Source organism: Phalangium opilio, unplaced genomic scaffold (assembly GCF_054372755.1).
Source record: "Phalangium opilio isolate 3A_F unplaced genomic scaffold, DU_Popi_V2 ptg000078l_1, whole genome shotgun sequence".
NCBI classification, from domain to species: Eukaryota; Metazoa; Arthropoda; class Arachnida; order Opiliones; family Phalangiidae; genus Phalangium; species Phalangium opilio.
The window spans coordinates 495,051-1,648,483 of record NW_028324186.1 but is presented as its reverse complement, the minus strand read 5'-3'; the positions used below and the strand labels follow the sequence as shown (position 1 = coordinate 1,648,483).

The 1,153,433-nt window shown below is 37.9% G+C and overlaps 25 protein-coding genes, 10 long non-coding RNA genes and 11 other non-coding genes across 52 annotated transcripts; 18 read left to right on the top strand and 28 right to left on the bottom strand.

Annotated features, from left to right (window-relative positions):
• Positions 1 to 39,041: 39,041 nt before the first annotated feature.
• On the bottom strand, positions 39,042 to 42,263 carry LOC149654991 (zinc finger BED domain-containing protein 4-like). The gene is made up of 3 exons (XM_089845007.1): positions 41,440 to 42,263; positions 40,999 to 41,361; positions 39,042 to 39,871 (listed from the first exon to the last, which is right to left on the bottom strand). Exons 2-3 carry the CDS (start codon positions 41,249 to 41,251, stop codon positions 39,420 to 39,422), a joined length of 705 nt encoding a protein of 234 aa, XP_089701133.1. The 5' UTR covers positions 41,252 to 41,361; positions 41,440 to 42,263; the 3' UTR covers positions 39,042 to 39,419.
• An 80,505-nt stretch (positions 42,264 to 122,768) lies between these two features.
• On the bottom strand, positions 122,769 to 135,223 carry LOC149654990 (succinate--CoA ligase [ADP-forming] subunit beta, mitochondrial-like). Its single transcript, XM_089844991.1, has 10 exons — positions 135,214 to 135,223; positions 133,555 to 133,641; positions 132,848 to 132,916; positions 132,627 to 132,755; positions 132,455 to 132,561; positions 127,805 to 128,072; positions 126,280 to 126,439; positions 124,191 to 124,456; positions 123,683 to 123,771; positions 122,769 to 123,082 (listed from the first exon to the last, which is right to left on the bottom strand). Exons 1-10 carry the CDS (start codon positions 135,221 to 135,223, stop codon positions 123,008 to 123,010), a joined length of 1,260 nt encoding a protein of 419 aa, XP_089701117.1. The 3' UTR covers positions 122,769 to 123,007.
• Positions 135,224 to 138,743: 3,520 nt separating this feature from the next.
• LOC149654989 (uncharacterized) lies at positions 138,744 to 140,656 on the top strand. Its single transcript, XM_089845105.1, has 2 exons — positions 138,744 to 139,373; positions 139,449 to 140,656. The coding sequence occupies exons 1-2, from the start codon at positions 138,744 to 138,746 to the stop codon at positions 140,394 to 140,396; spliced, it is 1,578 nt and encodes a 525-aa protein (XP_089701231.1). The 3' UTR covers positions 140,397 to 140,656.
• Positions 140,657 to 191,319: 50,663 nt separating this feature from the next.
• LOC149654988 (pyroglutamyl-peptidase 1-like) lies at positions 191,320 to 191,662 on the top strand. The gene is made up of 2 exons (XM_089845006.1): positions 191,320 to 191,431; positions 191,505 to 191,662. The coding sequence occupies exons 1-2, from the start codon at positions 191,358 to 191,360 to the stop codon at positions 191,650 to 191,652; spliced, it is 222 nt and encodes a 73-aa protein (XP_089701132.1). The 5' UTR covers positions 191,320 to 191,357; the 3' UTR covers positions 191,653 to 191,662.
• An 859-nt stretch (positions 191,663 to 192,521) lies between these two features.
• Positions 192,522 to 192,593, top strand: TRNAE-CUC (transfer RNA glutamic acid (anticodon CUC)). The gene has a single exon. It is a non-coding gene; the product is annotated as a tRNA-Glu (tRNA).
• A 988-nt stretch (positions 192,594 to 193,581) lies between these two features.
• Positions 193,582 to 193,653, top strand: TRNAE-CUC (transfer RNA glutamic acid (anticodon CUC)). The gene has a single exon. It is a non-coding gene; the product is annotated as a tRNA-Glu (tRNA).
• Positions 193,654 to 231,376: 37,723 nt separating this feature from the next.
• Positions 231,377 to 232,535, bottom strand: LOC149654985 (uncharacterized). The gene is made up of 3 exons (XM_089844988.1): positions 232,480 to 232,535; positions 231,596 to 231,785; positions 231,377 to 231,438 (listed from the first exon to the last, which is right to left on the bottom strand). Exons 1-3 carry the CDS (start codon positions 232,531 to 232,533, stop codon positions 231,377 to 231,379), a joined length of 306 nt encoding a protein of 101 aa, XP_089701114.1. The 5' UTR covers positions 232,534 to 232,535.
• A 6,621-nt stretch (positions 232,536 to 239,156) lies between these two features.
• On the bottom strand, positions 239,157 to 245,659 carry LOC149654984 (uncharacterized). Its single transcript, XM_089844986.1, has 10 exons — positions 245,363 to 245,659; positions 244,489 to 244,788; positions 243,924 to 244,068; positions 241,618 to 241,668; positions 240,462 to 241,495; positions 240,228 to 240,297; positions 239,942 to 240,110; positions 239,718 to 239,846; positions 239,369 to 239,403; positions 239,157 to 239,307 (listed from the first exon to the last, which is right to left on the bottom strand). The coding sequence occupies exons 1-8, from the start codon at positions 245,657 to 245,659 to the stop codon at positions 239,723 to 239,725; spliced, it is 2,190 nt and encodes a 729-aa protein (XP_089701112.1). The 3' UTR covers positions 239,157 to 239,307; positions 239,369 to 239,403; positions 239,718 to 239,722.
• A 684-nt stretch (positions 245,660 to 246,343) lies between these two features.
• Positions 246,344 to 247,804, top strand: LOC149654983 (uncharacterized). The gene has a single exon (XM_089844985.1). It carries the CDS (start codon positions 246,344 to 246,346, stop codon positions 247,802 to 247,804), a length of 1,461 nt encoding a protein of 486 aa, XP_089701111.1.
• A 5,687-nt stretch (positions 247,805 to 253,491) lies between these two features.
• On the top strand, positions 253,492 to 254,517 carry LOC149654982 (uncharacterized). The gene has a single exon (XM_089844984.1). It carries the CDS (start codon positions 253,492 to 253,494, stop codon positions 254,515 to 254,517), a length of 1,026 nt encoding a protein of 341 aa, XP_089701110.1.
• A 5,871-nt stretch (positions 254,518 to 260,388) lies between these two features.
• On the bottom strand, positions 260,389 to 261,005 carry LOC149654981 (uncharacterized). Its single transcript, XM_089844983.1, has 2 exons — positions 260,525 to 261,005; positions 260,389 to 260,460 (listed from the first exon to the last, which is right to left on the bottom strand). The coding sequence occupies exons 1-2, from the start codon at positions 260,780 to 260,782 to the stop codon at positions 260,389 to 260,391; spliced, it is 330 nt and encodes a 109-aa protein (XP_089701109.1). The 5' UTR covers positions 260,783 to 261,005.
• Positions 261,006 to 273,549: 12,544 nt separating this feature from the next.
• Positions 273,550 to 274,257, bottom strand: LOC149654980 (uncharacterized). Its single transcript, XM_089844982.1, has 3 exons — positions 274,099 to 274,257; positions 273,904 to 274,037; positions 273,550 to 273,630 (listed from the first exon to the last, which is right to left on the bottom strand). Exons 1-3 carry the CDS (start codon positions 274,229 to 274,231, stop codon positions 273,550 to 273,552), a joined length of 348 nt encoding a protein of 115 aa, XP_089701108.1. The 5' UTR covers positions 274,232 to 274,257.
• Positions 274,258 to 295,180: 20,923 nt separating this feature from the next.
• LOC149654979 (uncharacterized) lies at positions 295,181 to 296,135 on the top strand. The gene is made up of 2 exons (XM_089844981.1): positions 295,181 to 295,474; positions 295,593 to 296,135. The coding sequence occupies exons 1-2, from the start codon at positions 295,181 to 295,183 to the stop codon at positions 296,133 to 296,135; spliced, it is 837 nt and encodes a 278-aa protein (XP_089701107.1).
• A 72,935-nt stretch (positions 296,136 to 369,070) lies between these two features.
• Positions 369,071 to 370,951, bottom strand: LOC149654978 (uncharacterized). The gene is made up of 2 exons (XM_089844980.1): positions 370,151 to 370,951; positions 369,071 to 370,084 (listed from the first exon to the last, which is right to left on the bottom strand). Exons 1-2 carry the CDS (start codon positions 370,949 to 370,951, stop codon positions 369,071 to 369,073), a joined length of 1,815 nt encoding a protein of 604 aa, XP_089701106.1.
• Positions 370,952 to 381,639: 10,688 nt separating this feature from the next.
• On the top strand, positions 381,640 to 383,218 carry LOC149654977 (uncharacterized). The gene is made up of 4 exons (XM_089844979.1): positions 381,640 to 382,021; positions 382,116 to 382,524; positions 382,589 to 382,827; positions 382,891 to 383,218. Exons 2-4 carry the CDS (start codon positions 382,153 to 382,155, stop codon positions 383,216 to 383,218), a joined length of 939 nt encoding a protein of 312 aa, XP_089701105.1. The 5' UTR covers positions 381,640 to 382,021; positions 382,116 to 382,152.
• A 424-nt stretch (positions 383,219 to 383,642) lies between these two features.
• LOC149654976 (uncharacterized) lies at positions 383,643 to 384,930 on the bottom strand. Its single transcript, XM_089845005.1, has 5 exons — positions 384,771 to 384,930; positions 384,443 to 384,691; positions 384,212 to 384,383; positions 383,985 to 384,134; positions 383,643 to 383,852 (listed from the first exon to the last, which is right to left on the bottom strand). The coding sequence occupies exons 1-4, from the start codon at positions 384,928 to 384,930 to the stop codon at positions 384,071 to 384,073; spliced, it is 645 nt and encodes a 214-aa protein (XP_089701131.1). The 3' UTR covers positions 383,643 to 383,852; positions 383,985 to 384,070.
• A 45-nt stretch (positions 384,931 to 384,975) lies between these two features.
• LOC149654975 (uncharacterized) lies at positions 384,976 to 386,925 on the bottom strand. The gene is made up of 5 exons (XM_089845004.1): positions 386,488 to 386,925; positions 385,985 to 386,393; positions 385,682 to 385,920; positions 385,240 to 385,618; positions 384,976 to 385,182 (listed from the first exon to the last, which is right to left on the bottom strand). The coding sequence occupies exons 2-5, from the start codon at positions 386,354 to 386,356 to the stop codon at positions 384,976 to 384,978; spliced, it is 1,197 nt and encodes a 398-aa protein (XP_089701130.1). The 5' UTR covers positions 386,357 to 386,393; positions 386,488 to 386,925.
• Positions 386,926 to 436,802: 49,877 nt separating this feature from the next.
• LOC149654974 (uncharacterized) lies at positions 436,803 to 437,647 on the bottom strand. Its single transcript, XM_089845003.1, has 3 exons — positions 437,454 to 437,647; positions 437,228 to 437,395; positions 436,803 to 437,167 (listed from the first exon to the last, which is right to left on the bottom strand). The coding sequence occupies exons 1-3, from the start codon at positions 437,629 to 437,631 to the stop codon at positions 436,842 to 436,844; spliced, it is 672 nt and encodes a 223-aa protein (XP_089701129.1). The 5' UTR covers positions 437,632 to 437,647; the 3' UTR covers positions 436,803 to 436,841.
• Positions 437,648 to 437,701: 54 nt separating this feature from the next.
• LOC149654973 (uncharacterized) lies at positions 437,702 to 439,090 on the bottom strand. The gene is made up of 3 exons (XM_089844977.1): positions 437,979 to 439,090; positions 437,780 to 437,921; positions 437,702 to 437,724 (listed from the first exon to the last, which is right to left on the bottom strand). The coding sequence occupies exons 1-3, from the start codon at positions 438,483 to 438,485 to the stop codon at positions 437,702 to 437,704; spliced, it is 672 nt and encodes a 223-aa protein (XP_089701103.1). The 5' UTR covers positions 438,486 to 439,090.
• A 299-nt stretch (positions 439,091 to 439,389) lies between these two features.
• LOC149654972 (uncharacterized) lies at positions 439,390 to 440,139 on the bottom strand. The gene is made up of 2 exons (XM_089844976.1): positions 439,865 to 440,139; positions 439,390 to 439,803 (listed from the first exon to the last, which is right to left on the bottom strand). The coding sequence occupies exons 1-2, from the start codon at positions 440,111 to 440,113 to the stop codon at positions 439,390 to 439,392; spliced, it is 663 nt and encodes a 220-aa protein (XP_089701102.1). The 5' UTR covers positions 440,114 to 440,139.
• A 28,109-nt stretch (positions 440,140 to 468,248) lies between these two features.
• LOC149654971 (uncharacterized) lies at positions 468,249 to 472,826 on the top strand. The gene has a single exon (XM_089844975.1). The coding sequence runs from the start codon at positions 468,249 to 468,251 to the stop codon at positions 472,824 to 472,826; it is 4,578 nt and encodes a 1,525-aa protein (XP_089701101.1).
• A 538-nt stretch (positions 472,827 to 473,364) lies between these two features.
• On the top strand, positions 473,365 to 475,242 carry LOC149654970 (uncharacterized). Its single transcript, XM_089844974.1, has one exon. It carries the CDS (start codon positions 473,365 to 473,367, stop codon positions 475,240 to 475,242), a length of 1,878 nt encoding a protein of 625 aa, XP_089701100.1.
• Positions 475,243 to 510,987: 35,745 nt separating this feature from the next.
• On the bottom strand, positions 510,988 to 511,060 carry TRNAV-CAC (transfer RNA valine (anticodon CAC)). The gene has a single exon. It is a non-coding gene; the product is annotated as a tRNA-Val (tRNA).
• A 65-nt stretch (positions 511,061 to 511,125) lies between these two features.
• TRNAV-CAC (transfer RNA valine (anticodon CAC)) lies at positions 511,126 to 511,198 on the bottom strand. Its single transcript has one exon. It is a non-coding gene; the product is annotated as a tRNA-Val (tRNA).
• Positions 511,199 to 524,460: 13,262 nt separating this feature from the next.
• On the bottom strand, positions 524,461 to 1,072,019 carry LOC149654955 (uncharacterized). Its single transcript, XR_016370302.1, has 3 exons — positions 1,071,804 to 1,072,019; positions 752,695 to 753,015; positions 524,461 to 524,925 (listed from the first exon to the last, which is right to left on the bottom strand). It is a non-coding gene; the product is annotated as an uncharacterized LOC149654955 (long non-coding RNA).
• Positions 637,181 to 637,253, bottom strand: TRNAV-CAC (transfer RNA valine (anticodon CAC)). The gene has a single exon. It is a non-coding gene; the product is annotated as a tRNA-Val (tRNA).
• On the top strand, positions 688,871 to 688,943 carry TRNAV-CAC (transfer RNA valine (anticodon CAC)). Its single transcript has one exon. It is a non-coding gene; the product is annotated as a tRNA-Val (tRNA).
• On the top strand, positions 740,958 to 742,836 carry LOC149654965 (uncharacterized). 2 transcript variants are annotated; one of them, XR_016370356.1, is made up of 5 exons: positions 740,958 to 741,486; positions 741,562 to 741,736; positions 741,816 to 741,885; positions 742,006 to 742,386; positions 742,571 to 742,836. XR_016370356.1 is itself a non-coding variant. In XM_089845104.1 (4 exons), the coding sequence occupies exons 1-4, from the start codon at positions 741,288 to 741,290 to the stop codon at positions 742,327 to 742,329; spliced, it is 768 nt and encodes a 255-aa protein (XP_089701230.1). In that variant the 5' UTR covers positions 740,958 to 741,287; the 3' UTR covers positions 742,330 to 742,836. The 2 variants fall into 2 exon arrangements, 1 of the variants encoding a protein (XP_089701230.1); XM_089845104.1 differs by having other exon boundaries at positions 742,006 to 742,836.
• On the top strand, positions 839,619 to 839,944 carry LOC149654964 (barrier-to-autointegration factor-like). The gene is made up of 2 exons (XM_089844957.1): positions 839,619 to 839,744; positions 839,798 to 839,944. Exons 1-2 carry the CDS (start codon positions 839,619 to 839,621, stop codon positions 839,942 to 839,944), a joined length of 273 nt encoding a protein of 90 aa, XP_089701083.1.
• Positions 855,214 to 856,327, bottom strand: LOC149654963 (uncharacterized). Its single transcript, XR_016370351.1, has 3 exons — positions 856,113 to 856,327; positions 855,651 to 856,021; positions 855,214 to 855,448 (listed from the first exon to the last, which is right to left on the bottom strand). It is a non-coding gene; the product is annotated as an uncharacterized LOC149654963 (long non-coding RNA).
• Positions 856,490 to 857,029, bottom strand: LOC149654962 (uncharacterized). 3 transcript variants are annotated; one of them, XR_016370354.1, is made up of 3 exons: positions 856,900 to 857,029; positions 856,722 to 856,814; positions 856,490 to 856,625 (listed from the first exon to the last, which is right to left on the bottom strand). It is a non-coding gene; the product is annotated as an uncharacterized LOC149654962 (long non-coding RNA). The 3 variants fall into 3 exon arrangements; XR_016370352.1 differs by having other exon boundaries at positions 856,509 to 856,648; XR_016370353.1 differs by having other exon boundaries at positions 856,509 to 856,648; positions 856,722 to 856,817; positions 856,900 to 856,996.
• Positions 856,679 to 857,062, top strand: LOC149654961 (uncharacterized). The gene is made up of 2 exons (XR_016370355.1): positions 856,679 to 856,795; positions 856,865 to 857,062. It is a non-coding gene; the product is annotated as an uncharacterized LOC149654961 (long non-coding RNA).
• LOC149654960 (uncharacterized) lies at positions 857,585 to 859,187 on the bottom strand. The gene has a single exon (XM_089844956.1). The coding sequence runs from the start codon at positions 858,551 to 858,553 to the stop codon at positions 857,585 to 857,587; it is 969 nt and encodes a 322-aa protein (XP_089701082.1). The 5' UTR covers positions 858,554 to 859,187.
• On the top strand, positions 885,393 to 885,978 carry LOC149654959 (uncharacterized). The gene is made up of 3 exons (XR_016370301.1): positions 885,393 to 885,437; positions 885,496 to 885,603; positions 885,687 to 885,978. It is a non-coding gene; the product is annotated as an uncharacterized LOC149654959 (long non-coding RNA).
• On the bottom strand, positions 901,192 to 902,647 carry LOC149654958 (uncharacterized). The gene is made up of 2 exons (XM_089844955.1): positions 902,323 to 902,647; positions 901,192 to 901,262 (listed from the first exon to the last, which is right to left on the bottom strand). The coding sequence occupies exons 1-2, from the start codon at positions 902,645 to 902,647 to the stop codon at positions 901,243 to 901,245; spliced, it is 345 nt and encodes a 114-aa protein (XP_089701081.1). The 3' UTR covers positions 901,192 to 901,242.
• On the bottom strand, positions 941,848 to 944,785 carry LOC149654957 (zinc finger BED domain-containing protein 4-like). Of its 4 annotated transcripts, none has more exons than XM_089845001.1 (3): positions 944,395 to 944,785; positions 943,060 to 943,672; positions 941,848 to 942,968 (listed from the first exon to the last, which is right to left on the bottom strand). In XM_089845001.1, the coding sequence occupies exons 2-3, from the start codon at positions 943,321 to 943,323 to the stop codon at positions 942,813 to 942,815; spliced, it is 420 nt and encodes a 139-aa protein (XP_089701127.1). In that variant the 5' UTR covers positions 943,324 to 943,672; positions 944,395 to 944,785; the 3' UTR covers positions 941,848 to 942,812. The 4 variants fall into 4 exon arrangements, with proteins under 4 accessions (XP_089701127.1, XP_089701125.1, XP_089701128.1 ...); XM_089844999.1 differs by having other exon boundaries at positions 941,848 to 942,497; positions 942,568 to 943,672; positions 944,395 to 944,712; XM_089845002.1 differs by having other exon boundaries at positions 941,848 to 943,672; positions 944,395 to 944,784.
• LOC149654956 (uncharacterized) lies at positions 995,025 to 996,173 on the bottom strand. Its single transcript, XR_016370300.1, has 3 exons — positions 996,051 to 996,173; positions 995,941 to 995,986; positions 995,025 to 995,196 (listed from the first exon to the last, which is right to left on the bottom strand). It is a non-coding gene; the product is annotated as an uncharacterized LOC149654956 (long non-coding RNA).
• Positions 1,072,020 to 1,086,438: 14,419 nt separating the features above from the next.
• TRNAT-UGU (transfer RNA threonine (anticodon UGU)) lies at positions 1,086,439 to 1,086,511 on the bottom strand. The gene has a single exon. It is a non-coding gene; the product is annotated as a tRNA-Thr (tRNA).
• A 157-nt stretch (positions 1,086,512 to 1,086,668) lies between these two features.
• Positions 1,086,669 to 1,086,741, bottom strand: TRNAT-UGU (transfer RNA threonine (anticodon UGU)). Its single transcript has one exon. It is a non-coding gene; the product is annotated as a tRNA-Thr (tRNA).
• Positions 1,086,742 to 1,086,898: 157 nt separating this feature from the next.
• On the bottom strand, positions 1,086,899 to 1,086,971 carry TRNAT-UGU (transfer RNA threonine (anticodon UGU)). The gene has a single exon. It is a non-coding gene; the product is annotated as a tRNA-Thr (tRNA).
• Positions 1,086,972 to 1,087,137: 166 nt separating this feature from the next.
• Positions 1,087,138 to 1,087,210, bottom strand: TRNAT-AGU (transfer RNA threonine (anticodon AGU)). The gene has a single exon. It is a non-coding gene; the product is annotated as a tRNA-Thr (tRNA).
• Positions 1,087,211 to 1,087,365: 155 nt separating this feature from the next.
• TRNAT-CGU (transfer RNA threonine (anticodon CGU)) lies at positions 1,087,366 to 1,087,438 on the bottom strand. Its single transcript has one exon. It is a non-coding gene; the product is annotated as a tRNA-Thr (tRNA).
• Positions 1,087,439 to 1,088,992: 1,554 nt separating this feature from the next.
• LOC149654949 (uncharacterized) lies at positions 1,088,993 to 1,091,283 on the bottom strand. Its single transcript, XR_016370299.1, has 3 exons — positions 1,091,189 to 1,091,283; positions 1,091,041 to 1,091,100; positions 1,088,993 to 1,090,936 (listed from the first exon to the last, which is right to left on the bottom strand). It is a non-coding gene; the product is annotated as an uncharacterized LOC149654949 (long non-coding RNA).
• An 8,059-nt stretch (positions 1,091,284 to 1,099,342) lies between these two features.
• On the top strand, positions 1,099,343 to 1,100,665 carry LOC149654948 (uncharacterized). Its single transcript, XR_016370350.1, has 3 exons — positions 1,099,343 to 1,099,437; positions 1,099,526 to 1,099,585; positions 1,099,690 to 1,100,665. It is a non-coding gene; the product is annotated as an uncharacterized LOC149654948 (long non-coding RNA).
• Positions 1,100,666 to 1,125,503: 24,838 nt separating this feature from the next.
• On the top strand, positions 1,125,504 to 1,127,921 carry LOC149654947 (uncharacterized). The gene is made up of 3 exons (XR_016370349.1): positions 1,125,504 to 1,125,578; positions 1,125,786 to 1,127,401; positions 1,127,460 to 1,127,921. It is a non-coding gene; the product is annotated as an uncharacterized LOC149654947 (long non-coding RNA).
• An 11,330-nt stretch (positions 1,127,922 to 1,139,251) lies between these two features.
• LOC149654946 (uncharacterized) lies at positions 1,139,252 to 1,139,620 on the top strand. The gene is made up of 2 exons (XR_016370348.1): positions 1,139,252 to 1,139,340; positions 1,139,545 to 1,139,620. It is a non-coding gene; the product is annotated as an uncharacterized LOC149654946 (long non-coding RNA).
• Positions 1,139,621 to 1,153,433: the final 13,813 nt, after the last annotated feature.

The following is a 1,153,433-nucleotide window of genomic DNA, read 5'->3' as shown; positions in this document are numbered from 1 at the left end:
GCGACGAAGTTGAAGAAAGCCGGCGGCACTATTCCAGACGAAGAGATAGCATATCAGATGATACATATGTTACCAAAGGAATACGACAACGTGGGCTTTACCATTTGTGGGTTATCGAAGGAAGAATTCACGCCACAAAAGGTAAAGACGTTACTGATTGCGGAATATGAGCGATTAAAGCAGCAAGCGAAAGCGGCGGCATCGGAAGATGCGACATACCATATAGGGTTCTCATCAACGGTCACCGCAAGAACAAACGCTCGTTCTCAAGGACAACGTAACGAAACAAAGAAAGAAGTTGAATGTTTCACTTGTCATAAAATCGGCCATTTCTCAACTGGATGTCCGGATAAACAAAAGAAAGAAAGGCAAAAAAAGTCAACAAAGAAGAAACGTAAAGGGCAAGTCATGAATTTCTACGCTTCTGCGATGACTGCCACAACAGATGAAGAACAATGGGTGTTAGACAGTGGAGCCACTCACCATTTTTGCAAGCGCCTGGATTGGATGATCAACGTGAAGGAAATAACGATAGCTAAGTCTTACTGCGACGTCGCCAGCATTGTCAAGATGGCCATCGTTAAAGATGGCTATCCTACTAATGCGGTCACGGATGCGGACGTTGTTCCCATCCAGGCCGCTATACTCGACGCACTGGACGCTGAGCTCTCCTTGGAAAGCTCGCTGGCGCGTCCCCTAAATTTCCACATCATGGCTGGGGCCATGATCTATTCATGTGGAGATTCTGCGACCGGTGAATGGCTCGTGAAGGTGCTGCACCAGAATGAGCGTGCCATATGGGGAACACGGCTATCAGTGATGAAAGCCTGTGAGCTCCCGAAGCCGTTCAAGGTGTCCTTCCGTACCAAGGACCGTCGCACCACTGATCCGGCGGCTCTTCTCCGGCGACTAAAGGCCTACAACGGAAGGTTTCTGACCGACTGTTGGCGGTGCCTGAAGTCGTTCGATGAGAAGAGCACCAGACGCTGGATATTCCTAATTGATGGCTCCTCCATGGAGGCCATCAAGGAGGCCGGCTTTGAGGGTCTCACTGGTGTTGATGTCGGGACTTTCAAGGTCCTGAACGCACCACAGGACCCTCTTCAGAAGGTCTCTGAAGCTTCTGATGATGAAGGCAATACCGCAGCCAGCGTGAGTGGGGAGCTGGCCGCAAATATTGCTGGAATTAACTTAGAGCCGTCCTTTCCAGATGGCTCGGACATAGACCTCGGGACAGAGTCCGACTTTTTGAAGGACTCTGATACCGAGAGGACTTCCGCTCCTGACACTTGGATGGAGATGGAGGCCGGGGCTGCTGCTGGCGGTGGCGAAGGAGATACCGGTCCTGGATCGGGACTCCAAGCTGCTGCCAAGTAGCGGCTAAGGCCGTCTCTCTTTCTGTGGCATGAGCATTAAGGTGATCCAGATCAACCTGCATCACTGCAAAGCAGCCTCGGCAGTCCTTTGTCGGAGGTTTGCCTTAGAGGGCCTGGATGTGGCCCTCATTCAGGAACCTTGGATCCAAAATGGTAAAATCCTTGGTTTAAAGAATGCAGGTAACATTACTTATGATTTTACCTCACTCAACGCCAGGGCGTGTGTTCTGACAAGGAAGGGTCTCGATACCCTTCCGCTTCCGAACTACCTCACTAGGGATACTGCTGTGATTAGGGTACTGCCCTCCTTTTTTGGAGAGGCAACTGGCCTTGTCATAGCGTCTGCTTATTTTGCACATGATGCCACGGACTCCCCCCCACCACAGGAGGTTGCCGCTCATGTCGACCACTGTGAGCGGCAGGGGACAGGCTCATTCTAGGCTGTGATGCCAATGCTCATCATGTCACGTGGGACAGCAGCGACTGCAACAAACGTGGTGATGACCTGCTTGAATATCTGGTCGGTACGAACCTGCATATTCTCAACAGGCACAATGAACCAACCTTCGTTACTTCTAACAGAAAGGTCATTGATGTCACCCTTGCCACAGATAATATCAGTCTGTCGGTATCTAACTGGCATGTGTCTGATGAACCATCTCTCTCAGACCATAGGCACATCTGCTTCTCGGTCGCAGTCAAGTCAACTTCGATTAAGACGGAACTGCGCAACCCTCGTCGGACCGATTGGTCCGGCTACAGGGAGGAACTTTGCCTCCTACTCAGAGGTAATGCTCCTAAACTTACCTCGGTGCTGGAATTTGATTTGGCTGTTGATCTCATGCAACAGGCCAAGCTCAGCACCATTAAGGTGGCAGAAGGTGAGTTTACCAAGTCAGGGACTGATACCCTAAAGTATATGCCTAAGGTACACTTTCCGGACTCCAAGGTTTTTGTCCCCACATGCACCGATGCTCTCCCCGTGTACTTTCGGAGAGCACACAGGGCGGACTGGGGCATTGCCAATAAGATAGTTACATACTCCAGACTTAAGTGGGCTGTCAACTCGTTTCAGCCCTATAAGTCCCCTGGTCCAGATGGCGTCTTTCCTGCCCTCCTTCAGGAAGGTATAGACGCCATTGGCTCCTATCTGTGCAGGATATTCAGGGCCTGCATTGCTCTGGCGCATATTCCGGATATCTGGAAGCGCTCGAAGGTTATCTTTATTCTCAAACCTGGGAAGGCGAGCTATCTTGAGGCCAAGGCATTTAGACCCATCTGTCTTACCTCTTTCTTCCTAAAGATTTTAGAGAAATTGGTGGACAGGTATTTGCGGGATGGTATTCTCTCCCATACTCCCCTGTCCACTGCTCAGTTTGCCTATAAGAAAGGCAAATCTACGGAGACGGCGCTCCATGGCATTTTGAACTGCCTTGATAGGGCCATCGAGTTCAAGGAGATGTCTTTAGCCATCTTCCTTGATATTGAGGGAGCCTTTGATAGGGTCTCTAGTGAAGTTATTCTTCGCGCTGCGGAGCGGTTTGGTATTGACGACACTCTGTGTCGTTGGATACACTCCATGCTCACGAATCGCAGGGTGACGGCGTCTCTTCTCGGGGAATCCCTGGAGATCTCCACCGACCGTGGCTGTCCACAGGGAGGGGGTTCTGTCCCCTCTTCTTTGGTGCCTGGTGGTGGATGAGCTGCTGGGTCGACTCGGGGAGGGGGGTGTCACACTTTGGCTATGCAGATGACATTGCAGTGATTGTTACGGGGAAGTTCCCTGCAACGATCGCTGCACTGATGAAAACTGCCTTGCATGTTGTTGAGGAATGGTGTAGGGATGTTAACCTCACCGTCAATCCCAACAAGACTGTCCTTATACCGTTTACTCGGAAGAGGACCAATGGCCTCTTCAATGATATTTCCTTCTTTGGACAGGTTTTGAAGAAGTCCACCGAGGTCAAATACCTTGGCGTGACCTTTGATGCCAAGCTTACTTGGAAATCCCATCTTGATCTTAGCATCAAGAAAGCCAAAATTCTATTCTGGCGTATAAGAAGTTCAGTCAGCAAATCCTGGGGCGTAAGCCCCAGTGCCGTGAACTGGATTTATACTAGAATCATCAGGCCAGTGGTCTCCTATGGAGCTCTTGTCTGGTGGTCCAGGGTTCGCCTTAAAACAGCCCAAGATGAACTACGCAAGCTTCAAAGGCTGGCGTGTATCGGCATCACGGGGTCCATGAGGACTACCCCCACAGCTTCTCTGGAGATCCTTCTGAATATGCTTCCTCTCCACCTCTTTATTGAGGAGGAAGCTATTATGGGAGCCTGTAGGCTCAACAACCACGGCTGGTGGAAGCCCAAGCACTGGGACTTCAGTCACACCAAGCTCTTTAGTGAGTACAGCAGTCTCGAGCCATCACTTGCGATGGTCTCAGACAAGTCTGTTGTATCATATCATTTTGACAAGCCCTTCAGCGTGCACTTTCCTAGTCGCACTGATTGGGAGACCAACCCAGTCCTTGGTACTGGGGGGGGGAGACCGTCTGGTTCACAGACGGCTCGAAGACGGACACTGGAGCTGGTGCCGGAGTCTACTGCTTGACCAAGAAGTTTGGTTTTTACGAGAGCTTCGGCAACTTTGCCAGTGTTTTCCAAGCGGAAATCATGGCCATTTGTTTATGTGCGGATTTCTGCATCAAGAAATATTACCGCGGACGGACGATTCATATTTATTCGGATAGTCAGGCCGCCCTCATGGCACTGAATCAGTGCCTTGTTGACTCAAGACTGGTCCTCAGTTGTCTGGATTTGCTGTGTTCTCTGGCTGCCCGCAACAAGGTTCAATTGCTGTGGGTGCCAGGACACTGCGGATATCTGGGCAATGAAAGGGCTGATATGTATGCCAAAAGGGGGGCTGAGGCGAAGTTCTTCGGACCTGAGCCTGCGGTTCCCATCCCCAATGGCATCATTCGTCATAGGATTCACTGCCGGATGTCTGCACTTCAACTGCAGCTCTGGCTTGACATGGATGGGCAGAGACAAGCCAAGGAGTTTGTCCCGGGTCCTTCTATCACTAGGGCAAAGGAACTGCTTGCCCTCACCAAAGGCAAAATTAGGCTGGTCACCAGTCTCCTCACTGGACACTGCCCGCTGAATAGGCACCTGCACTTATTGGGCATCGTTGATGACCCACTCTGTAGGTTCTGCCGAGAGGTAGAAGAAACCTCCTCCCATATCCTCTGCAGCTGCGACTACCTCGCGGCCATGAGGCTTGAGCATTTTGAACATGCATACTATGGAACCTCACCAGTTCTCTACTGTCTCGGCCAATCGGATTCTCCGATTCATCGAGGCGACAGGACTCTTCGCAGTCTAACTAGCTCGGGGCGCACAATATACCCTTGGTATCGGTGCTCGACGCGGCGACGCGTCACCCCTTTCAACAATACAATACAAATACCCTAATGAGTGAATAGCGCTATCATTTTCAATGCTTAAATGATTTACCGTGCATAAAATCAGAGTGAATAGCCCCTCGATTCCCTACTCTAAACAGTCGGGGAAAATCGTTATCTATTTAATTAGCACATACAAAAAAAGAAAATGAATATAAAAACCCCAAACATACAAATTCATAAGTATCAGACCCCACTGATAAAAATTCAAAAGTATCCGACCCCACAGATTAAGAGGTACCCCACCCCACATCAACCCGACATTTTAGAGATGAAAATAAATGATAAAAAACTCGGGGTTTCTATCAAGTCTCTATGGCTGACTGGTAGAATGTTTGTCTACTACGCCAGCGACCCGTGTTCGATTCCCGGGTCTGACCTGAAAAAATTTTAATAGAAATTAAATCTCTAACCGAGCCCAGTAACCCCTATGGGTGGGTTGTGGTAATATAAAGTTCCTTTTAAGCTAAAATCTGACAATAACGAAGCGACAACCCCGGCCACCACCACCACCACTACTACTACTACTACTACTAAAATCACAGAAGATTAGAAAGGAGGAGGAGCATGTAACATGGAGGCAAATATACCCTGCGAGATCTTAGGAGTGGAAACTCCAAAGAATCTGGCAGCCATGTTACATCCCCCCTCTTTAGGAACTATGTTTATCACAAAACGAAAAAGGAAAAAGGGTTACCCCGAGGAACCCAAAATAATTGGCAGGGGTTAATATTTATGTATCACAAAGTTTTTTTTCATTGTTTTTGTTTTTTTTTTCATCCACTTCATTGCCTGTTTTCGTCCTCGCGTTTTTGTTAAAAAAGGGATTGCCTTATTTTTAATGCGGCTTGGCTCCTTTTCCACGGGCAATCAGACACGACACGATGCCGAACTTTACGGCATCGCCAACAAATTGATGTATTCCATATCAAGGGGTGCTTAGCGTCCGCGATTAGAGAAGAAATTAGCATTTTAGGGAGGGTTTTTTAGGGGTCCAAGCCGCTCCCAAATTTTCTCGTCGTCGTCGTCAGGGTCCTCCGAAGGGCTCCACTGGCGCGTAGAGGAAGGGCAATTCTGCGAGGAGTTTTCTAGTTCAGGGGTAGACTTCGCAAGGATTTGCGCCTTGAACTTGTGATGTACTGTAATAGGGATGTTAACGTCCATCTGGCGGTGAGGTTGGGGAAGAAAACGTGCTGTCAGCTTCATGTCCAAAATCGTCACAATTGCGAAATTTTAGAGCTTTTTCCGGCTCCTTCGGGCAATAGTCCTTCAACACTTTTACGGATTTCTCCGTCTTGCTGATCCGCCTCCTTGGGTTCTCTACTCTTTCTTTTATTCCCTTAGGGATGACGAATATCCAAGGTAAGGGATGGTTGTTGGATGCCATCTTTAACAAAAAAAGGTTTATTAATATTAGAGCCTGAGAGATAAACTCCCATGGAAAAATAGAGATTGGCTCTCGGGCAAAAGAGAAATGTTCCCTGGTTAGGTTTTTTATGTTATTATTCTGGAGGTAAACTTGGACCTTGTAAGGTGACCTTAATCGTTTATTGTCTGGAGGGCTATAGTAAATATCGACTTCATTGCCTCCAGGCCTAACCGTTGCCCATTTGCACACCTCTCTTCGCCATCCCAATCGAAAAGGCTCTAAATAAGCATCGGTAAGGCATCGAACTAACTAACGCTAGGGACGGTCCGCAAGCATGAATATCTGAGAAATGTTCGGTGACAACGCACCCTATCGAGCATTTGGTGCGAACCGGAAAAGTGATTCAATTTTTAAAAGGAGGGGGGGTAGCAAAAATCCTCAAAAGGAGTCTGCCATACTTCCAATTGAGACTGACTAAGGCTTAGTTTGGGTCTACCGTCTATTTAGTTTAGTTTACCTGTTTTGCCAATTACCATCGCCTTTCTTGACGCATGGAACCAAAGCTCGATGAAAATAAAAAATGTTTAACGCGAACACATGCGAAACGCTAGGAATTTTAGCTCCCACGAAAAACAAAAGGGAGATAACTGATAATGAAATCACTTTAGTAGTAGGGACTATACAGATGCGCAGAGATCCAAGATGGCCGCCACCCCAAGATGGCCGACAGACCATCATCTACCAAACTCAAACCAAACTTTTCAGACAAGTCTGGACTAGCCCGAGCTCCTGCCTGTTAGTTTCAACCCCCCATGACATCATCTTCTTAACTTAAACCAAAACTAAACCTATATTCAACCTTGGCGTCGTCTCCTACCGTCTAGTAATGGGCGTCAACCTTGCATATTGTAGGCATAAAGTTAATAAAGAAAAACAGCCAGATTTTAATACACCAGATATTTTACTTTTCATAAGATGTACAGATATGTGTAATAAATAAATACAAAATATATATTACAAAATAATCAACGATAAGCAAGGATAAACAAACATGTTTTAAAGAGTTCATTGTTCACGTTGACCCCGTATCGTTATTTGACTCGGAAGAGCGATCAGTGGAGGGACGTCGGGGTTTATTTTCCAGCTGTTTTCTGCTTCGCCGCTCAATTTCGTAAAGAGTTAACAAAACGTTAACTATCAACTCGTAAACAAAAAAGAAAATGAGGCATAGCATATTGGGCGGGTTACAAAAGCAAATGATAATTAAATAGCTAGTACGTGATATATATGTAATATAATAGCAAGGAAAGCGATATTGTTGATTGGTTCCTACTTGGCTTATTAGGCGGGGTGTAAGTAAAGAGATAAATTTCATTGGATAGGTTAATTAAGGTGGAGTTAGAAAATAAGCCTATAATTATAAGTCTGGAAAGAATATACAAATATGCAAATAAAGATTTTAATAACAGATATTATACAATAACATTAAAACAAAATAACAAAAATATATAAAACTAAAATATTTACATAAAAAACCCACCACCATTTAAAAAGACTAAACACCGGTCGAGCCGAACCCCCCACTGCCGCGTGATGTAGGGGTCATACTCTAGAAACAACATAAAAATGTGTTACATGTTGAAACCTAAATTAAAAAAACTTGAAAATATTTACCGCCGCTTCCACCGGTCTTAGCAATATAACCGGCGTAACGATCAATTGGGCAACTCTATTGCCCCGCCGGATAGTGTAGGCGGTGTCCCCGACGTTGGCAATTACCACTTTTAGGGGTCCCCGATAGTCGGCGTCTATTATTGTTAAGAAATATTATACTTTTGGGCATTATAAAATAACTAATAAACATACCTATCGTCCCCTCGGCAACAAACAGCCCTTGGGCCGTTAAGCTGCTACGGCCAACAATGCGGCCGTAGCTGTCCGCCGGCAGCATAACGCCTAACCCAGTCGACACAATTTTGATACCGTGAGGGTCAATTACGGTATCCACTGGACAATATAAGTCCAGTCCGGCCGACTGGGGAGTGGCACGACGGGGAGTAAGCGCTGCCGGATGAATCTTGATGACAGGCAGGCAGGGTAAACGAGGAGCGGTGGAAAAAGACATCTTAAAGTGGTTGGGACTGGTGTTTCAGAAACAGAAGTTAAACAACTGATAACTTTTATTTTGAAACACGGGGCTTATATACAAAATTAGCGAGGTCAAATCTAATAGTGTCTAGCCAATACTTTCAAGATTCTTAAAATTCAATAAATAGCAAAAAGTTAATTAGATAAATAGGCATAAAATTACAAAATCTTTCCGAGGTCTAAGTTTTTTCGTATGCAAAAAAGTTGTCTAGGCCTGTTTTAAATAATTCAAACGAGATCGTGTTATATAAAAAAAACCCTTTAGCGAAGGTTAAAAAGAAGTTACTTTGATAGATGCCTAAGGGGACAAATATTATTCGTATGCAAAAGCTTGTTTAGGCGTGTTTCGAATAATTAAATTTGAATAATTCTCACGAGAGCGCTTTATATAAGAAAAACAATTTATTAGTGAAGGTTAAAACTAATTACTTTGGGAGGGACGGAAATTGTTTTTTAACATGATTTAAATCTAAATAAATGTATTTTAATATTAAACTATAGAGATTATTTTTTATATAGATAGATATATCAATGTCCTCTTTAATCTTTAGTATCAACTCCGCAATAAAAAATGTATTTTAGGTTAAATTAAAAAATAGCGTATCAGACATAATTATATTTTTTTTAAACTCTTAATAAGAATAGAATAAGGTTGTGTTATAAAAAACCATGTCGGGGCCTGTATTCTAAAAAAATGGCCCTGAGATTTTGGGTATAAAAGCTCGAGCATGGGCATTGGGTTTTCACAATCAAACCAACAATGAACAAGTACCAAGAATCTCAATCTATGTTCGACTCGCCACCAACATCTCCGGGCAATCGTCAAGAAACCAGCAGCGGTAAACGCACTATACACCAATTCCTCAAGCCTGACCCCGTGGAGATTCTCCTCGATTCCGACGACGAGGACTTTGTCCAAGACGTGCTACAGAAACACGTCGTCGGCGTTAGCGGTATCGAGGGGTCGTACCGGCTAAGGAGCGACGGCCAGTACTTCGAGACAAAAGTCCCCCCGCGAAAGGGGGATTATTTTGTAGACGTGAGTGTCTACAAATTTAAGGACATAAAGGACTCCCAAGCCGACAAGCTTTGGGAGTGCTCCCACAAACGACTGAAGCGAGTCGTTGACAGCAAGGACAAGGACGCCGTCAAACTCCTCAACGCCTTCCACCGGTTGGTGGAGGACATAAAGGGTGACGCTCAGGCCACGCAGCAGCCGCCCAGCAAAGTAAGTATCTTATTAACAATAAATTTACAAACCAAAATTTTGTTCTAATTTTTTTTATTTCTGATAGAGATTCAAAAAATGAGTTCGAGCAGCGCCAGCAGCGGGAGTGACTCGGAGGGTAGTGAGGGAGAGGAACACGCACAGGTAAACCGTTTCTACACAATTGAGCGGCAGATTGACAAAACGAGTCGCAAGTGGCATTGCAAACAAATCGACTTGCGTATAGCTTTTAAAAATTTGGATAACATTCCAACGCGGAATTTTTTTCGAATTTTTCGAAAAATTCTCGACGAAGTTATACGCAAATTAGTAACCGAGAATCCCGGGTATAATCGGGTTCGATTTGTTTTAAGCTCCCCCGGATTGACGACCCCTGTAAATATTAAATTTATAAAAATTGACAAATTCACCAGTAAGCGAATTATGCGCACCATCTATAGAGTGACGCAATCTAGTCGGGACTTCGTCTTTAATGGGGAAGATTTTCAGTTTGACATAATTTTTTTAAACCTCGATGCGAATATAGGAACTTATTATAAATCCATAAAAAATAGAACTTTGGTTAATTTGGATTATTTCGTAAAACAAAATAACCAATTTATTTTTATGGAGAATAATGATAACCTTTGTTTTGCTCGAAGTTTAGTTCTCGGTAAAGAGATGGCCGATCGCAATTTTTATCAACAAAATAAGCAAGGTCCTCCCTTTAATCGGAACAATTTTGACAAACTGAAACGTAATAGCACCCTTGTGGGTAATATTGCAAAAATCTTGCACAGGAAAGCCGGAGTCCCCGAGGGTTACGTTACTCTAGAAGATATTAAAAAATTTCAAAATTATCTAGCTCCCCATTATCGGATTGTGATAGTTGATGCGGCGAATAATTTTACCATATTTTTCAAAGGACCCCAAGCTCCTAAATTTATCTATCTCTTAAAAATTGGCGACCATATCCACCCTGCAAAAACTTGGCACGGCATGATGGGGGTTGTATTTCTTGCGATTTATGCTTAAAATCTTTTTACAATTACGAATTGTTAAAAGAGCATAAATGCCCCGAGGATACAAAACCCTATATATGTTTTCGGTGTCAAGGAGAAGCTTTTCATTTAACCAGCGAGGACGCTTTAAAACGCTGCGACGAATGCCACCGCTACTTTTTCCCGGGCCCCTGCTACGAAACTCATTTACTAAATGGCACCTGCGCGAGCCAAAAACGATGTTTAGAATGTGGGCGACTTATGGGTGACGATCACGACTGCAATCCCGAATGCTCTCAGTGTAAAATAGTTCATCCGCCAGGTGAACATTTTGTTATGCCTTTGGAAACCAAAATGAAAGCCTCGCGGTTTATTTATTACGACATTGAGACTATTCTTAGAAATAATATCCACGTCCCCATTTTACTAGTTTGCGACGTAAAGACTGAAGCTGGCTTTGAAACCAAAATTTTTTACGGCGCCAATTGCGTCGAGCAATTTTTAAATTATTTATTTAGCGTCGAGCAGGTAGTTTTGACTGGACAGAAGCGTATAACGTACCAACCGCGCTTTACTAACACTCAAGTCGTAGCTCATTACGCGAAAGCTTTTGATAACTTCTTAATTCTTAACGCTTTAGTCCATAGACACGTCACCCCTGCCGTTATTTTTGACGGTAGTAAAAATTTAATGATTCATCTTGAGGGACCGCAAATTAGATTCCTCGATAGCTTTAATTACATTAGTCAACCTCTGCGTAATTTCACTAGCATGTTTAGCCTCGGCAATGTGGCGAAAGGATTCTTTCCATTTGATTTTCATACCGAAGAAAATCTTAATTACATTGGTGTCATCCCTGAAGCTTCGTACTTTAACGTAGCTCAAATGAAGGCCAATGATTATCGAGATTTTCAAACTTGGTACGCCTCAATGGAAGGATCTATTTACAACATCAAAGAGGAGCTTATTAAATATTGCATTCAAGATGTCCGAGTCTTAAGACAAGGCGTCGAAGCTTTTAGAAAAATTTACGTAGATCTAACAAAATTAGACCCTTTTTGCTTAAAAAATATTACTTTGGCGGGTGCTTTAACCACTATCTATCTTAACAATTACTATAACCCTTACAGCATGGGTATTGTTCCTTCTAACGGCTATAACGCAAAATTCAATCACAGTCAGATTAGCTTAAAATATCTCGCTTGGGTGGAGAAAACGGAAAATATAAAATTGCGAACGGCGCTAAGCTATGGCGGTAAATATCGCGTGGGTCGCTATTTAGTCGACGGCTATAGCGAAACTCCGCCCAAAATCTACGATTTCCACGGTTGCTACTTTCACGGATGTCCATGCCAAAAACTTAATGCCTACAATACCCAACTCAAAGCCAGCAACAGATTTCTGTACGAGCGGACTCTAGATAGAGAGCTGTTTATTAAAGAGAAGATGGTCGGGTATGAATATACCTCCATCTTTGAGTGTCAATTTGCTAAGCTTTTAAAAGAAAACGCCGAAGCAAAGGCTTTCTGCAAAAGTTAACTTTTCGACCTCAAATATCAGCCCGTAGCGCTCTCTATGGGGGACGAACGGAAAATTTTGTTCTTAACTGCCACGTGCAAGGTGAGGAGAGAATTTTCTACAAGGATATTATTTCTTTGTACCCGAAAGTTTGTCGCGATTGTCCGTACCCTAGCGGCCACCCCATAATCTATAACAGAGATTATAACAAATCGCCAGGGTGGTATTTTGGCGTTATGAGTTGTCGTCTGCTGGCCCCTCAAGATCTCCACATCCCCTTAATTCCCTTTCGCAGCGGTGGTAAATTAGCCTACGCCCTCTGTCGCACGTGTCTAGAATTGCGAGCGGAAATCTGCGATCACACTGTCAATGAACGGGCTTTCGAATCAGTCTGGTCAACGGTAGAAGTCTATGCCGCTATGGAACATGGTTATAAACTCCTCGATATATTCAAAGTTTACCATTATCCAAAAACGGAATATTTCTTCGCCCAGTACATGACTGATTTTATCGCCTTGAAAGTGAAGAATTCCGGATTTCCCGCTCACGCGCAAACGCCTCTGCAAAAAGAGGCGTATATCGCTGATATAAACAAGAATGAAAAGCTTTCTCTGACCGTGGCGGATATTCAGTCAAATCCTTCCCTGCGTAATATCGCAAAAATTAATTTAAATTCTCTTTGGGGTCGCATGGCGTTAAATACGGGAAAGATTCGCAGCATCTTTATCAACAATTATTACGAATTGATACGATACGCGAGCGATTACACTCTGGAATTAGTCGACTTACGGCCAGTTACGGAGTCGATCGCCCTCTTATCGTACAAAGCCAAAAGCGATTACGTTTCGGACTACAAACTGGGGTCGGCCATCGTGGGGAGCTTCGTTTCTTGCTACGGGCGACTCGAATTGAACAAGATGCTGCTTCAATTAGACCGCGCAGCTTTGTATTGTGACACCGACTCGATAATCTACCGCCACCTACCGGGAAAGTTTGACATTCCAACTGGCAATCATATTGGTTGCTGGGCGGACGAACTCGGCGGTGATTATATAACTTCCTTTTGTAGTACCGGTGCCAAAAGTTACTCGTTTCGCACTAGCAAAGGAAAAGAAGTCAAGAAAATTAAAGGGTTGACGTTAAATCGAGAAAATCTGGAAAAACTAGACTTTGAAACCTTTGAAAGTGTGGCGATGAATCCGGAAAAGGAAGTTACAGTCAATGTCCCTTTTAATTTTAAACGGGACAAATACAAGCTGCAATTAGAGGCCGTTAAAATCACCAAAAGATTTCGTCAAACCTCGAATAAGAGATTGTTGAACGCCGATTTGACAACCAGTCGACCTTACGGTTTCAAAGAGACAACACCCGCTTCAACATCTCTTTCGCATGAATTACGAGGCTAGGCGAAAACATACTTTTGAGGGCTTGTGGGAATCTTGCGTTCCTATCGAAGCCCTGGCCAAAGACGGTTTCTATCTTGCAGATGTAGAAACACAGACGACGCGCTGCGCCTTTTGCGGCATTGCCCTGTACCAGTTTCGTTGCACGGACCATCCATCGAGGGAACATCGGAAGCACAGTCCATCGTGTCCGATGGTTTCCAAAAAGCCGTGCAACAACAAACCACTGCGTCAGGGGTTTCCCGACTTCCCGACCAGCGAGGGCGAAGATGTTTGCGAGCCTCTAATCCAAACATGCCCAGCCACCAACAACGAGCGGTTGGGAAACGAAAAAGTGCGCGTGCGCATCAATCCGTCGTGTTTTCTACTGTAGTGCGTGTTTACCAACTACCCTCCGAGTCTCGCGTGAACTTTGACCTCATCAACGACCAACGCTTTCGCCAACGGATTACGGACTTTGAAAAAAAATTTTTAAAAAACAATTAATTAATAGGGATTTTTTTGGGTAAAAGGGTTTTGTTTATATTGTTTTTTATTGCTGTTTAAATATGTAAGGGTTTTTTGGGGTTTTTGGGTTTATAGTGTTTTAATTTTTTGATTATTAATGTTTTTTAAATATATATCTATGTTTTTAATATAAATAACATGTGAACAATAATAAAATGTTTATTATTTAAAATGAATCCAACCGAGTCAGTCTCGCATTCTTTAAAGTTCCAAACACCCGCCCAGTTTCTAATCGTGGGGCCAACGCAAGCGGGGAAGAGTTTTCTTTTAAGTAACTTATTGCAAAATCATCAGCTTATGTTTGACCCACCGCATAAAAAGGTTATTTATTGCTACGCCGCCTGGCAGCCAAACCACGAAAAATTGAAACAATTGATTCCGGGAATTCAATTTATTCAAGGCTTGCCAACGGCCGATCCGGATTTTTGGGAAATGAATCGCGATTCTTACTTGATACTAGACGACTTAGCTAGCCAATTATTTAAACAAGCTCATATTGCCGATTTAGTGTGCGTGACGTCGCATCATTTAGGGTATACGGTCATTATTATTACGCAACAACTGTTTCCCAAAGGTAGCCAATCGCGGATAATTTCTCAAAACTCTTCCTATTTTATAATAATGAAAAATCCTCGAGATGTTGCCTCTATTAGATATTTAGCGCAACAAATAAGTCCAGATAACCCGAAGCCTATTACGGACGCGTACAGACTAGCCACTAAAGAACCCTTTAGCTATTTGTTAATTGATTTAAAACAAGAAACTCCGGAAAATTTACGATTAAGGTCGCGTGTTCTACCTCACGAATCACCTAGTATGTCTATGTCGATTAAATTTAATTGTCATTTGAATAATGGCCCCACGCGTTAAACGTCGATCAGGAAAACGCTCCCGACTCGTCGTAGCCCGTCCCTCAGCCAAGTTTGCCAAATTTGTCCCTTATTTACAGAGTTTGCGTCAAACTAGCTGTAAACAACGGCGAACCCTCTTAAACAATAGTAGCACGCCTCAATTAAAGAGCATTCAGACAATTTGTAAGAATTTAAAGGGCGGGGGCATTTATTTGAGTAAAGACCGTAAGAAAAGGCTAGCAAAGTACAAGAAAATTATTAGACAACTCGGATCAAGTACCTTGTCGCAGAAAAGCAAAAAAAAGCTGTTGTTGCAGCAATCAGGTGGCTTTCTTACGACGTTGCTTGCAGCAATTTTGCCTTCAATTGTCCAAGCCATAGCTACTAAACTATGAAGCAAATGGTGCTTGTACCGGCGACTGCCGTAACTTCAACAGCTGCCCAAGAACATTCGGCCTTGGACCGAGAGATTGATGATATTTTAAAATCGCCAATGAATGCCTACGATATAATATATAAATATTTAGACGCTTTTAAGAAATATTTAAGTATCGAGAAACAAATTCCTTTACCTAAATTTGAAGTCGTAACACCGGCAATAGCGACTGCCAGCGTGCCGCCATTACCGGTCACCCCTAAAACGCCGCCGCGAAAAAACAATTTTCATGGCCGAGCTCTGCCACGTCATCACCGACAACAAGCACGTCGGGCAGTTCTTTCACTACGCCTAAACGAACCGAGCCTCGACAAAGGGTTTTTAAAAGCGAAACGGCTGTTGGGACACCAACACATGAAGATTTTTACCAGCAATATGGACCGACCTATGTTGGCGACCTGGTAAAACGGCAGGCTGAAGTTTTGGCAAATCGTTTGCAAAAAAAAATTTTTACGCCGAAAAAAGAGGACGAAACAGAAGGGGCTGTCGGTTATGCAAATCCGGACGACGCTTTTCAAGAAGAAATCGCCGATGAACAAGAGAATCTAGCGGAAGCGGAAGCGGACAATTTAACGGACTTGGAAAACCTGTTTGAGACGGCCTCCGCTAAACAGAACAACAAGAAAAAACAGAAAAAACCTCGGAAAAAGAAAGACGACTTCAAAATCTCGGCCCAGTAGTTCCATCTAACGAACGAAGGCCTCGACACCATAAATGGCGTGATATTGATTAATAAAAAAAATGTAATATTAAGACAAATAAAAAATTGTTTTATTGTGAACAATATCGGTGTACATGTTTTTTTAAATGTAAAGATAAATATAATAAAGCGACATAGTCGTTAAGTTTAAGATTCTGGTCATAGATGGCGTCTAATATCGTCTTTCTAGCCACGCCCTGGCAACGGAGTGTTAAAAACATGGCGGCGTGCAGACCACACAGTTGAAAGAATGGATGTTGAATTTGTTGTTTATTGTAAACAACTCGTTTCCCGTATCGTTTTAAATTAACTTTATAGTATCGCGGCGACTTTCCGTAAGTGCAAAACATTTCTACCGTGACATTGTTAGAAAAGCACGCTATCCAATGTTCTCCAGCCTCTCCAGCTGCTTCATTATTGAATATAAAGCAAAATTTGGGCCTTTTTGGATGTGCTGAGAGTCTATCTACTGGGAAGCATCCTAAATAGTAGGGTCGCGTTCCTTTGTCGCAAGTTAAAAGAGCGTTTATTTGCGAAGTGTTCATAATTTAGTCTTGACAAGGCCCGTCTCAGGTAACGAGACTTTTTGTAATTCGGCACCGTAGAAAACACCCAAAATTTGCTCCCCCTTTAAATCCGCTACGCGATAGACGGGTGGTGACCTGGGTATGACGTCAACAACGCGGAATATTTCATCAGTAAACGTGCCTCCCGAGCTAGTTTTTCTAAATACTCGACTAGCTATAGAGAGACGCACGTGATCGCCAACTTTAAGCCTCGGTGCGTATCGATTAATTCCGTTTGATTTCCCGTACAGTTTATTCCAAATGATTGATTCGTTATCTATATTAACATGAGCCGGTGCAATTCCAGTAGTTGAATGAACCCGTTCATTATAGGCTTGAGTAATTAAAGGTAAATATTTAAGGTAATTTTTATTCCCCGTGGCTGTAATAACCCGGGCAATTTGTTCCTTAATTGTTCTAATAAAGCGTTCAGCTAGACTGGCCTTATGCTGACTCCGGGCAAAATGTATTTGCACATTGTGACGTTTCAAGAAGGAAGCAAAGTTGCGCGAACTAAATTCGCCCCCGTAGTCGGTGTATATTTTTAAAGGAATCCTCTCTCGAAATATTTTTTTAAAAGCTTCGATAACCTCGCCAGATGTTTTGTTTCTAAGAGGTACTGTCCATCCGTAGCGGCTTAAGACGTCAATGACGCACAAAACATAGCGAATATTTTTATTAAAACGTTTTAATTTTGGTAGATCCAACAAATCAGCTTGAAAAACGTCATCGATAGTCGAGGCGTACACCTGATTGGTTTTGAATCGGAAACGTCGAAATCGGTGTTTCGTGTAGGCGGGTTGTTTCTCGAGAAAGGCGACTAATTTTGCTTTTGACACGTGCGGTAAGGCCTTTTGTAATCTCGCTAGCGACCCATAAGCGGCCGGATTAGCCACGTCGTAATAAATTTTTCTAATTTTAGCGTCCATGTCTTAACAAGTATAAATAACGACTAAATAGTTTCCCAATAAACAACTTTATTTAATACACACAAAGGTATTTTATAAAAACAATATCAGTTAAACAAATACGATATATCACTACATTTATCTTAATAGCCATAAATCAAGGCATTCTTTAAATCGGCAAAACTGTTGACAAAATAAGCGTAAATATCCTCTTGATCCTCGATCCAGCCATGGTCGGTCTCAAATTGATGCAAAATTTTCTCACGATCCAGTTGAGGCAGCGCTTCGTGCAAATTACGTTCGACTCGATCACTGAAATTTGTGTCAAATTCCGAGCAGCTTTGAGAGTGGCATATTTGTTTTCGACACTCGACGTTGGCGCAAGTGGAAGTGACGTCAAACAAAGTGGTAGTGAGCTCGTTTAAAATTAATTCGCGCATTTGACAGACAGCTATCCCTTTAGCCTTGAGAGCCTCGTCAATCAACGGCTTTAAATCGATCAATGTCTGCCATCCTGTTTTGTTCAGGCTGAATCCTTCGCTGGTGCTAAAGTTGAGGAAATAACGAATGCCGCTGCCTCGTTCATAGTATCGAAGATCGATTAGACGTTCATCTTTCGAGTTGACGAAGCATTCCAGCTTGATGCGCTCTTTGACGGGCAACCAAATATGATAGCGAGGTATTTTTCCGTCAAAAAAGGACGTGAGTTCATTTTGAAACCGAAACCAAGCGTACCAGGCGTTAGGTTTTAATATAGTTTTTGTACGCGTATCCGATCTTTGAATTAAAATTTTAGGTTCAATCGATTCGATGACGCAAATGTCGAGCTTTGGCGTGACGGTGTGTACTTGGTGCATATTGGCGCGCGACTGATATTGTATTTATAAAGTTTTAGTCTTTTATACGTTGGGGTGATTATAAATAATTTCTCTATTTTTAGATATAATTAATTGGTTGTTCGGAAATTCGGCCATGACAATGCACGTGACGTTTTCGGTTAGCGGAGAGCTAAATCTTAACGATAATCGCAAGTTACCAGTCTGGGGCATGGAATTTAGACCTAACGAAGCGAGATGTTCTCTACTCAAATCAAAAACAACGACAAAAAAGCCTTTTTTATATAAATCGTAAGAAATTATATTTCTTCGGTCAAGACCTAATATTTCGAGCCCCTCGAATAAAGAATTGTAACATCTAACGTATGATCGTCGTCAAAATTAGGCGTAAAGGGGATATCGGGATAATTTTGTGAATTTAAAGAGAATTGCATGAAATCGAGTTTGAAGTGTTGGAGATCCAGGGGGTTAGAAGTTGCTTCCCCTACAAATTTTTTATTAGTAACGAAAGCCACAACAGTTCGCGAGGGTAATTGCCCCGTAAACAAGCTGTCCCTAATAAAATCTTGCGTTCCGCTGGTTACTAAGAAATTTTTCATAACAATAGAGTTTACTTCGTAGCGAGCGTTTATTCCCGAATTTAACATCTGAGCGTGAGCTAGTTGCAGTTCGGGATTAACCTCAATTTCGCGCGTAAACAAGGTGCATTCCGTTAAATCAATCTTATACTTTTTGCCCGCTTCATTGTGAATAATAGCGAAATCCGTGGAGCTTCGATGAAGTCTAATTCGCACCTCGATATTATCTAGTAAGAATTTGGGCGTTTTGAACATATCCAAAAATAATTCGCCAATTACATCGCACGTCTTTGATTTTGCCACGCGTTTAGCGCGATGACCAATACCATTATCTTCCTTGTTAATATTGGCATCTTCTAAAGCCGTCGCCGGATCGATAATGGTATCCAACTAATATAACATAGAAGTTAACCAGGAATTGGCCGCCGTTTGTCCATAATTTAAAAGTATTTTAAAATAGGCCATATATGGGTACATATTATTAGGTTGCTGGACGGCAACGCCATTAAGAAATAATTCTACTTGACAAAATAGCGAGGCAATTATTAAATTTGTTACCGAGACTTTCTTTTCCGCATCTGGAACGGCCGTGCCGTCCTCGTGTAAAACGCGAAATTTTAATCTCAAAAGAGTTTTGGTCAAATCATGATAATTGTTAGAGGGAGGAATGATAAATTCTACATATTTAGCATTAGTTAGTGGAGCAATTGGATAATGAGCAGTCGTTTTAGTCCCAACAATATTATTATTCACCACTGGCTTTTCAAATACTTCAAAATCGGATAGAACACTTTCGTAGGTCGACATGTTTAGTCTAGAAAATCGCGTTTAGTGCGTCGCTTAACACGTTTGCTCCGGCTTGTTTTAGCAGTCCTCTTTCGTTTTCGGCCCGTCCCGCTTTGAGTGTTGACAAACCGGTCCACGCCTTTATGTAGTAGGGAATTTATAGATGGTTTGACATTTCGTTTAATCGATTCTCGAGGTAATATTCCGGGGTTTTGGGCATCGCTAATTACTCTACTCGTTAACCCTACAGCTTCGGACGCTAAAGTACTAATGGCCGGCCTAATAAAGGGTGTAATTTTGCGCAATAAAGAATTGAAGATACCGCCTACACTAAAACGACCCCCCGATTGGAAAACGTTCGCGTGTAAAGCTGGAAGAGACGATCCTCTTTGGAAATACAGGGTATATCTATTGGGTACCATTGCTCAAGTTCTATTGACGTCGACGCCAAAAAAACAGTTTAATATATACTTTACCCACATTAAACGGGATATTTTCCCCGTAATCGGATTTCAATTCAATTTCAATTTCTTGTATATCGCTAGTTGAAATTGGATAAAAATCGATATTATTAAATATTTCCTGGCTCTCCTCGTCTAGCAGCGAAAAAGCCGGCATTTTTATGAAACGTAGCAGAGGGGCTTGACCACCACCCACTACTTGTTGACGGATAATATTGGTATAAACAAACATGGCATCGACACCTCTCATGATATCCGCGGGATACTCCGACGTCTCGTTATTGATATACCGATCCAATTGATTACTACTAAAACCTACCAATCGTCCCAGTCCTCGTCCGGGTGTTGTTTTGGAAACAAAATTGAGACCGTATCGTTCAGTTTTGAAACCGTGACGGTTCCGTCTACATTCTGCGTAAATTTTAGACTTTTTCTATGCGTCGGCGACATGGCTTCGCTCATAGCACTTAAAACATCGCTAATATGATAATATACCCCGGGAGGAATCTCGCACGCGAAATTATCAACTCGTCTGGCTTGAGACCCGGGTAAATACGGCTGGTCAGCCATATTTGGGTCTTCTGGAAATCTATCCACATCGTATTCGCTAGTCCAAAAATTATTATCCGCTGTCAGGGTCATTATTCTTAATCGAGGATTTACCAGAGCTACTCCCGAATGACTGTGTTGAAAAAATTCTCCCTCTTCGGGAATGTTAAATAACTGAGCCATTGGTCCAGCTACCGATACGCGAACACCTGGTTCTATTTCGAGACGAACATAAAATCTATCTTCCAGCGCCGTTTTGAGAATGTACATTTTAAAATACTGGCGAGGCATATATTCTTGAACCCCCAATAACTGGTTTATAATTTTTAAATGTAAAGAGAAGGGAATTACGGCCCCGCTTGCCGTAAAATCGCAGGTATATTCGCCCGCGGGTATTTTGATTTTTGTGAAACTAGTCTTAGTAAATAGATACATTAGTGAGTCATGAACGCGATAATTTACAAATGTGTCATTAGTTGTTTTGAAATGCGTAAAATTACGCTCTAAAGGCTTAGTGGATAGAAACGTCCCACCAACGTATTCAGCTTCTAAATTTAATATATCACGCAATTCCTTTGGGAAGAGCATTTCAATTTTTGCCGGACAATAGACTCTAAAATAACGTTCCGCTCCTTGTTTAATAACGCTAAATTCGGCCTGTTGCAATCTTAAAGGGTCAAAATTGCGCGCAGTTATTTGGAGGTTTTCGGCAATTTCTTCATAAATCTTATAATCATCTGTCGATCTAAACTCGCCTGACATTTTAAAAAAGAAATAAAGCCACGGTTCTTCCCAGGGGGTATAGCGCTTTATGGTTCTATTGACTCGATATTCTACGTATGCATTGTCTTTGTCTATAGTATATTCTTCTAACGTCATGCTCAAGGGACCAAGCTGGTGTCTTCCGGAATAATATCTATCGGGGTCAGCGTTAAGCAATTTAGCTACTTGGGGAGAAAATTTAATTTCCACCCATTCCGGTGTTTTGAAATTATACACGATAGCATTCCCCCAATTATCTACTGTGTGATATGATACTTGAATTTTTTTAAATACTAATTTTTCTAAAGTGTTGGCTACGGCTCGATAAAGCCCTTCGGCGTTTTTCTCTGGCGTTTTACTGGCTTTAAAAGTTTGAGGTAAGAACAATACTGTGTAGTTATCATAATCTTCAGGGTTAATTGGCTTAGGCTTTTCAGAGATAATTGGCTCGGGTTTTTTCTCTGGCGAATCAAGCGGTTGCGGAAACAAGGGTTTTTCATCAACCGGTGGCGGGGAGCGGGTCGGTAATATGGGTAGCTCAAAAGTAGAGGATGTTGTAGAGTCTGGAGATTTTGAGAGGTCAGGCTTGGATGGGTCGGGTTTCGATAGGTCGGGTTTCGGTAAGTCAGGTTTTGAGGGGTCTGGAAATATATATATTTCCTCAACCTCCGTTGGCGAGGGGGTCGGCGTCAGTGGTTCGAAGGTAGAGGGTTTCGGAGCCTCTGGTGCTGGAATTTTAGGGGGGTCCGGAGCTGGAATTTTGGGGTGATCTGGAAGTTTCAGGGAATCTGGCTCCGGCTTTGACTTTGGTAGTTCAGCCTTTGGTTTTGGTAGTTCGGACTTTGTTGTCTCCGGCTTTGACTTTGGTAGTTCAGCCTTTGGTTTTAGTAGTTCGGACTTTGTTGTCTCCGGCTTTGACTTTGGTAATTCAGCCTTTGGTTTTGGTAGTTCGGACTTCGTTGTCTCCGGCTTTGACTTTGGTAATTCAGCCTTTGGTGGCTCTGTAGTCAGAATCTTTGAGGGATCTGAAGTAGACGGGGTTGGCCTAGTTGTTGTTGTTGTAGTAGTAGATGTTGGGTTAGTTGTTGTGGTAGATGTTGGCTTAGTTGTTGTGGTAGATGTTGGCTTAATTGTTGTGGTAGATGCTGGATTAATCGTTGTAGTAGGGGCTGAATTAGTTGAGCTTGGAGGTATTAGTTTATCCGAACTTGGAGGTACCGGTTTAGTCGAACTTGGAGGGGTTGGGTTAGTGGATGGTGAAGTGGTCGTTTTAAGTGGGTCAATTTACGGAAATGCTGGATAGTAGGGTTTTGGTTGACTATGCTCTGGGAAGGTTTGTTTTGGAATAGTTATTTTGGGTGGAGGGGTTATTTTTGGTGGCTGTGGTTGTACAAGTACTACGGGTTCAGTCGTAGCAATAGGTATCGGAAGAAAAGGCGTAGTTCGCGGTAAAATAGGTATAGATGGTGGTACAGGCCTATATTCCAATTGAGGTTTTTTCTTATCGGCGGAACTTCGTGGCTTGTTTTACGTTTAATGGCTGCCTTGGGAATGTACTTGTAATCAAATTTTTTTTAAAACTATCTCCAACATTATCAATTTCGCTTTCCACGTAATTGTTAGTGTAATTTAAACTTATATTTTTAGCATGCTTTGATACAGGATATTTGGATATATAGGGAACATCTTCGTAATTATTCTCCTTAAATTCAAATAATGTGGTCAAAGGGGAATCAGCTGGTATTTTGAACCGTATGTTTTCCTCTCCTAAAACTTGCAGGTAAACGGGAAAGTTTGTATCTAACTGTTTTCCCAGGGCCCCGTCTTTATATTTATTCACTAATTTAAAAGATAATTTACCTTTTAAATACGGATGACTGTTTACATCATCATTTAACAGCTCGACAAAATTTTGAGGCAGTTTGTACTCTTTGGTCTTGGTATAACGATTGACAGGTATCTCTATTTTTTGATATTCAACAGGCTCTCGAACAGCCGCATAGTTGTCACGGTTTGGGTCACTTACGACGAATTTCAAACTTGTTAAACTCTTCGCTTATATTCACCCAATGATTTGGAAATATGATTTCTGCCAACCCAACTTCATAATCACTAGTCAAGTTCAAAGGTTGATGCAAATAATTTTTAAAACTTGATTGGGTATTGTTTGGGTATATATCTAGACACGTATTAGACGCTAAAGTTAAAAAAAGTCGTCATTCATGACTAACGCCTGTTTGTCAACTAACCCCAACTTCTTAAACTAACCTTATTTTATACATAAAAAGATCGTCCATAGCTCGGTGGACTGGCCGGGATTTGAACTCACCACCTTTTGGGTATCACATTAGTAAACCCTGCCTTTACCCATTAAGCTATGGACGATCTTAAAAAACACGCCGTTTATCTTCATCAAAACGTTAAAAGTCATAAACTTTTAGAGTCGTTACCCTTGAAAAATCTACGTAGTTAGGTAATTGACCTTACCCCGATTCCAATAAAAAAAGACAACGCCCTGACTAGTTCGAGCCGGTTTTCAACTTGTTTGATGCAGTTATTATATAAGACACGCGGCTTTAATAGTACGTTAAAGGGTGTAGTCGGTAAAAAATAAATTTCTTGAAAGCATTGCCTCGAAACCTCTTTTAATATTAAATTTGCCCTTCGTATTTTAGTATATAAGCGCGGTGTTTCGAAAAGAAAGTTATCAGTTGCCTGACTACGCTCTCATGTTTAACCGTGTGCAGTACTATTTTTACGCTGATGTCTTCCTCCAGTACTATTTTTACGAAGATGTCTTTCTCCACCGCTCCTGGACTCACACAACAAAAGTCGTGTGAGAAGAGACCAAATTCGATTTTTCCGTCCGTCTTTTCTCGGGCATAGCTTGAGAAGAGACCAAATTCGATTCATGGGCTAGATTTACGCAACTTTTTGTATAATCTTTTGCAGTTACATTTGGCTGCACAAAAAGTTGCGTAAATTTGTGTGAAGTCGATTTTTTGCGTCCCACCACTCAACGTCGGCCATAGTTCGGGACCAGATGCAAGACATCTACGTGAGAAATCCGGAGAATTTGGTCCCGGATGATGTTGAGGAGGTTCATGAATCGACCTTCATTGCAGTGTCATATGCGTCCATACAACGGACTACTGCAATGAAGGAGAAGTTCTGGCGCAAACAACCAGACCAGAACAAGAAGACCTGGCCCCACAGTGGCTCGGATGTAACTTCCTTCGGGAGGTAAAGGGTCAACGAAGAATTTTATGGGACATGGCCCGTACAACCCAACAAGCCTTGCTACCGCATAAGGTTCTACGTACCCTGAACCAGTTGGAACACGTTCTCCTCAATGAGGCCTTGACTTCGATGTCCTTCTCAAACTTAACAGCTTTTCGCTCGATCAACGTGGATACGATTCGGAGCCGAAATGCCCAAGATCTTCTTGAGTCAATGGAGGCATGTACTTCAAAATGTGTTTTTTCTAACGCTCCGCAACTACCCTGTTTCTCGGTTATTAAAATTCATCCGTCAACGTTTATCCGGCGCCTCGCCACTCCAGGCCACCAGAGCAGTGTTGTTCTAAGTGGCACAATTGTGCCTTTTCGGCACATTTTAAGATCTTCAGCACCGAAAGCACATTTGGCCTGTTTAAAGCACATTTTCAAATTTCATTTTTAACATTAGCGTCTATGGGACGAAAATTCCGCCACTAGGTGGCGCCAAAAGCCTTTCGTTGGGGGGGACGGAAATTTTCCTACCCCCATGGGGGGAAAGGCACATTTTGAAAAAAGCTTCCATTGGATCAGCACATTTTACTATTGGGGAAAGCACCTTTCCAAAAGTCGAAGGAACAACCCTGCACCAGAGTGCCTGAAAAAGCTGGTGGCCGACGCCCCGCTAGAGTGAATGCCACATTGATGTCGTGAAATTGTTAATAAAACGCGGCGCTAATTACGATTTAAAGAGCGGCTTTCAGTTAAGATTTCGACTAAAATATCAAGTTTTGAAAATCAAAATGTCACTTTGAACAAGATGCTTTTTACACTAGAGATAAGAACAATTACCTTCAAAATTACGATTTAAAGAGTGGTTTTCATTAGCGGTAAAAGTGGCGGTAAATATTTTTGGTTTTTAATTTAGAATTCAGTATGTAACACGGGTTTTTATGTGGGAACAAGCCACAACTCAAAGAAAAGAAGTATTGACCTTCTTAATGACAAACAATGGCAATATCTTTGTTTATATTTATATTCTTGTTATTCTCTATTTTATTGTATATATTATTTGGTATTTGTTATTAAAAAATCTTTATTTGTATATTTGTCTTTGTTTCTCAGACATGGGCTTATGGCGGGAAATTCAAACAGGGATCTGGCAAAATAACACAAGTCTGGGTTGATCCATTAAAAGGATCATAAAGGAGGCAAAGCATGCTGGAAGGCAGGGTATGTCAGGTAAGATAAAATAGGCTAATCTTGGTTTGGAAGTTTGGTTTGAGTTTGGTAGATGATGGTCTGTCGGCCATCTTGGGGTGGCGGCCATCTTGGATCTCTGCGCATCTGTATAGTCCCTACTACTCACTTTTTCAGGTTTGCTTACCTTTGTATACATTCTGTTCTATTCTGTAGTTTGTATGGAACCAACTCTAGCAGCTGTTACGTGGCTGTTAGTTCCATTCAAGATTATAATTAAGTTGAAGTAACTAAAAATAATAATCTCAATCTCAATGTCAAATGCTAACATAGCAGATGAGGATGACGACTACGCTAGGTTTTGGGAATTTAATCTATGCGCAAGATGATGAAGGTGCAATTGCATTATTGGACGTTACAAATAAGGATACCACAAATAAAGTGTATGTATCTTTGTTAAGGATTAATGTCAGCTTAAATCTTATATGTATTTGTTTTCAGTAGGAAGACATCCAAATTATATAAAAAAACGATCAGAAGATCACTATTTGATAACATCTAAGTAAAGGTTACAAGAGTTTTCACTAAAGGAGCTTTAACGTTCCCCCAGTGTTGCCAGCACATTAGTGAGGCACTTTCAATCAAAGAGAAAGCCTAGTAGTTACAGACAAATTCAGTACTTCAGATAACTGACTCACTGGAAATCTGACAACACTGTAGTGAAATTAAAGCTAAGACAGAGTGGAGGAAATTTTTCTAACCCCTTTTTGGTGTATTACAGTAGATGATTACAATGAAAAGTTTCATTTAATTTGGAATAATGCGAAGAAAAATTTGAAATCCTTTCAAGATGAATTGCCTACAACAACGATGAAAAATTTAGCTTTGGATTGGGTACTGAAAATCAGTGCGGTTGAATCTACATTTTACATGAACATTAAATCTCATTTTCAAGAATTATTTACAAAAACCAAAACTGACGAGATATACACCAGGTTCAAAAAGTTACATGATACAAATGGGCGGCCTCAGTTTTATTTGGGAAGTGAAGATGTTAGTATTTTTACATTATTTAATGTAATATGATTAATTTGAATTCATATGACAATTGTGAACTTAAGATTGGGGAAAAAGAGGCAGTGACGTCTAATTTTATGGATTTTGTCTACCAAGCTGGAAGATTATTAAACAAGGAAACTAATACAAGCACTACCGCAGCTGGCTCTCCATCAAAAGGCAGTGTTACAGACTTGTATTTCGTTACTGGAGTGATAATTAACAAACTAGTCAAAAAAAAGGAAGTTCGAAACCGCTAAAGTAAAAATTGGGAGGATAATTGGAGAAGTAATGCAGGAAAGAATGATTGAAAACGTTCGTAAAGAATGGCGGGAATGGGTTGATAAAGAAAACCGAAAAATCCTCAAATACGCTACAGAAGAAGCATTTGAAATGTTTCAGCATATGAACCAAATTATAGAGAGCTTTTACAATGACTCATTCGTAGAGGATAAGGGCAACTTAGCATACGATGCTGTAGTTGAAGATGAAATTTTTCAAGCAAAATGGACAGGCATATGTGAACAGGCAGGAGTAAAAGTTAAGGAGGCAAAAGGAATTTTGAGCCTTATCGCCAAGACCTTTATCAACACCATTGGAAATGGGCATACCAATGCCTTGAAAAATCAGCGTAAAGCTGATGTGAGAACAAGATGGCCAAAGGGCTGGGCCTTAATAGTAATTTTACACGGCTCACGTGACCCCCGTATAGTTGATTTCCAATAAATCGTACAACTAAAAACATTTCTGAAACACAATCGTGCATCCCTTTAATTTCTAATAACGTCACATTTCAAATAATATTAATGAAACTAAATTGTGCACCCCACTAAAGTATAATTTTTAAAAACCATACGAATCAAATAATGTATTTAAACAAAATCCTGGATCCCCTAAACCAGAAATCACTATGACCGTAAAGCGTCCCCTCTATTTTACGAAACCTAACCTAACCATCCAGCATAATCTCTGATGTATCACGCGCACAAAGTGCAGTAGTGCACGAAAATTATCATCTTGTTTCCCTTCACTCAAAAAAGCCCGCGAGATTTAAACTACCTTTCTTTCCTCTCTCTCCGAGCGGGATGCCCCCTCTCCCTCTTCCCCCTCTCACTAATATACCAGGCAGGCAGTTCTCTCTCTACGCGGAGCTTCGTATCGCCACCGCGTACGCTAGCGATCTCTCTTTCTCATCGTAAGCGTACGTTTCGCGGACGCGACCGGCACAGGGACAGGGACAGGGGTTTTGGTGCCGTTTCTAAAATTTTAACGGAATAAAATTCCGTGTAAAATTAAAAAAGAGACTGGACACAAAAGCCCGAACTCAAGAAAAATTAAAATATAAATTGACAAATAAAGCCAAATCAGACGTAAAATATGAAGTTTATAAAAAACATAGCATTGTGATTTAACATTAATACAGTATTAATTAATACATTGTTATAGTAAGCTACTGTGAATATTTTTTAAGTGCAAGTCAATAAAATAATTGCAGGGTTCGTAGGGGTTCGTAGAAACCCTCAATTGTGATACTTTTTAAAATGAATCATCAGGGAACGCCTCACTTTCTTCAGTGTTTGCCCCACTCATTGATTTGAGAATTAATTTTCCTTCTTTTAGCGTTTGTAGTGTTTGGGAACTTCTTGAGAATTGATACAAGTTAGGGCTTCGTCCTGCTTTGCACAATTGCCGAACCTTGCTGAACATTTGCTCCAGTGGGTCTTGATTCAAGTGTGCCGTTAAAACAAACTGAGCTCCTTTTTCAAGTAGCAGTGGAACTATTTCCAAAACACATTTAGCTATTGAACAAAAAAAGGGAGGGGGGGGGGTTAATCACTTTAACCATTTATTTTACCAACAGTTTTATCTTACTTGTTTGACGCAGTCCAGACAGAGTTTCTTGAGTTAGTAGCATTTTCTTCTTTATTGCCCTACTGGCTTCTTGACTTTCTACATACTCTTCCCATTCATCAAGGTAGGGGAGAAAAGTGTTTTTAAACCATTCCAATCTCGTGTCAGTAACGTCTCTGAAAGGATTGAGGTTTGGATTGCTGACACGATAACCCTTTAAGAGATGCCCTACATTCATTATGTCGAACCACTTATTAAATGTTTCAACTAATCGAACAGTCTCGGTGTATTGGCCAGGAAACTCCACCTTTATGGCATTTGCAACTGATTGACTGAGTACTTGCGTAGCTAGTTTGACTTTCATTCGATTCTCCAAATTGATATGATCAGAGGTCAGTTTATGCAATTTTCGCAAGTTGGTTGACTTTTCTATGTCTCTTTTGTAAACCGCGCTTATTGTATTCCACGTTATTGTTTCTCCATGAATTTGTAGCAAGCGAAATTTACAAGTTTCTGTACTATTAGCGAGACAATTTCGGGTGGTCTTTATTAAATGTGGTACATCGCAAATAAAATAAAGTGGCGTTTTATCCGAGCTGTAAGGATTATCTCGCTTGTATCCACCGTCTCCTGTATTCATCTTAAAACATTTGCGGTTTGTTGCTGCGCCGTCTCCTACTACAGCAAGAATTTTGAATCCACAAGCCTCTACTTTTGAAATAGCTTCAAAAATTGAAGAGTCTAGTGTTTCAGCTGTGAGTGACGCTGTCCCAAAGTGCGCGAATGAATATTTAAATCCAGTTGTCAGGCCTCTGATCATGAACTGCAGCGCGTGAGTGGCGATAGGCTTTACTTTGTATGTTTTATTTCTAATTTGTTAACTTTTTTCATTGTAGTTATATAATCGTGTGTAGCCAATAATGTTCCCAGTTTCCACTCTATACACCAGGTCTTCTTCAATTTTAATTTCGTCTAATAGGAGCGCAAAATGCTCTGGCTCAATCTGTGATTGAGCTGTTTTCTTCACTTTATTGAATTCATTTTGCATTTTAATAAATTGGCTTCTATGAAATCCTGAGCTCGTTCCAATGTTTGCAGAATGACGTTTAAGTGTTGATTTTGAAGGCAACTGCATTATTTTCGACTTTTGTAAGACATCATACAAGGCCCCTGACTTTCCATGCATATAGAGGCACCACTGAACCATAACTGTGTGCCACCTAATTCTGTTTGCGTGCTTGTTTTGGATCATTTTCAACTGTGTTTTTAAAAACAGGGCTGGGAAATCTTCTATCTTATTATCAATATCCGATTTAACCTTCTTTTCCAAAATATCCATCAGTTCTTCATGATCATCATCCTCCAGGTCTTTTCCCTACTTCTTGATTTCTTTTTGAAGTCTTTTCTCTAGACGTTTCACTTAAGTTTTAAGCATAGTTTCCTTTTTTTTGCTATTTCTGAGGTTTTCAAAAAGTAAACTTTTACTTAAGTTTTTGAAATGAGAAATGTTAGACACAGCTTTTTTTCTTTCTTTGTACAATATATTGCGAAAACTAGCCCTCTGTTTGATGCAGTAAAAACAGCGTAGCTTTACATTACTAGCCGGAATTAGTAAACAACACTTTTGACTATGGACTGCCATTAAACTCGAATCTTGAAAACCAGTCTTAAGCTGATGGTTTGAATATATTTTCACGTAATCTTTATCAGGATTCCCTTTGCAAACCTGAAAATTATCCTTTAAGTTTTTGAGACATTGTTCTAACGAGTTTTGATTATCAATTTGTTGAGGTAATTTACTCAAAATGGAGCTTTCTGTGATGGATTTGCCTAATATTTCAAAGCTTGCTTTGAAGGATTCATCAATAACTTTGCACATGACAACATATCCAACTTCTTCATCTACCATTCTAACTTTCAAACAGCTATCTAGAAAAGTTAATGACTAAGGGGAGGAACACACGCTGAAGATATTTTCTAAGTCTCTAGTCGAGACATTGTCGTCGTAACCTTCCTTTTGATAAGAAGATGGGATTACATCTTTTGCAGTTGAGTTGTCACCTGTTGATTGAATGCCAGCTTCCGTTGTTTGAGCTTGAATATCCATCAATTGAGTTAGTGGAGCTTGAATATCCATCAATTGAGTTAGTGGAGCTTGAATATCCCTCAATTGAGTTGGTGGAGCTTGAATATGTGTCCCTGGGGATGCATCATCGTTGGCTTCGATATTAAGATCATCCAACAATTCGACATCTGGAGGTGGAGCAATCCCAATTGGTTTAAGGATTGAAACATACTCCTGAATAATACATTGAATTATATAGTAAATACTAAATAACCTTTTGATTTTAATTTAATATATTACAGTTACTTTAGCATTGTGAATTGCGTTTGGATATTGCGCAGTCGGACCATTTCCACCAACAAAATGCTTTGTGCATAAATATGTGTTTCTATTGACACGTTCCTAGTAGTCTTTCCTACCTAACCATTCTATCCATTGCTTACAAATTTCATAATTACGCTTAGGTTTAGGAAAAGGGATAAATTCTACATCTTTCATGTACTGTTTATGAGCTTGGCGATTTTCACTTCTACAACCATGATATACACAAATCTTAGGTCTCACCATATTTATAATTATTTTAAAAACAACATAGCAGACGACTTCTACAGCAGACCCCGTATATAAGTACGAAAACTAAATTATAGGTGGCGTTAAGAATCTAGCCCATTTCCGTTTTGAATCACCAAATTTCAGGAGGGGGGAGTTAAAAGCGGGAGGGTTTATTATCGAATGTTTTTCAGAGAGACTAATGCGAGTTCTAACGGTGCGGACCGTCCCTAGCGTTAGTTAGTTCCATGGCTGACCCGTGCTTCTGATTCTAGCGTGACCGTTCACATGCCCGCGAGAATATCACTTGAACGAGCTTTTGCCTGGAGCAGGGTGACCACTGAAAATTGTAAATTCCTTTAAAGAAAATAAAGGGTCAGCTGCCCTAATTTGGAACACTTTTCTTAAAATCGTCATAACTTCAGTTTGAGAGCTTCAAATGAATATTTTAAGGACTTATTTGTAAGAATGAACATCCCTCTATCCATAAAACACGGCCTCAAGACTCTATCATAAATTCCAGAGAAGATACAAGCGTAATTAGACAACCTCATATTTTGCATAATTAATTTTTTCCAAAATGAAGGGAAAGTTCTCCCATGGGTCTCGGGAAATAAGCTTTCACGGCCAATGCGAAAAACATAGGGTTACGAAGACGATTCCATTGAAAACTTTGGATCTTTCTCTTCAAATTAAACACTTTAAACGCCAGGTTAGGCCCAAAAAATATTCAGAAAACTCCAATAGAAAATATGTCATCATTTGCCTAAAATGGAACACCCCGAAACACGAAAATTTACTCTACCTTTTTACATCCATAACTAATGTTTTACTAACTAAAGGACAACAAAAAATACCTAAGAAGAGCGTTCATTCATTACCTGTTTAATAATTTTGGTGCCGTAAGCGTAGACTAAGATGCGGAAAATATACGGGAATTATTAGCCCAGTATCCAGATTTAGTCATAAACGTGATGCCAATTTTAGCTGATTTAGCATGTTTCGCCTAGTGATATTGGGTTTCAAACACCGTATCATGACTCACTTGATGTAAAATGTAGATTCGACACAGTGACGCCACAAAAACATAACAGTGTAGGTTACTTTGATCTAACTTGGTAATTATTTCATTCGAAATACCGTTAGAGTGCAATTAATTTACAATGTTTAACCGTAATGAACTGACAGCGCGCCCATTTTTGAAGCTTTAAGCAGATGACACTCAGTGCCCTTTAAAATATATGTACAGGTATAAAATGGCAAGCGTTGGTCGCTAGATGGTCGTAGCATAGCTAACAAATTATATTTGCTTATTATTAGTTGCAAAGAGTCGGATATTTTCGTATTTAAATTAGGGTGTTCCAAATTAGAACGGGGCGTTCCAATTTAGGACGGACCGTTCCAAGTTAGGGCTGAAATCGACCGCAATTCCGTTTCCGGTTTTCGCGATTGCAAAATCGCTCTGAAACAGAATATTATTCAGCATTTTCCCCAAAGTATCCCACTTATTATTATCCGCTTATGGTTATCGAAAATCAATCCGCTCCAGTCTGCCAGCATGCCTTGGACGCGGACTGTTTTCTAAATCTCCCTGTCCCTAAACTAATTTGTTCGAATAGTACATTTTTAAAACACGGGGTGTTTTTTGCGCAAAAACGTTACAGCAACACGGCACCTAACATAATATATCATAGCTTTGTATAATTCGCACCAAAGCAAACGCAATACTCACACTCGGAACCACAAATCTCAAGGACTCGTTCATGGTGTGCTTCAAGGTCCCTCGACTGATACGGACGTAGCGAATGAGGAATCACGCTCCAACTTTGCGCTATTTCGGCAAGACTCTCAATTTTGGATCACGAAAACTTTAGATTGCTGCAAAGCGAGAGACGACTTTAAAGCTTTGATGGTTATGTAATCCAGGCTTTCGACAGACGTTTAAACAAGTCTTGCTTTCTACCACGATTGTTAAATTGATGGAGCAATAATCTGTATTACAATAGCAGTTTTGGTTCGATTCTGAATTGATTGGGATACATCGTCAAAAGTGAAGGTTGTGAAAAACTAGCAGAATGTAATCCTATAGCATAAAAGGATCATATTACAGCTCCCTATAAGTACTGGACGTAGGTTATGCTTTTGTAAACAGCGTTTTCTTCCAAGACATCCAAGCCCGCCATCTATAGCCTAGTTTTGCAAGTTTAGTTTTCCCATTAACTCTGATCGATCCGAGCAGCCAATGAGTGTAGTCGCAAGTTTTTCTGCTCCGATAACCCTAGGCCGAGGCTTAGGTAGTAAATTTTAGATTTGTTTTAAACCTTTTTAAACCTTTAATAGTTATTTGACTAAGTTTTTACGTATTATTAGACTTTATATACATTTATTTTACGCGACGTCAACGAGTCGCGATTTTTAGCGTGGATTATATTAATAACGATGGTGAAAATGCCGAAACATTGCAGTGATAAGTGCCAGTTTAACGGAGGAAGTCAAAAACATGGGAAAATGATCCATTGTGGTATGTGCGATAAATGGTACCACCTATTATGTGAAACTTTAAGGAGGTCCTTGGTGGATCATTTTGGATGTGCTCAGCTTGCATTACAACCTTAATTTCCCTTAAACAATTTGCATCAGACTTTATTAAAATTAAAGCAACCATAGATGAAACTCTTAAATCCATGTCCAAGCAGATATCAAGTCTAGCCTTGGACCTAGCGGACCAAGAAGAAATGATCAAACAATTTACTGAAGACAATATACATTTCAATACCAACCAGGTTATGGGTCAAAAATTAGATTCTCTTGAGACTGAATTTACAGACTTCAAGGAATCGATTACGGGAAACGTAAAACCACTTGAAGCTAAATATGCGAAGAGACCACAATTAAATTTAGATGCAAGAGAGAATGTAGAAAGTGACGTTCAATTTATAGCAGCATCAACAATTCAGAAGACTGATAAATTATCTGCAATTACTAATCAACCATTTAAAAAGAAGCCACATACAGGTTTGTTTCAACAAGTACATTGGCGACACGAGACCAATACTCAGGTCACACGATCGAACCAAAGGAATAATGAAGTACCTCGAAGTCAAACAACGCTGCATGACAAGAGATTCGTGGGCAAATGCCGGTAGGGAAAATTGAAACATCAAGATTTAAAAATGTGCTTAATCTACACGATTACTTCATCGGAAATTGTTCAAAAACGAGAACATAAGGGTTAATGAAAAAATACATCGAAATCAACGGCATCGAAGTAATAGATTTAAAATTAACATGGATCTCAGAATCCCCTACATCTCAGTATAATTGTTTCATCTTCCAATCAACAATTAAACAAGAGAATATCTTGCGACCTGAATCATGGCCGTCAGGAATATATTGTCACAAGCTCACTCGCGAAAAAAACAAGGTTTGAAAAAATCTGGGGAAACAACGAGGAGCCTGAAGGAATTAAACTATCCAATTCTCCACGACTCCAATATGTGTTACTAAATTGCCCAAGTACCACCACTACATTGGACATAAAGTCACACCTAGAAGATTTTGGAGTTACAGATGTCATAGTAACGGAACGAGAGACAGTATCAAAATGGAAAAAGTCATTCTCATTAGAGGATACTCAAAGGGATGATTTAACTATTTTGAACCTTGAGAACTGGCCAAACCCTTTCACAATCCGACGATATCGGGAACCTAGAAATAAAACCATCCCTACGAAATCGGCAGATGACGTAGATATGGTCTGACAATCAGGCAAGCCCAGGGATAAGAACGCGCCCTTTAATAATACAAATTATGGCCATAACATAAAACTTTCAATACGTGGTCTAAGAATTGCGAATATAAATATTCGAGGTATTAGAAGCCATATAGAGGACATAAATAATTTATTACTCTCTTTTAAAATTGATATTTTAGCCATCTCAGAAACATGGCTAAAGCCAGATATTCCTAACATTACAGTAGCTATGGCAGGTTACAGCTTAGTTAGATTAGACAGATGCAATAAACAAGGTGGAGGTGTCTGCGTGTATTATCTAAATGACCTCAATGTCAGAGTGGCCCAAAAAATTGTACAAAACGTGAATAAGAATCTAGAATTATTATGGTGCGAATTTAATGAACCCAACTGTAAACCAGTATTAATAGGGGCATGTTACTGCCCACCAAATTTAAACTTCAAGGAGACATTTGATGAACTTAATCAACAACTTAACCAAATCCAACAAGAGTATAAAGAGATCGAAGTGTTATTACTGGTGGATTTAAACAGTGATTATCTTCACAAGCCAACTTTACCAAGAATGAGGGCCTTAAAAAATACAATGATTACATTTAAACAAATAGTGGACAAACCGACCCGAATAACCCCAACGACCGAAACACTTTTAAATGTAATATTCACTACAAGACCTGATAAAATAGTTTATGATGAGGTGATACGCACAGGTTCATCAGACCACGATTTGACTCTATGTATTAGGAAAAAGAAATGCCCTAAAATTGAAAAAGTAATTGATTTAATACAGGATTATAGGAAATTCAATCCAGAAAATTTCGTAATAGATCTTATAAAAAACCTGGAAAATATTACCTTAGAGAATCTAAATGAGGGAGTTGATGTGATACAGAATTGTATAACTATATCGTTAAACAAACATGCACCCTTAATTTCCAAACGGAAAACTATAAACAGCCCTCCCTGGCTAAGTGAAGAAATTAAACATGCTATGCACCTTAGGGACATTATGAAAAGAAAATCACATACTCAAAACACACAAATAGACAATTATAAATACTATCGAAATCTAGTTAACAAACTAATAAAAAATGCTAAGAAGACGTTCTTTCAAACCAAAATCAAAGGAGGAAGTAATTTATGGAAAATAATTAAACCTTATATAAAGGAAGAAAAGAAAACTATCTCATTAATAAAATACAGACAGGAATATGAATCCAACTTAGAAATTACTAATATCCTAAATGAACATTTCACGAAAAACCAGTGTAAACTAAAAGTAACCTTAGATACGAATAATGATGAAACTAATTTTCATGACTGCGTTTTCAGTCTAAGAGAGGTAACCGAGGAGACAACTTTCAATTACTTAAAAAATTTAAAACCCTCAAAAGCAGTAGGCATTGACGGCTTGTCGAGTAAACTGATAAAAAATTTAGCCTTAGTTATAACACCGTGTGTGACGAAGCTGGTTAACTTGTCTCTGCATGAGTTCCCAAAAAATGGAAAGAGGCCAAAGCAGTACCTTTGTTTAAGTAAGGGGATCCAAAAAACCCGGATAACTACAGGGGAATTTCAATTCTACCAAGTATATCGAAGATACTAGAAAAATGCGTCTTTAACCAGTTAATGAATCATGTCATGGCAAATCGATTATTATATACTATGCAAGCTGGTTTTGTACCAGGTCATTCGACAGACACATGTATTATGAATCTTTATGAAAATATTATACAATACTTAGATAGAGATATGTACGTAAGGATAGTTTTCGTTGATCTCTCAAAAGCTTTTGATTGTGTTAATCATAAGCTATTACTACACGAATTGCGGCTGTGCGGCGCAGATAATGGAACAATACAGTTGTTTCAATCGTATATAACAGATAGAACTCAGGCAGTCCATCTAGGCAACACAAAATCAACAGAATTAAAAATTACATCCGGGGTACCACAGGGAAGCATCTTGGGCCCATTATTATTTAATATTTATACGAGACGTAATAATATGTGTCTGGAAAGTTCTAAATCATTCGAATACGCGGATGATAACGCACTCCTATGCGCATCCATTTCAACTGACGATCTCGTCAAAGATTTAGAAACAGACGTTAAACATCTAATGAAAACGTTAGGCGAAAGAGGCCTGATATTTAACGAAACTAAGACTGTCTTCATGATAATTGAACCCAGAAAGCTAAGAGGTAGCTCGAAACAGAAAAAGAAATTGGGATCCTTAGACATCAAACGCGTATCCTCGTGTAGATATCTCGGAATAACCCAGGACGAAATGTTCTCGTTCACTGAACACATTGAACATACACTAAACAAAGTTAACAAAAGACTATGGCTGGTACATCCTCTATATAAATGACATGACATAAAAAGTAAAATTATTATGCACAACGCGCTAGTTCAACCAATTTTTAACTATGGGGATATTTTTTACAATGTTGGCCTCAAGAAGCACCTTAAACGGCTGCAGATAATACATAATAAATGCATAAATTTTATGTTACAAAAAGATAAAAGATACTCGGCGACAGATGCCCGTTATACTGCTGGCTTTCTAACATTACATCAGAACTATCTATATCATTTACTACTATTCACGTACAAAGTCTTCAATGGCAAAAGCCCCCGAATATATCTCGAATATGTTTGAATTAGTAACGAACAGATATAACACACGGTCAGTCCAAAATAATTTTGCATTACCACCAAAAATATCGAATCTAAATCAAAAAAGTATTAAAATTAGAGCAATCCAGCTATGGAATGAAATGCCTAATGATATCAAAAATATAAATACTATACAAGGCTTTAAAGCCAACATTCTTTCTTACGTAGCTAAATTCTAGACTCATATTAATAACAAAAACCAATTAATGTTTATCTGATGAACTTAGGTAATGATTTACTTGATGAGCTTTGCTAAAGATTTTACTCGATAAACTTTGGTAATGATTTATTTGATGAATTTTATTAATGATGTATTTAACGATTCTTATGGACGATTTACTAAATGAATTTTGAGGATCTATCTAACGAATTTTGAGGATTCACTTGTGGTTTTAACCAATTCCACATAATGATTTCCTTGTTGTATTTTGTTAATTTAAAACCAGTGGACTCCTTTGTAAATCAGTGGAAACTGAAAGGAATATCCCAATAAAGCTTTTTAATAATAATATAATCTTGAATTGGAAAATTCCATTTATTATTTCTGAAAATAAAGACCTCTGTTTTGTATGGTTACACGTGTGTTAATAGTAATCTAAAGCAACTGAGATAATTAAGTAGTTTTAATTTTATTATACCCCATTTATATATTAAGCATATTTAAATTATTTTTAAATTAATATTTTGTCGGTGCGGATTTCATCTTCAAAATGTGAACACAATATTTATTATGTTACTTATGCTTATATATGATCTCCGCTCGAATACCGGGATTTAACTCTGCATAAATTGAGTCAAAACTAATTATTCATTGATGCAAAACAAAGATGAAGGTAAGTACTATAATAATTTTAAGCATGTAATTTCGGAGAATAAAGTTTTTGTCAACGGTTGTTTTGATAAGAACGGAATTTCAATTTATCTAAATGGGTAAACAATAACAATATTGGGTGCCATTACGTGATAAAATTACAAGAAAGGAACAAGTGATTTTCCAAAAATATGTTATTTATTCATTGAAGAAAAACAGAAAAAGGTTGTACAATATAAAACAAGGCATATGAAACAAGGTGTATTATTGATTCAAAATAATGTTGTTTATTTATTTATTCATTGATTCAAAAAAAATTGCCCAAATAAAATATTACTATAATATAACGTTGTAAAAGATAAAAATAGGCTTATAAAATAAGGTGTATTTCCATTTGTGGAATGATAATAACTATTGGAGGTGCCATAGAATTAAATATTTCACTCTCAAGAGGATATTTAAATCACCAGCCCAAGAGCAAGACATTCAATGTATGACGCGTTTTTTATAGAGATTTCGCCAATAGCCATAACTCTCTGTTAATCGTTCCATCCTTTGCTGAAAATTAATCTAAAAAACATTAGTTCAAACAAGAACAAAGAGAAAAGAACGTACTCTTTGCATTAAATACTCCCAAAAATAACTTTGGTTCCATACAATACCTTCCCTGGAAACCTCAATGGAAGGTCACTATCTACCTTTAAATCTTAGCTCCGCTCAAACTGTTTTTCAGTGTCGAAAAGGTTTCTGGGATCCCACCTTCGCTCGAGCCTGAAACAGCGAGAAGCTTTCCAATTTAATATAATCATTCGCCATTACATTACTTCAACGAGATGACGGAATTCCTTAATATTCAGAAGCATAGAGACATTCGTCAATTTTATATGGCTTCGCCGGTGACGCATGATAGATCCGGCTACAGAAAACATTCGTTCAACATCGGCAGAGCATGCTGGTATTGATAAGTAACGATTGGCCAGTTTCGCTAGAGATGGGTATATTATCCTCCATTCCCGCCAATAATCCAGAGCTCCAAATTTATCTCCATCAAACTTGCCGACTGGCTGTCCCATGTATTGAAGAAGCTCAGTTGTATTTGACTGTACCTTTACCGGAAAAAGATCGTCGAAGACATCTGGGACCTTATTAAGGTCTTTGATTTTAGGTTCCACATCCAGTTGTCGCGTTATTATTTGCAACGCTATTGCTTCCTCCGGGCAATTAAATAATGGAAAAGAGTCTTTCCACTCTGGATTGCTGTACGGGCCTGAAATTAAAGTAGATTCTTTTAGTTATTATAATCTATGGTCAGTAGCCCTATCTTGGAACTCTTTCTCAAGCTCTTTGGAAAGTCAGATTTTTCAGTAACAAATAAGTTACTGAAGTGAACAAGCAGACCAATACAATACGTTTTAACTATTGCCGATCGATTGCATCATTGCACCCATTTTCAGATTGCCAAGACGCGTACTTTTCCTACAAAATGGGTTTTAAAAAAGGTCGATTTCAGCCCTAACTTGGAACGGTCCGTCCTAAATTGGAACGCCCCGTCCTAATTTCATTACGGTTAAACATTGTAAATTAAATGCACTCTAACGGTATTTTGAATGAAATAATTACCAAGTTAGATCAAAGTAACCTACACTGTTATGTTTTTGTGGTGTAAGTGTGTCGAATCTACATTTTACATAAAGTGAGTCATGATACGGTGTTTGAAACCCAATATCACTAGGCGAAACATGCTAAATCAGCTAAAATTGGCATCACGTTTATGACTAAATCTGGATACTGGGCTAATAATTCCCGTATCTTTTCCGCATCTTAATCTACGCTTACGGGACCAAAATTATTAAACAGGTAATGAATCAACGCTCTTCTAAGGTATTTTTTGTTGTCCTTTAGTGAGTAAAGCATTAGTTATGGATGTAAAAAGATAGAGTAAATTTTCGTGTTTCGGGGTGTTCCATTTTAGGCAAATGATCACATATTTTCAATTCGAGTTTTCTCAATATTTTTTGGGCCTAACCTGGCGTTTAAAGTGTTTAATTTGAAAAGAAAGATCTGAAGTTTTCAATGGAATCGTCTTCGTAACCCTATGTTTTTCGCATTGGCCGTGAAAGCTTATTTCCCGAGACCCATGGGAGAACTTTCCCTTCATTTTGGAAAAAATTAATTATGCAAAATATGAGGTTGTCTAATTACGCTTGTATCTTCTCTGGAATTTAAGATAGAGTCTTGAGGCCGTGTTTTATGGATAGAGGGATGTTCGTTCTTCCAAATGAGTCCTTAAAATATTCATTTGAAGCTCTCAAACTTAAGTTATGACGATTTTAAGAAAACTGTTCCAAATTAGGGCAGCTGACCCTAAATAAAAACAAAACAATCGAAGTATACCTTTGAATACTGAGGATTTCACTCTGAAGTCCAGAAGGGAAGCAATCACATAATCTTTATCAACAACCTCTTCTGCAAAACGCTTTGCCATGTTCTCAAAAAGGTTGTCCTTTAAATCCACAAGATAAGGGCATGGCGTATTTCTAGTCTTTTCGAAACAAAGCAAAAGCTTTGGGATAACCAAAGAGGCCACAGGGCCTGCAGATTGGAAAATATCGGTTGCAGCCTTAAACGGCTCCAGAAAAGCGTGCATTTCCTTGATGATATGAATATCATTGTGTTCCGGCAATGGCAGTTCTTCAGAGGCCTGATTTTTTTTCGCGCCATAGTAATTGTTATTTTTAACGCTTCTAGCATGTCAGGCTAAAAGAAAAGAAAGAAAAAAAACAAACACTCACTGGAAAACAAGAATTAAGTATATATAATTAAATCATTATTTACAATTAAAAGCCTCTCCACAGCCATAAAAAAGAACTCCACCTTGTCAAGCCAACTTGTTTAAGGTGTTTATTTCCTGGTGACCGTTCTTTGAAGGTGGTTGTCCACTTTGGGGAGCGACGAAGCCAAGTTATTCATTGGTTTACTTTGGTTCTCATTCTGTCGGTTTTTTTTGCATTTTTTTCAAGGATGCATTTACTACAAGTTGCAATGAGTGAGCAACACATCGCTTCCTTTTCCAATTGGTTTGCGGAAAATCAATGTCACTATCTTCGACTAGAAAGTCCTCCTCATCTTCTTGTCCTTCCCCTCGTTCCAAGTCAATTGGTTGTTGATTTTCAACTCCATTAAAAATATCAGCCAAGCCACTCCAATATGGTTGAAGCTTCAGTTTTGGGTCGCAGTCATCACTTTTGTATACGTTACCATCAGATTCAGACCCAGATTCAATTTCGTTCACCTTTGTCGTTCCACTTTTGTTAGCCAAATTTACTGCTAAACTTATGTTTGAAGCATTGTCGGCACAAAGGGAGTAAATCTGATAAGGATAGTTATTAAAAACAATATAAATTTTAAAAGAAATAATTTAATATTATTATTATTAATGATTTACTTTTTTATGATCTAATCCAGAATTGTTTAAAACATCCTTAATTTTCTTTAAAATGTTTACACCAGTATGATCCTCGGGAAAATGTACAAAAGAGACCAGTTGGTTTTGAAAATAAAAATTTGCATCAATGTACTGCATCGTCACGCCAAGCACGGACTCCCTCATCCTACTACTCCACAAATCAAGCGTTAAGTGCCGTTTTCCCTCAAAAGATTGGAAGATGAAATCCAAGCACAAATTTTATAACTCATCTGAAAAGTCGTACCTTTATTTGTGGCATAAGGTTGTTGTAGACAGTCTCCATGTGCCTAAGCACGGTTCGACGACTTCTAATGGGAACACCTGGAGCAACAGTCATTATGAAAGCTCGGAAACCTTCACCTTCCACACAGCTAAATGGTAGACCATCTTTGGCTATCATCAAAACTATTTTAGTTCGAGCTGTTTTTTCATCAAGGGATTTCCGGGCAATTTTCGATTGCAGTCCTTTCGCTTGCGCCCTTTTTTGTTTTTTTCGGCGAATAACATGACCCTTATGCTTAGAATAACCAAATTGAGTTTTGTTAACATTAACTCGCAATTAATGACTAAATATCACGTAAAGCTTACCATAATGTGACGTTCCATGTTTGAAGAATTGCCAGTAATAATTGTAGAACAGGTAAGGCATCTACCCCTAACTGACTTGGATGCCACGCCAGTTTTCTCTGCAGAAACAAGATGTCCCATGTAAGAAAAGTGATCTTGAATGTTTGCAGGCCCGTAGTTTCCGTTAGCGAAGTTCGAAGCAAACTGCGAATCAAAAATAAGCGGAACAGCAGTATGGCTTAACAGTGTTTTAGCCATTCTGAGTCACCAAAAAGAGATAAATCATCATTACTATTTAGACTTTCTTAAGGTGTTGAACGTAAAAAAGGAAATTAAACCCCATTGGCAAAATTTAATATACACGTGACGAGTATTAGGCGTACCTTGACCACCTCCTCTTCAGTGCATTGTGTCAATGCTCTATAGAAGGTAGCAACAAGTGGCATACGAGTTTCGTTGCCATCACTGTCAGCTTCATTTGACAAATAATTCGCAGCCCACTTCAGCCGATGTTGCATTTTCACTTAAATTTGCTTGAGACATTGGCATAAAGTTTGAAATAGCTATTTATCATCAGGATAAATCTACTTCTTCCCATAAAGCCCCCATCTTAATTTTCAAATTTCCCTCCTAAAATCCGAAATATTCCGTTTTTTTGGTTACCCGAAAGTCCCGAATATTGCCTTAGCGAGTTTGAAAACATACTGTACTACATTAGCAGATACTAAACTAACACACCCTCCCGCCTCCTCAACCACACCTAGCTAATACGTAAATCTTTTACGTGACTTGTTTGGAGATTCGACAAGTTTAAACTTGAAACTCCAACATTCTGAACTATTTTATTTATTTCGCGAGTTTGGCGACAATCAAGACATTCCAGTGCATCACTCATCAGAAATCAAATGGGGAGAAACTTTACCTAAAATAATAAGGTCTCTGGAAAATATTTAACCATAGTTATATTCGTGTTGAAGGAGCCAGAAAGTGAACAAAACCATCCTAATAAATATTGCCTCAAACTTCGCCCATTTATCAGAGATCTAAATACCCAGGACCCAAATTTCCTTCACCATCTTTTCCTAATGATAAACGTCAGGAACTCCGCACTACCCCATACAGAAGTAATAAGCAATATTATTGGTCCTGCATTCGTCGAAAAAATTCTTGAGTACATTCATCAAGGATGAACTGTAAGTGATAGTTGTTAAATAATTAACTAGCTCTTAGCTAAACAGTGCCAGATTAAGGTGGGTGCGAGGGGGCACTGGCCCCCGGGCGCAAGGCTTGTTGGGGGCGCATTAATTTGAAATATTCCCCCTTAGCAACATTTGCTGTTCCGTTTTTTCGGATTAAGAGGGGGGAGGGGGCACTGCCCCCCGGGCGCCAGCCTGGCTTGTGGGGGCGCATTAATTTAAACTATTCCCCCTTAACAACATTTGCTGTTCCGTTTTTTTACGACTTAAGAGGGCGCACACTATCTTGGCCCCCGGGCCAAACATCACTTGATCAAGTTAATCCGGTTCTGTGGCTAAGCCTAAAAGACGGCTGACGGAGTCACGGACACCCTTTCCAAGTTTAAATTACCTAACCTAAATCTATTAATGGATGCTAGCCACTGTACAGCCATGGATAAAGTATGCGCGTGAGGAAATTTGTTTTCACGCTATAGGATCAGCAACTCCCTATCTCGAACGACAGCTTATTCTGTATATACTCGGTTGTCATCACGCGCAAAGCTAGAATTCTATTTAATCTAGCGTTGCGCGTGCTGACAAGAGACAAAAATCTTCAGGATTTAAAATCGTATAAAATACCCTGAAGTTTTTTGTCTCTTGCCAGCACGCGCAAGGCTAGGTTACATAGAGACCTAGCTTTGCGCGTGCTGACAACCGATGTTGTAACAGAGTATATTCTAGGAGAGCGATAGCTCTCTTAGATAAGACTTCATACCGACTTTAATGTATAAGGACGGTTTTTTGATTGGTTATAACTTTTTTTGTATCGTATTAACTGCTTTGAAAAATTTCCACAGAACTACAATTCGGGCCCTCAATATGTGGTTAAAATTTCAAAAAGATCCACTCATTAGTTTATTTTATAAAAAATAAAGTTGCTAAGGGTGGTTTTCATTTCCATAAAATTAATCAGCCCTTTTGGTGAAAAAGTTAAATTTTCCCATAGAAATAACATGGAGTTTTTTTCAAATTTAGCCATTTTGTGGCCACCCTTTTGAAATGAAATATTCGTTTGTTACGTTTGGGAACGGTTTTATATCAAAATTTAAACCTTTTTCTAGGACCATTTTTAAGGTTTTTGAGAAAAATTAATTTTAAGTATGTTTAATTTTAAATTTTAAAAACTACCACAATCTGCGATATTTTAGCATGGATAATAGTCAGTTTATGATGTTAGCATGGTTAAGGCTATTTGGTCCAATTTTCGTGGTGGTAAAAAAACAAGAGAACCTAACCTTGTGTTAGCTAAAAAGTTAAGTTGGAAAAGTACCCCACACATATATATTAAGTTAACAAGATTACCTACGACTGGTAATTAAGCATGAAAAACATGGCGTTTGAGCTCTTGTAGGTACTTTGCCCGGGTGCTTGTAGGTGCTTGTGGGTTCTTGTGGATACTTGTAGGTGCTTGTGGGTACTTGTAGGTGCTTGTGGATACTTGTAGGTGCTTGTGGATACTTGTAGGTGCTTGTGGATACTTGTAGGTGCTTGTGGATACTTGTAGGTGCTTGTGGATACTTGTAGGTGATTGTGGGTGCTTGTGGGTACTTTTGGGTACTTGTAGGTGCTTGTGGGTACTTGTAGGTACTTGTGGGTGCTTGTAGGTACTTGTGGGGGCTTGTAGGTACTTGTGGAGGCTTGTAGGTACTTGTGGAGGCTTTTAGGTACTTGTGGGTGCTCGTAGGTACTTGTGGGTGCTTGTAGGTACTTGTGGGTGCTTGTAGGTACTTGTGGGTGCTTGTAGGTACTTGTGGGGGCTTGTAGGTACTTGTGGGGGCTTGTAGGTACTTGTGGGGGCTTGTAGGTACTTGTGGGGGCTTGTAGGTACTTGTGGGTACTCGTAGGTACCTGTGGGTGCTTGTAGGTACTTGTGGGGGCTTGTAGGTACTTGTGGGTGCTTGTAGGTACCTGTGGGTACTTGTAGGTACCTGTGGATACTTGTAGGTGATTGTGGGTGCTTGTGGGTACTTTTGGGTACTTGTAGGTGCTTGTGGGTACTTGTAGGTACTTGTGGGTGCTTGTAGGTACTTGTGGGTGCTTCTAGGTACTTGTTGGGGCTTGTAGGTACTTGTGGGTGCTTGTAGGTACTTGTGGGTGCTTGTAGGTACTTGTGGGTGCTCGTAGGTACTTGTGGGTGCTTGTAGGTACTTGTGGGGGCTCGTAGGTACTTGTGGGGGCTTGTAGGTACTTGTGGGGGCTTGTAAATACTTGTGGGGGCTTGTAGGTACTTGTGGGTGCTTGTAGGTACTTGTGGGGGCTTGTAGGTACTTGTGGGGGCTTGTAGGTACTTGTGGGTACTTATAGGTACCTGTGGGTACTTATAGGTACCTGTGGGTGCTTGTAGGTACTTGTAGGTACTTGTGGTTACTTGTGGGTACTTGTAGGTACTTGTGGTTACTTGTGGGTACTTGTAGGTACTTGTGGGTGCTTGTAGGTACTTGTGGGTGCTTGTAGGTACTTGTGGGTGCTTGTAGGTACTTGTGGGTACTTGTAGGTACTTGTGGGTGCTTGTAGGTACTTGTCGGTGCTTGTAGGTACTTGTGGGTACTTGTAGGTACTTGTGGGTACTTGTAGGTACTTGTGGGTGCTTGTGGGTGCTTGTAGTTACTTGTGGGTGCTTGTGGGTGCTTGTAGTTACTTGTGGGTACTTGTGGGTGCTTGTGGGTGCTTGTAGGTACTTGTGGGTGCTTGTATGTTCTTGTAGGTACTTTGCCTCCTCCATAGGATTAACATTACACTAAGTTTTGGAAGCTCGTAACTCTGGTTATATTAGATATACGGGCATATACTTTGATTATGTAATAGTCCTATTTGCCCCTTCCCTCCTTCGTAAACATTTGCTCCATAGGATACTCCATATACACCCACGGCACCATAGTCCTCCCAGCATCCTCAGCGGTTAGGTTGGGTCGTACTGGACGAAATTGTAAAGGGCGCTCCCTCTATCTTCAAAATAGAAGCTAGTTCTCATACAAATAAAATGGCGCTACGCGGCAGCACTTAGCAATCGCCTACCAAGGGTAGGGGTGTGCGCAAGGTACATTGGGAGAGATACGGTTCTGCAGGTCGCCCATCATCATTTCCAATCCATCTCAACTCCCTTATCCCTGTCCCAACCCCAGCGATTTCCAACCACTAGCATAGCCCACTCGATCGCACTCTCTTTTCCCCGGCTACATATTTTGAAGATGGCTTTTTTTAGGCGTATTAACATTCTTGGATCATCTTTGTGAACATTTAGGGTAGCCCTCGCTATATTTTGTTTAAGGTTTTAAGCTTAATATCAAAAAGTTTATGCTACAAAAAAAGTTTGAAATTGACAATCTTGGATCGTCTCTGTGAAATTTTAAGGATATCCGAATTTCATATTGGGCTTATGACAATTTTGAGCTAAATGTTAAACGGACATAAATCAGCATTTTTAAAACTTTTTAAAAATTGTCAATTTGGTCCTATTTCTGGAATTTTTAGGGGGGCGCCTAGCGTTTCAATAAATGATTGTAAAAAATTGTGTTATGTTAATTACAATAAAAATACAAACTTTTTATGATATACGTTTTTTTTTGAAGTATCATTATAAATAGATGTCTGATTGAGCTAAAGTTATGGTCCCATTCAGAGTCCTGCACGGGCCGGGCTCAAGCCCGGTCCGGCCCGAGGCCCGGCCCGATTGGATCGGGCCGAGCTGGGCTTTCCACTTTTGAAAATTGTATCGGGCCGGGCCGGGTCGGGCTTTCAAAATTTTGGAAATTAACGGGCCGGGCCGGGTCGGGCTTTTAAAATTTTGGAAGTTAACGGGCCGGGCCGGGCCGGGCCGAACTTGATTCTCATTTAATCCAAAGTTCAAATAAAAGATTATTTAAATGAGTATAAGCTTCTAAGAACAAATGTGACGAACAATTATCAAAAGAAATGAATAATTAGGGTTGTAAGTCGGAAAATTTTCCGGAAAATGTCCGAGCTATATCTTTCCGGAAAATTTTCCGTATTTTTCCGCTACCGGTTTCTAAATTAAAAAGTTAAAACTTTAAATTTTTTCAATTGCCTTTCTTTTCAAAACATTCATCATTTTGTTTTCGGTGAATTCGGAGGGGGAAAAATTGTTTGTTAACCCTGTTTAAAGTCACAAATTATGGGAAAATCAACCACTTATATTTGGCGGTACTTTAATAAATCTACTAAAGATGGAAAAATAACTGGAGAATGTATATATTGTAAACAATGTTATGCAAATAACGCAACGTGGATGAAACGCCACTTTTCATCTGGTATGTGCAAAAACTGTTTCCCATCTTGTATTGAAAAGTTTTAAAATTAACTGCACGAAAAATGAGTCATCTCATGATATGCAACTACATTTGGTAAGTCAGCGAGGTGTAATTAGTTAAATTCGTAATTCAATTATATAAAAAGGCTGCAGTTTCTATTTTAAAATGCATCTATTATATTAATTATACAAAAACGAGTTTTGCTTCGCAGTCCTTAAAAAACTGCATTTATACACAATCCGTGGCACTTTTTCAAACCCACAAAGGGCCAGAAATTAGAAATTATTTTATGTATTGCATTTTGAAATGAAGTTTAATCGATATGAGAAATTTGGTTTTAATTGCGTAGTTCAAACATTTGTTATGATTAGAAATTTTACAACAAAAACGGGTATAAATGCGGCGTTTCGATATAAAGGGAGCTTAGATTTTCACGTATGAAATTATATAGAATCTGTTCCCCTAAAAACTTATCCCTGTCAAATAATTAAAGCGAAAAAATAGAAAATGAGCTTTTAACATTTTAGTTTTTCAGGGTGGAAGAGATAAGAACACTTTTTTCGAGTAAAATGTCGCTTTACTACTCCTGCTTTACTACTCCCAAAATGAGGTCCCTCATTCTGATTTGTGGTTTTAAAAGCAGTGTCGTATTTCAGACATTTATCATACATTCAGAAAAGGTGTTCATATGTGTGTTGTTACATCTTGTATAAGTTTTAAACTTCAATTCGAACTCCAGTCATAATCGTCCTTGATTTAGCTCTTTGTTCCGAAACGCCGCATTTATACCCGTTTTTGTTGTAAAATTTCTAGTCATAACAAATGTTTGAACTACGCAATTAAAACCAAATTTCTCATATCGATTAAACTTAATTTCAAATTGCAATACATAAAATAATTTCAAATTTCTGGCCCTTTGTGGGTTTGAAAAAGTGCCGCGGATTGTGTATAAATGCAGTTTTTTAAGGACTGCGAAGCAAAACTCGTTTTTGTATAATATCTGTCCCTTTTTGGGGAGAAACGTTATTTGGGAATAAATTAGTTCTGGAATAGTGAAACTCATTCGTCCAATTTTTCGGAAATTGGAATGGTCGGATAATACAATGCACTGTATAAAAACACACTATGCTAAATATTCGTTGAAACCATGTGAAAATTATAAAAATTCTCCAACTATTTCTTTGTGATCATTTAACGTTAGGCTTACAAAGACAAAAATTAGGCCCAAAGAGTTTTAAAAAAAATCACGTGAACTTAATTAGAGAATCAAAATGGTGAAATTAAGCGCGAGATTTGAATTGAAACTTTTATTGAGATGCAACGCGTGCTGGCGCGTGAGCTAGCGCGTGGTTTAAAATATTTATTTTTAAAACACTATACAAAAAGGCCAAGTTAACCTTACACTACGAGAAATGAGATACTATACCTTTTCAGCCTTTGCTAGTGCTGTAAAGTTAGGCTGTGAAAAAAGTGTACCCCCTTGGTCGCGAAAATGTTTCCACCTCATAATGTTAAGCTCCATAGAGTTTAACATTACGATTTCGGATTGAGTATAAATAGAAAATCCCTGACGGGATTTTCTTAATTTCGAACTCAGGACAACAAAACTGAAGAAGCTATCGAAATATCTTCAAAAGTTTGATAAATTGACTCAAAGCTCACTTAATTGCTAGTTTTATATTTTTCCGATTAGCGGAAAATTTTCGGGAAAATTTTCCGCGTTTTAATTTTCCGGAAAATTTACAACACTATGAATAATACACGACGCTAAAGCAAATATGAATTCAAATCATTGATTTTATGTAAAAAAATATAAAAAATACAACTGAACTACGTGTAACGGGCCGGGCCGGGCCGGGCCTGTTCAATTCATTCAATGTGTCGGGCCGGGCCGGGCCGGGCTTGGTTAATGCATGTAACGGGCCGGGCCGGACCGGGCCGAAAAACCAACTATGTACTCGGACTCGGGCCGGGTTTCGGGCTTATTCAAAATTCTAAAACCGGGCCGGGCTTGGGTCGGGCCTGAAAAACTCGGCCCGTGCAGGTCTCTGGTCCCATTTATACATGTTTCTGCTAAGTGAAGATTTTGAAAATGTAAAACAGTTTCTTAACATTCTTAATTAAAATGAAGACTGAAGGAACAGATATTAATCAAAAATGTCTTGATTAGAATCAAGACCTAAAAAGTATCGATAAGACTGAGGTTATCACTTGTCTGAAGGTTCAGATATTAATTTTTCTTTTTAATTGAAACTTAAATGCATGCTTAAAAAAAACAACGTTCCATTACCGTTTTCCGTTGAAATAAATTATTTTACTGCTAATCAATTTCAAAAATTTACTTATCTCGGCTTTTCGACCACAATTCCATTCCCCGAAAACATTTTATCATTACATTAAATAGTTTTGGGAGATAACGTGTCAAAATAACCTATAAAACAATAAAAAACTGTAATAGCGGTCTGTTTAGCCATGAAAACAACCTTTTAAAAGTTACAAGTACTATATAACCCTTTCGAGACTAACAGGACCTGAGCAAACTATAGCTTAACCTGCTACTAGTACGACCAGGGAGAATTGATGTAAACTGGAGTTGAAATTTCATCATGTGCGACCTGCGACCCTGAAACTCTCCCATAGTCCCAGTGTGTGCAGAACATAATTTTTTCGCTGTTATCTGCCAAAATCAATCTTTCTAGGTAGTGTCGCCTCCTCACTTGAATTTTTTAATGATATATTAAGGTTTGAACGAACAAAATTCTAGATTACCATTTTCACTACCATGTCCCTCTGCTAACTTGAAGCAAACTTTCCTCTCTTTTTGCTGCTCATTACCGGTGCCATTCCCTTGACTTTCTATTAGTTATAACTAATGTGTTTATTTATTTCAAACAAAAATATTAAAAAATGGATTCTTTTTCCTTTTGTGCTACTTTGAATTTACAAATGTATATAACGTTGTGCCGTGTCATGTCAAATAGTCTCTAACCATTGTTAGAAACTAGAGAGAGAAATTGGGCAGTAACACTGTTCATGCCCTGAACTATGAGAAAGAACAATACGGCGGTTGACTAAAGTACACTTGATATTACATCATTTTGCAAAAACCGCGAGTAAAAATCTTACTGTCCCTATTGAATTTGGCGCCATTGGTTTTAGAATAATTAAAATGTTCCACTGCGAAGCGTGCCGGTCTCGAATGGGGATTTAACGTCTTTAGGAACCTTTTAAAACGCAAAACCATACACGTACTCTCCCAAAAGTAATTAATGTAATGATAAAATGTTTGCGGGGAATGGAATTGTGGTCGAAAAGCCGAGAGAAGTAAATTTTTGAAATTGATTAGCAGTAAAATAATTTATTTCAACGGAAAACGGTAATGGAACGTTGTTTTTTCTTAAGCATGCATTAAAGTTTCAATTAAAAAGAAAAATTAATATCTGATCCTTCAGACAAGTGATAACCTCAGTCTTATCGATACTTTTTAGGTCGTGATTCTAATCAAGACATTTTCGATTAATACAGAATAAGCTGTCGTCCGAGATAGGGAGTTGCCTATCCTGTAGAGTGAAAACAAATTTCCTCACGCGCATTCTTTATCCATGGTATAGCCTTATAACGTGTTGAAGGGTGTTGTTGTACAATTGTGACACAATGGAAACCACTCCGAGTAATGCAAAATAATTTTTGTCCTGCCTTTTAGCTGAGAGGATGTATCGCCAAGTGCGGAGCGCCTACCTATTCTCCGTGTCAGTCGCAACTCAAATTAAAAAATATGTTAACATCTTTTAATCTTTATATTGTAAAATAAATAAATGGAATAATTGATGGACCCTAGGCCTAATCTAAATCGTTAGTCCTAACCTAGCAAAATTCCTAATCAGACTTAGCTTTACCCTCCCCTTATTTTCTTTCTGGCCAAAATATAAAACGTGTCAATGAATGTCGTGACTTATGTGTTCAAATAGCCCTCAACCTAAAATTCCACTCCCATATTAAAAAAATCTGTGGTCGTGCTCATGGCTTAATAGCCATTGTTAAAGCTAACTTTCTGGGAATCACAACTGACCTTCTTACTAGACTTTACCACAGTTACATTCGCCCCATTCTTGAATTTGGTTGCCAAATATGGAACCCCCATTCAGCTATTAATATTAATAATCTAGACAATGTCCAGGGTTGTCTCTCACGTATCCCATCTACACTACGACCTCTATATATTTTGACCTCCTAAACACCCCTAATCAAAACTTATTTTTCTCTTGCTCCCTCTATTGCTCCCACAAGGGCTCCCTGTACAAAAAATTTACGGCTGCATTTTGCTGTTAAGTAGATTTTTTTCGAATCTGCAATATATTGCAATTAAACTGGAATATTCTGGAATAATACTGGAATAAACCTGAAAAAGGTTCAAGATGCATTCCAGAGAGTAATGCAGAACATTTTAGACGTTTTGCAGAAAAAATATCTTCCGTTGGATACAAGATTTAGCTACTCTAGAGTCATAAAAGAGCTACCTTACAGTTAGAAAACAGAGGGGAAATAGTAACTCCCGTAAGAAATCAGAATGTTTGTAGGCTCATTACAGGTACCTTCCAGATATTTTGTATGCATGTTACAGTCGGAAATTGCTACGTTTGTAGGATAATTGCAGGCGTGTTTCGGATACTTTTTAGGATAATTGCAGGCGCGTTTCATATACTTTTCAGGACCATCACTGGCGCGTTTCAGATAATTTGTAGGATAATTGCAGGAGCGTTTCATATAATTTTCAGGACCATTACAGGCGCGTTTCATATACTTTTCGGAATCATTGCAGGCGCGTTTCAGATACATTGTAGGATCATTGCAGGCGCGTTTCAGATACTTTGTAGGATCATTGCAGGCGCGTTTCAGATACTTTGTAGGATAATTGCTGGCGCGTTTCAGATACTTTGTAGGATCATTGCAGGCGCGTTTCATATACTTTGTAGGAAAATTGCAGGCGCGTTTCAGATGCTTTTTTGGATCATTGCACGCGCGTTTCAGATACTTTTTTGGATCATTGCAGGTGCGTATCAGATACTTTTCAGGATCATTGTAGGCGCGTTTCAGATACTTTGTACAATTATTACAGGCGCGTTTCAGATACATTGTAGGATAATTGCAGGTGCTTTTGAGATAATTTTTAGGATAGTTGCAGGCGCATGTCAGATAATTTTTAGGATAGTTGCAGGCGCATGTCAGATACTTTGCAGGATAAATGCAGGCGCTTTTCATATACTTTGTAGGATAGTTGCAGGCGCGTTTCAGATACTTTTCAGGATCATTACTGGCGCGTTTCAGATACTTTTAAGGACCATTACAGGCGCGTTTCAGATACTTAAATTTGTACAATAATTGCAGGTGCTTTTCATATACTTTTTAGGATCATTGCAGGCGCATTTCAGATACTTTTCAGGATCATTGTAGGCGCGTTTCAGATACTTTTTAGGATAAGGGCAGGTGCTTTTCAGATAATTTTTAAGGTCATTGCAGGCGCATTTCAGATACTTTGTAGGATAATTACAGGCGCGTTTCAGATACTTTGTAGGATCATTGCAGGTGCTTTTCAGATATTTTTAGGATAATTGAAGGAGCGTTTCATATACTTTGTAGGAAAATTGCAGGCGCGTTTCAGATACTTTTCAGGATCATTGCAGGCGCGTTTCAGATACTTTGTAGGATAATTGCAGGCGCTTTTCATATACTTTGTAGGATAATTGCAATTGCAAGCGCGTTTCAGATACTTTTCAGGATCATTACTGGCGCGTTTCAGATACTTTTAAGGACCAATACAGTCGCTTTTCAGATACTTTTAAGGACCAATACAGGCGCGTTTCAGATACTTTAATTTGTACGATAATTGCAGGTGCTTTTCAGATACTTTTTAGGATAATGGCAGGTGCTTTTCAGATAATTTGTAGGATAATTGCAGGCAATTTTCATATACTTTGTAGGATAATTACAGGCGCGTTTCAGATACTTTGTAGGATAATTGCAGGTGCTTTTCAGATATTTTTAGGATAATTGGAGGCTCGTATCAGATACTTTGCAGGACCATGGCAGGCGCGTTTCAGATACTTTGCAGGACCATGGCAGGCGCGTTTCAGATACTTTGCAGGGTCATTGCAGGCGCGTTTCAGATACTTTGCAGGGTCATTGCAGGCGCTTTTCAGATACTTTGCAGGGTCATTGCAGGCGCGTTTCAGATACTTTGCAGGGTCATTGCAGGCGCGTTTCAGATACTTTGCAGGGTCATTGCAGGCGCGTTTCAGATACTTTGCAGGGTCATTGCAGGCGCGTTTCAGATACTTTTTAGGATAATGGCAGGTGCTTTTCAGATACTTTGTAGGATAATTGCAGGCAATTTTCATATACTTTGTAGGATAATTACAGGCGCGTTTCAGATACTTTGTAGGATAATTGCAGGTGCTTTTCAGATATTTTTAGGATAATTGGAGGCTCGTATCAGATACTTTGCAGGACCATGGCAGGCGCGTTTCAGATACTTTGCAGGACCATGGCAGGCGCGTTTCAGATACTTTGCAGGGTCATTGCAGGCGCGTTTCAGATACTTTGCAGGGTCATTGCAGGCGCGTTTCAGATACTTTGCAGGGTCATTGCAGGCGCGTTTCAGATACTTTGCAGGGTCATTGCAGGCGCGTTTCAGATACTTTGCAGGGTCATTGCAGGCGCGTTTCAGATACTTTGCAGGGTCATTTCAGGCGCGTTTCAGATACTTTGCAGGGTCATTGCAGGCGCGTTTCAGATACTTTGCAGGGTCATTGCAGGCGCGTTTCAGATACTTTGCAGGGTCATTGCAGGCGCGTTTCAGATACTTTGCAGGGTCATTGCAGGCGCGTTTCAGATACTTTGCAGGGTCATTGCAGGCGCGTTTCAGATACTTTGCAGGGTCATTGCAGGCGCGTTTCAGATACTTTGCAGGGTCAATGCAGGCGCGTTTCAGATATTTTGCAGGGTCATTGCAGTCGCGTTTCAGATACTTTGCAGGGTCATGGCAGGCGCGTTTCAGATACTTTGCAGGGTCATTGCAGGCGCGTTTCAGATACTTTGCAGGGTCATTGCAGGCGCGTTTCAGATACTTTGCAGGGTCATTGCAGGAGCGTTTCAGATACTTTGTTCTGCTGAAATTTTGGATTTTCAATTTGTAAAATTAATAAATTTTTACCTCTCCGAGTGACGATGTCGTCGTGGACAAGATAATCCACAGAATTTTGGTTAATCAGTTATCCATGGATAATAATCAGATAATTATTCGTGATTACATTGCATTAATCATAGACTTCCCGTGGATAATTTCAAATTATGGATAAAGATAAAACAAACAGATATTATCCTATCCAAATGCCGACCACTACAAATATGGTCAAATTACAGTTTTAAATTAGCAGCTGGATTTCAGTAGTAGGGACTATACAAATAGCCACGGATCCAAGATGGCCGCCACCCCAAGATGGCCGCCCTCTCCCCATCCACCAAACTTCCACCCAAAGATTAAGCTAAACTCCTACCTGACCAACCCTACCTTCCAGCATGCTATGACTCTTTAGAGGGGTTTTACCCATTTTTCCCCCCAAAACAAGCTCGGCTTAACCCTCGGAGGCTGTAGTTCTTTTAATAAACCAGTCTAGTTATTTTGTAAGATTCTTGTTTGAATTTCCCGCCATAAACCTTTAAAGTATGTCTGAGAAACAAAGACAAATATATAAATAAAGATTTTTTAATAACAATACCAAATAGTATAGACAATAAGATAATAGGCTATGACTCTTTAGAGGGGCTTTACCTATTTTTCCCCCAAAACAAGCTCGGCTTAACCCTCGATGGGTGTAGTTCTTTTTGCAAGATCCCCGTTTAAATTTAAGACCAAAGATTACGTTATTGTATGAGAAAATCTTACCTGACATACCCTGCCTTCCACCGTGCTATGTCGCCGTCTATGAATATTAACGGGGGAAGGGAAGGGGTGTGTTTAACCCACTTTTCCCTAAACAAGCCCGGATTAACCCTCCAACCAAAGATTGGGCCATAAAAAAATTCTACCTGACTTACCCAGCCTTTGACGCCATATTTAAAAAACTTCTCTCCAGCCCCGCCTTCTAGCGGACTATTTTAGTAACCATTAATAGCCGTAACCCGTTCAATGGACATAAACAAGTTGGGACCATCCCTACTAGTAAAGGATGTTTTTTCCCTGGCCAACTATGATGTCATCCTCTCAACTAATATTAAATTATTGGTACCATATTTATTGGCCTTCTAGTGGGCTATTTTAGTAACTATTAAAGTAATTCATCCATGGAATCAATTAAAACAAGGCCGGACCAGACCTAGTCAGAGAGGGTGCTTTCAACCTGGGTGACTATGACGTCATCCTCCAGACTAAGACTCAAACCAAAACTTAATTATACATGACCTCGAGCCCTGCCTTCTAGCGGGCTTTTTTAGTAACTATTAAGGGAATTTACCCATGGAACAAATCAAAACTAGCCCGGATCAGTCTAGGTTTGCCTATGTTGAGGTTGTTGCCCACGAAAAAAAAAACCAAAACAAACAATCCCTGCCAGCTTGCTATTTTACGCCTTTGACTGTACTTTAATACGCGTCACCCATTGAAGGGTTTCCAAACAAGTCAAAACACGCCCAAACTTGTCCGGGCCAACCAATTTTTGTCCAGACAAGTTAAAACTAGCCTAAACTAGGCTGGGCCAACCAAGTTTCGTCCAAGTATAGATTTACCCCCCTTTGATTGGACTAATAATGGGTGGATTACTAATGGTTCTGCTACCGTTTGATTACTTACCCCTGTAGATGTTCCAACGATGATGTTTTAACTAGGATACCCCGTTGGCTTAGCGAAAATAAATGTTGTAAGAGGTTAGTTGGCAAAAAGCAAGTTTTTTAAGGCGATTAACGAAGAGGTAGCGGGTTCGAATCCCGGTGGAACAATAAATAAGCCCGGATTAACCTGGATTCGTATACAGGGTGTTACTGTTTTATTAATTGTACTTAGATTGGATTATTTACCCTGACTACGCCATTAATACGGGTACCCAATTAACCAGTCTTAACTAACCGGGTGTACCTTGACTCGAACACGTACACAACGTCGCTGTTTAAATTTTCCCGCCAACAATTTAGTGTCTTTTATTATTCGTCGGCAAAAAAAAACTTGATTTTGAGACAAATCAACTTTGTTTCCTTCTAAGTCAAAAGTTAATGAAAAAACAGACACACATTTAAAAAAAAAACAAAAGATATTTACTCTTGCGTCTTGTACAAAAATTAAATACAAAATAAAGAAATGAGTAGCCAAACAAAGGCGTTATCTGCGTTCTTAAAGTGTCCATATATTTATACAAAAGAATTCATTTCTAAATACCTAAATTTTCCATTTAGCCGTTAAGAGAGAGAAATTTGGAGTGGCGCGAGTTTTATTCGCCTCAATATAGCCAGGGGCAAAAAAAAGTGATTCTAAAAAAAAAGAAGGTCATTCTTCGCGTCTTCAGTGAGAGATATTTCCGGAAGCGTTTTACCAATTTTAACGAGACTAGAGTTTTAAACTAGATACAGAATAAATCTTTATACATTTTTTAGCTTTAACAACGACAAATAAGACGGGAAAACTAATATTTTCATCCTTTTGTAAGGCGAAAAAAAAAAACTCAAATATTAGCCAATTAGTACGATCTTTAAGGGAAGATCCTGGTCCACATTCCGAAAACTAAAAACATTTAATCTGCATCAAGAATGCGTAATGCAGAGCAGGATCCCCCCTTATTTTAGCATTCCTTAACTACTTTACGAGAGCCACCAAAGAACCCTCATCAGACCCCCTGGATTATGAATCTCGACAAGTAAACAAGCGGGTTTTTTGTCGCATATAAAAAGATTTCCTGTAAAGCTTTTACAGAAAAACCCCATTATGTGGCAAGAAACTCGCTTCCTTGCCTATTGAAACTCATAGATTAAAGGTAAATGATAACCCCTTAGGCCCGCGTAATTCCCGGAGAAAACATCCGAGCCACATCTCGACAAAATATTAATAATCCTCAAAAAGCGGGCTGCAACAAAAAGAAGAAATTAGCTAAAGTCTGGTACGTACCGAGTGGCTGTACATACCTAGTCACGCTTCGGAACTTAGCCATCAAATAATCCCTGTTTTTTTTTGAAAACTTTTAATATAGAAAACATTTGACTGCGAATCCATAATTTTAGAAGTGACGAGCCCCTCTTTATCACTTTTTACGGGTTAACGATGGCATTAAAGTATCACCAACAAGATTCGCGATATTGCCGTCGAATTCAACTTAAATATTCAAGAAAATTTTCTCACAAATTTATATTGCTAAGCCTAAATATATTTCTTTAGTTTACGCGCCAAAAATAAGAGATTCTACCCCGTTACTCACCGATTGTAAAGAGAGACGCATTCAGGGTTTCAAAAAGTTTAAATTGTTAACATTTAAAAAACCCGTATATATACCGGCAAAAAATTAGGTTACCCCACCCTTTTTTACGTCTAGTCTTGTACTCGCCTTGATTTTCTTTTTTCCCCACTACAGAAAGCCAGTTTTTTTTTCGGAGTAATTTACTTTCTCTTTTAGCGGCGAAAGACTCGCAAATAACCCTGGAGGGAGGAGTGAAATATTTTCGTAAACGTTTACCTTACTACAAAATACCTAGGAATGGTTTAAAGTTACATGTTGGGTGGGTCAAAGAAATGGATAAAATAAGGGAAGGATGTGTCTCGATTTAAAAAAAATCACCCATAGATTGCTTACCTGTCCACTTTTTTCTATTACAAGGAATCCCAGTTGGATATTATGCTAGAGGCAAACCTCTGAAATTGATGCCAATGATAATTACGTCAATCATAGAGGTGATTAAATTGAATATACTTTAGAGAGTGGAGGGGGGTTTAAAAAACTGTTGCTTAGTAACTCATTTTTTTAAGCTGTAAAATTAACATGTTGAATAAATTTGTTTCTTTTTCTATTTTTATACTAGAGCTATCTTTGGAGTCTGTAATAAGTATACATGCCTCTAAGTAAAAAATATTATAGATATTATAGGATAATTCATTTAATCTTTTGTGACTTAATTATAGTGCTTCTAGAGATAATTTTATAAATTTACCGAAATAAGCAACCGTTACTCTTCCAAACAAATAAGGAACATGACTAGAAGCGTAGATAAATATTAAAATAAGCTAGCCAATCATTTTTGACAAGTTATGTACTTTGAAATATAACTCTAAGGTAGCGCAAAAGAAAAAATCCTATTGTATTTATGGCTGAAAGGTGAAAAAAAAAACAAAGCGACTATAATAGAGAAAATTCTTGACATGTCCTATATGACAAATTAATTGTAACACTGTTTCGTGTGTTTCTCAGGTTTTCGAGTATTAACTCGTATATTTTGATTTATGGCAAGCGAAAAAAACACCTTGTATAATGGGAGGAGAAAATATTAAATCCTCCGCTAATAAATTCATAATTGACTTTTACATATATATATTTATAAAGTTAGAAATCTCTATTTAGCTCAAGGTCCTAGTTTTTTTGTATGCAGAAGCTTGTTTGGGCGTGTTTTGAATAATTAAATTAGAATAAGCCAATACTTTCAAGATTTTAAAATTCAATAAATAGGCAAAAGTTAATTAGGCATAAAATTAGAAATCTCTCCGAGGTCTAAGATTTTTTCGTATGCAAATAATTCAAAGAGATCGTGTTATATAAAAGGTTAAAAAGGAGTTACTTTGATAGAAGCCCGAGGGGACAAATATTATTCGTATGCAAAAGCTTGTTTGGGTGTGTTCTAAATAATTTAATTTGAATAATTCACATAAGATCGCATTATATAAAGAAAAAATTTTAATGAAGGTTAAAAGTAATTATTTTGGGAGGGAGAAAAATGGTTTTTTAATATGATATAAATCTAAATAATTGTATATTAATATTAAACTATAGGGGTATTTTTTATATAGGCAGGTATGGCATCATCCTTTATAATTTTTAGTATCAACTCCACAATAAATAAAAATGTATTTTTGGAGGGCATAAATAATATCAATTTTTTGGAGTATTTAAGACCAGAGTCTCGATATTTTCTTCATTCGAAAATTTTCTAGACGCTTTCTGTCGCTTTACAAGCTCTTAAACACTTGTAAGTAATGTCTAGTTTAATTCCTTGCGGTCGTTCTATGATATGGAGGGTGAATAGAAAGCTCTATGACAATCCTGATTTAAAGGATTTTACTTGGGATGATTTATTTAGAGATGTTTGGGATAAAAATACTTTAACGGACGCGCAGAAAAGGAACATTTGGCGTAAAATGACAGGGGCATACAATGCTTCTTTCTTAGTGTTTACGATTCAAGACGTCTATAATCACCATTATAGACCTGACGCGAATTTACTCCACGCTCTCGTTAGAGGTTGTTCCAATTACACGGACCATATGTTTTTTAAAGTCGAAAACGATGGTATCTTTACTAGCTGGTGGTTCAGCCCCAACGCGAACAAATTTTGGTTTTCAAACCCATTTTGCATACAGGAGCGAAAAGAACGCGATAGAATAGAAAGCTACGAAATACAATACGATATGGCAGTTGATTATACATTCAATGCTCTGGAGGATTTATGCTGGTTGAGACTATTTCGCCAACACAGAATCCTGGAAAAACCCCATGTCCAGTTTGCATTGCGGCTCATTTCTAAACACCTTTTCCAAGCTCGCGTTTTTGTCAGCGTAACCCAATTTTTTACGACTATTAACAACCCCCAAAACAATAGCTCGGTCCGAATAAGTAGATTTACAACGTGGATAGTTCCTCCGCAAACCTTTTCTAAAATAGAGTGTCCGTACGGACCCATACATCACGCTTCGGTGAAATGTGCAGCGCGTTATTGGTATTACGGGGGCTATTGTTTTCACGAAGAAGCGTTCTATAGACGTGTCTTAGACATGTGTTTTAAATTATGCTTGCTGCAACTCACGAGGATAAATAGACCGTGCCCTAAAGAAAAGACTCACTTTCGACAGTCCCTAGCTAGATGGTATTTAAAGAAAGCCATGTATATAGCGGGCGTAGCTCGCCTATATTGCAATACCACCTGGTGTTTAACATTATCAGACATTATGCAAGGACTGATAGACAGCGACGCGTTACCCTTTTTAGTAACGTTGATTTAAAATAATTGAATGGTCAAGCGACGGTGAAGATTTAAAACGGCCGGCGGATAAAGACAAACAGTGAGCCCAAGAATTACAATAACAAACTGGTCCTTAATTTTGCTAATTACCCGAATTATATGTTTTTTTAATATTAAGGCTGTTAATCTATTCTGTAGTATATTAGAATAGGGTTATAATTAACTTTGCGTAATTATATATAAGTTCCAGTTTAAATAGTACAGAGACTAGTTGCGATAATACAATTGTGGTGAAATTTTTTTATTAGAAATTCTAATCCATCTTTGAAGAGCTTTTATTCTCCAAAAAAAAATGTAAGTAATATATTTGATTTAAATATATTTGTACGTATTTCTTTTTAAAACTTTGGTGATAATTTAGGGCCAGCGTCGAGAGCTTTGTAGACGTTATTAAGAAGCAAGGCTCTGCCCTCATGCCCCGTAACGGGCATCTTTATTGTCCACATTGCGAAGGGACATTAAAGGACACGCCCGATTATGGCCAATTAAATTACTATCGCACGACGCGCGACTGTAATTATTTTAGAAAATGCGTTCTCGTGCAATGTAAACAATATATCAGTTTTGCCAAGCGTAGCGACCAGCGGCATTTGCTTAGCACACGGAACTTTTGTTCACTTTGCGGTGAATTTAAGTACCGTGTAAAAGACATATGCCCCTGTTACGAGTGGTCCTGTGCTTGACAGGTAATTCTCAATTGGTACTATTATTTGTTTTAAAAAGTGTAAATTTTTGACTGAATGCTACTGTATAAAATTTAGGTTAAGACTCAACACAAGGATGCTGTTGTTTTTTATTTTTTGATTAATTTTATATTTTTTATGTTAATTTTTTTAATTATTTAATATTCTATTTTTCTATGTTAATTTTTTTTACTTATTGAATATTTTATTTTTCTATGTTAATTTTTTTTACTTATTGAATATTTTATTTTTCTATGTTAATTTTTTTAGTTATTTAATATATTATTTTTTGTTAGTGATTAAAATATATTAGTTTTATAATAAATTATTTATAAAAATATGGTTTTATCATTTTAATTATTGTATTTTGACATGCAAATGTATACATTAAAAAAAAAGTTCATATTGATTCAAGACGTATTATTTCTCAGCTAAATTACCTTGATAACCTCAAAAAAAAATAATCGCACTAAAGTTTACTTTAAAATAAAACATATCTTAATGTCTGGAAGTTTTAGAAAACCTTCAATAATCTCTGAATAGCGGGAGTAAGCGAGAGGTCTTTAAAAAACCTGTTCTCATTTTTTAAAGAAAGGTCTGGAAATTAGTTTAGCCTAAAGTGTTTAAGAAAGTATTTGATTAATAGCTGTCAACCTTTTGCTTATTAAATTTCAACCCGCTTAAAAATTTAAATTAACCAAAAATATTTAATAAAAATTATTATTGTGAAATAAAAAATGGTATAGTACGTTATAAAACGATCTTCCTTTGCTTAATTTTTTCCGATATCCCCCACCTTAAAACTGTCGATTTTCAAAGAAAGACGCCATTTTACAAGAGTAGTAATGCGATAAAATGTAGTGTCTCGTGTGATGATTTCATAAGCGGATAATATTACAGCCATTTATAAATACTGGACAACATAACACAGCGATACGTTAGCATTTTCACCCAGCACTTTAGAAGACGTTTTAAAAAAATCTACAGTTTAAGCAGCAAAATAAGCAATTAAAACAAGCCTAATGATTCTCTTTCGGGGAGAAACAACTTGCAACTACACTCCGTAACGAATTGCCTTCAATAATTTAAGCGAGGTCAACTTGGTCTAAATTATTTCGATGCTGGAAAAGTTAAATATTAACAATGGATTTCATTTAGAAAGCTTTTCACGCTTCAAAATTTGATTGCAGTTTACAATTGGTCAGTTATCTAGGGTAAAATTTAGGTAATACTTCAGACCTTTTCACGCCAGCGAATGTTTGTGAATTTGTTCTTGATAAAATACGTTCTATGTTAATAGAACCTTTATATTCAACAGGGATCGTTCGTTAAGGTGTTAAAAATTTAATAATAAATGCATGCATTTTTTTAAAAAATTGAAAATCGGCATAGATTTTGTATGACTTTTTTTTTCCTTCATTACATTTGCAAGTGTATTCGGAACTATCTTGAGACATAGAACAAAAAATATCCGTACATTCGCAACTAATATCCAGAACACAATGCGCGTTATTTTTTGGCGCAAATTTCCTTCCCCTCTCGCTTGCAAACATCCTCGCATTTTTCCGTTTTCACTTAAGACCAATCCCGGGTAACACTCGCATTTATAAATACTGTCATTGGAAGATTTTGAGGGGTTGCAAACGGTTTTGATGTCGGAAAAAATTATCATTTCCCTCGATTTCGCATATATCGACGCACTACAAATCGGAATCAGGGTACAAACCAATGGAACATTGGCAATAATACGTTGCCGTTATTAGATTAATTAACGTGACATTCTGCATTAAGATTCTGACATTCAATATCCCCTTTTGCTTCGCCAATGTCAACGCAAATGCCAGCCTGACTATCATAGTGACCAGCTGAGCATTCGCAGTAAAATGGAGTATTTTCCTGACTCGATACGACGCATTCGGCTTTAAGCTCTGAGCAGGCATTATCTCCCATAGATTAACAAATATTTTCGCATGTTTGGGTATTATCCTCGAACAGTCCAGCATGACATTCGCAGTAATACGTTGAGTTATTAGTTTCATCAACACGGCATTCGGCTTTAAAATCCTGGCATTCACTGTCATTTTTCACTCGGTAAATATCACCGCAAATTTGGTGTTTTATCTTCGAATAGTCCGGCGGGCCATTTACAGTAATAGGTTGATGTATCAGTTTGATTAATACGGCATTCTGCTTTACGATTTTGACACTCACTTTCTTTAAAAAAAAATTAAAAAATCCCCAACGATTTTTAAAATGCATGAATTTTTTTAAGAAAAATTTTAAAAATTCCCAGTGATTTTTAAAATTTTTAAAAATTTTAAAAATTTAAAATTTTTCTTAAAAAAATTCATGCATTTTAAAAATCGTTGGGGATTTTTTAATTTTTTTTTAAAGAAAGTGAGTGTCAAAATCGTAAAGCAGAATGCCGTATTAATCAAACTGATACATCAACCTATTACTGTAAATGGCCCGCCGGACTATTCGAAGATAAAACACCAAATTTGCGGTGATATTTACCGAGTGAAAAATGACAGTGAATGCCAGGATTTTAAAGCCGAATGCCGTGTTGATGAAACTAATAACTCAACGTATTACTGCGAATGTCATGCTGGACTGTTCGAGGATAATACCCAAACATGCGAAAATATTTGTAAATCTATGGGAGATAATGCCTGCTCAGAGCTTAAAGCCGAATGCGTCGTATCGAGTCAGGAAAATACTCCATTTTACTGCGAATGCTCAGCTGGTCACTATGATAGTCAGGCTGGCATTTGCGTTGACATTGGCGAAGCAAAAGGGGATATTGAATGTCAGAATCTTAATGCAGAATGTCACGTTAATTAATCTAATAACGGCAACGTATTATTGCCAATGTTCCATTGGTTTGTACCCTGATTCCGATTTGTAGTGCGTCGATATATGCGAAATCGAGGGAAATGATAATTTTTTCCGACATCAAAACCGTTTGCAACCCCTCAAAATCTTCCAATGACAGTATTTATAAATGCGAGTGTTACCCGGGATTGGTCTTAAGTGAAAACGGAAAAATGCGAGGATGTTTGCAAGCGAGAGGGGAAGGAAATTTGCGCCAAAAAATAACGCGCATTGTGTTCTGGATATTAGTTGCGAATGTACGGATATTTTTTGTTCTATGTCTCAAGATAGTTCCGAATACACTTGCAAATGTAATGAAGGAAAAAAAAGTCATACAAAATCTATGCCGATTTTCAATTTTTTAAAAAAATGCATGCATTTATTATTAAATTTTTAACACCTTAACGAACGATCCCTGTTGAATATAAAGGTTCTATTAACATAGAACGTATTTTATCAAGAACAAATTCACAAACATTCGCTGGCGTGAAAAGGTCTGAAGTATTACCTAAATTTTACCCTAGATAACTGACCAATTGTAAACTGCAATCAAATTTTGAAGCGTGAAAAGCTTTCTAAATGAAATCCATTGTTAATATTTAACTTTTCCAGCATCGAAATAATTTAGACCAAGTTGACCTCGCTTAAATTATTGAAGGCAATTCGTTACGGAGTGTAGTTGCAAGTTGTTTCTCCCCGAAAGAGAATCATTAGGCTTGTTTTAATTGCTTATTTTGCTGCTTAAACTGTAGATTTTTTTAAAACGTCTTCTAAAGTGCTGGGTGAAAATGCTAACGTATCGCTGTGTTATGTTGTCCAGTATTTATAAATGGCTGTAATATTATCCGCTTATGAAATCATCACACGAGACACTACATTTTATCGCATTACTACTCTTGTAAAATGGCGTCTTTCTTTGAAAATCGACAGTTTTAAGGTGGGGGATATCGGAAAAAATTAAGCAAAGGAAGATCGTTTTATAACGTACTATACCATTTTTTATTTCACAATAATAATTTTTATTAAATATTTTTGGTTAATTTAAATTTTTAAGCGGGTTGAAATTTAATAAGCAAAAGGTTGACAGCTATTAATCAAATACTTTCTTAAACACTTTAGGCTAAACTAATTTCCAGACCTTTCTTTAAAAAATGAGAACAGGTTTTTTAAAGACCTCTCGCTTACTCCCGCTATTCAGAGATTATTGAAGGTTTTCTAAAACTTCCAGACATTAAGATATGTTTTATTTTAAAGTAAACTTTAGTGCGATTATTTTTTTTTGAGGTTATCAAGGTAATTTAGCTGAGAAATAATACGTCTTGAATCAATATGAACTTTTTTTTTAATGTATACATTTGCATGTCAAAATACAATAATTAAAATGATAAAACCATATTTTTATAAATAATTTATTATAAAACTAATATATTTTAATCACTAACAAAAAATAATATATTAAATAACTAAAAAAATTAACATAGAAAAATAAAATATTCAATAAGTAAAAAAAATTAACATAGAAAAATAAAATATTAAATAACTAAAAAAATTAACATAGAAAAATAGAATATTAAATAATTAAAAAAATTAACATAAAAAATATAAAATTAATCAAAAAATAAAAACAACAGCATCCTTGTGTTGAGTCTTAACCTAAATTTTATACAGTAGCATTCAGTCAAAAATTTACACTTTTTAAAACAAATAATAGTACCAATTGAGAATTACCTGTCAAGCACAGGACCACTCGTAACAGGGGCATATGTCTTTTACACGGTACTTAAATTCACCGCAAAGTGAACAAAAGTTCCGTGTGCTAAGCAAATGCCGCTGGTCGCTACGCTTGGCAAAACTGATATATTGTTTACATTGCACGAGAACGCATTTTCTAAAATAATTACAGTCGCGCGTCGTGCAATAGTAATTTAATTGGCCATAATCGGGCGTGTCCTTTAATGTCCCTTCGCAATGTGGACAATAAAGATGCCCGTTACGGGGCATGAGGGCAGAGCCTTGCTTCTTAATAACGTCTACAAAGCTCTCGACGCTGGCCCTAAATTATCACCAAAGTTTTAAAAAGAAATACGTACAAATATATTTAAATCAAATATATTACTTACATTTTTTTTTGGAGAATAAAAGCTCTTCAAAGATGGATTAGAATTTCTAATAAAAAAATTTCACCACAATTGTATTATCGCAACTAGTCTCTGTACTATTTAAACTGGAACTTATATATAATTACGCAAAGTTAATTATAACCCTATTCTAATATACTACAGAATAGATTAACAGCCTTAATATTAAAAAAACATATAATTCGGGTAATTAGCAAAATTAAGGACCAGTTTGTTATTGTAATTCTTGGGCTCACTGTTTGTCTTTATCCGCCGGCCGTTTTAAATCTTCACCGTCGCTTGACCATTCAATTATTTTAAATCAACGTTACTAAAAAGGGTAACGCGTCGCTGTCTATCAGTCCTTGCATAATGTCTGATAATGTTAAACACCAGGTGGTATTGCAATATAGGCGAGCTACGCCCGCTATATACATGGCTTTCTTTAAATACCATCTAGCTAGGGACTGTCGAAAGTGAGTCTTTTCTTTAGGGCACGGTCTATTTATCCTCGTGAGTTGCAGCAAGCATAATTTAAAACACATGTCTAAGACACGTCTATAGAACGCTTCTTCGTGAAAACAATAGCCCCCGTAATACCAATAACGCGCTGCACATTTCACCGAAGCGTGATGTATGGGTCCGTACGGACACTCTATTTTAGAAAAGGTTTGCGGAGGAACTATCCACGTTGTAAATCTACTTATTCGGACCGAGCTATTGTTTTGGGGGTTGTTAATAGTCGTAAAAAATTGGGTTACGCTGACAAAAACGCGAGCTTGGAAAAGGTGTTTAGAAATGAGCCGCAATGCAAACTGGACATGGGGTTTTTCCAGGATTCTGTGTTGGCGAAATAGTCTCAACCAGCATAAATCCTCCAGAGCATTGAATGTATAATCAACTGCCATATCGTATTGTATTTCGTAGCTTTCTATTCTATCGCGTTCTTTTCGCTCCTGTATGCAAAATGGGTTTGAAAACCAAAATTTGTTCGCGTTGGGGCTGAACCACCAGCTAGTAAAGATACCATCGTTTTCGACTTTAAAAAACATATGGTCCGTGTAATTGGAACAACCTCTAACGAGAGCGTGGAGTAAATTCGCGTCAGGTCTATAATGGTGATTATAGACGTCTTGAATCGTAAACACTAAGAAAGAAGCATTGTATGCCCCTGTCATTTTACGCCAAATGTTCCTTTTCTGCGCGTCCGTTAAAGTATTTTTATCCCAAACATCTCTAAATAAATCATCCCAAGTAAAATCCTTTAAATCAGGATTGTCATAGAGCTTTCTATTCACCCTCCATATCATAGAACGACCGCAAGGAATTAAACTAGACATTACTTACAAGTGTTTAAGAGCTTGTAAAGCGACAGAAAGCGTCTAGAAAATTTTCGAATGAAGAAAATATCGAGACTCTGGTCTTAAATACTCCAAAAAATTGATATTATTTATGCCCCCCAAAAATACATTTTTATTTATTGTGGAGTTGATACTAAAAATTATAAAGGATGATGCCATACCTGCCTATATAAAAAATACCCCTATAGTTTAATATTAATATACAATTATTTAGATTTATATCATATTAAAAAACCATTTTTCTCCCTCCCAAAATAATTACTTTTAACCTTCATTAAAATTTTTTCTTTATATAATGCGATCTTATGTGAATTATTCAAATTAAATTATTTAGAACACACCCAAACAAGCTTTTGCATACGAATAATATTTGTCCCCTCGGGCTTCTATCAAAGTAACTCCTTTTTAACCTTTTATATAACACGATCTCTTTGAATTATTTGCATACGAAAAAATCTTAGACCTCGGAGAGATTTCTAATTTTATGCCTAATTAACTTTTTCCTATTTATTGAATTTTAAAATCTTGAAAGTATTGGCTTATTCTAATTTAATTATTCAAAACACGCCCAAACAAGCTTCTGCATACAAAAAAACTAGGACCTTGAGCTAAATAGAGATTTCTAACTTTATAAATATATATATGTAAAAGTCAATTATGAATTTATTAGCGGAGGATTTAATATTTTCTCCTCCCATTATACAAGGTGTTTTTTTCGCTTGCCATAAATCAAAATATACGAGTTAATACTCGAAAACCTGAGAAACACACGAAACAGTGTTACAATTAATTTGTCATATAGGACATGTCAAGAATTTTCTCTATTATAGTCGCTTTGTTTTTTTTTCACCTTTCAGCCATAAATACAATAGGATTTTTTCTTTTGCGCTACCTTAGAGTTATATTTCAAAGTACATAACTTGTCAAAAATGATTGGCTAGCTTATTTTAATATTTATCTACGCTTCTAGTCATGTTCCTTATTTGTTTGGAAGAGTAACGGTTGCTTATTTCGGTAAATTTATAAAATTATCTCTAGAAGCACTATAATTAAGTCACAAAAGATTAAATGAATTATCCTATAATATCTATAATATTTTTTACTTAGAGGCATGTATACTTATTACAGACTCCAAAGATAGCTCTAGTATAAAAATAGAAAAAGAAACAAATTTATTCAACATGTTAATTTTACAGCTTAAAAAAATGAGTTACTAAGCAACAGTTTTTTAAACCCCCCTCCACTCTCTAAAGTATATTCAATTTAATCACCTCTATGATTGACGTAATTATCATTGGCATCAATTTCAGAGGTTTGCCTCTAGCATAATATCCAACTGGGATTCCTTGTAATAGAAAAAAGTGGACAGGTAAGCAATCTATGGGTGATTTTTTTTAAACCGAGACACATCCTTCCCTTATTTTATCCATTTCTTTGACCCACCCAACATGTAACTTTAAACCATTCCTAGGTATTTTGTAGTAAGGTAAACGTTTACGAAAATATTTCACTCCTCCCTCCAGGGTTATTTGCGAGTCTTTCGCCGCTAAAAGAGAAAGTAAATTACTCCGAAAAAAAAAACTGGCTTTCTGTAGTGGGGAAAAAAGAAAATCAAGGCGAGTACAAGACTAGACGTAAAAAAGGGTGGGGTAACCTAATTTTTTGCCGGTATATATACGGGTTTTTTAAATGTTAACAATTTAAACTTTTTGAAACCCTGAATGCGTCTCTCTTTACAATCGGTGAGTAACGGGGTAGAATCTCTTATTTTTGGCGCGTAAACTAAAGAAATATATTTAGGCTTAGCAATATAAATTTGTGAGAAAATTTTCTTGAATATTTAAGTTGAATTCGACGGCAATATCGCGAATCTTGTTGGTGATACTTTAATGCCATCGTTAACCCGTAAAAAGTGATAAAGAGGGGCTCGTCACTTCTAAAATTATGGATTCGCAGTCAAATGTTTTCTATATTAAAAGTTTTCAAAAAAAAACAGGGATTATTTGATGGCTAAGTTCCGAAGCGTGACTAGGTATGTACAGCCACTCGGTACGTACCAGACTTTAGCTAATTTCTTCTTTTTGTTGCAGCCCGCTTTTTGAGGATTATTAATATTTTGTCGAGATGTGGCTCGGATGTTTTCTCCGGGAATTACGCGGGCCTAAGGGGTTATCATTTACCTTTAATCTATGAGTTTCAATAGGCAAGGAAGCGAGTTTCTTGCCACATAATGGGGTTTTTCTGTAAAAGCTTTACAGGAAATCTTTTTATATGCGACAAAAAACCCGCTTGTTTACTTGTCGAGATTCATAATCCAGGGGGTCTGATGAGGGTTCTTTGGTGGCTCTCGTAAAGTAGTTAAGGAATGCTAAAATAAGGGGGGATCCTGCTCTGCATTACGCATTCTTGATGCAGATTAAATGTTTTTAGTTTTCGGAATGTGGACCAGGATCTTCCCTTAAAGATCGTACTAATTGGCTAATATTTGAGTTTTTTTTTTTTCGCCTTACAAAAGGATGAAAATATTAGTTTTCCCGTCTTATTTGTCGTTGTTAAAGCTAAAAAATGTATAAAGATTTATTCTGTATCTAGTTTAAAACTCTAGTCTCGTTAAAATTGGTAAAACGCTTCCGGAAATATCTCTCACTGAAGACGCGAAGAATGACCTTCTTTTTTTTTTAGAATCACTTTTTTTTGCCCCTGGCTATATTGAGGCGAATAAAACTCGCGCCACTCCAAATTTCTCTCTCTTAACGGCTAAATGGAAAATTTAGGTATTTAGAAATGAATTCTTTTGTATAAATATATGGACACTTTAAGAACGCAGATAACGCCTTTGTTTGGCTACTCATTTCTTTATTTTGTATTTAATTTTTGTACAAGACGCAAGAGTAAATATCTTTTGTTTTTTTTTAAATGTGTGTCTGTTTTTTCATTAACTTTTGACTTAGAAGGAAACAAAGTTGATTTGTCTCAAAATCAAGTTTTTTTTGCCGACGAATAATAAAAGACACTAAATTGTTGGCGGGAAAATTTAAACAGCGACGTTGTGTACGTGTTCGAGTCAAGGTACACCCGGTTAGTTAAGACTGGTTAATTGGGTACCCGTATTAATGGCGTAGTCAGGGTAAATAATCCAATCTAAGTACAATTAATAAAACAGTAACACCCTGTATACGAATCCAGGTTAATCCGGGCTTATTTATTGTTCCACCGGGATTCGAACCCGCTACCTCTTCGTTAATCGCCTTAAAAAACTTGCTTTTTGCCAACTAACCTCTTACAACATTTATTTTCGCTAAGCCAACGGGGTATCCTAGTTAAAACATCATCGTTGGAACATCTACAGGGGTAAGTAATCAAACGGTAGCAGAACCATTAGTAATCCACCCATTATTAGTCCAATCAAAGGGGGGTAAATCTATACTTGGACGAAACTTGGTTGGCCCAGCCTAGTTTAGGCTAGTTTTAACTTGTCTGGACAAAAATTGGTTGGCCCGGACAAGTTTGGGCGTGTTTTGACTTGTTTGGAAACCCTTCAATGGGTGACGCGTATTAAAGTACAGTCAAAGGCGTAAAATAGCAAGCTGGCAGGGATTGTTTGTTTTGGTTTTTTTTTTCGTGGGCAACAACCTCAACATAGGCAAACCTAGACTGATCCGGGCTAGTTTTGATTTGTTCCATGGGTAAATTCCCTTAATAGTTACTAAAAAAGCCCGCTAGAAGGCAGGGCTCGAGGTCATGTATAATTAAGTTTTGGTTTGAGTCTTAGTCTGGAGGATGACGTCATAGTCACCCAGGTTGAAAGCACCCTCTCTGACTAGGTCTGGTCCGGCCTTGTTTTAATTGATTCCATGGATGAATTACCTTAATAGTTACTAAAATAGCCCACTAGAAGGCCAATAAATATGGTACCAATAATTTAATATTAGTTGAGAGGATGACATCATAGTTGGCCAGGGAAAAAACATCCTTTACTAGTAGGGATGGTCCCAACTTGTTTATGTCCATTGAACGGGTTACGGCTATTAATGGTTACTAAAATAGTCCGCTAGAAGGCGGGGCTGGAGAGAAGTTTTTTAAATATGGCGTCAAAGGCTGGGTAAGTCAGGTAGAATTTTTTTATGGCCCAATCTTTGGTTGGAGGGTTAATCCGGGCTTGTTTAGGGAAAAGTGGGTTAAACACACCCCTTCCCTTCCCCCGTTAATATTCATAGACGGCGACATAGCACGGTGGAAGGCAGGGTATGTCAGGTAAGATTTTCTCATACAATAACGTAATCTTTGGTCTTAAATTTAAACGGGGATCTTGCAAAAAGAACTACACCCATCGAGGGTTAAGCCGAGCTTGTTTTGGGGGAAAAATAGGTAAAGCCCCTCTAAAGAGTCATAGCCTATTATCTTATTGTCTATACTATTTGGTATTGTTATTAAAAAATCTTTATTTATATATTTGTCTTTGTTTCTCAGACATACTTTAAAGGTTTATGGCGGGAAATTCAAACAAGAATCTTACAAAATAACTAGACTGGTTTATTAAAAGAACTACAGCCTCCGAGGGTTAAGCCGAGCTTGTTTTGGGGGGAAAAATGGGTAAAACCCCTCTAAAGAGTCATAGCATGCTGGAAGGTAGGGTTGGTCAGGTAGGAGTTTAGCTTAATCTTTGGGTGGAAGTTTGGTGGATGGGGAGAGGGCGGCCATCTTGGGGTGGCGGCCATCTTGGATCCGTGGCTATTTGTATAGTCCCTACTACTGATTTCTACTTTTCTATCACTTTTGCAGACCTGTAACATGTCTATAAATATGGTCAAATTACAGTTTTAAATTGGCAGCTGGATTTCTACTTTTCCATCACATTTGCAGGCCTGTAACATGTCTATAAATGTGGTCAAGTCGCAGTTTTAAACTAGCAGCTGGTATTTCTACTTTTCCATAAGTTTTGCAGACCTGTAACATGTCTACAAATATGGTCAAATTACAGTTTTAAATTGGCAGCTGGATTTCTACTTTTCCATCACTTTTTCAGACCTTTAACATGTCTATAAAATAGTCAAATTGCAGTTTTAAATTGGCAGCAGGTATTTCTACTTTTCCATCACATTTGCAGATCTGTAACATGTCTATGACTGTGGTCAAATTACAGTTTTAAACTAGCAGCTGTTTTTTCTACTTTTGCATCGCGTTTGCAAAATCGCGCTGCATATTTCTGCCAGTACAGACAATTAACAGTTTATAAACAGAAAATGTAGAAACGGCAGACAATTTACAGTTCTGGAATTGCTGTGAAATTTTCGCGTTTTTCAAGCTGCAGAAAATGTAGCCTTAATGTATACATATTACAGCGTGGAAGTGATAAAAAAGCGCGTAAGCAGATGAATTACAGCTTAAAATTTTTGAACGGGATTCGCTGTGAGCCTTAGAGTATACGTTTTCCGAGGAAGGTAGCGAAGTTCGGTTTTGTCAAACCATATTTACGTCTTCAGGTTCTGCGTTAGGTTTGGATGTAGTGTTTTCCCATTAACGACGTATAATGAATGGACTGGGCCAGTTGTCATTGTTTAATATCAGGGTATCATATTTTTGAGCTGCTTCTATAAGGAATGATTTTGTCCACTATGATGGGGTTGCAATTTCAGTCACCAGTACCTCCATTACATTCAAGTCCATTAAATGAAACTTTACATCTTCTGCCGTGGAGTTCCCCGTACAATACGAGAGTACGTATTTGGTTTAAGTTGAGTTTGATAGTTTGATTCCATCTGGGTCTTCGTTTGTTCCCCACATTCGATTGGGTCTGTTCAGTTGCAAGATATTCCCGCAGGCCATACCTCAGGTTTTAAAATATCATTGATGTCAGTTGATGATTGGAACACAAAACAATTATATCTTGAAGAGGGCTCTTCAGATATTTGCATATTGTCCATTGTTGAGGTTTTCGCACAGTTTCCAACAAAAAAGTCGTTGTACACTAGGACTGTTTTAAATCGAGAGTTTTCGGTTCTTAGATCTGTCATTCTACCCACAGATTTTGGTTTATGTGCTACAACATTGGATGGGTTATTTTTTAAATAAATTGGGCTGGTTAACTTCTTTATCCCAATTGTTAAAAAGATCCGTGTATGATTTCTTTGAATAAATTAACTTGATATTTGTCCTGAATCTGGTATCACTCCTAACGGGAGGTACTGCGAAGGGATTTATAAGTGGGTTAACTGTCTCCAGATGTTGAGTTTCTTTATTATTCGTGGTATTTGCTGGTAGCGAGCTATGCTTCTCTTCTAGTGACTGATCTTGCAGTTGATCGTAATATTAATGAAAGAGCATAAAAATAAGAAGTACATTGTTACTCAAAGAGGTGATGAAGGATTTTTCTGTGGTGTTAATTTTATTGTTCGTAGTCATAAAGAGTACAAACGTATGGTGTTGTTTTTGCTATTAGCATTAGACATTTAAAACCATATTTTCATTGTGCAGTTGTTTCCGGTAATAAAAAGAAAAACATTCAACAATAATGAAAGTGATTTTGGAGTAATAACACGGACTTCAAAAGGGCTTTTTGTTGAAGCTATAGCCTAGCTTGATTATAACTTCTGCAAAGAAGGTTGCTGTGGCAATACCCACACCGTAGACGAACAGCAAGAATGTTCCATATGTTTCGTTGATTGACATTGCTGCAAGGCTTTTCGTCGGTTTTATCCAAGCAATTCTCGAAATGTAGAAATTGTTTTTCATAAACAAGTAATCCGAGAATTTTGTCTCGGTGGCTACCATCGTTCTAAAATGAATGATAAAAAGAGAATTTGTTATTGCTCATCAATGAATGCCGTATAAATGAAACAAAGCAATTTATTCTATACCCAAGAGTCAGTTGCTCGATAAACTCAGGGCACCTTTTCGCTTCGCTACTGAGAGGAAAGACGAACAGCAGATTTTTGATTTGCTTTGCGTTGAAGTAGAAAACCAATTTCCTGAAATCTGCGTCGTTTTCAAGTAGAATTGACCAAAGATTTTCCATGTAAAACTGTGGAAAAAAAATTCCAGTTTTTCCCAAATACGCATTATAATAATGCTCAACGTTTAAGGCGTCTTCTAAATAGATGTATTCAACTCTGGAAGCCAGGGACAATTTGGGTTCCTTTTCCATGATGGACGTTTCCTAATATAACAGCGCCATTACCAAATATGGCTATTTTTATCAATGACAACTTTGCTTACCCATTCTTTGAAGAAACTGGCGGCGATGTCTGTTGGGTTAAATAGAATTTTAGCTTCGGTGTATTTGCTGAAGCTTTCCAGACTGTCGATCAAGACGTGTTCGGTTGAGTACAGTTCCGTTTTCAAGGCGGATCCCATGAATATCGATATGATTAAAATAGCAATCAGCCACGAACCGATTGTTGTCCTCCATGAAATGCATTTTGGAACACGAATAAAGGCTGGAAAATTATTTGAAATATCTTTTCAAAATTTTGCAGTTTGGAAAATATCCACAGGAGAAAGTCAATAGTCACTATAGTTATGAACTTACGCTCGAAGAAAAATATGCAAACGAAATCCCATGAGAAATTGAAATGGTTTTGAATTTTCCGACGAATAGATGTTTGCTCTTGCGGTCGTCCTTGACCAATGTTGGTAACAAATTCGGAAAGCTTTGCCAGCAGAGGTAGAGCGACGATGCACGAAACAAGTAGGTATGAAACCTGGAAAATAAATTTTATCTCTTGAATCTTATACCACGTTTTATGAGAGCGATTTGCGAGAAAAAACCGGAAAAAATCGTTAGAGAATTTTCAAGTTTGCGAGAATTTTGAGCCTGCGAGATCAATGTTAGCGAAATCGCAAACGTCTGTTCGGTTTTGATTTCTTCGCTCTCGCTTCAGCGATTTTTATAGCATTCCTCTACGTCACAACTTGGCTAAAGTTAATCAACCATTAAAACTGAATAAAAATTTGTCACGCGCTATTTTAATTATTTACCCACATTAGGCCTAATTTTAAAACTTTTTCTCTTTGACCGCGTGCAGGATAGTGACGGCTATTAACATTAGGCTTAAGTTTTCAGAAATCATTTAGATTTTTCTTTATTGTTTTACTACATTCCTCAATCTGTCGGAAAAATGCCTACGAATCATGAATATTTCAAGCCTTTTACCGAAACTTTGAACAGTATAATTAAACAAATGTAAAGGTGGGAATGGCGGTAATGTTGAAGCTTTAGATACTACTAACCAACGTTTCGTAATGTCCCTCGGATTTTCTGGTTCGCTAGACTGGGTGAGCCCCTTTTTGAATATGTACGTTTTTATTTCTGTTCAAGCTAAACAAAACTTGCAAAAGCAGAAGCTTCTTTATCAGAAGTAGGTCTTTGAATTCATGTTCAACCGCCATTTCATGTCGGCTTAATATGTTTAAAAATCGCGCGTGAAATCACGTGCTTATAAAAATCGCCCTTCATGAAACTTGAAGTAAGACTCGCTAAAATGTTGATGCGATATCGCTGTTTGGAAACTCGCTCTCGCAAATCGCTTCGAATTTCGCTCTCATGAAAACGGGGCTTTAGAGTATTAGCAGGGGTAAATAACGAAAGGAGTTAGAGACGCTAGCTTCTGTAGTGTAGAGTACAGTGGGACTTTCAAACGTAGACACAGAAAAGAGAAAGCGCCTCGGTCGCGCCGTCTATAATTCAAAATAAGTATGATATTTTCCAACCAATAGCGTGGCAGCAAATATTCGAAAGTCATGCTGGGATATCGATTTTCTCCTGTCTGCTAGTGTTAGTCTGCTTACGACTAAGTGACAATTAGGCTAAGAGTAAAGTTTATTCATTAATGTGCACTTGAATTAGAAACAGGCAACTTTAAAGTTCGTAAATTCCTTATTCGATAATGAAATGGAATTAAATGTCTTTTTTGCATCCTTCAATACAGTTTTAGTTGTTTTAATTTCTTTAGTCACAGATACAGATACAGTCGATGATCCTGATCCCACAGTTCCACTGGCACTGACTCGGAAAAATCACTAAGCCTAGGCTCACTGGACCGACTCTGTAACCACGCACTTACGGCAAAACAAGTTGGAACACATTTTGAGGATTTACCCGGCTTCAAATTGCAAATTGTTGACTTATCTTTCTTCTTTAAATCGCTGTTAACTCGCGATTGAATATAATAATTTTATTGGGTTGATTTATGAGATGACTTCACAACATCGACACCCGCCATTTTACTTTACCCAGAATACCTTGCGGCGCGAGATTTTAAGGCAAACCTTTTAAGGTTCTGGTCTTATTTACAATACAGTTCCAAAGACGGCACTACGTTAGTTACAAATTCTATGACGTTTCAAGGTCCCAATGTATTCTACACTACGGAAGCTAGCGTCTCTAACTCCTTTCGTTATTTACCCCTGGTATTAGATATTCTTTTGGTGACAAATTGTTAGACAAAATATTATTTTACCATAATGTCAATGGTCAAGAATGACATGGAATACTTTTCAACTTCAGCCGGTGGCCCAGTGATTAAAAGGAGCTCTGATGTCAAGAACATTGGTGTATAGTACCAAAAATTGTCCTTCGCTATGTCCGAAAGCTCCACGGGATATAGTACACCCAACATATTCTGTAGTATCGAATTAAAATACTCTTACCCATGATAGTGCACTAATTATGAAATACAATTGAGTCGTTTACTTCATTCAACTTTTACCTGAATTTGTGCGATGGAGGTTCCATTTGTTGTTAATTCCCCATAAGGAATAGGATTGTATTCTAATCTGAACATTTAAATTGTAAACAATTGTGCTATCTTCTTAATTAAAGGGATACAATCAATCTTTGTTTTGGACTTTTCCAATAACAATTTCGACAAATCGCTTTTATTCCTTACTCTACAACGTAACCAAGAGTTAATAGAACAATGAATTATAATTAATAAACATGAAAAATCCTAACTTTTTTACAAATTTCCCCTCAAATATGCGCCGCTAATTTCACAAGTGACTCTCTTGATTGTAGTTAACCTTTTATACACGTCTAGAGTTTCCAACATTTTCAAATTTCCTAACAACCAATGAAACAAGGTCCCCTTTCTGACGGCAGAACGGGGAAAACAATCTAGTCAGTATATCGCGGCTGGTTTGAATTTCAAAATCTCTATGGTACTTTCCTTAAATTTAAACTGTTTATGTCGAGCTGTTTTGTCTTCCACATAATTTTAGGCGCATTTTCGAACTAATACTGGCCCATCTAATAATAGTCGTAAAAGATTGAGAGTATCCCTTTACGCACAACATATTTAGTATTTTCAATATCAACTCCTTACTTTACGTTAAAGAATTTGAGGTAAAACTCATCCATTAACTTGAACAATTTGACAACTGACTCTAGAAGTAGAAGCTCCTAAAAGACAGATTTAATATTTCAATATCTCGATCAGTAAATTTTAATGATTCTTATATTACCTGGCATACTACCATGGGAACACTTACGCAGGTTGCAGCCCTGAAAAGAATAGAGAGTTCATATTGTAATAGCCACAGGAATTGTTTATACTTGAAGCTGAAAACTCTATTAAGGAACTAAAAACTCTATTAAATAGCTTAAAACTCTATTAAATAACTTCTATTACTTGTATTTGAAGAAGCGATCTTCGCTATTATAAACTTTAGTCAAGTTCATCCTAAAAACATTCTCACAATTCATGGCTATTCAGTTGTGAAAAAAAACTACTCTTTTAAAGAATTATTTCATGAGATGCCTTAATTTCGTGTTTTGTTTGCGTTAAAGGCTATTTGATGATAAGTCCCATGGGCGATTGCCAGACATGTTGTACAAATGAGTTTATGATTGACTATTGCGTTCGAACGTATGTCCAGATGTTTTTGTAATGATTGAATGCCTGCAAATATTGGGTTTCTTTCGTTAAATGTTATGCAAACCTTTTTATGATCATTGCAGTTCAGTTTCGAATCGGACGTGTCATGATGCAAGTCGCATTACCCTCCTTACAGCGTCCCTTTGTAATTGATTTAAAACAGGTTCTAAGAGTATCTCTTTCACCCTCTCTCACGAATTACGTTTACACTCTATTATTAACCTTGACTCTTCTGTCTGAGTCAAAACTTGTAAGGAATTTTTCATATTCTTCTACCGAAACGATTTCTCTCATTTTTAGTGTGCGCGGTTTCAAATGTGATGACAATATTACCATGGGAAGGTTCAGACAGTTTTCCACCCAGTGAAAATAAGCAATTTTAAAGCAACTCTTTCTAAATTATTCTATTATTGAATAACTTGTATTATTGGAGGTGACTTTCGATGTTGTAAAGAGAATTGTTGACTTTATTTGCAATAGACGAAAGAGGTTACTTTTGAGCAATTCATGCACGCGAATAAGTGTTGAGAATGTGTCCAAATGTTTCTCTATTGATTGAGCCACGCCTGTAAATATTTGGAATAATTGCCGTCTGACGTGTTTTCTGTGGAATGAAGTTATTTTACTTTGTTATATTGTTGGCCTGTTTTCATGATATTTCGTTCAGTTTCGTGGTCTATGTATCTCTATCCCCTTATTGCGTTCCATTTTTTTTGACATAATACATTCGGTAAAGTTATGTTCACTGCCCCTCCCACGTATAAACTAAAAATGAAGTTGTTGTACTGTGGTATATTTTGGCCCATTTTTGTGAGAGTTTGTGCAGTTTCGATTCTGTTGTGCAGTCGCTCTGTCGATCTCCCTTACTACGATCCCTTTTATTGACGTAATACAAGCGTTAAAGTTATATTCACTGTCCCTCCCACGTTTAAAATAAAAATGAAGCTATTGTACTTTGTTATATTGTTGAAGTTATTTTACTTTGTTATATCGTTGAGGTTATTTTACTTTGTTATATTCTTGAAGTTATTTTACTTTGTTATATTCTTGAAGTTATTTTACTTTGTTATATTCTTGAAGTTATTTTTACTTTGTTATATTCTTGAAGTTATTTTACTTTGTTATATTCTTGAAGTTATTTTACTTTGTTATATTCTTGAAGTTATTTTACTTTGTTATATTCTTGAAGTTATTTTACTTTGTTATATTGTTGAAGTTACTTTACTTTGTTATATTCTTGAAGTTACTTTACTTTGTTATATTGTTGAAGTTCTTATACTTTGTTATATTGTTGAAGTTATTTTACTTTTTTATATTGTTGAAGTTATTTTACTTTGATATATGGTTGGCCTATTTTTATGATAGTTTGTGCAGTTTCGTGTTCAATGTCGCTCTATGCCGCTTACTGCGTTTCCTTTTATTGACTTAATATACAAGCGGTGAAGATATGTTCACTGCCCCACCCATGCGTAACTTATAATATTCAAATTGATTTCACGTCAAAATATTTTTTTAAACATGGTTAATTTCCCAATCCATAATTTATTGATCGTAATATTAATTGAAGAACATAAAAATAATATGTACATTACTTACCTAAAATAATACATTAATTTTATATAATTTTCAACAGTTGCGTTTCTAATCGTGGAACTCACATTTACTTGTATTGACACAAATCGAAAGACATTCAAATTTGACATCGAGCCTTATACTAGCCTAGGCAATGTTTAATATTTGGGGTTCGAGACTCGAAACTTCTCGAGTAGTTGCGTAGGCCTACTTTAAATCAATAATGAAAGCATTTCTTTTGTCGACCCAAGGAGTACTATATCGGGCCCACACCAAACCCCATCCCTTAAGGAGACCTAACTTAGCCTTTGAAAGCGCCTAGCTACTTTCCGAGACAATTGTTATTGGTCAAAGCGAAACTTGGTCTTTGATTCGCCAAAAATCCGTTTGCGTAAAAATTTTCTTTTGGAGAGCTAAATCCCTTTAGAATCCCGGTTCCCAAAATTCTTCCTAGTGTTTTTCTATTTTAATGGAACACACATCTTGACTTAAATGTTCCCGATAAAATAGAAAATAGTAATTCCCGGGAAGGCAAAGAGTCTATCTTATCCCGCAAACATCGAACTAACGTATTGAGTGGTTAGGTAAAATGAGCACTAAATCCATGTATTTTGTAAAATATTAAGCAACATTTATAGTTAATATAAAAGAAATATTTTTAATTCGAAGAAATTTTCCTTTATAAAGTGATTATTATTATTATTATTTATTATTATTTTTAAGTCATATGAATTATGTAACACTGCAAGGAAGTTTGAACATAGAATGAGTACCCAAAAATAATTTCCTAAGGTAATATAGTGCCTATAAAAACAACATTAGGAAATATTTTATTTTTAAACGCGGCCGGCGATAGAAAGTTAATCAGTTAGTTAAGCAAGTAAGTTTGTTTAGCTATATTCTCCATTTTCTAGTATTTTTTCGTAACTTGTGTCTGCGTATGCTTTTGTTCCTGGAAAAATCCAAAGTCCGAGCCTAATTTCGGAAACAGAAAATCGACTAAAGAATTATAACAGTGAAGAAAAAATTGGCAAATTATAGTGCTTTTGAACATCAACATAAAATAAAAAAATAATTTGTTAAATTATAATTTTGAAATTTTGATTTAACCTTTTCTATTCTGTTAACATCGTGATTAAATAGCAGGTAGATCTGGTTTAAACCTTTGTAAATAATACATCCAAAAACATCCCGTGTGTACGCCAAGAAACTCTCCCGTGAACGCTAAAAAAGCTAAACCAATTTTATCCCTTCGATCGTTGGAAAAACCCAAAGCTTGGTCTCTTTTTTGCAATTATCGTAAACGTAGAACGTGGGAATTCATGACACGTGGTAAGAATCGCATGTGTACTTCTAGACGTTATATTGATTATGCAAAATAATAGAGGCAGGTTTCTATTTTTACAATTTAGACTTTAGTAAAATTTCTTCTCCAAGATTTTGAATAGATTTAATAGTATATTACATTTGAAAACGCAAATATTGTTTGTATCTATCGTTACCAAGAAATTAAAATCCAGTTTGTGTCATTTTCCAAGTTTCAAGCGGTAACTACAACGTAATTTTGCCGTACGAGTCAAAAACTTTTATTAAGTTCTTTGATTAAAAGAAAACCATAACAATATCATTGAAAATTTTAATTAAAGCAATCCAATTAATTTAGTCTTATTTCGTATTCTAATTAAGTTCATAATAGAGTGAAAATGTTTGACATCATAAGTCCATAAATTAGGGTGGATTATAAATAATGACAATGTAACACGTGTATTACAATTTGATGTTCAAAATATATGCTTTGCAATGTCGCAAAATTCGATTTCGTATGATTCATTGCTAAATTTTGCTTCTTTAAGCAAAGAGGTTGAAGATTATTTCGGTGGTGACAGCGGCTACTGTTCCTGACAATAGCATGAAAAGAAAGTAGAAAGGAACCGCGACGCTACTCAGGTTCAAATCAGCCGTGCTTTTTGACGGTTTCTTATACTTGACTTGTTCAATTAAATGATGCCTTTCAAAATCCAGATAATTCAATGCTTGCGTTTCAAACATCGGTTCCACGCTGTAATGAAAACATTCGTCTAGCCCCTTAATCAGTTAAATATAAAAACAGTAACGACCTCAATTGGAGGTTTTCTTGTAATTGCGGACTGCTTCTCTTAGTGTAAATACTCGAAGCTAATTTCGTGCTCCGAAAAATAGAATCCTTCATTGTCCGAAAATAACTTTTTACTCTCGGGATCTAATTTGAGGAATTCTCCCGCTATCCAAGTCAGATAGATGTCCTCTAGGATGATAGCATTCTTCCCAAAAATAATAGGCAGGTATCCATCACGAGTCAGGTAATCCAAAACACTAGTGACCATTTTCTCCTGATCGAGTGCGTCTAACCATTTCTTAACCTCTCGGTCCTGGGCAGCCTGTAGATACGAAACCAGTTAGGTCAGAAAAATAGAGGAACTTATCATTTTAACGCCTATTCACCAAATATTTCAGATTGTCGAAAGCTCCGCCATTTTTCACAATTATAATTGGAATTTCCGATTTTATCAAGTCCGAGAGGGTGTCGATGCGATTGTAGCTTTCCGTCGTGACCCGTACAAAAATTTACAGCTGCATTTTGCTGTTATTTAGATTTTTTAGAATCTGTAATATATTGCAAATAAACTGGAATATTCTGGAAAAATACTGGAATAAACCTGAAAAAGGTTCAACTTCAGACAAAATTAAGATGCATTCCAGAGAGCAATGCAGAACATTTTAGACGTTTTGCAGAAAAAATATCTTCCGTTGGAAAACTCAGTACAGCATTATACAAAATTTATCTACTCTAGAGTCATAAAAGAGCTACCTTACAGCTAGAAAACAGAAGGGAAATAGTAACTCCCGTAAGAAATCAAGATGTTTGTAGGCTCATTACAGGTACCTTCCAGATATTTTGTATGCATGTTACAGTCAGAAATTGCTAAGTTTGTTAGGATAATGGCAGGCGGGTTTCGGATACTTTTTTGGATCATTGCAGGCGCGTTTCAGATACTTTTTTGGATCATTGCAGGCGCGTTTATGATACTTTATTGGATCATTGCAGGCGCGTTTCAGATACCTTGTAGGATAATGGCAGGTGCAATTGCCATTCTTTGTCGGATAATTGCAGGTGTGTTTCAGATACTTTGCAGGATCATTGTAGGTGCGTTTCATATTCTTTGTAGGATAATTGCAGATGCGTTTCAGATACTTTGTAGGATAATTGCAGGCGCGTTTCAGATACTTTGTAGGATCATTGCAGGCGCGTTTCAGATACTTTGCAGGGTCATTGCAGCTGCGTTTCAGATACTTTGTAGGATAATTGCAGCCGCGTTTCAAATACTTTGCAGGATCATTGCAGCCGCGTTTCAGATACTTTAATTTGTACGATAATTGCAGGTGCTTTTCAGATACTTTTTAGGATAATTGCAGGCGCGTTTCAGATACTTTGTAGGATAATTGCAGGCGCGTTTCAGATACTTTGTAGGATAATTGCAGGTGATTTTCAGATAATTTTTAGGATAATTGCAGGCGCATTTCAGATACTTTTCAGAATAATTTCAGGAGCGTTTCATATACTTTGTAGGATAATTGCAGGCGCGTTTCAGATACTTTGTAGGAAAATTGCAGGTGTGTTTCAGGTACTTTTCAGGATCATTGCAGGCGCGTTTTAGGTACTTTTTAGGATAATTGCAGGCGCTTTTCAGATACTTTTCAGGATCATTATTGGCGCGTTTCAGATGCTTTGTAGGATCATTGCAGCCGAATTTCAGATACTTTGTAGGATAATTACAGGCGCGTTTCAGATACTTTGTAGGATAATTGCAGGTACTTTTAGGATAATTGCAGGAGCATTTCATATACTTTGCAGGGTCATTGCAGCCGCGTTTCAGATTCTTTGTAGGATCATTGCAGGTGCGATTTAGATACTTTGTGGAATAATATCAGATGCGTTTCAGATACTTCGCAGGATCATTGCAGGTGCATTTCAGATACTTCGCAGGATCATTGAAGGTGCATTTCAGATACTTTGTAGGATAATTGCAGGTGCATTTCAGATTCTTTGCAGGATCATTGCAGGCGCGTTTCAGATGCTTTGCAGGGTCATTGCGGGTTTTCCTATCAATTATTGTGAATCAGTCGCCTTATATACCCTAAATTTCCAAAAACTTTTAAAGAGGCTTACGCTTGAGTTCAAACGTCAACAATAGCTATGTTTAAAATTATTTTAGGAATAAAGTTTCTTAAAACGATTTAACTAGAATTGAGGTAAATTAATGACGATTAAATTAATAAATATCAATTATATTTTTTTAATATTTAAAAATAGCCTCTAAATTGCGTCTCGACTTGGAGAGGTTTATTTTGGATTCCCAACTTGTACTCATCCCTTACAAAAATATTAAGCTGTAATTTATCTGAATACACGCTTTTCTGACTTGCTAAATTAACATCTGAGATGGTCCAACTGTTTAGGTACATGTACAAGTTCTTACCACATCTAGCTAAAAAGGTCTTTTCGTCTATCTAACATCCACAACATACACACTCACAGAACATAATCGAAAAAGTCTTTAAAACTTGTTGCTAAAAACCGATTACAACTGAAGGGAAGGGTCCTGACAGGCTTGTTTTACGACTATTCGCAACCAGGAAAACTGCTGTAGACTTATATGATAGCGCTTAAGTACTTTGGTTCGCAATTTCCTTCACATTTCGAGCGCCATGGTGATAGTAGATCTTGTCTTAATCGATGAAGTTGGACTGCAAAACCGAGTGTATTCAATTCTCGAGTCATTCTCGAACTAGCTCTCAGGAAGTCTCTAGCATTACGAAGTATAGGCAGTGTCATACATATTGAAACATATCTGATAGACTTTTGATAACTGTATATACAATACTGGCCCTTTTATGACCAAAAATGTTTCAATTTTCTATCTTTTATGGTGATTTAAATATTTTTAAGATCGAGACGTCACAGTATTAGATCAAAAGATCTTATTGAGTAAAGCTTTTTTAAGATGCCTTTTTAGGCCTAACCAATTGTTTATTCAAAGTTTAGGAAAATCAAAGCAGTAATATTAATGCCTAACAGAAGCAGATAAAAATTTATGGAGCGCTCGAAGTTGACTTCCCGTACAAAAATTTTAAGCTGTAATTCATCTGCATACGCGCTTTTTTATCGCTACCACGCTGTAACCATTAAGGCTACATTTCTGCAGCTCAAAAAACGGGAAAATTTCACAGCAATTCTAGAACTGCAAATAGACTGCCGTTTCTACATTTTCTGTTTGTTAACTGTTAACTGTCTAGCCTGGCAGAAATATGCAGCGCAATTCTGCAAACGCTATGCAAAGGTAGAAATACCAGCTGTTAGTTTAAAACTGTAATTTGACCGTTTTTATAGATATGTTACAGGTCTGCAAAAGTGATGGAAAAGTAGAAATCCAGCTGCTAATTTAGAACTGTAATTTGACCGTTTTAATAGACATGTTACAGGTCTGCAAAAGTGATAGAAAAGTAGAAATCCAGCTGCTAATTTAAAACTGCAATTCTACCACATTTATAGACATGTTACAGATCTGCAAAAGTGATGGAAAAGTAGAAATGCAGCTGCCAATTTAGAACTGTAATTTGACCATTTTATAGACATGTTACAGGTCTGCAAAAGTGATAGAAAAGTAGAAATCCAGCTGCTAATTTAAAACTGCAATTTGACCACATTTATAGGCATGTTACAGGTCTGAAAGAGTGATTGAAAAGTAGAAATCTAGCTGCTAATTTAAAACTGCAATTTGACTACATTTAAAGACATGTTACAGGTCTGCAAAAGGGATGGAACAGTAGAAATACAGCTGCCAATTTAAAACTTTAATTTGACCTAAATTGACCATTTTTATAGACATGTTACAGCTCTGCAAAAGTGATGGAAAAGTAGAAATTCAGCTACCAACTTAATACTGTAATTTAACCACATTTAGAGAGATATTGCAGGTATTCAAAAGTAGGAAATTCTACTTTTGAATACCTGCAATATGTCTATAAAAGTGGAATAGTTACAGTTTTAAATAGGCAGCTGGATTTCTACTTTTCCATCACTTTTTCAGACTTGTAAAATGTCTATAAATATGGGCAAATTACAGTTTTAAACTAGCATCTGGTATTTCTACTTTTCTATCACTTTTGCACACCTGTAACATGTCTATAAAAATGGTCAAATTACAGTTTTAAATTGGCAGCTGGATTTCTGCTTTTCCATCACTTTTGTAGACCTGTTACATGTCTATAAATGTGGTCAAATAACAGTTTTAAATTTGCAGCTGGATTTCTGCTTTTCCATCACTTTTGTAGACCTGTTACATGTCTATAAATGTGGTCAAATTGCAGTTTTAAATTGGCAGCTGAATATCTACTTTTCCATAAGTTTTGCAGACCTGTAACATGTCTATAAATGAGGTAAAATTACAGTTTTAAATTGGCATCTGGATTTCTACTTTTCCATCACATTTGCAGGCCTGTAACATGTCTATAAATGTGGTCAAGTTGCAGTTTTAAACTAGCAGCTGGTATTTCTACTTTTTCATCACTTTTGCAAACCTGTAACATGTCAATAAATATAGTCAAATTGCAGTTTTAAATTGGCAGCTGGATTTCTACTTTTCCATCACTTTTGCAGATCTGTAACATGTCTATAACTGTGGTCAAATTACAGTTTTAAACTAGCAGCTGTTATTTCTACTTTTGCATCGCGTTTGCAGAATCGCGCTGCATATTTCTGCTAGTACAGACAATTAACAGATAATAAACAGAAAATGTAGAAACGGCAGACAATTTGCAGTTCTGAAATTGTTGTTAAATTTTCGCGTTTTTCGAGCTGCAGAAAATGTAGCCTCAATGTATACCTATTACAGCGTGGTAGCGATAAAAAAGAGCGTATACAGATGAATTACAGCCTAAAATTTTTCTACGGGCAGTTACTTGGATAGAATTCGGCATTATCTATCCATTATCCACGTCATCTTATCCAAATTAATTTCCCTCAATTACACATTTCAAACCTTAATTGACTAAATTTAAATCGATTTTGTTACTAGATATACTGAAAGTTAGTGTTACAATTTTAAATAAGAGAATTTTAATTTTTAATTTTTTAACAAACCTTCAACGATTCGAAAGAGTGACGTTCGTTCCGCAGTCTAGTACCGTAACACTCGGTTCTCACTGGGCGTTTTTCGTGGAAGGAAAATTTTTTCCTCTTTTTTGGCGAATTTCGCGATTTTGCGTTGCGGGTCCTATTTCTATTTTTGCGAATTTTCCCGAGTCGCGTTTTTTTTCCGTAGGCACAAACCAATCATTGAGAGTATGCTAGTCACGTGGATAACATTGAACGCGTGTTTACTTGGGAGCCGCCATTTTGAAATTTGCGGTGTTTAACCGAGGCTTAACCTGTTTACCATCATTTAATTTAGAGAACTGTTATGTTATTTAAATATTAATATGAATAGATTCGAAAATTTTGGTGGAAGAGCAAGGATGTATCCTTTATCTTTGGGATAAAAGAAATTTAAGTTGCAAAGATGTTAATATGAAAGAAATCGAATGAGCTCAATCTCTCAGTTCGGACAGGGGGCTTATCAGATATTTATTTCCGCCACGGTTTCGTCCAGTGAAAACCGAGTGTAAGCATTCCAACACTAATCGTTACAGCACTCGGCGTTTTAAATTGTATTGATGTTGTATTTTTACGATTTTTCGGTCGATTGGGACCTTTTAATATTCCGGCCCAATGGGCTGAAAAATTGCGAATATTCTGCGAGGCTTCTTTCCAAAAAGGAATATATGTGCAACACTCTAAGAAAATGGGGTGTGCTTTAACACCTTTAAAAGTAGTTTATATGGGTCCAAATTTGACACCGTTACAGGTGTTCATTTACGCCCCTGAAAGAGTTTAATCTTTATTTGATGACAAAGATAAGTATAAAATTGTGCAAAAGAGGTGCAGTTTAACACCTTTTTAACTCTTATATCGCACTGAAAGTGAATTTTTACTCTCATATTAGTGTTGTGCAACCCCTTAAAGGGTGCGGCATAGCACCTTTCAGAGTGTCGCGTAACACCTTTAAGAGTGTCGCGTAACACCTTTAAGAGTGGGAGATTATTTGTTAGGATAGTAGTAGAAATTGTAGCACTTTTCCTAGACTTAAGAGCAAAACCGATGACGTAAAAAACACTATAGTAACTACATTTTGACCGCTCATGAGGCATAACTCAAATGTCGAGTATGGTTTTCCTGTTTAATTAAATTTTGATTATCCGCATTTCCGCAGTATTATTAGCAATTAATGCTATATTCATAGCAGGGATCCATCTTGAGAGAACGTCATCACCTATAGGGAGGAAAGTTCTCTCATGCAGAACTTAACCTCTTTAAGCGAGGGTTGTTGCATATAAAGTCATTTTTACGGGTTTATAAACTTCTGAAAAAGGCAGAAAGTTTTCAATTCGTACAAATGCATAGGGTATTAAATTAGTTTTGGAGGCCATAATATTCAAGCAGTAGATATAGACGTTCTTGTTAAATTTAATAATCTCTTTTCACTAATAGTTTTTCGAGCACCAGAAACGCGTTTAATCTAATTTGCACTACAGATTTTACAAAAAAATCCATTTAGTACTCTAATTTTTCTCAAAATAATGATAAAACATGTCACAAAAGCAAGTGCCCCACTTTGGCTTCTCAAGCTGGCCCTACTGTGAGGCCAGTATCTAACCTAGTCTCGTTTTTTAAGAGTATCGCTTAACACCTGTAAGAGTGTAGCCTAACACGTTTAGCATAGTTTTATGAAGGTACAACACCGCCAGATTACCAATTTCTTTGTTAATTTTATTTAAAGGATAAAACTGTTTTCTTTCATGAATATCATCTTTAAAAAAGGTTTAACACGTACGTTTTTCAATAATTTTTTACCTCTCCGAGTGACGTATGTCACGGAGAGGTTCTGTAACGATCGTGTCTGTCTGTCTGTCTGTCTGTCTGTCCGTCTGTCCGTCTGTCTGTCTGTCTGTCTGTTGTTACACCCACGTGACCGCGTTCGCAGTTTCCAAATCGGAGCAAACGTGTTCGCCATTTCCGAACTGCTTTCACAGTCACGGAAATGGCTCCTCTACTTGAGTTCTCACACCACCATCTTCTGGTCTTTGTCCATCCCACACGGACACCAGTCTGTACATACTGGCTTCTAATCACCACCATCTTTTGATCTTCGTCCATCCCACATGGACACCAGTCTGTACGTACTGGCTTCTAATCACCACCATCTTCTGGTCTTCGTCCATCCCACTTGGACACCAGTCTGTACATTCTGACTTCTAAACACCACCATCTACTGGTCTTCCGTCTATTCCACATAGACACCAATCTGTCTCATTGGCTTCTACTCCATTATCATCGTTTGGTTTTAGGATATACGCGGCGATCAGCTAGGGTTACGAGAAACGTCTAGCCTCCCTAAGGTGGGATCGCCACCAAAGGTTTTCGCAATTGCGCTTTTTCCTTACTATTATAATGGAAACGAATCGTATATATACCCCAAAATTTGAAGAAAGCGGGCAAGAGGGGTACCCTTCACTTTAAACGTCAATATTAGCAAAGTTTGAGATGATAATAGGTATAACTTTATTTTAAACGATTTAACTATTATTAATGTTAATTATTGAAGATTAAAATAATTAAAAATAATTATATTTATTTAAATATTAAAGATAATCTTGTTTCTCAACTCAAAATTAATACGGAAAGAGTTAAAAAGCAGTCTATGTTTTTGTCTGTGTGTGTCCGTCCATTGTTACACTAGTGCGTCGCGTTAGCAGTTAGCCTTGTGTTGATGTGTTAAGAAATCATACAGAACCTTAATATTCCCTTTTTCCATAATAAAAAGTGAATATGTGGAAGTATTTTTCGTAATTATGATGCATTTAGTACTTTTGTAGCTTTAAAGCTCTGTTTCATTTTGATATTCCAAAGATTTTTCTTAATATTGTTATTTGAAATGGCTGTTTATATATTACTTAAGCTATACTACATCTGTATATAGAATAATCCTTGGTTTAATGATTTCATCAAGAAAATTAAGACCTGGACTCCGGCGGGTATATTAAGTATCATCCGTAATAGGCTTAATGAAACAAAGAGTAAATAATTGAGGCCTGAGGTGAAGTAAACTTTGGTCTTTGATTTTCGTGTCTGAAATGAAGAGACATCAACGGTTCAGAGTGAGCCGAAAGTTAAATACACTATTAAATAATCAGGTTAAGATTTTATAATAGAAGAAAAGATTATGGTGGCATTTAGAATAGTAAAAGGGCTAATGGTAAACGGGTAGTAGCTACAGGCATTTTATTCTCTTTATGGAGCGCATTGACTATTAGTGCGTCTAGCTACAATTTAGCTTTGGTGTTATTTATCGTTAACATTCATGTTGGCAAACTAAGAATATTGTTGAGGTGAGACGAGACGATAGTGTTTACACTGCAAACCAGTTGTGAATGTAGCTATCAGAATATACGGTAAACAGCTGAAGCGAAGACTTCATTTCCTGATCTTTTCCCCATTGACTGATATCCATGTGTCCAAGATCTATCCTTATTGGATTTAAAATGTCGTCTGCTTTACTGTATTATTCGCTATGCTTGGAATACTGCTTCAATATTTCGTAAATTTTTACTTCAAAAAAGAGAAATAATTCCATATCTAGGTAAATAAGTTTGTAGTAGTAGACCTCTTGACTCGGAGAGGTAATATTTTGGTTTTCCCAACTTGTTACTGTTTGTATTGACTTTAATATTAAAATATTAATGAAAAATAAATGAAAGACCTTTTTTAAGAAACCCGCAGTATTATAATTTTTCCTTGTATAATTTCGAACAGTGTTTTAATAGTGTTATTTTACACCGAATTTACACTTTAAATTGGCCCCTAAAAACTCAATGTAATAAAACACTCTTTAGGGTGTTTTTACGGTGTTTACACCGTTTTAACACGTTTTTAACACTTCCATTTCTTAGAGTGAAGGTCACTCACTAATATGCGGATAATGAATAGTTAATGTCGAGCTCTATCCTCGCAACAATGGTTTTTCTTGTATGTTAGCTCCATAAACAAAAAGATAACTTCTCCAATATCATCTAATGTTTAGATATAAAACCACACCTTAAAACCTAAGGAAACGGAATATTCTAACGGTTATAGGGTAAAGCCAAAAGGAATATCCTACCGTTTTCTTCCAAGTGGAATTACAAAAGAAACTAATTGCTTTTACAAATAGAGATGAATATATCAGCTTGAGTTCAAGTGCAAATTAATTATTTTTTTATTCTCAAGGAGGATTACGACCTTCATGGGGAAAAATATAATTACAATTTTAAAAATAGTGGTTCTTTTTTCTATCATAAATTCCTTTTGCATCCAACTGGACGGTAAAATTTGTTTCCGTTTACATAGAGATAATTTGAATTTTGGAAAAACTTTTTTCTATAACAGGGTAAATATAACGTACAGTCCTGTTCTCTATATGAACAACGAAGAGGTACTATTTTCCTATATGACACCTTTGTGAAAAATTTTATCTTTGTCCCATTTCGTTTTAGTACGGAGATCTTTACTTAACAACTGTCGCAATTTTCACCAATTGTTACAATAGAATCCAAACCTCTAACCAAACTTGCACGCATCCACAAATGTTCACAGAACACAACATGCTTTCTTATTTCCGTGAAGCCGAAAACCAAATATCAATGACAGCAATTCTTGAAGTCTATAGTCCTCAGGCATGTCTCTTCTCCTAAAAATATTTCTTCTTTTTAACTAGAATTAAATATTTATAGGTTTGGGGTTTTATCAATCTGTTTCTCATCCTTTTCAATTTGAAATTATTTTTCAAGTTTGCCAATCGATTGGTGCCGCGACTTCGCTGCGTTTCTCTGAGTGTATCTGAAATCATGGAGACCAAGTACGAGATCGTCAAGAAGGTTTTATTGTCCACCTATTTCGTCGGCTGTTTCCTTTTGGTGGAAGTTTTCAAAGCTAATCTGTCGACCAAATTGACAGTGGAAATTGATCACAATATAAATCACTTCGAGGATATCTTGAAATATCCAGACTTGCGAACACTTTTCCACCGAGGTGCAAAGAGATATGAATTTATTAAGGTATAAAGGGGATTGAAGTTTAGACCATTGTTAATATAGTTTCCTCGAAGGCTGCGCGGGGACATGTCATCACCACAAACTCCAAAAATAGAAAGGTTTTACACTCTAAGAAAGGGAAGTGTTAAAAACGTGTTAAAAGGGTGTAAATTAAGCAAACACTTTTTTTACACCGTTAAAACACCCAAAAGAGAGTTTTATTACCTTGAGTTTTTGTGGCCAATTTAAAGTGTAAATTCGGTGTAAATTAAAACTTTTAAAACACCGTTTTGAAATTAAAAATGGAAAATTATAGGACTGTGGGTTTCGTAAATAGCGTCTGCTTTAGTGTACGATGTACAAGGATTACTCAGTCAAGAGTCGTTTATAGTTAGAAATGGAACAATCGTCGGGAGGCGCGGACTTTCCCATTATTAAGAAGTTAATAGAACAATTAAAAAATGATCTCAGCTATTTTGTGACTTCCTCTGAAACTAGAGTAGCGTTGGTGGCCCATTTTTTAAGTTCCAAAGCAGGGTAAACCTTTCCGTTCAACATCCGATTTCTTTGGTGGTATTGTGACGGGGTTTATTAAAGTCAAGCACTGGGTTGAAACTGATTTAAAGCGCGGCAAAGGCTTAGCTATCTTTTCCGATTTTTCGCTACTTTTTGTCGGTTCTTTATCTATGTTACAACCTACAGACTTATTTCTCATATTTTGTTTGACCATTAAATAAAAATTACATTGAGTTGATACTTCTTCATAACTTTTAGAGCTGTTAATACTCATAATAGGTCGCGAAGAGTTTTCAAGCTCGACTTCGGAGGCCATTTTCTCAATTTCCCGTGTTACTTCTCTTAACATCCACCAGGTAGAGACCTTAATCTTACTCCGTTGATAGAGTGGAGAAATTTTAACCCACCCAGCCGTTCCTCTTCCTCTCTCTCCTAAATAAAATGCCCCCACAGTGAGCCCTATGGCTCGTTCATAACTTCCCCTAATCCACCTCTGATATTGTAGTTTTTATTGTCGGGGATGACCGGGGAATTATGTCTAGAGCGTGGGGGGATTTTGTCTAGAGAGTGGGGGGATCTTGTCTTGAGAATGGAGTGTTAAAGCACACCCCATATTCTTAGAGTGTAGGTCTTCACATCTCTAAATATGTTATCACAATCATAACACAGCTCTAAAGATAGAGAAAAACTAGTTTTGCTGATGTCCGCGGTTAAGCACAGAGATTGGCAAACAAAAACCACTGTGCCAACCTAACTGATGAATGATTTTCTCATCGACGTGTGTTGAGTTCAAATTATGGTCTTCCTCAACAGACGACCCGTCCAGATCTCTTTGAGGAATTCGAGAGAAGGTTCAAGAAAGTTCAGATGGAGAACACAGATTTTCCCCTGGATGACGAATTCAACAAAGGAAACGCAGTTTACATCAGCAGTGTCTCTCGTTTGGAGTACTTTTGTCTTCATTTTTACAAATGGAAATTTAAGTCATTACATTACGGGAAAGATTTATTCTTTTTGGAATTCGATAGTAATGTAAAGTCAAAGAACGCATCAAGTTTCATGAAAAACGTCATAAACATGAGGTAGGTGATATAATGTCTCCAAAACCTTCATGAAAAGGATATTTTACGACTTAAACTTGAAACCGGAGGTTTCTTATATTATTTCTGGTCTGATCCAACCAACCAGGATAATATATCTGCTTAACCCTTACAAAAATGTTCTTAAGAATTCCAAAGGCCATTCTTTGGAACCCTATGGAGCCCTTGGGATCATTTTATAAAGTAACAATTCCCAAAAACATTCTTTGGAATTTCCAAAAGAAGTCTTGAGACAAATGTCCAAAGAATGTCTTGAGATTATTTTCCAAAGAAATTTTATAGGAATTCTAGAGATAAATTTCCAAAGAAGGTATAAGGTTTATTTTCCAAAGAAACTCTTTAGGAATTCTACAGATTAATTTCCAAAGAAGGTATAACGAATATTTTCCAAAAAAATTCTTTAGGAATTCTAGAGATTAATTTCCAAAGAAGGTGTAAGGTTTATTTTCCAAAGAAACTCTTTAGGACTTCTAGAGATTAATTTCCAAAGAAGGTATAACGAATGTTTTCCAAAGAAATTCTTTAGGAATTCTAAAGATTAATTTCCAAAGAAGGTATTACGAATATTTTCCAAAGAAATTCTTTAGGAATTCTAGAGGTAAATTTTTAAAGAAGGTAAAACGAATATTTTCCAAAGAAATTCTTTAGGAATTCTAAAGATTAATTTCAAAAGAAGGTATTACGAATATTTTCCAAAGAAATTCTTTAGGAATTCTAGATGTAAATTTATAAAGAAGGTTAAACGAATATTTTCCAAAGAAATTCTTTAGGAATTCTAGAGGTAAATTTCCAAAGAAGGTATTACGAATATTTTCCAAAGAAATTCTTTAGGAATTCTAGAGGTAAATTTTTAAAGAAGGTATAACGAATGTTTTCCAAAGAAATTCTTTAGGAATTCTAAAGATTAGTTTCCAAAGAAGGTATTACGAATATTTTCCAAAGAAATTCTTTAGGAATTCTAGAGGTAAATTTTTAAAGAAGGTAAAACGAATATTTTCCAAAGAAATTCTTTAGGAATTCTAGAGGTAAATTTACAAAGAACGTCTTTGGCATATTTTTCAACGAAATTCTTAAGGAATTCTTGAGATAAATTTCCAAAGAAAGTCTAGGGTTAATTTCCGAAAGAAATTCGAAAGGAATTATTTAGATAAATTTCCAAAGAACGTCTATGTAATATTTTCCAACAAATTCTTAGTGAAATCTTGACATAAATTTCCAAAGAAGGTCTGGTGTTTATTTTCCAATGAAATACATTAAGAATTCAAGAGATGAATTTCTAAGGGCCAGATTTTTGCAATTATGTTTTACATATAATTATCTCAAAATATTTTTACCCAAATTGTTCAGCTAAGGTTTTCCTGCATAGACATTGCCTTGATGGCGAAAAAATTAACAAGATGGCCCCGGCCAGATTACGCTTTCGCTGCGCCCTCTAGCGGCTAAAACTGATACGACCCCGGAAATTTTATTTTGCGTTATTCTTTTCTTATTTAATAAATATCCTTTCGATTATGAATGAAATTAATTTAGTGTGATATTGTTTTCACATAAACATTAATGATAACTTTGTTTTTAAAACAAATGTTTTAAGAAAACTAATTAAGTACAGTTATTTGTTTTTATATTCGGATTATATTTTATTGCCGTTTGAAAAACGTACTTATAATTTTGACCAAACACTTTCCAAGATTATTTTCAGTTACAATTTTGGATAAACAAAAAGATAATTATAAGTATATGCTATAAAATATTTCTATTCTCGTTTAATTACTCAAATAACCCATGATAACAAATTTTACCAAGCACTTTTTAAGGTTATTTTCAATTGCAATTTTTGACAAAAACGATAAAAATAATTGGTTTACCTCTTAATTTTAACTTCTAATAAGAGTAATCAATTACTAATCATCACTAATCTTAATAGGAACTTTAAGGCATCCATAATTTTTCTGGGACGAACGGTTTCAAACATATAGTGGTGTTGATTTTCCTTCTTCCTCATGAGTTTAATTTGAACAACTTGAGTGTCAGTGGGACTCCTTGGTAAAATAGAAACCGAAGAGTCAATTGAAACTGGTACATTTACGACATTACCTCGAATGCCTCTTTGCTGATCAACTCCTAGTTTTCTTATTTGCATAAACGGTAATCGAGGAGAAACCATTCTACACTCCAGTTCCGTTAAAATTTTCAACTCTAGAGGCAAATCAGGAAAACAAAACCCATTTTCTTTGGACAAGGGTGGTACTTTCTTTCGAGAAACATAGTTGTAGCAACAAGCACACAACAAAATAAGTGAAGGAAGCACTATGATTTTTTCCTTCAACTGACAAGTATTTAACCGACTCTGTTTTTAACAGAAGTAGGGAAAAATAGTCCAGAACAGCATTCGCATTTATGATCTGGACCATCTGATATATTTTGGAGATAAATGTTTTCATAATATTGTGGATGTTGTTTATTACTGCTTCTTCTTGCTCTATCTCTTATCAGCTCCAAATGAGCATAATTTTCATCAAGTCGTCGAACTTGTCTTGTAACATTGTCTCGCTGTAGTTCATTTCTAGCATAGTCTTCATTTTCTCTTCTTCTTTTTTTAGAAAAATTATCCCTTATCAATTTGAATTGAGCAGAATTATTAGTTGACAGGTCTTCACTAGTTTTAGGAGCCTCACTAGCTGAATGAGCTTCAAAAGTTGGATTCTCACTCGTTGAAGCACCGTCAAAAATTGCTGGGTCTTCCCATGTTGAAGAACCGTCAAAATATGATGGTTTCTGACCTGATAAAGGCCCATCAAAAGATGTAGGGTCCTCTATCGTTGAAGAATCCTCAAATTGCGATGAGTTCTGAGTTGCTAAAGGCCCCTGAAAAGATGTAGGGACCTTTATCGTTGAAGAATCCTCGAAATTCTTTGGGTTCTGAGTTGCTAAAGGCCCCTGAAAAGATGTAGGGACCTTTATCGTTGAAGAATCCTCGAAATTCTATGGGTTCTGAGTTGCTAAAGGCCCCTGAAAATATGTAGGGTCCTCAATCGTTGAAGAATCCTCAAAATGCGATGGGTTCTGAGTTGCTAAAGGCCCCTGAAAAGATGTAGGGTCCTCCATTGTTGAAGGACTCTCAAGATGTGATGAATTCAAACTTGATGAAAGAACCACAAAAGTTTAAGGGTTCATACTTGATCAATGTGATGGGTTCTGACTAACTAAAGACCCCTCAACAGATGTAGGGTTCACAGTTGTTGAAATGCCTTGAAACATTGAATTGCTTTGACATGCTAAAGCAGAAAAGCCGTCAAAGGGCTGCTCGCTACTTCTTTTTTTCTCAGTGTATCTTTCTCGTTTACGTGCATTTTCTTTTATTCGGAAATCTGGATTTTGACGTAATCTTCTCATTTTTTCTTTCGGTGACTCTTTTACATATGAAGCCATCTCTAAACTATGAAGTTTGTTGAGTAAAATATCCTTTGGATATTAAAATTTTGAAAAATATGCACAAATTTATGTGATATCTTACTACTAATATTACTATTGAATGAGAGTTAATTAGCCGCAGATTATGTTACAAGATTTTTTTGCTAAAATTTACCTTGAACTAAAACTAAACAACGAAAAGCAACATGCACTAGTTTAACTTATGAATTATGATATAATTACAATGATACAAAAATCTAGCAAAGGCTTAAGCTTTCAAGTAATTATACGACCCCTTATTTAACGAACAAAGAGTTAGTATTTTAAAAAAAGTATCAAATATTAAATATAAAAAAAGTAGTTTTCCTTAAAATACAAAAATAATACTTAGCTGGAAGACAAATATTTAAATCATGAATTAATCAGGTAATCAGAAAATCTTGCTTGTGGCACAACAACAGATTTTGGGAAAACGGTTTTTTTTATTATTTTTGAAAAAGTACATCGCACTGATAGCAGTGCAGAGCTAAAGTTCCCTCCTCCCTGGTCAGATCTAGGCTATATTTAGCGCCATCATGGCGGCCTAATTTTATATGCATATGGCAATGTTATTTTAAACTTTTTTGCTCATACATAAAATTTACAATTAAAAAACTAATTTTAATATAGAGTTAACAATTAATAATTATTGCTTTGAAATTGTTGCTAAAATAGTAGTGTGTGTACGTAGATGATGCTACAATAGAGCAACGCCGGTACTGCCCGGTAGCCTGTAGGCATAGAAAAGCGTCTGCACTCTGCTCTGCAAGGAAGTAGATTTGAAGATGGTTTGAGCAAATTTTTAAATTTGGTTCATAACTGTTGCATTTAAGAATGGGATGACGATATTGATATATCATTAACGTTTATAGGCAAATTTAAACTTGAAATGATAATTTTTCTTTGCCCAAACTTGTTACTTAAAAGTGAAAAGAACCTTAGAAAGTGCTTGTGCTTGGTAAAATTTATTATTAGTATTATTTGAGTATTCAAACTTTAATAGAAAGATTTTATTACGAATGCCAATACTTCAAATTAAACATCAAATTATCATTTTTGTTTGTCCAAAACTGTAACGTGCTTAAAGAGAAAAAGAAAGTTTTAGCTAGGCTTTAGCTTATCTAATTCCAACACCCAAATTAAATGTACAGGTATAGTTAACCCCAAAAATGTGTCTATATGTAAGCACTTGCAAGTTAATTTAATAAACTTAAAATATAAACACTTACATAGATGGTAATATCATAAACTTGCTAAGTTACAGAAGTTTCCCTGATACACTCTCTAGAGACTACGGTATTAATTTCTTTTGGTTTACAAATCAAATATCTCTTACTTTAAAAATGTGTTTAGTTTTTATTATATTTCAGACTTTCTGACGAGTACAATTCCTAAAATAATTTTGTAAACCTTCTTTTGCTAAAAACGCGACGTATTTTATAATTGTAGCGCTACCCGTTTTAAACTGCCTATCTACCATAGAGAGCTGCAGAGAACAAAATATCTGTGTCCGATCCGTTTCAATTCCGTAGCCATAAGATATTTTTTTCCTTTTTCCGTTCCGTTTCCGAAACTCCTTCATTAGGCATTCCGTTTCCGTTCCGTTTCCACAAAATCGTTCATAAGCTTTTCCGTTTCCGTTCCGTTTCCATAAAATCGTTCATTAGCTTTTCCGTTTCCGTTCCGTTTCCATAAAATCGTTCATTAGCTTTTCCGTTTCCGTTCCGTTTCCATAAAATCGTTCATTAGCTTTTCCGTTTCCGTTCCGTTTCCCTAAAATCGTTCATTAGCTTTTCCGTTTCCGTTCCGTTTCCATAAAATCGTTCATTAGCTTTTCCGTTTCCGTTCTGTTTCCGTTTTAATCCGGCGGAACGGAACGGATTCCGCGGAAAACGGAAAAAATTCCTTTCGGTGCAGCTCACAAGAGAGCTGCAGAGAACAAAAGATCTGTGTCCGATCCTATTCAATTCCTTAACCGTGTATAAAAAATGTGCGTGAGGAAATTTCTTTTCACGCTATAGGATAGGCAACTCCCTATCTCGAAGGACAGCTTATTCTGTACATACGCTGTTACAAGATCGGTTATCATCACGCGCATTACTAGGTCTCTATGTAACCTAGCTTTGTGCGCGCTGACAAGAGACGAAAAACTTAAGGCCTTAGATTCAAATACGTGCAGTTGGCTGTAGGCAATTTCACACGCATCGAAAACTAAGGCCTTGAGGTCCTTATACTCGCGCTAAAAAAACTCGCAGATACATTAAATCCTGAAGTTTTTCGTCTCGTGACATCACATACAGAGTTAGGTTACATAGAGACCTAGCTTTGCGTTTGCTGAAAACCGATGCTGTAATAGAGTATATACAGAATAAGCTGTCGTTCGATATAGGGAGTTGCGTATCCTGTAGAGTGAAAACTCCTCACGGGTATTCTTTATCCCTGCCTTAACCATAACACATTTTTTTCCTGTTTCCGTTCCGTTTCCATAAAATCGTTCATTAGCTCATCCGTTTCCGTTCCGTTTCCACAAATAATTCATTAGCTCTTCCGTTTCCGATCCGTTTCCACAAAATCGTTCATTAGCTTTTCCGCTTCCGTTCCGTTTCCATAAAAACGTTCATTAGCTTTTCCGTTTCCGTTCCGTTTCCACAACTCCTTCATTAGCTCTTCCGTTTCCGATCCGTTTCCGTTATATAGATCTTTCTTTCTTCCGATTCCGTTTTAAGCCGGCGGAACGGAACGGACTCAGCGGAAAACGGAAAAAATTCCGTTCCGTGCAGCTCTCTAAATTCTACCATTCGCGAATTTCCCGCCAAGAGATTTCAATTCTCGGCATGTATAGTTGTATAGGAATGCTACCATGGAAACGCGTGACTCGCAGCCTCGAACAAATTTCCCTCCTCCCAGCCCCAACTAAGCAAGACGTGAGAGGAACGCGCCGGCCGCCGACGTGAGAGAGATGCTAGGTTTAAGCAACATAACTCGAGCCTGTTAATAAGACGAGACGGCCGAGAGCGTAAAGGCGTCAATCCGTGGAGTGAAAGCTCTGTGCGATGGCGCGGGATCGAAACCCGGTCGAGGAGGAAAATAATTTCATAAATAAATAAAGTAAAGTACATTGCATAGAGTATAGATGTCACTGAAATTCATATTTCTAGCGGGAAATTTGAATTGAAAGTAACTTTATTTATGATGGATTCTCTCAGGTTACACCAAAAATTGGGGGGAGAAGGGGGGGAGAAGACGCCCAGCCGCAAGGGGTAATTGCAATGCTTCCGCAGTCTATAGACAGCGAAAGCAAAAACGTTTCACGAAGGCTTGTCCCGTAGCTTAGGCTCAACAAGTACTGAAATGGTTTATCATATTTTCCCATTTTTGTATTTTTGCCTTTAATAATCCGTGAGGTGTTTATGCAAAGGTTAAATTAAATTAAAAGTAAAATACGCTTAGTTAAAATAGTGATGTTTAGATTTACAGGGAGTATAAGCTTGCAGTCGAAACTTTTGCTTTTGAAATGTAAAATTAACCTTAAATTAATTCTTTTGTGACATGTTTTATCTTCATTTCGAGCGTAATTAGAGTCTAAAATAAATAATTTTTCAAAAATATTGTAGGTAAAATTAGGTTAAACGCGTTTCTGGTTCTCAAAAAACTCTCAGTGAAAATACATTATTAAACTTAACAACAACATCTGTATCTACTGCTTGGCCATTGAAGTCTCCAAAACCCACTTAGTACTAGGGTTCTAAATCGGTAAATTACCATGGTAATTTACACGGTAATTTACCAGGGTAACTGTAATTTACGATTTCCTCGGGTAAATTACGAAAACGGTAATTACCCTGGTAATTACGGTGGTAATTTACGCTGGTAAATTACCACGATGGTAATTTACCACCGAATTTTCATTTCTAACACTTGGAAAATGGTCCTAAAGCTCCATATTTTGCTCTACCCGTGCATGCACACTTATTTCTTCCCATGATATATGAGTAAGTCATAAAAGGTTGAACGGCAAGCGTGGGAAAAATTTGATTAAGGAAATGAAATTTGATTTTCTCGTCTATTCTTGTTGTCGAGTTCGTTTGCTTAGCTGGAAAGCTGTAGTTGTTAGAATTTTCTAGAGATGGGCCCATACCGATACCAATATCGGCACCGAAATTTGACTAAACTGTTATCGGCCCTTCTCTAGAATTTTGTTTTAAAAACGTGAAATAGCAAAAATTCGCAAAATTGGTAAGAAGAAGAAAGTGGATGTTGCTGTTCAAAAGTATTTTGAGCTGCAAACATCAAAACTCGGTGTTTAAATATTGTAAAACACTATGCTATAAAAAGAATAGCTGTGTTCAAGTGATATTTTCATTATTTAGCTTAAAAACGATCAATATAATTTAATTTTTTAATTTTCGTAAACTACCATGAACGGTAATTTACGCGGTAAATTACGGCGTAATTTACCATTTTCCAAAATTACGGTAATTTTCGAACCCTACTTAGTACCCCATACATATGCATATGGTTAAAACTTTCTGCCGTGTTCGGATGTGTTTAGGTCGATTAAATGTCTGACTCTATAAGCAGTTTCACACTGCCCGCACTATAAGGTGTGTTGTTCTGCATATAAGAACTGCACTCACTGCATTGGGATATGGTTCTGCATGTGAGAACTTTCCTCGTTTTTAGAGGGCTAAATTAATTTACCCCATAATCTTCCCTATATTTCCGAAGATAATTTCAAAGTTATTCCCAAGAAAATTCCTAAGATATTTCCCAAGAAAATTCTTAACATATTTCCGAAGAAAATTCCAAAGATATTTCCCAAGCAAATTCCAAAGATATTTCCCAAGCAAATTCCAAAGATATTTCCCAAGCAAATTCCAAAGATATTTCCCAAGCAAATTCCAAAGATATTTCCAAAGAAAAAGAGGCCAATATTCCCCAATTTCCCAAAAAACCCCTTAAGAATTTCTAAAGAAATTTCCCAAGGAATTTTCTAAAGAGTTCTAAAGATGATTTTTGTAAGGGATCCCGTAGCTAAGGCTCAGCAAGTGCTGAAATGGTTTATCATATTTATCCATTTTTTTGCCTTTAATAATCCGTGAGGTGTTTTTGCAAAGGATAAATTAAATTAAAAGTAAAATACGCGTTATAAAAATCGTGATGTTTTGATTTACAGGTAATATAAGCTGGCAGTCGAAACTTTCGCTTTTGAAAAGTAAAATTAACCTAAAATTAAATCTTTTGTGGCATGTTTTATCTTTATTTCGAGCGTAATTAGAGTCCAAAATAAATACTTTTTTTAAAAAGTATTAGATAAAATTAGGTTTAACGCGTTTCTGGTACTCAAAAAACTCTCAGTGAAAATACATTATTAAACTTAACAACAATATCTGTATCTACTGCTTGGCCATTGAAGCCTCCAAAACCCACTTAGTACCCATACTTTGGCACAAGGTTAAAACTTTCTGCCGTTTTCGGATGTTTTTAAGTCGATTAAATGTCTGACTTTATAAGCAGTTTCGCACTGCACGCGAGAACTGCCCGCGCTATAAGGGGTGTTGTTCAGCATATGAGAACTGCACTCCCTGCATTTGGATATGGTTCTGCATGTGAGAACTATCCTCGTTTCTAAAGGGCAAAATTAATTTACCCCATAATCTTCCCTATATTCCCAAAGAAAATTCCAAGATTATTCCCGAGAAACTCCCAAAGTTATTTCCCAAGGAAATTCCAAAGAAATTTCCAAAGCATATTTCCCAAAGAAAAAGAGGCCAATATTCCCCAATTTCCCAAAGAACCCCTTAAGGATTTCTAAAGAAATTTCCCAAAGAATTTTCTAAAGAGTTCTAAAGAAGATTTTTGTAAGGGGTTAACATTAATGACATTGTTGAAAGATGTGACGCGTTGTCGTGTCATGCTCCAACGTCAAGATATATTGGCACCCCGAGCTAGTTAGTTCAGTTGCATTGATGAAACCGAGACAGTAGAGAACTGGTGAGGTTCCATTGAATGCATAACAATATGCTCATAAGCCTCAAACCCGCAAGGTAGTCACAGCTGCAGAGGACATAGGAGGAGGTTTCCTCTGCAAAACGGGTCAATAACAACGCTCATTAAGTGCAGGTGTCTATTGAGTCGACACCTTCTATTTCGATGCAAAATGACCCACTCCCCTAGCCCGAATGATGAAAAACTTTAATGACCATGGATCACGAATAGACATTTTTAATGGAAAATTAAAACTTCGTCACCTAAGTTTATAATCCCTGCGACATTTTTTATTTTTATGTTTAATTTATGACGCGTATCTAATTTAGTACTAAACTAATTTAAGTGGCGCATTATCTTGAAGGTTCTACTTTGTATTGTTGTAATGCACAATAAATCATATTTCAATTCAATTCAATTGTCAAGTAAAGAAACTGGTGACCAACCTGACTTTGTTTTTGGTGATCAAGGCCTGCAGTTGTTTGGGATCTAGGACAAACTCCTTAGTTTATCTCTCCCAGGCATGTCGAGCCTGAGCTGCAGTTCGGGTGCAGACATCCAGCAGCGAATACTCTGGCTCCCATGGGGAATGGGAACTGCAGGCTAAGATCCTAAGAACGTCGCCTCATCCCAACATTAATGATAAGAGTAACTGGTAAAATTTCGTGCCATTCTACTTCGGTGATACGCTAGGTTCAAGGGGCTCTCTGTCTAATTGTTATTAAAATTGGTTTTTCTGGAGATACAAGGTTATAATTTTTTTTCAGACTCATGAATTTTTGGGAAACAGGACATCAAATCAAAGCAACTGAAATTTTGAACGGGAATTCGTGTCGTAAATATCTAAAACAAAAAAGGGTCTGGAATTTTCGAAGCCATCCCTCTCTGATGTCGGCGTTATATTTCTAGTACTAGCGGGTTTACACTTGCTGTCCATCATGGTTCTCTGTGCTGAAATCTGGTACGCTTCGAAGAATTCTGGGTTTGAGCGAGCTCTCAGAAGTATGGAATTGGATATATATAGAGGCTAAATCACGACAAGTGATTTTCTTGTCACTTGAGTTTCCCTTCATGTTAACTTATGCTTAAACTTTGCCAAAGATTGTAATATTGAAAGCTTCTAAAAGTGGCGCACTTGTTTTTGCCAAACCGATTAGCATTTACTTCCATTTATTTTTTAGCAGTAGCTCTAACAATACTCTCTCCGTTCGAACCGACATGATGAAAGAACTATTTTCAACCTAACTGTTCTTTTAATATTAGTGTCATTGCGACTGTTACTTTTAGATAAGAAAAAGTTGGGTGGCCCGCGGTCAAGGTTTCTGAATTTAAAATGCATTTAGTATTTTCGCGCTGTCTATTCCTACTTTTCTAGGAGCTGCCCCTCTACCCAACTTTAATACAGGATCTATAAAAAAGACTGTAGCTGTTTCAAGATTATTAGACAAAAATAAATCTGAAACTAATTTATTAAAATGTATTTAAGTTTAGGGAGCAGGGTTTATTAAATTTAGTAAATATATGCCCAAAAAAGGAACACATTTGGCGACCTCTGATTAATTTAAAAACTACTAAATATTGGTACAATTAATATTTATGGTTATAATTATCGTGATATTGTAAAAGATTTAATTATTCTTCATTGGCAATGCCATATTTTGAAAACTATTATTGAAGTACGAAAAATATACCATGTTACATTTTGCGTGTTTACGAAGCGGAATATTTTGAAAGATCTTTCTTTCTATTTTGGAATTGTTTAAAATTAATATTCCTCCTCTATGCTTCAAATTGTCAATCTATCAGCTATTGACGTTGAAGTTAAAACGAACTTAAAATTTGCCATCCGACCCATAAGAGCAGTCAGACGTATGAGAGGGAGAGTCAAAGCACGGAGCTGTATTGTAGGAGTAGAGACTAGGTCTCTATAGTGTTTCGCGCAACATTTTCGAGCCTCTGTAAACAATTTCTGACGCCATTTCTCTTAGAGAACGCGTGTTTTAACTTTTAAAGAAGGCGTTTTCTTCTTTCCCGGCTCAATTCTTTGAATATTTTCCTTATTATAGTTAATATAAATAGAAATAATAGTAAAGATATAAACTTAAATAAGGTATGCAAACACTTGAGAAACTCCCGTCACTGGGACTCGATGCACCATCCTCAACGTCTGTAGCCCGCTTTTTTAGTAGAGGGAAAGCTACGAGCCTCTACTCCTTCTACAATACAGCTCCTTGGTCGGGGAGAGTAAATTCTCCGTCAGCTCTCATTTCAAAACCAGTACCAGTGCTGTGGCTCGATATCAGAGTGCCGCACATGCGCAATCGGCACAACGTTTGTATACATTTCGGCCAGAATTAAGGTCGAGGCTTAGGTCCTTCTCATACATCCTCACTGCTAAGATTGCATGTTTGTTATCATGTACAGTTAGTTAAGGCTTAAATTATTGTTGAACAAAGGTGTAGCAATTTAAAAATATATGAACATACTAAAGAGGTTGTTTTGAAGAGACGAGAATTGAAAAATTACATTTTCAAACTAAAAGTCCAGTCCCAATATGTACCTGGTTTTTTATTCAATTCAGAGTATATTAATCTTTAGAAACGTTTTAAATCACAATTCATGTGAATATCTGATTGAGGTACGCAATTCGGATCAGAGCGCAATTAAGCTCTTCTTCAAAACTGGGATATTTATATAACAAGTCACGAAAGCCTGTTCGTATTAGCTATAGCTGTGATTTGTGTTTGTGAGGGTATGTTAGTTTCGTATGTGTTAACGTAGATCTTTACCAGGTTTTCTAACTTGCTAATGTATTATACAAGATATCCCAACGGTTGGAGTATATAAAGATCACATAAATACACGATTACATGATTGCTCAAAAAATTATACTTAAAACGTATTAATTTTTATGAACATTTAAAAACTAATCAATATTAGACGTGGCTTAAATATAATCAAATACTTGAAGTAAAGTTTTGAAAAACAGAGTTATAGGTGTTGAGGGCTTTGTTTTTAGTAGTGGAGTGACGTTGACAAGAATTAGCTTCAAGGTACACAGAAACGCTGAGGCACAAAATTACACGTATTTATAGGAATATAAATGTTATCAGAAGTTAATGACTTCTTATCCTGGGAAGTATTGGACACTTAGGCTTTATATAGTATCCATCCCTGCTAGTCAAAATTGCCTATGGCAATCGTAAAAGAGGGTCGAAAGTTTCCTCCCCACTAGGAAAACGATCTAATCTTCTGAAAAAAATCCCACGCCGAGAGGCTGTAGCACTCAAACTGTGGGAAGTGTCCAAAACTTCTTCAGCGCCAATCGTTGAAAAGCCGTCTGTCTAGAACTCTATGAAAATCCATTACAATCCGTGGGCCTAGGACCCCACACTAGTTTGACCAGAATTTCTAGCAAACTCTATTAAAACAGCTGTTCTTGTCACCGTTTCTGATTCGTTACCTCAAACCACAGGACACACCTTAAATTTTCGTTACTTGCCCGCTGCTGGCGCGCAAATCAGCCTGCCAGCTCAAAATGAGTAGTAGTGATCGGACCTAATAAGAAGTTGGCTAACAGAGATGGTTCCGGATATGGTTAGAGTCCAATACTTCCCAGGAAAAGAAGTCATAAACTTCTGATGTTATATATACACCGTGACGGTTAAGCAAAGCCGTTACTATCGTCAAATAAATAGAAGAAAGTTTTTCACTGACTCATAACACTGATTGTTAAATGGATATGGTCCATGCCTCACTGTGTATTGGTGTATTGCGTAATGTTAGGATATGTCCGCGAGTTGGAGTCGATGATCATAGTTCAACGTTATCATTTCAGTACATTAATGGCTCTATGAAAATTGGTTTTAAGGTAAAGAAGGTCATAAACCCTGAGACGTAACTTTGATGGATCAACACTTTGCTACCGCGCTCGACTATTTCAGAAATTGAGTCTATATTGCCGACGGTGGTGTTAGTTGATAGTTGGAAGCCCAAGATGTGTCAACCCGTTTCTATCGTCAGATAGATCGAGAAGAGCGATTGAAAGTTCGTTGCAGTCGTGCACATGTAATTCTAAATGTGAAGTAGATACGTTTACGTCGCGTGGACGACTAATGTGGCTTGTATAATTTCAGGTGATATTCGCGCGATGGAATGGAAACAATCGTTTCAAAGTTGTCAGTTACTGAAGCATCGAAGGTTCTTTTGATACGGTTGTTTATGTCGTTTAGTGCTACAGATTTGGGATTAGTTTGTATAAATTTAATGAAATGCGGGACAAGTATCAATCAGATATTGGGAACACCTGACAATATAAAGAATAAAAAGTCACACGAAGTTGGCCAATCCTTAGTATGGCAGAAAACGATGGTTTTTCAATTCTCATAAAAATAATGACACGTATTAAATTGAGTTACTTAACCTATAGCATAATAAATGGAAAATCATAAAACTTTATGCTTGAGAACTCAATTGTGTATTGTGAGTCAGTTATGGAAATACGCAGTTATTCCAGTATAGTAAAAAAATAAATATATCACAGATGAACGCACTGCAAATATATATATATATATATATATGTGTGTATTTAAAGACCAATAAACCCGGGTGTTCCAAAAACGTTGGTATAGGGCCGAAGTACAGATCCCAGATACACGAAAAACAAGCGTAGGTAGGCAAAATGTCATAGAACATTTTCAAGACGAAATCACCCATAGAACTCACCGAACTTCGTTCTTACCACCCTTTATGGAACATCCTGTATTACAAATTAATGTAGGCCTAGATGACCACGGTAACTTGAAAAATATCTGTCATATGTAATGCTTAAAAAATAATATACTAATCCGAATTGCGGATATTTAAAGCATAGCACAAAAGCGTAAAGATAAATAATATTACAATCACGTACATAAAACACAATAAATATGTATTAATTTACTTGAGTTTCACATTAAGTAGAGATATACCAGCTACATGCAATATTGTATTTAACTGAGTTGTATTACGATCGACTATAGCACATGAAATAATAAAATACTATCATTCAAACGACAGACCAGAATACATCACGAGTACCAACATACTAATAAAGTTTAAAATAAGTTTTTATATTATTAGAATACCGCGTTTCTGATAGCTTTACAACATTCTTTTTACTTCGTCAACACAAGTGCTAATTCTATTAATTCGACTTTAATCTACTTACTTGAATTATCAGTATAATCCAAGTTTTAGCAGAATAATAATGTAACACGCTAAAATGAGACGTTGAGAAACGCGAAATTGAACACCTCGTTACAGAAACTACGCAATGACAAACTTCTGGAAAACGCTCCATTGACGATTCGCTAGAAACTGAAAAACTTCCAGAAATCTAACACTACACATTAACCGTAGCAAAACATGTAATTTTAGAAGCAGGAATAGAGATCAGGATGTATTGGGCGCGCGTAAAAGTCCACGACCCCCTTCCCCGGGACAGGGGGGGGGTATGAAAGAAGCGGCGGGTCATAGCGACAGAGGTAAAAAATAACTACGTATTTTTTGCCGTTCCCGTCAGCAACATCATCAAACGTACTTTAAGTGAGCCAATAAGATAATTTTAAAATTTCGTTACGTGTTGAAGGGAGGGTCTCTATACTGAAGAATAGACTAACCGCAACTTCTCTGTTCCTGCTTCAAAAACTACATGGATCCCTGAAAATATCTAATCTATAGATATTTAACAATCCTATGATTTTGAAAACTTTACTCCGCGGTTTCACTGTTCCTCTAAATTCTAAAAAATTCAATATAACTAGGCCTAGGTTTAAAATTATGGAAAATCGTCGGAATTTAAGCTTATTTTGAATGAAACCAAAGCCTGCATTTCAATTAAACCGCAATGTCATTAAACATTACCATAAAATAATCATTCCCCTGGATATATTTAGAGACTTTTTTAGAAGTTTAAAAAGAGCGCTTGCCACCAACTAAAACTGTGCAAAAAACTTTGGGATGGGTCTTTATAAAAAATAATGAATAGCATGAAAAAAAAGAATAGAATTTAAGGGAGATCCAAATTTCGCCTGAGGGATTTTAAGCTTTGTCCACATTGAAGTAGCGCTCGCGTGTTCGCGCCCTCGTCCATTCGCATCTTCGCAACAGATCACGAAAAACATTTGCACTTCTGTTCTGATACACGCAAAGGTTTTGCTTTTCCCGTTCTGAGAGCCAATAATGTTTGAGAAATCATTGCGCCATCTGCCCCTCTCCATCGACGTTGTCCAAAGAGAAAAACGAAAAAAAATCGGCCAGCCTTCCTCTCGTCAGTGATTGGTGCTTTTCTCGCGAAGGCGCAAAATTCTTGGCCTAGTCGCGAGAAATTTGTATCTTCGCGAGGTGAGGACGCAAAGTAGCGAAAACCCAATGTGGACAGTAGCGCGATCTTGCAAACAAGCAAAGCGAAGATGCGAATTCGCAAAATGTGTCAGTCTGGATAGGCCTTTAGTTAAAATGAGCGGAAAGCTTTGAAAGAATTATTCTTTTCTTTTTCAAGGGGGTCACTACGTACCTGGCCCGTTTTGTGAAATGAGGCAATGCTTCGGATGTTGTCGATGTTAGGAACCTTCTGATTAAAAATATAAATAATGGTTTGGGAACCTCGTGATATTTTTAGCAATAGCAGAGTGATATTTTCAAAAACTAACTTAATAGATCGTTTATGAATCTTTGACGAGAGAGAGGCTAAAATAATTAAATAATGATATTCAACTTACTTTTATAATTTAGTCAGATTTTCTCCCCATTTCGATGACTGGAGATCTCTACTCCTCAAAAAAAATGCCGCGAATTTTACTAGGGTTTGGTGAAAAACTTCCAGCATACTCCGCCACGGCGCTAATGTCAGGCGTTCCTCTAAAGGGAGGGACACACTTGCTAAAAAAACCCACGCGGAAAGCGGAAACTGAAACGGAAACGGAAAAATATAGCCCACCTAGGGCCCGACAACACTGCTCTGATGTTCAAGCTGAGATAGGGGAGGAATTGTTTTTAGCTCCTTTAGTGTTTAGTGTTTAGATTTTCGATTCTGAACAATTAAATTAGTTGGAAATAGTCTCTCGTATATATTTTAACATTAATAGAACTTATGATTCTGATATAAATTTGAAAAATTGTTGAATCAGTTCTCGTGGAATATCTGTAAGTATCTTGAAATTGCACGAAAGTGATTACAAACTTTCATAAATATTTTTAAATCAACAATACTGAATTAAACTGAAAACTTTTATGCTTTTAAATGTTTTTTTATTTTTTGAAACCTTAGTTTGTGGACCCCTAATATTACTGCCTTCACCAAGTTGTTATTTTTAGATACTTTTTTCAGGTTGGGTTTTGGGACTAATTTTTAATGGCCGTAATGCTATTTTTACTCAATGAGACTTGATTCGACCGAGCGTGTAAGCAATGAGAGACTTAGCTAACGGGAAAAAGTAATTTTGGGGAATGCTATCTATAGGTTTTGCATTGCCAAATAAAAAATAATCTGGAGAAGTACAAATATTTCTTATACAGGGAAATATGTTTGCTGTACCCTAAGCCAAACTTTATTACAGTTGACAATTTAACTATAGCATTGCTTCCATACTGCCAAAATGTTCGATGATAAAAGTTAAGAACTATCAATAAACTTACATTCGTTCTATATTTCTTTAGATTTTATAAAGTAAGACAAACAAGACTATGAAATCTTTAGAAACTGTATTATATCTCATAAGTTTATAAGATATGTTCCAAAAGTATGACTTCGTAATGCTAGAGATTTGCTGAGAGCTAGCTCGAGAACGACAAGCGAGAATTGAAGTCCTACACTCGGTTTTGCAGTCCATCTTCCTACTTAGTCTGTACTATGTCTTTGAGAACGCCTCACCAGGTGTCGCTTTACGAGAATCCATGACGTTTCACCTACGTCAATTCGTGACTAGCTTTCAATAACCAGTGACAAACTTATGGAACATATCTTATGAACTTATGGTAATTCTCATACCATAGACCCTTTTCAAAAGTTGACAACCTTAATTGCTTTCAAGGTTAGATATGACTTCAAAAAATTAAATGACTTAATTGGTGGACTAGTAACTTTGAAGTCGAATCTAACGTCTTTGGATATGCACAGCGGATGTTTCGTCTCAACGTTTTTCAAGCAGACGATTCTGTCCCCTTTGGCTTCGTGTTTTTTTTTTGTCTATTTTTTTTGTTTTGCAAAATTTTGAATTTAATATTTTTGATGATATTAAGTAAAAAAACTTTTAATTAAGGATTAATTTTACCAGCTAAGAAAAGCAATTCAAAACACATTAAAAACCACCAACGAAAAAGACCAGTCTATTGCACCAGTAGAAGCAGGAGTAAATCAGGAAGAAGTACAATACAATTTTTGAGATGTCTATTCCATCTCACCGCTAAACTTCAAACTCTCAATGCACAAAACATTACATTACCAGAATTCTGGCAGTTTGTCTGTTTGAGAGCCTATTTTTTCAGATTTTTCAGAAATTGGAGGAAAGGAAATCACAGAATAAATGAAACGTAGTATCTCGGATGAGATATTCCATCTAACAACATTCGCTTCGATCCTTAATACCAATCAAGTTACGCACTTCCGTTTGATTTACTCTTATTGGATGCATAAAAACTCTGCTTAAAAATAACAAGTTGGGAAAACCAAAATATTACCTCTCCGTGTCAGGAAGATTATATAAACTTAAGTATCCAATGAAAACGTTATTATGTTTCTGAGTTGGGGTTTCCCATTTTTGTTGTTGTTTTGAAAAATATATCTCTATGCACGGGCCTTGATAGATATAGGAAGCAATGAATGAAATATATCACAATGCACGGGCCTTGATAGATATAGGAGGCAATGAATGAAATATATCGCATGCACGGGCCTTGGTAGATATAGGAGGCAATGATAATCTCTCTCTTTGCACGAGAGGTTTATCTTTAATATTTAAATAAATATAATTATTTTTAATTATTTTAATCTTCAATAATTAACATTAATAATAGTTAAATCGTTTAAAATAAAGTTATACCTATTATCTTCTCAAACTTTGCTAATATTGACGTTTAAAGTGAAGGGTACCCCTCTTGCCCGCTTTTTTCAAATTTTGGGGTATATATACGATTCGTTTCCATTATAATAGTAAGGAAAAAGCGCAATTGCGAAAACCTTTGGTGGCGATCCCACCTTAGGGAGGCTAGACGTTTCTCGTAACCCTAGCTGATCGCCGCGTATATCCTAAAACCAAACGATTATAATGGAGTAGGAGCCAATGATACAGATTGGTGTCTATGTGGAATAGACGGAAAACCAGTGGATGGTGGTGTTAGAAGCCAGTGTAAGTGCAGACTGGTGTCATTGTGGGATTGACAAAGAACAGAAGATGCTGGTGATTAGAAGCCAGTAAGTACAGACTGGTGTCCGTGTGGGATGGACGAAGACCAGTGGATGGTGGTGTTAGAAGCCAGTGTAAGTGCAGACTGGTGTCAATGTGGGATTGACAAAGAACAGAAGATGCTGGTGATTAGAAGACAGTAAGTACAGCCTGGTGTCCGTGTGGGATGGACGAAGACCAGAAGATGGTGGTGTGAAAACTCAAGTAGAGGAGCAATTCCTTGACTGTGAAAGCAGTTCGGAAATGGCGACAAGTTTGCTCCGATACGGAAACTGCGAACGCGGTCACGTGGGTGTAACAACGGACAGACAGACACACACACAGACACGGCCGTTACAGAACCTCTCCTGGACTACGTCACACGGAGAGGTAAAAATCAGGGACTGTAGCAGTATAAGAGATAGATTGTTTCTTGCCTATTTTGGAAATATTCATATTAAAATAATTTTTTCATCTCTTAATATTTCCAAAAGTTCAGACTCAAGTAACTTTATATTTTCGAATGAAAGAGGTTGAGTGCATTTTGAATGCATTATTTTAGATTCTTGAACAAAATTCTTAAGTCAATGAAGTGCGAAAAAGCCCCTAGTTTGCTGCTTTCTTTTAAAATAAAATTTAGAAAAAAAAGGAACTTTCTTTCGGTGAAGGGGAGATTAAAATTAAGTACTTCGAATGATATATATTCTCATTTTAGGCTTAAAAGCGATGCAAATTCTTTGTTTAAATTGAATTTTTCAGGGAAGAGTTATTTGGAAGGAATTTTAAGACGAAGCTAAATTAAAAGTATCAATTTCATTCTTTCAAAAAAAGGCTCTCGTTTAAAAGTCAATATATGCTATGAGACAACATCTCTCGTTAGATGTGGCTGAGGCATCAATAACCTTCTATATAATGGACCAGAATCTTAATGGCGGATCCCATGTTGAGGTTTTCATGCTTAAGTGTCCCAAAATAATTGAGGCAAAAAATAAAAAAAAGCTAGCAGACAACTGGTCTTGGAGAAAGACGGTACTAATGTAATGGTCTCATTCGCTAAGCCTTGAGACTAATGTTAATTTTTTTGCATCTATTTAAAGTAGTTTAATAAAGTAATTAAAACTAGGAAAAATAAAGGTTTGCACGTTAGTAATTGTGAAAGTGATTCAAGGAAATTGAAATGGAAAAACACACGTTTCGTACGATGTACCGCTGTGCGCTTACCCTGCGAAATTGGCAGGCAACTGCGCACAAGCGTTGTAAGCAGAAAAAAAACCTCCCAGTTTCTGGTCCTTCATGGTGGCACAAACATTTTTCATGGCCGTTGAGGGGATGAGACAGTGTCAAAGTGATAATGGTGGTGCTTGTAAACACATGTGTGCAATTTTATGGTTCCTGTGGGAGTGCAAACTAGAAAAGTACTGAGGAATCCAAGAAATGTGGACTGAAGAAAGGAAATGCCAATCTTCAAACCCAATTATTCTAACGAAAACCCTGTCCCAATGCTTCCAAAACCCAAGTACTCCTAACTTCCAGTTTTGGACACTGAAGAGAAACGTAAAGCTGATGAAACGGATTTAGAGGCACGAATAGAACGTGTGGCTAATAGCTTTGCGAAAGGAGCTAAGGTTATGTGGCAATAAATGTTAGCGGAAAATAACTACCATCCAGTACCTGAAGAAACAAATAATGAAGTAGAATGTGTCAAGTCCGGAAATAATAACAATAGCAGTCAGTATGGGTTTTTTATTAGCTGTTTCCCGTAGCGTGATAAGCATAGACAACCCGCGAGTTACTGATAACACTGGTTTATATACATACATTGTTGTTGCACGCGCAGCCATAATAGTCAACTTTGTACCCATACATGACATCTCCTTTCCACAATGGAATAAAACAAATTACATTATTTTAAATAATTTAAACTTAATTAAACATTCATTATTTAAAAAGAACCCTTGTTCAACAAAGTATTAAGTAAAAACTATAACATTGAAACGAAACCCATTAAATTCAGATCTAAACAATATAACAGCAATCCTGACTTAGCGAGGTGAATAACGCTGGTTCGGCTTAACTATTCTGCCACTCTTTGGTGACGTACGGGTTGACTTCATGGACCGTGTCTTTCCTGGGCGCTTGGGGCTCAGTGTTCTCCTTTTCTGTGGACTTTTCATCACCACAGACAGCACCGCTCATGACCTCCGAACCTTTGGGGCCCATCGGACAAATAGGCTGATTGTAATAGGGATTCTGAACCGCTCTAGATATGCTACCATCCGCGTTTATCTTCTGGTCCAGGCGGACCCGAAGATCCTTTCTGTTTCTTCTATAAGAGGCCCCTGCGGAAGTGATGATCTCATATGATCGGGGCGGTGACGCCAATTTCGACCAAACCGTTTCCGGAACACATCCTTCGTCAGTTCGCAGCCAAACCGACTGTCCGGCTGACAATTCTGGAAGCTCACGTGTATGTAGGTCATAATACCCTTTCTGTTGTTGTTGGTTTTGTAACAGTGATTGCAGGACCAATGTCAACGGAAACATTTCTGGCTTTAATAGCTCCGGTCGGATAGGAATATCGGTTTGAAGTCTTGTAACCGTCGACACCAAGCTTCTCCTTCCCGGGAAAAACAGCGTCGTCTGCTTTACTCATTTTGTATTTTTTATACTAAATTTTGTATAATAACAAATTGTCCCGAAGTGGCGCCTTAAGCGCCACTGCTGTCAAACTAGTTAAAACATGTGTTCGCGGGAATAAAAGCTTCCGCCTCCGTCTTTAACGGAGTCAGTTGGCAGTTCTTTTGTAATCGCGCTCCAGTTCGGACGTGTTTTGTTGTGAATAAATTCAATTTATAATTAGTCTACCACCACTGCGTTATTCTTCTTCAATTACCGGGCAAATATTGCTAGTCATGGACAATTAGTCCTTTAAACGGGAACCTGGGAACTTCTTAGTTTTCTAGTTTTAATTTAAATTCTTTGTGAGCCGTGAATTTAGGCCCCCTTTCCTACATTAAATTTTACGGATACATAAAGTGCCGAGCTTGCTAGGACCCGTTAAGACTAACATTACCAGTTATACTTACACGCGTACTTGTGAACATTAGTTTTGCCTTTGCTTGAACTCACTAACTGTCGCGTCATGAATCCCGCCGACCCGCAAGCTTTGTTCGCGGCGCTCAACGCGCAGTTACCGGGATCCTATACTCAGCCGAGGAGGAACACTCCTCCTCCAAGCCTTGGTACTAGTCCGACGCATGGACAAGGACCAGTGGCAGGAGGAATCCCACCTCCGCCGCCGCCACCGCAAGGCACAGCGTCAAATATTTGGCTACAAACTATTCAAACCCTAGCGACTACGTTAGCGAACATAGGAACTAGACCAGCCGCAAAAAATAGGCCAAAACCACCCCCTCACATAATATTTTGTGGTGTTGAAGGTGCAAGCGCGCCGGAATTCCTTTGGACTTTGACGTAATTCGCTGAATATCACAGCATGACAGGAACTAACATTATCGCGCTTCTACCCGAAATATTAAGGGGCCGTGCATTAATTTGGTTTAGATACATGAATAGGCCTAATCAAACAATTACGTGGCGTACAGTGAAAGGTGTGTTTAGAGACTATTTCTTTTCTGTGATAGCGGAGGAATCCCTCCGCCTTGAAATAGTGCAGTTTAAACAACCTGCTAGTGTATCTTTTGACGCGTATATCGCCAGTATCACCGCGATGAATCAGAATCTACTCGTTCCGTACACTGACTCTGAACTCGTTGGTATTTGCAAAAAAATATCCTCCCCGAAATACGCATCCATGTACTTAACGACAACATAAGGACAATGCGCAGTTTTATCGAAAAGGGCCGCGTAACAGAAGAGATTTTACGAGCGACCCCTTGTAGCTCATTGTATCCTACCGAAAGGGCAAAGTCAACCTCGCGTGAAAGCAGTGGGAGAAGTAAGCCGGTTTTGACTACACCGCCGGGGGGAGGTGCGAAATCAAAAGTTGCGAAACCTAACGCAAGCAATGCCAATAGATCAAAGACTCCTACGCCCGTGAAGCCAGCGCAAAACGATTTAAGTCAAATCGAATACTATAAGTGCGGACTCTTAGGGCATTATGTCACAACCTGTCCGAACAAACAAGAGGTCACGCAAAGACAGGCTTCGGAAAACGCGAAAGCGGGAAGACAAACAGGGGATCGTCTTCCCGCCGCGCGAAGAAAGTAAAGCCCCTTATGGAATGTGAGGTTGATCCTCCCGTGGCCATAGAAGCCGTGTATTCGCATGGGACTTTCGCGACCAGACTAGATTCAGGCGCTGACGCTTGTTTTATCAGCTTATATCAGTGGCGTAATTTAGTCAGAACTCTGAAACCAGACTTAGTACTTCCGGAAGAAGAAGAGACTCAATGCATAGTGTTAGGCGATGGACGTTATACCTTCACAAAGGGACGCGCGCGAATAGACTTCCGCTTAGGACAGTTAAAACTAACGCAGGAATTTCACGTAGTTCCCTCACTACCAAACGATTTTATTCTGGGAAAAAATTTCCTGTATAAACATCGTGCCGTTTTGGATTTTGGTACAAAAGCTTGTCAGATTGATGGAACGACGTTTCCATTCGTGCTTAATCTCCCATGGTTAAAGACTCCAACCTCTCAGATTATAGAGGATATTGAACAAGCTGTCGCGTCGCCTACACTTAAGAAGGAAGACTTAAAAACTTTATTATTATGATTTCCAAAACTATTTTCGGAAAAAACGGGTCGAACTAATTTAGTATATCACGAGATACACACTACCACCGATGTTCCCGTTAGTCAACGCGCGTATCGTGTTAGCGACGAGAAAAAACGGATAATTGAAGATCATCTTCACGAAATGATCCGCGACGGTATCGTGAAGCCATCTGTTAGTCCTTACGCGTCGCCAGTGGTACTTGTCCACCAGAAATGCGGAAAGATCCGTTTCTGCGTCGACTATCGCGCTTTAAATAAAGTGACCGTGAAAGATCCGTATCCGCTACCGAGAATAGAAGAACTATTAGGAAAAATGGGTGCCCCAAAGTTCATAAAAAAACTGGACTTAAAGAGCGGCTATTGGTAGATAGATCTCCATCCGCAAGCGAAAGCGAAGACTGCTTTTATCACTCATGCGGGGAAGTACGAGTTCGAGGTACTTCCGTTCGGTCTATGCAATGCGCCGTCGTCGTTTCAACGACTCATCGACGAAGTCTTCAGGGATGGACATCACTTTTCCATCTGTGTCTATCTGGATGACTTCGTCATTCCATCCAGTACTTGGGCTGACCATTTACAAGCCTTGGAATATGTCTTTCACCGACTGTCTGAAGCGGGACTTACGCTTCAGACCAAGAAATGTCGCTTTGCGCAAAGCGAAGCGACCGTGTTAGGGCATATTGTCAATGAACGAGGGATTCATATTGATCCTTCCAAGACTAGGGCTATAGTAGAATTTCCCGTCCCAAAGAACGTGAAAGAAATCCAAAGATTTCTGGGCATGGCGGGATGGCACTCAAGATTCATACCGCAGTATTCAAAGATCGTTGCCCCATTAAACCATCTCAAGAAAAAGGACGTTCCGTTCCAGTGGAAGAAAGAACAGCAGGAAGCGTTCCACGCCATCAAGGATGCGATCTGCATGGCGCCTCCTTTAGCGGCTTACAACCCTAAGTTGCCGTGTATCCTGACAACGGATGCTAGCGACGCCCGACTTGGAGCTTTCCTGTCCCAAATTCAAGATGACGTAGAGGTACCTATTGCCTATGCCAGTAAGCAACTGACCGACGTCTAGAGAAGGTATACCACCACGGAAAATGAATGTCTTGCCATCTATTGGGGAGTTGGAAAGTTCCGGCCATACTTGGAGAACATACCGTTCACTGTGATCAAAGATCACAAAGCACTCCAGTGGTTGTTCACTCTGAAAGAACCAAATTCTCGACTTGTTCGTTGGGCAATGTACTTGCAAACGTATGACTTTAAGATCATACACAAGAAGGGAGTTGATAACAAGGGCGCGGACGCATTATCAAGAGCGCCTGTCTCGCTATTAGCCATGTCATTGGAAGACATGACTTCACCGTCCTCGTCAGAAGATTCCAGTCTAGCGGAATCCTCTTCAATGACGTCGACTTCGTCCTCAACCACTAGCGGATTAGCTCCTCCCGCCAATCATGCATTGTATCATTCTTTCACGCTGTAAGAAGTGCGAAAGGCCCAACAAGATGAACAAGCCATCAATGACATCTTAGTTCAGTTATCAGGAGATAATCCTCAACGACATCGGTACTACGAACTGAAGAACGATGTCTTGTATCGAAAGGCCTATGGTAGACAACCAGCAAAGATCTATTTGCCACAGCGGTTCCGGCGGGACGCCATCCGCTTATTCCACGACCACTCTCTGTCTGGACATCGAGGTCGAGATCGTACCTGCGACAAGGTACGAGCCAGATACTGGTGGCCATCGTTCCGGCAGGACGTTACCGAGTACGTCCGCGGATGTCCTTTGTGTCAGATGCACAAGGCCCGCAATAGAAAACGTCCAGGTCTCATGCAGCCTACGGCCATTACTGAGCCTTTTGATTTGCTGGGAGTGGACATAATGGGACCTCTACCAAGAAGCCGCCACGATCACAAATACCTCCTGGTTTTCACTGACTATGCTACCAAATTTGTCGAACTATACCCGATGAAGAACATCACCGCCAGAACGTGCGCGAAGAAACTAGTCTCCATGATCGTTCGCTACGGATATCCGAAAGCCATCGTAAGGGACAATGGGACACAATTCGTTTCTCAACTTTGGAAGGACATTCTCAAGATGTTCAAAGTCAAACCACGATACATCACTCCGTATCATCCACAGAGTAACATCGTGAAGCGCACAAACAGAGTTCTGGGAGAAATTATTTCGATTTTCGTTGGTCGAGATCACCGAAGATGGGACGAGAACTTGCCATTCATCCAGTTCGCCATCAACTCGACTACACACACGACAACAGGAAGAACTCCTTTCTACCTGAACATGGGTAGGGAGCCGAGATTTCCCTGGGACTTAGACGTGGGTATGCGTGTAGCGGACTTTGTTGAAAGGTCCGCCTCGCTCTCGGCTTTAGCGAAGCAACTTGCTTTGTCTAAAGAGCTTGCCAAGAAAGCGCAAGCACACCAGAAACGCTATTATGATCAAAGGCGGGAAGGAATTGAATTTCCCGTTGGTGCGCTTGTCTGGAAGGAGACGCATCCCGTGTCTCAAGCGGCACGTGATGTCGCCGCTAAGTTATGTCTCAAGTGGGATGGTCCCTACAAGATCGCGAAGAAGCTAGACCGCTTGCGATATCAATTAGAAGATAAAGAAACTGGAGAAAAGAAAGGAATCGAGAATATCGCTCATCTAAAGCTGTATTGGTCGAATAAAGATGTCTGCCAACCGGACGGAAGCCAGTCATCCTCACCTTCAAGCAGTTCAAGTTCTACAACGTCACAGTCCGTACCTATACTTCAGGACGCTGGAGTCAGTACTGGTGACGAACGTCGTGAGACTCGACGGGAAAGAAGTCAACGACTGTTGAGAGACCAAGAAGCGCAGACCGAGTCGTCTGGAGAAGAAACGAGGAGCAATCAAACCTCCTCTTCATCCAATGATGATGATGAATCCTCTTATGTTCCCTCGGAAGAAGTACCAGATCTACCTGCGGAATCTGAACCAGACGCTTTCGCGTTATTCTCTGCCAACCGGACGGAAGCCAGTCATCCTCACCTTCAAGCAGTTCAAGTTCTACAACGTCACAGTCCGTACCTATACTTCAGAACGCTGGAGTCAGTACTGGTGACGAACGTCGTGAGACTCGACGGGAAAGAAGACAACGACTGTTCTCAGATCCTCCAGCGGTTTTCCGAGTGAATCGGATACCGCCAGACCTTTCTCCTCCTTCCTCTCCTGATAGGAGCTCGAGGGAGAAGTCTCTCCCTCTACCCTCTCCTCTATCTCACCCTGACGATTCCAGTTCTTCCTCTGAAACTGAGGAAGACGATACGGAATTGTCCAACCCTGTTCCCATAAATCCTATGAGATTTGTCAATCCTTTTCGTAAAGGATGGAAACGTGAGATAGTGCTGAGGAAGCATCCAAAGCCTGGAGGTCCTGAACTGGACATTTATTATCACCCTCCAGCAACATATCCGCATCAGACTCTTCGGTCTCGCCCAGACGTAGAACAGTATCTACGCCTGCATTCAATCACAGATGTGACGTCTAGTGATTTTAATTTTGCCCGTCAAGCAATCTCGCGAGAACCATGGGAGACTATTCGTAACGAAACATAACGTTTTGACGCCGGCCTTGGAGTTCGCCATCGCGAGAATTAGCAGCGACAGAAGACTGCTGCCGAGGCCAGGAGGCCCTCCTTGCCACCTGCCCAAGACTCAGCGGATTGGAAACAAGAGTGCCGCAGCAGACGACTTTTCTTTGGGGGGGGGAGGATGTAACCGTCCACACCAAGCTTCTCCTTCTAGGGAAGAAACCGCGTCGTCTGCTTTACTAATTTTGTATTTTTTATACTAAATTTTGTATAATGCCAAATTGTCCCGAAGTGGCGCCTTAAGCGCCACTGATGTCGAACTGTTAAAAAAAAACATTTTGTTGCGGGGATAAAAACCCCGCCGACAGTCAGTCAGTTGTTCATTTTTGTATTCGCGCTTCTGTCTGGTCGCGTATGTTTGTGTCAATTAAAGACCAGTATTATTTCTAATCACAACCGCGTTTTTCTTTCTACAATAGACTACCTGGTAAATATTGGTAGTCATGGACAATAAGTCCTTTAAACGGGTAACCTGGGACCTTCTAGTTTTACTTTAATTTCTTTGTTAGCCGTGAAATTAGGCCCCCTTTCCTAGTTTTAAATTTTACGGTTACAACCCAAATTCTAACATTCCTAAAATATTCATTTTAGCTAGGATAATGTATCTCACGAACTTTGTTGGGATAATTTCTAATTCTAACATAAATTAACATAGAAAGTTTGATATACACATAAAACTAATATTTATTTTTCAAGGAGTATTGAATATGTACGGTCTAAAACTTTCAAGCTTAATCCACTTTATTATTTATGGCCGGAATTTAGGCTAATCTCGGGAATAATATAGGGGTGTAATAGAAAGAAACGCGTCTGTCGTCTACTAAAAAGCCCAAAAATACCTTCTGTAGCAGACGACAGACGGAATTTCTTCCCGTTACTCCTCTCCACAAATCCCGAGATAAGCCTAACTTCCGGCAATACAGAATAAGCTTAATTGTTGCATTAAATGTTTTTAAAACATTTAAGGCGTTAATTTTACAAAAATTAAATGTCCCAGTGCAAAATAAAACTGATCATATTACGAATTTAACGGATATAATAAAGCTACATATTTTTATTTAGATGGGAAGTTCAAATTTGACATAAATCGCTGCTGATTTTGCTAAACCAACGATAGTTGACAGCCTTACAACCTGAAATAATAATAATAATTGCTTAGAAAAATTAATGTTAACAAAATTAAAACCTAGGCCTAGATTTCACGTGGGTAAAGGGGTAAGAAGACCGGTGGTATGCGAGTCCCGATTCGAGTATCAAAAATAATTTCATATTGAGTATACAGCAGAGTATCAAAAAATATTTCGAGTATCGAGTATTTAGATTAGGCCAAATTTCGATTTTTTTGTGTATTTATGGAGTCCCAAATATTTACTTGTCGAGTATTAATAGAGTAAATTTCTAATAAAATAACGATTACGCTCAATTATCTAATTTCTGACTAGTTTAAAAGATTGTTAGTGAATTAAACATTAAAGCGATTATTTTCAAAATAAATGCTGATAAGCACATAGTCTGCCAAAGTTAAATGCCTTCGATTCGAGCATTAGTCGAGTATTTGAGAAGTTAAAAAGCTACTCGAACCTTTCTCGAGTATTTCAATATGATGTTATCGTGCATCGATTCGAGTACTCGCACACCACCCAATTTTTCTACCCCAGCCAGCTAACAGTGGCATGAGGTTCTTGATTTTACTTTTTACATCCTACTGAGTTATAAGTATCATTAATGCTTACCATATTAGCGGCTTCATCTAAATTATCACACGCAAGAATTCTTAGTTTACTGGTGGCAATCAAGGCCTTTGCGTCTTCTACTTGGGTTCCTTAAAGAAATTCCACAATTGAGATTATTAAAAATTAAATAAATTATCTCTTATTACAAAATAATTAGCATTTAATTTAAAAACTATCAAGGACTACTACGCCATTGGTTTAGTGGCGTCTGCTAAATTGAACCTTTTACCCTTCGCCTCTCTCAGCCTGTGAAAATTCACCAATCCCATTAGGAGTAAGAGGTTCGATTTAGCAAACGCCACTAAATCAATGGCGGAAGGTGCAGTAGTCCTTGATAATTTTTAAGACTAATTAAATGCTATTTATTTTGTAGTAAGGTATCATTTATTTATCTTATTATATTTTTCCTTTATATAGAAAAAGGCCGTTCTTTTAAGGTATAATGTTATGTTACCTGACCTTTTCCTTTAATTTAAATATTAGACACGGAAATTAGAACCTAACTGACCTTGCAACCTGCAGACAATTGGTATTTTCAATTCCAAAGTTTCTGCAGCCATTATGATTCCTTCGGCGATAATGTCACATCTCATAATGCCTCCAAAAATGTTGACCAAAATGGCTTGAACTTTAGGGGATGAAGTAATCAACTTGAAAGCGGCGGTAACTTGTTCAGCAGTGGCTCCACCACCAACATCAAGGAAGTTAGCTGGGCTTCCAGCATGAAGTTTGATGATGTCCATAGTAGCCATAGCTAATCCTGCACCATTTACAGTAAACCATCTCAGAAACATAAGATCAATTAAAAAACAAGTCACGTAAATTAAATTTCCGTATTAGCATGGGATGGGGAAGGCGTGTTAATTTCATATGTGCAGCTGCTAATGTAGTACAGTATTCATAATTTTTAACTGGCTAAGGTAATGACCGAGATGGCCCAATGGTTGGAGTACATTAAGTACTAACCATACCTACCTAAAAAGGTCTTTTCGTCTATCCAACCTCCACACACAAACCATACACATACAAACAGACCATAATCTAAAAAGTCTCTCACAACAAAAAGCGGTTAACGAAAAAAGAAACTTGAATATTGTTCCTTTGATTTTTGGGAACGTGCTTTCCTCACTAGTAAAACGTACTACCCCAATGGGAGGCTTTTTGAAAACGTACGTATTTCCCCCTTTGGGGTATTAAAATTTCCGCCCCCTCAACGAAAGGCTTTTGGCGCCATCTAGCGGCATAATTTTCGTCCCATAGACGCTAATCTTAAAAAATGGAATTTGAAAATGTACTTTCAAACATCAAATCGTACTTTTTGTACTAAAGACTTTAACATGCACTAAAAAAAGTACAATTGTATTACTCAGAACAACACTGCTTTAAATTCCCCACCCGTTCTCGACTACTTTCAATGTTTCGATGGGAGTGGCTTATAATTTAAAAACTCGCACTCGCCATCTATCGGCCTTAATCTCTTATTATTTTGATTTTCTGAAGATAATAGCGCCCTATACTAACTATTACCATTAACCTCAGCAAGTTTTGATGGAAAGGAGAAACCAGGAGGAAAACTCCTTTAACAAGTGGAGAGAGAACTTGCAAACTCTATGCAGAAGGGTTTGAATCCAGGTTTTTCACCCGGTGCCACCGTCCGGGATCGAACCTGGGACCCTCTTGCTGCAAGGCGAAAGTACTAACTACTTCACCACCCCAAATAGGAATACTGCATAAGGCAAGTAAATAATATTTTAGAAGAATCACATGCTTAAAAACATCAATTAAACATATTCTTAACTAGAAAACTTATTTCCAATAAATCAGATTTAAAGGCAGGGTGAAGCAGAAAATCAAGTGATTTTTTATCGATTCTTCTACTAATTACAAGACCAGTTTGTATAGTGAAACATTTAGGAAATACTTCCGAATGATTTTAAATTTCAAATTAGGTTCACATTTTAAGGATAATTTTAAATAAGGACCTCCGACCAATCGCGTAACGCCCTGCTTTTTCATTAACAAAATTCTCTTGGAACGCTCCGTGTCTCGCGCCACAATTGTCACGTACGTCGCTCGCAAATTTTATGAAATCTCGTGATAAATTTCATTCGATACGGAACGTGCCACGAGAATTTTGGTAATAAAAAGGCCAGGCGTTACGCGATTGGTCGAAGGTCCTTCTTTAAAATTATCCTTAAAATCTGAACCTAATTTGATTTTTAAAATTATTTTGGAAGTATTTTCTGAATGTTTCACTATGCAGACTGGTCTTGTAATTAGTGGAAGAAACTTTGTGGTGCATGGAGCCAATATATAAGCAGTTGAAGTTTCACAATGAAGTATGGGAGAATTTTACCAGAGGCTAAAGCTATGATCCGATGTTCTTACTATGTAAATCTGTTTTTGGTCTATCTTAAATATAAATAACAGAAAATGCTTTAATGTCTATTATTTAAAGGAACGCTAGATGTCAAGGGGAAACGTTTGGAAAAATGTTCACCGTTTATCACTTTCCGTTTACATGAATTACCAAGGTTTCCCCCCCGTTTATAGAGTGATGACCTTTTTTATAGATTAAATCAACTAAATTCTTACCGAGACATCCAATATCTCCATCCAAATGAATGTAATTCAAATTATAATTGCTCGCTTCTTTTTCTCTCGGATCTTGTTGACTCCATTCACGATGGTCAAAAATATCCTTTATACGGAAACTTGCATTGTCATCAAATCGACATTTGGCATCCAAACAGTAAACTATAGAAAAAATCATAGTTTTAGAGTTCAGAAAAGAAGGTGACTCAGTTGAAAGAAATCTCACAAGTAAATAATCAAAACAAAAAACAAACAATGAACCTAATAAAGGTCATTTCATGAGGACAAAAGCAACTTTAGATTATAGACGAATCTATGAACTGTTCAAGGAAAACTTCATGTAACATAATATTATACCTTAAAATAACAGCTTTTTTCTAATTACAAAAGGAGTTAAATATATATAAAAATATGATCTCTTATTAAAAAATAATAAGCATTTAATTAGTCTTAAAAACATTCAAGGACTACTGCGCCATTCGCCATTGGTTTAGTGGCGTCTGCTAAATCGAATCACTCGCCCCTAAAGAGATTGGAAGAATTCTCTCAGGCTGAAAGAGATACGTTCAGCTAGCTAATTGGACCAAGTCACCTTGCGACTTATTGCCACTTATCTAACGCCTTTACAATGCATAGAGGGGTGGTGGCTAGCTCCTATGCCACAGCTAACCGACAGCGCCCTATACTAACTATTACCGTTAACCTCTGCAAGTTTTGATGGAAAGGAGAAACCGGGTTACACCGCGGAGGAAAACTCCTTTAACAAGCGGGGAGAGAACTTGCAAACTCTACGCAGGGTGAAAGGTTCGATTTAGCAGACGTCACTTAACCAATGCAGGGTTCATACAACTTTTGGAAAACAAATTTCCCTGAGATTTCCAGGTTTTCCCCCATATACTTCGCTGAATTCTCCTGGTTTTTCCCGTATATGGAGTATCCTTTAGAGCAAATGTTAATCAAGGAGGAGTAGGGGCAAATATGACTTACATAATCAAAGGACATCCCAGTATCTCAAATATAACCAGAGTAATGAGCCTCCAAAGTATATTCGTAATGGTAATCCTATGGAGGGCAAGTTTATTTTGCTTAATTACTCGGCCCCTGTTTGATGCTATTTTCCCTGAGGTTTTCGTCAAATATTTATTTCCCTGATTTTTCCAGGTTTTCCCGGTTTGTATGAACCCTGCAATGGCTGATGGCGCAGCAGTCAGCGTTTTTAATACTAATTAAACGATAATTATTTTGCAATAAGAGACTATTTAATTTAATTTAAGTATTTATTTTATACTTATATTTAGAAAAAGGACATTATTTTACGGTATAATGTTATGTTATCTGAACCTTTCCCTTTAAGTTATATTTTGCTATTATAAAGTGCGCAAAACTCAAACTTGGCGGTAAATTTGGGGGATGGGTCTTAAAAACAGCTCTATCTATTGAGAAAAATATTGCGATCCTTTTCATGAACAAAATTAATAAATAATGGGAGCAATTTTGTATCATTCAAATGACAAAAATGAGAATAACCAACTCCGGAAGCATCCTCAACCATTGGATTAATTTCAATCAAGGTAGCGTCTTTCTTTGAGAAAACTTCGTAAAGTCTCTTCATGGTATCAGTCGCTTGTGGAATATTTGACTTGCTAAATCCGAGTTTCTTCGCAATTCTTTGTCCCTGTTCTTCACTTATGCCCGACTTAAGATCAATTGGTTCCGTAATGATGGCGTGGGGGTTCTCCATCGCTACTTTTTCAATGTTGACTCCACCCTGAGAACTAGCGATAATGCATGGTCCCTAAAGAATAAGTACCATACATTTAATCATAGGTTAATTCAAAAGATATGTTCATTCCATAAGTTTGTCACTGGTTACAAACTGGAGCTTGTCATGAAGTGAAAGAGGTAGATCATAGATAAAGGGTCAAGCGACGCCTGGTGATGCTCCATCAAAGGCTTAGTACAGACTAAATAGGAAGATGGACTGCAAAACTGAGTCCAGTCCATTCTCGACCTAGTTCTCTAGCATTACGAAGTTTCATACTTATGGAGCATATTTTATAAACTTACGATTAAACGGGTAATAAAATGGTCAGGCAGTTTTCTAATGGGGAGTGGGCAAAGGGGTGAAAATCTCCCCACCCCACACACTAAGCGTCAGACTCTCACTAACCAATCAGGAGCTTACCCCCATTAGCCTTTCACTCTCTGAACTTTGCCACCATTTTGGTGGAAAGGGGAGGAGCCATCTTAAGCCACACCACTCTGGCAGCTCCCTATAGACCACTCCATTAATTCCAGAAGAGAAACAAACACCACAGGGGCGGTGGCCACCTTTTAGGGTTATTTCCATGGTACCAAATAGCACCGCCAGCAAAGCGCGGGTCCAGTGGATCCCCTATAAGTTCACTTCCCTCCTGAACTGCGGGTTTACCTTGGCGAAGGCTACAGGGCGGGGTTTATTAGTGCACATATAAAGCCCGCCCACAAATGCCTCCTGCCTTCTCCAGTCCAAAACTGTAGTTCGTAAGGAAAGACACCTTGTAGGGGATCCACTGGACCCGCGCTTTGCTTTTAAGCTAAAACAGGGTTCGGAGGAAATTTTCAAATGGAAAATCCCTGACTTTTCCTTCCGACTTATCCGTCCCCTACCAAATTTTGCAAATATCCCTGACCATTTTAAAGGGAGGGTGAAGTAGAAAATCAAGTGATTTTTTATCGATTCTTCTACTAATTACAAGACCAGTCTGCATAGTGAAACATTCAGGAAATACTTCCGATTGATTTTAAAATTCAAAATAGGTTCACATTTTAAGGGTAATTTTAAATAAGGACCTACGAACAATCGCGTAACGCCCTGCCTTCTAATTAACAAAATTCTCGTGGCACGTTCCGTGTCGAATGAAATTTCTCATGAGATTTGATAAAATTTGCGCGCGACTTGACAATCGTGGCACGAGACATGGACGTGAATTGTGTTAATAAAAAGGTAGGGCGCTTCGCGATTGGTCGTAGGTACTTATTTAAAATTATCTTTAAAATCTGAACCTAATTTGAATTTTAAAATAATTCGGAAGTATTTCCAGAAGGTTTCACGATGCAGACTGGTCTTATAATTAGTAGAAGAATCAATAGAATTTTCTAATTCACCCTCCTTTTAATGTGTTTACCAGAGCCCACTTCATACTTTCATAGTTACACCTGGCCCATATTTAGCATTGCTCGAAGCAATCATGGTTTGATATAAAAAACGAAATCCCTGACTTTTAAGGAAGAAACTTTAAATCCCTGACGTATACAGGTTTTCAGGGTTGTGTACCAACCCTGTAATGACGTTGCTAACAACCACGAAAACCACAGTAAGGAAAACGTCAATATTAGGAGGCATGACGCATAGTATTCTCGGTTTGAAACTTGTGAAGCCAAAAATTGAGGCCAAACCCTTTCTGCATTTCTTTTTTTTTTTTCGTTTTAAAGTTTAGTTATAAAATAGTATCGGAATAACCTCCCATTCAAACTTTAACTGGAAAACAAAGTTATAAAAATAGTTTTGAAAACTAATTTTTTGCTCTATTCTAGTAAATGAATTAGTATCCTTTTTTAAAATCTTATTAATAAATTTATCATTTTACGCAGTTTTACTTATTAGCAGCTTCTTTTCTTAAAACCGTTCATAAGAATAAAGGGAATTTTTCCCTCTCTTTTGCAATACATAACATATGTACTTGTACTTAAATTTAGAAACTAATAGCTTTTGTACGCAATTTGGTTCTAGACTCCCAATGTCTTCTTTCTTATTGCAAATGAATACAGTTCGTCAGAAAGTTAAACGATTAAGGTTAAGAAAGACTTTCACTCGAGTAAACTTTATGAAGTTGCGCTACTTAATGGCAGGAATATACAGATAGTAGCGCTGTTAATTATAGCTGCCAATTCTATCGATTTCGAGCCGTCATGCGCGTTTTGAGACTCAATTCTCAAGAGCAATTCATGTTAACGCTGCACAACGACCTACTTTCCCTCAGCTAGTCGTCAACTGTTTGTCATCAGCGATTCAGGAGAAATATATTTCACTACTTGTATCGGTATGGTTTAAAAAACTTTTATATTCATTTTAGAATAGTTTTTAAATACTAATATTCAGTGAATGATAATAATTTTATGAATAACGTTTGTAAAATTAAACACCTTACTTTATTTTAAAAACGTTCTGATTTGAACCAAGTCCGAAAAACAAACGATATGAGCGACGTTTATCGATTGACTGAAGTTCAGATATTGCAATTTTTACCTCTTCGAGAGAACATGACGTCACGGAGAGGTATTACACTGGACGTGTCTGTCACTGCGTTCGCAATTGGAAAATCGTATAGCAAACGTGTTCCCAATTTCCGGACGTCGTTCGTAGTACACAGAAATTCGGAAAATTTTGCTTTATTGCTTTATCTGTCTTACTAAACGCCACTCATTAACTAGTCGTTACACCTTCATCTGCTTGCTAACTTCTTAATCTTTCACCCAATATCACTCGATATTTATTGACTTCTAACAACAACACCATTAACTTGTATTTCGTGTATAAGACATATACATTAATCTATACTTATTGGCTTCTAATACCACCATCTACTGGTCTTTGTCTATACCACATAGACACCAATCTGCAACACTGGCTTCTAACACCACCATCTACTGCTCTTTCGTCTATACCACATAGACATCAATCTAATTATTCCAAGAACATCTTTTGATATTAATATTTCAGCTTTGGTGTTTCCTTTTCAATTTACTACATTTATATATAGTTTTAGCGTAAATTTTAGCTTCACTAGATAATATGAATGTTAATGCTTTACCATTCCATAAGGGTTGTTAAAATTGGGTCAATGAATTAAGATACCCTAGACCTAAAACCAAAAATGCCTTGTTTCGTGTCCTCCTTTAAGAGGTCTTAGCGGTTCAGAGTAGGCCGAATGTTAAATATACATTTATGGTGGATTTCATAAACATCGAACGCAACGCAATTTAGTACAGGCGAAGGCCGGGTGTCGTGCGCAAACGTCTGCTTTTTGCACACGACGCCGCCTTGCCTTCGCCTGTGCTAAATTGCGTTGCGTCCGACGTTTATGAATTCCACCTTTAAGTGAAAAATATTAGGTCCTTTAATAGAACTATTGAAGATATATAGTCACTTTAACCTTAACAAATTCACTTGGCAATATCTCGCCAAATTTGTGTTATTTTAGAAGTAGGAATGGAGAACGGTTAGTATTAACTCCAGTCCAACTCATAGCCCAGTATAGAGCCCCTCCCTCCGACACGTAACGAAAATTTTGACTTGATTAAATTTAAGTGAGACTATTCGTAAGTTTTCATTTTCCTCCCTCAAATTTTAACCAAAACTACAGTTCATTCTTTAACTTTTATCCATAATAATAGTTTTGACTTCATGTTGAACTAGTAAAAGATCCTTAAACGATTACTTAAAGTATTTCCTGTGTATAGTTATACCATTTTAGATGGCTCTATCTTCTTAAACATCGGGTAGGAACGAAGCGTATTTCTCCCGAAAACCTTTGGAACGCTTTGTAGCTACAAATACCCTTTTTATATATAAGTTTCTTTCTATATTGGACTAATTATTAAAATCCGGATTGGTTTCTGTTAATTTGTCATGCCTGAAGGAGAAAACATAACAGTTAGCCAAAGAACATTCAGTTGCACGTGGCGCTGATGACAATTAATTTATATCGAATTCTTGATTGGGAAAAAGTTACTTAAACATAGTGTTCTTGAACATAATTTTAACATAAAATGATCAGAAATTTCATAATGACATTACGTAACAACACAAAACGTTTGCTATAATAGGATAAACAATCAAAACACATCCATCCCGATGTGAATTTACCCCAAGAAGGGAATTTTTTAAAGGAAAGGTTCACTTATAAACTTTTTTTTTGCTGTAATCCCTATAATTACACTCAAAACCAAGATTTCGAGAGTTGAAAAAATTTTACATATAGAATATTTTAAATTAAATCGGAAAAACTAATTGCATTGAGGACCTTATAGCGCCTGTATGGTGCTTTTCCGCAAAGCCAGAGAGAGTGCGATACGTCACTCTCATATATTAATTCAGTCCTCCATCTTATTGGCCGAGGTATCTATAGGACTAACTTTTACTAAAAAGTAATCTCGACTATTACGCGGTTGAGCGCTAGACCGGCGACAAGGTACGTAGGCAGCGCCGGTAGAGCCGTAGTCAAGACCGCCGTAGCAAAGGCCTAGCTAGTACGCTAGCGAATCGTGGCACATCGTAACCATTTTGATGCACTTTAAGGGTATTTACAGTGATCGGGAACAGTATAAAAACTAACCGCACACCTAGAGATAACACTCTGACAGTCTTTTATAATACAACTTGGCATTTCGGCAATTGATTTTGATTCAAATTGATCAACGAAACGACTAACGAGAGCTAAACATACAGTTGTTAGACTAAAAAAAAAACCCGACCTAAATTCTTCTGCTTGGAGTGCTAAAATCTCATTGGCTAAACGCTATTTAAACCAGCCAGCCATCTGGCAGGTCTGGCCAAGCACGACAGTGAAGTTTGGAGATAGGGGTTAATGGTGATGTCTATATAAAATTTTATTTTAATTATAAAATGAAAACTATCGCTAATAATTTAATTTCAGTAGTATCACTATCTTTATAAAAGTACTATTGAGCTAAGAGACAAAACAATTTATGGGTGACCCATTCCTTTAACATTTGGAATGTTTTCTATAATTTTACCCGTCGTTACTACATTTTTAGCAGTTAAATTTTGATAGGTTATTGGCTAACATAGGTACAAGTTTAACATGCAGTTCTTTATGAGAAACGCTTCTAGTCCTGGTCCAACTAAATAGTCTTTGCTTTTGTTTTATTAATAACTTTATACGATAACGAAACATACGCGTCAAGCAGCGAGGTAAACAACCATTCATTTTCTAAACCTATCAAGGATAGATCGATAAAAATTGTGGAAATGAATTAAAGGTAATCTAGATCGTGCAAAAATAGCGTTAAAGAAACTTTGTTAATTATAGGACCTATAGCATTCAAATTTATTTCTAGAAATACGGAAACAAGATCCCCACGACCTATTAAGCCCTCTCCATGGCTAGACTCCAGCCATTGCGTACATTTTCGTAGAATTCGTATATTCGCTTTATAGAAACCTTTGACTTGACTACCACAATTTAATATGCCTTTCCGCTATAGTTTCTGACCAACATAGTTAAAAGGTCCCATTAAACGCGTAGTAACCGGATATTGTGATAGTGTAAGGTTTTCGTGTTGGCTATTGGTGATATTCCCTGCGCGAGCGATTTTTGCATGATCGTCTACAGCGATAGCTCAACCGACTTCAAGGAAACTGTCAGTAAGTACTAGACGCCTAATGTCCAATAGGGATAGTCTGGCCTTCTCTTCGGGGGGGAGCCTAACGCGTAGAGGTCAACTTTATTTCTCTTTTTTTCTATTCTACAGGACCGGTAGGCCCTTGTAGATATGACTTGATACCCTTCTGCACAGTTAAAAATAATGGTGTTCAAAGGGTTTATATAGGGTTTATGATTTTCTCAGCAACCACTAAGGGTTTTACAGCACCAACTAAATGGTTTAAAAGGGTCGCCTTCAAAAACAGCAAACCATTACTGGTTTAAAACAACTTTGATAAACCGTTTCTGGTTTATAATAAGAAATGCCAGGGATCTGTGAAAAAATTGGTTTCAATGTAGTCCCTTTCAAGATAACTCCTTGATGGTTTAAAAATGGTAATGCTAAAAACAGCAAACCATTAAGGGTTTAAAAGTGGTGCATAGAAAACAGCAAAGCATTACTGGTTTAAAAGTGGTGTTTTCAAAAAACTGCAAACCATTGCTGGTTTAAAAGTGGTACCTACAAAAAACTGCAAACCATTGAGGGTTCACTGTTAGAAAACAAGGTTTACATAGGTTGAACAAACAGCGTAAACCTCTTTGAGTTAAAAAAGAAGCAAGAGGGTCTTCTTTCGATTTTAAAAAAAAACATATAATACGTATGTGCTGAATACAAACTCTTTTACTTCTGAAAAACAAACCTTGAAAGATAATAATGCTAGAATTTCAAAAACCTTTGAGTTCCCGAAACTTTTAACAATTTAGCTATTCAATTAAAAATACTAATTAATAATAAAATAAAATAAAGAAAATAATATATAGCACCCTATAATTATGAAACGTAGAATATTTTCATACTACAACATTTGCTTTCAGATTTAGCGCGCTTACACTTTTGCACCCTGTGGGAGAAGTTTTGGTACTACAATAGGGGGGGCACAAAACTAGCACCGCCACCTAAGGGGTTCGCGAAAAGCACGATGCGCCGGGAAAAAATGGATGAAAATGCTGTTAACATAGCTTAAATGAAGAAGTTTCATACTTACAGAGAGCTATGAGCTATTTTCGTATGATAAACTAAAATAGACTAAGTAGTAAGATTTTGAGAGTTAGACCTGTGGGGGAACCGGGGGATCTGAGTTGGCGCTGTTGGAGCGACTGCCGCCGTCGAGATAGTTGGCACCCAAGGGTATCTTATCATAACTGATAAGGAGAAATGTTTTCGATGGCACCCTCTTATTGACTTTGACAATGTGATGGTGGAAATATATCTAAGTATATTGGCTCGAATGTTTTTCAACGCCATGTTGACTTTTGGTAACGTGGTGGAACCATATGTTAGGCTTAGGTTATATTGTCATTGTGACGTAGGAAAGGCGCCATATTTACAATGTGGCGGGGAAATACGTACGGGAAAATACGTGTGGGGAATTATTTGCTTTCGATGGCGCCCTCTTATTGTCTTTGCCAATGCGGTGGTGAGATATATTTGTGTTTAAATATATCTACCAAGCGCCATATTGACTTATTACAACGTGGGGGAAATATTTCTATAGTAAACTTCACCTAAAACTAGAATTGATCATTATTTTGTGGCGCCTTCTAAAGTCAACATGATTAGAGTATAAAGATCCCCCAATGATTAGAGCATACTTTATTCTGTTCCTGACTTCAGACTTGAATGTTTCTGAGCTATTATCCCGAGCTTTTTCATAGTAAAATTGTGCAGAGGGTAGGATTTTACTTTATTTTACAAGTCTTAGGAAGAGAGATTACAAGTTTAATTTTAGATAATTTAAATTTTAAGAATGTTTGAATGCAAAGTTTGCAAGCGTCAGTATTCTACGAATAAGCTTCTCATGAGGCATATTCGTGAGAAGCATGAGGGGATTAAATTTCCTTGTACTTATTGCTCCGCAATCTACACAAGACGTCAGAAATTAACGCTACACCGGGCCAAGTTTCATAGCGATAATAAAAGGCGGAAAATTGATGACGCCGGTCCTTCGACCTCATTAACCGTCCCCGTTCGAGACTCCCACCCCGTTGCGGACGCCACTCCTAGAGCGTCGTCGAGTTTATCGGTCCCCACGTTAGACGATCCGACTGGACACCTCAGACTATGGATTTATATTCCCCCACTCCGGTTACCCATAACGGGGGTATTAACTGCCGTCATCATCGAACCCAATCACCCGTCCGACGAAACCACTGCACAAGAGTACTGTCAGAAAGGTGAGTGTCCCTTCATTTAATTCTGATTTTAGTTCTAAATCTAATTTTAATTTTAACTACGAATATAATTTAATTCTAGTTTTAATTCTTAATTCTATCTTCAAATATAATTTAATTCTGATTTTAGTTCTATTTTTAATTCTGGTTTTACTTACAATTTACTTCTGGTTTTACTTACAATTTACTTCTGATTTTAAACCTAAAATAATTCTGATCTAGTCTATATCTAATTATAGAGTTTATGAGAGGCAGTCTTTTATGAATAATGTTTAGATAAAAGAATTATAAGTTTGCGAATACCCATACGGACGCTATCAACGTCCAAATAATCTTTGGGTATGTTATCGCGATGTGGACGATTACTAAAAAGGTCTGCTGTTCGCGGACACTCGAAAAGCATATGCATGGCGTCCCCGATTGGTTCGCCACACAAACAGGAAGAATCCTCCCTGAGCCCAAACCTTTCTAAATATTGCGGAAACTGTCCGTGACCAGACATAACCTGGCTGATAAAGTGATCAGTTACTAGCACCTTCGTGCTAACCGAAGGCCTAAATAGAAAAACCGGACGGCCCTTTTCAGAATCCCTCCAATTTTCCTGCCATATATCCATACTAATATCCCTTAGTTTCGATATGAAAGTAGATTTTGTTTCCCGGAAGACTCTAGCTATCTGATTTTTCGCAGATCCTTCCTTAGCTAACACATCCGCCCTCTCGTTCCCTCTAATATTTGCGTGAGCCCTAATCCACGTTACATTTACTTTTAGGTTTTCCCCGCGGAGATTTAAAATTAATTCTTTAATATCACTTACTAGTGATAACCGATTTTGCGAGCCAGAGATAGCCAAGAGAGAAGATTGACTATCCGTAAAAATACTTAAATAGTTGCTAATTCTATTGCGGGAAAACCAAATTAATGTAGAGTGGATCGCGGATAGCTCTGCCATAAATACACTCGCATTATCACTTAGTCGAAAACTCTCTGAATGAATTTCAAGGTTTTGTTTATAAATTACGAACCCAGCTCCCACCTGGCTCCCGATCTTAGACCCATCAGTATACGCTTCAATCTCGCTACTCTCTGGAAATGCTTCAGTAAAGGAGGGTAAGAGGCTAGGATTACTACTTAATGCAAAGCTTTTACCCTAGGCTAGGCTTAAATTTAGATTAAGACTTAACACCCAAAGCTAGGCCCACTACCTAAACCGAAAGATACGACCCAAAATTAATCTTGACTTACAGCTAGGCATCAACCCAAAGCTAGATTATCAAAATAACTACAGCTTAGAGCAGGACTTGCGCTTACAATTTAACTTACAGTTTAACTTACAGCATACTGAATTTACGAATGCATTACTTAATCTCTACTTTTACTTTACAGCTCAACTTCCATACCAGGGGCGAATATCTCAACGCAGCAAGGCGGAGTACTTAACTAGGATAAGTATTAGATTCGTCGCGTATATCACTTAACATTCCCTTGAACTAAACTGATTCAACGAAGGAAGTCTCAACGCAAAGGGCGGAGAAGGTATAATCGATACTACTAGAACTCAACGCAAAGGCGGAGTAGTTATGAAAAACACTAATCAGACTCAACGCGAAAGGCGGAGTAAGTATACTAAATACACAACACAAACTTAACCTTAGAGGGAACTAAACCTGGCCTACCTGCCTACTCCAGGAGTCATAAGTACAGACCGAGGTCCGATGCACCATCCACCTTCTCCTGCGCCATGCCCCGTGTGCCTAGCTCACACGTCATGGTCTTCTACGTCCTTATAGGGTAGTGAAACTAAACCATTCACTCCCTAGGAGATGGAATCGACCAGGCCTGTTTCCCACGAACGTTCCGTAGGGACAAACCACACTGCCTCCGAACGCGGGACAGCACCTGAGTCGAAACCAAGGGGAAAAGGAGCGCGAGTGGGTGTGGACCTCAAGGCACCACACACCATCTCGACCGAGGTCCATATCTTTCGCCTCCGTGGCCTGGATTTTGTTGTAAAACAACCGGAGCAATGCCATAGCCTTATTTAATGAACCCCCAGGCTATGGTCTTACCGGGTTGCCAAAGCCTAATTTAATAAATCCCCAGGCTTTGGACTTTCTGGGTTGCCGAACACCATAACTTTTACTTCCCTGGGTCGGACTTAAGGGATTTTTAGTTCATATTAGACAAGTCGACTCATCCCCGCATCAACGTCCCCAGAAGGCTGGTTTTCGGTGACACGTGCGATGGAGCCGACAAGAGCCCTACCACCACGACAAGGTTATAAACTTTGGTAGGGGATCCGACTGGACAGGCGCGATGCGCTGATTCTGATCTTCTGGATGACCTGACAAGCCAGGAGAACGAGGATATCCACGACTTTATGGATACGATGGAAGCGGACAACCCGCAACCCTCCACCGCCACACCTGTCGTGCCCATCCACGATCAACTAGAGGAGTTGAACGTATTGCGTAATGCAATCTTCTGCGCCAGATTCACACCCGCTGCGGTGGAAACCGATGTAGAACTTTATGTTAACAGACATAGGGTAGCTATCGAGAATTATCTTAAGGATAAATTAACCCAGGATAGAGGGATTAAATGGTATTTAACCGTTCGAGTGTGTTACACGCGTGATTTAGCGAATTCAGAACAGGAGGTAGAATGTCTCATATCACAGAACCCGAAATCTCTCTATTTTAACACCCAACGTTATTCCGAGACAAATTGATTTAGGGGTTTTAACCTTAAAACGTTTAATCGAGGAATACGAAGCGCAAGGTAGTGGTTGGGCACTAGATAGAATTATGTTTCTTCAAATAAATATTATAGCATATATGCCACTACATGGAGGTACGTATTTCGCCACCCCAAAAAAGTTAGCTTCTAAATGGGCTATTCTTAACATTAAAAACACGGACAATAAATGTTTCCTTTGGTCCATACTAGCGCATTTACACCCCGTTAACGCCCGAAATAACCCCAATTTCGTTGAAAAGTACGTGAGATTCCAAAATGAACTAGATATAGCGGCAATCACATTCCCCGTAGAAATAAAGGAAGGGACGTTAGAAAAGTTCGAGCGAGTTAATAATCTATCGATAAATATCTTTGGCTACGAAAATGAGGTTTTCCCTCTCTACATTAGCTCGAACAGGGTTGACGAAGCACGTCAAATAGATCTATTACTATTAACCCAGGGGGAAAAGAAACTTTTTTGTTTAATTCGCAACCTGAGCCGACTCTTGTCGGATTTCACTAAACATAACGGTAAAGCCTTCTATTGCCGTTATTGCATGCACCGTTTCACTGGAACTAGAGCTGAGCTGAACCATAAGGAACATGTTAAAGAATGTAGTTTACACGGGCCACAAAAGATTCGCATGCCGGTAAAGGAACCCATCTTGGAGTTCAAGAACATCGCATGGCAACAAAAAGTAAGTAACTTTACACGTACTAAACTTGGGAGAAAATGTTGATATTAATATGTTTTCTTTTTTCTATTCCGTTAGGTAAAATACGTCATTTACGCCGATTTTGAGTCTGTTCTCGAAAAAATACATAGGTGTGATCCGGATGCCAACCTCTCTTCAACCACCAAAACCTCACAACACATTGCTTGCGGATACAGTTACGTCATAGTTGCACATGACGGAACAGTGTCAAAACCTGTGACGTACCGAGGGATGGATGCAGCCGAAGATTTTTTGCATAACCTTCTTCTTGAAGACGAAATCATCCAGAGAAAACTCAAGAACAACACGCCCATGAACCTGACTGACCCGGAAGTAGCGGATTTTGCTTCCGCCCAAGTCTGTTACTTATGCGGGAAAGAGTTCACACCGGATAACTACAAAGTTAGAGACCACGACCACACGGACGGAGCCTACAGGGGAGCGGCTCATAATTCCTGTCACCTCAAATTGAAGACGTCGAATTTCGTCCCCGTCTTTATGCACAACCTCTCCCGCTATGATGATCATCTCATCATGGACAAAATTGGACTTTTTAAGAATGAGGAAATTAAATGTATCCCGACGAATTCGGAGACATACATTTCATTTTCTTTGGGTAACCTGCGGTTTCTAGACTCTATCAGGTTTATGCCAGCCTCGCTCGACTCTCTCGTCTCCAACTTGGCCAATGGAGGTGCGGACAAGTTTAAATGCTTGAACTCTGTCTTCAAACCAGACGAAGTGACGCATCTACTGAGAAAACAAGTTTACCCATACGACTACTTTGACTGCGTGGAGAAATTTAACGAGACGGAGTTACCACCGAAGGAGGCTTTTTTCAACTCTTTGACCGATGAAAAGGTTAGTGACGAGGATTATTCTCAAGCTGAAACGGTTTGGGAAAAATTCCGAGTCGCTAACCTCGGCGAATACCATGATTTATATGTAAAGACGGACGTTTTACTCTTGGCGGATGTATTCGAAAATTTTCGAACCATGTGCTAGGAATATTACAAGCTAGACTGCGCTCACGCCTTTACCGGTCCCGGTTTTGCTTGGCAGAGCGCTATACATATGACTGAGGTTAAACTGGAACTATTATTAGACCCTGATATGCATCTTTTTATCGAGAAAGGTATCAGAGGAGGGGTTTCTCTAATAACACACAGGTTGGCCGAGGCCAATAACCAACATCTTCCTGAAACCTACGACGATACGAAACCAAGCTCCTACATCACCTACCTGGACTGTAACAATCTTTATGGCACAGTAATGTGTCACCACCTACCTATGAGGGGTTTCCGATGGTTGGAACCAAGTCAAGATTTCACCAAAGACGTTGTTTGTAACCATCCTGACGATGACACTCAGGGTTTCATTCTAGAGGTAGACCTCGAGTACCCGGAGAGTTTACACGAAGATCATAATTGCCTACCCCTGGCCCCTGAAAGACGGGTTGTATTTTCGACATGTTTTCAATCATTTACAACACTTCCAAATGTATTTTCGTCATGTTATCAGTCACCCCCTTAAGTCTAAGAACTCGGAGATCTGATCCTCCCCTGCAAAGGTTGTGTCTTATCTGTCGTCAAAGGGTTGTGACTAATCAGTCATTGATGGTACGATATTCTATTTTGTTTAGGTAAATATAAAATTTGAATAAGAATTCTTTTTTTTTAAACATAATTATAATTTTTTTATTTTCAACATCTTAAAAATTTACAAAAAAGAAAAAAAAGTAAACAAGTTTATATATATATATATTAACAGATACAAATTTACAAGAAAGATATTTAAGTTATACAATTCTAAGATATTTACAGTTCTAAGATATTTAAGTTACACAATTCAAAAATAATTCAAGAGAGAAACCGGGCTATGCCGCGGAGGAAAACTCTATTCTATAGATCCCTAATTTTAAAATGTCCTAACGAGTAAGTGGATACACCGTCGATGATGTATCGCTTATCGTCGCACGGGTTCAACGCAAGCTTTGTTTGCGTTAAAGAGAAAAGTTCATGCTTCAAGCTCACAATCCTGTTCATCTCTTCTACGGTTAGTTTCCGTTGGAGTAGGCATTCCTTGTAGTCTGCATGACGTATTTTCTTTCTCACCACACGACGACAAATCCCCTTCGCCGTTTTCTTCTCCCCCTTCGACGACAGGATGAAGTACATCTTGGGACGGAGACCGCAAAATTCTTTTATTTGAACCCCATTAAGTTCATCCTTGAACTTTCCTAGAACCTTCCTGTTCTCCTCGCTGAAGAGTGGGTGGTCCCTAGGGTAGTCGGAGAAGTCGTACATCTGCTTGTACAACCCTTTTTTCCAACAGTTTTCTAGGTTTAAAAAGGTTCTTTAGACAACACTAAATGGTATAATATACCACCATTTCGGTTTTAAACATGGCTGTTCTAAAATCAAAAAAAGGTTTAGAATAACGCCGTAAGTGGTTTGAGAAAGGTTGAGAAGCTAACCACTAATGGAAAAGAAATTTACCACATAAGGTCGAATATACCACCTGTAAGGGTTTAAAAACGGTAGAAATGAATAACAATTAGAGATGTAAAATGAATTGAACAATGGTGTTATTTGGATAGGAAAAATCACTTTATGGTTACCAAACAAACCGCTTTGGTACTGGTTTTCTGACAAAAGTGCAAAAACCCTCAAAGGTTTAATCTAAGACCATTATTTTTTACTCTGTGGTTTACCCCCACTACGCGGAACGACATCTTATCAATAAATAGTTCTAGTTTCGGTTCTGGTTTACTATACTATCTGGAAATTTTCCTACCACGTGGAAACATATCTTATCGCCACGTGCAGGAGTTTTTATACTTGAGAAACCTTTGATAAGCCCGATAAGATTTCCAAGACATCTATAAGTTTGGAAATAGCACGATATCGGTTATCGGTTTTGGTTTACCCATGCCATGTGGAAATATATCGATAAACAGTACTTGTTTCCGTTATCGGTTCTGGTTTACCCCCACCACGTGGAAAGATATCGATAAACAGTTCTAGTTTATCACCACGTGCACGAGTTTTTATACATGATAAACCGGTGACAACGATAAGCCCGATAAGATTCCTAGTTTCGATGAAGATATCGATAAGTTTGGAAATAGCGTGAGTGATATCGGTTCTGGTTTACCCCCGCCACGTGGAAAGATATCGATAAACAGTTCTATTTTCGGTTCTAGTTTACCCTCGCCACGTGAAAAGATATCTTGTCGATAAATAGTTCTAGTTTCGGTTCTAGTTTACCCTCGCCACGTGGAAAGATATCTTGTCGATAAATAGTTCTAGTTTCGGTTCTAGCTTACTATCTGGAAATTTTCCTACCACGTGGAAACGGTATCCGATAAAAAAGCCAAAACAAAGAAATCAACTGAAAAAAATTTAAAAAAAAATCCAGCAGAAAAAAAATCCATTGGTAAAAAAAAAACACGCCAAAAAAATCTCAAATGAAGATTCGATGTTCTCATTGTCAGTTTGTCATGGAGATTATTAAATCAAACAAGGGCAAGGATAAAATTTGTTTTGAAGGGAATATGTACGTTCTTCATGTTCGAGGGCGCACCCAAATACGTTGGCGTTGTGCTAAAGCCAGCTCCTTAAAGTGCAAGACGATTATGAATAGGGATGCACCGATATATCGGTTATCGGTATATCGGCCGATATATCGGCCTATTTTTTTCATATCGGTATCGGCCAATATCGGCTTCATGTAAACCGATATTTCAGGGAAAACTTTGACAAGACATAAGGTACTCAATGAATACTAATTGAAACATATCACAACTAATTTATTCCCCAAATTTAAAATTTCCCTTTAAAAATGCAATGTTTTCTAGAAACTCAGTTTTATCCCGTTGTTCACGACTATGAGTAAATAACTCCCCTAGTTTCCCATACCTCCCACAAACAATCGAAGTCGACACTGACGCTCTCTAATGCGTTTGGTACGTGTCACTAATGTACACTCTGAACTTTTCACTTGTGGTCCAAAATTTTGCTTATAACGCTACTTCTTGTTGAACAAAGAACGGAGCTGTATTTTTACTAAAAACCAAATTAGACCACACCACTTTTTAAGGAAGGGGGTTAAGGCTAAAATATGTAGCGGTACCACATTAAACGAAAGAGATGTGAAACATGTCTCTAAGAAAACAAAGGAAAAACGTAAATGGTCCTAAATAATGTTGATTCTTCTCTTGGAAACGATATTCATGGAGAAATATTACTTTTTTATGGGCCGATATATCGGCCACGAATTTCCGATATTTCGGCCGGCCGATATATCGGCTGTACCCATATCGGTGCATCCCTAATTATGAAGACTACGTTGGACGTCAAGGAACCCAAAGTAAATCACTGTCACAATCACCAATCGGATAGGAAAGCTGTTGAGGTTGCCAAATGCTTTGGAAAGGTGAAAGAAAAAGCAAAGGCATCTCGTATAAAACCGTCGGAGTTATTTGCGGAAGCCGTCTCTCAACTGGATGATGAAACTAAAGCCGTAATGCCACCTGAAAACACTGTTAAAAGGAACATCAGAAATCAAAGAACATCAAACCATCCAAGCTCTATCAAAGACTTGAAGATCGAAGGTATCTGGTGCACTACCGGGGAGCCGAAACGTGAAAGCTTTTTACTAAGCGATAATGGTCAAGATGCGGATGAACGAATCTTAATTTTCGCCACGGATGACGGTCTTCGCAATCTTTGCTTCTGCGTGGTTTATGGACGGAAATTTTTCTTTGGCTCCGAAGCAGTTTTTACAAATGTATATTTTTCGAGTTCAAGTGAACAAAGTTTTTACAACACTGGTTTACTTTTTGCTGGAAAGAAAATCAGAACGAATTTATAAAGAATTGTTTGTCACCCTTCTCGACGCATGTGTTGCGAAAGACTTATGCCCTAATCTTCTACAATTCCCTGATATTTCTAGGTTTTCCAGGAATGGCGTCGACCATTTATTAATTTCTAATTATAGATTAAAAAAAACGGACGGCGTTCTCAGATCCGCGGTTAGTTACGTAAATGATTTAATCAAGTTTAATGATTATATCACGTGGTCAATTATCATTGAGTTCTTGAAAGTTTCGAAATTACTCTTAAAAAAATTCCTGAATGGGACGCGGGCTATAAAAAATGCTTTAAATTATTCCAAACCCCTCATGAGAAGCAGCAAAAAAATGCGTCTAGTTAACTTTAAACGAATATCTAACATTTAGGCCTGTTACGAGATCTCAAGTAACTTCTTATTCTAAAGAGACCTCCAGCCCCGTTCCTCCCAACGAGGGGCGAACTACTGCCTTAAAAATAAAATTTTGATTTCTTAAATTTGGAGTGTTTTACTTTTAACTTTGGTTCTATAAGAGATACAAGGAAATCCCTTGAGTATTTGATAGCCCTATTTCTCCTCTTTCCAGTGATACTAAATAATTGGGGTTACAACAATCAGGGCCCGTGTAATTAAGGTAATTAGTAAAATGCATCGTTAATTATCACAATTCGAACTCTATTTCTTGCACTTTGCAGTCGTATAACTCTGCTTCTATAAGAGATACAGAGAAATCCTTTGAGTAAATGATAGCCCTATTTCTCTTCTTTCCAAAGATACTAATTATTCGCGGTTATAACAATCAGGGCTGGAGTAATTAAGCAAAACAGTAAAAAAAATAATTTAATTTAACAAATCCCAATCCTTACAGCACCTCAAATTCTATTAGAGATTCAGGGAAATTTACTAATGATTTCTACTGACTTCTACTGACTAAAACTAAATACTTGAGGGTTACATAACAACAATCATGCTTGAATAACTTGATAAACTAAACTTAAAAATTTATAATTAATTAAAAGGAAGAAGTGATTAACTCCTTGTCGATCTCCCTGGGCGCGAGAGGAAGCGATAACTCTTGGACGTTAAACCGAACCGCGTTATGACGTCTAGCGACATATAAATGTGGGACAAGGTCGAACATATATTATATAGATTTATATAAAACAAAACCATCTCCCACTGACTGTAGCTTGCCGCCGCCGCCAACTATCTTCGTAAAATATAACTAACCCTTGCTTGATACAAAGTTTAATCGCTTTTTTTCTCGAACCCTAACCGTTTTCGCTATTGCCGGACGTTAAAAACTACCACTAGCTACAGTTTTTTTCTATCTTTCTTTTGCTTTGACAGTAAAAAATAAATTACACGTTCGTAACGAAAATATTCGGATTTACAAGCAAAGCTGAAACTACGGTGTGAAGAATATATTAGTGGAACGCGAGACATTCCCAATTTTTTAAAAGCGATTTCGCATAATATTAGGTTTAGATAAAATAGTATGGAACAATAAAAAATTTGGATTTTTTTCCCTTACTTTTTTAGTTTCTAGATTTTATTTCTTTGGATTTTTTTACCTAGATTCGTGGAAACATATCTTATCGATAAAACATTCCATATTTCTCTTGTTTATCGCCGGCAACGTGCCTATTCACGTATCTGGATATTTCAAACCACCACCACATGTAAACCAGTCTTAGCATTTTAATGGTTTTAAAGACACACCTCGTCTTAAATATTAAGTTGAATTTATTTTATAGATGAAATGCTGCATATCGGCTACCAGTCCATATACTGTATACAGAGAGATCCGAGGCTTAATATTCAGCTTATAAGTTATATTGACAAACAGTTCTTACCAAGTTTTCTTAACATTCGCATGTTTTGTTTCAGAGACAAGCAACACCCACTTAAATAAATGCTAAGAATATGTGGCTTATTGAAACAAAATATATATAAATATATTAGTTAATTGGCTTCACCCCGAGGTCGACTAAAGCCCTAAAGTTCCTAAAAAACATCTTGGACAGACAGCAGGAATTCGATCCCATTTCCGCTTCGGCGCGAGATTTGAAAATGTCAACTTAGGGGTTAAGTGTAGAGATTTAAATGGAATATTCGCAGTGCGATAGGCTTAGAATAGGTTTGGTTTGGTTTGGTTTTATACCCGAGATTTAAATTACCCACGCAAAGGCTTAACAATTTCAAATGTCGTGTCAAAGTTTTGAAGTGTTTTTGAATTTCCAGTTTTTCTTAAATATGCAAATAAATATAATTAATTTTAATTATTTTCTTCAACAATTATTTAAGTTAGCGTGCGTTGCACCCTGTTAAGTCAATATAATTATTATAAATGGCATACATTAATTAGGATTAAGGTTTGAATTCGAGCGTGTGCCGTCTGTCACCATTCCCAAAATATCTTAGTAAATAAGACGTTCAGTTCCTAATATATTATAACTGTAGTATGACATCCCAATCTTTGATTACTTGCCTTATCAGCAAACTCAGGATTTCGACAATCGCAATGAACTTTGGTCTTGCTTATCTGATTGAAGTCCGACAAGGCTTAACATTTTCAAATTTCCTGCCAGAAATTTCCGATAAAAAAAATGGCGCCGAGAAGAAAATATGACGTCGGAAAACAAAATGGCGCAGAGAAAAAAATACCACCGAGAAAAAAAATGGCGTCGATACCATCGTGATACCATCGATACCATTGAATTCCAAGTGAATTTGAATCGGCCTTTTCTACCTACTAAGGCCGAGTGCCCTCACTCCCAGGGCGCTACAAAAATATTAGTCATCAGAGAAATCTACCTATTCTTTATAACATTTTGATGGAAGTTCTTATTACACGCGAGCGACGCCGCGGGTAACAGCTAGTTTAGATATGTGGTTACTGGAAATAGTTTAATATCAATAGCGTACGCATTTAGAACGAGACTTTCCACAACACACTAAAGAGAGCTTTCAGATGTGATAGTAGTACGTCACACCCTCCCAAGTCTTACCGCTGTTCTGGTAGCCATATAGGGTGGTATCAGCTCCATTCCTGCTTTAAACCCACCTATATGGCAGTTTAAATTATGTCACAAGACTCAGCTCCTCCTCCGACTGAAAGCTCTTTTTATAGTGAGAGAAACATGCCATGCCATTTTGAATGTTTTAGGGCCCATTTATTTACCCTTAATTTAAAGACTCAACCTACTTAGGGTTCCTTTTTTATATAGTTAATATTATATTTCAGAGGCCTACTGAAAAAACATGGAGGGATGCCGCAGCCAAATATCATGGCATTTTGCAATACCCAAATTGTATTGGTGCTGTGGATGGAAAGCACGTTTTGATTCAGCAACCCAAAAATACAGGATCCATGTTTTATAATTATATAGTAAGATCACTTTTAATTAAAATAGGTGTTAACTAAAATTTCAATACTTTTAGGGAACAAACTCTATCAACTTAATGGCAGTAGTTGATGCAGACTATAAATTTATTACTGTTGATATTGGCGTCTACGGTTGAAGTTCAGATGGCGGGGTGCTTCAAGCTTCTACTATTGGAAAATATAAGAAAACAATCAATAAATTATAGCAGAATCCGCTTTTCTACCCGGAACAACAATAGCAGCACCCTACGTCATGGTTGGCGATGAAGATTTTCACTTGCGTCCCGATTTTTTAAAACCTTATAGTAGGGAAGCCCTGGATAATCAAAAAAGGGTATTTAACTATCGACTCAGTCGAGCAAGGCAACTTTCTAAAACATCCTAGGTTAAATATCTGGATAGATGTGTATAAGTAAAACAATTTTGCTCAAAGGAGATGTTGCGAAAATGGGTTCGGCATTTTGGGAGCCAGGTGGCGAATTTTTAGAGGGCAGATGATACTCACACCGAACAATGATGATCTAGTTACCAAAGATGCGGTTGTGCTTCATAATTATCTTATGACGGAAGAATCAGCAGTAGATGGACCAAAAAGTCTCTGCCCTCCTGGTTACGCTGAAAACGAATAATGGAAAGATAATGTAGCTTGTGCGTTTGCTAACGTACGACCAATTCGAGCTAGGAACTTTTTGAAAGAGGAGGCTGCAGTTTGCGATTAGTATGCCGAATATTTCTTTTCAGAAAATGGGCAGGTTGTTTGGCAATGGAACATACCAGGTGTAACGAAACCACATTTACTTAAAAACTGCATTAAAGCGTGTAAAAATATCATTTCGTTGAGATCTCGTGAATATATTAATATACTATAAATCAAATGTAGTATTTAAAACACAACTTGTTATTGTTTTTAATCGCTATCAGAATCTGAAATAAATGAAAAGGCTGTTTGAACCAGTTTCAGTTCAAATTCGTTTCGCTTTTCTGGTTTAGCCCTCGTAGAAATGTCAGCAATATACTTTCCAAATCTATCAAACGCGTCATCTTCTACTGTTTTAGACAAACTTTCAGCCACTATCAATAAAACTCTAAAAATGGTTCAAAAACAGCCATTTAATGTGTCATCAAATTTAAGTGGATATCAACGTGAATTGAAAACAATTCTAGGTTTTTGACACAAAACATGTAATTTGGTTTCCCAGACATTCTTTACTTGTCAATTTCGGCAATTCGCTCATCAATGCCATCATCTTCAGTGCGACGTTATTTTTCTTACGTTTCCCATGTACTTATGGTCGTAAATGACAGGCAGGCAAAGTATGTTTTTTCGAAGTACCCGAATTTTGTGGTGTCGATGAACAATTTCCTAAATCGCTTTGAGATGTTACCTCAACCACTACCTCTTCTTCAGTTTCAGCATTCATCTTTTCGGGTATTCCCCAGCAGCAAGTTCTGAAAGAATCTGAAACAAACTATTACTTGGTCTATGAAGTTCAGATTCTTCTAGTCGCTTCTGTGTCTTTTTTTAGCTATATCCTTTTCTGTTTCAATTTCTTGTATTTCTTCTACTTTGCCAGAAATACTGCACAGAAGTGCCACATGTCAAACTCTTCTCTTAATCGTAAGGATACTTGAGCACTTCGGATAGGGACCTTTTGACGGCGGAAGGAACACCGAAAATTGTCAAATGTAGTTCCACTAGTCCATGACAGGAAGCCTTATTCTCGGCAAACGTGCTTATACGTAGCTTTCAGAATAAAAGAATTCATACCATTTATACAAGTAGGCCAGACTACTTGGTGAATAAAGTGCAGAATACCTTGCCCGCCAAGTAGCCCGGCCACCCTGCATAAATGGTATGAACCCTTCTAGTCTGAAAAGTAGTTATTGGTTTGCTTTACATACTCTCGTTTGGAAACTATGTCCTTCAAGAACAACGTTTGGTTGAAGTAGGGCCACTTCACTTTTTCGAAATAATTAGTACGATCGTATCCAGACCCAGATTTCTTAACATTAACTAATATTAAATAGTTGCGGAACTGATCGCGCAAATATTTCCACTCTTTTTGGCAGCAGACTCTATTTAAAGATAATGCCATCATTGTCAAACGATATGGTTAAATAAAGAACTTGTAAATTTTTAAACTTGAAAATGTCAGCAAGTACCAAGTTGGGAGATAGAAAACACCTAGCTTTGTATTTTCTGACATTTTCAAGTGAATTTTTACTGTTTAAAATATCGGTTTACTTACTGGAGTAGCCAGTCACTTGAGAAAAATGGTCCAAAGCTGCATCTACAGCCAAATTGTCTTTATGTTCTGTTAAACATTTGTTCCAAATAATTTCGCAGGTTTGAACTACGCTCCACATAATTTCGCAGTTTTGAACTACGCTAAATATTTTTTCTCTTCCCTCAAATATTTTTCGCTTTTTTTCATCGTTTTCTTGTTTCATTAATTCTTACACAGAAACCCTTTTTAAGATAAAGAGAAGCGATATTCACCGTTTTAAAATACTCACGAAAATAATTTCAAAACCGTGACCTCAGCATATTATGCTTGGTTCTTGGCATCACGTGGTACGGCACTGAAGCTGAAAAATGAACCTCGGTTCAATCTTGGCGGAAACTTAAAATCAGCCAGCTTTAAGCGTCTGCTTTGCGTTTCAACATTAAAAAAAACAGTTTTTGCCTTTTTGCGAAAGTGTCCGGTGAAACTAATTTTTTCATTCAGCTTTCAGATTTGACTTTCAGCTTCAGCTGTCAGCACCTTTGCGAATGCACCTTAACATGTACGTGTAACTACCTAAGTTCTGCAGTGAACTGGTCAGTTTGTTTTAAATTGGCTACACGTACGCGTAAGTAGGAGATCATTGCTGAAATTTTTACTATTTAAGCGATGATGGAATTAAAAATTTGGTAAATTATCGTAGTGGTCGTTCCCAGGTAGAATATTGTATTTTTTCTTTTATAACGAAAGAGAGTTAATCGGCCTCATACTGACATCGTAACAATAATGTTAAATGTGACGTCACGCATCGAAGAACCCCTTTGTCATGGTCTGTCACAAATTTAGAAACCCCTTCACCATGAGTCTGACGTAGTTTATGAAGTCAACATTTATTTTGACGCGTAATTTTTTAAATCCTTTTGTCTGAAGAAACAGTAGGGTTTAATGATTTCCCTTCTCAAGGCTAGTGGTCTAGCGCAAGGGCCCAAATATTTTACATTAAGAGGCCCCAAACGGCGTTTATAGGTCCCCCAAAATGAAACGAAAAGTAGGCTATAGCCTGTGTCGCCAGCCCCTGGCGCCGCCACTGTCCAAGATCCTCAAACGTAATTTTATAGTCTAGGTGTGGTGGACAGTAGCAACAGAAAATATGTACTGGTTTCGAATATTTTTTCATACAGGGAAAACCAAAAAAATTCAAGCGAAGAAGTTTCCGGTTGTTCATAAGAGATAGGTTTCTCACATATTCTAAGGTGTTCTTTAAAATGAATGGCGATGCCACCACCACGTTTGCCCGGTATATTTTTTCGAATCAATGTATAACCATTAAAAAAGTATATCTGGCATAAGGGGATTCAGCCATGTTTCTAAAATCGTTACTAATAAATGTTATTGCTAAATAGAATATTAGCAATGTCAGTAGTGTGGACTTTTAAGCTCCTTACGTCGACATGCGTGATATAAAGGCATTTAATACGTCCATCAAGGTTGCTGTTACTATCACAAGATATTTCAAAGGGGCTCAGTATCGAAGTATGTCAAAGTCAATTGTTTCCATTTGGTCTTTCCCTATATCGACGAACTCGTATAGGGTTTGGCAGTTTTTTAGATCAAGTGTATTTTCATGGGGGCTTTCACTTTCAACGATAAAACTTTGAGTCAAGCTTGAATGCTATTATAAAGGTGTTATAGTAAATGGAACCGTTATGCCAATATCACAGAGGTGTTTTTTAATTTCTTCCACATTGACGGTTTTATCACAGTTAGATATAAAATATTTCATTTTTGATTGGTTGAAGGACCAGTCCTCCTTCGGTTGTATTTGTTCCCCAAATTTTGGGATTAGCCATTGTGCTACCTAGCTTGTCGCATGATACACCTTAGGGCCAGTTTTTAGGTTGAAGGACTAAGTCAGGAGTAGATGATGTTCGGAAAATGATGCTTTGATTAGTTTTAGAATCTAGCTTCTTTAGTAAGAAAATCGTTAAGGTTTTTTGCACAGTTCCCTTCAAAAAAGTCATTAGGGATAGGATGCGTCTTAATTTTGCAGTTGCACAGTTTGTCTTCAGGCATTGTGCCTCTATATCCCATTTTATTTGTAGGTTTTTTATGTACTTGGTTAATATGAGGAATAACGGTTCGCGACCAGAAGTTTCCTGCTTCAGGAATATTAAGTTGAAAATGTTTCTTAGATTCGTTTATTCTATTTAGTGATAAGCCATTAGCACCATCTTTGCTGTTAGTCACCTTTCTAAAGGGTGGTATCTTTGTAATTTTTGAGACGCTTGGTGGATCGATCGATAACACTTGGCGGTAATATTTTTCGAAGGGTTGTAGAGCTGTTTCCGTGTTATTTACTAAAACGGTATCGGCTATGTTTTCCAGATCTGGATGGTGATGGTCTAAATTCTTTTCAAGAATTGTAAAGCTATCTGAAGTAGCTCATTGTTCAATCTCCAATTTCCTTTAAATTCGTCCAGGATGTTATGTTTCATTTTCTCTGGGTTTTCTTCTAAGATATTATACATGGTAGTATAACTGTCGCTCAGAGCAGATAGTTGGTTTGATACTTCTTTTGAAGTGGGGGCTAGTTTAAATTATTTTAGAATAAGCAATGCCGTCCTTCGTTTCTTTGCGAAGAGTATGTAATTTCTCAGAAATGGAGGTGACTCCGTTCTATAAGTCTTTAACTTTCTGTACTAAGCCTTTGATTTGTTCAGATTATCTCTACAAGTTTCACAGAAAGAATCTCTCCACTTCTGAGGCCTTAATTTCAACACAAGAGTAGTGAAAATACTGTAAACAGTGACCGCACGTTACCATGGGCGTCCGACTGTATTTTTCATCTCTACGATTAAAATTGCAACCAGTAGTTAGGCAGAATTTATGTCTCGTGCATATGAATCCGGAACTCGGATTACCGGATTATTGACGTTTGGCTAAAAGTGAGCCGCTTTTTAGGGTAGAAATGACGTAAAAAACAACATTGGAGAAAAAGGTAACAATAAACAAGCTTATAAGCAATAATTTGGAAAAACACCAATATTTTGAGGTAAAAACATACAAAATTTAGTAACATTTTGGAAAAGGGGAAATTTATTCAGTTAATAAACCTTGATAATAACAAAAACAGGAGCACATTTAGCCGGTCATGATTTTTCTCTGTTTAATAAACTGTAATCGTCCATATCGAAATGCACACTTTGTAAACGTAAATTTACGCATAAAATTCGTTAAATAAAAATTAAGATTAAATACGATCTATCGTTAAGTTTAAAGGTAAAATAAAAATATAAATATAATATAATGTCGTCAACTAGACAGAGGCTTAGGCCTTTGTCATACCATTTGCAGCAGTAAAACTAGGGAACCGCGGGTTAAAGCTTAGTTGAGCAATAAAACAGAGCGACTTCTCTCGTTGAAGGCAATAGAAACTTTCGTATTGGTGAAAAATACTAAGAAATATTTTCTAATAATTGATGTTATATGATCGTGTCTTCAGATATGAAACTTTGAATATCTGCACTTCAAGCAATTAATTTTCTACACTTATCATTTACTTTTTCCGCCTTTGTCTACAAAGACAGTTTTTATTAAATAAAATTAATGTTTCGGTTGTGACCCTCAATGAGGGACGAGACGATTGGATTTTCATATCAAAGGAAAACAACAAGGGAAGCTACAATTGGATCCATTTGAACCTCAAATCTCTAGAATTGGGAAGATTATTTAACAGAAATCAAAGTTTCAGTTTTTTATTTCTAATTTACTCTACATATTTGTGAATATTATGCATTAAGCGAATAATTAGCCAACATATTAACCACATATACCATAATTAATAAAAATCATAGGATCCATCAAATGCAAATAGATAATAACAGACAGTAAGGAGGGCCCAAACGACGTCTGATTCACGTTGTTTGCGAGATAACGATAACACTATTTATTGCTGTCCACGTGGTATGCGAAGCAAAAACACGTAGACAGGTAAGCTGACAAACATTCACACGGTTTGCAATACGAACTCTATAAGCAACAAGAGCCAAAAATGTTAAAACCTGGAATGGAGATAAGAAAAAGACGACGTCACAAATTTGGGCGCTGACTGGTCAACCAAACAATCTTAAAACAAATTGAGACTGATTTTTAGACATTGTACTGAAAACTACGGAAATATTTCCAACGCATTTGCTTTTTTCAGTAGTTTCTTGATACCTTTGCTATTAGGTACGTGTTTATAATTTCAAATTACATGTGAGAACTTACAAATTTTACAATTCTGTTGTGTTCACTAATTATACAGGATGTTCCCAAAAAAAGGATGTTAGGGTTCTGTGGACAATTTGTTAGTCAAAAATGTCCTATGGCATTTTACCCTCAGGGCCAGCTTAAACCAGTTATGATTGAAATGTTTTACTGATAACGCCTTATTTAAATTAGCAGTTTCTTATTTTTAAGGGGTCCACCGTTAATCACTAGAATCATACCTTGAAAACGGTGTAACTTAGGAAAATATTTTTAGAACATTTTTATTCAAATCGCCCATTGAACCCACTGACTTAGGCATTATACCACCCGCTGTATATCATATAGTGCGATTTTTCCCTACATTGGACCACAATTTATATATTGTTTTCTTGGACTCTTTTCAATCTTACGGAATATGCACATGAATTTTATATAGGCCTACATAATTTTTTTTTCATATTACTGATGAAACTGACGTCAAAAACAAACCAAGATAACCCTGTTCCAAGCAAAAAGACGCAAAAGGGGAGTTTCAAGTTGCCAATTGCAAGTTTGCTAACAGGCTGGGATTTCAATTCGATCTTCATTTTCTGAATGCACTTGACGCCTTCTTTGACGATATCGTTTCTTTCCCGAAAATCCATTATACCGGCTTCATAATAGTTTCTCAAGCTGTAAAACAAAATAACGTGATTATTAACTGAAACGAATCTTTCGTTGCTTCTGACATCGTGTCAGCACATTTTCCCTGAATCCAAAAGTTGCTTAGATCATCGAAAAAATACCTACTACAGGTAATAATAATAATAATAATAAAAGCTTTATTCTTAGGATATTCTTATCAGCTGCACAGCTGGTTTACATAAGAGTCCTGTAGTTAAATTAAATTAAAAATGAAATAGTTTAGTTTAGATGTTGTTTTACATTTCCATCGGTTAAGATTAAATAAATTATAATCAGTAGTTTAAAGTGGTTTATACATATAAATATTATTTTCATGTCAACTAAGATTAAGTTATGTCATAAGGATTTATACATCATTTGGCAAATATAATTTCTTAAGGTCATTTTTAAATGTTTTAAATGAGTTTTGATTTCTCAATGACGGATCTAGTTCATTCCATAGTCTCACACCTTTTATTCTTAGACTATTGTCACTATATTTATTTAACCATTTTTGTACGTTAAGGTTTACTAGATTAGAATGGTTTTTATTTAGGACGGAGGCAAATATTTCTATTATGTAATTTGGGCATATATTATGGTAAATTTTGTACATGACTAGAAGCGTATGATATTCAGCTCTCTGTTTTAAAGTTAACCAGGTCAAGTCATTTCTTGCATCTGTGGCTGAGGATCTATTCGGCCTACGTAGAATGGATCTGGCACAGTTATTTTGCAAGATTTGTAGTTTCTTTAAGTGAGACAGCGAGGCATTATTATAGAAAATATCGGCGTAGTCGAATACCGGTTGCACTAGTGCATTGTACAATAGACACAGTGTTTTAACATTAAGATTATTTATAAACTGTTTATATAACCATATTTTCCGCTTTGCTTTGTTAAATGTGTAATCAATATGTGGGATCCAGGTAAAAGATTCGTCCAGATGCATTCCCAAGTATTTGAATACTGTGACTCTTGATATCCCTACCCCCTTTAACTCAGATACGGGTTTTGCTTCAAGTTTTTTGGATTTGTCCGGCGAGAAGATCATAAACGCGGATTTTTTAGTATTGACTGACAGACCCTTAGATCGTAGGGTGTCTATTAGGGAGATAGTATCAGCCGACAGATTGTCCAGTAGTGTAATGAGGTCCTCATTTGCAACGATTAAGGCATCGTCGTCTGCATACTCGAGTAATTCAGAATAGCGCAACGATTTATAGTTATCACATGTGTATATATTAAAAAGAAGAGGACCAAGTACACTTCCCTGTGGTACCCCAGAGTTTAAAACAAGGGGTTTAGAGTACTTTCCATCGATGTAGACCTTTTGAGTGCGATTCTTGAGGTAGCTGCTGTACCATTGGACCGCCATGTCACCAATCCCCGATCTTTGGAGGTTGTATAGTAGGATGTCATGATTCACGCTATCAAATGCTTTTGACATGTCGAGGAAGGCGACTGCTACAAACTTGCCATTTTCTAGTTTGGATATTATGCGCTCGTGAAGATTCATTATGCATGTTTGGGTCGAGTGGCCTGGTAAGAATCCTGATTGCATATGATAAAATAATTTATTGCCAAGACCGAACTCTAGTAACTGGTCATGTACACATCTCTCCTGTGGTTTTGATAGCGCTTGTAATACCGAGATTCCTCTGTAGTTCCCTGGATCGCTACGGTCACCGCTATTAAAAATAGGTACGACCTTGGCCTCCTTCCATCTGGTGGGAAAATCTCCAGTTTCAAATGATAGATTGATAATCCGTGCGACAACAGGTGCAATAACTATCGCCATGCCCTTTATTAATGACGTGGAGATGCCATCAGTTCCTGCCGCCAAGCTGTTGGGTAGTTTCCGCAGATATGCAAATACAGTTTGAGCATTAACTTCCTTGAAATCGAGTTTTTTATATTTATATGTGATGCTATCTGGTTCGTGGTGTGACCCGTGTAATGTGTGTGATTGTTTATTGATAAAATAGTCATTGAAGAGGTTGGCAACCTCTTCTGGTTCAGTAATTAGGTCATTGTTAGTCTTTAATATGGGGTTCGTGTTGTCCTTGGATTTTACGAATGGTTTTATAGCTTTCCAAATATCTGAAGGGTGTTTTGTACTTTTCCTGAAGTATTCATTTTTCGCTATATTAACGAGGCTTGTAACTTTATTGCGTAGAAATCGATAATTGTTTAGAAGCCCAGGATTTCTTTTAATTTTCTTTTTTAGGACGTCGCGTAAATGCATGGCCCGCTTGATATCGTTGGAGAGCCAAGGTCTAGTTTTAATTTCTTTCCGCTTCATAACCATTGGAGCGTATCGGTCCAAGTGTGATCTTATTAATGACTCTAGTTTTTCTACTCCTTCATCAACATGACTAAACGTTAGGCTATCCATTAAGTTAATAAGGGATTTGGTGAAGTCAGCATAGTTCATGTTTCTATAGTCTCTGTTCCCTTTTATTATTTTTAGGATCTTGGGGCAATGTCTCTTCCTAATACAGTATATTAGGTCGTGATCCGAAGCACCACAGGTTATTACGCCACTCTCTGTTATTCTGGTTGGGTGAGATGTATAAATAAGGTCAAGAAGGGAGGTTGAAGTCAATGTTATCCTTGTCGGCGTGTCAATGAGTTGTTTAAAGGAGTAGAGGCATTGTTTCAGAATTTTTGTTTTGGAACAATTCGGGCTTTTAATTAGATCACAATTAAAGTCTCCAAGTAGTATTACTTCATGGTTCGGGTTTTGATGTACATGAGAAAGGAGTGATTTTATCTCGGTTGCGAAGGAATCTGCGGGTATATGGGTAGGAGGGTGGTAGCAGATACCGATTTGCAAGGGGTGGGTGTTTGTCTGGTATAGTGTGCACCAGATATATTCGATGATAGTATTAGAATCTAGATTATGAGCAGTGTTCTGAACTAATGTAAGATGAGAACGGTAATATAGACAAACACCACCACCTCGCTTGTTTAACCTATCCAGTCGAAAAAAGTTGAAGTTGTCAATGTTTATGATCACGTCAGGAATAGATTCGCTTAACCAAGTTTCGGTTATTCCTAGGATATCAAATTTATATTTAGAAATTATATTTTTTATGTCTTCAATATGTGGAACAAGGCTGCGAATATTAATGTGACCAATCTTGAGACCCTTGTGTGCCATTTGTGGTCATTTATTTAGACTTGTTAGGTCCTGTGTTTCCTTATTTATGCGGGTTTTCCTCGGTTCTCTGTATCTGCTGACTTTGATAGGGCTGGGCCAGTTTTCCAGGTTCTTAATTACACTATCGTAGACGTGATTACATTCCAATATGAAGGACTTATGCCAGTTATTACTGTGTCTTTGTTCTGAAATTTCTATCTGTGGGATTCCTAGTTCAAGAAGATGGGCACTTATATCTTCATTTTGCACGTCCTTGTCACAATTAGACAAATAATATTTAAATGTAGGTGAATATGTAATTTCACTTGCTTCTTCTGCATCGTCCGTGCCAATCACTTTGTTTGATTCATGATGAATTGTTGACAGGCATATGCAGGTAACACTTTTTGGCCAGTTTTCTGGGTCGAGGAAAATTTGTTTGGGCGCATCAGATCGTGCTATAAAGCATTTGTAACGGGCCGTGGGACTCGTTGATTTCGCTGTAGCTCTATTGTCATCCCTTTCTTCGAGGCATAGGCTTGGATTTGGTTCGCAGTGGTAGTGAAGGAACAATTCCCAATAAAGAAATCATTTGTTTTTGTTTTAGGCTTAATTTTACAGTTAGCTGCTTTTTCTTTTGGCATTATGCCCGTGTTGCCTTTATTTTTGGCCAAATTGTTGACTCTTTTGTTAGGAGCTGTGGCTGGGGGCCTCGGTGGTCGAGAAAGTCGGCTCAGTAGAGTAGTAGGGGCAGCTGAATTGAATGGTACGTGTTGTAGTAATGGGAGGACCTGTTGCTGAATCGCTCTCCGGGGTAGTTCTGTATGCTTAGTTTGTTGTTGCTTGTGACCTATTGCTTCCTCCAGGTATGTTGGGGTATTAGATAAAGCAGTAGTCTCTATTTTTCGTTCTAGTGCCGCGATACTTTCGCTGGTGACCGTCTGACTGATACTTAATTTTGCATTAAGTTCCTGATTAAAATGTTTCTTTATTTTCTCAAGTTCCTCAGTGTGTGTTTTCGCTTGACTAGTTAGTTGAAGTTTTAAGGCAGATAGTTGCTTCTTAATTTGTATGATTTCTTGTTTATCTTTCGAATGATCGCACGCACAGGGTGTCGTTAGTATGTTCCTACATTCCTTACAGCAATAGAAACGTTTAGCTTCGGTAGTTTTAATATTTATGCAGGAGACATGGTAGCTGGTTAGACATATATCACAGGCCACTATCGGGACTCTACTTGATTTTTCAATCTTTCGGTTGTACTTACAGTCTTGCACTAGACAATGTTCTGCTTCGACAACTTCCGAGTCGCTGTCCATATTATTGTAACGTAAGGTTATTAACATTCGTCCACGCAAAAACGGATTAATGTAATGAGAAAGTCGGATTAGAGCTTCAGCCTCTGGTACCATCCTCGCATACTTCATTCAGAAAAAAAGCAACAAAAACCACATACTTAAAGAAACTACTATTCAAAGTAGCAACAATTAAATATATTCTTAACTTTCGAACTTAATTTCAATATTTCAAGATTAATATCGCATTGTTGTCCGCCTTTTTTATCACTGGGGCAATGTCTGAACGAATTATTTAACCAGGACAATAGAAATAAGAATGCTATTTTTTCCACTATATACAAAGTTTGTGGGTGGAGCTAAATTATAAGTATACGAAGTTGCTCAACTAATTATGCGAGGATGGTACCAGGGGCTAAAAATATGATCCGACGTTCTTATTACATTAATCCGTTTTTGGTAATATATACTTGAAGTCATCGAGACATACTAATTTTGTGTTAGTTAAAAACGAACGGAACGGTATACTTAAATAATTTCCATTGGATTTTTGAAGTGATTATCAACTCCTTATGTAGGGGCGGGGACTATATCAAGCTTATCAAACAGAGTTTCACAGTTCATGCCTGAATTTGCATCAGCATTAGCATTGAATATCTGCCGAATCGTTTCACGCTTACACTCACTTGACATTGTCCAATCACTAATTCAGAAAATAATAACGTTACTACTTCAAAATATAGTTTTTGGCACGCTTTTACAATACGGATTGTACATCCCTTTAACTGCGTGGCAGTTACAAGAAAAAATCTCTATGGAGGCTCAGCCGCTCAGTATGGTATTACTTTTGCTGTATAAGGCTTATTTCCCACTGGACAGTAAAAACTGCAAAAGGATCTCTGCTGTAAAAATGTTTCTACTGAACGGGACCGAAACAGGTTTCGGTCGGACAGAGTTTGTGTTCTATTTTGTTACGCAGAGGCTGAGGTAAAATTATTTTGATAACCAATAAAATTCGTTAAGTGATGACACTCTTTTTGACGCCACAATATAGAAGTTTTTTTTATCCGACCTTTCTAGTTATTTTTTTAGTTTTGGACTCGCCAGTCACCATGGCCACATTTGGATGTTGTAAAGTTTGAGTCAGAACTCACCGGGTTTGATCACGAGTTGCGAATGCTGATTTTGCATGTTGTAAACTTCTGAGTTTGCATCTCTTTAACAGCGCCTCACTATGCGTCGCTTTACGATAATCTATGACGTTTCACCGACGCCACTTCATGACAAGGTCTCAGTAACCAGTGACTAAATTATGGAAATATATTATGAACTTATGGTTTTGGGTCGTATTTATGAACCGAACTAAAATATTGCCTACGATGGCCTGCGTAAAAGCAATTTTTTTGGACGCAGCGCTAAGGTTTTCGGTCTTTATTTTTCCTCAAGTGGGAATCAACCTTGTGGTATGTACTTTTCGATGATTTGAGTAACATCACCAAGGAAAATAGTTGCGTGCATAACTCACAAATTGTAGTAGGTTTTCCTTAGCTGCGGATCAATGGCTTTTGATGTTGGACACGCCCATAAGAAACTAAACATGGTTTCATCCGACAAGTGAAAGTAGTGTTCCTTATCAAATGCGGGGCATAACATTCCAACCCAGGAGATAAGCATACTCTGACTCATTATTGTCACAAATTCTCCATGATAGATACGGGGTAAAATTTCGCTCCAATCATTTCCCGAAGTATCAACCAGTACACGCTCCCAGATCCGTCGATGAGTTGGACTTTTGTACTCTATTGTTATAAAAACAAATGAAATTTTTTAGTTACTGGATTCCGACAAATTTATGTAACGCTAGAGAGTATAGCCCACCGTATACCGATGAGATTCTCGGTATACGGTGGTCCTGTGAGGAGGAGGGGGGTCATTTCTTCCCCCTTTTCGTTCTTCTCTCTCTAGGTCGTGCCGTGCCTTAGGGGGAAAATATGGTGGGAAGGAGGGGGGGGGCATAACCATTGTCATACCCCCTGGTGGTGGAGGGTGATCTGGTTGATTATTACTATCTGCCAATTGTGTATCGTGCCTGAGGGGGTGGGGGTTGGGAGGAATTGATAACGTCACGTGTCACGTGATGGTGTGCGGGAATTTTGAATTTATTTTTAGTGTATTGGTATGACGTCACGTAATTTATTGGTGTTGAAGGCATTCAGTGACCATAGTGGTATTATTTAGGCGTATTTTGAGGATATTGTGTACATTTTTTATTATTTTTTATTAAGGTCTCTATGTATGCTTATGTTATACTAAAGAACTAGTTTTAATTGAGGTATGGTTTACGTAGTTTAAGCTACGATGCGGTTCTACAGTCGGGTGTTCTCCTGTTTTATACTGGTTATTGAGTTACAGGGTTAAAACAATAGTACATTTTAATATCATAAAAAAGGAATTACGGCTGTTTTCACACAATTTGTAGGCTTTTTCTATGGTAGATTCTGGTTGGTTTATGCTATATTAGATATTGTAAGATAGTTTTATGCTATTGGATGCTTATTCTATGGTATATCCGGGTAGGTTTATGCTATATTAGATCATGAAGGATAGGTTTATGCTATATTAGATCATGAAGGATAGGTTTATGAGAGGCCTAGTCTATGGTAAATGCCGAAAAAGATAGGTTTATGCTATTGTAGGCTTATTTTATGGTAGATAATGGTAGGTTTATGCTATATTAGGTCGTGAAAGATAGGCTTATGCTAGGTTTATTCTTTGGTAAATGCTGAAAAAGATAGGCTTTTGGTATTTTAGACTTATTCTATGTTAGATCCTGGCAGGCTTATGCTGTATTACATTCTTTGGTAATTGCTGCAAAAATATACTCTAATGCTATCTTATTCTATGGTAGATCCTAGGCGTTTTTAAAATAGCTTCGTACATGCTTTTTATAACTTGATCATTCAAAAGGTTGTAGTGAAATTTCTCGTTCAGTTTCCCTGCCTCAGCCTTTGTTAGAGTGAAGACTCTACCCTCGTTGTATACTATCTCCCCTCCATAACGGTTATTTTTATTTTCAAGTTCAAGTAACGATAATTACCCCTGAGGGTATATTGACTGATGCTTTTTTATCGTCCTTTATTGGCTACCCACCAGGTGGTTAAGGGCCTTAAAAGGGGGCGTGGCTAAACCATTTGTATTATCAATGGATCTGTATTTAGATTGATTTATGACTCACACAAACGTGTTAAGACATTCCATCTGTTTTTTATTTATACGTAACCACGTTCAGACGTTCTATGTTTGATCCTTAAAGATAGTCTTAGGTTATTTTAGGCTTATGCTGTATTAGTTCTTAAAAGATAGGCTTTTGCTAGGTTTATTCTTTGGTAGATGCTGAAAAATATAGTCTTATGCTAGGTTATTCTATGTTACTGGTAAGTTTATGCTATATTAGAGTTTGAAAGATAGGTTTATGCCAATGTAATCTTATTACGACATTCAGTGTCACTTAACTCTAGAGGTATTGTAGGATATTGTGTACATTTAGGGGATAATTTATTGGTAATTCTATAGGCTCAGTAGACCCTTTCTACACCCACCCATCCTGTAATGCTATTCTCTGTATGATTTTAAGGTCTCTATGTATGCTTATGTTATACCAAACAACTAGTTTTAATTGAGATATGGTTTACATTGCAAAATACATTTATAAATTTAGCTACGACGCGGTTCTAGGTGTACTCATGTTTTGTATTGTTATTATTTTGGTGTATCTTTAGGATATTGTGTACATTTAGGGTATGCTTTATTGGTAATTCCATAGGTTCAATAAACCCTTTCTTCACACACCCTTCCCGTAATGTTATTCTGTGTATGATTTTGAGGTCTCCATGTATGCTTATGTTTCTCTTATATTAAAGAACCAGTTTTAATTGAGATATGGTTAACATTGAAAAAGATACAAATTAAGTTACGATGATGTTCTAGGTGTACACCTGTTTTGTATTGGTTATTGAACTACAGGGTTAAAACGATAGCACATTTCAATATCATAAAAGGGGAATTACGGCATTTTTTACTCTAATCGGTAGCCGATAATTAGTTAAAATGAACAAATATTACTAAAAAAACTCAGAACCTAAGAATTACACTAGTTTTGATACGATTTGGTGAATAAATACAATACTAATTGACTAAAATTCAAAGGCTTATGCTATTGTAGATCCTGAAAAATATAGGTTTATGCTCATGTATGCTTATTCTATGATAGATCGTGGTAGGTTTATGCTATACTCGTTCTTGAAAGATAGGTTTATGCTAGGCTATTCTATGTTACTGGTAAGTTTATGTTAGGTTATTCTATGGTAGATCCTGGTAGGTTTATGCTAGGCTTATTCTATGGTAGATCCTGGTAGGTTTATGCTAGGCTTATTCTATAGTAGACCCGGGTAGGTTTATGTTATATTAGGCTTAATCGATGATAGATCCTGGTAGGTTTATGCTATAATAGATCTTGAAAGATAGGTTTATGCTAATGTAAGCTTATTATGTTAGATCCTGTAAAAGATGGGCTTATGCTAGGTTATTCTATGATAGATCCTGAAAGAGAGGTTTATGCTAGTTTATTCTAGTTGTATAGGCGGAAGAATCAAAGTTTGTATTAGGTTTAGAACATTGAACACTACTAAAATACACATTAATATTGATTAAAATAGTAACATTTCCATAATACTATCTTAAAAACCCAATTTCACCATGAAAAAGTTCCTTATTAGAAATTAATACTGAATTTCATACGAACAATACTAAATCACACTTGATTTATATACGATACATACAAAAGTTATAGCAGAATACTACTAAAATGCACATGAATATTGCTTAAAATACTTGCACTTCCATAATACTATCTTAAAAAATCACCAATTTCACCAACCACAAGTGGTTTATTAGAAATTACTACCGGTTTTTTCATACGAATAATACTAAATCACACTTGATTTATATACAATACATGCAAAAGTTATACCAGAAAACTACTAAAATACATATGAATATTCATTAAAATACTGGAATTACTACCTAAAAAACACCAATTTTACCCTTGCACAAGTTACTTATTAGAGACTAATACGGAATTTCATACGAACAATACTAAGTCACACTTGATTTATATACGATACATGCAAAAGTTATAGCTGAATACTGGCTAAAATACACATGACTATTGATTAAAATACTGGCATTTATATAACACAAGCTAAAAAAACAACAATTCTACCATGCACAAGTGGATTATTAGAAATTAATACCGAATTTCATATGAACAATACTAAATCACACTTGATTTATATATGATACATGCAAAAGTTATAGCAGAATACTTCTAAAATGCACATGAATATTGATTAAAATACTGGCATTTACTTAATACTACCTAAAAAACACCAATTTTACCATGCACAAGTTCCTTATTAGAAATTAATACTGAACTTCATACGAATAATACTAAAGTACACACGAATATTGACTAAAATATCGATATTGTTATAATGCAAAGTGAAACATACCCTTTTTTATGAAGCAAAAGATGTTTTGTATTAACTATGATGCTTCTACAATTCTATTTCATCTCGAAAATCACTGCCGTACCTGATTTAAATCTATGGTGAATCATCTGTCCATTCGTCATATGTTTTCTATTTAGCACACATTTTAAGGGACATTTTTACCAAAACAAGAATTACATATTACGTAAGGTGCATCGGAGGAAACACGTGATTTCTTACTAATCTTGTCAACAACCTTTTTCTCCAGAGTTCGGAAGTGAAATGACTCTCTGTAGTTTACAAAAGTCCCTTTTTGCCACCCAACAGGTGTGTGTTATATGACATTAAGGGGGTGGAGGGGGTCGAACTGGGTTCATATCCCCATCTGTTTTTTAGTTATACGTAAACATGTCCAGGCGTGTCTTAATGGGCTTTTTTGGCGGGGGGGGGTCGAATCATTTGTATTGTTATGAATGGAATTTGTATTTAGAGTGATTTATTGCTCACACAAATGTGTTATGTCCTTGAGGGGGGGCGGTGACTCATCCTACCGGGGGGGGGCAAACATGTAATTGATTCCAGGTGGTTGGCCCGAGGGCATTATCCTGACAAGTCTCAACAAGTTATGTTTTTGTAGCGTTAGCAGAAATTAATAAGTATTATTAGACCGAAGCATTAGCCTAATACGTACTATATTTATCAAAATTATCGGCCGTGTAGTCAAAAATGTGTGGCAAAACGTAAAACAGTAATGTATTCACAACGCATTTCGTGTTAGAAGTAAAAATCAATCGAAACGTTTTTGATCAACTACGATACATTTTATCGAAACGAAAACGCTAATTTACAATGCCTAAAATCCCATAGGAATACATGGGAAAATGAATAAACCACCGAAACGAAATCAGTCCTCTAGATTACATTTTACCGAAACGAAAAGGGTCATTTGAAAAACATTTCAAATTGTTAAAAACGTTGAGTTAAATTTTAGCAAAATTTATCAAAATTACTCTATGCTTCACCAAAAACACTTTTAATTTCAGCAAAATTTCACACCGATTAAGAATTTGGGATACATACCTTAACGGTGCATACTCCACAAACTATAAACCTACACAACCAATCAAATTTTGACAGGTTGAGAAAAAAGAGGAGAGTACGTAAAACCCAGTCCACGCCCTAACAGTGGCCGGGCATCTTGTTTCCCATGCATATTTATGGAATTACAGAAGATGTAAATTATTATTTTCGCTTTGGTCGGTGGCAAAGTAATTGATTCAAAAAAATGTTGCTAATGATATACAAATGGTGTACGGAACTAGGCATTATCTTCTAGAAGTTTCGAATTGAAAAAGGGGGTGGGGTGGCAAGAGCTGAAGAGCTCACTATCCACCAAACATCAAAGGTAAACCTAATTTAAGAGTGGAACCTTGCGTTGACAAAGCATCCATGTACAGCCAAGGACGCTAAAATATGCCGCACAGAAATCCACCACCAATTCAAATTTCCCGCCAACATCATCACGCGACGTCATCAATTCCTCCCCCTCCATCATAGACCAAATTAGAAAAGGAATGGGTTGGGGGGATGGAGGGGGAGGAATTGATGACGTCGCGTGATGATGTTGGCGGGAAATTTGAATTGGTGGTGGATTTCTGTGCGGCATATTTTAGCGTCCTTGGCTGTACATGGATGCTTTGTCAACGCAAGGTTCCACTCTTAAATTAGGTTTACCTTTGATGTTTGGTGGATAGTGAGCTCTTCAGCTCTTGCCACCCCACCCCCTTTTTCAATTCGAAACTTCTAGAAGATAATGCCTAGTTCCGTACACCATTTGTATATCATTAGCAACATTTTTTTGAATCAATTACTTTGCCACCGACCAAAGCGAAAATAATAATTTACATCTTCTGTAATTCCATAAATATGCATGGGAAACAAGATGCCCGGCCTTTGTTAGGGCGTGGACTGGGTTTTACGTACTCTCCTCTTTTTTCTCAACCTGTCAAAATTTGATTGGTTGTGTAGGTTTATAGTTTGTGGAGTATGCACCGTTAAGGTATGTATCCCAAATTCTTAATCGGTGTGAAATTTTGCTGAAATTAAAAGTGTTTTTGGTGAAGCATAGAGTAATTTTGATAAATTTTGCTAAAATTTAACTCAACGTTTTTAACAATTTGAAATGTTTTTCAAATGACCCTTTTCGTTTCGGTAAAATGTAATCTAGAGGACTGATTTCGTTTCGGTGGTTTATTCATTTTCCCATGTATTCCTATGGGATTTTAGGCATTGTAAATTAGCGTTTTCGTTTCGATAAAATGTATCGTAGTTGATCAAAAACGTTTCGATTGATTTTTACTTCTAACACGAAATGCGTTGTGAATACATTACTGTTTTACGTTTTGCCACACATTTTTGACTACACGGCCGATAATTTTGATAAATATAGTACGTATTAGGCTAATGCTTCGGTCTAATAATACTTATTAATTTCTGCTAACGCTACAAAAACATAACTTGTTGAGACTTGTCAGGATAATGCCCTCGGGCCAACCACCTGGAATCAATTACATGTTTGCCCCCCCCGGTAGGATGAGTCACCGCCCCCCCTCAAGGACATAACACATTTGTGTGAGCAATAAATCACTCTAAATACAAATTCCATTCATAACAATACAAATGATTCGACCCCCCCCCCCGCCAAAAAAGCCCATTAAGACACGCCTGGACATGTTTACGTATAACTAAAAAACAGATGGGGATATGAACCCAGTTCGACCCCCTCCACCCCCTTAATGTCATATAACACACACCTGTTGGGTGGCAAAAAGGGACTTTTGTAAACTACAGAGAGTCATTTCACTTCCGAACTCTGGAGAAAAAGGTTGTTGACAAGATTAGTAAGAAATCACGTGTTTCCTCCGATGCACCTTACGTAATATGTAATTCTTGTTTTGGTAAAAATGTCCCTTAAAATGTGTGCTAAATAGAAAACATATGACGAATGGACAGATGATTCACCATAGATTTAAATCAGGTACGGCAGTGATTTTCGAGATGAAATAGAATTGTAGAAGCATCATAGTTAATACAAAACATCTTTTGCTTCATAAAAAAGGGTATGTTTCACTTTGCATTATAACAATATCGATATTTTAGTCAATATTCGTGTGTACTTTAGTATTATTCGTATGAAGTTCAGTATTAATTTCTAATAAGGAACTTGTGCATGGTAAAATTGGTGTTTTTTAGGTAGTATTAAGTAAATGCCAGTATTTTAATCAATATTCATGTGCATTTTAGAAGTATTCTGCTATAACTTTTGCATGTATCATATATAAATCAAGTGTGATTTAGTATTGTTCATATGAAATTCGGTATTAATTTCTAATAATCCACTTGTGCATGGTAGAATTGTTGTTTTTTTAGCTTGTGTTATATAAATGCCAGTATTTTAATCAATAGTCATGTGTATTTTAGCCAGTATTCAGCTATAACTTTTGCATGTATCGTATATAAATCAAGTGTGACTTAGTATTGTTCGTATGAAATTCCGTATTAGTCTCTAATAAGTAACTTGTGCAAGGGTAAAATTGGTGTTTTTTAGGTAGTAATTCCAGTATTTTAATGAATATTCATATGTATTTTAGTAGTTTTCTGGTATAACTTTTGCATGTATTGTATATAAATCAAGTGTGATTTAGTATTATTCGTATGAAAAAACCGGTAGTAATTTCTAATAAACCACTTGTGGTTGGTGAAATTGGTGATTTTTTAAGATAGTATTATGGAAGTGCAAGTATTTTAAGCAATATTCATGTGCATTTTAGTAGTATTCTGCTATAACTTTTGTATGTATCGTATATAAATCAAGTGTGATTTAGTATTGTTCGTATGAAATTCAGTATTAATTTCTAATAAGGAACTTTTTCATGGTGAAATTGGGTTTTTAAGATAGTATTATGGAAATGTTACTATTTTAATCAATATTAATGTGTATTTTAGTAGTGTTCAATGTTCTAAACCTAATACAAACTTTGATTCTTCCGCCTATACAACTAGAATAAACTAGCATAAACCTCTCTTTCAGGATCTATCATAGAATAACCTAGCATAAGCCCATCTTTTACAGGATCTAACATAATAAGCTTACATTAGCATAAACCTATCTTTCAAGATCTATTATAGCATAAACCTACCAGGATCTATCATCGATTAAGCCTAATATAACATAAACCTACCCGGGTCTACTATAGAATAAGCCTAGCATAAACCTACCAGGATCTACCATAGAATAAGCCTAGCATAAACCTACCAGGATCTACCATAGAATAACCTAACATAAACTTACCAGTAACATAGAATAGCCTAGCATAAACCTATCTTTCAAGAACGAGTATAGCATAAACCTACCACGATCTATCATAGAATAAGCATACATGAGCATAAACCTATATTTTTCAGGATCTACAATAGCATAAGCCTTTGAATTTTAGTCAATTAGTATTGTATTTATTCACCAAATCGTATCAAAACTAGTGTAATTCTTAGGTTCTGAGTTTTTTTAGTAATATTTGTTCATTTTAACTAATTATCGGCTACCGATTAGAGTAAAAAATGCCGTAATTCCCCTTTTATGATATTGAAATGTGCTATCGTTTTAACCCTGTAGTTCAATAACCAATACAAAACAGGTGTACACCTAGAACATCATCGTAACTTAATTTGTATCTTTTTCAATGTAAACCATATCTCAATTAAAACTGGTTCTTTAATATAAGAGAAACATAAGCATACATGGAGACCTCAAAATCATACACAGAATAACATTACGGGAAGGGTGTGTGAAGAAAGGGTTTATTGAACCTATGGAATTACCAATAAAGCATACCCTAAATGTACACAATATCCTAAAGATACACCAAAATAATAACAATACAAAACATGAGTACACCTAGAACCGCGTCGTAGCTAAATTTATAAATGTATTTTGCAATGTAAACCATATCTCAATTAAAACTAGTTGTTTGGTATAACATAAGCATACATAGAGACCTTAAAATCATACAGAGAATAGCATTACAGGATGGGTGGGTGTAGAAAGGGTCTACTGAGCCTATAGAATTACCAATAAATTATCCCCTAAATGTACACAATATCCTACAATACCTCTAGAGTTAAGTGACACTGAATGTCGTAATAAGATTACATTGGCATAAACCTATCTTTCAAACTCTAATATAGCATAAACTTACCAGTAACATAGAATAACCTAGCATAAGACTATATTTTTCAGCATCTACCAAAGAATAAACCTAGCAAAAGCCTATCTTTTAAGAACTAATACAGCATAAGCCTAAAATAACCTAAGACTATCTTTAAGGATCAAACATAGAACGTCTGAACGTGGTTACGTATAAATAAAAAACAGATGGAATGTCTTAACACGTTTGTGTGAGTCATAAATCAATCTAAATACAGATCCATTGATAATACAAATGGTTTAGCCACGCCCCCTTTTAAGGCCCTTAACCACCTGGTGGGTAGCCAATAAAGGACGATAAAAAAGCATCAGTCAATATACCCTCAGGGGTAATTATCGTTACTTGAACTTGAAAATAAAAATAACCGTTATGGAGGGGAGATAGTATACAACGAGGGTAGAGTCTTCACTCTAACAAAGGCTGAGGCAGGGAAACTGAACGAGAAATTTCACTACAACCTTTTGAATGATCAAGTTATAAAAAGCATGTACGAAGCTATTTTAAAAACGCCTAGGATCTACCATAGAATAAGATAGCATTAGAGTATATTTTTGCAGCAATTACCAAAGAATGTAATACAGCATAAGCCTGCCAGGATCTAACATAGAATAAGTCTAAAATACCAAAAGCCTATCTTTTTCAGCATTTACCAAAGAATAAACCTAGCATAAGCCTATCTTTCACGACCTAATATAGCATAAACCTACCATTATCTACCATAAAATAAGCCTACAATAGCATAAACCTATCTTTTTCGGCATTTACCATAGACTAGGCCTCTCATAAACCTATCCTTCATGATCTAATATAGCATAAACCTATCCTTCATGATCTAATATAGCATAAACCTACCCGGATATACCATAGAATAAGCATCCAATAGCATAAAACTATCTTACAATATCTAATATAGCATAAACCAACCAGAATCTACCATAGAAAAAGCCTACAAATTGTGTGAAAACAGCCGTAATTCCTTTTTTATGATATTAAAATGTACTATTGTTTTAACCCTGTAACTCAATAACCAGTATAAAACAGGAGAACACCCGACTGTAGAACCGCATCGTAGCTTAAACTACGTAAACCATACCTCAATTAAAACTAGTTCTTTAGTATAACATAAGCATACATAGAGACCTTAATAAAAAATAATAAAAAATGTACACAATATCCTCAAAATACGCCTAAATAATACCACTATGGTCACTGAATGCCTTCAACACCAATAAATTACGTGACGTCATACCAATACACTAAAAATAAATTCAAAATTCCCGCACACCATCACGTGACACGTGACGTTATCAATTCCTCCCAACCCCCACCCCCTCAGGCACGATACACAATTGGCAGATAGTAATAATCAACCAGATCACCCTCCACCACCAGGGGGTATGACAATGGTTATGCCCCCCCCCTCCTTCCCACCATATTTTCCCCCTAAGGCACGGCCCGACCTAGAGAGAGAAGAACGAAAAGGGGGAAGAAATGACCCCCCTCCTCCTCACAGGACCACCGTATACCGAGAATCTCATCGGTATACGGTGGGCTATACTCTCTAACGCTATAACGGTTTATATTGTAAAAATTCTAGCGTTCTAGCCAACGTAAGTATATTTACTTTAGCCCATTGCTCGTTGAACGGTTGTTATAAGGGCAACTAACTTAACTGTGACTGGTCAGATTAAAATTTTAACTATGGTCAGAGTTGTCTAGACGTTTTTGAAAAGGGGTATTAACGTCTATAACGTATTTGGAGTTTGCCTATAAAACCTTTAATAAAAACACTAATAAAATAAATTGCAGGCACACTTAAGAAACTGGTAATTAGTATAAGCATGCTACTTTAATCAAATGATAAATTGTAGAATGCACACCTAATAAAATCTTACTAATAAGGCCTGTACTAATTAAGTACCATACGTATCTTGCGGACACAAAAGGTGTTACTCTAAATTATAATAAAGCACATACGTTTTCGGCAAGGGATTGGTCAGCTTCGGCTACAGCCCATGGTCAGAATAGAAAATATTTTCTACATTCCAAGTTACAATAACAATACATACATCCTAACGACATAATAATCTACACAAATAATAAACTTTAGAAGATGGTATTAGTGAACTCCATTTCAAGGTTAATGGACTAGAGGTTAAATGTGTACAAAAAATGGTCTCTCAGGAACCCCCAGAGAAAACTGTAAACTATGCATTTGAAAAAAGAAACTATGGCTATTCTATTGGCCAGGGGAATTCCTTATGAGTTCACTTGAAGTCGAGGATAGTTCTTGGAATTTTAAAAGGAAATGGCTACTTAATTTTTACAGGGTGTTTCTTATAATTCTGAAATAAATTACAGGGTGGGTCAAAGTTAGTCGTTATTAGTCTTATCTTAAAAGGAATTGCTTTTATAATCTTGATAAGGACTTTTATGTGTTATTAATCATCTTTTATAATTTTCAGTTCTTTGCATTTACGATTGTAAAGCTTATAATTCTTACGACTGATTTTCTGGCTGGTTATTGTGTGTCAAAGGTGGCACGTAAATGATTATCGAATATATTTTTCCGAAGTCACTTTTTAAACAATGCCTTAAATTCAATTTCAGGATTTGTCACTACTCTCGTTGCTTAGCACAAAACTCATTTAACATAGAGTGTTGTTCTATAGCTTTCTAAGTTAGCTTTTCATGTTTAATTAATAGAGCTTATAAAATTATGAATAGCCTATATAAAATATCCTCAATATTAGTGAATATACTAGTAATTAAATTTCCATACCGGACCCTATGCGTTAGGCCTCTAAATTTGCGAAGAAAACGAAAAAGGACTATTAAAACCCAATTGGACAAATCCATCAGGTGGTACTAGTAATCCAATTGGAATTGATAGCACTCTTGTGTCATCTAGAAACTGAAGCCTAACTCTCAAGATCCAATAAGGAAATTTGCTTGTATTTTCTTTAATACCCCAAGTAGGTGCATGGTTCAAATTTGCAATACTCATTATTTTATATGTTCTTTCAAACGCTACAGTTTATATTGAACGGGTCGAAAATAGCTGATTTGGTTTGTAACCTAGGTGTCTTGTTAACCTTGCAGAAACTAGTGGCGTATGTTTGAGATGCATCCAATATGATTACTTGGTAATACGTGTATTCTGTTTGCGAGGTCACCATGGAGATTCTCAAGTTCTCCCGTTCGAGAAGGTCATAAATATTGTTGATAAATGTTGGTTGATTTAGAGTTGTAATTGTTGTTAGCAACATGGTCGTAAACGACAACGATATGAATGAAAGCCCTAACAGACAGCAATAGCCAAATATCCATGTACGAAAATGAACGTGGCCAGCATTTGGAGAACCTAAATTGTTTCAAAATGTCTTAATTATCTATTTCGGTTTTGTGCCTTATACGAACAATCTATCACCTTGCCCTGTTACTAAAAAGATTGCGGTCAACCAGTGTATGATGCAAAATCTGCTTAACGCCAAATTAGTCGCTCCATAAATCAACAGACAAAGCATTGGATACACTAATATAAAACCTCCAATGGCCGTCCATATCTGTCAAGAATATGTTCGAATAATGTGTTATTTTCTTTGTGTATTAATTGTTCTGTATATACCAAATCAAATACAAATATAGATAACAGAAGCTGACAGAGTGAGGAAAGAGCTGGAGACAAACGAAAAAAATATACTCCCTGCTGTAGTATCCGGGTTGCCAATGGTCAGCGAACACTTGGAAAAGCCAAGAAATATAAAAATGTTCCTTAAAGGTCAGAGAAGTTTAAGAATTTGATTAAAATTGATAAAATATCTGTGGTTCAAAAGTTCAGATTGGTGACGTTTAACTTCGTTTTAGCAACCAGGCACCGGAGTTTGCTCCGAAATGTTTTACATTTAATATTCATATAATGCGATTTAAACGAATCACCTTTACTTAAAACAATACCATTTGGCCTAAAAACATCAGGGAATTTGAATATGAAAATTTCGTAGCAATCCTGAGTAAAGAAAACTCGCCAATGAATACTTGCGGGATTACATTTTTGAGTTGATATATGATAATCAGCAAGAACTGAAAATATTCTAATACATTTCGGAATGCCTCTGAAGCCCAACTATTTCAGTCAAGGAGAGGAAAAAGGTGACATAATAGGAGAAGGGAATAATAAGAAAAGGAAGTTTTATCGGTCAAGGACGGAAAAGTGAGCGCGACCAACCTCAAAAATACCCTGAAAATTGGCTCAATGACAGGGCGTAAAACCAACTTACACGAAAAAATAGTCGATACAATAAGCAAAGTTTTGTTTACTTTGTTTGCTACAGTGCGAATTTCTTGATTCCGATTCACGACGCTACCTTTCGTAACTTTCATTTAAAGAATGACCTATTGTTTTGTTCTTTACGTGCCCCATGAAGTTATTAAACGTTAGATCGACGACAGAAGTTTGTTAGCCAATCAGGGCAGGGAAGATAATTTGAGGCTGGTAAGAGTCTCGTTACAGTCTTAGAGCTTTATGAAGATATTAAGTATCATATTTCTCTTATTATTCCCTTCTGGTAACAATAAAAACGAGCGCTGATTAGACCCTCAAAGGAGGTAGAAATGAAGCGAGAGTTGGCACCATATCGGGAACAACGCCTACATTCTGTTATGTCTATTTGTATTTGTAGTTAAACCCAATAATCTCACTTTAACATCGAATATGTCTATGATATCGAACATTCCAAATTCTCGATTGATTGGACCTCCGCTCAGTATTTTCGCTTCACCCATCAAGTTTGGACCTTCTACATTAAAGAACTTCAAATCTGATGGATCTTCCAAAATGTACATTGGTACAGCAATATCAGTCTCCTTCGCAAAAGGAAAATGTTAGTTTGGCAAATTTGAGCAGCTACATTATTCCAAACAATTCACAGGGCCTCTCTTAACAACATTACAATCTCCCGTGCAATGCAATAGACTAAGTCTCAAATTATAAAAAAAATTTAAAACTCCGCGACTCAATCTTTAAGGCGGTCCTGACAATACTGACATTTTCGTAAAGTGATTTGACGAATTCACGGTGCTTTCCATTCTCTTGTTTGGAAGTGAAAGAAATACCTTCATCATTCAAAACACGCAACTGAATTTCATAACCACTACGGGACAAGAAAAATTGTTTATAATATATGGCGTTGTTTTACGACGTGATTTTGATTTACGGGTCCGAATTTAAAAAAGACTACTAAGCAATAGGTTTACCAACTACAGACGATTTTCAAGCCCACTTTTAAAATTCTAGCTGATTGCGGGGATGAATATTTTTCACTCGTTCTTGTTTTTTCTGTATTGAAATTTATACCAGTGATTTTCTAACAATGATCATAATTTCGTTTAAATCGCTTAATTCGTTAATGAGCTGAATAAACTAGTGTGCAAGCGTCTAAGCAGACGTTATTTCTACCGGTTTTACAAACTTTTACAGTAACATCTCATTTCTTTTAAATTCTAATATTAGGACCATTGTGATTGGTGCAAAGTGCATGACCTATATTAAGGAAATACTGGCCTCTTTTTTAAGGCCTGTATAATTGGATTAAGAACATCTCCAAGTGGGCTTCAAGTATCGCCTCCTTCTCATCATCAACTGTTAGAAAAGCTAACTGTATCGTAGCAACAAATCTGGCAATTTTTGTGATATTCATGAGGATATCTGAAAAATAAAGAAGGGGCATCTTATTTTTGTTTGTAAATTTCATTTCACGAGAAAGCTAGAAAGCTTAGAAATTGACAGTGTAAATCACTTTATGAGACAACCATGCAGTAAATAATAAAGCTAGATTCCCAATCGACGGAAAATACAATAGAACTACATATTGTGATTGAACGATAATGGCGTCATAAACGGATCATCTTCATCTTTGAAGGATTATGTTCACACCAAATTATTTTACGTTTTAGTTTTTAGATACGCAATTAGCTCACCCTTGGCTTATCCAGAGTTCTGGGATGATAACCAGCTATTTAGTGTAATGCACAGAAATAGGCATTAAACGCGATATTATGGATAATTCAATGGACTGGTAAAAGTGAAAAAGTGACGGCTTTTGATATTTAAAAAATCGTGGCAAGAGGTTGGTTTTGAAGTTGAGTATAACGTTAGGAATTCTGAAACATATAAGATTTGTAGATGTGTAGAATTAATTTTAAACTCATGCTGGGAATGATGAATTACGCATGGTTTTCTAGTACCTTATGATTATACTATGTTGTCCCTGACCCATAGCATTTTTCCCTAAATCACTGCCTAAACAAGTTAAGGTTAGAGTGTTTAATGGTTGACTCTTAAAAAACTGAAAGGCAATGCTTATTTAATTATGGAGGCTTCCGTTATATACTCCAATCATAACTTGTTAACGGTGACCCTTGGGGATAATGCCATAGAACATTTTAGACTCAAAATCGTTCATAGAACTAACTGTACTTTGTTCGTACCACATGGTGAGTAGCCCTCAATATTGGACGTTTCCTTCGTTCACAATTATGCTAGATGAAGGATGTTTTAATTGTTAACTGTTAAATAAATAGAAGAACTTGACTTAACTGCCCACTTTACAGGTTGAAAGTTGTTGTTTTCCCAGTTCAGGCCCCCATTTGGATATGGATAGTTATTATTTTATATATTTTTAACTCTCCGACTGACGATGGCGTCACGAAGAGGTATTACACTGGAAGTGTCTGTGTGTCTGTTACAGCGTTCGCGGAAAGTGATATTAGCTTCTACTGCATTATCATCGTTAGGGTTAAGATTAACGCGGTGATCAGCTAGGGTTACGAGAAACGACTAGTCTCCCAATGATGGCGTTTCCACCAAAGTTTCACGCAATTGAGAGTTCCCTTATCATTTATAGTGAAACAATCGACTTATATACTCAAAAATGGTTTTTCAAAAATTGATTAAGAGGCATACGCTTGAATTCAAACGTCAACAATAGCAATGTTTAGAATGATTTTAGGAATAACCTTTCTCAAAACGATTTAACTATAATTAAGCTAAAATAATGACGATAAAAATAATTAATATAAATTATTTTTATCTAATTTAATTATTCAAGAAAAACCTGTTAATTGCGTCTCGACTCGGAGAGGTATATTTTGGTTTCCCAACTTGTTTATTAAGGCATATATTTTTAGAGGGAGCTCAACATAACAGAAGTTATTGCCGGGGCAGTTCCTAGGCAGAAAACGAATTTGATTTGAAGTTGATTTAGGTAAAATGTTTTGAAAACGTTTGAAGTGTTCTTCGAAGGTAATGTGCACGTTTATTGTCGGTATGTAAGTTATCTCAAGATGTTTAGCATTTTCTAAACGTTGATAACACTTTTATACAATGTGATAACTAAAGCGTTTAATTTAGATCTATAAATTAGTATGACAACACGTTTGAAAATGGTTTTAAATTCACCGTTAGTTTTCCGTTGTTAATGTTCGATTTGGCAATGTTGATATTTCCAGTTGATAGAACCAGTATAGTTAGCAACTGAAAACGTTTCTTTCACGGTTTCAACATCTTAAACTAACCACTAACATGACCACTGTTTAAAAGACATTAGTACGCGTCTATTAAATTTAACGTTAAAACGTTGTGTCTACGTGATTTTGTTACCTGGGTAGTCCTACTCCTCTGCCTTAATAAAAAGCAGAAACCAAAATTCTACTTACTTGCTTCTCTAGATGGTTCCACACACCTAATAAGCGTTATGATACATGATGCTTTAGAAATTATTAAACCTCTGTTTTGAACCATAATATCACGGAGTTATATTTCTGCTTTAATGATTGTGTTCATTAATCGATCGTAAAGCGGAAAAATAGCGTACGCACACAATGTTGCCTACCATTATCCAGTGAAACGTCGATTAACGTTTGAATGCGGTCCCTCCCCAATGATCCGAGCACGAGGGGCTTGCCTTTCGGAGTTTCTGTTTACCAATTACGGATTACAAATATTCATTTCAGCACTGTCTTAATCGTTTTGGTAAAGACAGAGGTACAGCCGCGTACACCGATTAGTGACTTGCCCCTCGTCCTAGCTACATAGATTGTGTTAATCGTTGATCGCTTGACTCCGGAGGCTAGAAAATAAATTTCGCCGGCGTGATTTATATTTTATCGAGGTTTACTGCCACGTATGAATACAGCTTAATGTGTATGCTTACTTTTAACTGTTATATTTTCATCATTATCAAAATGTTTAAACCACCTACATACCAAGCCGTCAACATCATGAATATAATCAAAACTGTTGTTGAAAGATAGTTGACGATAAACATAGTTTACTGTTTTTGATCATTATCATAAATGCTAAAATTTTGATGCATGGTATAGTTATTTTTATCCCTCCCAGTGACGATGACGTCATGTAGAGTTATTACATTAGACCTTTCTGTCTGTGTGTCTGTCACAGCGTATGATGGATTCAAGTGGAACAAATTGTATTCTCATTTTCCAAAGCACTTCGCAGTTCACAGTCACAAATATTCGGAAATTTGCATTTCAGTACGTTATTTAGCTATCCGCAACAGAGTATAATACTTTGGCCTCTGCGTGCTGCGTCTCGTTTGAGGTGTTAGATTTCTTCCGCTCTAGCTTTGTGACCCCCTACAGGAGAGCCTAACTACAGCTTTTAGCGAGAAAAAAAAACACTTTAGAGCCGGCGGACGAGCAGGGCTCCCCTCTCTAATGATCCCTGTGCAGTGCTACTTTCCAAAAAAATATCTAACCACTAGCCTCCAGATGGGCTACTTAAAGTTTTAGTGGGTAAAAAACCGGACGGCCCTCAAACGACGTAGAAAGCGGGGCTAAAGTTAAATTTTGATCCAAGTATTTTACTTCTAAGACCATTAAGCAAGAAAACAGTGTGGTCGAATATCAGAATCTATTTTACCCCTGACTTTTCACAAGGGTCTAATTTGAATGATTTGAAAAAGCATCGTTTAAGAATGGAACTTAATTTTAAGAGATTATTGTAAAACTTAAATAGACAGGCTATAACTTTAAATCAATATTCAAGTAAAGTTTTGTATCATGAAGCACAAAATCAAATCAAAGGAAATTAAATAGGTGATTATATTAGGCTTGCAGAAGAAATTATAGGTTTTGTAATAATTTAAACTCGCCACAAGCTAGACGATTGAAACATAGTCGGTACGACAGCACCAAGTCTTTTTAGAATCTTGACTTACTAATTTAAAACCATAAGCATATCATACTTTCTGTAAGTCTGGGTCAAAATAATTTTTACCAGACTTCATAAAACGGCAGAGCGGAGTTTTTCTTGCATATTGCTATCCTGGTGGCGGATATGACATAAACAGAACAATACTATGGTTAAAAATAAAATAAGTCGTTTAAAGGGACGGAGGCTAAACTGGATCATCGGTCCTTGTCTGTAGAATAAGATGAACGCTCGCAAGCTCAAGAATAGGCCAGGGCTTTGTGCTTTTTCCAATTTTTATGCAAGGATACTGTGACTAAAAATCTCTTTTTGAAACCCGAATAGCATTAGGTCAGGTGAGATTCCCAAAGTAGCACACCGGTAAGGGCTCAGAGCGTGTTGGCCCGCATGCAGCGTTGCTTCACCTCTCTGATATTATATTAAATAGACTTGGTTTTCCCAAGCCTAAAAGAGAAAACGATAAGAGTTTTTCCAGTTGACTGAAGCACGGATATTATTTTTCTAAGGAAATTTAAACACAATCCGTATTTTACTACTCTCTAGAATTTAATTCAATCACCTGATTTTCCTGGTAATGCATTTATTTCCTAGATTTAGTTACTTTTTCTAACGCGAGATAGCCTCGCTCTGTAACCGTTTTCTATAAAGACATGTAAACCTTTAGCTCATTATATTCGTTTCTGTTAACTTTACACCTCTTTGCTTTCATTGATAATTTTAATGAGGATAAGCTTAGCGCTCTGCATACCGCTATTAACACGAACGATGCCGATGGTAACCTTCATAGAAAGTTAGAAGGGATTTCGAGGCGGCGTAAATCTGGTAGATGGACTCTCTTGGTGACAGATTTGCCATAAAACGAACAAAAAGTGGGTACAGGGACGGAGACTAAACGTGACTTGAATTATGATACTAAGTCCTTGTGTGTAAGTTATGAGGGATGCTGAATGAGGGATCTTGCGCGTGCTCAATAATAGACCTAGTCTAATAAGTTGCAGCCTTAGGAGATGGCAATTCCCGTTAGCTAAGTTTCGCGACTCCGTTTAAAAATATTGAGGCAAGTTTAAACCCAAAATCCTTAAAGCCATTCTCGTCAAGCTACTGAGTTTCAACTTCACCTCTTTCACAGTCAATATGGAAGTCGCCATGGCTCGAATACTTACATATGTTTTAATATCTTCCGCGCTTCGGGATGTAGAGATTTACGAAATGGAACGTGTGCCGTGATGGATCCATACGGGTTTTTCGAAACATATATGTATTTTCTTGTTTTTTCTGATAGCTCCAATAGATAAACATATATCTGGACCATCGTTTTGTAATGAAGATAGCATACTGGCAGCTTTTCCAGGTCATCTTCCAAGCAAGACAAACTATCAACTTGGTTTTCCAATTTATATAATTCGTGAACATTTTTCTTCCTTGGCAACACTTCTGACTTAATTGGAACAAACTAAAGTTAAAAATAATGTAACGTTAGTTAAATTAAGAATATTAGCAAGATGAGAATACATTTTCGAATCTTGTCAAGAAAGTCACGTGTCATAATTTTTCACCTTTAACTTATAGTTATGCATAGAGGACTTTTTAAATACAAACTGTTTATGTTTCCCTTCAGGCACATGTTTTAAAAGCATAATTAAACTTACCCATTCTTCTTCTGGAACTCTACCATCATACAGTTCAAGATTGGGAACTTTGAGAATGTCTAAGATATCTTCAACGTACGATACGCGATCCGGTACTGTTATTTTAGATAGCAGCAGACCAGTAAAGGACATGGATATGTTAAAAATTGCAAGTAACCAAAAAGCCCAGAATAGCCTTAGAGTCTTATTTCGAAAAATTGAAACATCATCTAATTTCAATAAAAAAAACTGTAGATTTTGTATTCACGTATTAATTCTTGGCGTAACTTACTTCCCACATTAATTGTGGTTTTCAAAATACATTTTAAGTATTTGAAGTATAATGATTTAAACGACCGTGACTGTTTTAAATATAATGCAAACGACGCAGCAAGCACAAATGGTGTTATTAGTAGCGCTAAACATATTGATATCCAAACCTGAAAAACAAAGGGTTGCTGTGGCTTCAGTCGAAGAGTCATTGCCGCGAAAAAAAACCTTGCTTCAGTCAAATAGGACAACTTAGCAATTCAAAGATCGTAAGATAAATTATTGGACTGAGGGTAAGAAATTAAAATTTGAATAAGGTTAATTTTTTCGTGAAATGTTGTCCTAAACGTTCTCTATATTATTCGATATGATTTAAAATCTTACTCCTCTGCTGAAAGATCGAAATATGTCGAAATATCGCTTTTCCTTCGCTATAGGTGATCCCGTAAAAAGATGTGTCGACTCGACACCCATGGCATTCGAAAACTCAATGACGTTGAAATATGACGGGATTGGCATACAAAATATCATTCCAATATCGGAAACCTTTGAATTAAGTATATTTAAACAAATATTGTAGCTAAACATAAAATTGAAACTTGCACGATTAAGGTTGAAATGGTAATTTCTGTTATAAGAACCCTTCAATTTGACACACACTATTGCAAGAATTGCTTTCAACCTAAAAACCTTCGCTATAACCATTCTAAATTACTAATAATTAGAATTTAAAACAATTTTATTATCTCTCGCGCCTCTATTTGGTTGAGAACGAGTAGGGTTTAATTCAAGGTAAAGTCACTAGAATTGACTGTCCAAAGAAAGGGGTCAAACGGATGGCTATATAGTGTGGTTTCGAAAAACGTTGGTACGCTTAACGGTTATTGATCAACTAGCTTTTACTCGCGGAGTCGCTCGCTTGCAATAAGAACTTCCATCAAAATGATATAAAGTATGGGTAGGCTTTACTGATGACTAATATTTTTATAGCACCCTAGGAGCGAAGGCACTCGGCGTTGCCCGTCAGCCCGTCGGAACATTTTTCATTACTTTTCATGCGGACATTATTCCATAAAGGTTTTTAAATTTCTGGCCGCCATTTAAAAAGATTGCAGCAAATTGAGCCTAAAAGACCATTCAGCCCGTCTATATATAGGTTAAAGGAAACCAGTTTACTAAATATTTGCGAAATCGGTAGAAAAGACGGACTTTGTTGCATTTTTTACATTTCTGGTCACCATTTATTTAGATGTCGGATTGGAAAATGTTTTCTTAGTACGCGCCTACTACTTATGAGTAACGTTCTTGCAAATGTTTAGCCTTCTAGGGTAAGCGGTTTGGGCTGGCCGTTGATTATCAGTCAGTCAGTCAGGACTTTAATTTACATGGATATAGATAATGCCCATTTCACAAGCCTACGATGCTTCTGTCTCTCTGGCGGGAGCTACATAAATTATGCTTACGTTATTGGCTAAACGTCCAAGCATAGTTTCCACCTTTGTAACTTCTGAAGCGTTAAACTGAATCTTCCATCTAAAAAAAAATTATGATACTTAAAATCATTAAAAGTTCATTCGCGAACTCGCAATTAATTTTTATTTAAAGAAATATTTAAAAAACCATGTTTTACCCAAGTCTGTTTTTAATCATGTCTGTAAAAATTCCCACTATGCCCATAAGTAATCCAGAGACTTCTTGGGTATCTTCATTTAGTTCTATTAAGCTGGGAAACTAATATAATTTAAAATACATTTTATTAGTATAATAAAAAATAATAGGATAGAATATTATTATAGATAAAATGATATATATTAATATAAATAAAATGATATATATTAATTTAAATAAAATGATATTTATTAATTTAAATAAAATGATATATATTAATTTAAATAAAATGATATATATTAATTTAAATATTAATATAATATAATATAGAATAGAATCAAAGTTTATGTTCACGAAAAAGCGTATGAGAGCTTAGGAGAATTTGCACAGGCGAACATAGAGGATCATATAGTTGAGGAGTAGACACTTGAATTCGAGAATATCTCGCTTAAATTTAAGCTGGTCATTTCCTCTTTTATCCCACTGCCTGCCTGCCTTCTGTACAAGACATATACTTAATTGGTGGAAGAATGTTGTCTGTTTAATAAATATCTTCAAAGTTTTTTTTAATGCTTTAATAATTCATTAATTGTAGCTTCTTTAATCGCTTTTTAAAGGAATGGTTCACCCATAAACTTTTTTTGCTGTAATCCCTTTAATTACACCCAAAACTGTAATCCCTTTAATTACACCCAAAACCAAGATTCCGAGAGTTGAAAAAATTTTACATAAATTATATTTTAAATTAAATCAGAAAACTAATTGTATTGAGGACCTTATAGCGCCTGTATGGTGCTTTTCCGCAAAGCCAGAGATAGTGCGATACGTCACTCTCAAATATTAATTCAGTCCTCCATCTCGACTATAACGCGGTTGACCGCTAGACCGGCGACAAGGTAGGTTGGCAGCGCCAGTAGAGATACAAATGTTGCGCCGTAGCAAAGGCCTAGCTAGTACGCTAGCGAATCGTGGCATATCGTAACCATTTTGATGCACTATAAGAATACTTACAGTGATCGGGAACAGTATAAAAACTAACCGCACACCTAGAGTTAACACTCTGACAGTCTTTTATAATACAACTTGGCATTTCGGCAATTAATTTTGATTCAAATTGATCATCGAAACGACTAACGAGAGCTAAACATACTTGAAGACGAAGTTGTCAGCCTGCAGTGCTAAAATCTCATTGGCTAAAAGTCTATTTAAACCAGCCAGTCATCTGGCAGGTCCTGCCAAGCACGAGAGTGAAGTTTAGAGATAGGGATTAATTGTGATGTCCATATAAAACTTTATTTTAATTATAAAATGAAAACTATCGCTAATAATTTAATTTCAGTAGTGACACTATCTTTATAAAAGTACTATTGAGCTAAGAGACAAAAAAAGTTTATGGGTGAACCATTCCTTTAATAAAGAGCAATAATTGCTAATCTAGGTTAATATGTTTTAAGTATAGCTCTCCTCTCGACTCGGAGAAGTAATATTTTGATTTTCCCAACTGGGATTGCGTCTGTAGGAGGGAGTCTTTAAATATGAGAGTCTGGTAAGATTATTGCAGGGGCTGCTGGCTTGTTGATAGTGTTCTTTGCTTGCCGCGGAAGCTATTTTTAGGTCCAGCATACTTTGTTTTTCATTAATTGTAAAGGCTTACTTGATGGTACTATTAATCCAATTGTGTAAAGTCCTCTCAAAACACATCAATTGTGGATAAGCATTCGATTTATATATAGGTTATGTTGCCATGAAATGCGTGAAATTAGTATCAATAGTGTCTGCAAACTTTATCTAATCCCAATTTAATTGGGCCAGCTAAGTTAGAAAGTTCAATGTATTGCACTTTTACTTTACTTTTCTTATGTAAGGATAACTGGAATACGAGGAGAGGATAGTGATCAGACCCTTCGTAGTCACTTAGAACGCTAATAACAACTGCCAGGGTCGAATCACAGTCATAGAACAGCGTCTCGAAGCTAGTAAATACAGCCTGGTGTCTGGGGTAGACAAAGATCAAAGATGGTGGTGTTTTGAAGCCAGTAAAGAAAGACTGGTGTCTTTGTCGGATAGACAAAGACCGTAAGGTGTTGTTAAACAGATTGGTGATGACATATAATGGAATAGTGGCCAGTGTAACTGCGCTATTAAACTTAAATGGAATGAAATTTTTACAGATTTCTGTGAACTGTGAATACAGTCCGGAAATTGAGAACATGTTTGCTCTGATTTACAAAATGCGAACGCGATCCCCTGGGGTTTATCAACAGACAGATACATAGACCGTCAAGTCGAGAACAGAGCCTCTCCGTGACGTACGTTATTCGATGACGTAAAAAGGCTCTTTTTTGCACATAAATAAACCAGTTAAGAAAACCAAAATAATATAAACTTATTTACCTAGATATGGAATTATTTCTCTCTTTTTTGATAAAAAATGGATGGTTTTATAAAATAGGAGGAGCTTATAAAGAAAATGTTGCTCTCGACGTCATTTAGTAAGTCATCTCGCTAGAGCGAATGAAAGACTACGATTTCCTTAAAGCATAGTCTAATCGATCACGTTGGCTGCTCGAGTAAAGAGCATGAGCGAGTGGACTATTCTCATTTCCGGTTCAGAACCGATGCTAGGAGATTCTCTGCTTTTTGTTCTCGTGCGACGGTACAAAACCGTGAAGCATTGTCTAGCAAAGTTTATTCTTAATCATTTTAAAATTAAAATAAGATAATTAATGTAAATAAGTGCTAAATTTAATTCTATAATAAATTTATAACGAGTCAAAGCTTGGGCTGATCTAAGCTACATGCCCCAAAATATTTTTTTGGAAACGTAAATGCTACCCTAAAATACATCTAGGTCACCTGACTTACAGACATAGCAACATTTCAACAAGATGGCCAAGACCAAAAGCGTTATTTTTTAAAACCAACTAATGCAGAAGTTAAAATTTAAAAAATTACAAAAGCAGTATTCAAATCTTCTCGACTAAACAGTAAAGCAGACGTCATTTTACATCCAATTATGATAAGTCTTGAGCTGGCTCGAGCTCGTGAACAGTCCTACTTTTACTGTTCTTGAAGTGTGTAACCGCTCCAAAGAGGAACAGACGTCCTCATAACAAACCAAACCTAACGTAACCTAACCTAACCTAACCAGTCGTCAAATAGTGGCGTTTCCAAAGCAGTAAAAATGTATATAAAACGCTTTCATTAAAAAAATAAATTAATAGAAATTAAACTACATAACATTTTTGGGTTGACTTAATTCAACAAATAGCGTCGTTTGAATGGTAATTACCAAACATTCGGTTGGGCTAAATTCATTAAAACATTGGCGGGATTCGGTCTAATGGAATTCTGCGCTATGGGAATATACCTTTACGCACCACCAGGCGAACTGCTATCGCGGTGCACTAGTATAACAACAGACGCACATACATAGACAAGCACATAGTCATCGTACGGGGAACCCCGGTATTTTCCAACCCGACCCGGCCAGCCCATTTTGAAGTCGGGATTAAACAAAATCGGGGGGGGGGGGGCGTAGTAGAGGGTAAGTTAATATTGACGGTCGCGCTTTGTGATAGAGTAGATAGGACCTCGAATCTGATTAGGGCGAGCTTCAATATTTTTTTCTGTCTCGAGGCTTCTAAAGCCAGTAGAACACTGATATATTTTGGCAATTTCATGGTCGTCGACCAAACGCCAATGTATTAATTGTGTGTCAAGTTGCGAGCAATTGATTTCAAAATTTAAAAAGTGGTAGAAGAGTTTCACGAGTACCAGAAACCCCATTCAACCACTGCCCAAGACATAGGAAAAGGACAATTTGGAAACTTTACAGATGAAATTAGTTTGCGCCTGTTCTGGGACAATTAGTTACCGCAATCGCTTCCACGACGACAGATAGCAATGATATGGCAGATTCGCCTACTATTGGATTCATTAAAGCAGTGATATCTTGGAACTAAATTACTGAAAATATATTTCTTACATTACATAGTACTTAGCTACTATGTATAATTTTTTAGATTATGCTAATTACGCTTATATTATTGAAAAGGAAAACCCCGACCCGACCCGATTTTCCGGGTTTTATTTCGCAATCCGACCCGGAGCCCGACTTGACAAAAATCTCACCTCGAATGATCATTACAAACACAGACTGCTTTTTAACTCTTTTTGTGTTAATTTTGAGATGAGAAACAAGGTTATCTTAATAAATATAATTAATATTATTTATTTTCTTTAATATGATATATACGCCACTCGCAGAGGATAAAAGGCTCTGTCTAGTACATGAAAGAATAAAACTATGATATGACAGCAGATAAAACCATAACAAGAAATAAATTAAGATTGTTAGATTGGCCGCCATGAGAAATAAATGTATATATTGCAAAGGTGCTATGTACTAAAATACGACTAATTTCGTAACGTATTCAATAGCCTCTCCCCACCCCATGTATAATTTAGAAACACATACTTAAACCCCTCTCCCCGGGATACGCGTTACGTAATTTGTGAACAGACCCTCTAAATGCTTAAAATTCTCCTTTAAAGCTTCGAAAGCAACCATTAGTTTTAAGAATCCTACTCAATCAAAAATTTAACCAAATTCTCGATATCGCCTGCCAACTTTTTAAGCTTTTTAAACATATTATTAACCAATAAACGGTTCTGATTTTATTCCCAAAAACTTATCAATAATGATGAAATCCAACCTGATAAATTACAACGTTGATGCTCATATTTCACAGATTTGAAATCGTAGGCGTAGTAAGGCAAGTGTGGAATGAATTGTTTAATTTTCTTTGCAAAATACGAAAAATCGATATAGCTCGTTTTTCGCTTATTGAAATTCCAATGTCTACAAACGTTTCGGCAGATGGACTGTTGTCAATTTACCTTTAAGAAACAGACGACTTAGTGTATATTTTTAACCTTATTTATGTATTTGTTATTTTCCATAGTCTCTCAAAGATCATTCACAAAAAGCATTTTAAAATTCATAAAAGGTATAAAATAATATATTTCAGAAATGGCTGTCCCTTGAATCAGCATTTCCCAGTAAAGCACTTCTCGAAATGGCAAACGCGATTGCAAAAAAGCACCGTTGTTCAGAACTGTTGTCTTAGAAATAGCGACAGGAGTTTTGGGAAATAGCAGTTTAACTTGAGTCTTGAAAAATTCTTAACCCTTTAGTTTACATTACCTAACAACTCGATCATCATACGCTAATCTTACCTAGCCTAACCTGTTCTAATATTATTGGAGTTCAAACAAAAAAAACTAATATAATTTTATACTATTGTGGTTCAAATAACAATAGCTAACCTGACCTAATACTATTGGGGTTCAAGTGACCAAACCTAACATAAGCTGACGATTAGTATTGGGGGTTCAAGCAACAACAAATAACCAGACCTAATACTACTGGGGCTCAAATAACCAAACCTAACCTAACCTAGTGTGACAATTAGGCCTACTCTTGGGGGCTCTATGTAAAACCTAACCGGACCTTACACTATGGGGTTCAAATAACAAAAACCTAACCTGTCCTAATACTATTGCGGTTCAAATAGCAAAACCTTTAACAACTTAGGTATAAATAGCGAACTTTTTCCTGACCTGATTAACCTCACCTGACCTGGTACTATTTGAGTTAGAATAACAGCCTACACCATCATAAACGACTACCGTTTTACACATCCCGTGTGTACAAGTTTCTGTACATTTTCATTTGGCTGCCATTTTTTCCTTTTAGAACTAGATTAACAAAATAGGACTTCTAAGATAGTATGACTTCACAAAATTATTCTAAATTTAAAAAGGACACGATTTCGCTAACCAAACGGAAATAGAAAAAACCCCCGGTGAGGACGTCACAAAATATTACCTCAAATAGGTCAACAATGCTCTCATTACACGCATCATGTTACGAGAATCGAAAACCATTTTCAAATTGTAAATCGTTTCAGAAAATCAAAAGTTATGAAAAAACTATGACGTTCAAAAAATTGACAAATAAGCCGAACGATTATTTTATTTTATCTGTATTAGCTTAGCTCCGTAGTAAACATTACGAACAGAAAAACAAAATGTTCACACCAGAGAAACTTTAGTTTCACGCTGAAATATGGGAAATGGCAACTTGCGAATTATATTCAGATTTGGGGTGTTGTATATGTTGATTGCCAGTTGCACGAAGATTGTGAAAGGCCGATTTGGGACGATAATGATTTAAAGTTGGTCTTCCAAAGAAATTTATTTGGAACTATATGTACCTCTATGGTTTTCAGTAGTGATGCCACGAATATTCGGTTACTATTCGGTATTCGGCGTATTCGGCCATTTTTTTCGTATTCGGTATTCGGCCGAATATTTCGTAATATTCGGCCGAATACCGAATCTCCAATCATGAAGGAAAAAAACGGAAAAATTACTCAAAAATTATTTATTTCAATAACAATTTTTACTTTAATATTTATAATCTACCAGTGCTAAGTTGTGATGAATAAAAAAAGCATATAGTGACACGATCTACTCGCAAATGAACCAAAAACCTAAAGACGCGATAGACGGGTCCTATAGTGTTAAAGAGAGCGCGTTGAAAAATCGTAACTTCTCCCTTTTCATTCCCTCCTTCCCGAGTTTATCACCAACGTTGAAAGCTTCCGCGCAGGCGCGCTGTAGCAGAGGCGGTAGAGAGCGGATCTAAACCATGGAAGAACTACGCGAGTTCTTCCATGTCTAAACAGTGTATCCCTCTCTCTGCTTGCGCGCCAATATTGCGCAGAGCAGTAATCGCGTTACAGCTAGTGCCGAGAGGAGAGGAGAGTTTTCCCACGTGAGCCTACATTTCGCGTAGCCGTCTGCCTATTCAGCTCACCATTCCATACCCTTCTTCTTCCATGATGAGACCTGTCCCATTGCGGTCCGTGCGGGGATGTACGTATTTCGCGGAACGGGTTACAGCTCATAACCGGTTTCGCGCGAGTTGCACATATCTCACGCCCGAATATTCGGTTGCCGAATATTCGGTGCTTCGGCCGAGAGCATGGCCGAATATTCGGTATTCGGTATTCGGCCAAATCAATATTCGCGGCATCACTAATAGATTCGACTGATACTCCGTATAACACCAAATTATTCTTACGGGGGTGGGTGAAACACATATGTCCTTATGCTTAATTAATTCTCCTACGAAAACACTTTTCCCACAGCCGGTGACTCCAGCCACTATTCCGGTAAAGGGGTGTTGCATACTTAAATCCATATCGATAAATGCGGGAGGAATTAACTACCGTAAACTTATATTTAAAAAAAATTTATACTTACATTTTTCGGATCTGGATCGGTACTTCAAGGAAGAATGTAGAATGCCTTATCTTTAAACCGTCCTCGTCTTTTATACTTTAATGTCACGTGACTTTCCGGCCATGTAAACATGGCGCTCTTTTTAGACCAAACATGTTCTTATAGTGAACATGGCGTTTAAGCCACGTGTATGACAAAGGCTATTTACCACGTTGCCGAATATGACGCTTAAGCCTAACATTGACGCCATGATTGATTTACTGACGCCATACACGTCGTGTACGTTTCACTGACGTCACAACAAGATTGGGGGAAAAATGTTTGATTCACTGGCGCCATAAGAAGAAAAATGATGTGGGTGCCATGTTTGATTCATTGACGCCATATTTGCAGGTGCCATCTGGCACTGTCTGACGCCAGTGGCCCTAATTCGGTACTTTCTATCTACTAATATTCATTGTAAATTTATATAATTTTAACTTAAACAATTATTTGTTTATTACTTTCTCTCTAAATTAATTTTACACTTGCTTAAATATAAATAGTTTTTTTATAATAGTCCTATCTGTAGGGGGTGTTTTTATTTTTTCTTATATTTAAGCATCGTTTAATAATAAAGAAATAAATTAATAAAAGAATTCTCCTAAAGGTTAGTGCATTTGTAAATCATGTTAATTGTTAATATTTAGCTAATTGATTTCTTTTATTAAAAAATAAATTTGTAACCTCTGATGAAGAGTCTTGTACCGAAATTACTATGTAAAATGAAAAGAATATTAAACCAACTGTTGTTGTAACTGGTAATTAATTTAATTGGCCCTAATAAACTTATTATTTGCCTATTTTTGATCTTATATTATATCCAATAGGTTTTGGACCATTCCGTAATTCTGACGTTAACCCTAGTTGGGTTGTGGTTAACGAATTAAAAAAGCTAATTACACCTAATGATGACTTTAACTTAGTTATTCATCAAGTGCCTGTGGAATATAACTACGTTTCTGACGAAGTACCGAAACTATGGGACAAGTATAAGCCTAGGGTTAGGTTTTTTAATTTTTATCTACAGTTTTAGCCTAATTGAAATGGTTAATGACAATTTCAATCACTTTTCTGCATAGCTAATGGTGCATTGTAGCGAATCATCCCAAGCAACTTCGATAGTTTTGGAATCAAGGGCTTTTGACGTTAATTACGTTGCCCCTGATGTTTGTGGCAATTTGCCCGATGAAAATTGTTGTTGTAAATGCGGAGACACTTGTTTAATTCCTAAAATTAACATGGATTTAGTCAGCCAAGAGGTTAATCAATGTGAAACTGATATAATAGCCGCAGTTTCCAAAGATGCTGGAAGGTAAAGTAGTGTAAACTGGTAGAATTTCAGGTTTTAAAATCAATAAGTGTGTAAATAACATTTTCTTCATAAGGTATTTGTGTGAATTCACTTTTTACACTTCACTCAACATAAACCGGTCAGCTACGGCTTTTATCCATATTCCTCCGTTAAATTCGCCTTATTCAAGCCAACAATTGGCCAGAGGAATTTGCTCTGCTGTGAAAGCCATGTTAGCATAGTGACGTTGCATTAGTGACGTAGCCATTATCCCCTCTGAAATAGCTCTATAGCTTTGCGCGTGCTTACAACTGATATTTATTTCAGCACGCGCATTCTTAGGATTAGGCTTAGGTAGTTTCTTTGCGTAAAAGAATTTTTCTGTTCCTGCTACCATGTAAGTTCAATCTCTATTTAAATCAGTGTTTACTGTTATTGTCCAGTTTTGGCCACTTCATGACAAGCTCCAGATACAAACTTATGTTGAACATATCTTATGAACTTATGAGTTATCCATGCTCGGTCTAGCCAATTCCATTCTCTATAGCCTCGCTGCCTCGGCTATCGCACCCTAATTTTTCCAATTTTTGCACCGCCTAAAATTTAAAGGGATAGTTCAGCCTCAGTTTATACCATTCAGGGAGCGCACCGGTCCTATAATTCCTATAAATTCCTATATTTTTGAAGCAGTCCTATATTATCCTATAATTTCATGAAAGGTCCTATAATATCCTATATTTTTGACTAAGTCGAAGTTTTCGTATAGTTTAGCATCAAATTTGTCAAAATTTAGCTGTTTTTATCGAGATGACATTTGAATAGACACCGAAATTGCGGAGCTCGCTTACAATTTTTATATATTATATTATATTTTAATTAGGTTCTTCTGAGTTTTCAAAGTAAAATCCAATTTGTTATTTTTTATTTTTTGCGATTTTTCTACATAGTTTAAGCCCCAAAATTGTATTATACATGAGCATTTTTAGTCCTATATTTTCCTATAAAAACACATTTTTTCTCCTATAAAATCCTATAATTCCGGAAAAAAATTCCTATTTTTCCTATAAGGAATTTAAATTTAAGAGTGGCCTCCCTGGATAAACCAAACGTATCCGATATGGTCTAGTGGCTAGGATGTCTGACTCTCACCCAGAAGGCCCGGGTTAAATTCCCGGTATCGGAGGTCTGTTTTCTATACATTTTATTAATCAACGATACTACGAGCTCAATTGTGATAATTCAAACAGATACGATATGGTCTAGTGGCTAGGATATCTTGCTTTCACACAGAAGGTCCGGGTTCATTGCCTGGTATCAGAGGTCAGTTTTCTAAAAAACTTAATTATGAAACGATACAAGAAGCTCAATTGTGAAAAGCCAAGCAGATCCGATATGGTCTAGTGGCTAGGATATCTGCCTCTCACCCAAAAGGCCCGGGTTCAATTCCCGGTATCGGAGGTCAGTTTTCCATAAAATTTATTAAGAAACAATACTAGGAGCTCAATTGTGAAAAACTGAACGGATCCGATTGGGTCTAATAGCTAGGATATCTTGTTTTCACCCAGAAGGTCCGTGTTTTTTGCCTGGTATCAGAGGTTAGTTTTCTTTAAATTTTATTGATCAACGATACAAGGAGCACAATTGTGAAAAGCCGGTTAGTTACGATATGGTCTAGTGGCTAGGATACCTGACTATCACCTAGAAGGCCCGGGTTCAATTCCCGATATCGAAGGTCGTACCAGGACCTCAATCAAACAGATACAATATGGTTTAGTGGCTAGAATATTTGGCTCTCACCCAGAAGGCCCGGGTTCAATTCCTGGTATCGGAGGTCAGTTTTCTAAAGATTTTATTAGTCAACGATACCAGGAGCTCAATTGTGATAAATGAAACAGATACAATATGGTTTAGTGGCTAGAATATTTGGCTCTCACCCAGAAGGCCCGGGTTCAATTCCTGGTATCGGAGGTCAGTTTTCTATAGATTTCATTAGTCAACGATACCAGGAGCTCAATTGTGATAAATCAAACAGATACGATATGGTCTAGTGGCTAGGATATCTTGCTTTCACACAGAAGGTCCGGGTTCATTGCCTGGTATCAGAGGTCAGTTTTCTAAAAAACTTAATTATGAAACGATAGAAGAAGCTCAATTGTGAAAAGCCAAGCAGATCCGATATGGTCTAGTGGCTAGGATATCTGGCTCTCACCCAGAAGTCCCGGGTTCAATTACCGGTATCGGAGGTCAGTTTTCTAAAAAACTTTATTATGAAACGATACCTGAAACTCAATTGTGAAAACCCAAGCAGATCCGATATGGTCTAGAAGCTAGGATATCTGGCTTTCACCCAGGAGGCCGGTTTCAATTCCCGGTATCGGAGGTCAGTTTTCTATAAATTTTATTAATCAACGATACCAGGAGCTCAATTGTGATAAATCAAACAGATACAATATGGCTTAAAGGCTAGAATATCTGGCTCTCACCCAGAAGGCCCGGGTTCTATTCGGAGGTCAGTTTTCTGTAAATTTTATTAATCAACGATACAAGGAGCTCAATTGTGCTAAACGAAACATATCCGATATGGTCTAGTGGCTCGGGTATCTTGCTTTCACCCAGAAGGTCCGGGTTCAATTCCCGATATCGGAGGTCAGTTTTCTATAAATTTTTTTAATCAACGATACTAGGAGCTCAATTGTGATAAACCAAACAGATCCGATATGGTCTTGTGGCTAGAATATCTGGCATTCAGCCAGAAGGCCCGGGTTCAATTGCCGGTATCGGAGGTCAGTTTTCTAAAAACTTTATTAAGAAACGATACTAGGAGCTCAATTGTGAAAATCCAGGCGGATCCGATATGGTCTATTAGATAGGAAATCTGGCTCTCACCCAGAAGGCCCGGGTTCAGTTCCCGGTATCGGAGGCCAGTTTTCTATAAAATTTATTAATCAACGATACTAGGAGCTCAATTGTGATAAACCAAACATATCCGATATGGTCTAGTGGCTTGGATATCTGGCATTCAGCCTGAAGGCCCGGGTTCAATTCCCGATATCGGAGGTCAGTTTTCTAAAAACCATTATTATGAAACGATACAAGAAGCTCAATTGTGAAAACCCAAGCAGATCCGATATGGTCTAGTGGCTAGGGTATCTTGCTTTCACCAAGAAGGTCCGGGTTAATTGCCTGGTATCAGAGGTCAGTTTTCTTTAAATTTTATTGATCAGCGATACTAGGAGAACAATTGTGATAAACCAAACAGATCCGATATGGTCTAGTGGCTAGGATATCTTCCTTTCACTAAGAAGGCCCGGGTTCGATTCCGGGTATCGGAGGTAAGTTTTCTATAAATTTTATTAATCAACGATACTAGGAGCTCAATTGTGATAAACCAAACAGATCCGATATGGTCTAGTAGCTAGGATATCTGGCTTCCATTCAGAAGGACCGGGTTCAATTCCCGATATCGGAGGTCAGTTTTCTAAAAGCTTTATTAAGAAACAATACTTGGAGCTCATTTGTGAAAAACTGAACGGATCCGATATGGCCTAGTGGCTAGGATATTTTGTTTTCACCTAGAAGGACCGGGTTCATTACCTGGTATCAGAAGTCAGTTTTCTTTAAATTTTATTAATCAACGATAGTAGAAGCTCAATTGTGAGAAACCAAACAGATCCGATATAGTCTAATGGCTAGGATATCTGGCTTTTGCCCAGAAGGCCCGGGGTCAATTCCCGGTTTCGGAGGTCAGTTTTCTATAAATTTAATTAATGAAAGATAGTAGGAGCTCAATTGTGATAAATCAAACAGATCCGATATGGTCTAGTGCCAGGATATCTTGCTTTCACCCAGAAGGTCCGGGTTCATTGCCTGGTATCAGAGGTCAGTTTTCTAAAAAACTTAATTATAAAACGATACCAGAAGCTCAATTGTGAAAGCCCAAGCAGATCCGATATGGTCTAGTGGCTAGGATATCTGATTATCACCGAGAAGGCCCGGGTTCAATTCCCGATATCGGAGGTCGTACCAGGAGCTCAATTGTGATAAATCAAACAGATACAATATGGTTTAGTGGCTAGAATATTTGGCTCTCACCCAGAAGGCCCGGGTTCAATTCCTGGTATCGGAGGTCAGTTTTCTATAGATTTTATTAGTCAACGATACCAGGAGCTCAATTGTGATAAATCATACAGATACAATATGGTTTAGTGGCTAGAATATCTTGCTTTCACCCAGAAGATCCGGATTTATTGCCTGGTATCAGAGGTTAGTTTTCTTTAAATTTTATTGATCAACGATACTAGGAGCACAATTGTGAAAGGCCAATTGGATACGATATGGTCTAGTGACTGGGATATCTGGCTTTCACCCAGTAGACCCGGGTTCAATTCCCGGTATCGGAGGTGAGATTTCTAAAAAACCTAATTATGAAACGATACATGAAGCTCAACTGTGAAAAGCCAAGCAGATCCGATATGGTCTAGAAGCTAGGATATCTGGCTTTCACCCAGAAGGACCGGTTTCAATTCCCGGTATCGGAGGTCAGTTTTCTAAAAAACTTTATTATGAAACGATACATGAAACTCAATTGTGAAAACCCAAGCAGATCCGATATGGTCTAGAAGCTAGGATATCTGGCTTTCACCCAGAAGGCCGGTTTCAATTCCCGGTATCGGAGGTCAGTTTTCTATAAATTTTATAAATCAACGATACCAGGAGCTCAATTGTGATAAATCAAACAGATACAATATGGCTTAAAGGCTAGAATATCTGGCTCTCACCCAGAAGGCCCGGGTTCTATTCGGAGGTCAGTTTTCTGTAAATTTTATTAATCAACGATACAAGGAGCTCAATTGTGCTAAACGAAACATATCCGATATTGTCTAGTGGCTCGGGTATCTTGCTTTCACCCAGAAGGTCCGGGTTCAATTCCCGATATCGGAGGTCAGTTTTCTATAAATTTTATTAATCAACGATACTAGGAGCTCAATTGTGATAAACCAAACAGATCCGATATGGTCTTGTGGCTAGAATATCTGGCATCCAGCCAGAAGGCCCGGGTTCAATTCCCGGTATCGGAGGTCAGTTTTCTAAAAACTTTATTAAGAAACGATACTAGGAGCTCAATTGTGAAAATCCAGGCGGATCCGATATGGTCTATTAGATAGGAAATCTGGCTCTCACCCAGAAGGCCCGGGTTCAGTTCCCGGTATCGGAGGCCAGTTTTCTATAAATTTTATTAATCAACGATACTAGGAGCTCAATTGTGATAAACCAAACAGATCCGATATGGTCTAGTGGCTTGGATATCTGGCATTCAGCCTGAAGGCCCGGGTTCAATTCCCGGTATCGGAGGTCAGTTTTCTAAAAACCATTATTATGAAACGATACAAGAAGCTCAATTGTGAAAACCCAAGCAGATCCGATATGGTCTAGTGGCTAGGGTATCTTGCTTTCACCAAGAAGGTCCGGGTTAATTGCCTGGTATCAGAGGTCAGTTTTCTTTAAATTTTATTGATCAGCGATACTAGGAGAACAATTGTGATAAACCAAAAAGATCCGATATGGTCTAGTGGCTAGGATATCTTCCTTTCACTAAGAAGGCCCGGGTTCGATTCCGGGTATCGGAGGTAAGTTTTCTATAAATTTTATTAATCAACGATACTAGGAGCTCAATTGTGATAAACCAAACAGATCCGATATGGTCTAGTAGCTAGGATATCTGGCTTCCATTCAGAAGGACCGGGTTCAATTCCCGATATCGGAGGTCAGTTTTCTAAAAGCTTTATTAAGAAACAATACTTGGAGCTCATTTGTGAAAAACTGAACGGATCCGATATGGCATAGTGGCTAGGATATTTTGTTTTCACCTAGAAGGACCGGGTTCATTACCTGGTATCAGAAGTCAGTTTTCTTTAAATTTTATTAATCAACGATAGTAGAAGCTCAATTGTGAGAAACCAAACAGATCCGATATAGTCTAATGGCTAGGATATCTGGCTTTTGCCCAGAAGGCCCGGGGTCAATTCCCGGTTTCGGAGGTCAGTTTTCTATAAATTTAATTAATGAAAGATAGTAGGAGCTCAATTGTGATAAATCAAACAGATCCGATATGGTCTAGTGGCCAGGATATCTTGCTTTCACCCAGAAGGTCCGGGTTCATTGCCTGGTATCAGAGGTCAGTTTTCTAAAAAACTTAATTATAAAACGATACCAGAAGCTCAATTGTGAAAGCCCAAGCAGATCCGATATGGTCTAGTGGCTAGGATATCTGATTATCACCGAGAAGGCCCGGGTTCAATTCCCGATATCGGAGGTCGTACCAGGAGCTCAATTGTGATAAATCAAACAGATACAATATGGTTTAGTGGCTAGAATATTTGGCTCTCACCCAGAAGGCCCGGGTTCAATTCCTGGTATCGGAGGTCAGTTTTCTATAGATTTTATTAGTCAACGATACCAGGAGCTCAATTGTGATAAATCAAACAGATACAATATGGTTTAGTGGCTAGAATATCTTGCTTTCACCCAGAAGATCCGGATTTATTGCCTGGTATCAGAGGTTAGTTTTCTTTAAATTTTATTGATCAACGATACTAGGAGCACAATTGTGAAAGGCCAATTGGATACGATATGGTCTAGTGGCTGGGATATCTGGCTTTCACCCAGTAGACCCGGGTTCAATTCCCGGTATCGGAGGTGAGATTTCTAAAAAACCTAATTATGAAACGATACATGAAGCTCAACTTGTCCATTAATCTTGTGAGAGATGACGACTCCGATTCCAACCGGTGACGCGTCGCACGCCAATAATACTTCTTTGCTTGAATCGAAATGGACGAGGAAGTTTGATTTTGTTAGCAGATCTTTGGCTCGTTTGAACGTTGTCTTCTCTTGTAATTCCCACTTCCATTCGGCTCCTTTTTCCATGAGTCTGTACAATGGTTTTAGTTCCGTTGCGTAGTTGGGGACGAACTTAGAATAATAATTCAATAACCCCAGGAATGATCTCAGTTCTTCCAGGTTCTTCAGCTCAGGAGCGTCCGTGATAGCTAACATTTTCGTGGTCTGCGGATGCAATCCCTCGCTGTCGAGATGATGACCCAGGAAGTCAATTGATTGCTTAGCGAATTGACATTTCTCCAGTCTGAGCTTCAAGTTGGCGTCTTCCATAATTTGAAGGAATGCTTCGAGCTTCAGCAAGTGATCATCGTTGTCAATTCCTCCCAAGAGGAAATCATCTTGAAATGGGGCTACGTTGGGCTGGTTTCTCAACAGAGCTTCCATGAGCTTTTGAAAGATTGCCGATGCAGACGATATTCCAAAAGGCAGGTAATTGTACTGGAACAGTCCCTTTTGTGTGTTGATGACGACTAGATCTTTCGAAGCATCATCAAGTTCTAGCTGACTGTATGCATCGCGCATATCGAGTCGCGAAAAGACTTTGCATCCAGCAAGTTTAGCAAAGATGTCCTCTGCTTTGGGAAGCTGGTACTTCTCGGTCTCAATCTGTTGATTCGCCGTGACTTTGAAATCGCCGCATATTCGAATGGTGCCGTTTGTTTTCTTCACAGGTACTATAGGTGCCGCTGATTGCGCAAATGGTATGGGCGTGATGGTTCCATCGTCTACAAGTCTCTGGAGTTCTTCGTCAACTTTGTCTCTATATGCGTATGGAACCGTCCTAGCCTTGAAGAATCGAGGTTGTACGTTTTCCTTCCGGTGTAGATGTACCTTTACTCCTTTGAGAACGCCTCTTGTTTTCGGATCGAAAACTGACTCATATCGTTTCAGGATCTTTTGTAGCTTGACGTCATGATTGGACAGGAACTTGACTGCCGAAGCTTGTGTCATTACGTCTTCTCGTAATATCGGAAGGCTAGAAGACGTCCAGGATCGCCCACATAGCGTCGGTCCTTTGCCCTGATACACTATGATTGGCAGAATCTCGGCTTTTGCATGATAGGACACCTTCACGTGACTGACTCCAACCACCTCGATCTTGTGTCCGGAAAATGATTTCAATTCTACGCTCGACTTCTTTAGGTCGTCCTTCTTGATGATACCCAGGGCTTGGTGATTCGGCATTAGTGTAAAGGCTGAACCGGTGTCCACCTCCATTCTGACGTCAACGCCGTTAATCGTGCAGTTGATCCGATATGGCTCTGGTGCAGCATCATCTTGTTGTCTGGAAGGTAGTTGGTAGACTTCGTTTTCATCGGATGTACTTGTCAATGCGAATACATCATATTCCGGATGCGTAGCCTTGTCATCAATGATCTGATTGGTTTGCGTCTCGTTCCGTTTTGGACGACTGCTACGGCAGGCTCTCGCAATGTGTCCCTTTTTCCGGCAGTGATGACAAGTTGCAGTTTTAAATGGACACGTGGCTGGAGAATGTCCATCTCCGTTGCATCGCGTGCATGATTGTTCGCTTCTAGAGTCTCCATTCTGATTCTTCTGGCCGGGTTTATTGTTTCGGTTAGGACGTTTCTTCTTCGAGAGTATCGCTACCGCCTGTACTGGCTCGACTTGACGTGTGCCTCCTTGACTTCTCATGACGCAAGCACTATTTGTTGCCTGTTCCATGGCCTGTGCTATGGACATAGCCTTGGTGAGAGTAAGGTTGTCCTCGGCTAGAAGTCTCTTCTGTATTGAATCGTCGTTACATCCACATACCAAGCGATCCCTTAACATGCTGTCCAATGAAGTTCCGTAATTGCAAAATTCGCTAATACGTCGCAGCTCGGAGATATATATCGCTATGGTCTCGCCTGGTTGTCGATTTCTGTAGTTGAAGACGAATCGTTCTACAATCTCCGATGGTACAGGATTAAAGTAATCAGTGAGGGCTTTGATCAGTTCGTCGAACGTCTTGTCTGTAGGTCTGCTTGGTCCGACTATGTTCCGTATGGTAGCGTATGTTTTTGATCCAATGACAGTCAATAACACCGCCTTCTTCTTTGCTTCCTCAGTTATGCTATTTGCTATGAAGTATTGACCCAGCCTTTCCGTATAAAGCGTCCATGACTCCGTTTCTTCGTCGAATTGACCGAATTGACTAGTGATTGACATAGTTACTCTGGAACTTGTTGTCTCTGTCGTGATGAGCCTGGTTTCTTCTGGGAATCTTCTTGCGTGGCAGTGATAGCGTCGTAAATCGGGAAGTGCTTGTTACTTGTACGGTTACTTAATGCATCTCGCCTCCGTCGCCAATTTGTTGTGTTCAATTAATAATGACACAACTGTTAAAATAACTTAAACATAGTTTATTGTCGATATGATTAAAATACAATACAGGATCTAAGCTACTAGAGGACTCGTCGATAACTGATGGTGTTACAAAGGTTGGCTTGCTATTTATACAATATTGTTATCAGCTAATAGACTTATAATAGGCCAATTGATTTTTCATAGAGCGCGTACATAACAGCTTCCCACCTCAACCACTCGATGGCTACTTTGGACTGAGGGTCTTTCATTCTATAGCCGTGAGGTGGAACAATTCCAATTGAATTTGGCGCTAGGTGATCCTTCCTGAAAACGGCATTGCAGAGCCCGGCAATTGTCACGGCAGTGTTAAAAGGGTTAACGTCCGCAATCTTCTCAAAAATCTCCCTGTACTTTAAGCACCCCTCTCCTAAAATCCTAACGTCCAAACGGCAATAATGTATCAATTCTTCAACATAGTTGAAACCTTTTTTGGCTTCAACTTGTTCGTTGTACCATAAAATTAAAACCGAGCGTTATTTTCGGTTAGCCTGTCTGGCGCGTAAGATTCTAAAAGAGGCATGCTTTCCCTCAAGACATAATTTGTACGCGTAGGATCTTTTGGATCATACACGTGGTCGGGAACAAAGTTGAAGAGCAAGTGCGGGAAATATCCCTTATTTAAATTAGGGTGTAAGCCAAAAGTGGAAACAAAGCTAGATAAGGGGATGGGATGAAATTTAAACTATCTATAAATGTCAAATTCTCATATCGAATTTGCATAATTTTCGTTCCCGTCATTATCACTTGAGGGCGCCACGCTTTGATGGCTAACATGGCTTTGTACAGAAATTGTAAATCGTACCCCTTCGCATTATGGGCTATAACCGTTATTTTGGGAGAATTGTGGAATTCTTGAAGATAATTGAAAAAATCCAGAACAGGATCATTCCCGAGAAACACCCGTTCTCGAGGGCCGCAGGTGGCGCAAGTAAATTGATCGGATTTCTCGAGAATGCATTGATCACAGATTTTTTGAGAAATACATAAGATAGGAGTGTGTAGGAAAGCATTGGGGTTTGAAGGGTCTGGGGTATTTTGAACACATTCGAGATCATGAAAGATAGTAACCGAAGGATGGGTCTTAGCTTTTTTAGCCGCGGGGTGGGCTTTAGAGTCGGTAACCTGCATGAAACAAAAGTGGGGGTGTGGGTTGAATTTATTGCAGATGACGCAATAGACTTCCCCGCAGTTGTGAGGTGACTTGACGTTCCCCATATCTATTGTTTTTGCGCAACGGGGACATTTAAAAACCCTTTGGCATACGGATAAAGTTTTGCTTCCACTAGCCTTATGGGCGTCAAAGCATTCTTGCCCCCTAAAGTCGCGATGGCAGGTCCCGCATCTAATTTCTCCCCCCTCGCATTCCTCGGCCCTTTGGCAGGAATAACAATACTTGTTGCAAGCGTGGTTAAAATCTAAGTTGTTGTACCCCACAAGGCACCTCTCGCAGAAAAAATCAAAATGGGAGAGAGGTTTAGGTTTAGTGATGACGTCAAAATGATTTTGATAGTTAAAAAGGTATAGTCGCGGCTTTGGATTACCATCGGCACCGACAATGAAATCTGCTTCCCCGAAAATACGGTGGGGGACGTTTGCTCTAACTGTAAATACTATTATTTGGTAATCAACCAAGTATGATTGAAATCGAGGTAGAGCACCCGCCCCCGCGCATTCGTCCAATGGTATTTCCGCTGCCTCGGCTAATTCCTCCGCCATCTTCCTAAGCCTCTCTCCTGATTTTTTACTAATATCGGTGCGACATAGTGTTTTGAAATCCGCCTCGATGCTTTTGTCAAGGGGATACATTGTATGATCCCTATGTATTCTAGCAAAAATTAGAGCATCTGGGAGACATAGCCGATCGTTATTTTTGATTTGTATAATGCATTTCTTCTCCCTGGCAAAAGTCTCGAAACTACAGATTCCAATAGCCTTTCCTCGGCGAGCGCCTTGGGGCAACCTCACGCGCTGTATGTTTATTCCTATAGGTCCGAGAAAAAACTTTGACCCCCCTTCGGAATTGTAAGCCTTATCAGCGACTACTTCTAATATAAATCCAATATCTATTTGGTCTCTTCTTCTAAAACTAAAGTCCGCGGTTTGAATGCCTGGATTACTAATGCTTGTCTTTGAAATTGCAATCATGTCATCGGGTAAACAGTCGTCCAAAACGTACTCTAGGAAGTCGCTTACAGATTCGACGATGTTATGGTCGAATTGTACCTCCATTTCCCATCCATCAAGATTAAAATTGGGGAAGGACACTACCCCGCTAGAAATCACGTTTACACCTGGTGGTGCAACTAGCGGAGATGGGGGTGGAGGTGGAGGAGTAAGAGCCCCACCCCCTACCTGTCCTTCCTCTCGATCCATTGACTCATGTTGAGATGGAGATATGGGGGAGTACAATAGCCGTCTAAGAAAGAAACATCGGCGTTTTGAAAGGCCTCCTCCAGAGGCGATAAAGGAGGAGGATAGCTATTTTTAGCCCTAGACTGCCCGGGGGTAATGTTAAACATAGACGGGGGTGTAGAATAGTTTGCCATAAACGTGTCATCGGCATTTAAAAAGGCTATTTCTAACGAGTCTGGAAAGTCGACTAAAAAACTATCATCTTCAATAGGGAGTTCAATTTCTACATTAGAGTTGGCCATTGCGATAATTTAAAAATACAAATACCACAAAATACTAATAATAAATCTGAATAGGCTTAAATAATAATACTAAAACACAAAAATATACTAAAATACTAAAACAGTAAAGTACTTATATAAAAAACTGAAAACACTTGTAATACTAAGAGTTAAATACTAAAACACTTGTAATACTAAGAGTTAAATACTAAAACACTTGTAATACTAAGAGTTAAATACTAAAACACTTGTAAAAACTAAGTTAAAATACTAAAACACTTGTAAAAACTAAGTTAAAATACTAAAACACGTATAAAAACTAAGTTAAAAATACTAAAGCACTAAGATATGGGCACGGAATAACTCACAAGTTTTGTTTGGGAGCAGAAGATTTCTTGGCTTGCATCAACAACGGTCAGAACTAAACTGATGAGTAGCCTAGACTGATCCGCCCTTTTATACTTTCGTGATACAATTAGAAAAATAGATCCAACTCAATGTCATAAACATGTCTTAACACGTTTGGGCTAGTCATAAAACACTCTAAATATAAATTCCATTGATAACAATACAACTGGTACGACCACGCCCCCTTTTAAGGCCCTAAACCACCTGGTGTGGGGTCCAATTAAAGAATTGACAAAATAAATTCTTTTTTTCAAGTTCAGCCCCTTTTAAAGGCCATAGACCTCTTGGAATGCCCCCCTTTTCAAGGTCATAAACCAACTGGTGGGGTGGCCCAATTAAAGAAAAAATAAATTCCAATGCATCTAAGGAGCCCGAGGTCATTCACCCCTCCCAAAAGCCATAAATAATTTTGAGGAACTCTCAAGACTGAAAATAGGAATGATTTGAATAATTTTGATAAGTTTATTTCAACGCTTTAAACATTTGAAATGTTTTTTTTTTCAAATGACGCGTTTCGTGTTGTTAAAATGTAATGAATACGACTGTTTTCGTTCCGATGGATTATTCAATTCCCTATGTATTCCTACGGGATTTTAGGAATTTTAAATGACGCGTTTCGTGTGGGTATAATGCAATGTAAATGTTCAAAAACGTTTTACTTTTAACACGAAATGTGTTGAGAAAAACTAAGTAACACCCTACACTATCACCACTGAAAAGGTTTTATCAAGGATGTAGTAGGTATAATAGCATTACAAAGAACAAATTAAGGAAAAAAATTATATTTATTTCGAGTTACATTTCAAGTTTTTTGATTGGTTCTTTCATAATTTAAAAAACGTAATAAGGTATGGAATATATTACAACAATTGGATCTAACTTTCATGTCGCAAAAGTTCTTGAATAAACATTTCAATTATAGCTTTCTCGAGATTAACACGTTTAATTCTTAGTACAATATCGTCATTCGGAGTAAGTGTTGTTGGTATGGGCTGGGTTGGCGGAATGACTTTTTCTTTCTCCCACTCTTCTTGTGGGACATCTCTGTACTTTCTGTTTGGTGGCATGTCTTTAGTCAATGGGTTTTGGATGAATATAGGCATGTTATTTGTTGGTAATCCTTGAAGTAATGGACAGTCTGCCTTGAATTTCTGATGCTCCTCGAAAGCATGATCGTTAGGTTCCCATCCACGTAGCGTTAAGTCACAAAAATGGCATTTAACAGCGTCCGTCCCCGAACTTAAATAGTAAAACCCATGACGGGCTAGTTCTGACGGTTTTACAAACGTACTCGCAAATGCACCAATCGTTTCTAGACGGGTAATTTCTCGATTCATCTTATCCTGGCGGTGTCTAACAATCAAAAGAGGTCCGGACCAAATCAGACGCTATGTATATCCCAAATAAGGGGATGAAAGGTTAGATTGTAATGGATGCTGTTACTAAGCAGACGTTAATTTGCGAAGCTCTTTCAAAGCCAGGCAAAATACTGGCCGTTACTTTCATCCTAGTAACTGTATTTTTAGTTGAATTTGCATTTTGGTATTTTAAAAATATTACTTTAATTTCGGGTAACGCAACAAAGACATAACATGTTGAGACTTGTCAGGATAATGCCTTCGGGGCAAACACCTGGAATCAATTAAATGTTTCGTGGTAGGGAGAGTCACCATCTAACAAAGCAATAAATCCGAAAAATAGATTCCATTCATAACAATACAACTGATTCGACCATACCCCTAAACCCATTAAAACACGTCTTTATAGTAAAAATAAAAATGGATGGGGATAAATTCTTTTGTTCAAGTTCTGTCCCTTTTTATGGCCATAGATCCGTCTGACCATGGTTACGTATAAATAAAAAGCCGATGGAATGTCTTAACACGTTTGTGTGAGTCATAAATCACTCAGATTCCATTGATAACAATACAACTGGTTTAGCTACGCCCCCTTTTAAGGTCCTATTGGGGTGGGCAATAAAGGACAATAAAAAAAGAAAAGCATCAGTCAATATACCCGCAGGCTAATTATCAACCCCGCACTCTCAAGAAAATCACGCAATAAAGATCATTCAGTCCTCAGCTTTTAAACCGTAAAGACCTGCCGTAAGAATGTCCACCAAAGTAGGAGGTCGTGTTTTAGATTACCGCGTGAACGCCCGTGTTAGACTCGGGGCTGAATGCTCGGCGGTGTTTGGGGTAAATGGGTACGAGCCAAGCCTGCTTTTGACAAAAAAGGATGAGACTATTGTCAACATCTCGGAAGACGTTTTGAAGGAATTTATGGAGGAGTGGACGGAGATCTATTCAGCTATGGAAAGTGGCGACTGGGGTAATTATCGTTACTTGAACTTGAAAATAAAAATAACCGTTATGGAGGGGAGTATAGTATTCGACGATGGTAGCGTATTCACTCTAACAAAGGCCGAGGCAGGAAAACTGAACGAGAAATTTAGTTTTATGAGATTTCACTTCAAGCTTTTAAATGATCAAGCCGAAGTTATTAAATGCATGTACGAAGCTATTGTAAAACGCATGAATGATATATATCAAAAATATTATGTAAGTCGCGGTACTATGTCGCACAATGATTACGACCGTGTAAAAAATTTCCTAGCAGCGTGTATAGTTCCTTCGAGCATTTTCGAAGATTTTTGTGACTTAGTTCGTGACAGAAACTTGACGCGTAAGCTTTAATTATATAATTTATTCTACATTTGCTTAAATAACGACGCGTACATTCGCGAATTAATTGGAATTGATTGTGTTCATTAAAGGTTTTTGACTAAAATTCTGATTCATAATTATAATAAGCCTAGAATAACCTATCATAAGCCTATCCTTTTCAGGATCTACAATAGCATAAGCCTACAGGTATCATCCAAGTGACGTCATAAAAGAATTAGCCGTGACGTCATCAAGAAAACCACCACCAGGTGGCTCAACAATTCAAATTTCCCGCCAAAACCATCACGTCATCAATTCCCCCATCTTGTCCCCCTCCCCCTCAATTCCCCCCATCTCCCCCCCCCACCCCAAGGATGGCTTTATAACCCAGGTTTTACCCCCCCTGAAAGAGGGGAAAGAAGGGGGGTAAAACCTGGGTTATAAGGCCGTCCTTACTCTCTGGCAGAAGTCCATTTATTTAGCCTAGGAAGTAACCAAAAGAGGGGTTTGGGTCTCCCCTCTCTTGTGTAGCAATCCTGAAGAAGAGCGACACATCTCCACCTCGCGATAACTTTTCTCAGATCTCCGGTTTAGGTGCGACACGTACGCTAAAATTTTCCCTTTTGAAAGAGAAACCTCCATTGGCTGAAAATGAACGTTGGATCTCTAAAGGGACCGGAAACGACCTCGTTCCATTATAAAACCGAGCCCAGAGTCAAGGCATTTCAGTTTTTTATAATTCTTCATAAACCTTTTGAAAAAAAACCAATTTAATGACCGGGCCCGTTCCCTTCTCTATTTTTTTATAATGCAAATTTGCTGTATATAGGACTCCACCCCATTTTCCGGACCCTTTAGAGATCCAGCACTCGTGGGCTGAAGAAGTCACGCCCCGTGAAGAAAGACTTCGAGATTTTAAACAGGGTTAGGAAAGGGGGGAAAAATAACCCCATACACGGAGTTAAAAGGAGTTCTTACCCCAGAAGAGTCGTACGCTATACCAGCTATTGTAATTGCTTAATTTCTAGGCTAATTTAGTGGACTTCTGGTACAGGACACTAGTTTAGAAGTAAGATATTGAGAAATATTTCCGTAAGGACAATATTCACATTTTTCATAAGCCTCATACATTTTCAACTTTTTCTGCCCTTAACATACATGTACTACCTTTTTCTAGAGTCTTTGTCCGTTCCTTTTTTAAATCCTTCGATAGCTCAAGCACTATTCAGCATAGAAAATTGATACTCGAGAGTATGATACATAATATAGTTGCCCATCAAAATAGACTCAATATGTAGTCGAAATTCCAGGCACGTTTCATAAATTTTATCTCTAGCAGAAAATTATTATGATTTTCGATGTCAGTGGTGCCGATTTATATTATAAACTTGTCTATGTTTACGGGATATTCCAATTTATTTAAAGAACCTCGCACGGTTAACCATAAAATGGATTTCACTTAATTTTCTACATACTGGCAAACCAGATAAAAACTATGCTATATTAGTGGACCGAATCTTGAGGAACTTATCTAAACAAAATATGAAACCTTCCTATGGTGTTAATGATTTAAAACGCGCAGTTTGTCAAATTCTCAACGAATTGTGACTGTGCATAAAGCAAAAATACAAACAAAGCTCTTTTTTAAGTATTTGTATAATTAAACTTTATTACCTGTTAACTAATTCGTCATAAAATTAAAAAATAGGAAGAAACATCCTGCATGGAAAAATCTTTTTAATTTTCAATTTTTGTGGAACTTAGGTGATTCTCAATTTTACAAATATAAACAGTGCGTACATTTTTAACAATACAAAGAAAACCTAGACACTTTCCAAGTAGAAATCCCCTTCGCTGATAACGATAATCATTTTCACATATTCTAAAGTTAATATTTAATTATTAGTAAAATTTCAAATTTGGGAACATTTCTCCATTTTTAATACGACTTTGGACTTTTGACTTCAAATTGGTTTTCTTTTGATGGACAAATATTTTAAGTGTCATAGCCTCAGGTATCATTTCTTTATGCTGAAGAGATCTTGAACTAACGAAAATATTAAAAAATAAATAATTACATAAATAAATAAATTAAAACAGCGGAAAATACATTTGAAATGGAGTGCACGTAAAATTTAGGAAATTGAACTACAATGGCATTGTGCGAAGATCTCGATGGCTTCGTTATTTAGATTTACCATCTAGTTTTCCTTAACAAAAACCACTAAATTTTGTTGGCTAGCTAGTACCTGTACCCTCTGCGATTAGGAATTTTCCTTCAAAGAAATATACGACTACTTAAAGCACCTTGAACTTTGGCTTCCAGTCTTACTCGAGCCTAGGCTCATAATTTTCAAAGGCTCGATACCTAACTCGAGACTCGAGCTCAGTATTCGCACATTCCTACTTCTGCCCATAGTTAATTGAAATTCTAGATCATGCGCATCGACCCTCTGACCGGCAAATAAATTATAGCAAAAAGACATACCTGAGGATGGAAAACTTCGAATAGTCCGGTTAATGATACTTGGTATTCAGCTTCGCGATAAATTGACAGAACGTTCCGTTCGTAGAGCTCAAATGGGTGAGTGTAGGATTTGTTCGGGGGCATCGGAAAATTAAAGGTCGTAGAATGCATCCAAGGTGTAGAGGCTAAATCGCCGTTCTAAAACAAAACAAACCTTAAACCAATATAACATACCGTGTGTCATGTAGAAAAACAATACTTGCCAAGTCGATATCATCGACAACAGGTGAGTACGTTATGTTTACCCTAAAAAACTAATAATTTATCTCTTGTGTTTACATTGTTTTGGAAAACGCTGGAAACAATTACCGGCCTCTCGGATACAATAGGAATTCATAGCAAAGGTTCTCTCCGTGTTGGTATATGCTCATATCTAATGTTTTTGTCATGAAGTTGAAGTATTTCTAGAAAAACCAAAAACCTCTTCAAACCGAGTCAAATACTAGCTTCCCAATAGTTTCACCCGAATATGCAACACTTTCTGATATTTAATAATAAGGAACTGTGGTAATCATTATTCATGCGTTATATATAGATCTCTTTACAACTAGTTTCTTATTTATTATTGATAAATACTCCAAGTTTTTCAACGTGATACCTTATCTTTGGGGCTGGAAAGTGCGTGTTATTTTTTTATGTATTTAAAACTTAATAGCCACGTGATATTAACATCGCTAGCGACCCTCAACGCGATTCGCGTGACCTCTGAGCGACAAACCCTAATTTAAACAAATTCTCTTTGCGTGTGTTCTGAACTAGTAGAACAAGGGTTTAGGGTATTTTAAATAATTTTTTTGTTCTTATACTTGTGAAGAGCGAATGAAAGGCGAGGAAGGAGGCGCGGGCCCTTCCCCATACATTCACTCAGTTATTAGTATGGGGTCTATGGTCTCTTAAAGATTCCAAGAAGAAGATATCTATTCCTGCTGGAACTAATAGTTATATATTAGTAGCAGTATTAGAAGTATTAACAAAGGGTAAAGGCAAAGAGAAAAAAACATTGAGGAAGAAAGTAGGGCATCGGTGACGTGAGGTTCACGTTGCCTCGTTGCGAAAGAAAAATTATTCCCCCTTACTGGTATAGTGAGGCATTTTTCACAAGAACAATGCTGCCTAATTATGGGCTACATACATTATTTTCAGGTATATTTTGTGATCGCACGACTTCATTAACAGGTATTATGATTTCGAATTAAAAGCCTCGATTGTCAAATTTAAATGTACCCTATATACTGTGTGGTCAAGATCAGATCAACACCTTCCTTTGTGAACAGCCCTCAATACTGCCAACGGATGACGTCACTATACTAAATAATACAGGGTTTAAATAAAAGTTTGAAATTCATGTTTTATTGTATGGAAAGTGAAAACGGGTGACAAGGTACGAATAGAAAGGATAATATGTCTGAATGCCACAAAATGTTTTAAAGTTCAGTCCTACGATTACTTATAGATCTTAGGCCTCAAATTGCAACCTCTAATCTCTTTGGTAAAAATCAAATATTCGATGTGTCTACCATTATGGTGGATGCTCACTTCAAAACAACTGTCCATGTCTTGCAATACATTTGCAAGCCCTAAACTCATGACGCAGGAAGTCAGAGTAAACGCTTCCAGTCGACAACTGAAGAAGAAGGGTCCTGTAATTCAGTTTATAAGAATGCCCACCCAAACATATACCTTCCATCGCATTTGATGTTAGTGATGTCGTAACCAGTGATAATTTTTTTGTTTCCAGTAATATACGTTACGCCAATTTACCGTGCCATCCCTGTGAAATCTATCCTCGTCAGAAAACAGTACCTTTCTCAAAAATAAAGGATCGGCTTCTGTGGAAGATTTTTACAATTTAGTTCGTTTTCTCCTACATAAAATTATACTTTCCGTTAATAGTTTGTTTAAAAAGGGAATATAAAAGAATTGTCATGAGTTGAAGATTTTCAGTTACAACGTTTAAATTTTCCGTTTACATTTTATCCGCATCAATAAGAGACAAAATCTCGTGCTAATTGCAAGAACTTTTTTTTCAACTTAATATATTTTACAATATGTAGTTTTCTTTTTATACACCTTACTAGAGTAAACCTTGCTTTTGAGTCACGATCTTGCACCACCGAAATCACGAAGGTTGACGACAATGTCGGTAAAGGTGCCACGCACTGGATGTCGTCGGTGTGGAAACCTTTCGGCATAAAGCACTGCCGCTTGTTGAACGTTACCGCGACATTCGCCCAAAATAAACATCGTGTTCAATTTGCTCTGGTTCGAATAGGTTTGCATTTTGCTAATAAACGAGACTAACTACTGTAATTCTACTACTTATAGGTGCACTACAAACACTGTATCTCTAAAGGGACCGGAAATACCTCATTGTTTAGTTTAAAAAGATTGCTGGCTTGAGCAGGTCATGGTGTTTATTATATTGTTTAACGATCAACACGTGACACCGCTAGATGTTTGGACCTCTAATGTCGTCACCCGACAGATCTAAAGATTTACCATACTGGTTTTTAGTCTCAACGTTGTGGTATTGCCAGTCTCATTAGAAAAACAAAGTCTGTAAGGATGCAATTGTACCAATACGGCTATTAAAAAGGCACAAATGCTGTATAAAAACCACAGCAATAATGGTTGGCCAATATTAAGACACCCCTAACCTTAAACTTTGGACTAAATAAGGAAAAAATAAAGGTTTCATTGGGAAAAACTTTGAAGAAGAAGGTCCGAGTTGTCTGAGGAACCGAGAAAAGAGACCGTTGTGAAAAGAGCTCGTCGTTACGTAGCAGCTAAGATCGAATTACTGCAGTTATTCTCCTGTCTTAGTAATATCCCAGCCTAGTCCCACCAGGACAAATTGAACATGATGTTTGCGAGGATTACCCAAGACGGTTAGACTTTTGCGTGAACTAAACCAAGCCGATCCATTTTTTTAGAAAGGTACTGTTCTCTGACGAGCCTACATTTCACTGGGATGGTACGTTAAACCGGCATAACGTACATTACTCGACCCAACAAAAGTTTCACTGGTTGCGACATCATTACCATTAATTGCGATGGAAAGTAAATATTTGGGTGGGCATTCTTTGAAACCGAATTATCTGATCCTTCTTCTCGATGAGAAAATCACTGAATACATTTACTTGGACTTCCAGCTTCATAGTGCTTGTAAATGTATTGCAAGACATGGACAGTCGTCTTGAAGAGTGCCTCCACCACAATGGTAGTCACATCGAACATTTACGGTGTGATGTTTACCAAACAGATTAGAGGTTGCAATTTGAGGCCTAAGTTCTAGGACTTATCGTAGGACTGTGCTTCAAAACATTTTGTTGCATTCCGGCATATTCTCCAGTATTCCTTTTGTACCTTGTTACTTGCATGAAATAAATAATTTATTCCAAACAATGTTTTACACTTGTATAATTTAGTATAATGACGTCATCCTTTGGCACTATTTGGGGTTGTATACAATGGAAGGTGTGAGTTTGATCTCGACCACACTATGTATATATATAATACAGAAACATTTTGTTTCGTGAGTTACATTTAGTAATTTGGAAATTTCCATTTTTTCCGGTAGTGATCGTGTTAACGTTTGACTATACGTTAACATATAAATTGAGGGTGTTGTCGATTAAAGATGATTTTAATTCCATTTCATTCTCTCTTTGAGGACAGAATATACATCACTGTTAATTTTCATAAAGAGATGTAAGATGTAAACTAGATCAATCTAACACGTTATGGTACTGTTATTAAAATGATGCTCAAAATGTATCATAAAATATTTTTCGGAAATGAATATTTCGTTGAATAAATGTTGAGTAATTTTTTCAAATAACTGATTTTTAATGATCAAGCCATTAAAACTAAAAATTTTAATTTGGTTTTAATTTACTTTTTCCTTTTAACACTTCTTTTTTCACGTTTTCGTCTATAACTATATTCTGGAATTTTTAATTCTCTGTTGAATCCGCCTCACAGGTACGAAATAGGCTATTTAGGATCAGCATTATCCAAATAATTGACGTAATTACATTTTAATATAATATAGTGCAATTTTACTCTGTTCAAAGTTAATAATTTAGTTGAGAGTACTTACCACTAACACTATGACTTTCATTATAGTTCTGGGATCCATGACGTAGACTATAATATATAATTATATAATTATTTATAGATATATATATATATATATCATAGATGTTTCGAAAAAAAGAAAACTCAAGTAGTTTATGACGGACAGATTAAATTTGGAAATGGAAAAGTGGAAGAACAAAACACACTCTTTTTAAGGCTTCGTTGACAATTTCTGACAGCTTCGGGACACTAAACAAGATGGGCGAGGCCCACCATACATTTTTGCACACCTAATAAATTTATAGGCATTGACTCCTAGAGGTGTCTCAAAGTTATCGTATTTCCGTCCGTGCTTAAAAGATTACCTACACAATAACTCACTCAGTAAAACAAACTTAACGAAAAGAGATAAGAGATTTGAAAGTGGAAAAAGATAGCAACCCTTTTTTGAGCCCTTCTTTCTCGATTGCGTGCACTTTGTTTTTCTCTTTATTCGGGATTGAGACGCAACCTTCTCATTCTTTCTTTAGTTTCCTCTTTGGCATTAGACGCATTTTCATTACTGTAAACTTTGTTAGATCATAAGAAAATATGAACACTTGCAATAATTAGTTAAAATTAATGTTGGTTCCATTTGGAAAGGGTGCTTAAAAGCGTATTCTCTTATATCTCTAACCCAAATCCAAATCGACATTTGAATCTCTCGCCAAACATAACCCATCATAGGACAATAAATTATTTATCGTAGATATTGAATTTCTGATCCATGGTATTTTAATATTTCTAATGTTGTTAACTTCAATAAGGACTGCTACTTCATGGAGTAAATTTTATATGTTTATTTAAAATTTAAAACTTTGGGAGCTTTCGGACCGCGGTCCTTCCTCAGCCAATTTTTAAAATGAACTCATGAGTTCCGAAAGCCCCCAAAGTTTTAAATATTAAATTTTAAATAAACATATAAAATTTACTCCATGAAGTACCAGTCCTTATTGAAATTAACAACATTAGAAATTATTTATCTACGATAAATTTGGTTAGCCCATATATTTAAAATTAGAATTTAACTCATTTCAAAACTACGCTTTTCCTAAAGGTTTTGAACCGTTTAATTAAAATTATTTAGTTACACAATTAAAATTGGTGATGGTCAATTTACCAATATCGTTACCAATTTTTTTAAAACCAATGAAACTAAAAAATCAATATTAAACAAATTATCCACTGGAAAAGATATCAAGTTATTATTTAATTTAAATTTTTCAAGTTAAGTTTCAAAAGAAGATGAATTTTATTATTTTCTGACACAAAAATTGGCAACTTTTTTGCTTAATTCCTGAATTGTTTTCTACTCTAAAAAGAAAGTTTAACGTTTTGTGATATTAAAGGAGAAATATAACTATAATTTTCGTTTCTTTGAAATAGTTTCTATATAGGAACTTTTATCAAAAAGCCAATTGTATCAGTACACTTACCGATAATAGATTTTACTAATTGAGACGATTACACTGCGTTATTGCATTAATATTTATAAATATTAAGGATTATATCAAGATCTCATTCTTGTAAAGAGAGAACGGTCGAGTTTACCTTCATCTTCGCTGCCAACAAATACTACCTAGGCCCCTCCCTAAAAAAAATTCCAGCCATTTTATCGATACACTAACACCGCCAGGTGGACCATCCATTAATTATTTATCAAAATTGTCGTACTCGATCTCGATGTGAGGGAAACTGACTCCAGAATTAGTAGATATGTTTATTAGAGCAACAGTTGATAGTGCTGGTTATGTCGATATAAATATAGACCGAATAGTAAATAGTAAAATAGACAATAGTTATTCGATTATTATAACAAGGAAAATAGGAAAGGCCACTATTATATTCCTTAAGTGCCAGAACAACCAAGCCTTACGTTTGAAACTTCAGGTAAATAGCCATATTTTAATATAATACCACGTTATTTTTATCTGTTCCTATCCCGATTGATATAAAATATATTTTTAATAAGGCCGATCCGATGTTATTAATCTGAATCGTATACTAATACTTAACATTGTTGTCAATAGTTTCTTTCGACTTCTTGCCTAGGCCGACTCTCGAGTTGCTGCTGGCCGCGTCCATTTAACATTTTATTCAGTAATTTCCGGTTAGTAGGTGGTGCGCTAAACCCATACCCCACTCGATCACGCGCGTCACGACGCAAGCTGCTCTCGCTATAGCTATAGCACGTGCAGCGCAGCGTCTGGTTGCGCGGATCGAGTGGGCTATGGCTAAACCGACTTAAACTCGGCCCCTCCCAGAAAAAAAGATAACTTTGACTTCATGGAAGCGGATTAGACTGACTCGAACGTTCTCTCTTTACTTGAATGAGATCTTGATTATATTGATATTTCAGATTCATTGAGTTTAAAAAATTGGATCAGTATTTCAGTTAAGCTTTGATATTGACATCGGTTAATTTACGATATCGGCTAACGATGCTAGTCTATTAATAAGATTAAATCTGAACTTCAAGTGTCACTTGACAGCGTATAATTTCAAAATCGAGAGTTAGCAACTATAAAGCAATGTATAGCAAATAATACCATTAATCGCCATGTTTGGTAAATAATACCACTAATCGTAATGTTTAGTAAATAATATCATTAATCGCAAAGTTTGGGGTGTGACGTAGTTTATAAACGGTTAAATAGAAAGCAAAATCTAGTGATCATTTGATTTTAATTGTTTACTTGCAAATAAATAGTTTTCTTATACTTAAATGTTTACATTATTTGAAATAATAGTCATCCTACTAAGAAGGGACATTCAATTTGAGCGCGGAAAAATTGTTAAATTTTCCTTAGCAAGTTCTTTACGATAATCGGTAGCACCCTGCCCTTCCGTAAAATGAAAGTGAGTTGTTTTCATCAAAAATCTGTTCCAATTTTCAGCCTTGGGAAATCGAAATTTTGAGTGAATGTTATTTCCACTTACTAAAATTCTGGCGGTCGTCAAAAAGTGATACCAAGACTCTCTCATAGAAAATTTGCTTTGATTAAAGTTAATAATCGAAATTTTAGTTTTATAATATGTCAACGAAATAAATATTTTTCCGTTTTCACATCTAGGTTTAGGCTCTGTTACACTCGACTGTAGAATATGCCTATTCGCAACTTAAACTCGAATTGCGTAGTTACACGTACGCGTTAAAATATAAAGTGTCAGAAAGATAGCAATCAGCTTTAAAGTGCTATATAACACGCGATCTAACATTGCCACCTTTCAAGCTGGTTCGCATCTCATGAATATTTTCAGGGTTCGTGTTTTTCTTATCTAGTATTCTCACTTGTGCAGGGGTGAAAGATGAAAAACAGAACAATCAATATTCATGATGTAAATGAATTTATCCATTAGTCAACAAAGGAATCATATCTGAACTCGTGTTATTCTACTTGTGATTTAAAACTTTGCTAATGATCATTTTAAAACACGGAATCCTCAAGCGATTTCCAAAACATTACCTTGTAGAGGAAACGAATACTTAACAAATTGGATCGATTTTCTAAACCCTTCTAGTAGAAGAAAAACAAGTTAGAGAAATGAACATTTTACCTCACCGAGTCAAAATGAGAACTATCTTCTTACTTATCTACCCAACTGAAATATGTATAAGTATTTGCTTGCGCTATAGCTAAAAAAACAAGTTATTAAGTGTAATAAAAAGTTCTATTCACAACTCGGATGCTATGAAAACACTTTCCTCTCATTATACCTCAAAAGACAGAATAATTGCCAATTTTTCTAAATACTTCAGCTGAAATATCTCTTGCCGCAAAAAAACGAGAATATGAATAAAATAATGAAAGTATTGCTTGATCAAACCTTTCACTACAGCGAAGAAGTTATGGTAACGTCCCATGACTCTATTAATAAACCTAGAACTATTTATTTAACACCTTTCAGTGTCACATAGCACCTTTCAGTGTCACATAGCACCTTTCAGAGTGTAGCATAACACCTTTAAGAGTGTAGCATAATCAGGGAGGTACAGGTGGGCCAGGCCCACTCTGCAGTTGGTTTGGCCCTCCCTATGAAAATCATGGGGGAAAAATATGGAATAGCTGGCCCTAAATATACTTTTGGTAGAAGACAGAACATCTAATTTCTGCGATAAAATGTTAAATGTGATGTGACGTCTTGGAATTTTTAAAAGTAATTGCAATTCTGATTTAGATGATTAGAAAATTCTTACCAAAATACCATTTTCACTAAGAGAATGGGCCATTTACCTGGAGGGAGGAGGGCCCAAAAAATCTACTTTTTGACCTCCAGGTAGCTTTTTTTCCTTGTGTGAATGGTATGAATCCTCCATGTGTGAAAAGCAGCTATATCAGGCTGAGAAATAAGCGATGTTTTTAACTGGAGCTGTGGCCAGTAGAGCCAAGGTAGTTTAATTTAAAAGCTGGTCACTTACCATTTTAACCTTCAAAATCAGGCTTTTATAATTAAGGTCAAATTATATTTTCTTGACAATATGTGCTTAGCTGATCTATGTGCACTTTAAAAGGCTAAAATATCAAAACAGACAAAATTGGTGGTACTTTTTAAAGAAGTCTCTAAGTCTTCAAATCAGAATCGTATTATCGTCGTCATCATCCCTTCGAAAAAGTACTCCGAATCCGAAATTTGACGGATGCAGCTGTTAGTGAATCGTGGCAGTGAGTAAATATCGTTCGGCTGGATAGTGCGGTCAAATTGAATAGTTGCGTGGATAGTCGTCAATTTTAGACGAGCCTTAATAGTTGTGAAACCCAATTAAAACCGAAACCCGCTTTAAGATCTAAACAGCCTCTTATCTCTCGCGGGCAAGATTCTTTCCACCTAAACCTAAACCCGATAAAGAATTGAGCAATGATGGTGAATCCCCTATTTCAAGCTCGATATGCAGTACAAATGATGGTAACCATTTTTTTGCTCTATGTCCAGGGACAGGCTGGGGCTGATTAGCCATATAGCCTGGGTTGCATGAAGTGCAAGCGTTTGAGTTTTAAATGGCTGTAGAACCCGCATTGACGACATCCTCAGGTAGATTACTCCACGGAATGATCACTCGGTGATAGAAGGAATATTTGACCGCATATTTGAGAGATGGAGTTTCCGGCTATTGCCGCGCTTCGATGCCATATTTGTAGGGGTGTGCGAATGCCACTTTTTGGGTATCGGACCGGTTACCGAATACCAAAAAAACTTTCCTTATCAAATACTGAAACGAACAGTAGAATACCGAATAGTTAGGCCTTGGTAATTTTTTTTTACTTCCCGATTAATCGTGAATAGTTAAGTCTAGTATTCGCGAATAGTTAACCCTAATACTCGTGAATACTAGGCCTAACTATTCGCGACTAATCGGGTAGTGACCCTAATATTTGCGAATAGCTAATACAATTCAAGGAGAAAAACATTTAGAAGATCCATAATTTCCAAATACCTCTCCTCATTGTTTGCCAAATATTTCTTAAAATTTTCCTAGGCACTTGCTGATAGTTTTTAATAGTCTTTTCGGTATTCAATATTTGTATCGAATAGTGAAAATGGGCTTATCGAATACCGGATCGAATTATTTGGTTCGGTATTCGATAGAAATATTCGATTGAAAAGGTTAACTGCACACCTCTAAATATTTGTAATGAAATCACGGAAATTCACCAAGTAACCTGTATGATAGGATTTCACTTTGCGGTACCCCATCAACTAACAATTGTTTCTAACTAATTAGATCACCGGGAGTTCATAAAAAATACAGAAAACCTTCCTAGCACGTCACAAGTATTTTGGAAGATTTTAAATTTCATGTTGAAACTAAAGGCAATACTATAAGTAGGGGGACTTCAACTAATTGAAGGACTCGCAACGGTAGTATAACTATGAAATATTAAAGACCTACTTAAACAATAGAGAAAATATTTTGAAAAACGCGTCAAACTCTTGAGTGAAGTCACAATATGAAAGCAATAATATTTAGGAAAGGTAACATTTATTGCTTTAAGTTACAATATGTAAGCAACAATATTTTGGAAAAGGTTTCAACCTAACCTAACTTATTTTTGCTTACATATTGTTACTTAAACCAATAATTTGACATTTTTTTCCATACGCTATGTAAGAAAAAATATTTTCCACCAAGAAATTGACCCCTCTTTCAAAATATTTTTTCTATTTTCTTTCAGAAATGAATTGTTTCAGTAGGTCTTTAATATATCATAGTTATGCCAACGTCGCGAGTCCTTCAATTTGCTAAGTCCCAATACTTTTATTGCAATATTGAGTGTGCAGTATGCCTTTAGTCTCAATAGTGGTTAGTACATGAAATTTAAAATTTTCAAAAATTTATTAAAAATACTTGCGGCACGCTAGGAATTGTTTCAGTATTTTTTAGGAACTCCCCATGGTCTAATTCGTCAGAAACCAGTGTTTGTTGATGGGGTATCGTAAAGTGAAAGGTATTATCCCATTGGACCGAATCCCATTCGACCGAAACCGCTTTTTGGTTTTTTATGGAGAATATATTTAAATTTCCAGCCCAATGGCGGGTTTCTGCTGAATGGGAATTTATTTGAAAGAATTAGTTAATTAAATGTCTGTGAGGATTTCGAATCACCGCAGCAGCATGGTAGAATATCAGGCTTTTAATTCATAGGCTCGGGTTCAAACCCAGAGAAGGAAATTGAAAGTTAAGTTAGGTTAGGTTAATAATATTTTATAAATCATTTAACTATTCTACGCCTTTTCTAAAATATTTATGTTTAGCTTCATTGACTTCTCAAATAGTATGCCTTTTCCAAAACATTACTGTTATGTTTGGTTAGGTGTGGTTTGGTTTGGTTAAGTTAGGTTAGTAACATTTTATAAATCATTTAACAATGTTACGCCTTTTCCAAAATATTGATGTTTTATACCTTCATAGACTTCTCAAATAAAATGCCTTTTTCTAAACTTTACTGTTATGTTAGGTTAGGTTTGGGTTCTTTATGTTAGGTTAGTAATATTTTACAAATCATTTTACTATTGTACGCCTTTTCCAAAATGTTCATGTTTAGCTTCATTGACTTCTCAAATAAAATTCTTTTCCAAAACATTACTGTTATGTTTGGTTTGGTTTGGTTAGGTTAAGTTAGGTTTGGTTTGGTCAGGTTTGGTTAGGTTAGGTTTAGGTTAGGTTAGGTTAGGTTAGGTTTGGTTAGGTTTAGGTTAGGTTAGGTTAGGTTAGGTTAGGTTAGGTTAGGTTAGGATAGGTTAGGTTAGGATAGGTTAGGTTAGGTTAGGTTAGGTTAGGTTACTTCTATTATTCGAACCTTACAGGAGGGATTTCTACAATTATAGTAACTAGTTTTATCCTTTTTCTTATTCAATTGAAACAAGTAGCCATTATTAATGTAAAGAAAGCCGCCTTTATTAGCAATTCTCTCCGTTATCAATCACTCTTAAAGTTAAATTTTGCATTTCAAACATCAATATATATACACAACGAAAACTGTAGGGTAAAAAAAAATTCCTTAAAAAAAGTGAAAACGTTTGCTTATTAAATTTTGAATTATATTTTCCCAAAACCGCACATTTGGGCTGTTTTCGGTTGAATGGGAAAGGCGTTCGGTCGATTGGGATTCGGTCGAATGGGACACAAGCAAGTGAAATCCTACCATCTGGACTCTGTAGTCACACTTTCACAGGGGTTTAACAGAAAAACTAGGCTTCTAAATCGGTAAATTGCCATAGTAATTTACCCGCGTAATTCTAATTTACAATTTTCTCGGGTAAAATACGAAAACGTAATCACCGTGGTAATTTACGACCGACTTCTTAATTTTTATGGGAAATGTTCCAAAGCTCTAGCCGCAAATAAAGTCCATTTTCCTGGGCCCTTCTGTGGCCCAACCTAAAATTTTTAGCTGGTGACGGCGCTGTCAATATTACTACATAAAACTGATTAAAGTTTATGGTAAATATTTGCAATTCTAACTCTAATTCGGGTCTTATTACTGAAGAATTGATTAGATTGTACGACATGTTTCATAAAACTTTGATTATTTATTCTTCATTTTCATTGAAGTTACCCTGGCAACTAAAACACTAGAGGGAGAGTGTGGTTAACAAGAAGAGTAGTTAAAATGTTATTACTAGCTTGTTCATAGAACTCTGTACGGCTCGAGGCTGGAAATACCCGAGGCCAAAATGGTACTCAAAGGAGAGTACCAATTTTTCTTAATATTCTATTGAATTAATTACGCGCAAAAATTTGAGACATTTGACATTTTAAATGATTAATGTACATTCCGTCTTCTTCTTTCGGATTGAAGAAGCTATGGTTTAAGTGGAGCTCAGAACGGCTCTGAACGAAATGGAATTTCTGGGAAATAATCGATATTTTAAATACAAGTACATAGAATTTGCATTCTGAAATCTTAAATGTAATTTGTCAATTTATAATTTAAATAAAATTATAGGTACGCCCAAGAGACTCCCACGTCACGACACTGGAGGTGAGTTTATGAATGTTCGGTTGCTTTTTGGTAATTCAACTTTAAAATATTAATATAATAATTTTATGTTACGTTGTATAATTTTGTCTTTGGTGTTTAGGGTAATTTACGAAGGGAATAAAATGAATTTTGATGGATTTTCCAAATTTATGGCTACGCCTGAGGCTTTCAGCGTAAGTGAAAGAGAAACGAGACCAAATTTTATGTCTACTTATGAAAACATTTCTAATAATCTTTAATTTTGTTTTAGAATTCTACTTTTAATCTGTTTCCCTTTCCACGCTCATTATTCCATGATCGACAGGAATATATCAGTCCCTCTCTGGTGTTCAAAACGGCCGGAACGATTATAATGTCCGAACGTAAGTGATTGAGTATTCGCTTACATTTGAAAAGAATATGTCCCATTATGACGTAGCGAAAGACAGTTTTGAATGAGGGAGGCAAAAGCTTTAAATAACCGGATGTTATAATGTTCCCTACAGCGATTCCCTCCGTTTGCCGCACATTACTTGTCGACTGCTGGCTGCGTCCTGGCTGATCGGAGTGACTTTCATTCTGTTTTTCTTGGGTTGTTATTTGCGGACGGAGTTCACGACGGAAAGCTACAATCGCATCGACACCCTTTCGGACTTGATCAAATCGGAAATTCCACCTACAATGACGCAAAATAGCGGAGCTTTCGACTATCTGAAATATTAGGTGAACATTCGTTTCAGTTTTAAGTTCCTCTACTCTTCTGACATCATTGATTGGTTATCTACAGGCAGCCCAGGATCCAGATGTTAAGAAATGGCTAGACGCATTCGACCAGAATAAAATGTTCAGTATTGCTATGGATTATCTGACTCGTGATGGATACCTCCCTCTTCTTTTGCGGGAAAAAGCTTTCATCGCTGAGGACATTTATCTAACTTGGGTAATGGGAGAATTCCTCAAATCAGATCCCGAGAGTAGAAAGTTCTTTTCGGACAAGGGAGGATTTGACTATTCCGAGCAAGTAATGAGCTTCGAGTACTTACACTTCCTTTTCAACACTACTTGGCTAAGAAGCCATCCGCAATTACAAGAAAACCTTCAACTGATGTCGGTACTAATTTCTTATAGTAAACTGATTAAGGGGCTTGACGACCGTTTTTGTTTCAGCGTGGAACCGATTTTTGAAACGCAATTTTCGAAGTATCTAGACTTTGAACAGGATTACTTCATTGAACAGCTCAAGTGGAGGAGACCTTTGAAAAGCACCGTTGCCTTGGACCTCAGTAGCGTCGGCGTTCGTTTCTACATGCTCTTCTTGCTGTTGTCTGGAACAGTGGGCGCCGTCATCACAGAAATATTCATCAACCAATTTGCTTAAAAATAACTCCAAATACGAAATAGTGTTTTGCATAAACAAGTCAAGTGGTAGAGATCGTTGAAAAGCAAAGCTGATTTGGACCGGAGTAGCGTCCTGGTTCCATTCTACTTTCTCTTCGTGCTGTTGTTGGGAAAAGTAGCCGTCGTCATCACCGAAAGAATCTTCAACCACTTTGATTAAACACTAAAATTTAACTATATGTCACGAAACAAACTCGAAATTTTCGATAATACAAAAAAAAAACACACGCACACATTTTGAGCATCTAATTGCAATACACGTCTTACATTATTACATAACTTATAATCGACCCTAACTTATATGGGGTATTAATGCATTTATGATGTAAAACATTTGCACTCTATTGTGAACTTAATTAGCACTCGAAATAAGACTAATTTGAATTACCGTAATTAAAATTGTCAATGATGTAGTTATAGTTTTCGTTTCGTCAACAAACTTAATAGAATAGTTTGACTCGTACGTCAAAATTGCCTTTGCAAATGCCGCTTGCAACTTGGAAAATGGCAAAAACTAAATGTGAATCACTTGATAATGATAGATATAAACAAAATTTGCATTTTCAAATCTAAAATGTTATTAAATTATTCAAGTTCTAAAATGCAATACCTGTTGTCCAATTATTTGGCAAAATCAATATAACATCTAGAAGTACACTCTTTTCCAAAAGTCTTTGTCCGGTGTTTTTTTTTTCAGTAAAATCTCAATAATTCAAAAACCGTTGATCACAGAGAATAGATAATTGACACTAAGATACATATTTTAGTTCCCCATCAAATAATACAAAATTTGAAGGCGTAGGTCCAACCACGTGCTTTAAAACGCGAATTTTCCGAATATCTGAAAATGTTCAACTTTTTAAATATTAGTTTTTGGAGAAAATAAATGCGATTTTCGTAATCATCGGGGTCCATTTTTATCGAGAAAGTGTCTTCAATTTCCTTGTATCTTTAATATTTTACAAGAACTTTAAACTTATACAATTGAGAACCCTTTAAGTTCCACAAAAAGTGAAAATGGAAGCTTTTATCCAGATACCTAGAAAATTCCATATAGGGTGTTTCTACCTATCTTTTTGTTGATATGACGAATTAGTAAATTCCAGCTAACTTTAACTTAGGTTTAAAGGAAAACATAAATGTTCTGAGTTTTATGAATTAAGTCATCACTTCAATATTACAACTTTCCCATTGGTTTAGTAGCAGGGCCGGAAATAAGGTAAAATTGTTATATGACGTGTGCCCAGTGACCCCTCCTTTGACTGGAAAATATATCGGACACTGTCCTCCTGATTATTTAGAAATACTGCTGAAACTTAATAGTCAAACTATCTCAACTTCGGAAATATTTATTGGTCAAAATGTCCAGTGACCCCTTAAATTTTTTAAAAAAAATATGGGATATATTCAAATTTAATTGGACAATGTCCTGTGTTCTGTGCTTATTTCTGGCCCTTTTTAGTAGTGTTTACTGTGTTTGGATTAAATCTCGTAATCTAAGCTGCTGTTAATTACCAAGCTCCACGATATTTTGGCTTGACCATGAATAATCAGAACGGTCGGTTCAAAATTGGAATTTTCTTAATTAGCTGTGATCATATATTTGAAAAGGGGATTTGTTTATGCACAGTCACGATTAGTTACCTTTTATGTCCGAAGTAGGTTAGGAGTGATTAAGCGTAGTATTTAAGTTCTAAAATCGTTTATTTACAAACTAATTATTGCGCGTCGTATGTACATGGAGATTTAAAGTAGAACTATCGTATTACATGGCTATTAACGAACTGGATACCTTTACATGGACAACCAGTCTTTTTATACAATATGTAGATGTTTTTTACTGATAACGCAGCGAGTTAACGACTAGCGTTTTTATGCTTAATATAGTTAAGTTCAGTTCAGTTCTAGATGTAACATTTCCCTCCCTCTTGTGACTGTTTCTGCAACTGTGGCTTCAGGATTGATTTGGTTGTCTAGGTCGTTTTCTGTGGTCGTAGTTTCTTCTAGGTCTGTTATGGTGCCATGACTTGCCAAGGCACTTGTCCAATTCGATCGAGAGGTTGACATTTTCTGGTCTGAGTGACGTGGCGTCGAACGTTCCCTTTCGCCGTTTGAATTTCTTGCATGGTCGTGCCGATTTTGTCGATGATGGTGCCTTTGATCCATTTGTCTCCTTGGCCATAATTTCGAGTCCATACGGCGTCTCCAACTTGCCATTCATCGTTTAAGCGAGGCGTTGTTGAGGTTTCGTGATGATTCCTGGATGTTGGTCTTAGAAGATCCAATCGACTGCGCAGTTCGCGATTAAGGAAGAGCGAAGCTGGTGAGTGACCGTGTTCGTCTGGGATGATTCGATGCATGTCTGAGGGGTTATAGTGGGGGCTGCCATGGTGCATGGTCGATGTATTTTTTCATTAGCCCTAATGTTGTCGTTTTTGAACAATTTCCGATGAAGTAATCGTGTAGATTAAGCACATTTTTAAATCTTGATGTTTCACTTTTCCCTACCGGCATTTTGCCCACGAATCTCTTGTCATGCAGCGTTGTTTGACTTCGAGGTCCTTCATTATTCCTTTGGTTCGATCGTGTGACCTGAGTATTGGTCTCTTGTCGCCTATGTACTTGTTGAAACAAATCTGTATATGGCTTCTTTTAAAAAGTTTGATTAGTAATTGCTGATAATTTATTCGTCTTCTGAATTGTTGATGCTGCTATAAATTGAACGTCACTTTCTGCATTCTCTCCTGCATCTAAATTTAATTGTGGTATCGTCGCATATTTAGCTTCAAGTGGTTTAACGTTTGCCGTAATCGATTCCCTAAAGTCTGTAAATTCAGTCTCAAGAGAATCTAATTGTTGACTCATAACCTGGTTGGTATTGAAATGTACATTGTCTTCAGTAAATTCTTTGATCATTACTTCTTGGTCCGCTAGGTCCGAGGCTAGACTTGATATCTGCTTGGACATGGATTGAAGAGTTTCATCTATGGTTGCTTTAATTTTATTAAAGTCTGATGCAAATTGTTTAAGGGAAATTAAGGTTGTAATGCAGGCTGAGCACATCCAAAATGATCCACCGAGGGCCTCCTTAAGGTTTTCACATAATAGGTGAGACCATTTATCGCACATATCACAATGGATCATTGTCCCATGTTTTTGACTTCCTCCGTTAAACTGGCACTTATCACTGCAATGTTTTGGCATTTTCAAAATCGTTATTAATATAATCCACGCTAAAAATCGCGACTCGTTCACGTTGCGTAAAATAAATGTATTTAAAGTATAGTAATACGTAAAAACTTAGTCAAGCAATTATAAAAGATTTAAAAAATCTAAAATGGACTACCTAAGCCTAGGCCTAGGGTTATCGGAGCAGAAAAACTTGCGACAGCACTCATCGGCTGCAGAATCAATTACGGGATAGTTCTAAATATTACTTGATACTTCTAAATTACACAATATATGGAATATTCTCCAAACTTCAAATATTCCACTATACTATGAATATACTTACTTATTTCCAATATCACACCTGCTTTGAAGATACTACACTGTCAGAAACGTAATTCAATGCGTAATAGAATAATTCTGAACGACGCGTTTCATTAATTTACTTTAAAAGTTAAAATAACTGATGTCAAATTCATTAAACTTACTAGTTGCAATATTTCTATACTATTGTACTTCCATCTAACGTACGTACTATCTTGGAAAACCTTTTTTAAATATATTGTAGAATAATAATTCCTAGCTTTGTTTTTGCGTGTCTTAGGAAAACTGATGGTTCGTCGATCGTGTTTTCATGGAAATGTTGGCTTTTTTCTAAGGCACTCATGGGCTCATAATTATAACAAAGATATAATTAAGAGTTATGTGGGTTGAATGGTCATTTCATAAAACCTAGTTATCAACTATCATTGATCTGATTAACTTGAAAAAAAAACCCCTCAAATTACTCTGCTCCATGTTTCATAGCTTAGGTTTAGACTGAGGTTGTGATTAGATTAGCCATGAATATTAACCCTGATGAAGATTAGATTAGAGCTTGCCTAAGATCTGATCACAAAATTGGTATAATGTGAATCTATGCAAACGAGAGTAAAGATTCTCGATGAACTCGTGGGCACGATGCTACTGTTTTTATTATTTGTAAACCTGCTTTGTCTTATTAACCGATTAAAATGAGTTAGGTGATTTAGCCTCATCACAAACGTTCTCAATGGATAAACAGGGTGTTTTTGAAAAGTCTGGCCAAATTTAGGTAGCGTGTTCTTGGAGTCACTCCGAGTGAAATATTCCAAAGAACCATGTACCTAAATTACGCCTTTTCAGAGTTATGAGCTTTCAAAAGTAGCCCCAAAATCAACAAAATTGTGAATCTTGTGTTATGACTTGCTCATCTTGTTTTCGATAAAACGCTCAACTGCATAAGCCAACCGAAAGAAATGAGAGACTAAAAGTTTGGAAACAGAAGGGGACGATTATGTGTAGAAGTGTGCTGTCGCTAAGAAACATGTTTACATTTCATTAACACAGGTTGTTTTAATGGTCATTAACACAGGTACTTTTAATTGTTATTAACACAGGTACCTTCAACACAGGTACATTTAATTCTTAATAAAACAGGATGTGCGGAGAGCTTGAAATGCTGTTTACAAGAATTGTTCAAAGTGTTCACCATTAACGTTTATGCAAACTTGGGCACGTCTTGTAAAGGATTCTCGAACACGGTGATAGATGTTAGGCGTGTTTCGGATACTCTCACATCCGTCAATTATGCGTTGTCTCAGGTCTTGGACATCACTGACTTCGGTGCGGTAGATCAAGTCTTTGAGATGTCCCCAAAGAAAAAAATCGCACGGATTTAAATCCGGAGATCTAGCTGGCCACTCAACAGGTCCACCTCGACCTACTCACCTTCCGGGGAACGTGGCATCAAGACGGGCTCTAACTTGACGACTGAAATGTGGTGGCACCCCGTCGTGCATGAACCACATTCGTTGATGCAATCTTAATGGTAGGTCGTCCAGTAGGTCTAGTAAATCATTTTGTAGGAAGTTCAAATATGCCTCACCATTTAGTCTTGGCTGTAGAAAGACGGGTCCAATAAATTATTATAGCCGACAATCCCGCACCATACGTTTAGACTAAACTGTACTTTTTGTGACCGTACGCTAGTAGCGTGGGGGTGTGGCGTATTTGAACTTCCTAAAAGTTGGTAACGACTTTGCCAACTCTTATTGTGTATATTCAACACGAAAAGAATAAAATATTATTGTTATTATTATTAAAAAAATATTTTCCGTTGCACTCTCCCTTTAAAACCTCATATTTGTTGAGGCCAAAACTTATTACTTTTTCACGAAATGCATTACGAGAATAATAGTCTGGAGTTAATAAAAGTTTGTTGAAAAACCGATCTAAGGTAATGGTCTTTAGATGGTTGGTAAGAAATGCTAGTCGGTTTATAGCAGAATTCAGTCTTAGAAAGGGTAAATATTCCCGTACGTCACGCAAAAGGATTTATATAACTTCTTTTAAGTTCTAAGTAGAGTCAGGCTTCAAGATTTCTTTCAATTTCGTCATTACGCTTATAGCTAAAAAACAGAAAGCTCGGTTGGATCCAGAAGCATTGAATAATGTCCGTGTGCAGGGCTAATTGCGAAAACAACCCAGATTTTAATATACAATTCAACTGCAAGTACAAAATATTCATATTATTCTGTTAAATTTTTCTCTGTAAGTACTAATAACAATGTATTTAAAAATTAACAATCGAAAATCCATCAACAGCACTTTAGTCTTTGAAGATTCCGGATTTTAGATGCTCGAATAAACCTGCGGACCCCAAAATGGAACTAAATGAAATGAAATTTCTGGGAAATAATAGATATTTTAAATACAGGTATATAATTAGAATTTTTAAAACTTAATGTTATTTATGCTTGATTATTAAAAACGCGTCATTTATTATAGGTTCGCCAATGAGACTGCAATTGAATACGCGACACCTTTTGTGAGTTTATAAACACTCGTTGACGCGGTGTTCAAGCGAAAATAAATCTGTGTCTCAGAAATAGAAATCCTTTTCTTGATGACATTTTCGTTTTCATTTCATGTCAGTTAATGTGGGAAGTTAAAGGCAAAGAAACTGAGAACACAATCATGGCGGATTATTTAGAACGATCCCTGAACATGAAGTAAATTTCATAATTGAAACTTTATTTGACGACTATTGATTTGAGGGAGCGAAAATGAATCGCCTTGAGGCGCGACTCCTTGCTCGCTTGTTTGACAAAACGTTTCTGCGAAAAGTGGAATGCTCTTATTGGATCGATCCGGCGGGTGAGACCGTTGAGTAGTGATTTAGACAAAAATATACGCTCTACGAGGAATACTTTAAAAAAGCAAAGAACTCAAATTGTAATCTTAACAAATCTCTCAGAAACGAATATCAGTCATCTATATAAACATTTATAAAGTTATATTAAGGTCATATTGTAATTCATGTTGTCGATTAATTTTTAAGGGTCAAGTGGTATCCTGTTTCCACTTCTGATCTATATACTGAACCTACTCATAATATTTTCAAAGTAAGTGATTAAAACGCTTTCATTAATTACCAAATTACAAATTATGAATATTTAGTCCTTACGATGGTTTTAGAAATTTCATATCTTCACGGTAGACATGCCACGCTCATTTTTCGATAACCGACTGGAATATTTCACTCCGTCTTCTCCCTATGGAACAACCAACCCGATTGTCCTTTCTGCGGCCCCGAAGAGAGTCACGTCCACTTCCTTGTCGTTCTTGTTCACTTTGGTCCTTCTGTCACTTTTGCTCGTCGTTCACTCCATGGTAACCAACAAATACAAATCGGTGCCCTTCAAGAAGGTTGTTAAGAAACTGGCCCTAAAAACCCTGGAAAATGTCTGGGAGAACGCGTCGCTCTTGTGCGCCGAACGTAAGAGATTAAGAGCTTGCTAGCATTTAAGAGCAATCCACCCTTGCGCGAACCAGTTTAGTTTGACGGAATAAATTTCCAAAGATTATGTCCCCACAACGAGAGAGAATGCTGCCGCTTTAATCACACATGATGCGATCGGGATAATTTTGTTCCCTATAGCGATTCCCTCCATTTTGCCCCACATTACTTGTCGTTTGCTCGCTGCGTCGTGGCTGATCGCAGTGACTTTCATTCTGTTCTTCTTGGGTTGTTATTTGCGGACGGAGTTCACGACAGAAAGCTATGATAGCATCGATAGTCTCTCGGACTTGATCAAATCGGGAGTTCCATCACTAATGACCATGAAAACATACGAACACCTCCAAGTTTTGGTAATATCCTTCTGAGTGTTAAGTTCCTCAATTTTTCTGACATCATTCTTGCGGATTTACAGGAAGCCCAGGACCCTGTTGTTAACGAATGGCTTAAAGCCCTCCCACTCGATAAGAAGAAACTTTACAAAGAATTCGTGGACACTGTCTATGATCGTTACATTCCCATTATTTCTGGAAAGAAAGCAATGATAATAACGGTCGAATACTTGTATTATTGGTTGGAATACTACAAACACCATAGGAATAAGTTCCAGTCGATGAAAGGAAGGATTTACTTCTCGGAACAAGAAGTTGCCTTCGACTACGTACACACCATGTTCAACACCTCTTGGGTGAGAAGCAGTCCTCAACTACACGAGTCCATCCAACTGAGGTCGGTAAGAATTTTATGGTAAACTGATAAATGGGCCTGACAGAATTTTTATTGCAGCATGGCACCCTTTTTCGAAACGCAAGTTTTCAAATATCTGGACTTTCAGAAGAATTACTTCACTGAACAGATCAAGTGGCAAAAACCGCTGAAAACCGCGGCGTTCCTTTCTACTTTCTTCTCGTGCTATTGTCAGGAACTGTAGCCGTTGTCATAACCGAGATAATCTTCTACTAATTTGCTTGAAAGAGGAAAATTAAATACGTCACGAGTCGAAATGGAATTTTTCGAAGCTACACAAACCTCCTCTGTTCTTCAAAATGACCACGTTTCGTCACTTCAAATCTTCTCTTTTATCTTATAATAGTAATTGCGCACGTGTGATTTGAATATGTTTTTCACTAGAATAGCAAGTAACTTTCTAATCTACACTAAATTGTGCAGAAATAATTAAAGCTGGGAAATATATCAAGACGAAATGCGAGCATTAATTTTAACACCCAAAAGACTGCTTTTAATTACAAGCGACAACTTTCTTTCGAAAAACAAAAATCCTTAAAAAAAATCGAATATTAGATTTTAGACGCTTTAAATGCAACTTTTAAGCTTCGTGAAAATAAGGTTCTCTAATTAGGTCTGTTTTCAATATTTTTCGTAAGTAAAACTTTATTATAATTTAATACAAAATTATTTAAATGAGGATTTAGCGGATGATTAATAAATTCAACGATTTCGCTAGATTATACTAAGCCTCGGCCAAAACAACAATTTATAACCAGGCCTGAGGCCCCGCTGTAGCCTGTAGATTATTCTGCTGAAATAATAACCCGCCTTTCCCATCAATATTAAAATAAATAATTTAACAATCTTACTGGTGGATTAATAATTTATGACAACAATTAATCTTTGGGACCTTGAGTATTTTATTAAGCTGTTCTAAGTTCTACTTTATAGTGGAAACAGTAATTATCCAAACGATGAATCGTACGTTCATAAATGGCGTCAATATAATAATGATAGGTCGGTGTTAGAGAGCTGCAAAATGAAAATATTAACCTCCAACTCCTTCCAACTCCAAGGCAATACACAACAATGACTCCAATTCCTCCCAATGCCATAATCAAAAGTTTCAACTCCGCAGAACTCCACCAAGCGAAATGTATAACTCCTCCCAACTCCTTCCATGAAAAATAAAATTTCTTAAACTCCTCCCAACTCCTTCCCTGAAAATTAAAATTTCTTAAACTCCTTCTAACTTCGTCCATTAAAACCTTTCTAGTTTCTAGTCTTTGGAAGATTTCTTTACTCTTTAGAATTGGAAAAATAGAAAGTTCAAGTAAAACGTGTAGATCATTAGTTTTCTTTCAAATTTGACCTGATATTGATATCACGAGTGCTTATAAATTATCATTTTCAAATAAGAAATAATATTTACTCATAAAATAATTCTGGACATTAAAACTTAAGATTTGGGGAGGAAAGGCGCTACGCGTTGTCGTTGGGTCATATTTTACGCTTAGTTTCTTAAATTAGCTATTTAATTAAAATCGGACTGATTCGCTTCGCAACTGCTATTTTGAAGGACAAGGCCACGAACTTCACGAATCAAGAAATACTAACACTAGAGTCCATTCTGTTATTAGTTGTGCCTGCCAATATGCCTACTGCCTTACTTTAATATGCATCAAAGCTAGAAAGGAGACTTTTGTCAATGGGTTTAAGAGAAAAGGAAAGCGCCCTCGGCCCCATTGTGTGAGAGACTCACTGAGGGGACGTGTCACGTGGGGTTACGGGTGAAAAAGAATTTTGTACGAAGCTTCAGAAGACAAACAACGCCAAAGTCCGCTTTTAAATTGGAGCCCTACCACTTACCAGACTCAAGTTTTCCAACTCCGTAGATTTCCATGTTTTAAGATAATTTTCCATTGCCTCCCAACTCCGCACACGAAAACTTCCACTGCCACCCAACTCCAATTTTATCTCAGAAAATCATTTCCAACTCCTGGAGTTCCCATCGCTTAAACGCGGAACCCAGCGGGTTTCGGAGTTCTTCCACGGAGTTGCAGCTCTCTAGACTCGGTGTATCTTAATATTTTATTTAACAGCACTTTGCATGGCTTATTTTTTAACTTAAAGGACTGTATAATAAACTTGATAAACCATTGCTGTTCATCAGATACGAACGTAGCTCTAGTTCTCTGAAGTGTTCTTTTAAAGACATAAGTCGATTATTTTAAATTTAATTTTATTTTGGTTTATGCTAAATGTAAGATTCTGAAATTATTAGAGTTATCAAACAAAACGTAAGTCAATTTAAACAAAAATTGATTAAAGTTGGCATTCTTGGGTCGTCTCTGTGCCTTTTTTGGGTAGCACTGACTCTGTATTGTGTTTAAGAAAATTCTGAGGTAAATATCAAACAGACTAAGTCAATATTACTTAAAACTATTTCAAATTCATGGTGTTGGCTCTTATTTGTGTATTATTTTCGAAGTGTGAAAGAACTTTTCACTTTTGTGGTTGCCAAAAAAATATAGGCATTGCCCCCATAAATAAAACAACTACTAAACCATTTTTTAAAACCAAAATATTCCATTAAGTTTTGCATATTCTCTTAGTGTTTCTAAACAGCTAGGGTAACCTGTCTGCGTGACAGGCGGCGCTTCTTAAAATTCAACAGGGGTAAAATTTGCAAATACATTCTGTAAAATATTTTAAATTTAATAACCATTTTATTGTCCCTTTGCTAACCATGCACAAAATTATGATTATAAAACAGCAGTGTTCCTTAAGTTTAAGCTAAGAGCTGCGTGACTAATTTTTAAAATTTTATATTTAATTAACATATAATAGCCTGTAAATTATAAAGTTTTACTACAGACCCCCCCCCTCTCAATTACACAACTGATATAACCTTGAAACACTCTTTCGACTTAAATCCTACAAATATTGGATATTTTCAACTTTAAAACATGCAATTTAATCAGGAATTTCCTGCAAATACATGCATATCGTATCAACACATGCCAACAGAAAGAAATATATTTCATCATCGGAAACACGAGTAAAATAAAATACTAAAACTGTACAGTTAAAAATTGCGATACCCTATAAAACTTCCCGAGCTGAAAGAAAAAAGCACAACAAGACTTACGACAGATTATCAAGAAATATCCATATTCAATTTTTCTACTCAAATAACAGACACTTTGGATTGGCTTGTTCAAAGAGTGAAAGTGACTTTGGATTAAGAACAACAAAGGTATACAAAGAAATAACCTTTGTATTGGCTTAAACTATATAAATTGTAAATAACACATTCTTCAACTTCGCTATATAACTCCTATACGACTTGGCAAGCTGTCCACAAACAAAATAGAAGCTCGTAAAAGGATTCGCAAAATTACTTCTTCAAACAAAGGTTGCCTAATAACGGCTGTATATGTACTGTTGGAAGTTTAGCTCACTTCTGTTCGCCTAACTTCTGGGCGACAAAGTTTTGAGGGAATAAGGGACTTGTCAGAATGCCTACCCTACAGGAACTGACTACCCCGTGGCCGAGGGTGGTGAAATACCCCAAATACCCCTCCTTCACCACCCGATCAAACCTCAATTACTTCACTCGTTAATCTTTCATCACCGTGGACTATCAATTCACCAGTGCATTAAAATTTCGTATTAAAACCATCGTAAATCAATGTGCATTGAAACTTCGTAATTAAAGCCATCGCAATGAACGTTTGACAAACAAAAGAAGCGCGATGAAATCGGTAATTAAAGTTGTCAATTAATGACACTCACTCATTAACCACTAACGCTATCATGCAATAATAATGAATACGAAAAATGTTTGTGAAATGAATTAGAATTATCACTGACAATTAAAGGGCATCTGAACAACTCATATTTTACATCAACATATCAGTACGCTTTTAAAAAGCATCTTTAAAAATGTTAAAGGTGATTTAACAAAGACACCCCCCCTCCCCCCATTATAGGAGACAAAAAAATTACTGTTTTTCTGGAAACTAGGCTATTATAAATTCCCAATTTGAAAGTCCTAGGATTAAATGTATATAAACACTTTTTAAAAATGGAATCTTTCACTTGAGAGATTATCAAAATTATTATAGGCATTCAACATTAATGTTGGACTTTTAAGTCCATCCTTCACACATGATTGTCTTTGAAAATTTCGTTAATCTCTTCAATGATTACATAGTGAAACTTACATTTACCACTGAATTGAAAATTTTACGAGAACAAATCACTAATTATTTTAAAAACCATTCTGGAGACAAAAATTAAATTTTCCTTCGGAAGCTACGAATAAAACCTTATAAAATACGCAACTATTAGCTTAAACATGGAAAACAAAAAATATTACTAGAAAAAAAATTTAATAATATAATTTATAATAACAAATCAATCATGGAAATTTAAGCCCAAATTAAATGCTGTAAATAAATGCAGCTATACCAAACCAAAAGTGTACATAAAGTAAATCTTTAGTGCATTAACAGAACATCATCATACGTTTTTAAAATACTCAAAAAACTAAATATTCATAATTTTATTTAATTCTTTAATGATTCACGAGGAATTATTAAACAAAAGTTAACTTCAAAATTCCAGATAATGTTATAATCATTCATTAAAGAACTCTTTTCTTGAATAAAATTATTGACCATAATTTTTATAGTTATTACATTACTGTACTCAAGACCTAAATAGCTGACAATACGTAATTTCACGATTCATTTCATAAGTATAAATAAATAGTTATTTCCAATGCTTAATGCTAAAGCTAAACAGTTCCATTGCCTGCCCTAACACGAAACCTAATATTCTACCCTACAATTTTTCAATACCAAAGTCAGAAACCAACTAGAAGTCAATACGAGGGCGGACCTTAAAGTAGCTTATGCCAGCTTTTTCAAAAATACACAAAAAAGAAAAATCTCTAACAGTACCAAAGAAGCGTTGTTGCACTAAACTTGCGCCTGTTATTGATTTCAAATTATTATCAAATTGCCCCATTTAGAACGATATTACTAAATTTGATGTTTTTCTACCAAAATATTGCTACCTTTCCCAAATGATAGGTAGTTGGTTTATTTATAGTCACGTTTACCACAAATTGCCTATTTCACCAACTGCCAGAATAAGACATACTTTAATCATTCATGTTGAACATGAAAGTATTTAAATGTTGTTGGAACAATGGCATTAAAACAGTCTTTAAGAGTGATCTGCGTGGGAACATCTGGTATATTTCAGGTCAATTCCCATCGGGAATTAATTAATAATGCCGATTCTATGGTATGAGGGAATACGCGATGAAATAATGGCTAAAATCAACCCCGGTTTCAACATTATAATAAATTAATAAACAATTAAGACTGAAGTTGCAGATATTAATCAAAAATGTCTTGATTAGAATCAAGACATAAAAAAGTATCGATAAGACTGAGGTTATCACTTGACTTAAGGTTCAGATATTAATTTTTCTTTTTAATTGAAACTTAAAGACATGCTTAAGAAAAAACAACGTTCCATTACCGTTTTCCGTTGAAATAACTTATTTTACAGGTAATCAATTTCAAAAATTTACTTATCTCGGGTTTTCGGGCACAATTCCATTCCCCCAAAACATTTTATCATTACATTAATTACTTTTGAGAGATATTGTGTCGAAATAAGCTTTAAAACAATAGAAAACTGAATGAGCGATCTGTTTAGCCATGACCAAAACTTTCAAATCAGTGTTGGCAATGTTAGAAAGTGGATTTTCCCACTTCCATTTTAAAATTTCACTCATTTCCCGCACCCCCTTTTTTACAGTCATATTTATCTGGACTATTTTATCCTACTAAGCTTAATATGGAATATAACTCCGCATGGCTTTGACAATATGTACAAATGCTCCAAAATGCTATAAAGCTTAAAAATTCTCAAAATATGCTTTCTTTCTTTTTCAGTGCCAAACTTAAAATCACCGAATTTATTTCAAAATGTCGCTTGAAATTATTAAACCGGATAAAATTTTCGAAAATACACTAATTTTAATTGCACAGTCTGCACTATTAACCCTTTAACAGGAAAATTCCGACATTTGATCGATTTCGGAAAAATATTACCTTTTCCCCACAGAGCCTAACATCAAACCTAAATTTACCACTATGTGAGAAATTACCCACACATTGGCAACACTGCTTTAAAAAGTTACAACAAGCACCCTTTCGAGACATTAGTGCTTAACCCGCTAATAGTACGACTACGGAGAATTCATGTAAACTATAGTTGAAATATCATCATATGCGACCAGCGGCACTGAATAGTCTCTAACCATTGTTTGAAACTATAGAGAGATATAGGTGAGTACCATTAATCATGTCCTGAGCTATGAGAATGAACAGTATGACTGTTGACTGTAGTACACTAGACATTACATCATTTTGCATAACCACGAGTAGAAATCTAAATTTCCCTACTTAATTTTCCGCCATTGTTTTCAACTGTTCCAATGCGAAGTTCGAAGCATGCCGGGCACAAATGGGGGAACCTTTTAAAACTCAAAGTCATACACGTACTCTCTCAAAAGTAATTAATGTAATTATAAAATGTTTTGGGGGAATGGAATTGCGCCCGAAAACCCGAGATAAGTAAATTTTTGAAATTGATTACCTGTAAAATAAGTTATTTCAACGGAAAACGGTAATGGAACGTTGTTTTTTCTTAAGCATGTCTTTAAGTTTCAATTAAAAAGAAAAATTAATATCTGATCCTTCAGTCAAGTGATAACCTCAGTCTTATCGATACTTTTTAGGACTTGATTCTAATCAAGACATTTTTGATTAATTAAGCAAGGTAGAAGCGTAAGCTATAGGATATTCTACCTTTCCCTCTTGTTGACTAAGCATAGCACCAAAACCAATGTTGCTAGCGTCCGTGGTTAGGTACGTATGTTTACTGGGATCATAATGGTAAACAGGATGCTCATTAGCATGTAATATAGCTGCTTTTAATTTTAAGAAGGCTTCTTCACATTGCTCACTCCAGACCCATTGGATGTTCTTACGCTTAAGACGGTATAAAGGAGCTACTATCTCCGCATAATGGGGTACGAAAATACTATGCCATCCCGTAAAGCCTAAGAAACGCGAGATAGACTTAACATCTGTTGGTCTAGGAAACTGCTTAAAAGCTATGGTTTTAGCCGGGTTTACATGTATACCTGTGCTATCTATTTCATGACCTAAATTTAATGTAGACGGTTTAGCAAAGTGACACTTCGTGAAGTTGAGAGTAAGACCAGCCTTAGTTAATGGTCTAAAAACATATTCTATTGCATTAAGGTGCATTAAGGTAAAATAAAATGTCAATTTCACACTCAACTTTAATGTAACTCAACAGAAAAAACCAAGATTTGCTGGAATTAAAACTTATTGCCATATTATAGTAAAATATACAGCAACAGCGCCATGATTAACACTAAGTAAATGACGTCAAATAAACAGCATTTGAAAATAATATTTTACTTTCGTATGGAAACTTTTTGAATGACATTTCGTAAAATGTACGTCTTCCGGGCTCTTAAATGTATTGTTATAAAACTATTTGTTTTATAGTCTCGGACAAATTTTCATGCTACTATACCGTATAAATTACGGTTATGCGACATGCGATTTCCAGTTTTACCGTAAATGTTAATGAAACCTAGCCCTAAAATTCACGAATATGCCACTTATATTTGTCATTGGTGCCGTAAAAGGTAATGCCACTAGATCGTTTCAATTGCCTTTCTGCGACACGCCTTTTCTACATTTACCATAAATGTTAATGAAACCTAGCCGTAAAATTCACGAATTTGCCATTTTCATTTGTCATTGGTACCGTAAAATGTAATGCTACTAGACCGTATCAATTGCGGTAATGCGACACGCGTTTTCTTGTTTTACCGTAAATTTTAATGAAACCTAGCCCTAAAATTCACGAATTTGCCATTTTTATTTGTCATTGGTACCGTAAAATGGAATGCTACTAGACCGTATCAATTGCGGTAATGCGACACGCGTTTTCTTGTTTTACCGTAAATGATAATGAAACGTGGACGTAAAATTCACGTATTTGCCATTTTGATTTGTCATTGGTACCGCAAAATTTAATGTAATGTAACCGACGAATTTTCTGTTCAGCAACAGAAATTATTATGTTTAAACGTCAATATTCATTTAATAAATCTGAAAAAATAGTAGTAGCAGACCCTACCACATCACAGCATACATTTTAAAGTAATTCGAAAATTAACATAACAAGTAAAAATTGATTTCAAGGTAAAACTAACACGTGTAACTTTTAACCAATAGATAAAAGAATTTACTTTCAATCGCATGAAAATAAGTGTAAATACGATGTAATTCCCCTACATAAATTCAATTTGGAGTGTTTCAAATTTTACACTAACAAGTTTATTAGAGGTCATTTAGTTGTAGTGGGTTCTTAAATTTTTATTTTTTCCCGTTGTTCTTGAACGAATAATTCTGACATATTGCAAACATTTTTATTTATAAAAATTTGGCTATTACATAATTATTATGCAAATGAAAATAATAAACCCTTCCCTTTTGGGTCCTGTTTTCTTGAAAATCAATGAGTATTTGTTCGACGCACAGCATCTTGTAATACGACGTAAAAAGTCTAGAGAAGAAATTAAATTTGCCATTGCAGCAACTAGGTGTCTAATTTCCAGATCACATACCTCACAGTTTTGTAGTTTTCTAAATTAAATCTTACCTATCGATGAGATAAAGACACATTTAATTAAGCAAGGGGATGATTGGTCATTGAAATTTTACACCTGGTTTCAATATGTTACAGGTTACCGACAATAAGACACAAATTAATTCTAATATGTTTAATCATAAGTTTTTTTAAAGTACTAGCAATCTCGGAGCAAATAGTGAATTATATAATATTAATAGTAATTTTATCGGTCCTAGATATATATCCTTATACGACCAAGTGATACAGTGTGTAAAATCGCACATTAACAAAACCAATTGCCAAGGGATGTAATCCAGATAAATTCTTTTGAAATGTGTACTTACTGTTCTTAATCATTGCTGTCCCGATTTCTCTGAGAAGCAGCAATCAAGTTGGCCAACGTCAAGATTTTTCGGTTGACACCATTTTTCTTTCCTTTAGTTCCATTAATTGGGTCAATTAACATTAGCCTCCTGAAAATTTAGTTCAAATATTTATTTTTCAATATTCACGATGCAATGTCAGACCATGCTCAGTCAGCACACAAAATATATGAACAGTTACACACCTCTGAATGTATTCCAAGGATACAGACAATTTATCTGGATACTGGATGTTAAAAACATAATAAGCCCCAAGCATTAAAGCAATAGCAGACAAAAAACTCGTCAAACCAATAAAAAGCACTCTGCTACCAATTGCAATAGCAAATTCTGTAGCGGTTAAAAGGGAAGATCCTGAAAACAAAATTCACATAAATATCCTTAAATTACTACAATTTATAATTCATGTTCGTCAATCAGTTTCTTGTTTACACGCCCTATAGCAATTTCCAGATATTAAAAGGTACATACCAAAAGCGACAACGCATGGGTGACTTGGAAATTCCGCTCTACTTTCGATATCAGCAAAACTCTCATTAGCCTAGGAAATACGACTTTCATTAAAAATGTCACAAAATATTATTTTCCAATTTAACTGCTTTGAGCCATGATCAATAATAACCCATTCTGGACCCTTTTTTCACAGCGATTGCTTTACCTTGCATTTAACAATCTAGAAGTCATATTAATGTTTTATTTGCTCACCGGGCTTATGAGAAAAAGCTTGGAAAAATCTTCCTTGAAATACTCAACGATGAAACAAAAGAGAATTCTAGTTTCACATTCAACATCTGAAGATTCTGACAATAAAGTTAGAATGTTTTTCAACGAAGTAGATTTTTTTTTCTGTTGCTTGGAGAAAGTAATGTGGGTTTCTAGTTCCTTCTCCAAGGAGGCAACTAGTTGGTGCTTAATATTGAATCCAAGAAGTCCTTCGGCGTACGCAAAAAACCCTTGCTCTTTAAAAAGATAGGGATGCTCATCTTTCAAGTGCAGTGTTCCTTTGCCATCGTTAATATCAAGACGCTGCAAAGCGTAATTCTTCTTAAATAGATTGGAGACTTCATCGTTGTAGGCAGTCTCTCGGAACATTCTTTTCAATAATTTGTTGTCTTCGACCATAACTTCTTTTTGAGGAATTGAAACGGTAGGTGCAAAATCCACACATCCATAGCTGTCGGGGGTTGAAACACTACGTTTGACTTGAATAGTTACCCCGGAGGTATCAGCATCCATGTGTTTCGTAGCAGCACTAGATGACTTTGCAACACGCCTAACTCTTGATTTCATGCTTCTAAGAGTATTTTCAGTGCGATTAATTAATTGGTTCAAAAAACTTCCATATCCAGATCCGATCACTTTATCACCAGCTCCATCTCGAAGGGAATGTGGATATTGGCAAACTATTTTTTGAGCAACGAATTTTAAATCGGCCCTCAGTGGTCTTGGCAAAATGTTCATAACGCTCTCGACTACGTGCTTTACTAGAGCACATCTTTCTGGTTTTTCAATTAAAATCTTCTGGTGAAGGGCATTTTGTACTTCGACAGGAAGTTGCAATAAATCCAAGTTGTATGTTGCAATATTCGTGCCGTTAGAAGACTTTACGCCAACTTTAAAAGCCGAAGACGAACCCGAGGTACCGAGAGAAGTGTAGCTTTCATGGTCCTTATTTTGGTCTGATGAAATCGACGTATCCAAATTTTGCATAGATTCCGCATTACCAGCCTTTTTATCTTCTAAAATAAACAAATGTATTAAGAGGTAAACATGCTTCAAAAAAGTGTATTTGAGAAACACTCATTCAAAGTTAACAAGTTGGGAAACCAAAATAAACCTCTCCGAGCCGAGACGAATTTACTTTCCAAACACAGGTCCGCAAGCCAATGAGGCAAACCGGAAATACATAGTTCTAATCGGCGAGATATTGCCATGATCATTTAGTTTAAAGCGTTTTAATAATTTCCTGCGTATCCACAATAATTCTAATGAGGACCTAATATCTATCACTTAAATGTGTATTTAACTTTCGGCTCAATCTGAACCGTTAAGACCTCCTATAAGAGGACACGAAACAAGGTCAATTATGGTTAAGATCTAGGTTATCTTATCTCAAAGACCCAGTCGTTTCAACACGTATGGAGAGATGAAGTATTAACATCCGTAATATTTAATGAAGCTAAAAGTTACGTTAACACTATATATAAATGTAGTAAAGATGAATTAAAAAGTAAACACCAAATTTTAAATGTTAATATCAAAAGATGTTCTTGGAATATTGAGATGAAACAGAGCTTTATAGCTACACAACTACTAAAAGAATCGTAATGCCGAAAAATATTTAAGTATTGCCATTTAATATTCTGCAAAAAGAAAATGTTATCGTTTTGTACGAGAACTTTTCACCCTACTCGCTTTATATTAACTTTGATATGCGTGTACTGTTTCGATTCAGATGCAATCTTCATTACTCGTTCTATATTAACTCTCACTTGTGTCAGTACATAGAAATAAGTTTATCTTAAATAATTAATTAAATATAAATGACTAGCCGTTACCCGCGGCGTCGCTCGCGTGTAATAAGAACTTCCATCTAAAATGATATAAAGAATGTGTAGATTTTACGGATGACTAATATTTTTTTACCACCCTAGGAGCGATGGCACTCAGGCACAGTCCGTCAGCCCGTCGGGATACTTTTTATTACTTTTCACGCGGACATTATTCCATAAAGAAGGGTTTTAAGTTTTTGGCCGCCATTTTAAAAGATGGCGAAAAATCGAACCCGAAAGACAATTCAGCCCGTCTTAAGGTTAAAGCAAACCAGTGCACTAAATACTTGCAAAATCGGTTGAAACGCGCCTACTTAATTGCATAGAGAAGATGTTTTACATTTCTGGGCGCCATTTTTTAAGATGGCGGCGGATTGGAAAAATCTTTCTTAGTACGCGCCTACTACCTATGAGTAACGTTCCTGCAAATTTTCAGCCTTCTAGGTCAAGCGGTTTGGGCTGGGCGTTGATTATCAGTCAGTCAGGACTTTGATTTATATAGATATAGATATTAATTATTTTAATCGCCAGTAAATAACTTTAAAAATAGTTAAATCGTTTAAAATAAAGTTGTTCCTATTTTCTTTCGAAACTTTGCTAATATTGACGTTTAAAGTGAAGGGTACCCCTCCTGGCCGCTTTCTTCAAATTTTGTGGTATATATACGATTCGTTTCCATTATAATAGTAGATAAAAAACGTATTCGCGTGAACCGATGGTGGAAGCCCTGCCATTGGGAGGCTAGACGTTTCTCGTAACCCTAGCCGATCGCCGCGTATATCTTGAAACCAATAATAGATAAAAACGCATTCGCGTGAACCGATGGTGGAAGCCCTGCCATTGGGAGGCTAGACGTTTCTCGTAACCCTAGCCGATCGCCGCGTATATCTTGAAACCAAACGATGACGAAGGAAAAGAAGCCAGAATGGACTGACTGGCGTCCATGTGGAATGGACAAAGACCTGAAGATTGTGGTGCATAGAAGCTGGTGTCAAGGTGGAATGGACAAAGACCTGAAGATGGTGGTGCATAGAAGCTGGTGTCAATGTGGAATTGACGAAGAACAGAAGATGGTGGTGCATAGAAGCTGGTGTCAAGGTGGAATGGACAAAGACCTGAAGATGGTGGTGCATAGAAGCTGGTATCAATGTGGAATTGACGAAGAACAGAAGATGGTGGTGCATAGAAGCTGGTGTCAAGGTGAAATTGACGAAGAACAGAAGATGTTTGTGCTTGGAAGCTAGCAAGTACAGACTAGTGTCCATGTGGAGTGGACGAAAACCAAAGCTGGTGGTGTTGGAACTCAAGTAGAATAGCCAGAGGAGACAAACCCAAATTTCCGTGAACTGTCAATGCAGTCCGGAAATTGGGAACACGTTTGCTCCGATACGCAAACTGCGAACGCGGTCACGTGGGGTCTGACAGACAGACACACAGACAGACAGACACACAGTCACGGCCGTTGTAATACTTCTCCGTGACATACGTCACTCGGAGAGGTAAAAATAGTTCAAATATTATATGAATCGCCACTATGCTTACTTTTCTTTAAGCTTGAAAGGTGCTTTCGAGCGTGTATCGGCTTCATTATTTCTTTTAAATCCGATTCTACAACCACAGTTTTTTAGATCATGGAGTGAGTCAACTCCTAGGTTCTGAAGGCCATCTAATAGGTTTTTAACCTCGTCCCCACTATAATTTGGTAACACTTTTTTGATGTGCTCCTCTATGGTAAGTTCTTCCATTGTATAACTCAGTGCCTAAAATAAATTTCACGTAAACCAGTTAAAATAATAGATGATACAAATAGGGAAAACAGAAATAAAGGTGCAATTGTCGGCTCAATTGATCTCACTCCGTTAAACATGTAACTACACAGAACAGAGAATGTGGAAATATAAATAACAAAAAAATAGACCCAGAAAATAACTTTAGCGATATTTTTATTTATGAGACAAAAGCAATTGAATGCTTTAAATTAAATGCTTTAAATTTCCAGCTCTGTAGGAAATAAGAGGGTAGTAATCAGGAAGCTCTATATAATCCAGGCAACAGAATTCTACTTCGACATTAGCAGTAAGCTCATAAGCATGAATATAGGGGATATGAGTCGCCTTCAATAATTTCATAACAAAATACACATTTGAGTCTAACACAATAGGAAAAGAGATTTGATCTACGTTAAAGATTCCAATATTATCATCTTCATTTATAAAAAGAAACTGATCTTTCTCGTATTTGGTGCCCTTGATAGATATTTTCGTGGTAAAGGTAGGCATTCCTCCTTCATAGTTATAAATTTTTTTAAAACACTTCTGAATTTCAGAGCCTAATCCTTTTGGATCAAAACAATGGTTATTGGGCACTTTAATGTCTTCTTCAAATAAGTTACCAGTACTATAATAAGCTTGTGGCAATTGGTGTAGCGTCGCCATACTTTTCGTAATATTTCTAGAATTAGCAGTTTTTCTAGCTATTTTCTTAAAATATAAATGAAAACTTTCAAATCGTATGGTCCATGTTCCAAAATTTGGGCCGGCTAGTGCTTTAAATAGTGGTGCTTAGGTCTTAATGAAACGTCCTTAAATAGTTCTAGTCTTAAGACTAAATAATCACAAATCTTATTATTTAAGATAGCAATCTGATCCTCAGAAATGATAGGTGCAAATATTAACTCACATATCTCTTTAAGAGCAAGTATTAAGGTCCAAACTTCGTCGTTAACATTTTTGATATAATCATGAACCACAACCGTAAAAAGTCGCATAAAACACCAATTTTGAGATGCGTTTCCTGACAGTTTATTGGAATTTTCTTTCAATGGAGCAGGTGCGCTTGTGGCATCTGCCCCATAGAGTTTAAATTTCTTAAAGAGCGCGTTTATTTATGGATATGTGAACCACCTTTTTCAGTTAAGGTTTTTATGTACAACATTAATTCATATGATATGATACCCTCAAGCATGTCATGGCCAATGCAACAGGTGAAAGTATGTCAGTTCGTTGAAAAAGATTGTTTCTTTACTCCTGAAACATGTTTCACTTTATCGCTTACTTTCGCGGCTAATTGAAGCCTAGTAACTGAAATTTCGTATGTTTCTTTTGTACGAAGCTGGCTAATTTCTGACAAATTATTATCTGGCACACATGTTTCACAAAATCGACACAAATATCCACTCTTAAAGCTTTCATTAAAGCCGCCAACATCGTGGGACCCTAAATTGTCTCCAACAATACAGTGTAAAAATCCTTTAACTATACTCGGAAAACCCTCAATAGATAAAGACACTCCAATTTCTAAATTTTTCAGGTCGTCAATCAAGTTTCTTAGTACAGCATGTAACGAAAACATGATTTTTTTATACAGTTAACCGTTCTAAGTTTTATTTGCTCATGATAGAGCCCGAGGAAAAATATCGTCGCGAAAAAACCCCTTTCGTACCAAAAACGTTAAAGAAGATAGTTCGCCTTGATAAGTTGATAAGCGGCCTTTGGCCTACCCTTATCTACCTAGATAAAAAACACCTATTGTGAGCAGCATGGACACTAGTGGAAAATTTGGTGATTCACGCGTTCTTGGTACGAGAGAGGCCCCCTATTTTTAAGATACTGTACCCTTTCTATAGAGAGGGTAGTTGCAAACTTTTTGTAAACCCGAAAGGACGCGTTTTTCACTTCAAATAAATTTGTTTTTCTCATTAAGTTTTTATCGACGTTTAGTGTTGTTAATTTTAAGTCGCCAACCTCAGTTAAGTTTAGTCTGAAACTATTTCGAATCGTTTCATGGTGCCGAAAAATCCGGGATTGATTAAAACTGAAGTCGAGAAGTTTGTAGCCGTTCAAAAGTATGTGAATTTTCAACGAAACCTTTATGGATAATAGAATTTCGTGAACTTTCCAAGAAGTTAAAGTTAATTTCAACGAGACTTTTAAAACCGTGTGACCGTTCAAAGAAACCTGTTCCGAATACGCGAATTTCTTGAACTTTCAAAGGATATTAGCGAGGTTTTAAATCGAGAAGCAGATCGTTTTAATTATGGATCCACACAAAAGAAACATTAGCAAAAGAGGATACGCGAGAGGAACTTTAACGCGATTGGACAATGAAATATCTCAAGTGTTTGGAGCAACGTCTCTAAGTGTAACCAACGCCGTTTTAATAAAATACATTCTACAATTAGAAAAAATCGAATCTAATATAAGTGACATAAATGAAAAGGTGCAAGAAGGCTTTAACACGGAACCTGAGTTAGAAAAGGACTTACATGACTGTGAACTGATTCAAAGTACAATAATAGATTTAAAAGCAAAATGCCTGGACGTTCAACATGATCTACAATCAGCAAACCAACGGTCAGGAGCATCGAGTACCACGCAAATAGTAAGCCCAAACCAATCTCCTTTATCATTTAATAACGCGCAAATTGCAACCACGAAATTACCGCGAATTGTCATCGAAAAATATTACGGAGATATCAGTAAATGGCAAGAATTTTGGACGTCGTTTGAAACAACTATCCACAATTCTTCGTTACCCGATTCTGGAAAACTTGTTTATCTGAAGAGTTACCTAGGCGGCACAGCTTTAACTAGCGTTAGCGGAATTTCCATGACCTATGCAAACGCAATTATCACTCTTCAAGATAGATTTGGAAGAGATGATCTCGTAGAAAAGGCTCACGTTGAAAAAATCAGAAAACTAGAAGCCGTCAGAAAATCTTCAGATATAAAAAGTTTAAGAAGTTTCTTCGACAGCCTGTACATTAGCGTAATGGGTCTTGAAGCACTAAATGTTAAAACGAAATACGGTGGTATTTTAATACCCATAATCACTGAATTGTTGCCAGAAGATATAGTCCTCAGTTTTACCCAGAAGAACAAAAGAGCAGACGCGTTATCGATAGATAAGTTGATAGATTTCCTAAAAGAAGACATTGAAAGTAGAGAGCAAGCGTGCAATTTGAAGAAAAGCGTCATCTCCGTTGAGAGAAAACCAGAAATCGCCTTCAATAGAAGCTCTACCTTCAATAAACCGAAGATTGCGTCAACATCTTCCTTCAAGGCAACAGTAGCCCAAGAAAGCCCATGTGGTTTTTGTAAAGGTTCACACAGGATGGAAGACTGTACCGCTCTAACAGCGAAAGAAAGAAAGGAAATTTTCAAGAAAAAGTCCCTCTGCTTTATATGCGCCCAAGGAAGACACATGGCTAGATTTTGTAAGAGGAAAAGAGAAGTTTCATGTAAATTTTGCAATAGATGTCACTCACACATGGTGTGCGAAGAAAAATATCCAGAGGTTAATCAAGGTCAAGAGACGAATGAAGGTCAAGGAAGTGAAACATCAAGTATGTCCACTATCACCTCTAAGAAGGACAGTGTTTCACCACCGATTTATCTCCGTACTGCTTGGGCTAAAATATGTCATGACGGAAAAGAAGTGAAAGTACGATGCTTGTTAGATGACGGGAGTCACCGTACCTATGTTTCGTCCGAATAATGCCAGAAGATGAATTTACCAGTCGTCGGCAAAGAATCCTTGAACCTAACCGTATTTGAAGGGAAGAATAAGAAAATAGAACGTGAGAGAGTACAACTAACCCTAGGAAGTCTCTTCGATTCTCAGAGCATAACTATAGAAGCCATTGTCTCTCCTAAGCTAAGTGGAAATATACCAGGAGTTCCAAGAAAGGATTTGATAAAACTATCCAAAGAAAAGAGGTGGAATTTAGCAGACACGCCTCCTCCAGAATCACTCTCCAGCTCAGAAGAAATAACCATGTTACTGGGAGCCGATTATTATTATACCGATAAGTGGTAAAACAGAAAGAATTGGTACATCACTCATGGCGCATGACACTATCTTGGATGGACTATCCTTGGTAGAGACGAAGACTCCGAAGAAGAGAAGCCCTCAACTAGCACTTATAATATTTGCGTCTTCAAAGCACTAGTCAATCAAGAAACAAGCGAAGATGAACTCATTTCGGATAACTTGAAAGCCTTTTGGAAATTAGATACACTTGGAATTGTTGACAAAAGCGACGAAGAGTTAATGAGCGAAAAAACCATTAAAAAATAATTCGATTCAAAGATTACCTATGACGGAAACCGTTACAGTGTATGTCTTCCGTGGAAAGAAGAAAGAAAACCTTTGAACAACAACTACATTCAAGCTAAAAGATGATTTCAAGGTCAATTAAGGAAGTTTAGACAAAACCCTGAGTTATTTGACAAGTATGCTGACGTCATAGAAACGTACATAGAAAATGGAATCGTTGAGAAAGTAAAAGGCGAAGGTGAAACCAACAAGACATTTTACCTTCCACACAGAGAAGTCATCAAGGAAGAAAGAAGCACAACCAAGCTCAGAGTGGTTTTCGATGGCTCTTCTCACTCTCCAAACTTTCCGTCAATTAACGACAGTCTCCACTCAGGACCAGCTTTGAATGTAGATCTATTAGGTCTTCTCGTCAAATTCAAGAAAGAATAAAATCGCCTTCACCGCGGACATAGAAAAAGCGTTTTTCCAAGTTGGACTGTCCGAAAGCGATCGAGATGTGACGAGATTCTTATGGATTAAAAACAGAGAATTAAGCCCGGATAAACTTGAATTCGAAGTACTCAGAATGACCCGAGTTTTATTTGGACTGACGTCAAGCCCTTATTTACTCGCGGCAACCATTCGATTTCATATCGAAAAGTACAAAGAACAATTACCGGAAGCCTACGAACTGTTAAGAGATTTTTTATATGTTGATGACCTCGTGGGAGGAGCTCAAGAAGAACAGAAAGCGCTGGATCTAGCTAAAGAAGCTAAAGGCATCTTAAGCACCGCGGCAATGCCTTTACGCAAATTCCAGTTAAACTCGACATGGCTAAAAGACCAACTGTCAGAAGAACAAAGTAATCAAGAATCATAGGAAATTACCAGTAAACCAGAAAGCACCCTCATGAAAGTATTGGGTATCTCTTGGAAACCAGAAGCGGACGTATTTTGTTTTGATGTCTCGAACCTACTAACGTTTATCAAAGACAAAAGAAATACGAAGCGATTTATTTTGCAAGCATCCTCACGTATTTTTGATCCAATTGGGTTGATATCGCCATTCACAGTTAGAATCAAGTGCCTCTTTCAAGAATTATGGAAACGTGACACTGATTGGGACCAAGAAATAGATCCAGATTTAAGTGAAAATTGGAACAAATGGTGCCTGGAATTGCAGCACATGTCTGAATTAGAAATTCCAAGACATTACGGTTCTAACTTTGGAAAACTTCAGCTACATTGCTTCACTGATGCCAGCGAGAGGGCATTCGGAGCCGTTGTCTATATTTGATCAATAGAAGAAAATGTCACTCCCAAAGTACTATTAGTGGCGTCTAAGAGTCGTGTTTCGCCTTTGAAGAAACTGACAGTTCCTAAACTAGAGCTTATGGGAGCTATAATTGGATCCAGATTGATGAAAACAATTAAATCTAATTTCGAAAAGGAGAAACCCATTTTACATTTTTGGAGCGACAACCAATCAGTCATTTCCTGGATCAAAAGTAACGCCACAGAGTGGAAGCCTTTCGTAGAAAACCGCGTTTGCGAAATCCAGGAACTAACGGAACCAGTACAATGGAAATACGTTCCTACCAAACAGAATCCAGCCGACTTTCTCACGCGTGGCCTAACAATAGATGGACTTAAAGCGAACGATACCTGGTGGACAGGACCAGAGTTTTTAAAGAAGCCTGAATCAGAATGGCCTGTTCAACCTGCCAGATATATCAAATCAGATGAAGCTGAAACAGAAAAAGGCCTAAGTACAGACCCTCCATTGTCTTATACGCGAGCGAAATGTCAACCAAAAGGATTGAACCTGTATTAAAACTAGAGAACTACAGTAGTCATTCGAGAGTCTTAAGGACAACCGCGTGGATAAGAAGGTTTATTTTCAACTGTAAGAATCCAACCAAGACAAGTTGGGAAACCAAAATAAACCTCTCCGAGCCGAGACGAATTTACTTTCTAAACACAGGTCCACCAGCCAATGAGAAAAACCGGAAATACATAGTTCAAATTGGCGAAATATTGCCAAGGTCTTTTACAATTTCCTTTGTATCCTCAATAATTCTAATGAGGACCTAAACGTATCACAGAAGGGTGTATTTAACTTTCGGCTCACTCTGAACCGTTAACACCTCCTATAAGAGGAGGCGAAACAAGGTCACTTCTAGTTTAAATCTAGGGTATCTTATTTCACAGACCCAATCGTTTCAACAATTGTGGATAGATGAAGAATTAACACCCATATTATATAATGAATATAAAAAATGCGATTACACTATATATAAATGAAGTAAAGCTAAATTAAAAAGTAAACACCAAATTTGAAATGTTAATATCGAAAGATGTTCTTGGAATATTAAGATGAAACAGAGCTTTATAGCTACACAACTACTTAAAGAATCGTAATGCCGAAAAATATTTAAAATATTTCCATTTAATATTCTGCAAAAAGGAAATGTTATCGTTTCGTAAAAGATCTTATCATCATACTCGCTTTATATTAACTTTGATGTGCGTGTAGTGTTTCGATTCGGATGCAATCTTCATTACTCGTTCTATATAAACTCTCACTTGTGTCATTACATAGAAATAAGTTTATCTTTAATAATTAATTAAATATAAATGATATTAATTATTTTAATCGCCAGTAAATAACTTTAAAAATAGTTAAATCGTTTAAAATAAAGTTGTTCCTATTATCTTTCGAAACTTTGCTAATATTGACGTTTAAAGTGAAGGGTACCCCTCTTGCCCGCTTTTTTCAAATTTTGGGGTATATATACGATTCGTTTCCATTATAATAATAGATAACAAGACGGCCCCGGCCAGATTAGAGCCCCATCGTTTGTAAGGCTCCAGCAATCAAGAACGTTTTACTTGTGAAACACTGTAGTTAGTACGCAAGCGTAAAAAAGATATTCATTAGTATGCATGAATATACTCATAGTGCAAGGTATTTCTATACCAGAATATGAAGAACAGAAGTTGGCCTCCTGTCTAGGATTGGTTAAGACTTCCCCAAAGATACAAGTTCAGCAGTATCCGACCCCAAAGATACAAGTTCAGCAGTATCCGACCCCAAAGATGCAAGTTCAGAAGTATCCGACCCCAAAGATGCAAGTTCAGAAGTATCCGACCCCAAAGATGCAAGTTCAGAAGTATCCGACCCCAAAGATGCAAGTTCAGCAGTATCCGACCCCAAAGATGCAAGTTCAGAAGTATCCGACCCCAAAGATGCAAGTTCAGAAGTATCCGACCCCAAAGATGCAAGTTCAGAAGTATCCGACCCCAAAGATGCAAGTTCAGAAGTATCCGACCCCAAAGATGCAAGTTCAGAAGTATCCGACCCCAAAGATGCAAGTTCAGAAGTATCCGACCCCAAAGATGCAAGTTCAGAAGTATCCGACCCCAAAGATGCAAGTTCGGAAGTATCCGACCCCAAAGATGCAAGTTCGGAAGTATCCGACCCCAAAGATGCAAGTTTAGAAGTATCCGACCCCAAAGATGCAATTTCGGAAGTATCCGACCCCAAAGATGCAAGTTCGGAAGTATCCGACCCCAAAGATGCAAGTTCAGAAGTATCCGACCCCAAAGATGCAAGTTCAGAAGTATCCGACCCCAAAGATGCAAGTTCAGAAGTATCCGACCCCAAAGATGCAAGTTCAGAAGTATCCGACCCCAAAGATGCAAGTTCAGAAGTATCCGACCCCAAAGATGCAAGTTCAGAAGTATCCGACCCCAAAGATGCAAGTTCAGAAGTATCCGACCCCAAAGATGCAAGTTCAGAAGTATCCGACCCCAAAGATGCAAGTTCAGAAGTATCCGACCCCAAAGATGCAAGTTCAGAAGTATCCGACCCCAAAGATGCAAGTTCAGAAGTATCCGACCCCAAAGATGCAAGTTCAGAAGTATCCGACCCAAAAGATGCAAGTTCAGAAGTATCCGACCCCAAAGATGCAAGTTCAGAAGTATCCGACCCCAAAGATGCAAGTTCAGAAGTATCCGACCCCAAAGATGCAAGTTCGGAAGTATCCGACCCCAAAGATGCAAGTTTAGAAGTATCCGACCCCAAAGATGCAATTTCGGAAGTATCCGACCCCAAAGATGCAAGTTCAGACAAACATCTATTTAATTAGCACATAAATAAAAGGAAATAAATATAAAAACCCCAAACATTTAAATTCACAAGTATCCGACCCCACAGATTAAGAGGTACCCCACCCCACTTCACCCCGACATTTTAGAGATAAGAATAAATAATAAAAAACTCTAGGTTTCTTTCAAGTCTCAATGGTTCAGTTGGTAGAATGTCTGCCTGTTGCGCCAGCGATCCGGGTTCGATTCCCGGGTCTGACTTGAAAAAATTTTAATTAAAATTAAATCTCTAACCGAGCCCAGTAACCCCTATGGGTGGGTTGTGGTAATATAAAGTTCCTTTTAAGCTAAAATCTGACGATAACGAAGCGACAACCCCGGCCACTACTACTACTACTACTACGGACGGACGGCTCGGGTCAAACTAAGAGCCTATCGTATACTACGATGTGGCTAAAAACGCATTCGCTTGAACCGATGGTGGAAGCCCTGCCATTGGGAGGCTAGACGTTTCTCGTAATCCTAGCCGATCGCCGCGTATATCTTGAAACCAAACGATGACGAAGGAAAAGAAGCCAGAATGGACTGACTGGCGTCCATGTGGAATGGACAAAGACCTGAAGATGGTGGTGCATAGAAGCTGTTGTCAATGTTGAATTGACGAAGAACAGAAGATGGTGGTGCATAGAAGCTGGTGTCAAGGTGAAATTGACGAAGAACAGAAGATGGTTGTGCTTGGAAGCTAGCAAGTACAAACTAGTGTCCATGTCGAGTGGACGAAAACTATAGCTGGTGGTGTTGGAACTCAAGTATATTAGCCAGAGACAAACCCAAATTTCCGTGAACTGTCAATGCAGTCCGGAAATTGGGAACACGTTTGCACCGATACGCAAACTGCGAACGCGGTCACGTGGGGCGTGACAGACACACAGACAGACAGACACGGCCGGTGTAATACCTCTCCGTGACATACGTCACTCGGAGAGGTAAAAATTAAAAGAGAATTAAGCACAGAAGAAATTTATTGGATTAAAATGGCGCAACAGGAAACCTATCTAAGAGAAATAAAGGCTCTCAAGGAAAAACGGGAGATTCATCAAGGTTCAGTACTGTCAGAATTGAAGCCCTTCTTAGACCAAGACGGTTTATGTAGAATAGGAGGTAGACTTGGCTTCGCAAACATGACATTTGGTGAAAGACATCCAATTATCCTGCCAACCGAACATCATTATACCTACCTTCTAATCCAGAAGCAACACAAAAATGTAATGCCCATGAGCGTCACCGCAACTCTTTCGATTCTTAGAGGAAGGTACTGGATTCCGCGAGGACGGCAGATCGTGAAGAAACAATTGGCCGGTTGTGTAACATGCAAGAGAATGAAATCGCGTCCGTTCGTTCGCGAAACCGCGCCTTTACCTCCAGAACGTGTCAACGCGAGTCCGGCTTTCGAAACGACAGGAGTAGACTTTGCAGGTCCGGTCTATGTTAGATGTTATGACGAAAAGGAAGCAAAGTTCATTCAAACGAAAACTAAAAGTTACATCGCGCTTTTCACTTGCGCAGTAACTCGGGCAGTGCATCTCGAATTGGTTTCGGATTTGAGCGCTGAAAATTTTATATTGGCTCTCAAACGGTTTGTCGGTCGTCGAGGCGTATGTAGACTTTTCTTGTCGGACAATTCAAAAACATTTAAAAGACCAGAAAAGGAATTGTCAAAACTTTGGAACTCGGTCCTCACACCAGAAACTAAACAATATTTCGGAGAAAATAAAATTGAGTGGAAATTTATTGTAGATTATGCCCCATGGTGGGGAGGAATATGGGAAAGGATGGTAAGGACCGTAAAGGACTGTTTGAAGAAGGTTTTAGGCACAGCTCTATTGTCTTTCGAAGAGTTCGAAACGGTTTTGATAGAAGTTGAATCGGTAGATAATTCTCGCCCTATAACCTTTACCGCTAGTGACCATAACGAGCCTTCACCCCTTACTCCATCCCATTTCCTCATTGGAAAGAGACTTGACGCTCTTCCCCCACGGAAATTTAAATTGTCGGAGTAACAACACAGAAGACATGATCTAACAAGTAGATTGAAACACCGTCAAGAGTTAGTAAACAGATTTTGGGTTAGGTGGCGGAAAGAATACCTGCTAGAGCTCAGAACAGCTCAGATAGTTAAAAATGGAACCAAATGGTCAGCTCAGATTAAAGTAGACGACATAGTTTTAATAAAGGATGATAAGTTGCCAAGACATCTTTGGAAATTAGGAAAAGTATTGGAACTCCATCTAGGACGAGATGGAATATGTCGGTCTGTTTCAATTAAGAAAAGTTCATCCATCATAAAGCGTCCAGTACAACTTTTGTACCCATTAGAAGTTTAAAAGTAGTTTTTTCTTTTTGTCATAAAGTTTAAAAAAAAAAAATGGTTTGTAAAAATAAGGATTCAAAGAACCCTCATTTGGGGGGAGTGTAACGAAAACATGATTTTTTATATAGTTAACCGTACTAAGTTTAATTTGCTCATGACAGAGCCCGAGGAAAAATATCGTCGCGAAAAATCCCCTTTCGTACCAAAAACGTTAAAGAAGATAGTTCGCCTTGATAAGTTGATAAGCGGCCTTACCCTTATCTACCTAAATAAAAACACCTATTTTGAGCAGCATGGACACTAGTGGAAAATTTGGTGATTCACGCGTTCTTGGTACGAGAGAGGCCCCCTATTTTTAAGATACTGTACCCTTTCTATAGAGAGGGTAGTTGCAAACTTTTTGTAAACCCGAAAGGACGTGTTTTTCGCTTCAAATAAAGTTGTTTTTCTCATTAAGTTTATATCGACGTTTAGTGTTGTTAATTTTAAGTCGCCAACCTCAGTTAAGTTTAGTCTGAAACTATTTCGAATCGTTTCACACGCCATTCAATAATACTTTCTTACTTACTTTGAACTGCAAAGCTAGTGGTTTGCATATACATAAATGTAGTATAGTTTAACTAAAATGTAAACACCCATTTCAAATATTAATATCAAAAGATGTTCTTGAAATATCGTAATGAACCGGAGCTTTAGTGCTACAAAGCTAGTAAAGGCATCGCATTTCCGAAAAATTTTCGTTTTATATTGTAAAAAAAAAGGAAATTATAATTTTGTTGTATTTCTTCACACACCAACACAAGGGAAACTGCTAAAGTGGTGCACTAATGTCACAACGGACGCTTACAGACACACAGATAAACGACTTTATTACTCTTTCTGTATTAAAATTGAGCTAAGAAATAAGAGTATCTTAAAATATCAAAGTAAATGTAATTAATATTATATATTTTCGTCGTTAATATTTCATCTTATTGCGCATTACATCGTTTTGAGAAAGAACAATTAAACATTCTTGAGAGACTTGACCAATATTGACGTTTGAAATGAAGCATACGCCGGTTGTTTCGCCATACGCAAATCGGTAGTATATAAAGGTTTCGAATTCCAATGATGTAAATGACAGCGCAATTGCATAAAGCTTTGAAGGAAGCACTGAGTTACAATCTCCTCGGTATATTAAGTCAATCACACAATAAAACTTGTATTTAAAAAAATTGCCTCATCTTTTGGCTAAAATTGTGCTGGCATAAACCAGAAGCTGCATATGGGCATCTTTCGCATATAACATAATTTTGAATACTAAGACCTTGAATTTTAATATTAAATTTTTAATTGGTTTCTGGATTTTTCATCTCTCCGAGTGAAGATGTCGGTACGGAGAGGTATTACATCGGACCTGCCTGTCAGCGCGTTCGCACATAAAAAATTGGAGCAAACGCGTTCACAGAAAGCAATTTTTGGCTTCTATTCCCATCATTTCACCAAAGATGCACGCAGAAACAATTTTTCTTATAATTTATGATATATTGTGAATCAAAGCGCCTTATATACCCCAAATTTCCAAAAATTGTTAAAGAGGCATACACTTGAATTCAAACGTCAACAATAGCAATGTTTTAAATAATTTTAGGAATAAAGTTTCTTGAAACTATTTAACTAATATTAAGGTATGTTAATTACGATTAATATAATAATTATCAATTATATTTATTTGATTATGAGAAAAACCTGTTAATTTCGTCTCGACTTGGAGTAGTCTATTTTAGTTTATCATAAGAAAATAGCTCATAGCTCCCTGTAAGTATGAAACTCTTAACAGCATTTTCATCCATATTTTCCGGCGCATCGTGCTTTTCGCGAACCCCTTAGGTGGCGGTGGTGGTTTTGTGCCCCCTATTGTAGTACCAAAACGTCTCCCACAGGTTGCAAAAGTGTAAGCGCGCTAAATATGAAAGCAAATGTTGTAGTATGAAAATATTCTACGTTTCATAATTATAGGGTGCTATATATTATTTTCTTATGAATTTATTATTAGTATTTTTAATTGGATAGCTAAATTGTTAAAAGTTTCGGGAACTCAAAGGTTTTTGAAATTCTAGCATTATTATCTTTCAAGGTTTATTTTTCAGAAGTAAAAGAGTTTGTATTCAGCACATACGTATTATATGTTTTTTTTTTAAATCGAAAGAAGACCCTCTTGCTTCTTTTTTAACTCAAAGAGGTTTCCACTGTTTTTTCAACCTATGTAAACCTTTTTTCTAACAGTGAACCCTCAATGGTTTGCAGTTTTTTGTAGGTACCACTTTTAAGCCAGTAATGGTTTGCTGTTTTCTATGAATCACTTTTAAACCCTTAATGGTTTGCTGTTATTAGCATTACCATTTTTAAACCATCAAGGAGTTATCTTGAAAGGAATTTTGGAACATATCTTATTAACTTATGATATCAGTAACACTAGGGAAATCAAGTTCATTAGAAGTAGTTTGGTTCAGTTCTTCACAAGGGTTGGGACTTGTGCTAATTTCTCAATCATTACTCTAACGCGTTACATTCACCAAATTGCCAAGGCGTTGTTAGTGGTGATATTATAAGCAATTTATGTCAAAACTGTGCACAGTTAAGAGTTTTGCAAAGAAAGAGAATCTCAAGAGAAAAGAAATACTCAAAAAACCATAAAACCCAAAAAAAATTGCTCAAATTTAGAAAGGAAAAACGAGCTTTAAGAAACAGAATTAAGAAACTTGAAAGAAAAGTTGAAAAACTAATGCGCAAAGAAAATGTGGAACCATTTGGCAGCCTGTTTTTAGGAATATCTGAGGATAAGCCGTTCTTAAGTAAATTAAACTTTTTGAAAATATTGATGAAACAACAGTTGGAATTAATGCAAAAGAACCATAAAAGACCCAAAAAGTGGCACCCTGCGATCATAAGTTGGTGTTCGTATGTGAAAAGCAAATCAACCTCAGCCTATGAAGCTTTCAGAGAAGTTATTCCATTGCCATTGCCTAGGACTTTATACACATATACGTCTGTATTATCTTGTAAAAGTGGATTTACCGAAGATGCAGTCATTGAAATGAAAGCTATAATAGATTTAGAAAATATGGATGAACATCAGAAATATTTTTCACTTGTGGTTGATGAAATGAAGATTAAAGAAGATCTGGTTTACAAAGTTAACACTGGAGAAATTGTTGGGTTTACGCATTTAAACGCCGCTGGTGACAAACTTAAGTCGGAAGAGATAAAGAAAACTGGTGAAATAACATCCGATTTACCAGTGGCATCTCATGCGATGGTTATTATGGTCAGAGGTCTTACGACCAATTTCAAACACATTTTGGCCTACTTTCCATACCATGAAATGAAAAGCGAGGAGTTATACACTATAATGCACGAAGCTATAGAAATTTGTGAAAATAGCGGCTTTAAAATATTAACGGTGGTGTGTGATAAATCTGCGGTGAACCAAAAATTTGTCAGAATGAGCACTGATATTGACGAGGAAAAGGGTGTCGCTTATAAATCGAGGAATCCGTATGCCCCAAGGATTAACCCTCGTGAAATATTCTATATTTCTGATCCGCCACATCTAATCAAAACCGTTAGAAATTGCTTATTCCACAGTGGGTTTAAGAAAACGCGTTATATGAAAAAACAAGGAAAACATTTATTGTGGTCTCATATAGAGGAAATGTTTAAAAAAGACTCATCGTCGCAATTAAGATTGTGCCCTAAATTAACTTTAGACCATATCACACTTGGCCCTTTTCGTGCCATGAAAGTTAACCTAGCAACACAAGTTTTAAATGATACTGTTGCAGCTGCTATAGAACAGTTAGTTGGTCCTGAAGCGTCTGAAACTGTAAAATTTATAAGATGCTTTAATAAGTTTTTTGATATTTTAAACACACGCAACTTGGGTCAAGGTAGACGCAAGCGAAACCCAAATTTAGACGCCTTTAAAACTGAAACGGATGATCGGTTAAAGGTACTTAATTTAATATATCTATATCTATATAAATCAAAGTCCTGACTGACTGACTGACTGACTGACAGACTGACTGATAATCAACGCCCAGCCCAAACCGCTTGCCCTAGAAGGCTGAAACTTTGCAGGAACGTTACTCATAAGTAGTAGGCGCGTACTAAGAAAGATTTTTCTAATCCGCCGCCATCTTAAAAAATGGCGCCCAGAAATGTAAAAAATATTCTCTATGCAATAAAGTACGCGCGTTTCAACCGATTTCACAAATATTTAGTACACTGGTTTGCTTTAACCTTAAGTCGGGCTTAATGGACTTTCGGGTTAGATTTTTCGCCATCTTTTAAAATGGCGCCCAGAAATTTAGGAAAATATTCTCAATGCAATAAAGTCCACGCGTTTCAACCGATTTCACAAATATTTAGTACAATGGTTTCCTTTAACCTATAGACGGGCTAAAAGGTCTTTTGGGTTCGATTTGTTGCCATCTTTTTAAATGGCGGCCAAAAACTTAAAAACCCTTCTTTATGGAATAATGTCCGCATGAAAAGAAATAAAAATATCCCGACGGGCTGACGGGCAACGCCGAGTGCCTTCGTTCCTAGGGTGCTACAAAAATTTTAGTCATCAGTAAAATTTACACATTCTTTTTATCATTTTAGATGGAAGTTCTTATTACACGCGAGCGACGCCGCGGGTAACGGCTAGTATTTTATGTTTCAAATAAAATTTAAATTATAGATTTTCTTATTGACAGTGGTTAGAAGAGGACTTCATAAACTACCTGAAAGAGTGGAAAGAAGAAGCTGAAAGCCTAGATGTTCCAGCAGCAGGAAAAGCAAAAATGCAGCTTAGCCGAGAAACGTTGGAAGGCTTACATATAACAGGTTAACTAATTAAAAACATGTCGTTAACTTAAATTAACCTTAATTGTTTCTTAGTATTTTCAATCGTCGGGGCCATAAAATTTCTGCTCTCAAGAGGAGCCCCGTTTGTATTGACTGACAAATTTAATCAAGACCCACTGGAAAGGCACTTTGGCAAACACCGACGATCAACGGGTTGTAATGAAAATCCTGATTTATTAAATTTTGGATATAGTGAAAGGAAATTTAAGATAATGCAGCCTATTATAAACCAGACCAAAGTAGGGAACACAACCAAGTGTAAAAAATGTTAACTATTATTAAGTAATAAACACTTTAATCAATGTTTCTGTACTTGTAATAACATCACAGAGTTAGCTGACTATTATCACAAATTTAAAACAATGCTCAATATCCATTAGTTTCCTAAAACATACTGTCAAAAATAGGAACTTACATAACCTTAAAGAAAAAATATTCATACAAGAAAATCAAAGTTTTCCTAATTTGCAATAGCAAATGCTATTTTCTTTCAGTGATTTTCTTAATCCTTTTTTCTTAGCTAAAGAAGCTCTTTGGGCTTCACTCATTTTTAATTTCGTATAGTTTTGCAACGCTTTTCCGCGACAATTAATGTAGGTATCAAACAGAATGCCTTTTGCTTTATGCCTACTACAGAGTTTAGGCCGTTCAACCTTTTTCTGGGCTACTGGTAATTCAACAGGCGATTTTTTAGCGATAGATCTATCGGGTGGCTGAGTAACTTTTCATCATTACACTAAACATACACAAACTATATTAATACATTATACCTTGCCCTATTTAAAGATATAGTTTCTTACCATCCAGTCGATAACACCATAATTTGCCAAAGGTACTAATCCGCCGTTAAAATGACACGAACATACATAATGTCGTTTAGAAATATTCTCGGGAGTTAAATCCGTCCTTCCAGTGGCAACTATCCATTTCTCACAAAGATCTAACTTAGTTTTAGGTTTTGGAAAAGGATGGAATATGACATTGGTCATTTCCAATCGATCCTTAAATTTAGTACTGTTTTGGCAATTTAAATAGGAACATTTCTTCACGTACACCATAATAATTTGCAGAACTAACCTTAAAAGCCAGCTGGTTGCTAAGCCTAGGCTACTTTTGGAGAGTCTCTGTCTAGACTACAAACTCGGCCGAGTTCCGCATTTGCGCCGTAGAGATCTTACTAGCTCACCTCTCATTTTTTCCCCTCACCCCCAAGGACTTGAATTTGGAAACCCCCCCCAGCATACTGTTTTCCTCTCCTTCCTATTCATGCTCCTAGGAGGGTACAAAGAGGCTTCCCTCTTTGCTTGGCTGGAGTGTTCTCGCTTTGGAAGTCTTTCTCTGCGAATAAACTATCTCGCTGCCCACGCTCTGCTACCAAACAATGAAATGCTACTAACGTGACATTACTCTAGCAATTGCTGAAGTTGATGTATTTTCACAATCCGAAAACAAAGGCTTAACGTATATTTTATATATATTATTAAGCACGTTATATTTCTTTAAATTCAAAACAAGGCTTAAGGAGTATTTAATTAATTTAGACCCTAGCAGCAACGGACTTCTTTTTTCTAGTGGTTTATTATTGTCTGAAGGATTACTTTTTTTAATCACTACTAAGTTTCCAAAAAATCATATCAAAGGGAATTGCTTGGGAAATTGTACCAAAAACTTCTTACTTAATTCCTCTAAGCCTCCTGCCTCCCCGTTTAATCCCGATACTAAATCTATAACCTTTTGTGGAGATAAAAAATTTGTATCGAATTTCTAGGTTTATTTCTCTCTCATTTACAAAGGCCGTAAGTCCTCCATTATTATAGATAAATCAGCGCGTTGCCCTTAGCAACGGATCGCGCCATCCTACGAATACTAAATCATTTTTCGGTCACCTTGTCTATACATGTAATACTTCTAGCAATGCTCACGTGGGGTGCTTTTTAGATTCCTTGCATAAAAGGATTGTGCAAAACTTCCCAAGATTCGTGAAAATGAAAGGCCGTAATGATTTCATCCTAACCCTATAATGCTTTTTATCGGTCTAAGAAATAATATGGATTCTTTTTTGAAAGGGTAGAGGGGCGTTTACTAGTGACCTGATATGGCGACCCTAAACATTAAATTATTTTTTACGAGCTTGGAGTTGTTAGCAGATCTGTTCTCAACTAAGTCTTATTTTCGTATATTCGATCTTATATGCTGTTACAGGGGAACTCGGGTTTGAACCAAGGACCTCTCGATCTGCAGTCGAATGCTCTACCACTGAGCTATTACCCCTTGATCTTCATCGTAATGTCGCTTAAACTAAAATAAACGCAATGATCCGTTCTGTTATAGGGGGAACTCGGGTTTGAACCAAGGACCTCTCGATCTGCAGTCGAATGCTCTACCACTGAGCTGTTCCTCTTGGAAAACCTGGTGGCGAAAGACTCATTGAAAAAACGAGGAAAAGAAACCCAGGGACGTTCCCCAAATTCGTAAATATAAACAACTCACAGGTCGGGGCAATGAGGGAGACTCGTCAGTCTACCTCTCGTTCGAATACTGACACTACGAAACAACGATAACCACCTGCGCCAGCCCCCGCAAAAACAAGTATAGACGAAGCTGGGATTTCTTTGGTTAATTCCCCCCCCCCTGCCATCCTCCATTATGCATGCACCTTGAGGAATAGAAACACCCCCCACCAGGCTGTTACATTGGATGCAATGCGTGAGCTTCTCAAATCTGAGTTACAAGCTATGAAGGAAACACAAACTAAAGATGACAACGCCATCTTAGATAAAATAGACGAACTAAGTAATAAACACAATGCCCTACAAGCCCAAATTTCCTCAACTTCCAAAGCAATTAAGGATGATAGTCTGAAGGAAGTTCGTGCTGAAGTGGCGATTACCACTCAGGCACTGGACGAGGTGAAGAAACAACGCGAAATTAACCATTTGGCAAGCCTAATAAACAAGAAGGAAATAGCTGAGTTGGGGGACGCATTTGGTCACTTGCGCAATAACATTGACGGTTACGAGTCGGAAATTCGGGGTTTGAAAGCTACAGTAGAAGCCAATCAAAAGAACCAGATTTCTGACCAAGATAGAGCCAATAACCAGCTCATTTTGTTTGGCATGAGATCTAATGCAATGGATTCACCAGCCGGAGCTAGTTCTTGGTTACAGGCCCATCTTAACTTGCCAGATGACCCCCTCACTCCAGATTAAAGCTACAAACCGTGTTGGTAACAACCACGAGCTACATCGCAGACCGATAATGGTTACGTTCCACACGGCTGCAACTAGGGATCAGGTCTTGACAGCCGCCAAACAACCTTGGCTAGCCCAGGCAGATACTGAAATCGACGGCCGAATAACCATAGCCCCTGACCGCACTGAATTGCAGCGCCTGAGATACCAGTTGAATCGCTTCATGTTTCGAGGCGCCCGCGGAAAGGGTAATCGATCACAACATCAGAACCCCCAAAGCACAAAGAGCAATCCTCCGTCTGGTCCTACACCTCAACTAACGCAAACCGCAAAAGAAAATCAAACTTGTCACAATACATCGGGTCCACAAAGCACAAAAAACCAGAAACGGGGCCCGAGAATCCGGGACCAGGCATCTACAGCCCACCAAGGCTGACCAGGGATTGTATAAACGACACACTTATTCATGCTGATGTAAATACTGTAAATAATGTTAACTTTGTAAATACGGATGTCCCCAAGATCAATGAAAAAAGTTATGGCCTTCACCCTCGTAAAAGACTAAAAACCAAACGAGGAAAGGGACCAAATAAATGCACCCTTCAATGCCATCGCTAAGGATATGTAAATATGCAGGGCGGCCGCGGGGCTTCAAAATGGCGCGAACTAGCTCACGTCATGGCGCGAGACAACATACCAATATTTGCGGTAGCGGAAACCCATTTACGGGACGGTGAATCACCTGCATTGCCCGATGGCCTCTATTGGGTGGGCCTCAATCGCTCCGATGGCGAGAAAAAAGGAGGTGGTCTCGGTTTTCTCTCAACTACTAACGACATTCGCGTCATCAGGCAGTGCTCGGAACACTTATGGATCACCAAGGATTCAGACCCTTCTGTCTGTATAGCTGTGGTTTACTGCAGCTATGGTCGCTCGCAAGAGGTCCACCGCCAGAACCAGACGATTTATTCGTGCTTAGAATCGGACATCTCAGAACGGATCTCAAATCATAAAATTTGAATAGTTGGGGATTCCAACGGCCATATTGCTGAATTGCCGAGGGAAGACGCTGCGGGTGAACATTTTGAAGAAAATAGCAATGGAATACTCTTGAAGACCTTTGCAGCTGATATGGAACTAATCATTTGTAACCTAACCTCGAGGTGTAGGGGTCAATATACATGGCAGGGGCCATTATTGCGCACCACTGTGGATTACGCCCTGTACTCGGAGTCGTTCGCCGCTCTCCTCAAACTTATCGAGATTGATGAACATGGAGCAAGAAGTATTGGTAGTGATCATCATACCATGGTTTTGGAATGGCGCTCCCGCTGCAAACCATCAGATCCTCCTCCACTGTTAACAGCCATTGACCGAAAAACTTGGGATTTTCAGAACGAAACGGCATTAAAAGCTTTCTTGGAAGAGATGAAGGGGTGGAGGCCCGCGCGGTGGAGGGCCTCAAGTCCTATGAGTCCTTAACCAACGCCTTATCACAAAGTATGACACGTCATCTCAGACGGAAGACTATTTCGGGACAATTACGTAAGGGCTTGACCCCAAAACGATGGTGGTCTCCAGGGATCGCGAAAGCTATTGCAACTCAAGGCGCATAGAACGGCTGTCCGTGCCAATGAGCTGGCCGAGAAATGTGGGCATCTTATCAGGAAGCACGACAGTCGACCAAAAGACTCATACAGGAAGAAATTCGCGCCGCGCATCACCGCACCGAAAAGACCATACTAAGCTCAGGCTGTGATAAAGGGAAAAAAATTTGGCGCCACCTCAAAAAACTTTGAAAGCAGAGAAAACAACTGACCCACCAATTTAAAGGCGTCACATCAAAATCGGGCGGACTTCTGACTGAACGAGATGCTATTATTAGACGCATAGTCGAATATGTGCACGATCTGGAAATGGAACTTTTGGTAAGTCCTCCTGGTACCCAGACACAACAGGTAGTTACAGAGCAGGTAGTTTCGCAGGTCACTGACACCGACATTAGTGCTGCTTTTGACATTGAAGAATTACTCCATGCCGTAGCAAAATTACAGTCGGGCAAAGCCGCAGATCCAGATCTCATTTATACGGAAACGTTAAAGGCCCTTGGTCCTAAGTCAGACCTCGCACTTCTGAATATATACTCGATAATCAGCGGGCCCAACGTAAAGTGCCTATAACATGGCTCCATTCTCGAGTATCAGTTATTTACAAAAGAAAATCAAAGGATGTATCTGACCTAGCTTCCTACCGACCTATCGCTGTATCTTCAATTATGTATAAATTGTATGCCAGCCCCTTAAAAACTGGCTAAGCCCATTTTTGGAATCTCACAACCGGCTTCACTCAGCGCAGGGCCGCTTTCGAAAAGGGAGAAGGCTCGGAGATTGTTTATTCGTGATAACTCAACTAATCGACATTGCGCAACGCTCACGTTCCCCACTTGAAGTAGTATTCCTGGATATACAAAAGGCATACGATTCTGTCGATAGGATTAAACCATGGGCTGTACTCAGAGAAAAAGAGGTTCCAGCAGATTTTATAGCCGACATTCAACGTCTATATACAGGATGTAAATACGCCTTTACATTTGATAACTGCACCACACCGCCAATTCCGAGCCATGTTGGCCTTCGTCAGGGTCGCCCGCTCTTCCCAGTACTTTTTCTTGTTTACATTGAAAAACTAGCCGTTCAACTGTATTCCCTCGAAAACGGTGCCATTCTCCCGGCTGTTGGTGACGGTGACGCGGTGATGATTTCGTGCGTCCTCTATGCCGATGATATTGTGCTATTCGCCAACACAACAGAAGCGATGCAATCGCTACTTGATGAGTGTAGTCACAATGCCGATGATGTGGGCCTCCGATTTAGCCCAGAGAAGTTCAATTCTTTGGCGTATCACCGAATAGAACCCCCGCCTTCTTAACACCTGCAGTGTTTCTTGATCCCAGAAGTCTCGTGCTACACATACTTGGGGGTCAATCTCACCAACGTCGATAACTACCTCTCCAAAGCGTCTGCTGACCTAGCGAAGTTGTGCAACAGCCTCCGTTGGGCAGTTAGAAATTTTGCAAACGGCTCTTATAACCAATACACGGTCGGCCGAACGTTGTTGATTCCTGCGTTAACACAAGGGAATGATGTGCTGTTCTACCCAGCTTCACAGATGTCGACGCTTGACAGAACTCAGTCCATGGTAGGCCGCTCTGCAAAACGAAACCCTTGCCCTGAAATGTTCTACGACGGTACACACGCCAGTGGCCTCCTGTTTCAGGCTCCCTACTAACTGGGGTCCGCCAATCAGAGATAGGGAACTGTCCACCTGTTTGTAGATTATGTGGAGAGGCGGTCGACGACACAAAACATGTTCTATTGGAGAGCCCAGCCACCATTTCAGGCACAGATGCCATAATTTGGCGTTTAGAAAACCATGGTAAACCATTGGAGGCCATGCTCGGTTTGAAAGGGGAACCCTGGAGATATGACGTAGTCAGGGGTATCCTCTACCTGTGGTGGGCCAGAAACAGGCTTAGCGAAGGGAAAACCCTCGGGATCAAAACGCCGGGTTTGATAGCTGGCAATAAATTCGCCCATAAAGAAGTTTGTGCGTGTCTCATTTAATTATTTAATTTTTACTTCTCATTTTAAGTTTTCAATCTTATGTTACCACTTTCGTATTCAGTTTTATTTTTTGCTGAGTTCCTCCAACAGAGAAGCAGCCCCGCTATAAAGGGGTGTATTTTTGTACAGCTTCCGTAATAAACCTACATAAACCTATAAACCCATAAACTGGAATCATTCACGCTTCCAAATCCCTCAAGGCAACTAACATCCAAAACGACGTGGCGACTTTTTAACGGAAAAACAAAGAACTTGGTCATATTTTAATGTATTGAATAGTTTTAGTAACGTAATATGTGTAATAACATTTCATTTTCTTATATTTTTGTTTAGTTTTGGAAAAATTGACTGTAATATTATTATATATTATCTTTATGTATCAATTAAATTAATAATAGTTTTGCGGTATTTTATTTTGTTGTAGCGTAGTAATTCAATTTTTTTAGTTAATTATATAATTTATAATCTGATAATATTTCTTACCCACAATGTCACTTATGTCAGCACCAAAAAAAAAGGTAATTTAATTCAATTTTTAAGCATATGTATTTCAAAACCTGTCTAATTTTAACTCATTGTTTCAGTATATAATCAGAGAGTTCATACTGCTGTATGGAGAAATGGGTTGATTTAAGAAAAACGTCAGGGAACACAATTGAGGAGTTATCAAAGCTGTTACTTGATAATTAGTTTCATAATTATTATTTATTTCTATGAATGTTAACATCTTCACTAGAATTAGTTGCAGTAAAGATCCTATTCCACAGCTAGTTGCAACGCTTACTCAAACAGAGTATTTACAAACTTCAAATTTTATATGCCAAACGGATGTTAAAATTTTTTCAACAAACATTAATAAAAAGTGTAATAGATAAGTTTAGAAAATTAACCGCCTGAAGTAACAGATATTCATATTTTCACTTTTGAGACATGATTATAAAAGAACAATTATTTTAAAAAATTCTTATCTTGTTTCTTTTAAACAAAATTTTATTTGCCTAATTATAGAAAAACACCGCCAAGTAATTATAAATTTTTTTTAAACAATATTGTCATTCAGTGAAAGTTTTTTTAAACAATATTGTCCTTCAGTGAAAGTTTTTTTTAAACAATATTGTCATTCAGTGAAAGTTTTTCCTAAAAATATGTTCATCTCTTGGGTAAAAACGATAATATGAAGTGGTGATTGAAAGATCCCTAATCCTCTTCATGCAAGGACTTATGGGATTTTGTGCCTATTAGTGTAGCCTCTTGTTATTACTATTTTTACCAGGACTAAATGCTGCGCCCCACGATCATGTGACTCGCTATAAGTAACATTCAAACTGGTTGTAAGATGTCTTGTCTTTATTTCTGTAACCGGCTTCATCTTTGAAGAATGTTATTCCTCAGAGAGAGATGCTCAATCAGTCTCTTGTCTTTGTGAATCTTGATTTTCGGACTAAATTGGTGAAAGATTGCTACCCACAAAAATGCTATTATTGTGGAGAAACTTTGGATTACAGACTTAGAGAGAATTTAGGCTCGGCAATAGTTTATTCTAGGGTCTGCCCTAAAAGCAATAGCTCTTTCAATAAACTTCTCTCTTTGTGGTTTTCCGACACGAGAGAAGAGGGGAAACTTTGATAGAAAATTTCTGGCATAGCGCAGCTGACCACGCGCTTTACGAGGCAAGCTGCTCGCCCCACGGTCGTTTAAAAAATCGGTCGCGCCATGCCAAAAATCCAGATTTTAACGGGTTCTTCTTTGGGAAACCGATGAAAACTTATATTTTTACTTGAAAATGTGTACCTATTGCATTCGGGAATGCAACATGTATTTCCCCTAACACGGTTGCACGACTTAAGTCTATGCTTGAAGTTTACATATTTCACTCCAGAATGAATAGGAGACGACGCGTTCTTCAAAAGCACAAAGATAAATATGTTGTCTATACTGCCGCGAAGCTGCATCTCCTGCCCTGGCGTAAGATCCTTACTCGTACTTGAAACTTTGATAGAAAATTTATTGAAGCATCTATGGTGCCAAGCATACTAAGTTAAATGAAAAATGGATCTATTTCCTAAAATTCGGATAAAATAACACTCATATTTAAAATTAGGGAAAATTTGCCAGCCAACCGTTATTTCAAAACACCTATTCCGGAAACCTTTTGCTAGCCAGTTGCATACCTCTCTCTGGTAATCTTTATTCAAAGATAGCGAAGTTCGTCAGTCACTCTAATGTAAAGGTTTTTTGGAAAAGACACATATTTGAGGTTATTTATTACTTTTCAACCCTTAATTTTCGTGAATCTAAATTATAGCATGGTAAATTTTAAAACATTACCAGTTGAAGTAAACATTACAAACAATTTTACACAAAACATAAGAATCAAAACAAATGATATACATTAGAAACGAAAAAAGGCAAATGAAATTCATTAGAAACCAAAATACACATATTACTTACATAAGGAACACAAATACACAATTTATATAAGAAAGAAATGAAAATTTTAGTCAATTTAATTTTATATTAAGTTCAAAGGGAAGGGGTTACACAAGGAAGTCCAACAAGGGGGAGATGATACAATAGAACGAAAATTAGCTCTCTGCGCAACTATTCACGCATATTAAAGTTCCAAACTAAGCTTAGCGACATTGAAAAAGGCGATGTAGTCGTATTGGCCTATAATGCTATCTCAATCAGTTTTGATTGCAATTAAATAATAGTTAAACTAATTATGAATAGAAATAGAGCAAAATTAGGTAATTATTTTGGATATTTAGAAATATTTCTGGAATAAAAATAATTTTTCCCATCTAGTACAATTAAAATGGCTTTTAATTGCGATTGAATTATTCTGATGTTTAGGTAAAATCAAATAATTATTTTAATTTCAGGTCAGTTTTTTTTGGACTGAATGACCTCACGATGGATAATTCTTGGAAGGGTCACGTTTGGCCATCAGCGAGGAATCAAGATTTTGGTGGTCTAATGGGCAACCAACCTGCACGGAGGATCGCGGGAACCAAACCTTAACTATTCTAAAGATCTAAAATGGCGTCACTATGGTTCCCGAACGCGTTTGTTTTTCTCGCTATTTTTATATCGGCTTGCTTGAACTTTGACTTTTATTGCGCGGATACAGTTGAACATTACGCGATTTACGTTTATCTACGAGTTCGTCGGGATGCCAAAAATAGTGGGTAAGTACGTAATTTGGCGCGCGTAGAAGCCAACATTTATTAAGGTCAGAGCGCCGCGTCCTACAGTCCCTTTCCAAGCTGTCAGGCCAAAGCGCAGCGGCCCAGAAACTTTACCTTAATCTTCAAAGGCCAATTTTACAAGCGAGCTTCTGCTACAAACGTTGCGCGCATTAACGAACTTTCATGTCAAAGCGGTTGCGCGCCTTTTTGTGTCTGTGACATCTTGTCACCTTCTTTGGATTGGATCGTTGTTAAATTGTAAGTACCAGTTTTATTATAACGTGTTTTTTGTCGCTCGCTTTGTTTCGTCTGTTGAATCATAAAATGGGTCCTCGTAAAGTTTAATAATTTGTCTAAAATTATTTATTAAATATAAAGAAAACTGTTAATCGAAAAAACTAAAAATATTGTCATTATTAAAGAAAAGAAAAAAAACATTAACATTAATGTAACGCATATATCTATGTAACCCTTTGTACAAGATTCGAAGGCCATAGTCACCTATAAGGAATGTATAGCACCTGTCTTAGAAGAGACATTCTAAGGCTTCACAAAATATAGGACCATATAAGGTAATATGGAGAGTACTGTCTCTCTCTCTTTAACGAAAACGGTAGCGTACGCTCCTTATATGGAAATGCTCTTTTGGCCTATTGACCAATGATCATTGGTCTTCGAACCCTTTTTATTTTTTGAACTTCTCGGGAGAGAATTTTCTAACAAATTCTCATCTCTCTTTTTTTTTCACTTGCGCTCCTGCTCTCTGCAGAAAAACACCTCCGTTTTTTTAGCCATGTCGCCATAGTACAAAACCTAACTTTGTAACTCAAAAACCTTTTACTAACTTAAATTTAATCAAGTTTTTTTAATTGTTTAATTTGTTTAATAAATTCGGTTGTATTAATAGAACTCTCGTTTTTTCAAACTTTTACCACTTTCGGACTTTTTCATTCGGGTTCGAAAGTTACTTTGCTCTCCCTAATCGAGTTTACTAACTTTTCGCGCAACATTTTGGTGCCGAAACCCGGGAGATATACGCCGGTATAACAAATTAAAAGATGGCAACTCATCAAGAATCTGAATGTTCAGATTGAGAGCTTGCAAAAGCTATTAGAAAACGTACACCTTTACGAGCCTCAACTACAAAGGCTATAACAGCGCTTAAAAAGGAACTTGATAGTCAACATCCCTGTATTGACTACCTACACAATGGAATTCTTATGCTTAATGATTAGGAGAAAAAACTTAAGGAACTTAACGATGCTGTGGAACGTCTTATTGATGACCCTGACGAAGAAGAGAAAGAGTTCGAAACCTGCGTCAACTATAATGACGATATCATCGACATTCGTGAAGCTGCCCAGCGCCTTATAGATCGCCTCAAAATACTAGGAGCATCTGCTCAAGCTAGGCAAGAGAATCCAGCTGAATCTACATCAACCGACAACGACGTCAGGAACTACGCTACAAAATCTAGACCTTCCACCTGTGGATAGACTTACGCTTCAACAAACTCTACCAGAAGACAACCGTTCACAAACCGGAAGCACTGCAAATACCCATAACGCGCGAGAACTGTGTATGAGACTTCCAAAATGGGATATGGTTCGGTTCAATGGTGATTTTGAAAACTGGTTAAACTTTTGGACCCAATTCTGCAACGGAATACACGATCGCAACGATCTCAGGAAGTCAGATAAGTTCAATTACTTAAAATCTTATTTAGAGGGTCCGGCCCTTCTGGCTATTAAGGGGTTAGCTGCGACAGACGCTAATTATGACTACGCTATTGACATTATAAAAGATAGATTTGGAGATACTGAAGCAATAGCAGATACTAACATGAGTATTCTAACTAATTTTACACCTGTAAGAAAAGCCAGTGATATTGAGTCTTTAAAACAATTATATAGCACTTGCGAGATACAAATTAGAAGTTTACAGTCGTTAGGGGTTGTTTCTGATTCGTATGGAGTACTTTTATGTCATGTATTAACTAAAATGCTACCTGTTGAGTTAACTATTGAATTTAACAGAAGATTTGATACTAAGTCTCGGAAAATTGATGATTTGTTAACTTTTTTAAGGAAAGAAATTGCATGCCGCGAAAGAGCCTATTCTTTTAATCATAATGAACCAGATCGCAAGCCTAACGAAAATAGGTTCCTAAACCATAGCTCATGAAAAAACTATGATGGTAGAAACCATAAGTCCTCAGTACCTACCGCCTCTTCACTGACCATTTCTAATAGTGGTGGCTTTGTTAGAACGTGCTTCTATTGTGAACAACCTTCACATAGAACCTCTGAGTGCACAAATTTATCTCTAGTTGAAAGACAAAACTTAGTAACTTCCAAAAAACGATGTTAAATATGCCTTAGAAAACACTTTGCTAAGAACTGTGATTCAAAACACAAAAAATGCAAAAATTGCCAAAAACATCACCATGTAACACTCTGTACTAATTCGGAAGGGGAAAGAGAAACCCTCAAAGATGACTCTGCTCAAAATAACGAGGGGTTGGCCAATTTACACGTGGGAATGAAAGGAAGCAAAGAAAAGGAAACTGTTCTTTTACAAATGGCACAAGCCTTGGTTGTCAATTCTAATAACGGAAGCTCCTCTAAAGTTCGTTGTCTCCTTGATAACGGAAGCCAGGTGACCGTTATAAAAGAAAGCTTATCTAGAAAACGTAACCTTGTAGTGGTTAGAGAAGAAGGCCTAAACATTTTCCCGTTTGAAGGTGAAAAACCCATTTAAACTATCAGAAGAAGAGTTAGACTTGAACTAAGGAACATACTAGATGCCTCTAAGAGCGTTATTATAGAAGCCCTCGAATCCAAAGAGATAAGCGGAGCTATTTTTTCCGTACCTGGTACTGAAGTATTTAATGAGATGAGGTCAAGAGGCCTAATAATTGCTGACATCCCAACTAATAACGGAAGTCAGGACTCGACTATTGACCTACTAATAGGTTCTGACGAATATTGGAGCATCGTTTTTGGTGGCTTCCAAAGACTTGGACCCAAACTAGTCGCTTTGGAAACTATTCTCGGTTGGACTGTACATGGCCCTAGCACCATGACATCTTCGTCAATCGGAATAAACACTGTAGCTATACTAAACGCACCTGTCCTATTTTCTGAAGAGGACTTAGTTTCTAATCAACTACGCGCCTTCTGGGAGTTAGACTCTATCGGCATTCATGACTCACACTCTACTTCAACCAGTCACAGTGAAGTACTGAAAACCTTTGAAAATTCTCTCTCGTTTGACGAGGGACGTTACGAAACGGCTCTCACCTGGAAACCAAACAAAGAGAGTCTGGTGGACAACCTAGCCATCGCAACCAAAAGAACTCAAAAACTACTTCAAAAACTAAGCGAAGACAACTCTTTATTTAGAAGTTACAATGACGTAATGAAAGAGCAACTAGACTCAGGAATTATAGAAGAAGTTCCAGTGCAAGACATAACAAGTTGGGAAACCAAAATAAACCTCTCCGAGCCCAGACGAATTTACTTTCCAAACACAGGTCCGCAAGCCAATGAGACAAACCGGAAATACTAGTAGTGATAGCTACCTAGATATGCAGACATCCAAGATGGCCGCCACCCCAAGATGGCCGCCATCCACCCAAACTTCCAACCCTAGATTGGTTTCAAACCAAGGTTTTGAGACAAGTCCGGACTGGCCCGAGCTCTTACAGGCTATTTTCAAACCCCATGACGTCATCTTATTAACTCAAACCAAAACTTAAACTATATTCATCGCTGGCCTGCTAGTAATGGGCTCGATTTCGTAAAGAGTTAATGAACCCTTAACTATGAACCCGTAAACAAAGAAGAAAATGCGGCACAGCATATTGGGAGGGTTCCAATTGTAAATGATATTTAAATAGCTAGTACAATAAGCATATAATTATAAGTCTGAAAAGAAAATACAGATTTACAAATAAAAATTTTTAATAACATAAAGTATATACAATAACTAGCAAAAAGACATGTATAATAATAACAAAGATATTTACAAAAGAACCCACCCCCATTAAAAAATGACTAGACACCAGTCGAGCCAAACCCCCCACTCCCACGAAGCGTTGGGGTTAGATTCTAGAAACAATATATAAAACGTGTTACACGCTGAATCCTAAATTAAAACTAAAGTTATTTACCGCTGCTTCCACCGGCCTTAACAATAGCACCGGTGTAACTATTAATTGGGCAACTCTATCGCCCCGCCGGACAGTGTAGGGGGTTTCCCCTACGTTGGCTATGACCACTTTCAGGGGGCCCCGATAGTCGGCGTCTATTGTTATTCTTTAGAAATATTATACTGTTGGGCATTATAAAATAGGTAATAAACATACCTATAGTCCCTTCGGCGACAAACAGCCCTTGGACCGTTAAGCTACTACGGCCAACAATGCGACCGTAGCTGTTCGCCGGTAGCATAACGGCTAACCCGGTCGACAAGATTTTGACACCATGCGGTTCAATCATGGTATCTACTGGACAATACAAGTCCAGTCCGGCCGAGTGGGGAGTGGCACGACGAGGAGTTAGCGCTGCCGGATGAATTTTGACAAACGACAGGGCGGGTAATCGAGGAGCGGTAGAGAAAGACATCTTAAAGTGGTTGGGATTGTTTTTTAAGTAACAGAAGTTAAACAACTGATAACTTTCACCTTGAAACACGGGGCTTATATAGTAAATTATGGAGGTTAAATCTAATAGTGTCTAGCTTTCAAGATTTTTAAGAAACTATTTTTTCGATAATAAGGAAAAAAGTTAATTAGGTATATATTCATAGAATGAGAAATCTCTCCAAGGTCTAGGTTTATTTTTTCTATATGCAAAACTTGTCTAGTCACGATTTAAATAATTCAAATAAGATCGTGTGATATTAAAAATTTATGCGCGAAGGTTAAGAAGGAGTTACCTTGACAGAAGGCCGAGGGGTTAGGTTTTTTTTATGGGTCTGCAAAGTTTGTTTGAGCCTGTCTGGGCGTGATTTGAATAATATATTTGGAATAATATGTATAAGATTTCCTTATAGGAAAATTTTTTGATGAAGGTTAAAAGTAATTATTTTGGGAGGAAGTGAAATTATTTTTAACATGATTTAAATATGAATAAACGTATATTAATATTAAACTATAGAGGTGTTTTTTATATTCGTATCTACGCTAATATCCTTCATAATCTCCAGTATCAACTCGTCAATAAAAAATGCATTTAAGGTTAAATTAACAAATCGCTTGTTGATACACTTAATAAAAGTAAAATAAGGTGGTTTTATAAAAAAAAAACCATATCTGGGCCTGTATTCTAAAAAAATGGCCCTGAGATTTTGGTATAAAAGCTGGAGCATCGGCATTGTATTTTCACAATCTAACTTGCCACCATGAACAAGTATCAAGAATCGCAGTCTCTATCACAATCGCTCCTTAATTCACCGCCGTCGTCGCAAGAAAATTTTCCAGCCCCTTCTACCAGCAGTGGAAAAAGAACCATCACCCAGTTCTTGAAGCCAGAACCCCTCGAAATACTGCTGGACTCGGACGACGAAAGCTTTGTGCAGGACGTCCTGCAGAAAAATATTGTCGGGTCCAGTGGTATTGAGGGCTCCTTTCGCGTTAGAAAGGAAGGGCAGTACTACGAAACTAAAGTCCCCCCACGCCAAGGGGATTACTTTATAGACGCGGCAGTCTATAAATTTTTCGATATTAGAAGCTCCCAGCCTGATAAGGTCTGGGAGTGTAACCACAAAAGACTGAAAATAGTTTAAAAAAAAACAACAAAGAAGGCGTTAAATTCCTTAACGCCTTCAAGAAGCTGGTGGAGACCGTCAAGCAGGACGAGGAGGCCAAACAACAGCCTCCCAGCAAAGTACGTATCTATTTAACAATAAATCTGCAAATCAAGTTTTTTCTAAATTTTTATTTCTGATAGAAATTCAAAAAATGAGTTCGAGCAGCAGCAGCGGCAGCGACTCGGAGGGTAGTGAGAGAGAAGAACACGCGCAGGTAAACCGGTACTACACAATTGAGCGGCAGATTGGCAAAACGAGTCGCAAATGGCACTGTAAACAAATCGATTTGCGTATAGCTTTTAAAAATTTGGATGACATTCCAACGCGAGATTTTTTTCGAATTTTTCGAAAAATTCTCGACGAAGTTATACGTAAATTAGTAACCGAGAATCCCGGGTATAATCGGGTTCGATTTGTTTTAAGCTCCCCCGGATTGACGACCCCCGTAAATATTAAATTTATAAAAATTGACAAATTCACCAGTAAGCGAATTATGCGCACCATCTATAGAGTAACGCAATCTAGTCGGGACTTTGTTTTTAATGGGGAAGATTTTCAGTTTGACATAATTTTTTTAAACCTCGATGCCAATATAGGGACTTATTATAAATCCATTAAAAATAGAACTTTGGTTAATTTGGATTATTTCGTAAAACAAAATAACCAATTTATTTTTATGGAGAATAATGATAACCTCTGTTTTGCTCGAAGTTTAGTTCTGGGTAAAGAGATGGCCGATCGCAATTTTTATCAACAAAATAAGCAAGGTCCGCCCTTTAACCAGGACAATTTTAACAAACTGAGGCGCAATAGCACTCTTCAAGGTAATATTGCGAAAATCTTGCACAGAAAAGCCGGAGTCCCCGAAGGTTTCGTTACTCTAGAAGATATTCAAAAATTTCAAAATTATTTAGCTCCCCATTATCGGATTGTGATAGTTGATGCTGCGAATAATTTTACCGTATTTTTTAAAGGACCCCAAGCTCCTAAATTTATCTATCTCTTAAAAATTGGCGACCATATCCACCCTGCAAAAACTTGGCACGGCATGATGGGGGGTTGTATCTCTTGCGATTTATGCTTAAAATCTTTTTACAAACGTGAATTGTTAAAAGAGCATAAATGCCCCGAGGATACAAAACCCTATATATGTTTTCGGTGTCAAGGAGAAGCTTTTCATTCGACCAGCGAGGACGTTTTAAAACGCTGTGACAAATGCCACCGCTACTTTTTCCCCGGCCCCTGCTTCGACACTCATTTACTTAATGGCACCTGCGCGAGCCAAAAACGATGTTTAGAATGTGGGCGGCTGATGGGTGACGATCACGACTGCAATCCTGAATGCTCTCAGTGTAAAATAGTTCATCCGCCAGGTGAACATTTTGTTATGCCTTTGGAAACCAAAATGAAAGCCTCGCGGTTTATTTATTACGACATTGAGACTATTCTCAGAAAAAATATCCACGTCCCCATTTTACTAGTTTGCGACGTGCAGACTGAGGCTGGCTTTGAAACCAAAATTTTTTACGGCGCCAATTGCGTCGAGCAATTTTTAAATTATTTATTTAGCGTAGAGCAGGTAGTTTTGACTGGACAAAAACGTAAAACGTACCGACCACGCTTTACTAACACTCAAGTCGTAGCTCATTACGCAAAAGCTTTTGATAACTTCTTAATTCTCAACGCTTTAATTCATAGACATGTCACCCCTGCCGTTATTTTTGACGGCAGTAAAATTTTAATGATTCATCTCGAGGGACCGCAAATTAGATTTCTCGATAGCTTTAATTATATTAGTCAGCCTCTGCGTAATTTCACCAGCATGTTTAACCTCGGCGATGTGGCGAAGGGATTTTTTCCATTTGATTTTCATACCGAAGAAAATCTAAATTACATTGGCGTCATCCCTGAAGCTTCGTACTTTAACGTAGCTCAAATGAAGGCCAATGATTATCGAGATTTTCAAACTTGGTACGCGTCAATGGAAGGATCTATTTACAACATCAAAGAGGAGCTTATTAAATATTGCATTCAAGATGTCCGAGTCCTGAGACAAGGCGTCGAAGCTTTTAGAAAAATTTACGTTGATCTAACAAAATTAGACCCTTTCTGCTTGAAAAATATCACTTTGGCGGGTGCTCTAACAACTATTTATCTTAACAATTACTATAAACCTTACAGCATGGGTATCGTTCCTTCTAATGGGTATAACGCAAAATTTAATCACAGTCAAATTAGCTTAAAATATCTCGCTTGGGTGGAGAAAACGGAAAATATAAAATTGCGCACGGCTTTAAGCTACGGGGGCGAGTATCGCGTGGGTCGCTATTTAGTCGATGGCTATAGCGAAACTCCGCCCAAAATCTACGATTTCCACGGTTGTTACTTTCACGGTTGTCCATGTCAAAAACTTAATGTCTACAATACCCAACTCAAGGCCAGCAACAGATTTCTGTACGAGCGGACTTTAGATAGAGAGTTGTTTATTAAAGAGAATATGCCCGGCTACGAGTACACATCGATTTTTGAGTGTCAATTTGTTAAGCTTTTAAAAGAAAACGCCGAAGCTAAGGCCTTTTGCAAAAGTTTAACTTTTCGACCTCAAATATCAGCTCGTAGCGCTCTCTATGGGGGCCGAACGGAAAATTTTGTTCTCAACTGCCACGTGCAAGGTGAGGAGAAAATTTTCTACAAGGATATTATTTCTTTGTACCCGAAAGTTTGTCGCGATTGTCCGTACCCTAGCGGCCATCCCATTATCTATAACAGAGATTTTGACAAATCGCCAGGGTGGTATTTTGGCGTTATGAGTTGTCGCCTGCTGGCCCCTCAAGATCTCCACATCCCCTTAATTCCCTTTCGCAGCGGTGGTAAATTAGCCTACGCCCTCTGTCGCACGTGTCTAGAACTGCGAGCGGAAATCTGCGATCACACTGTTAATGAACGAGCTTTCGAATCAGTCTGGCCAACGGTAGAAGTCTATGCCGCTATGGAGCATGGTTATAAACTCCTCGATATATTCGAGGTTTACCATTATCCAAAAACGGAATATTTCTTCGCCCAGTACATGACTGATTTTATCGCCTTGAAAGTGAAGAATTCCGGATTTCCCGCTCACGCGCAAACGCCTCTGCAAAAAGAGGCGTATATCGCCGATATAAACAAGAATGAAAAGCTCTCGCTGACGGTGGCGGATATTCAATCAAATCCTTCCCTGCGTAATATTGCTAAAATTAATTTAAATTCTCTTTGGGGTCGCATGGCATTAAATACGGGAAAGATTCGCAGCATCTTTATCAACAATTATTACGAATTGATACGATACGCGAGCGATTACACTCTGGAATTAGTCGACTTACGGCCAATCACAGATTCAATCGCTCTCTTATCGTACAAAGCCAAAAGCGATTACATTCTAGACTACAAACTGGGGTCGGCCATTGTGGGTAGCTTCGTCTCGTGCTACGGGCGACTCGAATTGAACAAGATGCTGCTTCAATTGGACCGCGCAGCTTTGTATTGTGACACCGACTCGATAATCTACCGCCATCTACCGGGAAAGTTTGACATTCCAACGGGCAATCATATTGGTTGCTGGGCGGACGAACTCGGCGGTGATTATATAACTTCCTTTTGTAGTACCGGTGCCAAAAGTTACTCGTTTCGCACTAGCAAAGGAAAAGAAGTCAAGAAAATTAAAGGGTTGACGTTAAATCGAGAAAATCTGGAAAAACTTGACTTTGAAACCTTTGAAAGTGTAGCGATGAATCCGGAAAAGGAAGTTACAGTCAATGTCCCTTTTAATTTTAAACGGGATAAATACAAGCTGCAGCTAGAGGCCGTTAAAATCACCAAAAGATTTCGCCAAACCTCGAATAAGAGATTGTTGAACGCCGATTTGACAACCAGTCGACCCTACGGTTTTAAAGAGGCAACACCCGCTTCAACATCTCTTTTGCATGAATTACGAGGCTAGGCGAAGACATACTTTCGAGGGCTTGTGGGAATCTTGCGTTCCCATCGAAGCCCTGGCCAAAGACGGTTTCTATCTTGCAGATGAAGAAACACAGACGACGCGCTGCGCCTTTTGCGGCATCACCTTGTATCAGTGGCGTTGCACGGACAGTCCATCGAGGGAGCATCGCAAGCACAGTCCATCGTGCGCGATGGTTTCCAAAAAGCCGTGCAACAACAAACCACTGCGGCAAGGGTTTCCCGACTTCCCGACCAGCGAGGGCGCGGATGTTTGCGACCATCTGGTCCAGACACGCCCAACCACCAACGAAGAGCGGTCGGGAACCGAAAAAGTGCGCGTGCGCATCCATCCGTCGTGTTCGCTACAGTAGTGCGTGTTTACATCCTACCACCCTCCGAGTCGCGCGTCAACTTTAACCTCCTCAACGCCCAACGCTTCCGCCAGCGTTGTCTGGAATTAGAAGAGAAACTTTTTAAAAAAACAATTACTTCATAGGGGAATTTTTTTTTGGGTAAAAGGGTTTCGTTTATATTGTTGAAATATTTTCTAATTTGTGTTTATTAAGGGTCTTTGGGTTAATTGTATTTTTGATTATATATATATATATATATATATATATATATATATATATAACTGTTAATTAAAATAAAAATGTTTATTAATCAAGATGAATCCAGCCGAGTCAGTCTCGCATTTTTTAAAGTTCCAAACACCCGCTCAGTTTCTAATCGTGGGGCCAACGCAAGCGGGAAAAAGCTTTCTTTTAAGTAACTTATTGCAAAATCATCAGCTTATGTTTGACCCACCGCATAAAAAGGTTATTTATTGCTACGCGGCCTGGCAGCCAAACTACGAAAAATTGAAACAATTGATTCCGGGAATTCAATTTATTCAAGGATTGCCAACGGCTGATCCAGACTTTTGGGAAATGAATCGCGATTCCTACTTGATACTAGACGACTTAGCTAGCCAATTATTTAAGCAAGCTCATATTGCCGATTTAGTGTGCGTGACGTCGCATCATTTAGGGTATTATTATTACTCAACAACTGTTTCCCAAGGGTAGCCAATCGCGGATAATTTCTCAAAACTCTTCCAATTTTATAATAATGAAAAATCCTCGCGATGTTGCCTCTATTAGATATTTAGCGCAACAAATAAGTCCAGATAACCCGAAGCGTATTACGGACGCGTACAGGCTAGCCACTAAAGAACCCTATAGTTATTTGTTAATTGATTTAAAACAAGAAACTCCGGAAAATTTACGATTAAGGTCGCGTGTTCTACCTCACGAATCACCTATGTATGTCTATGTCGATTAAATTTAATTGTCATTTGAATAATGGCCCCGCGCGTTAAACATCGATCAGGAAAAGGCTCCCGACTCGTCGTAGCCCGTCCCTCGACAAAGTTTGCCAAATTTGTCCCTTATTTACAAAGTTTGCGTCAAACTAGCTGTAAACAACGGCGAACCCTCTTAAACAATAGTAGCACGCCCCAATTAAAGAGCATTCAGACAATTTGTAAGAATTTAAAGGGCGGGGGCATTTATTTGAGTAAAGACCGTAAGAAAAAGCTAGCAAAGTACAAGAAAATTATTAGACAACTCGGATCAAGTACCTTGTCGCAGAAAAGCAAAAAAAAGCTGTTGTTGCAGCAATCAGGTGGTTTTCTTACGACGTTGCTTGCCGCAATTTTGCCTTCAATTGTCCAAGCCATAGCTGCTAAACTATGAAACAAATGGTTCTTGTGCCCGCTAGCGCAGTAACTTCAACAGCTGCCCAAGAACACTCGGCCTTGGACCAAGAGATTGATGATATTTTAAAATCGCCATTGAATGCCTACGATAAATTATATAAATATTTAGACGCTTTTAAGAAATATTTAAGTATCGAGAAACAAATTCCTTTACCTAAATTTGAGGTCGTAACACAAACAATGTCCAATGTCCCCACGCCGCCATTACCGGTCACCCCTAAAATGCCCCCGCAAAAAAAACAATTGTCATGGCCGAACTATGCCACGTCATCACCGACAACAAGCGCGTCGGGCAGTTCTTTTACTACGCCTAAACGAACCGAGCCTCGGCAAAAGGTTTTTAAAAGCGAAACGGCTGCGGGGACACCAACACGAGAAGATTTTTACCAGCAATATGGGCCGACCTATGTTGGAGATATGGTAAAACGGCAGGCCGAAGTTCTTGCAAATCGTTTGCAAAACACATTTTTTACGCCAAAAAGGGAGCTAGAAGAAGGGGCTGTCGGTTATGCAAATCCGGACGCTTTTCAAGAAGAAATTGTCGATGAACAAGAGAATTTAGCGGAGGCAAACGGGGACAATTTAACGGACTTGGAAAACCTGTTTGAGACGGCCTCCGCTAAACAGAAGAACAAGAAAAAACAGAAAAAACCTCGGAAAAAGAAAGACGAACTTCAAAATCTCGGTCCAGTAGTGCCATCTAACGAACGAAGAGCTAAACACCATAAATGGCGTGATATTGATTAAATGTAATATTAAGACCAATAAAAAATTGTTTTATTGCGAGCAATATCTGTGTACATGTTTTTTTAAATGTAAAGATAAATATAATAAGGCGACATAGTCGTTAAGTTTAAGGTTATTAGCGTAAATGGCGTCTAAAATCGTCTGTCTAGCCACGCCCTCGCAACGGAGCGCCAGGTACAGACTACAATGCAGACCGCACAGTTGAAAGAATGGATGCTGAATTTGTTGTTTATTGTAAACAACTCGTTTCCCGTATCGTTTTAAATTAACTTTATAGTATCGCGGCGAATTTCCGTACGTGCAAAACATTTCTACGGTATTGTTATTAACAAAGACTCCTATCCAATGTTCTCCAGCCTCTCCAGCAGCTTCGTTATTGAATATAAAGCAAAATTTGGGCCTTTTAGGACGTACTGGGAGTTTATCTACTGGGAAGCATCCTAAATAGTAGGGTCGCGTTCTTTTGTCGCAAGTTAAAAGAGCGTTTATTTGCGAAGTGTTCATAATTTAGTCTCGGGTAACGAGACTTTTTGTAGTTCGGCGCCGTAGAAAACACCCAAAATTTGCTCCCCCTTTAAATCCGCTACGCGATAGACGGGTGGTGACCTGGGTATGACGTCAACAACGCGGAATATTTCGTCAGTAAATGTGCCACCCGAGCTAATTTTTCTAAATACCCGACTAGCTATAGAGAGACGCACGTGATCGCCAACTTTAAGCCTCGGTGCGTATCGATTAATGCCGTTTGATTTCCCGTACAGTTTATTCCAAATGATTGACTCGTTATCTATATTAACATGAGCCGGTGCAATTCCAGTAGTTGAATGAACCCGTTCATTATAGGCTTGAGTAATTAAAGGTAAATATTTAACGTAATTTTTATTTCCCGTGGCCGTTATAACCTTGGCAATCTGCTCCTTAATTGTTCTAATAAAGCGTTCCGCTAGACTGGCCTTATGCTGACTCCGGGCAAAATGTATTTGCACATTGTGCCGTTTCAAGAAGGAAGCAAAGTTGCGCGAACTAAATTCCCCACCAAAGTCAGTGTATATTTTTAAAGGGATCCTCTCTCGAAATATTTTTTTAAAAGCTTCGATAACCTCGCCAGATGTTTTGTTTCTAAGAGGTATTGTCCATCCGTAGCGGCTTAAGACGTCAATGACGCACAAAACATAGCGAACATTTTTATTAAAACGTTTCAATTTCGGTAGATCCAACAAATCAGCTTGAAAAACATCGTCCATGCTCGAAGCGTACACCTGGTTGGTTTTGAATCGGAAACGTCGAAATCGGTGTTTCGTGTAGGCCGGTTGTTTCTCGAGAAAGGCGACTAATTTTGCTTTTGGCACGTGCGGTAAGGCCTTTTGTAACCTCGCTAGCGACCCATAGGCGGCCGGATTAGCCACGTCGTAATAAATTTTTCTAATTTTAGCGTCCATGTCTTAACAAGTATAAATAACGACTAAATGGTTTCCCAATAATCAACTTTATTTAATACACACAAAGGTATTTTATAAAAACAATATCAGTTAAACAAATACGCTATATCAGTACATTTATTTTAATAGCCATAAATCAAGGCATTCTTTAAATCGGCAAAACTGTTGACAAAATAAGCGTAAATATCCTCTTGATCCTCGATCCATCCGTGTTCAGTCTCAAATTGATGCAAAATTTTCTCACGATCCAATTGAGGCAGCGCTTCGTGCAAATTACGTTCGACTCGATCGCTGAAATTTGTGTCAAATTCCGAGCAGCTTTGAGAGTGGCATATTTGTTTTCGACACTCGACGTTGGCGCAAGTGGAAGTGACGTCAAACAAAGTGGTAGTGAGCTCATTTAAAATTAATTCGCGCATGCGACAGACAGCTATCCCTTTAGCTTTGAGATCCTCGTCAATCAGCGGCTTTAAATCAATCAATGTCTGCCATCCTGTTTTGTTCAGGCTGAATCCTTCGCTGGTGCTAAAGTTCAGGAAATAACGACTGCCGCTGCCTCGTTCATAGTATCGAAGATCGATTATACGTTCATCTTTCGACTTGACGAAGCATTCCAGCTTGAGGCGCTCTTTGACGGGCAACCAAATATGATAGCGAGGTATTTTTCCGTCAAAAAAGGACGTGAGTTCATTTTGAAACCGAAACAAAGCGTACCAGGCGTTAGGTTTTAATATAGTTTTTGTACGCGTATCCGATCTTTGAATTAATATTTTAGGTTCAATTGACTCAATGACGCAAATGTCGAGCTTTGGCGTGACGGTGTGTACTGGGTGCATATTGGCTCGCGACTGATATTGTATTTATAAAGTTTTAGTCTTTTATACGTTGGGGTGATTATAAATAATTTCTCTGTTTTTAGATATTATTAACTGATTGTTTGGAAATTCGGCCATGACAATACACGTGACGTTTTCGGTTAGCGGAGAGCTAAATCTTAACGATAACCGCAAGTTACCAGTCTGGGGCATGGAATTTAAACCTAACGAAGCGAGATGTTCTCTACTCAAATCAAAAACAACGACAAAAAAGCCCTTCTTATATAAATCGTAAGAAATTATATTTCCCCGGTCAAGACCTAATATCTCGAGCCCCTCGAATAAAGAATTGTAACATCTAACGTATTTATCGTCGTCAAAATTAGGCGTAAAGGGAATATCAGGATAATTTTGAGAATTTAAAGAGAATTGCATGAAATCGAGTTTGAAATGTTGGAGATCCAGGGGGTTGGAAGTTGCTTCCCCTACAAATTTTTTATTAGTAACGAAAGCCACGACAGTTCGCGAGGGTAATTGCCCCGTAAACAGGCTGTCCCTAATAAAATCTTGCGTTCCGGTGGTTATTAAGAAATTTTTCATAACAATAGAGTTTACTTCGTAGCGAGCGTTTATTCCCGAGTTTAACATCTGAGCGTGAGCTAGCTGCAGCTCTGGATTAACCTCAATTTCGCGCGTAAACAAGGTGCATTCCGTTAAATCAATCTTATACTTTTTGCCCGTTTCATTGTGAATAATAGCGAAATCCGTGGAGCTTCGATGAAGTCTAATTCGCACCTCGATATTATCTAGTAAGAATTTGGGCGTTTTGAACATATCCAGAAATAATTCGCCAATTACATCGCACGTCTTTGATTTTGCCACGCGTTTAGCGCGACGACCAATACCATTATCTTCTTTGTTAATATTGGCGTCTTCTAAAGCCGTCGCCGGATCGATAATGGTATCCAAATAATATAACATAGAAGTTAACCAGGAATTGGCCGCCGTTTGTCCATAATTTAAAAGTATTTTAAAATAGGCCATATATGGGTACATATTATTAGGTTGCTGGATGGCAACGCCATTAAGAAATAATTCTACTTGACAAAATAGCGAGGCAATTATTAAATTTGTTACCGAGACTTTCTTTTCCGCATCTGGAACGGCCGTGCCGTCCTCGTGTAAAACGCGAAATTTTATTCTCAAAAGAGTTTTAGTCAAATCATGATAATTGTTTGAGGGAGGAATGATAAATTCTACATATCTAGCATTAGTTAGTGGGGCAATTGGATAATGAGCAGTCGTTTTAGTCCCCACAATATTATTATTCACCACTGGCTTTTCAAATACTTCAAAATCGGATAGAACACTTTCGTAGGTCGACATGTTTAGTCTAGAAAATCGCGTTTAGTGCGTCGCTTAACACGTTTGCTCCGGCTTGTTTTAGCAGTCCTCTTTCGTTTTCGGCCCGTCCCGCTCTGAGTGTTGACGAACCGGTCCACGCCTTTATGTAGTAGGGAATTTATAGATTGTTTGACATTTCTTTTAATAGATTCACGTGGTGATATGGTGGGGTTTTGAGCATCGCTAATAACTCGGCCTGTCAAACCCACAGCTTCGGACGCTAGCGTACTAAGGGCTGGCCTAATAAAGGGTGTAATTTTGCGCAATAAAGAATTAAAGATACCGCCCACACTGAAGCGACCTCCGGATTGGAAAACGTTCGCGTGTAAAGATGGCAGAGACGATCCTCTTTGGAAATACAGAGTATATCTATTAGGCACCATTGCTCCTGTTCTATTGACGTCGACGCCTAAAAAACAGTTTAATATATACCTTGCCTAAATTAAACGGGATATTTTCCCCGTAATCGGATTTCAATTCAATTTCAATTTCTTGTATATTGCTAATCGAAATTGGATAAAAATCGATATTGTTAAATATTTCCTGGTTTTCCTCGTCTAGCAGCGAAAAAGCCGGCATTTTTATGAAACGCAGCAGAGGGGCTTGACCACCACCTACTACCTGTTGCCGAATAATATTGGTATAGACAAACATGGCGTCGACGCCTCTCATGATATCCGCAGGGTAATCTGATGTCTCGTTATTAAGATACCGATCTAATTGATTAGCACTAAAGCCTAACAGCCTCCCGAGCCCTCTTCCGGGTGTTGTTTTGGGAAACAAAATTGAAACCGTATCGGTAAGTGTTGAAACCGTGACGCTTCCGTCTACATTTTGCGTAAAATTAAAACTTTTCCTATGCGCCGGGGACATGGCTTCGCCCATGGCACTTAAAACATCGCTAATATGATAATAAACCCCGGGAGGAATTTCACATGCAAAATTGTCAACTCGTTTGCCTTGAGGGTTATCCTGTTGATATCCGGGTAGGGACGGCTGGTCAGCCATATTTGGGTCTTCTGGAAATCTATCCACATCGTATTCGCTAGTCCAAAAATTATTATCCGCTGTCAGGGTCATTATTCTTAATCGAGGATTTACCAGAGCCACTCCCGAATGACTGTGTTAAAAAAATTCTCCCTCTTCGGGAATGTTAAATAACTTGGCCATTGGTCCAGCTACCGAGACGCGAACACCTGGCTCTATTTCGATACGAACATAAAATCTATCTTCCAGAGCATTTTTGAGAATGTACATTTTAAAATACTGGCGAGGCATATATTCTTGAACCCCCAATAACTGGTTTATGATTTTTAAATGTAAAGAGAAGGGAATTACGGCCCCGCTTGCCGTAAAATCGCAAATATAATCGCCCGCGGGTATTTTGATTTTTGCGACACTAGTCTTAGTAAATAGATGCATTAGTGAGTCATGAACGCGATAATTTACAAATGTGTCATTAGTTGTTTTGAAATGCGTAAAATTACGCTCTAAAGGTTTAGTGGATAGAAACGTCCCACCAACGTATTCAGCTTCTAAATTTAATATATCACGCAATTCCTTTGGGAAGAGCATTTCAATTTTTGCCGGACAATGGATTCTAAAATAATGCTCCGCTCCTTGCTTAATAACGCTAAATTCGGCATGATGTAATCTTAAAGGGTCAAAATTGCGCGCAGTTATTTGGAGGTTTTCGGCAACTTCTTCATAAATCTTATAATCATCTGTCGATCTAAACTCGCCTGACACTTTAAAAAAGAAATAAAGCCAGGGTTCTTCCCAGGCGGTATAGCGCTTTATGGTTCTATTGACTCGATATTCTATGTATGCATTGTCTTTGTCTATAGTATATTCTTCTAACGTCATGCTCAAGGGTCCTAGTTGGTGTTTTCCGGAGTAATATCTATCGGGGTCAGCGCCAAGCAATTTAGCTACTTGGGGAGAAAATTTAATTTCCACCCATTCTGGTGTTTTGAAATTATACACGATAGCATACCCCCAATTATCTACTGTGTGGTATGTTACTTGAATTTTTTTAAATACTAATTTTTCTAAAGTGTTGGCTACGGCTCGATAAAGCCCTTCGGCGTTTTTCTCTGGCGTTTTACTGGCTTTAAAAGTTTGAGGTAAGAACAATACTGTGTAATTGTCATAATCTTCAGGGTTAATAGGCTTAGGCTCTTCGGGAATAATTGGTTCAGGCTTTTTTTTCGGCGGATCAACCGGCTGCGGAAACAAGGGTTTTTCATCAACCGGTGGTGGGGAGGGAGTCGGTAATATGGGTAGCTCAAAAGTAGAGGATGTTGTAGAGTCTGGAGATTTTGAGAGATCAGGCTTGGATAGGTCGGGGTTCGGTAAGTCAGGTTTTGAGGGGTCTGGAAATATATATATTTCCTCAACCTCTGTTGGCGAGGGGGTCGGCGTCAGTGGTTCAAAGGTAGAGGGTTTCGGAACCTCGGGTGCTGGAATTTTAGGGGGGTCCGGAGCTGGTATTTTGGGGGGATCCGGAGCTGGTATTTTAGGGGGGTCCGGAGCTGGTATTTTAGGGGGGTCCGGAGCTGGTATTTTAGGGGGATCCGGAGCTGGTATTTTAGGGGGATCCGGAGCTGGTATTTTAGGGGGATCCGGAGCTGGTATTTTAGGGGGATCCGGAGCTGGTATTTTAGGGGGATCCGGAGCTGGTATTTTAGGGGGATCCGGAGCTGGTATTTTGGGGGGATCCGGAGCTGGTATTTTTGGGGGGTCCGGAGCTGGCAGCTTCGGTAGTTCAGGCTTGGGTGGCTGCGGTTTTGGCTTTGGCTTTGGCTTTGGTAACTCGGGCTTAGGTGGTTTGGGCTTTGGGTAGTAGGGTTTCGGTAAGTCAGGTTTAGGTGGGTTTTGTTTTGGAGTTGTTTGTTTTGGAAAAGTTATTTTGGGTGGAGGGGTTATTTTAGCTGGCTGTGGTTGTACAAGTACTACGGGTTCAGTCGTAGCAACGGGTATCGGTAGAAAAGGCGTAGTTCGTGGTAAAATAGGTATAGATGGCGGTACAGGCCTATATTCCGGCTGGGGCTTTTTTCTTATTGGCGGAACTTCATAGTTTGTTTTACGTTTAATGGCTGCCTTAGGAATGTACTTGTAATCAAATTTTTTTTTAAAACTATCTCCAACATTATCAATTTCGATTTCCACGTAATTATTAGTGTAATTTAAACTTATATTTTTAGCATGCTTTGATACAGGATATTTGGATATATAGGGAACATCTTCGTAATTATTCTCTTTAAATTCAAATAGCGTGGCCAAGGGGGAATCAGCTGGTATTTTGAACCGTATGTTTTCCTCTCCTAAAACTTGCAGGTAAACGGGAAAGTTTGTATCTAACTGTTTTCCTAGGGCCCCGTCTTTATATTTATTCACTAATTTAAAAGATAATTTGCCTTTTAAATACGGATGACTGTTTACATCATCATTTAAAAGCTCAACAAAATTTTGAGGCAGTTCGTACTCTTTGGTCTTGGTATAACGATTGACTGGTATCTCTATTTTTTGATATTCAACAGGCTCACGAACAGCCGTATAATTGCCACGATTTGGATCTTCTATGACCTGAATTTCGAATTTGTTAAAATCTTCGCTTATATTCACCCAATGATTTGGAAATATGATTTCTGCCAACCCAACTTCATAATCACTACTCAAATTTAGGGGCTGATGCAAATAATTTTTAAAACTTGACTGAGTATTGTTTGGATATATATCTAGACACGTATTAGACGCTAGAGTTAAAAAAAAGGCGTCATTCATGACTGACGCTTGTTCACCAACTAACACTGATCTCTTAGGCTAACGTTATTTTATACATAAAAAAGATTGCCAATGGCTCGGTGGACTGGCCGGGATTTGAGCTCGCCACCTTTTTGGGTATCACAATAGTACACCCTGCCTTAAACCATTGAGCCATTGACAATCTTGAAAAACAATCAGTTTATTTTCATCAAAACAACAAAATTGTTAAGCCTTTAAAGTCGCTATCCTTGAAACATCTACATCAATAGTTAATTAACCCGTTTCCAATAAAATATTATCCTCAAAACAAGGAAGGTTTTAAGTCATCATCCTTAAACCATCTACGTGAAAGTCGTGAATACTTAATTAAACCGCATCCAATAAAATATTTTCCTCAAAACAAGGAAGGTTTTAAGTCGTCATCCTTGAACTATCTACGTCAATAATTAATTAAACCGCATCCAATAAAATATTTTCCTCAAAACAAGGAAGGTTTTAAGTCGTCATCCTTGCAGCATCTACGTCAATAGTTAATTAAACCGCATCCAATAAAATAGATTAAAGATTGGGGGGTCGGTAACAAATAAATTTATCGAAAGCATTGCCTAGAGAACTCTTCTAATATTAAATTTGACCTCGATCTTTTAGTATATAAGAACCGTGTTTTAAAGAGAGAGTTATCAGTTGTTTAACTAGACGCTTATCCATAAAACTACTCAGTACCAGTACGAAGATGTCTTTACCCGGCGATCGTGGACTCACACAGCTTTTGTGGCGTGAGAAGAGACCAAATTCGATTGTTCCATCCGTCTCTTCTCAGGAATAGCCTGGGAAGAGACCAAATTCGATTCATGTGCCTCGATTTCCGTAACTTGTTTTGTAATCTTTACTGGTTACATGCACAAAAGTTGCGGAAATTTGCGTGAAGTCGCATTTTTGCGGCCCACCACTCAACGTCGGCCATGGTTTGGGACCCAATGCAGGAAATAGAACAAAAAAACCAGGTCGAATCATGTTGAGGAGGTTCATGAATCGACCTTCATTGCGGTGTCATATGCATCCACACAACTGACTACCGCAATGAAGGAAGTTCTGGCGCCATCAACCAGACCTGCCGAGTTTAATTATTTGTTGCTCGTCTGGTTGTTGGCGCCAGGACTTAATATGACGCGTTTTCCATCATAGAAAATTTTGGAGTTGGTCTCTTAAAAGTCGCGTAAAATTTGTGTGAAGTCGCTTCTGCCATCCGAAAGCACAAAGAAAGCTTGATGGTTGTGGGTCAAACAACCAGACCTGGGCCGGAAGACCAAGCCGCGCAGTGGCTAGGATGTAACTTCCGTCGGGAGGTAAAGGATCAACGAAGAATTTTACGGGACATGGCCCGTAAAAGCTCACAAGTCCGGCCCCACCGCATAAGGTTCTACGTACCCTGCACCAATTGGAACACGTTCTCTTCAGTACGGCTCTAACTGGAATCCTGACTTCGATGTCCTTCTCAAACTTAACAATTTCACGACATCAACGTGGCTCTCTTCAACGCTGGATACATTTTGGACCCAAGAAGCGGCAAAAACAACCAAGCCACGTCGAAACGCTAAAGATCTTCGAGAACCGATGGAGGGCTTCACTTAAAAGGTTGTCTTCTAACAATCCTCGACTACCCTGCCTGTCTTTCATCAAAATTCATCAGGCAATGCTACGTGAGAAGAGACCAAATTCGATTGTTTTTGGGCACACCGCGAGTAAAGCCTACAGTTCAAAATCAAGAAGTGCCAAAACCAACCTGTTTTAGATCTAAAAAACCTTGTTGTTGTCCGGTAGAAGCGCCGGTAAATAACTTTTGTTTTAATTTAAGATTCAGCATGTAACATGTTTTTATGTGGGCACAAGCCATAACTCAGAGAAAAGAAGTCTTAATGAAAAACAATGGCAATATCTTTGTTTATATACTTGTTATGCTCTATTTTATTGGATATGTTATTTGTTATTAAAAAATCTTTATTTATATATTCGACTTTGTTTCTCAGACATATTTAAAGGTTTTATGGCGGGAAATTCAAACAGAAATCTGGCAAAATAGCACAAGTCTGGGTTGGTTTAGACTCGTTTGCGGGCCTAGCATGGTGGAAGGCAGGGTAAGCTGTTTTTATACATTAACATACATGGCTGGAGTTGGTTGGATGGCGGCCATCTTGGGGTGGCGGCCATCTTGGATGTCTGCATATCTAGGTAGCTATCACTACTAATACTTAGTTCTAATCGTCGAGATATAGCCATGATCATTTGGTTTAAAGCGTTTAATAATTTTCTGCGTATCCTCATTTAATTCTAATTAGGACCTAATATCTATCACTTAAATGTGTATTTAACTTTCGGCTCACTCTGAACCGTTAAACCTCCTATAAGAGGACATGAAACAATGTCAATTATGGTCAAGATCTAGGTTGTTATCTTATCTCATAGACCCAGTCGTTTCAACACGTATGGAGAGATGAAGTATTAACATCCGTAATATTTAATGAAGCTAAAAGTTACGTTTACACTATATATAAATGTACTAAAGATGAATTAAAAAGTAAACACCAAATTTTAAATGTTAATATCAAAAGATGTTCTTGGAATATTGAGATGAAACAGAGCTTTATAGCTACTTAACTACTAAAAGAATCGTAATGCCGAAAAATATTTAAGTATTTCCATTTAATATTCTGCAAAAAGAGAATGTTATCGTTTTGTAAGAGATCTTTTCATCCTACTCGCTTTATATTAACTTAGATATGCGTGTACTGTTTCGATTCAGATGCAATCTTCATTACTCGTTCTATATTAAATCTCACTTGTGTCAGTACATAGAAATAAGTTTATCTTAAATAATTAATTAAATATAAATGATATTAGTTATTTTAATCGCCAGTAAATAACTTTAAAAATAGTTAACGCATTTAAAATAAAGTTGTTCCTATTATCTTTCGAAAGTGAAGGGTACCCCTCTTGCCCGCTTTCTTCAAATTTTGGGGTATATATACGATTCGTTCCCATTACAATAATAGATAAAAACGCTTTCGCGTGAACCGATGGTGGAAGCCCTGCCATTGGGAGGCTAGACGTTTCTCGTAACCCTAGCCGCTCGCCGCGTACATCTTAAGTCTAACGACGATGATGGAGTAGAAGCCAATGTTACAGATTGGTGTCTATGTGGTATAGACGAAAGACCAGTAGATGGTGGTGTTTGAAGCCAATGTTGCAGATTGGTGTCTATGTGGTATAGACGAAAGTGCAGCAGATGGTGGTGTTAGAAGCCAATGTTGCAGATTGGTGTCTATGTGGTATAGACGAAAGACGAAGAACAGAAGATGGTGGTGCTTGGAAGCCAGCAAGTACAAACTAGTGTCCATGTGGAGTGGACGAAAACCAAAACTGGTGGTGTAGCCAGCGGAGACAAACCCAATTTCCCAAATTTCCGTGAACTGTCAATGCAGTCCGGAAATTGGGAACATGTTTGCTCCGATACGCAAACTGCGAACGCGGTCACGTGGGGTGTGACAGACACACACACAGACAGACAGACACGTCCAGTGTAATACCTCTCCGTGACGTCATCGTCACTCGGAGAGGTAAAAACTGAAAACACGCTCTACTACTTGCCTCACAGAGGCGTCTACAACGACTCAAGAAAAACTACCAAGCTACGCATAGTTTACGATGGTTCGTCTCACGCTATTGGAAAACCATCACTAAACGACTGCTTGGACCCTGGTCCTAATCTAAATTCAGATATATTTGACATAGCAATTCGTTTCCGAGAAGGAGAAGTAGCCTATACAGGAGATGTACAGAAGGCATTCTTACAAATCTCTATCGCAAAGAATGACCGACATGTTCTAAGGTTTTTATGGACTGACATAAAAAACCCAACTACAAACTCACAAATGAAGGTCTACCGAATCACACGCGTACCTTTCGGAATTACCTGTAGTCCCTTGTTGCTGTCATCAGTAATAAATCACCACTTTGAAAAATACAGAGCTACAGAACCGGAAGTATGCAACGCTATGGACAAGGTACGATACGTGGACGATTTAGTCCATAGTAGCCATGACGTAAAGAAAGCTTATGAGATCTCAACTAAAGCCGCTAGTATACTACTGGAAGCGGGAATGAAGCTTCACAAGTTTAAAACCAATTCTACTGAACTTCGGAAACTCTGGATTTCGAATAACTTCTCTGAAGAAACCCAAGATGACTCCCCAGAAATCAAGGTCTTAGGGATTCCGTGGAATACAAAGACAGATTGCATATTTTTCCAAGTTGAGAACTTACTGGATTTCATAATAGACCGCCAAAACACAAAAAGATGGGTGCTTAAAGCTATAGCACGCATATATGATCCTCTAGGAATGCTAGCGCCTTTTACCGTTAGAGGAAAATTCCTTTTTCAACTACTGTGGCAGATGGGTCTACCTTGGGATGATAAGTTACCCGAAGACATAACCATTCAGTTCGAAAATTGGTCTTCAGAATTGCAAGAACTTAAAAACATCCTTATACCAAGATATTATTACTTAGAAGCTGGAAAACAAGTCTACGACAACTTCAAAACAAATGAGCTACACGTATTTGTCGATGCAAGTGAAAGGGCTTACGCTACTTGCGCCTGTCTTAGATTTGAAACCAAAGATGGAATAATAGGAACCGTACTAGTCGCTGCCAAGGCAAGAGTTGCTCTTCTTAAAAAAATTAACATTACCCCGCTTGGAGTTAATGGGAGCAATCTTAGGCGCTCGACTCTCAAAACATCTATTGGATACGTTCACAATAAAGCCAACTGGAGTAAAAATGTGGACAGACTCAACAATAGTACTACAATGGATAAGAGGATCGGTTGAACAGTGGAGACCTTTCGTATCTAACCGAGTCCGGGAGATACAGACTCTAACTAACCCGGAGGCGTGGAATCATTGTAGATCAAAAGAAAATCCGGCTGACCTACCCACAAGAGGTAGAACCGTTTTTGACCTATCTTCCAACAGTCTATGGTGGAAAGGACCTGCATGGTTAAGCCAACCAAAGGAAATGCACCCTAAGAAAAATCTAAACCTGAAGGGCACTAATTCTAAAGAGCAAACGGAAGAATTAAGATCTGCATTTTTACCTGTAACTCAAGCCATTTGCATAGTCGAACCAGCAACTGAACCACCTTTAAACCTAAAATCTTACAGCAGGTTAAGAAGAGTTTATCGTGTTACGGCCTGGATACTAAGATTTAGAGATAATACAAGGATGAAAAATAAGCTTGACCGAAAACTTGATGAGCTCTCAGTGGATGAAATATCCAGAGCGGAAAAATTTTGGATTAAGCTTGCTCAAATGGAAAGCTTTCCAGACGAGATGAAAAACTTGAAAAACAAACAAGCTATATCTAAGGATTCAAAAATCTACATGCTAGAACCTTTCCTTGACGAACACAATCTAATGTGTGTAGGAGGAAGACTAACCTCAAAATCACTCTCATATCGCGAGCGACACCCCTGGATCTTATCACAAAAGCATGATCTCTCAAATTTAATTGCTAACTACCATCACGAGAGGTTAATGCATAGTTGTGTCAACGATACACTCGTTCAAGTTAGAGAGCAGTTTTGGATACTCAGTGGCAGAAAACTAGTAAAGGAAACGCTAAAACAATGCCAACTCTGCAAACTATTCAGAGCAAAAGCTGGGGAAGCTGAAATGGCGCCATTGCCAGACATTAGAACTTCCGTAAGCCCTCCCTTTGAGAGATGCGGAATTGATTTCGCTGGCCCACTTTACTCTAGAGATGGAAAGAAATGCTACAATGCATTGTTCACTTGCGCAGTCACGCGGGCTGTACACTTAGAATTGGTATCGGATATGACAGCAGACGCGTTTCTTCTCTCCTTTCGTCGATTCATAGCCAGACGAGGGATGGTAAAACAAATACACTCGGACAACGCAAAGACGTTTAAGCGAGCCGATATGGATATCGAAGAGCTATTAAAAAATGTAAATAGCACCGAAGTCAAAAAAATATCTCGGAGAACTAAACATAACGTGGCATTACATCGTCGACAGAGCACCCTGGTGGGGAGGCTATTGGGAACGACTTGTACGATCCGTAAAGGTCTGTCTGCGCAAAACACTTGGTCAAGCGCGTCTTAAAGACGAGGAAATCGCCACAACTATGACAGAGGTCGAAGCTTTTATAAATTCTAGACCTTTAACGTTTGTCTACCAAGATCCTGGAGAACCTACTCCCCTCACTCCCGCACACTTCCTAGTGGGTGGAATATTAACGTCATTACCCTCAAGAACATTTCATAAGAAACCAATCACTCCTGCAACACGCCAAGAACTAACAAATCGACTGAAGTATCGTCAAAGGCTAATAGATAACTTTTGGTTCAGATGGAAAAATGACTATTTATTAGAATTACGCTCGGCCCACCATAAATTGAAAAGAGAACCAAGCAAAGAACTTAAAAAAGACGATGTGGTACTAATCTCAGAACCCAAACTTCCGCGCCTATGCTGGAAAATGGCAGTCGTTGAAGAGGTATTTCGCGGAGGCGATGAAAAAATTAGATCGTGTTTACTTAGGCTTGCGAATGGTACAAAACTAAAAAGACCCATCCCTTTAATTTACAATCTCGAAATAAACGAGTAAATATTTGTTCTTAACATTTAACATTAATCTTGAACACTTTGTATTCAAGGGGGGGAACTTATGTTGAATCATAAAATGGGTTCTCGTAAAGTTTAATAATTTGTCTAAAATTATTTATTGAATCTAAAGAAAACTGTTAATCGAAAAAACTAAAAATATTGTCATTATTAAAGAAAAGAAAAAAAAACATTAACATTAATGTATCTATGTAACGCATATATCTATGTAACCCTTTGTACAAGATTCGAAGACCATAGTCACCAATAAGGAATGTATAGCACCTCCCTTAGAAGAGACATTCTAAGGCTTCACAAAATATAGGACCATATAAGGTAATACGGAGAGTACTGTCTCTCTCTCTTTAACGAAAACGGTAGCGTACGCTCCTTATATGGAAATGCTCTTTTGGCCTATTGACCAATGATCATTGGTCTTCGAACCCTTTTTATTTTTTGAACTTCTCGGGAGAGAATTTTCTAACAAATTCTCATCTCTCTTTTTTTTCACTTGCGCTCCTGCTCTCTGCAGAAAAACACCTCCGTTTTTTTAGCCATGTCGCCATAGTACAAAACCTAACTTTGTAACTCAAAAACCTTTTACTAACTTAAATTTAATCAAGTTTTTTTAATTGTTTAATTTGTTTAATAAATTCGGTTGTATTAATAGAACTCTCGTTTTTTCAAACTTTTACCACTTTCGGACTTTTTCAGTCGGGTTCGAAAGTTACTTTGCTCTCCCTAATCGAGTTTACTTACTTTTCGCGCAACATCGTCCCTGTGCTTTTTTGCGTTATTTGGTTAATAACGTCGTCAGACATGAAAAAACGTCGCATATGATAAATGTGGTGTAGATTGTAGAACTTGGATAAGTCATGGATGATCATAGGTCAGTGATAAATTAGGGATTTTATTATGTTTATGAATCCACGCGTCGAATAATTCAAATTATCGGGAATTGCTGTAATTTTAATAAACTAGCTGTTACCCGCGGCGTCGCTCGCGTGTAATAAGAACTATCTTCAAAATGATGTAAAGAATGAGTAGATTTTACTGATGACTAATATTTTTGTAGCACCCTAGGAGCGAAGGCACTCGGCGTTGCCCGTCAGACCCTAGGGATACATTTTTGTGATTACTTTTCACGCGGACATTATTCCATAAAGTAGGGTTTTTAAGTTTTTGCCCGCCATTTAAAAAGTTGGCAACAAATCGAACCCGAAAGACCATTCAGTCCGTCTTAAGGTTAAATGAAACCAGTGTACTAAATATTTGTGAAATCGGTTGAAACGCGCGGACTTTGTTGCATAGAGAAGATTTTCTTCCATTTCTGGGCGCCATTTTTTAAGATGGCGGCGGATTTGGGGGAAATCTTTCTTAGTACGCGCCTACTACTTATGAGTAATGTTCCTGCAAATTTTCGGCCTTCTAGGGAAAGCAATTTGGGCTGGGCGTTCATTATCAGTCACTCAGTCAGTGAGGACGATTTATTTTGATATAGATTTTTGATGGTAGCTAATAATCTTTTATCGGAGCTTATCTGGAAAATATTTTGTTTTCTATTCTTAGTCTAGCTTTAATTAGCACATAATTTCTTAGTCTAGCGTTGTCTGTTTTGAGAAAAACCAATTATTGCCCTAGTGGTTAGAAGAACTTTATTTTGATGTAATGTTACTTTGGTACACAAACTATCTTTTGATGTGGTTCACTGCACGGTATTTGTCAGCTAATATAAGGAGCTAAAGTGAGGATGTCCTGTGAGCGCCGCTTTTCGTAGCCATTTTAAGCCCAAATGGTTAATCGCACCATCTTTTTGCGACGGCTTGTCTTTTAGTCGAACGTTGTTTGAAACACGGGCATAGTGTGTAACAGATTTCGCATGTCACAACGAGGCATGCCGGCATTTGACTAACGAGGAACATGCTGAACAATAGGCGCGCTTCGCTCTCGTTCTTGGCGTAATCCATGTCCTGGACGTGGTTCTCCGTCGTGACGCAATTGGTGTTCATCCACGCGTACGCCTTCTTGATTGCTTCGTCACACAAGCACGCTGAAGCGGCGTAACGCAAACTGAAAAAGAAACACTCGGAAGTTATTCAAACAAATATTGGGGCAAGTGTTAGCGCTATTCTTATGGTTTTTATTGAGGAATGATGCCAAGCGACTAATGGTATTTGTGGTATGGGTTAACCCCTCTATATGTGTATCTCACTCCAAGGGACGAAATACCTTTTTGTGGCTACACTCCTTACCATTTGACAATCAACTGTGCAAGTCAACTTTAATTATCTAACAAAGGGCGATGCACACTTACATCCTATTTATTCCCCGCATTGTGTCCTTGTCAATGGAGTGGTTTCGAGACAAGAATAATGCAACTGCATCCGTTTTCAAGGGGAAAGGCGATTGGTACAACAAAGGGCCCTCATCTTTCTTTCCATTTAGTTCGTTTTGCAAAATTCATCGAGGCCAGCCACTTCTTCGTGCCAGTCGATGTAAACCAGTTCGCCTTTCACCACTTTCTTGAATTTATCGCTATATACGTGATAAGAAGCTCTTTCTCGAATTTTTTCTCCTTCGATTCCGGGAATTCCCTAATTGAGAACAACGTTCAAAACTCATCGTAATGTGCACTTGCTACGCCATGTAATTACTCCAAAAAAGTCTTCCATGGCGTCCGAGATAATTGTCGTGTAGATCAGGTTTTTAACTCTCAGGATATCGCTTAATCGATTCATTATTATTTTTTGTCCCACTAAGACATCGGCAGTAATATAGGCCAACACAAATATGTTCAGGCCAATCAAAGTTGCGTACCAAATGTTCAACAAATGCGCCGAAATGCGGTGGACAATTTTCACGTGAAAACCTAAAATTAAACAACTGACGTAAATAAAATTTCCATATGAGCTAGGTGCGCTTGCGGGTGTTAGATTTGTATGTGCTTATGCAGTACAGTATTTTCTAACTCGCTAAGGTAATATTCGAGATGGGTCAACGGTTGGGGTACTCTAAGTCCTTTCCACACCGAGCTAGAAAAGGTCTTTTCGCCTATCCAGCCTCCACAGACAATCCACAAACATACACACACAGATCATAATCGTAGAAGCCAGTAAATCTTTCCACACTCGTAGTTGAAAACCTATTGCAACTATATATGTATTAAATGGTCAAGAGAAGATTTCAACGACAACTACAATAAGATAATAGCAGCCCAACCTTTATAAAGTGTGCCATTTCCGCTTGAAAATTAATCTCTCATTCTTCTACCCACTCGCGCCAACCCCAAAAAGCAGAGTTTAGAGAAAATATTTCGATTAAAAACCGTTTCAACAAATCGGCTTCGATTGAGGTACACATCAAATTAAACCAAAATTTAACCAGGTGAATTCTCTTTCTCAATACTTTCAAGAAACGAGGATACCGACAAAGTCAGCGTAACTGTTGTTATATAACCACTCCAAGCTTAAAATAGGACAACGGACAAGTACACTGTCGATAAGAAAGAGTGGTAATGGTGTTTCCTTACTTTTCTGAAAGAGTGTTGCAAAATACATCCACATGTAAGATCCAAGTTTGTTTGACTTTTCAGAAGCCTTCGTTAAAGCCGACAGAACCAAAATGGCCAGAAAAACTAACCCAATATACTAGAAATACAAATCTTGATTTAAATGTGAATTTTCAATCCTCGAATCGAAACACGAATCGACTACTCGATAACACGCGAAATATTATCGATTCAACGGTTAAACACAACTTTGTTTTTTGTAAGAATCGATCATCACTGTTCAATATTTTTCCTTAAATCAATAAATGATTTAAATAAATCGCCCATCAAAAACTAAAACTTAATACGTCTCTGTTTATCAAGTCGCGTAACTATAACTTTGCCTGGGAAAGAAGAATATTTTTTAAACTATTCTTTGGCACCAGTGACCAACCTAGTGTCGAAAATAATAAACTGGTCCTTGGACTTGTCCTTCTTGGTTTTCTAATAGATTCGTAATTTATAAACTGGTCCTGACCAGTAACCTCCGCTTCTTGAATTTAAAAATCGGTCCAAGCAATTAATGAAGTGGTGTTTTGGAACGGAGGAAGTCGGCTATTTCGCAGACTGCTACTTACCCAAGAAGGTATCGTGAATATGTTCGAGAGAAAACTTCCACGTTGCGTTCGAGATAGTCGTGAAAACATGGTGACTTTTGAGTAGTAGATTTCAGTCGTAAATCCATAGTTCTCTAAACGCTTGTATGAGAGAACGTGCGGGTAAGCCTTCAAGTCCCAAAGGCCATCTTCCTAAAATGTAGCCCAAAAACGTTCGGGTGAGAGAGGTACTCGATCTCTGGTTAGTACGCGACCAAACGCGTGAAATAGGCTACGAGATTTCGTCTTGTTCACCCTCACTTGATGAAATAACGAAAGTTGAAACGCAATAATACCAAGGGTGAAACCTCATAGCGAGCCAAAATAAACGTGTCCGAGACGAGACTATGCCTATCTACCCAATTAACAGGTTTTTCTTGAATAATTAAATAAATGTAATTGATATTATTTATTTTAATCGTCAGTAATGTATACCTTAATTCTAGTTAAATCGTTTTAAGAAACTTCATTCCTAAAATCATTTTAAACATAGCTATTGTTGACGTTTGAATTCAAGCTTACGCCTCTTTAAATTCTAATGGAAATTTGGGGTGTATAAGACAATTGATTCACAGTAAGTGATAAGAAAACCCGCAATAGCGTGAACCTTTGATGAAATCCCTGCTATTGGGAGGCTTGACGTTTCTCGTAACAATAACCGACCGACGCGTAAATTTTAAACCTAGCGATCATAATGGAGTAGAAGCTAATATTGCTTTCTGTGAACCGCGAATGCGGACCGGATATTGCGTATACTTTTGCTCTCATTTGCGAACGCGGTAACAGACAGACACGTCCAGTGTAATACCTCTGCGTTACGTCATCGTCACTCGGAGAGGTTTAACGCGGCGTTAATCAAGTGCGCGTGAACGTGAATTGTCGCGTCGTCTGTAAGCTTTAGATGGTTGGTTTCTTTGGAGTTGACGAAAGTAAAGTCTTACTTCGAACACTAGCCGAAACGTCACGCTAAAAATAGAAAGGTTAAGTAATTTTTATTCACATGGGTGTTGGAACTTGTAAATGTATAGGATTACGCATTTTGATTAAAAGGATAGTATACCGCCTTAACAACGCTTCAAAATAAAAATAGCACTACAGGTATAGGAGCTAGTGCCTTTTCTCAAAGATACTAGTAAATTTACTTGTGATATCTCCTTATTAGCCATATCGTAGTATACGATAGGCTCTTAGTTTGACCCGAGTCGTCGTAGTAGTAGTAGTAGTGGCCGGGGTTGTCGCTTCGTTATCGTCAGATTTTAGCTTAAAAGGAACTTTATATTACCACAACCCACCCATAGGGGTTACTGGGCTCGGTTAGAGATTTAATTTTAATTAAAATTTTTTCAGGTCAGACCCGGGAATCGAACCCGGGTCGCTGGCGCGATAGGCAGACATTCTACCAACTGAACCATAGAGACTTGATAGAAACTCCGAGTTTTTTATTATTTATTTTTATCTCTAAAATGTCGGGGTGATGTGGGGTGGGGTACCTCTTAATCTGTGGGGTCGAATACTTTTGAATTTTTATCTGTGGGGTCGGATACTTATGAATTTGTATGTTTGGGGTTTTTATGTTTATTTTCTTTTTATTTATGTGCTAATTAAATAGATAACGATTTTCCCCGTTTCCAATGTTATGTTTGACTGGAACGTTTTGGCGGTTAATTCAAATGTGGGTTTAGATAGAGCTAACATAGTGTTAAATGAGCGTTATGCGTTTGATCATTTTAGCATTGCTAAAGGTAATTCGAGGGGATAATCACTAAAATTCGTAATCACTATAACTAAACTTTCTCTTTCAAAAGTTTCTGGGCCAAAGTCCTTGTTAGAAATTTATAATATGCGATAAGTGTGTTGTAAACTCATCGAGTGGATTATCACTAAAACTATCTGTTCTACGATTCGCCGGAATATTAGAATTGCAGCATAAGTAAATTTACACGGTTATAATTTTATCACTGTTTAGAGTAGGGAATCGAGGGGCTATTAACTCTGATTTTATGCACGGTACATCATTTAAGCATTGAAAAAAGATAGCGCTATTCACTCATTAGGGTAAGGTATAGAGGGGTTATCCACTCACTAGGGTAGGGTATAGAGGGGCTATTCACTCGTACGATATGGCTACTATTACGAGCCCTTGGGCCGTCTTGTTGCTTTCACGCTTTCGGCAATCATTCCACTGTAGTCATCAATTTCGAGTTGATCACCCCTGGTTCGATCATTCAGGGCCCGTATTCTGCAGAAAAAGTATGCTCCTCCCCCAGACTTAAGCTCGCTGATTGGTCGGTCAGGATCGAACTTAGGGCTTTTCATTGGCGGTGGCGGTTTTGGGGCAAAACTCACTTAAGACTTGCGAGAGGGAAATTTTCGAGCAGACGACATTGACACGTGTCAAAATATACACCAAATTCAAAGTAGTAATTTTAGAACTCGGCAAACCGTTCAGCATCATGAATCGGTTAATTGACCGGTTTTTTTTTGCTTTCTTTTTCCACCGGAACTTAGCAGACTACACTTTGTCGTTGCTAATGGCGGTAATGGCAGGTAATGGACTATATTGTTCTTGGTGTTGTTGACTTTAGAAAGAAAGACAACTAAATTATTGTTTTAAATACCGTTAGTTTACAAAATATAAGGTTTGCGTTGTTATAATTTAAAAAATATGCCTTTGTTTTGTGGGAAAATGAAGTCGAACTCTGCCCGAAGTCGAAAAGGATTTACACCGAGGCTTATGACGAAGAAAGTCCTCTGTAGACTGTAGTAAGTAGTAGTAAGTAGTAGTAGTAAAAAGTAAAACTAAAAAAATGTACCAAAACTAATTGTCTAAAACAATAAAACGCGCCTTACCCTTCTTTATGAAAGGAATAGTTTAATATTAGTTCGAAACTTCGAAAACTGGGGAGAATTGGTTTTTCCCAGGACCCTTTTAACCGGTTTTAATCTTGGTTAAAACCGGCCCTAGGGAAAATCTGCCAACCCTGCCTGCAAGTGGATGTAAAAGTCAATATAACAGAACTTGGCATTTTACCCAAAAACAGGCAGAAGCTAACCTTTTTAAATTTTAACTGATGTATTGACTTTTTCAGGTATGGATTTTTATCAATATGTTTCTTATTTTGTTCAATTTAAAACTTTTGTTCGCGATTTGCAAACGATTGGTGCCCCGATTGGTTTCTTTAAGTGACTGTGATTTATTTATTAACAAATACGATAGTGCCCAAAAGATTCTGTGGGTCACCTACCTCGTCGGTTGTTTCCATTTGGTTGAAGCCTTCAAGGCCAGCATGTCGACCAAATTGACGGTGCAGGTGGATCGAAACATAAATTACATGAACGATATCTTCAAATACCCTAAAACGCGCATGGTTTTTCAACAGAAAGTCCGTAACCTAGGTAGAATGTAGTGACTTTTGTCTTCGTTAATTACTCACACCGTGGTACAGATCTGGCGATGCGGGTTAAGACACATTTGCTCTTGTCCGAACATAGCATAGACCGATCCGAATGAAAACCCTAACTTAAAGTTCATTTTGTCATTGTTGTCTATTAAGCTCAAACTAAATTCCCTCTTCTACAGGCCAACCGTCAAGATATTTTTCAAGAGTTCCAGAGAAGATTGAAGACTTTCCCGAGGAAGACGGGAGAAGACGAGGATTTCGTCTTCAACAAAGGAAACGCAGTCTACTTTGGTAGTCTTAGTCATTTGGAGTTTTTCTCTCATTATGGTTACACCCAGAACAAGTCATTACATTACGGAAAAGATCCTTTCTTATCGACCTATAAGATTTTTGAAATGTCAAATAAGGCATCGCCTATTATCCAAAACGTCATAAACATGAGGTAACGTATTCCAGAAATTGTGCACTTTAGTCTCTTTGGGCACAATTTCCCCAAAAAAGTTTCAACTACTCAAGCCGAGATAAAAATTTACAAACCTTGCGAACAATTTGCATGGTCTTGAAGATAATTCCCAGCCGCCTCACGTTTTAAAGCAGCCATCCTAGTCACCCTTGGATTGCTATTTCAGCTTAATGCATAGTCCCCGAGGCATCAGTAGCGTGGGTCTCGAAACTGGGAGGGCTTAAGCCCTCCCTAAAGTATTGTGTTTCCAATTTTTCAAAACACACCACTTTTATCATGACACCCTCTTGTCTATAAGGCGAATATTAGAGTAATAAAATAAGGAAAAGTAATTAAGGACTGAACGCATGTTTTATCATAAAAGCTTTCGCATCACACAAATTAATTTTATTAGTGTGAAAATGTTTGAACATAACTTGACATTGACTATATTAGGGATGCACCGATATATCGGCCGATTTATCGGCCTATTTTTTTATATCGGTATCGGCCAATACCGGCTTCATGTAAACCGATATTTCCGGGAAAAAATTTACGAGAAATAAAGTACTCAATGAATACTAATTGAAACACATCAAAAAAATTTATGCCCATAATTTAACATTTGCCTTTAAAAATGCAAGGTTTTCCACAATCTCAGTTCTATGCCGTTGTTTACGACTATGAGAAAGTAATTTCCCTAGTTTGCCATATCTCCCGTAGGCAATCGAAGTCGACAGTGACGCTCTCTAATGAGTTTGGTGTCACTAATTTACATTTTGAACTTTTCACTTATGGTCCAAAAGTCTGCTTATAACGCTACTTCATGCTGAACAAGGAAAGGAGCTGCATTTTTACAAAAAACCAAGCAAGGATCTAAGTTAGACCACACCATTTTTAAGGAAGGGGGTTAAGGCTAAAATATGTATTGGTACCACATTAAACGATAGAAATGTGACACGTGTCTCTAATAAAACAAAGTTAAAACGTAAATGGTCCTAAATAATGCTGATTCTACTCTTGGAAACGATATTTATGGAGAAATATTATTTTTTTATGGGCCGATAATATCGGCCGATATATCGGCTGGACCCATATCGGTGCATCCCTAGACTATATCAGGACTATAGACTAAACTCGAGTGTGACTAGTGGGCGGGCTTAATTGAAGGGGGGGGGCGTTAATGGCAAAATTTCATTTATTCGATTCGGAGATCCTAGGTACTTTAGTGGGTAGAGGACGGGGATATGTTATTTTTTAGACCTTGCTTCGGAAGGCAGGCGATTGAGACGAAAGGGGGAAGATGTTGCCATCAGTGCTTGGGACGGTGTAGGGTAGCTATCATGAAAATAGACTGTTACGACTGTATACTTACGCTCTAGATGATATAAATATGAAATAGTGTTTCTATGTGTATTTCACTTTCATATAGTAAAAACTTCAATTCACTCCAACTGAATAATTAGGAGAGGCTTTAGGTAAATATAAGGGAGCGCTTTTAAGAAATTTTAGGAGGGGCTTCAGAGAATTTTCAGGGGGCTCAAGCGCCTCCAAAAAACACCTGGCGACGCCACTGCGAGGCATTCTGGGTCTAAATTAATCAAATGTCTGTCTTTCTTGAAGTTCAGTTTTATTTTATATTTATAGAATTCAACACTTTTGGGAAACTGGACATCGTATCCGAGCGAACAAGATTTCCTGCACGAAATATCTAATGGGACAGAAAAGTACGGTATTTTCGAAGATGACCTTTCAAGACATTAGCGTCGTATTTATAGTATTCGCGGCGTCAAAAATACTGTCCATCTTGTCTTTGGTCAGCAATATCTGGTATGTTAAGAAGAACACAAGGGTTTGGCCACCTGTGAGAAGAAATAGACTTAATAATTTTTTCGACTAAATGAAGGTAAATTAGCGATTAAAATTTTTGAAATTTAGATTACAGTTTCTCCGGAAAATAATGGTAATTTATTTATTCACTTGTCTTTAATCAATTAAACCACGTACAGTTTTGTGCAACTAATAATAATTATCTTTCTAGTAATAATTATTGTCTTTCTAATAATATTTATTGTCTTTTTAATAACAATTATTGCATTACCAATAATATTTGTCTTTCTAATAATAATTTTGGTCTTTGTAATAATAGTTTTGGTCTTTGTAATAATAATTTTGGTCTTTGTTATAATAATTTTTGTCTTTTTAATAATATTTTTTGTCTTTCAAATTATAGTTTTTTCCTTTCAATTTTAGTTAAAGTATATTGTCTCTCTGATAATCATTGAAGTATATTGTCTCTCTAATAAACATTGAAGTATATTGTCTCTCTAATAATAATTAAAGTATATTTTCTCTCTAATAATCACTAAAGTATATTGTCTCTCTAATAATCATTTAAGTATATTGTCTCTCCAATAATCATTGAAGTATATTGTCTCTCTAATAAACATTGAAGTATATTGTCTCTCTAATAAACATTGAAGTATATTGTCTCTCTAATAATCATTGAAGTATATTGTCTCTCTAATAATCATTGAAGTATATTGTCTCTCTAATAATCATTTAAGTATATTGTCTCTCTAATAATCATTGAAGTATATTGTCTCTCTAATAATCATTGAAGTATATTGTCTCTCTAATAATCATTGAAGTATATTGTCTCTCTAATAAACATTGAAGTATATTGTCTCTCTAATAAACATTGAAGTATATTGTCTCTCTAATAATCATTGAAGTATATTGTCTCTCTAATAATCATTGAAGTATATTGTCTCTCTAATAATCATTTAAGTATATTGTCTCTCTAATAATCATTGAAGTATATTGTCTCTCTAATAATCATTTAAGTATATTGTCTCTCTAATAATCATTTAAGTATATTGTCTCTCTAATAATCATTGAAGTATATTGTCTCTCTAATAATCACTAAAGTATATTGTCTCTCTAATAATCACTAAAGTATATTGTCTCTCTAATAATCATTTAAGTATATTGTCTCTCTAATAATCATTTAAGTATATTGTCTCTCTAATAATCATTTAAGTATATTGTCTCTCTAATAATCATTTAAGTATATTGTCTCTCTAATAATAATTAAAGTATATTTTCTCTCTAATAATATTTAAAGTATATTGTCTCCTTAGTAATAATTAAAGTTTGTTGTCTCTCTAATAATAATTAAAGTATATTGTATCTTTAATAGTAATAAAATTATATTCTCTCTTGTAATAATTAGAGTATATTAGAGCGAAGTGCTCCACAGTCACTTGCTGACGTCACCACCCATCATCAATCTTCATCATTGTACACCAACTTTACTGTTCCTCCCGCTCAGTTTCCAGGTCCTACCGCATTTGTTTCTGCTGCTCACTTGTCCCGGGATGGCCGTTTGGCTTCAACCAAAAACCCATCCAAGCCTGTGCAGACTGGGTCTGCCACTACCACTAAGCTCAAAGCAATAACTAACTAGTCGCCTCGACGTTCCCTTGCTCTCCAAAGACTAACAGGACACACTCTCTAAAGAACCTGGTATAATGACTGCTCATTGTATTCGACTTAAACCTAAAAACCCTGTGGCAGACCATTCCTCTTTTTACGTTAATTGTACTGATGCTAATGAGTTTGAAAAACGTTCTGATCTGGCCATTACATTGCATAATCACTGACTTCCACGGTGTTCTTCCGGATACTCACAAACATAGCTCTAAATTAAGTGATACTATCGATCAAACTTATGAATAATATTATGACAGAGTTTGCCATTGCTTACCAAAATGTTCGCGGTCTTCATACAAAATCTGATGATTTTTTCAGAGAAATTGTTATCATGGACTTGGACATAATTTGTATCACAGAAACGTGGTTGAATAATTCACATTTTTCAAGTGATTATTTTCCGTCCCAATACACGATACATATTGCCGATCGCCTTGACCCTCAACTCTAAAAATGTTCAAGGTGGGGGTTCCCTGATTGCTATAAAGAATTCTATTGTTTGCCCTCGGAGGCATGACGTTGAGGCTACATCTGAAAGTGTGTTTGTAGATATTAAACTTGATTCCCGTCGTTCCCTTAATCCGGGCACTACCTATCTTACCCCCAGTATTTCTAACTTGGAGTACAAAGAGAATAATAACCGATTAGTATCTTTCATAGACTCCTCCTTGACAAATGTAATTTTACTCGGTGATTTTAATCTACCGGGAGTTGATTGGAAGCTTTATGGCTGTCAGGGCTGCTCCTCCCTTATCCAAGCTAAAGCTACTCCCATTATGGGTTTGTGTTTTGCTCTTAATTTGAACCAGGTTAACCTTACCCCTAGCACAGTTAATTTTTTAGACCTTTGCCTAACTAATATAAATGGCCTAGTTGTTGAACCCCTAGTTGTTGCTATTGATAAGTATCACCCACCGACACCGTTCACTATGACTTTTTCTGTTAACATTGTCTCTGTGACTCCGCCTCAAGGACCTGCTTATGTTTACATTCAAGGGGACTACAATCTCCTCTATACCACCCTTCGAGATTGGTCTGATGTTCTCGCTTCTACTGATGTTGATTATTGTGCTGAATTAATTACCATTCGTCTTGTTACAGCTATGAACTTGGCAATCACTAAGAAACTTAAGCGCGGAGCAAAAGGAAATTTCCCAATTGGTATTCACAAGATCTTAGATTGGCACTGAAACAAAAACGTTACTATTTTAAGAAAAAAAAACCGGTGCTCTGTCTGATGCCATAGAATTTCGTAGACTTCGTGCTACAGCTAGGCGGCGCCTTCTCTTGCGTGATCGTGCTGCCATGGTTACGGCCACGTGTCAGCACGCACTTTCGCACCCTAAAAATTTTGGAGATATATCAAGGGCAACCTCGGGGTAAGGTCTGACACCATTGCTTTAAAGCGGGGAAAAGCTTTGGTGACTGATCCTTGCGAACTTGCGGAACTTTTCAGGGCTCACTTTTCGGGTATTGCTGTCGATAACACTGACCGTACTGGGACATACACTTTTGACACCACTAGCATTGTTAATCACCCTTACTCTAATCAGGTTATAACACAAGCGGACATTCGTCGGGCGATTGTTAAACTCCCTGCTAAGTTCTCCACTGGGGTCGATGGTGTTCCTCCTTTTGTTATCAAGGGCTGTGGGGACTACCTCTGTTAGAACATGTTTTTAATTTCTCTCTTTCTACCGGAATATTCCCGTCCCTTTGGAAACAGGCTGTTGTTGTACCGGTTTTCAAATCTGGTGCCGCTTGCGACTCAAAAAACTACCGACCGATCTCCCTGTTGTGTGCCCTTGCTAAGGTTTTTGATATTGTTTTGCATGTCCATGTCCATGTCCAGCGTTGGTTTGCTATGTTCCCTAATGATTGTCAGCATGGTTTTGTCCCGAACAAAAGTGTGGACATTAATCATGCTGCTTTCACGGACATCGTTGCCTCTGTGGTTGAGACCCGTGGTCAGGTCGATGTGATTTACTTAGACCTAGCCAAAGCGTTTGATAGAGTTCCCCATAGATTTTTACGCGATAAATTACTTACATTTGGAATTCATGGTAAACTACTTGATTGGATTTGTAATTATTTGCATAGTCGTACCAATGTTGTCAAGTGCAATGGAACGCTTACCTCTGTGTCATATCCTGTACATTGTGGGGTCCCACAGGGTTCATCCCTGGGACCTCTTCTTTTTAACATTTATCTATATGACCTTCAATACGCAGTTCGTCATTCCAATCTGCTTCAGTTTGCCGAAGATAATAAACTTATTAAAGTGCTTGATTCCATTCAGGATAGGTTGTTTCTACAAAGTGACATTGACGCTGTGTCCCTATGGTGTAATCGCAATAACATACCTATTAATCCGTTAAAATCTATTCATATCTCATACAGTCGCCGCATTAGTAGAACTATTACCACTTCTTACGTTATAGACCACTCCGTTATACCCACTTCAACTACGACCAAAGATCTTGGCGTCATTTTTGATTCCCGCCTACTTTTTGCGAATCATGTCAATAATTGTGTTAATAGATGCATGCGCACTCTCAAAATATCTCTTAAACTTACACGAAAGATACACTCATTAATACATTTCAGAATCTTGTACCTCAGTCTTGTAAGATCTCGTGCCGTTTTTGGATGGGTTGCTTGGGTTGGTGTTAGTGCCCACCATGTTGATAAGATTGAACGTATTCAAAGAAAATTTGTTGAATATTGCCACACGTATTTTATACCTAAAGCTCGCTATGACTATTTATTCTTACTTGAAATTTTAGCCCTTCCTACTTTGCGCTGTCTTTTAGATCTTTATGAAGTAAAATTTGTCTATAAACTTATCCACAACTTTGTATACTTACCTGCCCTTTTAGGAAAATTAAACTTTCAGGTCTATCAGACATCGCGACACCGCTCCGCTTTTTATATAGCGCATACTAGTTTACACTCCCTCGTTAGGATGCAAAACGCGTGCAATAAATTCAATGAAACTTTTGATATTTTTTCTATTAAATTTTGGGAACTGAAATTTGAATTGTATAATAAAAAATGCACAAGAAACTTGAAAATAGTTCAGGAAATGGTTGCAGGCATGGTTTTTCTGACCCAACTGAGGATGAAATGGTAATTAAATTGGTTTTAGCAAATGTATACTTTCCTCAGACGCTGATTCATAGCTTTCTCTTTTTGTAGATGAACATTGGAGATGGGGTTTTCGTGAAGACATCCGACGTTACCCAAGCCGAGTTTTCTTCTAACGGAAATGGGCGGTTTTTTGCCAGAAATCTTTTACTGAAGGTATTTACTGAATTGGAAATTGTCAACACGTCTCTTACTGGAAAACAATCAAATGCCTACAAGCACATTCCCCCTAAAAGACAATTGAACCCGAAGCGAGTAAACGCAGTACTAGGTATATATTCATAAACACTTTTGCATGTATATTTATTCAAGAGTTGATTTTTCAAACATTAACTACACGTACCGCTTGTAACCGATTCGCTTAAAAAGCTGTCCGCTACACACTTTTCAAGCATAAAAATGTTCTGATTTATCAAACAGTGAAAGGTACTAATGATTAATAACCTTCATATCTGCGTTTATTTAAAAATTCTTATTCTAATACATGTATTTGGATAATTTTAGGGTTTGCAGGCAGAAAATTTCCAGATGTACCAAAAGCTTCCTCAAAGCAGACAATTAGTGATAAAATAAAAAAAATTAATGACTTGGCGGAAGGGAAAAGCGCGAGGAGAAGGGCAAAAAGTAAAGAAGTTCCAGCTACGGATGAAGGAAATGAAAATAATTAGATTATGCCTATATTAAGTTATTTTCTATAAACAGTTGATTTTAAGGTGAATTATTCTGAATTTGTATTTAAAACCTACAGAATATTTAGAGAAAAACCTACAGAATATTTAGAGAAAAACCTACAGAATATTTAGAGAAAAACCTACAGAATATTTAGAGAAAAACCTACAAAATATTTAGAGAAAAACCTACAAAATATTTAGAGAAAAACCTACAAAATATTTAGAGAAAAACCTACACAATATTGAGAGGAAACCTACAGCATATTGAGAGAAACCCAAAAGAGAACGGAGAGAAACCCTTTAGAAAATGGAGAGAAACCCTTAAGAAAATGGATAGAAACTCTAAAGAATATATTGAGAAATTATTGTGAATATCTTAAGAAGTTTTAGCGAATGGTTATATAATTTTCTAAGTGGATTCTTAAGAAATCCTAAAGGCAAAAGTGCCAAATTTCTTAAGAACATTTGAAAGAACCTATTAAGAAATTCCCCAAAAAATACCTTCAACTTTTCTTAAGAATAATAAAGAAAATTTTCGTAAGGGATAAGACTCCCGGTCCCCCGTGAAACCTGCTACGTTTAGAACAGAGATCTCACTTTCGTTTATTCTCAGTATCGTCTTAAGCTGAAAATACGAGGTTCACTGCTTAATGCCGTAAATTCGGGCGATATGCCTACAATCCGTTCCAATATTGAAATTAAAATTGTAAAAAGTAATCCCGAGTGTATTTCTGCGTAATACGCTTCCCATCGTGTACCCTCAGAATGACTTTATTACAGAGTGGCTATCGCCTCGTCAAAGTTTCCGTATAGAGTAGCATTTTTGCAACGCCATCTAGATGTCGTGTGCAAAATAAAAAAGTAAAACAAATAGGGGTAAAAAGTGAGCACGAGAAAAAAGTTTTTTACTAGACGCCATAGCCCCAGTTCTGAGCGAGACTAATTAATATAACTTAACAGTAGAACTCGCAGCAGACAGCTTAAGTCTTTAGAAGAAGGAAAGTTATCCTCTAGCACCATGCCTAAACCACCGCGCGCAACCATCCCTAAACCACAGCACCATCGTTAAACGAAGGCACCATCGCGTGCTTCGGAGGGGGGTGGAGTCTATTTATCTTTTTTGTGGCTTCAACTAGAGGTCGTTCTGATGGAATCAGATGAGTTTACCCCGACTCGAATTAATGGGCGCTGTGTTAGGTGAAAAACTGTCGAATTATTTAAAACTTGCCTTTCGATTTCAAGTTTTTTAACATGAAAAGAGCAAAGTAACGAGAGAAAACCCCTCTATGTCCTTTAAAGGGGAATTTGCTGGATAATTTGCAGAGTTTAATTTCAATTTTTACATTCATACTATATAAACTTCAGACTTATGCAGTTAATATCATAATATTGTTAATTGTAACATGAAAATAACAATCAATACAGCAAAAACCCCTTTGTGTCTTCCAAAACTTCCAAAAGGGAATTTGCTCGTTAATTTGTATAGATTGAATTTTTTATTTGAACTGAACATATTTAATTCGTGCAACGACAATGTTGGCACCAGGTAGTAATAACTTAAACCGAATTCTTGAATAAAAGAATTAATTCTCATTGAGAACAACTGCGATTTTAAAGTCCTCTTTATCACTATCATAGTGTTGAGACGCCTCAACCCATCCAAAGCGCTAAAACAGTTTTCAAATTTATCTTCCCTAGTAAAAGTCATTGTTACAATGGCTGTGTACGTTTTATTCTGGGTTTATTGCGAATAACGGTTTTTGGAATGAAGAGCCTCGCCAAGGAATTTCTTGAAACATATCCTGATGGTCAATATTATCTCTGCCCTATCAGAATTAACGGAAGCGCTGTCGAAACCCTTTTTTCCCAGTACAAGCACAGTGCAGGTGGCAAAATTAGTAGTATAAATTTTCATACTCTACGGAAGCATGCTCTAACGAAGAGAGATATTAAGGGTCACCACAGTGGTAAGGGCTATAGAGACGTTCCTCTCTATGTAAGAGACGCTTTTAAAAAGAAATTTGAGTCCAAGAAGACGATAGAGCCTAAAAAGAATTCAATCACAGCGTCCGTCAGTGGGACAAGTTGTACAAAGTACTGACTTCATCAATTGAAAAATGACCTATAAATATAATTTTATAATTTTTTTGGGAGTCCTAAGTGCATAAAAACTTAATGACTGGCCAATTCATTCTCCTTTTAAAGGCACCAAAAAATGTATAACGATATGTTTAAAGTTTGATCATTTTAATCACAATAATAATATCACAATACGTAGGAAGAAAAGTGAGCAGGTAGCTTCTTGATCCTCCTTCCATTTTCTCTCACTTCTAAATGATCACATTGATTAAAGATTTTTTGAACATTTTTAGTGGGTCTTTTTTTTGTTTCTTTAATGGTGTATTCTTCAGATCAATTTCTTTGAAAATGTTGTTCCCACATCCTGAAATTTGTTGGTCCAGTGTTTCTTGATTTTCCAATAGTTTCTTGAGATTTATCTCTTCGGAAATAACATGCTCACTAGCTATCTTATCTACCAATTTTCGTTTCTTACATATGAGGGAACGTTTTGGGGTCGTTTCACTCTGCTGTAACATTTTGAACTTTGGGCTACTATATTCCAAACTTGTTTCCTTAGAGCTTGGGCTTGGAGTAGTTTGAACATCGCTTAGAGAAATATCACTCATTTTATTTAAAAACACTTCCTTCTGACTAGAATCTCTTTCTGGCGGCGAGACCGTTTGTTTAGTTTGGCTGAACTTAGTTATTTTGATACTCTTTGGTTTAGTTTTTTTGTTGGAATTCTTTGCATTATTATTTTTTTTGGCATTTTTAGGAACTGTAATTTTAGGTTTTGAGCCAACGTTCTTAGAAAGAACATAAAGTTCATCCCTTAGCCCATTTCCACCTTTCTGTTTCTCTTCTCTCGATGTTATGAATTCGTTGCATAAGGCGTGGGTGAATTTTCTCTGTAATTCTCTGCATATTATCGCACCGTCTTCTCTGGTAACCAAAGATTCAGCGCATCGTAAAAAGGTTTCTGTGAGGATCGAGTTGTGTTGCTCAACGAAATCAGCAACAGCCTATATTTGTGAAAATTAATTACTAAGCAGAAAATGAGGTTCCATGGTAATAACGTACCTGTAGAATTCTATGTCCATGTTTTTTTACTCCGTCTTCGCATAAAACTGTCCTTATGACACTGTTTAACTGAGAAAAGTATTCATTTAGCTGAGCTTTCGGAATAAACAACCCTCCTCGATCTCTAATTTTTATGCCAGAGAATGAAATTTCAGTTTTCTCTTCTGTGGACTGTCTAATTTTCAGAGCTGCATCATAGAGGATTTTGGATTGCAAAACTTGGTTTTCTGATAGGTTTTTGGAAGTCCCATACATTGTTCTTCTTTTTGATTTGCGCCAAACTTCCCCAATACAACCGCCACCGATTGTTAGCAACGATCTTGCATAAGATTCTTCTTCGTATACCTATTCATAATTTGTTTCTCGTTAATAAAAACCAATAAATTATCGTCACAATAATGTTTTAAGGTTAACATACTGTTGTTTCTTTAATTCCCACTTCATCACTTGGATTTGAGCGTTCTTTTTTTTTGACACCAATATTTTACTACCTCTTCTCCATATGTTTGCAATATTGATAGTAAGTCATTCTTTTCGTATGGTGTTATCGACAGGATAATTTCTTCAAATGCTTTGAAATTGTTTCTTATAAACGTATAAAATTTGAACATAGTACTACAACTCTGTAGTTTTGAATCCCTAGCAGTAGCATTTCGTTTCGAAAATGATTAAAAACTGTTTAGACAGTTGATCCACAATCGCGAAAACTAAGCCGGCCTCTTTTAATTGTTGGTGTAAACACTCCTTGGCACTGGATTCACCAAATGTCTTTATAATTACAGAATTAATTGCTTGCACAATTTCAACTACTTCGCACTCATCCATATCAACTGTTAGACTTGGCTGACACGAACGTCGAGCAGACGACCAACCGGTAGCTTTGAACTAAATATACTATCGCGTAGGGATATCGGAACTTCCGTATTCCGGGGGTTCGGCTAATGACTTAATAAAGTCATTTCAAAAAAACTACGTCATTTACGTCATTTCCCTTAAACAAGATTTTAGTGAATAATTACCTATAATGGCACACTTATGTTTATTATCCGCTTATGATATTAATAGACTTAATTCAATACCAGTTTCATACTCTTAATTTATAATTATAGGCAAGCTTAAAAAACAGGTGTTATTAAAGTTGAAAAATAATTTTATTAAAACTCAGTGCATCAGTTTTAATTTTAAACTATTAATAAAAACTATATCTATTAAAATTCAAAACTATCTTATCAAATTTTTACTTTTAAATCTCATTTAAATGGGTGAACTTAAACATCAATTTATCTTGTTTAAATAATTATATTCAGGGAACCATTTTAAACCTAAATTAAAAATACTGTTAAGAAAGAATTGAAAATTTATTTCTACATTTTCTATTATGAAAATAGACCAAGGGTTAAATGCAACCTTCAAATTTTAAAAACGCTTTTTAAGTCAATATTTAATACAAGCAAATCTATAGTCAAATATTTGGTACTTCTTTAGTATTTTGAAAGAAAAAGTTAAAGAAATAACCTTAACCAAAAGTAATATAAGAAACCTCCCGTATATTATTTCTGCCTTAACGCATAATTCACAAATGTGACGAACAAAAAGGTCTCGAGCACTCCCAATCCGCCAAGACAACCATGAGAGCCTCTCGTCTGCTACAGACGTCAAAAACACGTGGTACCTGTGACGTCAAAGTCTTGAAACGACTGCCGCGCTGCGTCTAAATCCCGCGAATTAAAATGCCGCATTTCGAAGATAAAAAAATTCCCATACTCGGGCCTTGATTCTTATATAGGAGGTAGTGGTTATTCCCTAGCGTACTTCGGAGTAAAGGAAGGAAAATAGACCTTCGTTCTTTTTGAAACTGTAGCTTGAGCAGAGAGTGTCATTTATAATCTTAATCATGGAGATAGATATTATAGACGGAAGGACAGCTGGGTCACACGTCTATGTGGCTTATAACTTTGGTTACATTATAAATAGGGATTTATCTACACCAGAAGGTAAGTCAAATTTAAAATGTTGTAGAAAAGAAGGGGTTCCAGGTGGGGTTGAAAATGCGGATCAACAATGCCGTGCGACATAGGTTTTAGTTTTGAACAAAAACCACAATCGTGGATCAGATGTAGTGGAGCTGGAAAACTTGAAGAAGTTAAATAAGACTCTTGGAAGAGCTGGAGAAAACTCCCAAATTTTTATGTGATGAAGAAAAAGGCCGTAGAAGGTAGTATTTTTTGTTAGAGTTGCTCCAACTGCAACTAAGAATAAAAATAGGCCTAGATCAATAAATTTTCTTTTACCTTTGCATATTTAGCAGCCTGGTCCCGCCACCACCAAAGACCAGCCCGGTCCCGCCACCACCAAAGATCAGCCTGGTCCCGCCACCACCAATGACCAGGAAGGTCCCGCCACCACCAAAGACCAGGAAGGTCCCGCCACCACCATAGACCAGCCAGGGCTCGCCACCGTCCATAAACTACGTCACGCAAAAAATGGCACTTTCTGACCCCCCGTCCCCCAGATCACGCTTCGTCACGTTTTCCAACGGGAGACCCTAATTTGCATAGAAATTTTCTGCAAACTTTTTTACAAACTTGCATATCACCCAAGCGTCGAACCCCTCGAAAAAAGTTTGCAAACCATAATCCAGTTTTCATATCAAATTATACAAAATTGCATATCACTTTTTACAAACTCGCCTATAATTGGCTTATCGACTAAAAATTGTAAATGGCCAAAGGTAATATAACATTCGTCTTCTGCTTAGAAGTAAATTAAACAATTATAAAGAAGACAACAGAGTTAATTTAGAAAATGATTCATTAGTTGTTTTTTTTTCTTTTCCAATCTTAAATGATACTTGAATATTTCTCAAAGGTAAAAAATTGTCATAATATTCTTTTTACTATAAAAACACTAATAATTTACCATTTTGGTATAGAACTACTAATTTCAAATGTCAGAAAATGCGAAAAAGGTCCCTTAGAAATGGTAGGAAACTATTACTAAAATTAACGAATAATTAGTTCTACACGTAATTTTTTACAAACTTTCTTGCATATCATTTTCATTTTTTCCCAAAAACTCAGTTTTCCCTATAGTAAATGGTAGGAAACGATTACTAAAATTAATTAATAATTAATTCTAATCGTAATTTATCATTTGTCCCCCAGAAAACCCATGCATATCGTTTTGATTTTTTACAAACTTTCTTGCATATCATTTTCATATTTTCCCAAAAATTCAGTTTTCCCATTGGGAATGGTAGGAAACAATTACTTAAATTAATTAATAATTAATTCTAATCGTAATTTATAATTTTTCCCCAGAAAACCCATGCATTTCGTTTAGATTTTTTACAAACTTTCTTGCATATCATTTTCATATTTTCCCAAAAATTTAGTTTTCCCTATGGGAAATGGTACGAAACTATTACTAAAATTAATTAATAATTAATTCTAATCGTAATCTATCATTTTTCTCCGAGAAAACCCATGCATATCGTTTTGATTTTCTACCCATTGGAAATTTATAAAAATTCAGAAAAATTTGTTTAATTTTGAATAAATGTAATACAATAACATTTCATTGAATTAAATATAATTAAAATGATCAAAATGGGAAAAATAATTCTACATCTTAAATCTTAAAATAAATAATTTTCCCCGGCATCTGAAATAGAATTAAACACTGTCATACAGCAACACAAGAAAAATTTCATTTTCATTTCTGTTATTTATAAGCAATAAATTATAAATAATCGGCGAGACTCCAACTAATCCGCTCAGTTTTGAATATACTTAATGAACCTCATGAATGAATGCACAATTTTGTAACAATTACGAGTATATTCATCAAAAACAATGATTTTGCCAGTTCTGTAGCTGTAATTGTACAATTTCACTTTTTTTACCTCTGTTCTCCTGGAATTTCAGACGGATTTATGTTTAGATGTGGGAAGCTTGAGCCTGGTTTCATCAAGTAACTTGTTGTGCGCATTGTATGTATTGTTCAGAAGGGAGGTGCGTCTTCAGACGATGCATTACTACCAGAGGGATATTGTGGCATCAAAAAATTTCATCAAATAATTAGTGTTGTATTGCGATTCACTCGAAAATCATTCCGCCTCATGTCTTAGTTGCACATTGCGCTGTCTTGAAGTATATTAGTCAGCTTGTATAAATGTTCATACGCGTATTGCACTAGACAAACTTTCTTGGTTTTTTCTTGCATTTTTCTTCCATGGCCGTTAACGTCTTTCAATTCGTTCACTTGGTTTACTATTATTAAGTCTCATTAGATGAATTTCGAAAAACGTAGTTTCCAAATGAAATCTTTCGAGATTATGCTCGTATGACAGTGTTATTTCATTTTCAATTATTTTGTCGCAATTATAGTCTCCAGAAAGTATCAGAAACTCTCGAAAGTATCACCAAATAAACAAAGGGCATCATTCGTCTGTTTCACAAAATTGTTAAAACTTCACACAATAATTAAAAAATTATATTAGGAAACTTATTTCAACCTAACCTAAACTTAAACAATAGACAGAAATTTTAAACTCAAATTATTTTAGCGTTAACCTTTACAACACTACACGCCTTCATCTTTCTTAACTCAAGTATCTTAGTATAATGATCTCTTTGACCTGAGTATTGAGTTAAGAATTTCAAGCCTCAGCTACGAACAATATTGTGTAACGCTTACTTTAAAGACCGAACAAAAAATATATGACAATAATAATAATAATAATAGAGTAACAACATTGTGATATAGATAAAAAGCATTTAAACCAAAAAATAATTAAAAACTAACATATTTAACAAAAAAAATGTTAACATGAAAAAAATAAGAATAATAATAATAAGACTGAAGGCGTTTCATGTGGCTGAGTGAAAAAAAGGTGCTAAAATATCTTATTCGAAAAGTGGTCTTCTGGTCTTTCCGATACCATTTGTCAACATTTCCTGTCAAAAGGTGAATTCATATCCATCTTTACTGTTTCACTTTTTTGTACATGATTGTAAAAATTCCTAGGAAGGAAAGGCCAGCTTTGTTGACCTAACAACATTCCGGTCCTGGGGTGATATGCTCGGTAGGGTTACTTTAAATTTCAGCCTCCAACACTACGTTTAACTGGTTTCTCATTTTCAGTATAAAGATTTCCCACGATGGTAGGCTATGCAGTCGCTTTAGTGAAATATTTCATTCCATATTTAATTTAAAAATATTACTCCTGGCAATTATTGCAACGGTAATACGTTATATTTTTGTACGCAGGAAAATTTTCGCATTCGTCATGGTACCAATTACGGCAACTGATACACATCACATAATGGATAGTTTTAACAAACTCTGCAATATAATAGCATTTTCCTTTTTTCTTGTGATGGGTAAATTTTCATTAAATTTTAAAGAGTTCACACAAAATGCCCATTTTCGACCAATCAAAGACGAAGATGGTACTGTAGTTTTTTCACTTTTTAGAAACGAAGAGAAGTCGAGAGAGAAGTAATACAAAATATATACACCACAGCCATTACTGTTTGGCGCTTGCGTAGGACAGTCCACACTTCAAAAGCCCACTCGTCACGATTGAAACTCAAGTTTGCGACGTTGAATGTTAGTATAACAAAGGTTAAAAGTGTCTTAATGTGCTTCCGAATATCCTTGGGGTTGGTGTGCAGTGCGTCTCTAACGGAATTTTTTTTTCTCTCAAAATTGATCAATCCTAAGAACCAGTGTCTTCCAGACCTATTCGCAACATCTAATGGAAACAAAACAGCCAAAACATCTTTATTGACGGCTTCATTAGATTTCAGATATTTCAATGCTGACATGTAGTAGCTTTCAATACAGCTTATTTTATGAACAAAGCCATGCAGTGCTTTATGCAAGTTCACAAACATTCCACTTTCAACAACCAGAACTTGGTTTTCTGCATGATGTGCTTTAACCAAATTTTGCATACAATTGTGTATTAGGAAAGTACTAACTGGTTGGTTTAGTTCAAGCGTCTTTGTTTGTTTACTTGCTTTGAAATCATCATATGCAACTAGATCTTGAACAGTTTCATTATCTAAAACCATTTTTGTTTGTGATGATTTCGTACTTTGTGAAGTAGTGCCAGAAGACGTAAATTCTGAAGAAGAACTAGATATAGATTATAAAAAACGTCTTATTTTGGACCAAGGCCGAAAAAACAAACGATATGTGTGAGGTTTATCAATTGGCTGAAGTTTCACATATTGCAATTTTTGCAGATATTTTTATCCATTTAATCCTTAATCAATATTAAATTCAATCAACTGATTTTACTGATAATCGATCTATTCCCTCTGTATTAATTTAAAAAATTACATATCTACGCTTTTTCAAGAACAATTACATTTTCCGAAAGCATTTTATCATGAAATTAATTATTTTGACGGGAGTACGTGTTGAGGGATTTAATATTGAATATTTGAAATACTGTGTCTAAAAAGACCAAGCGAACTTTGACATAATTCGAAAGGAAAATGTAAATATTTAATAGTGGATGTCAAACCAGGGTGTTGCACGAATTCATACATTTAATTTCGTATATCGAAATGATACATTTCCGATGTCGCGACTATAAAACAAAGGTTACACTGCAATTTCCCTCTTCGTACTTTAGACTTTCTTGGGGGGGGGGGGAGTTAAGTTAAGTGTGACCTTCTTCGTTTAACTGGTAATAAAAGGAAATGAATATAACAACCCATTGGTACTGAAACGTATTTCTTTTTATGTAATCTTTACCTATACCTTTGGTTATATTTATACAGATATCATATTATTCCAGTGCTACAGGTAGCTACCTACTAACAAAAACAACAAAATGTTGCTTTGTCTTAAGTATACGGCATCCGTTTATTAACTAGTCTGAACAAAATAAATTTAAATTACCATATTTTTTAACATCAGTCTTCTTAGCAACTTACCGATTTAAGCTTTTTTTGATGCAAACTTGAAAATTTGTCAAGCCAGCAACAATTAAAACTATGCCCGTCAAGGTGCTTACCGAAATCCCTTCAAAAGAATTAATTTCATGATAAAATGTTTTTGGAAAATGTAATTGTTCTTGAAAAAGCGTAGATATGTAATTTTTTCAATTATATTAGAGGGAATAGATCGATTAACAGTAAAATCAGTTGATTGAATTTAATATTGATTAAGGATTAAATGGATAAAAATAACTAAAAAATTGCAATATCTGAACTTCAGCCAATTGATAAACCTCACACATGTCGTTTGTTTTTTCGGCCTTGGTCCAAACCAAGACGTTTTTTTATAATATCTGTTACTTCAGTCTTAATGTAATTAAATTTTGAATAATTATGTTTGCTTTACCGTAATACATTTGGGGTTGATCTATTTCTAATTGCTTAAAGAAGTACTTAAGTATCGTTAATTACATTTAACTTAAATCCAATAACATTGATTTCGATAAGCATATAATATTTCACTTTATTTAGGAAAGAAGCTTAAAAACGACGGTATTTGAAATAGGGAAGAAAAATATTTGTTTCGTACACTGTATACATATACAGTGGTGTCGAGATCAGACCAACAGCTTCCTTTATGTACAACCCCCAATACTGCCAACGGGTGATGTCATACTAAATTATACAGGGTGTAAATAAATGTTTAGAATTCATGTTTTATTGTATGCAAGTGACAACGAGTGACAAGGTACTAAAAGAATACTGGAGAATGCAACAAAATATTTTAAAGCACTGTCCTACGATTAGTCTTAGAACGTGGGCCTCAAATTACAACCTCTTAACTGTTTGGTAAACACCTCAACGTAAATATTCGACGTTTCTACCATTGTGGTTTAGGCACTCTTCCAGACGACTGTCCATGTCTTGCAATACATTTGCAAGCAGTAAACTCATGACGCATGGTAAGACTAATGGTATTGCCGTCTTAGGAAATCCTCGTCCGTTAAGGCTTGATGTAGGGGGGTATGATAATGCCGGTAGTGATGCCCTTGTAAACTGGCACAAACAGTAGAATGGCTTAGTGCAACTTCTTGTTCCACCGCTCTACTGTTAGCATGAATTGGCTTCAAAACGTGCTACAATGTCAAAATCTCTATCCTCATTACAGACTATACAGTCTCTTGTACGTTCACGATATTGCACAACCGAAATCACGAAGGTGCTCGCCAATGTCGGAAAAGGTGCTTCGCACCGGATGTTGTCGGTGTGGAAACCGTTCGGCATAAAGCATTGCCTTTAGTTGAACGTTACTGCGACCTTCACCCAAAATAAACATCCTGTCCAACTTGTCCTGGTTGGAATAGGTTGACATTTTGCTAGGAAACGAGACAAACTACTGTAATTCTACTACTTAGCTCCTACACTGAAGACCCTGTATATCAAAAGGGACCGGAAGTACCTCAAAGTTGAGTTTTCAAAGATTGCCAGATTGAGCAGGTCATGGGATTTAAAGTGATGAAGGTCGCTTTAACGTTCAGCAAGTGACACCGTGGTATGTTTTTGGTGCTCCAATGTTCTCACCCGATAGGTCCAAACAATTACCATCCTGGTTTTTCGGCTCGGCGTTGCGGTATTGCCGGTTCCATTAGAAATACAAGGTTCATATATTTTTAGGCGATATATTTTAGACTTCGAGTTTAAAGGAGTCAGGAGGCTTGCTGGAAACAGTCATTTCTTAGTTCTAGGGAAAAACACCATCTCTTTGGTTATAGAGAATGACGCCACAGTCGCGGCGGGCGGATAGGGGTATGTGTAACAATAGTACGACCCCACAGCTTCAGGTGTATCCCCTTTAAGGAAACCAAAGAAGGTGTAATGTGGGGCAGAGTATATTTTTTAGTTGCGCGAGGTTAAGTTGGGTTAAAATGGGTTGAGAGATCCTAAACCTCTAATCTGGCTGGGGCCATCTTGTTCAGTTGCTTTTGGTTTTAAGTTTTACTTTTACTTTCACTTTTGTATTTTTTTCTCAACAAGCTACACCCAAAGCGGGGCCGGGGATAGAGAAGAAAACCGGCGGCCCACCAGACAGTCTCGTTTTGTCTAATGACGTAAAACATTTCGCTTAAAATTATTTTTAACGATGGAAAAAGTTTGTTTAGAAAATTGTTCTGTTGGTAATCTTTTAAATGAACGGTGTCAGAGTTTAGAGTTAGGAAAGCTATCAGGTTTGATAGATTTTAATTCAATAGAAGAGGACGATAAAGAATTGATTTTGCTAAGGACCCAATTAAAAGCCAAAGATTTGAATAACGTGTGCTTTCACCATGAAAAGAAATATGGATCAAGATTCGAAAGTTTGCAAAAACATTGTTTTAATCCGTTTGACAAACACAAGAAAAAAATAACCACTAATCTAAGAGCTGTCACTGTTTCTATGGCTAATTCTTTGAATGCAATAGGGACTCTAAAAACACTTATTCCTGGTCTAAAACTATGCGCTAACTGCATGAATGACTGCAGGAAAATACTTGATAATTCAGAATCTCAGGATAGTTCATCAAGCCAAGGTTTCGTCCCTAGTCAGGAAGAACGAGAAGAATTGAACGAGGCCATCAAAGCATTAGGTCAGTCACCCATAAAAAGAGTTAGCGAACGAGATAAGGCTAGTTACATTAGGAGTAAAGTCTCCAGACTTTCCACTTCATACGAAGCGGCTCTTAGTAAATATGTTGGTACAACTTCAGATGTTCAGAGATCATGTTTTGAAGAAAAAACAGTATCAGCTTGTAAAAAATGTGAAAGTTTCGATAAAATGATTTCCCAACTTAAGGAAAAGGTAAACATTTCTACTAGACAGGAAAAAAAAATCTCTTAACTCAAGTCCCGGAACAAAGGAAGAAATTATGTAGGAATTTTGTGTTAATGAATAGATAGTCAGAGCAAGCAGAAAACTAAAACAAGAGAAAGGTCTTCTTCCAGGGTGCCATACTAGGCAAGGAAAGTTGCTGTCAGAGGAAGTAAAGAATGAGATAATCAAGTTCTACGAATATAACGAATACTCAAGGATGTGTCCTGGAAAAAAAGAATGTGTGTCTGTTAAAGTTGATGGAAAAAGACAACTAGTTCAAAAGCGACTTTTGCTAGCAAATTTGAGAGAGCTTTATACGGAATTTCTTAAACAATCATATGTGAAAGTAGGACTTTCGAAGTTTTGTGAATTAAGACCAAAACACTGCATAATTGCTGGTAGAACTGGAACGCACACGGTTTGTGTATGTGAGTGTCATCAGAACGTCAAATTGGCTCTGTATTCAATTCCTAACTATGTCAAAGATTACAAAAATTTGATTTCATTGATGGTGTGCGATATTGACAACAGAAATTGTATGCTACATCAATGTGATAATTGTCCTGGTTCAGAACGTCTTCAAAGAAACATACTAAATTATTATTTCGAGCAAAACATTGATGAGGACGATATTATAGAGTTTAAACAATGGATTCATAAAACCCACGCTCAACTTGAAACTTTCCAGCTGGCGATGACTGACTTTACTGACAAAGTGACCAAAATGCTTGAAACCTAGCCCCACATCATTACATAGCTAAATCACAATCAAAATTCCTCAGATGGAAGAAAGAATCCCTTGCCAACAACGAAGCAGTAGTGTTAGTGGACTTTGCCGAAAATTTCAGTTTTATTGTTCAAGATGCAATACAGGGTCATCACTGGACCAACACGCAGGCAACCTTACATCCTTTTGTTTTGTATTATAAAAGCTTGTCTACAAACGTGGAACAATTGGAACATTATAGTTTTTGCATAATTTCCGATTGCCTCACACATGACGCTAATACCGTACACGCATTTTTGGAGAAAATGATTGCCAACCTTAAATTAAATCTTCCTAACATTGAAAAACTAATCTACTTTAGTGATGGTGCCGGGAGTCAATACAAAAATTATAAAAATTTGGCCAATTTATGCTCCCACGAGAAAGATTTTAAAATAAAAGCCTAATGGCACTTTTTTGCCACGTCACATGGCAAAAGTCCATGCGATGGAATTGGCGGAACCGTAAAGAGATTGGTTGCCAAGGCAAGTTTACAGGCTACTAAAATTTCCCAAGTACAGAAGCCGGAAGAGATGTATAAGTGGTGCTTAAAAAACATAAAAAAACGTCAACTTTGGATATCTCTCAAAGAAAGATGTCGAAATCACCAAGAGCAATACTCGCTCAACGAAAGATATGTTGGCATAAAAACAATCCCTGGCACTCGATCACACCATGCATTCCTTCCCGTATCTGAGAACGAAATTAAAATCAAGAGAGTATCCGAAGATCAATTTGCTACAAAAGTTGTTTTGTTTCAACCGAATACTGCGGAACAAATAGTTTGGGAAGATTGTGTTCCTGGCGTATTTGTTGCATGTACATACGATGACGCATGGTACATAGGAAACATTGTGCAGCGCTGCGAAGAAGAGAAGGACGTCTCCGTTAGCTTCTTTCGTAGAAACGATCTTAAACTGTACTGGCCCAGAAGAGAAGACGTTTGCTGGGTGCCTTTGCAAAATATCTTGACAATAGTCAACCCTGAATTACAATCCGATGGAAAAACATACGTTATTAGCGCTAAAGATCACAAGAAAATAAATGTTTTGGTGAAACGTTAATAAAAAAAAATTTGGTTCAACCGATGTCAATAAAATTTTTTTGGTGAAATTACTTATTTTTGAGATTTAATTTTAGGGAGAAAGAATTCTAATAATCAAGATTTTTATTAACGCATGTTGTAGCTTGAAATCTCAGCTTTCCACTGATGTTTCTGTTTATTTGATTTTCGATACCCTAATTTTCGTAATTTGGCTTGGAACACTACCATGTATTGTTATGTTTCAAGAAAATTAGTCAATTAACGGTTCTTAAATACAAAATAAGGAATACTAGGAGCAATTTTGTATCAATATACTTATTCAACGTGTATTTTTCACCCATGATGCACTCCAGTTATAATTTTAAGAACACATATTTGGTCACTGTAATCCTTTTATTTTACCTCGCTGAACTAAATTGATGGGAAAATCGCCATTTTCAAAAATTCGTATTAAATTCACCGCTGATAATTTTTGGTTGAAACTTTGCACAGTTACTCTCTAGTGTCCATATTGATGCTGCATTAAATTTTGTAAATATTTGTTTAATATTCATCGAGTAATGGGTTTAACATCTTCGTGATTTTAGTGGTTGAAAATCGTCCATACCAAGACATGTTTTTTAAAAAAATTATTATTTCCAAAACTAAAAGGAATTTGCAGCTTTAAATTTGGTTTTCTCACCAAATTGAACTATATTACAACTGTGTAAAATTTCACGAAAATTGATGCCAGTGCCGTGGGGAACTTTTTGTAAAATCGGGATATTAGTCGTGGATTTACCCAATATTAATTATATTTATTACCTCTCCGAGTGACGTATGTCACGGAGAGGCTCCAATTTCGACGTGTCTGTCTGTGTGTCGTTGTGTCTGTCTGTGTGTCGTTGTGTCTGTCTGTTGTTATTGACTTACACCCCAGGGGACCGCGTTCGCAGTTTTCAAATCGGAGCAAACGTTTTCCCAAATTCCGGACCGCATTTACAGTTCTCGGAAATTTGGAAAATTGTATTCCACTTACCATAGCTATTATCCATTACCTGTCTAACAACACAATCCTCTGGCCATTTGTTCATCTCATATTGACACCAGTCTTTACCCACTGGCTTCTATAGTCCACCATCATTTTGGCTCTTTTTCCATGCCACATGGACACCAGTCTGTACACACTGGCTTCTACACACCACCATCTCCTGGTCTTTGTCCATCCCAAATGGACACCAGTCTGTACACATTGGCTTCTACACACCACCATCTCCTGGTCTTTGTCCATCCCAAATGGACACCAGTCTGTACACATTGGCTTCTACACACTGCCATTTTCTGGTCTTTGTCCATCCCACTTGGACACCAGTCTGTACACATTGGCTTCTACACACTGCCATTTTCTGGTCTTTGTCCATTCCACTTGGACACCAGTCTGTACACATTGGCTTCTATACACTGCCATATTCTGTTCTTTGTCCATCCCACTTGGACACCAGTCTGTACACATTGGCTTCTACACACCACCATCTCCTGGTCTTTGTCCATCCCAAATGGACACCAGTCTGTACACATTGGCTTCTACACACTGCCATTTTCTGTTCTTTGTCCATCCCACTTGGACACCAGTCTGTACACACTGGCTTCTACACACCACCATCTCCAGGTCTTTGTCCATCCCACATGGACACCAGTCTGCACACCTGGCTTCTACTCCATCATCATCCTTATGGTTAAGACATACGCGGCGATCGGCAAGTGTTACGAGAAACGTCCGGCCTCCCTAAGGAGGAGCTTCCACCAAAGGTTCACGCAATTGCGCTGTTCTTATCCATAGCTGCGATTCGAAACCCTTGTATACTACCTATTTGAGTAAGGCGAAGCAACCGGCGTATGTAACGGAGTGAAATTTGCAAATGTCAATCGCGAACAATGGATGAAATGATTTTTCTTAGTTGCGAAATAAAATTTGACTGTCAAATGATGGTGTATTTCACTATTTATGTTCAAAGTTTCACTATTTATGTTCAAAGTTTCACTATTTATTCAAGGATTCGAACTGATAAGGACGTCTTGGTTTGACCTGATAAGATAATCTACCGCGTTGTCTATTTCCTCACCAACCTAGTTGCCAAAAGTCCACATGGCGTTGAAAACCCCGAGCCGTGTGTATGACACGGCTTAGCGATGCGTTCAATTTTCAACGTCAATATCGGAGTTAATATGTGTTCGTATTTACACATTGTTTACACTCTAAACCATTGTAGGTTACGAAATTCATGGTTTGTCCTGTCCTCGTGATGAATCAGGTACACTATCGTAACCGAAAACTGTACTCCCTTTTTACCGTCTACTTTCATATTCCCCGCTTACTTCGTTAATAATAATAGGTTTATGTTATTGACAATTACTTTAGGAGTAGAAGCATGTGTTGAGTTACTATTTATGATAACGTTTCCACCGTCATATTTTAGAAATTCAAGCCAATAAATATTTTAGATAACGTTTCACGGTGATATAAAAGATAGAAACCCAACTTTTTATACTGCTATTTATGATAACGTTTCCACCGTCATATTTTAGAAATTCAAGCCAATAAATATTTTAGATAACGTTTCACGGTGATATAAAAGATAGAAACCCAACTTTTTATACTGCTATTTATGATAACGTTTCCACCGTCATATTTTAGAAATTCAAGCCAATAAATATTTTAGATAACGTTTCACGGTGATATAAAAGATAGAAACCCAACTTTTTATACTGAATTCATATTGTATGTTCTTACGTCCTGAAAATGAACGTTAACCATCAACACACCATTTTGATTAATATTACTATTTCATTTATTATTTACGCAAACAAAAATTGCAACTCCTTTAAAACTATTCGATTTGCAAGCATGCCGCGGCAAAAAATAATTGGGGTGTTAATGAGAGGTGAATATGGTCCTTATATATGCGTAGTTTAACATCCTTCGTTTTCCCTAAACCCTTTCAGTAGATTGGTGAATTCATCTAGGGTCTATATCTCACCAAACTAAAATAATGAAGAAAAAGTTACTGGTAGTTAAAATGGGAAGCCTTCACATGAGCAGTTCCCTTACGAGCGGATTTCATAATAGCGGTCCTCATAACATCAGTTCTCTAAATAGCGGTTCCCGAAATGGCAGATTACCCATTACTACAATTACCGATACAGCGGTTCTCGTAAAGGCGACGTACCGTTACAGCAGTTCTCTAAAGAGTCGAAAAACCATAGTTGTTTATTATGGTGTAATCTTGCCCAGCAGGGTTATATGAACTCAAAAGAACTAGGTCAGATATGGATAATTTCGTTAGGTTAAAATTAACTATTTCAACTAAATAGTATTAAGTCAGGTTAGGTTAGGCTAGGGTTCGTTTGGTTAGACTTAGGCTACAAATATTTTGGAAATGCTGTAACAATGTTACGCCTTATCCAAAAAAGATAATGTTTACAATTATCTACTTCCAAGATAAATAACCTTTCTCGAGTTATACTATGCCTTTTCCAAGAAATTATGTTTACAATTATCTACTTCCGAAATGAACTAATCTTTCTCGAATTATAATATGCCTTTTCCGAAACATTACTGCTTTCAATTATCTTCTTCCGAAATAAAATAACCTTTTTCGAATTATAATATGCCTTTTCCAAATTATTGTAACAGTCTGAAGAATAGTACAATATTTGAATGCACTTTTCAAAAAGAATCATAAACACGATCCGATAGTAGGTCACATTACTGATTAAATGATCACAGAAAAAGGTAGTTTTTGAAACCAACGAATACAACTGTATTGTTAAGAAATGCTCAAAACTCAACACAAACACTGCTATTTCGCAAAACAGCAGCCGCTATTTCTAAAACAGCAGATAGGAAAAACTACGCTGTTTTTTTGGAATCGCGGTTGCTATTTCGAGAACTGCTCATATGAGGTACACCTGTTGAAATTATACCTCTATTAATAAATTAGAAACCAAACTAAGATAATATCAAACAGAAATTAATTGATTGCTTGTTGTCTGGAAATTTTTATTTGCTTCACAATTCGCGACTATTCCTTCCACACATTTAAGACACATTCGATTTGCAGGATAATATCAAAACATTAATTTAAGTACTTTTATGACATTTTAGTCAATTTTGCAACTTTCAGTTTAATTTATTTCAAGCTTTGAGTTCTAATATGTCATGGATTCATAACGTTTAATGTTTAGAACTATTAATTAAATCATATACACATACTTACACTAATGAAGGGTTAACTTTAATAGTTTTTGTGTGTAGATAAAACATGTAAACTAAGCATTATATCGTAAAGGTCAGGAACACTTTTGTAAAACAAACATATATGGGGGAGGGGGGAGAATAATGGGGAAATTTGATTAGAATGATAATATACCAGATAAATGTGAAGTCAAGAGTAATCAGCATTCTAATGAGTGGGGAAATAGGAAAAGCCAATAATGATCAGAGGAAGAATGTTAACCCTAAATGGTGATAGAGACGATAAAATAGTCAACATGGCGGTTTCTGGTTTGGTGAACTTAAAACTTAGTGGACTGGAGTCCTAGATTAGATTATTATAAATAGCCGGAAACTTATGCTTCAACACCATTCCTCGGTTAACTCTGACCAATCCATTCAACTATAAAGACTTCCCATACGAATAAAGTCATCCCTAAAACATCTCTAATGTAAGTATGATTTTTGTCTTTCAATATATTATTTTGTTCTCCGGAGATGTTAAACCTGAATTTTACGTATGACCTCTATCTCTTCCGATATTATATTTCGTTCTTCGAGTACTGTATATACGGGATCTTTCTATTTTTCAGAGTATTCTATATACTAGATCTTTCTATTTTTCAGAGTATTCTAAACAGGGTGGAAGAAATCAGACCAACAGCTACCTTTGTTGACGGTCCCCAATATTGCCGTCGGGTGACGTCACTATACTACAGAGTAGACCTCGTATACAGTGTGTAAATTAATACGTAGCATTGTAAGCAAAAGAGATGGTTTAATATGGAACAAGTCTGAAGGCTACCAGCCTCGGAACTACGTGACTTCATGACTTAATCCCAAGCAACCTTATTTAACAACGTTAATACTACGATATTCCCTTAACATAACCCCATAGGAGGACATCAAGTGGGGTAAGGCCAGGAGACCTTGCAGACCATGGAATTGGTTCACCTCTACCTATCTAACAGTTATGTAAAAGTTCTTTCAGCCATTAACGAACACTGACCGTCCAATGTGGTGGCAAAGCTCAGGAATTACTGCTAATGGTAATGCGTCTATCGCTTCAGTAAACTCGTGACGCAGGACGCCCAAGTACGTTCCACCAGTAATGTTCTCATCGAAGAAGAAGGATCCGTTAAGTCGGTACCCATGAATGCCAAGTCAAACATTTATCTTCCATCGCAGTTGATGGTAATGGTGTCTCAACCAATAGGCTTTTTGATCGGACCAGTAATGCATGATATGACGGTTTACCGTACCATCCCTGTGAAATGTCACCTCGTCAGAAAATACGTAGGGCCTTTTGTAGGAATAGTGGATCGTCTGCAATTAATAGTTCACGCATGGTAAGACAAATGTAATGCCGTCTTATTAAATCGTCCTCTTTTAAGGCTTATAGGCGGTGGATATGATAGGGTAGAAAATGGTGTCGATGTAATATGGCAAGAATATCTGTATGGCCTAGTCCAACCGATCTACCACTGTTACGAGGATTTTTTTCAAAACGTGCTAGAATATTTTCTTCTCTGTCATCATTTCCGATTACACGGATCTCCTACGTTCACGGTCCTGCACTACGAAATCATTACTTCTATGTTGTGTACATTCGTTTATCTTTAACAGGGTGTTTGTTACAATCACGGCCGACGTTGTATTTCAAAGGGCCGGTTATACCTCGCCATTCAGTGTAACATTACTGTAAAAAGCATACCATCAGATAAGACATCCATACGAGGTTTCTTTAGAAAGGAGTACTGTAGATCAGAGTTACACAGGCAAGATTCTGACCTACGGTAGGCCAAAACGCGGGCTATGTCTATACCCATAGCCCGTAGTTTGGCCTACTGTACTGTAGATAAGGAGACATACACACATTCTGCAATCACAAGTTCGCGAGTTAACAATGCTGCTAGTTTCTTATTAGTGTTGTTCATTCTTTCACGTAGATGAATGCCAGCCTATTCTAACAGCCGGACAATTCAATGTGTGTAGCATTCAGACATACTCCCCATTATCACGTTTGTACTGTCGTACTTTAATAAAATGATGTGAATCCCAAGGCGTTGTTATTTACACCCTGTTTGATGTGAATCCCAAGGCGTTGTTATTTACACCCTGTTTAATAGGTCTAAATGTAGCATATTCACGGTGTCTTTCGGAAGTTTTGTTGGTCTGATTTCTTCCACCCTGTATACTAGATCTCTCTGTCTCTCTTTCAATATTATATTTTGTTCTCCGGGTACTTTACATACGTTACCTTTCTCTCTCTTTCTCTTTCAACAGAGATTTACTGAAGAAAGCGATAGAAGAATTGGGGTTCGGCGCTGTACCCAAAAGTGGGTTGGAGTGTCCCTTCTGAGAGGGGGAGTTAAAGGAGTCCCCTGATTGGGGGGAAACTGTACCATTATTGTGTTTCACCGGAATGTGGACGATTCCGGAGGATCGTCCTCGTCCAAATGGGGAAGCTCGTGAGGATGCCGAACGCCACCGAGTCTCGACACTTCTTAGACGCCCGCAACCATTGCGCTGAAGGCGGGCAATTTAAGCACGCCACTAATAGCATTTGCCCATGTCGGGAGTGGGTGGAGGACGAGGATGATGTATAACGTATTTCATTTCATTTTGATTATTTTTCATTTATTTTTTTATTAAAAATTAACATTTTATAATTATTTAAGAATACTTTTTATTGTATTTCAGTCATTTAACAGGTGCTGGGCAGATTCACGTTACAAATAGGCTTATTTTTTTAATTCTTTGAACAGTAATTAGAACCGTTTGAATAGTAATTGGAAAAGTTAAGAATAATTAAGAACAATTAAGCACATGAAGGGGAAATTAAGCAGATGAAGGAATAATTAACTAGATGAAGGAAAAATTAAGCAAATGATAGAAAAATTTTAAAAATTATTTTAAAAATATGAAGATTTTAAAACAGAAATAAGAAAATTTTGAACAGAAATAACAAAGGTATGAACAGAAATAACAAAGGTATGAACAGAAATAACAAAGGTATGAACAGAAATAACAAAGGTATGAACAGAACTAACAAAGGTATGAACAGAAATAATAAAGATATGAACAGAAATAACAAAGAATTGAACAGAAAAATGAAAGGTTTGATGAGATATAACAGTTTGAATAGAAATAAGAAAGATTTGCATAAAAATAACAAAGGTTTGAATAGAAATAAGAAACTTTTGAACAGTAAAAGGAAAGGTATGAACAGTAATAGGAAAGGTATGAACAATAGTGGGAAAAGTATGAAAAATAATTGGGAAAGTATGAACAAAAATTGGAAAAGTATGAACAATGATAGGAAAATTATGAACAATTATTGGAAAAGTATGAAAAATAATATGAAAGGTCTGAACAATTATCGGAAAAGTATGAAAAATAATTGGAAAGGTATGAACCATAATAGGAATAGTATGAACAATAATAGGGAAAGTATGAACAATAATAGGGAAAGTATGAACAATAATAGGGAAAGTATGAACAATAATGGGGAAAGTATAAACAATAATAGGGAATGTATGAACTATAATAGGGAAAGTATGAACAATAATAGGGAAGAGTTATTGGAAAAGTATGAAAAATAATAGGGAAGGTTTGAACACTTATAGGAAATTTTGCTCTAATCATGTTGACTTTAGAAATGAATTAAACGCATGGACTAAAGCGTGGGTAGTTCGAAAGTCGACCCGCCATATTTCTGAAATTAGTTCACTTCTGCACTTATCAATTTAACGGTTGCTTGCCCACACTCGGAGGAAATTTCCGATGATTTGGAAATGGGTTTTACCCTTTTATCATTGTTTAGTATGGTTTGAATTTGATTTTGTTTGTGTTTAGGAGATACAATTGCCATCTTTTCTATTTACTGTTAATCCATACTTTTAGGAAGATCAAATATTTGTCCATTTCCTCGACATGTATGTGAAAGAATGGATAAATGGAGGCATATCCTTTTATCATTTCAAAATCATTATTGGTTCTCTTATCAGATCGAAAGTTCACTTTACTGTTGGCAATGTGAGATAGAGTTTTGGACATAGAGTTTATTTCCCTTATCAGTTCAAATAATAATATATTATGATAAGAGAAATTTTATGTTTTTAATAATAAAAATTAATAAAATTAAGAAACACATTAAGTCAATTCAATTATTTGTATTAATCACATTTCATAAATACTATTTTGCATTCAAAATATTCAACGAAAGCATCTGCCTACAGAACGCAGAATTTAAAAATGTTTATTATTAAACGAGTTAAACATCTTCACGTATTTCCCCAGCCACGCCATGGTATTTCTCCTACAAATTTCCACGCCATTCACAAAGTTAACATAGTGTCAAGGGGTGTCGGGTTTTTCCCCGCCGGGGAAAAATGTGACGACGTGTTTGATTCACTGGCGCCATAGGAAGATTTTCCGAAAAAAATGTGGTGGACGCCATGTCTGATACATTGACGCCATATTTACTGGTGCCATCTGGCACGGTGCTGGCACTGTCTGCCGCCAGTGGGTCAGCTCGCACATTTACCCACTACTGTGGTCTGAGATGAAAGAACAGTTGCCTATTGGTGTACAACCGATCTTTCAATCAACGTGTTTCAAGCTACCACACATCTAGGATATAGATTTTCGCGACTTTTTACTGGTTATTTGGCGACAAATCAAGTCGCTCTAAAATGTGTTTTCGTTGCTTTAACGTAAAAACGTACCTCTAGGCTGAATGCCCCAAATATATCAGAACTAACATTTGATATGTATGCATATGCTGTTAACGTTGTAAAATAATCGTATTGCATCGGAAGCGATGTTCTGTTCAAACGTTCGTCCGCGTATCGTGAAAAATCAATCTCTTTCTAAAAAACCGAAATAATACCTTGAATGGTTAGATAAATTTAATTGTAGTCAACTTTTTCTTACATCGTAAAAGAGATGGTTTTTGAACAAGTCAAACCTACAAAGAAACGGCTGTATTAATAAACGTGAACTAATCGTTACTAGTATGATATTATTTCGAAATTCGTGTTCGAGGGAAAATATATCGTTTTAGGTTAGGCTAATCTAAGAGGATTGGGATCTTTTTGGGAAACTGTAACCGGAAATTGACAACTTGGGAAACTTTGCTCGATAAGCGCTTTTAGACACAATTAATCGAGAAACTCCACTATGCGAACAACAACTTTGGTATTGTCTCGTTGCAACATGTTTACTAATTTTGTGTTATCAATATCTATATGAATCAAAGTCCTGACTGACTGATTGACTGACTGACAGAATGACTGATAATCAAGGCCAGACCCAACCGCTTGCACTAGAAGGCTGAAAATTTGCAGGAACGTTACTCATAAGTAGTAGGCGCGTACTAAGAAATATTTTTCCAATCCGCCGCCATCTTAATAAATGGCGCCCAGAAATGTAAAAATTCTTCTCTGTGCAAAAAGTCCGCTTGTACACTGGTTTCCTTTAGCCTATAGACGGGCTGACGGACAACGCCGAGTGCCTTCGCTCCCAGGGTACGACAAAAATATTAGTCATTAGTAATATCTACCCATAATTTATATAATTTTGATGGAAGTTCTTATTACACGCGAGCGACGCCGCGGATAGCAGCTAGTATTGATATAATTTTTTACCTGTTTGAGTGACGTATGTCACAGAGACGTTCTGTTACCGCTGTATCTGTCTGAGTGTCCGTTGTTTCAGATCGAGACACCGCATTCCCAGTTTTTCAAATCGGAACAAACGTGTTCGCCATTTCCAGAGCGCTAGCACAGTTCACAGAAATTACGAAAAATTGTATTTCACTACGTTTGGTATTCCACTTGAGTCAAATCCAGTTTTACTAGCCACTATTTGTTCATCTGCCTAGTCGGTCTGTGATTATTGGCTTCTAACACTCATCTGGTGTTTGTCTATCCCACATGGACACTGTCACTTACCTGTATTTATTGGCTTCTAACACCACGATCATCTACGCTTTGTCTACAACAATAGAAACCAATCTGCCACATTGACTTCTACTTCACTATCATAATTAGGGTTAAGATTTATGCAGCAACCAGCTAGGGTTACAAGAAACGATTAGTAGGGGAAAGATCAAGGTGGCACCAAGAATAATTCCTGGTGTCTATAAGAAAATCAATGTTCTCTACTACAATAGGAGTCAAACTACATTTAAACCACGGAAGGTAAACACTACAGTCCCACCTTTCAATGGCCGCTTCAAATCTGGAAACAAGGCAACAACTACAATTCTCACAGCAATCTTCTTCGAAAAATTTACCACTTGCTCGGGAAAGCTTTCCAGTCAGTCTGGCCCATAAAAACCCTTACGGAACACAACAACCAAGCAATATAGCCCAGGACTTTTTGACCTAAAACATTTGAACATAAAGATGAAAATTGATACATGGGTGGTTTTTCATCCAACAAAATTTTTACTAAAAGTCCCCTACTGTAGAGCAAAGGCTTTCGCCGCCATCTTGGAAAATGGCCGCCGGGAATGCCAACTACAATCGAATCAACACTTCACAAAATTTTGAAAAGTGGTGCACATTATGACTGGAAACACATGAACATCACAGTAGAATTTTACAGCTCCGTGTTCGACAGTTGGTCGCCATATTGGAAAATGGTCGCCGTGAATGCTAAGTACATTATATTTCACCATTTTGTTGGAAAACTATGATAATTGATTGATAATATAATAAGAGGTGTGTGAACCTCATAGTAAAATATAGAAGCCATTGATTACACAGTTTGGCCGCCGGGAATGTTTTTTAGATACAGTATATTCTTCAAATATTATAAATAATGGTAAATATTATGTTTAAAACCGTCTGACCATCATACAAAAATTATGAAAACGTGCTACTTAATTCCAGCGTTGCCAACGTTAATCAAGGCCTGTGCGTGGCGCCGATTTTTTTTTTGGAAATTTAAGTTGCCAATTGTCTCACCTGAGGTGCTACTAGCTGGACCAAAATAATTTGAAATGTTCATTTTCACGCGCTTGGAATTTTAAATACTCATTTTCGCCCGTGTAGGTCCAGCTATCAATGAAATCTCGCGGTAAAATAGGGAGAAAAAAGAAGTCGCGTTTCTTAAAAGTTGCCCCCTTCGAAGCCACCGCGCAGCGCGCACAGGCCTTGATTAACGTAGGCAACGATTTGAGCTCCACCTTGGAAAATGCCTACGGGAAATGGCAAATATATTTCAAACATAAATCTTTTCGAAATTCGTATATTGAGTAGATGATTTTCATAAATGTAATAACCACCAAAAATAGCTATTTCCAAGTCTAAATTATCGACGCCATCTTTAAAAATACATGCTCAAAATCATTGCCCTAAATTCTGAAGGAAAGAAAAATTATTCAAAGCCCTAATTCTAGACATTTTGATTAGGGAATATCATTTCATATGGGATTTTTACATTCTAGTTAGTGTTCGTACGGGGTAAAAATTTAATCGGGGTCGGGGTCGGGGTCGGGGGCAGGTTATCCCCGAAAAAAACAAGTCGGGGTCGGGGTAAGACATCGCATGCTGAAAAATTTTGGAAAAATGATAAAAAAAATCGTTAAATTTCTGGGTGTTTGGAAAGAAGCTTTATTTTCGTATCGCACTTAGCTAGTGACTCTTAGCTAGTAGGCAAGAAACTGTAAAAAAGCCCAATAAATTCCGACTTTCCGAGCTACGCAGCTACGATTCCCACGAAAGACCACTGCCATTACAAAAGACGGGGAAGGCCCGGGAGGGCCGCCGATCCACGAGAGGGAGGATGGTGAACTTTGGAATTTTGGTGACTGTTTTTACTGTATTTTGTTTGTTGTTAGTTACCCCCTTGCCCTTTTTTTCATAAAGGAGAAGCGGAGCACTTATTTGAGACGAATGAGATGATTGTTTTTGGCGCAGGACAAAAAATAATTTGCTAAAAATAACCTAACCAAAATCTAACCCCGAAAAAAACCCCGACTACATTTTACATGTTAGGTACCGGGGTCGGGGTCGGGGGAAAAAGTCGGGGATCCCCGGTTTTCGGGGTCGGGGTCGGGGTCCCCGTACGAACACTAATTCTAGTGTTATTAAAGATTAGATTTAAGACAAGTCTCAAACAGTTCGCTCATATTCATCGTCATCCTGAAGAACATTCTCCAATAATTGCAGCTAGTACCGCGACAATGTCCACGCTGAGGAAATTAATTCGGTTCGTCCACATACACAGTTCTTTAAACAAGAGGTTCCATAGTTACAGGTAATTGAGTGTTAAAAGTTGGTCTAGTGCAGCAGAGAGTGGTATGAATGGGTCTTAGCATGAATCCATGGATGAAGGATGCTCGTGCAGAAATTTGTTTTCACTCTACAGGATAGGCAACTCCCTATCTCGAACGACAGAATATTCTGTATACACTCTGTTACAACGTCGGTTGTCAGCACGCGCAAAGCTAGGTCTCTATGTAATCTAGCCTTGCGCGTGCTGACAAGAGACAAAAAACTTCAGGATCTTCAGGATTTAAAATCAGTTTAAAATATCCTGAAGTTTTTTGTCTCTTGTCAGCACGCGCAAGGCTAGATTACATAGAGACCTAGCTTTGCGCGTGCTGACAACCGACGTTGTAACAGAGTATATACAGAATATTCTGTCGTTCGAGATAGGGAGTTGCCGATCCTATAGCGTGAAAACAAATTTCCTCACGCGCATCCTTCATCCATGATGAATCTATCTATCTATGAATATAAAGCTCTAACAGTGAAGTTCCCGGTTACTGTCATCGCACTTATGAGATCTGCTCTCTCTAACGTGGAGCAATGGTGTCAGGCGGTTAACCTCACTGTTAATCCTGATAAAATTGTACTTGTTCCTTTTACGAGGAAGAATACTAAGGATCTGTTCAATGATATCTCCTTCTTTTGGCCAGGTCCTGACAAAGTCCTCCGAGGTGAAATACCTGGGGGTGACCTTTAATTGCAGACTCAGATGGAAGCCGCATCTTTATCGGTGCATCAAGAAGGCTAATATGCTTTTCTGGAGGACCAGGAGCTCCGTCGGCCAGACTTGGGGCCTCAACTCCAAGGCTGTACACTGGCACAATACTGGGATCATCAGACCCATACTATCCTACGGGGCACTTGTCTTGTGGACAAGGGTCCGGCTCAAGAAGGTGCAGGCGCCCTGCGCAAGCTTCAAAGGCTTGCCTGCATTGGAGTTAAGGGGGCTATGAGATCGACCCCAACTGCTTCCCTGGAGGTGCTCCTTGACATGCTTCCTCTTCATCTTTTCATTGAGGAGGAAGCTGTCATGGGGGCCTAAAGGCTCAACATTAAAGGCTTTTGGGTTCCAAGACTCTGGGATTACAGCCTTACGAAGCTCTTTCGGGAGTACGCCGCACTTGAGCCGTCGTTAACGATGTGCTCTGACAAAACCGTTACCAGTTTTGATTTCACTAAGCCATTCAGCATCCGCTTTCCCAATCGGGCCGAGTGGACTGCTGCCTCTTGGCACTGGGGGTGAAACTATTTGGTTTACTGATGGTTCCAAGACTGATTCCGGCGCTGGCGCCGGCTATTACTGCCAACCACTAGGGTCAGTTTTTCTGCTTGCCTGGGCACCTTTGCTAGTGTGTTCCAGGCGGAAATTGCCGCGATCTGTTATTGAGCAGATTACTGCATTAACAAAGGGTTTACCGGACGGACTGTGAGAATTTACTCTGACAGTCAGGCCGCCTTGAATGCGCTGAACCAGTGTCAGATTACCTCTCAACTGGTGCGCAGCTGCCTTGATCTGCTAGCGCGACTGGCATCCTGCAACAGGGTTCTGTTGTACTGGGTGCCAGGGCATAGCGGATATTATGGCAATGTGCAAGCCGATAGATTTGCGAAAAGGGGCGCGGAGGCCAAGATCTTGGGGCTGGCACCGGCCGTCCCCATCCCTTACGGAGTCTGCATGACAGGCTGACTGTCATACAAAACCAGCTCTAGCATAACATGGAGGGCCAGAGACAGGAAAAACAGTTAGTCAATGGCCCCTGCAGGTCTCGTGCTAGAGACCTAATTTCGCTCAGCAGATGGGATATTAGGCTGGCCACCGGTCTTCTGACCGGACACTGTCGGCTTAATAGGCACCTCCATCCGATGGGCCTTGCTGACGACCCTCTCTGCAGGTCGTGCCGAGAGAAGGTAGAAACATCCGCTCACGTACTTTGCTAGTGCGACTGCTTCGCCTCGTTTAGACTTGAATATTTTGATTCACACACTGTGGAACTCTCGCGGGTCTCCTCTATTATGGTATAGCGAATTCTTCGTTACGCTGTGGCTACGGGTTTATTCAAGGCCTGAATACGAGGGTGCACAATATGCCTATGGCATCGGTGCTAAGGCGCGAGCCCCCCTATTCATTAATAATAATAATAATAATAATAATACAGCTCTATCATATGGCCATTCTATCATTTCGATTTGGTTTGGGCCTCTGACGCGTTTTGTGTAGATCTAATAGCCAATCACAAGACAAGAGAAAGTTATGTTTCGAATTTTTACCCCCCGGACTCCCCTTCCCTTCCTCCGCTCCTAGCACTAGCAGACACCAATTTTGTAGGGAATATCGTTAACATTTGGTTTCGTGATGTCGCGGCGAGTTTCAGAATTAAAACAATAAATAAGTTAAGAATAGTACGATTTAAAGATGTCAGGGGATACGGGCACCAATGATGAATTGTTAAAAGCGGTTTTAACAAGCGCGTGCAAAGTTTTCAATAACCTGGAAATTAAAACAGAAAGCGAAACTGTAGGCCTTGACTCTGAAGAGGCTGCCAACTACAACTTCTTCAACTTAAAAATAAGGTTTTATTAATTATTTTGTAGCAAAATACTTTTACAATACATTAAAATAAACATAAATTCGTGAAAGAACTCACCAACTTAAGCCACAAAGTCAACCTATATACAGGGTGTTTCGGAGAAGTCTGGCACAAATTAACAGGCGTGTTCTTCGGGTCAAAAGAAGTCAAAAATGTTCTATGAACTTTTGGGTGAAAGCCCCCCGTTTCAGAGTTATGTACTCTCCAAAGTTGGCCTTAAAACAATGGAATTTTGCCGATATGTGGAACTGGTATTATGCCTTTGGACAAATTGTTTTCTAATTTACCATAAGCTTATGTACGAAGAAATTAACAGCTAGTGAAGTGGTTTAAAGGGCCGCTAACATTATTCGTTCTCGTATTAAAAACGTTTTTACAAAAATAATAATCCCAAACAAATTTATTGCACCTTAAACGCCAGTTACTTGTTTAATTAGACTTTTTGTTTTATGTTCCTTCGGTTACAAAACATCAGCATTTACAAAAATTGTTCAAAATGACCTCCTTCAACGTTTAAGCAAACTTGCGCGCGTCTTTTAAACGACTCGCGAACACGTTCGAAGATTCCTGGCGTGTTGCGGATGTTATCACACCCATCAATTATTCTTTGTCTTAAGTCCTGGACATCTCGAACTTCACTACGGTACACCAAGTCTTTCAAATGGCCCCACAGGAAAAAATCACATGGGTTGAGATCCGGCGATCTTGCTGGCCAATCAATAGCTCCGCCTCGACCTATCCACCTCAAAGGGAATTCGACATCAAGATGCTGTCTTACTCGAAGGCTAAAGTGTGGCGGTGCCCCATCGTGCATGAACCACATTCTTTGTCGGAGGTCCAACAGTACGTCTTCGAGAAGGTCTGGTAAATTGTCCTGCAAAAATCTCAAGTATGCCTCCCCATTTAACCTTGGTTGCATAAAAAAGGGTCCAATTAACCAATCGCCTACAATTCCGCACCACACGTTCAAACTAAACTGAACCTGATGTGCCCTTACGCGTGTCGCGTGTGGGTTTCTTTGGCTCCACTCGTGCTGGTTGTGCAAATTAATTACACCGCCACGCGAAAAATTGGCTTCGTCAGAGACCAGCAAAATACGTGGAAAGTCCAAGTCTATTACTTGTGCCAAAAACCACTGGCAGAAAGCTACTCTTCTTGGACAGTCACCTTCGTTTAAAGCTTGTACTTTTTGTAAATGGTATGGGTGGAACTGGTGTCCACGAAGGATTTTCCAAACGAGTACGTGATTTACACCTAATTGGCGGCCAATGATCCTGGTGCTGGTTGTAGGATCTTCCTCAAAAATAGTTAGTACATTGTCTTCAATGTCCTCGGGTACAATCTGCGGGCGAACTTCAGGGCCTGACGGTTGTAGCTTACCGATTTCTCTCAAACGTCTGTCAACAGCACTAAACGTTTGCCGATTCGGAACTTGTCGTTCAGGAAAGTGCTCCTGGTACAAGCGCCGAGCTTCAACCCCATTGCCTTGAGCCAATCCGTACATCAGATGCATATCTGAATACTCTGCATTCGTGAAGTAGACCATTATTTGTTTTAGAGAAGCTACCAAATTCGCATTTAAAAAGTAAAGCACATTAAATTCGATTTTCCTTTACTCAAGCTTTATTATTAAAGTGTTCTTCCTATTTAGTCTGTGATAAGCCTTCAACAGCGCCTCACCAGGCGGCGCTTTGCAGAACCTATGACGTTTCACCTACGTCACTTCATGACAAGCTCTCAATAACCAGAGACAATCTTATGGCACATATTTTATGAACAACTAATGTTGATCCCCAATTTATTGAGTTTCGTTCTTATATTCATTCAGGTACTGATTTTATCAGTGTTAACCTTGGTCGTTTTGTCAATTTTACTCGTCATTCACTCCATCGTAACCAACAAATACAAATCGGTGCCCAATAAGAAAGTTGTGAAGAAAATGGTCCACGAAACCATGGAAAATGTCTGGGAGAACGCCTCGCTCTTGTGCGCCGAACGTAATAATTAACTTCAATATTGAAAACTAATTCACCATCGTATAGCCGATACAAATAACCCCCTTAATTATGAAAGATCGCCTTATTTAGACATAAATCGAATGATCGAATATAGCATAATTATGTTTTGTAGCGATTCCCGCCGTTTTACCACACATTACTTGTCGTCTACTCGCTTCATCGTGGCTTATCGGAGTGACTTTCGTACTGTTCTTCTTGGGTTGTTACTTGCGCACGGACTTCTCGACGGAAAGCTACAACTGCATCGACACTCTCTCGGACTTGATCAAATCGGGAATTAAACCGACATTTTTGTACGAAAACGATTTCGAATATGTTAAAGATTGGGTGAATAATCTTCCTCGTGTTAAGTCCTTTATATATTATTCTAACGTCATTGGTTTGTATCAGGCGACCCGGGACCCAGTTGCTAAGAAATGGCTGGACGCATTCGATGAGGAGAAATTGCTCGTCTTTTACCATGATTCGACGGCGGTGACTGATTCGCTCCGTGTTATTTTATCGGGGGAAAAAGTTCTGATCATAAACGCAGACTTGATGATTTCGATCTTTGGATTTTTATTGGAGGATCCCAAGACGGATAAAGAGCTCATCATGAGAAAAGGAGGATTTTACTTTTCGCCACAAGTTCTTAACCTCTACTACAAACACTACATTTTCAACACCTCTTGGATCCGAAGCATACCACAATTGAACGCTCAACTGATGTCAGTAACAATTTCATCATAAAGCTATTAAAAGTCTTAATTCCGGTTTTATTTCAGAGTAGAACCGATTTTCGAAAAGCAAGTTTTAAAGTATCAGGAACTAGCGTCAGATTACGCTATTGATCAGCTCATGTGGAAGAAACCATTGCAAAGCACCGAAGCCTTGGACCTGAGTAGCGTCAGCGTACCTTTCTACTTTCTTCTCATGCTGTTGTCAGGAGCAGTAGCCGTTGTCATTACCGAAATTATCTTCAAATAACCCCTTTATACACTGACTATTAACTAGACTGGGACATGAAATGGATTTCCCAGACATAACACAAATTCATTTTTCTTCTTCGAACTATGCTTATCGAACGAAATCACATCGTGTTATGTCATTTTAAATTCACTCTTTAACATATAGAGATTAATTGAACATTTAAGATATGGATGTGATTTACTATCATAAACAGCCATTTAAATATTTCACAAAAATTTTCAGTCACAAAAATAGGGATATACTGGTAGAGTTTTTAATGTCTAGCAAATTTACACAAAAAAGAGGTGGTGATAAATGCTGGAGTCCACGAAGAATTCATTCATTAATATATCGTTCGCATACTAAATTCGGCAATCAACTATTACATATACATGTATATTATTGTATACTTCAGTCCATAGCTATCAGAAATCTCAATTGGTTTTACGTGGAAACGGGATGGGAAAGATCCAGGTACTCCAGACTGAAATCATATTACTCCTTGGTGTTTATACCAACTTGCATTGCCTTGACAGTGGTCGTTTCTAAGACAGTGTTTGACAAATATCATGTATTTTACGGAAACACACCTTATTTAGTCTCATTCTTATTGTTGCTAAATGTTACTTAAAAGGGACTGTAAAGAAGGCATCGGCGGGAATTGAAAGGTAATTATTTCTGCTGCAAACCCCCTTTCCCAGTATTGAAGCTTACATCACTACCAATATTTCTAATCTTCTTTGTTTGTATTTAAATAATATTTACCTGTTTCATTAGGCGTCACAAAAAAGTAATCATCGATTTCCAATAAAAACTATAAGCTTCAAGACTAGTATGTTTGTGTTTATGTCTGTCTGTCTGTCACCGCGTTCGCAGTGGGCAAATCGGAGCAAACGAATTCCCAATATCCGGACCACGTTGGCAGTATACAAAGAGCAATATTGACTTCTACTCCATTATCATCGTTAGGGTTAAGATGTACGCGGTGGTCGGCTATGGTTACGAGAAACGTCTAGCCTCCCAATGTCCTTACATACCCTATTGTGAAAAACGTGTAAGCTACAAGTCAAACGTTAACAATAGCTACGTTTAAAATGATTTTCGGAAAAAAGTTTCTTAACTAAAATTAAGGTAAATTACTGATGATTAAAAATATTAATATCAATTATATTTATTTAATTATTCAAGTAAACCTCTTAATTGAGTAAATAGCCCTTTTCTCGACTCGGAGAGGTTGTTTGGTTTTCCCAACTTGTTTATTGATGTTGTAGTCAACAAAGTTTGAGCGCTTAACGGCAACGATTTTCCTAGTTTGAAAGCAAACGCGCTTAACCATCCTCGGTTTCCTCTGTTAATCGACAAAAATGGCAAATCCAGCAGCAAAACTTTGCAGTCTTTGATAAAGAGACCCCCAAAATGACGCTGAACGAAATGGAAATTCTTGGAAATGTCCGATATTTTAAATACAGGTATAGAATTATAATTTTAAAATCTTAAGTGTTATTTTATATTTATTGCGGCAATCCTGAAGTTTAGGTTTAATTTGATGGGCAGGTGTAACCATTGAGCGATCTCGAATTTTACCTTTGCGAGTTAAAAAACTTGAATACTGCACAACATTAGCACATAAAAAAGTAACATGTCCTCCCCCACCACGCCTAGTTAATACGGAAACTTTCGTGACGTGACTTGTTTGACTTAAGCTTAATGAATAAACCCTGAAATTTGCAAATATTCATGTGCAACTTATCAAATCAAACACTTTGATTGCGGGCAATTATAGGAAACTAGCTTAAACCCATGCCTTTAAAATACTGACAGTATTTCAGGAAATTACAGGCATGCAAATGAAAATTACACATTTGCTTTAATTATGTTTCGGTTTAGAAAGTCTTGCTTAACGCCAGAGATTTGTTCTTGCTTCGAAGCAAACACTATTAATTAGTCTTATCTGTTATTAAATAACTCTCATTAACTCTTTGCAGCTTTTGAAGTTTCAGCTTGCTCATTCTTATCATTCTGGGATTAAAGTGGACCCCAAAATGGCGTTGAACGAAATTGAATTTGTCGGAAATGATCGATATTTCAAATACAGGTAGAACTTGAATTTTCCAATGCTAAATGTTACCGTTGATTTGAAAAATAATTTAATATTAAAGGTACACCCGAGAGACAACTATTAATTGTTGGATACCAGTCGATTTGAAGGTGAGTTTATTAAAATAAAGATTTCTTTCTTGATGACAATTTTACGTTCATTTGTTATCAGACATTGCTTTTTCGAGAAGAGATGAAGTTTATGGCAGAATATTTGAAACGATTCCTCAACATAAAGTAAATTTCACACTTTTAATTTGATTCAAGATTTAGTTGTAGCAGGGATAGATTTAATATTAGAAGTAGGAATGGAGAACAGAGTAGTCTGGGCGCGCGTCAAAGTCCCGGACCCCCATCCCCGGGAAGGGGGGTTATGAAAGAAGAGGCGGCTCATAACGACAGTGGTTAAAAGGAATTACGTATTTTTTGCCGTCCCCGTCAGCAACGTCATCAAAACGAAGTTAAAGTGAGCCAATAAGATAATTTAAACTTTTCGATACGTGTTGGAGGGAGGGGCTCTATACTGGGCTATGAGTCGGACTGAAGTAAATACTAACCGTTGCCCATTCCTACTTCTAAAATTAAATCTATCCCTGGTAGTAGCCCTATTCCTCGCCGGACCATATTTGGAAAACTCGAAATATTAACCGATTATAATCGAACCGACAATTATTCAAGATTGTTTAAGCGAGTAATTAAATTGAATGTCATTATTGAATTGAAAAAAGGTAATTTGGAAATTATAAAATTTAATAGTAACTCGGGAAATACGAATAAAAATTTTTGTATATTTTTACTAGTCCTAGACTTTCAACTATATCGATTATTCAGCATACGAACTGTTATTTATGAATATTTACAGAATATTGTACTTAATTCTTGTCGATGACTTTTAGGCTGGATTTCGATGACCGTCAAAATGGAGACAATTGGACCAAGGTTTGCGATTTTACGGCTAATATTAAAAAGCTGTGAATAAGAACCTATTTAAAAAGTAATTAACACTTTCGCTGCATGGTTTTAGACATTTCAGGTTTTCGCGATGGAGCCAGAGCCAAGCACATATTTCCGCAGTCGATTGGACAATTTCACTCCGTCTCCGCCAGTTGAAGCAAGCAAGCTGATTATCGTGTCCAGCCCCCGAGTGACAGTCACGTCCAATTATTGGTCCTTCTTAAATATGGACAGCGAAGTAAATTTTGATCAGTAACAATATTAAGTAGTCACTGAGTTTCGTTCTTGTTTCATTCAGGTGCTGATTTTAATAGCTTTAACCTTGGTCCTCCTGTCAATTTTACTCGTCATTCACTCCATAGTAACCAACAAATACAAATCGGTGCCCAACAGGAAAGTTGTCAAGAACCTGGCTGAAGAGACCCTGGAAAATGTGTGGGAGAACGCCTTGCTCTTCTGCGCCGAACGTAAGCAATTACTTCATCCCTAAAAATTAAATCTAATTGATCATCGTCATAAGGAGATGATCTCTCGGAATTGAAGGACCCCATTCCAAAATCTACATCACATCTAGCAGAACTAGATGTTTTCGCTAAAAGATGCGCTTGGGCCCTTAGAGAGATCATCTTCTTATGTCATCGTATATAGCAGATAAAATTAACCCCCTTAATTACGATAGATGCCCATTGATTTAATCAGACATAAGCGAGTAGGATAATAATGTTTTGTAGCGATTCCTGCTGTTCTGCCGCACATTACTTGTCGTCTGCTCGCTTCATCGTGGCTTATCGGAGTGACTTTCATTCTGTTCTTCTTGGGTTGTTACTTGAGTACGGACTCCTCGACGGAAAGCTACAACTGCATCGACACTCTCTCGGACTTGATCAAATCGGGAATTAAACCAACATTTTTGTCCGTAGACGATTTGAGATATATTAAGGAATTGGTGAATACTCTTCTTCGTGTTAAGTCCTATATATATTATTCTAACGTAATTGGTTTGTACCAGGCGGCCTGCGACCCAGTTTTTAAGGAATGGCTAGACTCATTCAATGAGAAGAAACTGTTATATGGTTCCATGATTGATTCGCTCCGTGTTATTTCATCGGGGGAAGGAGTTCTGATCATAGACACGGACTTCATGATTTTTAATTTTCGATTTTCAAGACGGATAAAGAGTTGTTTTTGAAAAAAGGAGGACTTTACTTTTCGCAACAAGTTCTTAAACTCGACTACCGTCACTTCGGTTTCAACACCTCTTGGATAAGAAGCATACCACAATTAAACGCCCAACTGATGTCAGTAACAATTTCATCATAAACCTATTAACAGCCATAACGATTGTTTTATTTCAGGGTAGAACCGTTGTACGAAAAGCAAGTTTTCAAGTATCAGGAACTAGAGTTAGATTACTTTATTGAACAGTTAACTTGGAAGAGACCGTTGAAAAGCACCGAAGCCTTGGACCTGAGTAGCGTCAGTGTTCCTTTCTACTTTCTTCTCATGCTGTTGTCAGGAGCAGTAGCTTTTGTCATTTCCGAAATAATCTTCAAATAACCCCCTTATACACTGACTTTTAACTTGATTGGAACATGAAATGGATTTCCCATACATGACACCAATTTGTTATTCATCTTCGAAAATTGTACTTATCGAACGAAATCACATCGTGTTACGTCATTTTAAATCCACTCTTTAACATGTAGAGGATATTTATACATTTAAGATACCAATGTGATTTACTATCATAAACAGCCATTTAAATATTTCACAAAAAGTTTCAGTCACAATAACAGGGATATACTGGTATTGTTTTAAATGTTTAGCAATTTGTACAAAAAAGAGGTGGTGATAAATGCTGGAGTCCACGAAGAATTCATTCATTAATTTATCGTTCACATACTAAATTCGGCAATCAACTATGACATACTCATGTATATTATTGTATATTTCAGTCCATATAGCTATCAGAAACGTCAATTGGTTTTATACGTATACCTCTAAAACCATATTACTCCTTGATGTTTATACCAACTTGCATTGCCTTGCTTGTTATAATAGCTTGAAAGCATTCAATAAAAACTAACCTTCATTTTTTCGCCATAAAATGATGATGAAGTATTTTTAATGAAAATTAACCAACCGTTTCGTTTTTAATTCATGAATGTTGAATTGCGTGTTTTGCAAATCCAGTCTTAGAAAGATAAATATTTCTGCTTTCTCAGAAAGATAAATATTTCTGCTTTCTCAGAAAGATAAATATTTCTGCTTTCTCAGAAAGATAAATATTTCTGCTTTCTCAGTATTAAAGCTTACATCACTACCAACATTTCTAACCTTGTTTGTTTGTATTTAAATAATATTTACCTGTTAAATAGGCGTCATAAGAAAGTAGTCATCGATTTCCAATAAAACCTATAAGCTCCAAGACAGGTCTGTTTGTGTTTCTGTCCGTTTGTCTGTCGTCACTTTTAGCAGTGGGCGAATCGGAGCTTACGTATTCGCAGTTCACAGAGAGCAGTATTGGCTTCTTCTCCATTATCATCGTTAGGGTTAAGATGTACTCCGTGGTCGGCTATGGTTACGAGAAAAGTCTAGCCTCCCAATGGCCTTATATACCGTAAATTTACAAAAATTGTGAAAAAGGTGTTCGATAGAAGTCAAACGTAGCTACGTTTAAAATGATTTTAGGAATAAAGTTTCTTAACTAGAATTAAGGTAAATTACTGATGATTAAAACAATAAATAACAACAGAAGCGCATGACATACGAAGTGATTTTCTAGACTCTTTGGTAGACCCGTCTTATACGGAAAGATTTTTATTTGAGTCAGCACTAGCCACCTATGGGGGGATACTGACAAGAACTGCATCGATTTATTAGGGTTGCCGTCTGGCGAGAATAAGGGAACTATTTCTAGGCGGTGACATATGCGTACGCACCTACAAAATCCACCCGAACCCCACCCGCTTGGATTTCTCGGCGCGAGAGGAAAAATAAAGTTGGAAAGGGGGCTGACATTCCCCCCCCTTTGATGGTAAAAGCTTTCCGTATAAGACGGCCGCTATGTTATGCATAATAGAAAATCACTTCGTATGTCATGCGCTTCTGATAAAAATTATATTTATTTAATTATCCAAGTAAACCTCTTAATTGGGTAGATAGCCCTTTTCTCGACTTGGAGAGGTTTATTTTGGTTTCCCAACTTGTTTATTGATGTTGTAGCGAGGGCGCCGTCGCTTGTTCAAATCTCGTACACAGCTCGTACAAATCATCCTAATCAACCAAATCAACCAAATCAACCAAAGCAGCCAAATCACCACGAAATCAATGAAATCGATTTCAAATCAACCAAATCTACCAAATCATTCAAATCAATGAAATCCATTTCAAATCAACGAAATCACCGCAAAATCAATTTCAAATCAACCAAATCATCCAAATCTTCAAATCCGTTTCAAATAAACCAAATCTTCAAATCCGTTTCAAATCTTTAAATCCGTTTCAAATCTTTAAATCCGTTTCAAATCTTTAAATCCGTTTCAAATCTTCAAATCCGTTTCAAATCATCTAAATCTTCAAATCCGTTTCAAATCATCTAAATCTTCAAATCCGTTTCAAATCATCTAAATCTTCAAATCCGTTTCAAATCATCTAATCTTCAAATCCGTTTCAAATCATCTAAATCGTCAAATCCGTTTCCAGGTTTTCCCTGACTAAAGTCCACAAATTTCCCTGACCATTTGCAACAACGTACATGGCGAACACATATGAAAACCAATCTAAATTCACTTGAATCATTTTTGAATGAGTTTTGCTATAAAAATAATCCAACTTTTTCGTTTAAATTCAACTTTATCTAACCGGAGCAAGCTCCGCGAATTTAGAGCTCTGGTCAAATCTTAGACAACACATTTTCTGGTCACCCTTGTACTGCTATCCAGACTTTAAATTTCCCTCCAGTATATTTTTCCCTGACATTTCCCTGACTCTTTAGGTCCATTTTCAATTTCCCTGACTTTTTCCTGACCTTTTAGGCCCATTTTCAATTTCCCTGACTTTTCCAGGTTTTCCAGGATTTCCAGGTCGTGTACGAACCCTGTTCAAATCAACTAAATCATTCAAATCAACTAAATCAAACAAATCAACTAAATCAAACAAATCAACTAAATCAAACCAAATCATAAATATCAACCAAATCAAACAAATTATCCAAATCCCTACCAAATCCATGAAATCGATTTCAAATCATCCAAATCAACTAAATCATCCAAATCTTTCAAATCATCCAAATCAACTAAATCATCCAAATCTTTCAAATCATCCAAATCAACTAAATCATTCAAATCTCTACCAAATCAACTAAATCATTCAAATCTCTTCCAAATCAACCAAATCATCCAAATCAACCAAATCATCCAAATCATTCAAATCAACCAAATCATTCAAACCTTTACTAAATCAGCCAAATCAATGAAATCAATTTCAAATCAGCCAAATCAAGCAAATAAGCCAAATCATAAGATTTCAAATCTTGTACGCTATAAAGTGAAGCGACGGCCCCCTCGTGTTGTAGTCAACAAAGTTGGAGCGCTTAACGGCAACGATTTTCCTAGTTTGAAAGCAAATGCGCTTAACCATCCTCGGTTTCCTCTGTTAAAGGGGCTCACCGGCGCTGTTAGAGGAAGACCGCCCTTAGTTCAGGGGGAAAACACCCAGCTCTTTGGTCATAAGGAATGGCGCCACCGTCGCGGTGGGAAGGTAAGCAATATGCTAACCAACAGTTTACCCCCTTCACCCCAACAGCTCCGGCCAGCCCCTTCATTCGAGAAAAATGGTAAATCCAGCAGCAAAACTTTGGAAGAGGCACCAAAATGGCGCTGAACAAAATGGAATTTCTTGGAAATGACCGATATTTTAAATACAGGTATAGAATTTTAATTTCAAATTCTTAATGGAAAGCGCGGGGCCGTTGGTGTCCCTTAAAGCAAAGAGAATATACCATAAGGAGTGGAAGCTTTAGCCTTTGCCAAGGCTTTTAAAATTGGTGGCTTTGAGTTTTAGGGAACTAGGAGCGGAAGCTTTAGCCTTTGCCAAGGCTTTTAAAATTGGTGGCTTTGAGTTTTAGGGAACTAGGAGCGGAAGCTTTAGCCTTTGCCAAGGCTTTTAAAATTGGTGGCTTTGAGTTTTAGGGAACTAGGAGCGGAAGCTTTAGCCTTTGCCAAGGCTTTTAAAATTATTGGCTTTGAGTTTTAGGGAACTAGGAGCGGAAGCTTTAGCCTTTGCCAAGGCTTTTAAAATTGGTGGCTTTGAGTTTTAGGGAACTAGGAGTGGAAGCTTTAGCCTTTGCCAAGGCTTTTAAAATTGGTGGCTTTGAGTTTTAGGGAACTACATCCGGTTTCTCGTGATTGGCTTACTCGCTACACCTCTCATTGGTTAGAATATGTCGTCTGCATATCGACAAAATTTTAGAGCCGAGTCTTAGCTACAGAACAGATATTAATGCGCTAACCCTACTTCAACAGGCTACGGAATAGGCGAAGCGAATTTCGCGATCACGTGACTCACCGGAACTAGAACCCTAAAACTCAGGGCTACCAAAAAATACTAGAGCTCTTGGTATATTCTCTTTGCTTAAAGATGGCATTTCTACTACACTGTGGCTAAGCTTGGTAAAGGCTAGTTAAGCCAAAGGCAGGAAACAATGTGAACTAGTGCATTAGGTCTGATTGGTTCTCGATTGAAGCTTTTGAAAACGTACTAACAGCAAGGCCCCAAAAGTCCCTTAATTCCCATAAAATCCGAAATTTTAGAAAGTATCCTATAATTGCTATAAAGTCCCATTTTTTGGTATTTTGGTGTAATAATTTATAATCCCAGCTGTGTGACGTTTTAAACTCAGAATTAGCAAAATCTCATTTGGTCAGAACAAAAAATCGCTGAGCTCGCTTCGACGCCCAGGATATTTTTACCTTCAATTGTCTCATAATTGAATTTGAATTTTTTTTTTTCGTTTTTATTTGAAATTATAGCAATTGCTTTGCATTCTGAGCTTCGTTCCAATTTAATTTCACCTAAGACCTTTCATCTGAAATGTCTAAGCTCACAGATTAAGCTCATTTATAGCACATACCTTCAATTATAAAAAGGAATTATGGAAATAGGGTTTTCTCTGAAAAACATCTTTTCTTACCTGAGCCTTTCAAATAGTTTGATTTCAATCACTTTTAAGTCTCTTTTTTGCTTGTTGTTTTTTTTTAATTATTGGTCAATTTCCAAGTAAATCTGAATGTGTTGTCTTCTCATGGAGAAAGGGGGGAGGAGTCGAAATCTTGAGCCGAACTCTGCCCCGATCCGCGATATAATTTCCCACAAAAACGGGAGGACGGGGTGGGTTGAAATAGTGGGGGTCGCATCATCCACATCGTGGTAAACACACGTGACCTAGTTAGCTGGCGCCGTCTGTGGCACCATGGTGGCGAGTTTAATTTAATTACCTTCCGCTACTTCGTGGCGCGTAGATTTCAACGGAGGAACGGAGGCAAGCTTTTTGTGAATAAGGTAATATTTCATGTATTAATTATTTGAATATGGGCATATACTGCGTGTATAAAAGCCAAAGTTATTATCTAAAACGATGGAAGCCTGGAACAATGCTGCCACTATATTTTGAATTTGCTAAGTCGAGACATGATCGAGAGAGGGCGTGATAAATGTAGCCAAAGTAGCATCATGGTGGTTTTACCACAGTGTGCAAGAATCTTTCCCCATTCCATCCCCCACAGTATTCTCCCACTTGGGGGTGAAACTTACTACGCATTTTGATCGAGAAACGCTGCTCAATTCGACTCCTCCCCCCTTTCTCCATGATTAGATCTAGGTGCTATAACGCTCTTTATGGCATCTTACATTCTCACTAAAATGAAATTATCCACACTCTAGGTCCAATATAATCCTATAATTTTATGAATCCGGTCCTATAAAATCCTATAATTTTGCAAAAAGAATCTTATTTTTCCTATTAAAAAATTCTTAAAAAGAGTTGGTGCCCTGCCTTACGGGCAACAATGACTCAAAAAAGACTAAAACGTGTCCAGAGAGGATTGATGAAAATTTTATGTGCGAAAGGTTTTCAACAACCAACGCCTATATGACACCAGGTTTTGAATTCACCGTTTCACTTGTCACTGAAATTAAAATACTATGTTTGAAACTTGTTCAATATATTTTTCGACATTTTTCTTCTCTTGGGGGGGGGGCGCCCAAATACATATTTTGACTGTACCCCCCTAAATTCGAAACGTGCCTACGCGCCTACTGAAATGCAGTCCACGAAAATTATAATTTCAACTCTGAAATCTTTTGACTAAAACGCAGTACTCTGAAATGCAGTCCTCGAAAATTATTAATTTCAACTCTGAATTCTTTTGACTAAAACGCAGTACTCTGAAATGCAGTCTTCGAAAATTATTAATTTCAACTCTGAAATCTTTTGACTAAAACGCAGTACTCTCAAATGCAGTCTTCGAAAATTATTAATTTCAACTCTGAAACTTTTGACTAAAACGCAGTACTCTCAAATGCAGTCCTCGAAAATTATTAATTTCAACTCTGAAATCATTTGACTAAAACGCAGTACTTTGAAATGCAGTCCTCGAAAATTATTAATTTCAACTCAGAAATCATTTGACTAAAACGCAGTACTCTGAATTGCAGTCCTCGAAAATAATAATTTCAACTCTGAAATCATTTGACTAAAACGCAGTACTCTGAAATGCAGTCCTCGAAAATATTAATTTTCGAGGACTGCATTTCAGAGTACTGCGTTATAGTCAAAAGATTTCAGAGTTGAAACTCTAATTTTGTTGGACTGTATGTTAGGCAACGAATTTTAGAACTGCTTTCTTATATTTGTAAATGTGAACCGAACCTGCATACTACAAATAGTAGGTTTCCTACCGTGGACTGCATTTCAGATGTTCAGAGGACCTGCAGATTAGTCGACCCCTAGATTTCTACAACTCTTACGGGCTTCGGATTGTTCATTCTAGAATTTAAGTGGACCCCAAAATGGCATTGAACGACATTGAATTTGTCGGAAATGATCGATATTTCAAATACAGGTAGAACTTGAGTTATCAAATCCTAAATGATTTCGTTGATTTGATAAATATTTTAATATTAAAGGTACACCCAAGAGACAACTATTAATTGTTCGATTCCTTACGATTGGGAGGTGAGTTTATTAAAATTCAGATTGCTTTCTTGATGGCAATCTTACGTTCATTTGTTATCAGACATTGATTTTTCGAGAAGAGTTCAAGTTTATGAAAGAATATTTAAAATGATTCCTCAACATAAAGTAAATTTCACACTATTAATTTGATTCAAGATTTAGTTGTACTTAATGCCCTATTCCTCGCTGGACGAAATTTGGAAAACTCGAAATATTAACCGATTATAATTGTCCCGACAATTATTCAAGATTGTTTAAGCGACCAATTAAATTGAATGTCATTATTGAATTGAAAAAAGATAATTAGGAAATTATGAAATTTAATAGTAACTCGGGAAATACGAATAAACCTTTTTGTATATTTTTACTAGTCCTAGACTTTCAATTATATCACAAGGTGAATAATCTAACACCAAGGACATAGCTTTCCAGCCTACGAATGAGGGTATTGTGTGTCAGGTTCTCTCTAACGAACGTCTCATCTCGAGTGTTCGTAAAACTTGATATCCCTAGGCTAGGCCGAATATATTTACTGTTGTTGAACACCCGAAGCTTTTCTCTACTAACATTTTTTCTCGGCGCCAACTAACATCAGCCGCGGAAGGCTGGGTCTCTCTTAAAAAATTCCACCCCCCTTAAAAAAGATAGGAAACAATTTTGGGATTGGAGCTTGGGACCGCTTGCCAAGAGCTTTTCGACCAATAGAGAGACGGAGATCTAAGGCGATCGGAGTGTACGTTATGGCGGAGCAAGTTACAAATAACGAAACGGATTTAAATGTATTAATTTAGAAAAAGGATAAAGGGCTCTCAAAGCAAACTCAAGAGTATTTTCGCACCAGAAAAAAAATAATTCCGTCGGCTTCTAATTATGTCGAATTAATCACCCTCTTTAAAAACGTTAGCACTCCACTCGATACGCCGTTGCCATATAAAACGAAAACACCGTGCGCATAGATGAACCCTCCATGCTTGAACTTACTCGGATAAAAAAATTAACCCCGCCTGTTTTACTTCACTCTCCACCGCTGTGGAGCGCTGCTTCAAAAGCTCGTTCTCGGTCGTGGCCGATATTTTAGAAATTTTATTTCTCCATTCACGCGAGCTCCGTCAACTAAGAACTTAAAAATGCTTAACGTCACAACTTTCAGAAACCAGAGGCTATTGCAAAAAATCTTATATAGGAACTTGGTGTAAGATTATTCTACTTGTGATTATATTGATTATTCAGCGTACGAGCTGTTATTAAAGAATGTTTACAGAATATTGTATTTAATTTTTGTTGATGACTTTTAGGCTGGATTTCAAAATTTTTAATTATAATGACCTTTATAATGCAGACGATTTGATAAATTTTTTCAAGGTTTGCGATTTTGCAGCTAATATTAAAAAGCTCCGAATAAGAACCTATTAAAAAGTAATTAACCCTTTCGCCGGTTTTAGAAATCTCACGTTATTGCACTGAAACAGTTAAGTTCATTTTTCCGTACTCGATTGGACCATTTCACTCCGTCTCCGCCCGTCGGAATAAAAGAGATGATTATCGTGTCCAGCCCCAAAGTGACAGACACGTCCAATTCCTGGTCCTTCTTAAATATGGACACCAAAGTAAATTTTGGTCAATAACAATCTACTTAATACCGAAATCATTGAGTTTTTCTTCTTGATTCATTAAGGTGGTGATTTTAATAATTTTAACTTTGATCCTCCTGGCGCTTTTATTCGTCATTCACTCCATCGTAACCAACAAATACAAATCGGTGCCCAATAAGAAAGTTGTCAAGAAAATGACCGAAGAAACCCTGGAAAATGTGTGGGAGAACGCGTCACTCTTCTGCGCCGAACGTAAGCAATAACTTCATCCCTAAAAATGTAATCTAATTCAATATCGTATAGCAGATACAATTAACCCCCTTAATTCTGAAAGATGCCCGTTGCTTTAATCAGACATAAAACAATAAAAAATAATTATGTTTTATAGCGATTCCTGCTGTTCTGCCGCACATTACTTGTCGTCTGCTTGCTTCGTCGTGGCTTATCGGAGTGACTTTCATTCTGTTCTTCTTGGGTTGTTACTTGCGTACAGACTTTTCGACGGAAAGCTACAACTGTATCGACACTCTGTCGGACTTGATCAAATCGGGAATTGAACCTGCATTTTTGTTAGAAAACGATTTCAAATATATTAAAGATTTGGTGAATAATCTTCCTCGTGTTAAGTCCTTTATATATTATTCTAACGTCATTGGTTTGTACCAGGCGGCCCGTGACCCAGTTGTTAAGGAATGGCTAGACTCATTCAATGAGAAGAAGCCGTTCAACTTCTTCTATGGTTCGGTGACTGATTCGCTCCATGTTATTTTATCGGGGGAAAGAGTTCTGATCATAAACGTAGATTTGTTGATTTGGATCTTTCGATTTTTATTGGTTGAACTCAAGACGGATGAGTTATTTTTGAAAAAAGGAGGATTTTACTTTTCGCAACAAGATCTTAACCTCTACTACAAACACTACATTTTCAACACCTCTTGGATCCGAAGCATACCACAATTGAACGCTCAACTGATGTCAGTATAAGTTTAATCACAAACCTAATAAAAGTCTTAATTTTGGTTTTATTTCGGGATAGAACCGATTTTCGAAAAGCAAGTTTTAAAGTATCAGGAACTAGAGATACATTACTTTATTGAACTGTTTCTGTGTAAGAGACCATTGAAAAGCACCGAAGCCTTGGACCTGAGTAGCGTCAGCGTACCTTTTTACTTTCTTCTCATGCTGTTGTCAGGAGCAGTAGCCGTTGTCATTACCGAAATAATCTTCAAATAACCCCTTTATACACTGAATATTAACTAGACTGGGACATGAAATGGATTTCCCAGACATAACACAAATTTATTTTTTTCTTCGAACTATATACTTATCGAACGAAATCACATCGTGTTACGTCATTTTTAAATCACTCTTTAACATGTAGAGATTAATTATACATTTAAGATGTGGATGTGATATACTATCATAAACAGCCATTTAAATATTTCACAAAAATTTTCAGTCACAAAACAGGGATATTCTGGTGGAGTTTTAAATGTTTAGCAAATTGCATATAAAAATTGAATATATGAAGAAATCTTAATTCATTCAATAATAGGTCGTTCACAAACTAAATTTGGCAATCAAGTATGATATACACATGTAGATGAATGTATTTTGCAGATCATAACTTGTAAAACATGGAAACTCTTGCTTTTCTCATTCCCTTTCGTTTTGCTAGTTGTAGAAACCATTCTGGTCCGGGTGACCTACCATTTCACTATAGGAAGGTGGTGCTATAGAAGACAGGACTGAGGACCTTTGAATCTAGGGTGTTTTTGGTTTCAGATATATATCATTGGACATTTTAAAGGTAACCGTTTCAACCCATTTGTTTTTACGTTTAAACGGGATGGGAAATATCCAGATACCTCTTAAAACATATTACTCCTTGGTGTTTATACCAACTTGCTTGGTCTTACCAGTGGTGGCTTATATGACAGTTTTTGAAAAATAACATTATATTAGTCTAAAATCATGTTTTTCACGGTAACACAATGTATTTAGTCTCATACTTTTTGTTGATAAATGTTACTTAAGGTGGATTCAATTGAACCTATTTTATTTCACGACTACTTTCATCGTTATGTTGATGTTTACTATCCATCATTTCTCGCTTAATTTTAATTTATTCCTGTTAGCTTAAAATTGTACAATGTAACATTTGTTACAACAGTAATTTCTGCAACATTTTCTGCCTCGTGAGTTTTGTACCAAGTTTGTGTCATTTTGATTCAATGTAAAAATCATCGCTTCATGAAGTTCATGTAATTAAAGACACTGTCTTTCCATTGAACATAATTGTTTATTGTGTACTATAGGAAAAAAGTAAATCTTTATTTGAAACCTGTTGTGTATCTAACTGGTGAGCCACGGGGTAGTCTATCTCGAACTCGGAAGCTATGTAGTTAACACCTTATAGTATTTATAACACGTATTGACCAAGAATTAAATGGTAGCAATTTAACCTCTACCGCTGCAGTACTTCTTCCCTTAATACATAACAAAACACGATTCGAATAATCGAAAATGGAATATTTATTTTTGTTAAATATTAGGCCTAGAAAAAATATGGAAAAATCGAAACAATATTCGATTTTTCGTCTTTGAATCGATTAATCGATTCAAAAACCTAGTTAATGATTTTATTTGTTTGGACCTATCGACATGGTAAGACAGATTAATACCCTAAACACTAAACAAAATGAAATCACAAAGTGTGACAAATAATAATGTTGAACTTAAGTTAGAAGATTAAGTTTTAATAATGACTTGAAAAATTCAATAAAACCTGACCTACATTATTTCGCCTTAATATGATGATGTAAATTTAATGAAAAAGCTACCAACCGTTACGTTTCTACTTTATGGTTGAGTTGTCTGTTCTATTTATCCAGTCTGACAACCTCTTTCAACATAATGAACTTTACTAGTCCAACAATTTTAATCTTGGTTTATTTTATTTTCATTTTAATGATATTTACCCAATGTTCACAAAAAAGCAATTATGAAAATTCAATAATTCCTATTAAGCTCCAAGAGTTCCCGAAGTTACTCAACATTTCGACTCGAACAGTCGAAACAGTTTTAGAGAGCGAGAGTGAACGTGATCACGGGGTTACACATCATCCAAATTCTGCATTCTAAAAACAACTGGTTCGTAAGTTTCAAAATACGAGACACTTATCTTGAGTGCACTTTATCGAAAAATCTTTGTTACTTTCTGAATATTCGCGTGCAATCACTCGACAATTGTCAAATGAAGAGCGTGGATTGCGCAAAAAAACTATGGCAATGTAGCTTAGTAAAATGCTTTAAATTAATTCCGCATGCTAAGAGAATATAGGGTGAAAAGATCGTACATTTCTAGATTTGTCCATTCTGAACATCTGTAATGAAACAATCCTAGCCTCTTAATGAACATTGACAGTTTATTGGGTAGAACTGGGAGAGGAAATTAGAATCTGAAATGATAATTTACACTTGAAACACACGAAGTTTTAGTTTTTGATATTTAATTTTCTTCACAAAGTTTCGTAAAAAACGCTTAAAAGCTTATTAAATAGTTAAGCAACTCAAGTTTTTTGCTAAAAATATACTACGTGAAACATTACCTGAAGGAGGAGCAGATAAGTTAAAGTAATTTTTAATGAAAAATTGACGTGATGGTTATAAGTATCTATATCTATATAAATCAAAGTCCTGACTGACAGACAGACTGACTGATAATCAACGCCCAGTCCAAACCGCTTGCCCTAGAAGGCTGAAACTTTGCAGGAACGTTACTCATACGTAGTAGGCGCGAACTAAGAAAGATTTTTCCAATCCGCCGCCATCTTAAAAAATGGCGCCCAGAAATGAAAAAAATCTTCTCTACGCTACAAAGTCCGCGCGTTTCAACCGATTTCACAAATATTTAGTACACTGGTTTCCTTTAACCTATAGACGGGCTGAATGGTCTTTTGGGTTCGATTTGTTGCCATCTTTTTAAATGGCGGCCAAAAACTTAAAAGCCCTTCTTTATTGAATAATGTCCGCGTGAAAAGCAATAAAAATGTCCCGACGGGCTGACGGGCAACGCCGAGTGCCTTCGCTCCTAGGGTGCTACAAAAATATTAGTCATCAGTAAAATCTACCCTTTCTTTATAACTTTTTGATGGAAGTTCTTATTACACGCGAGCGACGCCGCGGGTAAAAGCTAGTTGTGTAATAAGTAGTCAACTATAGTTGAATTCAATCTTAGAAAGGTAAAAATTCTTATAGAAATAAGATTTTCCCCGTCTTAAACGGACACGTCCCCGACTGTTCTTTTACACTGTAAAACATTGTGGTGTCTAAACAGCGCCATAATGGTGTTACAACAATGTTCACTATTTGTACACCTTGACAAGGTGCTGAAATAGTACGAAAATAGTGTTTTTTTACGCGCACAAATGATACCGAAACGATTTTAAAAAAACACTATTAGCTTAAACCAATGGTGTAGAAATGGGTTTATAAAACCTAACTCTTTAAAAGGTGTGCAAATGATACCTTAATTATATAAATAACCCTATCGAATACCCCATTAAATGGTGCTCAAATGGCATAGAATTAGTGCGATATTTTTAAACACCATTCGCTTAAATAAACGGTGTGAAAAAGGGTTGAAAAAGCCTCATTCATTAAAAGGCGCACAAATGCTACCCAAACGATATTAAATAACACCATCGCAAGGCCCATATAAAAGGTGTTGAAATAATGCTAAAATAGAGTTATGTTTTAAACACCATTCGCTTAAATAGAAGGTGTAAAAAAGGACTGAAAAAACCTCATCCTCGAAAAGGTGCACAATTGATATAAAATAACACCTTCGCAAGGCCCATATAAAAGATGGTGAAATAATGTGAAAATGGAGCTATGCACTCTAAAGGTAATAGTGTTGTAGTGGTTTAAAATTTATTCTGCACTATTTGTACACCTTTGAGAAGGTGTTGGAATGGTATAAAATAGTGCGATACTTTATTAACACCATTAGCGAAAATGAATGGTGCAAAAAAGGATTCAAATAAACATCATTCGACAAAAGGTGATCAAATTATACCTAAATGGATTAAAATAGCACCTTCGATTATACCATTAAATGGCGTTAAAATAATATGAAAATGGAGCTAATTTTTCAAAAAAACTTGCACCATTGCAAACCCCTATTTACATCATTTCAAGTCCATATTTACCCAATTTCAAGTATATATTTACCCCATTTCAAGTCTACATTTACCCCATTTCAAGACTATATTTACACCATTTAAAGTCCCTATTTACACCATTTAAAGTCCCTATTTACCCCATTTAAAGTCCCTATTTACCCCATTTCAAGTCTATATTTACCCCATTTCAAGCCCCTATTTACACCATTGCAATCCCCTATATTTACCTCATTTCAAGTCCATATTTACCCTATTTTAAGTCTATATTTAGCCCATTTCAAGTCTATATTCGCCCCATTTAAAGTCACTATTTACCCCATTTAAAGACCCTATTTACCACATTTAAAGTCCCTATTTACCCCATTTCAAGTCTATATGTACCTTATTTCAAGCCCTATTTACACCTTTGCAAAACCCCTATTTACCTCATTTCAAGTCCTTATTTACCCCATTTCAAGCCCTATTTACACCTTTGCAAAACCCCTATTTACCTCATTTCAAGTCCTTATTTACCCCATTTCAAGTATATATTTACTTTGAAATGGAGTAAATTGGGGGTTTCAAATGGAGTAAATAGGGGTTTCAAATGGAGTAAATAGGGGTTTGAAATGAAGTAAATAGGGCTTTAAAATGGAGTAAATTGGGCTTTGAAATTGAGTAAATAAGGCTTTGAAATGGAGTAAATAGGGCTTTAAAATGGAGTAAATAGGGCTTTAAAATGGAGTAAAAGGGGCTTTGAAATTGAGTAAATAGGGCTTTAAAATGGAGTAAATAGGGCTTTGAAATGGAGTAAATAGGGCTTTGAAATGGAGTAAATAGGGCTTTGAAATGGAGAAAATAGGGCTTTGAAATGGAGAAAATAGGGCTTTGAAATGGAATAAATAGGGCTTTGAAATGGATTAAATAGAGCTTTGAAATGGAGTAAATGGGGACTTCAAATGGTGTAATAATGAGTTTGTTTTACACCTTAAATGTGGTGCTAAATATAGAAAATATATTTAACACCTTTTTCTTTTCATTTGGTATAGTTATGTGACTTACGTGGCGTAATTTTGCCTACCATTAATCTAAGTAGTAATATTAGTTTCCAACAGATTTCCCGAAAAAAGATGTTAAAAAACTTTATAAATGGTGCATATATGCCTAATATTTCCTTAAAACTTGCAAATAATATTTGTAAATAACGTGAATTTATTATAAAAATGGTGTTGAAGTACATCATAAATGGTGTCATTTTTGCCACCGAAAGCGTGTGGAAGCGTTTCTCAATGTATGCATGGGGTAATTAGCTTTACAACTCAAGAAATACACTATTACAAAAATTAAATGAAAGACCAGTTCCAAATTTTTTTAACATCATTAGAGATTATCGATTTCAGAAAATCCAAAGTAAGTGGCTAGTTTTTTTTTTACTTAAGCGTATCGAATTAACCCTGTAATCTTCAAGTATTTATGCCCAACCTATCAGATCAAGAGCTTCAATTGGTTAAACTAATGCCTTTAAAATTCTTACAGCCTACCAAGAAATAAAAGCATGCAAAATAATTACACTTGCGCTTTAACAAAAGGAGATGATCCAAAGGACATAGCTTTCCAGCCTAGGAATGAGGATATTGTGTGTCAGGTTATCTCTAACGAACGTCTCATCTCGAGTGTTCCTAAAACGTGATATCCCAAGGCTAGGCCGAATGTATTTACTGTAGAGTAAATGGTAGTTGAACACCCAAAGTTTTTCTCTACTAACATTTTTTCTCGGCGCCAACTAACATCAGCCGCGGAAAGCTGGGTCTCACTAAAAGATTTCCACCCCCCTTAAAAAATGTACGAAACTTCAATTTTTCGATGGGAGGTTGGGTCCGCTTGTGATGAGCTTTTCGGCCAATAGAGAGACGTAGATCCGCTCGCGTAGATCTAAGGCGATAGGAGTTTACGTTATGGCGGAGCAAGTTAGGTTTAAATGTTTTAATTTAGAAATGGATAAAGGGCTCTCAAAACAAATTCAGAGTATTTCCGCGCCAGAAAAATATAATTCCGTTGGCTTCTAATTATGTCGAATTAATCACCCTCTTTAAAAACGTTAGCACTCCACTCGATACGCCGTTGCCATAAAAAACGTAAACACCGTGCACGTGGATGAACCCTCCATGCTTGAACTTACTCGGATAAAAAAATTAACCCCGCCTGTTTTACTTCACTCTCCACCGCTGTGGAGCACTGCTTCAAAAGCTCGTTCTCGGTCGTGGCCGATATTTTAGAAATTTTATTTCTCCATTCACGCGAGCTCCGTTGGGAACTTTAAAAAGCATAACGTCAGAACTTTCAGACACAGAGACTACGGCAAAAAATCTTACATAGGAACTTGGTGTAAGATTATTGTACTTGTGACACTATTAAGATCCATAAAATAACTCTCACCAACACTTTCTAGCCTTTGAAGTTTTCGAATTGTCACTGCAAGGATTTAATTGAACCCCAAAATGGCATCGAATGAAATTGAATATGTCGGAAATGATCGATATTTCAAATACAGGTAGAACTTTAATTTTCAAATTCTAAATGTTACCGTTGATTCGAAGAATAATTTATTATTAAAGGTACGCTCAAGAGACAACTATTAATTGTTCGATACCTGCGAATTTCGACGTGAGTTTATTAAAATTTGGTGACGTTATTGAAGCGAGTCTTCAGTGTCTCTTAATTAAGATTGCTTTCTTGATGGCAACTTTACGTTCATTTGTTATCAGGACTGGATCACTTTTGAACAGTTTGTGTTCATGGGAAAATATTTGAAACGATTCTTCAACATCAAGTAAATATAACACTTCATTCATTTCGTTTTAATATTAATTGGATCAAACGAGAGAGGATTCACTTCATCTTGTACCTTCTAACCCGAGCTGTCTCCTTTGAGCAAAAGGGTTGACAACACTTGGAAAGCTCGAAATATTAGTCGATTCTAATCGTACCGACGATCATTCAAGATTATTTAATCGATTAATGAAATTTAATGTCAATATTGGTTTTAGAAAAGATAATGAAATTGTTAAATATTCCAGAACAAAATAGTAACTCCGGAAAATTTGGCATATTTTTATAGTCCTAGCCTTTCAATTATTAAAAAAGTTAATTTTAAATTCATTAATAGGCGCGAGTAATTGACTTTTGTCTCTAATGGGGAATTCCCCAATCCCCCGCCAAATTGAAATTTTTTGTACCAAAGGCACATGATAACCTTTTCCCCAGTTCACAACGTGAAGTGAACTTTCAGAAACCTTCTCAGCTTAAAGATTGTTATTAAACAATACTATCCCTTTATTGTATTTAAACTTTGTCGATGACTCTTAGGCTGGATTTCGTATTCCATGACGGTCATATGCTAGATTTGTTCAAGGTATGCGATTTTACGGCAAATATTCAAAAACTCTGAAAAATAACCTATTTAATAAGGAATTAACCCTTTCGCCATTTTTAGAAATCTCATGTATTTCCACTGAAACAGTCAAGTTCATTTTTCCGTACTCGATTGGACCATTTCTCTCCGTCTCCGCCCGTCGGAATAAACAAGCTGATTATCGTGTCCAGACCCCAAGTGATAGTCACGTCCAATTCTTGGTCCTTCTTAAATATGGACAACGAAGTAAATTTTGTTCAATAACTACCTACTTAATACCAGAAGTAAGATGAGACTAGAAGCATCGAGGTGACCAAATTCTTCACTTGGCGAAAGTGAATATTCTTGATAACACACCAACGGTTGGCCCTCTGGTAGCGGTTTCTGAATTTTACCTCCAAAACGTGAGACGATCGCGGCGCTAGACGACCGAACTAGATTCAAGCATCCGCGTCCCTGTTCCGTTGCTTTAGATTGAGGGGAAGGGGGTTGGAATTTTTTTGGAACTCGACTGTTATGTATGTGAGTAATAACAATTTAGTTTAAAACATAAGATTGAGTTTAATACTGGTTGATTAAAATGAGGTACAAGTTACAAAATGATTGACTGTCTTTAGTGGCTTACGTCCGGAACAAGAATGGCGAAACTCCTCGTGCCCCTTAGCTAAGTCTAAAATCCCTAGAGGTGGTGCCGTGGCGCCACCTTCTGGTTGTGGTCGGAAATACACCTTGTTGTTTTAGGCGGGAAATACGATTTCTTGTAGCGTTATTATTGAGTGCTAACAATACCTCTCTCTCTCTTTTTTTTTTGTTTTTTTTTCGACGTGTGTGTTTGAGATAACATTGAGAGGATTGTATAAGGGATGAAGTAGTTCCGCAGTTGAGATCAGCGATGTTGAAGGACGTGCGCCGGTGAATTAAGTTATGGGTCCCGATAGCGAGCGCGCAGGCGCCGCTGTCGTTGGGTCTTGGATGTTGCTATGGAGCCCGGGGTTTGGGTTGCAGGCGTGATAGCGATGAGATCAAGTGGGGTTTGACTCGTGCCAGGTTCGCCGCATCGTAGATTAGCGTCGTTTGAGGCTTGTGGGGTGGACCTGGTAGCGATTATCGATCGCGTAGGCGTTTGAACAGCCGGTTGGGCCTCTTCGAAGGCAGACTCCCATATGGCGGGATCCAGTTCCGGGGTCAGTGTTTGTTTCTGCTCTAAGGTGGTGTCGGTGCGACGCCTTATTTGGTTTCTATGGCGCCGGATTTCACCTCGTGCTGTCATGACAGTGTACATCATGCCACCCAGTGCGCTGTTTATGGTGCCCGGAAACCACTTTTCTCCCTTTCCAAAATTGAAAGCGTAGACGCTGTCGTGGAGTTGGAAGGTGCGAGTAGCGGGGAGATGCTGTGGAGCTGCCGCTGGTTCTGGGGCCGTGTGATGTGTAGTACGTTCAGGGTGACATAGGTCGATACGGGATGTAATGTTACGGCCTAACATGAGTTCCGCGGGAGATTTGCCGTTACTCGTCGGTGCACGGCGGTGATTCATTAATATGATCTGCAATCGTTCGTCGAGTGACCCGGAGGTGTGGACTTGGAAACCGGCGTTTAGCATGGTGGAAGCCTCATGGGTGGAAGATGTGACCCTACTGAGGCTATCCTTTATCGTGCGGACGTTGCGTTCAGCCGCGCCATTGGACGCAGGATGATAAGGCGCAGAGCGTAGGTGTTGAATACCATTTCCTGCTACGAATGTGGCAAATTCGGTACTGGTAAAGCAGGTGCCATTATCTGTCACCAGTGTAGGCATTATCCCGTAACGGGCGATCAGTTCTCGAAGGAATTTGATTACAGCATGGGACGATTGCGTTTTAGTGATGCACACTTCGAGCCATTTGCTATAACTGTCAACCACAATGAGTAGGTAAACTCCTTCGATGGGCCCAGCGAAGTCCATATGGACACGCATCCACGGTGTGGACATAGAGGGCCAGGATAGGAACGCTTTGGGCGGTAGCGGAGCATGTTGCTGGCAAGTTTGACAAGTTTCGCATAAATGCTCAATATCGGCGTCGATATTGGGCCACCAAATCCTGGATCTGGCCACCGCTTTCATTTTGACAGTCCCTTGATGCGAACTATGGAGTTCCTGTAGCATGAGCCGGCGTAGTAGCTCTGGTATTATGACTCTATTACCCATCATAAGTAGGTCGCGATAGCTGGACAGGTCATTCCGACGTTTGTAGTAGACCTTTAACTCGGACGGTATATTTGACGGTTGCCAACCTTTTTGCAAGACGGTACGCAGTTTCTGGAGCGTAGTGTCAGCGTTCGTTGCATCTTCCAGTTGAGGAAGGGTGACAGGGCCCGTCGCTGTTATAGCCTGTACCGCGTAAACATACTCCGCAGGTGCGGGAGTCCTGGTTGTCTTGATGGGTAAGGGCAAGCGGCTAAGAGCGTCCGCGTCAGCGTTTTGCGAGCCTTTGCGGAATTTGAGCTCGTACGAATAGGCCGCCAGGATTAGAGCCCAACGCTGGATGCGGGCAGCAGCCATCGGAGGTACAGGTTTGTCAGCCGCCAGAAGCGTAACGAGAGGCTGGTGATCCGTATACAGCCTAAATTTCGTACCGTAAAGGTAGTCTTTGAATTTCTTAACAGCAAAGACTATAGCGAGGCCCTCCTTCTCAAGCTGCGAGTAATTTTTCTCCGCTGGTGTGAGACTCCGAGAGGCGAACGCGATAGGCTGTTCTTTACCATCGATAAGGTGGGAGATCACGGCTCCTACTCCGACAGGAGAAGCGTCACATGCCAACGAGATAGGCTTTGTGACGTCGTAGTGGACCAACAGTTTTGATGACAAGAGCGTCTGTTTGGCGGCGCGGAATGCTTCTTGTTGGGGCGTGCCCCATTCCCAGTCCGTATTTTGGTGTAACAGCTGATAGAGTGGAGCGAGTCTGGTAGCGTTATCCGGGAGGAAGCGGGAGTAATAATTTAACAACCCAAGGAAGGAACGTAGGGTCTCAACGTTTTTAGGTTCCGGTGCTTCCATAATGGCCTTCATTTTGGCCTCCTGTGGGTGTATTCCATCCGCGTTCAGAGTGTGCCCCAGAAATTCAATTTCTGTTTGCAGGAACTTGCATTTTTCGAGCTTCAATTTAAGCCCGTGGTCCTTCATGGTTTGTAGGACCGTGTCCAAGACACGGAGGTGCTCTTCTTTCGTCCGGCCGCCTACCAATGTATCATCCTGGAACGGAGTCACCCGGTCGATTCGGCTTAGCACCATCTCCATGACGCGCTGGAATATGGCCGACGCGGATGCAATACCGAAAGGTAGTCGGTTGAAACGGAATTAACCGAGGGTGGTATTTATCACCGTGTATTTCTTGGACGTCTCATCAAGTTCGATTTGATTGTATGCCTCTCTGAGGTCGAGCTTTGTGAAGTACTGACAGCCAGCCATGGTGGCGAAAATATCTTCCGCTTTTGGCAGGGGATACTGGTCGATGTGAAGTTGAGGGTTTATGGTTGACTTGAAATCTGCGCATGTGCGGATACCCCCATTAGGTTTCTGGACTGAAACGATCGGAGAAGCGTACTCAGAATAGGGAACAGGCTCTATAATTCCGTCTTTCTCCATGCGTCGGAGTTCGGACTCAACCGCGTCTTTCCGGGCGTAGGGAATGGATCTCGCCTTGCAGTATCTTGGCGTTGGGTTGTCCTTCATATTGATGTGGGCTTTTACACCCTTTAAATGGCCAAGGCCCGGTGTGAAGAGGGTGGAGTGTTTCTCCATAAGAGCGGCGATATCCTTATCGGTAGCAGAAGTTATGGCAACTTGGTTAGCGTGTTTGGTAAAAGACGGTAAGATGTTCAAGTCGGAATATAGCCACTTACGGCCGCATAGGTTGGGTTTGTTGCCCCGTACAATTATGACCGGCAGCGTAGCGTCTCGGAAACCAAAAGAGACATGGACCATGGTTTGGCCCACCACCTGGATCGGGTTACCGGTGTAGGATTCTAGCGTGCGAGAGAAGGGGAAGATTTCACCGTCTGGACTGATCCGCTGCATGTCCCGTTCCGATATCATTGTGTATCCTGAGCCACTATCAAGTTCGAATCCAACTTGTTCCCCGTTAACTGTGAGCGTGATTCTCTCAGGAGGGGGAGCGTCCTCGTCGGGATCTGGCGAGGGATCCATTGTTTGTTGGTCAACGGACGCGACCATACCTGTGCTTTCAGAGGAAGGAATGTCGATCGTGCTGATGTGATAAACTTCATCCTCATATTCCTCTAGTTCGTCGGTCTCGTGATACTCATTTGAGACGATATTCTTAATATGATTAGACCTCTGTGGATGTCTCCTCTGCTGAGAAGCGTTTGTGAAAGCCGTGGGAGGAGGATGTAGACATGCTCAAGCTAGATGTCCTACTTTACGACATTTTCCGCATGTCGCGGTGATGTAGGGGCATTCCGGACCTTTATGGCCGCTGTTTTTACAGCGGAGACAGCACGTGAAATCAGGTGTTGGCTGAACTTCTTTATCGGTGTTTGTCTTTCGATTATTACCGTTTTGGCCCTGGTTAGAGGAATTTTTCTGGTTGTTGACCTTCTTCTTGCCCTTGCGATGCTTAGAAGTGTGAGGAGGTTGTTCATGTACGTGTGCTACCGTGCCGTTGGCAGCCTCTGCATTTTTCAGTTCGCCGAGACTCCTTTTAGCATTTTCCATTGCGAGAAGCAGGGTGGTGGCCCGTGCCAGCGTGACCTCCTTTTTCTCCTCTTCCTCGGCTATCAGTTTCTGTTGCATGGAATCGTTATTTATTCCAAAGATGATCTTATCGACGATCATCTCATCGCGTTTGTCAAAAGCGCAATGTTCAGAGAGCGATTGGAGCTCAGCGATAAAGGCCTCTACAGATTCGCCTTGTAAACGATTTCGTCGGTGAAAGCGTAAGCGTGCAATACAGCGTAGCGGCGTAGGATTGAAATGTTTATTTAAAACGGCTACTAACTCGGTGTAGGTCTTCTCGCTGACTTTCTCAGGCCTGATTCGGTTACGTAACAGCGTGTATGTATCGGAAGATAAAATAGTCTGCAATACAGCTTTTTTAGTGTCTATATCCACGATTTTATTTGCCTTAAAATAAGCGTCCAAACGTTCCGCGTATTGTTCCCATGTTTCTTCGCGGCTATCGAAAACGTTCAATTTTCCGATAGATCCGTTCGTAGCCATGATGTGACTAGTTATATGTTACGAAAAGCGACTTTCTTTCCGTTGCGTGGACCTGGGTGTTGGCGCGACGATGTTCACGTCTTCCCGGGGATTCTTGTTCGCAGGTGATACCCTGCGGTCTGGAGTGCGATGTGGTATACAAAGATCTTACGTTAAGCCTTGCCCACGAGGGTGAAAATCAAAGGGTCCCGTCCGAAGTCTTCTAAAACAGATTTGTTAGATAAAGTACTTGCGGTGTTGAGAATCCCATCTCCGTCGCCAATTTGTTATGTATGTGAGTAATAACAATTTAGTTTAAAACATAAGATTGAGTTTAATACTGGTTGATTAAAATGAGGTACAAGTTACAAAATGATTGACTGTCTTTAGTGGCTTACGTCCGGAACAAGAATGGCGAAACTCCTCGTGCCCCTTAGCTAAGTCTAAAATCCCTAGAGGTGGTGCCGTGGCGCCACCTTCTGGTTGTGGTCGGAAATACACCTTGTTGTTTTAGGCGGGAAATACGATTTCTTGTAGCGTTATTATTGAGTGCTAACATCGACCAATTTTTTTCTCTCTATCGTAAGCGCGATGGAAGCGGCAAAAAATCCTCAAATTTGTTCACTAGTGCCAGGATCTATTACCAGTGCCAGAGCACTTCACTTCTAGTCCCTTATTTTACTTCTGTTAATACCCAATTCATTTAGTTTCGTTCCTGTTTCATTCAGGTGCTGATTTTATTAGTGTTAATCTTGGTCCTCCTATCAATTTTATTGGTAATTCACTCCATCGTAACCAACAAATACAAATCGGTGCCCACCAAGAAAGTTGTTAGGAAAGTGGCCCATGAAACCCTGGAAAATGTGTGGGAGAACGCGTCACTCTTGTGCGCCTAACGTAAGCAATTAGGCCATCCCTAATATTTATTACTAATTCACCATAGTATAGCAAATACAAACAACCCCCTTAATTACAAAAGATGGGCACTTTATTTAGACCTAAAGCGAATAGGATAATTATGTTTTATAGCCATTCCTACTGTTCTGCCTCACATTACTTGTCGTCTGCTCGCTTCGTCATGGCTTATTTTAGTGACTTTCATTCTGTTCTACTTGGGTTGTTACTTGAGTACGGACTTCTCGACGGAAAGCTACAACTACATCGACACTCTCTCGGACTTGATCAAATCGGGAATTACGCCTACAGTTTTGTTCGAAGACGATTTCAAATACATAAAAGATTGGGTGAATAATCTTCTTCGTGTTAAGTCCTCTATTCTTCTGACGTTATTGGTTTGTATCAGGCGGACACAGACCCAGTTGCTAAGAAATGGCTAAACGCACTCAAAGAGAAGAAACTGCTAAACGCATTCAAAGAGAAGAAAGTGTTCAACTTCTACCGTAATGATGCGTTGATTGATGCGCTCCATGGTATTTTATCGAGGGAAAGAGTTCTGATCATAAACGAAGACTTGATGATTATGATCTTTGGATATTTATTGGAGAATCTCAAGACGGATAAAGAGTTCTTTTTGAAAAAAGGAGGATTTTACTTTTCTCAACATGATCTTATGTTCAACTACAGACACTTCCTTTTCAACACTTCTTGGATAAGAAGCATACCACAATTGAACGCGCAACTGATGTCAGTAACAATTTAATCGCATACACCTATTAAAATTCTTAATTCCGGTTTTATTTCAGGGTAGAGCCGTTGTTCGAAAAGCAAGTTTTAAAGCATCAGGATCTAGCGCCAGAGTACTCTATTGAACAGTTCAAGTGGAAGAAACCGTTGCAAAGCACTGAAGCCTTGGACCTGAGTAGCGTCAGCGTTCCTTTCTGTTTTCTTCTCATGCTGTTGTCAGGAACAGTAGCCGTTGTCTTTACCGAAATATTCTTCAAATAGCTCTCTTAAACGCTGACTAATAACTAGATTGATATTTACGAAATGGATTTAACAGACTTTACACCAATTTATATTTTCTTCGAACTGGGATATACTACCCGAACATGATCACAGCGTGTTACTTCATTTAAAATCCACTCTTTAACATGTATGTACAGGATAATTATACATTTAAGAGATGAATATAATTAACTATCATAAACAGCCTTTTACGTGTTCACTAAATTTATCAAAACACAAATATTCTGGTAGAGCTTTAAATATCTAGCAATTTGCACAGAAAAAGCGGTGGTGATAAATCCTTGTATGCATGAAGAATTTGAAACCGATTCGCTGTAAAAGCTATGCTACAGGTAGAAACAATGAGCTCAATTAAGACCAATAATTTAGTTTGAACTCTTCATTCAGGTTCCATGTTACAATAAATATTTAAATAAATAAATAAATAAATGATAGTGACTATTTACAATGTAATTGATTTTACGGAAAGTGAGAGTGCCAGACTAGGGGTATGCCTTTCGGAGGTAGCTAATATAAGCAACACTTACTAGGGTTGAAGTAGAGCCATTTATGTTCCAAAGTAGGTCTACTGAAGTGATGGCACGAACTGAGAACGTTAACGCGCGGAACCAAGTCATTACCGACTGAATCACTGGATTGCCTCGCATAAGGTCAATCTTTCCAACAACTAAACATATCTTAGCTTAGAATGTGAATACGGCCTACGGGCCTACCGCACTTGCTAACTAACTCTCAGCTAACACCAACAGTTATTCATGATAACTGCCACTTATCAGGATACTGATGACTAAATGAAACAGACTGCAACAAGATGAGACTCTGACTTTAATACACAGCTGACCTGACTTTATATAGCTCTAGGAATAGGCCTGGCTCAATATAGGGGGCGCTCACCAAAGGTGCAATATGAGTTGCCACCTACCCTACTCATGTTCAACTAATATATTATGAGGTTAAAATAGGCTTAAGATAAAAGACTAAAGATTAGAGAGCATCGGGAGCCGGATGTAAGCTTAGCTATGCTTGTTTATGAAGGCTCAGTAGCTTATCCGCTACAAATTCATTCATTAATATATCGTTCACGTGCTAAATTCCGCAATCAAGTTTGACATACACATGTATATGACTGTCTATTGGTTTTACGCACCTCTATAACCATATTACTGCTTGGTGTTTATACCAACTTGCATTGCCTTGCCAGTGGTCGTTTCTACGACAATGTTTTGAGAAATAACTTTTACTAGTCATAAATTTTTTTTTTCACGGAAACACAATTTGTTTGGTCTCTTACTTATTGTTGCTAAATGTAACATAAAATGGATATAATGCTAACATAGACAGTATGCCTTTCTAACAGAATAATTAGTCCAATAAAAGGTCAAGATCTATTTGTTCAATTGAACCCATTTTATTTCACAATTACTTTCATCTTTATGTTTATGTTTTTTGTCTCGCTTAAAATTGAATCATGGATTTGTTACGACTGTACTTTCTACAACATTTTTTCCCCCTCGTGAAATTTGTACTTTGTGACAATTTGATTAAATGTAAAACATGTCGCATAGTGTTATTAAAGACATTGTCTTTCTATTGAACAGAATTGTTTATTGTGTTCTACACGAAAAAATTTAGTATTTTTTTTGTTAAATTTTAGAAAAAATCGAAACAATATTCGATTTTTGGCATTTAAATCGATTAATCGACTCGAAAAACCAGTAAATAATTTTATTTTTTTTAAGGAAGCATCGACGTGGTAAGACTGATTAATACTCTTAATATTAAAAATTTATATTAAATCACAAAGTTAGGCAAATAATAATATAAAACTTAAGTTGAAAGGTTAAATTGTAATGGCTTGAAAGCATTCAATAAATCCTGACCTACATTATTTTGCCTTAATATGATGAAGTAAATCTAATGAAAAAAGCTACCAACCGTTTTGTTTCTTCTTCTTGGTTGAATTGCGTGTTTTGTTTATCCAATCAAACAATGGTTAATATTCCCGCTGGAAACCCCTATCCCCAAAATGAACTTTACTCGTCCAACAATTCTAATCTAGGTTTATTTTATTTTTATTTTAATAATATTTACCCAATTGCCACAAAAAGCAATCATGGAAATCCAATATTTCCTTTTAAGCTCCAAGAGTTCCCGAAGTTACTCAACATTTCGACTCGAACAGTCGAAACAGTTTTAGAGAGCGAGAGTGAACGTGATCACGGGGTTACGCATCATCCAAATTCTACATTCTAAAAACACCTGGTTCGTAAGTTTAAAATACGAGACACATATCTTGAGTGCACTTTAGCGAAAATCCTTGTAACTTTCCGAATATTCGCGTGCAATTATTCGACAATTGTCAAATGAAGAGCGTGGATTGTGCAAAAGAAAAAACTTATGCAATGTAGCTTAAAAAAATGCTTTAAATTAATTCCGCAAGCTAAAAAAAATATAGGTTGAAAAGATCGTACATTTCTAGATTTGTCCATTCTGAACATCTTTAATGAAAATATCCTAGCCTGTTAATGGACATTGACAGTTTATTGGGTAGAACTCGGATAGGAAATTTAAATACGAAATGCTATTTTACACTTGAAACACACGGAAATTTTGCTTTCTGATATCGAATTTTCTTCACAAAGTTTCGTAAGAAAGGCTTTTTAAATATAAGCATCTCTAGTTTTTTGCTAAAAAAATATACTAAGGGAAACATTACCTTAAGCAAGAGCAGATAAGTTAAAGTAATTTTTAATGAAAAACTGACGTAATGGTAACTGACTATTGTGTAATAAGAGGTAAACTATAGTAGAATTCAATCTTAGAAAGGTAAACATTCTTATAAAAATCAGATTTTTCCCGTTTTAAACTGACACGTCTCCGACTGTTCTTATATTCGGTTGCAAAGAAATTGAACCACTTTTAGGGTTTAGTTCATATGGAAACCTATTTAACTTCAATAATTTTGCCAAACCTCACGATTTCTTTTATTTAGCCCAATTTACTTTTAAATCCAGAGTGGTTGACAGAAGCGTAGTTAACGAGGTCGCCGTGCGTATGGAAGGGTTATACAATGTATGTATGGGGTAATTCAGCTTAACAACTCATGAAATACACGATTACAAAAATTAAATGAAAGTCCAGTTCAAATTATTTTATCATTGTCATAGATTATAGATTTGAGAATCTCCCAAGTAAGAGGCTGTTTCTTAATTAACCTTAACAAATGAACTCTGAAATTTTCAAATATTCATGCGCAATCTTTCAAATCGAACACTTTGATTGAGGCCAATTATAGTGAACTAGCTTAAACCCATGTTTTTAAATTTCTGACAGCTTACCAGGAAATAAAAGGCATGCAAAATAATTACACTTGTGCTTTAATTATGTTACAGTTTTGAAAATCTTGTTTTGCTTCAGAGATTTGTTCTTGCTTCAAACCTTACACTATTAAGAACCATAAAATAACTCTCAGCAACACTCTGCAGTCTGCAGCCTTTGAAGTTTTCGGATTGTCCCTGCTAGGATTTAATTGAACCCCAAAATGGCATCGAACGAAATTGAATTTGTCGGAAATGATCGATATTTCAAATACAGGTAGAACTTGAATTTTCAAATTCTAAATTTACCGTTGATTTGAAAAATAATTTATTATTAAAGGTACGCCCAAGAGACAACAATTAATTGTTCCGTATCTGACGTTCATCAGGTGAGTTTATTAAAATTCGGTGGCGTTGTTGAAGCGAGTCTTCAACCTCTATTAATTAAAGTGTTAGCGACATAATTTTCGTCATCAAACTTAAAATGCGAAAAAAATCCTTGAAAAATCTAGTTTATTATGATATATTTGCTTTTTTATTTGGTTTCGTAGCAATTTATAAAATTGCAATCAAAGTATTGTGTTTGGAAAAGGCCTAGTTAAAATATTGTTTTCGTTTGATGACGTAGTAAGGAGAAATTTTCTTAGTAGATGTCGCTCACGTGACGAGTGTTAGTGTCTCCGAGCCGCTTTAAGCCTATTTTATTCAGATTCGCGCGGAATAAGTAGAAGTCTTGGGTGCTCGCGCTTGGTTTTTCCGCGAGATGTCGTGAGTGACGTATCAAGGAGAAAAACCCGCCAAAAATCTTCTCCGCAAATCTGCTTTTGCCCCAAAAATTTCAAGTTTTCGAGGTGTTTTTTCTGTGTTTTCCCTCATATTTAAATATTTATCAAGCATATTTTTGGGATCAGAAGAGTTTAAACTCTCAAAAAAGTAAGGTTAATTTTCTTTAGCTTTGAAATAATTTTAAACCACGTCGCTATTCATTTAAGGTTATTTTCTTGATGACAATTTTACTTTCATTTGTTATCAGAACTGGGATTTTCATGAATATATGAAGCTCATTGCAGAATATATGAAACGATTCCTCAACATCAAGTAAATTTAATACTTCATTCATTCGATTTAATTATTAATTTAATCGAACGAGACAGAATTCACTTATCGATCTAATCCTCGCTGTCTCCTTCGAGCAAATGGGTCTGTGAAATTAGAAAAACTCCAAATATTAGTCGATTACAATCGTATTGACGATTATTAGAGATTTTTAAACGATTAATTACATTGAATGCCATTATTAATTTTAGAAATAAAATACGGATCTTATAAAATATTCTAGAACAAAAAATAAACTAGGGTAGTTTGAAAAAAAAAACAGTGCCAAGCTCATTTTTCCGCAGTCGATTTCACCGTTTCAGTCCGTCTCTGCCCGTTGGAGTAAACAAGCTGATTATCGTGTCCAGCTGCCAGCCCCCGAGTGACCGTCACGTCCAATTCTTGGTCCTTAAATATGGAAAACGAAGTAAATTTTGCTTAATAACAATATTCTTAAAAACCATAAGTTTATAATATAAATTCCATGAGCATGACACTTTTTAAACTTCGAAATACTTGAGACTTACTGAGGGGTAGTTCGAGAACTAACGACAAGCGAGAATTGCCTACACTCGGTTTTGGCAGTCCATCTTCCTATTTAGTCTGTACTAAGCCTTCAACAGTGCCTCACCAGGCGGCGATTTGCAGAACCTATGACGTTTCACCTACGTCACTTCATGACAAGCTCTTAATAACAAGTGACAATCATATGGAACATATTTTATGAACTAATGTTGCTACCCACACACAAAAAAAATTGAGTGTTTCTTTGGAGTGAAAATGTTGTACTTTTCAAATACACCTATATAACACCTAACATTTTCACATGAATAACAAAAACGGTGTTATATTGGTATTTTAAAGGTGACCATTGTTAATAAAGGTGTAAAATCTATCTGGAAGTACTCCTTCTTTTCGGAAAGGGTGGTATAAGGGTAGATCTCAGACTTTAAATAAAATAATATAAATAAACTGGTATTTTTTAGCACAATTCTGTAAATTTTTAATTGCTATATATAGTTTAACTGTCTCATACAGTACCATACAATAACGCGAGAGCGGCGAGAGAACAATTTCGCATTTTTTTTCATTGTTTTAGGATTATTATTAATATTAATATGAAATAGTTTTGTGGATAATTAATATTTAGAGAAATGGAAGTTTCAAAAGAGTGTAATTTAAGAAAACATTTTTTTTACAAATTAAAAACACCCAAAATAGAGTTTCGTCACCTTGAATTTTTCCGGACAATTTAAGGTGTAAATTCGGTAATAAAAACCTTTAAAACACCGTTTGAAATTAAACATGGAAATTAAATTATAATACTGCGGGATAGAAAATCAATAATTTGTTTCTTAAATGAGGTCTTCCGTATATGTTTTAATTTTGAAGTAAATCCAAAGATTATAAAGCCAAGGAAAAAGACTTAGTTGTTCGTATTAAATTAAATATAACAGCATTTTTTAAAGATGATATTTTTATCCCCGAGTAAAACATAGCTAAGGTATTGGTGATCAGGTGGCATGGTAGCTTTATAAAACCTGCTAAATGTGTTATGTGAGTAATGTGACACTTTTAAAGGCGTTACGTGACGCTCTTAAAAGCGTTACGCGACACTCTTGAAAGTGTTTCGCGACACTCTTGAAAGTGTTTCGCGACACTCTTAAGTTGTTATGCGACACGCTTAAAAGTGTTATTTTAAGCTCGCAAAGGTGCTGAGACGCATCCTGTAAGGAATTGCACAACACACATAAAAGAGTGGCAATTATCTTTTAGTACGAAAGACGAGTTGAAAAGGTGTTAAACTGCACCTCTGTTGAACAATTTCCATTCTTTTTTTCGACACCCATTGTTCAAATAAGTGTGTTTAAATCCTTTCAGCTAAAAAACTAATGAACAGTTTCGAAGTCCACCTCATTTGACATTACCCATAAAGTTCTATAATCATTAATTGTTTTGACGCATTGCGTCCCGGCTTTAACATTTTTAATCCAATCAAACAAGGTTAATTTATCTTTAAGTACTCACGACGCCCACACTCTGCGTATACGGTCCAAAGTATTGGTTATCGGTTGAATTAATAGTTTAGACAAGTTGGGAAAACCAAAATATTACCTCTCCGTGTCAAGAGGTCTACTACTACAAACGTATTTACCTAGATATGGAATTATTTCACTTTTTTGAAGTAAAAATTTACGAAATATTGAAGCAGTATTCCAAACATAGCGAATGTACAGTAAAGCAGACGACATTTTACTTCCAATAAGGATAAATCTTGGACACATGGAAATCAGTCAATGGGGAAAAGAACAGGAAATGACGTCTACGCTTCAGCTGTTTACCCTATATTCTGAAAGCTACATTCACAACTGGTTTGCAGTGTAAACACTATCGTCTCGTCTCACCTCAACAATATTCTTAGTTTGCCAACATGAATGTTAACGTTAAATAACACCAAAGCTAAATTGTAGCTAGACGCACTAATAGTCAATGCGCACCATAAAGAGAATAATAAGTCTGTAGTTACTAGCCGTTTACCATTAGCCCTTTTACTAACCTTATTATTATTATTTAAGAGTGTATTTAACTTTCGGCTCACTCTGAACCGTTGATGTCTGTTCATTTCAAACACGAAAATCAAAGCCAAAAGTTTACTTCACCTCAGGCCTCAATTATTTACTCTTTGTTTCATTAAGCCTATTGCGAATAATACTTGTTATACGCGCCTGAGTCTAGGTCTTAGTTTTCTTCATGAAATTACTAAACCAAGGATTATTCTATATACAGATGTAGTATAGCTTACGCAATATATAAACAGCCATTTCAAATAACAATATTAAAATAAATCTTTGGAATATCAAAATGAAACAGAGCTTTAAAGCTACAAAAGTACTAAATGCATCATAATTACGAAAAATACTTCCACATATTCACTTTATATTATGGAAAAAGGGAATATTAAGGTTCTGTATGATTTCTTAACACATCAACACAAGGCTAACTGCTAACGCGACGCACTAGTGTAACAATGGACGGACACACACAGACAAAAACATAGACTGCTTTTTAAATCTTTCCGTATTAATTTTGAGTTGAGAAACAAGATTATCTTTAATATTTAAATAAATATAATTATTTTTAATTATTTTAATCTTCAATTATTAACATTAATAATAGTTAAATCGTTTAAAATAAAGTTATACCTATTATCTTCTCAAACTTTTCTAATATTGACGTTTAAAGTGAAGGGTACCCCTCTTGCCCGCTTTCTTCAAATTTTGGGGTATATATACGATTCGTTTCCATTATAATAGTAAGGAAAAAGCGCAATTGCTAAAACCTTTGGTGGCCGATCCCACCTTAGGGAGGCTAGACGTTTCTCGTAACCCTAGCTGATCGCCGCGTATATCCTAAAACCAAACGATGATAATGGAGTAGAAGCCAATGATACAGATTGGTGTCTATGTGGAATAGACGGAAGACCAGTGGATGGTGGTGTAGAAGCCGATGATGCAGATTGGTGTCTATGTGGAATAGACGGAAGACCAGTGGATGGTGGTGTTAGAAGCCAATGATACAGATTGGTGTCTATATGGAATAGACGGAAGACCAGTGGATGGTGGTGTTAGAAGCCAGTGTAAGTGCGGACTGGTGTCAATGTGGGATTGACAAAGAATAGAAGAAGGTGGTGGTGGAAGCCAGAAAAGTACCAGACTGGTGTTCATATGGGATGGACGAAGACCAAACATGGTGGTGTGAGAACTCAAGTATAGAGTAGCCAACGGAGAGAAATACAATTTTCCAAATTTCTGTGAACTGTCAATGCGGTCCGGAAATTGGGAACACGTTTGCTCCGATACGCAAACTGCGAACGCGGTCACGTGGGTGTAACAACGGACAGACAGACAGACAGACAGACACACAGACAGACAGACAGACAGACAGACAGACACGGCCGTTTCAGAACCTCTCCTGGACTACGTCACACGGAGAGGTAAAAACCCATATAATAAAAAATTTCTTCTGCACTAAAATTTCGTGATTCTGCGGGTGTAAATTTGAACTACAGACAAACCTTTCATCAAAAATCCATAAATATCTCAACAATATACTGGAACATGTTTATTTACCATAATTTAAATATAAATTTATCTTTTTAAGCATCATGTTACAATAATAACAAAGGATATGTTATGGAGTATGGCTCTTTTCACCTTTCCCTTATATTTAGATAAGCCTTCAAATCGTTAGGTAATGTATCACCTTGCAACTCTGTTGTTATCAGAGAAATTTTAGCAATGAAAACTGTCGTTAAAGGGAGGGTGAAGAGGAAAATCAAGTGATTTTTATCGATTCTTTAAATAAAAATAATATTTGTTTGCGTAGTAAAAAAATTAGGAAATAGCTGTGAAACTTTTAAAAAATAAAAAAAGACGCCGAATTTGGTCGATTTTCAAAAATTGTAAACAAGGACTGCCGACCAATCAGAGAGCGCCCTCTTTCGAACCGACTGAAAGGGCAAAATCGCGCGCTTTCGCGGCGCGCTTACCCATTCTTTTCCGAGGCGTAATTTGTGGAACGGAGGCGCTTTAGACACCCAATTTTCTTTCTTATATCAGATAAAAACTCTAAATACATCGGAATAGTACTTCTTTTTAAGGTTTTACGCCATATTTATTAAAAATTTCTGTTCAGTTTTATAAGTGAGCGGAGAGAACTACTAGAAACATCTGCTAAACGCCAAGGCTTAGTGGTGAGTGACAATTTCCTTTATAATGCAAAATTGCAAATGTACCAAATAATATATTATGCACATAAAAATGTTAATCTAACGAATGTGTTCGCAGTTGAAGTGATAAACAAAAGTCAGTGAGAAATATCATCATGACAAGCGCAATTTGCGCAGTACGAGGTTGCCCTATTACCGCGGAAAACGCCAAAGCGGAAGACATCCAATTACATCATTTTCCAAAAAATCCTGAGAATAGAAAATTATGGTGCATGGCATTGGATAAACCTGAAGACTGGGTTCCCCGAGAAAAGTTGAGAGTGTGCTCAAGGCATTCCACACCAAGTTCATATGGTTCCAGTGAAATTCGGAAATATTTAAAAAGAACGGCGGTACCAAGTGTTTGGGGACCCATTTCATCTCTCAAAGTTCAAAAATGCACCAAGATGCATAGCAAAGAAACTTATGGAAATGTTGGAACATCTGCTGGCTCTGAATCGAGAATGGATTCAACCAAAAATTTCCAAGTAATAAAGAAATGGTTTTCTTCAGGTATTGTTCTAACCTCTGCAATATTCTATGACTTATTAGATGAAAAACAAAGCGAAATGCCAGATGAAGAAAAGAACAAAATGCCAGAAGAGTTCTATTGAAGATTGCTTTGAGGACCCTGCTTTTTCTGATGATGAGGATATTTTCCATGAGGAACCTGTGCCGGAACCCATTGGTTCTTCGGGATCTACTCTTGCATTGGGTATTGATTCAAGTTCGTCATACGAGCCTAGTCCTTCTGGTACTCAAGAAAGTGAAGAAATAGAGTCAGAAGACGAGTTAGTATACAACGTTTTACACTTATGTTCAGGTTTTCTAATTTTACAAATATGTTGGGCTAGATGTTCAGAGGGGTTTGTTCCTGAAACCAAACCACACCTAGAGGATAAATACTTGGTTTTTCTCTCCCAATTGCTCCTCCTATTCCAATTTTGCCGAAAACCAGACTGCCAAAACCCAATCATCCATTTGAGTAGAAAGGTTTCAGGAACATGTTTGACAGTGAAGACTGAATGTTTAGCGGGTCACGAGGACATTTGGGAAAGCCAACCTAGATTTGGACTAACTACGTGGGGGAATTACCTACTGGCAGCATCAATGTTTTTCTCTGGAGAAATACCTGCGAAGTTTTTGCGTCGCTCGCGTGTAATAAGAACTTCCATCAAATAAAGAAGGGTTTAAGTTTTTGGACGCCATTTATAAAGATGGCAACAAATAGAACCCAAAAGACCTTTCACCCCGTCTATAAGTGTAATAAATATTTGTGGAATCGGTTGAAACGCGCGGACTTAGAGAAGATTTTTTACATTTCTGAGCGCCATTTATGAAGATGGCGGCGGATTGGAAAAATCTATCTCAGCACGCTCCTACTACTCATGAGTAATGTTCCTGCAAATTTTCAGCCTTCTAGGGCAAGCGGTTTGGGCTGGGCGTTGATTATCAGTCAGTCTGTTAGTCAGGTAGTCAAGACTTTGATTTGATATATAAGAAGATAATATGTAGGAATAGTGTTTGGGAAAATTTTTCTTACTAATTCACTTAGAAATAGCCCTCCCAAAAACCAAGAGTAATAAATGAGTCATGTCTCGAGATGCATTTTCTTTTTAAAATGTTATTGTTATCTTTACATTCAAAAATTAATTGAATCTTGATCTAAATTTTGAAATTAATTCACTTTTACTAACATCCTTTGAATACAAAGATGATAGTGTGGCTGCTTTTGATGGTGAAGTGACTAAATCCGTAGCCACGGGGTGCAGAACAGCTTGTTCATAAGCCAGTTCCATTAGTTTTTCAACATATTCTGCAAGATAATTAGAAAGGAGATAATTATTTTAGGAAACTGTTGCCCGTTACCTCTATCTAAACACGCATTGAGATAACATGTATCAGTTCAAATATGCTGATAATTTGAGGCATATGAAATTTAATTTACCATATGTGCTTTCTTCTAACACTTTCTTTACTGTAGCAATGCCACCTTTAGCTTTGGGGTAATTTATGTAATATTGTTCTACTCCTTCAGCTGTTACAGCTTGTTTTTTTTTTACTATTTTCATTATAGTGAAGGGCAGCAAGGCATACCCTACGTTTCAAATTTACATTTGTGATTATCACACTTAGCAACTAAGAAACAACCTATTATTTTTGAATCCAACAAACCTCGAGTACATGGAGTCTTTAGTGAAATGATACATTTTTGGACAAAATGAATTGAGAACGGAGTGAAACACTTCCATCGAGTAGGTTTGATATTTGGTTGAAAGCTGGCTAATAGCCGCAAGCGTATATGGGTTATTTATGACTTTGCTAACTTCCTCAAATAGTTTAGTTCCTAACAAAGGTAAAGAAACTTATGTTGGACAATAGGGTGCTACCAAAAGAATTATTTACCTCTTTGAAGCCATACTCTCTCATCTTTCTTTTCAATTGGCCCATGCATACATCTTGGAAATTCCTTGGAATGTCCTTCGTGAACGTCAGTAATGTGATTTAGTAGTGAGACCCACTTAGCTATTCTTTCATCTTTGGTTGACGATGATGCCGCAATCCAGTATATGTGATTAGTAATCCCGGGTATCCACCAATTTACGGCATTGTTCTTTTTAATTTTACCAATTGCAACTAATTTAGTCTTTATGTCTAAACATAAAACAGAATTAATTGGGTGCGTAAAATAGTCTATAGTTGTCAAACAACTCAAATCATATCCGACTCTTACTTTTGGCAACGTGCCATATATCAAACTCGTGAGCAATATCAGCGTGTTTGTCCCACAGATAAGCTATCACTCCTTGATTACGATCTGTGACAATTTTCCTAATGACAATCATCATGTTTGAGAAAAATTTCAATCCTCTTTTCAAACCTTCTAGTTCCATTTGGTTAGAGGAAGTTACTTCAGTTGACTAAAATTAGGGGTAATTTTATTTTAAATATTCAATAAAAGTTGGCAAGTATTTTAGTACTTGACCAATTTCAATATGAACAATTTTGTTAGTTTCCGCATCCACAAAAGTATATGTTCCATACTTTGCCGAAAAACCAGGGCTATCAGCTCGGCCATCACCACAAAGGGTGTATTTCTTCAAGGGATCTGAGAGTAGTAGTTTTTCTTGTTCGGTGACCCAGAACTACATGGTTTTTATTAGAAAAGAGCGAAAACCTCCAACATCTATTCAAGAGCATACCTTTTCTATTAGGGGATGAAACATCCTTTGATAAATGAAATACATTCTTGTTGAAAAAACTTTAATATTCAAGTTTTTAAAAACTCTCAAAAACTTCGCAGGTATTTCTCCAGAGAAAAACATTGATGCTGCCAGTAGGTAATTCCCCCACGTAGTTAGTCCAAATCTAGGTTTGCTTTCCCAAATGTCCTCGTGACCCGCTAAACATTCAGTCTTCACTGTCAAACATGTTCCTGAAACCTTTCTACTCAAATGGATGATTGGGTTTTGGCAGTCTGGTTTTCGGCAAAATTTGAATAGGAGGAGCAATTGGGAGAGAAAAACCAAGTATTTATCCTCTAGGTGTGGTTTGGTTTCAGGAACAAACCCCTCTGAACATCTAGCCCAACATATTTGTAAAATTAGAAAACCTGAACATAAGTGTAAAACGTTGTATACTAACTCGTCTTCTGACTCTATTTCTTCACTTTCTTGAGTACCAGAAGGACTAGGCTCGTATGACGAACTTGAATCAATACCCAATGCAAGAGTAGATCCCGAAGAACCAATGGGTTCCGGCACAGGTTCCTCATGGAAAATATCCTCATCATCAGAAAAAGCAGGGTCCTCAAAGCAATCTTCAATAGAACTCTTCTGGCATTTTGTTCTTTTCTTCATCTGGCATTTCGCTTTGTTTTTCATCTAATAAGTCATAGAATATTGCAGAGGTTAGAACAATACCTGAAGAAAACCATTTATTTATTACTTGGAAATTTTTGGTTGAATCCATTCTCGATTCAGAGCCAGCAGATGTTCCAACATTTCCATAAGTTTCTTTGCTATGCATCTTGGTGCATTTTTGAACTTTGAGAGATGAAATGGGTCCCCAAACACTTGGTACCGCCGTTCTTTTTAAATATTTCCGAATTTCACTGGAACCATATGAACTTGGTGTGGAATGCCTTGAGCACACTCTCAACTTTTCTCGGGGAACCCAGTCTTCAGGTTTATCCAATGCCATGCACCATAATTTTCTATTCTCAGGATTTTTTGGAAAATGATGTAATTGGATGTCTTCCGCTTTGGCGTTTTCCGCGGTAATAGGGCAACCTCGTACTGCGCAAATTGCGCTTGTCATGATGATATTTCTCACTGACTTTTGTTTATCACTTCAACTGCGAACACATTCGTTAGATTAACATTTTTATGTGCATAATATATTATTTGGTACATTTGCAATTTTGCATTATAAAGGAAATTGTCACTCACCACTAAGCCTTGGCGTTTAGCAGATGTTTCTAGTAGTTCTCTCCGCTCACTTATAAAACTGAACAGAAATTTTTAATAAATATGGCGTAAAACCTTAAAAAGAAGTACTATTCCGATGTATTTAGAGTTTTTATCTGATATAAGAAAGAAAATTGGGTGTCTAAAGCGCCTCCGTTCCACAAATTACGCCTCGGAAAAGAATGGGTAAGCGCGCCGCGAAAGCGCGCGATTTTGCCCTTTCAGTCGGTTCGAAAGAGGGCGCTCTCTGATTGGTCGGCAGTCCTTGTTTACAATTTTTGAAAATCGACCAAATTCGGCGTCTTTTTTTATTTTTTAAAAGTTTCACAGCTATTTCCTAATTTTTTTACTACGCAAACAAATATTATTTTTAGTTAAAGAATCGATAAAAAATCACTAGATTTTCCTCTTCACCCTCCCTTTAAGTGTAGGCTTTTGAGGCTATTTTCCACTTTTCGAAAACCGCCTAAATTGCGGGAGTTTGGTCGAATGGGACCTCCTAAGTATGGTTTCGGTCTGTGTGAAATGTGTACCCATAAAAACTACTTTTAAAGGTGTTAAAAAACACTAAATTTTTGTGTGTGTACTGTGAAAACTATAGCACCTTTAATGAGAGTAGCACGATGTGGTATAAGGTGTCAAACTGTATTAAAATCACGCTGTGTAATACAGCCTTCCAACAATATTTCACTCCTTTTCTGCACTATTTCACACTTCAGTAGTTCAAATTCGCGCCATTTGAAGAATATTGGAAGAACATACTTTTAAAACGTGTAAGAAATAGCTCTATGAGGTGTAATAAATGTGTCAGTGGGAAATATTTTTAAGATGCAGTGTTAAAAATGGTCCATTTAACACTTTCAGAGGTGTTGTTTAACAACTTTAAATTAAGACGAAAGGTGCTAAATCACACCTTTTCTGCACTATTTCACACTTCAAGCCAAAATTGACGCCTATTGAAGAATATTAGAAGACCATACAGACAATTTAAGAACACATTTTAAAAATATGGTTCTTAAATGGTGTAAGATAAAGATTTATAAGGTGTAATAAATGTGTCGGGGGAAATATTTTTAAGACGCAAAGTGTTGAAAATGGGTCATTTAAAGCTTTCAGAGGCGTTATTTAACCACATTAATGGTGCTGTTTTTGGACCCGTCAAAATGAAGACAAAAGGTGCTCAATCACACTTTTGATTTTAAGAGTGCAATTCATTGAGTTTCGTTCTTTTATTCATTCAGGTGCAGATTTTATTAGTGTTAACCTTGGTCCTTCTGTCAATTTTACTCGTCATTCACTCCATCGTAACCAACAAATACAAATCGTTGCCCACCAAGAAAGTTGTCAAGAAAGTGGCCGAAGAAACCCTGGAAAATGTCTGGGAGAACGCGTCACTCTTCTGCGCCGAACGTAAGAATTAACTTCAGTCCTAATATTTAAAACTAATTCACCATCGTAAAGCAGATACAAATAACCCCCTTAATTACGAAAGATGGCCGCAGCTTTATCAAATAGGATAATTATGTTTTGTAGCGATTCCCGCCGTTTTACCACACATTACTTGCCGTCTGCTCGCTTCATCGTGGCTAATCGGAGTGACTTTCATTCTGTTCTTCTTGCCGTCTTGGATTGTTATTTGCGTACGGATTTCTCGACGGAAAGCTACAACTGCATCGACACTCTCTCGGACTTGATCAAATCGGGAATTGAGCCTGCATTTATAGGCAAAGACGATTACACATATATTAAAGATTTGGTGAATATTCTTCCTCATGTTAAGTCCTCTCCTTTTCTGACGTCATTGCTTTGTATTAGACGGCCCAAGACCCAGTTGTTAAGAAATGGCTAGACGAATTTGATGAGGAGAAACTGCAGCAAGAGTTCTATGAATATGACGCACAGATCGATGCGCTTAAGTTTGTTTTATCGGGGGAAAGAGTTCTGATCATAAACGCAGACATGTTTATTTGGATCCTTGGAAATATATTTGAGAATTTCAAGACGGAAATAGAGTTCTTTTTGAAAAAAGGAGGATTTTACTTTTCGCAAGGAGTTCTCAGCCTCGACTACTTTCACTTCATTTTCAACACCTCTTGGATCAGAAGCATACCGCAATTGAACGTTCAACTGATGTCCGTATAACAATTTCACCATAAATATGTTAACAGCTTGTTTTTATTCTCAGGGTGGAACCGTTTTTCGAAAAGCAAGTTTTCAAGTATCAGGAACTGAATTTACATTACTTATTTGAAAAGTTGACTTGGAAGAAACCATTACAAAGCACTGCAACCTTGGGCCTGAGTAGCGTCAGCGTACCTTTCTACTTGCTTCTCACGCTGTTGTCAACAGCAGTCGCAGTTGTCATTACCGAAATAATCTTCAAATAACTCCTTAAACGCAAACTATTAAGTAGATTGGAACATTAAATGGATTTCTCAGACATGACACCAATTTGTTTTTTCTTCTTCGAATTACAGTAATCGAACGAGAATACGTGATCTCTGCGCGTTACGTCATTTAAAATCCACTTTAACATGTACAGGATAATTATACATTTGAGAGATGAATATAATTAACTATCATAAACAGCCATTAATATATTTTGCTATATTTTGCTAAATTTATCAAAACACAAATATTCTGGGAGAGCTTTAAATATCTAACAATTTGCACAGAAAAAGCGGTGGTGATAAATCCTTGTATGCATGAAAAATTTGTAACCGATTCGCTGTAAAAGGCAGCTAGGCTACAGGTAGAAACAATGAGCTCAAGACCAATAATTTAGTTTGAACTCTTTATTAAGGTTCAATGGGTTAGTAATGTTACAATAAATATTTAAATAAATAAATAAATAAATGATAGTAACTATTTACAATGTAATTGATTTTATGGAAAGTGAGAGTGCAAGACTAGGGGTATGCCTTTCGGAGGTAGCTAATATAAGCAACACTTACTAGGGTTGAAGTAGAGCCATTTATGTCCCAAAGTAGGTCTACTGAAGTGATGGCACGAACTGAGAAGGTTAACGCGCGGAACCAAGTCATTACCGACTGAATCACTGGATTGCCCTCGCATAAGGTCAATCTACCCTACAACTAAACAAATCTTAGCTTAGAAGGTGAATACGGCCTACGGGCCTACCGCACTAGCTAACTAACTCCAAGCTAACACCAACAGCTATCCATGATAACTGTCACTTATCAGGATACTATCATGATGACTAAATGAAACAGACTGAAGATGAGACTCTGACTTTAAAACACAGCTGACCTGACTTTATATAGCCATAGGAATAGGCCGGGCTCAACATAGGGGGCGCTCACCAATGGTGCAATATGAGTTGCCACCTACTCTACTCATGTTCAACTAATCTTTTATGAGGTTAAAAATAGGCTTAAGATAAAAGACTAAAGATTAGAGAGTATCGGGAGCCGTATGTAAGCTTAGCTATGCGTGTTTTTGAAGGCTCAGTAGCGTATCCGCTACAAATTCATTCATTAATATATCGTTCACGTGCTAAATTCCGCAATCAAGTATGATATACCCATGTATATATTATTGTATATTTCAGTCCATAGATATCTGAAACTTCTTTTGGTTTTACGCACCTCTATAACCATATTACTGCTTGGTGTTTATACCAACTTGCATTGTCTTGCTAGTGGTCGTTTCTACGACAATGTTTTGAAAAATAACTTTATACTAGTCAAAAATCATTTTTTTACGTAAAAAAATTTTTTAAGTCTGTACTTTCTATAACATTTTTTCCGTCTCGTGAATTTGTACCAAGTTTGTGTCAATTACTTTAAATTTTAATTTGACGTCTGATAATTTTGCAGTTGCCAGTAATTTTAATAAAACATTTTATTGTCAAATCAATGAAAGTCTAACCAAAAACGTACGTTCACAAATTTGAAAAGATTGTGGACAATTTTTATGTTAAAATTCCAAACCGCAATTCGAACTAGAAATTATTTTTATATATAAAACTATTTCTTCTGAAGTGCGGAAAAAATGTCTCAATTCAATTTTACCATAAAAATTGTATGGATGAACTTTCGACCCTCAAATAACTCGGGCCTCAAATCGAATTTTGGAAATAAGATATCATTACAACATGAATAATAATACATTAATGATAGAAGTCAGTAAAGTCATCGACGAAAACAAAGTTACCCAAGTTATCACACATTTAACTTCAGAACCAAATTGTTTCATTTCAATAATAAATTGATTAAATTTTTCCTTGAGTTTTTCAACCCTGATTTAATATGACATCCATCCATACCTAAATTCATAATTGCCACTTCCACCTGTTAATTCCGGCGAACTAGGAAAATGGACTTTAGAACTACTAGAAGCCTTAGACTAATTGAAGAAAACCCAACACTATAATTGTTCGCCGCTCTTTAAATAAAATTAAAAGTCCTGATGTATAATTTTGTACAATTCGTGTAAATTCAGAAACACAATTTCATTCACACCGATCAAAATTATGTATTAAATTATATGTTCACAACTTGTGTGTTTCAGTAATAAAAGTAATGTAGTTGTGTCCATACTTACTAAGATATAACATAAAACCAAGAAGTTATATCTAGTATCTCAGAGAGAAGGTATAAATTCGCCACATTTCCAGCTTTATCTCCAGTAAAAACGTAGGTCCCGGAGTTAATCCCCGCCGCCTCTAAATTACAACCAGCATCTCTCTGGTTCTTAAAAACTCACGTCAGCGCGACGCGAATGACGAAAATTACGCATTTTCCGACTGAGGAGAGGCGAAATAGCCCGGCCTCCTTTTACTTGTATTTTGAAAGGGGACTGGGACTATGGCGCGCGAATACTTAGTCATCTTGTACCTTCTCTCTGAGATACTGATATAACTTCTTGATAAAACTATAGGCATTTTCATGTCTGTCCTCTTAAAGTGGGTTTAACGGTGCAATGCCCATCTGAAGTTTTATGAGCAGGAGAGCAAACAAAAAGAGGTCTCTCGCCTAGGAAGAATCATGTTACATAACTAAAGTATTAAGAGTATACGTAGTGTCATCCTTCTTCTATTATCCCCTTCTGATAAGATTTATCAGAAGTGAGATGAGACCAGAAGTACTGAGCTAACCAAATTCTTCACTCGGCGAAAGTGAATATTCTTGATAACACACCAACGGTTGGCCCTCTAGTGGCGATTTCTGAATTTTCCCTCCAAAACGGTGAGACGCTCGCGGTGGTAGACGGCCAAACTAGATTCAAGCTCCCGCGTCTGTGTTCCGCGGCTTTAGGTTGAGGGGAAGGGGGTAGGAAATGTTTTTGGAACTCGACCAATTTTTTTCTCAGTAGTGTAGGCGCGTGGGAAGCGGCATAAAATCCTCAAATTTGTTCACTAGTGCCAGGATCTACTATCAATGCTAGAGCCCTTCACTTCTAGTCTCATGTCACTTCTGGATTTATTAATTATTATGTTCCACTAAAAAGGCTAAGGATCCATAAACTCCAGATTTAAGCGAGACAGCGAATGAAGGTAAGTCTTAAAAGAATTCTACCTTACGTAATAAAAACATGAACTTGTGGTTACGAAATTCGAATTCCTTAAGCTAGAGACGAACGGAAATTCAAGTTTCAAGAGATTTTAATCTTAAACGAAAATCCGTAAGATATAATTGGTTGTGGGCTTTCTGTAAGGTTTTTGAAAAATGGTTTGAAATTACCACCACGACGATAATCTCTTATAGTAGTCTCCCCGTCTTTATAAAACAATCATTCATAATTATTGTAATTTAATATTAAAAAACAAGTCGTCCCATTGAACTAAGTTTAATGGTTTCAAATGAATTAAACAAATTGGACAGACAGACTTTAATTTAATATGGGCGTATTAAACGAAGATTACCATTAAAAATAACCGGCTAATAATAATATAATATATAAAGACGAAAGGTTACATGGGCAGAGGCTCCCAAACTTAATGTACATAATAAAATGAACCAGCTGCCAAAACTAATAATGCTTCATACCCGATGATGCTAATGGATATTTAATAAAAATGATCAGAAAATTATGAAACCACGTGCCTCAAAAAAAATTAATAAAAAAAATATATAAAAATCAGAAATCCTCCCGATTTTTGATAAAAATCTTTGATTGTTTTCCTAATTATTTATAAATGGTTTAAATATTTAAATTAAACTATTTCGTTTCAAGATAATTGTTTTTTTTTCTGTAAGCGATAATCATTTTGAAGGTCAAAGAAGCAACTTTTTCATTCGGAGTTGATGTTTTAAAAATAATGATTTTTTTTATCAATTTAGGTTCATGCATTTTTGAATTGCTTTCAAATACATATTTCCTATGCGTCATTCCTTTGTGACTGAATATTTTTTATTATTTGTATTTGAATTGAAATATTTATTTTCTGGAATTTAAATTTGAATTGAAGGATACTATAGAATTGGAATTTAGATTTGAATTTAAATTCGAATTTAAAGATATTATATAATTTAAATTTGAATTTAAAGATATTAGAATTTAAAGATATTATATAATTGGAGAAATTAAATTTGAATTTAAAGATATTAGAATTTAAAGATATTATATAATTGGAGAAATTAAATTTGAATTTAAAGATATTAGAATTTAAAGATATTATATAATTGGAGAAATTAAATTTGAATTTAAAGATATTATATAATTGGAGAAATTAAATTTGAATTTAAAGATATTATATAATTGGAGAAATTAAATTTGAATTTAAAGATATTATATAATTGGAGAAATTAAATTTGAATTTAAAGATATTATATAATTGGAGAAATTAAATTTGAATTTAAAGATATTATATAATTGGAGAAATTAAATTTGAATTTAAAGATATTACAGAATTGGAATTTATATTTGAATTTATAGATATTACAGAATTGGAATTTATATTTGAATTGAAAGATACTAGAATTTGAATTTAAAGATATAGTAGAATTAGAATTCAAAATTAAATTTTAAGATATTACGGAATGGAAATATACTGTAAAATTTAAATTCAATAGATACTTTAATTTGAATTTTAAATTGAAATATATTATTGAATTTGAATTGAAATATATTCTTAAATTTGAATTTTGAATTGAAATATATTCTTAAATTTGAATTTTGAATTGAAATATATTCTTAAATTTGAATTTTGAATTGAAATATATTCTTAAATTTGAATTTTAAGTTGAAATATATTCTTAAATTTGAATTTTAAGTTGAAATATATTCTTAAATTTGAATTTTGAATTGAAATATACTCTCAAATTCGAATTTTTTAATTGAAATATATTCTCAAATTTGAATTTTGAATTGAAATATACTCTCAAATTTGAATTTTGAATTGAAATATACTCTCAAATTTGAATTTTTTAATTGAAATATATTCTGAAATTTGAAATAATTTTAAATATATTACTGAGTTAGAAACTAAAATATACTTTTGAATTTGAAATTTGAATAGGAAGATATCAATCAGTCCAAATATTTTCAAGAATTGAATTTTGTGGAATTGTAACAGTTGAAACATTTCAAATTTAGACTATAAATAGATTTAATTTTAATGGGAGTTCAGCTTGGGAGCATTGTATCTATTTAAAGTAGAAGAATTTGATGTTACCACGAAACCAAAACGTTTTTTAAGATATTAGTTGTAAGTCCATAGTAATACCGACCTAAATAAGTACCGACATCGATTTCTTAAATGCCTCAGCGTTTCGTGCAATGATTTTGAATGACTATCGCTTTAAAATATTTTAATTTGACCGCATTGTAATTTAAAATTATGTATGGGCAATTATCTAGACACGCCCATGAGGTTAAATGAACTTCAATAATCCATCTTCTATCCTGAGGCAACGTCTGCGCTTTCTTTAAACTCGAGTAAATAGAAAAGGGCAAGTTTATTTTATAATACCCTTGAATATATTATTTAGATTAATTCAATCGCAGATTCACTTAAATATAAGCTTAAGCGTCCTGAAGCTCTATGCATATAAATATTGTGACTGTTAACTGTTTCTTTAGAAGGCCATAACCGAGGGGCTATTCATTCGCCAAAATTTTGTACACCTGATTACTGATTTCTGAATTTTTATGTGAATTCCGAAGATTACTGAACGAATACCTTGATTTCCGTGATTACGATTATTTTAGGTGATTTCCATAATCTTTACACTGATTTTCAGTTATTGCCGCAGATTACTTGTGATTTCTGTTTGAATTTCAATGAATCCCGGTGATTTTTTGGTGAATGCCGTGATTTCCACTGGATTCTTCGTCAATTACAATGAATGCAGTGATTATTTCTATTTCAACTGATTATGATTTTTATTTCGGATTTTCGAATTCCTCAATTGATTATGCGTGATTATTTCACAAAAAGTGTGATTACCGAGGTGATTGCAAATGAACATATAGTAAATCATGTGATTATTTCCGATTTTCTCAAGATTTCACGTGATTTCCAGTGATTATCGAAGATTTGTGATTACCTTTGATTACCCACAAGAATGATTTTGATTACTGATAATTTTCTGAGAATTCTAGAAATCAAGTAATCGATTTCTGAGGTTTTGTACACCTGATTATTCAAGTGACTAACCCCTCGGCCATGACCAATGATTTTGAAACTAGAATTATAATGAAACTTCAAGATGCTCACTAGAAGCTAATTTTAATTCTCGGCCATCTTTGAAAATGGCGGCTACATAACTTACTAAGACTAAATGAAGCCACAAATATTTTATTTATTCCACTTAGTTTAATTGATTTGACGATGATTAGGGAATATGGCATATTGCGAAACGTGTAGAACAACATCGTCATTTAAGTATGCTTTAAAAATCTGATATATTTCCGAACAGTACTTTAATCCTACACCATTCAATGTGGTCCATGGCTTATCGTTACGTTTCCACTGTGTAGAATCTACCAGTTGTTGATTCAAATTTACCGCGTAAAAATTAAAATGTTATCACTAGTGCCATCTATAAAAGATATGCGACAGTATAGATGGCATGGAATGTAAACTAGGAGGTGTGTAAATATTCAGAGAAAATAAAGATGGCGAATTAGAAAGACGTGTTATTTTGATCCCACAAAGAATCCTACATCATTACAATGGCGACGGAGATGGGATAAAGAAAAAAGGTCTATTTTTTTAATTATATCTTGATTAAAATGTCTACCCCACCGACTTCTCCTTCCCCTGCGTCGGTAATATTGTTACCTCCGTTTGAACCTTTCTTAATACACGGAGCCTCGGCTGAGATTGCATCACGTTGGAAAAATTGGCTGCGTAGATTTGAGAATCTTATCAAAGCTATGGCCATACAAGACGATGACCAAAAACGGGCTTTATTGTTACATTACGTTGGATCGGATGTAGAAGAAATTTTTGACAATATCAACGTAGCCACGGATCCTCAAACCTATGAAGCTGCAAAATTGAAGTTAACCAATCACTTCGCACCTGCATGTAATACCGACTATGAAACGTTAGTTTTTCGTGACTGCAAACAGCTTAAGGAGGAAACGATGGATCAATTTTATACCCGACTTCGGCGCTTATCATCTACCTGCGGATTTGCTGATGTGGACCGAGAGTTAAAAATACAAATAATCCAAGGTTGTATTTCATCAACTCTGCGTGCGAAATTCTTGAGAGAGCCCAAGTTGACTTTGAAACAGACACTGGATCTGGCCCGAGCTCATGAACTCGCAGAATCGCAAACGAAAGGAATCGAGAGTGCATCAGGCACACATCACCATAACCAAAAACCTCTTTTCAATATCACCAAAGGTCCCAACAATCCTCGTACAACTCGTCCAGCCGTAACCTCAGCAGCTGTTGTATGTGGGTTGTGTGGAGGCAATTATCCGCATCCCCAAGGAAGGCAAGGGTGTCCTGCTTTTAATCAAGTATGCATGAAGTGCCAGGGAATTGGGCATTTTGCGAAATGTTGCAGATCAATGCCGAGCCAAGAATCACCAAATACCAATCAACCGCAAAAGCAACCATTCCAAAATGTCAGAGGTGGTGGTCGAAATAAAAGAGGGAACAGACACACAAGGGGTGTAAGGTCTGTAACTGAAACACCGAGGGTTACAGGTGCCAACACAATACAGTCTGTTAGGGAGAGCTCATCATCACAACTATCCCTACAACCACCTAACGGAGAAGATTCGGATGAATCGTTTTTAACCATAACATCAAATGCTATGCTTCCGGATAAACCAACGCCGAAAGTTACCATTCCAATTGGAAATAGCATCATCACATGGATTATCGATACGGGATCTTCAGTTAATATCCTTGATACAATCGTTCCAAAACCAACCTTATCACCGTACGAAAATGCTGTCTTTCCTTACTCGTCGAAAACACCATTAAAAAGCATTGGAATGTTCACCGCCAACCTCAGCTTTAAGGACATTACTATATCTGCTCGGATTATCGTTGTACCGAATCAAGGATCGCATACGAAACCAATCCTCAGTTACCAAACCTGCGAAAGTCTTGGTTTAATCGTTATCGTCCATTCTATGTCCGAATCTACCAGAAGCGTTCTGACCAAATATCCTCACCTATTTAAAGGAATTGGACTCCTGAAAGGCAAAGTAATCAAGTTGCATATCAATCCATTGGTTACACCCATCGCACAAACGAGTCGCAAAGTACCATTTCACCTCCGAGAAGCGTTAGATGCGGAACTCGATCGCCTAGAGAAATTGGACATCATTGAACCATCTACAGGTCCAACTCCATGGATTTCACCATTGGTGATCGTGCCAAAACCGCAAAGAAATCCAAATGAGCCACCGCCCATAAGAGTATGTGTAGACATGCGAGCGCCAAATGCAGCTATAACCAGAGAGCGTTACCCCTCTCCCACTATCGATGATATTGTAGCTACCTTAAACGGTTGCAATATATTCTCGAAATTAGATCTCAGTAGTGGATATCATCAGTTGCAATTGGATCCTGCCTCTCGCTATATCACAACATTTGCTTCACACCGAGGATTATATCGCTATAAACGATTGACCTTTGGAATATCATCTGCATCAGAAGTGTTCCAAAATGCGATTCGTGAAGTCATCAGTGGTATTGACCATGCCATGAATCTCACCGACGATATTGTTGTGGGTGGTAAGAATCAAGCTGAACATGATGCAACTTTATCGGCCGTGTTATCTGCTCTATCGGAAAGTGGATTAACACTAAATCCGGACAAATGCGATTTTAATAAATCGTCGATATCGTTTTACGGAATGATTCTGAGCGGACAAGGCCTGACCTTAGATCCTAGTAAGATCACAGCTGTCCAGAATATCAAGCCTCCGAAATCAGCGAAAGAGTTACGAGGTTTTCTGGGCATGGTTACGTTTTGCTCGCGGTTTCTTCCACGATATGCTACCATCTCCGAACCACTAAGGAGATTAACCAAGAAAAATGCTATATTTGCTTGGGGAAATGAGCAAGAGGAAGCATTTGAACAGCTTAAACAAGAGCTAGTCTCAGCGAAAAGCCTTGCATTTTTTGACCCGCTGCTACCTACAGAACTCTATACCGATGCAAGTCCAGTCGGTTTAGGTGCCATTTTGGTACAAGTGGACAAAGATCAGAAGCGTCGTGTCATAGCATACGCCAGTCATTCGTTGTCGTCAACTGAAGCCAAATATTCCCAAATAGAAAAGGAAGCTTTGGGAGTTGTATGGGGTTGTGAAAGATTCCACGTATACCTTTTTGGAAAGTCTTTTACGATCGTAACCGATCACAAACCCCTGGAGTTTGTGTTCAACACCAAAATTCCACATTCTCCTGCACGAATAGAACGATGGAGACTGCGCTTACAGCGATATGATTACATCACCAGGTATGAAAAGGGCATCAACAATCCAGCGGATTTCCTTTCCCGATCACCAAACCATCTACAAGCGCAACCTCGCGAAGATGAAAGCAAAGAAGAGTTATACGCTTTACACGCGCTACAAAGAGCTATACCAAAAGCTATGACAATGGACCAAATAGAACAAGCCACCAAAGAAGATCCAGTCTTACAAGAAGCAATGAGACTACTTTCTTTTAAGAAATGGCCAATCAAAAAGAATAATACCTCTCCGCAGAATGAACTTTTGTTACTACAAACAGTCAAAGACGAACTATCGGTTGTGCATAACATCCTTATGCGAGGATCGAGAATCGTTGTTCCTTCCTCACTTCGTGCATTAGCCATCGACCTTGCTCACGAAGGGCATCAAGGGACAACAAAGACCAAACAATTACTTCGTTCCAAACTCTGGTTTCCCCATTTGGATGAAATGGTGGAACGAGTAATTAAAAATTGTCTACCCTGCCAAACAACGGGATTACCCAGCGAACGAAATCCAATCGTACCTTCGCCACTACCGGAATATCCATGGCATTCCATATCTGTAGATTTTGCTGGCCCATTACCTACCAATGACTATCTATTAGTTTTGGTCGATGATTTCTCACGTTTCCCGCTAGTGGAAATCGTAAGGTCAACGACAGGAGATATAGTTATCCCAATCATCAAGAACTTGTTTTGCACATTTGGTATTCCACGGATAGTCCGTTCAGACAACGGTCCGCCTTTTAACGGTAGAGACTTTGCCGCATTCGCCAAAGAAATGGGTTTCAAACACCGTCGAGTAACTCCCCTATGGCCACAAGCAAACGGACTAGTTGAAAGACTAAATCGCACGCTCAAGAAATCTCTACAAACATCTGCGGTTGAACAAGTAGATTGGAGAGACGCGCTTCACCAATTTCTACTGAACTATCGATCTACTCCCCAATCGTCAACGAAATTGTCTCCAGCAAGTATTCTCTTTGGTAGAGATATCTATTGTAAGCTACCACAAGTACACATGAATTATCCCCAGGACAAAGCTATGATCAAAATCCAACTTAATGACGCACATGCGAAATCCAGAATGAAGATAAACGCTGATCATCGTTTGCGTCATACATCACAACATTTCAATCTGGGAGATCAAGTTCTAGTTCAAACGAAAAGACAAAATAAGCTTACTCCAGTCTTTGCTGCTGACCCTTTGGTAGTCGTAAAAATAAAGGGTTCGATGATAACTGCTGAAAATGATCACCGATCGGTAACCAGAAACCAAAGTTTTTTCAAACAATTTCATGGATCTAAAATACACGAATGGAAAGAATATAACAAAGAAGATGTAGATGAGGTGGTACCTCCGCCAATTGTAGGAATTCCTATTTCACCAATCCCACCTACGGCTGAATTGCCAGAAGCACCTGCTCAAATTCACCGAGAAGAGCACCCTGCAAGAGAACGCAGATATCCTCAACGACAAAACCGTCGTCCCCCTCGATTCTTAATTGACGAAATGTAATTGAACTTTACCTTACTTTTACAAATTTTGTTCTTTGATAATATTGCTATTTTTGTATAACATTGTTTAAGAATTAATCTATATTATATCAAAAATTTGAAAAAAGGGGAGGAATGTAGAATCTACCAGTTGTTGATTCAAATTTACCGCGTAAAAATTAAAATGTTATCACTAGTGCCATCTATAAAAGATATGCGACAGTATAGATGGCATGGAATGTAAACTAGGAGGTGTGTAAATATTCAGAGAAAATAAAGATGGCGAATTAGAAAGACGTGTTATTTTGATCCCACAAAGAATCCTACATCATTACACACTGGTTTCATATTTACACTTGCTGTCAACTTATACGGTTGTTAGTTAACGTAACCCCTTGGCAATATCTATAAATTTATTTCGACTACAGCAGTCATCAGCGTGGGCAGAATTACATGGGCAATTTCTTCACCATCTTCCAAAATATTCGCTTTTATAGTCACTTGACACCTTGATATCGAATAACTATGAAATTCAATCGAATTGGCGGATATTTACTATGGTTACTGATATAGCCCTGATATGGGTCTTCCGTATGGGCTTATAGTATACTGGAAATGTCCATGAGAGACAAAATTAGATCAACTTTAAGGAGGAAGTAGAGAAAGGAGAGTCAAAGTGGGAAGGTAACTTGAACGGCGCAGTCGAGTCAGTGTCTCATGCGCACCTACTTCGAAGGATATTCAAAAAGGTAAAAAGGAAAACTTCAGTCAGCACTTACTCTGGTGGCTCTAAACAATATTCTCTCTTCTGCTTTATAAAAATAAATAAAAAACCAGTATCGGCCAAGAGGTTTAATTTTTTTTTCTTATAGGTTTATGAAGAATCACAAAAGAAAGATTGACCTTGAGTGTTCCCAAGTTCACAGCCCCATCCGGTCCCTACCCCTGATGCTATACTAGAGAGGACTTGGTAACGGTGTGTACAGTGGAATACGGGCGTTTTCCGGTCCCTTTATAGATCCAGTGTCCATGGTCTCTCCTAGTCTCCTGCTATATGTGCTTACCATAAAAATGTTTCACCCCATCAGGGGTAGATTTAATTTTAGAAGTAGGAATGGAGAACGGTAAGTATTTATTTTAGTCCGACCCATAGCCCAGTATAGAGCCCCTCCCTCCAACTCGTAACGATAAGTTTAAATTATCTTATTAGCTCACTTAAACTACGTTTTGATGACGTTGCTGACGGGGACGGTGAAAAATACGAAATTCCATTTTACCTCTGTCACTATGACCCGCCTCTTCTTTCATACCCATCCGTCCCGTGGAAGGGGGTCCGGGACTTTGACGAGCACCCAGATTACTAGCTCTGTTCTCCATTCTTTCTTCTAAAATTAAATCTATCCCTGACCCCATATAGCGTGAATTCATTTCAATGTGCTAAGAGAGTATGAAAGGCTTATGGGGGCCCCTTATTTTTAATTCACAAAAGGGGTTATATCAGTCAGAAATAGGATGGTGGAACGAGACGGGGGACCTTATCGTCTAGTGTCATCGACGAGGAATAAATTTTTGACGAGTGTTCCATCATTTCTGACAGATTCTTATATCTTTGCCCCAAGTTTGAAATCGCGCGCCTATATATATATATTCCTTCATCAGATACATTAGAAACCTGTAAAAATATTGTAATAGGGCCTAGTCGGCTTTATTTTTTTTTCAGGGTTAATAACACGTTAAGCTAAGCCTTGGCTATTTACAAAAGATACACGCATACAAAATGGAAACTTTCGTCCGCGACTGGAATGTTCATTTCTCTAACGTGTTGGTTTTATTTGCATTGTAAATACGTAATTGATTTAAAAGGCGACATGACTAAACTAGCAGCAAAAGACCAGGCGGTTGCACGGATCCTACTTAACAGTAAAGTCCCTGGGAAATTTCTGCTTCCTATAGCGGTTTGTTCAGGGCGTTGATTGTCAGTCAGACCATAAGTTCCTAAGATAAGTTTGTCACTGGTTACTGTGAGCTTGTCGTGAAGTGACGTAGGTCATAGATTCTCGAAAAGCGACGCCTGGTGAGGCGCTGGCGTTGTCAAAGGCTTAGTACAGAATAAATAGGAAGATGAACTGCTAAACCGTGTAGTCAATTCTCGCGTCGTTCTTGAACTACATCTCAGTAAGCTCTAGCATTACGAAGTATATTAAGTGTTATACTTATGGAACATTTCTTATAAACTTATGGTCAGACAGATATTAAAAATTTATATTTTAAAGAAAACATTATAAATTATTTAGTTATAAAAATTTCTTAACCTCGCTATATTCGATACGATTACACTGAGAATAAGAGAGGGTATTCTACATTCGAGCAGCATTAGCAATGATAACAAAAGTAAATCATGCCTTCTGTTTGTTATAAATGAGTAACTACTAAATAGTAAATGCCAAGTGCTACTAGGAGAGCTCTCTTTACGAGTGAGTGTACTAGTGAGGCCCCCTGCAAATAAGTTTCTAAAGCGGGCAGCTGCGTAACTATGTCTGGATGCGTTGAGTGAACAAATGGATTTCATCTGGTCTGATCATTTTTCAAAGCGGCTATAGCAAAGCTCACGTTATAAAAATAAAAGGAAACTTGGGCGTATGAATACTTAATGTAAAGACTTATAAGAAAAAAAAGTAGTGTAGATGAAGTGCGTTTGAAGGTGATTATAAGCACTGGAAATTCGAATGTTTCAAACCTATGAGGAAAACATCCATAAACTTTATTTCAATCAAGGAGTAACTTTGAATTTAGAAGTATCTTGACACTGAAAGATTTCAGAATATGAATAGAAAATCGTGGGTAAAATAGAGCCGGGTGCTTTACCACCTTCTTTTCTTAAAGGGAGGGTAAAGTGGAAATCAAGTAATTTTAAATCGATTCTTCTAATTAGAAGACCAGTCTGCATTGTGAAACATTCAGGGAATACTTCCGAATGTATTTGTACGTGTACTGGTACTTGCACTGGTGCTTGTATTTGTACGTGTACGTGTACTGGTACTTGCACTGGTGTTTGTATTTGTACTTGTACTGGTGCTTGCACTGGTGCTTGTATTTATACTTGTACTGGTTCTTGTATTTGTACTTGCACTGGTGCTTGTATTTATACTTGTACTGCTACATGCACCGGTGTTTGTATTTGCACTTGTACGGTGTTTGTATTTGCGCTTGTACAGGTACTTGCACCGGTACTTGTATTTGTACTTGTACCGGTACTTGCATCTGTGCTTGTATTTGTACTTGTACAAGTACTTGCACCGGTGCTTATATTTGTACTTGTACTGGTGCTTGCACTACAAGTTATAGATTATCGACACTAAATCCCTTCCAAATAATTAATTTCATGATAATGTGTTTTCGGAAAATGTAATTGTTCTTGAAAAAGCGTAGATATGTAATTTTTTCAATTAATTTAGATGGAATAGATCGATTAACAGTAAAATCAGTTGATTGAATTAAATAGTGATTAAACATTAAATAAATAAAAATATTTAAAGAAAAATTGCAATATCTGAACTTCAGTCAATTTATAGGGGTATTTTCACCGGCCTTGCAGACAACACCAACAGAAGCGTCTTAAGGTGTGTAAAAAACTAGTAATAAATCATATTTCAAAATTAGTTGTGCAAACAAGTTGTCAACCGACTCCTGTGCAATTGTGAACATAGCAATTGATCAGACATATAAACTGATTAAGCTCGATCTTTCTAATTATAATGCTACGTCTCAAAGGCAGCCATGTTTTTAAGGCGCTGTTGAAAAAAATATGGGTCCGACAGTATTACCACAACTTCGCGAGCTAACTCTCCTTAGTTAATCGCGCGTTTCCCCCCAACATTCCTATTCTTTCAACCATGGAGGAAAAATCATAAGGGAAAAGACCCTACCAGAAGGGGGATGGTGTGGGTGATGAAATGCGGTTTATCCTGATAAAATATTCTCACCTGAACACGGGGTACGATTTTTTAATATTATATTATTAATACCTTGCCCTTTTTCCAAAAGATGTCGCAACTAAATCAACGATTAAACGCAGGTTTTCTACCTTTAGTCATTGATAAGACTTTAATTATGTTGTTTGTTTTTGTCACGTGAACTTAATTTACTACACTACGACCCCAATATTTCCAGTGCACTGTTGTGAAAAAAATTGGACTGAAAAGTCGAGTATGTTTCAACCAAAACGTCTAACCAGGAAAGCAAACACTTTTACTCCCTCGGAAAACAGAAGAGTTTGTACTTCGCATACCATTTCTTAACATTTTAGAACTGTTAATTTTTTTCTTTCAAAGGGGATTTAACAATTTAGTGTTTACAGTAAGCCATACTAGATCAAATTACGAAGTGCAAAAAATGTCCAAATGCATAGATTTTAATTTGATAAGGATTTGACGAGAGATTTTATAAGAAATATTTCTTTTGAGTAATTATGAAGTTGGGTTTCATTTTGCCATGTCTGGAAATAATATTACAAATTAGGAGTAATGATGAGGCCCACGCGGACCCACGATTTTTATGAAGGAAAAAAAATTTATATATAGATACAAGTATAAATCTATCATACTCTCTATAAGTATGGGTCAAAAAGAGATTTGCAATCCAATGTAAAAGGGTAGAGGGCGTCTCTAGTCGATGTAATTCTCGTACAAGGGCATTTCTTGGTGACATCATAAGTTCATAAGTCTCTCACTGGTTGGTCATGAAGTGATGTAGGTGAAACGTCATAGATTCTCGCAAAGCGATGCCTGGTGAGGCATTGCAAAACCGAGTGTAGTCAATTGTCGCATCTTTCTCGAACTAGCTCTCAGTAAGTCTCTAGCATTACGAAGTATAAGTAGCGTCATACTTATGAAACATATCTTATAAGCTTATGGTGACATGTTTGCCGAAACAGAGACCATCGAATACACGACTAAGGAACGAAATCAAAGAGATCATGACTTAATTGTGTTTGAAGGAGAAAAGTTTAAATAAGATGATAAGGCAGTCTCTTTAAGTTTGACTTGCATTGATAATTCAGATTCTATAAGCCTCTACCGTAGACCAAGAAGCGATATCTAGTTTACTAGGGAGAAGGTATAAATCCGCCACATTTCTAGCTTTATCTCCAGTCCAAACGTAGGGCCGGGGTTAATCCCCGCCTCTAAATTACAACCAGCATCTCATTGGTTCTTGAAACCTCACGTCAGCGTGACGTGAATAACGAAAATTCCGTATTTTCCGACTGAGGAGAGGCGAAATAGCCCGGCCTCCTTTTACGTCCCCCATTGTAATTTGAAAGGGGGACTGGGACTATGATGCGCGAGTACTTAGGCATCTTATACCTTCTCCCTAGTAAACTAGATATCACTTCTTGATAGACCAATACTTACGTCTATTATGGGGTTATGATAAAAGTTGAGAGCTTGACTAAAGAGCCCCTTATGAAAATTGATATCAACTATTAATCTGAGTCGTGCTGTCGTAAAATTATGATATTCCAATTATGATACTGTTTTGGTCAGGGGCGGACTGGCCACGGGGGCTGGTGGGCAATATCCCACGGGGCCGGAGGCAAAATAAGGGTTTGGGGGCCGGTCGGTCGGCCACGCCGACTGGCCGTGGCGTTGATCTTAGTACTAATTGTTTGGTAATTTTTATTTTGAATCAATTCAAAAACAGTTTGAAAACAAAAAGATAGGAAATTGGGGGAAGACGCCTCAAGAGGAAGGTTATGAACTTGCAAGACAATGCAAGCCATTGGACTTGTATTTTTTTATATGATATTAGCAGCCTAGGCGAAAGATAAGCTTTACGACCGCTCTTTACAAATTTACAATCGTAAAAAATTGGTTCCCACCGTCCCACGACCCACGCCAATATAGCCACAGAGAGAGAAGTTTCAAAACATTATGAAAGGCTTTATGGGGAAGGTGGAAGAAAGTGGCTAGTGCACGTGACATGAGTCACTGAGTTGAGAAGCAAAAATATTATTACTTTCGGTTTTCGTTTTTAAAGCCATAATAATGCAGACATTTAGTGGTTAGCGTAATAGCGTTATTTTGTACTTTTAAATTTTCCAAACTTATCGAAATGTCGAGCCCTGAAAAATCAAAAAAACCAAAGAAAGGAGTATATAAGGGAGGCGCAGAAAAAGCTAGGGCTAAATCTAATCTACATTCCGCAGCTTACACTAACCTATATCTGGCTTACGAATATTTATTAACATTGTCATTTAGCCAAGTTAGCTGCGAAAGAGCATTTTCAAAATTGAAAATTATAAAAAACAGACTGAGATCGTCCCTTGGACAAAAAATCTTGAAGCTTTGATGTTGATTTCGGTTGAAAGAGAACTACTTAACAGCGTACCATTTATCGATATACATCAGTATGTAGTAAATTCTTTCCAACTAATGAGAAGTCTTTTAACATAAAATGCTTTTAATCAAAACAGTGTGAAAATAAAAATTTGCTACTACTGAAATTTTTTTTAATTACCTACTTACAATTTAAATTGTTAATTACTGTCAATTTAAATTGTTAATTACTGTCAATTTAAATTGTTAATTACTGTCAATTTAAATTGTTAATTACTGTCAATTTAAATTGTTAATTACTGTCAATTTAAATTGTTAATTACTGTCAATTTAAATTGTTAATTACTGTCAATTTAAATTGTTAATTACTGTCAATTTAAATTGTTAATTACTGTCAATTTAAATTGTTAATTACTGTCAATTTAAATTGTTAATTACTGTCAATCAAAATTGTTAATTACTGTCAATCAAAATTGTTAATTACTGTCAATTTAAATTGTTAATTACTGTCAATTTAAATTGTTAATTACTGTCAATTTAAATTGTTAATTACTGTCAATTTAAATTGTTAATTACTGTCAATTTAAATTGTTAATTACTGTCAATTTAAATTGTTAATTACTGTCAATTTAAATTGTTAATTACTGTCAATTTAAATTGTTAATTAGTCACATTTAAATGTTAATTAGTCACATTTAAATGTTAATTAGTCACATTTAAATGTTATTTAGTCACATTTAAATTGTTAATTAGTCACAAATGTTTAAGCCGATCTACAGGATTTTATGGTTAATTCACCTCATAATGTAAAAGTAAAACGTGTCTGGAGAACGGTTTTGGTCCTTTTGGGAAATTGGGGGCCGCTAAGATATGAAATTTTAGGGGCCGCGACCCTTCAATGCCCACCTCACGAAAACGCCGCCAGTCCGCCCCTGGTTTTGGTGTAGCGATGATATTATTACTTGGGTTAAAGGGATAGAATCAGGGTTTTCCGACTAGTACAAGGTGAGGGCAGTTTTAGGTAAAAAAATGTGCCTAAAATTATGTGTGACATAAAAAAAATCGAATTAAAACGTTTAAAATTAAGAAAAGTACGTTAGATATTTTGAAATTCAAACTAGCCGCGAAATACCGGCCAACTTGTTTTTCACACAGTGACGTTGCTAATGTCTCTTGATTCATTGGTTGTTTGGAAATAGGAGAATTTAGGGAGCTCTAGACCACTGTATAGTAGCTTTTTACCTTCACTGGCGAAGCCGCGCTTATTGAGAAGACTCTTGTAACGTTGCCTACGCTATATCAAGGCCCGAGTACGGCACCCAATTTCCATTGAAAAACTGACAATTTAATTCGCCGTTTTTTCCCACCAGAAGCGCTTGTAGCAGGACCTGTGTGACGTCTAATTATTTGAAATACTTATTTTCCCGCGCTAGAAAAGGCGAGTAAAGCGTTAAAGGGACGAGACGGGCGAGTAGCTCCCGGCGAAACCGGGCTACGGCCGCCGGCGGGCTTAAGGGAGAACGGGTCGGGATTGGGTACGTGCGTGTACGCTGTACGCGGCAGCGGTTTCGGCCGCTTTCGGCGTCGATTGGGAATGGGAGTTTGGGACATTCTAGAAAATTATTTAAGGCCATTGACACAATCATGCTCGCGACCCTTATGATCTTCTTACAATCAGAAAAACACTAATTTATTTATTCACTATCTCGAAAGATTTTAAGTGTGAATAAATAACTAAATGGTAATTGCAACAATGAATGATAGCGTAGGCAACGCTTGTAAACATAATTCTGATTTTTCATGTTTATTATCCTTTGTTCTCTTAACTCTCGGTTACGTTGTAGAGTAAGGATGATAGAGATTTATCAAAATTGTTACAGGTAATGTCCAAAACACCACATTTTTGCGCTATTTTGGCAAAGGCTTAGCTTCCATGTATAATAATGTTATGACTTTATTTTAGCCTAATGGCCCTAATCTAGGCTTTAACATATTTTTAATTGTAATTAAACATAGTAAAACTATTACTTTGAACACCAAAATTACAGTGAAACTATTTACCTTCCTTTATAACTTTCAAAGCATCCGTATCGAAATGAGTTATATTAATTTGGCGAAAATGCAGAATAGTATGAAAACTACTTTTAGGAGTAAATCTACTGTACCTCCGAGCGAGAGGAGAGTCGCGGGAGTAATTTAGTTTTTTCGCTCGTGTTTTTGCAAACGACTGTAGAGGGGGCAGTGATCGGAGCGGCGCCGACAACTAATACTTTTAAAAATTAATTAAAAATAGTTAAGTTATTAAAACCATCAATATCTATATATTTTTGAAAACGTAATTTTAGGTTCTATCTGATTTTAAAAAATGAAAGCTTTTCATTAGTAGTCAAAAGATCGATTCTATCCCTTTAAATGAAACAGAACGAGAAACCTAAATAGAAATTATTACTTAAAACTTAACGGAAAGGACCAGGCTAGACTTTTTCAGAAAAATAATGAGTATAAGTAGCAAATACAAAATCAAACCTAACCTAAATAAAGCACCAATTAAAATAATATATTTTACTCCTACTAGACTAGGGTATGTTTCAAGGCCCATAATGGGCCTTGAGTAGATTTAAATCTTACTTATGTCAATGAAAGTCTCATTGCTCGCTTAATGAGACAGTTCACAACGTAAGTGCAAAAGTACTACCCAAAAGATTCGCGGGTTTAGTTTGAAAAGTTTGTTTCGTCATTCAGTGTCGAGATGGCACCACCTCGTAAGCACCTTTTCTCTGGTCATAGCTCACTCGATCATTGGCTTACTGACGCATGATTGAGTGAGCTATGCTTATGAAGACGATATGTGTAAGTTTTAGAATTTTTGGCCGTATTTGTTATTTTAGATCCGGCTATTTTAGTATTCAAAAGTCTTGATTCAAAAACGACCATTTATGTGACTCGGCTTAAGTCGTACGCTCTTGCGTCTGAACGTAAGATTTTACACAAGTCTGAATGGTCCTTAAGAAGTTTTTCAAAGTAGGTGAAACTTCTATAATTAAGTATATAAAACTCGCAATCATTAATAACCCCTGAAAGGTTCTTCATTAGCAATGTCCAATAGGAATAAATCTTAGTATGTTGAAAAAAATAATTTCGTAACTCCAAGCGAAGACAACCATCAATCACTACGTGGTGTTTACCATTCTATACCAATGCTTTATCACATGACGTCAGCTCTCTGCTAGATGGCACCTCAAAAAACCTACTAAAAATTTTGTTTATCCTTGTTGGTTTCTAGTCCCACACTTTGGAAAGGACTTCTAATACACGCCATTTTTCTAGAGACTGAACTAATTATCGTATTATATCAGAAGTATATAATACTTACCTTCGAGAGAGGTGTACCACAAAGCGGGGTAAGTGTATTGTCATTCTTCCCAACATCGGAACATTTGGAGCAATAAATAGAACGCGATAAATAGTTCCCTCCTTTGTGGATTTTTGTCCCTCGTCAAGACAATCAAGGTTTGTGGGTTAATTACTGGAGATTTAGTGTCAAATAATTTAAGAATTCACCTTACGGTGCGATGTCTATTTGAGGTTTGATGAGCGGGAAAGTAAACTAAAATTGGTGAGCCTGGGAAGAATGACGTTACATAACTAAAATAATAAGAGGATACAGAGTGTCATCCTTCTTTTATTATCCCCTTCTGATTATAAGTATACGTTAGTAGAAAATTAATCCTTTGTCGCCACCAAACGTGTTTGGTGGAAAAGCGGCAAAACCAATTGTTTGAACTTACAAGAGGACATCTAGGGGTGGTGGAGCGTAGTAAATAGTCCCCATTGTAATGGGCTCCATCTTTCCAGCGGAATCTAAATTGAAGTCTGTACGCATTCTATATGATTGGATAAGCCTTTTCCTTGTTCCATTCCAGACTAAAGAATAGGAACACAAAACACAATAAGAGCAAAAATTGGGTAAAGAAGGGAATCTATGGCATTCTATCTGAAATAGATTTATGTCCAAGCTCTTTCAGTATGTTTCTATATCTAGGATAGCTGAAGGAAAGATTGTCTATACGTAAGACAAACATCTTCTCTGGGAGCCCCATCTGTTGGCCTTATTTCTCCAAGCTTTGCTTTTTCTCAGTCTTTGGATTCGGACCATCGCAGTTGTCATCCCAAAACTTGGTGTTTGCCACAATGATTGAGTACTTGCTGCTATAGGAATGTAACGATTGAAATGTTTTATATTTTTTCTTGTTGGTTTCAGTATGCATGCACGGTATGCGAGCCAAGAAATGCTAAAGGCTCATTTACATGCACGATTGTAGCTCGTAAAAACAGGATTTTGCTTGAAATATTTTAAATCTTTTCTGCACAAGCTCAAGCTTGGCCATTTACATGACTGCTTGTAGCTTCGCTTGTTCCTTGGTTTGGTTTTTTACAAGCTCAATCCGCAACCAAAACGAATTTGGTTTTTTTCTAGCAAACGCCAAAAAAAGCTACCGCCATCAATGAAATTTCCGTTTCTAATCATTTTGACAAAATTTTAACTGGATATTAGGCCTCTTTGAAATGGCAAATGTACCGAATTGACGTTATGAATATCAAACACATAATTAGGCCAAACACATATTTATAAAATTAGGCTTAGCAAAAGTTTGAAAAATTAGCTTAGCAAAAGTTTGAAAAATTAGGCTTAGCAAAAGTTTGAAACATAAGGCTTAAGAAAAGTTCGAAACATTAGGCTTAGCAAAAGTTTGAAACATTAGGCTTAAGAAAAGTTTGAAACATTAGGCCTAACGAAAATCTGATTAATTTCAAGTTATATCTTAAAATATATTTTTAAAACCATGTAAATCAAAATGCTTGAAGCTTGCGCTTGAGCCTGTAAAAACGTAAATAAAAAAATCTCGAGCTCTGTCACTAGCGAAAAGTTCACGCACAAGCAGATTTTTAGAAACCATGTAAATCAGCCTTTAGATTTGCAATTAACCGAATTAGCTTGTTTATTAAAGAAATGACCTATTACAGACCTCAGATGGTATAAATAGTTGAATTTTTTCAGATCTTAAGGTTTAGTGGGGAAATTGAAGTGGAAAATCAAGTGATTTTTTATCGATTCTTCTACTAATTATAAGACCAATCTACATAGTGAAACATCCAGGAAATATCTCCGAAGGATTTTAAAATTAGGATTAGGTTCAGATTTTATGGACAATTTGAAAGCCCCTCCGACCAATCACGTTACGCCCTGCCTTCTTGTTAACAAAATTCTCGTGGCAAGCTCCATGCCGATTGAAATTTAGCGCGAGATTTGATAAAAGTTGCTCGCGATGTGATAATCGTGGCGCGAGATGTAGAGCGTGCCACGAGAATTTTGTTAACAAAAGGGCACGTCGTTACGCGGTTGGTCAGAGGGGCTTATTTCAAATTATCCATAAAATCTGAACCTAATTTTAATTTTAAAATCATTCGGAGATATTTCCTGGATGTTTCACTATCTAGATTCGTCTTATAATTAGTAGAAGAATCGATAAAAAATCACTTGATTTTCCACTTCACCCTCCCTTTAATATCAATGGGAGAAAGATTTCTTCCAATATTTAGCATTACAGTAATGAGACGTGCCGTATTTGTGGCAATATGTACGAAACTTCTCCTAACTCGTGATCGTTGGATTAAACGCAATAGAGACTAAGGAAGAAAAGGTAGCAAACCAAGTCTAGAAATTGAAAAATAGAAAGTTCTTTGGTTATCCCTAACCCGATCTCGAGCCAAAACTATTTTTAACAATGATAACGAGATTGTTACAGCGGAATAGTCACCTTGAATATAACGTGGACAATATTAAGTACCAAATAAAAAAGATAACATTACAGGGTTGAGACGGTGACCCTAGAAAGTGTGAAACGTTTTTCGCACGTATTTCTGATAGTTATGGTCTGCTTATACACTAAAGTACATACATGTGTATATCATACTTGATTGCCGAATTTCGGCTGCGAATGTTATGTATGAATGAGGAATTCTTCATATATTTATCACCACTGCTTTTCGATACATATATCAGACATTTGAAACTCTACCAGAATTTCCGAATTTTGCTTCTGATAATTTTACTAACATATTTAAATGACCGTTATGTGATAGTTAATTAAGAATTCATATCTTAATTGCAAATTAACGAGTGAATATAAAATGACGTAATACGCAGTGATTTCGTTCGTTTATCGTTCGAAGACGAAAAAAAAATTGGCGTCTTATCTCGGAATTCCATTTTGTGTTCCAACCTATTTAATATTCAGTGTTTAAGGGAGGTTTTTGAAGATTATTTCGGTGATCACAACTGCTACTGTTATTGACAACAGCGTGAGAAGCAAGTTGAAAGGAACGCTGACGCTACTCAGGTCCAATTCTACCGAGCTTTGCGATGGTCTCTTCCATTTGAACTGCTCAATGATGTCACATAACCGTGGTTCATGATTCTGGAAAAATTTCTTTTCGAACATCGGTTCAACCCTGAAATAAAACTGGTGTTAAGGCTGTTAATCGTTTTTTGATGAAATTGTTACTGACATCAGTTGGACGTTCAATTGTGGTATGCTTTTTATCCAAGAGGTGTTGAAAATGATGTGATAGTAGTCGAATTTAAGATATTGTTGCGAAAAGTAAAATCCATCTTTACTCATGACGAGGTCTTTTGAGCCACGATAATTATATTCCAACGTGTGAATCATCAATTCTGTGTTTATGATCAAAGCTTTCTCGCCCGAAAGAATAGGAAGGTACGAATTAATTCCTCTATAGAAATTGACCAGTTTCTTCTCATCGAATGCGTCTAGCCAATCCTTAACAACTGGGTCTTGGGCCGCCTGGTACAAACCAATGACGTTAGAATAATATATAAAGGACTTATAACACGAGGAAGATTATTCACCCAATTTTTAAAATATCGGAGATCAACAGGGGACATAAATGTTGGTTTAATTGCTGATTTGATCAAGTCCGAGAGAGTGTCGATGAAGTTATAGCTTTCCGTCGTGTAGTGTTCAAATCCGGGGTAAATAATTAGTCGGGATAATTATACACTTAAGATTTATTCTACATTTAATAAAGGGTGGTTAAAAGTTCAAACTAATACTCATAATAGCCTTTAAGAATTTAGTTTTACATTTTTAAAAGGGACTGTGGTTGTGCACTTAATGTACGGATAGGACGATTGGAGGTCTGGCTTGGTGTCTCGACTTCTTTTGCTATGGATGGAGGTTCTGCTGAGGACTGTGTCTCTGGTGATGGGATTGGTACTTGTTGTACTATTGGTTCCGTCCCGCTGCTGGCAGTTGGAGATGGTGGTACCAAGGACAGTGGTGTCCCCAAGAAAGCTTGAGCGATGGGAGAGGCTGTTTCGCCGTCAGTCTGCACTGGAATCGTTCGAGATAGTCGGATCTGATTCTGGTGTCTGGTGATGCTGCCCCCTGGAACATCGATGTGTTCGGAACCCCATTCCCACTTCGTTGTCTTCTGGAGAAGCGTGTACAAAGGGGCCAAACGTGTAGCGTTGTTTGGTAGGAATTTGGCATAGTAATTCAGTAATCCTAGGAAGGATCTGAGAGTTTCCAAGTTATTCGGCGTTAGTGCTTGCATGATGGCTTCCAGCTTGGATACTTGTGGATGTAGTCCCTCGGCGTCAAGAGTATGTCCGAGAAATTCTACTTGCGCAACGAAGAATTTGCATTTGTTGCGGTTAAGCTTGAGGTTTGATTGTTGGAAGATTTCAAGTGTTTGATTTAATTGTTGCAAGTGATCGGCGGTCGTGGTCCCGCCAATTAAAACATCATCTTGAAATGGGAGAACGTGTTTGAGTTTACGTAACAGCATTTCCATAATACGCTGGAATATGGCAGATGAGGATGCCACTCCATGAGTTAAACGAGTGAATTGGAATAGTCCAAAAGTGGTATTTATCACCACGTATTTTTGGGAGGATGCGTCAAGCTCTATCTGATTATAGGCCTCCCGCAAGTCGAGTTTGGAGAAATACTTGCAACCAGCTAGCTTAGCGAAAAGATCTTCTGGTTTGGGCAAAGGATACTTGTCAACGTTTAGTTGTGGATTAAGAGTTGCCTTAAAATCCCCGCAGATGCGGATTCCTCCATTTACCTTCTGTACCGGAACAAAAGGAGAGGCCCATTCGGAGCAATGAATCTCCTTTATGATGCCTTCTTGTTTCATACGCCTGATTTCTGTTTCGACGGCTTCCGCTCGAGCGTAAGGGATGAAGCGAGCCTTGCAGAAGATGGGTGTAGCATTTGGTTGAACGTGAAGGTGAGCCTTGATGTCGCGTAATTTACCGACACCGGGGGAGAATATTTCCTTGTGTTTCTCCAAAATAGACGTTAAAGAGCTGGGCTCTGGAATCTCAGGAACTTGGTTCAATAAATGAATTCCTGTGGCCACTGGACGTTGCAGGATGATCAAGATGGAAAATAACCATTGTCTTCCGCAAAGGTTAGGTCCTTGCCCCTTGACTACGAGTAATGGTAGTGTGGCCGTAATATCCTTATATTCCACTTCAATGAGTAGCTTGCCGAGGACAGGGACGGTGTCTCTGGAATAGGAACGTAGTATGGTAGAGAAAGGTTCTAGGTTACCTTTAATTGGAAGAGAGTGATAGTCGTTTTCCGTGAGCATAGTGTATCCGGACCCTGTGTCCATCTCAAAGATGGTAGGTGTCCCCTGCAATTCGCAAATGATCTTCGCCGGTGGAGGAATATCTTCGTCTTCGTGGATGAGATTAAGATTGGCGGATTGTTTGTCATCCGCCGGAGCAAGTGACGCAGTGAGGTGGTAGATTTGGTAGTCATATTCGTGAGAGTTGGGTGGAATATGAATTGGTCGTTCCTGTATCACAGGTGGTACTTGATTGGTGAGTGGTTGAGTGTCTGTATCATCTTGTTGAATATGATGAGCAGAATGACGAGAGTTACGAGGATTGGGGAGTGTCGTTTTCGATCTCGCGTTGTGAGTGAGTGTTTTATTGATTTCGAGTAAGCACGCTAGCGCAACGTGACCTTGTTTGATACAATGGGCGCATGTGGAGGATGCGTACCGACATTCAGTGCGGTTGTGCCCTATGGAAGCGCATAAGATGCAGGAATTGTCATCTGGGCGGAATCGACCGTTAATTACCTTTCCTCTAGGCCTGGGTACGGTAGAGGTAGAGTTGATATGTTAATCTGTGGGAACCCGTCCTTGTCGGAAGTTGGGTTTGCGATCACCTTGACGCTTCTGGCTTTGCGTTATTTGATGTGTTCCAGAATTGACCGCATTATTTTTCTGAAGGATTTGGGTGTTGCGCGAGGCGTTTTCCATCGCAACTAGAAGTCTAGTGGCGCTATCTAGCGTGAGCTTCTTCTCATTTTCAGCAAATAATCGCTGCTGCATGACTTCGTTATTGATGCCGCAGACTTATCGATCTAAGAGTAAATCATCGAGAATTGTTCCAAATTCGCAATGCTTACTTAACTTGCGGAGCTCAGTGATGTATTGAGATACTGTTTCACCTTGCTTTCGTGAACGACTGTTGAAGTGGTACCGTTCAATAATTCGCGATGGTTTAGGATCGAAATGGGCTGAGAGCGATGCGGTCAATTCGGCGTAGCTTTTCGTACCGATAGCAGCTGGGTGATACATTTCGACAAGAAGGTCATGTGTATGAGCTGATATAGCCGTGCGGAGGATTCCGGCTTTCTTTGGAAGGTCTGTGATTTCGTTGGCGATGAAATATGCTTCAAGACGTGGTGCATATTTGGTCCAAACATCCCTTGAATCGTCAAACATTGGAAACATACCGAAGGTTCCCATGGTTAATCTGTTGAGTAGGATTATTGCGAATATCTATGGGATATGTTGCTTGTTATATTATTTCCGATAGCTATGGACGCGGCGTGGTCGTTCGTAGATTTGTGTATTAAGATTTACGTGTTACGATCGAACGTGGATGCGAAATAACGGGCGTTACGGGTTTTTCAGGTCCTGAGGAAGTTAATTTACTTGAAAATAAACGTCGTACTTGAAAATTGAGTCCGTTTCAAAGCGATGAAATGTTCCATGAGGATTAGCGTTGTGTGCGAGAGATGTGTGCGAGAGATGTGTGCGAGAGATGTGTGCGCGCGAGATCCCTCGTTGGGAAAATTCGGGCCTTGGCTCTTTGTAATATTGCCTTTAATATTGATTTTGGGTGATTGCAGTCGTTGAATAGATGCATCCCATCTCCGTCGCCATTTGTAGTGTTCAAATCCGGGGTAAATAATTAGTCGGGATAATTATACACTTAAGATTTATTCTACATTTAAAAAAGGGTGGTTATTACATAGTTCAGGATGGGAGTAACGCGGTTACGTTACCGTCCAGAGCCGGGGAGAGAGCGAGAGTGTTTTCCCGTCGGGTGGTAGGCTCTAGCTTTTTATTAGTGAGACTAGCGCCATCTACATCTTGTATGGAATAGTTTGCATGTGAATATGACACGTCGAGAAGTCCGTCCGCAAGTAACAACCCAAGAAGGCTCTCGAAGTTGGGGACGCAAGCTAGATGGGGTGTTCTCTTTCCCCCCCTTGCTTTTGCTTCCCGCTCGCGTTTTTAACTCTACACACGCTAGCTTGGGTCCTCATCAATGCGAAGTATCACACCTCCTCGGTGGTGAGAGCTGGTAACCACTGCGATGAGTGGGCTGAGCGGATACGCGTCCTTCCCAAGCCAAGGTGTTGAGGCATCGTGCCGAGGGCTGCATGGTACCGGGGAAGTAAAACTGCGGTATCGCTAACGGTCCCCTCGGGGCACCAGGCGACACCCCGTTGTATCTAGCCTTCAACCCGGGTGGGGGACTACCGGGTGGTGACCGTTTACTTGCCCCCTTACTCGTGGGATTCTTATGGATAACACATTAAAAAACAACTCCAAAACTACAACACCTACGGTGCAGGGGTCTGCTCAGGGCAGAACCCACACTGATACCACTACGCTAGGGCCTGTATCCAGCGATACTCGTGCCGATTTATCGGTGCGTGTGACTGGTCAGGCTTCGAAACGCACCGTGCGACGTCGCCGTAAACGACAGATTGCTCGGGAAAAGGCCAAATCGGGGTCTGGAACGGTCTCCACCCCCGCTGGGGGTGCGGCGACACGTGACACCCATTTGAAGAGGCCTAGAACGGAGGACTCGACTCCCTCGCCCAGTACCTCGCAGGCGGCGGCTAAAAAGGCTAAGTCCTATAGTGCCGCTGCCAGCGCCGAAAAGATGGCCATTGTTAAAAAAGGCTATCCGAAGGCGGTCATCACGGAGGAAGACGTGGGCCCTATTCAGAAGGCGATTCTCGGGGCGCTGGATGGGATACCTTCGGGGAGCCGTCTACCGCGCCTTGCGAATTTTAGCCTGACGGCCGGGGCCCTGGTATACTCCTGTGAGGATACGTTCACTGGTCAATGGTTGAAGGAAAACATAGCCTACTCGGTGTGGGGGATGCGGTGCTCTCAGTAATGAGAGCTAGCGAACTCCCTAAGCCGTTTAAGGTAATGTTCCGCACCAGAGACCAGATCACTAAAGAGCCGGCGCTGCTGTTCCGGCGCCTAAAGGCCCTTAACGATGGCTTTGCTACCGAATACTGGAAATGCATTCGGACATACGTGGACAGGGCAGTGCGATACTGGGTACTGTCCATTGATGGCTCCTCGCTGGACGCCATTAAGAATGCTGGCTTCGTGGGCTTCACTGGAGTGGACCAGGGTTCCTTCAAACTCCTTCAGAACACGGAAGCCACTAAAACCACTGTAGCCGAGTCTGCGGCAGGGGGTGGGACTAGCGAGATGGGGGATCTCGCTGTGGAGCTCCCTGGCGTCGCTCTAGGCACAGAGGGGGAGGGGGTGGCTCATTCGGAAGTTTGTTCTTCCATGGATGAGTCCACCCTACTGGAAGAATCGGATGGGACCCTTCGGGGTTCAGCCGATGAGCGTTCTAGTGGTCCTGGTGAGGGGGAGGATCTTGGGACTGGGAGCTTGCCTGTCAGGGGGGGAGGTGCCACTAGCCCTCTCGGGACTGATGAGGTGTAGCTAGGTCCCTTCTGAACCCCTCTCTTAGGGACCATGGGGACGCTACGTGCGATTCAAATCAATCTGCGCCATAGTAAGGCGGCCTCTGCGGTACTCTGCAGGAGGTTTGCTATAGAGGGTCTTGATCTGGCCCTCATACAAGAACCGTGGATTTGCCATGGCAAAATCCTCGGTCTTGACGCGGCAGGGTCACTATTTTATGACCATACTGCTGCTAGACCTAGGGCGTGTATTCTGGTTCGGAGGGATCTTTGCTGTATCTCTCTACCGCTGTACACGTCCCAGGACACGGTGGCCGTGAAGCTAGTCCTGGCCACTGGGAATGCCAAGTTGACTATCACGGCCGCCTCTGCTTACTTTGCCCACGACGCGGACTCTCTCCCGACAATTGAGGTGATCAATTTGGTCGATCAATGTGAAAAGAGAGGGGACAAACTAATCATTGGCTGCGATGCCAACGCTCATCACATCACGTGGGGCAGTTCTGACTGCAACAGGAGAGGTGATGATTTACTAGAATATTTAGTTGGTTGTAAATTCCATATTCTTAATGAAAACAATGAACCTACTTTTGTTACTTCTAATAGAAGGGAGGTCATTGACCTCACGCTAGCCACGGAAAACCTCGTGTCTTCCGTGTCTAACTGGCATGTGTCTAATGAGCCGTCTCTGTCGGATCATAAGCACATCTGCTTCACTGTCGCGACTACCTCTGTCCCGGCGGGGACAGAGATACGCAATCCAAAACGGACCAATTGGACCGGCTATAAGGCAGACCTAATCCTACGCTACGGAGATGGTCACACCCTGAAACTCACTTCACCTAACGAACTTGATAGGGCTGCTGGTGACTTACAGCGCTCTATCATTGAGTCGTTTCACCGGAACTGCCCACTCAAGACCGTTAACCGCTCGAGGCCTGTCCCTTGGTGGAATGCGGATCTCAGCCGGCTTCGGAAATACACGCGCAGGCTCTTTAACAAAGCCAAGCGCACGGGTAACTGGACTGGATACAGGCAGTCCCTTAATACCTACAACATGGTCATTAGAGCTGCTAAGAAGGACTCTTGGCGGACCTTCTGTGAGCAAGTCTCCAATGTCCCTGCCACGGCTAAGGTCATGAAGATCCTAGCGCACGACAACACACATCGACTTAATACTATTAAGTTGCAGGAGGGTGTGTACACTAAGTCTGGGGCTGAGACTCTCAAGCATATGCTCGAGGTCCACTTTCCCGACTCCACTTCAATCAATCCAACAAACCCTGACTCTCTTTACCCTGTTCTGCACAGGGCGAAGAGGGAGGACTGGCTTGTAGCCAGGCAGGTTGTTACGATTACCAAGCTTCGTTGGGCTGTCAACTGTTTTGAGCCCTACAAGTCTCCGGGACCCGATGGGGTCTTCCCTCGGCTTTTGCAGGAGGGCTTAGACCACATCGCCCCTCCGTTATGCAAAATCTATAGACTTTGCATTGCTCTCGGTCACATACCTCGTGACTGGAAGCGCTCTAGGGTCATCTTTATCCCCAAGCCCGGGAAGGTTTCCTATCTCGAGGCGAAGGCATTTAGGCCCATTTGCCTGACCTCCTTCTTCCTCAAAATCCTGGAGAAGTTGGTGGACAGGTACATTAGAGACGAGGTACTTTCGGTAACTCCTCTCTCTTCTTCACAATTTGCTTACCAAAAAGGTAAATCAACTGAGACGGCCCTTCACGGCCTCACGAACTGCCTGGACAGGGCATTCGAGTTTCAGGAATTTTCACTGGCCATTTTCCTCGATATCGAGGGGGCCTTTGATAAGGTCTCTAGCTCGGTAATTACTGAATCTGTCAAGAGATTTGGCATCAGCGACACTCTTGGCCGCTGGATTAAGTCCATGCTGACCGACCGAGAGGTGACGGCGTCTCTCCTTGGGGACTCTCTAGGGGTGACTACCAGTAGGGGCTGCCCTCAAGGTGGAGTGCTCTCCCCCCTGTTGTGGTGCCTGGTGGTGGACGAGCTCCTGGAGAGGCTCAGGGGTTCTGGGGGCTGTCACTGTTTCGGGTATGCGGACGATGTGGCGATAGTCTTCACCGGGAAGTTCCCGGCTACTGTCACTGCACTTATGGGATCTGCTCTCTCTAACGTGGAGCAATGGTGTCAGGCAGTCAACCTCACTGTTAATCCTAACAAAACTGTCCTTGTTCCATTTACGAGGAAGAACACCAAGGATCTGTTCAATGATATCTCTTTCTTTGGCCAGGTCCTTACAAAGTCCACCGAGGTGAAATACCTGGGGGTGACTTTTGATTGCAGACTCATATGGAAGCCGCATCTTGATCGGTGCATCAAGAAGGCCAAAATGCTTTTCTGGAGGACCAGGAGCTCTGTCGGCCAGACTTGGGGCCTTAACCCCAAGGCTGTATACTGGCTCTATACTGGGATCATCAGACCCATACTATCCTACGGGGCACTTGTCTGGTGGACAAGGGTCCGGCTTAAAACTGTGCAGGCCGCCCTGCGCAAGCTTCAAAGGCTTGCCTGCATCGGTGTTACGGGGGCCATGAGATCAACCCCAACTGCTTCCCTGGAGGTGCTCCTTGACATGCTTCCTCTTCATCTCTTTATTGAGGAGGAGGCTGTCATGGGGGCCTACAGGCTCCACATCAATGGCTGTTGGGTCCCAAGACTCTGGGACTACAGTCATACGAAGCTCTTCCGAGAGTACGCCGCACTCGAGCCGTCGCTTACGATGTGCTCTGACAAAACTGTTACCAGTTTTGACTTCACTAAGCCATTCAGCATCCACTTTCCCAGTCGGGCCGAGTGGACTAACCTGCTGCCTCTTGGCACTGGGGGTGAAACTATTTGGTTCACCGATGGTTCTAAGACTGACTCCGGCGCTGGCGCCGGCTATTACTGCCAAACCACAAAGGTCGGTTTTTCTGCTTGCCTGGGCACCTTTGCTAGTGTGTTCCAGGCGGAAATTGCCGCGATCTGTTATTGCGCAGATTACTGTATTAACAAAGGGTATACCGGGCGGACTGTGAGAATTTATTCTGACAGTCAGGCCGCCTTGAATGCGCTGAACCAATGTGAGATTACCTCTCATCTGGTGCGCAGCTGCCTTGATCTGCTAGCGCGACAGGCGTCCTGCAACAGGGTTCTGTTGTATTGGGTGCCAGGGCATAGCGGGTATTACGGCAACGAGCAAGCCGATAGTTTTGCGAAAAGGGGCTCGGAGGCCAAGCTCTTGGGTCCGGAGCCGGCAGTCCCCATCCCCTACGGGCACGTCAAACGGAGTCTGCATGACAGGTTGACTGTCATACAAAACCAGCTCTGGCATAACATGGAAGGCCAGAGACAGACAAAACAGTTAGTGAATGGTCCCTGTAGGTCTCGCGCTAGAGACCTAATCTCGCTCAGCAGATGGGATATTAGGCTGGCCACCGGTCTTCTGACCGGACACTGTCGGCTTAATAGACACCTCCATCTGATGGGTTTTGCTGACGACCCTATCTGCAGGTCGTGCCGGGAGAAGGCGGAAACATCCGCTCACGTACTCTGCGAGTGCGACTGCTTCGCCTCGCTTAGACTAGAACATTTTGATTCACACACTGTGGAGCCCTCAAGGGTCTCCTCTATTGCGGTGGAGCGAATTCTTCGCTACGCTGCAGCTACGGGCCTATTCAAGGCCTGATTACGAGGATGCACAATATGCCTTTGGCATCGGTGCTAGGGCGCGTACCCTCCTCAAAAACAATAATAATAACAACCCAAGAAGAACAGAATGAAAGTCACTCCGATCAGCCACGATGAAGCGAGCAGACGACAAGTAATGTGCGGCAGAACAGAGGGAATCGCTACAAAACAAATCTATCCTATTCGCTTTAAGTCTGATTAAAGCAATGGCCATCTTTCATAATTAAGGGGATTAATTTTATCTCCTGTACGAAGTTGAATTACTTTTATATTTTATAAGGATGGCCTAATTAATTAATTATATCTCCTATACGATGGTGAACTCATTTAAAATATTAATGATGACATAATTGCATACGTTCGGCGCACAAGAGTGACGCGTGCTCCCAGACATTTTCAAGAGTTTCTTGGGTCATTTTCTTGGCAACATTCTTGGTGGGCACCGATTTGTATTTGTTGGTTACGATGGAGTGAATGACCAGTAAAAGTGACAGAAGGATCAAGGTTAAAGTGATTAAAATCACCACCTGAATGAATCAAGAAGAAAACTCAATGAATTCGGTATATATCAGGTAGATTTTTATTGAGGAAAATTTACTTCGGTGTCATTTTTAAGAAGGACCAGAAAGTTGACGTGACTGTCACTTTGGGGCTGGACACGATTATCAGCTTGTTTATTCCAACGGGCGGAGACGGATAGAAATGGTCCATTCGAGTATGGAAAAATGAACTTGACTCTTTAATAGCGATAACCTGAGATTTCTAAAACCGGCGTAAGTGTTAATTGCTTTTTAAATAGGTTCAGAGTTTTTCAATATTAGCCGTAAAATCGAGGTAAAATCGCATACCTTGAATAAATTTGGATTTTTGTATACATTTCGACGGTCATTATAAATATTTTTTTCGAAATCCAGTCTACAAGTCATTAACAAAATTTAATTACAATAGAATGTTAACATTGGTTTATATCAGTCTCTAAGCTGAGACAAGAAGTGATATCTAGTTTATTAGGGAGAAGTTATAAGATGCCTAAGTATTCGCGCGCCATATTCCCAGTCCCCATTTCAAAATACAAGGGGTGACGTCAAAGAGAATATACCAAGAGGAGCGGAAGCTTTAGCCTTTGCCAAGGCTTTTAAAAGTGGTGGCTTTGAGTTTTAGGGAACTACATCCGGTTTCTCGTGATTGGCTTATTCGCTACACCTCTCATTAGTTAGAATATGTCGTCTGCATATCGACAAAATTTTAGGCTCGAGTCTTAGTGTTAATAGAAGCTACAGAACAGTTGATTAATGCGCTAACCCTACTTTAGCAGGCTACGGAATAGACGACGCGAATTTCGCGATCACGTGACTCACCGGAACTAGAACCCTAAAACTCAGGGCTACCAAAAAATGCTAGAGCTTCCGCTCCTCTTGGTATATTCTCTTTGGTGACGTAAAGGGAGGCCGGGCTATTTCGCCTCTCCTCAGTCGGAAAATTCGTAATTTTCGTCATTCGCGTCGCACTGTCGTGAGTTTTCAAGACCAATGAGATGCTGGTTGTAATTTAAAGGCGCGGGGATTAACTCCGGACCTCTATGTTTGGACTGGAGATAAAGCTGGAAATGTGGCGAATTTATACCTTCTCCCTAGTAAACTAGATATCACTTCTTGGCTGAGATTCGTTTCTGAGAGTTCTTTGATGTTTCGTAGTGAACTCAGGAAAACGTTGTCGTAAACTTCAGTTACCAAACAATGAATTTGGCGGGGGTGTGCGAATAGTTGGTTTCGACATTAGTAGTAGATCCGTAATAGAATAAAAAGCTAATTACTACGAGTAATGACATCGTTGCAACGAAAATTTAATAAAAACACAGTAGAGAAGTCGATAGGAAAAATGAAAATTAAAGTTTCGGTTGTGTCTCTCAATTAGGGTAGTAGAGACGGTGTAACAACACACAAAAAACATAGACACAGACACGGTCGATTCAGAACCTTTCCGGGACATACGTCACTCGGAGAGGTGAAAATCTCAAACAATCGTTTGTACGATTATTATTAACAATAAAAATTCGAGTTTTCCAACTTTCGCACACCCATTTGCTCGAAGGAGACAGCGAGGTTTTGAGCATTGTCTATTTGGTTCAAATTATAGTGAATCAAAATCCAAATGTGAAATTTACTTTATGTTGAGGAATCGTTTTAAATATTCTGCCATGAAATTTATTGGTTCCATATCGAACCTCCACTTTTGACAAGAAATAGAAGTTTATTTGACACTGAAAACTCGCTTCAACAACGCCAAGAATTTTGATAAACTCACCCCTGTTGGTATCGAACAATTAATAGTTGTTTCATTTGCGTACCTTTAATAATAAATTATTTTTCAAATCAACGAAAACATTTATAGGATTTGAAAACTTAAGTTGTATCTGTATTTAAAATATCGATCATTTCCAACAAATTCAATATCGTTCAATGCCATCCTATCATGGACAAGTAAAGAGTTGCAGAGAGAAAATGGTTCTTCAGTAACAGAGAGAGTGAGACTAGACGATAGAGTTGGATTTGAAGCAAGTTCAAATCTCTGACTTGAACCAAGACTATCTAAACTGAAACATAATTAAAGCACAAGTGTAAGTTTTTGCTTTCTTTTTAATCCTGGTAAGCTGCCAGTAATTTAAAAGCTTGATTTTCAGCTAGTTTACGATAATTGGCCGGAATCGAAGTCCTATAACCAAAAAATGGACCGAATTATTCAATCAAATCACTACAACTTTTTAATCTAGTATTTTTTCAGTATTAACGCGCAATAATCACCCCAAACGGACATTGGGTCACGCGTCTCTACGCACCCCTTGACCTGCTTTCTAAAACTGCTTTCTAAAACTGCAGTGGATTGGGTCAATTTAATGAAATCATGTAGCTTGGCGCAAGAACGGAAGTTAAATGGAGTTATATACTTATTCTTTATCGGTGAATTAAACCCGGAGAATCAGATCAATAATTTTGCTAAGCAACATTAGAAGAGTTGGACATGCGATAAATTAACACAGGAGAAATTCGGTTTTCTTCGAGAATATTTACCCTTTCTAAGATTGAATTCTACTATAGTTTGCTTCGTATTATTTACCGTTTAAAAACCATTACGTCGGGGTTTCAGTAAAAGTTAACTTAATGTAATTATAGTTCATGGAAAATAATAGACTTACTTTTACTTAGTAATGCTTTAAGTGTTTCTAAGAAAACATTGTGAAGAAAATTCGATATGAGAAAACAAAACATATTTTGATCGGGTGATTCAATCTATGGTTTTAGGAAACGTTCTCATTTAAATCTATTTTTTATTGTAAAATGTTATAATGCACCGATGAAATTCCGTCTAGGTTTGCGTATTTCAACAAAAAGCTCATGAAATCCATTATTAGCTTTCAGCAATGCCGGATTAACACAATGGTAGGCTTCCCAATGGCGTCCTCGCCCCTGCGTGTTGGTTTCTCTCTTTGTAATAAACGAATTTGTCTATTCTGTTAATTGGGCTTTAACTTTCACTGCTTCAAGATAACTGGAATTATCGATGCAGATTTCAGTTTAAGCTATATTAAAGCAAACTAACTTTATTTCATAAAAGACTCGATGATAAGTATTTTGCTTTATTGAATATTGATTACATCGATGGAGAAAAATGGAGATTGTGTTTTCAAAATTGAAAAGGTGACTTTGAATATGGAATTCGAGAGGAGCACGCTCTATTTTCTTTTGTTAGTTTCGGCCAATCATCGATAGACTTTCTTGGGTATTTGTGAAAGCATTGTGCGATTCTCGAGCCTACCCCTCCCTGTTGTTTCCTAAGAACTTGATAGAAGCATATGTTTTTACAGTATATATTTTCTTTTGATTAAAGTTTAATTTTGTGATTTTATAAACTCTTTCTTTATAATTTTGGTTTTGAAGTTTATAGGTTATTTTTGTGGAATTTTAGACTGAATTTTTCCTAGAAAACTGGATTTTTAAGGTCAGGTTAAATTAAATTTTACTAGAAATTTAAGAGAAACTTTAATTAATTTCAGATTTTTACGGACGCTTCGTGTATATACTTAAGAGTGGATTTACAATTTTGTTATATTATACTATAAGTATTTATATTCAATAAAGGGGTAGTGTCAAAAAGTTATAGTTCACAATAAATATTTAAGTTCAATAAAGGGGTAGTGTCAATATAGTACTAATACACTATAAATATTATGTTCAATAAAGGAGTAGTGTCAACTTATTTATAGTACACTATAAATATTATGTTCAATAAAGGGGTATTGTCAAAATAGCTATACAATAAATATTATGTTCCAAAAAGGAAATATGTCTTGAACTTACGCTCAGTAACATTATTTACATTTAATCATATTCAATACGTACTAAGCCGGGATAATATTACCAAAACTACAATTGTAACAAATTTATCCATAGTACATTTTTTAGCCTACAAGAATATGTCAGAATTATCTGATGAAGGATTGTAAACATAAAGATGAAATAGAGAGGGCTATATTGAAGAAAGAGATCTCCACTCTCTAATGGAACAATGTTTTTGTTAGAATGGCATACTGTCTGGGTTAGCGTTATATGTACCATAAGTAGTTAGTGTTTTGTACTATAAGTAACATACACCAACTAAAAGTATGTCACTAAATGAGAAAGGTTAACGAAGGTCTGTGTCTGAGAACAATATCATTGCCGCCAAAGCGATTGTTCTTTAGTCAAACACTGTCGTAAAAGTGACCACTGGTAAAGCAAAGCCAGTTGGTATACCTGGAACTTTCCCATCCAGTTTCCACGTAAATAAAAATGTGAGAAAAAGCCCTTCGGATATTTAGCATTACAGTTATGAGACGTGCCATATTTATTGCGATTATGTTACTTATGATCTACGAAACTTCTCCTAACTCGTAATCTTTGGATCAAACGCGGACACTATTTAGAGACTAAAGAACAAAAGGTAGCAAAACCAAGTCTGGAAAATGAAAAATAGAGCTTTGGATATCCCTAACCTGATCTCGAGCCAAAACTAAAATGTACAAATATAGATTTGTAAAAATGAGGAAGAGACTGTTACAGCAGAATAAGCGGTTAATTGTCACCATGAAAATAACGTGGAGAATATTAAATACCAAATAAAAAAGCTACCATATACATTACTATATGCGGTCTGCTTATACACTAAAGTACATATATGTGTATATCATACTTGATTGCCGAATTTCGCATGCGAATGTTATATTAATGTATGAATGAAAAATTATTCATATAATTATGGATTTATCACTACGGCTTCTCTATGCATATACCACGTTACAAGTTATAAACAGCAAAATACATTAATCTACATGTGTATATCATACTTGATTGCCAAATTTAGTTTGTGAACGATTTATTGTAATTGAATGAATGAAGAATTCTTCATATATTCAAGGAAATATCACACACCGCTTTTTCTATGGAAATTGCTGGACATTTGAAACTCTACCAGAATATCCGTATTTTACTACTGATAAATTTACTAACATATTTAAATGACAGTTTAGCGATAGTTAATCAAATTCATACCTTAATTGCAAAACTATCCCATATATGATAACCAGTGAATTTAAAATAATGTAACACGCAATGATTTCGTTCGTTTATAGTTCGAAGACGAAAAAAAAATGGTGCCTTGTCTGGGAACTCCCTTTTGTGTTCTAACCCATTTAATATGTAGTGTTCAAGGGAGTTATTTAAAGATTATTTCGGTAATGACAACTGCTACTGCTCCTGACAACAGCATGAGAAGGAAATAGAAAGGAACGCTGACGCTATTCAGGTCCAATTCTATCGTGCTTTTCGATGGTCTCTTCCACTTGAACTGTTCATTGATGTCATTTAACTCTATTTCCTGTTTTTTTAAAACTTTCTTTTCGAAAATCGGTTACACCCTGTAAAATAAAATGCTTTAAGGCTGTTAATTTTTATATGATAAAATTTGTACTGACATCAGTTGAGCGTTCAATTGTGGTATACTTCTGATCCAAGAAGTGTTGAAAATGAAGTGTTTGTAGTCGAGTTTAAGAAATTGTTGCGAAAAGAAAAGTCCTCCTTTTTCAAGTACGAACATTTTTTTGTTAAAATCAGTCATTATCAACTGGTAAATCATCGACTCTGTGTTTATGATCAAAGCTTTCTCCCCCGAAAAAATAGGAATGTACGAATCAATTCCTCTGTAGAGATCGACTAGTTTCTCCTCATCGAATGCGTCTAGCCATTCTTTAATCACAGGGTCCAGGGCCGCCTGATAGTAATCAATCACGTTAGAATAATCAATGGACTTAACTCGAAAAATATTATTCACCCAATCTTTAATAAATTGGAAATCAACAGTTGACAAAAATGTAGGAGCAATTCCCGGACACGGGGCAGTCGGCACCTATAGGGTAGGATCGCCGACATGTGTCTTATTCCCTCAAACTTTGCCGCCCAGTAGCTTGGCTTACAGGAGTGCGCCACACTCCCGGCTAATAATCTCTTTTCACTACCGGTTTTTCGAGCACCAGAAACGCGTTTAATCTAATTTGCACTACAGATTTTACAAAAAAAAATCCATTTAGTACTCTCATTTTTCTCAAAATAATGATAAAACATGTCACAAAAGCAAGTGCCCCAATTTGGCTTCTTAAGCTGGCCCTACTGTGAGGCCAGTACCTAACCTAGTCTCGTTTTTTAAGAGTATCGACTAACACTATTAATAGCGTCGCTTAACACCTGTAAGAGTGTCGCCTAACACGTTTAGCATAGTTTTATGAAGGTACAACACCGTCAGATTACCAATTTCTTTGTTAATTTTATTTAAAGGATAAAACTGTTTTCTTTCATGAAAATCATCTTTAAAAAAGGTTTAACAATTACGTTTTTCAATAATTTTTTACTGTTTGTATTGACTTTAATATTAAAACATTAATGAAAATGAAAGACCTTATTTAAGAAACCCGCAGTATTATAATTTTTACCTCTCCGTGTGACGTAGTCCAGGAGAGGTTCTGTAACGGCCGTGTCTGTCTGTGTGTCTGTCTGTCTGTGTGTCTGTCTGGCCGTTGTTACGCCCACGTGACCGCGTTCGCAGTTTGCGTATCGGAGCAAACGTGTTCCCAATTTCCGGACGCATTTCCCGGAAATTTCGAAAATTGTATTCCACTCCATTGCCTGTCTAACACCACCAGCCTCTGGTCTTTGTCCATCCCACACGGACACCAGTCTGTTCACACTGGCTTCTAATCACCAACATCTTCTGGTCATTGTCCATCCCATATGGACACTAGTCTGTACACACGGGCTTCTAATCATCACCATCTTCTGCTCATTGTCCATCCCACATGGACACCAGTCTGTACACACTGTCTTCTAACACCACCATCTTCTGGTCTTTGTTTTTGTCCATCCCACATGGACACCAGTCTGTACACCTGGCTTCTTCTCCATCGTCATCGTTTGGTTTAAGACGTTCGCGGCGATCAGCTAGGGTTACGAGAAACGTCTAGCCGCTCCCTAGGGTAGGATCGTCTACCAAAGGTTTTCGCATTTGCGGTTGTTCTTGCTTTTATCTGTAGTTCGACACCCTTATATACTACCTATTTGAGTAAGGCGAAGCAACCGGCGTATGCTTCATTTCAAACGCCAATATTAGTCAAGTCTCTCAAGAATGTTTAATTGTTCTTTTTAAAAACGATGTAACGCTGAATAAGGTGAATAACTAACGAAGAAAATATATTATAATAATTATATTTATTATATTTATTTTAGTATTTAAGGTAATCTTGTCTCTCAAAACAAAATTAATACGGAAAGGGTAAAACAGCAGTCTATGTGTTTGTCTGTGTGTGTCCGTCCGTTGTTACACTAGTGCTTTGGGTTAGCAGTTCGCCTTGTGTTGATGTGGAAAGAAATTCTACAAAACCTTAATATTTGGTTTTCTCATAATGTAAAATTAATATATGGAAATATTTTTCGTAATTTCTATGTCTTTAGTAGTTTTGCAGCTTTAAAGCTCTGTTTCATTTTGATATCCCAAGAATATTTTTTATAATTATTATTTGAAATGGATGTTTATATATTACGTAAGCTATACTACATCTGTTTATAGGATAATCCTTTCGTTATTGATAACAAGAAGAACGATACTATGTCGGTCAAATGAACTTTTATTTGTCAATAGGCCTAGTGAACCCAAAAGTAAACGCTTGGGTTTGGTTTTCGTTTCTGTAATGCAGAGACATTAACGGTTCAGAGTGGGCCGAAAGTTAAATACACTTTTAAATAATCAGGTTTAGATTATATAATTGAATAAAGCATCATGGTGAAAATCTAGGCCGCGTTCAGCAGAGCTCAGCGCTGTTAACAGTGTCATACAGAAGGGGAATTTGTTTTTGAATTTTGACTCACGGTGCTCAGCGCTGAGCCAACGCGGTCACCAAAGAAAATAGTCGGGTTTTTGGATAACGTGACGTAAAACGCGTAGTTCTCAGCTTGGTTATTGTTGTATAGAGCAATCATGATAAAAGCTTAAAAAATGTTTTATTCTTAATAAGAATATAAAACATAAAAAATAAAAATCCAAACGGTTAGGCATTGGTAAAAAAGACATGTGTAAGCTATTTGCAGAGATGATAATTGTTTTACATGTTTAAAAATTAGACTGAAGCTTCCACTATTGTGTTTATGCTCCTTGTTTGTTTGACTGAAAACCATCTAGGTGTAGATAAGGATGAAATGCGGAAGCGCAAAGCGCGGGAAAGGATGAGGGCAAAAAGGTCGACGTTTTCATTGGATACAGATACTTAAGGTTATATAATCTTCTCGACACGGAGAGGTAATATTTTGGTTTTCCCAACTTGTTCATGTTTAATTTCGAACGGTGTTTTAATAGTGTTATTTTACACCGAATTTACACTTTAAATTGGCCCCTAAAAAATCAAGGTAATAAAACTCTCTTTCGGGTGTTTTTACGGTGTTTACACCGTTTTAACACGTTTTTAACACTTCCATTTCTTAGAGTGTAGTCAATTACTACAAGTAAAGACATCGTTGCCACGAAAAGTGAATAAAAACAGAGTAGAAAAGCCCATTTAGGATAAATGAAAATTAAAGTTTCGGTTGTGTCTCTCAATTAGGGTAGAGACGGTTGTTTTTTCATAATAAAGGAAATCATCAACAATGCTATAGTGGGATACACTTAGACCTTATTTTGAGATTACAGAATTACTTAACACCCCAGAATGATTTTTTAAAAACCAACTTTCTGTCACCTTTCTAACGCTGTAACCATCTGAGCTACTGAGGCTCGACTGTAACATCATTGATAGGAGAAGTAAGGAGAAACGTTACCAATCATGTGGATAACTAAGAATATTGTTGAGGTGTAACGAGAGTGTATATAGTGTTTACAACCCAATCTAGTTGATAATGAAGCACACAACAGAGACACAGACACGGACGAAACAGAACCTTTCCGAGACATACGTCACTCGGAGAGGTGAAAATCTCACACAATCGTCGGTACGAATATGATCGACTGAGAACTCGAGTTTTTCCATTTTGGCACACCCAATTGCTCGAATGAGACAGCGAGGGTTTCAGTATTAAATAAAGGTTCAAATACACCGTTCCATTAATGGGGGTAGGAAAATCGTAATAGTCGACAAAGACCAAATAAAAATATCTAAATGGCAGGCTGGTAACGTGCAAGGTACGTAAAGAAAGCGCTATATAAGGTTGCCTCGATCCCGCCGTTTTCTTTCGATTTTTTCTCGTTATTTGATTGGTCTCTCCCTGTCTCTCTCTGTGACGTAGTACGTGGAGATTCTGCAGACGACCCTAGCTCAAATATACAGGGTAGAGGCTATAAGTTATGGACAAGGCTTAGATAAAATCAATTAATTTTGATTAGTATTTAGTTCCTATTTTTTAACTTGTTTTAATGACCTAAATATAATATTTAACATGCCGTACGGTGGAGCAAAGTGTGCAATAACTGGATGTGATAATAAATTTTCCGTAACTTCTAAAAATGTGGACAAGAATCATATCAGTTACTTTACATTACCAAAGGACTCAAAAATCCAGAGAATATGGATTTCTAAATGTTACAATCCTAAAATTAATACTACTTATGCAAAACTTTGCTCGGAACATTTCAAAGACGAAGATTTTGTAAGAGATTTTAAAGCTGAACTGATGGGAACGAAGCCTAAAAGACGGTTAAATTCAAGCGCAGTTCCTTCTATGAAGTTACCATACCAACAGTCTATGTGTGTGAAAAGTTCAGAAGCAAGAGAGTCTAGAGCCAGATGTAGAGAAAGAAGAAAACTTATTGATGAGTTTGTAAATTCAGAACTGTTAGAATCTACCAAGATTTCTTCCAAATCAAGTATATTATCTAATGAAACTTCCAATGTATTTACTATTGATACGTCCAATGTTTCTATTGATACGTCCAATGTTTCTATTGATACGTCCAATGTTTCTATTGATACGTCCAATGTTTCTATTGATACGTCCAATGTTTCTATTGATACGTCCAATGTTTCTATTGATACGCCCAATATTAATATTGATACGTCCAATGTTACTATTTCCTCTGGCTCAAGTGTGTCATGTAACAACATTATCAACGTTAGTATTACTACCGAATCGTCAAGTACTAACAACACGACCAATAGCGTATTATTCAATGTTAATACTGAAATTATTAAAGCCTGTGATAATTTACACGATTCTAGTGTACAAAATAATTCAAGTGAGAAAGTATTAAAGCTTTACAATGAAGATTTGAATGTTTGTAAAGAAAAATCAAGTTGCTTGAAAATGGTTCCTATTAATGAAGGTCAATTTTTAAAGTGTTCTCTCTGTTACTGCAATTGTGATGGCATAGAAGAATTAAGAAAAAGTAACATTTTCTGGAAAAACTTTGAACGTTCAGAAAAAGAGAAAAGAACGTTAGCCAAGCACTTAAACAACGCTAAACATCGGCTTTTGAAACAAGAGCGAAAGAATAAGCTTCAATGCTATGAAATTGCTCGTCAAAACGGTACTATTCGCAGTTTGAATAAAGAAGTAAAGCGTTTACAGAAAAAAGTTAAAGACAGTGAGAAGTGTGTTTCCAATGTACCTGATTTTAAAATTTCAAATGTACCTTTCTAAAATTTTAAATGTACCTGATTTTTAAAATAAATCCACAAAACACTTTAAATAAGAAAAAAAGGTTGTCTTCCTTAAAAATACTTTTAAATAAGCTAATAAATAAATTATAATTCAAAGAATATTAATACCAACAAGTTGGGAAAACCAAAATATTACCTCTCCGAGTCAAGAGCAGGCCTACTTACAAACTTATTTACCCAGATATGGAAATGTTTCTTTTTTTATGAACAAATAATGAAGTTAATTTTATGTAATATTAAAGAGGTATACAAAGCATAGCGAATATACTGTAAATCAGACGACATTTTACATCCAATAAGGATATACTTGTACACATTAAAATCATCCGATGGGGGAGAAACGGGAAATGAAGAGATAAAACCTTTACGTGTTTGTAAAGGCCCAATTTTCTACTCCTCAACTGTATATCCTCTACGTTCAAAGCCAGATTCACAACAGGGTGGCCGTGTAAACACTATCCTCTCGTTTCACCTCAACGATTTCTTAGTTTGTCAACATGACTGTTAACGTTACATAACACCAAAGCTTATTTGTGGCTACACGTACTGAAAGTAAATGCGCACCATATAACGCATGAAAACACGAAGCTATAATCCGATTACGATCAGACCTTTCACTGAACTGGGCTGCCTTCAGCAGAGCTCACCAAAAAAGACAGCGGATTTTTCAAAACGTTAACCGGTGAGCTCTGTCGTCATAGCTTTGCTGAACGCTTTTCTCCGGTCATCGGTGTTTTAAAAATTACGCTAGCGCAATAAAGCGTGCAAGGTACCAAGGCTTAACAAAAATTGTATGATAACATATTTATAGAGATAGATAAGAACAACTATTATAATTAAAATTAGAAAGATTAACATGGTCTCTTAAAATGCTCGCGTGATCAACTGGTTTCACGCCAATTAAATAGGTATAGTCCCATCAGAGCTATTTGTAATAATACCTCCATGTTTTTACCGCCAAGCTGAGAACTACGCGTTTTACGTCACGTTATCCAAAAACCCGACTATTTTCTTTGGTGACCGCGCTGACTCAGCGCTAAGCACCGTGACGTCAAAATTCAAAAACAAAATCCCCTTCTGTACGACACTGCTAACAGCGCTGAGCTCTGCTGAACGCGGCCTAGATTTTCACCATGATGCTTTATTCAATTATAAAGTCTAAGCCTGATTATTTAAAAGTGTATTTAACTTTCGGCCCACTCTGAACCGTTAATTTCTCTGCATTACAGAAACGAAAACCAAACCCAAGCGTTTACTTTTGGGTTCACTAGGCCTATTGACAAATAAAAGTTCATTTGACCGGCATAGCAGCATTCTTCTTGTTATCAATAACGAAAGGATTATGCTATAAACAGATGTAGTATAGCTTAAGTAATATATAAACATCCATTTCAAATAATAATTATAAAAAATATTCTTGGGATATCAAAATGAAACAGAGCTTTAAAGCTACAAAACTACTAAAGGCATCGAAATTACGAAAAATATATCCATATATTAATTTTACATTGTGAGAAAACCAAATATTAAGGTTTTGTAGAATTTCTTTCCACATCAACACAAGGCGAACTGTTAACGCGGTGCACTAGTGTAACAACGGACGGACACACACAGACAAACACATAGACTGCTGTTTTACCCTTTCCGTATTAATTTTGTTTTGAGAAACATGATTACCTTAAATACTAAAATAAATATAATAATTATAATATATTTTCTTCGTTAGTTGTTCGCCTTATTGAGCGTTACATCATTTTGATAAAGAACAATTAAACATTCTTGAGAGACTTGACTAATATTGGCGTTTGAAATGAAGCATACGCCGGTTGCTTCGCCTTACTCAAATAGGTAGTATATAAGGGTGTCGAACTACAGTTAAAAGCAAGAACAACCGCAAATGCGAAAACCTTTGGTAGAGATCCTACCCTAGGGAGCGGCTAGACGTTTCTCGTAACCCTAGCTGATCGCCGCGAATGTCTTAAACCAAACGATGACGATGGAGTAGAAGCCAGGTGTACAGACTGGTGTCTATGTGGAATAGAGGGAAGACAAGTAGATGGTGGTGTTTAGAAGCCAGTATGAACAGACTGGTGTCCAAGTGGAATGGACGAAGACCAGAATGTGGTGGTGATTAGAAGCCAGTATGTACAGACTGGTGTCCATGTGGAATGGACGAAGACCAGAAGATGGCGGTGATTAGAAGCCAGTATGTAAAGACTGGTGTCCATATGGGATGGACGAAGACCAGAAGATGGTGGTGTGAGGACTCAAGTAGAGTAGCCATTTCCGTGACTGTGAATGCAGTTCGGAAATGGCGAACATGTTTGCTCCGATTTGGAAACTGCGAACGCGGTCACGTGGGTGTAACGGTCACGTGGGTGTAACAACAGACACACACACAGACACACACTAACTCTCGATAACTCACACTAACTCTCGATAACTCACACTAACTCTCGATAACTCACACTAACTCTCGATAACTCACACTAACTCTCGATAACTCACACTAACTCTCGATAACTCACACTAACTCTCGATAACTCACACTAACTCTCGATAACTCACACTAACTCTCGATAACTCACACTAACTCTCGATTACTCACACTAACTCTCGATTACTCACACTAACTCTCGATAACTCTCGCTAACTCACACGAACTCCTGCAATTATGAACTCAGGTGTACACCAAAATGTTATGTGTCTGCCCCCTCGATGAGATCGTACGCCAATCTCTTTCTTCAAACCGGACAATGGAATATCGACGAGGGTAATTTCATTGACCGTGACGAGTTCGCCAATGGTAATGCTCTTTTCGTATTCGACTTGACCCCCGACCTGAATGGTAGTTCGACTGAAAGTTTCAACTTTATAAAGAACGGTAGTGTCCGATTGGAGTTAATATTTGCCGAAGCGCTACCGGCTACAATTGCCGTCGTTTACTATTCCGAATTCCAATCTTTGATTGAAATTGACAAAAACCGAGCCGTTTTATTCGATCAAAGCTCATAATGGACTCTCGACAACTTGAGAGAATATTAAGGCGTGACCCATACACTAAGAATTTGTTCCGGGGAATATTTCCGGCGGATAAACTACCACTAACAGTTAAAACATTTCCATCGCTATTTATTGTGAACACTGATACGTCTAAAGGGGGAGGAGAACATTGGACGGCTATATACATTTCGAGGAAAAAGAATACTGAATTCTTTGAAAGCTACGAAAATCCACCCGATTTATTTAAATTTAACGATTTTGTGGAGCGAAACAGCCTAACTGTTAATTTTAATTCACGCCAACTACAGGGGGAATTAAGTCAAAGTTGTGGCGGATATTGCATTTACTTTTCATTGTATCGGTGTAGGGGGGTTAAAATGTTTGATATAATAAAACGATTTTCTAAAAATAAAAATGTTAATGATCGTATGATTGCGGATTATATGTTTAAGAATTACTCAATAAATTTGTCATCATTTTTCTTTTTATTTCGCATTTTTATGCCCGTGGGCGAGTGTGGAAATACCACTAAAGTTTATTTTGGAGTTTATGTACAAAAAGTTTCAATAAAATTCCGATTTTTTTTAAAATTTGTTTTCATTTATTCCATTGCTTCGCATTTTTTATTAAAAGTTTCAATGAAATAATGACCATAAGCCAATGTTCGGATACCGTCAGCGAGTATGTATTTTTTGTTGTCGCAAGGTGATAAGGCTTTCTTTGTTTGTCTAACTGTATAGAGATTGTGCTTATCGCTGAGAATCCTTTTCATAACGCAAGTAGTCTCTTTTTCATCGAATAAACATTCGCGATAATCAGAATGGGTAATGGAACGCTTCACAACACGGCGACATATCCCCTTTGCCGTTTTCTTCTCTCCAACTTCGGATAATATTGAATAGAGCTTCGGTCTCAACCCCACGAATTCTAATTGAAAGGATATTAATATAATTCGTAAAGTTAAGAAATTATCCCGTCAAAAATAACCTTTGATAATCGCTCCATTCATCTCATCCTTCATTTTTCCCAGAACCTTTTTATTTTTATCGCTGAAAAGTGGGTGTGATTTGGGGTATCCCGAGAAATCAAACCAATCACTATGTTTCTGCATGTCGCTGTACACGTCTTCCGTTCTTATGTCGTACATAAGACTATCTAAAATGTGGAAATTATCTTGTTTAGTTTGAAATTTGTTTGCATTTTGTTAACTCACCAGTGTCGGTAAACTGTAATATCGCCTTATTGCCGTATTGCTCTTTGATAAAGTCATAGTGGAATCTGTACAAGAATAATTTTGAAAGATCCAATATGGAGAAACCAGTGTAGATGGGACGATTCAGGGTTAGAGATTTTTTGGTCATCTGAATGCCGACCAGTTCATTATGGTACATAATAAATTTTTCAAATGTCGGGGATGAAGCTTTCTTGGTTGCCATTTCAGCTGTTTGAACCATGGTAAAATTAATGCGATGGCTTGGGATTCCCTAGATAAAATTATTAGTATTCAAAAGAAACAGCGATAAGACCCTAGAAACGTACCATCCGGTCCAATCACTACGTAGCTAAAACCACAGGCAACGTGTTCCGAAAGCTTCGTGGTGGAGGAGAGAATTTCGTTGTTCGCGCAAGTTTGATAACGATTTAAAATGCTTTCAAAATCAGCGTAAATAACGAAGGGACACTATAGGAAATAAATTAAATAATTTAACAATTTTTACGTGAAATTGTACTAACTCACCTTTTGCATCCATTCAAATTTGTCAAAAGATAGAACGGGGTTTTTGTGTGGCATTTTAATTCGTTGGGGTTTATGTATAGAGCAATGTTTAACGTGCTCTGAATGATTATTTTCTGCATTACTTCCGGTAAACCTATGTAAACACCTTCTACATATGGCGGATTTACCATTGTGGTTCGTGAAATGTGACAAAAGTCTACTAAGACTTCGGATGAGACAATAATGCTGTTTCACCCCATTGGTTAAGAGTAGTAGATCAATCTCGCGGCTTTTATCCACCCTTTCTTCACTAATGTAACGAGGAAAAACTTCCTTTTCCCAAGCAAACACGTTAATCGAGAGATTATTCTTCATCTCGAATTTTTTCAGTTTATGTGGATTAAGCGTGAAAGGGAAAGAAATGTCCGAGCAGTCTAGTTCATCCGCGAATTGGGTGTACTTCGACACCTGATTTGGGTTTTCATCAGCTTGGTGTAAATGAGCCAAACATGCCCACTTAAAACACATTTCATCATCAGATTTTATGTTAATAACACTTCTGGTGTCTCCCACTCCTTCAGGTGTTGGTATATAACACCCCCAACTAGGGGTAGATATTTAATAACATCCAATTGCATATATAAAATACGGTCAATAACCCAGTTGCTGCCTAGCTCTTGGAATTCCTGCATTTGACCCGTAATGTGTTGAACGCAGGCATCTATTTGATTTTGAAACTGTGCCGCCAAGAGAGTGGAAACAGTTTTACTTCTGATGAAGGGAATATGCTCGATTTCATCCCCGCAATTCAATACTTTTGTGTATCGCACTCGGATTAAAATGTTCCATTTAATCCCCTTCCTTTTGAATAGTTGTTTCTCCAAATATGTTATTAAACTAGGTGTTAGGGGTGTGATAAAGAGCTCTAGATCGGTTTGGCAATCTTGGGGGGTGTATCTCGCACTTAGCTCCGCATCACCCAAAGCCAACATTTCCTCGACACCCTCCGAAAACGTGTTCTCCGTAGTTGAAGGAGATACCGGGTCGGGTGTTGATACATGGGGTACCCTATCGTGGATGGTAGTATGACGTTTAAGATGTTCTTTTCGAGCAAAACTTCTACCACAAGCGCAGCACGTATATTTAACTCCATCATGTTGTTCGCGAATGTGCCTTGCCAACACTTTTTTTCGGGTAAATTTTTTATCACACGTACTACACGAAAACATTTTTGAAATTTAAAGTTTATAACTTCGCGGACTTGGATTTGAAATAAAATGAAATAAAATTTATCGAGCCTTTTATACCCCACCCGAACAACACTCGAAATTTTGTTATCTATATGGGAAATTTATGACTGTCAGTAAAGTAAGGGTGGATTCACACACTTTTGTTTTATTTAAATTCAAATGTTTTTATTATTATATTTATGTTATTGATTTTGTACATCCGAATCGTCTTCGGGGTCATCCAGGATTTGCTGCATGATTTGCTGAAGGTCGATTTGACGTTGGAGTTCATCGGTTTCAATGACTGGTTTCATTCTCCTCACTCGCTTTTTTGGTTCTCCGTCAGTGGGGTTTGAGGCCTTGGTTCTCTTACGTGTAGGTGTGGTAGAACTACCCTCGGGGGCGGGTGGTGGTGTCGATGATGATGGTGGAGCTTCAATTCGAGACAGGATGGGTTCGGGTGCTGGTGGAGACAGGGGTGATGCTTCATCCAGCTGGGGGGTAGTAGGAACGTCTTGGTTGATGACGGGTATAACCGGGGCTACATCGATGTCAAAGAACCTAAGGACATCCTCCACCTCAGATTCTCCGTCTACAGGAAGATGGACTTTCTCAACCTAGTTTAGAAAATCAAATTATAAAGACAGTCAAAATATAATATTGATAATAATAACATACCTTTATAAACTGCTGACTTTTTTTAAGTCCGTTCGTCCTTATATTCTCCAAGTTGGCGTGATACGGGAGATTTACCCGAATCTGACGCTTACTTTCATCGGGGAAAATACCGTTATGCCACGTCCCGTGGTACTTGGAAACAATTACTTTTAAAGCTTGAAAAGTGAATAAAAGGTTCGGAGCTTTGAAACCGAAAGTTGCCGTATATACGATGCTACATAAAGTAGGTCGGATTGGTTTGGTCTCCATTTTAGTTTTTCTTTTACTTTACGTAGTTGTTAGAAGGAATGGTGCTTTTAAGAAATTTGAAACAGCTATTTATACCAAATAATAGTGAACTTAAGGGAATTACTTCCAGATATGAATTTTATTTTCAATTGGTGTACAAACACTTGAATTATTTTTTATCCATAAGTGTAACTTATATGTTTTAAATAAACAACATTGGACGTGATCTCCGTGGTATTTACAATTTAAATTGGGGCTTTTTGTGCAATTCTTTAATTTGAGACAAGCAAAGGGAATTACTTCCAGATATGAATTTTATTTTCAATTGGTGTACAAACACTTCAATTATTTTTTATCCATAAGTGTAACTTATATGCTTTATATAAACAACAATGGACGATATCTCCGTGGTATTTACTATTTAAATTGGGGCTTTTTGTGCAATTATTTAATTTGGGACAAAGCAAAGACTCGGCGTTTTCCACGTCAACCCCGAGGTATTTCGAGAGTATAGTCGACTTTTCAAGTCCCTTCGTCCAATAAACGCTGGCTACACCCTTAATCTCCTTAAAAATATGGGGAATGTCGCTATACTCATAGTCTCCGTCATCCCACTCCAGGGCGCAAATATTCCTAAAAATCCAGGAATTTGTCCGTTTTTCTCGGGGAGTCATTTGGTTGTATGGAAACGGTGGTTTAAAAACGAACACCCCATTTTCATTAGTTCCATCGACGTAGTACGCCAATTCCTTTATGATATATCCGTTCTTTGCCCGTAGGAAGCTGACCTCAAGAATGCATGTCTTTTCCGTACAGTTCATCATTTTAAGTTCTATTAGTGTAAAGTATCAATAACAGTTCTAATGAAATTGCTGTTATAAGATGTTACTTACATCGGCAGGCCAACTTGATCCCTAATACCGTCCTACCGCATTTCTCTTCTCTTTTATACCCCCGTTTGTTTACTTTACACCCAAAGGGGTCAATAAGATTTTTCGCATAAGTCTGCAATTTTACAGAACCCCATCGCAATATCTGAAAACCATTCTTCCAGCCTTTACTGTATTAGTTCCATTTCAATAGATAAACAATCGATTTATAAACTTGAGAAATAAACTTTTCACACTACCGCCTATGGATACACCAAATTCCCGGGGAAATTTTCGCTCTCTTGGGTTCCTCGTTCGAATTGAGGGTGATTTTATGTCGTTGGCTGATAAAATGCTATCGGTATTTGCGAAGAATTATCACGGCGTTGAAATTTTTGATTTTCCATATATAAAAGCACGGTTTGGGGTTCCGAGAGTATCGCCGTAAAAAGTCCACTGACACGCCGGTAACCATTCTGAGGTCTCGGTAAATGGAACCCCGAACCCCGTTATTTTGAACTCTCAATTTCATATTACTAGTGGTGGCTGGGTGTTGAAAATCCAGGCTCAGAGTATTCTTGCTTCCACCCTTACTCTCTGTAGTTTATAAACTTTTGTGGTATGGCTATATTATACAAGGTTTTCTACCCTTAATTTCTGTAGATTACGGGCATTTATAATACCTATGTGATGTAAAATTATTTTTATGATAGCATTATGAGCTTGTGGGAAGGTGTTGTTTAAAATATGACAAGATAAAATAAGGTTTTCTACTCTTATTTTCTGTAAATTCCTGGCATATAAGGGAACGTTCGTGATATAAAATTATTTTTATTATAGGATTATGGCCTCGTGGGAAAGTGGTTGTTTACAAATATGGCTAGATAAAATAAGGTTTCCTGTAAAGATGCAAGAATTGATGGCGAAGGACTCGGCGGCTGTCGCAAACTACATCCGCCTCACTGATTTACGAAGTACCTTGGAGTTATTGTTCTTCAGTTATATTATTTACATTCTCATCATCATATTTCAACTGTCCAAATCATGCTAATCGATTCAGAGTTAAAGTTTAATAACCGTGCCTATTAATGAGAGCTCCGTCATTCTGGAAAGTCATCGTTCAAAGTGCAAAGACTGGAAAAAATGTTAATCCGAAAATCAGAGAAAAAATCATGAAATAAGAATTAAATTAATAAATCTATTCAAAATAAAGAAATCAAAAACCTACATACAGAAATTAACAACAAATGCAAAATCAGTAACAGCAATTGGAATCAGAATATTGATTACAAAATTTATATATCACGAAACCAGAAACTAAGCACAGTAGTAACAAGAAGTGATATCTAGTTTATTAGGGAGAAGTTATAAATTCGACACATTTCCAGCTCTATCTCCAGTCCAAACGTAGGTCCGTAGTTAATCCCCGCCTCTAAATTACAACCAGCATCTCATTGGTTCTTAAAAACTCACGTCAGCGCGACGCAAATGACGAAAATTACCTATTTTTCGATTGAGGAGCGGCAAAATAGCCCGGCCGCCTTTTACGCCCCCCCTTGTATTTTGAAAGGGTGACTGGGCGCGCGCGAATACTTAGGCATCTTATACCTTGTCCCTAATAAACTAGATATCTCTTCTTGGTAGTAATGACTTCATTGTACGTGTATCTATGCAAACAATCACACATCAACACCATATGCCGAAGGACACACTATGGATTATAAAAAATACTTATTATCATAACAGATGTAACCTAATTTCAATATTGAATTTTCTGTGGATATATTTTAAGCGCTGACTGCGTGATTGTTGTTTATTAAGGTTCAACTACGTCTTATGAATAAATAATTTACAAGAGCGAGTTTGCGGTAAGCCTTTTAACTTTATCATGGAGAATCGATCCGTGGATTTTTTTCTTCTAATTCTATCTGCGCTAAAGTTTTAACGATTATGTTGTTTTGCAAAGGTTTACTCGCACGAAAGAGAAATAACGTGCAGGGAAAGAATATAGCACCTAGAATTTTTTCATAACAAGATGGCCCAAGGGCTGCGCTCATAAAAAGAGCCACATCGTACCGTACTTAGCAGGCGTACAGACACCTCGGGATTTACTATTTTTATAAAAAGAAACCAGAATTTCAATATGAAGTATACAAAAGAAAGAATCTAAGTTGACCTAGCTTCTACTTACCGGGACCACAAGTACAGTATATACTTGCTTTTGCCTTTAAAATTCTTCTCAATTTCTGGCGAAATTCACGTAACTTCTGGGAAAGTAATAAACACAGCCTTAAGATCATTTTAAAAACAGTTGCGAATAACTGTTTCCTTATCTCTAAATACCCCAATATTTTTTTTTCTTCAAAAAATAGTCATGTTCACGCTTAAATGAGAAATCGGTTCAAAGCGATTCAAAACGCTTCCAAACGGGTAGTATTTCTGTCAAAAAACGTATGTAAAAACAATAAGGTTAGTAATGGCGAAAGGTAATCATTGTAAAGCGAATAACGTCCGAAGAGGGACCAAGGTCTAAAAGCACCCGTGCTAAAGTTTTTAATTAAATAAAACCTTTTCAGAACTCCATGACGTAGCAGTCTCATTTTAATTTTGAAAAATAATTATCAAGAACCATGGATCAAAATTTCCATATTTATGAGAAACAGTTTTGGTTTGGTCGAATTTTCCTCTTTAAGTTCTAAGGTTGGTTTGAAAGAAATGTTTTAACCATTAAATTTAATCTGGCTTATTATTAACTCTATAACGAGACTATTTACCTAACGTTTGTTTTCACTTTTACTGAAAAAGCGACCCACCGTAATGAAGCCTATTTGGCAGAATCCAATTTTAGCTTGAAGGAGAGAGTAATGGAGTGGAAACCCCCATACCTTAAGCGTTGCTTTTGTACCCCCACCTACGGCACCATAGTCCTCCCATCATCCCCAGCGGTTAGGTAGGGTCGTGCCGGACGAAATTGTAAAGGACGCTCCCTCTATCTCAAAAATAGAAGCTAGTTCTCATTCAAATAAAATGGCGCTACGCGGCAGCACTTAGCAATCGCCTACTGAAGGGTAGGGGCGTGCGCGAGGTACACTGGGAGAGATATGGTGCCGCAGGTCGCCCATCATCATTTCCAATCCATCTGACTGCCTTATCCCTGATTTTAGAAAGAGAAATAGACCCGCACAAAAAAGGTTCTCCTCCATGTTAAACTTTTCCGTATCAGTCCGTATGTAAACCTTTAAATCTTGGCTTTATTAAATTACCGGATTGATTCTACGCGTTTAAAGCTGCGCAAAAAAGTGGTCAAAGAACTCCAATCAACTTAATTGCGTCAAGCTTCAAGATTTCTTTAAATTGCCCAATTATGCTTATAAACCCAAGAGAATAAGAAAATAGATAAGGTTCACGGAAACTACAGTTAACTCTGCGACTCTTCATAGTCTTTGAAGGTTTCAGATTATAGAGGTGTGTGGTTTCAATCGAATAATTCGATCGAATACCGAACCGAATAATTCGATTCGGTATTCGATAAGCCCATTTTCACTATTCGATTCGAATATCGAATACCCAATTGACTATTCGGTTAAAGTTCGACAACCATAAATTTAGGTCCTTGGCACCTTATTTAAAAAAATATCATCCCAATTTTATTTGTCTCCCATCAAAAACTACCAGCAAGTGCTTAGGTAAATTTTAAGAAAAAAATGAGGAGAGGTATTTTGAAATTTAGGAGCTTCTAAATGTTCTTCTCCTTGCTTTGTATTGACTATTTTCGAATATTAGGGTTACTACCCGATTAACAGCGAATAATTGGCCTAGTATTCGCGAATATTAGGGTTAAATACTCGCGGTTACTAGGCTTAACTATTCGCGATTAATCGGGAAGGAGAACAATTACCAAGGCCCAACTATTCGGTATTCGATTTGGCATAAACTATTCGATTCGGTATTTGATAAGGAAAATTTTTTGGTATTCGATAACCGGTTCGATACCCAAAAACTGGTATTCGCACACCCCTATTTCAGAAGGTACAAGACAGTATTTAAGTGGATGCCAAAATGGGATTGAACGGAATGGAATTTCTTGGAAATGACCGGTATTTTAAATATAGGTAAAAATTTTTGGAATCGATAACGTTATTTACTCTATTTCTAAAACGTCTCTGTTATTGCAGATACGCCCAAGAGACATCTATTAATTACTCAACACTTCTTGTAAGTTCGGTGGCGTTATTGAGGCCAGATTTTAGTGTTTGAACAGTGGCGTAACTACGGAAAATGCCCCTAACTGATATACCTATGTTTGCGCCCCAGGGTCACCTTAAGGCTGGTTTTCACACAACCACTAAACATTTCCTCGTAGTTTTGCTCAAAATTCCTCAAATAATAAGGCCATGAACCATTTTCACTAATACTTGTAATACGAGATAGCGCGACAATTGTACTATATAAACCAATATATTTTCTGTATTATCGTTTTAAAAACGCTCAGTTTTATCATATATGTTAAGATGAAGCCGATCGTGTTCAACAAAGTCTTCAGAAATTAAACTTGACAACCCAATAATCTTCACTAAAAAGCAATGGCGTCGAAATAAACTTCTCGCAAGCTGACCAAAAATTTGACGTCACGTATTCGTCGCTTCCTATTGGCCACCGCTTTTTTCCGTAAAATAAATTGAGGAAAAATTTAAATCAAATTGTGTGCATGCCGCCTAGAAAACGTCAAAATTTACGCCAATCTACCTCTGAAAATAAGGCGCGGCACGCGAATTTTCCCTCGTTGTGGACCAGTGAAAACCGGCCTTAAGTGATTGTGCGGCGAGACAGGACATCAGAAGTGCTCCCTCCCGGGGTGTGCAAGGGCGGTAGTTACACCACGTGTCTGGGAATAAAGACTGCGTTTTTAGTGATTACAATTTCAATATTTCTTGCCAGGAATCATGGGGAATAGAAAACAAAGCTGCGAAGCACAGAATCATGGCGGAATATTTAAAACGATCCCTAAACATGAAGTAAAATTCATACCAGAAACTTAATTCTACTACTAATTAGACCAACAGTAGACTTAGATCAGTAATCCCCGCTCCGCCGTTCGATTAAATGGATATGCGAGATGTGCAAACTTGAATGTAATCGAACGGACTTCTGAAACCATCAATTACTGATGTTAGCAAGAGGAAAATGAAGAATAAATATACAGGGTGTTTTTGAAAGGTCCATCAATAACGAAGGAGCGTATTTACTGGAAAGTATCAAAGAACATGGGGTGTACAACATTTGGATACGGAGATATGGCCCCCAAACATTGGCCCTTAAAAGAGGAAATATCCAACAATATAGAGTACGACTTTAAACCGAGTACCCAGCTTGTTTATAACTATCAGACAATTTCAATAGCTTTCAATCTAAAAACGTTTTGTACCTTTACTCAGTGGAAGGGTATAAAATGTGTAGAAGTATGCTTACGACGGTAATGTCAAGTCAATCCCAGGTTTCATGGTGTTTAGGACCTTTGTGGGCTAATAACGCCGAATAGCGGCACCTAATGTTAATGGCGCAAAGGGCGGCTTTGCTCTGATTAAAACAAAGAACACTCCCCTTAATTGGGGAAAGATGTTTCAAAAACACACGAGTTTTAAATCTTTTGGGTATTCTCAAGGACATAACTAGCGTACAAGAGCGCAGTCCGTGATGTTAAAGACTTGACACCGAATCCAAAAATTGTTCGAATGTAATGGGTGCTGGGAGATCTTCTAACACCATGAAATGGGATTGGCTTGACATTACCGTCGTAGGCATACTTCTACACATTTTATACCCATCTGTTGAGTAAAGGTAAAAAACGTATTTAGATTGAAAGCTATTGAAATTGTCTAATAGTTCTGAACAAGCTGGTTAATCGGTTTCAAGTCGTACTCTACATTGTTGGATATTTTCTTGTTTTAGGGGCCACTATTTGGGGGGCCATATCTCCATAACCAAATGTTGTACACCCATGTTCTTTGGTCCTTTCCACTCAGTTGGGTACAATAAATACGCTCCTTCATTACTGATGGATTTTACAAAAACACCCTTTCATATATAATTGCAAAATTTTCTTGCTTCGCTACTTAAATCTATAAAAAAATATATACATAGTTGTATGTTAACGCCTTCAATATTGGAATTTAAAACATTTCACATTCCAAGAAATTAGTGTGGTTTATATTGTGTTAACTAAGTCCACAAATAGTATAGAGAAAATATTTGAGGCAGTTGTCTGACTGCCATTATCCAAGATGGTGCCTGTTTAAAAAAGCTTCGTTACTAAATTAGCTTCTTAAAAAAATCTCAGCATCGTAGGAAATTTTTAAAGTACCATTTTAAAATTAAATTAATCCGGCCCCTCAATGAGTTTTGAATCAATTAATTGGCTCTAGAAGTTGGTAATCTAATTTTTCTGCGAATGCGGTCTGCTATTCGAGGTCAAAAACATTGTTTTCACACCCCCACCCGATAAATTGATTTAAAACCATAAATTAATCTCGAGTTCGGCTCTCCGTGCACTTCGTAATCTCAATAAACTCTCACAAACGAATATTAGCTAACTTATGAAAAATATGAACTTATGTTAATATCTTATTGTTCTTTCATTTTGTCGATAATTTTTAGGGTGGATTTCACTCAGAAAGTTGATTTAATTGACCTTCCACAAATATATAGTGAACCTAATTTTTTCAACGTAAGTTTTTGGACAACTATTATTAATTTTTTTTATTAATTATCGAATTTAAAAAATATAACTAATAAATCCTTACGGTGGTTTCAGGAATCTCATGTCTTTACATTAGACACACCACGGTCACTTTTCTACGGACTGGAACATTTAATTCCGTCTTCTCCCTACGGAACATTCAAAACAATTATCATGTCCAGGCCGCCGAAGAGAGCCGTGTCCACTTCCTGGTCCTTCTTAAATATGAACACTGAAGTAAATCCCGCTCAATTACAATCCACAAGCTACCAGTTTAAATTAATTACATCCCCGGTTCAATTAGGTGGTACTTTTAATATGGTCAACAGTGGTTCTTCTGTCTCTTTTGCTGGTCATTCACTCCATTGTAACCAACAAATACAAGTCTTTGCCCAAAAACAAAGTTTTTAAGAAACTGACCCAAGAAACCCTGGGAAATGTCTGGGAGAACGCGTCGCTCTTGTGCGCCGAACGTAAGAATCTGAGTCATTGCTTGTATCTGTAAATAACTCAATTTAACGTGACCCAGTTTCGTATAGGAAATCCATTTACTAGAGCTTGGCTTCCCCTAATTACGAAATATGACTGTCGCTAAAATATGCCTTTAAGTGAATTTTACAATTATGTTTTGTAGCTATTCCCACCATTTTGCCCCACATTACTTGTCGACTGCTAGCATCGTCGTGGCTGATCGGAGTGAGTTTCATTCTATTTTTCTTGGGTTGTTTCTTATGTACGGAGTTCACGACGGAAAGTTACGACCGCATCGACACCGTCTCGGACTTGATCAAATCGGGAATTACACCTCTAATGACAGTCAGAACTTACGAATACCTTCAAGCTTTGGTGAATAGCCTAAATTACATTAAGCCCTCTAATCTTCTGATGTTTTTGACCCGTATCTATTTCTATAGTCAGACCAGGACCAAGTTGTTAATAAATGGCTAGAAGTACTTGATCCGATGACACTTCTCGACGATTTAGGATTTTGTCTAATCCATGAACAATTCATTCCGGTTATTTCTGGGGAGAAAGCTGTAATCATAACGGTCGAGCTTCTGAATTTTTTCTTAAGAATACTAGAAGGGATAAATCCCGATTTCAAAGAGTTCATGGTGAGCCAAGGAGGACTTTACTTTTCGCAACAAGAACTCTCCTTCGACTTCTTACACACCATGTTCAACGCCTCTTGGTTGAGAAGTAGTCCCATAGTGCACGAGAACGCCCAACTGAGGTGGGTGTGAATTACATCGTAAAATGAGTACCAGACTTAACTATGGTTCTATTGCAGTGTGGCACCCTTATTCGAAACGCAAGTTTTCAAATATCTGGATTTTAATTTCGATTACACCGTTGAATATATCAAATGGAAGACACCGATGAAAAGTACGGCTGCCTTGGACCTGAGTAGCGTCTTCGTTCTTTTGTACTTTCTTCTCATGTTGTTGTCGGGAACAGTAGCCACGGTCATAACCGAAATAATCTTCAACAAATTTGGTTAAAGCTTAAAATTAAATACGTCATGACACAAAATCCAATTTCTCTTTCTACTTCGAAATGTAGTACATGAATGAAATCACTGCGTGTTACGTCACTTCAAATCTTTCTTATATTAAAGAACAGAGAGGCAATTAAGCACTTATGATATGAATGTACTAAAATATTTGCACTAACGTGTGAACTAAATTTGAATTATCGAGACATGATTTTCATTTCATCAACAAACTTGATGATAGAACAGTTTGACATCTTTATGACACTGTAGATTCGCACGAAAATATTATAATTGCAATTATTTTGAATTGTCATTGTCAATGGTCGACAAAGAAAATATGCTTTCTCAAATCCAAAGTGTTGACAATGATTTTGTAAATGAGACAAATAATGTAAATTACGAAAAAAACGTTTTATCATTTCGCACAAGTGAAGTAAGAATTTGCTTTTAAAACCTGAAAGTTTACATTTAAAAAAACTTAGATACATTAACTGCGTACATTAAAATTAAAATAATACATTTTTCAAGCATTATAGAAAGTTCTATTAATGACTCGGTTGGCCTGTAAACACTATCCTCTCGTTATACTTCATACACATGGTTTTCCAACTTTTGCCCATACTAAGATGAACTGTCTTTAGCCGCACCAGGGTTAGATTTAATTTTAGAAGTAGGAATGGAGAACGGTTAGCCTTTACTATAGTCCGACTCATAGCCCAATATAGAGCCCCTCCCTCCAACACGTAACGAAAAGTTTAGACGGCGAAAAATACGTAATTCCTTTTTACCTCTGTCGCTATGACCCACCTCTTCTTTCATACCCCCGTCCCGGGGAAGACGGTCCGGGACTTTGACGCGCGCCCAGATTACTCTGTTCTTAATTCCTGCTTCTAAAATTAAATATATCCCTGGCCGCACCAAATAGGAATATGCACAAGGGAACCTAAGACCGGTAGGTACAGACTAATGGCACCCCATGTTATTTCCCCATAGACCTTAATACAGTCGAAGGCAGATCAGACCTTTAACTACGACAATCAGGTTGCGGTCATGCCCCTTGGTTTTAATAAAGGGCCTTTAATTGAAATAAGTCTTTACTTTCGGATCACTCTCATCCGTTAAGGAACATTAAGAGAGCTTTATAGAAGACATAACGGCAATTATAATCGAATTACTCTTTGCTCGGGCTTGGGTGCCTTTAATTTTTAGCCCAATACTAACAGATAAGACATCAATGGCGGAAAAGAAAATAATCATTACTTACCTTCGCATTTAACAATGTCGATATCTGCGTTTAGACTATATATAAATGTAGTCATAAGCATATCAAACCACCCGTAAGCGTGAATTCACAATAAGACCACGGATAATCATCATTGTACAAGGGCGCCAGAGAGAAATTTGAGGTTCTACGCCACCTATAGGGAAAACGAAGCAATTCTCTCCTTCCCGATTCGCCCTACCACCTTATAACCCGGAAATCTATGCAGTCGTCTGCTTCTGCAATAAATGGCAGTGGTAATCGGTTTAAGGTTGAATTCATAAACGTCGGACGCAACGCAATTTAGTACAGGCGAAGGCAGGGCGTCGTGCGCAACGTCCTGCATTTTGCACACGACGCCCTGCCTTTCCCTGTACTAAATTGCGTTGCGTCCGACGTTTATGAATTCTACCTTTAGTACGGGTTTTTACCTCTCCGAGTGACGTATGTCACGGAGAGGTTCTAATTTCGACGTGTCTATCTGTCTGTCTGTGTGTCTGTCTGTTGTTACACCCCACGTGACCGCGTTTGCAGTTTGGAAATCGGAGCAAACGTGTTTTCAATTTCCGGACCGCATTTCCCGGAAATTTCGAAAATTGTATTCCATTCCATTGCCTGTCTAACACCACTAGCCTCTGGTCTTTGTCCATCCCACATTGACATCAGTCTGTACACACTGGCTTCTAATCACAATCATCTGCTGCTCTTTTCCCATCCCACATGGACACCAGTCTGTATACCTGGCTTCTAACACCACACCACCATCTTCTGGTCTTTGTTTTTGTCCATCCCACATGGACACCAGTCTGTACACCTGGCTTCTACTCCATCATCATCCTTAAGGTTAAGACATACGCGGCGATCGGCCAGGGTTACGAGAAACGTCCGGCCTCCCTAAGGTAGGGCTTCTACCAAAGGTTCACGCAATTGCGCTGTTCTTATCCATAGCTGCGATTCGACACCCTTATATACTACCTATTTGAGTAAGGCGAAGCAACCGGCGTATGCTTCATTTCAAACGCCAATATTAGTCAAGTCTCTCAAGAATGTTTAATTGTTCTTTTTAAAAAGGATGTAACGCTGAATAAGGTGAATAACTAACGAAGAAAATATATAATAATAATTATATTTATTATATTTATTTTAGTATTTAAGGTAATCTTGTCTCTCAAAACAAAATTAATACGGAAAGGGTGAAACAGCAGTCTATGTGTTTGTCTGTGTGTGTCCGTCCGTTGTTACACTAGTGCTTCGCGTTAGCAGTTCAACTTGTGTTGATGTGGAAAGAAATTCTACAAAACCTTAATTTTGGATTTCTCATAATGTAAAATTAATATATGGAAATATTTTTCGTAATTTCGATGCCTTTAGTAGTTTTGTAGCTTTAAAGCTCTGTTTCATTTTGATATCCCAAGAATATTTTTTATAATTATTATTTGAAATGGATGTTTATATATTACTTAAGCTATACTACATCTGTCTATAGCATAATCCTTTCGTTATTGATAACAAGAAGAACGCTACTATGTCGGTCAAATGAACTTTTATTTGTCAATAGGCCTAGTGAACCCAAAAGTAAACGCTTGGGTTTGGTTTTCGTTTCTGTAATGCAGAGACATTAATGGTTCAGAGTGGGCCGAAAGTTAAATACATTATTAAATAATCAGGCTTAGATTATATAACTGAATAAAGCATGATGGTGATAATCTAGGCCGCGTTCAGCAGAGCTCAGCGCTGTTAGCAGTGTCATACAGAAGGGGATTTTGTTTTTGAATTTTGACGTCACAGTGCTCAGCGCTTCGCCAGCGCGGTCACCAAAGAAAATAATCGGGTTTTTGGATAACGTGACGTAAAACGCGTAGTTCTCAGCAAAGAAAGTATAGGGGAGGAGTGGAAAGAGGGGAAAATCATGTTGCTCTTTTCTACCGTGCATCTTCAATGCGCAGTACCGAGGCATTTCCGTTTGAGGCATTAAAAGGTATCGTAGGTGGCGCGACTGAGCCGGAAACTCCCTCGTACCACTAGTATAATTTAGGGGCAACATTGTAATTTAGCCTTGTGGAGCGGGGGAGCTTCCACTCCTCCCCTATACTCTCTTTGTTCTCAGCTTGGCGGTAAAAACATGGAGGTATTATTACAAATAGCTCTTGCTGATTCTGATGGGACTATACCTATTTAATTGGCGTGAAACCAGTTGATCACGCGAGAATTTTAAGAGACATGTTACTCTTTCTAATTTTTACCTCTCCGAGAGACGATGACGTCACGGAGAGGTAATACACTGACCGTGTCTGTGTGGGTGTGTGTGTGTGTGTCTGTCTGTCTGTCTGTCACCGCGTTTGCAGTTGGCAGATCGGAGCAAACGTGTTCGCCATTTCCGAACTGCTTTCACAGTCACGGAAATGGCTCCTCTACTTGAGTTCTCACACCACCATCTTCTAGTCATTGTCCATCCGACATGGACACCAGTCTGTACACACTGGCTTCTAATTACCACCATTTTCCGGTCATTGTCCATCCCACATGGACACCAGTCTGTACACCTGACTTCTAACGCCACCATCTTCTGGTCTTCGTTTTTGTCCATCCCATATGAACACCAGTCTGTACACCTGGCTTCTACTCCATCGTCATCGTTTGGTTTAAGACATTCGCGGCGATCAACTAGGGTTACGAGAAACGTCTAGCCAGCCTAAGGTGGGATCGACCACCGAAGGTTTTCGCAATTGCAGTTGTTCTTGCTTTTAACTGTAGTTCGACACCCTTATATACTACCTATTTGAGTAAGGCTAAGCAACCGGCGTATGCTTCATTTCAAACGCCAATATTAGTCAAGTCTCTCAAGAATGTATAATTGTTCTTTTTAAAAAGGATGCAACGCTGAATAAGGTGAATAACTTACGAAGAAAATATATTATAATAATTATATTTATTATATTTATTTTAGTATTTAAGGTAATCTTGTCTCTCAAAACAAAATTAATACGGAAAGGGTAAAACAGCAGTCTATGTGTTTGTCTGTGTGTGTCCGTCCGTTGTTACACTAGTGCTTCGCGTTAGCAGCTCGCCTTGTGTTGATGTGGAAAGAAATTCTACAAAACCTTAATATTTGGTTTTCTCATAATGTAAAATTAATATATGGAAATATTTTTTCGTAATTTCGATGCCTTTAGTAGGTTTGTAGCTTTAAAGCTCTGTTTCATTTTGATATCCCAAGAATATATTTTATAATTATTATTTGAAATGGATGTTTATATATTACTTGAGCTATACTACATCTGTTTATAGCATAATCCTTTCGTTGTTGATAACAAGAAGAACGCTACTGTGTCGGTCAAATGAACTTTTATTTGTCAATAGGCATAGTGAACCCTAAAGTAAACGCTTGGGTTTGGTTTTCGTTTCTGTAATGCAGAGACATTAACGGTTCAGAGTGGGCCGAAAGTTAAATACACTTTTAAATAATCAGGCTTAGATTATACATATAATTGAATAAAGCATCATGGTGAAAATCTAGGCCGCGTTCATCGGAGCTCAGCGCAGTTAGCAGTGTCATACAGTGTCATTTTGTTGTTGAATTTTGACGTCACGGTGCTCAGCGCTGAGCCAGCGCGGTCACCAAAGAAACTAGTCGGGTTTTTGGAAAACGTGACGTAGAACGCGTAGTTCTCAGCTTGGCGGTAAAAACATGGAGGTATTTTTACAAATAGCTCTTGCTGATTCTGATGGGACTATACCTATTTAATTGGCGTGAAACCAGTTGATCACGCGAGAATTTTAAGAGACATGTTAGTCTTTCTAATTTTAATTATAAAAGTTGTTTTTATCTATCTCTATAAATATGTTATCATACAATTTGTGTTAAGCCTTGGTACCTTGCACGCTTTATTGCACTAGCGTTATTTTTAAAACGCCGATGACCAGAGTAAAGCGTTCAGCAAAGCTATGACGACAGAGCTCACCGGTTAACGTTTTCCAAAATCCGTTGTCTTTTTTGGTGAGCTCTGCTGAAGGCAGTGAAAGGTCTGATCGTAATCGGATTATAGCTTCGTGATTTCCAGCGTTATATGGTGCGCATTTACTTTCAGTACGTGTAGCCACAAATAAGCTTTGGTGTTATGTAACGTTAACAGTCATGTTGACAAACTAAGAAAATCGTTGAGGTGAAACGAGAGGATAGTGTTTACACGGCAACCCTGTTGTGAATCTGGCATTGAACATAGAGGGTATACAGTTGAGGAGTAGAAAATTGGGCCTTTACAAACACGTAAAGGTAATATCCCTCCAAAGTTTTATCTCTTCATTTTCCGTTTTTCCCCCATCGGATGATTTTTTATGTGTACAAGTATATCCTTATTGGATGTTAAATGTCGTCTGATTTACAGTTTATTCGCTATGCTTTATATAGCCTACCTCTTTAATATTTCATAAAATTAACGTCAGTATTTGTTCATAAAAAAGAAACATTTCCATATCTGGATAAATAAGTTTTTAAGTAGGCCTCCTCTTGACTCGGAGAGGTAATATTTTGTCTTTCCCAACTTGTTATTATAAAAGTTGTTTTATCTATCTCTATAAATATGTTATCATACAATTTTTGTTAAGCCTTGGTACCTTGCACGCTTTATTGCGCTAGCGTAATTTTTAAAACAACGATGACCGGAGAAAAGCGTTCAGCAAAGCTATGACGACAGAGCTCAACAGTTAACGTTTTCCAAAATTTGCTGTCTTTTTTGGTGAGCTCTGCTGAAGGCAGCCCAGTTCAGTGAAAGGTCTGATCGTAATCGGATTATAGCTTCGTGATTTCCAGCGTTATATGGTGCGCATTTACTTTCAGTACGTGTAGCCACAAATAAGCTTTGGTGTTATGTAACGTTAACAGTCATGTTGACAAACTAAGAAATCGTTGAGGTGAAACGAGAGGATAGTGTTTACACGGCAACCCTGTTGTGAATCTGGCTTTGAACATAGAGGGTATACAGTTGAGGAGTAGAAAATTCGGCCTTTACAAACACGTAAAGTGAATATTCCTCCAAAGTTTTATCTCTTCATTTCCCGTTTTTCCCCCATCGGATGATTTTAATGTGTACAAGTATATCCTTATTGGATGTAAAATGTCGCCTGATTTACAGTATATTCGCTATGCTTTGTACACCTCTTTAATATTTCGTAAAATTAACTTCAGTATTTGCTCATAAAAAAAGAAACATTTCCATATCTGGGTAAATAAGTTTGTAAGTAGGCCTCCTCTTGACTCGGAGAGGTAATATTTTGGTTTTCCCAACTTGTTAAGACTAAAGTTGTTTGTTTAAGATTAGGAACAGCAAATTATCTCGAATTTTTAAATAAAATGGGAAAAACTCTTAGTGATAAGTGTACACAGTACAACTGGTTTCTTATGAATAGGATAAGTACAAAAGATAAAAGTGTAGGTTGCAGCATGCCTTTATTACGCGACCTTCAAAATCCACATTTTAGCCCCACTTGCAGACGACAATGTTTGTTATGACTACAAGTATTAATAGAGGTAGAGCTTATAATAGGTTAGTTTAAGATATATATTAATCCTTGTATTTATAACCAAGCTTCCGGTAGCATCCCTTGCGCGATTTGAATAAAATTTCCCTTTTGTGCCACCAGGAAGACTTGTGTCGCGAGTTTTACCTAGACAATGCCTGTGGCTAATTTCCCGCCGATTCACGTTTACGGGTGGTTTGATATGCTTATGATGTAGTATAGCTTAATTTTCACTTCTCCTATTTCAAATACTAATATCATAAAATGTTCATGCAATAACGATATGAATCAGATTTATAGCTACAGAACAAATAAAGGCATCAAAATGGCGAAAAGTGTTCACCATATTTTCATTTAATATTGAAAACAAAAATGTTAAGTTTGTTAGGATTTCTTAGCACTAGCTAACAGGGAGTAGAAGCTGTAGACAGTTTGTTGAATAAGTTCTAAGAGTGACGCACTATATTAAATCAATTGAAACTTCGCTATTGACGTTTTCCATCTAGTCTATACATCTTTCCCTATTTATGTAAATAAGATAAGAATTTTTGAGATAAGTTAAACCTTATTTTCGAGAACCTTTGGTGAAAGTCAAGCTGTTCGGAGGAGGATAGACGTTTTTTTGTAACCCTAGCCGATCGCCGATTACTCTTAACCCTAACGATGATAATGGAGTAGAAGCCATTGTGAAATATTGGTGTCTACGTGGAATAGACAGATGACTAGATGATGATGAAGTTGTTAGAAGCGTATTGGTACAGATTGGTGTCTATGTGGTGTAGACAGAAGACTAGTACATGGTGGTGTTGTTAGAAGTCAATAAGTACAGATTTAATTCTATTTGGTTTAGACAGATGACTAGTACATGGTGGTATTGCTAGAGGCCAATAAGTTCAGATTGGTGTATAAGTGGAATACACGATATGAAGGGTTAAGGACTGATTAATAATATATCAAAATACAACGGATCTTTATAGCTAAAAAACTACTAAAGGCATGGAAATTACGAAAAATATATCTATATATTACTTTTAAATTATGAAAAAAGAAAATATTAAGGTTTTGTAGGATTTCTTTACACGAGGCGAACTGCTAACGCGTTGCACTAGTGTAAAAACGGACGGAAACACATAGACTGCTGTTTAACTCCTTTTGACTTGAGAAACAAGATTATCTTAAATACTAAAATAAATCTAATTAATATTATATACTTTCTTTGTTAGTTATTCACCTTGTTGAGCCTTACATTGTTTTAAAAAATAAAAACTGGACATTCTTGGGAGACTTGACTAATATTGAAGTTTGAAGTGAAGGATACGCCTGTTGTTTCGCCCTACTCAAATCGGTAGAATATAAAGGTTTCAAATCTTAGCTATGAATAAGTACAGCGCAATTGCGTGAACCTTTGGTGAAGCCCAATCATTGGGAGGCTAGACGTTTCTCGTAACCCTAGCCGGTCGCCGTCTATGTCTTAACCTTAACGATGATGATGGAGATAGAAGGCAGTATGTAAAGACTGGTGTCCATGTGGGATTGTCTAAAGGACTAGAAGATGGTGGCGTTAGAGATAATATGGAGTTATAGCCAGTGTAAGAAGGATACAATTTTCCAAATTTTCCGGAAATTGAGAACACAATATCTCTGATTAGCAAACTGCGAACGCGGTCCCCTGGGGTGTAACAACAGACATCAGACACACACAGACAGAGACGTCGAAATTATAACCTCTCCGTGACATACTTCACTTGGGGAGGTAAAGAGCCGTCTCCTCTTGTATTTTTCTGGCCTTTTATCAATATGCAAATATACCTGCATGGTAATGGTAAAACAGTTAACGTGGTCGTCCCTTAGCAAAAACGTTGAACTGACCGGTCCCAGGTGCCTAGGTCAAAAGTCTTATTCCTGAGTCCATTTAAAGTTGATGTAAGTATAAAATTACTTCATTACTACCTGAATAATTTATTTTATGTTTTAGGTTTGGCTACACTGTAAAAAATAATGGTGCATTCTTACACCATATATGCTGTTTTTTTCGGTGTCAAAATTGACACCATTTAAGGTGTACTTCTACACCATTTTTATGATAAATTCACGCCTTTTACAAATATTATTTGCAAGTATGAGCGAAATATTAGGCATTTATGCACCATTTATAGTGCTTTTTAACATCTTTTTCAGGAAATCTTTTGAACTCTAATATTACTACTTAGTTTAATGGTGTTAAATGTAGGCAAAGTTACGCCACGTATATCACATTACTACACCAAATGAAGTGAAGGTGTTAAAATTTTTTTCTATATTTAGCACCACGTTTAAGGTGTAAAACAAAGCCATTAATACACCATTTCAAGTCTCTGTTCACTCCATTTCAAAGCCCTATTTACTCCATTTCAGAGCCCTAGTTACTCCATTTCAAAGCCCTATTTAATCCATTTCAAAGCCCTATTTACTCCATTTCAAAGCCCTATTTACTCCATTTCAAAGCCCTATTTACTCCATTTCAAAGCCCTATTTACTCCATTTCCAAGCGGCTATTTACTCCATTTCAAACCCCTATTCATTCCATTTCCAAGCCCTATTTACTCCATTTCCAAGCCCTATTTACTCCATTTTAAACCCCCATTTACTCCATTTCAAACCCCTATTTACTCCATTTCAAACCCCTATTTACTCCATTTCAATGCCCTATTTACTCCATTTCAATGCCCTATTTACTCCATTTCAATGCCCTATTTACTCCATTTCAAAGCCCTATTTACTCCATTTCAAAGCCCTATTTACTCCATTTAAAAGCCATATTTAATCCATTTCACACCTCAATTTACTCCATTTCAAACCCCAATTTACTCCATTTCAAACCCCAATTTACTCCATTTCAAATCCATATTTACACCATTTCAAACCCCTATTTTCACCGTTTCAAACCCCTATTTTCACCATTTCAAACCCCTATTTACTCCATTTCAAGTCCCCTTATAACAATTTCAAGCCCCTGTTCACCCCATTCCAAGTTGATTTTACTACGGCAATTAACAGATTGTCTTCCATTCGGCTGAAAAACCCCGCAATTTGGTGGTTTTGGATTCGGTATATTATGATTAAAAGTTCCCGATGGAAATGCAGTAATTCTCGGGAACACGAAGACTCTATACCCGAGATAATCTGATTATCTAATGAAGATTGAGTGGTTAGGTAAAATGAGCAATAATTCTTTGTATTTTTTTAAATATTAAGCAAAATTTAGAGTTTAGAAGAACGAAATATTTTCAAATTGAAGAAATGTACCTTGATAAAGCGATTAGCAAATTGTTATATTTAAGTCGTATGCATTATGTAACACTGTAATGAAGTTTGAACATAGAATGAGTACCCAAAATCTATTTTCTAACGTAACATAGTTCCTCTAAAAAACATTTCATTTTTAAACGCTGTCACCGATAAAATGTTTATTATCATTGAAATGGTTTTTCAATTTTTAGCATTTATAGGATATGAATATATGCATACGCTTATTATCACGAGGTCGAATGCTTAATTTAGGAACCGTAGGTCTCAAAGACGCCTAAGCAAAACTAACCTATGCCTTTCCTAACCCTAATCTGATCTATAAAACAAGCAATATTTTGGAAAAAGAAGATGCTTATTCTTCAAAATCCTTAATTAATATAACGTTATTGTTCAAGGACCTAAAGAAATGGAGCATTTCTTCGAATAGGCCCGCTTTTATGAAGCTAGATTCCCACTCCACGGAAAAGACGACGGAAACCCGGCAGAAATCGGTTCGACCGACGGAATTTCCGTTCGGTCGGGCGTAAGTTGTGTTCTATTTTTTCGGTCGTGTTCGGCGTTACGCCGATGTCTCAGCCAATGAAATTATCCCAATGACAACGTCATAAATTTCAAGACCGCACGCACACGCGAGATCGATTGATGGCCGCCATTTTTTGTGGTTGACCAAGGCTTATCGGAAACATACCACCAAGAAAGAAAAATTAAATTAACGGAAGTAAAAACTGATAAGATGTTAATAAGGAAAAGTTTACTGAGGAAGCTAGAAAATATCCCTTCTAGTACGATCCAAGCGACAAGGGGACAAAGAGTGTGAAATAGATGTTGATGAAACAACTCAAATCTGTCACGTGACCCAAAAATATCTACCGCCAAACTGAAAATTCAGTCGTAGTTTGAACGGTCTACCGCCGGACGCCAGCGTAAGTTAAAATTTTTACCGTTGGCTGTGTGATTTCCGCCGGTTTTTTTCGGTCGAGTGGGAATCTAGTTTAATGCCTAAGAAAGAAAGGTGTTGCTTTAAAAAGTAACATGTGCTCTTTATTAATACCGATCTGACTCCATTAGTTGTTACCCAAGAGAGACCATTTGGATAATTTTAACGGCATTAACTTATAGTCGTGTTAATTCGAGCTTGATATAATAGAAAAGCCTTCAACGTGTATATACACAATAGGAAAGGTAGTGAAGTCCCACCGAACACGTCAATAATGATCCCAGTAAATGGGGTGAATAGGGGTTTGAAATGGGCAAATAGTGACAAGAAATGGGGTAAATAAAGACTTGAAAAGAGGTGAATAGGGGTTTTGCAATGGTGTAAATAGGGGTTTTGCAATGGTGTAAATAGGGCTTGAAAAAAGGTAAATATACACTTGAAATGGGCTAAATTTAGACTTGAAATGGGTTTCATTTAGACTAGAAATGGGGTAAATATAGATTTGAAATGGGATAAATAAGGACTTGAAATAAGGTAAATAGGAGTTTTCATTGGCGTAAATAGGTTTAAAATGGGATAAATATAAGGAATTGAAATGAGGTAAATAGGGGTTTTGCAATAGTGAAAATAGGACAAGAAATGGGGTAAATATAGACTTGAAATGTGGTAAATATAGGCTTGAAATGGGGTAGATATGGAGTTGAAATGGGATGAATAGGGACTTTAAATGGGATAAATATAGATTTGAAATTGGGTAAATAGGAGTTTCGCAATGGTGTAAATAAGGCTGGAAAAGGGGTAAATAGGGACTTTAAATGGGGTAAATAAGGGTTTTGCAATGGTGTAAATAGGGTTTTTTCAATGGTGTAAATAAGGCTTGAAAAGGTGTAAATAGGGGTTTTGCAATGGTGTAAATAGGGGTTTTGCAATGGTGTAAATAGGGGTTTTGCAATAGTGTAAATAGGGGTTTTGCAATGGTGTAAATAGGGGTATTGCAATGGTGTAAATAGGGTTTTGCAATGGTGTAAATAGGGGTTTTGCAATGGTGTAAATAGGGGTTTTGCAATGGTATAAATATGGGTTTTGCAATGGTGTAAATAGGGATTTTGCAATAGTGTAAATAGGGGTTTTGCAATAGTGTAAATAGGGGTTTTGCAATAGTGTAAATAGGGGTTTTGCAATGGTGTAAATAGGGGTTTTGCAATGGTGTAAATAGGGATTTTGCAATGGTGTAAATAGGGCTTGGAATGGGGTAAATATAGACTTGAAATGGTGTAAATATGGACTTGAAATGAGGTGAATAGGGGTTTGCAATGGTGTAAATAAGGCTGGAAAAGGGGTAAATAGGGACTTTAAATGGGGTAAATAAGGGTTTTGCAATGGTGTAAATAGGGGTTTTGCAATGGTGTAAATAAGGCTTGAAAAGGTGTAAATAGGGGTTTTGCAATGGTGTAAATAGGGGTTTTTCAATGGTGTAAATAGGGGTTTTGCAAGGGTGTAAATAGGGGTTTTGCAATGGTTTAAATAGGGGTTTGCTATAGTGTAAATAGGGGTTTTGCTATAGTGTAAATAGGGGTTTTGCAATGGTATAAATATGGGTTTTGCAATGGTATAAATATGGGTTTTGCAATGGTGTAAATAGGGATTTTGCAATGGTGTAAATAGGGCTTGAAATGGGGTAAATATGGACTTAAAATGGTGTAAATATGGACTTGAAATGAGGTGAATAGGGGTTTGCAATGGTGTAAATGGGGTAAATATAGACTTGGAATGGGCTAATTAAGGACTTAAAATGGGGTAAATAGGGGTTTGCAAAGGTGTATTTTCGTATTATTTTAACACCATTTAATGGTATAATCGAAGGTGTTATTTTAATCCATTTGTGTATAATTTGAGCAACTTTTATTGAATGATGTTTTATGAATCCGTTTTTTGCACCATTCATTTTCGCTAATGGTGTTTGTAAAATATCGCACTATTTTCGTACAATTTTAACACATTGTCAAGGTGTACTAATACTGCGGAATAAATTTTACACAACTACAATACTTTTTAGCTACCTTAATTTAGAGTGCATAACTCCATTTTCACGTTATTTCACCATCTTTTATGAGTCTTGCTCACCTTTACGAGGATGAGGTTTCTTCAGTCGTTTCTTACACCTTCTATTTAAGCGAAAGGTGTTTAAAAGATAACTCCATTTTCACATTATTTCAACATCTTTTTAAGGGCCTGCGAAGGTGTTATTTTATATCAATTGCGCACCTTTCCAAGGATGAGGTTTTTTCCGCCCTTATTTACACCTTCTATTTAAGCCAATGGTGTTCAAAACATAACTCTATTTTCACATTATTTGAACACCTTTTATATGGGTCTTGCGAAGGTGTTATTTTATATCGTTTGGGTAGCATTTGTGCGCCTTTTAATGAATGAGGCTTTTTCAACCCTTTTTCACACCGTTTATTTAAGCGAATGGTGTTTAAAAAATATCGCACTAATTCTATGCCATTTGAGCACCATTTAATGGGGTATTCAATGTTTTTTTTTTTATATAATTAAGGTATCATTTGCACACCATTTAAAGAATTATGCTTTATAAACCCATTTCTACACCATTCGTTTAAGCTAATGGTGTTTTTAAAATATCGAACCATTTTCGTACTATTTCCGCACCTTGTCAAGGTGCACAAATAGTGCACATTGTTTTAACACCATTATGGCACTATTTAGACACCACAATTTTTTACAGTGTAGTAGAAGCAACTTGTACAATTTTGGTTTCAATTCTACTGTACATTTGCTTTACCTTTCGTCATAAGCCACCTTTTAAAATTAGTAGCTTTATTATCGCCTTTGGAATTGCTGCGAAACAAGGTATTTTATTCATTTTGAAAAACATTTTGCTTAAATGTCATACAAAAATATTAAATACCGTGTAAATCCCCGACTATAGAGAATTAGTTTGTTGCTAGTGAAAGTCTACCTCGTCTCTTCATTAGGCTGTTCATTTGTATGATTGCAGGTGTTAATCTGAAAAGTATTCAACAACCAGCTTAATTTATGATAATTTCATTGCTGATTACTTGCACAATCACAAACATTTTCTATGGAAATGAACTTAAAGCCTCTACTAGCGTTACAACGAAAAATGATATAAATACACTGGACGATTTAGCATCAGTTCTTAGAATGGAAACCATGAATTTTCATATTCCGGAACTTTCCTCTACATTAGAGTATATCGCTTAAATGCTGGGTGAACATATATTTGATGTTACCGATGATGAATAATACTCCAATATGCCTCGATTTGAAATCACACAGCCTCCCACACCGTACGGAAATCTATTTCGTCGAGTGACTGACATTAGACCAAGAAGACGCAAAAATAACGCTGACATCTACGCAAGACGCATTACCAACACACAATCTCGAATTCGATTGGAGCTGGAACTACTTAAATTGGGGTATCCACCGTCAAAGGGTTTCGAAAGAATTTCACTTTTCAAGGATCGTTTAACTGGGTGTAAGTAAGAGTTCTCTGAGATCATGTGAAAAATAAGGGAAACTGGTTGTGTTACCGTTACATGATAGTATTATAAATGATTTTTCTTTGCACCTTCCTCTGTATTACCTTTAGCATACCAGACGGTATAAATCTGTATATTTGTGATTAATATAAGTAATGTTTCCCATGACAGCATAATAGCATTATCTGAAAGTGGCTGTCTGCAGAAGTGGCAAGAAAAATTAATGTTTCCAGTGACTATGGAAGAGATGAAGGACATTGACTCGGCATCGGAAGTTAAAAACATCGGGTTCATTGATTTAAAAACCACATTTGGTCTACTTTTTATAAGTTATTTTGTGTCTCTGGTTGTGATTGCTCTACAACATCGCAAGAAAATATCGGTATAATGATTTAGCAAAATAATATAAGAATGATCCATTAAACTTCATCAGAGCCCAGCGATTATTTTCAAAAGAGTAGGTTTCGAAAACTATTTAACTAGTAAACTAAACGGGAAGGTTATCTTTATGGATGTAATTAATTCTCCAGAAACCGTTTCAGCCTTAAGGGCTTAAGATTTTGAAGCTTTCTTACACAAAAAGCTTTGACGAAAACATAAGTTGCTTTTACTAACGTTAGAAGACATAAACTCAAGGAAAATAGTAGCAAACCTTCAGTTGAAAAGAATCATAACCGTCGCTATTAGTGAGGGGATTCTACGAAGTCATCAGTCAAAAGACGAAGATTGGCAAAAGAAAATGAAAAAAACATTTCAATTTCAAGAAAGTTAAGTCGAAAATAAGAGAATAAATCAAGAAAAAAAGAATTCAAATAATTAAATCTAAGCAAAACAACGAAATTAAAAACTACAATAAGAAATCAAAAACAAATGCAAAATCAATAACAGTTCTTGAAATCAAAATATTTTTCACAAAATTTAAATATATATCACAAAATCAGAAACTAAGTATAATATAAATGATCTGATTTTGATCTTGTGTAGCCGCAAAAAATTCAAGCTTCGCGGTTACTGAATAGCTCCTTGTTTCCGCTTTTCCGAAGAAAGCGCTACAAATTATAAGTCAGTGCTATTCTTCGTCAATGTCACAGATCATATCCAAATCATGTTTCCACAAACATAATTTTATGGTAAATTTACAGAGTTATTATTCATCTTGGTATGTGTATTTATTCCGAATAATTGTGTTTCTTGGTCGCATGTTCATATTATTTTTCTGCACATGCTCTTTTGCTTCTAGTAGGTCATTGAGTGTGTTCGAAATCGAATTAAGGTTTTCGGTCTTTCTACCTCTCCGAGTGTCACGGAGAGGTTCTAATTTCGACGGGTCTGTGTGTCTGTGTGTCTGTCTGTCCGTTGTTACACCCACGTGACCGCGTTCGCAGTTTGCAAATCGGAGCAAACGTGTATTTAATTTCCAGACCGCATTTACAGTCCCGGAATTTGTATTCGACTTACAGGCTATTACTCCATTGCCTGTTTAACAACTCTGTTCATTTGTCCACCCCACATGGACACCAGTCTGAACTTTCTGGCTTCTAAACACCACCATCTTCTAGTCTTACGCCCATTCCACATGGACACCAGTCTGTACTTACTGGCTTCTAAACACCACCACCTTTTCGTCTTTGTCCATTCCACATGGACACCAGTCTGTACTTACTGGCTTCTAAACACCACCATCTTCTATTATTTGTCCATTCCACATGGACACCAGTCTGTGCACCTGGCTTCTACTCCATCATCATCCTTAAGGTTAAGACATACACGGCGATCGGCTAGGGTTACTAGAAACGTCTAGCCTTCCATTGACGGGGTCTTCCGCCAAGGTTCACGCAATTGCGCTGTTCTTATCCATAGCTGCGATTCGAAACCCTTATATACTACCTATTTGAGTAAGGCGAAAAAACAGTCGTATCCTTCAATTCAAACGTCAATATTAGTCAAGTCTCTCAAGAATGTTTAATTGTTCTTTTTAAAAAAGCATGTAACGATGAATAAGGTGAATAACTAACGAAGAAAATATATTATAATAATTATATTTATTTTAGTATTTAAGGTAATCATTTCGCTCAAAACAAAATTAATACGGAAAGGGTAAACAGCAGCCTATGTGTTTGTCTGTGTGTGTCCGTCCATTGTTACACTAGTGCATCGCGTCAGCAGTTCGCCTTGTTACCTCTCCGAGTGACGATGACGTCACGGAGAGGTATTGCACTGGACGTGTCTGTGTGTCTGTCACACCCCACGTGACCGCGTTCGCAGTTTGCGTATCGGAGCAAACGTGTTCCCAATTTCCGGACTGCATTGACAGTTCACGGAAATTTGGAAAATTGCGTTTGTCTCCGCTGGCTATTCTACTTGAGTTCCCACACCACGAGTTTTAGTTTTCGTCCACTCCACATGGATACTAGTCTGTACTTGCTGGCTTCCAAGCACCACCATCATCTTCTGTTCTTTGTACATTCCACATGGACGCCAGTCAGTACATTCTGGCTTCGTTTGGTGTCAAGATATACGCGGCGATCGGCTAGGGTTACGAGAAACGTCTAGCCTCCCAATGGCAGGGCTTCCACCATCGGTTCACGCGAGTGCGTTTTTATCGTTTGGCTTTAGATATACGCGGCGATCGGCTAGGGTTACGAGAAACGTCTAGCCTCCCAATAGCAGAGCTTCCACCACCAGTTCACGCGAATGCGTTTTTATCTATTATTATAATGGAAACGAATCGTATATATACCCCAAAATTTGAAGGAAGCGGGCAACTTTAAACGTCAATATTAGCAAAGTTTCGAAAGATAATAGGAACAACTTTATTTTAAACGATTTAACTATTTTTAAAGTTATTTACTGGCGATTAAAATAATAAATATCATTTATATTTAATTAATTATTTAAGATAAACTTATTTCTATGTAATGACACAAGTTAGAGTTTATATAGAACGAGTAATGAAGATTGCATCCGAATCGAAACACTACACGCATATCAAAGTTAATATAAAGCGAGTAGGATGATAAGATCTCTTACAAAACGATAACATTTCCTTTTTGCAGAATATTAAATGGAAATATTTTAAATATTTTTCGTCATTACGATTCGTTAAGTAGTTGTGTAGCTAAAAAGCTCTGTTTCATCTTAATATTCCAAGAACATCTTTTGATATTAGCATTTCAAATTTGGTGTTTACTTTTTAATTCAGCTTTACTACTTTTATATATATTGTAAACGCATTTTTTATATTCATTAGCTAATATGGATGTTAATTCTTCATCTATCCAAAAGTATTGAAACGATTGGGTCTGTGAAATAAGATACCCTAGATATAAACTAGAAATGACCTTGATTCGCCTCCTCTTAAAGTAGGTGTTAATGATTCTGGATGAGCCGAAAGTTAAATACACCCTTCAGTGATTAATAAAAACTGTCTTTGTAGACAAAGACGCGAAAAAGTAAGAGATAAGTGTGGAAAATTAAATGTTTGAAGTGACAGATATTAAAATTTTCATTTTGGAAAACGTGATTATAAAACATCAATTATTTGAAAAAATTTCTTATCTTAGTGTTTTTCACCAAAATTCCTTGAGTAAAATATTTTATCCTTAAACATGTGCATCATTTTAAAAATAGAACATGTATGCATATTATTTTCTTTTTAAAATTTAGAGTTAGTTTTAGTATTCGGGGCCTATAAGGAGAGTAAAATGGACAGAAAATCGTTGATAGCAGACAAAATAAAATAAGCATGAAAACTTAACAAATTTTAAAGTTTTCGAAGTTTCAAAAATATACGTGTTGTATATCTCTCAAAAGATCTCGATCAAGCTACAGATCCTTTTGACTCTATTAACTACATTACAGTCAAAGGGCGAAAGTAATTTTCGGTTCGCAATATTTTCAATTTTAAAATATAAAAATAAATTCATCTAGCTCTATTTTTCAGATATCCGAGTATTTGAACTTCCTCGAAGCAAATGTTTCTAGAAAATAAACAGTAGTATCAAGGTAGATTCTCTGAAATTTTTGTGAAAAAAACTAAGATAAGAAATTTTTTCAAATAATTGATGTTTTATAATCACGTCTTCAAAAATGAAAATTTTAATATCTGTCACTTCAAACATTTAATTTTCTACACTTGTCTCTTACTTTTTCGCGTCTTTGTCTACTGTTACATTTGAATTTCGTACCTATTAGTACTTGTAATAACTTCCACTAGAGGACGCCATCCTCTTAACAAGGATGACGTCATCTAGGTGAGGAGTCCGGGGAAGGTTCGGCTAGCGGCCGGCACTCGGTCTCGCGCAGTCATAGACTCCAGTCATGCAGTCGAATAAACCTTATTAATTCTTAAAGCAATGTGTCATTTAATCACACTTAACATGGTGATAGAGGTGGGATGTCGCTAACCTCGCTTCTATTTCGTGTACTACATTTTTATTTCGCATTTCGCGTATCGAATAGCACGTTAATAACGTGTTTTAGTCGCGCTATTGTCTCGTTCATTTCGGGCCTTGTCGACCACGATGACGTCGTTCAAGAGTCCGCCTGTTTTCGTTCCTGGCGCGGACCCCGCTTCTTCCTGGACAGAATACAAGGAAAGTTTTGAGATTTATGCAGTCGCTGCTGATTTAAGCACTGCAACCGTAGCAAAACAACGTGCTACGTTTTTACATATATTAGGCCCTGATGGGCGCCGTATTTACAAAACGCTACCAATTTTACCTGTTGGTGACGACCGTACATTGGCTGTGATTTTTGAGGCTTTCGACGCCTATTATCGCCCATATAAAAACATAACGTATCTTCGGTATTCGTTCTTTCAAACGAAACAAAGTTCGTCGCAAACCTTTGACAATTTTTTCACTGACTTAAAGACGAAAGCGCAAAATTGTGAATTTTTGACTTTGACAAACTCACTTATCGCCACTCAGCTTGTGTGCGGTATTCGTAGTGACAAGGTCCGTAAAGACCTCCTTGCAATACCCGCTCTTACGCTCGAAGAAGCCGTGACACTTTGCCAGGCTGATGAAATTGCTTCTGTTCATGCTGGCGCGATGGGGACCGCTAATATCGCTCCCAAGGCTCCATACGCCGCGCCTACGGTTGATGCTCTACACCGCCGCCCTCCCAGCCAATCTGGGAACCGCTCACGCGCTCAATATCCATCCAATGGGGCTCCGCAATACCAACGAACCAATCATCCTCAGCCTTCGGAGAACTTTCCGTCCCAACCTCGTAGTATTCCTCATAACGCTACCAATCGCCCGCCTTCGTCCAACCGAACGCCGTATAACCATAATCCAAGCCGCACCTTCCAACGGCAGCACTATCCGTCACAACGACCTTCCCAGGGGGCTCGTTGTCCTAACTGTGGCCATCCGACGCACGTTTCCAGTCCTTGCCCGGCCCGTTTATCACGCTGTCTCAAATGCCAACGCACGGGGCACTGGGCTACGGTTTGTCGCTCCGCCCATGCCCTTCACGAGGAAGAATACTATCCCGAACCGGAAGACCCCTTTGACCCTGACCTGTCCTACGTCGATCTTCCTGACGAGTACTGTTCTTACAGCCTAACCCTTTGTAGCGAGATTAATCAGCTCCAGGTCGCTCCGCAGTTCCCTGGCGCCACTGAGGATGAAATCCATGATCGTATTTACCTTTTTGATACCCCAGTGACCTTCAAAATAGACACTGGGTCACAGGTGAACATTATTCCTTTCAAACTTTATGACATGTTCAACTCTCGGCCCGCCTTGCGGCCACCACAGTACAAGGTTATGGCCTACTCGGGTCACCCTGTCTCGATGGCAGGTGTCCTCGATATCCCATGCTCATCCTATACCGCTGCGAACACGTTCCCTTTTTACGTCACCACGGACGATCGCGCTTCCATACTGGGGGCAACCGCCTCTTTACAATTGGGGATCATACAGCACCATTGTCACCCTCTGGGTCCTTTGCCGTCCAAGCACGTCTCCGCTTTGGGACCGGGCCTGCTGATCGACGCTACGCCCGATGACATTATAGCCCAATACCATACAGTGTTTGATAACGTTGGCAAGCTGCCCGGTCAGCATCATATCGAACTAAAGACTAACCCTATACCGTCCATCAGCGCCGCTCACCAGGTCCCGCACACTTTTCGGGAACCTGTCCGCCTCGAGCTTGAAAGAATGCAACAACTGGGCATTATTGTTCCGGTTTCCGGCCCTTCCGTTTGGGTTCACCCGATGGTGGTCACTCCCAAACCGGATGGTTCCGTTCGCATCTGTCTGGACCCACGACGGCTGAACGCTTCCATCAAACGGCAACCGTTCCCCCTACCAACCACTCAGGAAATCTTTGCGTCCCTCAGCGGGAAGAAAATTTTTACCGTCCTCGACGTTCAAAGTGCTTTCTGGCACATAGAACTTACTGAACCCAGTTCCCACTTATGTACCTTTGCGTCACCACATGGTCGATTTCGGTACCTTCGTTATCCTAATGGCCTCGTCACTGGCTCGGAAGTTTGCCAGCAAACTCTCCGCCAAATCTTTCCCGTGGACGAATTCCCAGACGTTCATATATCGATCGACGATTTTCTCATGGCCTCCCCTGACATCGCCACCCACACATCGTTATTATGTCGTGTCCTGGAACGGGCGCAGGCTAGTGGCCTCTGCTTTGGAAAGAAGAAAATGCGTTTAGCAGTATCACGGGTCAAATATATTGGCCACATTGTCACTGAAAATGGGGTGGAGGTGGACCCCGCCAAGGTGTCAGCCATTTGCTCCTTACCCCCACCTAAGGATAAAGCTGCACTCCAAAGTATTCTTGGCATGATTAACTACATCATGCGTTTTCTGCCAGGAGTCAATGCCAATACCAACCCTCTTCGCGCATTACTAAAAAAGGATGTCATTTTCCAATGGGACGACAACCATCAACTTCACTACGAATCTCTCAAGCAGCTCGCATCCACAGCTCCTGCATTGGCCTATTTCGATCCTAAGCAACCAATAACGCTCTCTGTTGACGCCAGTCAAACCGGCATTGGTGCGGCGCTTCTCCAAAACGGCAAACCTGTTGAGTACGCCTCCACCTCCCTGACCCCTACGCAGTTCCGTTATGCACAAATAGAAAAAGAATTGCTTGCCATTGTATTTGCGTGCGAGCATTTTAATTTTTACGTTGCTGGCACCAAGTTTACTGTGAACACAGACCACAACCCTCTTCTGGGTGTTGTTAAAAAACCGATCCACCTACTCTCACCTCGGCTTCAACGGCTCCTCATGCGATTGTTTCGGTACCACATGGATTTAGTGTACGTTCCTGGCTCCCACTTACACATAGCCGACATGCTCTCTCGGGCTCCGCAACCGCATATGCTGGTCAACACCGACCTCCTAGAGGGCCCTTATACCGCGGTCTACGCCACATCAACCCTACCGCTGACCCAACTTGACCGATACCAGCAAGCCACTGCCCAGGATCCCATCCTGCAACAGCTGATACACTTTTCGGCCTCTGGCTGGCCCCGCTCCTCCAAACAACTGAGTCCTGATTTACGTCCTTACTGTGCCCACCAAGACGAGCTCCACGTCATAGATGGCCTTTTATACAGGGGTGCCACTCTCGTCGTTCCGGTCTCTCTTCAACAGGAAGCGCTCCGGACCATCCATGGCTCGCACCAAGGCATTAATTCCTGCCTTGCAAAGGCCAAACTCCATTTGTTTTGGCCTCGTCTGTCTGATGACGTTACGCAGTTCATACAGGCTTGCGACACCTGCAATAACAGGGCCCGCGTTAATTACCCTATGCCGATGCATCCGCACCCAGTACCCCAGCTCCCATGGGAGACCGCGGGGACAGACTTCTTTCACGTCGGTACCAAATCCTATATCATCCTGGTGGATTACTATTCCCGTTTTGTTGAGGCACGCGAATTGAACAGTACCGCCCTCCCTAGCGTTATTGGGTTTCTACAACCACATTTTGCCCGCCACGGGGCCCCTCAACGACTGGTCTCCGATAATGGCCCACCGTTCAATTCTGCCGGTTTTCAACTTTTCCTCGAACAATGGGGCGTTGAACACATCACTTCGTCGCCATACTACCCCCAATCCAACGGGTTAACTGAGCGAACGATTCAAACCATCAAGAATTCGCTCATCAAGGCTCAACAAGATGGCAAGGATTTGTCTTTCGTCCTCATGGACTATCGCTCCACCCCCCGTGGCATGCTCCCCTCGCCCGCTGAGATGTGCATGGGCCGCAGAATTCGGACGCCTTTAACCACACATACGGACACACTCCATCCTAATTACCCAACTACCGACGACCGTCAATTACTTCAACAACAACAAGATCGCATGGTCACACGTTTTAACGACAAAGCTACAGCCTTTCTCCCTCCGCTACACATAGGACAACGTGTCCGTTACCTCGAAGGCCACCGCAACTGGTCCCTTGCCACGGTGTTCTCCATCGGCCCAGAACCTCGCTCATATGTCATCCGCACTGATCGCGGACAAATATATCGGCGCACGCGTTCCCACCTCCGACACGAACCGGTTTTCGTTGCTCCGTGCTCTTCGGCACCACCTCCTCTGGATTACGCCACCCCGGTACATGCCCCCATCACGGTGTCTACTCCTATGGCTTTCACTACCGTCGGGGACGCACCCCGCTCCACCACTGATGTTGACGAAAACGCGGCTTATTATGCAGACATTTATTCTGACCACCATTCCACCACTATTTCGGCCAATGAGTCTCACCTCACTGATGCTGAAGCCACGATGGCTGACGACGAGGCGGAGGATGACGTTAGAGCAGAGCGACCCACGATACCTGTCTCAAACTCGCCTCCTCCAAATCCTTTCCCTTCCATCACCACTTCTCCTACCAGCACTGGTCTCCCCCGTGGCCTACCCGCCTTTCCTCCCGTTTCCCTGCCACCGGCGTGGCCCACAACTCGTTGTGGTAGGCATAACATCCGGCCCCTGCGCTTCCAAAGCTCACCGGACCTTTCCGATAGGGAACCGCTGCAGACTAAACGAAGAGAAGACGTGAAGAAGAAGAAGAAGGAAGATGTAAAGAAGAAGAAGAACAACACCTAAACAGAACTGAAAAAGATAAGGCAAACGAACTGAGCTAAAGAAGATAATTAAGAAGATACACAAAGACAATTACATTTTACATTTGTTTTTTTTTATTATTCATTTCTATTTAAAACTGTCGGAAGAAATACATTTGTTTTTATTCATTCATTTCTATTTAAAACTGTCGGGAGAAAAAAGATGTTACATTTGAATTTCGTACCTATTAGTACTTGTAATAACTTCCACTAGAGGACGCCATCCTCTTAACAAGGATGACGTCATCTAGGTGAGGAGTCCGGGGAAGGTTCGGCTAGCGGCCGGCACTCGGTCTCGCGCAGTCATAGACTCCAGTCATGCAGTCGAATAAACCTTATTAATTCTTAAAGCAATGTGTCATTTAATCACACTTAACATGGTGATAGAGGTGGGATGTCGCTAACCTCGCTTCTATTTCGTGTACTACATTTTTATTTCGCATTTCGCGTATCGAATAGCACGTTAATAACGTGTTTTAGTCGCGCTATTGTCTCGTTCATTTCGGGCCTTGTCGACCACGATGACGTCGTTCAAGAGTCCGCCTGTTTTCGTTCCTGGCGCGGACCCCGCTTCTTCCTGGACAGAATACAAGGAAAGTTTTGAGATTTATGCAGTCGCTGCTGATTTAAGCACTGCAACCGTAGCAAAACAACGTGCTACGTTTTTACATATATTAGGCCCTGATGGGCGCCGTATTTACAAAACGCTACCAATTTTACCTGTTGGTGACGACCGTACATTGGCTGTGATTTTTGAGGCTTTCGACGCCTATTATCGCCCATATAAAAACATAACGTATCTTCGGTATTCGTTCTTTCAAACGAAACAAAGTTCGTCGCAAACCTTTGACAATTTTTTCACTGACTTAAAGACGAAAGCGCAAAATTGTGAATTTTTGACTTTGACAAACTCACTTATCGCCACTCAGCTTGTGTGCGGTATTCGTAGTGACAAGGTCCGTAAAGACCTCCTTGCAATACCCGCTCTTACGCTCGAAGAAGCCGTGACACTTTGCCAGGCTGATGAAATTGCTTCTGTTCATGCTGGCGCGATGGGGACCGCTAATATCGCTCCCAAGGCTCCATACGCCGCGCCTACGGTTGATGCTCTACACCGCCGCCCTCCCAGCCAATCTGGGAACCGCTCACGCGCTCAATATCCATCCAATGGGGCTCCGCAATACCAACGAACCAATCATCCTCAGCCTTCGGAGAACTTTCCGTCCCAACCTCGTAGTATTCCTCATAACGCTACCAATCGCCCGCCTTCGTCCAACCGAACGCCGTATAACCATAATCCAAGCCGCACCTTCCAACGGCAGCACTATCCGTCACAACGACCTTCCCAGGGGGCTCGTTGTCCTAACTGTGGCCATCCGACGCACGTTTCCAGTCCTTGCCCGGCCCGTTTATCACGCTGTCTCAAATGCCAACGCACGGGGCACTGGGCTACGGTTTGTCGCTCCGCCCATGCCCTTCACGAGGAAGAATACTATCCCGAACCGGAAGACCCCTTTGACCCTGACCTGTCCTACGTCGATCTTCCTGACGAGTACTGTTCTTACAGCCTAACCCTTTGTAGCGAGATTAATCAGCTCCAGGTCGCTCCGCAGTTCCCTGGCGCCACTGAGGATGAAATCCATGATCGTATTTACCTTTTTGATACCCCAGTGACATTCAAAATAGACACTGGGTCACAGGTGAACATTATTCCTTTCAAACTTTATGACATGTTCAACTCTCGGCCCGCCTTGCGGCCACCACAGTACAAGGTTATGGCCTACTCGGGTCACCCTGTCTCGATGGCAGGTGTCCTCGATATCCCATGCTCATCCTATACCGCTGCGAACACGTTCCCTTTTTACGTCACCACGGACGATAGCGCTTCCATACTGGGGGCAACCGCCTCTTTACAATTGGGGATCATACAGCACCATTGTCACCCTCTGGGTCCTTTGCCGTCCAAGCACGTCTCCGCTTTGGGACCGGGCCTGCTGATCGACGCTACGCCCGATGACATTATAGCCCAATACCATACAGTGTTTGATAACGTTGGCAAGCTGCCCGGTCAGCATCATATCGAACTAAAGACTAACCCTATACCGTCCATCAGCGCCGCTCACCAGGTCCCGCACACTTTTCGGGAACCTGTCCGCCTCGAGCTTGAAAGAATGCAACAACTGGGCATTATTGTTCCGGTTTCCGGCCCTTCCGTTTGGGTTCACCCGATGGTGGTCACTCCCAAACCGGATGGTTCCGTTCGCATCTGTCTGGACCCACGACGGCTGAACGCTTCCATCAAACGGCAACCGTTCCCCCTACCAACCACTCAGGAAATCTTTGCGTCCCTCAGCGGGAAGAAAATTTTTACCGTCCTCGACGTTCAAAGTGCTTTCTAGCACATAGAACTTACTGAACCCAGTTCCCACTTATGTACCTTTGCGTCACCACATGGTCGATTTCGGTACCTTCGTTATCCTAATGGCCTCGTCACTGGCTCGGAAGTTTGCCAGCAAACTCTCCGCCAAATCTTTCCCGTGGACGAATTCCCAGACGTTCATATATCGATCGACGATTTTCTCATGGCCTCCCCTGACATCGCCACCCACACATCGTTATTATGTCGTGTCCTGGAACGGGCGCAGGCTAGTGGCCTCTGCTTTGGAAAGAAGAAAATGCGTTTAGCAGTATCAAGGGTCAAATATATTGGCCACATTGTCACTGAAAATGGGGTGGAGGTGGACCCCGCCAAGGTGTCAGCCATTTGCTCCTTACCCCCACCTAAGGATAAAGCTGCACTCCAAAGTTTTCTTGGCATGATTAACTACATCATGCGTTTTCTGCCAGGAGTCAATGCCAATACCAACCCTCTTCGCGCATTACTAAAAAAGGATGTCATTTTCCAATGGGACGACAACCATCAACTTCACTACGAATCTCTCAAGCAGCTCGCATCCACAGCTCCTGCATTGGCCTATTTCGACCCTAAGCAACCAATAACGCTCTCTGTTGACGCCAGTCAAACCGGCATTGGTGCGGCGCTTCTCCAAAACGGCAAACCTGTTGAGTATGCCTCCACCTCCCTGACCCCTACGCAGTTCCGTTATGCACAAATAGAAAAGGAATTGCTTGCCATTGTATTTGCGTGCGAGCATTTTAATTTTTACGTTGCTGGCACCAAGTTTACTGTGAACACAGACCACAACCCTCTTCTGGGTGTTGTTAAAAAACCGATCCACCTACTCTCACCTCGGCTTCAACGGCTCCTCATGCGATTGTTTCGGTACCACATGGATTTAGTGTACGTTCCTGGCTCCCACTTACACATAGCCGACATGCTCTCTCGGGCTCCGCAACCGCATATGCTGGTCAACACCGACCTCCTAGAGGGCCCTTATACCGCGGTCTACGCCACATCAACCCTACCGCTGACCCAACTTGACCGATACCAGCAAGCCACTGCCCAGGATCCCATCCTGCAACAGCTGATACACTTTTCGGCCTCTGGCTGGCCCCGCTCCTCCAAACAACTGAGTCCTGATTTACGTCCTTACTGTGCCCACCAAGACGAGCTCCACGTCATAGATGGCCTTTTAAACAGGGGTGCCACTCTCGTCGTTCCGGTCTCTCTTCAACAGGAAGCGCTCCGGACCATCCATGGCTCGCACCAAGGCATTAATTCCTGCCTTGCAAAGGCCAAACTCCATTTGTTTTGGCCTCGTCTGTCTGATGACGTTACGCAGTTCATACAGGCTTGCGACACCTGCAATAACAGGGCCCGCGTTAATTACCCTATGCCGATGCATCCGCACCCAGTACCCCAGCTCCCATGGGAGACCGCGGGGACAGACTTCTTTCACGTCGGTACCAAATCCTATATCATCCTGGTGGATTACTATTCCCGTTTTGTTGAGGCACGCGAATTGAACAGTACCGCCCTCCCTAGCGTTATTGGGTTTCTACAACCACATTTTGCCCGCCACGGGGCCCCTCAACGACTGGTCTCCGATAATGGCCCACCGTTCAATTCTGCCGGTTTTCAACTTTTCCTCGAACAATGGGGCGTTGAACACATCACTTCGTCGCCATACTACCCCCAATCCAACGGGTTAACTGAGCGAACGATCAAGGCTCAACAAGATGGCAAGGATTTGTCTTTCGTCCTCATGGACTATCGCTCCACCCCCGTGGCATGCTCCCCTCGCCCGCTGAGATGTGCATGGGCCGCAGAATTCGGACGCCTTTAACCACACATACGGACACACTCCATCCTAATTACCCAACTACCGACGACCGTCAATTACTTCAACAACAACAAGATCGCATGGTCACACGTTTTAACGACAAAGCTACAGCCTTTCTCCCTCCGCTACACATAGGACAACGTGTCCGTTACCTCGAAGGCCACCGCAACTGGTCCCTTGCCACGGTGTTCTCCATCGGCCCAGAACCTCGCTCATATGTCATCCGCACTGATCGCGGACAAATATTTCGGCGCACGCGTTCCCACCTCCGACACGAACCGGTTTTCGTTGCTCCGTGCTCTTCGGCACCACCTCCTCTGGATTACGCCACCCCGGTACATGCCCCCATCACGGTGTCTACTCCTATGGCTTTCACTACCGTCGGGGACGCACCCCGCTCCACCACTGATGTTGACGAAAACGCGGCTTATTATGCAGACATTTATTCTGACCACCATTCCACCACTATTTCGGCCAATGAGTCTCACCTCACTGATGCTGAAGCCACGATGGCTGACGACGAGGCGGAGGATGACGTTAGAGCAGAGCGACCCACGATACCTGTCTCAAACTCGCCTCCCCCAAATCCTTTCCCTTCCATCACCACTTCTCCTACCAGCACTGGTCTCCCCCGTGGCCTACCCGCCTTTCCTCCCGTTTCCCTGCCACCGGCGTGGCCCACAACTCGTTGTGGTAGGCCTAACATCCGGCCCCTGCGCTTCCAAAGCTCACCGGACCTTTCCGATAGGGAACCGCTGCAGACGAAACGAAGAGAAGACGTGAAGAAGAAGAAGAAGGAAGATGAAAAGAAGAAGAAGAACAACACCTAAACAGAACTGAAAAAGATAAGGCAAACGAACTGAGCTAAAGAAGATAATTAAGAAGATACACAAAGACAATTACATTTTACATTTGTTTTTTTTATTATTCATTTCTATTTAAAACTGTCGGAAGAAATACATTTGTTTTTATTCATTCATTTCTATTTAAAACTGTCGGGAGAAAAAAGATGTTACATTTGAATTTCGTACCTATTAGTACTTGTAATAACTTCCACTAGAGGACGCCATCCTCTTAACAAGGATGACGTCATCTAGGTGAGGAGTCCGGGGAAGGTTCGGCTAGCGGCCGGCACTCGGTCTCGCGCAGTCATAGACTCCAGTCATGCAGTCGAATAAACCTTATTAATTCTTAAAGCAATGTGTCATTTAGTCACACTTAACATCTACAAAGACAGTTTTTATTAATATCTGTAACTTAAGTCTGAATATGAATTAAAATTGTTTAGAAACTAGTATTTTAAAACTTATTTAAGTCTTGTGGTGTTGCGCATTTATTAGTTACCGCGTTTGAACTAACTAACCATTTATTATAGAAGTACTAATCCTGATTGCTTTCACGCCCAGTCCAACTCAAATTGCCTTCCCGTCGTTTTCACGTACAAAGCACAGTGGATGCAATAATACAAATAGATTCCGAAGACCGAGACAAAAAAAAATATTACGTAGACCTGTGCCGGGTGACTACATTTCCTAAATTTTATAATTTTTCCCATTTTTGGATGTCTTCCTATTAGTTCCTATAATTTCGATAATTTTCCTATATTTTCCTTCTTTTCGAAATTGTAGATATTTTGTCCCCTCTCACTTTTGGTTTTGTTATAAAACATAGAAATTTGACAGAAAGTAATGCCGATTTCCACTAGCTACTAGCAATCAGCCACCGTGGATTTACAATACAAGCTAACGCTTCTGTGATTCAGATATTCCTATCGCGTTTTAAGTTTTAGTTTAGTATTCCATGAGGTATGTAGCTAAAGCTATGGAAGCCTCTAAAAATATTTGTCACGGAAGTCTGTGATGTTTTAAAGTTGTAGCATATGTTTCTAAGATTACGTTCCATAAGTATGACACTTCCTATACTTCGAAACGCTAGAGACTTAATGAGAGCTAGTTCGAGAACGACGCGAGAATTCACTACACGCGATTTTCTACTCCATCTTCCTATTTAGTCTGTACTAAGCCTTTGACAGGGCTTCATCAAGCGTCGCTTTACGAGAATCTATGACGTTTCATTTACGTCACTTCGAAACAAGCTCTCAGTAACCACTAACCAGTGACAAATTTATGTAACATATCTTACCAACTTATGCTTATAATTAAACCAAAGTTCCTTTGTAAATCTTGTCTTAATACTTTAAAAGCATTTGCAACCTATATTTTGCTATTTTTTCAAGAGTAATTCTCTTGTATTTTCCTGTTTTTTAATTATACATCTATATCTATATAAATCAAAGTCGTGACTGACTGACAGCCCAAACCGCTAGCCCTAGAAGGCTGAAAATTTGCAGGAACGTTACTCGTAAGTTGTAGGCGCGTACTAAGAAAGATTTTTCCAATCCGCCGCCATCTTAATAATTGGCGCCCGAAAATGTAAAAAAATCTTCTCTTTGTAAGAAAGTCCGCGCGTTTCAACCGATTTCACAAATATTTAGTACACTGGATTCCTTTAACCTATAGACGGGCTGAATGGTTCTTCGGGATAGATTTGTTGCCATCATTTTAAATGGCGGCCAGATATTTAAAAACCCTTCTTTATATAATGTCTGCGTGTAAAGTAATAAAAAATTCATCCCTAGGGGCTGATGGGCGACGCCGAGTGCCTTCGCTCCTAGGATGCTACAAAAATATTAGTCGAATCAGTAAAATGTACCCATTCTTGATGGAAGTTCTTACTACACGCATGCGATGCCGCGGATAACAGCTAGTCTCCTATAATTTCCTGTAAATCAATTGTAAATTTCCTATTTTCCTATAACTATTAAAAGCCTTTGTTGTGGTCACCCTGCCTGCGCACAATCATATTTCGTAAAGCTGTACACATACAGATACCATAGCCTTGTGAAAGCACATGTCATATAATTGTGTACAAACAGATCCCTTAGAATTGAGCACAAACTGATGTCATAGACTTGCGCACAAACTGATGTCATAGACTTGCGCACAAACTGATGTCATAGACTTGCGCACACTGATGTCATAGACTTGCGCACACACTGATGTCATAAACTTGTGCAAAAAGAGATGTCATATACCTGTACACAAAAAGATTCCATACCCCTATGCTCAAAATATGCCGAAGAATATCTCGTACACCAGTGCATAAAAATACTTCATATCCATTTGCACAAAAATATCCCGTATCCATTTGCAGAAAAATGTTCTTTAGAAAAAACAGATTTCTTAGGCCTCTGCACAAACCGATTCAGAAGGCCTGTTCGCAAAAATATTTCGTAGACCTGCGCACAAACAGATTCCGGAGACTTGTACACAAAAGGAAGTCACAGGGCTGTGCACAAACAGATGCCATAGACTTGCACAAACAGATGCCATAGACTTGCGCAAAAAATACATCATAGACTTGCGCAAAAAGAGATGTCATGGACATGTTCACATCAGATTCCATAGACTAGTGCGCAAACAGAAGTCTTAGACTTGTTCACAAACAGAAGTCATAGACCTGTGCCCAAAAAGATTTCATAAAACTGTGCACAAAAAGATTCCTGAGACCTGTGCAGAAACAGATTCCGCAGACTTGTACACAAGTGGAAGTCACAGGCTTGTGCACAACAGATGTCATAGATGTGTTCAAGTCAGATTCCATAGTTTTGTGCACAAAAATATTTTCTATAGACTAGTGCACATCAAGTTTCAATAGATCTGTGCACATAAAGATTCCATAGACTAGTGCACATCAAGTTTCAATAGACCTGTGCACATAAAGATTCCATAGACCTGCGCGCTAAAGATTCCATAGGTCTGTGTACATAAAGATTTCATACCATAGCACAAAACTATTCCATACCCATTTGCACAAAAATATTCCATAAAACTATGCACAAAAAGATTCCATTGACCTATGCACAAAATATTCTATTGGCTTTTGTATAAACATGTGACATAGACCTGTGTACAAAAATATTCCATGGACCTGTGCACAAAAACATGCCTTGGACCTGTTCAGAAACATTCCATACCCCTATATGCTAAAAAATATTCCACACCCATTTGCACAAACATTTTCCGTAGACCCGTGCACGAACAGATGCCGTAAACTAGCGCATAAACAGATTCCATAGATTTGCGCTCAAATATATTACGTAGACTCGTGCACAAATAGATTCCACAGACTTGTACACAAGCAGAAATCACACGGTTTTGCACAATCCGATGTTATAGACTTGAGCTCAAACAGATGTCATAGGCTTGTGTAAAAAACTTACTTCATAGACTTGGTCAAAAAGAGCTGTCATCGACATATGCACATCAGATTCCGTACACTTGTGCACATAAAGATTCTTCAGACTTGTGCACAAACATATTTTGTAGACCTGTACACACAGATACCATAGACTTGTGCAAAAGTAGATGTCAAATATTTGTGCAAAAATAGATGTCAAATATTTGTGCAAAAACACATCCCTTAGACTTGTGCACAAACTGATGTCATAGGCTTGTGTAAAAAACTGATTTCCATGGACCCCTGCACAAAAACATTCCATATACCTGTACACAAAAAATATTCCATGGACCTCTGCACAAAAACATTCCATATCCCTATGCTCAAATATTTTCCTTACCCATTTGCACAAAAATATCACGTTCACCTGTTCACAAAAATATTACGTACACCTGTGCACAGAAATATTCCGTATACATTCTCACAAAATATTCCGTACACCTGTGCACAAAAATATTCTGAACACCTGTGCACAAAAATATTCGGTACACCTCTGCCCAAATATATTCCGTTCACCTGTGCACAAAAATATTCCGTACAGCTGCGCACAAAAATATTCCGTACAACTGTGCACACAAATATCACGTACACCTGTGCACAAAAATATCACGTACACCTGTGCACAAAAATATTTCAAATCCATTTTCACCATAATATTCCGCACACCTGTGCCAAAAATATTCCGTACACCTGTGCAGAAAAACATTTCGTACACCTTTGCACAATAATATTCCGTACACCTATACATAAAAATATTTCGTACACCTGTGCACAAATAGAAATTACAGGCTTGTGCACAAAGAAATGTCATAGACTCGCGCAAAAAGAGATGTTATAGACATGTGCACATCAGATTCCATAGAGTTGTGCACAAACATTTTCCATACCCCTATGCTCAAACAGATTTCAAACCCTTTTGCACAAAAATAATCCGTAGACCCGTGCTAAAAATTATTCCGTAGACACTTGCTCAAATAGAAGTAACTCGCGTGTGCACCAACAGATGTCATAGACTTGTGAATAAACAGATGTTATAGACTTGTTCACAAGCAGGTGTTATAGAATTGCTCATAAGCAGGTGTTATAGAATTGCTCACAAACAGGTGTTATAGAATTGCTCACAAACAGGTGTTATAGAATTGCTCACAAACAGGTGTTATAGAATTGCTCACAAACAGGTGTTATAGAATTGCTCACAACAAGGTGTTATAGAATTGCTCACAAACAGGTGTTATAGAATTGCTCACAAACAGGTGTTATAGAATTGCTCACAAACAGGTGTTATAGAATTGCTCACAAACAGGTGTTATAGAATTGCTCACAAACAGGTGTTATAGACTTGTTCACAAACAGATGATTTAGGCTTGTGCACAAACAGATGTAATAAACTTGTGCACAAACAGATGTAATAGGCTTGTGCACAAACCAGGGTTGTTGATTTTTTTGATTTTTTCAAAAAAATCAAAAAAAATCGATTTTTTTGATTTAAATCAGATTTTTTTGATTTTAATTGATTTATTTGATTTTTTTTTATTTTTATTGAACAAATAGATAGTAAATTACCAACATGAAAACTTTTGAGTCAAAATTAACCAAAAGCAAAATAATCATGACATTTAAGCAGCTATTGGATATTATTACTATTCAAATGCTTGTATAAAAAGACTAGCTTGACCTCTATTTCATTTCCAAGCCTTTCCAGCCAGACAAACTGGAGTTCTGAGAAAAACTTACATTGAAATATACCAAAACCATGATTATTTTTAATTTTAGGTCTTTTCTAGTTAAGTTTCTTTTCTAGTTTCTTAAACTACTTCTTGGAATCTTAGAAAACATTTTTTAAAAATAAAAATATATTCTTGACTTTAATCAAATGATTTTTTTAAAAAATTCGCTTGATTTAAATCAGTGATTTAAATCAAACTGATTTAAATCAAACAACCCTGGCACAAACAGATGTAATAGGGTTGTGCACAAACAGATGTAATAGACTTGTGCACAAACAGGTGTAATAGACTTGTGCACAAACAGATGTTTTAGTCTTGAGTACAAACAGATGTTTTAGTCTTGAGTACAAACAGATGTTTTAGACTTGCGCATAAACAAATGATATAGACTTGCGCATAAACAAATGTTATAGACTTGCGCATAAACAAATGTTATAGACTTGCGCATAAAAAAATGTTATAGACTTGCGCATAAACAAATGTTATCGACTTGCGCATAAACAAATGTTATAGACTTGCGCACAAACAGATTACATTGACTTGCGCCAAATGAGATGCCATAGAAATGAGCACATCAGATTCCATAGACCTGTGCACAAGAGAAGTCGTAGACCTGTGCACAAACAGATTCTTCAAACTTGTGTGCACACAAAGATTCTTCAGACTTGTGCACATAAATATACCATAGACCCATGAACAAAAAATTCCATAGACATGTGCACAGAAGATTCCATACTCCTATGCTCAAAAAGATTCCATGCAGATTACCTTTAATTGGTAATCTAAATTAATTACCTACAATTGGTAATCCAGTATAATTACTTATAATATGTAATCTAGTTTAATTACCTATAATTGATAATTATCTTTAATTGCTTATTTTGTTTAATTATCTTTAATTGCTTATTTTGTTTAATTTGGTTTTATCTGTACTTCGCAACTAAATTAGTTGGACGCGCAAAAGTTATAATGACAATTAAGCTAGCTAATTGCCCTACCAATTTGATTATCTTAAGTCACTATATCCGCAGTAAAACGACGTAAGTCCTAGAATGACTTTCTTTATTACTTAACCCAAGCAAAAAAGTCTTAAGTTCCACTGTTTAAGGGTAAACCACGTAATTCGGAGCAGGTACTTAAAACTATTAAAAACAATACTTAAAATTTGTTTTTCTTAATGAAACAAAAATTGGCGCCTACTTTAAAAATGGGTCTTTCATTTAAGACAGTTTTCAAATCTATCAAACTTATAGTTATTTTTAAAAGGGTAGTTACAAAATGGGTAAGTTCGGAAATTTTCCCATGTTATTTCTATGGAGATTTTCTAGTTTTTCGCCAAAATCTGTGATTAATTTTATGGAAATGAAAACCACCGTTAGCAACTTTATGCATTATAAAATGAACTATTGGATGGATCATCTTGAAATTTTTACCACATATTAAGGGCCCGGAATTTAGTTCAGTAGAAAAATTTCAAAACAATAAACTTAGAAAAAAGCTACAACCAATCCAAAAACCTTCCTTATACATTAGAGCCGTCACCAGGTCTTATCTAAGGGAGCTATTTACAACTAGCTCTTGCTGATTCTGATGGCACTATACCTATTTAATTGGCGTGAAACCAGTTGATAACGCGAGAATTTTAAGAGACATGTTAGTCTTTCTAATTTAAATTATAAAAGTTGTTCTTATCTATCTCTATAAATATGTTATCATACAATTTTTGTTAAGCCTTGGTACCTTGCACGCTTTATTGCGCTAGCGTCATTTTTAAAACATGGATGACCGTGAAAAGCGATCAGCAAAGCTATGACAACAGAGCTCACCGGTTAACGTTTTCCAAAATCCGCTGTCTTTTTTGGTGAGCTCTGCTGAAGGCAGCCCAGATCAGTGAAAGGTCTGATCGTAATCGGATTATAGCTTCGTGTTTTCATGCGTTATATGGTGCGCATTTGCTTTCAGTGCGTGTAGACACAAGTAAGCTTTGGTGTTATGTAATCTTAACAGTCATGTTTACAAACTAAGAAAATCGTTGAGGTGAAACGAGAGGATAGTGTTTACATGGCAACCCTGTTGTGAATCTGGCATTGAACATAGAGGGTATACAGTTGAGGAGTAGAAAATTGGGCCTTTACAAACACGTAAAGGTAATATCCCTCCAAAGTTTTATCTCTTCATTTCCCGTTTTTCCCCCATCGGATGATTTTAATATGTACAAGTATATCCTTATTGGATGTAAAATGTCGTCTGATTTACAGTATATTCGCTATGCTTTGTATACCTCATTAATATTTCATAAAATTAACTTCAGTATTTGTTCATAAAAAGAAGAAACATTTCCATATCTGGGTAAATAAGTTTGTAAGTAGGCCTCCTCTGGACTCAGAGAGGTAATATTTTGGTTTTCCCAACTTGTCCGATCAAAAATCAACCCTCGTTAAACTACCTTGAAATTCGTTTTATTGTTTCTAGTTTGAAATGCTTTACTTGAAAATTAAAACTTTATATTTTTGTCAAGACTTAAATAGTCTTGTCTTTTTCAGTGTGTTTGGGCGAAAGTTTTAATGGTTAAGATTGTATATTCCCTTGGTTTTAGTCCCATTGGACCGAATCCCATTGGACCGAAACCGCTTTTTGGTTTTTTATGGAGAATATATTTAAATTTCCAGCCCAATGGCGGGTTTCTGCTGAATGGGAATTTATTTGAAAGAATTAGTTAATAAAATGTCTGTGAGGATTTCGAATCACCGCAGCAGCATGGTAGAATATCAGGCTTTTAATTCAGAGGCTCGGGTTCAAACCCAGAGAATTAAATTCTAAGTTTGGTTAGGTTAGGTTAGGTTATTATCCTATTAATTAGCTGCCACCTTTTCCAAAATATTCTCCTAATAGTTAGCTGCCACCTTTTCCTAAACATTCTCCTACTAATTAGCTGCCACCGTTTTCTAAACATTCTCCTACTAATTAGCTGCCACCTTTTCCAAAATATTCTCCTAAAAGTTAGCTGCCTCCTTTTCCAAAACAATGGTTAAAATAATTCGTTGCCATCTTTTCCAAAATATTCTCCTATTAATTAGCAGCTACCTTATCCAAAATATTCTCCTAATAGTTAGCTGCCACCTTTTCCAAAACAATGGTTCCAATAACTCGTTGCCACCTTTTCCTTAACATTCTCCTACTAATTAGCTGGTACCTTTTCCGAAATATTCTCCTAATAGTTAGCTGCCACCTTTCCCTAAATATTCTCCTATTAATTACCTGCCACCTTTTCCAAAACATTCTCCTACTAATTAGCTGCCACCTTTTCCAAAATATTCTCCTATTAATTAGTTGCCACCTTTTCCTAAATATTCTCCTATTAATTAGCTGTCACCTTTTCCTAAACATTTTCCTACTAATTAGCTGCCACCTTTTCCAAAATATTCTCCTAATAGTTAGCTGCCGCCTTTTCCAAAACAATGGTTCCAATAATTCGTTGCCACCTTTTCCAAAATATTCTCCTATTAATTAGCTGCTACCTAATCGAAAATATTCTCCTAATAGTTAGCTGCCACCTTTTCCAAAAAACAATGGTTCCAATAATTCGTTGCCACCTTTTCCTAAACATTCTCCTACTAATTAGCTGCCACCTTTTTCAAAATATTCTCCTATTAATTAGTTGCCACCATTTCCTAAATATTCTCCATTTAATTAGCTGCCACCTTTTCCAAAATATTCTCCTAATAGTTAGCTGCCACCTTTCCCTAAATATTCTCCTATTAATTACCTGCCACCTTTTCCAAAACATTCTCCTACTAATTAGCTGCCACCTTTTCCAAAATATTCTCCTATTAATTAGTTGCCACCTTTTCCTAAATATTCTCCTATTAATTAGCTGTCACCTTTTCCTAAACATTTTCCTACTAATTAGCTGCCACCTTTTCCAAAATATTCTCCTAATAGTTAGCTGCCGCCTTTTCCAAAACAATGGTTCCAATAATTCGTTGCCACCTTTTCCAAAATATTCTCCTATTAATTAGTTGCCACCTTTTCCTAAATATTCTCCTATTAATTAGCTGCTACCTAATCGAAAATATTCTCCTAATAGTTAGCTGCCACCTTTTCCAAAAAACAATGGTTCCAATAATTCGTTGCCACCTTTTCCTAAACATTCTCCTACTAATTAGCTGCCACCTTTTCCAAAATATTCTCCTATTAATTAGTTGCCACCATTTCCTAAATATTCTCCTTTTAATTAGCTGCCACCTTTTCCAAAATATTCTCCTAATAGTTAGCTGCCACCTTTTCCTAAGCATTCTCCTACTAATTAGCTGACACCTTTTCCAAAATATTCTCCTAATAGTCAGCTGCCACCTTTTCCAAAATATTCTCCTAATAGTCAGCTGCCACCTTTTCCAAAACAATGGTTCCAATAATTCGTTGTCATCTTTTCCAAAATATTCTCCTATTAATTAGTTGCCACCTTTTCCAAAATATTCTCCTATTAATTAGTTGCCACCTTTTCCAAAATATTCTCCTATTAATTACCTGCCACCTTTTCCAAAACATTCTCTTACTAATTAGCTGCCACCTTTTCTAAAATATTCTCCTCATAGTTAGCTGCCACCTTTTCCAAAACAATGCAATTCTCTCCATTATCAATCATTCTTAAAATTAAATTTTGCATTTCAAACATCAATATATATATACAACGAAAACTGTAGGGTAAAAAAAAATTCCTTAAAAAAAGTGAAAACGTTTGCTTTTTAAATTTTGATATATATTTTCCCAAAACCGCACGTTTGGGCTGTTTTCGGTTCAATAGGAAACGCGTTCGGTCGAATGGGACACAAGGCGCCAGAAAGGTGTAGCAACGACGCTCACAAAGAGTTGATATTCCTATATTTATAATTTTTAATATAGCCAGTGAGGGTAACTTTAAAACACTACAGTTAGACCAAATATGTTGCGAATTAATTAATTTTGTACATATAATTGTTTTTAATTAAATCGAAATAATTTAATTGTGTACATATAAATGCCTTTCCTTAAATCGAAATAATTTAATTATATACATATAAAAGTTTTTATTTAAATCGAAATAATTTAGCTTTCTACATATGAATGCTTTTCCTGAAATCAAGATAACATATAATTGCTTTTTATGAAATCGGAATAACATATAAATGCTTTTCCTGAAATCGAAATAACATATAAATGCTTTTCCTGAAATCGAAAAATAACATATAAATGCTTTTCCTGAAATCGAAATAACATATAAATGCTTTTTCTGAAATCGAAATAACATATAAATGCTTTTCCTGAAATCGAAATAACATATAAATGTTTTTCCTGAAATCCAAATAATTTAATTACGTGCATGTAAATGCTTTTCCTGAAATCGAAATAATTTAATTACGTGCATGTAAATGATTTTACATAAAATAAATAAATTTTTTGTATGTACATATAAATGCTTTTCCATAAAGCGAAAACATTTAATTTTGCACATAGAAATGTTTTCACTTAAAGTAAATAATTCTATTTTGTTTATATAAATGGTTTTACTTAAATTTAAATATTATTAATATTAATAATGATTCAAACTTTAAAATAGAAGGGATATTCCCACTAATCCTAATATGATTTTAAATAAACCGGAGTAAATAAATTTATGATTAAAAATGCTTTACTTTTACGAATAAAGGCAAGTTAGTAAATATGAGTCCTATTTAAAACGAAATATAAATTTCTCAATTCCTACTGGTATATTTTACCACATTTTTACTTTCAGTAAGTAATAGGTAATTATATAAAGTAGGAGGGGCTTATTGAAAAATATAACAAATCGTCACGAGTGACGTTTCTAGTCTGGAGAAATGACGCTCGCGCTCAGAATCGTAAGATCATGGATAAAGAATACGAGTATCTCGTCTACTTTAATTCAACGACTCAAGTATAACTTAGAAACTTGAGTAGTTGGCGTCCAAATTTAAGAATAAAACAATTGTAAGCTAACAACTGTTTCTATAAGGATATTGAAGAAAAACTGACTTTCTAATTGATAATTCCTAGCTTTTATACAATCACTAAAAAATAACTAGTCTAAAAACGTCAGATCGGCAGTAAAACATAATTTTGTGATACGAGCTTTTGAGAACTTCTGCTTGCGAAATCCTCCTCCCCGATGGCTCAGTCATCACTTGATAACTCTAGATTGTACAGCATTTGGATAGCGTGTTTTAGTTTGGTCCAACAGGGAAGTCGCACTGAGCACGATCGCACCTTTCCATCTCGGCCAAACTAAGTTTCGGTGATACGGCCCTTTTTCCAGATTTGGCGCATGGCAGATGTTGATCATCGATGAGGAAGACGTCGTCTATCCTGAATTCGGGTAGACCCTTGACTGTTGCGTTGAAATGGGCAGTATAGTTCCATTAGATAGTTACGCCTCCATCTTTTCCAAAACAGATTTACCACCGTCTGACGATACTTGACTCGTTTAATTGTTCTCGTGTCGTGGTGAACTAGTTTTCATTACTGAACTCTTGATCTAGCAAGGTAGTCAGGCGTTGACCAATAAAGAGGTTTGCCGGTGTTAAAGGAAGGGGCTCTCTTCCATCAGTGAACGTGTGAGTCATGGGTCATGAATTCAATACAGCTTCAATTTCGGTCATGACAGTGATTAATTCTTCCAGAGTCAATGATAATCGGCCATGGGTTTTCTTGAGGCATGTCTTCTCGGAACGAACAAGGCGCTCCCAAAATCGCTCCACCAGGCGAGCTTTGAGACTATAGACTTCCATTTGATTGCTTTGTGACTCAGGAACTAATGAGTAGCATTGTTTTGAATAGCCACGAACATATAGGCAAGATCCTTCTGAGTTCGTTTAAATGCTTTCGCATTGTCAGAGTACAGGGTGTGGATAACCCTCGTCTAGCAGTGAATCGTCTAAAGGACAGGAGGAATTTCTCCGAACTCATATCCGTGACTCTTTTCTAGTGTAGGGCTCGAGTGACAGCACACATATAGAGTTCTATGTACATTTTGGAATGTTGATTAGTTCCAGAATTTTGGACGTAGAGCGGTCCGGCGAAGTCCACCCCTCTGATCGTAAATGGTGCCGCCTCGTTGACTCGGTCTCTCGGTATGGGCTCAAAAATTTGATTTCCGCCTTTGATGGCATACCTTCGGCAAATGTAGCATTTTTGGACTACGTTTTTGACGAGTTGACGGTCTTGTAAGACCCTGTAAGTCTCACGCAGTTCGGTCATAGCGTTATTGAAGCCGCCATGCATAACCTTCTCTTGAGCTTCTCCGACAAAAAGCTCAGCGAAGCGATGTTTCGATGGAAGAATGAACTCATGTTTTTCGGCGAACTACCAGAGTTTAGTATGCGGCCACCGACTCGGAGAGGATTGATGTCCATGAACGGTATGAATTGGGTTGTTCTAGATGATCTGGCAATGGGCTGGTCTTTCTCCAAGCAACCGATCTCAATGGTGAAGGCAGCAGTCTGGACGTCTCGCACCCATCTATATCCAGCTTGCTTGATCCCCTCGGAGCTCAATGGGCCACAGACTTTTTCATCTGGTGAAACTTTGATATTTCTTTGGAAGCGAAGAATCCAGGCAGTAGTTCGAAATGCTCGACTGGCTGATTGATGCTTCTGTAAATGGAACAGAGGTTCCCTTTGCTCGACAACACAACTCAGTGTGACAGTCTTGATACTTGGAAGTGATGTTGGAAATTTACTCGCAGGCCATTTTTCTTCCACTCCACAGAACCACGTAGGTCCATGCCACCATTTTGGGTTATCCATCAGCTCGTTTATTGCACATTCTCTTGATGGCATGTCGGCTGGATTATCTTAGCTGCAAATGCATGACCAATACATTGGATCGGTTGTTGCTTGGATCTCCTTGATGCGATTAGCAACAAATGGTTTCCATTCTTTCGTCTGTCCTCGAATCCAATATGAAGTGATTTGTGACCAACAATTATATCGAGTTACTTTGTTTTCAAAGACCGCAAGCGTATGTTTCAGAAGTCTGGACCCGATGACAGCAGCCATGAGCTCGAGCCTTAGCAGGGTGACTTTCTTCAGCGGTGTTACTCTGGTTTTTGATGAGATTATTGATGCCCCGTAACATCCTTGCTCTGTTCGGTAACGTAGATAAATGACGGCGGCGTATGCCTTCTCTCTGGCATCGCAGAAGAGATGAAGCTCGGATTCTGTTGCTTTCGATTCGCTGTTTGCAAAGTACCATCGTGGAATTGATATTGTAAGTTTGGAAAATTGAATCACCATTGCAGCCAGGCCTTGTTAACCTCCAGCGGCAGATGGTGTTCCCAGTCTACGCCTAGTTTCCAGAGTTCTTGAAAGAGACATTCTACAATTATGACAAACGGTGCTAGTAGTCCGATGGGGTCGAAAACTCCGGCTGCGGCTTGTAAGAAACTTCGTTTTGTATCCTTTTTTGCGTCAAGAATTCCAGTAATGACGATATGTCGTATGAAAAGGTGTCAGAAGCTGGGTGCTACGTAATTCCAAGAACTTTCAGTGGTGAACTTAGTTGTTTGGCGGTAATCAGATCCGAACCATCTTCTCTGCTCCAAACGGCCATGACTTTCTTTGAACTGGAAACCCATTTTCCTAGGTTCATTAGTGCTTAATTCATAACTTCACCGGATTGCCTCCGAATTTCTAAGGCTTCTTCCACAGAGAAGGTGCCTCCAACATAGTCGTCGACATAGATGTTGAATGTCGCAAATCTCAGTATACTCATCTTGAATTTTATCGAAGTGGAATTGTAACGTAGCTGACAACAGGAATGGACTGTACGTTACTCGACAGAGTACATACGCATATGGGTGAACGTTGGCTTTCTCTTGGCCAGGGAAATCCTCAATCCTAAGGAATCTATATCTATATAAATCAGAGTCCTGACTGACTGATAATCTAAACCCAGCCCAAACCGCTTGCCCTAGAAGGGATACGGACGAAGATACGGTCACTGCCACCAAGCGTTGGAAGGTCAGTAATTTGCGGGATATCAGTATCTTTTTGTAAGCAGGAGATCAAGAATGTTTTACCTAACAAGACGCGGCTGGCTAAATCGTGTGGGAAACCGATCATGTTGGATTAGTACCGAATTTGTAAGAAGTTGTAAAAACTTATCATGTTCAGTGGATGCTTTTTGATGGATGGTAAGACGGACCGCACGTATCGCACGCATCGGATTTTACTATTATTACCACTGTTTCCAATGAGAACGCGCTCATCTATCCGCATCGTACGTATCGCAGTTCGGCAATGCCGACGAGGATTCCCGATAGGGGCATACATTCCGTATAGTCCGTACGGAGCTAAAACAAAAGACGCTCCGCGAATGCTCAGATCATATTTTGATGAAACATGGCGCTGTTTTGAGATTACACAAATTTGCTAGGTTTACCACATTATTCCCGGAAAACTCTAAACTGATACTACTTTAAAAGTTGAAAGGTGTTTCCGTTAAGTAATTTAATACGGGAAAAATCAGATAAAATGCTAATTTTACTAGACCAAGAAAAAACATGCACAACTAGCCACTATGTTAAGCCTAGTTTGTAATTTAGCACCTTTTGAAAATTCCTGACCATTCCGCTGCGCATGCTCAATTGCTCATACGTCCGTTGGAATTTCGGAAATCCGAATGCTCCGAATTTAGTGTGCGCAGTTGAAGAAAATTATCCGATGCGTGCGATTCGTGCGGTCCGTCCGATGACGTTAGGTGTGCGCTAGCCCAATCGCGCTAGATAATTCTTGATTGCGCGAGATTTACCAGACAAAGTTTTCTAAGTCTACAATGAAGCTTTTATTTGCTTCAAAGGTTTATCAAAATTCAAAGTACTAAGGTTTAAGTTTTTTAACGTTTTATTTTACTGGAGCAGAGCTCCATGCTGTTTTAAATCCAAAAGTGTTGTGTTGTTACAAAGGGGCCCGTAGGCCTTATATACATAAAGACCATGAACTTGTTTACAAATGAAAAGGTTATTTTTCACTTTCACGTGTGACGTACAGAACTACGCTTTTGAGAGGGAGGGTTTTTCAAAAGCTTAGATGTGACGTCTTTTGGGTTCTTGACCCGTCACCCTACACACCTGATGTGCTTGTTCGACTAAAATGGAAAGTTCCGGTCAGGCGTTCACGCCTCTTCTATACATGTTTTTCGTTTTGATTTGTATAGGCGATTTGTTGCGGTTTTTTAAACATTTTTTAGTGTGATTTTAAATATTTTTAACCTTTATGGTTATTTGGGGGGGGGGTCGGGTCTCTGACCTCTTTTTTCAACAATAAGGGTATCCCACTTTATGTGCGGTAGGTTGAAGTCATCAGTGATAATTAATTGCTGTTTGTTTGAGAAGATAGCTTGAATATTGGCGAATAATTTAGGGGTCTGATCCCGAGGGATATTTTTTGCGCGGTAGATGCAACTCAGTGTAATTCACTGCTTGCTTGTATAGCCTGTAGGTGGTTTAAGTTCAAGCCAAAGAGATTCAGCAAATTGATCAGGTAGTGTTAGTGTATGAACTGGAAAAGATTTTTTGACATATAATACCGCCTCCTTGCGAAATAAGGTGTAGTTTGGCAGATTGTTTGAGGCCCAGGTTTCGCAAATAAAAAGGCAGTCCGCATCACAGGCGGAGGCAATGGTTAAAAGTTCATCACGTTTACCATAAAATATTTGGGCATTGGGCGAAAGAATTGTTAAACTTTGAGTCGCCGGAGGGTGGGAGCAATGGGAGAGATGGGGTAGCCGTAGATACTTGGAAGGATTGAGCATTTTAACGCGTTTGTTGGGATGTACTGGTGTAGGTGCGGAGATGAAGAAGGGGAAGCCTCAGGGTGACTGGCATTTGGATGCCAGATCTCATTTGAAGGGACTGGAGGGTTTGATGAGCTGTGCATTATTTGCTCTTGTCTTACGTAGGAGTGATGACTGAAGCTTACATTTTTTTGGACGATACAGAAACGCTCGATAGAGTGTGAGGCACAGTTTCGGATGAAAGTTTTTCAGGTAAGTGTTAGCTCTCAAAATTTTCCCGGGGTAGATGGCGCCATAGGTCCCATCTACCTGATCCTTCCCTAAAATACCTGGGACCCCTTTTTTACTTCCCCCCTTACGTTCGGGGTTGTTTACGATCTCGTGTGGTTAACCGTTTGGAGGAACGAGGGGAACTCTCTCTCTCGTTCCAGTTCTCTAAGGAGTAAGACATGTAGTTTTTTTGTCGTTAAACTTTTACTTTTTAAATTCATCTCGTGGCTCGACTAATTATTCTAATCTTTGAAATAAATATCCTGATCGACTTAAATGAGTCTCCAACATCTCAGAAGTGGGATAAAGAACAATTAACGCCGCGTAACGACGTGATGAATAGCGATTAATAAAAAGTAATCACGAAATGCAGTAGGTTGCTTCCACGCGTAGGGTTAACGAAACGCTTTCACGAGGCGGTGGTTAGGCTAATCTAGCGAGGTCCACGTTTTTCGACCGCTGTGTATCTTGCATCGCGTTTTAATGCAAACATATACGGAAGATTGCCCCCACATACGAAGGAGTGAAAGGTTACCCGGATCCAACCCTGCTCCGAAAATCTGTCGAGATTGCCGAAAAACGTTAGACGAGGAACGTTTTTACCAAGCTCACGAGGACAGCGACGAACAAGAGAGCAACGAAAGCCTAAATTTCCCCGTAGAGGACGATTTAGACCACGAGGTGCCCGAAGAAACGCAAAATATGGCGGACCGTAACGAAGCGAACAACGGCAATGGAGGCATAGCCCCAGCGGAAGAGAACAACGGTAATGGCGGCATAGCTCCAGCGGGCTATATTTCTTTGGCAGCCTTTGAGCAGTCTGTTCAGGCCGCGGTCGCCGTGGCCGTGCGACAGACGCTAGCGGCGGCAACTGAACGAGGTAACCAGGGTTATTCACATATCTCGGCGGAAGCGGTTAAGATGATTCCGGATTTCGATCCCGTCGATGCACCCCATCAAGATTCAAAAATGTGGATTAAGAAGGTGGACTATTGTGCGCGAGCGTACGGGTGGTTCGATAGTTTCACGATAAACAGCGCTCTTCCGAAACTAAAGGGCACGGCGAAAATTTGGTATGAGTCCCTAGACGTGGTCGTACGTTCTTGGGGAGAATGGAAGGAGCTACTAACGGAGTAGTTCCCTCCCGCGAAAGGGTCGCAACGGCTCTACCGAGAAATGGAGCAACGTGTGCGGTGACCCGGGGAATCCCTAGAAGTGTACTACCATGATAAGGTGTCCAAAGCTAGGCTTTGTGGACTAACGAACGAAGGCATGATTGAATATTTGATAACGGGATTGAATGATGAAACGCTCATCACGGCCTTGAGTGTACGAGAATTAGCGACCCCCACCTCAATTATTAACATGCATAAAGCAGCTTGAAGAACGGTTACAAACCTCCGGACGAAATAAGGAGAGAAACGAAAGGCGCGAAATTCAAACGACAAATCACGCGACGCGAACGGACGATTCGGAAAACCCTCGGACGTTAGTACCGATAGCGCGGTCTCGAGCGGCGACGTGAGAAAATCGAAGCATCATAGTCGTAACTATAAGCCGCGTATAAACGAGAAAGGAGAACCGGTTTGCTTCAATTGTCATTAATATGGACATTTGTCTAGAGACTGTCACAAGCCTTCCCATAAAACTAGATGTAGCAATTGTCAGAGAACGGGTCACGACGCCCAACATTGCCAACGAAATCCATCTACTAACAACGCACCCGCTCAAATGTGTGTGGAAAGCAGTCAAACGGATACGGACGGTAACGTGAAGTATTTCATGGATGCCATGGTCAACGGGAGCGCGGTGAAAGCCTATGTAGATATGGGTAGCAAGTTTGTGACCATGCGGCATAGGGACGCCATGCAGCTTCAGCTCAAGTTCCGAGCGACTGATGAGGACTTTTTTATCGGCGGATACGGCTCCGGACGCACGAAACCAGAGGGCGTCTGCAGCGTAGAGATAAAAGTAGACCAGGCTACTGCTGACGTAGAGATGTACGTAGTCCCCGATAAAGCCCAGGCTATACCTCTGATGATAGGGCAGCCCTTCACAGAGCAGCCTCACGTGGTCGTTGTTAAACGTAAGATGACGGTACGAATTTTCGAGGAACGAACAGAAAATTCCGAAGCGGATGGGTGCTTGAAAAATATGACCATCCCTGAGCTGCCAGAGCCTACCGTGCAGCTGTGGGCTCGTGAAGCCACTGTGATCCCGCCGAGCTACGTTGGCTTCGTAGACGTGATATCCCGCGATTCGCGCGTTAACGGTTTATATCGAATCCTCGATTAGGATGATACCGGGCAACGAGTATTGTCTTCCGCGCACAGTCTGCTCGCTTGGCGAAAAAGGCACGACGGTGATGCCTGTTTTTAACGTTTCCGAAAGGGACCTGATTATAGATGCCGGGCATAAAATGGCCCGCGCGGAAATCTGCGTACGAGAGGCGGAACCTTCGACGGACGCTCTAACTACCGCGCCGGTAAAAATGTCACCTCTTCACGGCGAATATATAATTACGGGCAGCGATATTTCCGTCGATACGCGAACGCGTTTACATCAACTCTTGAACGAGTACAGGGACTGTTTTGCTGACATCATGCACGAATTGGGTCGCACAGACAAGGCGACTATGCGTATTGAATTGACATCGAAAGAACCGGTATCGTACCGACCATATCGTTTATCCTTTACGGAACGCGCCCGCCAGGGGCGCCGATCTTTATTTTTCCCAGGGGGGGCTGGGGCCCAAGGCAACACAAGGGAGCTAAGCCAAAAAAATTTATTACTTATAGGAAAATATGAAATATAGGATTTTATGGTAGAAAAAGGCTGTTTTATAGGAAATATAGCACTAAAAATCCTCATATGTAAACCTATTTTAGCTCCAACTGTGAGAAAAATCTCAAAAAAAAACTAATCAGATATTACTTCGAAAACAAAACCTAATGAAAAGACTATGTGTAAAAATTCCAGAGCGAGCGAAGCGAGCTCCGCAATTTCGCTATCTTTAAATTTTATCTCGATGAAAGAGGTAAATTTTGACAAATTTGGAATTTAACTATACGAAAACTTCCACTTTGTCAAGAGTATAGGATATAAGACTAAGTCAAGAGTATAGGATATAATAGGACCTTTCATGAAATTATAAGATAATATGGGACAGGTTCAAATATATAGCATTTTATAGTAATTATAGGACCTCTGGGCTCCCTGCAATAGAAAATGTTTATTAGGAATTTAGGATATATAGTCTATATCGATGTAAATACAGGCCTGATCGTAAGTAGTGAAATAGCCTAAAGTAACTCTATTATTTCAACAACAAAAGGCCATTAATATGTTCCTTATAGGGTCAAAGGAGTGAGCGTGGGGGACCAGTCTCGGCCGACTCGCAGTCGCACCCAAATTAAACGCAGCTTCCCAGAGGGGGCTCAGCCCCCTCTCATTTTTCCCCGTGGGGGCTCAGGCCCCCACTGCCCCCACATGATCGGCGCCCCTGGCGCCCGCGTTCGGGAGAAAATATCCGACCTTTTGGAAGCTGGTGTTATCGAGGAATCCGACTCTCCGTATGCTAGTCCGATCCTCATAGTGAAGAAAAAGACAGGCGATGAACGTCTGCGTTGACTTCCGCGCGCTTAATAAATTAACGAAAAAAAACGCGTATCCATTGCCTCTGATAGATTCTCAGCTGGAACGTTTGAGCGGTAACAAACTGTTCACCAGCCTAGACATGATGTCTGGGTACTACCAGATTCCCCTCAGCGAAGAAGCTAAGGAAAAGACGGGATTCGTGACCCCTGACGGGCATTATCAGTTCGTGGTGATGCCGTTCGGACTGTCAAACGCGTGCGGCGTGTTCCAACGCATGATAAATTCTGTGCTGGGTACCTTGAGGTACGCCATCACTCTCACGTACATGGATGATGTACTCATTCCTTCGGTAGACGAAGATGAAGGTCTTTTGCATTTGCGACAGGTTTTGGATGTATTACGTAACGCCAAACTCACGTTAAACCTAAAAAAATGCCGATTCCTTCTAAGCGATATAGACTACCTTGGGTTTGAAATCAGTCAATTTGGAATACGACCTGGCTCGAGAAAAATAGAATGCGTCGAAAATTTCCCAGCTCCATCGAACGTACATGAACTCCGCCGTTTTCTCGGACTCGCGAGTTATTTCCGCCGGTTTGTAAAAGGCTTCGCGCTTGAAGCCGAGCCCTTGACATGTTTATTGCGAAAGAATAAGGACTGGAATTGGAGCGCCGACCAGGAAAAAGCGTTCAATTCTCTGAAATCCAGGCTTACATAGAGGCCAATTCTCGCCTTGTATGACGCCGAGGCCGAGACGGAAGTCCATACCGACGCGAGCAAGGATGGTTTAGGCGCGATATTGATGCAGAAATCCAAGGATGATAAATGGCACCCAGTCTGCTACGCTAGCCGTAAGTCGACGCGAGAAGAAGCCTTATATCATTCGAGCGAACTCGAAACGCTGGCAGTCGTTTGGGGATTGGAGAAATTTCGAGCGTATTTAATCGGGCGCGAATTTAATGTGATCACGGACTGTAACTCGGTTCGGTGCACGCTAACGAAACGTCATCACGTGCCGCGGATCGGTCGTTGGTGGCTTCGGTTACAAGAGTTCACCTTTGAAGTTCTACATCGACCCGGCTCCCGTATGGCCCATGTAGATGCGCTAAGTCGATCACCTTGGGATGCCGCGGAGGAGACGGATATAGCTAAGGGTGTTGATATCTTACACGTGGAGGTATCGAGAGAAGACTTTCTGACAGCCGCCCAACACGGGGATAAGAAGGTTAGAGCTATCAAAGAAAGTCTTGCGAAAGAGAAAAATCCCTCCAAGGACGATCTCCGAAATCGACGGGAATTACGGTTAAACAGGGCAAGCTATTCAAGAGGGTAGCCCCAATGGATCCGAACCAAACGGAGTTCTAAACTCCTCTGGGTGGTGCCAGATAGCGCCAGATGGCGCGTGTTACGGAACTATCATGATGACATCGGTCATTTTAGCGTGGACAAAACGTGTGCGAAAATACGCGAAAAGTTCTGGTTTCCCAGACTGAAACGTTACGTAAGACGATATATATCGTCATGTTTGGAATGTCTATTCCATAAGCGACCCGCGGGGAAGAGACCCGGAATGTTACATTCCATTGACAAGGTCGGCGAACCCTTTCACACCATGCATCTTGATCATTTAGGCCCTTTTGTGAAGAGCACGCGAGGTAACGCGTACCTGATTGCCGCGATTGACGCGTTCACAAAGTTCACTATCCTACGTCCGGTGCGGAATACCGGTAAGGTTCCGACAAAACGCTTTTTGGAAGAATTGATTGGATTATTCGGCGCGCCCATTCGAGTAATCACCGATCAAGGAACAGCTTACACGGGTAAGGCTTTCGAAGATCTGTGCAAGAGCGCGAACATCTCTCACGTGACCAATGCTACCGCCACGCCGCGCGGAAACGGGCAAGTGGAGCGTCTAAATCGACTACTCTCTCCGGCTATCGCTAGCATGAGTAATCGAGAAGATAACAAGGACTGGGATGCGCGTATCCACCAGCTCCAGTGGGGCTTAAACAATACCTTTCACAAGGCTACGGGACAAACGCCATTCGCCCTTCTCTTTAATTTCGCCTCGAGAAGTCCGACTGGTAGCCTACTGGAAGATACTGTTAGGGAAACCTTGGACGCTGAAGTTTTGAAGCGTCGCGAGATTGCCATCAACGCTATCCGCGAAGACCAAGAGAAGCAACGGCTTCGCTACAATGCCCGTAGGGCAAAAGCGCCCACCTACGAACCAGGCGATCTTGTTGTGGTGGAGAGACCCCCACAGGCAACTGGTCTTCCCCTCAAGACAGCCGCCAAATATAAAGGACCTTTTGTCGTGTCCGATAAGTTAAAGTATGACCGGTACGTCATCGAAGATTTACCGGAAATGCAAAGAAGCCAAAGATTTTATCGCAATTCTGCCCCAGCTGACAAGCTTAAAAGGTTTTTAATTGTTGATAACAACGAAGAAGAGTCCGACTATGATTACGAGGGAAACGATCCGACGAATGATCCTATTGAGGATCCCCCTATTGATGTGCCTCCTGGCGGGGAAGCCATAGACACAACAAACGTGGATATTTCGGAACAAGACGACGACGACTACGCTATTCTTCGACGTAGTGAAAGACGAAAGAAGGCACCCGCGTACCTGGGCGATTATGTCAAGTAGAATGGAGCGTTGACATGCCTTTAACTATTTAATGCTAATGTTTTGTTTTGATTTTTGTAATTTTGATTATGAGTATGATTCGTGTGAGCTAATTTGTGCATGTATAAATCGGAGTTTTAATTAATAGGACGGCCGTGTGTTAGCTCTCAAAATTTTCACGGGGTACATGGCGCCTTAGGTCCCATCTACCTGATCCTTCCCTAAAATGCCTGGGACCCCTTTTTTACTTCCCCCCTTACGTTCGGGGTTGTTTACGATCTCGTGGGGTTAACCGTTTGGAGGAACGATGGGAACTCTCTCTCTCTCGTTCCAGTTCTCTAAGGAGTAAGACATGTAGTTTTTTTGTCATTAAACTTTTACTTTTTAAATTCATCTCGTGGCTCGACTAATTATTCTAATCTTTGAAATGAATATCCTGATCGACTTAAATGAGTCTCCAACAATAGCGAGATCCTGTTACAATCTGTTGCAAAACTGAGTCAGATTGAAGGTGCGAGATGGGACTGATGACTTGATCCATGCGGAAGGCTGCAGGTATAGATGGAGGGATGGTTGCGGAGGCAGCTTGTGTATCACAGAGGGTAGTAATCGTGTCCAACAGGACAAGGGTACGAGCGCAGTGACGGATAATGTCGACCCTCATTCGGTCTATCTGGGATACACGTTCAGCAATGTCATCACTCAGGGTATTAAGCTGAGATCTAAAGCAGCTTACATCTTCAGCAAGAGACGTAACTTGGTAGCTGAGGGTAGCAATACCATTGACCATGGCAGAGATGTGTCGGATGAGGGAGTATCACAGGTGGGTCGCGAGGACTGAGGACGTTGGGAGGAAACTTCTTGGAGTTGGGTGGTTAGAGTTGAATAATTTTCACGTAGTAGTGAAATATCTTGAGGTAGGGAGGCGAGTAGGCGACGTTTTGTTTAAATTCGATAAAATCTTTCATGAGTGAAGCCACATAGCGAAGCACCGGCGGCCCTTTCGCAAGACATGCCAGGCATAGGATCAAAACATTATCGCAGTTTGAAGCGGTGTGAAAAGAAGTAGCTCTTCAGAGACACCACGCGAGATACAAGGTACATTGAAAAGCCTTATTAGATGCATCGACGTTACGTTCACAGAAGGGACAGAGACTCTTTGAGAACCTTTTTTTGTCACAGTTGTGGTGGTTTTGCGAATGGAAGTTTTTAATTTAGTTCGAAGTCCCGTGCGTTTGGAGCGGGGTCTAGAAGCTTTAGTTTTGCATGGATTGTCAGGAGCTCCATCACTAACGATCGATTGACAGTTCATCTGAGTTTGGCTTGCAGTGTCTGACTTGAGAGTAGAACATGAGGGCGAAAGAAAGTCTATCCATTTCAAGCACTTAGTCATACCAGGAGAAGAATACGGCAGATTTTAATCATTTGGGTAAAAATGCCATTTTTAAGTAATTCAATGGAGATATCGAAATAGCGGTAATGGATAAGCCCGTACAAAAATTTTAAGCTGTAATTCATCTGCATACGCGCTTTTTTATCGCTACCACGCTGTAATATGTATACATTAAGGCTACATTTTCTGCAGGGTCGAAAAACGCGAAATTTCACAGCAATTCCAGAACTGCAAACTGTCTGCCGTTTTCTACATTTTCTGTTTATTAACTGTTAATTGTCTGTACTGGCAGATATATGCAGCGCGATTCTGCAAACGCGATGCAAAAGTAGAAATAACAGCTGCTAGTTTAAAACTGTAATTTGTCCGTTTTTATAGACAAGTTACAGGTCTGCAAAAGTGATGAAAAAGTAGAAATACCAGCTGCTAGTTTAAAACTGCAACTTGACCACATTTATAGACATGTTACAGGTCTGCAAAAGTGATGGAAAAGTAGAAATCCAGCTGCCAATTTAAAACTGTAATTTGACCATATTTATAGACATGTTACAGGTCTGCAAAACTTATGGAAAAGTAGAAATATCAGATGCTAGTTTAAAACTGTAATTTAACCATATTTATAGACATGTTACAAGTCTGAAAAAGTGATGGAAATGTAGAAATCCAGCTGCCAATTTTAAACTGTAACTTGACCATTTTTATAGACATGTTACAGGTCTGCAAAAGTGATGGAAAAGTTGAAATCTAGCTTAAAATTTAAAGCTGTAGCTATTCCACATTTATAGACATATTGCAGGTATTCAATTCAAGTAAAATGTCCTACTTTTGAATACCTGCAATATGGCTCTAAATGTGGTCAAATTACAGCTTTAAATTAGCAGCTGGATTTCTACTTTTCCATCACTCTTTCAGACCTGTAACATGTCCATAAATATAGTCAAATTGCAGTTTAAATTGGCAGCTGGAATTCTACTTTTGCATCACTTTTGCAGACCTGTAACATGTCTATAAATGTGGTCAAATTGCAGTTTTAAATTAGCAGCTGGATTCCTACTTTTCTATCACTTTTGCAGACCTGTAACATGTCTATAAAAATGGTCAAATTGCAGTTTTAAATTAGCAGCTGGATTTCTACTTTTCTAAAACTATTGCAGACCTGTAACATGTCTATAAAAATGGTCAAATTACAGTTCTAAATTGGCAGCTGGATTTCTACTTTTCCATCACTTTTGCAGACCTGTAACATGTGCATAAATATAGTCAAATTGCAGTTTTAAATTGGCAGCTGGAATTCTACTTTTGCATCACTTTTGCAGACCTGTAACATGTCTATAAATGTGGTCAAATTGCAGTTTTAAATTAGCAGCAGGATTTCTACTTTTCTATCACGTTTGCAGACCTGTACATGTCCATAAATATAGTCAAATTGCAGTTTAAATTAGCAGCTGGATTTCTACTTTTCTATCACTCTTGCAGACCTGTAACTTGTCTATAAAAACGGACAAATTACAGTTTTAAACTAGCAGCTGGTATTTCTACTTTTGCATGGCGTTTGCAGAATTGCGCTGCATATTTCTGCCAGGCTAGACAGTTAACAGAAAATGTAAAAACGGCAGTCTAGAAATGCTGTGAATTTTTCCCGTTTTTTGAGCTGCAGAAAATGTAGCCTTAATGTATACATATTACAGCGTGGTAGCGATAAAAAAGCGTGTATGCAGATGAATTACAGCTTAATATTTTTGTAAGGGATGAGTACAAGTTGGGAATCCAAAATAAACCTCTCCAAGTCGAGACGCAATTTAGAGGCTATTTATAAATATTTAAATAAATTTAATTGATATTTATTAATTTAATCGTCATTAATTTACCTTAATTCTAGTTAAATCGTTTTAAGAAACTTTATTCCTAAAATCATTTTAAACATAGCTATTGTTGACGTTTGAACTCAAGCGTAAGCCTCTTTAGCAATTTTCGGAAAGTTGGTATATAAGGCGACTGATTAACAATTATAAATTAGAAAACACGCAATTGCGTGAATCTTTGGTGGAAGCCTTGCCATTTGGAAGCCATCGTTTCTCGTAGCCTTAGGCGATCGTCGCATACACCTCAACCCTAACGACGATAGTGGAGTAGAAACCAATGTATCTCTCTACGAACACGCTTGCTCCGATTTGTCAACTGCAAACGCGGTGACAGGCACACAAAAAGGCACGTACAGTGTTATACCTCTCCGTGACGACATCGTCACTCGGAGAGGTAAAAATTTATAAATTTTACAAATTGAAAATCCAAAATTTCAGCACTACAAAGTATCTGAGACGCGCCTGCAATGACCCTGCAAAGTATCTGAAACGCGCCTGCAATGACCCTGCAAAGTATCTGAAACGCGCCTGCCATGGTCCTGCAAAGTATCTGATACGAGCCTCCAATTATCCTAAAAATATATGAAAAGCACCTGCAATTATCCTACAAAGTATATGAAAAGCGCCTGCAATTATCCTACAAAGTATCTGAAAAGCACCTGCCATTATCCTAAAAAGTATCTGAAACGCGCCTGCAATGATCCTTCAAAGTATCTGAAACGCGTCTGAAATTTTCCTACAAAGTATCTGAAATACACCTGCAATGATCTTGCAAAGTATCTGTGTTTCAGATACTTTTCAGGATCATTATAGGCGCGTTTCAGATACTTTGTAGGATCAATGCAGTTGCTTTTCAGATAATTTTTAGGATAATTGCAGTCGCGTTTCATATACTTTTCAGGATCATTGCAGGCGCGTTTCAGATACTTTTTAGGATAATGGCAGGTGCTTTTCAGATACTTTGTAGGATAATTGCAGGCGCTTTTCATATACTTTGTAGGATAATTGCAGGTGCTTTTCAGATATTTTTAGGATAATTGGAGGCTCGTATCAGATACTTTGCAGGACCATGGCAGGCGCGTTTCAGATACTTTGCAGGGTCATTGCAGGCACGTTCCAGATACTTTGTAGGATAATTGAACTGAAAAGTATCTGAAACACGCTTGCAGTTTGCCTACAAAGTATATGAAAAGCGCCTGCAATTATCCTACAAAGTATCTGAAACGCGCCTGCAATTATCCTACAAAGTATCTGAAACTCGCCTGCAATTATCCTACAAAGTATCTGAAACTCACCTGCAATTATCCTTCAAAGTATCTGAAACGCGCCTGCAATTATCCTACAAAGTATCGGAAATGCACCTGCAATGATCCTACAAATTACCTCTTTCTGACTGTAAAATGCTTACAAAATATCTGGAAGGTACCTACAATGAGCCTACAAACATCCTGATTTCTTACGGGAGTTACTATTTCCCCTCTGTTTTCTAGCTGTATGGTAGCTATTATAGAGTAGCTAAATTTTGTATATACTGATCGAGTTTTCCAACCTCTAAAATGTTCTGCATTGCTCTCTGGAATGCATCTTAATTGTGTCTGAAGTTGAACATTTTGCAGGTTTATTCCAGTATTATTCCAGTATTATTCCAGAATATTCCAGTTTATTTGCAATATATTGCAGATTCTAAAAAAAGCTAATTAACAGCAAAAATGCAGCCGTAAATTTTTGTACGGGAGAGCACATGTGTACAAATTACAAAGGTACACGACTACATTATTAACACTGTATAAGTGACAATGTTATTCTCTATTAATAAATCTACCCTGATTTCATTAAATTAAGTAACGGTTTCCTGAATTAAAAAGCGCTACGGTTTCCTATGTTTATGAGCTAAACAAAGTATAAAATCATAGCATAATACAAAGCAGACTTCGAAGTTAAGAACAGAGAATATATGAGGAAACCAAACCAAGTGGTGGGGAGATTACCTCGTAGTCCACCGGTGTATAGGATCCAGGATTTGAATTCGGAACCGATTACTGGTATTTTTTACAAGGAACAATTACAGAAAGTGGGTAAGGACCTAAATTCTAGCGTGTTTAAAGGCCTGTCCAGACTGACACATTTTGTGAATTCGCATCTTCGCTTTGCTTGTCTGTCCACATTGGGTTTTCGCTAATTTGCGTACTCACCTATCGAAGATACAAATTTCTTGTGACTAGGCCAAGAATTTCGCGCCTTCGCGAGAAAAGCACCAATCACAGACGAGAGGAAGGCAAGGGCGATTAGTTTCGTTTTTCTCATTGGACGACGTCGATGGAGAAGGGCAGATGGCGCAATGATTGCTCAAACTTTATTGGCTCTCAGAATGGGAAAAGCAAAATTTTTTTCGTGATCTGTTGCGAAGATGCGAATAGACGAAGGCGCGAACACGCGAGCGCGAGTTCAATGTGGACAAAGCTTTAAATAGAAACGATCTTGAGGAAACGTTGCAGACCCGACATGACGCTGGAGAAGCTAGTACGTTGGAAAGGATACTCTCCGTCTTTTGACAGTTGGGTTCGGGAAATAGATATAGTATGAGCTTTTACATCACTTTACCTTCCGACTTGTCGATGAGGTATTTTCCCGGCAATACGAGAAGTAAATTCAGGACATACCTCTCTGAACCCGTAAAATTGGAGGGATTTTACGAAGTAGGCTTAGCAGAAATTAGCTACCCGCACACTTGGGATAATTTGAGTAAGACATGCTCGCTTATACTCGTGAGTAATGGTAGAGTAGTATATTCTATCGGAAGAAATAGAACGAATTGAAAAAGGAGAAAACGAATCAGAGCTCCGACAACAGGAAGTTCGTCGGCACAACCGAAGAAAAAGGCTCCCAAGGTTCATTCACTATCGACGAGTCCAGAAGGAGAACCACAGCCTCGAAGAGCGAGTTCTGAGCCGCTCATTTCATTGACTCCCAAGCGCTTAGTTCAGTTAGATAAACTATCGAAATCCCCGAGCAACGGAGAAGTTTATCCTCCCATACCGTCTTCTACTCAGGAACCTTTTGCGACCAATTATGAGAAACCGTTCAAGAAGGGTTGGGTCCGCGAACGATGTTACCGACACACCGTACAACCGGAAAAAGTAACGCTTGTATATGAAGCAGCCTCCCGGATTCTCGACGAAAGAAGCACCAAATGTAGTATGCAAATTACATCGCAGTCTGTATGGACTAAAGCAATCGGCACGTAACTGGAATGAAAAACTCAATGATACTCTTGAAGAAAGCGGGTGGCAACGTGGTATTGCCGACAAATGTCTCTATGCAAACAACATCAAGAATCAATGGTGCTATATATTCGTCTATGTAGATGATTTGATTTGTATCGCACCAGATGAGGCCACCATCGATGATGTGTACAGTTTCCTAGCCACTAATTTTGACATAGTGGATCTCGGCCTTTTAAAGTACTATCTAGGCATAGAAATTATGCCCGATACTAATGGCATCTTTGGCATCCACCAATCTGGATATATCACAACCGTGTTCCAACGATTTGGTATGCACGACGATAAACCAGCTAAAACGCCAATGGATGTTAAGTACCAGAAGGACATTTCGACAGAACAGGTCTTCACGGACAACGACATCTATCGCCAGGCGATAGGTTGTTTGCTATAAATAGCGACTTGCACCCGACCGGACATTTCAGCAAGTGTATCAATCTTAAGTCGAAAAATTACAGAACCTACCTCAACAGACTGGACCGCAGTTAAAAGAATAATGCGATACTTAAAGGGAACGCAAACCTACACTTTACACCTCGGTAAAGCTGCAAGTCAGGAAGATCTTTTAATTGGCTATGCAGATGCCGACTGGGCGGGCGACCTATCTGATAGAAAATCCAATTCGGGTTTTGTCTTCACATATCTTGGCGCTACTATTAGTTGGGCGAGCAGGAAACAAACCATTGTTGCGCTTTCATCTACAGAAGCGGAATATATTGCTCTAGCCGAAGCCTGCCGGGAAGCACTTTGGCTTTCCAAATTAATGGACGATTTAAAACAGCAGAATGTCAAAACGCAACTGTATGAAGACAACCAAAGTTGTTTGAAGATGATCGAAAATGAAAACGTCACCGCGCGAAAAAAGCATATAGATACTCGACACCATTTCGTCAAAGACTTGCGAAACATATTCAGTTTTGATTATTGTCCAACGGAACAAATGATCGCGGATTTATTGACCAAACCACTTGAAAGAATCAAGACTTCTGATCTCGCATCATTAGCTGGACTATATTAGATCTTTTTATATTTGGGTATCTATGTATAACTTTGAGGGGAGGTGTTGGTAGTACAAAGTTAAGACACCAGATGGCGCTACCACACCACTAAGAATCAATATATCTCTATATTATTTTACTTGTACTGTAAGTGTTATTTTCTCTAGACCCGTCCTTGTCGAGTCATTGTATCATAATAAATGAATCTCTTTTGATAAAACTAAAACTAACTCCTTTTGATTATTCAACGATTATAATTCAATATCGAATAGGCTCCCGCCGGAGATAGGGAGTTGACTATCCAATAGCAAGAAAACAAATTTACCCACGCGCATTTTTCATCCATGGGAAAACCGTATCTACGTGCGAAATACAACTAAGCTAAGCCTATAATTTGAAAACATTCCTCGAAGTACGCCTTCAACTGTATGGTTATAGAACAAGAAAGCAAATGATCGCAATCGCTGTTCCTAAATTTTGAACGAGTTCATTGTAAAAGTGTTAAGATTTAGTGTTCAACGGTTACAATTTTTCCCAATACAAACAAAAATTAGACGTTGAACACCAAAATTAAGCAAAATAAATGACACTTTTTCCTCACTTATCAAGAAACCAAAATTAGATTTTGAACACTAAAATGTGTTCAAATCTTTAACACATTTTTTTCTGTGTACTTAAACGTAGTTTTTTTAATGAAACTTCAAAAGGCACCAATTTAATGTTCAACCTTTCATTTAGAGCCGTTTTCAGACCTATCGAGCATATAGTCTTCAAAAATTGGTCGAGAAACTTTGTCTATCATAGGAAACATTTCCGATGTTATTCATATAGATTTCCCCTTTTATCGCCAAAATGACTGAATAATTTCATGCAAATGAAAACCACCCTTCCGCGCGCATTCTTTATCTATGTTCTTACGATTCTAAGCGCCAGCGTCATTTCACCAGACTAGAAACGTCACTCGTGACCATTTGTTATGTTTTTCAAACTAGCTCCTGATACTTTATATATTTAACTATTACTGTTTGAGAAGAGGGAAAAGGTAATCAGAAACAAAGCATAGTGACGGGTATATTATAATCCTCTAGCCCCTACTCCACTAGAGATTTCGCTATCATGAAAAAACAACGCGAAAGCGTCCTTCATCGGGAATGAGCTAGTCACTTGGTGCCAGCTTCATTTTTACTATTATTAATTCAGTGTAAAATTGTACTAAGAAACCCTAGATTCCAACCACTTTGTACCTTTCATTATATTGTGCGTTACACGTACTTACCTTAACTGTACCAGATGTATATGTTTAAAAAAATTTATTCTTAAACACAATAGGCCTACATATAATTTCCTTAATTGTAGATTAAATACAAAGTTCAGAGGAATCAAACTATACTACCTGAAAGTTTAGGACTAAATAGTAGAAAAACAGTACATTTATATCTGGAAGCTATGTAGTGGTTATATAACTAGTTTTACATTAAAATGAGTTTGCAACTGTTACTTCCGGTCGTATGCAATTTTAGCGTTTGAATTTAATTCCTAGAAAATGTAATAGACCCAACCAACAAATAAACAAGTTGGCTTGGTCTCGTCTCCATCTAAGGGATAGGATCACGTGACTAACGAAATTGACTGTAGTACCATCTGTGGTTGAGCGACGAAAATAAATCTCTTATTTTTCTGATTGGATTAGAGTCTGACTCCTGGGGTAAAACAGGTTCTCAATCAAGCCAATCAGGTTATCCCTTTCTCGCCTCAAGAGTCAAAACCCGCGAACGAGATCTGAGCCGTTATAAAAATTCAAAAGAATTGTTGGTTGGGTCTATTTAAAAAGTGGCAGTGAGGATTGTCGGTTAGTGCTAAAACGGTCTTAATATTTCAAGACATTTTCCAAAAAACTGCATGGGTGTTTATTTTACTTGGTGAATATATATCGTCATGAAACTGATTTTGGAGGAGACGAAAGAGATCTCAATATGAACTCCATTAAAATTTGAACTGTCTCATTGAGAGTATATATAAAAACGTCTGGGTTTGGACCAAGGCCGAGAAAACAAACGATATGTGTGAGGTTTATCAATTGACTGAAGTTCAGATATTGAAATTTTTTTCTAGTTATTTTTATCCACTCAATCCTTAATCAATATTTGATTCAATCAACTGATTTTACTGTTAATCGATCTAGTCCCTCTAAATTAATTGAAAAAATTACATATCTACGCTTTTTCAAGAACAATTAATTTAGTTCGCTTGCTCTTTTTAGACATCCAGTAGAATATTTCAAATATTCAATATTGATGCCTCAACACGTACTCCCATCAAAATAATTAATTTAATGTTTTTTATGTTTTCGGAAAATGTAATTGTTCTTGAAAAAGCGTAGATATGAATTTTTTAAATTAATTCAGAGGGACTAGATCGATTAACAATAAAATCAGTTGATTGAATTAAATATTGATTAAGGATTGAGTGGATAAAAATAACTAGAAAAAAATTTCAATATCTGAAACTTCAGTCAATTGATAAACCTCACACATATCGTTTGTTTTCTCGGCCTTGGTCCAAACCCAGACGTTTTTATATAATATCTGTTACTTCAGTCTTAATGTAATTAAATTTTGAATAATTATGTTTGCTTTACCGTCATACATTTGCACTCTAAAATATAATGGTGCATTTAAACACCATATATGCTGTTTTTTCCAGTGCCAAAAAAGACATCATTTAGGGTGTACTTTAACCCCATTTCTATGATCAATTCACGCCATTTAGTAATATTATTTGCAAGTATTAAGGAAATATTAGGCATTTATGCACCATTTACAGTGGCTTTTAACATCTTTTTTAGACAATCTGTTGAACTTCTAATATTACTTAGTTTAATGGTTTTAAAAGTAGGGAAAAAGTACGCTACCTATGTCACATTATTAAACCAAGTGAAGTGAAATAATTGTTAAATATTTTTTATAACCACTACACCACAAACACGTGGTAAATCTAAGTTTTCCAAGAGATCTAACTAATTATTATGTCCAATTACGATGGTTAAAACATGTATCTACCTGGGCTCGAACCTGGGACTTTCCGCGTGTGAAGCGGACGTGATAACCACTACACCATAGATACATGGTAATACTGAGTTTTCCAAGAGATCTAACTAATTCTTATGTCCAATCACGATGGTCAACACATGTATCTACCAGGGCTCGAACCTGGGACCTTCCGCGTGTGAAGCGGACGTGATAACCACCACACTATAGATACGTAGTAACACTGAGTTTTCCAAGAGATCTAGCTAATTATTATATCCAATCACGATGGCCAAAGCCGTACTTCTGTAATTAACTAAAATTTAACATACTTAGACTTAATTGTTTTGATCAAACTGGCTGATAGCACACGCTGAATACTTAATTGTTAATTTAAGATAATTTCGAAAAGTAACTTCGCTGTAGTTTTTAAGTTAGCGGTGGGGAAAAATCACGAAAAACCCCATGTTAATCTCCATAGGAAATTTAGCAAAAGCATGTGAATTTTACTTTAACGTTACAAAACGGTATCAAGTCATATCTACAAGGGCCTACCGGCCCTGTAGAATATTTTCTGTTTACATTTTCATAAATTTTCAAACAGCTGCCTATTAACATGGGTGTTGTTTGAAAGGCAGGATATTTCCATCGAGGGGGAAACCACTAAGAAAATTTTGTACACCTGATTTCAGATTCCAAATGACTTCAATTGAACTATCATAGACTTCAATTGACTTCAAAAATTTCACTAACTGTATTTGATTTCAAATGACTTGAAAAATTTCACTAACTGTATTTGATTTCAAATGACTTGAAAAATTTCACTAACTGTATTTGATTTCAAATGACTTCAATATGATTTATTATGACTTCAAGTGACTGAAATATAATTTGTAAAGACTTCTAGTGACTTCAACATGATTTAGAGACTTCAAGTGACTTCAATAGAATTTATAGACTAAAGCCGATTTCTATTTTTTCTCAAGGCTTCATTAAATTGCAATAATTAAAATGTACTTTGCTATTAAGTACTAAGGTGCAAAGCAACCGAAAGCTAGAAACGATGCCGAATTATATGGCGCAGACACAAGCCCGAATAGTATTGGTCCATTTGATCGCCGCTTATGTCTCAAGAATTCTGCGACGTTATACGCGGGAAAAATATGATCACGTGATCGGCCGCCATTTACGGAAAGAAGTTTTGGACAGGGCAGGGCAGTGGTTTATGTAAGTGATTATCGTCTGATTCATACTCGGATTCATGGTTCAGGGAACTAAAAGGCTAAATTTTTAAATAGGCAGCTTTTATTTCGCATTCTCTGACTTTTTATTATTTTCTTCCACGTTTCGAAATTAAGGTTCCCAATTTCGCTAAATAATAGTTTATTAAGACAATAGGTGATTATATAAAGTATTTGGTCTTGCTGAACTTGTTGAAAATAAGAAATCGTCATCACGTTATAACTCTACTTCCGGATTTTCAGGCATGGGCACCGCAATTTTTTACATCACTTGAGTCTCGTAATTTATTGTCAAGCCGTCGATAAAGAATGCGCGTGAGGAAATTTGTTTTCAAACTATCCTACAATTTACATGAAAACAAATTTCCTCACGCACATTCTTTATCCATGATCTTGCGATTCTGAGCGCGAGCGCCATTTCTCCATACTAGATACGCCACTCGTGACGATTTGTTATATTTTTCATTTAGCTCCGCCTACTTTATATATTAACCTATAAAACTTCGCCACAAACAAAAATATATCATTTTCGAATGTTCTTTGAAAACGGAATGATTAGCCGCCGACAATAAGTCCAAAAAGGCAAAAATAGTGGGGAAAGTGTCTGGCATGCGGGTCTGGTAGCATTAAACCTCCGAAAACGGCCGGAAATTGAGGGACTTCTGTAGAGGAGGCGTTACTCCAATACGGACCAAGACTGTTGAAAATAATAGTTGTAGAAGAGGAAATTTCCGAATTTTCCATCTAATATGAAACGTTATTGACTTTTCGCGAAGGAGATCCTTCGACCCACTTCGACAGATCCAATCCGCGCCTCTCCCGCGTAATAGGAAAAGACAAATTTAGTACTTGAGTGTGAGCTTTGCGGATGCTTTCCCTTCATTTCTCGGAGGTAAATGTTGATGTAATCTTCATCGGGGCAAAGTTCCGGGTTATTCTCGTGCCGAGTAGCTTCTTCACTGCAAAGAAAAACAGATGTAAAGCGCCGTTGTCAATAATTTGCTGGAACCATTTAAATTAGTCCCAAAAACTGGTCACTCTACGGTGTCACATTGGTAGCAGCATGGATTTATATAAATACTACGTTTTATGGATTTCAAACTTGGCCAAAATGGCGGCCACTAAATATGTGCGACACCCGCGGATGTGACGCGCTGGAGCTATAGCCATATTGAGTCCAGAGAGAGTTCACGTATGAAAAAGGAAGTAGTGGTGCATGCGGCGTCTGCTCCAAAACGTGGTCCGCGGCTTTGGGGCGGCCAATAAATTGCATACGATTTGCTGCACAGATAATAAAAAAATGTGTAATAATAATACAAACTTTAATTCTCTATGATTGATCAATTTCAAACGGTTTGCAGGCAAATGACTAAAACGCATAAGTATGCCCATATTTGAAACGGTTTTAAAGTAACCAAAATACTTAAAAGCGTAACAGCAAACTAGAAAGTCTCGAAACGCTAAATGCTAATTATTAAGCGGGATAAAAAGGAAATAAACCATTTTGACAATTGACTTTTTGACAGATTGCAAACAAGAGAGTAGCGCATGTTATTTATTATAATACTTCATAAATTTCGAAGCTATGCACCTTCAATTAGCAGTGTAAACTAAATAATAGGGTGGTGCAAGTTTTTCTAACTATTAAACTTGTCGATATAAATTGGTGAAAATTCAGGATATTTATTTTCTTCCAAATTCTCAAATCCATATATTAAAGCATAAGCATATCAAACCACCCGTAAGCATGAATTCACAATACGATCACGGGTAATCACCATTGTACAATAGCGCCAGAGAGAGGTTTGAGGTCCTACGCCACCTCGAGGGGAATCGAAGCAATTCTCTCCTTCCCCGTATCCCCCTACTTCCTTTTAACTCGGCAATCTAAGCAGTCGTCTGCTTCTATACTACGATTACCGCCGCCAATTATTTCAGTTGTTATTTTAAGTTTATTAAGCGTAAATTATCTCGAATTTTAGTTCAAAATAGAAAAACTAATAGAGATAAACTAATAGAGATAAGTTTACACAATATATATGGTTTCAGATTAATATTATAATAACCAAAGATAAAAGAGTAGGTTACCGCAAGTTTTGTATTCGCCACTTTGACAGTTAAAAATTCAGTGTACTCTCCCATCCGAATAAATAGATGAATAACTAAAATTAAAATAAACATTAACTTTGCACGCCCCCTCCTCCCCGATCATTAGCGAAGACTCGAGCATCAAAATCCACGGTTTAAAATGTTTGCTATTATCAGGCTATTATTACAAGTATTAATGTAGGTAGAGCATATAAAAGGTAAGAATAATATATATACTAATCCTTGTATTTATTTCCAAGCTTCCGGTAGCAACCCTTGCGCGATTTGAAAAATGTTTCCCCTTTCTGCCACCAGGAAGACCCGTGTCGCGAGTTTTACCTAGACAATGCCTGTGGCTAAATTCCCTCCGATTCACGCTTACGGGTGGTTTGATATGCTTATGATTAAAGTAATACTCTCAATGTTTTCCAACTAGTACAAGATGAGGGCAGTTTTAGGTAAAAAAAATGTGCCTAAAATTATGTGTGCCAAAAAAATAAATCGAATTGAAACGTTTAAAATTAAGAAAAGTACGTTAGATATTTTGAAATTCAAACTAGCCGGGAAATATAGCCCAACTTGTTTGTAACGTAGTGACGTTGCTAATGGCACTCATTCACTGGTTGTTTGTTAATAGGAGAAAGTATGTAGCTCTAGACCTTTTCACCTTCACTGGGGAAGCGGCGCATATTTTGAGATCGAGAAGCCCTTTGTAAACATAATTCTGATTTGTCATGCTTATTATCCTTTGTTCCCTTAACTCTTGGTTACGTTGTAGAGTAAGGATGATAGCGATTTGACAAAATTGTTACAGGTAATGGCCAAAACACCACATTTTTACGCTATTTTGGCAAAGGCTTAGCTTCCATGTATAATTATGGTTTGGCTATATTTTATCCTAATGGCCCTAATCTAAGCTTTAACATATTTTTATTTGTAATTAAACATAGTAAAACTATTACTTTGAACACCAAAATTACAGTGAAACTATTTACCTTCCTTTATAACTTTGAAAGCATCTAACGAAATGAAAATAATATTAATTTGGCGAAAATGCAAAATAGTATGAAAACTACTTTTAGGTGTAAATCTACTATTTTTCCGTGTGAGAGGAGGGTGTTTTGCTCGGGTTTTTGCCAAGCGACTGTAGAGGGGGCAGTGATCGGAGCGGCGCCGAAAACTAATATTTTTAAAGAGTAATTGAAAATAGTTTAGTTATTAAAACTATCAATATATATATATATATTTGAAAACGTAATTTTAGGTTCTATCTGATTTAAAAAAATTAAAGCTTATCATTAGTAGTCAAAAGATTGATTCTATCCCTTTAAGGTACTTTTAATATTGCAATCTTACTATTTCTACGAAAAACATTGCTATTTCTTATTCGCACAGCCCTATTCCTGTGCACTCTAGCACACAGATGAACGGACGCATCCGACTACCATTCTAAGGTCACGGTTTTAAACTACTGACGGTATGCATTTAGTGGCCGCCAATTTTGCATTTCGCGCATGCGCAGTGAGAAAAAATGAAACGAACTTCCGTCCCATCTTAGGGGGCCGAGAGGGGGGAAGAGGAATCAAATTGTCTGTTTTCTCTCCGCATCGCGTGCCAGAGAGAAATGCCGTGTGGAAGGTACGAGTTGGAAATCCATAATACGTAGTATTTATATAAATCCATGCTTGAACCACGCCTAGCTAATACGGAAATTTTATTTACGTAACTTTTCTATACAATGTTGCGATTCTTTCTCGTATATAACCGTGGCTAATCAAAAAGCCAGCATCAAGAAAAAAAAGGGTGTAGCGCTTCAAACCATTGTAGCTATCAATCGTGACAAGTTTGGGAAAGAAAAGGTACGATAAAGACATATATTTTCTAGGATTTAGCAAAGGATAAAAAACCTATGCTTAACTATATCCACACTGCAAAAGTGAAATACCTAGCTACTAAAGTATTTTCCAAGAAACCAGAGAAATGTCTCGCTGATTTAGACCCCAAGCAACAAGACCTTGACTCACTATCCTGGTACCTGGCCCGAGAAACTTCTAGAACATTTTTTTTAACCCTTAAACTGACCAATCCCAATTTGGTCCCATGATTTAAAGGTTTTGCCTATTCGTTGATAACATGAATCCGCCCGGCTACGTCATAAATATGGTCCACTATTCGCCATACCGAAGTCAATCAACAAACGTCATTGTCCCAGAGATCCTCGCGAGAAACTAGAAGTTATATATACGAAGTCCCTTTTGTCCCACCCTCAGTCGATACCTGAACTTATTAACGAAACCCTGTCGGCTCACCCTTAAGAAATCCTAAGACATACGGAGTAAATTTTAAATTGAAACTTTTATTTTATTCATTTTGATACCTTTATATTTTATTCATTTTGATACCTTTATATTTAATCAATTTGAATCCTTAATTTTTCGGAAAAGAATCTCGGAGACATTTTTTAAAACCCCTAAAAAGAAGAGGAGCACGAGTGCGCGAAATATTAAAAGAAAACGAAAATAAATAACCCTTAAATCGCGAGAAAAGAAAAAAAACATAATTATCTCTTAACTCGAGAAAAAAGAAAAAAGAACCCTTAACCCTAAAGAAGAATATGGAAGAGGAGCAACTTGTCGTAAGAAATTAAAAACTTGAAACGATTTTGATAAACTGACTTGAAACTATGGTTAAAGAACTTAGATTATGGTTGACGGATTGATACAATTTTAAAATCTTAACTTTCTATTTTTGAACATTATTATTTTAGTGCATAACTGCACGATTTTAACCAAAACACCCCTAAAATTTAAATTTGAAACTTAAAGGAGACATTACATAGAGGCAGGAGTCCATCACACTTGGAGTACAGAAATCAAGCTTTCCCCCATACCCTCTTCAGGGCTCAATTCAGTCAAAAAACGCGACGCTAGCGCCACCACACAAATTCTCGTCTCTGAGAGAGCCGTGCGATAGTGGCGGTTCCAAGAGAGAAAAAGTGTCTCTAAAGGGGTGTTTCTTTTTGGCTTTTGAATTTCCCGAACATAAGGGAGCCTATAAGAACAGAGGGCGTGTCTGAGAGGTTGTAAAAAATGACAACGGAAATTCCCCAGAACGCAACGCGGCGCAGAGGCTAGCGTGGATATTAGGGTTAGGGACCCGGTAGTTTTTTTTAAATACGAAAAAACCTTTTTTTATCGTTTAAGTTAAGATCAAAACATTTTATGAAGAATATTATATAACTTAGTTCTTCTGAATATGAGCAATATATTAAAAAATATAGAGGTAACAATAGCCGAAAGCTGATAAAAAATCCAAAATTTAAGATTTTACGTACGTGAAAAAAACAGCACTTGTGGAACTCTCCCGCCAAGCCTTATTCTACTCCTTCCCCCCCCCCGTATACCATTTTTTGTGGTAGCGACTAGTGGCAAGAGGAAACGATAGAGAAGGGAACGTTTCGATTGGACAATACTACCCAACGTCACCCCGTTCGTGAAAAAACCACCCTCTCAGAAATATTTTTGGCACCAAGCCCGGCTTGAAAGGGGGGAAAATATTTCCCCAAAACTAGTCGGAAAACGGAACAAAATATCCACACTGAAGACGGCCAGGGTATAAACCGTTACATCTCAGTACTTCGAGGGGGGTTATGCACTTCTGATAGAGGTTATAAATTGCAAACCTCCCCTAGATATAAGTTTGATTTTTTGTTTAAATTCTTATTTTGACCAATATAAAAGTGTGTGAAAATTTATGAATAAGATTGAATATTATGTTGAATATTAAAAATTGGATTAGAATCTATTTTGACTCTCAATTGACACATACCATCAAACGCGGTCACTTTTGATTCAGAAATTTTATGAGCCCCTCGTTCCCGTTAAAAGGCCTTAACTCTCCACAACTGACTTCATTCTAACATCTTGTCTAGCGTTAGCGAGGTTGAATCACTAGTGAAAAGAGGTAGGTGTTTTTCTTGCATCTTCCTAACCCGGTATACTCCTATTGGATAGAATCCCGTTGGACCGAATTCAGATTTCTACAATTGTAGCCAAATTTAAAACAATTTATAGCCCAAGGAGCGATTTTCTGCTGAATGGGAATATTTGTATGGAAGAGCTTTCGACTGAATGGGATGGGTTTACACATACAAAATCATAGCGTTTTCCTTGAGTTGACGAGCTCCAGTAGCGCAATGGATTAAGTGATTTGGATGATCGATTTAGTTAAGCAGCATCGAGTGCCGTCAGTATTTGGAAGGGAGATTTCTTACGTTAGGTAAGGTTACGTTACGTTAGGTAGGGGTAGGTTAGGTTACGTTAGGTTAGGGTTATACAATTTCAAAAATGAAAGTTATTTACTGAAATTTATTGAAGAATGTTAATGGTGAACATACATATTATTTGCTGCAATATAGAAGTTTAATAAGAATATCAAATTTATTGTCTGGTTAGGTTAGGTTAGGTTAGTAATATTTTATAATTCATTTAACAATGTTACGTCTTTTCCAAAATATTGATGTTTAGCTTCATTGACTTCTTAATAATTTGCCTTTTCCAAACATTACTGTTAGGTTATGTTAGGTTTGGTTTGGTTAGGTTAGGTTAGTAATATTTTATAATTCATTTAACAATGTTACGCCTTTTCCAAAATATTGATGTTTAGCTTTTTTGACTTCTCAAATAATTCGCCTTTTCCAAAATATTACTGTTATGCTATGCTATGTTAGGTTTGGTTTGGTTAGGTTAGGTTAGGTCAGGTTAGTAATATTTTATAATTCATTTAAAAATGTTACGTCTTCCAAAATATTGATGTTTAGCTTCATTGACTTCTCAAATAATTTGCCTTTTCCAAAACATTACGGTTATGTTATGTTGTTAGGTTAGGTTTGGTTAGGTTAGGTTAGGTTAGTAATATTTTATAATTCATTTAACAATGTTACGTCTTTTCCAAAATATTGATGTTTAGCTTCATTGACTTCTCAAATAATTTGCCTTTTCCAAAACAATACGGTTATGTTATGTTAGGTTAGGTTTGGTTAGGTTAGGTTAGGTTAGTAATATTTTATAATTCATTTAATAATGTTACGCCTTTTCCAAAATAATGTTGTTTAGCTTCATTGACTTCTCAAATAATTTGCCTTTTCCAAAACATAACTGTTATGTTAGGTTAGGTTAGACAATTTCCAACAATGAAAATTAATTACTAAAATTTATTGAAGAGTGTTATTGGTGATCATAAATATTATTTGCTTCAATATCAAGAAGTTTAATTAGAAAATAAATTAAAAAATAGGAATGAAAGGAAAATTCATGATTGGAAAAGCAGCCAAATTGCGGTATCCGGTCTCATGGGATTCGGTCGAACAAGACATTCGATCCAATGGGATTCGACCCAATGGTAGACAATCTCCTAACCCCTCAAGTAAGACGTCGAACACCCAACCCCTCCCCCATAAACAACAAATGAAGAAAGACGATGATTAAAAAGGCTTATAATATCTTCAAATAAAAGAGTTTCTAATCACCAAGAACATGTGCCGAAGGTATGAATAATTTTCATTTTATTAAGTCTCCAAATGGGATAACGTTAACGGAATAGGCCTACTCTTTTTAAATTAACGTTGTTACGCGGTCCCTCTAGTTAAATTAGGGCTACCTGAACGTCCTGTGACGGAATCCCCCATACGATCGGCCAGTATTAATTTAGAAGGGGGCATTATGTTGCAATATATATATAGAACATAACAATTTTGAATGATTCTTTACTCGAACAATATACTCAGCGAGGGAAAAAAGAACGTTGTGCCTTTTAATGTGGCAGTCCAGGCCGTTTTGTATAAGTGGAGTCCATTTTTTTCCCCCAAAAACACTTACGATTAGAAACCAACACAAAGTAAGTTTATTGATTGAAATTTAATGTCAAATGGTTTTTTCTTAGCATTCGAGATGTAGATACTTAATGTTTGAGTCAACATTTTGAGAGTACTTTTGCCACGGCTTGCATCAACAGTCACACCTCATTTATCATAGATTTTTTTTTCAAAAATACACAATTGGCAGCTTAAACACGCAGACTGAAACAGAGCCAATATAATATAAACTCATTTTTCTGACATTCAGTTTAACGTGTAAATTTTCTGCATTCGTAAGTAAAACGTTATCATTTGAAACTAAGAGACAACTCAAAACTAGGCTGTTTATTAAGGCAAAACCAAAACATTTTTAAATTTTCCCATTTTAACTTTTATTAATTTTGTTTAGAAAATGCAGGTTTATAACCGTAAATTTTTAGTGTCGTTAAGAACAAATTATATTTTTTATCGCTCTGTGCATTATTTGTGTATTTCTTCTTAATCGGTTCAATGTCTATCACAAACATAATTACTTAGATGCTGTAGCAAATTACGAAAATCACTATTGTTGATATGCTACGGAGTGATACGATGCGTCTGCATAAAAAATAAGCCTAAAAATGTTAGCCTTATCCCATAGTTAAGTGTAATAAGATAATTATTCTTGACCTTATTAATTATTTTGATCCTTACTTTCTTCTACATTAAACTAAGTCAGTTCCTTTTGTTATACCAGAGTTTTAGGCAATGGAGACCGTTAGATACTGTGCTACTGAGGTAAGAATAATTTTCTGTTAGTCCAAAAATCTCGGAAGAAAGATGAGTATGGAGAGGCTAAGCTGCTTGTTTTGTTTAACATAAATATTGAAATATGACTCGTTCATGGAAATTTCGTAGTGAAACAAGGCCTTCTAAGACTCGTTATAGAGACCTGCACAGAACCACAGAGTCGGGCTTTCCTCATTTTGTCCATTTTCAAAATTTTTGCTGGGCTGAACATTGGTTTTCCTTTAATCCAAATTTCAAATGATAGATTATTTAAACGAGTAAAAGCTTCTAAGAACAAATGTGACGTTGTGACGAGCAATTGTCGAAAGAAATGAATAATACTTGACGCTAAAGCAAAAATTAGTTAAATGCATTGCTGTTATGAAAAATTTCAACTGCACTACGTGTAACGGGCCAGACCTGTTCAATTCACGCAATGTGTCGGGCTGGCCCGGGCCGGGCTTGGCTAACGCGTGTAGCGGGCCCGAAAACCAACTATATACTCGGACCTGGGCTGGGTTTCGGACATTTTCACAATTCTAAATCCCGGGCCGGGCTCGGATCGGGCCTGAAAAGTTAAGCCCGTGCAGGTCTCGAAAATCGTACATGTTAGCGATTTTTTATTAGCGAATAAATGTGGTAAATAATTGGTTTTTATTAAAGACTGTAATTTTAGATTCCGTTGTATGGCTTGTACTACAATTTAAACCCTTTGGAAATTGAAGGTCACTACGCCGTCATTGCCAAAGAAACTTTGAAGAAAATGAAGTCAAAGTGACCCATAGTTTTAAAATATTTATAAATATGCCTAATGATGGATTTCGAAACACTGTCTATAACCTCATCTAAATTTCTCTATATTACTTTTAGTTATACAGGTAAATTAACAGAAAATGTGGTGGATTTTGGTACAATATACGGTCCAGGAAATGGTACTGGTCTTCTCGGAATGTTGGTGAAAAATGTGAGTTCAAGAACAACAATTCTTAACTAAAAATTTTCTAGCATGAAAAAACTGTGTGTATTGAGCGGTGGAATAGATAATAGCCCTTGACAAAACGCAATAATTCTAAACTATAGAAATCAAGATAAATATTAATAAAAACTGTCTTGTAGACAAAGACTGGAAAAAGTGAAAGATAAGTAAAAATATTTATTGACTGAAGTCCGGGATATTAAACTTTTCAATAGAGAGGCATGATTATAAAATATCAATTATATGAAAAAAATTCCTAACCTTTTATTTCACCAAAACTCCATTTGCCCAAATTATTATATCATAAAATTTTCGATAAAAAAAAAACGTGAAACGACTGAATATTCATTTGAAGTTCACTTCTAAATATTGAAAGAGTTAGCATTAAAAATTTAAGTAAATAACCCTTTGCTTCTGTTCCATGACTGGCTAATACGGATATGGTTTCATTGATTCCCACTTTTTGTGTCGACAATTCAAAATGACTTATAGAACTTCAAAATTTTGCAAAAGATGTATTTAAAAAAGTTGAGGTTTAATTATTTTTGGCGTCAACTTGAACAATTCGCCAACGGTTATATTTCTTTTTTGCAATTTTGTGATGAACACACTGAAGAGCAAACGTCATTAACGAAACACATTAAGAGGACACGCATAAACGGCGGGCTGTGTATCTATTTCATTATTGGACTCAATTTCAATTATTTCGCCTATTTAAAACGAAAAGTAAATAAAATTAACGTATTTAATCCCTTATCATATCCTTAATCAGCAAAGTTTTCTACCAAGAACTACAATCAATATGCTGGATGTTAATGTATACGATGTCACTTTTGTTTGTTATATAGCAATGCTTCGACAATAATGCAAAATTTCACGAAATATTAATTTTGGAAAATGGGATTTTGCTGAAAAAGTCTAAGATAAGCAAACTTTCAAATAATTGATATTTTTAAAACATCTCTATAGTGAAAATTCTTAATTTCTGGACTTCAGTCATTATATTTTTTCACCTATCTTTAGCTTTTTCTACAAAAAAGTTCTGTTCCCTCAATATTAATAACATTTAAGATGAATTGCATTTTTAAAACCTGCACTTAATAAAATCGGGGAAAAAAGGAGCGCTCAGTGGAAATGTTGGAAAATACGGGTGATTATTGTATAATGATCATTCGTTACCAAATTGATGAATTTTTGAACGACGTAAGTTCATTTCTGTTTTCTACATGACTTTACCCATGATAAAACGTCGTAAGTCAAAGTATATTTTTAAAATTATATAAAGTTATAATTAAATTTAATAAAATTTTGGAAAGGCTTTACCCGGACGTTGGATCCTTAAGTTCGTTCCCAGACGTAACGGACGAATAATTTTCTTTTTTAACGTTTCTTTTTTCCCTCACTTTGAAAAAACTTTTACGTTATCTGTCCGACCAAATTTAGTCTTTAAGAAATCTAAAACCACCCTTAGGAACCCTACTTTTTATAACGAAATGAAATTATCTCTATGAAACTTAACCACAAATTAGGGGTCCGGAATTTAGTTTTGTGGAATTTTTTTATATCTGCAAACACAGTATGATAAACGTTACATCCAATCATAAAAACCATCCTAATTCATTAAAGCCAGTATGAAGTCTTATTTATGGGAGGTATCTCTTCCGTTCATTATGCAAAAGGCAAACGCAGACGATTATATATTTGATAGAAATACAATTTATCAATTTATTAAACTAGGAATCGGACTTTGCTTTTAACCTACAACCCATCATGTACGAAAATTTTAAATACCTCGACTTCACTCCTGTCGTTACTGAAGATAATTGGATATATTTAAGTTCCGGGAAGCCAATTTCTTCTCACGCATACCTCGTCGCCACAATTTCAATATTTGATTTCACGGTAAGTAAGAAATAATCACTTCAATTACCAATTATTATACTGCGTTGGCCTGACTCTACAAATCATTGTTGCGGAGTGAATACAGAAGGATATGTTGGCATTTTCACAGAATCCAACTTTATTTGTGTCTCTTACCTGGAGTCTGAAATACCGAATTAAGAAAAAATACCATTTCTTTTTAAATCGAATTAAATGTCTTTAATCTTCTTAATTTACTCTACAAACAACTAACAATAAGAAAATCTACCTAGAGTTAATTCGAACCAAAAATAAAACTTGTATGTGGCCGAAAAGGTTCTGGGGATCATGCAAAAAACCTTAAAACTATTAACATTATCATCAACTTAATATAAAGCATTATTAGAGCTAGAAATACTTGTACCAGAAGCCGATTAGGCTTTACACATGAAGTGCGTAACATGTGTCTGGGAGAAGTTACACGATATTCCCTAAGCACCTAGGTAAGAGCCTCTCCTTACGCGGAGGAAAATAATTCAGTAACGCGGCTACTTCGGATCCTTGCGATCCTTCTGCATTAAGAACCTATTTACCAGGTACATAAATTCGGGAACTACTATAAAGACTGAGTAGGACGTTTAAAATATTCTTTAGATAAAACTATTCACAATACCAAAGATTATATGGGAGTAAGGAACGAAGATCTTATCAATTTGGGTAGCTTTTGCTTGGACTATTCCGCGTATCTGTTTTTTACGAGGAATGTTTTCTGTTTTCTCGCGACTACGACGAGCCCATCTCCCGGCGACTCCAAAATCGGGATACCGCCTATACCAGGAGTTCATACCGGAGTGAAATACATAACACGCGGGCTATTAAATTCGCATTTGTAGACGCCTGACGTCACAAAAACCTCTCTCCTCGCCTTTAAAATCAAATTTGGGGTGGGAAGCTCTTACCGGTTACTAATCTCGCCTCTCATTTCTTCCAAGGGACTCTGGGTAAAAAACGTTTTGATCACATGAACTGCTCTGACCAATCGAAAGCCTTCTTACATTTTGTTTTTGTAAAGACTAACTAACATAGACTGGCGACACCAATTTTTTACTGGCTTCATAGTGCAATAGCAAAAACCTTCACCCGTTCCCTATCTTGTTGGGTTTCCCTAAAGAAGCCTGTCTACCTAGCAAAAAGGCTAGCAGTCTATAGTTTTGTGGGAGCTGAGCTCGGATATCGTGGAAAACCAGCTGGTTAAAGTTGTCGGTATCGGACTGTCGGTATGGCGTACGTAATAAGGGATAAGATAAAATTAAATAAGTTAACGCAGTGCAACTTTTACCTAAAAGAAGATCCAATAAAGTATAAAAGTCAGTCTAGTCAAACCGTTCAAGTTACTTCTTTTAAACCTAGTACGCCTTCCGAGTTAAGCCTTGGCGTTGTTTACAAATCAAGCCAAGCACATTTGTAACCAATGAGATAGATAGAGTTCCAATTCAAATCGGCTTACCGCGATACACATTATTTTTATCAAGCAAGTTTATCAAAACATGACAGCGCCACCTGTGAGGCTCTTGCGGAACTAATTCCAACTTTTACTCGCTTATTTTCAATCAGAAACATCGTTATAATTTTATTTCATCTATTTATTAGATTAAAAAGGACTAGAGTTTTTATTATTTAACTTGCTTATTTTATTTAACACGTTTAAAAAACTATTTTGACAGCAGACGGTAATAAAAAGTTCTTCAAGTGATTAATAGGTGGCGCCACCCGTATTTGATAAAGATTCATGCTCGACAAAAAGTGTATCGCGAATCGTCGATCTCGAGATCCCACGTTGTGACTCTAGGTTTATATATATATTCTATCTCATTGTTTGTAACAGGATCTATGATTGGCCTATTATTACGGAGCCTACCCCGCCCCTAACGCTAGGTGTCGCTTTTCATGCTTTCAATCACATTCCTATGGTAGTATTTGATTCTCCCACTAGAGAGCGTAAAGGTATCGCGGAAACGTCACGCGTCGGTAAATGCGCGCCACTATTAAAGCTCATTTCATCACTCCGGTATGAACTCCTGCCTATACCTAGACAAGGCTTGTTGTAGTTTTCGAATCTACTATCATTCGCACAGATATTTTTCTTTTTAAATTTAAAAATTATTCTAATATTTAGTTGAAGACTTCTTAAGTGACTTGGAAATTGAGCTTAAAAACGTTGAATATATTATAAAAATTACCGAACGATATCGCAATTTTGCCTTCCGAGCTTCCCGGTTAGGTCGACGGCGAGGTCGATTCGAGGTCCAATGCAAGAAAATAGTAATGTAGCAGTCGCCTATTGGTCTGGCATTAAAGAGGTTATCTGCAGTGAGGGGGCTTATGATTGATTTAAAGCTTTTTTGTTCGTCTGCTTAGATTTACTTCGGGAATGTCATGAAATCCATGGCCAAAGCTATGGAAAAGTGGGATTTACGTATTTTATGTGCGAAGCATAATCCGCTTTGCTAGTACCTGTAACTGCAACCTTACCTTTGTAAAACTCTACTCCTTTCATTTCCTTTACTCTTTAAAGGAGGATATTACCTTAAAAAACAATAAAATTTCGTTTATCATTTAAAAAAAGACCTTCACTCCTAATTTAGCATTAGAATATCCATTCACAAAAGTCGAGCGTAAAATATATTTTGTTTTTCCTGAATTTTTCTCAATCTGTACTTCTAACTTAAGTAACGTCCCTACAAAATTGCCGTTTATCGGTAAAGTGATTTTGACTGGACGTTGATTATCATTGAGCTTAGCTTCGTGATTATGAAGGTATGTTCAAACTTTCGCTGGAGTCGGTTGACAACTCGTTTACCCAACTAGTTTTAAAACACTCTTTATTGCTAGTTCGAAACGATATCAAGATCCTCAGGACGCTTCTGTTAGTGTGGTCTGTTTATCTATTCGTTGATGCTGTCAGCAAAGGCTGGTAAAAATACACTTAATACTGGTGTTATTCCAAGTGAAATACCCCTGTAAACAAATCCGCTTTAGGTTGGTTCGCGAAGCAACTTCAAGAAACAGCGTTTGTAATTAGCTTCTAGAGTATCAATTTTGTACACACTAAACTTTGGAAGCGTTTTAAGTCGCTTTGAACCGGTAAGTGTGAACGTGGCTTAAGTTAATTCAATAGTTAAATAATTACTCATCCAATACAAACTTTGGAAAGAGTATTCATGATTTGTAATACAATACGGTAAAGTATTACTTTCTATATAGTAAATATAAAATTCAAATAGTGTATGGACGTCCTAAGCACTCTTCATAACTTATAACATATAAACTTCCAACAGTTTATGAAAAATCCGTTTTCCCTAAATAATTTACAATACATAATTCATTAAAGTTTGATGTGTAGCGTCTTTTGCAAGCTTTGAAAATTGAGAGCATAAAGGCGGCCGATTTCCACTAAGTGAAAAGTAAAAAGTCCTTTTGCTTGAAAATTTTGTAGAAGCCAATACAGATTGGTGACTACATGACTTAGACAAAAATAAAGACCAGAAGATAGGGTTGATAAATGTCAGTAAGTAGAAATTTGTATCTATATGAGAAAGAGAAAAATAAAGAACGGACGATGGTGGTGTCAGCCAATATAAAGAGTTGTGCCTATGTGGGGAAGGCAAAGACCAGAGGATTGTGGTGCTTGAAGCCAATATGTTCAAACTGGTATCTTTAATGATAGACTAGGATATAGAAGCTCAAAAGACCTGGTTGGTGTCTATGTGGGATACAAAAAAGAATCCAGAAGATGGTGGTGTTAGAAGCCAATAACTAAGGATTGGATTTATTTGGGATATACAAAGGCAAAAAGATGGTGATTTTAGGAGCCCTTTAATACAGATTGAGGTCTATTTGGGATAGACAAAGATAGAAGATTTTGTTAGAATTCCATATTCACAAATTGGTGTGACGACAAACTAGGCAGATGAAGGAAAAATGTGCTATAATAATTTATTAGATTTAAGTAGAGTAAAGGCTCTTTCAGACGATCCAACTTTTTGATTCAGCTTGATAGGTCAACTCGAGTTGAATCAACTAGTTGGATCGTGTGAATAGACGCTTGATGAGTTGAGTCACCAAAAAAGTTGGCTAGGAAAAATTGGATTAGTGATCCAAATTTTGCTGACTCAACTTTGTAATTTCATTTCTTCAGCCAATCAAAATGAATTACAAAATAAGCCTTTTTCGCGGGATATTTCGTAGGATAGGTGGCGCTTAAAAAGATCCATTTGACGGTAAAAGTTTAGTCGTGTGAAAAGGAAGGATTTACTTCACTTTTCCCTTCAAAAGTTGGGCAAGTTGACAACTTTTTGACCCATCGAGCTGAGCCAAAAAGTTGAATCGTCTGAAAGAGCCTTAACATAGTCAAATTAAATTTTCCAAAATCCAGTGTCCTGTAAATGTGGTTCGAAATGTCGAAAACGTTTGCTCCAAACTGCATGCCCGGTCCCCAGGGGTGTAACAAAAGACACATCGACGATTACATCTTGAACAGAACCTTTTCATAACTTGCCTCATTCGCAAAGTTAAAAATCACCACCGCGTCAAAATTTAATGCCATTAAAACAATTTTTTTTGGATCGATAGGTGCGTTGAACGAACACATCATCTGTTAGTGAATGATCAAAACGAAACCAAAATACAAAAGTCTTAAGCAATACATAAGAAAAATAATATTGAGATACGTTTTTTGAAGAAAATTACTACGACCCTCTTTCAGTATTCGAGCAGGCAGTTAAGGAGATACAGGATTAGCCAGGATATGAACGACGGCACCAAATCTTTGGTGAAAGCAGTAAATGTTCGAACTCCTTTTTTTTTTAAATGCGAGCTCGAAGCTAGAGTTCATTAATTTTTGGTCTTTTACTTACGGCATAGTTTCTTCAGCAAAAGTGAAATTTCACTAATTCTCTTTTAGGTTTGGATATTTTTATTTGTCACTTTTTTATTCTTCCTCCTGGCTCGAACAGTGTTGGAGAAATGTATTGGGAAAAATTACTGGGGTCGACTCTGCATGAAAAATATCTTTGAAAATATTCAAGCACTCTTATTTCAGGGTAAGTACAAATAGGCCCCTGCTGGAATATAACAAATTACGATACATTAAATATAAAATGACAGGTATTGACGTGTCGGTAAACAGAGATAGCGAGAGGATTATGATAGTCGGGTGGTTGCTATTTTCATTTTGGATCGCATCTTCGTATACTGGATGTCTTCTCGCCAAATTGACATAATCAGAGAAACCATGTCAAATACAAACAGTGAGAGATATGCTGGAATTTCCAACACGTCGGGTCATTGTGCACAAGAGCACATCCCTCGAAACGTACCTTGAGGTAAATGAATATATTTTTGTCTTTTGTTGCACCACGTTGCTATCATTTATATGTTAAAACGAACCTATCTCTCCCGTGTAAACGTTTGGAAATGATTAATAAGAAACCATAACGTGAAAAAACAAAACGGGAATTAGCAACATTTGAAATTTTAGATAGCATGATATACAATAGATTATCATTAGCGATATTTTTATATAAAACATGTAGAGAAATAGAATAAGTTTTTATTTATTTCATGTAAGCAAATTGAATATTTCTTTGTTTTAAGCAAGCAAATTGAATATTTCTTTGTTTTAAGCAAGCAAATTGAATATTACTCATTTTCAAGTAAGCAAATTATGCATTACTATAATTGAAAACTAATAATTTCGCATAACTACACGGTACCTTAATTCTCGCTTCCTAACAGAGATGAATTGAGGCTAACCTATCAAAAAATACAGGTTGACGCTAAGACCCTCTAGCCAAAGTAACTCTAGTTTGTAGTTGAACATCTTTGGTTGTGAAAACGACTTTTAGTCAACAACCATGGTTCCAATTAAAACAAGTCGACCCAAGGGCTCGTAATAGCAGCCACATCGTTATCTATTTAATTAGCACACAAATAAAAACCCCAAAAAATCAAAGACCCTAAAAAAACCAGAAGTGTCCGACCCCTCAGATAAAAATTCAAAAGACCACACAGATAGAGAGGTACCCTCTCCCTATCCCCGACACCATAGAGATAAACTCGAATGTTTTATCGAGTCTCTATGGCTCAGTGGTAGCGTGTCTTACTGCTGTGCCAGCAACCCGGGTTCAATTCTCGGGTGCGATGTGAAAATTTTTTAATTAAAGTAAAATCTCTAACAGAGCTCAGCTGCCCCTATTGGTGGGTTGAGGTACTACCGAGTTCCTTTTAAGCTAAAATCTAACGACAACGAAAGCGACAACCCCGGCCACTACGGCTCGGGTCAAACTAAGAGCCTCATCGTATAATACGATGTGGCTAAAATACCAGCCCAAAAAATACCGCGGGTTTAATTGGGTTTTACCCACCATAAAAAACTTAATAAAACCATCAATAAGATCTTCGATTATGATAAATTTCAATGTAGAATAATTTCATTTTAAACATATTTGTAGTTTCAACTTCAAAAGTACCATTCAATAATATTTATTATTTTTTATGAAACATTCTAAGACTTTTATTAATCAATTACTTTTGAATTAATTTCTACCATGCACGCAGCTGCTAAAGATAAAAAACCCTAGTACCCAGTAAAGCACAGAAAAACCCAATAAAACCCTGTGGGCTGGGATTTTTTAAAAAGGCCGGGTTTTTTACCTCTCCGAGTGGCGTATGTCACGGAGAGGTTCTAATTTCGACGTGTCTGTCTGTCTGTTGTTATTGACTTACACCCCAGGGGACCGCGTTCGCAGTTTTCAAATCGGAGCAAACGTTTTCCCAAATTCCGGCCGCATTTACAGTTCCCGGAGATTATATATCGTAATCGGATTATAGCTTCGAAGTTTTCATTCTTGTTATGGTACGCATTGACTTTCAGTGCGTCTAACCACAAGTCAGCTTTGGTGATATTTAACGTTAATACTCATGTTGGCAAACTAAGAATATCGTTGAAGTGAAACGAGACAATAGTGTCTATACTGCGAACCAGTTGTGAATGTAGCTATGAGAATGTAGGGTTAACAGTTGAGGCGTAGACAATTGGACCTTTTCAAACACATAAAGGTTATATCTCTCCAAAATTTATACACTTCATTTCCTGTTTTTTTTCTCATTGACTGATTTCCATGTGTCAAAGACATATCTTTATTGGGTGTAAAATTTTGTCTGCTTTACTATATATTTTTTGTGCTTGGAATACTGCTTTAATAATTCGTAAATTTCAGAGCTGTGCTAATTAATTAGTTAGCTAATTGAATTTCTAATTAATTAGCAACATTTACTAATTGAAAATGGTAATTGAATTTTAATTACCTTAGTGCTAATTGAGAAGTAATTCTAATTAATTAGTATGAATCGGAAAGGTAATTATCTAATTAAAATTTAATTAGATTTAGGATTAACTAATTAGCCAATTGGATTTTCAATTAATCTTTTACGCCAATTTGTTGTTAAAAAAAATCGAGGAATTAACTCTTGATTCATCTATTTGAATATGAAAAAGCCTTATTATATCGACGAGGAAACCTTAGTGCTACTCTAAATTTTTCTGCTCCTCAAATATGAGAGAATACTAGTACTAATAGAATATTTCGTAGTTTGCAACTGCCCCATGTCGAAATTTCGACTGTTTTACCTACTCGAATTAATAGCAGTGCGCATGTATTTACTACTCAGGAGTCCATTATAGGAACTGTGGCAAGAAAATGAAGAAATGAGACAAATTTTAACATGACGGAAGGTTCGAGGCGTGTCTCATTTTTCGAGAATAATTCACGGTTTCCGTACCCGTTTTTCATAGGCATTAAAACATTAAACTTTGCATTACCAAAGTACTAAATCCATGGGTACTTTTAAACTTTTATGTTTACTTATGGTTTCTTTTTTACCTTAATTAGACAAGTAATTAATTAGAAATTAGTAATTCTAATTAATTAGTTTGATAAATAAATGCCTAATTTCTAATTGAATTGAATTAGTTTCTATGTCTAATTGCTAATTGGCTAATTAATTAGTTCATAAATATTTCCCTAATTGCTAATTCTAATTCAATTAGTTGTCAGCTAATTAGCACAGCTCTGGTAAATTTCAACTTCAAATAAAGAGAAATAGTTCTATATCTATTTTAATAAGTTTGAAGTAGTAGTCCTTTTGACTTGGAGAGGTAAAATTTTGGTTTTCCAACTTGTTTAACCCTGTTATCAACCGCTTCAGCTTATCTTAAAATCCACTAGAATACTTCGTTTTAACTGATGTATAGCAAACTTTATATTCATAGAAATAATAATGAAATCAGAAAAAATATTAGGAGTTTTCGATTTATATTTTTCTTCGACATAGGGAACGACTGATTCTGATACTCGAAAGCTGTGGGAACTATCTGTGAAGAGCAAAGGAATTATCCCATTTAGTGATTTGGACATCCAAAAGGCTTTAGAGGAAGTCTATAATGAAAAACAGTTCCTTTTCATGCCCGAACTCTTAATTAAAGATAGTTTTGAGCAGCTAAGTTCTTGCACTGAGGATCCAGATAGATTCTGTTTATCAAAGTCCGTATATAAGACAAAGTTGGCTTTTCCCATCCGAAGAGGATTCAACTCTTCCTACGCCAATATATTTAAAAAATGGTGAACGTTTCTTTTAAATTTTTAAGAACCTGGTTCGTTCACTTCAGTTGAACACAATAATGCAGATTTGTCTATTCACAGTTGTTACCAGCTTTTTGAAAGTGGAGTATTTAAATCCTTGAAAGAGGCTTTCTGGACGGGAGAGAGATGTTTTCTGAAGACTTCAGAAAACGAAGTTGTTCAACTACACTTGAAGAGTTTTTTCGTTCCACTATGCATATTGGGACTTGGGTTCACATTTACTTTGATTTCAATTTACATTGAAGGTTTACACTCAATTGGTAACAAAAAGTAACTGAAGAGTGTTAAAAAAGAAAATATTACAAACACATAAATAATACACAGAAGTAATCATTCCAAACATCAAGTTCAAATAAAAATGGATTTGTACTCGTTCCAATATTATTTACGGGCCAATTTAAACTCTGCAAAATTTCTTCCACCGCTACTAGAGATAAATTTTCAATTCTTCGATAAGTATGAATTAGCTGGGTGTTAAGAAAGTATTTGCGCGTTTTAGTTTGCCCACATATTTTATGATATGTTGAATACTATGTAAGTTAAACCCCTACAAAAACATTATTATTTTTCCCACTCTTAAGAATCAAAATTTATTTTTCTCAATAGCAATTAACAAATGAATTTTAAATATTTATTTTCATCAATAGTATTTGAGTTAAAAAGATAATTTATACAATTGATAAGGCTATATTACATATTGTGTACATCAATTAGTCACATTCATAAAAGTTAGGCATTTCCAATCTCCATTACATAAATATAACCAGCAAATTTTGGAGAGTTTTTGCCAAGGACCAAAACTTTTCCTTTTATATCCGATACTGTGTAAGCCAATATTTTATGGTAATTTTGTACCATACTCTACAGAAACAGTTAATTGAAAGGCAGTTACAGATACCATCCTTTAATCTGTATAAACCTTGAACTATACCCTTGGATGAATAATAGTGCCTATGGATTTATTACTGACGTTCGAAAATGTCGCGATTTACATACACGCGACCCTTGTAACGAACCGGATGTGACGTAAATGGAAAACAAAAATGAGACAAGCTTTTCTAGTCACGTGATGGTCCACGTTCGTCTGCTATAGCTATGGTCTGCTTTAAAAGTTTCAAAAATTTGTTTAGGTTTGATTACCCCCTTCATTCTGCAAATTCGACCCTGGTTGCTTCATTCGCGTTCCTTGTTGCATTAAGCACACTTAGGTAATTGAAATTTATTATTGTTTTGGTTAGTTAACGAAACGATAGACAAATATAATATGATTTAGGTGTATTTGGATACAATGAATCATCATACTCCTGGATGCTCGTTTGGAATCAATACGCTTAAAACTCTGGGCTTGAATGTTCCAGCATCTTTGAGTAATACTATTTTATAGCATGTTATTGCATTATGACTGAATCTTATAAAATTATAAATTGTATTTAAATAATGTAGGCGAAAGCAGTAGCAATGACGAGAAGAACGTTGATAGCGATGCTTCCAGTATGTATTTAATTTGGACAAACAACCTCTTAAATTAAGATTGAGAGAATTATTACAGACGCCATATCAAAAGCTCATTCTAGTGAGGGTGATGAGAATTACAACCTTGATGGTGAAGAAATATTAGTAGCGTTATAGGATTTAAAGAACAATGGGTTTGATGATGAAATTCCTAAATCACTTCAAGGGGTTGCTAAGTAAACAGAGTGAACAATTAATGGAAGACGATAGTTTGGTACATGTTTTTTATTGTGTTGTGAAGTCAAAATCCAAAATGCGTGTCGAAAAGAAATTGAAAGAAATTACGAAACAATCGATTAGAGGTAAGTTGTTAATGTCAAAAATCTCTAGTGAATATTAATCTCGTCATCGCACGAATAGTTGGTGTGAACAATCTTTAGATTGCATGGAGAAATATGTGAAATGTAATAATTAATGTTCTTGCTTATTACACGAGATTTATCAGTCGTCTATTATTTCAATTTAGAGCTAGATTTATGTTTTGTAATGCATGGATTTAGCTGAAGATTATAATGAGACGCCCAATCGGGTTCCTTGATTCCGCCCGTTTAAAATTACAACAAATAATAAATAATAAATTGTCAATATTCGATATACGGTTTTGTAACGACAAAAATGTTTACGTTAGTCATAACTCTATCGAACATGACGTTGAACAATAGCGCCTTGACTATTTCTTCGACGCAACAGACCAAATATACACTAGTCATGGTTAGTTAATAAGTTCGGGTAGTGTTAATCCCAAATTAAACTTAAATTTCGCAGATGTTAATAATTTTCCAACAAAGATTTACTCGAAAGGAAAAGTAGAATTTTACATTCAAATAAACGCCGGTACCAAATTTGAATTTTTTAAGATTTATTGCGAACTTGTCCCAGCTACCAATCCCATAAAGATATCGTAAGCATTTAACTTCTTTCTAAGACATTTCCAAATTTAACTCTCTAATTTTGTTGAAACCAAAAATGCGCGACATTCTTAACCTTCGTAAAGGTTGTGATATAATTAAGATTTACTTTTACTTCCCTAAGCAACTTTAGTCGATAGTTCCTAACCCATTAATTAGTAAATTAATTTAGCGTAATAACGTCGTATTTATAAATAAGTTGAAATGTCTCGAGTGAAGGCGGTAGGGTCAAAGTTGAGACGTATGGTCTCGTCAACCCGAACTATCGCCAGGAGTAAAAATATTATTTATGTTCAGATAGAGATAATAGAAAACCTTGAGAAGCTACGCATGAGAAAAGATGCTTATGAGACGTAATCTTGGGTTTCAAGCCAACATTGTAGGGATTTAAAAGAGGTTAAAAGTGTTATACGTCCAATTTTAACCAGCACATCGGAGGACAAAGTTTCACACGAGACAAACATCTTAATTCATCAAAGGGAAACACCCTTACAATTACTAATTCGTAAAAATATGATTCGGTATGTTGATGGCATAAAATAAGTAGTATGACTGTAAGCAGACAATCGAGCAGGCGACGATTGTGACGTCATCTGCTCGATCATGTGACGATTCTCCCACTATATATATGAGAGAGAACCTATAGAACGGGGCAGTTGCTATCGGATATTCGCGGAGACCAGTCCGGTTTGGTATTAGTTAAATGTTGAAATAGAAAAGTAACCTAGTTTCGGTTTGATAGAGTAATTTTGATAAACGAGTCTCAGATATAAAGTAAAGACTTCGTACGATATAACAAGGTAATTGATTCAATTTATTCAGGCACGATGTATGATGCCTTTTGGTCCGTTACATATGGTGGCCCATGGGGGGAATGTCACTAAGCCTAGATCGGGCCTAATCACCACGTGTCTATTACCTCGCCTTCTTTTGTTAACGACTTACTATGTATGGGCTATTTAACGCAACATTAAGCCTCGGCACCCGTGTTTTTACGGCTATGGGACCTGACTGTGTAAAAGTGTTATTGTGGATCTTGCAGAGCGTATGTGATTTAACTACCCTTGCTGCATGCAGTGCACATCTAATAGGTTTTTGCCGAGTAGTTTTATCGTTAGTGGTAATGCGGTATGCTACCACTTCCTTGCTTCACTTATGGCCTGAGAATGATATGTTGAGGTTCCTTGAATTCCTTTGCGGTATTATCCCGGAACTATTATTGCTCGTTTACCATGGCTTCCGCCGGTTATGTACTATCTTTCGCCGGAGTTTCTGTAATGGTGCTATTATATCAGTAATATGGGGAATAAACCTTACGTGCCATGTAACCATTCCCAGGAACGTTGATAATTCCTTAATATTCCGAGGGGGGTTGAACCTTTCTAATTTCGGCGACTTTTTCGTCGTCTATGGCGATACCATCCTTTGATACTTTATAACCCAGGACCCTTACTTCAGTACAGGCAATCTGGCACTTTGAAAGCCAGAGTCCGGCCTTCCGTAATCGGGACAACATGTATTCAATAGCAGTAATGTGCTCGTCCCAAGTCGGCGAAGAGATAATTATGTCGTCTAGGTATGCGACGATGCCCAAGTGACGTCCGTGCTTGAGGACCTTGTCCATAAGACGCTGGAAGGTAGAGGGAGCGTTCTTAAGGCCAAACGGCATTACCTTGAACTGGTATTTTCCCCGATGAGTGATGAAGGCAGTGTACTGAGAGCTGTTAGGGTCCATGGGTATTTCCCAAAACCCGGATCGAAGATCAAACTTGGAAATGTACTGAGGGTCTCGAAATGTGTCGAGAATCTCGTCTATTCGTGGCGAAGGGTATGGATCAGTCACGGTGATACGATTAACAGCTCTGCTATCTACGCAAAAACGTCCCTCCGAACAATCCTTCTTCGGTACCACGATAGCGGGACTAGCAAAGGAGCTATTCGACGGACAAATAATGTCCAATCTCAACATTTCCTCGATCTGATCGTCAATAATTTTCCTGGTTTTAGGACTAACACGGTAAGGTCGAGTAGCTACGGGCCTTGCCCCCGGAATGAGCTTAATTTTATGCTTGATCCATGTCGTACGGCCCACACGATCGGTCACGACGTCTGGGTACTGTTCAAACATATCCATCAACTCCTTACGCTTCGAAGGGGAAAGACCGGAACTAATCATGTGCTGGACCTGAGTGGCAATTGATTCGGACACAACGTCCGTAGGTTGATGAGGAGCATCCATGACATGCAAGGGTACAACGCCACCTTCTAGGTGCAAAGCTCGGTTCCCCCAGTCCAGGAGCGTCTTATGTTCCACGAGGAAGTTACTAGCCAAAACGATAGGGTATGGTAGATACTCGGATACCTCAAACTCCAACTTTGGTAGAAGCAGTCCGTTCTCCAGACGGGCCTTTAAATGGATTCGTCCAACTAAGGGTAAATCAGAAATGAATCCGGAGGCAAATATATTTTTCCTGCGGGCCATGTGTGAATATAAACCTACACGTTTTAACATGTTAACGTTAATAAAACAACAGTTAGAACCGGAATCGATGAACGCCAGATTAGAAAGTTTGTTAATGGTAAGAAATATTCCATACCCCTTTCCGGTAGACAAAAGGACAGGACGTTCTATGTGGTGCTGCCGAGGTCCTGTGACTCGGGTAGCCCCTGGGAGTTTTCCGGTAAGGCAGGTGAGACATTCGGTCGTCGCGGTGAGGTCCTTCGAGGTGGAGTGCGTTGGAACCGAGGATTAAGAGGGAGAGTATTCTTTGCCTGATCAGGAACAGAAGTATTCCCCCACGTTCGTTGACGTCCCCGTCCGTTACGGGAGCGTCCGGGACGAGAGGAGGGTAAGCTATCGTCATTCACGGAAGTCTCATCCACGGAATCCGATCCTCCATGCGGTGTGGACTGGAAACGTACCCGTCTACCGGGCGACGAGGACCAAGAAGCCTCCCGTGCCATGATGCGCCGGGCCTCATTTTCAAAGATGTCGAGCGACGAGCACCAGGCGGGAGAGATGGATGTTTGATATTTCGGCAGCATATTACCCATAATAATGCGCAGCATGTCCTTCGACCTATAAGGCTCTTTCAAGGATCGGTTCATTCGAAGTAAACGGGTCTCAAAATCGAGAAGATTCTCCCCCGGCCGTTGACGTTCCTGATGCAATATGTTCTTCAGGGTCCGTTCGCGATCCGAGGACATAAATTTATCCCTGAACGCTTGGACAAAGCGGTCCCATACGATCGCACACGGTCCACTCGTGGCTCGGAACTCATCGAACCATACTGAGGCTCGTTCCTGGAGAGATTTTGATAGCAAATATACCAAATCGTCCACCGGAATCCTCTTTAATTTTATGTGCGTCTCGAGATCATCCAAGTGTTTCTTCGGATTATCATTGTCGGCCCCAGTAAATTCAGGCAAATGTAGTTTATAGATACTGGCGGTTGAAGGACCCGGAATTGAAGGTATGTAGCTACCAAAAGTATCAGGAATAATTCCACCAGACGAGGAGACCCGACCAGCTGAAGTATAATTCATAGAATCCGGTGCAAGAGCAGGATTCTCGGCTGAAGTTTCCATGTGATTGTCTGGCCAATGTACATGACGAGACTCAGAAGATCCAGGCTGAGATCCCTCGATCCCTGAGATTCCGGACCACCGTAGAGGATCAGTCAACGATCCCGCTAAGTGCTGGCGAGAGGTAGGGCCAGCTGGAGTACTACTAGGTCTGATTGATGGATTGACGGGAGTAGCAGCACCAGCTGTATGTATCAACTGCGACTGTGGAATGATCAATTGTTGGAGTTGCTGTAACGAAGCCAGGATAGTATCAAGCGGGGCAGCGGGAGCAGTAGGCACAGTTGTAGACGGGCCAGAAGGGATAGACGACCCCGAAGGTGGCACGAACGGCCCTGAATTAGAACCAGCGACCAACGGAACGCCATAATTTTTTTACTCGCGGTTTTGCAAAATGATGTAATATCAAGTGTACTTTAGTCAACCGTTGTATTGTTCTTTCTCATAGTTCAGGGCATGATCAGTGTTGTACTGCCCAATTTCTCTCTCTAGTTTCTAACAATGGTTAGAGACTATTTGATATGCCACGGCACAAGGTTATATACATTTGTAAATTCTAAGTAGCACAAAAGGAAAAAGAATCCATTTTTTTATATTTTGGTTTGAAATAAATAAACTCATGATAGTAGTTATAACGAACAGAAAGTCAAGGGAATGGCACCGGTAATGAGCAGCAAAAAGAGAGAAAAGTTTGCTTCAAGTTAGCAGAGGGACATGGTAGTGAAATAGTAATCTAGAATTTTGTTCGTTCAAACCTTAATATATAATGAAAAATTCAAGTGAGGAGGCGGCACTACCTACAAAGATTGATTTTGGCAGATAACAGCGAAAAAATTATGTTCTACACACACTGGGACTATGGGAGAGTTTCAGGGCCGCAGGTCGCACATGATGAAATTTCAACTCCAGTTTACATCAATTCTGCCTGGTCGTTATCTCCCAAAAGTAATTAATGTAATGATAAAATGTTTTCGGGGAATGAAATTGTGGTCGAAAAGCCGAGATAAGTAAATTTTTGAAATTGATTACCAGTAAAATAATTTATTTCAACGGAAAACGGTAATGGAACGTTGTTTTTTCTTAAGCATGCATTTAAGTTTCAATTAAAAAGAAAAATTAATATCTGATCCTTCAGACAAGTGATAACCTCAGTCTTATCGATACTTTTTAGGTCTTGATTCTAATCAAGACATTTTTGATTAATATCTGTTGCTTCAGTCTTCATTTTAATTAAGAATGTTAAGAAACTGTTTTACATTTTCAAAATTTGCACTAAGCAGAAACATATATAAAGGGGACCATAGCTTTAGCTCAATCAGACATTTATTTATAATGATACTTCAAAAAAAAAAACGTAAATCAATAAAAGTTTGTATTCTTATTGTAATTAACATAATACAATTTTTTACAATCATTTATTGAAACGCGAGGCGCCCACTAAAAATTCCAGAAATAGGACCAAATTGACAATTTTACAAAATTTTTAAAAATGCTGATTTATGTCCGTTTAACATTTAGCTCAAAATTTTCATAAGCCCAATATGAAATTCGGATATCCTTAAAACTTCATAAAGACGATCCGAGATTGTTAATTTCAAACTTCTTTGTAGCATAAACTACATCTGTTTGATATTAAGCTTAAAACCTTAAAAAAAATATAGTCAGGGCTACCCTAAAAGTTCACAAAGATGATCCAAGATTGTTAATACGCCTAAAAAGTGCCATCTTTAAAATATGTAGCCGGGGAAAATAGAGCGTGATCGAGTGGGCTATGCTAGTGGTTGGAAGTCGCGGGGGTTGGGACAGGGATAAGGGAGTTGAGATGGATTGGAAATGATGACGGGAGACCTGCGGCACCGTATCTCTCCCTATGTACCTCTAGCTTCTATTTTGAAGATAGAGGGAGCGCCCTTTACAATTTCGTCCAGTACGACCCTACCTAACCGCTGAGGATGCTGGGAGGACTATGGTGCCGTAGGTGGTGGTTCACAGGCAACGCTACAGGTATGGGGGTTTTCACTCCATTCCTCTCTCCTTCAAGGTTGGGACTCCAGGCATAGCCGACTCCATCACGCACTCGACAACGCAAAGCAACTCGCGCCAGCGTGGGAAATAAGGCGGTGACACAGGGCAAATGACCAGTTTAAAAATAGCCTAGTCCAGTTCAAAAATTAAATCGGAGGGGGGTCAGTGGTCCACGAGATTACTAAGAAAGTTCAAGGGTAACCAGACTCCACACATTAAATTTCTAATATTTTAATTATCCACTTCTTTATTTATTTATTTATTTAGGTAAGTATTATACACATTCGCTAAGCCTTTAATGCGAGGCTTCTATGCAAATAGAAAAAACATTATAAGTTAAAAACATGTATTCAAGTATGCAAAAAAGGGGGGGAGTGGGAGAACAACAACTAAAAAAAACAACAAAAATTTAGGAAGTTAAACTATAAAAGATAGAAAGTTTTTGACGAAAAGTATGACGATTTTGAAGTTGAACTAAATTAGATGGAAGATTATTCCAGTCATGAATGGCAGTGAAAGTGACATGATTTAGGCGAAAATTAGACTTTACAAGAGGCTTGACTAATTTAAGGGCGTGACCACGGGTGATGGTGGTGGATTTTGTGAAAAAGTCGCTAGTTTCCAAATCGAGGCGGCCGTGAAAAAAGTCGTGCAAAAGGCAGATGTTGTTAACTCGATGTCGTACAGACACTGATTGAATCCGCAATGCAGCTAGACGATCGGGTGCAGGAAGTCTTGATAGGCGTTGCGGAAGCTTCGAAAAAGCATTTTGGGCCTTTTGCAGGATCTTGGCATCACCCAAGAGAGATGGTGTCCATATCGGCGATGCATAGTCAATTATCGGTAGAACTAGAGAGTTATACAGCCCACGAATAAGTTTCTCCGATCGATGGTGAATATTACGTCGAACCAATCCAGTGGTGGATTTGAGACGCTTGCAGACTTTGTTGGATTGGCTTGTTAGTTTAGCAGACGACGTGCTCTGGTCAATGGTCACGGACCAGTTTATTTATTCCAAGTCAGAAAAGTCGCTGGCCTAATGTCCAGTTTAAAAAATGCTTATTTGGTCTCGGGCCAGAAAACTCACATAAACGCGACGCGAATGACGAAAAATACGTATTTTCCGACTGAGGAGAGGCGAAATAGCCCGGCCTCCTTTTACGTCCCCCCTTGTATTTTGAAAGTGGGACTGGGACTATGGCGTGAGAATATTTAGGCATCTTATACCTTCTCCCTAGTGAACTAAATATCGCTTCTTGGTAAAACTTTATATAACTAAAACCATGAGTTTATAACATATGTTCCATAACAAGGTTCATACAACTTTTGGAAAACAAATTTCCATGAGATTTCCAGGCTTTTCCCCATATACTTCCCTGAGTTTTCCAGGTTTTTCCCGTATATAGAGTATCCTATGGAGCAAATGTTAACGAAGGAGGGAAGGGGCAAATATTGCTATCACATAATCAAAGGATATCCCCGTATCTCTAATATAACCAGAGTTACGAGCTTCCAAAATTTAGTGTAATGTTAATCCTATGGAGGAGGCAAAGTACCTACAAGCACCCAGGGAAAGTACCTACAAGCACTCAAAAGCACCTAAAAGTACCCGGGGCAAGTACCTACAAGCACCCGGAGCAAGTACCTACAAGCACCCGGAGCAAGTACCTACAAGTACACGGAGCAAGTACCTACAAGCACACGGAGCAAGTACCTACAAGCACACGGAGCAAGTACCTACAAGCACACGGAGCAAGTACCTACAAGTACCCGGGGCAAGTACCTACAAGCACCCGGGGCAAGTACCTACAAGCACCCGAAGCAAGTACCTACAAGCACCCGGGGCAAGTACCTACAAGCACCCGGGGCAAGTACCTACAAGCACCCGGGGCAAGTACCTACAAGCACCCGGAGCAAGTACCTACAAGCACCCGGAGCAAGTAACTACAAGCACCCGTAGCAAGTACCTACAAGCACCCGGAGCAAGTACCTACAAGCACCCGGGGCAAGTACCTCCAAGCACCCGGGGCAAGTACCTACAAGCACCCGGGGCAAGTACTTACAAGCACCCGGGGAAAGTACCTACAAGCACCCGGGGCAAGTACCTACAAGCACCCGGGGCAAGTACCTACAAGCACCCGGGGCAAGTACCTACAAGCAGCCGGGCCAAGCTCCCAGACACCCGGGGCAAGTATCCACAAGTACCTACAAGCACCCACAAGTACCTACAAACACCCACAAGTACACGGGGCAAGCACTCATAAGTACCGGGGGCAAGCACCCGGGGCAAGTACCCACAAGTACCTTCAAGCACCCACAAGCACCCACAAGTACCTACAAGCGCCCAGAAGTACCTAAAAGCACCCACAAGTACCTACAAGCACACATAAGCACCCACAAGTACCTACAAGCACCCACAAGTACCTACAAGCACCCACAAGTACCTACAAGCACACATAAGCACCCACAAGTACCTACAAGCACCCACAAGTACCTACAAGCACCCACAAGTACCTACAAGCACCCACAAGTACCTACAAGCACCCACAAGTACCCACAAGTACCTACAAGCACCTACAAGGACCCATAAGTACCTACAAGTACCCACAAGTACCTACAAGCACCTACAAGTACCTACAAGTACCCACAAGTACCTACAAGTACCCACAAGTACCTACAAGCACCCACAGGTACCTACAAGCACCCACAAGTACCTACTAGCACCCACAAGTACCTACAAGCACCCACAAGTACCTACAAGTACCCACAAGTACCTACAAGCACCCACAAGTACCTACAAGCACCCACAAGTACCTACAAGTACCCACAAGTACCTACAAGCACCCACAAGTACCTACAAGCACCCATAAGTACCTACAAGCACCCACAAGTACCCACAAGTACCTACAAGCACCCACAAGTACCTACAAGCACCCACAAGTACCTACAAGCACCCACAAGTACCTACAAGCACCCACAAGTACCTACAAGCACCCACAAGTACCTACAAGCACCCACAAGTACCTACTAGCACCCACAAGTACCTACAAGCACCCACAAGTACCTACAAGCACCCACAAGTACCTACAAGCACCCACAAGTACCTACAAGCACCCACAAGTACCTACAAGCACCCACAAGTACCTACTAGCACCCACAAGTACCTACAAGCACCCACAAGTACCTACAAGCACCCACAAGTACCTACAAGCACCCACAAGTACCTACAAGTACCCACAAGTACCTACTAGCACCCACAAGTACCTACAAGCACCCACAAGCACCTACAAGCACCCACAAGCACCTACAAGCACCCACAAGTACCTACAAGCACCCACAAGCACCCACAAGTACTTACAAGAACCCACAATCACCTACAAGCACTCACAAGAACCTACAAGTACCCACAAGCACCTACAAGTACCCACAAGCACCTACAAGTACCCACAAGCACCCAAAAGCACCTACAAGCACCCAAAAGCACCTACAAGTACCCACAAGCACCTACAAGTACCCACAAGCACCTACAAGCACCTACAAGCACCCACAAGTACCCACAAGAACCCACAAGTACCTACAAGCACCCACAAGAACCTACAAGTACCCACAAGCACCTACAAGTACCCACAAGCACCTACAAGTACCCACAAGCACCCAAAAGCACCTACAAGCACCCAAAAGCACCTACAAGTACCCACAAGCACCTACAAGTACCCACAAGCACCTACAAGCACCTACAAGTACCCACAAGCACCCAAAAGCACCTACAAGCACCCAAAAGCACCTACAAGTACCCACAAGCACCTACAAGCACCCACAATCACCAACAAGCACTCACAAGTACCCACAAGAACCCACAAGTACCTACAAGCACCCACAAGAACCTACAAGTACCCACAAGCACCTACAAGTACCCACAAGCACCTACAAGTACCCACAAGTACCCACAAGCACCCAAAAGCACCTACAAGCACCCAAAAGCACCTACAAGTACCCACAAGCACCTACAAGTACCCACAAGTACCCACAAGCACCTACAAGTATCCACAAGCACCTACAAGCACCTACAAGATCTCAAACGCCATGTTTTTCTTGCTTAATATCCCTCTAACGGCGTGAATCACGACAAAAACGCCGTAAATCCAATATAAAAAATTAGGGCTTAAATGCGTGTCTCTAACAGTGGTAAAACGCCGTAATTCCAATACCCAAAACAACGTAAGTCAAAGTATGTGTTAATAATGATAAAAATCAATACTTAAACTTAATTTATCTTAATGAAACTAAGGGAAGGCACATCTATGGACTGTTAGCTTTCATTTAAGATGGTTCCCAAACGTAACGAATGAATAGTTTTCTTTATACATAAGCGCAATTAAGGTCATTTTTCAAAAAAATCCCATGTTATCTCTATGGAAGAATATAGTATTTTTCACCAAATGTCGGATTCATTTTATGGATTCTAAAACCACCCTTAACAACTTTTTTCTTTATAGAATTAACTATTAGTTGGATCTCTGTGAAATTTTAACCACAACATTAGGGCCCAAATTTTAGTACACTGGCTGGCTGGAGACTCGTTTATCAAAATTACTCTATCAAACCGAAACTATGTTACTTTTCTATTTCAACATTTAACTAATACCAAACCGGACTAATCTCCGTGAATATCCGATAGCAACTGCCCCGTTCTATAGGTTCTCTCTCATATATATAGTGGGAGAATCGTCACATGATCGAGCAGATGACGTCACAATCGTCGCCTGCTCGATTGTCTGCTTACAGTCATACTACTTATTTTATGCCATCAACATACCGAATCATATTTTTACGAATTAGTAATTGTAAGGGTGTTTCCCTTTGATGAATTAAGATGTTTGTCTCGTGTGAAACTTTGTCCTCCGATGTGCTGGTTAAAATTGGACGTATAACACTTTTAACCTCTTTTAAATCCCTACAATGTTGGCTTGAAACCCAAGATTACGTCTCATAAGCATCTTTTCTCATGCGTAGCTTCTCAAGGTTTTCTATTATCTCTATCTGAACATAAATAATATTTTTACTCCTGGCGATAGTTCGGGTTGACGAGACCATACGTCTCAACTTTGACCCTACCGCCTTCACTCGAGACATTTCAACTTATTTATAAATACGACGTTATTACGCTAAATTAATTTACTAATTAATGGGTTAGGAACTATCGACTAAAGTTGCTTAGGGAAGTAAAAGTAAATCTTAATTATATCACAACCTTTACGAAGGTTAAGAATGTCGCGCATTTTTGGTTTCAACAAAATTAGAGAGTTAAATTTGGAAATGTCTTAGAAAGAAGTTAAATGCTTACGATATCTTTATGGGATTGGTAGCTGGGACAAGTTCGCAATAAATCTTAAAAAATTCAAATTTGGTACCGGCGTTTATTTGAATGTAAAATTCTACTTTTCCTTTCGAGTAAATCTTTGTTGGAAAATTATTAACATCTGCGAAATTTAAGTTTAATTTGGGATTAACACTACCCGAACTTATTAACTAACCATGACTAGTGTATATTTGGTCTGTTGCGTCGAAGAAATAGTCAAGGCGCTATTGTTCAACGTCATGTTCGATAGAGTTATGACTAACGTAAACATTTTTGTCGTTACAAAACCGTATATCGAATATTGACAATTTATTATTTATTATTTGTTGTAATTTTAAACGGGCGGAATCAAGGAACCCGATTGGGCGTCTCATTATAATCTTCAGCTAAATCCATGCATTACAAAACATAAATCTAGCTCTAAATTGAAATAATAGACGACTGATAAATCTCGTGTAATAAGCAAGAACATTAATTATTACATTTCACATATTTCTCCATGCAATCTAAAGATTGTTCACACCAACTATTCGTGCGATGACGAGATTAATATTCACTAGAGATTTTTGACATTAACAACTTACCTCTAATCGATTGTTTCGTAATTTCTTTCAATTTCTTTTCGACACGCATTTTGGATTTTGACTTCACAACACAATAAAAAACATGTACCAAACTATCGTCTTCCATTAATTGTTCACTCTGTTTACTTAGCAACCCCTTGAAGTGATTTAGGAATTTCATCATCAAACCCATTGTTCTTTAAATCCTATAACGCTACTAATATTTCTTCACCATCAAGGTTGTAATTCTCATCACCCTCACTAGAATGAGCTTTTGATATGGCGTCTGTAATAATTCTCTCAATCTTAATTTAAGAGGTTGTTTGTCCAAATTAAATACATACTGGAAGCAACGCTATCAACGTTGTTCTCGTCAGTTCTACAGCTTTCGCCTACACTATTTAAATACAATTCGTAATTTCATAAGATTCTGTCATAATGCAATAACATTCTATAAAACAGTATTACTCAAAGGTGATAGAACTGGCATGGAAACATTTGAACCCAGAGTTTTTAGAGTTTTGATTCCAAACGAGCATCCAGGATTATGAGGATTCATTGTTTCCTTATACACATAAATCATATTATATTTGTCTATCATTTCATTAAATAACCAAAAACAATAATACATTTAAATTACCTAAGTGTGCTTAACACAACAAGGAACGCGAATGAAGCAACCAGGGTCGAATTTCCAGAATGAAGGGGATAATCAAACCTTAACAGTTTTTGAAACTTTTAAAGCAGACCATAGCTATAGCAGACGAACGTGGACCATCACGTGACTAGAAAAGCTTGTCTTATTTATCGATTCCATTTACGACACATCCGCGGCCGTATTCTGCAGAAAAGTTGAACTCCTCCTTCTGCCCTTAGCTCGCTGGTTGGAACGTCAACTATTACCCTTGGACTTCTAATTGGTGGCGTTCATCGATGATGTTCCATTCCTTGGGTCAGTGATTGCTGCAAATTCCGCGCAGACTCCGTTGTAAACTATCAAATGATACACCAAATTCGAAGTGTTTTTTTATCAACCGAAAAATAAGTAACCGGTTAAACACCGATTTTAACGGTAGCTTCGGTAACTCCATGTGCTGAACGCAGCCACAGCAGACGACATTTACGATCCATGCTTTGACCAAGTAAGTAAAGTGGTGAGTGTATTTTATTTAAAGATTTAATTAATCTCCTTAATTTATGAAGTATTCAACTAATCTCTTTAATTTATGAAGTATTCAACTAATCTCTTGAATTATTCTCGCAGTCAACGAATCTCTTAAATTTTTCCAGGCTACATCTAATATATTTATTTTTTCAAGGATTTAACAAAGTTTTAAGGATAACACTAATCCCTTTAATTTTTCAAGATTCAAGTTTCAACTAATTTCAATTTCAAATGGCTGGCGCTATGGCTCGTGTCTTGCTTGCTCAAGTAGCGGAGCTAGAAGCAACAGAACGGCGAAAAAGATATCGTCGAACGAGAGAGGAAGGGCGCGCAATTCTTATGACAGATGCCGAGCTTTTGCGCCAATATCGCATGACGAAGGCCAAAGTCACCGAGTTGTGCAATTTGTTAAGACCGGAGTTGCACAAGGAATTAGAAGACCGTAACCAATTTGTTTTATCTGTCGAGGATGAAGTTCTAGTGACGTTACTCTTCTATGGTTTGGTAGCTTCCAACATAGCCACGCAAGTAATTACGAGCACGGAATGAGCCTGTCCTCCGTAAGCAGAGCTTTTGAAAGAGTGACGAATGCCATTAACACCAGAATGAGGGACTTCACACGCTTCCCTACTGGTGATGCTGAAGTCGTTGAGGTTAAGGTTAGTATCATATTAAATCATTGGACCAAATGTTGTGTGTTACATCTCTTATTTCCAAATGTCTTAGGCTTCATTCAGGCTTACTTGCTCTTTCCCTGAGGTACTGGGTGCCATTGACTGCAAACATGTAGAATTAGAGCCCCAGCTACGGATCCCAATGCATTCTTGGACAGGAAAGGAAATTATTCCATTAATGTGCAACTAGTAAGTAATATTTCATACTTGTCTGCATATTATCAAGATTATCAACAGATTTGCGACAATGAATGCAAACTTACAGATGTCGTAGCCATGTGGCCTGTTGGTATACACATGATGCATTCATTTGGCGTTTCAGTGGAGTGTTGGAGCGATTTAAGGCTGGGGATATGAAGCGTGGCTATCTGCTTGGAGATAGTTGTTACCCACTGCAATCATTTTTAATGACTCCTCTGCTGCGAGCTGTTACACCCCATGAACGTCATATGTCAGGTATTAAAACATTTATTATTCCACAATGTTATACATAAATAATATTGTGCAGATATTTCTCTTATGATAAAGCATATAAAAGTACAAGAGTGCTTAGCAAATCTTATACCCAATTAGAAGATTTATAGACTAATAAGCTGTTAAAGGGAATCCAAAGAAGGCAGCGGCAGGTGCGTAAGAATTATTTGAAGTACGTCACAGGCACAACGTGAAACCAAGATTAAAAGACCCCAAATTAAGTGGAACTGGATACTTCTTCCTTGTCTTCACGAGATTGCAGTGCCAAATCCCTAAAGTCGAATAAAAACAACCTAAGTTTCTTTTCATCGTGCCTCTCCTCGCTCACATGCCTCTGACGTATGTCAAATATTTTATATCCACCCACCATTGCGTTCCTTGTAGTCCTTTTAAGTATGCATATGTTACAAAAAGTAAGTTTTTTGCATTCCCCGTGTTGCTCGGCCATTGATGAAGTGAAGACTACAGAGAGAAGGCTACAGTTTGATCCAGTACTTGACTAACCTGCCTCACCAAGGGCCTGACAACACTTAACTAAAATTAATGAAGAGAGAGGGGAGAAATATTCTGCAGCCCCTTTAGTGAAAACTATCAGTAGCAATACCACAACTCTTTATCTCTTAAGTTGACTGATATGACGCTTTTTGATGAACCAAAAGTAAAATAAATAAAAGAGCGATTGAAATATCCGGATGGAATTGAATAAAGAAGATATTTTCCCACCTCTTGTAGGAAATTTTTCTTGTCTGTGCAAATTTTAAACTTTGTTTGTAAAACAGCGATTAGGGCTTGCGTTGATTATCTCCAAGTCCGTGAAGACTTTGATTAACCTATACCTGTATAAGTGAAAGTCCCAATTGACTGGCAGATATTTAACTCCAAGCCCGAATCACTGTTCTACGAACAAAGTTTAAATTTTGGATAGACAATAGAAAGATGTTCCTAATCCGCGTACATTTGGATAAATAGCGGTCAGAAGGGGGAAATATCTTCATTATTCAATTCCGTCCGCATGTTTCAAACTCTGTCATTCATATTTCATCCCATTGACAAAGTATTTCATGAGTTTTTTGGGTTGAATATTCCACCAAGAAAAGTAAAAAAGTGGCCTCACGGGAGTTATTTATTTATGAGATGATATTGGTATATTCCACGCAAAACCATAAACTGGTGTAAGCGCAATCATATCGATGTCACATACCAACTAATATTGGGTTGTTCGCAGCGCTAGATAATTCTTGTAATCTAAAGCCATTTTGCAATGCTTATCTAACCATTGTATTGCCCCTTTAAGATAATGTGACTTCTAAATGACCTATGTTTTACTCAAGCCGTTCATTGATTATCTTTATCATTTAGGGCGCAATGTCATTGAACGTGTCAATGGCATTTAAAAAATGCGGTTCCGCTGCTTGGACGCGACTGGAGGGAACCTTTGCTACATACCTGAAAAGGTATGCGCGATCATTAGTGCTGGTTGTATTCTGCACAATTTCTGCGTGGATCAGCCAATGCCTGCCGGGGGAGGGAGAATAAATGATTTTTAATGTTAATTTGAACATGAGGGCTTGAATCCAAATTTTCTCATTTTAGTTGCACTAAATCCAAATATAGGAGGTCCCTTGAATGCTGCTGAGCCTCCTAATGACAATGAGCTGCTTCAAGCTGGACATGTGACTAGATAAGGCTTAATTAACCTTCCATGTAAGGTCTTTGAATATCTTTTACTAACTGTAGTACCTGTTAGGGCTTTCTAGCATAGCGATCAGCGAATTCAAACAAATCTTTATAAAAACAGAGCATTGCAGGGAAAGTTGCATTATTTCAAACATTCTCACTGTTTGAACCTATGAATTTCTTAAATGGTGTAGTAAATTTACAGACAATCTATTGATTCGTAGTAAAATCACTGGTCGTTATCGTATGCAATGCCTCTTTTACTTTCCTTGATCAATGATTTTACACAATGATTAATCAGAAAATACAAAATAGGATTCAAGCTGAGGCCCCTACGCAGAGGGCACGCAACATGGCGGAACGTTGAGGCAGATAGGCGACAAACGAGAGCCTGAGAGGAACTTTTTATTTTGGTGGCATGCTGAAGCAAAGGATGCTCTACGTACCTTTGCTTTTGTTTTGTTAATAACGTCTCCCTAATTGCTTTAGTTATTCAATTCAATTATCAATTTGTTATGCACCTTTTTCATGGCATACTATGAAAATGATTCTTTCATGAATCATATCTCAATTCGTTTATTAATTCATATTCAAGTTGACATGAACTCTATTCTTTATTGCTAATTATTCTATTGATTGCTATTTATTCTATTGATTGCTATTTATTCTATTCTTTATAGTCAATATCTTAATTTCAGTCCAGTTTGCTTCATGTTCAATCCTTTTCATTATCATAGTATATTATCATTTTCATCGCGCTCAATCTGGCGTGCACCGGTTTTGTTGATACAATTCATTGCATACGCTAATGGCATGTATGTTATAATTATTTGCTCGCACTACCCGCTTGCATTTTATAATTTAATTTATTACATGCGTTACCAGCATTCATTTTATAAACAAATTTAATACTCGCTTACTTTTTATAATCTAATACCCGCATGATTTTTACAATCTAATTTAATAATCGCATTCATTTTATAATCTTGAAACGGACCAAATCACTAGAGCGTACATCGTGCTTTAATAAATCTAATTAATTACCTTGTTATGTCGTAATAACTCTTTCTTTATTCCGAAATTCGCTATAAGCAATTTTCAATGAACACACACTAGATTACTTTTCCAGGACTAACTAAACATAATGCCGGACTGGCCTCCGCGAATTCCCGGTAGCAACTGCCCCGTTCTTTATTCTCCTTCCAATATATATAGTGGGAGATTCGTCACATGATCGAGTAGATGACGTCAAAGACGTCGTCTGCTCGATTGTCTGCTTACATATTCCCCTATTCGTTGAGGCCAGTCCGCAAAATTATTTAAATATTACAAAATGATATAAACAATGCTTAAAAGCTTAAAGAGTTAAGTTTGCAAAGTCAAAATAAAGTTCAGTAAGCGGAACCGTTCTGGCAATCGCTCTGGCGGCAAGGTGGGTAGATCCCAGAGCTGACGCTGGGGATTTTGCCTCTAAAACGTCGAGTGTGTGGGCAGGCGCTGGCGAGATGTCCATGTCGGCGGCAGCGGTAACACCGGCGAAACCTTGGACTGGCCCGGTCAACATGCCCCGCGAAAGGACAGCGATGGCATTCACGATTGCCGGAACCTGGCAAAGGATAATAAGGGCACTGAGGGCGTCGATGGCCTCGAAGACCGGCCGCCGTATTCTGCAGGCTTAGCCTTCCGCGCCCACTTGGATTCTCCTCGCTCATTGGTCCGGAGCGAAATTGGATTCTCTCTTCTGAGTGGCGCTTTCGCCACTATTTTGGATTCTGAGCCGTGATTGGATGTTCCTTGACATTGAACCATGGTTGTAAGGTCAGTTAACAGTGTAAATTATCGTTCAGGTCAGTGCAATTGAGGTACTTAACGCCATCCAACTTACTAACCGTACAACTTCACAGGCCTATTCTATTTCGTCTGCTACATTTATTTGAAATAAGTAGTTAGTACACGTGTCTTTTGAAAGTAAGTAAAGGGTTATTTGTGTTCGTCAAATTTGTTTGCCTTAAGGTGGGTAAGATTCTATGGAACGATTAATTACTATTTCTAATTTCTCGAACCTTTAACTGAATTAAATGAATAATAATAATACTTTTAAATGACAATGTATAGATTAAAACTACACTGTTAAAAATAATGGTTCATAAATGGTATTAATCAAAAATGTCTTGATTAGGATCAAGAACTAAAAAGTATCGATAAGACTGAGGTTATCACTTGTCTGAAGGATCAGATATTAATTTTTCTTTTTAATTGAAACTTAAATGCATGCTTAAGAAAAAACAACGTTCCATTACCGATTTCCGTTGAAATAAATTATTTTACTGGTAATCAATTTCAAAAATTTATTTATCTCGGCTTTTCGACCACAATTCCATTCCCCGAAAACATTTTATCATTACATTAATTACTTTTGGGAGAGTACGTGTATGGTTTTGCTTTTTAAAAGGTTCCTAAAGACGTTACATCCCCATTTGTGACCGGCACGCTTCGCAGTGGAACATTTTAATTATTCTAAAACCAATGGCGCCAAATTGAATAGGGACAGTAAGATTTATACTCGCGGTTTTGCAAAATGATGTAATATCAAGTGCACTTTAGTCAACCGTCGTATTGTTCTTTCTCATAGTTCAGGGCATGATCAGTGTTACTGCCCAATTTTTCTCTCTAGTTTCTAACAATGGTTAGAGACTATTTGATATGGCACGGCACAACATTATATACATTTGAAAATTCTAAGTAGCACAAAAGGAAAAAGAATCCATTTTTTTTATATTTTGGTTTGAAATAAATAAATTCATGATAGTAGTTATAACGAACAGAAAGTCAAGGGAATGGCACCGGTAATGAGCTGCAGAAAGAGAGGAAAGTTTGCTTCAAGTTAGTAGAGGGACATAGTAGTGAAAATAGTAATCTAGAATTTTGTTCATTCAAACCTTGTTATATCATGAAAAATTCAAGTGAGCAGGCGGCACTATCTAGAAAGATTGATTTTGGCAGATAACAGCGAAAAAATTATGTTCTACACACATTGGGACTATGGGAGAGTTTCAGGGCCGCAGGTCGCACATGATGAAATTTCAACTCCAGATTACATCAATTCTCTCTGGTCGTACTAGTAGCAGGTTAAGCTATAGTTTGCTCAGGTCCAGATAGTCTCGAAAGGGTTATATAGTGCATGCAACTTTTAAAAGGTTGTTATCATGGCTAAACAGACCGCTATTACCGTTTTTTCTTCTTTTATAGGCTATTTTGACACGTTATCCCCCAAAAGTAATTAATGTAATGATAAAATGTTTTCGGGGAATGGAATTGTGGTCGAAAAGCCGAGATAAGTAAATTTTTGAAATTGATTACCAGTAAAATAATTTATTTCAACGGAAAACGGTAATGGAACGTTGTTTTTTCTTAAGCATGAATTTAAGTTTCAATTAAAAAGAAAAATTAATATCTGATCATTCAGACAAGTGATAACCTCAGTCTTATCGATACTTTTTAGGTCTTGATTCTAATCAAGACATTTTTGATTAATATCTGTTCCTTCAGTCTTCATTTTAATTAAGAATGTTAAGAAACTGTTTTACATTTTCAAAATCTGCACTAAGCAGAAACATATATAAAGTGGACCATAACTTTAGCTCAATCAGACATTTATTTATAATGATACTTCACAAATAAAACGTAAATCATTAAAAGTTTGTATTCTTATTGTAATTAGAATAATACATTTTTTTACAATCATTTATTGAAACGCGAGGCGCCCCCCTAAAAATTCCACCTACCCACAAGCACCCGGGCAAAGCATCTACCCAAAAGTACCCACAAGCACCCACAAGTACCTACAAGCACCCACAAGTACCCACAAGTACCTACTAGTACCCACAAGTACCTACAAGCACCCACAAGTACCTACAAGCACCCACAAGTACCTAAAAGCACCCACAAGTACCTACAAGCACCCACAAGTACTACAAGCACCCACAAGTACCTACAAGCACCCACAAGTACCTACAAGCACCCACAAGTACCTACAAATACCTACAAATACCCACAAGTACCTACAAGCACCCACAAGTACCTATAAGTACCCACAAGTACCCAGAAGTACCTACAAGCAGCCACAAGTACCTACAAGCAACCACAAGTACCCACAAGTACCTACAAGCACCCACAAGTACCCGCAAGCACCCACAAGCACCTACAAGCACCCACAAGTACCTACAAGTACTCGGGGCAAGCACCCACAAGTACCCACAAGTACCCGGGGCAAGCCCCCACAAGTACCCGGGGCAAGCACCCACAAGTACCCGGAGCAAGCACCCACAAGTACTCGGGGCAAGAACCCACAAGTACCTACAAGTACCTACGAGTACCTACAAGTACTTACAAACACCCACAAGTACCTACATGAACCCACAAGTACCTACAAGTACTTACAAACACCCACAAGTACCTACATGAACCCACAAGTACCTACAAGCACCCACAAGTAATTACGAGTACCTACAAGTACTTACAAACACCCACAAGTACCTACAAGCACTCACAAGTACCTACAAACACCCACAAGCACCTACAAACACCCACAAGCACCTACAAACACCCACAAGCACCCACAAACACCCACAAGCACCTTCTAGCACCCACAAGTACCTACAAGCACCCACAAGTACCTACAAGCACCCACAAGTACCTACAAGCACTCACAAGTGCCTACAAGTACCTACAAGCACTCACAAGTACCCACAAGTACCTACATGAACCCACAAGTACCTACATGCACCCACAAGTACCAACAAGCACCCACAAGTACCTACAAGCACCCACAAGTACCTACAAGCACCCACAAGTACCCACAAGCACTCACAAGTACCCACAAGTACCAACAAGCACCCACAAGTACCTACAAGCACCCACAAGTACCCACAAGCAGTCACAAGTACCCACAAGTACCTACAAGCACTCACAAGTACCTACAAGCACTCACAAGTACCCAAAAGAACCTACAAGTACCCATTAGTACCTACATGCACCCACAAGTACCTACATGCACCCACAAGTACCTACATGCACCCACAAGTACCTACAAGCACCCATAAGTACCTATAAGCGCCCACAAGTATCTACAAGCACCCACAAGTATCTACAAGCACCCACAAGTACCTACATGCACCCACAAGTACCTAAATGCACCCACAAGTACCTACAAGCACCCACAAGTACCTACAAGCACCCACAAGTACCTGCAAACACCCACAAGCACCCACAAGTACCTGCAAACACCCACAAGCACCCACAAGTACCTACAAGTACCCACAAGAACCCACAAGTACCTACAAGTACCCACAAGTACCCATAAGCACCAACAAGTACCGACAAGCACCCACAAGCACCCACAAGGTAATCAAGTTTAAATAGCTTTAACCTAAACAGAGAAAAGATAAAATGTCCATTAAGCTAGCTATTTGTTCTAAGAATTTGACTATAACCGCGGTAAAACGACCAAACTCGCTTCATACACTACATTACTCATGCTAAAATGTCGCAGGTTCCATAGTTTCAGGGTAAACCACGTAAGTCGGAGCATGTAATTGAAACTATGAAAAACAGTAAACTAAATTTTTCTTGATGAAAAAAAATAGGCGCCAACTATGGATATGGGGCTTTCATTTAAGACCGTTTTCAAATCTATCTGACGTATAGTTATTTTTGTAAGGGTATGGACAAAATTTGTAACTTTGGAAAATTTCCCATGTTATTTCTATGGGAAATTTCCAGTTTTTCGTCAAAATCTGTGATTAATTTTATGGAAATGAAAACCACCCTTAGCAACTTTATTTTTTATAAAATAAACTAATTAATGGATCTCTTTGAATTTTTAACCACATATTAGGGGTCCGAATTGTAGTTCAGTTGATTTTTTTCGAACCAATTAGTACAATACAAAAAAAACTACATCCAAACAAAAAACCCTCCTTATACATTAAGAGCAGTATGAAGTCTTATCTAAGAGAGCTACCGCTCTCATAGAATAAATTGAGGTTCCAGCATTACAACTGTTGAACGTTACTATCTGAACTAAAGTGGTAAGTCTATCGTAATGTTTTAAGTAGATTCATAGTCGTTTTATTATCAAATTTACTGAATTTGCAAAAATTCCCAACATATTTTTGAAATAGAGAGTTTCGCTTTCGTCAGGGAGATTCAGCGTGAATAGCGCCAAAGAATTTAAATGTAAGGAATGGAAAGTTTCCATTGCTTGCTTTTAACTTCTTTGTTTGCATTAGGCAGCCTCTCCCTCTCTCCCGCGCCCCCTAAACGTTCCTGCTTCAAAACTTCTACCTGGGGCCTAACCTCTATTGAGTTCCTTCGTCACTCGTCAGTACGGTCACTCGAATTCGATCAGTTTACTTTTTTTTCTGCAATCGCGGTTATCGGGAGGCCGCAATTTTTTGGTTTTTTAAATCGTGATTACCGATTACGCTCGATTTAATTGGACTTGTGAAGTTTTGACATTGAAATAGGAAGTGTGGAACGTCTGCACATTTGGAGGTGAAACATTAAGTGTAAGTTTGATTTTTGTAATCATTTGTAAGAGTGCATGATTCTTTCAACATTTAGGCTCTCATGGTTAAACGCTTTAGGTAAATGGTCCATAAAGGTTCACTTTTGTGCTGCGTACGTTGTTTGAACAGGGAAACGAAAATTAATAGAAACTTTAGGCTTAACTCTAGCTCGTTATGTATGTTCCCTAAACTTATTTTTCCCGATAAAAATGCAAATATTCATAGCTGCTCTAGTAAATTCATAAAAAACGGAAAGTAGTAAAAGTAAGGGAATTATAATTATTGAGAAAAAAGTTAAAAATCCTTAATATTAATTTGAATACATAGATGGAGGGAGAACCCGAAGGTCTAATCACTCTCAGATTCTCTGTACACCAATTACGAATTACGCTGAGTGACTGGCCCCTCGGGAGAACCAGTTCCATTCATTCACCCAAAATAGCTATCTTCACAGAAAACAAAGTTATGGAATGGAATTCCTACCAGAGCTTTATAAAATCCGCTGAAAAACGGGAAAATAGGGGGGGGGGGGTAGTAAAAACAATTTTCGGTACATTTCGTCGTTTAGTTTTAGTCCTTTTCGCATGGGGCATTGACCTCCTCGTCTTATCTCTGTCATCCCCTACCTCAACTGTGGGCAAGAAAGCAGCGCATAGGCACCGCGGTGTTCCCTAGATTTACCCCCGTTTTCACCACGCATGGATCACGGCTGCCTATACTGATTCTCTCTCCCTCTTTCTCTCCTCTCTGTTCCTACAAAAGCAGGGAGAGGAAGAGGTCGCCTATGCTAACATAACTCTAATCTAGCGGGAAGGGGTAGAAAACGGGGGTACGAAATTATTATGTTCCTCTCGACACCTGGAGGATAATTCACCATGCCCAAAGTGACGTCACGAATTCTTTATATTTATATTCTTTGGCGCTATATGTGGGTTTCCATATTCACTACGTAAGAGCTGAACTCGCAGGTGCAAAGAAGACAAATAGATCGCCAAAATTTCCCTGCAGGTGGCTGGACAATAGCAATGTAAAATTTCCATAGTACCGCTCCTTGGGACCAACTCGCGAGATGTTTTAGCATTAAACCCGTCTTCTTAACCCCTTTTAGCCTATCTCAATACTTCACTGAAGATTGAAGAATTTGTTAACCCACCTTTCTCTCGGGCAAAAATAAGTTGGGATTTTTACATCATAATTTTTACCCTTTCAAGGACGGATCCTAGTATAGTGTAGAACCAAGTTCTCCATCCATCGAAATCATTACCAAATAGATCAATTATAGTTAGTTTTCACACATGGAGGATTCATACCATTTGCACCAGGAGGCCGGGCTATCTGGCGGACAAAAACCCGTCTGCTTTTGTCCTCCAGATAGCCCGGCTTCCTGGTGTAAATGGTATGAATCCTCCATGTGTGAAAACTATCTATTCTAGCTTTTTCGCTTTGTGAAAGCTTCGGCTGAATCTTGTTGTTTGACGCTTCTCCGAGGGGCCAGTCACTCAGCGTAGTCGGTGTAGAAAAATGTACCTTTGACTGTACTAAATCGATTACTCGTAATCTTTAAACGTCCCGCCCTTAACAGTGCTAAAATAATTTCGCGTAATCCGTAATCGGTGTACAGGTAAATTGAGAGTGATTAGCCCCTCACGCTTCTTCTCCATGCCTATATGGGAATTTAAAACTAGTGCAACGTACCTATTTCTTTCACATTAGATTTCGTCGAGAGGCTAATCACTCTCGGATTCCCTGTACACCAATTTCGGATTACTCGTAATAATTTTAGCACTGTGAAATGCAGGGATTTTAAAGATTACGCGTAATCACCAGTCACAGGTACAGTGTGTACACCGATTACTCTAAGTGACTGGCCCCTCGGATTTTAAAGTATCATATTTATAACTGAAAAATCTATAAGTAGTATACTTCAACCATAGCAAAATATTTAGATAGAAATTTTACATCTCTTATTTTCTATAGACTTCCACCCCTCCCACCGCCCAGTTCTAAAAGGTTTCTGATAAAATGAAGCCCACGAGAAACTGCGCTGTTTGCTTTTCATCTTTCGAGACAATCGAAAATTACATGAAACATTACAAACTCCACCAGAATGTGCCCAATGTTCAATATCCTTGCGGCTTTGATTCATGCGAGCAAACATTTTCAAATTATAACTCTCTAAAAAGCCATTGTCAAAGACAGCATAGAAAAAGACCACACGTTGAAAACGACACAAGAAATATACCTGGCACAAATTTAGCGCATTCTATCCAGTGTTATGTTGGGGATTGCAGTGAAGGTTTTATGAATTTTATGATATGATACACCTTTAAATTAAACTTAATCGAGATAAACCTTTAAACTAAGCTTAATCGAGATAAGCCTCTAAACCAAACCTAATCGAGATAAGCCTCTAAACCAAACTTAATCGAGATAAGCCTTTAAACTAAACTTAACGAGATAAGCCTTTAAACCAAACTTAATCGAGATAAGCCTCTAAACCAAACCTAATCGAGATAAGCCTCTAAACCAAACTTAATCGAGATAAGCCTTTAAACTAAACTTAACGAGATAAGCCTTTAAACCAAACTTAATCGAGATAAGCCTCTAAACCAAACTTAATCGAGATAAGCCTCTAAACCAAACTTAATCGAGATAAGCCTCTAAACCAAACTTAATCGAGATAAGCCTTTAAACCAAACTTAATCGAGATAAGCCTTTAAACCAAACTTAATCGAGATAAGCCTCTAAACCAAACTTAATCGAGATAAGCCTCTAAACCAAACTTAATCGAGATAAGCCTCTAAACCAAACTTAATCGAGATAAGCCTTTAAACCAAACTTAATCGAGATAAGCCTTTAAACCAAACTTAATCGAGATAAGCCTCTAAACCAAACTTAATCGAGATAAGCCTCTAAACCAAACTTAATCGAGATAAGCCTCTAAACCAAACTTAATCGAGATAAGCCTCTAAACCAAACTTAATCGAGATAAGCCTTTAAACCAAACTTAATCGAGATAAGCCTCTAAACCAAACTTAATCGATCGAGATAAGCCTCTAAAGCAAACTTAATCGAGATAAGCCTCTAAACCAAACTTAATCGAGATAAGCCTCTAAACCAAACTTAATCGATCGAGATAAGCCTCTAAAGCAAACTTAATCGAGATAAGCCTCTAAACCAAACTTAATCGAGATAAGCCTTTAAACCAAACTTAATCGAGATAAGCCTCTAAACCAAACTTAATCGAGATAAGCCTTTAAACTAAACTTAACGAGATAAGCCTTTAAACCAAACTTAATCGAGATAAGCCTCTAAACCAAACTTAATCGAGATAAGCCTCTAAACCAAACTTAATCGAGATAAGCCTTTAAACCAAACTTAATCGAGATAAGCCTTTAAACTAAACTTAATCGAGATAAGCCTTTAAACCAAACTTAATCGAGATAAGCCTCTAAACCAAACTTAATCGAGATAAGCCTTTAAACCAAACTTAATCGAGATAAGCCTTTAAACTAAACTTAACGAGATAAGCCTTTAAACCAAACTTAATCGAGATAAGCCTCTAAACCAAACTTAATCGAGATAAGCCTTTAAACCAAACTTAATCGAGATAAGCCTCTAAACCAAACCTAATCGAGATAAGCCTTTAAACCAAACTTAATCGAGATAAGCCTCTAAACCAAACCTAATCGAGATAAGCCTTTAAACCAAACTTAATCGAGATAAGCCTCTAAACCAAAACTAATCGAGATAAGCCTTTAAACCAAACTTAATCGAGATAAGCCTTTAAACCAAACTTAATCGAGATATGCCTTTAAATTAGACTTAATCGAGATAAGCCTTTAAATTAGACTTAATCGAGATAAGCCTTTAAATTAGACTTAATCGAGATAAGCCTTTAAACTAAACTTAATCGAGATAAGCCTTTAAATTAGACTTAATCGAGATAAGCCTTTAAACTAAACTTAATCGAGATAAACCTTTAAACGTAAGTAAAATTAAGGTGAAATTAACGCAAAACAAGATTTTTTTTGTTAAATTCATGGATACCATATTTAATTAAAATTAAAACTACACTTATCTTTCACCCAGTCTCAATTTTCCTATTTAATCTTTACAGTTAAATGAGCACTTAAGTCCATATTTACCCGCATTTCAAGTCCATATTTAGACCCATTTCAAGTCCATATTTAGACCCATTTCAAGTCGATATTTAGACCCATTTCAAGTTCATATTTAGACCCATTTCAAGTCGATATTTAGACCCATTTCAGGTCGATATTTAGACCCATTTCAAGTCGATATTTAGACCCATTTCAAGTCCATATTTAGACCCATTTCAAGTTCATATTTAGACCCATTTCAAGTCCATATTTAGACCCATTTCAAGTCCATATTTAGACCCATTTCAAGTCCATATTTAGACCCATTTCAAGTCCATATTTAGACCCATTTCAAGTCGATATTTAGACCCATTTCAAGTCCATATTTAGACCCATTTCAAGTCCATATTTAGACCCATTTCAAGTCCATATTTAGACCCATTTCAAGTCCATATTTAGACCCATTTCAAGTTCATATTTAGACCCATTTCAAGTCCATATTTAGCCATTTCAAGTCCATATTTAGACCCATTTCAAGTCCATATTTAGACCCATTTCAAGTCCATATTTAGACCCATTTCAAGTCCATATTTAGACCCATTTCAAGTCCATATTTAGACCCATTTCAAGTCCATATTTAGACCCATTTCAAGTCCATATTTAGACCCATTTCAAGTACTTATTTAGACCCATTTCAAGTCCATATTTAGATCCATTTCAAGTCCATATTTAGACCGATTTCAGGTCATATTTAGACCGATTTCAGGTCATATTTAGACCGATTTCAGGTCATATTTAGACCCATTTCAAGTCCATATTTAGACCCATTTCAAGTCCATATTTAGACCCATTTCAAGTCCATATTTAGACCCATTTCAAGTCCATATTTAGACCCATTTCAAGTCCATATTTAGACCCATTTCAAGTCCATATTTAGACCCATTTCAAGTCCATATTTAGACCCATTTCAAGTTCATATTTAGACCCATTTCAAGTTCATATTTAGACCCATTTCAAGTCCATATTTAGACCCATTTCAAGTCCATATTTAGACCCATTTCAAGTCCATATTTAGACCCATTTCAAGTTCATATTTAGACCCATTTCAAGTCCATATTTAGCCATTTCAAGTCCATATTTAGACCAATTTCAAGTCCATATTTAGACCCATTTCAAGTCCATATTTAGACCCATTTCAAGTCCATATTTAGACCCATTTCAAGTCCATATCTAGACCCATTTCAAGTCCATATTTAGACCCATTTCAAGTCCATATTTAGACCCATTTCAAGTCCATATTTAGACCCATTTCAAGTCCATATTTAGACCCATTTCAAGTCCATATTTAGACCCATTTCAATTCCATATTTAGACCCATTTCAAGTCCATATTTAGACCCATTTCAAGTCCATATTTAGACCCATTTCAAGTCCATATTTAGACCCATTTCAAGTCCATATTTACCCCCATTTCAAGTCCATATTTACCCCCATTTCATGTCCATATTTACCCCCATTCCATCTCCCAATTTACACACCCATTTCATGTCCCAATTTATGTCCCAATTTACACCCAATTTATGTCCCAATTTACCCCCATTTCATGTCCCAATTTAAAACCCCTATTAATCTCATATCAAACCCCTGTTCACCCCATTTCAGGACCATTCGCCTGATTTACAGGAATATTTATAGTCTTGTTCAGTGGGACTTCACTACCTTTCCTATTGTGTTTGTACACGTTGAAGGCTCTCTTATTATATCAATCCTGACTGAACACGATTTTAAGTAAAAATGTTAATGCCGTTAAAATTATCCAAATGAACTCTTTTGGGCAACAACTAATGTAATGGAGTCAGATTGGTTTTAATAATGAGCATGTTTTACTTTTTAAAACATCACTTAAAAACCTTTCTGAGGTCTGTATGCACAATTTTTTAAAAATACATGCTTATTGGAAAATATTTCATGGCATAAGAATTTTATTTTTATTTTACAAACCGAGATTAATATTAGGTCATTACTAATCAACTCGGGCCTTTTCCAAAAAATCGTTTATTTTTCAAGGTCCCTCAACAAAAAACGTTGAAAATATTGCTTGTTTTATAGGTCGGGTTAGGTAAGGCATATGTTAGTTAGATTACGTGTCATTGAGACACAAATTTCAAGCATTGTACCTCTTAATAGTAGACGTATTTATCCTATATATGTTATAAATTTAATAAAAAAAAGTTCAATAATAACAAACGTTTTATCGTTGACAGCGTTTAACAATAAAAATATTTTCTTTTAATAATATGTGGTTTTTCATAGGCACTATATTACGTTAGAAAATTATTTTTGGGAACTCATTCTATGTTCAAACTTCGTTTAAGTTCGTTACAGTGTTACGTAATTTGACTTAAAAATTAGAATAAGCGAATCGCTTTATAACGGTCCATTTCTGCGACTTAAAAATATTTCATTCTTCTAAACTATAAATTTTGGTTAATGTTTTACAAAATAGATGGGATTTTTGCTCATTTTACATAACCACTCAATCTTTATAAGTTAATCGGATGTTAACGGGCGTAGATAGAATTATAAATTAAGCCAAATCCAAAACCGCCAAATTGCGGTAGTTTTCAGCCGAATGGGAATTCGGTCGTAAGGCAGGCAAGCGGTTAATTACCATAGTACAATTAGCTTGAAATGGGTCAATAGGGCCTTAAAACGGGGGAAATAGGGTCTTTAAATGGGTAAACAGGGTGTATTAACGGGTTTGTTTTACACCATAAACGTGGTGCTAAATATGGAAAAAATAAATATTTAACAACTATTTCACAGTTTTTCTCCTCTCTTGGTTTAATAAAAGCGTACTTTTTCCCTACTTTTAACACCATTAAATTAATAATTATTAGAAGTTCAACAGATTGCCTAAAAAAGATGTTAAAAACCACTGTAAATGGTGCATAAATGCCTAATATTTCCTTAATACTTGCAAATAATATTACTAAATGGCGTGAATTTATCATAAAAATGGGGTTAAAGTACACCCTAAATGATGTCTTTATTGGCACCGGAAAAAACAGCATATATGGTGTTTGAATGCACCGTTATATTTTAGAGTGCAAATGTATGACGGTGAAGCAAACATGATTATTCAAAATTTAATTACATTAAGACTGAAGTGACAGATATTATAAAAAACCGTCTTGGTTTGGACCAAGGCCGAAAAAACAAACGATATGTTTGAGGTTTATCAATTGACTGAAGTTCAGATATTGAAATTTTTTTCTAGTTATTTTTATCCACTCAATCCTTAATCAATATTTAATTCAATCAACAGATTTTACTGTTAATCGATCTAGTCCCTCTAAATTAATTGAAAAAATTACATATCTACGCTTTTTCAAGTACAATTACATTTTTCGAAAACATTTTATCATGAAATTAATTATTTTGAATGGATTTCGTGTCGATGCTCACTAACTTCAACTTGTAAGCACCTTGACCAACATAGTTTTAATTGTTGCTGGCTTGACAAATTTTCAAGTTTGCACCAGAAGAAGTTTAAATCTGTTTTAAGTTGTTGATAAGACTGTCGTTTACAGTGAATGTCGTCTACTTAAGACAAAGAAACAAAGTTTATTCTGTGTGGTAAAGGGTAAAGATCACATAAACAGAAATACTTCTCAGTACCAATGACTTGTTATATTCATTTCCCGCGGAAATAATATGGTTAAAAACATCATTCATAACTAGTTATGCCAAGAAGGGCACATTTAACTCCGACACCCCTTCCCTTCCTCTATTTTCCCAATATATGGCGTTTTACAATAACCAGTAGTTCCAGTGTATGGGTCATCTGAGCCGTCGAAACACACTCAGCCAATAGATCGAAACCTTTTCACATAAGTAAACGGTACATGACACTCCGGACTTGCCCGCCAACCTTATTAACCTAACACTATAAAACATTCGTTTACATGAATGGTTATGGTTATGGCTTGACACTCGCTAGCGCCCAAACGACCGACCGATCACTCAGTGTAATCGGTGTACAGTACATTTGTAAGTGAGTTTGGAAATTACATACAGAGGAACTAAAATACAGGTGTGATCCCGCCATTGAGGTGTTTTCTCTCTTTCATTTTCTCGCTCGCTTAGAAGCACCGCTATAGGCAGTGCTAGTTGACTAGCCTCCTGACCGTGGTGAACTTTGGCACCGTCTGGCGATGACCCTTGGTGCAAGGGAGAATACACCCCAATGGTGGCCTCGCCCCTGTGTTTTCCGAAATGATCTTTACGCTTGCTAAAATGATTACGCGTAATACGTAACCGGTGTAAAGTAGGGGGGGGGGTGACGTTTCAAATGAAGACTGAGTTATGACCAAGAAATTCTAAAGTATGGAAATGGAAGTTCCAGTGCAACTTTACCTTCATAGAGGCGACAATAGAAATGTAGCATTTCGATATACGAAATTTAATGTATAAATTCACGCAACACCCTGGTTTGGTATCAATTAAATATTTACATTTTCCATTCGAGTTATGCCAAAGTTCGCTTGCTCTTTTTAGACATCCAGTATAACATTTCAAATATTCAATACTGATGCCTCAACACGTACTCCCTTCAAAATAATTAATTTCATGATAAAATGTTTTCGGAAAATGTAATTGTTCTTGAAAAAGCGTAGATATGTAATTTTTTCAATTAATTTAGAGGGACTAGATCGATTAACAGTAAAATCAGTTGATTGAATTAAATATTGATTAAGGATTGAGTGGATAAAAATAACTAGAAAAAAATTTCAATATCTGAACTTCAGTCAATTGATAAACCTCAAACATATCGTTTGTTTTTTCGGCCTTGGTCCAAACTAAGACGGTTTTTTATAATCGTCTATGAACTCGTAGTTGACTCGATCTTCGTACGGTATCACTCTCACTTTAACAAGGTGGGAAAACGTGACCCGATGTTTAGAGGTCCGTTTTTTCATTTGTGGTAGCGGACGGGTCGTGATGGCTTAAATATCTTTAACAAATAAGCCCAAAAACTAGGTAAGGAAGGTACCTGCCATTGGAACTTTACATTTTAGAAGAATAACATAAATTTTTAGGGTACCCTCAAGTATAAGATTACGCTTAGACTGCGCCACCTTTTCAATACTAGCTAGTAACCGATCAGAAGTTAATTCATTTATAGCCATGAATCTTAAATTGATAGGGTTCTCTAAAGCGTCAGAGCTCAGGGCGAATCTTATTAAATTATATTCTTCAGCATTTCCCGTAACATGAGTTATGAGAGAATTCAAAATTTGGGAAAGTTGATCGTGAATATTTATTAATTTAAGTTCTTCTAAGTTGCGGAATTTAACGTTATATTCTGTTGTAACGCATTTATATTTCCTGGATACACAGTTTGATGTTTTATCTATCGTATAATATAGCTCTGGTCGAAATTTAGTAGATAAATCGACTGGTTTAACCTCATCGTCTGACCATGAAGTGTCCGACATTTTTTAGCGGGAAAGCACTTCAAATCTAACTATATTTCTTTCCGAAAGCAAATGAATACCAATTTTCCCAGAAATTTAATGATCCAATGATAAATATTTAGTACTCACCAATCTTAAAAACTAGTTGATAGTATCGTTATTTCGACACGAATGAATTTCATCCGTTAATGCCGCGCTTTTATATATTTTAACCGTTAGAACTCACCTTCTATTTAGATCTTGGAACACTGTTACGATTAATATCTTCCCCGATAAAACCGTTTTCGAAGAGATGATTTTAGAACCGTATTGGAAAAGGAAAAGGCATGGGCGTTACTAACCAATAATAAAACCCAGGCCTTTTCCTTCTCCTCAATGGAACCTTTTCTGGTTACGAGGCTCGAACCGTAAAAATGAATCCATTGTTAAGATATTTAAATAGCACCAAGTTGGAGCGGAGCCTGTATGTGATTAACTGTTAGAACGCATCTTCTATAGTTGTTAGTAAAGTATTTTTTCGGTACGAATGAATCTCGTCCTTTAAGTCTGATCTTTTATACTAAATGGGTGTTGTCTTTTCTAGCTTTAAGTCAAAGAGATCTATTCTTTAAAGTAAGGGGTGTGAATAGCTCGTTACATTCAAACGGAGTCATATTACTTATTATCGTTACTGTGGTATGGATTTATTAATTTTCATTCGTATATCTTTTATTTTTAAACCTTCAACCATATCTGCTTCTCTTTAGTTTTATCCAACTAGTTCGAGTGAAACCTTGGGTCAAGATTAAACTTAGTTATAAACAATTTATAAAATTTTCCCATCGCCGATGAACGCGTTTATATCTATACATATACAGTGATATTAAATTTCATCTTTTATTTTTCCAAGTCTTCAACAATATCTCTTTAATTTTATCCAGTTACTCATTAATAACCATAGGGCTAAATTATGTTATCGACAATTTATAACTAGCTTGTCCTATCGCCGATGAACGCCTTTATTTGCGTCATTAAGTCTGTATAGATACAATAATATTGAATTTCATCTTTCATTTTCTAAACCTCAAATGATATCTGCTTCTCTTAATTTTTTATCCAACTCGTTGTAAAGCTAAGGGATAAAATTAGTTATCGACAATTTTATAACTAACTTGTCCTATCGCCGACAAAGGCCTTTATTTACGTTATTTTATATATGAAAATAGGGATTCTCTTCAACACAGCGCTGTCAATACCATTAAACGTATTCGCGACATCTTGTTTAGTCAATTTTCTGATAGTAATATCTTTCTAGCGCAATGACCGAATAACGGATACCATGTAGACGTAAAGAAAATTGTCTCGAGTGAAATTCGAGACGTACAGATAATAAATAAGTTATCATACGTTACATAAGCGAACACTCTCTTATATAAGTCTGGCGATTACGTCACGACTAAAGAGAGACAAGTTCACGCCCTTAACCCTTTAACCAATTAACAAAGACCTAATCAATTAACGACCCCCACTATCGACCAATAAACGAACTCAGAGAAACCCACCCGGATAAAAAACCGGTTTTCCCCCGCGCTAGACTCACGCGAGTATACACGCGCGAGTCTAGCGCGCTAGAAGGCTTGCGGCACAATTAAATGACCTAATTAACACTCCATATTTCGGTGGGTTCACTACTTTTACCGCCTCAAGTATATAAAATAAATTGAGATATTATATGACAAGTTTCTCATCTATCTTTGAAACAATAAAACGACCTAAGAATAAATTCGACCAAATAAAAGTTGAATATAGGTACAGGACCGGAAATAAGCACAGGACATTGGACATTGTCGAATAAAATTTTAAAATGTCCCATAACTTTTTAAAAACTAAGGGGGCCACTGGAAATTTTGACCAATAAAGTTTCCTAAGTTTTGATAGGTTTTGATAGGGGCTCACGGGTTATTGTACCACCATTACAGAGTGCAATGTTAGAGGAGTTGCACAGCACCGAGGGATCCGTCACTCGTTAAAAATTTGTACGAGATTTGAAATCTAAGCAAATTTCTTTGATTTGTGATTTGTTACGGATTGGAAGATTTGTTAAGGATTTAAAGATTTGTTAAGGATTTAAAGATTTGTTAAGGATTTAAAGATTTGTTAAGGATTTAAAGATTTGTTAAGGATTTAAAGATTTGTTAAGGATTTAAAGATTTGTTAAGGATTTAATGATTTGTTAAGATTTAAAGATTTGTTAAGGATTTAAAGATTTTTAAAGATTTAAAGATTTGTTAAAGATTTAAAGATTTGTTAAAGATTTAAAGATTTGTTAAAGATTTAAAGATTTGTTAAAGATTTAAAGATTTGTTAAAGATTTAAAGATTTGTTAAGGATTCGAAGATTTGTTAAGGATTTGAAGACTTTTGGGGAATTTGAGGATTTGAAGACTTTTGGGGAATTTGAGGATTTGAAAACTTTTGGGGAATTTGAGGATTTGAAAACTTTTGGGGAATTTGAGGATTAAGGGTTTGCAGATTTATTAAGGGTTTGAAGATTTATTAAGGGTTTGAAGCAGGGTTCATAAAAACCCGGGTTTTTTAAAAAAAAGCCCAGCCCACCGGGTTATATTGGGTTTTATTGGGTACTTGGGTTTTTTATCTTTAGCAGTTGCGTGCATGGTAGAAAATTTGTCATTCAAAGGCAACTGCTTACTAAAAAAAAGTCTTAAAATGTTTCATTAAAAATGATAAACATTATTAAATGGTACTTTTAAAGATAAAACAACAAATATTTTAAACAATCTTTAAAATGAAATTATTCTAGCATCAAAATTCAACATCTTAGTGATGGGTTTTATTAAGATGGGTTTTTTTAATTCGAACCCTGGTTTGAAGATTTATTAAGGATTTCAAAATTTATTACGGATTTGAGGATTCATTTAGGATTTGAAAATTTATTACGGATTTGAAGATTTAATAAGGATTACAAAATTTATTACGGGTTTGAAGGTTTATTAAGGACTAGAGTGTAATAATAATCTAGGCTTTGTCTACGAAGGGAGTTCCACACTAAGCCTGTGGCTTGTTTACAGGTGTGTCCCTTTACATTGCATAGAGGGGTGGTGGCTGGCCCCTATGCCACAGCTAACCTACAGCGCCCTATACTAACTATTACCGTTAACCTCTGCGTTTTGATGGAAAGGAGAAACCGGGTTAGACCGCGGAGGAAAACTCCTTTTAACAAGTGGGGGGAGAACTTGCAAACTCTACGCAGAAGGATTTGTTCCCAGATTTTCACCCGGTGCCACAGTCCGGGATCGAACCCGTGATCCTCTTGGTGCGACGAAAGCGCTAACCGCTACGCCACCTCACCCTCGGCGTTTCCCGTCAGCACGTCGGGACATTTTTCATTACTTTTCATGCGGACATTATTACATAAAGGTTTATAAGTTTTTGGCCGCTTTTTAAAATGATGGCAAAAAATAGCATGCCCGAAAGACCATTCAGCCCGTTTATAGGTTAAAAAAGACCAGTGTTCTAAATATTTGTGAAATCGGTTGAAACGCGCGGACGCTGTAGCATTGAGAAGATTTTTACATTTCTAGGACCCATTTCTTAGGATGGCGGCAAATTGGAAAAATCTTTCTTAGTACAACTTAAGAATAACGTTCCTGCAAATTTTCAGCCTTCTAGGGAAAGCGGTTTGGGCTGATCCTTTATTATCAGTCAGTCAGTCAGTCAGGATTTTGATTTGTATAGATTTAGATTTAAAGAATTGTCAAGGGATTCGATAATTTGTTTAGATTTGAAGATTTGTTAGAGGTTTGAAGACATTTTGCGGATTTGAAGATTTGTTTGGGATAGGAATTTGAGAGCAATATGATAATACTAATTGTAAGACCTTTTTCGGTACGCTTAGTTATTTTAAACAACTCCTTTGAAAACATGCCATATATTATAACTTTTTTTCGTGCGATACTAGTTATCACCCCTTTAAAAACAGTCAATTTGGTATCGTCCAAAATGGGGAATGGAAATGGAAGTTATGGAACGCTTGACTCAAGGCTAGTAAATGGAACAGTCTATAAAGTCCTTTCGCGGGAGGGAAGCACTCACTACATCACTGCTTACTCCCCCCGGAAACATACGGACTTTATAGCCAGATAGGAGAACGCTTCAAGAAATGTAGCAGTCACTTGGGATAACTTTCTGTGTGGATTTAAAACTTGAGAATGATTTGTACGCTGATTTGAAGAATGAAATTTTGGAAATAATTTCAAGATTGAAAGACTATGGGAGTATATGGGTTGAAGATTGAAAGATTTTGAATGTTTAGATTTATTTTTTTTGGATTTTTAAAATTTATGGAAGTTGTGAGATTGGAAAGATTTATCAAGGATTTGAAAGATTTTCTCGGATTCGAAAGATTTTCTCGGATTCGAAAGATTTTCTCGGATTCGAAAGATTTTCTCGGATTCGAAAGATTTTCTCGGATTCGAAAGATTTTCTCGGATTCGAAAGATTTTCTCGGATTCGAAAGATTTTCTCGGATTCGAAAGATTTTCTCGGATTCGAAAGATTTTTTCGGATTCGAAAGATTTACTCGGATTTGAAAGATTTACTCGGATTTGAAAGATTTGTGAAGATTTAAAGATTTATCAAGAATTTATAAGATTTGTGAAGATTTAAAGATTTATCAAGAATTTATAAGATTTGTGAAGATTTAAAGATTTATCAAGAATTTATAAGATTTTCTGGGATTTGAAAGATTTGTGAAGATTTAAAGATTTTCTGGGATTTGAAAGATTTGAAGATTTTTAAGATTTCAAGATTTAAAATCTTCTACTGTACGAGATTTGAAGGAGCGTCGGACCCCTCGCACAGCACTCACCAGGGTATGATCCGCTTGAAAGGCCTCGCTCGAAACAAATTTTGGTGGCCGTTAATAGACAAGAACATCGAGTTCGTAGTTAGCGCTTGTGAAAGCCGTCAACAGGATGGTTCAATGCCACCGGCTACATCGTACGAACCATGGCCAGAGTCTACTGCCCCATGGCAGAGAATACACATCGACTATGCCGGCCCGATCAATGGGAAAATGATATTAATTGTGGTTGACGCTTACACTAATTGGATTGAGGCCCTGGTGGTAAACTCTGCTACTGCATCCGCCACCATCATGGAGCTTCCGGACCTCTTTGCTCGATTTGGCCTGCCATCACTAGTAGTATCCGACAATGGAACACCATTCACCGCTCTAGAAACAGTTCAATTTCTGAAATCAAACGAAATCAAGCAACTTTTTAAACCACCATATCACCCGGCGTCCAAAGGACTGGCGAAGAGGGCCGTAAGAACAGTCAAAACTGGTCTAGCGAAGTCATCAGACCATGACCTACGAACCCAGATAAGTCGAGTTCTGTTGAACTATCGCCGCACACCAATAACGACCACGGGTTTGTCACCTGCCGACCTCATGTTAAAATATTCCATTCGGACTAGGCTGGATTTATTCAACCCAACAGTCGGAGTTCCCCACCCACATACGGAAAATGAAACATTCAAATTCCAAACTGGCGATACGGTCTATGCTAGAAATTTTGGGCAATGAGAAAAATGGTTCACCGGCGAAATAATCAGGAACCGGGGTCAAGTTATGTTCGACGTCGCGACATCTCATGGTAACGTCAGAAGACACAGCCATCAATTACGACCACGAATACCTTTAAAGAATGACACCAGTCAACATAATCATTCAGCGAACGCACAAAAACCAGAAACACAAGAAATAGGAGCTCAGGAACATTCCACGCCAAACGCTTCAGACCTAACGCCTCGCACTGAACAGGCACAGCCATGTACATCGCACACGCCAGAACCTTCTAACACATCAAATTTGCGAAGATCAAAAAGAGTACCCAAACCAAGCGTTTTGTTGGACTTATAATTATCTTTTCTTCGGGGGAAAGGCAGTGTTGTGGACTTGACATTAGATGGCGCTAGTGTAATGATTTTGTATAGAGTAGCTTATAGCCAGTGGCTATGAGACTATTATAAAAAAAATGTCTTGGTTTGGACCAAGGCCGAAAAAACAAACGATATGTCTGAGGTTTATCAACTGACTGAAGTTCAGATATGGCAGTTTCTTTTTAAATTATTTTTATTCCTTTAATCCATAATCAATATTTAATTCAATCAACTGATTTTCACTGTTAATCGATCTATTCCCTACAAATTAATTTAAAAATTGCATGTTTACTTTTTTCAAGAATAATTTATTAATTCCATTTTCCGAAAACATTTTATCATGAAATTAATTATTTTGAAGGGAGTACGTGTGGGGGATGAATATTAAATATTTGAAATATTATACTAAGTGTCTAAAAAGAGGAAGCGATATTTGATATAAATCGAAAGGAAAATGTAAATATTTAATAGTGGATACATATATTGGGGACACGAATGTTTACATTTAACTTCGAATATCGAAATGTTACATTTTTTGTCGCGACTATGAAGGAAAGGTTGCACTGTAGTTTCCCTCATTCATTTTATCAGGCGTAGAGACCAGTTCGGAAAACACACAGGGGCGAGGCGACCATTGGGGTATTCTTTTTGCACCAAGTACCATCGCCAGAAGGTGCCAAAATTCACTACAGGCGGGAGGCTAGTCATATCGCACTGGTTATAGCGGTGCTTCTAGGCGAGAGGGAGAAGACCCCAATGGCGGCATCGCCACTGTGTTTTAGTTTCTCCTCATGTAATTTCTGTATGATCGGTCCTTGGCACAAGTGGTAAGGTATGATGTGTTCAACCATTTTATTTGCGCAGGAAATAACAAGTCATTGGAACTGAGAAGTATTTCTTTTTATGTATTCGTTACCCTTTCCTTTGGCTATATTTATACCGATATCATATTTTTCTAGTGCATAAAAGCCTTGATAAAAGGAGAGCTACCTATTAAAAGAAACCACACAGGACCAATGTTGTTGCTTTGTCTTAAGTAGACGACATTAGTTTATAAATTAGTTTGAGCAAAATAAATTCTTTATGATAATTTCTTGAACATCAGTCTTCTCAGCAACTTACAACAGATTTAAACTTTTTTGTTGCAAACTTGAAAAATTGTCAAGCCAGCAACAATTAAAACTGTGTCCGTCAATGTGCTTACACGAAATTCCTTCAAAATAATTAATTTCATGATAAAATGCTTTCGGAAAATGGAAATATTCTTGAAAAAGCGTAGATATGTAATTTTTTTAATTAATTTAGAGGGAATAGATCGATTAACAGTAAAAATCAGTTGATTGAATCAAATATTGATTAAGGATTAAAGGAATAAAAATAATTTAAAAAGAAATTGCAATATCTGAACTTGTCAATTGATAAACCTCAGACATATCGTTTTTTTCGGCCTTGGTCCAAACCAAGACGTTTTTTATAATATCTGTCCCTTCAGTCATAATGTAAATAAAATTTGAATTATTTCATGTTTTTTGAAATGACATACATAATGGGTTGATCTATTTCTAATAGCTTAAAGAAGTACTTGAGTATCGTTAATTATATGAACTCATATCCAATAACATAGATTTCGATAAGTATATAATGTTGTACTTTATACATGAAGTTAGTTTAAAAATGACAGTATTTGAAATGTAGAATAAAATTTTTTATTTGTTGTGTACCCTCTATACATATATCAATGAGAACTTTTGAGGAATGCATCATGAGTAGAAGAGCTTGAAAACGATGTCTATAATACTTTTAACGGTGCTAAATCAGCCTCAAGAGAGAGGAAAAGGAGATTGAAGCGGTCAGAGGGAAAGAGCCTAAATAGGATTGTCTAGGCGCGAGCTTGGAAGATTATGGCCATAGAATCTTTTTAACGGAAGTTAGTATGGCCTTAGACAAGTGTAATCCACGTTGCATCGCTGGCAAAGGAAAAATACCCGCCCCCCCATTCACCCGTATACTAGAGGATATTTCAGTAAGAGAAAATCGATTGAATCATGGATAGCTTACTTATGGGCTAGATCCCCTTGTTTTGTTTGGCAGCATTATATAATTTAATGTTCCTAGATTTAATTGGCGCTGGTGATTTTGCGAACTATGTTAATGATATATTGAAATTAAAACGGAAAAGTTAAATTTTGGAATATTCCTAAGCGTTCTTCGTTTGCGGGGAATATATAGCAATAGCAATAGACGCCAGGGAATTAGTTTCTTAGGGGTTTGTATATAACTTCTAAATAACAATAACTATTTACTATATCTTGGTTGAATTTCAAAATTGCTGGAATTTAACTCGCAATAGTGAAGTTATAACATTTGATTTTTAACCCAGGACTTTTAGGGTTTGACCTAGAACATTTGAACATAAAGATGAAAATTGGTACATGTGTTGTTTTTGACCCAAACAAAATTATACTAAAAGTCCCCTGCTGTAGAGCGCGAGCTTTCGCCGCCATCTTGGAAAATGGCCGCCGGGAATGCCAGCTACAATGTATTCCACGTTCTTCTTCAAAAATTATGAAAATTGGTACACATTATGATTGGAACCACATGAACATCATGGCAAAATGTTACAGCTCTGTGTTCAATAGTTTGGTCGCCATATTGAAAAATGGCCGCCGTTAATGCTAAGTACAGTATATTTCACCATGTTGTTGGAAAATTATGAAAATTGATAGGTATTACAATCAGAGCTGTGTGAACCTCATAGTAAAATATTGAATCCATTAATTAGATAGTTTGCCGCCATGTTGGAAAATGGCCGCCATCAATGTCATATAGATACATTATATGGTTCAAAAATTATGAAAATTGGTAATAATTATGTGGAAGACCGTCTAAGCATCATACTTGAATATTGAAGACGTGCTACTGATAGTTTGGGCGCCATCTTCGAAAATGAATGCCGGAAATGCTAAATATATTTCAAATGTATGAATCTTTTTGAAATTCCTTTTTTGAATAGATGATTTTCATTAACGTAATAAACAACAAAAAATGGATATCTCGAAGTCGAAATTATCGACGCCATCTTTAAAAATGAAAACATGAAAATCATAGCCCTAAATTCTGAAAGAAAGAAAAGTTATTCTAAGCTGTTATTCTCAACATGTTGATTAGAGAATATGACTTAATATGGGGTTTATACATTCTACTGTTGTTTAAGATTAGAATTTAGACAGATCTCTAGCATTTCATACATATTCATCGTCATCCTGAAGATTTTTCATAATAATTGCATGTCAGAACCCTTGATTAGGCGCTACACATAGCTGGGGGCCTTATCAGCGCCCCTCCCCATTATATTCCAAATTGAACCTGCGGAACCGCCGTCATGACACACGAGATCGGCCAGTGGGACCGACAAACGTCACTTGAGCAGCTGACAGAAGCTGGACACCGTCAGCGGCGAGCCCAGTCAGGAGGTGGTCGGTGACAGGGAAGGATTAAGGCAGCAGAAGACTCGGGGGGACGGAAGAGTTCCCTCCAAGCACAACAGTGCCATACGGCCCAAACAAATAATGCATCCGCGACCCCTCGAGGGTTGCCAATAGTGGGGGCGAGCCAAGGCAACACCTGGGCGGGGGCGAAGCGGTCCAGCTAAACCTTCACGGAACAGAACAAGGAACGGTCTGAACCAAGGGCGAACCCAAGGAACTCCCGAACCGTCACGCTGAAATCGGACCCCTCCGCCACGACAAGTCCTTTGAGATGAAAAGGTTAAGAGAACACTTCTTTCATTAACGTGCTGTAACTGGGTGTGGTTATGATAAGGCGTATTTTAAAGTAATGACAGATAAACAACATCTTACAAATTCGTTGCGCATTTTTAATAACCATATTGCATCTAAGGAAGCCATAGCTGCTACCGAAGAGAAATTTCTTGTCGATTTTTAGGGTGATAATGGACACGTCACGCTTCAACTATGTAGATACTACACGTATAATGGAACCATTGCCACACATACTGTCAAGTCCTCATTTGATCTCGCTAAGCTTCATCCAACAACCGACGCCGCAAAACTACTTTTTCCGAGCGTATCTTCAAGGCCAACAAAAGCTGGGAAACGATTTAATCCCGAACAGTGGGTTTTGGCTCGCGATCACGAAAGTCGAAGACTCATTCACACCATTCTCCTTCCAGCATCAGATGAACTTATAACACTCATTATTTGTACCTGCAGTCTACAGTAAATCTTGTATGAAGAACTGTGATTGTAGATGATCTGGATTAGCTTGCTGGGCAATGTGTGGTCATTGTCAAGGTATTAGCCGTAATAAAAAATCTTCAGGATGAAGAGAAATATGAACGAAATGTTAAAATGTCTTAAATCTAATCCTTAACGACACTAGAATGTATATATCCCATATAAAGTGGTTTTTCCTAATCAAAATCTGAGTAATATGGCTTTCGTTTTCTTTTTTTTCAGATTTTAGGATAGTAATATTTCAGCGACCATTTTTGAAGATGGCGCGATAGTTTAGACTCGTAAATAGTTATTTTTATGGCGTTTAATACTTTCATGAAAATCATCTACTCAATAAAAAATATCGAAAAAATTTATATATCGGTAATAATTTTGGCATTTCAAGCAGTCATTTTCGAAGATGGCGCCCAAACTATCAGTAGCACGTCTTCAATATTCAGGTATGATGTTTAGATGGTCTTTAAAATAATTATTACCAATTTTCATTATTTTTGAACCATATACTGTATCTAAATGGCATTGATGGCGGCCATTTTCCAACATGGCGGCCAAACTATCTGACTAATGGCTTCAGTATTTTAGTATGAGGTTCACACAGCTCTGATTATAATACCTATCAATTTTCATAATTTTCCAACAACATGGGGAAATATACTGTACCTAGCATTCACGGCGGCCATTTTCCAATATGGCGGCCAAACTATTGAACACAGAGCTGTAAAATTCTGTCATGATGCTCAAGTGGTTCCAATCATAATGTGTACCAATTTTCATAATTTTTGAAGAAGAACGTGGAATACATTGTAGCTGGCATTCCCGGCGGCCATTTTCCAAGATGGCGGCGAAAGGTCGCGCTCTACAGCAGGGGACTTTTAGTATATTTTTTGTTGGGTCAAAAACAAAACATGTACCAATTTTCATCTTTATGTTCAAATGTTCTAGGTCAAGCCCTTTTTTGGCCTATCTGTCCTGGCCTATTTGATTAGTTTTGTTGAACTCAGAAACCTTGAAATTATAATAAAGTTCCTACTTAATATTTGAATGGAGTATTTGCTAGATAATTTATATTTTCCTTTATATCTCCGTTATTTGTCAACAATTGCTTTCTAGTTTTTTCCCCACAATTTCTCCCAAGTTTTTCCCGTGCAATTTCATTATTTTCTGGGTAACATTTTACACCAATATCTGCGTATATTTCAAGGGCAAATTTCCTATGTTTCCTTAATTTACCACTTTTTATTGATCACTCTGAACAACGCCAGTTTTGCTGGGTTCTCTTTAAAAAAGAGAGACTTTCTCTAGAAGGATGATTGAGACGTCAGTCAAGTTACTGACGAATCTGTCTCGCTTGGTGATTGTTGTGTCACTAACCTCGTACCAGCTGTTATCTTTTCGAATAAAGTTTAGATAGTGACCTTGGTTTAAAGAAGAACCTTTATGAATGATCACGCCCCTAGTTTTGTAAACGCTGTGGTTTAAAACCACTTTCTGATTTTCGAATCCAGATATTTTGGTTAAAATCTTAATTGGGTGACCATTTACTACAGTATCTCTTGGAAACCACAGAAATACGTACTTACCGGATGAAATCAATACATCACGTTCATTAATTTCTCTGCGTTTACAAGTTCCGCATGCCATCATTGTTGGTCTCATCCTTTCGACTAATAGTTTCCAATCAATTTTAGGGAGGTTTGGCAAAGGAAGAGTGAAGATACAGCTTTGGATAATGTTTCCAGAACCTTTTTCCAGGTGACAGCTGGGGCATTTGGTAACGTTTTGCGACTTTGTCCATAATAGTTCTTGAAGAGCGTTAGAGTCACAAGTTTCCATTTCTTCAGATAGTTTTGGCAAGAGAACCCATAAGAATTCACTAGCATCTTGTTGTTGGTTGTGGGTAAAAGGCAGACCAACAGGCGTTCGCAAATTGAAACCATCGTCGCAGGAGCTCGAATTGGAATTTTCAACATGCTCAATAGTGTTACGGAGGGAAGTCAAAATAGGCTTATCGCTCAATGATCCTTTGTGCCCATTAATAATGTTCCTTAATTCCGGAATCAGTAAGAGCAATTGCAAAACGCTATTTGCGTAGCACGTTACTCCATCTCCATTTTCAAATCCTTTCAAGGGAAATATGTCCACACTTTTATTTGGTCTTTCTTTTGCCGTTTCATCAGATCGCTCTCCTTCACCTTCTAAAATACTCTTCGACGTTGGCCTTTTTGTACCTCTCTTTCTTCCGACCACACTATTTCTATAAGTGGAAGATCAGGTCTGTGTTTTTTGACGCAGCCTGTTATACTCCGCAATGGCTCGTCCATCTGCCGTAATTTTATTTGGGTCTAATTGCAAGAGATTGAGACCGGCCAAGGAAGTCACTCGCGATAAAGCGACGTATGCCATGCCAGTTCCAAATAAATTTGATCCCAAATCCATAATTGCGCATTTTAAACTCATTCCCTGGCTTTTGTGTATAGTAATGGCATATGCCAAAATTAGCGGAAATTGCCTTCGTTTGACGTATAAATTGGTCATTAGCAAGAACTTGACGCTCATTTTCTCGACTAAAAAGTCGGGCTTATTGTTCTCGTCGCTTGGTTCCCGATCTACTCTGATACGGATACCAGTGAGGTTCCCACTGTCGTTCTTTTGGAATCCCGTTATAATGGCCATGTTGCCGTTAATAACACCTTCAAAATTGATGTTTCTCCTAACCATTATTCGAGATCCAACGCAGAGATACAGCTTGCTCTCTAGACCTCGAGTTTTTGACGGCTCATTGCCTAACATTTTCAGTCTCCTGACAATGTTTTTGGTAATTTTTTATCGTAATCAACGAGTTTGTCTTCGCATTGAACGCATTCAACTTATTCAACTTTCTGTCGCCTTTCCTCTAGCATTTTTATGTTGAATTTATCGCACATGGCCAATTTCGGCATCAAACAGATGGGATGAAATCCTTCTTTAACCAGCTTAAGGTAAAGATTCATAGCCACCTGAATTTTGTTCCCTCCCGTAACTAGTCTACTTTCTAAGGTTGAAACGTCACCTTTCGTAACAGTTCCGACTCTAATTCGCTTAAGAAGGTCGCCATAAACTCGGTCGTCCGCCTGACGAACGTTTTGCGTTAGTTCATCGTATCGGAAATACTTCCAAAGATCAGTGCCTCCAATGTTATTAAATTTTAGTCTAGCTTCCTGGGAAGTGACTTTTAAAAACGCAGGATTACCCTGTACAGGCGGCAATTGGAAGAAATCTCCAAAAACAAGAACGCAAACCACACCGCCGAAAGGCTTGTTCATTTCCCAAAATTCATTTAGCCTCAAATGAACGTAAGTTAGTAGTACCGAAGACACCAAAGAAATATCATCGAAAATCAAGAGTTTCAAATTTCCCAGAGTTTGTTTCATAATGGAAATGTTTTCGGAATTGAGGGAATGGTATTCCGCGGTACGCCCATGTTCTACTGGCAACAAAAGTAATCTGTGCAACGTTACGCCGTTGACATTTAGGGCTGCCAAGCCCTTGGGAGCGGCTATCGTGACGCTACCGGCATTTTTAAAGTGACGTCTAACGGCGTTGGCGATAAGAAAGGACTTTCCAGTGCCGCCCGGACCAGTTACAAAGTGGCAGAAATTCTCAATTTTCCCTCCCTCTTGAGTGAAGTGATCCATGACTTTGTCGTTAACCCTTTTTTGATCATTGTTGAGTAACGCAACTATGTCTAGTGCCGTGCCCTCGAAATCAATTTCCATAGCGGCTTCGACATCATGCATCGCATTTTCTGTTTCAACGACGATTTCTTTCCCTTGAAGGGCATTTTCATCGTCATAGCTTTCTGCATCCGAAATCGCGGCAATCTCTTTAGCTTTTTTTCGGAGGCTTTGCGCTTCTTTAGAACTTCTTTGGATACCGAGAATTTCTCGTGGTATTCTCTCATGGGTTTTAGCGTTGATAATGAGCTTTCGAAAGCTTCAGCGAAGGTTGCAAACTCGCCCAATAACTCATTCTCGTTTCGCCATGGTTTGAACAGAATTAGTAGAGCGTGGCAGTACTTTTCTGGTTCCTCTATTGGGTCGTGAACGTAATGTTCTATTATGTAGGGCTTAATCCTCTTTCTCATCAAACCGAGATTATTTTTCAACTCGATTACATTTTCTGATTTTTCCGCTCCCTCCGAGTACTTTACGTAATCGTAAAACCGTCCGAACTCTCGCAAGCTTAAATCTTCCAAGCTACAGGGTCTGTTGGGATACTTTTCGTCCACAAACCCTTTTTGGCAAATGTCTTCGCTTTCAGGATCAATTTCCCTCAAGCGTGCAAGATCCTTGTAACATTTCAAAACTTTGGATCGGTTTTCTTTCACGTTAGTGTTAATAAACTTGGTGCTGTCAGACTTTTGAAACAATTTCTGACCCAACATCATGTCCAAAGCTTCGTAAATTCCGACCGACTTATTTGTGAAAGATTTCAGTCCATAAGCGAACAATCTTTTTGACAAGCTTTCGTGTGCCAACTCAGCGAAATACTGATCCATTTCAGCCCGATCTCCCTTTGTCACGTACGACGTGACGTATATCGCCACTTGTTCTGAGGAATCGGCGACAAACTGCAAATCCATATTGGCTTTCAAAGCCAAAAGTAATGCCGGATTGTAGTCATTGATAAAAACTTCGTTTTCATTTCTGGGCAAATCGTACAGACGTTTTTGGCCTCGTTTCATTTTACGATGACGCGTAACTGATTCAACAGAGTTCAAAGTCGCAACGTTTGTTACGTTTCGAGGAAAACAGTAGCGACAAACTTTCAGCTCCTTATTTCCTCTCTTAACCTTTCGGTAGCAACTGCTGCAACATTTATGTGTTTGAAGTTTTTTTATTAGCCGGTAAAGTTCTGGACTTTCAGCAGCTTTTGGGATTGAACACGTGACATACTTTTGCACGTACTCCAAAATAGCTATTGCCGAACAGGAACCAATCATGGGAGCTTCCTCAGCCCACAACAAGCAATGGTAATGCACCAAGCCGCGAGATTGGTACTCGACGCGCACAAAATGATGCGCTATCGGTTCAAGAACCGGATTTTCTTTACATAGCACAAAGTTTTTTAGTAGCGACCTCACTTTGTTGTGAAAATGGAAACTGACGCAAAGTGGATCTAAATTTAATAGTTCAGCCAGCGACATAGATTCGATCCCTGGCACGTCAGCATTCACTCGTCGTAGGTGCTCGTGAAGTTCAATGTCATCGTTTTCGGCCGGATTAAAGGTTAAAAGCCAAGTAGGTGGGCCATACTCTCTTATCATGGCCAAAACACATTTGAGAACTTTATACCAATAATCCTTAGTTCCTCGAATGTGGCCCATGAAAGTCGCTAAATTACTCTCGAGCTCGGAGTCTCGAGATTCAACTTGATTCACGAAATTATTGACAGATACGTTCATGGGTTTTTTCACTCGTAGAACGTAATTCAAACTACTGTTTATTGATTTCATTTCGGCCTCTTGGTATAAATGGAACATGAACGCATAATCTCGTCTAATCATTGGATTCGCGTTCAATAGACGAGAAATTCGGTATTCAGTTTCCGTCATTTTCCCAAACGGTCTTTCGTCGTGCTTGCCATAGCGAGCCATTGGGAACAAGTGCACGAATGACATGTATTCTAGATTTTTGTCCCAATTACTGATAGGCTCGGCTTCGACACGCTTCATTTGGTAAGAAGCCAACAAATCTTTTGACGGCTGAACATTCACCGGGTGAATTGTATAGTGATCGTACAGCTCATTCACTTCATCTTTTGAGAGTTTTCGCAACAGTGCCTCAGGTTGAGTTAAAATTTTATAACGGTCGTCTGGCGAAAGATCGGATTCGATCACACCATCATTGATAACATCGATATCGATTTGGTGCGATTCCGCTTGCGGATTTTTTGCAACTGTAGTGAAGCCGATTGTATTGACCTCGTCGAAGTTGTTTAACAGTGCCAGAGGATCCGTTTTCGCCATTAATTCATCGGGAGTTAATGAATTTTCGTGTTCAATAGTTCCGTTAATCTCTTCGGTGCCATAAGTTAAATCCTCATTGATCTGAGTAATATCAATGTCTTTGTACAGGGGATTAATTTTTTCCATCTCAGCGACGGCCTTTTTCAAAGCATCGAGGCGAACAATTTTTTGCCAAACCTTTTTGTCACTAGTGGGCAGACCATTAACAAAGACGTGCAATTCATGATCTTTAGGCAGTGATGCTGGTATCATATCCAAATTTTTTTGGACTGGAATTCAGTAGCGTCGCTAGGGTTTCAAATTTGGGGGGGGGGGGCTAAATCTGGGCAAACTAGTTATTATAGGAACTTAATAAAAAAAATTGCATAATGGGTTCATTGGAAAATGTGTAGACCTTTAAAACTATCCCTAAATTTGTGCCAACGTGAAATTATTCGTATTTCAAAAATATTCAACCTTTTATTGATAAAGAGTACGGAACCGATTATGAAGGATTTTCACTCGTTTTAAGTTTAATTTTAGTTTTGGTTAGCTTTTAGTCCACACTATTGGGACTCCCTTCGAAAGAACATGAAAAATTTTACTGTTTCTTCTTCAAAATTTTACTGTTTGATATTGAAATTCATCCCTGCTATCATTATAATTTTTTATATATTGCTGCAGAATTTTAGGTTGCTAACAGCAATTTTTTGGTAGGGTTTACGGATTATTTTGGGGGGGCTATAGCCCCCCCCAAAAAAGGCCTAGCGACGCCACTGCTGGAATTGGCAAGTATACGATTCTACCTTTCAAAGCTTTCACCGCACCAAACTGCATGTTGGAGTTAGTTTTGGTACCTAACCGGACCACAGTGTGAAATGCTTTCACAAGCTGAAATAAGGCCTTTTCAAACATGTTCAAACTCGTGACTTCTGTTGGAGGGACGTCAACTCCCAAGCCGTTGAGGAAACATCTAATTGGAATTTTTCCCTTTCGCAACTCTTTAGAACAATAAGGGCATAAAAGCATGTCCATTTCTCTAATGTCAGGATTTTTCAACAGTAAACCAGCTCTTAAAATGAGAAAGGCGTGGTTGTCAAAAACTGAAGTGCATGCTAGTTTTTCCACGGTCCTCAAATCAGAATTTTTCAATAATCTAGCGCAACAATTGCAATATGTGTCGTGAAATTCATTCGTATCACGCTCAGCTCTAGCAAATTGTTTAGCGTAGAAAGCCAAGATTTCACTCTCATCGAGACAAGACCTTATATCGTTCTCATTGCCTTTTGTGGCCTTGTTTTCCGCATTTGACATTTTAAATCCACATGCCTCAACAATTTTTCTCATTTTGGGTATAACATTTTGAAGAGATTCGTAATCACCATGATCAATCTCATCGGTCAATGTTGATAAAGCGTTAAGCAACGCTCTAACAGAGTAGATTTTACTCAAAATAGTTCTAATTGCCGAGTAATGTGGAGCCAGTTCTCTGAAGGCTCTCAAGTAACTCTCGTATTCCACGCTTTCAGAGCAATAAGAGAAATGAACGTGGTACGGCAAAACTTTTACTTCAAAATCTGAATCGTCCGATGGTAATTTTACAATGGATTTCTGGCAAAACTTATTTTTGTAGGAGCAAATGTCAAAATCAGAGCCAAAAAGTTCATTTAGGTCGCTATCACTGGCCTTTGCCGCCTGGTTAATGAAAGCTATGACTTTAAAAATGGCCCGCTCTCTAATGTTGCAAATGTCACTGCATTCCCAATACGAAGCTTTATCTTTGGTTTCAATAAACCCAGATTCTTTAATTATGATATTCGCTAATTATGATATTCGCTAATTATGATATTCGCTTTGGATTTTTGACCTTTGAAATGTTTTCAACTACATTGAATAGATTCGTGACAACCCCGAAATCATAAACTTGCAAGCAGCGTTCAATGCTTCCATTCAGTCTTTTCTGGCCAATAAAATTTCCTTTTTCATCAACCCATAATTCATTAACCTTTTCGCCGATACGAGAGCTTTCTCTTAACACTTTTATTAAAAGGCCATTTTCATCGAACTGCAAGATTTTTTCAAAGCGCGTTTCATGGTCCTCGTTTTTTAAAATTCTGCCATCATCCCCCAAAGTACAATATGTTGTTTCGTGATAAATAGCTTCTTCGAGACTATTGTGAAGTCTTTTTCCTCCAATGACTTCTCACTTTCTACCAATCCAATTTCTTGCATTTTCTTGGCGAAACTTTGAAATCTTCAATAAGTAACGAGCGCCTTGCCTGGTAGGCAGAATATATTTGCCTTTTTAAATGGAATGTTTTTCCAGATAGCAACTGGCATAGTAGTTTGTGGGATGTAAATTTGGAACTTCGCTTTTTACGTGGATTAGCAAAGGTTTTTGTCGTCATCAAACGTTCCTTGAGTCGCGTGACCAAAAACCGCTTGAAATTTTCGGCAATCATCTTTTTATTTTTGGTTTTAAAAATTCCTTTGTTAAAGGAGATTTTTTTAACATAATTCTTGGTAGGTTTGACAGTACCTTTTATTTGCCTTGAAGCGCCACCTATTTTAGGGGCCTGCAAAACCTTTTGAGTTTTTATTGAACTTGTCAATAAAGACTTGCGATTGAGTCCATCACTCGATTTTTTCCTCTGAAAAAGCTGTTTTTTTATATAGTACCTTTTGCATTTCGTCTTGTTTTTTTTGAGACTTTTTCGAAACGTTATTCATTCGGACCCTAGTTTCAGCTAGTAACGCTCTGGTCTATTTGTAAGCCATAAAAAGGTCTATTCGTAAGCCACAAAAAGGTCTATTTGTAAGCCACAAAAAGGTCTTCGGCGTAACGGCCTGGTCTGGATACCAAATGGTTTCCGTTAGTGTCAGAATGACACAAAAAAAGAAAAGGAAAAAAGGATACAACACAAAAAAGAAGAGAACAAAAAAGAATACAGTACAAACAAAGAAAAAAGGCTTACCTTAAAAATCCTCAAAGCAGGAAAGTTAAGCTTAGAACGCTTTTAAAAAAGCGTTAAACCCTAAGCAGCAAAACTAATTAAAAGGCTTTGAGAAAAGTAGGCCTATCAAATAATCGTGGGTTCGTCAAATAAATTCAAAATAAGAGAATTTATTTGCCCTTGACCTCGAGCCGAAAATGAACACGAGTCAACGTGTTAGATTTCCAGCTAACTTATGATGATTCAGTTCAGTTAATCCACGAAGATATTTGTAAACCTTTTAATACGCGGATGCGAGTTTAAAAGCCTTGTTTAATACGATCGCTTAGAGTCTAGGCTTGAATGTCGTTTCCATGGGAAGTGGAGTAGATTTATTGACGTGTAAACGAAAATTCCTTTAAAAACACATCAATTCTCTCCTAGAATCAATTAATATTACTCCATGGTGACAGATTGCTAGTACTCTACCGGAAACGCAAGGCCCAACCTTTTCATCCATGCGTGCCCCACTCAGAGATGCGGAGAATAACCGAGAATAACCCTCCATTGAATTATATTTTATTTTTACTTACTCCATGGTTTCAGTCAAGCCTTGGTCGATCTGTCTTGTTTCTATGACTTCAAAGTTAAATTTAAATTTTAAATTTTATGTATTATGTGAGAGCTTTTCTTTTAATTATGACTAAATTTCCGGATCCCGCGAACGTAAGTTATACAATTTTAATGCTGCCGTATCACAATACACACTTTGGCAACATCCTTGAACGTTAAATATAGTGAAAACTTCGACAATTAAATGCTACGTTTCGAAATTAGTAAACTTATAGCGAACTTAGGCCAATTTATTAATTATAGTTGGATTTCAGTAATAATCTAGTGAGGGTATCCAAGTCTCTTTTGGTGAACGAGCTAGTGTAAATGTTATAGATAATAACGGTTCCACTGCGCAGAACTACGCCTTTATTCAAGGCCAATATAATATGACTGTTGCTTTGATTTAAAATGACTTAAAACAACAACTTGCAAATTGCTATCCATATCAACGATCCACGTCTGTCTAAAGGTATGAATTAAAAAGTGGCTAACAAAAATGCAAAACGCCATTGGATTTTCTAGAAAGTTGGAGTTTGAGAAATATTGTTGAAATTATTAACAGCCAAATTGACAACTATGAAAAGGATATAAATTTGAGTTTGATTCAAACATTAAACGTGCGTCTAAATGGTGTGGAAGAAAACTCGCGTGGAATGTCCAATCTGAAGAAGTGGTAAAATTCAGGTAGAGTTGAGCTTTACATTTGGTGGCATATTTCCTGTTTCAATACTTCCTTCGTTGCAGGGTGGCATGACTGTATGCAAAAGGGAATTTAGTGATGAAATACTGAAACCGACAAGTATCACGTTACAATTGGAATTCAAACTATATTAAATCAAAGAGGGTAAAAAGAACGGGAGCGGAACTAGCAGCTTTGGCAAAGCATTTTAGGACCACATAGGAAGTTCAGAGAGAATATTTCAAAGCCAGAACACTTCAGTCAAGCCTTCTACTACTCGTTTTTTACCTTCTTTGATTAAATCAGAAGATAAAAATTACTGTTTGTTCCTTCAAATAGATAAACATATTTCTTAAACTACACCGTTTCCTAAAGTCGTCACTTGAAACAGCACAAACTTGCTATATACTACTACTTTTAAAATTATTATGTGGTTGTGATTATTTCCTGTAGTCAAGTTGCTATTTGAGAAAAAAAATAAAGAAATATTGTAACTATATTGTTCTTATATTTTTCCTTTAAAAGCACGGAAAAGTCTATTAATGAAGAAATAGGTTTGCTTTTTTTTTTAATCTCTTATGATAAAAGCTGTGCGGGTAAACTTCAGATAATAGAAAATTTTACCCGCGGGTATAGGGTCCAATTTTCAACTACCGGTCGGGTCCTAGGGTCCGTGAAAATCCCCAAAATTATCTTGCGCGTGTCCAATTCAGACAAGTCTTTGTTTTTCCTTACAGTCCAATTAAAACCTAGATTTCAAAGCTGAGCCATTATCCCATAACAATATTAATTAATAACTTGTTACTAATTAAATTGTTAAATTATGAAAGACAGAAATATTGAAACATGGGCGTCATGAACTGGACCCATAGGGATTTTGTCAGACCCAGCGGGTATTGGCAAAGGCTTAAAATTGGGACTCGGGTCCTAAAAAAATATGTTTCGGATATCGGGTCGGGTACCCGCGATACCCGCACACCCCTGATTATCTATATCTATATAAATCAAAGTCCTGACTGACTGACTGACTGACTGACAGACTGACTGATAATCAACGCCCAGCCCAAACCGCTTGCCCTAGAAGGCTGAAACTTTGCAGGAACGTTACTCATAAGTAGTAGGCGCGTACTAAGAAAGATATTTCCAATCCGCCGCCATCTTAAAAAATGGCGCCCAGAAATGTAAAAAATATTCTCTTTGCAATAAAGTACGCGCGTTTCAGGCGATTTCGCAAATATTTTATACACTGGTTTACTTTAACCTTAAGACGGGCTAAATAGTCTTTCGGGTTCGATTTGTCGCCATCTTTTAAAATGGCGCCCAGAAATGTAAGAAAATATTCTCCTTGCAATAAAGTCCGCGCGTTTCAACCGATTTCACAAATATTTAGTACAATGGTTTCCTTTAACCTATAGACGGGCTGAATGGTCTTTCGGGTTCGATTTGTTGCCATCTGTTTAAATGGTGGCCTAAAATTTAAAAACCCTTCTATATGGAATAATGTCCGCATGAAAAGTAATGAAAACTGTCCCGACGGGCTGACGGGCAACGCCGAGTTCTTATTACACGCGAGCGACGCCGCGGGTTAAAAGCTAGTTTTATTATATAAGAAATTTGAAAATTTTACCAATAGGCCTCGAAATAATTAACATAATTGTGGAAAATGTGATTTCAATAATTTTAACGTTTATTTGAAATAACGTACACAGAATGAAATCACAAAAATGGATTACATTAAGAAAAAATAAGCGAGGCTATTTTTCAAAACTGCCATTGATGTTATTTAAATTTGTGAAAATTAGGCAAACATTTATTTTGACGCAATTCTATAGTCATTGATTTTCAATGACAAAATGTTAAGTAAAAATTACTCTTGCATTTAGTTCCTCTCACAATTTCTAAAATTCATCTTCCGTCGCATGTTGTTTGCGATTGATGCAAAGCTTGGAAGGAATTTGAAAGGTAATCTTTACAAATATCTCTGGCATCTGTTTAAAATATTAAGCTGCAGGAGGGTGTGTACACTAAGTCTGGGGCTGAGACTCTCAAGCACATGCTGGAGGTCCATTTTCCTGACTCTACTTTAATCAATCCAACAAACCCCGACTCTCTCTACCCTGTCTTGCACAGGGCTAAGAGGGAAGACTGGCTTATAGCCAGACAGGTTGTCACGATTCCCAAGCTTCGGTGGGCTGTCAACTGTTTTGAGCCCTACAAGCCTCCGGGACCCGATGGGGTCTTCCCTCTGCTTTTGCAGGAGGGCTTAGACCACATCGCCTCTCCGCTTTGCAAGATCTACAGACTCTGCATTGCTCTCGGTCACATACCTCGTGACTGGAAACGCTCTAGAATCATCTTTATTCCCAAGCCCGGAAGGCTTCCTATCTCGAGGCGAAGGCATTTAGGCCCATATGCCTGAACTCCTTCCTCAAAATTCTGGAGAAGCTGGTGGACAGGTACATTAGAGACGAGGTACTTTCGGTAACTCCTCTCTCTTCTTGACCCCCAGTAACAAAATCGACGTTGGACCGACGTAGTCGGTTCGAGGTCCAACCAACACTGACGTAAAAGCGTCGGTAAACTTTCATTTAGACCGTCGAAATGTCCTATCCGTTTAAGCGTCGGCCCGACTTCCGGCCATAGAAATTTTGCCAGCACTTTAACCGACTCTAAAAAGTAAGCGTGACCAGCTCTTACTTTATCAAACAAGAAGTCGGCTTTGTTATTTGGTTATGGTTGGGTTATTAATCTAATTGCGGTCGGCTTTATCGACTGTTATTTGTCGGATTTATGGCTTGTTTGTGGTCGGCTTTATGGCTTGTTTGTCGTCGGCTTTATGGCTTGTTTGTGGTCGGCTTTATGGCTTGTTTGTGGTCGGCTTTACGACTTGATTATGGTAGGCTTTAAGACTTGATTATGGTAGGCTTTAAGACTTGTTTATGGTCGGCTTTACGACTTTTTTATGGTCGGCTTTACGACTTGTTTATGGTCGGCTTTATGGATTGTTTATGGTCGGCTTTTGGCTTGTTTTTGGTCGGATTTAAAGCTTATGTGTGGTCGGATTTAAAGCTTATGTGTGGTCGGATTTAAAGCTTATGTGTGGTCGGCTTTAAGGGTTGTAGTTACTGTCTTTTAAACACCACTTTCGTCTGGTCTTTTGTCCATCGCACATGGACACCAGTCTGTACTTACTGGCTGCTTCTACTTCATCATCGTTAAGGTTAAGATGTACGCGACGATCGGCTAGGGTTACAAGAAACTTCTAGCCTCCCAAAGGTTCACGCAATTGTGCTGTTCTTATCCATTACTAAGATTCGAAACCTTATGTACCGATTTGAGTAAGACAACAATAGGCGTATGCTTCATTTCAAACGTCAATATTAGTCTAGTATCTCAAGAATGTTCAATAGTTATTTTTTAAACCATGTAACGCGCAATAAGGTTAATAGTTATCGAAGAAAATATATAATCAAGAATAAATTTACTATAAGAATGCCTAAGTCACTAGATTTTACGCTTCTACTCTTACGCCGGTGTCAGCGGACAAATAAGCCCCACCCCTTTCATGCCCGTCATTGCTCTGAGATAGTGAAAAGAAACAAAATGATGACAAAAAAGCTTTCTTTAAGGATCAAAGGAACTGCGAAGAAAGCCACAATGGAAATCGTTGGAGTCCAATAACTATTAGAATAGCTCTAGCGGTATTTTCTAGAAGCCCAGCAGCTTACAAGGCATTGAAGACTTTCAAAATTTTCAAATTACCGAGCGCTAGCACTTTGAAAAAAAAGGTCCCAAGTTTATGATAACACGCCTGGCGTTATTCATAAATACCTCTGCGAACAACAACAGAAGTACGAAGATTTTAAGCGCTTGAAAGAAGTTAAGGGTTTACCAATTCCAAAAGCCGATGGAGTGCTAATCTTCGATGAAGTGAAGGTTATTGAAAAATTAATTTGGAACTCCAAAAATCATCAATTTATCGGCTTTGCTATGGAAGAAAAAGAATTTCCCCTTTTAAATGATATTTCCAACGATTTGTCTGAACCAAAACCAACCCAATACGTTCTTCAGTTTCTCTGGCGTGATCTAACATCTAACTTTGATTTAATTGGTCCATATTTCACCTTTGGTTCTCCTGTTAAGCACGATAAACTGCTGCCCTGTATTCTTGAAACTTTACGTTCTTTAAACGCTTACAATTTTGTAACGTCAATTCTAATCTGCGATGGTGCGAGCTCCAACCTGGCTGTTATTAAAAAAACCATGGATGGCGCAAAAAAGCAGGGTTGACACGCTGGTATCCAGTCCGGTTTTATCCACCTGGATTAAACCGGTTTAAACCACGATGAAAAATCCAGTGGATTTTTCAAAAAATATAATAATAGAGTACAGCGCAGGCACCATAAAGTGAGATGGAAGGAAACGTTTGACCCACATGTCTTTACCTCTTTAATTCATCGAAATGGTCGATTCCCATACATTGTGGGTTAGTTTGACGCGCCCTCCTCCCACTGCCCCACCCGAAACTCGTGAGACTGAGTTGAATTTTTCGCAACGCTAAATTGTTGGGTCGGACCGCGCTTTTAGAAAAATCTTTATCAGACCCTGCCCTATTGAAGATCACAAAAAGCCTACCCGGGCCCGACAATGCCCTATTGAAAATCACAAAAAAAGCCTACCCGGGTCCGACAATGCCCTATTGAAGATCACAAAAAAGCCTACCCGGGCCCGACAATGCCCTATTGAAGATCACAAAAAGTCACCCGGGCCCGACAATGCCCTATTGAAGATCACAAAAAAGCCTAACCGGGCCCGACAATGCCCTATTGAAGATCACTAAAAAGCCTACCCGGGTCCGACAATGCCCTATTGAAGATCACAAAAAAGCCTACCCGGGTAGACTGTATGATAACCCTACCAGTAAAACATTTTAAGTAATTTTCTCACCCAACCCGACCTAGGATTTTCCGACCCGATATGGGTCGGGTTGAAATCCCGATTAAATCAGGGTCCCTACTCATCTCTAAGGGAAATGTCTATAGTTTTATCAACTAATCATACAATAAAAATGATTCGGCCTAGCAGAAGACATCTAGCGCACTAAATGTAAAAAAGAAGTGCTAAAATAAGGCACTAGAGAGTAGTTTAAAAAAAAGCCAGATAAATCCAATAAAATCCGGTTTAAACCAGCAAAAAACCATACCAGTGGCTTTTTCAAGAAAAATCCGAATTTTTGCCAACCCTGCAAAAAAGGCTTTTTCTTACACGATTGAAGACGCTGAAAATAATTACGAGGTTAATCCTAGTTTTGATAACCCTTTCTGGCCAGGGCGAAAACTCTATTGGATGATCTGTCCTTCTCATGAATTAAAAAGTCTCATCAATTCTCTGCACTCTTCTCACAGTTTAAGAACTAAAAACTTCCAAAGGAATGGAGTCAGATTTGGTTGGCAGAATTTAAAAGATATGTATGAAAGGGAAGTAGCTCGACAAAAAACGGTCTTTTGCGGTATGTCCCAAAAATGCATACGAGTTACATAATAAGAGACGCCTGGACGAAATTGAACGTCAAACCAGCCAAAATAATGCAGCAGCCACAGGTTCTATCAGAACTATACGCGCATTCTCATAGCCCCAACGGATTTCTACCTGATCGCAAGAGTTCATACGAATGCTACCTCTACTTAAGAGCCTGCAGCCAGTTATTTGAGAATGGGTTTTTATCTAAAGACCGAATTTTCTCAATGGCTGATAGAGAATTGATGTCAATAAAAGAACGCTATACGTACTTTGCTGATTGGCTCACTGAAATTTTAAAAAAAGACCCAGAAATACATCTACAAACTCCTAAACAAGATGCCTTCCTTGCTTGGCAAACCTGGGACTTACTGCGAATTTCAGTCTTTGGCTTCCTTAAGTTTTCAGAAGACTTTCTTAACAGATATCCAGACAATTTTATATCACCATCGCGAATAAATGGAAGTGCCGTTGAGTCGCTCTTTTCGCAACTTAAATATGCTAGTGGTAGTAAGCTCACGGGTATAAATTACAGCTCTACGCAAAAAGCAGTAAGAATAGTAAAAAACATTCACAGTGGGAATTTTTCCAATACCGAGTATCGGGATGACAACCTGGGCCTGGAAGACATTAAACTATAAAACTGCATTAACATTTTCACATTAAATACAATTAGGATAATTGATTTAAAAATAATCATCGCCCATTGCCACATTTGAGTAAAACTTTAATAGGAACTGTTATTTCTTAATTTTAGAAAGCATTAAATAATTAAATATTTTTAAAACAATTTTTTCGATTTTAAATGTATCACAGAAATTTTTTTTGGACTATTTTGATCACAAGTTAAACCATTAGTTTTAAGAAAAACGCGTTCTTGTACCTCATATAAATGACTAGGTTGACTTTTGTTACATTTTGGTTTAGTTTTCGATATTGATGGGTTGCCAGTTTGGTTTTCAGCGTTCTTATTCACAGCTACCTTTGGGGTTTTCTTTTCAGTCTTCTTATTTACAGCAACCTTTGGGTTTTTCTTTTCAGCCTTCTTATTTACCGCAACCTTTGGGTTTTTCTTTCCAGCCTTCTTATGTATAGCAACTTTCGGGGTTTTCTTTTCAGCCTTCTTTGAAACTTCCGTTTTATTAATTTTTGGAGTTTTCCTTTGATTTAACTTTGGGGTTTTCGTGGTACATTCTTGATTATTTTATTTTGTCGGGTGATTTTCTTTTCCCTTTACCAATTTTAACTTTTTCCTCTTTTTTGCCCCTTTGGTTTCTTTAGAGTGTTTTTTGACAGTTTTAGTTTTGGCATAAAGCTTCTTCAGTTGACTATATAAATTGTCTCGGAGATTGTTGCTAATACTTCCACTGCAAACACTGATGAATTCCTGAATTCTTGCATGCGTCAATTTTCTCAGCCAGATCTTATAAAAGAAGGTTTAACTCTCTCGGTCAAATTGCGTCAACAAGTCAGGAATGCACTCAACTCCTTCCCAGAATAATCTTTAAATTTTTTGGTTTTCTTTAACTTCAGATACACACACCTTTTATAAAAATAAAAATAAAAATAAAATTAACTAGCTGCTTGTAATCAATAGCCTAAGTATTTAGTTAATCTACCTTGATCATGTCTTTCCCGTGTTCACTTAAAGCGTCAGAGTTTGCAAATAAACGAACAGTGTTATTTACTTCGTTTACAAAATCTCTCAAACTCTCTTTGGGAAAAAACATTCCACCTCTATCTTGTTGTTTCAATTCGATTGGTAGTTGCTGTTCTTTCTCTTCATCGTCTAGTGAAATTTTGAAACACAGTCTATAGACATTCTGATATAGAATTTTGGTTTTCATATTGTAGTGATCTGAACTCCTTAATCGTTTAGACACCCTCCACATCTCCCCCAAAGTTCCTCCGCCAAGTCTCAAAATTCCACATAAACTTTCTTGCAAGAAGTTTGAAGGTCGAACTTTAATTTCTTCATTCTTTTCAAAAACTTTTGTCTCTTCTTTGGTATATTTATCATCACAGCTCTCCAAATCGACGGTTTCATTATCACAGTTTTCAACAATATTTTTATCACAACGGGAAAATCTAATAGGATAATCTAATAAGATTTGATACCTTTCCATGCACTACAATAAAGAAAAGATGATAAAACAATAAATACTTGTATACACTACACAAGTAAAAGTTGAATAACTCTTGCACATCTTTACTGTTCATTTCATCAAATTCAAAATTAAATTCTTCCCTTAATGTATTTGCTATATTTAGGAACTGAAGTACTTCTGCTTTATCATTGGCTTAAGTATAAATATTTCGAAGAAAATACTCAAAACTTTGAGACTCAATAATTTTGTTATGAATTGACATTCGCTTGTCACTTAAAGCTATTTGAAGCTCTTTTTTTAATTCTTCTTTAATGTGCTCAATAAGATCTTTCACATTTATATCCATTTCGAATGAAATTTCTTCAAAAACTCATTACCAAATAACAAATATCAACAACAACATGCTTTCTAGGCCTTCGCGAAGTTCGCGTGATTGAAGAAGCAGACGACGGGACGAAATAGGTCACGCGCTCGAATAGTTTTAGTTCTGATCGTCAGGTAGCGACACTAAAATTTGTTACCTCTTTCGCGTTTCGCCGCCACTAGGTGGAGAGAAGTCACCTAGAATGGGGGAGCTTTCTACGTGAGAGGTACTATGCCAAGCGCATAGTCCTTCACTTCCTATAGTGATAAATTTCTGACTGTACTTATAATTTCGTCAGTTCCAAAAACCAAACCAAGGCTTAACGAAAAGGTAAAAGAGATAGCTGGTGGAAAATATAGAGTAAGATAAAATATTAAGTCCCGCCTTGGTTTTCAGCCTCCCCCCACCCATGAGGGGGGATTGTCGACTATCACGCGCACACCGGACGCCTTTTTAGGCCTTCTTATAGTAAATTCCTTCTTGATATAATATTAATTATATTTATTTTAATATTTAAGATAATCTTAAACCGTTGATACACTAGTGCACTTTGATAAAAACGCATTTTAGTTGGCAAGGAGTCGAGCAGCCAACATAATCCTTCATTACATTAACCGACTTAAAATGTAACTATCAGACTACTCTATTCTATTGTTCTCAAGGCCAACTGCAAAGCGGAGTTAGAAACTGAAGTTGGATAAGAGTCGGATTTCCGTTGTAAGTGCCAACTAGACCATAAACCGACGAATCTACCTCCAACCGACTCAAACGCGGAAGCTTCATTATAACGAAATTTGAAATGTTTAGTATTGATCGGTAGGTAGTCGGATATGCCGACCTCTCGACCCTTGTTGTTAATTTGATAAAAACCCATGTTAGTTGGTAAGGAGTTGAGCAACCGACCTAATCCTTCCTTACACCAACCGACTTAAAATGTAACTACCAGCCAACTCTATTTGTTTGTTCTCTCGGCCGACTTCAAAACGGAGCTGGTAACTGAAGTTGGATAAGAGTCGGACTTCAGTTGTAAGTGCCGACTAGACCATAAACCGACGAATCTACCTCGAACCGACTCAAACGCGGAAGAAGCTTCATTATAACTATTCTTTAGTATGATCGGTAGGTAGTCGGATATGCCGACCTCTCGCCCTTGTTGTTATTTTGATAAAAACCCATGTCAGTTGGTAAGGAGTTGAGCAGCCGACCTTATCCTTTCTTACACTAACCGACATAAAATGTAACTATAAGTCAACTCTATTTGTTTGTTCTCACGGCCGACTTGAAAGCGGAGCTGCTATCTGAAGTTGGATAAGAGGCGGACTTTAGTCGTAAGTGCTGACTAGGCCATAAAGCGAAGAATCTACCTCGAACCGACTGAAACGCGGAAGAAGCTTCATTACAACTAAATCTGAAATTTTCAGTGTGGTTGGTAGGCCGTCGGTTATGTCGACCTCTAGACCCATATTGTTATCTTTTATTTGATAGAAACGCGTGTTAGTTGGTAAGGAGTCGAGCAGCCGACCTAACCCTTCATTACATTAACCGACTTAAAATACAACTATCAGCCAACTCAATTTTATTGTTCTCACGGCCGACTGCAAAGCGGAGTTGACAACTGAAGTTGGATAAGAGTCGGATTATAGTCGTAACTACCGACTAGACCATAAACCGACGAATCTACCTTGAACCGACTCGAACGCGGAACACTCTTGTTACTGGGGACATTTTGCCTACCAAAAAGGCAAATCCACTGAGACGGCCCTTCACGGCCTTACGAATTGCCTGGATAGGGCATTCGAGTTTCAGGAAACTTCACTGGCCGTCTTCCTCGATATTGAGGGGGCCTTTGACAAGGTCTCTAGCTCGGTTATTACTGAAGCTGTCAAGAGATTTGGCATCAGCGACACTCTTGGCCGCTGGATCAAGTCCATGCTGACCGACCGAGATGTGACGGCGTCTCTCGTTGGGGACTCTCTAGGGGTGACTACCAGTAGGGGCTGCCCTCAGGGTGGAGTGCTCTCCCCCCTGTTGTGGTGCCTGGTGGTGGACGAACTCTTGGGGAGGCTCGGTGGTGCTGGGGGCTGTAGGTGCTTCGGGTATGCGGACGATGTAGCGATAGTCTTTACCAGGAAGTTCCCGGATACTGTTACCGCGCTTATGAGATCTGCTCTCTCTAGCGTGGAGCAATGGTGTCAGGCGGTCAACCTCACCGTTAATCCTGATAAAACTGTCCTTGTTCCTTTTATGAGGAAGAATACTAAGGATCTGTTCAATGATATCTCTTTCTTTGGCCAGGTCCTGACAAAGTCCTCCGAGGTGAAATACCTGGGGGTGACCTTTGATTGCAGACTCACATGGAAGCCGCATCTTGATCGGTGTATTAAGAAGGCCAAGATGCTCTTCTGGAGGACCAGGAGCTCTGTCGGCCAGACTTGGGGCCTCAACCCCAAGGCTGTACACTGGCTCTATACTGGGATCATCAGACCCATACTATCTTACGGGGCACTTGTCTGGTGGACAAGGGTCCGGCTTAAGACGGTGCAGGCTGCCCTGCGCAAGCTTCAAAGGCTTGCCTGCATTGGTGTTACGGGGGCCATGAGATCGACCCCAACTGCTTCCCTGGTGGTGCTCCTTGACATGCTTCCTCTTCATCTCTTCATTGAGGAGGAGGCTGTCATGGGGGCCTACAGGCTCAACATTAGTGGCTGCTGGGTTCCAAGACTTTGGGATTACAGCCATACGAAGCTCTTTCGGGAGTACGCCGCACTTGAGCCGTCGCTAACCATGTGCTCTGACAAAACCGTTACCAGTTTTGATTTCACTAAGCCATTCAGCATCCACTTCCCCAGTCGAGCAGAGTGGACTAACCTGCTGCCTCGTGGCACTGGAGGTGAAACTATTTGGTTCACCGATGGTTCCAAGACTAACTCCGGGGCTGGCGCCAGCTATTACGGCCAAACCACAAGGGTCGGTTTTTCTGATTGCCTGGGCACCTTCGCTAGTGTGTTCCAGGCGGAAATTGCCGCGATCTGTTATTGCGCAGATTACTGTATTAACAAAGGGTATACCGGACGGACTGTGAGAATTTATTCTGACAGTCAGGCCGCCCTGAACGCGCTGAACCAGTGTCAGATTACCTCTCAACTGGTGCGCAGCTGCCTTGATCTGCTAGCGCGACTGGCATCCTGCAACAGGGTTCTGTTGTACTGGGTGCCAGGGCATAGCGGATATCATGGCAATGAGCAAGCCGATAGATTTGCGAAAAGGGGCGCGGAGGTCAAGCTCTTGGGGCCGGAGCCGGCCGTCCCCATCCCCTACGGGTATGTCAAACGCAGTCTGCATGACAGGCTGACTGTCATACAAAACCAGCTCTGGCATAACATGGAGGGCCAGAGACAGACAAAACAGTTAGTCAATGGCCCCTGCAGGTCTCGCGCTAGAGACCTAATTTCGCTCAGCAGATGGGATATTAGGCTGGCCACCGGTATTCTGACCGGACACTGCCGGCTAAATAGGCACCTCCATCTGATGGGTTTTGCCGACGACCCTCTCTGCAGGTCGTGTCGGGAGAAGGAAGAAACATCCGCTCACGTAATTTGCGAGTGCGACTGCTTCGCCTCGCTTAGACTAGAATATTTTGATTCACACACTTTGGAACCCTAGCGGGTCTCCTCTATTACGGTGGAGCGAATTCTTCGCTACGCCGTGGCCACGGGTCTATTTAAGGCCTGAATACGAGGGTGCACAGTATGCCTTTGGCATCGGTGCTAGGGCGCGAGCCCCCCTATTCACTAATAATAATAATAATAATAATAATAATAATAATAATAATAATAATAACAGTCTTTCAGTCCTGGACTCCCGGTAAGAGTTTTCTATGTAGACAGAACAACAAAGGAAAGCTTAGCGTTAGCTACGTCTAAAGCTCCAGAGGCGGTAGCCCAACTACTGTATATCTCCCACATTCTCATTTATTTTATTGGGTGAGTCACTTCGGGTTCAAGAAGGGAAGAAGTTAGACCTTGTAAGATTGTTCGAACAGAATTAAAAGATGAGCATAATTTATTACTATTTATACCTTCCACTATTTTATTTTATCCACAATGAATATATTGTAGCAGTTTTGTTGTTAAATCCGGATTTATTATATTATAGAAATTTTATTGAGGTGGCAAAGTGTTATTTATTACGTTCACAATTAAAATGTAGTGATGGAGAAAATCTGGGTCTTGGGAGTCTAAGTTTCGAATTATTTCGGCGTATGTGTTTGCGACTTAAATGTAAAATTGTTGATGTCCTGGATCCTTATAAATTAATATATTGGCTATTTTAATCATTTTACTATTATACTCCAGGGCGAGTATGAATCGAATCTCAAAGTAGGGGTTCCTCCAAATAATCTTCCATTTCTCGAAGACCATTTCTCGGCTCTGGCATTATCGGCTCCAAACTTGGAAACAATTCTGGAGCTGAGCTATCCTCAGCTTCAGGCAGTCGATTAATTGTCGACTTCATCGCCTCTACCACTTCTTACTTGCTCCATGTTTTGAAGGATAAAACTAGTAAATCCACGGTGGGTTTTCATAGGCCCCTTAAAAAAATAAAATTTATATGTAAACCAAAAGGTGTGTCTGCAAATTGAAAATATCATACCTTCAAACATCATCAATTTCATACGTGTCTCTAAAATCGTTGCCAAAACGAAATCTTAGTAGTTAATCTCATTGGAAAAACTATCTACAAGTTTCTCTTTCAACAATCGTTTAAATTTACGAAAATAAGGAGCTGCGGCCGTATGGATTTTTTCCAAAACTAAACGATCAGTGGTAACTTTGTTCAAGGTCATAACAAAATTAAAACTTCTTGCAAGAGGTGAATATCGTTTTCCTTTGGGTGTGGAATATTCTTATAGGGCAATGACGTTGTGCCCTAGCCAAAATTATTGTCTCCTTTATAGCCTCAATCATTCCAGGCTTTTTTAAAATAACGGGTTAGGTGGAATTGCATTCCTTGTAATAATGAAAAATATGTATTATACCTCCACTAAACATTCAGTGGCCATTGAACTCGAGTTCCACCCAATTCTTAAGTTTTGGTTTAAGTCTCTACCTCCTGGTAACCGAGGCTTGAAGGCCTCAGTCTAGTTTGGGCCTCGCTCAAGCCAGGTTATCCAGTTATTAATGTCAAAACCAGTGTCAGGATCGGATCTTACCTCGGAATCTGACGACTCTTCCGAATGTTGGGGAATTATTTGGGCGAGCGAAATCCAACCTTTGTTTAATATAAATAAATTTAACAATAGTTAACATAACTATCAATTTCATTATTGGTACTCACCATCATGAAGCAAGACATAATCTTCATTTGCTGCTTTCATTTCGGACGCTCTAATGAGCTCCAAATTTTGCGGACATGGCTCTTCTAAAAACTCCATATTCAACGCCGCGGTTATATTTATAGCGTTATCAGCGCAAACACTGCAAACCTATTTGTTTAAACTTTAAAAATTCGAATCTGAAAAATAAGTTAATATTTTCGAAAATTACCTTGGTGAATTCGTTAAATTACTATCAGAAGAAATTGGAGTAACTCTTCACAAAAAAGATATTGTAGACATCTTCCGATACCCGAAATGGGCCAAAAAAGCAACAACACCTAGGCCTATTACCATTAGATTTGGTAATGAAGCAACTCGTACATCGTATCTCAATGCATTTAAAAAAATTAAAAGCCAAGGACTATTGGCCTCCGACCTTCATAAAAGCTTTGAAAACAAAAAAATATTTGTAAACGAACATTTAACGCCGACAAACCGAAAGCGTCTTTATGATGTTAAGCAATATGCCACCCAAAAAAATTTTAAATTCTTTTGGATAGCCGACGGTAAAATCTATCTACGTAAAAATGAAGGAGATCAAGCAATCAACATAAAAAGTCAACGAACATTGAACTTAGTCAAACCTTAAAAATATTAAACCTTAAAATAAATCCATTGATATTTAAAATATTTAATGAATAGTATAAGCAAAAACATTTCAAAAAACAAAATTAACGAATATTGCTCTAATAACGGGACTAATATATTTCATTTAAATATCAGAAGCTTAAACAAGAACTTTGATGAATTAACTATATTACTAGATTCAATGGATAAAAAATTTGATATAATATTTCTCTCAGAATGCTGGCTCAGAGATCTAGAAATTAGCCATTTCAACCTCCCTGGTTATAAATTATCTACAACAAAAAATTTGAATAACCGTGCGGATGGCCTAGTAGTTTTTATTTCAAACCAAATTAATTTTGAACGTCGGGAAATAGTTATACATGATACTAATTGTTTAACATTTAACTTTTGTATTAATGAGCACAAATTTAGGCTTTTATATATATACCGATCACCTAGTTCAGACTTAACCAATTTTTTAAAAGCCTTTGAAAATGAAATTCACTCCTACTCAACCCTCTCCAATGTAATAATCATAGGTAATAATCATAGGAGATATGAATATTGACATAATAGAAAATAATACTAATAGTTTCTCACATGAATACCTCAATATTCTTGCGTCCAATCATTTTAGAAGTTTAATAAATGACCCAACAAGAACCACAGAGTCTACTACATCGTGTATTGACCATATTTTTCTTAAAGTTAATTCCCACGCACGACTATTAACATGCTCATATATAGTAAACACTGCAATTACTGATCATAAGCCAATTATTGTCGGCTTCTCTAAACTACCTTTAACTGCGCTACCATCAAGTACTACCTAGGTCCGTCCCTAAAAAAATCCCGCCATTTTTCAATACACTAACACTGACTGGTGGACTATCCATTCATTATTTGTCGAAAAAACTCGAAATTTACGTTTTCGATCTCGATGTGAAAATGGTGGTACAAAACGATGTTTTAGGGGAGCTGACTCCAGAAATTGTTGAAATGTTTATAAAAGCAACAGTTGATAGTGCTGGCTATGGCGATTTAAACATAGACCGAATAGTAAATAGTGAATTAGAACATAGTTAATCTATTATTAAAACAAGGAAAGGCCATTATTATTTTCCTTAAGTCCCGGAACAACCAAGGCTTACGTTTGAAACTTCAGGTAATTAGCCATATTTTAATATAAAATCCACATTATTTTTATCTGTCCCTACCCAAATTGATAATAGGCCTAAATATATTTTAAATTAGGCCCAGCCGACGTTATTAATCTGGATCATTGCTACTCACGATGCGCAGCATTGAAACATAATGAGCGTTGTGAAGTGAACATCATTTCTAGTCCCTTTCGTATAGTAATATCGGGATCAACTTTAAGAGGAAGTTTTCAAGTGTTTGGATTGGAAAAGATTTTTGTAGACCGTGATATTGTTTGGAATCGGGACACATGTATGTGGCTAGTTTCGAAGGAGTTGCTGACACTATTGACTTACGTTTCGTCAAATGGAAATTATCAAATTTGTGAAGGCATTGATCCAACCTCTTTAATTTTGAATGTTGGGAATAAGGTGAACAGCTCATCTTTAGTTGTACGAACAACACCATTTTTACGCTACGAGTCTCCAAAATGTACTTTTATTAAGCCTAACAAACATCTGTCAAGTCAAAACTGTCAGGAATGTTTAAAATGGTTAGGAAACTTAAGAGGATACTTGAAAAGTAAAATAAATGATACAGCTTCACTAGATGTTTCATCAAAAACTAAGATATCGATTCTTACACCTCGGAGTTCAAAGAGGAGACTGTCAAATTTACGGAAACAACGGAAGTGGCTTATCCAAAGAAATAAATTCCTGGTGATGAAACTCCAAAAACTAACTATTCCTTTAAAGAAATCACAAAGTGATGAATTAGCTACACTTGTAGAAACAATTAGTCGAGAAACTCCCGAGAAACTCGATGAAGCAATTAATGAGTATCAGAATGAGACAACTTCTAAAAAGCTAAGAGATAATTGGAAGGCTGATAGAATGAAAATTCACGAACACCAGAACGCCTACTTCTTCAAAGATCAATTGAAAAGTGGTATGTTGAAATTGAAATAATGGTTCATATAAACATGTTACAATGGGGGAACTTCGCAATAAAAACCACAAATTGTAAAATAAAAACTTTATCTTGTTTCTCAGAAACCGGCAGCCAGGCAAATTCATGGTCAATGGTAACATATCGAAAAGCACTAGCTATCTATGTACGGTGCCCTTCCGCTTTCAAAGCCCTAAAGAGCTTCAAAATTTTCCAATTACTTTTCTTCATGTTTATTTTCAATGTTGTTTTTTTTTCTCCAAAAGCTATTAATGTTTCCATTTTTATCTCTTTCATCACGCTCTGACCCGGAATCACTGATTTTTGTCATATTATGCTCCAACTTTCCACTTTTAACATCGCTCTTTCCATTATCATTTCCTTTGATTGACTTCGGTGACCAAAAGTAATCTGACAGATTTGACAACTCAATCTCATCTTCAGTTAAAAGCTCCTGTGAAGAAAATGTTCATGACGTCCGTTTGTTAGTGTGGAAAGAGACGAAAGGCTCCAGCCTGACATCGTTTTGCTAAAATACAATAATTGAAAATTAGTATTATGTTGTATAACTGTAAGAAAATACTGCAGAACTTGCGGTGATTTATACGGGGTGATGGGGACATACTGGAAGTTTGCTCGCTAGATTTACAAGTTAGGGCCCTTGGTCTTAAGGCCAAATAAAAAGAATTATTGATCATACCAAACGATTCACTAATATTTTTGAATTAAAAATTACAGGTCGTCGTTCAAAGTAAAGATTCCATTTCGTTTAACACAGAAATATTTCATGGAGCCCCGCAAATCCTTGCTATTATTCCATGCATGGTATTGTGCATATATTGGACTCCTAAAATCGAATTACGCTGTCACTAGCTTAAGTTCGATCAAAACTGTAATTAAGTTAATTTTCCTTCACTCCAATGAGTTAAGCAAATGCCAATATTTTATATTTTGGTTCGGTGTCTCGCGGTGATTCATGAAAATCAGCCGCTTAATGTCGTTCGGCCACAAACATTTTAGACCGATGTTACGCTTGATTTCTAGCATAGGGTGTTCACCATTGTCTGTAGCCATTTTTTAGCAAAACCAAATTCAAATTTGACGGAGTGGAGAAATATTCGAAATATCGCATGCTGGCACGCAATCAAACCAAACTAAAACTAAGTTCAAAATTTGTAATACCGCTAGCAGCAGTGAATAAAGCGCACTCTAGGGGACTGAAACATATTGAAAATTTCATTGGAACTTTCCCATGGAGTAGTTTTACTGGATATTGTTCCACGGTGGCACAGTGGCAGGTTGATTGCAGCCAGTGGGAAAACAATTTAATATCTTTATTTTTGGCACAAAACCGTTGGATTGAATATGTAACATATGTGCATGTTTATGTTCAATGCTTCCTTTAAAATGCATTATATAGCAATGAACCAAAAGGCTACACAATGTCCTATGCTAGACCATACATCGTGCACAATTAGTGTATTAACAGTATTTAAAACACTTCTCTAGTCTCATGAGTTCCTCGTTATTCTCTTCCAAAATTATTCAAGTGGTTATTTTACTTTCTAGACGTTTAACAGGATAAACCAAAAATACAGAACTGACCTTTAGGAATACTCGGCGGTTACTCATCATTTTACTCAATCTCACCCCATTTTTATGACTGGAGAATAATCACATGATCACCAGGTGATGTCACTGACGTCGACTGCTCGAACTTCCGCGAAGTTTTATTCTTTGAGGCCCCGACGTGTAATATTAAAAACATCACGGGTTTGCCCCAACGAAGAGGGTACTTTCTGGCGGACCACCTCCCGTGTCCAGCCCAACTCAAGAGGAGCTAGAAGGGGACTAATTTCTTCTTCCGGGTTGCTATGATCTGTGCCATTGGGGTCTCCAAGGAGGGAGGCGTCCTCCTCATGGATGGCAATTTCTAGTTCCGGGTTTAAGGTGTCTAGCTCAGCGACACTACTAGGTGTTGAATTAAAATAAGGGTTTTATTTATTAGTTAAAATCGGTAAAAGCTCGGTCGTAGTCGCTGCATCCTCTTCCTCGTCGGAGGCTGTAGAATGAGTGTTTCCGTCATCCATGACCAACCCAGCAAACACATCTCCTACGGATATCCCTCCAAGGTACCCATGTACCTACAATGTAGTAAGTGCCTACTGGCTGCAGAAAAAAGCTTCAAGCTTTTTTTGTAGTCGAGAAATGCAAAATTTTGTATTATTTTTCCAAACCCCCACTCCACACTCTCTCGAACCGAACTCATGGCTTTATTAAATTGTTCTTCTGCTTTAGTGAGCCTAGCTCCTCTATAAGGAGCAATGAGGTTGTTTCGGAGAGGATAACCTGGGTCACCATAAATAACAAAGTCTTCTCCACACACGTTCTCCAACTCATCTACGATTCTGCTCACACGAAGCATGTGAGAATCGTGTCTCCTTCCTTCAATAGGGCCAAATAAGTTCACAATTAAACCGTCAGGTGAAAGATTTGACTGGTATTTCAACGCATGGATGCGTTTATGTCCGCTGTAAAAAAGCCTTTGTTCACGAATGGGACGGCATATTCGTCTAGCAGTTCCATCTATGAAGCCCCAACATTTCTTCAACGGGGCACCTTTTGCAGAAATTGCCGCCGAATACCTCTCCAAATCTTCCTTCAAAAGCCATTGTCTCTTTAACTGCTGTACTAAGTGGCAATGTTTCTCATAAATGTGATTCAAAGTTTCTTTGATGATATTAGAAAGCTCTGCTTTAGAGCGGTTAAATGTGCTAGTTAGGTCATTAAGCCTATAGGGGTAAGACAACCGTTTTAGTAAAATACATAATGCCTCAACATTATCAGCCTTCGTCCTGTTTTGACAAACAATATAGTCAGGTAGTCTCAGAAATTCAACCAGCCGGTAAATATCATCTATTGCAAACCTTGAAGATAATCAATACTATAAAGATTACTCAAAAGATTTAAAAAAATAAACCTACCTAAAATTACACAAAACAAACTCTTCACATAAATCATTTAAAATAAACCTTTGCCGATAAACGAAAGCCTGCAATTTCGAACTGCTCCCAACAGCCAAAGCTCTTCTAAATCGTCAAACTCTTCGTTTCTATTTTGAGCATCCGCATAGTAAAATGAGCGATCATCAAGATCCTATAATAAAAAGTAGTTAAATGATATTCCAAAACACAGAAAAACAAAAAAAAAGAGCCAAGGCCCAGCGTTCTTTGTTTAATTTTTTTGTTCTTTTTAAGAATGGGTATGGGCCTGACTTGGAAGAATAAAAATTAAAAATGCAAAAAGTAAAGTCTTACCATGTTACGAATATAAGTTATCCAAAAGGAACGAAATTCGGTGAATAGCAAAGTAACGAATGATAATTCAAACTCAGATAAAGATAAGAAAGAAAAGTCCGTTGAAACTTGTCGTTGAAATTTAAAAAAAGATCATTGCGCAATTATTCGCAATGATTTCATAATGGGTAAACAAAACTTTAAACGGCGCTATTTAGACGGTGATTCTAAAATGGTGGTATAACCGAACTACTGCGGGTTCTATGAGCGATTTTAAGTCGAAAATGTTCTATGTCATTTTGTCATCCAGGCCACCGTTTAAAAGTTATGATAAGGATCATTTACGGATGACCCCTTAAAATTAATTAAATTCGAAAACAAAAGCCCAGCGGGTTGAATACATTTTTTAAGGGGACTCACGTGTTTAGTAATCGCGCTCGCGATTTACTTCCCCGTGAACTCCATAAAGAAGTCCTCCACCAATGTAAGCTTGAAAATGGGTTCAAATGGGAAGATTCATGCCGAATTGAGAAAAACCTAACTCAATGGAGAAATGCATTGAAAATTTAATAAAAAAGGACCAAATGGGAAGATTCTTGCCGGATTGAGAAAAACCTAACAAACAATCAACAAAGGTTCAATGTTTTATTTCCACTCTCTTCTGAGAATCGCAAAAAGAAGTGAAGCTTTTCAAGCAAAATTTTGGTTTAAAGCGGATCAAAATTTAATTTTAACAATTTGATCGTCAATGGAGTAAGAAGTTACGGAACACATGGGCTCAACTGCAATGTAACGTAAAAATTGTAAAGTCAGAAGCCAAATTAAGAAATCAACTAAATATCAGTTTTTGGCGATGTAGCGTGTTTTGCCACATGGAATGAGAGTCTGACTCGATGTTCTCACATTCGATTATCAAAACTTTTGTTTGCTTTCGTGGCCCAATTTAGAATACTAACTGTAAAGTCAGTTGGAATTTGGAAAGGGTATTAAAGCTGCAAAACGCGCAAGAGTTCAAATTGTAGTGGTTTTCTTTCATCTTTGGCGGTAATTTGGAAATGTTTATGAAGTTGGAAAGTTTATGAAGAGTGGACGTAATAACCCGCCAATGCTTTTCTGTGGTGAATCCAAGAGTAAAAGTAGCATCGCAACGACCTTGACGACAAGTGGCCATTATCTGTTTAGTTTTTGATTAAGCGCTGTAATTAGTGGAGGGCCATACCAGCGCCCTCGAATCGCTTTTTACTCTCTGTCCATCGGGCTAGTATCATATCAGTGTATTCAACATAACAGCCATCAGTCGTTCTAGGCTCAAAAAGTAGTTTTCTAAAACTTGGTTTTTAAAAAACCTTTTTCTTCTAATGATTTAAAATTCGCTATTAAACGTGTACCATTTAGCCTAAGTGATTTCTTAAAATAACTTAGTTTTCAACACCACGAGAAGGTAGGTACTCCGTGCGTGTTCGTTACTCGCGTTAGTTATCGTGTAAATCTTAACGGACTCAACTCGTGTTAATTATCGCGAGTTACACGAACTTCCAGTGTCACTAGGCAATCAAAACAAAGGTAAACAAAATGAGTGATTACAGTATCATTTATAAAAACATAATTTCCAAATGATACTTGACGAAAGACGAAATGAATTTCAATTTTCGTTGAGGAAAATTTAAACTGATTTTGACGTAAATTTAGAAATTACTATTTTTATAAAATTTACTGAAGAAAGCGCATAGTGTTTACCTCCCTAGATTGCCTAATGGCCCTTATAAGGGCCTTTTTTCACTCCATTCGAACTTATCGGAAATGCCTCACAATCCTGTTACGCACTCGGAGCCCAGCGTTGAACCAGTTGGCAGTAGCTCCAGGCTTTTGATGGGGTGGTTGTTGTGGCTCGGCATCGGCACGCTCCTTTTGTCTACTGTTCACAAGGTCGGCTTCAGACAGGTCCACATTTCCCTCTTCATACGGTTCAGCGATGTTATTTGCCAAGCACATGTTATGAAGAATGCAGCATGCGTATACAATTCTGCCTGATCTTTTTGGCGAGTAGTGCAGTGTTCGGTCCTTTAAATGGCACCGAAACCTTGCCTTCAAAACACCATTGCACCTTTCTATGCATTTCCTCGCTTCTTTATGATGCCTATTAAATTCTTCTACAGTATGGGTGGCAGGCTGAGAGATCGGGACCATCAGCCACGGCTGTAAAGGGTACACTGCATCACCTTAAAAAGTTAATAAATAATGCCTCATTTGATTCATTTCCCTGAATTGAGGAGAATTATCTTTCTACGGAAACCTAAACTATACTAATTATTACCTAAAAGCCAAGAATTTTTGAAACCTACATCTCTGTGCTTGGATTCGAGGAATTTTAAAGCTAAGGAAGATTTCCAAATGAATGAATCATGTGCAGAGCCATGAAATTTGGCGTTCGCGTACATGATTTTAAGGTCCAAATCACAAATCTTGAATTTAATTTTATACAACAATTAAATCAATAGGAATTGAAGTTCAATAAAATTTTCCTATTTGCAAGTTGTACGTTGATGGAATAGTATCCTTTGCGATTATAAAAATGGACCGGATCCAAAGGTTCATCCTTTTTGGTTGGGGTGACAATTGCCACATGCGTTCCATCAAGGGTTCCAATAACTCCCGGGAAGTTTTTTCGTTGCATAAACCTATTTTAATGATCTTAATAATGCCACTTCTAAGGATTTGAGATTTTGTACATACGGGGCTTTCACTTTCGCTTGTTCATCCAATGTACAAGGAAACTTCACCCACTCATCCAGCAACTCTTTAACCAAGGCCTTGCTCACATCCCATACAACTCTACTAACAGTTGGCTGGCTAACAGTCAAGAAATTTTCTTGGCCTACGCCAGTTTGATAGGAGCCACTTGCATAAAAACGCAAAGCAATCAACACCTAAATATTTCAAGCTGTTTAGTCTCAATTTCATGGATCGCTTTAAAGGTTCAATGCCTAAAGCTACCACGTCAAAAGCCAGAGAGAATGAATATCTATAATAAATATGGCGAAACGTTGAAAACTTGCTATACACCTCTATGATCGTTGTTACACAAATAGACGATGGTAAAATATACATTTTCTTAAACCAAAACGACCTTAGGATCACTTGTTAAATGAAATGAGAGTTTGGACGTGGTATAGGCAATCGTAGATGTTTAATAACAAAATAAACTTTGTAAAAAGAGAAAAAAAAGGTTTCTGGCCCTTACCTTGGAATCAACAGTCAAGGCCGTAGTACGTTGACCACTAAGCCTTGCGTCCAAACGTTCGCAAAGATTTATCACTAGTGGTTTAGACAACCGGAACAACTTAGTGAATTGAAGTGCTGGTAATTCGAATGCCATACCGGGATCGCGTAAAACTCTTTCCCTACGTAATGCTCGCCGATTTTCCATATCTTGTCGTCGCAAAACTTCAAGACATATCAAACTGTTGGCTGCCATTTTGACAAAAAAGTAACATATGGTTCCTAACCCTAAGTAAATACTTCCACCTAGCGAAGGAAACTGAAATTACTAAACCGGCAAATTCAAATTATAGTGCCGTCTTTGTTCTTCTTCTTTGAAATCGCAAATATTCGTTAACAAAACATTAAAATTGATACAAAAACACGGCTCTTTACCAAACGATAGTCTTATCAACAGCGAAAACCCTGCCGATAAGTTATCACTCGCTTATCACATTCCCCATACGATAAATTTGAGTTTTGTAGTTAGAGAATACCGATTTTTGATAACTTATAAAACGGAGTTATCGTAAACGATAACTCGATAAATCAGTTAGAGAATTGGCCCCAATATCAAGTAATTAAACGTAACGTTAGTTATCCACTTTCATTTATACTCCTAATAGAGAGAGTTATGTTAATGTTTTACAGCGTTACTGTTATCCCGAATGTTGACAAGTTTAATAATTCATGGAATGGTCACCTTGGGATGCTCCAGAGAAACTTATAATTTCAGATATTTCCTGAACAAAGAATTTTTGGCACTAAAAATATATTAACATGAAACAAGGCCTTCTATAATCCACGCGTAGTTTGTAACGAAATATTATGGTCAGGTTGTAACGCTGATAAAATGTAAACTGGACGTTAGTCATTTTAAACTTAAATATTCGTGAAAATAATTTGGCCATAGTAGAATCGAAAATAAGTAGCTTAGAGTCCTATATGGAGAATAATTGTCACGTAACACGTGAGCTGAATAAACATTTTAAATACAGGAGGGAGATTTTTCATTAATGCCTTTGGCATTAACCACTGACCGTTTCAATACCTTTCAATCTTCGCACAAATTCTTGATATCAAGACTTCAAATATTATTCGGAACAAACCAATCAAATGAAAACAATCTTCTCTGTTGTCAATAAATGGGTAGCTTGTCTTTCCTAATTCACATATAATTCTCTTAATCAGAGGCGTCTTGTCTCACTTATCTAAAGTTTATCAGCCTACGGGAGTTCAGATTTCTATTGTAGATTAAACTGAATATTCTTTGCAATAACGTGTTTAGCACTTTTATTTTTAATTCGTATCGATCATGAATTAAATGACCTATGTTTATCTAAAAGTGTTGAGTTAATTGTGTCTAGATAATTCTGGGGTTCGTTGGTGTCGCTCTGCTGATTTATATGATGGGAAAACTAAACTCTAAACGTGGCAAAATGAAATCGAAACTGCCCTTCATGTTTCTGTTGCAATGCCTTCTGGGAACGAATAACAACTTCTAGAACAACGATATATTAGTTTCAAAATTGAAATAAATTTCTTTCTCAGGTCCCCAAACTTTGAATTGTAAAGGAGTCTCTTGTTTTCATTCGGTTTCTTGGAGTCTGGCAACTTTCGTTCTATTGGTTTTCGTATCCTCGGAAATGATGTTACAGTTTTCGAGCAAATCAGAAACACTTGCTTCGATACCATTGACGATGCATTTCACTTTCGCTATGCGAAACCTTTGGTGGTTAGAAGTTCGGCATATACCAGTTTCATTCAGGTCAGGTTAATATAAAAATTACACGTCATGGTTCTCAACTTATGTTTAAAAAAATTTATTTCTTTAATTTTCGATTTAGCAATTTGCATTGATTAACAAGGCATACTTTAAAATAGTAAAGCAAGCAGATGCGACTCCAGATTCATGTTACTTGGCAACTGAAAGAGAGATCCATCCAACTGACATATCCGGGTCATACATTAAGAACTTATACGAGCATCAAACCAGTCAATAAATTAACAAGAAAGCACGTGTATTCAACAAATATGGAAAAAGAGAAAGTCGGTAGAGCTTTAGACATCTTTTAAACTGAAGTTATAGCAGCATTACAATATTTAAAAGATAATATATTTTCGCACCCACAAGCATTTAAATTTAAAAATTGTCAGCCAACAATTGACTACTTACGAGAAATGAAGAAGTGGTTTGACATGCACATCATTAGGCATCGGTCCCATTATCTACAAAGTCAAAATATAGACAAAATGCCATTCTTTTCAATAAGCGATGAACGACTCGACTGGCTGGAAAACACATTCATTTTCTGCATAAAGGATCTAAAAGATAACCAACCCAATATTTTAACCAAAGAAACAGTTGAATGTCTCATTCTAACATCGCAATCTACAAAAGCATGTGTAAAATATCTTTCGTCGAATGGTTTCCACTTCATTCTAACAAGCAAGCTTACAAATGATTGTGTTGAAAAGGTTTTTGTAGTATGCGAAAATCGTGCGGGAGAAACGACCTAATAGAAGCCAGGGCAGCAGTTTTTGCAATTGAAAACATTCTACGTTACGCTTCCAAAAAATTTAACAAGTTTGTTGGTGCCAACGTCCGACAAGCCAGCCTCACACCTATCTTGGGATTGTCTGAAGAAGATAAAAAACATTCCATGATGAAGATACTTTTCCCTTACAAGAGTATGATGTCTCAAAAGTCATACCTGACACCATCTACACTTGGTGAACTTGCCCAATTCCTTGCTTCCCAGTGCCCTACCATCATGCAAGCTAGTTTTTCCTACATTGGAGGTTAAATTCTTCGCTTCTGTGAAAAGGAAGATAGTTTTGAGGCATGCTGCTATATAAATATAAGTGTGCCAGCATCTGATTTGGACTAGAGGGAATCTTCGGTATCCCAGTAGAACTTTTATAGCGACACTCGAGGCAATTGAAAATTTTGTCGAAGCTTCAATACCGTACTTGCCAATATCATAAATCCTGAAAAAAAGTAGTCTCTATTAATTCCCAAGCTTGAAATAAGCCCTGTATTAAACTATGGGAATCAACAACACATCCAGAAAATGGCTGAGACTATTGTGAAACGCCTAGTTCCCCCTCTTCTGGACAATTTACTACACAACATTTCCCAAAAGTTTGAAAAGGTTATATACCTCAAATATAAACCAGTTAGTCGTAAAGTTTTAATGTTGTAACTACAGATGACATGACAAGCATTCACAGTTTAAGAATTGTTTATTGAAATGCAATATACTAATTAACATTACGCACATATATAATATTAAATGTTCTTTGAGAAAACAAAGAATCCCGTGGTGTAATATTTTTAAACAACAGAAAAAAGTACCAAGAGCCAGGATTAAACGATGCAATTTAAAATTATGAAATTAAGTTCAAAATGAAGCTCAAAACCTACTTCACGCCTCATAAAATGTCTAAAGTTGATAAAAATCGGAAACATTTTGAAAACGACTCCTAAATACAGGTAGAGTCCCCGTACAAAAGTTTACGGCTGCATTTTGCTGTTAAGTAGATTTTTTTATAATCTACAATATACTGCAAATAGACTGGAATATTCTGGAATAATATTGGAATAAACCTGAAAAAGGTTCAACTTCAGACACAATTAAGATGCATTCCAGAGAGCAATGCAGAACATTTTAGACGTTTTGCAGAAAAAACATCTTCCGTTGGAAAACTCAGTACAGCAGTATACAAAATTTAGCTACTCTAGAGTCATAAAATAGCTACCTTACAGCTTGAAAACAGAGGGGAAATAGTAACTACCGTAAGAAATCAGGATGTTTGTAGGCTCATTACAGGTACCTTCCAGATATTTTGTATGCATGTTACTGTCGGAAATTGCTTAGTTTGTAGGATAATTGCAGGCGTTTTTCGGATACTTTTTAGAATAATTGCAGGCGCGTTTTTCGGATACTTTTTAGAATAATTGCAGGCGCGTTTCAGATACTTTTCAGGATCATTACAGGAGCGTTTCAGATAATTTTTAGGATAGTTGCAGGCGCATGTCAGATAATTTTTAGGATAGTTGCAGGCGCATGTCAGATACTTTGCAGGATAAATGCAGGCGCTTTTCATATACTTTGTAGGAAAATTGCAGGTGCCTTTCAGATACTTTTATTTGTACGATAATTGCAGGTTCTTTTCAGATTCTTTTTAGGATTATTGCAGGCGCGTTTAAGATACTTTGTAGGATAATTGCAGACGCGATTCAGATACTTTGCAGTAATATTGCAGGCGCGTTTCAGATACTTTGTAGGATAATTGCAGACACGTTTCAGATACTTTGTAGGGTAGTTGCAGGCGCGTTTCAGATACTATGTGGGATAATTTCAGTCGCGTTTCAGATACTTTGTAGGATCATTGGAGGCGCGTTTCAGATACTTTGTAGGATAATTGCAGGCGCGATTTAGATACTTTGTAGGATAATTGCAGATGCGTTTCAGATACGTCGCAGGATCATTGCAGGTGAATTTCAGATACTTTGCAGGGTCATTACAGTCGCGTTTCAGATACTTTGCAGGATCATTGCAGGCGCGTTTCAGATACTTTGCAGGATCGTTGCAGGCGCGTTTCAGATGCTTTGCAGGGTCATTGCGGGTTTTCTTATCAATTATTGTGAATGAGTCGCCTTATATACCCTAAATTTCTCAAAATTGTTAAAGAGGCTTACGCTTGAGCTCAAACGTCAACAATAGCTATGTTTAAAATAATTTTAGGAATAAAGTTTCTTAAAACGATTTAACTAGAATTAAGGTAAATTAATGACGATTAAATTAATAAATATCAATTATATATATTTAAATATTTAAAAATAGCCTCTAAATTGCGTCTCGACTTGGAGAGGTTGATTTTGGATTCCCAACTTGTACTCATCCCTTACAAAAATATAAAGCTGTAATTCATCTGCATACACGCGTTTTATCGCTACCACGCTGTAATATGTATACATTAAGGCTAAATTTTCCGCAGCTCGATAAACGGGAAAAATTCACAACATTTCTAGAACTGCAAATTGACTGCCGTTTTCACATTTTCTGTTTGTTAACTGTTAACTGTCTAGCCTGGCAGAAATATGCAGCGGAATTCTGCAAACGCTATGCAAAAGTAGAAATACCAGCTGCTAATTTAAAACTGCAATTTGACCACATTTATAGATATGTTACAGGTTTGCAAAAGTGATGGAAAAGTAGAAATTCAGCTGCCAATTTAAAAATGTAATTTGATTACATTTAGAGCCATATTGCAGGTATTCAAAAGTAGGACATTTTACTTGAATTGAATACCTGTAATATGTCTATAAATGTGGAATAGTTAGTTTTAAATTGGCAGCTGGAATTCTACTTTTGCATCACTTTTTCGACTTGTAACATGTCTCTAAATGTAGTCAAATTACAGTTTTAAATTGGCAGCTGGATTTCTACTTTTGCATCACTTTTTCAGACTTGTAACATGTGAATAAATATGGTCAAATTACAGTTTTAAATTGGCAGCTGGAATTCTACTTTTGCATCACATTTGCAGGCCTATAACATGTCTATAAATGTGGTCAAGTTGCAGTTTTATACTAGCAGCTGGTATTTCTACTTTTTCATCACTTTTGCAGATCTGTAACATGTCTATAACTGTGGTCAAATTACAATTTTAAACTAGCAGCTGTTATTTCTACTTTTGCATCGCGTTTGCAGAATCGCGCTGCATATTTCTGCCAGTACAGACCATTAACAGTTAATAAACAGAAAATGTAGAAACGGCAGACAATTTGCAGTTCTGGAATTGCTTTGAAATTTTCGCGTTTTTCGAGCTGCAGAAAATGTAGCCTTAATGTATACATATTACAGCGTGGTAGCGATAAAAAAGCGCGTATGCAGATGAATTACAGCCTAAAATTTTTGTACGGGTCGACTTTCGAAACCATTTTCCATAGGAATAGCATTAGAAACTTATTTTAGCTCGTTCCGAGTTGTGCCGGCTTGCTTAAACAAAAACATGGCCAAGGCTTAGGAACAACAATTTATGTAAAATAATGAAATAAGGTTCAAAATGAAGCTCAAAACTTACTTCACGCCTCATAAAATACTCACAGTTGACAAAAATTGGAAAAATTTTAAAAAGGACTCTTAATTGCTGACAGAATCCACTTTCGGGACCATGCCGCATAGGATTAACATTAAAAAAATTTTAGCTCGTCTCTTTTTGCCCAAACTTCATATTTTTTAGGGGTTTTTTCATACGCTCGTTAACATAGAGGGCATTCAAACTTGGCTGATCTCCTTGGCGAGATTTTCGAGTATTTAATTTGGCCGTGGATAAATCAACAGTTGATGGTTCTCTAATGTCCGAACTGTCTTGCATGGACTCAGTCGCGAAGAGATTTAAAACACTGCTCGGTGCTTTTTGAATCAATATGCTAGAAGAGTAAGTACTTTCGATATACTGTTGCATGTATGCATTAACGATGCGGTGTAGGCATTTGATGAGTATTTTTCATTACCTGACACTCTTCTGGTGGAAAAGATCCATCGCCCAAGGCAGGCTCTGTGGAGACCATTCAATTAATTCCAGAAGAGAAGCAAAGACTACAGAGGCGGGACCGTGCCCCCCTTGCTCCAAGGACCACCGCTAAAGGCAGTATGCATTAGCTAGCCTCCCGCGTGTAGTGAACTCAGGCTCCTTCTGATGGTGCCTTTTTGAAGTAAACCTAGTGGTACGCGACAATTTGGTCTCGCCGTTATAGTCTTGCCGATTTGGTCTCGCTGTTTTGGTCTCGCCGTTTTGGTCTCGGGACAATTGGGTCTCGGGACAATTGCGTCTCAGGACAAATGGGTCTCGGGACCTAACCCAACCCAACCTTGTTTGAAGGTAAGAAGATTATTTATATGAGTATTAAAAGCCAGCCTCTTACAACGAACAATTTATTAGCAATAATAGAAATATTTTGGAAGGTGTCAAACAATTAATAGGAGAATATTTTGGAAAAGGTGGCAGCTAATTAATTGGAGAATATTTTGGAAAAGATGGCAGCTAATTAATTGGAGAATATTTTGGAAAAGATGGCAGCTAATTAATTGGAGAATGTTTCGGAAAAGGTGGCAGCTAACTATTAGGAGAACATTTTGGAAAAGGTGGCAGCTAATTAGTAGGAGAATGTTTTGGAAAAGGTGTCCGATGATTAATAGGAGAATGTTTTGGAAAAGGTGTCAGATAATTAATTGGATAATATTTTGGAAAAGGTGGCAGCTAATTAATTGGAGAATATTTTGGAAAAGGTGGCAGCTAAGTAATAGGAGAATATTTTGAAAAAGGTGGTAGCTAATTAGTAGGAGAATGTTTTGGAAAAGGTGGCAGCTAATTAATTGGAGAATATTTTGGAAAAGGTGGCAGCTAATTAATAGGAGAATATTTTGGAAAAGGTGGCAGCTAATTGGTAGGAGAATGTTTTGGAAAAGGTGGCAACGAATTATTGGAACCATTGTTTTGGAAAAGGTGGCAACGAATTATTGGAACCATTGTTTTGGAAAAGGTAGCAACGAATTATTTGGACCATTGCTTTGGAAAAGGAGGTAACTAATTAGGTAACCAAATAATCACGAGACCAAATAATCACGATACCAAGGAGTCCCGAGACCAAATAATCACGATACCAAATAGTCCCGAGACCAAATAATCACGATGCCAAATAGTCCCGAGACCAAATAGTCCCGAGACCAAAGAGTCCCGAGACCAAAGAGTCCCGAGACCAAATAGTCCCGAGACCAATTAGTCCCGCGACCAAATCGGCGAGACCAATTCGGCGAGACCAAATTTTCCTGTTCCGAAACCTAGAGGGCGGCCCAGCCCCTGTTAGTTGGTTTCCTCGCAAGAAATTAATGGAATAGTGTGTAACAATCCGGAGTTGATCAATAGGAGTATCTTGAAGCAAATTCCTAAAGTCCCAGGCTTCAAAAAATATAGTTAATATGTTAATATAAATACTAGTCCAAAGTGAAGTGAACATATCACTTTGCAAATTTTCAGACTTCAGGAATACTCTTAAAAGGTTCACACGTAATTATGCACTTAAGTGTAGGCTACCATTTGTTATTGTCGAATTATTTCTACAAAAGAAGATAAGGTGATTTTTAATTCCTTTAAAGAAGGTTGTGTTACAATTAATGTTAAGTAATTTTACAATATTATAACTATTGGGTTACTTGGTTCAACCCAAATTATTGGTGGATTGTTAAGGGGGAAGTCTAGCGATTTGAAGTACGCAGATAAGCCACTAGAGGCAGCACTTTACATTTTTGTTTTGTCTAATCGAAAATATAGATGGCTCTGAAAATCGTCTTCTGAGAAGGGGGGTTTGGGGAGGCCAACGGTAGACTGTCAGGTGCGAAAAATATCATGCCTAAATTAACTTCATGGGACAGTCTAAGTTGCTAGTGGAGGCGAAACTCTTTCCATGGAACCAAAATAATAAAGGCTAAAACTTTCGAAAAAAGCAGGGAAGGTTAATCCCTAACAGGACAAAGAAAATGGGGGTAGTGGTTTGAGAGATAGTTAATATCTCTCAAACCATAAATGAATAGCTACAAAATTCGCCCAACTTGAGAAAGGATACACAAGGTAAAAGCTCTATATAAACGAGAATAGTCAATTCAAAAAAATTATTCCCCATTCAATTGAAGGACGGTGTGGAGAAATGTAATATGACGGTAAAATTTGGGGAGCATGAGGTTATACAAGGGTGTGCGTAGAATTTGCCCAGGGTTGATATAAGGTTTATATCAAAAGCCAACTCAAACATAGTGGTTCCATCTTTAGAAAACCTGAAAAGCTGGCTTCGGATTACAAATTTCGCATTTAATTTAAATCTACTTAAGCTAGAGACACCACAGCAAATCATTCGCTACAAAACCTCGGTACGGACCGCTGACAATTGGAATTTTGCTATTCGAGTGTTTAGAACTGGAGATTCAAGTTCAGAGAGTTCTCTATTTTAAATTAAAATTAACGAATAGTAATTATACTTACAAAAATTTCAAAACTATATCAATCGCTACGATAGACATTAAATTTATTTTTAAAACAAACTGCTATGTTCTATCTTATTTAGTTATCTTGTGTTTAGTTCAAGAAGATTTGCCTTTTAACTTCAAAACACTTGACTTCCCCCTTAATATTTGGGGTTAACCATGTCACTCCAATACTACAGAGTGGCAAAGTTATTTGAGGAGGACCAAGGACCAATAGCGTCTCTAATCATAAATCTATCGTTCAAGAAATAGTAAGCCTTGGCTCTAAAGAACCAGCAGATACTGCTTCTTGTTTAAGCCAGAGGAAAGAAATTCAACACGTGACTGATGTAGCCGTTGTTGAGTCTCACCCAAATCTTACACAGAGATTAGACGGTTATTGACGATATATACAAATTCATATTACGTGGTGAAATTCTTTCCCCAAGCATGAAGAAGAAACACAAACATACGATTTCCCGAACGATAAATCCACCATTATAGACGCTATGGTCCTCCTCAAATAGCTTATTAGCTCTCTAGAATTTGAGTCCCATGGTTCACCCCAATATTAACAATGAAAATACGCCAATACTTTTTTATCTAAGCTTTGTCTATGAAGGGATTTCCACTCTAAACCTGTGACACGATTACAATGCTAGCCCCTATCCCCCATTCAACCGAAATCAAAGAAGGGATGTACCATTGGACCGAAATCCCGCACCTTAGGCGGTTTACGAAATAGTGGAGATAGCCATGAATGGCTGCAATTAACGTTAGTGTAAACTGACTAGTTATCTCCGATAAAAACGAAGTAGCAATGAGTTAACCGTGGAAACGGTTTTAAAGGCTTTTGTAAATTTCAGGGAAAGCTAAAATAAGCCGTAAACCGTAACATTATCTTTAATGTTACTTTAAAATGAAACTTGAAACAAGAGATTTATATTTATATCAAGGTGAATAAACATATTACACTATATTGTTCATTCTAAAATTCTTCTTTAACGCCAGATGTAATATTTCCTTCCAGGGTCACTAACCTGACCTAACCTAAACTAACCTAACCTAACTCAACCTAAACTAAACCGACCCTAACCTAATGTTTCCTAAATCAACGTCAACCCGTTGCATTCGAAATTCGAATCGATGGGATCCCCTCCTCTTACACAAATCCCAGTGGTTCGAAAACCCGCCGTTCCGCTAGTTTCTTATCTAGTTTGGCGTATTTCGGTGGAATGGGATTTAGGTCCATTGGGATTATACCTTTTTGATTGGGGAGAGCCAATAGTTAGGGACCTGGTTTTTTTTACTTAGTTTCTATGGTCTCCTGGTTTTTTTGGTGAAGAAGGTTTTGGTCTTTAAGGCTCGATAAGATGTTGATGGTTTCCACATTACGCTTTATAATTACATCAATAGTTTAGAATAATATTTTTCTCTTCGAAAAGGTGAGGAGATATTATAAAGAGGTGAAACTTCGTAAAAATAATTTCTAGGGCTAGGATTATTTTGTTATTAATTGTTATTAATACATTTTTTAAGTATAAAGTGTTCAGTGCTCAGTGCTCATTTTCTTTGCTGTTTTTTTTTCGCTTATTTTTTTTGTATCTACAACCTGATTTTAATTGGCATTTTGAAATGGGTCAAAGAAGTTACTCATCTTCAAAATCAGTGGGTGTAATTAGTGATCTTTATAACAATAACTTACGGGACGAGATTTTATCGTGGCTCCTGCCTCTGTTAATCTTGTCTCCATTTAGATGTAATTTAAAAACTCATTTCATAAATTATTTTTCAGTGCTATATTCTAGTGGATTTAACTAGAATGTTTTTATATTTGAATTTTGCTGCTTTTTTTCTGAGGCTCTTTTTTATAAATTACTTTTTACGGTTCTTAACACATCGTTCCGATTTTAAATAGGTATTCATTTATATGCTCTTACTAGTGAAAAAACTGGAACCTTTCGTTAATCTACATAAAAGAGTGTTTGAAGTATTTCTTACGTAATTAAGGGGCCGGGGGACTTCTTTTTCTTACGAGGGCTTTTCTAAATGGTAAGGTTTATGCGATACGTAATTTGTGAACGACCCCAACATTCTTAACTGAGTAAGATTAAGATGTGTTTTATTATTATCTTTTGATTTAGTCAATTATACTTATAATTTTTTCCCTACCATAATATACTAAAATTGGTTATATCTCCTTTTAATCTGATACATAATTTTATTAGTTTTGCTTGTTGAATGATCAGATGGCCAAGTATTTTTCTTATAAAAACCAGTGCATACGATATTTGCGTGATGACTTGAACGAGTGAATGGGTTCAGTCACCCAAACATAATTTCCTGCAAACTTTTCCTCAATTCTTTGCCAAAAACTTTCTTTCTGGCAAGAGAACGACGACGATTATCTTTAAAATGTGCAATAATTATCTCCGCTACGAGTGCCACTGATGCTATTGCCAGTCCTACAAAGTATAGCTTTGATGCTTCAAAAATTATTTGTATGCCAAGTGGACTCCAAGTGTCATATTGCTGTGGTGGCTCAAACACCTTTCTTCGTTTATGATTCCCTTCACGTATTACAGGGGTGTCCTGACTAGTTTCGTGGAAGAGAAGAGCTCTGAAAAACAAAATTGCTTGCGTTTAGCTGAAGAAAACAGTATTTATCACCATTTTGTACGAAACTTGAAAAGCTTATATAATGACACATTCTGGCTGGTTGGTTGTTATGACCTGAGATAGATGGCAATCCTACTGAATAAGGAGGATTAGTGTCGGAAATGATTAACCTTGTACAACTTCATATGCTAGAATTATTTGCTATTAGTTTTATCAGAAGTAATTTTTTCTATGTAAGTGACCATGATATTCTTTTCCATAACGATGAAATCATTAGAATAACCTACATCTTTTGACTGACTTAGGTAAATAATGCTACCAATCGAAGTTGTATAGTACTTAAATAACAAAATGTAGAGTAAACCATTGGATAAAAAATGTGTTGGGCACAATTGAATTTGCTAAAACTGTATCGGAAAAGGTTTTATATTACCACACGGTGATTCAATGATAGTGTATTGTATAATTTATGTGTATGTACCTAAGCTTTTCGCCAAAATAGCCTAGCCTGAATGAACTTTTAAGAAAATATTTACATACACTGTATTGAATTTTTCTTTCAAACGAGTATTTGCCCTTCGTTTGAACATAATTCCAAATGGTAAGTCGTTTGAGGGCTCTCCAATATGAATGTAATAACCTTTTTTCTTGGCAAATAGCTCGTCCCTTATTTTATCAAGTAACAACACGATATTTGTGTAGTATGCCACAAGAATCATTTGCTCATCCATGAAATATTTAATAAACATTTGAAAATCTTTAGGATTTTCGAAGAATTCTTCTTCTACAAAAGTTTGATCCATATTTTCTAAAAATTTGCACTCCTCGATGGGCTTAAAAAGTCATGGATTAAGTGAATTTTTACACGTGAATTTTGTTTTCCTAATATGTTTAAACGACTTCAGAAGCACAATACCGAGAAAAACATGCAGTGGTTTACAAGAGTACTGATGAAGTCCGAAACATGTATCGGTTTACGGATGACCCTTATACTACGATATAAAACAGCGCTTTTGACGTGATTTTTGAACTACCAATAAATTCAATTTAACAGTCGTATCTACGATCAAAGTATCCACGGAACCTCGTGCAAACGACAGCCACTTTAAATTTTTTGGGAAATTTACGGTATATAAGGGTGTGTATTAATTATTATTAAGGGTATTCACAGTAAATTCACAATTGCGTGAACCTTCCGTGGAAGCCCTGCCATTGGGAGGCTGGACGCTTCTCGTAACCGTAGGCGATCGCAGCGTATATCTTCCAACGGTGATCATGGATTAGAAGACAATATTGTTTTCTGTGAAGTGCGAACGCGGTCCGGATATTGCGTATGTCTATGCAAGCGCTCGATAAGCAACTTTTGAGAGGCTCGACAAGTTTTTGAGCCTGGGGAAAAAGCTCGAAACAAATTCTTAAGATTATGGAACTTCAATCTGTGGGCAGTGATATTCGAGATTATGTTAAAGGTCAGGGATTACCATCTAACACAATCTGCCAATGTTGAGACGTTTCAGTTGCCAGCGATATAGGATGTTATCATTATTATTTTTTTAAGATTCATGTCCTTTTTGTAAGCCTACATTTGATTGGATCTTAAAGATGTTTTAAGTTTTACTTTACACATGAAGTACGTAACATGTGCCAGGGTGAGCTACACGAAATTCTCTAAGCTCCTAGGAAAGAACTTCCCCACACACGAAGGAAAATAATTCGGTAACGCGGCTCCTTCCGCCATAAGAATTGATTTACCAGGTACATAAATTCGGGAACTACTATTAAGACTTAGTAGGGTGTCTAAAATATTCTTTAGATAAAACTATTCACCATACCAAAGATAATATAGGAGTAAGACACGAAGATCTTATCAATCTGGGTAGCTTAAGCTGGGTTTATTTAAGACTCCGTGTCTCTGCTTTTTTACTAGAAATTTTTTCAGTTCTCGGGGCTAAGGCTGGCCAAAACGTTGAATATTTTATAACGACTACCGAACGATAACGTGAATTTGCCTTCCGAGCTTCCCGGTTAGGTCGACGGCGAAGTCGACTCGAGGTCCGATGCAAGATATTAGTCCTGCAACCGTCACCGATTGGTCTGGCATTAAAGAGGTTATCTACGGTTAAGGGCTTACGATTAGTTTAAAGATTTTTTTGTTCGTCTGCTTAGTTTTTACTTTGGAAATGTCGTAAAATCCAAGGCCAAAGCTTTGGAAAAGTTGAAAATCAAGGCTCGCACAGACTTACATATACGTTTGCTCCATATTCCCTACTGCGATCGTGGTGACAGACAGACACACATATCACACAGAGACAGACAGACAGACAGACTCAAGGACACGTCCAGTGTAATACCTCTCCGTGACGTCGTCACTCGGAGAGGTAAAAATCTTATCAATCGATTGGAAGTATCCTTACCAGTTCGCAGGTATACTTCCCGGATAGAATCCCATTGGACCGAATTGAGATTTGTACAATTGTAGCCAAATTTAAAACAATTCATAGCCTAAAGGCCAATTTAATGCTGAATAGGAATATTTATATGGAAGAGCTTTCGATTGAATGGGATGGGTTTACACATATAAAATCATAGCGGTTTTCTTAGTTGCCGAGCTCCAGTAGCGCAATGGATAGTGTGTTGGATGATCGAGGAAGTTAAACAGCATGGAGCGCCGTCAGTACTTTGGAGGGAGACCTCTTAAAGTAAGGTTTGGTTAGGTTTGACAATTCCTAACAGTAAAATTTATTTAATCATACGAATAAATACAAAACTTAAAAAAACGGCAATAAAGAAAACTGAAAGAAAAATTCATGATAGGAAATCGGCTCAAATTGCGGTATTCAGTCCAATGGGATTCGTCACATGTCGTCAAGTTCGCGATGTGTCGAATAGAGGTTTTAGTGGCATACTTGTTTCTTTAACCTAGCTATTGGAGAATAAATTGTTCAAATTTAATTTTAAAAAATTCAGAAATTAATAAATTGCATGCATACCAATCTTAGAACATGAAAAATTGCACGCGCACACATCTAGGAACAAAATATCTCAAGCAAGCAGTAGTTTTTTGAGTTTACCTTCAAGCCTTTTCGTCCATAAGAACAAATTTGCCCCAAGCTATCGCTCAACCAAAGTAGAAGTTGGGAATTTGGGTAAGATTCCAGGTCCGAAATGCCGTTAATCAAGTACTTGTTTGTGGGCATGAAGTTGGTTTTAACGCCACAGCAGAAAAGAGCTGACAAAAAGAAGCCAGACCAACAAATATACTGTTTCATGATGCGAGTGGATATTCCGAACTTGGTAGTGCCGAATTCAGGGACATCTAAATTGGAATAAATGAAATCCTAATGTAAATGAAAACGAATGAAATTTTACAAAACTTGTAACAAATAATTAGAGTTGGGTTGATGTTTTCCACGCTTTGGTTCAAGAATAATATTTTTACCGCTATTGAAATATTATACAAAGATTTCTTAAGAAAACTAAATTTCAATAGCGGTAAAAATATTATTCTTTAACCAAAGCGTGGAAAACATCAATCCAACTCTTTTTCTTGTTTGTCAAGCGGCTCGTGACAGTCCATAGAAAGGAGTAGATGTGATGGCAATTTTGGACCGTCACGGTGTCTCGCCAGCATCTACGTCCCATATAACCATCTCCAACAATTCGTTAAGAAAATATCTTCGAGTTTGTTTGCATCTCTTCGCTATTGAGAAGAACCAGTTCACGAACCCAAACCTCTTAACGCTTTTGAACTTATTTTTTAGCCACATCGTATATACGATGGGATATTAGTTTGACCTGGTGTGTAGAAGAAGAAGATGATGATGATTTTTCGTCCGAGCGGGCGAGAATTCTAGAAGCGCGCTTTGGAAATTTTTTGATTTCTTCTTAGCTACAAGGTATCGATGGGACTAATAGTTTTACCTGAGTAGTTGTGGTAGTAGTAGTAGTAGTAGTAGTAGTAGTAGAATTAGTAATTTAGTAACGGGCGTTAGCGATATTTGATTCTCTTTGCTAAGCAGCCATTGAAAAATTATTCCCTCTGACCGGTATATTAGGGGATATTTCACTAGAACTATATTTATTGTAGTAGGGATAACGAGAGTACGTAAACGATGTCGCTTAATTATGGGCTAGACCATCTTGTTTATATATATATTATTCTAAAACAGATGTTGCCAACCTATGCCAGGTGTAAACACGGCTTATTTACAAAAATGTGCGCGTTGGTCGGGCTTTGCTGGACTCTTGACCGACTACTATAGATTAAACGTATACTCTACAATTTACTTTGGTAATTCAATAAACCGCCCATTATAAAATCTTCGTAAATAAAACGGCAGTGTCCGGACTTAAATTATACAAAAACGAGTTTTGCTTCGCAGTCCTTAAAAAACTGCATTTATACACAATCCTTGGCGACACTTTTTCAAACCCACAAAGTGCCAGAAACTAGAAGTTATTATATATTTTGCAATTTGAATTTAAGTTTAATCGATATGAGAAATGTGGTTTCAATTGCGTAGAACGGGAGAAAATGCGGCATTTCATATCAAACAGCAGGACGATTATGACTCGAGTTCAAATTAAAGTTTTAAACTCAAGGTGTAACAACACACGTACAAGAACACCTTTTCTGAATAATGTCAGAAATACGACACTGATTTTAAAGCCACAAATCAGAATGAGGGACCTAATTTTAGGAATAGTAAAGGGACATTTTACTCAAAATAAGTGTTCTTCTTATCTGTTCCACCCGGAATAATTAAAATACTAAAAGTTCATCTTGTATTTTATAAGTTTACAGATTTAAGGAGGTAAAAAGAATTACGTATTTTTCACCGTCCGCGTTAGCAAAGTCATCAAAACGTAGTTTAAGTGAGCCAAAGAGATAATTTAAACTTTTCTATACGTGTTGGAGGGAGGGGCTCTATACTGGCCTATGAGTCGGACTGAAGTAAATTTTAACCGTTCTCCATTACTACTTCTAAAATTAAATTATCCCTTGAGCTATACAACACGTTATTGTTTAAAACTTCGAAATCTTTAAAATTAACTAACACGTTTTGTTAGGTTTAATGCTTATTTTATTTTAACAGCTATCAACGATTTTCTGTATATTTTAGTCTCCTTATAGAGCCGAATACTTAAACCTAACTGTAATTTTTTGAAAAAAAGTAAAATGCAAATGCATAATATTTTGAAAATGATGGAGACATTTCATAACAAAACATTTTTACTAAGGAGTTTTGGTAAAAAAAAACCAAGATACGAATTTTTTAAAGTATTTAATGTTTCATAATCATCTCTTCAAAAGTTAACATTTGAATATATGTGCTTCAGGCAATTAATTTAGAAACGGATCTCTTACTTTTTTGCGTCTTTGTCTGCAAAGACAGTTTTTATTAATATAAAATGAATATGTGGAAATATTTTTCCCAATTTCGATGCCTTTAGTAGTTTTGAAGCTATAAAGCTCTATTTCATTTTGATATTCCAAGAACATATTTTGATATTAATATTTGAAATGGATGTTTACGTATAAATTATGCTACACTACATTTGTATATAGCCCAAACCTTTATTTTAGAAGTCTAAATACAGAAAATGGTCGTTCTTATGAAGTTTCAATTGTAAATAGTTGCCGCGGTGAAATGTATTAACATGTGGGTTGTAACGGAAAAATTCTAATGCTAATGCTAATGGATATAAGGATATGCACTACTTTTTTAAAAGTTAACTATCATTCCCATAACAAAAAGAATTAAAGTTTTCTGGGTACTCGGTAACCGTGCACTATTGGGGGTTGCGAGAAACTTACGTGTGGTGTCTAGGTGAATTTAACTTTTTAACTTAAGGTCCGAAATACTGTCTAGGGGAAAATTACTTTAACGTAGGTTTAAAGTGATAGAGGTTATTGAGATTGGCCAAGAAACAAATAATTTAATAATATTCCATTAATCATTTAACACTCTTACTACCTCCTAACGTTAGGTAAACTACTAACAAAAATTACTTCAACACTTCTAATACTTAAATAAATCAACAATAATCAAATTCAAATATTTATACAAATTGCTGAAAAATTTAAAACGTGCAACATAAACATAATGGATACGCTTTATAAAGATACCAAATCTTATCAAACTTTGTCACAGAGAGACGTCTTTTTCAACTAGATTAATTTTTTAGGTTAGTTCATTTTCTTTTAGTTTTAAGGTCCGTCCACACTATGGCTTTTTTTCGCGTCGCAAGCTACGTAACGCTCGCGCCCGGTACGTCGGTTCGCTCGGATCGTTTACACTACAGAAATTCGCGCCAAATTTAAGCTCGCAAGGCCTTGCAAACCTCGCGAAAATCTTTGGCATGTCAAAGATTTTCGCAACGATCGCAGCCTCGCAGCCAATCAGAGGTCTCCTGGTCGGCGCAGGCGTAGTGTATTCGAAATTTCTTCCCGAAAACAAACATGTCTCCGGTAAACGAGTGGAAATCAACAACCAATTTCGTTGTTATTACTTAACATATTAAGAATATGTTCTCAAAGTTTTTGCAGAGAGAAAGAACTGGTAATTGCCATCATTTAATTCCAAAACTTTAGTTATAAAAAGAGCTTTATGATGATTCCCTACATGTTCAATATTGTTGACTAACCCCCTTCTCAGTTTTATTATTTATTGTCTGAAGTTAACCCGGATATAATAGTCAGCCATTGAAGCTCTCGGATATGCTGCGAAGTTTGTCAAAACGAGGGCTTGCTTACCATAGCGAATTTCTATAGTGTAAACAATCTGAGCGAAGCGACGTACCGCGCGCGCGAGCGTTACGTAGCTTGCGACGCGAAAAAACGCCATAGTGTGGACGGTCCTTAAGACTTCGAACGTGATTGTTCAAACGCGCGCGCGCGACGATTCACGCGCACCAACGACGGAGCACATGTCGGATCTATAATTAATACTGCGGCAAACGATTTTTGTATCGAACGGACTTGATAATGGCGCCAATGGACGGGAGGCGATCCGGATTTGGTGACGGCCGATTTTGGTAGTTTTAGCGTCGAGGGACGAGGGGTATTCAGGTGGCACTACAGATCTTGGTTTGGTAACGCTGATGGTTTAGGTTTCTCTTTCGGCTCAAGTATCAGAACTGCTTCCCGGAGTAGGGTTAGGGCTCGTAAGTCTCCTCGTGGTCTTCCTTTTCTCCGTACAGCTTCGGCTGGAAGCTCAGTATAGTCCGTCCCGTGACTCCCGTCTCGTCCGTCCGCTCCGCTTATCAGGTCTTATCAAGTGTGTGAACAGTGGGGCTCACACCCCTCTTATAGCATTTTCGTGTCTTCAGCAAGCGTTCTGAGGACCAATCATTAGGCGTCTTTTTAGGGTATTCGTGCACGAGGGGAACCAATCATTGTTGGTCTTTTGCCCGTGTTCTTAAGCGGGGCACGATCCCTGGGTACGCGCACGTGTTTACAATCTTTCCATATACTCGCACGTACGTGTTTTTCGTTTCTTACATTTGACTACAATAACGCGAAAAACACTTTAATTACCATGACAAAAATAAAGTAATGCACTATGGCTTGGCCAGCCTGAATATTTTCTTTCTCAACAGGGTCGGGTTTTACGGAATTAGGTCGGATGTCTCTTGCCACCTCCAAATATGCATAGTCATCCCAGTTAGGCCCAAGGTGAGTGTACACGGTCACCTTACTTTGTTTCTGACCAGCAGTAGCAAATATGACTACTAAAATAACCAATGCAACTTGAGGGTCGAAGTTCAACAAACTTTTACTAAGCGTTATTTCCCATTGCGCCTCCAATAAAGCATCCAAAGCCCAGGTGGTCTAAATAATTCCTTACAGGGTTTTGGACTTTGGTTTTTCTTGTATGCCTTGAATAGAGGTTAACCTGTAGAGATTAAAATTTTTAACTTACATTTTTGTGATAAAGAACCCAGAACTTCTGGATACTTCAAAGCGATCAAGAGAATGAAGTTGTTAGTCAGGTGAACGGAGTTTTTAGATTTGTTAAGAATAGTTATCGCAGACAATTGTACTGCCCAAATAACTGTCAAAATTGCTGTCAACAGGTAAATCTATGAACAAAAGAAAAATATATTTTGTTTAAGGTCTACTAGGCATTCTACATGATCTATCAGAACAAATATGGCTTCTAGGACAAGATGGACGTTACTTCGAAAGAAACTCAATTAGCAAACGCTGACACATAAAAGTATGACATCATTAAAAATAAGAAGAGGCATAATTATAAAACAGTAACAAAAAGAGTAGAATATTGTCACGTCAGTGAAAGTACGAAGCAAATATTTATAAGTGAAAATAAGTATGTAAGTACCGGCTGTAAAACGTACTTGACGCGGGGAGATGTTCCCTTAGTAGGGGCTAAGAGTGGAGAAGCTAGAGAATATAGCAGGGGCTGCATCTTAGGTCTTATCCGGGTTATCCCTCTGCTAATGCTTCCTCGAAGCCAGGACAAAGCGGTCTTTTATACCTTCCTCGCATCTGAGGGCAATTAGGAAGCTAGAGGACACGTTCGCACTAGCTCCTCAATCTATTCCCGACAATTTTTCGCTTTCATTATTTTATTATTTATGGTCAGTAGTATTATCTTGGTACTTTTTATCGAAAATCACGTATTTCAATGGGAAATAATTAACAAAAGTGAAAAAGCAGACAAAATTTTAATTATTGCCGAACTATTACAGCTATTTTGGGACTGCTAATTTCAGCAAAAAGGGTTTTAGAAAAACTTGCCAACCCTCACTTAGAAAAATCCGTCCTTAAATGGAACACCCTGTCCTAACTTGATTAATTTGGCTCACAGAGGGCCTGACAACACTGCACTGAAGATAAAGCCCAACAGTGAAAACTATTACGTCATAAAATCCTAGCGCTTTGATCGCTCACATATTGCTACAGTTAGTAGCTCGAGTAATGCGAAGCGGTATCCAGACCTTGGCTCGAGGGACCATTGAGACTGCAGGCTTGGAAAAAAGGTTTATATCTGAACTAGTCCCCCGGACCAGTGACCCCTGATGTCTTAAATATGAAACTGGTCCCGGGACCAGTGACCCTTCCCCTATTTATTTTTCTACTGGTCCCAGGACTTGTGGTCGTTCTCTCTTTTAAAAAAATCTCTCTCGGCTTAGGGTTGTATACACTACTGGACTCCTGGAGTCGAAATTTATGTTAAAATGAAAATAATTAAAGAGGTCCCCATATCAATTTTTAATAAAAGTAGGAATTAATAAACTAGTCATTGGGACCAGTGACCCTCACGTTTTGAATAAAAAAAAGTGGTCCAAGCTATTAATAAACTGGTTTTTGACCTGTAAACCTGTCTTATTTCCTAGCCTGATTGAGAGTTCAAAAAACCCAGCGAGAAGTTCGCCCTGTACACCTGTTTCTCTCCGTATCCGAATATTACGGTGTTTACGTGAAAATGGACGGTGTGGAAAAATACCAGGGGACGAGAGGGGTTAAAATAATTTACTAAAGTGTGTGTATTCGCGCTACTTTTTGATTGAAAATTTTATAATCGAACAATGGATCTTTCAATCAGCGTGTTCCAAGTACAACACGTGTATAACACTACGAAATTATTTTTGTGACTTATTACTGGTAATTTGGCGACAAACCAAGTAGTTCAAAAAATGTATTTCCTTTGCTGTATCGTAAAAACGTACCTCTAGGGTGAATGCCCCAAATATATCAGAACTAATATCGGTCATATACGGATATGCTGTTAACGTTGTAAAATAATCGTATTGCATCGGAAGCGATGTACTGTTCAAATCCTCCTTTAGGTAGCGTGTAAGGTCAGTAGCATCTTTCTAAAAAAACGTTAAATGCTTAGATTTAGATTTATTTGAAATCATACTTTTCTTACAACGCAAAAGAGATGGTTTTTGAATTCGTCAAACCTACAAAGAAACACTGAATTATTTAATGAAACCTACTATCTTACTAATACGATATTATTTCGAAATACGTGTGCCAGGGAATTAAAAATATCGTTTTAGATTAGGCTAGCCTAAGGGGTGAGAATATGAGACTTTCTCTCGGAGTGACGTATGCCACGGAAAGTTTCTGTTTAAGTGTGTGTGGCTGTTGTTCCACCCGAAAGGAGGGCGTTCACAGTTTGCAAATCAGAGCAAACGTGTTCGCCCTTTCCCGCCGCAAAAAAGTGTCAACGAAATTTGGAAAATTGTATTTCACTATACGTTTGCTATTCCACAAGTCCAATCCCCAGTTTCACTACCTACTATTCCTACATCTACCTAGTTTCCCAACTTGTTACTGAAATTATTCTTTAAGTGGTCGAGACTAACTCACGAGTGTAACATCAGGAGTGTAACATCAGATTTTCAATACATGTTAGCCTTCTCATTTGATTCACTAAAAATAGCACGTGTATACTCACATCGAATGAGTTTTCAGATGGTCAAAAATCGCACTCTCATTCATTTCTGATACCTTTAAAAAATACCAAACATTATAACTGAATCAAAATTGACGATGGTTAAGCAATCATTTTGCTAGCCTCCCATTGAACCGAATTCATATACAAAAGAAATATACCAAAGTATTTTCGAAACTATAGATAGTTTTCACACATGGAGGATTCATACCATTTACACAGTGACAGTTTTTATTAATAAATTATGCCTTTAATTTTTTTAAGAGCAATTATTATAAATTAGTTACACTACTCTTCTCTAAATGGTGCATGAGCCGGCCCTAGGACACAAAATATTCGAATTAAAACTATTACTTTTATACCAATTAGCGCTATAGAAATTAATTACAAACTAGGGAATCTAAAAGCATATAGGAGAACATAGCTTCACTCCCCTTTTTAAAGTTAAATATCTTGAAAAGTTGAAATTGGCACGCACTATCTTTATAAAATTGAAGTATGTTATTAAACTATACCAGCAACTATCTAGTTTAAACCAGGAATCACCTTGGAAGTTAGTGAAATAATCAGTCAAACCTTAGAAGAAACTGGGAAATGGCATACAAGTTTTTAATAACATTCACCATCACTTTAAAAGTTGAATATCTTAAAACTGGCACGCACAATCTTGATTAAATATAAGTATGCATAAAGCGTATAAATATCTACCAGAAACTGTGTAGTTGATACCAGGAACTGTACGACCCTACCGAAACGTTATAAGTTTAAAGATTTCGGCTCCATCCCTCTCGCCTTAAACAAAATACGGACTGCGAACCTAATCCATCATTAAATATTTAACTCGCATAAATTTGGGAATCATCTCTAGCGGAGCCCCGAGATATCTAGGCCCGTGCGTGTCGATTTTTATGTGGGGAAATTTCCAGTTTCACAGAGGAAATATTTTCACCCAATATGTGTTCTAGATGGTGCTTTTATTACAGTTGCGAAGGGGGTCTTCCATAAATTGTCGTTGATATTTTAGGGGCCAATTAAAAAAATTTATGAAAGAGCAAGGTTTCACCCTTGTGTTAGTGCCATAATTTTCGTCATCCACAAACTTAAAATGTGAAAAAAGTCCTTCAAAAATCTAGTTTATTATATATTTACTTTTGTATTTGGTTTCGTAGCAATTGATAAAATTGCAATCAAAGTTTTGTGTTTAGAAAAGGCCTAGTTAAATTTTGTTTCGTTTGATGACGTAGTAAGGAGAAATTTTCTCTCTAGATGTCGCTCACGTGACGCCTGTTAGTGTAGTGTCGCCGCGTTAAGCCTATTTTATTCAGATTCGCGCGGAGAGTCTCGTGCGCTCGCGCTTGGATTTTCCGCGAGATGACGTGAGTGACGTAGCAAGGAGAAAATCCCGCCAAAAATCTTCTCCGCAAATATGCTTTTGCCCCCCAAATTTCAAGTTTTCGATTTCAAAACGCTTTTTCTGTGTTTTTCCTCATATTTAAATATTGATCAAGCATATTTTTGGAATTATAAAAGTAAGGTTTTCTTTAGATTTGAGATAATTTTTAAACAACGGCACTATTCCTTTAAATTAACGTAATTGTTTTAGGGGCTATTTATTTTTTATTGAATCTTGATTTTGTGGACAACAAAATTAATTATGGGATTTTAATATGTTGTTTTTTAGTAAAACAAAACTTCTTGAAGTTGCTAATTCACAGTTTTATTATACCATAAGAGAAATTTTTTAGTCCCTCGCAACCTTTAATCTTTTTTCCATGGTTGTTTAATAAAGTTCTTCGGAAATTTTCTAAAACAATTTTTTACTATCCGCCACCTCGGTTTCACCGCTCTACGTCTATGTCTTGTCCTAATATTGTAGCAGTCGACGGGGTAACGAGGCTGTACTGTTTACCTCTCCGTGTGACGTAGTCCAGGAGAGGTTCTGTAACGGCCGTGTCTGTCCGTTGTTACACCCACGTGACCGCGTTCGCAGTTTGCGTATCGGAGCAAACGTGTTCCCAATTTCCGGACTGCATTGACAGGTCACAGAAATTTAGAAAACTGTATTACTCTCCGTTTGCTACTCTATACTTGAGTTCTCACACCACCATCTTCTGGTCTTCGTCCATCCCACATGGACAACAGTCTGTACATACTGGCTTCTAATCACCACCATCTTCTGGTCTTCGTCCATTCCACTTGGACACCAGTCTGTACATACTGGCTTCTAATCACCACCATCTTCTGGTCTTTGTCCATCCCACTTGGACACCAGTCTGTACATACTGGCTCCTAAACACTACCATCCACTGGTCTTCCGTCTACTCCACATAGACACCAATCTGCATCATTGGCTTCTAACACCACCATCCACTTGTCTTCCGTCTATTCCACATAGACACCAATCTGTATCATTGGCTTCTACTCCATTATCATCGTTTGGTATTAGGATATACGCGGCGATCAGCTAGGGTTACGAGAAACGTCTAGCCTCCCTAAGATGGGATCGCCACCAAAGGTTTTCGCAATTGCGCTTTTTCCTTACTATTATAATGGAAACGAATCGTATATATACCCCAAAATTTGAAGAAAGCGGGCAAGAGGGGTACCCTTCAATTTAAACGTCAATATTAGCAAAGTTTGACATGATAATAGGTATACCTTTATTTTAAACGATTTAACTATTATTAATGTTAATTATTGAAGATTAAAATAATTAAAAAAATTATATTTATTTAAATATTAAAGATAAACCTCTCGTGCAAAGAGAGAGATTATCATCGCCTCCTATATCTACCAAGGCCCGTGCATGCGATATATTTCCTTCATTGCCTCCTTTATCTATCAAGGCCCGTGCATTGTGATATATTACATTCATTGCCTCCTATATCTATCAAGGTCCGTGCATTGCGATATATTTTTCAAAACAACAACCAAAATGGGAAGCTCCTCTCAGAAACATAATAATTTCTTTTCTCTGTATATGAAATGAAAATATGGATAATATTGAGCTCCTTCTTTTATGGTATCAATCCTTGCCTGTCAATTAATATTTTACGTAGGAGTAATAAGTTTTTAGCGAAGTCTAGAGAGGATAAACATAAGCGAGATTGTTTCGGAAAAAAATACTGCTTCCACCAATGGGTTTATACTCCTTGTTACTGTTGTATAGAGTAATCATGATAAAAGCTTAAAAAATTACGAGAGGACAGACCTTTTTTATCCTCTTGTTTTTATTCTTAATAAGAATATAAAACATTTATTTTGTATAAAAAAATTTTTTGGTGATAAGATTGCTTTAGAAAAATCCAAACGGTTAGGCATTGGTAAAAAAGACATATGTAAGCTATTTGCAGAGATGATAATTTTTTTACATGTTTTAAATAAGACTGAAGCTTCCACTATTGTGTTTATACTCCTTGTTTGTTTGACTGAAAACCATCTAGGTGTAGATAAAAGTCAGACCAAAAATTTCTAAAATATATATTTTAAATCTAATCAGATACGCCCACCTAGTTGAAAATAGACCTTTTAAATTTGGGGGAGCCATTCTTGAGAATTTTTCTTTGCTTGTAGGTTGTCAATTTATCTACCAGTAAATATTTGTGTTTGGAAGTTGTATATTAAGTCAAATTAAGTGGTTATAAAAAGCCAGCAGGTTTTTGCCGCTTCTTTTTGTGAGTATTTGATTTTTGTATGTAAAATGGAGGAAGATAATGTTGAGAGTAAGGATGAAATGCGGAAGCGCAAAGCGCGGGAAAGGATGAGGGCAAAAAGGTCGACGTTTTCATTGGATACTTAAGGTTAAATAATCTTCTCGACACGGAGAGGTAATATTTTGGTTTTCCCAACTTGTTACCTCTCCGAGTGACGTATGTCACGGAGAGGTTCTGTAACGATCGTGTGTTACTGTTGTTACACCCCCGTGACCGCGTTCGCAGTTTCCAAATCGGAGCAAACGTGTTCGCTATTTCCGAACTGCTTTCACAGTCACGGAAATGGCCACTCTACTTGAGTTCTCACACCACCATCTTTTGGTCTTCGTCCATTCCACTTGGACACCAGTCTGTACATACTGGCTTCTAAACACTACCATCTACTGGTCCTCCGTCTATTCCACATAGACACCAATCATTCTCATTGGCTTCTAACTCCATCGTCATCGTTGGGTTTAAGACATTCGCGGCGATCAGTTAGGGTTACGAGAAACGTCTAGCTTCCCTGGGGTGGGTTGTCCACCAAAGGTTTTCGCAATTGCGGTTGTTCTTGCTTTAAACTGTAGTTCGACAACCTTATATACTACCTATTTGAGTAAGGCGAAGCAACCGGCGTATGTTTCATTTCAAACCCCAATATTAGTCAAGTCTCTCAAGAATGTTTAATTGTTCTTTATCAAAACGATGTAACGCTCAATAACAACAACTAACGAAGAAAATATTTAATATTAATTATATTTATTTTAATATTTAAGATAATCTTGTTTCTCAACTCAAAATTAATAGGGAAAGAGTTAAAAAGCAGTCTATGTTTTTGTCTGTGTGTGTCCGTCTATTGTTACACTACTGCGTCACGTTAGCAGTTCTCCTTGTGTTGATGTGTTTAGAAATCATACAGATTCTTAATATTCCCTTTTTCCATAATATAAAGTGAATATGTAGAAGTATTTTTCGTAACTACGATGCCTTTAGTAGTTTTGTAACTTCAAAGCTCTGTTTCATTTTGATATTCCAAGGACATTTTTTATATTATTATTTAAAATGGCTGTTTATATATTACTTAAGCTATACTGCATCTGTATATAGAATAATCCTTGCTTTAGTTTTATCAAGAGGAACGCTAAGAATAATTACATTTTCCGAAAACATTTTATCATGAAATTAATTGTTCTTGAAAAAGCGTAGATATGTAATTTTTTCAATTAATTTAGAGGGACTAGATCGATTAACAATAAAATCAGTTGATTGAATTAAATATTGATTAAGGATTGAGTGGATAAAAATAACTAGAAAAAAATTTCAATATCTGAAACTTCAGTCAATTGATAAACCTCACACATATCGTTTGTTTTTTCGGCCTTGGTCCAAACCAAGACGTTTTTATATAATATCTGTCACTTCAGTCTTAATGTAATTAAATTTGAATAATTATGTTTGTTTTACCGTCATAGATTTGCACTCTAAAATATAATGGTGCATTCAAACACCATATATGCTGTTTTTTCCAGTGCCAAAAAAGACATCATTTAGGGTGTACTTTAACCCCATTTCTATGATCAATGCACGCCATTTACTAATATTATTTGGAAGTATTAAGGAAATATTAGGCATTTAAGCACCATTTACAGTGGCTTTTAACATCTTTATTTGACAATCTGTTGAACTTCTAATATTACCTAGTTTAATGGTTTTAAAAGTAGGGAAAACGTATGCTTCCCATGTCACATAATTAAACCAAGTGAAGTGAAATTATTGTTAAATATTTATTATAACCACTACACCACAGACACGTGATAAGTCTAAGTTTTCCAAGAGATCTAGCTAATTCTTATGTCCAATCACGATGGTCAATACATGTATCTACCAGGGCTCGAACCTGCGACCTTCCGCGTGTGAAGCGGACGTGATAACCACCACACTACAGATACGTAATAACACCGAGTTTTCCAAGAGATCTAGCTAATTATTATGTCCAATCACGATGGTCAAAGCCGTACTTCTGTAATTAACTAAAATTAACATACTTACACTTAATTGTTTTGATCAAACTGGCTGATAGCACACCCTGAATACTTAATTGTTAATTTAAGATAATTCCGAAAAGTATCTTCGCTGTAGTTTTTAAGTTATCGGTGGGGAAAAATCACGTAAAACCCATGTTAATCTCCATAGGAAATTAGCAAAAGCGGGTGAATATTACTTTAACGTTACAAAACGGTATCAAGTCATATCTACAAGGGCATACCGGCCCTGTAGAATAAGTTTATAGAAGTAGACCTCTTGACACGAAGAGGTAATATTTGGGTTTTTCCAACTTGTTATGATACTAAAAGCGTCCCCAAGTGAGAAAAGACGGCTCCGTCTCAAGACTTAATTGGGACACGTGAACCATCTCAAGTCTAAATTTGGACACGTGAATCATCCCGAGACTGAACTGGGACACGTGAACCATCTCAAGTCTAAATTTGGACACGTGAATCATCCCGAGACTGAAGAGGGAAACGTGAATCATCTCGAGACTGAATTGGGAAACGTGAATCATCTCGAGACTGAATTGGGAAACGTGAATCATCTCGAGACTGAATTCGGAAACGTGAATCATCTCGAGACTGAATTCGGAAACATGAATCATCTCGAGACTTAATTGGGACACGTGAATCATCTCGAGACTTAATTGGGGCACGTGAATCATCTCGAGACTTAATTGGGACACGTGAATCATCTCGAGACTTAATTGGGACACGTGAATCATCTCGAGACTTAATTGGGACACGTGAATCATCTCGAGACTTAATTGGGGCACGTGAATCATCTCGAGACTTAATTGGGACACGTGAATCATCTCGAGACTTAATTGGGACACGTGAATCATCTCGAGACTTAATTGCGGCACGTGAATCATCTCGAGACTTAATTGGGATACGTGAATCATCTCGAGACTTAATTGGGACACGTGAATCATCTCGAGACTTAATTGGGACACGTGAATCATCTCGAGACTTAATTGGGGCACGTGAATCATCTTGAGACTTAATTGGGACACGTGAATCATCCCGAGACTTAATTGGGACACGTGAATCATCTCGAGAATTAATTGGGACACGTGAATCATCTCGAGACTTAATTGGGACACGTGAATCATCTCGAGACTTAATTGGGAAACGTGAATCATCTCGAGACTTAATTGGAAAACGTGAATCATCTCGATACTTAATTGGGACACGTGAATCATCCCAAGACTTAATTGCGACACGTGAATCATCTGAAGACTTAATTGGGAAATGTTAATCATCTTATGACTTAATTGGGATTATAACACACTTCAAATAGGTTACAATAGACTTTTGATAACGTTTATCATAAAATCACTTGCATAGTTTGAGTTCTTTTTTGTGCATCATTCAACCGTGCTTATGGTTAATCAATTCTTGAATTACCTTATATTTTGTCCTCTTGATAAAAGTAAGTGAAGCTGTGGCGACTCGTTAATTACACAGCTCTTGTTAAATAACAGAAAATTAGATTGTTTGTTAATCATACCACTCGCGTAAACGCTCTAGAATTTAAAAGAGTGGCATGGAATGCTTTAATTACAATATACAAAAATAAACCACTAAAATGTTTCGCTTCTTCCTCAGGCTTCGTATGCTAAACGACGCTGCTTTCGGGAATGAAACACAAAATTTATAGATAGATGACAGGCCACGAATGAGCTTCACCATTCATTCGTGATATGTTTCAGCGCGCTATTGCGAAAACCGTCGGTCAGAAAAAGAGCAGTATTCGATTAAAGTTTCTATACTTGAAGAGGTAAGGCTTTATTCAATAATTTCGCGTGACGCAAAAACGTTTCTTTGTCCGCTTTTAGCCTCGCAATTAAGAACAAAACCCTAGCAATAAGCTGTTGTAGTTGGACGTGATTTATTTAGAAAGAAGTTAAAACTCTTGAGTTCCGCTTTATTCAACGCAATTGCGTGATTTAAATCATTCCTGGGAACCTTTCCCAAAAGTTAATATTTCAATTATAACGCCATAAAGAGCAATTTCGAAAGAACTTTATTTAGTCAAGCGAGCAGCGAGCAAGTTTTTATACGCGAGAAATGAGTTTGTTTTTTCACGCAAATAACTTATTTTGTTCGTTGTTTTGGTCCAAATTCATTTTCAATCTCAAAATTAGAAATAATTTGATATCGTATAGTGTCGGGGATTTGCTATACTCCGAAGACACTTTCTCGAAATCATTTAATCTGACACCAAAATATGTGATTCGGAATTCGATATATCAAATAAAATAGAAATAAGGCGAAACATCATAAACAAGACGGCCAAAGGGCTGGGCCTTAATAGCAGCCACATCGTTATTATTTAATTAGCCCATAAATAAAATTAAATAAATATAAAGACCAAAAGACACAAATTCAGAAGTATCCGACCCCACAAATAGGGTCCTCCCTCATTCCCGACCCTTTAGAGATAAATTAAAAGAAGAAAACTCGCCATTTTTGTCACGCCCTCGTGGTACAGTGGTAGTGCGTTTCACTCCATTGGGCTTGCAACCTGGGTTCGATTCCCGGCTGCAATTAAGACACATTTTAACTAAAATAAATTCTCTAACCGAACTTAGTTCCTCCTAAGGGTGTGTTGAGGTACTAAGTCAAAAACTCCGGACACAACAACAACTACAACTAGGCTTGGCCTACTACAAGTATTACGGCTCGGGTCAAACTAAGATCCTATCATATACTAAGATGTGGCTAAAAAGATAGGGTACGCAGTTATCTTTAGGGTTGACGCTTGAGTTAACTTCAATTTGCTTAACTTAACTAAAGAGTTTCAATAAAGAGCTTAAAATATGCTTCGATTAATAGTGATAATTTAGTTTAAATGATCATCCACGATAGCAGATTTATGGAGTACTACTACTTAAATTAAAAACATTGTAGAAGTCGGTGTCGTAATGAAGTCCAATCTGTGGGCTGAGATATTTGAGGTCAAGAGTCAATACATCCAAAATATTAAAAATCAGAGCCACACACTTTTAATAATATTAAAACAGTTATTGAAGTTCATCCTAATAGCCTATTGTAACCCTCCGTAGAATAATTTAACTAAGGGAGAAAGCTCCCGAGGGCCATAAAAAGAATAAAGACAACTTACTTTTTAGTCGGCTCTCGAAGTTGGGGACGCAAGCTAGATGGGGTGTTCTCTCTTTCCCCCCCCCCTTGCTTTGGCTTCCCGCTCGCGTTTTTAACTTCACACACGCTAGCTTGGGTCCTCATCGATGCGAAGTATCACACCTCCTCGGTGGTGAGAGCTGGTAACCACTACGTTGTGTGGGCTAAGCGGATACGCGTCCTTCCCAAGCCAAGGTGTTGAGGCATCGTGCCGAGGGCTGCATGGTACCGGGGAAGTAAAACTACGGTATCGCTAACGATCCCCTCGGGGCACCAGGCAACACCCCGTTGTATCTAGCCTTCCACCCGGGTGGGGGACTACCGGGTGGTGACCGTTTTCTTGCCCCCTTACTCGTGGGATTCTCATGGATAACACATCAGAAAACAACTCTAAAACTACAACACCTACGGTGCAGGGGTCTGCTCAGGGCAGAACCCACACTTATACCACTACGCTAGGGCCTGTATCCAGCGATACTCGTGCCGATTTATCGGTGCGTGTGACTGGTCAGGCTTCGAAACGTACCGTGCGACGTCGCCGTAAACGACAGATTGCTCGGGAAAAGGCCAAATCGGGGTCTGAAACGGTCTCCACCCCCGCTGGGGGTGCGGTGGCACGTGGCACCCAATTGAAGAGGCCTAGAACGGAGGACTCGACTCCCTCTCGTAGCACCTCGCAGGCGGCGGCAAAAAAGGCTAAGTCCTATAGTGACGCCGCCAGCACAGAAAAGATGGCCATTGTTAAAAAAGGCTATCCGAAGGCGGTCATCACGGAGGAAGACGTGGGCCCAATCCAGAAGGCGATTCTTGAAGCGTGGGAGCCGTCTACCGCGCCTTGCGAATTTTAGCCTGACGGCCGGGGCCCTGGTTTACTCCTGTGAGGATACGTTTACTGGTCAATGGCTGAAGGATAACTTAGCCTACTCGGTGGTGGGGGATGCGGCGCTCTCAGTAATGAGATCTAGCGAACTCCCTAAGCCGTTTAAGGTAATGTTCCGCACCAGGGACCAGATCACCAAAGAGCCGGCGGTGCTGTTCCGGCGCCTAAAGGCCCTTAACGATGGCTTTGCAACCGAATATTGGAAATGTATTCGGACATACGTGGACAGGGCAGTGCGGTACTGGGTACTGTCCATCGATGGCTCCTCATTGGAAGCCATTAAGAATGCTGGTTTCGTGGGCTTTACTGGAGTGGACAAGGGTTCCTTCAAACTCCTTCAGAACACGGAAACCACCAAAACCACTGTAGCCGAGTCTATGACAGGGGGTGGGACTAGCGAGATGGGGGATCTCGCTGTGGAGCTCGCTGGTGTCGCTCTAGGCACAGAGGGTGAGGGGGTGGCTCATTCGGAAGCTTGTTCTTCCATGGATGAGTCCACCCTACTGGAAGATTCGGATGGGACCCTTCGGGATCCAGCCGATGTGCGTTCTAGTAGTCCTGGTGAGGGGGAGGATCTAGGGACTGGGAACTTGCCTGTCGGGGGGGAGGTGCCACTAGCCCTCTCGGGACCGATGAGGTGTAGCTAGGTCCCTTCTGAACCCCTCTCTTAAGGACCATGGGGACGCTACGTGCAATTCAAATCAATCTGCACCATAGCAAGGCGGCCTCTGCGGTACTCTGCAGGAGGTTCGCTATAGAGGGTCTTGATCTGGCCCTCATACAAGAACCGTGGATTTGCCATGGCAAAATCCTCGGTCTTGACGCGGCGGGGTCACTATTTTATGACCAAACTGCTGCTAGACCTAGGGCGTGTATTCTGGTTCGGAGGGATCTTTGCTGTATCTCTCTACCGCTGTACACGTCCCAGGACACGGCGGCCGTGAAGCTAGTCCTGGCCACTGGGCATGCCAAGTTGACTATCACGGCTGCCTCTGCTTACTTTGCCCACGACGCGGACTCTCTCCCGACAATTGAGGCGATCAATTTGGTCGATCAATGTGAAAAGAGAGGGGACAAACTAATCATTGGCTGCGACGCCAATGCTCATCACATCACGAGGGGCAGTTCTGACTGCAACAGGAGAGGTGATGATTTACTAGAATATTTAGTTGGTTGTAAACTCCATATTCTTAATCAAAACAATGAACCTACTTTTGTCACTTCTAATAGAAGGGAGGTCATTGACCTCACGCTAGCCACGGAAAACCTCGTGTCTTCCGTGTCTAACTGGCATGTGTCTAATGAGCCGTCTCTGTCGGATCATAGGCACATCTGCTTTACTGTCGCGACTACCTCTGTCCCAGCGGGGACGGAGATACGCAATCCAAAACGGACCAATTGGGCCGGCTATAGGGAAGACCTAATCCTACGCTACGGAGGGGGTCACACTCCTAAACTTACTTCACCTAAGGATCTTTATAGGGCTGCTGGTCACTTACAGTGCTCCATTATGGAGTCATTCCACCGGAACTGCCCACTTTAGACCGTCAACCGCTCGAGGCTTGTCCCTTGGTGGAACGCGGATCTCAGCCGGCTTCGTAAATGCGCGCGAGGGCTCTTTAACAAAGCCAAGCGCACGGGTGACTGGGCTGGATACAGGCAGTCCCTTAACACCTACAACAGGGCCATTAGAGCTGCTAAGAAGGACTCCTGGCGGACCTTCTGTGAGCAAGTCTCCAATGTCCCTGCCACGGCTAGGGTCATGAAGATCCTAGCGCACGACAACACACATCGGCTTAATACTATTAAGCTGCAGGAGGGTGTGTACACTAAGTCTGGGGCTGAGACTCTCAAGCACATGCTGGAAGTCCATTTTCCTGATTCTACTATAATCAATCCAACAAACCCCGACTCTCTCTACCCTGTCTTGCACAGGGCTAAGAGGGAAGACTGGCTTGTAGCCAGACAGGTTGTCACGATTCCCAAGCTTCCGTGGGCTGTCAACTGTTTTGAGCCCTACAAGTCTTCGGGACCCGATGGGGTCTTCCCTCTGCTTTTGCAGGAGGGCTTAGACCACATCGCCTCTCCGCTTTGCAAGATCTACAGACTCTGCATGGCTCTCGGTCACATACCTCGTGACTGGAAACGCTCTAGGGTCATCTTTATTCCCAAGCCCGGGAAGGCTTCCTATCTCGAGGCGAAGGCATTTAGGCCCATATGCCTGACCTCCTTCTTCCTCAAAATTCTGGAGAAGCTGGTGGACAGGTACATTAGAGACGAGGTACTTTCGGTAACTCCTCTCTCTTCTTCACAATTTGCCTACCAAAAAGGCAAATCCACTGAGACGGCCCTTCACGGCCTTACGAATTGCCTGGATAGGGCCTTCGAGTTTCAGGAAACTTCACTGGCCGTCTTCCTCGATATTGAGGGGGCCTTTGAAAAGGTCTCTAGCTCGGTTATTACTGAAGCTGTGAAGAGATTTGGCATCAGCGACACTCTTGGCCGCTGGATCTAGTCTATGCTTACCGACCGCGAGGTGACGGCGTCCCTCCTTGGGGACTCTCTAGGGTGACTACCAGCAGGGGCTGCCCTCAGGGTGGAGTGCTCTCTCCCCTGTTGTGGTGCCTGGTGGTGGACGAACTCTTGGGGAGGCTCGGGGGTGCTGGGGGCTGTAGCTGCTTCGGGTATGCGGACGATGTAGCGATAGTCTTTACCGGGAAGTTCCCGGATACTGTTACCGCACTTATGAGATCTGCTCTCTCTAGCGTGGAGCAATGCTGTCAGGCGGTTAACCTCACCGTTAATCCTGATAAAACTGTCCTTGTTCCTTTTACGAGGAAGAATACTAAGGATCTGTTCAATGATATCTATTTCTTTGGCCAGGTCCTGACAAAGTCCTCCGAGGTGAAATACCTGGGGGTGACCTTTGATTGCAGACTCACATGGAAGCCGCATCTTGATCGGTGTATTAAGAAGGCCAAGATGCTCTTCTGGAGGACCAGGAGCTCTGTCGGCCAGACTTGGGGCCTCAACCCCAAGGCTGTACACTGGCTCTATACTGGGATCATCAGACCCATAATTTCTTACGGGGCACTTGTCTGGTAGACAAGGGTCCGGCTTAAGACGGTGCAGGCTGCCCTGCGCAAGCTTCAAAGGCTTGCCTGCATTGGTGTTACGGGGGCCATGAGATCGACCCCAACTGCTTCCCTGGAGGTGCTCCTTGACATGCTTCCTCTTCATCTCTTCATTGAGGAGGAGGCTGTCATGGGAGCCTACAGGCTCAACATTAGTGGCTGCTGGGTTCCAAGACTTGGGATTACAGCCATACGAAGCTCTTTCGGGAGTATGCCGCACTTGAGCCGTCGCTTACGATGTGCTCTGACAAAACCGTTACCAGTCTTGATTTCACTAAGCCTTTCAGCATCCACTTCCCCATTCGGGCAGAGTGGACTAACCTGCTGTCTCTTGGCACTGGGGGTGAAACTATTTGGTTCACCGATGGTTCCAAGACTGATTCCGACGCTGGCGCCGGCTATTACTGCCAAACCACAAGGGTCGGCTTTTCTGCTTGCCTGGGTACCTTCGCTAGTGTGTTCCAGGCGGAAATTGCCGTGATCTGTTATTGCGCAGATTACTGTATTAACAAAGGGTATACCGGACGGACTGTGAGAATTTATTCTGACAGTCAGGACGCCCTGAACGCGCTGAACCGGTGTCAGATTACCTCTCAACTGGTGCGCAGCTGCCTTGATCTGCTAGCGCGACTGGCATCCTGCAACAGGGTTCTGTTGTACTGGGTGCCAGGGCATAGTGGATATCATGGCAATGAGCAAGCCGATGGATTTGCGAAAAGGGGTACGGAGGCCAAGCTCTTGGGGCCGGAGCCGGCCCTCCCCATCCCCTACAGGCACGTCAAACGGTGTCTGCATGACAGGTTGACTGTCATACAAAACCAGCTCTGGCATAACATGGAGGGCCAGAGACAGACAAAACTTTTTGTCAATGGTCCCTGCAGGTCTCGTGCCAGAGACCTAATTTCGCTCAGCAGATGGGATATTAGGCTGGCCACCGGTCTTTTGACCGGGCACTGTCGGCTTAATAGGCACCTCCATCTGATGGGTTTTGCCGACGACCCTCTTTGTAGGTCGTGTAAGGAGAAGGAAGAAACATCCGCTCACGTACTTTGCGAGTGCGACTGCTTCGCCTCGCTTAGACTAGAATATTTTGATTCACATACTTTGGAACCCTCGAGGGTCTCCTCTATTACGGTGGAGCGAATTCTTCGCTACGCTGCAGCTACGGGCCTATTCAAGGCCTGAATATGAGGTTGCACAATATGCCTTTGGCATCGGTGCTAGGGCGCGTGCCCTCCTCAATAACAATAATAATAATACTTTTTAGTCAAAACAGAAGAAACAAGTCTTCTTAAATTTTATTAATCAAAAAGGGCTTAACCCGACTATACCGTAACTTGACAGTAAAGTAACAAACAAAAAACTGCTCGTTTCGAGAGCTGACTAACGACTGACTAAGAAATTTTCTCAGAATCACAAAAGGAGGAGGAACATGTAGCATGGAGGCTTATACACCCTGCCAGACCCTAGGAATCTGGCAGCCATGCTACATCCCCCCTCTTTAGGAACTATCTTTTAACAACAGAATATGGAAAGAAAAAAAGGAAAAGGTTACCCCGAGGAACCTTGGATATTTTAGCAGGGGTAAAGACATTATCACAATTTTTTTTCTTCAATCTTCGGTTTCTGTATGGTGTTCTCCCATTGGATCGAATCCCATTCCACCAAATTCCCAATCGACCGATTTTATCTGAAATATGATTTAAAATCCCGCCGTTTGTGCGGTTTTCTGTCTATTGGGATTTTTTTTAGGAATATTATTATTACTTATAAGGCTATATAGGTTAATTTAGCGATAGGAACTTTCGTCTCACCGTGGCGCAGTAGAAGAGTATCGGACTACCGTGCGATAGTCCTTGGATCGATTCCCCGAAAGAAAAAGTAAACTACGTAACAATAGTTTCACGCAATTGATAATTAATTTCATTTGAACTTAATTGCAGTTACGTTAGACAGTGTGGGAAACTATAAAGTAATAAAAAAATACTATTGCAATAATGGCCTTTGAGTATTTGAAATGTTTTGCGTAAATTTTATTAAAATTACGGTAATATTTTAGAGGGTTAAGGTTAGGTCAAATCAGGTTAGGTTTGGTTGGGTTGGGTTAGGTTAGATTAGGTTTGGTTGGGTTGGGTTAGGTTAGATTAGGTTTGGTTGGGTTGGGTTAGGTTAGATTAGGTTAGGTTAGGTTTGGTTGGGTTAGGTTTGGTTAGGTTTGGTTGGGTTAGGTTTGGTTAGGTTTGGTTGGGTTGGGTTAGGGTTTGGTTAGGTTATGTTTTGTTAGGTTGGGTTAGGTTAAGTTAGGTTAGGTTGAGTTAGGTTAGGTTAGGTTAGGTTAAGTCAGATTAAGTCAGGTCAGGTCAGGTCAGGTTAGGTTAGGTTAGGTTTGGTTTGGTTTTGTTAGGTTAGGTTAAGTCAGGATAGATTAGGTTTGGTTTGGTTAGGTTATGTTAGGTTGGGTTAGTTTAGGTTAGGTTAGGTTAGGTTATGTTTTGTTAGGTTTGGTCAGGTAGGGTAAGGTAAGGTTAGGTTAGGTTAGGTTAAGTCAGGTTATGTTAGGTTTGGTTAGGTTAGGATTGGAAGTGGTAGGATAACCGATTTGCCATAATAATTTTATTTTCATTGAGGTCCTTGCATAATTAAAGCGGGCCTTTTCCAACAAATTATTTTTATAAAGATTCTGGAGCAATTAACGCTGCATTTATTCAGTTTCTTGAACAATAAATATATGCCTTTTCCAAAATATTGATTGTTTTACGGGTCATTTCAGGTTCGCTTTGATTCGGCTCGGTTACAATAGAGGCATCCTTTTAAACTTGGGATTTGACCATCACAGTATCATTATTTATATACGAAAGTGTATTGATAGACGCAAGCTTAAGGACAAGGGTATTTTCTTTAAACCAAAAGAGGTATTTTTTAATTCGGTTTTAAATTACGGCGTTAAAAATATATCTTTTAATAGCAATGAAAATTTTAAGATAATAAACCCGCACATTTTGGCTATATGCGGTCCAACGGGATTCGGTTCAATGGGACATTCGGTCAAATGGTATTCGGCCCAATGGGCCAGCAGCAATTGCTAATTGGCTAATTAATTAGTTCAAAAATATTTCCCAAATTGCTAATTCTAATTCAATTAGTTGTCAGCTAATTAGCACAGCTCTGGTCCCATCTAAATAACAACAAGTAAGTCGGTATAGCGCAAACAATGTAAATACTTTGGTAATGATCAACTTATTTCAAACCGTATTTTATAGTCGCATAACAATAATAACTGAACAGCTAGCTCGTGATGAGATAAATGTTCAACAGTTCTTACGCCAAGCAAGACATCTAATAAATCCATATGCGCCCATTCTTGATCCCTTCATTCAGGATTTAATTACTCTTCAGACCAAGGGTATATATACCAAGAAAAAAAATACTGTAGTTAAGGGTGCTTTAGCCACAATATCTGGGGACAGTCTGTCATCCCACCTCTTAGCTGGGTTCAATAAAGGTTTTTCTGGTTTACGAATATGCCGCCAGTGCCTGGCAACTAAAAAAACTGCGTCTGAGCAGTTTTTGGAGAGTGGCCATACTTTACGGACTGAAACAGGGCACTTATATCATCTTGCAGCTATCGCGGAAAACCCTGACAACTGTAAAATCTATGGTGTGCAAGAGAGATCACCTTTCCTTGACATTCCTGAATTTAAAGTAACTGAAATGTTTCCCCCAGATATAATGCACGACCTATACGAAGGCGTGATACCTCTGGTTTTAAAAGTTGTTTTAGCTGGGCTGATTGGCGAGGATGTATTTGCTCTAGATGACATAAATAATATTTTAAAAAACTTCCGTTATGGCTGCCAAGATACTCGCAATAAACCTGGTACCTTCACACAGGGCATGATTTTAAATGATGCAAATTTAATTGGGTCCGCTTCTCAGAAAGCTTGTTTATTTTATCTTTCTCCATTTCTGTTTGGGGAACATGTTCCCGAACAGAATGCCTATTGGAAATTGTACCTAAATCTAAGGCAAATAGTTGACATTCTAGTGGCCCCAGTGATTGAGAGATATTGGCTGCCTATGGCCAGTGACTTAATTGAGCAGTTTTACCAAAAATTAAACGAACTTGCCCCAACAAAGTTTACCCCCAAAGTCCACTATTTAGTTCACTATCCTCGGTTAACCTTAAAGTATGGCCCATTAAGAAGACTATCCTGCATTAGGTTTGAAGCAAAGCACCAAAACCTCAAGATAATGGCAAGTAGAGGGAAAAATTTTACAAATATCGCGAAAACTTTAGCGGTACGTCATCAGTATGCCCAATGTTACGATTTAAGTGGGAAAAATGGAATTGAAAATGAATATCTTGAAAAATGTGTAAAACCAGTGTTGTTTTCAAGGTTACCATACGACTTAAAGGGTGAAATTAGAAAATGCTCTTATTTAAATGTCGAAAGAGAGAAAATGATCGTCTTTAAAGCTAATGAAATTAAGATAAAATCAGTGGCATATAAAATGAAAACATTTTTGACAACTGCCTTAGCACATGGCGAAAATATACCAGTTCTTATGAAAATTGCACGTATTTTGAAAATAAATGATGTGTGGGTAATATGTGGGAAAATCTTCACTGCCATTTCATATTCAAGACATATCAATGCTTATGAAGTGCAAGATTCAAAGCTCTGGAAAGTCATTAAACCTGGAGAAGAAATTGACATCACCATAATGAACTCATACCTTGTAAATTCCAAACTGTTTATCATCTTGAAATACAGTATTTTTCAGTAATACTCGTACCAATGTTATAAACGTAAATAATTAGCAGCAAGCATTATTATATAGTCCTTGTTTTAATGCATTTTTTATTTTGTTATAAGGCTACTCGCAGTTATTGCGTAACATACTATGACCGTACGAAAGAAGTAACCATTGACGAACCATTCACCATCGATAATCTATCGACTAAGATTAAAAATCCTTTAAAATAATGGATTTCAAAAGAATCCAAGTACTTTCGACAAAATGGAAGAAGTTTATTGACATCGAGAGTGATGATGAAGATAGTCCACCGGACGGCTACGAGCTCAATATTCTGGGCAAGAAGAAAGAAGCTAAAACCAACCCCAATGCAGCTCCATTGGCAGTGCCTTCAACATCAACGTGAGCAACCAATCAAAAATTAAATTTGCATCATTGAAGTATAATTCAAATATCCAAATAATTTACAGAGGAAATTTATCAGTGCCAATAATATTTGAAGAAGATGAAACTGTGTGTGAGAGCGAAAAAATAATTCCTCTTGGATACAAAGTTCCTGCTTTACCCCATAACATAATGGAACTAATCAAAGAAAAAAACAGCCATGTGTTTCACACAAGTAATTCATCAACATTTGTCAGACTTCTCATTGAGGATATGACAAGATACACGATGTAGGTGTAAATCAAAGGAGATATGAAATGAATATGAAATAGTCGAAAAGAAGTTTCGCTGAGTTAAAATTGAATATTTTATTATAGGTATCCAACTCACAATGAGTATGTGAGAGTGTGCACTGCACCGATTTTTGCAGGTGTAAGCTGGGCCCTGAATACGGAAGTACTTATCCTGAACACCATTAATAAAATATATTTTGGTGGCAAACGAAACTACTATTTATTAATATTCAAAATAGTCTACCTGGCTCTCATCGTTAAAGTCAAAATTCAAAAGGAATAGAAAACCTTTGACGCACCTACGATGTGTTCAAGAGGCAAAAAAAAACATACGAACAACAAAAGAAAACCTGTGGATAAAGATGAAGTGCCTGTTCCCAAAAAGAAAAAAATTAACCGAATTGAACTAGCTGTATGCGTAATTATCTTTTACACTTGGTTTATCTAAACTAATCATCTTTTTCAAGATGACTTTTTGGAGGATCCAACCTCGATAGAGGCACGTATCAAGGTGATATGCAGTGAGGCCAAAAAAACCAAGCCAAACGAGGCCATTTTGGACGAAAAAATGTTAAGAACCCTCCATTATCGGCAAAAATGCAACGAAACAAATTCTGTTCCGGAAACCTTGGAAAGCTTTCCAAATTTAAATTGTGGGAAAGAGGTTAGTGTTAACAAATTAAATTTAAAGTAGAACGTAGCCTTACTCCAAATTTTTTCCAGATTTTAAAAGATTTCGCCAGAATTTTGAAGGGGGATATTAATCCAGAGAAAAAGATTTTGGCATACCTGCAACCCCTTGTTCCAAGAATTTTAGCACTAAGTAAAAGTTCTGCCCTTTGCAAGAAATTAAATGACCAGATGGAGGCTCGAAAAGATTATATAAATGACGCTGAAATAATAGGTAACGTTTTTTTTTATCGTTTACTATATATACCCATAATTAACTAATGTTTAATATCGTTTTAGAAATGGAACTAAGCGCATGTTTAGTGCTATTGCCGCTCTTATTCAAAGAAAACCCGGACCATCTTTTCACTTTCAACTATGTAAGACTTTACAGTAATAAATCCCTGGTTCATAAGACTCGCAGTTACGTTTCCTTTCCCCTGTTATGCAGCCAGCATTGTCTGAAATCTTAAATCCGATATTTTATGATTTCCCGAACCAGGGCCTAGGAATTTCGTATATAGGCTAACTAATCTTTCAATATTTATTGTTACTGAATAGCGAAAAACATTAAAACGCAGTTCTTAGCATAGAAGAAGATGGATTTTTATCACAGCCAATTAAACTGATGATCGAAACTGTTGCAATAAAAGCAACAAGCACTGTAAATGGACTATGCTTGCTGATGGCTTCATACTATGTGTTTGGGGTTCAGTATCCAGCTGAGCTGGTTAAAACGTTGGAGTTTCTCCAAAAGATTGTTTTCTGCATAGAGCCTGGGTCAAAGAAAATATCTATTGCCGTTAAAAATGTTCTAAACAAGCTATTGTAGTAGTTATTTTAATAAAAAATACTTCGGGGATAATCTGTGACTTAGTTATAATTTGTGGTATATTTTCGGAATTATTTTTAATTATCTGTGTTGTTCCACAAAATTGCTCCGGTACGGCTAGTATTGGATCATTAGTTTTGGTCTAAAACGTGCTTACTCAGGCCGTATTTCAGTCCTCAAAGGGTCTCAAAAAGGTCTTCATTTGAGGGGTATTTTCTAGTTCATGCAAGGTATTTTTCAATCATCTTATTGTGGATTTATTTCCATCTTCAAAGAGTACTGTGAAGTACCTCAAGGGGAGTCAAACAGTCCTGCGTTTGGGAGGTATTTTCTAGTTCTTTAAAGGTATTTTTCAATCATCTAAAAGTGCCTTAAACGTGCTTGTTGTGGTTTTATTTCATTTTTCAAAAAGTACTATGAAGTACCTCAAGGGGTGTTAAACAGTCCTTCGTTTGAGAGGTATTTTCTAGCTCTTTAAAGGAATTTTTCAATCATCTAAAAGTGCCTTAAACGTGCTTATTGTGGTTTTATTTCAATCTTGAAAGGGTGCTATGAAGTACCTTAAGGTATCAAAAAGTTCTTCATTCGAAGGTATTTTTTGCGAACCTTATTGAGAAGGTATTTTTCGATACCTTTTTTGAAGCTCCTATGGATGCAAAGCAAAATACCTCTTAAGGTCTGGAAAAGACACAATTTTTTTTACTGTGTAGAGCCAATGATTGTTATATGCCTAATCGTTATTCGAATTCTAAAGTTGCTTGTTCAATGTGCTATACGGGAGGGCACACCGCTAAGGACTGCCCTTTCAAAGACGAAGACTCGTTGATTATAGATGTCCCAAGAAAAGAAATTCAAGATTTAACTAATCCTGCCGGAGAGAATCTTCGTACATCTCCCTCAGTCGATCAAAACACGCACTTAGAAATTGTGGACCCTGTTCCTCTGCAGGAAGGGATTTTTGATCCCTATTCCCTTACCCCGTATTTAAAGTCGCCTCCGCGTCAACAGGGTAGGAATGAACTTGTAACTGTCTACCCCAAAGTTAGGGCCTCCGGTCTTCAACATTCTACTTTTCTAAGAAAAGAACCTTTAAAGCTGAACGCTAGTCCCACGTACTCCTTCCCAACAATGGAGGCCACTAGCAGATGAAGAATGGGACCAGGCGAACTGTGAAAGATTTGGATCCATGGGTTGGATCCCCAGAGTCCATATCCCTAAAGAACTCATTCCATCCAAAATTCCTACAGAAAACATCTAATGATATTGTCAACCGTAGTTTGCTGGAGATGTAGGAAAGTAGGTCACCATGTGGTGTCCGACTGCCCAGGGAAGAGGAGTAAGGAGGCGGTCGAACGAAGAAAAGCCCGCCAAATTGCGCGAAGGTCACAAAAAGAAAACCAATCAGCAGAAATATGGCACGCCAAACCGGCAAAAATTGAAATTAAAAAAAAAATGAGAAAAGAAAAAAAAGAAGGATCATTCATTGGATATTTAAAAAAATAAGGCCCTATTTTTTTTCACCCAAGTCAAGCGAAAAAAAATGTTAATATTTTTCTCTAGCAGAAAACTAAAAAATCTGCCAGTGATAAATATATTTTAAGAAAAATAAATGTTTTGAACAGAAAAATAAATGTTTTGAACAGAAAAATAAATGTTTTGAACAGAAAAATAAATGTTTTGAACAGAAAAATAAATGTTTTGAACAGAAAAATAAATATTTTTTTCAACAGAAAAATAAATATTTTTTTCAACAGAAAAATAAATATTTTTTTCAACAGAAAAATAAATATTTTTTCCAACAGAAAAATAAATATTTTTTCCAACAGAAAAATAAATATTTTCGGAACAAAAATAAATATTTTTTGACAAGAAAAATAATTATTTTTTGACAAGAAAAATAAATATTTTTTGACAAGAAAAATAATTATTTTTTGACAAGAAAAATAATTATTTTTTGACAAGAAAAATAAATATTTTTTGACAAGAAAAATAAATATTTTTTGACAAGAAAAATAATTATTTTTTGACAAGAAAAATAATTATTTTTTGACAAGAAAAATAAATATTTTTTGACAAGAAAAATAAATATTTTTTGACAAGAAAAATAAATATTTTTTGACAAGAAAAATAAATATTTTTTGACAAGAAAAATAAATATTTTATGAACAGAAAAAGTATATATTTTTGCACAGGAAAAAGTATATATTTTTCCACAGGAAAAAGTAAATCTTTTTGGGTTAGAAAAAAATATTTTTGGGTCCGAAAAAAATGTTTTTGGAACAGAAAAAAAATATTTTAGGAACAGAAAAACAATCTATTTGGAACAGAAAATAAGAAGTTTTCGAAAGTGAAAACAGATGGCGCTATCAGCATCACAGTTTGATTTGTCCATGGACCAAATATACGAAAGGGCGTATTATAAAGGGAATGTTTCTGTAAATAATTTTTATTCGCTAATTTGTGGATGGATAGATAATGCCGAGCTCTACGCTATAAACTGTTTTGTAAATCCCATGGTTTATGAGACCCAATAATTAACCCGTATTTATTTAGTTTCTAGCATATTAGATTGTGAAATTTTTAAGAGAAAGTGTTTATTTACACTTTCTATGAATGTATTGAGTTTATAGGACTTAAAAGGGGGGGCTGTGATTACTCACAGTATGGCTATTATATGAGAAAGCTCCATACCTTCCTGGTGAAAGCAAGAACATTGAAATTCCAAAGGGACGGGCAAACGGCCGCCTTCCACTGTAAAATCCAACCTGAGCATCGGGAGAACAAATGTGGCTGTGAAATTTGGTCCGGTAAAGACTATTCGTGCTTTGTGATTTTTCGTAAAAAACTTGAAAAGAATGGCACGACCTTAGCGGGGCCGGTTTTTTTCTGTATGTATATATAAAGCAAACGTGCTATAAATAGTAGAGAATTCAAGTCCATTTACTGGTTCCTCTAGTAATTCAGCGTCCACGGTGGGACCTTTTTGCCTATTCGATGGATTCGTAAATTGATTCATTTAGTTTTTGCGTAAGTTTATAAGATATGTTCCATAAGTATGTCACTACCTATACTTCGTAATGCTAGTGGCTTAATGAGAGCTAGTTCAAGAACGACGTGAGAATTGACTACACTCGTTTTTGCAGTCCATCCTCCTATTTAGTCTATACTAAGCCTTTGACAGCGCCTCACCAGGCGTCGCTTTACGATAATCTATGACGTTTCGCCTACGTCACTTTATGCCAAACTCTCATTAACGAGTGACGCACTTATGGAACGTATCTTATAAACTTCTGGTTTTTGGCAATGAAACTGGGAAATTTTTAACTGTAGGGATTTTTTGCGATTACTATGGTTTTGAATAGGGAAGGTTTTTCTCAAGAAATGGCACGAATATATAATGCATGGCCTTACCAATGTAGAGACTTGACGTGTTGCAGAAAGAGCTTATTAATGCAGGGAGTTACTATGAGCAATGACTTATAGTGTGACTGAGTGGTGTACAGCCTATGCACGTTGGAATGATGGCACGGAGCAATGCAAAATGATTTTTGCACACTTGTTTGCATGATTCTCCCCCATTTCACCCAAAAACAGTTTCCCCAATTCCCATTTCTCCCAAACTCATTTGTCCCAAAATATTTTTCCCCCAAAACAGAAACAAATTGGCTATTAATTGCCCTTACAATGTCCTCTCGATCCGTGCCTTCCACTGCTTTAATAAACTCGGCGCGTATTTATGCATTTTTTTAAATGTACATTTAAATATTGTACTATTCTTCAGGCTGTATCAGTTTACAATTCTCTTACCAGGATAGAAAAATAATTCGAGAAAGGTTATTTTATTTCGGAAGAAGATAATTGTAAACAGTTATTTTTTGGAAAAGGCGTAACATTGCTAAACCATTTCCAAAATATTACTAACCTAATTCTAACAAAACGAAACAAAACCTAACCTTACCTGACCTAATACTATTTAGTTGAAAAATTCAACTTTAACCTAACCAAATTATCCATATCTGACCTAGTTCTTTTTGAGTTCATATAACCCAGCTGGGCAAGATTACACCATAATAAACAACTATGGTTTTTCGCATATCTGTTTTTCCGCTTTTTAGAGAACTGCTGTAACGGTACGCCGCGTTTACGATAACCGCTGTATCAGTAATTGCTGTAATGGGTGAACTGCCATTTCGGGAACCGCAATTTAGAGAACTGTAGTTATGAGGACCACTAATATGAAATCCGCTCAAAAGGGAACTGCTCTTGTGAAGGCTTCCCACCCGTCTAGCCTAAATCAACCCAACCTAACCTAACCTAGCCTCACCCAACCCAAGGCTAATTTTTTCTAGGTCTTTTTTATTTCTATAGGCTAAAATTAGATCTCAACTTCCGGGCTTGGGCGAAATGAGAAAAAAATCTTTTGGGTATTATGGGATTGGGGAAAATGGGAACATACCGTTTGCATATGAAAACATGGATAAAGGATGCGCGTGGGGAAATTTGTTTTCACACTTAGAGAATAGGCAACGCCCTCCAGCAGACAATGAAAACACTTATAGGTAAATATATAAAGTAGGAAGAGCTAATTGCAAAATCGCGCGCAACTATGATGACGATTTCTTATTTTTAAACAAGTTCAGCAAGACCAATTACTTTATATATTCACCTATTTTCAGTATCTCGATATTTAAATACTGATTTTCAAATATTGAAAATCAATATTGGTTTCGTTTCATTTTATCACGCACAAAGCTACATTATAAATTACCTCCAAGCCGCTCCAACATAGAGACCTTGCTTTGCGCTGACAACCGAAGCAAATGTCAAATAAGCTGCCGTGCCCGTCCAACCATGTTGAGGAAATGGTTAATCAATGATTTAATTTAGCTGTAATCATTCCTGATAAACATAATATGCATGAATTCAGATGTAACATTAAAAGGCTTACAATAGCTGCAACACCGACGTATTACTAGATCGCCCACATTTATTTGTAGTTATAACTTATAAACATGATTCTAGATATTTACTTTTGATAGAGTGCAATGACAGTTGTTTGGAGGCACGAAGAAAGATGAAACTTTAACTCTCGTTTTACCCCCATATGACTAGCCTAAACGCTCACTCACGCCATTCAGTTTTTAACTACATATTTTTGGTTTTAATGAATAAAAATTGGTGGAATCCAAGCCTTATTGGATTGTTCACCAATTTCTTAGAGACTAACTTGTCATGCCAACTTCAAAAAATTTGTCATCATACAGGTTATACCAGAAGTTGATGACTGGGAAGTATTAGACACTAAGGCATTATATAGTATCCATCCCTGCAAGTCAAAATTGGAGTGAATAGTACTTCGGCGCATTGCCAAATTTCAGAGAATAAACCTTTGAAGCGTTGCAAAAACCATTCGCTCAAATCAGGTTCATGAGTATGCATTTATTGGACCAAGAATTTATGTCCATTTCAGTTCATAATTTTAACCTGGGAGAGAGGATTGTCGTAGGGTGATTTTCTGGTAAATTTATTAAAGCGACAAGATTATGTAGAGTAAACCTGACAGATTGACGCGAGGATTGACGTTATGGTTATTCGTTTAAGAATAATGGCATTGGGACACGTATCATGCCGTTTTCTTTGCGACTCAAGAAATATTTCCTTACTGAAACAAACTTCGGTTCCATTGTTTCTTTATGGTTGGGTCCTTAAGGAATAAGCGTAACCCCAGGCTCAAGGTGATAGGTCGGACACTAATCTCACTGAACAGTGTTTGTACCATCAGCTTTCTTAACAATTTTCATAAAAATACGCCTCTTTTTTGGCCAAATTAATCCAACTGGATAGAATTTTCAACTTTAAGTGGATTTAATTGAGAATAACTATTTATTTGGAAAGCTACTGGACCTTATTACGAAATTTGAAAGTTGTGTTTCAGTTATCGAATTAGTAAAATTCTTTATTGAAAACACAAGATTGGAAATAATAAAAACTGCAGGGGTGAAAGAAAATCAGCCCCCTCCAAACCAAGATATGCAAAGTGAAGAAAATCCATGAATTATAGAACAGTCTCGTTAGACATGTGAGGGGGACAGAGAGCGAACGGGGTGAAGGAGCCAGAAACTCCGCTTAAACTTGACTGTGCTAAAGTAATGATGTATTTGTTAGTGGATAAAATCATGGTGATACGTAATAGGTGAAATACTAATCCAAAAATGTATAGATCCTTTAAAATGCTTTTCAGCACAAGTCTGGAAGGGGGTGGGGGGGCGACACTGAGCTAGGAGATAATAGGGTATGACGTTGCTACGATTTACTGAACAGCATTTGACATTTTTAGTATTCTATGTTTAGAACTTACCAAAATTATTGTCGCAGTTGTTCGGTCAACAAATTATGTTACAGTTAACGAAGTTTTACAATAACATAAATAGCTGGCAGGGAGGTCTCTAGACCACTTTTTAAAACCATTTTGAATTCCAGGGTAAAGGGCATCCAAGTTCCAACACGAAAACGAATTCAAAAACTTTATGCTGTATTAGGCTTGAGAATTTCGTGGGTGACATCGGGCATATTCCAGTGATACTATTTATATTTATGTTTTGTGTAAATGTAAGCTCTCTTTATGTCCCATATTGACAATGGTGGCCGTTTCCCAAAATTTTAAAATAGGCTCCATCTTGACGCATTTAACTGGGTTGGAACTTCAGAGTTGCTCGGAAAAGTAACCATATGAAAGATAAGTGTGACGTGATTAGTGAAAACAAATGAGGAGATTATACATTTGTTCAAATTGAAACTAAGGCCATGCTGCTCAAATGATTAATTTTAAAATAAATCTGGGAGTGTGTCTATAATAAACATGTGTTTAAGATCATCCTCTGGTTATCTATTTGTCAATTTTGTCTTCCCCTCTGACGCTATCTCTGATTAAAAGGATATCCGTCTTCTTTGTCAATCTTCCTCGTATAATTCATAGTAATTTATTAGTAATTACTAGGAATGCATCAGGGGACGGTTATACTCTCCAGGGTGGTCGCACGTTTCCGCACAGTTTTATTTTTCACCCTAAAAACATATAGCCCGTTTCCGCACAATTTTTCATAACCCATTTCCGCACAGGTTGCGAAAAAAAATTATTTTCTTGTTGATTACATTTTAAAAACCTTAAACTTATGCTGCTGGCCCATTGGACCGAAAAAAAAGCCAAAAATGTGAGGCATCACGATTGTAAAATTATCGATGCTATCTAACGATAGATTTATTTTTAATGCAGATTTTAAAAACTGAATTAAAAAATGGTCCTTTTACTTCTGTTTTTTTAAAAAAAACACACTTGGTTTAATGCTTACGTCTCTCCATACACTTTTCTATATCGATAGTGATATTGCAAAGGTCAAATCACAAGTTCAATAGCATATTTCTATTGTAGCATAATCTAACCTAACCAAAACAAAACCTAACCTAACCCTAACCGAAGCAAACCAAACGTAACTTAACCCTAACCGAACCGAACCCCAACAGAACCGAACCGAACCCCAACAGAACCGAACCAAACTTAACCCTAAACGAACCGAACCTAACCTGATCAACAAGAAAATAAAAATGTTTTATTTGCAAACTGTGCGGAAATGGGTTATGGTAAAAATTGGTGAACTAAAATTTCAATGTAAAAACTGCGGAAATGGCCCATAAAAAGTGTGCGGAATTGTGCTATGATTCTCGAAAAATGTGCGGAAATAGGCATCCTCGCTTTCCAGTCATTACAGTATTAACGTTGTAATTATGCGTAGACTCCACAATAATCGAGTGTGGAACAGATATTGTGGAACAGCTTGGATGCATCTAAGGAATTAATTTTTTATAATGACTTCGTCATGGAAATATGTTAAAAATATCAGATTTTCTCGATAATTATTTCATGAGAATCGAGATCGTCGCCCACGGAATTCTCGAAGCCTATAAAACTGTCATATGCATTATATTTTCCCACGGAAAAAGCATGGATAGTAAAACCCTTCGAATCGAAAGTTCCTAAAGAACCTTTCAGTGACTTGCGTTTCGCGGGTCTTTTCTTGTTTCTAAACTCTTAAGAACAAAATTTGCCAAATGTAAATATATGTATTTAATTGTTATCTCTTAAATTCACGAAAAAAATGGAACCAAGATGATTTACTCAACTGAAGGTTCACCTTCTATTCCATGTTAACAATTTCCATGCAAAAACTATGAGATAGGCTTCTAGCTTTATTCCCACGATCGGTAACCATAGGGCTATAGCAGGCACAATTTTTCATACTGAACTCGAAGCGAGTTCTGGGCGGTTGACTGTCGCGTTTATACCCATCATTGCCACTTTAACAAAACCATGGCTTCGCCGCCAGATTCTCGCAGTGAAATGTTGTACCAACTATTAGGGCAAATTTTAGCCAATTTAGAAGTGCCGCAAGAAGGTTTTCTTAATAACTCCGCCCCATCACAGTCTCCGAACTTAAGTCGAGGAAGTTTAAGTTCAAATTCGCTTCCACAAGCATATAGGAATGCTGCTAATCCAGTTTCATATCTACGGGGCTCCGCTCACAACCTTTTCTCGCCAGTGGCTCAATTCCAGGGACGTATTCGGTATGAACAACCAATACGTTTTCAAGACAGTGCGACGATTGGTGTTTCATCTGGACGTAGCGCGTCCATTTCAAGCCCAGATGCTTTATCTGCAACAAGCGCTTCAACTGGATGTAGCGCCTCCTTGTCACGCGCAAGTTCTTCATTTGAAAATAGTTCTTTCGTGTCATGTGAGAACTCTAGGGCTACTACGTCAAGCCCACGAAATTCGTTAGGACATCGAGGATCTAGTTTAACTATGCCGAGTAATCGTTCTTCACAAAGTTTGCAAAGAAAGTCTGGAGCTGTAGAGAGGGAAATGAGAAATATTTTCAAAGGGAAAAGACCTCGACAAGCATCTTCTGGAAAAGATAAAAAGTTTAATTAATGACTTTTTATCTAGTTGCAAAATTCTTAATTCAAAACAATCCTATAATTAAAGCATGAGTTATAAAAAGTTCTGTTATTAAAGCATGACTTATAAAGAATTCTATAATTAAAGCATGAGCTATGAAGAATTCTATATTTAAAGCCTGAGTTATAAAAAATTCTATATTTAAAGCCTGAGTTATAAAAAATTCTATAATTAAAGCATGAGTTATAAACATTCTATAATTAAAGCAGTAGTCACATGAGTTATGAATATTCTATAATTAAAGCAGTAGTCACATGAGTTATGAATATTCTATAATTAAAGCAGTAGTCACGTGAGTTACGAGTATTCTATAATTTAAGAAATACTCCCACAAGTTTTAAATTTGTGAGCAAAGTTATCCGTTGTTTTGCGAGACGTTAACATTCATTAACTTGCCCATGGGTATAAAGAGGATCACTTAGCCCGCCTTAAAGCTTCGTTGAATTTAGATAATTGTACAGTATTACGTTTCAATACCTTTCAAGCATTCGCAAACAAAGAAACGTAGAACAACGGTGTTTATAATCGACATTTACATAAAACACGGATAAAAATTTTATGATTTTTAAAGCATAACTAAACCATGGATATGTGTAAATACTACTACCATTTATCATATCCATGCCTATACGTGCTCCATAAAGGAGCCGCCCTGTTTCTAAAAGGTGTATTTATAATACTGCTGAAAATAAATCTGTAAACCATAGTGAAGAGAGGGGAGAAAGGGGCAATAAAAAGTCAAGTCTTTGTACACACAATTAATGAATTTAATAACGGCTTAATTATTTAAATAATTGGAATTATGCAAAAATGTCTCTCCTTTCTGCTATCTAAGAAGGCCGGCTCGTGCGACACACCAGAAATAGACAAACAAATTATCTTTACACAATTAACGAGTTCCGTCTACCCAAAGCCGTTGATTAACTCACGTGACTTAATACCAAAACTATTAATATACAACCCAAACCAATTTAAGTATTACCATATGTAAAAAATAGAACCGAGATAACAACTAGGATTCTAAAATTTAAATTCAACATTTGATTAGTCAACGAAATGGGAAAAAACCAACTTCTAAATCGGTGAATTACCATGTCCATTTACACGGTAATTTACGAGGGTAACTATAATTTACGGTTTTCTCGGGTACATTACGGAAATTGTAATTACCGTGGCAATTTACCACCGAATTCTTATTTCTTTCGCTTGGAAAATGGTTTAAAAGCTCCATATTTTTAACACTGGAAATTTTTCCTCTACACGCGCATGCGTACTTCTCATGAGAAAGTCATACAAGGTCGAACGGCAAGCGTGGGAAAGATTTGAAAAGGGAAAGGCTATGAAAAAGTATTATAGAGCTATTTCAGAGGGGGTAATGGCTACGTCACCAATGCTATTTGCCCATAGAGAAAAACCTCATAAAATGCCCGCCCTACACTCAAAGGCAGGCCCAATTTTCGTAGCAGACGAAATTTTTCCCCCACTGAAATAGCTCTATAGCTAAGTTCAAGTGGTATTTTTTCATTATTTAGCTTATAAACGATCAATATAATTTATTTTTTAATTACGGCGTAATTTACCATTTAACAAAATTACCGTAATTTTCGAACCCTAGAAAAAACCGAGGGGTCGGACGTTCGGCATTTTAGTGTACGGGATTTTCAGATTTCAAGATTTTAACAAAGATTTTGAGATTCTGACTGAGATTTTAGAAATCTTGAAATCTAGTCCAAGATTTAAAGATTTCGGGATTTTCAAGGAGATTTTTGGATTTTGAACGCGATTTCCAGATTTCGAGGGAGATTTAGGGATTTTGTTCAGGAATTTCAGATTTTGAAGGAGATTTTCAGATTTCGAGGAGATTTTCGGATTTTTGATGAAATTTTGGGTATTTGCAGGGGATATCAAGATTTATTATTAACTTCAAATAGATATTTCAAAGAATATTTCGAGATATTGAAATATAGGTTTAGGTTTTAGAATTTAAGTTTGTTTTAATTTACCTTAATGAATACTGGAGAAAATCGACAAAAATAGTCCAATTTGTAATACAGAACTCTTATATAGCGCAGGCGCCAAAAAGCGAGATAGAAGGCAGAGTTTTACTCCCGTGTCTTCCCCTCTTATATAGAGCTTTCAGATGGAATAGTAGTACGTCACACCCTCCCAAGTCTTACCGCCGTTCTGGTAGCCATATTGGGTGGTCTCAGCTTCATTCCTGCTTTAAACCCACAAATATGGCAGCGTAAATTATGTCACGAGACTCAGCTCCTCCTCCAACTGAAAGCTCTCTATAGAAGCAAAACGTGTTTATAAGCGGATTTTGATATTTTAGGGTGAGATTTCGGGATTTTACGTTAAGATTGCGGGATTTTCAGATTTTAAGGTAGGGATTTTGGGATTTTCTGATTTTGACGTGAGATTTTGTGATTTTTAGAGTTTGACGTGAGATTTGGGGATTTTGAGATTTTCGAGAGAGATATTAAATAGATTTCAAACGAACTGTACGGGATTTTGACAAACGTCCGACCCCTCGGAAAAAACCTAAAATGGATATTTAAAAGTAACCCTAAAGAGGCGCGAAATAAAAATGTTTAAACAAGCGTGGAGTAATTTACAAGTTTAAATGTAGTTGTAGCAAACAATATATATGGACGAAACTAAACGCCCCCTTAAAAAATAATTACCGAACATATATATTATATAAAGACCGGTGATAAAAACAATTGCATGGCAAATCACATCTGGGTTACTAAAACTAAGACAATGCGTTATTACGCACGGCCGTAGTTAGAGAAACCTTGAATTTCTCAGGCTCATCGATTTTAGCTCAGATTTACCTGCAGTCTGATTCATTGACCAAAATTTCACTGTAAAGAAAACTCCTAACAATTTCATGAACAATTCGTCCAAAGAAAGGATAACAAGTTTTACTGAAACTTGAAGTATATAGTTTACAAACTAGGAGGATTCACACCACTTACAGACTGGGAGGATTCATACCACCAGAAGGGGATAATAGAAGAAGGATGACACTCTGTATCCTCTTAATGCTTTAGTTATGTAACGGCATTCTTCCCAGGCTCACCCTTTTAGTTTGCTTTCCCGTTCATCAAACTACAAATGGGCATCGCACCGTAAGGTGAATTCAATAGTTGTTTGGCACTAAAACCCCAGCAATCATCACACAAACCTCGTCTTGACGTGGGACAAAATGCACAAGCGCGTCTTGCCAAATATTTAAACCCTAATAGAGTAATGATGAGGGAACTATTTATCGTGTATGTGATTCGGTTTAGTAACCTTGCTCTAAATGTTCCGATGTTGGGAAGAGTGATGTTACACTAACCCCGCTTTGTGGTACACTTCTCTCGAAGAGAAGTATTATATACTTCTGATACCACTTACAGACTGGGAGGATTCATACCACTTACACGAGGTGGTGACTCCACCAGTGAGTCAGGCCTCCTTGTGTAACACTTAAAGCCTGGCCTCCTCGTGTAAATGGTGTGAATCCTCCCAGTCTGTAAACTATACTAAGTGCTGACAAAGACTTAGTATTCATGTTGAAAATTTCACCTTTATTTCTTGAACTTTATTAATAACTTGCAGCCAAAGTACCCGCCGTTGCCGGTCGGGACATGTTTTGTTACTTTTTTTGGCCGCTATATTAAAACGTGGTGGCAAATTTAACCCTGAAAACTGTGAAAATAGGATACTAAATCAGGGTTGCCACAGGTCAGGGAAAACCTGTAAATGTCATTGAATTCAGGGTGACCACATTTCCTATATTTTATAATTTTTCCTGTTTTTCCGATGTCTTACTATTAGTTCCTATAATTTCGATAAGAAGTTTGACAGACAGTGATGCCCTTTTCCATTAGCTACTAGCAACAAGCCACATGAAACATTTTACTTGTCTCCATCTGTTCTTTTTCTTCAAAATTGTACTGTTTGATATTGAAATTCATCTCTGCAGAGATGAAACTTAACAAATCTATCATAATGTTTTATATATATTGTTTTATATTTTAGGTTGCTAACAGCAATTTTTTGGTAGGGTTTACGGATTATTTTGGGGGGGGGGGCTAAGTTTGGAATTTGGGGAGCTATAAGCCCCCCCCCCCCAAAAAAAGCCTAGCGACGCCACTGTTTGTGCGTGCTGACAAGAGACCAAAAACTTAAGGATCTTCAGGATTTAAAATATCCCCGAGTTTTTAGCTCGAGTGCACGGACCTCTAGGCCTTAGTTTCAAATACATGTAGTAGGCTGTAGGCAGTTTTACACGTATTTGAAACTAAGGCCTAGAGGTCCGTGCACTCGAGCTAAAAAACTCGCGGATATTTTAAATCCAGGAGATCCTTAAGTTTTTGGTCTTTTGACAGCACTTACAAAGCTACGTTACATAGAGACCTAGGTTTGAGCGTGCAGACAACCGATGTTGTAACAGAATATATACAGAATAAGCTGGCGTCCGAGATAGGGAGTTGCCTATCCTGTAGAGTGAAAACAAATTTCCTCACGCGCATCGATATCCAAGTACTGTCTTTTCATTGGTTATTTAATTATGCTACCTACTAATGGATAGTGTTTGATAGAAATATACCACCATAACCTAACGTAACTTTATCTGGCCTAATTCAAATAGTCAAACCTAACTTTTTATACCTGTCCTATTACCATTGAGGTCTCTGATAGGCAAACGTAACATGGTTTACCTATCCTAATACCATTGGGCTTTCAAATAACTAAACCCTACATTATGGAGCTGTCCTAATACCATTGCGGATCAAATAGGCTAACCTATCTAGTAATATATTAATATGGATGTAAATGGTTTTTTCAGTTTCGAGCTTTTAATGAACAGCGGAAGCTTTCTTTCACCTCCTAACCTGGGAGCTGTTGGTGGAAATCTGACAGGAGATGTGATCTGTGTAATATGGAAGAATAAAAGTACCATATATTTGAGACCCAATGTGCAAATAAAGATAAATTCTCCACGAGAAAAACTACTATTAGATGACGAAGAGGATGGTTATAATAGCAGTCGCAGCATAGTTTCTGAAGACCTAGGCCAGGTTGATTCGCATTCTCAGGAAGTGCCGAACTCGTTGGACATAGATTTCAAAACGGAGGACGATTGCGTTATGAAGAAGCCGAAAGTACAATATTACGAAGACCTGACGAAAGGTTTCTCAGATGAAGAAGCAGATGATACTGATTCAAATCATTCCGACATTTTCCTCTTGGATAAAAAAACAGAGTCATTAGAGATCACAACTATCACAAAGAAGTCGAGCAACTGAGCTTAGATGATGTAATTTGCCTAATCCAGTCTAAAATCGACATTAGCCAAACTACGGTAATTAACGTTAGAAGAAGGAGTGTTTTGGATGGTGCCTTGAGAGCTTTGAGGCGAGAAAATTTTAAACCCGAAGCCAAAATATCTGTTCGTTTTGTCGATAAATCTCAAATTTCGGAAGGAGCTGTTGATGCTGGAGGTCCAAAACGAGAGTTTTTTTTCCTCTTGCTAAAGCAGTTGGCCAATTCCTCAGTTTTTATTGGTCCAGAACATGAAAAGAGGATAAATCTCGACGCATCAGCCAAAAGAAGTAACATGTATTATTTTGCGGGAGTTATCGCAAGTCTCGCCGTTGCGCATGTCGGAATAGGATTAAGATGCTTGGCTTTCAGCACGTTTCAATCCATCACACTTGAAAGCCGCTTTCTGAAACCTACGGTAGAGGACATAATGGATTATGACGTCAAAGAACTGGTTTTAAAATTGAAAAATAGTCAAACTTTGGAAGAAGTTCTTGAGAAAACTGAGAAGTTAGATAATCTTAGATTTTTAGCAGGAAGCACTAAGCATATCACAAAAGTTGAAGATAAAAACCAAATTGTAGAAGATATTGTTTATTTCTACGTAATAACGAGGCTCCTGGCCCATTCGACCGAAAACCATTCAACCGAAACCCATTCGACAGAATCCCATTCGACCGAAAAGTAGCCGAATTTGGCGGTAAATTATTGTATTAATTTGGTCTAAAAAGCCTCTATAGTTATCTTCTAATAAAAATGTTTTAGCCAATTAATGTTTTTATATTTTGTACGTAAATATATGAAAAATTAAAGGTCATATTGCACTTAAAACTTTTTAGGTACTAATTAAGGTTACCCCCCATTTCACCCAAATAAAAACACTTAATTCCCATTTACCCAAACCTCATTCAACCCAATTCCCAGTTCTCCTATTCCAATTAACCCAATTTTGCATACCCAAAAAGACTCAAATAGAGTAGAATTTGATGGTTTTATTTATTTATTTTTTCATTCCATAAGGGATACACTTACTTGAAGTGTATAACCGCTCCAAAGAGGAAGAGACGTCCTCCTAACCAAACCAAACCTAAAATAACAGTAATATTTTGGAAAAGGCATATTATTGGAGAAGTCAATGAAGCTAAACATCAATATTTTGGAAAAGGCGTAACATTGTTAAATGATTTAAAAAATATTACTAACCTAACCTAACATAACAGTAATGATTTGGAAAAGGCATATTATTTCAGAAGTCAATGAAGCTAAACATCAATATTTTGGAAAAGGCATAACATTGTTAAATGATTTAGAAAATATTACTAACCTAACTTAACCAAACCTAACCTAACTTAAGAGTAATGTTTTGGAAAAGGCATATTATTTGAAAAGTCAATGAAGCTAAACATCAATATTTTGGAAAAGGCATATTATTTGAAAAGTCAATGAAGCTAAACATCAATATTTTGGAAAAGGCGTAACATTGTTAAATGATTTAAAAAATATTACTAACCTAACCTAACATAACAGTAATGATTTGGAAAAGGCATATTATTTCAGAAGTCAATGAAGCTAAACATCAATATTTTGGAAAAGGCGTAACATTGTTAAATGATTTATAAAATATTACTAACCTAGCTTAACCAAACCTAACCTAACATAACAGTAATGTTTTGGAAAAGGCATATTATTGCAGAAGTCAATGAAGCTGAACATCAATATTTTGGAAAAGGCATAACATTGTTACATGATTTATAAAATATTACTAACCTAACTTAAACAAACCTAACCTAACATAACCCAACCTAACCTAAAAAACCAAAATAAAATACCCCAGCTATAACATTCAATTTGTAACTCAACCTAACAATGCTATATTTCTCGTTGTGAAATCCTTAATACTGCTGAATTATAAATTCGCCTTCTAAATTCAGCACCTGCAAGGAAATTGAATTCGATTATTATCGGTTAATCAGAATTATACTTATAATTCGATTTTAGTAAACTCGCCTTCCTGATGGAGATTTGAACGAAGATTTTCTGCGTGACGATCCGACGCTTTACCACTAGACCACGGTGGGACGCAGACCACTTCGAAATCAAATAAACTAATATACTAGCTTGGAACTTTCGGTTGAAGGGAATTCGTTCCAATGAGATTCGATTGAATGGGAAAATATTCCCCTTTAATAGAAAACCGCCATTGGGCTAGATTTTAAAATACTGGCTAGAAATTTTCGGACGAATGGGATTCGTTCCAATGGTATTCGGTTGAATGGGTAGACTCCAATAACGAGATGCAGTGAGGTCCGTAATCAGTTCATTGAAGGCTTGAAAACCCTGGATGTTTATAATTTTCTCGTTGAAAACCCTGATGCTGGAAAAAAGTTAATGTGTTTTGAAGACGTCCCCCTTACCGCCGGGACATTCATTGCTCTTTTCAGAGATATTGAATAATCAGAAAAATATTCAAACAAGTACGAAAATGAAACTAGAGCTGTGGAATATTTCAACGAGTTCCTTACCGAATGCGAAGATGGAATAGCCGACATGTCTTTGGGCAGGCTTCTGCAGTTTGTTTCTGGTTTTGACTTCATACCTCCGTTGGGGTTTGATTTTACCCCTTCCATTAAATTCATCCACCCGGAAGCGCATGCCACCAAAGACATGAAATGCCTGCCTTTGGCTTGCGCTTGTTCCTTAATATTATATCTTCATACGGGGTGTGACACCTACGAAAAGTTCAAAGACGATTTCATTTACGGAATAACTAACACCCAGGGTTTTGGACGAATTTAATGTTAAATATCAAATAGCCATTTTGGTCTAAACCGATTTATGGTGGAATTCATAAATTGAGTTGCGTCCGACGTTTAGGAATTTAACCTATAAAAGGATATTTCATTTTTTTTCTTCTTCTTCTTTTGGTATTTCCTTTCCTAGTTCATCTAAAGCTTTTATTCATATTCATATTAAAAACTAAACGGAAGTGTTTTTTTTTTAATAATGGCGATTTTTCCGCTGGTTCTCTTGTAAGTCCCACCGAACCAATTCAATGATAAAGATGCCAAATAACCATTTTAGTCTAAGGCGATGGAAACGGATATTTGACTTTTTTTCATAAAACATTCCTTCCATAGTTTATTAAAAGCGCTTATTCATAAATTCATATAAAAACCACGCTCGTTTCCTAATAGCAATTTTTATTGGCTAATTCATAAAAAGTGCTTCTCTTGTAAGCCCGAAAAACGTATTAATATTGCCTTATATTATGTATGCTCGTTCGTTGTAACCAAATATCTAAATAAAACATTCGATATGCTGTTTTTATTAGATCCCCTATATACATAAGTAGATAATATCTTCTTAATATTTCCAGTAGCCTGTAGGCCTACTTTTAGGGATAATAGTATATTGATAATGCGGTCGTAAACCTTCTTGTTATTCTTTAAAACTACCACCACTATCCTAAAGAGTTCTTTTCGATACTTTCGATCGAACCTTCAACCTGATGGAGACCGGGAATCTGGACCACGCTTAAAAGTCGATTAAGGCCCGTTCTTATTACCCAACTTTAGTCAGCTGACAAATCATAGACTTGTCAGGCCGACTTGTCACCCAATTTAGTCTAGTCAGGTCAATCGTTCACACCACCCAACCAGTCGGGCCGACTACCTTTGAAACAAAAAGGACGTACAAAGCGGTACATAATGATAGTAATGATTTGTTTTGGATTATAAATGAACTCATATTCTTGAATAAATTCGACTACTTTACGAGCATCAAAGCTATTCCCACAAATTTTTTGGAGTTCAGAACATAATAAAGGTCAATAATATCAGAAGTTATATAGGAAACTTCCCAACTATATTACTACTGATAATATTCAAGGAGGAACAACCATCAAAACGTAATAATTAACCCATGTTAAAAAATGGCCTAGGCTTTCATCGACAATAAAATAATGGCCGATACTCTCGGTTCTCTCTCTAGAGCTGAAAGGAAACCAGCACGTGTCCTATGACGCAATAGCCAAGGTTTATTGTGATTGGTTTACTCCCTCACTGACTTTAGTCGGCCCAACTCCAATCGCCTACCTACCCGATTAAAATCCGAGCTTGAACCTGACAATAGTAGGGTTGGGTCAAACGTTCATATTGCCTGACAATCTGGCCTGACTGGTCAGATCGGCTTTGTCAGCTGACTAAAGTTGGGTAATGGCTTGACACACTTGCCTTATACCCGAACCGAGACTAAGGACCAACTCGATTAAGAAGTCCCAGCGCTGGTCGCCACCTTACTCAAAGAGGAAAAACCTAGCCGCCGGAAATAACCCCATCAATGGTTGCAGTGCAGTCGTTTCACGCCAGCCCATCTACACAACTTGGACTCGAATAGACTTTCGTCAATTATCACCGCTCGCCGCATGAAGTGATTTCGCTCTTTAAACGCCTTAATCAGTTAATAGGATAAATGTAATAGTAATTAGCATTAAGAGGATACCTCGTAGTGTAGAATTAGGAGATCTCGCATCGGTCAAAATAACCATACTGCATGAAATAGTATATATTATTATTATTACGGTTAACAAATATTTTAGGGGATAAATGTTCACTAGTTACTGTCGGGGTCATTTTTATATATTTGTTAATTGTAAGAACCATCTTAGTTAATTTAAAGGCTAATAGAATGCCAAGGCTTGTAGATGGTGCATGGGGTATTTTTGTTGTTTTGGATTGCCATTATTCTCGCATTTATTTCCCGCAACAAAGCCCAGTCCCATTTGCCGCTTTGGGGTTAACATTTGCTATTTCGAATTAGAAGTATAGTTCAGTTGATGGAATTACATTAAAAATATTACATCTACGGGGTAAGCAATGCATAGAAACTATAAACGTTAACGACAGCCTATTGTTTTTACAGTAGCCCATTTACTGATTTTAAAAGTGAAAATAAAGCTTGTTGCAACAAGCGCGATAGTGTTAAATGGGTGCTTATTTCCGACACAATAAGCTGTATTTTTATGCTACGGGGCTGTTGGTTCTTCATTGGAACAGAAATCCACAAGCTTCTGATTAGGATAATGTCAGTTTTGTACTTCTGTTCAATGAGAATTAGGCATACTTTCTGTTCCTTGGGACACGTTTTTGATTGAAGCCGGAATTTGCAATGTTAAGATGGGCTTTAGCATGAATCCCAATGGTATATATTTCGGAATATACATGTTTATAATATGAATGTTGCCCGATTAATCGTGCGCGGTTGACAGATAAGTGATTATAATAACTGTGACTCCCCTGGAGCTTAACAAATTTACGATTTCAATTTGTTGCTGAAAAAAATTGGGATGTCATAAGATGAATAATGGAATCAATCGGCGCGGTTTTTTTACCTTCCGTGAAATATTCTTTCTCTTTTTTGTACCACAAGTGTATAGATATAAAAACAAAGAGTACACACACCTTGCTCATAGTAACTCCCTGCATTAATAAGCTCTTTATGCAACACGTCAAGTCTCTACATGCATTAAATATTCGTGTCATTTCTTGAGAAATACCTTCCCTATTCAAAACCATAGTAATCGCAAAAAATCCCTACAGTTAAAAATTTCCCAGTTTCATTGCCAAAAAACAGAAGTTTATAAGATACGTTCCATAAGTGTGTCACTCGTTAATGAGAGTTTGGCATAAAGTGACGTAGGCGAAACGTCATAGATTATCGTAAAGCGACGCCTGGTGAGGCGCTGTCAAAGGCTTAGTATAGACTAAATAGGAGGATGGACTGCAAAAACGAGTGTAGTCAATTCTCACGTCGTTCTTGAACTAGCTCTCATTAAGCCACTAGCATTACGAAGTATAGGTAGTGACATACTTATGGAACATATCTTATAAACTTACGCAAAAACTAAATGAATCAATTTACGAATCCATCGAATAGGCAAAAAGGTCCCACCGTGGACGCTGAATTACTAGAGGAACCAGTAAATGGACTTGAATTCTCTACTATTTATAGCACGTTTGCTTTATATATACATACAGAAAAAAACCGGCCCCGCTAAGGTCGTGCCATTCTTTTCAAGTTTTTTACGAAAAATCACAAAGCACGAATAGTCTTTACCGGACCAAATTTCACAGCCACATTTGTTCTCCCGATGCTCAGGTTGGATTTTACAGTGGAAGGCGGCCGTTTGCCCGTCCCTTTGGAATTTCAATGTTCTTGCTTTCACCAGGAAGGTATGGAGCTTTCTCATATAATAGCCATACTGTGAGTAATCACAGCCCCCCCTTTTAAGTCCTATAAACTCAATACATTCATAGAAAGTGTAAATAAACACTTTCTCTTAAAAATTTCACAATCTAATATGCTAGAAACTAAATAAATACGGGTTAATTATTGGGTCTCATAAACCATGGGATTTACAAAACAGTTTATATCGTAGAGCTCGGCATTATCTATCCATCCACAAATTAGCGAATAAAAATTATTTACAGAAACATTCCCTTTATAATACGTCCTTTCGTATATTTGGTCCATGGATAAATCAAACTGTGATGCTGATAGCGCCATCTGTTTTCACTTTCGAAAACTTCTTATTTTCTGTTCCAAATAGATTGTTTTTCTGTTCCTAAAATATTTTTTTTCTGTTCCAAAAACATTTTTTTCGGACCCAAAAATATTTTTTTCTAACCCAAAAAGATTTACTTTTTCCTGTGGAAAAATATATACTTTTTCCTGTGGAAAAATATATACTTTTTCTGTTCATAAAATATTTATTTTTCTTGTCAAAAAATATTTATTTTTCTTGTCAAAAAATATTTATTTTTCTTGTCAAAAAATATTTATTTTTCTTGTCAAAAAATATTTATTTTTCTTGTCAAAAAATAATTATTTTTCTTGTCAAAAAATAATTATTTTTCTTGTCAAAAAATATTTATTTTTCTTGTCAAAAAATAATTATTTTTCTTGTCAAAAAATATTTATTTTTGTTCCGAAAATATTTATTTTTCTGTTGGAAAAAATATTTATTTTTCTGTTGGAAAAAATATTTATTTTTCTGTTGAAAAAAATATTTATTTTTCTGTTGAAAAAAATATTTATTTTTCTGTTGAAAAAAATATTTATTTTTCTGTTCAAAACATTTATTTTTCTGTTCAAAACATTTATTTTTCTGTTCAAAACATTTATTTTTCTGTTCAAAACATTTATTTTTCTGTTCAAAACATTTATTTTTCTGTTCAAAACATTTATTTTTCTGTTCAAAACATTTATTTTTCTGTCCAAAACATTTATTTTTCTGTTCAAAACATTTATTTTTCTTAAAATATATTTATCACTGGCAGATTTTTTAGTTTTCTGCTAGAGAAAAATATTAACATTTTTTTTCGCTTGACTTGGGTGAAAAAAAATAGGGCCTTATTTTTTTAAATATCCAATGAATGATCCTTCTTTTTTTTCTTTTCTCATTTTTTTTTTTAATTTCAATTTTTGCCGGTTTGGCGTGCCATATTTCTGCTGATTGGTTTTCTTTTTGTGACCTTCGCGCAATTTGGCGGGCTTTTCTTCGTTCGACCGCCTCCTTACTCCTCTTCCCTGGGCAGTCGGACACCACATGGTGACCTACTTTCCTACATCTCCAGCAAACTACGGTTGACAATATCATTAGATGTTTTCTGTAGGAATTTTGGATGGAATGAGTTCTTTAGGGATATGGACTCTGGGGATCCAACCCATGGATCCAAATCTTTCACAGTTCGCCTGGTCCCATTCTTCATCTGCTAGTGGCCTCCATTGTTGGGAAGGAGTACGTGGGACTAGCGTTCAGCTTTAAAGGTTCTTTTCTTAGAAAAGTAGAATGTTGAAGACCGGAGGCCCTAACTTTGGGGTAGACAGTTACAAGTTCATTCCTACCCTGTTGACGCGGAGGCGACTTTAAATACGGGGTAAGGGAATAGGGATCAAAAATCCCTTCCTGCAGAGGAACAGGGTCCACAATTTCTAAGTGCGTGTTTTGATCGACTGAGGGAGATGTACGAAGATTCTCTCCGGCAGGATTAGTTAAATCTTGAATTTCTTTTCTTGGGACATCTATAATCAACGAGTCTTCGTCATTGAAAGGGCAGTCCTTAGCGGTGTGCCCTCCCGTATAGCACATTGAACAAGCAACTTTAGAATTCGAATAACGATTAGGCATATAACAATCATTGGCTCTACACAGTAAAAAAAATTGTGTCTTTTCCAGACCTTAAGAGGTATTTTGCTTTGCATCCATAGGAGCTTCAAAAAAGGTATCGAAAAATACCTTCTCAATAAGGTTCGCAAAAAATACCTTCGAATGAAGAACTTTTTGATACCTTAAGGTACTTCATAGCACCCTTTCAAGATTGAAATAAAACCACAATAAGCACGTTTAAGGCACTTTTAGATGATTGAAAAATTCCTTTAAAGAGCTAGAAAATACCTCTCAAACGAAGGACTGTTTAACACCCCTTGAGGTACTTCATAGTACTTTTTGAAAAATGAAATAAAACCACAACAAGCACGTTTAAGGCACTTTTAGATGATTGAAAAATACCTTTAAAGAACTAGAAAATACCTCCCAAACGCAGGACTGTTTGACTCCCCTTGAGGTACTTCACAGTACTCTTTGAAGATGGAAATAAATCCACAATAAGATGATTGAAAAATACCTTGCATGAACTAGAAAATACCCCTCAAATGAAGACCTTTTTGAGACCCTTTGAGGACTGAAATACGGCCTGAGTAAGCACGTTTTAGACCAAAACTAATGATCCAATACTAGCCGTACCGGAGCAATTTTGTGGAACAACACAGATAATTAAAAATAATTCCGAAAATATACCACAAATTATAACTAAGTCACAGATTATCCCCGAAGTATTTTTTATTAAAATAACTACTACAATAGCTTGTTTAGAACATTTTTAACGGCAATAGATATTTTCTTTGACCCAGGCTCTATGCAGAAAACAATCTTTTGGAGAAACTCCAACGTTTTAACCAGCTCAGCTGGATACTGAACCCCAAACACATAGTATGAAGCCATCAGCAAGCATAGTCCATTTACAGTGCTTGTTGCTTTTATTGCAACAGTTTCGATCATCAGTTTAATTGGCTGTGATAAAAATCCATCTTCTTCTATGCTAAGAACTGCGTTTTAATGTTTTTCGCTATTCAGTAACAATAAATATTGAAAGATTAGTTAGCCTATATACGAAATTCCTAGGCCCTGGTTCGGGAAATCATAAAATATCGGATTTAAGATTTCAGACAATGCTGGCTGCATAACAGGGGAAAGGAAACGTAACTGCGAGTCTTATGAACCAGGGATTTATTACTGTAAAGTCTTACATAGTTGAAAGTGAAAAGATGGTCCGGGTTTTCTTTGAATAAGAGCGGCAATAGCACTAAACATGCGCTTAGTTCCATTTCTAAAACGATATTAAACATTAGTTAATTATGGGTATATATAGTAAACGATAAAAAAAAACGTTACCTATTATTTCAGCGTCATTTATATAATCTTTTCGAGCCTCCATCTGGTCATTTAATTTCTTGCAAAGGGCAGAACTTTTACTTAGTGCTAAAATTCTTGGAACAAGGGGTTGCAGGTATGCCAAAATCTTTTTCTCTGGATTAATATCCCCCTTCAAAATTCTGGCGAAATCTTTTAAAATCTGGAAAAAATTTGGAGTAAGGCTACGTTCTACTTTAAATTTAATTTGTTAACACTAACCTCTTTCCCACAATTTAAATTTGGAAAGCTTTCCAAGGTTTCCGGAACAGAATTTGTTTCGTTGCATTTTTGCCGATAATGGAGGGTTCTTAACATTTTTTCGTCCAAAATGGCCTCGTTTGGCTTGGTTTTTTTGGCCTCACTGCATATCACCTTGATACGTGCCTCTATCGAGGTTGGATCCTCCAAAAAGTCATCTTGAAAAAGATGATTAGTTTAGATAAACCAAGTGTAAAAGATAATTACGCATACAGCTAGTTCAATTCGGTTAATTTTTTTCTTTTTGGGAACAGGCACTTCATCTTTATCCACAGGTTTTCTTTTGTTGTTCGTATGTTTTTTTTTGCCTCTTGAACACATCGTAGGTGCGTCAAAGGTTTTCTATTCCTTTTGAATTTTGACTTTAACGATGAGAGCCAGGTAGACTATTTTGAATATTAATAAATAGTAGTTTCGTTTGCCACCAAAATATATTTTATTAATGGTGTTCAGGATAAGTACTTCCGTATTCAGGGCCCAGCTTACACCTGCAAAAATCGGTGCAGTGCACACTCTCACATACTCATTGTGAGTTGGATACCTATAATAAAATATTCAATTTTAACTCAGCGAAACTTCTTTTCGACTATTTCATATTCATTTCATATCTCCTTTGATTTACACCTACACCGTGTATCTTGTCATATCCTCAATGAGAAGTCTGACAAATGTTGATGAATTACTTGTGTGAAACACATGGCTGTTTTTTTCTTTGATTAGTTCCATTATGTTATGGGGTAAAGCAGGAACTTTGTATCCAAGAGGAATTATTTTTTCGCTCTCACACACAGTTTCATCTTCTTCAAATATTATTGGCACTGATAAATTTCCTCTGTAAATTATTTGGATATTTGAATTATACTTCAATGATGCAAATTTAATTTTTGATTGGTTGCTCACGTTGATGTTGAAGGCACTGCCAATGGAGCTGCATTGGGGTTGGTTTTAGCTTCTTTCTTCTTGCCCAGAATATTGAGCTCGTAGCCGTCCGGTGGACTATCTTCATCATCACTCTCGATGTCAATAAACTTCTTCCATTTTGTCGAAAGTACTTGGATTCTTTTGAAATCCATTATTTTAAAGGATTTTTAATCTTAGTCGATAGATTATCGATGGTGAATGGTTCGTCAATGGTTACTTCTTTCGTACGGTCATAGTATGTTACGCAATAACTGCGAGTAGCCTTATAACAAAATAAAAAATGCATTAAAACAAGGACTATATAATAATGCTTGCTGCTAATTATTTACGTTTATAACATTGGTACGAGTATTACTGAAAAATACTGTATTTCAAGATGATAAACAGTTTGGAATTTACAAGGTATGAGTTCATTATGGTGATGTCAATTTCTTCTCCAGGTTTAATGACTTTCCAGAGCTTTGAATCTTGCACTTCATAAGCATTGATATGTCTTGAATATGAAATGGCAGTGAAGATTTTCCCACATATTACCCACACATCATTTATTTTCAAAATACGTGCAATTTTCATAAGAACTGGTATATTTTCGCCATGTGCTAAGGCAGTTGTCAAAAATGTTTTCATTTTATATGCCACTGATTTTATCTTAATTTCATTAGCTTTAAAGACGATCATTTTCTCTCTTTCGACATTTAAATAAGAGCATTTTCTAATTTCACCCTTTAAGTCGTATGGTAACCTTGAAAACAACACTGGTTTTACACATTTTTCAAGATATTCATTTTCAATTCCATTTTTCCCACTTAAATCGTAACATTGGGCATACTGATGACGTACCGCTAAAGTTTTCGCGATATTTGTAAAATTTTTCCCTCTACTTGCCATTATCTTGAGGTTTTGGTGCTTTGCTTCAAACCTAATGCAGGATAGTCTTCTTAATGGGCCATACTTTAAGGTTAACCGAGGATAGTGAACTAAATAGTGGACTTTGGGGGTAAACTTTGTTGGGGCAAGTTCGTTTAATTTTTGGTAAAACTGCTCAATTAAGTCACTGGCCATAGGCAGCCAATATCTCTCAATCACTGGGGCCACTAGAATGTCAACTATTTGCCTTAGATTTAGGTACAATTTCCAATAGGCATTCTGTTCGGGAACATGTTCCCCAAACAGAAATGGAGAAAGATAAAATAAACAAGCTTTCTGAGAAGCGGACCCAATTAAATTTGCATCATTTAAAATCATGCCCTGTGTGAAGGTACCAGGTTTATTGCGAGTATCTTGGCAGCCATAACGGAAGTTTTTTAAAATATTATTTATGTCATCTAGAGCAAATACATCCTCGCCAATCAGCCCAGCTAAAACAACTTTTAAAACCAGAGGTATCACGCCTTCGTATAGGTCGTGCATTATATCTGGGGGAAACATTTCAGTTACTTTAAATTCAGGAATGTCAAGGAAAGGTGATCTCTCTTGCACACCATAGATTTTACAGTTGTCAGGGTTTTCCGCGATAGCTGCAAGATGATATAAGTGCCCTGTTTCAGTCCGTAAAGTATGGCCACTCTCCAAAAACTGCTCAGACGCAGTTTTTTTAGTTGCCAGGCACTGGCGGCATATTCGTAAACCAGAAAAACCTTTATTGAACCCAGCTAAGAGGTGGGATGACAGACTGTCCCCAGATATTGTGGCTAAAGCACCCTTAACTACAGTATTTTTTTTCTTGGTATATATACCCTTGGTCTGAAGAGTAATTAAATCCTGAATGAAGGGATCAAGAATGGGCGCATATGGATTTATTAGATGTCTTGCTTGGCGTAAGAACTGTTGAACATTTATCTCATCACGAGCTAGCTGTTCAGTTATTATTGTTATGCGACTATAAAATACGGTTTGAAATAAGTTGATCATTACCAAAGTATTTACATTGTTTGCGCTATACCGACTTACTTGTTGTTATTTAGATGGGACCAGAGCTGTGCTAATTAGCTGACAACTAATTGAATTAGAATTAGCAATTTGGGAAATATTTTTGAACTAATTAATTAGCCAATTAGCAATTGCTGCTGGCCCATTGGGCCGAATACCATTTGACCGAATGTCCCATTGAACCGAATCCCGTTGGACCGCATATAGCCAAAATGTGCGGGTTTATTATCTTAAAATTTTCATTGCTATTAAAAGATATATTTTTAACGCCGTAATTTAAAACCGAATTAAAAAATACCTCTTTTGGTTTAAAGAAAATACCCTTGTCCTTAAGCTTGCGTCTATCAATACACTTTCGTATATAAATAATGATACTGTGATGGTCAAATCCCAAGTTTAAAAGGATGCCTCTATTGTAACCGAGCCGAATCAAAGCGAACCTGAAATGACCCGTAAAACAATCAATATTTTGGAAAAGGCATATATTTATTGTTCAAGAAACTGAATAAATGCAGCGTTAATTGCTCCAGAATCTTTATAAAAATAATTTGTTGGAAAAGGCCCGCTTTAATTATGCAAGGACCTCAATGAAAATAAAATTATTATGGCAAATCGGTTATCCTACCACTTCCAATCCTAACCTAACCAAACCTAACATAACCTGACTTAACCTAACCTAACCTAACCTTACCTTACCCTACCTGACCAAACCTAACAAAACATAACCTAACCTAACCTAACCTAAACTAACCCAACCTAACATAACCTAACCAAACCAAACCTAATCTATCCTGACTTAACCTAACCTAACAAAACCAAACCAAACCTAACCTAACCTAACCTGACCTGACCTGACTAAATCTGACTTAACCTAACCTAACCTAACCTAACTCAACCTAACCTAACTTAACCTAACCCAACCTAACAAAACATAACCTAACCAAACCCTAACCCAACCCAACCAAACCTAACCAAACCTAACCCAACCAAACCTAACCAAACCTAACCCAACCAAACCTAACCTAACCTAATCTAACCTAACCCAACCCAACCAAACCTAATCTAACCTAACCCAACCCAACCAAACCTAATCTAACCTAACCCAACCCAACCAAACCTAACCTGATTTGACCTAACCTTAACCCTCTAAAATATTACCGTAATTTTAATAAAATTTACGCAAAACATTTCAAATACTCAAAGGCCATTATTGCAATAGTATTTTTTTATTACTTTATAGTTTCCCACACTGTCTAACGTAACTGCAATTAAGTTCAAATGAAATTAATTATCAATTGCGTGAAACTATTGTTACGTAGTTTACTTTTTCTTTCGGGGAATCGATCCAAGGACTATCGCACGGTAGTCCGATACTCTTCTACTGCGCCACGGTGAGACGAAAGTTCCTATCGCTAAATTAACCTATATAGCCTTATAAGTAATAATAATATTCCTAAAAAAAATCCCAATAGACAGAAAACCGCACAAACGGCGGGATTTTAAATCATATTTCAGATAAAATCGGTCGATTGGGAATTTGGTGGAATGGGATTCGATCCAATGGGAGAACACCATACAGAAACCGAAGATTGAAGAAAAAAAATTGTGATAATGTCTTTACCCCTGCTAAAATATCCAAGGTTCCTCGGGGTAACCTTTTCCTTTTTTTCTTTCCATATTCTGTTGTTAAAAGATAGTTCCTAAAGAGGGGGGATGTAGCATGGCTGCCAGATTCCTAGGGTCTGGCAGGGTGTATAAGCCTCCATGCTACATGTTCCTCCTCCTTTTGTGATTCTGAGAAAATTTCTTAGTCAGTCGTTAGTCAGCTCTCGAAACGAGCAGTTTTTTGTTTGTTACTTTACTGTCAAGTTACGGTATAGTCGGGTTAAGCCCTTTTTGATTAATAAAATTTAAGAAGACTTGTTTCTTCTGTTTTGACTAAAAAGTATTATTATTATTGTTATTGAGGAGGGCACGCGCCCTAGCACCGATGCCAAAGGCATATTGTGCAACCTCATATTCAGGCCTTGAATAGGCCCGTAGCTGCAGCGTAGCGAAGAATTCGCTCCACCGTAATAGAGGAGACCCTCGAGGGTTCCAAAGTATGTGAATCAAAATATTCTAGTCTAAGCGAGGCGAAGCAGTCGCACTCGCAAAGTACGTGAGCGGATGTTTCTTCCTTCTCCTGACACGACCTACAAAGAGGGTCGTCGGCAAAACCCAACAGATGGAGGTGCCTATTAAGCCGACAGTGCCCGGTCAAAAGACCGGTGGCCAGCCTAATATCCCATCTGCTGAGCGAAATTAGGTCTCTGGCACGAGACCTGCAGGGACCATTGACAAAAAGTTTTGTCTGTCTCTGGCCCTCCATGTTATGCCAGAGCTGGTTTTGTATGACAGTCAACCTGTCATGCAGACACCGTTTGGCGTGCCTGTAGGGGATGGGGAGGGCCGGCCCCGGCCCCAAGAGCTTGGCCTCCGTACCCCTTTTCGCAAATCTATCGGCTTGCTCATTGCCATGATATCCACTATGCCCTGGCACCCAGTACAACAGAACCCTGTTGCAGGATGCCAGTCGCGCTAGCAGATCAAGGCAGCTGCGCACCAGTTGAGAGGTAATCTGACACCGGTTCAGCGCGTTCAGGGCGGCCTGACTGTCAGAATAAATTCTCACAGTCCGTCCGGTATACCCTTTGTTAATACAGTAATTAATTAACAGCCTGGAACACACTAGCGAAGGTACCCAGGCAAGCAGAAAAGCCGACCCTTGTGGTTTGGCAGTAATAGCCGGCGCCAGCGTCGGAATCAGTCTTGGAACCATCGGTGAACCAAATAGTTTCACCCCCAGTGCCAAGAGACAGCAGGTTAGTCCACTCTGCCCGAATGTTGAAGTGGATGCTGAAAGGCTTAGTGAAATCAAGACTGGTAACGGTTTTGTCAGAGCACATCGTAAGCGACGGCTCAAGTGCGGCATACTCCCGAAAGAGCTTCGTATGGCTGTAATCCCAAGTCTTGGAACCCAGCAGCCACTAATGTTGAGCCTGTAGGCTCCCATGACAGCCTCCTCCTCAATGAAGAGATGAAGAGGAAGCATGTCAAGGAGCACCTCCAGGGAAGCAGTTGGGGTCGATCTCATGGCCCCCGTAACACCAATGCAGGCAAGCCTTTGAAGCTTGCGCAGGGCAGCCTGCACCGTCTTAAGCCGGACCCTTGTCTACCAGACAAGTGCCCCGTAAGAAATTATGGGTCTGATGATCCCAGTATAGAGCCAGTGTACAGCCTTGGGGTTGAGGCCCCAAGTCTGGCCGACAGAGCTCCTGGTCCTCCAGAAGAGCATCTTGGCCTTCTTAATACACCGATCAAGATGCGGCTTCCATGTGAGTCTGCAATCAAAGGTCACCCCCAGGTATTTCACCTCGGAGGACTTTGTCAGGACCTGGCCAAAGAAATAGATATCATTGAACAGATCCTTAGTATTCTTCCTCGTAAAAGGAACAAGGACAGTTTTATCAGGATTAACGGTGAGGTTAACCGCCTGACAGCATTGCTCCACGCTAGAGAGAGCAGATCTCATAAGTGCGGTAACAGTATCCGGGAACTTCCCGGTAAAGACTATCGCTACATCGTCCGCATACCCGAAGCAGCTACAGCCCCCAGCACCCCCGAGCCTCCCCAAGAGTTCGTCCACCACCAGGCACCACAACAGGGGAGAGAGCACTCCACCCTGAGGGCAGCCCCTGCTGGTAGTCACCCTAGAGAGTCCCCAAGGAGGGACGCCGTCACCTCGCGGTCGGTAAGCATAGACTAGATCCAGCGGCCAAGAGTGTCGCTGATGCCAAATCTCTTCACAGCTTCAGTAATAACCGAGCTAGAGACCTTTTCAAAGGCCCCCTCAATATCGAGGAAGACGGCCAGTGAAGTTTCCTGAAACTCGAAGGCCCTATCCAGGCAATTCGTAAGGCCGTGAAGGGCCGTCTCAGTGGATTTGCCTTTTTGGTAGGCAAATTGTGAAGAAGAGAGAGGAGTTACCGAAAGTACCTCGTCTCTAATGTACCTGTCCACCAGCTTCTCCAGAATTTTGAGGAAGAAGGAGGTCAGGCATATGGGCCTAAATGCCTTCGCCTCGAGATAGGAAGCCTTCCCGGGCTTGGGAATAAAGATGACCCTAGAGCGTTTCCAGTCACGAGGTATGTGACCGAGAGCCATGCAGAGTCTGTAGATCTTGCAAAGCGGAGAGCCGATGTGGTCTAAGCCCTCCTGCAAAAGCAGAGGGAAGACCCCATCGGGTCCCGAAGACTTGTAGGGCTCAAAACAGTTGACAGCCCACGGAAGCTTGGGAATCGTGACAACCTGTCTGGCTACAAGCCAGTCTTCCCTCTTAGCCCTGTGCAAGACAGGGTAGAGAGAGTCGGGGTTTGTTGGATTCATTATAGTAGAATCAGGAAAATGGACTTCCAGCATGTGCTTGAGAGTCTCAGCCCCAGACTTAGTGTACACACCCTCCTGCAGCTTAATAGTATTAAGCCGATGTGTGTTGTCATGCGCTAGGATCTTCATGACCCTAGCCGTGGCAGGGTCATTGGAGACTTGCTCACAGAAGGTCCGCCAGGAGTCCTTCTTAGCAGCTCTAATGGCCCTGTTGTAGGTGTTAAGGGACTGCCTGTATCCAGCCCAGTCACCCGTGCGCTTGGCTTTGTTAAAGAGCCTGCGCGTGCATTTACGAAGCCGGCTGAGATCCGCGTTCCACCAAGGGACAAGCCTCGAGCGGTTGACGGTCTAAAGTGGGCAGTTCCGGTGGAATGACTCCATAATGGAGCACTGTAAGTCACCAGCAGCCCTATAAAGATCCTTAGGTGAAGTAAGTTTAGGAGTGTGACCCCCTCCGTAGCGTAGGATTAGGTCTTCCCTATAGCCGGCCCAATTGGTCCGTTTTGGATTGCGTATCTCCGTCCCCGCTGGGACAGAGGTAGTCGCGACAGTAAAGCAGATGTGCCTATGATCCGACAGAGACGGCTCATTAGACACATGCCAGTTAGACACGGAAGACACGAGGTTTTCCGTGGCTAGCGTGAGGTCAATGACCTCCCTTCTATTAGAAGTGACAAAAGTAGGTTCATTGTTTTGATTAAGAATATGGAGTTTACAACCAACTAAATATTCTAGTAAATCATCACCTCTCCTGTTGCAGTCAGAACTGCCCCTCGTGATGTGATGAGCATTGGCGTCGCAGCCAATGATTAGTTTGTCCCCTCTCTTTTCACATTGATCGACCAAATTGATCGCCTCAATTGTCGGGAGAGAGTCCGCGTCGTGGGCAAAGTAAGCAGAGGCAGCCGTGATAGTCAACTTGGCATGCCCAGTGGCCAGGACTAGCTTCACGGCCGCCGTGTCCTGGGACGTGTACAGCGGTAGAGAGATACAGCAAAGATCCCTCCGAACCAGAATACACGCCCTAGGTCTAGCAGCAGTTTGGTCATAAAATAGTGACCCCGCCGCGTCAAGACCGAGGATTTTGCCATGGCAAATCCACGGTTCTTGTATGAGGGCCAGATCAAGACCCTCTATAGCGAACCTCCTGCAGAGTACCGCAGAGGCCGCCTTGCTATGGTGCAGATTGATTTGAATTGCACGTAGCGTCCCCATGGTCCTTAAGAGAGGGGTTCAGAAGGGACCTAGCTACACCTCATCGGTCCCGAGAGGGCTAGTGGCACCTCCCCCCCGACAGGCAAGTTCCCAGTCCCTAGATCCTCCCCCTCACCAGGACTACTAGAACGCACATCGGCTGGATCCCGAAGGGTCCCATCCGAATCTTCCAGTAGGGTGGACTCATCCATGGAAGAACAAGCTTCCGAATGAGCCACCCCCTCACCCTCTGTGCCTAGAGCGACACCAGCGAGCTCCACAGCGAGATCCCCCATCTCGCTAGTCCCACCCCCTGTCATAGACTCGGCTACAGTGATTTTGGTGGTTTCCGTGTTCTGAAGGAGTTTGAAGGAACCCTTGTCCACTCCAGTAAAGCCCACGAAACCAGCATTCTTAATGGCTTCCAATGAGGAGCCATCGATGGACAGTACCCAGTACCGCACTGCCCTGTCCACGTATGTCCGAATACATTTCCAATATTCGGTTGCAAAGCCATCGTTAAGGGCCTTTAGGCGCCGGAACAGCACCGCCGGCTCTTTGGTGATCTGGTCCCTGGTGCGGAACATTACCTTAAACGGCTTAGGGAGTTCGCTAGATCTCATTACTGAGAGCGCCGCATCCCCCACCACCGAGTAGGCTAAGTTATCCTTCAGCCATTGACCAGTAAACGTATCCTCACAGGAGTAAACCAGGGCCCCGGCCGTCAGGCTAAAATTCGCAAGGCGCGGTAGACGGCTCCCACGCTTCAAGAATCGCCTTCTGGATTGGGCCCACGTCTTCCTCCGTGATGACCGCCTTCGGATAGCCTTTTTTAACAATGGCCATCTTTTCTGTGCTGGCGGCGTCACTATAGGACTTAGCCTTTTTTGCCGCCGCCTGCGAGGTGCTACGAGAGGGAGTCGAGTCCTCCGTTCTAGGCCTCTTCAATTGGGTGCCACGTGCCACCGCACCCCCAGCGGGGGTGGAGACCGTTTCAGACCCCGATTTGGCCTTTTCCCGAGCAATCTGTCGTTTACGGCGACGTCGCACGGTACGTTTCGAAGCCTGACCAGTCACACGCACCGATAAATCGGCACGAGTATCGCTGGATACAGGCCCTAGCGTAGTGGTATAAGTGTGGGTTCTGCCCTGAGCAGACCCCTGCACCGTAGGTGTTGTAGTTTTAGAGTTGTTTTCTGATGTGTTATCCATGAGAATCCCACGAGTAAGGGGGCAAGAAAACGGTCACCACCCGGTAGTCCCCCACCCGGGTGGAAGGCTAGATACAACGGGGTGTTGCCTGGTGCCCCGAGGGGATCGTTAGCGATACCGTAGTTTTACTTCCCCGGTACCATGCAGCCCTCGGCACGATGCCTCAACACCTTGGCTTGGGAAGGACGCGTATCCGCTTAGCCCACACAACGTAGTGGTTACCAGCTCTCACCACCGAGGAGGTGTGATACTTCGCATCGATGAGGACCCAAGCTAGCGTGTGTGAAGTTAAAAACGCGAGCGGGAAGCCAAAGCAAGGGGGGGGGGGAAAGAGAGAACACCCCATCTAGCTTGCGTCCCCAACTTCGAGAGCCGACTAAAAAGTAAGTTGTCTTTATTCTTTTTATGGCCCTCGGGAGCTTTCTCCCTTAGTTAAATTATTCTACGGAGGGTTACAATAGGCTATTAGGATGAACTTCAATAACTGTTTTAATATTATTAAAAGTGTGTGGCTCTGATTTTTAATATTTTGGATGTATTGACTCTTGACCTCAAATATCTCAGCCCACAGATTGGACTTCATTACGACACCGACTTCTACAATGTTTTTAATTTAAGTAGTAGTACTCCATAAATCTGCTATCGTGGATGATCATTTAAACTAAATTATCACTATTAATCGAAGCATATTTTAAGCTCTTTATTGAAACTCTTTAGTTAAGTTAAGCAAATTGAAGTTAACTCAAGCGTCAACCCTAAAGATAACTGCGTACCCTATCTTTTTAGCCACATCTTAGTATATGATAGGATCTTAGTTTGACCCGAGCCGTAATACTTGTAGTAGGCCAAGCCTAGTTGTAGTTGTTGTTGTGTCCGGAGTTTTTGACTTAGTACCTCAACACACCCTTAGGAGGAACTAAGTTCGGTTAGAGAATTTATTTTAGTTAAAATGTGTCTTAATTGCAGCCGGGAATCGAACCCAGGTTGCAAGCCCAATGGAGTGAAACGCACTACCACTGTACCACGAGGGCGTGACAAAAATGGCGAGTTTTCTTCTTTTAATTTATCTCTAAAGGGTCGGGAATGAGGGAGGACCCTATTTGTGGGGTCGGATACTTCTGAATTTGTGTCTTTTGGTCTTTATATTTATTTAATTTTATTTATGGGCTAATTAAATAATAACGATGTGGCTGCTATTAAGGCCCAGCCCTTTGGCCGTCTTGTTTATGATGTTTCGCCTTATTTCTATTTTATTTGATATATCGAATTCCGAATCACATATTTTGGTGTCAGATTAAATGATTTCGAGAAAGTGTCTTCGGAGTATAGCAAATCCCCGACACTATACGATATCAAATTATTTCTAATTTTGAGATTGAAAATGAATTTGGACCAAAACAACGAACAAAATAAGTTATTTGCGTGAAAAAACAAACTCATTTCTCGCGTATAAAAACTTGCTCGCTGCTCGCTTGACTAAATAAAGTTCTTTCGAAATTGCTCTTTATGGCGTTATAATTGAAATATTAACTTTTGGGAAAGGTTCCCAGGAATGATTTAAATCACGCAATTGCGTTGAATAAAGCGGAACTCAAGAGTTTTAACTTCTTTCTAAATAAATCACGTCCAACTACAACAGCTTATTGCTAGGGTTTTGTTCTTAATTGCGAGGCTAAAAGCGGACAAAGAAACGTTTTTGCGTCACGCGAAATTATTGAATAAAGCCTTACCTCTTCAAGTATAGAAACTTTAATCGAATACTGCTCTTTTTCTGACCGACGGTTTTCGCAATAGCGCGCTGAAACATATCACGAATGAATGGTGAAGCTCATTCGTGGCCTGTCATCTATCTATAAATTTTGTGTTTCATTCCCGAAAGCAGCGTCGTTTAGCATACGAAGCCTGAGGAAGAAGCGAAACATTTTAGTGGTTTATTTTTGTATATTGTAATTAAAGCATTCCATGCCACTCTTTTAAATTCTAGAGCGTTTACGCGAGTGGTATGATTAACAAACAATCTAATTTTCTGTTATTTAACAAGAGCTGTGTAATTAACGAGTCGCCACAGCTTCACTTACTTTTATCAAGAGGACAAAATATAAGGTAATTCAAGAATTGATTAACCATAAGCACGGTTGAATGATGCACAAAAAAGAACTCAAACTATGCAAGTGATTTTATGATAAACGTTATCAAAAGTCTATTGTAACCTATTTGAAGTGTGTTATAATCCCAATTAAGTCATAAGATGATTAACATTTCCCAATTAAGTCTTCAGATGAGTCACGTGTCGCAATTAAGTCTTGGGATGATTCACGTGTCCCAATTAAGTATCGAGATGATTCACGTTTTCCAATTAAGTCTCGAGATGATTCACGTTTCCCAATTAAGTCTCGAGATGATTCACGTGTCCCAATTAAGTCTCGAGATGATTCACGTGTCCCAATTAAGTCTCGAGATGATTCACGTGTCCCAATTAAGTCTCGGGATGATTCACGTGTCCCAATTAAGTCTCAAGATGATTCACGTGCCCCAATTAAGTCTCGAGATGATTCACGTGTCCCAATTAAGTCTCGAGATGATTCACGTGTCCCAATTAAGTCTCGAGATGATTCACGTATCCCAATTAAGTCTCGAGATGATTCACGTGCCGCAATTAAGTCTCGAGATGATTCACGTGTCCCAATTAAGTCTCGAGATGATTCACGTGTCCCAATTAAGTCTCGAGATGATTCACGTGCCCCAATTAAGTCTCGAGATGATTCACGTGTCCCAATTAAGTCTCGAGATGATTCACGTGTCCCAATTAAGTCTCGAGATGATTCACGTGTCCCAATTAAGTCTCGAGATGATTCACGTGCCCCAATTAAGTCTCGAGATGATTCACGTGTCCCAATTAAGTCTCGAGATGATTCATGTTTCCGAATTCAGTCTCGAGATGATTCACGTTTCCGAATTCAGTCTCGAGATGATTCACGTTTCCCAATTCAGTCTCGAGATGATTCACGTTTCCCAATTCAGTCTCGAGATGATTCACGTTTCCCTCTTCAGTCTCGGGATGATTCACGTGTCCAAATTTAGACTTGAGATGGTTCACGTGTCCCAGTTCAGTCTCGGGATGATTCACGTGTCCAAATTTAGACTTGAGATGGTTCACGTGTCCCAATTAAGTCTTGAGACGGAGCCGTCTTTTCTCACTTGGGGACGCTTTTAGTATCATAACAAGTTGGAAAAACCCAAATATTACCTCTTCGTGTCAAGAGGTCTACTTCTATAAACTTATTCTACAGGGCCGGTATGCCCTTGTAGATATGACTTGATACCGTTTTGTAACGTTAAAGTAATATTCACCCGCTTTTGCTAATTTCCTATGGAGATTAACATGGGTTTTACGTGATTTTTCCCCACCGATAACTTAAAAACTACAGCGAAGATACTTTTCGGAATTATCTTAAATTAACAATTAAGTATTCAGGGTGTGCTATCAGCCAGTTTGATCAAAACAATTAAGTGTAAGTATGTTAATTTTAGTTAATTACAGAAGTACGGCTTTGACCATCGTGATTGGACATAATAATTAGCTAGATCTCTTGGAAAACTCGGTGTTATTACGTATCTGTAGTGTGGTGGTTATCACGTCCGCTTCACACGCGGAAGGTCGCAGGTTCGAGCCCTGGTAGATACATGTATTGACCATCGTGATTGGACATAAGAATTAGCTAGATCTCTTGGAAAACTTAGACTTATCACGTGTCTGTGGTGTAGTGGTTATAATAAATATTTAACAATAATTTCACTTCACTTGGTTTAATTATGTGACATGGGAAGCATACGTTTTCCCTACTTTTAAAACCATTAAACTAGGTAATATTAGAAGTTCAACAGATTGTCAAATAAAGATGTTAAAAGCCACTGTAAATGGTGCTTAAATGCCTAATATTTCCTTAATACTTCCAAATAATATTAGTAAATGGCGTGCATTGATCATAGAAATGGGGTTAAAGTACACCCTAAATGATGTCTTTTTTGGCACTGGAAAAAACAGCATATATGGTGTTTGAATGCACCATTATATTTTAGAGTGCAAATCTATGACGGTAAAACAAACATAATTATTCAAATTTAATTACATTAAGACTGAAGTGACAGATATTATATAAAAACGTCTTGGTTTGGACCAAGGCCGAAAAAACAAACGATATGTGTGAGGTTTATCAATTGACTGAAGTTTCAGATATTGAAATTTTTTTCTAGTTATTTTTATCCACTCAATCCTTAATCAATATTTAATTCAATCAACTGATTTTATTGTTAATCGATCTAGTCCCTCTAAATTAATTGAAAAAATTACATATCTACGCTTTTTCAAGAACAATTAATTTCATGATAAAATGTTTTCGGAAAATGTAATTATTCTTAGCGTTCCTCTTGATAAAACTAAAGCAAGGATTATTCTATATACAGATGCAGTATAGCTTAAGTAATATATAAACAGCCATTTTAAATAATAATATAAAAAAATGTCCTTGGAATATCAAAATGAAACAGAGCTTTGAAGTTACAAAACTACTAAAGGCATCGTAGTTACGAAAAATACTTCTACATATTCACTTTATATTATGGAAAAAGGGAATATTAAGAATCTGTATGATTTCTAAACACATCAACACAAGGAGAACTGCTAACGTGACGCAGTAGTGTAACAATAGACGGACACACACAGACAAAAACATAGACTGCTTTTTAACTCTTTCCCTATTAATTTTGAGTTGAGAAACAAGATTATCTTAAATATTAAAATAAATATAATTAATATTAAATATTTTCTTCGTTAGTTGTTGTTATTGAGCGTTACATCGTTTTGATAAAGAACAATTAAACATTCTTGAGAGACTTGACTAATATTGGGGTTTGAAATGAAACATACGCCGGTTGCTTCGCCTTACTCAAATAGGTAGTATATAAGGTTGTCGAACTACAGTTTAAAGCAAGAACAACCGCAATTGCGAAAACCTTTGGTGGACAACCCACCCCAGGGAAGCTAGACGTTTCTCGTAACCCTAACTGATTGCCGCGAATGTCTTAAACCCAACGATGACGATGGAGTTAGAAGCCAATGAGAATGATTGGTGTCTATGTGGAATAGACGGAGGACCAGTAGATGGTAGTGTTTAGAAGCCAGTATGTACAGACTGGTGTCCAAGTGGAATGGACGAAGACCAAAAGATGGTGGTGTGAGAACTCAAGTAGAGTGGCCATTTCCGTGACTGTGAAAGCAGTTCGGAAATAGCGAACACGTTTGCTCCGATTTGGAAACTGCGAACGCGGTCACGGGGGTGTAACAACAGTAACACACGATCGTTACAGAACCTCTCCGTGACATACGTCACTCGGAGAGGTAACAAGTTGGGAAAACCAAAATATTACCTCTCCGTGTCGAGAAGATTATTTAACCTTAAGTATCCAATGAAAACGTCGACCTTTTTGCCCTCATCCTTTCCCGCGCTTTGCGCTTCCGCATTTCATCCTTACTCTCAACATTATCTTCCTCCATTTTACATACAAAAATCAAATACTCACAAAAAGAAGCGGCAAAAACCTGCTGGCTTTTTATAACCACTTAATTTGACTTAATATACAACTTCCAAACACAAATATTTACTGGTAGATAAATTGACAACCTACAAGCAAAGAAAAATTCTCAAGAATGGCTCCCCCAAATTTAAAAGGTCTATTTTCAACTAGGTGGGCGTATCTGATTAGATTTAAAATATATATTTTAGAAATTTTTGGTCTGACTTTTATCTACACCTAGATGGTTTTCAGTCAAACAAACAAGGAGTATAAACACAATAGTGGAAGCTTCAGTCTTATTTAAAACATGTAAAAAAATTATCATCTCTGCAAATAGCTTACATATGTCTTTTTTACCAATGCCTAACCGTTTGGATTTTTCTAAAGCAATCTTATCACCAAAAAATTTTTTTATACAAAATAAATGTTTTATATTCTTATTAAGAATAAAAACAAGAGGATAAAAAAGGTCTGTCCTCTCGTAATTTTTTAAGCTTTTATCATGATTACTCTATACAACAGTAACAAGGAGTATAAACCCATTGGTGGAAGCAGTATTTTTTTCCGAAACAATCTCGCTTATGTTTATCCTCTCTAGACTTCGCTAAAAACTTATTACTCCTACGTAAAATATTAATTGACAGGCAAGGATTGATACCATTAAAGAAGGAGCTCAATATTATCCATATTTTCATTTCATATACAGAGAAAAGAAATTATTATGTTTCTGAGAGGAGCTTCCCATTTTGGTTGTTGTTTTGAAAAATATATCGCAATGCACGGACCTTGATAGATATAGGAGGCAATGAATGTAATATATCACAATGCACGGGCCTTGATAGATAAAGGAGGCAATGAAGGAAATATATCGCATGCACGGGCCTTGGTAGATATAGGAGGCGATGATAATCTCTCTCTTTGCACGAGAGGTTTATCTTTAATATTTAAATAAATATAATTTTTTTAATTATTTTAATCTTCAATAATTAACATTAATAATAGTTAAATCGTTTAAAATAAAGGTATACCTATTATCATGTCAAACTTTGCTAATATTGACGTTTAAATTGAAGGGTACCCCTCTTGCCCGCTTTCTTCAAATTTTGGGGTATATATACGATTCGTTTCCATTATAATAGTAAGGAAAAAGCGCAATTGCGAAAACCTTTGGTGGCGATCCCATCTTAGGGAGGCTAGACGTTTCTCGTAACCCTAGCTGATCGCCGCGTATATCCTAATACCAAACGATGATAATGGAGTAGAAGCCAATTATACAGATTGGTGTCTATGTGGAATAGACGGAAGACAAGTGGATGGTGGTGTTAGAAGCCAATGATGCAGATTGGTGTCTATGTGGAGTAGACGGAAGACCAGTGGATGGTAGTGTTTAGGAGCCAGTATGTACAGACTGGTGTCCAAGTGGGATGGACAAAGACCAGAAGATGGTGGTGATTAGAAGCCAGTATGTACAGACTGGTGTCCAAGTGGAATGGACGAAGACCAGAAGATGGTGGTGATTAGAAGCCAGTATGTACAGACTGTTGTCCATGTGGGATGGACGAAGACCAGAAGATGGTGGTGTGAGAACTCAAGTATAGAGTAGCAAACGGAGAGTAATACAGTTTTCTAAATTTCTGTGACCTGTCAATGCAGTCCGGAAATTGGGAACACGTTTGCTCCGATACGCAAACTGCGAACGCGGTCACGTGGGTGTAACAACGGACAGACACGGCCGTTACAGAACCTCTCCTGGACTACGTCACACGGAGAGGTAAACAGTACAGCCTCGTTACCCCGTCGACTGCTACAATATTAGGACAAGACATAGACGTAGAGCGGTGAAACCGAGGTGGCGGATAGTAAAAAATTGTTTTAGAAAATTTCCGAAGAACTTTATTAAACAACCATGGAAAAAAGATTAAAGGTTGCGAGGGACTAAAAAATTTCTCTTATGGTATAATAAAACTGTGAATTAGCAACTTCAAGAAGTTTTGTTTTACTAAAAAACAACATATTAAAATCCCATAATTAATTTTGTTGTCCACAAAATCAAGATTCAATAAAAAATAAATAGCCCCTAAAACAATTACGTTAATTTAAAGGAATAGTGCCGTTGTTTAAAAATTATCTCAAATCTAAAGAAAACCTTACTTTTATAATTCCAAAAATATGCTTGATCAATATTTAAATATGAGGAAAAACACAGAAAAAGCGTTTTGAAATCGAAAACTTGAAATTTGGGGGGCAAAAGCAAATTTGCGGAGAAGATTTTTGGCGGGATTTTCTCCTTGCTACGTCACTCACGTCATCTCGCGGAAAATCCAAGCGCGAGCGCACGAGACTCTCCGCGCGAATCTGAATAAAATAGGCTTAACGCGGCGACACTACACTAACAGGCGTCACGTGAGCGACATCTAGAGAGAAAATTTCTCCTTACTACGTCATCAAACGAAACAAAATTTAACTAGGCCTTTTCTAAACACAAAACTTTGATTGCAATTTTATCAATTGCTACGAAACCAAATACAAAAGTAAATATATAATAAACTAGATTTTTGAAGGACTTTTTTCACATTTTAAGTTTGTGGATGACGAAAATTATGGCACTAACACAAGGGTGAAACCTTGCTCTTTCATAAATTTTTTTAATTGGCCCCTAAAATATCAACGACAATTTATGGAAGACCCCCTTCGCAACTGTAATAAAAGCACCATCTAGAACACATATTGGGTGAAAATATTTCCTCTGTGAAACTGGAAATTTCCCCACATAAAAATCGACACGCACGGGCCTAGATATCTCGGGGCTCCGCTAGAGATGATTCCCAAATTTATGCGAGTTAAATATTTAATGATGGATTAGGTTCGCAGTCCGTATTTTGTTTAAGGCGAGAGGGATGGAGCCGAAATCTTTAAACTTATAACGTTTCGGTAGGGTCGTACAGTTCCTGGTATCAACTACACAGTTTCTGGTAGATATTTATACGCTTTATGCATACTTATATTTAATCAAGATTGTGCGTGCCAGTTTTAAGATATTCAACTTTTAAAGTGATGGTGAATGTTATTAAAAACTTGTATGCCATTTCCCAGTTTCTTCTAAGGTTTGACTGATTATTTCACTAACTTCCAAGGTGATTCCTGGTTTAAACTAGATAGTTGCTGGTATAGTTTAATAACATACTTCAATTTTATAAAGATAGTGCGTGCCAATTTCAACTTTTCAAGATATTTAACTTTAAAAAGGGGAGTGAAGCTATGTTCTCCTATATGCTTTTAGATTCCCTAGTTTGTAATTAATTTCTATAGCGCTAATTGGTATAAAAGTAATAGTTTTAATTCGAATATTTTGTGTCCTAGGGCCGGCTCATGCACCATTTAGAGAAGAGTAGTGTAACTAATTTATAATAATTGCTCTTAAAAAAATTAAAGGCATAATTTATTAATAAAAACTGTCACTGTGTAAATGGTATGAATCCTCCATGTGTGAAAACTATCTATAGTTTCGAAAATACTTTGGTATATTTCTTTTGTATATGAATTCGGTTCAATGGGAGGCTAGCAAAATGATTGCTTAACCATCGTCAATTTTGATTCAGTTATAATGTTTGGTATTTTTTAAAGGTATCAGAAATGAATGAGAGTGCGATTTTTGACCATCTGAAAACTCATTCGATGTGAGTATACACGTGCTATTTTTAGTGAATCAAATGAGAAGGCTAACATGTATTGAAAATCTGATGTTACACTCCTGATGTTACACTCGTGAGTTAGTCTCGACCACTTAAAGAATAATTTCAGTAACAAGTTGGGAAACTAGGTAGATGTAGGAATAGTAGGTAGTGAAACTGGGGATTGGACTTGTGGAATAGCAAACGTATAGTGAAATACAATTTTCCAAATTTCGTTGACGCTTTTTTGCGGCGGGAAAGGGCGAACACGTTTGCTCTGATTTGCAAACTGTGAACGCCCTCCTTTCGGGTGGAACAACAGCCACACACACTTAAACAGAAACTTTCCGTGGCATACGTCACTCCGAGAGAAAGTCTCATATTCTCACCCCTTAGGCTAGCCTAATCTAAAACGATATTTTTAATTCCCTGGCACACGTATTTCGAAATAATATCGTATTAGTAAGATAGTAGGTTTCATTAAATAATTCAGTGTTTCTTTGTAGGTTTGACGAATTCAAAAACCATCTCTTTTGCGTTGTAAGAAAAGTATGATTTCAAATAAATCTAAATCTAAGCATTTAACGTTTTTTTAGAAAGATGCTACTGACCTTACACGCTACCTAAAGGAGGATTTGAACAGTACATCGCTTCCGATGCAATACGATTATTTTTCAACGTTAACAGCATATCCGTATATGACCGATATTAGTTCTGATATATTTGGGGCATTCACCCTAGAGGTACGTTTTTACGATACAGCAAAGGAAATACATTTTTTGAACTACTTGGTTTGTCGCCAAATTACCAGTAATAAGTCACAAAAATAATTTCGTAGTGTTATACACGTGTTGTACTTGGAACACGCTGATTGAAAGATCCATTGTTCGATTATAAAATTTTCAATCAAAAAGTAGCGCGAATACACACACTTTAGTAAATTATTTTAACCCCTCTCGTCCCCTGGTATTTTTCCACACCGTCCATTTTCACGTAAACACCGTAATATTCGGATACGGAGAGAAACAGGTGTACAGGGCGAACTTCTCGCTGGGTTTTTTGAACTCTCAATCAGGCTAGGAAATAAGACAGGTTTACAGGTCAAAAACCAGTTTATTAATAGCTTGGACCACTTTTTTTTATTCAAAACGTGAGGGTCACTGGTCCCAATGACTAGTTTATTAATTCCTACTTTTATTAAAAATTGATATGGGGACCTCTTTAATTATTTTCATTTTAACATAAATTTCGACTCCAGGAGTCCAGTAGTGTATACAACCCTAAGCCGAGAGAGATTTTTTTAAAAGAGAGAACGACCACAAGTCCTGGGACCAGTAGAAAAATAAATAGGGGAAGGGTCACTGGTCCCGGGACCAGTTTCATATTTAAGACATCAGGGGTCACTGGTCCGGGGGACTAGTTCAGATATAAACCTTTTTTCCAAGCCTGCAGTCTCAATGGTCCCTCGAGCCAAGGTCTGGATACCGCTTCGCATTACTCGAGCTACTAACTGTAGCAATATGTGAGCGATCAAAGCGCTAGGATTTTATGACGTAATAGTTTTCACTGTTGGGCTTTATCTTCAGTGCAGTGTTGTCAGGCCCTCTGTGAGCCAAATTAATCAAGTTAGGACAGGGTGTTCCATTTAAGGACGGATTTTTCTAAGTGAGGGTTGGCAAGTTTTTCTAAAACCCTTTTTGCTGAAATTAGCAGTCCCAAAATAGCTGTAATAGTTCGGCAATAATTAAAATTTTGTCTGCTTTTTCACTTTTGTTAATTATTTCCCATTGAAATACGTGATTTTCGATAAAAAGTACCAAGATAATACTACTGACCATAAATAATAAAATAATGAAAGCGAAAAATTGTCGGGAATAGATTGAGGAGCTAGTGCGAACGTGTCCTCTAGCTTCCTAATTGCCCTCAGATGCGAGGAAGGTATAAAAGACCGCTTTGTCCTGGCTTCGAGGAAGCATTAGCAGAGGGATAACCCGGATAAGACCTAAGATGCAGCCCCTGCTATATTCTCTAGCTTCTCCACTCTTAGCCCCTACTAAGGGAACATCTCCCCGCGTCAAGTACGTTTTACAGCCGGTACTTACATACTTATTTTCACTTATAAATATTTGCTTCGTACTTTCACTGACGTGACAATATTCTACTCTTTTTGTTACTGTTTTATAATTATGCCTCTTCTTATTTTTAATGATGTCATACTTTTATGTGTCAGCGTTTGCTAATTGAGTTTCTTTCGAAGTAACGTCCATCTTGTCCTAGAAGCCATATTTGTTCTGATAGATCATGTAGAATGCCTAGTAGACCTTAAACAAAATATATTTTTCTTTTGTTCATAGATTTACCTGTTGACAGCAATTTTGACAGTTATTTGGGCAGTACAATTGTCTGCGATAACTGTTCTTAACAAATCTAAAAACTCCGTTCACCTGACTAACAACTTCATTCTCTTGATCGCTTTGAAGTATCCAGAAGTTCTGGGTTCTTTATCACAAAAATGTAAGTTAAAAATTTTAATCTCTACAGGTTAACCTCTATTCAAGGCATACAAGAAAAACCAAAGTCCAAAACCCTGTAAGGAATTATTTAGACCACCTGGGCTTTGGATGCTTTATTGGAGGCGCAATGGGAAATAACTCTTAGTAAAAGTTTGTTGAACTTCGACCCTCAAGTTGCATTGGTTATTTTAGTAGTCATATTTGCTACTGCTGGTCAGAAACAAAGTAAGGTGACCGTGTACACTCACCTTGGGCCTAACTGGGATGACTATGCATATTTGGAGGTGGCAAGAGACATCCGACCTAATTCCGTTTTGCATAATTAAATGATGAAAGAAGAACTGAAAACCAGTAGCAAGGTTTATTGCCTAACTGTCTACGCAGACCATTTTGATGACGAAAGAAATCTTATCAGAGGCGAATTGCAATCAGATTTATGTAAAAACCATGCTAAAGCCCTTGTAAATATGCTTTGGTCCCATTGAACCGAATTCCCATTCGACAGAAGGGGGGTTTTTTGGGGGGTCCCATTCGTCCGAACGTAGCCAAAGGTGCGATTTTATTATAGTCCCATTGGACCGAAATTCTATTGAACTGGAAGAAGACATACTGTGTGGTTTTGCATTTAATATATTTTTAATTTCACAACGTATTATTGTTAAAATAAATGTGAGTTGAAAATGTATTACTGCACTTATTTTAAATAAGTTTTAATTACGTCGAACCTCACCTACCCTAGCCTAACCTAACCTAACCAAACGTAACCTAACCCAACCCAACCTTGTTTGGAGATAAAAAGATTATTTATATGAGTATTAAAAGCCCGCCTCTTACCACGAACAATTTAATAGCAATAATAGAAATATTTTGGAAAAGATGTCAGATAATTATTTGGAGAATATTTTGGAAAAGGTATCAGCTAATTAATAGGAGAATATTTTGAAAAAGGTGGCAGCTAATTAATAGGAAAATCTTTTGGAAATGGTGGCAGCTAATTAATAGGAGTATATATTAGAAGAGGTGGTAGCTAATTAAAAGGAGAATATTTTGGAAAATGTGGCAGCTAATTAGTAGGAGAATGTTTTGGAAAAGGTTGCAGCTAATTAATAGGAGAATATTTTGGAAAAGATGGCAGCTAATTAATAGGAGAATGTTTTGGAAAATGTGGTAGCTAATTAAAAGGAGAATATTTTGGAAAAGGTGGTAGCTAGTTAAAAGGAGAATATTTTGGAAAATGTGGTAGCTAATTAGTAGGAGAATGTTTTGGAAAAGGTTGCAGCTAATTAATAGGAGAATATTTTGAAAAAGTTGGCAGCTAATTAATAGGAAAATCTTTTGGAAAAGGTGGCAGCTATTTAAAGGGAGAATATTTTGGAAAAGGTGGTAGCTAATTAAAAGGAGCATATTTTGGAAAAGGTGTCAACGAATTATTGGAACCAAACCTAACCTAACCTAACCTAACCCACCCGAAACCAAAATATTAAAATTTTAATTTAAAGACATTGATGGAACTACCATTAAGCCTGTACTTCATTTTAAACACAATTTGTTTATTAATTCTATATATCTCTTGCCTTGAAAGGAATGAAAGTGAGCGTTTTAATTAGTATCACGAAACATTTACTTTTAATATTATTAACATACCTTTCGGAGATTTGAACCAACAACCTATCGCTTCGCAGTCCAACATCGTATCCACTACACCACCGAATCGCTGACGGCTACAGTGTTTTCAAGTTATATTCATGTATTTTTTAGGGGCATATTCGGACGATTGGGATTTCGGTCCATCGGGAATATAGCCATTGGGCTAGAAATCTAAAATCATTGCGGGATATTCGGTCGAATGGGATTTTGGTCCATTGGGAATTCGGTTGAAAGGAACGATACCGTAAATATAGCATCTACTGCAGCCAGGAATTACAACTGGCAGGCCGAAGAGATTAGGGACAAATTTGGGGAGTATTTTTCGACTCCAGAGGGAGAGGTTCCCTGGCAATACGTAATAACTCCAGGATTGATACATAAAAAGATTTTATTTATTCTTGACATGGATTTGTACATGTGAAAAAAACTTATAGAAACGGAACGTTAAGATTGTACATTTATTTGTTTGCCGACTTTCTGTTTTTCAAATGTTTTATAGCTATTAAGTAAGTTGAGTGACTTATAACGGTACTTACGTATAAAATTATTAATATTGAAATAAAAACTACTTTCATTACGCAATAAATATTTTAAAACGTTTTTTATTTAAAAACGGAGACGACTAGTTTCGCTACTTTGTTACAAAGGCATCATCAGGTCTGATCTGTCGCTCGCTAAAATTCAATTTAGGAAACCGCATGATTCGGGTCACGTGTCGTCCGTTGCGGGAACTTTGTATTCACCCCTATGCCAAAATTCAGCTAAAAAACTCGCGGGGCCGTTATCTCGATATAGACATTTTTTAGTTTTTCTTTTTTTAAGGATATTCATAGATTCATGTAGGTTAAGTTTAAAATATTGGTCTAACATTATTAGGTTTTTTGCATTGTTAAACAGTATAGAATGGCCAGGGTTTAAGTCGATGTGTTCTGCCAGTGCTGACGAATCACATCTTTTGTTTTTTATATAATTTTCATGTTCATTGAACCTAAATTTAAAATTACGGATAGATTGGCCGATATAAACCATTCCACATGAACATGGGATTTCATATACTCCAAATTTTTCTAACGTTTTGATTTTGTCCTTTAAGGGGGTGATTGTAGATTGGATTTTGTTTAGAGGTCGAAAGATGGGTTTTATCCCATTGGTACTAAAAAGATTACCCATGCTTTCACTTATACCTTTGATATACGGTAACACTACTATTGGTTTATCTTTAAATTCGTTAATTAATTTTGTATAATTCCTAATTTGGTGTCTGTTGACAATTTTATCAAAACCTCGTTTTAGTATATTGGGATGAAATCCCCTGTTCATGGCTATTGTTTTTATCATATTAATTTCGTTCTCTAAATCCGATTTTTCTGAACAGATATTCAGTGCTCTTGTGAGGAAGGCATAGAATGCCGACAATTTTTGGTTTAGAGGGTGCCGTGATTCTGCATGTGGGGGTAGAGATACTGCAAATGGTTTTCTATAAACAGTTGTGTTAATTACGTTATTATTATTTTTGACTAATTAAATGTCTAGGAATGGTAATTTGTTTTGTTGTTCGATCTCTGCTGTAAATTGAATAAAGGGGTTAATTGAGTTTAAGAATTTTAAGAATGGTTGTACTTTTTCTTTTCCTAGTTTCCATACAGATAAGACGTCATCTACATATCTTTTCCAAAAATTGATAGGGAATAATGCATTCCTCAGAGCTACTGTTTCGATTTTGTTCATAAATATATCACTTAATAATGGTGAGAGTGGGCTACCCATTGCTAGGCCTATTTTTTGTTTATAGAATTTGTCATTAATTTTAAAAAACGGATCAACGATACACAGTTTCACTAGATTGATAAGGTCTATGATCTCTAAGTAATTAAAATTAGAGGTAGTTGCTAATCTATCGATTGTTAATCTCTTTTGATGTCGTTAATATGTTCACTAGTATACCAGTGGAGGAAGCTTTAAATGTATTAAACGATAGATTAGCAACTACCTCTAATTTTAATTACTTAGAGATCATAGACCTTATCAATCTAGTGAAACTGTGTATCGTTGATCCGTTTTTTAAAATTAATGACAAATTCTATAAACAAAAAATAGGCCTAGCAATGGGTAGCCCACTCTTACCATTATTAAGTGATATATTTATGAACAAAATCGAAACAGTAGCTCTGAGGAATGCATTATTCCCTATCAATTTTTGGAAAAGATATGTAGATGACGTCTTATCTGTATGGAAACTAGAAAAAGAAAAAGTACAACCATTCTTAAAATTCTTAAACTCAATTAACCCCTTTATTCAATTTACAGCAGAGATCGAACAACAAAACAAATTACCATTCCTAGACATTTAATTAGTCAAAAATAATAATAACGTAATTAACACAACTGTTTATAGAAAACCATTTGCAGTATCTCTACCCCCACATGCAGAATCACGGCACCCTCTAAACCAAAAATTGTCGGCATTCTATGCCTTCCTCACAAGAGCACTGAATATCTGTACAGAAAAATCGGATTTAGAGAACGAAATTAATATGATAAAAACAATAGCCATGAACAGGGGATTTCATCCCAATATACTAAAACGAGGTTTTGATAAAATTGTCAACAGACACCAAATTAGGAATAATACAAAATTAATTAACGAATTTAAAGATAAACCAATAGTAGTGTTACCGTATATCAAAGGTATAAGTGAAAGCATGGGTAATCTTTTTAGTACCAATGGGATAAAACCCATCTTTCGACCTCTAAACAAAATCCAATCTACAATCACCCCCTTAAAGGACAAAATCAAAACGTTAGAAAAATTTGGAGTATATGAAATCCCATGTTCATGTGGAATGGTTTATATCGGCCAATCTATCCGTAATTTTAAATTTAGGTTCAATGAACATAAAAATGATATAAAAAACAAAAGATGTGATTCGTCAGCACTGGCAGAACACATCGACTTAAACCCTGGCCATTCTATACTGTTTAACAATGCAAAAAACCTAATAATGTTAGACCAATATTTTAAACTTAACCTACATGAATCTATGAATATCCTTAAAAAAAGAAAAACTAAAAAATGTCTAAATCGAGATAACGGCCCCGCGAGTTTTTTAGCTGAATTGTGGCATAGGGGTGAATACAAAGTTCCCGCAACGGACGACACGTGACCCGAATCATGCGGTTTCCTAAATTGAATTTTAGCGAGCGACAGATCAGACCTGATGATGCCTTTGTACCAAAGTAGCGAAACTAGTCGTCTCCGTTTTTAAATAAAAAACGTTTTAAAATATTTATTGCGTAATGAAAGTAGTTTTTATTTCAATATTAATAGTTTTATTGCTACATCTAAAATATCAAGTTCACATTCTTCTCTGTCATTTTCTGGTAAACGTCGTACTATCGTACCGATGTTGTCAGTGAATTTGATAACACTATCCACAGTTGTGTTATCTATTAGTATAAATATTAAATTAATGAAGTAAATTACAAAACATCTCAACGTTTATAATCTTACTTGTTCAATTGCGATAATACAGCCAAAATGTTATCAGTGTCATCGTGCGGTCTTTTCGTCCCATTACTAAATCGTTTATTTAAAGGTTCCTTTGAGGTTGATGTGCTATGAGCACGGGAACCCCTTGAGGTAGAAGCTTCACAGAAACTCTGACTTGTGCTTTCCCCTGATGAACATCTTTTTTCTTGTTCTACTTATGGAATATTGCAAGGTGTCTCTTGCGTCTCGAGAACATCATTGATGGCATCATCGTTAATAACAGTATATACCAAACCATCATCACCTTGTATCTGTACCACAATTAAGTTCTTGGACGTTTAATAATTACATTTATTACCGCCTCCGTATTTGGTTCAATATTGCACGTGGGACTTGTGACTTCTGTAACACCGTCATTGGCACTCGGCCACATTCAAAATTAATAGCTGTCCTAAAGAAAGGTTTAATTTCAAGGTCTTTTAAGGAGAAAGATTGTGAAACTTTAAAAATAATTAGAACACAGAGATTTTAAACTGAACGGAAACCAGTCTGAAGAATTGACCCAAGTAGTCTAACTTAATAGTGAAATTCTAAGAGAAGCTTGGGAACGTGACTCGAAGAAGCACTTGACAGATCAGAAAGCTTTTTTCTCCCAACAAGATCAGATTTTAACCAGCCCGCGTGTATGTACTCTGAACTCTATCACTTTAAGAATGTATTTAGCTGTTGCTTCCAGAAGTAAAGCTACTTACGATGCACTACGAAACTTCAAAGTTATTAATTTACCTTAAATGAAAAACCCGAAAATTAAACCATAAACCTGGAGTTAACGAAGAGTATTTAGCTGAAACAGATCAAGTATCAAAAGATTTGACTTGAAAAAGAAATTTGGGCGATCCAATTCCAATTGGTGTAGGCGTCACCATATTTGACGAGGTTAAAGTCATTGATAAAGTAATATGGAACAGCGAAACTCATGAATTTATGGGGCTGGCAATGGATGAAGAGGATTATCCGGAATTAACAGACTTCTATAAATTCTAGGAGAGCGGTAGCTCTCTTAGATAAGACCTCATACTGCTCTTAATGTATAAGGAGGGTTTTTTGTTTGGATGTAGGTTTTTTTTGTATTGTATTAATTGTTATGAAAAACATCCACTGAACTAAAATTCGGACCCTTAATATGTGGTGCAAATTTAAAAGAGATCCCTCCATTAGTTTTTTTTATAGAAAATAAAGTTGCTAAGGGTTGTTTTCATTTCCATAAAAAAATTCAGTCATTTTGGCAAAAAAAGGGAAATTTTCCCATAGGAATAACATGAGAAATGTTTCCTGTGATGGCCAAAGCTACTCGACCATTTTTTGAAGACTATTTATTCGATAGGTCTGAAAACGGTTTTAAATGAGAGCTATAAAACTTTTTTGGTGCCTTCCGAAGTTTTATTGAAATCAATTAATATTAAGTTTTACTTTTTGTACTTTTAAGCACATACTTAAACTTACGACCTTTTATTCTGTTGGACTTACGTGGTTTAATCCTAGGGGTCATTCCACACCGATTCGAACGACCATGTTACCATGGGTCGGCCGATCTTAAAGAAATTTTAACCACGTTAACTATCAACTATTTGATGGTGAAAGCCCAAATTTTAGCCCAAAATATTAATTAGAACCAAAAGTAGAGGCTTTTGCACAAAAGTGACGTTTTTAGGTGTGTGCCATGACCATATTCGTACCCCTAAGCATAATGTTGAATAACGTTTTTTGATCAAACTTTATAATATTTTCAGATATAGAGTAAAATAACCAGTAGAGTTCAATAGTGCTAACGATATGTCTCTAACTTGAACGGTTCTCTCGCAAATAGGGGTCCATTTCAAAATTTCGAAGAGCGGGGGGTCAACTTTGAAGCAATACTCTACAAAGGCGTTAACTTCGATTTTTAAGTTTTTATAAGGTATTGATAGCCCTATTCCTAGGCTTTAAAGTCTTACCAGAATTGTTCGTGATATTTTGGTTCTAAGGCACAAAAACGTAAAAAACCAAATTTCACGTAAAACTCTTTTTTAGACAAAAATATTTTGTTTTAATTGCGCGAGGAAAACCAATATTTAGCCATAAATAATACTTGTGCATTGTCTAGGCATATTTTGAGAATTGTCAATTTCCCTAAATATGCCTAGAAAGTTTCGATTTAACTTTGTCGCTCTTCAAAAACCTGCTAAAGGAAGTCATTTTCTTTTTTTATGGCTTCCATCACTGAAACCCCATACACGTCTTTATCGTATTTTGCTGTTACGAACTCTACAACAGAAATATCATCAAATGTAATTGTATTCACGTTGGCATCAACAGAAATATCATCAAATGTAATTGTATTCACGTTGGCATCAACAGAAATATCATCAATTGTAATTGTGTTCACGTTAGTACCAACATCCTCATCTATTGCGACTATAACATTTGTGCTGAACGAATCACTTGAAATTCTGTACATTTGTAATTCCCTGTGTGAGTTGGATATGAGTGGTGGCTTCTAGAGCAAATGACAATACAAGCTTCTACCATTAACTGTTTCATTAAGTCCTTAATATCATACATTAAGGTAATTTTACCACACTTCACACAACTACATTGCTTTAGCGATGTAGATGCTTCGCAAAACAAAAAATGCAATTAATATGCTAAATTTAGGTTTCCACTATTCGGATTTTGACTAGCCGCAGAATGGAATTCATTTGATTGTTCGTATGATAAAAGCCCCTGTGACGGTATTGTTATGTCGTGCTTCCTTGCAAAACATTCTATGAATGGCCAGCAAAAAGAATTCTTGTACTAATTTTTTTTTACATTTCGAAAGAGGATGTTAAACTTCATCAACTATCTCTTGAAGAAAATCTTTCCAAGGTTAATACTGTCATTGGCCCTCGAAGCCACCATAAATTCATTCCCACATCTCACAGTGAATTACAAATGTACAGACAAATGTTATGGTCGCAATAGATGATGATGTTGGTACTAACGTGAATACAATTACATTTGATGATATTTCTGTTGATGCCAAGGTGAATACAATTACATTTGATGATATATCTGTTGATGCCAAGGTGAATACAATTACATTTGATGATATATCAGGTGATACCAACGTGAATACAATTACATTTGATGATATTTCTGTTGATGCCAAGGTGAATACAATTACATTTGATGATATATCTGTTGATACCAACGTGAATTCAATTACATTTGATGATATATCTGTTGATACCAACGTGAATACAATTACATTTGATGATATATCTGTTGATACCAAGGTAAATTCAATTACATTTGATGATATTTCTGTTGTAGAGTTCGAAACAGCAAAATACGATAAAGACGTGTATGTGGCCTCATAGGCGTAGAGTTCTATAGGCCCGTGGGGCCCGAGCCCCCCCCCAAAAATTTTAGAAGTGGCCACGGGCCCCTCCAAAAATTTGTCATCCATAATACCGAAATCATGAAGATAGTGACCTCAGAAAAATAATTTTTGCGTTTAAATGACTGCAAAAAACCATTAAAACCACTACAAAGAAGTGTTTTCCGAACAGAATAGTTATATTTTGTTCTGTAAAATGTAAACAAGACGACCCAAGGGCTGGCCATAATAGTAGCCACATCGGTATCTACTTAATTATTCTTACTTCAATAAATTCACTTTTGTTATAATTGAAATAGTGCGACATAAACAGAGAATTTGAAATTTACTTCTGTTATATTTGAAATAGTGCGAAATAAACAGAAAACTTGAAATTTACTTATGTTATAATTGTAATAACCCGGTTCCGAGAAGCTTTTGCTTTTAAAATTCCCCACGATTTCTTTGAGTGTTGAAATAGGGGAGTGGGATTGAAAGCGTGAAATACTTGTCGACGGGTGATAGGAATTTTAAAGGGAGATTTAACCTTCCATTTTAAGGCTATATCATAATCCTCTCTCTCGCTTGAAACATAGAGCAAATGTGAACCAAACAATGCTTAACCTTACTAGTTAAATTTAATGCAATGCTTAATCATCTCATATTAACTCTTACTTCAATGACGAACGAAATATATCACCTCACCACAATCCTATCCCATCAGCTCCATTGACTCTCCGTTCAATTTGGAAAGAAAAATTTTATACTACCAAAGGCAGTATAAAAAAGGCAGTACAAAGAAGGCAGTACAGAGATACTCCTACAATGCCACCGCCAACAGCGCAGGTCATACTAATGTCCACATCGTAGATGTATATAATAATATAATAATAATAATAATAATAATAATAATTTTATTTGCAGTTTGGGCTAAGTACAACTCATTGGGCAGGGCAAAGTCGAAAACGACTTTTTTGCCCATTTGGTTAATGGTTAATTGTAATTAAAATATATGAAGTAGATAGTTTAGTAAGTAACATGAATTAAATGATATGTTTTTTTAGCTTACATTTAAATTTAGCAAAAACGATTTTACAATATTTTTATACTTATTTATAGTTAGATTCGAGAGTGGGTTTAACTCATTATATAGTTTAACAGACTTACAAAATATAGAATTTAGCTTTAACGTTGTGCGCGCATGTGGGGGCTCAAGGATATAGGTTTTCCGCGTGAAATGTTTTGATAGTGTACTGTATCGAAAAGGATTATATATAGTAGATGTGATAGACTTAAATATAAAAATCAAACAAAGGTATTCTTTAAGCATAAATATGTTTAGTATTTCTTGTCATTTGAAAAGTGGAGAGGTATGAGTAGTATAGGGCTACAGTTCGTACCACGGTAGAGATAAAGTAGGTGCGTGGGAACTGGGTCACTGGGTCATGGGAACTGGGTCATGGTAACTGGGTCATGGGAACTGGGTCATGGGAACTGGAGCGTGGGAACTGGAGCACGCCGCCGCCGCGGTGAATCTTCGCGAGTTCCCCGCGAGTTCCTTCCCCCTCACCCCCGCGGGGTTCCCCACGCGCGCCGCGAGTTCCTTCCCCCATTTTAACTCCGCGCGCGGCGCTAGTTTCGTACTATTCAATTCCAGGAAAAATTCTATTGTTAAATTCTTACTATCTACGTAGTGATTAATGCTTTTGGCATATATTCTATAGACCCATACTTATAGAGAGTATCATAGACTTATGGTGATAACTTATAGCGTATGAATACAGTTGTATTGTTATAGTGAAATCAATTCTAAATAAAGGAATAGGGTAATAGAATTTAAGCTTAGCAATAACAATGGAATCAAAATTAAGCCGAGTATATTACGATTGTGAAAACCCTCTTAGTTACGGAAGCGCAAATAAATTGAAACAAGGAGTAAAAAGTATTTCAAAGAAAAAAATTGAGACTTGGCTTCAGTCTCAACCCACATACACTATTCATAAACCAAGGAGAATAAACTTCCCTCGAAATCAAACTTATGCTACAACAGCTGATGAAGTATTTCAATGCGATCTAATTGATCTACGACGTATCAAAAAGCATAACAAAGGTTTTCAATACATTTTGACTATAATAGATGTATTCTCAAAATATGCCTGGAGTTTTCCTTTAAAGAATAAAACTAGTAGAGAAGTTTTAAGCGCATTTCAGAAAGCGATCAAAGAGAGAAAGCCTTTGCGTATTAATGTTGACCAAGGCAGTGAATTTCTATCAAAATTGTTTAAAGAATATTTGAAGAAAGAGGGTATTCAACTCTATACAAGTGTTGGAAGGATAAAGTGCGGTGTTATTGAAAGATTTAACAGAACGTTAAAGGATAAAATATTCAAACTATTTACAAGAACGAAAAAATATAATTATATTGGTAGTTTGCCAAAATCATGAAGGCCTATAACTCTAGTACGCATTCAAGTATTGGTTTCGCTCCAAAAGATGTTAATATCGAAAATGAACATTTAGTATGGCAGCGTTTGTATGGCAATCAAAAACCTGCTAAACCCCCAAAGTTAAAGATTGGTGATTTTGTCAGACTGTCAAAGAGTAAACCTCTTTTCGAAAAGGGTTATAAAGGTTATTGGACGAGGGAAATATTTACCGTATCAAAAGTTCTTTACAGAAATCCAGTTTGTTACGTAGTTAAAGATTACAACGACGAAGAAATAAGAGGTGCCTTTTACGAATGCGAACTTCAAAAAGTAGTCTATTGGTAAATAAATAAATGTTCATTTTAATCTAGTTAACCATGTCGAACGATTCATTTTATGTTACACTCGTAAGTTCGGCTTCTATGAATGTCTTTCCGGATAACACGCAATCTCATTTTAAAGTTCAGTTACCAGCTCCTTTAAACTTAGTTGGTAATTGGCATGTGGGGCTTGCCGAAGCATTTTTACCCCAGGCCTGGGATAATGTATGTGCGAGTATTTATATTTCAATGCTGGAGTACATGACTATACTGAAAACAGCTGGGACCAGTATAAGATACAACTTGTCGCGGGAAACTTGCGTGGAGACGAATACGATGTTTATAAGAGTTTAATTAAATCTATTAATAATACCATACCCCTCGAAATACGACGGTCGGTTTATATGTTTATCACCTACAGTGATGACAATGAGAAGGCTTTTTGCGCTCTGAGAGCTAAAAATGGATATGAAGTTCAAATACCGGAAGAAATGGGTAAAATCAAAGAGAGATACACTTTTCCCGAAGAACTGATTAAAAGAAAGAAAGACGATCCTTTAGAACTAAATAGTTCCAATAATTTTTTACATATAAGAAAAAGAAAAGGCCCAACGAATCCAAGGGAAATTACTCTGCAAATTCAACCCGGCCAGTATAACCACATTGAAAATGTTATTGAAGCAATGCGCCACGCAATTCCTCGAGAACACAGTAGTAATTTTGTAATTAAGCTTAATCCCGACGGAAAAGTAAACGTAAAATGTGAAAATAACTATTATTTGTGTTTTAACAAAAATCAGTCTGGTCTAGGTAGACTATTAGGGTTTCATATGGACCAAATGGATAGACCCCTTATGGATGAAACTGGAAAAGTGTTGCCGATATAGACAAGGGTACGGCTAGTTTGTATATTTATACAAATTTAATTCTACCACAAGTGGTTGGTGACGTTTATGCCCCTCTTCTGAGGGTTATACCAATAATAAATGATAAATCTTCTAGCTTAGCTGTACATAGGTTTCAAAACATTGATTATTACCCTTTAAGATGTCCATCATTTGAAATGATCGAAATTGATATGAGGACAGATTTCGGAGAAAATATTATGTTTAAATTAAACAAGTCCGTCATAAAACTTCATTTCATTCTCAAGCATGTCACGAAGTAACATATATCTAAACTACTACTTAAGCCAAACCGGAAATGGTCTTAATCACTTCCGGGGGCCTGTATTTCAAAGAGGAAACGGACTCGGAAGTATCTTCAAAAGTTTAATTAGATATATTACACCGATATTTCGACCAGCAGGTAAAGTGTTAGGTAGGGAAGCTCTCAGAACGGGGTCGAGAATAGCAGGGGATCTCGTAGCAGGAAGAAACCTAAGAGAATCATTGAAATCAAATTTGAGCGAAGCAGGATCAAATTTACTACAAAAGGCTAGCCAACACTTGGCTCAACAACAAACGGGCCAAGGACTTCGCAGAAAGCTGAAGCCTAAAAAGCGATCAAAAAAGAGAAAAAGAACGAAAACCGATTTTCTCGATTAAAAATAACAATGGTTGAAGGAATGATGTCTGAACTGGATTTGTTCGCGGAGCCACCAACAAATTACAACATAGAAAATAGTGATTATGCTATGTATAAAGCTTTGGCTTCGCTTTCTGATGATGGACCAATTGAATTTTTTATCCCTGGATCTAATGACGTCTTTATGGATTTGTCTAAAACCTTATTGCAAGTTCGAGTCAAACTAGTTAAGGAGGATGGATCTTCTTTAACTTCCCAAGACAAGGACGTTGGTCCTACAAATTTATTACACGCATCTTTATTTAGTCAAGTTGACGTATTTTTTGGAGATACGCAAGTTAATACACCAACGAATGCCTACCCATATTTGGCATTTTTTGAAACACATTTAAACTATGGTACAAGTGCCAAAAAGTCTTATCTTTCTTCAAAAATGTATTACAAAGATGACCCTGTGGACGCTAGTAAAATGTTTTTACCCGCGTCAAACAACGACAAGAATGGAATGCTGAAACGAAGAGATCGAGCTGCCCTATCGAAACGCATTGATATGTTGGGTGATTTACATTTGGATGTATGTCGAATGAGTCGATTTCTCATTAATAATATTGATGTACGGTTTCGCTTCATTAAGTCAGTTAATGAATTTGCAATTATATCTACAGCAGCACTTAATCCTAAATTTAAAATTAAAATTGACGATGTTACATTATTTATAAAAAAGATTAAAATAAATAATGAGATTATGTTAGCTCAGGCGATGGTACACGAAAAGCACAATGTAATTTATCCAATTAACAGAACAGTGTTAAAATACTTTTCCATCAGTAGCGGTTCCACTGACATTATACGAGAAAATGTCTTTTTGGAAAGACAACCATCACGCGTAGTTATCGGCTTAGTTAGAACAACGGCCTTTAATGGAGCCCTAGATTTGAATAGCTTTGAATTCAATCATTTTAATTTAAGCTACTTGGCACTAACAATTGGAAATCAAACATATCCCAATCCTCCGTTTACACCCCACTATGCCGTTAACGAGTATTCCAGAGAGTACCTCTCAAACTATACGGCCTTGGACTTGTTCAAAAGTAATAAAGGAAACTGTATTACCTTCGAAGAATTTAAAGAGGGTAACGCTCTGTACGCGTTCGATCTTACACCGGAAGAACAAGCGGGCGCTGAACATTTGTCAAGAAACAAACAGGGAAGCCTAAGAATATCTATGAAGTTCAAATCTCCGCTAGTCCATAACGTAACTGTAATAGTGTACGCCGAGTTCGAATCTGAAATTATTATTTCTAAAGATCGTACCGTGATTTATAACCCATCGGGATAATGAATACGGTGGAAATAATCGAAATTTTAACGTGTGAACCTGTAACAAGACCTTTTTTCCTCGGTGTATTTGCTTTCGATCAAAAACCATTACCGCCAAAGCAAGCTAAATATTGCTTTTGTCTAAATACGGAACCTTCATCGAGTCCAGGACTTCATTGGTTAGCTATATATGTAAATAATAATGTAGGGAACTTTTTTGATTCTTATGGAAATGATCCCTCTTATTATAATCTCAATGATCTTTATGTCTACGCTAAAGAATGGTTTATAAACCCTGTACCTGTTCAATATCCATTATCTTTAACATGCGGTTTACATTGTATTTTTTATCTAGTTAATGCCTGTTACGGTTATAATCTAAACGTTATTATTCAAGATTTATATAAACCAAATGATTTAATGTATAATGAAGCTTTGGTTCTATTGTTTTTATGTAATCATTTGTTGAAACATCAAAATAAATATTGCAATCAATAAAAAAACGTTTATTTAAATTTTTCTTTCCATAGTGTAGTGGGTACAACAGTTTTTTTATCTTTTCTGGTTTTACGTTTAGAATGAAGAGGCGAATATAGTTTTTTAAATTCATCTAATGATTGAGCCACGCTGTTTTTACGTAGAGTTTTTTTTTCTTTTGGGTGTTGGAGACTTAGCCGCTACAGCCGTAGCCGTAAATGGCTGCCATGTCAAGGTGGACCCGCTAGGTGGTGCTTGAAAAATGGTGGAACCCTGTGCAGAAGCGGTAGGCATAATGGGGGTAGTTGCGTGTATTCCTGTTAGGCTCGGAGTAATGGGTAAAGTAGCGGGAGAAGTAGAAACCACCGGGGCAGAAGGTAGCGTTGGATAAGTTGTAGGAGGTGCCGATACAGTTTTTACGGTAATGGGTTGTACTAGTTTCTTCATATTTAAATATTTTTGCAGGGTTTCCAAGTATTCTCTAAGTTTAGTTTCTGTAGACCCGGACTTTCGAAGAATGTTATGCATTTCTTGATCTAGCTCAGATAATTCTTTATCCACCGGATCCAAAATGGTATTGGCAGGCACCAAAACCATTTTCTTCATGTTAAACTTTTTATAGCTGAGATAGCACTAGGGATAATACTAGCCAGTAACATTGGCCAAAAGGCTCCGCCTGATTGATTAATCATCAACTGACGCTTCTTACTTAATGGCAAAGACTTTTGAGCCAATAGCCTTATAACTCTCCTGTGACGTTTTAAATGATTTTTTAGTTTGGAGGTCAAAGGTATCCCGCCGTGTGTAATGTTAAAACAAATATTACAAAGCGTCTTTAATTGATCTTTGGTACTGTTTTTTAGAATGTGTTTTCTTTGAATTTTATTGCTTCGTTTAAGCAAAGTTAGGTAGGGGTATTTCTTACGAAGTGAGACCGGCAGCATCATTGTATTAAATAGATTAAAAATGCGCCGTCACTCTTTCTTATTCGTCGATAAATACGTACATATTTCCATCTGGAGGGAGGACATTTGTTCTAACTCGTAGACATTCATCCGTGGCTTGATGACAGTCAATCAAAATGTACGAGTGAGGCTTTTCAGTAGCAATGGCGTAGGCCTTCACTAGAAACTGACTTTTTCTAGGAAAAACTTGCCTACTTAAAAATTGTATTGGCGATGAATCCCTGGGACATTTGAATATTAAAATATAAACGCAATTTAGGCTAATCAATCTGAACTCTTTATTTTTACTAAATAAGCTCTGTGTAATTAAAATTATGCTGGTATTATAGTGGTGACTCCCCTTAATAAACATATCAGCTATTTCTTTACTATTACCACATTCTGAAGCTAAATCATCCAACACCAGGAGGTTATTTTGATTTCTATTCCAAAATTCTTCGTTATTCGGAGGTAACCCTTCCAAAAATTCTATTTCAGGGATTTCCCTTTTCAGATCATCAAATTTATTTTGGTAAATTTAATAGCAATAAACTATCCGATCTGGTTTTGGACTAATCATGCATGTTCTATATCTTAATAAATTAAAAACCCACGATGATTTACCACACATGCTAGAGCCTGCGCATAACATCTGAAAGGGCGCCACAAATTTTATTCGACACGCCATGGTTAATAAATGTAATTAAAATGACACAAAAAATTCAACACTCGAATATTTTATTGCTCAGTTCGAATTGTATATATTTTGAGTAACATTTTTTCCACCTTTCGAATACGATCTTTAAACCTTAGCGCATCGTAAAGGGCGTAATTACGTCTATCTTCGATAGGTATTTCAAACACAGTTACATTTGGTGAAAAATGTACATTCTTTTTAGATCTACTCATCCTGAGTTGTCTCTGTTAAGTAACCATATGCAAATGTATTAAAACCCTTAACTACGCGCTTCTTAAATGTATATCCAAATGTCTTTTCCATTTTTTTATTTATTATTGTTGCCGTATATTTATCTCTACGTACATTAAAAGGAACGGCTACTTTAATTCTTTTCGATTGATTATGAATACTTTCAAATATGGAGTCAAAATTTACAATATTTTCATTTATTCGATTTTGAAGACTTAAGCCCTTTACTTTCACGATAGTTTTGTTGTCTGTAGTTTTCAGGGCGTAACTTTTTGGAGCATTGCAAACAAATTCTAAAATTGATTCCTCTCCCAGTTCGTTTACCCAACACCCCAAGTTAATACCGGTGGGGGGTATGTAGTCCCCCTCTTTTGCAACAAAGATTACGCTATCAGTATCCATATAAAGTACACGCTCATTCAACTTTGCAAGTGTTTCATAAAGAGTTAATCTACCATAACATGAAACAAAGCTGGCAACATATGGGTTCCCCTTATAATATGTGGGTTGAAACTCATCCTTAAAACTATACGTTAACAAACATAGCTCTTCGTTTAGGGGCCTTAAATCTATAAGTTCTTTTGTGTCGTCTACTAAAATGCCAATTAGATCTTTATAATCATCTATTATGATAGACTTTGGTTTGTTAGTATTTAATCCAAATTTTCCCCATAGTGAGTTCAAACAAATTTTTGAGATTGCTCTCATAGCAGGGTTTTTAGTTCCCGTACAAAAATTTACGGCTGCATTTTTGCTGTTAATTAGATTTTTTAGAATCTGCAATATATTGCAAATAAACTGGAATATTCTGGAAAAATACTGGAATAAACCTGAAAAATGTTCAATTTCAGACAAAATTAAGGTGATTCCAGAGAGCAATGCAGAACATTTTAGACGTTTTGCAGAAAAAATATCTTCCGTTGGAAAACTCAGTACAGCAGTATACAAAATTTAGCCACTCTAGAGTCATAAAATAGTTACCTTACAGCTAGAAAACAGAGGGAAATAGTAACTCCCGTAAGAAATCAGGATGTTTGTAGGCTCATTACAAGTACTGTACCTTCCAAATATATTGTATGCATGTTACAGTCAGAAATTGCTAAGTTTGTAGGATAATTGCAGGCGTGTTTCGGATACTTTTTACGATAATTGCAGACTCGTTTCAGATACTTTTCAGGATCATCACAGGCGCGTTTCAGATACTTTTCAGGATCATTGCAGGCGCGTTTCAGATACTTTTCAGGATCATTACAGGCGCGTTTCAGATACTTTGTAGGAAAATTGCAGGAGCGTTTCATATAATTTTCAGGACCATTACAGGCGCGTTTCATATACTTTTCAGGATCATTGCCGGCGCGTTTCATATACTTTGTAGGAAAATTGCAGGCGCGTTTTATATATTTTTTTGGATCATTGCAGCCGCGTTTCAGATACTTTGTAGGATAATTGCAGCCGCGTTTCAGATGATTTGCAGGATCATTGCAGCCGCGTTTCAGATAATTTTTAGGATAGTTGCAGGCGCATGTCAGATAATTTTTAGAATAGTTTCAGGCGCATGTCAGATACTTTGCAGGATAAATGCAGGCGCTTTTCATATACTTCGTAGGAAAATTGCAGGCGCGTTTCAGATACTTTTCAGGATCATTACTGGCGCGTTTCAGATACTTTTAAGGACCATTACAGGCGCGTTTCAGATACGTTTAAGGACCATTACAGGCGCGTTTCAGATACTTTTAAGGACCATTACAGGCGCGTTTCAGATACGTTTAAGGACCATTACAGGCGCGTTTCAGATACGATAATTACAGGTGCTTTTCAGATACTTTTTAGGATAATGGCAGGTGCTTTTCAGATAATTTTTAGGATAATTGTAGGCGCGTTTCAGATACTTTTTAGGATAATTACAGGCTCTTTTCATATACTTTGTAGGATAATTGCAGTTGCTTTTCAGATGATTTGCAGGATCATTGCAGCCGCGTTTCAGATAATTTTTAGGATAGTTGCAGGCGCATGTCAGATAATTTTTAGAATAGTTTCAGGCGCATGTCAGATACTTTGCAGGATAAATGCAGGCGCTTTTCATATACTTCGTAGGAAAATTGCAGGCGCGTTTCAGATACTTTTCAGGATCATTACTGGCGCGTTTCAGATACTTTTAAGGACCATTACAGGCGCGTTTCAGATACGTTTAAGGACCATTACAGGCGCGTTTCAGATACTTTTAAGGACCATTACAGGCGCGTTTCAGATACGTTTAAGGACCATTACAGGCGCGTTTCAGATACGATAATTACAGGTGCTTTTCAGATACTTTTTAGGATAATGGCAGGTGCTTTTCAGATAATTTTTAGGATAATTGTAGGCGCGTTTCAGATACTTTTTAGGATAATTACAGGCTCTTTTCATATACTTTGTAGGATAATTGCAGTTGCTTTTCATATACTTTGTAGGATAATTACAGGCGCGTTTCAGATACTTTGTAGGATAATTGCAGGTGCTTGTCAGATACTTATCAGGATAATTGCAGGCGCATTTCAGATACTTTGCAGGGTCATTGCAGCCGCGTTTCAGACACTTTGTAGGATAATTGCAGCCGTGTTTCAGATAATTTTTAGGATAGTTGCAGGCGCATGTCAGATAATTTTTAGGATAGTTGCAGGCGCATGTCAGATACTTTGCAGGATAAATGCAGGCGCTTTTCATATACTTTGTAGGAAAATAGCAGGCGCGTTTGAGATACTTTTCAGGATCATTACTGGCGCGTTTCAGATACTTTTACGGACCATTACAGGCGCGTTTCAGATACTTTAATTTGTACGATAATTGCAGGTGCTTTTCAGATGCTTTTTAGGATAATTGCAGGCGCGTTTCAGATACTTTTTAGGATAATTGCAGGCTCTTTTCATATACTTTGTAGGATAATTGCAGTTGCTTTTCATATACTTTGTAGGATAATTGCAGGCGCATTTCAGACACTTTTCAGGATAATTTCAGGAGCGTTTCATATACTTTGTAGGAAAATTGCAGGCGCGTTTCAGATACTTTTTAAGGATAATGGCAGGTGCTTTTCAGATAATTTTTAGGTTCATTGCAGCCGCACTTCAGATACTTCGTAGGATAATTACAGGCGCGTTTCAGATACTTTGTAGGATAATTGCAGGTACTTTTCAGAAATTTTTAGGATAATTGCAGGAGCATTTCAGATACTTCGTAGGATAATTGCAGGCGATTTTCATATACTTTGTAGGATAATTGCAGGCGCTTTTCATATATTTTGTAGGAATATTGAAGGCGCTTTTCATATACTTTTTTGGATCATTGCAGGCGCGTTTCAGATACTTTTTAGGATCATTGCAGGCGTATTTCGGATACTTTGTAGGATAATTGCAGGCGCGTTTCAGATACTTTGTAGGATAATTGCAGGTGCGTTTCAGATACTTTGTAGGATCATTGCAGCCGCGTTTCAGATACTTCGCAGGAGCATTTCAGATACTTTGTAGGATAATTGCAGGTGCGTTTCAGATGATTTGCAGGATCATTGCAGCCGCGTTTCAGATAATTTTTAGGATAGTTGCAGGCGCATGTCAGATAATTTTTAGGATAGTTTCAGGCGCATGTCAGATACTTTGCAGGATAAATGCAGGCGCTTTTCATATACTTCGTAGGAAAATTGCAGGCGCGTTTCAGATACTTTTCAGGATCATTACTGGCGCGTTTCAGATACTTTTAAGGACCATTACAGGCGCGTTTCAGATACGTTTAAGGACCATTACAGGCGCGTTTCAGATACTTTTAAGGACCATTACAGGCGCGTTTCAGATACGTTTAAGGACCATTACAGGCGCGTTTCAGATACTTTTAAGGACCATTACAGGCGCGTTTCAGATACGTTTAAGGACCATTACAGGCGCGTTTCAGATACGATAATTACAGGCGATTTTCATATACTTTGTAGGATAATTGCAGGCGCTTTTCATATATTTTGTAGGAATATTGCAGGCGCTTTTCATATACTTTTTTGGACCATTGCAGGCGCGTTTCAGATACTTTTTAGGATCATTGCAGGCGTATTTCGGATACTTTGTAGGATAATTGCAGGCGAGTTTCAGATACTTTTTAGATTAATTGAAGGCTCTTTTCATATACTTTGTAGGATAATTGCAGGTGCGTTTCAGATACTTTGTAGGATCATTGCAGCCGCGTTTTAGATACTTCGCAGGAGCATTTCAGATACTTTGTAGGATAATTGCAGGTGCGTTTCAGATACTTTGCAGGGTCATTGCAGCCGCGTTTCAGATTCATTGTAGGATAATTGCAGGTGCGTTTCAGATACTTTGCAGGGTCATTGCAGCCACGTTTCAGATTCTTTGTAGGATCATTGCAGGTGCGATTTAGATACTTTGTGGAATAATATCAGATGCGTTTCAGATACTTCGCAGGAACATTGCAGGTGCATTTCAGATACTTCGCAGGATCACTGCAGGTGCATTTCAGATACTTTGGAGGATAATTGCAGGTGCATTTCAGATTCTTTGCAGGATCATTGCAGGCGCGTTTCAGATGCTTTGCAGGGTCATTGCGGGTTTTCCTATCAATTATTGTGAATCAGTCGCCTTATATACCCTAAATTTCCAAAAAATTTTAAAGAGGCTTACGCTTGAGTTCAAACGTCAACAATAGTTATGTTTAAAATTATTTTAGGAATAAAATTCCTTAAAACGATTTAACTAGAATTAAGGTAAATTAATGACGATTTAATTAATAAATATCAATTATATTTTTTTTAATATTTAAAAATAGCCTCTAAATTGCGTCTCGACTTGGAGAGGTTTATTTTGGATTCCCAACTTGTACTCATCTCTTACAAAAATATTAAGCTGTAATTCATCTGAATACACGCTTTTCTGACTTGCTTAAGTAATATCTGAGATGGTCCAACTGTTTAGGTACATGTACATTAAGTTCTCACCACATCTAGATAAGAAGGTCTTTTCGTCTATCTAACATTCACAACATACACACTCACAGAACGTAATCGAAAAATTCTTTCAAACTTATAGCTAAAAACCGATTACAACTGAAGGGAAGGGTCCCGACAGGCTTGTTTTACGTCTATCCGCAACCAGTAAAACTGCTGTAAACTTATATGATAGCGCTAAAGTACTTTGGTTCGCAATTTCCTTCACATTTCGAGCGGCATGGTGATAGTAGATCTTGTCTTAATCGGTTTCTATCCACGCTTGTTTTTCGTGTACCCGGGGCCACAAACACACACATGCACACACACACAGAAAGCTAGGTCTGGTCTCAAAAACTGGAATAAAATCACTAAAATAAACTGAAATTAATTTTATTTACTTTTTTTGGATGAAAAATTGTTTTTCTACGACTTTTTACCTCAAATAGAAGTAACTCTTATTTTATTAGGTTTTGAATCTATAGAACTTGACTGCCAACACCTTTGAAAGCTTGGAATCCTTATGTTGTTAGTATTGGATACACCTTAAACATAACTGCATAAGTTCGTAAGATGTGTTCCATAAGTTTGTCACTAGTTACTTCATGAAGTGGTGTAGGTGAAACGTCATATTCTCGTAAAGCGACGCCTGTTGAGCCATTGTCAAAGGCTTAATAAGGCTAAATAGGAAGTTGGACTGCAAAACCGAGTGTATTCAATTCTCGCGTCATTCTCGAACTAGCTCTCAGTAAGTCTCTAGCATTACGAAGTATAGGCAGTGTCATACTTATTGAAACATATCTGATAAACTTATGATAACTGTATATACAATACTGGCCCATTTATGACCAAAAAATGTTTCAATTTTCTATCTTTTATGGTGGTTTAAATATTTTTAGGATCGAGACGTGACAGTATTAGATCAAAAGATTTTATTAAGATGAATGAGTAAAGCTTTTTTAAGATGCCTTTTTAGGCCTAACCAATTCTTTATTCAAATTTTAGAAAAATAAAAGCAGTAATATTAATGCCTAACAGAAGCAGATAAAAATTTAGGGTGCGCTCGAAGTTGACTTCCCGTACAAAAATTTTAAGCTGTAGTTCATCTGCATACGCGCTTTTTTATCGCTACCACGCTGTAATAGGTATACATTAAGGCTACATTTCTGCAGCTCAAAAAACGGGAAAATTTCACAGCAATTCTAGAACTGCAAATTGACTGCCGTTTCTTCATTTTCTGTTTGTTAACTGTTAACTGTCTAGCCTGGCAGAAATATGCAGCGCAATTCTGCAAACGCTAAGCAAAAGTAGAAATACCAGCTGTTAGTTTAAAACTGTAATTTGACCGTTTTTATAGATATGATACAGGTCTGCAAAAGTGATGGAAAAGTAGAAATCCAGCTGCTAATTTAGAACTGTAATTTGACCGTTTTAATAGACATGTTACAGGTCTGCAAAAGTGATAGAAAAGTAGAAATCCAGCTGCTAATTTAAAACTGCAATTCTACCACATTTATAGACATGTTACAGATCTGCAAAAGTGATGGAAAAGCAGAAATGCAGCTGCCAATTTAGAACTGTAATTGGACCTTTTTTATAGACATGTTACAGGTCTGCAAAAGTGATAGAAAAGTACAAATCCAGCTGCTAATTTAAAACTGCAATTTGGCCACATTTATAGGCATGTTACAGGTCTGAAAGAGTGATTGAAAAGTAGAAATCTAGCTGCTAATTTAAAACTGCAATTTGACTACATTTAAAGACATGTTACAGGTCTGCAAAAGTGATGGAACCGTAGAAATACAGCTGCCAATTTAAAACTTTAATTTGACCTAAATTGACCATTTTTATAGACATGTTACGGGTCTGCAAAAGTGATGGAAAAGTAGAAATTCAGCTGCCACTTTAAAACTGAAATTTATCCACATTTAGAGAGATATTGCAGGTATTCAAAAGTAGGAAATTCTACTTTTGAATACCTGCAATATGTCTATAAATGTTGAATAGTTACAGTTTTAAATTGGAAGCTAGATTTCAACTTTCCCATAACTTTTGCAGACCTGTAACATGTGTATAAATGTGGTCAAATTGCAGTTTTAAATTGGCAGCTGGATATCTACTTTTCCATCACTTTTGCAGACCTGTAACATGTCTATATCAATGGTCAAATTACAGTTTTAAATAGGCAGCTGGATTTCTACTTTTCCATCACTTTTTCAGACTTGTAACATGTCTATAAATATGGTCAAATTGCAGTTTTAAATTGGCAGCTGGATTTCTACTTTTCCATCACTTTTTCAGACTTGTAACATGTCTATACATGTAGTCAAATTACAGTTTTAAACTAGCATCTGGTATTTCTACTTTTCTATCGCTTTTGCACACCTGTAACATGTCTATAAAAATGGTCAAATTACAGTTTTAAATTGGCAGCTGAATATCTACTTTTCCATCACTTTTGCAGACCTGTAACATGTCTATATAAATGGTCAAATTACAGTTTTAAATAAGCAGCTGGATTTCTACTTTTCCATCGCTTTTTCAGACTTGTAACATGTCTATAAATATGGTCAAATTACAGTTTTAAATAGGCAGCTGGATTTCTACTTTTCCATCACTTTTTCAGACTTGTAACATGTCTATAAATATGGTCAAATTGCAGTTTTAAATTGGCAGCTGGATTTCTACTTTTCCATCACTTTTTCAGACTTGTAACATGTCTATACATGTAGTCAAATTACAGTTTTAAACTAGCATCTGGTATTTCTACTTTTCTATCGCTTTGCACACCTGTAACATGTCTATAAAAATGGTCAAATTACAGTTTTAAATTGGCAGCTGAATATCTACTTTTCCATCACTTTTGCAGACCTGTAACATGTCTATATAAATGGTCAAATTACAGTTTTAAATAGGCAGCTGGATTTCTACTTTTCCATCGCTTTTTCAGACTTGTAACATGTCTATAAATATGGTCAAATTACAGTTTTAAATAGGCAACTGGATTTCTACTTTTCCATCACTTTTTCAGACTTGTAACATGTCTATAAATATGGTCAAATTGCAGTTTTAAATTGGCAGCTGGATTTCTACTTTTCCATCACTTTTTCAGACTTGTAACATGTCTATACATGTAGTCAAATTACAGTTTTAAACTAGCATCTGGTATTTCTACTTTTCTATCGCTTTTGCACACCTGTAACATGTCTATAAAAATGGTCAAATTACAGTTTTAAATATCTACTTTTCCATAAGTTTTGCAGACCTGTAACATGTCTATAAATATGGTCATATTACAGTTTTAAAATGGCATCTGGATTTCTACTTTTCCATCACATTTGCAGGCCTGTAACATGTCTATAAATATGGTCAAGTTGCAGTTTTAAACTAGCAGCTGGTATTTCTACTTTTTCATCACTTTTGCAGACCTGTAACATGTCAATAAATATAGTCAAATTGCAGTTTTAAATTGGCAGCTGGATTTCTACTTTTCCATCACTTTTGCAGAACTGTAACATGTCTATAACTGTGGTCAAATTACAGTTTTAAACTAGCAGCTGTTATTTCTACTTTTGCATCGCGTTTGCAGAATCGCGCTGCATATTTCTGCCAATACAGACAATTAACAGATAATAAACAGAAAATGTAGAAACGGCAGACAATTTGCAGTTCTGGAATTTCTGTGAAATTTTCGCGTTTTTCGAGCTGCAGAAAATGTAGCCTTAATTTATACCTATTACAGCGTGGTAGCGATAAAAAAGCGCGTATGCAGATGAATTACAGCTTAAAATTTTTGTACGGGTTACCTCATCCATTTCGATTTTGATTCCTTCAGTCTCATAAATTGAATCTAAATATTCCCTCTTTTCTTCGAAGGTTTTAACTGAGGAGGGGAACCCCGAGTTGGCCTGCTTAATCTTTAAAAATTTATTTACGTAACCACCGAAAAGTCCGTCGCTTACACCTTTTTCATATTTGAAAGTTTCTTTATAATGATGCACTTCTGATATTTTTAAAAGTTTGTAACCCATTTCCATAGCTTTATAAATTTCTGGGGTACACCACACGCCCGAAATTGACCTTTCACCATCGCTATGACTACAAAGTTCAGTATTTTCTTCGATTACACAAGATTTACATAAAGGAAAATACAATCGCCCATTATGTCTGTAGGGTAATACAGGAATGTACAGACCATATGGGGGTAACAATGTCGCCGACATGATTCCAAAATAAGCGTCTTTCCGATAATCAAAATTGAATTGAATCACCTCAGGGAAATGCTTCGGGTAAATACCATATTTATTTTGACTAGGGTATAAAGACATAATGTCAAAATATAAAATACGTTCATTTTTACTTGGATCTGCTTTATAGTATAACTTCAGGGGTTCGCATCTTCCTTCATAAAGCGCTGATCTTGATAAGATAGGGTCACACACTTCGACTGAATTACAAAATTCCCTAAAATCTGAATTTTCAGCCATCAGTTTATCGTAATCACATTCCCACATAGTAATGATCTCAGCCCTAGGATGCAGCTCTTTAATGTATTGTATTCTATCAAGTCCTTTTTCGTAAATAACTTTATTGGTTTCCTTAACTACGCTATTCCACTCACTTCCTTTGTAACACCTTTTACACGCGTGATATAAACAGCCCATGAATTCTAAAATTATTTCTGGGTCACTACAATAACCATCAACTGCATATGGTCCAATTTTCTTTTCTCCTGATGCTGACATTACAGTTTGAATCTCGACCTTTCTTTCTTTACTTACCCATGCCATCCATTTTATAGCTTTCTTGCTCTGGTTACCTGAACCACGGAATCCAGGGTTTGGAACGACACCAAGGGTGTTCTTCTGTAAGTATGTGTGAAGATACACCGAAGTACAAGCTCCAGCTATGGTTATCGCACCGCAATTCATTGGGTCTAAACCCGTTACTGTTTTGAAATGGTTACGAAAACAATCTACACCCTTCTGAAGGACTTGGACATCAGCCACGCAATATTCTTGTAACTCTAACATGGCATTATAAACGGGTTGTTTTGACTTTTCACTATACCACTTTTCAAAAGCTATGTTATCATCTTTTTTCATAAACTCTGGCTGAAAATAAGATTTATCGGGAATTTTTCCACAATAATCTAAATTGTTTTTGTTTAAAAAGATATATGGGAAAAACTGATTGCAGGTTGAACCCAACTGAAATGTCTCCGAAAAAGCCCTTAATGGTAAAGCCAGTAAGGAAAAACTACATATAAATTTTAAATTTTGGTTTTTAACAAACATTGCTAGCAGTTTTGCTCCATCGAATATAATTTCTATTTTTCCATAATTATGGATTAACCATTGTAAAATGAAAAACCCGTCATAGGCTCTCATGTTATGAGCAACAATAGTAACATTTTCAAACCTAGGTTTGGTTACTCTACGTCTTTTGTTGTCTCTTGTAAAAACAATTTTTTCATCTACTTGGGTTAGGTATTGCATAAATTTGTCTACGCAATCTAGTCCTCTAAAAATGTTATAATCGTAAACATTTTCCTCTATTTGCATAGCAGAAACTAGAAGTATTGGGGTATGAAGGGAATTATCTACTATACATTCGGTATCGAAATAACAATAAGTTGTTTCCTTATACTTTTTAGTAAGGGGTTGGACATAACAAAGCCTAGGCGGGTGTTCAATTTTACATTTTGGGCATACTTTACTACATTTGTGGTTTTTTTCAATTTCCTCGCAGCAAATTTTGCATCGTTTTACTTTTTCACAAATTTTATTAGTTCTATGTATTTGGAAGCATTCGGGACCTTTAAAATACCTATTACAATCTGGACATTTCACGACGTCCAAGGATGGGCTCTCGTGGAATGTCTCAGAGTAACATCGCCAACATTTTGTGGGTTCATTATAACATTTATGATTTGAGGCCCTAAATACATTACTAAATGTTACTAAGCATTTGTTACAATAAGAAACACATCCGAACATGGCTGCTAAACTTTTAATAACATGCATATGTGTATCTACAAGCAGAAGGAAAATTTTTTTTTCAGCGTAAATTTCACCTTCATAAATTTTTTTAAAATTATTTTCAGCGCTAAACACTATAATTTGGAATTCGGGTTCTAAGATTTTTTGAAAAGCCGAAATCTGTTCTATACTAACGGGTCCTACCGGTAAGTTAGCTTCATGGTGAAGTTTTAGGGCCTCTTCCCTCTGTAGCGGTCTGTTAGGTGCCTGTATTCTACGGTATCGGTTATAGTCGAAACCAGATCTATCTTGTTTTTGTTGTTTTAAATAGGTTAAGTCCGCAACCATTTTTCCGCACACTATGCTTCGAGCTACGCAAAGATCGTCATCGTTTAAAATTGGTAAAAAAGTCCTCCCGTTTTTCATGTAATGTTCTAGTGATAACATCGATCTATTTCTGACTGATTTTCTACCCGATATTGGAATATCAGTTTTTAGAAAAATTGCATCAATTCTAATATCACCGTCTAAAATGAAATTACGATTTGATTGACTAACTTGACTTATAGCACCAAAAAGCCTATCAACTGTCAGTTCGTTCAACGCCATAAATCTTAAATTTATGGCATTTTCCAGCTGGTCACTTCTAACACAAAACCTGACTCTGTTGTAGTCTCTACCCGCGTTGATAATAGTCTCAATGATTGATTGAAATATGAGTTTCAATTTTTCATATAGTTCCGTCACACATATTTTATCAAGGTTTTTAAAGATAATTTTGTATTCGTAGGATGAACAGTTAAATTTCCTAGATCTGGCTACATTTACTTTAACTAATTCATAAAAGTTTTCTGCTCTAAAAATAGAAAGGTCTAGTGGTTCATCATCAGACATTTTACTACTTCAACGTAACCTTCTTCAAGATGCTCGATATTAATTCTACTACTTCCGGTATATCGACGGCCTTCAAATCCAGTTGCTTCTCGCGCGCTTGGCCCCTATATTTCGTTATTAGACAACCCTTTTCTTTTATTTTCTCGATTTCCAACATCCCAGGCAAACAGAAACTTTGCGGTAACTTATTCAGAGATGCTAATTTCAAAACCTTAACTAAGTCGTCTACTATTTCAATGGGTATGCATACCCCCGATTTAAGGGGTATTCTGAGTAGAGCGTACTTTCTTATGTCTACGTATAATTTATTATTAAACTTGCATAGTTTAACTCCTATTTGTTCGGATTGACTAAACTGTAGTTGAAGAGTCTCCCAAGGGTTGCTGCTTTGAGCCTAGATAACATAAAACTATGGGGTAGTAAGAAAAAGTACCAAAAATATATATTTATATATATTACTTACCATTTTGAAGAAATTATTAATTTTAGCGGGGAGATTAAGCGAAAGCAATGAGGATATTTTGTAGTTTGCGGGGCGGTGGGTGCGGTATTTATATTGTTCAGACTTCTTAAAGGGAGTGTAAAAGGTAATTTATGTAGTTTATCATGCCTACCGCTTTTGTACGTGAAAGCAGGGGAAAATTGGCGCTACATACTTAAACGAATAGAGAAATAAAACTTAACAACCATACCTTTAAATAAAATTAAAATTTCTTGGAACTCAAGCCTTAGAAACAATGACGTTTTAGTTAATTCGAAGTTCTGGCATAGAAGGATTTTTCTTGGAATTATGACTCAACGCAACAATTAACTTTGAAGTCTAATGAGCCTTATATATGCTTTACTATACTTAAACTACCTTTGCCAAAAAATCTAATATCACCTCCGTCATACATTGTATAAATAGTAGTTATTGGAAAAATAGACTTATAGTTTCACACTCAAAGATCACAGGTAACATTAGGTCGATTGGTAGCGTATTGGCTGCTAAATATGGAATTCGAAAGATCCTGGTTCGATTCCAGTTATCGGTAAGTAACCTTTCAATCGACCTAATGTTACTTTTGGCGAATATTTTTATCCAATTAACAGTAGGTATTTAAGGGGAAATTTAAAACTTAAGGGCACATACAACATTCAGTTATTAACTTTAAAGCATCTCTTCATATATTTAAAATCAATATGGAATCTCGGTCACCCATGTCTTTGAGATCCATGGCCATTAGAGCCATGGTAGTAACAATGGAATTCGTTTTAGCTAATACGGAGCAAACCTTTAATGATATTAAGAAAACAATTCCACGCCAACTTTGGGGAGTATCTGAACAGGTATTTTGGAAAGCAGCTATTGGTGAACGAGGGAACCTGGGCGAAGAGGATCTATACCCCGAAGAAATGCCAAATTGGCTTTGGATCACAGAATCAGAAATTGAATTCGAAGTGGATAATCGCTTGACTTTTGCTCAATTTCAAGCTACGCAAAGGAATAGAGTTACCATCCCTTTCTTTTTATTGGATGGGTACCACCACATAGAATATGACTATTTTTTAAAAACATGGAGAAAAGGTGAAAGGAAATGCCAACGTAGAGTTTGCAGAGACTGTTTTGTCTTTTTTAGCGATATGGACGAACCAAATACGAAATATCTAGCGGTAAAAACTCATACAGTAGTGCATCGAGACGACATGATGGTAGAAGTAATTTGGGACGTTCAGAAAAGTTTCTGTAGTAATTGCATAAAAAAACCTTTATTTAATATGTATAGTGAGGAATTTTGTTCGCATAATACCGGCTGGCATACTATTAGCAATCGTAGATCATTTACATTTAGAGACCAAGAAGAGGTAACTCATACTAAAGTGGCTCGTGTATCTTTTTTACATTAATTTTTTTATTTATTTATTGTAAATTGTAGTATAATAAACTTAAATTCTCAGTCAGATACATTGTTTTCATTTCTAGAGAAAAGGGTTTTACATCTCGCATTCCTAGCGAAAGGGTTTTACAGCTACCATTTCCAGTTAACAGGATGGTATGACTTTTGTTTCATAAGAAAAGGGTTGGATTTTCTGCCGTTTAAGACAACTAAATAGATGAAGCTCTATACGCATTGCTAATTTAAATGAAGAGGAGGAGGAGTTCGTTTATTTTTCGTTCATTACCCATTTTTGTCATGTATATTGATTTTATTTTAGTGGCTAACACCCTGGCACGTTTATAACTCATAACGATAGTTCACTTTTAGAATATTTTTCTTGAAATTTATTAAAGTGCACATTTCAAACACTAGGCACCCCAAAACTAATTTAAATATAGCAAAAAATGTTACCTTTCAATGTGAATATATGTATTCCTTATTTAAGTTGATGATCACAAAAACAGACGTGGTTTTTTACTCGAAAATTACACGCTTGAAACCACTATATCCACACAAATTATATTTTGCACTCGTACTTAAAATCATTTTCATCAAAAACTTTAAACCAAGTTGAAAACAAAAAGCCTTTTTTAAAAAATTTTGACCATTTTTCTATTGAAATTTTAGATAACTTGGTAAGACCTCTAAATGACCGTCTTTAGCTGATTTCTAAGAAACATCCGATTCCAAGAAGTGCTTGTAACAGTAAAATCACGTGCTATAAACGTTCTAGTACATAATTTGTAATTGGTTAGTTTTTTAAACCTTCTACCCAGATGGTTAAGTCAGCCAATAAGCTTAGCACTTCTTAATACAAACAAAGGTCTTTCCATTTATATTTTATATAGCTGACTTGCAAATATTCCATAAGAACAGGACGTGACTTTGTAAATATCGCCTTAATTCTATGCCATTAGAAAATGCTTATAAAAAAATAATCTAACTTTAACAATAGAAGTTTGTAACAAATAGTCCCAATGTAACAATAAAAACGTTTATATCATTAGAGTAAAACTTAGGCAAATATGACGTCATTCGTCGAACTGTTATAATAGACGTCATTCGTCGAACAGTTATAATATAGGCGCATTGATTGGTTGAATTAGATATGACGTCATTCGTATTACTTTTTTTTTGGAGATCACCTGAACTTTGAGGAAAAACTATATTAGTTAGGAACTCAACGTCGAAATCGTCATTTCTTAACCGCTTTAAAATGAACCAAGTTCACAATATTTCGGAGAAAGTAGAAGTTTGGGTTGGTAATGTCACGACCCCAAAGGTATATTTTAGACGTACCGACACTCGTGTACAAATATCATTAAAGAAACACGTTTGGTCTAATATTTGGGAGTTTTCCAACGAAATCGACGCTTTCTTCAAAGGAAATTCGCCGAGGTTTTCCGTCTGGCTACATCCAACTACTACCAATTTAAAGCTAGAATGCTTCGTAAACCGGAAAGGTCATATATTTGACATTAGAAAATACACGAGAGGATGTCGAGAAAAATACAACATTTTGTACGCTACAAGCGGGGGCATTTCCTTTAACCAATCTAGTTGGGATTATTTGAAGAAAATTAAAGCCCTCATAGACTTAGAGCTACACGAAAAAACAAGAGCCGTTGAAACTATGAGAGAAGCGATTCTGAAAAACGTAACGGAAATCTTATTGGAGATGACCCAATGCTGCGACAATACCTCTTGCCAAAACAAAATAGCCCACGATATTATGTGCGAGTCCGAAGAAACTGACTGGAACGAAAGGGTCGAAAAAAACCTAGTGAAAGCTTTAAAAGTAATTAACTACGATAATGTCATTGAAAAGTTTCGCAAAGATTTTGGTACTAATCTACCTATTGATGAACCATTTCTTTACAACTACATTGTAAACGATGTAAATGATTTAAAAACTAAACTGATATATATTTGAAGGCATTGAATAAAACGTATTATAGCCAGTTCGTGTTGTTGAATAAATAATCCCTATTACTGATTAGTCACACGCAAGGTATGAAAACAGAAAGGTTAAGGTTTGATGTTACCGAGGGAAAACACCTCTTAATTCTTTAAAAGGACAGTCTCAGGATTAAAAACTAAAGGGATAGTCTCAGTATAAAATCTCAGTAAATAGTAAGAATTTAACAATAGAATTTTTCCTGGAATTGAATAGTACGAAACTAGAGCCGCGCGCGGAGTTAAAATGGGGGAAGGAACTCGCGGCGCGCGCGTGGAACCCCGCGGGGGTGAGGGGGGAAGGAACTCGCGGGGAACTCGCGAAGATTCACCGCGGCGGCGGCGTGCTCCAGTTCCCACGCTCCAGTTCCCATGACCCAGTTCCCTTGACCCAGTTCCCATGACCCAGTTCCCATGACCCAGTTCCCACGCACCTACTTTATACCTCTACCGTGGTACGAAATGTAGCCCTATACTACTTTCGTGAAAACGTTTTGGCAGTTTTTGATCTGGACGAACAATTTGAAAAACAGGGATGTCTTTGTTACCCATCCTTCGGCTACGTTCTCCCCCTTTTATGCTTAGTTCTGGGTAGGAATCCGTAACAAAGTCAACTCTCTTACATCCAGATTGTTCAGCTCGTGCTAAGACCAATTTCAATATCAGTGTCGCCAGCTCCGCGAATGTATTTGGAAAATTTGAAAGTTGTTGAATAACAGCTAAACCGTCAAAAATCCAAGCACTATTTTCTGGAACCGTCTGCGCCGTTTGAATTTTACGACTTTCAACCAAATAGTTTAGCAAAGCAAATTTTGGACTATGATAAATAGATCCATCTGGATTTGCTAACGATTGCGGCCAACTTCCCAGATTATATTTCAGTGTTTCTTTTAGAGTTAATTTTCGGTCGTTTCCCAGCACCAAAAGTCTGGAAAGTATGTTAGCGCTTTGTTTCTCAACTGTGTCCTTTGAGTTACGCTTCTCCTTTTTAGTGGTGAAAGTTGCAAGATTATTTTTTCGGATACTGGCGTAGAAATCTCTGTCCTTGGAATATACGCAAGACTTAAGAAATCCTTGAAGTTGCATTTCACCCTTCTGTCTGGCTTCTAAAAGATCCAACGTAGTCTCTTTTGAAGCTACCCTTCCGCTTGCAATGTGAATTAAATCGTCCTGACAGCCAATAAATGGATTTTTAAATGCGAAAACGGTTTCTTTAACTGTTTCCACGGTTTCAAAGTCTTTGAGCGACCTTGCCCGATCCATATCCTTCTTCTCTCTGGCAGTTTTTTACACTGTGAGCCATTTCATCGCAAGCTCTTGAAATATCCGCTCTTAAGTGTTGTGATAAAATCCAACGGTGAACTGCGTTTTTATTTTGGGTGATTCCAGTTAGTCCAGCTTTAGTCTTCGTATCTCGGTTGAATGTCTGCTCAATAGTTTGATCGCACGCAAGTTGGGAAAAAGCGTTGTTTGTCCTTTGAACAACAAATTCCCCGTCCAAAAACCTTTGATACACCCATGGATGGGTTTTTTCCAAATTCTTCATTTCCACCCAATAAATGCACGAAAAACGAGAATAGTTCGGCCGATCGTACGCAAAATACCAAGGCATCATCAATCTAAGCGATGATAAATGTAAAGTCCAGTCACATTGTCTTGTGGCTCTTATGAATTGCAGCATGGCTTCCATCATTTCCAAGTACGAAAACCAGAAGGCGAACAGCTTACTTTCCCGTTTCCGTTGACCAACGAACTTTTGAAAGCCATCCATTACATTTTGAAGTTGAGAATCGTTCTCAACGAGATTCAGTGTGTCCAAAGGAAACGATTTTCTAATGCTTTCCGCAACATCTTGCACTATTTGTACTTCGTCACTTGGAATTGACTCTAGAAAGGCTTCCCAACAAATGCAAAAGAGTGCTTCGTAAATAATTTTATGAGCTCGATCGCTACGATTATAATGGTGTCTTCCTAAAACTCCATTTATAGAGCCCTCTGCAACGACTTCAGAGTCTATTAAGATTTCTCTGAGGCCAGCATCTTGAAAGCGCTTTCCGATGACTGCAAGGAAAGCCATGACAGTGTGAAACTCTCCAAGTCTTACCACGAGACGATTCTCTAGGTTAGGGTCATTCCATCGCATTTGCTGAACTTTGCAGTATATAGCTTGATCAAAAACCACCACAACGTTATTTAGATTTAGGGTATCGGCAATGGCAAGTGTCTTATCAACTATCGCTGAAATTGTGGGCCACTTGGTTGGCGAAGCGTCTATTATTGGTAAGTAGCCTATACGGCTCATTGGAGGAACTGAGCCGGAGAAGATCTTTGTGTTGAACGCGGTCCAGTTGTACAGGGATGATGTGTCATCTTCTCCAATTTTGGACAAAATGTAAGTCATATCAAGTTGAAAAGCCTGTTTTTGTTTTAATGCCTCGGTTTCGATTTCCAAAGCAATGCTTAACGACTTGGGACCTGTTTTAGGTGGAGCTGCTGAAGACTTAAATTCTTCTTGAATGATATTCACGGTTCTCACTCGTTGTTTCGGCAAAGATTGGCGGTATTCGCTTTGACGTTCTGGTAAAATTTAACTTTCAAAATCGTATGTTTTCGAAAATTCCTATAAGAAATATTACCTTCAGCAATTGAAACTCGTTGTATCAAAATTCCACTTGTATTGTGGGTAGTTCCTTTTCCACTTAGAGTCTCTTCATTGAAATCATTATTATCCCACACGAGTGTACTAAACTTTCCTGTTTCAAATCCAAACGGTATGGTCATATCGTGTTGGAGTCGAAGGTGGGCCAAGCTGGTGTCATATTCTAAACACTGAGTATGACCTATGCAATGGCCGAAACTATTCAGCAACTTCAATAGATGTGCAGATGCGGTTAAATGGCGAACTGTCAAAAGTATAAAATTAATATGGTTGCATGAATATGGGGCATATTTTGTCTTGACATAAATTATTTTAACTTACCTGCTAAAGATAATGCCAAATGCTTAGGGGTTGCCTTTCTTCCATTTGAAGCAAGATAAATTAAGTCCTGTGAAATTGATAGGAGCTTAATACGTTTCTCTTCTGTTACTTTCGCATAGGATGAAAAACAAGGTTCGTCAGAACATCCAGTTGCCAAAGCCAAGAAATTGAAAACACCTTCCGGAACCATACTCTGAGCGGCTACGTTAGTTAAATGTTCGGCTGTTGGAGGCCAAGGTGCTTGCAACGAAGGTGCACTTTTCAGTAGTTTCCGAAGTTCCATTGCTGCATAAAAGGCTTCTCTTCTTTTGGTAGGAGATTGCACATTCACAACTTGGCTTGTGTCTGATAAATCTTCAGAGGAATCATTTGAATCAGTGGAACTATCTCTAAGTTCAAAATGTCGCATCCTTTCACTTTGTAATGATACTAGTTCTGATTTTCGAAAACGTTTAGTGAAGACGAGGTTAGGATAAAATGACTGGATTCTTTCTTTTAGCTGGTACTTGTAAATGGAAGGCGATTCAATTCCCTCTGTTTCAATTACACTCTGAATAAACCTCTTGTGCAACCATTTCATGGACACGATTTCTTTACCGTCCACTAGCTTGGGCTCGATAACAACTTTCTTAAAATGATCGAAACCTTTCTCGTACAAAACTTTATCACGAGGGGCTAAATTTGAAGGAAGGTGCATGTATTTTCTGTAACAAGATCGATGATAATGTGCTTCTCTTGCCACTAGATCATCCGTTCCAATCACTGAAAGCATTTTTTCATCCATTCGACGTTGAGCCATTTCAACAATCTTATAACTAGCTTGTACACTGTAAAAAATAATGGTGCATTCTTACACCATATATGCTGTTTTTTTCGGTGCCAAAATTGACACCATTTAAGGTGTACTTCTACACCATTTTCATGATAAATTCACGCCATTTACAAATATTATTTGCAAGTATGAACGAAATATTAGGCATTTATGCACCATTTATAGTGCTTTTTAACATCTTTTTCAGGAAATCTTTTGAACTCTAATATTACTACTTAAATGTAGGCAAAGTTACGCCACGTATATCACATTACTACACCAAATGAAGTGAAGGTGTTAAATATTTTTTCTATATTTAGCACCACGTTTAAGGTGTAAAACAAAGCCATTAATACACCATTTCAAGTCTCTGTTCACTCCATTTCAAAGCCCTATTTACTCCATTTCAGAGCCCTATTTACTCCATTTCAAAGACCTATTTAATCCATTTCAAAGCCCAATTTACTCCATTTCAAAGCCCAATTTACTCCATTTCAAAGCCCAATTTACTCCATTTCAAAGCCCTATTTACACCATTTCAAAGCCCTATTTTCTCCATTTCAAACCCCTATTTATTCCATTTCCAAGCCCTATTTACTGCATTTCAAACCCTAATTAGTCCATTTCAAACCCCTATTTACTCCATTTCAATGCCCTATTTACTCCATTTCAAAGCCCTATTTACTCCATGTCAATACCCTATTTACTCCATTTCAAAGCCCTATTTACTCCATTTCAAACCCATATTTACACCATTTCAACCCCATATTTACGCCGTTTCAAACCCATATTTACACCAACAAACCCATATATACACCGTTTCAAACCCATATTTACACCGTTTCAAACCCCCATTTTCACCGTTTCAAACCCCCATTTTCACCGTTTCAAACCCCCATTTTCACCGTTTCAAACCCATATTTACTCCATTTCAAGTCCCCTTTTTACAATTTCAAGCCCCTGTTCACCCCATTCCAAGTTGATTTCACTACGGCAATTAACAGATTGTCTTCCATTCGGCTGAAAAACCCCGCAATTTGGCGGGTTTTGGATTCGTTATATTATGATTAAAAGTTCCCGATGAAAATACAGTAATTCTCGGGAACACGAAGACTCTATACCCGAGATAATCTGATTATCTAATGAAGATTGAGTGGTTGTTTTGTTTTTCAAATGGGTAGTTTATTTACAGTAATTATAAGATACGTAGTTACAATTAATCATCAGGTACAAATGAGGAAAGTCTTCGTTACAAGTAATCCGGTAAAAACAAAACAAATACAGCAAAGGGGTAGTAAACCCCACAGAATTAAATCAAAATAGGGGGGATACGTTAAATGTTAAACAAGGTAAACAAACAATATTTTTTAAAAAAAAACTAAAAAAATCAATATTAACAACAGTGAAAGAAAGTAATCGGATCTAAAATAGTTTAAGATTATTATTCAACCCGGGGCAAACCAACATGGCTCCCTCTCAAAATCCCAACGGGAATTGAGGGCAGGCAATGTGTTGTGGGAAACGGCACGAACGCGTTCCGCTTTGTAGCGTCCAGCGACCTTAGAAGTAATTTTTGAACTAACTTTTTTGGTGAAAAAGTCAAACGAGTGTAACGTCAACGAAACGCTGGGGAGATCACCATAAAACTCCGTCAAAACCACTAAAAGGGTGACGAAAACAAAATTGCATAAGGTGTGAGGCTGGCCGGGATGGGGAATCAAAGACCAAGCCTCAGCTTGAGTATGACGGTGACCTACCCACCGATGTAGGCAATCATTAATCACATTAAACACTGAAATCGTAAACGGGCAACTAAAATACGTATGGAGAAACGTTCCATCACAGGGACAAAACGGGCACGATCGGGAATCAAGGCTAAGGACTATATGATTCAAACGGCTGGGGTGGGGAAGCGAACCATGGAGGGCTCTCCAACGGATACATAAGTCCGCGCGCGAACTTAAGCGGGATAGTAGACCGCCATTCCACCAAATGGAACTGGGTGCCAAGTTTGCCTCTGGGGGAGCCTAGTTCCTCTAAAAAACATTTCATTTTTAAACGCTGTCACCGATAAAATGTTTATTATCATTGTAATGGTTTTTCAATTTTTAGCATTTATAGGATATGAATATATGCATACGCTTATTATCACGAGGTCAAATGCTTAATTTAGGAACCGTAGGTCTCAAAGACGCCTAAGCAAAACTAACCTATGCCTTTCCTAACCCTAATCTGATCTATAAAACAAGCAATATTTTGGAAAAAGAAGATGCTTATTCTTCAAAATCCTTAATTAATATAACGTTATTGTTCAAGGACCTAAAGAAATGGAGCATTTCTTCGAATAGGCCCGCTTTTATGAAGCTAGATTCCCACTCCACGGAAAAGACGACGGAAACCCGGCAGAAAGGGTTTCGACCGACGGAATTTCCGTTCGGTCGGGCGTAAGTTGTGTTCTATTTTTTCGGTCGTGTTCGGCGTTACGCCGGTGTCTCAGCCAATGAAATTATCCCAATGACAACGTCATAAATTTCAAGACCGCACGCACACGCGAGATCGATTGATAGCCGCCATTTTTTGTGGTTGACCAAGGCTTATCGGAAACATACCACCAAGAAAGAAAAAATAAATTAACGGAAGTAAAAACTGATAAGATGTTAATAAGGAAAAGTTTACTGAGGAAGCTAGAAAATATCCCTTCTAGTACGATCCAAGCGACAAGGGGACAAAGAGTGTGAAATAGATGTTGAGGAAACAACTCAAATCTGTCACGTGACCCAAAAATATCTACCGCCAAACTGAAAATTCAGTCGTAGTTTGAACGGTCTACCGCCGGACGCCAGCGTAAGTTAAAATTTTTACCGTTGGCTGTGTGATTTCCGCCGGTTTTTTTCGGTCAAGTGGGAATCTAGTTTAATGCCTAAGAAAGAAAGGTGTTGCTTTAAAAAGTAACATGTGCTCTTTATTTATACCGATCTGACTCCATTAGTTGTTACCCAAGAGAGATCATTTGGATAATTTTAACGGCATTAACTTATAGTCGTGTTAATTCGAGCTTGATATAATAGAAAAGCCTTCAACGTGTATATACACAATAGGAAAGGTAGTGAAGTCCCGCCGAACACGACAATAATGATCGCAGTAAATGGGGTGAATAGGGGTTTGAAATGGGCAAATTGTGACAAGAAATGGGGTAAATAAAGACTTGAAAAGAGGTGAATAGGGCTGGAAATAAGGTAAATATACACTTGAAATGGGCTAAATTTAGACTTGAAATGGGTTACATTTAGACCTGATAATAAGGGATAAATAAGGACTTGAAATAAGGTAAATAGGAGTTTTCATTGGCGTAAATAGGTTTAAAATGGGGTAAATATAAGGAATTGAAATGAGGTAAATAGGGGTTTTGCAATAGTGAAAATAGGACAAGAAATGGGGTAAATATAGACTTGAAATGGGGTAGATATGGAGTTGAAATGGGATGAATAGGGACTTTAAATGGGATAAATATAGATTTGAAATTGGGTAAATAGGAGTTTCGCAATGGTGTAAATAAGGCTGGAAAAGGGGTAAATAGGGACTTTAAATGGGGTAAATAAGGGTTTTGCAATGGTGTAAATAGGGGTTTTGCAATGGTGTAAATAAGGCTTGAAAAGGTGTAAATAGGGGTTTTGCAATGGTGTAAATAGGGGTTTTGCAATGGTGTAAATAGGGGTTTTGCAATGGTGTAAATAGGGGTTTTGCAATAGTGTAAATAGGGGTTTTGCAATGGTGTAAATAGGGGTATTGCAATGGTGTAAATAGGGTTTTGCAATGGTGTAAATAGGGGTTTTGCAATGGTGTAAATAGGGGTTTTGCAATGGTATAAATATGGGTTTTGCAATGGTATAAATATGGGTTTTGCAATGGTGTAAATAGGGATTTTACAATAGTGTAAATAGGGGTTTTGCAATAGTGTAAATAGGGGTTTTGCAATGGTGTAAATAGGGATTTTGCAATGGTGTAAATAGGGCTTGGAATGGGGTAAATATAGACTTGAAATGAGGTGAATAGGGGTTTGCAATGATGTAAATAAGGCTGGAAAAGGGGTAAATAGGGACTTTAAATGGGGTAAATAAGGGTTTTGCAATGGTGTAAATAGGGGTTTTGCAATGGTGTAAATAAGGCTTGAAAAGGTGTAAATAGGGGTTTTGCAATGGTGTAAATAGGGGTTTTTCAATGGTGTAAATAGGGGTTTTGCAATGGTGTAAATAGGGGTTTTGCAATGGTGTAAATAGGGGTTTTGCTATGGTGTAAATAGGGGTTTTGCTATAGTGTAAATAGGGGTTTTGCAATGGTATAAATATGGGTTTTGCAATGGTATAAATATGGGTTTTGCAATGGTGTAAATAGGGATTTTGCAATGGTGTAAATAGGGCTTGAAATTGGGTAAATATGGACTTGAAATGGTGTAAATATGGACTTGAAATGAGGTGAATAGGGGTTTGCAATGGTGTAAATGGGGTAAATATAGACTTGGAATGGGCTAATTAAGGACTTAAAATTGGGTAAATAGGGGTTTGCAAAGGTGTATTTTCGTATTATTTTAACACCATTTAATGGTTTAATCGAACGTGTTATTTTAATCCATTTGTGTATAATTTGAGCAACTTTTATTGAATGATGTTTTATGAATCCGTTTTTTTGCACCATTCATTTTCGCTAATGGTGTTTGTAAAATATCGCACTATTTTCATACAATTTCAACACATTGTCAAGGTGTACTGCGGAATAAATTTTACACAACTACAACACTTTTTAGGTACCTTAATTTAGAGTGCATAACTCCATTTTCACGTTATTTCACCATCTCTTATGAGTCTTGCTCACCTTTACGAGGATGAGGTTTCTTCAGTCGTTTCTTACACCTTCTATTTAAGCGAAAGGTGTTTAAAAGATAACTCCATTTTCACATTATTTCAACATCTTTTTAAGGGCCTGCGAAGGTGTTATTTTATATCAATTGCGCACCTTTCCAAGGATGAGGTTTTTTCCGCCCTTATTTACACCTTCTATTTAAGCCAATGGTGTTCAAAACATAACTCTATTTTCACATTATTTGAACACCTTTTATATGGGCCTTGCGAAGGTGTTATTTTATATCGTTTGGGTATCATTTGTGCGCCTTTTAATGAATGGGGCTTTTTCAACCCTTTTTCACACCGTTTATTTAAGCGAATGGTGCTTAAAAAATTTCGCACTAATTCTATGCCATTTGAGCACCATTTAATGAGGTATTCAATGGGTTTTTTTTTATATAATTAAGGTATCATTTGCACACCTTTTAAAGAATTATGCTTTATAAACCCATTTCTACACCATTCGTTTAAGCTAATCGTGTTTTTAAAATATCGAACCATTTCCGTACTATTTCCGCACCTTGTCAAGGTGCACAAATAGTGCACATTGTTTTAACACCATTATGGCACTATTTAGACACCACAATTTTTTACAGTGTAGAGGACTAGATCGATTAACAGTAAAATCAGTTCATTGAATTAAATATTGATTAAGGATTGAGTGGATAGAAATAACTAGAAAAAAATTTCAATATCTGAACTTCAGTCAATTGATAAACCTCACACATATCGTTTGTTTTTTCGGCTTTGGTCCAAACCAAGACGTTTTTTTATAATAATCTTTGGTATTGTGTATAGTTTTAACTAGAAAATATTCAGTTTTAATAGTAGTTCCCTAATTTATGTACAGTCGCGATCAAAAGTTTCCGGCCGTTTTCATTCGGTCGCCATTTTTCTTCTATAATAGCTAGAGCGACGAGTAAGACGTTTTTGGAAAGGGTGAACCCTTGAAAACCCGATGCCATCGAAATTAATAGAAAATCTTGAAAGAACCACGAGCAACACATGAATGTGTTAATTATCGCAAAATGACGTCACGAAATATTTCTTCAAATTTGTTGTGGTTGGTCTCATTTTATGCACAACGTTACCCAGAAACCGAATCTGTTTTCAAAATTAAAATCGGATTTGAACTTCAAAGGTTATTAAGGAAATAGTGACGCAAAAAAACACTTTTTCATTAATTATAATTAAATTAGAGTCTACCCTACTATGCTTAAGCTATAGCTGGGAAAAACAAGTTGGGCCACACCGTACTAAAATCTAGCTTCACCCTAGAACGTAAACTTATACAATTGTAATGGAAATGTTCCCTGGTTGTCTAAATCGCGGATATTAGTTAAGACATGTGAAGGTGGAAGGGTAGACTAATGGGAGACGTCTGGAAACTTGAATTTCGTTTCGGTGGCGCTTATTCACGTTTTCGACATTAAAGTCTCAAAGAGTCATGCTGGTAGGTGATTCGCAAATTTGAGAATCGTCCACGCTTTGGATGACTGAAGGAGAATTGAGTGCCTACCGATACATGATCGACATTGTTTCATAATGGCTAGTTGCTGGTCGGGGTTTCTAAACAGCCGGACAGAATCTGAATGATATTGTTTGGGTGACTACTGTTCAATAACAGTGATAGAACTGGACAGGGCGAATGTTTATAGAATGGTGTAATTGACGAAGGACGTTTAATGTCGGGGTTGGGCAGGGAATGTGGAGTTGTGGCTGATATTGATCTTCAGCATGACAAAATATGCACACGGCAACGTTGAAACCTCATTACCAGCTTTTTTGCCAGGGAAAAACTACAAGGTTGGACACGTGATATTATTTAAGCAGACAGTGTCTGTTGCATTTGGACAACCGCCATTTGTTTTTGGAGCGCCTAGAATGTTGTTGCGCAAATATAGGGCAAAATTTGTATACCCGCGCGTTCATGTTTACTTGCCATATCAACAAGAAAAGTCGAAAGCACTCACACACTGTGTTTGTAACGCGTAAGAGAATTTAGAAATAAGAGAGAAGCAACGGTTTTAGGTTTTTACCGGCTTTACGTGTTTTTCTCTTCGCATTGAGTTACGATTTAAATTTTTTTTGCCTTAGACAATATAAGGAAGTAATAGCAGATAGGCCAATTTTTTATAGGTTTACTGTTAATTTCAACCTCTCACGGCTTATACAACTCTGCTGCTGGAAAACGACTCTTATACTACTTAAGAAACTGTGTTTCACGTTTTTACCAGTGGGCAGCTGTCCGAATCGTGCAGGGCGGCTGAGCCGCTCTCAAACAAATTACACCTTGAAAGATAATAGGCCTATTTCATGTTTTTATAGTTTGACCTTTCAGAAACAGTACGAATCTGTTTGAAAGAGTGTAGTGTTTAATCGCCTCTATATGGGGTAGATTTCCCTTTTCGAAGCCCGATTTTTCCTCGTTAATCTTTACTATTTGCCTACTAAATTTTCAATTGTTAGGCAACAACTAGTCTGTTGTCAAAGCTACTTGAATTAAGGATATAGATTAATTTCAAAAGAAGGTTCGCATGCGGTTGCAGAGTTGTAGGATTGAGTTTCCGCTGGTGTAGTATTCCGCTTTCAAAACGGATCTCTTCTTACAAGTCAGTCGCGGCTCCTTTTGACCCGCCTTTCTATGTTTATCAGTAGGGTGTTTTCGTCGTTCAATAATTAGAAGAAACAGTGATAATAACGTTGGCCGAATCCACCTCAATTCGGTTTTGGCAGAATTTAATGTGGCCGCTATATATTTATATTGCAAATGTGTAAAATCAGTTTAGTGGAATCTGTTTTAGCTAATTAATTCCGGTTCTGTGGGCATGCGTTATTTAAATATAGACAGAAAAAATAACACAGTTGGAAAATAATGATAATTTTTATTCAATTTTATTTTGTTTACTACATCAACAAACCTTTGAAAAATTGGTCTATCTGCTATTCCTTCCTTATATTGTCTAAGGCAAAAAAAATTAAAATCGGAACTCAATGCGAAGAGAAAAACACGTAAAGCCGGTGAAAACCTGAAACCGTTGCTTCTCTCTTATTTCTAAATTCTCTTAACGCCGGTTTACAAAGGCGCGAGAAAGCCCAAAAGTTGAAGCCAAAAGTATATGCCTGACGCTTAATCGGGTTTTTAGTTCTCGCGAGATCGTTCACACGCGCGCGATAGCTGATAAGAAACGGGCTTTTAATGGCGGATTAGGCTGAATTTCTGAATGAGCTCCCGATCTGCCACGGCAGATATTCTCGCGTGATGGGTGTCAGCGTTTAGCTCTAGCGAAATGTCACGTGCGTATGACAACCAATGGGAGGCAATTTTGTATTTCGTCTGCTTAAGCGTCGTATGAACGTGGGTTTAAAGGGAAAATAGAGGACAGTAGTCTGATAATGTCATTAAAAGAGAAAAAAGAGCAACACAAGGCATTAAAGGCCTCAATCAGGCAAAAAGATGCTGAAAGAAAGGAAACACTGATTAATGTCATCACAAATTACCCTGAAATCTGGGATAAAACAAATGTCAACTACCGAGACCGAAATGTACAAGGTGTAAAATGGGAAGAAGTATCAGCCATAATGAAGATGTCTGGTCAGTATTAGTATACTTATTGTAATTCGAGTAGTTCAAAAATGTAATTGGACACACCTTACATTGCTTCAATAGTCAAGGACGTTAAGAATATGTGGAAGTACTTGAAGGACCAATTCCGTACAAATTTCCATGCCATAAGTCAAAAAAGGTCCGGCCAACAATACGTGGAAGAGTCTGATATAAATTTAGTTAAATGGCCCTTTTTCAGACAGCTTATGTTTTTGAAGGATGTGGTAACTCGTCGAGAGTAAGAATTTGGTCGTTTAATATAATCGTTATGGACATAACTTAAACAATATAACAACCACGCCAATTGAACACATTAGCACCGTGTCAAACATTCAAGAATATGGTAATGAGACCAATGATGAAAATGATGGTGGAGACGCGGACAAAGTAAGCAACTACCCCACCCATACGTGTAGCTACCGTAAAGTGTTTTTACCCAAGGCACTTGGGAAGGTCTAGTACCACTAGATGTGGTAGTTAGGTAAACGGAACAGCTAATCACTGCAGGTACTTAAGTCAATTGGATGTGAAACACTCTGGGATGAAGACATTGACAGCAGAGAAGAACCTCTAGTTGACGTTGGCCTTGAATTTGATCAGCCTTCAACCTCCAAAACGAACACATCATGTCCTGAAATCCTCGAACCAGCTGGTGACATTATCTCAAGCTCAGGCCCCAAAACGACTCCAACAGTGCGTGAAACTGTTGTAGCATCTGAAAACATGCCGACCCTAGATGGTGACAATGCCTCAGGTTCAGGACACAAAGGTATGACCAGGGCATCAACCATCCAACCACCAAAAAAAAAGGAAGCGTGTTCCAGATACTGACTGTGATAAAGATGTCGAGGTCACCAATGTTGAAAAGGAATTATCAAGGGTTGATCGGTGAGTATAGATATACATAGTTCCTAACGACAACCAGATAGCAGCGGTCGGCCTTCTATGACCCAAGCTCTAGGATTTTGTCCTACGGCACACTACTGTATAATGACTACCAAAACAGCATGACCCTGCAAACTGGCGATGTCATTCCTTCACGCTTTCAAAGGTCCTAACCCAATCATTATAGACTTCTAGAAGCCTCAATTACGCACGAATGCCAAAAACACGTCGACACACGTCCTCAACGCTTTTGCAAATATTTGGCTGATCTCCTCACTTTAGTGCCTGACAATTTGCAATTGGATTGTGAAACTGAACTTATGGGAGTTGTTCGAAAATATATGACACATGAAAACCCATGACGTTACTTTCAATAATGAACGTTGTGTAAATAAGACATGTATAACATTATTTTGTACACTTGACACATTAAAATGTAGACTGAACTCTTTATTTCATTGTATTACATTACTGTCGAGATACACCAGGCATATCCCATTGCCAGGGAACCGCTCCTTCTTCCGACCAAAAATAGTTTGCATATTGCACACGACACTGCTTTGCTCTTTCCGTGGAATTCCTAGCGTTGGTACTCTGAAGATCATGAAGGGCGTTATCGGGTTCGTCATTCCACGCGCCATAACGATAATTTCCTAAGCTGTCAGTAAAATCCGAGTATCCAGGAGGGGAGTACACCTTTTCAGATGATGGCATACGTGCTTCTTTGGTTATCAAGTAGTTGTGCAAAACTACCGTGGCTTTGATCACTTTGTCAACATTGTCCGGAGCTAGGGTCATTGACCGGTGAAATATTCTCCAGCGTGCACCTAATATTCCAAAAGCATTCTCGCTGCAACGCCTGTAAAAGACATATCCATGGTTAAACATTAAACTAAGTAGTTGCACATATTCATTATTGTTTACTAATAAGCGAGGCCTTTTTACCTGGCCCTACTGAGACGATAGTTGAAAACGCGAGATTTCGGGTTCAATTCTTTTGAAGAATACGGTCGCAAGAATTGTTCTTGAAGTTGAAATGCTTCGTCCCCCACTAATACATATGGCGCTAACACGTTGGTTCTTGGTAATTTTGATGGAGATGGTATACCCAGCCGTTGGCTTTGAAGTGCTGAACCGATTGCGGAAGCCTTGAATATACCTCCGTCGGAACTAGACCCAAACCCTCCAATATCAACAGCCAAGAATCTATACGCAGCATCGACTACTGCCATTAGTACCACGGAATTTGTGCCCTGCCAACACGTATGTGGTTAATAGTCAATTCATTGGAACTGTCACTATTATTTACTTTATAATTATAGTACATAGATCCACTGTTTGGAGGTTGCTGTATGATGACGTGTTTCCCATCCACAGCACCGCAGCAGTTTGGAAACTGCCATTGACGGCCAAATTCGTACGCGGCATCTTTCCAGGTCTCCCCTGTCGGAGCCTGTTCAATATTGTTAGTTACGTGTTACGATAATGTCAATAGTTACTCACTTTAAGATATATGGGTTGTAGAACTTCCCATAAGGCATCACAAGTGTCCTTAATCACGCAATGGGCCGTAGATTTTCCAATTCGGAATCCGTAAGCGATACTCATAAAGCTATCTCCAGTGGCCAAGAATCTATTTGATTTAACAAAATAATGAAACGTTACCTGCGTTGTTACAGAACGTTTGTAGGTAGACTCATTTTACCGCAGCGTGATAGCCAATCTATGACCTGGGGAAATGGGTTCTCGAGATACTGGGTACTTTTTAATTCTGGGTTCCAATAACGAAACGAGTTCATCAAATAATTGAGGTGACATACGTGTAAAATTCTTAAAATACACGTGATCGTGCAATCGCATGTTTTGAAGCTTTAAAGATTTATAATTAATTCCATATACAAGTAAGCCTTTAAGCCTTGTCTATGTAGATAGCTTACCAGTGTGTGATAATATCCTTCATGGTTTCGCTCCAGCCATATAGGGTGTACCCACCAACGTCGTTTTCTTCTCTTGCGTTCCTTTAATCTTAATTGAAATAGTCGTTTCTTTTTCATTAATAATAGTTTTTTCTTGAGTAGAAGAAGTGTTGTCAACAAGGTCACGGCCATTTTAGATCACGTTTCTCCAAATTCTCCGACACAAATAGCAGACGATATCTTTATAGGCGACCTATTGTATCGCTTGTATGTGAACGAAAGGGAACGAACCCAAGCGGAAATAGGAAACTGTTGGAGGAGCGCGCCTTCAGCGGCGAGATTTAAAAAAGCTTCTCCTTCAACGTCAGCCCAGTGCTGTATCGGCTTTACGCGCCTTTGTAAACCGGCCTTTACGCGTTACAAACACAGTGTGTGAGTGCTTTCGACTTTTCTTGTTGATATGGCAAGTAAACTTGAACGCGCGGGTATACAAATTTTGCCCTATATTTGCGCAACAACATTCTAGGCGCTCCAAAAACAAATGGCGGTTGTCCAAATGCAACAGACACTGTCTGCTTAAATAATATCACGTGTCCTACCTTGTAGTTTTTCCCTGGCAAAAAAAAGCTGGTAATGAGGTTTCAACGTTGCCGTGTGCATATTTTGTCATGCTGAAGATCAATATCAGCCACAACTCCACATTCCCTGCCCAACCCCGACATTAAACGTCCTTCGTCAATTACACCATTCTATAAACATTCGCCCTGTCCAGTTCTATCACGGTTATTGAACAGTAGTCACCCAAACAATATCATTCAGATTCTGTTCGGCTGTCTAGAAACCCCGACCAGCAACTAGCCATTATGAAACAATGTCGATCATGTATCGGTAGGCACTCAATTCTCCTTCAGTCATCCAAAGCGTGGATGATTCTCAAATTTGCGAATCACCTACCAACATGACTCTTTGAGACTTTAATGTCGAAAACGTGAATAAGCGCCACCGAAACGAAATTCAAGTTTCCAGAGGTCTCCCATTAGTCTACCCTTCCACCTTCATATGTCTAAACAAATATCCGCGATTTAGACAACTAGTGAACATTTCCATTACAATTGTATAAAGTTTACGTTCTAGGGTGAAGCTAGATTTTAATACGGTGTGGCCCAACTTGTTTTTCCCAGCTATAGCTTACAGCATAGTAGGGTTGACTCTAATTTAATTATAATTAATGAAAAAGTGTTTTTTTGCGTCACTATTTCCTTAATAACCTTTGAAGTTCAAATCCGATTTTAATTTTGAAAACAGATTCGGTTTCTGGGTAACGTTGTGCATAAAATGAGACCAACCACAACAAATTTGAAGAAATATTTCGTGACGTCATTTTGCGATAATTTACACATTCATGTGTTGCTCGAGCTTCTTTCAAGATTTTCTATTAATTTCGATGGCAACGGGTTTTCAAGGGTTCAGCCTTTCCAAAAACGTCTTACTCGTCGCTCTAGCTATTATAGAAGACAAATGGCGACCGAATGAAAACGGCCGGAAACTTTTGATCGCGACTGTACCTTTGTTTTACAAAGGGCGGCGCTCCATGCAAAACCTGGTAGGGTATAAGCATGGGCTGGATCGAGTCGATAGGATGTCATACACATTTTGCGGAAATTGTGGAACACATCGGCTAGAAGGAGTGTGTCGGACAACACGTACAGATCGTGATACCCTCCCAGATTTTGTATGTTAAAAGATTGCCACACGTTTTGAGCGTGGGCGTAATCTTCCTGGGCCAAGGGTTCGTCCGTGAGGTCGTTGTGGAAGCACTCAATTGGTGGTAGTTGCCTCTCGCCGAAGCGTTTCTCCGAATCCATGTAGGTGTACGGGTAAACACCCTTCCTAAGAAGTAACTTGACCTCGTCTGGGTTGAATACAGAGTTCAACAATGGGAATTTCACCGGTCCGCCTTTCGACACATTCGCAACAATGGGAATTTCACCGGTCCGCCTTTCGACACATTCGAAACAAGTGTCTCGAGTGACGCCGGTAAGAACCGAATACTATCCACAAAACGTAAATTCCCTAGTGTGAATGAAATGTACGTTTCACTGTTGGACGCGATACAGTCAATCTTCTTGTTTCTTATCAGGGCGATTTGCTGCATGATAAGGTGGGTGTCGTATCTGTTGGCGTTACGTAATTAGCATACAGTTATAATTATCGATTATGGTTAATTACCTGCTCAAGTTATGCATCACGACTGGGATGAATTTAGGCGCTTTTAACTTAGATTACAACTCTGGCATGCGCACCCCCTATACACTCCGGTGTAGTGGTCGTGGTCACGGTCACGTGTTTTGACCATCTTTCCAATGAATGGTTCCTCGCAAACGTAACAGCGCGTTGAAGTATGGAATGCGACTTCTTCATCGGCAGAAAGTTGCATGGGAATATTTTCCTTCAACATTTCGGCGATATCATCAGCTTCACCCAAAAGCATTTTCAGAAATTTCAAAGCTCCATCTCCCCCTCTGTACGTCTCATGCTTGACGAGATTTCCTGCGAGTAATCAAATATGTTAGATAATAGGACACGTGATTCACGGTTTTGAACTCACCAGTTGGACCGACAATAGCGTGTGAAAACCCACACGCTACATGTAACGCTAATGTCGTAGTTGACGACAGTGTCGAGTCCGGCAGACACGTTGACACTTTTGGTAGAAGAGATTCGAAATCAGCAACGATGATATATGGAACCTGTTTATGTAACAAATATTATGATATATCCCACGTTAAAATAAAACATATCTCGTATATTACCATTTGATTCCATCCAAAGTTTTCGAATTTTAAAACTGGTTTATCGTGAGGCATGATAACGCGTTGTGGATTACACACTCGCACATGGTTATTGTGTACTTCTTCCGTGTTGCTTCTCTTCAAGCAATACCGACAATAATAGACTGTTCCTTTGTGTTTCGTGAAGTCGCTTAGAAGGCGACTAAGGTGTCGGATCAATACATAATGTTTTGATTCACCATTTGAAACCAATAACAAATCAATTTGCCGCGCTTCGGGAACTTTCTTCTCACTCACATACCGGGGAAAGTAACCCTTTCCATACGCGAAAATATTGATGGAGAGGTTATTCTTTTCCTCGAAGGTCTTAAGTTTATATGAGTCCAACTCGAAGGGGAATGTAATGCCGGACACGTTCAGCTCATTCTCATATGGTCTATAATGAGTGATTCGACTAGGTGTATTCATCGCCGGGTGTAGTTTTGCTAGGATTGACCACAAGAAACACCTGTTATCAAGTGGATCCTCCGGGTTAACGTTCACTGTCGCTTTTTTATTTTCAATTACGGGTGGTAATTGAAAATAGGTTCCACCAACAAGGGGTAGATATTGGATGATGTTGATTTGGACGTATAGAATACGGTCCAAAACCCAGCCACTTCCCATCGATTCGAAATTGTTCATAGTTTCTGCTATTTTCTCCCGACTTAAGTCTAGCTGTCGGGGAATAACCTCGGGTGTTAAGAGTTGCGTGTGTGAACCCACGGAAGTACGGACTAGTTTCGACGTCTGTACCCGTATTCTCGAGTTCCCGCGTGTATCGCGCGCACCACCATGTACCATTTTATTCCTCTTTTTTCCGAGAGTTTGTTTCTGAGGTACGTTGGTAGTTTATCATGGTGGTCATTTAAGAACAATACGGGATCTGTAACCCCTTCCGGCGCGGTAAGTCGAGCTGAAAAAATCGCGTCCTCGAGCGCCTTAATTTCCTCGATTTCTGTTTCAGGTGGGTTAACCGCGTTTTGTTGAACCTCCCAATTGTCCATGAATTCATTTATTCCCGCGTCATCTTGAGAAGAGAGTTCATACTCCTTTTGTTCATCCTCCCATTTCTCCATAAAAGTTTTAATTCCTTCGTCATCTTGTGAGAGAAGGTTATCCGGATCTAAACATACATTTAATGTAAGTTTTTCAACTGGAGAGGGTAGGGTTTCCGAATCAAGTCGTATTTTTCAATTAAATGAAATATAAACTTACCATTTTCCACTCGACGCTTTTTCGGTATTCCCACCAACGTGGGTGAAGCAGCCCTCTTTACGGGAGAATTTGGCAGGGTAATACGGTGCGACGGTCCGGGTTGTGGTGACGCTCCCCGCGGGGGGTTTAAGTTTACCCCGGGCTCGTCGTGGTTAAAATGCCGTTGGTGTCGAGTCAGCGCATCGCGACGCGTAAATACTTTACCGCAGAAGTTACAATTAAATTTCACATTACCGTGTTTACTACGAGTGTGTCGGTCTAGGCTCCGTTTGCAGTTGAAGGTAGCTGTACATTTCTCGCAGGGGAACATCTTGAAGAGTGATCTATTCACTCGTGTAACCCCGTTTTATTCTAGTCGGCTTATCTTTGTATGATTTCCCCGGGTTTCGTTGACTTGGCACCGTGTCTGTGGTATTTTCCACCAACTCCACGCGTAGATTGTATTTCCCATTACACGTCAAACCCCACGTGACTTTTTAAACATGATAAGCATGTGTACGCTCCAACCCCGAATGTGTCTAATCAAATTACCAATATTATATCAAATCTTAGAATTCTTATTTCAAACAACAAAAAGTGAATTTTTATTTATTTTCAATCTATTTGTGAATATACATCGTCTTGGTGTTTATACACCCATTCAGAGTAAAGTATACATTTAGATAGGGCACATATATATTTCCCATTTTTAAAAATAGTCTTATGACCCACCAAACACGTGATCATGGGTCCATCCTCATCGATATCGGATGCTTTAAGTCGATAACGTCCCGGTGAATTATATTTAAGAGAAAAAAACACTTTTCTTCGCCTTTACAAAACACCCGTTCGTATCCTTAAACAGCTTGAGATAAACATGCCTCCAGTTTGCTGTATGACGTAACTCCATGACTCCAGGAGAGACCATGTAAATTGTGGCAAATCCACCGGTTTTGTTGTTTGGCCTCCTGCGAGAGTTCCTGCTCCGAGTACGGTGGTTCGAAGGACCATGATGTTATTTCAACCGTTGTTGCAGCCGCTTCCTTTACTATTTTTTCTCGTCCACCAACCGTTGACCGACCTTCCAGGAATTCAAAGTCAACGACGATTGAGTTTCTAAACCTAGGATGAGCATATGTGTTATTACTATTCCGGGTTGATGAAATGTAATTGTGTGGTTAAGTACTTACATGGTACTTGTTGGGTCCCTTCTTCGTCCTTTCTACGAACTTTGAGGTTGGAATGATTTTCTACTTTGGTTATTCTGGCTATTTATAGTTCCATTATATTCTACGTCATTATAGCTTTAACTTGGGGGTGAGTAATGGGTTTTCCGGGGTGCCACATGTTGCAATCGGGTTCCTTCAGGTTTTCCCCACAATAGGTTTCACACATTGGGATTTCCCTCACTCGGGGAATGTTTCATTCGCCATTTTATTAATACGGGGGAAATTAATGGCTCGAATTTTAATCTAATTAACATATTGAAGTGTCGTTTATTTCTTGCATCATAATTGACCCTATCTTCATTTGGTATTATATGCACTATGCACCCTGAGAAGCGAACACGTTTCATTTCAAATAAAGCGTTATCAACCTTTGTCTATATTGAATTTTATGGTATATAACATACCACTACTGTATTGATTTATTTTTCTCCGAGATATCCCCGTTATCTTATCAACATTAAGAAATTAATTTTTAAACTACACTAGAATTGAACTGATTTGAATTCCCAGTTTTTATTTTTCTTATCCCTTATCTTATCTTAGTGTGTGTGATAAAATTAAACTTCTCGAAAGTTCCAGCGACACTGGCGCCATCGACTCCCCCTCGCACCACTCTGCACCACCCGCCACTTGCACCACCCCTGCCTTCCACAGTGCTTGGGCTGGGAGACTCTTATGAACCCTACTCATAATCCACTGGATCATCAGTATTAAGCATAGTTTCTCTATCCTTCTTTCTTTTCTTCTCTACCTTTTCAATTAAATTTTGAGTCCCTACTTTGAGTTTAAACTTCAAGTGGCCGAAGAAAATTTGCAAAACAGTTTGCACTAGTGTTCGCTGAACTGCTTTTGGAAGAAGTTCAAAGGATTTCAACGACAATAGAATTTTAACTATGTGATTTTTTTTACTCGTGCGGGGGAGAATCCCCCCTCGCACGAGTATTGGTCTCGCTTTTCAAGGTCTCTCTAGTATAGCTTTGGTAATGCATGGCGACAGGAATACCGTGTGTTCGGGGCTTTTCATCCCCATCATTCCGATTTCGATTTTTTTAAAGTAAACACTTATTTGGTGAGTCCACCAGAACGACCTCTAGTTGAAGCCACAAAAAAAGGATAAATAGACTCCGCCTCCTCCGAAGCACGCAATGGTGCCTTGGTTTAGCGTTGGTGCGGTGGTTTAAGGATGGTGGTGCGCGGTGGTTTAGGCATGGTGCTAGTGGATAGCTTAAGTCTTTAGAAGGAGTTGTCTGCTGCGAGTTCTACTGTTTATATTTATTAGACTCTCTCACAACTGGAGGTATGGCGTCTAGTAAAGAAATTTTTGTTTGAATATTCCGAACCAAATTACATCCAATCATTTTCCAATTTGAATTTAATGTATTTCTCCGTAAGAGCAAGCCCATTCGTTAGTCTTTGGGCTGATAAACGCTGGATAAACCTACCAGCAAAGACTGATGTGCAGGAATAGTTCATAATAAATTAGCTGCTAAACTAGTCGTTGGTAAATGTTCCAGGAATTGGTCAAGAAACTTCAAGAAAATTTAGCTTTGTCAATATCAACGCCATACAGGATGTTCAAACCTGTAATTTAAATTATATACACTTTTTCTTCTAAACAAGATGGTCGAGGCCCATATTTAAGCCACATCGTTTGTATACTCTCACTCATCGAGGCATTTCGTATGAGCATTTGCAATTTCGACATGCGTATTAGAAATGAATGAATCTAAATATTAAAAATGAATCCATGTATGTATTATAAATGAATCCATGTATGTATTACAAATGAATGCTTGTATGTATTAGGAATGAATGCATGGAAGAGAAATAAATGCATGGAAGTATTTCAAAAGGTTTTTAATGAAAAATTTGTCTATTTAGTTTTAATTAAAAAATTTTAGCTTAAGGCATTTCGGATTCTGGTAATTTAGGGATTTCAGATCTTGAATCTTGAGGTGTTAGGGATCTTGAAGCTTCAGGTATTTGGGATCCTGAAGCATGAGGCATTTTAGTTGGTGAAGCTTCTTTCAATAAAACCTCTTCAGCAATGTTGGCGCAGAATTCATCGTCGTCAGATAAAAGATCTATTTCAAGAATTTCTTTCGGACTGTGCAATATAATGTTTTCAAATTATTCTTTATGGAGGAGGGGGTACCTAGTTAGAGTAGTGTTTTTCGTATAACATGCAAAAGGACAAAAGTTAAAAAACTATTGCTGCAATGGCAAAAATTGCGTTCAATGCATGACAAAGGTTTAACGCAATAACACCGTCTTTTTTGTCGTGCAATAGAAAAATTGCCTTACTCAATTCAGTGTATTTTCTGCTTTTTTGCCGAAGAAGATCCTAGTTTTTGGCCCTGAATGGATGTCGTTCTAAATTGTGGTCATTGTCTGATTAGCCATAAATGAAAGAACAATTCAAGTGAAAGGAAGGTTATATGGAAAATAAAGAAAGATTTCATTGATTCCCTTATCTGTGTAAGGCACAACATCTAAGAATTAATAATAACGATTTTAGAAATAAATTTACTCGAAATCTTTTAAAGCTCTGATTTTCATAGTTCTCAGTATACTTAATTTCTACAGCGATGTTTAGAGTGATTAGTCCCTCGGTTCGCTTTATAGAGTTAGTAAACTGATTTTTTTGAAAAAGGTTAATTATTGACTTTTTCGAATCTATAACCTTATCTTCAACAGACCTTTTAAAGCAGATTTTGTTTATGCCATCATTAGTGTGCTATTAGTCCAACAACGTTCTGTAAAGTTATTCACGGGTTGGTAAATGATTTGTTTTTCCGAGGGGAGACATATTTGGACATTTTTCTTCCTTTATGAAAACACTAAGCAAATAATAAACTTTCGTCACAGATCGTTTAATTATAAGCCAAAAAAATTCTTCGGATTCGTAAGAATTGCAAGTTCGCAATGGCGTCGATACTTTGAAACTGTGACTATCTATCTTAGTACGACCGTACTACGTATCCTAAAAACACATTTTATGCTCCTTTTATTGTCCGATATGTAGCAATCCTTGGAATTCCAAAATTCCCATAAATCAGAATTTCCAAGGCAACGTTTTGCGTCAAATAAAGTTGACATGGCTTATGTCTTAAATAGCACGTTTTCTTGCTATTTAACCGCTTTGGTCCCATTGAACCGAATTCCCATTCGACAGAAGGGGGTTTTTTTTGGGGTCCCATTCGACCGAACGTAGCCAAAGGTGCGGTTTTATTATAGTCCCATTGGACCGAAATTCTATTGAACTGGAAGAAGACATACTGTGTGGTTTTGCATTAAATATATTTTTAATTTCACAACTTATTATTGTTAAAATAAATGTGAGTTGAAAATGTATTACTGCACTTATTTAAACTACGTTTTAATTACGGCGAACCTCACCTACCCTAGCCTAACCTAACCTAACCTAACCTAACCTAACCAAACGTAACCTAACCTAACCTAACCCAACCCAACCTTGTTTGGAGGTAAAAAGATTATTTATATGAGTATTAAAAGCCCGCCTCTTACTACGAGCAATAATAGAAATATTTTGGAAAAGATGTCAGATAATTAATTGGAGAATATTTTGGAAAAGGTGGCAGCTAATTAATAGGAGAATATTTTGGAAAAGGTGGCAGCTAATTAATAGGAAAATCTTTTGGAAAAGGTGGTAGCTAGTTAAAAGGAGAATATTTTGGAAAATGTGGTAGCTAATTAGTAAGAGAATGTTTTGGAAAAGGTTGCAGCTAATTAATAGGAGAATATTTTGAAAAAGGTGGCAACTAATTAATAGGAAAATCTTTTGGAAAAGGTGGCAGCTAATTAATAGGAGAATGTTTTGGAAAATGTGGTAGCTAATTAGTAAGAGAATGTTTTGGAAAAGGTTGCAGCTAATTAATAGGAGAATATTTTGAAAAAGGTGGCAACTAATTAATAGGAAAATCTTTTGGAAAAGGTGGCAGCTAATTAATAGGAGAATGTTTTGGAAAAGGTGGTAGCTATTTAAAGGGATAATATTTTGGAAAAGGTGGTAGCTAATTAAAAGGAGCATATTTTGGAAAAGGTGTCAACGAATTATTGGAATCAAACCAAACCAAACCTAAACTAACCTGAGCTAACCTAACCTAAGCTAACCTAACCTAACCTAACCTAACCTATACTAACCTAACCTAACCTATGCTAACCTAACTTAACCTAACCTAACCCAACCCACCCGAAACCAAAATATTAAAATTTTAATTTAAAATTTAAAGACATTGATGGAACTACCATTAAGACAGTATTTCATTTTAAGCACAATTTGTTTATTAATTCTATATATCTCTTGCCTTGAAAGGAATGAAAGTGAGCGTTTTAATTAGTATCACGAAACATTTACTTTTAATATTACTAACATACCTTTCGGAGATTCGAACCAACAACCTATCGCTTCGCAGTCCAACATCGTATCCACTACACCACCGAATCGCTGACGGCTACAGTGTTTCAAGTTATATTCATGTATTTTTAGAGGCATATTCGGACGATTGGGATTTCGGTCCATCGGGAATATAGCCATTGGGCTGGAAATCTAAAATCATTGCGAGATATTCGGTCGAATGGGATTTCGGTCCATTGGGAATTCGGTTGAAAGGAACGATACCATTTAACCTGATAGTGGAGACTGGGAGAATAACAGTGTGAGATGGCTCCATTCAGAAGTGGGATTTTAAGCACACGTCATCGATATAGACTTGATATTTGTAAAGAGGATGAGCAAAGTAGTAATTTTTTTCCGCACACAGTCGTTTTGGGGAATACATCTCATTTACCTACCCCCTTCTCGTCTGAGTTTAAACCATGTTTTACAATTACGAGTGATCTTGATTAGTCAATAGCTCATATGCGTTCCTCTCGCGCACATGTATTTGAACAACGCTGTAAAATATTGAAAGACCTTAATTTGCTATATTTTCGAATCTTTCCTTGCTGGTGCTGCGGTTTTTGTATCGCAAAACAGTCCTTTTTTCCCACCCCTTACTGTGGGTTATATGATCCATGTCGTCGCTATCCTGAAAATTCTAACAGGTCAAATGCCGCGTGTGATTTATGGTGAAAGACTTGCGCGTGATACGCTTATGCCAGAGCATGTTTGGTAGACTTTTGTGAACCTTGTTCAAAGAATAACTGAATATTCACCATTTCTACAGTTAAAAATATTATAATGAAAATAAATTTTAAATTAACCCGTTATATTTATCCGCAAATAAGGAATTTGGGAATTTTGTGCACATGACTTTTATTATAATCTTCGATAATTCAATCTTATTACATGAAATATTTCCAATTTCTTTTAATCATTTAGGCTTAAAAAAATTGTTGTTTTAACTGAAGTACATGTAAAATTTAATGCTAAAATTAAAAAACAAGCATGTGAATGCTTATTGATTTTTTTTAATTTTTACCGTTCTTTACTAGGACAAATTTAGTCCTTGGCGGAGCATATTTATTAAGTATGGTCACTACTGTGGTCTGCAGATAATGCACACCATCTCCAGGGGTGCGAAATGTTCCCGTTTACAAAGTAAGGAGGGATTGTATTTCAGCCGTGAACTTGTCAGTATCCATTGCTTTCAAGTTTCGTACATCTTTTAGAACTTTAGAGAGTTTTGGGCAGGTCTGTTTCCTAACGACCCAGGTTATGCCGTGATCCGATACACTGCATTGTACCACTTTGGTTTCAAGGATGCGTTGCGGGTAGCTCGTGTATATGTGATCAATCAACGTGGATGAGCTTAGAGTTAGTCTCGTTGGCTGCATAACTTGTTGCTTAAAGTTGGCTAAAGTTTTAAGTAACATCTAGACTTTGGGCCACCAAATTTAGTGACTGAACTATCAGTCAGTAATTTACCTCTCCGAGTAACGTATGTCACGGAGTGGTTCTAATTTCGACGTGTCTGTCTTTGTGTCTGTCTGTTGTTACACCCACGTGACCGCGTTCGCAGTTTGCAAATCGGAGCAAAGGTGTTTTCAATTTCCGGACCGCATGTACAGTTCCCGGAAATTGTATTCCACTTACAGGCTATTACTTCATTGCCTGTCGAACACCACAAGCCTCTGGTCTTTGTCCATCCCACATGGACACCACCCTGTACACACTGGCTTCTAAAAACCACCATCTTTTGGTCACTGTCCATCCCACATGGACACCAGTATGTACACACTGGCTTCTAAACACCACCATCTTCTGGTCATTGTCCATCCCACATGGACACCAGTCTGTACATACTGGCTTCTTAACACCGCCATCTTCTGGCCTTTTGTCCACCCCACATGCACACCAGTCTGTACATACTGGCTTCTACTCCATCTTCATTAAGGTTAAGACGTACGCGGCGATCGGCTAGGGTTACGAGAAACGTCTAGCCGTCCAATGGTGGGGTCTTCCTCCAAAGGTACACGCAAATACGATGCCCTTCTCGAAGCCATCGGACCGCCGCAGGCCCTTCTCGAAGCAACCGGACCGCCGCAGGCCCTTCTCGAAGCCACTGGACCGCCGCAGGCCCTTCTCGAAGCCACCGGACCGCCGCAGGCCCTTCTCGAAACCACCGGACCGCCGCAGGCCCTTCTCGAAACCACCGGACCGCCGCGGGCCCTTCCCGAAGCCACCGGACCGCCGCGGGCCCTTCTCGAAGCCACCGGACCGCCGCAGGCCCTTCCCGAAGCCACCGGACCGCCGCGGGCCCTTCTCGAAACCACCGGACCGCCGCAGGCCCTTCACGAAGCCCTCGGACTGGCGCAGGCACTTCTCGAAGCCACCGGACCGCCGCAGGCCTTTCTCGAAGCCACCGGACCGCCGCAGGCCTTTCTCGAAGCCACCGGACCGCCGCAGGCACTTCTCGAAGCCACCGGACCGCCGCAGGCACTTCTCGAAGCCACCGGACCGTCGCAGGCACTTCTCGAAGCCACCGGACCAACGCAGGCACTTCTCGAAGCCACCGGACCAACGCAGGCCCTTCTCGAAGCCACCGGACCGCCGCAGGCCCTTCTCGAAGCCACCGGACCGCAGCAGGCCCTTCTCGAAGCCACCGGACCGCCGCAGGCCCATCTCGAAGCCACCGGACCGCCGCAGGCCCTTCTCGAAGCTACCGGACCGCCGCAGGCCATTCTTGAAGCCACCGGACCGCCACAGGCCCTTCTCGAAGCCACTGGACCGCCGCAGGCCCTTCTCGAAGCAACCGGACCGCCGCAGGCCCTTCTCGAAGCCACTGGACCGCCGCAGGCCCTTCTCGAAGGCACCGGACTGCCGCAGGCCCTTCTCGAAACCACCGGACCGCCGCAGGCCCTTCTCGAAGCCACCGGACTGTCGCAGGCCCTTCTCGAAGCCACCGGACCGCCGCAGGCCCTTCTCGAAGCCACCGGACCGCCGCAGGCCCTTCTCGAAGCCACCGGACCGCCGCAGGCCTTCTCGAAACCACCAGACCGCCGCAGGCCCTTCTTAAAGCCCTCGGACTGGCGCAGTCACTTCTCGAAGCCACCGGACCGCCGCAGGCCCTTCTCGAAGCTACCGGACCGCCGCAGGCCATTCTTGAAGCCACCGGACCGCCACCGGACCGCCGCAGGCCCTTCTCGAAGCTACCGGACCGCCGCAGGCCTTCTCGAAACCACCGGACCGCCGCAGGCCCTTCTTAAAACCCTCGGACTGGCGCAGTCACTTCTCGAAGCCATCGGACCGCCGCAGGCCCTTCTCGAAGCTACCGGACCGCCGCAGGCCATTCTTGAAGCCACCGCACCGCCACAGGCCCTTCTCGAAGCCACCGGACCGCCGCAGGCCCTTCTCGAAGCCACCGGACCGCCGCAGGCCCTTCTCGAAGCTACCGGACCGCCGCAGGCCCTTCTCGAAGCCACCGGACCGCCGCAGGCCCTTCTCGAAACCACCGGACCGCCGCAGGCCCTTCTTGAAGCCCTCGGACTGGCGCCGGCACTTCTCGAAGCCACCGGACCGCCGCAGGCCCTTCTCGAAGCTACCGGACCGCCGCAGGCCATTCTTGAAGCCACCGGACCGCCGCAGGCCCTTCTCGAAACCACCGGACCGCCGCAGGCCCTTCTTGAAGCCCTCGGACTGGCGCCAGCACTTCTCGAAGCCACCGGACCGTCGCAGGCCCTTCTCGAAGCTACCGGACCGCCGCAGGCCATTCTTGAAGCCACCGGACCGCCGCAGGCCCTTCTCGAAGCCACCGGACCGTCGCAGGCCCTTCTCGAAGCCACCGGACCGCCGCAGGCCATTCTCGAAGCCACCGGACCGCCGCAGGCCCTTCTCGAAGCTACCGGACCGCCGCAGGCCCTTCTCGAAGCCACCGGACCGCCGCAGGCCCTTCTCGAAACCACCGGACCGCCGCAGGCCCTTCTTGAAGCCCTCGGACTGGCGCCGGCACTTCTCGAAGCCACCGGACCGCCGCAGGCCCTTCTCGAAGCTACCGGACCGCCGCAGGCCATTCTCGAAGCTACCGGACCACCGCAGACCCCGGTTGCTATAGCTGATACAGGCTCGATGGAGCCTCCTGTGACACGCAATCCGTCCACCCCGAAATCTCGGAAACGCAACGCCTTTCTCGACTGTGGCCGCCTACCCATACCACAGGACACGCCCCGTCCCTTCCTATTTTCTTTCTATTCTCTTCTTCTTTTCGGAGGGGGTGCATGCAGGGGCTTCACTCCTGAAGCCGTTGCAAACGACGACGGAGGGATGAACTTCCATTTTCCAACTTCCGGAATATGTTCAGCCAGCCGCCGTATTAGCTTCTCCTCCTTCCTTACTCTCGCTCCTTTTATTTTACACAACCGAGGTCAAAAGAAAACGCCGGTTACAAAAAGAAATCAGTTAAGCTTTTGTTTTTCAAGTCGCGATCTCTTCCACTTAAGAAGATATTTTGTATTCGCGAGACTATCGCGCTCCACCATAGTTGGATCCGTGATAAAAATATTTCATTTCAAAGTTATTGAAACGTCTCAAGAAAGAGGTATGTCGTACGTTGTTTAATTTTTGGCTTCCCATACGGGATGATAGCGACGGATTCAAATTAGGCATACGATTGAGACTCCCCTTACTGTTGGAACTCAGGGACTTGTAACAGAACCCCAACGGGGATACACTGTTACAACCTTAAATTAGCAGGAAAACTCAAGGTAATAAAATTCTCTTTCGGGTGTTTTTACGGTGTAAAAAAGTGTTTTCTTTAATAACACCCTCTTAACATGTTTTTAAAACTTCCCTTTCTTAGAGTGAAGAATAGGGACGGGTTCGCGATCCCGAATACTATGACCCATTCACACCACTCAAGACCATCTTTTAATACTCATTATCTTTAAGCGCGGAACCTCTTGTGTAAAAACTGTGAATGAAGACGATCCGAATTAGTTTGCTCAGCGATGTGTGGACATTGTCGCGGTACTAGCTGTGGTAGAGCAGAGCAAAAGGGTTTGTCGTGGCTAAGGGGGTCAGAGTTCAGGTTGCCGACCGTCCCGATCTGGTAATTGCATAGCTTCGCCCTTGGTTCAGACCGTTCCATGCCCCATTCCCTATAGGTTTTTCTCCGCCCTGGTGTTTCCTTAATCGGCTCTCCCCGCTATTGTCAACACTCTGAGGGTCGTGGATACATTTTTTGGACCGTATGGCACTGCAGTGCTTGGAGGGAACTCCACAGTCCCCTCGAGCCTTTTGCTGCCTTAATCCTTCCCTGACACCGACCACCTTCTGGCTGGACTCGCCCCTGACGGCGTCCAGCTTATGTCACCTGCTCAAGGGGTGTTTGTCGGGTTCGCTGGCCGATCCCCTGTGCTTTGACGGCGTTTGTGCAGGTTCAATTGGGAATGTTATGAGCCCCTAGCTAGATGCTGCGCCTTATCAAGGCCTCTGACATGCAACTATTGTGAAAAAAGTCTTCAGGCTGACGAGATGAATATAAACGAACTGTTAGAGATTTGTCTTAAATCTAATCTTTAACACGAGAATGTATAAACCCCCATATTAAATTATATACCGTAATCAACATGTTGAGAATTACAGCTTTGAATAACTTATTCGAGTGTCCATTTTTAAAGATGGCGTCGATAATATCGACTTGGAGATGGCTTTTTTGGGTGTTTATGAAAATCATCTACTCAATGTAAGAATTTCGAAAAGATTTATGTTTGAAATATATTTAGTATTTCCAGCAGACATTTTCCAAGATGGCGCCCAAACTAACAGTAGCACGTCTTCGATATTCAATAATGATGTTTAAACGGTCTTCAACATAATTATTACCAATTTTCATAATTTATGAATAATATACTCTATCTAAATGACATTCCCGGCGGCCATTTTCCAACATGGCGGCCAAACTATATGATGAATGGCATCAATATTTTACTATGATGTTTACACAGCTCTGATTATAATATCAATAAATTTTCATAATTTTCCAACAACATGGTGAAATATACTGAACCCTTCTCACGATTCAATTTTTGTTATCCTTAACTTTGTCATCATACTTTTAATTCAAGTAAGTAAATTGTGATAAAAAGGAGGGCACGAGATGCTATGCGTTATAAAAACGTTATAAGGTACTGGTGAAATGACGGCTTTGGTACATTGGCAGTTCAATATTTGTTGTACGAACAGGCTATTGAAATGTTTGTAACCCATTGTAAACTTGACAATTTTTGTTAGAGTGACCCACGTAGTGAATGAGTGTCTTAAAATTTAAGTCATACCTCCCCATCCCAAACACACATAGCTAATACGAAAGGATTTTCGTGACTTGTTGTACTAGTCCTGGAAAAGAATAATTTCGTGTGAGTTTGTATTTTCTCGACTTGTTCCAGCCTTACAACTTCAGAGCCAGTTTTCGTTTAAATATACATGTACAAAAAGTCTTCCTTTATTAGGAGCCGATTAGTCGCGGTGAGGTTGCTTTCGAAATTCCGTAAACAAATGGAACACCTTCAAGTGACCAGAAAGTTGATGGATTTAATTTTTTGGGCAAACAAAATTCTTACTCTACGGGCTTATTTGTGGGTTTGTTGATTTTCTACGATTGACGAAATTAGAAAAAATTTGTGCTAAACTAGAAATTGCACCTTATACTGCCGTGGACACTGTATCCCGCGAGTATTGAATTGGGCGGGTATTTCTCAATCAAGTATCATCATTAATCATGGTTGAAAATGGAATAAACTTCCGTAAATCAAGGAGATATAGTGGGGATCTGAAATAAGGTATCTTAACACATGAAACATCTTTTAGAAAATAATTTAAGTGGGAATTGGATGATGAAAAATTTTTATCACTAATGAGCAAGTTCTAATCCATATTGCTTAACACCGCGCTAACACGACTACACATTTTACCGTTTTATCAAGTCTTCCCTCGCAAGACGCAGTTACCGATAGTCAACTGACGCACAAGGTACATACGTCTTCGTCGCGTTAGTTAAATACATCAACTTTCTCGGTTCTTGGCATGAGAGTCTTTTAATGTTTTATTTTTATACTTGAGCGTTCAGCATTGCAAAAGTGCGATAATATGTTGTTTCCTCTCTGCCAATTAAATTTTAACGCCATAAATAATTTCTGTAACAAATTTTAAAATTTCTGAAATCCGAGAATTATTTTTGGTAGTAATTATTAATTTAGTAATTATTTATTTTCACACAAATACATTTAGAAATTGTTTATTTCCCAACAAATACATATACTAATTATTTATTTTCCCACGAATACATTTAGTAATTATTTATTTTCCCACGAATACATTTAGTAATTATTTATTTTCCCACAAATACATTTTGTAATTATTTATTTTCCCACAAATACATTTAGTAATTATTTATTTTCAAACAAACACAATTAGTAATTATTTATTTTCCATTTATATCTTAGAATACATTAATAAATATCTATTTAGTATTTTAAATATCTCGTGAACAAATTCTTAAGCGTATTTTCGTTTTAAGAGTCATCGCGATTTTACAAAAATATTAGTATGTATTATTAACTTTGGATTCCCTAATTGGAACGCACAATCACTAGGTCATGCTTATTTTTAAAAATTTTGAAAAAACTAGGCCCTTTTTCAACCGCTGACAGAATTTGTTTACGGTTACAATTATTGTGAGAACTTCTATTTTGTTTCACTTAGCACTTTGGTTAGTTGAGTCTTTGTCAAAGATTGCGTTAGCTATTTACACTTCATTATAGTTACTTTAGCTTATGGTCATTTCCAAGTCGTACTTTTTTAAATAAACTTGGTTTCATCCGCGAACGATAATAAGAAATGAAGTAGCTTAGTATCACCAAAAGTGGATGAGGAGAAAGTTAGAAAGAGGCCAGAAGTCGCGAGGCATCAGAGTTTTGCCATGATTGGCTGTTGAATCGGCATAGCTTTATTAGGCTTATTCATTCCCTAAAAGTAGGCCTTGTGCTAGTTCGCGGTTACCATCGCCTGCTCTTGTGTATGCTAAAACTGCCTCAAATGTTTCATTTTGCATGTTAAAAATGAAAATACCTATGCTTCGTGCAAAAACTAGTCTGAACCTACTCTTAGTGATGAGTATGGATCAAAATAATTTAAATCAGTTTCCGGTTTTAAGTTAAAGAGGGTTTACATTCCCAACAATTTTCGTTGCATCCTAATGATGTTCAGTGGTTCTCGAAACTGGAATCTTGTCAGTAGCTCGATGGTGAAGACGAAAGAAGCGACTCCAAGCATTGCCGCCCACAATCTGAACTTGGCTTCAATGTCCTTGAACCCGAGTACGTGTACTTCATTCTCAGCCGTCGAATGTTGAGGTTCCAATTCGATGTGAAAGTCTTTCTCGAACACGCGGTGAAATGCTGTGATTTGGCCGGTTTCCAAGAAAGATCGCAATCTGCAATCATGAATGGGTGAAATACTTTAATTTTTCAAATTAGTAACTTAAATCAGGTTGCAAAATTTGTCCGCGTGATTAATGCTGACTTTTTTTGATAGTTTCAAGGTACACAAGACAATTTTGGTAAGGTCTCGAATATAATATTCCCCAAAGATTTCAAGTGAAACAATGAAGAGTTGACGATAATTTTCCTGATTTCGATTAAAATACGCGAGTAACATAACGCGATCCGCGGCTCTTGAACTCGCGATTATGTGCTCGAGCAAAATTTCAGAGTAATATAAAACCTTAGCAGATGCCACCTACATGGCGACGGCTTCTCAATTTTTATAAACTCCATAATGGAAAGAAAAGGTAATTGTTCCCGTGAGCCCTAAAGTTTACGCATTTATCTTTTAAACGCGTCTCACTGGACACGCAACGCGTAAATTGGTTACTGTGAAATGCGAGAGTGATCCGACCCTCCATGTTATTTAGAATTGAGAATAACGTTTTCGAGATATAAAAATCTCCTTGGGTAGATATTAATCATTTAATGGAAACTAAAGTATAGAGTATAGGGGCCCGTGGACCACAATTTGGACTTACTGTGGAAAGAGTTTTTTTTTCAAACGTAGTTCTATAATAATTAGAAACTTTCCAGCGTTATTAGTCAATGCACACGCGAACGCCAGTTAAGGTATAGAATCATGAAGATGACTCGACTAACTACGTTTCGTGTCAAAGATCATCGTCAATGTGCGAAGGAGAAAGGCGAAAACGCAGACTATTCTTGCATTAAGAAAGTTAACGAACCTTCGGTTGATGTACTTCAGAGCTTTCGGATTAATTGTTGCATTACGAACTGGGAACACTAGAGCTTGTTGAAAGTACTTGACCGAACCAAGATGAAAATGCAATAGTTTCAGCTTTGGCTCATCGAAGTACATTAACAAGCACATCTGTAAAGAAGGTAAATCTCCAAACCATATTTGCTTTCCTGACCGTAAGCCTCTCGCTTTATTAACGTAGAAATCTGTCTGTCGCTGATTCCAGAGAATTTTCATGTCATCGTCAGTCTGTTAGGATTAAAATTTTATTAAAGGACTTTAAAAATGATATTAAAGTGTTTAAAAAGCTCCACCGATTGTTTCACACTGTCTTCTATTGACTCAGAAATGAAAACTTTGACATCGGGAACTTTCAATAAATCGGGATTTCCGTTAATGTTCTCTATCTTCTGAGATGAGAAATTGGCTTTCAAGACTCCGTTGAACAAATTGACGAAAACCACTATTATCAAGAGATAAACTCCCACGCTGAAGCGAATCGTCAGTGACGAAGGAATGTCGAAGCCTGCACCAACACAAACCAATCGAAAAAATGAGTGGTTGAAGGCACTGTTCATTTACTTCACTGTATTGGACGTGTAGGGGTGTGTGGGGAGCGCGTTCACGGTTTTCAAATCAAAGCAAACATGTTAAAATTTTCTGGACCGCATTCATACTTCAGGGAAATTCGGAAAAGTTTAATTTCACTACCTTGGCTATTCCGCGTTTAATAGTGGCTTTAAAGTATTTAGGACGGATTTTTTAGAACTCGGCATTATCTCTCTATTGTCAACGTCATCTTATATTTATCGATACTCGAAATTTGTTCTCGGAACTTGCTTTTTAAATCTTATTATATCCACAACTTTGTTTATAAATAATCGTTTATCGCCTCTGGAGACTCTACCTTTTCCCAACATGGCTCCGAAATAAAGAAATTGCTTCTGAACAACGTGGGACATCATTGATCCTGGAATTCCCTTGACTCGCTTGTGTGCGATGTCAATCATCGTTAAGACTCCCATGACGCAAAGCAACCCGATCCAAACCTGAAAGTGTTTTCAGAGAAGCAACGATTATGAATTACTTTGCAAAAAAATAGATGTCTCTCAAGCCAAAGGCCTAACCTTATCATCACCGGCTCTAACAACAGAGATCTTGGATAAGCTTCACATACTTAAAGATATACATTCTACAGATTAACACGAAGATAAAATTCTACATGTTTTATATACACTCCATTCTACATCATTATTTTGAAAGAAATATTTTGCACGAACAGAAGATAATTTGGAAGTAAAGGAAAATGTTTGCCCCGTATCGTAACTCCTTGGTTTGGTCGACGAGTATATCTGATTGCTTGGAGTAGTTTGACATTTCGTAACTCAAATTGTTACGTTACGTTTGGTCATAGCTTACATGAAGGGAACGATTTCAATATCGTTGTGTAATCATGTTACAGCAAAGTCTGATAACACTTTAGGTAATATTCGATTGGGGTACATTAAGGTCTTTCCACGCCTTGCTAGAATGGTCTTTTCGTCTACCCAACATCCACAGACAAACCACAAACATACACACTCGCAGATCGTAACCCAGCCTTCACACATAGTGCCCTTTCCGCCTAAAAATGAATCTTTCACTCTAGCTACCTTGACCGCATTCCCTATCTCCTCCCCGCGCTAACCCCAGAAACCGTAGTAAAGAGAAAATATTTTAATTTGAAACACTTTCAACAAATGGGCTTCGCCACAGCTTTCCATCAAATTAAACCTTTGAGAGTTTCCGTGATATAACAGGGCGAATTCTTTGACGATACCAATGTTGTTTCTTTCCCAATACTCCCAAGAGCCGGAAGAGGACCGTTTCTTAACATGGGTCCCGAATAATTATTTTTCGTCCGTCTGAAGTCAGTTAAACTGCTGCAAACGCAAACAAAAGCCCCGATGTACTTTTTTATCGAAATTCTTTGTGTTATAGCCCTAGCTAGATGGCACCATACAACGTAGAGTTGAGTAGAGAACATTATTGCACTTGCAGAGCCAGTAGGCTACGAGTAACTATGTCGGGAACATTGTCTAACCCATTCGTGTAACTATATCATTGTTTGTATTAAAGCATTTGAAGTTAAGATGTACAACGAATATAGTTATTTATAAGAGACATAACACTTTGCTTAATCGGTATCTAGCCACACTTGTTCCTGGCGTACTCTGGCCACAAACACACACACAAATCATCAGCACAAAGTAAGGTCTGGTTTCATAAACACACCTAGCAAAAATAGTAATTTAACGGGTAAATTACCGAAAAATTACCTGTAAATTTAACTGCCGATTAAAATTTTGGTACAACAAAAATTACTGTAATTTTTTGTATTTTATATCATGACAGGCTAATTGCCGCTGTAATTTTCCGGTAAATTATCATTATAAAGTTACGGTAATTTACGCGGCATTTGGCAAATTACCGGTAATTTACGGACAGTAAATCACTGACTTCCATCTCTACTTACGCCCATGGAAATAGTTTTTAAATCGTCGAACGCTCCGACTGGAGCAGCGTTGAACGTCAGATTTTTGGCAGACAGTAATCTCTGATATACGTACATGAATGGCTCTGTCGATGTTGTTAAACTAAAAATTCTTATCGCAACTTCGTATTTCATTGGAATTGCTATGAGGTCTGATTCCTGGAAATACGTATGTTAAAAACAGTTTGTAGTTGGCCCTTAATGGGAGCATGAAGGGTTGAAACAAGTTGAACTCCTTCGCTTTGAAATTATACAGTGAAATTCGAAAAGCTCAACGAAAGCTAATGCGTTGCTTTTTAAACGATTTTCATGTTGTCTGAAATGTATTCCCGAACATTTTTATTCTGAATTTCATAGCAAGGCTCGACCAGCCATTTGAAATAGGCTTTGTCAAGAAAACCAGGAGCTCATATCGATTTTCACTGGATACACTGTGACATTTTTCCTACTGCTTTCTATAAGTTCATTTAGTTAAGTTAAATTTTAAAGTTTATTAATAATTAAATTATCCCCCAGCGGCTCTGTCGTCTCGCTCCCCTTGTTCCAGTTTCTTGACCTGTTCCTAGGTTGGACTCTAGAGCTCTTCTGGTTTTCTCTCGTCCCTCCTCGTCTCCTTCTAAACGTTTTCGGGTTGGGGTCACGTGGACCCCACGAAGATATTTCAAGTCGCCTATGACGTGTGGGGTAAACCAGCCAGGAAAAAAGGGTAAACTACAGCCAGGCTTATTTTAGTGCTACAGCAGCAAGAGTGCTCTCAGGTTGAGAAGATTTCACCTCCCTCGACGAGTTATGACGTAGAACCTTTCGGCAGTGGAGCACGATCTAACACGCTTCTACGTCGCACTCGAGCACCATCGCTCCGTTTGATTTTTTTTTCAGAAAAAGAAAGAGCAATTTTCTGGCAGTTTTTGGGGTCAGGGGAAATCGCGACTCTGGGTGAGTTTTGCTCTTGTAGGGCTATGCGAGCCTTGATTTTTTGGGTTCGAACCGAGTCTTGCTTTTTTCGGCTGTCGAGCTTCGAGCCTTTAGCTGTATGTTCAAAATCTCGTTTCGAGCATTTATCGAGCCTCCAATTTCTATGGCGAGCCTTAACGACTTTCATTTGTTGCTCTTAATTTGCAATGCTATACCATTATACTTCAATTACTGTCCTTTGTACAGAAAATTTTTTTTTAATTCGTAAATGTTATAGATGTAATGATTACTCTATGATTAAGATTACTATCTATGATTTAATTAGTCTATTTACGTTATCTTATCTATCGGAGTTTTTGATCATGTGATGTAGCGCCACCTGTAACCATATTTAAGCGAGCTCTTTATTGTTATCAGACGCCTCTCTTCGGGCTATGTAACGAACCATACTAATGTAGCTTAATTGACGTGCTACACGAGTAGAATAAATATTTTTATTTTAAGTTAACTAATGCTGAGCAATTATTAGTAACGAGCATATAGTAAATAAAACAGATAGTTTTTTATATGACTATAATTATCACTAATCGAAAGTACTTACGTGCACCGACATTATCAATACAAACCAAGCGTACTTTTTTACACCGAAAAGTAATAGTAAAACTAAAACATGAAGAATGATTCTTCATTTTTTTCTTTACCCAAAAGTGAAAGTCACTTAAAGGGTATGAGAAGCTTCGTTTGAAAAACCTCTGATTTATATAGCAAAAGATAGAATTAATTACTGTGAATTCAGAAATATCAAGCTTTTAATTCTCCGATTTCTAGTTATTTGGCAATATGCATTTGAAAATGCTTCATATGAAATTATTTAAAATCCACTTTTTAAAAGTCTTTAAGAAAGGCTACAACGTTTTCTTGTTTTTGACGTCACGCACGCGAGATGGTGCCACTCTCTCCGCTATCAAAGCATAGACAGAGCACGAGACGGGTATAGCTCGCGCTCGCTCTCGCTTGTATAGGTTTGCCCGTGTGATGTCATAAACCAACCGAACAAGCTGACAAGACAAAATAATTTATATATCGAAGCTGAGTTTTCGTGATTTTCCAATGGATTTTAAAAATAGAAACTTTGGTTCAATTATATTAAAAACTTTATATTTTGAAAGTAGAGACTTGAAAGTGTAATATAATACCACTTTCGTGCTAAAATATGATATGAAATTGTAAATTCCCATACCCTTTAAAACAGCTTTAAGAGCCAATGAAATGTGGGTTTAGATGGTAATTCCCGATGTTCAACCTAATCTAGAATCACAAAGGCCATAGATTGAAGCTCGATAATCTTAAGTCTTGGTCTCTAGCTTCCATCGAGCTATTCGGGAGGCACGAAAACTTTTCAAGCCCTTCAAAAGCTGCTTATTGAGTACTCGCACAGACTCGGGTTCGCAGTGGCGGACTAAAAATCGCCCAGAGTGAGCTTAGAGTGCCCTAAAGCAAGTCAGTGGACATCGCTTTTAATCTTACCAAGTTCCTCTCTTCAATCCATCAAGCAGTCTTTTTAAAGCTTAATCGATTAGCGAAGTTAGAATATATGTTTTTTTTAGTTCATGCATAAGTACAATATTTGAGCCCTAAGGTTTTTAGTCAAGGCGTTAGCGCGTGAGGGAAGGTAATGCTCGTTGCACTCTCAATATCAATAGCGCGCTATGGTTTACAATTTATCGTGGAGAGATTTGACTGAACTTAAAGACAGACTGCGCAGCGGGAGTTGTGCCAATTTTCAAATTTTACTCTTTTATCTGGATTAGGTCTGCTTGACAACTTGAATAGTATACAATGAAACTGAGGGTGGGGCACTTATTTCAAAACTTAGAGCTAAAATGTTTTATTTATAGTGACAAACCTTAAATGAAACGTTAGTTCTCTCTGTCACGTGTATGTACCTTAAAATATAAGCTCAATTAGGAAAACGTCTTTTACAACACCAAGAGCAAACAAAGCAGAAGTACCCCACCATATACCTTGAACAAATTTCAATATAATACAAGGTAATATTCGAGATGACCCAACAGTTGGGGTAAATAAAGGTCTTAACCACACCTCTAGGGCAAAAAAAAAGGACTTTTCGTCCATCCAGCCTCCACAGACAAACCACAAACATACACACTCACAGGCCATAATCTGAAAGGTCTATCACACTCGTAGCTAAAAACTGATTACAACTATATATATGGGTCAGGAGAAGTTTTCAACGACAACTATAATAAATTAATAAAAACTGTCATTGTAGAAAAAGACGGGAAATTGTTAAAGATAGAATGTGAAAACTATTTGCTTAAAGTGACAAATATACAAATTTTCACTTCTAAGACAATATTAAAAAACATCAATAATTTAAAAAAAAAATTCTTATCTTAGTTTTTTTCACCAAAATTACTTCAGTATAAAATTTAAACATGAAACATGCGCATCTTTTTTAAAAATAGAACGCGTTTGCATTTAATTTTCTCTCAAAAATTTGAAATTAGGTTGGGAATTCGGCCCTATAATGAGAATAAAATAAGAGCTTATTAAAACATAAACTGTACGAAAAAACAAAACATATTCCTTAATTGTAAAGTTTTCGAAGTTTTAAAAATTAACGTTTTGTATAGCTCACAAAAGATCACGATCAATCTACAGATCTTTTCGACACTAATAACCACATCACAGTCATAAGGCCTAAGTTGTTTTAAGCTTCGCAATATTTCAAATTTTGAAGTATAAAAATTTAAATTCTTCAAGCAAAATTTTTTCAGTTATCAGAGTATTAGAATCTCCTAAAAGCAAATGCTAGTCGAAAATAAAACCTAGTATCCCATAAAATATTCGAGGTGACATTTTTTCCTGAAATACTATTGAGAGCAAAATACTTGGGTAAATAGTGTTCAAAATATTTTGGGAAAATGAAATTTTGGTGAGAAAAGTATGATAATAATTTCCAAAGTAAAAATTTGAATATCTGTTACATCAGGCAATTAATTTTCTACAATTATGTCTTACACTTTCCCATCTTTCTCTAAAATGACAGTTTTTAATAATATCTGGACTTCAGTCTTAATATTAATTAAATTGTTTAAAAGACATAGGAGAGAAAAAGCCTAGGGGCGTTGCGCGTCCCAAAGTTAACGCGTTTGAACTAATAAACCATATATTATGTAATTGTCAATTTTGACTGCCCAATCAAACTCTAATTTCCTTCATGTCGTTTTCACATGCAAATCACAGAGGAAGCGGTAGTTATGCCACAAAAAGATAAAGTAGACCAGGGACCCTATTCTCTAACTGCATTTGGATCGTTCCTAATCCAAATGATTTGGATTTGGGGTCGATTCATCCCCAAATGACACTAATCGGTATTCTGTAACTCCAAATCCCTTTTGATTTGGTTCAAACCCTATCCAAACATTTAGCCAGCCAAATGGCCGGCCAAATCGTCATTTGGATAGCTCTTTTCCTCATTTTCACCCCGTTTGTGGCTAATTACAGTGAAAAATTTGCTGTTGCTAATATATACACATGAATTCCTCATTCTAAAAAATGTCACGGTCTTGTTAAAAATAAGATGTACCCACATTGTGCAATTTGCAAAACGTTTCAACGTTGTCATCTAGAAAAACAGAAAAGAGCAAAATGAATGGAGTTAAATACCTAAGCGTCCAAAAAAGTACCTCGAAACCATAGGGGTATGTCAAAGGATGACTTAGTAGCAGCGCTGCTGCGCTGAGAGTGAAAACGCGTCTGAATGGCCAAAAAACCAGCAAATTAAACAATTAAAGAAAACAATTGCGTCACTTAAGCAGTCCCTTTCAGAAGAACCAAACTTCTTGCTTGGAGAACAAATCGATGAAGACTCATTCTGCTCTAAAGAGAAATCTTTACGCCTTTTCTTAAAAGAACAATCAAAATTGATAAAAAAGAATAAGAAAAATCCCAAGCAGTGGCACCCTGCCATAATCAAATGGTGCCTCTATCTTAGAGCAAAGTCACCATCAGCCTACGAAGCTTTATGTGAAATACTTCCTCTACCATGTAGTCGAACCCTTTGGAACTATTCATCAATGTTTTCTGCCCAAAGTGGTTTCACACTTTAGGCTGTGACGGAGATGAGGGCAAAAATTGACTTGGACAGCTCAGAACAACATCAGAAGTATTTTTCACTTATAGTGGATGAAATGAAAATTAAAGAAAACCTCATTTATAAAGCAACCAATGGAGAAATTGTGGGATTTACGCATTCAAGTGATTCTGGAGACATGTTAAAGAAAGCAGAAAATGAAAGAACTGGTGCTAAAATGTTAGAATATTTGCCTATTGCATCTCACGTAATTTCATTAATGGTTAGGGGCCTGACAACCAATTTCAAGCACACCCTGGCGTACTTTCCTTGTCATGACATGAAAGCTGACGAGTTATATTTAATTATTCAGGAAGCAATTGAAATTTTGGAAAATAACGGGTTTAAGGTCTTAACTGTGGTTTGTGATAAATCACCAATTAATCAGAAATTAATCAAACTGTGTACGCGCCCTGACACAGTGACAAATGTACATTATAAAGCCAAAAATATATACGCAGATCCTGCAGAAGAAAGATATATGTACTTTTATTTCGGACCCTCCCCACCTTATGAAAACAGTCCGAAACTGTTTCTCAAAGAGTGGGTCAGTAACTAAAACAAGACTTCTAAGAAAAGACAAAAACATATTCTGTGGTCGCATGTTGTAGAAATGTACAAAAAAGACTGTTCTACCTGTTACATAAGATAATTAGTTAAAAAACTATTTGACCTATTAATGTTAATCTATCTGATAAGCCTCGTAAAGAATACATGTATTAAGACGATAGGGGGCGTAACCCTCTTGAGAGAGATTTTGTAATACGACTAGTCAGTTGCTGTCTGACGCTCGATGAATTAACAACTAGTTTTTAATTAATAAACTATAACATGGTGATAGAGTTACCCTAGTCCCACGTACCCGACGTCGGCTCCCTAGACCTCATTCTACGATGACTTCGTTCAAAGGCCCTGCACCGTTCACCCCTGGCACAGATCCTGCTACGTCATGGGCGGAATATAAGGAAGTGTTTGAAATTTACGCTGTTGCCGCTAAACTCAACGAGGAAGATATCACCACACAGCGTGCAACGTTCTTACACATACTTGGCTCAACGGGACGTCGAATCTACAAGACATTCTCTATACCGCAGGAAGGTGATGCCCGTACACTAGCGGTAATCCTCCAAGCGTTTGATACACATTATGCACCACATAAAAATCTCGCGTACCTGCGGTATCAACTATTTAGTACCAAGCAAGCCGCCCACCAATCCTTCGATGATTTCCTCACTGACCTCAAGACTAGGTCACACGATTGTGAATTTCACGCTGTAACGGATTCCATACTGACGACGTTAATCGTCGCGGGCATAAAGAAAGATACCCTATGCAAATCGCTCCTAGCAGAACTCGACCTCGACCTTAAACGAGCTACAAAGCTGTGTCAAGCAGACGAAATGTCCAGTAACTGCGCACAGGCTGTGACAGAAATAAATAAAGCCCATTCCGCGAACGACAGCAACACGGTTGATGCACTACACCAACGTAGCCAGATGACGCACCGCGGACGCTACCATTCGAGATATTCGCAAAACCCAATGAACATGGCACCAAGTAGACAGGGAAAACAACAGCCAAAAGATAAAATCGAAGTAAGAATATGCTTAGACCCAAGGAAGTTAAACGTGGCCATCAAACGTCAACCATACCCGCTACCAACGACTCAAGAAATATTCTCTGACCTCAGCGGCTCAAGAATCTTTACGGTCCTGGATGTTAAAAGTGCATTCTGGCAAATACCACTTACTGAAGAAAGTTCTAAATTATGTACATTTGCCACACCATATGGACGTTACCGATTCACACGACTGCCTTAAGGCGTTGTCACGGGCACAGAAATTTGTCAGCGTACGATGAGATCTATATATCCAATAAATGAATTCCCAGTACACATATCTACAGATGATTTTCTAATTGACACACCGGACGTGGAAACGCACAAGAGAGCGATTTTCAAAGTCTTGGACAAAGCCCGGGAAGTTGGTCTATGTTTCGGCTCCAAAAAGCACAATTTGCACAACACAAAGTTAAATTCTTGGGAAACATTTTGAAATCCAGAGGCGTTCAAATGGACCCTAGTAAAGTGCAAGCCATATGCTCAATGCCATCACCAACTAATAAAGTAGCGTTACAAAGCTTCCTCGGGATGATTAATTAAGTAGTCCGTTTCCTACCAGATGCAAATGCTGACACAGCTCCAATCTACTCAAGAAAGATATAATATATAAATGGGAACCTGAACATCAAATACACTACGACAATCTGAAGAAGTTAGCCACAACGGCACCAGTATTGGCCTTCTACGCTCCAAAGATACCCATCATATTGTCGGTGGATGCAAGTCAAACAGGAATAGGAGACGTCATGCTGCAAAATCATCATCCTGTGGAATATGCCAGTGGCGCCGCCAGGAATTTTTTACAGGTAGGCTAAGGAAGATTTGGGGGCCCCTTATAAAATTTTAAGAGAAAATTTTAGTTGCACAGCGTCGATAATATTAAATTAACAACTATTTTTATCATATTATTCATATAGAGAAGTTTAATATAATAATGTTCAGTATTATCAGACAATAGATATATATTATATAAGCTATAGTTTGCGAAAATAATAAAAACACGGAGTCGGAGAGAGGAGGATTTTCAGTTAAGCCCCCTATGAGGTCACTGTGCACTGCCGATGTGGTGAGGAAAGGCCAATCGTTTAACCAAAAGGAGTCTGACCTCGAGGGAACGGAAGAGAAGAAGATTAGGTAAAGAGCACGAAACAAACAAGATGACCCAAGGGCTGGGCTCATAATTTTAGCCACATCGTAACGAATAGAAAATTTCAGTGAATAGCCCCTCGATGCGCTACCTTTAAGTGTGATATAATGATTACTGGTAATCCTAACTTCAATTCATTTTCTTCTGTTATAGTTATCCTAACTTCAATTCATTTTCTTCTGTTATAGTTATAATGGTACGACACAAATAGGAAACTTGAGTGAGTAGCCCCACAATAAGGCATACCTAAACCTTAATTTAAGTACACAAAATCCATGTGAGTAGCCCCTCGTTTCCCTGACCTAAAAAATAATAACCTGGGCCGTAATCCTTAGGTTCATAAATTTATTTATGTTAAAATTGTAATAGACCATATTAAATATATAAGGATACTATATACTTTCTTTTGCTTTTAAAATTATTTTCCCTTTCTGGAGAAATACACATAAATTCTGGGATCGTGATAAACACCGCCTTAAGTCCATTTAAAAAAATGTACCATCAGTATATACTTGCTATTGCATTTAAAGTCAACCTCGATTTCCTTGAATGTTTAAATAGAGGAGCGGGATTGAATGCGTGAAATCCTTTTTTTCGACGGGTGACAGAAATTTTAAAGGGAGAGTTTAACACCTTTCGTTATATTTCGCTTTAGATATATCGAGAAAACGTAAAACAATTCACAATCATTAACCTCACTTGTACAATTAAGTGAACTGCCTAAACTTACTATTACAATCCCCATCCATGTGAAAAAAAAAACAACGAAAAATATCACCTCACCACAATCCTCTTTCATTCACTGTCCGTTCAATGACGAACCAAAATTTTACACTACTACTACTACTACTACTACTACTACTACTACTACTACTACAACTACAATGACAACAGGGCAGGTCAAACTAAGAGCCTCATCGTAGTACATCATACGATGTGGCTAAAAATCAAAAAGCGAGATAACTTTTCTGGCTAGTCAAAAACTTTTAACACGAAAGTGTTAACCCATTTCCCATTTTGTAGAATATTGTAAATATCAGATGCCAAAAGGTTCATCATCTTTGTGAAACCTTGCCTAAAGTAAATTGCCTTGTAGGCCTAGATCAAAATATTGTAATAATGGTATTTTTAATATTACGGGAACCTAATTTCGGGGCCCCTCTGAAATTTACGGGTAGGCGCCACTGGAATATGCCTCGACATCACTTACACTTACACAGTAAAGATATGCCCAAATAGAGAAAGAAATGTTGGCTATTGTATTCGCCTGCGAACATTTCCACTATTACGTAGCCGGTACAAAAATCAAGATTCAAACAGACCACAGACCACTACTTGGGATTATAAAAAAACCTCTCCACATGATATCGCCAAGATTACAGAGACTGGTGATGAGATTATTTCGATACCAATTTGAATTGATCTATGTCCCGGGTACTCAACTATACATTGCCGACATGTAATCGAGAACACCGCAACAAGAAACGGCAATCAACACCGACAGTTTAGAAGGCACGACAACGGCTCTTTTTGCACTGACCACATTGCCAGCAACAGTCCAAGAACGTTACAAACAGGCAACCGCCGAAGACTCAGTCATGCAAGCACTTATGCAGTTAACTGATCAAGGATGGCCGAGCTCACATAAGCAGATCACAGAAGAAATAAAACCATACTGGCAATACCAAAGTGAAATCCACAAAGAAGACGGTCTCCTATACAGAGTGCATAGCCTAGTTATACAAACCGGTATGAGGAAATACGCTATGGCACAAATACATTCCACTCATCAAGGAATAAACTCCTGCATAGCCAAAGCCAAACTGAACTTTTTCTGGCCAAGAATGCAAGAGGACATCACAACATACATTCAGCAATGTGCAATCTGCAATAACCGACAGCGAGCAAACACAGCGACCGCATCAAATACCGACTCTACCTTTCGAAACAGTGGGCACGGATTTGTTTAATGTAAACTCGCACAAGCTAATGCTCCTAGTGGACTATTTCTCAAAATACGTAGAGGCGAAAGAACTGACAACAACTAATGCTCAAGCGATAATCAAGTTCTTAAACCCCCATTTTGCCAGACATGGAGCGCCTAGACGACTCCTCTCGGATAATGGTCCACCTTTTAACTCGTCGGCATTTGAAGATTTCTTAGATCAATGGGGAGTTCAACATGTTAAATCATCACCGCATTATCCACAATCAAATGGACTGACGGAACGAACTATCCAGACCATTAAAAATTCCTATATTAAAGCCCAACAAGAAGGCAAAGACTTGCAATATGTACTGATGGAGTACAGAACAACACCAAAGAACGACTTACCATTACCAACAGAGATGTGTATGGGGCGACAGATAAGGACACCGACCAAACAAATACGAAAATTTTACAACCACACTTCCCGACCAGAACGATACATAAAACACTACTCAACCGGCACCAAAAAATGGCTGAAAATCAAAAAACTAAAGCTACGCCACCAAAACTCAGAATTGGTCAAGAAGTACCATACATGGCAGGACATCGGAATTGGTTACCGGCGAAAATCACCGCTATTGGACCTGAGCCCCGTTCGTATCAAATTCTAACAGACGACAACGAAGTGTTTCGCAGAACACGAACGCACTTACGAGAAACAAAAAACTACCAATCGCCGCAAGGAAAAGAAAATAAATCCAACCATCCAACAACTTTGCAACACGTAATACCAACAGTGATAGTTTGGGCGCCATCTTCGAAAATGACTGCTGGAAATGCTAAATATATTTCAAATATATAAATCTTTTTTAAATTCCTTTTTTGAATAGATGATTTTCATTAACGTAATAAACAACAAAAAATGGATATCTCGAAGTCGAAATTATCGACGCCATCTTTAAAAATGGCCACATGAAAATCATTGCCCTAATTTCTGAAAGAAAGAAAAGTTATTCTAAGCTGTTATTCTCAACATGTTGATTAGAGAATATGATTTAATATGGGGTTTATACATTCTAGTGTTGTTTAAGATTAGAATTTAGACAGATCTCTAGCATTTCATACATATTGATCGTCATCCTGAAGACTTTTCATAATAATTGCATGTCAGAACCCTTGATTAAGCGCTACACCTAGCTGGGGGCCTTATCAGCGCCCCTCCCCATTATATTCCAAATTGAACCTGCGGGACCGCTGTCATGGCACAAGGGATCGGCCAGTGGGACCGACAAACGCCACTTGAGCAGGTGACAGAAGCTGGACACCGTCAGCGGCGAGCCCAGTCAGGAGGTGGTCGGTGACACGGAAGGATTAAGGCAGTAGAAGACTCGAGGGGACGGGGGAGTTCTCTCCAAGCACAACAGTGCCATACGGCCCAAACAAATAGTGTATCCGCGACCCCTAGAGGGTTGCCAATAGCGGAGGCGAGTCATGGCAACACCTGGGCGGGGGCGAAGCGGCCCAGCAAAACCTTCACGGAATGGGGCAAGGAACGGTCTGAACCAAGGACGAACCCAAGGAAATCCCGAACCGTCACACCGAACTCGGGCCCCCTCCGCCACGATAAGTCCTTCGAGTTAAAAAGGTTAAGAGAACATTTCTTTCATTTACGTGCTGTAACTGGGTGTGGTTATGATAAGGCGTGGTTTAAAGTAATGACAGATAATCAACATCTTACAAATTTGTTGCGCTTTTTTAATGACCATATTGCATCTAGGGAAGCCATAGCTGCTGCCGAAGAGAGATTTCTTTTCGCTTTTTTTAGGGTGATAATTGACACGTCCAAGCTTCAACTATATAGATATTACACGTATAATGGAACCGTTGAAACATAAGTCCTCATTTGATCTCGCTAAGCTTAATCCAACAACCGACACCGCAAAACTACATTTTTTCCGAGCGTATCTTCAAGTCCAAAATAGCTAGGAAACGATTTAATCCCATTCACACCATTCTCCTTCCGGCATCAGATGATTTTGTAACACTCATTATTTGTACCTGCAGTCTGCAGAACATCTTGTATAAAGAACTGAGAATGTAGACGATCTGGATTAGCTTGCTGGGCAATGTGTTGTCATTGTCAAGGTATTAGCCGTAGTAAAAAATCTTCAGGATGACGAGAAATATGAACGAAATGTTAAAAATGTGTCTTTAATCTAATCCTTAACGACACTAGAATGTATATACCCCATATGAAACGGTTTTTCCGAACCAAAATCCGAGCAATATGGCTTTCCTTTTCTTTTTTTCCAGCTTTTAAAATAGTAATATTTCAGGGATCATTTTTGAAGATGGGTCGATAATTTAGACACGAAAATATTTATTTTTATGGCGTTTTATACGTTCATGAAAATCATCTACTCAATAAAAAAATATCGAAAAAATTTATACAGGGTGTTTCTGGAAAGTCTGGCACAAATTAACAGGCATGTTCCTTGGGTCAAAAGGAGTCCGAAAGGTACTATGACGTTTTGCGGTAAAGCGCTCCGTTGCGACGTTATGGGCTCTCAAAAGTAGGCCGAAAAACAAGGACATTTTGCAGAATTATAGCACTAGTATTATGGTTTTGACCCAATTGTTTTCGATTATTGAGCATAAGGCAATGATCGAAATAAGTTCAAACCTAGTGGAAGACCGTGAACGTGTTAAACGGCCAAAAGCGTTAACCCCTTTGTTTTTATTAATGATTGTAATTAAAGGTAAGGAAAGTAGCTCAGATATCGGTTACTTGTTTGTTCAGATGTACTGGTAACTGACCAGTCTTTTATTCTTTATTTCAATTAGACGCATCACTTTTACAATAATTCGAATGAACCCCTTAAATTTTACCATAATTCGAATGAACCCCTTAAATTTTACAATAATTCGAATGAACCCCTTAAATTTTACAATAATTCGAATGAACCCCTTAAATTTTACAATAATTCGAATGAACCCCTTAAATTTTACAATAAATCGAATCGATTCCAGTAATTTTACCATCATTTGAATCAAACCCATTACCTTTACAATAATTCGAATCGGACCCCATTACTTTTACAATAATTCGAATGAAACCCAATTACATTGTTCTACAAAAATGGTTCAAAATGGGCACCATCAACATTTAAGCATAATTGCGCGCGTCGTTTGAAAGATTCACGAACACGTTCGAAGACCCCTGGCGTGTTACGGATGCTATCACATCCATCAATTATCCTTTGTCGTAAGTCTTCGACATCGCGAACTTCACTTCGGTATACCAAGTCCTTGAGATGGCCCCAAAGAAAAAAATCGCATGGGTTGAGATGGGGAGATCTTGCTGGCCACGCAACAGTTCCACCTCGACCTATCCACCTCCGGGGAAACGTGACATAAAGATATGCTCTAATTTGAAGACTTTAAATGGGGCGGTGCGCCATCTTGCATGAACCACATTATTTGTCGCAGTCGTAACGGTACGTTTTCTAAAAGGTCCGGTAAATTGTCACGCAGAAAGGTCAAGTACGCCTCTCCATTTAGCCTCGGTTGCAAAACGTAAGGCCCAATTAAATGATCTCCTACAATTCCGCACTAGACGTTCAAACTAAACTGAAATTGATGTTTCATGACAGTGGTCGCGTGCGGGTTTTGTTGCTTCCACTCGTGATAGTTATGTAAATTAAGTATCCCGTCACGCGAGAAATTGGCCTCGTTGGAAACTAGCAAAGTACGCGGAAAGTCTAAGTCATTTACCCGTGCCACAAACCACTGGCAGAAATCGACCCGTCTCGGATAATCAGCTTCGTTTAAAGCTTGTACCTTTTGCAAATGGTATGGTTGGAACTGATGTCCTCGAAGGATTTTCCAGACGAGTACATGGTTAACGCACAATTGCCGCCCGACGTTCCTCGTACTGGTTGTTGGATCTTCTTCGAAAATTGTCAAAACGGTGTCCTCTACATCCTCGGGAACAATCGCCGCACGAGGTTCAGTTCAGGTCCCGACGGTTGAAGTTTCCCGGTTTCTCTCAAGCGTCTGTCGACTGCCGCAAATGTTTGTCGATTGGGAACTTGTCGTTGAGGAAAGTGCTCCTGGTACAAGCGCCGAGCTTCCACCGCATTTCCCCGAGCCAGTCCATACATAAGATATCTGAGTACTTTGCATTCGTGAAGTAGACCATGATTAGTTCCAGATAAGCTTCCAAATGTGCACGTACGCAATGAAGCACGTTAAGGTACACAAATTTAAGCCGTCTGTAAAAAACCTACAACTTCTGACCTTGAAAACAACCCTAATGTTTAGACCAACACAGCATAATTTGTTTTTAACGGAGGTGGATAGGTCGAGGCGGAACTGTTGCGTGGCCAGCAAGATCTCCCGATCTCAACCCATGCGATTTTATTCATTGGGGCCATCTCAAGGACTTGGTATACCGAAGTGAAGTTCGCGATGTCGAAGACTTACGACAAAGGATAATTGATGGATGTGATAGCATCCGTAACACGCCAGGGGTCTTCGAACGTGTTCGTGAATCTTTCAAACGACGCGCGCAACTTTGCTTAAACGTTGATGGTGCCCATTTTGAACAATTTTTGTAGAACAATGTAATTGGGTTTCATTCGAATTATTGTAAAAGTAATGGGGTTCGATTCGAATTATTGTAAAAGTAATGGGGTTCGATTCGAATTATTGTAAAAGTAATGGGGTTCGATTCGAATTATTGTAAAAGTAATGGGGTTCGATTCGAATTATTGTAAAAGTAATGGGGTTCGATTCGAATTATTGTAAATGTAATGGGTTCGATTCAAATTATTGTGAAATTAATGGAATCGATTCGATTTATTGTAAAATTTAAGGGGTTCATTCGAATTATTGTAAAAGTAATGTGTCTAATTGAAATAAATAATAAAAGACTGGTCAGTTACCAGTACATCTGAACAAACAAGTAACCGATATCTGAGCTACTTTCCTTACCTTTAATTACAATCATTAATAAAAACAAGGATTAACGCTTTTGGCCGTTTAACACGTTCACGGTCTTCCACTAGGTTTGAACTTATTTCGATAATTGCCTTATGCTCAATAATCGAAAACAATTGGGTCAAAACCATAATACTAGTGCTATAATTCTGCAAAATCTCCTTGTTTTTCGGCCTACTTTTGAGAGCCCATAACGTCGCAACGAAGCGCTTTACCCCAAAACGTCATAGGACCTTTCGGACTCCTTTTGACCCAAGGAACATGCCTGTTAATTTGTGCCAGACTTTCCAGAAACACCCTGTATATCGGTAATATATTTGGCACTTCGAGCAGTCATTTTCGAAGATGGCGCCCAAACTATCAGTAGCACGTCTTCAATATTCAAGTATGATGTTTAGACGGTCTTCAACATAATAATTACCAATTTTCATAATTTTTGAACCATATACTGTATCTAAATGGCATTGATGGCTGCCATTTTCCAACATGGCGACCAAACTATCTAGCTAATGGCTTCAATATTTTACTATGAGATTCACACAGCTCTGATTATAATACCTATCAATTTTCATAATTTTCCAACAACATGGTAAAATATACTGTACCTAGCATTCACGGCGGCCATTTTCCAATATGGCGACCAAACTATTGAACACAGGTCTGTAAAATTTGGCCATGATGTTCATGTGGTTCCAATCATAATGTGTACCAATTTTCATAATTTTTGAAGAACGTGGAATACATTGTAGCAGTAGTTCACGGAGGCCATTTTCCAAGATGGCGGCGAAAGCTCGTGCTCTACAGCAGGGGACTTTTAGCATATTTTTTGTTGGGTCAAAAACAACACATGTACCAATTTTCATCTTTATGTTCAAATGTTCTAGGTCAAGCCATTTTTTGGCCTATCTGTCCTGGCCTACAATGGGGAGGAGGAGAAACGGACCAGCCCATACCTATTGACAAAGTACCTTCTTGCGAGATAATAGGACAAAGTGAGAGATTTTACAAACATTTTAACATGTATGGTAGGGCGGTAGTTCTCAGAGTTACTGAAGATCCCGTCGCTAGTATTTGTACCGTAACCAAATGCGTTCTTAGTAAGTACAGGCCTACAGACTACGTCCAAATTACTTTAAAGAGTGCGGCGAATATTTGTAGGTCCGAACTAGAATTATCGTTTAGAAGATCAGATCAAGTTGACCCCAGTATTCTTTTTGACCAGTTTAGTGTTATGCTCTATGATGACAAAATAAAAATGTAGGCATTTTTCCTAGGTCCAGTTAAAATGATTTTTAGCATTGTACAATTACCTGAGGGCAAGACCCTCACGTTGCCCCGAGGGATGAAACCTTTTAATCTATTCTGTAAAGATAGACGAGGTATTGTACGTATAGCCAACTCAGATTATCTCTGTCAAGCTAGAGCCCTTTGTGTATCTGTTTCTCATAGAACTTATGCTGATGATACAACCAAAGACATGACTCTAAAGACACATTAAAAATCAATATCTCAATCTAGAGATGAGAACAAAATGCAGAAAGAAGCTGCTTTAGACCTATGTCTTGAGGCAGGAGTAAGAGCTAGTGAGTGTGGGACGGCTGAGTCTTTTCAAAAGTTCAAAATTTATTTAAATCAATATTCGATTTTCGTCTACAAATTCGAAAATAGCGTTCCTATCTTGATTTTAGGTGAAAACGATCCCGATGATACTAGGCCCCGCCTCTTTTTATTAAACGAAAATAACCATTATAACGTTATTACGAAATTACGACCACTTTTCAATCATGACCGATTCTGTGAAAAATGTCTCGTACCCTATTGGCGAATACAGTCACATAAATGTAATGACTTTTGTTTTAGTTGCATGAGACCCACTATCTGCCAAGGCCCGAAGATAGCTTGTGAGTCTTGTTTACGAAAGTTCTTAGGCGCCAATTGCTATCAAAGCCACCTAGCATCTTCCAGCAGTAAAAAGCCGCTATGTGAGCGTCTTTTTCACTGTAAAGACTGCTTAAATATTATTGATTTTTCCCGAAGAACTGAGATGCATACGTGTGGGGAGATATATTGTCATGTCTCTAAGAAATATCAGTCGAGCAATCACTTGTGTTATATCCAGGTTATCCAAGATAAACCTCGGAAAGTGCTATCCGTTAAAAAGCCTAGACCTAATCTGTCCAACCTTATGTATATTTTCTTTGACGTAGAATGCGTACAAACGAAGGTGTGTCAGGAAAAGTTAGGAGCCTACGAACACAAGGCTATCCTGTTAGTCAGTATAACCGTGTGTGAGTTTTGTATAGATGAAACATCCCTAAATTTTAACTGTATTATGTGTAGTCAGTTTGGTAAGCGTAAACAACAATTTTCAGGCGGTAATCCTATATCTTTATTTTTAGATTATTTAATGCAATTGCATGCCGTTAAGAACGTCATCAAACTGTCACATTTTGGAAGTAATTATGATAATCAATTACTAATTAGAGAAATCATTAATCGAGATGAAAAATTCGTTCCGTCTTTGAAAATTAACGGAACTCGAATTTTAGAAATGAAATTGTTTAACTCTCTATTTCTGGATTCTTATAATTTCATCCCTGTAGTTTTAGCAAAGTTTCCTGTTACTTTTGGTATACCCGACGCAGTCAAAGGGTATTTTCCACATTTTTTATTCAATGTAATAGAACACAATTTTGATGTAGATAGACAGGATGAAACCAACTATGTTATAGAAACTAATCTCCCCTATCGAAGCGTATGGTTGTCAATATTTTACAAGGAAAAATTTAGATATCTTCTTAAAATGGCATAGCTCCGAAGATAGTAAAGGTAAAGGTTTCGACTTCTTGAATGAACTCAATTATTATTGTGAGAACGATACGGTTTTACTATTCCTAGGTTGTTTAACATTTCGTACACTACTCTTTAAAGTAACGGGTGTAGATCCATTTAATTGCGGCGCAATTACTCTTCCTGGCGTTTGCTCTTACGTATTTCGCAGGAATTATCTTAAACCTGATAATATAGGCATACCCGCTAATTATTATAGACTTAGCGAAAATCAGTCCATAGGGGCTATAGAATGGTTAGAGTGGACCGCGCACAAACGAAATATATTCATCCAATCATCCTTTATAGGTAAAGAAACCAGAATACAAAAACTCAAAGTAGACTGTTTTTGTGAAATCAACAAGGAAATACTCGAGTACTGGGGGTGTTTCTATCATGGGTGTAAAATACACTTTCCCTTAAACAGAAACAAGGCTTTGCATGGAGATCCTGCACAGACTTTGAATTCCAGATATTTTAGAAGCATGAACGTGCTAGCCACATTAGAATCCCTCAATTATATAGTGAATGTCAAGTGGGAGTGTGGCTGGCAGAAGGAAAAATTAAATAAACCAGAAATAATAGAGTTTTTAAAATGTAATGATATTAAGCCTAAAATAGTAAAAAGGTTAGACCCCCGTAGAGGAGGAAGATGTTGCGCAACAAAACTATATCATATAACAACAGGATCGGAGCGTATTCATTACGTCGATTTCACAAGTCTATACCCATTCATTAATAAAACCACCTAGATACCTATAGAAAATCCTGAAATCATATTAGATAACTTTCCAGACATATTTTCGTTTGATGGTCTTCTTAGGTGCGACGTATTACCGGCCCAAAACCTAATTCATCCCGTTTTGCCTGCTCGTATTAACGGGAAATTAACATTTCCGCTATGTTACACATGTTGTAAAACCCAATTTCAAGGTGATTGCGAACATACTACAGAACAAAGAGAATTGCGAGGCACATGGGTAGTCGACGAGTTACGTCATGCAGTAGAGAATGGCTACAAAATCACACGAATGTACGAGGCTTGGTCATACAAAGTGACACAGTACGATCCCAAAACAAAACAGGGAGGACTGTTTAAAGATTACGTTAACAACTTTTTAGAGTATAAAACCCAAGCTAGTGGCTTTCCAGCAGATTGCCAGACTCAAGAAGATAAAAAGAACTACGTTAAAAGCTTCAAAGACGAAGAGGGTGTAGAACTGGATATCACTAAAGTAGAGAAAAATGAAGATCTCAGATGCCTTAGCAAACTTATGCTCAACTCTTTTTGGGGTAAATTTGGCCAAAAAACAAGACACATCTCTACCGAATTAATCAAAGATGCCCACAAATTATACGCACTAATATTAAATCCGGACTTGGAGGTTAAAAGTTTATTAACAATTAACGAAAGCACAGTACTTGTAAAATACGAACACATTCTAGAAAACGAGCTTGTGCACAAACACACAAACGTAGTTATCGCTTGTTACACAACAGCTATGGCCCGATTACATTTACTAAAACATCTTGAAAAGGTCGGAGAGCTTTGTTTTTATTATGACACGGATAGTTTAGTGTACCTCTCGCCAGACGGCGCTCATTTGCTACCCACTGGCGATTATTTAGGGGAGCTCAAAAATGAATTAGAATCTTATGGGCAAGACGCTTATATTTGTGAGTGGGGGAGTGCTGGACCCAAGAACTATTCTATGGACATTCTAGACCCTAAAACCGGCGCTAAAACTAACATTATCAAAGTTAAGGATTTTATTTAAACGCCTCTACAGAAAATCATATAAATTTCGAAACAATGAAGAAACTACTGGGAGTAAACAATGAAGGTGAACCTCTAATGAACTCGGTTCAAGTCCCTATTGGCCCACAAATAAGAAGTCTACAAGATCACACTCTGATCACGATCAACCAGACCAAAACATATCAGGTCGTAGTGGATAAAGTTCGAATAATATCTGATTATAAAACTACCCCATACGGTTATATTAAATAGAATCTTTGACATTTTCGACATAAGTTACTTGTATATATTTTAGATACCCAGTATCAGTATTTTAATTAGTATCTCAAGTATTATTTATAGTAATATTATTGTATTTCAACTATTAACATGTAACAATAGTTTAACGAATACGCAGCGTTTTTGCTAATATTTTTGCATTTAATAAACTTTTTTAATTAGTATATATTAACACTTTAGTCAATTAGTATTGAATTGTTTTGTATAAGTGTAATTTTTATTTTTTGATGATAATTATAGTAATGTTTTTAGTAATATTTCGATATTTTTATCCGTAATCATATATCAGTATTGTAGCGTGTATAGAAAAATATATTTTTTTGTCTATCCTGCGAACATTTTAGTTTAATAATTAGCCTAATATTTGTACTAAAATCGTATAATAACCATTGTAGCTTTTAAATCCTATTAAAAGTAGTATTGCTATATTTTCTATGGGTATATATGTACTTAATAATCTCGCATGCTGTAATATTGTTCTATTTTCTAAGATGGTATACGTCTATGTAATTAATCATCTTGTACTCCCATTTTTTTGAAGTAGCATTAATTTTGCATTTTAGTGAATTTGTTTGTTATCAAAATCAGTGTAATTCTTGCTTTTTGATGATGTTTTTTAGTAACGCTTGCGCATTTTAACTGTATATCAATATTTTAGCGCGTAGTAAAATATATATTTTTCAGTCAATCCTATGAGGATTTTTAATTTAATAACTAGTATTGTGCTTATTTACCATGTATTCTATGGAACTCGTATTTTCTGATGTTTTTTAGTAATATTTTGCATTTTAAATCAAGTAATTGTACTTATTCTCCAAATTCGTATTAAAACTAATGTGAATCAAATTTTATTTCTGATGTTTTAGCAGTACTGCTTCATTTTATCTTCTAACCAACTACCCAACTGTGCAAAAACTGCCGTAATACCACGTTTATGATACTAAAGTGTACTATTGTTTTAACGTAATAACCTGATAACCAATACACAAAACAGGAGAACACCTAGAACCGCATCATAGGGTTAGTTGAACCTTTTTTCAATGTAAACCATATCTCACTTAAAACTAGTTCTTTAGTAGAACATAAGCATACATGGAGAGACCTTAAAATCATACAAAAAAACAACATTACGGGAAGGTTGTGTGTAGAAAGGGTCTACTGAACCTATAGAATTACCAATAAATCATATCCTAATGTCCACAATATCCTAAAGATACACCTAATAAGAACAATACAAAACATACACCCTTACTGTAGAACTTAGTCGCTGCTTAATGGGTACCTTTTGCAATGTAAACCATATCTCAATTAAAACTGGTTCTTTAGTATGACATAAACATACATGGAGACCTCAAAATCATACAGAGAATAGCATTACGGGAAGGGTGTGTGTAGAAAGGGTCTACTGAACCTATAGAATTACCAATAAATCATCCCCTAAATGTACACAATATCCTCAAAATACACCTAAATAATATCACTATGGACACTGAATGCCTTCAACACCAATAAATTAGGTGACGTCATACCAATACACTAAAAATAAATTCAAATTTCGCGTGATGACCTTAATAATCAACTAAATCTCCCGCCACAACTAGGGTGGCGTTACAATGGTTATGCCCCCTCCTCCTTCCCACCATATTTTCTCTCTAAGGCACGGCACGACCTAGAGAGAGAAGAACGAAAAGGGGGAAGAAATGACCCCCCTCCTCCTTACAGTACCACCGTATGGCGGCAATCTTGTCGCTATACGGTGGTCTATATTCTCTGAAGAACATTTTGTGGGTGGTAAAGGTCCAACTGTGGAAAACCCAAATCCAATACCGTTTGAAGAAACCACAGAAACCAGAAATCTTATGGTTTGTTTCTAAAAATTTCTAATATCATTAGCTATTTGATTTCATTTTATTGCATGGATAACATTGACTTTTTAAAATAGAACCAGTCATCATCACAGTCACTTAATCTTCAGGAACCTCAATCACCACATGTATTAGAAGTATCTGAAACTTTGCCCGAACCTGCGATGGTAGTTAGTGATGTACAAATGGACTACATGGAGTCAGATGTGATTTGTCTACATAAAGTAGAAAAAGATTTACTCCCATTTAACCCAAACCGTTTCTCCCAATTCCCATATCTCCCAATCCCATTTGACCCAACACTATGTCTTTTCCTCCAATTTCTTTTCTCCCAATTCAGTATAAAACATATGTTAATAAGTTCAAAGAGAATTTTTTTGTTTTATTAACAATGATATGTTTTACATATTCAGTTTAGTTTGAATTTCCATTTTATGATTTCTAGATATTCAAATGGAGTTTTTCTCCCAGCATCCAGTTCCCTTTTTAGTTGTTTTATTTTTCCTTCTGAATCTTGTATTTTCTGTTTGATGGTCGAACAGGTAACCCCCCATTTCACCCAATTTAAAACACCCAATTCCCATTTACCCAGACATCATCCAACCCAATTCCCAGTTCTCCTATTCCAATTAACCCAATATTGCATACCCAAAAAGACTCAAATAGAGTAGAATTTCATGGTTTTATTTATTTATTTTTTCATTTCATAAGGGATACACTTACTTGAAGTGTATAACCGCTCCAAAGAGGAAGAGACGTCCTCCTAACCAAACGAAGCTAAACGTCAATATTTTGGAAAAGGCGTAACATTGTTAAATGATTTATAACATATTACTAACATAACTTAACCAAACCAAACCTAACCTATCATAACATTAATGTTTTGGAAAAGGCATATTATTTGTGAAGTCAATGAAGCTAAACATTAATATTTTGGATCTAGCAGAAAAATATAATACATTTAGAATAACACTTCACATTAATTGGTAGGAAAATTATTTAACCTAACCAAACCTAACCAAACCAAACCTAACCTAACCTAACCTAACCTAACCAAACCTAACCTAACCTAACCTAACCTAAAATTCGCATTAAAAATAATCAAAGTCGTTTTGAAAGCAACCCTTTGCAGCATAAAATATTAGACGAAACCATTCGATTGGGAGAAATGAGAATTGAATAGTTTGGGATAAAAATTCCGATTGAGAAATATAAGATTGGGAGAACTGGGAATCGGAAAGTTTGGGATAAAAATGTATTTTGGGAAACACAGAATTGGGAGAAATGGGATCATACCGTAGAAAAATACACAAATCTAGAAAAAAGAATTATCCTGAACCAAATTTTAATTCTACTACATCTTTTGAAAAAAATACATTAGAACTGGTTCTGAGCTCTAACGTGAATGATGTACGCTCAAGGATTGGCTTTAGCAAACAAGCAAATGTTCAAACTCTCGCCGGTAAACCAATACCTAATAATTGGACCCTGATTGTTATGGAAGGAGAAATTGCTCTAACAAAACAAAATATTGAGAAGGCCCTAATAACAAAATGTTTCCTCTTAAAAGACCATGAGTTTCGAGGGACATTAAGATTGAATGGAAAATTTCTAGATCCAAGCCACCCTTTTATGAAATCTCTGCCTGATGTTACAAACGAAAACACGCTTTTTCAGCTGCTACTTTCTGTTGATCAATTTACTCTCTGCTCTGGAATTAATCAAGCTGAACTTATAAATCATTTTCAAAAAAAAAAGAAAAAAACTGAAGGCAACCTAAATTTATATGACGATGCTCTGCATTCTTCATTGTGCGAAATAGTTCAGAGCCGCCAGAAAAAAAAACCAAAAACAATTTTGTATCAAGAAACTTATGCAGTTCTTGTGCCAGGTATCGAAGAGTTTTAATTAATAGCATTAGCCGCCAGAATAAGACTGTTCCATCGAGACGTGGGGAGAAAAGACTGCAATTTTTACAGAGGAAGGAACTGTTGAAAAAACTAAAAACTCTATTTCAACAGAAAAAACTACAACGAATAAGGAATAAGACTAAAATGGACTGCAAGAAATCTGGGCAGTATTTTTGCGACAAAGATAGCCAATTTATATGCGACCATATATATTTCTTCCTCGAGTTCACCATTAAGATAGGCCGTGACGACATCCATTTGGTGGACTTCCAAACCGATTTCCACAGCAAGGGCCATAAGCAGTCTTATTGAGCTGGATCTAATGACGGGTGCGAACGTCTCTTGGTAGTCGATCCCCGGTCTCTGGGCAAAACCTTTCGCTACGAGCCTGGCTTTCCTTTTCTCTACTTCTCCGCTGGGTAAGTATTTCGTTCGGAAGACGAGACGATTTCCAAGGACCTTTTGGTTTTCCGGACAATCAACGATGTCCCAGGTTTCGCACTTGATAAGCGAAACGAACTCTTCCGTTACTGCTTTCCTCCAGTCGTTTGCGTACGGAGAAGCCAGGGCTTGCTTCATGGACAAAGGTTCTGACAAGATGGCTAGGTTTGCTGACTCATCGGACAGGGTTTCTTGCTCGTCAGTAGCCTCTTCAGTAGACTCTTCTGAGACGCTCGGAATCATGTTGAACGATTTTTTCGGTCGTCCGGGTACTCCAGTTCTTATTTTCTTCGGTCTTCCGGGACCTTTCTTCAGAACGAGGGTTTCTGACGGTTCTTCAAAGACCTCGTCGTTTTCCTGTGAATTAGATTCTTCCGGGATTTCATCTTTGAACTCATTTTTGACTTCTTTGAATTCTTCTCTGCCTGACGGTTTTGTAGAGCGTGTAGTGGCCGGGACTTCGATTTCGCCTTTAGCTTTGCTTCGGTATTTCAGGTTGACTTCTGGAGTGACGAAATCATCATATCCGCCTTGTTTATTAAATTCTCCCAGGAACTTGACATTTCGACTTCGGTAAATTTGTTTCTCGGACGGAAACCAGAGTCGATAGGCCTTCGAGACTTCAGTATAGCCGATGAAAACGCATTCTTTGCTCCTGGCTGCAAACTTACCCTTCCTTTTATCTTCGTCCAACAGCAAAGCTTTGTCGCCGAAAATCTTCAAATGTTGCAGGGATGGCTTCTTTCCGGTACATCTGGTAAATGGTACTTCTCCATTTATGCTCCGGGAAGGACAACGGTTTCGAATGTAATTAGCCGTGGCCATCGCTTCTGCCCAGAATGATGGTGGAAGTTGCGCTTGTATCATCATGCATCGGGCCATATCCAGGAGTGTTCTGTTCTTTCTTTCAGCAATGCCATTCTGTTCCGGGGTGTATGGTACGGTGAGTCTTCTTTTTATCCCAGGGTCTTTCAGGAATCTGTCGAATTCATTGTTGCAGTATTCGGTTCCGTTGTCGGCCTGCAATATCTTGATTTTTCTCCCGGTTTCCACTTCAGCTCGATGCTTGAATTCTTTGAAGGCCTTCAACACTTCGCTCTTGTGTTTTAGAAAGCTGACTTCACTCCACCGGGAATAATCATCAGTGAAAACGACGATGTACTTGGCTCCACTCATCGACATTACTTTCATCGGGCCGCATACGTCAGAGTGTACTATTTCCAGGACATGCGAGGTGCGGCTACCTTCAGGTTTCGGGAACGGCTCCTTCGATTGGTTTCCTTTGATACAGATTTTGCAGATTCCCAGACTCCCATCTTTTTCAATGTTGAGTCCCGTAGCCAAATTCTTCCGGGCCATTTCCTTTAAACTTCTCTCGTTCAAGTGACCGAGTAGGAAATGCCAGTTCTCCAGGTTGCTTCTAGGCTTTATTTCCGCTTGCACTGCATGGACCGTTTCTTCAGCCTTTCTCAGTAAATAAAGTTCTCCAACTCTGTTAGCAACTTCCCCGGTTGCCGTTTTAATCCAGGCTTGCGACTTCTTGAATGTGACCTCATGTCCTTTGTCTGTCATCTTGGCAATGGATAGGAGATTTGTTCTTAAATCCGGGACATGAAGGGCTCGTTCCAGGCGAAGAATTCGATTGTCGCTGCCATTCGTTGCGTGTACTTTTACTTCGCCAACACCTCGTATCTTCGTTGACTCTGCAGTGGCCAGGTTTAAAGATTTCGTGGTCTCTTCGTAATCATTGAAGCAGTCTCTGCTGGAAGTCATATGCGAGGTGGCTCCGCTGTCCAGGCACCAGGAATCGTAATAAGCCTTCAGGTGCAATGCGAATTCTTCCTCGGCCAATTTTTCTGCCAGTACATGATGGGCGTTTTCTTTCTTTCTGGTTCTTATGCCTGAACCATGGTTTCTGTCGGGGCAATCGGCTACCTTGTGGCCGGGTTTCCTGCATCCATGACACTTGTACTTGAAGGTCGTGCTTCCTCGTCCACGTGAACCTCTTCCTCTACCCCTACTGCCCATCATCGCATTCTGCACGGGTTCGTCTTCTTTAGGTTGCTTGGCGTCCGATTCCTTCAGTATCTTTATTTTCAAGGCTTCTGGATCAGGTAACGTATCCCTGGACTCTATTGCTACCGGAAGTTCTCGTACGATTCTGGTAGACTGTATAACAACATAATGGCCAGTAGGTCGTCGTTTACAGCTACTCCCATGTCAGCCAACTTGTCTACTGCGTCGAAGAATTCTCGGACGTGGTCCTGGACATCTTCTCCCTCTTTCATTTTCTTGAGGGTCAGTTTCTTCAGCAGCGTGGCTTTCCGGGCAGGTCCACTGGACTGGTTGATGGATTCGAGCTTCTTCCATAGTTCCCGTGAGGTGGTGCAATTCTTTACTTGCTTCAACTCCGACGGACTGATCGACAAGATTAGGTCCGCTCTTGCTTTCCGATCATTACTGTCCCAGGTAGCGACCGCCTGGGCATTGCCTTCCGTTCCCCGTACCAGAGTTGGCCTCGTTGAAGTTCCATCTACGTACTCCCAGAGATCGTTCTTTTGAAGCAGGGCTTCCACTTGCATTTTCCAGGTATCATAATTATCCTTAGTTAACGTCTCGATTCGTCCCAGGTGATTTCCGGCCATTCTCCGTCTGACTCCGCACCTTAAAGGATAATCTTCCCGGCGTTGAACTTCTTATGACTTCTAAACCTCTGCGCAGTGGAAGCGTGCTAGACCCATAACCTGTTGTTGTTTGACGGAAGAACGACTCTGGGTTTAACTGGTTATAAACTCTTTATTAATTTAATTAAAACATTTAAGTTAATTTCCGGGAACATTTCTGACTGAACATTGCTAACTGATATCTGATGCTAACTGATATCTGAGAACAGATAACTGGGAACTGAACAAACGTTATCGGAATGTTATCCGGTTATATAGTTAAGGCATCGCGATAAAAAATAAAGATTACAAGAATGACCGCGATGCATAAAAAACATAAGTATAGAAAATACAATCTGGATATAGATAAAAAACAACCGGTATTATCTCTAATTTACAACATTTTATTAATACGTTCAAGTTGTATAAAAGCCAGTAGTAACCTTATAAAAAATGTCAGTTGTTGTTTTCACGTTTACAATAGTAGTCGTGCTTCTTTTACGCGTTATATACGGCGTTATTACACATGGATAATTGGGAACGTGCTTACGGAATCACTCCCATCATGATGTTCATAACTTCATCAGCTCCCTCATCAAGCATAAAATGATCGTCCATTTTTCTATTATAAGAGGAGGAGCTTCTGCGACAATTACCCATGATATTTCGTCCATAGGGACGCGACCCGCAACCATTATTAAGATTAATTTAGTTTTAAAAAAATGGGACTCAACTTGACACTAAGACAGAAAAAATCGTTGTGAATAGAAAATTCAAAATGGCCTATGTTCCTGGGTCCAAAGTGTAGCATGAACTTATATCCATTACCAAAAGATCAGCCTTGGAGTTACGGGAGTTATCGAAAACGGAAGACCAGTTGTTTCCACATTTCTGCAGCGGAAATGCTATGTAAAGAAGATCCTCCCAAAATATTTAAAGAAAAAAAGGAAGCTGGGTTGCTCAATCTGTTCAAGACGCCTCTCATAAAGTACAATTGATTCCATCATTCCGTAAAATATGCAGACTTCCCGGGAGGAAGACAATGATGAAGATACATTTACTTCTGTAAGTAAAATATCACGTTTCAAAACAAAAATATTTCTTTCCAACAAATGACGATCCAATTCGCTTTTAAATAGTGGAAAAATTTTGACTTCCACTCCCCTTTAAACAGAAGTGCTAAAATGTGTGTAGGAAATTGATAGAGAACATAAATCCGTTACACTTCAAGAAAAGGATTTTTATAACATATACAAGTTGTCTCCAGAGAAATACATTTAATAGAAATGGGAAGAAATATTCCATTTTGTTGCCTTAGGAATAATTCTCAACCTCTAGATTGAACGATTCTATGCTTACATTATTTTGTAAGTTGGATATGAAAGATCTTGTACTAGGTATTAGCAGCGATCATTATATTCGAGCTTTCTACTGAAATGATGATTATAATTTCAATATCTCCTTCAATTTCTGATTGGTAGTGAAGCTGCAAAGAAAGAGGTTTTAGCTCTTTTGATTCCACGAAACCCTGGCGTACATGACCATTAGATGCTGGGGCTTATTTTCATGAAAGCGAAAGAAATACATATTATGGATTCGTTAAACACATCAAGCAAGGAACTACTAAAACCTTTCCAAATCTAAATGTTGATGGCACCGTAAAGTCTGGGAGCTAGTGAAGATTTCAATATTTGTCAAATAGATTGGCAATTTACTATTTCGTATGATAACACTCAGCAAACAAATGACTACGATTGCGGATTACTCAATCAGTTATCGTTCAAATTCTTTCTAAAAGGAGAAAAAGCTAAAATAATAGAGCCCGAACTTGGTAGAAAATGGCTCTATAAGATTTTAAATAGATCATCTGCGCAAGACAGAAAGGAAAGTATTGCTGACGAGAAAATTGTTAAACCTAATATATCAAAACGTCTAAAGAATTGAACTCAGAAATAAACCTAAAAAGACCGTCTAGCAATAAGCTATTTGGAAGCAAATCTGAATCGGCACAAAGCGATGGGCCTAGTTACAAAAAGAGTAGACAGAAGATGAAGATTTAGAATTTAAGCAAAATATTATTCAAACCGTTAGCAAAGCACCGTCTACCTTTAAGAATGATGCAGCCTGCAAATTTCGATTGCAAAATCAAAACGATTTAATTATTGCTTAAACAATGGAATTACAAAATTGAGACACTTCTTTTTGCCATAATCAATGAAAAAGACTTCAGAGAAGACCCTAACCATAAAACTCCGATTGTGATTCGAGAAATGCTAGAGAAGCTGATAAAGACAGCAATAAATACGAAACGAGGCCGTATTTTATACGTGTTTTGACAGCATGTTTTCACTCTTATACCGCTTATCACAAGTGTTACAAAGAAACATTTATTCCAGTTTTACACCATTTCCAAAATATTTCTAACCTCAGTCTAACCAAACGAAACAAAATCTAACCTAACCTGACCTAATACTATTTAGTTGAAATAATCAACTTTAACCTAACCAAATTATCCATATCTGACCTAGTTCCTTTGAGTTTATATAACCCAGCTGGGCAAGCTTACACCATAATTAACAACTATGGTTTTTCGCATATCTGTTTTTCCGCTCTTTAGAGAACCGCTGTATCGGTAATTGCTGTAAATGGGTAAACTGCCATTTCGGGAACCACTATTTAGAGAACTGTTGTTATGAGGACCGCTATTATGAAATCCGCTCATAAGGGCACTGCTCATGTGAAGGCTTCCCGTGTACAGCGCGTCTCAACTAGCGTAGCCAACAAAGGCAAAAGGCACGAACGTAGCAGCGACTAGACCGGATTCTGACTTAGAGGCGTTCAGTCATAATCCCACGGAAGGTAGCTTCGCACCACTGGCCGCTCGACCAAGCACATGTACCAAGTGTCCGAACCTGCGGTTCCTCTCGTACTGAGCAGGATTACTATCGCAACAACGAGTCAACAGTAGAGTAAAACTAACCTGTCTCACGACGGTCTAAATCCAGCCCACGTTCCCTATTAGTGGGTCTACAATCCAGCCCTTGACGAATTCTGCTGCGCAATGAAAGGAAGAGCCGACATCGAAGGATAAAAAAGCGACGTCGCTATGAACGCTTAACCGTCACAATCCAGTTATCCCTGTGGTAACGTTTCTGACACCTCTTGCTTAAAACTCTTAAAGCCATAAGAATCGATAGGCCCCGCTTTTGCGGTCCGTATTCATACTGAAAATCTAGATCAAGCCAGCATTTGCCCTTTTGCTCTACGCGAGGTTTCTGTCCTCGTCCTAGGACACCTGCTTTACCTTTTGACAGATGTACCGCTCCAGTCAAACTCCCCGCCTGACACTGTCCTCGGAGAGCCACGAGAGGCCGGCACTTAGTGCAGTAGGGTAAAACTTACCTGTCTCACGAGTCACGACGGTCTAAACCCAGCCCACGTTCCCTATTTGTGGTTGTACAAATTGTCTACTATTGAGGTTTTTCAAGAATTGTCAAATTGATATCGATATACCAGGAGAACCGGTGTTTAAATTCAAAAATCTATATGAATATGACGTAGGAAAAATATCTCCCATTGGAAGGGGGAGGATTAGACAGACATCGACAGCACCCAGTTTTCCAGATATTTTTGACTACCAAAAAGGACATAAATTTTAATAGGGAGGATGAGTTTAAAAAATAATTGAAAAGAGCATGGTTCGAGCTCTCAATAGAAAACTGTTATTTTAAAGAACCATAGCGCAAATTGAAGAGCGCACTAAGTGATAATGCCATACATTTTAATAGGGAGGATGAGCTTAAAAAAATAATTGAATTGCCAAAATTACCTTAAAGTGTGACTGATTTAGACTAGGAATTACGAATTAGGCCAAGGTATTCGAAAACCCTTCACGGAGGGGATTTTACGTTGGGAAAATTCAATCATACAGTGGTCGTGAAAGCTTACTTTTCATATCTCCTAATTTCATTGTTGAGCAAATGTTAAGTATTCGCGAGATTCATGCTGATGGAACGTTTAAAGTGGTACCGAGGATGTTTTACCAGCTCATGACTATTCATTTAGTCAATTTTGATCATGTAATTCAAAATATATTTAACAATTGGGATTGAATTTTTCATGTTAATTTTAATATTTCAGATGTTTCCCTTTGTTTACGTTCTGATGAGTGACTGTGCTCAAAATTCTTATGGAAGAATTTTCCATACAATACGTGATCGTTTCCCAAGCCTTCTTCCAAATTTAGTAATTACAGATTTCGAAACGGCTCTCATGAATGCGGCTCGGAATGTTTTCCCTCTTCCCATTCAAACAAGAGGATGTTTCTATCATTTCAGGCAGGTACAGTATTCGCATATAATTTAGATAGTTTTTTTAAGTAATAGATCATGGGTAATGATTTTCAAAATTTATGTATAGGCCATATAGAGAAAAACTCAAAATCTCGGTCTGGTCGATAAATATCGTAGTCATGAAATATCGTAGTCATGAAATAACCAAGTTTGCCATAAGGAAGCTCATGGCAATTCCTTTGTTACCCTTGAATGATATTCCAGAAGGTGCGCAGCTTGTGTGCCACGAAATGACACAAATTGTAGAAAAGGAACCTGAATTATACCAACTTATGATCCTGATGAACTACTTTCGGACACAATGGCTTGAACGAGTCGGGCCAGAAAACATTTGCGTTCATGGTAATTCTAGGAGGACAAACAACGACATGGAGTCGTTCAATAACTGGCTTAATAAAAGAATCAATATATCGCACGCTAACATCTGGATTTTTTGGGTAATTCTCACTAATCGTTTGATGTTAAGGCCACTTTAGAAATAAGAACAGTTGATCCGTCATATCGAAATTCTAATTTTAATAGATAAACTTTGATGGGTGGAGAACGCAAAAGGAATAGATTATAACGCAGCTATGGCAGGAAGACAAATAACCAGAAATAGAAAGCCGAAATATGTTCTCAATGATAAGAACTTAAAGGACGCAGAGGCTAGGCTTGCTGATGGACGCTACTCAATTTCAAATTTTTTGGTCCGAGTTGCTTATCTTTTGCCAGATTTTTCTAACAGAGGACGTAAAGCAGACAACGTAGCTCACGAAAATGGTGGACTTGTTCAAGGTCAAGTTGGTAGAGCAAACGTCGATCAGATTTTTGGGGATGCAGCTGACGTCCGTCGGGATGTAGAGGATGGAACTGACGTCAGTCGGGCTGGTGGGGATCTAGCGAATTTTTTTTTCTTGAAATACAACGCCCAATAGTTTATCGCTAAAGGCGCTGGCTTAGTTTCATTTTGAAAACTTGGATTAATGTCACTATTTTACGAAGCGTGTCACGATATCAACTTCGACAGTTGATTGATACTATACTGACGTCATAATCTAGTCAAGTGACGCGCGATAGAAACACTAATTGAGCGACGAAAGATAAATTGTCTTCTTTTGTTGCAAACGCGATAGTTGATGACGCTTTGGTCCACCAAAATACACTTCCGTTTGATGATATTTTTGTGGAGTACCGTGAAGGGGCTGGTGTACCTCGTATGAGCAGTTCCCGGTAGAGCAGTTCTCGAAATAGCAACCGCGATTCAAAAAAAACAGCGGAGTTTTTCAAAACTGATCTTTTAGAAATAGCGGCTGCTGTTTTGGGAAATAGCAGTGTATGTGTTGAGTTTTGCTCATTTCTTAACAATGCGTTGTATTGTTTGGTTTCAAAAACTTCCTTTTTACTCGTGCGGGGGAGAATCCCCGCCTCGCACGAGTTGTAATCCCGGTTTTCAAGGTCTCTCTAGCATAGCTTTAGCAATGCATGGCGACCAGGGCTGGAAATAAGAAAAATTTCTTATAGGACATGTGTCCAGTGGCCCCCTGTTAGCCTTTGACTGGAAAATTTATAGGACATTGTCCACAGGAGTGTGCAAAAATAGTGTCGCTTTTCCATAGTCAAGCTATCAAAAGTTCGGAAAATTTATTGGTCAAACTGTCCAGTGACCCCCTTAGTTTTGAAAAAAATTATAGGACATTTTAAAATTTTATTGGACAATGTCCAGTGTCCTGTGCTTATTTCCGGCCCTGCATGGCGACAGGAATACCGTGTGTTCGGGGCTTTTCATCCCCATCATTCTGATTTCGAGTTTTGTAAGTAAACTCTTATTTGGTGACTCCACCAGTACGAACTCTAGTTGAAGCGACAAAAAAGGATAAATAGACTCCGCCTCCTTCCAAGCCCGCGATGGTGCAAGAGGATAAAGACTCCGGCTCCGAGGCGCGCGCGGTTGTTTGGGCATGGTGCTAGTAGCTAGCTAGAGGATAACTTTCCTTCTAAAGAGTTACGCTGTCTGCTGCGAGTTCTACTGTTAAGATAATATTTATTTCGCTCAGAACTGAAGGTATGGCGTCTACAGGCCTGATACTCTCCAGCACCCAAAAAATAAGTGACGGAAATGACTAAAAATTTTAAAAAAGTGACTAAAGAAAAACATTTTAAGGTTGAAAAACTGCCCTACTGGGGTCCTAACTAATCGCGATTAATCGGTTAGTAACCATAATATTTGCGAATAGTTAATACAAAGCAATGGGAAAAACTATTTGAAGCTCCTAAATTTCAAAGTACCTAACCTAATTAGTGGCCAAGTACATCTGAAAATTTCCTAGGCACTTGCTGGTAGTTTTTAATGGCAGACAAATAAAATTGGGATGATGTTTTTTAAAATAAGGTGGGTCTCTCAAGTGCCAAGGACCTAAATTTATGGGAGTCGAATTTTAACCGAATAGTCAGTTCGGTATTCGAAATTCGTATCGAATAGCGAAAATGGGCTTATCGAATACTGGATCGAATTATTCGATTGAAACGGTTAACCGCTCACCTCTAATTTATGCTAAAATCAGTACAAGGGTCCTACCTTAGCAAGCCCATTTGTACCCAGATTAGGTAGATTTCAAGCTAAATTCGAAATTATCGTACAACTATCGTACGCCTAAGCCGAATTATCGAACTTAGCGTGAAAATTATCGTATGCTTCGAAAAAACTCTTAAAAAATCGCTCAGTACTATAATAATCGTAGGTCTGGCAACGCTGCAACTAACACACGAATTTAATATCGGCAGGAGCGAGATATCTACAGCTCTCAGAAAACAATTTGGTTTAGTTAAGTACAGTTCCTACCAAACAAAAACTTAAGTCTAAGGACAGGAACTGTGGCTTTTGTGTTTAGAACTGATTGAAATATACTAAGTTGATAGCAAAGATTTAGAATACAGATATCAAAATACTGAAAATTTCAAAAAAAAGTGACAAATAGTGACTAATTTCAGAAAAAAGTTACTTTAGTGACTAATTTAAGAAAAAAGTTACTTTAGTGACTAATTTAAGAAAAAAGTGACTTTTAGTGACTGAATTTAAAAAAAGTGACTTTTAGTGATAAAAGTGACTCAGTATCAGGCCTGCGTCTAGTAAAGAAATTGTCACCTCATGCTCGCTTTTTTAGCCCCTATTTTTTCACTTTTTAATTTTGTTACATATCCCGCACGAGTGTCCTTTCTGCTGGGGCAGCTTGTTCTGTGATCACTTAATCAGTAATGTGACCTACTAACGGATCGTGTTTATGATTTTTTTAAAGTACACTTAAATATTGTACTATTCTTCAGTCTGTATGAGTTTACAATTCTCATACCAGGATAGAAAAATAATTCGAGAAAGGTTATTTTATTTCGGAAGTAGATAATTGTAAACAGTTAGTTTTGGGAAAAGGCGTAACATTGTTACAATATTTCCAAAATATTACTAACACAAGTCTAACCAAACGAAACCTAACCTGACCTGACCTGACCTTTTACTATTTAGTTGAAATAATCAACTTTAACCTAACCAAATTATCCATATCTGACCTAGTTCTTTTTGAGTTCATATAACCCAGCAGGGCCAGCTTACACCACAATAAACAACTATCGTTTTTCGCATATCTGTTTTTCCGCTCTTTAGAGAACTGCTGTAACAGTACGCCGCCTTTATGAGAACTGCTGTAACGGTACACCCCGTTTACGAGAGCCGCTGTATCGGTAATTGCTGTAATGGGTAAACTGCCATTTCGGGAACCGCTATTTAGGGAACTGCTGTTATGAGGACCGCTATTATGAAATCCGCTCATACGGGAACTGCTCATGTGAGGAATTCCCGTAGGGGCCGAATTACATCTATAAACTATTGTAGTAGTTCAAAATATTCAATGAACAGGAGAATGGTTAGAAAGGGATTCTATGAGTGTTGGATATGGTTTTATGGACACTATTCTTTTTGGTGTACTTTCTTTTAATGGAGTAACTTGAGTCTAATGGGTCTAATAGGCTAAAGTGCTACCATGTTACTTTTCAACATGTCAACGTATATTTCGAGAACGAGGGTGACGAGGGATGCGGAGAAACCAGAGAGACAAACGCGGAAAATTACCATGAAAGCGGAGACGTTGATGATGACGAACGAATCACGGTTTCAATTTTCTGACATGGATGCATTTCGTTCTTCAAAGACGGGTTCAGATCCTCAAAGACATCGCCCTTGGTCAGTGAAAGTTCTAATGTTATTTTCCAAAGTTTTGTAGAAGTTTGAGTAAAGATAATGGTTTTAGCTCACATTCGACGAATATCTTATTTCGGGATCGATGAAAAGGGGTAAACTTTTGTGGGAACTCGAGAAGTTCGTTTTTAGTCTCATTACCCGAGTTAGAATATATTTGTCGATGTGAAATCCGGTAGTTTGGACAGTTTAAGCTAAAATAGTTTGCGAGATTCATTTTTTCTTACCTCGTCCGCACCAAAGGCAAAGAATTTTGAACCCAGCATGAGGAAACGAACTTTTTCCGAGCTTTAGCTTGTTAGTTTTACTTTTTAATTTCCAGCAACATTGCTTATTGTAGCGTGTCGAAACCTTCAAACATCGTTGGTTATTTTCCAAAGTTCTAATAGAAACAAGAGAGAAAATGGTTCTACCTTTCCTTCGGGGAATAACATAATTTCGTGATCGGTGATTATTTGTTGATTGTTCTGGGCCCGTTACTCCTTTCTTGCTAAGTGAGTGAACTTTGTTTAATGTCACTGGTTTTCGAAGCATGCCTCGATAGTAACTTCGGCAGTGGTTTATTAACTATTGCAGTAATTCAAAATGTCACTTCTAATAGAAGGGAGGTCATTGACCTCACGCTAGCCACGGAAAATCTTGTGTCTTCCGTGTCTAACTGGCATGTGTCTAATGAGCCGTCTCTGTCGGATCATAGGCACATCTGCTTTACTGTCGCGACTACCTCTGTCCCGGCGGGGACGGAGATACGCAATCCAAAACGGACCAATTGGTCCGGCTATAGGGAAGACCTAATCCTACGCTACGGAGGGGGTCACACTCCTAAACTTACTTCACCTAAGGATCTTGATAGGGCTGCTGGTGACTTACAGTGCTCCATTATGGAGTCATTCCACCGGAATTGCCCACTTAAGACCGTTAACCGCTCGAGGCTTGTCCCTTGGTGGAACGCGGATCTCAGCCGGCTTCGTAAATGCACGCGCAGGCTCTTTAACAAAGCCAAGCGCACAGGTGACTGGGCTGGATACAGGCAGTCCCTTAACACCTACAACAGGGCCATTAGAGCTGCTAAGGACTCCTGGCGGACCTTCTGTGAGCAAGTCTCCAATGTCCCTGCCACGGCTAGGGTCATGAAGATCCTAGCGCACGACAACACACATCGGTTCAATACTATTAAGCTGCAGGAGGGTGTGTACACTAAGTCTGGTGCTGAGACTCTCAAGCACATGCTGGAGGTCCATTTTCCTGACTCTACTTTAATCAATCCAACAAACCCCGACTCTCTCTACCCTGTCTTGCACAGGGCTAAGAGGGAAGACTGGCTTGTAGCCAGACAGGTTGTCACGATTCCCAAGCTTCGGTGGGCTGTCAACTGTTTTGAGCCCTACAAGTCTCCGGGACCCGATGGGGTCTTCCCTCTGCTTTTGCAGGATGGCTTAGACCGCATCGGCTCTCCGCTTTGCATGATCTACAGACTCTGCATTGCTCTCGGTCACATACCTCGTGACTGGAAACGCTCTAGGGTCATCTTTATTCCCAAGCCCGGGAAGGCTTCCTATCTCGAGGCGAAGGCATTTAGGCCCATATGCCTGACCTCCTTCTTCCTCAAATTTCTGGAGAAGCTGCTGGACAGGTACATTAGAGACGAGGTACTTTCGGTAACTCCTTTCTCTTCTTCACAATTTGCCTACCAAAAAGGCAAATACACTGAGACGGCCCTTCACGGCCTTACGAATTGCCTGGATAGGGCATCGAGCGCGATCTTGCAAACAAGCAAAGCGAAAATGCGAACTCGCAAAATGTTTCAGTCTAGACAGGCCTTAAGATATAAAGCTAGTTATTTTCGAGTCAACTACGCCCTAATTTATGTTCACAAAAATTTAACAATAAAATGGCTAAGTGTGCTTTAAAACCAAACCATGTAATTTCGTTCCATTGAAGCTAAAGCCATGTTAACATATTCTTAGTATCGAGAATGAATTCTTGGTTTAGAATTTATTTGGAGTTATACATTTCTCTGGAGCATTCCCAGTAGCCCATTCCAAGAATTATTAACTTTCGCTCCCAAAAACTGATCAGCATGAACAATAATTTGAAACTAATTGAACTCAAAAATTTACTTTTTTGTTAATTATTTTAAATCTTGTAAATTTCTCTTGCGAATGTAATTTTTTATTTGTATCAGCCTATTTTTCAAGTTGTTTTCAATTTTACGTTTGCTTTCGTTTTTTTTATTGTAAAAAGTATTTTCCCGCGCTGTTCTTTTTGAAGATCGAGGTTGTTTTCAACATTTTGTAAAGCCATGGAAAATTTGAGCTTCGGAAAAAAACTGGGTACGTCACTAAGACGACCGGTTTACTAAAAAAAACCAACCCAGAGAGCGCAGGGACAGAGCGCGTCCTAGGACCACAATAATTGAATTGGTCAATAATAGAAAAATAAAAAAGTTAGCCTTGAACAGCAAGTTCTCCTGTGCAGTTAGAAAAAGGGTAAGCTAGAAAGTGCGCGCCAAGCCCTAAGAATAAAAAAACTAAGTAAAAATGTACCTAGTAATAGTGCGAGTGCGAGTTTAGATAGAAAATTTAGCGTCAGATTTAAACCATTAGTAATAAATTGCGCCAAAAAAGGAATAATTGTGCTTTCCAAAAGGATTTAATTGTGCATTAAAAGGAAATAATAGTGTTTTCCAAAAAGGATTAAATTGCGCGGTGAGATAAAATAATTAAAACGCGGAGTAATCAATAAACTTAGTTATTAACCTTAATTTTCAACCGCGAACGAAGGTTAAAATACTAGTGCGAACGTGTAAATCATTCAAAAAAGCAACTTTTTCAACCTCTCTTTTTTTTAATCATTGAGTTAATTTTTCGTAATAAACAGTTATTGTTGAATTTTAAAAAACTTATCGTGCTCCTTATCTTTATTTACCAAAACCGAAGCGATCCAAAACTCTAATTCTATTTTAGAATTAACTAACTTTCATTTAATTTGCGCGAGCGTGCTCGATGTTTCAGTCCGTTGAGCTACGCTATAACAAGTTGGGAAAACCAAAATATTACCTCTCCGTGTCAAGAAGATTATATAAACTTAAGTATCCAATAAAAACGTTATTATGTTTCTGAGTTGGGGTTTCCCATTTTTGTTGTTGTTTTGAAAAATATATCGCAATGCACGGGCCTTGATAGATATAGGAGGCAATGAATGAAATATATCACAATGCTCGGGCCTTGATAGATATAGGAGGCAATGAATGAAATATATCACAATGCACGGGCCTTGATAGATATAGGAGGCAATGAAGGAAATATATCGCATGCACGGGCCTTGGTAGATATAGGAGGCAATGATAATCTCACTCTTTGCACGAGAGGTTTATCTTTAATATTTAAATAAATATAATTATTTTTAATTATTTTAATCTTCAATAATTAACATTAATAATAGTTAAATCGTTTAAAATAAAGTTATACCTATTATCTTCTCAAACTTTGCTAATATTGACGTTTAAAGTGAAGGGTACCCCTCTTGCCCGCTTTTTTCAAATTTGGGGTATATATACGATTCGTTTCCATTATAATAGTAAGGAAAAAGCGCAATTGCGAAAACCTTTGGTGGCGATCCCACCTTAGGGAGGCTAGACGTTTCTCGTAACCCTAGCTGATCGCCGCGTATATCCTAAAACCAAACGATGATAATAGAGTAGAAGCCAATGGTACAGATTGGTGTCTATGTGGAATAGACGGAAGACCAGTGGATGGTGGTGTTAGAAGCCAGTGTAAGTGCAGACTGGTGTCAATGTTGGGATTGACAAAGAACAGAAGATGGTGGTGATTAGAAGCCAGTAAGAACAGACTGGTGTCCGTGTGGGATGGACAAAGACCAGAAGATGGTGGTGTGAGAACTCGAGTAGAGGAGCCATTTCCGTGACTGTGAAAGCAGTTCGGAAATGGCGAACACGTTTGCTCCGATACGCAAACTGCGAACGCGGTCACGTGGGTGTAACAACAGACAGACAGACACACAGACACACACACAGACACGGCCGTTACAGAACCTCTCCTGGACTACGTCACACGGAGAGGTAAAAAAGCTCTCCCAAGCTATATTTCGTTACACATTTTAGTGCACGTATAAACCCGGGATCGAGGTTTTGGAACTGTATTAGATCGGGAAAATGGACGCGTTAGCTAAACAAATCGCTAGGCGCGAGGCGGTTAGAAACAGTATGAAAGCGGCAATGAGTGATATTCAAAACGAGTTACAAAATCCCGTGATAAACGTTGAACAATTAAAAGACAATCTAGCTAAAATCGGTGCTAGAGAAAAGAAGCTTTCGGCGCTCAACCAAGCCATCTTTGACCTGATGCAAGATCCTGACGAGTTTGAAGGATAAACTATGGAGGTGGAGGATTTCTTGGACGAAATAACCCTTTGGAAGGATAGAGTGAAGCGTTACGTGGACAAGATGGAGCAAGGGCAGCAAGGCGGCAGTTCCACACCGAGTTTAGCCAGCCAGGAGCAAAACTTTCCAAGAAGCAGAAGAAACGTGAAATTACCTCAGCTCGAAATCAAAAAATACAACGGTTATTTCAACGATTGGCAGCGATTTTGGGGACAATACCAAGGAGCCATTGGAGGAGACCAAGAACTCTCAGAGACAGATAAGCTAATTTATTTAAAATCTCTATTAGTGGGACCGGCTTTAAGCGCCATAGCCAATGTCAAAGAAGGCGTAGGTAGCTATGAAATAGCCAGTAAAAACTTGGAAAAACGTTTTGGGCGCCGACCCATTTTAATTAGTACAAGAATGAACAATATTTTAAAATTAACTCCTGTATTAAAAAGTAGCGATATTGAGGGCTTGAGGCATCTGCACGACACGTGCCAAATTGAAGTAACGAGCTTAGAAGCTCTTGAGATGTTTAACGAAGGTGATGAAGAACTTATGGCGCACATTTTGGGGGGTTTGTTACCGGTAGATTTATTAGAGCGTTTTGGAAATGAACCTGAAGGGCTACAAGATTGTTGGAAAATTAAAGACCTTTTGAAATTTTTAAGAAAGCTAATCGAAGGCAAGGAGAGAGCGTTAGCTATTCTTAGACCAGGAAACCAATCAAAAATTTGTAGCAACACCCATAATGACAAGACCCATACCAAACCAGTATATAGTGGGGTAAAAATAGCTCCGGCGCTTCGGCTTCCTCCCTTAGCGTTTCAGCTTCTTCAGACAAGCGTCCAGGTGCTGGCTAATGTATCTTTTGTGAAGGTGCGCATCCATATTACAATTGTAATGAAATTCCAGTTAGCGAGAAAAGAGGCATAGTTATTAGCAAGAAGGTTTGTTTTTTGTGTCTGAGGTCAGGGCATCAGGCAACTGAATGTAGGGGGAAAATCCAACAGTGCAGAAAGTGCAAGCGAAAACATCATCAAATACTCTGCAATGAGAATAAGGGTGAAGGGCGCGAAAATAACAATACTAGGCCCAATCAAAATCAAGAAAATGCGGGAGCTATTAACGTAAACAGCGCGGTGCAAGAGGGTCAAGGTAAAGCGAAGCAAATTTTGTTACAAACAGTTCAAGCGGTGGCGTTAGGCGCAAATGGTAAAGAAGTAAAGGTCCGTTGTTTATTCGACGGCGGTAGTCATCGCTGTTTCATAAATAATAAACTTTCCAGGGAGCTAGGGTTAGAGAAAATTGCCGAGGAAAACCTAGATGTATTCAAATTTGAGAGTAATGAGCCGACCAGAATGGTCAGAAATAGGGTTAGGGTGATTTTAAAAAATGTGCTGAGCGAAGAAGTAGTTGAAATTGAGGCCCTAGAAACTCCTGGTATTAGCGGGGGAGTGTTTTCCGTCCCAAGTGATAGTATTGCGCGAGAAATGGAACAGTGGGGATATCCTTTAAGTGATAGAGAGAGCGAAGAGAAGGGGGGCGAAGAAGTTCCCTTAGACATTTTAATAGGTGCGGATTATTTTTGGACTGTAACCAAAGGGCCAGTTGAGAGATTGTCAGATAGTTTAGTCGTAATTAACACTAAACTGGGGTGGACCTTGCATGGGACAACCAGCGAAAAAGGAGCAGCTCTCACTGTAGGGGTTAACGCAGTAAATGTAATGAGCGTAAGCGTTAGTGCTGGGCAACCAAATTATGATGACTTATTGTCTGATCAGGTGCAATCGTTCTGGGATTTAGAGCATATCGGGATTAAGGACCCACCAGAAGCAACCAAATTAAGTGAAGAAAATACTTTAATGAAGGATTTTCAAAAATCAATTCAGTGCAAAAACGGGCGGTATGAGGTTGCAATTCCGTGGAATGAAAAAGTTAAACATTTGGGCGATAATTATGAAGTTGCTAAGAGGCATACCCTTAATTTGTTAGAAAAATTGAGAAAAAAATGAGGAAAATTTGAAGGCATACGATGCCATTATTCAAGAGAAAATAGCGTTAGGAATAGTAGAGAGAAAACCAGAAAATCACGTAATTGAAGGGCCACTCTATTATATGCCCCATAGGGGAGTTATTAGGGAAGAGAGCTTAACCACAAAATTAAGGATTGTAAATGACGGATCTTCACACGCTAAAAATGTGCCGTCTCTAAATGAGTGCTTGGATTCAGGTCCAAACTTGATTCCCGAGCTATTTCAGGTTTTATTGAGGTTTAGAGAAAACCCTATTGCGATTACGGGGGATATTGAAAAAGCTTATCACCAAATAGGAATTATCGAGAAAGGTACAGATGCCTTTAGATTTTTGTGGATAAAGGGGTTGGGAAGCCCAGACAATAAGACAATAATAGAATTGAGATTCACTAGAGCGCCCTTTGGAGGGAAGGCTAGTATGTTTTTGTTAGCGGGCACGGTTAAAACTCATGGGCAGAAATTTTCTAAGGAATATCCAAGTGCTAGTTTAGCTATATTGCGCGACCTCTATGTAGATGATTTTGTGTCAGGAGGGAATGACGTAGAGGAAGTTGATAAATTGATAATAGACACCAGAAACCTAATGGCGGAAGCGAGCATGAACATGAGAAAGTGGCATAGTAACTCAAAAGAAATTACAGCAAGGTATGGAAGCGAAGCTGCGGTAGTGTCAGACAATCATAAACTACCTAATCCAACAAACGTGAAAGTTTTGGGCTTAACTTGGGATGAAATGCGAGATCTTTTAACATTTGATGTAGAATCATTACTGGAATTTATGTTGGGCAAACAATGCACTAAAAGATGGGTTTTAAGGGCCGTTGCGTGACTTTTTGATCCTTTGGGAATAATAAGCCCATTCACAATAAGAGCCAAAATGCTTTTGCAAGAGCTTTGGGAAGCTAAAGTTAATTGGGATTCAGAATTAGAGCCCCGGTTTTCTGAAAAGTTCAATCAATGTTGCGATGAACTAAGAAATCTCATTGAGATTGTAGTCCCAAGGTTTTATTTCGGGGGTTGTGCTGGACAATCACCAATCTCTGTAGAGTTACATGGATTCGTAGATGCTAGCGTAACTGCGTATGCCTCAGTCCTTTATCTTAAAAGTGTATTTGCAAACGGATTTGTTAACTCAGTGTTGGTGGCGTCTAAAGCCAAAGTCGCCCCATTAAAAAATGAGCTAAAAAGCCATTGTTAAAAATTCCAAGGTTAGAATTAATGGCTGCCGTAATTGGCGCCAGATTAGTGAATAGCCTGATAGAAGCCTTAAATATCAAAATAAACAAAGTGCAAATGTGGACTGACTCTACCATAACACTGTACTGGATCCGAGGGGATCCCAACCGATGGAAGCCTTTCGTACAGAATCGCTTGCGAGAAATACAAGAGCGTACCGACCCCATGTCGTGGAACCACGTAGCGGGTAAAGAAAATCCGGCAGATTTAGCTACTCGCGGTAAGTCCTTAAAGGCCCGTTCCCAAGCGCGCGAGAAGCTCAAGCTCAAGCTGAAAGCTGAAACTGTACTCTAAATGTGATTCTCGCAATTCTACCAGCTGTTCTCAAGCGCGATTGCGGCGCTATTGCGAGAGCGGATCATCACTTCTCAGCGTCTCGCAACGATCTATCTCGGATAGATATTTTTTGAAATCAGCGCCAATTTTCCCCCTTTTCACCCCCATTTAACGCGTCAACCAGAAACAGGCGTCTGCTAGCATAAAAAGTCTTTCGATTCGATTTGATAAAACACAGTCTGTGATGGCGTCTTTAAAACAGAAAAAAGATATAAGCAAAGCTTTAAAAGCAGATCAAAGATTAAAAGAAATGGAAAGAAAAGAAAAATTTATCGAAGAAGTAAGAAAACAGAATGCAGTTTGGAATAAACTTAACATTGACTACAGAGATAGAGACAAGTTAGAACATTCATGGAATATTATTTCAGTCCAATGTGAAATGACTAGTAAGATACATTTTTTGCTTATTAGCGGCACTTAAAATGTAATTAATGGTTCAGTAAAGAGGCTAAAAATGCATGGAAATACCTGAAAGACCAATTCCGTTCGAATTACCATGCCATTTCCAAAAATAAATCTAGACAAGAATATTTAGAAGACGGAGATGTTGAGCTGGTCACCTGGCCTTATTTTAAGCATCTTTTGTTTTTAAAAGATGTGGTCCAACGAAGAAAGTAAACAATCACAGTTTTAAAGTGAATGCTGTAAAGTATTCACTTTTCTCGCTTTTCAGAACCACATCAAACATGCCTCTCGGAAATGAAAGTTCCGAAGAAGTAAATGGTCCTGGAGAAGTAAATGGTCCTGGAGAAGTAAATGGTCCTGGAGAAGTAAATGGTCCTGGAGAAGTAAATGGTCCTGGAGAAGTTAATGGTGGTATGTGATAGCCAACAAATAAAAGTTAACTCATTGGAATAGGATGACGTTTTCGTGGAGGAAATATTAGATGAGTGCAGCAATATGATGACAGATTCCCATGTTTCGAACAGTGAAACGAATCCGAAAAGCGAAATGAAACAGAAAAGAAGATTCTCCTCTACATCAACATCTTCAGTCCAGCCAGACGTCTCAATGAAAACGAAAGCGCAAAAAATGAATAGTATTGAAAAAGAAATAGAAAAAAATTGATAGGTATTTTAACTATTAGAATATTACTTAAATACGCAGTAATTTAATAAGACAGACAGTAAAATGCAATCGTGCAAGTATGGTTCCTACTTGGCAAATATAAGCATTTTATAGTGTTGGCCGATATTGCATATAAACCGATACCGTAGTTGTACCGATACCAATTTTAGCCGATTATTTGAGTTAATTTAAAAAACCATTATTGGGAAAAGTAAACTGATATATAATGCTGTAAAGTATTCACTTTTCGGTCGAAATCGGCAAAATAAGCTCGAACCGATATCATATCGGTCGGTTGCATTTTATATCAAGGGATTATGTAAGAAAAAATGGGATTACAGGATTAAAGTAAATTGAATTGATGAGAGGATATTTCAAAATTTTGAGGCGGTGTATAGGGCAAAATCCAAATTTATTTTGATTCGGCATTGACACCGGGGCCCAGGCTATGGACCTGCAGGTTTCTAACCATTATTTTATGGGAAATATTTACGAATTTAAATGGACCCGCCCTATTGGTCAGCGGTGTTCTATTGTATTTATTATTCTTAATATTACGAAATGTTTACAGTGCGTTCTCAGCAGCTATAGCTCCAGCACAAAAGGATGAAGCACAGCTGTTCTGCGATTTCATAGCCTCTCAATTGCGAAAAGTTGATGAGAAACTGCGTAGGCAATGCCAAAATCATATTTTGGCAACAGTAAATGAATTCATTGATTTGTCAGAATCGACTCAAGTGAAAGAATAAAAATGTGTTTTAATATTATTTACAATGTTTTTTATCTTGTAACACCTGGCAAATCCCACTGCCAAGGAACTGCTCCTTCTTCCCAAAAATATTCGGCATACCTGTTCCTACAGTCTCTAGCTTCCATAGAATAGTTTCGAGATGCAGTTTTTGCCAGATTTCGTAATCCACCTTGTGGCTCTTCATTCCACGCGCCATTATGCAAATCTCCTAAGCTGTCTGTGAAGTCACTATACCCAGGAGGGCAGTACACTCTTCTACTTGACTTAACCTGTTGTTCTTTACTCATCAAAAAATTGTGCAGCACCACAGTTGCCTTAATTATGCCATCAACATTTTTAGGTGCAAGGTTTATCGTTCTGTGGAAAACTCTCCACCTCGCAGCTAATATGCCAAAGCATTTTCACTACAGCGCCTTCATCAAAATGTTCGAAAATGTTCTTGTTAGTTTGGCATGTTCTTAAAAACATCTCATTAAATTACCTGGCTCTGCTTAGTCGGTAGTTAAAACCCTTGTTTTTGGGGTTAAACCCTTTTCTGGATAGGGTCTTAAAAAAATCCGAACGAAGGGCAAAGGCTTCATCACCAATTAATATAAATGGGGCCACTATTTCACTTCGAGGCAATCGAGCAGGTTCTGGAAAGTCTATAGTGCCACTTTCCAGAGCCCTTCCCAGCGCTGAGTTGCCAAAAATTCCTCCATCGGAGTTGGAGCCATAGCCCCCAATGTCAACTGCTATGAATTTATACCCGGCATCTACAACTGCCATCAGAACAACTGAATTTGTTCCCTATATTTGCAAACACTTACTATTACCATTCTAAAATTCCTCCTTATTTGTTTTATAAATTAAATGTCATTAATAATTTGCAAAAAATAATAATGAAATTATCCAAAATGTCAAGCTAAAATGATTTTTAACTACTGTTTTATGATATCTTACTTTATAATTGTAATACATAGAACCACTCTTTGGTGGTTGTTGTATGACAGCGTGTTTACCATCAACTGCTCCGCAACAGTGAGGATATTGCCACTGGCGATCAAATTCTTCAGCAGTTTTTTCCCAAATCACTTTAGTTGGAACCTTAATAAAGTAATACATTTCGTACAAATAATGTATACATTTATTATCTTTACGAAGCCAATATTACTTTCATATACAGAGGCTGCAAGATATCCCACATTGCTGCACACGTTTCATTAACTACATAATGGGCTGTTGATTTGCCAATTCTAAATCCATAAGCTATGCTTATCAAGCTTTCACCGGTAGCTAGATATCTGTATATATTATGACAAATGAGTTCATTATCATAATAGGCGTGACTCAAACACCTAGTATCTCTAGAACAGCTAACCTCAAAGTTATGGCTACGCGATGAGAAGGAGAAAGCGGCTCTCTTGATGATGGATACTTTTTCAATGAATGTAAAAGCAGTTCAACTAATTCATCGAAAATCTCTGGCGACATACGCGAAAAATTCTTAAAATATTCGTGGTCATGTGTTCGCATTGATTTAAGCTTAATGATATACAAAAAAATTTTTTTTCGCAGCTTATAAGATACCTAAGCTTTTGCTATGAAGCTAAAATCTTGCCAAAGTATGAAAATATCCTTCTTCTTTTCGTTTCATCCAAATGGGATGCACCCACCATCGTCTTTTTATTTTTAATTTTAGTTTTTTCTTTTTTAATAATAAGGTTTTTTTCCTTAATAAGAGCAATTTAATGACCCTAGCTCGTACTATTTCCGCATCGTCCTCCATTTTAATTTTCGAACAACTTCAGCTCCTTACGACTCGCGAGGGACGATCTGCTTTTTTTGTGAACAAAAATATAGCAGCTGATTCCGACGGCAGAGAGCGTATGCGAGAAGACAGAATCGCTTCCACTCTCAGCTTCTCGCGCGCTTGCTAAAAGCGATTTGTGGCTACATGGCCCTCCATGGTTAAAACAAGTGAATCCTTCCGTAGAGGAATTTGAGCAAGGGGAATTAATACCGAATGAAATCGCGTGCGAGCTTCGAGCTAATAGTCAACCAATAACCGTGAGCGTAAACACAAGAAGCGTGAGCCTCTTTTCGAGCTTAATAAATACAACCAGCTGCAGAAAATTTCTAGAATAACCGCGTGAGTTCAACGTTTCGCGAACAATGCAAGAGCAAAAGACAACAAAACTAAAGGCTCATTAACTACAGCAGAAATAGCAGCGGCCGAGGAATACTGGATTAAGAGTGTGCAATTAGAAAATTATCCAGAAGAACTTTTGAGCCTAAAAAACGGGTCAGGAGTGTCTAAAGCTTCAACCCTGCTATCTTTGGATCCAAAACTAGACAGTCATGGCTTGCTATGCGTGGGCGGACGTCTAGGCGCTGCGCAGATGTCCTAGAGAAAAGCATCCATTGATACTACCTGCTGGTAACCACTTGACATACGTTATAGCTATGTCAAATCATGTCAGACTGCAGCATGCGGGCGTAAATAACGTGTTAGTCGAAACAAGAGAGCGTTTTTGGATTCCCAGAGGGAGACAAGTAATCAAGAAGGTCATAGCATCTTGCCCAAGATGCAAATTATTTCGGGCCAAGCCAACTACCGCTGTAATGGCGCCCTTGCCTGATGTGCGAATAAATCCTTCTCCACCGTTCGAAATCTGTGGCATAGACCACGCGGGTCCAATTTACGTCAAACCGAATAACAAGAAATGCTACATCGCGTTATTCACGTGCGTGGTCACGCGAGCGATACATTTAGAGATAGTTTCGGATTTAACAACAGAAAGCTTCCTAATGTCATTTAGGAGATTCATAGCTAGGCGTGGAATAGTTCGCGTCATATTCAGTGACAATGCAGCCACATTCAAGAGAGCTGATGCGGATCTCAAGATTCTACTGAGCAACCTTAGAAGCCCAGAAGTAGCTAATTTTATGAGCGGGCTAAAAATATCATGGAAGTACATTGCAGATCGTGGCGCATGGTGGGGAGGCTTTTGGGAGCGAATGGTCAAGTCAGTAAAGACCTCTCTAAGAAAAGTATTAGGAAAAGCCCTCCTCGCCTATCAGGAAATCGAAACAATAGTAATAGAGATTGAGGCAACCATCAACTCGCGCCCAATCACTTTCGTGTATGACAATCCAGGAGAGCCTCAACCCTTGTCACCCGCGCATTTCTTGGTAGGGAGACGTCTAACCTCCCTTCCCTTGCAATTACATTCGACAAGCGACCTACCACCTGCTGGAAAGCGGGATCTATAGAGGAGGTTAAAATATCGCCAAACTCTGTAAGAGCGTTTCTGGATCAGATGGAAATCTGATTATTTACTAGAGCTAAGAACCGCGCACCATCTGAAGCAAATCAGAGGACAACCAACTAAAGAGCTCCAATTAGGGGACGTGGTTTTGATAGAAGAAGCTAGAACCCCACGGTGTATGTGGAAACTAGCCGTGGTTCAGGAGTTAACGACTGGTCGCGATGGAGTGGTACGTTCTGCCATAGTTAGATTGCCTAATGGCAATCGATTAAGAAGGCCAATACAGTTGTTATATAACCTGGAACTTTAGAGCTTCTTGAACTGTAAGAAACAGTTCAAGGGTGGGGAGTGTGAACAATAATTTGAAACTAATTGAACTCAAAAATTTACTTTTTTGTTAATTATTTTAAATCTTGTAATTTTCTCTTGCGAATGTAATTTTTTATTTGTATCAGCCTATTTTTCAAGTTGTTTTCAATTTTACGTTTGCTTTCGTTTTTTTTATTGTAAAAAGTATTTTTCCGCGCTGTTCTTTTTGAAGATCGAGGTTGTTTTCAACATTTTGTAAAGCCGTGGAAAATTTTAGCTTCGGAAAAAAACTGGGTACGTCACTATGACGACCGGTTTACTAAAAAAAAACCAACCCAGAGAGCGCAGGGACAGAGCGCGTCCTAGGACCACACTAGTTGAATTGGTCAATAATAGAAAAATAAAAAAGTTAGTCTTGAACAGCAAGTTCTCCTGTGCAGTTAGAAAAGGGTAAGTTAGAAAGTGCGCGCCAAGCCCTAAGAATAAAAAAACTAAGTAAAAATGTACCTAGTAATAGTGCGAGTACGAGTTTAGATAGAAAATTTAGCGCCAGATTTAAACCATTAGTAATAAATTGCGCCAGAAAAGGAATAATTGTGCTTTCCAAAAGGATTTAATTGTGCATTAAAAGGAAATAATAGTGTTTTCCAAAAAGGATTAAATTGCGCGGTGAGATAAAATAATTAAAACGCGGAGTAATCAATAAACTTAGTTATTAACCTTAATTTTCAACCGCGAACGAAGGTTAAAATACTAGTGCGAACGTGTAAATCATTCAAAAAAGCAACTTTTTCAACCTCTCTTTTTTTTATTCATTGAGTTAATTTTTCGTAATAAACAGTTATTGTTGAATTTTAAAAAACTTATCGTGCTCCTTATCTTTATTTACCAAAACCGAAGCGATCCAAAACTCTAATTCTATTTTAGAATTAACTAACTTTCATTTAATTTGCGCGAGCGTGCTCGATGTTTCAGTCCGTTGAGCTACGCTATAAAAAAGCTCTCCCAAGCTATATTTCGTTACACAGCATTCGGAATAAGAGTAACGCTGAGAAAGATATCAATGATTGCGGATATTACACAAAATTTAAAAGCAAACCAATCACGTCACGCTTAACTTGATATTGTCGAGTGTTTGTAGAACATGCAGGAATTTAGTCATGTAGCCAGTTCTCTCTCCTTGTTCATTCGAAAAAACAAATGGCAAAAGCTGGTAAAAAAATATAACGTACTCATCTAAAGTGTATGTAAAACAACGGCCGAACATAATTTAGTGAATTATTATATTATTTCCAGGAAGACCTCGCGATTGGACAAGTAGCATCATCTTTGAACAGTAGCAAATCATGAAAAGCTCTAAGCTTACTGCAATGAAGGGTGCTCTATAGTATTTTGCTGTTTCTTCGTGCATTATTATGGATTTTTAATTTCTCAATTGTACTCCTTGGAGAACCCTTTGCAAAAAATTTAATGTAATAGAATTTATTCATGTATTTTGGTCCCTTCTCAAGTTACGTCGTTCTTCGACATAGCAACCGCGCACTATTTTTAATGCGTGTAGAATTGAGCTTTGGGAATCGCTCCTCGCACAACGCGAATAATGCAAAAGCAGAGGAAAGACACCATCGGGTCCCGGAGACTTGTAGGGCTCAAAACAGCTGACAGCCCACCGAAGCTTGGGAATCGTGACAACCCGTCTGGCTACAAGCCAGTCTTCCCTCTTAACCCTGTGCAGGACAGGGTAGAGAGAGTCGGGTTTTGTTGGATTGATTAAAGTAGAGTCAGGAAAATGGACCTCCAGCATGTGCTTGAGAGTCTCAGCCCCAGACTTAGTATACACACCCTCCTGCAGCTTAATAGTATTACGCCGATGTGTAATGTCGTGCGCTAGGATCTTCATGACCCTAGCCGTGGCAGTGACATTGGAGACTTGCTCACAGAAGGTCCGCCAGGAGTCCTTCTTAGCAGCTCTAATGGTCCTGTTGTAGGTGTTAAGGGACTGCCTGTATCCAGCCCAGTCACCCGTGCGCTTGGCTTTGTTAAAGAGCCTGCGCGTGTATTTACGAAGCCGGCTGAGATCTGCGTTCCACCAAGGGACAAGCCTCGAGCGGTTAACAGTCTTAAGTGGGCAGTTCCGGTGGAATGACTCCATGATGGAGCACTGTAAGTCACCAGCAGCCCTATCAAGATCCTTAGGTGAAGTAAGTTTAGGAGTGTGACCCCCTCCGTAGCGTAGGATTAGGTCTTCCCTATAGCCGGCCCAATTGGTCCGTTTTGGATTGCGTATCTCCGTCCCCGCCGGGACAGAGGTAGTCGCGACAGTAAAGCAGATGTGCCTATGATCCGACAGAGACGGTTCATTAGACACATGCCAGTTAGACACGGAAGACACGAGGTTTTCCGTGGCTAGCGTGAGGTCAATGACCTCCCTTCTATTAGAAGTAACAAAAGTAGGTTCATTGTTTTGATTAAGAATATAGAGTTTACAACCAACTAAATATTCTAGTAAATCATCACCTCTCCTGTTGCAGTCAGAACTGCCCCACGTGATGTGATGAGCAATGGAGTCGCAGCCAATGATTAGTTTGTCCCCTCTCTTTTCACATTGATCGACCAAATTGATCACCTCAATTGTCGGAAGAGAGTCCGCGTCGTGGGCAAAGTATGCAGAGGCAGCCGTGATAGTCAACTTGGCATGCCCAGTGGCCAGGACTAGCTTCACGACCGCCGTGTCCTGGGACGTGTACATCGGTAGAGAGATACAGCAAAGATCCCTCCGAACCAGAATACACGCCCTAGGTCTAGCAGCAGTATGGTCATATAATAGTGACCCTGCCGCGTCAAGGCCGAGGATTTTGCCATGGCAAATCCATGGTTCTTGTATGAGGGGCCAGATCAAGACCCTCTATAGCAAACCTCCTGCAGAGTACCGCAGAGGCCGCCTTACTATGGTGCAGATTGATTTGAATCGCACGTAGCGTCCCCATGGTCCTTAAAAGAGGGGTTCGGAAGGGACCTAGCTACACCTCATCGGTCCCGAGAGGGCTAGTGGCACCTCCCCCCCGACAGGCAAGCTCCCAGCCCCAAGATGCTCACCCTCATCAGGACCACTAGGACGCACATCGGCTGGATCCCGAAGGGTCCCATCCGATTCTTCCAGTAGGGTGGACTCATCCATGGAAGAACAAACTTCCGAATGAGCCCCCCCTCCCCCTCTGTGCTTAGAGCAACACCAGCGAGATCCTCCATCTCGCTAGTCCCACCCCCTGCCGTAGATTCGGCTGCAGTGGTTTTGGTGGTTTCCGTGTGCTGTAGGAGTTTGAAGGAACCCTTGTCCAATCCAGTGAAGCCCACGAAGCCAGCATTCTTAATGGCGTCCAGCGAGGAGCCATCAATGGACAGTACCCAGTACCGCACTGCCCTGTCCACGTATGTCCGAATGCATTTCCAATATTCGGTTGCAAAGCCATCGTTAAGGGCCTTTAGGCGCCGGAACAGCACCGCCGGCTCTTTGGTGATCTGGTCCCTGGTGCGGAACATTACCTTAAACGGCTTAGGGAGTTCGCTAGCTCACATTACTGAGAGCACCGCATCCCCCACCACCGAGTTGGCTAAGTTCTCCTTCAGCCATTGACCAGTGAACGTATCCTCACAGGAGTATACCAGGGCCCCGGCCGTCAGGCTACTATTCGCAAGGCGCGGTAGACGGCTCCCCGAAGGTATCCCATCCAGCGCCCCTAGAATCGCCTTCTGGATTGGGCCCACGTCTTCCTCCGTGATGATCTTGTTTTTCGGGGTTTCGTTTTGTTATGTCACTTTTAATTTGCGGCATGAGTAAATATTCAAACCCTTTAAAACCATAAAAGTAATATTAACGTTTTCTAAAGTGGCGAAGGCATCAGAGCAAGGATAATGGTCCTACCTTCCTTTAGAGGAAAATCTTATTTCGGGATCGATGACGTGTCGACCTTTGTGGGAACTCAACTCGTTAGTTGCTAAGCAACCAGTTTCTAGTGTCGCTATAGTTTTTGACGCGTGTATTTTTCATTTAAATGCTTAAGACTTACTTCAATCACGAACGAATTCAGGATACTATAAGAACGTTGAAACAAGGAAACGATGGCAACATGAAGTCATACTTTTCATAATATGACGGAGGGGCCTATATTTTTGGGAATATTCTAGCGCCCTCAAGAGTCTATATATATATTGTTGTTGAGGAGGGTACGCGCCCTAGCACCAATGCCAAAGGCATATTGTGCAACCTCATATTCAAGCCTTGAATAGGCCCGTAGCTGTAGCGTAGCGAAGAATTCGCTACACCGTGATAGAGGAGACCCTTGAGGGCTCTACAGTGTGTGAATCAAAATGTTCTACTCTAAGCCAGGCGAAGCGGTCACACTCGCAAAGTACGTGAGCGGATGTTTCTTCCTTCTCCTGACACGACCTGCAGAGAGGGTCGTCGGCAAAACCCATCAGATGGAGGTGCCTATTAAGCCGACAGTGTCCGGTCAGAAGACCGGTAGCCAGCCTAATATCCCATCTGCTGAGCGAAATTAGGTCTCTAGCACGAGACCTACAGGGACCATTGACTAACAGTTTTGTCTATCTCTGGCCCTCCATGTTATGCCAGAGCTGGTTTTGTATGACAGTCAACCTGTCATGCAGACACCGTTTAACGTGCCTGTAGGGGACGGGGACGCCCGGCTCCGGTCCCAAGAGCTTGGCCTCCGCACCCGTTTTCGCAAATCTATCGGCTTGCTCATTGCCATAATATCCGCTATGCCCTGGCACCCAGTACAACAGAACCCTGTTTCAGGACGCCAGTCGCGCTAGCAGATCAAGGCAGCTGCGCACCAGTTGAGAGGTAATCTGACACTGGTTCAGCGCGTTCAGGGCGGCCTGACTGTCAGAATAAATTCTCACAGTCCATCCGGTATACCCTTTGTTAATACAGTAATCTGCGAAATAACAGATCGTGGCAATTTCCGCCTGGAACACACTAGCAAAGGTGCCCAGGCGAGCAGAAAAGCCGACCCTTGTGGTTTGGCAGTAATAGCCGGCGCCAGCGCCGGAATCAGTCTTGGAACCATCGGTGAACCAAATAGTTTCACCCCCAGTGCCAAGAGGCAGCAGGTTAGTCCACTCTGCCCGTCTGGAAACTTGCACTTGTGTCGTTCCGTAGAAAAGAAGATTATCTTAAATAATTAAATAAATATAACTGATATAAATTTTTTTAATCGTCAGTATTTTTCCTTAATTCTAGTTAAGCCGTTTTAAGAACGCTATTCTTAAAATGAATTTATACATAGCTATTTTTGACGTTTGATTTCTAGCGTACACCGTTTTCACAATTTTTGAAAATTTAGGGTATATAAGGCGATTCATTCACAAATGATAAGAATAAGCGCAATTGCGTGAGCATTTGGTGGATGCCCTGTCATTGGGAAGCTAAACGTTTCTCGTAACCGTAGCCGATCGCGCGTGCATCTTAACCCCAACGATGATAAAGGAGTAGAAGCCAATGTTGCAGATGGCGTGTATGTGGTATATACCATATGATAGACAAGTGTGGAGATAGCGTAATGAAGTAGAATTTTCCTAATTTCTGTCAACTGCGAACGCGGTCCGGGAATTGTGAACACGGTTGCTTCGATTTGCCAAATGCGAACGTGGTGACAAACAGACACACACACAGAAACGTCCAGTGTTATACCTCTTCGTGACGTCATCGTCACTCGGAGAGGTAAACACCGGTGTTAAGGGAAAATTCAAGTGATTTTTATGAATTCCTCTAATTCCAAGACATTCCAACATATTGAACTCTCCGATTATTATTTCCCAATGATTGAAAAATCAAAATAAGTATGAATCCCCGAAGGATTATAATTTTTTTTTTTTGATTTTTAAAAGCTTGGGATTTTTAAGGATGTTTCACTATGCAGGGAGAATTAGTAGATGATTTCTCTCTTCACCCCTCACGCTCTAAGCTCATATCAAAAAACCTTTAATTTAAAAATACACCATATGAGGTAAAAAAGTGTTAAGTAAAGCCCAAAGGTGTTTATCCGCACCATTCAAACAGTTGTATATTAAACAACAATGCGATTCGGAATTGGTTCGATTATAAACGGTTGTGTTTACACGTGGTTTCAAATCGTTTCCCATGCGTTGGCAACGGTTTGTGCAAGCTCGTGCAAACGCGGCTTGTATTTCCGTTTAAAAACATTTGAATAAGGGTCAATTATCACCCTGCCGTTTTCCTAAGCACCCATTGATAGAACACCTTCCAACTGAAACAAAAACACCCTTCAGATTAAAGCACACCAGGAAGAGTTAATACAAGTTGGGAAACCAAAATAAACCTCTCCGAGCCGAGACGATTTTACTTTTTAAACACAGTTCCACCAGCCAATTAAAAACCGGAATTACATAGTTCAAATTGGCGAGATATTGCCAATGTCATTTGTAAATAAATAAATAAAATAAATAAAAGCTTTATTGGGATCACCACCTCAGTACATTAAAAATTCTTAATTTAACTGATTTTCAGTTGGGTCCTATGTCCTATATTGCTAGGTATAAAAATCCTATTAACTAAGTTAAAAATAAATAAATCTAAATATAATTTAGCTCAACCATTGCAAGTGGCCCTCGACTAGTTTTCTAAAAATCCTTAGGTTGCTTTCTGTTTTTATGTTCCCGGGCAAATTATTCCATTCTTTAATACCTTTATTAACTATACTTTTGGCCCTGAGAGCAGTATTTATTGTTTGTACTTTGAAATTGGTCTTGGACCCCCTAGTTTCGTAACGGTCGTTTTCGTCGCTAGTTTTGAATAGTTCTAGTATGAAGTCCGGGGTTTTTTATTCCAGATTTTATGCATAAATATTAACAAATTTATTATATAATTATAACTATTGGTATTTATTCCTGCCCTCTTCCTAGCTTGAGTGGCTGATGATCTTCGCGGGAGATATAATTTTGTTGAACTTGAAGCTTATTTAGGGCTTGTTTTGTAGCGTTATTGTAAAGTATATCCCCGTAGTTAATACGTGATTGTACTGTGGCATTCACTATTGTTTTTAGGTTTTCTTTTCCTAGGTAATTTTGTATTGGTTTCATTAGCCAGGTTCTTTGTCGGATTTTATTATAAAGATAGTCGATGTGTTTTCCCCACTTTAGGTCCTCGTCTATCCACATTCCTAGGTACTTGAAGGCTGGTACTCTCTTAACAGAGCCTTTGTCTATAGTCTCTATTTTTCTAGCAGATTCTTTCATACTTCGCGAGTTGGTGAATATCATGAATTTAGTTTTTGTTTTGTTTAGGATCAGGCCCTTTTTTCCTAGATTTTGTTCCAGTATTTCAAGGTCTTCTTCAATATTACTTATGGCTACGCTTAGATTTTTGTGGGATGTTATCGTGGCATTGTCATCTGCGTAGTCAGTCTGTACTGAGTGCCTTGTCCCATTATGTATATTTCTAGAATATACGTTAAATAAGAGGGGGCCCAAGACACTCCCTTGGGGCACACCGTACTTTATAGTCTTTTTAGTTGATGCAATTCCGTTGCATTCCACATATTGAGTTCTATCTTCGAGGTATGATTTGAGCCACTGCAGTGCTTTTCCCACGATCCCACAATCCTCTAGTTCGTGTAACAACAAATCATGTCTTACGGTATCAAATGCCTTTGATAGGTCTATATACAGTACAATGACATACTCTTGCCTAGCCAGTCTATTTATTATTTCTTCATGGACGGCAATCAGTGCGTGCATTGTGGAGTAGCCTGTACGAAAACCCGACTGTCTTTTAAATAGTATCTTATTATTTTGGAGGTAGTGTGATAGTTGCTTATGTGGTATCTTCTCTCCTATCCCGGTTATTATTGAAAGTAACGATATTGGTCGGTATTTATTTGGATCTTGCTTATCACCTTCTTTAAATGCCGGGACAACCTTTGCCGTTTTCCATTGTTCAGGGAAGAGTCCAGTTTCAAATGAAAGGTTTATTATTTCAGCTAGGTAGGTAGCTGTTATTATTGCTGTATTTTTTAATATGGCCGCTGGGAGATGGTCCGCTCCTTCTGCTCTGCTTGAGCTAGTCTTGTTGAGCAGAGTGAGTATTTCTTGTTCAGTGGTATTCTTGAATGTGTCAAAGCAAGGAGCATCCCTTGTAGGGCTATTTCTGTTTCGCGGGTTAGCTTCGTTATTAGACTGGTCTGAGATTAGTTCATCAACTATGTCAACGAAATGTGTATTCATTATCTCCGCAATGTCTTCTGATTCTTTGTATATGACATCGTTTTTCTTTATTTCCTCAATTTTTCTTGGTTTCTTTTCTTTGAGATATGGTTTTAACGTTTTCCAGATAGTTATAGTATTTTTCTTCATCTCGTTTTTATTAAACTTATTAGATTTATCGTTGAAATGTTCCTTCTTAGCCCGCTGTATTGTTTTGTTAATTAAGTTTCTTTGTAATTTGTATTGATTCTTGTAGAAGTCATTATTTGGTTTATGCTTAGATTTTGTTTTATAAATATTCCTGATATGCATCATTCTTTTAATTCTAGACGTTATCCATGGTGCATTGTTAGTTGAAACAAATTTCTTCTTTTTCGGTGCATATTTGTCCAGTAGGGTTTTCAGTGTACTTTGTAAATTTTCCACTTTTTCAGTTGGAGTATTTAAGTTAACCTGATCTGTTAATTTTTCTTGCAAATCCGTCACAAATTTTTTCGGGTCCATTTTGCTATATTCTCTGATTTCTTTCATCTCTTTCCTTATTCTAGGACATTTTCTTTTCCGTATGGCTAAGGTGAGATCATGGTCGGATATACTTAGTCTCTTGATTTCAGTTTGTCTAATTCTGGATGGAAAATTCGTGTATATATGATCAATCAGTGTACTTGTTGTGAGCGTTATTCTTGTCGGTCCGTTTACCAACTGCTTAAATTCTGCAAGGGTGGTAGTTAGTGTTCTTGTTTTTGCTTCTTTGACTTCCTTTAGTAGGTCACAGTTTGTGTCCCCCATGATGATTACTTCTGCAGCGTTTGTTGATAGGATTTTATTAACCTGCTCTCTTAGATCAAGGATTGACGCTTGGTAGTTTAACGCTGGAGGTAGATATATCACACCTATGTTAAAGGTTGGCGCTTTCTCTTCATTGACTTTTATCCAGAGTATTTCCAGCGTTGATTCGGGTATTTTATCAGTCTCAATATTACATGATTCTATTTTCATATGTTCTCTGTGGTAAATGCAGATACCGCCCCCTTTTTTGTTATCTCTGTCTCTATCTTTCTGTAGCAGTTTGTATCCATCTATTTCATATATCAAACTAGGAGCTTCTTTCGGAATCCATGTTTCAGAGACTCCTAGTATATCTATTTTAAAATCCTGGAGTATTGCTCTAACGTCGTCCAGTTTGTACGTGATACCCCTCACATTTAAATGACCAATTTTCATACCCTTTGCCTCAGGAATTGCATTCCTCTTTTCCTGAGGTCATTGATTTTCAGTTTCCTCGGTTTCTTCTTCATCATTTGAATTTCCTTTTGAATCTTTACGTTTCTTGTTTTCAATTTGATAGCTAAACCTCCTAATTCTAACCCCTTCCGGCCAATTCGATTTCTCGACCATGATATTATCACTTTTCCTTTCAGTTTCAACGATAAACGTCGCACTCCATTCGTTATCCTCCTTTTCCATCACCATAGTTATTGCTACTCCCAGGGATTCCATGTGGTCATATATCTCTTCTTCTGTTGTCTTTACATCACAGTTTGATATGATGAATTTTGAGTGTGGGTGCGCACTTTTTAGCACACTGTCCTCAGTCTTTGTGCCCCAATTTTTTGTGTCTTTACCTCTCTTTGCCGTCAGATATGCACAGGATATACCAGTTGGCCATAATTCCTCCTGCATTAACTTCTTGCTTATTGAGTTTGTTTTTAAAATGAATCCTTTCATATGATCATCATCTTTCCGTGATTTCTTTACTTCAAGGACATTTATCCCCTTTTCAGTGAGATATTGTTTTATTACGCATTCATTCGTTTCAATAGCACATCCGTTTATAAAATAGGTTGCTATATTGCCTATCGATTTTATTTTAAACTGTTCATGAACTGTAGTATTTCTGTTATGTCCGTTCATTGGTCTCGCGATACTCTCGCGAGGTTTTGGGGCCGACTGAACCTTCTTATTGGTGTTCTTGTGTACAACTTTCTTCCACAGTTGCTCTTTAGGCTGAGTATCTTTCTGTTGCTGTTGTGCCAGTAAGATTACTGATTCATTAACATCTTTGAGGCTATCTTCTACTCTTTTCTTAACCCCTTTCTGTTCCGGTTTTTGTTGCATATCTGCGTACTCTTTGTTGATATCTTCCATATTTTCCAGAATAGTGTCCACTGTATTTCTAACTTCCTGTATATCCTTCTTGTTTGCAGCAGCTAGAGATTCGACTGCTTCCGTTTGATCAGTTAGTATTGTAATTGCGTTGGGGAGAGATGCAGTTTCTTGCCTGTTTAGCGCTTCCGATACCTCAGTGATATTCTTACTGTTATCTAATATTGTTTTCTCCAGCTTAATCACATAGTCCTTCAGGTTTTTATTATCCTTCTTCAGTTTCTCAAGCTCTTTTGATAGAGCTTGATATTGGCTAGGGCCATGCGTCAAAATTTCTTCTCGGCAGCTTTTACACAGATAGAATCTTTCAGCTTGCTTCGTCGTTATATTTATGCATTTCAGATGGAAATAAATCAGGCAAATATCACAGGTAACCATTGCTTGCTTACTCATATTTTGGTCCCTGCGTTCGTATTGACATCCTTCAGATAGACAAAATAATGTCTTAGTCATGATTTTATTCACTAAGCCTAGGCCTAGGCCTAAGATCGAGAGCTTTTTTCAACACGTCTGTCGTCCGCAAAATCCTAACAAAACTATATTTGTGAAGGTTAAAGCGCTTAATAATTCCCTGTGTATCCTCAATAAATCTAATGAGGACCTAAATGTGTGCTTAACTTTCGTCTCACTCTGAACCGTTAAGACCTATAAGAAGACACGAAACAAGGTCAATTCTGGTTTAAATCTAGGGTATCTTATTTAAATGACCCAATCGTTTCAACACTTGTGGAGAGATGAAGTATTAACATCCATATTATAGTATAAAGTTAAAAGTTACGTTTACACAATATATAAATGTAGTAAAGCTGAATTGAAAAATAAACACCAAATTTGAAATATTAATATCAAAAGATTTTCTTCGAATATTGAGATGAAACAGAGCTTTATTGCTACACAACGACTAAAAGAATCGTAATGCCGAAAAATATTTAAAATATTCCCATTTAATATTCTGCAAAAAGAAAATAATATCGTTTAGTAAGTGATCTTTTCATCCTACTCGCTTTATATTAACTTTGACATGCGTGTAGTGTTTCGATTCAGATGCAATCTTCATTACTCGTTCTATATAAACTCTCTCTTGTGTCATTACATAGAAAGAAGTTTATCTTAAATAATTAAATAAATATAACTGATATTAATTATTTTAATCGTCAGTATTTTACGTTAATTATAGTTAAGTTGGTTTCAGAAACTTAATTCCTAAAATAATTTTAAACATAGCTATCTTTAACGTTATACTTCTAGGGAACACCTATATCAGAACTTTTGAAAATTTAGAGTATATAAGGCGATGGATTCACACTAAGGCATAAGAAAATGCGCAATTGCGTGAACCTTTGGTGGAAGCCCTGCCATTGGGAGGCCAGACGTTTCTCGTAATACTAGCCGCTCGCCGCGTACATCTTAAGACTAACGACGATGATGGAGTAGAAGCCAATGTTACAGATTGGTGTATATGTGGTATAGACGAAAGACCAGTAGATGGTGGTGTTAGAAGCCAATGTTGCAGATTGGTGTCTATGTGGTATAGACGAAAGACCAGTAGATGGTGGTGTTAGAAGCCATTAAGAACAGATTAGTGTGTATGTGGTGTACACGAAACACTAGTGCATGGTGTTGTTGTTAGAAGCCATTAAATACCGGTTGGTATTGGGTGAAAAAATTGGCGGTTAGACAGCAGATGAAGGTGTAACGGCTAACGGCTAGTTAATGATTGGCGTCAAATAAGATGGATAGAGCAATGAAGTAAAATTTTCCTAATTTTTGTGTACCGCGAACGCGGTCCGGAAATTGCGAACACGTTTGCTCCGATTTGCCAACTGCGAACGCGGTGACAGACACACACACAGACACGTCCAGTGTAAAACCTCTCCGTGACGTCATCGTCACTCGGAGAGGTAAAAACCTAAAGGTGTTTCTACGTACCTGTGAATCGCCATTTCCTTTAAAAATACCTAAAAAGAGTCAACTAGCACATTTTTACGGAGAAAACACCATCTCAGTTACAAAACACTCTAAATAGAGTATATAAACACCTCAAGGTATTTCCAAACACCCACGAAACACCTTTTTTTCTAACAGTGTTCTTTCACGAACTTTTGAGGATCTTTCAAGAACCCGTATTTTTTTCATGAACCCTCAAGTATCTATCGAGAACCGAAATGTTCTTTCACGAACCCTCAAGGATCTATCGAGAACTTGAATGTTCTTTCACGAACCGTGAAGGCTCTCGCAAGAACCCAAATGTTCTTTCAAGAACGTTCAAGGATCTTTCAAGAACCTTCAAGGATCTTTCAAGAACCCGAATGTTCTTTCAAGAACCTTCAAGGATCTTTCAAGAACCCGAATGTTCTTTCAAGAACCTTCAAGGATCTTTCAAGAACCCGAATGTTCTTTCAAGAACCTTCAAGGATCTATTAAAACCCCACACGTTATTACAAGAACCCTTTTAATTAGATACGATCTGCTAAGAACCTTCCTGTTCTACTGTGAACCTTCACCCACCTCTGGGAACCTTTAGCGTACAAACAAGAACGTAAGAGTTCTATTGAAAACCCTCGAAGAACCCTTTTTTTTACAGTGTATTAATTAGCTGCCACCTTTTCCAAAATATTCTGCTATTAATTAGCTGCCACCTTTTCCAAAATATTCTCCTATTAATTAGCTGCCACCTTTTCCAAAACATTCTCCTACTATTTAGCTGCCACCTTTTCCAAAAAATTCTCCTACTAATTAGCTGCCACCTTGAGGAGGAGGCTGTCATGGGGGCCTACAGGCTCAACATTAGTGGCTACTGGGTTCCAAGACTTTGGGATTACAGCCATACGAAGCTCTTTCGGGAGTACGCCGCACTTGAGCCGTCGCTAACGATGTGCTCTGACAAAACCGTTACCAGTTTTGATTTCACTAAGCCATTAAGCATCCACTTCCCCAGTCGGGCAGAGTGGACTAACCTGCTGCCTCTTGGCACTGGGGGTGAAACTATTTGGTTCACCGACGGTTCCAAGACCGATTCCGGCGCTGGCGCCGGCTATTACTGCCAAACCACAAGGGTCGGCTTTTCTGCTTGCCTGGGTAAATTCGCTAGTGTGTTCCAGGCGGAAATTGCCGCGATCTGTTATTGCGCAGATTACTGTATTAACAACGGGTATACCGGACGGACTGTGAGAATTTATTCTGACAGTCAGGCCGCCCTGAACGCGCTGAACCAGTGTCAGATTACCTCTCAACTGGTGCGCAGCTGCCTTGATCTGCTAGCGCGACTGGCATCCTGCAACAGGGTTCTGTTGTACTGGGTGCCAGGGCATAGCGGATATCATGGCAATGAGCAAGCCGATAGATTTGCGAAAAGGGGTGCGGAGGCCAAGCTCTTGGGGCCGGAGCCGGCCGTCCTTATCCCCTACAGGCACGTCAAACGGTGTCTGCATGACAGGTTGACTGTCATACAAAACCAGCTCTGGTATAACATGGAGGGCCAGGGACAGACAAAACTGTTAGTCAATGGTCCCTGCAGGTCTCGTTTGGTCGACCACACGCTGTCACCCATCTTTGACATTTCTCCAGTTCAGCTTTGCGACATGGAAATCTAACTAAACAGCCTCAGGTTCAGTAGATTTGGTTTTCAGTCTTGTACTTCGAATACAAGGGCCATAGCAGCATCGACACCTTGGATGATTTGGCATTTCTTTATGTAAATTTAAATTCAGAAATTCTAGCAAAATTTTTCATCGATATTGAAACTTAAAACTTTAATAAAACAGTTTTTAAAATTATTTCAATTATTAAAATCTTATTGCAAAAAACTCTTTTTCAAACTAACGATGAACGTTGTCGTTAAGCCTTGCTCCCGCCAGAAATAACAAACACGCAAACGTCACACGGGCGCTTATTGGCTAAATACCTACCAATCACGTTGCTCGACACAAAACCGGAAGTGAAGATGCAAAAATGTAGCGAGAACATCGCTTTAGCCTTGATAAGGTTACAAGCTTCCGCTCCCCCTCTTATACCCTCTTTGGTGTTGTGTAAGCAAAATCCAGATCTTGGCATGATAGAACATCATTTTTGTCGGGTTGAATACCAATCTCGAGGTTTGCCTCACTACCACATGCTATTGCGGGCCAAGGACGCTCCAAAGATCGGAACTTCTTCGACCGAGACTATTTTGGATTACGTGCAAAAACACGTCACGTGTTCGATGCCAAGGGCATCGGTAAGTCCGGACCTGCACCGGCTGGTAAAAAAAATTCCAAACTCACAAATCACCTCCAGTTGTTATAAGAAGGTGAAAAATTCTAAAAAAAGGATTGAAAGTGTACCGTTACGGTTTCCCCGGAGGCGTAACAAAACGTTGCCACTATGAATGCCGTTAGATCAGTTACTCGTCACCGTAAAATGAAAAAGGTGCAGAAACGACTGTACGACTTGCCGAGAAAACTGCACGAAGTTTTAATCAATGATTATAATCCCGCGCTACTTTTGTCTTCCAAAGTCAACATGGATTTGCAATTTGTCGCTGACAAATCGGAAATGGTGGCAAACTATGTCACGGCTTACGTGACAACGGGAGAGCGGACTGACATGGACCAAACTATTGCCGAATTAGGGAGTGAAAGTTTTTCAAATAAATTATTTGCCGATAGATTGAAATCTTTGACGAACAAGCAAATAGGAACTGAACTATTAAGCGAGTTTTAAACCTACGCGGACAGGTTTTTGCCGGTACACGTGGAAAAATAAGGAAAAAACCGGCAAAACCGGAAAAAAGTGGCAAAAATGGCAAACATCTTTCCCCGAGGTTCTATTAATTAGTGTTTATTAGAAATACTAACTTGGGCTATGCTAAGTTTACCATATATAAAAGATAAGCTAGAAAATATTCTTTATACTGATGCGGAGCTAGCATGTCATGAAATGAGATGCATAATTAGTTGAGATAAGTCTTTTGTAACAGCACCGCTGTTGGATACATCGTTCCAGAGTTAATTTTTTTTGCATTACTGCTTGATTAAAATAAGACGCCGGAAAAGGTTCACCATTTACTTCGAAAGAGATCACATTTTGAAGAAAATTTTCGTTTTTAATAGTATCTTTAAATCTTTTTTCTACCTTAGTTTTTTTTCGACAATAAATTTTCATCCAATAGTTTGAGGAAAATATGGCATGCATCAGAAATGGTCGCTTCATATCCCTGAAGGGTATCTAACTGGTTTCAATTGACCTAAAAGATCTGAAGCTTGCCTTTGTAAATCAGCTACATGAGCCTTCAGCAAAACATAAACAACACACATATTAAATAGTTAAAGAGAAACCCACTTTAGTGTCTTACCGTTCAGGCTCATAATCATTTGCATTAAGCCTATTGACTCATAGTTTCTCAATAGCCGGATAGGTGGCGTTCTATTGCACTACCTGAAGCGACCCCTATACCGCGTTAGGCCTGTCCGTGGGAATATAAAGTCAGGGTTGCCATGCAGTTCGGCTGGCAGTTCACATTAGTCTTTAGTAGTTAACAGTTAACAGTTAGTAGTCGTCTAGTTCGGTAGTTCTCTCCCTTAAACTAACATCTGTTTAAGTGTCAAGTTAGCTCGCTTGTATCAAAGCTTGCTCGCGTTTTTGTCCAGTTGACAAATTCGTTCTTGCCCGAACCTACATCTTAACCAGTTCGCGCCGCGTTATTAGAGACAACACATAGAACACTTTCATGGCTCTATACAACTTGGTAAGAGAGTAAATCTTTGATATATAATCAAACCCTATTAACTGGCGCTACTTAAATATTACTAAAGCATGGTAAATATCATATTCATTTATTAATTATTATTATGTGCTTATAATTTATTTATTTTGTATGGTAACCCACTTTTGAAGTGAATCGGTTACAAGTTCATTAGGATGGGCTGAATGATCGTCCAGTTCATCAGGATGGGCTGAATGATCGTCCATTTTATCAGGATGTGAAAAATTGACTTCCTTTGAGTCAACTTCATCTTGATAATTGTTGTTGTTATTTTCATTTAGGACGTCATTGTTTGAAGACGAGGACAATGACCGTGAAGGAGTTTCATCGGTGCTGCCAGAGAAGTGCTCCGGATCTGCCGAAACAATTGATTTGCCGCTTGACGAATTGTCATTTGTTTAATCTGAAGAATGGCCGCTCAGGAAAACATCTATTTCCAATGGGTGCAATATCTGTTTAAGAAATCTACCCCTTCCCCGTCCGTCACGTTGATATCGACTGTTGAACTTTGCGCGGTCGTGTATGACATTACGGCGGATGATAAAATGACTTTCAAATTTATCAAGAACTGCTTTGAAGTCTTTGGCTGTTGCTGCCGAAAGTCCAAATGAGCCAAAGATGTCGTCAGCCTTGTCGCCCATTAGATATATTAGTGAATTTACTTGGTCTTCCTCATTCTTAGAACTGAGGCCAGAAGCACGCCGAAAACGTTCGTATCGTCTCTTCCATCCAGGCCAATCGCTAGGGCACGCGAAATTAAACGCATATGGTGGAGTGTCTTGAAAGGCGATTGATGTCTGCGCGGACGGAGTAACCATAGGTAGTGTATCGAAAGCCGCACTCCGCGAAACGTCTTGGTACTTCACTGGAGCACAGTTCAACGCGATTACAACGGCGGTATAGAGCGAAGCCTTAGTCAATTTTGCACCTACACGCGCTAAAGAGTCCGACAACGCGACGTTAGGTAGTTTTCATTCTGACACCATGTTGTATTTCTACTTCATTAGAAATTACACAATTAACATAATCTTTATTTCGTTAAGTTATAAAATTAGTTTAGTCTAAACGACCGCGTCACATCGTGATTAAGGAGAGAACTGCCCGAAGGCTTAAGACAGAAGCTTATATTTACGAGGAAAAGAATGCTAATTCTAAGTTCAAATCAATTCAGTTCATATGCTAAACTAGTTAAGATTACATAATATCACAGGAAACGCCCCGGAAGCTGGTCATCTAGGCAATCAAACCTTAGAAAATTGCAAAATGACTTATAATTATTTCGAAACAGTCAACTTAAATGTTGAATATCTTAAAATTGGCGGGCACTATCTTAATTAAATTTAAGTATGTTGTTATGCGTATAAAACTCTATCAGAAACTGTTTAGTTTTTACCAGAAATCGCCCCGGAATTGGGTCATCTAGACAATCAACTCGAAAACTGAAAAATGACCTCTAATTATTTCGTTATATTCAATTAAATGTTGAATATCTTAAAATTAGCGTGCACTTTCTTAATTAAATTTATTTCTCTTGTTAAGCATATAAAACTCTACTAGAAACTGTTTAGCTTATACCAAGAATCTCCCCGGAAGCTGGTCATCTAGGCTTTCATGACCCATAAGGATTAGGCAATCATATTTGTATCAAACACAATTATCTTGACGAAATACCTTCGCTATGGGATGGTGCCTCATTTCATGTTCCAATCATTTACTAGCGTGCCTTTGTTGCTTGAAACTTATCTTACAGAACCAAACAATAAGTCAATAACAGAAACAATAAAATCTTTCTTTACTACTTACTACAGTCTACAGAGGACTTTCTTCGTCATAAGCCTCGGTGTAAATCCTTTTCGACTTCGGGCAGAGTTCGACTTCATTTTCCCACAAAACAAAGGCATATTTTTTAAATTATAACAACGCAAACCCTTATATTTTGTAAACTAACAGTATTTAAAACAATAATTTAGTTGTCTTTCTTTCTAAAGTCAACAACACCAAGAACAATATAATCCATTACCTGCCATTACCGCCATTAGCAACGACGAAGTGTAGTCTGCTAAGTTCCGGTGAAAAAGAAAGCAAAAAAACCGGTCAATTAACCGATTCATGATGCTGAACGGTTTGCCGAGTTCTAAAATTACTACTTTGAATTTGGTGTATATTTTGACACGTGTCAATGTCGTCTGCTCGAAAATTTCAACCTATCACAAGTCTTAAGTGAGATTTGCCCCAAAACCGCCACCGCCAATGAAAAGCCCTAACTTCGATCCTGACCGACCAATCAGCGAGCTTAAGTCCGGGGGAGTAGCATACTTTTTCTGCAGAATACGGCCCCAGAAGTAACGTCTCTCCAATAAAGCGTTAATAGAAAATTAAAGATAATAAATTTTAACATCGTTTTTTACAAATGGCTAGAAAATTAAATGTAATAAATTGTTAACATCGATTTTTACAAATTGCTATAAAATTTAAGTATGTTTCGAAATCAGCATATCGTAATCTTCATATCGCACAGGTGCTTTTCTCACTCTTTCCAGTAATGTGCAAGTGTTTGGTAGATTAGCTTCCAAACGTGGATAAGTCAGAGATGACGTTTTTTGACTGGCTGTTACTGGTCGAGAGGTTGTCGGCTCTGTCGTTATTAGGGGCTGGTTTTGATTGGCTGTGACTGGTCGAGAGGTTTTCTTTACTATCGTTAAGGCTCGTTTACATGTGCGCGAGAAATGGAAAAAGTCGAAGCGTAAAGCTGAGAGATGAGGCGTATTGGGGTTTGCGTTCCCTAGGCATACCGTTTACAAACAAGCGAAAGTTTTTTAAGTCGCGCTTGTTGCTCATAGATGAAGCGGGTGTTCGGAATAAGCTCCGATCTGCCGCAGTAGAATCTTCAGCTCGTGTTTGCTTCTCGCAAAGAGTCACGTGATTTTCCAAGCCAATAATATCCAAGGACCGAATATCGTTTGATATTTTGGCGTTTGTTTATCTCGCGAAATAGGCTTAGGCACCACCATTGAGAATGTCTTTAAAAGAACAAGATAAAATTTTTTAAATACGTGTAATCACTTTAATTTGCCTCATCCTTTCAAGCTCGACAATTAAATCAAAATTTTTCTCAAGCTCAAGTAGAGAAAATATACGCATCTTGACAAATTATATCAAGTAACCTTCCAAAAGGCGAAAATAGCCTTCTTTGTTTCTATTTCTCCATATAGGATGTGCCCACCAACGACGTTCAGTTCTAATTTTCTGTTGTTTTTTTGTTATAAATGTCGAATGTTTTTCAAAAGCAATAGTTTCCTTTTAAGCAGAAGTAAACTAACGACAGTCGACGCCATTTTAGTTGTTTACTTCCGACTGAAAGACAACTCTGCAATCTAGGCTCGTATGTAAACGAAGGAGCAGCGGGAAAAAACGCTTTTTTCAGACGCGATTTTTTTAGGCGCGAGAAAAAGATTCGACTTTCAACTTCTACTCTCCGCTTTAAGCTTAATTCTCGCTCACATGTAAACGAGCCTTTAGTGCTGAGCCAGGTGCGGGTCGGTAGATGGGCTTGTGTACTTCACAGGAACTATCTTCTTCACGTTCAGGATATTGGCTGGATACGTTTGGGACATTAGGCTTCCTGTGTTTGAATTGGCTCGTGCCAAACGTGCGGTTAACCGGTATATCTTTACTAGGAAGTTGTATCCTTGGCCGCAGATGCAATTTATTACGCCTGTAGATTGCCCCTGAAAATGTTCTAACTATAAAAGAGTCGGGATGTTGTGTCTTGTCTATTTTGATGGCTGGAAGCCATCTCCTTCGTCTATCATTGTAGTATACAGGCTCACCAATTTGATATTGCTTAATTTTAGTGATGCCGCGAATATTGATTTTGCCGAATACCGAATATTCGGCCATGCTCTCGGCCGAAGCACCGAATATTCGGGCGTGAGATATGTGCAACTCGCGCGAAACCGGTTATGAGCTGTAACCCGTTCCATGAAATACGTACATCCCCCGCACGGACCGCAATGGGACAGGTCTCATCATGGAAGAAGAAGGGTATGGAATGGTAAGGTGAATAGGCAGACGGCTACGCGAAATGTAGGGTCACGTGGGAAAACTCTCCTCTCCTCTCCTCTCGGCCCTAGCTGTAACGCGATTACTGCTCTGCGCAATACTGGCGCGCAAGCAGAGAGAGGGATACACTGTTTAGATTTAGATCCGCTCTCTACCGCTTCTGCTACAGCGCGCCTGCGCGGAAGCTTTCAACGTTGGTGATAAACTCGGGAAGGAGGGAATGAAAAGGGGGAAGTTACGATTTTTCAACGCGCTCTCTTTAACACTATAGGACCCGTCTATAGCGTCTTTAGGTTTTTGGTTCCTTTGCGAGTAGATCGTGTCACTATATGCTTTACAAAATGTCATCGGCAAACAAAAGTCGCCTGTTTGGAAATATTATGATTATAAATATTAAAGTAAAAATTGTTATTGAAATAAATAATTTTTGAGTAATTTTTCCGTTTTATTTCTTCATGATTGGAGATTCGGTATTCGGCCGAATATTACGAAATATTCGGCCGAATACCGAATACGAAAAAAATGGCCGAATAGGCCGAATACCGAATAGTAACCGAACATTCGTGGCATCACTACTTAATTTGGTTTATTTGGGGTTTCTGTTCGTTTCATTAATCATCCGATTACGCCGATCTTGCAAGGATTTATAGGTCCCGGCTGTGTTGTACTTCAGTTGCAGTGCATGGGACGCCATTGTGTTCTGAGTTCTGATTAGTCTGCCCATCAGCATCTGGGATGGCGCTGGGAGGTCTGGCAGAGGTGTTGCTCGATATTCCAGTAGGATGTATTGGCGGTCAACCCCCGAGTGCTTGGCTTTTTCCAGGAGATTCTTAATCGTTTGAAAGTGCCTCTCGGCCCGTTAGATTGAGGGAAGAACGGGCTTGACGTGCTATGGTCTACTCCCCATTGAGTCAAGAATTCCGCGAATTCCCTCGAGTTAAAGGGAAGACCGTTATCCGTTACGATGCGTTGTGGAATTCCATATCTTTCAAAGAAGGGTTTCATGGCCTTTATTACGGCTTTCGCATCAGTGGTTCTCATCTCATCAATTTCCACGAACTTCGAGTGGTAATCGACGCAGAGTAACATTGTTTTCTGGTTGTGGTGAAACAGGTCAGCCCCAATTGTTTCCCATGGCCTTTCTGGAGCAGGGTGTGGTGTTGTAGTTCTGTGCGCGTAGCTCTATCCTTCATGCGACAAATTGGACATGCTTGAATATGTTTCGTTACGTCATTTGTCATTCCTGGCCAGTATACATGGACTCTGGCTTTCCTTAAACACGAATTTACTCCCTGATGTGCTTCGTTTATTTGGCGAATGATGTCGTTTCGAAGCGCTGTTGGGATTTTAAGGTGTTCACCTTTGTATAGTAGGCCCCCATCTTCGTGTATTTCGTCCTTTATGGCCCAGTACGCTTGGATTATGTTTGGTCTGGTGGAGTTGTATTTAGGCCATCTGTTCCGTATGTGGCTGCGTAACGCTTGAATGTCCTTATCATTGGCTGAGACTTCTTCGTGTCGATATCGGTTGATAGGGCCGGAGACCTGGATAGGGCATCCGCGATGTACATTTGTGTTCCCGTAATGCAGACCATCTTAAATTCGTATTTGGATAATCTTAGGACCAAACGCTGTAGGCGGGGCGAGAGGTCATTTAGTGGTTTTTCGACAATTGCAAGTAGTGGTTGTGATCGGTCTCAATTAGAAATTTAGTGCCCACTACATAATAGCGGAAGTGTTCGACCGCATAGACTACCGCAAGGAGCTCTTTCTCAATTTGTGCCCCTCTTTGCTGGGCTTCGGTGAGAGATGTGGACGCATACTCTATCGGCTGATTTCCTTGTAGGAGAACAGCGCTTATACCATTTTGGCTTGCATTTACGGACAATACGCTTTGCTTTTGAGGGTTGTAAAAGGACAGGGCTGGTGCCTTCATGATGACTTGTTTAAGGCCATCGAATCTCTTTTGAGGGACCGTATACCACACGAATTCCACCGCTGATTTTAGTAGTTGTAACTGGGCGGCCTTCTCAGAGTGGTACGGAATGAACTTGCTAAGGTAGTTTATGATACCCAGGAATCGTTGCAGTTCTTTTTTGGTAGTGGGTGGTGTTAGTGCCTCAATTGCTGACGCCTTTTTTCAGTCAACATGAACCCCAGACTGAGAGGTTCTGTGTCCAAGGTAGGTGATGGTTAGAACTGCCAACTGTAGTTTCATCTTGCTAAATGATATGCCTGCAGCCCTTGCCCGTGTAAGTACAGCTGTTAATCTTTCGTTGTGTTCTTCCGCTGTGGGGGCCGCTATTATGAGATCGTCCGATAACGCGTCAACCCCGGGTACGTCTCCAAATAAATCATTCATGATTCCTTGGCATATCTCTGAGGCGCTTGATATTCCATAGGGCGTGCGCAGAAAACGAAATCTCCCGTATGGAGTCGGGAATGTGCATAGTCGGGAACTTCGTTCATCCAGCTTTATTTGCCAGAAAGCAGACGTCGCATCCAAGACAGTGAATTTCTTGCTGCCTTGCAACTTGCTGAAGATTTCTTGCGAGGTCGGGACTTTACAATGTTCACGTTTTATCTATTTATTCAGCCTTCGGGGGTCCAGGCAGACACGGATAGATTTGTCACCCTTCGGCACAATCACCAATGGGTGAGCCCAATCAGTAGGTTCGGTCACTGGGATGAAGGCTTTCAGATGCTGCATGCGGGCCAGCTCTTTCTTCAGAGGTTCTCGGAATGCATGGGGTATACTTCTGGCTGGAACTATCCACGACTGGGCATCGCCCTTTAAGGCGATATGATGCTGTACCGGTAGGCATCCCATGGGTCCGAAAACGTCTTCGAATTGCTGTTTTATCTGACAAGGGAGAAGGTTCTTCTGTGGAGCTAACTAGCATACTCGTTTATCTGTTAGAACCTTTTCCTCTGGACTGTCCAATCTCTGTATAATTCCCAACTCTGTTAGTGCGGTTGCAGTCAGGATGGGTTTAGGGGTTTGTGCAGTAATGTAGAATGTACACGTGTATAGAGTAGTAGATGGCGCCACCTCCACAGTTTTTAACACTATAAGAAACCCAGAGATAGTAGCGAGAGTGGGGAGAGAAAATGTTAACAGATCTTTCAGGAGTAAGGAGCTTGAGGTAGAAGGTCGAATCTTAGGGGAACTAATATCTTTGTTACCATAAAAATTAACCCTTTCGCATTAAAAAATAAACTGTTTATTTGACCTCCTTATTCTACAATAACGAATAAATACAACAAATTTCGACGGAGCTTGACGCCCCTGCGGGTTTCCCAACCGTAGTCTTTCGAATACATATTCTTTCTTCCCATGAAGGTATAAGCCTTGTCTCTACAAAATGTGGCCGGTATAGCACAAAGAAAACTCTACAAGGTGTGGCCGGTATAGCACAAAGAAAGGGGTGAAATTCACTCGAGCTGAGTATGGCACTTTTGGGTCGTTTGGACGTGTTCGATAGTACAAGCGAATCGTGGTCCCAATATTCGGAGATACTAACAGCATATTTTGTTGTTAATAACATTACGGAAAATGATCGTCAACGCGCTATATTACAGACAGTTTTGGACTCTACCACGTTTCCCCTCTTACGTAATTTGATTCGACCACTAGCAGTACCAGATAAAACTTATATTGAAATAGTTGCTCTGTTAAAGCAACATTATAACCCGCAACCTTCAAAGATTGTGGAAAGTTTGAATTTCAACAACCGTAACCGTAAATCTGGCGAAACTATAGCGCTATATATTTCGGAATTACGAAGGTTATCTGAACACTGGTATTATAAAGACAAGCTAGATGAAATGTTATGCGATAGATTGGTTTGTGGTATAAATGACGAACCAATGCAACGCCGCTTACTAGCTAAAGATGATACGCTTACCTTGGCTCAGGCTACAAAAATCGTACAAGCCATGGAAACGGCCACTAAGAACACTTATCCCGTGAAAATGCAAAATGGTGATTCGGGCTCCTCAGCACATCACATTTCGCAACCACAACACCAAGGTAAACCAGCACAGCAACCACCTCAGAAAAAGTACGCCTACAAGAAGAAAAAGAATTCTTCACAACCTGCGGCACGGTACAAACCGAACCTGAATCAATGTAATCGGTGCACGGGCACCAACCATAAGAGCGCCGAATGTTCGTTTAGTAAAGAGACTTGTTATAACTGCCAGAAAATAGGGCACATTGCTAAAGCTTGTCAGTCACAACCTGTACAACAACCAAGCAATATTCGTTTATCACGGCTAGAACAAAAAGGCCTCAAGCTACGTAAAGAAAAATGTAATTACTTTGTTTCGGAGATTAAATTTTAGGGCACCGTCTCAATGCGGAAGGATTGCACTCTTTAAACAGCAAAATGCTGGCAATCATGAATGCTCCAGAGCCAGACAGCGTCGAAGTCCTCAGATCGTTTTAGGGGCTATTTAACTAATACGGACGATTCCTGCCAAATCATTCTTCAAACCTCGCCCCCTTTATCACTTACTACACAAAATCACGCCTTGGTCTTGGGGAGAGGAACAGAAGAGCGCTTTCCAACGAGCCAAAGAAGCCATGAAAAGCTCTCAATTTTTGGTACATTACGATAGCGAAGTTTTTCTGTCTTGCGACGCTTCCCCGCATGGATTGGGAGGAGTTTTTTGTTACTATAATTTCAATTTAATTAAAACTATATTCATTTTATCATAAATTAATTTTAATTTAAATTTTTTTAAATTACTATTTTTTCCATATTAATGTTTGAATTTGTAACTGTGCTCAGGAGTCGATTAAAACTCAACTTGAACAATGCCGTATATTATCAAAATCTCTAAATCGAAGAAAAGTAATTCTTATGTCAAACAATTTCAGTAGCACTCATTTTATCTGTCCCAATTATAAACCACAGAAAACACTTGTCTTATGAAAACCCCGCCTTTTCCCCGTATACTTAATAAAAATGTGACGCATATTGGTTATGTTTAACACATTTCTTTAGGTGATTAAATGCTAACCATCGTACATTTTAGCGAATACCAATATTCAGCTTTCAAAGTACTTCCATTTTATTATAATAAAACAATTTTCTTTAAATATATGTTAGAGGTTTTTATGAACATTATGACCTCAACTTCCAAGAAACACATAGCGTTCGTTACTCATCCAATGGGTAACAAGGACGTTACCTCTTTACCAGGAATTGGAGATGTTTTCGGGAAGAGGCTCCATGAAAATGGCTATGACAAGGTAAATAATTAAAATTTTATTTTCTAAAATATTCTGACACCTCAAATTTACAGTCTTACGTCGTATTTGGGCATTATCTTCTCATGAGGAAATCTGAAGAACGTTTCATTGCGTGGATTAAAATGAAGGTCAGAGCTAACACTAAACAAGCCAAAGACTGCTGGGAAGCATTTTATGACTACGGTGAAAACTGTGTGTAATTTATTTAATTATGATTTCATTAATTCAAGAACGATCCTAAAACTGTATATAGATTTTCTTGCGAAATATAATAAATATATCTCTGTTTAAAACACAATAGTGTAAATAAAAAATAAATAAAATTAAAATAAATGTTTGGCCTATAATGAACATGGCTCGTGGTATAGTAATAGGTTTTCATCAATTACTTTAAAAATTTGGCCAAATAAAACGGGTTTCACACTATTTTACTTTTTACTCATAGGTCAAAAAGTTGAGTCCGCAGAAATTGGTTCGTGATCAAATTGTAATTTGGTGATTTCACTTGTCCAAACCGGACCCGACTAGTTTAGTCAACTCTAGTTAAATAAGCTAAATTAATGAAAAGGTTTTATCCTCTGGATAGGCCTTTAGTCATATGAAAATAAGGGTTTCATCTCTAGACCTTTAGCAGCATAACGGCAAACGTTGATGATTTGACCATGACTACACACCTGGTTACGTGGTCTCTGAGTAATATGTTTAATTGAGTTATTTAATAAACCTTGACCCTTCCTTGACTATGCTTTACAAAGGAAATCTTACCTTAAACTAGCATTTTTTGGCGTTAAAATTTGGCAAAGATATAGACTAGTTTAAGGTTATTTTTCATCCCAACTACGCAACGGGTTAATTGATGTCTCCTTCGTTTCTTTCATTTTACTATCTACGACCAATACATATATTTCGTAAAATAACGGCAAAGGTTTATGATTTGCAAATGACAAACTCTAGTCACAATGATATATTTTAATGTGAACTTAAAATGGCTCAACTCATCTGCCCCTCAAGATTCTTTAAATGACTAGATAGTCTTTTTAAACAAGAGAAAAATAACCTTAAAATTGCATATTTTTGGCATTAAAAATAGGCAGATGTGACGTTGAGTTTAAGACATAACGTCAGAGCTCCCAAACGAGCTACGTGATATCTCCGTCATTTGTTTAATATATACTTGAAATCATAACGGCTAACGATGATTCGTCCATGACTACGCTACTGGTTACGACATATCTCGATCATAAATTTAATTTTACTTTTTAGAAAGCTCAGCTCAGAAAATCTTGACCTTTCCTTGACTATGCTTTAAAGGACAACATAGCTAACCTTGAAATAGCATATGTTTGGCGTTAAAAGAAGGCAGATATTAGGTTCCATTTAACACAAAACATGTCAGAGCTGCCAAGTACGGAACGGTCCATGACTATACGCTACTGGTTTCGTCATGTCTCTATCATATATTTAATTGAATTATGAAGGCTGAACTCAGCAAACCTTGGAACTGCCTTGACTATGCTTTAAAGGAGAACATAATCTTCTTTTACAAGTGAAACATAACGTTAAAATAGAATTCTTTCGCCGTTAGAGTTGGCAAAAAACTAGGTGCCGTGAATACAAAACGGGTTGAGTGATGTCTCCGTCACATTTCCTATGTCCATCACTATCCATCATTATTCATATAAGTCACATGTTATGAAATCATACCTCGCGTTAAGTAAAAGTTTGTAACATAAGGCTAAGCTAATATGTGTTCCGTATCGAATGCTTTATTCTCTCTTTTATAGGGAGGGTGAAGTGGAAAATCAAGTGATTTTTTATAGATTCTTCTACTAATTATAAGATCAGTCTGCAAAGTGAAACATCCAGGAAATATCTCAGAATGATTTTAAAATTCAAATTGGGTTCAGATTTTAAGTATAATTTTAAATTAGGATTTCCGACCAATCGCGTAAGGCCCTGCCTTTTTCATAACAAAATTCTCGTGGCACGCTCCATGACTCGCGCAAATTTTATCAAATCTCGCGCTAAATTTCATTCGGCATGGAGCGTGCCACGAGAATTTTACTAATATAAAGGCAGGACGTTACGCGATTGGTCGGAAGTCCTTCTTTCAAATTTTCTATAAAATCTGAACCTAATTTGAATTTTAAAATCATTCGAAAGTATTTCCTGAATGTTTCACTATGCAGACTGGTCTTATAATTAGTAGTAAAATTGATGAAAAATCAATTTATTTTGCACTTCTCCCTCCCTTTAAGTAACCAGACAATATCATATTTATAACGTTGAAAAAAGTGTTGTTATTAGGACATTTTTAAGACTGATTTAGGGTTAGTCCCCCTATTATTGGACGCTCCTATTATCGGACACATTTTTAAAAAGTTGTTTATAAAACCCCCGGGGAAAAAGGAACACTGTAAGTTACCTAGTTTTAAAGAGGGTGTCGAAATCTGTATGTTGCATGTAAAAACAGAGACGGGGCGCGATGTCAGAGGAGGAAAGCGCGAACGAACCAGATATCCAATTATTTTTATTAATTAAAACTAATTGAGGGGCCGGAAAAATTCTTCCCCCCCCCCCATTTTTAAATCGTGTTTTGAGGTATATAAATAGAAGCCAATTATAAGTTATAGGTATGGCTGTAAAGCCCGAATCTTTTTCTATAGATTGCTACTTTAACGGTTAGTTCTAGGTTTGATTACACGAAAATACAACGCGATTCGTATCTAATGTTGAAAACCTATTATCGGACAGCTTATAAACACGTTTTAAAGAAAAAATATTTAACGTAGGCTTACAATAAGAGAGGGATGTTAAATATTTAATGCTTAAAGCGGCTAGTGATGTTCCGAATGGGTCCAGAAGTGTCAGAGAAGTAACAATTTTCACTGGTTTTTTATTGTTAAAAAAATGGTGTCCCAATTGAGGAACGATTGTCCTATATAGAGATCCCAATGTCCGATCACGAAGATCCACTGTCCGATTCAGAGATCCCAGTGTCCGGGCTACAAAGACCCACTGTCCGATTCTGAGATCCCAGTGTCCGAGCCAGATGTATAGGCGTCCGATAAATGGAACATAGGTGTCCGAATCAACATCCAAATAGCCGATTATAGGGTACGATACTTGCCGAATAAAATCCATGATTGGGTCAATATTACATTGTTCTTTTGGAATTATCCATTAGGTGCAGAAACGTTCAAAACATATATTTCATATTCTTTTCAAAGCTTCTCTTTGATTTCCTTAAATTTAACCGTTATATTTTAAAATGTGTCCGATAATAGGGGAACTAACCCTATTTTATTATCCTTGAAGTATTAAAAAACGTTTTCGTTTTAATTTATGAAATACAATATTTTGAATTTTTGGTTTTTCATTCTTTAACTACGACGTCATCCAACTCATCAGATGACCGATTCTCGTCCTCAGATGACTGAAACATCGAAATTGTTTTCAAAGTGTATAATAACAAAATTCACTAAAATTGACGAGACGGCGGCTTCAGTTTCATCCGACTGTGACACTGACGTTGAGGTGAGTTCTAAAAAAATTTATATTTAAAGTGAGTTTCCCATAAATTTTGAAACTGAACTTGCTTTCGAGTAATCCAAAACTTTGGTTTGTGGCTTCGGAGCACGAGGAACCATCCTCTTCAAAATCCGATTCATGTGATGAGCTTCTCGATTCTATGGAACCTTCAGAATCGTTGGATTCTTCTTGGTATTTTTAATTAATTCAATTATTAATAAAATATTTAAATTATTATAACGCAATTTACATTAGATGAATTCAACACCAACCAACACAAATGATATTAACTTACCAGATTGGCCAGAGTTAAGAGCACTGGTCGCGATATCCAGGATTTCCTCAACCGTTTTGCCGTGTTTCTGGCATAAAGTTTTCAATTTTTCCACATTCTTTTCAGGATTTTCTTTTGAAAATTTCCTAAAAGTTACAGTAACTCTCTCATCTTGGATTTCTCTCTCTCGTTTCTTTTTTGCTTCTTGAAGCAATTTGGCTAAATTTGCTTTCTCGCCCACTGCCTTTTTAGTCTTTTTTATTAATTGATTTATTAGTTTATCGACGTCCTATGGTCAAAATTTAAACCAAAAAATATTAACCAAATTTCAACTCTAATTATAAGATCTTTTTAAGGTCCTTTCGAAAAAATAGGCTATATGTTCCAGAACACGCAAAATCCCAGAAACTGCATTGTGGTTTAATCTCAAGTAGAATTAATTTAAACTGAATGAGATTAAACAACAACAGCTAATAGGATAGAGCATATTCTGAAAAATAGTTAATAGGCCTATTAATTTGATAAACCTTGAGAAAAAACTTATATTATTACGCTTATTTTCTGCCCTAGCGTTTGGATTAGGTCTTCAGTGTTGAGCGATCGTTTCCCCGAAAATTCAGCAGAGTTTTGCGTTAAATCCCGATCACGATCAGAATGTGGTTCGGACTCTGTTATACCTGTGAAGAAAGTGCAATGCAATTAGGATTGTGCAACTATGGAGAAATTAAAAATACGACAGCAATACGCGTTCGATAACGGTTAGCCTCTGCTAATTGTCATTGGAAACTGCACTGTAGGAGGTTTACACCATTTCGCACGTGTTTTTCCATCTTTTCTTCATTATTATAATATTGAAAATGAATTCTTATTTACTATTTGCCAGGGTTTCGGTTTCTTTAGCGAACTTGAAGAACTTCACGTAAGAGCAAATTTAGTTTTAAACCAAATTTCGGGTTCTGGCTCTTGATTTCTTCATACCCTTGGATGCAAATAGCCGGAAGAGTGGTTGATCGGCCTTTTCTTGAAGGAACAGAAGAATATTTCAAATCTGAAAAAGCGCAATTTTGAAATTACGCTTCCAAATCCCATCGTTCGAAAACAATTTCCCAATTGAAGGCCACCCGCAAAAAACACATGAGGTAAACAAATTTACCAAATAGTTTCACGAGCAACGTCGAAACCAAATTCCCGAATTTTAATTCTGCGTGAGAATCATCTTCCCTAAGCTTAAAATACTTGCTACACCTTCGGGCAAACGTCATGGCGTATCCTTTTTGGTTCCTAAAGGAAATGAACAATTACCTAAAGATACTGTTTAAAACTTCCAAACCTACATCTGTGAAATTTCGACGGCTTTTCCCGCAATCCATCGCCAGCCGACTCCCTTAGACGTGGAAGGTTCTTCCAATAGCACACACCACTCCTGTGGTGGAAATTTTGTGGCAAATTCTACCAAAAACCTTAAAAAGGCCATTTCTTTTATGCGGTCAAAACTTGGAGTTGGTTTTGATTTATTTTTAACATTAAACTTTTCTTGAAATTCCTTCAACTCCTTTACGAAATCTTCTAGTCTCAGAAGTTGGTCATTGTCGATAGACTCGGAATCGTCTGCATCCATGTTCCTTCAAAAGGACATACGCAGAGTCAAGTCAAAAAATTTAGTTACAGCTTAAAAAACCAATTAATCTTTCCCACAATCACAACAGTTTTTAAACTCTAAGGATTTTTTAGGCTTATTAGATCTATTATGTTTTAGTTAACATCATGTAGATTCTCCTTATGACTCAGACTTGACTTGGACATGAGCCGAATCGTGTCAAAATGTACTGCTAACAAACTATTTCACAAATACAACTGTTTTTCTCTACAGGAATAATACAATTTATTCAAAAGTGTATTATAAAAGCTAAGTTAGATTGGCTATAAATTTTAATTCTTATAATGATTGTTAGTCGTATAAACAATCAGTACAATATATAGTCAATGTAACTGATCTTCATATTATATAGGTTTTGTTAAATTTTATTCTTCTTAAAGAGAAATACGGTTGTATTTGTGAAATACTTCATGCAATTTATATATTAGGAGTAAATTTTGACGGCTCATGTCCTAGTCGAGTCTGAGTAACAAAGGAAAATTTCCATCGTGTTAGCTATGCATTAGTTATTATAAACGTTTAAACAACCATTGGAATATTTAAAATATGGCCGTTGCTATTTGTGCCCGGGTTTCGGGCCGAAATAGCATAAAGGGTGCTAAATTCGCCCGGGTTCCGGGCAGAAATAGCATAAAGGGTGCTAAATTCGCCCGGGTTCCGGGCAGAAATAGCGGCCGACTAATGCGAGGCTAAAAGTGCCCGGGTCCCGGGCAGAAATAGCCGGCTCACAGTGGACTGTCTATATCTGCCCGGGTTCCTTACTGATGCAAACCAGGGCACAAATAGCGGGCCCACAGTGGGCCGTCTATTTGTGCCCGGGTTCTCGATTTTTGAGAAACCCGGGCAGAAATATCGAGTCCACAATGGGCCGTCTATTTCTTCCCGGGTTCCCCGTTGCGTTAAACCCGGGCAAAAATAGCCGAAGATAAATTTATGGCTAGTTGTGCCCGGGTATTTTGCTCATTATCAACGCGGACAGAAATAGCGAGTCCACAATGGGCCGGCTATTTTTGCCCGGGTTTATATAATGTGACGAATACCCAGGAAGAATCGTTACGTTGTTTTTATAATGTGAAAAATACCATGAGAAGAACTGGTAGGAAACGTGTTTTTAGCGGACGTATCCATCGTGTTCGGTTGTTATGATGTCCTGACGGCTATAAACGCCGGGTTCCTTTGTTGGTAGTGTATAGCGATAACATACATACCTATACCATAGAAAATAAAATATAAAGAAATTTAAACTGAAGAGGCGGGCTAGGTCCATTTCCAGGCTTACGTTGTAACCCGAGACGGAAGTGAATCTTCCTTCTAGCCTTTCCATGTACAAACTAGATAGCCTCAACGACGGCTTGCACAGTGGAAGGATGGTGCTTCCATTCCTTTACATTATTTTATATGCCTTACAGTAACCATATTGGACTTTGTCTAATCTCGCAAAGTCTTTCGAAAACCACGGAGTGTTTAATATCAGGACTTGAAAGCAAAGAAATAGGATGTCTTCCAAAAATCATATGCCATGAAAAAACTAACACAAATTATGCCAAAACGTAGCGTCTCTGAAAGAGCATTTATTCACTCAAATTCTTAAAGGCACCAAAATTTAAAAATTAATTGGTGGTTATATAGAAATTATTAACATATCGTAGACAACAACGGTAGGAATTTGTCAGCCATTACTGTACTGTTTATGACAAACTGAATAAATGGTAGGGCATAGGGAAATGAGCAAAATATAAGGGGGATCTCATAGAATATAAAAACGTTGGTAAACAGGAATAAGAATTTACATTTCAAGACAAAATACAATAGCCGTTATTAGCTTTGACTGGTTTTTTCACTCTTTATCGATACTTATTTAAGATAAACAACCTAATTAAATTGTAGAATTGTCAAGGAATGTTATAGTTTAGGCTGAAAAATATACCTAAAGAGAAATGCGTAAACTCTCCATTTTATTACTCGTTTTCAAAGGTAAGCCTTTCAAGTACCTTCTCTGTGCACTTGTACTCGCACCTCCATTCATAAGCCTTCTTTGGTTTTAATTTTAGGCATGCCTCGTGATACCATTCATGGCAAACGTCGCAACAATACATTTTTTCCCATCGTCGGGCTTGCGACAATAGTAGTAAACTAATTCATACACTCCTTGGTGAAGAATGGTTACGGATAAATTATTTACCGTAATGTAGGGAAGGCAGTTGTGAAAATGTTTACGCATTATGTTACCTTCCATGTTGTATGTATAAGCGCCTGGGTTAAGGTTCAGGCATGCGTTGACGGCGTTTGCCACTGCGTGAGCCCTACATTCCTCTCGGACTGCTGTCACTTTCACGCACTTTAAAGCAATTTAAAGCAATTTTTTCTATGGTAGAATATTTTGAATTGGGCACTCACTCAAAAGGGAAATAACTACTTTGATGTGTCGTATATCATTTAACGAGTCGTAGAGCGACATTTCAGCTAAACCATTGCTGAAATATCCGGACACGCAAAGGTAGTGTTCATATATTCCATAGATCTGGACCATATATCCCTCCTCGGCCACAGTATTGACGATGAAAGGAACTTTTGTTTAACAAAATCTGTGAAGTGAGCAAGCCCGTTGTGACATTTAAATGCTGGTTTTTTAGAATTTCCTGGGCAGCGTCCACAATATCACCAGACATGTCTTCATGGCTCAAAAGATTTTTCTCGTGAGTTTTGCTTAATTGAAATGGTCGTTTGATCCATATTTGGTCTTTAGGATACTGAATTTTCGCGAAGTAAGACACTGGTTCTCGAGCTACTATAATTTACGTTCTAGGCATACGATTTTGGAGTCGTGTTCTTGGACTTTTCAGTTGTTCCTTCCTTCCCTTTACTTTGTTAAGTCCAATAACTGTTTGGTGTAATCCTTTGGGTCGTCCTCTTGGTTTCAGTTTCAAGGGTTCTTAAATAAGATCAATAATGTCTTGTAGACTTGATTTAGTTTTTTCGGGTGCTGGCTTTATGTCCCGAATTAAGCAATCCTCATCTTGTATCGATCTTGATTCCTTAATTTGTTTGGAATTGGGATGATCTTCATCCATGGCACTTTCATTCATTTCACCTTCATTCGAAACGACTTCATCCAGGTCACCTTCATTCGAATCGATTTTATCCAGGTCACCTTCACTCGGATCCATTTTATCGTCTTGCGAATCACCTTTATCCAAGTCACCTTCATTCGAATCGACCTTCACTCGGATTGTAACGTCTATATATAAGTTGTAGATAATCTATTATAGTGTAATGCATGTTTAGGTGTAGATAATCTCTTGTAGTATAATGCTTGTATATTGTGTATATTAATTGTAGTTAATTGATTTCTTGTTATCATAAACTAAATATGAAGAACTAAAATATGAAAGATAAAACACTTATACTCTTTGTTCTTTTACTGTTATCCGATATAACACTTATTCTACTTGTTCTTTTACTGTTATCCGATAAAGCAATTATTCTATTTGTTCTTTTTCAACTTGAACCAATGTCAGAGGGTATTTTGTATCATCGCCAATGCTTAAACTATCGTACATTCTCATCATCTTTGAAATGAACTTATATCTGAAGTGAACTTGAAACCAGACCAAATCAGTATACATAACGGAGGCTGATACACAAAAAGGATATATACTTATACTTAGCTGGCATCACGGGAAGCCGCTAACTCCGTGCATCAGCAGTAGCACCAGTATTAACTCTATGGAATGTGATCCTAAACCCAGCTAAAATATAAACGTCAATAACTAAGCCAGAGCATGGTCAATAGGGTGCCAAAAGTAGGGTAACCCATCATGCCGTCAGCAACACTTGCAGTGGGCTATAGCCGAAGACGTCATAGTAGTAACAAATCATCATAGACCAGCTCAGCACTTCCGCATCATCTCTGTGACCTTGGACATCAAACATCCCTTTTATGTCGCAAAGTGATGAGTACAATATACATAAAGCGCTATAGTTTCTGGCATTGGTCGCGTCGCGCATGTTTATTTTGGGGGTTATATTATTTAAACTAATCTAATGTAATTAATCAATTAATAAGTAATTATAAAATGTTATAGTTAATAACTTGTCTTGATTTAATCATTTGTAGTTACCTGTAATAGTGGTTAGTAGTAGATTTTGTTAACACTAGGCATATATAGGCCTCTAATAGTAGAAAAGTGTTACAAAATGGGGGCCCAGCCGGGATTTGTCTTTCTATGCCAGTCGTAACTAGTACGAAGACACCCCAGTTTTAGTTAGAATAGTTAGTAGTTACTAAATGTGGAAAACTGTCGATCATTCACTTTGCAAACCGCAATTGGGAACCTTGTATTCCTGTCCTGAGTGTATTAAAGCATATAAAGAAGTGCAAACCCAGGAGCGCATAAAAAGAGCGGCTAAACGAATTGTGGAACGAAACCATCGGTCTAAAACAATGAACCAAACACCACCCAGTGGCGGAGTTGGCGGGAGCCAGGGAGCAAGTAATAAAGTAGTAGCAACTTCAGCTTCCCTTACACCCCCAGTTTTAGGAATTCCACTAGTTAGCACCATGGGTAGCATAAGCTCACCATCCGTAAGTCTATTACCACCAACGAGCAAACCCATTCCGCCTGGAATGCAGTTAATCTCCTCGCTAGACTTGACGGTAATGAAAAAACAAATAGCTGATTTACAGGCCCAATTGCAAATTCGAACTCAAACTCCTAGTGGCACCCTGACTGCTAGTTCTATCAGTCAAACTAGTTCAGTACCACCCAGACATGGTAGTCAAACTAGTAGTATCGTAGGAAGCCAAACGGGTTATAGCGGTCAGCCAGTCCTAGCGCAGGGCTGGTTTCAAAATAGGATGCCAAAAATTACCCCGCCAACTTTTACGGGAAAACCTTCGGACATGAATACGAAGGATTTTCTTACGAAAGTAAAACAAATTAGAGAAACATTGGCAATGCCAGATGATTTATTCATTCAGACATGGATACCGCAAATGTTTTTGGGTCCAGCTCTCGACTGGTGGCAATCTTTGACAATTAAGCCAAGCACATTTTCTGACCTACAAAAGGAAATAAAAAAGGAGTTTGCTTATCAAGTAAACGATGCGGTTCTAAGCGAAGAACTCATTAATCGAAAACAAGGAAACAATGAAGGTGTCCGCGAGTATGTAAATAACATGAGGGAAATTTTTCTCCAATTGGAAACCCCCTTGCCTGTTCCCATCCAAATAGAATATGTGACCCGCAATCTACGGGATAGCATTAAGCCATACTTGGCAACCGCAACTTTTCAAACGGTTAGTGAACTTTTGGAGGCGGCCGTACGTGTCGAACTTTCACAAAGAAAAGTTGGCGGTCAAACCAGGGAAAATAGCTCTAGGGATAATAGTGACCCTGAAAATAGAAACCACAGAAGCGGGCATCGTAGACACAAAAATAGTAGTAATTTTCATCCCAGATCGAATCCGCCTAGTTATAACAGTCATTTCGTAATTAGGTGCTTGCATTGTAATCAAGAAGGGCACAAAGTACATGATTGCCCTACAGTGGTATGTACGAGCTGTGGGAAAAAGGGCCATATTCAACGGTATTGCCCGCAAGCGGGAAACGAGAGACGGGGAGGTCCCAGGGGAGAGGGAGCCCCCCCAAAGAGAAAGTAGTTATCCTTAAAAATAGCCCCTTCACCATAGACTGTCTCCACGTGTCAAAAACTACTGATCGAAAGAAATGCCTCATAGAGGTTAACGTAGCGGGTATTCCTACCCTAGCACTTGTAGATTCGGGAAGCTCCGTTTCTTTAATTGATTGTACCCTTAGTAGTAGTTTAGTGCAGCAAGGATTTAAAATTTACCCCATCAATATTTAACTTAGAGTAGTAGATCAAAATTCAATAGTAGTAAAAAAAAGCAATTCAAATGCCTTTAGAAATTTCAGGAAAGCTTTTGACACACGAGGCAATCATTCTCAAAGACCTGGCTTACCCTTGTATCTTAGGGTTGGACTTTATAAGGACTTCCGGCATGACGGCTAGTTATGGTCAAATGAGTTGGTGTTGGGATACGAACCCCTCCGTTTCATACGAATTTTATAATAATGGTAGTAATTTTAATTTATAGCCCAGGACTTTTAGGGTTTGACCTAGAACATTTGAACATAAAGATGAAAATTGGTACATGTGTTGTTTTTGACCCAACAAAAAATATACTAAAAGTCCCCTGCTGTAGAGCGCGAGCTTTCGCCGCCATCTTGGAAAATGGCCGCCGAGAATTACAGCTACAATGTATTCCACGTTCTTCTTCAAAAATTATGAAAATTGGTACACATAATGATTGGAACAATATGAACATCATGGATAAATTTTACAACTCTGAGTTCAATAGTTTGGTCGCCATATTGGAAAATGGCCGCCGTGAATGCTAAGTACAGTATATTTCACCATGTTGTTGGAAAATCATGAAAATTAATAGGTATTATAACCAGAGCTGTGTGAATCTCACAGTAAAATATTGAAGCCCTTAGTCAGATAGTTTGGCCGCCATGTTGGAAAGTGGCCGCCATCAATGCCATTTAGATACAGTATATGGTTCAAAAATTATAAAAATTGGTAATAATTATGTTGAAGACCATCTAAACATCATACTTGAATATTGAAGACGTGCTACTGATAGTTTGGGCGCCATCTTCGAAAATGACTGCTGGAAATGCTAAATATATTTCAAATATGTAAATCTTTTTGAAATTCCTATTTTGAATAGATGATTTTCATTAACGTAATAAACAACAAAAAATGGATATCTCGAAGTTGAAATTATCGACTCCATCTTTAAAATTGGCCACACGAAAATCATTGCCCTAAATTCTGAAACAAAGAAAAGTTATTCAAAGCTGTTATTCTCAACATGTTGATTAGAGAATATGGCTTAATATGGGGTTTATACATTCTAGTGTTGTCTAAAATTAGATTTTAGACAGACCTTTAACATTTCATTCATACTCATCGTCACCCTGAAAATTTTTCATAATAATTGCATGTTAGAACCCTTGATTAGGCGCTACACCTAGAACCGCCGTCATGGCACACGGGATCGGCCAGTGGGCCCGACAATCGCCACTTGAGCAGGTGACAGGGAAGGATTAAGGCAGCAGAAGACTCGAAGGGACGGAGAACTTCTCTCCAAGCACAACAATGCCATAGGGACCAAGCAAATAGTGTATCCGCGACCCCTAGAGGGTTGCCAATAGCGGGGGCAAGCCAAGGCAACACCTGGGTGGGGCGAAGCGGCCGGGAAAAAAAACCTTCACGGAACGGGGCAAGGAACGGTCTGAATCAAGGGCGAACCCAAAGAACTCCCGAACCGTCACACCGAACTCAGGCCCCCTCCGCCACGACATGTCTTTGAGTTAAAAAGGTTAAGAGAACACTTCTTTCATTACGTGCTGTAACTGGGTGTGGTTATGATAAGGTGTGGTTTAAAGTAATGTCAGATAATCAACATCTTACAAATTTGTTGCGCTTTTTTAATGACCATATTGCTGCCGAAGAGAGATTTCTTTTCGCTTTTTTTAGGGTGATAATTGACACGTCCAAGCTTCAACTATGTAGATATTACACGTATAATGTCAAGTCCACATTTTATCTCGCTAAGCTTCATAACAACCGACACCGCAAAACTACATTTTTTCCGAGCGTATCTTCAAGTTCAACAATAGCTAGGAAACGATTTAATCCCGAACAGTGGGGATTGGTTCGCGATCGCGAAAGTCGAAGACCCATTCACACCATTCTCCTTCTGGCATGAGATGAACTTATATCACTCATTATTTGTACCTGCAGTCTGCAGAACATCTTGTATAAAGAACTGTGAATGATCTGGATTAGCTTGCTGGGCAATGTGTGGTCCTTGTCAAGGTATTAGCCGTAATAAAAATGTGTCTTAAATCTAATCCTTAACGACACTAGAATGTATATACCCCATTTAAATTGGTTTTTCCTAATCAAAATCCGAGTAATATGGCTTTTATTTTCTTTTTTCCAGATTTTAGGAAAGTAATATTTCTGGGACCATTTTTGAAGATGGGTCGATAATTTAGACTCTAAAATAGTTATTTTTATGGCGTTTTATACGTTCATAAAAATCATCTACTCAATAAAAAAATATCGAAAAAATTTATATATCGGTAATATATTTGGTACTTCGAGCAGTAATTTTCGAAGATGGCGCCCAAACTATCAGTAGCACGTCTTTAATATTCAAGTACGATGTTTAGACGGTCTTTAACATAATTAATACCAATTTTCATAATTTTTGAACCATATACTGTATCTAAATGGCATTGATGGCGGCCATTTTCCAACATGGCGGCCAAACTATCTGACTAATGGCTTCAATATTTTACTGTGAGATTCACACAGCTCTGGTTATAATACCTATTAATTTTCATGATTTTCCAACAACATGGTGAAATATACTGTACTTAGCATTCACGGCGGCCATTTTCCAATATGGCAACCAAACTATTAAACACAGAGCTGTAAAATTTGGCCATGATGTTCATGTGGGACCAAGCATAATGTGTACCAATTTTCATAATTTTTGAAGAAGAAAGTGGAATACATTGTAGCTGTAATTCACGGCGGCCATTTTCCAAGATGGCGGCGAAAGCTCGCGCTCTACAGCAGGGGACCTTTAGTATATTTTTTGTTGGGTCAAAAACAACACATGTACCAATTTTCATCTTTATGTTCAAATGTTCTAGGTCAAGCCCTTTTTTGGCCTATCTGTCCTGGCCTATTAGTAGATTGTAATTTATTTGAGGACGAGGAGTTCGACAAAGAAGCTATTTGTAATGCGATAGATGAAGCGCCCATAGATAAAGATAAAAAGGGAAAATTAAGAGCGCTAGTTTTTAAATATAAAAGTGTGTTTTCCGTTAACCCAGGTTTAACTAAATCCACGGAGCATTATGTCGACACGGGCGACAGTCTACCTATAACGTGTCCCCCATATAGAGTAAAAAATGTCTTCGTGGACAAAGACTAGAAAAAGTAAATGATAAGAGAACAAAATGGAATGACCGAAGTAACAGATATTAAATTTTTCAGTTTAAAGACATGATTATAAAGCATCAATTATTTGAAAAAAAATACTTATCTTCGTTTTTTCACCAAAATTACATTTCTTCAAAAATTTTGTATCATTTACTTTTTCTAGTCTTTGTCCACGAAGACATTTTTTATTAATATCTGTTCCTTCAGTCTTCATTTTAATTAAGATTGTTAAGAAACTGTAGCATTTTCAAAATCTGCACTAAGCACAAACATAAATATAGGGGAGCGTAAGCATAAGGGACCTAATATTGCTAGTTAGTTACTAATGGTTTCAGGTACCAGTTAATCAGTTATCACCAATGAGATGAATTTATCACTGAAAACGTCAAATTTCCATACTAAAATTATTTTGGCCTTTCTTTATCCCCTGACTTTGAGTATTAAAATATTTAAAATAACTCTGAGGATTATCTAGAATGATTTCTACTGATATTTCAAATTCAGAAGAATCAGAGTCATCGTTTTGAGTCTTTCAGATGACTGGCTTGGACTTATGTTACTAGTTTTCGGTTTTCGTTGTAGCAGTCTAACCAAAGAGGGTAGAAAGAGGGGGAGTAGAAGGCTTGGCTGGAGTGTTCTCGCTTTGAAAGTTTACCTCTAAGCTTCCGGTGTGCGCGCGCATCTTTCTCTGCCCTCTTATTGGTTGAAATACGGTGAACCGGATATTAGGAGGAAAATATAACAAATAAATTAAAAAGAAAAGCGAGAACACCCAAAATGCCTTGCCAAAGCCGCTAGCTTCTACTCCCCCTCTTTCTACCCTCTTTGGTCTAACTGAGACAAAGTTTCTGCCTGCAAGCATAGCCCACTCGATCCGCGCTCATGGACGAAAGCTGCTCGCGCTATACATAGTTTACAGGCGTGGAGGATTCATACCATTTGCACAAGGAGACGATTTTACACTCTTTGTTGCTTGGTCTCCTTGTGTTAGTGGTAGGAATCCTCCACGCCTGTAAACTATGTATATAATAATAATTGACCTGGTCACGTCGTATGCTAAACTTAGGAATTGGACAATTAAACTTTTTCAGTTAATGTCTGGACTCTGGTTACCCTTGAATTTTCTTAGTGGTCCCGTGGTTTAATTTTCAAACTGGTCATTTGCCCTGTGCCACCGCCTTATTTCCCACACTGGACAAGGAAGCATTTCTCGTAAAGGATAATGACCATCATTGTGGTATAAGAGACAGCCTGGCAGCCCCGTATTTGTTTACCCTGTCCATAGCCCACTCGATCACGCGTAATACGATGCAGAGCTGCGTCCGTGAGCATGGATCGAGTGGGCTATGCCCTGCCTGGCCAAATCAGCTGACTTAGGTGAAATATTTATTACTTCTATTATTGCGACTTAATTCTAGACATTCTTGAACGAATCATCTTGTGAAAATTTTATAAGACAGGCTTCAGGTGCTGGGTTTTTTCTGCGCCAAATTTGCTTTTTAAATTTAAAAAAAAATTAATTTCAACCTTTTTTCCCTCTCTTCAGAAATTTAATAATGATAGTGTGTTACATATTTATCCAAAATTTATATTAATTAATTAACACACTGTACATCCCTTTAATGGAATTAGTGATGGTGATAGTGTGATTGAATCTATCATTTATTTTACCAGCAAAAAACGTATCTTCGTAGCGGTAACCGTTGGCTGCTGGCACCAGTCTAGAAACCAGGGAATGAACCCTTCTGCGTAGTTTGAATTAATCTACTTTAAACATCAAAAATGTATCTAATTTAAACCAAAGGGTTTATTCTAAATAGCGGTTATAAATAGTAATTAAAAACGTAACTGTTACCTAATAAAAATGATTGCAAGAGCCGGGATAAAAACATTGGTTGGTTTGTTGACAGGGTTTAGTGATCGTGTGATTTAATCTATCAATTATTTTACCACTTATTTAAACAAACAAAATGATCTACGCAGTGGTTACCGTTGGCGGTTGCACCAGACATAATCTCTGTAGCGTTTATCGTTGGCAATCTGGCCATTGTTTATTGTTTTCTTAGGTAACGTTAGAATGGGCGCAAAATAATTAATAATTCAATTGTTACCTAGTACAAATGTTTGGAAGAACCTGAATTATAAATATTGGTTGATTTGGTGACAGGGTTTAGTGATAGTGTGATTGAATCTATCATTTATTTTACCACTTATTTAAACAAACAAAATGATCTACGCAGTGGTTACCGTTGGCGGTTGCACCAGACATAATCTCTGTAGCGTTTATCGTTGGCAATCTGGCCATTGTTTATTGTTTTCTTAGGTAACGTTAGAATGGGCGCAAAATAATTAATAATTCAATTGTTACCTAGTACAAATGTTTGGAAGAACCTGAATTATAAATATTGGTTGATTTGGTGACAGGGTTTAGTGATAGTGTGATTGAATCTATCATTTATTTTACCAGTAAAAAACGTATCTTCGTAGCGGTAACCGTTGCCTGACGGCACCAGTCGAGAAATCAGGGAACGAACCCTTGTGCGTAGTTTGCATTGATCTACTTTAAACAACAAAAATTGATTTAATTTAAACAAATTGCCTAATTAGCGGCTATCGTTGGCCAATGGCACCAGGTGAAACACCTTAAAACGAACGCAACACGGCCAATTGGTCTCTAGTCTACAATAGTACAATCAGCCTGTCTTGAACTTTTGACCGAGGCTTAGTGAAATCAGTGAATTTAAAAATTATCGGCTAAATCTTAACTTTAAATTCTTTTGTATTAAATTATAATGAAGTTTAACTTACGAGAATAAAATAAAATTGGGACTGATTAACCCCTTCTTTTCATCAAATTATAGGATTATATAGGACTATTATTTGATTAGATTTTACTATTAAAAAACCCAGAATGAAGCAATTTCAATGAAATAAAGCTTTATATTTCAATTAAAATAGTGTACAATGAGTTTGCTTTGTTTTAAAAATATCACCAAACACTTTTATCACATATGTTAGACTAGTTTTAGGAACTTTTGGGTTTTTTGGAAAAAAACTCTTCAATTACAGATTTTTGCCTTTTTAACAAAGCTTTTTCTTTTACTTTTATATTTTTTTCGGTGTTCAATCCTTTTTTAAATTGGTCTTCACAAGACTCTAACATTAACTGAGCAACAGCAACACCGGTTAGATCCTTGTTTTTTAGCGCTTCTTTTAATTTAGAATTTGCTTCATCAAGTAGGCTTCCAGCAACAGCTTCAGTTTTCTCTCTTTCAGTTCGTAACTGTTCGACCTTTTTGCTTAAATCAGTTAGTTCGTCTTTCCTTTCTAATAGTTTCCGTGCTTGAAGTTGTTCATTTTGAATAGCTTCTTCTCTTTTTTTTTCTCTAATTCCTCTTCTTTTTGCTTTTCCAATCTTGCAATGTGCGAAGAATGAGCTTGCTTCGCCATAGATAATAATTTCTGGGAAATCGGAAATAAATGAAGCACACTTTCGTAACCCTTAACAGCATCCTTCACGGACATTATCGCGTTCAAAGTAGATAGTGACATATTGGTTCTATCTGTTGTCACTACTTTCGATGACTTTGAAAAGCCTCTTTCGACATCAGCGTTGCCATGAGGTAAAACTAAAGCCGCTTTCACAACTTTCATTACAGTTGGATACTTCACATTATTTAAAAAGGTTTTTATGTCTTCGATTTTACGCCAATAATGATCGATCCTCATGGGCATCATTTTCATCAAATGGTCAAGGTCTTCATATTTCAGCAATTTCCACTCATCACTCAAATCTGAGCTCAATTTAATTTTTTCATCCAAGGGCAGAGCTTTCGCCACTTTCATTAGATCGTCCAAGCTTCTGTTTTTAACCCTTTCGCCTGGGTTCATGAAACGTAAGTTCTTGATCAATGGATTTGATATACAAGTTTTGTTTAGAAGATGTTCAGCAATGTTTACGTAAAACTTTTGATATGAAATTAAGAAGATCTTTTTTTGACATTCTTTCAATGAAGAAATACTGCTCGAGATAGACGGGCCTAATTCCATTTTATCCAAAGGTGACAAATTGGAATTTTCCTTGAGTTTAATTTTGTAAAGCTGGAACTTATTTGCTTCCAAAACATCAGGCTTCACTATCTTAGCAAGAATTACGATCACTAAATCTCTAAGTTCCTCGTACAACAAGTGGATCATAGGATCTTCTTTTTGGAAAAATTGCAGACAACGGTTAAACGCTTGACAAGCACAAATAACCATGTTTATTTCTGCTACAATCGTAGGTTTTCGGAACATTTTGCATATTTCGGAATAATTTTTATTCCCTTCCAGCTTTTCCTTGGCTAAATGTTTCAGAAAATATTCGTTGAGAGCTTCTATTTGCTGTAGTAAACGTTGTGATGCAGGTTCGAGAGTCAGCCATCTAGTTTCAACATGTTTAATAAACTTGTTGGGGGGAACCCCTTTTTGGACTTGCACCGTTTCATAATCATCTTCTCGAGCCGAAGACCTCTTGAACCAATAAAAGACCAGGATGGCTAGCTCCGAAACATCAGATCAATAACTATCCAAGCCTTTTTTGAGAGCGTTATGCATCGTATGGAGATTACAACTACCAATATCCAGGAGACTGCAACCATTCTGACGAGATTCCATAACTTCTTTATTAACTAATCTCCAAACCGTCTTATTGACATTAGGCCCGTCGCTTCCCAATGATAAAAGTTTAGTAAGAGGCAAGTTGTTGGTGTCAAAACTGTTCAAAATATTTTTGGATAAATCTGCACCCTTAGCGTGACCCATAAAAAAGGTCTGTAAATGATGAACTACAACTTCATTTGTTGTTCCAGACCAAAATCTTATCTTCAACATTAATTCCTTCTTGTTTTGTTTGTTGGTGGTTTCGTCGTATTGTATACTAAAGAATGAACTTGATGAATTCATTAAATCCTGCAACATTTTCTGGGGGAAATGAGGCCCCAGTGCTCAGAGATCAAATAGGACATTTTAGTGTGACTTATATGAAAATCTTTGGCAACTGATCCTGGGAACATGGCACGAAAAGTATTATCAATTCCATCGCAAGAAGCAAAAGACCAATTTTGAGCAACCACTTTTAAAGCCCATAAAATCTCAGCTTTCACAAGTTCATCTTTACGGTTAATCAGGTTAAATGAATACAACGTTTTGGTACCTTGCGTGCTACTGTTGTCTTTTAGCGATTTCCACTGACTGCACTAGAGCACTCTAAGTGCACTCTCGGCGCATTTTCGTCCGCCACTGGGAACACGAGTGCAACACTCGCCCAGAATCGCGTTTTCCACTGACCCCAAAAACTGCCCGAGAATTGCTCTTTCGTGCTCTGAAAAATTCGACGGAGCGACGGTGCTCGAGTATGACGTAATAAAATTAAAATGGCGGACCACGCGGTATCTCATAGAAGACAGGCTCTCGCTTATGCTCATTTTTTTCTGGAATCATCTTCTAAAAGTTCTGAAGATGAAGAATACGAGGTCTTATCATTACTTTAAAGATATTACGCCTGGTCATAAAACCAATAATTATATCAGAGACGTTGTCAATCATTACTCAAAATAGATTTTTTGTCAATTAAATGAAATGTTAATTCTATTAATTGGTGTCAGCCCATTTGCGTCAAGATACACACACTTTATTACAATTTCGTCTCCGCACGGCGCCAATTTTGATTATTCAGAGCGCGCTCGGACCTCTCGATCGTGTTCCACTGACGAAACTATTCTCTCCAAAACTTGCTGAGGGCAGTTACGTCATCGTAACCCTGAGAGCACTCTTTGGAGCAGTCAGTGGAAATCGCTATTTCAAAAGCTTCAATTCGGTTTGTTTTTCCAGATCTTTGAACCTTTAAAAATGTTTTTTCCCAGAGGAATGCTGTAAAACTTGTTGTATCCCTTGTTTTGATACGGAGAAATCAGTATTACATAGTTTGCAATAAGCACAATACGTAGACGCCTTGCTTTGACAACACCATTCACTGATAATTATTCCATTATTATCGGTTTTTTCCAGCCATGAAGAATTAAATTTAGTTTTGTTTTTCGGCATTTTTACTTCTAAGCCTTGGACACATTTGAATGAGGCGGAATTGCGTTAGTCCTAGTGTTAAAGCTGCCTTCCCTGGTGGATTTGATTGCGTTAGCGATCTTTCAAAATGAAAATATAATTTGTTTTGAATTAAATTAAATATAATTAAGTTTATCTCTCTTACCTCTACACCGAAATGATTAGGTGAGAACGCGCTTACGGCATCGGTTTGCCGCGTTTATTCGGAGAAGCAGACGACCCAAAACGTTTTTCATTGCTATATTGACCTTTAGAGTATTTTTACTGGAGCAGAAAATAATGTTTCCTTGAAGTGCACTACCATATTACACCAATAACTACTCATATACTACTCCTTGGACGTACTCTGTAGGACGTAAATTAACCACCTATATAGAGATATTAAGCTGGGCGTGTCTGTCTGTATGTGATGTTTAGTTAAATTTTCTGTATTGTTGGAATTTTAAACTATACAAAACAGTTTTTTCCAGGGATTACGCATAATTACTATAAAATACCGAAAATATAGGACTTTATAGGACAATTTGTGAAAATATAGGATAAAATAGGACACTTTCCAAAATATAGGATTTTATAGGAATTATAGGACCAGTTGGCGCCCTGTAATAGTAAACAAAAAACTTCGCTATATTAGCGGTAAAACAGCGTAAGTCCAACAGTACGTTTCTCTATGATTTTAGCTAGGATTATACCACGTAAGTCCAACAGAATAAAAGGTCGTAAGTTTAAGTATGTGCTTAAAAGTACAAAAAGTAATACTTAATATTAATTGTTTTCAATAAAACTTCGAAAGGCACCAGAAAAATGTTCAACCTTTCATTTAAAACCATTTTCAGACCTATCGAATAAATAGTCTTCAAAAAATGGTCGAGACCATTTGGCTATCACAGCAAACATTTCCCATGTTATTCCTATGGGAAAATTTCCCTTTTTTTGCCAAAATGTCTGAATTTTTTTATTGAAATGAAAACCACCCTTAGCAACTTTATTTTCTATAATAAAAACTAATGGAGGGATCTCTTTGAAATTTTAACCACATATTAAGGGTCCGAATTTTAGTTCAGTGGAAATTTTTCAAAGCAGTAACCATGATAGGAAAAAAGTTACATCGAATCAAAAAACCACCCTTATACATTAAACGCAGTATGAGGTCTTATCTAAGAGAGCAACCGCTCTCTCAGAATATTCTCCTTATAAACGAGAAATAATAGATGGAATAATTCAAGAAATGTTAGACTTAAATCTCATTGAACCATGTAGTAGTCCATGGTCTGCTCCCACCTTAGTAGTTGGTAAACCTGACGGAAAACACCGCTTAGTTATAGATTATAGAAAACTTAACAACATAACACGCAGGGATTCGTATCCATTGCCAAGAATAGAAGATATTTTAGAGTCCATAAGAGCCCCAGATTACATCACAGTCATGGATATGAGAAGTGGGTATTGGCAAGTTTCTCTACACGAGGGCAGTCGTGACACTTGCGCTTTTGTCACGCATAGAGCGATATATAGACCCAAAGTTATGATGTTTGGACTGACAAACGCCGCAGCTACATTTCAAAGACTAGTCAAAAATTTATTCGGTGGGTTAACGAGAGAAGGAGTATTTGATTATTTCGACGATTTATACATAGTCTCAGACACGTTCGAAGAACATCTCGAAAGTTTAGAAAACGTATTAACTATTTTACAAAAAGACGGTCTGACAACAAAATCATCGAAGACTCAATTCTGCCGTAAAAAGGCACATATCTTGGGACACCTTGTTTCTAGTCAAGGCATAGAAGTAGACCCTGACAAAGTGAGATCAATCCGAGAATACCCTATTCCTCGCACCGTACGACAACTAAGAAGGTTCTTGGGAACGGCCGGCTTTTACCGTCGTTTCATCCCCAATTTCGCGGATATAGCAACCCCTTTACATCACCTGACTCATGACAATGTTAGTTGGCAGTGGGGGCTTGAACAACAAAGCGCGTTTGAATCGTTGAAAGACAGACTCAGCACCGCCCCTATCATAGCGTCGCCAAATTTCAAAGCCCCGTTCACCCTCTATACCGACGCATCCAACTCTGGGCTTGGCGCAGTATTAACCCAAATAGTAGACGGGAAAAGTAGAGTGGTACAATACGCGAGTAAAACCTTAGACGCCGCGCAGAGAAAGCTGTCTGTCACTGAGAGGGAATGCTTAGCCATAGTATGGGCAGTAGAGAAATTCAGGGTTTACCTGGAGGGCGCTCCATTTGAAATCATTACAGACCACAAGTCCCTAGAGTGGCTGAAAAATGCAAAAGACCCAACCGGAAAATTCACTAGATGGAGTACAAAGTTACAGTCTTTTGATTTTAAAATTGTTTACGTTCCGGGGAAAAACAATGTAGTAGTGGACGCCCTCTCACGTATCCCCGAAGCTTCAGAAACGGAAGAACCCGTTGTAGGTTTAGTAGAAATAGAACAGACGGAATCAATAATTCTAGATAGAGAATTAATCATAGAACAACAGCGCATGGACGCGAAAATTAGTCGCCTCTTGACCTTTCTAGAGGAGGGTTCAGTAGGTACTGAGGATAGCATAGGTAAATGGGTACAACGTGTTGCTCCCTCTTGTAAAATATTTGACGGTATTGTTTATAGAAACATTCCAACAGTAGGTCAGTTAGGAGGTGAAAATAGTAGTAGACAGGACGCCAATGGTGATAGTGTCAAACGCCCTAACAACGGTTGTAGTAATAGTAGCAACACTAATAGTAGTAGTATTCAGGACGACAATGGTGATAGTGCCAAACGCCCTAACATACTAGAATCGTTCATAGTAGTAGTACCCGATAGCCTAGTTAATATAGTTTTGTCCGCCTGTCACGATATTCCGTCATCTGGCCATCAAGGAGCCAGTAAAACCTTACAACGAGTTCGAAAGTATTACACCTGGGAAGGTATGGCAAAAGCCGTTAGTAAATATGTCAAAACATGTAAGATTTGCCAAGAGCATAAATCCCCTCCCGTCAAGCAGGCAGGATTTATGAAATCGGCTGAACTTTCTCAACCTTGGGAAATAATTGGGATAGATCTGAAGGGTGAGTACCCTAGAAGTAAGAAGGGGAACACTCATATTTTAGTGGTAGTAGACTATTCCACCAAGTGGGTTGAAGCTTTTGCTTTAAAATAAGCAACAACGAAAAACATAGCTAACATCCTGGTGAATCAAGTATTTGCTCGATTTGGCGTTCCAAAAAGAATTGTCTCAGACAATGGGTCACAATTTCTGTCAAACCTAATGCGCGAGGTTTGTAGTCTCTTTAACATCAAGCAGAGATTCACATCATTCCATAGCCCTCAAAGTAATCAAACCGAGCAAGCTAATAAAACCTTAGGAATGATGATAAAATGCTACGTCAAAGAAAACCACCAATATTGGGATGAAGGCCTTCAACAGTTCGTCATGGCATTGCGCGCGTCGAAAAACGAATCAACAGGATTTTCACCTTCGTTTTTAAATTTTGGTAGAGAGATAAGAGAAGCGCCCATCATGAATATTGACCACAATCAAATATCAAAAGCTTGCGAGCAAATAGAAGGCAGAATTAATTAGTAGCGCCATAAAAAATCCCAGGCTAATTTAGTAAATAGCCAGCAAAGGAATAAGGCTATTTATGATGAAAAGAAGCGAGAGTTCGAATTTGTAGAGGGAGATTTAGTTTTAAAGAAAACACACTACCAATCATCCGCTGGGAATAGGTTTTCCGCCAAGTTGGCACCATCCTGGGAAGGTCCGTTTATAATAAGCTCCAAATTATCACCCTATTCCTACACTCTCCGCCCACAGGGTAGTAGCGTGGTTTTAAAAGGAACATTCCACTTACGGGAACTTAAGCTCTACAATGAGCGTGACCAAGTGGATCGGGTAACCCCGATGGTCAAACCTAAGCCCAAAGAATGCGGTAAAACTATTCGGCCCCCTCTGGATCGTACCTTCCACATGCAATTGCGAACTAGACGCTAGCGCACGATTTCCGTACTAGGAAAGGTACACTCCTAGCTTACGTCATATCGTCCTAAATTACAGGTCGCCTTTTGCCTTTGTATGGTGAATACATCGTGTTTTCCGAAACTTTTACCAAAACAATTCCTTCTTTTTTTTTGACCTCACGAGGCCGTGTTCGGTTCTTCGTCGTGGGGAGTGTAACGTCTATATATTAGTTGTAGATAATATATTATAGTGTAATGCATGTTTAGGTGTAGATAATCTCTTGTAGTATAATGCTTGTATATTGTTAATTGATTTCTTGTTATCATAAACTAATTATGAAGAACTAAAATATGAAAGATAAACTAAATATGAAGAACTAAAATATGAAAGATAAACTAAATATGAAGAACTAAAATATGAAAGATAAACTAAATATGAAGAACTAAAATATGAAAGATAAACTAAATATGAAGAACTAAAATATGAAAGATAAACTAAATATGAAGAACTAAAATATGAAAGATAAACTATATATGAAGAACTAAAATATGAAAGATAAACTAAATATGAAGAACTAAAATATGAAAGATAAACTAAATATGAAGAACTAAAATATGAAAGATAAAACACTTATACTCTTTGTTCTTTTACTGTTATCCGATATAACACTTATTCTACTTGTTCTTTTACTGTTATCCGATATAACACTTATTCTACTTGTTCTTTTACTGTTATCCGATAAAGCAATTAGTCTATTTGTTCTTTTTCAACTTGAACCAATGTCAGAGGGTATTTTGTATCATCGCCAATGCTTAAACTATCGTACATTCTCATCATCTTTGAAATGAACTTATATCTGAAGTGAACTTGAAACCAGACCAAATCAGTATATATAACGGAGGCTGATACACAAAAAGGATATATACTTATACTTAGCTGGCATCACGGTAAGCCGCTAACTCCGTGCATCAGCAGTAGCACCAGTATTAACTCTATGGAATGTGATCCTAAACCCAGCTAAAATATAAACGTCAATAACTAAGCCAGAGCATGGTCAATAGGGTGCCAATAGTAGGGTAACCCATCATGCCGTCAGCAACACTTGCAGTGGGCTATAGCCGAAGACGTCATAGTAGTAACAAATCATCATAGACCAGCTCAGCACTTCCGCATAATCTCTGTGACCTTGGACATCAAACATCCCTTCTATGTCGCAAAGTGATGAGTACAATATACATAAAGCGCTATAGTTTCTGGCATTAGTCGCGTCGCGCATGTTTATTTTGGGGGTTATATTATTTAAACTAATCTAATGTAATTAATCAATTAATAAGTAATTATAAAATGTTATAGTTAATAACTTGTCTTGATTTAATCATTTGTAGTTACCTGTAATAGTGGTTAGTAGTAGATTTTGTTAACACTAGGCATATATAGGCCTCTAATAGTAGAAAAGTGTTACAGGATCCATTTTATCGTCTTGCGAAAAACCCTCATCCAAGTCATCTTCGTTCATTCCACTTTCAGTCCTTAAACTGTGGTTCATACGAGCTTCGTCTATGGAGTTTGTATCATATACTTCATCTTAATCGAAATTTTTGCAGCGTTTCTTCTCTTGCTGTAGGTTTTCACCGTCGCCAATGTTTTCATCTCCCTCTTGACTATCTTTTTCTCTACTAACATCTTCAAGGGACCGAATCAATCTTTTGACTACTAATGAAAAGCTTTCATTTTTTTAAATCAGATAGAACCTAAAATTACGTTTTCAAAAATATATAGATATTGAGAGTTTTAATAACTTAACTATTTTTAATTAATTTTTAAAAGTATTAGTTTTCGGCGCCGCTCCGATCACTGCCCCCTCTACAGTCGTTTGCAAAAACACGAGCGAAAAGACTAAATTACTCCCGCGACCCTCTCTCCCTCGGAGGTACAGAAGATTTACTCCTAAAAGTAGTTTTCATACTATTTTGCATTTTCGCCAAATTAATATAACTCATTTCGATACGGATAATTTGAAAGTTATAAAGGAAAGTAAATAGTAATTTTGGCGTTCAAAGTAATAGTTTTACTATGTTTAATTACAATTAAAAATATGTTAAAGCCTAGATTAGGGCCATTAGGCTAAAATAAAGTCATACCATTATTATACATGGATGCTAAGCCTTAGCCAAAATAGCTCAAAAATTTGTTGTTTTGGACATTACCTGTAACAATTTTGATAAATCTCTATCATCCTTACTCTACAACGTAACCGAGAGTTAAGAGAACATGAAAAATCAGAATTATGTTTACAAGGGTCTTCTCAATAATGTGCCGCAGTGAAGGTGAAAAGCTACTATACAGTGGTCTAGAGCTCCCTACATTCTCCTATTTTCAAACAACCAATGAATCAAGAGACATTAGCAACGTCACTGTGTGGAAAACAAGTTGGGCGGTATTTCGCTGCTAGTTTCAATTTCAAAATATCTAACGCACTTTTCTTAATTTTAAAAGTTTTAATTCGATTTTTTTAGCGCACAAAATTTTAGGCACATTTATTTACCTAAAATTGCCCTCATCTTTTACTAGTCGGAAAACATTGATTCTATCCCTTTAATCTCTGGGGACGGATACTTTTGAATTTTTATCTGTGGGGACGGATACTTTTGAGTTTTTATCTGTGGGGACGGATGCTTATGAATTTGTATGTTTGGGGTTTTTATATTTATTTTCTTTTTATTTATGTGCTAAATAAATAGATAACGATTTTCCCCGTTTCCTACCGCGCTCCTCATGTGTTTCGTTCTTGTTCGGTAGCTATCGTCATCTATGTTTTGTTTGACTGGAACGTTTTGGCGGTTAATTCAAATGTGGGTTTAGATAGAGATAACATATTGTTAAATTAGCGTTATGCGTTTGATAATTTTAGCATTGCTAAAGGTAATTCGAGGGGATAATCACTAAAATGGGTAATCACTATAATTAGACTTTCTCTTTCAAACGTTTCTGGGCATAAGTCTTAGTTAGAAATTTATAAGATGCGATAAGTGTGCATCGGCATAAGTCTATGTTGTAAACTCATCGAGAGGATTATCACTAAAACTATCTGTTCTTTGATTCGCCGGAATATTAGAATTACAGCATAAGTAAATTTATACGGTTATAATTTTATCACTGTTTAGAGTAGGGCATCGAGGGGCTATTAACTCTGATTTTATGCACGGTAAATCATTTAAGCATTGAAACTTCACACATTAGGGTAAGGTATAGAGGGGTTATCCACTCATTAGGGTAAGGTATAGAGGGGTTATCCACTCATTAGGGTGGGGTATAGAGGGGTTATCCACTCATTAGGGTAAGGTATAGAGGGGTTATCCACTCATTAGGGTGGGGTATAGAGGGGCTATCCACTCATTAGGGTAGGGTATAGCGGGGCTATCCACTCATTTGGGTAGGGTATAGAGGGGTTATCCACTCATTTGGGTAAGGTATAGAGGGGTTATCCACTCATTTGGGTAGGGTATAGAGGGGTTATCCACTCATTTGGGTAGGGTATAGAGGGGTTATCCACTCATTTGGGTAGGGTATAGAGGGGTTATCCACTCATTAGGGTAGGGTATAGTGACCGTTCAATTTTGAACAAGCCTCAATTGACGCAATCTTATTTAACTAGAGACATTCAATTTTGAACAAGGAGTGATTTAGGCGTTCAAAAGCAACCATGAGAATTCATTTTTGAACAAACTACCGTCATATCGATCAAAACTTTACTCTAGCATTCATTTTTGAACAGCATATTACCATTCAAAAATGAATCCTTATCCCATTCAATTTTGAATAACTTCCTTAAGCTAATGAAGCGTTCAGATATGGTAGTTTTTGGGTTCAAATAGTATTGTATTAGTACTAGAACATTCTAGCCTTTGAAATAAGAACTTTTTGGCTTTCAAACGAGATTGCTTTTGACGTTCAAATAAGAACTTTCTGAGTTTTAAACGCGATTATTTTTAACGTTCAAACGAGAGCGTTATGGGTGTTCAGACGAGAGCGATATGGGCGTTCAAACGAAAGTGTTTTTGGCTTTAAAACAACACTATAAGAAAAAAAGCGTTTTATCAGTATTCAAACGTGAACGAAATTGTTCAATCTTAAAAGGTGTGCAAAACAAAATTAGTTCTGTCCTAAAATTACTTGATTCAAGTAACAAAGCTTTCATTAAAAAACTTCTCAACAATTTACTATAACTTGCTTATTTACCGTGAATTAAATATATACTTGTCTGTATAAATATGAATTTACAATAATATCAAAGGAAATGTTACGGATTATTGCGTATTTCACCTTTCCCTTTTAATTACATAGGCCTTCAAATAGTTTCATAATGTAATTTAATGCTACAACGCTACAATCGGAAAGAACTTGATAAAGAACACTTTCCTTAAGTGCAGACCCTGTTCATATAACTGAATTACTATTAAACACATCGATTATAGTTTATGTGTTTCAAATTCACCCGACCTCAGATGATGCACAAGCTTTAAACACAATAGATTTCTTCCTTATCAGTGCGTATATTTAATATAGTGTGCCCTACCATAAGGCATTAAGCGATGAAATATGAAATCAAATTTTTCTATTCAAAACTCAACGTCAAATTCCAATGCGTCATCAAACGCTTAATCACCATGTATCATCAAATAGTGAACTTCTCAATTTTCAACGTAAGCAATTGAATATGAACGCTGGATCAAACTCTCCGATGTTGCTCAATAATGAATGCATAAAGATACAATATTAAATGTTTAATTTTTCAATGAAATTTGAGCTGTTTCGTGCTTAAATTTACACGATATACTAACCTCTTACGCAACGTTCAAATAGAATGCGTGAGCGGTTCATTTTGAACAATAGTGTTCTGTTCAAATTTGAACGCAAAGAAATTATTCAAATTTGAACGTTAAAGCTTACCACCACAGTGTCGGGACTATGCACGCCTAAGCATTCAAAGATGAACCTTACTTTTCCTCAGTGCAGTGGAGTGGCTATTTTTGCCCGGGTTTAAAATCCGAGCAGAAATAGCCCTGAAACATTATCGTTTATTTATGCCCGGGTCCCAGGCAGAGATAGCAACGGCCAAAAATTTATTCGCGGCTTATACAATATACGGTAGTTGGGAAAAAATGCTACAAATAAAAGTATTCCAAAAATGTATGCACTGAAAATTTCAGTAAAGTTGACAGGTTGCTTTACTTCACGTTTGATAATTGGTCTGTTATTATAACTTAACTTTCACCTTTACGCAGCACACAAAGCTATCTAATTATAAGATAATAATTGAGATATACTCTTATTTGTTTTTGAGTTATCTTAAATGCATTTTTATTTTTTTAATTATGTAATCTTAGAAAATTATACAAAATATAGTTGACAATGTCGTTTTCACTGATCGGTAAACTGTGTCTTTTGGCAACCTTGTAAAGACAGGGCAGTATATGCTTTTTAATAAAGTAGTTTATTCATTCCTAGTGGTCGGCATTTGGATAGGATAATATATGTTTGTTTTATCTTTATTCATAATTTGAAATTATCCACGGGAAGTCTATGATTAACGAGATGTAATCACGAATAATTATCTGATTATTATTCATGAATAACTGATCAACCAAAAGTCTGTGGATTATCTTGTCCAAACGCCGACCACTATTCATTCCCTCTCTCATTCTCTCTCTTTAATTAATTTTATATTTTAATTTTATATTTATGTTTTAAATTGTATGATACACATTTTATCCAATTTTCAGCTAATTTATACTTAAACTACCGTTTTTAAAATACACAAAAAATATATACTAAACAATGTCAATATCTGACTGACTCGGTAAGCTGTGCTTCGGCAACCTTGTAATTAGCAGGGCAGTGTACTTTAAAATAAAGTATTTCATCATCTCTCTCTCGCTCATCGTCATTTTTAGAGTCACATAAGAAGTTCAAAGAAGGGAAGCTAACAGTGAATTTTACTAGGTGAGAATTTGATAGGTTGTGGGATGAATTAAAACTGAAACTTAATAGATGTGGCAAGGGCCCTCAAAAAGATGTTGAGAAATGGAAATCGGTAAGTTACACTAAAGAATCCTCGCCAAAAGCCCAACAACTTCTTTTCGGCTGTAACTAGTATTTTACTGATTTTAGACCCTTTCCGATTGGAAACTAGTTGTAAATAAGAAAGCTTCCAAATTGAAAACCCCTAAAACAGGTGGGGGACCCCAACCTAAGCCATTGACCGAGTTGGAAAACCGGCTTCTGGATATTATTGGGAAAATAGCAGTTGCTGGTGATGAATCAGTTCAAGAAGCTGGTTTTAACACTGATGATCAGGTGAATAGCTAAGTTTTTAGCCGAGGAACGAAAAGCTATAGCCAAGGAAAAGAAGGCACTAGCCGCTCAAGCATCTGTTGATTACAAAATGAAGAAATTGGAAGTCACTAAACAGGGTATCAACGTAGAACAACAATAAGCTTCTGCCATTACAAGCATGGTTCAAATTATTAACAGTCGAAAGGAAACCTAACTTGAAACAGGCTCTTTGTCAAGTGTATATTTTGTTATGTAACTACATTAAATGCAATTTTTGCCTTACTACGGTTGTTCTAATTTAACAAGTTGATCTTCCCAGAAGGATGTGTATTAATTTTTCTTGTGTATTTATTCAAACCGGCGAATTAACCGTCGCTGAACTTCGGCTCCAAATCTTAGCCAGTTACCCATCTTGATTCTCAGGTTGTGCATCATTGGGAAGTGGAATTCTATCGGCTAGTGGCAAATTATTAAGATTTTGAAATTGCTCGTCCGGCACGCCATTCATTCGACAAACGTTGCGTAGTATGCAGCATTCACATATAATTTTTGATGCTACAGTTGGCGTGTAATGCAACACTCTGTCCTTTATAGCCCAGGACTTTTAGGGTTTGACCTAGAACATTTGATCATAAAGATGAAAATTGGTACATTTGTTGTTTTTGACCCAACAAAAAATATACTAAAAGTCCCCTGCTGTAGAGCGCGAGCTTTCGCCGCCATCTTGGAAAATGGCCGCTGGGAATGCCAGCCACAATGTATTCCACGTTCTTCTTCAAAAATTATGAAAATTGGTACACATTATTATTGGAACCACATGAACATCATGGCAAAATTTTACAGTTCTGTGTTCAATAGTTTGGTCGCCATATTGGAAAATGGCCGCCGTGAATGCTAGGTACAGTATATTTCACCATGTTGTTGGAAAATTATGAAAATTTAAAGGCATTATAATCAGAGCTGTGTGAACCTCATAGTTAAATATTGAAGTCATCCATGAGATACTTTGGCCGCCATGTTGGAAAATGGCCACCGGAAATGTCATTTAGATACAGTATATTCTGCAAATATTATGAAAATTGGTAAAGATATTGTTGAAGACCGTCTAAACATCATACTTGAATATTGAAGAGGTAATACTGATAGTTTGGGCGCCATCTTCGAAAATGACTGCTGGAAATGCCAAATATATTTCCAATATATAAATCTTTTTGAAATTCCAATTTTGAATAGATGATTTTCATTAACGTAATAAACAACAAAAAATGGATATCTCGAAGTTGAAATTATCGACGCCATCTTTAAAAATGGCCTCACCAAAATCATTGCCCTAAATTCTGAAAGAAAGAAATGTTATTCAAAGCTGTTATTCTCAACATGTTGATTAGAGAATATGATTTAATATGGGGTTAAACATTCTACTGTTGTTTAAGATTAGATTTTTGACAAATCTCTAACATTTCATTCATAATCATCGTCATCCTGAAGATTTTTCATATTAATTGCATGTCAGAACCCTTGGTTAGGCGCTACACGTAGCTGGGGGCCTTATCAGCGTCCCCCCCATCATATTCCAAATTGAACCTGCGGAACCGCCGGCATGGCACACGGGATCGGCTAGTGGGACCGACAAACGTCATTTGAGCAGGAGACAGAAGCTGGACACCGTCAACGTCGAGCCCAGTCATAAGGTGGTCGGTGACAGGGAAGGATTAAGGCAGCAGAAGACTCGAGGGGACGGGGGAGTTCTCTCCAAGCACAACAGTGCCATACGGCCCAAAAAAATAGTGTATCCGCGACCCTAAGAGGGTTGCCAATAGCGGGGGCGAGCCAAGGCAACACCTGGGCGGGGGCGAAGCGGTCCAGCAAAATCTTCACGGAATGGGGCAAGGAACGGTCTGAACCAAGGGCGAACCCAAGGAACTACCGAACCGTCACACCGAACTCGGGCCCCCTCAGCCACGATTAGTCCTTAGTTAAAAAGGTTAAGAGAACATTTCTTTCATTTACGTGCTGTAACTGGGTGTGGTTATGATAAGGCGTGGTTTAAAGTAATGACAGATAATGAACATCTTACAAATTTGTTGCGCTATTTTAATGACCATATTGCTGCCGAAGAGAGATTTCTTTTCGCTTTTTTTAGGGTGATAATTGACACGTCCAAGCTTCAACTATGTAGATATTACACGTATAATGGAACCGTTGCCAGACATACTGTCAAGTCCTCATTTGATCTCATAGAGCTTCATCCAACAACCGACTCCGCAAAACTACATTTTTTCCGAGCGTATCTTCAAGTACAACAATAGTTGGGAAACGATTTAATCCCGAACAGTGGGGATTGGTTCGCGATCGCGAAAGTCGAAGACCCATTTACACCATTCTCCTTCCGGCATCAGATGAAGTTATAACACTCATTATTTGTACCTGCAGTCTGCAGAACATCTTGTATGAAGAACTGTGAATGTAGACGATCTGGATTAGCTTGCTGGACAATGTGTGGTCATTGTCAAGGTATTAGTGGTAATAAAAAATCTTCAGGATGAAGGGAAATATGAACGGAATGTTAAAAATGTGTCTTAAATCAAATCCTTAACGACACTAGAATGTTTATACCCCATATAAAATGATTTTTCCTAACCAAAATCTAAGTAATATGGCTTTACTTTTTTTTCCAGATTTTAGGATATCAATATTTCAGCAAGCATTTTTGAAGATGGGTCGATAATTTAGATTCGAAAATAGTTATTTTTATGGCGTTTAATACGTTCATGAAAATCATCTACTCAATAAAAAAATATCGAAAACATTTATATATCGGTAATATATTTGGCATTTCAAGCAGTCATTTTCGAAGATGGCGCCTAAACTATCAGTAGCACGTCTTCAATATTCAAGTATGATGTTTAGACGGTCTTCATTATAATTATTACCAATTTTCATAATTTTTGAACCATATACTGTATCTAAATGACATTGATGGCGGTCATTTTCCAACATGGCGGCCAAACTATCTGACTAATGGCTTCAATATTTTATTATGAGGCTCACACAGCTCTGATTATAATACCTATCAATTTTCATAGTTTTCCGAGAACATAGTGAAATATACTGTACCTAGCTGCACGGCGGCCATTTTCCAATATGGCGACCAAACTATTAAACACAGAGCTGTAAAATTTTGCCATGATGTTCATGTGGCTCCAATCATTATGTGTACCAATTTTCATAATTTTTGAAGAAGAACGTGAAATACATTGTACCTGTAATTCCCGGCGGCCATTTTCCAAGATGGCGGCGAAAGCTCGCGCTCTACAGCATGGGACTTTTAGTATATTTTTTGTTGGGTCAAAAACAACCCATTTACTAATTTTCATCTTCATGTTCAAATGTTCTAGGTCAAGCCCTTTTTTGGCCTATTTGGAGACTATACGAGTGTTGTACCAAATACCTATCTCGATGTATCTAAAAGCGATTTACCGAAAATTGATTATTATCCCCCAACCCCGGATGCCCACTATGGTAATGGTCTCCACACTTGGATAAACCAGAAATAAAGAATATATATATATCAATATCACGTTTCATTTGTTTCACAAATTACATGTTATCATGGAAAGATGTAACGACCCTTCTCCCACAGGGCTTCTTGCCTCCCTGTCAGTTTCATTTTTAAATAAACCAAAAATTATTACGGCCCTTTTGATATTATTTGTTATTATAATTATCGAGTTATCTGATTTCACTTATTGGTATACTCAAAGAACTTCAAACTGCACGACTAATGGATAAACTAGAAGAAATATACTTCAATGAAAAAGATCTGGGGAGCTACGGAGGTGTACAAGGGCTATATAGAGCTGCGAGGGGTAAGGGGATTAACGTTTCCTTAAATGATGTTATTGAGTTCCTACAACGTCAAGATACGTATACGCTGCACAACAACTTCATAAGGAACAAGACTATTGTATGCGGTAAAGATGAACATTGGCAACTTGATCTGGCAGACATGCAAAACATCAAGCTTCATAATGACGGATATATATTTCTACTGTGCTGTATTGACGTATTCAGTAAATTTGCTTTCGCCGTCGCTATTAAAGACAAGAAAGGACCTACGATTGTTGCGGCGTTTAGATCCGTTTTAGAGTCTGGTAGAAAACCAAAGATTGTCCATCGGAACTGCTAAGTGAATTGAAACGTTCGGATATCAAGTTTTTTGCCACAAACTTGGAAGTGAAATGCAAATAGTCGAACGATTTAATCGAACCTTGAAGGAGCCAATGTACCGCTATTTTACACAAAACGACACCCATAAATATATTGACGTTTTACCAGACTTATTGGAATCGTAAAATAACAACTACCACAAATCAATTAAATGCAGCCCCACTGAAGTGACAGAGGAAAATTCGAAACAAATCTGGTTAAATTTGTACGGAAAAGTAAACTTTTCATCGCCAGTTTCATACCCCTTTGAAATTGATTATTTAGTTTGAATAAGCAAAAATAAAAGAACGTTTGAAAAAGGGTATTCGGCCAATTATACCGAAGAACTACTCAAAGTAACAGAATGGATCCCGAGAGATCCATCCGTATATAAACTGAAGCATTTGAACTTCGAGCTCATTTCCGGTGTGATTTACCAAGAGGAAATACAGAAAGTTGGAAAGGACAAAGAAAACTGAAAATTGAAAATTTAAAAGGTATTACGAAAACGGAAAAAACCTGACGGTACTAAGGAACTTCTCGTACGGTGGAGAGGGTATAGTTTCGAATTTGATTCCTGGGTGCAACAAATCGACGTAAAATGAGTTTCTACACTACCCTCTGATTCCTCAACGCAATATTTCAAAGGAAATACTATAAGCAAGTTCAGAACGTATCTACCGGCATCTATAATACTAGAGGGATCTCACGAGGTTGCTCTAGATTAAATTAGCTATCCCAGAACATTGAATAATGTAAAACAGGAGTGCATTTGGGATAAATTGTCTGAAGGTTTTCTTTCGGACCGTACACTGTTAGAAAAAAAGGTGTTTCATGGGTGTTCGGAAATACCTTGAGGTGTTTATACACTCTTTTTGGGGTGTTTTTTAACTGAGATGGTGTTTTCTCCGTAAAAAGGTGCTAGTTGACTCTTTTAAGGTATTTTTTAAGGAAATGGTGATTCACTGGTATGTAGACACACCTTTAGGTGTTAATTGACCCTTATTAAATTGTTTTTTAAACGGAAATAGTGTTTTTAATATAAACCTGCTCGAATGGTGCGAATAAACACCTTTGGGCTTTACTTTACACATTTTTGCTGATATGGTGTTTCTTTAAGAGAAAGGTTATTGATATGAGGTTAGAGGGAAATAATCTACAAATTCTACCTGCATAGTTAAGCATCCTAAAAATAACCCAAAGATTTTAAAAATCTAAATTATTTAACATTTCTTAGGACTAGCTTATTCTAATATTTGAAGGAATTTATACTTATTTTGATTTTTCAATCATTGGAAAATAATTCTCGAAGAGTTCAATATGCTGGAATGTCTTGGAATTAGAGTAATTAATAAAATTATCACTTGAATTTCCCCTTGACACAGGTTTTTATCTCTCCGAGTGACGATGACGTCACGGAGAGGTATTACACTGGACGTATCTGTGTGTCTGAGATGAAATAAAGCTTTATAGCTACACAACTACTAAAAGAATCGTAACGCCGAAAAATATTTAAAATATTTCCATTTAATATTCTACAAAAAGTAAATGTTATCGTTTTGTAAGAGATCTTATCATCCTACTCGCTTTATATTAACTTTGATATGCGTGTTGTGTCTCGATTCAGATGCAATCTTCATTACTCGTTCTATATAAACTCTGTTTTTTGTCATTCCAATGAAAGAAGTTTATCTTAAATAATTAAATAAATATAAGTAATATGAATTATTTTAATTGTCAGTATTGTACGTTAATTATAGTTAGGTCGGTTTAAGAAATTTAATTCCTAAAATAATTTTAAACATAGCTATCTATAAAGTTATACTTCTAGGAAACACCTATATCAGAACTTTTGTAAATTTTGGGTATATAAGGTGATTGATTCACACTAAGAGATAAGAAATGCGCAATTGCGTCAACCTTTGGTGGAAGCTCTACCATTAGGAGGCTAGACGTTTCTCATGTCTCACGTGTGGCGTATGTGGTGTACACGAAAGACTAGTGCATGGTGTTGTTGTTAGAAACCATTAAATTTCGGTTAGCGTTGGGTGAAACAATTGGTTGTTAGACAGCAGATGAAGGTGTAACGGATAGTTAATGATTGACGTTAAATAAGATAGATATAGCAACGAAGTAACATTTTCCGAATTTGTGTATACTGCGAACGCGTTCCGGAAATTACGAACACGTTTGCTTCGATTTGCCAACTGCGAATGCGGTGACAGACAGACACACAGACACGCCCAGTCACTCGGAGAGAGGTAAAAGTTCTACTTCATTACGCTATCTCCACACTTGTTTTTCTAATGGTATATACCACATACACGCTAATCTGTACTTATTGTCTTCTGAAAACAGCCAACACCATCATATAGTCTTCTGTGTATAACCATGAGTTAATATGTTAGCTCCCTATAAGTTACTCAGGCTCCATAGGCGTAACATATCCAGCGATTTCTTCCCATTTCGCCCGCGCGGGAAAAAATCCGAATGTTGAGCTCTCTCTAGTCGAAAAAAAAAATCCCGCTCGCACGGTTCCTCGACCTCGAGTCGTCGGCTGCTTTTTCACCGAGGGAGTGTTTTAGTCGTGAATGTTTATGTTTTAACAATTTAACATTAAATCATGGCGTTTGTGTCAGTACTGAGATAAAAAAATGCAGGAACTCAATGCAATTTGCCGATATTGATAAAGAATGCTAAAGATAAGATTTGTTATTGTGACTTGAAACCAGAAAAATACACAACTGAGCTAAATCCAATCCACTGATCTCGTAACGGTTATCATAACCGAGGCTACTGAACAAAATATTCGGGTGCTTAAATAGCTCCAATATGATTGGCTAGCTTCCACTACACGCGCTTCCGGGGAAAACCGGAAAGAAGAGTAAATAAGATTTTCGTTCACGTTCCGGTCGCAGAGCATAGCATATAATTGGGAAGCCGGCGGCGCGGGAGAAAACGCTGGAGTATGAAAATGAATTGCCTGAGTAACTTATAGGGAGCTAACATATTATTAACTCATATTATAACACATACACGCCAATCTGAAACATTGGCTTCTACTCCATTATCATCGTTGGGATTAAGATGTACGCGCTATCGGCTACGGTTACGAGAAACGTTTAGCCTCCCAATGGCAGGGCTTCGACCAAAGGTTCACGCAATAGCGCTTATTCCTACCATTTGTGAATCAATCGCTTTATATATCCTAAATTTCCAAAGATTGTGAAAACGGTTTACGCTAGAAGTCAAACGTTAACAATAGCTATATTTCAAATCATTTTAAGAATAACGTCCTTAAAACCACTTAACTAGAATTAAGCTAAAATACTGACGATAAAAAAAATTAATATCATTTATATTTATTTAAATATTTAAGAAAATTTTCTTCACGACACAAGTGAAAGTTTATATAGAACGAGTAATGAAGATTGCATCTGTGTCGAAACACTACACGCATATCACGAGTAGGATAAAATTATATCTTACAAAACCATAACATATTCTTATTGTAGAATATTAAATGAAAATATGTTAAGTATGTTTTGGCATTACGATTCTTTAAGTAGTTTTGTAGCTATAAAGCTCTGTTTCATTTCAATATTCCGAGAAGATCTTTTATATTAATATATCAAATTTGGTGTTTACTTTTTAATTCAGCTTTACTACATTTATATACAGTGTAAACATGAAATTTAAGTTTCCTAGTTTCACTAAATGTTACTTCTAAATATTTTGGAAAGCGTTGTTCGGATTGGTTCCTCGAATTCGTGTGTCTTTGAGGAGGTCTTGACGGTTCACAGTGAGCCGAAAATTAAATACACAATTAAATGATGTAAATGAGGTCCTTAAATAGAACTATTGAGGATATACAGTAAAGGTTAAACGTAACCATTTCACACGCATCAATTCTTACACGGTTGAATAAGGCTTACAGCAGAAAAAACGTTTACCCTTAATCCACTGGGTTTAAGCAGCAGATTTTGAGCAGCTATTTTGAAAGACTAATCTATGGTAACTCATGTGTTTTGAAAAAAATAATTTCAAAAAACACCATTTACAGAGTCTATAGACACCTTTCTGGTATAATTTTAATCCTCTATTAAGGGTGATGGTTTAAACCTAACAAGAATTAAAAAGCACCAACGTCAATGGAATTTAAAAACACCAAATTAGTCTCAAAAAGACCTTTTTTTAAAGGGTTTATTAACACTTTTTCTGGTATTAATATACACCGCTATTCAAAGTGATTAAAACAACTCACAGGATATAAAAAACACCTTCAGAGAAGGTATTATTTCGCACCGTTTTCAAAGGTGCGTATTGACATCCTCTCGAATGGTGCTTTTAAACACCAATAGGGGTGCTGCTGGGGATGCATTAGGAAACACCTCTAAAGGTGTCAAACAGTTCCATTTTTTTTAACAGTTTATGGAAAAAATGACAGAGGAAGGTTCCGGCTTAGGCGAATCCGAAGAGATAAATAACGGAGCCAAATGTGGATGAGAGGGAAAGTATGACATTGGCCATAGAGCCTGTGTTAAAAAACGCGGACATCAAAGTTTCGCCAATAACTATATATTTACTAGTGACTGATGGACTTGCAAACTCGCGACTGAAAGTAGTTCAGACATTTATGTTCCTTGGTTTCACCATAACCCACTCGATCACGCGAATGACGATGCAAGCTGCTCGCGCTATAGCTAAATTACCGAGATTTGTTTTAAACGCATCTAGTTTTATGTGCTCTTCTATTGCTTCGATAACCTTACTTAAATCCATATAATACCTTCAAATACGTTTTAAAACATTACCAGCTACTCAGTCCTGACTACAAACACAAATCGAGGAAGTTCTAGCATACAAAATAGCACACGACGGTAACCGTGTTACCGCGAATTAACACAAGACCTATTTTAAGGGAGTGAACAGGCCCAGTATAGCTACGCCAATAAAACGGTCAACTACGGCGAAACTCGTATGACTCGCGACTTTTGGCCATTTCCATACTTTTCCTCTCATCCACTTTTGACGGAGCGAATGTGAACCGGGATATATCCATATATATACGTCCCGGATATTACGGTTCCGCAGAGGAATTACTGGAAATATTGTCGATCGACGACGATGATGCAACTGAAAAAATAAAATCTGGGGTTGAGTTTTCATACAATAAACCAAATCGACGGGAGATGGTTGAGCTAAAATGGACGAACCAACTTTATATCCCAAGTGAAATTGCCGTTATATTGGGGTTCACTAGGAAATCAAAGAAATACGTTACCGTGGTCACTTCCATGACAGCTTCATTCAGTTGCGATAGGGATGCTAGAATGCACTCCTTATTCGTATACTCTGATATAATTTAGTCTCGATCAGTAAGAGACTCTGACGTCCTTCTCTTGAGTATTATACGTATCAACGGGAAGGATGGAGACACGGTGGAAAAAGAGTTTGCTTAACCTCATTATATGTCCATAGCGAAAAACTATTTCCAGACAATTGAAATAAACATTATGAGTGAAATGGGTGAACCGGTAAGGTTCGAACGTGGTAAAGTTCACGCCACTCTACATTTCAGACCCAGGAGAACTTGGCACTTGTTATAAGAATTCAATCTCCGCCCCATTTATGACGTGATTGTCAAAGTGTAAGGATGTCTCCAAACAATGCAGGTCACGTTTCTGTTAGGGATTATGAGGACTATTATCTTAATCAAATTGGACACTCACTTCCGGTCTACCGGGGCTTAGCAGTGCACGAAGGCTACGGTCTGGGGAGAATTATCTCCTCGGCGTTCAGATCAGCCATGCCCATAATTAAAAGGGGTGCTACGTTCCTAGGTCAAAAGTTTTTAAACACTGGCGCGAAAATTGCGACGGATTTTACAAGCGGTTTGCCCATTAAACAATCATTGTGAACTAGAAGTAAAGAAGCGGGTAAAGAAACATTGAGAAAGGCAGCCGAAGAAGTGACCAAACTAACTGGAAACGGACGTAAAAGGAAACGCAAAGTGTCATCTATCATCAGTTCAGTTCGAACTAAGAAGAAGAGAATATCGTCATCTCTACATCCGGATATATTTTCATAATGTCGCTCGCACACCCAAACTCTTTGAACAGCGTCAGCTCGGAACTAAATGTTTTTCACGTACCATATACCCAAACTGGGATAATAGGAATTCAATGGGTGGAGTATAACTCAACTTCCAACGTAAATGAAAATCAAGCTATTATATTTCCCGTCACCGGGAACACTTAAGTCATACATGGACTTGAAAACACGCTCTTGCAAGTACAAGTAAAAGTGGTTAAAGCGGATGGGTCTCTACCTATTATTATATTATTGTTATTGAAGAGGGGGGCTCACGCCCTAGCACCCTCATATTCAGGCCTTGAATAGACCCGTAGCCGCAGCGTAGCGAAGAATTAGCTCCACCGTAATATAGGAGACTCGCGAGGGCTCCACAGTGTGTGAATCAAATTATTCTAGTCTAAGCGAGGCGAAGCAGTCGCACTCGCAAAGTACGTGAGTTCATTGTTCTAAATTGCTATGAATTGTTTAGGTATTTAATTTAATTACTGTTATTGAAGCCAAAGTTGCTAAACTATAGAATCACATCATTCATTAACATATGTTATAGATGATCTTTATGTTACCGCAAATTTAGCACGTGGTATGATAAAAATTTAACACATTGTGTTGGCAAGAATGAAAAACTCTTCTAAACTTTACAATTAAGGTGATTGAAACTCATTTTATAAGCTAAATTAACACTGCCAAACGTCAATCATTCATTAATTTCAACTTAATTAAATATAATTAACGTGAATTTAAACATGAAATACACATATTTGGATGAGAACTAGAGTAACTTTGAAATAAAATGCTTAATTAAGATTAAAACTGCACAAGCTGTTAGTATAGCCCCATGTTTTCTATCTCATACTTAGTTAATTTAAATTATCTTTAAAGTACATTAATAGGCGCAAAATTCGAAAGTTTAAGGTAAAATAAGAGTCAAAACCCACTAAAAATTGCAATTAAGGTTAAGTATATATTGAAAGTCATTTATAACCTAAATGTACACTGCCGAAACACAATCCTACGTTAATTTTAAATTTAATATTCGACGAAGCGCTACCGGCTACAGTTAACGTCATTTACTACTCTAGTTCCAATCTTTGATTGAAATTGACAAAAACGAAGCTGTTTTATTCGATCAAAGCTCATAATGGACTCTCGACAACTTGAGAGAATATTAAGCCATGACCCATACACTAAGAATATCTTTAGGGGAATATTTCCGGCGGATAATCTACCACTGTTAAATCGTTCCTCTCCCTGTTCATTGTGAACACTGATACGTCTTAAGGGAAAGGCGTATATTGGACGGCTATATACATTTCGAGGAAAAATAATACTGAATTCTTTGAAAGCTACGGAAATCCACCGGAAATCCACCGGAATTATTTAAATTTAACGATTTTGTGGAGCGAAACAGCCTTACTGTTACGATTAATTCGTGTCAACTGCAGGGGGAATTAAGTCAAACTTGTGGCTGATATTGCGTCTATTTCTCATTGTATCGGTGTAGGGGAGTTAAAATGTTTGATATAATGAAACGATTTTCTAAAAATAAAAATATTCCCGATAATATGATTGCTGAATATATGTATAAGAATTACTCAATAAATTTGTAATAATTTTTCTTTTTATTTTGCATTTAAATGCCCGTGGGCCAGTGTAGTAATGGCGTCATTCAAATTATAACGTTTATCGTCACAAGGATTGAGACAGAGTTTGGTTTGTCTTACCGTTTTAAGCACGTGTTTATCGCTGACTATTCGGACCATTTCCGCGGTGGTCAGCGCAGTTGAGTAAGCACTCGCGATATTGCGCGTGCTGGACGCGTTTCCGCACGACGCGCTTGCACACCCCCTTGCACGTCATCTTCTCCCCCTTGGCCGACAATATACTGTACATTTTGGGTCTTAAACCGCAAAACTCCATGATTGGGGTGCCGTCCATTTCATCCTTGAATTTACCAAGGCGTTTCTTGTTCTAGATGACTCGAGGGGATCGACACTTCATATTATCGTATTGGACATCCGAATTCGGCCTATATTGTAGATATTGTAGATTCTACATGATGCCTTGATGTGTAGACTCCCTCAGTCTAAGAAATACACACATCTGATAAAAACCAAAAACTCGATCTTAAACTGTAGTAGCAGGTACACTATGTTCATCAAGGGGGTTGTCACCCGATTTCCATGCGTATATATATGATATAGAGTTTGACCACCCAGAATAGAATCACCTCGGTCTAAACGTCAAATTGACATGTTATTTGAGGACGCACGTGTTTTCGCCATCTAGATGGTTCGAAACGAGGGGTCGGATACGTACTAATTCTATGTACCATGTCCTTTAAGTTATCAGTATATTTCGAACTGGTAACCGACCATCCAGTAATCGAACTTGTACGGTTTTATGGGTTTTTTGGGAATCCCCGAAAGAAACCAGTGATTCACGGTTCTATAGGGAATTTAATCCTACAATACATACTAGTTGTTTGAAGTTCTATTGTGATTTTGGAGAAAATTCGTGGAAGGGTTAGAGGTTTTCATACCACACACTACATGAAATAGGGGAAATTTTTGAAAATTTGGTCACAACGTTCTTTATATCTCAACGGGATACATAGATTTTTTGTTAGTTTAAACTAAATTTATAACAAGTTGGGAAACCAAAATAAACCTCTCCGAGCCGAGACAAATTTACTTTCCAAACACAGGTACGCCAGCCAATGAGACAAACCGGAAATACATAGTTCTAATCGGCGAGATATTGCCATGATCATTTGTTAAGTTTAGAGCGTTTAATAATTTCCTGCGTATCCTCAATAATTCTAATGAGGACCTAATATCTATCACTTAAATGTGTATTTAACTTTCGGCTCACTCTGAACCGTTAAGACCTCCTATAAGAGGACATGAAACAAGGTCAATTCTGGTTAAAATCTAGGTTATCTTATCTCATAGACCCAGTCGTTTCAACACGTATGGAGTATTAACATCCTTATTATTTAATGAAGCTAAAAGTTACGTCTACACTATATATAAATGTAGTAAAGATGAATTAAAAAGTAAACACCAAATTTTAAATGTTAATATCAAAAGATGTTCTTGGAATATTGAGATGAAACAGAGCTTTATAGCTACACAACTACTAAAAGAATCGTAATGCGAAAAATATTTAAGTATTTCCATTTAATATTCTGCGTAAAGAAAATTTTATCGTTTTGTAAGAGATCTTTTCATCCTACTCGCTTTATATTAACTTTGATATTCATGTAGTGTTTCGATTCAGATGCAATCTTCATTACTCGTTCTATATAAACTCTCACTTGTGTCAGTGCATAGAAATAAATTTATCTTAAATAATTAACTAAGTATAAATATTATTAATTATTTTAATCGCCAGTAAATAACTTTAAAAATAGTTAAATCGTTTAAAATAAAGTTGTTCCTATTATCTTTCGAAACATTTTCTAATATTGACGTTTAAATTGAAGGGTACCCCTCTTGCCCGCTTTCTTCAAATTTTGGGGTATATATACGATTCTTTTCCATTATAATAGATAAAAACGCATTCGCGTGAACCGATGGTGGAAGCCCTGCCATTGGGAGGCTAGACGTTTCTCGTAACCCTAGACGCTGGCAGCGTACATCTTAAGATGATGGAGTAGAAGGCAATGTTACAGTTTGGTGTCTATGTGGTATAGACGAAAGACCAGTAGATTGTGGTGTTTGAAGCCAATGTTGCAGATTTGTGTCTTTGTGGTATAGACGAAAGACCAGTAGATGGTGGTATTAGAAGCCAATGTTGCAGATTGGTGTCTATGTGGTATAGACGAAAGACGAAGAACAGAAGATGGTGGTGATTGGAAGCCAGCAAGTTCAAACTAGTGTCCATGTGAAGTGGACGAAAACCAAAAGTGGTGGTGTGGGAACTCAAGTAGAATAGCCAGCGGAGACAAACACAATTTTCCAAATGTCCGTGAACTGTCAATGCAGTCCGGAAATTGGGAACACGTTTGCTCCGATACGCAAACTGCGAACGCGGTCACGTGGGGTGTGACAGACACACACAGACACACACAGACACACCCACCCGTCCAGTGTAATACCTCTCCGTGACATACGTCACTCGGAGAGGTAAAAATGGTCGTGTGTAGAATTCCAACGTCGATTAACAATACGTGGTTAACTAAGCCAGAAGATCAAAACCCTCCAATTTGAGAGGTCAATGATGATGATAATGGTGAAATAAATGAGGGCGATGTAATTAATTATATTGTGGAACATGAGGATGATTCCATGGACACTTTCCCCATCATCCATCCGGGGGATATGTAAGTGGCTTATAGATATTATTACTACCATTATTTACTTTCAATATTTATTTTTGTTTTTGATGTTCTTATAGCGCTGATTTGGGGGATTTTAACTCATTTGACGATAAGATAACAATTAACATAAATTGCGATGGATACAAGTAAATATAATATTATTTATTCATCCCGATATTTATGGTACTGATTGATTTCGCTTAGGGTGTTGGATACAATTAGGATCCTGTTGTTGCCGAGCATGGGTTCGGAGGATGTACGAAAATTGTTGACGGCCATGGAGGATTTAGTGGCGTCGTATATTCGTCCTAGGTGTGTATTGAAGATATAGTTACGAATAAGACTATTCATTAACAAACATATATTTATTTATTTATTTATTTTTTCTCCAATAGTCCCGTCAGGGGCGAAAACGGGTTATACCCCACACCCGATGGTGGTACCGCATCTCCGAACTGTGATGGGTATGGGTAAGAATCAATTTCAATTATACTTTCATTAATTACGATGCTAATAGCTTCACTAAAAACCTTTTCTTTTTATCAGCGTTCAAAACGCTATTTTCACTCAGTTCGTGAGGAGGCGTGAAAGCCGAAATAGTTCGGGGATGTCGGCGGAGGACTGTGATATGCTCTCCCTACTTGAGAGGGCACTCATACAGCATATCAACGCGACGATATGTGAAAGTATCCTATCGCATTTTAACATTGCATATCAAATATGAAAAAAAACAAGTAAATAAATAAATAAAAGTAAATTAATTAAACGTTACAATTTGAATTTCATTTTTATTCGTCTCCTAAATTTTTATTTACAATCTATTTGTGGTTATAAATCCACTCGGAAAACAACATACATTTAGATAGTGCACATAAATACTTTTTATTATTACGGACAGATTTATGATTAAGCATGCATGTAATCATGGGTCCATCATCGTCGATTTCGTTGGCTTTGGGACATCCCACTCCATTCAAGTCTATAACTTCCCGATTAATAATGTTCAACAAAAATAAAGCACTTTTCCTCTCCCTTGCAGAATACGCGGTCGTAGCCTTGGACTGCAGATCGGAGGCACTCCCCGAGTTTTTTGTAGGGGGTTACTCCATTATCCCATCCCAGACCTTGCAGGTTGTTTAGAAGCCACCTGTTCTGACGCACAGTGTCGTAGGTCAATTCTTTTTCACTGTATGGGGGCGAAAGACCATGAGCCAACCCTCGGTGTATTCTCTACGGTTGTAACGGCCACTTCCTTGGCTATTTGTTCCCGTTCAACTCCAACAATGCGCCCGTCAAGAAAATCGAAATCGACCACGATGGATTTCTTAAACCTTCGTGGAGAGAAAAAAAATCTCCCATTAACACTGATATTTTTCAGTGATTGAGATAGAGTATAAAAACTATACTTAGATTGTACTTGTTGGATGGTCCTTCCTTCCTCGTCGAGCTTGAGTGAGATTGTGATGGTGGTTTAACTCAGGGTCCTGGCTATTTATACTATTTAATAAGATCATCATCCTAGCTTTGACTGTACATTATTGGTGTTTACACGGTGAGTTTTTTCGGGAAGATTATTCTCGAACAATCTACAACTTTGACTGTACATTTTACGTCATGGCCTTAAACAACGTTAACTTGGGTTTTACGGGGAATTTTAATTTTTCTAGAATGATCTAGAATAATCGGTAGAGCTGAGTTTTTAGGGGATTATTTATTTTTCCCCCAACGTCATCTGGAGTTTCATACCCCCTTAACCATTTGATTAATACCGGAGAAATTAATGGTTCAAATTTTGATCTAATTAACATATTCATATACTGTTTATTTCTTAAATCATAATTCACCCTATCTTCATACTCCAATGTATGTACTTCTACATCCGAGAATCGAACACGCTTCATTGACCTGTCAATCAAAAACACCCCTTGCAGGTGCGGGGATGAGACGGGTGAGTCAATCATAAACGCCCTCTAACCGGTCTGAGAGAGGGGTGAGTCAATCAAAAGGTTTACGTACAAAGTCTCATCCGCCATCTTGCAATCCTCCCATCCTCCCATCCTCCCTTGCCTTCCACTGTACTGTTTTGGGACCGGCAAATAAGTACTACTAGTGGCGTACTTATAAACGCAATTATTTCAAACTTATGATGGATACGATTCTAGTTAGTCGCGTTTATACAGAAGGTATTCAATTAGAATTAAGTTCATTGCGACTCGGGGTTTATCGTCGAACGATGTATTCGTAAGGAGAACCGGATTCGAGTACTCTGTAGCCGGAACTGGCGCGGGGAACCGAGATGACTCTGTATCCGCTGGTGGGCGTTACGGCGATGGGGCGTTCGATGATGATGGGTTGAGGGGCGGGCCTCAAGTAGACGGGACGAGGGGCGGGGAAGTTCTCTCCAAGCGCAACAGTGCCATACGGTCCAAACAAATAGTGTATCTGCGAACCCTAAAGGGTTACCAATAGCGGGGGCGAGCCAAGGCAACACCTGGGCGGGGCGAAGCGGCCCAGCAAAACCTTCACGGAATGCGGCAAGGAACGATCTGATCCAAGGAAGAACACAAGGAACTCCCGAACCGTCACACCGAACTCAGGACCCCTCCGCCACGACAAGTCCTTTTAGTTAAATAGGTTAAGAGAACACTTCTTTCATTTAGGTGTTGTAACTGGGTTTGGTTATGATAAGGCGTGGTTTAAACTAATGACAGATAATCAACATCTTAAAAATTTGTTGCGCTTTTTTAAGGACCATATTGCATCTAAGGAAGCCAGAGCTGCTGCCGATGAGAGATTTCTATTCGCTTTTTTCAGGGTGATAATTGACATGTCACGCTTCAACTATATAGATATTACACACACATACTGTCAAGTCCTCATTTGATCTCGCCATCCAACAACCGACGCCGCAAAACTACATTTTTTCCGAGCGTATCTTCAAGTCCAACAATAGCTAGGAAAAGATTTAATCCTGAACAGTGGGGATTGGTTTGCGATCACGAAATTCGAAGACCAATTCACACCATTCTCCTTCCGGCATTAGATGAACTTATAACACTCATTATTTGTACCTGCAGTCTGCAGAACATCTTGTATAAAGAACTGTGTATGTAAACGATCTGGATTAGCTTGCTGGGCATTGTGTGGTCATTGTAATAAAAAATCTTCAGGATGACGAGAAATATGAACCAAATTTTAAAAATGTGTCTTAAATCTAATCCTTAACGACACTAGAATGTATATACCCCATATAAAACGGTTTTTCATAACCAAAATTCGAGTAATATGGCTTTCCTTTTTTTCCAGATTTTAGGATAGTAATATTTCAGTGACCATTTTTGAAGATGGGTCGATAATTTAGACTCGAAATAGTTATTTTTATGGCGTTTTATACGTTCATGAAAATCATCTACTCAATAAAAAAAATATCGAAAAAATTTATATATCGGGAGCGGTATTTTCCTCGCCAGATCACTGAAAATTGAATTTTTTAGTTAGGTATATTTCCAAACCAAAGTATTCAATATGCGTAAATCTTCTAACTTTAAAAGTTTTTTTAAGTGAGAAAAATGGAAAGAATTAGTTAACAAGGCGGTGGTAAAGCTCAATTTAGGATTTAGGCATAGCTATGGATCGTCTATGGCAGGAGTGAAGTCACTGTTTAGTCTTAACTGTCGTGGAAGATGGGGATGCAAAATTTGGAAAGGAAAAAAAGTCACTATTATAGTTGGGAGTGTGGCGCACTCCTGTAAGCTAAGCTTCTGGGCGGCAAAGTTTGATGGAATACGACACATGTCGGTGATCCTATCCTATAGGTGCCGACTGCCCCATGTCCGTCGGAGTTGACCCCTTCCGTCACCTGCCAAATAAACCTCATTTCGGTTGGCTTGAACCCCTGCCACAAAGATTCAATCTTCGTTATGGGTCAGTATCGACAGTGCGTCTTAGGCCGTTGCAATGATCAGTACCCAAATGATGTTGACCTTATAGTTTTTATTACAAATTTGATTTAGTCAAACGAACCTCACATGTGTATGTAACTACGGTGTAGTGGTTATCCAGGGTTCATACAAACCTGGAAAACTCAAGAAAATAAATAGTTTTCAAAAAAAACTCAGGGAAAATTAGAATTTTTCGTAAAATTCAGGGAAATTTGTGAGCTTTGAGAAAGTTTGCACTGAAGAGGGTTGCTTTAACTATAAAAATACCACTCCGTTCTTATTACTCCATGGGGGAAAAAAACCTTGTTAAACTCGGGGATATGAGGGCTGCGTTCAGTAACCGGCATCAAAAACAATTCAAGGAAGATTTAGTCAAACGATGCACACTTGTATATATTATCTGCTGTGTAGTGGTTATCTCACGCGCTTCCCACCCTTAAGAACTCAAGTTCGAGACGACGTGGCTGCGGAGAAATTCATTTACGCTTGTTAGTATAATTTCACAACTAAATTAGCTCAAACAGGTTCCAACATCGTGTATCATGGCTCAGTTGGTAGAGCCATTGAATGCCAATCTTCGAAGATGGTCGGTGCCCGAAGTGGTCAGTATCCCATGTAGGATCAGGACCCGAAGTGGTCAGTGCCCGGTGAAGTCGTGTCTAATAAAGTTCGTGCTCAGATACCGGTCTTTTTTATTGTTAGTTTTTAATTGAAATAAGATTTAGTCAAACGATGCCCACTTCTATATGTGTCTTCTGTGCAGTGGTTATCTTATTCGCTTCGCACCTGGGAGACCCCGGGTTTGAGACCACGTGGGTGAGGAAAATTTCTTTCATGCTCGTTAGTTTAAATTCCCACCTAAATTAGCTCAAATAGTGGTTTGAAGTTAGGATCTACAATGTTTTTACTACGGTAAAGGAGTAACTGAAATGTAGGTAGATTATTGGGAATAGGTGATTTCTGCTTTGAGTAATCGCTTCATTTGAAATATTATTTCTAGTTTAAAACATCCTTTGGAGTAACAAAATGTGGACATTCAAACGCAACTTATCTAAATTCATAAATTACACTTTTTGAAAAGAAAATTAAACAACTTCATCATAAGAATTATTTTTAAATTACGGGTTTCCTGGATGTACTGTTCTTGGTCAATGCTCTTATTGAATATTGCAAGGAACTAGGAGGGCTCTTTAATAATAAGTTACTATCAAGTTCGTCCATCGAGTTTCATACTCAAGTATGGGATGAAATTAGGTAATTATATTTATTTGGTGGAAATTATTTTTGGGACTCTTGTGTTTAAAAGATAGATCAGAAACTTTAATAATTTAAACAAAAATCTCAATTTATTTAAAACGATGAAATTCACCAACTTATAGATTCTTAAAAGGGTTAAATTAACAAAAAAATATTCAAACTTAAATGGGTTAAATTAACCAAAAAATATTTAAACTTAAAAGGGTTAAATTAACAAAAAATATTCAAACTTAAAAGGGTTAAATTAACTAAAAACTTAAAACCATAAAATTCTCAAAATATATAAATTTCCAACGATAAGATTCTATAAAACTAATCACTCAAGGGAAAATGTGGTTGTTTTTCCTTCGAAGTCTAATATTCTTTGTTTAGTTAACTCGCAAACAGCAGCCAAAGCTTTTTCCCTGGATGCGAGAAAAATCCATCACCTTGGTACATATAATTTTCTTTTTATTTTTAGAACCTTTTTAAAGAAAAAAATATTTAAGAAAAAGAGGATTGAAATTAAAAATCCACGGCAACAACGCCCAGAGAAATGGTGGAGAGTTTTATTAATTAAGTATTGAACCATTCTTTTATCTGGTGGTTCAAGATTGTGTAATTGAAATTTTTAACAATAACAGCCGCGGCGTATTTTGTCACCGGTGAATCCGTCCGTCCTAAGCCAGCCACCGCCCTATTCCTCGGTTCCGCCGTCGACCTCGCTTCGCCACGGGGTGCCGTCGACATAGCTCCGCCACGAGGTGCAGTCGACATAGCTCTGCCACGGGGTGCAGTCGACATAGCTCCGCCACGGGGTGCAGTCAACATAGCTCCGCCACGGGGTGCAGTCAACATAGCTCCGCCACGGGGTGCAGTCGACATAGCTCCGCCACGGGGTGCAGTCGACATAGCTCCGCCACGGGGTGCAGTTGACATAGCTCCGCCACGGGGTGCAGTTGACATAGCTCCGCCTCGGGGTGCATTTGACCTCGCCCGGCCTCTGGGTTCATTTGACCTCGCCCCAGAGGCCGGGCGCGAGGAGTACACAAGCGCTAGCTTATTGTTGAAAGTTCATTATTGAAGGTTTTAAAGATGGCTGTTCAAAAGCAAAAAAATCGGAAGAATCTTTTAAACGCTCTTTTGCGCAAGAAATTATTATTGATTGCTTTGCTAGTACTGAATCGGGTGCCTACCAAGAAAAGATGGTGATTTCATCCTATTTGGAGGAAAAGAAATAGAGAAGGACATCATACAACACTGGTATATTTGAGTATGGGCAAATAAGCCAATGATTTCAATCTTCATAACATATTTGTCGTTTTCAGTTGACAGCTTGCAACGGACTGCCCCTGGAAGAAATTAAATTGGCCGGTCGCTAAAAGGGAATTCCGTCACAGGAAGTTAGGTAGCCCTAATTTAACAAAGGGGGACCTCGTGACAACGTTAAGTCTTAAAAACGGCGATTCTAAAATTAAATAAGCCTAATCCGACTGGGAACCTTAATTATAGAAATTACTCATACCTTCTGCTCAAATTACTGATTTAATTTGAGATCAAAAGAAGACAGAGTTTAAATACTAAACGCGTTCCACTCTGGGATATCGCGGCAAAATTATACAACGCAGTCCATAATTTCGGAGTAATCTGCGGGGAGAGACTGTGCTCCTCGGCAGTCGAAGAGAATTCTCTCTATCTCGAACCGGTGCGTCTAAGAAGAAATCTTGGCTCGAGACGAAAAAGAAGGGGGAAGTGACGTAGACGGCGGAGAGGGCTGAAGTATACGGGCTGAACATATTCACAGCAAAATTTCAAAGTTCAGCTCTCCGTCGTCTGCAACGGGGTCGGAGGGCGAAACCGTTGCAAGCTATGAGACAACATGACCACGCATATTTTAAAAACTATACTAGAATGTCACCTCAGAAATTTGACCTTCTCCTCTCATTAGTGAGACACAAACTTGAGCCACAGTGTTTTGGAAGAAGCGACTTAATAAGCTCTGAAGAACGATAAGCCCTTGCTCTTCGTTTTCTGGCTACAGGTGATCAGATACCAAGCATGTCGTACGCCTTTCGAATTGGCTTAACAACCACTTGCAACATAATTAACAAAACTTGCCGAGCCAATTGGGAAGTTCTCCAAATTTTTAACCGTTGACGTTGGCGGATATGGATCAAGCTCAGACGGAGGTGTTTTTAAATCTTCGGACTTTGGCCAAGATATAACTTCCCAAAATATTAACTTTCCGCCTTCAAGCACCCTTTCAGGAACGGATATAAAAGTGAGACACGTACTCCTCGGTGATGAAGCTTTTCAGCTTATGCCGAACTTTATGAGGCCATTCCCGTTTAAGGATTTAAACAGTGGAAAGAGAGTGTTCAACTACAGTCTCAGTAGAGCCAGACGATGTGTAGAAAATGCTTTCGGTATACTCGCAGCAAGGTGGAGAGTATACACTAGACACATCGCAATGAAGCCTACAAATGTTGATTTTGTAGTGAAGGCTACAACTGTCCTTCATAATTTCCTAATTACGGTGGAAGCCAAAACTCCTGACGATAAAACCTATTGTTTAAAAGGGTTCGCCGAAAAAGGATGGAAAGAGATGCTTGAAAAAAACCCAGCGAATGGTTTATCTGATATGGCACCAACATCAGCGCGTAATTTCTGCAAAGAAGCAAACGATAACAGAGATACGTTTGCCAAATACTTTTGTAGTGAAGACGGTGAAATTGAATGGCACTGGGAAGTACCAGGAGTGATTAATCCAAGATCAGAAAAATGAACTAAATGCTGTAGAAAGCGTGACCCTGAACAGTAGCAATTCGTAGTTAAAATTTTTCATTCCGACTTGATATTCCAAATTCAAATATTTATATTATTATTAGTATTATTATTTATTGTATTTATTTATTTTTTGTATTTATAAAATATGTGAATGTAGAATTACCAAAAAATAAATGTGAATGAACCTTTAATGATTGACAAATTACAATATTGTATTATCTCGAATACAATTAGTTAAACTTTGAATTATTTTACATTCAATTTCTGCCTTTGAATGATTTGGCACTTGGCGTAACAGGCTAGCAACGTATTCTCCAAATATATTGCAATGATCAGCGGGTGTATCTTTATTTAACATTGCAATATCACTAAAAATAAAAACTTTTTTATTGGAGTTGTTTGTATTATTTCGTTTCGTGTTTCAAAGTGAGGGTGAAGAGGAAAGCCAATTTATTTTTATCGTTTCTTCTACTAATTAAACAAGTTATCTCCGTAGTTAATCATTCAAGAAATATCTCCCCATGATTTTGAAGATCTATAAAAAATAACTTAATTTTCCTCTTCACCATCCTTTTTATTTCTTTATACTTGTTTAACCCATTCAACGCTTTTAAGACAGGAGCGTTGATATCATCAGACTCCTTTCCACCTTGTCTTTTTCTCTTATTCACTTCAGATTTTCCTTCGAAATGTTTTCTTCTATCCCTCAAGGGCGTTTCTCTCCTCTGACGTTACCCTCGTTGAAGTTGAACTTTGGAATTTGTTCAGCCTCGCTTACAGCTCCCTCAAATGTCTCTTTATGTAACCTTACCTATCAGATTTGTCCGAAGATGTTCCAGGTTTGTTCCAGGTTTGTTCCAACTTGGTCCAAATTTTTCCGACAATTGTGCCGTTTTATCAGAAGAGTGTCCATCTTTGGATGTAATGTCCCCGTCTTTTCCGTTTAAAAATACATCCATATCCTCGGATTCATTGTCAAAAATGTCAAATTCTGTACCATCAGGAGCAGTAAATGAGTTCTGTAGTGTTATAGTAGCGTTAACATTGTTCTGTCTATAACAGCCACCCTTTTATTTTGAAATATAATCAATTTTAAATATTACGCAAGCTGCTTCATTTGTAGTACTGTCGGTATCTAACTTTTCCACATTAACTGAACTTGAGTAATTTGACGATGTCCTAAAAGATAAAATGAACAACTTAAACACAGCATGTAACCAGGTCACTAGGCTAAACTCAAAACAATTAACGATTGCAACTAGGAATGGTCGATACTTGACTTGGAACGATAGCGCTACAAACATAAACCAATACCGATATTTGTTGCCTATCAGGAAACCTCAAATATCGATTCATCCATAGTTGCAGCTCTTGCCATGGGTATCATATGATATAAACATACTCCCTTCTTGATATAACATCACTAGTGAACAACATTTGCTGAAAAAAGCCCTATTTCACAGAAGAAAACGCCTTTTCTTCGTCATAACCATCTCCACTTTTTGTAATGGTGACGCTATGAAAAAGGTTTCTTAAATGGTCGACTAATGTTTTCCACAATCGCTTGCATTCTTCTTCTGAAATAATTCATAGCTATTTAGAAACCTTGTATGCGATAATTCAAAGGAAGACCAGCTATATATCAAGGCAAACATAATTCAAAAGCGTATGCTATTTAGACCATCCTAGCCAGGGATAGACTAATCTGCTGAATGTCTGAACGTCTGAACTGCTGAAAATAGTAGAATTCCTACTATAAAATTCTCCCATCCTACCAAACCGTAAACTGTCTGAACCTTTTTGACTATTTTGCTGAAATGCCGAATTCTGAACAGTGAACTTTGAAATTAAAGTAAGAGATCGTCTGAACCTTTTTGACTATTTTGCTGAAATGCTGAATTCTGAACCGTGAACTTTGAAATTAATGTAAGATAGAGACCGTCTGAACTTTTTTGACTATTTTGCTGAAATGCTGAATTCTGAACCGTGAATTTTGAAATTAATGTAAAATAGAGACCGTCTGAACGTTTTTGACTGTTTTGCTGAAATGCCGAATTCTGAACCGTGAATTTCTAAAATGAAGTAGAATGGAGACCGTCTGAACTTTTTTGACTATTTTGCTGAAATGCTGAATTCTGAACTGTGAATTTTGAAAATGAAGTAGAATGGAGACCGTCTGAACTTTTTTGACTATTTTGCTAAATTGCCGAATTCTGAACCGAAGTTAATGTAAGATAGAGACCGTCTGAACGTTTTTGACTATTTTGCTAAAGTGCCAAATTCTGAACCGAAATTAATGTAAGATAGAGACCGTCTGAACGTTTTTGACTATTTTGCTAAAGTGCCGAATTCTGAACTGAAATTAATGTAAGATAGAGACCGTCTGAACGTTTTTGACTATTTTGCTGAAATGCTGAATTCTGAACCGTGAATTTTGAAAATGAAGCAGAATGGAGACCGTCTGAACTTTTTTGACAATTTTACTGAAATGCTGAATTCCGAACCGTGAATTTTGAAAATGAAGTAGAATGGAGACCGTCTGAACTTTTTTGACTATTTTGCTGAAATGCCGAATTCTGAACCGTGAATTTTGAAAATGAAAATGAAAATAGTGTAACAATGTTACGCCTTTTCTAAAATATTGTTGTTTATCTTCATTGACTTCCCAAATAATAATATTGTTTTTTGCAAACAATTACTGTTTAAAATTATCTACTTCCAAAATAAAATAACCTTTCTTGAATTATATTATGACTTTCCCAAAACATTACTGTTTACAATTATCTACTTCGGAAATAAAATGACCTTTCTCGAATTATAATATGCCTTTTCCAAAAAAATACTGTTTAGAATTATCTACTTCGGAAATAAAATAAACTTTCTCAAATTTTAAAATCCCTTTTCCAAAAAAATTCTGTTCAGAATTATCTACTTCCGAAAGAAAATAACCTTTCTCGAATTATAATATGCCTTTTCCAAATAAATACTGTTTAGAATTATCTACTTCCGAAATAAAATAACCTTTCTCGAATTATAATATGCCTTTTCCAAAAAAGTACTGTTTACAAAATAACCTTTCTCGAATTATAATATGCCTTTTCCAAATAAATACTGTTTAGAATTATCTACTTCCGAAATAAAATAACCTTTCTCGAATTATAATATGCCTTTTCCAAAAAAATACTGTTTACAAAATAACCTTTCTCGAATTATAATATCCCTTTTCCAAAAAATTACTGTTTACAAAATAACCTTCCTCGAATTATAATATGTCTTTTCCAAAAAATTACTGTTTACAAAATAACCTTTCTCGAATTATAATATGCATTTTCCAAAAAACTACTGTTTAGAATAATCTACTTCCGAAATAAAATAACCTTTCTCAAATTATAAAATGCCTTTTCCGAAAAATTTCTGTTTAGAATTATCTACTTCCGAAATAAAATAACCTTTTTCGAATTATAATATGCCTTTTCCAAAAAAATACTGTTTAGAATTATCTACTTCCGAAATAAAATAACCTTTCTCCTCCATTCTACTTCATTTTCAAAATTCACGGTTCAGAATTCAGCATTTCAGCAAAATAGTCAAAAAAACTACAGACGGTCTCCATTGTACTTCATTTTCAAAATTCACGGTTAAGAACTCAGCATTTCAGCAAAATAGTCAAAAAAGTTCAGACGGTCTCCATTCTACCTCATTTTCAAAATTCACGGTTCAGAATTCAGCATTTCAGCAAAATAGTCAAAAAAGTTCAGACGGTCTCTATCTTACATTAATTTCGGTTCAGAATTCGGCATTTCAGCAAAATAGTCAAAAAAGTTCAGACGGTCTCCATTCTACTTCATTTTCAAAATTCACGGTTCAGAATTCAGCATTTTAGCAAAATAGTCAAAAAAGTTCAGACGGTCTCTATCTTACATTAATTTCAAAGTTCATGGTTCAGAATTCAGCATTTCAGCAAAATAGTCAAAAAGGTTCAGACGATCTCTTACTTTAATTTCTCTGTTCACTGTTCAGAATTCGGCATTTCAGCAAAATAGTCAAAAAGGTTCAGACAGTTTATGGTTTGGTAGGATGGGAGAATTTTATAGTAGGAATTCTACTATTTTCAGCAGTTCAGACGTTCAGACATTCAGCAGATTAGTCGATCCCTACTAGCCTACATCACATGCATTGCTGAGAAGTTTAATGTTTACATTCGAAAAACGAGGGTTAAACAAGATAGCTTGTTCAGGAGTCGGGAACCCTTGCCTTTCAATGCAACGTCATGTAAATATAACCTTTTATTTTCCGTATTTTGTTATCTATTTTTTACAATTTTAATTTGATTATGATCTTACTTTTAATTGACAAATAAATGCCACTTCGTTCCACGCAGCGTCAACTTTATCTTTTTCTTTATGAGCATCTAGGCCTCGGTTCCATATACATTCGTTTTGACGAACTGCCTCAATAAGTTTCTCTTTTTGTTCTGTTACTACTTTTCGTTTTTGAAGTCTTGCTTCTTTCAAGGCTTTAGTAGCCATGATATAATTTTAAAATTAACTATTGATGCCTTGTCCTAAAGTTTGCTTTCCTACAAGATTTATAATAAACACGACATTCAAGAAAACAAATATACCCGTGTACTGTACAAAACGCAAGAGAAATGGATGATTTTCCAGCCCCTACTGCTGAGTGCTGATTGGTTTCAGGAACGTCACGGGGCTATGACGTCAAGCTGATAAGCTTAGATGAAGCGTAAATATCTATCTCGTTCTGATACGAGCGTATCTTCAATATCCGCCTAATCTTCGAAGAAATACGCTACGCGCGCTTTTTAAAAGCGCTCATGAAAACGAACTTCTGTTAGCGTTAGCGGATTTTTAAATTGCGTTTACGCTAAAATTGCTCTTTTTTCCGCTGCACGCTACCATGAAAATGCAGCTTTAGGAAGTTATATTCCTCATTAGAGGTAGAAACTAGGAGCCTGGAAAACATGGGAGTAAATCCCAACACCTTTCAAAATTTCCTCGGTCCCATTATTTTACGGTTGTCACTGAACGAGATTAGCGAACACGAAAGCGAATAAATCAGGCAAAAACTGGCATATTAAAATGGTCTTAGAATTCATTAGAGAAGATTTACAAAGCCGCGAACGCAGCGCAGCATTATCAAGGCTCCATATTGATGACTTATCATCTAGAAGTAAAGCGAGGGAACATGAGCCTCTACGAGGGAAAGGCCCCACAGAGCGTTACAATAACAAGAAATACAAAAGTAGACCTCTTCAGCGTCAGTACTGACCACCTTGGTGCGGGAAAACCCGTATCCGAATTGCGAAAGGGATGGGCATATATCTCCGAAACTAAATGTTGTAGACCCCATGTTCTTTGATACGTTTCACTCAGTTTGGTCCAATAAACACGCTCCTTATTTTGTGATGAACCTTTCAAAAACACCCTGTATATCATGCTTAACGATATGAACTGGACCGATTAAACTGCTACTAGGAATGTGAATGTTGGCGTTACATTACTTGAGAAACATAAAAAGCGGCAATGGAATTCTGCATCCCACTGGCTACCAAAACTAATAGAAAAAGCAAATTCCCGAAATGATATTATCTTGATTTACAGAACTACATTAAATCCAAAGCATTATTATTACAAGAAATATAAAAAAAGAAAAAATCGACAGGATTTAGCGAATTACCAGGCAAACGGAAGTTAACTCGTAAACTGTTGTACAGGGACCGTTCAAAGCATAGGGAATCTATAGTTAGCCTACTCACTGAAAATCCTTGCAAAATATGGAGCTACGCCGAGGAAAAAATAATACTAAACAAGGGAATAAAATTATTCTTGTCAGTGACAACGGAGATCCAATAGTAAAGAATAGTGAAATTCCACAAATTTTTGGTTACCAGTTTCTTGCCCTTAGCAAAGCAACAGATAAGGAAGTCCAGACTCCCAGTGAAAAGAAAGCTTGTCGTAGCGTTACAAACATCGGCTATAATACTAAACAATGCAATTAGTGGTTCTATTATTAAAAAATGCGATTAATGGTTTTATTATTAAACAATGCGATTAATTGTTTTTTCACTAAACAATGCGATTAATCGTTTTATTATTAAACAATGCGATTAATTGTTTTTTCACTAAACAATGCGATTAATCGTTTTGCTACTAGTGTTGTTTATTTGGTTCTAAACAATGCAAATTATTGTTTATTTACTAAACAGGGAGATAATTGGTTTGTTTAATAGACAATTCGATTTATAAAATGTTTAATAAACAATGCCATCAATAGTTTATTTATTAATCAATGCCATTAATGGTTTATTTAACAAACACTGCAATTAATGGTTTTGTTAATTTAAAATGCGATTAATGGTTTATATAATAAGCATCATAAACAGCTCAGCATTGCTAAATAGATTATACCTTCGCAAAACATTGTGAATATACTAGTGCTGTTATTTACTTTCAAACTCTTTTGTTCTAGTGTTTTTATTTACTTTTCCAATTCCATCGTGAATAGCAAATAATTGCTAAATATCTTATCGCACAGCGTTGGCAACACACTGGGTTTTTATGCTAATGCCAACGGTGCTCTATCTCGTTTTTAGTTGTTTAAAATATCTAATGCAAATAATTTTTAAATAATTTTCAACAAATTGTTTTACATCTTATAGGTTTTTTAGTATTCAATAAAAATGTGGATTAAATCTCCATTAAAATTTTTTCTTGTTTTCGTTCCTGGATAAATTGGACATGTATGGTACACTATTTTCATTATGTTTGTTTTACTGAGAAAGGTCTTAAGTAGGTAATCTTCTAAGCAGGGAGACTGGTGACCAGCCTAATTTTGCTTTTGGTGAGGGCAAGCAATTCCTTTGCCCTAGTGATAGAAGGACCCGGGACAAACTCCTTGGCTTGTCTCTGCCCATCCATGTCAAGCCAGAGCTGCAGTTGAAGTGCAGACATCCGGCAGTGAATCCTATGACGAATGATGCCATGGGGGATGGGAACCGCAGGCTCAGATCCGAAGAACTTCGCCTCAGCCCCCCTTTTGGCATACATATCAGCCCTTTCATTGCCCAGGTATCCGCAGTGTCCTGGCACCCACAGCAATTGAACCTTGTTGCGGGCAGCCAGAGAACACAGCAAATCCAGACAACTGAGGACCAGTCTTGAGTCAACAAGGCACTGATTCAGTGCCATGAGGGCGGCCTGACTATCCGAATAAATCTGAATCGTCCGTCCGCGGTAATTTTTCTTGATGTAGAAATCCGCACAAAAACAAATGGCCATGATTTCCGCTTGGAAAACACTGGCAAAGTTGCCGAGGCTCTCGTAAAAACCAAACTTCTTGGTCAAGCAGTAGACCCCGGCACCAGCTCCAGAGTCCGTCTTCGAGCCGTCTCTGAACCAGACGGTCTCCCCCCCAGTACCAAGGACTGGGTTGGTCTCCCAATCAGTGCGACTTGGAAAGTGCACGCTGAAGGGCTTGTCAAAATGATATGATACAACAGACTTGTCTGAGACCATCGCAAGTGATGGCTCGAGACTGCTGTACTCACTGAAGAGCTTGGTGTGACTGAAGTCCCAGTGCTTGGGCTTCCACCAGCCTTGGTTGTTGAGCCTACAGGCTCCCATAATAGCTTCCTCCTCAAAGCATATTCAGAAGGATCTCCAGAGAGGCTGTGGGGGTAGTCCTCATGGACCCCGTGATGCCGATGCACGTCAGCCTTTGAAGCTTGCGTAGTTCATCTTGAGCTGTTTTAAGGCGAACCCTGGACCACCAGACAAGAGCTCCATAGGAGACCACTGGCCTGATGATTCTAGTATAAATCCAGTTCACGGCACTGGGGCTTAAGCCCCAGGATTTGCTGACTGAACTTCTTATACGCCAGTATAGAATTTTGGCTTTCTTGATGCTAAGATCAAGATGGGATTTCCAAGTAAGCTTGGCATCAAAGGTCACGCCAAGGTATTTGACCTCAGTGGACTTCTTCAAAACCTGTCCAAAGAAGGAAATATCATTGAAGAGGTCATTGGTCATCTTCCGAGTAAACGGTATAAGGACAGTCTTGTTGGGATTGACGGTGAGGTTAACATCCCTACACCATTCCTCAACAACATGCAAGGCAGTTTTCATCAGTGCAGCGATCGTTGCAGGGAACTTCCCCGTAACAATCACTGCTATGTCATCCGCATAGCCAAAGCAGTGACACCCCCCTCCCCGAGTCGACCCAGCAGCTCATTCACCACCAGGCACCAAAGAAGAGGGGACAGAACCCCTCCCTGTGGACAGCCACGGTCGGTGGAGATCTCCAGGGATTCCCCGAGAAGAGACGCCGTCACCCTGCGATTCGTGAGCATGGAGTGTATCCAACGACACAGAGTGTCGTCAATACCAAACCGCTCCGCAGCGCGAAGAATAACTTCACTAGAGACCCTATCAAAGGCTCCCTCAATATCAAGGAAGATGGCTAAAGACATCTCCTTGAACTCGATGGCCCTATCAAGGCAGTTCAAAATGCCATGGAACGCCGTCTCCGTAGATTTGCCTTTCTGATAGGCAAACTGAGCAGTGGACAGGGGAGTATGGGAGAGAATTCCATCTCGCAAATACCTGTCCACCAATTTCTCTAAAATCTTTAGGAAGAAAGAGGTAAGACAGATGGGTCTAAATGCCTTGGCCTCAAGATAGCTCGCCTTCCCAGGTTTGGGAATAAAGATAACCTTCGAGCGCTTCCAGATATCCGGAATATGCGCCAGAGCAATGCAGGCCCTGAATATCCTGCACAGATAGGGGCCAATGGCGTCTATACCTTCCTGAAGGAGGGCAGGAAAGACGCCATCTGGGCCAGGGGACTTATAGGGCTGAAACGAGTTGACAGCCCACTTAAGTCTGGAGTATGTAACCATCTTATTGGCAATGCCCCAGTCCGCCCTGTGTGCTCTCCGAAAGTACACGGGGAGAGCATCGGTGCATGTGGGGACAAAAACCTTGGAGTCCGGAAAGTGTACCTTAAGCATATACTTTAGGGTATCAGTCCCTGACTTGGTAAACTCACCTTCTGCCACCTTAATGGTGCTGAGCTGGTGAGTGTTATCATGAGCCAGGATCTTCATGATCTTGGCAGTAGCGGGGGCATCGGAGATACTACCGCAAAAGTCCCTCCAGGAGTTCCTCTTAGCCTCCCGGATGGCTTTATTGTACTTGTTAAGGGTCTGTCTATAAATAGTCCCGTCCCCAGTCCTCTTGGCTCTATTAAAGAGTTTACGAGTGAGCTTGCGGAGCCTGCCAAGTTCCGAATTCCACCAAGGAACGAGCCTTGGCCGGCTGGCAGGCTTCGCTGGACAGTTATGGTGGTAGGAATTGATAATGGCCTGTTGCATGAGATCAACAGCCAAATCAAATTCCAGCACCGAGGTAAGTTTAGGAGCATTACCTCTGAGTAGGAGGCAAAGTTCCTCCCTGTAGCCGGACCAATCGGTCCGACGAGGGTTGCGCAGTTCCGTCTTAACCGAAGTTGATTTGACTGCGACCGAGAAGCAGATGTGCCTATGGTCTGAGAGAGATGGTTCATCAGACACATGCCAGTTAGATACCGACAGACTGATATTATCTGTGGCAAGGGTGACATCAATGACCTCCTTTCTGTTAGAGGTAACGAAGGTTGGTTCATTGTGCCTGTTGAGAATATGCAGGTTCGTACCGACCAGATATTCAAGCAGTTCATCACCACGTTTGTTGCAGTCGCTGCTGCCCCACGTGACATGATGAGCATTGGCATCACAGCCTAGAATGAGCCTGTCCCCCTGCCGCTCACAGTGGTCGACTAGAGCGGCAACCTCCTGTGGTGGGAGGGGGAGTCCGTGGCATCATGTGCAAAGTAAGCAGACGCTATGACAAGGCCAGTTGCCTCTCCAAAAGAGGAGGGCAATACCCTAATCACAGCAGTTTCCCTAGTGAGGTAGTTCGGAAGCGGAAGGGTATCGAGACCCTTCCTTGTCAGAACACACGCCCTGGGGTTGAGTGAGGTAAAATCATAAGTAATGTTACCTACATTCTTTAAACCAAGGATTGTACCATTATGGATCCAAGGTTCCTGAATGAGGGCCACATCCAGGCCCTCTAAGGCAAACCTCCGACAAAGGTCTGCCGAGGCTGCTTTGCAGTGATGCAGGTTGATCTGGATCACCTTAATGCTCATGCCACAGAAAGAGAGACGGCCTTAGCCGCTACTTGGCAGCAGCTTGGAGTCCCGATCCAGGACCGGTATCTCCTTCGCCACCGCCAGCAGCAGCCCCGGCCTCCATCTCCATCCAAGTGTCAGGAGCGGAAGTCCTCTCGGTATCAGAGTCCTTCAAAAAAGTCGGACTCTGTCCCGAGGTCTATGTCCGAGCCATCTGGAAAGGATGGCTCTAAGTTAATTCCAGCAATATTTGCTGCCAGCTCCCCACTCACGCTGGCTGCGGTATTGCCTTCATCATCAGAAGCTTCAGAGACCTTCTGAAGAGGGTCCTGTGGTGCGTTCAGGACCTTGAAAGTCCCGACATCAACACCAGTGAGACCCTCAAAGCCGGCCTCCTTGATGGCCTCCATGGAGGAGCCATCAATTAGGAATATCCAGCGTCTGGTGCTCTTCTCATCGAACGACTTCAGGCACCGCCAACAGTCGGTCAGAAACCTTCCGTTGTAGGCCTTAGTCGCCGGAGAAGAGCCGCCGGATCAGTGGTGCGACAGTCCTTGGTACGGAAGGACACCTTGAACGGCTTCGGGAGTTCACAGGCTTTCATCACTGAAAGCCGTGTTCCCCCTATGGCACGCTCATTCTGGTGCAGCACCTTCGCGAGCCATTCACCGGTCGCAGAATCTCCACATGAATAGATCATGGCCCCAGCCATGATGTGGAAATTTAGGGGACGCGGCAGCGAGCTTCCCAAGGAGAGCTCAGCGTCCAGTGCGTCGAGTATAGCGGCCTGGATGGGAACAACGTCCGCATCCGTGACCTCATTAGTAGGATAGCCATCTTTAACGATGGCCATCTTGACAATGCTGGCGACGTCGCAGTAAGACTTAGTCTTCTTTGGCGCCGCCGCTTGTGAGCTAGGCGAGGGATCAGAGTCCTCTGTCCTTGCTCTCTTCCCAGAAAAGGTGGTAGCTTCTCTTGCACCAGGCGTAGAGTCCGTACCCGAGACGTTACTACCAGCACCCGAAGGTACAGGAGTCCCATCACGGCCCGTATCTCTTGCACCCAGTGCAGAGTTCTGGCCACCTTGTAGGGCTTGTTTTCTTCGGCGGTTGGCCTTTCGCCTCCTATTAACCTCACTCAACTTGGTAGAACCCAGTTGAGGGGCAGGAAGCGATTTTTGGCTTTCCGCCGATTGAGGGTGGGTGCTGCCGGAGGCAGCAGCTCGCCCAGAAGCAGGTTGGGAGTTGCCTTCTTCCCTGAGAGAAGGCTGGGTGCCGGCAGAGCCGGCTCCATGCCCAGGTTTGTTTTTAGTTTTAGTTTTAATTGTAGTTTCCATAAAGGTCCCACGAGTAATGAGGCAAGTAAGAGGTCACCACCCGGTAGTCCTCATCCCGGGTGGAAGGCTAATTACAACGGGGTTTCGCCTGGTACCCCGAGGGGCTCGTTCGAGATACCGTAGTTTAACTTCCCCGGTACCACACAGCCCTCAGCACGATACCTGCACACCTTGGCTTGGGAAGGGCGCGTATCAACTCAGCCCACAAAACGCAGTGGTTAGACAGCTCTCACCACCGAGGAGGTGTGATACAACGCACTGTTGAGGACCCAAGCTGGCGGCCGCGCAGGCGAAAAGAACGACGGAGCAGCAAAGCAAGGGGGGAGGAAAGCGCGCCATCCAGCTTGCGTTCCCAACTTCGAGAGCCATGTGCTTCATATAGGACTAACTCCTATTTTATTTACCATTTGGGTGTATAAAGGTTTTTTAGGTCTAAATGTGTCATATTGGTTTCATATAATTGTAATTTTGAGCAAGAACCTACACTGCGAATCAAAGTCAAAGTCCACAGCATTTATTTTACTTTTAATACAACCGTTTTTTAACTAATTGCTTCTTTAAAATATTTTTGGATTCAGCTATTTTCATAGTTAACGTAGGGTTAACGTGCTTTACAGCTAGGTCTCCGTAAGTTTCGGGTTTTCCTGCTCTTTTGCAATAATAACGAACACAGCCTAATGGATAAAAAGTTAATTTGGAAAAGTTCAGGTTATTCGTAGAATGAAGAAAATAGCATTTAATATTAAACTTACGATTTATTGATTGAACCTTTTGTGGTGTTAGGGCTTTTTTGGATTGACAACGACTGTTTCCGGTAAGGCTACGTTCTGCCAAAGTGGCTACACCCCAAATCGCCACTGCCAGGTTCCTCACCAGAGTAGTTTCGTTTTTTGATAGCGAGAGGCAATTTTCCCATTTGTCCTTTTCCATGGCAATACCATTTCCTAAATGCACCTAAAATAGTATTAAATATTAAAAAAAAACTTAGAACAGCTTGAAAATATGTTGTATGGGGTATATTACCATTTCATCCTCTTCGTAAAGGAATGGTTTGCCCAAAAACTTTCCGTCAACGACTGTATTTGATACTATAAATATCAAACTTATTTTTGAGTTCCTCTAATTCATTCTTCATTTCTTGAGCCTCAGCTAAAAGTCTATTGTACCTCCCTAACGAACTATTGTACTTGCCTTAAATAATATAAAAAATATATATAATTCTATGATATATTTTCAAGAGAGTAACATCTTTACTTTTATAGCATAACTCTTCAAATTCCAAAACCACTGAATCCCTTTCCATCAATGTATCAGACGCGTCCGAAAGATCATCTACAATAATGAAGAAAGAAATTTCATTCCTATATATGGAATAAAAGGCAATTGAAAATTTCGGTTTAACCTAACTAAAGTCAATTTACCCTATCTTTTAAACGTGGTGTCAAAATGTGATAATAATTCAGTGATCCACCCCACAATTTCGGTCTTTATACTCCCTTTAATACAACACAATGTATCCAAAAACTTACCGTAACTAATATTTGATGCTTTCTGATTTATTTGATGGGAAACTTCACATTTCTCTGGTCTGATTTCTTTGGATTTGTTAGGCTCTTCATCTTCATCCGATGCTAAACTGGCATCTTCATCTTTGTCCGGTGGCCCATTTGCATCTTCATCTTTGTCCGGTGGCCCATTTGCATCTTCATCTTTGTCTGATTCTCCACAAGCATCTTCACCTTTGTCCGATTTCCCACTGACATCTTCACCTTTGCCCGATATCCCACTGACATCTTCACCTTTGCCCGATACCCCACTGACATCTCTATCTAAGAGTTCAACTACTTCTTCTCGGTCCAAATCCTCTTCTGATTTCTTGAGATCGTTTTTTACAGATTCATCATCCTCCTTGAAATTAGTAACAAAGTCTCATTTTACTTAACTGATATCCCCCATGTGGTCTAGAGAACTAAATAAACACAGTCCAGTAACACGAATCATTATTTTCAGAACTTACGATGACAAACTTTCTTTTTTGAGAGCTTAATCTAGCTTTCATGATTTTTCTTTCACGATTTATTTTGGAGATATCTTTGGCAGTGTTTTTCTTTCTCTTAGGCGTTTTAATTTCATAGGAATTATCTGGAGTAGTTGTTGTATACTTAGAATTTGGCTGTCTGACTCGTTTAGACTTTACACTATCTATCAGATCTTGTTCCGTCACTATTAAGGTTTTTAACAGCATTAATTTTAAACGACTGGATTTCAAACATTTGTGTCGTAAATATCCCAACAGGGTTGGTTAGGAATTACTTACAAGCTAACATGAGGATGAGGACTTTGGAATAAGTTTCGTCTTCATCTTCAAAATACGTGTAGAAATGCCTCGGTTTGAAATCCGTTACTGTTTTAGGCTTGAATTTCAATATACTTCTCACACTAACCACTCTTTTAGTTTAATTAAAGCAAATTGGGGCTTAAGCTGACTTCTTCTTCTGTCCCCCATGTTTACGAATCTGAAATAGAACAAAGTGCAGATCTTAAAGGATTAGCTACTATTCTATTAAATTAACTTTCAAATAACCGAGAAGAGACAAAGAAATATGTATTGCAGGTGATTGCATTTCAAAACAATTTCCAACTTAAGACTTATAACTAACTTGGATCCCCAAAATTTAACCCCACCTGAAAAGAATGATTAATCTGCTCAAAACCAGTGCTGGGCAAAACAAGAGCAACCCCTCAAAAGAGTCAAAACAAAGTTAAAAAACTAAAGTAGGGGCAAGGCTTAGGAGGGTGTGAAATAAATGTTTTTTTTTTGCTCCTTTATTAAGTCCAGCTAGGGCCGAAAGAACAGCCTTACAGCTCCAGAATTATTGTTATTTATTATATTTTCCCCTATTAGATTAATTATATGCAATTAATATATGCCTAATCATTATGCATGATGAAATTTTGTGTTTTAAAATTCGAGGTTTTACCAATAGAGTAGTGGCACTCCATGTTAACTACCCATAGAGCTTAATACAGTCAAAGGCAAGTAGGTGCCATTACTCTATATTTTTGAAATAAATAAGGTGTCTCCTGGTATGAAAATAAATTCAAGCAAATCATCAAGTTTTCCTGTGTTTGTCTAGGCCTAATTGAATTTCAAATTCTACAGGGCCTACCTTAAAGATAAGACAAGAAACCCTCTCTTAGTTTAAATCGATGAACTCAAACACACGCCAAAAATGCCCACATCCGACAATCAGAGACACAAAGAAAGAAATGATGAATAAAATGCGGCGGCTGTGCCTTGATTGCAGCCTCGTGTTTGGGCATAGCCAACTCAATAAACCTTGCGTCATGGAGCGCGTGATCGAGTGGGCAATGTTTCGGGTCGACGCGTTCAATCGCTAACTCATAATTCAAACACCAGAGTCGCGAGGCACAGAGATAGGAGGGTGCTTTTAATAACCGGTGAAATGAATTTTTCGTTATTGAACAGGCCCAAGAATTGATTTTTTTTAAATTTCATTTTGCAGCTATGACACCTTTAATATTCCTCCATGGTCGCAAATGTGGTATATTCACGTTTTGGGTTCATTTCCTGGCAAGTGGCAAACAGGGCTCGACATAAGGATATTTTTTTTAGTAGTCAGCCTGACTAGTGAGCCCCCTATCCCTATTTTTACCTCTCCGAGTGACGTATGTCACGGAGAGGTTCTGTAACGATCGTGTGTGTGTGTGTGTGTGCGTTTGCATTACTATACTTATGAGGACCGCGACGAGAAAACACACCAATCCTGTGGGGACCGTAGTCACTTATGGGGACGCACACCCCGGTCCCCATTAAACCCAAAAAAAACATATGCTCAAATTAATTATTTTTGATTTTAATTGCTTAAAATTAGTTTTTAAGGTGGTCCCCACAAAGGCGGTAAATTACACATTGCCGATTTTGTGTCACACACGGACTGATAATAGCGCCCCCTTATCGGTCCTCGCAAGAACTAGAAAGCACACACTACTACTTCCGGTATGAGTGAAGGCCCCATAAAAGCGGTATTTTAACAATGATCATAAAAATTAAACACAAACGCACTGTTTTCTTTATTTTGAGAAGATTAGCACATGAATACTTGCTATCTTAACTAGCTCTTATATAAAACGACAATGGAAAGGCACATGTGTTGCCAGTATTACTGTATTAATAAAAATTATAGAACTTTTAATTTCAAATGATAATAATAGTATGAATAAAATTATAAGGTGTAGGCAATATATAAGTTTATGTAGGCCTCTAAGATAAGACAGCATAACGTCTCTAAAGTACACCTATAGATTACTAATTTCCATTACGTCGGAATATACCAAAACTGAAAGGTTCTTAAAGTCCATAACGGAGCTAAGAAATCAATATCTGAATACTTAATGGGTAACTTGAAGTGTACTATACAATTCCTTATTTTTAATATATTTAAAAGTTTAGTTAATAAAAAAAACTTGGGAATAGGGTCCCCATAGCGAATTTAGTAATTCAAATTTAAACACAAAATGTGATTTATTACAAATTTGAATTTAACAGAAAGACTGTCTTTCTAATCAGACTGATTCTTTGATGTTACGAACGGGAACTAATGTTTTGATTTTTCAGTCGGTCGGAACACTAAAAAAAGTTAGCTCTCCTAAAACGGAGTTAGAGAATAGAACGATGACATGGATGCAGCTTGGGCTAGTTATACTTTTCTATCTGTAAACATGTGCGAATTCATCTGAGAAGGGTGGTTGTAGCCATGGAATAGTGTAGGCCATGAACCTCTTTAGAAAGGGGGTCCGCAGAGATTTTGGTTAGAAAATTTGTTCACAACTTAATATTTCCTCGAAGCGTGACGGTCAAAGTTACGTATTGCCTACTTCTTGAACAAGAAATTTGGGGCCCTTAATTCACGCGGGGCCCTGGGCTATAGCCCATATAGCCCATGCCATAAGACGGCACTGGAAAGACATCAAAAACACGAAGATATTTCTACTTCGTTATACGATATCTAATTAAATCGCATTATTTTCACCAAAAGCAAAAAACATGAAAAACCGTTGGCTCAAAGGTCCCCGTAAAGGATTTGAAAATCCAAAATTAGACACAAAATGGTGTAAATTATAAATTTCAAGCAAAAGGTTTTTTTTAAATAATTTTATACATGACAACCTTCGAAGTTAACTTTTATTCATCCATATGAAAGATAATAAAAAACGTTGGGAATGGGGTCCCCTTAGCGGATTTAGTAATTCAAATTTGAACAAAAAATGTTATTTATTACAAATTTCAATTAAACAGGAAGACATCATAAACACGAAGCTATTTCAACTTCGTTATATGATATCATGAAAATTCGCAATATTTTCACTTAAAGTAAAAAACATGAAAAACCGTTGGATCAAAGGTCCCCGTTAAGGATTTAAAAATACAAAATTAGACGGAAAATAGTGTGAATTATAAATTTCTAATTCAAATAATTTCAGACACAACAACCTTCGAAGTTTACTATTATTCATCCATATGAAAAATAATAAAAAAAAACGTCGGAAAAAGGATCCTCATAGCAGAAGTGGTTAGTGAAATTTAAACACTAACTGGAAATTATTACGAATCGGCAATCTAGCTTAATTACCCGCCATCGGTAATCTAGCTTCATTTTCTGCAATCGGTAATCTAGCTTTACTCGGTAATCTAGCTTAACTTCCTTTAATCGGTAATCTAGTTTAATGATAATAATAATAATAATTATAGGCTTTAATTTAGGATATACCTTTAAGAATTTTCTTATTTACAAAAGTGTCCTGCTTTTAAGTTAAGATTTTAAAAATAAAAAGAGAAAAGCTCTAATTTTTCTGCTATTACACAAGACTAGTAAGATTGTTCAAATAATTGTTTATCTTATCTATAACAAGTTTATAAGATTGTTTTTGTTTGATGTCCATTGGGAGTCAATTCCCGAGCTCTATACCCTTATGCTTCAAGCTTTTATTTCTATATCTGGGGAAGTTTCCCGGATAGAAGTTATTTGTTGTGCCACGAGTTTTTACGTTATTATTTGTTGTTTGAAACCATCCTTGAATAAAGTCAAGGTAATAACTAATTTTTATTCTGTACATGAATTTCAGCACATCTAGGCGGTAATTATGTTGCAGAGATGTAATATTAGCTTTTGCTTTGGCAGCTGTGAGTCAAATTTTTGCGCTTTAGCTATCATCTTGATACACTCTTCATGTTTAGCAGTTCCCCTGCTATGTTCACAAAACATTCGTTAAGCATGTTTGCTACAGTTTCTGGATCTTTGTTTTTATTGGCCTTGTATTCCATCGCCGTTATAGGTTTGGTATTCTTTTGCTTGAGGTATGGCTTAATGGTTTTCCAAATATTGGTCGTTTCATTACTGCCGATTCCAATATTAATTTTGAAGTATCTTGTCTTCTCTTTATGGATAAGAGCGTTGACCAAGTTTGTCTGTTTCCTGTACATATTTTGGTACTTTTCCTTATGAGCATGGTTTACTGTTCTTGACTTTGTCTTGAATTTGTCTCTTATGTGAATTTGATGTTTTATATTTGAGGTTAGCCACGGGGCGCTTTTAGTAGATTCATATTTTTCTCTTAGCGGAGCATGCTTGTCCAGGTGGTCAATTATTTCATTTTGTTACATCTGTAGGCCCCTTTCTGGGCTGTCAATGGATTCCTTAGCCTTGTTTAATTTTGTATGGAGTTCTTGAACGAATTTCGAGGTAATTTTCTTATGCAGTTTTATACTCATTTTCTTCCTTATGATCCATGTTAGGTCATGGTCAGATGCTTCACATGCCTTTACTATGACCTCTGTGATTCGTTCCCGGTGATTTACATAAATATGATCAATCAAACTTGTTGAGTTTAGGGTAATTCTGATCGGGGATGTTATCATTTGTATGAAATTCCCCAGTGTCTTGAGAGGTAGTCTTGCCTTTGCCGATAGCGTGGTGGCTTTGAGGTTACAGTTCGTGTCCCCTATGATCAGAATTTCGTTGTTTGTCTTAAACAGTAAGAAATCAATCCCCAGTAGCATTGGGTGTCCATTTTATGGTCGGATCCTAGTCAGACTAGTCGGTATGCAGTCGAGGTCGGCTGTTGGTCAGAACGACCCTCGGTACCGACTATGACGTCTACCTTAAGAGTCGGGTAATAGTCGGCCAAATAGTCCTGCAGTCGGCGTCGGGTGAGTGACAGAAAAAGCTCCTTTGCCGACTGCAGGCCATGGACTAAACAGCGTGGTAGTAATAATTAGTCCATGATTGAAGTGAAGCGTTTTTAAAAAGATATATATATATGTTCATGAAGGAGAATGGACTAATCAGAATTATATATTTGGTTAATTCCTGCGTTTTATACAAAAACACTCACTTTCTTACAGGTGAAATGTTAAAAGACGTATTACTCATATGCTCAAATTATTTAAATTTTAATTTTAGGGCATATTTTTTTCATGTAACAAAGCAACCCACTTCAATTGTATTAATTATGCACAGCGAGGAATGTTAATACTCTATGTTCCATCCACTTTAAAAATGTGTAAAATATTTCTTTGTTTTAAAAAAATATGAAAAAAAACACAGCTATTAAAAGTTTATGCCCTGTGCATTTTTTAAATAATATTTAAGGAATTTATTTAGTAAAAAACGGGGCCTCTGTATGCTCCATTTACCCACCTGGGGGCCGGAACGCCCCTTTATCGCGTGGTCTGTGAGGACCCACGAGGACTATTTTTTTTTATTTCTTCTTCGGTCGCCATCGGTGTTAGGGACGTTCGGTTCGCGCTTTGAGTTACTTTATCGCCATTTTCTACCTGAACTACCACAAAGAAGGACCTGGGCAAAACTACCAAAATGAATTCACCTTCAATTAAGGTAAGTTTATTTTCTAATAAACCTATTTTGTATTTATTTCAATTAATTAAGAACGTTCGCAATTTTTCTTCTATATAAAAATAACGTAAATTAATAAGTAATTCGCAATTTAAAAAAGATTATTTTAAGATATTTTTCTCAAATCCAAGGCTGTGAGTTAAAACATAGTTTTAAGGATTATATGGCGTGAGCGTATGTTGGGAAGATTTCCATAAAATTCGAAATTTCCTTGTTAATAAAGTTTATGCTAGCCATTAAAGGGTCTCTAAAAAAATCGGCGGACCGTTGGATTTTTTTTTTTGAAAACGTCGTTATTGACGTCACAATCCCCGGGGGTGAGCAAAACGAAAGTCTTTCCTTCTAGCAAACGCAGCGGGGGTCTCGGACTCTCGCGGGTCAGAACTGGGGAAACGCCGAAGCAAAGCGGCACTCAACCAATCACAAGAGAGGGGAGGATGGGTCGGGTGAGTTTTAAAAAAAAAATTCAATGGTCCGCCGACCTCTTTACAGTCCCTTCGTAAACCATGGATAAAGGATACGCTTGAGGATATTGGTTCTCACGCTTAGAGGATATGAAACTCCTTATCTCCTACGGCAGGTTATTCTATATATATAGTCTGTTACAACATCGGTTGTCAGCACGCTCAAAGCTAGGTCTCTATGATGGAGCGTCTTAGCGGTAATCTAATGCTTAACTTTGTGCGTGCTGAAAGCTCACGAACAAAATGCTGATTTTTCAGCATTTAAAATTCAATACCGAAAATCAATTTTATCTAAGTCTCTTGTCAGCGCGTCCATTTTAACGCTAAGTCGCTCCAACATAGAGGCCTAGTGTTTCCATTCCTGATAACCGAAGCTGGAACAGAGTATATATCGAATGAACTGCCGTCGGAGATAGGGAGTTGCATATCCTCTAACCTTGAAAACAAAATTTCGCCATTCGTATCCTATATCTATGATATACCTTGGATAAAGAATGCGCGTGAGGAAATTTGTTTTCACTCTACAGGATAGGCAACTCCCTATCTCGGGCGACAGCTTATTCTGTATATACTCTGTTACAATATCGGTTGTCAGCACGCGCAAAGCTAGGTCTCTATGTAACCTAGCTTTGCGCGTGCTGACAAGAGACGAAAAAATTTAGAATTTTCAGGATTAAAAATATCCGCGAATTTTAGGATTTAAATTGAAATACGTGTAGTAGGCTGTAGGCAATTTAGCACGTATTTGAAACTAAAGCCTAGAGGTCCGTACACTCGAGCTAAAAAACTCGCGGATATTTTAAATCCTGAAATTTTTCGTCTCTTGTCAGCACGCACAAAGGTTGGTTAGAGAGAGACCTAGCTTTGCGTGTGCTGACAACCGATTCTGTAACAGAGTATAGGTATACAGAATAAGCTATCGTTCGAGATATTGAGTTGCCTATCCCGTAGTGTGAAAAAAAAATTAATCAAGCGCATTCTTTATCAATGATCTGACGTTAAACGAGAAGGGCAACATCCGGTTTTTAAGTCTGACCAATCCACCTTATTCCCTATCGCCAGAAGTACGGCTTATCTAGGGAGGAAGAAAGGGGAAGAAATTCGCCTGTCGTCTGCTACAGTACACATATTTGGCCTTTGTAGCAGACGACAGATCAATTTCTTCCCGTTACTCCACTCTACGAATCCCGAGATAAGCTTAACTTCCTACGATTGAGAAGGAGGAGTGAGGTTAAGGAGTTTGCATCTCAGACCCTTTTTTCAGGACTGGTCAAACATTTCTGTTATTCCCAACCCATGCCCCACGTTACTCTCTCTGAAGTAGAGTGCAAATAATGTAAACAAATAAAATGGCCGATATTGGTAGTTATGTTTGAAAGTTTAAGCCTGGGCGTGTATGCTAGAATTGTTACAAAAGATTCACTGAGCCTAGCTCTATAATGAGTTATATTTTATCTAATTTAGCATATAGGGGACAATTACCAGATCCATTTTATGTTATGGTTTGGTTAGAGTTAGGTAAGCTAAGATTAGTGTAAGGGTTTAGTGAGAGTTTGGTTTACGTTAAGTTTAGGGTAGGCTCTGCTCTGGTTTGGTTTAAAGGGTCTGTAAAGAACTGGTGAATCTCTTGGATTTCCATTTTTTTCGAATGTCGTTAATGACGTCACAACCCCCCCCCCCCCCCGCGGAGATAAGCGATATGAAAGTCTTTCCTTCCTTCCGAGAAAATAGTGTTAAGGCATTTTCCTATTTTAGTGTTATTTTAAGCAAACGAGCTATATTGTCTTGGTAATTCGATCGTAGCACCGCTCCCTGCCACTATTACTAGTATTCCTTTTTTTTTTGAAGAACATTTCGTGCACGATGCGAACGTTCGGCAATGTTGTAAAAATTCTGATGCTTATGATTATCAAAACAGGACTGAACATGTATTCAATTCCAAAGGCCGTATCTTCAAGGCAACGAAATAGAGTAAACAAACAACTGTATGAGCAACTGCTTTATAATGAAAACTGCAATTCTGGCTTGTCAAAAGAGGCTGAGAATGATAGAAACGTTGAAATTGATGAGGCTAATTATACTGTTGATAGAGATTATGAGATAGTGTATAGTGACACAGAAATATCAGAAGAATTAGAACTCGATAATAATTATTATGAAGGGATAGAATCTGAATTAGATGAAGTTAATTTTGAAAGCAATGATACAGATTCAGAAACTGGCGAAATTCACGATGGTAGTAGGCAGTCGGGAAATTTTCAAACGGATTTGGCTATTTGGGCTTTAAAAAATCGTATTACCCATGTTGACCTGAATGATTTAATGGCTTTGTTACGTAGAAATGGTTTTGAAGTACCCAAGGACAGTCGAACAATTTTAAAGACTAAAAGTTCGGTGTCAAAAATAAAAATTTTAGGATCAGGAGAATATGTATATTTCGGTATAAGAAATGGCCTTGCAAAATTTCTCATGAGCAATTATCCTTATGAACCAGATATATCTTTAGCAGTGAATATTGATGGAGTTCCTATATCAAAAAGTGGGAATAGAGACTTTTGGCCAATTTTGGTTTCCGTTTTTTAATTTCGCTGACGGGCTTGTAGGGAAGCCATTTATGGTAGCCTTATTTTGCGGGCAAACAAAACCGTGTCCTTTGAAAGATTACCTTGGGGACTTTATAAAAGAGCTTAAAAATTTAGAAATGAACGGCTTTCCTCTTGGTGGAAAAGTATACACAGTTAATTTGAAAGGTCCCTTTATTCTAGACACTCCTGCAAAATCATTCATTAAGTGCACCAAAGGACACACAGGGTATAGTTCGTGTGACAAATGCGTTATTGAAGGAGAGCATAGGGAAAATCGCATGGTGTTTATAGGAAGTGATTCTGAAATGCGTACTGACAAGTCTTTTGTTGACAAGTTGGATGATGATCATCACTCAGTTGGAGAACACAGTCCTTTGGTGGAACTAAATATTGGAATGGTTAGCCAGTTCCCCTATGATTATTTACATCTTGTGTGTTTAGGAGTTATGCGTAGGCTAGCCTATTTTTGGATGAGACAAGGGCCATTCTGTATCCGTTTGGGTCAAAAAAAACATATCTACAATATCGGAAAAGCTAAAAAGTGCCATTTTTCATATCCCGAGTGAATTTGCGCGTAAGCCCAGAGCTCTTAAACACATTGACAAATGGAAAGGAACTGAATTAAAACAGTTTTTACTTTATACCAGCCCAGTTGTGTTGATTGGGGTTCTTGGAGTGAATGTTCTTAAGCATTTTAGACTGTTTCATTGCGCCATTTACATTTTATCGAGTCGAAAATTCTGCAAAACACATTGTACTTATGCTTCTCAACTTATCAAGATGTTTGTGGAAGAATTACCCAAACTATATGGAGAGAAATTCGTAGTTATGAATGTCCATAGCTTATTGCACTTATATTTAGACGTTTTAAAATACGGAGCTCTTGACGGGTTTAGTGCATTTTCATTTGAAAACGAACTTCATTTTATCAAAAGAGAATTGAGGACTCCTAATAAACCCCTGCAACAGATTTGCAAAAGATTGAGCGAGAAAGATAATTTTGACTTAACTTCGCTTTTAAGAAAAACTGAAATACAGTTTATTAGCCCGCACGACTTCGACTACAGTTCAAGTCACTGCAGAAATCTACCCAAAAATGGCAAATCATTCAAAAAAATAAAAACAGATAGATTTGTAATTTCGATCTCTCCTAGTGATTCTTGTTTCTTGCTAAAAAATGGAGATTACGTTAGGATCATAAATATTTTTAAAGATGAGAACGATGAAGTTTTATTTTTTGGCCGTGCATATAAATCCTTTAGGGATTTGTTTGACTATCCCCTTAAATCAACGCAGCTTGGAATAGTGAGAGCTTCTGAACTAGTTACAAATGTTAGCGTTTTCCCGTTATCATTTATTAGCCAAAAGTGTGTTGCACTTCCATATAAAGGTGAAATGGCTGTCATTCCGATGTTACATTAAATTTTAGGTAAAAATTGTTTTCGGCTAGATTTTGTGAAGAATGACATAATACCTCGCCGTAACTAAACCTAATAATTGTGCTTTATTCCTGACTCGCAGAAATATGCTGTTGTGTTTTTCATTGATGATAATACAATAGAAGTTGTTCTTTCCATCTGGTTGCGAGAAAATGGAAAAAAATGCTTTATGCCTAGCAAGGGAGGACCGTCTTTCTTTTCCAAAGCTATGAAAAATTCATAATCAGCTGATAATACTTGGCCACAATATGACTGTGAACTACTTCTGTCAACAAGTTAGTAGTTGGATTTTATATTATGCTATGGAGGATGTAATTTTTTGTTTTTGTTTTTAAACTTCAGATGATTATGAAAAAGCGCAAGATAAAGCTAAAAGATCGAGTGATGATTCTGAAGTTTATAGAAGCACGGATAATGAAGAAGCTAATAAAAAACGTAGAGCCAAAAAAGCAGTTATCGAGTATCCACATGACGAATATGAAACCATAACTAAAGAAAAACCTTTGAAAACAAATAAAATAGGAAAAAATAAACCTCAGTATGAACCACCAGCTGCACCTCTCTTTCCTGTTCTTGTACTTAATGGTTTGCTCTTAAAATGTGTATATAGTAGAGTAATATAATTTCAAATCTAATTATGAACACGTTTTTAGGTGATAATTCCGTTGAAGCTGAAGGTTAAAATGCAAAGCTAATTGAGTCACAACATAATGATCACGTTGAAGAAATTTCGAGAACGAACGGTAATAGAATAAGGTGTTTTTAAAAGGCATTTGAATAAAATATATTAATTTTTAACAATTATTTCAGCTGAAAATGATATCTTTGAGAGATCTCCTTTAATTGAAGGATCGAATTCATTGGATGACAGAGCGCTAGGTGATCCATCTACCGGAGAAAATGTTTATGGGGTTGACAACGGTGCACATGATACTAACACTGAGGTTCTATCAAATGGTAAAAATGGTGAGCTTGTAAAACGTTTTTGAATATTCTTTACCCCGGGGCTTTGACAAATTAAAATTTAATATTTTTCGGGCGAGTGAGGTTTGTTAACACCCTTAAAAAAAACCTTGGAAGAGCATCAAAATTTATTTTTTTTTCTTGCATTTCCATAATTTTCCAGGCAAACCTACCTCAATAAAAATCGCTAAACATGGAGTGCAGTCTGCTTCCCCATCACCGAAGTCAATTGTTACAAATCATAAAAGAAAACGACATGAATATAGTAGTCTCTGTGAGTCCAGAACAAACAAAGACTATAATGGAATACCAAAGCGTGGCGGGACTACCTCAAAAACTGAGAAAATAACCTCAAGAAAAAAGGATCAGCAAGAAACTGAAAAGACACCTACAGGTAGCCCAAAAATCAGTGAAAGTGAAACTGAATCTGATTCAAGTAGTTCAAAGCAACGCAAAATTAGTAAGTAACGTTCAGTAAATGGAGGTCGGAAAAACATTTCTATAAATTTAAGGCTGGAAATGCAACCCTCGTGGAATGTTAATATTCTCTAATTCTGTTATCCTCAAAGGTAGAAGTATCGCACGTAGGAGAGAAGTTTCTAGTCTAAGCAGTGATAGTGAAGAGGATGAAGGTAATAGAGTTTGGGTGAATAAATCTTGGCCTCGTGATAGCGGTTCGAGTAGAAGTCTTATGAAAGAAAAACCATCCAATTATAAGAATCAAAATAAATCACCTTCAAATCAGAGTAAACTGATACCTGAAGAAAGTAAGCATAAACAGACTATTTTTTCTATAAATTAGGGAGTAAATGGGGTTTGGACAGAAGAAACCAAAACTAAATTTTTGGATTAAAATAGGGTTCCAGAAAGAAGTTCTTTACATTTTGAGTGACCTCAAACAGCAAGTTGCTCATATGTCAGCTGTTGTGCGACATATTTCTTCCGTTCTGCTTGAAAAGGAGGAAAATATGAGAGATGTTGAACTTTGTGATATTCAGTTTCCACTGAAAACCCTCGCGCAACTTAGAGATTTGGAGGAGCGAATGATTGATAGGGAATTTAGTGACAAAATTGTAATCTCCTCTATTATAGATAATAATATTAAAGCATATAACACAAATAATTTCCTTGACAGATAAGAAAATTATCATCATGGGGTGGAAATAATGTTAAAAATACCACTCGAAGGATATTGTACGAGGTTATACCGAAACCTCTTATTGATAATTTTAATTGGATTGGAGCAAATGGGAAAGAAGCTTTCAGAGAACTGACATTGACCAATGCTATTAAAAGTAAGTTTAATGATTATTTCTATCACTAATGTAAAACAATATTATTAATAATATATTTCCTTCCTGAAAGGCGCCGTAAGGAGACAAGCGAAGCATTCTCAAGCAACTGACTTTGAAATAGAAAAAATAATGAAGGCATTTGTTAAGCACAAAGCTGACCAACAAGGCGGACGAAAACTTCAAGAAAATAAGCAATAAGAAGATAATTTACTCATTGTTTTGAAAATAAAAATAATCAAATCTTTCAAATTTGCCTACTTTTTATTTACAATAACTAATGGGGTAGTGTTGATTGATGGTACAGTTTCATTTCTGCATGTATTGAGCTTGAAGTAAAGCACAAGCTTTATACATCTTAATGATGGTAAATGAAAACACTTAAATTAATACAGTTTCTATGTATTCGAGGGGAACATTAGGCAGATAAATATTCCTATTGACTTTCCATCATGTATTTCCGCAAGTTAAGAGCAGTAATTGCTGGGTCGCTTTTAGTAAAAAAGGATCTTTTACCGACTGCAAACAATGTGATAAATTTACCAATAAAAAAAAGGTCGGTGTCGATAAATTTAGGCTATTTACCGACTGTAAAGTTACTATTAAAAATGCCAGAGAAAACCCGGTCGGGAGACAAGACAATATACTACGAAATATGTAGTTAAACCACTAGCCTTGAAATGGTCGACTTAGGGCGGCACATGCCATGGAAAGGCCGATAAATCACCATTAAAATTTGTGGTCGAAATAAGGTCGGAAAGTGGTTCTAAAACTTCAAAACGACCAGATGCCGACGAGATTTTAAGTAGATAATTTTCAGTCGGCAAGCAGTAATTTGACCAGAATTTTATATAGAGAAAAATTGGCATGTGGCTTGGACATGGTAACCGTCGGCCCGACTCTTTCGTTTTTCAGTAGGCCCGACCAAAAATATTTACAGTCGGCCCGACTGTAATTTGCTACTGGGGATGTTACTCCTTAGTTTAATGCCATAGACTTGTGCAGAGTTGTATTCTTAAAGAAAATTAATTAGATTTCAACCGAGTTTATCGACTCGCGAACAGACAGCGCTTGGATTCAAGCTTACTTAACTTTCTATAGAGTATTTCATCCATAAAACTTTAAATAGAATTACTCCAATTGTTTTCAACCACTAAATGCTAAAAAATGCGAGTTTCGAACGTGCTGTCAATTTCTAATAAAACAGGGCATCATTGAAAAAATCGTAAATCGAGGTATTTTTGAAAAATTAAAACTGAATATACTTAACATAAAAGTTTCTGAATGAAAAGTAGAAAAGGACCTAATATAAAGATCTTATGTTCATTTAAAAACTTTTTGAATCCTAAGGAATTTATAATTTTTGGAATATACGGTCCAGAATTTGGCTTTTTATTTATAAAAAATCCCATGTTATTTCAATGGGAAGTTTCGAGTTTTTTTTCCAAAAAGGCTGATTAATTTTATGTTAAAGAAAACCACCCTTAGCAAATTGACTTTTTATAAAATAAACTATTAGATGGATCTCTTCGAAATTTTAACCACATATTGTGAGTCCGGGTTGTTGTTCTATAGATTTTTTTCAAAACAGTAAAAATAATACGAAAATGGTTAGAACTACTCAAAAAACACCTCATTAATCATTAAAGGCTGTATGAAGTCTTATATAAGAGAGGTACCATTCTCCTAGAATTATAATAAGTTTCAAATAATTTAATGACAATCCAAAACTGCATAAAGTCAATGCTACGGTACTTGACAATTATAGACCGATATCAAAAGGGGCGTCAAAGGGACCGCTATCCTCAGTAGACTGATAGAGAGATAGATCCGGTGAGAAAGGGGGTACTACGTCAGCGAGAACGAGTACGCTCTGCCTGCTCAACCCCCCTTTTTAAATCGGTCTGCGGAAGATATTTTGAAAACGTCGCGCTTGCGCCGAGAGAAACATAAACGAGCTTCAGTCTCAAATCAGAAGGTCGGGACGGGGGGGGGCGGAAGGGCTATAAACTCGTCTTGTTTGCTCACCGTAACGCGCGCTGGAGAAAAAATGAATTGTGGAAGCTAAAAATTGGGAATTTTTCTCATCCAAAGAGAAATATCATTCCAGCCTGAATCCCTTTTCACTCCCGCAATAATATTTTGAATTTTTTTATAGCCAAAAATGTCCAAATTAGGCAACTCACAGCATTGTTCTGGACATTATATAATATAGCTTAATGGGTTGAGAGGAAATAATTCGGTTCGATATTCTAATCAAGAATTAAATCTTTCCAGGACAATTTTTTTAAAAGAAAGGTTTTTTATGCATATGCACAATAAAATAGGTTCTAGCACGTAGTAAAAGTATTTGAATATTTTCTATTTATACTGAATTCGAAATCGTTATGTTAATATCTATGGAGCATAACATTACGAGTTGGATAATAGTTTGCGAGTTAGACGTTTTTGTTGTAAAATTTCGAATCATAGCAAATGTTTGAACTCTCCAATTAAAACCAAATTTCTCGTATTGATAAAACTGAAATTCAAATTGTAATACATGTAATAGTTTCCAATTTCTTTGCCTTTGTGAGTTTAAAAAACTGTGGCCAATGATTGTCTATATGTGAAGTTTTTTAAGCACTCGTTTTTGTATAATATACTGTATTTCAATTTTTATAGTCTAATACACTCTAAAGAATGACAAAGGTTAGAAGGATATATTTACGAATGGCATCGTCAATTAAACTTAGAATAGGGTTTTTAATAACTTCCTCTTTTATCAAAATATTTTTAATAACTTCCTCTTTTATCAAAATATTTTCAATGCTCATTTTTTACTGCAAAGTGTTCCAATGGTTTTTCATTTTTTTATTTTTGCACTTCAAAAATAATCATTAATTTGATAAATACCTGTTTAGTTGATATTGAGAGTAAATTCTATTTTGTGTTTGATTTGACTTATTACATCTATAATACTTTTATACCAACAATTTCTCACTTTCTTTGCTTTAAAGGAAAATTTGAAGAATTTATGATTCATCTCTAGTTTAACTGTGAAATTTTCATACCCGAGATGGCGATTTTTCGTCTTTTTTCTTTTAATGAATATTAAAAAACTTCCTCAACCAAACGCACGAAAAATGATTACAATTTTTGATGTAAACCTGTTTAAATGAAATGTTAATAAAATCCCGTATTGTGTCTAATTGTGACTATTTACACCTGTTATATGGACCCTTCTTTCAATGGGTTTTATGTTTTTGCTTTAGATAAAAACTGAATAATTTCCGAAGGTATCGTATAACACATTAAAAGAGCCTCGAATATTTGATATATACCTGTCCTGTTTCATTGAAATGCTTAATACATCTCATTTTTGTTCAATTTTGAACTCTTATATCCACTATGGGGAGCCTTTTTCAAGCGGTATTTCATAATGTTTCTAGTTAGTAGTCTTAAACATTATATCTAAATTATGATTCTAATTTACTGCATGATTCAGAATCTTAAAAAATTATCTAGTTTCATCCAAATTCTAAAATAGATTTCATATGGAATTATTTAAAATTTCAATTTAATATGTTTATATATTAAATTAGAGGCTATTTTCAGTGCGTTGTACTTTAGGAGATTTAATAATTTTCAACAAAAAAAATTTAAAAATCATGAAGAAAAGGGTCCCAAAATTATTGAACAGTTTGGAAATGTCAGGCGTTCAATCAGGAAAGGTGTGCAGTATCATCCAAGATCTTGGGTATCAAAACAAAACTTTCAATTATAATCCAATAATATCTCAACAATTTACTGTGACTTGCTTATTTACCATGAATTTAATATATATTTGTCTGTATAAACATCATTTAATAATAATATCAAAGTAAAGGTTACGGATTATGGTGTATTTCACCAATCCGTTATATTTACATAGGCCTTCAAATCGGATGATAACGTAAAACATACTCCTTTATAATTGGAGGGAACTTGATAATGAACACGTCCCTTAAAAGTGGAGTCTCTCTTCATATAATTGAATTATTATTTAACACAACGATTAATGTGTATGTGTTTCAAGTCCACCGCCCTGAGAAGATGTACCAGCTTGAAACACATTAGATTTCTTCCTTATCAGTGCCTACATTTAATATAGTTTGGCCTACCATAAGGAATTCAATAATGAAATTTGAAATCGAACTTCTCTATTCAAAATTGAACGCTACAACTGTTAAGTTTCGATGTTTCATCAAACGCTTGTCCACCATGTATTGTTAAAAGGTGAACTGCTCAATTTTGAACGTAAGCAATTGAATATGAACGCTCGACCAAACTCTCCGACGTTGTTCAATAATGATTGCAAAAACATACAATATTTAACGTTTAATTTTAAATTTAAATTTGAACGGTTTCGTGCTTAAATTTACACGATATACTAACCTCTAGCATTCATATTTGAATAGGCTTTGTCGTAAGTCTTCGACATCGCGAACTTCACTTCGGTATACCAAGTCCTTGAGATGGCCCCAAAGAAAAAAATCGCATGGGTTAAGATCGGGAGATCTTGCTGGCCACGCAACAGTTCCGCCTCGACCTATTCACCTCCGTTTAAAACAAATTATGCTGTGTTGGTCTAAACATTAAGGTAGTTTTCAACGTCAGAAGTTGTAGTTTTTAACGTGCTTCATGGCGTACGTGCACATTTGGAAGCTTATCTGGAACTAATCATGGTCTACTTCACGAATGCAAAGTACACTGTAAAAAATTGTGGTGTCTAAATAGTGCCATAATGGTGTTAAAACAATGTGCACTATTTGTGCACCTTGACAAGGTGCGGAAATAGTACGGAAATGGTTCGATATTTTAAAAACACGATTAGCTTAAACGAATGGTGTAGAAATGGGTTTATAAAGCATAATTCTTTAAAAGGTGTGCAAATGATACCTTAATTATATAAAAAAAAAACCCATTGAATACCTCATTAAATGGTGCTCAAATGGCATAGAATTAGTGCGAAATTTTTTAAGCACCATTCGCTTAAATAAACAGTGTGAAAAAGGGTTGAAAAAGCCCCATTCATTAAAAGGCGCACAAATGATACCCAAACGATATAAAATAACACCTTCGCAAGGCCCATATAAAAGGTGTTCAAATAATGTGAAAATAGAGTTATGTTTTGAACACCATTGGCTTAAATAGAAGGTGTAAATAAGGGCGGAAAAAACCTCATCCTTGGAAAGGTGCGCAATTGATATAAAATAACACCTTCGCAGGCCCTTAAAAAGATGTTGAAATAATGTGAAAATGGAGTTATCTTTTAAACACCTTTCGCTTAAATAGAAGGTGTAAGAAACGACTGAAGAAACCTCATCCTCGTAAAGGTGAGCAAGACTCATAAGAGATGGTGAAATAACGTGAAAATGGAGTTATGCACTCTAAATTAAGGTACCTAAAAAGTGTTGTAGTTGTGTAAAATTTATTCCGCAGTACACCTTGACAATGTGTTGAAATTGTATGAAAATAGTGCGATATTTTACAAACACCATTAGCGAAAATGAATGGTGCAAAAAAACGGATTCATAAAACATCATTCAATAAAAGTTGCTCAAATTATACACAAATGGATTAAAATAACACGTTCGATTAAACCATTAAATGGTGTTAAAATAATACGAAAATACACCTTTGCAAACCCCTATTTACCCAATTTTAAGTCCTTAATTAGCCCATTCCAAGTCTATATTTACCCCATTTACACCATTGCAAACCCCTATTCACCTCATTTCAAGTCCATATTTACACCATTTCAAGTCCATATTTACCCAATTTCAAGCCCTATTTACACCATTGCAAAATCCCTATTTACACCATTGCAAAACCCATATTTATACCATTGCAAAACCCATATTTATACCATTGCAAAACCCCTATTTACACTATAGCAAAACCCCTATTTACACCATAGCAAAACCCCTATTTACACCATTGCAAAACCCCTATTTACACCATTGCAAAACCCCTATTTACACCATTGAAAACCCCTATTTACACCATTGCAAAACCCCTATTTACACCTTTTCAAGCCTTATTTACACCATTGCAAAACCCCTATTTACACCATTGCAAAACCCTTATTTACCCCATTTAAAGTCCCTATTTACCCCTTTTCCAGCCTTATTTACATCATTGCAAACCCCTATTCACCTCATTTCAAGTCTATATTTACCCCATTCCAAGCCCTATTTACACCATTGCAAAATCCCTATTTACACCATTGCAAAACCCCTATTTACACTATTGCAAAACCCCTATGTACACTATTGTAAAATCCCTATTTACACCATTGCAAAACCCATATTTATACCATTGCAAAACCCATATTTATACCATTGCAAAACCCCTATTTACACCATTGCAAAACCCCTATTTACACCATTGCAAAACCCTATTTACACCATTGCAATACCCCTATTTACACCATTGCAAAACCCCTATTTACACTATTGCAAAACCCCTATTTACACCATTGCAAAACCCCTATTTACACCATTGCAAAACCCCTATTTACACCATTGCAAAACCCCTATTTACACCATTGAAAAACCCCTATTTACACCATTGCAAAACCCCTATTTACACCTTTTCAAGCCTTATTTACACCATTGCAAAACCCCTATTTACACCATTGCAAAACCCTTATTTACCCCATTTAAAGTCCCTATTTACCCCTTTTCCAGCCTTATTTACATCATTGCAAACCCCTATTCACCTCATTTCAAGTCTATATTTACCCCATTCCAAGCCCTATTTACACCATTGCAAAATCCCTATTTACACCATTGCAAAACCCCTATTTACACTATTGCAAAACCCCTATGTACACTATTGTAAAATCCCTATTTACACCATTGCAAAACCCATATTTATACCATTGCAAAACCCATATTTATACCATTGCAAAACCCCTATTTACACCATTGCAAAACCCCTATTTACACCATTGCAAAACCCTATTTACACCATTGCAATACCCCTATTTACACCATTGCAAAACCCCTATTTACACTATTGCAAAACCCCTATTTACACCATTGCAAAACCCCTATTTACACCATTGCAAAACCCCTATTTACACCATTGCAAAACCCCTATTTACACCATTGAAAAACCCCTATTTACACCATTGCAAAACCCCTATTTACACCTTTTCAAGCCTTATTTACACCATTGCAAAACCCCTATTTACACCATTGCAAAACCCTTATTTACCCCATTTAAAGTCCCTATTTACCCCTTTTCCAGCCTTATTTACATCATTGCAAACCCCTATTCACCTCATTTCAAGTCTATATTTACCCCATTCCAAGCCCTATTTACACCATTGCAAAATCCCTATTTACACCATTGCAAAACCCCTATTTACACTATTGCAAAACCCCTATGTACACTATTGTAAAATCCCTATTTACACCATTGCAAAACCCATATTTATACCATTGCAAAACCCATATTTATACCATTGCAAAACCCCTATTTACACCATTGCAAAACCCCTATTTACACCATTGCAAAACCCTATTTACACCATTGCAATACCCCTATTTACACCATTGCAAAACCCCTATTTACACTATTGCAAAACCCCTATTTACACCATTGCAAAACCCCTATTTACACCATTGCAAAACCCCTATTTACACCATTGCAAAACCCCTATTTACACCATTGAAAAACCCCTATTTACACCATTGCAAAACCCCTATTTACACCTTTTCAAGCCTTATTTACACCATTGCAAAACCCCTATTTACACCATTGCAAAACCCTTATTTACCCCATTTAAAGTCCCTATTTACCCCTTTTCCAGCCTTATTTACATCATTGCAAACCCCTATTCACCTCATTTCAAGTCTATATTTACCCCATTCCAAGCCCTATTTACACCATTGCAAAATCCCTATTTACACTATTGCAAAACCCCTATGTACACTATTGTAAAATCCCTATTTACACCATTGCAAAACCCATATTTATACCATTGCAAAACCCATATTTATACCATTGCAAAACCCCTATTTACACCATTGCAAAACCCCTATTTACACCATTGCAAAACCCTATTTACACCATTGCAATACCCCTATTTACACCATTGCAAAACCCCTATTTACACTATTGCAAAACCCCTATTTACACCATTGCAAAACCCCTATTTACACCATTGCAAAACCCCTATTTACACCATTGCAAAACCCCTATTTACACCATTGAAAAACCCCTATTTACACCATTGCAAAACCCCTATTTACACCTTTTCAAGCCTTATTTACACCATTGCAAAACCCCTATTTACACCATTGCAAAACCCTTATTTACCCCATTTAAAGTCCCTATTTACCCCTTTTCCAGCCTTATTTACATCATTGCAAACCCCTATTCACCTCATTTCAAGTCTATATTTACCCCATTCCAAGCCCTATTTACACCATTGCAAAATCCCTATTTACACCATTGCAAAACCCCTATTTACACTATTGCAAAACCCCTATTTACACTATTGTAAAATCCCTATTTACACCATTGCAAAACCCATATTTATACCATTGCAAAACCCATATTTATACCATTGCAAAACCCCTATTTACACCATTGCAAAACCCCTATTTACACCATTGCAAAACCCTATTTACACCATTGCAATACCCCTATTTACACCATTGCAAAACCCCTATTTACACTATTGCAAAACCCCTATTTACACCATTGCAAAACCCCTATTTACACCATTGCAAAACCCCTATTTACACCATTGCAAAACCCCTATTTACACCTTTTCAAGCCTTATTTACACCATTGCAAAACCCCTATTTACACCATTGCAAAACCCTTATTTACCCCATTTAAAGTCCCTATTTACCCCTTTTCCAGCCTTATTTACACCATTGCGAAACTCCTATTTACCCAATTTCAAATCTATATTTATCCCATTTAAAGTCCCTATTCATCCCATTTCAACTCCATATCTACCCCATTTCAAGTCTATATTTACCCCATTTCTTGTCCTATTTTCACTATTGCAAAACCCCTATTTACCTCATTTCAATTCCTTATATTTACCCCATTTTAAACCTATTTACGCCAATGAAAACTCCTATTTACCTTATTTCAAGTCCTTATTTATCCCTTATTATCAGGTCTAAATGTAACCCATTTCAAGTCTAAATTTAGCCCATTTCAAGTGTATATTTACCTTATTTCCAGCCCTATTCACCTCTTTTCAAGTCTTTATTTACCCCATTTCTTGTCACAATTTGCCCATTTCAAACCCCTATTCACCCCATTTACTGCGATCATTATTGTCGTGTTCGGTGGGACTTCACTACCTTTCCTATTGTGTATATACACGTTGAAGGCTTTTCTATTATATCAAGCTCGAATTAACACGACTATAAGTTAATGCCGTTAAAATTATCCAAATGATCTCTCTTGGGTAACAACTAATGGAGTCAGATCGGTATAAATAAAGAGCACATGTTACTTTTTAAAGCAACACCTTTCTTTCTTAGGCATTAAACTAGATTCCCACTTGACCGAAAAAAACCGGCGGAAATCACACAGCCAACGGTAAAAATTTTAACTTACGCTGGCGTCCGGCGGTAGACCGTTCAAACTACGACTGAATTTTCAGTTTGGCGGTAGATATTTTTGGGTCACGTGACAGATTTGAGTTGTTTCCTCAACATCTATTTCACACTCTTTGTCCCCTTGTCGCTTGGATCGTACTAGAAGGGATATTTTCTAGCTTCCTCAGTAAACGTTTCCTTATTAACATCTTATCTCTTTTTACTTCCGTTAATTTAATTTTTCTTTCTTGGTGGTATGTTTCCGATAGGCCTTGGTCAACCACAAAAATTGGCGGCTATCAATCGATCTCGCGTGTGCGTGCGCTCTTGGAATTTATGACGTTGTCAGTGGGATAATTTCATTGGCTGATATACCGGCGTAACGCCGAACACGACCGAAAAAATAGAACACAACTTACGCCCGACCGAACGGAAATTCCGTCGGTCGAACTCCTTTCTGCCGGGTTTCCGTCGTCTTTTCCGTGGAGTGGGAATCTAGCTTCATAAAAGCGGGCCTATTCGAAAAAATGCTCCATTTCTTTAGGTCCTTGAACAATAACGCTATATTTATAAAGGATTTTGAAGAATAAGCATCTTCTTTTTCCAAAATATTGCTTGTTTTATAGATCAGATTAGGGTTAGGAAAGGCATAGGTTAGTTTTGCTTAGGCGTCTTTGAGACCTACGGTTCCTAAATTAAGCATTTGACCTCGTGATAATAAGCGTATGCATATATTCATATCCTATAAATGCTAAAAATTGAAAAACCATTTCAATGATAATAAACATTTTATCGGTGACAGCGTTTAAAAATGAAATGTTTTTTAGAGGAACTATGTTACGTTAGAAAATAGATTTTGGGTCCTCATTCTATGTTCAAACTTCATTACAGTGTTACATAATGCATATGACTTAAATATAACAATTTGCTAATCGCATTATCAAGGTACATTTCTTCGATTTGAAAATATTTCGTTCTTCTAAACTCTAAATTTAGCTTAATATTTAAAAAAATACATGGATTTATTGCTCATTTTACCTAACCACTCAATATTCATTAGATAATCAGATTATCTCGGGTATAGAGTCTTCGTGTTCCCGAGAATTACTGTATTTCCATCGGGAACTTTTAATCATAATATACCGAATCCAAAATCCGCCAAATTGCGGGGTTTTTTCAGCCGAATGGAAGACAATCTGTTAATTGCCGTAGTAAAATCAACTTGGAATGGGGTGAACAGGGGTTTGAAATGGAGTAAATAGGGCATTGAAATGGAGTAAATAGGGCATTGAAATGGAGTAAATAGGGGTTTGAAATGGAGTAAATAGGGCTTGGAAATGGAGTAAATTGGGCTTGGAAATGGAGTAAATAGGGCTTTGAAATGGAGTAAATAGGGCTTTGAAATGGAGTAAATAGGGCTTTGAAATGGAGTAAATAGGGCATTGAAATGGAGTAAATAGGGGTTTGAAATGGAGTAAATAGGGCATTGAAATGGAGTAAATAGGGGTTTGAAATGGAGTAAATAGCCGCTTGGAAATGGAGTAAATAGGGCTTTGAAATGGAGTAAATAGGGCTTTGAAATGGAGTAAATAGGGCTTTGAAATGGAGTAAATAGGGCTTTGAAATGGAGTAAATAGGGCTTTGAAATGGAGTAAATAGGGCTTTGAAATGGAGTAAATAGGGCTTTGAAATGGGGTAAATAGGGCTTTAAATGGAGTAAATAGCTAGGGCTTTGAAATGGAGTAAATAGCTAGGGCTTTAAATGGAGTAAATAGCTAGGGCTTTGAAATGGAGTAAATAGCTAGGGCTTTGAAGTTGAGTAAATAGCTAGGGTTTTGAAATGGAGTAAATAGGGCTTTGAAATGGAGTAAACGGAGACTTGAATTTTTTTGTTGAATTTATCGCACATGGCCAATTTCAGCATCAAACAGATGGGATGAAATCCTTCTTTAACCAGCTTAAGGTAAAGATTCATAGCCACCTCAATTTTGTTCCCTCCCGTAACTAGTCTACTTTCTAAGGTTCAGATGTCATCTTTTGTAACAGTTCCGACTCTAATTCGGTTAAGAAGGTCGCCATATACTCGGTCGTCCGCCTGACGAACGTTTTGCGTTAGTTCATCGTATCGGAAGTACCTCCAAAGATCAGTGCCTCCAATGCTATTAAATCTTAGTCTAGCTTCCTGGGAAGTGACTTTTAAAAACGCAGGATTACCCTGTACAGGCGGCAATTGGAAGAAATCTCAAAAAACAAGATCGCAAACCACACCGCCGAAAGGCTTGTTCATTTCCCAAAATTCATTTAGCCTCAAATGAACGTAAGTTAGTAGTACCGAAGACACCATAGAAATCTCATCGACAATCAAGAGTTTCAAATTTCCAAGAGTTTGTTTCATAATGGAAATGTCGCAACTTGGTCTAGTGCCGTGCCCTCGAAATCAATTTCCATAGCGGCTTCGACATCATGCATCGCATTTTCTGTTTCAACGACGATTTCTTTCCCTTGAAGGGCATTTTGATCGTCAAAACTTTCTGTGTCCGAAATAGCTGAAGTCCCTTTAGCTTTTTCGGAGGCTTTGCGCTTCTTTTGAACTTCTTTGGATACCGAGAATTTCTCATGGTATTCTCTCATGGGTTTTAGCGTTGCAAATTCGCCCAATAATTCAGTTTCGTTTCGCCATGGTTTGAACAGAATAAGTAGAGCGTGGCAGTACTTTTCTGGTTCCTCTATTGGGTCGTGAACGTAATATTCTATTATGTAGGGCTTAATCCTCTTTCTCATCAAACCGAGATTAATTTTCAACTCGATTACATTTTCAGATTTTTTCGCTCCCTCCGAGTACTTGACGTAATCGTAAAACCGCCCGAACTCTCGCAAGCTTAAATCTTCCAACCTATCGGGTCTGTTGGGATACTTGTCGGACACAAACCCTTTTAGGCAAATGTCTTCGCTTTCAAGATCAGTTGCCATCAAGCGTGCAAGATCCTTGTAACATTTCAAAACTTTCGATCGGTTTTCCTTGAGGTTATTGTTAATAAACCTGGTGCTGTCAGACTTTTGAAACAATTTCTGACCCAACATCATGTCCAAGGCTTCGTAAATACCGACCGATTTATTTGTGAAAGATTTCAGTCCATAAGCGAACAGTCTTTTAGACAAGCTTTCGTGTGCCAACTCTGCGAAACACTGATCCATTTCAGCCCGATCTCCCTTTGTGACGTACGACGTGACGTATATCGCCACTTGTTCCGAGGAATCGGCGACAAACTACAAATCCATAATGGCTTTTAATGCCAAAAGTAATGCCGGATTGTAGTCATTGATAAAAACTTCGCTCTCATTTCTGGGCAAATCATACTGGCGTTTTTGGCTTCGTTTGATTTTACGATGACGCGTAACTGATTCAGCAGAGTTCAATGTCGCAACGTTTGGTAAGTTTCGAGGAAAACCGTGACGACACACTTTGAGCTCCTTATTTCCTCTCTTAACCTTTCGGTAGCAACTGCTCCCTGGCACGTCAGCATTCACTCGTCGTAGGTGGTCGTGAAGTTCAATGTCATCGTATTCGGCCGGATTCAAAGTTAAAAGCCAAGTAGGGGGGCCATACTCCCTAATAATGGCCAAAACACATTTGAAAACTTTATACCAATAATCCTTGGTTCCTCGAATGTGGCCCATGAAAGTCGCTAAATTACTCTCGAGCTCCGAATCTCGAGATTCAACTTGATACACGAAATCATTGACCGATACTTTCATGGGTTTTTTCACGCGTAGAACGTAATTCAAATTACTGGTAATGGATTTCATTTCGGCCTCTTGGTAAAAATGGAACATGAACGTATAATCTCGCCTAAACATTGGATTTACGTTCAAAAGACGAGAAAGTCGGTATTCAGTATCCGTTATTTTCCCAAACGGTCTTTCGTCGTGCTTGCCATAGCAAGCCATTGGGAATAAGTGCACGAATGACATGTATTCTAGATTTATGTCCCAATTACTGATAGGCTTGGCTTCCACACGCTTCATTTGGAAAGAAGCCAACAAATCTTTTGACGGCTGAACATTCACCGGGAGAATTGTATAGTGATCGTACAGCTCATTCACTTCATCTTTTGAGGGTTTTCGCAACAGTGCTTCAGGTTGCGTTAAAATTTTATAGCGATCCTCTGGGGAAAGATTTGATTCGATCTCACCATCATTGAGATCGATCTGGTGTGATTCTGCTTGCGGATTTGTTACGGCTGTAGAGAGGCCCTTTGTATTGACCTCATTGCATTTGTTTAATAGCGCCATTGGATCCGTTTTCGCCAATAATTCATCGGGAGTTAATGAATTTCCGTGTTCAGTAGTTCCGTTAATCTCTTCGGTACCATAAATATAATCCTCATTGATATGAGTAATATCAATGTCTTTGTACTACGGATCAATTTTTTTCAGCTCAGCGACGGCCTTTTTCAAACCATCAAGCCGAACAATTTTTTGCCAAACCTTTTTGTCACACACCAATATCGGAACCGATGGGCCAATACCAGTTTTTACCCTAACTATACTTCATAAATATTGATATTTACCTTTATTTACTTCCCATATAATATCACACCTTTTATAAAGTTAATTTAACCCAAAATATACTTCATAAAGTTTTAACGGTTTATCTAGTGTTGATTTACTTTATAATACGAGTTGCGGTAAAATATTAAATTTAATTGTATCTTGGTATGAGATTTGGAAATGTTTTAGCGGGTGTTTAAATTCTATGACGATTTTTCCGTCGTTCTTGTCAAGGTTCACCAAAAAACTATTATTTTGGATTAATTTCACGTTAATTATAGTTATTAAGCTCTCTTACTAGAGTTAATTTAGTTTATCACATAAGTTGAACAAGAAATTCTTCTTTAATTGCAAAGTTTAGTAGTGCGTTTGATCCTAGCGGAACATTTATTACCACAAACTTTTAAATTTTGCGCCTTTTCAATATTGGGAAAAAATGCTTTCTATTGATAATTTAAATAATTGTAAGTATTAAATAGGAAAATGGAGTCTGGGTGAAAGATAAGTGTAGTTTGAACCTTAATCTGTTAGTTTAATTTAAACCAATACCAATATATTGGTTTAGCCAAATATCGGTACAGATGGGCCAATACCAGTTTAAACCCATTCAAATATATCAGTTTAGTCAAGTATAGGTATTGGCCCATCTCTATTCTTTAGGTACGCTTTACTTTTTATTACTCGCACACACATAGCAACACTATCCTGAATACCATTATAAAACAGTTATAGCAACGGCTGCGAAGCTTCTGAATTTTTGAAATATTTTAAAATAAATTAAAGAAATCATAAATGTTAAACTTCCGATCCATGGTTCTATTAATTATTTGAATTTAAATAAATGAGTCTGATACTTCATGGAGTATTAGACTCATTTATTTAAATTCAAAAAATTAAAGATCAGTTCTTCAAGTAGCAGTTCTTTTTCTAAAACATACCTTCGCTTCGTTATCCTAAAGATCAACAAGCATCACTATTTTTAACATTAACCTAAACTGTGAACCTTCAGTTCTACGTACGAAATCTAAGCCTTGGTCTTCCAAAAACCAATATCAAATAATATAATGAAATCAATTACCTTTAGTTTTATAACTGGATTGCTTTTTTCAACAAAATTGCGACCTAATAGCAAAGTGTTTCTTAGCAAGGGTGTTACAGAAAATTTATAAAACGAAAAAACATTTTAAGGCGCTAAAATACTAAACAAGCATCGACTGTTCAAAAACAAGTTCAACCATGGAGGCTGTCTCTTCATAAGATACAGGCTCTATCTCGCGCGTAACGACGCAAGCTGCTCGAGCCATAGCTCTACACGAGCAGCGTAGCGTCCGGGAGCGCTATGCGCTATGCTCTATGGCTCAACTTAACTTGTTATCAGGCACAAAGTTAGGCCCTCCCCCGGCTAACATTTAATTTTTTGCTAACCCTTCATAGATGGCTATAGCTCCGCGTCAACCAATGAGAGGGATGGAGGGTCGCCAGAAACGATTCAAGGCAGCGAGTAGCATAAGCGTATAATATACGTCCGTAATGACATACTCTTATGATAGTAATATTTTCCAATTTATCAACTCTTTTTCCCAGTACAAACACCAGGAAATTTTAAAATCATAATTATTAGTAAATATTTAATGCTTTCCAAGCGTTTTTACTCGTTTGCTCGCTTAATTATTAGCTGGAATAACGATTATATTTTTGCTTTAATTTGATCAACCTATAGCTTATCGAAATGGCCAAATTCATTTGGACATACTTTGCCACTTTCCAAATTTCAATTTCACATTTATCTTTCAGTTTTTTGAATTAAATTTAGGCGCCAAAATCCTCTTTATATTATATTTAGTAGCTTTTCATTCGTATGAAGTGAAAGGTCATACTCCCTAAAACATTTTTACCACTTTTATCGGTAGAAGCTGTTTATTCAAAAAACGTGTAATAACGGAAGTTAGTAGACCTAATTCTAACCTTTTTCGGCTGACTGTGGGCCAATATTGCCAATTTACTGAGATAAGTTGGCGTAAGTAGGCTAATATAATTTACATATCTCCAACCGCTTGCGTTATTAAACTTAATTTTTATATAGATTTTTTTAACGTGTCATTGTAGACGTCTTTCTTTTTTTAGACACTTTTGCGCTCTCGATTGGCCTACTTCGCACGTGCCCTCATATCTTCCCCGATATCACATATACGTTATCAAATTAGATAACGCAAACCCGTCAACCGTGAACTCTCGTCGGATTTGCACACTGTTTAATCCGTGTTTGACTTGAACTTGGCCCGTTTTTTGGTTAACCAGATTTCCGATTTAAGTACTCGTCAGGATAGGCGAGTGCTCGTGGTCAACGCTGGATTTTCTGGGGACTGGAGCTGATCGAGTCATCTGAATCCTTCTGAAACTGGTATTGCTTGAGTAGGGTTTATTACCTAAGCGACCAATTTTTTTCCCTCTAGTGTAGGCGCGATGGAAGCGGCACAAAATCCTCAAATTTGTTCACTAGTGCCAGGATCTACCAATGCTAGAGCTCTTTACTTCTAGTCTTATCTTACTTCGGCTGTAACTAAGACCCGTAAATAACGTTTTGCTTATTAAATACATCATTAACCAGAAAAGTAAACCAAATAATCAAGCTGTGCTAAATTATTCAAACCTCTTTGTATGATTTAGAGATGGATCCAGGTCCACGGTGGCGTACCGAATATGCCAAAAGTGGCAGGTCATCATGCAAAAGCTGTAAAAGCAGCATAGCTAAAGATGAGCTAAGAATGGCGGCAATTGTTCGGTCACGAATGTTTGATGGAAAGATAAATATCAAAATTGAGCATCTGATGACGCGAGTAACATTAATTTCTTATTGTGGAAACAGGTTCCAAATTGGTACCATTTTCGGTGCTTTTTTTCAAAGTTTAAAGTGTCAACTGAAGCTGACATCTCACACTTTACATTGGGAAGATCAAGAGAAAATGAGGAGTAAAATTTCGAATAGGTCAAGCAAAACCCCATATAAAAGAACAAAGAGAAAAAGCTCCTCCATTGAAATTCAAGACTTCTGAACTGAATATGCCAAAAGTAATCGGTCCTCTTGTAAAGGTTGTGGAGAAACAATCGTAGAAGATCAAGTTCGCATTTCTAAACTTGACAAACAGAGTGAAAGAGCTAGACGATTTGGTCCACTACCAGCGTGGTATCACGTTGATTGCTTTGTACAAGCGAGTGAAACCTTGGAGTTTTTAAAAAGATGGCACTAAAATGCCTGGATTTAAGACACTCGGTGTTGAAAATCAAAAGGCCATCAAAGAAAAAATAAAGAAAGAAGAGTGACTCTAGTAAAGATGATAAAGAAAGAGGAAGTCCCTAAAGAAGATCTGACCGAGAAGCAAATTCTTAAGGAACAGTCTCAGTTAATTTATAAACATCGTGACGCGCTTGAAAAAAATCATCTTAAAAAAAAGAAATGGTGGAACTTTTAGAATGTAACGACCAAAAAATTCCTACAGGAAACAGCAAAATTGTACATAGACTTTCCGATATCATGACGTTTGGATCTCTTGAACCTTGCACAGAATGTGACGGTGGACAATTTATTTTCTCAAATGATGTAGGCTTTGAATGCTTCCTCAGCACTATCTCACGTTTCCATCCTTTACGAAAAGGATTGACAAATCTCATAGGATTTACGGGAATGGGACTGGACAATTCATTTTCGTCTTCCTCAGATTCAGAGGAAGAACTGGAATCGTCGGGGTGAGATAGAGGAGAGGGTAGAGGGACACAAGTCTCCCTCGAGCTCCTATCAGGAGAGGAAGGTGGAGAAAGGTCTGGCGGCATCCGATTCACTCGGAAGACCGCTGGAGGATCTGAGAATAAGGCGAAAGCGTCTGGTTCAGATTCCGCCGCAGGTAGATCTGGTACTTCTTCCGAGGGAACATAAGAGGATCCATCATCATCCTTGGATGAAGATGAGGTTGAGGAAGAGGTTTCTCCAGACGACTCGGTCTGCGCTTCTTGTTCTCTCAACAGTCGTTGTCTTCGTTCTCGTCGAGTCTCACGATGTTCGTCACCAGTACTGACTCCAGCGTCCTGAAGTATAGGTACGGACTGTGACGTTGTAGAACTTGAAGATGAACTACTTGAAGTTGAGGATGACTGGCTTCCGTCCGGTTGGCAGACATCTTTGTTTGACCAATACAGCTTTATATGAGCAATATTCTCGATTCCTTTATTTTCTCCAGTTTCTGGGTGTTCTAGTTGATATCGCAAACGATCTATTTTCTTTGCGATTTTGTAGGGATCCTCCCATTTGGGACATAACTTAGATGCAACATTACGTGTCGCTTGAGACAAGGGATGCGTCTCCTTCCAGACAAGTACACCAACGGGAAGTTCAATCCCTTCCCGCCTTTGATCGTAGTAGCGTTTCTGGTGTGCTTGCGCTTTCTTGGCAAGTTGTTTAGACAAAGCAAGTTGCTTCGCTAAAGCTGAGAGAGATGCGGACCTTTCAACAAAGTCCGCTACTGGCATACCCACGTCCAAGTCCCAGGGAAATCTCGGTTCCCTACTCATGTTAAGGTAGAACGGAATTCTTCCTGTTGTGGTGTGAGTAGTCGAGTTAATGGCGAACTGGATAAATGGGAAGTTCTCGTCCCATCTTCGGTGAACTCGACCAACGAACATCGAAATGATTTCGCCCAGAACTCTGTTTGTGAGTTCTACGATGTTACTCTGTCGATGATACGGAGTGATGTATCGTGGTTTGACTTTGAACATCTTGAGGATGTCCTTCCAAAGTTGAGAAACGACTTGTGTCCCGTTGTCGCTTACGATGGCGGTGATTTTCTTCATCGGGTACAGTTCGACAAATTTTGTGGCATAGTGCGTGAAAACCATTAGGTATTTGTGATGGTGACGGCTTCTTGGTAGAGGTTCCATTATATCCACTCCCAGCAAATCAAATGGCTCAGTAATGGCCGTAGGCTTTATTTTACCTGGACGTTTTCTATTGCGCGCCTTGTGCATTTGACACAAAGGAATCCGCGGACGTACTGGGTAACGTCCTGCCTTACCGATGACCACCAGTATCTGGTCCGTACTTTCTCGAAGGTACGATCCCGACCTCGATGTCCAGATAGAGGGTGGTCATGGAATAAGCGGATGGCGTCCCGCCGGAACCGCTGTGGCAAATAGATTTTCGCTGGTTGTCTACCATAGGCCTTTCGATACAAGACATCGTTCTTCACCTCTTAGTATCGATGTCCTTGTGGATTGTCTCCGGATAACTGGACTATGATGTCATTAGTGGCTTGTTCATCTTGTTGGGCCGCTCGTACTTCTTCCAGCGTGAAAGAGTGGTACAATGCGTGATTGGCGGGAGGAGCTAATCCGCTACTGGTTGAGGACGAAGTCGACGTCATTGAAGAGGATTCTGCTGTACTGGAATCTTCTGACGAGGACGGTGAAGTCATGTCTTCCAATGTTATTTAAAGTTTATTGCGCAATAACTGGATCTCGGAAGGGTGTGGGTATGAAACTTATTGAAACCAGAATGATTACATGTTTATTCGTCAGGTTTATGATAGTGATTTTGAAGAATTTGTGAACATGGACGAAGAAACTAAATTTCAAAATAAGATGAAGATTAAAGTGATAAAAGTTAGGAAGCTCATACCAATAGCACAAATAATTTCTTAATGTTGAAAAAAACTTTACAGAGAAAAAGAGACAATGAAGACATTGTTTGTTCTCCTAAGAAAAAAACATTCGTGATATCTGATATTGAAAGTGAAGAGACTGAAACGGAAAACAAAGCGTCACAAGTTGAAAATGAAGTTCTACATGTCGAAGACGTTCCTTCATGGTAATGCAGAAATACTTGCATTGAAGGGGTTGGTTATGGTTATGTCACAATATAGTCTAAAATAAGGTGAAAAGGCACACTACACTGTAATATGGTAGAGCTTTTAAATACTAGGCCAATCCCATCATTCGTAATTACAGTCAAAAGTACATCGTGTACAGTGACTGACCACAGCATCGCTTTTACGAGGTAACTGGACCTTGGTTTATTTGTCCAGAAAATATACAATTATTATGACTATATAGGATTGTGGAACCTAAAAAGCAGGTTGTTGGTGTTGGATCGCGCACGAATTTTGCGCTGGAATACACACTGCCAGAGCTACCAGACGTGTTTAGAAAAGCAGATCTTTACGATGCCATTCCAAAGGAGAACAAACCCAAATTGAACAGAGAACTTATAAGTGTTTTATTTCATGACATCCTTAAAAAATATTCCTTGTAAGCAAATTATTTTTACTCCCTTAACTCTTTTGCCTCTTTGATGTATTTAAAATTAATCTTCCATAAAACGATTAATTTGTTTGTAGCCAAAAAACTTATGTTGTAATATCCACATTTGAAACAAAACTCTTCAGAAACTTATGTAAGTCCCAAACAAATTATTTGGTTAGATTAAAGGGATAGGTTCAAGGTTTTCCGACTAGTACAAGATGAGGGCAGTTTTAGGTAAGAAAAAATGTGCCTAAAATTATGTGTGCCAAAAAAAATCGAATTAAAACGTTTAAAATTAAGAAAAATACGTTAGATATTTTGAAATTCAAACTAGCCGCGAAATACCGCCCAACTTGTTTTTCACACTGTGACGTTGCAAATGTCTCTTGATTCATTGGTTGTTTGGAAATAGGAGAATGAAGGGAGCTCTAGACCACTGTATAGCAGTGCTGGGCAAATTCGGGAAATTTTCTTTTCGGTAACTCGAGTTCTATAGAGCGGGATATGGTTTCGCGATGGTACTAGCCGTCAGTTTCTACGAGCGGAGGAAAGAGAAAATTTATTTTACCCTCCCACTCGCACCGTTCTTAACTCAGCTAGCTAGGTTTCTCGTCCTCTCCTTTGTGAGAAAACCGGTTATCGTTAGCGTAATGCACGTTCCCCCTAAGAGAGACTGGTAGAGCGAACCCCTCGAGCGACCGCTCTCTCAGAACTCAATTTTTTTTCGCTATGTCAACTGGAGCTTACTGCACAGATGAGAGAAGGTGGCCTTCCGTTTCATATGAATTAAACCTCTTGTATATCATATGAACAAACTTCTAGCGTGCTGCAATGTCAGTTTGACATCGCTTAATTCGTCCTCTAGCCACTAGGATTTTTAATTAATTCCAATGAAAGATTTTAACTTTCATGTTTTGTTTTATGCTTAAAATTATCAAATAAACTCTAGAAATTTTATTACTAAATTAAAGAAATGAACTATTAATTTCTTAAATGAGTTACTAAGAGCGGTAAGCTCCGACAGAGGGAACCGCTAGGGCAGCAATGAATATTATTACAAAAATTCTTGTAAAGGGCTAGTGGCACACAATGTTCCCATTTCTAAATCCTAATTTGGGAAACTGGTTAATTATTATACTCCTATTCAAATGCAAATCTTATAATTATTTTTGAAAGAAGCATTTTTGAGGTAAGTTATAATCTTATTTTTATATTTAGCAGTTTCATAAGCTTATAAAAACCATTTTTGTTTGACTTATTGAAGTTATTGTTTGTACATTTTTGTTAAATAATTTATTTTTAAGTTAGATTGTAATTGTTTTAATATTAAGCTAATAATATTAATCTCACGAAATTTTATACGAACTTACAATAAGTTTTTTTAAAATAATAATAATAATAATAACAATAATAATTTATATTAGGGTAACCTTGTTTAAATTTAATAAGTTCCCATTTATATTTTAAGCATATTTAAAGCAGTTTTATATTAATATTCTCGTTGCGGATTTCATGATCAAAAATAGACTTATATATCTCCGCTCGAATACCTGGCTTTAATTCTTCATAAATTGAGTCAAAACAAATTATTTATTGATGCAAAACAAAAAAGTAGGTAAATATTATAAAAACTCATTTCCATAAGTAAACATATAATCAGAAGTATATACCCCTTCCGATATAATTTTTTAAAAATTATTGAATTCATAATTAACGAGTTTTAAATTAATATGTTTTTAATTTTACGCACATAATTTCGGACTTAAAAGTTTTTATCAACGGTTGTTTTGATAAGAACGGAATTTTAATTTATCTAAATGCGTAAACAATAACAATATTGTGATAAAACTACAAGAAACAAGTGATTTTCCAAAAAAGGTTATTTATTCATTGAAGAAAAAGGTTGTACAATATAAAAAAAGGCTTAGGAAACAAGGTGCATTATTGGTTCAAAATAATCTTATTTATTTATTCATTCATTGATTCAAAACAATTGCCCAAATAAAATATTACTAATAATATAAGGTTGTAAAAGATAAAAATAGGCCTATAAAATAAGGTGTATTTCCATTTGTGGAATGATAATAACTATTGCTTCCGCGTCAACCCTGGAGGTGCAATAGAATTAAATATTTCACTCTCGAGAGGATATTTAAATCACCAGCCCAAGAGCAAGACATTCAATGTATGACGCGTTTTTTTTATAGAGATTTCGCCAATAGCCATAATTCTCTGTTAATCGTTCCATTCTTTGCTGAAAATTAATCTAAAAAACATTAGTTCAAACAAGATCAAAGAGAAAAGAACGTACTCTTTGCATTAAATCCTCCCAAAAATAACTTTGGTTACATACAATACCTTCCCTGGAAACCTCAATGGAAGGTCACTCTCTACCTTTAAATCTTAGCTCCGCTCAAACTGTTTTTCAGTGGCGAAAAGGTTTCTGGGATCCCACCTTCGCTCGAGCCACAAAACAGCGAGAAGCTTCCTTTTTTAACGCTCCACTCAAACTCTTTTTCTGTGGCGAAAAGGTTTCTGGGATCCCACCTTCGCTCGAGCCACAAAACAGCGAGAAGCTTTCTAACTTGTATCCTCTCTCCCCTTACTGCACTCTTTTAAAATTACTCCACACTATTAAACTCTGACAGAGTGAGCAGTTTACAAACCATGTTAGCTGAATGTTTTCCTCGTAGAGTTTGGTATCTCTCAGCAGTTAAACACGCCTCCTTGGTCTTCACACTAACTGGCAGGGCATAGTACTTCTTCGCCGCAATTGCTAATCTCGGAAAGGAATCTTTCCGGATTCTCCAGTAATCCAATGGATTTTCTAAACTTTGTTCGACAATATATTCTTTTAAGTAGCTATTTAGTTCTTCTTCTAAACTTTTAGGCTTTATCACATTTTGGGCTACTAACAGATCCAAAAAAGGGTTCGGATTAAAATCAGTATTAGCACAAACTTCTTCATCAGGCTGGTCATGCTGCAACAGCTGTACAAGTTCTTTGAAAACCAAATCGCGCTTTGGAAGTTCAAATTCATACTCACTAAATAGCTGGTCATAGTAACCTACATATACACTCATTTTAACTCTCGGGTTTAAAACTGTGGTGACCATGAGCTCTGGCTTCAAAAGCCAACTTGAAAATTCCCGACTCACCTCGGATAGGATTGATTTTTTCAAGCTTCCCATATGATGTACTTCTGTTTTCACAATCTTATAGAAGACCCGCGTGATATGACCGACAACGAAGTGGCAGGTAGGTCCTTCCTGTTGCAAATTGGCTATTGCAAGCTCGAAATGTTCTAAGAGTGCAGCTATTTCAGCTACCTTCTTGATATTCTCGTCGTCAAGACCTGCAGTTGTTATATCACCGACAGGCAAGTCGTCTGCTTGTGCCTGCAAGATGATCCTTTTGAGCATTGTAGTGAATTCAGGCTATAACGAATAAAGGTACCATATTAACCTTGATAATTATTTATATATTGAAATTAAGTAATAATTATTTCTTTTAAGCATTTTACTATCCAGAAAATTGAATCCAAACGAAACCGCTGTTCCGGCAAACACGAACCGTTTGGCAATTTCAAATCCTTTGTTATTTCCGGGTTCATATGGATAAAAACGGCCCAGGAATTTAATTTTCCAATTAAGCTTGTAGTGTCTTCATCAGAATTTGCCAGAGCACGGTCTAAAACGGTCGCAAAAGCAGAAGTCGCGCAATTTGTGACCACTTTTCCAACCCCATCTAGACCATCCGAAAGATTCATTCCTGCATGATAAATTATAAAAGAAACTTTAAAAATCTAGTATTTAAATTTTACCCATCAAATTGTTAGAGATAGGGGGTCCCCCGTTTCCTCACTTTTATTTTTCACACCTTAAAAAACTATATCCTCTTTCCGCACAATTTAAAATATCTGGTGAACTAAAATTTAAATGTAAAAACCGTGGGCAAATGGGCTTTGAAGTGAGTACGGAATTTGGCTATGATTATCGAAAACTGTGCGGAAATGGGCATCCTCGAGATATAGCTGAGAGTGACCATGAATAAAGAATGCGCGCGCGGAAATTTGTTTTCACGCTATAGGATCGCCAACTCCCTATCTCGAACGACAGCTTATTTTGTATATACTCTGTTACACTATCGGTTGTCAGCACGCGCAATGATAGGTCTCTATGTAACCTAGCCTTGCGCGTGCTGACAAGAGACAAAAAACTTCAGGATCTTCAGGATTTAAAATCGTTTAAAATATCCTGAAGTTTTTTGTCTCTTGTCAGCACGCGCAAGGCTAGATTACATAGAGACCTAGCTTTACGCGTGCTGACAACCGATGTTGTAACAGAGTATAAACAGAATAAGCTGTCGCTCGAGATAGGGAGTTGCCTATCCTGTAGAGTGAAAACAAATTTCCTCACGCGCATGCTTTATCCATGGACTGACCATCTATTAACGTTGACAATACCGTCTGCTAATCAATCATATAAACAGACCGCGTAAAGGCTTATCAATCGTGATGAACCATGGACTTTTGGAAAATTGCCTGTCCAGGTTCAGTCCTCTTATGCCTGTTGGAATGTCTCCAACCATGACGCACGAAACCTCATCAATTCCAGCATCCTTGAGCATCTTCTATAGATCCAACTCATTTAGAACATGGAATCCAAGACCAAAAGTATTCAATTTAAAATCACTGTCTATGGTCCAGCAAATAATTTTGGTTATGTCGCCACCCCATCTTTCCAAAATCAAGTGGGCAAAGTCCACTTGCGTTCTGTTCACTAACGCCTGAAAAACAAAATAACGTCGTTAATTAATAGGGGTGTGCGGGTATAGGTTCGTGTACCGAAAATGATTTTTACAACTACTCGGGTAGTTAAAAATATTTAACCCCCCCCCCATTATCATAGTCAAGATGACAAGATGAAACAAGTTCGAAAAATACGAATCAGAGATGATAAGGGAATTATTTTCCAGTTTAGAATGAATCACAATTTTAAGAATGACGAAATTCCGTGAAACACTATTTCTTGGTGAAGCAAAAGGTAAACATTCTGAGACAGACTGGTATTTAGCGTCCCACAAAATCATCCCAATCCCTATTTTAGGGGGAAGTATCTATTTATTAAACCATATTTACCCGAAACATTTTGGGTACCCACCCCGATAACTTTTGGTCCTAACTTTTAACCAAATAATCGACAAAAATTCGGGTACCCGCACCGATACCGGAAAACAATATTTTTGATTACCCGAACCCGATTCGAAATTGGAAAATCACTACCCATATACCTCTATTAATTAACCAATATTTTGTAAATAAACTTGCTACTAACCTTCATTTTGGAGGGAATAGCTTGTATGGCGGTATCCAATTCCTCTTTCAAAGATCCTGGGGTAGGTACTGTTAAATGAGGTAGAACTCTTTCAAACAGTGTATGAAAGGCGCGCTTCTGAAGAATCTCAAACGGCAATCCACATTCGGCAATTAGAGTGTACATCAGCAAGGATCGGCGGAACTTCAGGCGAAAGGGTGACCGGAACAACTTGAGGGCCTCCTTTCACGCGCAGAATCAATTTATGCGTCTCCTGTCGAGAAGAGAGAGAAAACACACTAATGGCACATTATATAATAGTGCTATTATTATATTGAATAAAAAATACCGTGGCATGGCGCTCCAAATTAAATCCACTGCTTCCATTAGATATAAGTTTTTTGCCGCATTGCCGGCATTGTCATCAGAAATTCCTCTTCTTTCGCTTTGCGCCAACCGCTGTCTCTGGTTCGTGTCCCAGATAAATGAAATGCTCCTGGATGTTTTTGGTGCCAAATCCACCCGTTTCAAATTTAGCCTCAAATGCTGTATCGGGCCTCAACTCGTCCAGGTTGCAATTGCTCGACCCAGAATTGTTGGCACTGCCTCTTGGAGACTGATCCTCCAAAGAGGAATCAAAAGACAAAGAAGCTTGGCTTGACATACTGAAGAACGAAAAAAAATAAAAGTCAAAAATCAAAAAGTTCACTTAAAAATTGCGAACTAGGAAATCTCCGAGTTTAAAAAACTCAAAGAATTAAAAAATTCAATAAAAAATATTTGACGTTGAAAAAAATAAAGGTTGAAGTAGTTTTTAAAAAAACTGTTTTTGCTAAAATTTAACTTTACAAAGTAAAGAAAAATGAACTCTTATCGATGCAGAAAGCACAAGAAAAGTGATTGTAACTTGAGTTTCTCGGGCGAATTCCATTCAATTGAACGGGGGGGTGGGAGGAGTCAAAGGTGAGCCTGCCAATAAACGGGGCCCATTTTCAGCGTTCATCGCGCACCCCTCTAAATTTTCAACACAAAACCAGTGAAACCCCTTCTCAAAAACTATCCTTTCCCCCAAATCGAAGTATGGAGGATACTTGGCGGGGAAAGTAAAGTTTCTCTACGACTCACAGTGGTGGAATCTCCAGAACCAGAGAGAATTTAGAAGGGGAGTGGAAGGCCCCCTTTGACTCTATTAAACGTGATGACGCCCAAACAAGATGTCGCGTTGAGCTTTTTGGGGTAGGCGAGTTTCCGGTCACATGTTCTAAAATCTCTCTGTTACAAGCGCATCATACCGGAAATCGACCTGCCTAGATAACGTTTAGCCACGTTTCGCAGACGACGTTGCGCTACATTCCAAACCACCCCTTCCACTCCCCTTCTAAATTCTCTCTGCCAGAACAATCTTCTTTTACGAGGACGCCAGGCACCTTCTTTAACCTCTTTTCCGTGAACACTATAGAAGCAGAAGGGCGCCTTCTTCGATAAGAAGCTTGGGCAGAGCAAGGTGCACACTCACTTCCTACTACCCTACCTTCCTTCCCAAAACTGAAAATTGCCAAGACTTCCAATATTGAGCATAAAATTACATATGTTAATAATAAGCATCAAATTACGGTTTTTATATTAAGCATAAATCTTTTAATCTTATAAATATCGGACTTTCATCTTATTAATTGTAAGCTTATGTCTAGCCAGTTTTACACTGTTAATAAAAAAGGGACATGATTGAACCATTTGAGGTTCAAAGTCATGCAACCCAGGGTCAACCATTTATGGTTTGAATACGAACCCTTTAAAATGGTTCAATATTGAACCTTTAAAAATGGTTCAATGTTGAACCTTTAAAAATGGTTCAATATTGAACCTTTAAAATGGTTCAATATTGAACCTCTAAAAATGGTTCAATATTGAACCTCTAAAAATGGTTCAATATTGAACCTTTAAAAATGGTTCAATATTGAACCTTTAAAAATGGTTCAATATTGAACCTTTAAAAATGGTTCATATTAATACCATTGAAAGGTTCAAACAAGTACTTTTGAAAGGTTCGAACGAGTACCTTTGTAAGGTTCGAACGAGTACCTTTGTAAGGTTCGAACGACTACCTTTGTAAGGTTCGAACGACTAACTTTGTAAGGTTCGAACGACTAACTTTGTAAGGTTCGAACGACTAACTTTGTAAGGTTCGAACGACTACCTTTGTAAGGTTCGAACGAGTACCTTTGTAAGGTTCGAACGACTACCTTTGTAAGGTTCGAACGACTACCTTTGTAAGGTTCGAACGACTACCTTTGTAAGGTTCGAACGAGTACTTTGCAAGGTTCGAACGAGTACCTTTGCAAGGTTCGAACGAGTACCTTTGCAAGGTTCGAACGAGTACCTTTGCAAGGTTCGAACGAGTACCTTTGCAAGGTTCGAACGAGTACCTTTGCAAGGTTCGAACGAGTACCTTTAAGAGTGTCACGTAACACCTTTAAGAGTGGGAGATTTTTTGGTGGGATAGTAGTAAAAATTCTAGTATTTTTCCTAGACTTTTCATGAGGCATAACTCAAATATCGAGTGTGGTTTTACTGTTTAATAAAATTTTGATTATCCGCAGTATTATTAGCAATTGGTGCTATATTCATAGCAGGGTTCCATCTTGAGAGAACTTCATCCCTGGGAGGAAAGTTCTCACGTGCAGAACTATACCTCTTTAAGCGAGGGTTGTTGCATATAAAGTCATTTTAACGGGTTTTTAAACTTCTGAAAAAGGCAGAAAGTTTTTGATTTGTACAAATGCATAGGGTATTAAATTAGTTTTGGAGGCTATAATATTCAAGCAGTAGATATAGACGTTCTTGTTAAATTTAATAATCTCTTTTCACTAAGAGTTTTTCGAGCACCAGAAACGCGTTTAATCTAATTTGCACTACAGATTTTACAAAAAAAATCCATTTAGTACTCTAATTTTTCTCAAAATAATGATAAAACATGTCACAAAAGCAAGTGCCGCACTTTGGCTTCAATAGCTGGCCCTACTGTGAGGCCAATACCTAACCTAGTCTCGTTTTTTAAGAGTATCGCCTAATTCTATTAAGAGTGTCGCTTAACACCTGTAAGAGCATAGTTTTATGAAGGTACATTACCGCCAGATTACCAATTTCTTTGTTAGTTTTATTTAAAGGATAAAACTGTTTTCTTTCATGAATATCATCTTTAAAAAAAGGTTTAACAATTACGTTTTTCAATAATTTTTTTACTGTTTGTATTGACTTTAATATTAAAACATTAATGAAAATGGAAGGCCTTATTTAAGAAACCCGCAGTATTATAATTTTTCATGTTTAAATTCGAACGGTGTTTTAATAGTGTTATTTTACACCGAATTTTACACTTTTAATTGGCCACTAAAAATCAAGGTAATAAAACTCTCTTTCGGGTGTTTTTACGGTGTTTACACCGTTCTAACACGTTTTTAACACTTTCATTTCTTAGAGTGTTGAAAGGTGCGTCATCTTGTTTATTGCGAACCCCAATTAGTTGAATACAATGAACACAACCACTTTCTCAAATGTGGGCACTATTTTGTGACCCTTTCTGCTTTGAATGTGTAAACATTTATTTCCGACAAGCGGTTTTCAATGGGCGACATATTGAGGGAATTGCTTGGGCATTGAATTTCTAGATGGTTCTCTCCGAAATGCGCGGTTTTCAACCAAACGTTGATGCAGACTTATGTTGAAACTGACATCAAGAATTGAAGAATCGCTACTAATCTAGATGGAAATCTCTTTCCACCCTCTGGCCTTTGCGAACCATAGTGGAACAGAATGCCGCACCGGTGGCCACATCTTCACCAAAGGCAGATTTGAAGTATCATTCTACAATTGTTGACTTATACATTTGTGTAATATTAAAGGGTATATGAATATGGCTCAATGCATTGATTCCGTGGTGGACGTGTATTCAGAACATTACATTTAACATCACTGCCCCTTTACTGGAATGTCATTCGGTTATTTGGACGAGCTATGCTCAACTGTTCACCATCTCTTTAAAATCGTCCCTAATGATTCAAAACCCCTTATTTCAGTGCCGTCTTATCCATTGGGCCCGTTGGGCACTGGCCCAGGGGCCCCTTAAGAACAGGGCCCCCATATTTGTCAAATAATACTGAATTTACATTTCTTGTCACAAGAAAACCACTGGAAAATATAAACTACTTTCCATTTGTCATTCAGTCTTTTCAATGAAAAATTTGGCCTTCGAACTTGAAAAATGTAAAACTAGAAGTCTGAGACCTATAAGATAGTCACCCATTGCCTAGGTTTTTACATTATCTCCCCTCCCCATGGGCTCACTTCACAACCGCACATCGGTTTAATTTGAAACCAACACACTAAATCAGACTCAGTCTATACTGTCATTTTGCCCATGCGCAGAGAGAAAACCTGGAATTTTCGCGCTCATTCTCGCTGTTAGGTGGCACGTGGGGTACAAGTCTATTTCTTTCCCTGCTGAAAGTAGACCACTCTGTTTAAAATAAAATTCCTGTTATGAATAAAATTATGGCTGAGATGTTAGACAAACTATAAATAGAGATTATTAGTGATCAAATCAAAAATGAAACGTAATACTTTGAGCGGTGCCCAGAAGATAAAACGAGCTGCGCAGGAGAAAGAGATAGCTAACAAACTTCGCAAGGTAACATCATGGTTCCATCAAAATGCTATGAGAAGTGCTGAGCCTGGTAAAATTACTCCTTCAACAATATCACCGAAGCCTTCAACGACTACCACAGTTCCAACCGACATTGCAGTGGCATCCAGATGAGGATATTCCACCAGTGGAAGTGCCTAAATGTGAAACGAAAACATCTTCCTTCCAGGAAACAGATGCAGGGCTATGGGTCATCGGCAATCCTAACACAGTTGAATGCTGGATTCGAAATGGGCCGACATCTTGTCTGAACCATGAAAGCGACATTTCCAAGACATGCCGAGTGTATAAAGAGGATGGAGAAAGCATTAGAATTCCAAGACAAGAGATTTGTCAAAAAATGTGTTCAAACGTGAATTACGTAATGGCGATCCAAAAAAGGATCGACTTCGATCCAATTGTAAAGGAATTTTCAAGGAAGAAAGTGCGCAAATGTTTCTGACTTTGCGTTGACTTTTAAATTTGTAGACTTTCGTTTGAAGAAAATAATAACTATTTTTATTTCTCGATTAATTTGTTTTGTATAGGGGATTAGGGGCCCAATATACTGCACTGCCCAGGGGCCCATATAGCACTTAAGACGGCCCTGCCTTATTTAGCATTTGGAAATGGGAAGTGGCGACTTTAAAAAAAAAACACTTTGTAAAAAATATATTCAAACAATAATATAAGATAGGTTTTTTATCAATTGTATCAGATCAATAATTTACGGCTTATTGTTAAAACAAGACGTCGCGGGAGAGAAAGTTTTTAATTGCGTCGACTGTACCATCCTTTCTGCAAATGCTAGTTTCGCGAACGACATTCTTATCACGCCTTTCAATCAAAGTAGCAGGGTGCAAGAGAGAATAAACCGAGAGAAAGGAAATGCATCAAAAACTGTAGTCTTGTGACCAAACTAGAAAACCAAAACTGTCAATAGAGTAGTATCACTCCATGTTAACTTCCCACAAGCTCTAATAAAGGCAGTGAGCCGAAATACTCTATAGAAAATGATTCGTGCTAATAATGTTGCAAAATCTTATAAACAAGCAAGTTTCCGACTCTTCAAAACCAAAAACCTACCTTTTCAACCCAATATGGTTTCGTCCATTGAATTTCTTGTGCATTTTGAGCTTAAAGGTTCTGAAACAAAATACTTAGAATTAGGCTACTTCCAGCTTGACAGCGCTAAATATACCGCTTAGTAAAATTTAAAGAACAGTATCGTACATTTACTTACTATTAAAAACACCGCTATGCACATAAAAACGGTGACATAATGCGACCTCAAATGTACACATTATTTAGTGGTTATAAGAGCATACATTTTAAAAATATATTTCAAATTTGTAAGCCCCTCAAATTCAAAACTCGTTACGTTAAATTTGTGATATGTATTATTATTCCCCTTCAAACGTGCTAAAAGGAGTATATAAATCTCCGTCACAAAAATATTACGAGCCGCAACCTGAGGCGCCCGTAATGGTTTATCATTAAACGTTTAAAATTGTGATAAAGCACCTTCAATTTTTTTTAATTTGAACCTTAATAAAAATTAACATTTAGTGTTATGGCATTGAACCTTGTGAGGTTTCTCACTGAACCTTCCCTGATTTAGCATTGAACCTTTTATTTAAATTAAGTTTGCATGGTTTCTTACTCCACCTTCGATGGTTTATATTTGAACCTTATATTTAAATGAACCTTGCTAGGTTTATACCTGAACCTTCCATGGTTTAGCATTGAACCATCCATGGTTTAGCATTGAACCTTTTATTTAGATTAACTTTGTATGGTTTCTTACTACACCTTCGATGGTTTAGAATTGAACCTTATATTTAAATGAACCATGCAAGGTTTATACCTGAACCTTCCATGGTTTATACTTGAACCTTCCATGGTTTAGCATTGAATCTTTTTTCATATGACCCATGTGAGGTTTGCATTCAACCTTTCAAGATTTAGAATTGAACCTTTTATTCAAATGAACTTCGTAACGTTTATCTCTGAACCTTGCATCGTGATAATTTGAACCTAAAAAGGTTTATATAGGAGCCTTTCATGCGGATGAACCCTTTAAGGTACACCAGTGAACCATTGTTTTAGATTTTAGCATTTTAGGTTTTTTATAGCACCATTTGTGTCGATTGAACCCTCCATGGTTAAAAACCGAACCCCATCTGAACCTTTTCCAATAACAGTGTAGATATATTCGGTTTTCACTCTTATCAAAAGGTAAAGCAGTAGTTAAAGTTAGTTAAAATAAGTATTTAAGTAAGAGCAAAAGCCTCAACTACTTCGATTCTTATTTCGTGCGAGGGGACAATCATTCTCCGATTGCGAAACAGTAAAACTCATAAAAACTCTCAATATTTCTTATTTCGTGCGAGGGGACAATCATTCTCCGATTGCGAAACAGTAAAACTCATAAAAACTCTCAATATTTCAAATTTAAAGCAATAAATCCAATTATTATACTGTATGTAATTTGACTAAACCGAGGGAGTGTTCACCTTCCTTTCAATTTCTTAATAGAAACCCCACAAAAATATACCTTCCTTTTTATTTTACAACTAAACACCGAGGGGCTAATCACTATCAGATTCCCTGAATGTAGAAATTTTAGCATTGCGAAGTGCAGGAATTTAAAGGATTAAATTTAATCCTTTACAGTACGCGGGGTCAACGGCCCCTCGGTAAAAAGCGAACTCCGCCCATCCCATTGAAAAAGGGTCAATGCTAGTCCACTATAAACCTTTTGGCGCCAGTAATTTCCGTGAAGTGGGACCTCGTCTTTTTCAAAGGTTAGGTATTCTGCCGCGAAGTGAATATCAACGTCAGCGAGGGGGGTTGACTTGTTTCTAGATTATCAGATAAATGGTGCTTTTTCCTTCTTTTTTTTTGGAATATCTCGCTATAAACCATTTCGGAAATTACATTCAGAGAAACCAACACACAGGAGCGTGGCCGCCATTGCAGTATTCTCCCTTTCGCTCGGGCTCTTAGTGAGAGGGAGAATACCCCAATGTGTTGGTTTCTCTGTATGTAATTTCCGAAACTGTCTATTAAAATGGAAAATCTGCCTGACAGTATGACCGCGGCAAAAACCCGAGAAAAATAATATAACAACCAGGCATAGTTTCTTCTCTTGGAAATTTCCTATTGAAATAAGACGATTTTAAACACTTTTATAGTATCTATAAAATTACATCGTTCAATTAATTAATTTATATTTATTTACCATAACTTTAAGTTCAATTAAAACTATTAAACAGGCCGGGCTTTGCTTGTTGATTCTAATGTTTGACAACGGGACTGGATTGTAAAAACAAGGATTTATGAAATTAGTATTCGTGTTAGTTTGGTAAATGATTTCAACAGCTTTCAATGCATTGGCATGAGATTTCGTAAATTATGCCTGCGCGTTTAAAGGGATGCAAATTAATCTTTAGTTTGTTAATTAAGGCTGATAGTAGTTTTTAAGGATTTGCGGGGTTTTTCTGGTATAAGGGAAGAATAGTTTCAAAATCCCCTACAAAAATGCCAGCCTCAATCTACTTTTATAACTTTGTTGTTTTTTTTTCATTTCTTTTTCTGAAAAACTTTTGCCTATTTCAAGACGATGATGTCAATAGAAAAACCCGTATACCACGATGAACGTGAAGATGGACCAAGCATTGGGCCTCGTGTTTAAACCGAACTTAGTAAACAGCTCTCCTATACTCTTTTAGTGGCTTGGTGTAATATGGAAGGGTAGCAAAATCAGTTTTTTGGGGGGGTTTTGTAAGGTACAGCTTTGCATTCACTAGGTTTCTGAGGTGTCTCTAATCTTTCAACACGCCCAAAAAAAAAGATAACCCCAAAATCTGCCCCTTTGTAACGATGGAATGACGTAGCTAAAGAATTTCTCTCTTCCTAAATTGTAAAGCGAAAACCCCTAGCGTGTTTTCGTTGAAGAGAGATTGGAAACTTCTTATTTCAACGTAAATTTCCAAAAACCCATCCTCGTGCGTATAAGCGAAATCTCCGGGCTTGGCCACCAGGAGAGACCAGTAAAAGCATCGAATGCCTTTTGTTAAAATGTGTTAGCTTAGGGACCTATTTCTAGTTTTAAAAGAATGATTCACAATAATCGCGTGACAGTGACACAGTGGCGTACTTTGAAAATATAGAAGGTAGTGGTTTATGAAAAAACCGGTGCAATGAACTTAAAAATGAGGGTTAAAGGTTGCCAAAGAAAAAAAAGTAAATTCGTACACTATGCCCGGTTAATGTAATTTAACATGCATTCCTCGTTGGAAACATAATAATAACACCAATTGGTGGTGGGGGTGTTATTTTTTCATATATCTCACAATAACCTAGTTTGACTCATCTGCAAATTCCCAACCTCTGACCTGAGAGTATGTATACTACAATTGCTCCTTGCTCCGGCCTCGAATCCTCATATAATTTGACTAAATATACACACAAACAAACCATTTTCTCAAAAATATACCGGGTTTTCCAAAAAGGGCCGTCGAACCCAAGGTACAATTGATTTTGAGTCGAAAATAATAAAATATAACCTCTATGACAGTTAATTAAATAAAAAATTGTAAGCAACATGATGGCTCTGGCCAGATTAGAGGCTTAGAGCCCCATCGATTGTAAGGCTCAAGCAATCGAGAACGTTTTACTTGTTAAACACTGTAGTTTGTACGCAGGTATAAAAAATATTAATTAGTTAACATGAATATACTCATAGTGCATGGTATTTTTTATATCTGAATATCAAGAATAGACAATTAATTCCAGAAGAGAAGGAAACACCTCTCGACGCGTTACCTTTAACAGTGCTAAAATAATTACTCGAAGTAATCATTAAACCCTTAATAGAATAGCAGATAAATTTAGTGATTATCCCCTCTATGAGTTTACAACATGGACTTATGCCAATGCATACTTATAACAAGCACTTATGCCCAGAAGCGTTCGAAAGAGAAAGAATTTGGTGAAACATCCAACTTCAGTTCTTTCCCTTATGCGACCTTTACATGCTTAATATTTTGCACAAATAAAATGGGGGACAAATATAAACTATTCACTAATTGTGCAAATTAAAATCAAACATGTTCAATAGTTTGAATAAAATTTTCAGAAATAAAAAGCTCATTCAATATATACTTTCAGTATATTACGGAAATATTGTCCTAAATTTACCGTAAACGGTGTTCAATTTCCTAACAAATATTGTGGCATTATATTTGAACTTTGCGCAAATGTTAGTCTGGATTAAGTTTTATTTACACTTTGTAACTTAAACAACTGGCCTCCCGTTCTCTGCGCAAATTATTGAGTGTGTCTCCATAAGTAAATACCGAACTTCTTATAGTGTCATAATTTAATTTAGTAATTAAATAATGAACAAGGCATTTTACAGAAATGAGGCTTATATTAAGGAGAATATTCGGTGATAGATTTATAATTCATAGTATTTGGTAATAAAACAAATTCCAATAATTCCAAATCAAACGTAATTAGGCTTAGGAACTAGTTGTAATATACACCTTCTAAACCAAAAAGATGTGTCATTTCAAGCCCAATTTTTTTTTTATTAGGAGAGAAAGGCCAAGAGGGAAATATTCCGCGGGCCCCCCCAATACACAGTATTCATTTTTTTTTAAATATATACAGTGTTAGTATGTACATAAATTAGTTATTATTAGGTTTTTTCTTTGTTTGTGTTAGTTTTTTTTTTGGGCGTTTGAACATGGGTGGTTTTTTTTTTAATGAAATAGTTGTTTTGTTAGGAATGTTTGACGCAAAAATCCGTATAAGTCGTTATTTGTAGAGCCCGGTATCGTGGTCCGAGGAGCCAAAGCCCTGGTCAGCCCGGTCTGTTGAGTCGAGGCGGGTAGTCTCTTCTGTGTTCAAGCCCAAATTCCCAAATAAATTTTTTCGCCTTTTAATCTACTTCTGCCATATAATACATCTTGTCTTTTAACCCCCCAACCTGAGTTTCAAGCTGACAGTAAAAAAAAAAAACCCGCGTTGCCTAGCACTGCTAGCACTGTTACTTCACCAGTGCAGTTTTTTTAGGGGGAGAGAAATCGACTATAAAAAGAGAGAGAGGGTTGTCGAAAAATATCATTCCTTAACTAGCTGCGAAAACTTAAACATGGGCAATCAACTACGCTGTAACCGCCGGCCCTTCGCCGTAGCCGATGGTCCTGCCGTAGCCGATGTCCGCCCACTTACCAAGGGACGCAGGAAGGTCCGGGGGAGCGGTACATTTCTAATCAGAGACCTGCCCCCGGACGCGGAGCCGAACGAGCCGTCCGCCAGCGGCCCGAACGAGCCATCCGCCAGCGGCCCAACCCGGAGCGCCAGCCGCCCAACCGACCCATCCGCCAGTGGCCCGAACGAGCCATCAGCCAGCCGCCCAACCCGGAGCGCCAGCCGCCCAACCGACCCATCCGCCAGTGGCCCAACCGACCCATCCGCCAGTGGCCCGAACGAGCCGTCCGCCAGCGGCCCGACCGCAGGAAAATTGAGCCACCACCCCGTCGGCAAAAGCTGAAAAAATGCTTCAAATGTGGGGTGGTGGGTCACTCGTACAACGACTGCGAGGCGACGCGTCCCAAAAACAGGAAGGGGAGCCAAATCTTTAATTTTAATTTTTAAAAAAATAAAAAAAATCTTTGCAATTTTGTTCTTTAACCTATCATATATCACAGTTATTTTCCAAATTAACCGAGAGGTCAGGTGTGAGCTTTAAAGTTTAAATTCTAATTTCTATTTCTATTTCCTGCTGCTAAGCAAGCCACGGATTAATTTTTAAGTTTTGAGTGAGTGAAAAAGAAACTACATGCCTTTAGCCTTGCTATTATTCCTCAAAGTTGTCGCGATTGATACTTTCATGATCTGCACCGTTTATCTATTTTTTCAATTGAAGCTATGCATTGCTGGGTTACGTCACGTCATAAGTTAATAAGATATGTTCCATAAGTTTGTAAATGGTTACTGAGAGCTTGCAGGGAGCCCACCGGTCCTATAATTCCTATATTTTTGAACCAGTCCTATATTATCGTATAATTTCATAAAAGGTCCTATAATATCCTCAAACGTCATAGATTATCGTAGAACGACGCCTGGTGAGGCGCTGTCAAGAGCTTAGTACAGATTAAATAGGAAGATACGTATAATAATGATTTTATTTACGGGAAGAGAAAGCAATAACTGATTATTGTGATCCACGTCTTGTCACACAGCACAAATAATAAGAGTAATAAAGGAAAAAAACTATAAAAGATAGAATATAAAGAAAAACAAGACGGCCCAAGGGCTCGTAATAGTAGCCATATCGTACGACTGAATAGCCCCTCTATACCCTACACAAATGAGTGGATAACCCCTCTATACCTTACCCTAATGCGTGAATAGCCCTTCGATTCCCTACTCTAAACAGTGATTAAATTATATACTACGATATGGCTAATAAGAAAACTAACGAAAATTAATTAAACAAAAAGACTCAAACAAAACACAATAAATTAGCACTTGCACAAAGAAAGTAGCCTCAAAAAGGTTAACACCAATCACGTAATTTGTCCAGTCTAGATTTAAAAGCAGAGACGGACGACTGCTCTTTTACGGCACTAGATAGGTAGTGTCATACTTATGGAACATATCTTATAAACTTATGGTCACGTCCATTTCCCAGTTTAGGTGGAATTTGAGGGGCTGGGATTGGTCAAGGTGTAGTTATAATAATAATATTAAGTTTTAATAGCCCCTCCTCTTCCATTTTAAAGAATTTCATAAGAATTAAATTATTATAAAATGCACAGAAGCGTAAAAATATAAAGTTTTAATTCGGGTTTAGGAGAAGGAAACCTTTCAATAGAGCTACCAAGTCGGCGTGAAGATCGCGGGCGCCTGAAAAAGCGAGTTTCAGGGGACGGCAGCTTTGGCCTATAAAACTCGTAATATAGCATAGAGGTAAGCCTGACGCTGCCATCCCCAAAAATGTGCAAAATCAGGGGAACTCTCTCGTGCCCCGTCGCGCGGACTGAACGTCACCAATCGGACAAGATGACCAATCACAGGGCTAGTTGAATTACCTTACTCTTTCCCCGGAGGCGCGTACGGAAAAACCTAAAGTCGGCACGAGAGAAAACTAAGCTACGAGATTCATAATGAATTCTCTGGAAATTTGTTGCTATAAAATATTTCAATACCTAGAAATACAAGTCTGTCTTAAAGGGAGGGTGAAGTGGAAAATAAAGTGATTTTAATCGATTCTTCTACTAGTTATAAGACCTAGCAATATTTAGGGTGGCCTACTGGCCAATAGTTAATGTAAGCTTAATATTATGTGTGTTATTTCAATACATTTTTGGTAACAACCTATAAACACGATGGAAGGTGGCCCTTAAAAGGGCCGTTTTTTGAGCAGTTTAATACGTCTTGCCCAGGAGCAAAAATTAGCTTGCCTTTTCAAAATAAAAAGGGCAAAAATTATATATGGTGGCCCTCAAAAGGGCCGTTTTTGGAAGTTTCGGTTTCCCCACTGGCCTAAGTGGCCTCCTCCTTCCATTCGTTTTTAACCACTCTTTGGCGGGGGGCTGGGTTGCGTAAAAAGCTTTTCGAAATCCAGGGACCAAAAGCTTTCAGGGGTGCGTGGTCTTTTTTTGACGGATCTATGTCGTGAACATAGGTTCTGCCGCCGCTTCCGCTCATTCTCGGGTAAAGATGAGTAGTACTAAAAAAATATTTTTAAACACCGCGACTGAATACGATTACTAATAATAAATCCATATACCCCATCACAGTCTTCGCAAGAATGGCCAGGTAATTGCATCCTAGCTGCCTTTCCCCGCACTGGAAAATTAAAATTTTTCTCATCCACTTTTCCTTTTTCTTGACTGCAAAAATAAAATAGTAAAACTATTTTACTGCGCTTAAAATTCGCCATAGTTAAATATAATTACTCATCAAAACTGTCCAATCGCGGCATTTTCGCGGCTTTCCGCTCATCCAAAGGAACAGGAGAGAGTATAGACCACCGTATACGGACAAGATTGTCCGTATACGATGATACTTAGTGTAGCTGGGAGGAGGTGGTTTGTTTCTCCCCCCTTTTCTATCTATCTCTTCCCTCTCGATCTAGATGGTACCGTGCCAGAGGGGGGAAATATGGTTGGGGGGGGGGGTTGACGACACTTATCACGTGATGTTGTTGGCGGGAAATTTGAATTTATAGAGGATTTTCGGTGTATCGGTATGACGTCACGTGACTTGGTGACGGCGCTCAGTGTCCATAGTGGTATTATTTTGGTGTATCTTTAGGATATTGTATACATTTAGTGGATGATTTATTGGTAATTCTATAGATTCAGTAAACCCTTTCTACACTCACCCTTCCCGTAATGTTGTTCTTTGTACGATTTTAAGGTATCTCCATGTATGCTTATGTTATTCTTATATTAAAGAACTAGATTAGGTTTTTTTCTATTTAAATAAAAATTTATTACCTCTTGACTGCCCCCCCCTCTTCGCAGAAACTAGTATAGCCATCTTTTACTATAACAAAGACTAAGCTAATTAACCAAAATATTTCTAGGGAAACGTCAATCAATTCGAGCACGAGTATTAAAATACCAAAGTATGTCTACAATGCCGAATCATTTACATAGTTTCTCACTAGAATTTCACTGCTATTTACACTGTTCTAGGGAAAAACACAGATTTTAACTAACACATTTAGAAAAGACATACATCTATATATACTAAAACAGAATATAGCACCTGCGAAAAGTTCAAAGTACAACACAGAGTGTCATTTAGCTAATGTCAGTGCATGAATCGTGGATTTCTAGCAATAGAAGGAAATATTGTACGCAACATTTTTCTAACATATAAAAATGCTTATTTGGGTTTCCTAAATTCCCCAAAGAATTGCATACAAAATTTGAAAAAGTACTGACTTCAGTTAATCCAACTCACTTTGTTTCTTTAGTTGCCTTAAAATGACGAAACGAGTCATTTGAAAACAGTTCACATGACTAAAAACGTTGCGATGATTTTCGCAATATTTATCAAAATCATTCGATGAAAAGCATATTTTCATTTATTTCAGAATCATTAATTTCAATACATAACTAGATGGTGTTGCAGACTTAAGAAATTTAATTTTCTATACCTCAAAACTAGCTTTACTCTTATCGTTGCAAATATTTATTTATTTAATAAGGCTCGAGGGATAGGGTCGTGAAGCCGCCAGGGCTTGAGTACGACCCCCCTCCATGGCACAAGAGTCTAGATACAATACGAGAGTATATACAAACGGGGAATATTACAAACAGAAACGTACAAATGAACTAACAAAAGAGAGGAATCTTACGAAATGGTTAAGTTTAAACATTCAACTACGTCATTAAAAATGTTCCTTAATAATACATTTGAATATCATAAAAATACTGGTTTTTACACCAATAGTTACAAAATTTGACGCCTGCTTTGACTATATTTAATATTGAAGATGCTAACACTAGTATTTGTGGTTAGGGTCGCTTATTCTTGAGATGTTCAGAACTTGACTTTAGGGTGGTGCTTCCTTCGATTGTTGTCTGATGCTCATAGATTTTTTAGATACATTGGAATGTAATGTCCTTTCTTTAATTGGACCACCCACCTGGTTTTATGACATTAAAAGGCGGTAAGGGGGAAGAGGTCGAACTTGATCCATAACAAAAGGATTTATCCCCATCCGTTCTTATTTTTACTTAAACACGTCCCTACGTGTCTTAATGGGTTTAGGGGCATGGTCGAACCATTTGAATGGAATTTATTTTGTGATTTATTGCTTTGTTAGTTGGTTACTCTTCCTACCACGAAACATTTGATTCTTGGTGTTTGCCCCGAAGCCATTATCCTGACAAGTCTCTACATGTTTAAGATATTTTTGGTGCGTTAACCGAAACCATGAAAATATATGAGTATTTTTCCAGAACTATATACTAGGAGACTAATTTCGTTCTTTTTTTAAAGGAAATAACGCTCTTTTATCATCTTTAACGTAGCAAATAATGTAACAAAGCTATCCTAAATACCCCATTTTACCTTCAATCTGGCAGCTAAATCAAAAACTTTCAGTGCTTACATCTCAAGTAAACGCTGTATCAATCAAGGATTAATCAAAACATTTGTTAAAAAACAGTACATTTTTAACCTTTTTATCGCAAACCATACAATATATTGTGATTTTCCCGCTCGATGAAGTCTCTTAAGCCGATCTTAAATAGTTGGGGGTTCAACATTGTTAACAAGTTGGGTATAGTAAAACAGTCCTTGTCATATATTTACGCCTATACAGAACTTTGACGAGATTAAGAATACTTTGGTGGAAAAATCATGCTCAAATCCTTGTTTATTTCAGTCATTCTCACAAAGTCTTTAATCATTTTAGTGAGGTTAACAGGTTTGTTTAATCAGGGTTTACAAATAAACGTTAGAAGACGAAACGGTGTTGCGTGCCGTTTTTATTAATGAATGATAAGAGAAATCTCTTGACTCTATCGTCCCCACGATACGAATGCGCTAATATTTTTAAAATTCGGTGTTCCAAAGTCTTAACCCCATTTCAGACAGATCCATATTTTTATTTTGGAGCACTAGAATTCTTTGTCCATATAGGACCAAATTGCTCTGGGTTTACCTTCCTTTATTTGCAAGCTTTTCACAATTTCTTGTTGATTGTGCATGGTACTACAGCCAATCGCTATATTAGTAAATGGTACACTCTAAGAAATGGAAGTGTAAAAAACGTGTTAAAAAGGTGTAAACACCGTAAAAACACCCAAAATAGAGTTTTTCTACCGTGAGTTTTTAGGGGCCAATTTAAAGTGTAAATTCGGTGTAAAATAACACTATTAAAACACCGTTCGAAATTAAACATGAAAAATTATAATACTGCGGGTTTCTTAAATAACGTCTTTCATTTTCATTTATGTTTTAATATTAAAGTCAATCCGAACAGTAAAAAATTATTGAAAAAGTTAATTTCTAAACATTTTTTAAAGATGATATTCATGAAAGAATATATTTTTATCCTTTAAATAAAATTTAAAAGGAAATTGGTAATCAGGCGGTATTGTACATTCATAAAACACACCCAAACGTGTTAGGCGACACTCTGAAACGTGTTAGATGACACTCTTAAAAGCGTTAGGCGACACTCTTGCAGTGGCGGCGCTAGGCCTCTTATGGGGGCTATAGTGCCCCCAAATTTCAAAGTTAGGACCCTCAAAATAATCCGTAAACTATACCAAAAAATTTCTAGTAACCTCCTAAAATTCTGTAGCAATAAAGTGTATAAAAATTATAATAAAAAGTTCGATAAGTTTCATCTTTGTAGAGATGAATTTCAGTATCAAATAGTTGTGGGGACTAAAAGCAAACGAAAACTAAACTTACAAATAACGAGTGAAATTCTTTCATCCACAATTGTCTCATAGTCAATAACTCGGTTCCGTACTCTTTATCGATAAAAGTTTTCTTTAATATACGAACAATAATATTAAGCCCCTTCCCCCCCCCCCAAATTTTAAACCCTAGCAACGCTATTGCACTCTTGAAAGTGTTATGCGATACTCTTAAAAGTATTGTGTGACACTAAAAATCGAGACTAGGTTAGGTATGGGCCTCACAGCAGAGCGACTATAAACGCCAGCTTGAGAGGTAAATATGTGAGACACGTGTTTTTGAGACATGTCTTATGCTTATTTTGAGAAAATTTAGAGTACTAAACGGATTTATTTTTTTAAATATTCTAGAGTAGATTAGGTCTAACAAGTTTCTGGTGCTCGAAAAACTCTTCGTGAAAAGAGATTATTAAATTTAACGAGTACGTCTGTATCTACTGCTATGATATTATTTCATCCAAAACCAATTTTATACCTGATGAATTTGTAGTGATTTAAAACTTTCTGCCTTTTCCGAAGTTATTTAGTCAGTGAAACTGACCAACTTATCATCTAGTTAAGTCGATCAAGTGGACAAGTTTTTACGCAGCTTCCATTGCATGCGAGAACTACCCTTGCTTAAAGGGGTATAGCTCTGCATGTTAGAACTGTCCCCTTAAGTTCTCTCAAGGTGGAACATTGCTGTGAATATAGAGCTATTTGCCATAAAATCTAACACTCTTAAAGGCGTCACCAGACACTCTGAAAGGTGTCACACGACTCTAGGAAAGGTGTCATGTGACTCTAGAAAAGGTGTCAAGCGACACTCTGAAAGGTGTTATGCGACACTCTTAAAAGCGTTATTTAAACTCGAAAAGGTGCTATGCCACACCTTTTAAGGAATTGCACAACACTCATATGAGAGTAAAAAATTAACTTTTAGTTTGATATAAGAGTTAAAAAGGTGTTAAACTACACCTCTGTTGCACCATTTTATTCTTATCTTTGACACCAATTGCTCAAATAAGTGTTATTAAACCCTTTCAGGGGTGTAAATCAACACCTGTAACCGTGTCAAATTTGGACCCATATAAACTACTATTAAAGGTGTTAAAGCACACCCCATTTTCTTAGAGTGTAAAAATTATCATTAATCACAAATAAGCCTAATCAATCTCAATTCGGAGTTATACACATTTACGCCTTTTGTTATGCGGGTTTTATGCAGTATATACACATCGGTGGAGAAAGGTCTTTTGTTCTAATCCTGTGAAAGACGCGTGTTTTTAAGATGACTTGTTTTGAGAATTTAATTCCGCTGATAAACCTTTCTATATCGTATACTATCTCAATTGGCGCTGTCTATTCTATAATAGTCTCGAAATTCGGCCTCTTAAGAAATTAAGACTTATGTTATATTTAAGTGTCTAGTTGCTAGCTGGTTGATTAATGATTAAAAATATTTTATTACCTATTCCGTAAACACGTTCAGGCAAGGGCTTTGGTAGGTGTTCGAACCATTTGTTATCATTGGAATTTACTTTTAGAGTGATTAATTGCTTTTTTAATTGAGTATGCCGACTTCTCGCCTACACAATCATAGTGTGACTCATGACCGTGAGAAACTATCTAGTCCCAGGTTAGCCTAAGGTAGTATTTTTTTTAAATATACTATGGTTTTTACGACCCGTTAGAGAAATTGTGAACAAAAGATATTTTTAGCAGACATGAAGATAACAAAGGATATTTTCACATTTGAGAATCTCTAGAAACGCTTTACACACCATGTTATTTATTTATCACCCCCAATAAAGTTAAGTATTGTCCCTTTTTTGAGGTAATTGTAAAAAGTTCTATTTATAGGCCACTCTTTTGTTGACATTTTTATAACAAAAAAAATTAAACGTTCTTTTGTTATAAAATCGGTAAACTATTAGCAGGCGTGTGTCCGAAATGCATTGTGAGAAAACAACTGGTGACTGATAAGCATTAAATCAATATGTTGTTAAACGATTGAGGAATTTGGGCGTGTCTATTAAGAAATTTAGTATAAAAGCTGCTGAGGAAATGATCAAAATACACAGTCGATCTTCAAACACCGAAAGATAAACATGGATCCTGAAGCTCTTCGTACAACTTTGAACGAACTGACTATAAATAGACCCTGGCCGTTTAACCACGGGCGACCAGGCTTCAAGTGTTACAAAAGGAGGCCTGACTCACTGGGTTAGTCTCAAGCTGAGTCTCCTTGCGTAAATGTATGAATCCTCCTAGTCTGTAAACTATATTACTATTACTCCAGGGCTTCAACCTCAGTGAGGTCAATTTTTTAAATCTAGTTATATAGCCAGCCGTCTATCTATTTTTATCATTATAATTTAAATTAATTGATCATGCTGATGTAAAGTTAAATAATTATATATTGACATTGTATTTATTATTTAAGTAATTTTATTTTATTGAAATAGAAAATTTAATTCTGGTAATTATGGGTTCCGCGAGAGGGCATAATTTTTTTAAAAACTTACTTATGTTTTTACCAGGGATAAAGGATGTGCGTGAGGATATTTGTTTTCGCGCCTAGAGGATAGGCAACTCCCTATATCCGACGGCAGCTTATTCGATACATAATCTGTTCCAGCTTTGGTTGTCAGCAAGCTCAAACCCAAATTTCTATGTTGGAGCGGCTTAATTGTGATTATTAACGTAGCTTTGTGCGTGCAGACAACAGACAATGGAATTACTGATTTACAGGATTTAAAACGTCGAGATTTTAAATTCTAAATATCAGAATTTAGTTCGTCTTTTGTCTCCAAATATTTCTTTCGTATGTTGTCAGCACCCTTAAAACGACGTTATAGATTACCACAAAATCACTTCAACAAAGGAACCATTGGTTCGATTCTACAACTGTCCTTATCCTTATTGTCAAAATCCATATTGTTAAGTCCTTATTTCCCTCTTAAGGATCGCGTATGGACAAATTCGATTTTTAGCAAATATTGGTATTCTACTCGACCTCTCCTTAAAAAATAATCCGTGGCACTCCGTGCCCTTACGGACAAGACAGAATATTATCCTTATAAAGTAAATGACGTAGTTCCGGTCTTCTTAGCCAATGAAATAACGGGAGTAGCGATCAGCTGGCCGTGAAACGTAAACAAACTTGTTTTTACCAAGGCTTAGTACGGGTTTGCGTCGCTTTGCGCCTGGTGGTTACGATAGAAGCTCAAATTAGGTTTAGTTATGGCCAAAAACAAAAGAGCAATGAAAATCACAAATACGCAAAGAGAAATAATGCTAGATTTCATGGAAATGCATCCGGAATTGGTAAGTGGACGATTTTCGCCCACTTTTACGAAGCAAGTACACGATAGACTATGGGATGAATTAAACCAACAATTAAACAGTCAAGGAATCGGGGCTGTAAAAAATGTGCTTAAATGGAAAAAAGTAATATATTTTAGTTTTTAATACTTAAACTTTATGAAGGTGTTTGCGTATTTAATATTGAGATATTCTATAGTGTTGGACTAGCTGGAAAAGTGATACAAAAAGTAAAGAAGCAAGTGGAAAAAAATAAAACTGGAGGAGGAGAAAGAGAAGATGTGGATTTGACCCCGCTGGAAATTAGATTAGCTACTATAATTGGTAATGTAGTTATAGAAGGAGATCCAACAATTAACGAAGCCGGGGTACCACAAGAACATGCTGATCATTCGGTACGCATTACTTGTCAATTGGATGAAGAAGACTTTTGGTAAGCCTAGTTTATGGTATATTTATTTTAATAGGAAGCTTCGCCGACCACAAGGGCTAATATTATTGTGGAGAGCTCCACGTCAACAGGCAATAGCACTGTTATTGACAATCAAGCTACCGAGACTATCTCTACTAAAGCTTATGAATCGCCTCTTCCAAAAATGTCAAGTTCCATCCACTCAATGGCTAGTAAATCTACTGAAAGTGCTAGTCACAAGAACATGGCAACTAGTTCTTGCGCATCAACTGCGAGTACGTCGGCAATTCAGCCCAATGTAGAATATGTTTTGCCGGGTTATGAGAATATTGGGGACTTTTCATTTGTTGAGCCAATAATTGAAGAAGTCGATGGTAAGTCTCTAGACTTAAATTTATGTATGTGTATTTCAAATCATTTTTTTAGATACAACTATACCAAAGTTTGGGGAAAAAACACCCACTATTCCAAGTGAAATGAATAGAAAAGAAAGCTATACCAAAAAATCTTCGTTAACAGATAAGAAGAGTAAGTAGTTAGCATTAAAATACTTTAAATATTATTAGTACAAAGTGTAATTTTATAGAAAGGAAATATGCTGAGGAGAAATCTCATTTGGAAAAAGCTACGGAAGCTCTAAGAGAAATAAAAGAAAGCAAGGTTGATGCTCTTCAAAAAATTAAACAAAGCATAGTTGAAGCTTTAAAAAGCATAGAAAAAGCACTTCTTAAAAGAGTTGAAGTTGAAGAGGAAAAATGCCGTTTGGAACAAGAAAAGCTACGTGTAGAACAGTCTAAAGCTCAAGCGTGGAAGGACGTTGCCTCGGCATTAACCAATATATCAACATATGTGAGCAGTATTGTGAGCGATAAAACTTTATGAGCAATTCATAAGTTTTTATGCTAGACTAGCAGCTACTCATTGCATTTAACTTCTCAATTCACAACCACCATGATTTATTTTTATTCCTATTTGACTAGTCAGTCATAAAAAACTGTCAAAATTTAAGTTGGTTTTTTGAAGAGCTATTGTTAAAATACTTCATGACTAGTCAGTCGTAAAAAGTGATAATTTGTTTATTGACTACTGTTGTTAAAATACCTTAAGTATTATATTTCTTGTATTGCAAAAATGTTGTATATAAGTTCATTAAACAATTTGATGCCATAATCAAAAGCAATTCAATTTAATCTGTTGTTTTTGTCAATTACACAAACCTTCTTACTATGCTTTGCCTAGTTAACTGTCCCGGTGCTAAAAAGTTTTCATTTGGTTGAGGTAGGTAGTTTGGAACGTCTACTACTTGATTTCTCTGCATCCGTCTAATTCTTCTCTCGCACAATTGCCTGGGATTCAATTCCTCATCTTCAGTGTCACTATCCGTTTCGACGAACTCATCATCTTCAATATCGTGCCCTTCCTCTATTCGCATATTATGTAGAATACAGCACGCATAAACTATACGAGCCGCGGTAGTTGGGTGGTAATGCAAAGTACGGTGCTGCAGCAGACAGCGGAATACTTGCTTTAATACACCGTTGCACCGTTCAATTATGCATCTTGTTTCACATAACGCATTTGAAAACCTTTCTTCTGCAGATCCTTCTGCTGGGTGAAGTATTGGCACCATTAGCCATGGTCTTAATGGATAGCCACTGTCCCCTAAACATATGTATACTTCGGTAACTACTTTGAAAATTTAAGATTCCAAACACGCTTTGCCGATTAACCAAACATTTCGACGTCCATTAATGTAACTATTTTCTAGGTAGGTTGAAACGGCAGACATTCGAAATATATGTCCATCATGCGAGGAGCCCGGAAATTTGGCATTGGCATTTATTATTCGAAGTTTATGATCACAAATCTTCATATATGTAATTGCACGTATTAATTTAATTTTATACTATATGAATGTGCCTATTCTCACCAGTTTAACATTAAGCGAGTGAAAACCTTTTCTATTTACATATGTGTATTCCCTATATTCTTGATCTTGTGCCGAGGGAGCAACTATAGCAATGTAGGTGCCATCTACTAGTAGGTAAAAAGTGGGGCATCCAGCTCACCCGGGAGTCGGGAGTCCAGGTTATTTCTATGGGGAGTCGGGAGTTAATGTTATTTCTATGGGGAGTCACGACTCCCAGGTGAGCTGGATGCCCCACTTTGGTATACTATCTCTAAGGAGTTAATGTTATTTCTATGGGGAGTCTTCTTCTATGGGGAGTCAAGAGTTATAATGTTATTTCTATGGGGAGTCACGACTCCTACGAGTTGGATGCCCCACTTAGGTATACTATCCCTAAGGATAGGGAGGGGGTCAGACAGGGGGACAGACAGGTGGTAATATACTTCCGCGTTCTACTAGAGAATGAGTGTCCATAGGTGTATACTTTGCGTACGATCGAACAACATCTGTTTTAATAGGGGATGATCCCAAATCATTGAGGAGGAATGTCGTTTGTTTCACCTAATAATAAGGGGGAGGGTGTATGAAATGTTTTCATTTAATTCGAGGTAAATAATCCCATCACCGTTAGTATATAAAAGAGTGAAAACGTGACTAGTTTTGCATTTAACAGTCGGATAAGTTGTTGAAAAGATGTCAGAATCCGGGGAAAACACTTCTGAAATGGAGAGGTAAGTTTGTTAGCCTGCTGAAATTATTCGCGATTTTTTAAGTTATTATTACATTGAAAGAAACACCTTTTTAGTAATGACGTATCAGCTAACACATCTCCAATGGCAAACGGGTTTGATTTAATATATAAGGAACCTCTTGTTGACCCCTACAAAAAGGTGGATGGTACTACGACGAAATTTATAACTATCAACCGTCGACGTTGCACGAATGAATTATTTCTGAACATAAGAGTTTTTAGATATTCACTCCCCTTAAAAAAATATTTACCAACTATGGAGGGGGTTGTGTTAACTAAATTTCATGTCAATGGTCTAGTTAAATTGACGAGTAGTTTGTCCATTGAAACTTTCGGGTTTCGTCAAAGTATAACCCCAAAGGAGAGAATGTTTTCTTTGTCGGAAAATTTTCTATCAAACGATGCGTGGGTGACTGTGCTCGATGAATTGGAGGAAGATCAGGTGCTATTACTACGTCGTAAGAAGGACTCATCAAGTGTTTCCGGGATAACTTTAACTCTGAAAGAGTGGGAGGCCCTTTCTCAGTCCATCGACACCATAGAATTTCTCTACAACCATGGCAGTCTCATGAAGAATTTTGAGATTAAGGAAACTCTAACATATTATTTAAAGGCCGCTATCAATAAAATCGCGTCGAACGAGTGTAATGGTTGTCAACTGCAGATGGGGAATCAACTTGGACACCCCTGTATCACCAATGATTGGGCTACTAAGGTCCGACTTTACTTCGAACCAGCCAAAGAGTCCTTAGAGTTAGAGGGAATATACGGCGTTATATATTTTTATCAGCATGCCCTGAATAGAACAGCCGAAGCTGCACGTTCATTCGTAGATGTTTCGACTATTGTAAAAACTTTTCTTTCATCTGGTAAACTTAAAGCTGATATCCTAAATCAGGAATCAACTGAGTGGGGTATTTCCCCTAGAATTATCGACTCCTATGTAAATCATATAAAGTCCTGATTGTAAATTTGTAAACCTTAATGCGAGTGAAAGTAAATAAAATGATTTAAATATCTTTATTTGTCTGATTTAGTTCATATATCAGTTAGCGGTTGGTTAAATAAGACGTTAACAATATGAGGGATTCGTTTTATTTGTTCGCTATATCTACAGCGAGTCTAGATGTATTTAAAGATAATACCCAGAGTCGTTTCAAAATGTTACTCCCGAAGGAAATAATTCAAAATGGGGAATATGAGGTGGGGTTAAAAGAGCTTATATTACCCACTGAATATGATAATATACCAATCACGGCAACGTCGTTCAATCTTTATAAACACCCTGTTAATCGTAGGAAAATAAGGACTTTCGAGTTACCTTATTCCGAGTGGGGTGATAGCGTACTTGATGGTTTAGATATTTATTATTTAATCGCAAATAGTTTGGTTTTCCATTTGGGGGATGACGGAACCGTTAACATAATTGACCATGGTGATGAAAAAAAGAGGAAACTGGAGATTGAGTTAAAGCCGAATATAGAACTTCAATTAGACAAACAACTAGCCGACTTCATAGGTTTCAGAGAGGAGTTGCTAACGGGAAATTCCAAATCAAAGCACTTACAGTTCATGTTTTTAAAACCATCCGGTGAGAAATATGACTTTATGAATGCGTCAAACGTTATTCACGTTAATAGTATAAAGAAAGAGGAGGCAACAGTAATCAACCTTAATATTGATAAGGGATACTATAGAACTATTGAAGATCTGTTCAATAATATTAAGAGTAAATTACCGGACAATATCAAAAATCAGATACACTTCGAGAAAAAATTGGACGGACGAACACTGATGAGAGTTAATTCAAATTATTCTATTGAATTTCCCGCGGATTCTCCCGAACTAGGAAATATTTTAGGATTTACAGGGAACCAAATCGGTATAAGATTAACCGGCTCTGTTAAATCTAGAGGTATCCCCGACATCGCGAAAGGTGTTCAAAATTTATTCGTCTATTCATCATTAGTTGAGGAAACACCTGTCGGCGATACATATGCCCCAATATTAAAAATCATCCCATTTAATAATGTGGGGAAACATCGTGAAATCATGTCTTTGGAATATAATGAACCTGATTATTTTAAACTCAAGTCGAATATAATTGAAACGGTTGAAGTCAATATAAGAACTAGCGATGGGAGTTTCCTGGCATTTCACCGCGGACAGACCATAGCAAAAGTGCACATACGGAGACGGAACAAGGATGGAAAATAACCCATATGTTATATATTTCTCCCAAGTCGGGGGTGATCTACCTTATTTCTCCTCCCCACCTACACATTCCGGTGCCGGGTTTGGTTCCATTTTCAAAAATATATTTTCTTATCTGAAACCAATATTTGCACCCGCCGGACGTTTACTTAAAAACGAGGCTCTGAAAGCTTCAGCAAACGTATTATCGGATTTGGCTGAAGGTGCTAATTTTAAGGAGAGAGCTAAAACTCGACTCAAGAATGCAGGAACCAATATAATCAGTGGACTCCAATCAGGGAAAGGAAGACATTTAAAGAGACGACGAAAGACTAAGGAGTCCATTTCTAACGTGAAACACAAGCGGGTCAGACGGAAAAAAGATTACTTAGATTAAGCAATGGCACTTTTGATGTCTAATTTAGATTTTTTCAACGAACCGATTACCAATCACTGCATTGAACAATCGGAGACTGTTTTATTCAAACCGTTAGGTAATTTATCGACAACAGGTGCACCCATCGAGTATTTAGTTCATGGCACCCCGGATTATTATTTAGCTTTAGCTCAATCTTTAATAGAAATTGTTGTTAAAGTTACCGAGGAAAATGGTGATAATTTGCCAGCTGGGGAGCAAGTAGCCCCCGTAAATAATTTCATAAACGCGATTTTATCACAATTAGACGTTTATTTGAATGACACCTGTATATCTAACGGTCTCCCAACATACGCTTACAAAGGCGCGGTAAGCGATCTTCTTAATTTCGGTAGTGAAGCGAAGAAAACATACCTCGCTACACGTTTACTAACTGAAGGAAATGATGGTATTAACGTCAATACGGCATTTTCAAAACCGGAAAGCGGACTCAAAAAACGTCAGGAAGAGATAGCAGAATCAAAATCCGTACAATTAATTTCCAATATTCATCATGAAATCTTTAACTCTGATAAATTTCTATTGAACGGGGTATCATTGAGATTGAAATTCAGTAGAAGTAATCCCGCATTCGCACTCTTAACTCCAACTAATAATACAAAGAGTTATAAAATAAATATCATAGACAGCACACTGTATATCAGAAGGGTTAAAATTAATCCGGATATAGTACTCGGCCACTTAATGGCCTTGGAGAAAACAACAGCTAAATACCTGTTGAATCGAATAGAATGTAAACTGTTTACAATCCCCACCGGTTCCATGGAGACCCTACGTGACAATTTATATATGGGGAAACTCCCTCAAAGACTGACCATAGGAATTGTGCGCTCATCAGCTTTCAATGGTCACTACCATCAAAACCCTCTCGCATTTGAACATTTAGGTTTAAATTACTTAGAGGTGACTCGGTAATCAGAGATTCCCTAACGAGGGTTTCAGACCATCATTCGCGCAAAATATGTGTAAGAGGGAGTACTTGAGCTTGACTGAGGGATTGAATAATTATAAGAAGGACAGTGGCAATAATATAACATTCGATGACTATATAAACGGGAACACCCTTTACGTTATCGACTTAACTCCAGATCAATTATCGGGCGAAAGTCATAGAGAACCAGTTCGAACTGGGAATTTACGTTTGCATATGAAATTTAACTCTCCAGTAGCTCATAACCTATCCGTCATTCTCTTCGCTGAATTTGAATCACTCCTACAAATATCTCGGGATCGTGGTGTTATTTACGAACAGGGATGAATTCAAATGAAATAAGAAACATTTTAAAATGTACTGTCGGTAAACGCGCGATCGGTGTTTTTCCCTCTAATCATATACCCAAGTGTAACCTTAAAGAATACGGGTTGTGTCTTAACAACGAGGATTGCGCGAAACCCGGAAGTCACTGGTTAGGACTATACGTAAAAAATGGGAAAACAACTTTCTTCGACAGTTTCGGATTATCACCTGAAGTGTATGAACTAAGCTTTATAAGAAAACTAACCAAACATTTCGAATACCAGAAATATCACCTGCAAAATGTATCTACTAAAGTCTGCGGTTTACACGTAATATATTTCCTGTTACTAATGTCTAAAGGGTGGTCTTTAAAAAAAATTATTAATACCTATTGTAACAATACTGTGTTAAATGATATTATGATAACTTTGCATATTTACCGGGAATTAAATAGGAAAAGAAAATGTATGCTTCGCCTCTAGTAAATAAATATTCTTAAACAAATACTTTGTCTATTGCACATGTGAATCAAGTATTTTGATGTAGTTGACGTTGATTGATTAATCAGTTTTTTCCTATATAATCGAATTCAGCTCCCCTTAATTATTTATATCCTGCAAACCATCCGGGAATCCCACAGCATCCAACCTAAGGTATGTCTCACATTTTCATTAGTCCCTCTGTTTCCACAATCGCCCTAACCGGGAAAATAGAAATGAACCACGTGATATTATAATGAATGGATATAGGTAAGCCTGTATTCAAAACACTGGACGAAAAAAAAATGGAGAAATTCGCCTGTACCATTTGCGGGAAACCTTTCACCAAAAACTGTAACCGTCTACGGCATGAGCGAGAAACTCATCAAAAGACGCCTTTAGTTTGCCAAATTTGCGGGGAAACTTTTAAACGGCACTATCTTTTTACAAGGCACATGAAAAAACACCCCGAAGTCTCAAATTTATCTACCCCTGCAACACCCTCGGTACCATTTACATCGAGAACTTCACAGTCGGTAACAGCGGATGCACCTGTAACAGAAACGTCTTCCCACCCCTCTTCCCCTATTCCTAGTACCTCCCAACAAAACTCGAATACACAGCTGAACACCGACCCTCGAATAGAAACAATGAACGTTTTAGGGGGTGCTGCTTTCTTGGCGCGTTTTGACGGTAATGACGCGCTCGACTTTACATCTCTGATAAACGAGTACAGAGGGGAAATAATTAACTATCTAAAAAAACATTTAAAGGAGAAAAAGGGAATTAAGTGGTATTTAGTTGCTAAAGTCAAATTTTATAGACAATTAGCGAACTCGACTGATGAAGTAGAGTGTGAACCATATTTCCGCAGTTTAACCCAAACTACTATGATGATGGATGCAATCCACGGTCAATTAACGAGATGTATAGTAAAAATTTTAAACTCAATGGAAGCGTTTGAAAATCAGGGGTCAGGGTGGAAAATCAAAAACTTAATTTATATTCAATTGAAAATTTGTTCGTATAAACCTCTTATAGGTGGAACGTACATTAAATTACCAAAAAAACTTTCTGCTAAAAAGTGTTTAATAAACATTCAAAACAAAGACGATAAGTGCTTTCTTTGGAGTATCTTAGCTAAACTCCATCCCGTGTCAGGGCATAACAAAGAACGGGTTTCTAAATATAAACGGTACGAACACTCGCTCAATACTTCAAATATAACCTTCCCCTTTGAATTAAACTCCGTGAGACTAAAGCCTGGTTCCCACTTGGCGAAAATAGGGCGAAATTTCAACGTGAAATGATCAGCGCGATAAAATTGAGCGAATTTTTGATATTCGCCGGCAAAAAATCGTATTCGCGGAACTGAGCGACTTGTTCTATTTTTTTAGTCGAGGCGAAAAGGGGAAACAAATTCGCCCTAAAAGCAACCAATCAAAACCCAGATTCAGAATTTTGTAATGCCTCCTTTCTTTTGTCGATCACTTAAGTTTTATTTTAAGCCTACTACTGTTTTATGTTTTAGCACAACACAAATACACAATGGGGGAACATCGGTTACAATATATAAGTGAAAACTACATTGATAGAATCTAAATTAAAGTTCTGATAGTTCAATATTTCTTTACCTGAAGAAACTCGTGGTCACCTCTCATTTCCCGAAAGACATTTTTGAAACGTTAAATTTAAACAAAGGCCATTTTCATTATTTATTTTGTTTAGGTTTTCCATTTTTAATTCGCAAGAAAATAATTAGGCTTAACGTGAAAGAAAATCTCGCGCGCGATCTCTTCAAATTTCGCGCTAAGTGGGAACGCCGGCTCTGGCGAATAAATAATCGTCAAGAAGTTTCAGCCGGCGAATACACATTTCGCGTGCTTTTTTTCGCCAAGTGGGAACCAGGCTTTAGAAAGTTTGAGGAATTAAATAATCTTTCTATAAATGTCTTTGGTTATGAGGAAAATATATTCCCACTATACATCTCTGACAATAAATGCGAAAAAGGACGACAAATTGACCTACTACTATTCGGTGAAGGAAATAAGAAACATTACTGTGTAATTGACGATCTTGACCGTCTTTTATCCGGTTTCGCGAGACACAAGGGACCTTCATTTTATTGTAGATATTGTCTACACCGATTTAGCGGTATCAATGCGAAAGTAAGGTGCGACGAACATGTGAAGGAGTGTTCGGTTTATTCACCACAAAAGATCGAAATGCCTGAAGACAATATATTACAATTCGATAAATACGAGCTTCAAGAAAAAGTAAACTCCGTCGATTACTTTAAAGGACTGTATCTTCACCCATAATATTCTTAGGTTCCATGGTCGATATACGCCGATTTTGAATCGGTACTGGCGAAAGCGGATTTATGTGAAAAATCTCTTTCTGCTACAGTAAAACTTTAGGAGCATATTTGTTCGGGGTTTTCTTACATCGTTGTCCCGTCTAATGGTAGATATTTTTAATTCAGGTAACTCCGACGTGTTTTATTTATAGATTAAGGTTCGATATAGGTGTTCCGGCTAAACCCGTTACATATAGAGGGGAGGACGCCGTGGAAAAATTCATCGATTCCTTGCTAGTGGAGGATGAGATTATACAGGAGAAACTCCGTAATCCTGTACCTATAACTTTATCCCCTCAACAGGAACTCGCGTTCCAACTTTCTACAACTTGTTACATATGTGGTGAACTTTATGTTGATGATTTAAACAACCAACCTGTTCGCGATCACTCGCACATAACTGGTGAATATAGGGGTAGTGCACATTCATCGTGTAATTTAAAGCTTCGTCTGCCTAACTACATCCCCGTTTTACTTCATAATATGTCGCGGTAATTAATACTCACACTTAAAATTATTATAAGCGTCTAATACATAATTCGTAGGTATGATGGTCATCTTTTAATGCAAAAAATAGGGATGTATAAGAACCAACGTATACAATGTATCCCATCGAATTCCGAGACCTATATCTCCTTTTCTTTAGGGAATTTAAGGTTTTTAGATACGTATAGATTCATGCCGAGTAGTTTACAAACGTTAGTAGAAAATTTAGCGGAAGGTGGTTTAGCCTCCTTCAAAATTTTAAATTCAGTTTATGAAAAGGAGAAGGCTGAGTTACTACTACGTAAACAGGTTTACTGTTACGATTACATAAGTGATGTTGAAAAATTCAACGAAACCAGATTACCCTCAAAGGATAAGTTTTTTAACAGACTGACAGGAGAAAATATTAGTGATGAGGATTATAATCATGCACTTAAAGTGTGGAGTGTGTTTCAACTGAAAACCTTAGGTATAGATAGCTCTCTTCAGTTAAAAAATTGAAGTAATTTCAAGTAATTTTGAAATTTCCTAGGTGATTATCATGATCTTTACGTGCAAGCTGATACACTCCAATTGGCGGATGTATTTGAAAATTTTAGGTCGATGATTAGCCATAACTACGGAATTGATTGTAATAGGTATATTACCCCTCATATTTTTGGTTTAACGTACTATAACCCCCCCAGCCTTTCACCCCTCTACAGAACATATACCGGACCGGGGTTGTCATGGATGGCTGCTCTCAAAATGAGCAAGGTGAAACTGGAATTATTTAAAGATCCAGACATGCATCTGTTTATTGAATCTGGCGTAAGAGGGGGAGTATCTGTGATTTCCCATAAATTTTGGAGGCAAATAACCCTTACATTGCTGAATCTTACGACCCTTCTAAACCAACCAACTATTTGTGTTATCTTGGTACGATAATAAGGGTGGACTATTAATGAAAAACAGATTTGCTGTAAAATATTTTATTTCTTTGAAGATTGTAATAACCTGTACGGCGATGCTATGTCAAAACCACTGCCTATAGATTCATTTTCTTGGGTGGAAAATGATGAGCTAAAATCGCTTATGGATGAAATTAGAAATATACCTGATGATTCAGAGACGGGATACATATTACAAGTTGATCTCGAATACCCTCCCGAATTGCATGATCTTCACAATGATTATCCCCTCGCACCCGAGAAAAAAATTACTAGCTACGATGAACTCTCACCATTATCGAAAGATATTCTAGAAGCTACAGGGAGTGAAGGGGAGTTAAAATTCCCCAAGCTGGTACCTAACTTGTATGATAAAAAATATTACGTAGTTCATTACAGTAACTTAAAATACTACTTAGAACTCGGGATGAAACTTAGGGTAATTCATAAAGCTCTTAAATTTAGACAAGGGAAATGGTTGAAGCAATATATTGACTTTAACACCTTAAAAAGGAAGAGTGCGAATAACGCTTTTGAGAAAGATCTATATTAATTATTGAATAATTCAGTTTTCGGGAAAACAATGGAAAATCTAAGATGTAGGGTAAATTTCGAACTAGTCCATACACCCGCAAGAATGGTGAAACTAACAGCCTCTCCAGCTTTTGAGAGAATTACTGTTTTTAATGAAAACCTTGTCGGTGTTCATATGATTAAGAAGAAGCTAGTTTTAAATCGCCCCATTTATACCGGTTTCTGTGTTCTAGAATTATCAAAACTCACTATGTACAAATTCCACTATGATTTTATCAAAGCGAAGTACAACAATAGAGCTTTGCTAAATTTCACGGATACAGATTCCTTATTGTATTCTATTCAAACTGAGGATGTATATCGGGATTTTAAGGAACATATGGATAAATTGGACACCTCCGATTATCCAAAAAACCACTTCTTATTCAGTGAGTCTAACAAGAAGAGGTTGGGTGTGTTTAAAGATGAATTAAATTCCATCCCAATAATTTCCTTCTGCGGTCTTAAACCAAAAATGTATAGCATTAAATCCCTCGCGGGTGAAAAGAAAACAGCTAAAGGCATATGTAAAAGAATGATTCAAAGGCATGTACGTCATGAGGATTACAAAAAGTGTTTGTTTTTAAGAAAAAACACTACGACGGACATTATTCGCATAAGGAGCCAAAAACGTAAACTTTTTACAATCCATCAAAAAAAACAATGCTTAAATTCATTTGATTCAAAACGATATGTTTTAATGGACGGAATTACGACGTTGGCATTTGGCCATTATAAAATTAGGGATGAATTCGCTGATTATTAATTCGGAGGTGGTTCATTCGCTATTCCCCCCCCCTTTAGTCCCATTATCTCTGTAAACTAAATCCCCCCCTCTTTAGAAATAACACTAATTTCAAATTTGACCAGGTTATTGTAGTTTCTGATGGTGGTGGTGGTGTTGGAATTTTTATTAATCTAGTTTAAGAGCCATGGAAAATGATAATGACACTCTTGAAACCCTGAAAAAACATGGATTCGCGCCTGTTCCTCGAACAGGTAGTCTCCTCTGCCCTCACTGCGAGGGGGAACTTAAACATATGCCTGGTGACGGCCAGTTAGATTATTTCTGTACCACTCGGAACTGCGTGAAATTTCGACGATGCGTTTTAAGTCAGACGAAAAAGGTGGTTTGGATGGCCACGCGAGCTACATCCCGTCGACTGTTGGATGTGAGAAACTTTTGCGAACACTGCGGAGGGTTCAAATATACAATTAGGGGCGAGTGTCCTTGTCATGAATGGCGAAATTCTGATTGTGATGATTCGCTGGAAAATGTAAAAAATGGTTAAAGGAAAATATATGAAATTATGGATCATTAATAAAATATGGTTTATTTCTTGTTTTGAGAAAAAAATCACTTGTCATATTTTAATGTAGTTGTATATAACGTTATGGTAATTAGTTCTAGGAATCTTGTATATAATGTGATAGTAATTAGTTGTGGGACGCATTTCAAGGGAGGAGGATGAAGCGAACGTTAGTCATTCCTCTTGAAGTCGTGGAAAGGTTAGAAGCAGCTAGAAAAACTAGAAAACGTAGAGGGGTGAAGGGTATTTCTTTGGATTCTTATAAGTCCTTATTAAGAACATTAAGTTCAAAAACACCTCGTATTTTACATAAAACTAGAAGAAATCATAAATGAAGAATTTTCCTGAACTCGAGAAACTCTACCATGATATAGCAAACGCCGGAAGCTACGCTGGTGTAAACCAACTATATAGATCCGCTAAGGATAATGGGATAAAAGTAACTCTAAAAAACGTGAAGGATTATTTGAAGCACAATGATGTGTATACCCTTCATAAACCAGTTGTTCACAAATTTAAGCGAAATAGTACTTTAGTGTTTGGAATAGATGAAATTTGGCAATTAGACTTAATGGATCTAAGAAACCTATCACGTGAAAACAGGGCTAACAATTACATCTTAGTATGTGTTGACACTTTCAGTAAATACGCATTTTTAAAGGCGTTGAAAAATAAGAAAGGCGTGACGCTTGTTAAGGCATTTAAGTGCATACTTTCCAATTCTAACAATAGAGACCCACGTCTCATTCACGAAGACAGGGGGAGTGAATTCTACAACCAAACTTTTAAGAAATTCATCCATTCTCGAAAAATGAAATTGTACTCTACAAGTACAGACACAAAGGCATCAATTTTTGAGAGATTAATAAGAACGTTAAAGGCACGTATGTATAGATATTTTACGAAATCGGGTTCTAGGAAATACATTCATATCTTAGATAAACTTACTTCCGCCTATAATAACTCGCATCACAGAGCAATTAAGATGAAGCCAATAATGGTATCCTCTAAAAATTCGAAAGAGGTGTGGTTAAACTTGTACGGCGATCATGACTTTTCCCCACCCACCGATTATCAGTTTGATGTTGGTGACATTGTACGGATTAGCAAGACTAGAGGGGTGTTTGATAAGCGCTATCTACCATTTTGGTCAGAAGAACTTTTTAGAATAATTGAACGTATCCCTAGGACCCCGCCTGTATACCGGTTAAAAGATTTAAACGAGGATAAAATTGAGGGAATTTTTTATGAAAATGAAATTCAGAAAGTTGGGAAAGATCTTAAGAACTGCACGTTTAAAATCGAGAAGGTTTTAAGGAAAAGAAAAACAAAGAATGGTGTTCAATTATACGTTAAATGGTTGGGTTACCCCGAATCTTTCAATTCTTGGATTTTTAGTAACGAGGTTTAGGGCTGTGCGAATAGTACTTTTTAAGGTATTCGTCGAATACCAAATAGCAGTGTTTTCGGGAGCCATCTCTCAGCTCGGAATAGGAAAATGACCAAATAATTTGACCAAATAGTGTGAAGTTCAAAAATTCGACCAAATTTAAATTTCTATAAAACTATTCTACCAAATTTCAAATTTATAAATAATGGGACACGGAAAGGTACTTTTGAACGGCTGAAAACTTATTTTTGAACGAATCAAAGGTTTTATTTTAATCAAAATTAGGTTAGTTGTCAATATATCCCTATCCGCTTTGCAATGTATGACCTCTTCCATGATACTATATTTTTAATAGGTATACTATAGTGACATATTATTAGGAAGTTCAATAGTTAGCTCCGCAGCGAGAAGTTGATAATAACCAGTACCCTTTAATTTAAAACCTTTAATGATTTATTCTTGTCTATGAACTTCTAAAGACTGAGTGGCTGATTCCAGCTATAGCCTCCTAGATCACGTGACTCGGTGAACGCGGGTAATACTTTTGATAACAGTAGCCACGCCAGAATTTTAAGGCTGTGTCTGCCGAGTCGCGTCATCTAAGGGGCCATGGTCCAGCGGACACTATGACAGCGCCCATAGGGATAGGAGCATAACATTTATGTTTCTATCTCTATGACAGCGCCCTCCAATTCACAAAATCAACAGAAAAATTCAAAAACTGGTTGCGAATACCAAATAATTTGGTCAATAGACTTTTAAAAACATTCATTTTCTCGTGGTTTTATCCGCTATAGAATAGTCGGTTTTTCGAAGCTAATTATTTGGTATTCTAGAATTTTGAAAATCATTATTCGATTCGTCGGTGCGAATAGTAAACGTCAACTTTGACCAAATTATTTGGTCTGACCAAATAGTAACGAATAGTCTGCACGGCTCTAACGAGGTTACAAAAGCATAGGTACCTCTCAAATCCATGTCATTCGTCTATGGGTCATGAAATGGATACGTGGTATTTGAAATTTATCCACCCCTCAGCTTGGTTAGTTACAGGGAGTTCGCAAAGTGGGAAGTCGGAATTCGTTTTCAAAATCTTAAGAAACCTTGAGAACAGCATCACGCCTAAAATACAACGAGTTTGCTATTGTTACGGGGCCTATCAGAGTAAATTCGAGGAATTGAGGAAAGTGGAACCCCTTGTAGAATTTCACAATGGACTCCCTCAAAATCTAGATGACTTTTTCGATCCGTCTATTAACAATTTAATAATAATAGATGATTTAATTAACGAGTCCAAAGATAATGTTAACATCGGAAATTTATTTATTAGAGGTTGTCATCATAATAGTTTATCAGTCATATTGCTTTCTCAAAATTTATTCAAAAATGGGAAAATCATGCGTGATGTTTCTTTGAACTCCCATTACATAATTTTAATGCGGAATCCTAGGGATCAGGGGCAAACAAAATATTTAGCGAATCAAATGTATAGTCACAACCCCAAACATTTAACCAGTGCATTTCACCACGCTACTTCGAAACCTTACTCCTATCTTATCATAGATACCCGTCAAGAAACACCCGATCTGCTTAGGCTGAGAACTAATTTTCTAGAGAAAGAGTCGATGATATTTTACATAAATGACGGTGGTTTTTCTAAATGATCAGCAGTATGAGGCGGTACAGCACCTTAGACGGTCACCCTTTGAGGGATATTTCTCATCCTCTTTCTAACCCTCAAATAAAATCCGTGTGTGAAATCTGCTTAAATATAACGAAAGGGAACGTTGTTCTACCAGTGAAAGTAAAAAATAGATTTAAGCGGTATAAAAACCTAATTAGAAAATTATCAAAGCGGAGAGTTTCACTAAAGGACAAACGGAAAGAACTTTCTAAATCACAAAACGGGGTTTTCTCCCATTACTGAGCTCCTTGTTACCCTCCATTGTAAACGGGATATCAGCCCTACTCGGTGTAAAATGACATCCTCACGACCTATGGTTTTAGTACCATATGGACAATTGGAGTCAAACAAGAGTGTGTTGGATAATCGAATGACAGCGTTAGATCGTGACATGTATGATATATTGAGGGAGACAGGAATGTCCTCCCAGGAAAAGGCTAAACGATACATGAACCTGCTAGAAAATTTCCTACATAATAAAAGCAAAATGCAATAGATGTAGTTCATGTCGATAACCTTCCATCCCAGATTCCGACCGCTACAACACAATCACCACATCCACCAAATCTAAACATAATACCCAATGTTAAGCCACGGACGGCAACCCCACCTAATAACAACGCTGTAACAAGAACTCCAACATCTGAAACAGCTTTAAAAAAGAAAAAGGGGAAAAAATCACTCAACGTGTCTCGAAAGCCTAAAATTAAAGCAGGAAAAACGAATGAAACCAGTAAATCACCATTAAAATTATTCGATGATGCACTAAATAATTCCGAATTATCACCAAGTTACATCCTCACAAGGAACAGAACGAAATTCAAGAATTCAAAATGTAGTGTGATCAAAAAACCTATTGTAATCAACTGGAAAACATTATAATAAAACTTTGAAATTCCTAGAAATTCTTCCTTCCAAATTAAAATACCCCTCAATAATGTTATCAATCATCAGACTCTTATTAGAACAACTGTTATCACTCTTACAGGGGGAAATATATTTCCAGACAACATTCCTCCTCAATGTCCCCCCCTCCCCCTATTAAAACAGATGTTGTTCGATCGTACGCAAAGTATACACCTATGGACACTCATTCTCTAGTAGAACGCGGAAGTATATTACCACCTGTCTGTCCCCCTGTCTGACCCCCTCCCTATCCTTAGGGATAGTATACCTAAGTGGGGCATCCAACTCGTAGGAGTCGTGACTCCCCATAGAAATAACATTATAACTCTTGACTCCCCATAGAAGAAGACTCCCCATAGAAATAACATTAACTCCTTAGAGATAGTATACCAAAGTGGGGCATCCAGCTCACCCGGGAGTCGTGACTCCCCATAGAAATAACACTAACTCCCGACTCCCCATAGAAATAACCTGGACTCCCGACTCCCGGGTGAGCTGGATGCCCCACTTTTTACCTACTACAGCAACCGCTGTTTTGGGAAATAGCGCTGTATTGAGAAACGCGGAAACAGCAATCGCGGTTTTGCTTCCACGCGGTTTTGCAAACCGCGGTTTTAGGAACCGCTTTATTCCAAAACGCTCTTTTGAAAACCGCTCAACTACCCGTGAACCATTTGGATATACTAGTAACTTACTTCAACGCTAGATGTTGCTAGACCGTACGTAGTAGAAAATAGCGTTTTGGAAGATGAGATGAATTAAAAATTGAATTTTTCTTTTCGTGCCCCTCTGAAGAATCCGTAAAGCTACTTTAACGGTTCAGAGTGAGCCAAAAGTAAATAAACATTGATATAAAAACATTTAGCTTCTTTAATAGAACCGACTGTCATAACGACAACAATTTCGTGGTAGTTAAAGGTCTGATCGTAATCGGGTTATGGCTTCAAAGCTTTCTTTCTTTTAGTATGGCTAGAGATAAATCAAGTTCTAGAACGTACTGACATTAACAGTCATGCTGTCTAACAAAGAATATCGTTGTTGCAAAGTTTGAGAAGAAGTCTTCAACATTTTAATCTTCTTTCATATGTTCTAACGTCAATGTATTTGAAGCAACCCATTGCAGTTTCAAGGAAATAATAGGCCATGATTCAACTGAAGTATATATCTAGTTCCATATCTTTGAGAGCTTGCTCTACCTTTGAATTCTTTCGCGCATACCAGATTTCAACGAAAAAGATAAAAATGGACAGCATGTTTAAAACCGCGAACAGTATGAACATGACGCTGATATCATGGAATGACGTCTTCGAGGATTCCATGCTTTGTTTTTGCTTCAGATATTTTGAGCATGCACTACCACGCCTTAGATAGTTCTGTCGTTTATGGTGTCCAGTTTCCCAAAAGTTCTGAATTCTGTATTCAGAATTAAAGCAAAAGTCGATAATGAAATACGGACATCGATTGAATTAGGCAAGACACGTTTGTTTAAGCAAATTAAGAACTATTTACAAGGGAAAGATACCGACATTTAAAAAATTATAAAGAGATAAAAATGAGGTTAATTCGAATTAATTTCTAGCATGTTGCTGGGGTTAAAGTACTGACCGTCCAGGTCGAGCACGTACGAGAGAGAGCAAGACGGAGCCCTGTGGCTCTTGGCTAAGGCTTTCAGGTGAAAGTTTTCTCTTTTTTTGTAAAAATGTATTATAAAACCAGCATAAAAACTAAAGCCTTGTTTCATCCGAGAACGCCCAAAATCTATTATATCTAATTGGGGTAGCTGGCGAACCACATTCTGGTTTCTTCGGGAGATTGAGTTATCTAGAACGTGACTACTTTATGCAAAATGACAGTGAATGTTCTACTTCTTTCAAGGGCTTGAAGTTCATTAAAGGTTTTTGGAGAGCCCATCGATATGAAAGGTTCTTTTTGTCTCTTTAAAACTAGCAGAATACGTTACCTTATGTTTATGACGTTTTTCATGAAAGTTGTTGCATTAGTTGACATTAACAAATGACCAAAGGTCGGCAAGAAAGTTGTTTTTCCGTAATGTAATGGCTTTCTCGATGTGTAGTACAAATGACAAAACATTTCCAATTGAGAAAGCATGCTGATATAGACCGCGTTTACTTCGTTGAAAGCTAAACGTGAATCATAATACCCCTTCAGCTGCAACTTTTCAAATCTTCGCTCGTATTCGTTGAAGAGCCTTTCATATGTGCCCTAATGAAAGGAGAGTTAGAATTGTAGTCAAATTAATCATCAAATCATCTTTAAACTAGGATGCCTTAGAGGTGTCAGCTTGATCTTTACAAACGCCCTTCGGATAACAAATATGTTGTCTGACTCAACCAGAAACCTTTATTATATTATGGCCAAACTCTCGTAATTTTTTCAAGTCTAAAGTAGAAATTTTAACTTTTTGTAATATTAAAGGAGAAATATAAATATAATTTTCGTTTCTTTTGAACTAGTTTCTAAATAGGAACTTAAATCAATTGGCCATTCGTATGAGTAAACTTACCGAAAATTGATTTTAATAATCGAGACAATTACTACGTCTTTTAATTAATATTTCATAAATATTACCTGAATATTTTTTAAATATTAAAGATTATATTGTTATTTTAGATTCATTGAGATAAAAATATTGGTAACGATATTTCAGTTAAGCTTCGATATTGACAACGGTTAATTTACGATATCAGCTAACGAAGATAGTCTGTTTATAGCATTAAGTGGAAACTTCAATTGTCAGAAAACATTAGATAACTTCAAAATCGAGAGTTAGCAACTTTAAACAATCTCAACAGAATATCCGAGTTATCATTATATGTGATAATGTAAGATAGTGTGACGAAGCGGCTCAGTGAACGTTGGCCAATGGCCTCATACAGTTTGGCTTGACCATTGTCGTCAATGGTCAGGGCCGTCATAAGAGGGGGTCCAGGTGGGCCCGGCCCACTCTGCAGTTGGTTTGGCCCTCCGTGTGGAATTCATGGGGGGAAAATATTGAATAGATGGCCCTAATTATACTTATGGTAGACAGAACAACTAATTTCTGCAATAAAATGTTAAATTTGATGTGACGTCTTGGAAATGGAATTTATAAAAGTTATTGCTATTCTACTATAGAAGCTTAGAAGATTCTTACCAAAATATCATTTTCACTAGGAGAATGAGCTATTACCTGGAAAGAGGAGGGCACAAAAAATCTGCCTTTTGTCCTCCAGGCAGCTTTTCTACCTTGTCTGAATGGTATGAATCCTCCATGTGTGAAAAGCAGCTATATCAGGCTGAGAAATAAGCAATTTTTTTAAACTGGAGCTTTGGCCAGTAGAGCCATGGCAGTTTAATTTAAAAGCTGGTCACTTACCATCTTTAACCTTCAAAATCAATCTTTTATATTTAATGGTCAAATTATATTTTCTTGACAATATGTGCTTAGCTGTTCCATATGCAATTTGAAAGGTTAAAATATCAAAACAGACAAAGTTGGAGGTAATTTTTAAACAAGTCTCTAAGTCTACAAATCAGAATCATATTATCGTCGTCATCATCCCTTCGAAAAAGTAATACTCCGAATCCGTAATTCGGGGCATACAGCTGTTAGTGAATCGTGCCAGTAAGTAAATATCTGAATTATGCGGTCAAATTGAATAGTTGCGTGGATAACCGTAAATTTTAGACATGATCCTTAATAGTTGTAAAACCCAATTAAAACCGAAACCCGCTTCAAGATTTAAACAGAAAGCAGCCCCTTATCCCTCACGGGCCTTGGACTTAAAAAGATTCTTTCCGCCTAAACCTAAACCCAAAAATGGATTGAGCCATGGTCATGATGGTGAATCCAATAGTTTAAGCTCGATATGCAGTACAAATGAATGCAGTACACAGGGTTCGTACACGACCTGTAAATTCTGGAAAACCCCGAAAAGTCAGGGAAATTGAAAATGGGCCTAAATGGTCAGGGAAAAATCAGAGAAATTGAAAATGGACCTTAAAAGTCAGGGAAATGTCTGGGAAAAATATGTTGGAGGGAAATTTAAAGTCTGGAAAAGAGTATAAGGGTGAGATTTAACCAAATTCGCGGAGCTCGCATCGCTCGCTCCGGCTATGTATGATCTACTTAGGTAAAGTTAAATTTAAACGAAATAGTTCGCTTATTTTTATAACAATAATGACTCGGTCAAAAATGAATAATGACTCGTGCAAAAATGATTCGAATGAACTTAGATTGGTTTTCATATATTTAAGTTATTGCCAATGGTCAGGGAAATTTGTGCAATTTAGTCAGGGAATTTGTAAGCAATAATATTTTGGGAAAGGTGTCATTTACTGCTTTAAGCAACGATATGTATGCAACGATATGTAATCAACAATATTTTGGAAAATATGTTAACCTAACCTGACTTATTTATGCTTACATATCGTTACTTAAACCAATAATTTGACATCTTTTCCAATCGATATGTAAGAAAATATATTTTGGAAAAGGTGTTACCTTTTCCAAAATATTGCTTACATATCGTTACTTTAAGCAATAAATGGCACCTTTCCTAAATATTAATGCTAACATTTTGTTTCTTCCACCAAGAATTTGACCCCTCTTTCAAAATATTTTTTTCTGTCTTTCAGAAATGAGTGTTTCAGTAGGTCTTTAATATCTCATAGCTATGCTGCCGTCGCGAGTCCTTCAATTTGTTGAGTCCCCCCTGCTTTTTTTTGCATTATTGAGTGCAGTCTCAATAGTGGTTAGTACATAGAATTTAATTTTTTAAAAATTTATTAAAAATACTCGCCGCACGCTAGGAGTTGTTTCAGTATTTTTTATGGTTTAATTAGTCAGAAACCACTGTTTGTTGATGGGGTATCTTAAAGTGAAATCCTACCTTCTGGACTCTGTAGTCACACTTTCACAGGGGTTTAACTAAATCTACGATTTTCTCGGTAAATTACGAAAACGTAAGTACCGTGGGAATTTACCACCGAATTCTTAATTTTTATGGAAAATGGTCTAAAAGCTCTGGCCGCGCATGCAAATAAGGTCCATTTTCTTTGGCCCTCCCGTGGCCCAACCTAAAATTTTTAGTTGGTGGCGGCGCTGCTCGTTTCCTAGCAAAATGCCATCCAATTCGAACCAGGACAAATTGGACAGGACGTTTATTTTGGGTGAATGCCGTGGTAACGTTCAACAAGCGGCAGTGCTTTTAAGACTAATCATAGGACTGAGCTTTAAAACATTTTATTGCATTCAGGCAAATTGTCTAGTATTCTTTTTTGTACCTTGTCAACCGTTATCACTTCCATACAATAAAACATGAATTCTAAACATTTATTTACACCCTGTATAATTAAGTATAGTGACGTCATCCGTTGTCAGTATTGGGGGCTGTCCAACAAAGGAACGTTTTGGTCTGATCTCGATCGCGCTAGAATATATAAGTTATTGGTCTAACAGATCAGATAAATGCACAACATGTTATCTGATCGTGCATTTATGTGATAAACGTTTCTAACCAGAGATCTTAACTTATCTACTAAAGTATATCTGATAAAAAACAAATAAAAGCGTCCAGTTATAGGACTTTTTATGTTCACAGAAAATTCAGAAACGAATAAATGGTGCTATTTTTATTTTGTTAAGTAGGAAATAAGTTTCTATTTCCACCACTTTTTAAATAAATTATGGCCTCAAGTTGTAATAAAGGTCTAATTACGTCTGCAACAGCGCGCAAGTGGCACTGACGCCCTGACCATGTCTTCATGCAGACAGGAAACTGAGCGTGCTAAACCACGGGGGAAGAAGAAAGTAGAGCCAAAGGGAAAATAGGGGAAGTAACGTGAAGCGCACAGTAGTTTTGTCGAGTTTTGTTACCTCACGCGCACCTACCTCTGTACAAAGCGTCGTAGTCAGAAGACAATGAGCACTTCGTCTGTGGCTATAAACAGACTAGCCGTTACCCGCGGCGTCGCTCGCGTGTAATAAGAACTTCCATCTAAAATGATATAAAGAATGTTTAGATTTTATTGATGACTAATATTTTTGTAGCACCCTTGGAGCAAAGGGACTCGGCACAGTCCGTCAGCCAGTCGAGATATTTTTATTACTTTTCACGCGGACATTATTACATAAAGGGTTTTTAAATTTTAGGCCACCATTTAAAAAGATGGAAACAAATCGAACCCCTGTGAAAGTGTGACTAAAGAGTCCAGAAGGTAGGATTTCACTTTAAGATACCCCATCAACAAACAGTGGTTTCAGACTAATTAAACCATAAAAAATACTGAAACAACTCCTAGCGTGCGGCGAGTATTTTTAATAAATTTTTAAAAAATTAAATTTTATGTACTAACCACTATTGAGACTGCACTCAATAATGCAAAAAAAGCAGGGGGGACTCAACAAATTGAAGGACTCGCGACGGCAGCATAGCTATGAGATATTAAAGACCTACTGAAACACTCATTTCTGAAAGACAGAAAAAATTATTTTGAAAGAGGGGTCAAATTCTTGGTGGAAGAAACAAAATGTTAGCATTAATATTTAGGAAAGGTGCCATTTATTGCTTAAAGTAACGATATGTAAGCAATATTTTGGAAAAGGTAACACCTTTTCCAAAATATATTTTCTTACATATCGATTGGAAAAGATGTCAAATTATTGGTTTAAGTAACGATATGTAAGCATAAATAAGTCAGGTTAGGTTAACATATTTTCCAAAATATTGTTGATTACATATCGTTGCATACATATCGTTGCTTAAAGCAGTAAATGACACCTTTCCCAAAATATTATTGCTTACAAATTCCCTGACTAAATTGCACAAATTTCCCTGACCATTGGCAATAACTTAAATATATGAAAACCAATCTAAGTTCATTCGAATCATTTTTGCACGAGTCATTATTCATTTTTGACCGAGTCATTATTGTTATAAAAATAAGCGAACTATTTCGTTTAAATTTAACTTTACCTAAGTAGATCATACATAGCCGGAGCGAGCGATGCGAGCTCCGCGAATTTGGTTAAATCTCACCCTTATACTCTTTTCCAGACTTTAAATTTCCCTCCAACATATTTTTCCCAGACATTTCCCTGACTTTTAAGGTCCATTTTCAATTTCTCTGATTTTTCCCTGACCATTTAGGCCCATTTTCAATTTCCCTGACTTTTCGGGGTTTTCCAGAATTTACAGGTCGTGTACGAACCCTGTGTACTGCATTCATTTGTACTGCATATCGAGCTTAAACTATTGGATTCACCATCATGACCATGGCTCAATCCATTTTTGGGTTTAGGTTTAGGCGGAAAGAATCTTTTTAAGTCCAAGGCCCGTGAGGGATAAGGGGCTGCTTTCTGTTTAAATCTTGAAGCGGGTTTCGGTTTTAATTGGGTTTTACAACTATTAAGGATCATGTCTAAAATTTACGGTTATCCACGCAACTATTCAATTTGACCGCATAATTCAGATATTTACTTACTGGCACGATTCACTAACAGCTGTATGCCCCGAATTACGGATTCGGAGTATTACTTTTTCGAAGGGATGATGACGACGATAATATGATTCTGATTTGTAGACTTAGAGACTTGTTTAAAAATTACCTCCAACTTTGTCTGTTTTGATATTTTAACCTTTCAAATTGCATATGGAACAGCTAAGCACATATTGTCAAGAAAATATAATTTGACCATTAAATATAAAAGATTGATTTTGAAGGTTAAAGATGGTAAGTGACCAGCTTTTAAATTAAACTGCCATGGCTCTACTGGCCAAAGCTCCAGTTTAAAAAAATTGCTTATTTCTCAGCCTGATATAGCTGCTTTTCACACATGGAGGATTCATACCATTCAGACAAGGTAGAAAAGCTGCCTGGAGGACAAAAGGCAGATTTTTTGTGCCCTCCTCTTTCCAGGTAATAGCTCATTCTCCTAGTGAAAATGATATTTTGGTAAGAATCTTCTAAGCTTCTATAGTAGAATAGCAATAACTTTTATAAATTCCATTTCCAAGACGTCACATCAAATTTAACATTTTATTGCAGAAATTAGTTGTTCTGTCTACCATAAGTATAATTAGGGCCATCTATTCAATATTTTCCCCCCATGAATTCCACACGGAGGGCCAAACCAACTGCAGAGTGGGCCGGGCCCACCTGGACCCCCTCTTATGACGGCCCTGACCATTGACGACAATGGTCAAGCCAAACTGTATGAGGCCATTGGCCAACGTTCACTGAGCCGCTTCGTCACACTATCTTACATTATCACATATAATGATAACTCGGATATTCTGTTGAGATTGTTTAAAGTTGCTAACTCTCGATTTTGAAGTTATCTAATGTTTTCTGACAATTGAAGTTTCCACTTAATGCTATAAACCCTAAGTATAATTAGGGCCATCTATTCAATATTTTCCCCCCATGAATTCCACACGGAGGGCCAAACCAACTGCAGAGTGGGCCGGGCCCACCTGGACCCCCCCCCCTGATGACGGCCCTGGAAACGAGACTAACTTCTGTAATTCTACTACTTAACTGCTACACTACAGACCCTGCATGTCTAAAGAGACCTAAACTACCTCAGTGTAGAGTTTAAAAAGATTGCTGACTTGAGCATTTTATGGTGTTTATTGTGGTGAAGGTCGGTTAAACGTTCGACACTTGACACCGCTGGGTGTTCGGTCCTCTAATGTCGTGACCCGACAGGTCCAAACATTTATCATCCTGGTCTTAAGGCTGCGGTATTGCCAGTCCCATTAAAAATACAATGTCTGTAGTGATACAATTGTAAAAATACGCCAGTTAAAATGGCAAAAATACTGTAAAAAAAACCATAGCAATAATGGTTGACTATTATTAAAACACCCCTAAACTATACTTTGGACCAAACAAGGAAAACATAAAGGTTTCTTTATGACAAATTTGAAGCAGAAGGTCCGAGTTGTCTGTGGAACCGAGAAGAAAGGCTGTTGTGAAAAGTGCTCGTAGTTAGGTAGCCGCTTAGATCGAATAGTTAAGTCTCGTGTCTTAGCAAAATACCAGCCTATTCTAACCCAAGAAGGCAACACCTTTGTGTGAACTAATTGAAGCCGATCTGTTATTTTTTAGAAAGGTACTGTTCTTCGACCAGGTTATAATTAACAGAGATAGAACGGAAAACTGGCATGACGTACATTACTGGACCCAACAAAATTCTCACTGCATGGTTACGAAATTGCGGTGAAAGGCGATTTTTTGGGTGGGTAACCCAGAAAACCGAGTTATCGGATCCTTCTTCTCGACGAGAAAATCACTGAAGATATTCACTTGATCATTCTGCGTCATGAGTTTAGAGCTTGAATATGTATTGCAAGACAGGGACAGTCGTCTTGAAGAGTGCCTTCACCACAATGGTAGTCACATCGAACATTTACGGCGAGGTGTTTACCAAACAGATTAGAGGTCTAAGTTCTAAGACTAATCGTAGCACTGAGCTTTACAACATTTTTGTTGCATCTAGGCAATATTCCTTTTGTACCTTGTCAATGGCATAAAATATAAAATTAATTTCAAACATTTATTTACACCTTGTATAATTTAGTATGACGTCATCCTTTGGCAGTATTGGGGTTGTTCACAAAAGAAGGTGTTGGTCTGATCTCGACCACACTGTATATGATCTGTAAAAGAATTCGGCTGGCCGTTGGAAGCACTAACCAGAGCATAAGCAAACGAGTATTTTCCCTACCTCTAGAACCTATTTCTGTATTATTTAACGAGGATAAATGTTACCATCTTCGCGGTTAGACTTTCTGTCCAGTTCAGGGAAACCGAAAAAATAAGAACGCGCTAAACAAAAAGCGATTTTATACCTTAATAAAGTCTTTGAGTTCGAAGTCTACATCATCAAAAATAATGGGCATGTCAGGGTATTTAAAGATATCGTTTAAGTTATTTATGTTGCGATCAATGTCCACCGTCAATTTGGTCGACAGGTTTGCTTTGAAGTTTTCCACCAAAATGAAACAACCCAAAAAATAGACGGCCAATACAATGTTCTTGACAGTTTCGCATTTGTTCTCCAATACATCAGAGACAACGAGGAAAACCCGGGATAGTTGCGGCACGAATTGTTTGGCAATCGCAAACATTAGTTTCCAAAGTGTGTAATTGAACAAAGCAATAAATATCCACACCTATAAAGTCAAAATACGTCACTGAAATGTAAAAATTCTAGCTTCTGTGGTCCAGAGGTGTGCCAGACTTGACTTTTCTGGATTCGAGTACTGAAACGAGTCTTAAAAGTCATGTCGCGTACTCGATCCATTTTCACAAGTCATAAACTTTTATTCTAGCCTTCAATAATATTTAAATTAAATAATGATAATAGAAATAATTATAGAACGAACGATTTTCACCTAGAGATACATATTCTAAATCCATCAAGTTAGGTTCAAAACCTTTAACTAACGTGTTAATAAATTAAAATCAACTGTTGTACCGTTTCAACACCGCGGGGAGCCGACATTTACTGTTTACTTTGCTCGAGGTTTGTTTTCTTCTCTAGTCGGAATACGTCATTCGCGTCTGTATGACCTGTCCCCACGGGATCCTATGGGAAAACGCAGAGCAATGACGGACATCATAAGGAAATTATACTCTCTCTCTCTCTAAGGGCCCAAGCGCATCTATTATTAAAAACATCTAGTTCTGCTAGATGTGACGTAGATTTTGTATAGGGGCTCCTTCCGAATTTTTCGTGAAATTCGCGGGAGAGAAAAATAATTTTCAAAATCAGCCACGACCGATATCCTAAGCCGGTCGTGGTCTAGAGGCGAGCTCTGAGATAACGCTCCCATGCGGTTGGGAATCAAACTAAAACAGGCGGGTAGGCGAGAGAGGAAGGACTGGGGGGAAAAATAAGTAAGAGAATTTCCAGAACCCCCCAGCTCTCTCAGACACAAGAGGTAAATTCGCGCTTAGTAAAAATCACGAAGAGCTGTCGTGAGAAATCTTTGAAGGAGGGAAAAATGTTCAATGCCGGGTTACTCTGCAGCGAATGCGCTCGGCCTCTGTTTAGGCTATACAATTATTATACCACTTGAGATGAGACGGAAGGCTAACCAAATCGGACATACATACATTTCATCCGTAACATAGAATCTTGGGCCCTTAAGCTGACCGAACACGTATCAATTTTCGCTAAAATTGACGGTTTTTTCGTTCATTTTAGTTGATATCAACTAAATTGAGGATCAATATTGATGGTTGACCGCAGTAGACTCAAGTCTACTGCGGTCGACATCAACTTCGATTGATGAGGCAACTAGCCAATTAGGAAACGTCTAATCACGTGCTTAGATGCTGAGGCAGCAATATGGCGAACTCTTTATGCGCAATAACTCGTAGTTTTGTTTGATATTAGTATAAAAATATGGGGAAAAATGAAAAAGGTATAACCAAGAAGTCCAAGAATGAGTGGAAGGAGCACGAGAAGATAGTTGTAGATTTTTATATGAGTTCATAAATATTGTAGATAAAAAATATAGCGCGTGTTGGATGCCAGCAAGACTTGGCTATTGGATAGTTAGATCTTGTGCTCTATATAAATATTATAAGGTATCCTTTTTCAGTACATATCCGAATGCTTGTAAATAATATCACAATATTTAGATCATATGCCACTTTGGAATCGAAGGTATGAAGGTCATTTTAATAGTTTTAAAACAGACTACTTTAGGAAACTTAGTTCAATTGCTAGGGCAAGATGGCTAGGACCAGGCGTATACAGGTACCACAAATGATTTAACTTATCTTTATAGTGTGCATGACATATAAAGCCTAATATTATCGTATGGCCATCTCAACAAACAGCATCAATATTGATAAGGTTGAGGACTGTGTTTTCGCGCTTCTTATCAACGTCAACTACCAATGTGATTGACATTGGCCAAAATGGTTGATACGTGTTCGGTCAGCTTTAGAGAGAGAGTATAATTTCCTTATGCGGACATGGAAGGGGAGGGGCTTACTTGTCAACTGACAACATTTGCTGACACCTTCGTAAGAGTAGAACCGTAAAATCTCGCGACGATGCCTTCTTCCCCCCTTCTTCTAAATCCCTACTTGGTAAAAGTAAAATTTTGAAACTACGTGGGAAGTTGCAAAATATTTAAGAAAAACGTATGTTGCTTAGCGAGCTGGACAAATAGATACCGAGTCAAGCCGAGCCGCCTTTTTTCGACTGAACTTTAGATATATGCATCCGGCCTCTGACCGGCAAAAAAATTCTAGGAAAGAGACATACCTGAGGATGGAAAACTTCAACTAGCCCGGTTAATGATATTTGGTATTCAGCTTCGCGATAATTTGACAGAATGTTGCGTTCGTAGAGCTCAAATGGATGAGTGTAAGTTTTGTTCTGGGGAATCGTAGATTTATAGTACACTGAATGAAGCCAAGGTGTATGGCTTAAATCGCCATACTAAAAATAAAAAAAAAATAAAAAACCATGAAACCAATATAATTTTCCGCGAGACATGAAGGAATACGCTATAGTCCCATTGGACCGAAACCGCTTTTTGGTTTTTTATGGAGAATATATTTAAATTTCCAGCCCAATGGCAGGTTTCTGCTGAATGGGAGTTTATTTGAAAGAATTAGTGTCTGTGAGGATTTCGAATCACCGCAGCAGCATGATAGAATATCAGGCTTTTAATTCAGAGGCTCTGGTTCAAACCCAGAGAAGGAAATTGTAAGTTTGGTTAGGTTAGGTTAGGTTATTATCCTACTAATTAGCTGCCACCTTTTCCTAAACATTCTCTTACTAATTAGCTGCCACCTTTTCCTAAACATTATCCTACTAATTAGCTGCCACCTTTTCCAAAATATTCTCCTAATAGTTAGCTGCCACCTTTTCCAAAACATTCTCCTACTAATTAGCTGCCACCTTTTCCAAAATATTCTCCTAATAGTTTGCTGCCACCTTTTCCAAAACAATGCAATTCTCTCCAATATCAATCACTCTTAAAATTAAATTTTGCATTTCAAACTTCAATATATATATACAACGAAAACTGTAAGGTAAAAAAATTCCTCAAAAAAATTGAAAACGTTTGCTTTTTAAATTTTGATATATATTTTCCCAAAACCGCACATTTAAGCTGTTTTCGGTTGAATGGGAAACGCGTTCGGTCGAATGGGACACAAGGAGAAATACAATACTTGCCAATAAGTCGTATTCATTGAAGAGAGGAAAGTACGTTATGTTAACCCTGAAAAGACGAATAATTTATCTCTTATGGTAACATTGTTTTGGATAACGCTGAAAATATTTACCGGCCTCTCGGATACAAAAGGAAATCATAGCAAAGGGTCTCTCCGGGTCCGAAACTGCTGAAATCGTAGGTTTTCGTAATAAAGTTGAAGTTTTTCTAGAAAAAACGAAACGACAGACAACAAGTTGGGAAACCAAAAGTTTACCTCTCCAAGCCAAGTCAAATACTGTCTTTCCATTTATTTTACCGGAATATGCAATATTTTCTGCTATTAAATAATAAGAAACTGGCTTTAAAATTATTCTGATGAATTAATTAAGCTTTATACAGGGTGGATCAGAAATATTCGTTCCTCATAACATTGGATTCTTGGCAAACTTTGAAGTCGAAATTTCCTGAGCCGTATTTGTCTAAACAAAACCGTTTCAGAGTTACAAGCCCTTAAACTCCGTGCCCGTTTCGACTATAATACTCTCTTCAGACGAGGCGTAAAATCTTCGATTAATTTGACATAGTTTATTTAATACTTCTGAAAAGAAAACGGACAGTAAACCGATTTTAGTTTAACGGAATACAAGTTTTCTGAAGGAAAAGGTACATTGCCTCTCAGTACCTTTTCCAAACACGCTTTGGTTTCAACTTGTTGTCTGAAGAGGTTGTATTTAACTAGAGGTACAGAAAGGTTTTATACGAGATTTCATCTGTGATTGCCAAATTAAGACGTTTCTACAAATTCTCTGTCTCGCCTTTAAAGTCTGCCTTTGCTGATGGGCAGCCAAAGCTTTACACGCTCTTCAGACGAAAAATTTCTTTCAGAAAACCTGAAATCCATTGCACTAAAATCGTTTTACAATCCGTTTTCTTTCCAAAAGTAACAACAGTATTGAACAACTCATGTCTTATAAAACAAAGATTTTACACCTCGCCTGAAGAGAGTATTAGGGCCCAATTAGCAAGGTTCAAAAAAAAAAACACAACCCACCGGGTTTTAATCGATATTTGCGGTTTTTTTTTTGAGTTTTTTCACTTTAGCGGTTGCGTTCATGGTAAAATTTGTCGTTCAAAAGTTACTGCTCAATAAAAAAATTGTCTTAAAATGAATATTATTAAATAGTACTTTTGAAGTTGAAATAAGATATATCTAACAAATATTTTAAACTGTCTTTAATATGAATTTATTCTAGCATTCAGTCGATAGCTCTTGAATATAAATATTCCCATTCAACATAAAATCGTCCTTCGGGCTATAAATTGTTTTAAATTTGGCTACAATTGTACAAATCTGAATTTGATCCAAAGGAATTCAATCCAATTGGAGTAGAACCGTTTTTATTCCATTTCATTCTCTCTTTGAGGACAGAAAACGTGTCACTGTTAATTTTAAACATAAAATGTATATAAGATCAACCTAACAAGTTATGGGTACTGTCATTAAAATAATGCATAAAAATTCATCATAAAATATTTTTCGTAATGAAATTTTGATGGAAAAAGTGTTCAGTAGCCTAATATTTTCAATTGATTCATATTTTACAATCAAGTCATTAAAACTGAAAACTTTAATATTGGTTTTGATTAGTTTTGCACACGTCATTTACACTTCCATTTTCTCGTTTCCGTCTATTACTATATTCTGGAATCTTTAATTCAGAGATACGAAATTGGCTATTTATGATCAGTAGTATGACCAAACAATTTACGTAATTACGTTTTCAATGAAATATAGCGCAACTTCTAACTCTGGTCGATCTACACAAGCTGAATAATATCATACAGAGCACTTACCATAAACACCAAGACTTTCATTACAGTTCTGGGATCCATGACGTAGGATATTTTATATCATTTATATATATATATATCAAAGATGTCTTGAAATGTACAAGACGCAATTGGTCTATGAAGGACACACTAAATGTCTAAATTTGGAAATGGAAAAGTGAAAGAAAAACAAAGATTATTTTCATGGTTCCGTAGACAATTTCATAATTAAATAATCGTTGTACCCTACTATTAGGCAAGTTTGGAACAATGCAACGTTGGAATATCACCGCAAAGTAAAAATAAGCCTGAGTCACCTTATAATAAGTTTAATAATAATAATTCTAGTCAATAGTGGTCGCGCAAAACGTTAATGTGCCATAGTCATCTTGTTCTTATCAATAATGGGAATCGGTCGCGTTATTGACCCCAATTTTCAAAAAATCGGGAAAGAGTCAGAGGTTAGGGGTCAAATGCCAATAATAGCTAAGTTTCAAATTATATTAAGGTCAAAGTGACTTAACTATTACACTAGTATTTAGCTAAGAAAAAGACGATGAAGATAATCAATAATCTATAAATAAAAACTGTCATTGTAGGCACAGACTGACAAGTGTAAAAGATAAGTGTAGAAAATTAATTGCCTGAAGTAACAAATATACAAATTATCACTTTTGAGGACATGATTATGAAAAATCATTTATTTGATAAAATTCTTATCTCAGTTTTTTCGACCAAAATCACTTCAGTAAAATATTTTAGCATGAAACATGAGTACCATTTTAAAAATTCTTATCTTTCTTTTTCTCACCAAAATTACACCAGTAAAATATTTTAACATGAAACATTCGCATTATTTTAAATAATAGTAGGCGTTTGCATTTTATTTTCTCTCAAAAAATATACAATTAGGTTGAGAATTCGGCCCCATAAGGAGAATAAAATGGACAGAAAATCGTTAGAAATAGAATAAAAGAAAACCCGTATGAAAAATTAACAAAACGCATTCGTTAATTGTAAAGTTTTCGAAGTTTTAAACATTATCGTGTTGTAAAGCTCTCAAAAGATCACGATAATCTACAGATCATTTCGACACTGACAGCCGGAACTAGAAACCTCCAAAAAATAGCCAAAATTTTCAAATGCACTGTCAAAGGCTTCGTCATCCACTCCTTATGTGCAAAATCCACTCTGGGTAAATAATGTTGAAAATATTTTTGGCAAATGAAATTATGGTGAAAAAAAAAGTAAGATACGAGTTTTTTAAAAATAATTGATGTTTTAAAGTCATCTTGTCAAAAGTGAAAATTTGAATATCTGTTACTTCAGTTTTCTGTCAATTCTGTCTGCTCTGCTTGGCAGTCTACGCCCAATCAAAGTCAAATTGCTTCCACGTCATTTTCACATGCAAATCACAGAGGAAGCGGTAGACCTGTGCAAAAAAGATTCCGTAGACCTATTCACAAACAGATTCCGTAAACTTGGTCTCAAAGAGATTCTGTAGATCTGTGCATCAACAGATGTCATAGACTTGTGCATTACCAGTAATCTGTCATCTAGCTTCATTACTACTAGTAATCGGTCATCTAGCTTCATTGGTAACTTAATATATTAGTGTGGGGGTCCTTTTCAAACTTAACTTGTTAGCTCATCCAAGGCTAGGTACCTTTAGTTTTTCAACCACCACGAAAATTGGGCCAAATAGTTTTAAACGTGCTATCATCATAAACTGACTCTTAACATGAAGTATCGATGCTAAAATATCGCAGATTGGAATCCTTTTGAAAATTTAAAATTAAGCTAACTAAAACTTAAATTTAATCAATGAAAATTAGAAAGCGGAACATAAGTATGTGGCTTTCGTTTACAACCGTTTTCAAGTCAAACAAACGTATTGTTATTGCATAACGGTTTCCACATAATGGCTTTTTGTAAAATATTTTGCCATGTTATTTCTATGGAAAAATTTCGTGTTTTTTGTCGAAAGGATAGATTATTTTTATTGCAATGGAAACCACCCTTAGCAACATTAATTTTCATAAAATAAACTATTAAATAGATCTCTTTGAAATCTTAAACACATAGTGAGGACCCGAGTTAAACATCTGTGGAAATTTTTCAAAACAGTTAATAAAATAAATAATGCTACATCCAATCAGAAAACCTTTTTTATACATTAAATTTAGTATGAAATCTAATCTAATAGAACTAACGCAATCTTACAATTTTTAAATGTAAGATAATTCCACTTACTAAAATTATGGTGGTACAATTTGGTCGACAAAAAGTGGTACCAAGATCTCTCACAGAAAGTTTGCTTTGATAAAAATTTATAATCGAAATTCCATATTTTATAATATATCGACGAAATAAAAATTTATCAGGTTTCACTTCTATGGGTAAGCTCTGAACTGTTACACTCGACTGCAAAATATTCCTATTCGCGACTTAAACTCGAAATGCGTAGTTACACGTACGCGTTAAAATATAAAGTGTCGGAAAGATAGCAATCAGCTTTTAAGTGCTATACAACACGCGATTTAACATTGCCACCTTTCAAGCTGGTTCGCATCTCATGAATGTTTTCTGGGTTCGTGTTTTTCTTCTCTGGTATTCTCACTTGTGCAGGGCTGAAAGATGAAAACCAGAACAATCAATATTCATGATGTAAATGAATTTATTCACTACTCAACAAATGAATCGTATCTGAACTCGTGTTATTCTACTTGTGATTTAAGCTTTTGCTAATGATCATTTTAAAACACGGAGTCCTCAAGCGATTTCCAAAACATTACCTAGTAGAGGAAACGAATACATTAAAAATTGGATCGATTTTCTAAACCCTTCTAGTAGAAGAAAAACAAGTTAGGGAAACGAACATTTTACCTCACCGAGTAAAAATGAGAACTATCTTCTTACTTATCTACCCAACTGAAATATGTATAAGTATTTGCTTGCGCTATAGCTAAAAAACAAGTTATTAAAGTGTTATAAAAAGTTCTATTCACAACTCGGATGCTATGAAAAGGCTTTCCTCTCATTATACCTTAATAACAGACAGAATAATTGCCAATTTTTCTAAATACTTCAGCTGCAATATCTCTTGCCGCAAAAAACGAGAATATGAATAAAAGAATAAAAGTATTGCTTGATCAAACCTTTCACTACAGCGAAAAAGTTGTGGTAACGTCCCATGACTCTATTAATTAACCTAGAACTATTTATTTAACACTTTTCAGTGTCACATAGCACCTTTCAGAGTGTAGCATAACGCCTTTAAGAGTGTAGCATAATCAGGGGGGTACAGGTGGGTCAGGCCCACTCTGCAGTTGGTTTGACCCTCCCTATGAAATTCATGGGGGAAAATACGGAATAGCTGGCCCTAAATATACTTTTGGTAGAAGACAGAACATCTTATTTCTGCGATAAAATGTTAAATGTGATGTGACGTCTTGGAATTTTTAAAAGTAATTGCAATTCCGATTTAGATGCTTAGAAAATTCTTACCAAAATACCATTTTCACTAAGAGAACGAGCCATTTACCTGGATGGAGGAGGGCACAAAAAATCTGCTTTTTGACCTCCAGGCAGTTTTTCTTCCTCGTGTGAATGATATGAATCCTCCATGTGTGAAAAGCAGCTATATCAGGGTCAGGCTGTGAAAAAAGCAATTTTTTTTAAACTGGAGTTGTGGCCAGTAGAGCCAAGGTAGTTTAATTTAAAAGCTGGTCACTTAACATTTTTAACCTTCAAAATTAGGCTTTTATAATTAAGGTCAAATTATATTTTCTTGACAATATGTGGTTAGCTGATCTATGTGCACTTTAAAAGGCTAAAATATCAAAACAGACAAAACGGGAGGTCAATTTTAAAGAAGTCTCTAAGTCTTAAAATCAGAATCGTATTATCGTCGTCATCATCCCTTCGAAAAAGAAATACTCCGAATCCGAAATTCGGGGGATACAACTGTTAGTGAATCGTGGCAGTGAGTAAATATCTGGATTATGCGGTCAAATTGAATAGTTGCGTGGATAACCGTCAATTTTAGACATGATCCTTAATAGTTGTAAAACCCAATTAAAACCGCAACCCGCTTTAAGATCTTAACAGAAAGCAGCCTCAAGTTTCTTTCCGCCTAAACCTAAACCCGAAAAAGAATTGAGCCATGATGGTGAATCCCCTATTTCAAGCTCGATATGCAGTACAAATGATGGTAACCAGGGACAGGCTGGGGCTGGTTATCCATATGCATGAAGTGCAAGCGTTTGAGTATAAAAATGGTTGTAGAACCCGCATTGACGACATCCTCAGGTAGATTATTCCACGGAATGATCAATCAGTGATAGAAGGAATATTTGACCGCATCACTTCCGGAATGCGAGAGATGGAGTTTCCAGCTATTGCCACGCGTTCTTATCGTTGATGCCATATTTGTAGGGGTGCCACTTTTTGGGTATCGAACCGGTTACTGAATACCCAATACTGAAACGAACAGTTTATTCCAAATCGAATACCGAATAGTTAGGCCTTGGTATTTTTTTTACTTCCTGATTAATCGCGAATAGTTAAGCCTGGTATTCGCGAATAGTTAACCCTAATACTCGGGAATACTAGGTCTAACTATTCGCGACTAATCAGGTAGTAACCCTTATATTTGCGAATAGTTAATTCAATGCAAGGAGAAAATCATTTAGAAGCTCTTAAATTTCAAAATACCACTCCTCATTGGTGGCCAAGTATTTCTTAAGATTTTCCTAGGCACTTGCTGGTAGTTTTTAATAGTCTCTTCGGTATTCAATATTCCGGATCGAGTTATTTGGTACGGTATTCGATCGAATTATTCGATTGAAAAGGTTAACTGCACACCTCTAAATATTTGTGATGAAATCACGGAAATTCACCAAGTAACCTGTACGGTAGGATTTCACTTTGCGGTACCCCATCAACTAACAATTGTTTCTGACTAATTAGATCACGGGGAGTTCATAAAAAATACTGAAAAAATTCCTATCACGTCGCAAGTATTTTTGAACATTTTAAATTTCATGTTGAAACTAAAGGCAATACTATAATAAGTAGGGGGGACTTCAACTAATTGAAGGACTCGCGACGGTAGTATAACCATGAAATATTAAAGACCTACTTAAACAATAGAAAAATATTTTGAAAAAGGGGTCAAATTCTTGAGTGACGGAACAAAATGAAAGCACTAATTGAAGTTTTATGTGCAATGATATTTAGGAAATGTGTCATTTATTGCTTTAAGTTACGATATGTAAGCAACAATATTTTGGAAAAGGTTTCAACCTAATCTTACTTATTTTTGCTTACATATCGTTACTCAAACCAATAATTTGACACCTTTTACAAACGATATGTAAGAAAAATATTTTGGAAAGGGTGTCAAATTATTGGATTAAGCAATGATGTGTAAGCAAAAATAAGTTAGGTTAGGTTGACACCTTTTCCAAAATATTGTTGCTTACATATCGTTACTTAAAGCAATAAATGACACCTTTCCTAAATATTTTGCTTACATTTTGTTTCTTCCACCAAGAATTTGACCCCCTTTTTCTTAATATCATTTCAATTGTTTAAGTAGGTCTTTAAAATTTCATAGTTATACTACCGTCGCGAGTTCTTCAATTTGTTAAGTTCCCCTACTTTTATTGCAATATTGAGTACAGAATGCCATTAGTTTCAATAGTGTTAAGCATATGAAGTTTACTATTTTAAAAAATGGAAGGCTAGGAATTGTTTCAGTACTTTTTATGAACTCCCCATGGTATAATTAGTCAGTGTTAGTTGATGGGGTATCTTAAAGTGCAATTCTACCATCTGGGCTCTGTAGTAACACTTTCACAGGGGTTTAATAGAAAAACGATGGTTCTAAATCGTTAAATTACCATGGTATTTTACCTGCGTAACTCTAGCTTACAATTTTCTCGAGTAAATTACGAAAATGTAATTACCGTGGTAATTTACCACCGAATTCTCAATTTTTATGGAAAATGGTATAAAAGCTCTAGCCGAGCATGCAAATAAAGTCCATTTTCTTTGGCCCAGGGCTGTGCGAATAGTGGTTTTTCAAACCGAATTGAATACGAATCGAATAGTAAATCTGCTATTCGAAATCCGAATCGAGTACTAGTTCAAAAGAATATTACTCGTTTATCAAAAAATCAGGTTCGAGTACTCGTTCTTTTCCGATTAATCGGTTTTACCGAACGAATATTCGTTTCAAAGCGATTAATCGTTTACAAAATACACCTAGCAGTACTAGTTTTTAAAATGAGTACTAGAAAATTTTAATACTCGGTTTTATCACGCGAATATTCTTTTCAAAACGATTAATCGTTTCCTAAATACACGTAGCAGTCTAAAAATATTGTACTTCCCCATAGAATAGAATTTTCGTTAGACTATGTAATTCGTGAGAGGAAAAAAACATCGCGAATTGCGCAATCGTGTTGAAATTCCATAAACAAAACAGCTTCATATATTTCATGTGACCACAGTCCCTCCCATTTAAACGAATACTATTCGAAAATGCGAGTATTCGCACAGCCCTACTTTGGCCCCTCCGTGGCCCAACCTAAAATTTTTAGCTGCTGACGGCGCTTTGTAAATTGTCTATCTTACTGCATGTAGCGAACGCGGGCTATGTCTGGCTTAGCCTTTGGGAGAGGTTGAACAAGACTAATATGACGGCGCCGCCCCTGTTCGCTGGTTTCTCTACAAGTATATAATGGAATAGTCTATTTTTGTACAAATTTTAAACAGCTGATTTGTTACCTCTCCGAGTGACGATGACGTCACGGAGAGGTTTTACACTGGACGTGTCTGTGTGTCTGTCTTTCTCTCACCGCGTTCGCAGTTGGCAAATCGGAGCATACGTGTTCCCAATTTCCGGACCGCGTTCGCAGTACACAGAAATTCCGAAAACTTTATTCATTGCTCTATCTATCTTATTTAACGCCAATCATTAACTAGTCGATACACCTTCATCTGCTGACTAACCGCCAAATCTTTCACTCAATACCTTCAGTATTTATCAGTGGCGTCGCTAGGCCTTTTTTGGGGGGCTTTAGCCCCCCCCCCCCAAATTCCAAACATAGCCCCCCCAAAATCATCCGTAAACCCTACCAAAAAATTGCTGTTAGCAACCTAAAATTCTGTAGCAATATATAAAAATTATCAATATGAAACAGTACAATTTTGAAGAAAAAACAGATGGAGACAAGTAAAATGTCTCATGTTCTTTCGAAGGGAGTCCCAATAGTGTGGACTAAAAGCTAACCAAAACTAAAAATAAACCTAAGACGAGTGAAAATCCTTCATAATCGGTTCCGCAGTCCTTATCAATAAAAGGTTTTACATCTTTAAAATACGAAAAATTTCTTGTTGACACAAATTTACGGATATTTTTAAAGGTCTACACATTTTCCAAAGAACCCATTATGCAATTTTTAGCCACATCGTAGTATACGATAGGCTCTTGGTTTGACCCGAGCCGTAGTAGTACTGGCCGGGGTTTTCGCTTTCGTTATCGTCAGATTTTAGTTTAAAGACAACCAATCAAGATTGACCTATCATCCGCCTTAGCAGAAGCAAACACAGCTTCAATTTCAATGCCACCAGGAGAGACACGAACAGCAGGGTCAATATCCAACAAAACCGGAGATAAACTTTGGTTTATGCCAACAAGACACCACCGCCCCTAGTAGCACGATCACGTCGAAACACAATATAATTACTTTCGAAGAGTTCAGTATCGCAAATATCAGGACCAAGCCAAGTTTCAGTTAACAAAAAAATATCCGGATACATATGGCGAGCTACCACGTCGAGATCACGCAATTTTTGTCTAATACTACGAACGTTAGACAAATAGAAGGATATGGATTCCAGTTTTTTTCGTCGCTTAATTTTAGTTTTTTTGACACCCTGCATCTTAGGAATTTTTATCCCATTAAGAGAATTTTCCTCGAGAGACATACTTGAATTAACAAAAAACGAATCGTCGATTTTCGGCATCCCGCAGTCAAAACAAATAAATTTTCAATCGCACGATAAATTGAAATTTTTTAAATTGTTAGAATAGACACAATCTGAGTGAAAATCGATTTCACACTCATGACAACGAATACTTTTTTTGCTACGACGGGCGACTTTTAAGCAAATCTTACACGGAATTTTTCTGGCTGGACCAGGATTTAAATTTATATCACCGGCGAGAAGAATTACGGTGCAAACACACCTAAGGCTAAAATTACGCGACTTAGGCAATCTAGCGTTAGGTTTATGCTTAATAAAAGCAAACTGTTTAGACAGTGAAAACACATCGAACGAGTAAGACGAGGATTGTCTCGCAAATTCGATATACGAATAATCAGATACATTTGAAGCACAAAAATCGACATAGCACCCGAACGCAAATAGTCTCGAAGTAAAAGTCAGAAATAATAAAGAGTAAACTATACCTACGAGACCAGGCAGATACGAAACCTTCATTTTGAGAACTACGGGCCTCGGCAAGCACACAAACACGGAGCAAAATTCAATGCGACCGCACAGTACGACGAATTTTTCTAATTGGTCATGCAAGTTTTCAATTTTTAACTAATTTTAAAGTAATATATTTCTGTTAAATGAATAATTTTTAAATTGCGATTGAAAGATCAAATATGCTATAGTTTTGCGATCATCAGGCCACCTGGTTAAGTGTATTTCTCAACAAATCGAGAACAGTTTTAAAAGAAAGTACTAGCTTGTGGACCAGGATATTACAATTATAACCTAAGTAAGTTTATTGAAGTAAAGATTATGGGTCATAATTTTTTGTTAGGGCATAGAGGAGCTCCTCAGCCTTATTCTCAGTACTTCTTTTAATAGGTATATAGTTTTACCAATGTCAAAGGATGCTCATCGTGAGGGTACTCACTAAAGTTTTTCCGTTCGTGTCACAGTATTATAATTGTAAGTAAAATAAAAATTAAATAGTCATTTTAAAACAGTTAAAGGTAGCTCATCGAGGACTAATCACTGAAATTTTCTGTATGCCTGATGTGGCTACTATTACGGGCCCAGCCCTCGGGTCGTCTTGTTTTTGTAAAATCTATATCTATACAAATTAAATTCCTGACTGACTGACTGATAATCAACGCCCACCCCAAACCGCGTGACCTAAAAGGCTGAAAATTTGCAGGAACGTTACTCATAGGTAGGTGCGTACTAAGACAGATTTTTCGAATCCGCCGCCATCTTAAAATATGGCGCCCAGAAATATAAAATCATCATCTCTATGCAACAAAGTCCGCGCGTTTCGACCGATTTCAAAAATACTTAGTACACAGGTTTCCTTTAACCTATAGATGGGCTGAATGGTCGATTTTTTTCCATCTTTTTAAATGGCGGCCAAAACCTTAAAAACCCTTCTTTATAGAATAATGTCCGCGTGAAAAGTAATAAAAAAATGTCCCGACGGGCTCACGGGCAACGCCGAGTGGCTTCGCTCCTAGGGTGCTACAAAAATATTAGTCATCAGTAAAATCTACTTATTCTTTATATCCTTTTGATCGAAGTTCTTCTTATTACACGCAGAGTAAAAGCAAATATTCTATGTCTTTATAGGTTCAATAGAAACAAAAATTATTTTTGCTTTCGTTTAGGCTTGAAGTGCAGTAAATGTTTTGGAGAGCCCAACGAAACAAAAGATTCTTATTGTCTCTTTAGGTAACTAGCAGAATACAATACCTTATGTTTATGACGTTTTTCATGAAAGTGGTTGCATTGGTTGACATAAAAAAATATGTAAAGTTCGGTAAGAAAGTGTTTTTTCCGTAATGTAAGGGCTTTCCCAAAGTCCATGAAGTAGAAGTCCTTTTATAAAAGAAAACAACGAAACTCATCCTACATTTGAAACGTCACCACATATTGCTACTTTTAGGTACTTCTTGTTCACCGGCTACGGATTACGCGTAATAATTTTAGCACTGTCAAAGGGAGGGTTTTATAGATTACGCGTAATCTTTTTCCAATGTACCGCCGTGTACAACGACCACACTTAGTCACTAGCCCCTCGAATGTAACGGATGTCAAGCCATAATCATGGCAACGATATCATTACTCGTCCTTAATTAATATTTCCCATGATTTGTAAAGCTATGGTGACACGTCTTAATTACTTGCTTTATATTGACTATGAATTTTGTCGGGTTTTTCTAACAGTGTAAAGGGGTCTACATTGTCACACGAACAACTTAGTCTAATCGAGCGTGGGATTCAGATTTCAAAAATTGGGAAAGAAACTGAAACTTCCTGAAATTCGTTAAAATTATAAGTTTATTTATAAACTAAAATTATTTCGGGAGCTATCGGACCGCGGTCCTTCTTCAGCCAAGTTTTAAATCTATACTCGGTAGTTACGTTAGAATTAAAAAATACCATGGATCCCAAGTTTAATATCTACGATCACACTATACTATTCCATCCATATTCCTAGACAACCTTTCCTAACAGTAACTGAAGGCTTTTAAGATTAGGTTATGATTTGAAAAACAGGATTACCCTTACAAAAATTTAGGTCACAAATAGTTCCTCAAACGTTACCTAATTGTTGCCCATTTAATGCTATACTTTTTCGAAGGTCATGTTCGCTAAACTGCTGCGTAACACGTACCGAACCGTTACCTAACATTTTTTTCGCCATGTTGACTGAAAGTTACCGAACTTTTTAAATGAGAGTTACCTACACGTTACCTATTAGGTAACATTTGATTAAAACTTGTTTTCAAGATGTTACCCACTAGTTATCTTTCGGGTAACTAGGCCTACCTCTAAGGCTTAGAACACGGTGCAATGCGTTAGTTTGCATGTTAGGTGAAAGGGTTCGGCAATTTTTTAATTAAATAAGATACGGAAATATGGCATTAACATATTCATATTTATTGACAAATATAATACAAACATTTGTGGCTGTGGTAACAATTTTAAATGAATACAATCATTTGAAAAGGGTTTAAAACTTAATCTGATGCGTCTTCTAAAAATGACTGCATCTCATCGCTGTCATTAGACGGCATCTCGTCACTATTATCAGACTGCATCTCGTCGTTGTTGATGGACTGGATCTCATCATCAATTGATTCCATCATATCTTCTTCAACCGGAGCAATATCACATTTATCTTTTTCAGCTTTTCCTAACTTTCGCCTGGCAATATAGCATAGACTGTTAATTTTGCGATGTATATATACATCTTTGCATTTAGAGTTGCTAAATCTATTTCCAATGAAACCTATAATTACGCTTAGAACTTCGGATGCGATAGCGCTGTTTCCAGTTCTACCAACAGCGGACATTTTGCAAAGTTCAACATCTGTGTACCGCGATTTTACAATCGCTTTAATAGCTTTTGAAGCTGTTTTAGACTGTGCCATAATTTTGGCTTTTTGAATCGGAGTGACGAAATACCCAGAGCCCGTTGCAACTTCAACCTATGGTTAAGTAAATTGATAAAGACATGAAATTTAATTTTTCACTTAAACTCTCCCAGCTCGTGGCGATTTATCTGAAATGAAAAAATTACGCTTACTTTTTTATCAATAATCTGAGCACCACTGCTTGAGTTTCTCGGGGCTATAATACTATCTGCACTGCTCTCGTGTTTTTTCATTATGCCCAGCACCTTTTCAAATGTTTTGATAGTTTCACTTGAAGCTAAATAATAAGGCTAAACATTATATATTGTTTGAGCTATTTTTATAAGAGTAATTAACTTGCCTTGTTGCAGTGCATAGCAATTTGTACATTGTGCTAAATTGCTTTTAAGGTAAGCGATCAATAGGTCTTGTTCTTCTATTTTTTTTCAAGTCGTTTAATTTTATCATCTAAGTTTGATATGCGGAAAATCAACAAACATCCTTCTTGTAGCTTTAAGAGATACAACACAACTAACCCGGTGACTCATCAACAAACCCGGTGACTCATCAACAACTGAAACAACATTAGATACGTGATAAGATAGGCCAGGACAGATAGGCCAAAAAAGGGCTTGACCTAGAACATTTGAACATAAAGATGAAAATTGGTACATGTGTTGTTTTTGACCCAACAAAAAATATACTAAAAGTCCCCTGCTGAAGAGCGCGAGCTTTCGCCGCCATCTTGGAAAATGGCCGCCGGGAATTACAGCTACAATGTATTCCACGTTCTTCGTCAAAAATTATGAAAATTGGAACACATTATGATTGGAACCACATGAACATCATGGCAAAATTTTACAACTCTGTGTTCAATAGTTTGGTCGCCATATTGGAAAATGGCCGCCGTGAATGCTAGGTACAGTATATTTCACCATGTTGTTGGAAAATTATGAAAACTAATAGGTATTATAATCAGAGCTGTGTGAACCTCATAGTAAAATACTGAAGCCATTAGTCAGATAGTTTGGCCGCCATGTTGGAAAATGGCCGCCATCAATGCCATTTAGATACAGTATATGGTTCAAAAATTATGAAAATTGGTAATTATTATGTTGAAGACCGTCTAAATATCATACATGAATATTGAAGACGTGCTACTGATAGTTTGGGCGCCATCTTCGAAAATGACTGCTCGAAGTGCCAAATATATTACCGATATATAAATTTTTTCTATATTTTTTTATTGAGTAGATGATTTTCATGAACGTATAAAACGCCATAAAAATAAATATTTTCGAGTCTAAATTATCGACCCATCTTCAAAAATGGTCCCTTAAATATTACTATCCTAAAATCTGGAAAAAAGGAAAGCCATATTACTCGGATTTTGGTTATGAAAAACCGTTTTATATGTGGTATTTACATTCTAGTGTCGTTAAGGATTAGTTTTAAGACACATTTTTTACATTTCGTTCATATTTCTCGTCCACCTGAAGATTCTTTATTACGGCTTATACCTTGAAAATGACCACACATTGCCCAGCAAGCTAATACAGATCGTCTACATTCACAGTTCTTTATACAAGATGTTCTGCAGACTGTAGGTACAAATAATGAGTGGAATAAGTTCATCTGATGCCGGAAGGAGAATGGTGTGAATGGGTCTTCGACTTTCGTGATCGCGAACCAATCCCCACTGTTCGGGATTAAATCGTTTTCTAGCTGTTGTTGGACTTGAAGATACGCTCGGAAAGAATGTAGTTTTGCGGTGTCGGTCGCTGGATGAAGCTTAGCGAGATCAAATGAGGACTTGACAGTATATGTGGCAACGGTTCCATTATACGTGTAATATCTACATAAATAAAGCGTGACGTGCCAATTATCACCCTAAAAAAAGCGAAAAGAAATCTCTCTTCAGCAGCAGCTATGGCTTCCCTAGATGCAATATGGTCATTATAAAAACGCAACAAATTTGTAATATGTTAATTATCTGTCATTACTTTAAACCACGCCTTATCATAACCACACCCAATTACAGCACGTAAATGAAAGAAGTGTTCTCTTAACCTTTTTAATTCAAAGGACTTGTCGTGGCGGAGGGGGCCCGAGTTCGGTGTGACGCTTCGGGAGTTCCTTGGGATCACCCTTGGTTCAGACCGTTCCTTGTCCCATTCCGTAAAGGTTTTGCTGGGCCGTTTCGGCCCCACCTAGGTGCTGCCTTGGCTCGCCCCCGCTATTGGCAAGCCTCTAGGGGTCGCGGATACTCTATTTGTTTGGGCCGTATGGCACTTTTGTGCTTGGAGAGAACTCCCCCGTCCCCTCGAGCCTTCTGCTGCTTTAATCCTTCCCTGTCACCCACCACCCTCTGACTGGGCTCGCCGCTGACGGTGTCCAGCTTCTGTCACTTGCTCAAGTGGCGTTTGTCGGTCCCACTGGCCGATCTCGTGTGCCATGACGGCGGTTCCGCAGGTTCAATTTGGAATATGATGGGGAGGGGCGCTGTTAAGGCCCCAGCTATGTGTAGCGCCTATTCAAGGGTTGTGACATGCAATTATTATGAAAAATCTTCAGGATGACGATGAATATGTATGAAATGCTAGAGATCTGTCTAAATTCTAATCTTAAACAACAGTAGAATGTATAAACCCCATATTAAATCATATTCTCTAATCAACATGTTGAGAATAACAGCTTAGAATAACTTTTCTTGCTTTCAGAATTTAGGGCTATGATTTTCATGTGGCCATTTTTAAAGATGGCGTCGATAATTTCGACTTCGAGATACCCATTTTTTGTTGTTTATTACGTTAATGAAAATCATCTATTCAAAAAAGGAATTTCAAAAAGATTTATATATTTGAAATATATTTAGCATTTCCAGCAGTCATTTTCGAAGATGGCGCCCAAACTATCAGTAGCACGTCTTCAATAGTCAAGTATGATGCTTAGACGGTCTTCAACATAATTATTACCAATTTTCATAATTTTTGAACCATATACTGTATCTATATGACATTGATGGCGGCCATTTTCCAACATGGCGGCCAAACTATCCAATTAATGGCTTCAATATTTTACTATGAGGTTCACAAAGCTCTGATTGTAATACCTATCAATTTTCATAATTTTCCAACAACATGGTGAAATATACTGTACCTAGCATTAACGGCGGCCATTTTCCAATATGGCGGCCAAACTATTGAACACAGAGCTATAAAATTTTGCCATGATGTTCAAGTGGTTCCAATAATAATGTGTACCAATTTTCATATTTTTTTGAAGAAGAACGTGGAATACATTGTAGCTGGCATTCCCGGCGGCCATTTTCCAAGATGGCGGCGAAAGCTCGCGCTCTACAGCAGGGGACTTTTAGTATATTTTTTGTTGAGTCGAAAATAACACATGTACCAATTTTCATCTTTATGTTCAAATGTTCTAGGTCAAACCCTAAAAGTCCTGGGCTAAGAGTCTTCTCTCCCTGCGTCCATCATATCAGTTGATGCTATATAAATAAAATTATTTAAATTTTTGTTTTGCCTACCAATACCATTTTCGACGTTGCTTCCCCTATCATTGTCATCTCCATGCGACACTAATATAGCATTTCGATTGCTGGACGCAAACTCATTTTCCATAGATGGTGGATCGTTGTTAAAGCTGCTTAATTCATCTCTAATTGGTACATATGTCGATTGACCATATTCTGGTTAAATGGCCTCGTTAGACTCAAGTTGATGAAATGAGCGATGATCAAACAATGAATTTTGAGCGGGGGAACGATTGGGATAAGGTGCATGGTTTCGAGAAAATTAGGTTATTTGGCTAGTTTGTCGCGCCGTGTCTCTTTCATGTTGTTGTTCAAAAGGAGTTCGGCATGGTTGTGAAAGAAGCTCATTTTGATCACCAAAGCTTGGATTACTATGGACTATATAATGAATTATTAATCTCGCTGTTCATTTAACCAACAACATTCAGACTTACTTCTGTTGTTATCATAGTCGTTTGTGCTACCAGCACGCTGGTGAGTGCTATGAGAATATTGGGTAGTGTTATCAGCATGTTGGTTAGATCTTTCAGCGCGCTTGCCATTCCTGTGCGTCCGTTTGTTGCTGTTGTCAAGATTCTGGTTAGTCCTTGCAGCAACCATTTCAGTATTGCCAAGATTCTGGCTAGTGCTTGCAGCGAGCCGAGTTCGAGCCGAGCCGAGCCGCCAGTTTTTCGGCTCGATTAATTAACGAGCGAGCTTTTTTATGGTCGAGCCGAGCCGACAGGTATCGAGCCACTACGACTCGCGAGCCGGCTCGCGAGCTTAGTGACTGATATCTTGGACTAATAATAGAAACTTCATTTCCGGGACAAGACAGTCCATAAAAAACGCGGCTCACAAAAGCCATTGGTGATCCCAGCGCACCTAGCCAATGAAAGCTTGGCGGACAAAAAAGATAGCACGTGTATTATTTTTTATACATCGCGCGTGCGCGCATTATTCTAAACGATTTTAGAAAATCAAACTTGGTCAAAGGCTTAGGAAAAGGAACAAATTTAACGCCTTTCACATAAGTGGGGTCAAAGTATCCAGAATCATTTTTGCATTTTGGGTAAACACAGTGTTTAACCGTTATTACATACCTAATTTCTTAAATGAAACCTTAAATTTCCGTTTATCCAGCCCGCTTCTTCGAAATTAGTCGTCTCGTTAAATGTCCTAACCGCCCGTTTACAAATCTCACTTTTCAATATGGTCAACCAACTTCTCAACACGGGCTATATACTAAAGAGGAATATCATCCATCCACGCTACGTTTAAACTCGATCTAGGGTTGTTCTCTAACAATATCTGCTTCGGTTGCTAGGCTATAGTATGTAGATTAGTGTACCGTTGTAGAGTCTGCTCGTACAGACGCCATTTTGAACTATCATCTAAATCCTTTCGAACAAGAATAGAATTCATATCTCCGTCTAAAGCCGTTACCGCCTGCTTTTGAGGGTGCGTGAAGGGATCATCTTTGAGCGTTCCCCTAGGGACGAGTAACATTTTCTGGGCGTACTGCATAATTATGAATTATTTTCGGCTATCGCGCTAATAATCGTAGAAACGAGGGGGAAGAGGAACGAGGAAAATCCGCACCCGTCTTGAACTAGAATGGCGCGTTTACGTTTCCAAGATAGTTTTTTACTGGCAATCTTCCTTAGTTTCCCTGAATGTTGGCTAACCGAGCTTTTAGAGACTCGTTTAATTTTACTTTTCCTTGTAATGTATTAGGTACACACTGTGATATGGCGTAGATTAATGATTTCTTGGCACTTTTCAGTAAAACTCCACGTTTCGATTTAGCTAAGACAGAGTGCAAATCTCTTTGCGAGCGAACAGCGTAAGCCATTCTTGTAGAATGCCGCATCGTGGGCGAGTCTTTCTAATTTATACCCTGGGGGACGTACACGACGCTCGACTCGTGAGGAAATACTCCGGTTCTACCTCGGTGGTTTTCCGGACATCGCTGATTCATATCAAGTAGTAGATAACCGAAGGGACTACTCGTAGCGTCTCGATACTCGTCAACTACGAACCGCCAGTTTTCAGGGAACATTTGTCTGGCAATTGTACTCAATTGTTGTTTATCACGAGGCGACTTCATGAGTATGATATAGTGCGCATTCAAAGAAATGTCTCGAGAGTCTTTAGATTGGTGAAAAAAGTTTTGAGTGATGAAAATTACGCTCAGATTTCTATGATGGCTACCTTTAGTAAACAGGGAATCGATCTGTCCCTTGTTTTTGGACATTAGATCGTCGATTATCAGGAGACAGGGTTTACTATCGTTATATTTAGATAAATTTGGTAATTCCTCCTAGAAAATAACTTTGCTTTTGAATTTATCAAAAAAACGGCTGCCATTCTCCGTAATAGCAATGAATCTCACTAAATTTAGGTGAGAACATTACATCCCGATACTCAATTAGTTCGAGAGCCAGTTGAGTCTTACCGGACTGGGATGGACCAACCTAGATTGCGTTAAATGTATGGTAGAATGGATGCATGACCGAATCTTCCTACCGTCAGCGAATAAATGAGCGAAGTCAAACGGATATTCCCTTATACAAACCCCTCCGGTACAAGAATTTCTAAACGTTCGATTTTATGACGGTTTTGGTTAATATAAACCATCGTTTTTAAGTAGATAGTTTAATTTCATCTCCATAGAAGCGTTCATCTAGTTCTGAAAAACTCTATCGAAATCGATCATTTGTCAAATGAATTCCCCCATAGGGTTAACCCTATTTTGTAAAGATGTTCTCATCTGGTTTTAAAAACTCGAATAAAAACGGTCTTTAGAAAAAATTCTAATCGAACGGTTTCGTATTAGAAAAATTCACCGCAAACGATCGGTTTTGAGGAAGTATTTGCAAATTTTCATAAACAAGTTTTTAAAAAGTGTGACAATGATTTATTAGGGTGTGATATCTTCAGATTTTTTTAATAGTTATTTTTTAGATTTACAAGCAATATTACAAAGCATATATTCGCAGAATTGTTCATCCAGAAATGTATTCGCGGTAAAGTCTTTTGTAATCTCAGAAAAACTCATTTTACTCATGGCTAATATAAAATTCATTTCCACACGTGTATTCCAGTCACCCGTACAAAAATTTACGGCTGCATTTTTGCTGTTAATTAGATTTTTTAGAATCTGCAATATATTGCAAATAAACTGGAATATTCTGGAAAAATACTGGAATAAACCTGAAAAATGTTCAATTTCAGACAAAATTAAGGTGATTCCAGAGAGCAATGCAGAACATTTTAGACGTTTTGCAGAAAAAATATCTTCCGTTGGAAAACTCAGTACAACAGTATACAAAATTTAGCAACTCTAGAGTCATAAAATAGTAACCTTACAGCTAGAAAACAGAGGGGAAATAGTAACTCCCGTAAGAAATCAGGATGTTTGTAGGCTCATTACAAGTACTGTACCTTCCAAATATACTGTATGCATGTTACAGTCAGAAATTGCTAAGTTTGTAGGATAATTGCAGGCGTGTTTCGGATACTTTTTACGATAATTGCAGACGCGTTTCAGATACTTTTCAGGATCATCACAGGCGCGTTTCAGATACTTTTCAGGATCATTACAGGAGCGTTTCAGATACTTTGTAGGAAAATTGCAGGAGCGTTTCATATAATTTTCAGGATCATTGCCGGCGCGTTTCATATACTTTGTAGGAAAATTGCAGGCACGTTTTAGATACTTTTTTGAATCATTGCAGGCGCGTTTCAGATACTTTGTAGGATAATTGCAGCCGCGTTTCAGATGATTTGCAGGATCATTGCAGCCGCGTTTCAGATAATTTTTAGGATAGTTGCAGGCGCATGTCAGATAATTTTTAGGATAGTTTCAGGCGCATGTCAGATACTTTGCAGGATAAATGCAGGGGCTTTTCATATACTTCGTAGGAAAATTGCAGGCGCGTTTCAGATACTTTTCAGGATCATTACTGGCGCGTTTCAGATACTTTTAAGGACCATTACAGGCGCGTTTCAGATACGTTTAAGGACCATTACAGGCGCGTTTCAGATACTTTTAAGGACCATTACAGGCGCGTTTCAGATACGATAATTACAGGTGCTTTTCAGATACTTTTTAGGATAATGGCAGGTGCTTTTCAGATAATTTTTAGGATAATTGCAGGCGCGTTTCAGATACTTTTTAGGATAATTGCAGGCTCTTTTCATATACTTTGTAGGATAATTGCAGTTGCTTTTCATATACTTTGTAGGATAATTACAGGCGCGTTTCAGATACTTTGTAGGATAATTGCAGGCGCATTTCAGACACTTTTCAGGATAATTTCAGGAGCGTTTCATATACTTTGTAGGAAAATTGCAGGCGCGTTTCAGAAATTTTTAGGATAATTGCAGGAGCATTTCAGATACTTCGTAGGATAATTGCAGGCGCTTTTCATATACTTTGTAGGATCATTGCAGGCGCGTTTCAGATACTTTTTAGGATCATTGCAGGCGTATTTCGGATACTTTGTAGGATAATTGCAGGCGCGTTTCAGATACTTTTTAGGATCATTGCAGGCGTATTTCGGATACTTTGTAGGATAATTGCAGGTGCGTTTCAGATACTTTGTAGGATCATTGCAGCCGCGTTTCAGATACTTCGCAGGAGCAATTCAGATACTCTGTAGGATAATTGCAGGTGCGTTTCAGATACTTTGCAGGGTCATTGCAGCCGCGTTTCAGATTCTTTGTAGGATCATTGCAGGCGCGTTTCAGATACTTTGAAGGATAATTGCAGGCGCGATATAGATACTTTGTGGAATAATTGCAGACGCGTTTCAGATACTTCGCAGGATCATTGCAGGTGCATTTCAGATACATCGCAGGATCATTGTAGGTGGATTTCAGATTCTTTGTAGGGTCATTGCAGGTGCGTTTCAGATACTTTGTAGGATAATTGCAGGTGCATTTCAGATTCTTTGCAGGATCATTGCAGGCGCGTTTCAGATGCTTTGCAGAGTCATTGCGGGTTTTCCTATCAATTATTGTGAATCAGTAGCCTTATATACCCTAAATTTCCAAAAAAAATTAAAGAGGCTTACGCTTGAGTTCAAACGTCAACAATAGCTATGTTTGAAATGATTTTAGGAATAAAGTTTCTTAAAACGATTTAACAAGAATTAAGGTAAATTAATGACGATTAAATTAATAAATATCATTTATATTTATTTAAATATTTAAAAATAGCCTCTAAATTGCGTCTCGACTTGGAGAGGTTTATTTTGGATTCCCAACTTGTACTCATCTCTTACAAAAATATTAAGCTGTAATTCATCTGAATACACGCTTTTCTGACTTGCTAAAGTAATATCTGAGATGGTCCAACTGTTTAGGTACATTAAGTTCTCACCACATCTAGATAAGAAGGTCTTTTCGTCTATCTAACATCCACAACATACACACTCACAGAACGTAATCGAAAAATTCTTTCAAACTTATAGCTAAAAACCGATTACAACTGAAGGGAAGGGTCCCGACAGGCTTGTTTTACGTCTATCCGCAACCAGGAAAACTGCTGTAAACTTATATGATAGCGCTAAAGTACTTTGGTTCGCAATTTCCTTCACATTTCGAGCGCCATGGTGATAGTAGATCTTGTCTTAATCGGTTTCTATCCACGCTTGTTTTTCGTGTACCCGGGGCCACAAACACACACATGCACACCCCCACAGAAAGCTAGGTCTGGTCTCAAAAACTGGAATAAAATCACTAAAATAAACTGAAATTAATTTTATTTACTTTTTTTGGATGAAAAATTGTTTTTCTACGACTTTTTACCTCAAATAGAAGTAACTCTTATTTTATTAGGTTTTGAATCTATAGAACTTGACTGCCAACACCTTTGAAAGCTTGGAATCCTTATGTTGTTAGTATTGGATACACCTTAAACATAACTGCATAAGTTCGTAAGATGTGTTCCATAAGTTTGTCACTGGTTACTTCATGAAGTGGTGTAGGTGAAACGTCATATTCTCGTAAAGCGACGCCTGTTGAGCCATTGTCAAAGGCTTAATAAGGCTAAATAGGAAGTTGGACTGCAAAACCGAGTGTATTCAATTCTCGCGTCATTCTCGAACTAGCTCTCAGTAAGTCTCTAGCATTACGAAGTATAGGCAGTGTCATACTTATTGAAACATATCTGATAAACTTATGATAACTGTATATACAATACTGGCCCATTTATGACCAAAAAATGTTTCAATTTTCTATCTTTTATGATGGTTTAAATATTTTTAGGATCGAGACGTGACAGTATTAGATCAAAAGATTTTATTAAGATGCGTTTTTAGGCCTAACCAATTCTTTATTCAAATTTTAGAAAAATAAAAGCAGTAATATTAATGCCTAACAGAAGCAGATAAAAATTTAGGGTGCGCTCGAAGTTGACTTCCCGTACAAAAATTTTAAGCTGTAATTCATCTGCATACGCGCTTTTTCATCGCTACCACGCTATAACCATTAAGGCTACATTTCTGCAGCTCAAAAAACGGGAAAATTTCACAGCAATTCTAGAACTGCAAATTGACTGCCGTTTCTTCATTTTCTGTTTGTTAACTGTTAACTGTCTAGCCTGGCAGAAATATGCAGCGCAATTCTGCAAACGCTAAGCAAAAGTAGAAATACCAGCTGTTAGTTTAAAACTGTAATTTGACCGTTTTAATAGACATGTTACAGGTCTGCAAAAGTGATAGAAAAGTAGAAATCCAGCTGCTAATTTAAAACTGCAATTCTACCACATTTATAGACATGTTACAGATCTGCGTAACGTATGGTGTTTCAACGATTTTGTGTTATTTAGCTTGACAATTCAAATCACCCGTTTTACACCCTGCACCTGCCACCTTGAACATTCGTTTTTCCTAAAACTTTAAAGTGGGTTGATGGATTTATCTATAGTCTACATCGCACCAAACAAAAACATTGTAAAATCAGAAATTTACAGGTTTTTAAATTAAGAGTAAGGCGTCTCTTCTAGGAATTCATTGTCAAGCCTTAGGGTTTGCACCATAACATCTTATAGAAATTTAGGTTATTGGGCTTTGAAATAGAAGTCAAGAGTAAATGTTTTTTAAATACGCCTAATCTCTGACATCGTGATAAATGCGGCTGTGCTGTGTTAAGCTGTAGATATGGAATGTTTGTAAATAACAATGAAAACATCAGATTTAAAGTAGTTTAAAAAAAAATGTATGCATACACATTAAGGACGGTGCAAAATATTCTTTTTTAATCAAAACAATTGAAATACATCATTCGTTTTCCTTTACCCACTCCCGACATGGACAAATACTTTTAATGACGCGCTTATACTGCCCGCATTCAGCGCAATGGTTCCGGGCGTCCAATAAGTGCCGAGACTCGGCGGTGGTTGGAATCCTCAGGATGGTTTTCCTCTGGACAAGGACGACCCTCCGAAATCTTTCACATTCCGGTGAAATGCAATAGTGGTTAAGTTTTCTGCAATCGGGGGACTCCAATTCTCCACTAACGAGTACAGTGCCGAATCCCAATTTCTCCAACTCTTCCTTGAGTGCATCCCTGTTGAAATCGAGAGAAAGATATCGTATATAAAATACCCAGAGAACAAAATAAAATATTGAGAGAGAAAGATCTAGTATATAATATCGAAAGAAATAGAGGTTATACGTAAATATCAGGTTTAACATAAAAAAAATCAAACTTACATTAAAGATGATTTAGGAACAATTTTAGTTATATATAATTTAATATATATTAATTTAAGTAATTTAAATTACTATGGTCATGCACTATATGTATATAATTACAAACTAAGAAATTTAGATTCCAGAGAGTGTACTTACATTATAACGTAGAGTTTCCTGCGGGACTATAGTTGCTGAATTCCGCTGCTGTGGTACTTTAGTTGCTGGAGAGAGCTTGGTTAGCCGTAAAATGATCTTATCACCACGTGCACGAGTTTTTATACATGATAAACCGGAGACCTTTGATAAGCCCGATAAGATTTCTAGTCTCAATGAAAACATCGATAAACCCGATAAGATTTCGAGTTTCGATGAAGACATCGATAAGCCCGATAAGTTTGGAAATAGCGTGAGTGATATCGGTTATCGGTTCTCGTTTACCCCCGCCATGTGGAAATATATTGATAAACAGTTCTAGTTTCGGTTCTAGTTTACCCCCGCGACGTGGAAAGATATCTTATCGATAAATGGTTCTAGTTTAGGTTCTGGTTTACTATCTGGAAATTTTCCTACCACGTGGAAACATATCTTATCGATAGAAGATTCCATATTTCTTATCGGTTCTTGTTTATCGCCGGCAACGTGTCTATTCACGTATCTAGATATTTCAAACCACCACCACGTGTAAACCAGTCTTAGCATTTTAATTCTCCTCCGGAATGGTTTTAAAGATACAACTCGTCTTAAATACATTTTCAACCATATTATATTGATATAAATCTTTCACGTTTAGACAATCGAGGTCAGACGTAGTTATAGAAAGTCCGCGATATAATTATAGCATGTGGAGATGGACCCCGTAAAACATGCTTTGGTCCCATTGAACCGAATTCCCATTCGACAGAACGCCTTTTTTGTGGTGTCCCATTCGACCGAACGTAGCCAAAAGGTGCGATTTTATTATAGTCCCATTGGACCGAAATTCTATTGAACTGGAAGAAGACATACTGTGCGGCTTTGCATTAAATATATTTTTAATTAATAGGAAAATCTTTTCGAAAAGGTGGCAGCTAATTAATAGGAGAATATTTTAGAAAAGGTGGTAGCTAATTAAAAGGAGAATATTTTGGAAAATGTGGCAGCTAATTAATAGGATAATGTTTTGGAAAAGGTTGCAGCTAATTAATAGGAGAATATTTTGGAAAAGGTGGCAGCTAATTAATAGGAGAATGTTTTGGAAAAGGTGGTAGCTAATTAAAAGGAGAATATTTTGGAAAAGGCGGCAGCTAATTAGTAGGAGAATGTTTTGAAAAAGGTGGTAGCTAATTAAAACGAGAATATTTTGGAAAATGTGGCAGCTAATTAGCAGGAAAATGTTTTGAAAAAGGTGGTAGCTAATTAAAAAGAGAATATTTTAGAAAAGGAGGTAGCTAATTAAAAGAAAATTTGGAAAATGTGGCAGCTAATTAGCAGGAGAATGTTTTGAAAAAGGTGGCAGCTAATTAATAGGAGAATGTTTTGTAAAAGGTGGTAGCTAATTAAAAAGAGAATATTTTGGAAAAGGTGGTAGCTAATTAAAAGGAGAATATTTTGGAAAATGTGGCAGCTAATTAGCAGGAGAATGTTTTGAAAAAGGTTGCAGCAAAATTAATAGCAGAAGATTTTGGAAAAGGTGGCAGCTAATTAATAGGAAAATATTTTGGAAAAGGTGGCAGCTAATTAATACGAGAATGTTTTGGAAAAGGTGGTAGCTATTTAAAGGGAGAATATTTTGGAAAAGGTCGTAGCTAACTAAAAGGAGCATGTTTTGGAAAAGGTGTCAACGAATTATTGGAACCAAACCAAACCTGACCTAACCTAACCTAACCTAACCTGACCTAACCTAACCTAACCTGACCTAACCTAACCTGACCTAACCTAACCTGACCTGACCTAACCTGACCTGACCTGACCTAACCCAACCTAACCTAACCTAACCCAACCTAACTTAACCTAACCTAAACTAACATAGCCTAACCAAACCTAACCTGACCTAACCTGACCTGACCTGACCTGACCTGACCTAACCTGACCTGACCTAACCTAACCCAACCTAACCTAACCTAACCTAACCCAACCTAACCCAACCTAACTTAACCTAACTTAACCTAAACTAACATAGCCTAACCTAAACATAGCCTAACCAAACCTAACCTGACCTAACCTGACCTGACCTGACCTGACCTGACCTAACCTGACCTGACCTGACCTGACCTGACCTGACCTAACCTAACCTAACCTAACCTAACCCAACCTAACCTAACCTAACCTAACCCACCCGAAACCAAAATATTAAAATTTTAATTTAAAACTTAAAGACATTGATGAAACTACCATTAAGACTGTACTTCATTTTAAGCACAATTTCTTTATTAATTCTATATATCTTTTGCCTTGAAAGGAAAGAAAGTGAGCGATTTAATTAGTATCACGAAACATTCACTTTTAATATTATTAACATACCTTTCGGAGATTCGAACCAACAACCTATCGCTTCGCAGTCCAACATCGTATCCACTACACCAGCGAATCGCTGACGTCTTCAGTGTTTCAAGTTATATTCATGTATTTTTTAGGGGCATATTCGGACGATTGGGATTTCGGTCCATCGGGAATATAGCCATTGGGCTGGAAATCTAAAATCATTGCGGGATATTCGGTCGAATGGGATTTCGGTCCATTGGGAATTCTGTTGAAAGGAACGATACCTAAAACATTAATAAAATGTGCGAAATTTAGATTTTTAGTCATTTCGAGGATGCGAACCTTCTAATTCACAAAAAATTAGGCCTAATTTAAACTAACCTATTTAATTATTCATTATAAATGATAAGACTTCAATATTTTTCAAGTTTTATTCATAAAGCAAGTTTTGAATAACATATTACATTTGAAGCAATTCTTTTACAGAATTCTATACTTAAATATGTTGAATTATTAAACAATTGGATAATTACATTGATATCTAAATTATTAACAGCATTTTCGTAATGTAAATTCACGCGTTCAATCCAGTCCATAGTCATGCACTCGTGTTGTAGCTGAGATCCGTGGGATATGATACAACCGTTGCAGGCATCCTTTATGTACTTGGTCAGTTGTTGTTTAACAATCTCGTCACCCTCCGAGGACACGCGCTTAGCGGCGTTTAGAAATGTTACCACTTAATCGTGCTTCTCCAAAAGTTTCCCCCAAAGGACGGCTCCAATTGCAAACCCAATCCTAGTCGGGTAGAGTGTTCCGTAGTTTACACCACTTCCCGCCCTCATCTCACGAATGTTGAGTACTTTCCAATCCTGGTACATATTCAGTTCGATACGTTTCAGGTTCTACCCATCAAAGGACGAAGACGACGGTGTAGCACCATCATTCAGGAAATAGTTGGTTACTTGTTCCCGCATTCCGTAGAGTTGATAATATTAAGCCTCCGTCAACGTGATGCCGGTTGAACCGTCCGTTAAGCCTAGTCTAACTTTACAGTCAGGAGTAACCGAGACGGACTTCGTGGATGATATTTCGAAGATATTGGTGGTGTCCCTAATTAGAGAAAAACAAATTAATTAAAATCCACACACACATAATTTAAACCTATCTCTAGAAATATTCTAAATGTCTAAGTCATGTTCTATATTATATAAAAAGGACTTGGTTTGCCCAAGCCTAAAAAACAAAACGATAAGAGTTTTTTCCAGTTGACTGAAGCGCGGATATTTTATTTTTCTATATAATTTTAAAGACAATCTGTATTTTACTACTCTTTAATTCAATCTCCTGATTTTACTGGTAATGGATTTATTTCCTATAAATTAATTGAAATAAAATATCTTATCTCAGATTTTTCAACAACAATTCCATTTTCGTAAAAATTTTATCATGAAAAATCTGAGATAAGTAATATTTTATTTCAATTAATTTATAGGAAATAAATCCATTACCAGTAAAATCAGGAGATTGAATTAAAGAGTAGTAAAATACAGATTGTCTTTAAAATTATATAGAAAAATAAAATATCCGCGCTTCAGTCAACTGGAAAAAACTCTTATCGTTTTGTTTTTTAGGCTTGGGCAAACCAAGTCCTTTTTATATAATATCTGTTCCTTCAGTCTTTATTTGTATTAATCTATTATAAAATAATATTTGCCTGAAATGCGAAATTTTTCACTTCTAGGACGAGGTTAAAAATGGTTCTACACTTCTACTAATTCTTATATGATACGGCTCACAATTCGTTTTAGAACCCGAGCTATATAGTCAACTTCAAAACAAACCTGCCACTATTTTAAACTATCAAAGCCGTATCTTTTACAGTCCACTTTACGATTGCAATTATCCATGACATTGCGTGCACTACCCTTGTACGTTTACAGTGATTGGCACCGTGGACAGTTATTTTAATTAAAATTCCTAGGCCACAGGTCCAGTTTTAAAAATATCCTTATTTCCAACACTGATCCATCTATCCTTCCAGCTTTTACAATCACCCATTGCATAGACTCACTCAATAGTCTGCCTAAGCATGGATTTATAATAGAAGCTTACGCTTCCTGGATATTTCACTCACCTTAAAACGCGCACATTATTTATTCCTCGTCTGAAATAGTACCAGCCTGGCACGCGCGTTTGTGACGTACAATTTGAGGCAAATTCAGAGGGGGGTTGAAGTTTTTCACGTGATCGAGTTCTAATTATGAATAGCGCGCGTGCACGCGCGCCAAAAGAAAAAAGTTTGCCTCAATTTCTACGTCATCAGCCCCCCAGTCCCCACCCGCGCCAATTTTTGTGACATAAATGTGTTTAAAATCAAAATGCCTTACTGAAGGCTACAGGGAAATATCCATTAAGCGTAAGCTTCTATTATAAATCCATGGCCTAAGTAAGGCAACTTAAGCCTTGGTCGAAACTAACATCTAAAATATAAATTAAAAAGGTATCTTAAGTATAGAATTTCAACCGAGACACATAATTAAACGAAAATTAGACCCGCCAGAGAAGTTTTTAATAAATATAGTGTTATATTTATTGAAAAATATCAAGTTAAAGTTTCAAGGCGGTGAAATGGCAAATAAGCGTCGTCTACTGTAGAGTAACGAACAATTAGCGTCGTCTGCTGTAGAATAATCTTTTGAGGTACTTACATTTTTAATTAAATTAACATACTTAGACTTAATTAAATTTGATGAAACTTGAAAAAGGCACACCTTGAATAGTTACTTGTTAATTTAAAAGTATTCCGAAAGCTAACTTCCATGTAGTTTTTAAATGATTCGATGTACAGGAGCACCAAAAACCCCATGTTATTCCTATGGGAAAATCGGCGAAAATCTGTGAATTTTCATTTAACATTACGGGAGGGTGTGGGATCTTATCTAGAAGGGCCTACCGGCCCTCTAGAATATATATTTAATTAAGGATAGAATTTTAGACTCCTGAGAGTGTACTTACATTAGCGTAGAGTTTCCTGCGGTGAGAGAGAGAGAGTCCTGCGGTGAGAGAGAGAGTCCTGCGGTGAGAGAGAGAGTCCTGCTGGTACTTTAGTTGCTGGAGAGAGTTGGGTTAACCGTAGAATGATCTTATCATCGTGTGCCTTAGTTTTTATGCCCGATAAACTCAAAGACCTTTGATAAGTCTGATAACACTCGATGAAGACATCGATATGCTTGGAAATAGCACGATATCGGTTCTGGTTTTCCCCACCACGTGGAAAGATATCGATAAACAGTTCTTGTTTCAGTTATAGGTTCTGGTTTACCCCCACCACGTGGAAATATATCTTATCGTTAAATAGTTCTAGTTTCGGTTCTGGTTTACTATACTATCTGGAAATTTTCCTACCACGTAGAAACATATCTTATCGCCACGTGCAGGAGTTTTTATACTTGAGAAACCTTTGATAAGCCCGATAAGATCTCCAAGACATCGATAAGTTTGGAAATAGCACGATATCGGTTCTGGTTTACCCATGCCATGTGGAAAGATATCGATAAACAGTTCTTGTTTCAGTTATAGGTTCTGGTTTACCCCCACCACGTGGAAAGATATCGATAAACAGTTCTAGTTTCGGTTCTGGTTTCCGTCGCCACGTGGAAAGATATCTTATCGATAAATAGTTCTAGTTTCGGTTCTAGTTTACTAGAAATTTTCCTACCACGTGGAAACATATCTTATCGATAAAAGATTCCATATTTCTTATCGGTTCTTTTTTATCGCCGGCAACGTGTCCATTCACATATCTAGATATTTCAAACCACCACCACATGTAAACCAGTCTAAACATTTTAATTCTCCTCCGGAATGGTTTTAAATGGTAAGTTGAATTTATTTTATAGGTGAAATATTGCATATCTGCTACTATATACTCTAAACAGAGATCCGAGGCTTAATATTCAGCTTATAACTTATATTTACAAACAGTTCTTACCAAGTTTTCTTATTATTCGTATGTTTTGTTTCGGAGACAAGCAACACCCACTTAAATAAATAGTCATTTAACGAAGTTTCCATTAATGTGTTTGTAATTTAACGACACTGTCGCTCATGTATTAGTCATTTAACGACACTTTCAACCATATTCTAGTCATTTATCAAGAAGTTCAACCATCTTTTTCTCAACCCTTTCAACGACTTTTTATTCATTTAACAGCACTTTCACGCACGATTTAGTCATTTAACAACACTTTCAACCAAATTTTACCCATTTAACAACACCTCCAACCTCTTTTCGGTAATTTAACGCCATTTTCTATCATGTGTTAGTCATTTAACGACACTTTCAACCACATTTTAGTCATTTAACGACACTTTCAACCAAATTTTAGTCATTTATCAACAAGTTCAACCATCTTTTTCTCAACCCTTTCAACTTTTTATTCATTTAACAGCACTTTCACGCACGATTCAGTCATTTAACAACACTTTCAACAAAAAATTTAACCCATTTAACAACACCTCCAACAGCTTTTCAGTAATTTAACGACATTTTCTACAACACCTCTAACCTCTTTTCGGTAATTTAACGCCATTTTCTATCATGTATTAGTCATTTAACGACACTTTCAACCACATTTTAGTCATTTATCGACACTTTCAACCACATTTTAGTCATTTATCAACAAGTTCAACCATCTTTTTCTCAATCCTTTCAACTTTTTATTAATTTAACAGCACTTTTACGCACGATTCAGTCATTTAACAACACTTTCAACCAAATTTGACCCATTTAACAACACCTCCAACCGCTTTTCAGTAATTTAACGACATTTTCTATCATGTTTAGTCATTTAACGACATTTTAATTAATGTTTTAGTCATTTAAAGACGTTTCCATTAATGTTTTAGTCATTTAACGGCACTTTCAACCACTTTTTAGTCATTTATAAGCACATTCAACCATCTTTTTTTCTCAGCCATTTCAACCACTTTTTATTAATTTAACGACACTTTCAACGACTTTTCATTCATTTAACAACACTTTCAAGCACGATAGAATAGGTTAGGTTTGGTTTTGTTTAGTAGCCGAGAGTTAAATTACCCACGCAAAGGCTTAACAATTTCAAATTTCGTGTCAAAGTTTTGAAGAAAGTGTTTTGAGTTTCCAGTTTTTCTTAAATATTTAAATAAATATAATTAATATTAATTATTTTCTTCGACAACTATTTAAGTTAGCGTGCGTTGCACCCTGTTAAGTCAATACAATTATTATAAATGGTATACATTAATTAGGATTTTGGTTTGAATTCGAGCGTGTGCCGTCTGTCACCATTCCCAAAATATCTTAGTATATAAGACGTTCAGTTCTTAATATATTATAACTTTAGTATGACATCCTAATATTTGATTGCTTGCATTATCAGCAAACTCAGGATTTTGAAAATCACAATGAACTTTGGTCTTGCTTATGTGATTGAAGTCCGATCAGGCTTAACATTTTAAAATTCCGAACCCATTTCCGCTTCGGCGCGAGATTTGAAAATATCAACTTAGGGGTTAAGTCTAGAGATTTAAATAGAATATTCGCAGTGTGATCGGCTTAGAATAGGTTAGGTTTGGTTTGGTTTTTTACCCGAGATTTAAATTACCCACGCAAAGGCTTAACAATTTCAAATTTCGTGTCAAAGTTTTGAAGAAAGTGTTTTGAGTTTCCAGTTTTTCTTAAATATTTGAATAAATATAATTAATATTAATTATTTTCTTCGACAATTATTTAAGTTAGCGTGCGTTGCACCCTGTTAAGTCAAAACAATTATTAATAATGGTATACATTAATTAATATTAAGGTTTTAATCAGAATGTATGCCGTCTGTCACCATTCCCAAAATATCTTAGTATATAAGACGTTCACTTTCTATTATATTATAACTGTGGTTTATCTACCAAATCTTTGATTGCTTGCCTTATCAGTAAATGATTGAAGCCCGGGATTTTGAATATCGCAATGAACTTTGAAGTCAGATAATTCTTAACATTTTCAAAATTCCAGCCCAAATAAAAACAAAATGGCGCCGAGAAGAAACGATGACGTCAGAGATAAAATGGCGCCGAGAAGAAACGATGACGTCAGAGCAAAAACAAGATGGCGCCCAGATAAAAATGGCGCCCAGAAAAAAAATGGCGTCGATACCATCGTGATACCATCGATACCATTGAATACCACTGAGTTAGAACGTACACTACCTACTAATACCTCGTCTGCTATTTATTGTACAAGCTTGCACGGTCGCGGTGTTTGTATGTTTGACTTTGAGATTGCCATAAGTCGGATATTTCAGCACCAAAAATGATAAGCCTTTTGAAGTCTAAATATTCGGTAACAAAATCTACCAAGTACAATTTTCAACTTCGTAATGTGGTCATGCTAAAGTCAGTAAAAAGTCAATACAAATCAAGTATACAGGGTGTTTCTGATAAGTCTGCCATAAATCAAGGGGCGTGTTCTTTGGGTCAAACTGAGTGGAAAGTGTCAAAGAACATGGGGTGTACAAGAATTTGCAACGAAGATATGGCCCCCCAAACATTGGCCCCTAAAACAAGAAAATATTCGAAAATGTAGACTAAAACAAATTCAGCCTTATCAACTTGTTTAGAAATATGAGACAATTTCAATAGTTTCCCTCTAACATCGTTATTGAACTTTCACCTGGCAGAAGTGTATTAAATGAGTAGAAGTATGCCTACTCTAGTAAAGTAAATTCAAAGTATCATGGTACCTTTCGGTTGGTATTACTTTTATTCTTAACAAGTTAACATGGACGTTACAGGTATTGTTCAAAATGTCCACCAACGGCGTTAAGACAAACATGAACCCGTCTTTCGAAAGATTCTTGGACATGTTGGAAGATTCCTGGCATGTTCCTGATTGTTTGACAACCTTTAATAATTCGTCTTCGCAAGTCTTCCTCATCACGGACTTCATTCTTGTACACGATGTCTTTGAGATGACCCCAAAGATAGAAATCGCACGGATTTAAATCCGGAGATCTGGCTGGCCACGCAACTGGTCCTCCACGCCCAATCCACCTCAAATTAAATGTAGCATTAAGATGTTCTCTAACTGCACGGCTGAAATGTGGGGGTGCCCCGTCGTGCATAAACCACATGTCACGAAGTAATGCTAACGGTATGTCCTCGAGTAGTTCAGGTAAAGTGTCTCTTAAGAACGTGAGATATGCTTCACCATTTAGTCTGGGTGGAAAAAAATGCGGACCTAGTAAATGATTACCGACAATACCGCACCATACGTTTAAAGAAAATTGCTGTTGGTGACTTCTAACACTAGTTGCGTGTGGGTTTAATTGGCGCCATTCGTGGTGGTTGTGATAGTTCAGAATTCCATCCCGGGAAAAATGTGCCTCGTCGGTTACTAAAAGGACCCGTGGAAATTGATTGTCCTCTACTCTGGCCAAAAACCACTCGCAAAAGTCGATGCGTCTTGGATAATCTGCCGGGTTAAGAGCTTGCACCTTTTGAATATGATACGGGTGAAACTGATGTCCGCGGAGAATTCGCCAGACCAAAACGTGATTAACATGTAATTGTCGTCCAACTTGTCTGGTACTTGTCGAGGGGTCCTCATCGAACATGGCAAGGACGTCTTCCTCGATTTCCTCCATGTCTTCTGGAATGTCTCGCTCTCGAACGTTGTTGGGTTGTACTTGTCCGATGTCCCTCAAGCGCCTGTCAACAGCCTCGAACGTACGACGATTTGGTATGCGTCGTTGCGGAAATTGTTCCTGGTATCGCCGCTGTGCTTCCACTGAATTGCCCTGCGCCAGTCCATACATGAGATGCATGTCTGCATATTCTGCATTGGTATACGCCATACTGTACTACCACACGTTCGTTCGAAGTGATACTGTGACGTTATCAACAACATCGCGTTACTTTATAGCAAACCACCGTTTAGTTTTTACGTTTGCGTCATGACTGTCAGCATTGTTTTTTATTCACAAACGTAAACAATAAACGGTGGTTTGCTAAAAAGTCTTTGGGGTCATCTCAAAGATTTTTTTGACATCGTGTACAAGAATGAAGTCCGTTATTTCTATGGGAAAAATTCCTGTTTTTCAACAAAAGGTGTGATGAATTTTATGGAAATGAAAACCACCCTTAGCAACTATACATTTTATAAAATAAACTAATGGATGGATCTTCTTGAAATTTTAACCACATATTCAGGGCCAGAATTGTAGTTCTGTGGATTTTTTCAAAACAGTTAATACAATACAAAAAAAGTTACATCCAAACAAAAAACTCTCCTTATACATTAAGAGCAGTATGAAGTCTTATCTAAGAGAGCTACCGCTCTCATAGAATTTCTTACATTTAATTGGTCCAGTTTCCTGGCATTTTTTTCGCAAAATCCAAAATATCAGAAATTTCAACGAAATTATTAGATATAATATTCTCATTTCTTGGCATTTGTTGGTTTCTCAACTGACTCCGGTATTTTCACCTCAATAATAGACTTTCAGGAAAATATCAAAAAATATCAGTGATAGCAGGAGAAAATAGAAGAGAATATAACACTTGGGTCAAAATTTAACTCTACCTACGCTTTCTAACTCTTTTGAGGGCCGTCCTGTTTTTACCCCCTCCCCAGCTCCAAGTAGCCAATCAGGAGGCTAGAGGTTTGATATTGCGCTTTACGGAAAGTAGCACTGCTCAAGGGATCCTGGGGCATCTAAGCCCGTAGTTGTTGTTTGCGGGAACTATTTTATTTTTCTCTCTCTAAAAACTGTGAGGGGGAGGGGTTGGGTCAGGACGTTCGACTCGTAGAAATAAAACCCCTCAAAATACGTGCAGCACGCCGAGGCAGAAGCATTATACCATGGATAAAGAATGCGCGTGAGCTTGAAATATGTTTTCACTCTACAGGATAGGCAACTCCCTATCTCAAACGACAGCTTATTCTGTATATATTCTGTTGCAACATTGCTTGTCAGCTCGCGCAATGCTAGGTCTCTATGCAATTTTCTTCGTCTCTTTTCAGAACGTACAAAGGTATGTTACATATAGACCTAGGTTTGAGCGTGCTGACAAGCGATGTTGTAACAGAGTATGTGACACTCTTTTTACTTTAAATTAAAAACAAAGGTAATATAAGGGGAAAATGGGTTAAATAGTTAATTCAGTTAATTAGATGTCTAGGGGATGTTATTGAGATAGGAAAAGGTGTCAGCATTAAAAGAGAAAAACAAACGCATGGAACTGGCAATGATTAATTTTTAATACTAAACTTAAAGCTAACTTAACTAAACAAAAATACATTAACTAAACAAAAATAACTTAACACAAAAATAAACATAAATTCAATACTACTAATTAATTAAAACATGAAACGGGGTTGGCTGGTTCCCATTAATAAAATTGTTACGGTACCATACTACTGGGTTTTCATTGTTCCAAGGTTGGACTTCGGGTTACGTTATCACGCATTCGCGCACTTTTCGGACCGCGCTTTTCTTTAGTTGCCTGGAGCCTCGGCTTGGACGTTGGGCGCCCGCTTCTAAGTTCGTCTCCGAGTTGGCATTGCTTTTGGCATGGTCGCGTATTTTTAGAGCAACTTGCTCTCACTAGATCCTCGTGCACACTCTTTTAAGTTTTTCAACTATCATCTGATTTCACTCCTTTTTGGCTGCTCCACAGTTGGCCCTTGTTAACCTCTTGGCCGAAGAGGGGGGGGGCGAGTAGTTCAACTTCTAGCTTGCTCCAACATGTGTAAGGTAGAGCCCGTGGAAAGTTTTTGAAGATTAGGGTAAACCCTTGGAAAGTTTCGAGGGTGTTCACCCTCTGATACCGCGCGATTTCAAGTACTGTCGAAAAGGGAACCAGCGTATTGGGAAAACAAGCCATTGTATTTTATACCCTTTCACTTTTTTCGTAAACAAGACCTAAGCCTAACCAAAATATGTTGTTATTTAAAATTAAAATTTAAAGCGGTACTGCAAATAATTAAAGGGGTAATGAGTTATTGTTATAAGTATATACGGTATAAGCTGTCGTTCGAAATAGGGAGTTGCCTATCCTTTAGCGTGAAAACATATTTCACGCTTACGCGCATTCTTTATCCAATTATACTCTCTTCTATATTCTCTTGGTGATAGTATTCAAGTATCTATCAAAATATTCCCTCTCCTGCTTTGTCCTCTCGTATTGTACTAGAATCTTGTGCCACGGACGGGGTTCGAACCCAAGCCCAGGTGGCTTCAAGACCCTATCCCTCGAGCATTAACAGCCCATGAAATTATTGTTATATAGCTCTGAAAATATTGAATTTCGTAGGAGCTTTATATCGGACCACTGGACAACGCTGGATTTACAACGCAATACCAAAGTTGCTGACCAATTTGTTTCGATTGTTTCACAGGTGGTTTCATTCATTTGGCGATCGAGAAATGCTGTTACTTGGGGGATTGTTACACTTCGTGTCACCCGGGCTCCAACACGCCCACCACCTTCTCCGAAGTCAGTCCCGAAGACCAAGAACTCTGCTCGGCATCCTTCCTCAGATCGGAACGAAACCGCGTTTGTCAAACGGGGAGGAGCACGGCCAAGGCTAACGGAGACTGCTGCCCACCAGAGGAGGCGAAGCCCACAAAGTTAGACGAGCAAACGGTCCAAAAACACAAAGTGAATTAACAGTAAATAGGGACTAGCCGACAATCATGTCATTCACCATCATTGCCTCTCGGTCAAGGGCAAACATTTCTGCAAGAATAGAGCTATCTCAGAAGCCTTAGTGTGACGTCACCCACGCTATTTGCCCATTGCCGCGCACTACCAAAGCTAAGCCCGTGACCGTTAACCTAGGCACTGACGTCACAACTGAGATAGATCTAAACTAGTGTTACTAAGTACCAACGTGCTCAAATTTCCCCAACACGTTGATCCTGGTTGGCTTCTGTCGCCATTGTGATGTTTAATGTTACGAGGATGGGGCGTGAATATAATAGTTTAGGTGCCGTTGTTTCATATTATAGACCATTTCATTAAAGAGAAGTTGAAAAGGAAAAAAAAATAGTTTGCGATTTAATGGATAATTTTAAATTAGTTCCTCCGACCAATTGCGAAACTCCCTGGCTTTTTATTAACCTATTCTCGTGTCACACTCCATATCTCGCGCCACGATTATCACGTCGCGCGAGAATTGTGTCAAATCTCGCGATAAATTTCATTGGACAGGGAGTCCGAATGCCACGAGTATTTTGTTATTCAAAAAACAGGAAGTTACGTGATTGGTCGGAGCTAGTACTTATTTCAAATTTTCCTTCAAATCTGAACATAATTCGAATTTTAAAATCATTCGGAGACTGTATTTCATGTGATGAATGTTCCACTATGCAGATTGGTCTTACAACTAGCGGAAGAATCGATATAATCACTTGATTTTCCATTTCACCCCCCTCCCTTTAATGCCATTAGAGAAGCAAACACCACAGGGGCGTGGTCGCCATCTTGCCTTACCTTTCGCTAGAGGTAGTACAGGTCGGTTTGCCTCCCTCCGCTTGTACTGAAACTCTGGATCTGTCTGGCGTTGCCCTTCCAATGGTGCAAGTGAAATAACCTCCGATGGCTTCCTCCGGCCTGTGTGTTGGTCTCTCTGCAAGTAGTTAATGTAATGGTCTATTACAAGCGGAAATAAATAATTGTCCCCAATTTTAATAATTAAAAAAGAGAGGTAAGAAAGAAGTTCATTCGTTCGTTCGCTTCTTAACTTTATCTGAATCGGTCAGATTACGAGCCCTTGACATTATTATGATATTTCAAGCCCCGTACCTAACCGCGACTCACTAGTGAATGCTACGTGACACACGTCAGATAATTAAAAGGGATACCAAGCAACTCCCAAACAGAGATTTGGTTCCAAAGGCGGTAAACTATTACTCTTAAGCGTCAAGTTACCATGGTCCCAGATTGGTAAAACAAGGACTTGGTGCATCCAGTCCCACTACATATGGAGTCCTTGTATCTCTGCGTCGCGTGGTGCATCCAGTCCCACTCCATGTGGAGTCCTTGTATCTCTGCATCACGTGGTGCATCCAGTCCCACCCCATGTGGAGTCCTTGTATCTCTGCGTCACCTGGTGCATCCAGTCCAACTCCATGTGGAGTCCTTGTATCTCTGCGTCACGTGGTGCATCCAGTCCCACTCCATGCGGAGACCTTGTATTTCTGCGTCGCGTGGTGCCTGTGACATATTACATATAATTCTAAATCTAAAATCTAAATCTAAGCTTGGTCTAGGAAGAGATATCCACACTAAGTCAACTCGCGACTTATTTACAGGTCACGCCGATACACCTTTTAGAGTCCCTTTTAAAAGGGACGTCTCTAGGGCATGGGGGAAAGGTTAATTAGACCAGTTTCCTTTGCTTATTTCCGGCCTTGGAAAACGACATGAATTGAGAAAAGTCTTCTGCTTCGAGTTCTTCAAATTGGTTCCTTAAACCAACTATCGTTAAACTTTTCCAGCGCGAGACTCGGTGAGTGGCGAACTGCCGATGTGGTATTGTTCTAGTATTTGGATTTAACGAAGATTTAAATGTGGGAGCGCGCAGTGCTCGCGTTGAGTCAACAATCGGCAATTGGCATTTGCGTGAATGGAAGAGGAATACAGGAGATGATCTTTGGAGGAGGGGTGAGGGGAAGGGTAAGCCTTGGCTTATTTCAATTTGGGGAATACTATTGTGCCACGAGGCGGGATAAGATTAATTTTGATGGTCAAATCAAAGTACGAGATGGTCGCCCGTCCATTCCTGGGCCATTTTACTAAATTAAAATTAGCGCTACTTCTAAATCAATGCAAAGCCCAAAACCGTTGATTGCCTACCCCAGGAAGGTGAACGCTAGTTTCGCCAAGGATGATGCTAATTCTGAGAGAAATCGGCCAGTGCGCTAACTGTGGAACGGCCGAGGTTGGGTGGGACCCCAAGAAAAGGGGGAGGAATAGTTGGACTCAATTGTAATTGGTCAAGAAGAACTACTGAGGAACCAATTACAATTGAGTCCGATTATTCCCCTCCCCCTATTTCTTGTGTCCCACACAACCTGGGCCGATCCACAGTTAGCGCGCAGGCCGATTTCTCTCAGATTTCGCATCCATCCCCTCCCCATCATTCTTGGTTTCGCTGTAAGAGTAAGCGATGTTACCCTTAAAAACGGAAAATAGAACAAGTGCAGTTTACCGAGCACTTGTCGATATTCGTGTTGTGTTCAGCACCCTCGAATTAGCTTGAAACCACTGGAAAACTTTATCGGAATAGTTTTATGGTAAACTGAAAAACTGCATTTTGAAGAAAATGTCTTTTTTCTTAACGTAACCCCCTTTAGTTCATCACTATCCGGGAAGAGCTCATGTTCTTCCGAGAACCACATTACATGGAAAAATGTCAAAAGTCATGGTACTTCTTCTGATTAGGTTGAAAATTATTTTGGTGAAAAAAAATATGATAAGTAAATTTTTTAAATAAATGATGTTTTATATTGCTTTTAAAATTTTAATATCCGTACTTCACCCAAATAAATTTGACCACTTATCTTTTAATTTTCAAGGCTTTGTTATCAAAGGCACTTTTTTATTAATTGGAAGAATAGGTCCGTCCCTTGCCAAGTTAAGATTTGGTTAGGCATAGGGACCTTGGCTTCAAAATTGAACGAATTTCCATTATTATTTCACCAAAAATTAAAGTTAAAAAATAACTTTGGGAATAATCAATTCCACTATAATCCAAAAAGTTTTGGAATAATTTGGAAAATTCCAACGAACTAAAGGGATAGTAGCGCTAATTTTCAACAGTAATAAATAAAGGGTTTCAAATAATTGAAAACATTAAGCACTGAGAATCTAGTTAAGATTGTTCAATTCTTATTTTAAACAAAAATTGTCTTGATGCGAAATTTAAATATCTCTTTAAATTAAATTTAATCCAAATTAATTTTTATTAAATCATCAGGACTATTGGAAGAACGAGTCCGTCCGTGGTCTGGCCAAGTTAATATTAGGTTAGGTTGTGTTAGGTTTGGTTTGGGAAAGGCATCTTGGGTTCGAAATTGACCGAATTAAAATTAAAATTGATCGAAAATAAAACTAAAAACATTGGAAACTAAACTAGCACTCAATTTCAACAACAATAAATAAAGGGTTTCAAGTAATTGAAAATATTAAACATTGAGAAACTAATAAAATTTGTTGAATTCTCATTTGAAACAAAATTTAAATATCGATTTTTGCTCTCCAATCTCTCTAAATTAAATTTAATCGTTACAAAAATATATTTTAATTTCCATACAAAAACTCGCAAATTCATGAGAAAAAGATGAATAAATTTCGCAAACAATTTGATTGTTTAGTTCTTCAAAATGCCCATTAAAGTTCGCTAGACATTATTTAAAATCTACGGCAAATAAAGTCTTTGTTGCATTTGCGAGACTCGCGAATAAAAAAGGTTAATGAATTATTTACAAGGTTGAAGTATTTGGCGAAAAAGTTAATTCGAAATGAGTGATTGAATTATTTGGTCCGGAATTATCGCGAAACCTTACACAGGAAGTTCTTGAAAATGTTTTCCAAGACTCGCGACACAAATTATTAAAATGTTGAAAAAAGAAAAACTTTGTTTTGTCGTTTGTGGTCAAAGTATAGAAAAGGGAACACTCTTTCGCGGACACCGTTTAGTCGGGGGAAGAAGGTGAAATCCAGTTGTCGGGACAGTGGTCGAATTAGCCGATAACAATTCCAGATGAAGGGAAAGTGAAAGGAACCACGAGAAAGAACTGCCAGAATATACTCAAAGGGAGAATGAACTGTCCACTATAATCTAAAGAGAATTAATAATGGTCGTCTGTCCATTTTCCCTTTATAAACATTTACAGGTTTCTTATTGCTTGACTACAATGTCCTTTTTCAGAAGCAGAGCCTGTCTCCTCATTAGAAGGGCGGGGGGGGGGTAGGTTTAGGTTAAGGTAAATATTAGGTTAAGGCTAATTGTGAGGATAGGTTAGAAGCTGGGAGAGTTGGTTTGTTTTAGGATTAAGGTTGATGGGTTCTAAGAGGTTTCCCCTTCTCCGAGGTCAGGCTTCCTTAATTGGTGCGGTCACTTTACTTCTCTTAAGAACTGGGTCAAAATTTGAAACGTAGTTCTTTCCCGTGGTCCTCCACTCGCTAAAACTCTAACGGTTCATTTCCCTTCATTTGTAATTGATATCTCGACCTCATCCGTCTGGACGTCTGACGCTACGATGACTTGAAGACCTTAAATTTGTGGCGTTTCACGTCTGGAATGGTGCCCTTCGAACACGTTCCTTCTTCTCCGGAACTGATATCATCAGCGACATTGATCCTAAAAAGAGAGGGAAGAACGGGTCATTAGGATAAGTTCCAAATTGTTTGTCTTTCCTCATATAAAAGGCAAGACAAACACGGTTACGTTTGGTGCCTTATGACAAGTTTTAAAATTTATCCTATTATTTGGGTGTATTGCAAACACCATTCAGTATTTGTTAATTTTGGTTGCAACTTTAGTTGCGTGAACTGAACCAAAGGAAATATTGAATAGTTTGAACGCACTTCAACTCTCCATTTAGATGGAATTCAACGCTTGTTTGATGCGATGTTGATGTTGGCTTGTCCAGCGTCGGCTGCGTAGTTGTGGTTGATTACTTGTAGTGGCGCATAGACTTGGGTAATGTTTGTCTCTATGTGCAGTTTCCCGATCAACTGATTCAGTCTTTCGATCTCCCTGTCCCGATCGCCCACTAATCCGGTCAGTTCTTCGACCCTGTCCTCGAGTTGTCGAATGATGGCCTTCAGACAAGCTATTTCGGCGTCCCTCTCGGAGATTTTTGTTTCCAGCCGATTTCCCAGATCCCTTATTTCGGCCTCCCTTTTCCGATCGTAGCTGACTTTTTCTGCCAAGAGAGACGCGATGCGTTGATTCCTTTTGGCCAAGGACTCTGTCAGTTGGACCATAACTTGTTCTTGGATGTTGATGTCGTTGCTCGAAGAGCCGGCGGTGCTACTTTTCGACGCCAGAGCTCTGTTCAGTCGGCTCGATAGTTCCAATCGTTCTCGCTTCAATTCGTCAATCTCTGCCGCCTTCACTCTGTCCAACTGCTCTTTCTCACTCTTGACCCTTGACAGTTGGCCTTCCAGTTTGATCACTTGTTCGTTCAACCTCGATACACTCGCACGAAGTTTCCAAATCTCTTGCTCCCGTTCACTCTCACTTGACATTTCTGTCTGAACGGATTCCGCCGCCCCGCTCTTAACTCCTTCACTCGAAGTTTCTCTTTTTTTTGCCTTTCCTTTTTCGTGTTCATCAAACAATTTTTCCATTTTATTTCTAACGGAATCTTCCGCGTAGGACAAAGCGGTTCGGCCATATTTGTCAGTCAAGTGAATGTCGGCGCCATTTTCCAGCAAATATCTGATGACGTCCAAGTGACCCTTATAGGAAGCGATGAACAAGGGTGTCCAGCCATTTTTCAGTGCCTGATTTACTTGCGCCCCATTTTGGATCAAGTGAGTCACGACATCCAAGTGACCCATCAGGGAAGTGACGAGCAAGGGTGTCCAGCCATCGTTTAGAGCCCCTTTGACTTCCGCACCATTTTGGATCAAGAGACGTACGACGTCCAAGTGACCATTCTGGGAAGCGATGTACAAGGGTGTGACGCCATCTTTATTGGCCTGATTGACTTGGGCCCCGTTTTGGATCAGGTGAGTGATGACGTCCGATTTGCCTTCCCTGGATGCCCAGTATAAGGGTGTTCTGCCTTCAATGTCGATGGCCTCAATTCGAGCTCCTTTTCCAAGAAGTAGTTTGACAATTTCTACATGTCCATTTCGGGCAGTGACGTGTAACGCCGTGAAATCATTTTGCTCCTCCCGCTTGTCGGGGTCTTCCCCTCTCGCTAATAATGTCTTTACTCTATTTATGTCACCATCGCGCGAAGCTTCGTGTAAGTTCCTGAACACCGCCATCAGTTTCCAAGGTTTTAATTCCTAAGAAAGTTCTTGTTTCATTTCGAGAGGGCGATTGTAGACCCTAGTTATAAGAGCGGCTGATTGGTGACTGCGTAATTCGGGACATTGTTCCTCGCAACACATTCGTGTATTTACAAGGAGAAGTAGACTAATGACTGGTGACGTCAGGGACAGGGAAGTAATACGGTTCCGCTTGTTGTTTCTCGTTGTCGGTTGACGCTCTGTCGTGAAATTACCTGGAAAATGTCTTTGACAGAGAGGCCAAAGACTTCGTTGTTTCATGGTACGCGTATCATAGATGGCCCTGTGTCATTGAAATCCTGGAATATACATTGAGTTTTGAAATTGACTTCCAAAAAATAAAAGTGCAAAAAGTTCAGCAAGGGAAGGCAATTTGATTTTAGTGGAAAATAGCAGTTCTTGGGTTTACGAAAATTGCGCGATAAATTTGTGTTTAAAAGATAATTGTTCAAATAAAGAGTTGTCTTGTTTATAACTGAATAATATTCTGAAGAAATATTCCTATTGACAACTAGCTTTTGACTTAAAGAAATATCCCTATTGACAACTAGCTTTTGACTCAAAGAAATATCCCTATTGACAACTAGCTTTTGACTTAAAGAATAATTAGGGAAATAAAATTGAAGGAATTATTTGGGGAATCTAGGAATATATTACTAACCATGAACAAGTTGTTTGCCGAACTGAACCTCTCCATAATCAAGTTCTACCATTCCAATTTCGTTGTCGTCGATAGAGATTTATGATAAGACGATTATTTGAAAATGAACTTTAGCATTTCGATGTCCTTCTGTCGATTTTGCGTTTTGAATGAGTTTGGGCACCTTCCTTGACCCCGCCCAGAAGGAACGACCACCTGCAATTTGAAAAAGATTAAATTGGGCGCAATTAATAAAATGCAAAACCATAATTCAAAAAAGAACTTTAGAATTTTATGAAGTTACCTCGAAACACTTCGTTTCTTTTTTTGAGATTCGAGGGGCGTTTCACTCCGCCGTTCTGACTCTAAGCTCGTGTCTTCATTCGATGCTTTTCGACGCTCCCGAATGACGAGTTCCACTCCCCCATCAACCAGCTTCCAAATCCTGCAAATTTCCAAATTAACCACTTTAGTCAAGGAATCAGCACCAATGGTTGTGGTCCATATTGAAGCAACACCGCCCCTACGGTGGTTGCTCATACCTAGCGCATTTTTGGAGGAGCAATGCTGCCAGACTTTTGGCCTACCATTTTTTTGGACTGATTGTCGTCGGCTACTATTCATTCCGTTTTTAGACACAGAACATCCGTAAAGGTTAATGATTGTTTATGGAGATTTTAATTGCCTTAATTTCACAACTATTTAAAGGAATAGCGACGTGGTTTAAAAATTATCTCAAATCTAAAGAAAACCTTACTTTTTTGAGAGTTTAAACTCTTCTGGTTCCAAAAATATGCTTGATCAATATTTAAATATGAGGGAAAACACAGAAAAAACACTTCGTAAACCTGAATTTTGGGGGGCAAAAGCAAATTTGCGGAGAAGATTTTTGGAGGGTTTTTCTCCTTGATACGTCACTCGCGGCATCTCGCCGAAATACCAAGCGCGAGCGCCCGAGTCTACTAATCTGAATGAAATAAGCTTAACGCGGCGCTAAGGCACTAACAGGCGTCACATGAGCGACATCTAGAGTGAAAATTTCTCCTTACTACGTCATCAAACGAAACAAAATTTTAACTAGGCCTTTTCCAAACACAATACTTTGATTGCAATTTTATAAATTTCTACGAAACCAAATACAAAAGTAAACATATCATAATAAACTAGATTTTTCAAGGATTTTTTTCGCATTTTAAGTTTGTGGGTGACAAAAATTGTGTCACTAACACTTTAACTAAATTGGAGACCTCAATTTCTTAACGTGGATGAAATCATTGTAAAATTTTAAAGAATTTTATAATTGTGCCCTCTTTTCTCTCAATTATGAAGCGGACGATAATCAGTTACCAGAACCAGGGCCAACCCTCTCACGGACGTGATCGGGTTAGTCATGTTAAAAAAAATCCCTCACTCCATAAATGGCGGCCAATTTATATTTTTCCCGCGGAGTTCTTGAGATCTCTGCGGCGCTCAAATGGACCAATATTATTCAATACTCGAATGTAACTTGGGATAAAGAAGTGGGTGCTTCTTATGTATGAGACTAGCTTTCCTTTGTGACATAACATGATTACACGCGTTTCTGTGTCGTCATAATTTCAGTTCAACTTTCCAATTTCGTTTCAAAAAGCCGGAAATAGTCTCAGTTGATTTTCATAATCTAAGAAGTAAGAAGAGACTAGAAGTAAAGCGCTCTAGCATTGGTAGTAGATCCTGGCACTAGTGAAGAAATTTGAGCACATTTTATGCCACTTCCATCGCGCCTACACTATGGAGAGAAAACAAGGTTGTTCGAGATCCAAAAAACTTTCCTACCCCCTTCCTCTCAAGCTAAAGCCAGGAACACGGACGAAGCGGATGCTTGAATCTAGTTTGGCCGTCTACCGCCATCCGAGAGCGTCTCACGTTTAGGAGGGAAATTCAGAAAACGCTTCCAGAGGGCCAACCGTTGGTGCGTCATCAAAGATATTCACTTTCGCCAAGTGAAGAATTTGGTTTGATCTGTACTTCTAGTCTCATCTTACTTCTGCCAATTCTAGCTTAAAAATGAACCCAGAACGTTCAAAGATTGTGTATAATCTTAATTTGACACTTTTTCAAACTTTATTTCAATAAATCAATACATAGAGAAAATGAATTGACACTCGAGTGATGACTTAAATGTCTTAATTTAAAGTATTTCACGTCATAAATGTTTGTGATGTTGCGAACTTATACGAATTTATATCAAAAACTGTACGCAATGATTATGTACATTCATAATGCTAATTAAGCCTTCTGGTTTGACAATGGCTTTAGCCTTGCATTTTACTTCTAATAATATTGTCCTCGAAATAATTATTGCCTGACTGTCTCTAGGACTTTAGAGGGCGAGTCCGATTTTAAATGCACTTTTCAAGTACAATTTAAAGGTAGGTGATTTGGGGTCTCCTTCTCTTTAAACTAAGACAAGTTTTGTTAAAATTGGTTGACATTTCACCGGAATACGAATTTTTTGAAATTATCCAAAGCTGGGGTTCACCCACTAATCGATTTATTATTTGAATTCCTCGTCAAAATGACGCAAGAGATTGGTTTACGCGCGAGAGCTCGCCCCTCGTGCGCTTCAATTCAAAGTTTCAAACTAGGCTTAGCAACGAAATTAAGCTTTAGATGAGGCTTAAACCTAAGGATTATTTCTCGTAAACTTTTCACCTATCTAAGGCATCATATACTAGGTAATAAACGCATTTAAAATGTTACGATTTAATTGTGAAAAACTTTACGGTTTAACCCTTACCACATTCAAAATACAGTTTTTCCAATAAATTTCATTTTATTGAGGTTAATTATATGATAATTAATTACTTGTAAGTCGCGGCGGAAACTATTTTTTATCAATATTTTCTTGACCATAAAAACCCGACCAGTTCCTTCTTCCTAGCCACCAAATACCATAAATATCTAAAAATATAACCAAACCTAAGCTTACCTAACCTAAAATATGAAGGGTAAAACATAGACATAAAACATGGAAAATATATATTTTAATTAATTTCCGCAACTCAATTTTAACAAATTATCCTATAATTAACCTTGAATAAATGATATGTATTGAAAAAACTGCCGTATTTTGAATGTCCTAAGAGCTAAAGTGGTAAAATTTAGCCTTCAATTGAGAATAGCCCCTGGAACAGAAGCTATCAAATTGCATTTTCAATCACCATATCCCACCAATTTCCCACGTTACTTTCCCCACGGAGGTTCGATGGATCTTCAACAAAAATAGTACCGCAGTATGCGGAATTTTACTCCTATTATTTTCTCATCTGAAATTCGGAGGTGGCCCGTTTCCGCGCAGTTTGATCATGGATAAAGAATGCAAGTGAGCTTGAAATTTGTTTTCACTTTACAGGATAGGCAACTCCCTATCTCTGTATATACTATGTTACAGAATCGGTTGTCAGCACGCCCATAGCTAAGTCTCTATGTAACGTAGCTTTGTACGTGCTGTCAAGAAACCAAAGGATTTTCAGGATTTAAAATATCCGCGAAATTTTAACTCGAGTGCATGCACGGACCTCTAGACCTTAGTTTCAAATACGTGTGAAATTGCCTACAGCCTACTACACCTATTTGAAACTAAGTCCTGGAGGTCCGTGCACTCGAGCTAAAAAACTCGCGGATATTCTAAATCCTGAAGATCCTGAAGTTTTTTGGTCTCTTGTCTGCACCCACCAAGCTAGGTTACATAGAGACCTAGCTTTGCGCGTGCTGACAACCGAAGCTGAAACAGAGTATATACAGAATAAGCTGTCGTCGGAGATGGGGAGTTGCCTATCCTGTGGAGTGAAAACCATTTCCTCATGCGCGTTCTTTATCCATGGTTTTATTTTTAACACCTTAAAAACCCATAGCCCCTATCAGCACAATTTTTCAAAACTCACTTCTACACGGTTCGCATGTAAAACATTTTTATTTTCTTGTTGATTACACTTTAAAACCCCGAAACTTTAGCCACTGGCCCATTGGACTGAATCCCAGTGTCAGGTTTATGATCATATAATGTTCGATGCTATTTAACTACGGATTTATTTCTAATGCAGTTTAAAAACGGAATTAAAAAATGTATCTTTTACTTCTATTTTTTTTAACAAAAACACACTTGTTTCAATGTTTACGCCTATCAATACACTTTTCTATACCGATGGTGATATTGCAATGTCCAATCACAAGTTTAATAAATAGCAAGCGTCTATTGTAGAATTGCCTTACCTTACCTATAACCCTACCCAACCCAAAGCTAAGCCAGGGTTCGTACACGACCTGGAAAACCTGGAAAAGCAAGGGAAATTGAAAATGGCCCTGAAATGTCAGGGAAAAGTCAGGAAAATTGAAAATGGGCCTAAAAAGCCAGGGAAATATCAGGGAAAAATATATTGGAGGGAAACTTAAAGTCCGAATAAGGGTGGCCAGAAAATGTGTTGTCTGAGATTTGAGCAGAGCCCGAAATTCGCAGACCCTGCTCCGGGTATTTAGTATTTTCTTAGACAAAAATAAATTAAAACGAAATAGTTGGCTTATTTTGATAACAATAACAACTCGTGCAAGAATTATTCGAGTCATTTTAGATTGGTTTTCATATATGCTCGCCATGTACATTATTGGAAATTATCTGGGAAATCTATGGAATTTAGTCAGGGAGAACCTGGAAAAGTCAGGGAATTTCATTCCCATAATTTTGTACGAACCCTTTAACCCTAAATCTCTACGGAAATGGGTTATGGTAGGAAGGGGTGAACTAAAATTTCTATGTAAAAACTGTGCGCAAGTGGGCCATTAAAATTTTGCAGAATTGAGCTATGATTCTCTAAAATTATGCGGAAACGGGCATCTTCGTGAAATTCTAAAACACTGAAACGAAACCAATGCTCCATTTTTCCTAAATTATCCTATATGTGATTTGAAGTTCTACAAAACAAATATCCTATTTTTCACTTACAAAAGGAATTTTATTCGAATCACTAAATTTTCTTAAGAACTCGAAACTGCATCACTTACCATTTTGATGTCTCTGATTTGTCGGACCCGGTTCCTAATCGCACATCGATGAGCACCTTTCTGACGCTCGCCTTTCTCCAAGCAACGCTTTTATTAATCAAAGTTGCGACACACCATTGTAATCCAACGAAACCAAGGTGACCCGTTTTATCTCCCTCAAGTTTTCAGTGAGTCACGTGATGTTTGTTAGATTAAGTCACGCCATTTCTATCTCGAATCCGCATAATATGTCCTGAATTGATTAACCTATCTTTCCCTCTCTCTCTCTAAGTAATAAATCTACTTTGATAAGTTCAGTTTATCGGAGATTAGAGATGCGCCTGACTCCATTGTTTTTAGCCACATCTATGATGACGCTCTTAGGTTGACCTTCCCTGTTGTTGTAGTAGTAGGGGTGTCACAGTAGCGCCTTTGGCAGAATAAAATTTTTCGGTCGTCATTGAAGGGAAAGTGAAAGGGAGAAAATTGTTGTCAAGTTGATATTTTTCGTTCGTTTACTTAAAAGGAAGGAAATTATGATAGTTTGGTTAAGCCATATACTCTCCCTTAAAAATATCCCCTCACCCGTCGACTATGGAACGCCAATCGTGTCACATGCAACACAAATGAACGCGTTAAAATTTAAAACCAACGCGACAAAAATTTTTTGTCGCGTTAAAATTTTTAACCAAACAAATCCACGGATATTTTGATAAAAATATTTCAACGAATCATATTACGGAAATCAGAAGGGAGTGGCAAGGGCGTGTCTTTCAATTTTAACGCGTCAAAATCATTTTAACGCGTTGAAAATATTTTAACGCGATGAAATCGTCTCGTCGCGTTGATTTTCATTTTAACGCGACAAAATCGTGTCGTTCATTTTCGATGGTTTTCTATTGGCTCAACCTTTGTCCAATAACCAGAAATATTTGCCCAAAAGGAGTTGTTTAATGATCTTCACTAACATAATTGGTAAATTACCAGTTTCACGACATTAAATCTAGTATATCGTTGGTGTAAATTAACGTCGCGTCAAATTATTTTCAACGCGTCAAAATCATGTAGCATCTGACACGATTGGCAAGATTGTCGCGTAAAAAATGAAATTCAACGCGACAAAAAACCGAATTCATCGCGTCAAAATCATGTAGCATGTGACACGATTGGCGAGTCTGTCGCGTCAAAAATGAAATTCAACGCGACAAAAAACGGAATTCATCGTGTCAAAATATTTTCAACGCGTCAAAATCATGTTGTATGTGACACGATTGGCGAGTTTGTCGCATTAAAAATGAAATTCAACGCGACAAAAAACCGATTTCATCGCGTCAAAATATTTTTAGCGCGTCAAAATCATGTTGCATGTGACACGATTGGCGAGTTTGTCGCGTTAAAAATGAAATGGCGAAAGGGACTTCAATGTATTTTCAAGCTTAAAATAATGATTGTATAATAGTGACTAAAATTGATTTTTAGCCTGGTTTGGGTTATTATTCAAGATGCTTTGATGTGATCATGTAATTGAAATTCCTGATAAAAAATTAATGCATTAAAATATAAAGTTTACCACACATGAAGCTTCAGAATGTCAGAGGACAGCTGTCAGGGAACTTTTTCTTCTTGGCCCTCCTTGACAACTAAGTATAATTTACAACTATATATCCTTTTTTTACCAACATCAACAGGTATTATGAAATTTTCCCCAACGTTTTTCAGTTAGCTTCTTAATCATGATTATTCTATGCTTCTTTGTTTTTTTAAAATATGTAATCTTTTCAATAAATAAAATTTAGAACTAAAATTGGTTTTTACTTGGTAGAAACACAAGGGCTCTTCTGAACCTTTCCAAAATAGGTGTGTTTTAGGCTTTAAGGATATAATTTTGCTTAATTATAAGATTTTTAGTGTCATGCTTAAGCAATATGTTTAATAATTCAATAAAAACAAAACAAATTGCCCACTCTGAAAGCTTGAATCCATTTTAGAATAATAAAACACGTCGAACAACACGTCTAATTAAAATTTAAGGTCAATTGGATCAATAGGACTGAGGATATGGCCAAAAAAGCTACCTCATCCCATAGAACTTATTTGTTACTTTTACCATCATTCGAACTTCCCGCCGATAATCCAAAGGTCTCATTTTTTGGCCGATTGAATGAACGGGCTTTTATAATGCAGTTGACGCCAAGGCTTAGATTATAGAGCTGAACTCACACGAATGTTAACGTTCAATTATAATTGTTAAAATAATAATTTTTAATTTGGCAATTTTTACAACCAAATTTACCTCATTTTCAGTGATTAAATAAAGTAATTAACTTTTCTGAGGTGTCATAAAAGAATTTATTTGGCAATACGCCTCCTGAATTCCGCCATGTTAATATCGCTATTCCAAACGATTTGCGATGCCTGGTTGGCTAAAAGCAACACCAGGCGTAGATTTCACTGACTACATACTTTTAAGGGCTCTTCTTCAGTGATAGAAAACCATAAAGTTACAACTGAACCTATGATTATGCACTGTGCAATCTTCGGTTGGTTGCTGGTATTTTTTTTCTTGGAATTAAAAAGAAGTGTGTTCGGAAACGCTCTGAATTAAGAACCGTAGCCCGTGGTTGCGAATAAAATAGGGATCGGTGAATTACCGGTGTTCAGCTCCGAACGACATGAATTTCAACGCGTTAACTCGCCAATCGTGTCACATGCTACATGATTTTGTCGCGATGATTTTCATTTTTAACGCGACAAACTCGCCAATCGTGACACATGCAAGATGATTTTGTTGCGTTGAAAATATTTTGACGCGATGATTTCGGTTTTTTGTCGCGTTGAATTTCATTTTTAATGCGACAAACTCGCCAATCGTGTCACATGCAACATGATTTTGACGCGTTGAAAATAATCTGACGCGATGAATTCGGTTTTTGTCGCGTTGAATTTCATTTTTGACGCGAAAAACTTGCCAATCGTGTCACATAATACATGATTTTGACGCGTTGAAAATAATTTGACGCGATAAATTCGGTTTTTTGTCGCGTTGAATTTCATTTTTAACGCGACAAACTTGCCAATCGTTTCACATGCAACATGATTTTGACGCGTTGAAAATAATCTGACGCGATGAATTCGGTTTTTTGTCGCGTTGAATTTCATTTTTGACGCGAAAAACTTGCCAATCGTGTCACATGCTACATGATTTTGACGCGTTGAAAATAATTTGACGCGATAAATTCGGTTTTTTGTCGCGTTGAATTTCATTTTTAACGCGACAAACTCGCCAATCGTGTCACATGCAACATGATTTTGACGCGTTGAAAATAATCTGACGCGATGAATTCGGTTTTTGTCGCGTTGAATTTCATTTTTGACGCGAAAAACTTGCCAATCGTGTCACATGCTACATGATTTTGACGCGTTGAAAATAATTTGACGCGATAAATTCGGTTTTTTGTCGCGTTGAATTTCATTTTTAACGCGACAAACTTGCCAATCGTTTCACATGCAACATGATTTTGACGCGTTGAAAATAATCTGACGCGATGAATTCGGTTTTTTGTCGCGTTGAATTTCATTTTTGACGCGAAAAACTTGCCAATCGTGTCACATGCTACATGATTTTGACGCGTTGAAAATTATTTGACGCGATAAATTCGGTTTTTTGTCGCGTTGAATTTAATTTTTAACGCGACAAACTTGCCAATCGTTTCACATGCAACATGATTTTGACGCGTTCAAAATAATCTGACGCGATGAATTCGGTTTTTTGTCGCGTTGAATTTCATTTTTGACGCGAAAAACTTGCCAATCGTGTCACATGCTACATGATTTTGACGCGTTGAAAATAATTTGACGCGAAAAATTCGGTTTTTTGTCGCGTTGAATTTCATTTTTAACGCGACAAACTTGCCAATCGTTTCACATGCAACATGATTTTGACGCGTTGAAAATAATCTGACGCGATGAATTCGGTTTTTTGTCGCGTTGAATTTCATTTTTGACGCGAAAAACTTGCCAATCGTGTCACATGCTACATGATTTTGACGCGTTGAAAATAATTTGACGCGATAAATTCGGTTTTTTGTCGCGTTGAATTTCATTTTTAACGCGACAAACTTGCCAATCGTTTCACATGCAACATGATTTTGACGCGTTGAAAATAATCTGACGCGATGAATTCGGTTTTTTGTCGCGTTGAATTTCATTTTTGACGCGAAAAACTTGCCAATCGTGTCACATGCTACATGATTTTGACGCGTTGAAAATAATTTGACGCGATAAATTCGGTTTTTTGTCGCGTTGAATTTCATTTTTAACGCGACAAACTTGCCAATCGTTTCACATGCAACATGATTTTGACGCGTTCAAAATAATCTGACGCGATGAATTCGGTTTTTTGTCGCGTTGAATTTCATTTTTGACGCGAAAAACTTGCCAATCGTGTCACATGCTACATGATTTTGACGCGTTGAAAATAATTTGACGCGATAAATTCGGTTTTTTGTCGCGTTGAATTTCATTTTTAACGCGACAAACTTGCCAATCGTTTCACATGCAACATGATTTTGACGCGTTGAAAATAATCTGACGCGATGAATTCGGTTTTTTGTCGCGTTGAATTTCATTTTTGACGCGAAAAACTTGCCAATCGTGTCACATGCTACATGATTTTGACGCGTTGAAAATTATTTGACGCGATAAATTCGGTTTTTTGTCGCGTTGAATTTAATTTTTAACGCGACAAACTTGCCAATCGTTTCACATGCAACATGATTTTGACGCGTTCAAAATAATCTGACGCGATGAATTCGGTTTTTTGTCGCGTTGAATTTCATTTTTGACGCGAAAAACTTGCCAATCGTGTCACATGCTACATGATTTTGACGCGTTGAAAATAATTTGACGCGAAAAATTCAGTTTTTTGTCGCGTTGAATTTCATTTTTAACGCGACAAACTTGCCAATCGTTTCACATGCAACATGATTTTGACGCGTTGAAAATAATCTGACGCGATGAATTCGGTTTTTTGTCGCGTTGAATTTCATTTTTGACGCGAAAAACTTGCCAATCGTGTCACATGCTACATGATTTTGACGCGTTGAAAATAATTTGACGCGATAAATTCGGTTTTTTGTCGCGTTGAATTTCATTTTTAACGCGACAAACTTGCCAATCGTTTCACATGCAACATGATTTTGACGCGTTGAAAATAATCTGACGCGATGAATTCGGTTTTTTGTCGCGTTGAATTTCATTTTTGACGCGAAAAACTTGCCAATCGTGTCACATGCTACATGATTTTGACGCGTTGAAAATAATTTGACGCGATAAATTCGGTTTTTTGTCGAGTTGAATTTCATTTTTAACGCGACAAACTCGCCAATCGTGTCACATGCAACATGATTTTGACGCGTTGAAAATAATCTGACGCGATGAATTCGGTTTTTGTCGCGTTGAATTTCATTTTTGACGCGAAAAACTTGCCAATCGTGTCACATGCTACATGATTTTGACGCGTTGAAAATAATTTGACGCGATAAATTCGGTTTTTTGTCGCGTTGAATTTCATTTTTAACGCGACAAACTTGCCAATCGTTTCACATGCAACATGATTTTGACGCGTTGAAAATAATCTGACGCGATGAATTCGGTTTTTTGTCGCGTTGAATTTCATTTTTGACGCGAAAAACTTGCCAATCGTGTCACATGCTACATGATTTTGACGCGTTGAAAATAATTTGACGCGATAAATTCGGTTTTTTGTCGCGTTGAATTTCATTTTTAACGCGACAAACTTGCCAATCGTTTCACATGCAACATGATTTTGACGCGTTGAAAATAATCTGACGCGATGAATTCGGTTTTTTGTCGCGTTGAATTTCATTTTTGACGCGAAAAACTTGCCAATCGTGTCACATGCTACATGATTTTGACGCGTTGAAAATAATTTGACGCGATAAATTCGGTTTTTTGTCGCGTTGAATTTCATTTTTAACGCGACAAACTTGCCAATCGTTTCACATGCAACATGATTTTGACGCGTTCAAAATAATCTGACGCGATGAATTCGGTTTTTTGTCGCGTTGAATTTCATTTTTGACGCGAAAAACTTGCCAATCGTGTCACATGCTACATGATTTTGACGCGTTGAAAATAATTTGACGCGATAAATTCGGTTTTTTGTCGCGTTGAATTTCATTTTTAACGCGACAAACTTGCCAATCGTTTCACATGCAACATGATTTTGACGCGTTGAAAATAATCTGACGCGATGAATTCGGTTTTTTGTCGCGTTGAATTTCATTTTTGACGCGAAAAACTTGCCAATCGTGTCACATGCTACATGATTTTGACGCGTTGAAAATTATTTGACGCGATAAATTCGGTTTTTTGTCGCGTTGAATTTAATTTTTAACGCGACAAACTTGCCAATCGTTTCACATGCAACATGATTTTGACGCGTTCAAAATAATCTGACGCGATGAATTCGGTTTTTTGTCGCGTTGAATTTCATTTTTGACGCGAAAAACTTGCCAATCGTGTCACATGCTACATGATTTTGACGCGTTGAAAATAATTTGACGCGAAAAATTCAGTTTTTTGTCGCGTTGAATTTCATTTTTAACGCGACAAACTTGCCAATCGTTTCACATGCAACATGATTTTGACGCGTTGAAAATAATCTGACGCGATGAATTCGGTTTTTTGTCGCGTTGAATTTCATTTTTGACGCGAAAAACTTGCCAATCGTGTCACATGCTACATGATTTTGACGCGTTGAAAATAATTTGACGCGATAAATTCGGTTTTTTGTCGCGTTGAATTTCATTTTTAACGCGACAAACTTGCCAATCGTTTCACATGCAACATGATTTTGACGCGTTGAAAATAATCTGACGCGATGAATTCGGTTTTTTGTCGCGTTGAATTTCATTTTTGACGCGAAAAACTTGCCAATCGTGTCACATGCTACATGATTTTGACGCGTTGAAAATAATTTGACGCGATAAATTCGGTTTTTTGTCGCGTTGAATTTCATTTTTAACGCGACAAACTCGCCAATCGTGTCACATGCAACATGATTTTGACGCGTTGAAAATAATCTGACGCGATGAATTCGGTTTTTGTCGCGTTGAATTTCATTTTTGACGCGAAAAACTTGCCAATCGTGTCACATGCTACATGATTTTGACGCGTTGAAAATAATTTGACGCGATAAATTCGGTTTTTTGTCGCGTTGAATTTCATTTTTAACGCGACAAACTTGCCAATCGTTTCACATGCAACATGATTTTGACGCGTTGAAAATAATCTGACGCGATGAATTCGGTTTTTTGTCGCGTTGAATTTCATTTTTGACGCGAAAAACTTGCCAATCGTGTCACATGCTACATGATTTTGACGCGTTGAAAATTATTTGACGCGATAAATTCGGTTTTTTGTCGCGTTGAATTTAATTTTTAACGCGACAAACTTGCCAATCGTTTCACATGCAACATGATTTTGACGCGTTCAAAATAATCTGACGCGATGAATTCGGTTTTTTGTCGCGTTGAATTTCATTTTTGACGCGAAAAACTTGCCAATCGTGTCACATGCTACATGATTTTGACGCGTTGAAAATAATTTGACGCGAAAAATTCGGTTTTTTGTCGCGTTGAATTTCATTTTTAACGCGACAAACTTGCCAATCGTTTCACATGCAACATGATTTTGACGCGTTGAAAATAATCTGACGCGATGAATTCGGTTTTTTGTCGCGTTGAATTTCATTTTTGACGCGAAAAACTTGCCAATCGTGTCACATGCTACATGATTTTGACGCGTTGAAAATAATTTGACGCGATAAATTCGGTTTTTTGTCGCGTTGAATTTCATTTTTAACGCGACAAACTTGCCAATCGTTTCACATGCAACATGATTTTGACGCGTTGAAAATAATCTGACGCGATGAATTCGGTTTTTTGTCGCGTTGAATTTCATTTTTGACGCGAAAAACTTGCCAATCGTGTCACATGCTACATGATTTTGACGCGTTGAAAATAATTTGACGCGATAAATTCGGTTTTTTGTCGCGTTGAATTTCATTTTTAACGCGACAAACTTGCCAATCGTTTCACATGCAACATGATTTTGACGCGTTCAAAATAATCTGACGCGATGAATTCGGTTTTTTGTCGCGTTGAATTTCATTTTTGACGCGAAAAACTTGCCAATCGTGTCACATGCTACATGATTTTGACGCGTTGAAAATAATTTGACGCGATAAATTCGGTTTTTTGTCGCGTTGAATTTCATTTTTAACGCGACAAACTTGCCAATCGTTTCACATGCAACATGATTTTGACGCGTTGAAAATAATCTGACGCGATGAATTCGGTTTTTTGTCGCGTTGAATTTCATTTTTGACGCGAAAAACTTGCCAATCGTGTCACATGCTACATGATTTTGACGCGTTGAAAATTATTTGACGCGATAAATTCGGTTTTTTGTCGCGTTGAATTTAATTTTTAACGCGACAAACTTGCCAATCGTTTCACATGCAACATGATTTTGACGCGTTCAAAATAATCTGACGCGATGAATTCGGTTTTTTGTCGCGTTGAATTTCATTTTTGACGCGAAAAACTTGCCAATCGTGTCACATGCTACATGATTTTGACGCGTTGAAAATAATTTGACGCGAAAAATTCAGTTTTTTGTCGCGTTGAATTTCATTTTTAACGCGACAAACTTGCCAATCGTTTCACATGCAACATGATTTTGACGCGTTGAAAATAATCTGACGCGATGAATTCGGTTTTTTGTCGCGTTGAATTTCATTTTTGACGCGAAAAACTTGCCAATCGTGTCACATGCTACATGATTTTGACGCGTTGAAAATAATTTGACGCGATAAATTCGGTTTTTTGTCGCGTTGAATTTCATTTTTAACGCGACAAACTTGCCAATCGTTTCACATGCAACATGATTTTGACGCGTTGAAAATAATCTGACGCGATGAATTCGGTTTTTTGTCGCGTTGAATTTCATTTTTGACGCGAAAAACTTGCCAATCGTGTCACATGCTACATGATTTTGACGCGTTGAAAATAATTTGACGCGATAAATTCGGTTTTTTGTCGCGTTGAATTTCATTTTTAACGCGACAAACTTGCCAATCGTTTCACATGCAACATGATTTTGACGCGTTCAAAATAATCTGACGCGATGAATTCGGTTTTTTGTCGCGTTGAATTTCATTTTTGACGCGAAAAACTTGCCAATCGTGTCACATGCTACATGATTTTGACGCGTTGAAAATAATTTGACGCGATAAATTCGGTTTTTTGTCGCGTTGAATTTCATTTTTAACGCGACAAACTTGCCAATCGTTTCACATGCAACATGATTTTGACGCGTTGAAAATAATCTGACGCGATGAATTCGGTTTTTTGTCGCATTGAATTTCATTTTTGACGCGAAAAACTTGCCAATCGTGTCACATGCTACATGATTTTGACGCGTTGAAAATAATTTGACGCGATAAATTCGGTTTTTTGTCGCGTTGAATTTCATTTTTAGCGCGACAAACTTTCCAATCGTTTCACATGCAACATGATTTTGACGCGTTGAAAATAATCTGACGCGATGAATTCGGTTTTTTGTCGCGTTGAATTTCATTTTTGACGCGAAAAACTCGCCAATCGTGTCACATGCAACATGATTTTGACGCGTTGAAAATAATTTGACGCGACGTTAATTTAGACCAATGATATACTAGATTTAATGTCGTGAAACTGGTAATGGACCAATTATGTTAGTGAAGATCATTAAACAACTCCTTTTGGGCAAATGTTTCTGGTTATTGGACAAAGGTTGTGCCAATAGAAAACCATCGAAAATGAACGACACGATTTTGTCGCGTTAAAATGAAAATCAACGCGACGAGACGATTTCATCGCGTTAAAATTTAAAGACACGCCCATGCCACTCCCTTCTGATTTCCGTAATATGATTCGTTGAAATATTTTTATCAAAAATATCCGTGGATTTGGTTGGTTATAAATTTTAACACGACAAAAATTTTTTATCGCGTTGATTTTAAATTTTAACGCGTTGATTTGTGTTGCATGTGACACGATTGGCGTTCCATAGTCGACAATAAGAGTTTCACGCTTTCAATAGCCTCCCCTATTTCAAAATTCAAAGAAATCGAGGGAAATTTTGAAAGCAAAAGCTAGTATTTAATGACGTTCTTTTTAGAATGGTCTTAAGGCACTTGATATTACAAATATTGGGTGTTTTACCGAATTCTTTCTCTTTCAAACGCATCTAGCCATAAGGTCATGTTAGAATTTTATAAGATGCGAAAGGTATGCTTCGGCATTAGTCTATGTTGTAAACTAAAACTTTCTGTACGTGTATTAATCGAGCGTTAAGTACGTAACCATTTTAGCACTGCTAAAGGTAACTATCATCGAGGGGGTAATCACTAAAACTTTCTGTTCTTCTATTAATCAATTTAGCATTGTTGTTTTTAGAATGGTCTTACGGGTAAACATTTTAGCAATGTTAAGGTTAGCGCATCGAGGGGCTACTCACTCAGAATTTCACTTTGTGTCGCACTATTAGAATTATAACATTAATAAATTTATTGAAGTAAGGATTACTTAGCACAGTTAGAAGTAGCGCATCGAGAAGCTATTCATATAAATTTTATGTACGCCTGCTAAGTACGCTACGATGTGGCTTCTATTACGAGCCCTTGGGTCGTCTTGTTTGTTGTAAGTTCACATTTTGAACTGATCGTTTTGAAACCTCCCTTCGAAGCGATGCTTACAGCCTTGGCATGGGTTTCAATTGTCAGTGTTATCATTCGTAATCCTTCACCTTTCCAAACTAAAGAGTGTCATTCTTCCCAAGAATTAACCAGATACGAAATATTATTGAGTTTAATTCCGCTTATCAATTTGAAGAAAAGACAGGTAGTCAACGAAAACAACAAACCACTTGAAAGACGCGTACTATCTACATTAGCTTAGCCAGGATATGATACGAAGAGTCCCCCCTCCATTTGGCACTTTAAGGTTAATGCCAATTAAAAGTTAATGCTGCCCCCCCCGTATATGGTTTCATTTCCTTCCGAGGAACAAAGGATGAAGAGGAATTCTGGGTAAGTTTCGAGCACACAAAATTAATTATCAATAGCTTCGTTTGCCAGGGCTCATACAAACCTAGTAAAATCAGGGATAACTCATGGAAATTTAGAATTGTTAGTAAAATTCAGGGAAATCAGGGAAATTTGCTGTGTCAATCAGGGGCCGAAAAATTAAGCAAAATGCTCGTAAACATATATCCTCCATAGTATTAACATTACACCCAAATTTGGAGGCTTATTACTCTGGTTTTACTAAAGATACGGGGATGTCCTTTGAGTATGTGGGGTGGCCTAGCGGTTAGCGTTTTTGCCTCGCAGCAAGAGGATCCCGGGTTCGATCCCGGACTGTAGCACCGGGTGATAATCTGGGAACAAATCTTTTTGCGTAGAGTTTGCAAGTTCTCTCCCCGCTTGTTAAAAGGAGTTTTCCTCCGCGGTCTAACCCGGTTTCTCCTTTCCATCAAAACTTGCCCAGGTTATCGGTCATAGTTAGTATAGGGCGCTGTAGGTTAGCCGTGATATAAGGGCTAGCCACCACCCTCCTATGCATTGTAAACGGACCCACCTGTAAGTAAGCCAGAGGCTTAGTGTGGAAATCTCTTCAAAGACGAAAGCTTACTTTATTTATTTATTTATTTATTTATTTATTTATTTATAGTCCTATTTATCCCCCATCCAACCATACTAAACATTTAGGGCTAAGAAAAACAGGGCCCTAGTAATTAAGGAAAATGTTCGTGAGTATTCCCTCCATATAATTAACATTACACTAAATTTTGGAGGCTCCTAACTCTGGTTCTACTAGAGATACGGGATGTCCTTTGAGTATGATATAGTCCCATTTGCCCCGCACACCTTTGTTAACATTTGCTCCATAGGATACTCTATATATTGGGGAAACTTGGAAAACTCGGGGAAATTTGTTTTCCAAAAGTTTTATGAACCCTGGTTTGCCCTAATTTATAAAAACATTTTTGGGAGCAGCTAATTGCGGACACTCGAAACTACACTCTATGATCCATCCTTTATCAACATTAAATGATTAAATTAATCTACATTATTTCTACAGATTTCTTGTCCGCGATTCAATACGATTACTACAATAGCCACACGCAACACAAACCTAAAGGTTATCATGTTATTTTCTCCTTTAAACAAGATGGCCCCGGCCAGAATAGAGCCCCATCTTTTGTAAGGCTCCATCTATCGAGAAGATTGTACCATCTTTGTTAATAAGGATAATTAATCCTTAATCCCAATCCATTTTAATTCACCAAAGACTCCCTATCACTTTCAAAATTAACATTGAAAGAAAATCTTCACTCGACGCCTTTAACAGTGCTAAAATGATTTCCCGTAACCTCTAACTGATCCTTAATAGAAGAACAGAAAGTTTTAGTGATTATCTCCACGATGAGTTACCCTCAACAGTGTTAAAATGATCACGCACAGAAAGTTGAAGTTTACTTATTGGATCTTATAAATTTCTAAACATGGACTTAGGCCCAGAAGCGTTTGAAAGAGAAAGAATTCGGTAAAACACCCAACTTGAGTTCTTGCACTGCGTAAATTCCAAAGTTTTTGCTTGGTGTTGTTTATGTAATCACACCTAGCTTTGCGATGGTGTTTTGTGTGTATTTGTGGCCCCGAACACACGAAAAACCGATTAAGATAGATCCACAACCACCTTATAAATCGTAATGTGGAAAAATTGCGAAAGCAAATATATTAGCGCTGTGGTATGAGTTAACAGCAGGACGTAAAACAAGTTTGTCTGGACCCTTGTTAAAAAATGATCCTCTTCCGGCTCTCGGAAGTATTGGGAAACAATGAGATTTGTATCTTCAAAGAATTAACCGGTTAGATTGCGGTAACCTTAGAGTTTAGGGTTAATTTGATTGACGCCTGTAACGAGGAGCTGATCACTTGCGAGATGGAGTGTACAAATGACCATGAAATCAGATTTCCAACATCTTCAAATTTTTGAAATCTTGGGTGAAACTTTAAAATCTTGGTTTAAATTTCAAAATCTTGTTTGAAATTTTAAAATCTTGAAATTTTTGGAAATCTTAGTTGAAATCTTGAAATCTTTGGAAATCTTAGTTGAAATTTTGGAGAATCTTAGTTGAAATTTTGGAGAATCTTAGTTGAAATTTTGGAGAATTTTAGTTGAAATTTTGGAGAATTTTAGTTGAAATTCGGAAATTTTATGAAATCTTGGTTAAAATTTCTTGAAATTTTATGAAATCTTGGTTAAAATTTCTTGAAATTTTATGAAATCTGGGTTGAAATTTCATTTAACCTTGGTTGAATTTTCTGCAAATTTTCCGAAATCTGTTGAAATCATAAAACTTCTATGGAAATATTGAAATCTCTGCTGAAGTCATGAAAATTTAGCATCTTTGTTTGAAATCTTACGAAATTTTGGTGAAATTTATGGAAATTGCAAAAATTTATGAAATTTTTAAAATCTTTAGAAATCATTAGGAATTTTTGGAAATCTGAAGTCGAGTGTAAGGAAGCCGATTTCTTTGAACGCCTAGAGAGGGAAATATTTTCTTTATAGACAGGTTTGTTGGGGTGGGGCATGCGGGCACGGTAGTTAGAATGATAGATCATTTTCATACGGAAAGGGTACTACGCGTAAAAGCTGGGTCGCTGTTATTAATTTATAGTTGTCGTTGACAATTACGTCTCCTCATCCTCCAATCTATCTATATCTACAAAAATCAAAGTCCTATACTATAAACTCTTGGAACCTATAATATAAACTCATGGAAATTATACAATAAACTCATGGAAATTATACAATAAACTCATGGAAATTATACAATAAACTCATGGAAATTATACAATAAACTCATGGAACCTATAATATAAACTCATGGAAATTATACAGTAAACTCATGGAAATTATACAATAGACTCATGGAACATATACTATAAACTCATGGTACATATACTATAAACTCATGGTACATATACTATAAACTTATGGTACATATACTATAAACTCATGGTACATATACTATAAACTCATGGTACATATACTATAAACTCATGGTACATATACTATAAAGTCATGGTACATATACTATAAACTCATGGTACATATACTATAAACTCATGTTACATATACTATAAACTCATGTTACATATACTATAAACTCATGTTACATATACTATTAACTCGGTACATATGTTATATATACTATAAACTCGGTACATATACTATAAACTCATGGTACATATTGTGAGGTAGGGCTCGAAATAAGTACTACGCTTTATACTAAAAATCATTTATTTTTATCTTCACGAAAGTTTTAAAGTTATCATGCGACTATATTCGACGGCTAGTGTACCCGAACTGCCTATTTCTTGTTATTTTCCTCTCTCTCGTTCTCCTGGGGTTTTACCCTAGTACTTTACGAAGAGAGCGACTATACAATGGGTACCTAGCCCATGGTTTCTTTTATAAAAACATCGCCCCTAACTTACTTTTAAAGGGGTAAAGAAGAGAGAGGGGAATTGAGGGTGACAGTTCGGCCATCCTGCCTTTGGTTGTCCCACACAAACACATGATAAACATATTATTCAAAATCCAAAATGAAAATTAATGGGGTAAAATTAGGCCTGTGCGAGTCCAGTTTTTAGGGTTCGAGTCGAGTCTCGAGTCCTTAAAGAAGCTCTCATAGAATCTCGAGTCGAGTCTTTTAATTGGTATCGAGTCCTCGAGTCCTTAAGTCAGCTTAAGAACTAGGTTTCAAGTCCAGTGTCGAGTCCTGATAATTTATGGCAAGTCCCGCTCGAGTCCTATTAAATAATTTCTATTAATACTATTTTTATTTTAATTTACTTATTTAATTTTACATAATTAATAATACAAGAATTATAATAAATTAATTTCTAATAAGGATAAATTTTACTAGCAAAGTATAAATTTCACGACGAAAATGACGCGGAGTAACAATAATTTTAACTTTTGGTTCTGGTTAGCTGAAATCAAAGTTTTGTCCAATCACCGGTCTATTCTAAACTTTAAATCGATTAAACCCCACTAGATGCGGCACTCTACTTAAAATTCTGTGTCACCGAGAAAATATTTTTGGACTTGATAAGGTGTCCAGTCTCGGTTCGAGTCCTCCTCGAGTCCAGTAGTGAAGATTTTAAAGGACTCGAAATAATTTTCAAGTCCTAAATTTTTGATTTTCGAGTCTCGAGTCGAGTACTCGACTCGAGACTCGATCGAGTACTCGTCTTCATTCGAGTACTCGCACAGGCCTAGGTAAAATCAATACATAAGAATAGATATTTAAGAGACAATCATTAATTGAAAACAAAAGGTTTTTTTTTAAATCAATGTTGTGTTAATTCTTACTGAACACCGTTACCGTATCTAACTGGAGTGCGAACAACCCGTTTCCCAGGGGTCCTATTCGTCGTCACGCGCGTCACTTCGTCTTCACTAGTTGGATCTGTACTATCAACCGCAGGATTTGAGTTACTAAGATGCTCATCGTCATCATGTTCGGTTTCTGACAGTTCGGACACATTTCCTTCACTGTCATAATCGTAGTCCTCATCGTGTTCGATTCCGCCGAGGTCTGCTAAGTCCTCGTAGTCCCGCGCTTGAAACGGTTTTATGTGTTGCGCATGAACTGCGAATACGCGATGTCGTCAATTTCCCCGGCACGATGGGATATCCTCGACTTGGAAGGTAGTATTGCCAATAGGCCTAACCACCTGGAAAGGCCCACGATACTTATCTAGTAGTTTTTTTGCGTGGCCCTTTTGTCCTCGGAAGTTCCGGACCATTACTAATTGACCTGGTTGAAATTCTTCAACCTCGCGATGATGACTGTCGTATTGTTCCTTCTGTCGTTCTTGTTGATGTAGTAAGGCTTCCCGGGCTATTTGGTGGAGCTCGACTAACCGAGACAGCGTTTCTTCTGGCAAATTGTTTTCTATTGGCAGGTCTGGTAATCGGTTTTCACCTGGCAAGACTGGGATTCTCCGATAAAGAAGTTGGAATGGAGTCATTCCTGTTGTTGATTGTAAGGATGTATTCATTGCAAAGGCGGCAAAGGGTGCATAGTCATCCCAGTCACGGTGCTGTTGGTTAACGTAAGCCGATATGATATTCTGAGAGAGCGGTAGCTCTCTTAGATATGACTTCAAACTGCTCTTAATGTATAAGGAGGGTTTTTTGTTTGGATGTAGATTTTTTTGTATAGCATTAACTGTTTTTAAAAGATTCCAGAGAACTACAATTCTGGCCCACAATATGTGGTTAAAATTTCAAAGAGATCCATTAATTAGTTAATTTTATAAAAAATCGAGTTGCTAAGGGTGGTTTTCATTTCCATAAAATTCATCACACCTTTTGTTGAAAAACAGGAATTTTTCTCATAGAAATAACATGGGAAATTTTAAGAAAAAAACATTCCGGTTAATCCGATTTTAGAAAAACTATACGTTTGTTAGACTTGAAAACGGTTTTAAATGGAAGGTACATCAACTAACATTCCGCTAAGCAATTTTCATTGACTATAATTAAGTCTAAGTATGTTTAAATTTATATTTCCAAAACCTTTCCAATCTGCGATATTTAAGCAGTGTAAAGAGTCAGTTTATGATGTTAGCACTTTTAAAGCTATTTGGTTCATATTTCGTGGTGGTTGAAAAACAAGGACCCCTAGCTTTGTGTGAGCTAACAAGTTAAGTTGGAAAAGGTCCCCCACACTAATAAATTATGTAACCAACTGCCTTTGGTATATGTGGGTACTTGTAGGTACTTGTGGGTGCTTGTAGGTACTTGTGGGTGCTTGTAGGTACTTGTAGGTACTTGTGGGTGCTTGTAGGTACTTGTAGGTACTTGTGGGTGCTTGTAGGTACTTGTAGGTACTTGTGGGTGCTTGTAGGTACTTGTGGCTGCTTGTAGGTACTTATGGATGCTTGTAGGTACTTGTGGGTGCTTGTAGGTTCTTGTGGGTGCTTGTAGGTTCTTGTGGGTGCTTGTAGGTACTTGTAGGTGCTTGTAGGTACTTGTTGGTAATTGTGGGTACTTGTTGGTACTTGTGGGTACTTGTGGCTGCTTGTAGGTATTTATGGATGCTTGTAGGTGCTTGTAGGTACTTGTGGGGGCTTGTAGGTACTTGTTGGTACTTGTGGGTACTTGTTGGTACTTGTGGGTACTTGTGGCTGCTTGTAGGTATTTATGGATGCTTGTAGGTTCTTGTGGGTGCTTGTAGGTACTTGTGGGTGCTTGTAGGTACTTGTGGCTGCTTGTAGGTACTTATGGATGCTTCTAGGTACTTGTGGGTGCTTGTAGGTACTTGTGGGTGCTTGTAGGTACTTGTGGCTGCTTGTAGGTACTTGTGGGTGCTTGTAGGTGCTTGAAGTTCTTGTGGGTGCTTGTAGGTACTGTGGGTGCTTGTAGGTACTAGTGGGTGCTTGTAGGTACTTGTGGGTGCATGTAGGTTCTTGTGGGTGCTTGTAGGTACTTGTGGGTGCTTGTAGGTACTTGTGGCTGCTTGTAGGTACTTATGGATGCTTCTAGGTACTTGTGGGTGCTTGTAGGTACTTGTGGGTGCTTGTAGGTACTTGTGGCTGCTTGTAGGTACTTGTGGGTGCTTGTAGGTGCTTGTAGGTTCTTGTGGGTGCTTGTAGGTACTGTGGGTGCTTGTAGGTACTAGTGGGTGCTTGTAGGTACTTGTGGGTGCATGTAGGTACTTGTGAGTGCATGTAGGTATTAAGAGGATATACAGTTACAGATACATATATTGCACGTCGAGCTCAAGAATGGTCTAGGAAGCGTCCTAAACTCTATGCAACTTTGGTTTTATTCTATCAGAGGTGGTCCCGACTCGGAAACATTCTCAACTCTTTCAGTTTTCAATAAGCATTGAACTTTTGGAAAATATTTGAATGTTATATAAAATTAAGAGGGTATGCAATATTGCACGTCGTACTCAAAAATGGTACAAGAGGCTTTCGAAAATCTAGGCAACTTTGGTTTTGTTCTATCAGAGGTGGTCCCGACTCGGACACATTTTCAACTATATCAGTTTTCAATGTACATTGAACTTTTGCAAAATATTTAAATGTTTTATAAAATGAAGAGGGTATACAGTAACAGATACATATATTGCACGTCGAGCTCAAGAATGGTCTAGGAAGCGTCCTAAACTCTATGCAACTTTGGTTTTATTCTATCAGAGGTGGTCCCGACTCGGAAACATTCTCAACTATTTCAGTTTTCAATAAACATTGAACTTTTGGAAAATATTTGAATGTTATATAAAATTAGGAGGGTATGCAATATTGCACGTCGTACTCAAAAATGGTACAAGAAGCTTTCGAAAATCTAGGCAACTTTGGTTTTATTTTATCAGAGGTGGTCCCGACTCGGACACATTCTCAACTATTTCAGTTTTCAATAAACATTGAACTTTGGAAAATATTTGAAGGTTATATAAAATTAAGAGGGTATGCAATATTGCGCGTCGCACTCAAGAATGGTACAAGAAGCCTTCGAAAATCTATGCAACTCTAGTTTTGTTCTATCAGAGGTGTTCCCGACTCGGACAAATTCTCAAATATTTCAGCTTTCAATAAACATTCAACTTTTGGAAAATATTTGAATGTAATATAAAATAAGGAGGGTATGCAATATTGCACGTCGAGCTCAAAAATGGTACAAGAGGCTTTCGAAAATCTAGGCAACTTTGGTTTTGTTCTATCAGAGGTGGTCCCGACTCGGACACATTTTCAACTATATCAGTTTTCAATGTACATTGAACTTTTGCAAAATATTTAAATGTTTTATAAAATGAAGAGGGTATACAGTAACAGATACATATATTGCACGTCGAGCTCAAGAATGGTCTAGGAAGCGTCCTAAACTCTATGCAACTTTGGTTTTATTCTATCAGAGGTGGTCCCGACTCGGAAACATTCTCAACTATTTCAGTTTTCAATAAACATTGAACTTTGGAAAATATTTGAAGGTTATATAAAATTAAGAGGGTATGCAATATTGCGCGTCGCACTCAAGAATGGTACAAGAAGCCTTCGAAAATCTATGCAACTCTAGTTTTGTTCTATCAGAGGTGTTCCCGACTCGGACAAATTCTCAAATATTTCAGCTTTCAATAAACATTCAACTTTTGGAAAATATTTGAATGTAATATAAAATAAGGAGGGTATGCAATATTGCACGTCGAGCTCAAGAATGGTCTGAGAAGCGTTCGAAAATTTATGCAACTTTGGTTTTATTTTATCAGAGGTGGTCCCGACTCGGACACATTCTCAACTATTTCAATTTTCAATAAACATTGAACTTTTGGAAAATATTTGAATGTAATATAAAATTAGGAGGGTATGCAATATTGCACGTCGAGCTCAAGAATGGTCTGAGAAGCGTTCGAAAACTTATGCAACTTTCGTTTTATTATATCAGAGGTGGTCCCGACTCGTACACATTTTCAACTATTTCAGTTTTCAATGTACATTGAACTTTTGCAAAATACTTAAATGTTACATAAAATTAAGAGGATATACAGTTACAGATACATATATTGCACGTCGAGCTCAAGAATGGTCTGAGAAGCGTTCGAAAATCTATGCAACTTTGGTTTTATTATATCAGAGGTGGTCCCGACTCGGACATAATCTTAACTATTTCAGTTTTCAATGTACATTGAACTTTCGGAAAATATTTGAATGTTATATAAAATTAAGAGGGTAAGCAATATTGCACGTCGCACTCAAGAATGGTACAAGAAGCCTTCGAAAATCTATGCATCTTTGGTTTTGTTCTACCAGAGGTGGTCCCGACTCGTACACATTTTCAACTATTTCAGTGTTCAATGTACATTGAACTTTTGCATAATATTTAATTTAGTGATATTTAATTTTTATGCCAAAAAATTGGCTGTCCTAAAAAATAAATCCAAAATTGTGATAAATAAAAGTGATAACAAGCCTCTAGTCAAAAAGGGTGAAAGCAATGGAAGTGGTAAGAATCCTCAAGTCAAAAAGAAAGGAAGTCAGAAAGCGTTAGTCAAAGAGGATCTCATTAAAAAAGTTTCTAATGTTACGCCCGCAACAAGGTCGCAGTCAAAGAAAGAACTAAACAAAGTAGAAAAGTTGCGCAAAAAATTATTTTAAGAAACAGTACAAAAATTACCTTGAGAAATAACAAGAAATTGTTGTAGGAAACCCTGCAGACCAGTAGTACTTTGAAATATTACATCAGCATTTGTGATATTAAAATTAATTTCAATAAATGGTCTTGTGCTACCAAATTATTATAAACTTTTATTTCATACGTACATTATTTGGAATGTTTTTTTTTTATATTTAGGCCTATACAACATTTAATTCAACCTTTCTATAAGAAGATTCGGCATTCTGGGCTGTCATGAGAAATTTGCTTGTTTGTAGAGCTCTTTTACCATGGCTGTAATTTAGGCTTGAAAGAATTTTCAATATAATTTTCAAACCGCTTAGCTTCAGCTTTCAAATGTTTCAAATCAAGCCCTTCCTTGCTCGGTATCTCTCTAATTTTCTTTCGCATTGTGTGTACACTTGGTAGCTTCAGTATATTAAAGGAAGATAATGCTTCATAAGACGCGGGAGACCTTGAATAAACGCTTAAAGCAACTCGATACGTTAATAGACTCCAACGGTTTCCCTTTGATCCATTAATGTTTTTTTCTTGATCTTTGAAGAAGCTGCTGCATTCGCTGTCTGATTTCCATGCTTTTCTAAGTGCCAAGCCTAACATCTTGTTCTGGGCGGTGGCTTCTTTAAAAACGCCTTGAAGATCTTTTCCTCCCTTTGAATTAATTTCCTTTATAATACCACACATTTGTTTGTTCTGATCATCACTTAATTGTAGACTAGATTCATTTAACTTTTTTTCAAGCTCTCTAATCTTTCTCAACAAGGTGCCTCGAACCCTGCGATTTTCATAAATCCTTTTCTTGAGGGACTTTGGTGTTAGCGTACTTATTTTGCATCTCGATGAAGCCACCGTTCGTTTCAACTTAGTTCGCGGAGTAACAGCTTCCTTTTTCTTCATTTGATCCAATATACAGCTACGTAATGAAAAATAATTAAATATTTAAGATATTTCAATCAGAATCTATGAATTCTCACCGATTAAGGTAGCGGCACATAGAACATTGATATATTTTGTCTTCAAGTAAATCCCTAGGAACATTTGTTGGTGGCGTATGCCAAGGAGGAAAAAGGGGAGGAGTCGAAATCAGGGCATATATTGCTGGAGAACCGTGATGCCTATAACTACAGGGGGGTGTTAAGAAAGGGGGTCGAAACCGGGTCTTTTTTGAGACGGCGTCACCGTTGTGATGACGACGTTTTTATATACATAATTTGGCGCCCTCTCTCTCCAAAAAATGTGCTACACGCGTCCGATATTTTTGAAATTATATTTCCACGTGGGGGCACACTTTACTCTGATAGGGAAATCATGTTTCACCCGTTCTTCATTCTCGCGTACGTACGTAATGACGGTAAACATTCAATTGAATTAGAAATTATAATGGACCACACGTATTGCAAAATGAATTGTAAAAAGCCAACTAAGGCACAACAGAGGAAGATTGATAAAGGTACGTTTACAATAGCCAAAGTAAGTTCAAATATTTAATGGCATTATTTATTCAGGATACACGCAGTATTTCTTTCTCATTTTAATATTTTCGTTGACTAAATGCGACTAATCTTATGTAATTGAATTCTGTTGTAAGTTGTCACACAGGTCGACCAGACGAAATCGTTCCGACTTCGGGAGGGCGATACTTGCGTTATATTTCAGCTTTTACGTCATGACCAGCCGAAAAGACCCGGTTTGTTTCCCCTTTTTTGTCAGCCCCTCCACTCACGTAGGCATCGCGGTTAGCCGTAAAAATTACAATTCCACTCCCTAACGCCTTTCTATATGCGTATGCATAATGGGACAGTGAACTGACTGAAACCTTTTGCAGGGATATTGAATTTTTTCGAGATTCTTTATCATCGAGAGACCACAGTCCGCCTGATAGTGAACAGATAAATATTAATTAATATTTTTAAGTCACATTCTCAATCAGGCTTTTTTTAGCGAAAAACACAAGCTTTTGACTGAAAAATCAATGCTAAAGGCAAAAGCGAAAATTTCGACCCGTAAATTTAATTTAAATATGGAATTTAAATATCAAAAATATCAATTTTGATTGGAATTTAAATATCAATTTTGATTGGAATTTAAATGTAAATTTGATTTAAATAAAAATATAGGCATTTAAATAGAAATTGAAGTGAGCTGACTGAAAAATCTATATTTTTCGAAAACTCACGCACAGGCAAAAGCAAGGTTTCAAAAGCTTGACTGAAAACGAGGTTTAGATTTGTCCGTTGAAATAATTCATGATTTACCTCAGGTATTCCTGGGCAAAATATCTTTGGTTTAGCCAAATCTAACACAGCTGTGTTAATTAATTCAAAATTTAGTTTGTTTTGGTCTGCATCATAAGCAGTTTCATGAGAAGTTGGTTTAAAGTGAGTTCTTGTTAGCATCCGGCCCGATGAAGAAAATATGAGTTTGACTGGCATGTCGTAGAAACCATCCAATAATATCCAACTATTTTCTTTCACTATCTCCAACTGGAATAATTCATCATTTCTACTCTGGCTGTTAACTGAGATTCCCGCTAAAAAAATTTTACCCACTTTTAATTTGTTCATTGAAATTTTATAAACTAATTAACTAATTACTTACGCAGTTTCAACCTCATAATGTGATCTCCTATTCTTTTTAATACAGATTCATTTTGTCTCTCGTAGCCAAATGCTTTCAATCTCTTAATTGCCTTACTCTCAGAATACAAAAAACTAAACGTATCATCCTCATCCTCATCAACCTGTTCATCTCTTTTCCTTTTTAGTGTGTCAGTTTGACTGATTTTATCTTCTGAGTGCTTATTTGATGAGGAAATAGTTGGAGTTTTATATTTTTCGATACATAAAGCCTCCAAGAAAAAGTCGCACTGAGTATGAACATGTTTAACGTAAATGTTTGGTTCATCAAGGGCTTACAGTGATTCTGTAGCTACAAAATGTTCCTTCTGAACTTCAGCATTCAAACAATTTGGGTTGTCAGTGTCACTTTGGGAAGTTTGCGTTGATTTTGTTAGGGTGTACTTAAGATAAAAGTTGCATTGCGTAGCTTCATGCTTCGGATGAACAACGGAACTTAACGAAGCGGGGGGTTTTTTACGCGGCATTTTAAGATATTTTCTATTTGTACAGCATGAAAGTTTAATGTCAATAATCACCTAGTAATTATCTTCAGCACAAATGGAGTTAGAATGTTAGATTGTAAATATAGTCTATCGTCCAAGGCTTAATAAAAACGTCGCATTAACTGTTTATTTACTTATATATTCGAGACATATTTCCTTATAAATAGACCTTGCGTCAAATACCGATCTACATAATTGTTAATAAAAACAAACCTTATTAAAGTTAACTTAGTTGAAAAATCCAATTCCAACGTTTCTAATTTCTAAAGCTATTGAACTTGAAGCAGCCGAGTGCCGACCCCGCGAGGACCGCGAACTACTTCCTAATGTCGTAATTTCTACTGATCGCGATTGGCTGAGCAAAACTCGTGACCGAATAGGATCAAACCAATGGCGTTAAAGCAGTCGATTTTTAGTCGTCTGCTCGAGAAACGTCATAAAATGTATGGAGAAAGGTATTTTTGAGATGCTGTAACCCACTTTTTCTACGAAGTCCTACGGACTTTTGATGATACCTGGAGTGGATATAATCTAAATTGTTTTTGGTTACTTCGATTATTCTTATTGCATACTAAAGTTTTGGTTTTTTCATTTTTAACAACGTTTTGCTTATAAGCTTGTTATAAAGAACTATGTTTCGTTTTATATACTACCTAAGTTTTTCAATCATAATTTATATTGAAATTTAAGAACCTATTACCAATATCGTGGAATATCCTAAGATCTGGGTATGATTTTAAAGTCCTCTTACCGTACTAATTTCCGACACAGGTCCCCAGAAGAAGCATGTAATACTTGGAGTGGTTATAATATAAATGGTTTTTGTTTACTTCCTGGTTTCTTATTGCAAACTAAGGTGTTTTATTTTTAAATTTTTCGAACTTAATTCATTTTAAAATTTAAGAATCTATTACCAATATTGTGGAATATCCTAAGATCTTGGATATTATTTTCAAGTTCTCTTACCCTAGGAAGAAGAGAGAAAATTTTGAAATTTCTGTCGCGGTGCAGCCACCAAGCGGTCGAGACGAATACTAAATCATCCAACGGAATAAAGGAGATTTTTACGTTTCGTCTAAGCAGGCATTAGGGGGAACGAAATTTACTTAAGCAACCCCAAATCCCTCTCTCTCTCGTGAGATAGAGGCGGTTTCAGTCCTGAAACATTCTAAAAGGGATAAAAGAAACGCTAGGGTGACAGTACAATTTTGTATTGAAGTTGAGGTGATAAATGATACGGAGAGAGTATAGGGTTTCATTAAAGGGAGCCAGACAAACACTACTGCCATAGCAGTAGCATCCATTTCTCTACTTAGAGGCATTATAAACTTATGGTAATGTAAATATAAGTAATGTATTATTTCCAAATAAAGTGGTAAGACCGATGTACAATGGGTGTGTTTATGGGGAAATTTTGAGTCGTAAAAGTTCTTTGACATTTTCCACTCTATATTGGCCACATAGCCCACTGTACTTTGGTTCTACCAGCAAACCATTGGATGGGGGGGGGGGGAGAAACCCTGTAAGAATTTTAAATCATTTCCTTACAGAATAATCATTTCGAATTGAATTTTTAATTGTTGCAAAGAATACATTAAAAAGTTTTAGTTTCTGGAAAAAGTTTAGTAAGAGACTGCTTTTGTTTGTTAATTTTAATGTTTTAAAATTTGTAACCTTTTATGAATATTCCCAAGCCAAATGTAAAAAAATAAAGTTGTTATAATTTCGTTTACTATTGCTTGTTAATCTGAACTACCTTTTACCTCTCCGAGTGACGATGACGTCACGGAGAGGTATTACACTAGACGTGTCTGTGTGTGTGTCTGTCTGTCACCGCGTTCGCATTTGGCAAAATTAATTTTTAGTTAGTTAAAGTACAATACTTAGACTTAATTATTTAAAAAGCAAAAAACAGGTAAGTTTCTCATTTAATAAATGTTTGTTAATTTAGAAGTATTCCGAAAACTAACAAGCATGTGGTAGTGAGGTAAACCTCGATATTGGTATTCAACCCACCAAAATGATGTTCTATCATGCCAAGAACTGGATTTTGCTTACACAAGACAAAGTTGTTTAACAGCGACCGCACTTTGTTGTGAAAGTGCAAATTGACGCTAAGTGGGTCAAAATTCAACAATTCAGCCACCGTCGTCGACTTTACTCCTGGAACATCTGAATTCTTTTTTCTCAAGTGATCGTGCAGTTCCATATCATCGTATTCGGCCGGATTAAAAGTCAAAAGCGAGTGTGGAAGACCAAATTTCCAAATCATCGCTAAAACGCTTCTTAGGACTTTATACCAGTAGTCCTTAGTTCCTCGAATATGACCCAAGAAAGTAGCTAAATAACTCTCAAGTTCTTTATCGCCAGATTCAACGCGACTGAGCAAGTTTTCAACCCCAATTGGCTTGCTTTGGTCCCATTGAACCGAATTCCCATTCGACAGAAGGGGTTTTTTTTTTGGGGTCCCATTCGACCGAACGTAGCCAAAGGTGCGGTTTTATTATAGTCCCATTGGACCGAAATTCTATTGAACTGGAAGAAGACATACTGTGTGGTTTTCCATTAAATATATTTTTAATTTCACAACTTCTTATTGTTAAAATAAATGTGAGTTGAAAATGTATTACTGCACTTATTTTAACTACGTTTTAATTACGGCGAACCTCACCTACCCTAGCCTAACCTAACCTAACCTAACCTAACCAAACGTAACCTAACCTAACCTAACCAAACGTAACCTAACCTAACCTAACCCAACCCAACCTTGTTTGGAGGTAAAAAGATTATTTATATGAGTATTAAAAGCCCGCCTCTTACCACGAACAATTTATTAGCAATAATAGAAATATTTTGGAAAAGATGTCAGATAATTAATTGGAGAATATTTTGGAAAAGGTGGCAGCTAATTAATAGGAGAATATTTTGGAAAAGGTGGCAGCTAATTAATAGGAAAATCTTTTGGAAAAGGTGGCGTCTAATTAATAGGAGAATATTTTAGAAAAGGTGGTAGCTAATTAAAAGGAGAATATTTTGGAAAATGTGGCAGCTAATTAGTAGGAGAATGTTTTGGAAAAGGTTGCAGCTAATTAATAGGAGAATATTTTGGAAAAGGTGGCAGCTAATTAATAGGAGAATGTTTTGGAAAAGGTGGTAGCTAATTAAAAGGAGAATATTTTGGAAAAGGTGGTAGCTAGTTAAAAGGAGAATATTTTGGAAAATGTGGTAGCTAATTAGTAAGAGAATGTTTTGGAAAAGGTTGCAGCTAATTAATAGGAGAATGTTTTGGAAAAGGTGGTAGCTATTTAAAGGTATAATATTTTGGAAAAGGTGGTAGCTAATTAAAAGGAGCATTTTTTGGAAAAGGTGTCAACGAATTATTGGAACCAAACCAAACCTAAACTAACCTAAGCTAACCTAACCTAACCTAAGCTAACCTAACCTAACCTAACCTAACCTAACCTATCCTAACCTATGCTAACCTAACCTAACCTATGCTAACCTAACCTAACCTAACCTAACCTAACCAAACCTAACCTAACCTAATCTAACCTAAGCTAATCTAACCTAACCTAATCTAACCTAACCTAACCCAACCCAACCCGAAACCAAAATATTAAAATTTTAATTTAAAATTTAAAGACATTGATGGAACTACCATTAAGACTGTACTTCATTTTAAGCACAATTTGTTTATTATTTATTAATTCTATGTATCTCTTGCCTTGAAAGGAATGAAAGTGAGCGTTTTAATTAGTATCATGAAACATTTACTTTTAATATTATTAACATACCTTTCGGAGATTCGAACCAATAACCTATCGCTTCGCAGTCCAACATCGTATCCACTACACTACTGAATCGCTGACGGCTACAGTGTTTCAAATTATATTCATGTATATTTTAGGGGCATATTCGGACGATTGGGATTTCGGTCCATCGGGAATATAGCCATTGGGCTGGAAATCTAAAACCATTGCGGGATATTCGGTCGAATGGGATTTCGGTCCATTGGGAATTCGGTTGAAAGGAACGATACCATTGGCTTGACGCTTGAACCATGGTGACGTCAAAATGGGATACAGTACAAGCGCCTCATATATCTAAAAGTATCATCATAAGTTTATAAGATGTGTTTCATAAGTATGACACTACCTATACTTCGTAACACTAGAGACTTACTGAGAGCTAGTTCGAGAACGACGGCAGAATTGACTACACGCGTTATTTCAGTCCATTTTCCTATTTTTGACAGCGTTAGAGAATCTTAGACGTTTCACCTACGTTATTATATCTCTCTTTTTTTGAAGTAAAAATTTACGAATTATTAAACCAGTATTCCAAGCATAGAGAATATGTATATGGTAAAGCAGATGACATTTTACATCCAATAGGAATGTGCCTTGGACACGTGAAATCAGTTAGCGGGGAAAAAACAGGAAATTAAGTGTATATTACCAAAAGTTTATTGATATTGCTTTGGGAGAAATATAACCTTTATGTGTTTGAAACAGGCCAGTTGTCTACCCCTCAACTGTTAACCCTATATTCTTATTAATAGAAACTGTCTTTGCAGACAAAGATTAGAAAAAGTAAGGGATAAGTTTATAAATTAATTGCCTGAAGTAACAGATATTAAAATGTTGACTTTTGAAGAGATGATTTTAAACATTTAAAATTCGAAAAAATTATATATATAAAAATAAATATATAAATATCGTAGGCGTTGATAGGGGCCAAGTTCTTTGATAGGGGCGCTGTAATGTTTTCAAAATGGCCGTTTCAACGGGGTATATAATTTGTTTATCGACCTAGCGCAATTGAAGAATTAAGAATTTTAAATGTTGACAAGTTTAAGGTAACATTATTTGAAATTTATATATAGGCGAATTACAACGAAGGGATTGAAAACGATGTCAAATAGAAGGAGAACAGATACATAAGTGCAAACACGTCGTATTATGTGGCAGTGGCTGCAAGTTTTATACAAACTTGTAGAGAAGACCAAGGCTTGACAATCGTAAAGCTTTTCTTAAAATGTTCAATAAATAATAATAACTAGTTATCTTAAATAAATTTGAAAATAACGTTTTTTTCAATTGCACAAGAAATTGGTTTTTAATTTATTTAAGTTATCTTGCGCAAGGTGCTTCTAATTTTTTCATTCTAACTAGTCATCTTCTAGGGGCTTACCTTCATCAAATAATCGTAAATTGAAAGGTGAAGATGAATTCACTATTCATTGCTCTTGTAATGCAGGATTAAGCGGAAAATGTAAATGTTGGAGTGGTTGGGGTGAAGGTATTAGTTTAATTAATAAAGCCGTTTGTTAAACATGAATGATTTAATACTGTTGGTTGTTACAAAGAAAAAGGTATCTTATTTGCGCGCTGACTGAGGAGCGCTCTGTTGGTTTTAGCTAGGTTGGAGGTAATGTTTTTTATGCGCTGGTGCTGCCATCTATGACATTGTCAGGGTTAGGATGAGGCGCGAAATATAAACGGGTTTCAAACTGATATGACCCTACATCACCTTCCCCGTTTAGAGAAAAAGTTATACATCAAATGGTACGCGGATTTTTCGTGCACGTTGCGAACGTCGTGGTTCGGCGAGGGAGGTTCCGGCGGCTGCTTGGAAACCCGTGATTGTTGGGGTCGTCGTCTGAGGACTTCTGTCGGCGGGCGTGTTTTGATCAGGGGTAGGAATTGAGGCACGAGCTGCCGATTGTGTAGGTGATGCATTGGCAGTCATTTGTGGAAGTGGTTGTTTAACGAATCCCGGATTTCTAGGAGTTTGGCAGCGGAAAGTAGATATGGCGGGGATCGTAGGTATGGTTTGTTGAGGCAGCAGTGGCTGGTCGGACGGATCTTCGGCAATGTTTGTACGGAAACGAATTTGGTTTCTATGTCGTTGAATTATATGACCGTCCTCGGTTCGAATTCGGTACATCATGGTTCCAATGGGTTTTGTGATTTGTCCATTTATCCATTTGGTACCTTTTCCGTAGTTGCGAGTGTAAACTAGGGTTCCTTCAGTTGTCGATTGTGAGGAGACGATTGGTTCTAGTTTGTTTTGAGTTGCAAGGCGTTCTGTGATTGGTTCTAGTTTGTTTTGAGTTGCAAGGCGTTCTGTTTTTGCATCCTTTTTTAAAACTGGAACTATGGGCGTAGCGTAGTCGGCGTGACTAATGGGACTGATTATTCCTTCTTTCTCTAGTCTCGTGATTTCGTTTTCAACTAAGTCTTTCAAGTGGAACGGTATAGACCTAGCCTTTAAAAACGGCGGCGTGGGGGCGTCAGAGCGAATGATTAATTTGACTTGATGACCCTTTAGACGTCCTATGCCTGTCGAAAAGGGATTGGCATGTTTTTCTACCAGAGCAGTGAGCGCTGCGTCTGGGGCAGCTACGTGTTGGATGACGGTTGGTTCCACTTTAATGTCTGGTTTTGCGATGACATTAAAATTGGAAAAAACCAATCACGCCCCATGAGAGCAGGTCCCGGTTAGGAGGGTATGCAATATTGCACGTCGAGCTCAAGAATGGTCTAAGAAGCGTTCGAAAATCTATGCAACTTTGGTTTTGTTCTATCAGAGGTAGTCCCGACTCGGACACATTCTCAACTATTTCAGTTTTCAATAAACATTGAACTTTGGAAAATATTTGAATGTTATATAAAATTAAGAGGGTATGCAATATTGCACGTCGCACTCAAGAAAGGTACATGAAGCCTTCGAAAGTCTATGAAACTTTGGTTTTGTTCTATCAGAGCTGGTCCCGACTCGTACACATTTTCAACTATTTCAGTTTTCAATGTACATGAACTTTTGCAAAATATTCAAATGTTATATAAAATTAAGAGGATATACAGTTACAGATACATATATTGCACGTTGAGCTCAAGAATGGTCTGAGAAGCGTTCCAAAATCTATGCAACTTTGGTTTGTTCTATCTGAGGTGGTCCCGACTCGGACAGATTCTCAACTATTTCAGTTTTCAATAAACATTGAACTTTTGGAAAATATTCGAATGTTATATAAAATAAAGGGGGTATGCAATATTGCACGTCGCACTCAAGAATGGTCTAAGAAGCCTTCGAAAATCTATGCAACTTTGGTTTTGTTCTATCAGAGGTGGTCCCGACTCGGGCACATTCTCAACTATTTCAGTTTTCAATAAACATTGAACTTTTGGAAAATATTTGAATGTTATATAAAATAAAGGGGGTATGCAATATTGCACGTTGTACTCAAGAATGGTCAAAGAAGCCTTCAAAAATCTATGCAACTTTGGTTTTGTTCTATCAGAGGTGGTCCTGACTCGGACACATTCTCAACTATTTTAGTTTTCAATAAACATTGAACTTTGGAAATTTTTGAATGTTATATAAAATTAAGAGGGTATGCAATATTGCACGTCGCACTCAAGAATGGTCTGAGAAGCGTTCGAAAATCTATGCAACTTTGGTTTTGTACTATCAGAGGTGGTCCCGACTCGGACACATTCTCAACTATTTCAGTTTTCAATGTACATTGAACTTTCGGAAAGTATTTGAATGTTATATAAAATTAAGAGGGTATGCAATATTGCACGTCGCACTCAAGAATGGTCCAAGAAGCCTTCTATAATCTATGAAACTTTGGTTTTGTTCTATCAGAGGTGGTCCCGTGGCCACGGAGCCCATGTTAAGTAGTGAGACTAATGCTGAATACAAAATCAACTCGTTTGTAGTTTTACCATATTTTTTGCATATGTGCACATCTCAAGCAACTATTATTTTTAGTTTTTCAAAATTTAATAGCTACGAAAACTAGTTCAAGCATCATAACAACGAGGGTCCGACGAGAATCGAACTCATGATCTCGTGTTTACAAGACAGGCGCTTTAACCACTAAGCCACGGAGCCCATGTTACGTAGTGAGGATGTAACGGGGAGCCCGTTACCAGGGTTCACCACTTGAGGGAGCAAGTTACACTGATTCCAGAGTTCCCCGCTAGCCGGCCCAGAAAGCTGAACCTTGGACCTGTCGTCTGCTCGCCCTCGGATTGGCTGATCCCCGGAGGCCCGAGGGGATATAATTCAAAGGTAGCCCGGGAACCAGGGCAGTTGGAGGGTTACCGGCATCAAGATCAGTTAATAATTTTGTTATATTAAATTAACTTTATTGACTTGTTAAACGTTATTTAACGGATTGTAATATATATTAATAATTTACTAACGGATTGTACATATAAATTAACCGGATTAATGTCATAATAAATATATTTAATGAATTTAACTACGTAGTCGTGTGATTTCGGGTATCAACGAGAGCGCGCGATTACAATTGGTGCCCCGAGTGAGGACATAACTTTTTGAATTTCGCGCCTTTATCTCCCGGTTTTAGTGTTTAAAAACGGACTTGCGTTTTATACGGACGTCGTTTCACCGAGTGAACTTTTTGGTATACTACTGGACTTGTGGGCTGATGTGCATCTTAGTGTGTTCCTTCTTCACAACGTGGGATTAGAACACCCTACAGTGAGCCCCTGATCCGGCCTGGGGGGATCTTTGAGGGTGTTCCGCAGACGACGGGAACACTCTACCAGCACGGTCAACCAGGACTCTACGAATGATAAGTCGATCTTACGTATTTCTTTACTCGGTTTTTGTATACTCCGCATGTTTGCCCCGGTGAGCGTGAGCAAAGGGGTTGTATAGGCTTCATCAATGGTCTCTCTCTCTCTCGTGGGACCGCGTCATAGGGCGGGGCTTAAATTTCTCCTTGTGACGGAATGTACTTTATCTGTCGGAAGCCATTCCACGTTGACCGTCGAGCGATTTACATCGTATCATAAGTTTTTTTTGATTGCGCCCGACGACAAAGACAAGTTTTCATTATTATTTACCTTATTGCCTTATTAACTGATCAACAATTTTTCGGTAAGACGATGAATTTAATTCTTACCTAGAAATACTTTGGTGTATAAAACTTAATCATTTACCATTTACCTTAAGCCTCGGTCGCCATTACTGTGATTGGGCCGAGTCATTGTGTATCGGGTCAGCCTACTTCCAGGGGCCGCCAATTTGGGCCTTGGTCTTATTTTCGGATAGGCTTTATTCACTTCATTTAATTAATTTTTTTATTTTCGGAATTTAAAATGGGATTCTATTTTATTTGGGATCAAATCATTCTCCCTTATTTTATCCCATTTGCGGTCACGGTGACTTTAGGATATGCGGGCTATTTAATATGCCGGGAAATTGGTGTGACCGTGGGATATGATCGACATACCCCGTTACATGGCTTTAATATACCCCCACCTCGTCAAGGTATTAATCCCCAGCTGCCAATTGGCAATATTAAACAGACTGGGCTTCCCATACCCCTAACATTAAATCCTGGCGCTGGGTGTTCCTCAAGGATTGTGATCTAGAATATAAGGGCCTTAACGGCTCAGGACCTCCCCATAGGGCAACTTCCAGTATATCATCCAGGTCTGGTAGTGTCTTACGACCTTCCGAGTTAGATGCTGTCGATATTCAACAGCGTAAAGCCTGGCAAAACTGGGCTAGGATTGAAGCCGAAAGAATTCGGGCCCGCGTAGGTCATTTTCGGGTGAGCCACATCGGGAGCCACCGCGGGGAGTTACCCCTTTATCCCTTTTAAGGGCACCCCCTCCGCCAAATATCCCGGTACTGAGAACCTCGTCGCCCTTGCATCAGAGACAGGTATTAGCCTCTGCCCCCCTCTCCCCTTCGTCCAGCCAGAAGCTGTCAATCAGCCCCCCTTTGCAACCCCAAGGAATCAGGGTGCCGTATCTAATATTCCGGCTAGGTCTAGAAATCATAATTTTCCGGGGGAAGCTCCTCGTATGGTAGCATCTGGTATTAGCTCGGGTAGGGGCCCTGTTCTTCGACCTCCGCATGTTCCAGTGGTCAATCCACCTCGAACACCACCTCCAGTAACTCGTAGGACGATGGGGACCAATCCCTCACCCCCTGCTACGCCAGCTCAGCATATTCCGGTGGTCAATCCACCTCGAACACCACCTCCAGTAACTCATAGGACGATGGGGACCAATCCCTCACCCCCTGCTACGCCAGCTCAGCATATTCCGGTGGTCAATCCACCTCGAACACCACCTCCAGTAACTCGTAGGACGATGGGGACCAATCCCTCACCCCCTGCTGCCCTAATTCAGCATATTCCGGTGGTCAATCCACCTCGAACACCACCTCCAGTAACTCATAGGACGATGGGGACCAATCCCTCACCCCCTGCTACGCCAGCTCAGCATATTCCGGTGGTCAATCCACCTCGAACACCACCTCCAGTAACTCATAGAGTGTCTGGAACTACTACACCCCCGCCGGTGAACCCCACTACTCCGGTGCAGATAGTGGCCACCCCAGCCAGTGGCACGCGTTATAACCCGGTTCTGGGACCAGCCATTATGTTGCCTAGTTTTTCGGGTCGGGAGGATCCCAAAGAGTATTTATGTCAAATGGAAATGTTTATTCAGTATCATAGGTTTACAGTTCAGGACATAGCATTATTTATACCCTTGTCTTTAAAGGAGGATGCCCTTAGCTGGTGGAAAAATCTTAGCCGCCATGCTAAGTCGTACCCTGACTCAAGTGCAGCAAGAATTTAGCCGTATCCAGAGTGGTTTAGACCGAAAATATGCCCAGGGTGGAACAGGGGGATATCTTTCCAGTCCTGGCCCAAGGGTGCGTTTTTCCGGTCCTACTGGGACCACGGGCAGTAATACCGGACAGACGAGTGGCCCGAATAGACCACCACTATCCCAGGCTTGCTATCGGTGTGGTAGTTTTAACCATCTTCGTCGGGATTGTCCCAGACCCGCAGGTACACCTCGCCCGACGCACACGAGAAATTTACCTGCACTTCCACCTGTGACCCCCAAGGTCAGGCACCGGGTGCGGGAAACGCTTAGGACGCATCCTGGTAGTGTCTCAGGATGTGCGCCGGAACCCACAAGACCCCATTCTCATTCATTCAGTCAAAGAAGATAATATTAACGATAGTCGACTTAAGGGTATAATCATTCACATTGCATGTCAACCATGTGTTGCCTTTTTGGATAGTGGGGCAGACCACAGTATTGTCGCGTGGGATTTTTTACATAAATTAGGAGTCCTTGCGTTAGTGGTTCCTCAGTCGAAAATAGTCAGGGGTGTACAAAAAGGTATAACTACGACTTCTGTAGGGTATATTGAGTTAGAAATAGATTTGGGGACACAGATGGGAACGATACCGGTACGCTTTCACGTTCTAACAGATATAGAATTCCCACTTATCCTGGGAATGGACATATTGGACGAGCTTCGAGCTAGCATCGACCATGAACGTAACGAATTCCGGTATTGTGGCTATACTCTTCCCCTCATTTATTTGAGAGATCATGCGCCCGGGTTCACCCAAACCCACGAACTCGACACAGGGACAGTCGATGTGTCCCAGTTAAATATGGGTACTTTGACAGAACAAGAGGTGGGGGACTTAATCAGAATTTTTCAAGAGTTTTCATCTCTTTTCTCCGGCCGTTCGGGTAGAACCCACCTGTTACGCCATCGTATTAGGTTAAAACCGGGGACTGTCCCTATTCACCGACAGCCTTATAGCCATAGCCGTGTGGCTAATGAAGAAATAAATAATCAGGTCAGAGACTTATTGCAGCAGTGGTTAATCCGACCCTCCGATAGTCCGTGGGCGTCGCCTACTATAGTGGTGGGAAAGAAGAATACAACAGAGAAACGAATGTGTATAGATGTTACCCGATTGAATAGTGTTACGGTAGATGACCCCTACCCGGTACCACGTATTGAAGACATCATAGATTCTGTGGGAAAGCCCAGATACATTACTAAGCTTGACCTAAAGTCCGGTTACTGGCAGGTAGAGATGCACCCGGATGATATCGAGAAAACGGCATTTGTCACACGGGAAGGGAAATTTGAATGGCTAGTAATGCCATTCGGGTTAAAGAACGCCCCTTCCACTTTTTCTCGGTTGATGAATAAGGTTCTGAAGTATGCTAGACGATTTGGGGTTGGTGTATACCTGGATGACATTGTCATAGCTAATGCTAGTTGGGAGGAACACCTGGAAGCTCTTCGGTATGTGTTTTCACAGCTAAAACACGCCGGTTTAACGCTTAATTTAAGAAAATCGAGTTTTGGAGTCTCCAAGGTAGCAGTACTCGGCTATGTAGTAAGCGCACAGGGTGTACAGATTGACCCAGAAAAAGTGAAAGCTATTAGGAATTTTCCCAGACCACGAACCATGAAACAAGTTTCATCCTTCTTGGGAATGTGTGGGTTTCACTCCCGGTTTATCCCGCATTTCGCGGATCTGACGGCCCCTCTTAATCGCCTCAAACGTAAACACCAGCGATGGCGGTGGGGAGACGATGAGGAGAAATCTTACCAGGCTTTAAAACAGGCGATAGCTGATGCAGCTATGCTACAGGCCCCAACCCCGGAGGGGAAATTTATAGTTACCACGGATGCTAGTGGCATCGGTATTGGGGGTCTGTTAACCCAGATCCAAGGGGCAGTAGAAGTCCCCTTAGCATATACCAGTCGTCTTTTAAGACCTTCGGAATTGAAATATAGTACTCCTGAACAGAAAGCCTTAGCGGTTGTAGAAGCCGTACGTAAATTTCGCCACTATATAGAGGGCCGGGAATTTGCTGTCTTATCGGATCACAGGGCGTTATGCTGGTTACTGCGCTTGAAGGATAAGAAAAGTCGGCTCATGCGGTGGGCCTTGGAACTACAGGAATTTATGCCATTCGAAATCTTGCATAAATCCGGTAGGGAAAACGTGGTTGCCGATGCCTTATCTCGATGCCCGGTTTCAGATTTGGACACAGTCAGTCCAAAGATTTTAGAAACGGACGACACAGATCAGTCGCCCGGTCCTGAAAACCAGGAAGTCCGGGTCAATATGGTATCTTGTAACCCAGTAGCATTAGGTCTCCCGTTGGATGTAGCAACTAAGGCCGACATTAAGTTAGCACAGACTAGTGATCCGTACTGGCAGTCTATTCGACGGGACTTGGAAAATGGACAGGCGTCAAAATTGTATAGACTGAAAGATGATATGTTATACCGGATAGCCCAGGGTTTTCAACCGGAAAAGGTAGTTATTCCAACCGCGATAGTACCACGGGTTTGTCAAGCCTACCATGACCATCCGCTCTCGGGTCATAGAGGTCGCACCGCAACTTATAAACGGGTGCAAGCTAAATACTACCATCCTAAGTTGTACTCCCTGGTTAAAGACTATGTCCGGGGATGCGAAACTTGTCAGAGGTATAAGAGTAGGAACACTAAGAGACCAGGTTTAATGATTCCCTCCCATAAAATCCATCCCGGAGATCTAGTAGGGATTGATATTATGGGTCCTTTACCAGTAGCGAAATCCCAGAATAGGTTCTTAGTGGTAATGGTAGATTATTTTACCAAGTATGTAGAGCTATTCCAGGCACGAAGTGTTACCGCCCCTATATTATGTAAGATCTTACTACAGTATGTTTCACGTCATGGTACGATGACAGCTTTATTATCGGACAATGGACCTCAGTTCATATCTGTATTATGGAAGCGCTTATGTCGAATGTTAAAAATTCAGTTAAAATTCACGTCCCCTTATCATTCCCAGGCGAATATGACAGAAAGGGCAAATAGGGTCATAGGAGAACTCATGAGTATTATACCGGGAATGTCCACACTAAGTGGGACGAAAGCTTGCCCCTTATTCAGTTGGCCATTAACAGTGCCATACATACTTCAACTGGTTCATCCCCCTTTTATTTACATCATGGTTATGAGCCTACCTTACCCTGGGATGAACGTACCTTTGCCGGGATACCCGAGGACATCGAAGGAGAGATTAGGGGTTATGAGGATGGGCCACTCAGGGAATGGCAGTTGTCCATTGACTTTGCCCAGGAAATGAATGAGCAAGCCAGTGCCAAACAAAAACGCTTCTATGACAGGAATTATTCCGATGGGGAGCTAGAAGTGGGACAATTAGTGTGGAAAGCAGGTCATAGCTTATCCAACGCCGCAGCTAAGTTCTCGGCTAAGTTGGCTCCAGCCTGGGAGGGTCCCTATAGAGTAGTTGAGAAGATATCCCCAGTTTCCTATGTTATCATGGATTTGGAGTCAGGTGCTTTGGCTGGCACTTGGCATATTAATCAGTTGAAACTACTGTTGAACTCTGTGGTCCTTGAGACCCAGGAAACCACAGAACTCGAAATCCCACCGGTAATACAGGAACTGGAGAACGATGTAGACCCAGGAGATGAGCCCGAGCATGAGTTGGGTGTCACACAGGAAGAAAGGTCGTTTATTGAGGCAGATTCCCGGGACGGTCAGGAGAATGTCTGGGATACGGTGCCCTTTAGAGTATATGACTTCCGGCCTCGTCAAACCCAAACAGAAGGAGCCGTCAATAGGCCGTCAACCTCGATAGACGTAGAACCAGAGATACCTGTTCCGTATCTTAACATCCCAGTAGAAAACGACTCGGTTCCCACCCCGATACCGCGGCGCGAATACAATCTTCGACGCCGGGTACGAATCACAGACCCAGTGGATTCTGGGGCAGACCTAGCGATGGCAGGTCCTTCCGGGGAAGTACATCGGAACGGGAACACTCCAGATCTGGAGTTGGATGGGGAGGATAAGAGAACATTCCCGGAACCAGAGTTAGATCAGGATGATGAAGATGATGAGTTGATGGCTCCCTTTCGATATGGGTGGAAAAGAGAAATCGTTTTGAGAAAGGATACCGGAGGTAGAATTGGGGACGTATATTATTACACACCAGAACCGATAAAAGAAAAATTACGGTCATATAAACAAATTGCGGCGTTTCTTGGTACTCATCGCAACCAAGCCCGCCTATTAGGCATGCGCAACTTCAGCATGAAGCCCCAACCTTTTGCGTATCCCCCGTTTGAGATTGTTCGCCATGCCTTATGGTGAAGCACGTCCAATCGGACTCCGATGGGATGTCCATTTGAATGGACCTGTCGATTAAACCATGATGAGACTAACTGTCAATAGAACACCTTTTTACTTTTCAGACTATGGCTAGTTCATTCCCAAAAATCTATTGTGGTCAACTTTTTGGTGACATGGAGGCGTCGGCGAGCGACGAAGAGGACATCCCGAGCTACACGACAACTCAACCAATGGTAGCAGAAATTACCGGGGCGACTATACCACCAGAGGTCGATGAAATTATCAGAGAAATTGCAACCGTAGACGTTCCCCAGGCATCAGCTACGATATCATTGGTAGTTGAGATAACCAAGGAAACGGAGGAGGTGGAAGGCACTCAGGCGTTAGGGATTGGATCACCCGAAAATCCGGGTTCGGCTGCCTCCCTTACCCCGGTAGTGGAGGAGCAGGCCATATCCATCCCGATTACAGAGGATCATTCAATGAACGATGAAGATGAAGTGGAGCTACCTCCACGCTACGTGGATATCTTTTGCTCACTTCCATGTTACGCATCCCGGACTGGAACAGATTAAAAACATTTTTCCAGGCACGTCCGCACCCTCCCGGAACGCTTCCCGGGGGGTTTTAAAGGGTGCATATCTCACTTCGGCGCCATTCCGGATGAACTCAATATCGAGTTCATTCAATCCGTCTTAGCGAACCCCGGGGTTCTCGGCGCAGTGGGCATTCCGCCCCTGTACGCTAAGGCGTATTTGCAAGACGAGCGCATCGAACACGATTTAATTAAGGCCTTGGCCTTTTCCAAAGTTCGCGCCGAGTGGCGCGATTGGCTTAGATGCATCCCGGGTCATCGACCTTTGTCCTCCAGAGATTCAAAGCCAGGCGTTTCGGCGCCAGCTGCGTCTAGCTGCAACCTATGACTACCCAGTCCTAGTCCAATGCCGAGAAGGGCGGCAGGAAAAAGACGTTTTTCGAACAAGCTACCGCATGTTAGGTGAGGAACTCCCTCCCGGACACGCCATCATATTACTGAATTTTTCCGGCGGTCGGGACGTGGCTGAAAAATTCCTTGCCCGGTTCCCACGACTCTATCTTGCACTGTCCCCGGCCATGGATCCACAGTTTATGAAAAGATTTCTACATGGTATCCCGGTAGAACGCCTGCTAGCACAGTCAGGGGCGCCAATGTTTTCCCTGACTCGTGCTTCCCCAGCTGTACCGTCCCCAGGACTGGCATTGACCGTAATTAACCGGATTGCGCAGGCCAAGGCGTTACCGGTCGCGGAGGTGGCCGCTATCTTATGGTCCACTTCCCAAAAATTATTCCGGTATTCGGATTAGGCGTTGTTTTTCCGGATTATCGGTTTCGTTCTTCCCTTTCTTTTTTCGTTAATACGCGGGTTAGACTGACCATATCCGTAAAATATGTCTTTTGTTTTGTTGGAACCCAGTGTTGTTCCCCCTTTTTCCCGGAAGAACAGTTTGAACACTACCATATTCCTTTAATTTTCATACTACCAGGGTAGCTACTCTAGCATTACACAAAAAAAATATAATAATAAACACCATTGTTCTTCATTTATTTTCTCTTTGTATATCGGTAGGACCGATGTTGTGCTTTTCCCCGAACAGGGGCATGTTCTTTCACCCCGGTTGGGACTAAATAAATATGTTTTCTCATTAACTCCTTCTCTGTGGTCCACCCGCGTTTTGAATTTGGTTCCCTGGCTTTGGGTGGGGTTTCCCTCCCCACTCTTTCTTTTCAGATACTCCCAGCAGCCTTACACCGCTGTTTCCCCTTTCACCCGGGGCCGCTGCTTCTTTCTTGCAGAGGGGGAGGATGTAACGGGGAGCCCGTTACCAGGGTTCACCACTAGAGGGAGCAAGTTACACTGATTCCAGAGTTCCCCGCTAGCCGGCCCAGAAAGCTGAACCTTGGACCTGTCGTCTGCTCACCCTCGGATTGGCTGATCCCCGGAGGCCCGAGGGGATATAATTCAAAGGTAGCCCGGGAACCAGGGCAGTTGGAGGGTTACCGGCATCAAGATCAGTTAATAATTTTGTTATATTAAATTAACTTTATTGCCTTGTTAAACGTTATTTAACGGATTGTAATATATATTAATAATTTACTAACGGATTGTACATATAAATTAACCGGATTAATGTCATAATAAATATATTTAATGAATTTAACTACGTAGTCGTGTGATTTCGGGTATCAACGAGAGCACGCGATTACATGATTAATGCTGAATATTTCAGTAATTTAACAAAATCAACTCGTTCCTAGTTTTACCCTATTGTTTGCATATGTGCACATCTCAAGCAACCATTATTTTTAGTTTTTCAAATTAATAGCTACGAAAACTAGTTCAAGTATCATAACAACGAGGCTCCGACGAGAATCGAACTCACGATCTCCTGTTTACAAGACAGGCGCTTTAACCACCAAGCCACGGAGCCCATGTTACGTAGTGAGATTAATGCTGAATATTTCAGTAATTTAACTCATTTGCACTTTTACCCTATTGTTTGCATATATGCACATCTCAAGGAACTATTATTTTTAGTTTTTCAAAATTTTTTAGCCACGAAAACTAGTTCAAGTATCATAAAAACGAGGCTTCGACGAGAATCGAACTCACGATCTCCTGTTTACAAGACAAGCGCTTTAACCACTAAGCCACGGAGCCCATGTTACGTAGTGAGACTAATGCTGAATATTTCAGTAATTTAACTCATTTGCACTTTTACCCTATTGTTTGCATATATGCACATCTCAAGCAACTATTATTTTTAGTTTTTCAAAATTTAATAGCTACGAAAACTAGTTCAAGCATCATAACAACGAGGCTCCGACGAGAATCGAACTCATGATCTCCTGCTTACAGGACAGGCGCTTTAACCACCAAGCCACGGAGCCCATGTTACGTAGTGAGATTAATGCTGAATATTTCAGTAATTTAACAAAATCAACTCATTTGCACTTTTACCCTATTGTTTGCATATATGCACATCTCAAGCAACTATTATTTTTAGTTTTTCAAAATTTAATAGCTACGAAAACTAATTCAAGTATCATCACAACGAGGCTCCGACGAGATTCGAACTCATGGTCTCCTGTTTACTAGACAGGGGCTTTAACCACTAAGCCACGGAGCCCATGTTACGTAGTGAGATTAATGCTGAATATTTCAGTAATTTAACTCATTTGCACTTTTACCCTATTGTTTGCATATATGCACATCTCAAGCAACCATTATTTTTAGTTTTTCAAATTAATAGCTACGAAAACTACTTCAAGTATCATAACAACGAGGCTTCGACGAGAATCGAACTCACGATCTCCTGTTTACGAGACAGGCGCTTTAACCACTAAGCAACGGAGCCCATGTTACGTAGTGAGATTACAGGGTGACCACTCTTCCAATATTTCCTATTTTTTCCTATATTTTTAAGTCCTTCCTATTTTCTCCTATAATTTTATGATAATTCCTATATTCTCCTATAATTGGAAAATTCTAATGCATACGACGAGACTATCGGCGTTTTACAGTGTTTGAAATATCACGGAGTGCCTGGGGAACTGGAGAATTACTTCATAAATAATTTTTTTTGAGCCACTGTCCACAGATACTATGGGACGCTTCAAAACTGCCTTTGCAATCTGAGGGAAATAATTGTCTACTGTTCTCGTGCAAAACCTTGAGGAAGTTGATGCTTGTATTTTTTTTAATCGCCTGCTTAGAATTTTGGCGCGCTTTTCTCGCAAAAGATATGAGAGCTATAACAGTTGCTCAAATGCTTTTGAAAAGTGGTCATGAGGAAAATGTTAGCGCTCAATCGAAACTAGACTCTATTAATAGGCAGCTACTCAAAATTTAAAACAAAAAACACCATATGCTCCTAAATTTAACCAGCCCTAAAGGTGTTGAACCAGCTCCTAAAAAAGCCAAAAAGAAATAGTTGTGATAAGAGAGTATGCAGCCAGTATGAGCAACAAAGATGGCGGCCACTGTTAAGGCGGGGGAGCCTAGTTTCTACGTTTTCTCTCTTTTTTGGGGGAGGAATACCTGTCAATCTTTGATTTTGTATGCGTAAAGATTTTTTTTTTTGTAAGCTTAAAGGTAGGAATAAATTTATAAAGACCATAATATAAAGTGAGAAATATTTATTTCACAAGAACAATGAAGACTAATTTATGTTAATAAAAATGTCTGCAAACAAAGCCCCAGTCAATTAAAATATATACAATTTTACAAATTTAAAATTATTTAATGTAACCATAAGGTGCTGTAGTATAATCGGGGAAAACGCGAACTTTATCCACGACCACCTGATATGTTTTGGTCTGTTCTATCGTAATTAAAGTATGATTGGGCAGGCGACATATTTGAGGTCCAATGGGTACCTGCACAGAGTTTATTTCAGGTTTCCCCTGGTTGTTCACCCCCAATAATTTTTTCATGATATCAAAATTAACATAATTTTCTGTAGATGTGTTTAAGTAGAATCCTTTAACTTTAATAATGTTAGTAATTTTATCAGTTGCGGGATCGTAAATGTTCATGGAATAGTTTTTAGCCCCAGCACTTCCGAACTCACAAATATATGCGTCTTTTCCGTAAGGTTCTAGTTCATTTTTTAATTCTCTAAGATAATCCCCCGTAGGGAGTATAGGGACGCCATCGGGTGAGAGGTAGATAAGGCTGTCCGTATAAATATAAAAACAGAGGTCACCTACCATCTCAAGATGTTTTAAAAGATGAAGTCTCGCAGAGTGGCCGCCATCTTTGTGGGTTTTCCAGGTTTTTCGTCACGAATCCCATCTTGCCCAGACCGTTTTGAACAGAATTAGGGACTCATTTGCTCAATCTCATATTTAACCACCTACTCCACAACCAAATCTCAACAATCAACTGTAAGTGAAAACAACGAATAACTTTATCATACCTTCAAAGTCAAAACTAAAGATCTCGAAAAATTAGTTTTAGAACTCTACGCGAGAAAACGACTTAACGCGTTGTATATCAAAGAACAACTTAATGCCTTGCGTAAGATTTAAAAATAATATCTCACGCGGTAATCTAAAACACGATCTCCGACATTGGTGGACATTCTTTGCGACAGGTCTTTACGGCTTGAAAGGTGATGACCTAATCATCTTTATCGAGAGATTTTCTTGGAAGCCTGGGGTTGATATTTAGCCTGAGGGTATATTGACTGATGCTTATTTTATTGTCCTTTCTTCAATTGGCTACATACCAGGTGGTTTAGGACCTTAAAAGGGGGCGTGGCTAAACCATTTGTATTGTTATCAATGGAATCTGTATTTGGAGTGATTTATGACTCACACAAACGTGTTAAGACATTCCATCGGCTTTTTTATTTATACGTAACCATGTTCAGACGTTCTATGGTAGATCGTGAAAGATAGGCTTATGCTATTTTAGGCTTATTCTATGGTAGATCCTGGTAGGCCTATATGCTGTATTAGTTCTTGAAAGATAGGCTTTTGCTAGGTATATTCTTTGGTAAATGCTGACAAAATATAGTCTTATGCTAGGTTATTCTATGGTAGATCCTAAAGAAAGATAGGCTTCTGCTAAGTTATTCTATGTTAGATTAGGAATGATTGGTCTATGCTAGGTTATTCTATGCTAGATCCTGAAACACAGGCTTATGCTAGGTTATTCTAGTTGTATAGGTTGAAGAATCAGAGTTTGATTACTAACGGTTTTTCATACGATTACTACTAAAATACACATGAATATTGATTAAAATACTGGCATGTATATAAAACTACCTAAAAGACACGATTTTTACCCTGCACAAGTGTCTTATTAGAAATTAATACTGAATTCCATACGAATATTACTAAACTACAAGGGATTTATATAAAATACATGCAAAAGTTATAGCTGAATTCTGGCTAAAATACACATGAATATTTATTAAAATACTGGCATTTCCTTAATACTACCTAAAAAACACCAATTTTACCATACACTAGTGGCTTATTATAAACTAATGCTGAATTTCATACAAATGATACTAAATTACAAGGGATTTATATACATTACATGCAAAAGTTATAGCTGACTACTACTAAAATACACATGAATATTTATTAAAATATTGGCATTTCCTTAATACTACCTAAAAAACACCAATTTTACCATACACTAGTGGCTTATTATAAACTAATGCTGAATTTCATACAAATGATACTAAATTACAAGGGATTTATATACATTACATGCAAAAATTATAGCTGACTACTACTAAAATACACATGAATATTGATTAAAATACTGGCATTTATATAATCCTCCCAAAAAAAACCAATTTTACCCTGCACTAACGAATACGGAATTTCATACGAATATTACTAAACTACAAGGGATTTATATAAAATACATGCAAAAGTTATAGCTGAATACAGGCTAAAATACACATGAATATGGATTAAAATACAAACATTGTTATAATGCAAAGTGAAACATACCCTTTTTTATGAAGCAAAAGTTGATTTATATTAACTATGATGCTTCCACAATTCTATTTCATCTCGAAAGTCACTGCTGTACCTGATTTAAATCTCTGGTGAATCATCTTTCCAATTGTAACACGGGCACAAGTCCTTAATTCGGTATTTAAACTCACCGCACAGAGTACAAAAGTTTCGCTCGTCTAGAAGATGTCTTCGCTTTTTTTGGATCGACATACGGATAAGGTTTTTAGACTGAACTAAAACACAACGTCTGAAGTGCGCACAATCACGTGATGTGCAGAAATAATTTAATTGGCCGCAGTCAGGCACGTCTTTTAAAGTCCCATCACAATGAGGGCAGTGTAGATGACTCGTACGTGGCATGGGGACATACCCTAGTTTTTTGAGGTTTCCATGAACATTTTCGGCCATACCGAAAGAGACGTGGTCAGATGAATGAAATATACCGGAATATTGCTTATTATGCTAAAAAACTTACCGATCTGAACATTTCAGAGTAAAGTATACACGAATATGGCTAGACCGTTTCATATGTTTTCTATTTAGCACACATTTTAGGGGACATTTTTACAAAAAAAGAATTACATATTACGTAAGGTGCATCGGAGGAAACACGGGTTTGTCACCTGTGAAGCGTTGTTTGCGAGGCCCAAATTGATTACATTTAATACAATTAAAATCGAGGGACGTTTCGTCAATGCAGTCTTCGCAGACCGAGATGCTAACGCATAAGATGGCTTGATGCTAGAGTATCTACCCGTTATACGAAGGTATTTACTACCCCCCCCCGCAAACCAATTTTTTGAGATGTTTACCCCCAATAAACCCCCCCCCATCTGTGACGTATGCATTAGCTTTGAAAATATTCTTATTTTAATTAAAGAGGACCATTATAAAAAATGTACATTATACAAACTAACAATTACGAAAACCGTTCTCCTTTATGATCTATTATTTTGTATGCCAATAAGAAATCCATATTTAAATGCAATAAACTTAACTTTAATTTTTTAAATTTTACACTATTAGCATAAAATTTATACTGTCCTAGTTCTGGTATACGAAATCAGCGTATTAAAGGCACTTTTCCAATGCTCACGGACGATGACGGGCTAACGTGTTTCTTTGATGATCATAGAGACAGGTGACACGTGTCTCACCTTAGTAGTAAGTTACCACACTTTTAGGCATGCAAATTAGCCAACAATGATCCAAATTTGCATAATTCAGAAATCCCACTTTTGACTATGCAAATTAGGATCTAAATTTGTATAATTCAGAGATCCGACCTTAAACATGTAAATGAACCGAAAATGATTATAATTTGCATAATTCAGAATCCCACGCCTGTCAATCAAATGCGAGTCACGTGTGAGTCACGTGTAGTGTTGTGACGTAGGTAAAATTTGTAAGATATATCAGCAACAGTGGTTGAAATTATATTAGTTCGGGACAAAACGTAAAGCTATAATGAACTGGGAAAAACTACGGCTCGAAACTTTTAAAGATTACCCCGTTAGTAATATAAGACCGTCAGAGTTTGCGAAACATGGTTTTTATTATTTAAAGAAGGGCGACGCCGTTAAATGTTTTTATTGCGATATAACATTACATAGTTGGAAAGCTAATGATAAAGTAAATGAGGAGCATCGAAAATATTCCCCGGAATGCCCAATTGTGAAAGGGTTTTCGACATGCAACATACCCATACATTGTTCTATCGATGAGATAGGTAGAGATGTACCACCAACGGAGAAATACGTTTCAACTACAAGCAAATCCAAGACTGAAGAATATTGTAATAATCGATGTTGTACGCAGCGTGTTTTACAGGTTGTAAAAGAAAATGTCTGTTTAGGTGGGTTATTACTTATCCTTCCCATAACTGTACCTGTAGGACTTATTTGTGGAATGTTATCTATGAACCCAGGAGTAGCGCTTCTTGGTTTTTATCCTGTACTCTTACCTATTTTAGATCAGAATTTTTTTAAAACAGGATTGTGTCAATGGTGTAAAAAACAAATCAAAGGATGAAATAAATTTTTTAAAAAACAATGTTTATTTGTATTGATTACATCACGATTAAATTCTGCGATAAACATTCCAAAAATTTGGAAATAAATTTAAAAAGCGTGTTTCCATCTGTTCCAAGTCTTGACGATGATAATAATCAACAGCGTCTTTTGAAAATACATTAAAAGTGGGGTCATACGCTAATATTAGGTTTCCATCTCTATCTCTGTCTTCCAAAATATCTGGAAGATATGGAGATCTTGTAATGAGAGTAAATTTATTTTTAAATTTTTCGAAAGTGAAAGTTAAAAACAGTAAAGAATACCTATATCTATGCAATTCTTCAATAACTACGTTAATATATAATAATTTTAACAAATTAATAGTATAACTAATAGGTGTAATAATATATATATTCCAGGGGGTGTCATTGTATTGTCTGTTCTTTATGATCAAACTAGTGTTGAATTCATACAAAAGTTTTATAATTGCAGTATTTAATACCGATTCAACACTAGCTTGATCGTGACAAACGTATCCCAGAACGTGCGCTGCTGCATTCGAATCTTGACATTGATCAAGTTCATTAGGGTCGTATTTATGTATACTTCCTAGTTTACATTCCGTACTAAAAACGTAGCGTCCACAATTTCTGGTGTCGATAGAGGTCCATTCAAACCATTCACCATTTCGTAAGCGGGGAGATACACTTCGATAGTAAGATACTTTAACGATGTTGTTAGCGCACAAGTTTTTAAACATTTCGCGACGTACAAGTTGATTAATGACATGCTTCGATATTTGATTGTTTCCTTCAAACTTTATACGGGGGGGTGGCATGCTGAAACACGTATGACAATAGCTCTTAAGAGGTCCAATCGTTGTCCAAAAATTTACAGTAGGTATAACAATAGAACTGTGTTTTCGACAGAAGATTAAAAATGCAGAGACAACAATCTCTTTTTAATGTCAGGCGGTCAAACATTCTCCACAAAAGGTATATTGACAGATGTCTTAAAAGGGGATGTAAAGGTAAATAATGAGCCCTTGGCTAAAATTATTAGACAGATAATTATAGTTTTGTTGAACCCATGTACCCTTAAAGCATTAACGTCTGAAGTACTGTACCAAGAATGCGTACGAGATCTTAGATAAATCTTCAAACGTTTCTTTGTGATATTGTGTATACTAGTTTTTAGGTAACGTTTCAAAAACTTTAACGTAAGAATACGCCTACAGTCAAACCATTCAGCAGTGAGAAAAAATAGGCATTTCAACGTTTCTTATTGTATTGTGCATACTAGATTTAGCTAAGGTTTCAAAAACTGACATAAAAATACGCCTACAATCAAACCATACAATTCAACAAAAGGATTAATTATAACAAAGGAATTGATGCGTCATTCCATTAGTGGGTTTTACGACAGTAAACTTTGGTCTCCGAAGATGCATTGTTAAGAAAAAATTTCTTCAATCAATCAAATATTGACAGGTCTATTGAAATGCTAGGAGTAATAGACAAATAGGTCAAGATTACTATTGTATAATTTATTTACTGGTAAACTATTATGGAGTCAAGTACAAAAAAGTCGTCAAGAATACGTCAGATCTTGGAGATTAACCCTCCAAAAACTACTTATTGTATTATTTATTTTATTGATTTTAGGGGTACTGGAATTCCTTAATCTCTGGTTTCTGAACGTTGACATAAAAATACGCTTACAGTCTAACAATAGGACAGTCAAGGTCAATAGAGTAATTCGCAAAGCACCAAGGGCGAAGGCATCTTCATTTATAGTATTTATAATAAAAGAATTTAGCTTGAATAAGAAAAATATATCGTTGAATTGTTCAATCAAATATTGACAGGCCTATTTTTTTAAAAAAATGGGTGAGTAATCCATAGGAATATAATCAACAGGGAAGGGGGAAAAGTATTGGATAAATAAGATGATCGTATAGTTGTTCAATTTATCTATCCATAGATCACTAGGTAGAGTAGGATGGAAGCACCTTACGTATAACCAAAGGAGAAAATGTAATAGATAATAGCTAGGCATCCTAAAATACAATGGAACTGAAGGGTGGAGAAGCCGAGAACATATATTCAGCAGGGGGAAGGTGTGGAGGATGTTCGACAAATAAGATCTAACCATAGATTAATAGGTTGAATTGTAGAATGACGATCCCTTAAGTATAACACAAGGAGAAAATGTATTAGACAAATCACAAAATGTTACTGTTTCGTGTATTCTGTTATATAACCATTTATAAAATCAATATCAGTTATAAAAGTATACAAAAACATTTTTTGATAATTTTTTTAAACTTTAAGTTTTTATAATTTTTTTCTTAACTTTAATTTAAACTTTTTTCCTTAACTTTATTTTAAACTTTTTTCATTTCTTTTCTTAACTTTATTTTAAACTTTTTTCATTTCTTTTCTTAACTTTATTTTAAACTAATTTTTAACAAAATACTTTTCAAACACATCTGCACAGATTTTTTCAGGTTTTTAGTACTTTTTTCCTTTTTTAAACATTGTAATAACTATCAAAGACTTTCGTTGTTGAATATAACGAAAATATTTATTAAAGTGTATTAGATATGCAAATTTATTATAATATCGCCAATCTAAAAGAACATATTCTTAAAGATAGTGTAAAATTATCAAATTTGCAGGAGGAAAAAATGGTGAAGAAGGGCAAGTGTATTATCCCTCCCTCTACAGAGGGAGGGATAACCGCCTTCAACCTGAAGTCGGACTTGCCCTTCTTCACCATTTTTTCCTCCTGCAAATTTGATAATTTTACACTATCTTTAAGAATATGTTCTTTTAGATTGGCGATATTATAATAAATTTGCATATCTAATACACTTTAATAAATATTTTCGTTATATTCAACAACGAAAGTCTTTGATAGTTATTACAATGTTTAAAAAAGGAAAAAAGTACTAAAAACCTGAAAAAATCTGTGCAGATGTGTTTGAAAAGTATTTTGTTAAAAATTAGTTTAAAATAAAGTTAAGAAAAGAAATGAAAAAAGTTTAAAATAAAGTTAAGAAAAGAAATGAAAAAAGTTTAAAATAAAGTTAAGGAAAAAAGTTTAAATTAAAGTTAAGAAAAAAATTATAAAAACTTAAAGTTTAAAAAAATTATCAAAAAATGTTTTTGTATACTTTTATAACTGATATTGATTTTATAAATGGTTATATAACAGAATACACGAAACAGTAACATTTTGTGATTTGTCTAATACATTTTCTCCTTGTGTTATACTTAAGGGATCGTCATTCTACAATTCAACCTATTAATCTATGGTTAGATCTTATTTGTCGAACATCCTCCACACCTTCCCCCTGCTGAATATATGTTCTCGGCTTCTCCACCCTTCAGTTCCATTGTATTTTAGGATGCCTAGCTATTATCTATTACATTTTCTCCTTTGGTTATACGTAAGGTGCTTCCATCCTACTCTACCTAGTGATCTATGGATAGATAAATTGAACAACTATACGATCATCTTATTTATCCAATACTTTTCCCCCTTCCCTGTTGATTATATTCCTATGGATTACTCACCCATTTTTTTAAAAAAATAGGCCTGTCAATATTTGATTGAACAATTCAACGATATATTTTTCTTATTCAAGCTAAATTCTTTTATTATAAATACTATAAATGAAGATGCCTTCGCCCTTGGTGCTTTGCGAATTACTCTATTGACCTTGACTGTCCTATTGTTAGACTGTAAGCGTATTTTTATGTCAACGTTCAGAAACCAGAGATTAAGGAATTCCAGTACCCCTAAAATCAATAAAATAAATAATACAATAAGTAGTTTTTGGAGGGTTAATCTCCAAGATCTGACGTATTCTTGACGACTTTTTTGTACTTGACTCCATAATAGTTTACCAGTAAATAAATTATACAATAGTAATCTTGACCTATTTGTCTATTACTCCTAGCATTTCAATAGACCTGTCAATATTTGATTGATTGAAGAAATTTTTTCTTAACAATGCATCTTCGGAGACCAAAGTTTACTGTCGTAAAACCCACTAATGGAATGACGCATCAATTCCTTTGTTATAATTAATCCTTTTGTTGAATTGTATGGTTTGATTGTAGGCGTATTTTTATGTCAGTTTTTGAAACCTTAGCTAAATCTAGTATGCACAATACAATAAGAAACGTTGAAATGCCTATTTTTTCTCACTGCTGAATGGTTTGACTGTAGGCGTATTCTTACGTTAAAGTTTTTGAAACGTTACCTAAAAACTAGTATACACAATATCACAAAGAAACGTTTGAAGATTTATCTAAGATCTCGTACGCATTCTTGGTACAGTACTTCAGACGTTAATGCTTTAAGGGTACATGGGTTCAACAAAACTATAATTATCTGTCTAATAATTTTAGCCAAGGGCTCATTATTTACCTTTACATCCCCTTTTAAGACATCTGTCAATATACCTTTTGTGGAGAATGTTTGACCGCCTGACATTAAAAAGAGATTGTTGTCTCTGCATTTTTAATCTTCTGTCGAAAACACAGTTCTATTGTTATACCTACTGTAAATTTTTGGACAACGATTGGACCTCTTAAGAGCTATTGTCATACGTGTTTCAGCATGCCACCCCCCCGTATAAAGTTTGAAGGAAACAATCAAATATCGAAGCATGTCATTAATCAACTTGTACGTCGCGAAATGTTTAAAAACTTGTGCGCTAACAACATCGTTAAAGTATCTTACTATCGAAGTGTATCTCCCCGCTTACGAAATGGTGAATGGTTTGAATGGACCTCTATCGACACCAGAAATTGTGGACGCTACGTTTTTAGTACGGAATGTAAACTAGGAAGTATACATAAATACGACCCTAATGAACTTGATCAATGTCAAGATTCGAATGCAGCAGCGCACGTTCTGGGATACGTTTGTCACGATCAAGCTAGTGTTGAATCGGTATTAAATACTGCAATTATAAAACTTTTGTATGAATTCAACACTAGTTTGATCATAAAGAACAGACAATACAATGACACCCCCTGGAATATATATATTATTACACCTATTAGTTATACTATTAATTTGTTAAAATTATTATATATTAACGTAGTTATTGAAGAATTGCATAGATATAGGTATTCTTTACTGTTTTTAACTTTCACTTTCGAAAAATTTAAAAATAAATTTACTCTCATTACAAGATCTCCATATCTTCCAGATATTTTGGAAGACAGAGATAGAGATGGAAACCTAATATTAGCGTATGACCCCACTTTTAATGTATTTTCAAAAGACGCTGTTGATTATTATCATCGTCAAGACTTGGAACAGATGGAAACACGCTTTTTAAATTTATTTCCAAATTTTTGGAATGTTTATCGCAGAATTTAATCGTGATGTAATCAATACAAATAAACATTGTTTTTTAAAAAATTTATTTCATCCTTTGATTTGTTTTTTACACCATTGACACAATCCTGTTTTAAAAAAATTCTGATCTAAAATAGGTAAGAGTACAGGATAAAAACCAAGAAGCGCTACTCCTGGGTTCATAGATAACATTCCACAAATAAGTCCTACAGGTACAGTTATGGGAAGGATAAGTAATAACCCACCTAAACAGACATTTTCTTTTACAACCTGTAAAACACGCTGCGTACAACATCGATTATTACAATATTCTTCAGTCTTGGATTTGCTTGTAGTTGAAACGTATTTCTCCGTTGGTGGTACATCTCTACCTATCTCATCGATAGAACAATGTATGGGTATGTTGCATGTCGAAAACCCTTTCACAATTGGGCATTCCGGGGAATATTTTCGATGCTCCTCATTTACTTTATCATTAGCTTTCCAACTATGTAATGTTATATCGCAATAAAAACATTTAACGGCGTCGCCCTTCTTTAAATAATAAAAACCATGTTTCGCAAACTCTGACGGTCTTATATTACTAACGGGGTAATCTTTAAAAGTTTCGAGCCGTAGTTTTTCCCAGTTCATTATAGCTTTACGTTTTGTCCCGAACTAATATAATTTCAACCACTGTTGCTGATATATCTTACAAATTTTACCTACGTCACAACACTACACGTGACTCACACGTGACTCGCATTTGATTGACAGGCGTGGGATTCTGAATTATGCAAATTATAATCATTTTCGGTTCATTTACATGTTTAAGGTCGGATCTCTGAATTATACAAATTTAGATCCTAATTTGCATAGTCAAAAGTGGGATTTCTGAATTATGCAAATTTGGATCATTGTTGGCTAATTTGCATGCCTAAAAGTGTGGTAACTTACTACTAAGGTGAGACACGTGTCACCTGTCTCTATGATCATCAAAGAAACACGTTAGCCCGTCATCGTCCGTGAGCATTGGAAAAGTGCCTTTAATACGCTGATTTCGTATACCAGAACTAGGACAGTATAAATTTTATGCTAATAGTGTAAAATTTAAAAAATTAAAGTTAAGTTTATTGCATTTAAATATGGATTTCTTATTGGCATACAAAATAATAGATCATAAAGGAGAACGGTTTTCGTAATTGTTAGTTTGTATAATGTACATTTTTTATAATGGTCCTCTTTAATTAAAATAAGAATATTTTCAAAGCTAATGCATACGTCACAGATGGGGGGGGTTTATTGGGGGTAAACATCTCAAAAAATTGGTTTGCGGGGGGGGGGGTAGTAAATACCTTCGTATAACGGGTAGATACTCTAGCATCAAGCCATCTTATGCGTTAGCATCTCGGTCTGCGAAGACTGCATTGACGAAACGTCCCTCGATTTTAATTGTATTAAATGTAATCAATTTGGGCCTCGCAAACAACGCTTCACAGGTGACAAACCCGTGTTTCCTCCGATGCACCTTACGTAATATGTAATTCTTTTTTTGTAAAAATGTCCCCTAAAATGTGTGCTAAATAGAAAACATATGAAACGGTCTAGCCATATTCGTGTATACTTTACTCTGAAATGTTCAGATCGGTAAGTTTTTTAGCATAATAAGCAATATTCCGGTATATTTCATTCATCTGACCACGTCTCTTTCGGTATGGCCGAAAATGTTCATGGAAACCTCAAAAAACTAGGGTATGTCCCCATGCCACGTACGAGTCATCTACACTGCCCTCATTGTGATGGGACTTTAAAAGACGTGCCTGACTGCGGCCAATTAAATTATTTCTGCACATCACGTGATTGTGCGCACTTCAGACGTTGTGTTTTAGTTCAGTCTAAAAACCTTATCCGTATGTCGATCCAAAAAAAGCGAAGACATCTTCTAGACGAGCGAAACTTTTGTACTCTGTGCGGTGAGTTTAAATACCGAATTAAGGACTTGTGCCCGTGTTACAATTGGAAAGATGATTCACCAGAGATTTAAATCAGGTACAGCAGTGACTTTCGAGATGAAATAGAATTGTGGAAGCATCATAGTTAATATAAATCAACTTTTGCTTCATAAAAAAGGGTATGTTTCACTTTGCATTATAACAATGTTTGTATTTTAATCCATATTCATGTGTATTTTAGCCTGTATTCAGCTATAACTTTTGCATGTATTTTATATAAATCCCTTGTAGTTTAGTAATATTCGTATGAAATTCCGTATTCGTTAGTGCAGGGTAAAATTGTTTTTTTTTGGGAGGATTATATAAATGCCAGTATTTTAATCAATATTCATGTGTATTTTAGTAGTAGTCAGCTATAATTTTTGCATGTAATGTATATAAATCCCTTGTAATTTAGTATCATTTGTATGAAATTCAGCATTAGTTTATAATAAGCCACTAGTGTATGGTAAAATTGGTGTTTTTTAGGTAGTATTAAGGAAATGCCAGTATTTTAATAAATATTCATGTGTATTTTAGCCAGAATTCAGCTATAACTTTTGCATGTATTTTATATAAATCCCTTGTAGTTTAGTAATATTCGTATGGAATTCAGTATTAATTTCTAATAAGACACTTGTGCAGGGTAAAAATCGTGTCTTTTAGGTAGTTTTATATAAATGCCAGTATTTTAATCAATATTCATGTGTATTTTAGTAGTAATCGTATGAAAAACCGTTAGTAATAAAACTCTGATTCTTCAACCTATACAACTAGAATAACCTAGCATAAGCCTGTGTTTCAGGATCTAGAATAGAATAACCTAGCATAGACCAATCATTCCTGATCTAACATAGAATAACTTAGCAGAAGCCTATCTTTCTTTAGGATCTACCATAGAATAACCTAGCATAAGACTATATTTTGTCAGCATTTACCAAAGAATATACCTAGCAAAAGCCTATCTTTCAAGAACTAATACAGCATATAGGCCTACCAGGATCTACCATAGAATAAGCCTAAAATAGCATAAGCCTATCTTTCACGATCTACCATAGAACGTCTGAACATGGTTACGTATAAATAAAAAAGCCGATGGAATGTCTTAACACGTTTGTGTGAGTCATAAATCACTCCAAATACAGATTCCATTGATAACAATACAAATGGTTTAGCCACGCCCCCTTTTAAGGTCCTAAACCACCTGGTATGTAGCCAATTGAAGAAAGGACAATAAAATAAGCATCAGTCAATATACCCTCAGGCTAAATATCAACCCCAGGCTTCCAAGAAAATCTCTCGATAAAGATGATTAGGTCATCACCTTTCAAGCCGTAAAGACCTGTCGCAAAGAATGTCCACCAATGTCGGAGATCGTGTTTTAGATTACCGCGTGAGATATTATTTTTAAATCTTACGCAAGGCATTAAGTTGTTCTTTGATATACAACGCGTTAAGTCGTTTTCTCGCGTAGAGTTCTAAAACTAATTTTTCGAGATCTTTAGTTTTGACTTTGAAGGTATGATAAAGTTATTCGGTGTTTTCACTTACAGTTGATTGTTGAGATTTGGTTGTGGAGTAGGTGGTTGAATATGAGATTGAGCAAATGAGTCCCTAATTCTGTTCAAAACGGTCTGGGCAAGATGGGATTCGTGACGAAAAACCTGGAAAACCCACAAAGATGGCGGCCACTGTTAAGGCGGGGGAGCCTAGTTTTTGCGTTTTCTCTCTTTTTTTTGGAGGAACACCTGTCAATATTTGATTTTGTATGCTTAAATGTAAGAATAAATTTATAAAGACCATAATATAAGGTGAGAAATATTTATCTCACAAGAACAATGAAGACTAATTTGTGTTAATAGAAAAGTCAGCAAACAAACCACCAGTCAATTAAAATATATACAATTTTACAAATTTAAAATTATTTAATGTAACCATAAGGTGCTGTAGTATAATCGGGGAAAACGCGAACTTTATCTACGACCACCTGATATGTTTTGGTCTGTTCTATCGTAATTAAAGTATGATTGGGTAGCCGTCGTATTTGGGGTCCAATGGGTACCTGTACAGCGTTTATTTCAGGTTTCCCCTGGTTGTTCACCCCTAATAATTTTTTCAGGATATCAAAATTAACATAATTTTCAGTAGATGTGTTTAAGTAGAATCCTTTAACTTTAATAATGTTAGTAATTTTAGAGACTAAACAAGGCGGTAGAGGGGAGGTAAAAAAGGGGGGATGTTTGGCAGATGTATAAGTTGGATATTCCCATAATCATTTTCATTCCTCATCATGAACTCGGAGCTGCAGAGATATCGTACTTTTTACTCCTGGCCTCAAGACGGAAACTATATAAAAACTTTAAGCAGAGCGGGATTTTATTCATTACATACCGACGATCTAGTACAGTGCTTCGAATGCGATGGAATATTATTAGCATGGAAACCCGATGATAATCCTTACGAAGAACATTTAAAACATTTCCCCAAATGCAACTTTATTAGAGGTGGGCAAACAAAAAATATACCCTTCAGTTTTGATGAAACAGAAACATACACCAAAAGTATAAATAAAGAAATCAAGACCGAGGAAAAAACACCCGAAAAACCCCTAGAAAACACCGAAGAACTTTATCATACCTTTAAAGTCAAAACTAAAGATCTCGAAAGATTAGTCTTGGACCTCTACGCGAGAAAACAACTTAACGCTCTAATATCAAAGAACAACTTAATGCCTTGCGTAAGATTTAAAACTAATATTAAAATTTATCTTCTTCCTTTCGAAGATAGAAGAAATTATTTTAGAATAAATCAAATGCATTTTAAAATGAAAATTGAAAAAGTATCTTTAATATTAGAACCTATAATTTTAAAGAAAATAAATAACTTTTTACTCTATATTATGGTCTTCATTTATAAGCCTACAAATTGAAAACTCATCTTTAATATTAGAACTTTTAATGAAAATAACTTTTTACATTATATTATGGTCTTTATAAATTTACTCCTACCAAAAATCCTTTAAGCATACAAAATCAAAGATTGACAGGTATTCCTCCCCCAAAAAAAGAGAGAAAACGTAGAAACTAGGCTCCCCCGCCTTAACAGTGGCCGCCATCTTTGTTGCTCATACTGGCGTACTACTCTCTATCGACTTTATAGGCGCAGCATCCATGGAATCCACCTTATCGTGAGATAACAATCCTTTTTCAAAAATAAGATGGCAAGCATATAAAAAGTCATGACATGCCATCACAGAATCACGGTCATCAGGAGGCGATTCAGATTTTGGGTTAGCATAGTTGTAAAGCTCTCCCAGGACTTTGAGATCTTGCATTATTTTGGCAGGTACAACATTTAGTTTTGTCCAACTATCCCTTTCAATGTATGACAGACATAAACCTTTCACTTGCGCTAGCTCGTGGGAATCTCGTCGACTTACTTCTCTATCATACATATTTATTATTTGTTCCCAGCCAAATTGAATATTTCCCAAAATTGTAAAGTCTTTGGAACCCCCAACTTGCGAATGATGCAGTCCATTAATCATGTTTTTAAGTTGATGGGTTGGGCAAACTATCCAGTTTATAAATCGGTCTTTCAGGAATGGGTGTTTAAATTTTGGCTCAATGGTAAAATTAAATGACCCATCTTCGTTTTCGGAGTTACCAAAAGGTGTGTCTCTTCCTAACGTGTGTCGTAGTGCGGTGACGTTGCAACTACCACCATCACATACTAGCGCACTAGTCTCCAAACCCACACTTTGGAAGGCCCAAAGGACTTTGAACAAGGTGTCAGTTATCACAGAGGCCGAGGCCGGCTTGGATAGCATGAAAAAGGGGCCTATGATATCAAAACTACCCGCAATGCACCTCCACAAATATTGTAAGACATAATCTCCTTCTAGCGTTTCAGACAGTGTGTTTTCCTTGTACATGTCACCAATGGAAGGCAAGTCATTAGCATCAAGGGCAAATCCAATAAACTCGTTGCTATTTGAGTTCCAAATTACTTTACCGATTACTTTTACTTCATCAAATATAATTGCTCCTTCCGCAGGTGGTTTATTGATCCCTGGATAGTTAACTGCGTATTCTCGAAAATTGTCGGCTTCACACTTGAGATGCTGTAGATCAATCCCTTGTTTCATTTTAATTTCACAAACTTTACTGCGAAGTGTATGCACGCTAGGTAATTTGAGAACTTCGAAAGAAGCCAGCGCCTCGTAAGCAGCAGGTGATCTTGAAAACACACTAAGGGCAATGCGATATGTTAACGTAGACCAACGGTTCCCGCGAGATCCTTTTTTATTTCTCTTTTGGTCATTTTCAAATTCATTTCTCTCGGTGTCTAACTTCCACGCTCTCTTTAAGGCTATCCCGAGTAATTTGTTATTTTCGCCAGCTTCGTTAAAAATTTGTTCAAGTAGTTGTTTATCCTTGGAATTAATTGCGGCTATTACATCTAGCATTTTTTATGTTGCTCCTCATTCAGATGCACACTGGCTTCTACAATCTTGGCTTCCAGTTGTTTTATCTTCTTGATAAGTTTACCACGCAGACACCGATTGTTGTAAAATCGTTTCGATCTTGATTTCGGCGATAAAATGCTAATTTTACAATTTGATGAAGCTGAAACTCTCTTTAATTTGGTCCTGGGTGTAGTGTTGGTTTTCCTTCTCCTTTCTTTCAATATATAGCTACAATTAAACATATTAATTAACCTAATTGTTTGATTATTATTAAGATACAATAATTTTTCATAACATGTGAAATTAAACTTGAGGCAAAATATTCATATTTTAATGTTAATTTCTTTCAAATAATTGTTCTAAGAAACAAAATGAGCTTCCCAAAATTAAGGATCACCAGCTAAGAATTATTTTCTAATATATAATATTTAAATTTTAATAATTTAGAATTAAAATTTTGAGCCCTTATAAAAAGTATGTTTTCATATAAATAATTAATTCATTATTGGCTGAAATTGACTCCAAATGGTAAGATAATTGATGGTTATTTTGTACATTTACCTATTTAAAAGACGGCACTTCCCACATTTATAAACCCCACTTTGAATGTTATCTTTGGGTGAATTGGAAGGTGGTGTAAACCATACACTGCATTGTACAGATTGATGCCTTTCAAGTGGATACTTGATGTACTCTAGTTTCTTGGTGTTAAAATTTCTGCAATCTTCCTGAGATTATAAACCAAACCAAATTGAGTTAAATACGTAGACCAGCCATGTTAAAAGAATGCTTTTTTAAGAAAACCATCCAATTTCGATCATGTTAACTTTGAAATGTTTAATAAATTACCGCAGATATCCCAGGGCAAAATACGTGGTCAGTACTTAATGATGACAATGCTTTTTTGACTATCTCGAAATCCACCTTTTTATCTTCAGATGTGAAGGCTATATCTTGCGTCGCCTCTTTAAACAGAATCGCTTTTGTCATGAACCCGCTGATAGAAAAGAGAAGCTTTATGGGGGAATATAAATAATTGGACGAAGCTATCATTGTGTCGTCTCTAGTCACTTCTAATTGTGATAAACATCTATCACGGTCCCTCGTAATAGAAATATTAAATCCAGGTACATTGAAAATTTAAATGTGATTAATCTATAGACTGTGGTTTATTACAATTTTTAAAAACTTACATAAAGTCTTAATATAGTCTTCAATTAACTTTAACGCTGTAATTTCATCGCTTTCTCTAGCAATCTCAAAATTAATTCTCCTGGTCGAGTCCATTTCAATTAAACCACTAATTTCAGCAATAAACCTTTTGGGGGCTAGATTAGAGTCGTCCAAAAAAGTTTCATCACCTTTTCGTTTTAAAGTATTAAGGGGAACTTCATTTAACTTGTGGTCATTATGAAATAGCAATTCTGGCTCAATTTGAGAAAATCTTGAGCACATAGGTTTTATGAAAAAGTTGCATTGTGCTGCCACATGTTTCACGTGAATTGGCGGTGGTAAAGGTTCTTCATCGTTGTCACAAAAACTTTGCGATTCAGTTTGAGACGCACGACTCTCAGTTCGAGACGTACGACCCTCAGTTTGAGACGCACAACTCTTAGTTTTAATCTTTTTTTTTATTTTAACAGTTTCTAATTTCGACTCTGACACTAAGGATAGATCAACTTGAGATCCTTTTGATAACTTTGGTTTGAGATAAAAATCACACTGAGTATATTTATGCTTGGGCTCTTTAAGAAGCTGGGCATCAGTTTTTTTGCGAGGCATTTTTGGGCCACTGGTCAGCCAAGGCTTACCGTCAATGTATGTAGTATAGCTTTAGATATGAAACGAATTTGCAGGGAATAGCGCGAACTTTCCGTTTAAATTTAATAAAATATATTCATAATAATAAGGCGACACGAAATTGTTAGAAACTTACGATATAACCGTTCAATATTTATAAAAGAATACCGAGCCAAGCCGCAAATTCGCCATTAAAAATTCGGAGTTTGGTCGACTAGACTTTTCTACGAAAGGAGGGAGGTCCGATTAAAGAAAATAGTTTTCGAGCCGTCGTTCATTGGAAAACTTTTTTATGGGTTAAGGCTTTTGATTGGTTGAACGCTTTTTCGTTCGTCTGCTTAGTTTTTACTTCGGGAAAGTCATGAAATCCATGGCCAAAGCTATGGAAAAGTGGGACTTACGTACTTTATGTGTGAAGCATAATCCGCTTTTGGTATTATCTATCATTCGATTTTGCTAACATAGACCAAAATTGTTTGCGATAATCCGTGTGATTTCCAATGTGCTAAGGTTGTACAATGCCCAACAATGATCAAAGGTTATGCAGTATGTCGCATACCCTATAAAGTTACAAAGAGTGCCACATAAATTTGAGAAATGCCTGCTCCATTCAATACTTGCGGGATACAGTGACCATGGCACTTTAAGGTGCTATTTTTAGTTTAGCATACATTTTTTCTCCATTCCTTAATCGTAGAAAATATGTCTTTAGCCTACCTATTCTTTATCAAACTTGTCGCGATTGAGAGCTTCAATAGTTTAAAGCGCTACACACTTTCTCTCTTGAAGCAGGCAGTTAAAAAGCTATATGATTAGCCTCGATTATACGAGAAAGAATCGCAACATTGTAGAGGAAACCCTGTTTGCAAAAGTCTTGTCTATTTACATGTATAGGTATACAATCTGGTTCTGATGTTGTAAGACTAGTGAAAGTCAGGACCGATATACAATCAATCCTCACAATGTTTTTATAAATACAAAGTTTGAAAAAATATTCCAACTAATGCGAGTGTCCACTTCAAATATCGCGGGTGTCCATTTAAAATATAACTATTGTCCATTTAAATTTTGTAAAGCGTCCAGTTCAGAATTTCCAGGCTACTAGTAAGCCAAGAGGCTGCAGGGAGAAAGGCTAGCAGTTCAGTTTCAATTAGTACTTGACCATCTTGGCTGATGTAGAAGGTCTCATAATCACAACATGGCCCTGAAGTTAAAGCTGAGAGAAGGAAGCAACTTTTCCCACCCCAATCATTTCAAACATTATTCACACATCATGTAACGTCCTCAAAATGTTAAGTCCCTAAAATTTTAGATTGGTCAAACTAAACATTCAATTTTTACTTCATTTTAGTTTTGTTGTTTAATACCAAACACCGCAAAACGCCAATAAAATTATTTTCTTGATAAAACAAGGCATGAATTAGAACTAGGTAAAGATTTTTTGATGCTTTAATTTATAGTTACCTTTCATCTTCTTAAAAACAGTTTCCGACACTGTTAACTTCAAATGATATGAAGAAAGCTCAATTTGTTTGTTACTAAAACAGTCTTTCCGAAATTCCTAACCGAGCTAAACGTGCCCAACCAAGTCGAAAAATTTCTCAATTCCCCTAATTTCCGCATAAGCCCCTTCACCCTCTCCTATTACTAACAGAATAGTGCCAAAAATATTCAAATAATAAAAAAAGAAGTTCCCAGGTGGGAAAAACCGCTCCTCGTAGTCACGAAAGAATGAAGAAAAGGGATGCAAAAATGAACTGCAAGATTTTGCGCTCTAGGAGAGCTTCATTTACATTGATACGTAGAGTCCAGGTTGAGGGGTAGGGTATGGTCCTTTTTCAACTTTTATGCCACCGCTCCCAACGCGAGCGGCAATAATCGTCGCCAACACTACCTTTAACACCCACGCTTTCAAACTAAGAATATCCCTGAGACATAACGAGAGGAAAGTGTTTACACGCCACTCTAGTTGTGAATATAGCTTTGGATAATGCTTGAATAGTTCAATAATTCTAACTTCTGTAGTTGCTTAACAATAAAGAAGAAAAACAGCAAAAATAGCTAAACAAGACGACCGAAGGGCTGGGCTCGTAATAGTAGCCACATTGTACCGTATTTAACCGGCGTACAGAAGATTTGAGTGAAAAGTCCCTCGACGCTTCTTTTAACTGTTTTAAAATGATAAATTTAATTTTTCTACTTCCGTTATAATTATAATAGTGTGACACGAACGGAAAACGTGAGTGAGTGCCCCCACGATGTTAAACAGTGGTAAAATGAAATTCCCGTAAATACCCATTGAAAGAAGTGCAGCAAATTCGAGTGCATAGCCCCCGATTCCCTAACAAAGAATTATAACCCTTAATCCTTACATCAATAAATTTACTTACGTTATAATTGCAGCAAGCTAGTACATTCTTTTAAAATTCTTCTCGATTTGTGGATATATAAACGTAACTTCTAATAATAAACACCACCTTAAGACCATTCTTAATCCTCCTCGCACGAGTATTGCGCCGGCTTTTCAAGGTCTCTCATACCCTAGCTTTGGCAATGTATGCGGACAGGAATACCGTGGGTTCAAGGCTTTTCATCCCCATCATTCCGATTTCGATTTTTTTAAAGTAAACACTTATTTGTTGACTCGACCAGAACGAACTTTAGTTGAAACCACAAAAGAGGGTAAATAGACTCCGACTCCGCCGAGGCGCGCGATGGTGCTAGGGCTGACTTGACTCCGAGTCGCGGTGGTTTGGGGATGGTGCTAGGGGCAGGCTTTCCTTCTAAAGACTTAAACTGTCTGCTGCGAGTTCTACTGTTAGCTTAATATTTATCCGACTCGCTCAGAACTGGAGGTATGGCGTCTTGGAAAGAAAGTTTTACCTCATGCTCGCTTTTTTAGCCCCTATTGTTTCACTTTTTTATTATCTTACATATCCCGCACGAGTATCCTTTTTGACGGGGCAACTTGTTGGTTTCCCTATTTTTTTCCTTGTCATGTCACTATTCTATGCACATGATTTATTTTAAATGAAACTTAATTAATATAGGCAGGTATTATTCTTCTCTCTGCAATTTTACTTTTCTGCCTGTTGTTGTGGAAGACGAAGGACAAGATTGTGTTAAAAATGGATGGAAAATTTCTTATTTCGGATATAATTCTCTTGCTTATGGAAGTGATTTCGATTTTTTTCTTAAAATGTAATGAATTGCATTTCAATAATAATGTAATTTTCTTCTTGATATAACATTGTTTGACTTCAGAAAATGTCATTTCAGCTTTCAGTACAGTATCTAAGAACTACATATGGAAATTCTTGTGCGGTTCTTGGCTAATTGGAGCTCTTCTTGTGACCTTCGAAATGTCAGGATACTTGAAAACTAATTTCACTCTTAAAGAATATTTGGTTGTTGATAGCTTAAGCGATGTTTTAAACATGAGCATTAAACGGATACATCTAAATTTTCAATATTTCTTTTCTGAGACCATATTTTTTTGCAACTTGGAAATACCAGTGAGATAAAAAATAAAAAAACAGAAACCAAATATGCTTAGCTACCATGTGTGTTAATGTTTGAAATTCTAGCCCACGAACGCGTACGAGTACTTCGATCCACAAAGCACAATCTGCAGGTTTAGTATAATGACAGACGACGCCATTGAAGTGCTTGGATGCGAATACGATCCGGCCATCGAGAATAAAGCGTGGTTCAGCTTAACTACCAAGAATGAACTTCACGATTTAATGGAGGCTGAATACAAGTGCAAGGGAAAACAGCAGTTGGACTTTTACATTGGGGCTCACAGTTACCGGAGTGAATATTCTTACCTTTACATCAAGTCCTTTCGTGTCAGACAAGATATCAAGGAATTAGTAATCCGATCGTAAGTGTTTCTCATGAAAAAAAGAAGCACTGTTTGTGTCAGGTTTAACAGGACTATTGTAAAATGTAGGTTAAGAAACTTCTGCTACAATTGCATATTTTTCTATGTAGAATTTGAACAAAAAAATCCATATTACTTGGGTTTTAGTCTATTTATTTTATATCTGGGTTCAACTACATCTCCCAGAAAAAAATAGTGGTCTCATGTGACACAAAGTCGTATATGAGAAATTTCTGCATTGTTACAAAGGACCAATATTTTTGCTAAGATTCAACAAGGCTCATAGTGACAATCAGGGTTGTTTGATTTAAATCACTGATTTAAATCATGATTTAAATCAAGAGATTTTTTTAAAAAAATCATTTGATTAAAATCAAGAATATATTTTTATTTTTAAAAAATGTTTTCTAAGATTTCAAGAAGCAGTTTAAGAAACTCGAGAAGAAACTTAACTAGAAAAGACCTAAAATTAAAAATAATCATGGTTTTGGTATATTTCAATGTGAGTTTTTCCCAGAAGTCCAGTTTGTCTTGCTGGAAAGGCTAGGAAATGAGATAGCAGTCAAGCTAGTCTTTTTATACAAGCATATGAATTGTAATAATATCCAATAGCTGCTTAAATGTCATGATTATTTTACTTTTGATTAATTTTGACTCAAAAGTTTTCATGTTGGTAATTTACTACCTATTAGTTCAATAAAAATCAAAAAAATCAAATAAATCAATTAAAATCAAAAAAATCCGATTTAAATCAAAAAAATCAACAACCCTGAGATTTTCTTGTCTTTCGTAGAAGAAGTGTCTTTTATGTGTCAATCGAGTTGAAGTGTTGAAGCTTATTGTCCGCAAGAGTAAACTTGAGTGAATTTTATAGTTAATTAGTTTAACGATTTGCTTTAACGATTTGTTGTTTAGTGTGTAGTTAAAGTTGATCTTATTTATTTTCCTGGTGTATGTGACTATGACTGTTTTTTCTTCATTAATTGGTAGATTGTTCTTTTTGCACCAAACGGATAAGTGGTTTAAATCATTTTGCAATTCTCCGCAGTCGTCTAGATTATTAATTCTTTTTATTAGTTTGTGATCATCGGCGAATTGGAGGATAGTTGAATGTTTTATCATTGCGGGTAAGTCTGCAATGTATATATTGAAAAGCAGTGGACCGAGGGATGAGCCTTGCGGAATGCCACAGTTAACTTGATAAGTTACGTTTGTTAAGGTTTCATTGCATTTTATGATATTGTGTCTTCCTGTTAGATAGTTGGTGACCCATTTTAATAGACTTCCATCGAGTCCGTATGCCCGTAGTTTTTTCAAGAGTAGAGGATGTGAGACACGATCAAATGCTTTTGAGAGGTCTACATATATTACATCCATTTGCCCTCTTTGTAGTGCAATCGGTTTCGCCTCTTCCATGAATGATACGTGATTAGTTTCAACTGATCTGCCTTGTACGAAGCCATGTTGTGATTCCGGTAAATTGTTGCTGAACCATGAGTATATATATTTATACATGATGGTTTCGAAAATCATGCTGAGGGAGCTTAGCAGTGAGATTGGTCTGTAGTTTTTAGAATCACCGCTGAAACCCTTTTTAAAAATCGGTGAAACTATGGCCACCTTCCAAGTGTCCGGAAAAATACCTTTTCAACCGAGAGATTGAATATATGTGTTAAGAGTGGTTCAATGATGTCCTGGCAACCCTTTACTATTATGTTGGGGATCTCGTCTTTTCCAGTGGAGAGGCGCACCTTTAGTTTCTTTATTGCTGATATAGTGTCTGCTCTTGAGATTGTTAATCTGGAGAATGAGTCTGTCATATTGTTGTGATTGGTGAGAAGGATATTTGGGTCTGCGTTGTCGTCGGCAATTTTTGCGAAAGTGTTCGCAAACTCGCTTGCAATTTGATTATTGTCTGTTACGAGTGTGCCATCTTTCGTAAGTACTATATGCTGCTTTTTTGCCTTGGTTCTCATGTTTACGTAAGACCAAAATAGTTTCGGATTCTTATTTACTGACGTCCCTATGTGATTGGAATAGTTTAACTTGTCCCTGTTTATTTGTTTCTTTATTTGTGCGCGCAGTTTTTTGTATGTTTCCTGATCCTTTGGGTTTAATAGAGTTTTGTACTTTTTATGAAAGTACTTTTTTCTTTTGATTGATTTGATAAGTTCATCCGATGCCCAGTGTGGATATGACATATAGTTCCGCTTGTTTGTTTTTACTTTTTTTGGGATGAATTGGTGTAGTGCTTTGTTAATCTCATTTGTGAGACAGTGAACACAGTTGTTTACGTCTTTAGAGTCTAATATCATACTCCAGTCCTGGTCCCTGAGATAACAATAGATTCCGAGGAAGTTGGCCTTCTGATAATTAAACTTGGCATCACTGGTTCTAGCTATGGAGGGTTGCTTGTGATAGCTTAATGCAATGGGTGGATGGAATCGGTCTCTGGGTACTAGGTCTTCACCGGGAGTTATGACTTTGCATGTATGTGTATTGGTGAAACAAAGGTCAAGTTGCTTGTTTTGGTGGTTTCTTATCATACTTATTTGTGTCAGGGCGGATTGTTGACAAATATGGAATATATGTTCGCTTTTCAGTTTGACATAGTAGTTGCAATTACTCACATCCCATGTTTCCCAGGTTATGCCGGGTAGGTTGAAGTCTCCCAAAAGGATAATGTCTCCATTATAGGATGGGAGCGTGTTATTTAGCTGTGTTTTTAGGAGATCGTAGGATTCTAATGAGGTGTCTGGAGGTATGTAAATTGTGCCCAATATAAGTTTTTCAGTAGTTTTAGCTCCAACCAAACAGCTTCGAAGTGTTTTTCTAAGTCTGGCCTACGTGTTATATTTAGGGTATTGTTTAGGGCTATGAGGACACCGCCTGCACGGCGTCCATCATTTCTATCATTCCGGTAGACATTGTAATTGGGGGGGAAATAATCCTCATTAAAATCCGAGTTTTTGAGCCATGTCTCCGTTATACATATAATAGGATAGTCATTTAGTAATAGATTTGTAAATAATTCGTCCGATTTGTTGCGCAGACTTCTTGCGTTTTGATAGTATATGGTTAAAGGAGTGGTATTAGACTTCATCTCCAATCGGCTCTACACCCTCGCCGCTAGCGGCTGGCTCAATTGAAGGCTGTATGTATTTGCGATACTCGCTCAGGTATCCCTTAAATTCCATCATAACGCAATCAAGCGGGAAATTATGTAGATTATTTAAGGAGGTAAATTCATTCTTATCAGTCGAGGTTACGTGAAAGGATGAGTAACTTGTGGCTTTAGTTCGTAATCGTGTGCATTGTGTAGTCTTAAGTTCTGAATCGGTCTCTATGTATTGTTTCAACTCAGCCGCGGTGAGATTCGGCGGTAAGCGTGAGATAAAGAGTGCTTTTTCTCTGGGTTGTTTAGGTGGTTTGGCAATCGCTACAATTGTTTCGAGTTTTTTAGCTCCTGCCAAGGGACCTACTTTGGGTCGGGCCGTGGGTTTGGCATTGGTGTTTTGAGAGTTTTTTGGAAATGAGTTGTTTTTTGGGTTAGCTAATGGTAGTTCTTTAGGGCGGTTAAGCCAGCTGCCCCCAATGTTCAATGGATTAATATTCATTGGCCTATTTAGGTCGAACGGCTGATTTTGGATTCTTAAGTCATTCTTATGGGTACTTTGGTTTTTTAGCAGGGTCACTTCCTGGCGTAGACTAGTTATTTCATTTTGTAACACGTTAGTAAATGTTAATATTTCCGATAGTGAGGAGAATAAATGGTCTATGGCACTGTCCTTATCCCAGGTTAAGCTCCCCATTCTAAAGTATTCATTTAAATTTTCGATATAGTCGTCCATAGTGGACCAGTTATTACCTCGGCTAGTATTGGGTTTGTCAGGCTTGTCTTTGTCCTCATATTCTGATTCGCCGTCGTCGTCGGTTGATTCATCCGTTTGAGCTGTAATGGCAGCGAGTTTCAATTTCTTGCATTCTTTGCATTCGTATTTGCTGGTTTTCCCGTTGTATAGTAATTTCGCATCTTCTATCGTAATCTTTAGGCATTGGTTGTGCGTTTTTATTTTACATGTTTTGCAAGGAATAGCGTTTTGTTTCGCAGCTATTCTTTTCTGGCAGATAAGGCAATTCACGCTTGCTACCTGTGTTTTCGCTTTTCCCATTATCAAAACTCCGGGTTAGCGGGAGTCCGATAGTAAAAAAAGAAATGTACTTTTAAGTAACGTTATCGCGGATTTAGCGGTTAACCCGAATGCTAGCGGAGCAAAAATTCGTGCGACTTCACTCTACAAAATCTAATCAAACCAACGAAATCGGAAGAAATCAAATTGGATTTGGAAATCTCGTACGTTTTTTCCAAAACGTCCACCCCTAGGTTCAAACACTTAAAAGCGTCAAGAAAACGATGATGTTATTCCAGTTTGACCACTAGTCTTTTTTATCATAAACATGATATTCGAAGCTTTACGAGCTCTATCTATGCCGATTATCTCGTATAGTTCTTAAACTCAGGTTACAAATAAGAAACTTTAGCATATGATCTGTGCCACCTTTGATTTAAATTATGATTATATTCATATTTATTGCTTAAAGAAATATCATATATAATTGCGGTTTGCAGTGGCGCTGAAAGAATTGAGCACGTTTAGCAGAAAGATCAGCTTCGAAAGATGACTTTTTTCATGTATCATTGACTAAAATCTCTCAGAATATGTCAGGTAGATACGGTGCTTTGCTTATGACATTGACTTTACCGACATTTTATAAGGAATGAGGTTGGGCGCTATAGCAAGTGAGAAACCATGGCACAATCAAATAATTCGATCGAATACCGAACCGAATAATTCGATCCGGTATTTGATAAGCCCATTTTCAATATTCGATACGAATATCGAATACCGAACTGACCATTCGGTTAAAGTTCAACTACCATAAATTTAGGTCCTTGGCACAAGAGAGACCCACCTTATTTTAAAAAATAGCATCCCAAAAATTTTATTTGTCTTCCATCAAAAACTACCAGCAAGTTCCTAGGAAAATTTTAAGAAATACTTGGCCTCCAATGAGGAGATGTAATTTGAAGTATAGGAGCTTGAAAATGTTTTTTTCCTTGCTTTGTATTAATTTTTCACGAGTATTAGGGTTACTACCCGATTAATCGAGAAAAGTTAAGCCTAGTATTTGCGAGTATTAGGGTTAACTATTCGCAAATACTAGGCTTAACTGTTCACGACTAATCTGTTAGTAAAAAATTTCCCAAATGCCGAACTATTCGGTATTCGGTTTGGAATAAAGTATTCGATTCGGTATTTGATTAGGAACTTTTTTGGTTTTCGGTAACCGGTTCGATACCCAAAAAGTTGTATTCGAACACTCCTAGAGATTTGGATCTAGTGTAGAACGGTCACTTATAATTTCAAATCATTGTTTAATGGTATTAACGTGAGAAGTGTAGAGAACGATGTGTTTTCCCTGCACTCATAGTAAACGGGTCGAAAATACATTGTCCTCTTTGAAATGCAAAGTTCTAGTTCATGGCCAGAAATCTCAATGTATTTTTTGGATTAAAGGGCATATAAATAGTGTGAAATAAAGATTTAATTTCAAAATCCGCAGGGTTCTGAATATAATGGAGCGCAATTTTATCCACTATAAATCAATTCCGAAGAAAATTATTTACGAGATGTCAAGATGGAGACGACCTCTAGAGGAAACTTTACCTTCGACAATCAAAGTAGTCAGTGGATCTTTTCTCTTGTGGCTAATGGGTCTTGCTATTGCATCGTTCGTTCTCTTCGGAGAAATGATTTCTATCAACAAAGAGTAATATTAAGAACATATTGGTCTGAAGCAAATCGGCTGCGATTAGAAAATCCAAAGTTCTACATTCAGCATTATTACGGTGAAACAGTATAAATACTGCAAGGCTACAGGACGGTAATTGATATTTGCAACTTTTTGTTAAGTTAGAAGAGCTTCTCACTTTTGCAACGTACAGTACAATGTGCAAAGCCCTTGTCGTTTTCTCTCCTAATTTGACTACTGTGGTCAAATCGAAATCAATAAGCATCAAAAGGTTTAAATTTGAAGTAAAGGAGTGCGGTTAACAGTTTCAATCGAATATTTCGATCGAATACCGAACCGAATAATTCTATAAGCCTATTTGCACTATTCGATACGAATATCGTATACCGAACTGACTATTCGGTTAAAATCGACTACCATAAATTTAGGTCATCTGAACTAGAGACACCCACCTTATTTTAAAAAATATCATCCCAATTTTACTTGTCTCCCATCAAAAACTACCAGCAAGTGCCTATGAAAATTTTAAGAAATACTTGGCCACCAATGAGGAGAGGTATTTTGAAATTTAGGAGCATCTTAATTTTTTTCTCCATACTTTACATTAACTATTCGCGAATATTAGGGTTACTACACGATTAATCGCGATAAGTTAAGCCTAGTATTCGAAAGAATTAGGGTTAACTATTCGCAAATACAACGCTTAACTATTCATGATTAATGGCTTAGTCAAATTTTACCATGGCCTACCTAGTTGGTAGTCGATTTAGAATAAACTATTCGATTCGGTATTTGATAAGGAAAATCTTTTGGTATTCGGTAACCGGTTTGATACCAAAAAGTTAGCACAGTTTTAAACAAAAATATACCGCCATCTAACACTAGTCTAAAAGATTGACAGTATCTATTATTTTTAAGAAAGAAGAAAAGAGGCAGTTTGCTTCAAAGTGGAAAGCTTCCAAACGTTGAAAATTAATTACTCGATATTGCAAGATATTTAATCTATATTTAAAATTTTTACTGTTTCTTACATCAGTATAAATCTATATTCTAAGAGAGCGGTAGTAATTTTTAAAAGTAATAAAGTTGCTAAGGGTGGTTTTAGAATCCATAAAATGAATACGAAAATTGGAGAAAAATAATATTGGTGAAAAACACCATATTTGTCCATAGAGATAACTTGGGAATTTTTTGAAAAATGGCCTTCAATTGGGATCGTGTATAAATAAAACTATTCGTTCATTACGTTTGGCAACCATCTTAAATGAAAAATAACAGTACAGCGTAGAGCCTTCCGATAGTTTCATAAAGAACAATTAAGTTTAAGTATTAATTTTTATGATTTTAAATACAACAACTTGAAAAAAAAATATTACCTCTCCGAGTCAAGAGGAGGACTACTACTACAATATTATTGACCTAGATATAGAATTAAATCACTTTCTTTAAAGTAAAAATTTACGAATTATAAAAGCAGTATTCCAAGCGTAGCGAATGTATAGTAAAGCAGACGACATTTACATCCAATAAAGATATGTCTTGGACACATGGAAATAAGTAAATGAAAAAAAACAGGAAATGAAGTGTATAAATTTTGGAGACATATAACATTATATAAAAACGTCTTGGTTTGGACCAAGGCCGAAAAAAACAAACGATATGTGTGAGGTTTATCAATTGACTGAAGTTTCAGATATTGAAATTTTTTTCTAGTTATTTTTATCCACTCAATCCTTAATCAATATTTAATTCAATCAACTGATTTTACTGTTAATCGATCTAGTCCCTCTAAATTAATTTAAAAAATTACATATCTACGCTTTTTCAAGAACAATTACATTTTCCGAAAACATTTTATCATGAAATTAATTGTTCTTGAAAAAGCGTAGATATGTAATTTTTTCAATTAATTTAGAGGGACTAGATCGATTAACAGTAAAATCAGTTGATTGAATTAAATATTGATTAAGGATTGAGTGGATAAAAATAACTAGAAAAAAATTTCAATATCTGAACTTCAGTCAATTGATAAACCTCACACATATCGTTTGTTTTTTCGGACTTGGTCCAAACCAAGACGTTTTTATATAATATCTGTCACTTCAGTCTTAATGTAATTAAATTTTGAATAATTATGTTTGCTTTACCGTCATACATTTGCACTCTAAAATATAATGGTGCATTCAAACACCATATATGCTGTTTTTTCCAGTGCCAAAAAAGACATCATTTAGGGTGTACTTTAACCCCATTTCTATGATCAATTCACGCCATTTACTAATATTATTTGGAAGTATTAAGGAAATATTAGGCATTTAAGCACCATTTACAGTGGCTTTTAGCATCTTTTTTTTTGACAATCTGTTGAACTTCTAATATTACTTAGTTTAATGGTTTTAAAAGTAGGGAAAAAGTATGCTACCTATGTCATATTATTAAACCAAGTGAAGTGAAATAATTGTTAAATATTTATTATAACCACTACACCACAGACACGTGGTAAGTCTAAATTTTCCAAGAGATCTAACTAATTATTATGTCCAATCACGATGGTTAAAACATGTATCTACCTGGGCTCGAACCTGGGACTTTCCTTGTGTGAAGCGGACGTGATAACAGTGTTGGGCAAATCGCGAATTACGTTGTACTACCAAGCGGGGGAAATTCGGTGAAGGATCGAAAAATTCGCGAATTTGCCCACCTCTGCGTGATAACCACTACACCATAGATACGTGGTAATGCTGAGTTTTCCAAGAGATCTAGCTAATTCAAGCGCCCAATCACGATGGTAAAAACATGTATCTACCAGGGCTTGTACCTGGGACCTTCCGCGTGTCTAGCGGACGTGATAACCACTGCACCATAGATACGTGGTAGCACTGAGTTTTCCAAGAGATCTAGCTAATTCTTGTGTCCAATCACGATGGTCAATACAAATATCTACCAGGGCTCGACCCTGGGACCTTCCGCGTGTGAAGCGGACGTGATAACCACCACACTACAGACACGTAGTTTTCCGAGAGATCTAGCTAATTATTATGTCCAATCACGATGGTCAAAGCCGTACTTCTGTAATTAACTAAAATTAACATACTTAGACTTAATTGTTTTGATCAAGCTGGCCGATAGCACACCCTGAATACTTAATTGTTAATTTAAGATAATTCCGAAAAGTATCTTCGCTGTAGTTTTTAAGTTATCGGTGGGGAAAAATCACGAAAAACCCATGTTAATCTCCATAGGAAATTAGCAAAAGCGGGTGAATATTACTTTAACGTTACAAAACGGTATCAAGTCGTATCTACAAGGGCCTACCGGCCCTGTAGAATTATTATAAATTCAATTATGTGATCATTGCGTTTAAAAAATTCCTGAGCGAGCGTAGAGAGCTCCGAGATTTTTTGATCTGACCAAATGAGATCTCACTAATTAGTAATTCGGCGTTTAAAACGTCATACAGCTGGGATTTTAAAACATTACATCGAAATGCCAAAAACATAAGACGATTTGTGAAATTATAAGAATATTAGCACCTCTGGGGGCCCTGGCAACGTATTCTTCAACTAAGCATTGACATCACTATTTACTTAAGAGTGGTAGTTTTGCCAGTTTAATGGTAAATTAGGGGCAGCATAAGCATTAAGCAGACCGTATTCGCCCATTGTAGGTGACAGAGCTGACAGTCTAGGTAAGTTAGAAGTGATGTCATCCCCGTGATTTTTCGCCTTCAAGTCACTGGTCATTGACTAAGAGCATATTAATGTAAATAGAAAGGGGAATTACGAAAGCAATCGATTAAGAATTAACAATACGTTGGGCAAGATCAAAAGTTCGGATTTTAGTGTAAACGTAATCATAAAGTAGAGGTCACCGCGGGAAACTAAAGAATATTTAAAAGTATAGCAAAAAATAAGTGATTTCCATTAAGGGAATAGAACAATTGAAACCCTCAGAATATTGAAAGTAGAAATAATTTCACTAACTCGCCCTGACTCTAAAAAAGCCTTTACTATTTTGTCCACTAGCAAGAATTTGTTTACGAGTTATCAAAAATCACATATATATAACTATTGTTGATGTAATCTAATAACTAAATGTTAAATGACCAAATAATTACTAAATGTCACTAAATGTAATTGTGCAAAATAAAGAATACACAAAATTTGTCTCTATCTAAATTTCAAAATTCAAACCTATATTTACTTATAATAAACTAATGGAAACCCTTTACTTGTCAGATTTTTGATACTGAACGCTTTCATGATTTTAGAATTATTTGAAAAATGGATTAGGAGGACAATTTTTAAAAAGTAAAATATTTAGGCCTAGCTAAAATAATTTTGGGTGCGACACAACGATTTTCCCTGGCTTACCTCTTACCTTGATTCTTACATAGGCATCCAGCTCACTTCGTTGACAAAATCTAAACTTATTGATAACTTAAACTAACGTTAGGGTGGTACTAATTAGCGAAACGAGGAAGGATTTCGGTTTTAACACTTAACAAGTTTTAATTAACAAAGTATTTCGGAACATTTCTTATTTTTACATTAACCCATACATTCTAATTTAATCTCATACAGAGAAACAAAGATTATTAATTAATATGCAAATAGTGAATTATAAAACGGTTATAATACGAAATGGTTTTACTAAGGTGCACCGCTCTTATTGTTTTATGGTTTGTTCTTATTGGGTTGTTATACCATGGTATCGATTGTCACTTACGTTAGGTTGACTTTCACTTATGGTTGTCTTATGTTTAATTGATTCCTGATTTTCTTGCGTGTCGTAACTTCACGCATGGCCGAAGAACGCCGACGTCGTTGTCTTCTCACGCGCAGTACTGATTTCTTACGGTGCGCGTCTTATTAGTTGCTAACGCGAGCACCTGGTCAGTGTTACGTTGCGCGTCTATGACGCTGCGTGAATTTACGCGGCACGTGAATTGCACGAACATGAACGACTGCTCTATTTAGTCTTAAACAGTTCTGTCCATTCTAACGTTTTTCGTTTTCTTCAACTGAATTCTTCTTTACTGGTTCTTACCTTAGCATTGATCTTTTTGCCCCAGGTCACCCCCGGGCCTATGTCCCACACACCGCGCGGCGTTTTAGCCGCTCGGCCAACAGTACCAAAAATAGCACTTAATACCATTTGTATTGAAATCATTCGGTCGCTCTAAGTTCAAGGCTAGGTATTGTAAAGGGGTAACTAAGGTTGGGGAAAGCTGGTTGCCTATCTGAGGTCCCCAAATCCCAGAGGCGCCAACAATATTTTTCGTCGCTGTGAGAAAAATCTTTGAATTCTTATTTTTCCACAAGGTACCCAAACCATCGTTACAAACTATTGATTCAAATGAGATGAGGAAAAACAGCGGGTCATAAATAAAACTATACACTAACATTTGGCACTTATAGAGGCTCACCGGCGCTATTGGGGGGAGACCGCCCTTAGTTCAGGGGGAAAGCACCCAGCTCTTTGGCCATAAGCAATGGCGCCACTGTCACAGTGGGCGGGTAAGCATTATGGTAACCAACTCTCTGACCCACTTTTCACCCCAATAGCTCCGGCCAGCCGCTTTAATTTTACAATAAGCGACATCTGGCGACGCTACTCACGAGGAAAAAAACACAAAGTACGCCGTTCAAAACAAGGTCTGTATACCGCTTCGCATTATTTATTCGCCCTAATTTATAGTAAGCTTAAGCAACGCTCCTAGTCTATAATATGTTGTAACCTAACATGATTATAGCTAAACCGATGTATTTGGTTTAACAGTAGGAAAGATTATGATCATGAGGAGTTAATTTATCTATAGTTGACCGGTTTATCAATATTCTTTTTCAGCGTTAGTTCAGTGGTTTGGATTAGTTGGCTTTGAAAACTAAAGTTAAGGCTTTCTATTTCTTATTGGTAGTTTCGAAAATAATATGGTTTGATATAGATAATGGATAAAATAAGTTATATCAGAAGTAAATAGGGGGTAGTAGGTATGCGTACCTTTAGCTAGTGCAAGTCGTCCCTCTCTCCTAAAAATCCAATTCGCGCCACAAAATATTCAAATGAGCCAATAAGCGAGAGGCAGAGAACCTAGAGCAGGGCCGGAAATAAGCACAGGACACTGGACATTGTCCAATAAAATTTTAAAATGTCCCATAATTTTTTCGAAAACTAAGGGGGTCACTGGACAGTTTGCAGGGCCGTCGTCAGGGGGAGGGCCAGGTGGGCCCGGCCCTACTTACAATGTGTTTGGCCCTACCTGAAATATTTCCAAAATTCTTGGAAACTGCTTGTGGCCCTACCAGTAGTTTCATTGGCCCAACGCCCCTACTCCTAACCCCACCAGATTACGTTCATGACATTATGATAAGCCTATAAATCCCATATAATTAGAACGAAACTTAAAAAAATATTGTCATGGCATTAAAAAACAATTTCGTCAAGCTTTGGCAAATTGGCACACTCTTCGTAGACGGTAGAGCAGATGATTCCAGTGTTGCCAATGTTTGAAAGTGGATTTCTCACTTCCATTTGAAAAATTACCGACATTTCCCATAGGCCCTTTTTAGCCCCGCCCCCAGCTAAAATATGGAAAAAGGTTACAGTCACATTAATCTGGACTATATTTCTTACTAGATTTTATATGGAACACACACCGCATGGCTTTGACATTATGTACAAATGCGCCAAAACGCTATAAAGCTTTAAAATTCACATAATAAGCTACTCTTTTTCCAGTGTCAGATTTACAATCACCGAATTTATTTCATAATATCACTTCCAATTATTTAATTTTCGAAAATGCACTAATTTTAACTGCATTTTTAACACTTAAACAGTGAAATTCCCACATTTAACCGATTTCGGAAAAAATTATGTTTTTCCCACAGAGCCTAAAACCTTACCAAAATTTCCCACACATTGGCAACACTGGATGATTCTGAACTCTCGGGAGGTCTAGAGCTTCGTGAAATCAGGCAGGCTTACAAATAAATTATTTCCTATACTCCGGAATAGGGAGTATAGGTGTGGTTGTCGCGTTCGTGGAAACTAATTATTAGGGTCAATATTTTGGAAAAGGTGAAAGCTGGTTATATAATGTGGAAAACGTGGCAATTATCTATTTATATATTTTGGAAAAGGTAAAAATAAATCATACTAAGTATCAGGGCCCTATTTTGCAAGATGGGATCTTTTTTGTAATTAATCAAAACGTCTTGGATATAACCAAGACCTAAAAAGTATCGATAAGAAGAGAGTTAAGCAAGTGACTGAAGGCCCAGATATTAAAAGTTTTTTTTAAATTAAGACTTACATGCTTAAGATGCTGTTCGGACAGTGGGACAAAGGACGATCTTCCTCATAGAGCTTAACATGGCGGGTGGGTAAAAAAGGAGAGGGCGTCGGACAGCCCCTTTAAGAAACTTATGTTCCATCACCCTATTGCATTGAATAAACTTAATTTACTGGTAGTCAATTTATTCCCTCTCAATAATTTGAAAAATTTACTTATTTCGGGTTTTCGAGCACAATTCCATTCCCCGTTTACATTTTATAACCACATTTATCATTTTTAGGAGAGTACGTGCATGGATAAAGAATGCGCGTGAGGAAATTGGTTTTCACTCTACAGGATAGGTAACTCCCTATCTCGAACGACAGCCTATTCTGTATATACTCTGTTACAACATGGGTTGTCAGCACGCGTAAAGCTAGGTCTCTATGTAATCTAGCCTTGCGCGTGCTGACAAGAGACAAAAAACTTCAGGATATTTTAAACGCTTTTAAATCCTGAAGATCCTGAAGTTTTTTGTCTCTTGACAGCACGTACAAAGCTACGTTACATAGAGACCTAGGTTTACTCGTGCTGACAACCGATGTTGTAAAGAGTATATACAGAATAAGCTGTCGTTCGAGATAGGTAGTTGCCTATCCTATAGCGTGAAAACTATTTTCCTCACGCGCATTCTTTATCCATGGTACGTGTATGACATTGTGTCGTTAATAGGTTGCTAACATATCCGCGTTCATGGCCTGAACGATTTATAGTGAAACCTATTGTTTTTGTGCAAATTTCAACAATGGCGGCAAATTCAATAGGGAAGTTATGATTTTTAGTCTTGGTTAAACTGAATATATGTAAGAGGGAAAGACACGGGGAAAATAGTTTGCCTTCCATCTCGGTCGATGGAAAGATCATAAAAAGAGTAGAGACGTCGAGGGGTCAACCCCGCTGTATATCCCGAAACTGAGGAAGGATTGACATGTCTCTTTTTTAAGTAGAAAGGGTCTATAGCAGCGCTACGACAGACAAGGGTCACACGGTTCTATGCCAGGCCCATGGCGTCTCTATCATTTCTATGGTTCGCAAGCAGTAGGGGGGTGCATACTCTTCGAATTTTTTTTAAGGGTGTGAGAGTGTCAGCTGGACTCAGCTTGGTCGTAGGCCGTAAATTCTGACTTGGCTATTTTGCAATATAGCCTGCGTTCACCGAGTCGCGTGATCTAGGAGGCTGTGACTCGACTCTGCTACTTAGTCTGTATATATTCAGGAACAAGGTTAATGAAAGTATTAACGGTTTTTAAAGGAATATGGGATTTATCAGGGATAGCCCTGCATTTATATACTTGTCGCTGCTTATTTTATCTTCCTATATAAATGTAGTATTTCTAGTAGCCGCAGAGACTTCTGGTGGCACTCTGTATGCATTTGGTAGAATACTTTTATAGAAATTGAAATAGTAAAAAATATTTATAAAATAAAATTTGGTCGAATTATTTCGTAGTTGTCCTATTTCAAGCCGAGGAATGTTCTCAAAAACAATTACTATTTGGTGACGAATACCTTAAAAAGTACGTTCACACGGAATTTTGGATCAGCTTAACGCGTAATTGAGTGGGCTATTGCCTTGGTGACGAGGCCAGCGAAAGAGGGCATGACGCATTGACGCCGCATGAGAGTGGTACAAGGCGTACTTCTAGCCAGGACGATGTATACAACCAGCGTGGGAAATAAGGCGGTGGCACAGGGCAAATGACCAGTTTAAAAAATGCCTGGACCAGTTTAAAAATCAAATCGGAGGGGGGTCAGTGGTCCACGGGACCACTAAGAAAATTCAAGGGTAACCAGAGTCCAGACATTATCTCAACTATTTTAATTACCCACTTCTTTAGTTTAGCAGACGACGCGCCCTGGTCAATGGTCATGGACCAGTTTATTTATTCCAGGCCAGGGGGGTCGCTGGCCCAATGTCCAGTTTTAAAAAAATCCTTATTTCCCACCCTGTAACAACGCATCCTCCTTGCTCGTATCGGGCATAGCAGAGGCTAAAGCAGACTACGACTAAATCGTTTTGTCATTGTTACGTGTTATCATAGAGATACGCGTGTTATGGTATTTTTCATCACGAAATCCCCTAAAAATGATAAATGTGGTTATAAAATGTAAACGGGGAATGGAATTGTGCTCGAAAACCCGAGATAAGTAAATTTTTCAAATTATTGAGAGGGAATAAATTGACTACCAGTAAATTAAGTTTATTCAATGCAATAGGGTGATGGAACATAAGTTTCTTAAAGGGGCTGTCCGACGCGCTCTCCTTTTTTACCCACCCGCCATGTTAAGCTCTATGAGGAAGATCGTCCTTTGTCCCACTGTCCGAACAGCATCTTAAGCATGTAAGTCTTAATTTAAAAAAAACTTTTAATATCTGGGCCTTCAGTCACTTGCTTAACTCTCTTCTTATCGATACTTTTTAGGTCTTGGTTATATCCAAGACGTTTTGATTAATATCTGTGACTTCGGTCTTAACTTTTATTAATTTTGTGTAGACACGTTGGTGATTTTATATTGATTATTTCAACGCTTATTTCTGCATGCCGTAGAATAGGGAGCTATCAGTTCTGACCCTGAAACGTCACACCCTTCTATCTCTTACTGGAGTTTCATCCCCCCTAACGGTTGGAAACAGTATTCTACGCGCAAAAATGCCAACCAGAGAGGGGCTGCGTGACATCAGACTATCTCTTCCCCCTAGCCAGTTGTTAGCTCCATATAGGAAGTAGTTCATCATTCAATAGAAAATTGTTGAGAGATCGGAGCTATGGGAACGTCACATCAATATTTTTAGTCTAAATTGTATGACCAAAGCTGACAAAGATTGTAGTATCACACTATAGAGAGCTTTCAGATGGGATAGTAGTACGTCACACCCTCCCAAGTCTTACCGCGGTTCTGGTAGCCATATTGGGTGGTCTCAGCTTCATCCCTGCTTTAAACCCACCAATATGGCGGCGTAAATTATGTCACGAGACTCGGCTCCTCCTCCAACTAAAAGCTCTCTATTTCAGGTGGACCAAGACCAGATGCTCTATTAGAAATCTTTGAGCCCCATTTCCAATGTCATTGTTTTAACAAGATCTTATTCAAAATGGATAATTTCTTTTAACCTTGATAGGAAATGAAACATATAGAATATGCCATCTTTAGTGGCGTTCTAACTTTAACCTAGTTTAAAGAACTAAGATAGTATTTTTTGTCGAAAATGGCATTAAATTAGTAAACTAGCAATACTTTAGCAATATTTCGGGGTGAAAACAAATCCAATTTTGCAATATTTTGGGAAAGATGTCAATTCGATAATAATAAGAAATACAATAACAGGCACACATTTAGTTTTAATGTTATTAGCTCCGCCCTTAAGTACAATTCTAATTGGATTCAGCCTTTGGGAAATTGAAGTTGGTGTTTAAATGATTTGCCAGAATGCTAGGAGGTCAGGCAATGGAAGTATGCTTTGATTTATCATTAAATATAGGAAATAACAGGATTAAATTATTATTTACTTGTAATCATGAAATGAATGTTATTTTATGCCCTGTAAACTATTTTATTTTTAATAAATAAAGTTAAATGACAGTTACGGTAATTTATTGATGACAAAATTTAGGGTTAATAATATTATTTCATATAATAGTTAAAATACAAATAGGAATGTTTTTAAGTAATGCCTGTTTAAAAATTACTTTCAAGTACTAAATTGCATTAAGAATGTTTTTGTTTGACTATTTTCAAGTTTTTAAACACGCATGATTATGATATTGGAAGGCGCAAATTATTTATTTAAATAAACATTTGGTTTGATACTTGCCACGTTTATTTACAGCATGTAATTTGGGCTTAATTTCCCTAGTTGTTATTTAATTATGGTATTCATTATAAATTTATTCCAGTCAATAAATATATTGTTTTTTACGTTTAAAGGTAAAAGTTGCATATTTTAAAGGGTTTTTCCAAAGAAAATTGTTTTTGACACCAGAAAGGCTTTTGAGGATAATTAGTGATTGCGTCCTGCTGCCAAAAAATAGACCTTAACAGGGAAAAGCTAAGAGTAACTATAATTAATTTTAAATGAATCTAAAATGTAAGTTTCACAATGAATGCGTGAGAGGGATTAAAAAAATGTTCAAGGACAGTCATACGTGAAGGTTGGATTTATAAAGTGAGAGACTTCAACATTATCGTATGAATGCCTATAATAATTTTGTTAATCTCTCAAGTGAACAATTCAATGATGAAAAAATATTTACACACATTTAATCCTAGGATTGTCAAATTGAGACTATATAATTGCCAGAAAAATAGTAAGCATGTGTTTCAATATTATATTTTTTTAAGGTATAAAAAAGGGAAGGGGAGTTTGTTAAATTAGTCCTAATATACTTAAAGATGCTTTTTAAAATTGGTAGTGATTTGCTATTGTAGAATCTGCAGTTTAGTTCAGAGAGTTAATGAGGTGCCTTGTATTTCGTTAGTGACATCTCCAATCCAGTTGATTTTAGGTTTTTTTTCTATATTTATTACTATTGAACTCAGATGGCGTTGGGAGTTAATGTCATTAATTGTAGTTTTTTTACTGGTTCCATCGCGCTTGATTTTGTTTTGTTGATGTAGAATCTGCAGTTCAGTTCAGAGAGTTAATGAGGTGCCTTGTGTTTGGTAGCGACATCTCCAATCCAGTTGATTTTTTTTTTCTATATTTATTACTATTGAACTCAGAAGGCATTACTGCTTAACGTCATTAATTGGCAGCAATTTTTACTGGTTCCCTCGACCTTGCTTTGTTTGGCAAACGTCCGTTAAACAATGTAATATACCATCATGGTATATTAACTTTAAGGCGTTTTGATGAAAATTGAAATCCAAGGTTAATCAGTTGGTATTTTAGAGTAAAGAGTGAAGTACTTGAGGTTTAATCGAGTGGTGAAGGAGGGGGGATTTGGGGTATTTCACCACCCGCGGACGCGGGGTAGTCAGTTCCTGTAGGGTAGGCATGCTGACAAGTCCCTTATTCCCTCAAAACTTTGTCGCCCAGAAGCTTGGCTTACAGGAGTGCGCCCAACTCTCAACATAGTCAAGCACATAATTTTAGTAACAATCCATTGCTGTTCTAAATTTTAACAACGTTGAGGCAACTTTTTGCCCGGAAAAGGTTTTTTGGCGAATCTATAGCTGTTATGAACTTCTATTGTGTTGATGAACTTGTAGGCACGGCTTGCCAAACCGTAACGTAATTATATAGGGAAACCAAAGAGTTGACATGTATTATTTGGCCTTGATACAGCTTGATGTTCTATAGACACTGACTCAAGCCAATAGAAAGATTATTTCTTTGAATATCTTTGCTGTTCTTAATCCAAAGACGCTCTCACTCTTTGAACACGCCAGTATAAAGTGTCTGTTATTTCGGTGGAGAAGTTGAATATATTTCTTGATTTGTCTATCGAAGTCTTGTTGCGGGTTTTTTTCTAATGATGATGATCATCATATTTTTGAGCTGTGTAGGTTTAGTCTTTTATTATACTGGTAATAGCTATGATGAATTATTTTTCTGTTGAAGCTTAGCATGTAGTTGTACGAAATTAGTCTTTAAATTGTATGTTTCAAACTTGAAAATATACACTGCTTGTAGTATTTATTTCGGAATAATTTTGATCTTCGTTATATTAGTTACGTAAAGGGGCGGGGGTTGAAAGAAAACTTTACAATTTACTGGCAATTATATGTTCATTTAAATATAAGATTTTGAGGGTCTATTTTTAAAATTTTGTCACGCAACTCTTAACTTTAAGTTTGGAAACAGTGCTGCTAGAACATGGCAATTATTGTTTTGCGCGTGGGTTACCAAAGGGACAATGAAAAGGTTATTAACTTTTTGGGGAAAAAAATATTCCAGAAGGCTTTGCAAATTGTACCCCTGTTGGATTTACGCAATGCAACCTGCCACGCAGACTACCCCAGCTGGTGAGAAACACAAAGAGATTATGCAAAACTTCCTGGGATATTAATTGGAAAAATGGTTTAGTTGTTTTAATAACAAGGGTAATGTAATATATTGGTAACCACAATTTGGGAAATAATTTTCACACTTTATAAAAACAAATTATACAACAATAGTAGGATATTAGTTATAGGACAAATTAATAAGTTCATATGGCTTTTTTTAAGCCTAACTATTAAATAGTTTAAAAATCAATTTTTGTAAGTGGTATCGGATTGGGTCGGGTACACATTATTGATAAGTTATAGAAAGAAAAGGTTATATTAATAGATAATATTTAAACATAAAAGCTTTGCTAATCTTTGATATTGTAACAGGATAATATTAGATTAGATTAATTTAATTTAATTTAATTTAATGTTTTTGAATGGTTTTAAATTGTTAATGTAAAAAAGTTATGGGCGTCTTAATTTAAAAAAAAATAGCGCGCTTAAAAGAGAAAAAAATGGAAGCTGCGAAACTGATATTTAGAAAACTCTTTGAATATATTAATTTTAATAAGTATTTATTTAAAATTTGGATACGAGTGTCTAAATCTCAGTTCAAAAAATCTGTTCAATGTTAACTAATATGATGAGTTTATCTCAATAGTTTCACCAGCTTATTAAAGAATTATATTTAATCACATAGCATTACCAACAGGGGTTACGTTTTTAGCGTGTTTTTTACATAAAACACCATTGGGGCAAGAGTACTAAAAACCCTTCACTTGAAAATTCTAAAATTAATGCAAGAATCATCGCCCTTTTTTCGTAACAATAGCATGGCCCTACAATCCTCCCTCCTCTCCCTTTCACGGTAATTATAGTAGGCAACATCAAAATTACTCCAGAACCATCGTTAACCTTAAACTTGCTCTAGGATTAACAATCTTACCCAGTCATAAATTACTTTAAAGTGAATATGAAACTATTAGTATATCTTTGACAGATATGATGCTCCTTTCTGGTATGAATATTGAAATTTTGGACTTTACTCGGGGTAATTTTGATATGGATTCTTCAAGCACGTTAGATTCCCTTTAATGCGTCTGGACTCTTTCCAAGAGCAGAACAGTGACGTCAGTCAAGTTACTGACGAATCTCTCCCTTTTTCTGATCATTGTATCACTGACCTCGTACCAGCCGTTGTCTTTTCTCACATAGTTCACATAATGTCCCTCGGCCAACGATTCACCTTTATGAATAATCACCCCTTTAGTTTTAAAAAGCATCTTACTCATAGTGACATTTTGATTTTCAAAACTTGATATTTTGGTCGAAATCTTAATTGGTCGACCATCTTTGTAATCGCCACGGAGAAGACACAAAAATACGTACTTCCCGCTGGATATCAATACATCACGCTCTTGTATTTTTGGGTTGTTACAAAATACGCATGGCACCTCTGTTAATCTCATCCTTTTTTCTAGAGATTTCCAATCAATTTTATCTCGGTTTTCTAGTGGAAGATTGAAAATGTTGCTTTCAACAATATTCTCCGAATTTTGTTCAACTTGACAATTGGGGCATTTGGTAACGTTTCGCGACTTTGACCAAAAAAGATCTTTCAGAGCTTTAGAGTAATCGGCTTCCATTTCTTGACTTAGTGTCGTCAAAAGGACCATCAAAAATTCACTGGCGTCTTGTTGATCGTTTAGCGTAAAATGATTTCCGACAGCCATTCTCAGTTCCAACCCTTTACGACTGAAGCTTCCTTGAGAACTCTCGATGTCGTTTATCGTGTTATGGAGGCAACGTAAAACTGGTTTTTCAACGAATGATCCATTGTAAGATTTAACCAATTCTCTTAATTCCGGCACTAATAAGAGTAGTTGCAAAACGCTATTAGAATAGCACGTTACTTGGTCATCGTTAGCTAAACCCTTCAAGGGCAAACTATCCAAACTCTGTTGGGTTTTCCTTTTCTTCTTCGGTGTTTCTGCACATCTCTCTTCCTCGCCTTCTAAAAGGCTTTTAGATAGTGTAGGCGCACTTCTTTTCCTACCTCGACTTTCTTTCAACTCCGTTATTTCCAAAAGAGGCAGATCTGGCCTATATTTTTTGCGAAGCCTGTTATACTCCATAATGGCTCGTCCATCCGCCTTAATTTTAGTCGGATCGAACTGTAATAGATGGAGTCCGGCTAAGGACGTCACTCTCGATAAAGCCACGTACGCCATGCCAGTTCCGAATAAATTCGGACCCAAATCCATAATGGCGCATTTTAAACTCATGCCTTGGCTTTTGTGTATCGTAATAGCGTACGCCAGGATGACGGGAAACTGGGAGCGTTTAACGTAAATGTTTGCCATGAGCAAAAATTTGACGCAAATTTTCTCAACTAAAAAGTCAGTGTTAGCGTCATCGTTATTCGGTTCGCGATCTACTCTGAGAAAAATACCAGTAACGTTTCCTTGTTCGTCCTTCTTGAATCCAGTTACGAAACCCATCGTACCATTTACAACGCCTTTTTCAAAACTGATATTCCTTCTGACCATTATTCGGCAGCCAACGCAAAGAACTAACTCGCTCTCCAAACCGCCTGTTTTGGACGGTTCGTTTTGTAGCCCTTGCAGTCTCCTGAGAATGTTTTTATTCATTTTTTTCCCATAGTCAGCGAGTCTATCCTGACAACGAATGACTTCAACTTTCTCGCCGTTTTTTCGCAGCATATCAAAGTTGAATTTTACGCACATGGCTAATTTAGGCATCAAACAAATTGGGTGAAACCCTTCATTGGACAGCTTAATGAAAAGGTCCATAGCCACCTCGATGTTTTGACCTCCCTCAACCAATCTAGTTCCTAAGGTTGCAACATCAGCTTCGGAAATATTTCCAATTCTAACTCTGCTTAGAATGTCGCCGTAACTTTGGTCGTTGGCTTGTCTAACATTTTGCGTTAGTTTATCGTATTTAAAAAACTTCCAAAGATCACTTCCTCCGATGCAATTGAATCTAAGTCTGGCTTCTTCGGAAGTGATTTTGATAAACGCGGGATTTCCTTGAACCGGTGGCAATTGGAAAAAGTCGCCCAAGACAAGAATAAATACAACTCCACCAAATGGTTGGTTCATTTCCCAAAATTCGTTCAGCCTCAAGTGAACGTGTGTCAGTAAAACCGATGAGACCATAGAAATTTCATCAATAATTAACAGTTTTAAATTACCCAAAGTTTCTTTCATAATGCTCATATTGTCAGAACTTAGGGAATGGTATTCGGCAATACGCCCATGATCTACCGGCAACATTAGTAATCTGTGTAATGTTACGCCATTAACATTCAACGCTGCCAAACCCGTTGGCGCGGCAATTGCCACGCTAGCAGAATTTTGAAAGCGTCGCCTTACGGCGTTGGCGAGAGTGTCGATAAGAAACGATTTGCCAGTGCCACCAGGTCCCGACACAAAAAGGCACTTGTTTCTACATTTTTCTCCCTCTTGGGAGAAGTGATCCATGATGTGATCATAAATTCGCCTTTGATCCGAGTTTAGTAACGCCACATTGTCAACATCAGTCTCGAAATTCATTTCCATGGCAGCTTCCACATCAGCCATCGCGTGTTCGGTTTCGATAACAATTTCCTTCCCTTGCAGCGCATTTTCATTGTCGTCACTTTCAGTCTCCGAGACTATGGTTTCTGGTTCTTTCGCCTTTTTAGAAGCCTTCCGTTTCTTTTCAACTTCTTTGGAAACCGAGAGTTTCTCGTGGTATTCTCTCATGTCTTTTAACACCGAAAGCGAGTTTTCGAAAGCATCGGCGTATGTTTCAAAATCGCCCAATAGCTCAGTTTCGTCACGCCACGGTTTGAAGAGGATCAGTAGAGCGTGACAATACTGTTCTTTCTCCTCTATCGGGTCGTGAATAAAGTGCTCTATTATGTACGGCTTAATTCTCTTTCTCATGAAACCCAGATTGTTTTTCAACTGGATTACATTCGCATTTTTCTCGACACCCTCAGAGCGCATCGCATAATCGTAAAACTGACCAAATTCCCGCAAACTTAGATTTTCCAAGCTGTCAGGACGATTCGGATATTTGTCGTCGACGAACCCTTTTTGGCAAGTGTCCGTGCTTTCGGGGTCAGTTTCCCTCAATCGCGCGAGTTCCTTGTAACCTTTCAAAATTCTCGATCGGTTTTCTTTCAAGTTAGTGTTTATAAATTTAGTGCTGTCAGACTTGTTGAAAAGGTCTTGGCCCAGCATCATATCGAGAGCTTCATAAATTCCTATTTGCTTGCACGTCAAAGATTTCAATCTATAGGCAAATAATTTTTTGGACAAACTTTCGTTGCCTAACTCGGCAAAAGTTTGGTCCATGTCAGCCCGGTCTCCCTTTGTCACGTAAGCCGTGACATAGTTTGCCACTATTTCCGATTTGTCAGCGACAAATTGCAAATCCATGTTGGCTTTGGAAGCCAAAAGTAGCGTGGGATTGTAATCATTGATTAAAACTTCGTGCTGTTTTCTCGGCAAGTCGTACAGTCGTTTCTGCACCTTTTTCATTTTACGGTGACGAGTAACTGATCTAACAGAATTCATAGTAGCAATGTTTGTTACGTTTCGAGGGAAACCGTAACGACACACTTTCAATCCTTTTTTAGAATTTTTGACCTTCTTATAACAACTGGAGGTGCATTTGTGAGTTTGGAATTTTTTTACCAGCCGGTGTAGTTCCGGACTTACCGATGCTCTTGGCATCGAACACGTGACGTGTTTTTGCACGTAATCCAAAATAGTCTCGGTCGAAGAAGTTCCAATCTTTGGAGCGTCCTTGGCCCACAAAAGCATATGGTAGTGAGGTAAACCCCGAGATTGGTATTCAACCCTCCAAAAATGATGTTCTATCATGCCAAGAACTGGATTTTGCTTACACAAGACAAAGTTGTTTAACAGCGACCGCACTTTGTTGTGAAAGTGCAAATTGACGCTAAGTGGGTCTAAATTCAACAATTCAGCCACCGTCATCGACTCTACTCCTGGAACGTCTGAATTCACTTTTCTCAAGTGATCGTGCAGTTCCATATCATCGTACTCGGCCGGATTAAAAGTTAGAAGCCAGGTGGGAGGACCAAATTCCCGAATCATCGCTAAAACGTATCTAAGAACTTTATACCAGTAGTCCTTCGTTCCTCGAATATGACCCAAGAAAGTAGCTAAATTACTCTCAAGTTCTTTATCGCCAGATTCAACTCGATTGAGCAAATTTTCAACCCCAATTGGCATGGGTTTTTTAACACGAAGAACGTAGTTCAAACTGCTAGAAATCGCTTTCATTTCGCATTCTTGATAAGAATGGAACAAATAGGCGTAATTTCGTCTAAAAATTGGACTTTTGTTCAAAAGACGGGATAAACGATACTCGGTTTCCGTTATTTTCCCAAATGGTCTATCATCGTGCTTGCCAAAGCGACCCCGAGGGAACAAATGAACGAAGCTCATGTATTCCAGATTTTTGTCCCAAGTGCTAACCGGCTCCGCCTCGACGCGCTTCATTTGGTAAGCACCCAATAAATCCTTCGGTGGTTGGACGTTCACCGGATGAATAGAGTAATGATCGTACAGATCATTGGCTTCGCCTTCAGAAAGTTTTCGCAACAAAGCCTCGGGCTGTGTTAGAATTTTGTAGGCGTCGCCTGGTGCAAGGCTAGACTGATTTTCATCGTGCTCCTGCATGTTCGAAGCGTTTTGGTCACCTTGGACGTCGAGACTACTATCCGCTGGTCCTTCTGTTGGAAGCGCAGCGGAAGCGCGTGTCAACGCATCAGATCCATCATTAATTAACGCAAGTGGATCTGTTACGCTCAGTAATTCTTCGGGAGTCAATGAATTTTCATTTCCATCAATTTGTTGCGTGCCACAAATATAATCCTCGTTCATTGTCGAAATATCAATGTCTTTGTAAAAAGGGTTTATCTTTTTCAGCACACTGAATGCTTTCAACACTTTTTCGAGGCAAACAACCTGTTGCCAAACTTTTTTGTCCGCTGTGGGAACGCCATTGACCAAGATATGCAGTTCGTGATTTTTGGGCAATGTCTTGGGAATCATCTTCAAATTTTTCTCCACGGGTATTGGAAGATAAATTACTCTTCCCTTCAAAGCTTTAACCGTGCCAAACTGCATGTTGGAGTTGGTTTTGGTGCCTAACCGCACCACAGTGTGGAAGGCCTTCACAAGCTGAATTAAAACTTTCTCAAACATGTTTAAACTGGTGACATCTAGTGGAGGATTGTCAACCGCCAAGTTGTTCAGAAAACATCTGATGGGAACTTTACCCTTTCCTAAATCCGTAGCGCAGTAACGACATAGTAGCATGTCTGCTTCTCTCGTGTCGGAATTATTCATTATCCAGCCAGCTCTTAAAATCAGATAGGCCTCGTTCTCAAAAACAGCTCTGTTTACCAGTTTTTCTACTGCTCTTAAATCAGATTTTTTCAGTAATCTTAAACAGCAGTCGCAGGGCGTGTCGTGAAACTCGTTGGTGTTTAGCATTGCCCGAGCGAATTGATTCTCGTAAAGACTCAAGATTTGACTTTCATCGAGACTCGGCTGAGGAGCGTTAACGCTTCCTTCGGGAGCATCGTTTTGTTCCTTATTTAAATTTTTCCCACGTGTAGCAAGGGTTTTCCTTAATTCCGCCATGACATTCGTCACAGACTCGTAATCACCACTTTCAATTTCAGTTGAGATTTTAGTTAACGCGTTGAGTAACGCTTTGACGTGATAAATATTATTCAGAATATTTCTAATTCCCGAATAGTGAGGAGCCAGTTCAGCTAAAGCACGCAAATGACTTTGGCACTCTTCGCTATCAGCGCAGTAAGCAGTGTGTCCTAGGAACCGAACTATTCTCACCATTATTTCGTCCCCATCTGGTGGTATAGACACGTTTGATTTTTTGCAAAATTGTTTTCTTAATTCGCAAAGGTCCAAATCAGAGTCAAAAATTTTAGTCAAAGATTTTTCATTCGCATTGGCAACTGTGTTTACGAAAGCTAGTACTTTTGCAATGGCTCGAGTTCGAACATTACAAATATCACTGCATTCCCAATATACAGTTTTGTTTAAGGTTTCAATAAACCCACCTTCATTGATCACAAAATTTGCTTTTGGATTCTTCTCTTCAGTTTCAACAATGTTGAAGAGATTCGTAACAACACCCGACTCATTAACTTGTAAAACTAGTTCAACATTACTAGTTGCGTTATTGTTTTTCATGTCAACGATATTTCCCATTTCGTCAACAAACAATTCTTTAGTCGAACTGGTAGCACGGTCTCTCAGAACTTTTCTTATACTACCATCAGAATCCAATTTAAAAATTTTGCCGTAATGTGACTCATCGCCATTTTTCAATATTTTACCATTATTTCCAATCACATAATAGGTAGTTTCATGAAAATAGGCCTCTTTCATGCTACTGTGAAGCCTTTTCCCACCCACAACTTCTGTCAAATTGCCAGGGTCAATGGACCCAATTTCTTTGATTTTCTGAACAAAATCCTTAAATTCACTAACAATGCTCGTTAGTTGGGCGTGGTAAGCCGAATATAATTGCCTTTTCAAATGCAATATTCTACCAGCTAGCACTTGGCATTTTAGCTTGTGAGAGATAGACTTCGTGCGTTGTTTTTTAGTCTCACCGTTAAAAGACTCTGACGCCACCAGTCTTTCAGTTAGACGTTTGACTAAAAACCTTTTATAGCTTTCGGCTATAATTTTTTTGTTTTTCGTTTTGAAAATCCCCGCATTGAGGAGCTTTTTCGCAAAACCAAATTTATCTACTTTAGTTGGTTTATGTTTGGGTTTTAATTTTTTTGAGCAAAAAGCAACATTAGTGGTGCCACCTGGTGCCATAGCCCTTTTACAACCTTTTGCTGTACCAAGCGCAAGTTTACGCTGAACATAGTTATTTGCATTTCTTCTCTGAAAATTGTCTTGGTTTTTCAGATATAATTTCTTATTCTTAACTCGCTTAGCTTTCTTTTTTTGCAAAGCTTTACTGTTAACTAACAGTTCCAATTTATTTTGGGCTCTTTCTTTTTGCTTTGCTAAGCGTTTATTTTTTCTCTTTATTTTCTCCCGACAAAACATTACGAAAATTTACGAATCGCACAAGAAAGCAAATGTTTTTCAACCTCTGCAGAGTTGTAATCAGTTCAAGCAGTACCGTATTTGACACGGTTTGCAATGGGTCACAAGGAAACCTTAATCCCACACTGGAACTTGCAATTTGGATACACAAAGAGATCCAATTAATGGACACAAAGAAACCCAATTAATGGGAGCACAGAGAACCCAATTAATGAGAGCACAAAGAACCCAATTAATGAGAGCACAAAGAACCCAGTTAATGAGAGCACAAAGAACCCAGTTAATGAGAGCACAAAGAACCCAATTAATGAGAGCACAGAGAACCCACTTGCCAAATACAAAGAATTGGCTGAATAAAAGGTACACAGGGTACCTTTTAGGCGCACAGAAAGAACCCAGTGTCAAAAAAAAACTTCTGACAGAATTGCAAATTGTAAAAAGAAAAAAAAATACAATATAAATTAATGAAGATAATATAATTACAAGGGAAAGTGAAACCTATTAAGACTAAGAGTAAATAAGACAATTTCACAATCTGAAATGAGAACAAAAGTTATTGTACAATAGGAACATTAAAAAACCAAAAATACTTAAGTTTATAAATCATATAAAACCTTAAAAATTAAGATTCGTGGCAATTAATATTCTTTTACAAGTCTTCGGAATTGTAAGAGAACGGAACGACGTGGAAATTGTAACAATTCCCGCCAAAAAAGAAGCCAAGAGAATAAGCTTTTTTAATTTATTGCCCTCTGGAGTCTGGAACAGTAGCATGGAGCAATTATACCTGGAAACGTTTCTGTAAAATCATGCTATCACTCCAGTTTAATTGCTCTATGGTACTTCCCCTAGCCCGGGGAATATTTTTGGCGGGAAAGTACTATTACTTATTTTCTTGTTAAAGCAAGCCGTTTATCAACCTCGTAAGTATGTTTTAAACACAATTTTTAATAGTTAAAATTATTAATTAACGGGTTTTGAAGCTAAGTCATAAAATTTGAAGTTATAATGTTTAAATTTATTGTCAAACTTTAAACTAGATAGAAAGTAATTGATTGTAAACTATTCAATAAAATTTCTGTTTTTCGGTTTGGGCTTAGTAATGGAAGGCAAAAACATTAAAGTCGTTAATGCCTACTTCTACGGCGGCGGCGGCGGTCGCGGACGGGGCGGAGGACGAGGCGGCGGACGAGGTGGCGGTCGCGGACGGTGGCAATGGGTCCGCACTTGCTACAAGTGCAAGAAGGCCGGCCACATAATGCGGGAATGTCCGCAAAACGGAGGTACTAAATATTTTCGATTGCTTTTCCCAGGGCTACCTAAAAACTTCTATGCACTTCGTTAAAAATCTCATTTAGGGAAACTAGTTTTAAATTTAATAAAATGTTATAGAGAGCTTTCAGTTGGAGCCGAGTCTCGTGACATAATTTACGCTGCCATATTGGAGGGTTTAAAGCAGGAATGAAGCCGAGACCACCCAATATGGCTCCCAGAAGACTTGGGTGGGTGTGACGTACTACTATCCCATCTGAAAGCTCCCTACTGAATTTAAAAAAGACAGTGAAGTTCCCTGCTATCCCTAGGTAGCCCTAATGCAAGCAATCTTAGTTAGAGCCCTTTATCGCCATGGCTCTCATAGCGTAATTTTTTTCTAATATTGGCAATGGGGTAGAAAGATATTCTATGGTATAAAAGTATCTAAAGAAAATGGGATATTAAACTGAAATTGTAGGATTGAGAAACTCTGCATGTAAGACCAAAATGAATTATAAAAAAGTATATCGTACACAAACCAGCCAAAGGTGTTAAAGGCTCAAGCATATATATAGTTGTCTTATATACGGTTACATGATAGGTAATGCAACCACCACCACCACCACAACCACCACTACCACCACCACCACCCCAAGCACAACCACAACCACCACCACCCCAAGCACCACCACCCCTAGCACCACCACAACCATCACCACCCCAAACACCACCATCCCAACCAACAATATGGAAACACCACTGTAAATATTTTGTAAGTATTAAACCACATTTAAAAAAGTTAACACTTTTATTATATTGGGGCACAGGAAAAGAAGTTACTATTGGGGTTTTTTTTTCATTAATATCTTGAAAGCCTAAGTTTTAAATATTTTTGCATTCTCAATTCTTTTTTTGAGTTTCAATTAAAAATTTTCATTGAAGATAATTAATATATTTTTTCTTATATTTTTTGTAGCATCATCACCATATTAATTTTCATTCATTTTTTTTGTCAAAAAGCATTTAACCAAATAAATTAATTTCATCCAAAATTATTGCATTCTTTTTAATTCGTTTTAATGGACTAATATTCCATTCTTATTAATCCATTTTAGAAAAGTTTTATTTCCTTTAAAATAATAAATGGTTACCCCAATCATTTGTTTATGCTTTGAACGGGAGAAATGGTTTCCCAGCCATTTTGTAATACCTTAAAGCAAAGCGCGGGTCCAGCGGGTCCCCTACAAGGCGACTTTCCTCCTGTACTCCCGTTTTGGCTTGGCAAAGGCTAGTGGGCGGGATTTATATGGGCACTTATAAATCCCGCCCACAAATGCCTCCTGCCTTCTCCAAGCCAAAACTGGAGTTCGTAAGGAAAGTCAACTTGTAGGGGATCCACTGGACCCGCGCTTTGCTTTAAACTTAAGACACTTTTGACCCGCAATTACGTTATTCCTTGACTTAAAAATGGTTATCTCTTGAACCAAATAATTTTTTCCATCAATATTCATCTATTTAATAAATTAAAGGACCGTTCTAATTAATCCATTTTAATAAATTTTATCCCTTGAACTTAAGAAAACGTTTCCCAGTTATTTCTTTATCCCTTGAATTGAAGACTCATTTTCCCAGCCATGTTGTTATTTTTTAAAAAATTCAATTAACTTTCCCATCATTATTCCATTCTTTTTGATCCATTTTAATAAATTAATGTTCGTTCTAATTAATCCATTTTAATAAATATTATCCCTTTAACTGAAGAAAAGATTTACCAGTCATTTCATTACCCCTTGAACATAGGAAATGATTTCCCAACCATTTTGTTATCTTTTGAAAAAATAAACTAACTTTTCCTTCCTTATTCCATTCTTTTTGATTCAAAACCATTTAGTTTTCGAGTTATCTAAAAAATGGTTGACCCGTTTGAAGCTACAAATATATTTCATAAAAACATTTTCTTATCCCTTTAACTCCTATTAACAGAAATAAACAATTTATACCAATATGAATGTATCATTAATTGCTGTAAGCAAATATTAATAAATGAAACAATTTCTTTATCAACTCGCGTTAATCAATTTCTTCAATCTTCATAACTCAATGAAACTTTGTCGAATTTTAAAGCAAATAAATGGTGTGGTTTCGATTAAACAAACGTTACTAGATGGTCCCGTAGTCCAAGAGTGGGGTTGACAGGGTTTATTTGTTTATCAGTGTGTAAAGGGATTTAATTAGCCTCTATGCCTAATTGCTAATTAAGTCATTATTGTCCAATTGCTAATTCCAATTCAATTAGTTGCCAGTTAATTAGCACAGCTCTGGTTTTTTTGGTGACACGGTTTTGTGATCGTGCGACTTAATCAATCATTTATTCTACCAGCAATTTGACAAACAATTTATCTTCGTAGCAGTTATCATTGGCACCTGGTGATAATTAAAAACAGGCTATTGCTTATTGTTTTCTTGGGCAATGTTAAAATAATCATTATATAAATAAACTGGTCATCGTTTAATTTTTTCTTAGGTAACTAAAAATAAGCACTAAAAAAATAATAAAAAATTTAATAGTTACCCAACAAAAATGATTGGAAGAGTCTGAATAAAAAATATTAATTGGTTTGTTGACAGGGTTTAGTGATCGTGTGATCTATCGATTAATTTACCAGCAATTTCAACGAACAAAATGATGTATGTATTTGTTATCATTGGCCGGTGACACCAGTTTAGAAACCTGTTAACAAACCCTTATGCGTAGAGTTTGCAAAAAGACATGAAATTTAGCACTTAAACTTAATTTTTCTCAAAATCCTTAAAAATGGTCCTAGAAAAAGGTTTAAATTTTCATATGCAAGGCCTAATACCGTTTTGCTTGACTGCATGTCGCCGTCAAATTCCTTTTAAAGCCTAAATCATACTAGTATCCACCCTTGATTTTCATTTCGTAACACACGTTGGATTCCTAAACCTCGACGCGCACAACGATTAGAAGCATTAAAATGCAAACACAACAACACACTGAGCGCATACATTTAAAACAAAAAACCCTCCTTATACATTAAGAGCAGTAAATAAAATTTCTCACTACAGCTGTTTTCAGGGCTAAAGCGACCGAAAGACGGCGGTAAAGAAAAATTCTCCGGCCCATTAAAGGGAGAGAACGAAATTCAAATGCAAGGCGCGTCCCATCAACAAACAACATTGAATTCGTTTTACGCAATTATAATATTGAAATTTTATACAATGAAGTAATATTTAAGAAAACAAAGCACTACTTTCAAAGTCTAAACTTAAGTACGACGATACGAGAAGGCGAAGTAACGGGCAACGAGAGGTAAACATTTTTTTAAAAGGCAAAAATTAATGGTAAGCCAAGGCTTAGCGCAATTTCACCGCCTTAAAAAAAGTGCCAAGTTTAGAAATAGATTGTGGGACAATAAAAAGGTGGAAAATTATGAAATTAGGCTTATATTAAAGCTTGAAACCTACTTTATATTATATTTAAAATCCATCCATGAGCAAATCCTCAAAAAATATGAAAATGGCAACGAAAAAGGACCCACTCTCAAATTTGTTTCCCCTTAAAAAAAATGGCGGCCACAAACGGGGTAATTTATCACGGCGGCAATATTAAAGCAGTCTTATCACACTATCGATAGGCCATTTCAACCAAAAGGCATTAAGAAAAAACAATCGGATTATTATGACGCAACTATACGTAAAAAAAGGCCAATATTGGTCGCGCTGATATTTACCAATAAAACAGCGTATCCATGCTAAAATATCGCAGATTGGGGTAGTTTTTAAAATTTAAAATTAAACATACTTAAAATTAATTTTTCTCAAAAACCTTAAAAATGGTCCTAGAAAAAGGTTTAAATTTTGATATAAAACCGTTCCCAAACGTAACAAACGAATATTTCATTTCAAAAGGGTGGCGACAAAATGGCTAAATTTGAAAAAAACTCCATGTTATTTCTATGGGAAAATTTAACTTTTTCACCAAAAGGGCTGATTAATTTATGGAAATGAAAACCACCCTTAGCAACTTTATTTTTTATACAATAAACTAATGGGTGGATCTTCTTGAAATTTTAACCACATATTGAGGGCCCGAATTGTAGTTCTGTGGAATTTTTTCAAAGCAGTTAATACGATACAAAAAAAGTTATAACCAATCAAAAAACCATCCTTATACATTAAAGTCGGTATGAGGTCTTATCTAAGAGAGCTATCGCTCTCCTAGAATAGATCTACGCGAATGCGAGTTGACATATTTATTTTTCATTCACAAACGTAACCTGACCCATTCACTCCTGCCAATGTTAAATGAATCATTTTTAATATCATACTAAATTATAAAAAAACGTCTTGTTTGGACCAAGGCCGAAAAAACAAACGATATGTGTGAGGTTTATCAATTGGCTGAAGTTCAGATATTGCAATTTTTTTTAGTTATTTTTATCCATTTAATCCTTAAAAAATATTAAATTCAATCAACTGATTTTACTGTTAATCGATCTATTCCCTCTAGATTAATTGAAAAAATTACATATCTACGCTTTTTCAAGAACAATTACATTTTCCGAAAACATTTTATCATGAAATTAATTATTTTGAAGGGAGTACGTGTTGTGGGACCAATATTGAATATTTGAAATACTGTGTCTAAAAAGACCAAGCGAACTTTGACATAATTCGAAAGGAAAATGTAAATTTTTAAAAGTGGATTCCAAAGCAGGGTGTTGCACGAATTCATACATTTAATTTCGTACTACGAAATGCTACATTTCCAATGTCGCGACTATGTAGTAAAGGTTGCACTGCAATTTCCCTCTTCGTACTTTAGAATTTGAAACGTCACCACCCCTTTCTACATTGTTGGCGTTACTTGTACACCGGTAACGTATACGGCATAATCATTTTAGCACGCGTAAATACCATTTCGGAAAACACACAGTGGCGAGGCCACCATTGGGTATTCTCCGTCGCACCAAGGGTCACCGCGAGACGGTAACAAAGTTGACTACAGGCAGGAGGCTAGTCAACTTTCACTGCCTATAGCGGTGCTTCTAGGCGAGAGAGAGGACCTTAATGGCGGCATCACACCTGTGTTTTAATTCTCTGTATGTAATTTCTAAAATGGTCTACTCTCTTACAAATGTACACCGATTGGACTGAGTGATCGGTCCTTCAGGCGCTAGCGAGTGTCAAGCCACAACTATAATCATTCTTGTACACGAACGTTTTATAGTTTTAGGTTATTAAGGTTGGCGGGCAAGTCCGGAGAGTCATGTACCGTTCACTAAAGTCACGTGAAAAGGTTTCGACCTTTTTTTTTTTTGTTTATTAGTACACTGTAATACAATTTCGTTACTCGCTTATGTAACGTACTCAAACCACCAATTTAAGTGAGACTTGTATATTGGTGGTGGGTTTTAGTCATAGTGACGTTAGGTGCTACAGAACTGACAGACAAATTTTCGAGGGGATTTGTAATTATTTGTTTTTCTTTTAAATAATTTGGAAAGTTTATTTATATATATTTTCTGTAAATTGTAATTTTAAAGTCCAGATTTCGAACTTTTTGTTATTTAATTTAATTTTAGGTAGAGGGTTAATTTATTTTTAAAATCATCAAATGATCTGGTAATTTTTATATTTTTGGGCAAATTATTATAAAGTGCGATTGCTAACGTGTTTGCATTTTTTTGAGCAATAGTTTTTTTTACCATTGGGATGGCCTTATTCAAATTAGATAAAAACCGGGTTTCAGCTCTATCTTCCATTGTTTCGGTTTGTTTTTCCTTTTGCACATAGTTTTTGAAATATATTATTAAAACTGCTTTATGAAAAAGTTGTTTTAGGGGTAGGACATTTAGTTCCGTGTATATCAACTGAGTTGGGTAAATAACTGGTCTTTTAAGGCATTTCTTAATTGCTCTATTTTGAATTATTCTTATATCATTTAGGGTTGTATCATATGTACTACCCCAACAAATTATTCCATAGGTAATGAGTGACTGGAAAAGACTAAAATAAACTGATCTCAATGTTTATTGGTCCAAAATATTGGTAATATTAATATTGGTAAATATATGGTTATATTTGCTGGGTGTATTGCGTCGGCTCAGATAACCCAAAACACTGGAACCACTGGTGATTGTAAAATTTTATATATTGGGGAAATGGAGGAAGGGGGGGGGGGTTAAGTTAAGTGTGACCTTCTTCGTTTAACTGGTAATGAATGGAGATGAATATAACAAGCCATTGGTACTGAAACGTATTTCTTTTTATGCAATTTTTACCCTTACCTTTGGTTATATACCGATATCATATTTTTCCAGTGTTACAGATAGCTACTAATTGAAACCACACAGGATAAACGATGTTGCTTTGTCTTAAATAGAGGACATTAGTTATTTAGTTTATTAACTAGTCTGAAGAAAATAAATTTAAATTATCATGTTTTTTTGAACATCAGCCTTCTTAGCAACTTACAGATTTAAACTTTTTTGGGTGCAAATTTGAAAATTTGTCAAGCCAGCAACAATTAAATCTATGTCCGTCAAGGTGCTTACACGAAATCCCTTCAAAATAATTAATTTCATGATAAAATGTTTTCGGAAAATGTAATTGTTCTTGAAAAAGCGTAGATATGTAACTTTTTCAATTAATTTAGAGGGAATAGATCGATTAACAGTAAAATCAGTTGATTGAATTTAATATTGATTAAGGATTAAATGGATAAAAATGACAAGAAAAATTGCAATATCTGTAACTTTAACCAATTGATAAACCTCACACATATCGTTTGTTTTTTCGGCCTTGGTCCAAACCAAGACGTTTTTTATAATATCTGTTACTTCAGTCTTAATGTAATTAAATTTTGAATAATTATGTTTGCTTTACCGTCATACATTTGGGGTTGATCTATTTCTAATTGCTTAAAGAAGTACTTAAGTATCGTTAATTACATTTAACTTATATCCAATAACATTGCTTTCGATAAGCATATAATGTTGCACTTTATTTATGAAAGAAGCTTAAAATATGGAAGAAAAATATTTGTTTTGTACACTGTATACATATACAGTGGTGTCGAGATCAGACCAACAGCTTCCTTTATGTACAACCCCCAATACTGCCAACGGGTGATGTCATACTAAATTATACAGGGTGTAAATAAATGTTTAGAATTCATGTTTTATTGTATGCAAGTGACAACGAGTGACAAGGTACAAAAAGAATACTGGAGAATGCAACAAAATATTTTAAAGCACTGTCCTACGATTAGTCTTAGAACGTGGGCCTCAAATTGCAACCTCTTAACTGTTAGGTAAACACCTCAACGTAAATATTCGACGTTTCTACCATTGTCGTTTAGGCAATCTTCCAGACGACTGTCCATGTCTTGCAATACATTTGCAAGCAGTAAACTCATGACGCATGGTAAGACTAATGGTATTGCCGTCTTACGAAATCCTCGTCCGTTAAGGCTTGATGTAGGGGGTATGATAATGCCAGTAATGATGCCCTTGTAAACTGGCACAAACAGTAGAATGGCTTAGTGCAACTTCTTGTTCCACCGCTCTACTATTAGCATGAATTGGCTTCAAAACGTGCTACGATGTCAAAATCTATATCCTCATTACAGACTATACATTCTCTTCTACGTTCATGATCTTGCACTACCGAAATCACGAAGGTGCTCGCCAATGTCGGAAAAGGTGCTTCGCACCGGATGTTGTCGGTGTGGAAACCGTTCGGCATAAAGCACTGCCTTTAGTTGAACGTTACTGAGACCTTCACCCAAAATAAACATCCTGTCCAATTTGTCCTGGTTAGAACAGGTTGGCATTTTGCTAGGAAACGAGACTAACTACTGTAATTCTACTACTTAGCTCCTACACTGAAGACCCTGTATATCAAAAGGGACCGGAAGTACCTCAAAGTTGAGTTTCAAAGATTGCCAGATTGAGCAGGTCATGGAATTTAAAGTGATGAAGGTCGCTTTAACGTTCAACAAGTGACACCGCGGTATGTTTTTGGTGCTCCAATGCCCTCACCCGATAGGTCCAAACAATTACCATCCTGGTTTTTCGGCTCAGCGTTGCGGTATTGCCGGTTCCATTAGAAATACAAGGTCTGTTGGGTTACAATTGTAACAATACTCCTGTTAAAAAGGCACACATACTGTACCCCCTCCCCCCAAAAAAACTTTTAAATTTCGCGCCTTTTCAATAGCTCTCTTTTCAATATGGGAAAAATGATTTTAAATGACAATTTTTTAAGTGTAAGAATTAAACAGGAAAATGGAGGCTGAGTGAAAGATAAGTGTAGTTTTAATTATAATTTGCTAGTTTAATTATAAGGTATCCATGAATTTACCCAAAACACGAATCTTTCACATTAATTATACTTGATTGAGTTTAATTTAACGGCCTATCTTGTTTATCTAGTGTGCATTTTGTTTATAATACAAGTTTCAATAAAATATTAACTTTAATTGCAATTACCCTAAAATTTTAATGTATGCGCTTTTGATATATTTTAATGATCATTTAAATTAATTTGAAAGTGAAATAGGAAACTACTGTGGCTGTACGAAAAACTTGTGAGGTTTTAATCTTAATTTGAGCGTGGTTCGTGAGAGTGGATTAAGCTTAAAATTTATTTGAATTTTTTACCTTAATTGCTATGTTTAGAGCAGTTTAATATTTTTTCCACATATTCATTTTTAACCCAAAACTTTTGAATTTCGCGGCAATTAATGTACCTTAAAGATAGTTTAAATTAACTTAAGTGTGAAATGGAAAATATTGGGCTTTAGCAATGGCTTGGGTAGTTTTAATCATAATTAAACAGTTTATTTAAAAGTTATTTGAGCTTTTATCCAAAAATGTATATTTTGGTTTAATTTCAAGTTAATTATATTAAATTGAGTTAAAATTAACGTAGGATTGTGTTTTGGCAGTGTACATTTAGGTTATAAAATGAGTTTAAATGTATGCTTCACCTTAATTGCAATTTTTAGTGAAGTTTTCGATTCTCATTTTACGCTAAACTTTTGAATTTCGCGCCTATTAAGGTACTTTGGAGATAATTTAAATTAGCTTAAGTGTGAAAGAGAAAACATGGGGCTTTACTAACGGCTTGGGTAGATACAATCTTAATCAAGAACATCATTTAAGAGTTATCTGAGTTTTCATCCAAAAAATGTATATTTGGGGTTTAATTACACGTTAATTATACTTAATTACGTTGAAATTAACTTGTCGTCAAGGCTCATTAAGCTTATAAAATGACTTTCAACAATTAATTCAACTTAATTCTAATGTTTAGAGGAGTTTTTGATTATTTCCAACACATTGCGTTCAATTTTTATCATATCCTGTGCTAGGTTTGTGGTAAGGTAAAGATTATCTATACAATATGCTAATGAATGATGTTATTCTATAGTTTAGCTTGAATACAAGTAATTAAATCAAATACCTATCCAATTCATAGCAATTTAAACCAACAAACAATCGGCAATGTGGACTGTGGAAATAGCAAACAACGTAGCCCTCCGTTTTTAACGTAGTTACGTTGAGGGAATCTGTGATGTAAACATGAAAATTATTTCACTAATTAAATTATATAACGACACTGTCATCCTGGATTAACCAGCAAAACTGTTACTTATGAATTAAACAATCCACTGTTGGTAACAAATAGTTTATAAAATGATAACGTAACATCACAGTATGACTGATTCAATAGGATCAAAATTGTTTTAAGGAATAATCTGGTCCTCTACATTGGTTTAGTTTCAGGAATTATATCACACACCTTCACAATTAGCAGCATTTTAGTGAGATAAACAAATAATGAAACCGAGTATACCTGTCCTCAAATGAGAATGTTGACGCGCCAACAAACAGTCATTAAGTTACGTAGCTTAAACCGGTAACCTAGGCCCTAGGGTTAGGATTTGTAGCATGAATCGAAGCAGACTGCGAATTTTTGTAATTCCAATCCAAAACAGTGCTGGAAATAAGCTTTCTTATAATCTTTAAAAGGAAAGACACTATAAACACTAAATTACATTGACAAACTAAAACTTAAGCCTTGGCCGTAAAGAACGTCGAAAAGCTTACTTTAAATGATATAAAAACCTCTATTAACTGTAATTATTTACCTGAATTTCTTTTCTAGACGAAAATTCGACCTGATAACGACGTATTTCTTATTAAGGGTGCTACAGTTAATTAGAAAATACATATAAAGGTGCTCAAGCTCGGATGAAATACCAAAGTAATTTGTTAGCGTCTACTGCTAAGAAATTATTAAAATCAGCAAGAAACCCAACATTTGAAATTTGTCAACGTAACTTGTTAGGACCTTCTAGCTGTCAACGAGAACGAAATGAAGAAATATGTTTAAGCGCGCTATAAGGTTAGGCTGACCTCTTACCCAAAAGTAATTTTTTGACGTACTGTCTTAATTAGTTAAATTACAAAAATTAGAATTCATTAATTAAAAATCGAAACAAGTAAGTTTCCCATTTAATAAATGCTTGTTAATTTAGAAGTATTCCGAAAACTAACTTCGCTATACTTTTTCCGTATGGCCTATGACCATTTCGTTAAAAAAACGAAAATTTTTTAATGCTTTTTCTATGGGACGCTAACCCTAAAAGGTGTGACTTTTTCTTTAACATTACGGAAGGGTGTCATGTCATATCTACAAGGGCCTACCGGCCCTGTAGAATTTCATTGGCAATAAACAATGACTGTATTATTTTGACTGATAGCTCAACCACTAATTTTTGGCCAATTTTGGTCAGCGTGTTCAGTTTTAAGCATGGTACTGTTCGAGATGTATTTTCAGTAGGTGTCCTTTCTGGTGAACCGAAACTGAAAATCACTTTCTGAATATTTAGATTCCCTTAACTAGGAATTATTCCGTGCTGATTGCATAACGTATATAAATCACTGCGCAGTAGGATTTCATAATTGCATCACAAAAACGTGCAGGGGCATGTTTTTTACTCTATCTCGAGCTTCCTGAAAATAACACCTTTCCCTTGTTAACTTCCAAAATTTGCGGGAAAATTCTTGGTATAAACAACTACAAATTTCACATTCTTTCAGATAATTCTTCATCCATAATAGCTGGATATGAATTCATCATTTCCTGTGTTTTATCATCAAGCAACTAGAATCTTTGAATAGAAGTTGTTTTTCGAAACAGTTTTTAACGTGTAAATTTTGAATATTTTATATGGTGGTGGCCCGTTTCCGCACAGTTTTATTTTTCACACTTTAAAAACCTATAGCATCTTCCCGCATAATTTTGCGAAACTCATTTTCGGACAACTTTACATAACTTCTCTCTGCACAGTTAGAGAATGAAACTTTTTTATTTTCTTGTTGATCACATTTTAAGACCCTAAAAATCATGTTGCTGGCCCATGGGACTGATTATAGCCAAAGTGTGAGGTTTAATGCTCCTGGCCCATTGGACAGAATCCCATTGGACCGAAAAGTAGCCGAATTTGGCGGTAAATTATTGCAGTAATTTGGTCTAAAAATCCTCTATAGTTATCTTCTTATAAAAATGTTTTAGCCAATTAATGTTTTTATATTTTGTACGTAAATATATGAAAAATTAAAGGTCATATTGCACTTATAACCTTTTGGGTACTAATTAAGGTTACTCCCCATTTCACTCAATTTAAAACACCCTATTCCCAATTACTCAAACCTCATTCAACCCAATTCCCAGTTCTCCTATTCCAATTAACCCAATATTTATACCCAAAAAGACTCAAATAGAGTAGAATTTGATGGTTTTATTTATTTATTGTTTCATTCCATAAGGGATACACATACTTGAAGTGTATAACCGCTCCAAAGAGGAAGAGACGTCCTCCTAACCAAACCACACCTAACATAACATAACATAACGTAACAGGTAATGTTTTGGAAAAGGCATGCCATTTGAGAAGTCAATGAAGCTAAACATCAATATTTTGGAAAAGGCGTAACATTGTTAAATGATTTATAAAATATTCCTAACCTAACTTAACCAAACATAACCTAACATAACAGTAATGTTGGAAAAGGCATATTATTGGAGAAGTCAATGAAGCTAAACATCAATATTTTGGAAAAGGCGTAACATTGTTAAATGATTTATAAAATATTACTAACCTAACTTAACCAAACCTTACCTAACATAACAGTAATGATTTGGAAAAGGCATATTATTTGAGAAGTCAATGAAGCTAAACATCAATATTTTGGAAAAGGCGTAACATTGTTAAATGATTTATAAAATATTACTAACCTAACTTAACCAAACCTAACCTAACATAACAATAATTACTTGGAAAACGCATATTATTTGAGAAGTTAATGAAGCTAAACATCAATATTTTGGAAAAGGCGTAACATTGTTAAATGATTTACAAAATATTACTAACCTAACTTAGCCAAACCTAACCTAACATAACCAAACCTAACCTAACATTTTTAGAAAAACTCACCTTCCTGGTGGAGATTCGAACGAAGATTTTCTGCGTGACGATCCGACGCTTTACCACTAGACCACGGTAGGACGCAGACAAATTCGAAATCAAATACACTAATATTCTAGCTTGGAACTTTCGGTTGAAGGGAATTCGTTCCAATGGGACTCGATTGAATGGGAAAATATTCCTTTTTAATAGAAAACCGCCATTGGGCTAGATTTTAAAATACTGGCTAGAAATTTTCGGACGAATGGGATTCGTTCCAATGGAATTCGGTTGAATGGGATTCGTTCCAATGGAATTCGGTTGAATGGGTAGACTCCAGGTTGCTCGATCATAATAGTTTCGATGCTATTTAACGATCGATTTATTTTTAATGCACTTTTACAATGGAAATTAAAAAATGCATTTCTTCTTTTGTTTTTTTTAACAAAAACACACTTGTTTTCATGCTCACTTCTCTATATCGACGTATATCAATACACTTCTCTATATCGACGTATATCAATACACTTCTCTATATCGACGTATATCAATACACTTCTCTATATCGACGTATATCAATACACTTCTCTATATCGATAGTAATATTGCAAGGGTCAAATATCAAGTTTAATAGCAAGCTTCTATATTAAGCCTAACCCTAACCGAAACAAATTTAAGCCTAAATCATTGTAGAAATGGGTTATGCTAAAAAATGTTGAACTAAAATTTCGATGTAAAAACTGTGCCCAAACGAGCCCTTCAAATTGTGCGGAATTTGGCATCCTGGGTTTATATTGCTGTATTCGACAAAGAGATTACGATAATATAAACATAATCACTAACGTTTGAAGTTAAAAATGAAAGTTAAAAAAAAACAATATTTTTTTAACTCTATAGAATCATATTTTTTGTGTATTTTGTCTTATTAAATATTATAAATAGACTTTCATTTATTGAAATTGATGATATATGGTTAATATTTAAAATCTTATACACGCTTTAAGATAAATTGTTTCTAGTATCTATTTTGAATCTCGCCTGAAAGCAAATATTTTCTTATCATATCAAATAGAACGCCAAGTTTAAATGATCCGGACATGATTGATACTTAAGTATAAGTCTTTCAAAAAGACTTCGGCTTTAAAGATTTCACTAGATACTTTATACAGACAGTATTAAGGTATGCAGTACAATCGCTACTGCCGACTTTGTAGCGCACCAAAAGTGGGAAGCCCTCACATGAGCAGTTCCCGTATGAGCGAATTTCATAATAGCGGTGCTCATAACAGCAATTACCAATACAACGGTTCTCGTAAACGCGGTGTACCATTACAACAGTTCTCTAAAGAGCGGAGAAACATATATGTAAAAAACGATAGTTGTTTATTTTGGTGTAAGCTGGCCCAACAGGGTTATATGAACTAGGTCAGATATGGATAATTTGGTTAGGTTAAAATTTGTTATTTCAACTAAATAGCAGGTCATATTACGTTTGGTAAATTTGGGGTTTTTATGTTTTGTTTCGTTTAGTTAGCTTAAGGCTAGTAATATTTTGGAAATGGTGGAACAATGCTACTCCTTTTCCAAAATATTTTTGTTTATCTTCATTAACTTCCCAAATAGTAATATGCCTTTTCCCAAAAATTACTGTTTACAATTATCTACGTCCGAACTAAAAGCACCTTTCTCGAAATATTTTTCCATCCATCCAATAGTACAATATTTAAGTGTACCTTTAGAAAAATTCATAAACATGATCCGTTAGTACGTCACATTTTTGAAACCAACGAAAACAACTGTATTGTTAAGAAATGCGCCAAATTCAACGCAAACGCTGCTATCTCCCAAAATAGCAGCCGCTATTTCTAAAACAGCAGTTTTGAAAAACACCGCTGTTTTTTGAAATTGCGGTTGCTATTTCGAGAACTGCTCTACAGGGAACTGCTCATACGAGGTGCAGCCACAAAAGTAGGGTGGAAACCTTCGCCGCCAACCACTTTCATGCTTCTCTGGGATAAAGTTTTCACAATTTATGGGCTTTGAAGACAAAAACATTTAGTAATCGGCAAATACCTTTAATTAGAGTGACGTGGATGTGTTAGTAACAGACGAACAGAACTAAAGTGACCCATTATTACTGGAGGCTTTGCTACTATTTTTTATGGCATTCCGTCTGGACATTTACCCGTTAGACGTATCTAAAATGGTCGCCACCGACGGTTTTCAGCCTTTATTATTTAGTATGTTTCAGGTTTCTGGTTCGAGTTACGCTCGAAGTTCCAGAGCTATATTTTCAATTACAATTTTAAATATAGCCGTCTATGTTTGTGCAAGGTCTAAGCTAACAAAATACTTCTTTGCAC

Coding starts and splice junctions, on each gene's coding strand:
- LOC149654957 (XM_089844999.1), bottom strand. CDS start 943,323: ATGCTCAAAAGGATCATCTTGCAGGCACAAGCAGACGACTTGCCTGTC. Junction 942,498..942,567: donor GAAAACATTCAGCTAACATG/GTTTGTAAACTG, acceptor CAGTAAGGGGAG/AGAGGATACAAGTTAGAAAG.
- LOC149654975 (XM_089845004.1), bottom strand. CDS start 386,356: ATGACAAGCGCAATTTGCGCAGTACGAGGTTGCCCTATTACCGCGGAA. Junction 385,619..385,681: donor GAAATAGAGTCAGAAGACGA/GTTAGTATACAA, acceptor ATGTTGGGCTAG/ATGTTCAGAGGGGTTTGTTC. Junction 385,183..385,239: donor TTCATCCCCTAATAGAAAAG/GTATGCTCTTGA, acceptor AAAACCATGTAG/TTCTGGGTCACCGAACAAGA.
- LOC149654980 (XM_089844982.1), bottom strand. CDS start 274,231: ATGATTGAACCGCATGGTGTCAAAATCTTGTCGACCGGGTTAGCCGTT. Junction 274,038..274,098: donor TGTCGCCGAAGGGACTATAG/GTATGTTTATTA, acceptor GAATAACAATAG/ACGCCGACTATCGGGGCCCC. Junction 273,631..273,903: donor TAAGGCCGGTGGAAGCAGCG/GTAAATAACTTT, acceptor TTATTGTACTAG/CTATTTAAATATCATTTACA.
- LOC149654989 (XM_089845105.1), top strand. CDS start 138,744: ATGTTTCTTCAAATAAATATTATAGCATATATGCCACTACATGGAGGT. Junction 139,374..139,448: donor ACATCGCATGGCAACAAAAA/GTAAGTAACTTT, acceptor CTATTCCGTTAG/GTAAAATACGTCATTTACGC.
- LOC149654990 (XM_089844991.1), bottom strand. Junction 132,756..132,847: donor ACCTGCCAGATGGCTGGCTG/GTTTAAATAGCG, acceptor CTGTATGTTTAG/CTCTCGTTAGTCGTTTCGTT. Junction 126,440..127,804: donor TGAGGATGCTTCCGGAGTTG/GTTATTCTCATT, acceptor TTTTTTCTATAG/TTTACTGTTTGGATGCCAAA.
- LOC149654982 (XM_089844984.1), top strand. CDS start 253,492: ATGGCGCAACAGGAAACCTATCTAAGAGAAATAAAGGCTCTCAAGGAA.
- LOC149654978 (XM_089844980.1), bottom strand. CDS start 370,951: ATGGCTACGAACGGATCTATCGGAAAATTGAACGTTTTCGATAGCCGC. Junction 370,085..370,150: donor CATGCGGAAAATGTCGTAAA/GTAGGACATCTA, acceptor GCTTCTCAGCAG/AGGAGACATCCACAGAGGTC.
- LOC149654973 (XM_089844977.1), bottom strand. CDS start 438,485: ATGTGTTTTAAGTGGGCATGTTTGGCTCATTTACACCAAGCTGATGAA. Junction 437,922..437,978: donor AATTTGAATGGATGCAAAAG/GTGAGTTAGTAC, acceptor TATTTCCTATAG/TGTCCCTTCGTTATTTACGC. Junction 437,725..437,779: donor CGTAGTGATTGGACCGGATG/GTACGTTTCTAG, acceptor AATTTTATCTAG/GGAATCCCAAGCCATCGCAT.
- LOC149654974 (XM_089845003.1), bottom strand. CDS start 437,631: ATGTACCATAATGAACTGGTCGGCATTCAGATGACCAAAAAATCTCTA. Junction 437,396..437,453: donor ATTACAGTTTACCGACACTG/GTGAGTTAACAA, acceptor TCCACATTTTAG/ATAGTCTTATGTACGACATA. Junction 437,168..437,227: donor GAATGGAGCGATTATCAAAG/GTTATTTTTGAC, acceptor CCTTTCAATTAG/AATTCGTGGGGTTGAGACCG.
- LOC149654970 (XM_089844974.1), top strand. CDS start 473,365: ATGACGTCGTTCAAGAGTCCGCCTGTTTTCGTTCCTGGCGCGGACCCC.
- LOC149654981 (XM_089844983.1), bottom strand. CDS start 260,782: ATGGTGTACGTGAAGAAATGTTCCTATTTAAATTGCCAAAACAGTACT. Junction 260,461..260,524: donor ATGGTGTTATCGACTGGATG/GTAAGAAACTAT, acceptor GTGTATGTTTAG/TGTAATGATGAAAAGTTACT.
- LOC149654965 (XM_089845104.1), top strand. CDS start 741,288: ATGTCATTAAAAGAGAAAAAAGAGCAACACAAGGCATTAAAGGCCTCA. Junction 741,487..741,561: donor AGCCATAATGAAGATGTCTG/GTCAGTATTAGT, acceptor TTGCTTCAATAG/TCAAGGACGTTAAGAATATG. Junction 741,886..742,005: donor ATGGTGGAGACGCGGACAAA/GTAAGCAACTAC, acceptor TAATCACTGCAG/GTACTTAAGTCAATTGGATG.
- LOC149654960 (XM_089844956.1), bottom strand. CDS start 858,553: ATGTTCCGAAAACCTACGATTGTAGCAGAAATAAACATGGTTATTTGT.
- LOC149654984 (XM_089844986.1), bottom strand. CDS start 245,659: ATGTTTTCGTTACATGCTGTACTAAGAAACTTGATTGACGACCTGAAA. Junction 244,069..244,488: donor ATAATATTGGAATCTTTAAC/GTAGATCAAATC, acceptor AATTTATTTTAG/GCACTGAGTTATACAATGGA. Junction 239,847..239,941: donor TCCTTGGAATACATTCAGAG/GTGTGTAACTGT, acceptor CTAAATTTTCAG/GAGGCTAATGTTAATTGACC.
- LOC149654991 (XM_089845007.1), bottom strand. CDS start 41,251: ATGCACGCTTTTCTGGAGCCGTTTAAGGCTGCAACCGATATTTTCCAA. Junction 39,872..40,998: donor GAAATCCTCAGTATTCAAAG/GTATACTTCGAT, acceptor CTTTAATTTCAG/GCCCGTACAGCAATCCAGAG.
- LOC149654983 (XM_089844985.1), top strand. CDS start 246,344: ATGGATCCACACAAAAGAAACATTAGCAAAAGAGGATACGCGAGAGGA.
- LOC149654971 (XM_089844975.1), top strand. CDS start 468,249: ATGACGTCGTTCAAGAGTCCGCCTGTTTTCGTTCCTGGCGCGGACCCC.
- LOC149654979 (XM_089844981.1), top strand. CDS start 295,181: ATGGCGCCATTGCCAGACATTAGAACTTCCGTAAGCCCTCCCTTTGAG. Junction 295,475..295,592: donor TCGAAGAGCTATTAAAAAAT/GTAAATAGCACC, acceptor CGATCCGTAAAG/GTCTGTCTGCGCAAAACACT.
- LOC149654972 (XM_089844976.1), bottom strand. CDS start 440,113: ATGGAGACCAAACCAATCCGACCTACTTTATGTAGCATCGTATATACG. Junction 439,804..439,864: donor AAAGTCAGCAGTTTATAAAG/GTATGTTATTAT, acceptor TTTCTAAACTAG/GTTGAGAAAGTCCATCTTCC.
- LOC149654976 (XM_089845005.1), bottom strand. CDS start 384,930: ATGGAACTAGAAGGTTTGAAAAGAGGATTGAAATTTTTCTCAAACATG. Junction 384,692..384,770: donor TATATGGCACGTTGCCAAAA/GTAAGAGTCGGA, acceptor TTTTATGTTTAG/ACATAAAGACTAAATTAGTT. Junction 384,135..384,211: donor AAAGACTCCATGTACTCGAG/GTTTGTTGGATT, acceptor TTTGAAACGTAG/GGTATGCCTTGCTGCCCTTC.
- LOC149654964 (XM_089844957.1), top strand. CDS start 839,619: ATGACCTCAACTTCCAAGAAACACATAGCGTTCGTTACTCATCCAATG. Junction 839,745..839,797: donor ATGAAAATGGCTATGACAAG/GTAAATAATTAA, acceptor TCAAATTTACAG/TCTTACGTCGTATTTGGGCA.
- LOC149654977 (XM_089844979.1), top strand. CDS start 382,153: ATGACAAGCGCAATTTGCGCAGTACGAGGTTGCCCTATTACCGCGGAA. Junction 382,525..382,588: donor ATTCAACCAAAAATTTCCAA/GTAATAAAGAAA, acceptor ATGACTTATTAG/ATGAAAAACAAAGCGAAATG. Junction 382,828..382,890: donor GAAATAGAGTCAGAAGACGA/GTTAGTATACAA, acceptor ATGTTGGGCTAG/ATGTTCAGAGGGGTTTGTTC.
- LOC149654958 (XM_089844955.1), bottom strand. CDS start 902,647: ATGCAACAGGCCATTATCAATTCCTACCACCATAACTGTCCAGCGAAG. Junction 901,263..902,322: donor CACCATTAAGGTGGCAGAAG/GTGAGTTTACCA, acceptor TTCTTTGGACAG/GTTTTGAAGAAGTCCACTGA.
- LOC149654985 (XM_089844988.1), bottom strand. CDS start 232,533: ATGGAAAATTATCTTAAAACATGGAAATCTACGGAGTTGGAAAACTTG. Junction 231,786..232,479: donor AGTTGGAAAACTTGAGTCTG/GTAAGTGGTAGG, acceptor TTTTCATGGAAG/GAGTTGGGAGGAGTTATACA. Junction 231,439..231,595: donor TATTGACGCCATTTATGAAC/GTACGATTCATC, acceptor TTGATGGGAAAG/GCGGGTTATTATTTCAGCAG.
- LOC149654988 (XM_089845006.1), top strand. CDS start 191,358: ATGGATTTAGTCAGCCAAGAGGTTAATCAATGTGAAACTGATATAATA. Junction 191,432..191,504: donor GTTTCCAAAGATGCTGGAAG/GTAAAGTAGTGT, acceptor TTTCTTCATAAG/GTATTTGTGTGAATTCACTT.